The 1,153,433-nt window shown below is 38.0% G+C and overlaps 2 protein-coding genes, 3 long non-coding RNA genes and 3 pseudogenes across 11 annotated transcripts; 3 read left to right on the plus strand and 5 right to left on the minus strand.

Moving 5' to 3' along the window:
- Positions 1-94,570: 94,570 nt before the first annotated feature.
- LOC144305221 (uncharacterized) lies at positions 94,571-103,932 on the minus strand. Of its 2 annotated transcripts, XR_013372281.1 has the most exons (3): positions 103,480-103,932; positions 97,015-98,305; positions 94,571-95,478 (listed from the first exon to the last, which is right to left on the minus strand). It is a non-coding gene; the product is annotated as an uncharacterized LOC144305221 (long non-coding RNA). The 2 variants fall into 2 exon arrangements; XR_013372280.1 differs by having other exon boundaries at positions 94,571-98,305.
- Positions 103,933-238,521: 134,589 nt separating this feature from the next.
- On the minus strand, positions 238,522-287,156 carry LOC144305319 (uncharacterized). The gene is made up of 3 exons (XR_013372370.1): positions 287,089-287,156; positions 242,970-243,034; positions 238,522-240,327 (listed from the first exon to the last, which is right to left on the minus strand). It is a non-coding gene; the product is annotated as an uncharacterized LOC144305319 (long non-coding RNA).
- Positions 261,489-266,838, plus strand: LOC144305078 (hsc70-interacting protein-like; annotated as a pseudogene).
- LOC144305079 (small ubiquitin-related modifier 2 pseudogene) lies at positions 284,695-285,297 on the minus strand (annotated as a pseudogene).
- Positions 287,157-317,118: 29,962 nt separating the features above from the next.
- Positions 317,119-955,669, plus strand: LSAMP (limbic system associated membrane protein). 5 transcript variants are annotated; one of them, XM_077884207.1, is made up of 9 exons: positions 317,120-317,315; positions 651,166-651,398; positions 725,983-726,108; positions 904,688-904,822; positions 914,385-914,505; positions 914,971-915,119; positions 922,308-922,343; positions 941,822-941,854; positions 947,715-955,669. In XM_077884207.1, exons 1-9 carry the CDS (start codon positions 317,161-317,163, stop codon positions 947,810-947,812), a joined length of 1,086 nt encoding a protein of 361 aa, XP_077740333.1. In that variant the 5' UTR covers positions 317,120-317,160; the 3' UTR covers positions 947,813-955,669. The 5 variants fall into 5 exon arrangements, with proteins under 5 accessions (XP_077740335.1, XP_077740333.1, XP_077740334.1 ...); XM_077884209.1 differs by lacking the exon at positions 922,308-922,343 and having other exon boundaries at positions 317,119-317,315; XM_077884208.1 differs by lacking the exon at positions 941,822-941,854.
- Positions 845,967-846,796, minus strand: LOC144305064 (malate dehydrogenase, mitochondrial pseudogene; annotated as a pseudogene).
- Positions 955,670-1,018,401: 62,732 nt separating the features above from the next.
- On the minus strand, positions 1,018,402-1,120,195 carry GAP43 (growth associated protein 43). Of its 2 annotated transcripts, none has more exons than XM_077883688.1 (3): positions 1,120,040-1,120,195; positions 1,064,302-1,064,914; positions 1,018,402-1,019,103 (listed from the first exon to the last, which is right to left on the minus strand). In XM_077883688.1, exons 1-3 carry the CDS (start codon positions 1,120,067-1,120,069, stop codon positions 1,019,015-1,019,017), a joined length of 732 nt encoding a protein of 243 aa, XP_077739814.1. In that variant the 5' UTR covers positions 1,120,070-1,120,195; the 3' UTR covers positions 1,018,402-1,019,014. The 2 variants fall into 2 exon arrangements, with proteins under 2 accessions (XP_077739814.1, XP_077739815.1); XM_077883689.1 differs by lacking the exon at positions 1,120,040-1,120,195 and adding an exon at positions 1,084,749-1,084,878.
- Positions 1,085,553-1,146,417, plus strand: LOC144305020 (uncharacterized). The gene is made up of 3 exons (XR_013372046.1): positions 1,085,553-1,085,614; positions 1,086,354-1,086,515; positions 1,146,259-1,146,417. It is a non-coding gene; the product is annotated as an uncharacterized LOC144305020 (long non-coding RNA).
- The last annotated feature ends 7,016 nt before the right edge of the window (positions 1,146,418-1,153,433 follow it).

Genomic DNA, 1,153,433 nt, shown 5'->3' on the forward strand with positions numbered 1-1,153,433 from the left:
TAATGGCTTAACTGCGAACGCTCAGCCCATGGATGAGGATCAAGCTGACTCATAAAATGCATTCTGTTCAGTTTGCAGTCCTGTTGTTTCTCAAATGGCCTTCCCTGGCAAGAACTGAGCCTGGGAAGGGAAGCCACATGTGAACACTGGGCGGGGCCCACAGAAAAAGGCTTCATGTGAGCAGCTGCAAACAATCCATTTTAATTCCAAGTCAGTGTTTAAGGACCCTGGGTGTTATGGTTAGAGAGGTGGAAGGGGGGGCGGTTTGAAGTAAAAGTGGAATTGGATTTGGCAGGCCTGTATTTTCCTACGGACTGTGCTCAATTCTTCTAATCATAGTTATTATGAATGTTTTTCTCCAATTTATTCCTCATGTCACTTTGCGCTTTCATGTTCTCCCCACCATCTGCTAGTTGTGGGTATGGAGAGTACTTTTTGATCCTACAAATAATAAGTTGGAAAGGTGGTTACTCTTAAGCCATATAAACATTTGCACTTGAATATCCCTGGCTTCTGCCCACAGGGCTAAACAACTGGGGACATCTGAGAGAGGCTAGAATTATCTGAAGTGTACGTTGACCTTGATCATAATCATGTAATTTTCCAAACACAAATGTCTGAGGGTATCATGGAATTATCTACAGTTACGTGACCCTGGGGACTTGCCTCCATTCTCTGGTCTCACTGTCTCCTTCAACAAACCAGGCATGATTCCTAAAGTGTTTTCCAGGTATGCCATTATCATTTGCATGGTTAACTTTTTTTTTTAAGATTTTATTTATTTATTCATGAGAGACACAGAGAGAGAGGCAGAGACACAGGCAGAGGGAGAAGCAGGATCCCTCCAGGGAGCCCGGTGCAGGATTGGATCCCAGGACCCCAGGATCACACCCTGAGCCAAAGGCAGATGCTCAACCGCCGAGCCACCCAGGCGTCCCTGCAGAGTTACCTTGTTAGCACGCCATTTTTACAATGGGGATAAAGTACAGAAATACAGAAGGATATTTGATTAACTTAATTTGGACCATTTTCCTTCTACCTCTATTCTGTGTTAATCCACTAATCCTAGCCACCTTTCCTTGCTTCATTCTTTACTTCACTTCCCATAGTCCAGTCTCTCTGTTCTCTCCCATTCTTAACCTCTGGAAGCATGTGTGTGTTTTCAACTGGGGTATAGATTGCACCATGATTACAATTGATGTGGTGACAGGAACCTTTCTATTTGTCTTTTATTCTCTGAAAACTCTGTTTTAGCTGAGATAATAAAATGCAATTCTGATATGAATGAGTTTTTAAAGCTTTAGAAAAAGTTTCCCAACGTGAGGGATATTAGTTCTGGTATCCTGGCCAAAATCCAAATGAATAATTGCATTGCTCCCTGCTAAATCTTTCCTGTAGTTTTAATTGGAGATGACATTCTTTATTTCTTTACCTCAACTGGTGTCTATTGTTCTTGAGCATCTGTTAAAACTTTGCTGCATTTCATTCCAGTGGAGAATTCTTTGCAGTAGTTATCCTAGTATTAAATAGCCTCTTTAAATACACCCTATTTGCAGTTTCTGTGTGGGCGTGAGCAGGTGTGAGTAGAGACTTAAATACAATGATTTATAAAGTGCCTTTGGATCCTGGATAGAAAGGGCAATTTAGACCTGGGTTATCAGCATTATGTGAAAAACATGCTTCTGTAAACCAGTTACTAATTACACAATTACCTTTGGTGGCACAAGTAAAAAATGATGTGATGCTTTTCAGCAAATTCTAGTTTTAAGTAAGTAATTCTTGGTGACAAATGATTAATTGTATTAAGTAGTCTTTACTAGATGCAATTTAGAGTAACTCATTTTCTAAAACACACACACACACACATACACAAACTAAAACATGATAAAGTAATTGTAATCTATAATAAATTTGTCTCCCTAGAAGGAATTTTATACGGGGGGGGGGGGGGGGGGAAACAAAACAAAACAAAAAACACCTTGATTTTCTTTTTTTAGAAAAGCATTAGAGTATTTTAGCTGTATAGGGAAAGATGTTACATTCTAATGGGGTCGAGTGAAGTGATATTTTCCTGAATCTTATAAACAAAGATACTCCTGATAGGGGATAATTTGGGAATTGATACTAGTTCTGATTTGAGAACAGTTGCATCTAAGGGACAAATGCATTTTCCTCTATTATCATAAAACAGTTCTTCCTGGCATGATAAAAACCAATCTATAACTTCAGTTTTGGGGTTCTAAATTTGTACATTGATACCCCAACTCATAAATCTACTAATTAACCCTCATACGTGTCCAAACTGTCCTTCAAAATAGGGACCCAGTAGAGACCATGGAGAATGCAGTTGACTCTGCTAAGTTTAAGGGATTCGGGGGTTGTGATTTTTCCCCCCTAGCTCTCAATTAAGGGATATAGGAGAAAGGAATCACTTGCTCCCTCCCTCCAATGGGAGAAATGAATATCTGTGCTTATTTTCTGGTACCAAAGAGGCAGTAATATGTTTCTGTGGGGAATATTTTATTCGGGTTTTAAAAGAGATTTGAAAATGCCCTATAAGATCATTCTTCTCTGGCAGAATGAGGTATCTATTCGCCTTAGTGAGCCCAAATGACAATTAGATGATCTGGTGAAATAAATCCCCCAATCCTTTCCTCTGTGGAGATTGTCATAGTCATAGTTTACATAGACCAAACAGGGAGCCTGTGGCTCTGACTACTTTTAAAAAATGGATGATGCCTACCTCATCTTACCAATCAATACATATCATAAGATGATGAATTGGACTGTAGTGACCAGAACTGATTGTGGAAAGCACTGAAATTAATGGATTAGCTGTATCCTAGCTCAATGTATTCTTCAGTGTAAGGTCTAATATAATGTCCAGAACACTGTGAACATTCCTAGTAGCATCATTTTAACACTAAAATTGAAAATCTGAGCAGCAAGTGGGGAGGGAGAGTAGACAATATCTTTGGTAGACTTATATGCACCCTCACTAGGCATCTAGTAAAAATAAATCCAATTCAAGTATTTATCCATTGACTTTCTACAAGATGTCAAGGTGTTGAAAGCCCCAGCTAAATGGCCTATCCCATGAAAAACATTTTTGTATTTGCATAATATTTTCAGAGATGCTCAACTCATCCTGAGCCTGAAGGGATATGGATGTTCTCTGAATATTTTATGTTGCTTTCATTTTCTACAAAGACTTGATCTAAATTGCAAGATGGAAATGGATGTGCAGTGGATGTTTGTCATGGGCAGTTAGCAGATCTTTCTCTGATGAATAAAGTAGGAAAATCCCAAATGTAACTTGTCTTGTTTGAATTATAATGATCTTGAAAATGATCAATGTTTGAATTGCAGAGGAATTTTCTTTTCCTTATTTGTGTTCCTTCTAGACCATTTGACTTATTCTTTATAATTATAGATAATTGAATATAAAGAGATTCTTCATATTTCATACATAGTTTTATTCTAAAATTTTTGTACTTGAGTTGATGGTTAATAGGTCAGTCAATATTAAGTTTTAAGTTACTTCTATGGTCTCTTCAAATCCCGCTTGTCCTCTTACTACTGATTTATTCATTTATTCATTCGGCAAATATCCTATGCTTGAAAAGTACCAGGGACTAATGGTACTAAGAAAAATAAAGCATAATCTGTATTCTCAATTGTGTTTCTGTTCACAACCTGTTTGGTATCAGTACTTTAGAAGGCCATCACTTTAGAAAACAAACTTTTCCGGTAAATGTTAAAGTAATTCAATTAGCAATTCTTTTCATGAATTATTTCTGAAATAGGGCTCAAATACAGCATTAGGAGGTAGCTTAAGGTCTTTTTCCTTCAAATGAAACATAAAATCAAGGTAATAACTTATGGCCATTTACGATTCCATGATATTTGGCTTTGGACTGATAGTTTCCTACCAGTTTTCTGTGGGAAATTACATTTCACTTTTCTATATTTCCTTGCAGATTCTATTTATGAGACAACCTTGAATTTCTACTCTTCCCTATTGTTCAGATGCTGCTGTTGACTGTTGTTATTATAATGTATCCATAGTATCTACATTTTGGTTACCGGCAAAGGATCCTGGTGGTATATTAATTATGATGAACTGAGGGCTTAACTCTCTGTTTGTGAATAAATTCAGAATAGTTCATTCTCCTGATTTCAGAAACAAAATATGAGATTTATGTATTAAATCTTCTAACACTGACATCAATACACCAGTTTATCGTGGGGTATCTATTCCAGATCAATGTAAATTCCTCAACCCAACAGTGAAGTTATTTACTCATAGTTACTCTTGATCCTGTACATCCCCTGTGGAAGTTAATATGCCCTCTTTGCCCTTCACAACACTGTATCCATTTATATATTTAGCCTAAAATGCTTTCTTTAATTTTCTCTACCTATTTAATTTCTTCTTCTTCTTCTTTTTTTTTAAAATCCAGCTTGAATCTCATCTATTATAAGTCTTTCCTTAATTATCTTATGCCACATTGATCGTTCCCTTATGGTCAATTCTGTCAGTAGTCTGACCCCATAAGCCGAGAAAAACAAAACAAAACAAAAACCTCCTTTATACTTGGACCTTTGGAATATTCTCTAGCTACTTTATATTTACTTTCATCCATCCAGTCATCCATCCATCCATCCGTCCATCCATCCATCCATCTGACATCCAATGAATGCTTAGCATGTGCCAGACTTTCTGCTAGGTTGTGGGAAAGCAGGGCAAGGGGGGAAACTAGCCTATATATAAAGAACTACATAGTCTAATAGGAAACATAGAAAGCAAATATTCACACCCTGCCCCTGTCCCAGTCCCCCAACTCACCCAAAAGAAAACAATTCTATCAGTAACACAAACTCTCCATGGTAAAGAACCTCAGGGATGATTAAATGTACTGGGGCTTAGAAATGAACAAATTATATTCTCTCTTGTCCCATAGTCCTGAAATTATATGATAATGGGGAAGTTACCAAGAGCCATTACTCTGGGGTATATGTGGCTTAAACTAGTTCCTCATATTATTCTGAATGGTTGTGGAAGTTGGATGGGACTTGTTACTAAAGAGGGGGACATGCACAAAGGAAGGTATATATTATTAGAGTTACATATGATTTTCTTTTTATCTGTATTGGAACAAAAGAAAAATGATACTGGGATATTCATAGAGTTCTTTGGAAACATATAGAAGCAGCACTTCTTTCAACCTGAGGCAGTGATGTGGCTTGATATTGGGGAAGAGTGAGCATTTGAGCTGACTCCTGAAGAATGAATAAGAGCTCAGCAAGTAGCAAAGAGGAAGGAAGAGGGCTTAAGTGGAAACCGTTACAGGTAGAGGTGTTGTCATTAGTAGAAGCTTTATTGCTGGCACATTAAAGAGATTGTAAATCATTGCTTATGATCTGAGAACAGAATGGAAGTTAAAAAGTGACAGAAGAGCCAAATTTGGCAATAATTATGAAAGGCTTAAATGTTAGGCAAAGGATTTGGGGTACTATTTAGAAAGTCACTGAGAATTTCTGAACATGGATCAACCATGAGTTTTGGAGAGATCCTCTGGTAGCAGAATAGAGCATGGGTTAAGAGTGAGCACAGGAAAACCAAGTGGGATGCTTTTACAGTTACCCCATTATTTCCTGCTGAGCTAAACTAAGTAGGAAATCTTGGAATAGGGAGAAAGGAGTGGGTTTGGAAGATAACTGATGCTTGGTAACTCATTGGGCATGAGCATGAGGTGAGAAAGGAGTGTGGGATAATTCGCAGGGGATTCCTTTTGGTCCTCACAGGTCTGTGAGTGGTGCCATTAAGAAGGCAGTTCACCAAAAGGAGCATGTTTGGGTGATTTTGGGAGCAAGTAGTCTTTCCCCAACTCGAATATACTATTCTCAAGGTCAAGGACCTTTTCTTTCATTTCTTTTATTCTAGCCTTTGTGTAGTACCGACAAGTTATATTAACAATTATTTGCTGAATAGAATAAAGAAGCACAGATGAACCATTAGCATTTTACTAAGGGGCACAGTGAAGCATAGGAAATAGTTAAGAAAACCACATGTACATTTGCATTAAATATGCATTACATTTGCATACAATTTGAGTAAATCTGTCAAAATAGTTTCATTTTTCATGTGCATTTTAAATATTCAAAATATATTATTGATGTCTTTTAAAGGAGCGGATGTTCATACTAGACAAAACTTCAGTAGCAGGTTTTGGACAAGAAGGGGCAAACCTACTACCTATTTATTCATAACTCAGATGCCCCAAAAGGGCTATTTTCACTCGTCTTCCTAATGGTTGTTTGTTACACTTGTGATTAACACAAGGTTAGTTGAAATTTAGCAATGATCTGGCAAAGTCAGTGATCAGACAACCGCAGTTACATGGAAAAGTAGCAGTTAGTACAGTGCAGTTACTGGCAACTTACTCATGGAAGGACCTGAAGAGAGCTTATTTTGCAAGGAGAATATAAGATGCCACCCTCCTCTCAAACTGTGGATATCTTATTCTTTCGTTGTTGTTTGAATCTCTTTAGAAGGAACTGGACAGCTATTAGGAGAATTCTTTGCACCAAGTGGAAGATAAAATAGATGGGTGGTCCCCAACAGCAAGTTCTCCAACTGCTCACCAGTCTGGCTGCACTAGCGTCTCCTAAAGAGCTTGCCAAAAGACAGATTCACACTCCCCATCCCCGGAGATCATTTCTCGGTTGAGCTGCTGTAGGATTTTGACATATGTACTTTAAATGTTCTTCAGATAATTCTGAGGCAGAGCTAGAATTGTGAATCATTAAAAATAGATGAATTTAGAGGGCTCTTCAGATTCAGTGGTTTCAGGATTCTTCTCAACACCTGCCTCCAACAGAGCAGTAAAGAGACCTGGCTGTGTCTCCCACTCCTCCTGAAACCTGAGAAAGGCTCCGAGGCAGAAATATGTTGAGGTATATAATCTAGGCCACTCATTGAGCCATGTGATTCAGAGAGGGTCAGCCCAGGTTCCATAAACTCAAGGACCCTCTCATCTGACCATAATGACTAGTTAGATATCTGGGGCCTTATCTCTGACCAGCCTACTATATACAATATATTTAATACTCATCTAACCATGTTTGAGCTCTTTTCATATAACTGCCAAATTTTTCCTCAATTCCTTTCCTCCTTCCATCCTCCCTACCTCTTTTTTCTCTTCTTCCTACTTCCTACTTCCTTTTCTCTTCTTCCTTCTTTCCTTCTGTCAGAAGAAAATTAAGAGAGCTTCACCTGATATGAATAGTCTATGGAGCAAAAAACAAACTACTGGAGAACAGGGAGGCTTTCAACCAAATGTGGTTGAGAAGCTTGGCTCTCAGTAGTTACAGCTCGGTTTATGAAGTATGGATGAGTAAGTACATTGTTTTTGTTTCTGTTTTCTTTTAATCATGATTGATTACTAGGACCTTATATTTCTTGTCATTGAATAAGCTTACTTGCTGGTAGTTGATTGGCTACAAAGCTGTAGGATCACAGTGACATGAAGAAAGCATGTTTTGTTTGAGGTCAGAGTCAGTATTTCAAGGCAATCAAGGCAGTTTAAGTTTTGGTTACTTGACTATGAGTGTTTGGTCTCAGGATATATCCAAACTGTGGCCACCATTTTGTTTCTTCTTGAATACTTAACAATGGGGAACAAAATATTGAGTTAATCATATATTTCATGTGTGGCCCACTTTCAACTTTGATGTGTGCATGTTCTCTCTTTTACTTATATTTTCCCTCTCTCTGTTCCCTCCTATCCAAGCATAATCACCCATGCTAATATGTTAGATATTTATTCTAAAATATATGTCTTTGTATAATAAATAATGTTGTTTCTGTGGATCATGTTACTAAATTATACTGTGCTGTGAAGTCTCTGTTTCTTATTTTTCCCCTTAGTACAGTTTTTAGGATCTATTCATCCCAGTATATTTACATTTATTTTTTTTTCTCATAACTACATGCTATTCTACTGGATAACTCCAACACATTTTCCTTATCTGTTGTCATATTGATGAACATATAGATCAGCTTCAATTTTTTACTAACAAAAGCAGTCCTGAGACAAACATTTTTGTTCAGATCTCATCCTAGATTTTTGAAAATGTTTCTTCAGATATATATATATAGATAGATATATATATATATATATATATATATATCTATATATATATATCTATCTCCAGGAGTTGCTGTATTGGAGGTGGCAGGATTAATGAATCTCTAAGTACTGCCAAGTAGCTTTCTACTACATTGTCAAGTTTTTACTCCTACCATAAATGCTGGGGATTCCCTATTTCCCACCTCCTTCCTGACACTTGGAACCATCCAAACTTATGTTTTTCCAATCTTATCAGTGCTAATTGGTAGTTCAAAACTTCAGTTTTCATTTTTCTCATTATGATGGAGTTTGAATATTTTTTTAACCATTTGGTATTCACCCCTCATTCATTGTCTTATGGGCTCCCTGTCCTCTCATCGATTTTAATGATTTCCTTGGGTAACCAAACTATTAATAGGTGCCATTTTGTATAGAACAACTGTCTTCTAGTTTTTCACTCTTTGCTAAATAAAATTTAAAAAAATTGTTGTACTCAAGACCATTCATTTTCTATTTTATAGTTTTGCTTTTTGGATCTTATTTGGGAAGTCTTTCTCCATCCTAAAGACACAGACATTCCACTCCATTTTCTTCCTTTAGCTTTATATTTTTAACCTTTTCTATTTAGAGCTATAACTCATTTTAAGTTCACTTTACAACATGATTGGAGGAAGGGCTTAAGGTTTATTTTTCTCTATTATTGTGGACTAGTTTCTAGTTTTCTCAATACTATCTACTCAAATGAGTTCTCTTCTCGTTGATATACAGTGCCACCTTTATAATACTTCACATTATCATACTTAGAAACTTACTTTTCCATTGCAGAGATATATTTGTTTCTTCATTAGTGTAGTATTGTCTTTTCATTGTTCTTTATTATCTGATGGAATAATGTCCCTCCTGCTCTTTGTTGTCAAAATTGACCTTATTTGTCATGTTTATATGTATTTATAAAAACATATAAAAGCACTTAAAGCAACAAATTCCTTTCTAAGCTACAAATTATCTTTGCCTGCCCATCTTTGAACATACTGTTTCAAACCCCACTTAAATATTTCCTGTTTTGTCTTAAGATTTTCTCTTTAGCCAAAGAGCTGTTTAGAAATAGGTTTTTTGTTTGCTTGTTTTGGTAATTTCCAGACAAATTACAGCATCTTAGTTCTCCTGTTATGAATAATTTTTTACTTTATTTATGTCAGAGAATATTGTCTGAATAATGATGAATCTTTGCAATTTATGCTTTCTTTAGTTAATATATAATCAATTTTTATGAATGTCTTATGTGTACTTAAAAAAGTATGTATATACTGGTTATAGGAGGTAAAGTTAAAGTTCTATATCTGTTAAATCAAACTATTTATATTATGTTTTAATATATTCCATATCTTTCTTTCTTTTTCTTTTTGGTCTTTTTTTAATTTTTTTTTAATTTTTTTTAATTTATTTATGATAGTCACACAGAGAGAGAGAGAGAGGCAGAGACACAGGCAGAGGGAGAAGCAGGCTCCATGCACCGGGAGCCCGATGTGGGATTCGATCCTGGGTCTCCAGGATTGCGCCCTGGGCCAAAGGCAGGCGCCAAACCACTGCGCCACCCAGGGATCCCCTCTTTTTGGTTTTTTAATTCTATTGATTTCTGGAAGTGTGTTTAAATCTCCAAATACATAGCTGATTTATATCATTCTTCTTTTAGTTCTGTTAGCTATTATTTTATATATTTGGAGGCTGTGTGGTTAGATGCATGTATGTTTATGCTTGTTTTATATTTCTAGAGTGTTTCATATGATATTTATTTTTGTTTGTAATTATATCTTTGATCAGTTTATATGTTCTTTGGCATAGAATCCCTGCATCTCCAAAGTCAGGAGCCTTTACTACCCTTTTGTCTCTTCTCAGCCCTACTGCAATCATAGTTTCATAACCAGATATTAACAAAGCCAAACTTAAAAGCACCTCCATGAATAACTCTTCCTTACTTTTCTCCCCCTATTGCCCAGTGTTCATGTGCTTCTTAAGTCAGGGAATAAATTATGCATATGTATATGGAGAAATGAATAGCGAATTGCTCCTGCTAATAAGCACCTCACTCCTACATTCTGAGTGTAAAAGAACTTTTTTCCCCAATGGTAAATGGCAAAAGATGCTAACACCTAAAATGTCTCATTGTTTGCAGGGGAATGTAGAACATGGGCTGATGGATATGAAGGATAAACTCAGGCATATGGCATGTTACCTCATTTTTGTATACCTTTTCCAAAGTAGATGTTATTTTTCTCCATTTTACAAATAAAGGAAAAGGTTCTGTAAGGAAACATTATTTATCCAATGCCACAGAGCCAGTAAGTGATGGAAGTGAAAGAGGAGCATAGGTCATTTTGAATCTGAATTTCACATTCTTTGAACTAGGCCAAACTGCCATTTTCTCTCCTGTATCAAGGGAATTTGAGGTAGAGGAGTCCCTTTCATCTCAGGATTTTTGAGGGGTTGGAAGTCAGGGTGAAAAGATTCTGTTTTTACCCTTTGGTTAGTAAGTGGCTAGGGTAACCCTATACAAAGAAATACAGAGGAGATAGGATTGCCTAAAAGCCAGAATTGATGACTAGCCTCACACTGCATTACTGAACGCCTTTCAAAGGTTTTTCTTTAAAAAATGCAACAGAGAAATTCAAATTGTTAAAGTTAATTGCAGGATTAAATTGCCATTTGTCAATAGCAATGTAATTTGTATTATAAATTACAGGACTGTAGCTTTCAGGCATATTTTATCAATATGTTTCCAATGATTTAATAACAATATTTCTCAAAAATAAGCCAAGCCACTTTTTTCCTCTTTTTAAATGAACATGTTCAGAGGGTTTTCATCAGTGTGCTAGCCAGCTCTGCAAAATTTCTAGTAAATAAATTATCACCAGGAGGCTCAAAATCCATTACCATAAAAAAAGCCATTTTTCCCTCCCTAATCGATTGCCCACTGTGCGACTGCTAATGGGACCATACACACATGTTGTGCAGAGGGAATTCATTTTCAGGTTCTCTCTCTTTTTTAGAATTTATTTTACAAAGAATTTCTCACTAAACTCATAAATTAGTCAATGCATAATATGAACACTTCAGCTTCCAGCAAGAGAAATGTTAAGGTTGTGCACCTAGAGAAATTTCTAAGCCAGTTCCCAAGGAAATTGAGGTTTCACTGGGTGCTTTGCAGACACCGGGGCACCTGCCCGGGAGAGCAGGCCCTTTTCCTTCTCCCAACACTTATAGCTTACCTGCTTACATGTCCCTGCAGGCACACACTTTTCTGATATGTGCTGCTCTTCTACCTGACAAGTGCATTGAGCAATGCTGACCTTTGAACTTGGAAGTTTTAAAGTGACCTTGGGACAGAGAGATCCATTTTACCAGGTTATTCCATTGACTTCCACAGTCTCCTCTTTTGCCTCCACACCCACTCTTGTATCTTTCATACAAGATATTTTTTTAAGACTTTTTTTTTTTTAATTTATTTATTCATTCATGAAAGACACACAGAGAGAGAGAGGCAGAGACACAGGCAGAGGGAGAAGCAGGCTCCATGTAGGGAGCCCGACGTGGGACTCGATCCTGGGACTCCAGGATCACGCCCTGGGTGGAAGGCGGCACTAAACCGCTGAGCCATACAGGCTGCCCGTGATATTATAGATGACTAAATCCCAGTTTATTGCCCTCTATAAACCGAGAGCCTTGGCTACCAAATCAGCCTTGCCCCTGCACAGAATAGCCAATCTTAGGGACTAAAATTAGGTGAGTAGCATGGAAAGAGCCTATCTCCCAAATGTATTCCAACTGAGAAAGCTGTTAAATCTGATATTTTATTTATAAGTTATTTCTTTTGGCCACTCCACTTGCCTTCTCTTAACAACTTAGATTTCTGAAGCTAGAAGCAGGCGTAAATTCAATTATTTAATCACCTTTAGTTCACAGATGGTTTGTCTTGATAAAGGTGGCACTCTAATAAGAGATAGAGTCTGGAATTTAGTCTGCATTTATTAATTCTTTATTTTTGGATGAAATTAAGCATTTAAGCATTAGTAGAGTGAAGCCAGCCTAAGAAGGAGATGCCTACAAAAATGGGTGTGACGTGAAGATAAATAAGAGAAAGCAGGCCAGGGACAGGAGGACAAGAAACATTTAAATAGATTTAGGGAATGGAAAACTATAGTGAGGCAAATAGTAGACTTAAGCAATTTCTTCCGTGTGTGTGTGTGTTTTTTTTTTTAAGATTTATTTATTTATTCACGAGAGACACAGAGAGAGGCAGAGACACAGGCAGAGGGAAAAGCAGGCTCCATGCGGGGAGCCTGATGCAGGACTTGATTCCAGGACCCTGGGTCACACCCTGAGTCAAAGGCAGATGCTCAACCATTGAGCCACCCAGGCACCCTGGCAGTTTCTCTATGTGTACAGACTTGGCTCTGCTTGTCAACATATGCCTTGCTTCTCTTAAAATGCTTGAACAATTCACATATAATAACCTATTTTTTTCTCCTTTTCTCCTTAGGTAAGTTGCTGTTCCTGCTTTTAAAAACAATATTGTCCCAGAAAAAGTCATGTATATGGGCCAGGTAACTACTATATTATGGCTTCTCTACTCTCTGTCTTTGGGTAACTGCTTCTGTCTATTTTTTTCTTAGTTGCTTATACTTAATTGCACAGAGTTTGTGCACTCTACTTAGGAGTGTAGAGGTCCGATGGCATAATCCTTATATGAGCTACATGGTCATTTATAGACTGCTATCCAAGGACTACAATGTTTGCTTGCATATTTATGTTTACTATCTAGTCTCTTGTGAGTTTCTCGGTGGGTATTGTCTGACATCTTGATGAGTGACATCTTGAAAACCAGATGACACTCCTTCTAACACTTAGCCATACAAAATGGTGGTATTCAGATTTTACAGTGGACTAAAACAGTTTACTTCTCTTTACCACCAAAGTTACACAGCTATTGTGATTTTCATTTATGAGAGTAATGTCTTAGATGTATGTTGATTAATCAAGAATTCTTTGTGTGGCTATGGTTTGGCTTAAATACTCATGACCTATTTGAGAAATTCTTTTGCCTTTTGTTTGCAGTTCTTTAGTTACGTTATCCTTTCTGATAGCCTCTTGTTTATTTCACTGTTCTCCTAGACATAAGATTCAATGATAAATAGATGATGATGATAGATAGATAGATAGATAGATAGATAGATAGATAGATAGATGATAGATAGATAGATAGATACAGAAAGAACACATGTTACTTGAATGACTACCAAGGAATAAAACTGTGACTATTATTGAAATATCACAAGAAATCATAATGACTGAAGGATAGAGATTTATAATTGGTAGAGGTTTTTTTTCTTGTTTTGTTTGTTTTTGTTTTTTTTAAAGCAATGGAGATGTTTTATGTCTTGTGATTCTGTTCTGATGTGTCATACCCTAAACAAACTAAAACATTCACCACAGCTTTTCTAAGTACAGAAATCCCCCCACTAAACATATCTTTTACCAGTGTGTGTGTGTGCCTGTGTGTGTATTTATTGAGACTGGATCCAATCAAATCAGAATTTTAAATGGAGTTAACTGAACAATTTCTAGATTGCCAAAATGGTTGGCCTAAAACAGGAAATACAAATGTAAATCACTGAGTCCTGAAAATAGCCACAGATCTTTAACAGTTTGAAAATAAATAGCTGTAGTGGGATTTATGGTATTAAAGCTTTGGTCTAATTACAAACATTAATTTTCTTTAGTAGCATTGCTATAGCAACTCTATAGCTAGAGGGTCTCAGGCAAGACCCAAATTATATATCTTAGAAATTCTTTCCTCAGTTATTAACACCTTGCATTATTGAAACTTTAAGGTATTTTACATTTAAATGGACTTTCATCAACTATATAATTTGTTTTCTCTTTTAAAAAGTTTTTAACCATTTAAATAGAAAATATTTCCATGTTTAGATTTTTACTTTATTCCCTATTTTTCAAATACCACCTCAAGTTTCCTTTGTATTTAGGCTTTTAACACCACAGGAGAACAAATTTTAAAATATATATTTCATTGATATTTTCAGAAAAAAGAATTATGGTTTCTTTGGGAACTTTAACAGAGAGTTTTCTGACTCCTGTGTAATTATAATCTCAGTCTTAATGATACATTAGCATATTTTTGCATCTAATTGTATAAACAAATGCAAAACTGTATAATAACACAGTCTTGAGTGGCAAATCCAAAACCATGTAAGTTAGGTAACCCCTAAACATAAGAAAAAAGAGTGACATATATATATTTACGTATATAACGCACACATATGAAGAAGAATAGCTAAAATTGTCAATGACTAACATTATTTCAAGTTGCTAAATAAACAAATATAATTATTATTCCTCTTTACATAGTACTAGTGAAGTTGGACATTAAAAACAAACTTCACTGTAGACTATCTTTTTATCAGTAATATCCAATTCAACAATTATTTAATAAGCAGCTCTTTATTACTGGGAGCTATGCTAAACATTCTGGAGAATAGATAGATATAAAATAAAGATAAAGATGTTGTTCCCAAGTAGCTCTTAACAGAGTGGTATAAATGAAGTCTTTACATAAAAATAATGTAATATATGTAGATATTGCACTTGACGGGATGAGCACTGGGTGTTATTCTGTATGTTGGCAAATTGAACACCAATAAAAAATAAATTTATTATTAAAAAACATACTAATTATATACTATATGCATGTATAACATAATGTAATATATTACAAAATATATACATATATGTTTATAACATACATATAATGTATATATAAACAATAAGCAAAGTGGTGTAAGTACAAAGAGAAAAATAGTATTTTGTACTGGAAAATAGGAGAAAATTTATTAAATGATTACTTGTGAGCCAAAGTTGGAAGATGGATAGAAATTTAAGGTAGTTTAGATTCATACTAGATAGAAAACCCCATAAGCAAGACCCAGAAGAAGAAAGAACATTTGAACCCCATAAGCAAGACCCAGAAGAAGAAAGAACCCCATAAGCAACCTGATGAGTTCTGAAAAGAGATTGTTAGGAGATGTAATTGTCCATATGAGACGGAAAGGAAGAGAGAGAGAGAGAGAGAGAGAGAGAGAGAGAAACTAGATACATAATTCTTAAATTCCAATAAATAATTTGGTATTTCTGATGCATATGGCTTTAAGATTGTAAGAAACTTGATTTCATGGCATTCTCCTCTTTTTGATTTAATACTTTACCCTTCATAGGAATCAATACACATTTGCAAGTGAGTTTATCCCTTCTAGAATATAGGTTCCTCCACTGGTTTATAAATTTATTGAGAGATTGTACAGTTGAGGAAAACTCCATTCATCTTTGTATATCTGTTCTTAACTAAATTCTTCATAGGTAGCTCACCTTAAATAACATTGCTTCATTATCTTACTAAGACTTGTTTTCATTGTCTTGACTTCTTATTCCACCAAGCCACACCTTACACTTTCCTCTCTGGGTTCCCAAACTATTGGACCATGTGCCCTGGATCAGAACACCAGAACCTCTCAAGTTCCTGCCCCAAAGATCAAACTCTGGAATTAGCCTCTCATTGAAACACTTCACCACTACCCCACAGCATAACTCTGAACACGTACTGTAATACCTCTGTGCTTCAGTTTCCTTGTATATAAAATGGGGACGAAAAATTTAGAGTTGTTTTGAAAACAGAAATTAATATATCTAAATAGATTGAAATAAGCCTGGCTCATAATAGTTATATAAGTGCTTGCTATTTTCTTCTTTGAATGCTAATTTGTTCAAAACTCAGTTTTTGTTCAAATATAGTAGAGGGTCTTTTTAAACATTAAATATAATTAAGTATATATTGTAATTATTCCTTGGGATTGGTTAATAAATGAAACTAATAGCATTATTAGTTAATAAATGTATTAGTTTATAATACATACCATATTCCTGTCTTAATCATTTAGCCTATGTATATATGAAACCATTTCATTTTATGTAAGACTGTGTCTGAAGTAGTTTTTAAAGAATAAAGCTGAAGCTGGGGAAATTTTAGATGTTATACCTTATGCAGCAGGTCTTTGCCTACAGCTCAGTGTTTTATTCTTAGCTAATGTACTGTACATTTGTTCTTCTGACCAGAAATTTTACTAAGAAGGTCAGACTTACCTTTAATTCTCTTCCGGTGCCTCTCATTTATACTTATATTGCCGTTCCTAACAAACAATCCTGTGTCACTCAGCTTTTTTAGGATTTCATTCTGCAATGATAACTGAAAAGTGTATTTGGTAATAACAGGTATTGCTGTTTTCATTTGTCTCAAGTGCTGTTTTCATTGTCATCTATTGCAGTTTAATGACCCAAACCTTCATAGTACTCTAGGATGAGCTGTGCGGTAGGCAACACTTGAGTGAAAAGAAGAGACTGATCAGCAGGCAGTGGCTCAATGAGAGAACATGGAGGTGGGAGTTCCTTTAGAGCAAGCTTTTCCAGAAGAAACAAGTACTCTAATGGGAATGTTTTCAATATTGTTTCCCTGTTCTACTACAAATAGCAGGAAAATATTGAATAATACAGTTCACTATAAGTTCATATATTTTATAAGCAATTTTATCAGAAGTGATGTTACTTTTCTAAATAGCATTCTTATTAGTCTTTGGATTGTGCCAGAAAATCATGAATATGTCAAAAATGACACACTTTCATTTATAGTGCAGGGTGCATCAAATCAAATACTGAACCAGAGGTAAAGCACACAGAGTGATTGCATTTAATGAAGTTCAGCTGCCTTTCCCTTTACTTTGGAAAGTGAGAGAAGAATGGTATTGAGGCAGCATTTGCTTGAAGAAGAAAAATAGCAGAATATAATTTAGAACCAAGAGTAAGGGTCACCATAGAAAAATGCTAGGAGTCAATATGGATGAGATGACTGCAGGAGAAGCCTTGTAGCAAACAGTAAACATAGACTTCGACACCCCCCACCCCCAAGTTCCTAATTGAATAATGTATGGAGGTAGAGTTTCATTATGATACTTCAAACCTGGGATTTATTCCCTCAAGGAAAATAGCTGTAAAAACCTTTCTGGGTTATAAAGAATTTTGCATACACACATAAGAATATTTTCTGGAATTTGTTACTTGAATTTAATAGTGACATACACCAAAATTTTGCAATTCGTGATATGTTACAGTCCTTTTGAGACTATACCCTGACTGCATTTCAAAGTGCATAGTGTATATATGTATGCATTTATTTACAGTAGATAGATAGATAGATGATAGTATATAAATCAATTGGTTCTTTTGTCTCAAATTCATTCCCTACACTTCCCCCTGCTCCACTCTGTATCTCTGGTACCTGACCCTACAAGATACATTTTTTCTGCTTGGCTTCCACTGGGTTTGGCCAATGGAAGGTGCTGGAGAAAGATTGGCAGTGAGAACAAACAAGCCAGGCTACTTCTATCCATCCTGGTGGCTCAGCATCTCTTCCTTAGTCCCAGCTCTCATAGGACAGCCTCTGCTATGGTTTCAGTTTTCACTGGATGGTCTGACTCTCAGGCCATGGTGACAAGTCCTCCTCCCTTGATTTCTGGAGATGGCAATATCTTTCTGCTATTGCCCATCTCTCATCTATTTTATCATCTTCTATTTAGTTTTTAGCTCTTCCATCAACATTTTAACTTTCTTGGATTAAATTTCCCTTAGTGAACTATGTGCAGAAAGATATTGCCATCCATTTTCTGGCTTATGCTTGTACAGATTCTATATGTTGATCTTGGAGGCTCTTATAAGGTTAATCCATAGGCATTTCACAGTTTAAATGAATATTCAGGCATCATACGGTACAGCACATCCATCTCACTTCCCTAGATCTTTCTTTTATAAGGTACAACTTCACCTGTGATACCTCCACATTAGCCTTACACCTTTTCAAGCATACCCAGTAGTGTTCTTGCTCTATTATTTCTCATTGCAGAAGCCAACATGATAGGAGAAAGCAGTTTGCTAATGTGCTTTAACCAATTAAAGGAAAAAAAAAATGTTCCAAAGAATGTGATACTAAGAAAGCAATAGTAGTTTAAAGAGGAAAAATAATTTGGGGGACAAAAAGAGGATTTGGCATTATTATTTTTTTTATGGAGAAGAATAAGCTTCAGTTATACCTGAAAGGTTGATAGGGCATGGATGAATGGATGGGAAATGGCCTTGATAGAAAAAGAACATGAGAAAATGAGTACGTAAGAAACACAGGGAGCCGTAAAGGTCTGAAACTGAGTAAAACAGACTGTGAGTGTTGGAGCTTAAGGGAATAATGGCTAACCAGAAGGAAGCACAGTGAAATGCATCTAAAAAGCTCAAAATGGCAGGTCTCCAACTTCCATTGAAAAAGTAGAGCAGTTCCAAAAAAAAAAAAAGAAAAAGAAAAAGTAGAGCAGTTCCAATGGTTTGAAAATGGCTGGAATGCAGAATGACTGGAAATTCATGGAGTGAAGAGTAAGTTTTTAGTTATTGTTGAGGTATTGAGTGATCATTAGGTAATGAACCACAGAATTGACATCTGGAAAGATAAGGTGAGGATGGTCAGAATTAACCTCTGTTGGGGCAGGTAGAGAACATTTTCCTCTAAAAATCCATTCTTCGAAGTATTATACAATTTCTTACGGTCTTGTGAACACCATAACATCAAATATAGGTTTTGGAAAATGGACTCAATGGCATGTTTTAGTTTATTGAAATATGAACTAAGACATTTTTTCAGATTTTTAACATAACATATCCAATACATTTTATTTATTTTAAATGAAAGACATAATATTCTGATACCAAAACATCTATTTAAATACTGCACAGCCAATAGTAGAGATTATTGTTCTTTTTAAATAACAACTATTTGCAGTCTGATTTACCTTAAATTTTCGTATAAACTCTCCATCTCTTTGAGGTTTCTGATTATAAAATAACATTTGGTAGAAGTATCCTGAAAGCATTAAGTCAAGATCGGAAAGATTTGCATGAACCTGACACTTCTGATCACTTGTGAATAATAATATGAGGTAAATTCCAATTTAAAATGAGCAATAGACTCAATGCATTTTTTTCAAGTTGCATCATTAGTACATACCAAAATTTAGAAAAGCTTATGAGCTGATGTTAGGACTAATATATTTATTACTTTGTTATAATTCTATTTTATTTTTGTTTTCATCATAAGTGTACTCTTTAATCCCCACTCCTTATTTCCCTCATCCCTTCACTCACTTCCCCCCTGGTATTTGTTTGCTCTCAATTGTTAAGAGTGTTTCTTGGTTTCTCTCTCTCTCTCTCTCTTTTTTCTTTGTTCATTTGTTAAGTTTCTTAAATTCCACACGAGTGAAATCATGTGGTATTTGTCTTTTTCTGACTGACTTATTCCACTTAGCATTATACCCTCTAGTTCCATCCATGTTATTGCAAATGGCAAGATTTCATTCTGTTTTATGGATGAATAAAATTCCATAATATTATATATTTATATCCATATCAATATAGATATAGATCTCACATCCTTTTTATCCATTTTTTACCCATTGTTTATCAATAGATACTTGGGCTGCTTCCATAATTTGGCTATTGTAAATAATACTGGAATAAATATAGGGGGTGCATATATCCCTTTGAATTAGTGTTTTTGTGTTTTGGGGGTAAATACCCAATAATGCAATTTCTGGATCTTGGGTAGTTCTATTTTTAACTTTCTGAGAAACCCCCAGATTATTTTCCAGAGTGCACCAATTTGCATTCTCACCAATAGTATCAGAGAGTTCCTTTTAATCCACATTCTCACCAGCACTTATGATTTCTTGTGTTGTTGATTTTAGCCTTTCTGACAGGTGTGAGGTGATATCTCATTGTGGTTTTGATTTGCATTTCCCTGATGCTGAGTGGTATTGAGCATCTTTTCATGGACCTATTGGCCATCTCTTTGAAGAAATGTCTATTAATGTCTTCTGCCCATTTTTTAATCAGATTTAAAAATGGGGTGTTGAACTGTATCAATTATTTAAATATTTTGGACAATAATGCTTTATCAGATTATTCCTCTTAGAAATTCACAATGAATGTTAGAGGCCAAGCAAAGGGCTAATTTCTTTTAAAGATCACTTAAATTATTTAATTTTAGATGCCAGGGGTTTTTGGTGGTCTGTTAAGTCATTACGTTTATGAATTTGATGGTCTCCATTACTTCCTGTGGCTTCTTTAGATTGGTCTTCAAGCTATTAGTTTCAAGACTAGAATCTCTTCAAGTGATAGATGTTAGAGATTTTTCATCCTTCTGTCTTCCTTCCTTCATACTACAAAAAATTGCCTTTGAATAGTAATAGGAAAACTTTAGCCGTAACAAAGTGTCTTGTTTTATCCACCCATCCAACAAAAATAAAAATTCAAATCTCAGCAGTTCCACTTATCAGCTGTGCGACTCTAAGCAGATCATGACTTGGGAACCAAAGTCTCCTCAAATGTAAAATATGTAAAGTGTTGTCTAGTTTTTAGGATTGCAGGAGGATTAAATGAATATTGCAGATGACAATGCTTTTTTGGATTTTAGGGGAATATATAAATATTAAGGTTTGTCTTTTTTTTTAATTAGTATCTACTATATGAAAAGTATGAGTTAAGCTCTGTTGGGGAATGTAGAAAATAGGACACGCCCTCTCACCTCAAAAAGTTGGTAATACAGTTAGGTTGAGCTAGTCAGTTTGCTTTATTTGGTTTATAAAGCCAAATGAATCCCTGATAATTAGTTTTTTTCTGACGCTAGCACTTGTCTAAAAAAATTGGGTTGCTCTTTGATTGTGCAACAGGTACAGTTTGAATACTATAGGAATTAAATAATATCAGAGTTGAAACAAATTCTAGTAATCTTTAATCCAACATCTTCATTATAACAGATGATAAAATTACAAATAAGTACATGTGTCCACAGCCACTCAGTAAAGTAGTGGGTGAGTCAGGAGTAGAATTCAGGTCTCTTAATTTTAAGCACAGAAAAATAGGATTAATCATTTTACTTTTTCTCATCCCAAATTCTGTTGATCTGTACTTTTTATACTCTCTTATGTGGAAACTTTGAAGATAATGTATTAAAGAAAAAATGTATAGAAGAAAAAAAGACTGATAAGCCTAAAGGTCCTTTGTTGTGGAACTTTCTGAGAAACATATTCCCTTCTCAAAATTGACCATTAAAAAAAAGGTCAAATATACTGAATTGAAAATATTCAATTTTTAGGAAAGCTCAAAATAAACCATTAGTATTATATGATTATTGCATGCAGACCTTGAGTAAATTTAAGGATAGGTAAAATATGTCTAAGGATATGTAAAATATGTGACTTTTAATAATTTAAATTTAAGGATAGGTAAAATATGTGACTTTTTATATTTTATAATAATAATAATAATGACTATTTATAATATAGTCATTCCATTGACCTGAGAATCCTAGGAATTGTATACTTGTGGGTACCATACCTGTAGAGAAATTAGGATAATAGAATATAGAAGGGCATATCCAAAGTAAGTATGTCATCCTAATTTCCAAATGATCCCTACTTCTGTATTTCCAGTTATCTATAAGATATTGCCAAGTTTATATCAAAATTTTCCACCACCACACAGAATTTTAAATGTTAAACAGGTCGTATTTACTTTTAGTTGTTTTCTAAATAAAACATTACAAATTGTGTAATGCTCTTTTTTCAATTTCCTTTTTTTTAAACAATTTATTTGTAGCCCCATGTGTGTTTCTATAAGCCTAAATATTTATAGTTTCTACTATTTGCTGGACACAGAATAGATGCTGAACAAGCTTCTTGATTCCAATTTGAGAAAACATGCTACTTTTCTGGTACCTTTTAAAAATTTTTATTTCTGATTTGTGTTCTATTTTACATTTTATCTGATTTTTAATATCCAAGATTCTACATAATATTGAGAAAAAAAACAGAAAACAACAACAACAAAACCATAAAATTAGAGACACTGGAAAACTAGGTATTTTTCACATTTTACATATTCTTACTTTAATAGACCCATTTTTCCCTTTGTCTCATACTTTATTATGACTATTCTTTATACAACCCTTACTTGAAGATTGATGATGATGATGATGATGATGATGATGATTGTGGTTGTCATGCTTGGAATATTTCTGGGAATTTGAGGGGAAACCAGAAGAGGAAAATCAGACTTGAATGGCTTTGGTGGCGTCTTATCCACACAGGTAATTCTTAAATTTTAAGTTTTTCTGAAGCAAGGAAGATGTGTCCTTAATAATGAATTTCCTAAACTTTTAGGGATAATTAAACAGAAAAATATCAGGAATCAGAGTGAACTATGTATAAGAGAATCCTTAACATATTTTTGGTCATTGTTGAAACAGACAAGAGTTCTGATTATTTTAAGGTCACAGCAGGCAGAAAAAAATATGATACAATGACTTCTTTCTCCTAGATGTTGAAAGGTGGAAAAGAGTCTAGGCTTTTTGACATGAAATGTAGATCCAGTTCTTGAATATAGGTTGTGCCCTAGCTAGCTAGCTATCTATCTATCTATATATATATATATATATATATATTTTTTTTTTTTTAGTCTAATGGCTATATTGGGTGACTGCATGACATCTTCAAAGACCAGTAGGAAGCTGAGGAGCCAGAGCAAGATAGAAGCATTTGGACTAGTCTGTAATAAAGGTCAAGTAGCACGTGTGTTTACATGTGCTTCTCTACCAACTCCCAAGTTAGTATATAACTCAAGGTATTGACAGGTCAGAAAATGCACCCATGGTATGCATCAGCAGAACCTGAGAAGAACACAAGTCACAGACAGCATCCTGTGGCTCTATTATTTCAGTTTTCCTTAGATCTATGTTAACTAGTTGCTTTGATTTTGTTCCTGCAGGTACTCTGTTCTATTAACCCAATGCAATGCAATTATAAGAACCGAACCTAAAACTAGCCTATAGTGTTACCATTGCACTATCTGCTCACTCACTCAGGTAATGGAATACTTGGTTCTGTTAGGACATCCTCTTATTAAGGAGTTGCACTGCTCTTTATAAATATTAACTCTTTAATTTGTTTAGGCATCCCTCTGTGGCTCCTAGAAAGTATAATTTTTCTCAGTTTTTAAGGGGAAAAGGAGAAACACAAGCACATTTTCCTAAGTTTGCACTGAGGAGATAGAGACAGTGAGAAGAAAAGAACAATTATATATTCCTCTGAGGCTCCCCAGAGATTCATCATCATTTCTTCCTTTGAGCATGTCACAAGCTAAAAAGATTACCCAGATCTTCTCTTAAAATTCACTAATGTATGATATCAGATGAATGATTTTAATCTCCAAGCCTCAGTTTCCTTATATGTAAAATAATGGAAATGATAATTCAATTAGGTTTTTTGAGAGGACTGCATTAGATCCTATTTGTAAATGGCTTCATAGCATCCTTTCTTAATATATAGCAAGGGTAAGGGAATGAAAGTATTTCTTAATAAATTGAATTACTTTGAGCCTCTTTCCAATATTTATAAAGCATCTAATGGAAGTGCTATTTGCAAAGTGGTGGATCACTTGTCACTGAACAGTGTCTGTAGAGAGGCAGAGATCCATTGCTCATCCATTTTGGGGGAGGGACCACTCATTGGTGTGCATTGCTAGATGATTTCTGAGATCCCCTCCAATTCTACAGTCCACATAGTAGTAGGTGGTGAGTCAATGTATTGAGATATGAGGAAAATTCTGGACACTTGCACAGCTCTTCATAGTCTGAATGTACTATGATTATGTATAATCCCATTTACTTCTCATAATAACCCTATGAGGAAGACAGGAAAAGTCATGTCATTTTCTTCATTTTACGTATGAGAAAATATTGAGCATCAGAGAAGTTAAATTACTTTTTCAAGGATATATATTTAGAAAAACAGAAAACTGGAACTCACCCCATTTTTCTGACTCTGTGTCCTTACACCTTGCATCATGTGTAGTCACTCATGTTTCTGTTCTTGGATGAGAACCATTGAAACACACTTGTAAAGGCCCCTCTCCTTCTTTTTCAGCATCTCTCCTCTGTGCTCTCCACATCCACTCAATTCCTCCTGCATCCACTAAGCACAGTGTTGCAATGCCTACATGCACTGGTTGATGGCCAAGAGTGAGATTGAAAATTGGAAAGAACATTGCCACTCCACCCCCAACCTCTCCTTCCTCCAAATTTTGCCCTGATATCCAGAGTAAGATGAATGCCCAGGGCAGGTACCATCCTGTTATTGTCTGTGTACCAATGGCATTCTGAAAGGTCACAGAGTAAGAGGAGGAATATTTCTTGCTGTGAATTACTCTTGAGATGAAAACTGCTTTTTAACCTAAGTCTGCCATTGTATAGCCTTTCAGTTGGTGACTACTTGGGGTGGCTTTGACTGGGGTGGTAGTGGGAAGCCAATTCTGTGAGTCTGAGAATGGGCTCCCATCTTGCTGTAATTTACTGCCATAATGAGAGGAGGGAGAAAAATACCACAAGTGTTTAATAGCTAAGCAAAGTGCTTTCAGATCTGCTTTTTTTTTTCCCCCATCAAACATGAGATATACACGTGCTAGGAAATATATTAGTTGCCATTCAGTTCAGATCACTTCAGCCAATTTTTTTTTCATTTTTCAAGCTTAATTCATGCTGTATTTTTCCCATGTACTACAACAAATACTTTATCTGCTTTCTTTAAAATATGGTAACCATCATCAGCTGATGGAGGCATTGGATTTGTTCTTCATTACATCTCCCCAAGGCAGAAAAAAATATTTTTAGGTAGATGGGAGTGCTAGTTATAAGGTTAACAGATGCTGAAACTGTCTTTCCATTTGTCCTCCTGGGAAATAGAAGGTTGAACTTAATCCATCTGAGGGGATCCTCCTCAGTCCTGTGTTTGGATATTCACCACGTACTATTGTCTTTCTCTGCCATTATGCAATAAGGCAGGCAGAGCACTTGTAGGAACACATTAGCTCCAGTTAATATATGTTTGGGTAGGCTGTAAACATATAGTCACATCGGAATGACTCATGGAAAAGACCACATCAAGTGAGTGTAATCAGCGAATTTCAAAAGGAGAGTTTTATTCCTTGTTCCATTCCATCTTTCATTTTTGTACTCAATAAACACTGAACACCATAGTGAATATAAAGAAAAATTATAAAACTTTGAGCCCTTCTAGTAACTGTCAGCCTTTCACGGGAGACATATGAGAAATAAAACAGTAAACTATGTGTAGCAATCGATGAGAATTCATGTTTTAAAGGCAAAGAAGAGGGGACCCTGACTATGTCTGAGGAGAGCTGAATGATTTCCTCAGAGGTAGAAACACGTGTATAAAGTCTCAAAGGATGAACTCATGAGGTAGACTAAGAAAAAGGAATCCTTCTAGGCAGCAGGATATACAAATTCATGGATGCGTAAAGGAGCATGCTGTGTCTCAGGCAAATAGCTTGGTGTGAGCGTGATTAAAACAATATGTACACCTGAGACAGTGGCAAAAAAGTGTAGCTTGAGAGCCATAGAGAGGTAAAATTTTAAAGTCCTCCGATGTCTTGTGATGGAGTTTGGCTTTCAGTTGTGATGAGAGGTGATCTGGAGAAGTGTTTAGGTTGAGACAATTTCAAAAGCCATGATGCTCTAGCATCTGACAGATGTGAGTAGCAGCTGGTAAATGTTCATTTCTTCAACATGCTTTTCTTTATGCTGAGGTTGAGACACCCCATTTCCAGAACCTAGTTAGGATGGTTATAATTCATCCGCATCACTGTGTTGAAGGTGTAGACTCAACCAAATGGCAGATTGTTAAAAAGCATTTCATAATCCGTAAACCTTATAAGCTGGGCAGGGGCTATCACAGTGGGGCTGGAGAAGAGAGACAAAGAGGGGAATGGTGGGGAAAGAAGTGGTAGTAAGCCATGCAGATTTGACCACCACTCAGTAAACCATGCAGATTCAACGGAGAATAAGTAGATGATTATTCTGAGAAATGTAAGTTGGGATACAGAAAATAACATTACCCACTCTGGAAAAGAGCAGACATACAGAAAAACTGCAGTAGGAGAGAAACAGCTTAGAATCCCACATTCAACCGAAGTTGATGGCTCATACAGAGTCCAAAGTACCTAATTGTCCTTGATGTTTCTTTAAAAAAAATATATATATATATATATATATTTTTATAAATATATATATATATATATATTTGTTTAAGAGAGAGCAGGGGAGAGCACAAGTGGGGGCAGCAGAGAGAGAGGCAGAGGGAGAAGGAGAAGCAGCTCCTCGCTGAGCAGGGAGCCAGACATGGGGCTTGGTCCTGTGCCCGTGGGATCATGACCTGAGCCAAAGGCAGATGCTTAACCTAATGAGCCACCCAGGCACCCCTTCCTTGATGCTTCTATAGCAGCATTCATGATGGGTTTTAAGTGACTGTTACTTCAGTAATAATGTTAAATGGGGCTCAAGTAATTGTTCAGTTCTGTAGAATTATGTGTAAGACAGCATTATAGGAACAAGAGCAAAGGGGCCTCTAAGCTTATGCTAATAATAAATATAATTTATAGGGCACCTGGGTAGCTCAGTGGTTGATAGTCTGCCTTTGGCTTAGGATGTGGTCCCAGGGTCCTGGGATCGAGTCCTGCATGAGGCTCCCTGAGTGGAGCCTGCTTCTCCTTCTGCCTATGTCTGCCTCTCTCTCTCTCTGTGTCTCTCATGAATAAATAAATAAAATATTAAAAAAAAAACAAATAAATACAATTTATAAATAAATATTAATATAAATAATGTAATGAAATATAATAAGCTTGTGTTAAGCATATTGCACATATTATTGCCTTTAATCCCTCAATGATAGGAGGGCGGTAGTCTCATAATGATCATTTTATAGAAAAAATATCTAAGAATCATTAAGGTGGCCTGATTGCCTGGGGTTTCAGACTATCAAGTAGAATAAACAGTATTTAGACCCAGGCTTGGTAAAAAATTAATAAATAAAAGAATTAATAATTTTTAAAAAGCTAAATGGAGTGGAGATGTGTGAAACTGACTTGGGTATCTGTAATAACCCACAGAGCATCAGGCACTCTATCATCATGAGGCTCCCAAATTAAAAGGTTTTTTTTTTATTATTATTATCTAATTTTTTTCTTTAAGAAGTCTAAACTCATTAGACCAGAGACAAAGGGAGTGAGACAGAGAGATCAAGAGGGAGGAGACACAAGGAATTTGCTTAGTCTATAAAGACTTCAAAAACTACCACCTGATTAGAGTGTGTCCCATCGTTCTATCGCCGGTTATAAGGGGAGTATTAATTAGTAGTTTGGAAGATAGAGCCACCCTTGAAGCAACCTTTAAGAAAATAGCTCAGGCGATTCTCCTGGAACTTCTACGAATAAACTGTCTTTGCTCACTGAAGATGTGCCCAAAAGTGGCCTCCAGGCTACTCCCATAGGTGTTGTCATGGACATCCTGGGGCCAAACAGCAAAGCTGGCTGTAAACTGCTGCATGAACTTTCCTCACTAAGGAAAGCTGGGGGATAGTACCTGCTATCTCTCTGTCTGTCCATCTATCTGTCTGTACACATAAGTTTTGGTATCTTGGTTTCACTAAGAGTAGACAGTGAATTTTTTAAGGTAATTTGACATTGAGTTTTCAGGTATGATGTCAAAGTCCACCCTGTCTTCTTCTTCCCAGCAGTTCTTTTCCTAATACTTATGGTGAAAAAAAGAAATGTGTTCTAATATCTTGGCTTATATCCAAGCTGGGAAATTCTGTTAGGCTTTGAAACTTAATTTTTCCCACAGTTTCAATTAGGTAAGAAATTCTTCTTCCTTCTCTTCTTTAGGAAAGTGTAAGTGCCTGTCCTACTATTTTCCTTTGGATTCAGAGGCAAAAATGCACTTGTTGAGAAATACATTTGGCAGTGAGGGGATGGAAAGATTCTGCAGAGATGCAAGGTTACTGCCGTATTTCTGTGAATATCTATAGCCCAACCTCTGGCCTTTTAGGGGGAAAATAACATGCTCTTTCTACAATCAAAATATCCAGTGGTGCCATTACTCCCAATACAAGGAAGTAAACACATAAATAAAATATTAGTGGTGATTATAACAGCATGTTCTATTTATTTTAAGTCTTCTATCACTTTCAGTAGCTTGAACAAGGCATCCTGAAATTCATGGAAGGCATTTGTGCATACTTTTTTTCTGCAGGAGATTTGTACTCATTAGTCTTAAGTGAGACTTTAAAAAAAAAAAAAAAAGGCCTTGAATCCTACTTAGCTATCATTATGGAATATCTGCCTCATGTTACATATAATAAATTTACTTTACTGACTTTCCTACCCCCGCTTTCCTTTTTCTCACCCTGAAATGGGGATATTTGTGAAAAGAAATGTGTTTTGAGAGAAATTAGAAGTGATAATAGGAAGAAAGGATACCTAGTACCAGAGCAGGAAAGACATACAGGAAGGAAGCTGAAATGGAGGAGGAGTGTGAGAAAATTAAACAGATAAATTTATAGAAACACCAAATAATTCTATGAATTTATCTCTTCCCATTATTCTCTGTGAAGAGCATGAGCTTTGTAGTTCTTTGTCTTTCTTGTCCGCCACCGAATCTCCAGGACTTCTAAGACAAATTAAATCAAGAATTAGCCATTTGAGCATGAGCTATATGTCTTTGCTATGCCATACATGTCCTCTATAAGTCATCCTGTGGAAGCAGGCTGAGAGTTCAGCCCAGCTTCAATCCTCACGGGCCAACTCCACTCACGAAGTGCTAACAGTGGCCCCCTCATTTACCATGATGGCCTTTCTCTGGCTGAAATACTGTTTTCCTACAGCCTCAGGTAGGAACGAGTGCTTCAAATAACTTCCTCATGCATTGTACAGCAACACCACAATTATAAAGCGAGCACAGTGGCAAGGTTGTAGGCCCAGAGGAAAGAATGGTAAAACATAATTATTGGTCAGTAACAAAGTGGCCTAAAGCTGTTGAATTATGCAAAAACTAAATCATAGGGAAAATATCAAGGAGGCAAGGCAATCCTGAGTTCTTAGAACCTTTCCCATCTAGCTTTGCCCAAGGCTCCCCTACAGAACTCGGAGCTGCTGGTTTCTTGCCATCTCACCACCCCTGGCCACAACACTCATGAAAACAATGACGACCATTTTCTGCATGCCTAATCTACGCCAGCCTGGGGACACAATTCCCACTAATCCTTCCCTTAGCCCTGCAGAGTTGGTACAGTGATAGTTGGTATCATTGTACAGAGACTTTTAAGAGCATGTCCAAGGTCACAAAGGGAGGGGTTGGAAGACTCAGGAATCAAACAGGACAGCCTGACTCAAACTCTGCTCTTGCCTTGACTCAAAAGCAGAGTGTAGCCAACCCATAGGTCTTTGATATCTTTCCATTCTCTGTAAGTAGCTCTGCTCTAAAATGCATGTGCTTCTAGAAAAGGAGGATCCTAAAGCAGGGGAGAGAGGATTTTCCTCTTCATTGATATACTGTGTGTGTGTGTGTGTGTGTGTGTGTGTAATGTACTAGGACCCATTAGAAGACTGCAAATCATTATGAGAGCTAAGATTATTTTTACCCCTTTGGGGTTGACAATGCCCCTGCTGAGAATATAAGTGCTAAAGTGACAGAGCACGTGGTCAAAGCTCTCCTTTTATTCAGAGCACCCAACAGTGACCACAAAGGTCCTCTTCCTTCTCCTCACCTGGTAGATGAAATGAATTATGAGAGAATCTCATTGGTGAACCCCCACAGGGGACGGACTTAACAAAGAAAGGGAATGCTTCAGAGAACCCTGAGCACTTGCAGAGCCCTCGGTTCGGAACATTTAATATCAGAGAAAGCAGAGCAAGCAATGATACAATTGTATAATCAAACCCATTCCCATACATTAATTGTTTTTTTTTTTTTTTGTAATTGTCAATTGATCTATAATTTGATAGTAGAATCCAGGATTTTATAATAGACCTTGGACTGAACTATCTAATTAAGAATATAGAGGCTCAAAGGAATGCAAACACATGACTGGATTTACGGAGAGACCAAGATGATTTTTAGCAGAGGGACCAATTAAAATCTCCTGGAAAGTGGAAGGAGATTTAGATGTAGATTGAATTAGCCTTTATTAAGCACTCACAATACACCAGGTATTGGTCTGGATGTTTTTACATTATCATATACCTAAGCTTCACAACTCTCTGAGGCAAATGGAATCTCTCACCTTTTACAGCCCAGGAGCTTGAAACTCAACACAGATATGCAAAGCCTACTTGTACAAGATCATGCAACTGTCAAGCAGCAGGATAAAGAGCCAGGGCCGAAAAGGCTTCAGTAAAATCCCAAGTCTTACTTTGTTTTTGGTTATGGTTATTCTCCATCTTATACAAATCTGATATGTGAAAAAGTACTTTTATACAAACAAGACATTGTATAAAACATCAAATCACAAAATATTGGCATAGTTATATATTTAAGAATTATATCACACTTTATTTAGAAGATTTGACATTGGCTTTGTATTGTTGATACTTTTTAAATGAAGAACTTTAGAAAACCATACATTTTAAAGGTATCTGTGAACTGATGACTGGCAAGGAAAGATGAGTTTTTATTCTCTTGCCAAGCCTCTTCTATTCTCTTAATTTCTTTTTCCTTTATCTGAAACTGTCACAGATCAAAACTCAGAACAAAGGAGCAGAATATAAATTACTGTGCTTGGGTGTGGGATCTAAGCTAATAAGAATCTGTCTTAAATTGACTATAACATGCAAAATTTGGGAAGAATAATCCTAAGCATCTCTGCTCATTGCTCATTCCGGGGAGAGCAGTACACTATGCTTGGTTTTTCTTAACTCTTTGTATCCTGACTAAACACCCTGAACAATAGCTGATTATAAAAGCAGAGTTGATTTATTTGGCAAATAATTAAGAAGTAACTAAGTTGCACCAGGCTTGTGCTAGACTCTGGCTAGGCAGAAATATGTTAGACAAGAATCACTTGCCCTCAAGGAACTATAGCATAGGTCAAATTAAACAAGCAGTACAATCAAACAAAAAGTCCATGAATATCTACATTTATCATGAGTTCCAGGGAGGTGAGCCCTGATTGTGGATAGAGACTTGGCCATGAAGAAAACAGGAAGATGGGTTGAAGCCTAATGTAGGCTCTGGGGAAGAATGGGCTTGACATATTTGAGGAAAGAAATGAGGCAAAAGTTTCTGGAGAGCAAAGGAGAGCAGCGTGAGAGATGCTTGAGAATCCAGGAGGGCTGAGTCAGGCCGACCAATCTATGGTGGTCTCATATGGTTCCCTATGGGGAAGCTTTAAAGGAGACTAAGCCAGAGAATAGCAGGGTCTGCTTTATATATTTGGAAGATGACTTTGGCTGATTAAATCTGGAAATAAGACAATATGGATATCCATAAATGGTCTGTCATATTGCAGCATCCAGACACAATAGGTTGGTTGGCTATAGTAGCAGCCAAGGCAAATGGAAATGACTCAAAACCCAATTTTCAATAGTGTGAGGGGGCAACTCCTGAAAGCTGTAGATGGTGAGGGAGAAAATATGGAGGGCTACTGTAATCACTCTAAGGCCAACCTATAATTGAGCAGAGCCCGCCTTTACCAGGACAAAATTAGTGTGTAACTGCCCATCTCCTGGTTCTTTCTGACTGCATGTACTCTTTGTGATTTTCTTTCCCTTAAAAGTAGACTTAAGTGTTTTTGTTGTTGTTGTTGTTTTTCAGGAAAAAAAAAAAAAACTCCTGTATTTAAGTTTCTAGGATAGAATTGGAAGAGAATAATATAGATGTTGATTCACCCTGTGGCTATTTCTTTATACACACTATTCCTAAGTTATATGATATAGGATGATTTTTCAAAACAAAACAAAACAATGTACTTAGTTTCTCCCACCACAGAATCTTAACTGGGAAAATAAAAAACCCTGCCCTACTAAACTAGGAAACATAATGGGGGAGATGAATGTTACAGCTTCTCCAACTGAAAAATAAACACTGGTGTGCTCTATGTGCTTTTGCTTACACGTGCACATAGTGTGTTTGCTAACAGGTGCATTTGACAGAACTATACTGTGAAAGCAAAAGGATGAGATAGATGATTACCCTTGGGACAGAATATTTCCTGCTTCTTTTGGGATCTCAAACCTAATGTACTCTCTGGTCTAGTCTTCACCTTGACCCATCTCCAATGTGACAACTTCTGCATCCCACTCTAGCTAAGTGGTGTTCATTGGAAAACAACCTGATATGTCCTCATTTTAAAGCACTAAGGGGTATTTTCAGCCTACAGTGCGATTCCTGGAGGAATCTCCAGGAATTCCTATAAATTTTGCATTAAGACAGAAGATGCCTAGAGCCTCGGTCCTTAACCTAAGAAATAGAAACTTCTATTTGTTGAAGGGATAGGCTGGTGAGAATGTTATTTGGGGGCAGCTGTCTTGTGAGCTGCTCTCCTCTGATCAGATTGCAGAGCCAAATGGCTGTTCTATATGCCTGGGAGGCCAGTCCTGCTGCTCAGGGTTCTAGATGGTTTGTTTTCTGCTCTTGCTTGTATGCTCAGAGATGACAAGCAGCCCCTCAGCCCTGGAAACAGGCCAGTAGTCAGTCAACTGGCAAGTATTTATTAAACACCCTAGTGTGCATTGCCCTCTTGAGGCCTGGTCTGGTTGCAGCTTCTGTACTTTTCTGTGAGCCATACTTTTCCTGACATGACTTAGCTCAGGGAGGTTTTCCATTTTTGAATGCAAATGTTTATGGGTTAAAAGCTTATTTGAGTGTCCCCTGGGTAGGATGGGTGGGAGACCAGCATTGCCTTCTTGTCACACATACTCTATCTGGAGCCAGTTAAAGACCGGAAAAATTGCTTGAGGAAGCATATGGAAATTTAAGAGGTAGAAAGCAATCAAGGCAACATTTTCGGAGAATAGTGTTAAAATCATGATTGGGGATAGAAATAAATATGAATCAGTCTCTTTTTCCCTTATAAAATCATCAATATGATTTCCTGTCTATCTGGGATGGTTTGGGGGATGGGTGGGATAAATTACCATAAGAGTCACATGTTTTATATTTTTTTCAAATATAAAATGACATTTTTTCAAGTGTCATGGAATTGTTCTTCTCACAGTGAGTGGATCTAGCTGACGCCTGACATCTGAAGTATAGTAGGAACAGAGAAGACTTGAAATAAAAATATATATATATTGCTTAAGAGTCCATGGTGATATTGGCCTTCCTGAACCACGCACTAAACTTGTGGATTTAGGACTGACGGCTGAACATCATAGTGTGTTGCCCCTTGGAGGCAGAGAGCTCCCTGGCACTGCTGATATGAGAGGAGAGGAGATGACACTTCTTGGCAAAGATACTGACCTGAGGTGCTGTAACACCTCAGGTCTTCCTGGCTCAAAGGAGAGAAGGCATTCCATGATTCCATGATTGATTGGGTAAACACCTGTGTGTGTGTATGTGTGCATGTGTGTACTTTGGGTATGTGTTTCATGGTAGCTAGAAAGAGTCTGAGTAGACATCTAACCAAAGATGTGCCGGGGCAAAGAAGTGCTGCCAAAGATGTTCCTCCACTGCCTTGATTAAGTTTTATTCAACATTGCCCATGTTTTTCCTTATGTTAAAGTTGCCTGCAAAATAATTGTAGGATGTGTAAATGTCTCTCATATTTACTTTCTCTTCCATTCATTCAGGTCCACGTACTGAAGAATTTTTACCTTAATATCTTCCAATCTGTTATTGTCTCTCAGTCCCTGATGCTTTAGCTTAGCCCTTGTAGTTTCTTATCTAGACAATTTTAATAGCCTTCCAACTAATTTCCTTACCACCTGTGTCGCCTCTCTCTACTTATCCTTCTACTCCTGCCCAAGTGATTATTCTAAATTCCCGATCTTGTTGAATCACTTTCTGCTTAAAATCACTAAATGGTTCCTAATAGCTTTCACTATTATCTAATAGCTAACAATAATATCCTTTTCTGGAGCCTGACCCATGTAGTAAGACATTATGCTAAACATTTTCACAGGAATTCTTGTATTGAAACCCACCATTTCCTTGTTTTAGATGCTAGGACTGATTTGCAAACTTTAACACAAGGAGCGAGTGATAAGATTCAGAATACTAGGAGAGAAAAATCAATCAAATGGCATTCCAGTACCTTTACTTTCAATCCAAAACAATATTAAACAATATTAAGGGTATTACCCATGATAGGCTGAGACCTATGTCTTTTACCACATATCTGAGTCTATGTATGGCATGAGTTCCTTTATTTTATTTTTATTTATTTATTTTTTATTTTTGGCATGAGTTCCTAAGGGGAATTACTCAATAAAAGGGTCTGTGTGATTTTACAAATCAGAACCATATATCCAGATTACCTCCCCTAGAGGTGTCCAATTTATATTCATACCAGCCATGTGTAAGTACCCTTTTACTCCTCTCCTAATGCACATAAACTACTTGATTTTTGCCTCTCTGATAAATGAAAAATAGCATCACCTTGTAGTTTTAATTTATGTTTCTCATTACCTGAGGGAGGTTATAAAAAAGGGGAACGTGGCCAATGACCTCTCCACACAGTTGTTAGAGAGGTTCTGCTATTATTTAGCTTTTTATAGGGAGGAAACTGAATCAAGACACCCTGTAGCTTAATTCTTTAATCTGCTGTCATTAATTTATTTAGTGAAATTTCAGTGCTGACCTATTATATTCAGAATTGTATTCAATACTGAGACATGTGGGCTTCAATATTACCTACCTCCACATCTTGACACTTGCTATCCTGACTATCTGAAATGGGCCCTCCATTCCCCAATCATCTAATTCCTCCTTATACTCTGAATCCTTGTGTAAGCACCACTTGCTCCAGGAAAGACGTCTCTGACTTGCATCCTTCACCTCAGTGCCCCCACAACACCCTTTTCTGGCCTGAAGTCTACCCCTGCATTATAGTCTTGTTTTATTATAAGATCCTTGGTGGCAAGACCATTATTTGGCTTTCCTTCCCTAATCCCTGGCTCACCGTCTGGCACATAGTAAGTTCTAAATATGTGTTTGTAGAATCAGCTGAAAGAATGGATGAGGAAAAAAAAAAAAGAATGGATGAGAAACTAATCGAAAGCTCAAAGAATGAAAAACAAAACGGAAATTTTAAATATTACCTTTTCCCCCCTCAAGATGATACAGCACTGCTTAATTGTTAACACAATTTTATTTCATCAAGGCTTTATACTTTTTAGAAGCTATCCCTTAAGGTATCCTGGCTTATTCTTCATTTGAACAGAAGACAGAAAAAAAGTCTTGTGTTTCAAGGGCTTTCAATTGTCTTAGGGATTTGGGGAGCCCCCTGAAGGACCCTGAAAGAGGCAGTGGAGTTAAGGGGTTACTACTTCCCCTCCACAGCCCACAGCCCTTCATACTCACCTCATCTGTTTAAAAATAGCATTATCTGTTTTCCATCTTGGATTCCTATGGAAGCTTTTTAATACAAAGAGTTCTGTGTTTCTAAAATGTTTAATACTCTTCAGAGAAGAAAGCCCAGGTCTTTAAAACAGGAAATTTAGGTGATAGTCTTGCCTCTGTCTTTGGCTAGCTTTTTGGCCACACTAGCCATTTACTCATCTGAGGCCTGGTATCTTAATCTGTGAGTCGAATCCTTTGGGCTAGTGGAGGCCAAAGTCCCTTGTAGCTCTAGAGCAATGTGCCTCTTTATATCCATGTAGTAAACCTAAAGATCTGAACCTTCTCTTGTTTTGAATGCTGTAGTTAAAATTGTCTTTTATATTTACCACTTTGATTGTAAAACCCTGCAGCTGTCTCTATCCTTTAAAACACTGTTAGTTTCCAGCGCTTCACATATTAAGTACAGATTTTGGGGTGTGTTTTTGTTTTATATTTTGTCCTCACCTTCAAAGCCCCTAACAGGACACTCTGTACCGAGCAACACCACTTATTCCCTTAGTCCTCTTATGTCCCTGCTCATCACGCTGGTATTCAGTCACTCATACTTCCTCCTTTCTTTTCTTACTTGCTTCACTAGACCTGGAAATTCTTTGCTTTCACTTCATGTATTTTTTTTTTTTTATTTTAAAATGCTCTACCAATTAGGCATGGGCCACGAAATAACTTCACCTGACTAGTTAAAGGACAACGTGTATCACTTCATTTTTGTTTTACTCACAAGTCAAAACACCCTATCATGATAGATCTCCTTAAGATAAAAAATATATATATGTTGTTAGCATTTGCCTTTCATGGAAAAGCCTCTTTATTGTGTAGATCATATTGATCATAGAGTACAAGCTCCATGAGGACTAAATTTATGTCTAACTACTGCATAAAGCACACAGAAGACACTCGTGTGACTGTGTGCATTTATAGATTTCTGTGTCCATAATGAATCAGATATAATCTACAAGGGGTAGAGGATTCCTGGTTTGGAATTAGGGATACATAAAAAGTAAATACAGTTTAAAAATTCTTCTCAAATACAGGTTTGGTAGTTCTTTTCTATTATATCTCTTCCCTTGTAAAGGAAGAACATCTGTAATTTTGTGAATATCGGTAATGCATTTTGAAAAGAAATTCCCTCTACATAGTGATTATATCCTGGAAAGGGGAAGTAGTTTGTGGAGTAGAAGGAAAACCCGCTTCTGGCATTTCCTTTCTGTCATTTGTCATTGTTTTTTTTTTTTTTTTTTTTTTTTTTAATCTGTCCCAAGGACACTTTTCACTACTCCTTCCCCAAATTCTAACCTTTTTGCTATACTTGAAAAACACTGACCTAAGTTCTGAAACAGTCCTGGATGGTCAAGTTTCTGAGGTGACATGTCCCTATTAATAAGTCAAGGTGGCCCCAAGAGGCAGCCCGGCTTCCTCTCTGGGGACCCAAGTACTTCTACAGTGGTTCAAGTAGCTCTTCATCTGTCCCTCACCTCCATCTAATGAGCTGGCTCTTCTCTTTATCTGGGACACCTCAAAGGCTTCACTTCCCCTGGGCCACCGTGGGGAATGGCTTTTTTTGCTATCATTTTTTCCAATGAGGGTGACACCTTTCCCTCCTGTGGGGCAAATTACTCTCTGAACTGCAGTGTCTATCAGTTTCTATGGCTCCCTTTCTATGTCTCAGAGAGCAGCAGCTGTTCCTTAGACACTGGGATCCATACTGTGTGTGTCACCACCTCTCACAAAGCCAAGAATCCCTCCTCTTGTCTTACTACTCACCAGCAGGTTAACTCTCTGTCCTGGAAAATTTCAGTAGCACATCAGCTGTGAGTAGGCTAGACAGCATAGTCTAGCAATACAGCAAAAAGCAACTTTTTCAGTAAAAAAAAAAAAAAAAAAAAAAAAAAAATCACCCTCTTTAATCATGTAGTCCTAAGAGTTTTTATCCCAATGCAAAATGACCCAGTAGACAAAATAAACACCCAGAGCACTGTTTACTTGCCCATGGAAATCTCTACTCCACCTGACATTGAATCACCAATAGATAGAATGAGCCCTAAGGTCCTGAGGTCCTGGGCCCAACGTCCTGAATGCTGAATGGAGCAACAGGAGACCAAATGTCGGTAACTTGCCTCCCACTCACCACCATCCCTTCACTGTCCTCATGTGAAGGAGCCCTCGGATTCATTGGCTTCTTTTATTCTACAACTTTCTTTTCACTGATAACTCAGAAAAAGCAATACTATTCCACACACATTTCCTAACTAACAGTATTAATTGAGCCAGATTCTTGATGCCGTTATGTGGGTCTGCAGAGTTCTGATGGCACAGATGATGTGAAATGTGGAGGAGAGGTGGACAGAAAAGGAGGAGAGTGGAGATACAGACACACAGAGATGCATGCCTATACCAGACACACGTAGAGACCTGTCACTGCCGACCTTAGAAAGCCTAGGGAGTGTAGAGGCAGAGATATCACTGGGAAGTGATTTGGATTTTAATACTGTCACTTGTGGGTGCTTGGGGGGGCTCAGTGGCTTAAGCGTCTGCCTTCAACTCAGGTCATGATCCCAGAGTCCTGGAATCGAGTCCCTCATTGGGCTCCTTGCCCAGTGGGGATCCTGCTTCTCCCTCTGCCCCTCCCCTCTGCTCATGTGTGCTTTCTCTATCTCACTCTTTCAAATAAATGAAATGTTTTTTAAAAATAATCCTGTCACTTGTTTGAAATGTGTTTGCATAGAGACAAAATATCAGACAGGAAGAAAAATAAAATTACCTTTTATAATTTCTTACCTGTTATGGATGGGAGATTGACCTATATCACAGGCACAGGGTATAGTTTTCATTTGTTTATTTTTCTTCTCTTTATAGCATTCAGTCTACTTACTTTGGTCTGCTTCAATAAGCCATCATATTATATATAGTCATCAGCTATAGGGTTTAGCCCTGCTCCCTTCTTCCTGCGTGCCATATTTTATTTTGTCCGAATTGCAATCAAGACAAAACTCAGGAAGACTTTGTGTGTTTGATGCAGAATCAGGCTGAATTTGTTTCTGGCTATTGCACTTACTCACACATATCTCTCCATATTTCTTATGTACTAGAAACATCCTGTGAAATATTGTTTGATACATGCAAGGAAACATTTAAAGATGCTTCTTCAATATTCACTGTGACACTGAGGGTCCCAACTGGCCTATGTGTGATAAATTCTTAAGATACTGAGGTTTATATCACCTATAGCCAGTGAAGTATCAAAGCCTTGGGTTGTTTTTTTTTTTTTTTTTCCCAAATCAGAAAATGTCCAGAAGCTCCTCATTACTAATATTTGGTTGAGGTTTTAAGATATTAATTATAAACAAAGGCACATATAAGTCATAATTTGGGTCCCTAGGCCGCTCGAATCATAATAGTGCAATTTTAATTCTTAATATTCAGAACACTTAAATGGAAGTCAGCAAGTCACTCTACAAAATATTTTCTACCCTAATTGCCCCCCATGTCCCACTGGCCCTCTGCAAAGAATCATGAACCATAACGGCAAACATATACAGAATTAAGAGCAAATAGAGTTAGGGAACTTATCACTTGAGTTAATACTCAAAATTACATGCAAAATACAGTCAGTTCTCATTATTTGCATTTGTTACATCCTGTAAAATTGCCGTGAACAATGAATTAGCAAATACTGAACTGTCGCTCATGGAGTAAATATAGGATTAGGTTCCTACAAGCCTTAGATCTCAACAGTTTCATCAAATGACGAATAGATAACTTTGTTTTATGTGTGTTTCTGTTTAAAGACCCCTTACTAAATATATGCTGTTGACTCACTAACACTGAACTTACACCAAGAGCACTGTAACTCATGCATGAATGAAGTTTATCTAACTCACATTCTGAAGGCAGATCACACCTTCTTGCACTTAGGAACAATAGCTGGCCCTTCATCACTACACTTGGGGACCATTGTAAACAGCAAAATCACCAAGAAAAACACAAACATGTGAAAAATGCAGCACTAAGCAGACTATAAAAAAGACTTGTTTATAGCATGAGTGCTGAATCAAAAAGGCAACTCAGCTGGGAACACTGTGTGTTGGTCATCTCATATTGTTCATTATTCAGGGCATTTGGGTGGCTCAGTGGTTAAGTGTCTACCTTTGGCTCAGGGCGTGATCCCAGGGTTCTGGGGTCGAGTCCCACATTGGGCTCATCATAAGGAGCCTGCTTCTCCTTCTGCCTATGTCTCTGCCTCTCTCTCTCTCTCTCTCTCTCTCCCTCTGTCTCTCATGAATAAATAAATAAAATCTTTAGAAAAATTGTTTACTATTCTCCACATGTCTACAAATGATCATACAAGTACAGTGAGTGTGGAGTTGGGGATAAGAAATAAACACTAATGAGTAGGCCAATTCACGAACAATGGAATCCCCAAATAATGAGGATCAACTATAGCTTACAATGGACACTCAGGCAGTGCAGACTCCTAGAGAATAGATGATTTCCACCCCTAGAGACCTACGTGATCTGGTCAATCTTCATCTTCCAGAAAACCCTTCCTTGGAACAGAGGCTTCTCCAGATAACTCTGGGCTAATAAATAAAATTCATCAAGTACTACAGATAGCAATATACCTGTAACAACCCATCATTCTGTAGATGCTTTCAATTCAACCCAATGCTTGTAACATTTAACTTTCAGCTTTTTAAAATTCTCTCTTTTTTTCTACTTGTCTAAAATTTTGCTTATCATTGCATTTCAGACATTGCCTATTTTTGTCTTACACCTGCTTTTCCTTCCTACCTGAAATCATCAATAACCACCTTATCCTTTATGGTTCTCTAGAAGGGTGCCTTTTCCAGCCACCTGAGCCAAATGCAGAGCTTCACTTTTTCTCAAAGTATTTTAAAGTGAAGAATGCTTTACAAACACACACACACACACACACACACACAACTTATAAGCATATATGTGCATATATACATATACACGTAATGAAGAGGGGAGTTGTAGTTATAGTAAATAGCTATGAGATTTGAATTTACCTTAATATTTAATTTTAAAATAAGAAAACATATAAAATCTAGGTTGTGTAATGTAAGTTCTTTTTCCTTATGTTAGCTGAAATCGATATTTAAAAATCAAGAACACTAAAAAAGATGATAGACTCCAATAGTTCTTAGGGAAAATGCAGAGTTCTTGGCTGCTGAATGAGACTCTAGAGAAGGCAAAGAGAACAGAGAGGAGAAATTAGGTAGCTCGCTGAAGCTTCATTAAGAAAAGCGACTCATTTTTTTTTCTCAAAAGATAGAATTGTTTCATTAAACTTGTCTCTGTTTCTTAGTAGCTGTGTGGCTTAAGGGGACTTTTATAAAGATTTCAGACATCCCAATAATTCTTTTCATACTTTTAACCTCTGCTGATATTTCTTCTGTGATTCAGTGATCTGAACAAAATAAACATCACTTTCTTGATGCCCCTGGTCTTATTAAACTCTATTTGTGACTTCCTGTTTCTAATACATCTACTACTTGGAATTCTAGGTCCTATTCCACTTGATCAGGGTTATTTCCTCTAACAGAGCAATTTGCAAACTCGAGTGAGCATCAGGATCACTTGGGAGGTTTGTTAAATGCAGATTCCTAGGCCCCGACACCAGATTTTCTCAGTAAGTGGTTCTGAAGTGAGACCTGAGAATTTGCATTTGTAATGATTTCCAGATCCTTCCGCTGCTGCTGGCCTAGGGGCACCAGACTCTAAGGACCACTAACCCTGGGGTACCTGGGTGGCTCAATGGTTGGGCACCACCCTTCAGCCCAGGGCCTGATCCTAGGAGTCAGGATCGAGTCCTGCTTCGGGCTCCCTGCGTGGAGCCTGCTTCTTCCTTTGCCTGTGTCTCTGCCTCTCTCTCTCTCTCTCACACACATGAATAAATAAATGAAATCTTAAAGGAGGATCCCATTAAGCTTAGCGATTTAGCACCTGCCTTTGGCCCAAGGCATGATCCTGGGGTCCTGGAATCCAGTCCCACATCAGGCTCCCTGCGTGGAGTCTGCTTCTCCCTCTGCCTGTGTCTCTGCCTCTCTCTCTCTCTCTCTCTCTCTCTCTCTCTCTCTCTCTCTTTCTCATGAATAAATAAATAAAATCCTAAGGAAAAAAAAAAAGAACTGCTAACCCTAATACACCCTGTTCACTCATGTTATAGTACAATGCTTACCACACTTTCAATACTCAATAAATGCTTGTCAATATATTAGTTCAAGTTTCCTACTATCCAATAAATATGCAATTTTTAGTCCTGTTTTTGTTTAGTTGCCCACACTTTATAAATACCCTATTTTCACCAAATCTTTGCCTGCCGGTCGGGATCCATCAGGATCTATCCCAATCAGTTTTGTTTTTTTCCTTTTTTTTTTTTTAAGATTTATTTATTTATTCATGAGAGACACAGAGAGAGAGGCAGAGACACAGGTAGAGGGAGAAACAGGCTCCTCTCAGGGAGAACTTGGAGGAGAACTCAATCCTGGAACCTGAGATGATGACCTGAGCCAAAGGCTGATGCTTAACCTCTGAGCCACCCAGGCGTCCCCCAAACAATTTTCTTAAAAACTTTGAAGTCATCACTCTCCTTTTATTTCCTAAATATACATTTATTCATGCCATTTGTTCAGTTTTTTTATTATACATTGGCATAAATGTGTCCTAACTTGTGTACTTGGTAAAATATTTTTTTCATCTAAATGAGGAGGCTGAGGCCATATCTGGCGCATGTTCGACTCCATCAGAGTATCCAAAAGAACTATTGAATGGGTGGCATGGATTTTTTGCTTTTCAGTGCTGGAATATGCATCTACTTTAAAGATTGTCAAGAAACTGGTAAAACTATATATTTGTCTAATGAGAAAATAGAGGGTGATAGTAAAAACAACAAAAACAACAAAAAAACAAAACAAAACATGCAATGTCTCTTAAAGTACCAAAGAAAGACTTAAAAAAAAAAAAAAAAAAAAAAAAAACTTGGGATCCCTGGGTGGCGCAGTGGTTTAGCACCTGCCTTTGGCCCAGGCCGCGATCCTGGAGACCTGGGATCGAATCCCACGTCGGGCTCCCGGTGCATGGAGCCTGCTTCTCCCTCTGCCTGTGTCTCTGCCTCTCTCTCTCTCTCTCTCTCTCTCTGTGTGACTATCATAAATAAATAAAAATTTTTAAAAAAAACCTTCAAAACACAGTTATCTATACAACTAAGATCTGCTTTTTACTTGTTTCTTATTGTAAAGTTTTAGTGTTTTGAATCTCAAATCCTATGGCATAGCTGAACCTCTTGTCTTTATTGTAAATGTCTAGCACACATATATACTTCATGTAATGCAAGGGTAGTGATACACGTGCATATGTGACTTACATGTTATGGAGGCTCAGTTTGCTTCCCTTGATTTCTGTATTCATGTCTCACTAACAAAATCAAGAAAAGGATGTGGAGAAAGACAATTTCAAGGAAGCAACTATTGCTGCTTCCATGACCAAGGATTAAAGTTTTAGATTTTGTACTGTTAGGATTTGTGGGCACCAAGCAGTATTTTACACAGTTCTCCATAGTTTTTTTCAAGAAGACTGAGAGTTTCTAGACAAGTTTCTCAAACTTTTTCTCATGTTTTGAATCCTCTCCTTTTAAAAGAGCCACACAAACAATTATACTTTGAGGTAAGCAATCGGTCTTCAGCAAAGAGCTAACTCCTATGCATTTAGATGGTTGACCAGTACTTAATTTTGTATAGAAGGGAATTACTTAAACAACATTAAGCTTATCAGATACTTCTCTAAAAAGTAACTTTAGTTTCTCGGAAACTGTAAATTAATTCATTTATGAATCCATTCAGTAAGCATTTACTGAGGGCCCATTGGTGCTGGGTGTTGTGTGAAATGTTTTGGAGGATAAAAAGATGAATCAGATATGAATTCTACTTTCAGCCAGATTAGAGCTGGTTGAAAATATATGTTCATGAAGACCTACATTTTAAGGTAGAAAGACATTAAGTGTCACAAGAGGACTAGATGTGATGCATGTCAAAAAAGAGGACAGAGTCTGTAGAGGACATTACGGAAACTTGACAACAGAAACTGTCTTTAGCTTGGGTCAGCAAGGATGCACATATACGTGTGTGGAGTTAGGGAGATGAACTGCTTTACTAAACCTGGACACTCTTCATCCTAGTTGAATTCTAGAGAGAGGAATCTGCCCATGAGTCAAGTGGAAGAACGTGAATATGGAAAACCCCTGGTTCAGTTTTCCTGGAGTTCAAGGAGGAGCAGGAAAAGGGTTGGAAGAGCTGGCTGGTGCCAGTTCAAAGAGGGCTGTCAACATTAGGCCAGGAGAATGGGGTTATGCTCTGCATAATGGGAGGAAGTAAGTGAAATGTATCCATCTGTGCTTTAATGAGATTAGTCTAGCAATGAGTATAAATGGAATTGTCTATGATCTCACTTGTGGTCTCACATCTGTAATTTGACTAATTAATCTCTTTATGGACCTTTACTCTTTCTGGATCTTGAGACTTGCAGGGATTTCTTGGGCAGTGTTGCTTTCCTCAGTAAGAGAGGGTCCAAGGATCCATGACCACCTTAGCAAACAGATTTTTCTAGAAAGTTACAAAGAAAATTGAATCGACAAACCTCCTATAAGAAATAGATGAACCCCCTGTGACTCAGTTGTATGTATACTTTATGACTCAAGGGGTACACCACAGACTTTCAAAAAACATTGAAAGAGAAAACTCAAGAGAAAAGTCAAGCATATCATTTCCAGTAGCAGAGGTGATACTTTTATCGGGCCCGAGTTGTTCCAGATTGTAGCCTGGAACAGAATTTGAGAATGGAGGAATTCATACATGCACTAGGTAAATGCTGACATCCTGCAAATGTAGGGAAGGAGTCCAGCAAATACATATTTTAGGTGTTTTACATTATAAAGTTATTAGTGAGATCTGACAAATTGTTGTTTTTGTTTTATATTAATGAATTATGAACGGTCAGGGTAAACATTCAAAGTGAGGGAAAATATGTCCTCCTAGAAGACATCATGATTTTCCTTTCAGCATCATTTCCACCTAAAATAAGATGAGAAATTAATCACGAAACTAATAGAGTTGCGTCAATGCATCGCTAGGCTGAGAAACTCAAAATCAGCGTTCTAGTTTTGTTTTGTTTCGCTTCTTAATTGATGCAGATTTTTGGAAGTTAGGTAGGTATTACAAATTATAGAAAATAAATGTTTATTAAACCTACCCACACACATTAACAAAATGGAAAAGTTGTCCTGTTTGTTCTATAAACCTAATACACTTCACCAAACAAAAACTCTCGAGTCTTATTTATAAAATATCTTTTTTTTTTTTCTGTGCTTCTCAAAACTCTTTGGTGCTGTGTCGCAGCATTAAGATTTTCTTGCCTGCTCGCCCCTGCCCCCAGATCTTTTTATCTGAATGCCCCCCTTTGCAGTTGGCTTAGTGGACTCCTTTTTTCCAAAGACATTAGGAGGGCTGTAGCTGCAAAAGCAGAGCAATTGCACCCTCAGCTGGCTAGAGAAGTGGTTACATTTTGAGATTCCCTGAGCTTGAGCTTAGCAGACAGGCGAGGCTACAAGGGAGAAAGAATCTATTTTGAGATATGCTTTCTTTGAGATGTGCTTTCTTGTGAATTCTAAAGTTTAGCAATTTCCCAAGGCACACTCATTACTGTAGATATTATTACCCCTTCCCTGGTATTTCTGGAATTATCAAGGAAGAGACGACGGATACATGCTGAGCTCCCCAAGGAATACAACTTATCACTGGCATTTTCCACGTTGCCCGCTAAATGGAGTCAACAAAGGTTTAAGTTCCTAATAGGCATGTTCCAGGCCCATGATAAAAATCTCTGGAAAGGATAAGTGAGTAATTCAACTATTTCTCATCTGTCTCTCTAATTCACCTGTCTGCTTTTTGGGGCTGGAAATCAGCATTAAACTGATTTAGTACTTTCTAAATCTAAAGACAGAAATAAGCGTGATGCTTACTGACATCCCCTGACTGAATGGAAAGAAAGGAAATAATTTCCCACTGCCCAAGAGGCATGCTAAGCACACTGACCATGGGTAAGAAGGGTGGGGGTTCTCCCTGCAGCCTAAGGCACTCCAAGAAACCAAGCCAGCCCCTCCACTAAGGAGAAGAGCAACATTATTCCTGAAAGGACTCAGAATGTGCACATACCACTGTCAGTGAACTGTCAGTAAGAGCAGCCAAATAACAGAGAATCATAGGGGAAGAGAGGAAAAACTAAAACAGGATGAAATCAGAGAGGGAGACAAACCATAAAGACTCTTAATCATAGGAAACCAGCTGAGGGTTGCTGGAGTGGAGGTGGTGGGGGGATAGGGTAACTGGGTGATGGACAGTAAGGAGGGCATGTGATGCAATGAGCTCTGGGTATAAGACTGATGAATGACTGACCTCTACCTCTGAAACCAATAATATATTATCTCTGAATTAATTGAATTAAAACACAAAGAGCAGTCCGATATTCAGAGTCTCAATTACTCGCATCAAGTAGCCTACCATTTTCTAATTTTGTTTTCCAAAAGCCATTCACAATTTTAGCTTTCAAATGCTGCACTTTTTACCTTAATTCGAACTGCTGCATTTTGATGCTGATTTCAACAATTAAGGCAAAAATCTAGTGACCAAAGGAGAAATTTGGTGGTAAAGAGAGATAGGCCCCCAATTAGAGACGTTTCCCTAGCAAGACAAAATACTTGTGTTGGCACTGTATAATCAATCAGTCCTGAGGCTTTGATAACAAGCATGTTGTCAGGAATCTCTTAAGAGTTGGGACAACCAGCCCTGACCTTGGTTCAAATTCACAACCTCCACACAGCCACTGTTTTTTTTTGTTTGTTTGTTTGTTTTTTTTAAATTTTTTAATTGACCTTCTGACCTGCAATTCAACACTTTAAAAATAAAAATATTTTTTAAATGAACAACATAGCCTTATCCCTTTTCCCTCATCATCTTCCTAGCAAATTAACTTTCCCTGCTGACTTGGCTTTTCTCTCTGTGACAGCATCATTTTCTCCCATTCATTTTTCACTACTCTCTTCTAGCATCCTTTTCCACATACTATTTCAGTATGCTACATTGATTCTTCTCAAATTTTAGTCCTTTCATCTTTCTTCCATTCATACCCCACCACCCAAATTCCATCCAGGCTCATCTAGGTATGTAACAGCATTGCAGCTCATTTTCCAGCTCTGGTCTCTGCATTTGAGCTGGATGTTCACTCTGTACTGAAAGAGAGTCAGGACTCTTAATAGGGCTTTCAGCGTGTCCCCGATTTGTAACCTTGCTCTTTGCTGCTGAAGCCCCTACTCTGTAATCCCATCTTTCTGTGAACCTGTCCCTCATGCAGGTTCTGTGTTACCTGGACTCTAAGCTTTTTGCCATGCAGTTCTCTTTACCAGAAATGTCTTCCCCTTCCTTTCATTTCCTGAAACTATATCCCTCTGAAGAATGAGCTTACATCCTACCTCTTTTCTTTTTCTTTTTTTTTTAAATATTTATTTATTTATGAGACACACACACAGAGAGGCGGAGACATAGGCAAAGGGAGAAGCAGGCCTGCAGGGAGCCTGATGTGGAGCTTGATTCCAGGATCCCAGAATCATGACCAGAGCCAAAGGCAGGTGCTCCACCACTGAGCCATCCAGGTGGCCCCCTACATCTTTTCTGATAACTTCTATGCCAAGAAAGAGATCCCATACTCACTTCTTCTAGCCTTCTATATATATAAAAAAATAAAAGGAAAGAAAAAATGTCTCTGCCAACCACACACCACACATATGGTACATGTTATCCCTTGAGCCTACCTCTCATTTATTTTCCTAGGTTTTATGCTATTCGAGGTCAGAGGCGATGACTCATTCATCTTCATATTCTATCAGACATCTAAACATTTAGTGTTCTGTGAATCTGACAGAACTATTTCCATTAGTAATTTGAATATATGTTCTTGGGAGAAAAATGCACTTATAAAGAAGATGTTGTACTTTAATGTTTCCTTTCTGTAAATCAAGAGTTTCGAGAAAATACCTTGCTGAAAGAAAAACATATACTGGCATCTTACACAGAAACAGGTTTTAGAGAGTGCTCCCCTGCAGTTCTTTTCAGGTGATGGCTTCAGTGAACATGTTAAAATCAAACATAGTTTGATTGATATATATTGATCACTTATATGTACATATGCAAATAGGTATTTTTTAAAATAACAGTCAGAATTTTCTTTCCTTGATTGCTCTTCAACTTGCATTCTAAAACTCATAAAGAGTAGCCAGGTAGGCTTAGCAAATCCTTTCTTTATACACACTCCTCTCGGCCTATTTCCAAACACATATTTTGAAATATTGCAAAACAAATTAATGAAATTCTTCTATATTACTTATCCCAACTGAGCTGAGGTCTCCTTGATACATTCGAAGAGAATTGTGGTAAGATACTTTTCATCCAATAAATATTTACTGAGCAACCAATACGTGTCTGGCACTAAGGAAGTGGTGGTTAGTGAAGCAGACAAGGTCCTTGTCCTTATTTTAATCTTTATGATAGGAATATGCCTATTTTATTTTCTGTCAGAAATATCATTTTAGAAATCTAAATAATTGTATAAGAAAAAACTGGGGGAATGTAAGCTGTTTTGCAAAATTTCCCTCCTCTATCTCCTTCCTTCTAACTTAAAAAATGACCAAGACCATGTAATGAAGATTTAGTTTTATTTTTGCTTCACAGCAGGAAAAAATAACTGGAAAGAAAAAGCTTATTATCAATATTACCAAAGAACATTGCTGGGTATCTTCTGGTTGAGTACATTAATTCAATTTTCTTCTTCTTCCTTCTCTCTTCGAATCATATAACACACCAATAATGCATATCCTAGATAGTTGGAGAAACTAAGCAGAAAGCTTTATAAAAATTGAAATTTAGAGTTGAGAGGGGCCTTTGAGAGCATCTAGTCCAATCATGTCATTTTTCCATAAAGGAAAAGAAAACTCTGAAAAAAATGACTTCTCAAGAGTTTACAGTGATTTAGTAGCAGATCCCAGAACAGAAAAAGTCTTCAGATAACCAGTTCAGTTCATCGTCCTATAAACTACATTGTTTCTGACAGCTGTCTATTTTTTTTTCATTTATTCATTCCACACAAGCATTATTTTTTCTACTGTGTCTAGCATACCTTTTAAGTCAGTGCAGATTAAGTAACAAAAATCCAGTCCATTCTATTAAGAACCTCACAGCACGCAGAGGGAGGCTGGGGTAATAGGGCATTTTGATGAATATTATAATAGAAGATTCAATAGGTTTATTTGGAGACCAAATAGAAGAGCATTCGAAGCATTGTGAGGGGCAGCCAGAGAAGGCTCCATGAAAGAGGTGAAACCCAAGCTGTCTTAGAAAAGGTAGATAAATTATAAGTATTTACATGGGAATAAAGCCATAGGTAAGTATTCGAGGCAGAGGTAACAAATATACAAAGGCTTAGAGTATGAGATTGCCTGGCAAAGTAGAGGACATAGGGTCTGATAGGCATAGTGAAAGAGAAAACACAAAAGATAAGTAGGGGCTCTATCACCAAGGGTCTTACATGCTTTTATAATTTTTATAATTTTGTTTATGTTTTTAAATAGTGAGAAAAAGTTCTTAATTTTCAATAGGGAGTGGTGGGTATTAAATGATTAAATCTGTTTTTAAGAGATCATTACTGAGGCAGTGTAGAAGATAGGGATTGGTGGAACTGCAGACAGAGAGAACACATGGGAACTTTTTTATAATTCAAACAAATGATGATAAACATTCAATCTAAATCTCATCTTTATTACTTGTGTTGACTTAAAGAAGATGTGGGCATCGGGTATGCAATCCACCACAGTGTAAAGCCACAGATCCTTAGTTTATGAATGAGCTTCAGAAATACAGAAGTCCCTGAAAGTTAAGACCCATTCGGTGCATATGGATAGGTACATTTTTCTGAGAAGATAACTATAGCATATTCTCAGATACAGCCTGAGACCCCCCCCTTCCTCCGCCCCAATTTTTACAGCTACTACACTAAGGAGACTGAAAGACTTGAGGTAGTTTCTTTCATGCCTGACACTCCGCTTAGGGAAACCTGGTCTTCCTGGGTAATTAAACCAGGGTGTTACATAGAAGAGAAATAATTTTTGGAGATATGGATTTTCTTTTGGCTAAAATCGATGTAGTAGATTTGTATCTGCAGAAGCAATGGTAATTATCATGAGTCTCCCAGAAGAATTTGAGCAACTATTTATAAAATTTTAGAGATAGAATTGGTGGAGGTGAGGAAGCATTGAAAAAATGCACATTTGGTTAGCATCTCTTGGTATAATGGGAATAGCTGGAATTTTGGAGACACAAATAGCAGCAGAGTCCGTTTATCTTAACTCTTAATTTAGGTTATTGGGACGTATTCTATACACACACACACACACACACACACACACAGATATCGATCTATCTATCTACTTTTTTACTTGTGAGGAACCAGAATGTTTTGTATTTTAGAAAACAGTAAAGAAAAAAAAAAAGAAAAAGAAAACAGTAAAGAAAGTCTACAGTCTCTAAACAGTATGATAGCTTAACCTGGAGTATGTAATAATGTTGCATAAATGATTTTTAATATAAACTGATAGGAATATGTTATGTCAACATCTAGATTGCCTGATCCTTAATCAGGAAAAAACAGAGAAGTGAATATATCTTTGATACTGTACTAAGGGTTTCATATTGCATACTATAGACATTTAGGAAAAGATATCAACCGATTGATATGAAACACAGATTGTGGCAAAAATGCTACCTTCCAGATGCATGTGCTTATTGGTTGATTGATTACTTCCTATAACGTAAGTTCTCAGCTACTGGAAATTATGACCATAGTATTTTAAACATACTTCATTTTAATATGTTGGAGACATAACTTATTTTAAGGCTGAAGCTTTTGTTCTAATTTTTATTTTAATAACATTTTATGGATATATGCACACACACACATACACATATATATATATAATGTGTGCATGTATATCTACATATAATGACAAGGTAAAAATTTACAATGAATAACCAACCTAAGGACTGGGATATTGCCCAAATTTACATCTACCAATATTCCTTTCCAATTTCATCCCCTTTTCTCTCCCCAGAGGGAAGTAACCATTATTCTAAATTTTGAATTTACCTTTTGATAAAATGGTTATGTATATTCCATATATACATATAAAATAGCAATACACACATATGTCATATGTGTATGTATACATATATATACTGAAATAATAAATTATTCTGTTTTACTTTTTCCTAAGATTTATAAAATAATGTGAAATATGTGTTGTTTTATAGGACTTTCTCTTTTCACTCAACATTATATTTGTTTATTCCTTATCAGTATATAATATTCCATTGAGCAAATAATTAACAATCTGTTTATCCTTTTTTCTGTCACTGGACATTAAAATTCCAATGTTTCCAGTATAAATGCTATAAAAATGTCTTAATCCCATGTTTGCAGGCAATTCATTATTATCATTTCTTCCTCTAAAATGGCAAAGTCTAGACTCTGAGCCTAATATCTATAGGTGTAGATATCGACATTGTTTATCTCAGGATTGATTCTAAGTTTTGACATGTTATTTTCCTCCCTGTAAATATTTCTGTTGTCAACTGACTTTTCTGTCATTCACTTATTTCCCATATTTGCACAATAAAGAAAGACCAGCTGTAGTACACCCTTGGTGGTACATAGGGCAGCCTTTCTAGAGAATGATGTATTAAATCAAAGGCCAAAGCATCTTTCTTTCAAGAGATGTTTTTGTGATGTAGAAAAAAATATCCTTTACTGGTTGGGCAGTGATAGTCCTTTATCAGCAGTAGAGATATATTTTACTCTCTATAAATCTACAGAGCAGAAGGAGGGGAGTCCCCTCCTTCTTCTGCTTCATTGGCTTGGAGAGTGTAGATTGGATGTGCCCTTCAGTACACTGGTCATTTTTATGAGTATTTGGAAAAAGTGTTTATTCTGAGCTTATATCATATTTATAATCATCACTAACAATAAATCTTCAGCATCATCACTATTACCCCCTCATCAAAAGAATTATCTGTAAACTTAAAACCTAGATAAGTTTTCTATTCCTAAGCTGACCCTTATTGTTCAACTTTAAATAGAATTCTAGACAATAAGCAACACTCAGAGTTGAATCTTCAATGTCAGCTTCAAGGACATCACAACTCCTGCATTGTGAAATTTTATTTATAAAAATATCAGATATTTTGAACAATACCTTGGTCCTCTAGTTTAAGGTGATGATACTGTCAAACATAAAAATGTAAAAGCTTTGACAGTGACCAACTCCATTACCACACTGTAAGTGTTACAAGCAATAGCATGACTTTGTTCTTTTTGAGTAAATTGATGGTAATCACAAGTTAAGAAAAATTGAACAAACCTGTTAAAAGTATTTATTCATGCATGAATACACTCTATAAGTAGAAATTACATTATGATTACATAATGTAATTTCTAGGTACTGAAATTTTGTTTTCTGAAATATCAGCACATGATTTTATATATATATATATAATTACATTTTTATATATACATATATATACATGATTTTATATATAAACACACACACACACAGTATGCTATCATTTGGGCAGTATAGTTAACTGGAACCTATTTGAAATAGAATTGAATAATACTACTGAAAAAGACCCTGACATAGTGCTGGGAAATTGCTCAGGGGATGGACTGAACTCAAAGATAAATATCCTAAAAAGCTCAGAAAACTTTTCTGCATTGTAGCTGCTAAATATTTCATCATATTTATCATATATATATATTTTTCTTTTTAATGCTATATCTTTTGATAACGTGCTAAAACCAGAGTTCTGAAATGACACACATCCCAGACACTTAACATTTCCAGTACGTTTATTTTGCTTATCTGCATGACATTGAATCTATATAAATTGGACATACTGGTATGTGCTTTGATGGGAAAATACAGTGCTATCCCACGCAGCATTCTCCGGAAGTGTAACAGACTACAAGGGAGCTTGCTCCTTGCTGAGTTACAGGTAGAGACCACACCAGGTAGAGTTGTCAAACAAAGGGAGCTTTATTTGCAGCCAAGAAGGAGACCACAGAGACTAATTTCCAAAGCTATGACTCCCCAAGTGGGGGTGAGTGAGTTTCTTTTATTTAGGGTTAGGATGAATATTCAGAAAGGGGAGTCCTGTAGTGGCATGTAGAGGTGAGCACAGGGTCACACAGATTACACAAGCATACCTAGGAGATGTACCTGTATGTGCCTGGCATGATATGTTGATGAAGGATGATATGTTGATGAGCTCTTCCTACTGTTTGCCTCTAAAGGATAGTATTAACATCCTGGTGAAGAAGAGGGGTTCGTGAGAGTCTTTCTGGTGAAAGTTTTAACCTCATTAACTCTATGGGGCACATTTTAGATCCTGCAAAAACCACTCAAGGATGTGTCAATCTTTACTTTTGAAACAGCCCTGGGAATTTTACCATTGATTTATTGTCTCTGATATGATTAGGCTATCTCCCCAGCCTTGTAGAGACACAAGGCTGTTAGTTTTTGCATTCCCTTTGTTCCCTTAAAATCCTTAACTACTGACATTTTTGCATTTCTTTGTTCTAACTCCTGCTAGGAAGTTCTGTAAAAAGTGTACTTAGGCAATCAAGCACAGATTAGAGAAAATGTCTGGGGGCCTACAATGTCTTATCTTGTGTTAAGAAAGGTGTCTTACAGGGGCTCCTGGGTGGCTCAGTGGTTGAGCCTCTGCCTTCCACTCAGGTTGTGATCCCAGAGTCCTGGGATCAAGTCCTGTATTGGGTGTCCCACAGGGATCCTGTTCTCCCTCTGCCTTTGTCTCTGCCTCTCTGTGTGTATGTGTGTTGCTCATAAATAAAATCTTTTTTAAAAAGAGAGAAAGAGAGAGAGAGAAAGAAAGGTGTCTTTCCTTCCCCCTTGCCACCCCAAACCCCTCACTCTTTTTGCTTACATAAGGAAAATATAAACTAGTGAATGGACCAGCTCTCCTTGCCTGCCTTCCCATTACCTGCCTTCCCATTACCTCATCAACTTGCCTTCACCTACAGTTAGATTATTTCTCTCCTCTCTGGTTATTACTGAGGAAGCCTCCTTCCCTCCTACCAAAAGTGCATCTCCAAATTTTCCAAATTTTTACCCACTTGTCTTTCTGAGAGACACAATTCTATCAGTTATTATACACACACATGCTCACAATCTCCTAAGTCTCCTTTTTACTATACTTTTATTTTCTTCTCAGTATTTTATTTCATTAGTACTTAAAGGAACTCTAACAAAGTAAACAAACACAAAGCCTTGATACCGCAAAGCTATGCCCTCACTCCCACTTATTTATTGTCCTTCACAGATGTCCATGCTGTCCCCCTCTCTCATCCTATTCCCTATCGTCAATGGGTCTTTTATATCACTTTCAGTTTAAATTATGAGTGATTTTCTCCCATCTCTTATGTGTCCCTCTCCAACCTGACTTATACTCACCGCCATTCCATTGACGTGTTTCTGCTAAATTCACCAGTGACTGACATATTGCCAAATTCAACACTTTGCAAACCTCATTTTGTTTTACTTCCAGTTTTCAGCACTGTTACTTCTTCCTTTCTTCTTGTGATATTGTCTTTCATGGATTGTATTCCATTGGATTCCATGACACTAGCTAGGTTCTCGTGTTTTTATTCCTGCATTTCTGTTTGCATCTCAGTTTCCTTTGCTGGCTCCTTTGTCCCCTCCTAAATTCTACATGTTGGAGTGCTTCAGACCTCAATATAAGATCCTCTTTCCTTTTCATACTATCTTGTGTTATCAAGCCATCTCACCCACTTGTCTGGTTTTATGGACCTCGTGTAAGACTAGACATTGCATTTTCTCTTTCAGCTCCCTTTTCTGACTCAAAATTTGTACTTCCAGTTCTTATGTGACTTATCTGCTTGGATAAAGCGGCTCAGTCGTATTATCATGTAAAATCCTTTTAATATCTACCCCATCACAAAGAACATGAGTTTTAGTGCTCAGAACTGGTGGATGATGAGAGAGTTGCACCATAGTTAGATGGCTAGAGGTTCTGTGTAACTCTAAGAGTAAGTAACAATGATTTTGAGAGGAAATAAAGGGAGAATGTTTCTTCCTTGGTATAACTCTACCATTTTCCTTCTTCCTTTTCATAATACTTAGCAATGATGCTTATGGAATCTCATATTAATAAAGAACCAATAATAATGGTGTCTCTCTTATATGTTCATACTCTTTCTTTTCTGATTAGCAGAGGTTGTTGTCTAAGAGTTCTTATTTTTTTATTCAAGAATGTTCACACAGATGCATGAGAGACAGACAGACAGACAGACAGACATAAAATAAAGAAAATAATGAATGAAGTTGGGAGGGCAAAACCCTGAGAAGGAAAGTAGCTAAACAGTTAAAAGACCTATATAAAATCAATAGGAGTCAAAACTGGATGTGAGATGCCAACCTTTTTATTCTATTCTCTGTACCTCAGCTTACAACCGATCTCTTTTTTTCTTTTTTCTTTCTTTTTTTAAGATTTTGTTATTTTAAACTTACAACCCCAATCAAGAGTTACATGTGCCACCAACTAAGCCAGCCACACCCCTGAACCAGTTTTTTCAAATCATTGCTATGTGGTGGGCATTACATCCTGCCTTGTCAGTACCAACCTTGGGCCGTGGCATCTCTCTTAGACTGGATTTGGGTTCTCAGCTTTGCTACGTTAGCCGTGCTCTTCATCCTGCCCAGATCTTTGAAATATTCATAATTTCTCATGGCAGATATTCTTGTGAGGTGCCTGGCCCCTTCCTAGATTTCCTGGGACCCAAATCTTTTCCTCATCAAGGTGAGAAGGAAGTGAGGAAGATACTTTGTGACTTCTGTGCAGTGATAAAATGCCAGAAAATATAATAGTTTCTGGCCAAGCAAGGTTACTAGGAAGATACATCAGAAGAGACATATAGTCAATCTACAGAAGTACAGCTAGGTGAAGACTTAGATGGATATTAATAGTGACTGTGGGCTTGAATCCTTTTCCTCTTTATCTAGACCCATATAGAAGGCATGTCTGTGCTGAAATTCTAAAGTGGCAGATGTCTGTCTCAATTGTTCTCTTTTAGTTATTACATGTGACTCAGAAAAACAAATATAAAAACACAATGAGCTGTGAGAAGAAAGATATTAGGGAATGAATGGAAGAAAATCATTACAATAGTCAATCCATTCCCCTACCCCCACCTCCAGTGCCACCATTTTTAAACCCAACCTTAGTAACTTATATTCATTCAAATTATCTTGATACCCTGGGGGCCTCTACTGGTTTGTTTCAGGATCTTGCTCTTAACACAATCTTGTACTTGTACCTCGCTTAAAAAATATTTTGAGGAAAAATGCTCTGTTGAGTTCAATTAAATTCAACAAATATGGATTGCGTGCCTGCTGTACATCAGGCATTGTAGTAAGTACTTGGGAAGTCTTAGAGATGAGAACTAATACCATCCCCACCTTTATGAAGCTTGTGGTCCAATCTGCAAGATAGCATTTAACATGTAATTTCTAGAGAGATTTATGTTAGCAAGAGAGAAAATCCAACTCAAGTGAGATGAACTGTAAAATAAAAATGGCTCTGGGATTTATTAAATTAATAACTATTATATACTTTGACCTCTCCTGGAGAGTCATAATTCATAGGATCATGATTGAAGCTCCAAGGAAAGAAACTGTCTTAGTCTATCCAGGCTGCTATAGCAAAACTACCGCAGGCTGGGTGGCTTAAACAACGAACATTTATTTCTCACATTTCTGGAAACTGGGAATTCCACTATCAAGGTGCTGGCTGAGTTAGTGTCTGGTGAGAACTTGTTTCTGGCTCATAAGGCTACCTTCTTGCTATGTTCTTGTGGGTTAAAAGTGGTAAGGGAGCTCTCTGAGGTCTTTTTTCTAAGAGTACCGATCCCATTCCTGAGAGCTCCACTCTCACGACCTAATCATCTCTCAAAGACCTCACCTCCTAATTTCATTTCATTGGGGGTTAGGGTGTCAATATATAAATTTGGGGGGACATAAACATTGAACGCATAGCAAAAAACCTATTTGACTTGTTAAAGGCTTCTGTAGATAAAGAGTTATTCAGAGTCTGCATCTTAAGTTTTATTTAGTTTGTTTTATTTTTACAGTGTATTGATAAAGGGTACATTTCTAAGGTGTGACTCATGTTATATCATACAGAAAATTATACTAGGAATGAAATGTGTATCATACTTACATGCCATGCTTTTGATTACTCCAAACATTACAAATCTCCAAGTCCCAGTGGCAACATACTAATCCAGAGATTTCTTGTTTCTCTCTCATGGATTTAGTTGCATTTGGTGCTATTTGTTCAAGGCAGGTTAAAAGAATGAACTGTGTTCTCTAGGTTCAAGTGAGTCTTAGTCTCACATATTTACTTCTCTGTGTTGGTACGTAATGGTGTTTGTTGTGGAATAAGATACTCCAACAGAGAGAAACATTAACAATAAAGTATATGGATTCACAATAGTATACGTTGAACTCTCAGCATGAAAGGTAAAAAAATGAGAAAGTGGCACCATTATGGTATATTCAAAAGGTTGAGGGAAGGGAGTGGGGGAAAAAAAAGAAGTGGCGTAAAAAAATAAGCATGTGTTCAACGGCAGGCTGTCCTGGATGGGAAGTACATGTATTTTATACTTCACAAAGAGGAAGGTGGAGACCGAGATAGATGGCTAAAGATTATTTCAATAAACATCTATTGAGCGAATACAGTGAGCATTGCTAAGGATGCCTCAGAGCAGGAACAGAGACAGTGGCAGGAAAGAGACCTTTTCTCCTCCGTGTGTCCCTGCAGGAAAGAAGCCTGCGTGTATTGTCTCATTCATTTTTACAGCCTGTGTTCCCAGCATATTGCCTTGTCAGAGAAGCTACCAAATAGATAGTTATTCATTTGGGTAGACATTATCACTATTAAGACAAATTCAACTCTGTTTTAATTACTGTGAGTCACATGTTTCTAGTTAAATCCATGTGACTCAGCCACTAGAGGAACTCAGAGAATGAACACGAAATTAGCATTTATTAACTACTTAGAGAATCTTGTTTTGCCATGCCAAAAAATTCTGTATATATTGACGTGAATTTCTTTTTAATTCTCACAAACCCAGGAAAGCCTATTATTTTCTAACACCGAGAAACCAAGGCTCTAAGAAGTTAATTAGTTTACCTAAAATAATACAAATGGTAAGCGTACAAACCATGCTTTCAATCTAGTAGGTGGAAATTGTAATTTGAACCTGGGTCAAAATAACCCAATCCTTAAATTTTACAATCTGGTTAGAGAAATAGGAAACAAAACAAAACTAACCTAGACATCTACAGGGAGCAAGCCCAAAGGTGGAGAATAAATACTATTCGTAATAGAGTGTTGCATTCTAGGCTTTCAGAGAAGAAGGATGTGTGTGCATGTTAATTAGCCATTATCCTTGGTGCTCACTTCATTAGCCATAATCATACCCTCGTCTCAAGGAATCAGCTCTACCCAAAGCAGGTTAGAATTCACATCCGCAATTAACCGTAGGTCCAGTAGAGGGAGCCTCCATCTCACAATTAAGACTCCAACCACAGAAGATGCAAAATCCTCTTAGGGGAACCCAGTGAGGTCCAGGAAAAACAAATTATCTTTTTGGGTATTGGGGAGAAGAATCGCTCCTGCTTTAAAGCAGTTTGCTGACTAGATGCAAAGAGGGATGCATAACATTATTTGCTCGTTACCTAAATTAAAGTTACTGAAATCCGATGGAGTGTTAGATGTTGCCTCTGATTCATTGCATTTTTTCAAAGGCTAGAAATGGCTAGTGTGGTCCTGGCCATTACTGAGGCCTTTTATTCCCTGAGGCTGTGCTGTAGCATCTCCTGGCCTCATTAATATAGTGACTAATGGTACCAACTAACCTTCAATGGGTCTTCTCCTCCTGTATTTTCATCTCATTGGATTCCTGAAGGAGACAGTTAGATCGGGAGAAAGGATACAAAAAGTAATAAATATGCATGTTTATGTGGTTACATTCCTATTGTACGGAAATTTGGAAATAAAGAAATATCCTAAGGTCAGGTAGAAAAAGCAAACCTTAGTTTGTTATTTTTTTTTCGTTGCTTATTATCTAACAAATTCTCTGCCTAGTGAAAGAAGGGAATAGAACAGGGTAAGGGGGCAACATATGTTCTTTTTAGCCTGTATATTAAGAGAATGCTATTATGTTATTATCATTATTATTTAGCTGTTTTCAAAGGATTTATTTCCATTTTGATATGATCCCATTTTACCTCTGATTTTGTTTTTGTTTTCTCGCTGTTCCTTTATCCCATGCATCTTTTCCATTTTCTTTTCTCCTCCAAGACCTCTATTATTTCTTATTTTCTTTTTTCTTTCCAGCTGCCTCGTGTTCCTTAAGACATCCAGACACTTCACATGCAAATTAACTTATATTTTTTATACCAGCGGTCAGTCTTCTGAAAGCACGCCCTTGTGCTACATTCAGTTCCTTGTGGTTTGAAATACTGCGAGGAAAAGCACACCCAAATCCCGCTTCTTCTTCCAAAGGAGAAGGTGATCTCTAAGGGGGCATAGTAGCTTCTGAGTTCAGGTAGGACACCAAATGCTGGCTGTGGCATTTGTCTTGCCTCTGATTGAGTAAAGTGAAAAGTAGGCACAGTGGTGCTGCGATTTTATATACATGAGATGTCTCTTCCAGAACAGGAAGAAAGACTAAAACAGTTAAGGTACAAAGACAAAAAGAATGTAGGTATATGGTATTTAGTGAAAAAAAATTTCTAGCAGTAGAGCTAAAGCTGGTATAGGAATGCTAACTCTCTCCGTCTAGCTGTGCTGTTGGGCTATGTGTCTCTTAGAAATTCGCTAAACCTCAGTTTCCTTTTCTATATAATGGGAATAATTCTTCACCCGCCCCTCACCACCACCACCATCACAGATTTGCTATGGAGACAAAGTGAGCAATGCATATAAACATGCTCGCCAAGGACTTGGATATAACCAAGCGTGTGGTTTTGAAAGACGATGCGATTATGTAGCGAGTGCACAGGCCTTGGAATCTGAGGCTCTGGTCCCCACTGCAGCACTTTCCAGACATGTAACTTCCAGCAGAAGTTTAGGGACAGATACAAAGCTTTCAGACTGAAGTTCTGCTGTGACCCGCTACGTGATCTTAGAGGAGCCACACCAACTTTTGAGTTTCTATTTCTGTATCTGGAAGATGAGCACAAATAGTGCCTATTCTAAAGTTGACAAGATTGAATATGATGATCCATGTGGAAAAGAGCTGCAGTCAGAAAGGCAGGCTGCTTGTCACCTCTTCTGTTCTCCAGCACGGCAAAGCCCTTTCAGTCCTCCTGCAGGGATCTTAGTTACTTGACCCCGGCACATGGCCTGCTCTTTATTGTCCTGAGAGCTCTTCAGAATCTCCTGTCTCTCCTAGCCACTGTTCTGCTTGAACGCTCCTTCCTTGATCTTCTGCTGTCCACAGTACCCGTGCCCAAGCTCAGAACACAATCACCGGCCACCAATCGCTCTCCTGGTTCTAAATCACAGTATATCCTGGAAGAAGATGCAAACACTATTATACTCCTGGCTCACCACAAAATTACTCTGGCCCTACTGCCAGGGAGGAACCCTTACTGTATCTCTCTCTTTTTTTTTAAAGATTTTATTTATTTATTCATGAGAGAGAAAAAGAGAGAGAAAGAGAGAGAGAGGCAAAGACACAGGCAGAGGGAGAAGCAGGCTCCATGCAGGGAGCCCGACGCGGGACTCGATCCCGGGACTCCAGCATCATGCCCTCAGCCAAAGGCAGGTGCCAAACCATTGAGCCACCCAGGGATCCCCCCCTTACTGTATCTCTTATAGATGTTCTAGAACACTGACTGCAAAGACGGTTGCAGAACTTTCTTGTCAGTGTTCCAATAAGCGCCACTTTTAACTGATTTAGCTTCCTGCTTCACTGAAACGATGGGGGCGGTCTGGTGGCACTACCTTCTCTTTCTAAAAATCATCTACCTTTGTTTCACGTGTGTATACTTTTCTGTTTGCAGCCTAAGATTTCACCATTTCTTCCCTGTCTCCTTAATTCTCTCTCTTTTATTTTCCCATTGCTGAAATGTGAACACTCCTAAAGACTTATTCGTAAGTGCTTCCATTCTCCTAGCTTTACTCAAATGTTTTAGTAAGTGCATCTATTTTTATACAGTTGACAATTGCTTTTGTCTAGATGACTTAAAGTCAGTATCTCCAGCTTTGTTCTCTCTTATAAGCTCCAGTTTTTTCTCACATCCAGTGCCCTGTGGACGTTTCAAGATTACTCTATATTGGTTACAATATGGTTTAGGAAAACACGAAATGCATTATTCTGTTCTTAGAGAGTGCATTATTTTTCTGTTGCTGCTGTAACAAACTTAGCAGCTTAAAATTACACAAATTTATTACCTCACAGTTCCGTAGGTAAGAACTTCTGCACAGCATGGCTGAGAGTGTACTGCTTCAGAGTAATATCGTACTGTAATCAAGGTATCTGCTGGGCTGTGGCTCTCCTCTGGGGCTTAGGGACTTCTTTCAAGTTCACTGGCTGTGGAAAATTCTTTTTGTTCTATGCTTTGCGAGTGGCCTTCTTCATCTTTAAGGTAGCAATGGCAGGTAGAGTCCTTACCATGCTTCTAATCTCTTTCTCTTCTGCTATTAAAGGTTCGAGGGATTACATTGGGCCTCACTGGACAATTCAGGATATTTACCCTGTTTTAAGGTCAAATTGTTAGTGTACATTGGGCCTAACTGGACAATCCAGGATATTTACCCTGTTTTTTTTTTTTCTTTTAAGATTTTACTTATTTATTCATGAGAGACACAGAGAGAAAGAGAGGCAGAGAGGAGAAGGCAGAGGGAGAAGCAGGCTCCATGCAGGGAGCCTGACGCGGGACTCGATCCCAGGTCTCCAGGATCACACCCTGGGCCAAAGGCAGACGCTAAACCGCTGAGCTACCCAGGGATCCCATTTACCCTGTTTTAAGGTCAAATTGTTAGTGACGTTAATTACATTTTCAATGTTCTTTTTGCCATGTAAGGTATCATAGTTGTACAACCCCCGGCATTAGAGTATAGATTGTTATCAGGACCAAAACTTCTTTGGAAAACATAACTGAAGACACATCCCTCACTTTTTACATAGGAGATTGGAGTCAAAAAGAATATTAGGCATCACCTGGCCCAACCTCTACTTTCTAGGTAAGGAAAGTGGATAAATAGACCTGCCGAGGTTATACAGCGCTCACCGACAACACCGGTGCTGTTTCCAAGTGGAGCCTTTCCATCCATTAACTTAATCTCTTAGAAGCCTCATCATTTTTTATACTTTTGAAATGATATTCAATCATGAGTTTTCATCTATTATAATAACTATTAATTTTGGTTTTGAGTTTTGGTTGAGTGAAACTTCTAATAAAAATACTACCAAAATAGTTTTTTGAAAGATTCACAAAGACCTGAATGAAGCAACTAGAGGGAAATAGTAATGCACCGTGTAATTAGGAGTATGCTCACACCCACAGGGGATGCAGGGGGCCGGAGTGTTTAGCTGACACCAAAGGAGTCAGGAAAGTCTTCCTGCAGATGGGTTTTGAAGGCAGATAAAAACATATTGTCAGAAAGTGAAGAAGGTGTTGTTATGAAGGAAGATGGCACAGATGTGGGAATTAACAAGTTAAGAGCATCAAGCAGATTGGATTTTGTTTCCTGGAATGGAAAGACTCTTTTGAGGAATAAGGCAGGGGTGATTCTGGGTAGATAAGAAGGAGGCACTTGCTAGAAGGCTTCAGATCTGGGTCCATGGAAGGCATGCAGATTGGTTTTTGGAAAAGCAAATTGAACAATGTGTTCCAGCTGGCCATCTGTCATCTATGGGTAGGATGGAGAGATCCCAGGGAGAACAAGCCAGGAAATGGTTGCAGAAATCCAGACGTGAATTAAGAAATGTGGGAATGCTGTGGAAATGAAAAGAATGGACAAATTGGGGGAACATAGGGGAAAGCCTGGAAGGATTTGTGTGCCGATTTAGTGTGGTGCCCAAAGGAAAGAAAAGATTTCAAGTACAGAATTCTGAACTCTCAAGGGTTCTAGAGGATGGGGATCCCATCATCAGGGATGGGGGAATTTGAAAGATGACTTGTCTTCCTTTAGTATATGTAAGACCTCATTCCAAAGCTATCATATGTACACTTGAAAGACATTATAAAGGTATCATTTTTATTCTCTCCTTTCCATTTTGTTTCCCACAATAAAACAACCATTTACATACATACATACATAAATGAATAAATAAATATTAAAGAATAAAAGGATTATTTGGACTCTGTATAGGTAAGGAGGTTTCTAATATATATGGAATAAGTATTTGAAAAAATTTTACAGGAAAATGGAAAATGCTTTCTATTTTTTTAAAGTTTATTTATTTATTAGAGAGAGCGCACATGAATGTGTGAGTGGGGGGAGGGGAGAAGGGAGAGGGAGAGAGAATCCCAAGCAGACTCCCCACTTTGTACAGAGCCCACACTCAGGGCTCTATCTCAGGACCCTGGGAACATGACATGAGCTCAAATCAAGAGTCAGTTAACCAACTGAGCCACCCAGGTTTCCCATAAAATACTTTTTAAAAGGCAGAAACTAAGATTTGACCTTGTAGATGCATTAGTGCATTCTAATTTGTAGAAATTTCTCCTAAATTCTTCTTTTTTAAAGATTTTATTTATTCATGAGAGAGAGAGGCAGAGACACAGGCAGAGGGAGAAGCAGGCTCCATGCAGGGAGCCCGACATGAGACTCGATCCCAGGTCTCCAGGATCACACCCTGGGCTGAAGGCAGCACTAAACCGCTGAGCCACCGAGGCTGCCCCTCCTAAATTCTTCTTAAATTGCTGCTTTACAACTTTCACATTTCCACTCCCAAAATGCTTATGCCTCTCTTCCTCATCAGTATCACAATTGCATTTCCATAGGTTTGGCTAGTGTATCTCATCAAAGTTCCAGAGAAATAGGACCAATATTTATGCATTCATGTATTTATGTTTATTTATCTATTTATTTATATTTATTATGAGGAATTGGCTCATACGGCTATGGAGGCTCATGGTCTGCTGTCTGTATGTTGGAGAGCTGGGAAAGCCAGTCCCAAGGCCTAAGAACTAGGGAACCCAATCAATGACTTAAATCCTCATCTGAGGGCAGAAGAAGATAAGGTGAGATGTGTCTGCTCAAACAGTAAGGCAAAAAAAAAAAAAAAAAAAATAGGACAAACTCTGCCTTCCACTGCCTCTCATTCCATTTATGCCCTCAATGGATTGGATAGTGCCACCCCAAGCTGCGTAGAATCATCTACCCTACAGGGTGCACTGATTCAAACACTGACCTCACCTGGAATTATCTACATAGACACACTCAGATATAATGTCTAATCTGGGCACTTCATGGCCAGTCAACTTGACATAAAATTAACCATCACAGTCAACGAATTGGGATAAACTGGCTTTCTCTGTAATTTTTAATAATCTGAGAAAAGCTGCAAAAATTGTGGATGACTGGAGACAAAAATGTTCATAAGGTAGGAAGAAAGTTGGAAAATCCCCACTTATGTTTATGTTCCCTTGTTTGTTATAAAATACTGATCTCCTCACCCCTGGTTTTCAATTCTTCCTTTCTTTTAAATAAATTTTCCTAAAATCCCACTTCCATAATATCACTTTGTTAAAAATCAAACAACCAACTTCTTAATTGCTCATTATCTGAAGTACCTAACTCCAATTCTTGATGGGCCCAACTTTCTGAGATATTATTTTTGTTTTTATTTTCCCAGAATGTTCTTACCATTCCATTTCTTCTTCAAAGCAAGTAGTCAGGCTCTATACTTTCTTGTCTCCAAGGAGGTCTATGGCAGTGAGATAAGAAGTTGCCCTCAAGGTATGTCTTCCTCTGGCTTTTGTTTTCTGAAAGTCAGAGAAGTTTAGTATGAATATCTGGAGGAAGGAAAGAAAAAGTTAACAAATATCAGGCATGGATAGCATTTAGGGATTATAATTGATGTTGAAATTAGTGTGAAGTTGGGTTTACCATGTAATGCATTTATTCTCGTGTATTTAAAAATCACTTCTGCCCAGATGACTCTGGGTCAGTATCTTTCATTTTGTTTTCTTTTCTAGGCTCCAGTTCTTCGTATCTAACTGCCCACTGGACATTTTGGGAGTGTAGGGAAGGGGAGTAGATACCGTTGAAGGAATTTAAGAAGTTTCCCTCTATTACTAACTGGCTAAAAATTTTTGTTATGGAATATTTAATTTTATTATAATGCTTTTTCTGTGTTTATTGAGATAATTACATATTTGTTGTCCCTTGGTCTGTGAATGGAGCAAATTAAATTTATAGATTTTCTTATAATGTATTACCCTTTTACACCTATGATAATATCAACTAGGCTAAAATTATTATCTTTATCAGATACTTCTGAATTTTTTTAGTAGTATTTGGCTTAGAAGTTTTAAGTCTAAGTTTTTTGAGATTGGTTTATAGGTTTCCTTTCTAATAGGATCCTTGCTTGCTTTTGGTATGAATGTTATCCTATGCTCATGAAATCAGGCAAATTTCCTCTTTTTCTATTCTCCAGGAAAACAAAAAATATATGAGGTTAGAATGACCTTTTTCTTGAAAGCATGATAGAATCTTCTGTGAAATTATCTAAGCTAAATTTTCTCTTTGTAAGATGATTTTTCTAACTACTCAGTCTGTGAGTAGTATTTTAATTATCAGATATAGGACTTTCCAAATTGTCTAGTTTTTCTTGAATCACTTTTGATATGTTGTATTGGTGCCAATTGTCTCTGATTTTCTTAAATTTTCAAATTTACTGGCATAAAAGTGCTCACATACTTTGCTATTATAATTTTAAACCCTGAATGCCTATTTTCTCTATTTTTCTTGATTAGTTCTGGCAAAGTTTTATTTATTTCCATAGTCTTTTCACAGGAATATATTTTACCTGTTGAATGTCTTTATTTCAGCATTATTTTCTATTTTTATTAATTCTACTCCATTTTAAATCTTTTTTCTATTTTGGGGGTGTTTATTCTGATGCTATTTTTCTATACTTTGAGCATTTAGCTCACATTTTAAAAAGTACCCTTGTAATTTATCTAATACAGTTCTATTATAATAGATGCAGCTCTCAAAGTATCTTTTTTGCCATACCACCCTAAATGGAAGTCCTGGAAGTAAAATTTCTTTTCTTTTTTTTTTTTTTAAGATTTTATTTATTCATGAGACACACAGAGAGTGGCAGAGACATAGGCAGAGGGAGAGGCAGGCTCCCTGTGGGGAGCCTGATGCAGGACTCGATCCCAAGACCCAGGGATCATGACCTGAGCCAAAGACAGATGCTCAACCACTGAGCCACCCAGGTGCCCCAAAATTTCTTGAGCAATTGAAGCAAGAGAATAGCTGTACTGAAGCTACTCTGACCACACCTGAAGTATTATATTTAGTTCTCTTTACATAATTAAAAGAGATAATAGGATACACAAATGTAATGTAGGATGCACAATGATAAAAGTAAGCAGAATGATGGGATGTCTGAAATTCATGACATATGAGGAAATATTAAAATAACTATTGATTGCTTAACCTACATTAGAATGGAGGAGGAAATGAGGAAATCTTCAAAATCTTGAAGTGCTATAGCATGAAACAGAGACTGAACACATTTTTTTAAAATTCTGAATGACAAAAATTAGTTTACCAGATAAAATTCAGAAGCTTAATTTTGAATCAAGAAATAAATAGCTATCAATAACTACCTGATGGTAAAGAATCCATTATCACAGGAATTGTTCAGAGGCTAGTCTACCACATACCTGAATATTTTAGTAGAATAACATGCATGATTTAGAGAATTAGATTTGATACCTCTAAAGTTCCTTTCCAAACTTGGGATTTTATGATTTTAAGCTCCATGATCATCAAAAAGAAATTCTGTATCACCCTTTGTTCTACTATAGTCTCTAAAACTCCCTAAGTGAGTTTCTGGATACTGAAAATGAATGTATAAATAAATGAATGATTGAATGAGTTAAGCAGTCATAACAGCAGCAAATAGATTAGTGGTCTCTTGCCTTTCCCACATTGTCTATAGTTACTGGCCATACACTTAAAAGGATATGCACGTACGTGTGTGCGTGTGTATTTGTGTGTTAGACAAGTGGGAGAAGATCATCTGTTAAAATTGAAGTACTAGGAGTTATTTCTTATTCAGGGTGAGTAAAACCTTCCAATGCTTCAATTCATTGACACCCTGGGAATGTTTTATGAATCAGATCTCATCACCTGTTAGGAATGGGACTGAAAGGCTGAGCTACTTTTGATGGATCACCCTTCAGAGTCTGTCTTTGAGATGGTATCCTTGGCTCACCCCTTCTTAACTACTCCCTTTGTGCAGTATTCTCATAATCTCCCATATCCTTAGCATAGACCTAGAGCAGCCACAAAATCTGTATCCTACCTACCACGCCCAGGCCTTTGTTCACCAAACCCTATCTGCACAGACTATAAAGCCTATGCTTCTTTGATACCAACGATTTTCTCTGTCTGTTATCTAGGTCATTACATAAGTCATTGCCTTTACTGGAACCTTCAGTGATACTGCCAAATGAGTTTGATTTGGTAAAAAGAATTTGAAATAGTAGAGAAATGTATGGCAAGGGTAAATTGTAGTCAACAAAGCTTACAAAAGATGACTCCTTTTTTCTCACTTCATTAAAAGAATTTAATCTCCACTCCAGACCATAATCTTCATCAGAATCCTTTTCAGTACCCCAGCCATCCTGCTAGCTGGCTTCTCTGATTCCATTATTCTATATAATACATTCTCTATATTTCTCCAAGAACACATTTTTCTGGGTTTCAAATTTGGTTAAAACACTTCCATGTTTAGATCCCTTGGTAACTATCTATAGTCAATAGGATAAAATATGATGTAGACTGCCTGCTGTGCTCTTAAGATCCATCTTTCCTTTGTTTCTAGAACACTACTTAGCTACGCTCCTTTTCCCAGCATCCCTTGAAGCTACATCTAGCCCTTTGACTAAATTCGAAGTAGTGGGATAATGAATGGAAGAGACGTCTACAAGTCAAAGTCCTCTCCAAGGGCAGAGATTTTCCTCTGTCGTCTGGTCTGTTTACCTGTCTGTTCTCATATTTTATACTTTCTGAAACTTTACTGTGATTCCCAGTTGTGCTGTGTTATTGCATGCTTATAAACTTTTACTCCTTCTGCTAACCTAATATAAAATACATTTTGTGCCTGTCATCATCTTCAACATTTAGAATTTCATCTTCTTCAAGAAGTCTTCTTTTGTCTTCCTCTACAATTTCTTTTCTGGTGTAGGTTAGATGCCACGTTTATGAGCTTCCACCATACCATGTATGTGGTAGGCTTCTTATTTCTTATTTCTATATGTAGGCTTTTAAATAGGCTAGAAGTTCCTCGAGAGAGCTGCTGTGTTGTATCCATGTCTACAGCCTTAATGCCTAGCAAGAGGAGTGATACTCCAATGCTTACCTGAACTGCTTCTTTTATTAACCTTGATATTACAAGTATTCTGGTGACAAAAGGCACAGAAACATCATGATTGGTTGAATGTATGCAGTAAGGAGCTGGGAAAAAGTAACACTCTTCAAGAGTCATTGATGTCTGTTTAACTTGGAGATCTACAAGAAATCCTTTTCCATTGCAAAAGAAAAGAATCTTTGATTATGTATCTCCATGTATTTCTGCACTGGACTTCTCCAGTTGCATTTTGTCATTCACATTCCTTGCCTCTGTTTTGCTTTTGACCCACCTTATCTTCATTCAGGCTTTTTCATAGCATGCTGCCCTCACACTTCAAATTTTGGTGATCCCATTTCATAAAATGCCATAATCCCATTGGACCAGAGAAAGCAATGTGATTCTTTTTTTTTTTTTAAGGTTTTATTCATTTATTTATGAGAGACACACAGAGAGAGGCAGAGACATCAGCAGAGGGAGAAGCAGGCTGCTCTCAGGGAGCCTGATGCGGAACTCGATCCCTCGACCAGAGGATCACGCCCTGAGCCAAAGGCAGACACTCAACCACTAGGTCACCCAGGCATCTCAAGCAATGTGATTCTAATATTTTATTTGCCTCAAGTACAGAGGAGTGACCAGATTGATGAGAAGAGGCCTGAGTGGGAACAGGGGGTACAAGTTTTTTGGAGGAAAGATTCCTTTTATGGCACAGTGCCACAATGTTATATGTCCGAATCGTCGCATAACCATTGTCATTTGCTTTTATATCATCCATTGATGAATCAGAATTTCTGACTAAATAAGTGACTCAGATTGTTAGTAATTCATCAATCCTCCTGGGCCACTGAGTTAAGATTAGTCTAAAATTTGTCCTCCATGTTGCCTCCCAGAAACCAGGGGAGTTTTAACCCTTAGTTTTTCATCTCCTCAAATATGGAGAATGATTTTAGTGATTGGTACCACGCCTCTAGTAGTTTTGGAATCTAAGGACCTTCTGTTTCTTCACACTATAGAGACTTCACAAACCTAACTCCTATATGTATATTTTAGCAAGAAAGCTACTCAATCATGCAAACTCAGTTGACCCTCAAACAACAAAGGTTTAAACCACAGGAGTTTACTTATATGCAGATTTTTTTGGATAAATACAGTACAGGACTATAAATGTATTTTCTCTTCTTTGTGACTTTCTTAGTAACATTTTCTTATCTCTAGCTGGCTTTATTGTAAGAATACAATAGACGATATCTAAAACAGATGAAATATGTATTAATCAACTGTGTATGTTATCAGTAAGGCTTTGGGTCAACAGTAGGCTCTTAGTAAACTTTTTGAGGACTCAAAAGTTATAAGGAGATTTTCATCTGTGTAGGGACCAGCATCCCCATCCCTGCATTGTCAAAGGATCAACTATATCTCTGTTGAGTACCTTCTAAATTTGTGCCTTAATCAATGTCTTAAATTCTTATTTTTCTCTCCCCAGGTCCCCTATTGTTTTGACATTCTTGCCTGGAAGTTTCCAGCCATCCCCGGAGTTCTTCTTAAACTCTGTAGAGCTCTCTTTCCTTTTACTCATAAGGAGGTTCTTGGTTTTTTCACTTTTACATGCAGGTCTAACTTACTATGAAGATACTCCCTAGCCTGGTTTCAGGGCATAACCCTTGTCTTAGTGGAGACTACAGAGGATTATTCCTTCCATTCAAGATTTGATTTAACTCTCCAGGTCTGAGGTTTGCCTTTCAAAGACACGAGGCCTAACAGGGCCTCCAATGCCGACCGGGCTCCGAGCCTATGGAGAACATTTCCCTGTTTCCTGCATGCCTTGAGATAAAACTCCCTCTGTCCTTTTATTCCATTGCCTTCTCTCTTGTGTGGATCTGTAATAATTGCTGGAGTGCTGGGAATTCATGCTAATAATGAGTTCTCAAGAGCGACTTTCCTTTTTTTTTCCTTCTCTTTTTTTTTTTCTCAAGTGGTTAGCTCTGAAAAGAATAATTTATCAAATCATTTTTATTCAACTTTGGAGGAAGAAGAAAGAGGGAAAGAGGTGGGGGGAGAAGCACTTTTGCAGTTTTAATTGCTTTGCAGTGTCTGCAGGAGGCTCTGCTCTGCTTATCAAAGCCCACACAGCCGAAGCCCTGCGCTCTGGCTCAGCACTGCCTCGGTGGAGCGGCTGGGCTCCACTGATGGACCAGATAGCGCCTTAGCTATCTGATGGCTTCAGTGCTTAGGAGGTTAATTCAAGTGATGAATTGAAAATTTGGGGAGGATGCAAGGAAGGCGATAGGCTGCTTTTCAGAATTTTAAAAATTAAGATAAAAAAGTGAAGTCTTATTTCTTCCTTCCTGCTTTCCAGGACTTGATGAATTTGTGTATTTAAGGGAGAAAATAACTTCTTTAGTGCTAAGATCATACTATGAATTGGAATATACTGTTTGATTTACCGTCACCTTTTTCTAATGCCCTGGAACATCTCTGCAATATATGTCTCACCGAGGAAGCAGGAAATCCATGGGGGCATTTAAACTTGCAGAAGAGAAGGTGGAGAGGTACAAGGAAGTATTCCAATTAAGACATGTAGTGGGTTGTTTTAACGGTGTGTTGGCAGGATGGTCACAGTCCTTAAGAAAGTGGAGTCGAAAAATATACAGTCAGGTTCACTGTGAGAGAAATAGATGAGCTGTTAGACGGACTTATAAAAACAAATGTTTTATGAAAGTAGCTTGGGAACAGCCTAGGGAATCACTATCAGTAGAAAGACTCAAAATTTGATATTTTAAACACTGATCTTTACAGGTGGGAACGAAAGTCAAAATTAGCTCACAATTTTTTTTTTCCTTTCAAGATCTTATGTTATCTTGAGGCAGTACCAAAGTGCTTTGTGGGGAGATATGTAACTTATCAAGCACCAACAAAGAAGACCTACACTTGTCCTCTCACCATGCTTCACAACCACTCTCGTCTTCCTCCGTAGTGGTTGAGAGCACCCACTTTGAAGCCAAGCAGCCTGCTTCACAATTTATCCTACCACTTAATAGCTGTGGGAGCTTCAGTATGTTACATAACCTCTCTGTGCTTCAGGTTTCTAATTTGTGAAGTTGGGATAATTATAATCACCGTATCATACTGTTGTCATGGGAATTAGATGGGTTAATGTTGTAAAGTCCTTGGAATGGCACCTGGCACATAGGAAGCCCACTGTGATTCAAACTATGTCCATGCCATGACAATCCACTGTCATAGTACAAAGTAGACCGGTTCTTCCTCATTTAACTCTGCTACAATGTAGGTATTAGGCCCTCAAACTTCCTACCTTCCTGCATCCGGCTGCCACACCAGTAATACTGTTGTCGGGATTACTAAGGCTTTTGCATATCATGACGATCATCATCATTATTACTATCATCTGCCCTTAGTGGATATAGATTCTTGAGTCGAGTCAATACAGGAAGGCAGGCCAGGAGCTATAGGGTGTTATAGAAAATGCATGGATTTTAGGATCATTGGACCTGGCTAGGTTCAATCTCAGTTTTCTTCTCTACTGTGAGTGATTTATTTAACCTTTGTAAGCCCCAGTTTCCTCAATGTAGGAAAACTATTTTGAGGATAAAGAGGACGATGGAGATGATTGGAAATGCAATCACAGCCATATCAGACTCCCTTTCAGAGGAAAATCAGACGTTGCTACTTATTACTGCAGAGTCTTGTATTAGAGGTAGCCATTAAGGGCCAGGGTTTGTGTGAAAAAAATTGTTAATATGTTTAAATATCTTTTGAATAACATCATTTATAGGCCTGATGTCTGTCAACCAACTTTATGTATGTTTTGCAATTTAAAAATTAATAACCTTTTAACTACTATTTCGATTAAATTGTTTAATTGGAGGCAGAATGCAGGCTTATTGCTTGTCACTTTTATTTGATAAAGAACCTGTGTTTTTTGGTTAATTCAATTTAAAATAAATCCCATCACTTTAAATATATTAGAAGAAGAGGAAAAAAGCCTTTTTCTCTTGAAAGCAACAATGGAACAATCTATTATTAAATGTAGAAAACGATGCTAATGCAACCTGATGGCTGAGATTTTACAACACAAAAATCAGGAAATTCAGAGTTCTGTTTCCCACAGCAACCATAACTTTTCTCCCTCTGAGCATATGTAACATTTCATATTACCAAATATGCACTTAACTCTAAATTATTATATATGCACAATGGGGCCAAATTATAGTCACCATAGGCACCAGAAATGTTGAATTCCTTATATTTGTGTACTTATGAATTTAAGTTTTAGTTGTGCTTTTTTCCTTCTTCTTTTTTATTTTATATTGTTTTTTTGTTTTGTTTTTTAAGAATCCTCTTTTGAAATACTGAAAATGTTGTCACTGCCTTCATTTAGCCTTGATCTTCTTATGTGATTCAATAGATACATCAGAGAAACTATACTAATTATTTCTTTTTGTGCGTGAATTGGGGACATAGAGGCAAAACACAATCCTGTGCTCTTCAGTTGAAAATTTATGCTCGTCGCTCAAGTCCTACAGTTTGCAACTTCCTTCTTAGTCCTTAAAAACCATCCATCAACATTTTTTCTGTTTGAAAGTGGTATTTGGAGGAACTCACTTTAAAGTTTGTCATTAATATTCCTTCACTTTCCATGTCCTATCCTAATGTATTTGATTAAGAAAGGCACAACTAGCCCTTTTACATTAAATTAGTTTAAGACATATGTTTCAGCCTTTCTAATCTCTCTTCATTCCATGTAATTAAAATCCAAAACAAAACAAGAACAAAAACAGATCCATAATAAACCGTATTAGTCACTATAAAAACCTACATAATTCCAGTTTTTTAATGGCGCTATTTTGGATTAGTTATTTGGTAAAATAATCCACAGGGACATCTGGCCATAGTCTTTTGCCATCAGTGACCCAGAGGGAGAGGAAGTTACTAAAGTAGTCAGACACTTAGATTATAAAAATCTTATGGATCATTGAGTTAGAAATTGTGTTTCATGGAATTTGTGCAAAGCATCTAATCAGACAAGGGCACCAAGATATACTGTGCACAGGCAAGCATCACAGCATAGACTATAATGTAAAAAAAAAAAAAAAAAGAAAGAAAGAAAGAAAGAAAGAAAGAAAGAAAGAAAGAAAGAAAGAAAAAAAAAAAAAGGGGGGGAATGAACAAAATACCTATAATAAAATAATAAAGATTGGTTAACCAAATACTGACATAACACTGTAATAACTAGCATTTAACAAGAATAATGCATACACATGCATACATACACACAAATATATGTGTGTGTACAAAATTTGTCATGAGAAGAGTTCCATAATATATTGTTAATTAAGAAGTACAAATTTTGAAGCCTAAATACATCATATAATCTAATTCATGAATATGGGTGCATATATAATCATATGTATATTCTCACATTTGTATAGAACTTGAAAAATATCTGGAAAAATGTTTATAAAATGCTGACAGTGATTATCTCTGGATGGTGAAATTTCAGATATTTATTTTTCCCATTATACTTTATCTGTGTAGTGTGAATTTTTTCTAATAACCATTCTTGCTTTCATTATCAGAAAAAGTTAAATCTACGTGTATATATAATACATAAATATGTATACATAGATATCTATGCTTAATTTGATGTCTTTCAGTATACTAGAACAGATACACAGCAACCACAAACTATGAGATGGTCAGAGTTCACACAATTCAACACTTGAGCCTTTGTTTTCTGACCAGACTGTGACAGTTAATTGATCTCAAATAAAAATAGAGTCCTAAGTCACTCCAGGGATTATGTACTTAAAACCCACATTTTCAAGCTGTTACACTTTCTTTTCTTTTAAAGATTTTATTTATTTGTTCATGAGAGACAGAGACAGGCAGAGGGAGAAGCAGGCTCCATGCAGGGAGCCCCATCTGCAGGATCAGGCCCTGGGCTGAAGGCGGTGCTAAACCTCTGAGCCCCCCGGGCTGCCCAAGATGTAACACTTTCAAAGAGGCTGGGTAGAGAGGATCGTGGAAGAGCCTGAGCATTTATTCACAACCTGAATCAAAAGGCATTGGGAGCATGTAGGGTGGGAGGATGTGGTAATGGGTGCTCATAATGAAAGTGGCATAAGTGGATGAGATAGATATGAGCTGAGGGGAGCATTTTAGAGGGACTTGCGTATGGTGGAAGATAAGCATAGATTTTGAAGATACAATGCAGATTGATTAGCAGGAAGAGTGATTGTCAAAAGCCTAAACTTATAGTTCAGTCAGACTTTATTGAATGCTTGTTTACCGAAAAGGCAGCCAAGCACTGAAGCAGAAATTTAGCAATCAAAAGTGAGAAAAGGAAGACATTTTGATAAAATGAAGAGATAGAGTATAATGAATGGCATTGAGCCCAGGCCTAAAACACCAAGAGGCAAGACTAAGCCACCTCAACAGAAAATCTTCCATTGAAATTTTGCATTCTGGGCAGCCCAGGTGGCTCAGTGGTTTAGCACCTGCCTTCAGCCCAGGGCCTGATCCTGGAGACCTGGGATCGAATCCCATGTCGGGCTCCCTGCATGGAGCCTGCTTCTCCCTCTGCCTGTGTCTCTGCCTCTCTCTGTGTGTCTCTCATGAATAAATAAATAAAATCTTAAAAAAAAAAAAGAAGTTTTGCATTCTGTCTTTCTTTCTTTACTACTGCCATTACCCTAATCTGAGCTGTTATTTTTCTTCTTAACTCCGACATGCAAAAGTTTTGCGTATCTACCATTCATTAGATGTTGTGGCAAGTAATTGCATTATGGCGACAATACACAGCTCTGACCTAGGAGGCTCACAATCTGATGGGAGAGTTAGAGAAGTGAACAGGTGCTTTTTAAGCATTTTAGCTGTTATGATGTGGAAAGATGCAAAGGTAGCAATTAATTCAAACTGGCAGATTGAGATACGTTTTGTTTTGGTTTTCTCTTATTTCTAAATTCCTTCAGTGGCTTCCTAGTTGTTGGACTTTGCCTTCATTCCATCTGAAGTATCTTAAGGCTAATAATAGATTCAAATGTTCTAAAAGAGAAATTTAAGTCCGTCACTTCCTTGTTCATGAACTTATAATAACTACATTCCCCTATATATTTTTAAATGTTAAGTTCCTTCCATATCCTCACCATTTCATGTCTGCCAAAACTCATTGTTGTTCATTCATTCATTCATTCATTCATTCATTTAGCTAAGGTATTTGTGCCTTACCCCTGCATTACAAGGAACACTGAGGTTGCAAAGATAAGTAAGATATAGCCCCTGTTATCTAAGAACTTATGGTCTTGGATAGATAAAAATACATAAAAATAAGTACCATAAATGTATGATTCTATGATAGAGTGTATATGGGACACAGGATAAGGGAAGGAATTTCAAATTCTCTCTGAGAATTAAACTAACAGAAAAGTCAGAGTTTAGGCTAAATTTTAAAATCAAACTGGAGCTTACAAATTAAAGAATAGCTTTCTTTGCTAAAGGATGAACACAAGTAAGAGTTTGGATAAATGGGGACACCTGGGTGGCTCTGTGGTTGAGCATCTGCCTTTGTCTCAGGGCATGATCCCAGGATCCTGGGATCAAGTCCTGCATCAGGCTCCTCACAGGGAGCCTGCTTCTCCCTCTTCCTATGTCTCTGCCTCTCTCTCTCTGTCTCTCATAAATAAATAAATAAAATATTTTCTTAAAAAAGTGTTTGGATAAATGAAGCAACCTGTAAATTGAAGGAAAGACTGACATTGAAATTGAACCCAAGATAACATGGAAAAATTAGGCAGTGGAGATGATTAGAGGCTAAATCATGGCAGAGTTGCTTTATGATACTAAGTAGTTTGTAGTCAATGATCTCCATTAAATGTTTCTAAAAGAGAGTGACATGGTCAGATTTGAATTTTTTTGGCAGTGTGGAACAGAGATCACTGAGAAGTGGGACCAGAAACAAGAAGACCAGTTAAGAGCCTATTGTATTAATTTGGACAAGGGTACAGGGTGCAAAGGTGCTAAAACAAGCAGTAAAGGCAGGACACAGATGCAAGAGCAATTAAGGATTAGCAAGAAGAATCTGTGGGATAATTTCAAGATTTTTCATTTGGTATCTAGATGGATGGTAGATAATCACCATAGAAGAGATTACATAAGATAATAGGAGGCAGAGGGGATGATGCAGAGATGTGAGGGGGTAAGATAATGAATTCAGTCTTAGGTATGCCGAGTTTGAAATGTTTTGGGATGATTCAAACAGACAGTTGAATATATAAATTTTAAACATAGAAAAAAGTCCTAGGTTAGAGAAACAAATTGGAAACCATATAAAAATTGCAATTGAAATCATGGGAGTTAATCCATTTACTCAAGAAATATTTAGTGGAAGTCAATTATAGGCCATAGAGTCTTCTAGATGCTGGGGATTTAGAACTGAGCAAAATACAAAACAATTCTAACCTCTTGTAGAACTGGCTCTTTTGCAGGAGCCAAATAGTAATAAATAGGTAAAATGTAGAATTTATCATTGGGTGACCAATGGAGCAAGGGAGAGGGGAGTAGAGAGTGCAGAGGTGGTAAACATTAAAGGTGTACAATTTCTGAAAGGTCAGTCAAGAAGGACCTCACTGAGAGGGTGACGTTTATGCAGAGACAAAAAGAGAGGCAGTAGTTGCCATAGTCATGGGTAGAAAGAATAAGGAAAACCTAATGATGTAAGTTTTCAGATGTCTTTTGAACTTAAAAAAATATTTGAAGATCTTTTTATGCAGTTGCAATATATGTTTGGTGATGGTTTAATATGGACATACCATCTGAAAAAATTATGCCTTAAATGGAAATTGTAGATTAATTGCTGAAATAAAGGAAATTACCAGAAATTGGGGAGGTTTACTTAAACAGTGAGAAAAGATATTTGAAAGTGAGGCATTTTGGAAAACCATTCTTATTTGTGGTTTCTGTCTATATATCTAAATACAGATCTTTCTATCTGTATATATCTTCAAGTAACTGGATCATGTCTTGAAGTTCATATGTTTGGTCTCTAAACAAATCTGCAATGGCCCTTTACCATGGTTAGGCTGTAATATTAGGAAACTTTATATTTTACAAGAGCTGAGATGGAAAGATCACAGAAGAGATGCCTAGAACTTCTAAAACATACATCTCCAATGCCTTAATGGTTTGTGTGTGTGTATGTGTGTGTGTGTGTGTGTGTGTATTGTCACAAACTTTGATTTTGATTTTAGATATTTAAATTTAATAAAAACTGTGCAGATGTAGTTTAATATTTTCTTCCCTGTAACAAAAAAAAAATCTGTGGTCATTTGTGATTAATTTCCAAAGAACTGGAGAAAAGTGTTAACTTTTTCTATTTATTTACGTGATTATTTTGCATTTTTCTAATGAAAACAGTAAGATTATGAGTGCCAGGTTGATATTATTTTAATATGCCCACATGCTATATCCCCTGTCCTAACTGGACAATTTAATTTCTAGGTGTAAGAGTTGTTCCAGGTATCTTTTTCATTCTTGCCTTCGAAGCATTAATTATATGTTATTTATTCTTGTTGACTAAATTGTTCTCTTCCTAATTTCTAGGTATTTATTATCATTTAATTTGGAAGCCATAATTTCCTCAAAATATTTGCAATGCATAACCTTTGAGTGTGAGCACAATTATAAACCTTATATTCCCATATAAAGAAAAGATTAGAGGGTTATCATCATTATGACTCTTGGAGATAATACCAAATATCCCCAAGTTGCTCCAGGCCAAATGTGCTCCCTAAAGCCCAACTTACTCTACCCACTTACACTTTTTCTCATTAGGACTACCATTATAATAGAAAATCAGAACTCTCAAAATGTCTATTACCATCAGATATAAATTTCTAACTTAACTATCTTTCTTTCTGTTAATTGGATTACTTGCATGTGGATTTCAGTTATTACTGTTCCTTATTAAGAAAATAATTCTCAACTACTCATCTGAAGCTATCCTTATGTTTAAGCTAAATTTCCTTTTACTGTTTCTCTTTTTCACATAGCATTTTTGGTGTTTTTTTTTTCTCTCTCTTTCTACTTAGTGGAAGTGGACAATTGGACACATTACATAACAACCAATTTCATAGGCATAAATAAATCTATTCATTATATTATAGAGTATAGAGAAATTTTTAATTTTTAAAAAAACTTTTTCATTTTTCCCTGTCAGCTTTTCCCTTCAGCTCAACTCTGCATTATTATCCATGTGGGGGGTACATATGTATTTTCCATAAGTATATTTCCAGTGTATAGAGGGCATAGGTGTTTTTTTTTTCCTTTTTACTACAAAGTCATATTAGATAGACACTCCTGGAGTCCACAAAATGAGTTCATTGTGGGCCATGACCTGAGTTAAGCTGCACAGAATTTTTGAGCTACACTGTTAGCTATACCAATGCTATCTTTCAATGGTGTGGAAAAATCAAGTGTTAACTGTATTTGCTTTTTGAATATTGTTATCATAAATCTCTCGATGTTCCTGGCCTTCTCACATAGGATAGGGTGCTTCAAATGACAAAGTAACTGTGGCTTCACTCTTTATTAAAGACTTCTTGATTTCAGGCATGAGGGAATCAAAGATACTTGGTGGCCTGCAAGCTCAGGATAAACTACACCATAAATGCTCAGCAAATATCTCACAAAGATACAGTAATTACCCAACAAATACCTCTTTGCTAAGCAATGAATTATAGAGCCCAATATCCTGTAATTACAAACCATTTATATATCTGTTTAAATTACTGTGGATGCCACTTAGCGTAATCACTTTGGTGATTAATCAAACATTATGTGCGGTATGGAATACTTCAGAGTTCACAGGTGTGCATGTTTTTCAAACGCTTGCCCTAAAGTATCAAACCATAAAGTTGCTAGCATTTTCTTCACTCCATATTTTGCAAACATTTCTATAATCTCACATTTTTCTTAAGTTATATTGGCTTTGGAGACGTTTAGGAATATACCACCTGGGTTTCAGTGGTTTAAAAGCTCTGTTTTAATAACGACAGTTTTCAGAGCCCTGACATGCACACACTTTGGGAGGTTAAACCAGATATAAACTCCCCTTGCCAAATATTTGTTTTGAAGTGAAGCTTTAGTGGCATATTCAGCTTCTGTTCTCTTGAGTGAGACCTTTAACAGCACTGTCACGGTGCATTCAAGAAATTGGGCCAAGTGCCTACAAAGGTGTTCCTTGGGCAGGGTACAGATCTGCCCTAAGGCCGTGAATGACAGGGATTAGTCCAGGACTATTGGTCTGAGCTCTTGCATTTTTGGCTGCCAAAGACTTTAGTTTAATCTTCCTGGCAACAGTAAAGTAAGGGTCAAATCGGATTATTCTAAGCCAATATGAGAATAATTTGAGAACAATAGCTGGCTAGGGAGAGAACGTCATGCAACTGAATTATAGTAAATTATACAGAGTCTTTCCTTGGAAGGAATAATTTGATCACGAGACCTGCAAGTGACAATTATTACTGATTGCTGCAGGCACCTCAGAGGTTCATATGGAAGTCTCCATAGACGATAAGCTTCCTGATTCCCTTGGTTTGCATATGATTCAAATACGTGGATCTGCTGATGTTTACATTACGTAAGAACAATAACTAGCATTTGCTATGTGGCCAGCTTTATTGTAAGTGTTTTCCTTTGATTAACTCAATCGATCTTCACAATAACTTCATAAGACACATATTTCCATTGTCCCATGTCACAGATGAGGAAACTGAGCATGGATCTTTTCAGTAACTGGCGCATGTCTACTAGGTGGCAGACTGGCTTTTCAACCCAGGCAGCCTGACTTCTAACTATGCTTCTAAGCACCATGCTATAGAAGTCTCTCTTTAAAGTCTAAAGTGAGCCCTGCTTGAAGTTATGCTGTCGATTATAATGGTATGCTGCATCTCAACTGTATTCCATCTCAGAAGTCACATTCTTCCTGCCAAAGCTTTTGCATAGCTCTCATTTGTGCAAGTGTGCAGGAGTGTCTTAGGGGCCCTACATTTTATTACCTGGTGGTTTGGACCCAACTAACACCACTGTGTGCTATGACAAAATAGATTAGGGGATAAATAATGGCAGCGCAAGTCATTGGTAATTTACTGCCTGGGCTATCAGGTAATTTCCTGGCTGTATGACTCTGTGTAGCTGAATCTATCAAATTTCTCACTTCCTCTTTTATCTTCTCTTTTTCCTTCTTCTCTATTTTTTTAATCAAGAAAAAAAGCATCACCCTTAGACTGTCAAAACTACAAAGCTGAACTTCAGACATTAGGACTTTTCTTCCCCAACCTTAGAAAGACAGGAATCCAAAACTGAAAAGCAACGAATTATTTGGGGGAGAAATTTGATATGGAAATGTCACAGAAATCCTGGCACATAAAAAATAACTCATGGGGCAAAGGAGGGTAAACTGTGAGGACAGAGGCACTAGAAATAAAATTTAAAAACAAAAATAACTTTATCGGCACCAGGAAAAGAAAACCTTTGTTTTCTTTGTTCAAATGAATTTGCTCTTGCATGTCTGCTTTTGGCAAGTATAATAGTAAAACACATTTGAGTTTAGGAATATAAACATATGTACTGGGTCGTGGTGGACTGGCTTTTTATCCAAGGCTGAGGTGATCAGTACAGAAGTGTGCTGAGGGGATGAAAGTAAATGGAAGGAATTTTAAAAGTACTAATTACTAGAAAAGCAGAACATTAGGAAGTGTGGAAAATCTACAGAGAGATAATGGAATTATTTTATTATTTTTTAGAAAGCAAGAAAGGAGGAAATTAACTGGTAAATTGATACATCTTGAAAGCGGAGAGAAGCCTCTTATAGGGACTTTTTATCAGGTCAGACAGGTCCTAGAAAATAGACTGAATAAATTGATTAAAAGGTTTGCCAGGAAACTCTTGACACCAATTTGAAGCTTGAGGTGTACAGATGAAGTAATCCAACTCATTCCTACATTCACTCAAACATGTTTATTGAGAATTAATACCACATAAGATACTATGCTAAGCATAACTCCTACACTCCATAGATCGGGATTTAGTGAAGGCAAGAGATAGACCCTCAAGTAGTAGGTTTTAAAATCACTGTTAGTACACACACACACACACACACACACACACACACACACACTCCCAAGAAGATACTGTAGTGGAAGAGATAAAAGATGGCTGCGAAAGACTTAATGACAGAGGTAACATTGCACTGGTGCAATGTTGGTGCAACTTGGCCTGGTTAAGTGTAATTTTACAGGGGAAAGGGAAGAGTCTGGTTCAACCTACTGAGGACCAGATGTGACCCTCTGGATATGTACAGGATCAACAGGGCTTAGTACCTCTTCCTTTCTGTCAATAAACATGGAGTCCATGGAGTCATTCGAGATGTTTTTCATAATTAGTAATAAAAGAGGCCTTGTGCAGGCCCCTCAGGACACCAGGAAGTTGCCACCTCTGTTATAAAGGGTTCTGAGCCTAGGTGGGGTATGATAATAGACCCGTAAACAGATAAATTATGATACATCCAGATAAAACTGATAAACATGGTCAGAGCATGAGGGAGTAAAACTTTGCCTAGGGATGACATTTAAACGAGCCTTAAACTGATGATGGGAGGGTTTGGCAAGTGAAGGAAAACAATCTAGGGTGAGAGAACAGTATGTGGAGAAAGCCTGGCATTTTACTTTGTAAACCACAGTAACATGTGGATCTCACATCCAACTGCCACTGTTGGCTTTCCTTGCATGGGCTGGATTCCAACACTGAAGGTCTCTGAGGAGAAATTATGCCCATTTGTCCTAACTTCTGTTGATTTCTTTTCCTCTAAATTAGTAAGTGGTACTCCATGTAGGAGATCTATTATCAGAATCTTCATTTTTTGTAGAATTATGTTGCACTGTACCTCAAAATTAAACTATAATTTTACATTATTTAAGACAATAATTTTGAAGTCAACACAAGGCATCCTATGTCATACACTTCATCCCTTTAGCACTACTTGAAAATTTTTGCTTCCTTTCTTTGAGCTGTAAGCCAGCATCTTATTGCATGTGTGTCTGTGTGTGTGTGTGTGAGAGAGAGAGAGAGAGAGAGGGAGGGAGAGAGAGAAAGAAAGAGAGAAAGGGAGAGAGAGATTCAGCTTTATGTATTTTTATACCTCAAACATTTTGCTATAGAAAATTTCAAACATATTAAAAAGTAGGTAGGATGTTATAAAGAACACTGTATTGTTATCAGCAATTTCAATAATTATCAATTCATGAGTAATTTTGTTTCATCTATATTCCCACTCCATCTGTCTTCTAATAATTTTGAAGTAAATCTTCATCATACATTTCATCTAAAAATAGTTTAGTACATATCTCTAAAAGATAGGAACATTTTTATTTTTTTATTTGTTTAATTTTTTTAGAGAGGGGAGGGGCAGATGGGGAGGGTGAGAGAATCTTCAGCAGGCTCCATGACCAATGTGGAACCCAACATGGGGCTCAAACTCACAGTCCTGAGATCATGAACTGGGCCAAAATCAAGAGTCAAAAAATTAACCAACTGAGCCACCCAGGAATCCCTAAATGATACAAATGTTTTAAAACATAATCACAATACTACTGTCAGTCTGTAAATTAACAATAATTCCTTAATATTAAATATTCCATTATTCACATTCCTCTAATTTGTACATAGGTAGGTAGGTAGATAGATGATAGAGAGATGATAGATAACTGCAGTTGATTTGTCTGAATCAAGTTCCAGGTCATTTTAGTTTCCATTGTGTTTGGTTAATGACACTTCTTCATTTCTTTTAATCATCATTGGGGTCAATAAACGATAGGCTGTGAACCAAGGGCACTTTACAACTTGCTTTTATAAATAAAGTTTTATTGACACACGACCATGCTCATTACTTACATGTATCCTGTGCCTGATTTCATGATAAGACTTCAGTGTTGCGTAGTTGTGACCAAGATTTTGTTGCCCACAATGCTCAAAATATTCACTTATCTATCATTGGATGGAAAGTTTGCTGACTCTTCATCTGTGGTTCCCCTCAACTCATCTTCATCTCACTTGAAATGAAAAATTATTCAAAATAAGTGTCATATATGCTTTGAGTACCAAGCCTGGCTTGGAATGTGCCCCGCCCTTTAAAAACAAAATGGCATCCTACAAACTACATATTCTTTTGAAGGGATATAGAAGAGAAACGGATATAAGAAGGAGTCAGTTTGGCTGAGGTCTTCACAAAGTGAAAGTAATTTGCAAGGGTTACTCTCTCAGGTCCTCAACATTCCTCATACTTGGCTTTGCCAGTCTACTCAAAGGTGATCACGTCCTGGAGTAAACTCCTACATCTCTAACTCAGCTTCTTATCCCATAATTATTTATAATAACAATGATAAGATTTTGCATTCAATTTGGAATTTAAGTGTATTTATAGCACTGCTCTAAATACTTTACATGTATTAATTAATTAATTAAATTAACTCACACACTATTATTAACTCCATTTTATTGAAGTGAAGATTAAGGAGTAGAGAAGTTAATGGAAGTACCAGGATGACCAAAAATTCCTACCAGCTTGCCACTGTATTTCCTTTCTTGTTAGAAAATCTACTTGGGGAACCAGCTATTTTAGTCAGAAGGTTGCTTGTTGAGCATGGATCAAGAACAATGCAATTTAGGTAGATTTTCTTAGTGGTGAAATATATCAAGATATACTGATATAATCTGCACTCCATTCCATCAATATACATAAACGTGCCAATAACAGATCCATATTTGCTCATCAAGGAACTCTCTGGCCTGGATACTGCTGAAGATACACTCATTTCCTTGCCCTTTGACTTCCTTTATGAACCTATGCAAACCGTTCTCTTCTGTTCTTCAGGTTGGTTAAATAATATGATTGAGTTTCACCTTTCATTTTCCAGTCCTGCTTCTGTAAGTTTCTGCCCAAGTCATCTTACTTAAACCTGGGCATTTCCAAATCTGCTTAGCTTCACATTTTACAAACTCTGGCACTTCTACAGATGACTAATCTCTTCCAGTCTCTGTTGCTTCTTGCTAATTTCACTCTCAGTGGGTAAACCAATTTCCATATTCTTGGAAGCACTTTACATTACCTCTATCTACTTACTAAACTCTTGAGAGGATCAACTCTGTCAGAAGGGTTTTTAAAGAAAGTTTATTTAATTTCTGAGTCCATAATAGTGTACATGAGCATAGTCAGAATTGGCCTTTTATTATCTACTCCAGAAAAAAAGGGCAAGAGTTATTTTAAAAGTTCACAGATACTCTTAAGTCTGAGTGCCAAATTTCCAAGACAGTACAGATCAAGAATGCAGAAAGACAACTTGTACTTCCAGTTTTGGTATGAGGCCTGACATGGACAATTTCTACCCCCATGCCTTCCAGACCTCCTTGTCTTCAGCAGGTGCAGCTAAAGTGTAAACTATAGGACCGTGCTGGCACCACATGGTCACCCAGACAGGTATTAGCAACTTTGTAGTCGTTGCCACTTTCCTATTTTACTTCTCTTTGGACATGGAACAGAAATAATATATGAGGGAAATTTGAAAGGTAGGTTTAAGAACTCAGTCACATGGTAAGGTCAAATGAGTTTTAAATCAACCAGTGAGAAATTCAATGTAGTGGTTATTACCTAAGAAGCATTTTAGAAAGAATTAAGTTATATGAATTAAGCTATGTGCTGTAATGTATAGCAAAAGTGACATCTTGTCCCATCTCAACTGCCACCATTGGGTCTAATATCTTACTATCTTGTGAAAGTTAAGTCTTGAGTGTCATGGAAAAGGGTCTATGTTCCACAGTTAAGCTTATGTGAGACAAAGATGACTCAAAGGAAACAAGGCAGTCAAAAGAGAGAGCAAGACATAGGGGTAGAGGGTTCTGACCATGATAATAGAAGATCTGTGGATTCATGGGAATGTTGGAGAATATCAATGGAACTTTCCACATAGGATAGGTTCTGAACCAATGTTTTTTGGATTGTAAATTCAATGCTGGATTATATGAAGCCTAAAATATGAAAATTGGGCAGTAGGTTTACCAAAGTTGGAAGGAGGACTATTCATTAGCATATCCAAAAGGATGATCTAATCCAGTCCAACATGATGTCTTCTAATACCCTCGTATATGTCCCGTTTTGCCCTTTATTTACGTACTGGGATGGAATAATTCGACTTAAGGAGCTTCTTTTAATGATTTGAAGAAAATTCTTAACCATTGTGTCTTCAAATGCTAAAAGTTCAAGTGGAATTGTTTTCTATTGATTCTTATGGATGTTTGCACTGTCCAATATTCTGCAAAATATTCTGCAAAGTGCTGATTGTCTGCACTACTTAACATCTTAGGAAAAACATGTTTTTGCTTCCTTCTCCCTAAAGACCCCAGCAACCTTTGTCATTCCTTCTTATCCATATATCTAACTTGCTACAAAACCCCCTTAATTTCTTAACTAGAATGCAAAATAAATACAAATCCCTCCCTTGTCCCCTCTAGCCCATCCCCACAGAGTAGAAATATGGATGCCGTGATACTTCCCATGCTAAATTTTTAAATGTCATTCTTCCATCAAGGTTGAGAGATTTATAATTTCATGCTCAATTCTGAGTTTTTATTTTCATTTTGACTGCTGGGTATTTGGTTCTTTTGAGAACTGCTTTGTATAGGGAAAAAGATGATCACAGCTTTTACTTATTTCTAAAATGTTCTTACCCATTTATTATATAGCTGTCAGATACTACAATAAGACTTCTATTTTTGCAGTTGAAACAAAAATGACCACTTCCTTTTAGTGAGACTATTTTAACCACATAAAGTGGGTGGGAAATGTGTCTTATTATGGATAGGTTTGATAACACAATTACTCTGAAGGCACAGCTACATGAGCAAAATGCTTGGATTTTTTTTTTTTTTTTTGTGTATTAGGATGAGAAGCCAGGCTATAAAGGCAGGACAGGGCAGGAAGCTCCATGGAGGTTTCTATATTGTGCTTTCTTCCAGTGGAGAGCTGGAGAAAAATAGACCGTTGCCTGTTGCCTTAACGACCAGCATTGCTTGTGACCTTCATTGAATGTCTCTGCGTTTTTTAGCAACATTGCTGAGTAGGAGGAAGGCATGGATTGGAGAAGCATATTCTTGGAGACTATTGTGCACAGCCTAAATAGCCATCATAATACATAAGTGTAAAAAAACACAAAGCCGCCTAATTGTAAGACTTGAGTTGAAAGAGAAATCTGGTGGTATCAACTGGGGCCTTTGGCTTTGGGGTTGTTGAGAAGGTTTTGTGTAGGAAGCACTGATTGGCATGATTATGGGTCCAGAAACCAAGCTGCCAGCTGTGGCTATGGATGTGAAGTGTTCCCGCCATCTTACCTGGGTTCTCAGAGTGGGGGTCAAATGAATGCTGGGGACTGAGAAATGCATTCAGTTTCATAGACTTTGAAACAGAATAGGAAAATGTCGAGATCAAACAAAAAACAAAACAAAACAAAACAAAACGGTGGCTGAAACATTGCCTAAATATAGCTTCCTAGGGTCCTGCTGCTTCACCAAGTCACACAGCACTGAAATGGTTGAGGAACAGGTGTGGTGTCTCTGTATACTTGGTCTGACACTGGCCAGGGACATGTAGCAAGACAGTTATCCTTTCATTCTTTTACTCTCCCTCTCTTCCATTTGGCAGTGCTTTAGCCTGTATCTGAATGACATGAAAGAATGATTTCTAAGCGAAACCAGAGAATCCTGTGACTTAGAAGTAACGGAAGTGAACGCTAGGCAGTATCATCATAGGGTTTTCCTCACCCATGCAGTGAACACTTGATATATTTCTTGGAAAATTGTGACAAAATTATTACAAAAGATGACCCTACTTATATTACTACTCTAAGCTTAGGTGCTCGACTGTTTTAAGGCACCCTTTTACAGAAACAATTCCAATGTGCCCAAAACTACTGCCTCTCTGCTTTAAAGGAGAACTCATACTCATAAAACACTGTGGCTAGGGACGCCTGGGTGGCTCAGCGGTTGAGCACCTGCCTTCAGCCCAGGGTGTGATCCTGGAGTCCTGGGATCAAGTCCCACATCAGACTCCCTGCATGGAGCCTGCTTCTCCCTCTGCCTATGTCTCTGCCTCTCTCTCTCTCTCTCTCTGTTTCTCATGAATAAATAAATAAAATCCTTTAAAAAATAATAATAAATAAATAATAAAACACTGTGGCTTGCAGACAGAAATATTTCCATTTTTTAGGAGTAGATACATTAGCACATGGGCACATTCAGTTGAAAATGGAGCCTGAAATTGGTAGAAATAAATATGCAGCAGAAACAGGACACTGGAACCAAGCTTCACACATGAGGGAGCCGAATAAGTCACAAGCTTCCTTATGATCCGACTGAACCTGCATTTCCTCTGAGCCCCCCATGGGCCTAGAACTCTTGGTCAGCTATAGATCTTGGAGGGCAGAAACTTTGTTAGGACGCTAATTTTGCTATTTTGATGCCTTTCAATAATCACCAACTTTCATAGATTCTGGTGAAGAAGATAACGGTCAGCACTGTTCAATGTGGAGTCTTTTTCATACTCATTTATTTAATAAATAACTGTGATAGAAAGAAGGTTGCAAACTGGTTAGAAAGAAGACATGATTCCTACCCTCTTGGGGTTTAGAGTCTAGTCAAATAGGTAGATATTAAACAAATGAGCACATGATGTGAGTACAGAATTGCCAATAATACTAACTGTACAAAATATACCTTTGTATCAATTGCACAATAATACGGTTTTTGCAAGATACTACAGGAGAAATCCAAACATTCTTTAAAGCAAAAAATGGATATGTGTAGCTTTAACTGCTAATTGTTTTTTGATATCTATTCTCCCTGTCTTTTGCGGTAATAGAGTTTTTCACTGGGCACGTGGCCACCCAGATAATGAATACATTTCCAAGCCTTTCTTTCAGAGAAGTATGGCCCATTGGATAAGTTCTGGCTCATAGAATGTGAGTGAGAGTGTTGAGTTCAAGTGTTGGGCTGTTTCCTTAAGAGAAAGAGACCATGCTCTTCCCCTCTCCTTCTTCCTGACTGTAATGTGTTCGTAATGATGGGACATAAAGAACATCTTGGACTGTGAGATGGAAGCCACATCTTGAGAATTGCAGACTGACAAGACCCAACACCATCATACCACCATACCAGACTCGAATCTTCTCCCTGACGTCATATGTGAGAAAGAAACAAATGCTGCTGTATCTATCAATGTATAACCTGTATCCGAACTAATAAATATTCCTCTTCTCCTAGTGCACTGGTATCAGTTTTCATTTGAAAACAATCTTCATTGCAAGAAAACAAAATGTCCATTTGAGGGACATTTTTCCTAGTGAAATTGTCTAGGATATTCTTGCATTCCTAAATTTATATTTCTCACCAAAAATGTAATTCTCAATAATGTGAATAAAACTCGAATGATTTCATGTGAACAGATTTCAAAAACAGGCAAAACAAATCAATGGTGTTAGGGCCATAATAAAGGAAGTTAACCATCCAAAGACAGCTCAATCTTCTAAAGATCTTGGAGAGCAGGGAATCATATGGTGGGAAAGAGCTGAGATATCAAAAGATAGAGGGTTAGATGCTAGAGGGCTGAGCTTAGACATCACGTAACCAAATTACTTCGGCTTGTGAGATGGTGAATATACTTTAAGTAGTGGCGCCCAAGAAGAAATCTCAGAAGCCTCTACATGATATCAAAATGTTTCATCTCTTATTCCTATCTAGAGAGAATTAACTCACTCAATATACTTAGAAGCATTAACTCAATTTAATCTTCATAAAATTAGATTCTCAAATAAATTCTAAGAATTTTCAGCTTTTCATTTGAAAGGTATTTTGTGTCTTCCAATCAATTGCATAAATGCTTAATTGTGTTTTTACATTGATTATTTAAAAGGAAATGATATGGGGATAGGAATGAGAATTTCTTGAAATAATAATATGCATTTACCAAAGCAGTTTGAATGATACTCCAGATGACAAATTATGGATCAAGTGTCACAAATGCTATACTCATGTCTTTTTCCATCTATAGTTCCCATGAGTTTATTTGATTACTAATATCACGGGATATATCATGTCCACAAAGGAAAATAAACTGAGAAGAGAATCTACTACATCTACCCCATGTACTTACTATTTAAAATCTTTTATAAAGTACAGTAAGAAAATAGATTGATGACACAAATTTCATTGCTGAGGTCTGAACACCGTAGTCACACGGCCATTAGAAAGTCCTATACCTACATCAGAGGAGACAGTAAATTTAAAGCTCCATTTGTAAACTTTAAATGAATTTAATGTACTTTGTTTCATACCCTTGCCATCTTTAATCAAGGATGGCCAAGTCCTTATGTCATCTGCTTTCTCCCACCCATACTTCTTATTCTGAACATCTAATTCCTCTCATTGAATTTTTCTATTGCTGTCAACTTTTTCTTCTTCCAATTCTGGGATGTTTAACCAATGTTAATTTAATTCCCAAACATCCTCAACTCCCTCCTGCCACCACTTTCTCTAATTAAAGCCTGATTCACTCCTAAAGATATTGCTTATTGAGGAAACCCTATAAAAAGTAGAGAATGGTCATTTTGCCAGTGAATTCAGATTATCCTTCATCACTGTTATTTATTCTCAACCAATATTCTCTGGTCTCAAAATAAAACAAAATAAAAGAGATATCCCTTCAGTTCTCATGCCATCTATTTATTTTCTACCATTCTTGCTCTCTATTCTACTATTAATTCTAATATTCTTGAATATTAGAATATTTTCTACCATTCTTGCTCTCTATTCTAATATTAATTCTAATATTCTTGCTAATTTCTTTCCCATTGTTCCACCTAAATCCTGCCATCACCCGATATTTTTTTAGGTTCCATGTGGTCAGTGCAACATTCTAATTTCCTAATTATTTGATATTTTTGACTCTTAAAAGTTTCAACTGAACCTCCCTGCCATTCTCAGTACTCACATTCATAATAGATTCAACTGTCATCTCTTAAAATGTTCATTTCTTACATATTAAATTCCAAAATTCCACTTCCTAACCACAACCACAACCCTCAACTTTCTCATTCCTTTACTCCAGCTGTATCATCTTTGATCTCATTTTACCCTCTGGTTCCTTAACTTATCCATTTCTCTCTATAGATCTCCTATTTTAAAGATGGAATGAGGAATTAACTCCAATGTAAGCATATTAAGACTAAGGACTCCTGGTAAAAATCCAAGTATAGATATATAGAAACAGTTCAGAGCTCACAGGATAAATCTGGGTTGGAGTTATAATTCAGGAATATTCAGCATAGAGATGACATTTAAAGACATAAGTCTGGATGAGATCAGCAGGGAAAAGTGTTGATAGAAAATGGGCTTGTAAGGAATACTGAAATACTTCATATTTTTAAGTCTGATGGAGGAGAAGCCAGCCAAGATGTCTGAGAATAAAAGAACAATGAGCTGGAGAGACACCAGGAGGGTGTATAGCATCATGGAAGTCGAGAAAAAGAGTATTTGAGGAGGGAGAGTGTAATCTATTGTGTGGAATGCTGAATATGATAGAATAAGAACTTCTACTTAGAATATAGAACGTGGAAATTATTAGAAGGAAAAAAAAGTCTTTTGGAATCTGAAGTTGGAAACCAGATTAAAGTGAGCAATAAGATGAGTAAAAGATGAGGAAGTTAGGGTATGAAGGAAAACAGAAAAATTGTGAGAGAGCCCAGTGAGATGGTAGGTTAGGGAAGCTTGCTGGCTTGCTTCCTTCCTTCCTCCCTTCTCTCTCTCTCTCCTCTCTCCTTTCCCTCTTTCCTTTTCTTTCTTTCTTTCTTTCTTTTTCTTTCTTTCTTTCTTTCTTCTTTCTTTCTTTTTCTTTCTTTTTCTTCCTCTTTCTTTCTTTCTTTCTTTCTTTCTTTCTTTCTTTCTTTCTTTCTTTCTTTCTTTCTTTCTTTCTCTTTTCCTCCTCTTCCTCTTCTTCCTTCCTTCCTTCCTTCCTTCCTTCCTTCCTTCCTTCCTTCCTTCCTTCACTCCTTTCTCCCTCTCCTTACATATGAGAGATACTGACAATGTTTGAATATGAGTATGTTTGAATTCCCTATTGGAATATTCTAGTGGTAAAGGAAGAGTTTATCAAGCTGTTGAGAAAGAATCCATGAAGGAGCAAAGTCCTTGAAAAATTATTTGAAGATGGAACTCAGTCTGAAGGTGGAGAGATTTTCCCTTTTCTAGGAGAAATTATGTTTTTTTAAATTTTTTAAATTTATTTATTCATGATAGACATAGAGAGAGAGAGAGAGAGAGAGAGAGAGAGAGGCAGAGACACAGGAGGAGGGAGAAGCAGGCTCCATGCCGGGAGCCCAACACAGGACTTGATCCTGGGTCTCCAGGACTGTGCCCTGGACCAAAGGCAGGCGCTAAACCGCTGAGCCACCCAGGGATCTCCGAGAAATTATGTTTTTACAATGAATTGGAAAAGCTAAAGACGCAAGTTGTTTTTTCTAGTTTGTTAACGAGAGTGTAAAAAAAAAAAGTTCCTCCAATAGTTAACTTTATTAATGAAGCATAAGACAGGTCATCAACTTAGAGTTAGGAGGGGAATGGGAGGTTTGAGAAATGTTATGAAATAATATACTTGGGGGGGAAGCATATTTCTTGAAGAAATTAATAGGATTTTGGCAGCGATCAAGGTCCAAAAGAGTTTATGGTCATGAATTAAAGTGAAACCAGTTAGACTGGTTTACATTCTTGTTTCTCCCCTCCTTATTGTTGTTTGTGGTGGTGGTGATGTTTTTGTTTGTTTGTTTGTTTTTACTGTTTTTAGAACTTTTTCATGACTTTCAGACTTATTTCTTTAATACAACAGTACTCCTTGAGGAAAGATACCATATCCTATTTTACTTTTGTTTCATCATAAGAATAGGCATACTGTAGGTGCTCAATAAAGTATATTAAATCAGTGAATAGAGCATAGGGGCCCAACTCATCAAAAGTTTTACATTAAAATTATTATCCCACTGCCAGAGACTTACCACAAGAAATATTTGTTTAGCGTGAGTATTTACAGATACAGTACAGTAATTTTAGTGGGATTTTAATTTAGGTTTCATGTAGTATTCCCAATCCATCTGTTAATTGCACTGATTACATCCTCTGGCTGATTACACTGAAAATTGCTATCCATGCCTCAGGTCAGGCAATGAGAAAGTTGTGGGTTGAGTTGTGAGGGAGGATAAATCGGTGTGAATTGAAGTAACAAGCAACTGAAAATAAAGGCAGGGGATGTTTGGAGAGAGTGTGCTGATTAGTTACCATGCTGAGCGTTTTGCCTTCAACAAAATCTAACTCTGTGAGCTGATTGAAAGGCTAAATTGCTGACTTACTGCAGTAACACATTGTTTCTTATAGTAAACTTACCAACTCTCTAAATTTTATTTTATTTTATTCGAGTGTAAGGAACACACCCCTAAGTCCATCCATGGGGACTGTTTCTTACTGCAGTAGCTGGTTGCCAGTTGTTTAAATTCCCCAATTGAGTCATTTAACTCTCTATTCTGACCTCCTTGGATGTCCTGTGAACTTGTCTGAATTTTGTGAATCAGTGTAGTGTAGTCCAAGACAGGTGAGGGTAAGATCGAGTCCTAGTTAGGCTTGAGGATTATCTTATTTGAGTATTTTCTCTTGAGTCATGAGTATTAATCGTATCTTTAGGAAGGAGGAAATTGGAAGAAGGGTGAGAAACTAATAGTAAAAGTGAAGATTCTTTTAGGTCTGGTGTGTTCTCCCAAATACAAGAGCCTTGCTTAAGGCCAGTAAATGGAACAATAGGGAGAGAGAGAGAGAAAGAGAGGAAGAAGATGGGGATGTTCAAGCTAATCTGCATTTGGCTGATAAAATATGCTGAAAGTCTCTATCAACCTGCATTTATATCTGCTTTGGGCCTTTTTGTATTTGATATTTTTAGCAGCGACTTGGATAACAAAATAGAGGGCCTGCTTATTAAATTTTCAAAAGTCTAATTTGTGAGGGATATCTCACATTCTGAATAAAAAATAAAACTTCAAGTTTGTCAGCTTAAACAGTGAGCTAAAACTAACAAGCTGAAAATCAGCGGGAATAAATGGGAAGTCCAACACTTAGATTAAAACTTCCATTGCACAAAACAGTTTGGGGGAAATGTGACTTAATATCAGTTTATATAAAAACAGACGCGGACTTTTGACACAATTTATGATACGGAGTAGAGATTGAGCATGCATACATGAAGGCAGGGCCCGGCAGAGGGTGAGTGAGAGAGAGAAAGAGAGAAAGAATGAATCTTAAGCAGGCTCCATGCCCAGCATGGTACCCAATGCCCGGCTCTTACGCTGAGTTCATAGAAGTATGACATCCAGATTGTGGGAGGTAAAAATCGAAACTTACTCTGTACTAATTTGGTTAATTCTGTAGCCAATATATTTTAAAGGACCCATTGAAAACTGGACAGAACATGAGAGACTCCTAACTCTGGGAAACGAACTAGGGGTGGTGGAAGGGGAGGCGGGCGGGAGGTGGGGGTGACTGGGTGGCGGGCACTGAGGGGGGCACTTGATGGGATGAGCACTGGGTGTTATTCTATATGTTGGCAAATTGAACACCAATAAAAAATAAATTTATAAAAAAAAAGAAAGAAAACGGGATAGTAATTGGATAGTTAAAAAAATAAATCTGTATACCACCGTATGAGTTGTCTAAAGAGAAGGATATTTCATGGGGGCATGAGAGCCATCCTTTTATTTGAAGAGTTTCTGAGTAGAAGTGAAATTCTCCAGAGGCCAAAACCTTTTTTTTTCATAAATGAGACTTAACCTTTGGCTTCAATTTAAGGAAGTTTTATTTGTTTGTTTTTTGTGTTTCCCCAGTAATTCAGACTTGGTTGAGAATTAAAACTGTTTTGTGAAAGATGGAGCCTGGAAGGCAGGCTGGTGGGATGGACAAGGAAAGGCACACTGGCATGGTGGGGTGTGGTTTGGCCTGAATGTGGGTGATCCTTAACCTCCCTATGATTCCAGGAGAGGATGTTGGATTTAGAAAGTTGAATCTTGATAGTGAAAGTGTGTTCCTTGGTATTAGCCATCCAGGCTGCTGAGTGGTGCACATAGACGCTGTTTGCTGTTCCATTAGCTCAGCCTTGCCTGATGGACAGGTGCTGTTCCCAGTGAAGCTGGCTCAGCTCTCTTTATTTTGGTTACTTTGAAGCAGAGGGACTAATCCCCTCTGGAGATATTTGCTTGTTTTTGCTGTCAAAGCAATCACACTTTTCCCTTTGTATCTCTTGGCTTGTTTTTTGAAGTTTAGCTCCACAGAAAAATAGGCCTCATGTTTCCTTGGTGATTCACTGGGTCTGGATGGCCCCTCCTCCACCCCTCCAGAACAGCAGCCGATAGGTTCTTCATCTGGGTTTGTGTCTTAGCCTCCAGGAGGAAGAAGGAAAGACCACTTTTGGGGTCAAAACTTAAAAATTCCTTGTAAAACATATCTCTTAGATGTCAAGATAGTCTGGAGCCACTGTTGTTGTTTTTGTTGTTGTTGTTATTCTTTTTCTTTTCTTCCTCTCTTTCTTAATGTATATTTTCCTTCCTTCCTTCCTTCCTTCCTTCCTTCCTTCCTTCCTTCCTTCCTTCCCTCCTTCCTTCCTTCTTTACTTCCTTATTTCCTTCCTCCCTTCCTTCTTTACTTCCTTCCTTCCTTCTGTTTTCCTTCCACCTTTTTTTGAGGTGTCTTCTATATAAAAAAAGAAGGAAATGTTAGATGTTGTCACTTTATATTATAGAAATTAATACCTTTATCAGAAAAAATATAGCAACTCCATATTAGCCCTATTTGGCAAAAGCATCAATGGTCTACATGTGAGGCTTTTGTCGTTAGGGTTATGGAAAATTAACACTTCTGGCTATTCTTCTACAGGACTCTTTTCCAAAATAGGATTTTTTTAATCAGGACATAGACCTAGAAATGTATTTGTAAAAATTGAGCTAAAATTAAAAGAAGGAAAATGTTATAAAATATTAATGTAAATACAAATACACGTGTCTGCTTTTTTTCTTTCCTTTTTTTGTTTTGTTTCTTTTAGATTGAGAGAGAGAGAGAGAGAGAGAGATATTGAGCAGGCATGCATGAAGGCAGGGCCGGGCAGAGGGAGAATGAGAGAGAGAGAATCTTAAGCAGGCCCCATGCCCAGCATGGTGCCCAATGCCAGGCTCAATCTCACTACCTTGAGATCGTGACCTGAGCCAAAATCAAGAGTCCTACCCATAACTGACTGAGCTACCCAGGGACCCCCTATGTCTGTTTTATGACCTGAATGCATTGTTTATACCACATGAAATGAAAAAATTAAATAAAATGTAAATTTTCTCTGAAATATACATGGCTAGTCTGCAGTATTTTTTTTTTTTTTTTTACTTTATGTCATACGGCTAGAATGGAAAATGCCCTATAGAATCTTGCTATTCTAAATGTAGTACGTGGACCAATAGCAATAGCATCATCTGGGAACTTACTAGAAATTCAACATCTTAGGCCCTAGTTCAGATTAATTATATCAAAACCTGAACTTTAACAAGATTCCCAGTGATTCATATATACATTAAAGTTTGAGGCATACTGCTCTAGAACATATATACTCAAAAACTTGAAGTCATCCAACATCTAACAGGCAGAGCTGGCTTTACAGTAGATGTCACTATTTTAATGAGAGCATCTCAGAAAGGTTGTCATGGCAAGACCATCTCTTGCTAAACTCTTCTTTGTATTTGGGATAAATCCTGTAGTTTTTAGAGTGAAGGCCAGTGTTTCCCCCACCCCCAATTTCCTTATACTCCCCTAGGGGGTTTTGTATGTTCTAGATCAAGGGCACACATTTGTGCAAAGGTCCACACATTTCAGGATGACGAGAAGCATTTCTAAGAGCTCTTAGTTCTACAAGGGAGATTCTCCTGATTTGGGGGAGATCTTTTGTTTTCACTGGATTATTTACTTTGGGATTGACTCTTTCACTTCTTCCCCAGTAGATATTATGGTATAGGTACTTTGGGTTTCCTAATGGGTAAGAAATGTGTCCTTCTTTCCTTTCCAGCAATAACCTAGAGAAGGCTAATAGGAAACCATTATGTAGACCAGGGAAAGAAAGCATAACACGAGAATATCATTCAGACTCTTACCTATGCAGAAGTGTCTTCATAACTCATACATATTCCAGACCAGTTCATCAATGAGGTTTGGACCCAAAGCTCTAGTTAGAAACAATAATGTTCATACCTGGATTATTCTCTAAGTAGATCTCCATCAGACACCTCACATGTGGTAGGTGGTTGAAAGGATTCACAACCTGGAACCCATCAACAAAACACAAATGACATCTGTTAGCACATTTGAACTACATCTCCTTAAAAAATTTGGTTCACGAAGTACAACTAATATTCTTGCAAGGTGTAGGGGTATCATGTTAAGTGAATCTCAACATTTTTGCATTAATGAAAGATCTGAGGGCTGCAGCTGACAGAATGAGGGGCTAAAGGCACGATGGAGCCCATTACCCAAGGGAAGAAAGTAACCAAACAGGAATCATTTCACCCTGGGTCATCTAGAGCATTAAGAGAATACTTACACAATTTTGCTCAGGTAACTACTTTATAACCAATCTATTTGAGCAAAGAACAGCAAGAGAACAGGTAGGTTGAGGACTGTTGGTTTAAACATAACCCTAAATACTTTTTCTAGATTGTAAGCATGGTCTAACATTGTATGGGAATCCTGGAAGATAGAGTGTTGTAAGAGCAAACAGATGGTCAGCTCAGAGTTATCTAGGTTTTGCATGCAAATCTCCTGTTTGCCTCAACACCTATGAAGAAGAAAACTTCCTTTTTTTCTTAGTTAAGGTTAACAGGTAATGGCATAAGGCCGTTTTGTTAATTTAATGAGAAGGTGAATGTGGAAGCACTTGGTAAGCTGGAAAGGCACAGATAGTACATGTGTACATGCAAACAGATTGCCATTTGCTCAAGGTAGGTCAATCTTGATTGCAACCTACAAGCGTGAGAGACATGTTGTTCTCTTTAGACTTCGTTTTGCTGTTTATCAGAATCTGCAACTGATGAGCAAGCTCCCCCTCTTAGGAAATCTCTCCCATTTCTTCAGTTCTATTTTTTTTGCCCTGCTTATCCTGTAGACCATCCTAAAAAGTGCCCTCTCCTCTCTTGGTGTTTATATTTCTTCAAACACTTGTAGACAGTTATCACACGGCGCCTCAGTCATTGCTTCGCCAAGCTAGACAGATTTTGTCCTTTCATCTTTCCTCATAATTCAGTGCCTCCATCTCTTTAATCATTTTTCTGGCTGTTCTTGGAATTCCATCCAATTTGTTGATATCTTTCGGGCATGGAGGTGCCAAGAACGGAGAGTACGGTGTGCTTAAGGAGCCGTGTCCATCACTTCTCAGCCAGATGGGACAGTTGTTACTTCAGAGGACAAGTTGACTGTACATCAGGGCTTGAGATAAAGGGAAAGGAAGCAGTAAATCTTGAGAAAGCAATTCTACAATCCATTGTCCCTAGGGAAAATAAAATAAGCATTTAATTAAAAGATGTGTTTCCAGTTTTGTGACTAGCAGATGCTGTTTGGGTGAGAAAGGCAGAAAATGGCATCATTTAATAAGATAAGGAAATACTGTAGCATAATGCCATAAATTAGACCCTTTCTCACATTTGGGGGAAACAGTGGTAAACTATGAACAATATTATCTTGAGAAATGCTTTTTGTTATTTGACTCAATATGAAAGCAGAAGGGAAATTTGAATCAAGTCATTTAAAATATTTAACATACTTCTTGTACCATGCTAATGCAGATTAATATCCGAGTCATAAAATGCACCCCACAAAAGAGATGAATTCTGTAAATTTATATAGAGTTTTTATTAAAGGTTTTAGGTATATTTTAAGATTTAGGTTTAGGTTTACTTGCAGGAGAGATAAAATTGTGAATATTTGTTCTGTAGAAGGCCTATAGTTAATACTCAACAGCCAGTATTTTCTAGTGTATTAGACTGAAGCGGAATATAGATATTTCAGCCAGATGCTTTATTGAAGCTGAGTTTCACTGCAGCCCTAATTTATCTTTAGCGTTTTGCTTTATGCTTATGTTTTAAGATTTTACTGTACTCATTGAACTGTGCTTGATCATTAATAATGGCAGCTATCTTTAATGAGATGCATGTCACCCTATAGCAGGTGATATGGTCTAATAGTCTGAGCATTGAGTTATGAGTCAGAAAGGAAATACTTCTTACATAGGACAATGTTGTAGAATGAGAAAAATACATGTGTCTTAAGGATGGAATAACATTTGAAATGTCAGCATGAAAAAAAAAAACAAGTTTTCGTGAATAATAATTATGCCCCCTTAGTTCCTGAAATGAGAAATTGTAATTCACATATTGCTATTATGAAATCCAGTAGAAGCTTGGTCAATAAAGTGCTGACATTTTTAGTTGAGATATCCCATCTGTTACTTCGTGCTGTAAGGAAGAGGGGGAGAGAGATGGTTACTCCATAGCACATACATTGTCTAGCATTAGAGCTGCCAGAGAAAAGTAAGTTTGCATGTTCTTACTCCTTAGAACTCAGGATGTTTCTGAGGTTGTGTTGTCCTACATACTACCCAATTTTAACCAGTGGCGATCTTTGATATGGGTCTTGTTAGAATGATTATTCTTTTTTTTTTAGAGTGATTATTCTTAATTATTAATTCATACCTTATCTTTGATACCTTTATCCTAAAATAAGGGTTTGAGAGATGGGAATGTAAAATCAAGATTTATAGGCAAATTAACAAAGCTCCATAATTGGATTCATAGGAATCAAGGTCTGGGTTCAGTTCACCCAGCAACGGGACCTTAGGAAATGCCTTTGAGGCTTTAGATGAAATAATTATGTTCTCTTTAATCTCAAGGTAGATGAGAATACAGGAATACCAAGGGGATTATAGCCTGGGGTGATAGTAAGGAAAGTGCTATACAGAAAAGCATAATACCTTCCTATTGTTTCTCATTGTGTGGTAAAGATAATCATATCTCCTTTCATTTCTTTCATCCTCAAAGTTCATTCCTAAAATATGTTGCTTTAGAAATAAAGTTCAATTCTGCAAGCATGTCAGTATTACTAGTAGGATTCAGAGGAGATAATGGGAAAATTGCTCATATTGCGTGAAAAGTAATACTTATATTTAGAATCTCCTGTGAAAAATATAATATTTGGAATTTTTAAAATTTAGTGGATAAATAAGGGCCAGAAAATTAATCTAACCCCAGCTGGGTCTCTGTTACTCAGCTGTACCCCAACTGTATGGTTACAACCATCACTCTTCTGATCACTTTTTTTTTTTTTTTTTTCTGATCACTTCTAAATATATCTGGGACAGGAGGGATTTGTGCTACCTCCTCTCCTGTTTCTTCATCTCAACTGTCTCTTCTATCTAGTGTCTTCTCTCTTCTGTCATATTTTGTTGCACCATGGCCCGCTGGACCCTTGTTACCAGTGCATCAAAGAGGCCTGGGTGGCAGACACTTTTGTGTAAATCTGAGACCTGTTCTCCTACAGAGAGGGAAGAGAAAGCAGGGTAGGTCTTTTTGTTGTTGTTGTTATGCCCTTGTCAATTACTTCTTCTGACAATAGTATTTGAAAAAATATATATATGAGCATATATAACATACCACTAAAATCCTGGGAAACTATTTTAAAATTAAAAACGTGTAGAAAATTTTAACTTGTATACTAGAATGTTCACTGTTTGAGAGAAATGTGCTCAAGAAGTTAGTGTTGCTTGGGGATATATCTGTGTGTGCAGGCTGTTTTATAACATCACTGTCTTAGTCCTTGATCTTTCTACTTTTAAGAAGGGCTTTTCTTGTTTAAACCATTGGCACACATCTCAACCACATTTCAGGGCACTTCATCCTCTGTTCACAGGAGCTAATCTTAGCCATCTTCTTACTCCTAGCAGGATATTTCCCTAAGTCTTCAATGTGGAATCTATTTCTAGTGAAACAGCTCAGAATAGACTTGAGTAGCTTTTGTCTAACGGAACAATCTAGGGTGTCATGAGAACTCCATTTTGCTTCCCATGCGGTCACAGATTATTTCATCAGTATGTTCCTCCCACTCCTTTTTTAGCGTCTAAAAGTTACTTGCCAAATCAGGTGTAAACTAACATGTATACACACAGATACATACTCTGCTTGCTCAAGAATGAAACACTAGTTCTCAGAAACAGATCTTTCTAAATCAGAGCATTCAAACTAGTATTCCCTTATTTAAATTCATCCCACAACTATATATTTTATTTGGCCTATACAGTTTTTGTTCACTTTTAGAAATAGAGCTAATATTAAAAACCAGAACATTTTGTAGAAAGTTCAAGATTTATGGCTTTGCTTAAAAAGCATAATATGATTTAGATACCCTAGATCAGTAAGTATACACGACAAAATTTGGCTAAACTCAGGATGGCCTGCCCCCGCCCCCCCCAGACAGGAGCTGTGGTCTTCATTCAGCCACAGTCTCTATTAGTTCCTGTTACCATTCCCAACATGAAGGCCATGATACTTGTATTTCATCACTTCATTGTTGTTGTTTTTTCCTGATCCACCTTACTTGACACTTATTAATAATAATTTTATAAATAAGGAAGGGGTAAAGATGTAGAAAAATTTATCTAATGAACAGGGAATCACCCCTGAAAACAATCCTAAACTGTTTGCGTGAGTAGGCAAGGAAAAACATATTCCATGTTTTCCCGCAATTCACAATGCCCTTGAGTAAGCTCTACAGCCAAATATGGAACAATGCTAAAAATGCATGAGATTCCTTGAGGAGAGAGAAAGAAAAGTAAAATTCACATTTTCTCAATTCTTAAAATGTGAGCTGCCTGGTTGTGGTTGAGGGAGAAGAAATCATAGAATATCAGCTCTGGAATGATCCTTAGTAACATTTATCTTCTTCCACACCTCAGCAACTATAGATGAAGAAAGCAAGAGTCAGAAATGTTGAATGACTGACCCATGGTCACACTACCCATCTTTTGCAAGATCTGGAACACAAGATCTTTGGCCAAGCCATTGTGCTGCCCAGGATTATTAGAAATTATCTCAGCACATACAATTGACTGAGATCTTTTATGATCTTTTATGTCTGCAGGCTGCAAGATGTACCTTCCCCCCCCCCCCAATAAGACTTAAGTTATTCAAAAAGCAGGGAAGATGGTCACATCATGGACTGGGGAGAATCAAATTAACATATTTTTGATTCGTACAGAATGCCTCACCTCTGAACCTGTTAAGCCACGAGACTGATGAACTGAGTATAATTCACTGCTCCTTGTACCAGTGCAACACAGTAGAGAGAATGGAAACCTGGTAGCAGTTCAGATTTAAGTCCAGGCTCTACCTAGTGTTTAAAACCATGTCCAGGAAATTTAATCTTTCTAAGGTTTGGCCACTTTAATAGTACAATGAAGGGAATGCTACCCAGGTTGGTGGACTGCTCATTTATTCATTGAACAGGTATGTATTAAACCCCCACTATGGGTCAGGCATTCCTCTTAGGTGCTAGTTGTGAGCCAGAAAACAAATTCTCTACCTTGCCTTACCTTCCAGAGGGCAAGATAGGTGTATGAATTATTTATATCAAGTGGTTCCTGACACAAAGGGCATGCTCAATAATACGCATTTTTTATTCTCTACCCTATTTTCTCCAGAACTAATGCCTAAAACCAGGAGATTCTTCACTCCTGAGCTTCAGTATAGATTGGGAAAGAAAAGTGTATACAAATTGCCAGAGATGGGACTTTGTGAAAGCCACCCAGAATTTAAAATATTTTTTTCCTACGTGTTATAACACAATCAGGGTTAAGTGCACAAGGACCTCTGACTACATACTTCCTCATGACAGCATGTGAAGTCTCTTCCTTATAAAATATAGAAGCAACCCCAATACGACTTCTATTTCAGAAATTTTCTGTTGTTTTTAAAGGAATATTACAGATACTTTGCTTTGTCATCATTTCTTTGCATAACCATTATAAGGCAGAGTAAGTGTCTCACACCTCTAAGATTGGGAGTGGGTGATTAAGAAAAAAACCTTAAACTTTCTTTGGATCATCATCTGTGAAAAAGAGAATAGAGTTTAAGCAGAATTAGGATGTTGGGAGGAGATCTTGAAGGTGTCCAGGAAGACTAATGAGACAATCATTTATATATTTTTCCCCCAAAGAAAATGATCTGTTGATAATTGGGGAAAGAAATGAGAATCAGTTCTTTGCTAGGCCTCTTACATATGTTGTTTCATTTAATTCTTACAACCTGCAATCCATAAAATACAAATATATTACAGTTGGTGTGAAAAAAACAATTTTAGTATAATTTTGAGCTATATATGTTTTGCCTGTGTTTGATTAGGAAGCCCATAAGTGTGATTCACTGTAGCCCATTAGCCATTGTTATATAGGTCTGAAAGTGAGCTCTGTTTAACTTCACTCCAAAGTATACTTTTTTTGATGTTATGTAGAGCTGTTTGATATGGTGAGTAATGTTGAGGATATTGGGTGAATGTCACCAGACATCTATTTCAGGTGTGCTGCTAACTGCCGCGTGGTATGGCTTGAGCAAGCCAATTGATCTCTGGGTCTTGATTTCCCCACCTATGAGATGAGATGAGATGAGAGTAGATTACCTGTAACAGCTGTGCAACTCAACAAAGCCAGATCCTCAAGGAGTGTGCATACATGTGTTTAAATTAGTTTTACTTGGGGGAATCCCTGGGTGGCTCAGCGGTTTAGCGCTTGCCTTTGGCCCAGGGCGTGATCCTGGAGTCCCTGGATCGATTCCCACATCGGGCTCCCAGCATGGAGCCTGCTTCTCCCTCCTCCTGTGTCTCTGTGTCTATCTCTATCATAAATAAATAAATTAGTTTTACTTGGGACGCCTGGGTGGCTCAGTGATTAAGCATCTCCTTTTGGCTCAGGACGTGATCCCAGGATCCGGGGGGGAGTCCTGCATTGGGCTTCCCGCGGGAGGCCTGCTTCCCCCTCTGCCTTTGTCTCTGCCTCTGTGTGCGTGTGTGTCTCATGAATGAATCAATAAAATAAAAATTCCTTAACTAATTAATTATACTTGAAGATATCTGGCTGCCCCACTCTTTTAGAATACTGGAAATATTCTGAATTATGACAAAAGCAGAGTTCCAATCTCTCTTCAGAGATATATATTTATTACTAATTCTAAAATTCCCTCCATTCATATCATTGGCACCAGCTCCAGGTAAAATAATGGACTAGGAAACAGGTGCCTATAGTTATGCGTCTCTTGTTTCAGAACCCCACATCCTCAATTACAAGAAAGCTGTCAATCCCCCAGTATCTTCTTTGTTCCTATCTCCTCTTCCCCACTAACCTTACCTTCTCTCAGCTATCTGATGGCTACCCCGGGCTAAATTATTTCTGAAAAATGTGCCATTATACTTTACATTCCTATACTGTAATAGTAGAAATCAAGGACTCACTTTCAATCGCAATTTCAAGCTATAACAAAAGTGAGGGCTGTGGTGGGGATGGAGAAGAAATTTCAGTGGATTTGAGCTTTCAGAGTGGCCTTTATCAGATGACGGCAACAAACATTCACAGATTTAACTAATGTAAAGCCCCAAGAGAATGCCTGACACATAGGAGTTTAACAAATAGTAGATCTTATTCCTACTCCCAAACCAGCTTTACATATTATATAATCTACCCAGATTCCTGGTAGGTTTGTCCCCTTTTAAAATCCCCTTGATGTCTTTGAAACCTGGGACAATATTTTAGAGTTTAATTTAATAGATCAGTTCTACAAATGAACCACTTTTGCGCTTTCTTTTCTCTTTCTCTGGCTCTTGCTAATCTTTTATTTTATTCTTCATTCCCATGTTTTCTTTCATTTCTTCTTTTGAAAATGTGCCTTTTACATCTCCAGAATTGCCCTCCTCTAATATTCTTATTATCCAGCCCACCTTGCTTGTGGCAAGGGGGTAAAGTATATTCTCTTGCTCCGGAGAAAGGCTGGTAATGTGCAAAAGCACCATACCTGAGGCTAGGGGAGAGCTTAATACATTTTCTAATCTCTTCTTCCACTGTGCCCCTCCTCTGTCTTCCCTTGTATTCAGGTACTGAGAGTCAGGCTTTTTTTTTTTTTTTTTTTTTTTTTCTGTTTTCTTTTCTCCTGCCTTGTTTTTATTGTGTTTTGCTTTCTGTCAGCTTGTAGAAGACAGAGAACCAGGGATGTATGATGAGCAAGCCTGATAATATGAGAGCAGGAAAACAGCCAAGGGGGATGGGGGGCAAGGGCTGAGGAATCCTGGTGCTGCATCCACGCAGACTACCTGCATTCACCCACTTAAATGAAATGCATTCGCTTCTTTAAAAATGCAGGCAGCTGCCTGTGATTTCATTGCCCTCCTCCCCAGGTTTTTGGCTTTCTCCTGCACAGTGCTTCCCCCCTCCCTCTGTTTTTCTTCCATTCCCCTTTCCCTAGATGATTGTCTTCCCTCTGGATAGGTGGCACTTGTAACCATGGCGGTGACAATACTTCACTCGTTCACAAACTCCATCATCTTAATTCCCACATGGGAGCTATGCAGGCTTTTCCAGGGAGGAGTCCCATCCGACCAGGAAGCAGGTGGTGGCAAACCACCTCTCTGTGTACTGCCCTTGTCAAAGTGATGAAGACTGAGGCCCTCGGGATTGCATGTCACGCTCTCTTTTGCAAATGTGGCCTCCTCGTGCAATCCACAGCAGCATTTACCCAGGAGTTAACGTCAAATGTTTAGAACATCACTCTGCACATCTAGGTGAGCTGACTGCTATGGTGTTATACGACTCTTGCCTTTTGTACAATATGATATTTAATTCCTTTACTTGAAAAAAAAACAACTTCTTCCTTTTTTCTGGCAGAAATAATATAAGGAGAAAGTAAAGAGCTGGTTTGGATGTTTTCCTTCTAGTAGGAGTATCTCTTAAGAGAGGAAACAGGTGTTGAAGTGCCTCTTCTCTTCCTTACCCTTACCCTTACCCTACTCCTTATTTTTCCTCTGTCTTCCTAGTTGGCAAGAGAGTCTGGCTTTTATGTATAAGATTTACAGGAAATGTTTCTTCCTCAGCTGAAGAAATATTTAGACAGCAGCAGAGGCAGACTTGAATGCCCCACCAGTGGCGGACCTTCTGGCCCCATCCAGTCTTTCTCGTGGGAAAACTGAAGCATGAAGGATGTAACTCAGAAATTTTAAAATTACTTTTAATAATCACAGTACTCTCCTTCTTGGAGGCTTGCAGTCTTGGGGCTTTTTGGTTGGTTTGTTTTGGGTTTTTCCTCTCTCTTCACTGGCTTAATATCTCCAGAATCCTGCAAATATTACTCTTCTTTTTCTCTTTTTCCAGGGTAGGTAGGAAGTCCTACTCTAAGTTATCAGGCAAGTGGCAAAAGATGCAATGCCTGCTTCATAGTCTAATCGGGAAACAGTGGTAAAAGAAGAGATGGTTTGGGGACATGGTTTGTTTATTCTTTGTCCAAAAACCAGGCCAGTGGATAAGGTAGCCCATATAATAAGGGACTTAAAAAAAAAAAAAAGAAGAAGTGAAATGATATTACAGAGAAACAGAACTATTTTCCATAAAAGAGACCATGAAGGAAACATTGGAGGCATGTGTGCAGTCCAGGTATTTATCAGGGTGGTTTGAGTGTCTCAGACACCAGGAAGGTGCTACTCTTGGTACTTTGAGTGCATTCCTGGGATAAGCAGCATATCCCAAGAGCTTGTTAGAAAGCCTCTCCTCAGATCTTCTGAATCAGATTCAGAATTTGACAAAAAAAAAAAAAAAAAAAAAAAAGGCAGGGTAACTTTAGGGCACTGCTAAAAGCAATTGGTACTTCTTATTCCTGTTTCTGCCTTTTTTGTGCCTGGCCTTTTTGCCTCTACCTGCCCCCCTTTATTTCAGCACGTCCTTACTGAGGATTTTCATCTGGCTTCTTAGCTGCTGGATCAAACAGTCTCTTTGAAATAAATTGCATAATACCAAGAGGGAATCACATTTCTGATGTCAGGCTAAGCATCTCTGGGGGTGCTGGTTGTGTATGCTGCTGGGTGCTCTGCAGTTAATATATACTTTCATTCTTGAAAGGCAGAAATTAGATCAATGTTTCTTCATTTCCTTGGGTTTAAGAGTAACACACACCAGGATTAATAGGTCTCAATTTTTTTTCAAAACATTAAAATTTGTTCTGTGTTGTCAGAACAATAAATCATTTACCCTCTGAGTTCTTCACGCTCAAGGAATAGTGAAACAATTACTAACTCTGGTCATAAGATTAAATCTTCGAAACAATATTTGCTGCTGCGTTCTTCGCCAGGAAGTATCACCATTTTCTTTGCTGGTTACCATGGGTTAATGATGAACTCCTACAACTCGACCTATTGTTTGTTATTGCTTTATGCCAGGAAAACACAACAAAAGCATCCAGAAAATTCTCACTGTTTTCCCAAGTGCCATGATACCATGTTTGTTCTGCATATTACCATATAATTAAGACTCTAACCTGCTTTGGCCTCTGACTGTGTTGCTGTGCTTTGACCTCTAACTGTGTTGCTTTCTAGCACATTATACTCAGTATTTGGTCCTCGGGGCCATTTGGTGAAGGTCTTATTCCCATTTGATATTAGAATAAGAAAAATGTAAGATGCTTTTCCCTCCATAGTTGAATACAGAGCCAAAATACACTGGTATGTTAACTGGTGAATTGGGATAATATACAATTGAAATCAAAATAAAAATTGAATCAAAATAAAAATTGAATCAAAATAAAAATCCATTTGGCTAAGGAGGGTCAACTCTAGGAGAATTAAAAGTTCTTTAGTTTGGGTTGTCTACCACTGTGACTGGATTAGCTGTGGTGTTTGTAGTTCAGTATTTTAAACTTTTAGCCATTAATTGTACACCTGAGGATTTGATTGACCTAGCAGAAATTTGATTTGATTTTTAACAGAATTAAAATAATACCTCTTTCCCTTATGTCAGGAGAACTCCATGAACACAGTAGGTACCCAAAAATACTTGTTCTATTTCTTGGATTAGTGATAAAGATCTTGAAAATCCACCCTGCTCAATAGTGATGCCCAAAATCAAACTAACAGAATACAAGGGGAATTGTTTCTTTTCCTTAATATTAAAGATAATGCATCATGCTAGAAGAAAAATTCTAGCATCAATAGTTCATTAATCCATTTCTAAGAGATATGCCTTTGCCTGGAGCTACGTTGATTGACCTTCGGGGTAATTTTAAACCCCAAGCACCACATCTGAATTGGATTCAAAACACACATCTTTCTTGCTGAGCACAATATTCTTTTCAAATCAACAATAATTTATCATGTGCCTAGCATTATGGAAGGCAAGGGAAATGCTAAAGATAGAAAATATGGTCCCTTCTCTCAAGACGATATATATATATTATTTCATAAAGTAATTAGAGAGAATCTGAAAGAATATATAAAAGAGACTTATAAATAGAGATTAAGTCATTTTTCCAGTTAGCTGGCTCTCCTGCTACATGTTCTTTTTACAAAGCAGTACTCAAGCTACACAAGCCTCAAATTCAGAATTCACCTGAACTGCACCCTTTCTCTTCTCACTATATCCCACCAGTCATCAAGTCCAGCTGAATCTATCTTCTTAATATTTCTTGATTCAATATAATTCTCATCATCTCTTAAAGCTGCTACTTTGAACTGGTCTGCATTACCTTTGCTTTGGACAAAAGCCTTTTAATTTTTTAATTTGTCTCTCTGACTCTGGCTTACCACCCAAGCCTGTTTTCCTAAAACATAGATCTAAAGTTGATGCTGTTGTTATTATTACCTATCATCCACAAGGTAAAAACCAGACCTTGTGTTCTGGACTTAAGACCTTCAGTTTTGTCTCTATAAATATGGATTCTAATACCCTACGTTCCCACCAAAACTTATCTAGCTGTTTCAGCATCTGAATTTTTCTCATCCTCCTTCCCTGCTGGTAGTTGATCTTTCTTCTCATGTTTTGTTTTGTTTTGTTTTGTTTTTCCTGCTGGACAATAACAAAACATCTTTCATATTTCCATTTGAGAAAGTACCTGTCAATCATTTCGTTGAGCAGAATTGACCTTCCTCTCTTTTGGACCCCACTCATAGGCTGGCCATAGTTCTATCCTAATCCCTGTTATGTCTTTTCATTCAGTTTTAAGACAGGATTCAGATGTTTGTCTTACCAGCTTCAAGAAGGAGAGTATAAGAGGTGTCACCACAGGCAAATGAGAGAATGAATGACAAAAGGGTGCCAAGAAAATGAATGTTCCAAATATGTTAGTCTTGTGGAAGAATTATCTGAGAAGAGGCTCACCTAGTGGATTATTATATTTTTAAAGGTTTTATTTATATATTTGAGAGAGAGAGGAGAGAAAGAGAGCACAGAGGGAGAGGGAGAAGCAGACTCCCCACTGAGCAGGGAGCCCGATATGGGGCTCTATCCCAGGACCCTGAGATCATGACCTGAGCCCAAGGCTGACACTTAACTGACTGAGCCACCCAGACACCCCTTACCTAGTGTATTAGTTTCCTATTGCTGCTATAACAAATTGCCATAAACTCTGAGGCTTAAAACACTGTGAACATATTATGTTTCTGGAGGTGAGAAGTCTTAAATGGTTCAAGGAGGCCGCATCTCTCTTAGAGGCTCCAGGGAAGAATCTTTCCTTGCCTTTTACAGCTTCCAGGGACTACATGCTTTCATTGGCCTTTGGCACAACATCTTGCTGACCTCAACTTCTTTTGCTACATCTCCTTCTCTAACTGGTATACCATCCTCTTCTACCTTTTGTGGAATTTGTGATTATATTGGGCCCACCAATGTAGTTCATGATAATCTCCCCATCTCAAGGTTTTTAATTAATCACGCCTACTAAATTGCCATGCGAAGTAACATATTCAGATTCCAGGGATTCGGGTGTGGACATTTGGGAGTGGGTTTGCATTCTGTCTACCAGACCCAGATTAAGCCATTTCTTGGATGTTGCAAATACTTTCTAGGCCCATTGCACTGAAAGATGGAAAGTAACCTTGCAGTTAGAAGACGGCTGGTATAAAAGAAATTATAAATAAAACAAACAAAAAAACAAAGACCACCTGGGGTTCCCAGGTGAAGTTATGGGCTGATACCCATGCCCACATATGCCCCGAGTCCCAGTGGGCATGGATATATGCCTGCTGACACCCACACATACAGTCATTCCTGATCCATTTCCAAGGCAAGGCCTTTCACTATCCTCCCCGGATTCTGCTTTGTCTTTGCACTTTTTCTAAATCTTTTTCTGAAGATGAACTTTAGCTTGATCTGTGTTATGGTGTCCGGTGGAGGTCATTTTCCCCAGCGGCCTCCACCTAAAAAGGGTTTGGGCTGGTAAAATTTTCTATTTCTGCAAGCTCACTTCAGTCTTCTCGACACAGCAAGGGACACTCAGCTCTCTCCTATTCAAAAGTACCTTCAGAAATCGGTTGGAACACTTGAGGGAAGAATGTGACTCTCTTTAGTTTGAGGTGGTTATGATTTCCAAAGAGTTACTTGCTTTGTTATTCCTTTGAAAAGCCTCAGGAAAACTGTCAGATTGAATTCAAGCATCCTCATGGCCTGAAATTCAATTTGCTCATTGATATCTGTCTACCTTTAAGAATCTTCATCTCTCCTCTAAGGTCACAAGTTGTTTGGCCTAACTTTATTTATTTATTTTTTTTGCCTAACTTTAAATATAATTTTGTTTGTGCATGGCTGAAAGTTCCTTCGATGCTACTGTACACCTTCATCTCCTTGGCTGACAGATAATTGTGAGTCAGTCAGACAATTGTATAATTTCTCTACTTTTCCCTTGAGGCCTGATGGCCCTCCCTGTTCCTATCATCAGCCCTCTCTATACTCCCTGCATGGAGACTGCTTCTCCCTCTGCCTGTGTCTCTGCGCCTCTCTCTCTCTCTCTCTCCCTTTCTCTTTCTCTGTTTCTCATGAATAAATAAAATCTTTAAAAAAAAGTATATGGCATAGGTTTAAATTTATTTTTCTATATAAATTCATCTAGAAACACCCTTGACTTTTCATTGAATAGAATCAATGCCATTTAAAAAGGAATATTAAAAACTGGGCAGCCTGGGTGGCTCAGTGGGTTAGAGCTGTCTTCAGCCCAGGGAGTGATCCTGGCGACCCAGGATTGAGTCCCATGTCGGGCTCCCTGCATGGAGCCTGCTTCTTCCTCTGCCTGTGTCTCTGCCTCTCTTTCTGTGTGTCTCTCATTAATAAATAAATAAAATCTTTTTTTAAAAAAAGGAATATTAAAAACTTCTCTTACAAATTTTTATTGTTCTCAAGAAATGTTTATTATTTGCTAAGTGCTATATGCTAAAAAAAATTCTGAATTCTCTAAGTGTGTGTCTGTGCACTCATGTGTGTGTGTGTGTGAGTGTGTGTGTGTGTGTAGGTATGTGTTGGTATACTGACAGCCAAATGTTGTTTTTTTTTTCTTTTTCCACCTAATAACTAGATTCAGAATATAATAAGACCATGATCTAAAATATCAGCCCCAATCCTCTTATCCTGAGGGAAATAGTGTTTGGAATCTTGAAAGTCCTTTATCAGACTAAACTCTATTTCTCTATTATCAGGAATCTCCTTATATCATAAATACTTGCCGCGCGCATGTCTTCAACTGACAAGACAATGCTAATCATCACAAAATTTCCAAGTTATGCAGATGTCTCCTTCTACTCTGTTTGTACTGTCATGCGGATGGTGCACAAAAGGTTGGAAGCATAGAAATGAGAAACCTGACTGGGTCGCTCCCCCTATATGCTCACTGTTTTTAAGTAACAGATTGTTACTCATGCAAAATCACTTAATAGTCATTAGACACTGCATTATGGGACATTGGGTGAGTGGAAAATGTGGCATGAGGTAACTTTCCAGCAAAGTCAAGTTCTGAAGTGTTGACTGAATTTGATTTCTGTAGAATGGCTAACAACCCGAGGGCATTATCCAGAGCTGCCAGTTATATATCAAGAAGCTCTCTGAATTTGGCTAAGCTTATTAAGGATAGCATTATCATTTATAAGAAAATTCTGTGAGGTTTTTTAAGTACATGAAGTCCTCAAGCAATATGAAAAACACACACAGTGAACTAAGAGATAGGGAGTGCTCGATCTCTGGAGAATGACAGGTTGTCTTGACCCAGGCTGGGTTTGAAGCTGAGGTTCGAGATACTGCAGAGCTGCGTTTTAGATCACTAAGTAATCCCCTCTGGCTCATCTTTCTGCTTAGCCTGTGTCAATTTTTTTTTTAAGTATCTGAATTACATTTTTATGTTGCTCTATAAATAAAGTGATTGTGGCACTTTTAATACATTTACAGTTCCTGTAAGTCACTGCTCCTTTCACTTAATTGAAAGGTGGGTTGGATCATTTGAATTTGGTAATATGGTATCAAATGGTGTTCAAATCCAACTCAGAAATAAACAAGCTCCTTCAAATTTAAGTACAAATGAAGCATCAGGGCTGTTCAAGTCTTAATTCAAAAGCATCTTTATTCCAAGAACTTACATCATTATATAAACTATCAGAGAAATCCACAACCAAATATAATAAACTATATTTTTGAAAGTAGTCACCCCATTTTTTTCTTTGTTATTCAGGAGCCAAATAGATTGTCTAGCATGTATTTAATTATGTATTCAGCAAACATTAATTTATGGCTGTTATATGCCAGGACTATTCCAGGGCTTGGAGATTAATAAATATCATAGTTCCCTTCTTATAATGAGCTATGTAGAAAAAGCTGTGGGACAATGTAAGATAGTCCCTTTGCCTAGTCTGGGGAATAACAAAAGATTGCCTAGAAGAGTCGATGCCTGAGCTGAGCCTTGAAAGGGAAGAGAAGGTAGCCAAACCAATGGGTCACTCTGAGAATGGGAAAGCTTAACAAGATGGAGTTCTCGGTGTGTGGAATAGGAATGGCGAGAGATGATTTTTAAGAGGTGGCAACAGGACTGCCATGAAGAGCCTGGTGTAGCACACTGGTAGTTTGGGTTCTGAGCTGACATTCACAGGTAGGTTTTAGAGAATTTAAAGAAGTAACAAAACATGATGTGACTTGGGTTTTAGGAAGAGGACTCTGACAACATTATGGAAAACAGATTGGTGTTGGAAGATAGTGCAGAACTGGATGTTTCAGAATCCAGAAAGTGGCTATCTAATGTAGAGAAGGAAAGGTAGGAATGTGGGATGCAAGGAAAGGGACAAGTCAAATATCTGAAAGGGAGACAGAACATAAAGACTCCTAACTCTGGGAAACGAACTAGGGGTGGTGGAAGGGGAGGAGGGCGGGGGGTGGAGGTGAATGGGTGACGGGCACTGAGGGGGCACTTGACGGGATGAGCACTGGGTGTTATTCTGTGTGTTGGTAAAGTGAACATCAATAAAAATACATTTATTATAAAAAAATAAATTGTAAAAAAAAAAAGGAAAGGGACAAGTCAAGGATAACTTTATTTTATTTTAATTAATTTGTTTATTTATTTATTTTGCTTGAGCAGTTGAGTGGGTAGCAACAGTATTAGCCAAGAGAGGGAGCAGTGGAAAAGCAGTGGTGCTTAGAGAAAGCAAAGAGGTTAAGAGAAGAGGAATGCCTTAGAGGTTAGGATGATGTCACACAATAACATGATAAATAGAATGTTCTTGAATGGTAGTGCGTTGCCTTTTTCTTTTAGTAGCCCATACCACTCAACTCCTTCTAAATGAAATATGCTTTAACTATACCATATTAACATGATGAACTCCTGTGCCTTTGTCAGTTATGTCCCTCTAATCACGTTTCCTCTTTTTTGTAATGTCCACACTTTTACCTTCCTTTCTGATATAACTCTGTCATGCCACTTCTTCTCATGTCTTACTGTCTCCACCTATGTTATGAGGCTAAATATTAACATTAGATAGAGATTGACCTGCAGTCTTTTACCACCTCTGTCTCTTATTTTATGGGTCTTTGGTGCAGCTTATCCATACAGACCTTCTTTTTGGAAAATAATCTGATATGCCTCCGTCAGTATCATGCTGACTGTAGGAAGTGTCCAACAGGGGTGGGAGCATCTAAGCCTGAACAGGTTGCCCAGAGCTAATAACTACCCTTCAATTCTGTTTATGTATTTCCTTTAAGAAGTTTAAGAGAAGGAACCAAATGAGCCTCGGGGCAGAAAGAACAGTGAATATTCAAACTTTCCAACTTGTTTCTGCATCATGAACAATGCAAGCATCTTGGATTGTGCTAAAAATCATGGTGTTCTAATAATTATGCAACACATGTCTTGATCATTACACAGTGGAATCAATCCCATGACAGATCTACCCAAATATTTTAATATCCTCATTATGAAAAAATAAAAGAGAATAGAGATACGGTGAGGAAAAATGAATTGTTCAGAAAGAAAAGAGGGGAACTACAGGTTTGGAAAGAGAAGGTAGACTGAAAATGAAACTTGTGTTCCTCACCAAAAACTCTCTGCTGTAAGTAACATAGCATGCACAAAGATGGGCTCTTTACGTGCACAGATGAAATCAAAGATGAGATACGGTATCTGAGTCTCTTCTCCACCTATCCACTTGGCTGACCCCCTTACCTCCATGCACCCTTTACTTAGATAATATCTTAGTGAGGTTTTCCTGGCCCTTTATTTAAAATAAACAAACTAACCCATTCAACCTCCCCTTTTCCTTTTCTTGCTTCATTTGGCTGCATAGCACATCTGTTTAACAAACTACATATTTAACTTTTTAAAATTGTTATATGCCCACATCCCCCTGCCCAACTAGAAGGTAAGCGCCTTGAGGCATGAATATGTGTCTCTTTTGTTCACTGCTATATCACAGCCCCTAGGACACCTGACATTTGGTAGACACTCAATAAATATTTGCTGAATGAATGGTCAATTGTCCTAGAGTTATTTGTATCTCTTAACCTTTTTCTCTAAGAAATTTGTGATCATTTTTTTCTTATATTTAAAAAAAATGAACTAAAATTCATATATAACCAGGGCGCCTGTGTGGCTCAGTTGGTTAAGCTTCTGACTCTTGATTTCTGCTCTGGTCCTGACCTCAGGGAAGTGAGAGATCAAGCCCCCTGTTGGGCTCTTCACTCAGTGAGGAGGCTTCTGAAGATTCTTTCCTCCCCCCTGCTCATGCTTGGTGCTCTCTCTCAGGAAAATAAATAAATAAAATCTTAAAAAAAATATTTATTGATGAGAGAGAGAGCGTGAGTGAGCATGAAGGAGGGTAGGGGCAGAGGGAGAGAGAGAGGCAGACTCCCTGCTAAGCAGGGAGCCTGATGCGGGGCTTGATCCCAGGACCCAGAGATCATGGCCTGAGCCCAAGGCAGGTGCTGAGCCACCCAGGACTCCTCCCCATAAATAAATCTTTAAAAAATAAAGTAAAATAGAATTTCTATATAACCATAAAACTTGGAATAGAAGGGCTATTGTAGTGAGAAGGATGAGAAATACCTTAAGTAATGGATCTTAGAGCATCTCCATCAATTTTTTTAAAAGAGAGAAATCTTTTTCAAAGAGGTTACATTGAATGTACCTCTCATGATTCTTGGCATCAGAAAAATGGATTGTTAAAGAATTCTCAACAAAATTCTTTAGGTTTCTTGTGAAGTGTGTTCTGCAAATATGCATATAATGGCTTAGTTCAGTGGAGAGGGAGCGTGGATCTTGTGAATATTTTGCTTCTGTTTTTGGAAGCTTTTAATTCTCATTTAAATCGTTTGGATAATAGTCTCACAGTTGTTCCCCACTGTCTGTTAGATTTAGAGCTTTTGGAGGAAGCCCAGAAAGAAGTGAATGAGTAGGCAGGCTGCTAATTGATTACACATATAAGCAGGATATTGTCAATTTATTAATTCCTGGTCCATGCCAGTTTTCCAAGGAGTGGGGAATAAGGGCATTCGGTGACCCGGATGGGCTGGTTATATAGGCAGCAGAGGACCTCTGCCTTCTTCTACTGTGTCTTGCTCAACCTGAACATTCACACAGACTTTATCATTAATAGCAAAATCAGAAGGCTGAATGAGGGAGAGGAGGAGATTCAGTCTTAAGATACCTCTCAGACAGATCTTCAGTTTTGATATGTCCATATGTTCATTCATTTATTCAAGGAACATTTTTTGGATTGCTTGCTCTGTATCAGGCGCTGTGCTCTACCTAGGTAGTAGAGGAATTCATTCATTATTGGAAAAATTTGTTTTGAGCCCCTATTAGTGCGAGGCCCTGTTCCAAGCACTAATGATAGAGAAGTGAATACATCAAAGTCTCTGCTTCTGCTGAGCCTACGTAATATGACCAGAGAATGACAATAAGCAAGCAAATTAAAATAAAAAATACACAAATATCATCAGATGTTGGCAAGTGCTACAGCAGAAAACAAAGCCAGGAAAGTGGAATGGAGTGAGGGTATGGAGATGAACCTGAGAGGAAACAAATGATGATATTATTTTGGGGGTGGCTTTGTGTTTGACAAAGACAGCTCTACTGACAAATGTGAGGGCCAGTTTGGATAGTGGTGAGATGGGGCTGGTGGTGGTTAGGTATAATTACAGCAGGCTGAGGTGGCAGTGGCTGTGACGGGTGGCTGTGAGATACAGAATAGTCTATATAAATATATAGACCTGTATATGGGTATATGTATCCGTGTATATTTACCTACATGTCATATACATGTACATATATAGATCAATATAGAAGATAGATAAATGATAGGTAGATAAAAATAGATATAAAGAGAATGAGTATATAGAGAGAGGGCATAAGTTTTGAAAGTAAACTAGTTAGGCCTCAGGCATTCTTTAAATCTCCTAATTCTGGGAAACGAACTAGGGGTGGTGGAAGGGGAGGAGGGCGGGGGGTGGGGGTGAATGGGTGACGGGCACTGAGGGGGGCACTTGACAGTATGAACACTGGGTGTTATTCTGTATGTTGGCAAATTGAACACCAATAAAAAATAAATTTATTATAAAAAAATAAATGAATCTTTATCGAGCAGCTGCTTGATTTGACACATACACTAGGCACTCAGATATGTGGTACATGTGTGTAGATACACGAGATTTTATGTAGGAAGGTCTGTTACGTATGAAACAACATGGGCTGTGTTTGCCGCAGAGAATACTTAGCAAATTCATGAATTGTGCCTGTCAGGTTTTCTGTGTCTTCTCAAAAAAAGATAATTACTTTTTACAGTGTGTTAGTAAAGGAAAATGTATTTTCATTTTAGAGTCCTGTTTGTATAACATAAGCAAGTTTTCTTTTCCTGGCAGGACACAAAACCTGGTCAGCCCTACCTTTACTCATAAAGCCCTCAGACTTCCAGTAAAGAAATCGCCTTACGGATGAGAAGTGTTAGCTTATATATAATTCAAAAATTTACTGATTGTTTCCCACCCACACTATCCTGTCAACAATTTAGGCACCAAATCCATCCACACACACACACACACGAAATAATTTTTTAAAAGGGTTCCTTAGTACTGATGAGTTTCACTTCAAAATACTTTCTCTTCCCATTAGATTGAATTACTGAGCCGAAGAGTAGAGAGTTTGTCCCTTTCTGACCAGGACATTGATGAGCCTCATAAATTAAAATTTATGTCTTCCCTTGTTACTGATGTGCCACCTGGCTCTTTTGAATTATCACAGCCACCAAATGAATTTTATAGTCCATTGGGGGCTGTCCATGCTTGTTAAGGTGATATTTCCATCTCTGGCGTAGCATGGAATCTCATCTCCTCCTTGGTGAATAATCACAGCGCCCCATCAGCTATCTTTTGCTTCTTGTAGTGGTCCCTAAGTTTTGATCCTCTACTTCTTAGAAGGCCCGTCAAAAGATGGCATTACAATCAAACCCTATAGCCCTGTCTAATGTGGATTATCTTCAGACAACACCAGCCTCTGATTTAGTGACATATGATCCCTAGATGAGTTCTCTTTCCACTTGTTTTTTTCCTACTTCTGTTCTTTTTTTTTTTTTTTTACTAGTTTCTATTATTTTCTGTTTCTCTTTTTGCCTTTATTCTATTAAAATTACTTAGGGTCAGGGATCCCTGGGTGGCGCAGCAGTTTGGCGCCTGCCTTTGGCCCAGGGCGCGATCCTGGAGACCCGGGATCGAATCCCACGTCGGGCTCCTGGTGCATGGAGCCTGCTTCTCCCTCTGCCTATGTCTCTGCCTCTCTCTCTCTCTCTCTCTGTGTGACTATCATAAATAAATAAAAATTAAAAATAAAATAAAATAAAATAGTAAAATAAAATTACTTAGGGTCATTCTGCTGGGGTATTTACTTATATCATCACATTTAATTCTTTCAAGATAGGTATTTCTATTCCTAGATTATAGATGCAAGAAGGTTGTTCAAGGTCATGCAGGTAATAGGAGAAAAGGCCAGAATCCAACTTGAATTATAGGATTCCAAAGGCCATTCTTTTCTGTATCTGATACTGCTTCCTAGGAAACCCCTCATTCCCCCTCATTCTTCTAAACCTCCCCGTAGCATCTCAGCATCTCATAGCAAACTCTCCTGGGAGAAGAGAACACACCATAATACTCACTTCAGTGTCTTTCCAGCAAGTTTTCTTCTAAGTCAGGAAAGCAATATGAGAAGATAAAGAACATAAAATTTTGTCTTAGGAAATTTGGTTTTGAGTATTAAGTTTTGAGTATGTTTTGGGTGTAGTTCTGACACTAACTAGGTGAGGCAAATTCTTCTCAATAAAATGACATAATACCCACAGTGTCTTGGAGATGTGAAAGAATTGACATGAGAATACTTAGAGATGTCCATGACAGTCTGACTGACTGACCCAAAGACATAAAATGACTGAAGATCTATGGTTTGAAATCTCCTGGAAGTTTCTGCAAACCAAATCCTGGGAAATACCAGGGCCCCTGCCTTTCCCAATCCACGTTTATACAAACCACTCATTATAACATTCTAAAGTAGGTTTTCCCCCCTAAAATTTAACAAGGCCAAGTTTTGTTGTTTACAACCCAGGGGATCTGATGAATACAATACCAAACTTACAGTTTCCCATGAGTCTGATTCCCAAGGTATCTCAGCGAGACAAGATACAAGCTAGACTCTGAAGCCAAAATGGCTAAACAGAGAAGATCACAGTTAAGGTGTTTGCTTGTGAAACTGTATGGTTGTCTCATCTAGTTGGGTTCCAGAAATATCATATCCTGTCCTTCTCTTGTGGCCTGACCTTCCTAGATTGGTCATAAAGCCCAGGAGAGGGAACCCTGGGGCCAGCAGGAAATCAGACCAGGAGCAGATTCTTAAGAACAGCTCTACATGATAAGCATTCCCTGAGCTTTCCTAGCTCCATGGGATGCCCACACTCAAGGAACTGAGGATGCTCTAAGACAGGTTGCTAACTGAAAGCCACGTTGATCCTCAGCAGTGCTGCCTTTGTCGAAAAGAAGAAATAGAGGTACATGTCCTAACTACTGGGTATTAGGCAAGGCTGCTTGGCAGAAGTAAAGTGTGCCTCATTTTAATGCAACAGTTACTCCAGATTTGTGACTAAAAGCTGTAAGTCTCTACCCTTAAAGAGCATCAAGCTCTAGCAACTGAGTAAAATGGAAGAAAGAGGTAGGTAAAGATTCTCCAAGAAATTTACCTTTTATCTTTAGCACAATTTGCCTCATGCGGAATACTTTAAAATATTTGCTATAAATATTTTCTTAAGACATGCCTCAAATTTTGGAGTTTTTTTGTTTTATTTGGAAAAAAAGGAGAGGGGTGTGTGTGTGTGATGACTTTGGTTCTGGTTTGTGATTACAGTAAAATTGAAATGCTTCTGAATTTGATTGGGAGATCGACTAGAAGTTATCTATCTGATTTCCTAGCAATCGATGTCACGATTAAACTATTTTCTGAATGGATCTCTTTTTTATTATTTTATGCAGCATAAGCAGTAAACTTGAGGCTGTACCATATGTGAAGAAATGAATATACCCTTCATTTACCGAGATATTTGGTCTACTAAGGGTGTAATGATTTTTGGATAATACATAAAGTCAAGATCCAGATGGCTTACTAATATTAAAGATCTATTTTAGGCATATAATTTTCAGGTCTTAATTCATGGCCCCTTAGCCAAATCCAAATGCAAGTTAATTATTATCTGTTTCTCTAAATTCTCTCAAATAATTTCACTTTGATACAGCACTTTTCCCTGTTGCTGAGTGGGAGTTCTGTTATTGCTATTAAACATTTGCTAGGGCCTGTCTGAAGGGTGAGTTAATGGATCCAAACCATTACTCACATACCTCATCAGTTATGTGAGACTTGAGAAATTCATACTTTGAAAAAAAAAAAAAGTAAGTGAAAGATGTTTATGTCGTTCAGTTAAAAAATGGCATGAGTCTTGCATTTTAGGGGCACTTGGGTGGCTCAGTGGTTAAGCATCTGCCTTTGGCTCAGGTCATGATCCCGGGGTCCTGGGATCGAGTCCCACATCAGACTTCCCATAGGGAGCCTGCTTCACCCTCTGCCTATATCTCTGCCTCTCTTCTGTGTCTCTCATGAGTAAACGAATAAAATCCTTTAAAAAAAAAAGAGTCTAGCATTTCATAGTTTGCTTGAAGAAAAAAATATAAATATAAATATAAATATAAATATAAATATAAATATAAATATAAATAAATATAAATATAAATATAAATATAAATAAATATAAATATAAATATAAATATAAATATAAATATAAATATAAATATAAATATAAATATAAATATAAATAAGAAGGAAGTTAAATGGAGAAAGGGCAAAGTGAATCCATTCAGGTCCATTGACAACATAGCTCTCATTTATGGCTGCAGAGTAGAATCCCCTTCAGTGCTTTTAAAAAGATCAATACCCTGGTCACCATCTAGACTGTTTAAATGAGAATCTCTGCTGGTGGGATCTGAGCATTGATATTTAAAATAGCTTCTTAGGTGATTCTAGTCCATAATCAGAATTGAATACCCTCATAGAATTCCTATCTCAAGTGACTCAATGATTGGTATCACATCTGCCCCCCATTTTTACATCATTAGCTGTGGAGGAGATAATGCCTAGATTACACATGCAAAATGTCCGAGTCAGCCTAACCTAAAAATTCATAACCCTGCAATAATGTTACATTTCCTCCAAAACATTTTTACCTTCTTTTCATACATAAAATAATCAGTACTCTTAGGTTGTTTCTATGCTGCATTTCCTTTCTTTTGTAAGAACTAATATAATTCCCAGCTATTTTAAATCTTGTCATAACAGTTAATCCTACTTTTAGTTCTTTTGGATGACTGCACAGCCACCTGGAAAGAAAACAACATATTAATTGATGAGACAAATCAGAGCTCAAAATGTCTCTTGAGTCAGGAGCTTCTGAGGACTTTGAAAGAGAGAAAATGCATGTGAGTTTGTCCAGTGACATTAGGATTAAGGGACACATCCAATGCATGTCTCCCGTGTCCCCGTGGCGGCAATGTCTGTGTAATTCTGCTTCTTACCGAGCAAGCCCTTCCTCATCTGATCCTAATTATAACTCTCTGAAGTAGGACAGAATGGGGATCATTGTACCCATTTTATTGATAAGGAAACTGAACCCTGAAGGTGGTAGTGGCTTTTAAAGTATAATCCTAAAAAAAATAAAAATAAAAATAAAGTATAATCCTACTGCATGCTATCTGCCACACAATGCTGCTAGAAATGGGATGCTTCCTTTCTTTATATTTACCCTGGCATTTGCTTATATGTAGAAAAGCTATTGGTTATATATGTAACTTTACACTCAAACTCCTGTCAAACTTCTCTTTTTGGTTTAATGCTTTTGCGTTTTTCTCTGGTTTTATAGATAAATATAGTATAGCTAAATAACGACAGCATTGCTTCTGCTTTACTATTAGTACATACCTTATTTCTTTATCTTATCTATTTATAGTGATCTCTAGTTACAGAACAGTGTTAAATATTTGTGATACTAAATATTCTTTTCTTGGTACTAGCTTTAATAGGAATGCAATAGAAAGAAATTGTATGTGTGTGTTTATTATATATATATGAGCTTGTAAGATATATGAATGTATAAGGTGCAATATTAGCAAGAATCCAAATCTTATAACTCAACAACTAAGACACAAACTACCCAATTAAAAAAATGGGCAAAGGACTTGAGTAGACACTTCTCAAAAGATATACAAATGGCTAATAAGCAAATAAAAAGATTCTTAACATTATTAGGAAAATGCATGAGGGAAATAGAAATCAAAACTACGATGAGATACTGCTTCCTACCTACTAGAATGACTATAATTTTTTAAATGGAAAATAAAAAGTGTTGGTGAGGATATGGAGAAATTGGAACCCTCATATATTGCTGGTGGAAATGTCAGATGGTGCAGCCACTATGGAAAATACTTTGGTGGTTCCTCAAAAAGTTAAATATATAATTAACATAGTCCCCAGCAATTCTGTTCTTAGGTATATACCTCAACCTGAAGATGTTGTTAAGGACTGTACTGCCCCACCTCCCTCCACTCCAGCAAATTCGTATATGGAAGCCCTAACTCCTGACGTAACTACATTGCAAGATAGGGAATTTAAAGAGGTAATCCAAGTTAACTGAGGTCGTAAGGGTAGGGCCCTAATCCAAAATTACTGATATCCTTATAAGAAGAAAGAGATTCCAAGATTATATGCTCCCAGAGAAAAGGCTACGTGAGGACACAGTGAGAAGGCAGCCATCTGCAAATCAAGGAGAAAAACTAAGGAAAAACCATCCCTGCTGCAACTTGATCCTGGTCTTCCAGCTTCCAGAACCATAAGGAAGAAGAAACTATCTTGTTCATGCCACCCAACCTATGATATTTTTGTATGGCAGTCTTAGTAGCCTAATTCGATAGTTAAATAACAAAGACTGGTACATGACATATACAGGAGTGGTAGTCACCATAGCCAAAGTGTAGAAACAACGCAAATATCCAACAGCTAATAAATGGGTAAACAACATGTGGTATCTCCATACAATAGAATATTATTTAGCCATAAAAAGGAACAAAGTACTACATACCACAACATGGACAAACCTTGAAAACATTACGCTAAGTGAAAAAAATCAGAACAAAAGGGTCACATACTGCATGATTCCATTTACATACAAAACCCACAATAGACAAATCCATAGAAACAGCAGAAAAACAAAAACAAAAATATTATCTATGTATTTATTCGGATTTATTTGCCTAATGAGAAAGGTGTGTGTTTTTGGAATGTATGTTTAACAATTTTCAACATATTTTTATAAGTGATCTCTTTTTCTTTTAAATATTTTTTATAGAAAAATCTTTTATAAAGATTTACAAATAATTTATTTGTGAGACATCATGCCTGGGGGGCAGGGCAGAGGAGGAGGGAGTAGCCGATTCCTTGCTAAGCATGGAGCCCAATGCAGGGCTTGATACCAGGACCCTGAGATCATGATCCAGGCTGAAAGCAGATGTTTAACCAACTGGGCCACCAAGGTGCCTCTGTACTTGATCTCTTAACACAGCAAAAAATATTAATAGATTTACTCATTGGGACCTCCCTTGCAATCCTGCCGTGGATCCCAGTTCATGGTGTGCTGCATGCTGTTGGTAACATTTTATTTAGTATTTCGCACCTGTATCCATAAAAATATATCTATGATTTCCGTCTTTTATGGTACTAGTTTGACATGTCTTATTTTTTTTTAAGATTTATGTATGTATGCATGTATGTATTCCTGAAAGACACACAGAAAGAGTCAGAGACATAGTCAGAGGGAGAAGTAGGCTTCCACAGAGAGCCTAATGTGGGACTCGATCCAGGGATCTGGGATCACACCCTGAGCCCGAAGGCCAACACAACCCCTGAGCCACCCAGGTGTCCCTGACATGTCTTAATATCAATTATTTGCTAGCTTTGTAAACAGAACTTGAAAGTGCCTCCCCCCCCCATCATTTATGCTCAAAAGTAATTAAATATTACTAGAAAGATTTTTCCCTAAGTAGCAATGACTGGAAGTTTTTTGGTTTTGTTTTGCTTTTTATTTTTGTTTTTGTTTTGGTAGTGGTGAGGGTGGTTCATGAGAAAAGAGGGCAGTTTTTTTTAAACAGATTTTTCTATTTTTTTATAAAGATTTGTTTATTTTAGAGAGAAAGAGCATGAGAGCAGGGGAAGAGGCAGAGAGAGAGGAGAGAGAGAATCTCAGACTCCCTGCTGAGTGCAGAGATTGATGAAACCTCTGGAACTCATGACCCCGAGATCATGACCGAGCCAAAATGAAGAATCTGTCACTCAACTGACTGAGCCACCTAGATGCCTCCAAATTTTTTTTTTTTAATAGTGCACATCTAGCTAGGTTGTCCAGCTCTTCTGGGGCCTTTTTTTTTTTTCTTTTAATTTAGGGAACCACTCAATTATTTTTCACTGAACATAACTGTGTAACCAGCATACAGATATTGAACAGAATTTTACCAATGTCCAGAAGCCCTTTGGTACCCATTCCAGTTGCTACCCTACTCCCATGGGGAACCTTTTTTCTTATTTCTCTCCTCATACATTAGTTCTGCCTATTTTTGTTCTTCAAATACCTTTTGCCTGAGCTCTTTCTCTTGACGTTATTGTTGCGAGAGTCATTCATATTACTAAACTTTATTTATTCTTATTACTGTATAGTATTCCATTATGTGAATTGTGAACATCCCACAATATACTTTTCATCCTGTTGATGAACATTTTGGGTAGTTTTCAGTTAGATGTTTTATGAATATTTCTGTTCTTCGTGTTCTAGTATATGTCTTTCTTTAAATTATGGCTGTATATCTATAGAATATATATCTAGAAATAGAATTACTGAGTGGTGGAATGTGTGTGCTCAGGTATAGTAGATATTGCAGAACAGTCTTCCAAGTGGCTATACAAATTTACATTTCTAACAGCAGCGTATGGGGCTTTTAATTGCTCTAATTCACTACTAACCCTTGGTAATTTCTATCTACTCATTCTGTTATGTGGATATTGCTATATATTGTGTTTTCAATTTGCATTTTTGTAAAGACTGATAAAATTGAACACCTTTAATGTATTTATTGGCCATTCGGATAGCCTTTTCTGTTAAGTTTTGTTAAATCATTTGGTTAAATCTTCTATTGGGTTGCCTTTTTCTTATTGATTTTTTTGAGTTATTTATGTATTATGACTATGGTCTCTGAGCTTTTTGTTATAAATATATTAAAAATATCCTCTCCCCGTCCCTGGGTTGCTATTTTATCCTCTTTTTTGGTGGCACTACATATATATTTTTTTCCTTTATGTTACCACCTTACTATGGCTCAATTTTGCTTTGCACTCAAGTTTTGTTAAGTATCAGTATACATTTGAGAAAAAAGTCTCTTATGAGGCTTCTTGTGCATTTTTCAGTATTTTATATATATGTAACTAGTTCCCCAGTCTTATTTCTAATTTTGAGTTTCTGTGGGGCTTTTTTCCTCTTTTTTTATTGACTAGGTTCACTAGTGTTTTATTAGCCCATTTTTTCTTCTCAAAAAATTGCATTCAGATTTATTTACTGGTTTTGTAGTTTTTAATTTGTTAATTTTTATTTGGCTTTTATCTTCATTAATACATTCCTTCTGTTTCTGTTAATTGTATTTTGTTCTAATTTCTTGAGTTGGATAATTAATCCATGTATTTCTGTTCTTTCTTTTTAAGAGATACAACAATTTAATTATATAAATGTTCTTTCAAGCACAGCTTTCTTTATATCCCTTGCATAGGGTACGCAATGTTTTCATCATTATTATTTTATAAAGTAACTATATGTTTAAAATAGTGACCAGAATAATTTAGGAAAGCAAAATCTTCAGCTCCAGTAAGAGTCCCAGAATATTTTTCTCTTCAATTTCATCAAAATCTCTACCATTGTGAGATGCCTTCACTCTTTTAGTTTCTGCCTTCCTGATCAGCTAGTGTTACACATGCTCCCAATCAGCTGGGCAAATGTATGGCCTTCTGTGGTGGTTTAGCATTTATCTCCCTATTTGTACCTGCTTCTTATCCATCTTTTCTCTCTCCACCTTCCACCCTGAACCCCATTCTACCTACCTCCTAAAGAGATGGCGTTACCAACCCCCTCGGTGCTGGCTGCCTTCTTTTTGCTCTCTCCTGTGGCTCATGTGTGAGGGATTCTAGGGAGACATTGCTTTGGATCTATGAGTTAATGAAGCATTCTCCCTAAGTTTTGAGCTAAAATTTTTGGTATCTGCTACTTACACAGAAGATAGGGTTTCCTTCTCCACTTTTCAGTTGCCTGCCAGCTCTCTGTGGCAGATAATGGTCCCTATCCTTCCATCTTCACCCAGACTTCTGCAAGTGCTAATTTTACAGATACATTTTATAAATACTGTTTTTCTCATAAAACACAGCATAATTATTTTAAGTGAGCAGTTTTAAAAGATGTTTTCTGTCTCTATTATTTAATGAGGTGCACGAGCTCTCTCTCTCTCTCTCTGATTGTACCTCTTTTTTGTAAAGCAAGGTGAAAACAATAAATACATGTGTTCTTGTGAGTACTTTTAATAAGGTAACAAAATAAATTTTGATTAGACAAATGCTTCCTGACAGATCTGATTTTAAGCAAAGTGCATTTATTTAAATATTCCCCAAATCACCTAATACAAGTCTGGTTCTTATAACAAGTCCTTCCTGACACCTTCTTACTAAGACACTCCACAGTTCCTCATGGCTTTATTCTTTTGTTGCAATGAATTAGAAAACCTAATTTTTCCTTTTGGTATTGGTGTTTCTGGTGGGTTTTGGCAGTGGGATGTTGACAAGTAATGTATTTCTTTTTAATTCATAAATCTCTTCAAGACTATTGAGCACATATTATTTAATATAAAATAAATTAATTGTAGCTAGTATTGTTACATATTATACATTTTAACGATAAGAGCTAATTATAATAATATGTGAAATTTATAGAACACTTTTACATATGTGTTTTAATCCTCAACCATTTAAAGTAACATTGTCTTTCATTTACAGGTACAAAGATTGAAGCTCAGCAATATTAATTAAAAGTTATATTAAATTGTTAATCTACAGATTTTATGCCATAATATAGATACTACTGAAATAGTTACTAATCATCCTAAGAAACCAGTGAGTAAACTGAGGTTTAGAAAGCCCAGGGGTATTTCTAGTGGTTGTATACTTAGTGAGGGGCAAAGCCAAGGCTCATCTCTAAACCGCATTGTTCCCCACTCTCCAGCTTTACTGAGGTATAGTTGACTGTAACATTGTGTAAGTTTAAGGTGTACAGTACAACCTGTTGATTTAATATATCTGTATTTTGCAAAATGACTAGCATCACAGCTTTAGTTAACACCTGCAAAATGACTAACATCATACCTTTGTTAACATATAATTATAATTTCTTATGGTGAGAACATTTAGGTTTTACTCTTAGTAACTTTCAAGTATTTAATACAGTATTATCAACTGTAATCACTATGTTGTGCATTAGATCCCCAGAACTTACTCATCTTCTAACTGGAAGTTTGTACTCTTTGACCAGCATCTCCCTTCCCCCACCCCCAGCACCTGGTCTAGTGTCTATGAGTTCAGCGTTTTTAGATTCCACATATAATTGATATCATACAGTATTTATCTTTCTATGTCTGACATTGTATTTAGCATAATGCCTTCAGGTTCTACCCATGTTGTTGCAAATGGCAGGATGTTTTTCTTTCTCATGGCTGAATATATTTATTTATATATATATATATATCACACCTTCTTTATCCATTTACCGAGTGATGACACTTAGGTTATTCCCATGACTTGACTATCGTGAGAAGGGCTACAATGAATTGGGGAGTTCAGATATTTCTACAGGATCCTGTTTTCATTTCCTTTGGATATATATCCAAAAGTGGGATTGGTAGATCATATGGTAGTTCCATTTTTTAATTTTTTGAGGAACAAGTTTCGTTTTATATAGTGACTCTTTTCCATCAACAGTGCACAAGGATTTTTCTCTTCCTCACATCCTCACAAACATTAGTTATATCTTGTCTTTTGGTGATGGCCATTCTAGCAGATATGAGGTGATATCACATTGTGTTCTTGATTTGAATTTCCCTAATAATTAGTGATGTTGGGCACATTTCATGTGCCCGTTGACCATTTTTGTATGTCTTCTTTGGATAAACATCATCATTTTCAGTGGCACACTAATAGTCAGATGCTGAGAGAGGAAGAGTGTTTCAAGCAAAAAGAGAGAGACTACATGGTGTTTTTGAGGATATGGGATACATTTATCACTGTGTGAGTATGTGGTTTGTGAAAGAGAAGCTAGGGAGGGGGCTGGAAAAGTAAGCAGAACAGAACTGTGTGTGTATATTGTGGAGGGTGAGGGGATATTGGATTACATTTGAAATAAAGTGAGAAGTTATTGAAGACTCAAAAAGAATGTCATGTGGAATTGTGTATTTTTGGAACACTGCTCTGACTGCAAAGTAGAAAATATCCTTGAGGAGAGAAACACCAGTGATAAGGAGAACAATTAGTGTTTTAGTGCTCTGAGAGAATTATGATGTTGCCTTGAATGACAGTGGTGGCAGTGATGATGGAGAGAAATAGGAAAATTTGAGAGACTCATGAGCTAGATTTCATGAGATTCAGTTATTGATTGAATTGAGGAGGTGGCATAGTGAACGGAGTCAAGAATAACAACTAAATATCAGACTTAAACAACTACTGGGATATGATAAGTAGAAGTAAATTTGTTGGGGGAGAGAATTTTAGCTTTGACATGCTGATTTTCAGAACTGTCTGTGTATAAGCACTTAATTACATAGTTGGATATTCATGTGTAGAGCTCAGGAAACATCTGGTGTGTGTGTGTGTGTGTGTGTGTGTGTGTGTGTGTGTGTGTGTGTTTAGTCATCTGTATATATTTGGCAATCGATGCTAGATTAGAAAGAACTATCCTGTGAAGTTTCTAAGGGTGAGGAAGACAGAGGAACCAGGAGCACACTTTGAGAAACACCAACATTTATACAGTAAGTACAGGAAGCAGAGCATGCAAAGATTGACAAAGAGCACCCATAAAGGGTGATGCCTTGGAAAGCAGGAATTAGGAGTAGTTCGGGCTAAGACATGGTGCCAGATAAGAATGCAAAGTGGCACTGGATCTGGTAGAGAAACTCAAGGATGTTGAAAAATCTTCCTTTTCTATTTCTTTTAATTGTTCCATTGAGACAAAGGACATCTGCAGCATCTTCTTGGATCTCCCCCTTTTTTAAAATACTTTTTCATGTTTTTCCTGGTCATTTGATTTTGTTTCTGATTCTGCCATGGATTCTGGCTCCATCCAACAAAACATACCCCATGGTTTTTGTGGTCATTAGATTGTCCTGGAAGGGGATATCAAGTGTTTATTATGCAACTTCAGTAAATATTTCTGAAAGATTTAATCATCAGAGCAGTGCATTTATGACCAAAGACACCTTTCTCTTCATGATATTGGTCATCTCACATAGCATTGCTTTCATGAATTATTAGGAAGAAAAATGTCTGGTTTCTACTCTTACCAAAGACCCCTGTTCCTCAAGGAGTGAAGAGGAATGACATAAGAAAATAAAGAGAAAAGAAAATTCTATATTGTCATGCTGAACATATATACAGAGACTAGAGGAAATGGACCTTGTGCCTAGATGTACCTATTCTACTTGTTATTCAAATAGTGACAGAGCTCATGGATATTATCACACTCACATCTAATTCCATTATATTTTCAGATACTTGCTTGAAATTGTGCTTTTAAATAAATATCATCTGTTATATATTAAAAGGAAATATTTTTTGTTATTGTTATTGGTATTAGCAGTAGAAGTAGTAGTAGTAGTAGTAATAGTGGTAATAGTGGTAATAGTAAAATGAGTAATAGTAGTGGTAGTAGTAGTTGTTGTCATTACATTGGACGTTCTTGCTCCCAAGAGGTACATTGAAGACAGTTCTATGTAATTTTCTAACTTCTAGTTTAATTCTATAGACATTCAAATTTAACATTTTATCCCAAAATGATGATTTTTAATAAAGTAGCTGGACTATTGTTTATTTTGTTCTCTCTCCTAATCTTTGTCCCACCTCACTTAATCTTTCTTTTTTCCTTCCTCTCATCTTCTATTCCTAAGTCATTCTGATAGTTTGCATATATGAAGAAGAAAAGTGGGGGTGGGTGGAATTGCTACTTTTTCCTTTTCTGGGTCCTGATTATTTCTCATTTTATTTTTTCACTTCATTATCATGTTTTTCCTCCTCCTACTCCATCTCAAAAAAGAGAGAGGGAGAGAGGGAGAGAAAGAGCTTTTTAATGTGTTAAAAAAAGAAAAACCTTTGAAATGATACCGTCTCTGTCACTTCACTCTCACTTTTTAAATTATAAACTAAAATAAAATTTGGCATATTGATAAAAGCTTCCAACGCTGCTGCCGGCTGCTTCCTGGTGATTAGGTGTGAGAAGGTTGCCTTTCTCAGTTCAGATAAAAAATATGCAAATGATGATATTTAAACCAAAATGACAGTGTAATAGAAGGGGGGGCACATTTTCCCCCCTTTCTTCCTCACTCTTTCTCTTTTGTATGGCTATCTAGGGAATGGTTTATAACTTTTTGTATGAGGAGTTGACAATTAAGGAAAAGTTCACACGCTACTGCACAGCAGCTCTCCAAGTTGGAAAGAAAACATTCCTGACCTTGACTCATCTATTCTAAAGTGTTCCTTTTTTTATTCAGATGATGCCTTAGGCCTGTGACTTTTCTGCATGGACAAGAATCTAACATGTTTTTAGCACTTGTAGCTCAACACCCTGGATGTTGAGCATTTATATATAACTTTTCATTCAATCCATACAATAGTCCTCTGAAGTAGGCATCCTTATCCTCATTTTCACACATGCAGACACTAAAACATAGTGATATGACATATCTCACATTAACATATCAAGATTACTCACTAGTCAGTGAGAGATGAAGGATTGGGTCTGTTTGACTTTCAGTTATGTACTATTGTCGTCCTTAAAAAATTATTTATTTATTTATTTATTTATTTATTTATTTATTTATTTATGTGAGAGAGAGAGAGAGAGAGAGAAAGAGAGAGCACAAGCAGGGGGAGAGAGAGAGGGAAAGAATCTCTAGCCGACTCCCTGCTAAGCACAGAGTCTGATGCGGGGCTCCATCCCATGACCCTGGGATCACAACCTAAGCTGAAACCCAGAGTTAGAAACTCAACCAACTGAGCCACCCAGGCACCCCTGTACTATTTTCATTATACAAGAGAGGAGATAGATATGCTCATGGTGGAAACTAAGGAATGGCCAATGTCTTTGTGCATTGGCTTAGCTTCAGCAAAGCTGAAGACTAAAAACAGATGTCATATCTATTTGAATGACTCCCAGCATCAACAAGTAGGCTATCCAGAGAAGATGGCACACATCTCAGAGAGAGATTGGAGGGGATGTAAAGATAATTTCTAACTACCATGTGTAGACACTCTGTGGCCATTGTCTATAATCCGAATCTGAGCTCTGAATTTCTATCATATACTCTTATGCATTTATAATCACAGTCAATTCAATTTTTCACCAAATAAACTGATGCAGTCATAAGTTTTAATATATTTATGCAGGCCAGGGATTGGGGGTTTCTAGTATAAACAAGAATCTAGGAACTGTGACTTCACAAATATTGTGAATGTTTTGAAACTTAATGGGTAAAGAAGTAGAGTGTGAATGTAGTTTATTACACCTTGGCTGGATATGATGTGTGAACTTGTCTGCATGTATCTAGCAGTGTATTTCTCTGCACGAAAAGCCTGAAAGAACTGGAAAACTGGAATGGGTACATTTTCCAAACAATAGCTGTACTTGTTGAGTGAAAGGCCCTCAGACTGCTCAAATTCTAAATTTCTATTTTTAGGATGCGTTTAATCATAAGGTAACACTAACTGAAATTCCATGGGAAACTCAGCCCTTAGGATATAAGCAATTTCCCTGTGAAATAGTGAGTTTACATGCAATCCCTGATGGATCCAAAAGCAGGCAGAGAAACTTATTCTCACACTGAAAAAGCTAAAGCTAACTGACCAAAGATTAAATTTTCTCATATTCCTGATATCACTTAGATATCATATATTTAATTAAAACTTTAGAGGAAGAGGGAGAAAGAAAGAACCCAGTATAGCTAAAGGATCTGGTGTCTGCTCCTTTGGGCAAATGGCTGAATGATTACAGCACTGATACTTCTGATGATGTTTAAAGGGCCACGTGTCCTGTTCATATCTCATGGCCTCATTATTCAGCAGCTTCTAACAAAACTTTTTTTTTGTAATTTCTTTTCTCGCAAAGGTTCAGTCCTTCAAATGGAGGGAGGTAGCAGTCTTTCTCTGTAGGTTAAAAGAAAATATTTGAGTAGAATTGGACATCTGTGTCTTTCATGTTAGTATGTGGAAGAGACAAAACAAGGAAGAGACAGGAGGTATGGATAGCTGGCACTTTGCCTGTTGTGAAGACCATGGGAACCCCAGCAGCTTCCTCTAGAGACAATGCATCTCTTTATTCTTTTATCAAAGAGAATTCATCATGTTGAAAGTCTAAACTCCTTTATGAAAGAGAGAGACCTGATGGCGCTTTTTTTGTCTCATCACTCACCACTGTTTGATGTATGAGCCTTTTGAGAAGTAGGTAGCATGAGACCAGGAACCTAATACCATGACCACCCCTGTCCCCACCCCTTTTTCTTCCTCCACCCACATGCTATGGGCAGAATGAGAATGAAGTCTTGTGAACTTGGAATATGATTCTGCAGGTTTTATATGAGAGAGAATATGTAAGTGGTCATCAGGTATCAAGTATGGTTTCATGTTACAAGCTTCAGATTCTCTGCGAGATACAAATGAGATGCTTTATTAGAGAAACTTGACTCAGAATCTACTTGACATGTTTCTGATGCTTGTACTTAAGTAATCATTTTTGAGGATTCAAAGAGCAACAAGGTTACAAGGGTGCCATCATACATTCTTTTTCCTTACAATTCACTTAAGGTCAGAAAAACCACTGGATTCATCAGTAGCCATGTTTTTAACCCAAATTTGTGAGGATTTACCAGTTCTATTATCAATCACGCCTCTTTCTTCAACATAGGTGCTAAAAGTTACATGAAAGAATGGTTCTCCATTCCATTCAGCACTAGTGATTTATGATCTCACACAAGCAAATAATGTCTGTTCTGACCTCGGCTGCAATTCAATTCTGGCACTAAAGAGTCAAAGTTAGTGTGAAACCCCACATGTTTAAGGATGTGGTTCCCACCAGGACGTGCCCTTACTTCAGATGCCAGCTACAGTATCCAGACCACGGACGCTTCCAACTGAGTGGCTTTAAATTCAGGGGCTCTTATGACCTCCTTGGGTTCAATAATTTGCTGTAATACCACACAGAACTTGGGAAAGTGCTGTACTTAGAATTTCATTGTAAAGGATAAAAATCAGGGCCAACCAAATGAAGAGATACATAGGGTGAGTTTTGGGAGGGTTCAAACCTCAGAGCTTCCATGCCTCCTCCTCATGAAATTGGGGTGGGTCACCCTCCTGGCACATCACTAACCAGGATGCTCCATCAAGCCTGTGTCCAGCGGCTATTTTAATGTTTCATTACACAGGCATAACTGATTAATCACTAGCCACATGTTGAACTCCGTCTCTAGCTTCATCCCCCTCTCCAGAGTTCAGGCTGGCTCAAAGTCCCAATTCTGATCAAGGGACTGGTCTGTCTGGTGACCAGGCCCCAAGCTATCACTATCTGGGATCCTACTATCAGTCTCGTTAGTGTAGTGTCATTTGTGAGCTAAGGGGTTCATGAATAACAAACACTTGACTACTCAGGAATTCTGAGGGTTTCAGAAGCTCTGTGCTGGGAACCTGGGACAGAGACCAAACAATTTTTTTTTTTTATTACACAACAATGTTAGATCTAGATAGATCTTAAATATCATGCAATTATAAGCGTGCTGACTTTTGATTATAAAATCTATGTGGCAGAAACAGAATGAGCCCTAGAACTGGGCTTTGTGGCTTCCTGACACATCCTCTGTACCTCATGTCTTTCATTTCATTAGCTTATAATAAAAGGCCTTCCTAGAACTGTCTTTATCCCGTGCATATTGAAATGGCTCATTTGAAATTAAGGACAAAGTAACTCAACATGTAGTAGGGTTTTCTCTCTTCCCTGCTCCCTTCCTATGCTACAGCCAGAAACCCCTTTATCTCATCAAAATGGAAAGATGGTTTCTTAAAGGTAAATGTTTTGAGGGGAACAAAGATATTGAAACATAGGTATTACATATATTTTGGAAAAGGTAGCCCAATTTTCTAGACAGGGTAGCCAACTTTTCTGAGAAGTTAAGTTTTTGAAAGACTCTGGACAGTTTCTGCCATTTTCCATTTTGTGATGTTCTCATTCAAACCAGTAATCCCTACATAAAATCCTAAATATGATTTCATTTTCAAGAGCCTATAGAGAGGGATCCCTGGGTGGCGCAGCAGTTTGGCGCCTGCCTTTGGCCCGGGGCGTGATTCTGGAGACCCAGGATCGAGTCCCACATCAGGCTCCCTGCATGGAGCCTGCTTCTCCCTCTGCCTATGTCTCTGCCTCTCTCTCTTTCTCTGTGACTATCATAAATAAATAAAAATTAAAAAAAAAAGAGCCTATAGAGAAAATGGATTATCCTTGATGACACACTATTCAGATCCATTTTATCTTACCCATCATTCTTCGACAGAGCTGAACCAATACTTTCCATTTTCTGAGAACCCATCAATTTCATCCAAACTCCTAGGTGGAGATGGTACTTAACTTGTTCCTTCTGAACTTCTCTCTCTTGTCCCAAATGAGAAGAAAATTCTTGTTCTCTCTCTGCTGATCCAACCACAAAAGACACTCATGAACCAGCCTTGGTGTTTGCTTTCACAACCATATGTGGCCATATTACACATTAGCAGGATTATGAAGTTCCTACTGATCATTTGTGCTTGTAGAAAATTATGGTTTTATTCAAGATATATTTCTCTTTTGGCTTGGTTTCAATCGCTTCTACTTGCCTGCTCTCATTGAGATGCCAAGCTTTCTTCCTACTTCTCTTTACCACCCATTCATCTTTCCTTCTCCTTCTACTTTCCAATCATCCCAAATATTTAAAGTATAGTGAGAGACTGTAGTTTTCAATATTATTAAAACATCAAAATCTTCACTCATTCTACATAAAACTGCTACTTACTTTTTAAATCAAAATATAATTGACATACAATATTGCATTAATATTAGGCATACAACATAATGATTCAACCTTTGTACATGCTGCAAAATGGTCACTTCAATAACGCTAGTTACAATCCATTACCGTACAAAATTAAGACAATATTATTGACTATATTCCCCATACTGTATAGTACATCTAATGACTTATTTATTTTGTAATTGGAAGTTTGTACTTCTTGATTCCCTTTGCCGATTTTGCACCCCCCCCCCCCCCCGCCATGCAAATACCAATCTTTTTTCCTGTATCTATGAGTCTGGGTTTTGTTTTGTGTTTTAGATTCCACCTTAAGTGAAATGATGTGGTATTTATCAATTTAGTCCCACCAACAGTGCACAAGGTATCCTTTTTCTCTACATCTTCACCAGCACTTGTTATTACTTGTGTTTCTGGTAACAGCCATTCTGACAAGTATAAGGTGGTATCCAACTGTGGTTTTTGTTTTGCATTTTCCTGATGATTAGTGATGTTCAGCATCTTTTCATGTCCCTTTTATTTTTTAATCAAATTGGTTTTTTCTGTGGTTGTTATTGAGTTGATTGGGTTTTTAAATATATTTTGGATAGCATCCCTTACCAGATAATATTTGCAAATACCTTTTCCCACTGAGAAGGTTGCTTTTCCATTTGGTTGATGGTTTCTTTCACTGTGCAAAAGCTTTTCAGTTTGATGTAGTCTCATTTGTTTATTTTTGCTTTTGTTGCCCTTGCCTTTGGAGTCAGATCCAAACAAAACAAAACAAAACCCTCAAACAAACAAACAAACAAACAAAAAGCCACTGCTAAGACTGATGTTAAGGAGCGTACTGTCTGTGTTCTTCCAGGAGTTTTATGATTTCAGGTCTTACATTCAAGTCTTTAATCCATTTTCAGTTATTTTTTTGTGTAAGATAGTGGTCGAGCTTTATTCTTTTGCATGTAGCCGTACAGTTTTACTGACACCCTTACTGAAGAGACTATCCTTTCCCCTTTGTGTATTCTTGCCTCCTTTTATCATTGATTAATTGACCATATATGCATGGTTTTATTTCTGAGCTCTTCTACTTTACCTGTCTGTTTTCACACTAATGCCATACTGTTTGATTACTATAGTTTTGTAGTACAATTTAAAATCCAGGAAGGTGATACCTTCAACATTTTTATTCATTCTTAAGATTGCTTTGGGTCTTTGGGGTCTTTTTTGATTTCATATAAATTTTAGAATTATTCATTCTTGTTGTTTGAAAAATGACATTGGTATTTTGATAAAAATTACATTCCTTCCTTCCTTCCTTCCTTCCTTCCTTCCTTCATTCATTCATTCATTCATTATTGGAGTTCAATTTGCCAACATAAAGCATATCACCCAGTGCTCAACCTGTCAAGTGCTCCCTTCAGTGCCTGTCACCCAAAAAATTACATTGAATCTGTAGATTGCTTTGGATAGTATGGACATTTGAATAATATTAATTCTTCCAATCCATGAACACAAAATATCTTTCCATTTATTTGTGGCCTCTTCAATTCCTTTCATTGATGTTTTATAGTTTTCAGTATTGAGGTCTTTCATTTCTTTGGTTAAATTTATTTCTACATATTTTATTTTTTTTGATGCAATTATAAATGGAATTGCTGTGTTAATTTCACTTTCTGATAGTGTATAGAAACACAACACTTTTTGTATATTAATTTTGTATCGTGCAACTTCACTGAATTCATTTGTTCTAACAGTTTTTGATGGGGTTTCAGGGTTTTATTTACATATGGTTTTTTTTTTTACATATAGTATTATACCACGTGCAAATAGGGACAATTTGACCTCATTATTTCCAATTTGTATACCTTTTATTTTCCTTGCCTAATTGCTGTGGCTAGGACTAAAATACTGTGCTGAATAGAAATAAAGAGAGTGGACATCCTTATTTTGTTCCTAATCTTAGAGGAAAAGCTTTCCGTTTTTCACCATTGAATATGACTGTGGATTTCTCATATATAATCTTTATTATATACTGAGGCATGTTCCCTCCATATCCACTTTGTTGGGAGTTTTTATTCTAAATTGATGTTGAATTTTATCAAAAGCACTTTCTGCATGTATTGAGATGATCATTTCATTTCTATCTTTAATTTTGTTTAATGTAGTATATCATGTTGGTTGATTTGCAGATGTCGAACCATCCTTGGTTCGTGGATAAAGGCCACTCGATCTTGGTTGGTGTATGATCCCTTTAATGTATTGTTGAATTTGGTTTGCTGAGAATTTTTGCACTTATGTTCATAAAGGAAACTGGCCCATAATTTTCTGATGTCATCAAATTTGGAACTCTCTAGGATTCCTGGACCTGAATATCTGTTTCCTTCTTTGAGCTAGAGGATTTTTCAGTCATTATTTCTTCAAAAATTTTTCTGCCCCTTTATATCTCTCTCCTCTAGGACAATGTGAATGTTATCCTAAGTTATTTCCACTTTTTCAAAATTCTTTGTTTCATTATTGCTGCTCTGTCTGGGTGAGTCCCACTGCTTTATCTTCCAGCTCCTTGATCTGTTCTGTGTCATCAGTCTGCTGTTGAACCCCTGTAGCGCATTTTTCAGTTCAGTTATTGTAGTCCTCAGTTTTTTTGACTTCTGTTTGGTACATTATTAAAGTTTCTAGGTTTTGTTTGTTTGTTTGTTTTTGTTTTGTTTTGTTATCCAGTGGCTGATTTTTTTATTTATTTTTTTATAGAAATATAAATTTATTTTTTATTGGTGTTCAATTAAAGAAGATGTGGTCTATGTATACAATGGAATATTACTCAGCCATTAGAAATGACAAATATCTACTGTTTGCTTCGACGTGGATGGAACGATTTGTTTGTTTTTTGGAGTCCTCACTGTGTTCATCTTTTTTTTTTTTTCCTAAGTTCAGTGAGCATCTTTATAATCACTACTTTGAATTCTTTATCAGGTAGGTTACTTACCTCCATATCATTAAGGTTTTTTTCCCCGAGGGCTTTTTTCCCTTCATTTGGATACTATTTCTGTTTGCTCATTTTTGCTTGACTCTGTATTTGTTTGCATTTATTAGGTGCAATAGTTACTTCTTGCAGTCTTGAAGGAGTGGCCTTCTGTAGGTGTAGGCCTTCATTCATTCTTGTCTTAGTTCTTGTTTGTCTATTGAACATTTAAGATTGTCTGAAAAGCTGATTTATGTTTGATATGTCTCCATCATTGAGGGTGTGCCAAGACCTATCAGCATTCTGAGGGTAAGAGTCTCATTTAACACATGGTTTCAAGCTGATTGGAAGCCAGACCCTCAGGTATCAACTTCTAAAATATGGAAATACATAAAGTCCTGTGGTGCTACAGTCAAACCCTCCTGGCTTCTAACTTGGGGATTCTGATAGAATCTCTTGGGAAACAATTGCAAAAATTGGGGCTATAGAATAGTGTATAAGCTCATTTCTGGGAGGCCTTCTTGGGATGTAGTAAAGCCATGCGGGTGTGCAAGGGTGGTGTGTCCCTGATTACATTCTCTAGGAATGCCTCCATAACATCTAGAAGTATGGGAAACCTGAAGCCTGTCCCTCAGGCTGAAGCTCTATGACAGATAAATAGGCCTTTTTCACAGGAAGACTAGGGCTGAGTCTGTGCTATCTGTGCAGTGCCCCAGGATAGTTGGCCCGCCAAGAACTAACTTTCTGTTTGTTATAGTCCCTTGGGGCTCAGTAACACCAGCCCCTTTGGCCATCATAGCCAGGCAAATAAGAGGTATCCCTTAAGTGGCTTTCACACACTCATTGACTTTGGCAGGGCCTCTGTAGAATGTATGGGACAGAGCACATTCATTGGCTTGTGAAAGGCAGCAGAAAATGTCTTGTCTGAGTGCACTTGTAATCTTCAGTGATGCTGCAGGAGAGTGCCCTCTCTTTGCATGCCCAACAGACCCAGGTTGGGGCAGGAAGATGCTATGACTACCTGTACTTGCTAGTCCCAGGCAGGGTGCTAGGGAGTTTGAAACTGCTCTTGCTGATTTGAGCAAGGGAGTAAAAAATGCCCATGGCCATTCATAACTCCCCTGTCCCACCTAGGGAGCAGGAGATCACTGCAACTGCATGCATTCTCCAGCCTCAGCAAGGCAGTGGGAGGATCCCATGCTGAAGCATGCCTGTCTGTGCATCACATCTACAGAGAGCCCCACTTGTCCCCTGCCCCTCCAGCAGATGCCCCTAAATTAGCAAATGAATCTCTTTCACATACATTCCAGATGCTTTTCTAATTGGTTCTTTTGTGCTCTATCCAAGAGCAAGTAAGATATCATGCAAACCCTTTAAAAAAGAGAATCTCAATTTTTTATAGCACTTTGGCTATCAATTGTATTAGTTTTCTAAGTCAGGAGCTTTTCTTTCTGGTACAGAGAGACACTTTGGTGCACCCCCAAAGGTTGAGGTGCTTGATGTGGTATTCTTACTCCTTGCTCCTCCAGGAGAACTTCCACAATGGTAGAATCCCTTCCTATTGTGTGTCACTGTACCAGGGATGTGGATTTTGGTAAGATTGTCTCTCCATCTCTCCCACTGCTTTTGATGTAGTCCTTTTATCCTGTGTTATGGAGAACCTGTTCATCTAGTTTTCAGATCTATTTCAGAAGGAAATGATCCATATGTAGCTGTAGATTCATTGTGTCCATGGGAGTCCTGCAATGCTGTCTTGGGCCCCTCTTCCTGATACTTACTTTTTCCCAAAAACATCACCGATCATGTCACTCCTCAAAAATCTTTTATGTTATCCTCCATTAACTTTAAAATGAAGTACAGATTTAGCCTGGCATTCAAGGTCTTTCATAACAAGATTTCTCTCTAATCCTATACTTTCATATATATAATCTGCCTCTAAACTGGCCTATAAAGTGTTTCCTGGATCCCTGTCAATGCTTTGCCGATTGCTTTTATTTCCACTGTCTAAAATAACATCTTCTCAACTGATAAAATTTCATCATCTCTCAAGATCCAGCACAAATGCCATCTCTGCCAGAAAATCATTTATTATGTCCATCTGAACTTCTTTTCTTCTTTTCATGGATAATAGACTTCTATCAATGGCCCACTATATGTTAGGAAGAACGTTAGTTACTAGAAATACAATTGTGATTAATTTAGCGATAGGATTTTTTTTTTTCTGCCTTCAGTATTTTTGAGGCTAAGGAGAGGCAAAAGAGAAGCATAGCAGTGTGCAAAGATGGAAGATCCACAGGGTTCTGTGGGGATACATAAAAAGGGAACTTGGCCCAGTCTTGGGCCATGAAAGAAGGATTCTATGAAAAAGTGACATCTATGCCAAGGCTGGAATCAGAATTCACCACATGTAGGGATGATGAATAAGGATGAGGAAAGAAGGTTCCATGCAGATGGAAAACATGTATTAAGGCCCAAACATTAAAAAAAAAAAAAAGAAGGCACAGAATATTTGAGGAATGGAGAGAATTTCCAAATAATCTGAGCATGAAACAAATCAAAAAAGTGATGAAAGCTGACACTGGGAGGAAGTAGAGGTTTATAACAGTTGTTTCAAACTACAATAGGAAAATTTAGCCAGTGAGAAAGTGGCTGTACAGAATAAGAGGAGAGAGCTTTATTTTGAAAAAATTTAGGTCTGAGAATGTTCAGTATACTGATGGTCCTCAAGAGCAGAGTATGATATGACTCAAGATTAGTATTGAGGAGTGTGAACCTAAAGCATGAAGTTGAAGGCTACCAATATTTAAGGAAGGGTCAGGGGTTCTAGCAGAAATGGCCAGAAAAGCAAGAGGAGAAACAGAGGGTGTGATGACACATCAGGAAGAACTAAGGCTAATCAGTGGAGTTAAATGTGCCTAAGGAGTTGATAAAGAATGAGAAGTGCTTGGTAAACTTACCCAAAAAGGAATCAATTGGAGCTCTGGAAAAAGCATCTTCAGTGGAACTATGGCGGCAGAGCCAGACTGCCCTGGGTTGAGGCGTGAGTGGGGATGAGATGGTGACACTGCAGTTGAGAGCTGTTATAGGAAGACTGGCAATGAAGAAGTGAAAGGAAGACACTGGCAACTACAGGTAAATATGGGTTGAAAAAAGGATGTTTTAAATTATGAAAGAGATAATATGTTTACATACTACAGAGAAAGGTCCAGTAGAAAGTTGAAATTCAAAATACAAAAGAGAAGGAAAATTATTATGCATAAATCTCAGAAAAGAAGGTAAAGCAAGGAAAGCATTAGCCTTAAACAGGAAGCTAGTTATTTGCAGCAACAGCAAGTTGAGTATTAATTCCCAGTGATATGCAGGTTTGGGGGGGGGGGGCAAGGAATGGGGGAAAGTCTCTTTCTTGTGGCTTATACTCTCTCCAAATTCCCATTATATTTCACTTGAGATCCTTTCTAGCACTTGATACCTGTCCCATAAGGTTTGGGTTTACTTGTTCTATATCAAGCAGTTTACAGACCAGTGCTGTCCATAACATACATTACGCAAATCACTAATGTGAGCATATATATGTAATTTTAAATTTTCTAGTAACCAGGTTAAGAAATGTTAAGAAAAGGAAATTATTATTATGTTTTAAAATGCAGTTTGTTAAAGCAGTTTTGTATTTACAGAAAAATTGAGGAGACTGACATGGATTTCCCATATAACCCCTGCCCCCCAAACATGCATAGCCTCCCCGTTATCAACACCCTCTATCAGAATGGTACATATGCTAGAATTAATGAACCTACATTGATATCATTATTACCCAGAGTCCATAGCATTTACACTAGGGTTTAAGGAGGTAATTAATTTTAATATGTTATATTTAACTCAATGTATACAAAATATTCAACATATAATCTACATAAAAATTAATGACATATTACACATTCTATTTTTTGTACCAAATATTTGAAACCTGATGTGTATTTAACATTATATTAAATCTCAATATAGACCAGCCACCTTTCAAATGCTTAGTAGCCACACGTGGCTAGTGACTACTGTATTGGGTGGTATAGACAAAGATGATAAGTACCAGGAGATCAGATACTATTATTTCCTCTACTTTTAATCTCTTTTGTTCACTCAATGGTTGTTAAATTGAAACTTCATAAAATGAGAACATCTATCAAAGTAGTCATGGGACATTCAAGAATTTCTTAAAGAAAACTTAATTGATCCAGTAAATAAAAATCAGCAGTGCCTATGTAATCAGCTTTGCTGCCAGAAGTCTTCTTTTTTTTTTTCTCTTCAAAGACATTTGGAAAACTAAGTTTATCTTCATGATGGGAAATGATGCTATGTGCATTTGTGCAATATAGATGGGATTAGGAAGCTTTGTGACTAAATCAGGCTCAGTTGCTCTACTCGAGGCTTTCCAACTCCTGCCTTTCCAGAAGAGATTATGATTCAGTGAGTGTACATTAATACAGAATTCATCTGATTTGATATTAGAGCAGTTTTTCTTCTTTCCGATAAACTATCATCTCCCTCACAGGTGGATGGTGTGGATTAGTGGAGGTTGTGGGGATTGCAGGCTCCTTGCTACTCGCTAACCACTCTCAGGAAGCAAATGAGCATTGAAGTTTTCTCTTCTCCAAATAGTCCTTGTGCAGATGGAAGACGACTTTCCTTAGAGATACAGCCTCTGGTACTGCCAATGTGCTACATGAATGAATGAGTGATAGAAACGTTGGAGTTAGAAGTGACCTTAAAGACCATTTTATTGACACTTCTACACCCTCTTTTCTCAAGTTCTTATTTTATTCTTCTGATACTGAAAGCAGATTGAGGACTTGCATTGAGACGTTCCCTAGAAACACATTTTGTTTAAAAGTGTGTTCAGAGCAGACTGAATGCATGCTATACCCTACAGAATAATTCTTGGACATGTGGCATATATATTTGCAACTGACAAAAAAAAATCACTCTGACAGATTCTCTCCCTCTAAATAGTTAAGCTTTGTGTATTCTGGAAGCATCAAATGTGTCCCTTTAAATGGATTCTCCCATTTATTTTAAATTTCCTAAAATAAAAAAAGATCCCCGCTATGTATGGACTTCTTTGTCAGTTCCTGCCACTGTACTCCCAGCTGTGGCTACTGAAGAGCTCCCAACAGATTGCTCAGCTTTGCCTAATTCCTGAATCATTAAGATTCAGGCCTGGTGGTATATTAGAAACTAATTCTCTACCAGCAGGAATAAGAAAATTAGTCTGTAGCCCTATGCCAGGTGTCCCTTTTCTCCCAAAGACTGCATCAGCACCAAGCTGAGCTTTCTTCTTCTAATCACTGTCCCTCCCCTTCCCTGTGCATTTCCACCCCCATTCTCCTGAGCTGCCTGCCCTTCTGGGCCTCTTGCAACAAACCCCAAGTCCAAGTCCAGTCAAGCAAGCCTCTAGCCCCCTTCTCATTCCTGCAGATATCTTCCTTTGGGGTCTACATCCTATTCCCAGCATCATCAGTCACTGTTGCTGTTCTGCTTAAACCCTGGTAGCGCTCTCTGACAGCAGGGCTCAGTATCCTCACCTACTGCTAGGTATCAAGCCATTGCCTCCTTGTTCCCCCTTATTTCTCTTTCATTTAATCAGACCTTTTGGAAAACCCACCCTAAACCTAGAGGACTAGAGGATTCACTGTTTTGCATTTTTGTGTTTTTTTTGTTTGTTTGTTTGGTTGGTTGGTCGTTTTTTTTGTTTGTTTGTTTGTTTGTTTTTTGTTTTTTTTGGTTTTTTTTGGACTTAACAATTTGGCCTTCAGACTCTCTTCCCTCGGAGTTATCACATTGATCTTAGGATAACTCCTCAGAACCTCGATTTCCTTCTTTCCAGATACTTCCTCCTTCCTGATCCTTTGCTGCAAGATCCTAGCATGGCTCAGGCTGAAAGTATGCAGAGTATCAAATCCTGGCCAGTTCTTAGAAACAAAATCATAAATACTTGTTTGTGTTCTAATATCTCATTTTCACTGGGTACTAGGGGTCTAGGGGTCTTCTACAGGATTATTATATTCAGAGTTTTTGATGGCTGCCTTACCAAGAAAAATCAATCATCTATCTAATCTTAAACATCTAGTTTAAAAGGTACTATGAAAACTTTGACTTTGCTCTAGGGTCCCATAAAGATGAGAAAAGAGGTTTTAATACTGTGAGCTCTGTTTATGCAGAAAATTACAGATACTCGGGTTAGTTGAGTAAGAATGGAAACACATGTGTGGTACTACTCTTGATTGTTTTCTTGATTTTCTTCTGCTTTCACTTTTTCCTTTTTCTTTTGGGATGTTAAGAAGAAATCCACTGTACAAAGTCAGGATAGATTTTTTTAAGTATAGGAATCTCAGTTGTCAGGACTATGCACACTAGAACACACCCTGACTCCATATATTAGCCTGCAGAGACTTCATCATATATTAGGCTGCAGCAAAGATTGTGTTTATATAGCCATCTTGAAAATTGTCAGACAATATATCACTTGAAGGCTGTCATATAAAGTAAAACATTAAGAAGAATATTTATGGGTTTTTTTGTGCTGTCCTAGCATTACAACTCCAATAAATCATTTTGCAGCATGTACCCCTCTTTCCTTTCTGTCTTTGTAAAACTTGTGCAGTTGAACAGTTGGTTGGAACTTGGAAAGTCACAAGCCTCACAGAGGCTCTTTAAGTCTTCCAACAGTTTATTAGAAAGAATGTAGACATTTTTTTTTAAAATCCCCACTGTCATGAACATAAATTGAGGTTTTCAGCCTGGGACAAGCTGAATCAAAAAAATAAAAAATTCAATAGTATATTAACATTTTTTCCACTCATTTGCCATTCTGACAGTGCAAATAAAATTTGGTCTAAATGTACAGACTCTCAAGCAACAATGTACAGCCTTTCTTCGTCCTCCATGCTAAGAGATGTAAAAGTTTAAGGGTCAAAAATACCAAATGTACAGGCTTCAAAACCATCTAAGTTAGGGCATTTACTAGTTTTAGCTAAGATACATCTGGAACACTGACAAGTGATCACTCACAATAATGTGAAGTAAATTTTTTGAAAAATAAAACTTTAGTGGGATAATTCTGGAGGATATACCAGAGGAACACCCTGAATTGGAGGGTGGTGATTAAAATGCCATCCTGTGGGATGTTGCTCCCCAGCCTGTGAGCACCAAACTGCACATTTCCCCTGTGTACACTTTGCACGCTCATTGCATGAAATTAAAACTAGTTTGCTATGGAGAGATGGTGGCATGGTATAAAAATCACTCCAATTCCCAAATAGCACTAGAAAACTGCAAATTAAAAAGATATCAAGTGGTACCAGTCATTTTGACAACATACTGACACTGAACAGAGACATCACTCTAGTAGTTTGGGTTTAACGAGTGCTGTTAAGTAAGTAAAGAGTTTATCTTAGAGCAACTATGAAGTGCTCTTGCCCTTTTGGGTGTTTTCTAGGACTGGTTGATTCCTGTGTCAGGCTCCATGCTGCCCTTGCTGAGTGGTAGAAAGTCTCAGTAAAAGTCAGCAGCTTTCATTCTGACAGACACCACTTTTTCAGGAGAAATAAAATCGGGAATAGTATTTCTAGGTGCGATTGCTGACATTCCATCCATGTAAGCAACGTTGTTAACTTGGCATTCAAAAGTAGCTTGTTTTATGTTTTATGTTTTACCTTAGATATATTGTGAGGTTGCTGGGGGGTACTCATCCAGCCAGAGATGTTAATGTATTCACAACTTAGAAGGAAGAGAGAAGGAAATAGAGTGGGGTTTTGACCACCATTAATATTCAATCCAGAACTTTCACAATAGGGACCCCTGGCTACATGACAGGCAGGTATGAGGGGCAGCCACAAATTCTGGAGGAGAGGGTGCTACTCAGATCCCCGTCTTCATCTGCATTTTGTCTCTGTACAGTAAGCTTTACAAAAAGGATACCAGTAAGTACCTCTAGGCTTTCATTTTCTTTCTCATGTGTAGTTGTTTATGTGTAGTTGTTTATTTTTACAGGAATGGGAACTAATGTCCTTCTCTCATTTGAAAATCTCATATCTTTTCATCAAGGTTGCAAGTATAGCTAGTGCAAAATGCAAAATGCTACTACAGGACTAAAAGAAAGAAATTAGTACCATGTGTAAAAGCTGGCTAAATATGACACAAATTTCCATATCTTATATTTTACTCTATTGTTTAAGAAACCATACATAAACAGATTTTTTTTTCTGGAATGTCATGAAAGAACATTGTGAAATTCAACCTGCAGGCTTTCAATAAAGACCTAGTATGACTAATCCATAATTCAGTAGTGAGCGTGATCCATGTTCCTATGATCCTACATGAAAATTGTGCACATACTTTTAATTGCTGACTAATCTGCTTCTTTTAATTCTTTTAATGCTTACTTCCTTTAATTTGCCCAAGGAATTAAAACACATTCCTTAGATTTCCAAATCTTCCCTAACTAAAGGTTGTTCCTAAAAAAATAAAAGAATAAAAAAATTACCATGTGTTTCAAGTCAACTTCCTTAGATCAACTTGTAAATTTAGGTAAGTTAATAATATTGATAACAATTGTCAACTTTCACCATGAAAACCAAATCAGTACAACACAACTTGCATGTGAAATATAAAACTGTTCATAAAATCAGGGTTTACATGCTTTTAGTAATTTGTTTATTACTCACAAATGGCATAGAAATGAAGAGAAGTGGATATGTTACCTAGGAATAGAACTGAAGATTCAAGGTAATTTACTGAGGTTCTCCCAACCCACAGGCCAAATATGTGATCTCAGAGAAGTTTTGTTTTCATTTTTGTTTACTGAGTTTGTGTTTGTAAAATAAATATCCGGTAACAACACAAATATTATTATAAATAATAATTATAAAATTATAAATAATTATATTGTAAATATAAATAATAATTATAAAATTGTGTAATGTAGTGATTGACATATATATATTCACTAAGGTTTATACAAGTAAGAATGCAAGCTCCATGGCTTTGGATTCATACAGACCTAAAATCAGAAATGGGTTATGACGTATGACTCAAATGACCTTGAGCAATTTATTCATTGTGCATTGAAAAAAAAAAAAAAGAGAGAAGAAAAAGGGCTACTTCTTAAGGTAATTTTAAACTTAAGTAAAAATAATTTACATTAAAAGAGCTGGGACATTTTCAGGGCTCAAAACATGTAACTTATTTCTCCCCTTCCAGCCCTCTTCATTAATATGGTTGGAATTGGGATTCAAGTCTAAAACAAGTCTAAAACAAGAGAAACTTGTTGATACAATTTACCCTTGAACAACACAGGTTTGGACTGTGTGGGTCTACTTGTATGTGGATATTTTTTGATGACTATTTTGGGAAATGTTTGGAGATTTGTGACAGCTTGAACAAACTTGTAGTCAAACTATGTAGCCTGAAATATCAAAAAACAAGAAGAAGAAGGAGAAAAAGGAGAAGAAGGAGGAGAAGGAGGAGAAGGAGGAAAAGGAGGAGGAGGAGAAGAGGAAGAAGAAGAGGAAGAAGAAAAGTGTTAGGTATTACTGTAAGAATATAATATATATACAAAATATATAATATTGATCAACTATTTATATTATCAGTAAGGTATTTAGTCAACAGTAGACCATTAGTAGTTAAGATTTTGAGGAGTCAAAAGTTATACGCAGATATTTCACTCTTGGGCAGTGGGGGGGGTGGTTGTCATCCCTAATCCCTACATTGTTCAAGCGTCAACTGTACAGGGCTCTCCAATCTTTCCAGCAAATAAATGTATATATATATATATATATATATATATATATATATATATATATATATATATAAGAGAATCTGCCTGGAATCAAGAAAAGCAGGTAGGGAGAGAAAGGAAAGAAATAAGGAAAAATGGTTTATTTGGACTTTGGAAATGTGTTGGTTGTTGGGCATGTGTATTTTAATGCCAATGATAAGCACCGTGGATATCAGGCACAGCCGTGGAGCAGGTTGGTTATGTGTCCCTGCACTACTCACAACTTTGCCTCTTCATAATTGAATCTTGACAGTGGTGGGTGGATGCTATTCTAGCTATTTGGGACTTTGAGGAGCTAAAAACTCCAAAAAAAGTATTCTTTCTCATTTAAAATGAAAATAGCCAGGTACCTGGCTGGCTCAGTTGGAAGAGCATGTGACTCCTCAATTTAGGGTTGTGAATTTAAGATGCATGTTGGGTGTAGAGATTACTAAAAAATAAAGTTGAAAAAATAAAAAGTAAATACATAATCCAAGGGTAAAAAAGGTAAAAGTAGTTTTTAAAAAATAAATAAATAAAATGAAAACAGATTTATTTACTTTTTCTGGTCATTAAGGCAATCCATACATATACAAGTATGGATTAGGTATAGGGGCTGAGGGGGGAGATAAAACAATCTCTTATAAGACTCCTCTTCTGGGACAACTGGTGGCTCAGTGGCTGGGCATCTGCCTTTGGCTCAGGTCGTGATCCTAGGGTTCTGGGATCAAGTCCCACGTCGGGCTCCCTGCATAGACCCTGCTTCTCCCTCTGCCTCTGTCTCTGCCTCTCTCTGTGTCTTTCATGAATATGTAAATAAAATTTTTAAAAAAGACTCTTGAGACAACCACTTTTAACCTTTTGATTTAGGGGATCCCTGGGTGGCTCAGTGGTTGAGCATCTGCCTTTGGCCAAGGGATCCCCAGAGTCCTGGGATCGAGTCCCACATCGAGCTCCCTGCATGGAGCCTGCTTCTCCCTCTGCCTGTGTCTCTGCCTCTCTCTCTCTCTCTCTCATGAATAAATTAAAAAAATTAAAAAACTTAAAAAAACACTTTGGTTTATATAATGTTTCAATATTTTTCTTTGCTAATATAGAAGAATTCTATCCCACATTTTACTCTCCCTTTTCAATAAATATGGAGAGAATAGACCTACATAAATCTTTTTAATGGTTACATAGAATTCTATTGCATGTTAAAATCATTGTTTGATCATTTCCTTATTAATAAGCATTTTGGTTATTTCAAGTTTTACATTCATGTAAACAATGCTTGTAAATCTTAAAAATACAATTTTGATATTAATCTGATTTTATTTTCTCATAAAATTTTGGATTACATTCTCAGTTGAATTGTTGGGTATAAGAGAGTATACATTTTGGGGGGCACCTGGGTGGCTCAGTCAGTTAAGCACCTAACTCTTGATTTTGACTTAGGTTATGATCTCAGGGTCATAAGAATAAGCCCCATGTCCAGCTCCACACTGGGCTTGGAGCCTGCTTAAATTCTCCCTCTCCCTTTGCTCCTTCCCCACACCCTGGTTGTTCTCACTCTCTCTCTTAAAAAAAAAAGGGGGAGAGGTACAAATTTTAAATTATGATTGATTTTGCTAGACTACCTGCTGTTTGAGACATTTCTCCTTTCCACTAGGGGAATGCTTAATAGATCCACTGCTAACATATATACATGGTTATAATGAAATACTCTTTGGTGTTTGTAAAATGTTTTCATATTCAGTGAATCGTTTGGCCCTTATAATTATCCTGTGAAGAAGGCAGGGCAGCTATAACATACACTTCAGTAAATCGAGACAAGCTAGTACATGTAATTCCTTGATGGTCCAACACATGCTGCTTGAAGTTCGTCTTTCATTATCTTTTATATTTCATGGAAGTAGAATGATAGTTTCGCATATTTACAGTTCAAATCTATTATTTAAAAATCTGTGATTTCTGCTAAAATAGCAGATGCCACTCGGCCTTTTATTTGCATGTCATTTGCATCTAGTGCATTGGATATCATTTTATAGATACCCTCTTAGTCCTTAATTTACAGAATTCCTCTTAGTCCTTATTAAAAAAACAAACACACACTTTTTGGGGGTAAAAGTAACACTCAAACTTTAAGGCTCATGCTGTTGAGGTACTTAATTACTGAGAAAGAGGCTGCATCTTCTTGGTGAAATTTATTCCTAGTTCCGTTATTCTAACTGATGCAATTGTAAATAGGATTGCTTTCTTAATTTTTTTTTTGCCACTTTGTTATTAGTGTATAGAAATGCAACAGATTTTTGTATATCAAGTTTTTCTCCTGCAATTTTAATGAATTCATTTATTCTAAAAAAGTCACAGAGATGAAAAGTACAGCATAGGGAATATAGTCAATAAAATTGTAATAATGTTGTCTGGTGACAGATGGTAACTATACTTATCCTGGTGAACACTGTGTAATGTATACAATTGTCAAATCACTACTTTGTGCAACTGAAACTAATATAACATTGTATAGCAACTATACTTAAATAATAGAAAAGGAAAGGAAAGGAAGAAATGAAAAGCTGAACCATGCAATGCCACTTTGCCTCTGTAGGCCTTCTTTCCCATGGATCTTCTCATTAATAAGGTCACCATTTCAAAATTGCTTAGAAGACTTGATTTCCCTGTAAATACCCTGGCTTTAACCTGGATAAATAACCCTTCACTTAATATCATAGCTGAGACGAGTCTGGAATATTCAAACAACATATTAGGGAAAGTCAAAAGAAGATACGTTTTGTTGTTGTGCTGTTACAGACATTTGAGAATCCAATGTAAATCATGGGTTCTCTTACTGATTAAGCTACACATAAATACTCATGCAGGAATTCTGTATTTTAATAAAATTCATGGATTTTTTTAGTGTCCATGTATGGGCTACAAATAATAATCTCAGAAACTTAGTTGGAGATAATCTGATTTGAAAAACTATATCTTACTTTCTTGGGTTACTGCTTTCATCATAAAAGTTTGTTCTTTCTTGAGTGTTTCTTCGCAGCCCGCACCCAACATTATGTTCTTATACACCTAGACTCTCTAAAGTACAGATCAAGAGAGGCCAACATGTATCAATAATTAAATTCAGGTCCCCTTTCCAACATTTGACAGTTTCTTCCCTGACCTCATCTATCAATCAATGTCCTGGTTCTACAAAGACATCAGAAGAATAGCCATGTTTCTATGTAATGCAGGCAACATAACACACATTACAACAAAAAGAGATAAATCCATACAGAGCTTAGGTGGGGAAGACCTTCCAAGCCTACTTTGGTTTTCAGTTTCCCTCAACCTCTTTCTAATGTTTGATGTTGTTTCCTTTTTATTTGCTGAAAGAATTTAAAGTTCTATGTTATTGTGTTCTAAGGGATTCTAGGACTTAAAAACTCTTCCTCTCTGTATCTTAAACAGTTGCTAGAAGACACCAGCTAAACAACCTATAAATCAATAAACCTGCCGCCCTATGTTCATGGAAGTAAAGGGATAGTGTGTCCCTGTGCAGGAGAGAATATACTAGAGATTGCTAGGCAAACTACTCAGAGACAAGATCTCCTAGTTCTTAGTAGAGGATGAAAAAACAGAATAACAAAGATGATTTTCTAAAGAAGGAACTTCTGAGATGAGATAGAAAATTGGGATTTGAGGCAGAACTTAAGATGAGAGTTAGTATTAAAAGAAAGAAATTGCTTTCTGTAAAGTCATGTAAAATTTCACAAGGGGATGAGTGAGGTTTGCAATTTAGAGCATCTTACCAAGATGCTTTGCAGTCCAGATTGTGGCACTGTGAAGAAAGGAGTGTCTCTGTCTCATTTGGAAGTTTAGCAGAACAGCTTTCCCCATTTTATTATGCTTAAGTCCCATGAAAGTTTGTTTGTGGTCTACCCCTCAAAAAATAAGTCATGTTCACTGGGGCTTATAGCATGGGTTCCCTTTCTATTGCTTCATAGTTCTAGGGCAAAACTACAGTAGGGTTTTGCTTTATTGTGTGATTTGAGTAGCAATAAAAAAAGATTATACTGCGCCTGTTTTGTGTGTGTGTGTGTTCACTCATCCTGTCTATGCCTGAGTTTTCTTAATGACAGATTTATTTCCTTGCCTATTAAAAGACTGTGACATATTAAGACACTATAGGGAGGGAGGGAGGAAGGAAGGAAGGAAGGAAGGAAGGAAGGAAGGAAGGAAGGAAGGAAGGAAGGAAGGAAGGAAGGACCCACTAAATGATAATAGTTCAATTTTATCAGCAAACCCCATATAGAAATTAGTTGCTATAGTTGAGCAGGAGCCTCAGCAAGATGAATGTTTGGATGAGGGTTGAGACCCTGAGAGGGGAAATAGGTTACTTACTTCAGCAGTTTTGCCAGAGGTCAATGGGGCCAGACCTCTAAGGATCATACAAATTCAGAGAGGCCAGAAAGGAAATTAAAATATCCAACTTGGGAGGCCAATTTGTGCTGTTCACTTATTCCAGTACAGAATTAGTGCTCTGTAGCTCTGGTCTCCACAGGCACATTCCACCTCAGTGACTCCCTAGTTACTAACGTTTTTAAAACTATGCTTTTTCACTAGTTTAGGCTCTTGAATAGCATCTTTTCCAAAACTACACTGTAGAAATCCCCAATACCATACAAACAGTAATGACCATAGCATTTTTTTTCACCATCACCTTGATACAAAAGGTGACTGCTTTGTATTTTATAAAGTTTTAGCATAAGTTCATAGAAGCCTGCCTGGGCTTACTGATTCCCATTGACCTCAGCTCCAGGACTTACTTAACCCTCAGCCCCAGGAAATCTCCATATTGCTCTCCAGAGTTAGGTATCAGAATATAGTGTTAAATGTTGCAGCCTTGGAGAGAGCTGAATTCCAACTGCGATGATATTTTAACTTTGGCAGGTAACTTCCCTGGTCTGGGACTAAGTTGCTCCATTTGTACATGGAGGATTCAGTCATTCTTATTACCAAGAACCTGCTGCATGTATGTTGGGCACTATGATTCTAGATAACCTTTAACTTCCTTTTTGATCTATAGTCCTCAGACTTTGTCTTTCAGCCCATAGCAGGTCTCATCACTGAGTCCAATTTGCTGCTGATGATCATGATATGATCTTTCTATCAGGTTAAAATATCCCCTGTTCCCCAATGAATATTTGAAGTTCTGTGTTCAACTTTCTCAAAGACCGGATATTCTCTATTTAATTTCTAGTCCTCCCATGATCATTACTGCCATGCTCCTACCTTCTAGCCCTTGCTTTTTAGCTACTATTGGAAACTCTAATCCTATTGCCCTTTTTCCATTTAAAAAAGATACTTTGGCCTCTGGCCCAAGGTTCTTGAGATTTGCACCCCCCCCCCACCCCGGTAGATTGGTCAGAGTCTTGATCTCTGAATGACCATCCTTCTAGTAATCCACCCAGGCTTACTTTCATGTCACAGACTGGCTCCAAAGGGGGCATACTTGGTGCTGGCTTTCCCTCAATGGAATGATTATGCCACATTCTAATCCCAGTTCTGACAGCATTCTGATTAAATATACCAACCAAAAAATGGAAAATGCTTATGGCAAATCTTCAGGCAAATACAGCATACTTGGGTTGGTTTGTTCTTGCTGCTTATCTAAGTAAAAATGCCAAACAAGCTCTTCCCATTCTAGCGGGTAACAGACCAAAAGGGAAGTGCCACATTTCTATTGTCTCGTTGTGCCCTGTATCTTTTTTTTCTTTATTTGTGTTTTTGATTCTGTGTCAAATATCTGTCTGTGCATAGCCTTTTTGCCTCCTAAGTACTGACTCTCTTTGGAGTTGTGGTTTTAGAAACATGCACACACTGCCTTTGGCCCAGGGCGCGATCCTGGAGACCCGGGATCGAATCCCACGTCGGGCTCCCGGTGCATGGAGCCTGCTTCTCTCTCTGCCTGTGTCTCAGCCTCTCTCCTCTCTCTGTGTGACTATCATAAATAAATAAAAATTAAAAAAAAAAAAGAAACATGCACACATATATATGCAATTAAATGCAGGCTTTGACTTTTCGCCTGGGAAACTGGAAGGATAAGGTGAGCTAAGCTTTTAATTACAAGTACCCATTCTGGGAGGCAGGGAGTTTGAGCTTCCGACAGCTACTGCTGCTTAGCCTAATCCCATCTTTCAGGGAAGAAAAAGAAAAAGCCCACACGTATCTATCTACAGAAATGTTGACTTAATATATTCAACATTTTTTATGTTTGCTAAAGTAAACTCTGCTTGAAAACCAGAGGAAAAAAAAATACTACTGTTGTTGTTAAGGTGAAGGCTTAATGTACCTATGATTCTTTGATTCCTCTTAGATTATTGCATTATTCTATTCCGTTTTGTTTAAGATTGTCTCATGATATACAGACATGCTAGTCTTCTGCACTTTTATAACTGCTTTCATCCAGAATCCCAAATCTCTTTACAAATACTAATTACTGTGATCTAATGTCACTGGAAATTGTTAAATATGCTCCAAAGAGGTTAAACACTTTAAATCCCGATTTACAAATTAAAAACTAGAATGTGGAAAAGCTAAGCTGCATTTGGGGATTTAAATAGGGTTTTGGTTGAAACAACTGGAAATGACAGCTGTCAACCCAATCCCCTAGTCCTTGAACTCATTTGATATCCTACACTTCTTGAATTATTATACATGGAGGAAGACAGGTTGCCATTGTGAATTCAGACACTGAAGATCTTTTTTTCTTTTTTTTTTTTTACCTTCCAAATAATATATATCACCTAAAAATATCATCATGGAGTTGTGGCATCTTTCCAGGCCAGATTTTAAGATATTCCTTTCTTATGGAAGTTATATTTTTTAAAAAACATAAACTGTAATCAGTGAAATTATTCCTTACTTCTTTAGTGATTTCTAGAGATCTACTAAGTGGATTCAGTTTTGTAAGTTTAAAAAAAATAGAGATAAACAGACCATATATGTGTATATGTATGGTTATGTACATGAACATGCATATGTCATATGCATTCATATATATCATATAAATATATACACACAGAGAATAAGACAAGCAAAAATATTCCCACTTAATATCTTACTGTAAGGGACAAGTAGATGAGAATTTCTTGTGTGTTATACAACCATGTGTCAATATATTTCTAGCATTGCCTTATTTCTAAAGACTTAAGAGTTTTAGTGAAACAGGAAGATACAACGTCTGTATACATGAGCCCATAGTCTAACTTCATCTTAGTGTTACCTTATTATATTTTCCTTTTAGCAATGGGTGCTTCGGAGGCCAAACTGTAAGTAAACATATAGAAACTAGAAAGTGTGTCTAAAGAATGAGACTGATCTGAGAATAGGTAAGAGGTGACAAGAATTTTTTTTAAGACTTTCATAGGCTTGAAGTAAATAGACATGCCATTAGGAGATGTCTGAGTAGATATTTGGAGAATGAGAGTAAGAACGTGAGATATATTTGGCTGTGTATAGATAGGGAAATTAAAAGACTGCCATTGGCACAAATATTGTGTGAGATTGCAAAGAAATCTTGCCAATGCAGCATGCAAGTGGTGTCTTGTTTCCTCTTGAGCCATAGCCTAGAGCATTAGATCTTTTGTGCCTGAATCCAAGGGACATGTTTTCCTACCTGGATATGAATCAAATTTCATTTTTAGTTGGAAGTGCGTGGCATTAGGTAGAAGAGATATTGGTTGGTCAATGCTTAAGAGGCTGATAAAAAAAAAAAAGAGGCTGATAAAATAATTTATTTAGCTGCTAGAACACTTTTCGTGCTAGTCAAATAATTGGAACAATTTATTTCCTATTCATAAACACCTATTTATTAGAATTTCTTTTACTAATTTTTAAGTCTAATGTTAGGAAAATCCTAAAATTTTGTTCCAATTTTATGCTAGGTTTTGTCACATGATTTTAGGCATAAACATCCCCAAACTTGGGATGTGTGGACTCCAGTGTTCAGGTTTTCTGGATTGTATCTGATAATTGGATGTTTTGGACATAGGTTATCTGTAAGAATTAACAAGACTTCGAGTTATGTATGGCTTATGTCTATACTTATATATACATAGCTCTCTATATTTATCTTTATTATAGGAGTTAACAAAAGTAAAGAGTCCCTGACCCATGGTAACTTGTCAGTAACTGTCACTGTCACTGCTGTTGTTGTTACTGTTGTTTGATTGGTCATTTTTCTGTAGTCATTATGTGACATAGAAACCTTCACGGGAAGTATGTACTATAATTTGAAGAATACCTGCATGATTAGCAACCTCAGATTGGCATATCACACACCGACAGCCATCCTAACTAACTCTTCCCCGGACGACAGTGCTTCATCTCACTTCAAACTCTGGCATCTTCCACTCTAGAAGATCCCTTTATGATTGACAGCTCTATTTCTCTTTGTGTCTTCTGGTAAGGAGCTGTAGGCCATTCAGAATGTGAGCCAGTACGTATGGCCCTCTAGTGATCTTTGAATAACCACTCTCCGTGGAAGGTGCATTTTCAGTTTGGCCAGTTTTTAGCAGGACTCAGAGAGTCCAGGCTACCAATGACTCTCACTAGAGGCTTTCTTTACCTTTGGCTTGATGAAGCCCAAAGGACTCTCAAAAGCTCGCCCTGGAGATTCTTGTTACTGTCTCCTAGCTGCAGATCCATGGGAAACTAGGCCCATATCTTGAGTTACCCACTTTCTGAATGATGCCTAGAGAAAGTGAAATTATATCTAGTGTGGATCTAAGCTTTGTACCAGAATGAAGTCTGAGTCATATTCCATAAGCCCAGGGTTGTTATCTGTTATCATACATGGGAATAACTTTTCCGTCTTGTCACTGCCTATGTAGCATCTTTTCTAGTTTTACTCATAATTACAATTCATCTCTCCAGTCTCCAAGCTAGCCGAAGATCTGCTACCATCATCATCTGTCCTAAGAGCAAATACTGTTAACAGATTACATCTGCCATATTCCTTAGCTCTCTACCAATTAATAGTGTTTCACTGCTATTTAGATCCCAACTCTGGAATCAGTGCAACTTGGCTTCATATCCCTTCTCTAATTTACTGGTTGGTTGACACTGGACAGATTATTTAACCTCTTTGAGTCTTCCTTTCATTGCTTGTAAAATGGTGATATTAATAACTACAATTTAAGGAGTTTCTGTAAGGACTGAAAACAATGGTATATGTAAAGTGCTTGGCACTAGCTGGCAATTGTTTGATTATATGAAATGAATATGCAAGACACTTAATGCAATATTTTGGCATCTATGGGCACTCAATAGCTCTGAGCTATCACTGAATATGTGCTTTTTAAGCTTTTTTTCCTTTAGTCCCTTCTTCAACCTCTCTCTCCCTCTTCTAGGCTCTTTGGGAGAGAATAATAGAATAAAGGATCATCTCTTTCTTTCAGCTGTTGAGGGCAGGAAAGTATCAGAGGTAGAAAGGAGAGAAATATAAACAAATTATAATAGGAATTCTGAGGAGGGAGAAACTGATTCTGACAAGGGAAGGGAGGTGTCAGAGAGGCCTCACACAGCAGGTAACACTTGAGCTGACTCTTGAATGACTAAATGCGATTGCTTAATTATATAGAATAAAGAAAAGAAAGGAAGACAGGAAATGTGATCACAGTCAAATACATCTGACATGTTATAACTTGTCAGGTAACAAGAGTGAGGTCAGCAGAGCAGCTACTGTGTGCTGAGACTGTGGATATAAGGGAAGCATTTGTTCAGAAGGATTTGGTTAAATATTCATTTATTGTTACTGTCTTGACTCTGGAAGAGACCTCAAAATCAACAAGCAGAAGGCTAGCAGTTAAATTCATATTTTTGTTGTTGTTTTAGGGCATTTATAAAATCTGTAATGAAATGGATTTTTTTCTCAAGAGGCACATTTTTCCAAGCCAGAGATAAGGTAGTTTGCAGTCTTATTTTCAAGGCACCCCACCCCAGTCCCTAACCACACAAACAAATCTATCCACATTCAGTATATTTGTTGAATCATAAATAAAAATAACAATGAAAGCATAAACATTCATCTTTCCAAATATTAATCATGACTAAGCAAATGTTGTCTTGGTTTTTTTAAAGACGTAAATAAGAAAAAAAAAATCCTTCTCGACAATACAGTTGCTTGTGCTTGCACAAATAGCATTTCAAAAAGCATTATAAAAGCCACAGCAGTTGGTGTGAGAGAGGAGAGATTAGCAAGACTCCATTCCAGGAAAATCGTTATGGTGATCACTTATCACTTGTCATTACATATAAATCCTATTGGTCTTTTTGCCTCAGTTTCAGCTTGGACTTAACTTACACTTGAGAAATCACTCTTTATCTTCTCCTCTTCTAGAATTTACTTCATTCATCTGACTGGCTGCCAATTTACCCTGACTATCCTATCACCCACCTTTGGTCTCTCTCTCATTCCCTTCCCTACAGCAAAAAGAAATAATATTTTTGCACTTATATGTTTGACGGCACATATACTGTTATGTTGAACAGGATAGCTTATATGATGCAAGGCATAGATAAGGAGAGCCTGCAGTAAACAAAATGTCATTGGATCACTCCTAAAAATGTTGTGTTGATAGAATATTTAGAAATTCTGTAATCAATCATGGCAAAATCCATCCAACCCAAAATTGGCACTTTGATTTTGGAATAAAACTCTAACTTGGATATTAGGAAACAGATGTTGTCCCTTTCCTTTTTCATTATGCCCTTGCTCCCATGTATATCTTTTAAAGTGTGTATATATATTCTTGCCATACTCTAAAATGATTCATTTTTTACGTATCATGTACAAGTTCTTCTCCCTATATACTATACTATTCCCCCTATATAGTATACTATTCTCTCCTATATAGAGTATACTCTACTCCCTATATACTATTCCACCCCTTAAATACATCAATTTCTTAATGGAACTTCGGCCTGTAGAATAGCTCTAGGAGAAAAATTTCCATATTCAACATCAAGCTCGGCATTGGACATATAATGAGATCTCGTTGTTGACTGATAGAATGAATGAATGAATAAATGAATGAAAATTAATGGCTAGGGATGCTGGGACCTATGAAAAGTGGAATTATAATAGAGCAGTAAAATCTCTACTCTTGTTATATCCTTTCTATATACTACATAGCAATAACATTTTTTTAACAGTGTCTTGAAGATACTGCTAAATTATTTTCATTAACGCGTTAGTAAGCTTACCAATACGGCCATAGGAATAAACCCACAATTTCAGGACAAAATGAACAAACTGCTAAAGCCCATTGAATTTACTTTCAAAATGGCTATGGAATACAGCTTTATATTTGAAACACAACTACCACTGCCTTCGTTACTATATATATTGTATATATTTTATTTAAATTATAAATATAAATATATATCCCTTTGAGATGCATCCCCAGATTTCTAGGTACTCTCTTGACAAAGACTTTATCTTTCATAAAGTTCTGCAGGAGAAAGTTCCCTGTACTAATGTGCCACAGAGAACTGTAATTCCACCTTTCAGTTAAGGAATTATCCCCTGATCAAAATATTAAGAGGAGCGGCACTAGTTCCTATGATCAAGTCTTAACAGCTTAGCCTGGATCTGTTCAGAATAACCTGGGATTTCCTTCCAGAAAGGGGATTTGTCACCCCTTTCTTCCAGGAGAGACAGGAGACAGACTTTAGTGGGTAGATGTATGAAAAGACAGGTTAGGAGTTTTGTATTTAAGTACAAATAGACCAGAGTATCAAATAGACTTGAAGGCAGGCCTGGATGTGGAAGTGCATACTCAGAATTGGTTAGAACCGTGGATGGTGGGTTTGGTGACCCAAAGGGTGAAGAAGGCATGGAATGGGAGTCCAAACAGAAGGAGGGAGCTGTGAGGATACCCATTTTGTCTAGGGCTGAACATAAGCACTTCAGTCGGGTGAATTACACTTGTACTGTACATATTAATAAGATAAATACGTTCTCACCTGCAAATGATAGCTTGTTGAAAATGAATAATATCTTCTTCTAGGCAGTAATTTCTACTGATTTACTATTAAGACAGCATTCCTGAGTAAGCATGATTTGTATCCTACATGACAGATAATCTTCCCTTTCTGTCTCTAAGAATATGCATAGCACTCTTTATGAAATAGAGTCAAATAGAGCAGAACTTCTGAAATCTTTGAGATCTCTGCTAATATTTAATTCTTCCTTAAATGAAATAAACTTAGTACTCTTTTTCAATTCTGGTGATTTTTCTTAATATTTTCTATCCACCTAAAATAAAGAAGCCTTTTAAGCCATGTTAGTAAGAATAATTTCGCTATATTATAAGACTTTTGCCATAACCTAGATGTCAAATGACAGGTATTTATTGAGCATCTAATGTATACCTGAGCTTTGGCTAAAAACACAATACTTAAAAAAAAAAAACACAATACTTTGTGATTTACCAGCTTTAGGTAGGCAAAAAGCAAAGACCAGAGAATAGTCTATTTATTTTATAATAAATATATAATTACTACAGAGGAGAAGAAATCTATTAAACAATTCATCTTTACAGCACCAAAAATGGCCATTGTAATGGTGTAATATTTATATGCGTAGGTTACTTCTGTTTTTTGGTGGGTTCTGCAATCACATTCCACTTTTGCCGTAAGAGTTACCATATCTTTTTTAAAGTATCCGAATGTACATACTGTTTTCAACACAATCAGAGCATTATTGCTCAGACTTCCCTTGACCCATCCTCTCTCCTTAACCCACCCTCCAACTCTCCACCCTCTGCTCAGTAATATTTTATGTCCCACGTGCCCAAACACATGTTTTCTCCTTACACTTGTTTAGGTCTTTCTGGGCTTATGTCCCCAGGAGCCCTAAGGCTGTATCATTTCTTTCTTTCTTTCTTTCTCTCTTTCTTTCTTTCTTTCTTTCTTTCTTTCTTTCTTTCTTTCTTTCTTCTTTCTTTCTTTCTTCTTTCTTTCTTTTTTCTTTTCTTTTCTTTCTTTCTTTCTTTTCTTTCTTCTTCTTCCTCTCTTTCTCTCTTTCTTTTTTAAGATTTTATTTATTTGAGAGAGAGGGAGAGAGCATGAGCAGGGTCGAAGGGTGGTAGAGGCAGAGGAAAAGCAAACCCCTCACCCCTGCTCAGCTCAGCAGGGAGCCTGATGTGGGGATCAATCCCAGGACCCTGAGATCATGACCTAAGCCAAAGCCAGATATTTAACCTAACCAACTGAGTCACTCAGGTGCCCCTATTATTTCATTAATGACATCCAATCTCTAGACTAAGTCCATAAGGTTAGAAGTTCCTATTTTAATTTTTTTTTTCCATCCCTTTGTCTTCAGACTGGGCTGTGCTCTTTTTTCTTCATTTATTCTAAATTAAACTCTTCAGGCATGGATTTTACAAGAATTCCTCTGCTTCCTAAATCCCTAAATCTACTTTCTTTCCCAAATCCATAAGCCAGGTGTTACTTGTCAGTTCATTGATTCTGGCTTGAGAGTAGAGAAAGGAAAAGCCACCCACCAGAGAACTTTCTGTTCTACTTTCTCACTTTGTGAAAAAAAGACATAGCTGTGTCAATTTTTTTTTTAAAGAGTAGAACTGTTCCTAAGGATAAAGACTTGGAAAGAATGTGAACTTCTTAGAAGAATTATGCCACATAAGGAGATGCCTTCGAGTGCATTTTTGAGGTGCTTATAATGTATGTGCTGGAATTTTTCATCACAGTTCACAATGAAAATAATTTGGCATCAAAAATCAAATCTGTGATTCTAGCTAAAGTAGATTCATTCTTATAAAAATCCATTTAAGGAAGTAAGACCATACCTATAAGGAATTTTCGTGGCCAGGATCCCAGGCATAGAGTTAGGCTTATCATTACATTCATCAAATTAAATAATGGGAGTACAACTCAAATCAGTGCTGGACACATAGAAAACACTCATTAAATATTAGTTTTACTTCTTGTTTTTGTATGTGTGGTTTTTCTACACCCTCAGTGTCCTCTGTGTGTGTGTATTTAAAATATACATATTTGTTTGTGAGGTATCATAATTTTTCTTGAAATCTGAGGATATTTAATGACCAGCATATGGCATATGATATGACTTTATGAACCTCTTCAAACTTAGAGGTGCAGATCAGAACATTATGACCTAGATTGCATGATGAAATACGTAATAAGTAGCAATAAGATTCATATGTTCAGTTCCTATACTGCACAATAATTTCCAGTAACAATTCTGATTTAGAAGCTCATAGATATAGACCTTTCTTCTACATAATTTTTGACTTTAGAATTAAGGACAGCCACGGATAGAACCTACATTAGCGTAGCACTTGGCAAGTCACTCAACCCAGCCCTCTTTTTGGTATGCTTCCTTCTAATTTTAAACTGTTCAAAATTGTGTGTTTCAGCGACTACTTCTTGCCTCCTACTATTTTTACAGAGTTTCTAATTCAATCCTTACAACTTCTAGGCTAGCATTTATTTTTGGTTGTTGAATAAACTAGAAGACTATGAAATAATTGCTTTTGTTTAGATGCTTTCACAGCATCTCTATAAAATATTTTCATAATACCCTTTACCTTTTTTCTCAATCCCAGTTTCATGTCCTTATCTTTCATATCTATCATCTTCCTAAGAGCCCTTTCCTTTATTTTAATCTCTATATTTGTTTTGCCATTTATTTTTCTCATTGTGAAATAAAACTAAGGTTACAGTAGCACACTTCTTGCTCAGTTCTCAAAGAAAAAAGATGGATTAGCTACACTCTAACAGTCAGAATTTAATTTAGAGAATTGAATAATACATAATTATTTGTAAAAGAAAGCTGTAAATAGACTTCAATATACTTTCTATTAAGATTCAAAATGTTTTATTTCACTAAAATTGCCATTATATTTACTCTTTTATGGACATAAATACAACTTGGGTGAATTAAAAAATAAAACACCTTTTCTCAGCAGCCCCACATGTTTCATAACTTCCTAATTCATTAGAACACAATGAACAGGTCCCTTACAACACTGAATACCACCATCACATGCAAAAGTTTGATGAAGCAGGGTGTTTCTCTAACTAGAATAATTGAAGATGTGCATGAGTTTAGCTTCTCTAACTTGTGGACTGTGATGGCTACTTGACTCAAACTTTTACAAAACTCTAGATGTCCCATTACTACTTCCACATTTATAGAGTTACTTATATTTTCATTTATCCCTTCTGCTCCTTGGCCATGCATTCTATATTTTTCAGATTTCATATCTTATTTAATGTTTAAAAGAAAGTATTTATGTGAATTAACATTTACTCAACAAATATATTTCAATAGTTTATTATATACAACACTGTTCTAGATACTGGGAATGAAGAAGTATAAATAAAAAGTCCCTGTTGTCACTGACATGCACTTATTCTACCAAGGGGAGATAATTGGTAAAAAAAAAAAAAAAAAAACAACCACCTACATAGGTAAATTTTATAAGTAGGAAGGTGTTAACTGCTGCAGAGAAAAATAAAGCAGTTAAGAGGAATGCGGATTCTAATGGTAGTGGTGGCGTGTGTATAGGAGTGTTTGTGTGTGTGTGTGTCAAGTCATTTTTACTAGGGTTGGCAGGAAAGCCTTTATGATAAGATGACATTGGGACAGAGACTAAAAGAAGCAGTGGAAGAAACTGTGATGCTCTGGAGAAGGGTTTCCTACAAGAAGAGAACAGCAGGTGTAGAGCCGTTGGGGGGGACTCTGGATGGTATGTTCAAAGAACAGTAAGAAGGCCAGAGTGTCTTAAACAGAGTGAAGGAAGGGAGTGTCATAAGAAATGAGGTCTGAAAGTAACAGGGTGCATCTGAGGGAAGGAAGATTATGTTCAGACCTCTAAGGCCTTTGTAAAAATGCTGATTTTCTTATAGGACTACATGATGTCCTTCGTTGTTTTTTAATTTTTATTATTTTCCTTTTAACTTAATGAAACAAAATAACATATACATACTAGTCTTAAATTTTCAGCACTAAGAATCTTGACAATTATATATCTGTATATATCCATATAAAAATTGCCCCTAATAAAATAGAGAACATTCATATCACACCAGAAAGTTCCCTCATACCCTTTCCATTAAATTCTTCCTTTTTCTGCTCTTGAACTTACATAAATGGAACCATATAGTATGTACTCTTTTATGTCTGGCATCTCGTGCTCAACATAATGTCTATGAGAGTCAACCTTGTTGTTACATAAATTAATAGTACATTTCTTTTTATTGCTGTATAGAATCCTAATGTTTATTTTTTTAAATATTTTTTATGTATCCCCTTTCCCATTGATAGATATTTGGGCTGTTTCCAGTTTGTGCTTATTATGAATAAGGTTGCTAATGATGTCTTTCTGAGGACATATGTTTTCATTTATTTGAAATATATACCCAGTTGTGGTGCTGGGCCATAGCTGAACAACATAGATGTATGTTCAACTTTATAGTAAACTTCCAAACAGTTTTCCAAAGTGTATATCATTTTATGCTCCCACCAGTGTTGTGTAAGGGCTGTGGTTGTTCTCCTTTGATATTGCTAGTATTTTTAAAAATCTTATTCATACAAGTGGGTGTGAAATGGTCCTTGTTGTTTTAATATGCATTTCTGTTTGGTCTAATGATGATGAACCCCATTCCTGCATTTATTGGTCATTCCTATATCTTCCTTGTGACATGCTGGTTCATGGGCTTTGTCTATCTTATAAATGAGTCTCTTGTCTTTGTATTGATGATTTGTGGAAATTCTTTATATTCTCACAAAACTGCATTTCTTCAGATATACACATTCTAAATATTTTTCTTGATATGTAGTTTGCCTACTTCATTTTCTTAATGGGATCTTTTGATGAATATACAATTTTACTTTTGATAAAATCTAATTAATGTTTTTTGTTCTTTGCAGATTAGTATTTCATGTGTTGTATTTAATATGTTTTCAAAAGTTCACAAAGCTATTTTCTATTTTCTTCTAGAAGTTTTATAATATTTTACATTTAGTTTATGATGTATCTCATATAAATTTTTGTAAATAAAATAAGGATTGAGGGTTTTTGCTTTTGTTTTCCATAGAGATTGTATCTTTCTAGATTTTCCTTCCCCCATTTTGTTAGCTCAGTGGTTTGGTTGAACATCAATTGATCATATATGCCTTAGCATTTTAAAAGGATCACTGGTTCCTACATTGACAATATACTATGGGAGATACAGAAAGGGAAGAAGCAAAGTTAACTCTTGAGTAAGAGGCTTGGGCCACAATAGCAGCAGGTCTAATTTTGGACATGTTTTGAAGCCAAAACAACAAGATTTCTTAGTAGATTGGATGTGGTTTGTGAGAGAAGGGAAGACATTAGCGACAGTTGCAAGTTTTTTGACCTGAAAAACAAGTAAAAATATGGAGAGATAAAGTTGCTTTTTATTAAAATGAGGAAGACTCTAGAGTGGCAAAATCTAGAGATATACATATGCCTGGGCACATTCATAGATATGAATACTAATCACTACAATTTTTTGAGACCATTTGTGATTTGACCATTAGATCATTTTTATTCTTTTTTACATTTCTTCAGAGATCTTTATGGTAATCTAGATTTTTTTTTTTTTTTTGGTAATCTAGATTCTTGTATCCAACTGCCTAGTAGATATTTTTAACTGGAATGCATTTAAGTACCTCGAGTTTGCTATGTTTAAAACTAGACTTAACAACCCGACCCTTGCTCTCTAGAATTTTTTTAATGACTGGGTGATGTTTAAGTTAAACAAAAACTGGAGTGATTCTGGGTGCTTCCCTCTCCCTTACTATTATATCTGCCTTATCATTTACCAAGCTCTAGAAAAAAAAAAGAAAAATTAAAGATATATGAGAAAAAATAATCTTCATTTATATTTCCTTTATAGGTCTTGCCTAAGAATTTTTGAGACGCGTTCGTAAAAATCCCCACTAACTTCTACCCCCATGGTTCTGCTCTCTAAGGAAGTCTGGCTCTGCTGAAGAGTAGAAAATGCAGCACATTATTTGGATGGCCTGAGTTAGAATCAGACGTTAGTTAGAATTATTGTTCTACTTCTTCCTAGTTGTAGGACCCTAAGACAAATTAGGATCTGTCTTTGTAAAATGAAGACAACATTAACAATGACCTCAGATTAAGTTAGGAGCTATGCTTCCCAACGTAGGGCAATATTCCTCCCAGGGGTATTAGGCAATATTGAACCACATTTAATTGCACCGCTGCAGGAATGAGCAGAGGGGAGAATACTGGCATCTAGTGGAGGTAGAGACCAGGGCTGCTACTGAATATTTTATAATACACAAAAAATTACTAAGCTCAGAATGCCAATAGTGTCAAAGTTGTGAAACCCTGGTTTAGATCTATAATTATATTTATATTTTTATTTATTTTATGTACATATCTTGCACTAGACTTGCACTAGACTATACCCTTCATAAGGAAAGAATGAGTCAATTTTGTTCACCAATATATACTCACTGACTAGACTAGTGCTTGTACATAGTAGATGCTCAATAGAAAAATTGATTGATTTCCATATATTTGGTTATTTATGTATCTGTTTCTCCATTGAATTGCACTCTCACTGAGGGCAGACCATCTTTCCATAAGTGGGCAACAGCATGAAGCACAGTGCCTGACTTACGGCAGATGGGCCATACTATTTTTTCAGATAATGAAAAACTATGCAGATTCTCTGTAATTTTAAAGGGGATGAAATGTGAAGTTAACACATACTCCCTTTTCTCTTCCAAAATCTTCTCCTGATCCAACTTTTTTTTTTCTACATTCTTAGACTAAACAAACAGCCCACAGGAGTAATTTGTGTGTTGTATAATCAGTTCCAGACTAAAATATTTTGTGTTAGGCAGAAAAGAAAAATAATTTTATTTCTCTAAAAAATAATAGTTCTCAGTCTAATTATTCACCTCTAAATAATAGAAGGAGGTGGTATTTTAAGTTTCAGAGAAGAAGCTATCTTTCTCGGTGATCTTTTGCATGCTAAGAATTCATAATTTAGCAGAAAGGATAAACATATGGATAATCATAATACAATGAGAAAGAAAAGAGACTATGCCATTGAGTTCTCATTGCCTGGTTTATAGTAGGTACTGATTGGATGAAATTAAAAGAACCTAAAATAAGCCTGACAATAATGTTCAGTGAATGGACACTTTCACTTTTGTCCTAATGGGTAAGAATTCAATGTGTGTCAGCTTTTTGTATATATATTCTTAGCATTTCTACCCGGTCTTTCATGAAGGACCTGGCTATGTTTACTGGGGGATTAAGGGATCACAATGTTTTAAAGCTTTGCTGAGGCTCAATATGAATTCTGGGGAGGAAACACAATGAAAGGAAATATACTTTCATCGGTTTTATCCCCATAGTCACATAGATAAATACTATTCTTGTCCAAACTAGACCAACTTGAATTGCCAGACCCAATCTCTTGGGACTTCAGCTCCATCTGTTCTCTCCTCATGAGACTTTCCTCTCTCCTCACCTTTCAAAATCCCTCTTGCCTTTTAATATCCAACTCAAAAGTGACTTCTGCCATGCAGCCCAGTAGATGTCTCCCTCCTTGAACATCAATATCACTCAAATATAATTCAAACTTTTTGAAGGAAGTCACAATGTATAGCCCACACTTAAAAAGTGATGAGTTATACTGCAACTCCTTAAGGAGTCCTTAAGGGTAGAGGATCTAAATATTATTTGAAATTGTTCTACATGGGAGATTTCAGAGCTCCATCAGAGAAACAGTAGGAGATAGATAGATGATAGATAGATAGATGATAGATAGATAGATAGATAGATAGATAGATAGATAGATAGATAGATATGATTACATGCTCTGGAGGCCGGCAAATCTGAAATCTGTGTGAGGTAGGTTCACACAATAGAAATTCTAGAGCTGATGCTCCAGTCCAAAGAATCCAGGTGGAACTTCTTCTTCTTCCAAGAAATGCTGGTTTTGCTCTCAAGGCACTTCAACTCATGAGATTATTATCATCCAACCCATTATTATCATTGGTTCATAGTATCAATAATAATTTCTTTTACTTAAAGCAAATTGATTGTAGATGTTAATCATATCCATAAAATATATGCATAGCTAGATTAGATTAAACACTAGATTAGTGTTTAATTAAACACCTAGGCACTATGGCTTGGCTAAGTTGACATATAAAATTTACCATCAAAATCTCATCTCTCTTATTGATTGATTCATTCATTGATTGAATTACTTATTTATATCAGCATGGACATTTATTTTATACATCTAGTTATAATCCAACAATATTTTGTTTATGATTTTGCTCAAATTGTTCCAGCTTTGGCCATCGGTAGTTTTTTCAGTTTGATACTGTGTGTCTTTGACATAATCCCACCATTTTCTGTGTGCATGTGTATGTATGTGTGTGTTCATATGTATGTGTATTTAGCACCTTCTACTTTCAGGCACTGTAAGATGCTTATCTTACATATTCCCCTGTCCCAGTTCTAAGATTAGTGGTTTATCCAAGGAGCCCTGGTTCCTTTTATTGGAGAATGGCATTAAAATCCAGATTTAGAAAACAAAACAAAACAAAACAAAACCAGATTTAAATATTACATATGCCTATTGTTATCAGAATGTATTGTTTCTAATGCTCTCAACTCACAGAGCAAGGAACTATATGTATATCTACTAACTTATATATATACACACATACCTGTAGGTATTTTTTTAAGATTTTATTTATTTATTCATGAGAGACTCAGAGAGAGAGAGGCAGAGACACAGGCAGAGGGAGAAGCAGGCCCCATGCAGGGAGCCTGATGTGGGACTCGATCCCAGGACCCCAGGATCATGCCCTGGGCCGAAGGCAGGCACTAAACTGCTGAGCCACCCAGGGATCCCTCTATAGTTATTTTTATATGCTTCCAACTTAATCCATTATTACATGGATCATCCTAACTTCTGACCCTAGCTTATCTGGAGACCCCCACCCCCCAACTCCAACAGTAAGAAAGCTGGCTTCTATGATCTACCATCAACTTACTAATTTCAATTCCATTATACTTATATAGTTGTTTGAGAATTGTTAACCTGTAACCCCACGGGAAGCAACTTTATCAACTTCCAAAGTGAGGTCATCACCTTTTCCCCAATCCTCTTCAATGGAGTTATTTTTTTTTTTTTTCGCATTCTGTATTCCATCTGGGATCCTTAACCTTATAAATGATTTTTTTTTAATTACATACATTAAGGCTCACTATTTGTGCTATAAAGTTCTGTGAGTTTTAATAAATTAGTAGTGTAATGTATCCATTATTACACCATCATAGAGAATAGTTTCATCACCCTAAAACAAAAACAAAAACAAAAACAAAAAAACACGCTTTACCTATTTACCTCTCTGTCCTACCCTGGAATCCCTGGAAACCACTGATCTTATTATTCTTTCTGTAATTTTACCTTTTCCAGAATGTTACCTAACTGGAATGATACATTATGTAACCTTTCAGTTATACTTCTTAGCAATATGCATTTAACATTCATCCATTTATTTTTGTGCCTTGATCATGCATTCTTTTTTATTGCTGAATAATATTCCCTTACATGATTATAGCACAGTTTTGTTTGTTTTATCCTATTCACTTGTTGAAGCAGTATCTTGTTGGTTCTAATTTTGGGCAAAGTAATATTTGATCAATAACAGAATGAAGAATGAAGTATGGGATCAAATGATCAAAACAATGTCTTTAGATTTAAAGTTTTAGAAAAGGGGAAGAACCTAATTCCTTCTTATTTATTTCAGCCTCAACTTCCTTCATGCCAATTCCTTCTTTTCCATTACTATGCCTACTTAACTAAGAATTCATTTCCAACTGCTGATCAGTGACGAGTGTAGCTTTTGAAGCTAAAAGAAAATTTTGTAGAATTATTATACATAGCCCAAAATTAATCTGAAATTCAAGAATAAGGAAGGATGCGTTATCATACCCTTTGCACTGAAGAATGTATGGACACAGCACATTGACATAAAAGGGAAAAACAAACCAAACATATAGCCATCATGAGTAATTGCAAGAAGATTATAATTACTATATTTTCAGATGCTGCAATTAAAGTTCCCCATTTCCTGCCTGTCATGGACCAGGACTTGAAAATATCAAAGTTGATGTAGATGGACAGGAGATAAAATACCTAACGATGACAATTATATCTAAACAATTATCTTTAACAGGAAATTAATGAAAAATGCATATACTACACTTCTTTGTTTATTTGTTGCTTTTAATTCTGTGCTCAGAGAGCCTTAAAATCTCTCCAGGTTGGAAGGCAATACCCCTTGTATATTGGAAACAGAATTTGTATCAGGGCCCATCTCTAAAGCAGGAAAGAAAACACACCATCCTCACTGAAGCATGCCAATTCCGAGGCTGATTCACATTCCAAATTGAGTTGTTTTGCCTTTCTTAGCCTTCCTTTGAATATGTTTCCAAGCTATAATCTGTAGACAACTGTTCGCCCACATACCTGTGGTTAGGCATTGTGAGACAGCTTTACCTTTATTCCATATTAAATGTAAAAATTACTTTAATGTAGCACTGAAGTAAAAATGCTGTAGGCACTCCAGAAAGTAAAAGCCAGAAATTTCTAACTTAATGGTCCTGCAGAACAAAAACCTCAGCTTCATTGTGTACCCTATGCATGACAAAATGTACATTTGACATAAAGCTGAAAGATAAATAAGATAAACCACTTTCATCTTACTACTTATTATGAAGGATTTGAAAAAAATATATCAAGGGCAAGCCAGGGTCTTACTCTTTCTGTGATTTTGCTCTTGTGTATCTCTCTGGGCCGGGAGTTCTTAAGTCAGATTTCAGAAATGAGCACAGGAGGAGGACAGAGAAGAGAACTTTGCTCAAATATACAGTCCAGTTGAATATGTCTTTTTCAGCTATATATACTATCAATATATTTTTATAATAAAGTGGTTTAATACTATTTTTTTAATTATGGAAGGTACTTTCCTTGATCAACAGTTATTTATTGAAAAACTGCTTTGGTGGTATCTGACTGGCTCAGTCACCAGAGCATGCAACTCTTTATCTTGGGGTTGTGAGTTCAAACCCCAGAGTGGGAGTAGAGATTTCTTAAGAAAATAAAATCCTAAAAAGTGAAATTAAAAAAAAAAAAGCCTACTTTTTAAAAATGTTGTCCATCGAAAGATGAATGGATAAAGAAGATGTGGTTTATGTATACAATGGAATATTCCTCAGGCATTAGAAACGACAAATACCCACCATTTGCTTCGACATGGATGGAACTGGAGGGTATTATGCTGAGTGAAATAAGTCAATCGGAGAAGGACAAACATTATAGGTCGCATTCATTTGGGGAATATAAATAATAGTGAAAGGGAATAGAAGGGAAGGGGGAAGAAATGGGTAGGAAATATCAGAAAGGGAGACAGAACAGGAAGACTCCTAACTCTGGGAAACGAACTAAGGGTGGTGGAAGGGGAGGAGGGCGGGGGGTGGGGGTGACTGTGTGACGGGCACTGAGGGAGGCACTTGACGGGATGAGCACTGGGTGTTATTCTGTATGTTAGCAAATTGAACACCAATAAAAAATAAATTTATTATTAAAAAAATAAAAGTGTTTTATATCTTTTCAAATATTTTTTTAATTTTTTTTTCAATTTTTATTTATTTATGATAGTCACAGAGAGAGAGAGGAGAGAGAGAGGCAGAGACATAGGCCGAGGGAGAAGCAGGCTCCATACACCAGGAGCCCGATGTGGGATTCGATCTCGGGTCTCCAGGATCGCGCCCTGGGCCAAAGGCAGGCGCCAAACCGCTGCGCCACCCAGGGATCCCTCAAATATTTTTATTTATTTATTCATGAGAGGTACAAAGAGAGGCAGGAGACAGGAGAAGCAGGCTCCATGCAAGGGAGCCTGATATGAGATTCGATCCTGGGATTCCAGGATCACGCCCTGAGCTGAAGGCAGATGCTCAACCACTGAGCCACCCAGGCATCCCAAGAAAGCCTACTGTGGCCATGCAATGCTGACAAATTCTAGACACACACCAACATTCTAGGTAGATAGGCCAAATGTAGTACCTACTTAGAGAAAATAGACTTATAAGAAATTAAAAATAAGATATGATTAAGTATCTGATAAGTGGTAGAAACTGGTTGTTCCCATGAAAAGGACTGTGGTAAAATAACTGATTTCCTAGAACTCTTGGTACAGTCATAATGTCATTAAGAACTCAGAAAAAAACAAAAACCTCAGGAAAGTGAGAGAGCACATCATGGAGAGTATTTAAGACATCAAAAGAAGGCAACTAAACCAAAGAATTGATTAGATTGTGGTATATAACAAAGCCCACCAAAACTTAGTAGTTTAAAACAACTAATGTATTTAGTTTATGATTTTGTGGATGGCAGGTGATTGTTCCAGTCCAGGCTGGTTTTGCTGATTTCTATAGGGTTTCTGTGAGCAGCTAGTGGGTTGGCTGATGGCTGATAATTCAGGATGGCCTCATTCCCATGTCCATTGATTTTATACTGTCAGCCAACATTTTCCTCCATCGCACTAGCATAGGCTCATTAATATGGTAAACTCAAGATTCCCAATGCAACAAGAGTGAGCAAGCCCTAAGGCAAAACCACTTTTCAAGTTGGTTCAAGTCATGTGTGCTCTTGTCCCTTTGGCCAAAGCAAGTCAAGACAAACTGGACAAATAGGTGACTTATTTTGACTGAAAGAACTGCAATTTCACTTTACAAAGTCGTATTCATGAGAGGAGGGTAGAGTCTATGGCCATTTTTTTTTCAATATACCACAGTATATAAAGCAAGGATCAAAGATAGAGTTCCAGTGGAGTAGAGTTAATGTTGAGAAGTGAAGAAACATAGTTGTTTGCCCTTGAATGAGCCACTGCAGAGTGTTGCTAGAGGAAAGAAGAGATGACTAAATTAACATTTTATGAATATTAATCGAAAAGTTGGGTTGATGATAGTCTGGAGGAGAGAGAATTTAGAGAAACAGTCAATGTTTGAGACAGCAGCTAGCAGTATCTGGCACCTATCAGTTGCTTACTAAATGATCCCTATATCTTAATCTGAATCCAGATGTGAAGTAATTAGGACATGCACTCTGGTAATGGTATGAATGTAATGCAAGTGCCAGATGTGAGAAGCAATTTTGAGTGAATTATTAGCATGTCTTGATTACTGATGGATTTGGGGGTTAGGGGAGAGAAGTAGAAGGAAATTAAGAAGAAAAAGATAGCTTCAAAGTTTCGATCCTTGACAACATAGAAAGATTGGTAATATACTAACAGATACAGAGAAGGAAGGAAGCATCTATTGGAACAAATTTTTGTTTAGACACATTAAATGTTAGTGGACGGCAGCATATTCGATTGATCATGTTCAGTGGGGCATTGGAAATATGAGTGCAAAGCCTGAAAAAGAGGAATATGTGACTACATGGGTATTATAGATATTATTGTCCATCTTCCACATGAGGATGATTAGAAAATGTAATAGTTGGATGATGTTTCTGACAGAATACAGAGAGGAAAACAGAGCATGGAGATACTCATTGGAGGAAAAAAAGAGAAATCAGAAAAGGATTATTTAAAAAAAAGCAGAGGGAGGAATGGTCAAAGGATTCGGGATATTGGGGTTGGGGATGGGGGACAATATGATATAATGTCAGAGAGGCCAAAATAGGGACGAGTTCAAAACAATTTCCTTAGTTTTTATCAGAAGTATTAGTAAGGGGATTAGATTTTGTTGTTTCAATAGGAACAACAATAACAGACAAAAGAAGTTGGCAAGAGGTTGTCAGCAATGCCAAAGAACGGTCTAGAAAGATAACTGAGGCCAAACTCCCACTTGCAAGATACTTCTCCTGGATCGAGGAGAAGATCTAATCACTAAACTGTGTTTCAGCTCATCAACTTAGCTTACAATTGCACCATTTAAAACAGAGCAATTTGACATGGTAATAAGAAAATTTTCTGACCCAGACAGATACATGGGTAGAGTCAATAATTTCTCCGTTCATTTTGTTATTTCCTAATGCTGCATATGCCCAATGTCTGGTCAGCTGCTTGTTAATTATGAGTTACAAAGTCAGTGAAAGCAGACAGATCGTTAGGGCTCACTGTTTACGTTGTGGTCATCGTGGACAGGGTCCCTTAGAGTTGCACAACACAAAATGTGTGTGACCATTTATGACAGCTTAGGATGGGAGGAAATCACCTTTGAATGATTTATACTCTATTGTGGAGGAAGGGCAGGCAGGAAGAAATGCACACAAACACGCGCACACATACACTACACAGAGCCATTAGAAAATCCCAAAATATTGATTTCACAGAAAGACCAGGCAAAGGAATCAATGACAGAGAATTGTGCAAGAGATTCTGGGATGTTTTTGTTTGGAGGAGAGTAAGTAGACAAGATATCTTTAAAGAAAACTCATGTTAGAGAGAAGTAGGTACAAGGTCAGAAAACCAAATATGTGGGTCTCCCAATGCCAGATTCCTAGGCTATATGGAAACTTGAGGGATAGGAACATTTTCACAAGGATTCACAGTGAAGGGAAGCAGTTAGGGGATGATTTCAGACAGAATAATTACTTTTTAAAAAATCTTAGTTATATACATATACATATACATGCATACACATAGATACATACACATGCATATGTATAGACATATACATATATTCAGAGTTTTTACATATATACACATATAGAGAGTTGTATCATCTGCTAGCCTGGGTAAGTATCCTGCGATACTACCCTTCACATTTATTTTACAATTTATTTCTGGATTTCTAGGGACATCTTGTAAATTGAATATTTTTCACAGACATCCTGGTTTTTCATCTTCATAATGTAAGAAAACTTATATATATACATTGAATAAAACTCAACAGTTATTAAAAATGAATTGACAGTGATCAGTGCCCGACATATTGTCCTAGCATATTCTTATTCTCTACTTCAGATTAAATGATGTGAGTTGAGACTGTCATAATCTTGTTGACTTGTTTAATTTGAAAAGCACAGTTGTCATTGAATTGATATGAGTGAATCGATGGCTAATCAGTTTAAGTAGCAATCATTACTGAACATATTTATGGGAACTTAATTACTGTACAGTAGCACCATGTCAAGTGTGAAAAAGCATTAAAATATACTAGAATGTGTCAACAGGCAATGTCAGAAAGTGCAATGGACTATGAACCCATTAAACTTTTATATTTTTATGCACTTTACTTGGACAAATCATCAAATCTTAGTGATAACTTGCAAAATATGTAAATAAGTAATATTGCACTTCCAAGCAACCCACGACACATTCTTGGCCTATTTGTACATTCACTGTATTTAACACAACTTGCCATCAGCATTGCTATTGTTGAGTACAGATTCCGGAGTATTTCATCTAAAATTCTGGTGATGATCTAGGCAGGTGGTGAAAACTGTACCTATTTAAGCAATTCCATCTACATCAATCTTACTTCTTTCAATATTTTATACTCTATAATCTAGTTTATTTTATTGGACAAGCTTGCCTTAGAAAATAGGAACAACACACATGAGACAATGGAAAGACACATGTTCATACAAAGGTTCAGACCTCTTTAGAGGGTTCAGCATGGCTGGGAAAGATTGGATCTGAGTTAGAAGCTGAGCATTGGTCTGTGAGCAATGAGGAGGAGAAGAAAGTGCCTGTAGTAAAGATTATGAGAATAATACAAGGAGAAATATCCCTACTTCAGATTTCTGAAATGATTTTAGAATCAGAAAGCATAGTCATGGTACGAAGATGACACTTATTTAGAGATGTTTTTACAGCTTTCAGTTCTCTCTCTCTCTCTCTCATCTTACATGCAGACAGACACATACCCCAAACACTGTGAACATACACACACTCCCAGGCTTACCCACGTACAGAAAAGTACACATCCTCTTCCTTTGTAATTAGAGACCAGAAAAGAAAAAAAAAAAAAAACCCTCATTGCTACTCTTATCTTTTCACTGCCCCTTTCCCTAGAGTCTTTGGTAGACCTTTTATTAAAAACTCCATTCCAAAAGCCAGATCCATCAGTTAGGAGAGAAAATATTCTTCTATCAAATGGAGTCTTTGTCTCCTATTTTGAATCAAAGGTGAAACAGGAAATAAAAGCAATGTGTTTCTTGAAATCATATTTTTATCTTATAGTCTTGAAAGCTTATTGACAAGAACACTTGTGTCTTGAGGGCTTTTATTTTGCATCCATTCTCTCATAGTTTCTATAAGCGGTATATTTCTATCTATTTCCACCCTAATTAAAACAGTGCTTAGAAAATAGGAGGAGGAGTATGGAAAAGGTAAGGAAAGTTCATTTTAATCAGAAAATAAATTTTTAAAAGAGAAACAAATTGGCTTGGCAAGAGAGGCAAAAATTAAAACACACGGTTATTGGGAAAACCAAAAGGAAAGAAAATAAGGTATATAGGTTTTGGCCAAAAGCTTAGGAAAACTCTGACTGATGCAGGACAAATCTGACTGTACATGTCTCAGCTGCTCCTATGTTCTCTTAAAGGTTTCATATCTTTTTTTATTTCTCTAAAGTAAAAGAACAACCTCTTGATGAATTGATTGCTGGGACAATTGCACATGTAATACAAAAATGCTTCTTTCCCAAGTTTAAGTACTATAGGGCTATGAAGATGTAAATGTTGGGGATTACAGGCTCACAGTCAAAATTAAATCCCCCCCAGACTCCTGAAAAATGGAAATTTACCACATCTGATCTGTACACATAGTTTTTGAGAAAAGATATACAATCCTGTGTCTTTATGCTCACAGGATTGAGCATATCTATAACCTAAGAGTTTAGCTTATCGTGTATTTCCCCTTAGCTCAAACAGGTCCAAGATTCAGGCTTATAGTAACACTGTAGGGACAAGGATGTATTAGTCAGTTCTACTAATGTACTTACACACACACACACACACACACAGGAAGGAATGGTGAGAGAGTGCAATCACAAGCTAGCAGTGTTCAGAGTCTTAACTTTTAGAGGTACTGGACAAACACAAAGCTTTCTTCAAAATTTTCTTCTATCAAAAATATATGTAACAATATCCATATGAATATTAGTGTTGAAATACGTGATCAGATAGGTGAAGAAAAAAGAAAAGCATTCTGCTAAGTTCAAAGAAAATGTGTTCCTGAGATTGAAGGTATAATAAGTAACACGTCTTCTAATATTTTTGCACTGACAAAGTGAAGAGAGGATCTGAAGTAGCTGGATATTGAAAGTTGTCGATGAAAAAGCTCTGAATTGTCCATGCTAACTCTCTAATGAATCAGATTCCCTTGCAAATCGTTCTTTTCTTTCTTCCACTTTACCCTAAAGATCTGATTCTTGTGTTTTGTCCATTTAATAAGATAAGCATCTCATTCAAAGGGAAACAAGCTGACCTTAAAAATTTCAGGCTTATTGGAATCAATCTCCACTGAAAGGAGCTACTGCTGTCTCTGGGATCAAAAGTAGAACATGAAATCCATACTGGCTCATTAAAATCCTAGACTTCTTCAGGCCCATCTGTAATGATGACAAGTAGTAATCAATGTGATTGCAATGTGTACTTAATGTTTTCCTATATCAACACATGCATACATGTAGCATGGTTTAGAGAGGTTGGAAGTATTTCAAGATTGCTTTGCTCTCAAAATTTTAGACTGTGTCATAGTTTCTATTACACACATAATTGAAACAGGTGATGATCTAGGTAGGAGAGGAGAAGCTGCTATTGTGACTTTTTCCCCATTGTGAGCTTTTTGGGTTTCAGCAGCCCAACACTCTCAGGCCCCAATGTGATACCCAAAGATACTAAACATAAGCCAAACCACTATCTCGTGCTAACACCCAGAGATGATACACCAGCAAATGTTTCCTCTGGGAAGCCTCTGAGGATCCCAATTACTCTGAATCAAGAGAGAAGTCAGTCAGGCTTGAAGTAAGGGGCTTGCATTTAAAATCAGCAGAGAGGGAAAAATGTGATGAACAGATGAAGTTTCTTGGCTTGTCAGAGCTGCTGAAAACTATTACTGTCAAACTTACCACCTCCTTTCTACCTATCTTTCTTTACGGTATTGATAGGAAATGCGATCAGATCCATTCTTCTTCATCTTCCTGCAGGAGCGTGGGGTTGTTTATTGACAGTCTCTAAATTTCAACCTGAGATGTTATTTTTCAGGCCAGACTTCTGGAGAAGCCCCTATGTCCCTCCTTATTCAGAATTAAAACCCAGAAGGTAGTTTCCGGGGAAAATTTAAAAAAAGAAAAAAGGAATGTCTACAGCCCTGTTTGCTGCCAAGGTACTTAATGAAAGATTGCAGGCACCACATCCTCTTTAATTGAATTTCAGCTTGTTTCACACATGGGAGTCCAGTTGTCACAAGGGAATTCTAAACGAACACATTGTCCTTCATGGCTATGGAGGCCAGTGTAGTGGAGGATGAGAAGAGCATTATTCACAGAGATTGTCCAGGCCTCCTTAGAAGGGGTCAGACGGCTGCAGTCCTTGAGCAGTGAGACACTGGAGCTGTGCTTCCAGGATGAGATCCTAGCCCGCCAAATGTTATTCATTCTTTAAACACAAGGCCCTCACTCCTAGTGGCTATAGTAAGAAAGCGTATGGACATTCTGAATAAGTAATTTTTTCCCCTGGCTTCTAAAACCAGCTGTCCGTCAGTATCTTTAACATATTTAGATATCTTTGATCAAGTAACTATTATAGACTGTTTTTATTTTTAATAATTAAAAATTGTTATATAAAGCACATAACATGGAATTTGCCATTGTACCCATTTTTGAAAGGTACAGCTCAGTAATGTTAAATATGTTCACACTGCTGTATAACAGATCTCTAGAACTTTCTTTGTCTACCAAAATTGAGGCTCTGTACCTATTGAACAACTTCCCACATCCCTCTGCCTCCAGTCCCTGGCAACAACTATTATATTTTGTACGAGTTTGATTATTTTTAGTACCTCAGGTAAGTTGAATCATGTATTTGTCCATGTGTTGTGTTTTTATTCAAGTAGTTCATATATAGTTAACACTGGCTTGGCATTAATTCCATGAAAATTGAGTTATACGGTCCTTGCAACTATAATAAGTCCTAATAGTCCTAATAGTCCTATAATAAGTTCCAGCCTTCATGAAACTCACAGTCTAGTGGGGCAAACTAATATTTGAATAGTCACTACAGTGCAGTGTAAAGTATAACGTAACAGTGACGCGCACATATAATCATAGCACTTCAGTTAATAATCTTAATTGTTTTTGCCAAGATGCTTTCCACGATGACTCCAGATCAGAAAATTTTTCTTGCATTTTAATATTCTCACCACGGGTCTTATTCCCTGAAAACTAAGATCATATTAATATCTTTCTATTGAAAGTCCAAGACTGCTTTTAATTTTCTACCCCTTATGTATTGATCGATAGTCATAAGTATTTTTCATTTTTTAGTGTTGGAGAATCACAGTGAAAAGCACTCCTCCCCCCACCCCCATTCTACTTTCTCTATCAACTCTGCAGTTCTCTACTCTGGCTGATGTTGTATGAGCACTTTTCTTCATTCTCTTAAGATTTTGTGTCTTCGGCCAAGCATTCTTCTCCACTCTTTTTGAGAAGTACTGTATAGTTTCTAGAAATCCCTCTTTTTAGTATTAAAAGTTGCTTCTTGACATTTTTTTTTTCCTTTGAAACACCCATAGGCTCATCTTCACTTTGAAGAGCTCCATTCAAAAAATCTCTTCCAAAATACTAACCTTTAAATGTAGATGGAGATCCATGTGTACTCATAATTGGTACTCAGATTTTTAAATCATAGAACTGAGAATCTTGAAGGGACATTCAATATTATTGGCAGCAATGCTCTTATTTTGAAAATGAGGACAATGGAGCTTAGACATAGGAAATGACTTGCCCAAGGTCAAAGTCTCTAAAGATATATTCCAGGTTTCTTCTGGATCAACCATTTGTTCCCACTTGTATCAACAGAGTGGGTAGCAAATGGTGGATTTGATGAGTCTTGGGAGGCATAGCATCACCCCTTGTGTAAGTGCTCTGGGAAAATAATAAACCTCTCAATCAGCCTTGGCAACGTACATAAAGACAGTTCTATAAGTGATTGTGCTCATATCTTCCTCCTAAGGTCTGTGATAAGATGCCTGAATTTATTAGTGCCAATAAATCCTCTTTAATAAAATGTGGCTCGTGGGAAGTAGCTGCTTTTTCAATGGCTATGAGAAGAGACATATAATAGCTTTATTTTAGGTAATACAGATTTTTTTTTCCTATTGTCTGTATCATGTCCTTCCTCTAAAACACTCTGAATCTCCTTTACCCATTCATTCATCATTCCACAAGAGATCATTGAGCTCCTAATGCATTTCTGCCATTTCATTTGGCATTGGGCATAAAACAGTGAATAAGATAGACTTGGTCTCTGCCTTTATGTCTCTGCTTTCAGAACTGTCTAGCAAAATTATTTGTGTTTTCAACCTGTATTGTTTCATCTAGGAAGCCTTAGGGATTCCTTGTTTTTGTTTTTGTTTTTTAAATAAATGTGACGGTAGAGGAGTATTCCTCAAGCTTTTTTACTGTGTCCATGTATAATTAGGCCAACACATGTAAGAAAAGCAATGTGACAGAGACCTGCTAAGGCTCTGAAATGATAAATTCCTTGTCCATTGCCTGAGACTGCATATTAAGCCAAAGTTCTCAGCTCTAGAAATTATCAGTGTAATTATAAGGGTCAATTGTTTGTTTGTTTTCTTCCAGACCTGTTCATTTGTGGGGTGCTTGTACATTTAGTAATCCATAACCTAGTTACTTGGGCTGTAGGTAGTAACATGTCTATCTAGTTAAACACTATGTATCCTTAGTGCCTAAAACAGTGCCTGGAACATAGTAAATATTTGACAAATATTGTTGAATAAGTGAAATGAGCTTCAGAAAAGTGCTGGTTGTATGCGGGCTGGTCATTTTTCTTTCTCGCTCCTAGAACTGCCATTAACCTGAAAAGCTGTAGATAATTTGTACTAATTTGCATGAACCTTGCTGTAGTTATAGTCTTGTTAAGGGAAAATTATTTTCTAGGGTTTTTTTTTTCCTACAATATTCAATAATGTTTCTTCCACATCTTGCTGCTTCCTTTCCTCAACCTCTTTTCCTAGAGGTGGTTGCCATCCTAGAAGCCTGGATGGGTGCCCCAATTGAGCGAGACCACCTCAAGGCATCTCAGGAAGACATGCCTTCAGGCAGGGGTTGAAATTAGCAAGAGGGGGTAGGGCTTTCCTAGTATAGCAATGACCCACAATCTAGTACATATTCCCACTTTGTGTTTTATTTTTTTGCCTGGGTGATGGACTAGTTTAGAAAAGATATGAGGCAGTGAATTTTAAAAAAATGCATTGAATTAATTTTTTTTTTCATTTAGTAATTACTGCACTGCAGCAAACAGAGCTGGGTCTGAGTGAACGCTGACATCTAATTTTCAGGTTTTGAATTACTTAGTGAAAAGCAGGTCTCTCTGTTTTCATCTACTAACTTTTCACTGTGAGGTAATTATGCAGAACAGAGTACGGTTCTGGGCAATGTTTAACATAGGTAGGTCATAACTAGACAGAAAATGGACACTTGCTTTTAGAATAGGAATAATTAAAGGCTCATAATTTTGGAAGATCAGTGATGATGTCATTTAATAGACACACACTTGCAAGGAATTGCATGCTTGTAAGGCATATGTTTTTCAACTTTAAATCATTCATAAACTGTCAACGTAATTTGGAAACAAAGCTTATTTTTCCCCTTCATCCTATTGTTGGTGGTGCATTTCTATGTCCAAGAGAAAGATTGCGGTTTATGCCATTCTATCGATTTTGTTTATTTGTAAATGTATATAGAGATATATTTCAATTGATTATTCCTCAGGAACCAAATGAACCAAGAAATTGGGAAAATGAGAATCTAAATGGAAAATGGCATGGAATCGTGGATTTGGAATTTTAGGGGTATAAAGAAGTTTAAAGCTCATATCTTAACTCCTCTTTTATACAAACTACACATTGCAAGAGTTAAGCAAACTTCACAGTATGAGGAAACAGTTTTCATGATACTACTACCAGCCATAGTTCAAGGGTCTTCAAGGTGACTCTCATTTCAAATCAGCTGTCTACAAGTTCAGGGGTTCCCATGACCAACCTCAAATTTGTTAACTTGCTAGAATGACTCACAGAACTCAAGGAGGTGTTATATTTATGATTACAGTGTTATTGTTATTATAATGCAAGAATATAAGCTACAACCACCCAAAGGAAGAGAGGCATGGGGAGTAATCTGGGAGGTTTCAAAACATGAAGTTTTCATCATCTACATTACCCTCCCAGCACAGCATCAATGTATAGCAATACATGGAGTACTTCCCACCAGGGATGTTCACTTGAGTTCACTTGAGTCCAGAGTTTTTATTAAGGTTTTATTGCATAGCATGGTTAATTAAATTATTGCACTCTGTCTGTAGTCTCCCAACCCCACCTTCTGAGCACCAACCATTTAATCACATGGTTGGCCTTGCTGGAGTGGCAGCCTTCATCCTGAGTCATCTTCTTAGCTATAAACTATCTAGGAACCCACATGAGTCACCTCGCTAGCATGAACTCTCAGGTGTGGTTGAGAGGCCCACCATTAATAACAAAACAAACATATCATTCAAAAAATTCCATGGGTTTAGAGGTTGCCCTCCCCACACCCCAGGGGCTATGACAATGGCTGAATCTTGCTTTAGGTGAAGACAAATACCTTACCACAAATGTACACATCCCAGATCACTGTTTGGATTTAAGGAAGTTCAAATTCATTAGAGAAAAGAACTGAGTATCATGGAGAGATCTCCTGGCTCCTTGTCCAGAATTTTCTTCCCTACTACTCAAAATGTTTAGTAGAATATGAAATCTACTCTATAGCAGCTTTTGCAGGAAAATATCTTGAAAAAATGCTAATTATATAAGGCAATGGAGGGGGGATTATTGATTTTAGACTGGAAGGTTTAATTTGCATACTGTGACCTCCAAGTGAGAAAGGGAGCCTAATAAATCAAGACAAATCTGTTAGTAAAGAGAAAGGAGTGAAGAATGGAAAGAAGGTTCTATAGAAGGTAGCTGGCTTTCTGCTCTGGGACTCAAGAGGAACGAATGAGGATAGCATTATTTGGGTAAAGGTTAGAAAAGGGTGGTTGCGGAAATTGGGGAAGACCATTGCTTTAATGAAACTAGGGGGATTTTGAGCAAGTGCAGTTAAAGATGAAACTAAAGAGTAATATACAGTCTGTTTATTTAATTATTAAGAAAAGAATCTACAAATACACTAGAGTTGAGTAACTGGATAGAAGACCTCAGAATTAAAGAATAGATCCATAAGAGCCCTCTTCATCTTCTGTTTTCATCCATTTAATGCAGACAGTGGATACAGTGTAAAAATACTTGCATGATCTTAGGACCTCTTCTTTCTTATTCATGAGTTGGTTACTGTAAAAGCATGTATATCACATGCTAAATTTTGTGTAAGAAAAGGAAAATAATAAAATATGCATGTACCTGTTTACTTTTACAAGGGAAGTATAGTAGATATAAACCAAATAACTAAAGGTCTTGTTTATACCTAAAAGGCATTGGCAGGGGAAACAAAGCAGAAGGGGTAGAGAAGAATGTGAAGCCTTTCTGAATATATTTCTTTTGGTACAATTTGGACTTTGAAAGTTTTTTGGTGTTCTTTATATTCAAAATGTTAGAATAGGGAGAAAAAAACAATAACTGGCAACAGTCAGAAATAAACAATCCCAGTTGCCTTTTGAATAAAGAGCATAGTCATACTTAAAGGAAAAAAAAAACTAAGAACTAATCCAAATATTTTAATATAATTATTAAGATATAACTTACATTCAATAAAGTTCCCAAGTTTTAAGTGTCCGCAACTGTCTTTCTGTCTTTGGATCACAGTACCCTGACTGCATGCCCTCAATCTAGTGGGGAAAACTGCAAACAAATCTTAAACTCTTATTTATCCTTTTATTTGTTTGGTTTTGGTTGTGGTGTGGGCATAGAAATTTTGAAAGTACTTTGTGTGCATTATAGGACTGAACAAAGGAGGAAATGTGGTGATGTTGGGGAAGCCAGAGAATTCAGAATACGGAATGAGGAAAGGCAAAGAAGAACTTTGCAGAGTTAGATTGGAATCGGAGATAAAGATTTCCTGTGTTCATTGAAAGTGCAAGAAGCAATGACTCCTCAAGAATCGCAAGCATACTTAAAGCCCAGATATTTGTTTTTGAATGTAATTGTCCACTTAAAAGGAGCCAGGGCTAATGAAAGATAGAGTTGAGTCCAGGACCAGGGCGGGGAAGGTACAAGAAGAACGCATATCATTTTATTGTTTAGGAGGTGCTAAAAAAAGAAAAAGAAAAAAAAAAAACATGTTAAAAGGACAGAGAAGCCAGCTTAAAGGGACTTCTGTTGTATGCATCTGGGGCAATTTCAATATTAGGAAGCATAATGAATTATAACATACTGATTAAAATAAGAATCTATAGGGAGGAAAGGAAAGCTCTTCCTAACTGATGCCAATTGATCAATGTGGAGAGAATAGTGAATCAGGGAAAACACTATTTGCAACAATCACAGAAAAAAATTGTCTTAGGCAAGAATTATCAATGGATACTAAATTTAGGGGGGAAAAGTTGGTGAGAAACAGAAGATTTACATAATCCCAAACTGTTTCCCCATAGATTGCTTTTTAGTTGCAAGGGGAAAAATAGTTCTTATACAGTGCAGAAATTGGACAACACTTTGACCTCGTAATCAAAATTAACATCACCAATGAGAGGCAGATGGATAAGGTAGCTTCAGATAGGATACCTAAAAAGGACACATCCCTTATATAATACTCCAACTGGGCATATATTACCCAAAATGAAATTAAGGGGAAATATTAGATGTGACAACTAAATGTAATAAATAACCATGAACTGCTGGATCTTCACTGAAGGAGAAAAATGCTATAAAGGGCATAACTGAGTCATTTAATAAAATTGGGATATAGGCTATAGATTAGATAAGTATTGTATTATTGTTAAATTTTGTCAATTTAAAATACACATATATATATTTATGTACATATATATTACAACATGCATATATATGTCAACATTAAATTACTTAATTTAATGAGAAAGAGAACAAAAGTTGCAAAGTAGTACAAACTGGTAAAACTGGGAAAAGACATACAGACACTCTGCTAATTTTGCAAACTTCTATAAGTTTGAAATTATTTTTAAAATAAGATTTGATTTGCTTTTAAAATATTTTATTTATTTATTTGAGAAAGGGAGAACAAGTGAGAGAGAGAGAGTGTAAGTGAGGGGAGGAGCAGAGGGAGAGGGAGAATAGACTCCCTACTGACCAGGTAGCCCAATGAGGGGCTGGATCCCAGGACCCTGAGATAATGACCCAAGCCAAAGGCAAATGCTTAATAGACTGAGCCACCCAGGTGCCCCTAAAATAAAATTTTAGAAAGGAATAGAAAGGCTAAATTTCCAAGGAATGAGCCCCTAAATTCTTGGCTCTGGCAAAGTAGGAAGGAAGTTTCTTATTTCATTACTGTAAGATCCCTTTTTGAATAAATCCCTTTAATTTTTTTTTCCTTTTCAGATCAGACCAGCTGCCTTTCATGAATCTTATCTCTTAATTTGTTCTTTCCTTCTAGTATAGTGTTCCCATGGGTAATGCATGCGCTTCTTCTTTTGCTTCCCTTGCATTGTTATAATCCAAGGGAGGCTCCCACAAGAGCACAAGTGGGCATATGCACAAATGCCTCAAGAAGACTTGCGCAGGTTCCCAGGTCATTCCTTCCACCAGGGACCCTTTTCTCTTTCAGTTCCAAATCCAACTTTTCACTCAAGGTAAGCAACCAGATGGCTCTTTCAGCCTCCAACAGGTCCATGTAATATGAACTTACTTTATATCTTGTATAGCTGTTGAGAATTAACAATCCTGCCTGGCCAAATTACGTATCACCTCACATTTGTGATGCTGCCAGCAGCTACGAGAACTTTACGGACATCATTTCATTTACTCTCCTGTGGTCTTTGAGCAGTAGGTAAGGAACAAGTATCACATGCCCCGTCCTTCAGAAGAAAGAAAGGATGCCCAGATCGATTATGTACACTATTCATAGGCCCAGCAAAGCCTTCTTTTTAGAAAAGAAACATGTTTCCTGTTTGACAACAGTGTTTTGCTTTGGAAAATCCTTTTGAAGTTATATGATAAAATAAAAATTAAAAGGAAACAAACATTATAATGCTTTCAATTCAGGTCACTATGGATGGAATATCCTTATAGTATGTATCAGAGTCTTCATTTGTATACATGTGTTCATATGACCTCCAGGATGTGATGCTGTGTGTGTGTCATTCTAGCAGTATCCTTTTTACACGAATATTATGTTCCTCCCTATTATACTAGAGATCAAAGGGACAGTGGGAATGCAATGTAGAGAGGGGGTCCATCAGCATGTTTAGCAATAACAAATTATGTTTTTCTATGTACATCATTGGAGATCCTGAGCATTGTTAACTCAATTTTTTGATTCTTCTTTTTATTCATGACTTATTAATAGTGTTGATTTTCTGTCTGCCCTCTTGACTTCACTTCCTTCCTTCACCCCTTCTCCAGCTTGATCCAGCTGCCACACAGTTTTCTTCTAAAACCCTTTGAGCGTTGTTTGAGCCTCTTATCTTCCTGAGTTTTCCTCTGTATCTGCCTTTCTTCCTTCAGACTTAAGACTGAATATTTGAATCTGACCCGCAGGTCTAGTCTTTCTTCCTCAACTAACAGCTACTACATAAAACAAGGATGATGTGATCTCAGAGTGACTTCAGGGTTTTTTCCAAGTTGTTTAGAGTGGTTATTTTAACAGGGCTTTAACAGGTGGTCCTTAAACAGTTTTCCCCTGTAGTATATATTGTGAATTCATTTCTTATTTTGTGGTTCACAATTTTTTTTTGTGGTTCACAATTTTTACATTGAAATGTACTAAAGAAGTGATTATGAGATAGTTGTTAATCGTGCTTAAAAGCTAATTTCCCTTTCATGCTGAGCATAGCCACCAGGTGAATGCTGAAGTTTTGGTAGGCAGAAATAACTGAAACAGGTTTTGGTACAATGTCCCCCTTAACTTTACTTCACAGAGGGGCTCCTGGGTAGTTCAGTCAGTTAGGCATCTGCCTTTGGTTAAGGTCATGATCCCAGGGTCCTGGGATTGAACCCATATTAGGCTCCCTGCTCAGGGGGAGTCTGCTTCTCTCTCTGCCCCTCCACAGACTCTCTCTCAAATAAATAAATAAATAAATAAATAAATAAATAACATCTTTAAACAAAACAAAACTTTACTCCACATACAGCCAACCTCATACAACAGTAATTCAAGGAAATCATTGATCTTTCAGTGCTAGACAAACTAATTGTGTCAAACAGTTTGTTACTTTATTTGACAAATATTTATTGAGCACTAAAATTAAGAGGTGTTGTTTTAGCTAGAAACTAGATGTGAAGGATACAGTGGTTAATGAAACACTGCTCTTAAGAAGCTTGGATCTCATAAGAAAAGACAAATAATATACTGAACAGACAATGAATAGGGCAGCTTCGGGTAGTAATAAATCCTATGAAGAAAAACAATGTGAACAGGGTAATTTTGCATGAGAAAGTAAGGGACTATGGGGCTAAAAGGGGAGTATTAGATTCGGTATTCAAGGAAGATCTCTCAGAGAAAGTACTCTCTGAATCAAGACTTGGATAATACGGGGACTGCCATGGAGTATAGAGTTACAAAAGTCCTGAAACTGAAAAGAAGTTGGTTCATTTCAGGAACAGAAAGTAAGTCAGGGTACCAAAGGCAGCGATGAGAGACAGGTGCAAGATAATGTCAGAAAGGTTGATAGGGCCAGTGGGTGTAAGACATGGTAGACTGACATGAGCACTCCTGCCATTTGTGATTTCATGCTTATTTTGCAACTATGACAAGCAGATACATTGGAAGAAAGTAAGTAATTGTATAAGAGGGGATGAGGCAAAGTAAGATATTGACCTAAGAACATAGCTGTGCTATTTAGTCTTGGGGCAACATGAATTTTTACTCAGGCCCTTTAGCTGAAACCTCTAAAAGCTGAAAGTAGCTGAAAGCCACTAAAAGAGGAATTGTGGGATTATTTGGGGGAAAGTTCAGACTGTGTTTGAAGATGTTGTATCACCACTTCCAGCTCTTGATGGCCTTTCAAAAGGCTAAGGTCCAACAGACTACCATACCCTTCCTCCCAAGGAGCATACACTGGTAGTGGGTAGCCTCCAATTTTACACAAAGACCAGAAAATGGATCTGTTCTCCTTTTTTAAATTGGCATAGAATGAATTTTCCTGAGTGTAAAAACAGTTTACTTAAATAAAATTCCATTCACCAAGCTTTTGGAGGGGAGCAGTGGTAGAGTGTTGGAAAGGAAAAATTCTTCTTCTATCCTTCAAGTTCTCCCAGCAGGACTAAGAGTTCAATTTATATGAGGCAGATTAACAGGAAAAAAACAAACAAACAAACAAACAAAAAAAAAAACGTGTTATTACATGCTCTCTCAGTATACCAAAATAAATTAAATTAAATTATTTTAAATTAAAATAATCAGTATGCCAAATTGGCACCTTTGAAATGGTGGACCTTGGCCCCTACAGTAGTGATAATCCCAAATAGCAACTAATGAGCAATTTCATCTATATTTGATTCCTAACTGTATTATACTGATTTGACATCAAGCTTTACCCCATCATCATCTAGTAGCTGTATCACTACTAGCTGTGTCACTTTACCTCCCCAAGTCTCATTTTCCTCTTCTGTATAACTAGAGGAATAACAGTACTTACCTGATAGGATTGTTGTGAGAATTATAGTAAATGAGGTAATTTTTTGAAGAGTCTTCAACACAGTGTCTTTTACCTAATGACCACACCACACAGTTAAAGAAGTTAGCAATGAAAATAACCGTTGACATTTGCATAATGCTTACATTTTACAAGACATCTTCCCATGCATGATGCCATTGGATGCTCACAATAAGTCTGTGAGGTTATAGTTCCTGTTCAAGTTCATGCAGCTTTAAGTGGTGCAAAGCTGATTTTAAAATAAATCCCATTCCTGAAAGGCACGTATTAGGAGGAAGGAGACAAGGGAAGGCAGAAATATGTAATGACCGAAGCCCAACTCAGCATAGGATTCACAATTTTTTATAGATAAGATACAAAATCATGTTTCATGCATTGGTAATAAAATGATCAATCTATTTTGTGCATTAACTAAATGTCATTAATGCAATACCTTCTATTCCATTGGGAAAAAAAACATGTTAAAGTTTCATAGCCAAATTGTGTTCCAAATTAGATTCACACACCATTCATTAAGTGATGCAGATGATCTGGTATATTTCTATTTTAGACTTATTTTTCTGACACCCAGCCAGTTCTAGGAAACAACATGGCCCCTCTTCAACAGATATACAGCTCTTTAAATGCTTCACACAGGATTGGAAGAAGGATCTAATGCCCACTTCAAATGGCACAGAGATTTGGAATGACATCACCAACAGAAATGTATAATTAATGTGCTACTGTGTAGTGCTTGGAGTACTCTTAATAAACCCTGTGAGTTGTTAAGCATTCAGACTGGGATTTGGCTAATGCTCTGGAACACTCCTCCTCCAGCACAACTGCTTTCTCTCTTAGGATAGGAATAGAGCCAAGTGGACCAGAAGTGGTGCTAAATAGATTGATAGAGAAATGTCTGGCAGGGATATTTTCCTATGTTACAGTTATGTTGTCTTCATTCTCATCACCCTACCTTCAGGCATTTTCTCTCTTTTATTCAAGGAACAGGAGAGACACCATCCTAACAGCCTTGTTATGCTTCAGGTCAATGCCAGACATTCAAGGGTCACTGACTTAACAAATGGGAAGAACCATATCTTGCTCTGCCTCGGGCAAAATACAGGCCTGGAATGGCTCCGTGAGCTACCTTTGTATTTTTTTCTTAGACCTTAGGCAAAACTGCAAAATAGTTGAAGTCTGAAGTTGATCTTTGGTTTCTACCTTTCTATACCCCATTCCTCTTGTTTAGGGTTTCTCCTGTTACTTAGAGCCTCCTCTGCAAGACACTGGTTATGGGAGATACAGAAAGTTATAAAGCACAGTCCTTTTCCAAGGAAACTTTTGTGATGGAAATAGCTAATGGTACTACTGATGCAGGCTAATGGGGTCCAAGAACCTAGAGAGGGTCCTGCAAAACGAGCCAAGAGGATCCTTGGCTTTGTACAGATGGAAATCAAACACACGCCTGGAGGAAGTGGGAGCAAGAGCTCATTAAAGATCTAGAGAGATTATAGATATGGACAGAATGTCCAAGAACCTCAGAAAGGAAAGGAAAATAAATGAGTTTCGTCTTTGCTTGGGGCCTGGGGTTTTTATTGAGGATGGTGGTCTAGTAATCCAGGGACAAGGACAAGTGTTTAGGTGTTCTCCCTGGAGCCATGGGTATTGATGAGTCAGTGGTCTTGGGGATCATGACCACCCCACCCAGTCACTCCTTAGATGTTTATTTATTGTGGCAGAAGACTCTGAAGAAATTGTTAACTCCTTAAACTTTACAAGGAGGACATACATTATCGGTTCTATAAGGTGTGTGTAAGGGAGGTATAGGTCCTAGCAAGAACAGAACAGGAAAAGGAGAGGAAAAAAAAACAGTTTTTCATGGGGTCCCGTTAGTTTCCCTGTCTTATTATCATTTCTGGCATGGAGAAGGAGGGTCCGTTTACAATAGGAGAGTATTTTCCAAATTACATGCAACCGAGGACCACCAAGACTGCCAATGAGATAAGGAAATGACCATAAATGGCAGGGCCTATGGTGATTTGTCTTTAGAAGAGCCACTGGGTTGGGATGCCTGGGTGGCTCAGCGGTTGAGTGTATGCCTTTGGCTCAGGGTGTGATCCCCGTTCAGGGATCAAGTCCCTGATGGGGAGGAGCCTGCTTCTCTCTCTGCCTATGTCTCTGCCTCTCTGTGTCTTTCATGAATAAATAAATAAAATCTTTAAAAAAAAAAAAAAAAAAGAAGAAGAGCCACTGGGTTGACACATCATACCAGATGTCCTTGGACCATTACTTACTTGTCTCTGGGGTAACGCACAGGTATTATAAATCAAGAATCATGACTTAAAAACCCTCTGAGCATTACAGAATTACCTAGCTTACAGCACCTGAGTGTTGCTCAAAATAAATACTCCCTAATACCTGTTTATGATTTTGGTCACAAATATTAGAAAATTCTAGCATCATTTGCTGTACCTCAGTTTGATTTATTTATACATTTATGTAAACTGGCTCTCTGAGCTGCTTCCCAGAATTCAATAATGTAGTTAACTTCCCCAATAGCAAATAATGGCCAGAAAGAAAGGAAACTGAGAAATATGGAGCATATTTTTCAGCTCAAGTAATAAATGAGATATAGAGTCAATAGAGTTTTTGGTACTGCTCCAATGAATAGCAGGTTCACATGTAGAAGAGGTCACACTGCTGAAAAGTAAGAGCATAAAACCACTAGGACTCATAGACAGTGACATCCCAGAGCTCAAACTTAAGAACCACACACACACACACACACACACACACACACACACAAACACACCCTGTACCCACCCACCCCCCCCCAAAAAAAAAAAAGATTCCACCTGTCTTATTTCGGTCTATCTTACATGCAATTTGCATTACCTACAGGTTTGGAGTAGGCAAAATTTTCCTCAACTGGTATTGAAGTCTGGACTACATTTTTGTTTCCATTCCTCTTTGACCCAGGTGCGGTGCGCTCTAGAGAAAAAACAAACCTGGAGTCAGAAAACTTGAGCTTTAGTCTTGACTTAGCCATTTATTAGCTCTGTGTCCTTTAAAACATTCCTTGTCACCTCTGACCCTTAGTCACTTTTACTCAGAAAAAGAGGTTAATTGTGGCTTGCAAATATTATTAAATAAATAATCTGCAAGTGTATAATGCGTATCAGAATACTCCCGGTGAACTACAACTCAAATGGTTATGTCATGTAATGAGTTTAGGTTGAATGGAATTCAGAGGCTATTTTTGTGACTCTCTTGGCTGGTGTTAAATCTTTTCACCTGGTGATTATAATGATTGAATGGTAGGAGAGAAAATGAAGTCCATGTGTCAGTTTAGTGTTCAGTTGCAAGTAACAAAAAATATTTTGTAGTGATTTTTAAAAAGGATTTTTCTCATAAATCAAGAAGGCTGGATGAAGGGGGCTGTAGCTTTTAGTGCGGTATCTTATTGTTGCTACAACTTATGTATCAGCAATATTCTTGGGCTTTCCTTTATGATTATAGCACGATAGCCTCAAGTACAGATAGCGGGTTCTATTCAAGGCAGAAAGAAGAGTGGAGGTATGTCAGCCACAAATATTTCCTTTTATCAGTAAAACAAAGGTTTTCCCAGGACCCTCCAGGAGATATCCCCTTCAACCTCATTGACTAGAAGGTACTGTGGCTACCTCTTTGTACAAAGGGGACTGAAGGGGGTAAGTTTTCACCTATGCACAATTCTGCTCTGACCCTAATGTGGGTTTTCTAACAAGGAAAGGATAGAAAGAAGAAATCGGACAGTTAACTCATAGTAACTGTCACAAACTAAACTTCGATGAAATCATTTAAAATTGAACTATTTTCCCCAACCAGGCACCAGTATTGTCTTAACATTAAGACTTCAATCACCAACATCCAATGATCCAAATATGCCAGTTCTCAAAGAGGATGACTGCATTTGGTGTTAAACTTGCTTTTTTTTCTAATTATTTACTCTAATTGAGGAACATTGAGCTTCTTGGAACAGAAACCATCTAAGCCATGTTGTTTTCTGATATGTTTGTAACTACAGAAATCAGCAAATAGGAGAAACCAGATCAGCAAGGCATTGACTTGTGCACACATCTAAGTTTACCAACAGTAGCTAATTATTAGTTGTATCTGGATAAATGATAAATGGTAAAAACATGGCAAATTAGCAACTGTGACTCCCCATGCAGGCAGCCGATTTTAGTTCCATCTGTAAATATGGCAAGAACCAGTAATGTGCTTCATACGAGTTTGGAGATAAAGATGCATGCTATTGTGTGCATAATAACTTTCTGAACATTTGATGAAGGTCTTAGAGTTATGACCTTCATATCTCACCGTATTTACCCGTGAGTTTGATAGTGCCTCTCTGTATACATAGAGATAAATGCAACAGCGTCTATGTGGTCAGTTTATAGTACTCATGTGCTAAGGATTCTGTTCTGGTCACATGCTTTATTTTTTTAATTTTTTTTTATTGGAGTTCAATTTGCCAACATATATCACCCAGTGCCCATCCTGTCAAGTGCCCCCCTCAGTGCCCGTCACTCAGACCCCCCAACCACCCACCCACCTCCCTTTCCACCACCCCTTGCTCGTTTCCCAGAGTTAGGAGTCTCTTGTGTTCTGTCTCCCTCTCTGATATATCCCACTCATTTTCTCTCCTTTCCCCTTTATTCCCTTTCATTATTTTATATATTTCCCCAAATGAATGAGACCATATAATGTTTGTTCTTTTCCGACTGACTTACTTCACTCAGCATAATACCCTCCAGTTCCATCCACATTGAAGTAAATGGTGGGGGTATTCATCGTTTCTAATGGCTGAGGAATATTCCATCGAATACATAGATCACAGCTTCTTTCGATGGACACCGAGGCTCCTTCCACAGTTTGGCTATTGTGGACATTGCTGCTATAAACATTGGGGTGTTCCAGTAGAGGAAGGGGAACCCTCTTCCACTGTTGGTGGGAACATGAACTGGTGCAGCCACTCTGGAAAACTGTGTGGAGGTTCCTCAAAGAGTTAAAAATAGATCTGCCCTACGACCCGCAATTGCACTGCTGGGGATTTACCCCAAAGATATAGTCACATGCTTTAAAAGGTGATGAGCAGCCTGGGTGGCTCAGTAGTTTAGCACCACCTTCAGCCCAGGCGTGATCCTGGGGTCCTGGGATTGAGTCCCACATCAGGCTCCCTGCATGGAGCCTACTTCTCCCTCTGCCTGTGTCTCTGCCTCTCTCTCTCTGTGTCTCTCATGAATAAAGAAATTAAATCTTTAATAGATAGATAGATAGATAGATAGATAGATAGATAGATAAAAGGTGATTTCAAGGAAGAGCTAGTATTCAAAGGAGAGGGTGTGCCTGGGAGGAAAAAGAAAGTGTAACAAGGAGTTTGGAACAGGAGAAATCATCTCTCTATATCACCCAAAGGTCTAGAATGTATTTCTTTAGTTCCCTTCATCAGTCTTCTACTCAGGTACAGAAATATGAATAACACTGAATGCAGCTTGAGCTTTGAAATTACAAAGAAATTAGACTATGATATGCACATTTGTAGAGTTCTTAGTAAGGAGTGTAGATAAGCATGGTCCTACTTATCTCAAAATATTTAGATATTTATCCTCCTGAAAACTAAACTATCTCTTAGCAATTTGATTTATAAGTGAGAAACATGTCAAAATTTTCTCAAAGCTGAAGACACGAAATATTGAACAACTTTCATTTTAATCACTAGCATCAAAGAAACATCTGGCTGGCTTAGTCTAGTGCATTGATTTGATTGAAATCATGCCCTGTATTGGATATTGTAGAAAATCCTGGTTAGCATCCTTATAGACGCTATAGGATATCATCAATCAGAAACCCATGGAATAATAGAATGGTTTTGGCTGCAGTTTACTCTGTGATTTCATGCCTAAATTCCAACTGCAGGAAAATAGGACTAATCCACTTTGCTAATTCACTTTAAAAAAAAAATTCAGAGATTTTTAGAAGATCTGAAAAGCTACAGCTCCTCTATAAGCTCAGTTGCCTCAAGAAACTCACCAAGGCTACTTGATAGGTTTTTGGGTAGCCCAACCAGTCTCTTCCCCCTAATTAGTAAAGTGGAACACTGACACAATGGACCCATTAGTATGCTACTACTCATACCACTCTTCTGCAAGCCACAAGAAGCTTTGAGGACAACACCAGAACACATACCCTGTGCAGTTGGAAACCTTTTTAGCTCAGTAAGATAATTAAAAGCATTATAAACCTTGGAGACATTTCCCCCCGCAGGGACTCTGTAGATTAAAACAAAACAAACAAAAAAAACCACCACTTTAGTAGTGTCCATGCACCATAACATGAAAACAAGCCAACTGCTTCAATGCTTATGAAAATAGAGGTTATATACTCACCTGCATAGGAGAAAACCAATACAAAGCATAGTTTCTATTTGAGATACAAAACCAGCCTGAGTGCTAGACAGTGATAAATTGATTGACCATGACCAGTAAAGTGAAATATAATTTATTTTTTTTTTTTTACCTTTCAACCATCCTTTTATTTGAGTAATCATCATATCCTGTTCCCTTGTAACCAGAAGTATCCCACTCAGAACTGGCCAATTAGAACTCCTCATCCCCCACTGTGACCATGGAGATTGCTTCAGGAGTAGTCATGTGACCCAGCCTGATGCCTCAAGCCAGGCCATTCCTTTCTGGAAAGCTCACCAGGCCATTTATGAAAGCTACAGGGTTGAAATGCATCTTAGAGCTGCATGTGACAAACTTCCTCTCTATCTGGAAAGACAATGTACCTGAGAGTTGAAACCCCTAGAGAGAAGAACAAAGCTGAGAGATGAAGGAAGGGAGAGAGAGAGAAACAGAGACAAGGAGAGGGATTGATACTAATGATTTGTGGAACTGGACCCAGCTGTAGTAGGTACAAAGTCTGTTTTTGGACTTCTATTGCCAAGATTTTTTTTTCCTCAAGCTAGTTTGAATTGAGATTCTCTCACTTGAAATTTTGAGTATATACGGTCAAATACACAAAATTGAAATTACAATGAGTTCCAGGAAGCAGCTTATAGATTTAAGAGGTTTTTAGAATACTAAAATGTCATTAGGTAGCAAGTTTGGCTTAGCTGTGGCCTGGCTAAGTGGGATATGGAATCTGGACTTGTTGATCCTATCCCACCTGGCTCTTTCAATGATCCCATCACTATTATTCCAAGTCAGACCTGCAGCAGTCTCTGACCTCATTGGCATCATGATCTAAAATCACTTGTTTTGGTGATTTGAACTCAGAGCCCAGAACAGCGGTAACATCTACCAGGTGAATAGGAATATTCAATAGGAATGAGCAGTACTACCCTGTAGCTAAAGGATGGAATCATTTTGGCTAGAAATGGTGGGAACTGAAGTTAACAGTTATTTAAAAAAAAATCTATGAACATGAGTTTAGTGCTGTCGATTTAGTGCCGCACTAAAATTTTGTGTCATCTCCTGCTTTAAGGCAGGAAATGGTCTGATGTTTATCCTGAGGACTACAGATCGCAGGGAGGAGGTCTTTTGCAGAATTTTGCTTAAGGGCCAAAAGTTTAAGGGCATGTTGCTTCTCTACTCCCAACCATTTAACCATAAGCAGTCCTGGGTGTAAGGGTTTCTATATAAGTAGCATAAGATAAATGGGAATCCTGAATTGTGAATATAAAACAAAACCTAAGGAGGAACAAAACTATCTACTTAGTTGAAAAAAAAAAAAAAAAAAAGATGACTTTTAGTGCTTATCTGCAAAGCTTTTAACTCAAAAAGCCACAGGACAAAAGGAAGGAACACTGCAGACCAGAGGATAAAATCCTTTCCAGATCAGTTTCCCTTTGTACCTGGCCACTTGATATACATTAGTCCGGTGGCTTTTCTACTTAATAGGCGTGTTGTGGGCCTCATCTGGAAACCAGAGTCTTGTACACATTGGCTTTTTAACAGCTCCATGAGGGAATTGATCACAGATACTCTCTGGTTTTAACCTCAGAGCATGGGGTGGACTTAGTTAAGTGCACTCACTGTCAATATTTCTCCTCCATACATAATGCAGAGCACATGCTCCAAGTGCTAACTGGGTAATTTAGAGTTCAATACTTAGGAGAGTGAGAGAAGGGAAATCTCACGTTATGCTTTATAACTGTTGCTGTTTAACACTTAGATCAAAAGCTTTATGGCAATCACACCTTTGGTGCATTTTACTTTCGCAGGAGTTGCTAGGAGTGTTTTGTTTTTATTATAACTTATTCCCTATGGAAACTGTAGTGGGTGTCATTGGTGAATGCATGAGGAAGTGTCATACTCTATATGATTGTTGTGGAGCTAGTGGGAGTGGGGGACAGAGGGTGCCTGTTGGTCTGTGGCATTCCTAGTCACAAACTGCTAGAGTGTTTATACATTCAGATTTGGCATCCACAGATTATTTTGCCATTTTTTCTTCTTTTAATCATTATATGTATACACACATATTCTCTGCATACATAGCAGAAGGGACTTAGACTATTTAGCAAGCTATGTTGATAGCTGAGCCATGTTCAACACTGCACAAGTACTTAGGGGATCAATTAGGAGACTACAAATCTAGCAGTCCTTTACCTAAAGTGAGTCTCACGCTTTAGGGCATCATCTAATTGTCTCCCAAGTCAAAGCTTTGTCTACCTTATTTTGGGGGAGGGAAGGTTCTCTCCAAAGGTAAGCAGATGGTGCTACAGGTGAAGCAACGGGTGGCCCCATCTGTGGCTCCTGGGGCCCTCTTAGGGCAACTCCCAGGAAACAGAAAACCAGGGATTCGGGCATCAGCAAAGGGTATCTCAGCACAGATCCAAGCCCTAGAGGTGTAAGGGGAACTCATTCTCTGCTTTGAATATATTCAGTTTGACCTTTTCAGGATCTCTGAGCACTTCATTGAGTGTAGTAATTCTCAAGGATTAATCTGAAATCTTGCATTTAGAACAACAATTGCAAAGTTCCACAGAGCTGGGTGTTTTGCCAACTCTGTGAATCAGAATTATTTGAACATATTTCAGACAGTCTGCTAGTCCACTTTCTCAGAGGCCTTTGTCACAATAAGTCAGGTATAAATTATAAATACTTTGTAAAGCAACTGTGAAGTAAGTGAGGTCTTCGTGTCTTGATTTCCACCTTGTCCTTTTGCAGAAAGAGAGTGTAGAAGAGTCGGGATGTGGCATTAGAAGCCAGAAGCACCGCATTCAGTCTCTGTGCGCTTAATCACTGGGTATAATGACCCAGTTATTAATATTCTAAGTCTTAGTTTCCTTTCAGATGAAAAATAAGGAAAGCTTACATTTGATCTCGAGCTAGATGTCAGACACTGTGATGACTAAATCTCCTGTTTACCTTATTTTGTTACAGCCCCATAAGATAGGCACTGTTGTTGTTCCTACTACACAGATGAGGGCACCGGGACACAGAGGTTAAATTTTCTTTTTTTTTTTTTTTTATTTTTTATTTTATTTTTTTTAATTTTTATTTATTTATGATAGTCACACAGAGAGAGAGAGAGGCGCAGAGACACAGGCAGAGGGAGAAGCAGGCTCCATGCACCGGGAGCCCGACGTGGGACTCGATCCCGGGTCTCCAGGATCGCGCCCTGGGCCAAAGGCAGGCGCCAAACCGCTGCGCCACCCAGGGATCCTGAGAGGTTAAATTTTCTGTCCGAATTCACAATGTACAAAATGGTGAAACAGAGATTTCAACCCAGGAAAATCTGACTGTAGAGACATTTCTCCTAATTATTATACTCTACTTCTAATACTACTAATTTCTTGACGAGGATGAGCATAAACTTAAAAGTGTTCATGAGAATATTTTGTAAACTGGAAAGTCATTCATAGAAATAGCCAATATTATTCTTAATCAAATCTAGAAGTCTCTCCTCCTGCTCTTCACTCATCTCCTGCTGTTCCCTAGCATGCTAAAGCTCCTATTGTAATGACTCATTCCAGATGTTTCTGCTGCCCATTAGTTCTTCCTTATTCCAGTCTCTCAGAATTCTGTTCCTGTTTGCAGTCTGTTTTCTATCCTCAGTATACTGACAGTCCCTGATATACTAAGTATATTTATTTTTCAGATTAATATATTCATATATTAATAGATCCCTTCAATACCTCAGTGAATATGGTTATCAGATATTTAAATTATCAGATATTTAAATTAGTGGGGTTCTTCAATAAACTTCCTATAGAGAAGTCAACTGAGTAAGTCAGGACTTCCCAGGATCTAGCCTACAGATCACTTACATCTGAATCATCTGGCAATTGTAATAAAAAATCAGACTCCAGGACCACTTAGGGAATCTGATTTAGTTGCTCTAACAATATTCTCCATTGACTCTTAAACGTATTATGGTTTGATGCTCATTGCTCTACAGTTAATTATAGATCCCGTTCTATTATAATGTACAGATAGTTTTGTATACTAGTAGGCATTTCCCATGAGGGGTGTCAGGGACAATTTGTGCAGAAGAATGTTGACTATCAAGGGTCAGCATAACATCAACTTGAAAAAGTCTGTATGCAACTTGCATGAAGGAGTAGATAACTTGTAAGACATATAAAGTGACTTATTCATTAAGAGAGATCTTTTCCTAGTCAAGGGTCAAACAACATTTTCTTGTCTTGGTTTACAGAACACCTTTCCTGGCATCAACCAGTAATGCATACAAACCCAGCTGATCAATTTAGCTTTGTTCATGTGTTTGTTTGTTTGTTTGTTTGATGGGTAGTGGATTCTACTTGTGACTTATTTTTCAAATTATTTTCATTTTCCCTGAAAAAAATGTAATAACTATGCAGAGATATTTATTTTATTTTTTTAAAGATTTATTTATTTATTTGAGGTGGGGAGGGGCAGAGGAAGAAGGAGAGAGAGTCTTAAGCAGAATCTGTTCTGAGACTAACACCGGGTTCAATCTCATGATCCTGAAATCACAACCTGAGCTGAAACCAAGAATCGGTCACTTAACCAACTGTGCCACCCAGGCAGCCCCAGAGATACTTATTTTGAAAAGTAGACTTTTCCAATGTTCCTCCTGCGTACCATATGAGAGAAAAGAAAGATGAAAGAAACCTTGTTCTAGGTCTGAGTAGATTCCAAACAGCCAGTCAGCAAGAGGGAAGGGGTCACTGAAGCAGTATCTCTCTGACATGGCACTGAATTATAACACACAGGAACTTTTCCTGTGACTGAAAGGACAGGAGAAAAAAAAAAAAAATCAGCCGTCCTAGGAACATTGAGGTCTACCAAACCGTGTACTCTAAGCAGCTAGAAAAATCTGAAGCCTCTCACTTCAAAGGTCTTGAAAAAATTTCAAATACAAGTGCCAGAAAGCCAGGACCTAGAGCTGAAAGAGAGGAGCATGGTTTTTGTTTGTATTTTCAAAGGAGAATTAGTGTCTTCTGGAATCACTGTGAATACATTATTTTAAATGGAGCTAGTTTCTATTTAAGGGTCTGTGAAGCCAAGACAAAATATATAAGGTTGATTGTGACACTCGAAAGCGCTCTCATTCCCGAGGGCCTGCCAGTCATCATATTCCATGCCCATTCTCTCCCAGCTGTAAAAATTGGCCCCAGGGTACAGTATTTGACACAGAAAGCTTCAGTCTCAGAATATTTCTCTCAACCCAATTTTCCTTAAAATTGGTCTGGCCATTAAGTTAGAAGACAGAAAATATAACCTTAGTGAGGGAGATACATTCACAGGGACATCTGCCACTCAAAGCCACTATATTTCCACAGGCAAGTCTGTCGTCCATAAAGCCCTGAAATGCTCATGTCCATAGAAGAACATACGAAACATCAGATTTCGGCAACTGTGGGAAGATAAGTTCATGGAATTTGCTATATAGATTTCTTTGTTTGAACAAATTGGGAGCTGCTCCCCTGAGACCCCACTCATAGCATTTTAAGGTGGTCACTGAGTTATAAAAACAAAGGGAATGATCTGGTGGTTCACAAGCTACACTACTAAATCATTTATTTATGGAAGCTTGCGACAAAAAAAAAAAAAAAAAAAAAAAACCTTAAAAACCCATAAAATATAAATAGCATAAAATATTTCACACCTTTTGGAAATCTGTGCATACAATTGATTCTCTGCTAATGGATGCAGTTGGGCAGCTTTGAGGTTTTAGCAGCTCTTCCTCCCTCTTGGTAGATGTTGACACCAGAGAAGCCGTCTGGTACTGGAGCTGGTGTTCTCAGTAGAGACCGGAAGTCTTCAGGAACGTGCGGATAATGGAAATCAGTTATTCAAATGAAATTGTTTTTCACATTTCTGACTGAATGACCTTAGGAACAGTTCTAGAAAAACACTTTCTAGGATCTGACAGGGCTCCTTGTCTAGCCCAAGCTCATCAACTAATTGTGTTATTAGGATGTTTAATGTTTACTCTTTTGCCCATTTGAGCCATAGAGGTATTTTAAGATTTTACTATTTTTAAGATACGTCTATAGATATTCACTGGATAGTTAGTGTTTTGTTTCTAGATTCCATGCAGATGGCTTTAGCAGAGACTACAGCCCTCTGTTACTATCTACAACAATCTGGCATCTTTCTATTAGCTACCCCTTAATGCTAGGGAAATGGTGGTAATGAGGAGGGTGCCTGGGCTCATATCTGAATAAAATATCAGAGAGAACCTTTCATTTAACAAGGATTTTCTGAGTGTCTAATAGGTGCCAAGGACAGTTCTGGATGTGGGGGTACAATTGTGACCCAAAGCAGCAAAACTCTTCCTCCAAGGGAGCTTATATTCTTTGTTGAAGTAGAAAAATAATGAGCAGTTAAACTAATAAACATAGGGTACACCACAGGGCTATATGGAGGACAACCAAATTGGACATAAAAAGTGAGGATACGAAGGAGAGCAGGTCAAGTTTTATTACTATGATTGTCAAAGACGATGAGCAATCGCAAATCCGCACCTATGTTTACTTACCAATAAAAAGAAAAGAGCGCTTCCAATCATAACTGTAAGATGCCATCAGGTGTAAGATGAATCCAATTCTCAGAGATGAAACTTAAAAACAGAAAAGGTTATCTTAAAGAAATAATGTGCATAGTGGGCTGGCAGGAAAGGCTCTACTGATAAAGTGGTATTTAAGCCGAGAACCCAAGGCAATGGAGGCTGAGTGATGTATGACTATTAGAGGGAGAGCATTTAAACAGAGACCAGCAGGTGCAAAGTCCCTGAGGTGAGGCCATGCTGTGAATACTCATGTTTGAGGTATAACAGCAGGCTGCGGTGGCTGGCTGCAGGGAAATAGGCAAAGAGTGGAGCCTGTAGGGCTTTCTAGGCCATTGTGAGAAATTTAGATTTTACACTGAGTGAGAAGGAAAGCCAGGGGAGGTTTTGAGCAGATGAGGATGCAATCTGGTTTAGGACACCAAAGCATTACTCTAGCCGCTCTCCACTCTCTGTGGAGAATAGGCAATAGGGAAGAAATAGTGAAAGCAGAGCAACACGGTGGGAAGCTTTTGAAATCATCCATACACAAGGCGGCTTTGACTAATGGCTACGGTGTTGCCATGAGGCTATAAGCGATCAGATTCTTGGTGTATTTCAGAATTACAAATTGTGAGAGCAGGAAGCTATGTATGGCCCAAGTTTTATTTTTTTTTCCAAGTTTTAAAAGGCTATATTCTTCTCCAGGGATGCCAGTCATGCTTGTTATACAGTTGAAACAATATCTAAGGGCATTTCTTGGAAAGATAACATTGATGGAGGTCCTTGAAGTAGTAGAATTTAGAAACTAGAAGATGATGTCCATGACATCTGGTGGAGTTCTGAGAGAGTCCCCATCTGGGCATAGATGCTAGCTTAAAACTAGGGATTAAGAAGCAGAATCTCTCTGGAGAGTGAGAACAGCCTGTGTGCCTAAGTAGTGAATGCATTGCAGAAAAAAAAATAGAATCAGTTGAGATTGGATGAGGAAAAGTCCTGAGATTCTACAAACTAGTATTTTTATCCAGCCTCCCTGGTGATCCCAGTCCATATTGTTTTACGAACTCTATGGCAGGCAAATCAATCTTTTTAATCTATTTTTATGTTTGCTTTGAAGAGTACACTGCTTAGTAAAATCCCACTTTTTAATCACTGAAAAGTAAGGGGCAACGGGGGTTGAGTGAAACAAATTTAACATTGTCGTCCACATACCTGGACCTGAATGTCAGGCCGCAACCTCTCGTGCACGTGGGCTTGGGAAATTTACTTACCCTCTCTGAACTCTCAGGGCCAACCTCTGGAAAATGATGCTAATAATAACACCTTCCTCATGAGATCACTGTTAGGATTAAAGGAGATCACATAGCTTTGGCACCTAGCTCAATTAGTGGAACATAGTAAGTTTTTAGTAAATAGCCATCATCATTTGTACCAACCATAAAAGCATAAGAATAGGGACGCCTGGATGGCTCAGCGGTTGAGTGTCTGCCTTTGGCCCAGGGTATGATCCCGGGACCCGGGATCGAGTCGAGTCCCACATCGGGCTCCCTGCGTGGAGCCTGTTTCTCCCTCTGCTTGTGTCTCTGCCTCTCTCTCTCTCAATCTGTGTCTCTCATGAATAAATGAATAAAATCTTTTTTAAAAAGCGTAAGAATATAAAGAATAACATAATGCCAAGGAGACCAACATGGTGGCAGCAGTCATCCTCCCAGTTGGAGAAACAAGAGGAAATCTGCTGGTCTCTTACAGAGACACACACCTAAGTCAAAAGGGAAGAGACAAGGATGAATTTGAATTGTGGTTCTTCTCCTGCCTGGGTTTTCTTAACCCCTCACAACACTGTGATTTACATGGCACCCTTGGTTCTCCTTAATTTAGTGTTTCTCTGAGTTCCTTGTCTCATTGGAATCTCAGCTGGTGAGAGTCCCTGAGTTAGTTATGGAAGCAAGTGGGAAACCTAGAGAAATAATAGCAGACTTGCTACTGTGGGGCCCTTGGAGAGTCTCATAGGGGTCACCTGGGGATCCTCCTTTGGAAGGCAGCTCTGCTCACCACTATACCACCAACGCCTGGGATTGTCCTTTGTTGTCATCGTGCACAGTTGGTGGCATCTCAGAGAATCCTTGCTGAATTTGGCTGTGTTGACTTTGTTGAATTAAACTCTTTGAATTCAGTTTGGTGTCTCTCCTGTTCTGCCTTGACTCTTGCTTTCTTCCTTCTGTTGCCTGCCTGAAGCGTCATCTGGTTCCTCTTACATCTCTCCCTTTCATTTTCCATCTGTTTGTCTCTCACTTTTCCCCATATTGGTTTGTCTCTACACATTCCTAGGGCACCTTTCACCAAAGATCTGCAGAGTTCAGCATAATTGTTACTTGGTAGGTTTTGTAGAGCATTCATCATCATTTTCATCATAGGACCAATTAACTCCCTGCTGCCCTTCACCAACCTGTGGCAGGGGGCATGCTGTTCCTGGTTAGTTTAAGGCAGCAGGGAGCTAATTGTTCCCTTAGTTGGTGTGGTGGTAAACTCTTTTTATAATGTTCACAGGTTCACACCCTGCTCTTAAAAGAACCTATTTTTACTAACTTCTTGGCTGATTACCACCCTGCCTGTAATCCACTCTTATGGCAGGAAAGGTACTGTCAAGGCAGCTCCAGGCAAAGTGGGATAATACAGTGTTTTTTGACACCTTTCAGTGTGAGCTCTGGCTCCTTTAAGTAACAGAGACAGCCTGCATCATTATTTTTAAGGAGAAAGATGTCACTGTGTGTGAGTTTGTGTTCACTAATGTGCAGATTTGGGAGGCCATCATTTTCTATTTTCCTTGGATGCATTGTCAAGAGATGGATGGAGCAGAGTGAGGCCCCTCACATTTAATGCTACAGGGCCTTGAAAAATGTAGGCATTCCACAAAGGCTACAATTTACAAACAGTGTGTGCATACCCCCCTGTGCATTTGTTAGTCTGTGGTTAACACCTGTATGCCTTGTGAATGAGTATTAGAAATATTCACGAGAAATGCTAAGTGTAGGCAAGGCAACACGTATTTCCAGAAACTCTCCGCAATACGCGTGGGGGAAAAAAATCCCCATGTTCTTGATGGAAGCAAAGAGGCACAGTAAAACTGTTATCTTGTCCATGAAGCCCAATTATTGATTAGCACCTGCTTGCTGTGCCTGCACAACCTACATCCTAAGATACTGCCTGCAATGAGAAAGACAGATTGGCCTAGCAGTACCCAGTGTCCTGTGAAGGTACAACACGTGTTAAGCCACTACTACTGCAGTAATTGTGATATGAAAGAAAATGTAAAAGAATTGATTTGCTGACACTATTGATGAGCACGTTGATTCTTTTAGACGAATCAACACACACAGACGCACACACACACACAGTCCTTCCCTTTTCTATCTAATTCTCCTCTTCTGCCTCCTCATCCTCTCCCTTCTCCTTCTAACCTACCTTCACTTCCATTTCGGTCTTCTCCCTTGGCCCTTTAATGTTTCTCTTACATTAAGTTATTTGAAATAGCAAATTTGGGATTGTCTATAATAACTTCCAGTCTGCCCCTTGCTTCAGTTCTCTTTCCGTCTCTCAAATTCATCACCATCTCTAACCCCACAGCCTGTACTTTAGGGATCCGTTCACTTGGGGTTGCTGACCTCAGGCTCCCCTACAAACCGTTCATTCTTCATAAGCTTCTAGACAGCCTTTCCTTTGCCTCTCTACCCCAACCCACCAGTAGGGTTCCTGAGTGCCTGAGTCACATTTTTGCTCCAAGCCTAGGACTCAGGACCCTCTGTCATCTGCCCACGCCATTCTTTCTGAGTGCCATCACTTGTTACCCTTGCTTTTGGTCTGCCTCTTTTCAAGCCAATACCCCTCCGCATACCCCTCCATACTGACACGTGTTTCATGGTGTTTTGGAGCACTTGCACAGGTTGTCCTGCCAGCACCCTGCAATACATGGGTTTCATTTCCTTACGGGTGGCTCAAAGCTCTCACTTCCTGTAAGTGTTTCTGGAGATTGTCCTATATCTTTATGTATGTTCTTCTAGTTTGCATCATTGTGCTTTAGGTATTAACATTGCTGGCAGCCAGCTTTCATTTGTTGTACTGTTACCTAGCAGCCTTTCTCAAGGAATTCTAAATGTGCATTTTCTTTTTTCCTGTGAAATTACAAATAATGCTTATCACTGACCTTGTTTACAAAACGTTTTGCATCCTGTCGTGCCTGGTATAGAATCACACGCATAATAGGAACTAGATGAGTGTTTCTTAACAAATTCTTCTCTTACTTCCTTAATGATATATGCTTTGTGCTGCTGATTCTTTTCATGTTGGTATAAAAAAAAAAAACCTCCCTAGCTAGGTTATGAATCCCCTAAAATTGTACATTTTGACTCTTATAGAGCATTCCACTTGATGAGTAATCAAAATTGTCTTGATCTACTAAATAATTAAATTAATGATTTCTTCCATTATTTATGAAGAGGTATATCCTTTTTTTTTTTTCTTCTTGCTACTACTTTCCAAGGATTTGGGCTACTAATGTTATTTTTAAAAGACAGTTGTTAGCTCCTCAAGGGGTGGGGATTGATTTCTGTGCCTGTGTCTTCATCGTGTACAACACTGAAAAAGTTGAGCTGAAAAAGTAGGAGGTACTAAGTAATAACTTGTGGATTAGACCTTAAAAGAGGTAAGACTCTGTTCTATTCTGAAAACAGCCTAACATCGTCAGCAGTTAGGAACATGGACTTTGGAGCCAAACTGTTTGGGTGTGAATCTGAATTCTACCCATACAAGCTGTACGACATGGCCAAGGTATTAAACTTCTCTGTGCCTCGGTATATGCATTTGTAAATGGAAATTATAGCACATCCCATTTCACGGGGATATTGTGAAGATTGTATTGAGCTAATGCATATAAAATACTTACAAAAAAGCTTGGTGTGTAATAATTGCAAAAAGTCATTTGCTATTATATCTTGCCCTCAAGCACAACAGTCCAATGGACAGTTCTCAGCTTCAGTCTTTGATGACTAGGATAATCAGACTCTGCTGTGGAGCTTTTCTTATAAATAAATATTGTAAAGAAAGAATAGTACTAATAGTCTCAAGATCCTTTTTCTGTATAATGGTATTAATGATTGATCCTATTTATATAAGCAGCTCCAGGAATGCTAGTCTAGAAAATAACAAAAAAATGAACAATAAGGCCATATAAGATCTTCAGAGAATATACATCTTCAAAATGCAAGTGAAACTAGTGCTTAAATTGCTATGCGGTATTCAGAGCTCTTGATGAGAAAGATGTATTTAAGCAGGCATTGGTATTTTCGGGATACTGGCTTTGGAGAGAGTGCTTTTCTAGAGCTCTCCTTGGGAAATTGCAATTTGAATTTATGCCCAGGGTAGCTGGGTCATTCACGATATAGCTGTCCTCTACTCCGAATTCTTTCCTCCTCCTATAACCATATCAGGCCTCCACCCATCAGCCAAATCCTTTTGCATATTTCAAAACTTAACTCATGTGTCATTTGCTGATTCTTAGTCCCTCCACCTGCATAAAATCAGTTCTCAAAGCTTCTTCCACAACTTACTCATGTGCCTATCATTATATTTATTACCTGTTTTCTAATGTATTTGTTTACATGAGTGTCTCCTTTTAGCTTATTTACTTTATAGACGGGGCTTTAGAAAGTCCTCTATCCTGAGTTGCCAGCCTCGTTTCTACTACACTTCAACTATCCAAACAAAGTTTTTGCTTGTTTATTGGTTTTTTGAAATTTTAAAACCCCATATAAAAATGTTGTGGAGTTGTTGAATGGGAAATCAAGACGGAGAAACAGGAGCAGAAACGGTCCATTAATAAGAAAAAAAAAAAAAAAAAAACCTCTCACAGTAAATTAGAAAAGGAAAAAAAAAACACATAAAGCAAAGATCCTTCAATGAAGAAAGTCTCCTGGAAGAGACATATAAAACTCTCTAGTAAAGGTCTATTCTCTGTAAAAGAGTTGGAATGGCACAAAGCAGAAAAATCTTCAAGTGCTCACAGAAAACTGGAGACTTAAAGGCATAAGTCACAGAGCATTAAATTGGAAGAGTATCTAGGGAAGGGAGCAGTACAGGAATGAGCTTTATGGTCAGATGGACTTGGTTTTGAACTCCAGGTCAGCAAATCATCATGTGACTTCAGGAAACTAATCCTAAATCCTAAATTAATCCTAAATTTCTTAGTCTTTTTACATAAAAAAAATGAAACCTACCTCTGAGGTCTGCTGTGAGGCTTAAGAATTCCAAGCTCAGGGGACGCCTGGGTGGCTCAATGGTTGAGCATCTGCCTTCGGCCCAGAGCGTGATCTTGGAGACCTGGAATCGAGTCCCACGTCGGGCTCCCTGCATGGAGTCTGCTTCTCCCTCTGCCTGTCTCTCTCTCTCTCTCTCTCTCTCTCTATGTCTCTCATGAATAAATAAATAAAATCTTAAAAAAAAAAAATCCCAAGCTCAAATGCTTGGCTTCTGTAACTGCCAAATAAATGTTAGCTCTTATCATCATTAGTGTAGATAAGATTCAAGTTTATCAGTGGAAGAAATCTAACATGACTATTATCTTACTTCTGTTTAGCATAATTCTTGAGTAATACATCCACAGAACTTTATTCAAAAAAAAAGAGACTCACATAGAGGTACTCCTAGAAATGTTAGTACCTGCTGTTCGTATACTTAGACACTTAGTGTTCATATATGTATACTTTTATTTTCAGGCCAATTTATTATTATGTACAATTTTGTGGGGTTTTTTTAAAGTAGAATTTTTAGTACAGAAAAAAATAAGGCACAGTGACTTAATGGTACAATAAATGATGAACCGTCTTTTCAATGAAATTAAATATAAGAAGTAGATGCTAAAAAAAAAGAAGTAGATGCTTTCTGTTTTAAGTTTTATTGATTTTTAAAAGGTCTGATTGATTGATTGATTGATTGATTGATTGATTGATTTGAGAGAGAATGAGCACAGGCATGGGGAGGGGCAGAGGAAAAGGGAGAAGCAGACTCCTCACTGAGCAGGGAGCCCAATATGGGGCTTGATCCCAGGACCCTGGGATCATTACCTGAGCAGAGGGCAGATACTTAACCAACTAAGCCACCCAGGCTCCCCATAACATGGTTATTTCTAAGGGAAGAAAATTTAGTTTTAACATGGTTTCATTAGCAATCTTATCAGTAAGTTCAAGGGACTACAGCCTAGCAAAAACGAATAAAGTGCTTACCTCTTTCATCATTACAAATGTACACTAGAGGGACGCTCAGTGGTTGGGCACCTACCTTCTGCCCAGGGCATGATTCTGAGGTCCTGGGATGGAGTCCCACGTCCGTCTCCCTGCATGGAGCCTGCTTCTCCCTCTGCCTGTGCCTCTGCCTCTCTCTGTGTCTCTCATGAATAAATAAATAAAATCTTAAAAATAAATAAATAAATAAATAAACAAATGTACACTAGACCAAGAAGGTTGAGCCAACTCAGCCTCATGTATTGTGAGGAACTAATTGAAACAGTCTGTATCTGTTTTGGAGCTCTTCCTCCACATAATATGAGAATAAAATTTCACATAGCCCCCACTTTAGCATGACTGCATATTATTTTTACATCAGATTATTGTTGTGTGTTTCTTCAGAGTACCCCTTGTGAGATAGGTTTCACTTCCATTTTCAGAAAAATCAGAATATAGCAAACTCAGTAACTTTCCCAAAGTCACAAGGGATCCAAGGCAGAGAAAAATTCAATGGACAAGGGTCAAAATGTAACCTGACACATTGTAAATTTTCCAGTAATTAGTTGAGAGGTAATCCTTAAAAGATTCAAGAAATGTGTGCCTACATGTATAAGGATTAGAGGATATTTGGAATCTTGAAACCTCCTTATAATAGATGTCTTTCTGGACACATTTATTTTTATATTATATCTCCTTCATCTCCCCCCCCCCTTTATTACAAAGGGACTCAAAACAAAATATCCCCATAAAAACATAGCCTGTGCTTCTCTTGCTCTTCTCCTGCTTATATACACACTGCCTTAGTTTGACTGCTAAATCAATTAATCATTACCAGGCTCCTCCTGGCACTGACATAGAGGCTCTTTCAGTTGGCAGAAGACAAAAAAAAAAAAAAAATAGACAAAAAAAGAGTGAAAAAATTATAAATAACTGTTTTAGTAGATTAATACTTCATTTGCATTTACTCTTCCCTCCCCTACTTGTGAATAGATAAGCTCAGATTTCTAGCTAACTAAAATTTCCCACTGCCATAAAAAATAATAAAACGTTCTTAAAATGTTATAATATAGTAATGCCTTTTATTTCTATCTAATACAGTGTCTATGTTGAAATAATTCAAAGCAGTTTAATAGATTTAAAGAATAAATACTATTTCTCACTTGTCCTTTTCTATATAACCTTCATTATATAAGATAATCACTACTAGGATTCTGAAATAGAGATAGCTCTTATGTTTCCTATTATGGTTTTCTTAAGATTGGTCCTCCCTCCCTTTATATCTCATCAGAGACTATTTCCCCTTCCTGGGAGCAAAAAATAGATTTTCCCAGGAGAACTTATGAAAGACATCTGCTAAGTTTCCATCTTTCTCCAATATCTATGGAGATCTTGAAAGCCCCACATAGTCACAGGTCCTGGACATCTTGGAGCTGGATGTAACCTGCCAGAGATGTCCCAAACTAAAGACCATAAAAAAAGACGGCCTTTATGATAGGTGGAGTTCTGGACAGAGAGGTTCTTACAGCATAGGATTTGGGTGGGCCATTGGATTTAGCATGAACTGCACTTTCAGATCCAGCAAGAAGTAAATAGTAATATTAATAACTCCTCTAAGTTCATAATGTGTGCCTCTATATCCTTGGTGGACCAAAATAGATATCAGAGTTCTTAGAATAGCCTGGTTCATTTTGAGGTTGTTTTCATATAGTCTTTACTTCTGAGTAGCAGAGATTTCAAGGATGAGGAAAAAACTGGGGCACTGCTCACTTCATTTTGTCACAATGCCAAACCTTCACCAGCACGGAAGCCCTTCTGAGGATTCTCACTGTCCTGAATACCTGGGTATGAGAGCTTTGTATCTCTCCCCTCGGTCCTGAAGCAAAAATAGTCCTATACAACACGCAAAAAAGTTGGTGATTGCATATTTTATAACAGAGTGTGATTTTTTTTTCTATTTAGTTTAGAGATGCCTAACAGAATGTGAAAGAAAAGTAGACAAAAATGCAATAGAAGTTGATTTAGAAGATTGACTTGACCTACACTTAAAGCAGGTGCTCAGATACACTAGTGTTAGTTTCTGCAGTTAGAAAAGTTTTCTTAAAGTGAAAAAGCTAACAAGTAGTGCAAATATTACCTAAGTCCCTAAATATTCAAGATATAATCATTAGAAAATCAGATAAGTTTACTCACTGACGTGTACAGATTTTACTTTATCAGTTTGAATTCAGAGCTAACGAAAAGAGAAGAATTGATATTTTATAATTGCATCCACGAGGTTAAATAACAGTGGGATTATGAAACTTAATCCCAAGGTATCCCAAACTTAATATCAAGGTATTCAAGTGATCACACCTACCGTACCAGTGGTAGGGATTCATTGCCTTGGCTGTAGAAATGTTTAATGTATCAGTTTAAATCGGTTCTGTCCTTTATGGGAAGGGAAAATAGAACAGTCTCCCAGGCACCGCTAAAGAGAAACATGCACTCGTCCACCCCCATCAGGTATAGTGATGAAGCTGAGATTGTACCTGCTTGGTCTTTAATTGACCCAGGGCGTCCCCACTGTAAGACTTTCCAAGACCTCTCTCTAAATTCATCTCCTTCTCTTCCCTTGAAACCCATTTTCTGCTCTGTCTCTTGGTTTATCAAAGAATAAATGTAGTCAAATACACAGGAAGCACCTATGTCAGAACAGGGAAAGTGGTGAATGCCCCTCTAGGAATTTTCTCAATTAAAAAAAAAATAATAATAATACTTATTCCTCCTTCTGAACCACAGCCCTTTTATTAGCTTCAAAGCTAAAGGGTATTTGAGCACCAGGTTTCTCAACATCACTAAAGCTCATTGCCAGGGTCATAAAGGAAGAATGATCCCAGACACTCTCTGGCCATATCGAAAATCTTCTGCCCTCCCAGGAATATCATAGCATTTTCTGAAGAATCCCCAAAAGAAAAAAATGAATACATCACCTAAGAACAGCTGGGGGACACTGACATTATTTTAAATAGATCTATAGAGAAATATTAATATTATGTGACCTGTTTGAGAATTTCAGGACATTGAAGTCATTATTTGCCTTGTGTCTCAGAGAATTGTACACATGCTTTATATATTCAGGGTTTAAAAAGAAACTCACTTTTTTTTTTTTTTTTTTTTTTTTTTTGCGCAACGAAATTAGTCTGGGCGGTTTGCATTCTATCCTTTCTCCTTTGGGTTTTTGTGCTTAAACATTTCAAACATAAATAGAGAAGTGCTTCTTAAAATTGCGTTTTTATGCGGTTAGTTCACGAAACACTTTTTCAGTGGTGTTATCTCTTTGATGACTTGTGATCATTTTTATTCTACTGTATAATAATTTCAAAATAACCGCAGTACTGCTCTTATTAATCGTTATTGAAATTTGAGTTATTTTGACATCTTTTTCAACCCACGATGTCTAATCTGCTGATCAACTGCTGCCGTTTCTATGCCTCCTCCATCCTTTCTGTTTCTCTTTCTATAAAGGACACCCTCTCCAGAGATCTGAGTTATCACAAAGGCCCCAAACCCATCTCTTTCTCTTTTCTGTGTGATTTTCAATCTGTCCTGCTCTCCACAGTTAAATGGCATTTTAAAAAGACATTTTGATGATAATTCACCCTATTTTAAAGCTTTTCAGGAGATCCTTTCTTTTGGTGGAATGCTTTAACTTGACAGTTAAGGCCAAAATTTATTGACCATAGCCAGTTTTTCCAACCTTTCATCCTATTAATTTTCCACATGAGTCCTTCTTTCTGGATAGAGTGTGGAGTGAACTGTCTATTCAAAATCCCATCTTCACCCCCTGACTTTTGGATTCTGCTCATTATGTGCTCAAAGGCTAAATTCCCTGCCTCTTCCCCTTTGCTATAAACATTGGACATAAGCCCCTCTTCCTCTTCCATGAAGCCTTCTCTACCAGAACTTCTCAGAGTAATCCCATAACTCATGCCTTTATCATTCACTCTGTCCGTTAATTTTCTCTCAGATTATTATGTAAATATTTCCCCTGTATATATGTAAACTAAAAGCTAAAAACTCTCAGCATTTCCCTTTCCTTTGAATTCCCAAATCACCTAGCAAAATTCTAAGGGGTAATGGAGCGAATGCATAAATGAAACATATTATTAAAAAATATTTGATGAGATAACCAGATTTCCATTAAAACTGTAGTTTAGTCCCAATAAACTATATTCATCATTAAGATGTCAAGCATTCAAAACAATGCATCAGTATCAGGGGTAGGCATTTGGTCATTTGTAGTTTGTTTGGTGTTTTTTAAGATTTTATTTGAGAGAGAGAGAGGGAAAATGAGTGGGGCAGAGGGGGCTGAGAGGAATGAAGATTTCCCTGCTGAGCATGTGATCATGATCTGAGCCAAAGGCAGACACTTAAACTGACTTAGCCACTCAGGTGGCCCTGGTCATTTGTAGTTTTAAGGTAACAAAAAAGTGATATTGGTTCAGATCTGTTACATTTTTCTTGTTAAATGTATCATTTAATAAACTGTGACACTATGTTTCAATGCACCATTTTCATACCTCTGTGATTCCTGTTTTCTATCATTTCTTTCCTTTTTACGATTTCTGGGTCATTTCAAGGTATATTGGTAGTAAATTACTTTGGGCTGATCACTTTGTTTTCCCCATCCATAACTATTCTAGCCCTATTTTCCATTTCATTGCATAGCCTGCAAATCTTAGACTCTTCCTTGGTCCTCAAACATATAACTTGACCTTTTTATGTAAAGCTAAATATTTTCCTTGTCAGAGAAGACAATAGAATCCATGTAAACCACTTGCTTACTAATGCCTATACTGTAAAAGTAAAAAGCCAATTATTTTAAACCTACCTGTATTAATAAGAATAAAGACTAATATTCCAGTTTTAAAATGGAGCTTAAGGTTGGAACTTAAAATGGAATTTATGGTTGGAACATAGGATGGTACAGCCACAGTGAAAACAGTGTAGTGGTTCCTCAAAAAGTAAACCAGAATTATAGATGATCTAATAATTCCACTCCTAGGTATGTACCCTAAAGAATTGAAAATGAATATTCAAATAAAAACTTGTACATGAATTTTTATAGCACAACTTTAATATACAAAAGGTGAAAACAACCCAAAACATTATCAATGGACAAATAGCTAAAGAAATGTAATTTATCCGTACAATAAATATGATTGGTCCATATAAAGGAATGAAGTACTGATTGATATATGTTATAATGTAGATGAACTTTGTGAACATGCTAACTGAAAAAAAAAGCCAGTCACAAAATGACACATACTGTGTGATTCCGTTTATATGGAATATCCACAATAGGCAATACTATAAATACAGAAAGTTGATTAGTGATTGCTTAATGCTTGGGGTAGGAATTCGGAGAGAGAAGTGTGATAGCTAAAGGTTACCGGGTTTCTCTTTGTGGTGATGAAAGTTCTAAAATTGTGGTGATGGTTACATACATCTATGCATATACTAAAATCTATAAATTTTATATTTTAAGTGAGTGGATTATATGGTATATATATTGTATGCTATGTAAAAAAAATTCTTTTATAATGGAACTTAGAACGAATTGTTTTCTGTTTAGATAAATAGCTATAAACATTGAGTCATTTACCCACAAATAATGGAGGAGTGAAAAAACACAAGCAAGTTTCAGTGCTGCCTCCTGACATCCTAAGCCCATTGGAAAGGAAGTAGAAGAATTTTTCCCTTAATTCACATTAAATGTTATAGTTTCTTTACAGTCTAGGGAAACACATGTAAGGAAGCCAAGAGTCCTCAGGGAGTTATATCCCTTGACCACAAATCAGAAGAAAGACAGGAAGTCTGTAAGTTCCCATGCAGATGGAGTAGCTATAGCATGGTACAAGCATGCATCTATTTATCTCAGGTTGTATTGGAGAGAATCCATCAAATGTCCCTTTAAAAAAAAAAAAAAAAGAATGTTAACAGGGCATAGTCTGATGTTTATTGCCATAGGACAGCACTTCAGTGTCATACAGCCTAGTCACTTGGAGGGTGACCGGCGGTTTAGAGGTGCTGGATGCTCAGAACTCTGAAGATCATAATAGCATCCTAAGTAAAACAAAACAAAACAAAACAAAACACCTCACTAATCTTTTTAAAATACACGTTAGTAACTAAATCCAAGTTATTGCGTTCAAAAAACAATTTTACTCCTCCATATGATATTCCATCAGGCATATCTAGGATTCATAGCCTTTATTTCACAGAATGACCTATCATCAACAAAGAAAGTCACATTACACATGGTATTTACTTAGTGAGGAAGAAGCCTTAGATTGGCCCAGTTCCAGGGACTGATGACCAAAGAATTGAACTATTGCATTCACCCTTCTAGTTTCTACCCCTGAATGATCTCATTTCACCAATGAGCAAGATGATTTTTCTCCAATTATATTTCGCGTGTTCAAGGACGATGCCGTAAATGATATCGGGGGCTGCAACTGTTCCTGATCCTTTTCCCTTTGATTCCATTCCCAAACATGAAAAATAAGGAAATTATAAATGTAAACACTGTCTGTCATTAGTTGCAAACTGTTCCCTCCCACAAGAGATTTTTCTCTGAAAACACGAATTCTCCATTTTGCACTTTTTTTAATTAAAATAAATAGAGTAATATTAAAAAGCTCTAGATTCTTATTTCCTTTGTTGATTTCACACTATTAACACGGTAAGATTGTTAATATAAAGACTAATGAAGCTTTCTGATGACTTTCATAGTATATAGCCCACAAGTGACATGACTTTCCTTTCCCTTTCACTCACCCAAATTAGAGTAAAATATGGTACAAAACACTGCCCTACTCAGAAATGTAGTTTGTAGCAAAAATTTAAAGCCATATGCACATATATACAGTGGCACAGTATAAATTTTCAAATCTCTCTCTCAATCTCATCTCTAAGTTTCCACCACCCCTTCCACTCATGGTATATTTAATGTAATGTTGATGTTCTAGTTTAAATGTAAGTGTTGTGTTGGTGAATGCTTGTGATTAGCCACAGTTGTTCAATCACACCCCTCCTGATACTCCTACACAGTCTAGTATGGAATATTTCTGTGTGTGTGTGTGTGTGTGTGTGTGTGTTTCTTGGCAGTCATAGCTTATGACAATGCAAAATCGCTGGTCTAACAAATGACTTTATATTTCCCTTGAGCAAAATTAAAAAAGCAAAACAAAACAAATGTGCTCACATTCATGCTTCTTCCATCTTCTGTCTCCTTCTCTACACATCGTGCACTATTGAATGGTGTCTTTGATTAGAGTACATGAACCAGAAAAGAAGAATGGGCTCTTGCTGGAGAGAAGAAAATCTCATTGATAACTCATGGGTTGTTTGCTCACTTACCTGGAAATGGCTCAAAGTACATCAATATTAAAGGGAATGTGGAATCTTTCTCCTGTGCTTCCCAAGTTAGGAGTTAGGGAATACAAGCTTTCTGTAATCCTAATACGTAAAACTGTTGAAGTTTGCCCAAACTGAGAGTAGGTCAAGAGTAAAAATTTCAAGACCTAGTGTAATTATCTGTAGTCAGCTCACTGAGAAATATGCCAACAGGCTGAGAGTTACTTGGTTTCCTCTTTATATTGAATCTTTTCTCATTTTATCCTTTTTCTTTATTAGCTTTTAAACGTTTATATATTTGCTAGTCCTCTGCTAATTTTTTCAAGGGATGAACTATTACTATTCCCTTATAATGAAAGAAATTCATATTTTCGTTTTATTTTACCAAATCTCCCAACCCCACAAAAGTCCCAAAGAATGAATGAATCCTTCATCCCTCTTCATTGTAAAAGAAAAGAAAAGGCAATAAGGCATTCCACTGTGTCTTTTTAAAATAGAACAAAATCTTTCTCTATGGTGGTAACCATTAGAGCACTGTCCATCATTTTGTCCTACAAAGAGGGTGTCCTAGGATCAGGAAAGGGTCAGAAAGGCATGAATGATGCTACCATATTGGGCATACAAATTAGGTCTTTATTATAGATTCAGAGGGCACCTTCCTAGAGAGGTTATATAAGTACTTGAATGTATTTTATTCAATTTTTTGGACTTAGAGGATTGAGTTAAATGTAGGAAATGTTGGTATAGATCAGACTTGATATTCATAAAAGAAATATCCCAAGACTTCATATTATGGACATATTGCTCAACACTTCTCTCATTGGCCTCTGCCCCTTTCCCTTATCAAGAGTAACAGCTACAGAATACTTAGATATGAGGGTGAATTCTTGGGTTGCAGACATTCATATGGTGTTATTAATTCTGGTTGGAGCTAAATCCCTTCCAAGTAGACCACATCAGGGGTATGGATTCCCCCTACGCATAACTCCTGGAGAGCAGAGAACTATCTTTTCCTTCTCATCATGCAGAACAGAAACCAATTTTTTAAACTTAAAGTGATTTGCTGGAATTTAAGGGAATTTAAAAGGTTTTTTCATTTCCCTTCCTTACCCTGACTTTTCCTCCCACCTCAGGGTAAAATTGTATTGCCATTTTGGGATGGAAATGTGATTGGATGTTATGTAAACTTTAATGTGTCCCTTATCTGGGAAGACTGAGTTAGTGTCGGCCATAAACACATTAGTTCGCAAAAGTGGATTAGATTTCTGATAAAAGGAAAATCCCCAAAGAGTGGAGAAAAAAGGATAATGATCTTGGGCTACTGCAGTGGTAGCTGAGGCAGCTGGCAGACAAAGGGGTTGGGGAAAGAAAAAGAAAATATGAAGGCCTTGGATACCCATTGGTACAAAGCCTGGCTGCAAAGGGAGCAGGGAAAACAGATGTGACCTACTTTTTAATTATACCTCAGGCAGACATCCTTGGGACTTAGTTCTGAGAAATTTAGAAACTTGAAACTTTTTTTTAAGATTTTATTTATTCATTTGAGAGAGACAGAGAAAGAGAGTACATGGGGGGAAACAGAGGAAGAGGGACAAGCACACTTTGCCCTGAGTGCGGAGCCCACGCAGGGTTCCATCCCCTGATCGTGAAATCATGACCTGAATTGAAATCAAGAGTCAGATACTTAATCATCTGAGCCACCCAATGCCCCCAAATATGAAACTTTTATTATAAAACTTTTAATAGTAAATACTGAGAAAACATGAGTCAAAGAAATACTTTTATAAGTAAATATATATGCATATATACGTCACATATATGTATATATACACACTATATGCATACATGCATAGGTATTGGGTGGGTCAAAAATACTTCTCTTTGTATAGGTCTGGTTTTGACTAAAAATAAATGATACTATGAAGAGAAACAATTCTTGATTAAATAAAGTTTTTCTATAGAGAAGCAAAGTGACTCACAGTCAAAATCAGCCATTTCAGGCCAGGTACTACATAAACATAGATAAACAAGTGAATCAATTAACCAAACAACTATATTTCATCCTTAAAGTTTGGAGTTTTCAAAAGACCTCTTGACTTTCATTGGGGGAAAAAAAAGTCATGTTTGAGTTCTGATGCCAGTTACTTGGGATTCTATTCTCAGAATAAGAGCCCAAACCTATTTTTACATTGTTCATTAGAAACCATGTATGGTGATATATCTGTTCCAAAAGCATTTGTTGTGAGCCTACTGTGGGGAAGGCAATGAATGCTACTAATGTACACATGAATTGCACAAATTTCCTGCCTTCCAAACCTCATCGTACTAGAAGGCAGATGTGTAAACACATATAAAAAAGAAATAATAGCTATAAACATCTATGTCTTGCTTGCTCTGTGTCAGATCCTGTTTTATGCATTATATATCTCCTTCCCCCCTTCTATATATGTATGTCCTTAACATCCTAGAGCAGCTTTATGAGGAAAGCAATAAGAGTATCCCATTTTACAGGTAAGAAATTTAGGCATAGAGAGATGAAGTTCATTTTTCCAAGGTCACATAGCTATTAAATGGTAGAGTCAAAATTTGCACGTAGGCAGTTTAGCTCCCGAGTTCATATTTGTAACTACCGTGCTATGATGGAAAAAAAAACATAAGGGACATAAATGTGAAAAGTTGTTGATGGGGATAAAAGGTGTCCTAGAGAGAGATAAACTTAAACTGATTCTTTAAAAAATATCTAAGAATGAGGGTGAGGAAGTGAGGGAAAAGTCAGGGATTTACTCTCCTTGTAGAGTCGTTTTTGTTAACGATTTCTCATTTCGCTAAAAAAGGCTACATTCAGTCAACTGCATTTCAATTAAGAATAAGGAGAAAAGTTGGTTTTGCTGATATACCATGATTAAATAGATCCAGTAGTGTGATGGAGTGAAAAAAGTAGATACCCTGATTGATCAATTACATGAGGTGGAGTGAGGTAGGGCATCATTTGATTCGATGTAACATACGAGTGTTAAGAAAACATCTACCTGAGCTAAAATATTTCCACAACTTATGCTTTGGTGATACAGCATTTAAGGCAGCAGATGCTATCTGGAAGGGATAAGCCCTTTGGTGGTCATTAACACATCAGCTAACATTATGTTTACCAGCTCCCTGGCAGAGAGCAGAAAGCCTGAATAGTAGGCAACTGAGGCAGAGGACAATAGGATATGGATGCTGGGATTCAAGAATTCAAAGAGAGGAAGAAAAATGGGGGAAAAAATGGTCTAGGCCTTATGAGCTCTAACAAACCCAGGTAGACAATGATGACCAGGGCAGGGGAGTGTGGGCAAGAGTGACACAGAAGCCTCAGTTGTGTGGCCAAATGTTGCACTCACATGCCCATAGTTCCAGGAGGAAACGGGTAGTTTTTTTTTTTCTTTTTTCCCCCCTTTCCCATACATGGGGAACTGGAACATTCATTTGAAGGGATGGAATATGAGTAAACAAAGCAGTCTTTGGATACAAATTTCTTCCTTGACTGGTTATACGTAGAGTAGAGAAGGTAAGAAAACAACACTTAGAGAACATCCAATTCTCTGGAGTGAATGGCAGGTTTGAACTGAATTCCAGCGTTATTCTTGTCAGTTCGGTCATTCCCCAGTTCGTGGTGTAACTGCCACACTTTGGCTATTCTTGATGCCAGACATTATTTTGAAAACTGATAATTTTCCCAAGAGTACAATGCACCTTGCAGGACCATGCTGACACTGAGTGGGACGGTACCTCAATACCCCCTCTTCTCTTTCATGAAGAATGGCTTTCCCTCTCATGGCTTCATTCCCTCTCAGGGATGGACGGGTGGATCCAGAGAATATATATGAAAGGGGTTGCCAGGCTTACCAAACAAAAAAACAGAATATCCAGGTAAATTTGAATGTTGGACAATGATATGTTTTTGATATAAGTATATCCCATGCCATATGTGGGATATACTTATACTAAAAATATGTAGCATCTGAAATTCAAGTTTGATGGGATGACCTGTATGTTATCTGGCAACCCTATATATTGCAGATTACATATATCACAGGCCTTGGTGTTTAACAGAAGAGTAAATCAAACCCCAATGCTGCTACCTAGCAGATGTGTCCCTTTGGGGAATTTACTTAGTCTCTGTGAACCTGTTGCTTCCTTTGAGCAACAGAGATAATACTAAATCTATCAAAGGGTTGGTGAGAAAATTAAATAAGCTAATATATAGACTTTGGTAGAAGCCTGTAAATTGAAGTCTCAACAAATGATGGATCAATCTAGGGCATAACAGCATTTAGAGGGTACTATAAAAACTAGTTATAGTTATTACGATGGAGTTCAATTTTTTCACCCTTCTGAAAGTGTTTTCGCTATCTAGATGCATAATCGATATATAATTTCCACATAAATTTAGTATTTTTAAAAAATTTCTGAAGGATTTTAGGGAGGTTTTTTTAGGTAAAATATTTCAAACTCTAACTGAAAGCAATTAGTACCAACTTTCCCTTGCAAATCCATCCTCTAAAAATGTGCTTGTTGCATAACTGTTTGATCCCCAACGTTGCACACTCGCTCTAACAATTACCACTCTCCATTAATATCCTATCAGTGCATGTGAATTCTGCAGTACTGCAGCTTCTGCTTCATTATCTGCCTCTATGTCACTCTGTGTCAGTCTCTGTTTATCTCTATCTCTTTGTCTCATAAACACACACACACACACACACACACACACACCCGCCCTTGCCTGGGGAAAAAAAAGAGCCCATTTGTCTGTCTCCGAGAGAATGGGGTAGGTGTTCTAGAGATTTTTCTAAAATGCATTTTCTATTTAAAGAGGAGAGAGAGAGAAAGAAGGAAGAAGAGAGATAACCCCCAAGAAAGTCAAACTATCTATTTATTTAGTTATGTGTTTTGGGTTGCATTTTGCATTAATCGTCACCACACACAGGAGCCCTGCAATTTATTATTGGTGATAAGTGTGGACAGTAGCTATTATTTTCTCCCCCTGTTCTAAAATGTGGCATAGTGGGACACTTAGATTTATGGAACATGCATTATTCAAAACTCTAGTTCTGGGATGGCTCAGCAGGAAGACTTCCAGTTATTTCCATATCCTTTCTTCAAAATTCTTCTTTACTTGCTTTCTTTGTTTCCATATCAGGGTGTTAGAAATCACTCAAAACTCAGAAGTGGGAGAATTCATCATGGAAATCTCTCAGTACAGTATCTTTCACAAACAGGAATGACTACAAACTCCCTATTCTAAAAAATCCACAGAAAAGCCCTGGAGGAAGAAAGTAGATTTTCATTGGGAGTAATGAGATGAGCACCTAATTCTCTAGAAAGTTCCTTAAGTGTTAAAGACCCAAATGATATAGTATCATTTTTTGTTTTGAGCCCCCCACCAGCCCCTAACTTGAGTGTGTTAGTGGGAGGAATTATTCACCATCAATCATTTAAAGGTACATTTTTCACTCAGTATCCTAGTCTTTCACACTTACGCAAGATGCTTGAGGAAAAATAAATCAGGAATCTAAGAAGAATCTATAATATAAAAATAACTTAAAAATGGAAAATATCTAGGAAATGAAGTGTCCATATATAATACGCTGTATATAGTAACACTGATATATGTAATTAATGAATTTACAAGTGAATTTATAAATATAAACCATTTGAAATTTTCAGAGTTCAAAGCTTATAGTTGCTATTAGTAGTGATTATCACTAGATTGTATAATTTCACGAGGGGCTCCACATAAATGAAAATAAAGCATGATTAAAAGATATTCAGCTTTTTTGGACATAAGAAATCCATTTAAAATGACTTGGACTAATGCAAGAGGTGGAAGCTCTCACAAGGATGAGTTGAAACACCCACCAATGGGAGAAGTCTGAAAATGTCATTTGGATGTCATGGTAACCTATGAAGAATCAATAGGATAATGTAATCCTTGGCTATAAACAATACAGAAGAGAGATAATAGAGAGGCATGGTTAGTAGCCTGAGCACCAGATAGCTGCTGTATAGTTCTGATTCTATTTGATTCCATTTGACAATTATTTCTGTAGCTTTCAAAAGGCTAGTTGTCTGTGAGACTGAGCTTCTTAAGGGCAGAAGCCGTACTTCTCATTCTGTGGCTCCTAAATGCTCAACTTTGTGCCATCACTCATACTCACCTGTGTATGCATATACCAAATAACCATTTAAAGATACTTTATTATATATGAGCCACCATGCTCTATCTATCTATCATCTATCTATCTATCTATCATCTATCTACCTGTTGATCTATCTGCAAGATCTCAGTGAATTCTCACAACGCCTTGAAAAAAATGTTTTGATTACTATTAATATCCCCATTTTTATATATGTTGAAAAGGTGGAGAAAGGTTTGGTTGCTGAATACTTATGGTATTTCTCAATATTGAAATAAGAGAGAATGAGGCTTTGGTTCATTGGAACTAGCAATTACTTGAGAGTATTACATGCTTTACTACAGTTCTCCTGATGAGAGGCTTCTGGGAACAACCCAGCAATGAAAGTACTATCCAATCAGGCTGGATCCAAGTTGTGCCATGTGAGCTGGCCCCCTTCCCACGCCCACTTCAGTATAGCATAGTGGTTAAAGACTTGGTCCAGACTGTTTCAGGTTAAATTCCAGTTATGCCATTAAAATATAGCCTTGAGAAAGCTACTCGGGTAGGAAGAGAGACAGTAGCCATGTCATGGGTTTGTTGTGAGGATTAAATGAGTGAATAACTATGTGGCACTTACAGCATAGTGAACGCTTTGTAAGTGTTATTTTCACTATCTGCATTCTTGTTGTATCTGGGTGAATTGAGACTTCAAGATTTTTCTCCTTTGGGAATAAGCAAGCACCTTTAAACAGTGCAAGGGAGGATCCTGAGCTCTGTTAAATAGGATAGAGAGATAAGATGCAACCTTCCCTCTCCATTCCTGTCTTCTCAGGTAAGTTCACAGTTTTCTAGGGAAAACAAGGATGACAATTCAGACTATTTGAATATCTATGATTCTAATTGGAGAGAATGAGAACATGCTACCAGTCAGGTATAAAACGGAATCCAAGGTGACCTCTTAAGTGGTAATCTTCTGAAAAGAGCCTCTTCCAAGAGTTGCAATTTTGTCTTTCTATGGCTTATCACATTATGAAATATTTTGCTCATCAAGGTAAGAAGCGGCTATAAAACAGAACCCCTTCTTTTATGTCCTTCTTGAGTGGAGTGTATGGATGGGTGGTTTGGGAAAAGTAAGGATTGGTAGCGAAAGAGAGAAAGCAGGACAATTAAAAGCATTATAAAAAAAGTCACCTCGACTGTTCCATGTTTGTGTTAGAATTCCTCTGAGGTCAGTATTGGGTTAAGGAAGGTGGCAAATTAGTGGGTCGAAGCACCTGTTTACAAAAAAAAAAAAAAAAAAAAACTCAAGAAAAGTTATTGTCTGACCTGTGAGCTGCTTAAGAATAAGCTTAAATTAACATGAAAGCATAAATGAGATTTTAGTTATTGGAAAAAAAAAGAATTGATAGGCTAGACTGAAGCAGCATTTTAAAAATATAACTTGTATTTTTTTCTGCTTACGCTAGTCATTCATGTTCATTGATGCATACGTAAAATATGCATCTAATCTCAACAACCAGATATAACCAATCTTAACATTATGATGCAGAGTTTCTAACCTCTTTTTTGGAATATATGCATCAGTGATATTAATATGATTTAACAATCACTGTGGCAATATAAATTAATATATAAATCAATAAATCCCAAAATTTTAAATCCCACCTTATTTACTATACATATTTAGTTGCATATGTCACAGATTTGTTTACAAAGTGATACAAGCTGTGGTGTATTTTTTTCATTAACTCATTCTAATAATTTCCAAATCAGTTTCTTTTTAGAGATAACTGGTGCCCTCTGTTCTCCCAGGTGTGGTCTTTTACTTGATAGTATTGCCAACAAGGAAGTAATGCTCCAATGTGCATCATGACTTGACATAGCAAACCCTATCAAACTCTCCTAGTAATGCTATCATTGAAGTGATAATCATTGAATGATTGGGGTTCCAATAATTGGAGAGTCTCTTAACATCAATTATATTGTCAATGGTACTTAATCTACCTGCAGTTTCTGCCAACTAATAGAAATAACAATAAAAATATTCTAGCCCTCAATATATTGCTTGCTATATTAAAATATAGTAAATAGCTCTATTATTGGACTCAATCATAAGCATCAGTTGTTGGAAAGTTATATTTGAATAGATGGAACCTGTTCTTTAGGTCCAGATAGGTAGTGCAGGGGAATGAGAACTGAGATCTGTTGCTAGGTTTCTTGCACTAGAATTCTTGCTGTGCTCTTTAAGTTTTAAAAAATTTTCTCCAGGGCAGCCCGGGTGGCTCAGCGGTTTAGCACTGCCTTCAGCCCAGGGTGTGATCCTGGAGACCAGGGATCCCACATGGGGCTCCCTGCATGGAGCCTGCTTCTCCCTCTGCCTGTGTCTCTGCCCCTCTCTCTCTCTCTCTCTCTCTCTCCCTCTCTCTCTCTCTCTCTGTCTCTCTCTCATTAATAAATAAATAAAAATTTAAAAAATTTCTCCATCTCAGTTTCCTTATCTGTAAAATGGATATCATATTCAACAGAGATGATGAAACGGATACCCCCATATGAGGCTTCCACTGGTCCCCAGTGGAATAGATTCTCACTGGTACCATCTATCCCTTAAGTTTCCTTTCTGTCTTCGGAGTGTTGCCCATCACTGTCCAAGACACCAGGTCAGTGCCTATCACAGCTCCAGGTGGTTTTTAAATTTACTTGTGTTTTTTGTTTGTTTTGTTTTGTTTCACCTCTTCTTATTTCTTGGCTTTCTCAAAGCCCATATCCTTCAGAGATGAACCAGAGGAGCATCGTCTTGCCCACCAGGACACTTAGCCACTCAAAAGAGTGCTGTTGCTCCCATCAGTACCTGGCTGGCAGGAAGGATTAATAAGCAACAGTGTGGATCACAGAAAGTGTACACATAAGATTCCTGGGCTGGGATATGGCATTTACCCTCGATAGGGAAATGTCGTGGTATTTTAGCAACTGCTAGGACTACGTTGACGTTCTTATTGAATAACAGCCCTGTATAGGTGTGTATGTAAGTGCCCATACCTCTGTTATTATTTAACACTATGTAGTTAACCTTTTGCATAAAGCTATATTATCTTGAATTATAAAATACCCTGAATAAAATTTGGACATTCTTTAATTTTCTCAGTCTTTTCAGTCCTCTTCAGAGATATGGATTTGGTCTTTTGAATTCTGGTGTCAAAGGAATGAGTCATCAAAAAATATTTTGGGGAAAAAAAAACAAAAACAAAAACAAACCATTCTCCAGTTTATCAGGACTTTTTTTTTTTTTTAAGACATGAAGACTAGTTAGAAGTCAGTATGTACTTGGAGGGAAGTATGAACAACTGACATTGCAGAAAACACCATTATAACCAAAAAAAGAACAGCAAACACAGAAGAAAAGATGCTCTGAGTGTTGCGCTTTTCATAGTTCCCTTGGTTTATATTTGTGTTTTAAATAGAAAGATATTGTCATGGCCTGGACTTATGGTATGCAAATGTTGTACTATATCATTCATTTGCTTTCTACTTATTGGTCATGAATATGGATGCCACTTACCCTGTAATTAAAATATAGTCTAGTAATTTACACCTGAATTCAATTACAGCCTTAAAATAGTTTCTCCACTGAGATCTTACGAAGTAAATCTGAGTTATATTGCTCTTTTTCTCATGCTGAGTAATAATATTGGCAAAGTCTTGTCCTACCAGCCATCCAATTCTCTTGCTATTGCACACAGGCACTCCTAGAAGATCCTTTCCACGTTTCAGCCTCATTAGCCCTAGTTTGATTACACATTGTGCTTGGAGAATATCTATTCTACTTCCAAACTCATTAAAAAAAAAGACAAAGTAAATATATATTTATATTTATATACTATATTTTGCCACTTCTCCTGATACTTATCAACCTATTTTATGGCTTCTCTTCCCCTATAATATATAGGACTCTAGCAAACAGTTATTTGTCCAATTCATATTGGCATCACTGTGGCAAGTATGGTGGCTTATGCATAGTAGGAATTTTAAAAATGGGTTAATGTGTGAATGGAGTGAATGAGCAAGGAATGCAATATAACAAATGCCACAGTGGATAGAATTATCATCTCAGTGTGTATTGTGAATGGTTGTTTTAGCAAAGATAGGAGGTATGTATTTAGGTAGAAGTATATAATTATTGTCTTTACTTAGGTTTGCTTCAAAGTGTGAAAAATGTAGTCTAAATGTCTAACTCCCTCTTAAATACACTTTATGAATCTGTCATTCATTATTTATCTAAACTTTTTCTCCATCCTATGTCTTGTGGGAAAATATGTTAGGATGTTTACTAATACCTTTGTAAAATAGCACTTCCTTTGACTAGTTCAAAGACAAACTACTTCAAGCCTCAAAGGAGATGTTCTGTTTTATTATTCTAGAATTTTGTGGATAAGGTCACTTTCATCTTATCTACAACTTTCATTGGTTTAGGGCTCACATTCCTCAGCAACCTCCTCTTGGCAGTGTGAAGCATGTTTAGAGTATATGTCTACAATCACAACACATGCTCATCACCACTTGCTTCCATTTCCGTGGTAATTTTAAGCACCCAGGTGTGTGTTTTATGTTTTGAAAAAAAGAAAACAAAGATTACATATGCCATTTTAAGTGGGAAGAAGTATTATTCTTTTATAAGTACAATTTTAATTTATTATTATTATTTTTAAAGATTTTATTTATTTAGTCATGAGAGACACAAAGAGAGAGGCAGAGACACAGGCAGAGGGAGAAGCCGGCCCCCTGTGAGGACTCCATCCCAGGACCCCGGGACCACGCCCTGAGCCAAAGCAGATGCTCAACCACTGAGCCACCCAGGTGCCCGAGTACAATTACACTTTAGATTTTATTTCTAATCCCCTTCTTAACAAAGAATAGTCTCCTAATACTTACCTTTTTATCCTACAGGAGCACTGACCCAGATTTTTCGAGGATTAATCAAGACAGGTTCTAATATCCCTTTTTAGGTTATATCTATTAGGCCTGCTTTTAATGAAAGGGCCATAGTGTCTGTCCGAAAAAATTTTTTTGAACATTTTTTTAAAGGCATTTGAACATGGTCAAGTAGAAGTTATTTATCAGCTACTGTATGTGTGAAATCAACAGAGGCCTTAAGGTCTTTTTGCATTCTATTTTTTTTTAATTTTTAATTTAATTTTATATAAATTCAATTAACATAATCTATTATTGGTTTCAGAGGTAGAGGTCATTTATTCATCATATATGTGTGTGTGTGTGTGTGTGTGTGTGTGTGTGTATTGTACATTGAAGAAGTTAGAGTAACCTAAAAATTTCCCCATATTCCAGAATTTATAATAACAGTAATTTAAAACAAGAAACAACAAAGATACCTGGTATGCCCACTACACTTTTTTTACCCAAATGTATGCTGATTAGCTTGTTTCCTGTTATTTTTACCTATACCTGCCTCCTTTCATCATTATTCCATTTGTTGTTGTTGTTGGTTAACAGCCCTCCATTAACTAACAGTTGTTACAAGAGGCTTTAAGAAAATCTGTAGAAATAATTGTTACCGATTTTTCTTTAATCACATAATATTTACCTTCTTTTGGGAACCCTAGCTAATTAATGAGCACATGCATACACTTCAGTAGTTACTATATTTGGGACATGTCTTTAGTTTCCTTTGTCTCTTTTTAATTTGAACTAGAAGGAATATTTTAGAATGAAGAATAGTAATATGACCCCTAACAAAGAAAATAATTTTAAAAGAACAACAACAGCTGGCATCTATTGTGTGTTTCCTGTTTCCTATGTATTATTTTAAGTGTTTCCTAAGGGCTTTAAATATTTTAAATCATATAATCCTCTTAACAAACTTCACTGAAACCCAGAAAGTTTGAATAACTTTCCTAGGTTCTCACAGCTAGTTAATGGTAGAGCCAGAGTTCAAACCTCCCCCATCCCCCTTTTTTTTTGAGAGAGAGAGATGGCAAGGAGGAGAAGAGAGAGGTAGAAAGAGAGAGAATCAAGCTCCACACCCAGCACAGACCCAGTGAAGGATCACATGGGCCCACATGGGGCCCAACAGGACTCTATGTCATGACTCTAAGATCAAGAGTTGGAGGTTCACTAACTGAGCCATCCAGGTGCCCCTGAAGCCTGGGCTTTTAACCATTTGATGACCCAGCTTCAACTCATTTTCTTGTGGTGAAATTGAGACTATACTCTTCATGTATATATCTTTGAGTGATATAAAAAGAATCCATTTTTTTTCCACTAAGGAAGAAGTGAATCCCTTATTAATGTTTCTAACTTTATTGCTAGGTTATTGAGTCCCAGAGAAATGTTTCTGTGTAATAAATTTCCAAGGGTCCCCTTTATAAAGTACTTATCATCAGGCAATAGTTATAATATTTGCCATGACAGATTATTTTTTCAGGGAACAACACATAGCAAAACCAAAATACTTTAATATGAAGAATATTTTGATTAGGCCTTCTCTTGGGTGTTCATTGTTACTCTTGGATTTGTTTTCTGACTCTAATTCAGAGGTGCCTTTCAAGGTCTTTGTATACAGTAGGTATTCAAGAGTATTGTCAGGAATCAATGAATTGCATAAGTGACAGATAAATTCTTGTATTTTTTCGGTGAAATTCAGTTTTAGAAACCTATCTCCTTTGCCCCTTCAGATAATACAACCGTTGTTGCAATATTCATTTTATCCAGTGTGTACAGTTAGCTCAGCACAATTTTTAAAAACATCCTTTGTAATCAAACAGATGTAGATTTAAACCTCCAGCTGGCCTAGTAGTTACTTCAAATGGTCATAGTAGTTGCTTCAAAGAGTCAAGCATTAAAGACGACTGGGTGGCTCGGCGGTTGGGGCATCTGCCTTCAGCTCAGGGCCTGATCCCCGGATCTGGGATCGAGTTCTGCATCTGGCTTCCTGCGAGAAGACTGCTTCTCCCTCTGCCTGTGTCTCTGCCTCTCTCTCTATCTCTCAGGCTGTATCTCTCATGAATAAATAAATAAAACTTTAAAAACAAAGAGTTGAGAATTAAATGAGGTAATCTACCTGAGGTACTCAATAGACTACCCACACATAGTAGGCGTGACATTAATGGTATATAACTACTCTTTAGCAATAGTGACAATAACTGCTTTCAGATATTGTTGCTTAATTTTTTCCCCTCACAGTTAGTATGCTCTTAAAATATATTTCTATTAACTAAATTTGCCTAATTGTTAACTGTAAATATTTTCTCTGGTACAGCCTTTTGTTATACATCAGTTCATTGACCAGAGTGTCCTGCAGGGAATATAGTTCTGGGTACCATTCAGTTTATGATGTATGTGTTTATTTTCTATGATTAAGAGTAGAAAATAGTAGGATACATAGTGTGAGAATAAATAGTGTGGGAAAATGAATGTTTTCCTTGGTCCTGTGTTTTCCCACGAAGGATCTGTTGCCATGGGGGATCTATCTGTCCCCATTCAGTCCCACACTGTCTTTACAGACCCCACCAATTCTTCCTTGCTCCTCTGAGATTGAAAGGCTGTCATCATCATTCTAAACTTGCATAATTACATACAATGCATGTCCAATCTGCCAGTCCAAATGTGGAGAGCTGACATTCTGGCATGTTCATGTGTGTATTCCAGCCAGTCCTCTAAACCCTGCAGGCACTCTCAGCACAGGTATTGAGGAATCCATAAAGAGTCAAAATTACATGGGCAAAGGAAGTAGGGGTATGGGACAAAGGAACAGCGGGGTCTAAACTCTAATACTTAGGCTTCAGTTTCAGGAAATTACAAGAAATGCCTGAATAAAGATTATGCTTTTTCTATTCCCAAACATATTACTAATTTGGGGGTCAAAATAATTATAAGAAGGTTGAGGTAGTATTGGGCACAAAACAAATGGAAATAGAAGCAAGGATTGAACATTTGTTAAAGTCCTATAACAATCCAGATAATGAGCAAAGTATTTCTATATACATTATAGCATTTAAATCCCACACTAGTTCTACAAGGCAAAGAGCATTTAATCCATTTTGGAGATAAGAATTCTGGCCCACAGATGTTAAGTAGTTGTTCATGTAGCTGAAACCAAAAAAAAATATTTCTGATTCTAAAGCCCACAAGTGCTTTTAATGCATAGTACTGCTTCTACAGGAACTTTGTGGATAAGGATGTATGTCAACAGTTAAGGACATAATTAAAGTCTTCAGGGAAGACACAGTGAGAGATTCTAAATTTCTATTATTTAGATGGCTCTAGGATCTCAGCTAAATGAGCTTACATTTCCCACTGCAATCTTTCGGAAAGAGGGGTGTATCTTTGAGTCATGATGAAAGGGAAAGGAAATGGTTGAGCAGTGGATAGGAAAGAAATTTGGTCCACTTGACCTTGTATTGAAAGTTCTTACCTTGAAGTTGTCCCAAGTCTGCCTGAATAACGAGGGCTGTCATGAAGGAGACTGATAAAGACTGAATGTCTGACACTGACAACAATAACATTTCATCATTGGTAAAAATGTTCCACAAGGGGCTGATAATATACCTAGGGATCATGCATGACTTATTCACATAATGGCAGTGGCTCCCATTTAGAATAGCCTCTGAGAACAATGGGATGTGGGCTTGCGAAACGTTTCTGCTCCATCAGCAAAGACTTTGTCCAGCAGAGAAGCTGATGAAATAACACTACTTGAATCCTCTTCTGTGTGTGTGTCAGAAGGTGGAAGAATGAAAGTTTAAGGCAAGATTTAATGGTCCTGTGTACTATATATTGGTACATGAAATAGACTTTAAGAAGCAAGAAGATAAAGGTCATTTGGTATTCTAGAACTGATTGTACTGAGGAGATCTATTTACACCTCAGGCCATGTGTGGAATCCTTTGAAAATTAGCATAACCACCTGTGGACTTTGTAGAGTTCAAGGATGCAATGCAATAGACATTTTTATTCGAAGATTTGTCTTTACTTTAATCTTTGTCTAAAAGACATAAAGGAAGACAGTGACTTAGATTTATTTGATTGTCCAGTGTATTCCTAAACGTGATATGGAGAAATGGGCATTTCTTTTATATGGGTGGAAATGTAAATTGGTATAATCATTTTTGAAAGCAAATTAAATATACTTATTAAAATTTAAATTTTTTTCATTGATTCAGCAATTCCTATTATACAACATCTACACAGAAATAGTCATACAAGTACACAAAGATACAGACACATATTCATTCCAGTGTTCATCATGATGGCGAAAATATTGTAAATGATCTCAATTAATAAGGGATTAATTAAATTTTGAAAGATGCATACACTACACTACTAAAGAGTTAATATAAAGAATAAGATAGGTCTATGTCTAGATATAAATGTCCATGACATATTGTCAAGTGAAAAAAAGCAAACTAAGAACAAGAGGTATACTCTTATCTCATCTTTAAAAATTAAAAAAATATATCGTGCCTGTGTGTTTATGTTATCTTACAAAAGCAGGAAATGGAGGTTAAATAAAAAACAAAGAAGTATATACCAAATAATTATTAGTGGATAATAATTATTATAGGGGTTTTATAGTTGTCCCATTATACATTTCTGTATCATCCTATTTTTCATAATAAACAAGTACATATATATAAAACATACATTATATATATATAACTTTTATAATCAGAAAAATATATATGTATTTGTGGACAACTACAGAGCAAACAAAGAAAAAAGAGTGGAACCCCAGGCCTGGGAAAGCTTCTAAAGCTATTGGCTGTAGCAGAAGTACATGAGTAATACCATTAGGTTCTCCAGTGTGTACTAAAGAAAACACCATAAAACCTCAAAAGCACAAGTCAAAAATACCTAAGATTTACAGTTCTTTGACATTTCCTTGTTCTTCCTAAATAATTTTCTAAGCATCTTCATATTTCTCTATCCTCTGTTTCTTGCTGACTGATGTTCTTACCTGGCTCTTAATGGATCAGAGGATAAGTAGAAAAATCCCTATAAGAAGAAATAAAACTCAAGAGACAATAGAGAAGCATTTGAGGTTTTGATGTCTGTAATCTTGACGTTGAGAGAGGTAGGGCTTGATGTCACTGAACATTTCTAGATAAATCATTAAGTATAGTATAGCTGAAAATACTAAATGATTTTTGAGCTGAGGTATGGCCAACATTAAAAGAAATTTTTAAGAGTTAGTAAGAAAAGGGACACTTGGGTGGCTCAATCAGTTAAGTGCCCAACTCTCTGTTTTGGCTCAGGTCATGATCACAGGGTGGTGAGATCGCGCCCCACATCTGGCTCCGTGCTGGGTGGGGAGCCTGCTGAAGATTCTCTCTCTGCCCCTCCTCCCTTGCTTGTGTGCATTCTCTGTCTCTCTAAAAAAAATAAAAATAAAAATGTGTAAAAATAAATACATATTTGTATCATTATTCTTTTTAAGAGGTTAGTTATAAAGAATTATCGGTTTGGAATCTTATGTTGGGCTTCCATTTTTATTTTTTAATAAACTTTGTATTTAGTATATAAAAATGGAAGTGATGCCACAACATTTGGGTGAGCTGCTATAGAAATTATTTCTTGAGAACCTAGAAATACACTGTGACCATTTCCAGAGAATCTGGAACTTCATACAATACTTGTTTTTCTCTAAATTATCTTGCTTAGTATAATGTTTTCTTTTTTTTTTTTTTTTTTGGAATGTTTTCAAGATCCATCCATATTGTCACAAATGAGAGGATAGTTTCCTTTCTCATGGCTGAATAATATTCATTGTAGATATGTACAACATCCTTTTTATCCATTCATCCATTAGGGGATATTTGGGTTATTCTGTATCTTCACTATTGTGAATAATATTGCAATAAACATAGGAGTGCACACATCTCATAGAAATCTTTTTTTTTTTTCATTTCCTTTGGGTGCATGCACAGAAGGGGAATTGCTGGATTGTGGGATTTAATTTTTTGAGGAACCTCCATATTTTTTGGACCAGTTTATATTTCTATCAACAAAATATATAATTTCCCTTTTTACCCATCCTCACCAACACCTATTTTCTCTTGACTTCTTGATGATAGCCATTCTGAGAGTTGTGAAGTGATATCTCACTATGATTTTGATCTGCATTTCCCTGATGATTAGCGATGTTGAGCATCTTTTCATGGTTGACCATTTTAATGTCTTCTTTGAAGAAATCTTTATACAGTTCTTCCACTAATTTTTTTCATTGGATTGTTTTTTTTTTGTTTGTTTGTTTGTTTGTTTGTTTTTTTGCTATTGGTTTGACTGGTTTATTTATATATTTTGGATATTACCCCCTTATCTGATTTATGGTTTTGAATATTTTTTTTTCCCATTCCGTAGTTTGTCTTTTCATTTGGTTACTGTTTCTTTTGCTGTGGAGAAGCCTTTGAATTTGATGTGGTCCCATTTATTTTCCTTTGGTTGTTTGTGCTTTTGACATCATCTCCCCAAAATTATCACCAAGAACAGTATTGATGAGCTTCTTCCCTACATCTTCTTCTAGAAGTCTTATGGTATCAGGTCTTATGTTTACGTCTTTGATTCATTATGAGTTAATTTGTATACAACATGTGTTTCTGTAGTTTCCCCAGAACCATTTGTTGAAGAGATTATCCTTTTCCCAGTGTGTATTCTTGACTCCCTTGTCAAGTTTCAGTTGACAGTGAATGCTGGGGTGCAATTCTGGGATCTCTATTCTGTACCATTGGTTGATGTGTCCATTTTTTGTGCCAGTACTGTACTGATTTTATTACTATGGCTTTGCAGTATAGTTTGAAATCTGGAGATGTGTTACCTCCAGTTGTTTATTCTCAGGATTGCTCTGACTACTTGGGATCTTTTGCATTCTACAGAAGTTTCAGGATTGTTTCTTCTATTTCTGTAAATAACTTAGACATTTTGAAGAGGACTATATTGAATCTGTAGATGGCTTTGGGTAGTATGGCCATTTTAACAATATTAATTTCTCATGGGTTTCCTTTCCATTCGTTCGCATCATCTTCAGTTTCTTCCAGGAAAGTTTTGTAGTTTTCATTGTATAAATCTTTCACTCTTTGACTAAATACTTTCTTAGGTATTTTATTATTTTTGATGTTATTGTGAATGTGATGGTTCCATTTCTTTTTTAGATGTTTCATTAGTGTAAAAAATGCAATTGATTGCTGTATGTTGATATCCTATATTCTGTATGTTTTGTATCCTGCTACTTTACCGAAGTTGTTATTAATTCCAACAGGATTTTTTTTACTAATTCTTTGAGATTTTTCTATGTATAGGGTCATATCATATACAAATAATAATTTTACTTCTTCCTTTGTGATTTGAATGCCCTTTACTTCTTTGCCTTGCTTAATTGTTGTAGCTAGAACTTCCTGTACTATACCAAATAGGAATGATGAGAGTGGGTATCCTTGCCTTGTTCCTGCTCTTAGGGGAAACACTTTTCTCCCCACTGAGTGTAATGTTAGGTATATATCTCATATACAGCCTTTATTATATTGAGGTATGTTCCTTCTATTCCACTCTATTAAGGGTTTTCACCATGAAAGAATGTTGTCAAGTGCCTTTTCTGCATCTTTTAAGATGTGATTTTTATCTTTAATTTTATTGATGGGATGTATTACATTTATTAATTTGTATTTTTTAAGCTTTTATTTATTTATTCATGAGAGACACAGAGAGAGAGAGGCAGAGACATAGGCAGAGAGAGAAGCAGGCCCCCTGTGGGGAGCCCGATGTGGAACTCGATCCCAGGACCTAAGCAAAAGGCAGACGCTCAACCACTGAGCCACCCAGGTGCCCCAATTTGTATATCTGCAGGCTAGAGATAAATCCCACTTGATCATGATGTATAATCTTATTTGTACTTGAATTGGGTTTAATAATGTTTTCTTGAGAATTTTTGTACCTATATTCATCAGGGATATTGGTCTATAGTTTTCTTCTGGTATCTTTATCTTGTTTTGATATCAAAGTAATGCTGTTCTTATAGAGAGTTTGGAAGTGCTCCCTCCTCCTTGACATTTTGGAAGAGTTTGAAGAGAATTGGTGCTACTTCTTTAAAATGTTTGGTAAAATTCTCCATTGAAGCAGACTGGTTCTAGAGTTTCCTGTGTTGATAGTTTTTTGGTTTTGGTTTTGTTTTAATTATGGGTGGTTCAGTGGGTGAGTGGTTCAGTGGTTGAGCGTCTGTCTTTGGCTCAGGTCGTGATCCCAGGGTCATGGGATCAAGTCCCGTATCAGGCTCCCCGTGGGGAGCCTGCTTCTCCCTCTGCCTGTGTCTCTGCCTCTTTCTGTGTGTCTCTCATGAATAAATAAATCTTTTTTAAAAATTATGAATTCATTATCTTTACTTGTTAATGGTCTATTTGGGTCTTATGTTTCTTCTTGATTCAGTCTTGGTAGGTTGTGTATTTCTAGACATGTATCCATTTCTTCCAGGTTGTATAATTTATTGACCTAAAATTATTCATAGTAGTCTCAGGATTTTATGTATTTCTACAGTATCAGTTATAATGTCTCCTTTTCATTTCTAATTTTGTCTTTTTTTAGTCTAGTAAACATTTGTTAATCTTATTTTTTTCAAAATTAGCCCTTAGTTTCATTGATCCTTTCTATTGTTTTTCTGGTCTCTATTTCATTTATTTCTGCAAAAAATCCTCATTTTCTTCCTTCTGCTAAATTTGGGTTTATTTTTTAGTTCCTTGGGGGTATAAAGTGAGGTTATTTGAGATTTCTAATTTCTTAATTAGTTTATTGCTATAAACTTTCCTCTCAATACTGTTTTTTTGCTGCTTTGTACAGTATTTGGTAAGTTGTGTTTTCATTTGTTTTGAGATCATTTTTTAAAATTTCCCTTTTGATTTTTTTTCTTTGACTCAATGGTTGTTTAGAAGTGTGCAGTTTAGTTTCAACATACTTGTAGAACTTCTTTTTTTTTTCTTTTTTTTAATTCATGAAAGATGCAGAAAGAGAGAATGGCAGCGACGTAGGCAGAGGGAGAAGCAGGCTCCCCACAGGGAGCGTGATATGGAACTCGATCCTAGGACTCCAGGATCATACCCTGAGCCAAAGGCAGACACTCAATCGCTGAGCCATCCAGGCATCCCTAGAACTTCTCACTTATAATTGATTTCTACTTTCATATCATTGTAGTCAAATATGATAGTTGATATGATTTCAAAAAATTTTTAAGAGAGGTAGAGAGAGTGCAAGTGGGGGTGGAGGAGTGGCAAAAGGAGAGGGAGAGAGAGAATCTCAAGCAGGCTCCACACCCAGTAAGGAGCTTGATCTCACAATCCTGAGATCATGACCTGAGCCAAAATCAAAAGTCTGCTGCTCAACGGACTGAGCCACCCAGGCACTCTGATATGATTTCAATTTTAAATTTGCTACAATTAATTTTGTGGCCCAGCATATGATCTATCCTGAAGAATGTTCTTTATGCACATGAGAAGAATGTGAATTTTGCTGATATTGAATGGAATGTTCTGCATATGTCAATTAAATTTATTTGTTCTAAAGTGTGGTTTGTTCTTACATTCCCTTGTTGATTTTGTCTAAATGATCTATTCATTCATTGCTTATAGTGTAGTACTGAAATCCCTTACGATTATTGTATTGTTATTTTTCCCTTAAGATCCATTATTAATTGCTTAATATATTTCAGCACTCAGTTGGGAGTGTATATATTTATAAGTGTTCTATATTTCTGATGCATTTACCTAAGGCTGGGACCCTGTGCTTGAAGTCTGTTTTGCAGAATATAAGTATGGCTACAAACACCTCTTTTTTATTTCTTTTTGCTTTAAATAACATCTTGCATCCAATCACTTTAAGCCTATGTGTGTCTTGTAAGCAGCATATAGTTGATTTTTTTAATCCATCCATTCACTCTATGTCTCTTGATTGGTGATTTCAAATCATTCATATTTTGAGTGATTACTGGTATGTAAGGATGTACTACTGCCATTTTATCTTTCGCCTTCTGGTTGTTTTGTCTCCCCATTGTTTCTTTGCCCTTCCATTTCTTTTTTTTTTTTTTTTTTTTTGCCCTTCCATTTCTGTCTACCTTTCTAACATGATGACTTTCCATGGTGATTTGCTCAGTCTTTTGGGATTTTTTATTTTTCTGTTTTTATGTTTTGTGTCTCTATTCTAGATTTTTGCTTTGTGGTTACCAGAAGGTTTACACCAAACATCTCATAGATATAATAGTCCTTTTTCTGCTGATATCAGCTTATCTTCATTTTCCTGGAAAGGTTCCATTCTTTAACTCTTCCCCTTTAATATTTTTGGTGTCACAAATGACTTCTTTTTATGCTGTGATTTTTACTAAGGTTAGAAGATATAACCTTTATACCATAGTTAAGAGTTTAATATAGTATTCTTTAAAAATTACAATATTCTTTTTTTCAAATATTATTTATTCACGAGAGACATACACAGAGAGGCAGAGACTTAGACAGAGGGAGAAGCAGGTTCCATGCAGGGGTGCTGATGTGGGACTCCATCCCGGGACTCTGGGATCACGCCCTGGGCTGAAGGCCGATACTCAACCACTGAGCCACCCAGGCATCCCAAGTTACAATATTCTATCACCTAATCAGAGTTGTATGTACTCTCATCTTTTCATTTCATCTTGAAGAGCTCCTTTCAACATTTCTTTGAGGCAGGTCCAGTGATGATGAACTCCTTCAAATTTTGTTTGGGAAAGCTTTTATTTCTCCCTCATATCTGAAAGATAACTGCTGGATTGAGTATTCTTGGCTAGCAATTTTTATCTTTCAATATTTGAATATGTCATTCCACTCTCTCTTGGCCTGTAGATTTTCTGCTAAGAAATCTGCTGATTAGCCTAATGGGTGGTGTAGTTTTGTAGGTTATTGTATCCCCCACCCCCCGCTGTTTTTAAGATTCTTTATTGCTGACTTTTGATAGCTTTATGATAATGTGTCTTGGAGAAGGTGATTTGGCATTGAGATAATGAGGTGTTCTATGACCTTCGTGGACGTGTATATCCAGTTCCTTCCCCAGGTTTGGGAAGTTCTCCACTTTCATTTCTTCAAATCTGCCCTCCCCCCCTTCTCCTTCTGGGACATCCATTATTATGTTGGCTTTTCTAACAGAGTCAGACAGTTTTCATAGGGTTTTATCACTTTTTAAAAATCTCAGTTCTTTTTCTTCTTTCTCCTTAAGAATTTCGATGTTTCTATCCCTGAGGTGGTTAATTCTCTCTTCCATATGATCTGCTCTATTCCCAATGCATTCTAATGCATTTTTATCTCATTTATTGAGTTCTTCAGTTTCAGAATTTGTTTGGTTCCTTTTTAGAATTTCAATTTCTCTGGTAAAATACTCCTTCCGTTCATTAATTTTTTTCCTAGGCTTATTGTATTGCCTGTGTTTTCTTGTAGCTCATTGGTTTTCTTCATAATGGCTATTTTAAACTCTTTATCAGTCAGATTGCATTCTCCCACACCTTTGGGTTCAGTTGCTGGAAAATTGTCGTTTTCATGTTGTGATACCATATTACCATGATTTTTCATGGGGTTTGATAAAGCAGTACCTCTGCATTTGAAGTAGCAAAGACCTTTCTTGTTGAGTCAATGCTTTGTTTACTTTGATTCTAACAGTTCAACAGGTTGGTAGTAGAACAGTAGGAACAGGTGGTTCCTTTTGTCTTCCAGAAGGTGATGCTATGGCACAAGTTTTTGGTTTCCCTTAACTGAGCTGACCTACCCCCTCAGGATGGGACTCTGTTAAAAAAAAAAATGTGGCAGAGTGGGGGCCAGTGTGTACTCAGCATTGGGGCTCTAGCTATGCCTATAGCCTGGTGGGGAAATCCTCAAGTAAGTGGAGGAGAACCCCAGAGGTCCATGGACAGTTCCCAGTACTTCCCAGGGAGGCACTTTCTCTTTGCCTACTTCTCTTTACCTTTCCCCTCAAGCTCTGCAGTTTCTCCTCAGAGGAAAAAACTGGTCCCTCCAGTTGCAGCACACTCAGCTGGGCATGTCTCCACTCACCACCTTCATCCTCCACCTCTTTAGAAAGGTCATGCTGGCTTGCTGATGAGCCCGCCACACTGTCTTCTCTGTAGTCATCAACTCTACTGCCACGGCTCCACTGCCCCGTCCCTTGCTCTTCCATCTCTGCAGTCTAGTCCATCCTCTTTCAGATGCACAGAAGGGTAGATACCTAAGGCATCCTTGTATGCTGTGCAAAGCTTTTTAATTTGTTATTGTTGGTTTGGGATGTCCAACTAGCTGCAAATCAAAAAGGAGAGAAAAAGGAAAGAACTCATGCCGCCATGATGCTGACATCACTCTGAGCAATTTCTCCTTATTACTCTAACTCCTTTGTTTGAAAACTAGTATTTATTTACTTATTTTGACACCTTAAAGGGAGGTAACCATGTCCACTTCAGACCATATAAATATTAGGAACTCTTAATTTTATCCAGGAACCCCAGAAGTAAACAAATGTGACAAACCCAGGGTAAGTGTTCTGCCCAATGTGTATATCCAATAATTAGCCAAATAGTTCCTGAAAATAGTTCTAAAAACTGACCTCATGTCTATTTTGAAATAAAATAGTTTTAGAATATATATTTAACTTTCTGAAACACAGAAAACCCTATTTTTGTGGGGAGGGTATGATCCTTTCATCGATATCTAGAATTGACATTGATGGAGCACAGTTTCTTCTAATCAAAATGTGTGCTATGGTTTGAGTTCCTGACACTATCAGTCTTGGACCCCAGGTAAGACTCTCTAAATGAAGATTATAATGTGGTTTTGGCTGAATGTGTAATAGACAGCTTTACCCAATCTTTCTACATCTAAGTGCCATGTCAGAAACTTGTTAGGGAGAATGATGTGTTGTAAGGCTGCAGGGCTTGTGGTAGTTTTGAATTCATTTTTGTACAAACAGGGCGGGACAAGTTGTTATATCTGTACTAGCCAGATAGATTTTGAAAGGGAGTTATCAATTATTATACTGACAGGACCATATCATTTTGAGCACAGTCATAGCTAGCCCAGCTCAACCACAGTTAAGGTAGTAAATATTTCTGTTTAAAATATTGCATCCCCAAACTTTGGGCTGACAGAAATAACACTTGATGCCATATAAATAACAACGTAGGTCATATACCATTTTACTACACATCCCACCTCTGGCCCTACTCTTGTTATTCTTGTCTCTTTGCTTGTCATTCTCCCAGATGGTTTCTAAGCGTCTTGAGGATAGAGATCATGTACTGTCCATCTTTGTATCCTCAGAGTGTAACTTAATGCCAGGCACAAAGTAGGTTCTTACATTTTTGGAATGATTTAAAAAACTGAATTAAAAGGCGATAACTAAAGACACAATTAGCCAGTACTTCCCACAGTAAGTAGGGATGGACTGTGGATATATGATTTCTTCTTCCTGTTTAAAATCTCTACATAATTTTATGTACTAACTGGTTATAACTACCAAGGAGGAAATGAAAGTAGTCTTTCTTAGAAGATTATGTAGATCTTTCCAAGATTTCATTTTATTGAATTATGTCACCTCCTCTAGTCTCTTTGAGGGGCACTCCAAATAAATGGTAACCTCAGTAAAGGTAGATACCATACATATTTTGCCAACCAATCTATTTGAAGTGCCAACAATGGTGCCTGACATTTTATAGATATTTAACATATAATTGTTGAATTATCAGTGAGCATTTTTGTCAATTTATACCTAGTTTCATTCTAAAAAATGATTGGGGAAACCTTACATAGATAGATACAAGTAGAAAATAAATCTATAAAAATTGGAGTAAGGGGATTGGGTACAAAGAATAAATTGGAGGAGTAAGACAGATATATGGAAATACATGAGATTATTATGATTATTATGAGATTTTTACAAGACTATTGTCTTGTACAGTTGTTAAATATAAGCCTTTTATTTTTTTACCTTATGAATGACAAAAAAAAAAAAATACCCAAACCGGTAACACTATAGCAGATGCTGTCCGTGTTCTGCTGTGTATGTTGCCTAAACCTTTCAGTGTGTTCCAGGTAATATTCAGGTGACCATTCCCACATCTGTGCCTAGGACTCTTTACCCCAAAACTTTAGGAAGCAGATGAAAGTGCTAACCACTTAATACCCTGGGGCAGCCTCAACTGAACACTATCAAGAAGTGGTGAACAAATATCTTTATCTCCATATCACTTAGGAGTGACCCTTCTAAGGCACAAGTTTTCTGGTTGTTGTTGTTTTAAATCATTTCCCACAGTCTCTCTGTGGGATTAAGCTTCAGTAGCCCACTCTGGTAGCTTTTTCATTTCCTTCCATATTTGGTAATACCTCACCACTTTTTTCCAGTGTTCCTGCTTTTCTAAATAAACTACTTTTAATCTGATCTTTGTCACAGAGTGTGTTTCCACAGCAAAATAGGATATAAATAAAAATTATATTCCAAGGGTAACAAGAACAAAATAAGCTGTATTAACAGGCAGAATACTTTTCTGAAGAAAAGCTGGTTCATGGACACTCCTAGAGGGGGCAATGGCTGATGGGTAAAACAACATCTCTGATAATATCGATCAGGCAATGTCTCTGTCTCCTATGATCATGAGACTTCTCACTATGAGAAGAATTTAAAGAAGAGAAAAGAACATTTAGTCCAGCTGCAGAAAACAGAAATCTTTATTCTGGATTCTCTATAAACTAGTTTAGGATTACTCTATCTTTGCTCACTTGACTACCATTCCATTTTCAGCCCATTCCTCATCTACTTTTGCCACTTTGGCTTTACTCATTTGAAGGCTGGTATTCATTAGCTACTTGTTATAGTTTTGGCTGACATACTGCTCACTTTGCAAGTCTCGACACACATCTGGTGTCACATGTTTTCCTTATAAATTTACCTTCCATTATAAAAGTTGTCATGCATGATCTCTATGGAGATGAGCAGCCTTTCCTTTGTTTTCTCCTGGGGAAAGAAAAAGGAAAAGATGATGTGCTGACACACCAAATATTTAAACCAAATACTTCATTAACGTACCTATAAATTTTTTATTTGCAGTCCGATGGGCAGTGTAGTTCATTGCATGCATGCTGGTCTTGGACACAAGTGGTTGTCATGTCTCCTAAAGCATCTGCCATATAATTCTAGCAAGTAACTGTGGCTGACTTTTCTAATACTCCTGTTTCTTTTGCCATCCCTTAATTCAACAAAAGCCAGAAAACAAAATTCCAGGAAAACAAGTGTTAACAAAGAATTGGATGAAGTGAGAGATTCAAGCCATGGGTAGATAATTGAAAATAAGCAGATTGTGCCATAGTTGGTCTAGTTATTTTAGCTTCTTTGACAGCTTGTTCAGAGCACCATAGTCTAGCTGTGATTAATTGTTTGGCTATCACTTGTTAATATGGCAGGGTAAAAAAAAAAAAGAAAAAAAAAGAAAAAACAATTATGCTACTGAAGGTTAGGCATGTTCTATAGACATAGCAAAAAACTTCAAAATGAAATATATTGGTGAATAATTAAGTGGTGACTAATCAGTGCAAACTACCAGTATGGAAAATTCAGCATTTCTCAACACCTGCCACCCTCCCTGCTCTCCCTTTCCCAGCAATCCTCCTTTTCACACATCTGAATATGTGCTATCTTCAGTAGGTACCAGAACTGTCAGTTTGTTTATATATGGTAAACACTATAGCTAAATGTTAATGGAGAAACAACACTTGCCTCAGTCTAATTTAGGTAAGGCAATATCACTCTGGATCTTAGAAAACAGATTAAAATAATATAGGTCCCTGGGGGGCGGAGGTCAGCACATAGTTGGAGAGTAGGAGAACTATTATAGGGGATTTTATTAATAATAAACATTTGCTGAAAACTCTTTTAGTGCTAAACTCATTACTAAACTGCCTTTATGCTATTCCATGTTTAATCCTGACAATAATATTGAGTTAAGAACTACAATGATTCCTCCTTAACAAATAAGGTAATTGAGGCAGGGAGATTAGTTGTCTGAGAGTAAATAGTAGAGTTAGAATTTTTATTCAGACTGATTCCAGAACCAACAGTCTCAAAGGAACCCAATACTCAGGGAACCAGGTGAATATACCTGATGGATAGCTCATTACAAAATGAAAGGAAAAAGAAATGAGAGAAGAGCAAGACGAATCTAGAAATGTTCAGTAGCTAAGCATGAGAAGAGAAAGCTATTAGGTTCCAGCACTTCCCAGAAATTCCAACAATACCAATGAAGAGATTTCCCAGGAACACAAGAACAATGAACACTGGATCAGAAATGGCTTGAGTCTGAGCATTGACGACAGATATTTAAGAAAATAGTATTATCAACTAAGTAAAAAAAAAAAAAAAATGTCTGTACAAACTTGTTTCGTGTCACACAGATTTCCTAGATGTCATTAGCAATTTAAGAATAGCTGCTTCATTGAGACCAAGTGTGTTGTCTTCCTCAACACTTGTTTCTGAGTTGCAGACTCACTTCTATGTGGATAAGAAAACAGAGGAGCAGGGCTAGCCATCCAGACCACGCTTACACAACACGGGCAGCTAGCCAATTGCTTTTTACCAAGTTTTACATTAAATTTACTTCAAAGCGTGTTTCAAGTCTCAACTTATTTGCCTATGTTGTTAAGGACAGAACAATAACTATAACAAAATTTTATTTTGCTACATAATCCAGGTACTGTAGAAGAGGTGAGGAAGAATAGGAATAGTATTTTTGAAAGGAGTAATACTGAATAATGAGCAGAGACCATTACTATAAGTTAATGGAGAGGGATAAAATTGGTTAATTTATATATTGTAACTTTTACAGATGTTTTATATGGAAAAGAAAGGTTTGAGAAATGCTACATGTGTTTTTCTTCTCTTATTTTCATTGTATATTTAAATATAAAAGTCCTGCAAACTCCTTCAGTAAAAAGAAATTTTACTAAATTTGCTTAACTTTCTGTTTTCTAAACATAATTCACCCATAGAATCTTTTTTTTTTTTTTTCTTTTCAGAGAATGCCTTTTAATATCTACCTGGTGAATCTTAGATCCAATTTGGGGAAATTTTTCTATAGTCAAGTCACTTCATCTTAGTAAGAAATTATAAGGTAATTCATATCGATATAGATATAAATATAAACATTTATATAGTCCTCACCGTATGGCAAGCAAGTATTGTAGGTTGTTGGTAATGACAAAAATTCCTATCCTTATAGAGTCTGATGTTGCCTCTGACAAGTTGGCTTCTCTAGAATAGAACAGTCTTATTGATAACAGACTTCAGTTGGTGATTTTCAGAGCATTCCCAAGAATCAAACTGATATTTTAAAACCATTAAAAACTAAAGCAGGGATGCCTGGGTGGCTCAGCGGTTAAGCGTCTGCCTTCAGCTAAGCACATAATCCTGGACACCCAGGATCGAGTCCTATGTCAGGCTCCCTGCATGGAGCCTGCTTCTCCCTCTGCCTAGGTCTCTGCCTGTGTGTGTGTGTGTGTGTGTGTGTCATGAATAAATAAATAAAATCTTTTTAAAAAGTAAAAAAAAAATTAAAAACTGAAGGAAACATATGATATCCCCTCAAACCTGAGATTTCAGACTTAATGAAGGCTGTATCAAAAGGAGATATAATTCAGATATTGACTTACATCTATGTAATCCAATATAGCCTTATAAATCAGTCACATTTAATAAATATTTATCTTGCTTTAATTGCTACTTTGGGTGTTTCAGTGGTCTCACTCTGAAGTGCACTTCAATATTTATTAGATATGATTTTTATTTCTAAGGTAATCTGTACATTTTTATTTTATTTTTATGATTCAAATTTACTTTGCCTACTTCTACAAGATTTAAAGATTACATTTGATACCTGATCTTGAAATATTAATTTCTGCATTTTCACAAATCATTGCTAAATGGCATTATTCTCTCCACCTTCCCATGACCCACAGTCCATATACCCAGATATGTTCACTCTCCATCTAACTTGCTAACATTGTGTACCCTGCCCCCACATTCTCCTGCAGATCTGCCCTATACAACTTGCCCACTCAGCAGGAGTTCCTTCACAGTGGTTCCTGACACATCTCATTCTATAAGCAGCCCAGATAAGGACTTGTGTCAATCTTGTCTTGTAGAGAGGGGGAGATAACCATATACACGAGTTCAAATGCAGCCCCAGCAGTAGGCTGGCAGCACACATTTGCTCTAATTGCTAGTCCATCCACCAAAAAATACTCACAGAAGGCAGCATAAGTAGAGAGCTCTATATGTCATAGTCACTGCAATCCCAGTAGATGGACTGGGTGCAGATATCTGGGCTGTGGTGTTGTCCACCAACAAAAGCCTCTCAAGGGACAATGCAGGGAGAGTGCCATGCAGGGACAATGCAGGGAGAGTGCCCTGACTGCAATCCAAGCAAATGGGCAGAAGGTACGGTCTGATGTAACCACACAAGGCAGCCCCAGAATGGCCCTTTCATGGCACAGGGACCAAACCCTATCCTCATTAAGCAAAGTGGGCCATTGCAGTTTATTGGACTAACAGCAAATGCAGCTCAGCCACAATAACAGAACACACATGACACAAATAGGAGATACCCCCAAAGTGCTTGGTTCTGGTGAATGGAGTATATTGCACTGCAGGGCACCACAGGACCTCTTCTTCTTAAGGCTATCATTTTCAGGATCAGGAACCATAGATAACATTCCTACTACATAGAAATAAACACAGAACTTACCCAAAGTGAGGAAACAGAGGATTATGTCCCAAATGAAAGAACAGAGCATAATCACAGCAAAAGAGCTAAATAAAATGGAGATAAGCAACATGCCTAATAGAGAATTCAAAGTAATAGTCATGAACATATTAGTGGACTTCAGAAAAGAGTGGAGGATTTCAATGAGACCTTCAACAGAGGCATTTTTGTTAAAAAAAAATCAAAGATGAAGAACTTAGTAACTAAAATTAAAAATACACTAGAGGGAATCAGTAGTAGATTAGAGGAAGCAGAAGAACAGATCACCAAGCTGCAAGACAGAGTAATAGAAAGCAATCAAGGTGAACAGCAAAAGAATGATTAAAAAAAAAAAGAATAGATTAAGGGAACTCAACAACACCATCAAGTGTAATAGCTTTTGCTTTATATGGGTCTCAGTGGGAGGAGAGAGAGAAAAGAGGGCAGAAATTTTATTTGAATAATAACTGATAACTTCCCTTATCTAGTGAAAGAAACAGACATCTAGATCCAAGATGTACAGAGAGCCCCTGGCAGAATCAACCCAAGGAGGTCCACACCAAAGTACACAATAATTAATATGGCAAAAAGTAATGATAAAGTGAGAATTTTAAAAACAGCAAAACAGTTACATACAAGGGAAACCTCACAAGGCTATCAGCTGGTTTTTCAGCAAAAAACTGTGGGTGAGGAGGGAGTGGCATGATGTATTCAAGGTGCTTAAAGGGGAAAAAAAGCAAAAAACAAATAAGCAAAAAGACCTTCACCAAGAATACTCTAACCAGCAAGGGTAACATTCAGAAAGGAGAGATAAAGAGTTCATTTTGTAAAACAAAATAACAAAAACAACAAAAACTTATCTATTTTTCTAAAGATTTTATTTATTTATTCATGACAGACACACAGGGAAAGAGAGAGGCAGAGACACAGGCAGAGGGAGAAGCAGGCTCCATGCAGGGAGCCCGATGTGGGACTCGATCCTGGGTATCCAGGATCGGGCCCTGGGCTGAAGGCGGCACTAAACTGCTGAGCCACCCGGGCTGCGCAACAAAAAATAATTTAAAGTTCATCACCACTAAGAAGCCTTACAAAAAACATTATAGAGAATTCTTTGGTAGAATGTAAAGGCCATAATCAGAAGTAAGAAAATTAGGAAAAGAAAAAAAAAAAATCACAGGTAAATACAAACATAATAAGAGTAGATTAATCACTTATAAAACCAGTACAGAGGTTAAAGCACAAAAGCAGTAAAATCAATTGTATCTATAAAAATCAGCCCAGGGATTTACAAATAAAGAATGTGAAGCATGATATGCACATAAAACATGGGGGAGGGGTAAAAATCCAGCACTTTTAGAATGGGTACAAACATATGCAGCCATCAACTTAATATAGACTGCTATATGTATAGGTGTTACATATCAACCTAATAGTAACCACAAGTAAGAAACCTGTAATAGATATACAAAAAATAAAAAGAAAAGAATCTAAGCATTTTACTAAGAAAGCCTTCAAACCAAAAGGGAAGACAGAGAAGAAAGGAACAAAGAACTACAAATACAACCGTAAAACAAGTAACAAAATGGCAATATATGCATAGCTATCAATAATAACTTTGAATGTAAATGGACTAAATGCTGCAATCAAAAGACATAGGGTGATGGAATGGATAAAAAGCAACGCCTATGTAGAAGAAACTCACTTGAGCCCTAAAAACACTTGCAGAATGAAAATGAAGTGATGGAAAAACATTTGTCATGTGAACAGAAGAAAGGTGGGGTGGCACTGCTTGTGTTGGACAAAATAAAATTTAAAATAAAGACTATTACAGGAGACAAAGAAGGATCCTACATAGTCATAAAGGGAACAATCCAATGAGATGATTTAATCATTGTAAATATTTATGCATCCAAACATGAGAGCACCGAAATACATAAAGCAGCTATTGAGAAATCAATAGTAATAAAATAGTAGTAGGGACCTTTAACATCCACTTATATCAATGGGTACATCATCCAGACAGAGAATCAACAAGGAAACAGCAGTCTTGTTTTTTGTTTTTGTTTTGGTTTGTTTTGAAACAGCGGCTTTGAAAAACACACTGGACCAGATAGATCTAAAAGATATGTTTAGAACATTCCATTCTAAAACAGTAGAACACATTATTTTTAAGTTTACATGCAACATTCTCTAGAGTAGAGCACAAAACAAGCTTCAATGGCTTCAAAAAGACTGAAGTCACACCATGCATCTTTTCTGACCACAATGTTATGAAACTAGAAATTACAAGAAAAAAATCTGCAACACAAATACACAGAGGCTAAATAACATACTTCTAAACAATGAATGGGTCAACCAAGAAATCAGAGGAAATTTAAAAACATACATAGAGTCAAATGAAGGTGAAAATATGATGGTCCAAAATTTTTTGAATGCAGCAAAAGCTATTCTAAGAGGAAAGATTATGGCAATACAGGCCAACCTAAAGAAGCAAGAAAAAAAATCACAAACTACGTAATCTTAAAGCAGAAATAAGTGAATAGAGACTAAGCAAATAAGAGAACAGATCAATTAAACCTAGGAGCAGTTTCTTTGAAAATATAAAGTTGGTAAACCTTTAGCCAGATTCATCATAAAACAAAATAATAACAGAAGACTCAAAATCAGAAATGGAGAATAACAAATGACAACACAGAAATACAAAGGATCATAAGACAATATTATGAAAAATTATATACCAGGAAATTGAACAACCTAGAAGTGGGTAAAATTCCCACTTTGGAAACATAACTTTCCAAAACTGAATCAGGAAAAAAATAGAAAATTTGAACAGACTGACTGCCAGAAATGAAATTAAATCAGTAATCAAAAAATGCCCAACCAACAAAAGTCCAGGACCAGATGGCTTCACAGATCAATTTCCACCAAATATTTGAAGATATATTAATACTAAGTCTTCTCAAATGATTCCAAAAGATAGAAGAGGAAGGAAAGCTTCCTATAATTGATTCTATGAGGCCAATATTACCCTGGTACCAAAACTAGATAAACTGCAAAAAAAAATTTTTTTTGAAAGAAAGAAAGAAGAAAGAAAGAAGAAAGAAAGAAAGAAAGAAAGAAAGAAAGAAAGAAAGAAAGAAAGAAAGAAAGAAACCATAGGCCAATATCTCTGATAAACATCAATGTAAAAATCTTCAACAAAATATTAGCAAATCAAATCCAATGATACATTTAAAAAATCATTCACCATGATCAAGTGGAATCTATTCCAGGGATGCAAGGGTAATTCAAATCAATCAGCATGATACATCACATTAACAAGAGAAAGGATAAAAACCATATGATCATCTCAATAGATCCAGAAAAAGCATTCAACAAAGTACAACATTCATTCATAATAAAAACTCTCAACAAAGTAGATTTAGAGGGAACATAACTCTATATAATAAAGGCTATGTATGAAAAACCCACAGTAACATCATAATGACTGGTCAAAAACAGATCAGGAATAAAACAAAGATGCTCATTCTTATCAATTTTATTCAACATAGTACTAGAAGTCCTAGTCACAGCAATCAGGTAAGAAATAAAAGGCATCCAAATTGGAAAAGAAGAAGTGAACCTTTCACTATTTGCAGATGACATGATACTATTTTATAAAACCCTGAAGACTACACTAAAAAGCTACTAGAACTGATAAATGAATTCAGGAAAGTCACAGGACACAAAATTAATACACAGAGATATGTAACAATTCTATACACTAATAGTGAATTAGCAAAAAGAGAAATTAAGAAAACAATCCCGTTTACTATTGCGAATAGTAATTTAGAATTACTAGGACTTGTAGGAATAAAATTAACCAAGGAGGTAAAAGACCTATACTCTGAAAACTGTAAAACATTGAGGAAAGCAATTAAAGATAACACAAACAAATGGAAAGAAATTCCATGTTCATGGATTCAGAGAAACAATATTGTTAAAGTGACCATACTACCCATAGCAATCTACAGTTTTAAAGTAATCCCTATCAAAATACCAACCATATTTTTTACAGACCTAAAAAAATACAAAAATTTTTATGGAACCATTGAAGACCCTGAATAGCCAAAATAATCTTGAAAAAGAAGAGCAAAATTGGGGGTTATCAAAATCTGAGATTACAAAGCGTTATTAATCAGAACATTATGGTACTGGATCAAAAATTGACACAAATATCAATGGAATATAATAGAGTCCAGAAATAAATGCATACATTTATGATCAATTAATCTCTGACAAAGGAGGCAAGAATATACAATAGAAAAAAGTCTCTTTGACAAATGATGTTGGGAAAACTGGACAGCTACATGCAAAAGAATGAAACTTGACCACTTTATTACAACATACACAAAATAATCTCAAAATGGATTAAAGACCTAAATGTGAGATCTGAAACTGTGAAATTCCTAGAAGAAAACATAGGCAGTATTTTCTTTGACATTGGCTATAGAAACATTTTTTTCGAGCTATGTCTCCTCTGGCAAGGGAAACAAAAGCAAAATTAAACTGTTGGGATTACACCAAAATAAAATGCTTTTGCACAGGAAGCAAACAACAACAAAAACAAAAACATAAAAAGCAACCTACTAAGTGGGAGAAGATATTTGCAAAAGACATAGCCAATAAGAGTTTAAAATCTAAAATATATGAGGAACTTATACAACTTGACACCCCCCAAAATAAAAATAATCTGATTAAAAATGGACAGAAATCATGAACAGACATTTTTCCAAGGAAGACATACAGATAGCCAACAGACACATGAAAAGATGCTCAATATCATTAATCAGGGAAGTGCAAATCAAAATAAATATCACCTCACATCTGTCAGAATGGCTAAAATAGAAAAATAAAAAACACAGGAAATAGTTAAGTGTTGACAAGGGTATGGAGAAAAAGAAACTCTCAGGTACCATTGGTGGGAATGTGAACTGGTGCAACCACTGTGGAAAACAGTATAGAGATTCCTCAAAAAATTAAAAATGGAACTATCCTACAATCTAGTAATCACATAATTAGGTATTTACCCAAAGAATATGAAAACACTAATTGGAAAAGATGCATGCACCCCTAGGTTTATTGCAGCATTATGTATAATAGCCATGATATAGCAAAAATTCAAGTATCCATCCATAGATGAATGAATAAAGAAGATGTGGCATATACATACAAGCTATAATAAAGAATGAAATCTTGCCATCTGCAACATGGATGTATCTAGAGGGTATAATGTTAAATGAAATAAGTCAGAGAAAGACAAATACCATACATCTCACTCATTTGTGGAATTTAAAAAGCAAAAAAAAAAAATATGAACAACAACAAAAATAGACTCTTAAATGTAGAGAACACACTGGTGGTTGCCTGGATGAGGTGTATACAGGGGATGGGTGAAATAGGTGAGGGGGATTGAGAGTACATTTAACATGAGGAGCACTGATTAATATATAGAATTGTTAAATTTGCTATATAGTATACCTGAATAATATAACACTGTCCATTAATTATACTTGAATTAAAAAAACTTTTCAAAGATGAAATGATTTTGTGGGAGTTAAGCCTCCCAAAATAAAAAAAGTATGTAACATGATCATTTAGAAAGAGATGTAATCAACAGAGCATTTTTCTATTATGTTTTTGATACAATTCTCAGGTTTTAATTAGTAATTGAAAATACTGAATTTCAAAGAGTGTAGTCATTCTAGGAGTCTAAGTAAAAAGAACATTTCAGGTTCGGATGGTGGGGCACTTTTGAATTCCATTTTGGTTGAGAATTTTGTTATTTTGTAATGAAATGTGTTGGGTTCTCATTTTTCTGGAGCAGTGATATGTTAGGAACATTAGAAAATGAGTAGTCATTGTGAAGTGAAACCAGATTATTCTGAACCATACTGTTTGCATGATATGAATAAGCTCTCTGAGGACAAATTCTGAATCAACTTTACATTCTTCCAAAGCCAGGCAATTTGTAAGAAGGGATTTAATAAATATTTGTCAAATGAGTGAATGAATAAATGAATTATTTAACCGATAAATGCAATAGCAAATCCTGGCCACCTTTAATAGCACTTTTCCAAAGTGCCAGAATTACAAGTTTACAAAGTTTGGAAGTAAGTTTAAAATATAGAATTGATTTCAGTACCTGAATTGCATGTTATAAAGAAAAGTAGCTAATGATGTGAAGGAACATTTTGTTATAACTGTAGCCCAGAATATAGCCATTTCCATTCCGGAGACAATGTCACAGGTCATATAAATACCATTTCATTTGTCCAGACATTGTTCTAGGTATTGTGGATGCAATAAACAAAATTCCTTCCTTAAAGAGTTTGTGGAGTTTAAGTAAAATCTCATGTGGCAAAAATTTTATGAATAAAAAAGTGGAATAAGAGAAATAGTGAGGCATATTTCAAATATGCTCTTAAGTCATTCTATTTATTTGATATTTGATTATATTTAAAATAAGGTATTTCAGAAAACTCATTTTTATAGATTATATGAATTGAGATCTGATGTAAAGAAGTAAGCCATTCAAGATGCCTAGGAAAAGTTTTCCAGGGAGAGAAAATAGTACATAGTAGGTAGAATTGCCTTGAGATAGAAGCTAAAGACTAGCAAAGAGGCAGTGTGTCTGGAAGGCAGTAAGTGAAAATAATAATAATAATAATAATATAGGAAATGAGGGCAGAGAAAAGTAGCAGGTAGTGGAAAGTGTGGGAGACTGAAATGGGAAACCATTTTAAAAAGTGAGTAGTTTTAAACAGTGGTGAGACCTGACATTTTGAAAGAATTACTCTTGTTATTGAGTGGAGAATAGTGTCTATGCCAGAGAATATCATGTGGAAGGAGAAATGCCAGTTGGAATTATTGCAGTAATCCAGAAAATAATCCAAATAAAATAATGTCTGGGACCATATTTGTTGGTTATAAGGTCATTTTTAGGATACATTTTGAGAGAAAAGAAAGATCTGTGCATGGGTTCGATGTAGGTATAAAAGAAAGATGTGACTCTAGAATCACTTCACGATTTTTGACATAAACCACTAGAAGAATGGGAATGTTGAAACCATGATGGGAAAAACTAGGGAAATATCAGATTGAATGGTAGCAGGGGTTGAAATGGAGAGTTCTGTTTGGAACATGGTACTTTTGAAATGCCTGTTAGACAAAAAGACATAGAGATGTCAGTAAGGCAGCTATAGGCTTCTGGATAAAGGAAGTGGTATTGTGGGGACATATACGTACATTTGGGATCCATTAGGTAGCATTTAAAGCCTGAAGACTACATGAGATTACTTGAGGATTAAGATATATATATATATATATATATATATATATATATATATATATATACACACACACACAATGGAATATTACCCAGCCATTAGAAAGGACGAATCCCCACCATTTGCTTCGATGTGGATGAAACTAGAGGGTATTATAAGCTGAGTGAAGTAAGTCAATTGGAGAAAGACAATCATCATATGGTTTCACTCATATGGGGAATATAAGAAATAGTCAACGGGATTATAAGGAGAAGGAGGGGAACTGAGTGGGAAAAATTAGAGAGGGAGACAAACCATGAGAGACTCCTAACTCTGGGAAACACTCAAGGGGTAGTGGAAGGGGAGGTGGGTGCCGGATGGGGTAACTAACTGGGTGATGGGCCCTGAAGGGGGCCGTTGATGGGATGAGCACTGATATTATTATATCAGTTATATTATATGTTGGAAAGTCAAACTCCAGTAAAAACAAATGAAAAAATAAAAGAATAGATAAAAGAGAGAAGTAGCGCAACACTATTAGGTCCTAGGTCGTGTTGAATGATGAAACAATTAGAATGAACAATTAGATACGTGAAACAATTAGAACTATAATAAAAGCAGTTAATACCAGGGAAGCAAAATACAAATTTTTATATTTTAAGAACCAAGACACAATCCATTCAGTGATATAATTTTCCCCCCAAAGGAAGGCATTGGGATTACCTTTCGAGGTCTGACCCACCCAATTAGGCTATAACTCTATTTCCTTGAAATGTCTACCTATACAGTGTCCTTCTAATATTTCCCTTGCATTTGAGTCCTAAGAATTGTTAAGAACTAAAATATCAGCTCTTTTTTGAGATATTGAAGCTATGTAGAACAGTGGATCCAAAATCAGACAGGAGGTCGTCCTTAATGCAGCTTATTGATCATTGTGAAGTTTGGGGATCACAACTCTTGACTGTTAAGCCTCCTAAGGAACTAACGGTCTTGCTTGCTGGCAGAGTCAAGGATCCCCGGGCTCAACTACATCTTCCTAAGGCAGTATGTGCCTTCCTTCGTATACCCAAAGGGAGAAACAAACCTCTCTGACTTTTCTCCTCTCCTCCTACAGGATAAGAGACACTATGAAAATCACACCTAGCCCAAAGTATTAATTCTAACTCTACACTGGCTTTACTAAGAAAGAACATGAAAAAAACAGCTGTCAAGATTGAGTTGAACATAAGGAAGAGTGCTCGACAACAAGGGTTGTTACCCTGCTGAAATACATTATCATTTTCCAAAAATGTTAAACATTTGAAGAGGTTGTAGCCCTCCATTTTTCTTTCTAGGAGACTTTTAAAAAATCACAAAGTATTTCCAGTCTAGAAATGTTTTAGGTGTAATTTGAGTTGAAGGGCAGTGGCCGTTCTAAATTAATATCTTCCAAGGTCTCATCTAGTACATGATTTCATTATTTTGTTTCCTTGGGCAGTTTAACCTCATTTACCTTTGATGTGGCACAAGCTTTTCCCCTCTTTCATCGTATTTTCCAGATGACCGTGCAACCATTAGAGAGATGCATGGTATAAAGAATAAGAAGGAAAAAAAAAAACATAGCAAAGAAAGTCCACAAGGGAATACACCAAGTTAAACAAACAGATTTTGTTTCGTGTTATGAAAATCAAAACACTGCCTCTTTATCATGGTAGGTGGGGCAGCTAGGGATTTCTGTGGAAAATTACCTGTCCCCTGATCTTCTAAATCTAGATACAATTAGTCTTTTTTTTTTTTCTGGTTTGTTACAATATAAAAGGAAAATAAAATTACAATTGCTAAAGTACTTAGGACCCAAAGTATGCAAATATTACAGATTAAAACCTTGGAAATATACTTAGAATGTAGAACAACTCACTGTGCATCACTGATGAGATAACAGTGCTGCTTTTATGATTACAAATCATGAAATCATGACTAGTCAAGGAAAGCTCTATATTTTGGAGAAAGTATTTCATTACTTGAGACAAATGGAAATGGCTAAACAAGGATGGTCTTCCAGGATTTCAGATACTCTGAACTCAACTCAAATTTGTGAAATTTAGTTTTAAAAGAAACATTTACTAGGTTCGCAGATTGCCACTGTTGCTCACCCTCATTGTATATGGCTTTGTTAAAAATAAGAGCTATTTGAACCTTGTGGTTTTTGCCTTTTCTTTTAAAGAAGACTCTTTCTGCCAGAGTTTCTAAGGTTTATTTTTCTGCCTCATTACTTACTGCACCCAAGCTTTCCTAAGAACTTACAAATAACAAATGTTTACTATGTTTGGTGTACCCCATTCCAATTTTAGTTTTCATTTAATTTTCTTGGAGTATCATCCTACTCTTCAATTGTCAAGAACAGCATCTCAGAATTTGCAAAATTTGCCAAGGGATTCTGTGTTTGTCTTAAAATTAATCATTAGCATTAACTGACACAAGGAAATAGGCATTATCTTCTCTGTGTATATGCAGCATAGTCAGAGAGTATTCTGGACATATAGTGGAACTGTTTAAAGTATAAGCTATAGATTAGCTTTCTCGATCCATCTATCCACTCTTCCATAAGCCCTGAACTACTAAATTTGAAGCAGCAGAGTATCTTGGAAACATAGAAGAGTCATCACAGAGAGGCTGCTATTTGTGCAAGATCATGGGTAGTAGAGGTTTAGTACCCAAAAAGTTTTTTGCCAGTTTCTTTTACCTTTCCTGTTTTCCATCTATTTTATTCTATTTCCTTTCTTTCTAGGATCTGTTTATATATCTGGGTATAATCTATTTATCCTGTGTAGTGTGCATTGTGTAAGCTAGCCTGGGAACCCAACAAATTCAGCATTATCTTTGGTACAGGATCTATAGAGGTAAAGCAATTGAATCCCTGGAGATTCTTCTACAGAACCTTGTGTGTTTGAGTGTGTGTTTGTGTGTGTGGGAGAGAAAGAGAGAGAGAGAGAGAAGAGAGGAAAGCAAGTGGAGAGAGGACAGCAAGAGCTGAGAGATTACTTTGGCTCTTTTTCAGCCTTTTTTCTTCATGTAAAGCCTCAAGGATATGAATTTCAAAGATATTTCACATAACTCTGAGGTGTAGGCCTCCCTAGAAGTCATTAGGAGGTTTCATTTTACAGATAAAGAATTCAGGGCCTGGCCAGTTCAGGTGACACTACCCATTAATAGCCGAGCTTGCATCTTATACGCACACTCCCTGATCTTTCAATCAATCACAATCCTTTCCGTCCACCCTAGCTTAAATCTAAAAAGTTCTTCCTCTATTAAGAGAAACATAAATCAAATATGAATGACTATAAAGTGCAGAAATATTAAAAGGGAGGAAAGATGAAGGGCAAGTACAAGTACAATTTAAAAGTTACCAAGTTTTCCTTATTTTTTCCATGTTTAACATTTTTAACTCTTTTATGAAGAAAAGCATGATAAAAAAAGCACATTGGTATGGTTAATGAATTGAACCCATTAACAACAATTATAAGATATACTGCCTATCACAATAGAATATTTTCAAAACAAATTGATAGTCCTTTAAAAACCAGTTGAGAAAGTCACCTAATAAGCTAAGATTAATGTGGTAAAACCTATAATTTCGTGACTACTATCAGTGTGTAGGCCTTAGAATAACCACAGGAGGATGTGATGGATTTTCCTCAACACTGAATAAATGCTGTTTACATTAACTTGTACCAAATAAAGTTTCCTGATCCTAAACAACTGTCACCATTTTTTCATCCACATATATCACTTTATAGCCAAGGTTAAAATGCCTTCCGAGGTGCCCAATAGAGTATCTGACATTCAGCCAATCTTAGGGTCATGACTGTGGCATGGTTATTTTTTTATAAAACAACAAGAAGATTCATTCCTAGTTCCCAAAATATATTAGCATGGGAACCTCTAAGGAGCCATATCCAAGTGTGCCCATGATTCCTTATGGGCCTGTGGAGCAAGTACTTTTGCATGAATCAAGCAAACATACATCCTCAATAGTCCCAGGTTACTGGGAGGTACTTGAGGCACACATGCGCCCACCCCTCTGTACATAAAAGAAAATAAACTTTGATGAAGGTAGTTGTAGAAAAGGGACCTCTAGAAGGTGCCTTAGTTTCCTTTATAAGGACACTTCCGACCTTGTAGTTCCAGGATATGTGCATTGTGTAAACCCACTAAAGATAACAGCTTCTCCTTCCACCAATTTTGAAGTTTTAAACCTAAAATTTTACTATTTTGGGGGTTCCTGGGTGGCTCAGTCAGTTCAGCATCTGCCTTTGGCTCAGGTCATGAACCCAGGAGTCCTGGGATCAAACCCTTGTCAGGCTCCTTGCTCAGTGGGGAGTCTGCTTCTTCCACTCCTTCTGCCTCTCTACCTCTCTCCCCTGCTTGTACTCACTCTCTCTCGATCTCTCTCGATCTCTCAAAAAAAAAAAAAAAAAAACCTCTTAAAAAAAAGACTTTCCTATTTTTCAAACTAGTCAACACCATCATCTATCATTATTTATAATCTCACAGTCTTGGCCTTGTACAATGTTTGATGGATAGCAAAGCTTGTTATGTCATAAACGAATACATTTTAGTTTACTATTTTCTTGAGTCTTATAAACTAATTTTTTTAAATTTTAATTCCAGTACAGTTATCATATAGTGTTAAATTACTTTCAGGTAAACAATATAGTGATACAATAATTCTATATGTTACTCAGTGCTCATCATGATAAGTGTAATCTTCATCGCCTTCACCCACCTCACCCATCCTCCACCCGCCTCCCCTCTGGTGACCATCTGTTCTCTACAGTTAAGAGTTTATTATTTGGACTTCTTTTTCCCCTTTATTTGTTTATTTTGTTTCTTAAATTCTACATCTGGCTAAAATCATATGGTATTTATCTTTTTCTATTTGACTTATTTTACTTAGCATTATACTCTAGATCCATCCATATTGATGCAAATGGCAAGTTTTCACTTTTTAATGGCTGAATAATATTCCTGTGTGTGTGTGTCTGTGTGTGTGTACGACATCTTCTTTATCCATTCATCTACCAGTGGACACTTGGGCTGCTTCGGTAGTTTGCCAATGGTAAATAATGCTGCAATAAACATAAGGGTACATTATGTCTTTTTAAAGTAGTGTTTTCATATTCTTTGGGTAAATACCCAGTAGTGCAATTACTGAATCATATGGTAAGTCTATTTTTAATTTTCTCAGGAACCTCCACACAGTTTTCTATAGTGGTTGCACCAGTTTGCATTCCCACCAACAGTACATGAAGGTTCCTTTATCTCCACATCCTTGTCAACACTTGTTTACTATAAATTAATTTTATCATTAATTCCCAAAAAGTGAAATGTTCAAATATCTTTAGGAAATAGCATTCATGATTGCTTTCCTTGCCAAGGTTTTTAAAGTTAGCCAACAATTTCATGACCATGGGTCACTGAAACTGATTTCTTTCAGATGATCTATAAAACCAATTACCATAACATATTTCTTTATGTAAAATAAGTTTGTCTGAACTAAATTATTTATCCATTATGCTAAAAAGCAGAGGGTTCATTTTCTTGGTTCCTTTTTTAAACAAAAAAATCAGGTAATATATGACATTATTATTAAAATCTCATCCGCTATTATTTGCTTTAGACAGGAGAAGGAAAGCAACAGCCCTTGGGCCAAATCCAGCCTGCCACCTGTTTTTGTAAATAAAGTTTTATTGGAATACAGCTATGCTCATCCATTTATGTATTCTACATGGCTAATTGTGCACTCCTATAGCAGAGCGGAGTAATTGGGATGGAGATCTCATGTCCTGCAAAGTCAAAAATGTTTACTTTCTGAACTGTTACAAAAAAGTTTTCCCAGCTTAGCCTCAAGCTGTAGTTTGATGGGGAGATAGCTTCTATAAATCCTCTAGGAGTTTCCGGTTACATATGCTGGTCAAAAAAATGTCATTCTTGGTATTTCAAAAACAGAGGGATCTGAAATCCTAACCAAACTCTCTAAGGCCATGGTGTATGTGGAGAAGTAGTCTCTCTTAAATCCAACATTATTATGCAGAGTCAGCTTGCCCATCTTTAGAAAAAAGATTTAATGTGATTTTATCTTCAATTCCATGAGGATATATCATTTACTTATAGTTGGTTTTTCCACCACCCTTTCGGTTCCTGCCATAGTATTTATACAGTTACCTATGGTCTATGTGAGAGACACTGTGTCTGTTAAATGAAAAACACTTTTTTCCTGATTAATTTTTAATATATCAGTTTCTTTGATTACCCTGAAAACTATCCCTACTTTCAATCCATAACTTTAGTAGGACATTACTCAAGGTTTCACTGTTATTTCTATGTGTTATCTTCTATTTTACTCTTCAATTCACAGTCACTTTCTTTTTTCCTGTCAAACATGGTCTTCCTCAATACAGTGATGTTTATCCTTTGCATAGTTAATTCCACCTGAGTAGAAGAGATAAAACATAGCAGTCCTGGTCTGTAAGCAAGTTGTCTTGGAGGTCTCATGGACTCAGAAAACAAAAAAATCTCTTAATTGGTCTCTGGAGCTTTGATTTTTATTAACTATTTTAAACAAACCCCTTCTATTGAAAAGAGACCCAGAAACAAAGTACAATATTGGTTATTTCGATAATATTAATCATTGTAAATATCAGGCCAGTTCCACCTGGACCTGTCACTAATGATAAGGTAAGGGATGATGTAGGTAAATAGGGAACAATCACCTACATCAAAGAAATCTTGCTGAATCTGATACATACAGGTAAAAGAGGTATCAAAGTCTATGATAGTAATTAGGGAGACACACTTACAAATGTCCCAAATACAGGATTATAAGCTTCTTAAGGGAATGAAGCTAATATATCAATCCCTTCTAGTTCTCTTAGTAGTGAACTAAGTTCACTTACTAAGAATGCAGTAAATGCTAAGAGTTGACTGACAGAAATCCTGTAGGACAGTAAGTCTTTCTCAGGAGCTGAACAACAAAAATTAAAAGTGCTATTTTAAGTCCTTTATAAGTATCACTGAACACTCATTCTTTTTTCTAGCACTGAGAATACCTTGTGTGTTTAATTTTAAGAAAAAGTAAATGATCATTCATTTTTCTAATCTCTAATGATGCAAACGTAGAGAAATTGAACAATCCTAAATTCACTTTTTATAGAAGAGTATACCATTTTAGGTAAAAGTAAGGTAGTGTCAGATTACAGGGGACCTTGAACGACAGGCTTAGGTGTTTGGTCTTCCAGAGGCAATGGAAGCATTTTAAGCAAGGCATTTAATTTCATAAATTAATTTGGAAACACTTGTTAGGAGAGAAAACAAGGGGGGAAGAGATGCCATGAAGAGGCCTGGCTGCTATGTTAACAGAGTAGTGAAGAACCGAGCTTATAATATCAGGCCAACACAGTGGATAGAGTAAGTGAAAGATACTCAAAAAAGAAGTTGGTTCAAGTAAGTAAATCTAAAAGCCCTCATTTTATCCATCTTATATTCATTTAAATGTGCTGACAAGTGTGAGGAGAGGTAGAAAAAATGTGTTAAGAGAGCTCATGAGATAAGAAAGAATTTATCCAAGGATGACAGTGAATTTTTGGTTGGCTACAAAATGTTTTGCCAAGAAGAAATCATCATTTTTCTAAATTTCAAAATGGGTTTTGATATATTTATTGAATTCAATATTATATATGCAGATATATATTACATACATATAGTATATGTATATTATATATATATTATACAACACACATATAATCTGGGACTATAATAAAGTTGCCTATATACTAAAATTTTTATATTAAGTTAGTATCTTATTTTAGGGTGCTATAAAAATATGAAAAGATGATTGGCTTATAAACAACCGAAATTTATTTCTTATAGTTCTGGATGGTAGAAATTCTAGATTAGGGTGCTAGCATGGTTGGAGTCTGGTGAGAACCTTTTGAGCTGCAGACTCTCCATGTATCCTTACATGAAAGAAAGGAGGCCAGAGAGCTAATCACCTAATTATTTCCCAAAGGCCCCATCTCTTAATGCCATCGTATTGGATATTAGGATTTTCAACATATGAATTTGAGGGGGACACAAACATTTATTCCATAACTGTTAAAAAAAATGAAGTACTTGTTTTCTATAACCAACTGTGTTTGGTTAATACTTATTATCTATTGCCTATGATAGTGACCTGATTATCAATTTAAATGAGATGATTGAATGTGTATAGACCTCTTTTATTATAGGTGTTTAAAATTTGCTAAGTAGCTTCTAAATCAGCCTTGTTTGCAACACACTAGTTCTTCAATAAAATGGCACAGTTCTAGGTGAAGTTCGTGAATCACCAACTTTACAGTCTTAATGAATCTCTCCTCCTTAGAGCATTATCTCTCTTTGTTTCATCTTCTTAAATATCATCAGTTTATTTGCAGCAGATTCTAATGCATAATATAAACAAAAAGTGTCAGTCTACAGTGCCCAGGGTTTAACTGCAGAAAAGGGGGATTGCTTCTTTTTCTTGGGGCCTTGCTCTCAGCAATGTCTTGCTTCTGCCCTCATGCTCTGTATCCCAGTGACCCTTCATCCTTCTTCTGGGTGACTTTTGTCTTCAGTAAGTTTTTGGAAATATTCAGGAACACCTCCCTTCCTTGATTCTTCGGGTACTCTCTGCCCAGATCACATTTCCCTTCCTTCCTGTGGATCACACCATATCTGATTTTAGGGGACCCAATGAACCCCTTACATATCATAAATAGTGTATAGAAAAATAAAGCTTTCTCAGCATTTAAATAAATTTTATTAGGCTTTATTTGAACATAAAGGAACAAGAGAGAGAGGCAGAGACACAGGCAGAGGGAGAAGCAGGGTCCATGCAGGGAGCCCGACGTGGGACTCAATCCCAGGACCCCAGGATCATGCCCTGGGCCAAAGGCAGACACCGCTGAGTCACCCAGGCATCCCTGAAAAATATGTTTCAATAAAAACAAAATATAAGGGCAATAAATGGATTTTAAGATTTCAGATCTGAATAATTACCTAAAAAGGGACTTAGCTTGGCTAAAGAAGTTGTTGGTTTTGCTCATCTCAAAGATTTTAATGTAGAGGAATACACAGTTGGCCAAAACACTCAAATAGCAGTTCCAAAGTTTGTTTTGGTTTAACAATGAGGATTTGGGTCTTCAGGCCATCTCTCATAACCTATGTTAGATTTTCATCTCTAGGCAGAGATCCTACAGTTGTTCCTTTCTATCGTTAGGTTAGTTTGTACTTTGCATGGCCTTGACCTTAGTGATCTCTATTTCTCTAAAACCAAACTATCTCCTCTTCTGTGTTTCTCTATACTTGGAATCCTGACTCATTGTTCTTTTTCCTATTTAATTTACCTAACCACTGATGGGACTGGTCCTACTCTATAGAATAGCCAGGGGCAAATACTTCTACTTTGAAAGAGCCTTGTCACCTGCAAGATGGAGCAACTTCCTTTCTTGAGGGTAAATCCACCTCACATTATCTTCTTATATTTCCACCCTTTCTTCTGTTACTGAGTCCCTGTCCAATGCAAAAACTTGAGTCCTACGAACTAGATACTATGACCATGTGCATAAACTAATGTGTGGCACCTGTCCTCAAGGTATTTATAATACAATGAGAAGAATCACTGAGTACTTAAAATTGCTGATTGGTTTAATGTCTTTCTGACCACCATGTTTTAGTGTCCTATCTGAATAGCCCCTATTATCCATCTTTGCCTACAAAGCAGAAATGATTGACATTTTTGTCCAGTTAATCGTTAGGTCTTTCTTGGCCCAGGTTACCTGCTCCTAATATTTCTGAGCAAGGATTTCCTTCGCTGAATCTGCTCTCAATCATCTCTAGTGGTGTGACTGTCCAGTATCCCATCACCATATATGTACAGTATCAAAGTTATTTTGATAATTTTAATAAGGTTAACCTAACTTCACTTAAATTCTAGATTCTAGAGGAATGAGAGTCAAAATTTTTCATATGAAGAAAAGTAAGGTCATAAAACCAAGGATCCTAGAATTACTGACCAAACTTTAATATGCTTATATTTGAAAGTAAATATTAGCCACCTTTGCACAGGAAGAAGAAAAATGCTATAATATGAAATTAAACCAAAAGCAAAAAGGCATTATTATTCCTGATAGTTTTTAAATAGTGTTCACTTTCTGCAACAGTCAAAACTTTAACTTATTGCCCATCAAAGAAGTCTTAAAGCTATGAGATTTTATGTCATTTATGCCCAGAGGTTGATTGTCCTCTGTGCTATCCTTTCAAGGACTGCTTTTATTTTCTGTTTTAATCTCAATATTATATTTCCATTCCATACATATTCTGAGAGGTCATAAGTCACCAACACCTTTTATGCAAATCAAATAAAAATGTACAGGATGTTTGGTTTTTATTTCTAAAAGTTGATTCACATCTGTTCCTTGCTGCAGTCTGCACATGCAGATGCTTAAAAAGTCCAATTCTTTGGCCTTGGCATCCTAACTCCAGTAAGCATTTTTTTTTCTTTAGAAGGCAGAGGTCACGCTATCCTCCTTTATTGTGTTTAACAGTAAGTAACCAGAGCATAGTGTTCTCTCAGAACCTAGTATTGCTCCTACATTTTGGCATGTATTATGAAGATTTGGTATGTCTTTAGTTATATTAAGGAAGCAACACAAAAGTTTTTTGTTATTGTCCATTTGGACATCTTACTGAATTTCACAGTTCTCATATGCAGATGCTGTAGTACCAACATTTTATTGGTTAATAAATGCTGGTTAATTTTTTTGGTTAATTTGGTTTTATTGGTTAATTAATGCTGTAGCACCAACATTTTATTACTATTTAGGATCCATTCATCAGATTTAAGATACTGTAGCCAAGTTCCCTACCCCTTTTTCTACCCATAATTAATGTTTCTCTATGCTCAAAGTATTTAAAAGGCTTATTTTTAATCCTAACACCTAGAAAATAACTCCTATATAGTGTACCCACAGAATATACAATAAAGTATGGTGGTCAAGAGCATGGTTTTGGGAGACAGACTGACTGCATTGAAAACTTACCACTGTTCTCTACAAAATATGTGACCTTGGGCAAGCCAATCGACCTCTCCATTTTCTTCCTTGATAGCACCATCTCACATGTTTATTATTTACATTAACCAAGGTGATGACTATAAAATCACGTAGGGCTTGGTACTTGCTAGGTGCTCCATACATAATAACTATACTTATTACTAATCATAGCCAGGATCATGATCTCAAAACATGATCCCCACGGCTCTCCTTACCACCTAAAGTATCTCCTTTATAATAACTCTTAGTATTAAGACACTGTCTTGAGAAAGGCACTGAACAGTAATACAACATCACCCAACTAGTTTGGTTATAATAACTGATTTTGCCTCACTTTAAAATGTAGCCACAGTAGCCACCCCCTTCTACACGGTCACGCTGAGCTAGTACCTGTGCCTGGAATTGGGCTGCAACCTCAACCACACCTGCCACCTGCCAGCGCCCCTGGACCACGGACCCCTGCAAAGTGAGTGAGCTTCGGACCTTCGTGAAAATGTGTAAGCAGGGTCTGAGCGTTGTGCACACTGAGGAAATACGCTTCCTGCGGGAGTGGTGGAGAGCATGAGGAGAGGGGGAGTAAAATACCACCTTCTACTCATAAAACTCAATCAGAAGACAGTATCAAGGAAGAAAACACAGTAAGAAGGTGGAGGAAAACATAAAGACAGACGAACCATCATGTGAGGAAAGTGATCTAGAAATTGACAATGAAGGTATAATTGAACCAGACACTGATGCCCCTCAAGAAATGAGAAAGGAAAATGTAGAGATAACCAGAGAAATGATGGATCAGGCAAATGATAAAAAAGTGGCTGCCATTGATGCCCTAAATGATGGTGAACTACAGAAAGCCATTGACTTATTCACAAATGCCATCAAACTGATCCTCGCTTAGCCATTTTGTACGCCAAGAGGGCCAGCATCTTCATCAAATTACAGAAGCCAAATGCTGTCATTCAAGACTGTGACAGAGCTATTGAAATAAATCCTGATTCACCAATTCAGCTCAGCCTTACAAGTGGCGGGGGAAAGCACACAGACTTCTGGGTCATTGGGAAGAAGCAGCACATGATCTTGCCCTTGCTTGTAAACTGGATTGTGTTGAAGATGCTAGTGCAATGCTGAAAGAAGTTCAACCCAGTGCCCAGAAAATTGCTGAACATGGAAGGAAGTATAAATGAAAACGTGAAGAGTGAGAGGTCAAAGAAAGAATAGAAAGGGTTAAGAAGGCCCAGGAAGAACATGAAAGAGCCCAGAGGGAGGAAGAAGCCAGAGGGCAATCAGGAGCTCAGTATGGCTCTTTGCCAGGTTTTCCCAGGTGGCTTGGTGGGGGATGCCTAGTAATTTTCCTAGAGGAATGCCTGGAATGGCAGGAGTGCCTGGGCTCAATGAAATTCTTAGTGACCCAGAGGTTCTTGCAGCCAGGCAGGATCCAGAAGTTATGGTGGCCTTCCAGGATGTAGCCCAGAACCCAGCAAATATGTCAAAATATCAGGGCAACCCAAAGGTTATGAATCTCATCAGTAAATTGTCAGCTAAATTTGGAGGTCAAGCATAATGCCCTTCTGACAAATAAAGCCCTTGCTGAAGGAAAAGCAACTTCGATGTCACAATAATACAATGGATGTCACAATAATACAAACCAGTGTACCTCTGACCTTCTCAAGAAGAAAGCTGGGGTGCTGTGAAGAGAATCCCTACCCCTCTGCCCCGCATGCAACTGAAACATTCTACAGTGGTTTGCCATTAGGGTATTCATTCAGATAATGTTTTCCTACTAGGAATTACAAACTTTAAACACTTTTTAAACCTTAAAAATATTTAAAAACATTAAAAGGGTGTGTTAGTCCCTACATTTTTCTTTACTAATCATTTCAGTTTTTTTCCCTTTGGATTATTTGGGCAAGGAAGCTACTTCAGTGTGGAAGGTTTATTATTGCCCAGTTTGAGTGAAATAAAGGTTTATTAACGAGAGGCAAATATAACATTTAAATAGATGAAGTTTGAGTTGGAGATATGGTTACTGAGGTATTTTGACTTGTCTTTCTCAATGTTTTATTTTTTAAACATGGATTTATTTGGATAAAACCATTAATAAAAAATGGATTAATAATTAATAAATAAATGGATTTATTTGGATAAAACCATTGGGACCACCAATATTGCAGTAGGACCTGGGTAGGGACCAGAAGTGCTTGGCAGGGCAGCAACCTTACTCCTTTTAAGGGTCCTGCGCACCCTTGTGCAGATGCATTTAAATCTTACACTGTGTTGAAGGGATGGTTTTTATAATGCTTCAGTAGCGTTGGATTCCTTTGCTGTGTTCCTGTCTGATACAGAAAATAAATGTTTTGCATTATTTCCACATAAAATAAATAAAATAAAATAAATAAAATAAAAATGTGTGGCCACAGAATCGTGAAAAAAAAAAGCACAGAAACATTTCTGATTAAGAGATGAAGTTGAAGGATATTGAAAATTGAGAACATGGAGTCATGTTAACATTAATAGATGTTATTATTTTCATGATGTAGATAAGTTCAAAGGATTATCTACCAAATTGCCATAAGCAGTAAAATTTGGATGATATATGCCCCCAAATGAGAAATACTTAACTGTAATCCTGGCTCAGTGTAATACTTGCAGTATAACCCGAGGATGGGGAAACAGCCTGAGTAGCACTGTAAAAAGTCAATAGCATAGCTTTTCCTGTGCAGGGTTTTAGGAAACCACACATATGAAAGTACAAGACTGTGGAAATGTGTAAGATAGTGCATGACATATTGTGCTTGTTCAACAAGTGCCAGTTTCCATCTAACACTAAACTCCATACTCTTCTTGCTATCCCATAGGAAGACACACCATTACTGAATCATTTGTACTTCTAAGTTGAATAAAGAGCTGGTCTTCTTGCTTTCTCCCCTAAATCTGGGACTTTTTTCCTTTCTCTGTTTATCCATTCATTCATCTGTCCTACTCATTCTTCATCCACTTATGAATGTCCTGTTTACAAAACTGCATTACATTCCTCTTTCTTCAGCTTTTTCTTTTCAGAAAAAAATACCTAGCAGTTAAACAAAATAAAATAACAGTAAAACAGTACTGTTATTTTTTGAAAAAAATAACAAAAAAATTAAAAAGTGGCTGTGGGCATAAAGATTGATTTTCAAAGTCTGGGGCTTCTAATTACTACCAGAATGTTTGGCTGCTACTACACACTCCCTAGAGAAAGCTGGCTCTTCTTGAAAATGTTAGAACAGTCAACCCACCAATCGATTCTAAAATGCGTTCTGCACTTATGAAATATAATCCAACTAAAGTGGCATATGTAATAGATAGGACTGGTTAGACTGTAAGAGCAGATACCTAAGTTTCAACAGCTTAAAACAGTAGACATACTTGGGCAGGTATTCTGGGGAGCAGAAAAATTCTACTCCTAGTGGTTATTAAGGATGGAGAGCAGTTCGTGCCCACCCAGAAATGCCAAAAACAAACAACAAAACAAAACAAAACAAAAAAAAAGGATGGACAGGTGCCATCTTGTTGTTCCACCATCCCACAGAGCCATGTCATAATGAATATCCAGCCAGAGAAATAGCAAGTCGCAATCATGGAGGAGTCACACAATATTTCACCATAGCCTTGGTCTAACAGTAAGCGCATCCCATTCGCTCATAATGATTGGCAAGACATAGTCATAGACACACGTAGCTACAAGGGAGGTGCCTAGTGCCAATTTACTGGAGGATAAAGCAGGATGGACTTCAGTGAACAGTGAGCGATCACTGCCACGCGTATCAAAGAGAAGCTATAGTTCAACTGTATTTTTATTTACTCTAAAACAACAACTTGTTAGTCTGCTGATACTTATCCCATTTTGCTGAAGAATCCCTCAAGGAATAGTAATTTATTTTGCCTCTTCCCCAATGGATAACATGTTATTTGGCAGTGTGGGTGGCATTAGTTGTAGAAGGGGGATGATCTTTCTTAATGTAATTTTAAATAACAGACCCAATTTAGTGCAGCACCAGCAAAGTATTCAATTAAAAACACATTATTAAAATAAAAATTAATGTTCTGTTGCCGAACTGCTTGGCTGAATGCACCAATTAAAAGTTTTCTTATCTTCCTGACCTCTTCTCCAATCTCTTTGGGAAAGAGAAAAGACATACACATAAACACACACAACTTTCCGACCAAATAAATTGAGGTTAATGATGAACTCTGTCCCTGAAATACTATAATCTTAATATTACCTACAGCATTTGACACATGTTGTATGGCAAATAATTGTTTAAAAAAAAACACATAATACAAATCCCCAGAAGAAATCCTCACACAGGTAGCACTTATTTTGGCTTAAGAGCTCTGTGGATTGAGGCGTATGCTCGCCTAGGCCTGCAGGTCACCTGAGCCTTCCACAGTGCCTGCTTCCCAAAGGCTTTGTCCTTCCATTTCTGGATCTTTCTCATCTGCAAGGAGTACCCACATGCTCAAGAGGGATGGCTAGAACCTGATCCTGAGGTGGTCGTCTACTGGTCCCAGTGTTAGGCATCCTTCCTAGGGCTGCAGACCTTAATGCACAGATGATCCAGGAGCCAGTCGATTGGCTTGTCCGTATAGAACATGAGAATGAGCTCCATAATTGGACTCAGGTCCAGCTATTTGACTCTCTTCTCAGTGAAGCCTAGCTGGGAGGACTCCAGAATCATCCGGTCCTCTGAGGGCTATTTGAGTACAGAGTCCTCCATGGAACTCAAGTGGGCCTGCGATGTCGTCCTTCAGCTATGCATGATGCATCCTCGAGACTGTGCAGGCATCATGGGGAAGCAGTAATTAAGGGTCTGTTGCATTTTCTCCTATATAGACATTCTCTTCTTCACTTTTTGCTTGCAGGATATTTCATATCTAGGGTCCGCTGATACCACCTGCATATAAATTTGCTCTACCAAATTCCCTTTCACCTCTTGGGAACACTACTAGAGTGTGTGTTTTAGCATTCATCCACCTTCAGGCAGTTTCTTTCTCCTCAAGATCTATTTGTGGATGAAGGAAATCTAGGATTTTGTGAAGCAACAAGTTTTTCAGGTAGATCCAGCTCCCATTTCCCTTCTTCCTTTAATCTTTTATCTTGCAGTGAGTTAACCTTTCTATTCTAGTGGAACACTCTGTCAAGCTCATCTGTAAAGGTTTATATTCAGACGAACAGTGATTGTACCCTCAGTGTTGTACAGCACTGAGAATACACAGACGATCACGGCAATTGCTGTGGAGTTGCAAACCAGTTTTCTCATTTGTGTGTATTTGCACATGCTGATTGATACATGTTTTGTGAATGCACTGAAGTCAAGTCTCCCTTGCTTTCCAAGAACTCTAGGCCCTCCAAAAAACCAAATGGCCAGAGTGATACCTCTTTGAACTAGATTTAAAATGCGGCAAGTGGAGTCATAACCTCAATTTCTAAATTAATCCTATATGATATGCTTTGTGATGGGGAATCAGGAGGTGAGAAGACGTTAAAATTTTTTAAAACGGCAGATGCAGACAGCTATCAGGAATGGTCTCTTGTCACATCACAGTTTAGAAATTAAAATCCATAGGTTCATAGGAAATTTTGTCTGGAAAGAGCCAATGATATTACACATAAACACAGGTGCGTACACAAACATACACACCATGTGTACAAACCCAACATATACACACCTGGATACAAAGACACCTAAGTACTAAAACACAGTGTGCATCTATATAGTCCAATTAGAAAGAAACTGGGACAAAAACTAGATGAAGAGGTCGTCATGGGTAATCTAGAGGCTGTATTCTGAAGCTCCTTCATTTTTCCAGACTTAAAACTGGGCAGATGTCTCCTGGACAGTAATTTTCATTGAAGCCACAGCCTAGAGAACATAGTCTTTCATTCTAGGAAACTTCCACATGTGGTGCAGAAGTAGCATTCTGTTACAGGTAGCTGCTGTGCCACCAGAGGCCAGGAATGCTTCCTGGTAAGTCTCCCTGGCACCACAGGACACCTTTCAGTCCCTAAACAAACCTACCCAGCCTGGACCAATGGTTTCAACAGCATTCCGTTTCTCTATTTGCCCATTTGTAAAGAGTTAAAGTATACCTCTCTCAGGGGGAGGCTCGATGATGTAACTCAACATTGAATTGCCTTAAGTGAATGCACCTTCCTCCTAATACTTATTGAAATATAAAAAGAAAAACTCCGTATAAAGGTTTTATTTATGAAGAGTTTATTTTTGAATATGGTTTCTATCAGACTGTGGATAAACAATGACTCTTAAAAAAAAAAAAAAAAAAGAGCTGTATGAACAGATTGCTCTCCCAGTGGGAATGAACTCCAAATATCAGGGAGAGGGATGACCTAGAATCTTGAAAAGCTGAAACATTCCCAGGAGGAGGCAACCTCTCAGGTATTTTTCTTCTAGTCTTTGCATAGCTTCTCATCCCTGAGAAGTGCACAGTAATGAAATAGGTCAGCATGTGGAGAGATATTAAAGAGGTGTTATCTGCCCTGTGAATCATGTCATTCACTGCTTTATGTTCCCCTAGAAATGGAGGAGAAGCAAGAACTCATTAGAGCAAATCAGGCCCAAATTTACAAGCATGTTTTGACTCTCTTGTGATGGATTCAGCCTGGAGCTCTGCTTTAGGTTGGCAGGATGATAGAGGTCAGGGCTGTGGAATGGCAAAGGGGAATCAGCATGCACCTGCTCTTTTTTAAATATTGTTTATAATTCACCCATGCTTCAGATGTCTGTCTTTTCATTACACATAATATTGGGTAAGTGTTGTCTGGGATAAAATCAAGCCCGAGTTGCAGGTACTGCTTTCAGGGAGCTGGCAGGCAGGAAGGGACAAGGAGAAATGTTAATGTTCACATTTAATTTGAAGGCGTATGTGAGTTATAGTTGTGTATATATCTGACTCAGCCTCTGACATTTATCCAAGGGCTTGCTATATGAGGCACAGTACATGGATTATCTCATTTCATTCTCACAAAAATCCAATGAAATGATTATATACTTGGTTCCATTTTGCAGATAAGGAAGCTAAAGTAATGAGCTCAAGGTCACATACATTCTGCATGTAATCGCTTCAAACTTTTATGTGTTTTGGGCACAGTTGTCAGAGAAACCTTCTTAATGCTGCTTTGATCTGTATTTCACTCCTTATTGACTTTTCCCAGTGATTCCCACTGTCTACATAATAAAGCTGTGACGGATTGGAGACCCTAGGATCAGAGCCCTATCTGTTGCTTTTACCTCTACTCTAACAGGAACCAGCTGTTTTTGCCTTTCTCTTGCTGTTTCTTCACATAAATTAAACTTTCCAGTGTCTGAGCTTGCTCTCACCTTGTGAGTTCCTTACCTTCTGGGTACTTGGGATCTAATTTTCCCCTGACACAGGGAAGAAAGGTCAGTCAGCATGGCTGTGTCTCTGCCATGGCACTTACCGTTTGTTCAGCTTTTATACTGGGCTGTCCTCCTCTGACATCTGTACCTGCACCAGTTGTCTACAAGCCATCTTTCCAAGTTGGCTGCCCCTATTCGTTTTCTAGGGGCACCATAACAAGGTACCACAAACTGAGTGGCTTAAACAACAGCAATATATTATCTTACAGATTTGGAGGCTAGAATTATGAGATCAATCAGCAGGGTTGGTTCCTTCTAATGGCTGTAAGGGAGAAGCTGCCCCATGCTTCTCCCATAGCTTCTGGTGATTTGCTGGAAGTCTCTGGCATTCCTTGACTTGTGGAAGCATTACCTCAATCACATGAGGATACCCTTGTGTGTACATGTGAATCAAATCCCCACTTTTTATAAGGATACCTGTGTAGAAGAGCTGAAAACAATGACTCTGTCTCTGACTCTCCATCTTGTTCATGCCTAAAGAATGACTTTCCTTGTAGCTGCATGTTCCAGGCTCCTAGGAGGTTAATGTATGCCTGAATCTGAATGTAGGATGGCTTGTTCTGATCTTCCCTAAAGTGGCACACAGAAGGCTGTACTTTAGATAAGCTGCACAGAAGGCCCCATTTAGATACCAGTAGAGAGCCTCTGGCTCACAGATGGTGCCACTTTAGATAACTACCCTTTGACCTTGCTATCATGCAGCTCGTTCTATAAAAGCTGGGGATTAATGTCTGGACTGGGAGAGAATGGGGTAGAAAGGAACTATGCAGTTGCCATGAATAGTCCTCTGCTCAGTTCTCCCTGTGAGTAAGTTACCCTGAATAAAACTCTGTAAATGGTATAGAGTGGCTTGTGTCATTTTTCAGTCTCAAAGTGCCTTCTTGGTCTGGAGTATACTTTCCTGTCCCTCCTCTACCCTCTAACATCTGTCATGTTGGATTAGGGTGATGACCTCATCCAACTAATTATATCTGCAAGGACCCTATTCACAAATAAGGTTATATCTAAAGTACTAGGGGTTAGACCTTGAACATACAAATTTGGGCGGGGGGACACATTTCTACTCATAATACTGGCTGTTATGGCTCCCTTTGATTTACTCTGCAACTACTGAGTCCTACATTTTTATACATTGCTTGCAACATCTGGTAAACTCTGAATCACGATAGGCATTTGGAAGATGAAAGCACTTAGAAAAAGTGTGAGTCAAGTCTGATAGTCCCCATCCAAGCAACTGCTTCACAACTCAAAGCTCAGTAGAAAACAGAGAGCATTTTAAGCCACAATTATTGGGGAAGGGGTGCTTTGCAAAATTATTTTTTGTTGTGGTGGTGGGGTTTTTTGGCATCTTAATTATGAACTTGATGCATTGGGCCCTATAACTGTCTGCAGAGTTATAGCTTAATCATATATGATGAAGTATGGCTCAATAGTAGAGCTGGAACCAAGGAAAATGTCATTAAATCTTTCCAAATGTCATCAAGACAGTTTTTTTTGGATCAAATTAGATGGATTAAATGTTTCCTTCCTGCATCTGGAACAAAAGTGCAAATATAGCTTATCAGCGTCTCTTTGAATTACCATGTAATTCTACAAACACATCACTTTACCCATGTAACCCATCATAGGGCATTCACAATAACATTAGGACTTCGTAGTGACTACAAATTTGGCCTGTTAAACCAATGAGATATTTTTAGCTTTTGGCGGATGTCATTGTGACTGTGTGTAAGAATTGCTTTGTCCTTCTACATTTCAAACCATTTTTAAAGGTTAAATAGAGACAGACCTATTTTTGAGCCAAGGTTCAGAAAACATTTTAAAAGATTGTTTTGAAAAAAAAAAAAAAAAGATTGTTTTGAGGTTTTGTATCTAAGTTGTACAAATGTGCTCTGATCCTTATTCCAAAAGGAAATCCATTCAGTACTTACTAGCAATTAAAAAGAAAGAGAATATTTTAAAATGCCAAAGGAATAAAAAACAGAGGAAAGAATGAGAGTTTTGTCTTTAGAGTAAGTATGTTCAGATTAGAAAGTAAAAGTTAAAAGTTTGTAGGTAATTGGTAGAGAATAAGGACTAAGTAGCCTTTTAACTACTTCTTAAATTCTAACCTTTTCTATTTATTTCCCTGCTCTGTTACTTGCTATCAAACTATGGAAAATACTTGAACTTTTAGGAGAGCCAACTCAAGCCAATCCCTCATTCACCTGTAGAAACTCACTAAAATTGTTGGTTAAAATCCTAAAAAGAACTAGCTAACTTGTTTTGAACATAATATAATATTCAAAATATATTTTGAAAATTGCCAGTATCTTGGATTTAGACCCCATTTTCCCCCCATGAGTACCACTTGTTTTATTCAGAGCTGCCCAATACTTTATTAAATTTAGCTGAAGTTGGTCTACAGTGCAGTTTGGGAGATTTTGACATTTGCTGTCAGAGATTTAAGGTGTCACTATGACAGGGACATGAAAAGTTGGCAACACAGACAGAAATAGGCAGTGGCTTTTAAGCTTTTGTGTCAAAAGAAACCAGGCTAATAATATTGGAATATAATGGGTATGAGAAGAGGATTAGGAGAAAGGAGCTCATAGCATAAGTATATAAGGACACCATGGAAAAATGACAAAGAGCACAGGAATCTCCACAGAACAAGACAGGATGCAAGTCTTAGGGGAATACATAAAGGAGATAGCATGGGACTTTATGGAAAAATGGCTGAGACTGTTATAATTTTAAAACTTTTCATACATTCAATTAATAATGAAAAGATTAGGGTGTCTGGGTGGCTCAGTAGGTTAAGCATCTGCCTTCAGCTCAGGTCAAGATCCCTGGACCCTGGGATTGATCAAATCCCCCATTGGGCTCCCTGCTCAGCAAGGAATCTGCTCCTCCCTCTCCCTCCTCCTCTAAATTTCCTCCTGCTTGTGCTCTCTCTTGCTCATGCTCTCAAATAAATAAAATATTTGGGGAAAAAATGAAAAGATTAGAGGACTGTTTACAATTATAGGAAAGTAATTAAGTAGTATATGTCTCCCAAGGGGCAAAGAGTCTTTTTAGAATATAGAGAGATGGGCTGCTTAGAGGTCATTTAAAGCTTTTCAATCACAGAAGAGAAGGGAGAAAACAAGGAAAAATTCGGGATTGGTAAATGCCAAGAGAAAGATGAAAAAAAGGAGATAAAAATTTCCCAAAGGCATGTTTTAGTCAGGGAAAAAGGTCATTTTCTTAAGCAACTTTTCATAACTTTGTACTACAATTCAGGATTTTTAAAATAATTGTTAATTATTGAAGATTCTTTGGGGCAGGTTTTGTGTCCTTTCTACCAAATTTTATTATCTTGTATTATATTTTGTACTAAATATTTAATAAGTCAAGTTCTTTAATATTGATTTTTTCTTAGATTTCTCACCTATAAATGTAGACAATACTAATAACTAGCTCTTAGTGTTGATGGAATGGGTTGTTAAAGAAGCTTCAACACAATAAATACTCATTGAGGAATAGGAATAGCTGTTACTCTCTGTTACAATGAAATAACTTTTATATGAATTAAATAAACAAAACATATTGCCTCCATGTTCCAAACTGAATGTATGTGTGTGTGTGTGTGTGTTGGCATCATTTGTATTTTGGGTTTTCTGAGGATGCAATGAAAACATTTTAAATCTGTACTTTAAAATTTTTATGCAGTATCTTGTCTAAAAATGATTTTCTAACTGTCATCTTTTGTGTATGTTAAAGGCTATTTTAGAATGCAGTTTATATAAAAGTAGTTTGAAAAGGCCTCTGTAGGAATATGATTCTAAGAAATGTAAGGCAATAGACACACATGTCCACATGCAGGTGCTCATGCACACACACAGAGCAGAAACTATTTAGTAAAATATCTCACCACTAGAAAAATCTTTTTACCTTTAAATATTTTTTAATCTATTTTTAAAACATCTATTTGAACAGTGGGAAAAATCCACTTTTTCGATTGGCAAAGGCAGTCATGTTTGTTGTGCCAAAACAGTTTGAAATAGAATTTTTGATTCTGAGCTTCTCTAAGATAAGGATTAGGTGTTACTCATCTAGCATACTCCCTGGCTCATAGTAGGCACTAAATACATATTTATAAATCAATGAATGAACCAATCAATACATGAACAGAAGAATTAAAAGCAAAAAGCTAAAAGTAGAGAACTACAAAAAGAACAGAGCAGTGACCAGACATATCCTAATTTTCCCCCAGCTGTTTTTCTGTTTAGTACTTTGACAGGGAGATCCTGGGGAGATATATTTTTAGAATGCTGAGAAACTGTTTCTTAAGCAAGAAGCATGTCACTCCAAAGACTGTAGTGATAGTTGTCAGTTTAGAAGCTTCATCTGCTTTCATAACCTGAATCAAGAGGCACTGAAAAGCAAATCTAAGCCCACACTCACAGACCAAATCAAAAGATTGTAAGAGGACTTAAAAAAACAAAAATAATAATAATAATAATAATTATCTAAAAATATTAGACTATATATTTAAAAATATAGACTATATATGTGAATCTTAGAATATAAACCCCAGAATGGCAAGGACATACTTCATCTTTCTGTTCTTGGCACCTACATAGAATCTTGCATGTTTCTTTTCTTTTTTCCTTTACATATTTGTTTATTTTTGCTTCAGTAAGTTTTTGTGGAATGAGTTAATGAATAAGTTAATGACATTGCAAAAAAGTTAAGGAGTTATGAGTGTGGGCTGACAGAAAAAAGGATTGATATAAGTACATTGAAGACTGTGTGCACGAGAAGAAAGGGAAGGCATTAGACGAATATGAAGAAAGAGTGAAAAGAAGAGGTTATGGATTCCAAGAGAAAGTGAGCAGTGGGGTGTGGAAAAGGGGTAAAGGTTTGGCCATATTGAGGCTTATTTTTTCTAACCAAAAAGTATTTAAGCAATTTGGGAGAAAGGCAAAATTTAAAAATCCGAATGAAAGCAAGTTATATATTATGTTCCTCTGCAGACCTCATAAAAGAGCAATTTACTCTTGTATGTTCTCTAAATGTTTGTTAGAGAGAATGTTTTATGGGCGTACAGATTTTAGATTCTGTTCCATCTCTGAATCTTAACTAATCCACTTAAAAAACAAGATCGCTTTGTGCACCTGGCAAACTAAAAAGGCTTTTCTACAATGGGAGTCTTTTGAGTTGGAGACCTGAGTTCTGGGTTGGTCATTCTCAAAATTAACATGACTCGAAAGGCCATTTGAAGAAAGCAATTAGAATTCCAATAAAGTCCAGACCAGTCAGATCTCAGTTTCTCTAAACTCTCAGCTTAACTCACTAGAAATGGCTCAGTGGCAATGCCACACACTGGAAGTGATGGTTACCACACTATGGTCAAGAACTTGGGATCTCTTTCCAGGATGCAGTTTTCTCCTCAAGTTTACAGCTTCATGGTAAATAGATGATATCATCATGTAATAAGAATAAAAACCAATAAAGATGTAGGGCTTAAGACGATATTGGGCCAACACTTTCATTTTGCAGTTGAGTATAGTAAGGATAAATGTCTTACTCAAGGTCACAAAGCTAGTTGAGGACAAAACGTGCATAAAACTCAGGACTCTTGATTTCTTTCTGTAGCACACTTTCACTGTATTATGTACATAAAAATAGTTGATTATATGGACAATAAAGAGAAGGATGTATTTGAGGTAAGTCCTTGAATAGCCTAAAGTAGGCCATTTATTGGATATTCTAATTTTATGAGAACAGACTTGATGGGGGAACACAGGGCTAGCTGAGGACAAGGCACGAGCCTGGGGCAGCACATTGACAAGTCCTTGAAACAGGAAGAGGGACATTCCTCTACGGACTCAACTGCCTCGATGTTCATACTTTGCTAAGGGCAAAAGGCAATTTTAGCCCAACCCCAGGAACCTATAAACCTACTTTAACATATAACAATTCCTTTAGAAATTTCCCTTTATCTCTAAACCCCCAAGATACATGTTGGCAATCATCCCCAAGCACATGGCCCACCAATACACATCTAAAGGGTCTCATGACTCAGGTTTTATTAGACGGTAATAAGTGACCTTTTTCCAACAATAGCCAGACCCCTCAAGGTCCTGGAAACCTTGCTTCCAAAATTCCTTAGAGAGTGTGCTATCCCCAAACCCCTCCCAACTGCCAGGTATATCATCAACCACCCCTTGCAGGTCAGGGGCAGCAGCTCTTCCTGCCCACGGGTCCTGTCCCTGGGCTTTAATAAGACCACCATTTTGCACCAAAGACATTTCAAGAATTCTTTCTTGGTCATCAGCTCCAAACCTCATCTATATTCCAAAACTTCATCAGACTTGATCATCACTATCTCCAATGAGTTGTACAGAATCTGGCACTGGTCAATATATATACATTGAGATGTAATTTATATATAATAATTTTGTATAGATCTTAAGCATTTGGCTTAATAAATTTTAACTTTTATTTAATGATGTACAGAATTTAACTATGTACAGAATACAAATATTCTGTATATGAGCCCTGTGTCAGATATATAGATTATGAAAACTTTTTCCCAGTCTGTGTCTTGCCTATTCTTTTTCTTAATAATGTCATCTACACTACCCCAGAAAATTCCCTCTTGTCATTTTATGGCCAATCGCCCCTTCATTTTCTCTACCCACAGAAGTGACCACTTTCTGATTTCTATCACCATAGATTAGTTTTATCTATTCTTGGAAATAATATAAATAAAGTAATGAGTCATGTTTTTGTGGCTGGTTTTTCACTCCTCATAATGTTTTTGAAGTTTATTTATGTTTTTGCCTATATCAGTAATTTCTCTTTTTATATAGTAGCATTTTATTGCCTGTATAACGCATTTTGCTTATTCATTCTGTTGTCATATATTTGTGTAATTATGAATATGAAAGTTGCTATGAAGATTATTTTACAGGTTTTCTTGGACATTTTTTGGACATTCTGAATACATTTGCATGCACTTGTTAGCCATTTGTATTTCTTTGTGATGTATTCAAGTCATTAACCATTTTGTAATTGGTCCTTTAACTTTCTTTAAAAGATTGTTTTGGCTATTATATTTTATTTATTTATTTATTATTTATTTATTTAAAAGATTTCATTTACTTATTCAATGAGAGACACAGAGAGAGAGGCAGAGACATAGGCAGAGGGAGAAGCAGGCTCGCTGCCAGGAACCTGATGTGGGACTCAATCCCAGGACTCTCGGATCAGGCTCTGAGCCGAAGCCAGATGCTTAATCACTGAACCACCAGGCATCCCTATTTTGGCTATTCTTTTTTTTTAAGATTTTATTTATTTATTCATGAGAGACACAGAGAGAGAGAGAGAGAGAGAGAGGCAGAGACACAGGCAGAGGGAGAACTATTTTGGCTATTTTAAATCCTCCTTATTTCTACTCAAATTTTAGGATCATTGTGTCAATATCTACCAATAGCCTGTTGGAAATTTGATAGATAATTACATCTATAGATTAAGAGAGAAAACATATCCTTAAAATATTAAATTTTGTCATTGAGCGTAAGCCTAGCTGTTCATTTATTTGAGTCTTTTAAATTTCTCATGTTTTATAGTTTCAGTGTGGACAGCTTGCATATTTTTTAGTAGATTGTTCATATATTCAATATTTTTAATGATATTATAAACAATTTTACTTTTTTTTCAAGTGTTTGTTTGCTTGTATAAAGAAACATTCCATTTTTTTGCGTGTGAATTTGAATTCTGCAGTTTCACTGAATTTTAGTCCTAGTCTTTTTTGTAGAGTCTATGAAGGTTTTCTGTATATACAATTACTTTACCTGCAAATAGCACAGTTTTAATTCTTCTTTTAGATTGTTAGGCTTTTACATTTATTTTCCCTGCACCATTGTACAGAAGGGAAACTCCAGGAAAATATAAAATAGAAATGATGAGAGAGATCATTGTTCTTTGGGAAAGTATTAGGAAACCCATATTTCTATATCTATTGAGATGATGATATGGGACTTTTTGTTGTTGTTTTCTCTTTATTCTGTTATTATGAATAATATATAGATATATATTATATATGTTTTACTATATTAATGTTTAATATTTTTATATAAGTATATAATACATAAATATGTATTTTTTAATGTTGAACCACTTTTGCATACCTAGGATAAAATCCATCTGTTCATGATGCATCACTGTGTGTGAGTCTGCTTGCTGTACTCAGTTTGTTTCTATGTTTTTAAGATTTTGCGTCTATGAACATAATAGGTATTGGTTATAATTTTCTTCTCATATTTGCCAAGTTTCAGTATCAGACCATATTAGTTGAATAGTGTCTCTTCCTCTTTCCATTTTTGGAAGAACTTATGTAGAATTGGCACTATACCTTACTTAAATACTTGATAAAATTTCAGTGAAGCCATTTGAGCCTGGAATAACTTTGGGGAAAGTTCTTTATTATGAACTCCATTTATTTCATAGTCATGAGACTAGTTAGAATCATGATTTCTTATCACATCAGTTTAAATAAGTGTATTGTTCAAGGAATGTGCCCATTTCATCAAACGTGTAAAATTTACTAGCATAAAGTTTTTTTTAAGCCTTTTTTGCACAGTGTCTAGTAATGTCCTCTTTTCATTCTTGATATAATTTTATTTTCTCTTTTTTCTTGATAAATCTTACTAAAACTCATTAGGTTTATTAATTTTTTTTAATGATTTCACTTCCAACGTTTGGATTATCTGCTGTTTGTTTTATATTTTGCTGATTTATATTTTCATCGCCATTATTTCTCTTTTACTTTGGGATTAATTTGCTCTGTTTTGTCTAGCTTCTAAAGTAGAAGTTTTCGTTTTTTATATTTAAGTTATTCCTCTTTACTGCTGTAAACATTTAAACTCTAAATGTCCTTCTAGTGCAGCTTTAGCTGAATCACACAGATTTTTTATATACTATGTTTTTTTTTTTAGCTTTGTTTTTTTTTTTTAGATTATTTTTTAAAACTTTTATTTATTTATGATAGTCTCACAGAGAGAGAGAGAGAGAAAGAGGCAGAGACACAGGCAGAGGGAGAAGCAGGCCCCATGCACCGGGAGCCCGACGTGGGATTCGATCCCGGGTCTCCAGGATCGCGCCCTGGGCCAAAGGCAGGCGCCAAACCGCTACGCCACCCAGGGATCCCTATATACTATGTTTTTATTATCACTCATTTTGTAGTCTAATTTTCCTTTTGATTTCTTCTTGACCTATGGGCTATTTAGAAATCACAAGTACTTTAGAAGTTTTTATATAGCTTTAAAAATCGAATTTCTAATTTGATACCATTGTATCCAGAGACTATATTCATATTATTTTAATTCTTTAGTATTTTTGTTACTTTTTATAGCCTAGTTGGTAGTCTGTTTTGGTGCATAATCCATGTGCACAGGTAAAGGCTTTGTATAGTAGTTGGGGTGGAATTATACATAAATAGTTGTTGGGGGGTGACTATATAAAATCTCTAACCACAAACGTGGACTTGTCTACTTCTCCATTTAATCTGTCAAGTTTTGCTTCCTGTATTTTGAAATCTTGTTATTGAGTACATTTTTAGAATCATAACTTCTTGATGAATCAACCCCTCTATAATTATGAAATGTTTCTTTATTTCTCCAGTAATATTCTTTCCCTTGAAATCACCTTAGTCTGATATTAAGGTGGCCAACCAATCTTTTAATCTTAGTGTTTAAAAAGTGTCTTTAACACCACAAATCTTAATCAGTGAATTAAAATTTCTTAATCTTAATGTTTCAGTGGTTCTTTTAAATACATTTACTTTCAACTGCTCTGCCTATACACATAAAATATAGATTATGTCTTTTTTATATAACCTTATCTCTGACTTTTACATGGAATTTTTTGTTTATTAACATTTAATGTGTTTAATGTAATTATCAACATAGTTCTAATTTTAGTATCCTATCTTCATATTTGGTTTTTATTTATCTTATTTATTAAACATTTCTCCTTTTTTCCCTTCTACTTTGAAGTAAATTGCATGTTTTTTTGTATTCCATTTTTACTTCCCCTTTTAGTATATAGATTTATATATTTGTGTTGTATGTTTATGCTTTATCTAGAGGAGTGATGAATGAAATAACTTAAATGATGGAAATCTTCTATATCTGTTCAATTCAATATGGTGGCCACTATAGATATGTAGTTACTTACCACTTGAAATGTGGCTAATATAACGTAGGAACTGAATTTTTAATTTTATTTAATTTTGATTAATTTTTACCTGAATTTAAATATCAACATGTAGCTACTGATTACCCTATTGGACAGTAGAGGTTTAGAGTTTACAATATTAATCTTACACTCCTTATAGCCTAAGTTCAAATAATATTATGCTAAATTAAAAACAGTTTAGTGGGGGTTTTTTACCATCTTCTTGTCCTTTATGTACTTTATTTCTTATATTTTAGTTCTAGATACGCTAAAAATCTCTACATTTGCTATATTATTATTTTCTTTTAAATATTCTGCAGTCTTTTAAAAATACACATAGATACGAGATAGATATATATTGAAAGGTCTTTTATATATTCTCAGATATTGACTTTATTTTATGCCTTTCATTTATTCCTACAGATCTGGGGTTTCACTTGGTATCATTTCCCTTCCACTGAAGAACTACTTTTAGCATTAGTACAGGGCGGCTGGAGACAAATTCCCTGAAGTTTAGTTCTCTAAAATGGCGTTACTTGCCCTCTTTAAAAAAAAAAGAGAGAGAGAGATAGCTAGACCTATATATAATACTCTTAGGTTGACTTTTGGTTTTTTTTTTTATCACTTTATATTATGCTTTGTCCATTAATATATCATCCAATAATTTTTAGTGGTAAATCAACCATCATGCATACTGTACCATTAAAGATAACGTGTCTATTTTTTGCTGGCTGCTTTTAAATTATTAAATTTTGTTTTAGGCAGTTAAACTATGAAGAGTTTATGCATGTTTTGTTTTGTAGCAATCTTCATGGAGTCCACTGAGTATCAAGATGTGTATTAATGTCTTTCAATCATTTGGAATCATTCTCTGCTATATTTCTTTAAATATTTTTTCTACCCTATTCTCTATCTTCTTTTTCTACACTCAAGGTGGATTTGATAATGCCCTACCGATCTCAAACACTTCTATTTCATTTTTTTTTTACTATTGTATTTTGCTTTAGTTTGGATACCTTCTATTGATCTGTTTATTTTTTTTTATTTTAAACAAGGAGTTTATTTAAACAACAAGACATGACATTTGACTTGAAGGGAAAAATATCTAGGATTCATTTTTTATATTAATTTATTTCTACTTAAGACAGATTGCCCTGTATGTTATTATTGCTATGTTCAAAAAAGTTATAAAATTGTCCTTGGTTTGATAGTGACAGATGTAAAGCTTTAAAGTTCTCCAATCAAATAAAGTACAAAAGGATTTTTATGTGGCTCTTTTTGTTTTGTTTTGAGAGCAAAATAATTTACTGAGATAAAGGGATCCCTGGGTGGCACAGCGGTTTGGCGCCTGCCTTTGGCCCAGGGCGTGATCCTGAAGACCCGGGATCGAGTCCCACGTCGGGCTCCCGGTGCATGGAGCCTGCTTCTCCCTCTGCCTGTGTCTCTGCCTCTCTCTCTCTCTCTGTGACTATTATAAATAAATAAAAATTAAAAAAAAATTTACTGAGATAAAAAGATAGGAATTGAATAACACAAATGGATAAAGGGGTATTTTCATAAAATCAATATTTCCCCCATATTATCTCCGCTTGGTATTGATCAGAACATATCATTGGCCATTTAGTTTAAAAAAATATAATATGCTTGTGTATATACATCAGTTACCTTATGTGCAATGAAAGAATGGGGAAGAGAAAATTAAAGAATAGGAAAAAAACTATAGTTGGGATGTCGTGGAAGCAAATTGCAGTTTTCTAATTGAGGTTGTCCTCTTGGTCTGGAAGAAAAAGATTTCTGGAGTAAAAAGTAGCTGGTTCTCTTTTTAGTAAACACCTCCTGTTTGCTGCTGGAACACATCAATTGTATCATCATCCTCCATCTCCACCTATACAGGAATGTCTGTTTCATTGATTGGCTGTTCATCCCTTTGGCATCTGATCTGTCTCATTGACAAATCTCATTGACAAGCCTATTGTTCACAATAGGCTTTCATTAGTTTACTAAGTGCTCTGTGCCTCTTAATCATAAATGGCACCACGGAACTATTCAGAGCCAACACCTTCAAATTAACATGATTGTTGTTTCCAATCTTAACTCCTTCCTTGGACTTTTCATCTGCCTTGGTGTGTGCCAAATTCTCCTCAGCCGCTGCTTCACAAAGAGGTACCAGGCTCTCATTTGATCCAGCACCAGGAGCTCTATTGACCTGTCTTCTGGTCTGCTGTTAAATCAATCTAATGAACATTTCATTTATGATACTGCTTTTTTTTTCTGGAATTTTCAATAGATTTTTATTTAACATCATGCTTCTGCTAAAATCCTCCATCTCTTTACTCACGTTGCTTACTTTTTCTATTTGCTCCTTTAGATTTTTTATTGTACATATTTTACTTAAAATCTCTGATAATTCCAACATCTGGGCCATCTGGGTCTGCTTCTCTTTTGGCTGTGATTTACAGATCTTATTTGTTGTGGAAATTTTATGGCACTAAGGATGCTTTGTGTAAGGAAACAATAGAAATGGATGTAATCATTTTTATTTCTAGAAAAGATCTAGAGTGGAGAGCTAAATAAATCTGGTCTCTAGTTGAGATATGTTTGGGCTTTGTTGCAGCTTTAGTTTGACCAAAGGCTTTACAGGTTTTGGAAGTGGAATTAGAATGAAACCCTGCAGACTACTAGGGGTCTGAGCACTAGTGAGATCCGTAGATTCCTATGCTCCTCTGCCCAAGTGCTAGCTTTTTAAAATGTGAAGATCTTTTATAGTACTTCCAGCTCTTCCTGTTTCTAGGGAGTTTTCTTTGCTCTCCTCCAGTCGTACTAAGACTTTGTATGCCCAGGAAGATCTTTCTCTTCCCAAAATGCCTCAGAGCAGTCCCTCTCAGAACAGTGTCGGTCTCCAGCTCTTAGAAGCTGAAATCTTGAGTTGAAATTAATCCCTCTCAATTCTCCCCTGCCTTCAAGCCTGTGGAGAAATGCCCCTGAAGCAGTCAGTAAAGACCCAGGCAGTAGAATTGGTGAGTGAGTGCAGATTTACTCTATGACTACACTAGAGTCTCAGGATCCCAATCTTTCTTGGCAGCCCACATACAGGCCTTGAAATTTTGTTAAAGATTCTGCTAATTTTCTATCTGTGGAGAAAGTTTTCTTTTCCTGCTAGTCAGCCAAGGAGAGTAGCTTTGTCTTTTCTCCTATGAAGTATTCGTCACTGGAATTTAGCTTATTTAAAGTTTCTTTCACTGTCACTTTTATCAGAGGTTCCAGAAAACTAATTTGTACGTCATGTGATATGTTTTGCTTGTTATGGTGAGAGTTACGTTCTCTTACAACTTCCTACTTCATAATTGGAGGTGGAACCATCAATACATTTGTTGATGGAATGAAGGAATGCAGAAGAGCAGATTCTCTTGCACTAAGTTCTCAAATTCTAGGTCAGTTCCTAATTTGCTGCTTTGTGTTATCTTTTTTTAAGATTTTATTTATTTATTCATGAGAGACACACGGAGAGAAGCAGAGACACAAGCGAAGGGAGAAGCAGGCTCCCTGTGGGGAGCCCCATGTGGAATCAATCCCCGGGATCACGACCTGAGCTGAAGGCAGATGCTCAACCACTGAGCCCCCCAGGCATCCCTCCTTTCTATATTCTTAAGCAAGTTTTGTGTTTTTTAAACCTCTGTTTCCTCACATGTAGGAAGGGGATAGTAATGATACCCAGTTTGTAAATTTTTTGAGGATTATAGGAGTTGTATAAAGTACTTAGGGTGATGCCTGAAACATAGTAAAAATCATATGAATGTCTGTTACTTTTATTTTTTTATTTGTAATAGAGTTTTATTCAGAAAGTGTAGAAGGTGTTCAAAAATCTTAGCAAGATAGAGGATCAAGATAATTACACACACACACACACACACACACACTTAGTAGAGGGTGGAATTAAAAACCACTACCAATTATTAAAACAAAAGGTATTTCCATAAATAAAGCAGTGTTTAATTAACCTGAATAACACTTTCAAAGTTACTGATGAGTTAGGTGCTTCATCAGTGGGATCAGGTATTTAGTTGAGTTGGGGAGAAAATATGCTGTTACATAAATTTAAACAATTAAAGGGTAATCAGCGCCTCTGGCACTGAGATGCATGCTATCGTTGCTGGCCTGTATACCTCCCAGAATTGACAGAATCTGCTACAGGGCAATGCACAGCTGATTCTCTTACCTTTCTTTATGCCATCCCTCAAACGGCATTGGCCAACTGTGCTTTGTTCTCAGGTCCTGAGATTGTCTATAAATGAAAGAAAGAAGCTGCAGAAACCAGATGGAACATCTTTTTTAGCCTCCAGTTTTTTTTCTCTTCTTAATCTCTCTCTCTAAAGTCTTTCCCTCTTCAAAATCTGTCCTCTTACATTTTATTACCATATGATATCTTCCAGTTATCTTCCCATTTTCCCCTCTCCCTTCGTCTCATGTACCTCAAGTCAAAATAGCAATAAATAACAATAATTATACTAGTAAGCTATATAGATTAGGGAGAGGAATGCATGATATGCTTCAATAAGTGTATCTTTTTATTAAAAATTATTCAAAACTCCAAAGTGTCGGAAAAAATTAGATGTGGGAAAGGGTCTTCAAAAATTAAAAACAAAACCAGGAGGCCTGGTTGGCTCAGCGGTTGAGCGTCTGCCTTTGGCTCAGGGCATGATCCTGGGGTCAAGGATCGAGTTCCCCATCAGACTTCTTACGGGGAGCCTGCTTCTCCCTCTGCCTGTGTCTATGCCTCTCTCTCTTCCTCTTTCTCTCTCTTCCTCTTTCTCTCTCTCTCTCTCTCTCTCTCTGTCTCTCATGAATAAATAAATAAAATATTTTTAAAAAATTAAAAACAAAACCAAGCTTAAACCCCAGAATCATCTAAGTCAGGTATAGCCTGTCAAAATTGCAGTCTGGAAAAACTGTGACTCTAATCCACAAACTCTGAGAGAAATTCTCAGCTATGTTTTCTTAGGTTTTCTAAGGCTATCTTGGGTCTCTCCAATTACTAAAAATGTGGTCAGCGGCAAGGTTAACTGGTTTCCAACCACTGGAAGTATTGAAATACTCCATTTCTCTGAGCTTCATTCTCCTCTAACACCTCCAAACAATATATAACTCTCAATCTCTTTCACATACACATAAACACACACACACACACACACACCCCACTGAAATAATACATCTATTCTGATGCACTTTCAGATCCTGTGACTGCTGGTTCAGGGAGGTATTCTTAAACAAGGGGCTCTTCTAGTATAAACAACAACTTACATGTAAACAACAACTTATATGTAATCTGGCTCCATTCCTAATGAATTTGCTGAGAAACAAGGGTTTGTAGGATACAGTATGTACATTTTCTGAAGGAAAAATTGAAAGTGGACAACCTGTACTCCCTCCCATCTGCTCCTGTGCACTCTGCTAGGCAAGCAACCAATATCGGTCACAAGGTCTGCTCCACCTACTCCGCTGATTGATTGTTTTCTCTTTGCCTTGTTTTCAAGGTTGATACTCTCTGAGCCAAACAGGCAGGCAGCTGCAGAGGACAGGAGCACAAATCTCAAATCCTGTAGATAATTGCTGAAGGCAGCTGAGTTCAGGAGCCCCACCTGTTAATGAGCAGCCAATTATTTATATGCTTATAAATCATCTTTTAAATACTAACAAGCACTAATAAACTTTGGCTACCGGTTACCATGGTAACCGACTATGTCGCAAAGGAGACTACTGACATATGGACAATGGGTCAATGGTCCAGTATCTCCTGGGACTGCCATTTGTACTCCTTCACATGAAACAGTTATGTCTAAGATCTACTTAAAATCACATGACTAAGGAGGCATAGGACATGATGAAATGCCTGTTTTTTCCTTACAGCCCAGAGAGTTTAAAGGGAATAGAATGTGTTCAACTCCCCACGAGCTATGGGAACAAGCTGCCCTAACTTGTTAAGTGGCAGTTCCTATGTATAGCCATACAGCTGGTCTACTTAGGCCACCTGCTGTCAGATATTTTATTCCCCAAAGCTTCCTGGACTGCTGGGTTCCACCAGTCTGAAGAGGTTTTCCCAACACATTCTGTTTACTGTTGCAAATAGGTAAGACAATAGGCTACTTGTGGGATGCTCAGTAATATTTAGTGAGATGCAAGGAACGGTTTCAGATGAAAAAGAACATATTTTTGCTCCTAGCAAACCGACAGTACTTTCTCTTTTCTTTTAAAAGCACAGTGAGAAGGCAACCACCCATGACCCAAAACTCTTTTTATAGTAGAGAAAGAAAACCACCTTCTGCCTTGAACTGGCTTTCCAAACTAGATATAGGGAAGCTCACCACAAGTGGTATGGGGTACAAAATGACAGCTCAAAGAATCTGATGGTTTCAGGGCATTAGTGAATAGTGACCTAATCAAGCAATAGAGGAATGTGATTGTAATCATTTTGCCATGACTGACCCAGAAATGGCTTTTACCATGATTTCTAAAAAGATACTAGTTTTCAATAGGAAATTGAATTGCTCATACTATAGAGGAGTTCCTTATCCTTCAGCATGTGTTCAAACTGATACCTTTAACCTCTCAGCTGCCTACTCTAGGGCAAAGAGCATGAGCTTTAGATTAGGATTTATTAGTATCACTACCATTTATGTGCCTCCCTCAGCTGGAGGATCAAGGAAATGAATGTAGTTCTTCACAAAGATATTGTTCCTTCTACCTTGGGGTGTCCTCTGTTCTCTGCATGCTTTATATTATGCAGGGCATAGGGGTTCAGAGGCTGCATGAGATTTATTTTCTATACCTATGTATCTTTTATATGTCTAACTGAATGCGTGTACGTGTTGTATTGGAGTTATACATATGCCACTGCTAGGAAATTTGCCTTCTCCTGCCATTGTTATTTTCTGTGAAGAACAACTACCTCATGTTTGGCTACACCAGTCCTTTCAATCTCCTATGCTTGCTAGACTGAAAATTCAGATAAGGATTTAGAGTTTTTACAAAAGGGCAAAGATAAATCAAGTCTTGGATAACATACTACAGAGGGTTGTTCACCAAATGAAATATTCTGGTATGAGTAGGGTGACTATGTGAATAAAAATCCAGGGGAAGAGAAATTACAGGACTGATAAGGGGTCAAGAGAGGATTAGTGTAGAAAATGTTGTCAAAGTATAAACAATGCCTAGATGAAAGGGCAATTAACCAGGTGGATTGTAGGGAAAGGTTTATGAAGGAACTTCCAGTCCTTCGGTCTTATTCCAGCAGGTTGGTGGTGAGGTTGGCAAGGTGAAGGAGTAATTTGTAAGTGTTTGCATGACTGATTTAATAAGAACTGAGTCATTTGAAATGGCCAAGGGAAAGCAGGCTAATCGCCCAAGCAGATAGGAATTTAACACCACCACCACCCTCGCCCCAATCCTTTTCTTCATTTGGAATACTCAAGTGGAAAGATTGGAAACTGGAAAATAGGACTTCAGCCATACTTCCACTTCTGAATAGCTATGAGCCAATGGGCAAGTTGTTTCTGGGTCTTAGTTTCTGTAACCCTTTCTGTATACTTTATGAGGGCATATGAGTTCATACCAATATAATTAATGTGTAAAGCTATGAAAGGTGAATGTCTCTAAATAAAATATTGTTCATGTGGAAGACAAGAATATTGCTAATGATAATAATGACCCATCCTGTTCTTTGGCAATGTGCTAATATTCTCAGAATTGATGAGAAAAGGATATTCAATAAAATACATAGAGAAACTAAAACAAGATGCTCTAGATAAAGCTATAAAGTGCCAAAGGAAGAAAGTGGGGAAATTTTTTAAAGAGAATAAATAGATGCTAACAGGATAGAAAGAAGAATTAGAAGAGTCAGATTTTGAGTGGCAGAAATACTTACTAGAGGAAGATTCTGGAGACCTGGTTATAAGCCTGGTTCTGTCATTAGCTGAGTGATCAGAAACAAGTTGCCGAATCTCTCTCAGACTAGAATTTCTCATCCACTAACAAAAAGATCTTTTATCACATGAAATTGAAAGTGGAACCTCAGTGTCTAAAAGCAGCTTAAAGTCTTGTTTCTTTTGTTGAAATCTTTCTTGACATTTTCTTGGCCCCATTCCTCACTGTGGCCGTGGATCACCTGTTTAAAAATCAAAGATTTTTGAGGATCATACTCTGAAAACCAAGGAAGTGGATAGCAGCTGATAGGTTACTTTTGAGATTAAAACAGTCCTAGAAAAGTTTGAAATCCCTTGAGAATGGAATTGAAATGGATGTTAAAGATCAACTGGAAAAGGTGGCTAATTTTTGACTAAGATTATTGTTGACTGACAGGCATGTGAACAAACATCTAGAAATAGTATTCACCATAAAAGAAAGATGAATTCATGGGGAAGTAATGTCCCCCAAATCAATATTTTTCTAAGAAACATATAAGCATACAGTTGACTCTTGATCAACATGGGCTTGAACTGTGCATGTACACTTACACATGACTTATTTTGATAAATATAGTACAGTGCTATAAATGTATTTTTTTCTTGTGATTTTCTTAGTAACACTTTTTCTTTAGCTTAATTTATTGTAAGAATACAGTATATAATACATATAATATAAAAATATGTGTTAATTGACTGTTTATATTATTGGTAAGGCTTCTGTTCAACAGTAGTAGGCTGTTAGTAAAGTTTTCAGGGAGACAAAGTTATATACAGATTTTCAACTATGTAGGGGGTTGCCCCTAATGCTAGTATTGTTAAGGGATCAACCGTAGTAGGAAGAGGAGCCATGAAAATAACTTGGATCAGAAGACTGAACTCTGCACATTAATTAATATCCAGTGCAGTCCGATACAATTTGTAACTCAAGGGGTGAAATGACCCAGTACATCCCAACAAAATGTTGTTAGGGATGTAATCTCTGCCAGTTCTTGTTCACTAAGGCTCCTTTGTTCCATTCTTTCCCCCTTTGCCTAATAATTCAGTGAAGTTCTCATAAGGAAATATTGAATGCAGTGGCCCACTCCTAGCAAGAGGAAGCTGGACAGACCTCTAACCAGGTCCATTCAGTCTTTTGCAACCATGAGTAAAAGAGGATTTGGAGGACGGGTGGGGAAGGAGCTGCCTGCCTTTCCAATGAAGTCATCATTGTTTCCCAAAGATTTTGCAAAATGCCAATCAACAGTACATTAGAGAAAAGGTTCACACAGCTCTTTCCTGAATTTCAGAATAGGATTGAACTGTTTGGGGAATTCTGAACATTAATCACCTTTTATTCAAAGCTGAATTTCAATTTCCAAGTTTGAAATCAGCCAGTGGTGTATACACTTCAGATGGGCTACAGAGTTGAGAGGGAAAATGAAGAAATAGAGCTGTGGATGGGAAAACACATTTATATGATACTCTTCTGACAGCTCTCACCTGTATATTGTTGATGCAGTAACAAGCCCATGAAACTAGATGTTAAAATACATGCATTTTTAATCTTGAGAAGTATTTTAAATATTCTGAATTTTTTAAAGTCTACTCAAATATTTCAAGTTTCTGTTAACACCCAGTCTTGTTGGTTTTCAGATCAGATGCTTTCACTAAGGATTATAAATCAGACATTTGGCTGCAATCTCACTTGGTATGCCTCATGATGTTAGGAAGTCAGGTTATTTTATGGCTAATATCTGAAGGGGCAAATGATGAGTAAAAGGAACTGGCATTCTTTCTTTTTATTGTGGTATAATTGACATACAATATTATACTAGTTTCAGGGTCACAACATAGTGATTCAACATTTGTATACATTGTGAAATGATCACCAGAGTAAGTCTAGGTACCATCTGGCACTATACAAAGTTAATACAATATTATTGACTGTATTCTTCATGCTGTTCATAACATTCCCATGATTTACTAATTTTATAATTGGCAGTTTGCACTTCTTGATCCGCTTCACCCATTTCACCTCCCACCCCCCTTCCTTCTGGCAACCACTGATCTGTTCTCTGTGTCTTATGAATGTGGGTTTTATTTTGTTTGTTTTGGTTTTTACATTCCACATACAAGTGAAATCATGCAGTCTTGTCTTTCTCTGACTTATTTCACTTGGTGTAATACCCTCTAGGTCCATCCCTGTTGTCATAAATGTCAAGATTTCATTCTTTTTGTATGGCTAAGTAGGATGGATAGATGATAGGTAGATAGATCAATTTACTTTTTATTTTTTAAAGATTTTATTTATTTATTTATGAGAGACACACAGAGAGAGGCAGAGATATGGCAGAGGGACAAGCAAGTTCCCCGCAGGGAGCCTGATGTGGGACTCAATCCCAGGACCCTGGGATCACCACCTGAGCCAAAGGCAGCGCACTACTCAACCACTGAACCACCCAGGTGCCCTAGATAGATGAGTTTATAGGTGATCTGTCTATTTATCTATCTCACCACATTTTCTTTATCCATTCATCCATCATTAGACACTTAGGTTATTTCCTTATCTTAGCTATTATAAATAATGTACAGTTAACACAGGGACACATATACCTTCTCAAATTAGTGTTTTCATTTTCTTCAGATACATACCCAGTGGTGGAATTGTTTAATCATATGATAATTCTATCTATTTTCAGCTCTTTTTGAGGAAACTCCATACTGTTTTCCGTAGTGGCTACACCAATTGACAATACTACCAACAGTTCACAAGGGTTCCCTTTTTTTCCACATTCTTACCAACACTTACTATTTCTTCTTTTTTTGATAATAGCCATTTTGGCAAGTTTATGATAATATCTTATTGTAGTTTTGATTTGCTTTTGACTAGTGATTTGTAATGGCTAATGATGTTGAGAATCTTTTCATTTGCCTGCCGTGCTATGTCTTCTTTGGACAAAATTCTGTTCCTGTATTCTGGCCATTTTAAATTGGAATATTTTTGTTACTGTTGTTGAGTTCTGGGAGTTTTCTTACATATTTTAGATATTAACTCCTCATTGGATATATGATTTGCAGATATCTTCTATCCAGAGATTGCCTTTTCATTTTGTTGTTGGCTTCCTTCACTGTACAAAAGCTTTTTAGTTTGATGTAGTCACATATTTTTTCAATATTTGCTTTTGTGGTCCTTGCCTTTGGAATCAGATGCAAAAAAAAAATTGTTAACACTGATGTTAAGGAGCCTACCACCTATGTTTTTTTTTCTATGATTTTTATGGTTTCAGGTTTTACATTCAAGTGTTTAATCTATTTTGAGTTTTTTGGTATGTGGTGTAAGATAGTGGTGCAAGTTCATTCTTTTGCATGTGGCTATCCAGGATTTCCAACACTGTTTATTGAACAGACTGTCCTTTCTCCATTGTATGTTCTTACTTCCTTTGTCATAAATTAATTGACCATATATGCATAAGTTTATTTCTGGGCTATATTTTTCTTGATTTATGTGTCTGTTTTTATGCCAATACTATACTGTTTGGATTACTATGGCTTTGTAGCAAAGTTTGAAATCAGGGAGTATAATACCTCTGGGCTTTGTTCTTCTTTCTCAAGATTGTTGTGGCTAATTGAAGTCTTTGTGGTTCCTTATAAATATTATAATTATTTGCTCTAGTAAGTAATTTGAAAACTACCATTGGAATTTTAATTAAAATTTCATTGAATCTATAGATTTCTTTGGGCACTTTAACAATATTAATTCTTTCGACCCATGAACACAAAATATGTTTGCATTTATTTGTGTGTCTTCTTCAATTTCTTTCATCAATGTCTTGTAGTTTTCAGTGCATAGGTCTTTATAACTGGTGGAAGGTTCACTTCTTTCTTTTTAATTTTTTAACCCCTTTATTTCTTTTTCTTGCCTAATTGCTGTGGCTAGAACTTCCAATACTATATTGAGTAAAAGTGACGAGTGGGCATCCTTGTCTTCTTCCTTTTCTTGCAGAAAACATTTTAGCTTCTTATCATTGATTGATTATTTCAATGACCCAGTTGTTTATTTTTTTATTTTTTTTAAATTTTATTTATTTATGATAGGCACACAGTGAGAGAGAGAGAGAGAGGCAGAGACACAGGCAGAGGGAGAAGCAGGCTCCATGCACCGGGAGCCCAACGTGGGATTCGATCCTGGGTCTCCAGGATCACGCCCTGGGCCAAAGGCAGACGCTAAACCACTGTGCCACCCAGGGATCCGACCCAGTTGTTTAGTAACATGTTCTTTAATCTCCATATATTTGTAGTTTACCCAGTTTTCTTCTTATAATACCTGATTTCACATCAGTGTGGTTGGAAAAGATGCTGTTTCAAACTCCTTGAATTTATTGAGATTTGTTTTATGGCCTAACTGGTGATCTATCTTGGAGAATGCTGAATGTGCATCTGAGAATACTGTGTTCTGCCTTTGGATGGAATGTCCAGTCTATATCTATTTAATTCATCTGGTCTAATGTGTTGGCTAAAGCCAATGTTTTCTTCTTGATTTTCCGTTTGGATGATCTTTCCACTGATATAAATGGAAAGTGTTAAGGTCTTGTACTGTTATATTGCTATCAATTACTCTTTTATGCCATTAATATTTGTTTTTTTTAATATTTTGGTGCTTTTATACTGTGTGCATATATATTTATAAATGTTATATCTTCTTGCTGACTTGGTCCCTTTATCACTATACATAGTGATATGTATAGTGATGCTGCTCTTTGTCTTTTATTTTGATCTTTGTTTTAAAATCTATTTTGTCTCATGTGAGTATAGCTCTACCACCTTTAATATTTGTTTCCATATTCATGGCCTATCTTTTTTCATCTTTTCACTTTCAGTTTGTGTGTGTCCTTACTTCTGAAATGAATCTCCTATAGTGAACAGTATATAGATGTGTTTTGCTTTTGTTTTTGTTTTTTTGATTCATTCAACCACTCTATGTCTTTTGACTGAGGAATTTAGTCCACTTATATGTAAAGTAATTATTGATAGGAATGTGTTTATTGCCATTTTGTTAATTGTTTGCTGGTTGTTTTTATAGTTTTTATAGTTTCTCTTTATTCCTTTGTTATTAGATAAACTTCCCATTTCCCCTTTGCATATTTGCTCTGAGTTTTTGCTTTTGGTTACCATGAAGTTTACATATATCATCCTATATATAAAATAGTCTATTTTAAGTTGATTGCAACTTACATTTTGAAGACATTATAAAACTAAATTTTTACTCCCCCTGTTTTATATTTTGATATCATATTTTATGTCTTTTTATTTTATGTTTCCAACTATTTTATTTTTAATTATAACACTTTTCTTTTTCAATCTTCATAGTAGCCCTATAACTGAGTAATCCACTACTTTTACTACATATTTACCTTTTCTAGTGAGATTTTTACTTTTGCATGTTTTTCTTTTCATTAATTAGTGCCTTTCCTTTTCAATTAAAAAAAAAAACTTTAACTTTTCTTGTAAGGCCATTTTAGTAGTAGTTGCTTGTCTGGAAAACTATCTCTCCTTCAGTTTAGAATGATAACCTTGCTGGGTAGAGTATTCTTCATTGGAAGTTTGTTTATTTGCTTATTTTGTGTTTTTCTTTCAGCATTTTGAATATGTCATGCCATTTTCTTCTTTCTGCTAAGAAATCTACTCATAGCCCTATGGGGTTTCACTCATATGTACCAACCACTTTTCTTTTGTGTTTTTAAGATTCTCTTTTTTATCATTAACTTTTGACATTTTAAATATTGTCTTGATGTGGATCTCTTTGGGTTCATCTTATTCAGAACTCTCCAGGCTTCCTGGACCTGGATGTCTGATTTTCCCTTTATAGGTTTGGGAAGTTTTTAGCCATTATTCTGTCAAATAATTTTCTGTCCCTTTTTCTATCTCTTCTCCTTCTGAGATCCTTATGTTGAGTTTTTTTTTTTTCCCACTTGATGATGTCCCATAGGTCCCTTACATTATCTTCATGTTTTAATATACTTGTTTCTTCTTGCTGCTCTGTTTGGGTGCATTTTATGCTTTGTCTTCTAGCTTGCTGATCTATTCTTCTGCTTCACCTAGTCTGCTGTTGAACATCTCAAGTGTATTTTTTAGTTCAGTCACTGTAATCTTTGGCTCTGTGACTTATGATTGGTACTTTATAGTTTCTATCTCTTTGTTGAAGTTCTCACTATTCATTCATTCTTCTCCTGAGTTTGGTGACCATCCTTATGACCATTACTCTGAATTTTTCTCAGATAAGATTACTTTTCTCTATGTCATTAAGGTCTTTTTCTAAGATTTTGCCTTTTTTTTTTTGAAACATATTCTTCATTTCCTAATTTTGCTTGACTCTCTGTGGTTGTTTCTGCATATTAGTCAGAACTGCTACATCTCTCAGTCTTGGAGAAGTGGCTTTGTGAAGGTGATGAAACTTCCTATTCAATCTTGCCCTAGCTATTTGTTTTCTCTCAAAGCTTTGTAATTGTCTGAACAGCCTGCTTTATTTTTGATATATCACCATTGTTGAGGGGTGTGTCAAGACATGTCAGTGTCCCAAAGCAAGAAGGGGGAGATCTCATTTAGCACCTGGTTTTGGCTGATTGGAAACTAGACCCTCAGGCAGCAGTTTTTAAAATGTGCAAATATATCCTATGGGATCACAATCATAATCCCTGCTTATCCCCAGACCAGAAGTTCTGCAAGTGTTCTTTGGACAACAGTTGCAAATACCAGGACTCCAGAACAGTATATAAGCTACTTTCTGGGAGGTTTTGTGGAGCTATAGCAAGACCAAGGTGGTGTGCAAGCATGGTGTCTCCCTGCTTACATTCCCTATTAGCTCGTCCTTAGCCTCTGGATGTATGGGAAATCTGAAGTCTATCCCTGGGGCTGGAGCTCCAGGATAAGTAAATAGGTTTTTTTCCACCACCACCACCCCCACAGGAAGACTGGCTTGTGTTTCCATCTGTTTTCTCTGCAGTCCCCTGGGAGTGGTGGCCCCAAAACTATCTTCTCATTTGTTACATTTCTGTGGAGCTCAGGAATCCCAGCCCCTTAGCCACCAGGGCCAAGTAATCAAGGAGTGTCCCCTGTGTGAATTGCATATCTTCATTGGCTTCATCAGGGCAGAAGCAAAATGGGGTGGATGAGCCATGCTTGCTGGCTTCAGAAAGGCAAATGGCAGGAAATGTCTGACTGGGTGTGCCCATAGGTGTGAGGAGTACAGCAAGAAACTGTCTTATCTGTGCATGTATGCCATCTTTAGGCTAGAAGCAGGAAAATGCCATGAGTGCTCATGTTCTCCAGCCCCAACCAGGGAGTCAGGGAATATTGAAACCACTGTACTCCTGCTTAAGTAAGGCAGCAATAGACTGCCACAACCACTTGCTCCCATCTATCTTTGCTAGGTGGCAGGAGGGTGCTGGCTCAGAGCCTGCCCACCTGTCCTAGTTGGGTGGGTGGAGAGTTTAAAAATGGCCTCCACCAGCGCCTTCATCTCTGGAGAGTTTCAACTGTCCCCAACTTCTCTAGAATTTGCTTTTAAATTGGCAAATGCACTTCCTTCACATATAGTCCAGGTGTTTTTCAAACTGCTTTTCCCAGCCCCCACCTCTACCCCCACTGGCCTACTGGGCCCTGAGGCAAGTGGGAGCATGCACAAGCTATTTAAAAGGGAATGTCAGTTTCCTATAGCACTTTGGGTCCCTTGGATATCAGCCCCATTGGTTTTTTAGGCCAGACATAAGAAGCTCGTCACTCTAGTGCAGATCATATGCGTTGGGGTACTTGATGTGGCACATCCATCCCTTGCTCCTCCAAGAAAAGTGCCAGGGTAGTACAATCTTTTTCTATTATGTGTCACTATACCAGGTATAGGTTTTTTAGCAAGACTGTGTCTCTGTCTCTCCTATCTCTCTTGTTGTGGTCTTTTATTTGTTGTTGTGGAGAAGGAGTTCATTTGTTTTCAGATATTTTTTCAGAGATATATGATAGATATGTAACTGTATATTTGGCATATCCATGGGAGGAGGTGAGTTTGGGATTTTACCACACTGCCATCTTAGGGATCTCTAAGACCAACATTCTAATATGTTCCAGCTCTTTCTTGTCTAAGTAGTTGAAGACCTAACTTCTAAGTAGTTGAAGACCTAACTTCTAGTCTCTTCCTATTTTTTCTGGTCCTCCTTTTTTTTTTTTTGGTCTCAATCTAACTTTCCTAATTCTCCCTATAAATGTGTATATGTGAGTATGCACATATCTATGCACATGTGAATGGTATGAAAAGGAATAGGAAAAAAATAGGTATGAGGCTTAGCAACTTGGGGAGAGAATAGAAGGAAACATTAAATTTTTTTTTCATTATTTCAAGTACTTCTTGTAGACAGAACTGAGCCAGATTCTAAAATGAATATTTAATTTGGACAGATAAGTTATATTATACCTCACTAATATAGAAAGAAAATGAGGTGTGTAATATGTGTAGAGTGTGTGCAATAAATCAGTGTGAAGTTACAGAGAAAGTGTGGCCATATGACTGTATATGTTGTCCTCTAACATCTTCACTCTCTTCCTATTAGGTTGCTGGTAAGAGTCAGTGTAAGTCCTCTGTGACTTTGCTCCTGTGTGCCTCTCTAGAACTCCTATGATAGTCTTCTTCTAGACATACTAAACAGCTTGCAGTACCAATTGAGTGCTATAATGTGTGATTTTCTTCCCACTCATCCTTCTTCTCAATTGAAAGAAATGTATTTAGCTTTGGCATCCCTTTAATCATAGAACTTTCCTTGAAATTATTTGCTCTGTTCCAGAATCTTGAAAACAATTAATCAGTCTCACCTTTGTGCCTGTACTCTTCCTCTTGCAAATGTCTCTTCTAACATCTCAAATTTCTGGTATGCTAACGTGCTAGTTTGGATGATATTTCCTGTTCTACTAAACTATGGAGGTACAGTATATATAATTCTTCCTTGTATTCCCAGTATCTGACAAAGCATCTGGCACTTAGAAGTTATATATAATTATATATATTAATATTATATATAATATTATAGTAATATTGCTTAATATACTATCTATATTACATGGCATCATAATACTTCATGATTAATATCTATTATATCATAACCAGTATATAATTATATAATAACTAAAACATAATATATATTTTGTAGAATATTATATATAGTATATTTTAGCAATATACCTATGTATACTATACACACATATAAAATATCATGAGAAATCTTATTCTTGCAGAGGCTCAGAGCATCTAGTTACTTGCCAATTATTTGGGTTCTGCCTTGATATGTTGGATTTTAGGACTGGCTTGCTATGAAGGCTACTTCTGGAAGAACTAAGCTAGGAATGTAGAGATGTTATAGGAGACCAGAACCTGTGACTGGGGTACTGAGTTTAGAGGGTGAAGGAATGGCAGTAAAGACCACTGATCAAAAAAACAAAAAACAAAAAACAAAACAAACAAACAACAACAAAAAAAACACTGATCACATCCTGCCTTTGTTGAGATAGTGTCAGGAATGAAGCAAGCCTAGAATTCTACAAGGGGGCTGACAGGATTGAAATACCTGGGCTGATTAAAGCAGTGTCAAGGAAATGAAGTTGTGGTGACATTCATGGTTTGAAAACATTAACTTTACAGAACTATGTTCATAAGACCTTTGGGTAGATTCTAATTTGATCCAGCAACAATATCTGCTTGGCTCCAAACTGTTGGACATCTGCTAATTTTTCTAACCATTTTAATCATTTTGGGGGCTCTGCTTTAGAACCTCTCCAAATCTCCTCCTTCTCACTAAAGTCTCAAGTCTTCAAAGTCTACGCCAATTTTAATAAAGTTCTAAAAGGACTACCATATGTTTCCAATTTGGTATTTCTGTTTACTATTCCATTATTTGTCTCACTTAATATATCAAAATGCAGTGAGAATCCTTGAATTTCTGTGAGCCAATGACTTACAGAACAAAAAGTTGAAATTCAATCTCAGGTCACACATAAGCAGGAAGTAATTTGTGTGTCTGCCTTACTCTCTACAGGATGATGTTCTTGAGGACAAGGACTTTGTCTTTTTAAAAAATTTTCCCCAGTACTTTGTATAGTACCTATCTCCTTTTTGGTTTCTTTGTCAAATATAAATATTCAGGGTGAGTTTAGTATTTTCATTTTCAAACACTCCTAATCAAGAGTGCTTGGTAACTGAAAACCAAGTAGGAAATTAAGAACAGAAATACAAAATGTTGTCAGTATATATATTAGATCATCTTTAAACTTGTGACTCCCTTTTATATGGCCCAGTGTGGAACACGGGGTAAACGAAGTTAAAGTGAAAAAAAAAAAGAGATAGTTTTAGAAAAGATAAAGAGGTAGGGAAGGTGATAAAAAGTAAAAACAGAAACAGAGGGCAAAGACAAAGATGTTACATGCTAAAACAAATAAAACAGGGCAAACACTGTGTGAATGACCCCTCCCTAATTTCCCCACTGATCAAAAGCTGTCATATTTCAGCCTGGCAAGGGCTCGACATATAGTCGAGGTTAAACAGTCTTCCACAATCTGTCATTGCAGTCATAGCTGAACTAGGTGACTGGCCCTTCTTTGTCTTGTCCTCAAAGGTCTCATTCACACAATCTGAAATTGTAGCCTTCTCTAAATAATCTATTTTTAGTCTTATAGGAATAGATGTGATAGTTCAGATATTCCCCCAATAGCAAATCTCCAGGCTAGTGAACAGATCATTAACTGAAGCATCACCCACAAAAGATGAGGCCTGAAATTTTAGGTTGTCTCTGATGACTTTAACCAAATAGCTATAAATGGCTGAGAAATATCACACAGGGAGATAGCAGAAGATTTCTAGATTTTGAGAAGTAATCTAGGTAATATTTCCTTAGAATAAGACTTAACAAGAAATGTAGGTACCAGTGTTGTTTCTGTCTTATCAAGATTGTGGGCATAGACTAGCATTGCTTCTGAAAAAGAAATACCTGGTCCCCACGCCCTGCATCCCAAAAAGTACCCGATAAAGTTAGGTCCTTATTATACGTCCTAAACATTTCAGAGGAATTAAAATGAAGTGGAATGCGATGCCTACACAATACAGGTACAATTCTTACACTAATTATTCTGAAGAGTAAGATTTTTGCTCATTTGTTCTAAATGAAATCGAGCCATTTCAACAAATCCCTTTTAGCACTCACCATCACCAAACACCACGCATACCATGCATTCAAAGGCAGGAAGACCATGGTTCCTATCCCTTAAGGAGTTTATGATGCAGCAATACTATTTTATAATCTACTCCAGTGAAATAGAAACATTAGCAAAGAACTCTGATATGTTTGACAGTTATGCTACCAGAACGATCCAAGTGCTTTCTAGAAGGTTAAAACAGTAGGTGTTGCCTGAGATAAGCAGAAAGACAGGAAGAGATGGTATTTGTACTGGGTTTTGATTAAGGAGTAAGAATTTGCTGCTTAAAGAAAAGTTGGAGTGACAAAGTTGGGGGGGGGGGAAGGTAGGGATATCCTACCCAAGAAAACAGACCAAGCAAGGGGACACACATTTATACACAAATACACATTTGTGCACATACTCATGTATCCTAGAAGTCAGCATATTTCAATAAGAGTTCTGAACTGCATATAAGAAGAAATGCTTTCTGAGCCTGGCTTTGCTGGGATCCATTGTATGACCTTGAGCTCGACTTTTAAAGTCTTTGGATCTCAGTTATTCCATATGTAAAACGAAAAGACTAGATTCTACGATGGCTAGAGCTCCATCCGATGAAAAAAGCTGGGAGATAGAATTAAAACCTATTTGATCTGAAATTCATGATTTAAGATATACAAGAATAGCTTATGAGAAGGGATCCAAGCTAGCTAATTTCATATAAGGGAAAACAACTCTCATTAGTAGGAAAGTTAATTTCCTAAAGTAGAGTCAAAAACTCTCATTAGTAGGAAAGTTAATTGCAAACTTAATATTTCTTCAATCTAAATTTCTTTACTATGTGGTAACACAGATATCGTAGGGTATAAATTTAATATTTTTCCTTAAAAATTAAGGACTTCTCCCCCACACTCTAAACTTCAGATAAGAAAAGGCACTGCTGAGACTTAGGACATTGACATATAGTACATTATAACACTCTGTCTGGCTCTGCCTAGGCAAGTGGAGATGATAAAGAATCAGTGCCGTGCACAGCTTCAAGTTCCAGGTGACAGTGAGAATTGAACGGCTGGAAATACAGGGGGGATGTACCAAATCTTCTGCTCCTATCTCAATATCTGTAGGATTTGCATTTGTCAAATATGAAAACTTGAGCTCAGAAACTACATATAATACCAAAGATAGCACCAGACATATTATCCTTCCTCTGCAAACATCTCTCCAAGATTTGGAGCTCAAGGTTTCAACTTCAGCTCTCTGGTACTTCATTTACCCCATCTGGAAGCAGCATGAGCACAATTAAGAAGAAAACTTGAAATTTAAACTCTGCCAATTACATAGATTTTAGATGAATTAATAATGAGTTAGTGAATAAAAACCAATTGGTTAGTAAATCACCAACTGTCCAGTTTTCCAAATATGTCCATATTTTTGCACATGTGCCTCTGTGTGTGTGTGAGGGGGTGTATAATGTTCTATGGCATTTCAAATTAGATTTAAAATGTTTCTTGGAAAAACAATGCAAATTTAGTGCTGGTTACCAAAGGTAATTCTTTTCACTTATAAAATGCTCTGGTAACATCAGAATCTCAAACTGTATTTACAAATTGGAATAACTTGTAAAATGGCATTTTAGAGAAAGGATTCCATTTCCTTTGTTTACAAGACAAACACATTAAACACGTGTTTAAGCCATTCTCTTCTTAAAGCTCCGTCGTGTGCTAATGATGAAGTTATGGCCTGTTGTGTTATAATTTCTCTTGGAAACATGGAAGTCCCATTGCACATGTAGCAGTCATCTCTCTATTCATCTATTGATGAATCTCTCTAATCATCTGTTGAATTAGTGACAGTCCTAATGGAACTTTGGATAAGGCAGAAAAGGCACATTTGGAGAGGAGACCATGCCTCTTCTTCAGCGAGTTCATCACTCTGTTGCGTACATAGGGATGTCCTGAGTTTTCTCTACCCTGGGTTCTCATTGTCCTGTGATATTGATCCAAACCACTTAGTGATGAATACAGTCAGCACTCTCTTTCTATTTAAAGATCTTGAGTATCTATTATTGTTTTTATGTTTATTATCTTAATACCTGACACTTATAACATCTTTTTCCAAAGAGCTCTCTGGAGTGCAATAGGATGCCAAGTGAAGACAAGTGAATGCTGAAGCACTTTGTGTTCTACGGATGAAAGGAGATTCACACACACACACACACACACAAAAAAAAAAAAAACAAAAAAAAAAAAGGAGATTCACTCTGGATCTGCTGCTTTCCAGGAACAACTTCTCTTGCTTCTTGTTTTCTTGCTCCAACATGGCAAGCTCTTCACATGGTGCAGTTTTTAGACTCAGTTCTTCTTTTTCTTCTTTTACTCTTTCAAACATACACATGCAGACACAGACACACACGCGCACACACACACTTCAACTCTCATCTTTATCCTGATGACTCCCCAATCTGTATTTCACTACTGGATCCTTTCTTAAAACCCTGCTTCATATTTATAACTATCTTTTGTAAATTTCTTCTTTAATATTTAAACAAATCTAAGATTCCCAGCATAAAGCTCATTATTTATTTATCATTAGAAAAACTATCTTATAACTTTATTTGATATTCCAAATGCATTTTGAAATGTACAGAATTAAAAAAAATGACCTGGCCCCAGTTAGAAATAAATTATAATAAAGAAAGGCATAAGAAACTCAAGGGTAGAAGATTATGATAAACAAACAAGCTCAGTGAGCATAGCCTGGAATATTTTGGACTCTTAAGAGTTTCAGGTTGAGATCTAGTGAGAACCAGTTAAAAACATCTAGGGTTATATTAAATAGAAATTTAGAATAATCAACCTTTAGTGAGTAAGGCTCACTGTAGCCCAGGTGTTACATATATTTTAGATTATTCTTTTATGTACATCACATTTTTAGAGAGTGGATATTAGAGAATAACTAATATTATTTTATTTATGAGCAATTATAAATATAAGCACAAATACTGAAAGGATCATATGGTTTCTTTTTGGAATTTTTTTCTTTCTTAATTATGCACATCTGGGAAATTCATACCAATTGAGCTAATGCAGCCAAATCCATTAACAAGCACACTCCCTCCAGTAAGTGTAGCTAACCAAATGGCAGTGCTGCTGCTTAGCAGCAATTAGTTCCTCATCTTCCCCTATCCCCAGTATATTACACTCTGCTTTTTCAGCTCCCGGATCTCTAGCAGATCTCTAGCAGTGATGATCCCATTCTCCAGAAATCCAGGGGGGGAATTCACAGGACTCATTTTGGATACCTTTCTCTTACCCATTTCATGTATTCAGTTAGTCGACAATTCCTTTTGACCCTTCCTTTATATCTCTGATATTTATTCTTCTTCTCCACCCTCACTGCAAAATCATTACCTTTCAAGCCTGAGTTACTGAGGTAGTATCCTAATTGGGCCCTCTGTTTTATGCAACTGTTATACCGATGGCCACTTTCAAGTCTTCGCCCAAGAAGATAAAACACTTTAAAAAGGGTCTTTCCCTGTGCTTCTTTGTGATCTCAGTGTCTACTATCTTGCCTAGCATGTAAAAGGTTGAAGTGAACTCCACATATTTGAATTTCTGTGCATTTAGAGCACTTTTCTCAAAATTTCAAACTTATTTTCTACTGGTTTTGAGTCATTCACCAATCCATTTGTTGATCTTCTTTTCCTGACAAGGTTGATTTTTTTCCCCCTCATCATAGAGCCCATAGTGAATGGTTCCCACAGTCTTGCAGAATATCTACTTACACAAAGTGATCGTTAAATTCTTATTACTTAATGAAATAATTGAACTATTGTTACTAATATCATAACCCAAAAATAACATAAACCAAATTGGTAGGAGTGAAAAGAAGTTGCAAACCATCATTTAGTATTGTTTCTTAATAACAAGGTGGTCATTTTTGTCCCAAGAAAAATGATTTTACTCATTTGCTACATGCATTAAAATAGGTACCAGCATTACACTGTCTCACATTAGCTGATGACTAAATTGTTTTTATTTTAAGAGATAACTGATCACAATACAAGTTTCCCTTCATTTATTATCTTCCTCTCTCTTTGCTCCTGTTGTCTTGTACTCCTTCTTGTTCACTTACTGCTATCAGGTCCATATCTGCACACCTGCTTATCGTTTTCTCTATCTTGCTACTTCCCAAAACTGGTCCTTATATCCAAGCTAGATATTTTCTACATCAAAGCTCTAACTATAATCTATTTCTCCTGAAACAGCGAGTATTCCTTGTATCAGCTCATTCTCATTGCTTCCAAACATCACAGAAGGCTTCTAAAGCCACTTACCAACCTGATTCTAGCCTAAGATCAATACTCTGTCATGCTTTCTTGCAAGAGAAAAAGAGAACACCACTGAAGAAAAGGACTCTAATTTTGATTTCACTACTGGAGAAAAAGTTTATGTGAAAAGTTTAACTGATAAATTGTTGTTGGATATGGGTATTGGAAATATTTGCCAAGTGCATTGGATGTAGTCTATGTTTTGGAACTATCTATATTGTCTGTATTTGTTCATAGCTCTGTGTGTGTATTATATACAGTTTCACTGGTATCTCTATTCCTGACCTACATCTATCATCTGTATAAAATTTTTTAAATAGGTGCAATATATTGAATTAATCATCTAAGCTAAGTTTTCTTCTGTGTGAGGGGATTTTATGATTTAATGGGTTAAGATGATGTAATTTTTTTAATTTTAATTTTAGATCTCTTAAATTACTTTCACAGTTGTTGACTCAAATGATCTTATCTCTTGTCAGTAAAAAACAAGTTACTAAAGGACTCTCCCATTTGAAAATAAACAAACAAACAAACAAACCTTCTCTATTTATTTTACCAGGTAGAGATTTACTGGGTTTAGGAAATTTCCTTTGTATAATATTCACATCCCTGCAAAAATTGGAATTTACCACTCACACACAAGTATTAATTATTTTAACTGGCATTTTTTTCTTCTGCCGAAAGAAAATGGGAATATCCATTAAGAATGGAGATGACTTTGGAGAATAGGCTATCTGAGAGGTGTAGTACACTGTCTACGGAGAACATATAGGGAAGAAGAGAGTGCTCCAAGCCATTAGAGGGTGAGGAATTGTACTCCAATTCTTCTGCTGACACAATCTATAATGCCCTAGCATCTCTGAAAGTCATCTCAAGCCTTGCCTATGGTTCTAGAACCCCAAGGCTGGGCAGACCACAACCTATTCAAACAAGTAATTTGGGATTGGTCTTTGCCTTATTGTCTGTTTTTTTCAGCTGATGTACCTTCCTTTGTTTGTTTGTTTGTTTCTTACTTGCTTTTAAGTTTAACATAGCTATAGACTGTTCCGTTGCTGTATAGATCTAGCCTCGGAGAAACGGGCATTTCTAATCTGTAGTCCAGACTTTTTGTGTAAATATTTCATTTGTGGTGTGAAGGATTAATATCCTGACAGCATTAGGCAGACAGCATGGTACAACAGAAATAGTACTGTTTTGAGAGTTTTACTCTTTGAATATTATCAGTGATCCTAAATAACTGTAAACTCTAGGCCCCCATGTTTCAGTTATTAAAATGGAGAGATTGAGCAATGAGATCTTCTTGGTCTTTACCAGCTTTAACAGTATGCAATTTTTAAAATTACATATGCTTCCTGATTTTCCTCTGATTTCTTTAATTTCTTAATGAGAGCTTAATGGGTTGGAGTCAAAGTGTTTTTCTGACAAGTGGAGTGATAATACTTGCACTGTTTATCTCAAAGTGTTACAGAGAAGATAAAATATAAAATTATGTGTGTCATTATCCATTATGAACTGCAAAGTCCCAACCTTGTGCATAACAAATTATTATTGTACGTTTCTATTTCTTTTATTCTGGTTTAAAAGACCCATGATACTTCAGTGTGCAACCAGCAGAGGGAGACAAGTTCAGATTATATTTCTTCTTCAAACATAGAAGTAGTTAATTGCTATGTGCACATGCGTTTTAAAAAATTAAAATGAAGCTTGTATGATTGGTAAATATGTCACCAGCTTGATGTGCTATTTGTATAGTAAAGTTACAAAAACACATGAGAGAAAGAAAGATAAAGCACAAGAAAAATTGGGGGGGATGTTTGATTTCTGGGCTTACTTTATTACAGAACTCAGAGATAGCTCTCCTATGAAGCATGTCATATTCCTGTGACAACTTCCTAAGCATGTCCATCTGGAGGTACAGACTATTTGAGTACCAATTTAGGAACCAATTCAGAATTCTAAAAGTAGAATTTCCAAATTTCCTCTGAAACTAGTTTCTTAACTCAACTTTCTCATTTTACCAGCCTGGATTTGAAGGAGGAAAAAAAAAAAAAAATACACACTTACACAGACACACACAGGGGGGTGGGTGAGGGAGAGAATGAAATCTTCTGTATCTAATTAGTTAACAAATCCTATCAGTCCCTCCATGAAATTCCTCCAAGTCTTCACCCCTTTTCTCTTTACACTGTCTTTGTCCTGTGATCTACTTTTGTCATCTCTTGCCTGTGTTATTTCAGAAAGGTTATAACTGGTCTTTCCTGCCTTTGACTTGCCCCAGTCCATCTTCCACTCCATTGCCAGTTAGTTATCATCTTAAAACACAAGTCTGATTATGTCACTTGCTTAAGGCCTTAAAAAAAATTATTTATTTGAGAGAGAGAGAGCAGAAGCAGAGGTGGGGGAAGGGAGCAGTGGACAGAGGCAGAGGGAGAGGGAAAAACAGGCTGAACAGGAAGCCTGACACGGGGCTCCATCCCAAGACTCTGGGATCATGACCTGGGTGAAAGGTGGATGTTTGACTGATTGAGCCACCCAGGGGCCCTCCTAGCCTTCCTTTAATGGCTCCCTTTTGCATAAAATAAAGACATACTTGCTAACTTGCCTGCAAAAACCCTTACAGACCCCAACTTACAAAAAAACAGTTATTTTCCTTTCTAACTTTTTCCATTTCTACCTGCATATCCTTTCCTACAACTTATCTTCCCCACCACCTAAAGTCTCTGAAGGAAGGTCTTCATTCCTCATCATTATTAGAAGCAATAATGTATATAATGAACAATGCTGATTTCCTTTCTCATTTGTCACCAGCAGCTTGACTAGTCTTCTGACTAGTTTCTCTACTTCATCTTCCTTCTGACCTCTAATTTCCCATAGCCAGAATAATCTCCTTAAGATGTCCATATCTCATCTCACTCCTCCATAATTTATTTAGTTATTTTTTAAAAGATTTTATTTATTTATTCATGAGAGATACACACACACACACAGAGAGAGAGAGAGAGAGGCAGAGACACAGGCAGAGGGAGAAGCAGGCTCCATGCGGGGAGCCTGACGTGGGACTCGATCCTGGGTCTCCAGGATCACACCCTGGGCTGAAGGCGGCGCTAAACCGCTGAGCCACCTGGGCTGCCCATCATTCCTCCATAATTTAAAGTAGCCTTCCAAATAGGAGATGAGGAGGGAAGTGTGATTCTTCATTCAGACCTCCAGGATTCTCCATGATGCAGCTTCTCTCTTCAGCCTTCTCTCTCCCTTCCCTGCTGCTAGCCATGTAAGCCTTCCTCCAGGTCCAATCTTCCTTCAGGATGGTTCTCATGGCCATCTTTTGCATACTTTGCATAACATATTAGCTTCCTCCAGTCCCCTCTTACACATCTTCCAAGGGTTACATAAAATACCATTTTCTCCAAGAAGTTTCTTTCTCAATTACTTTTTCTGAACTACCATTGTGCTTTGATCTCACTTCCTTTGAATTTAGTACTTAACTGTTCACTGGTTATCTTATTCTCTGCTTCATATGTGTATACCTAACTTCTTCATCTGAGGTGCAAATCCCAGAATTTTATTATTTCTCAGTACTTCTCAGTACCAGAGAGGAATGGGCATATATGTTGATTAATTTTGGTCCTGCTCTGTAATGGAGAACAGCTGTGAGAGGCTTGCCTTATAATTGTACAAAGATGATGTTTGGTCCCTCTCCAGGAGGGGCTTTGAAGGGCATCCCCCTCATTAGATTCCATGAGGGCATGGTGTCAGTCGCATACATTATTGTTTCTCCAGAATTTAGCATAGTGCCTGTTATATTGTAGTTCTCAAAAAAAAATTGCTTATTTTTGTCAATTGCTTTTTTATGTACTGACACCACTGAAGAGACACATCTCGCGAATCCTCTTCCTCTCACCAAGGCAGTGCTCCCACATTCATTGCCAGCAGCAGAGAGGGATGAGATTGTGATTTACAGATAGGAAAGGAAGATAACTTTTAAGCAGACTAAGTTCTGGAACCTTTTGAATAAGATAATGACCTAACACTGGACCTGCCCTGCAGCTCAATATTGTCAGTAAACTCTTGAGAAAACATATTAGTGTTATTTACATGATTTACAGCCTCAAGATATTTAACTAGGCATTCCGTTTAGATTTAGTGGGATTACTCTTGTCTGCTAAATACATATAGATACATAAGAAAATATTTAGTAAAGTTTAGCAATTAGATGGCATCTGTTCATCTTGTTAGGTACTTCTTCCTCTGTAGCAAAGCACTTTTCTCATACTGGCATTTAGTTAACATATAATAACCATATTAAGGGTAAGCAAAGTTTGCACCTGAAAAAGAGCACCAACTGGGACACAGTTTTGTTTTTGTTTTTGTTTTCTTGACTAGCTGGTATAAATTACAGTCTACTTGGCGGTCTGTCAGTTCTTATTTGATGAGTGATGATTTCCTACAAGGCAACACCAGAATCGAACTAGTACAGTAACGGAGAATGCTGGTATGTGGGAAATATTGATCATTTGTGAGAGAACATGGCCTTTGGGCAGGGGGAGGTCTTCTCATAATGAGCAGGTGTAGTTAACTCAATCTTTCCTCCATTTCTGTTGTTACTCCCCAGTCCAACCCAGCTGCCACTGGATGACAAAGATATCCTTTTATTTGTCTCCTTGCTTTCACTATTGCTCTTCTACAAGTCATTCTCCATATGATATTTGGAGCAATCTTCCTAAAATATAAATCAAATTATCTAAATCCCTAAAATCTTGCATTGATCATTCAAGTCAGTAGAATAAAATCTAAATGCTTACCTTGGAATCTCTTCATTATGACCCCTCCTCAATCTCTAATCTCATCTGCTTTTTCTAGCTACCTCCCACAGCATACACATAAACCACACTCCTGGTTTACTCTTCTTGTTTTGCTTTCTATGTTTGGTGTATCCGTCCCTGCCTCAGAACCTCTGCATATGCCATTTCTTTTATCTGGGAAATGTCTTGCAGATATTTGCATGTCTGCTTCCTTAGATTTTAGGATGTATCATACCTAATACCAGGTCATACCTCTAGGCCATTTTCTTTGCATCACACATATGTTTCTCCATTGCATTTAGTCTCCAACATAATCTTAATGTGTATTTACTTGTTTAGTGTCTATTTCTCCACCGAGGATGTAAGTTCTATGAGATAGAGTCTTGGTCTGTCTTATATAGCTATCATATCCATAAACACTGAATAAATGAATGACTCATAAACCTACTGGGAATGTCAGAGTACAGAACGACACACCTGCCTCTACTCTTTCTCATTTCTCCTCGGCCTATTTTCTGAGTATAGGTATCCAAGTCACTACGGTAACCACAAATAGGGGATATAATTGTCTGATTACCTGTTTGTACTAATATCTTGCTATACTGAAGATGCTGCTACCACCATCTTTCCAGATGTTGCAACATTCTTCCCATATGGGAAGGAGAGATAAAAGAACAGTAGCAATGCAGATGCAGCATTACTTGACAGTTGCCACCTCCTTGTACATGGTGACAGACTGGACAATCTAGAGAAAAGGAAAGTCTAAGGGACAGTATGTACATGTCTGTGAAATAATAAAACATATATATGAGGGTAAGTCTGCTGGTGTAGGAGGACCCAAGCAGCAGCTCAAGAACCTCAGAGACCTTATGAGAACTTAGATCCAAGTACTGATACTTCCCAAAACAGAATGAATGAGCGAAGAAGCAGAAGACCAATATGATAACAATATACCACAAAAGCATGAGCGAAAAGCAAACCACGAAAGAGCAGTTTTAACTGTGCAGAGTACAGATTGAGTGCTTTACATCACTGAGGGTTCTGTAGTAAGGATTTGAACAACATTTAACTGACTTGAAGCTGATTGATTCTGTTAGGCAGTGAGACACATGTGGATGAAGCTACCGTATTCAAGGGAGCCAGATTCGAAGGGAAATTCACATGAGACAGTGCCATGCTTATGAACATAAACTGAGATACTCGAATATTGCTAAATTATGATGAAATCATTGAAGATGTCATAGCGGGAATCCTAAGGAGAAGTATTAACAGTTCTGCATTCCTAGTTCATATGGAAATGCTAATTCCACTTATGAAAGTAAAGTACAGGCATGGCGTTATTATGATTAAGATCCTACAACTGTAGAAATGTAGAGTGGTATATTAATAATATTATAGACATGTTTAGCATAAAATGTAAGCAATGTAACTAAATTAGTTGTACATTCCAGGCTGCATCTGGATTTCCTGTGAGCCTGTTACATTACAAAGCTAAACAGAAGAATAAACCTTTCATGCTTCTTAGGGTGCTTAGACGTTAGCCAGTTTTTGTTTTTCCTGCAGCATTTGTCCCTGGAGAGTGCCAGAATCTTCTAAAGCCTCTTTTAGAAGGCAGTATGTTATTTTAAAGTAGTAGTTAAGATCATCTTACTTGGGTGATGATGGCTGTTTCACATGGCTAACAGCCATACTTGCCTCACAAATAACCTGAAAGTATGTTCGTTTTTGCCAGCCCTCTTGGAAGAATGCATATAGTGGTGTCAAAAAAAAAAAAAATAGCTTGTATAAATTTCAGGAACTTATTTGTTTCCTTCTTTGCATTTCTTAGGAAAGCCAGCAGAGGAGTTCAATTTGGAATAGTTTTGGAGGAGTGACCATTAGGATGAGATAAATTACTCAGGAGATATACATATATACATATATTGACCATTGGATTTATTAGACCTCAGTGAGAGCTCCTGGAGGCGAGAAAACCAGAAGGAGTACACAAGGGAGTGAAAAGGGGAAAAACACCCTAGAGAACATAAAGTTGAAACGGAAGTCAACGGTACACTCCCAAATAGATTTATTATTTTATAAATGATAGACATTTAGCCATTCCTCTGTCCTCACATTCATCAATTGTAGAGTGCTGCCCCTGTGCCAAGAGTTGGGTTAGGAAGTTGCATTTGAAGTGCCTGCTGGACATAAATGATAAATACTAAAGAATTAACTTATATAATAAACTTCATTTTTTGGAAATTCTTCAGAAATCCAGTATAAATTATCAATCTGAATTAGAGAATTCTTAAAAGGTAGTCTTTTTATAAAAAATAAAATAAATACAGTCTTCTTTTTGTGTTTTGCTTCCAAGGAACATAGTAAGTCAATTTAGTTCAACAAAAGTGGCCAATAAGTGGATTTTAATGAAAATATTTCTTAAAAAAACTTTTAATCACATTATATCATTTCTTCCTATATACATATGTATTCAAGATTTTATCCTCTTGGTTAGGTTAGGCATGTCTATTCCATTTCTGATTACAATCTTGATTAATTTAATACATTCTTTTCTCAGAGTGATTGGCACTACAGATTTGATAGATTTTCTACAAATCCCACATTCCTGTTACTTTGGTGTGAATTATTTTGAACCCCAGTATTTTAATTTTTATGTTTCATCTTAGGACCAGACAAGTCCTACTGGTAATTTGAGGTGAATTGTATAGACATTAGTGAGCAACCCTTATACAGCATCTCCTGCAAATCATATGGTGCCACCCCACCAAACTTCCTTCTTGCCCTGGAAAAACCTCTTTGTTTGTTCATTCAAAGTGTCGCCCACTGATACAAGAGGATACTGATACTCTTGATATATCTGATCCTCCTCAGAGTTTCTAGTTCCCGTAGTGGGGGGTGGTATCTTATCATACATCTGGCCCCAGCAATGCAAATAGATGTTCTAGTGGCCCCAGTCCTTTGGGTCTTTCTTTTCTTCCTCCTGACACTGGAGAAACACTACTCACCCAAAGAAGATGTTCTAAGACTATCCTTCATCTCTGAAAGCTCAGAAGAAGCCTCCTGGGAGATTGTCAAGCCTATTGGCAGGGGTGGGTGGGGTGGGTGTCCTTTCCTGCAGTCTTTGCATACAGTTATGTAATCCATGCATCTCCATTTGGAACTTGATGTTCATCTTCCCAGTGATACTGGGAACCACAGGATTATGGGTTTTGTAGTTCACCTAACCACTTGACTTATCTTTTGTGTATGTGTGGCAAAATGGGTTCCAAGTTTTAAACAGCCGAGTTACAAATTAGAGGTGGAACATCACTGGTTTATTATCTGGGTGCAACTTATCAGCACCAACGTAGGACAAAACACTTTTAAAAAACCCACAGTTTTTTTCCTTACTTTCCTCACATAATCTGTAAGAGTGTACCTACCTTTTAACTTGATAAAATTCAGCAGGTAAATTCTTTGAACTTGGGGGACAAGGCGGGTGTCAGCACAGTGAGTGCTTCCTTAGGGCTTGTACTCTGGTGGGTGTACTTGAGAAGAATTCCTGCCCCCCCCCCATGCCTTTGGCCAACCATTTGTGTAACTAAGAGGGGTGGACATGCTATGTGTGTGTATTTGCTTGTATATACTTGGATATTTAGGGTGAGTTGTGTAAGAAACAGGAAATACTTGTTGCTCCCAAACAGGAGAAATGGTCGCCCAAAGACAGGAGTAGGAAAGATAAGTACAAGTTGCTCTGCAGCACTCCTTACCACTTGATCTTTGCACTGTGAATGCCTTAACTATTCAAAAAAGTACAATTTAAAAAGAAAAAAAAAATCCAACAATGATGTCCTTGGCTAGTCCACCCCTATCTCTTACCCTCAGCATCAGCACTGAGGGAGATATCTAATAGTGGGGGCTGTCACATGGGTGACTAACAGTGTTAGGCCCTATGGGTCTTATCACTTGGCTTGACTCATGGAGTAGAAGGAATGACGCATGATGGCACGCTGTGTGCGGTCCCAGGACTCCATCCGGAGCCTCAGGGCGGTCCTGTGAATGCCCACCTTTCCGATATGCAAATCTCTTCCTTGCATGGGAACATTTCGAGGAGCAAGTGCCAGCAGCAGCCTAGGCAGCAGCCACAGGCCCAAGGACACCCCCCCCAGCCTCACTTAGGACCCCTCCTCGGGTGTGGGGCTGAGTACGGGGGGGGGGGGGGGGGAGACGGGGGGGGGTTCCTGGAGAGCGAGGTTGACTTAGGGATGGGGGGATCAGCTGCTGAGGCTGGCACTTGCAAAAAAGACAAACCAGGCATTCACACTCCAGACCACTCAATGCCAGCATTGTCTCCAATCCATCCTTCATTAAGGTGGGGGCGCGCGCGGGGGAGGGGGAGGGGGGCTCCAGGAGGGGGGAGGCGATAAAGGAAGGAGGGAAAAGCAACCTTTTTTTTTTCCTTTTTTTTCCATCCTGCACAAGAAAACGCAGGAGAGAGGAAAGAGTGAGCAGGATGGGAGGCCAGGGAGAGTTGGTGTTGAAGTGAACTTTGGCTTTTGATGGGGGCCCCCTCCCGCCCAGTGGCTTCTGTTTCGCATCCTTGGGCGCCGGTCCCCTCCAGTGGCGGGCTTCTGGGCCCTCTCCTGGCCCCCTGCTGTCCTGGGGCTCCTTCTCCCCCCCACACCCCCACCCCCGGCCTCTCCCACACTCTTCCTCCCGGGGTCCCCGCGCTTTTGCACCGCACAGCGAGCTGCGCCCCCTCCCAGGGCAGGCGGCCGGGCCGGGGGAGGGCGCCCGGGGCTCCCCGAGGCTGGGCCTGCAGGGGGCAGCTCGCCGAGGGGCCGGGCCGGGGCTCCCCGAGGTCGGGCCCTGCAGGGGGCAGCTCTCCGAGGGGGCCGGGCCGGGGGAGGGGGCGCCCGGGGCTCCCCGAGGTCGGGCCCTGCAGGGGGCAGCTCTCCGAGGGGGCCGGGCCGGGTGGGGCGCGCCCGGGGCTCCCCGAGGCCGGACCCTGCAGGGGGCAGCTCTCCGAGGGGGCCGGGCCGGGGGTGGGGTGCGCCCGGGGCTCCCCGAGGCCGGGCCCTGCAGGGGGCAGCTCGTCGAGGGGGCCGGGCCGGGGGGAGGGGGCGCCCGGGGCTCCCCGAGGCCGGGCCCTGCAGGGGGCAGCTCGTCGAGGGGGCCGGGCCGGGGGGAGGGGGCGCCCGGGGCTCCCCGAGGCCGGGCCCTGCAGGGGGCAGCTCGTCGAGGGGGCCGGGCCGGGGGGAGGGGGCGCCCGGGGCTCCCCGAGGCCGGGCCCTGCAGGGGGCAGCTCGTCGAGGGGGCCGGGCCGGGGGGAGGGGGCGCCCGGGGCTCCCCGAGGCCGGGCCCTGCAGGGGGCAGCTCGTCGAGGGGGCCGGGCCGGGGGGAGGGGGCGCCCGGGGCTCCCCGAGGCCGGGCCCTGCAGGGGGCAGCTCGTCGAGGGGGCCGGGCCGGGGGGAGGGGGCGCCCGGGGCTCCCCGAGGCCGGGCCCTGCAGGGGGCAGCTCTCCGAGGGGGCCGGGCCGGGGGGAGGGGGCGCCCGGGGCTCCCCGAGGCCGGGCCCTGCAGGGGGCAGCTCTCCGAGGGGGCCGGGCCGGGGGTGGGGCGCGCCCGGGGCTCCCCGAGGCCGGGCCCTGCAGGGGGCAGCTCGCCGAGGGGGCCGGGCCGGGGGAGGGCGGGGGGATGACGTGCAGGGGCGGCGGGCCCCGCGGGGGGCGGGGGAGGCGCGAGCGCGGGGGCGGGGCGGGGGCGGGCGGCCGCCGAGTGGCTGTGCGCTCGGGCGCTGGCAGCTGGGCGCCGGCTCCGGGCCGCCCGCGCGGGAACTGGGTCGGCGAGGGCGGGAGCGCCGGCCGCACACGCACCGGGAGCCGCCCAGCCGCGCGTCCTAGGGGCCCGGCGCACCCCGCAGCCCGGCTGCGAGCCGTTGTCGGTCCCCGAGGGAGGCCCGGAGCAGCGCGCCCGCCCGCCCGCCCGCCCGAGCCCGGGAAGCCCGCGCGCCGCCCGCACCGCGGCGAGGCCACCATGCTCGGCGCCCGCCGGCCGGCCCGCAGCCAGTTGCCGCTCGTCCTGCTCAGGCTGCTCTGCCTTCTCCCCACAGGACTGCCCGTTCGCAGCGTGGACTTTAACCGAGGCACGGACAACATCACCGTGAGGCAGGGCGACACGGCCATCCTCAGGTAGGGCTCGCGGGCAACTTTTCTGCCGAGCGCGACGGCGGGGCTGCGTGTGCGCGCGCGTGTGGGTCTCTGAGCGTGTGTGTGTCGACTCCAGCCTGAGCTGCAGGCTCGTGTGCGTGTGTGCATGTGTGCGCTCAACTCCGGCTTCTGAGGTTGCAGGCTCGAGTGTGTGCGTGTGTGTGTGTGTGCGCGCGCGCGCAACTCCAGCTTCTGAGGTTGCAGGCTCCTGTGTGTGTGTGCATGTGTGTGCTCAACTCCGGCTTCTGAGGTTGCAGGCTCGAGTGTGTGTGCATGTGTGTGTGTGTGCTCAACTTCAGCTTCTGAGGCTGCAGGCTCGTGTGTGCATGTGTGTGTGTGTGTGTGTGCGCGCGCTCAACTCCAGCTTCTGAGGCTGCAGACTCCCCTGTGTGCATGTGCCTGTACATGTGCTCAACTTCAGCTTCTGAGGCTGTAGGCTCCTGTGTGTGCATGTGTGTGTGTGTGCTCGTGTGTTCAACTCCAGCTTCTGAGGCTGCAGGCTCCTGTGTGCATGTGTGTGTGTGTGTGTGCATGTGTGTGCTCAACTCCAGCTTCTGAGGCTGCAGGCTTGCGTGTGCATGTGTGTGTGTGTGTGTTTGCTCAACTCCAGCTTCTGAGGCTGCAGGCTCGTGTGTGTGCGTGTGTCCTGAGCGTGTACACGCACCTCTTACAGAGTGGCCCACTGATCTGGCCACAGATTTCAAGGGAATTCTGTTTCCCGTGGAGGACCAGCGGTGTTGACGAAATGTGGTTTGGTTTCTTAGGACCAAGAAAGCCCAACTTTGCCGATGGTGTGATGGTGTTCGTGGCACTTGGGCCAGTGTTCCTGCTTTTGTGATTTCAGATGCTTTGCACTTAAGAGTTTTGTTGGGCTTCTTTAATGGGAGAAAGACGAGTTGTTGAATTACGGCTCTCAGAGAGTGGTACACAGTACTGCATTCTCTATGCTGTGTGTGTGTGTATGTGTGTGTGTGTGTGAGAGAGAGAGAGAGGGAGAGAGCAAGGAATACATGCACATCAAGGCTCTCGCTCTGCCCCAGCAGTAGTTGGGACTGGAGACTTTCTGTAAGGACCCTTTAATTGACATCGAGGGCAATAAATCAATCTTAGAACTTTGGTTGGTTACTGAGCCTTTTCTGGAATGCGGATAGACATCGACACATGAAACTAGAGAAGGAAAAAAAAAATAGGAACGTGCCAAATTGCTGATATTTAAGAATAGGAGCGTTAAGCACAAAGGTTAGGCAAGAATTAACCTGGCGTAAAATGGATATTTCAAATTGATTATTGACCTTAAAGTCCTATCTCTGTGTGGCTCTGCCAAACTCTGAAGTATAATTTGGGATTGAAATTTGGAAAGGAAGAGTCCCAGTCCTTGGGAGTTTGACCCCTGTAAGGGACAGTGAGCAGGAGAAACTCAGATGGAACCTAGCCATAATTTTATTTCTAAAAAAGCATCAAGCTTCTTTTCCTATGTTTCTCTTCTCTCTCCCCCTCCTCCACTTCCTGCACATACCCTTGTCCTTTTTTCTAGCTTTCTTAAATTTCTGTCAGATACGAAAGAGAGGAAGAAAGGAAAGAAAGGAAAGAAAGAAAGAAAGAAAGGAAAAAAAAGAAAGAAAGAAAGAAAGAAAGAAAGAAAGAAAGAAAGAAAGAAAGAAAATGTTTTCCTTGGAGAGCTTTTAAAATCTCATTGTGTCCAAATGAAATGACCCAGTGTCAGTCTGTCCATGCAGTTAATACGGCTTGTTGTGGCAATAAAAAACAGTATGCCAGTATGCGAGAGAAAGTAAACCTCTAATCTGTGTGCAAGGAGCTGATAGTGCATAAACCCTGGGGCATCAGGGAGCAGTTCTCTAGCAGAGCTGCCTACAGCAGCAAAGTTTTCTTTCCTTTTCTCAGAAATAAATTTGGTTGGCTGTCACAGTGTCCTGCTTGGGGATCTCTAGCCTTGTTAGAGAGGAATGTGTACGTGTGGTTTGGTGTGTGTGTGTGTGTGTGTGTGTGTGTGTTGCTGCAGGTTGTAAAAAGGAAGAAAATCGTTATGTGTAAGTGCTCCTTTCTTCGTTTCCTGAGCATTGAGAGATTATGAATCCCAAAGATCCTACTATCCAAAGCAGATTTTCCCTACCAGCTTTCCAGCCCTGTAAACCTGCATGTGTGATTTATCCACATGGAGTAATAAGATTTATAGAGTAATTTATCTGTTTGCAAAGGGATTTGGATATGATGCAGAAAATGTTTTTTGCAAACACATAAGCATGCCATCTCAACTGCTAACATTCATACTCCCTAACGTCATTAACCCTTTACTACTGAAGCACTCTATATAGATTTATGGTATCCTCAGAAAGACTTTTTTCGCTGAGTGTGAGACTGAATATGGGGAAAGTGACTATCCTGGATGTGTATGTTTTTATTTAAAGGTCCATGAACTTTGTAAGTCAGCATCACCTGTATCTTAAGCTATAGTTATTAAGGAGTTAGGGAAACATCTAAAGGGTAACTCAAAAGAAAGAGGATATTCTTCTGTTTTTGTAGAGCATGTGCATAGAGTCTGTGTCTATGAGAGGTGTGTAACTGCATAAATGTCTACGTAGGATATCGATGTGCTTCTGTGTGTCTCTGGCTTAAAGGAAATGGAGTTTTTAAGCATTACACTTTGGGAGGCATTATGGGGTGGAAATGGGGGTAGTGAGAAATGAGAATAAATATAGAAGCAGTTATTCACTAGGAAAGAGAAGATAGACAAACAGAACCATGCAGAGAAGTCACCTGTGAGAGTCCATTGCTTTTTCAGACCTCACCTAATGTGCCCTCTTTTTTTTTTTTTTTTTTTTATTTCCTTTGCCTTGGACAAGGCTTTTATTTCTGGGTGGTGGAGCTCTATCAGAAGTAACTATGGAGAGAGTTCCCTTTGTTTTCGTAGCTGACCTTCTTCTCAATCTCTTTAACTGAGCCCAGTAAGCTTTGTGGGTCAGTTTCCCGGTGAAGAATGGTTTTCTTGCTTTCTGTTTACAAGTCTAGCCCGGGAAAGGCTTGCTTCTACTTTATTTGTGACAATTTACTGGGAGCATGAGCTTCCAGGGGAGGAGAGGAAAAAGAGAACTCGATTCATTGGAAGCCACAGTAGATGTTTGGCACTGAGAAAGTGAAATGGCAAGGAGAAAAAAAAAACCCTCTCAGTGATTCTGTGGCCCTGAATACTCTGAAATAGCAACAGGAGACAAGGAAGGTTTGTAATTGTGGTGGTCCAGTGGCAGGAGTTTGGTTGACTGTCCTCCAGACATTTCCCTTTACTGCCTTGAAAAAAAAGGTGTATCTTTTGGGAACTGATGCTTCTTTTTGTATAATTATGATATACTAGTCTTGGGGTCTTGTTTGGTACTTTCTATCTTTTTTGGGGGGAAAACAATAAAAGACTATAGAATGAAAGTGACAGAACTAGATAGAGAAATACTCTCCTTTATATGAACCTAACCCTGTTGTTTCCCAGACAAAAATCTAGATCTTCAGAGGTTCTCTATGAGATCCTTTATTTTTTTTATTTATTTTTTTTATGAGATCCTTTAAAGGCTAAAGGAAACCACACACCATCTTCTATCTTATAGTTTTTTTAAGATTTTATTTTCCATCTTCTATCTTAAAGACATAGAATCAAGGTATGATCCACAGACAAGTGGCAGCAGCAGCAGTTACATGGGTTCCTTCCTAGATATTAAACCAGAAACTGCATTTATATTTGTGTGTGCAGTAAAGTGTAAGACGTACTCATAGGACTTGACTTATGGAATGTTTCAGGTATTTTTCTGATCAGAGCCCACCTGCCTGTCACCCCCAAGAAGTGTAGGAGTTCATCAGTTACTAGACACATTTCTAACACTGGTTTTTCTAACTTTCTACTCTTGCACACATGCTCCCAACAAGATTCACCTCCTGGTTATGCTTGGCAGGTTGAAATCGTATGGCTTTTTTGATAAGTCAAAGGAAAAATGGAAAAGATAGTGTTCTAATCTAGCCTGCAAAATTTCATTTTTACCAGTCCCGTTGACGATATCTTTAATATCAACATATGTATAGAAAGATAACGATAAAGTAATTGATCCTAATGTATCTGTTCAAAAGGTAACTTTGTAAAAATTACATTTTATGCATATTTGTACATATTGTATAACTGCATATATGATAAAATGCTAGGGTTTCATTCTATTGTGATTTTAAACATTTTAAATGTAAGGTATTGCAATTTTATTTATTTATTTATTTTTGCAATTTTATTATTTTACAATGCTGACCCTACTTGATGTTTGCAAGATATTATACTTTTTATGGTGATAACATTTTCCCATTTAAATGTAAATATACTTGATAAGTGGTAGGTGTAAGAAATTGTCTAAATTTATTTATTTATTTATTTTTTAAAGAAAGGTTTCTTTTTTTTTTTAAGATTTTATTTATTTATTCATGAGAGACACAGAGAGAGAGAGAGAGAGAGAGAGGCAGAGACACAGGCAGAGGGAGAAGCAGGCTCTATGCAGGGAGCCCGATGCGGGACTTGATCCCGGGACTCAAGGATCACGCCCTGGGCCCAAGGCAGGCGCTAAACCGCTGAGCCACCCAGGGTTCCCCTAAGTGTCTAAATTTAACATGGCCCTAAGCTTTTAATTTTTTAGAATTCTAGGTCCTCATTCCCTTGTTTTTACTCTAGGGGAAAAAGTGGAAACAACACAAGAGATTTGAGTATTTGACAATGCAATGTGAAAATGTTGTGCAAATTTCAAGGGAAAAATGGCTTCTCTTCTATAAGGCATCTGGAACGCCTACATTTACAAAGAAAGTGTCAACACTCAAACATACTCCTGACATAATATGTGATTTTTCTACCACTTGTAAATCACTATTTGAAAACAAACTTTGTGGGCATGGGTCTTTGGGGAACGTCTGTGGCAATTATGAAGTTTTCTTTCTCTGGCTAAGTCACTAATCAACATTTATTGGTTATTACTGATACTTAAAGGACCCTGCATTTCACATTGAATCCTTTATCAAACATATTAGTAAATGGTCGAGTATAGCACACTGTATATTGTCCAGGAATATGGCATATTAGATACACTTTTTAATGTTGATGTACCTGTGCATTGTATCATTTGTTGTTACTTATGGACAGAAGAGTGCAGCCCAGTCTCATGTGACAAATACAAATTGTGATAATTTGTGTTTTTATAAGTATGAAACACCTAAGTATATATACACACACCCCACATATTATGGTCATTTTTCTGTTCTATGTCATCTGACTTTAATGAATTATCTGCAGAATTGTGGAGTGAACAACCAAAGGTGACTGACTTATCTACTAAATCAGTTGGGGAAGGTTAAACATTTGTGTTTCTTGAAGCTGGTTCTACATAATAGCAAACTCAGGCAAAAAGAGGATTAGTGCATATTTTGCTGTGGTCTTTGAGAGCCCCAGGTACAAATGTATATAACTCCCGTGATAGGAAGTTACCTAACCGTGTGCTGGTCCCCCTTGCTGTCATCGCTTGAACCTTAGAGAGCCCTTCTCTTCAGGCTGTTACTTAGGCTTACAGCCATTTGCCCTGTTTTTGGAATGTCCTGCTTGTTAGTTTATAAGACTTAGAAGACCTAGACTCTAATTTTGGATCTATCCTTGCATGCTACATGACTTTGAACAAATCCCTTAAATATTTGAGCTTCAGTTTAATTTATAAAATGCTGAAACTGCCTATTTTAGTTACTCTAGTTACTTTACAGGGTTGTTTGAAGAAGCTCAGAAGAGGTAAAGTAGGGAAGTTTGTCCAATTGTAAACTTCTACATAAGCATAAATATATTAGTCATTTTCCAACCACATTCAGCCAGTTGTTCGGACTTTGGGCAGCTCTTTTGCTTAGACCAGTGTTTCTCAAACTTGAAGGTGTATCGGAAGGTATATCAGGAGTGCTTATCAGAACATAAATTGGTTGGCTTCTACCTTCAGAGTTTCTGATTCAGTAGGTCTCCGGTGGGGTCTGAGATATGCATTTCTAGCAAGTTCTTGATGTTGCTAATGCTGCAGGACGAGGCCACACTTTTGAGAATTGACTCTTGCTATAACAAGTGTGTTCTGCAGATGAGTATTTTAGATATCACACAGTCTCTTTTTAAAATCCCAAATCTCAGGGATTTTACAAGATCCTCAAATGATTCATAAACATCTGAAAGGTAGAGAAGCAGTGCTTTAGATGGATCACAACCGTGGCTGCCTATTACAGTCAAGGGGAGACCTTTCAAAAAATACTGAAGCCACATAATCTCTGCTTTCAGAAATTCTTATTTAATTAGTTTAGAGTAGGGCTGGGCATAGGTTTTTCTTTTTTTTTTTTTAATTGATTCTGATGTGTACATAGAGTTAGAACCATTACTTTACTAGTTGAGGAATCTCTTATAAAACACCTTTGGGTCAGTACTTAATAGATATAGTAAAAAATTGAAGTCATATTGTATGGCTTGGGAACTATGTCAACAGCAAAGATGTACAAGTTCAATTGGGACAAAAGAATGAGACCATCATAGATCTATTTCTTTACCACACAATCCCATAGCACAATGTCATGGAAAATGTAGTGACTTTATCTTAATATGGATCCAATTTATATACTATCTATTGAAAGATCATTAAAGCTTGGGTTTTTTAAAGATTATTGTCTTGTGTTCTCATTTTCATTGGTATTAGGCAAGACACAGAACAGTTTTAGTATGGTTTTTTTCAGTTCTATCTCTAAGAGATAAAAGAGATAATATTTAGGCAAGAAAATGTCTTCAGTGATAACTTATTCAAACAGGCTTAATTGTGTGCATTTATGTTGCCATATACACAGATATATGATTTACAAGATGAAAGTTACATGTTTGTGGACTTCATCTCTATTTTACATGGTGATCAATCTTTAGCTGAAACGTAGGATCAAGTCTTTGTGCATAGGTAAAGACTGTCAAGGGTATAATAAGTTTAGAATGCTTAACAAGTAGTCAGAAGACTTAGATCTAAATATCATGAAATAATCCAATCTATTAAATGAGAATAATCATCAATCACTTGGCCTACTACACAAACTATTTTTGTGATGATCAAGTGACCCAGTATATATTGGAGTGCTGTATAAATTATAAGATGGCATAAAATATAAGCTCTTAGTAAGATTATTGTCATAATATTCACAGTAAGAAAAAGCTTTTAGAACATTAGGAAATTTGATAAAATGAGCTTTTTGTTTTTATTTCTTGGTCAAGGATAGTCATTGGCTCTGTGTATCATTTTTCCCCCTAAGGGCATTTGAAGTTACATGTATCTTAGAATATAGTTGAGTTTCTTATCAGGAGTGCTGGGTGAGTGAACACTTTTGTAGCCACTTGTAATCAAAACATAATCTGAAGTTAATGAGTGATTAACCTTAACAAAAGAAAACACTTTGCTTCAGATTTTGTTAATTACTGTAGGATAAACTTGTAGAAGTCTCGGGTAGGAAAGGCTCTGGAGATTGGGTGGTCTCTATTAATTAATTAATAGACTCCCTCCCTGTACAGGAGTCTGTACAGGTCGGAGTATGGGGCAGAAGGAGGGGGCTAGGTGATGCAGACTCTTCACTGAGATCATGACCTAAGATCATGACTGAAGTCCTGTGCTGAACAGATTGATGGTAGGTGCCTCCTACCATCTCATTTTAAAGTGATACAACTGAGGGGGTGTCTAGGTGGCTCAGTTGGTTGAGGGGTTAAACATCTGCCTTTGGCTCAGGTCATGATCCCCAGGTCCTGGGATCAAGTTCCACATTGGGCTCCCTGCAGGGAGCCTGCTTCTCCCTCTGCCTATATTTCTGCCTCTCTCTCCGTGTCTCTCATGAATAAATAAAATCTTTTAAAAAACAATAATAAAGTCATGTAACTGAGGAAAGAAAAATTTAGTTGGTTGTTTAAATATTTGAGTGATTTTTAGAACTTGAATTCATGTCTTCTGTTTCTCATTCAGCAATCCTTCAAGTTATCTTCCTGGTTTTCATGCAGTCTCATTCTGTGCTGTTTAAAATTATGCCAGAAGTGTCCTTGTCCTTCCCTTTTTTCCCTATCGTCTCTTCTTCTTCTCCTCCAGTCCCTATCCTTCCCCCTCCCTCCACTCGCCTCCTCCTTTGTCCTCTTCCTTTTTCTACCCTTCTCTTCCATTCTTTCTCTCTCTCTTATCCCTTCTCCTCTCCTCTCTTCTTCCTCTTCTCTTTTCTCTCTCATCCCTGAAAATCAAAGTTGAGCTTTCCTATGAATGATCCTTCAGCTAGTGCTGGCCAAAGAAGTTTTCAGTAAATACATTATTGTTTACATGTCTACTATCACCTGTCTTAACCAGATAGGCTTTTTTTCTTCACTTAAAGCTTCAATCTTACCATGTTGGCAAAGCCAGTCTTGTTCTTGGCAGAACCTACATAACTTTTTTTTTTTAAGTTTTGTTTTGTTTTCCTTTTTGCTTCTGTTGCTCTGCCTGTTACTTATATTTCTTATCTGAATTCTTGACTCTTTACTCCAGTACTTCACTTGGGTTCCTCAACCCTACTACCACCTTATTGTTCCTTTTAACTTTCTACCTGGTTAAGTTTCCTATTACTTGTCCCTCGTAGAGACCCCGATCAGGATGACTGTACAATGAGATCATGGTGCAAAGGCTCTGCTTTCAGTTTGTAGACTATCCTTTATATAACCCCAAGCAGTACTCTAAACATTGTAGTCATTTTAAATTATACTTAAAATTCTTTGAGGAAGATAGAATTTATTTTCTAATTTGTACAGAATTTATTTTGGGCTAACAGGAGGGCTGATGGTCACTGGGAGGAACTGGACATAGATATAGACCAGTCTCCTGGGATGGTGGAAGCACTGGATGATAGGTTCTGCTACCAGTGCTTAGGGGGGTGCTTGTGTGTCATGAAGAACAAGGTTTCATGAAGCTTTCTTAGCAGATGAGCCAAGGGAGGTCCAACATGTTACACCACAGAGCACAGTAAGCACAGTAAGGGGAAGATAACAGGTTAGCAACTCCCAGTGAGCCCTATAGGTAGGCAAGCAGTTGACACAGGGAGGTCTGTAGCTCGTATAGAGACTATGTCACAAGGCAGAGCCAAGTCAGAGAAGAACAGAGTCCATGGGATAAGGACTGGCTTATACAGATACTGAGGGCTCTGCCCTCAGTAATAAGGGACTTACAGCCCAGACATACTACTAAGAATAGCTAACTTGGTCAAGGATACAAGTAAATCTCTGTATCAAAGCTTTTATAACCAAGGGGTAACACAAAGATATCTCTCAGAGCGCTGAACTCCATCTTTTAAAACTTGTTCAGGATCATGAAACCTGGTCTAGATAGGCAGGGAAAAGATAGAGACAGAAGTCTGAAATGAGGTAAGAATTGACACTACTTGCTTCTCCCTGACTTAGGCAACTTTGCTAGATTACATCTTTGTTCTACTTAGTTCTTTGAGACCCCATGTAGTTGGTAGAATTATGGACCTGACCTCATCTGACTATCCCAGGGCTATTGTTTTCTTTCTTTTTTTCCCCAGGTCTGTTGTTTTCCAGTATCAATCTAGAAGTATTCCCAGATCCTTCAAAGCCTTCTCATCTACAATATAAAAGTCAAAGGTCCTTACCTTGGATAGCTCCCCATGCCCTGCTACTTCATTGCATCTACTAATTCAGAATCACTTAAATTCTCTGTTCATGAGCATGTGAATGTGTGTACACACATGGTGCTGTTTCTTACCTTTGACCATGAAACTCTCTCTGCCTGGAACCTTCTCTTTCTCCCCTCCACCCTTTCCCATTGCATTTCTTTGCTAAGTTACATCTGTGTTGCTTCTTCTAGGCTCAAGTCTAGTTTTGGTGATGTCTCATTCAGGAATCTTCTCTTATTCTCTCAGATTGTGCTAAGTACTCTATTATTGGTGATAGACTTTCTGCATATCTTTGTTCCCTTTTAGCTTTACTGAGGTATAATTGATAAATAAAATTTTTATATATTTAATCTGTACAGTGTGATGATTTGATATACATATACATTATAAAATGATGACTACAATGAAGTTAACACATTTATCACTTGACTTAGCTACCTTCCTTTCTGTGTGATAAGAACACCCAGGATCTACTCTCCATGCAAATTTCACATGCACAGTGCAGCATTATGAACCATTATCACCATGAAGTTTATTAGCTCTCTGGAATATATTCATCTTATAACTGAAAGTCTACCCTTTGACCAACATTTCTCTATTTCCACCACCCTCCAGCCCCTACCACTCTATTCTGTTTTTATGACTTAGACCTTTTTTAGGTTCCATGTATAATTGAGATTATACAATGTTTGTCTTTGTCTAGCTTTTTTTCATTTAGCATGATGCCCCCCAGGTTGCAAATGGCAGGCTGTTGCAAATGGCAAGATTTAAACAATTTTTATGACTAAGTAATATTCCATTGTGTGTGGGAGGAAGGGATAGAGTGAGAGAGAAAGAGAAAGAGATATGATATATAGATATATAGATATAGCTAGATATAGATACATCACATGTTTTTTTTTAATTTTTTTAAATTTTTTATTTATTTATGATAGTCACACACAGAGAGAGAGAGAGAGGCAGAGACATAGGCAGAGGGAGAAGCAGGCTCCATGCACCGGGAGCCCGACGTGGGATTCGATCCCGGGTCTTCAGGATCGCGCCCTGGGCCAAAGGCAGGCGCTAAACCGCTGCACCACCCAGGGATCCCCATCACATGTTTTCTTTATCGATTCATTCATCAGTGAATGCTTGGGTTGTTTCCGTATCTTGGCTATTGTGAATAATGATGCAGTGAACATGGGAGTACAGATACCTCTTTAAGATACTGATTTCCTTCTAATATATGTCCGGAAGTGGGATTGCTGGGTTTATACATACCTCAGTTGAGCATTTAGTACACTTTAGAGTCGCTCTTGTCTTGCCTCAAATGTATTATCAGTCCTTCAAAGACAGGCATCTCATCTACTTTAACTTTCCATCTAAAAAATTAGCTTAACACCTATAGGTGCTCAGATAAATATTCACTTACCAAATTAAACAGAAAGAGGTAGTCTTACTGTAAAGCAAGCATATGAGAAATTGGTTTATGGAAGAGGAAATAAGTTTGAAGGAGACAGGGATGAAGCAAGATATGTTAATGGTAAAACCAGCCACTACTAGAGAAATTATAAATGTGTGGTTGAAGAAGGTAAAGTAGCAAAATCAGAGTTAGATTATTTTCTGATCGGTGGTTGAGGGGATAAGGGGTTTGGCTAAAACATTTCAACATTTCCCATTGTAGATACTCTTTTTAAGCACAGCTTTCTAGGGCATGTGGAAGGCATAGGAGAGCATTTTAGGAGAACTCAAAACTTTAGTCACACGTGCCCAAAGTGTGCTCCATTCACTGATGGATGAGCTTTTGACAAAATTAGGAGTCACTCAGTGCTTCTGGTGTGTCATGTCCAATGTCTGTGAAGAACTCAGAATCGCAGGTAGCTCAAGAGAAGGAATAAACCTTCTGAGAGCTGCTGAGGCTTTCTCCCTGAAAGATGGCTGTGAACTTTCCGGAACTAAGTTGAGGATTTGGGAGTTATTTATGGTTGGCAGGCAGGATTGTTGTGCATCAGGTAGTTTCACCTCATCTGTTCTACTTCTTTGTGAAATGAGACAAAGTACAGATCATTTGCACTCATTTGACTTGAAGTAATTATTCACACTGAACAATGATGCCTACTTGGGTTTTGCAGTGTTGAGCTCTTTACTTGCTGCTGGAGAAATTCAAACTTGAACGTACAGTGGACTTTTTAATAATCTCAGATTCTCTGTATATTTTGTCATAATGCACAAAGGCATTATTTAGATGAGGTCAGAGGAAAAGCCTGTAACTCTGAGGAAAATGAAACACAGCTTCTCATACAGTAATGCATTATTATATTTATTCCATTATAATTTTTAGTGATGCATTTCTCTATTGAATTTCTATATTTTGAAGTTATCAGAAGTTACTAATATCTTTTCTAACATAATGCTTTAGTCATGCTACTACTTGCCACACTTCTCTGCTAGGAATAGTATAGCTAAAATGAAAGTCATGTAGTTCAGCACTAAAAACCATGCATAGACAAATGTATACATGTGAAGATACTGATTGGGAAAATTACTTGGTTTACTAATTTCTAATTTTTGTGCTGCTTCAGTTATATTTCACTCTAGGACATATATCAGACTTGTTTGTTTCATGGGACTTGAATCACATATGATTGTCAATTTGTGGCTGATCTTTGTCTTGAGATAACCAAGATTGCTGTCATCTTAACACATGTTCATGCTGTAATTGTATGAGCATATCTTAAGATCAGCATTTTATATCGCAGAATCATTAACTTAGCAGATGTATCTTTCTTTGACTTTCTTTCTGACCATTATGCCTCTACCATTTTTTAAAGCATTTTAGGGATCCCTGGGTGGCGCAGCGGTTTGGCGCCTGCCTTTGGCCCAGGGCGTGATCCTGGAGACCCGGGATCGAATCCCACATCAGGCTCCCGGTGCATGGAGCCTGCTTCTCCCTCTGCCTATGTCTCTGTGCCCCTCTCTCTCTCTCTCTGTGACTATCATAAATAAATAAAAATTAAAAAAAAAAATAAAGCATTTTAAAAATATTTATTTATTTATTTGAGAGAGAGAAAGAGAGCATGTGAGTGGGGAGGGGAAGCACAGAGAGGAAGTGAGAGAGAGAAGCTCAAGCAGATTCCCCACTGAGCACAGAGCCCAGCAGAGCATGATTCTGAGATAGTGACTTGAGCCCAAACCGAGAGGCGGATGTTCAAACCACGGAGCCACCCTGGTGCCCCTCTTCTGTCTTTCTTTTGTGACTTGGGTACAGTGAGCTAATATCTAATATCATTAGCACCTCAAGGAACTGCCTAAAGTCTATAGAATATCACTAGATCAGATAAACTTCTAGATTGAATGCCAAGGCACTTAGGCTTTAGTTCCACAAAACCTTAACTCTAGAAAGTTGGGAATTAATTTTTATTGTTTTAACTCCGAGAGAGTAATTCCTACTTACCTCTTAAGCAAAGATGTTGATCTGTCGTTGAATATGGTTGAGTTCATTAAAAGAAATGTGTGATGTCATAAGTGGAATGGTGATATGCTCAAATTAAAAAAAAAGAACAACTCCTACATTATGTTATAAATGTCGTGGTATAGGGAACTTAAAAACATTTTTGCATTAATACCTTGATACTTGTATAGATATAAAGTGACTCCAAACTTATTCTGAAAATAAAAGTATATACTTAATAGAATCTGTTATGATAAACAAATTACATCATAAATATGCTTAATTACATTGTGCAGATCTATTTGAACACAAGACTTAATTTTTTTAGTTTCTTTTGCATATATCAACAATAATATATAAAAATCCAAAGCATATATATGCTTTTTGTATGTACAATAAATATACATATACTCAATATGAATCAGAATATAATTGTGAACTTGGGTTATAGTATATACTTTAATAGGAATCTAATTTAATTTGATGCAGCAATACAGAGAAGCTTATTGCAGAAACTAAATTTTCCAAGTTATGAAGGATACGAGTAGGTACAATATATAGGAAGCATCATATGATGTCTTTCTTAATTTTTGATTAGTTTTATTTTTAATCAATCATTATGCAAGTGCCAAAATTACTCTATAAGAGAGGTCAGATCTGTTGAGTGAATTAAAAAAAAAAAAGAAAGGTCAGACTTAATGTTTCTGTCCCCCCCCCAAGATTTAAATTTTTTTTTTTTTTGCAGATTTATATACTATTTTTTGAATCATGAGATTAGACTTAATGTTTCTTGTTTCTATTCTGTCTTGGTTAACATACATAATAATCCCTAAGGAGTAAAATAAGATTGTATAACATTGCTTCTATTTGGATTATAGGATGGACACTAATGGCGTATTAGTTAAGCGAGAAATAACTTTTAAAAATGTAAAATTAATTCTTCATATTTCTGAACTCAGTTCTAAGCTAGACTTCCATTTTCTTTCATCCTAAATCAAGAGATATTGTCATCTGGTAAAAAGCATGCTTGCTGCAAATGAGACTGGCCACTGAAGGAGAAGAATAAGAATTTTAATTAAATTTCAATTTGTTTATCAAGTAAAAATACCATAATTATGCTTTTATGCCCTTTTCAATATTAAAGATTCAAGGCAAGTAAAGAAATGATTAGAATAATAGAAATAAGTTCAGGTGTAAGACTCAGATGCACTAAAACAACTTGGTAGTATGATTATAGACCTACTATTGCTAACATTTGAAGCCCTGTAGAAAACCATTTCACATTATTGGTGATATACAATATTGTCCTGGTTAAAAGGAGAAAATGATACTGAATCAATAACAGCAACAAAAGCCTAAGTACTAGAACATTTTAAAAAGGAAGCAGTGACCACTAAGAGCTAACATAGGTTCCCTGGGAACATACTGTTACATGGTAAATAGCCTTCTTTCTTTCTTTCTTTCTTTCTTTCTTTCTTTCTTTCTTTCTTTCTTTCTTTCTTTCTTTCTTTCTTTCTTCTTTCTTTTTTTCTTCTTTCTTCTTCTTTTCTTAAAGATTTTATTTTTAAGTAGAAATAGATTTCTTTAAAACAAACAAAAATCTGGGCTGGTAGATTAGGGAAATGCCATTTACTCTGAGTATCTGTATTTTGACAAGTTTCTCCTGATAGACATATGAACAGATTATCAGTCTATTAATGAGCTAGATTTTTTTTTGTTAATTGGATGATCATGCCAGAGAAATACTGATTGACAGCATTGAAGGATTCTCTCAGTCTGTCTTTGGCCATGTTCAATATTTGGATAAAAATACGGGAAGCAAACCCGCTACCATGTGTATGACACAAAAATAAGAGAATGGTTTTGTGTCATACCATGTGTATGGCACAAAGATAAGAGGATTTTGTCTTTTCACAGAATTATTAAGGTAGAAATGGATGAGAGCTTATACAGAGGTAAGTTATCACTCTCTGTATAAAAGAATGATATTCATATGTATATGTCTTTATACCACACTTCATTCCTCCCCATCCACTCCCAAAATAAAGGAGAGAAAAGGAAAGAATTTAAGGTAGTTTGTAATTTAAGTAGAACATAATTTAAATAAGTAAATCAGGTTGAAGTCTTTTATAAATGATCTTTCAAATAGTTTTATGATGTGATGGGAATAACACAGCCTCTGAGCTAGGAGACCTAGCTCCAAGTATTGCTTCTACCAATCCCTAACTTTGCAAGCAAGGGCAAAGGAGGGCAAATTACTTATCCTTGCTGGGCCTCAAGTCCTCTATTTGAAAAGTTAAAGTGATAATAATAGTTACCCTTTTACCCCAGAAGGCTAGTATAAGAATGAAATAAGAAGGATCTGTAGTTATAGGTAAGATAGATAGATCGACCTATACTTCTGGGTGTATGTATATTTATTTTATAAATGTCACTTGCTTTTCTGCCAAGTGGAATAGGTTTCCTTGTAAAGAAGTAAATTTTTAATCATCTTCATATTTAAGCAGAGACCAGGTAACCACAATTAAGAAATGTTATTTAAAAAGGACCAACATCCGGGATCCCTGGGTGGCGCAGCAGTTTGGCGCCTGCCTTTGGCCCAGGGCGCGATCCTGGAGACCCGGGATCGAGTCCCACATCGGGCTCCCGGTGCATGGAGCCTGCTTCTCCCTCTGCCTGTGTCTCTGCCTCTCTCTCTCTCTCTCTGTAACTATCATAAAAAAAAAAATTAAAAAGGACCAACATCCCAAAATTTTTATGTAGTAGAAGGTTGAAATAGATCATTCCTCATATGCTAGCATTAATCTGTATTTCTACACCAATGCATTTTGTGTTTATTTATTTATTATTTTGCTGGCATCCATTATAACTTTGATTATTTGTGAAGAGCTTCATTGAGAAATATGTTCTCTAATCATTTTTCAGTGGGTTGTAATTTTCATACCTCTACTACTTTCTTCCCACTAGAGAGTTTGTGAACATGTTAAGAGAGAGAGGGACTGTGTTTCATTAAAATGGAAGATCTATTTAGGTCTTTCATCTTTCTGTGTAGATCAATATTAAGACAAATCTGGTCTTAGAAAGATGCTTTTATATTCATGCAGCTTCACAGAGATAGGTAAGATTGATCAGGTCGAATGGGGATCTCATTTCTTACATTGTTCAACATGGCTCAAGATGTTATTTCATTTACTTCCCCAAAGAGTAAAAACATGGTACTACCTCCAAATCCATGCTTCTTCTTGGTTCTCTTTCTACTCTGAGGACTTAAGTATCCTAGGCCTTGAACCTCTCCAGTCCTGACTCCCTCTGAGCCCTGACAGGACTAAGCATCCCTAGCTATTTGATATAAGAATCTTCTCTCTGTTGACTACCTCAGTATCATCATCAGAAGTCATCTCCAGTAAAATGGGAGTGGAAGAGCAGTATCCATGGTTTTTATTCACTTGTGGGTAAATCTGCTATTTCTAAATTGAGGAGTGCTTTGTATGTAGCACTCCTTTACTTTTTATATCACCTACCTTTCCCAGAAAAAATGAAGCAAAAAAAAGAAAAAAAAAAAGAAAAAATGAAGCAAAAGAACTTGAACGTCTGATTTGCTGTGCTTACAATTCAGATAACCTCTGCTACCACTAAATATTAGGTTAAATAACGAATGCCATGCATCAATATATCTAGGTAAATCATATTTCCAACTCTTGATGAACCTGGTCTCTTTCACTAACTTCAACAATTTTGCTTTATTTTTGTATGTATATTTCCTTATTTTATTTCTTCTTGTAAAATGACTCTAATTTGTCTGAAAGTTCAACTGTTAAAATTTGTAAACGGTAGTTATCAGAGTATTAAACCAGTCTCTTTCCTGTTGAGTTGACAAGTTTTTAGCCAATTACCTCTTAATTACCTTAGCCATGTTCATAGTGAAAGAAGCATTGATGCACATCTTTGCCTGTGGAACCAGTTAACTTTCAAATTTATAATGTAGCATTTTGGGTCATAGTTTTGAAAGCCCTCAGAAAGTTTGAGCTAACCAAAATGAGGATTTGAAGGGAGAAATGAGGAGACAGAGACAAGTTAGGGTCAAGCAGATTAGGAAAGGACCAAATGTCAGGATGTCAGTAAAAGACACATAGCTTCCTTCCAAAGTGGGTTATTGCGTGTACAGCTGAAAATATTCCCACAGATGTCAATTTCCCAATGGAAAATTTGTGGATGCTCAAGTAAAAATAGAACTTGTTAAAAGATAATGACAAGGAATCCTAAGAATTATCTAACAAAGTCCTAAATATGTCAGAGTTAATTTCTTGTAGATAATGTCTCAGTTTCATTCAATATTAGTCCCAAAAGAAAAGGGGTAGGCAATCAGTTCCCTAGCCTCTTGGGCAACTACAGAATTATTGCAAAGTTTCCAAACTTCCATAAGAACCTTAAGCATTATCTATGGACATTATGTATCTCACATATAAATAAATAATTGTTTTTCAAACTTAGAGCATAAGTTCATTTAAAATATTGATTAGAAATGGAAATGAGAAGGCTGGCAGAATGATAGAGAAAGAGGGAGAGTCCTAAGTAAATAAAATAAAGTATTACTGGAAATACAGATGTGGGAGCCTAGGACCAAATATGAAAGGACATGTGGAATTAAATAGATTTTCAAACTAAGATTAATTTGGTTGGTAAAATGGAGTTTGAAGGGCTGTTGGATATTCAGGTAGAGTAGCCCATTGACAAGTGAATCTGAGAACTCTGGCATTGAGAAAAAAAAAACTGCATGACTGAGGATCATTGAATGTTTCCCTATTAAGGGATAGTTTTATCTATAGTTTAGATGAAATTGCTAAGGGAAAGAATGTAACATGGGTAGTTAGTATGCATAGCCCTGTGCTGGACATTCTAGGGGGATTAAATAAATGTCCAACAGAAGTGGATTTACGGTGCAGCCTAAGCTTTGGGGCTCTTCACTTGCGTGGACCAACTATTCTGAAACTTTCTCCCTGATTTTTAATTTACGATTTTGTATCTTTTAAAAGAAAGAGTCCACACTGTATAAATGTCAGGCTCCACAAAAATCTGGATCCATACTTGTTCTAGTTCCTCAGGAACTTGTACAAATGGAAAATTAAATGACAGTGAAAGCAATATATTCCTAATAGTGACTTTTCAAAAACTGCTGTGGGTTGATGTGTTACCGTGGGCATTTTTAATGAACGAACTGAGTCTTAAGGGTTGTGGTGAAACTTGAATGGGGATAGAGAGAAAAAGTAGAAATCCAGACATTTCAGTAAACAAGTGAGTGCATAGTACATAGAATAAAGCAATCTCAGATTGTGTGCTATCAGAAGAATATCAGGAGATGTCTGTCTCAAACTTCTCGACATACCTCTTCACTTTGAGGCAGATTAGTAATTATAATTACACCCCACCAATCTGTAGACTACTTTGGCTCATCATTCTTTACCATTGAAATACAGCCTCACTCTGCTGTTGACAGCTCTGTGTTGCTTCAAAGTTAGGAAATATGGTGATGGCGGCTCCAGGGTTCAGGACAAAGAGAAAAAGACACAGGACAGTCACAGAAGATATATAGTCCCATTTCAGATTTGATTTCCCAATTGTGCTACAGTGCTGTTACAGTTTTTATTATTGATATTATTATTATTTTGCTTTTATTTTTCTTTACACTTAGTAATTATAATGAGCTGTCACTGAGTAATGGAACTCCTTTATTCCCACTGCTATTGCTGTACTCCAAACCCTTATCAGTGCATGGCTGGCTGCCTTTAGTCTTTCCATGTACTGAATACTTAACTTTACGCTAGGCACTGGGCTGAGTACTGGCACTGAACAGTGAGCAATATGGAGATCATAGTCTAAACTTCTAGATTTTCACCACAGTTTAGATTCTTCTGCAAACACATTTCATCAGTTCCTTTCCTCGCTTAATAAACTATAATTGGCCTCCAGTCTGTGCCCCATCAGCCTCAATTTCTAAGCACCATCAGGCTTTTCATATGTTTCTCTGTAATATCCATCCCCTCTTTTTGTCAGGAATGTTTCCTGATACCCCGGGCCTACATTTCCTTTTTAAAATATTAATGTTTTATCTTCCTTCAGAATTAATCATTCAACCCTCAGTTTATTATTTTTCCTTACTTGTTTGTTTATTTATTTATTTTTTATTTTTGGACTTCTAGGCAATACCAAACAATTCAGTGCTTAAGTGTTTGCTAATGGTTTCATGCATTTTAGCCTTATATCCTCAACTAGAATGCAAACTCCCTAAATTATTGTATCAAGGAATGTTGGAGAACACAAAATACCGTGGTCTGGGTTATCTCTCCATCAATAGTTGTATTAATATACTTACTCAAGTATATCATATTAACTGCATTTTAAAGAGGAAGAAAAAAACTCTAGGGAAAATAAATGACTTCTCTATGGTCCACTAGTTATTAGTGGATCCTAGTCTAGATCACTACTGTTTCCATGAAACCATGTTTTCTCTGCCCTACATATTGCCCAGAACAGAGCTAGATGAATGGCAAGTGCTCAATAATTTCTTTTAATGGTGGTCACAGAGTGAATTGTGTTTGTTGCTATGTTCCATTCATCCATATATGGATCATATATGGCCAGAGGTATGGAGTGACAATAGGACATTGATTTTCCTTTGTCAGAATTAAATATGGGGTGATGAAATCTTTAGGGGTAGTGAAAATACCAAAGGCGAACAATTCTTTTGAAATTATTTTCATGCTGATTTTGTATGATAATCACATTCCCAGAGTGGATGACTTTGGGGAAAGCTTTATGACTTAGACATCTAGTGTTGCCATCAGATCTAAATGCCCCGCCCCCTCACGATAGGCAATGTATTTGGCTTGGCATACTCCTCTCTCTCTCTCTCTCTCTCTCTCTCTCTCTCTCTCTCTGTCTCTCTGTTTTTTATTAGTGAAGTTGGCCTCTTCGGAATGGCATTTTTAAGAGTAATGCAAATACCTCCTTTCCTATCAATAAAGCTGTGATTTACAGTATTTAATCTAGTTGAAGGGCAAGAAAAATGGAATTCTGCACACAGAAGAAATGAAATTATAATAAAATGGCACACTCCCCAAAGTTTTCTTAATATGTAGAGTATTAACCTGGCACCCAGCCTTATTTGCTGCATACAGAGCTCCATCAATCAGAAGAATGGAAAGCCTGGCTCTCCAAGACTCTTATTAAAGCATTTGACTTACTAGGTTCTGTAGATTTTATTGAGTAAATAACATGATATTTAATCCACAATATCTCCTCTATCATCTTGTGTAAGACTGAGTCTCTAAAACCTAGAGATATTCCTTATAATTTCTGCCCTATCGTTATCTGAGTTCTACCTTTTATCCATATGCTGCTATACTCTGTATCATCCTGTGACCCTCACTTGATTATAAAACACTCAGCTTTCATTAGTAAGAGCTTTCTCTGATTTTTCCCCCCACTAATTGCCCCTTGGAGAAGGTAGGGCTATGGAAAATTAGTAGTGTTTTGTCACTAACTTAGAAATGCTGGAATGAAATTTAAATCTTTCCCCAATGAACTATAAGCTGCTCTCTCTTGCTCAGCCTCAAAACTTGAGTGTGATTTAATGTTTATTCAGCACCAACAATATACAGGCACTTCAAAAAAAGCATTCTGTTTATATAGCACTCTAAAGTTCTAAAGACATGTCACATACTTTGCCTAATTAGTACTCACCAGACCCTAGTGATGAAGGAAAGGAGGATGTGCACATTATCCCCACCACATACACTGGAAATAAAGCTCAGACTTTTAAGCAAGATAATTGAAGTCAGTGGCCACAGGACATGAGTGGAACACAGCTCCCTCATTCATTTTGAACTAACCAATAAAGATATTACTTATTTTTCTCCTTTTTCCATTTTTAAATCACCTATTTCTACTACCTGTTTTAGAATTTAGTTCATTCTTGTCTTAATTTTGTAAGCAAACAGATATTTTTCATCTCGCTATATTCTCCCCTTTTGTGCATTGTTATCAGTCCATTCCCTTTTCCCTTCTTCTTTCACTTATGATTGCATTTAAACTCATTATTGTGAGAGACATCACCAGAGGGATAGATGGGGAGGACATTAAGATGTTCTCTCCCTCCCTCCCTCCCTCCCTCTTCTCTTGTTCTTGGTGCTGTGTTCAGTGCAGGCTCTCTGTTCTCATTGAGGCTGCAGTTTCTTTGCTGAATCACTGCTTTGTATTCAGCCAGGGACCATGGAGTATTCCCAGTGTATTTATTTTCTGTTCCTGAGCTGAATGCTGGGTGCTTCTTTGTCCTGATGCTTTCTGCAAAGGAGTTTAGGAGGTGGGGGGGGGGGGGGTGGGGGGGGAAGAGGAGGAGGGGTAAGAATGCCAATAAAGCTTTCTCTATCCCCTAGAGGAATGTGTGCAAGCGTCTTTAACATTGCTTCACTCAATGTTCTCCTCTCTGCTGCCCTTGCTCTTAATTGGATCTAGACCCTGGAGAAAATCACTTTGTTAATGGGATGGTTAAAGAAAAAGAGAGGTGGAAGTTGGCTGTGCTCAGTTCTGGCAACTGGTCCTCTCCGGGAATAAAAGTCTCAGATGCCTAATCTGGGGAAGGGGTTCTGCTTTCTTGATCATGAGGAAATACCATTTCCCTTCTGTTGCATTTTTCCCCCTCTCAAAATGGATTATTTTCTTTGTCTTCTAAAAATGCATAAAACTTGTTGCTTAGAAAATATGAGTCATCCATTTCCACAGCCGTTTATGTATTTATCCATTTATTTATTTATTCATATATTTGACAAATGGCTGCTAAACGTACTCTTGTGCCTGCTATTGTTCTAAATTGTGAGAGTAAAATGGTAAGTGAGAGAAATAAAGTACCTGCCCTCATGGGGCTTACATTTGAGAAAGAAAATAAGCAAGTATTCGAACACATGCATAACAGTTATTGCTTGGGGTAGCGCTATACTTGGAAATCAACAGGATGTAATAATAGAAACTATGAAGGGAGTATTTTGGTTGAAATTTCCAGATATTGCCCCTCTGAAGGGATGACATTGAAGCTGAGACATAATGGCATTTATGTAAGCTTATCAGCACTTTTTATTTATTTCTAGCAGCTTTAATGACGTATAACTTAGATATCAGAAAATCTACCCATATAAAGTGTTCAGTTCAATGATTATTAGTAAATGTACAGCGTTGTGCAACTATTATCACAATCCAGTAGAAGATTTTCAGAATCCCTAAAAGATTCCTTAAGCACATTTTAGTTAATCCCCATTCTCACCCCATACACTGGTCACTTACCAATCTGTCTCTTTATATTTGCTTCTCCTAGACATTTTATATAAATGGAATTTATATAAATGGAATATGTGGTCTTTTACATCTCTCTTACTTAGCATAATGTTTTTGAAGGTTCATCCATAGTGTAGCATACAGCAGGTTTTTTTTTTCTTTTTTTAGAGAGAGAGATACAGACAGAGATAGAGAGAAAGACATTTTGGGGGTGGGGGAAAGGCAGAGGGAGAGAAACAATCTTAAGTAGGCTCCATGCCCAGTATAGAGCATGATGTGGGGCTCAATCTCACAATTTTGAGATTATGACCTGAGTCAAAATCAAAAGTCAGATGGTTGACCTACTTATCCAAGTACCCCAGTTTTTTCTTTTTTATGACAGAATAATATTCTTTTATATAAATATGCCATATTATGTTTATTCATTTACCAGTTGATGGACACTTTGATGCTATTATGGACAATGTTGCTATGAACATTTGTGACAGCATGCTTTTTCATTTCTTTTTTTTTTTCATTTATTTTCTGTAGCTACCTAGGATTGCAATTGCTAGATTGTATGGAAAATTTATTTTTAACTTTTAAGAAGTTACCACATTGTTTTTCAGTGTACCTACACCATTTTACATTCTCATCAGCAGTGTGTGCAGGGTTGCTTCTCCATATTCTTGCCAACCTTTACTGATGTTTTCCTTTTGGCAGAGTCATTTGAGTAGGTGTGTAGTGGTATTTTACTGTGGTTTTAATTTGTACTTACCGAATGCCTAATGTTGAATATCTTTTCCAGTGTCTATAAGTCACTTGAATATCTTTTTTGATAATACGTTATTCATATATTTTGCCCATTTTTAGTGTGTTCATCTTATTGAATTGTAAAAATTAAAAAAAATTTTTTTTATATAACTTCTTTATCAGGTATATAAATTTACAAATATTTTCTTAGAGTCAATGGCTCATCTTTTTATTTTATTTTGAAGTATAAAAGTTGTTAATTTTGATAAAGCAAATTTATCAAGTTTTTCTCTCATGAGAACTTATGATTTTGGTATAAGAACTAAGAACTTTTCGTTTAGCCCAAAGTTACAAAGATTAATATAAGTATTTTTCCTAAACATTTTATAGTTTTAGCTCTTATGTTTGGGTTTCTGATTCACTTTTCATTCATTTCTGTGTATGGTGTGAAGTAGATTCTGAATTCTTTGTTTTTTCCTATTTGCATATCCAATTGGTTCAGAACTATTTGTTGAAAAGACTGTCTTATCTCTGATTTGATTTGACACCTGCCAATATATTTATTTTTAAATTGCTTTATTTCAGGAGGATCATGGCCCATAAACCTGAAATCTGTTATCTTGTCCTTAGATCAGTCATTGCCATAAGATGCCCGAAATTTATAGTACTCCTTTTCTGTTACTGCCTGGTTTTCTAAAAGATATGTAAGATATGGTCCTTACATCACCTACCTACTGTGTTAGGCATAGTGAGATATGAAGCCTTTTTTTTTTTCTCAAAAAGGCTTTAATGAATATGCCTTAACATACATATCAACAAGAGTAGGTACAGTGTCACTTTTAAATGTTAGAACAAAATGAAGCAGTTAGAATTTTCAAGTCAAAAGAAGCTAACATCTGAAAGTCATTTTAATGAAAGGCACTATAATAAATATATGACTGGTTGTTTACTTGTATATCCAGAATGGTTGGCTATATGTTTCTAAATGGTGCAAGTAGATGAATATCAAGAATTATATCCTTCCCCATGTTAAATCAAGTTACCCTACCTTTTCTGGTCCACAGTGTCTATTTTGCCTTTGTGTTGATTGTCTACACCCTTTTAATTTGCACACCTATGTTTCCACCTATCTGCTTTGCTTCTGTTGATGTTTGTTTTGCATTGTTTAAAGATTACTGTTTTATTCCTGAAAAATTGTCTTTGAAATCTCACTTGTCTTCATATTTGGAATCTTGCCCCACTTTACTCCTATTATTTTTTTTTCTGGGACCATTGTCTTGACTTAAACTCCAGTACACCAATTTTCTAGAAAGGAAATTTGAATAATCCCAAAAACAGTATTATTTTAAACCTTATTAACTTATGCCTCAAACTTTCCAGAAACAAAAGAAATGATCTAATTACTATAAATTCCAAATAGAAGCAGTAAATGATTTGTTGAATAAGAATTTAGAGAATTTAGAGAGAAATCACGCATAATGGTCAAGGAAAGCTTTGAAGATACATGGCAAATGAAGATCCTTGAAAGATGTTAAGATTAAGTTTGTACAGATGTGGGAAGAATAAAGAAGTAGACAACTCCAGACAGTATAGTTTCATTTGTTTATTCATTCATCCATTCATTCATCATCAAGTTACCCTAGATATATAATGCTGGAGAATAAGCATTCTATAATGCTAGAGAAAAAGAAAGCATAGGATGCTTTTGGAGAATATGTAGAAGTCATCTACAGAGAGTGGGAGAGAAGGGGAAACACATCTAGAAGATGACATCAATATTGACTACTTAATATTCAAGTAAGAGTTAATCTATAATGGTTAGAAGGAAGAAGAACTGGTGTTTCAGGGTGAGGAAATAACACGTGCAAAGGTAGAGACACTTAAAAGTGTATGGAGAACTCAGGGAATTGAGAGTGGGTTGGTATGGTTGAAGCACAGTATGCATGTAAGCATGAGCAATTGAGGTACAACTGGGGAAGCTCAAGGTGATTTTTAGAAAATGGTGTATCTTTACTGGGCAAGTATGAAGACTGGAAAGAGAACTAAAGTAGATATATCTGGAAATGTACAATGTATCAGTTATAAGTGACCTTAAATACCAGGTTTAGGAGTCTGAATTTAGTTCTTTATTTTTATTTATGTTTTTTCTCAGGCAAGGAGAGACATGATTTAGTAACTCACATTGCTATAGTTGTGGCCTATGAGATAGTTTGAAGGTGAGGAAAGGCTGACAACAGGGGCATCATCTAGAAGATTATTGGCGATAGAATGTGTTTGATGTTAAAGAGATAAGCTACAGTGGTGAGATGGAACTGAAATAAATAAAAAGATACGAAACAAATATCTTGAAAAAATAATCAACAGGCACTTGTTGACTTAGATGGCAAGGATGAGTGAGGAGTCAAGATGGCATAAATAATAGAAAATTAGAGAAAGACAGCATTTTTGGTGAAGCATAAATGATGAATTCATATTTAAGTCTGCTGATTTTGAGATGGCATTTAAAATATCTGAAACTTTTCGGCTATCCAGCTAAGATAAATGACTAAATCTCATGAGTGACATCAGCACTGAAGATTGGGTTGGGAAGTATTACAGGATAGTAGAAAAAAAGAGTAGTACTTTAAAATAAACATAAATGGCATAAAAATGCATCCACTATGGTTGTGCAGGATAATGACCATGTGAAAGTCCAGGTACCAGTAAGACAGTGAGAAAGAATAAATGCATATTAGTGAAACAAATGCCCTAAAGATGGTACAGCTTTTAAAAACTGTATCAGTGATATATCAAGGGATATATAACCTAAACTTAGGTTATTAAAGTAACTGTGATTAGATTCCACCCTGTCACTTCTGTCTCTCTAGGAGGTAATTTTTTCCTCTCCAACATACAGAAGTGCCATGGAGCCTTGCTGTGTCCTCTCCAGCAGGAAATTCATAAGATCCACAGGACTTGGGTCCTGGTACTTAGAGAAAAAAAGCAAAACTTGTTGTTGTTGTTGTTGTTGTTTTAACTAATAGAATCTCAAAGAAATACAAGAGAGTTGTGTTGACCTGTTATTACTGATCATAATCAGGACTGACAAGTGAAACAAAGAGTCTCATTCCCTTAAAGCGACAGTGAATTAAACCAGTTGATTAAACAAAACACACACAAAACCCATAAAAAAAAAAAAAAGACCAGAACATAAGCCAAACTCTCTTTCCCTTCCTTTCTCATCCCCTTGTCCTATTTCTGATTTGTTTTCCTGTCAGCATTTTCTCCACAGATCGATTCCTCTTCAGTTAGTCCCAGTGATTTTTAAGCAGAGAGAAGCTTACTCTTTGCAGGTGAGAGATAATCAAATTGAATATTACACAGCCCCTGAAGTGCAGGCAGCTGATAACAAGAGCCAAACTCAATATCCTGACAGATGTTGTCTTGGATTGATTAATCTCTGCTCTCACCAGTGTAGCCATCCTCCAGCATGGACAGCACAGCCCCTTGGCCCCATCCCAAATGGGTTTTCACGTGGCTGGGGCTGGCTGAGAGAAATAACCCTGTTAAGAGTGCAATAGAATCCCTTCCTTTTGAGGAGGAAGAAATTAAACTCCAGCATACACCTCTGTTTTAAAATCCATTGTAGTGGAAGGCGGCCGGTTTCTGGGCTTACTTAATGGAACTCACAATAAAGGAATATTGTGAATTTTTAGTTGAGTTTTTAGGTTAGCCAAAAAAAAAAAAAAAAAAAAAAGAAAAGGTTGCTGCCTCTTGATCTTTAAGAGTTGAGGCATGTGCATTTTTGTGATGGAAAGAAACAGGAGATTAGAACAAATAAAAGTAAAACATGAAAGTAGAAAAGCAAATAATTACAAGACTGCTTCTAAATGTGAGAGAAGAAAAAAGAGATTTATTCATTCTTTCATTTCTGTTCTTGCCTTATTTTTTCCCTTCCTTTTCCCTCCGTACCATTGCCTTTCTTTCCTGCCTGCCTCTTTCCCCTTTTTTCTAATCTCCTTCTTTGATTTTGTTTATTATGAAGATACTCTCTAAATGCTGAGAACACAAAGAGGACCAAAAAAAAAAAAAAAAAAAAGTCTCCATCATCATGGACATGCCTTCAACTTAGGAGGAGCCAGGAAGTAGATAAGTCACAAAACAGCAATGTAAGAAGCCTGTAACAAAGTACCACGTGCTATGGGAGCAAGAGGAAATTGAGGGAGGCTTCATGTAAGAGAACAGATTTGCCCTGGGTCTTGAAAGATGGCTAGGGATTCATCAAAAGGATAAGGAAAGGAGTGTTTCAAAGAGAAGTAAGCATGTGCAGAAAGCACATGATGGATTTCAGGTGGCGTGTAAGCAATATAGCAGCCCCACTAAATAGCAGTCTCAAAGTAAGCATGTATTCCACTCTGAAAACTGCAGCAGATTTACCACCACCTGCCTTGATACAGCCATTTAACTTCATTGTTTTCTTATCCCCATTTTGCTTCTATACCTCATTCTTATTCCAAATGTAGTATCTCAAACTTGTGAGCTAGTGTTTAGTTCCTCCAGCTCTAATCCTGGTGTTCTCTTAAAGCCCTCTATTTAGCAGTTGCAGGTCAATACATCTGTAAGTAATAATGCCTCTTTTCCAGGCCTGGTACAAAACACATGTCAGTACCTAGTAGGGAGGGGCCTCTGTGTGGTTTGTTTGGAGAGTGAGCAGTTGGGTGGCTTGAGACTGGAAAAAGTAGTGACAGTAGCCCAGGATGGATCTTGGGAAGGAGATGAACTCGGAAATATGTTAGGGCTTGGAGTAGAAAATGCTAGAAGTAGGGCAGCCCGGGTGGCTCAGCGGTTTAAGCACCGCCTTCAGCCCAGGGAGGGATCCTAGAGACCCAGGATCGAGTCCCACATCAGGTTCCCTGCATGGAGCCTGCTTCTCCCTCTGCCTGTGTCTCTGCCTCTCTCTCTCTGTCTCTCATGAATAAATAAATAAAAATCTTAAAGAAAATGCTAGAAGTAGATAAGATAAATAGAACAACTAAGAATATGAGTTCCTTGAGACTTGTCCAGTCTTGTGGTCCTAGCATTGGCACAGTTCCTGTCATATAGAAGTGCTCGATTAGTGAATCATTTATTTCCGTAATGCTGACTAAAGGCAAATGGCCCAGAATCATTTCCCCCTCTACCTTGATTTTATAGAATAAAGTAATGTTTTAATCTGTGGAAATAAGCCCCATGTGAATGATAACTCTGCTTCTTTGAATTTATGTATGATTTCTATGCTTAGAATCGTAAGGAATGTACAGTGAAGCCTTTGTGAATATCATCGCTTTAAGGAAAGTGTTTGAATTGAAATAAACATTTTACTTTAAAATTTATAAAATTTCCAGAATACATTTGCCCCAGCCCGGTTCCTTGCATTCCCATCCCCCATTAGACCACCTGTCTTTCCCCTTCTGACTGCTTCTCACTCCATTCTTTGCCCAAAGCCCTGCTGACATATTACAGAGCTTTCATTTGCATTATCTGCAAGGGCCTATGTTAATTTGACATCAGCAGCATTACAATGCACATAAAGGGTAAAGCATTATTATTATTTATTATGATGCTTTGAGTTTACACTTTACCTGTGGGAAGTTTCAAATGCCTGCATCATTCCAGTCTGCAGTAATCATCTATACATACAATTTGAGGATATGCCAGCTCTCTCTCCAAGAGAAAAGAAGAAAATGAAGACAATCTGGGTAACTCTTCCTGCCACAGTTCCAGGAAACAGTCTTCTACCTTAATCATTTTGTTGTGCATATTGAAAAGTACCAAGGAACCTGTTTCTTGGTCTCAGGCTCATTGACCTACCTATATGACCTACCTATATTTATTATAGCAGATTTAACTTGTTCCTCTGACCTTTGTCTGGTTGGACTGTTGTATGTACAGCCCACCTTCAGCAATATTGTGAAGAAGGAAATGTTTGTCTTTATTTTGTCAGGTAAGTATTTTTTTAGACACATCTCTCTTATACACCATCACTCCTATAATTTATTACCTCAGTTGACCTCAGGTGGCCTGATGCCACCTCTATGAGCCTCACTTTCTTCATCTGTAAAAGGGTCATAATAATAACTGTCAAATAAATATAAATCTGGCTTTAGGTAGGAGAGATTTTAATTAGAAAGCAAGACTATCATAGTAGGGAGAGAACTGTGATTTTACGGATCTTCAAGTTTCTTAAAATCAAACAAAAATGTTTTATTTGATAGGGTAAAGGAGAGGTAAGTAAGCAGAATCTTTGGAGGGGAAGTTAGACAAGCAAGGGGAAATGACCATTGGGGTCTGTCCGGTACGGAAGTATTTCTCTGTGGTCAGATGGTTCCCAGGAGAAACTGAGAAGGGGGCGCAGTTCACTTTTTAAGTGCTTGTTCAAACTTGGGGTAAGTGGAGTTCAGGGCCCTATAGAAAGGACAGAAGCTTGGTGAAAGTCTGGTCAGAAAAAGACAAAGCAAAGGTTAAAAAATGGGTCTTTATGAACTATGAAAACTTGATCACTGCTGCTCAGGATGTTTGTGGAAATTAAGTGAGAGTGCATATGCAAAGGGTTGAACATGGTGATTCCAGCAGATCACAGAGTAGAACTCAAGGAACTCATTGAAGCTCTGTGATCCAGTAAAGATAAGATCCAACAATAGCAGGGTGATTCCTCCCAGACTTCAATTCCTTCTAGTACCTCAAGGCACATTAAAGAGTCTACTTAGGCTTTCTTATGAATTAGGTGATTTTTAGCTGAAATATAATTCCCACCAAGATGAGAAGGACAAAGATTACATAGTTGCTCTGTCTACTCCAGACTGTTGAGATGTAAGATTGTGTAGGTCAGGCATATGTTAGTACACGCCCAATGAATGAATGAGTAAATGTGAATGAACTAACTATCTTGATGCCACAGGACAGGCAGCATCATGATACGCTGGAGGAATTGTGCAGTAAACGATAGAGGATAGGTGTATTATTGAAATCCAAATGGAATTTAAATAAAATATTTTAAAAAATAAATCCACTGTACAGGATGGTAGAGCATTTTGAGAAACATGCTACTGAAGGAATGGGGGAATATTTTAGGGAAAAATAAAGATTCTAATGCCTTTTTTCTGTAGCGAATACTTCTGTCATTTATGCTTCCTTAGTGCCCATTGAACAGTGATAATAGTTTCTAGATCAGCTCTAAAATTCACTCCCCAAAATATAAATTCTCTAAAATGAAAACTGGTATGATCTGACAGTGTACAATGGCTACTTTAAAATGAAGGAGGGAAGTAATGACACCAAGACAGACACATAGGTTGTTACTGACTTTACTTCTAGTCACAAGAAAAATTAACAGCTATTTAAGGAACAAGATACCTCTGAGAGAATACTAATCCTAGTGAGGCTGAAAGCACCCCTCACCATCATAGAGCCCAAGACAGATTGCATTAGAAGAATAAAAGAAGAGGCTACATGTTGACTGAATTGCCCTTTCCCCATGCTAGCATAGCACCATGCAGAACGATCTCTGAGCCTCTGGTTCTTCCACTGGGAACAGGGAATCCAGGAGAGACAGCCAGCTGTCCCCCAGCATTTTGGGTCACTTTGTGGGAGCCGCTAATATGGTCTCATACCAAAGGGATTGCAGTGGTATCTGTGGATCTCAACCACTGGGAATCTGACTGAGACAGAAGGCAGATGACTTGCAACAACCAGCACGCAGTTCTTGGCAAACGAAGTTCATATCTGCAGTGCCCAAGGGTTAATCCCAATCAGCAGCTTTGCTCATCTATGAAACCAAGTAGAAGACTTATTTTGACCAGAAAACTCAGTAGGTTGCAGATCTACCTGATTTTATGGGCCCTACAGCCTGTTTTCCCTTGCCCAAGCAAGGAGCTAAGTCATAGCTCCACCTACTGTTTAGTGTCTTCTGGCTCCATTGGACTAGAAGAGCTATGGAAGACTCCTGGAAGAAGTGTGGCCCAGTGGCACTTGAGCCAAGAGGTGAACAGACAGAGATAATCACAACCATAAGATTTCAGGATTTATTTTCCTTTAGTGCCTGGAAAATAGGGCAGTGGAGAGGTAGACCAGACAGAGTGGTGGACAACAAAGCAAAGTTTACTGAATGATAGTACAAAGCTCCCGAAGAGGGAGGAGGCCTGAGAGGATTGCCATTAGAGTTTCTAAGTCTAGGGGTTTTCTGAGAATGTTTGTGGACTGTTTTAACCTGATTAATCCTTCATACACCTGTCACACAATCAGGCTTTTGTCCACACACTTATCTACCTGTCAGGTAGCTGTTCATGTGGGTGGAGGGCTCCTTCCAGGGTAGTGTAGAATAACAAGATGGGGTACAGGTACAAGGTATGGAGAGTTGCTATGTTGCACACAGGCAGGGAGGATTCTATCATAGACAGGGCTTAGAATCCTGGCCTAGTAGCCAGAGAGCCTATTTGGGGAATTGGGATTAGCCCGAAATGGACCCTCTCCCTTCTTCCCAGGTAAGGGAGCTGAGACCACCCTGTCCATTGTGGAGAGTGTCTTTCAGCCCCATCTGACCAGAAGGGCCAGGGAGAACTTTTGGAAGCTGTATAGTTCACCAGCATTTGAGCTAGAGGCAGATAGGCAGAGCTGATAGTTTGCAGAACAAAGCCAATGGTCCTCTTTAGTCAGGGCACTTGGGTTGTGGGTCAGCTCGACTTAATACAACAAATAGCTTTACTGACTTTAGAGCCACTTCTCTCATTGCATCTGGGTAGGGAATCCAAATCATAGTCCCACTAATTGTTGAATGAAGCCTTCAGCCTGTTGGACCAGTGAACCTAACCAGAGCACATGGGAAGCTGCATAATCCATTTAACAATCCTATGTACAGTGGCACTTGAACAGAGAATATAGCCTGTGGGTTCCCTAATCTGCATAGCAAAACCAATGGTCTCACCTGATGAGGGAATTCAGTGTACACTCTGGCCTGATTTGGGTCCCCAAATAATGGGCTGCATAGGCTCTGGGTCCCATCCTGATGCCCTGCCAGGTCAGGGAAGCTAATTCATAGCTTCATGTACTACTGAATATGGTACCCAGTCTCTACCATTTAGTAAGTCTGACTGGAGAATCCAGGCAACAATGGAGCCAATCCTCCAGCCTCACTTGGGTAAGGAAGCAAACCAGCAATCCTATCCAACTGCTCTCAGCCAGTGGCACACCCACCCATTCCTCTCCTCAGAGCTTGAACAATCACCTCATCCCAAAATAGACTATAATAGCAGGCCCCACCTGCCCAAGAACATTGCCAGCAGAAATACCCAGAAACCAAACTGAGCTTTTTGGTTAAGAATTGTCTCTGCTAAGACAAATCTGTCTAGAAGAGGATCCCAATAACTCAAATGCTCGGAGTCAATTGTAAGGAATCAAAAATCACAAAAAATCATGTAAATATGATACCACCAAAGGAAACTAATAAAGCTCCAGTAACTGACCCTAAAGAAATGGAGGTATATATATTAAAGAATTCATTAAAAAAAAAAGAAGAAGGAGAAGAAGCTTAGCAAACTATAGGAAAACCCCAGACAGACAACTAAACAAAATTAGAAAAACAATACTTCAATGAGAAAACAAGAAGTTTATCAAGGAAATAGTAAACATAAAACAACAAGAACAGCAATAACAAAAGCACCACCGCCAACAAAAAACCCAAGCAACCAACCCAATCAAAAAACCCCCAGAGACCCTATGGTTGAAAAGATACAACAACTGAACTGAAGAATTCAATAGAGCATTTTCAAAAGTAGATTCAATCATGCATAAGAAAGAATCAGTGACCTGGATGATAGGAGTTAGAAATTACCCAGTGAGAGGAATAAAAAATGAAAAGGAATGAAGAAAGCCTAAGGGAATTATGGGACACAATGAAAAGAAACAATATTTACATTATGGGAATTTCAGAAGGAAAAAAGAAGGAGAAAGTGTTTAAAGAGAGTATTTAAAGCAATAATGGCAGAAAACATTCTGAACCCGGGAAGAAAAATGGACATCTAAATCCATAAGTCCAAAGAAACCCAGATAAGTTAAACCAGAATAGGGCTACAGAGAGACACATTTTAATAAATTGTCAAAATTCAATATCGAAGAAAACTCAAAAGTCAAAAACAAAGAATTTCAAGAGCAGCAAAAGAAAACAGAGAAGTTACACACAAGGGAACCTCCATAACCTGTGGGCAGATTTTTCAACAAAGACTTTTTAGGCCAGGAGAGAATGAAATGACATATTCCAAATATTAAAAGAAAATACTTGTCAACCAGTGACTAACCCAATGAAGCTGCCTTTCAGAAGCAATGAAAGTATAAAGACTTTTCTGAACAAATAAAAACTAAAGGAGCTCATTACCACCAGACCTACCTTATAAGAAATGGTAAAGGGAGTTTTTTTTTTTTTTTTGAGTTGGAGCTAAAGAATGCTAATTAACACCATAAAAACATAAAAAGTATAAATGTTACTAACAATGGCAAATATATAGTCACAGACTCTGCAATATGGTAATAATGGTGCATGATTCACTTAAACTCTGTTTTGAAATTTAAAAAGAATGTAGCAAAAATAATCATAAATATAATAACCTGTCATTGATTAAAGAATATAAAAACATGTACATTTTAATAGAAATAACTTAAAATGTGAGAAGTAGAATTATAAAGTTTACAAATTCTACTGAAATTAAGTTGTTATCAGCTTACAAATCTAAAATATTTTAGGTTCATAGTAACCACAAAGGAAAATCTTGTAGCAACTACAGAAAAGAATATAATAAAGAAGTCAAAGATACCAATACCAAAGGACATTAAATCATAACAAAAGGCAATAAATAGCATAAGAAACACAGGACAAGGGAGCTACAGTACAATCAGAAAACAATTAACAAAATGGCAATAGTAAGCCCTTACCTATCAATAAGTACTTTAAATGTATATAGGTTAAATTCTCTAATTGAAAGACATAAGAATGGCTGAATGGATTAAAACTAACAGACCAACCAACCTAAATCCAACAATGTGCTGCCCAGAAGAGACTCACTTTAGCTTTAAAGACACACCACACAGACTGGGAGTAAGGAGATGGAAAAAGACATTTCAAGCAAGCAGAAACTAAATAAATGCAGGGGTAGTTATGTCAGGCAAAACAGACGTTAAACTAAAATTGGTAAAAAAGGAACAGAAAAGGTCATCATTTAATGATGAAGGAGTCAATAAATCAAGAAAATATAATTATTTTAAATATGCACTCAACATTGGAGTACCAAAATATATAAAAGAAAAATTAACAGAGATAAAAAGAAAAACAAACAGTAATACAATAATAGTTAGGTTGGGGCACCTGGGTGGCTCAGTGGTTGAGCATCTGCCTTTGGCTCAGGTTCTGATCCTGGGGTCCTGGGATTGAGTCTGTATCAGGCTCCCCCAGGGAGCCTGCTTCTCCCTCTGCCTAGGTCTCTGCTTGCCTCTCTCTCTCTCTCTCTCTCTGCCTCTCATGAATAAATAAGATCTTAAAAAAAATAATAGGTTTTAAAGTGCAAAACTGAAAAAAAAAATAAAGTGCAAAACTATAGACTAATGGACCAAACAGACATAAACAAAATACTCTCCAACACAGCAGAATATAGATTCCTCTCAAGTGCACATGGAGAATTTTTTTAGGATAGATCATATATTAGGCCACAGAAAAAAAGCCATTGTAAATTCAAGGAGGTTGAAATTATATCCATTATCTTCTCTGACCACATTAGCATGAAAGTAGAAATTAATAATAGTAAGAAAATTGGAAAATTGATGAACACATGGAAATTAAAAACATTTTCTTGAACAACCATTGAGTCAAAGAAGAAATGAAAGGAGAAATAAAAAAAATTTCTTGATACAGATGAAAATAGAGACATAATGTACCAGAACTTATGAGATGCAACAACAGCAGTTTTAAGAGGGAAGTTCATAGCAATAAGCATTTACATTAAGAAGCAAGAAAGATCCCAAATAAGCAACCTAACCCTATGCCTTAAGAAACTGGAAAAAGAAGAATAAACTGAGCCCAAAGTTAGCAGAAGAGGGGAAATAATAAAGATTAGAGCAGAAATAAATGAGATAAAGAACAGAAAAGCAATAGAAAAGATTAACCAAACTAATAAATAGTTCTATGAAAAGATAAACAAAATTGACAAACCCTTCACCAAGGAAAAAGGGAAAGTACCCAAATCGACAAAATTATAAATGGGAAAGTAAACACTGCAGTAGATATCACAGAAATTCAAAGGATCATAGGAGGCTACTATGAACAACTAACTCTATGCCAACAAACTGGACAATCTAAAAGAAACAGAAAAAAATTCTTTTTTAAAAAAATATTTTGTTTATTTGAGAGAGAGAGAGAGAGAGCACAAGCTGGAGGTAGAGGCAAAGGGAGAGGGAGAAGCAAACTCCCCACTGAGCAGGGAGGCTGATGCAGGGCTTGATTACAGGCCCCTGGGATTATGACCTTAGTCAAAGGAGATGCTCAACTGACTGAGCCACCCAGGTGGCTTGAAATAGAAAAAAAAAATCTTATAAAAGTATGGGTTACCCAGACTAAATAAGGAAGAAATAGAAAATCTGAATAGATCAATTACTAGTAAGGAGACTGAATCAGTAATCAAAAATCTGCCATGGCTCTCTTCCCCTGAGCTGCCTGAGGTGACCTCTGGAAATGGTTCGCTACTTGCAGGATTCAGAAAACCCTATAAAATCATGTAAGTCAAGAGGTTCAAATCTTCGTGTTCACTTTAAGAACATGCATGAAACTGCCCAGGCCATCAAGGGCATGCAAAGCCACCAAATATCTGAAAGATATCACTTTGCAGAAGCAGTGTGTGCCATTCTGTCGCTACAATGGTGGAGTTGGTGGATGTGCACAGGCCAAACAGTGGGGCTGGACACAGGGTTGGTGGCCCAAGAAGAGTGCTGAATTTTTACTGCACATGCTTAAAAATGCAGAGTAATGCTGAACTTAAGGGTTTAGATGTCGATTCTCTGGTCATTGAGCACATCCAGGTAAACAAAGCCCCCAAGATGTGACGTAGAACCTACAGGGCTCATGTCCGGAATAACCCATACATGAGCTTTCCCTGCCACATCGAGATGATTCTTACTGAAAAAGAGCAGATTGTTCCTAAACCCGAAGAGGAGGTTGCACAGAAGAAAAAGATATCCCAGAAGAAACTGAGAAACAAAAACTTACGGCCCAGGAGTAAATTCTGCATAGAATAAATGCAAATAAAAAAAATCTGCCATGGAAGAAAAGCCCAGGAGCAGATGGCTTACTGGTGAATTTTACCAAACATAAAAAATTAACACCAATCCTCAAACTATTCCAAAGATCTAACAGAAGAGAACACTCCCAAATTCAGTTTACAGTGCCAGCAGTATTCTGATACCAAAACCAGAAAAAGAAACTACTATAAGAGAAAACTATAGGCCAGTATCTCTGATGACTGTAGATGCAAAATTTCTCAAAAAGATACTAGCAGACCAAATTCAGCAGCTCAATAAAAGGATCTTACACCATGATCAAGTCAGATTTATCCCCAGGATGTAAGATGCTTCAACAAATATGCAAATCAATTAATGTGATACATCACATTAAAAGAATGAAAGAAAAGACTCCTATGATCATCTCCATAGGCACACAGAAAGCATTTGACAAAATTCAACATCCATTCATGATAAAAATTTTTAACAAATTATTCATAGAAGGTACATATCTCAACATAATAAAGGCCATATATTTTAAGCCCACAGCTAACATCATACTCAATGTTGAAAGATAGACAGCCTTCCTTAAGATCAGGAACAAAACAAGGGTGCCTATTCCACTCCTATTCAACATAGTACTAGAAATCCTAGCTAGAACAATCAAAGAAAAGGTACAAGAGGTATCAGGGATCTAAAGAAAGAAGTAAAATTGTTTCTGTTTACAGATGACATGATTTCATATATAGAAAATCCTAGAGACTCAAGTAAAAAACGGTTAGATCTAATTATTGAATTTAGTAAATTTGCAGGATGCAAAATTAACGTGCAAAATCAGCAGTGTTTCTGTACACTCAGTAAGTGAAGAGGTATTTCTTTGTTTTTAAATGATCTTTTATTAAGCATGAAAGCAGTTGCCAGGACTTCTGAGTAAGCTGTCAATTTTTTTAGGAGGACTTAATTGTTTGTAATGAAATGTAGAAATATGATTTTTCTCTCATATTGTATGATGTTATATATATATGTTATATAACACGTGTGTGGGCAGCCCTAGTGGCGCACCGGTTTAGCGCCGCCTGCAGCCCAGGGCGTAATCCTGGAGACCTGGGGTCGAGTCCCATGTCGGGTTCCCTGCATGGGGCCTGCTTTTCCCTCTGCCTGTGTCTCTGCCTCTCTCTCTCTCTGTGTGTGTGCCTCTATGAATAAATAAATAAAATCTTAAAATATATATATATATATAACACGTGTGTGTGTATGCATGACACTGAAAGAATGTTTTTTTTCCTTAAAAAGCACAATTAATTTGAGACCTTTTGTAGTTTTTGTAGTAATTAGTTGTTATAATGGGATAGTGCTAGGGTCACTGAAACTACAGCAGACCAAGATTCTTCAACTTTAGACTGCATCGGAATCACTTGGAGGGGGACACCTGGGTGGCTCAGTGGTTTTAGTGCCTGCCTTTGGCCCAGGGTGTGATCCTGGAGACCCAGGATCGAGTCCCATATCAGTCTCCCTCATGGAGCCTGCTTCTCCCTCTGCCTGTGTCTCTGCCTCTCTCTCTTTCTGTGTCTCATGAATAAATAAATAAATCTAAAAAAAAAAAAAAAAAAAAAGAATCACTTGGAAGGTGTGTTAAAACACAGAGTGCTGGGCTACACCACCAGTATTTCTGATTCAGTAACCTTGGGTAAAGTCCAATAATTTGGTTTTCTCATAACTTCCTTGGTGAAGCTGAAAAGGTGAAGCTGAGAATGCAACCACGTTTTGAGAATCACTGCTTTAGTCAAATACTGGGACAACTCCTAAGTAATCAGCTATTTTTATTTTTCAAACCTGGTTCATTGCAAAAATTTTAGTATTAACGTCAAGGAGAGAATTTCTACTTCTTCACCAACATGTTATTAGTTGCTTGCACTTCAGATTTATTCCCAGGTTTGTTTCTTTATGGCAAGAATAATAGACTCATTTCCCCCTGATTCTTAGATTTATTTCCTTTTTTGTAATGTTTAGAAAGTTACCAACTCATGATAATGTTAAAATACTAATGCTATATGTTAGTTTTATATCAATAAAACTGGGGGCATCTGGGTGGCTCAGTGGATGAGCTTCTGCCTTTGGCTTGGGTCATGATCCAGGGTCCTGGTAGGGACTCCCGCATCTGGCTCCCGGCAAGGAGCCTGCTTCTCCTTCTGCCTATGTCTCTTCCTCTCTTTCTGTTTCTCTTATGAATAAATAAATAAATCTTTAAAAAAATAAAAAATAATAAAACTGGACAGTAATAATATTAATGATAAAATTCTCTATTTTAAAAAATATGGACATTAGTTATCCCTTAGATTCCTAATGATATGACTCCTTCTTTTGATCCAAGCCAAAATTGTGATGTAATTAATGATTTCTAAAGATGCTGGTAAACTAAGAACTAATAGGTGCTTGTTTAAGTCTTGCTTGGTGGTAGGTTATGCTGTCATTAAAAACCTGTTTCTTGAGGCTTTTGCATAGCTCAATCAGTCAAGCATCTAACTCTTGGTTTCGGCTTGGGTCTTGATCTCATGGCTGGTGAGATCGAGCCAATGTCCAGCTCTGTGCTGAGAGGGGAGTCACTTGAAAATCCTCTCCCTCTGCCCCTCCTGTTACTCGAATGCTCTCTCTCTCTCTCAAATAAATAAATAAACCTTTAAAAAATTTGTTAGAAACCTGTTTCTTATTGAGACAGGTCCTTGATTTCTCAAAACATTTCCTATAAAGGAGGATGAGAGTTCAAGTGACTTGCCAGAGATGTAGAAACAGACACCAGTAAAGCAGGAATTTGCTATGCCCTTAATGTGTGAGACTACAGTATTAGGACTATATATCCTAAGGGAGTTCTAGGCAGGCAGAGCCAAGAGAATTTTCTTTGACTTTTCTTAGAGAGTGGATCTTTTCAAGTTAATATAATCTATCATTTGTTGCTTCCCTGTTCATTTCATGATTTCATCTCCATTCTGACTGTTGGGTAGTACAATCATGCATGAACAATTAGGACTTCTAGCTGTGTCCCTCTGAAGGAATAGTTCCAGGGGAGCAGATTTAGTGGGAATAACAGTTTCAGTAAAAATTTACAGCCAGACACCAATGGCCTGGAAGGATAAAGCTACTATAGGGGAGGGTGAACCACTGCAAGAAGGAAGGTAATGAATTGAGAAAGTCATTATAAAACATTTGCTGCTCACATTTCAGAAGTATAGGTTAGACCAGAGAGCGAAGGCTTGAGAAAACTCCATCTCTCCCGGCAGGGTGACAAACGTTGGAGGATAGAGAGTTCAAAGACGAGAGCTGATGTGGATAGGGAATTGGCACAGAATCCCTCCGATGGACCAGACGACAACTTGTGTTGTTCACTTGTCTGATCACATTTTATTTTGCTGTGACGTGAATTTTACTCTAAGTTTTGATATGAAAAGCGGTTAAGGAGAGTGTTTTAAAAACAGAAGCTAGAAATAGAAGAAAGCAAAGAAAGTTTGTGCCAAGATTAGAAAGACTAATTCAGTAATCCTACAAAGATTTTACACACCAGCAGTTTCAGAGGTGAATTCCAGCAGGTGATGGAAGAAGGTTCAAGGAACTTCCTCTAACACGAATTCTTCTGCTCTGCAGTGTCCTTCAGCTTTACCAGAGTCCACTGGAATAAAGTGACACTGGAAGTCTTTGTGTGAAACTCCCTTTTATAATCTCCTCTTGGTAATTCAGTATTTAAGTTAGCCTCTGTTGTTGGGGGCTAAGAATTAGGGTCTTATTTAGAACTTATTTAGAAAAAAAAAAGATCTATTGTTGCTTTTCAATATAATGGTCTATGAAGAGGGCTAAGAATCCCTATTATTTATAGGTATGATTTTGGTGTTACATGGAGATTTAGTGACAGAAGCTGAAGAAATTGTCTCAACGTGATGAAAATTATATAATAGTGAACACTCAGGAAGGAATGGAAAGTGAGATTCATCTAAGGTCCACTCAGTATCCTTGAAAGAGATCATTTCCATGAGGGATGCCTGGGTGGCTCACTGGTTGAGTGTCTGCCTTTGGCTCAGGTCAAGATTCTGGGGTCCTGGGATTGAGTCCTGTGTCAGGCTCCACAGGGAGCCTGCTTCTCCCTCTGCCTATGTCTCTGCCTCTCTCTGTGTGTCTCTCATGAATAAATAAATAAAATCTTAAAATAAAAAAAAAGAATCCATGAGCCCTCTTTGCCTTGGCACCAGCCTCTCAGTGAGAAATTCCCTGGCAGAGAAGGCAGAGAGACCTGGGGATCCGAGCAGATTCGTACATGAGAGCTGGCTTTAAACACACCAATAACTCTCTCTTTTATTCAGAATAGGTCTGTAAATAAGTGTCATTCTCCTTCCATTCAGCTCCTCCAAAGCATTTACAGCTCCTTAATTAGACATATGTCTGCCATTTATTACCATTTAAAAGGCCAAGATGTTAATGTCCCATTGTTGAAAATTCTAAGTAATTAATAATTAACTAAATAAGCACAGCTTTTTCTCTACCTACCTCATCTTTGGTTGTCTCCCTGTATTTATATATTAATACGGAGTAATTAAATGATGGCAGGAAAAGTGTTTCAGAGCTGGCATCAGCATAACAATGGATCTATTCTCACCCTTCCAGTCTTAATTAGTGCTATTTCTAAAGGATAGAATGGAGAGGGCTGATTCTACTTGTTGCCTTTACTTTTCCAGGTTACCAGGGTAGTTTCCCACAAGGTATAATTTGGAGCAGATGACTTTAACTTTCATCTTTAAAAGGCGGGCATGGTGAATGAAAACTACAGACCCCGGCATGCAGAGCAGCTTCCTGGTGCTGATTTTTAAAAAAGAAGAAGAGGAGGAAGAAGGCTACATAATGAATTGTTGTTTCATTTCCCTGAGATATTGCTCATCAGCAAAGAGGAAGATGACCAAGGTCACTGTAAAGTGCCCTTACACCAAATTTGGCCTGAAAACTATGCTTTGTCCACCACACCTGTCTTACGTTGTGCCTGAAGGATCCGGAGGAAAAATGTTTAAACAAACAGCTGGTGGTTAAGCTTTTACTGTGTGTCGTAACAATGTCAATGATAACCTAAAGCTCTGTACTTAAAAGCATCTCTCATCCAAGAAACCTGAAGTGCTTTACACATGATAACTCATTAGAGCTCCCAACATATCTCCAAGGGAACTGGGAGGCACATATGATCTCCGGTGGGCAGATGGAGAAACCAATGTAGAAGAATGGCAAAATACTTTTATTTTTCCCATTTCTGCAATGGGAAATGACTCAGCAGCAGTCTGGGAATAGAATATATGTTTCCTGACTGTGGTCTGTCTGGGTAGTCCCTGGACCACGTACTGAAGGAGGAATGCTCTATGGAAAAGACTACAACTAAAGCAAGGAAGGATTTATGCTTTTATAGGCATTATGTATCTGAGAATCAGTAAGCTAACTTACTTTCAAACTGCCCATTGTTATGCTTTTACATAGTTAAGCTCCTGGTGTGATGGACAGACCGTTGACTTTGGATTCAGATTGATGCAGCCATTGAGCTAGCTGTGAGATGTTGTGCAATTTCTCTACCTCTCTAAACCCATAAGCTGGGGAAAATAATATCTATCATGCGTCATGGCCATGAGGGTTACACGCCTATTTTTGCCGCACCTATTTTTGCAATGCCCATAATCAAGCTAGGGTGCTTCTCATTATGTTGAACATTAATGTAAAGCCCGGATTCAGGTGTGATTAAATTCATAGAAAAAAAAAAACCCTCAATACTCACTGTTTTTTTCTCAATATAAAAGGCAACAACAACACAAAAAGATACTAAATATACTTCCCCATTCAGATTTCATTTTTGGAAGTTACACATTGTAGGTTTGTCTGTGTTAAATTAATTTCTAGTTTAGTGAGTTTCTCCAAAGGAAAAAAAATCAAACATTTTTCTGCATTTGTAGAACAGACACATAATATTGATGTTTTATCCATCCATTTATTGACTTACATTATCATTTACCATTTTACAAGTGTAACTTTTTATATAAATCACATTTTCCAACTATAAACATATATACTCATTATGTAAAATTTAAATGACACAGATATGTATAAAGAAGGAAAACATGAATATTATTTGGTGTTTTTTCTTTAAGATTTCTTCCAAGAACATATTTCTAGAGTGCATGTTTTGTCTCTAATAAGAAATATGTTTTATATAAGAAGTATTATGAAAAGAAATTTGTATAATGGTTACCTCAAAGGCTATTCCTCAATAAATTCAGAGTTATTAGGCTCTGATATTTACTTTCCTATCTATCATGGGCCATATAATAGTATGTTTTAATACTACATATAAAATTTTCTTTAAAAAAAAAAGAGAGACTTGCTTATAGTCTAATTGTGTTTATAGAAGTTTATAGTTTAAGAGAGTGTCACAGGGTTTCCCTGTTAAGGGAGAGTTGAATCTGGAGTTAGGAACAAATACCATCCGTGGCCACCTGGGAAGCTGGTTTTAGTAGGCACTGGCCTCTGGATTGCTCCTGTCATGCTCAATTTATAGATCCTAGCATGCAAATTCATCAAATTATATGACAGGGCAAATCAAGCATGCAAATCATGTACCACAGTAATAAGAGTACTACATGAACAATAAATAACAGTATCCTAAGATTGAATGGCCCAAACTTGCCTTCACAAGTCACCATTTGTTTTCCTGCAAATACTTAGGCTGTACTTACACCTTTGTCACAGTGTAAGCATCTGTTGCAAAAGCCTGAATATAGGGAATATAATCTTGTTGTATCCTTCCTGGGAAAACAAAACAAAACAACCAAATAGCATGGGGGTTCCTCAAAGCCTTGCTACCCTTGAAAATCAATATAATTTAAGATTTGCAATATTCAATATTGAAATTCAACTGGGGGTAATCAGTTGTTGGTCTTTTAAATTTGACATTAATTTTAATTACCTTCATGTTCCTACATCAAATAGCAAAGCTATTTCTGCTTCATTCGAAATAGTCTCCCCTCTGTATCTGCTTCTCATAGGTGTTTGATGGATGCATGGTTGGAAAGACACATACATAAATAATGCACTGGTATAGACAAGTTAGATGGAAGATGAATAGGGAGAGGGATACATGAATGGATGATGAACTGATGGGAATGTACTGTGTGTTCCCTTTACAGACAAATATGCTAGGCTGTTTTTTTTATGTCTTTTTAAAGAACTTGAAATTTAAATAAAAAAATCAATTAGTGAAGGCAGAAAGTTAATTTTTTTTCATACTCTTACAGCAGATGCTTTGAGAATCAAAGACAGGTGGCTTAAGAATTGCTAAAAAGAGCCATCACTTGTCTTTTTCTTTCTGTATAGCACCCCCAAAACAATTTCTCATAACTGTTTTTCCCCTTTTTACCTTTCTAATCTTCATCTTGCTTTTCTTTACACTTACACGTTTTACTGTTCTAATTGCTAATCTTTTTTCTCCATCTCCCTGATTTTCTCCTTTTTTCTACCTAGTGTCTATAAAACATGATCATTTATTTTAGTTTTTGCTTTTTATTATAGGGGTGCAGAGTAGAAGGAAGCAAGAAGAGTTGGGCCTTTAGAGAAGAAAAATGAATGTTTTTTTAAATTTCCCATTTTTCCTCTCTCTTGTGGTGGACATTTTCTACCCAACTCCTAATCAAAGACCAGGAAGAAGATGCAGAGAAATGGGAAGATGAAGTGGAATGATTTGATTTAAATATCAATAAAAAACAGGAAAGGCAGGAAGTGAATGTATGCCAGTAGAGTAATAGAAGGGGTTTAAGTGAGGCATAATCAAGAAGGAAATAGCAAAAAAGGATTCATAATGATATCATTTGTCCTGAAAGGAAGCCATGCCTCCATGAATTTAAAGCTAATAACTCTTTGATACCACTTACTCATTCTAGACTATACTTTATATTATTTACTTTAACCTGGGCGTATAGTGAGTTTCCAAGGCATAGAAGGAATTGAGTGTTTACATACATCTCTTTGTATGGTAATTTATTCATCATTGGTATTTGTGGCCTCTATACCTTCATTCATGCAATACATCTCCAAAATCCCCTAAACCTTAAGTAAATGATAATTCCAAGAAGGAAAGAATTTTGGATAACATGTCCTTTGTTGACCTTTCAATTTTTTGGTAGATGTGTATTTCCGGATTTTAGCCAGAACTAAACGAAAGTATAAAAAGAGATCGAAATTTAACTGCCGTGGGAAAATCATATTTGAATTTGCAGCAAAGTGAACGTAGGGAAAATCCAGAAGTTTCATAAAGTTTTTGCCTGAGAGTTCAGATAATTTTCTAGGCTAGAATACCAATAATAAATCTAAATTTTAGTTGATTCTGGTTTATCCAACTTTATGTAGTTCTTTCTGTTCTTCACACTATGGTTCACATACATCCCTGTTGACAGATCAGAAGGGTGAGTTCTACTCCTTTTCAGTTATTAAATCACTACATGATCTTGTATAGGTTTCAACATCTATGGATCTAGCATCTTCACCTGAGGGGAATGGAAATGATTAATCTATGCCTCTTCTTATGAGCCTTATAGATCTAAATGTTTGAGACTCATTAAAAATGTTCGTCTTTCTTATACTTAGCACCATTGTTTTTTTAAATTTTTTTTATTGGAGTTCAATTTGCCAATATATAGCGTAACACCCAGTGTTCATCCTGCCAAGTGCCCCCCTCAGTGCCCATCACCCAGTCACCCCAACCACCCGCCCACCTCTCCTTCCACTACCCCTTGTTCATTTCCCAGAGTTATTAGCACCATTGTTGATCACAAAAAGTGCTCATTTTAATGGAGTTTTACATGTTCCTTACTTGGTCATTTATTTTTTTATTATTTTTTTTTTTACTTGGTCATTTAAAGTCAGGATGTGATACTTCCTCTCCAATTATTTATCATATTGGAAACACTGCATATTGCTGATGTGTTTCTTACTATCAGTGTGGCAGTCTGATAAAACATAAAGAGTGGCACTTTTGCAATCTAGACAGAGAAGTCCCCACCACTGTCTCTCTCCCAGACAGTCCCCACCTATCATCTGCCCATATCAGGAAAATAAGTAAATGGCTCATCTTTTCCATACAAATAATTTAGTAGCTTGTCTGTCTAGAAGGTAATGGCATAGCATCTGCAATTCTTGCAATTTTGATAGTGTAACATAATAAGATATAAGACACCCCAAACTGCAACCCAGACAGCCCTGTTACTAAGAATGGGAAATTACTCTGGCCTCCCATTCACAGAAATACTGTGGTTAGCACCACTTGCCTATGCTTGTTCTTTGAGTGTCTCTGAGCTGCCTACCTCCTGGAAGTTAATTCAATTTTTTTCTACTACCTATCTCATTGATAGTACAATTTGAATAAAAACTCCTGGCTCTGGACAAAATGATCTGAATCTGTTTTTATTGCTATTTCCCATTGATTCATCTCTTTGTAATAAATCTTTGTGTGTGTACAATGTTATTTTGGAGTTGCATTATTACACCAACCTTGGATTTCTAGAGGACGAGACATTTAAAGGGAGAGAAATAGATTTTGCCATATGTTTGAATACTATATAAGACAACAAGAAGAAAATTGCAAGGAGAAAGAATGACCTATATTTCTCCTTTTATTTTAAGCATGGCTTTTGATATTTAATCCAACAAAGAAAATTTTGTTTCATCCTTGGAATGATATGATCTGTCTGAGGTCAGCTGATGAGAAGGAAAAAAAGTATATTTTATCCAATTAGAGCATTTCTTTTGTGATCTACAGAGAAACAGTGTGGTTGTCATCATAGTCATTATCATCATTATTGTTATCTTTGTAATAATAATGAAAGCATGTCTTCTTTCACCTGCATAACTTATTTGTATTTACCCATCCATTATTCATCCATCCATGCATTCATCCATCAATTAATATCATGTTTTTTATGCATATATTTTGTGAGGCACAATGCAAGGAACCAGAAACTGTCCTCAAGGAGTTTAAAATAACCATCTATTCAAGCCAGTTAAGCCTAGTAATAATTGGACATATTTTTGCTTTATTAGAAACTCCAGTATGGCAGGCAGAAATTAATATTGTCTGAGATGTTAAAAATTGGATTTCAGCTTTCACTATTATATCATAAGAATGAGATACTTAAATTTGATTTTGTAGGAACTGAATATGAAACTTATAAGCAGGGGTGCCTGGGTGGCTCAGTGGTTGAGAGTCTGCCTTTGGCTCAGATCATGATCCTGGGGTCCTGGGATTGAGTCCCACATCAGACTTCCCACAGGGAGCCTGCTTCTCTCCCTGCCTATGTCTCTGCCTCTCTCTCTCTGTGTCTCTCATGAATAAATAAATTAAATCTTTAGAAATAAATAAATAAATACATACATAAATAAATAAACACAATCACATAGAGACCTCTTTCTGGATCTGGAGGCTTGATACGCTTGTGATTTAGCCTGTTCTATCACCCAGTTTCTTTGTGCAGCTATCCCCCAAGAAATGGAAAAAGACAGCAAAAAAAAAAAAAAAACAAACAAACAAAACCCTTAGAGGTAATATAATCATGGAACTCATAGAATATTCATATCCATTCTTGCTATTAAAAATCTACAGTAATATTTCAAATAGTGAACTCTTTACCATTTGTTTGTTGAACTGTGAATTAAAACATTAGAGGGAAAACATTTTTTTCATAAATATCTTATTTTTAATATGTAAAGGTTTCTAAGCCAAACTTAAATTTTGACATTTTTCATGTTGTTAACTAATCATGTGTGAGAGACATTCACCATGTCAATCTTTAGCAAATATGTAAAATAATAACCTTCTATGTATTCAACACATAAATTTTTTAGAGGATTATTTCAATTAAACTTTTAGCTAAATTGTATCAATGTGGACTTGGTTAATGCATGTTCTCCAGGTTGTAAATTGATTAGATTTGTACCAAGGAATTTTTTTAAAAAGGTTGGTTGGCTGATTTATTTATTTATTTATTTATTTATTTATTTATTTATTTATTTATTTATTCATTCATTCATTCATTCATTCATTCTTTTTTTTTTTTTAATTTAAGAGAGAGAGTGCACATGAGTAGGAGGGACGAGGAGGGAGAGGGAGAGGGAGAGTCTCAAGCAGGCTCCACACTGAACACGGAGCCCCCCATGTGGAGTTCGATCTAATGACCCTGAGGTCATTACCTGAGCCAAAACCAGGAGCCATTTGCTTAACCAACTGAGCCCTACAGGCTCCCCCCAAGGAATTTTTTAAATAGCTTTTGAAAATGAACAGTATTTCCCAGATTAATCTAGCATTACTGGTAGATATTTATTCAAAAAATATGTATTATAAAAGCAAATTCTAGGGTGCCTAACTAGGTGTCTCAGTGTATTTTTAATGGATGTAAAATCCATTATTCGTTGTTTCCAACTTCTAATCATCTTTTTTTACCAATTCTCCATCTCAACCCCACTGCTCTGTGTCTCTTAAGTGGCTGCCCTGTTTTAGGTATAGACTCCCTTTTTAAAAAGACTTTGCCCCCCATGTTTGACCCACGTGGCTTCCTTCCCCCGTTATTCCATTCATGCAAGGATAATTGTTCAGTCCTTATTTCTACCTTTTCTGACAGCAGTTATTAAGATGGGAATGGTGCCATCATCATGAAGATTTCCTTCTATTAGATGCTGTATGTCTCTAAAACCTTCCTAAAATGCTATTCTTTAGATGAAATGTGTTTCATCTTTCAAATGAGCATTATTACCCCTAGGAGACTGGTTATTCCTGTTATAATTTTATAATAATTCATATATGCACATAGTTAATGCCTGCAGAAGTATGGGTATTCGGGGGCATTAAATTTTTACAATGAAATTTACCCATTGGAATACATGTATAGAAATTATTGGGTTCTTGTTCATTTTTGCCATTACAATGGAAACTCATTAAAGGCAAACCATAAAGTGCTGAATTGCATTTATTTATCCATTATTAATTTTAGAAAAATTTATTGAATTTTCATTGGATGAGGGATATAGTAAGTATATCAAATTTTCTTTAAAGGAGGTATACAGGGACGCCTGGGTGGCTCAGTGGTTGGGCTCATGTCTACAGCTCAGGTCGTGATCCCGGGATCCAGGATCAAGTCCCACATTGGGCTCCCTGCATGGAGCCTGCTTCTCTCTCTGCCTGTGTCTCTGCCTCTCTCTCAGTCTGTGTCTCTTGTGAATAAATAAATAAATCCGTAAAAAAAATAAAGGAGGTATACATTTCTCTTAGAATGAGTATATGAAAAATATGAATGAATAAAATCATAATTTAGAGTAATATAGATGCTATATATATAAAGAGAAATGGAAGGAAAAACAATAACCTGAGTTATTGGCCTACTTGTCAATATTTTGGACCCTTGGATATGTAATTTAACCTGTGTGAGTCTCAATCTCCACACCTATAAAATAAGGAACTTGAGCTAGATGTCCTATAATCCATCATTTATTCAGAAATATGCAGGTAAGAAAATCCATCTCTTACTAGCTTGAGAAAAAAATAATTGTCTCTGCAGATATGAATGAAAATGGCTTCAGGATACAGTTGAATCTACCTTTCTAACTTGTGTACACACAGTTTTCCCCTATCCATCCCCTATTTCCACCTTTTCTCATTTCTGCTTTCTTTCTTCTCTGCTGTTTATTGGTTTTTCCCACATATTAGAGGACTACAGGGTTGCTGGCAGTGCTGGGCTTACACCCATAATTATAGAGTTATAACCATAAAGGAAAGGAAAATTTTCATGCCAACACCATCTAGAAAATCTGGGAAGGTTATCATTAGTCTTTATTGTCCAGGGAATTGTAAACCTCTTATCTCAGTGTAACTATTAATAACACTCTTTCACACTCAGAAGTCTAGTTTGGGCAATAAATTATTTAATCACTCTATCTTGGAGAAGGCTGATTAACTTAGTTTAGGTTTCCTGCCATTTTTGGAGTAATCCCTGTGAAGAAAGGAATGAGATACAGTGGTTGTCCATATCTGGATCATAGGCTAACAGTTAAGGCAAGAGATTTGGGGTAATGGAATTGGCAGCTTCCACTCAAAACATGATGAGAAGTGGTGCCTGGGTGGCATAGTCAGTTGAGTGTCCAAGTCTTGGTCAGCTCAGGTTGTGACCTCAGGGTCATGAGATCAAGCCCTATGTCAGGCTCCATGCTCAGTGTGGAGTTTGCTTAAGACTCTCTTCCTCTGCCTGCTCCCCCACCCAGCACTCTTTCTCTCTCTCTCTCTCAAGTAAAATAAATCTTAAAACAAAAACAAAACAGAACAAAACATAACAAAAAAACAAGTAGATAAGGGACTAGTCCTAGCAGGTAAGAGTGGTTTGGGCCAGTTGCAAAGCATGAAGATGTACTTACTGCATAGGTGAAGCACACATATGTCTTCTTTGCCATGACACAGCAACATATATACAAGGAATGCTGAATAGAGGCACAATCAGCATTAGATGGGGCTTTGTGGCATCTGATATTACACATAGTAGATTTATTTTTTTTAATTGAGGGTAATTGTAGTGCATACTGTAAATAATCATCTCAGTTTATGTATCTTTGTCTAATGACATATATATACGCATACACACATAAATATATACACGTGGATACATATATATATATTCACATGTATATATATTCACTTAAGTTGGTTTAATGCCTATGAATAATAATTTAATTATTAGAAAACTAGTATTATGATTATGTTGATATTTCTATAAACAACTAAAATGACTTTTATATTTAAACAAATATCTTGAAGTATTTGTGTTTGTGTGTTATTTCTTCTAATCATTGAGATATTGAGATACGGTGATTTTAAATTAAAGTTGTATAAGCGACGTGCATATGTTTTGCCTTTCCTAGTCAGGCCTAACCTCAGTCAGCAGTTTCATAGGATGACAGTTTTCAGGGACAGTTGAGATCTTTCTTAAATGAGAAGTGACTATGCTTCATAATAGTGTTGCAACCAGTCCTTAATGAGTGGATGTACTAATGTCTATTCGTTCTTTGGACATATTAGCCTAAATTTATTTTTTAGCCCTAACATATGAAATCACAAATAAAATACATAATTATCTCCTCAAAATAGCATCATATCAGCTGTTTTTACAGTATATTTAGGCTTTGAGTCACCAAATGTTTTCCACAATGAAGGGAGTGAAGTGTATTATTGAAAAATGACAGTGGTTGAATTTTCCATTTTGGGTTTCTATATTGGGCAATGGAAGCATGAAATAAGATTCTTCATGCAGTAGCAAGTGGTTTAGTTCTTCTCATAAAAAATATTAACTACCTAACTGTACCTCAGGCATAGTATTAGGCAGTAAGAATGCAAAAAATAATAAGACCAAGCCTCTGATCTCAAGATTACAATCTGTAAAGTGAACAGACTTGCACAACTTAAACATGTATAATAAATGTATATATGCACACATACACACACGTATATAAACACATATATATGGTATTATATGATAGTACATATGTAGCCTTTATTTGGTCTATTTTTCATAAATAGTGAATTAATTATTAGTATGAACTGCTGTGCTCTGAGCTGTTCAGAGGAAGAAAAACCTAATTCTGCATAAAGGAAGAGTGAGGGCCTGGTTAGGTAGACTTTGCAAAAAAAGATTATACATAAATCTTGACTGATTAGAAGAGATGGTCAAGTCAGCAAGGGAGGGTATAGTGTGATATAAAAAAATCACTCTAGATATAGAGTACAGCCTACAAGCTTTTTACCTAACCGGTCTTTCCTGGATGTTATAAGGAAGCTCTGAGATACTCAAAGTACAAAATACAGAGGGATAGTAAGTAACCAGTAATTTCTTAGAAGTCCTTACCTTTTTCATGGCTTCATGTCCTGGCAGCCAGAGTTGGCCCAGGAAAATACAAGGCTAGAGCAGAACTATATAGCATTACCATCAGTGAGCCTTCTCTTGAGAGATCTGTACTTAATTCCTTTTTAAAGGTGAAGAGGAGGGACACTGTTTGTAGGTCCACCCCATGGCACTTACTGCATATACACTGTTACTAAACAGTAGGATTAAACCATTATTATAGAGACCTAAAGAAAAGTTAATAAAATTACTAAAGAAGGAGCCAAAGTGGAATATGAAAAAAAAAATGCACTCAGAAAAAAAAAGTGATATCTATAAGGAACAAGGTCAGAAGTGGCTGGAAGTGTTACTGATGTTGGCAAGCCAGGGATGGAAGAGCACCTGACTTTTGGGAAGCTTAGTGAGAATGCCATCACATTTCTTATGAGTCACTGCTCTTTTTCCACAATGACAGAGCCTCTGTTTTATCACCAGTCCTCAACTGGAGTTTGCTAGATTGCCAATTTCTAGTGCTCTTGCTCTCTGATTCTAACCAATTTGCCTCATTACATTTTTTTCTTTTTTCCAGAGTTTTCTGCAGTGAGTTTCTGCCAATTGCACTTCTTCAAAATCTCTCAGTCTTATCCCTTTATTTTCCTCCCCTGTCATCACTACCCATACTCAGGCCTGTATTATTTCTTGCTTGTGTCATTGTAAGAACCTCTCCCTGGCTTCGGTGCTCTGTGTTGCACCTCAATCTAGTCTACAGACCGTAGGCAGAGCTATCTAAATATGATTCTACTTTAATTATGTCATTGCTTTTCTTACGCTACTTCAGTTGCTCTCCATTATTGTTAGAATAAAATAAAATTTCTTCCAAAAGTAAACAAACTCTTTATAATCTTGCCCCTACTTATTGACTTCCCAATCTCATTTAAAATTATTTTCTGCCTACCTTTTCCCACCTCTACCTTCCTTTGGCTTTTCAGTCCACTTGAAATCAAAGTGGACTTTGATTCTGTGTCTTCCAATGAACCATTTTCTCTTTCACAGTTGTTTTTAAAGCACTTCTTCTAACTACAACTTTTCCTTCCGTCTTTATTTCAATTTTCACTCCTTCTGGGAAGCCTCCCCTGACCTGCCAGTGGTCTTGGTTAGGTAACCCTTATACACCCAACACTGTCTGTTGGATTTATTTCATTGTGTTTCCCCCTTCCAGAGATTGTCAACTTCTTGAGAACAGTGATGTTTTATTTATTTCCAGAATCTAGTGCGTAGGCTGGTACATACAGGTATTTAGAACATGAGTAGTATCTTTTATACTGAGATAATATTCAACATGCTTACCTTCTAAATTACCAAATATTCTTCATTCTCTTAAAATACACATTTTTATAGTTTCTCCAAACACATTCAGTTTTGGGGTAATTTTTCCATATAGTCTAAAGATCACATGGTTCAAGGACCATCTCTTTAAAAAAAGAGATTCAAAAAAAAAAAGAGATTCATTAAAATAAACAAAAGTGAATTATTAAAATAAACAAGAATTCTTAAAAGTCTGTATATCTCATGGAGTTTTATGAGATAATGAATCAAACTAATAAGAAAAACTATGTTCTTAATCACACAAGGTCATCTCATAACGTCTTCTTTCTCATTTCTTCTCAGTGAGCATGCACTCTCAACAGTAAGTTATATATATTTTTTAGACTATCTTTTTGCTCTGTGATCAGTTATTGAGCAAATACTATTAACTAGGCAGTATTACTATATTGAGAATGTAATTGTCACACTCAAGATTATAATGCAGTATTATAAAGGCTAATTATGTCTTTATTTTATGTTTTAAATTTATGTTTCATAGTTCATTACTTATTTTTCACATCAGAATGTAACCTTTGGGATGATAAATATTATTTTATTTACTGATTCTTTATCATAAGTCTGGTTCTGGATGTAGAATGCTATGTAAAAGAGATATTTAACTCTATTTTAGAAGTTAAATATTCACAGAGAAGATGGCATGAGAAAAATTTATAAAATAGTATATAAAGCACTCAGGTCAAAGGCAGGCATCATAACAAATTTACTCTCTAAGGCAAGGAGAATATCAATCCTTTCCTGGGGCTATGTAGGTAACCAGTGGCTGAGTTTGGCCTGGAGTCTACTACTCCTAGCCATGGTGGAAACATGTAACTATCCATGCGAGAGGAGAAACGTGCTTTGACTACTGCCTGTCTCTGAGATTTTGTTCAGAGCAATTCCCATTTATGTTAAACTGTACTCGATTGGTAACAACTCAGGACTGTATTGCCTGCCTGTTTACTCATTCATTCATATATCATCAGAATCATTACTGAGCATCTACTTCTTGTCTAGTGATATTCTAGCACTGGGCAATAGAGCAGTGAACAAAACATACAAAAATCCCTGCCCACAAGAAGTTAATATATTCTAGTGGAGGGAGATAGATAAATATAGAAATAAATAAGTAAACATTTTAGTATGTTAGATTGTGATAGGTACATGGAGAACAAAACTTAGTTGGAAGGGGTATCCAAAGCTATTTTGCCAAAGATATGTATGGATGCAGTTTATTTATTATTATTTTTTTAATTTTTATTTATTTACCATAGTCACAGAGAGAGAGAGAGAGAGAGAGAGAGAGAGAGGCAGAGACACAGGCAGAGGGAGAAGCAGGCTCCATGCACCAGGAGCCCGACGTGGGATTCGATCCCGGGTCTCCAGGATCGCGCCCTGGGCCAAAGGCAGGCGCCAAACCCCTGCGCCACCCAGGGATCCCCTGGATGCAGTTTAAATAGAGCAAAACACTCCAGGCTGAAGGAATGACAAGTGCAAAGGCCCTTAGCCAGACCTTACATGGAAGAGACCAGGAATAGGCAGGAAGCTTGTGTGCAGAAATGGAGTGAATGGTGGAAAGAGAAGGAGACAAGGTCAAAGAAATGGCAGAATGTCTCTAGGGTTTTGTAGGTCACTTTTAAGATGTTAACATTACCCTATTAAGACTTTTTTAATGAGATTTTTACAATTTATTTGACAGAGAGCAAGCACAAGCAGGGGAAGCGACAGAGTGAGATGGAGAAGCAGATTCCCTACTAAGCAGGGAGCCTGACGACATGGTGCTCAATTTCAGGACCCTGAGATCATGACCTGAGCCAAAGGCAGATGCTTACCTGACTGAGCCATCCAGGCATCCACCCCTACCCTGTTAAGACTTAACACGAAATCTGAGGGCCATTGTAGGGATTTGGGAAGATAAGTGATATGATCTGACTTATGTTTTCAAAGGACCTCTTGGCTTGTATGTCAAAAATGGATTGCAGGGTGCAGGATGGAAGCAAGGAGACTGATTAGCATATTTAATACTTAATAGTGTTATAATAGAGAGATGATGATGGCTTGGTGTAAGTGATAGCAATGGAAGTAGAAGTAGTGATCCTGTTTTGGATTTGTTCTGGTGATAGAAATGAGATAATTTCAAGATAAATGAGACATGGAACATGACAGAAAGACGAATCCAAGGTATTTTGGCATGAACAACTAGGAGGATGAAACTTCCAAGATTGAAATAGCAAAAACAATGTGCAGGGCAGATTGTAGAGGGAAAAGATTTGGCGGTAGCAAGTTTAATTGCCTATTAGACTTCTAAAGGCTGATGTTAAGTAGACAGATGGATAAGGAAGTCGAGAGTCCAAGAGAAATGTCCATGATGGAGATATGTTGGATGTAATGATAAATCCTACAGGAGATAGACGGTAACTCTAAAGTACCATCTGTGCTTTTTAGAAGTCTGTAATCTACTGGCTGGACATGAGAGATATATAAAAATAATAAGCAGTGCAAAGCAATAGATGTAGTGTATTTACAAAGTATTTGAGTACCAAAATGAATGCTGGAGACCACAGGTGCTGTGACACTTCAGAGAAGGGAGATGTACATCCAGGAAAGGGTCCAAAGAGAAGACAGGATATGAAATAGCCTAGCAGCAAGTGTTGAATTACAGTAGTCACAAAAGGGAGAGGTATCCCAGGCTTAGGAGGCAGGGAATGAGAACACAAAACTCTTGAAACACAGATGAGATCTTCCCATTTGTCTAGGAATATATGCATGGAAGTCCCAAATTAGATTATAAAAGACAGAATTGCTTAAGAAATGGTGTGAATTGATCTGGTCAAAAGTATCTTTAGAGTTTTTGAGTTAGTGAATAACATATATAATGCATTGTTTTCCCTAAATTAATCTGATGGCCACATTGAATTTTTACTCAGTTGTGCAAATCCAGCTTTAGTACTCCTTCCAAAACATGGTCCATCAGAGCACTGAAGTCTAATTGATAAAGGAACAAAAAATGTCTAATTCCATAGCTTTGAAATACTTGTACTATTTTAAAATATAATTAGATGTAACAGAGTCATATAAAAACTGTTTATATAAAATTATAATCATGTTCTCAAGGTCATACTTGTGACTGTTAGGTCACAGCCATACTAACGTTGTAAATTGGATAGGCCCGGGCAATATATATCCTTTTGCTCTAGCCAGACTGTCTTTGGCAATTTTCCAGTGACCAGTAAAAACCATCCTACAAAAGAAGAAAGTTACAATAGGAACTAAAGGAAATACTTTAAACCTCAGAATATGTTTGCCTTCCATGAAGTGGCTGTACTTGCCCTGTTTCCAGTCACACCTTAAGTTTTCCAAGCAGACTGTATAATCGGAGTCTTTCTCTGGAGATAATACAGGGTGAAAGCCCCTTCAAAGAAGGGATTTGTGCTTGCTGGCAGCTCCCAGAGCACTGTTCTCTCTAGTAGTTAAGATCTCCAGAGTGGCTTATGGGCTTTGTGTAATTTCTATCTGCACCCAGACAGCCGGACTTCATTTCATTTTATTTGCATTTAATAATAAGCTGCCTTTCCTTAGCTGTTAAATTGTGAATTATCAAACACTATCAAATCCTCCTTCCCATATTCTGAATACACTTACTTTGAAACAGACCCATTGGTAACACGCTGGTTCCAGGGAAAAGCTGGGCTTCGTGCCATGTATTTCAGGGTGGGAACTACTCTGATATATTTCTTTTGGGGCTAAAAAATGCCATTTCTGATCTAATGTGAACACTGGGAACGGCAGAGCGAGCTTCGTGGTGGATTCATCTTTAATTATTAAAACAGGAGAGATCATTCATGCCTCTTTGAAGTTCTTATTTTATTTCCAGGAAAGGAAATGAATGTACTAGTCACTACGTGTGAAGCAGGGTAGATAGTGGTGGTAAAAAGGAAAAAAAAGGAACAGAATAACAGAAGGAATAGAAAATAGAGGGGAATAGTGATTACAAAGGGGAAAGGCACTGTAGAAATGAGAACAAAGGACAGAGTTGGCCTGGCTGGTAAGAAGCTAGTGCAGAGCTCTCAAAAATATTTGGATGGTAGATTTGAGATCTCTTTGCTGAGTCTTTGTCAGTCATTATGAATACAACTGTATGTTGGCAGCAACCGGGTTTATAAGGGCTAGAGATGAAGAAAAGGATGAGGGATGAGGGGGAAAGATTTTATATATTAAAACCTCCTGAGGAATTCTCTCCTCTTGCTATGGATTTGAGAGGAATACCATATATTAGTTCAAAAAAAAAAAAAACACAACTGGGCAAACTTGAACAGGGTGAGGAAGAAAGAGACAACCACGATAAAAAGTCACTGGACACTGAGCATCAGAGATCCCAGTGTGTGGTTTTTCTTCCTGTCTAAAATTGTCCAGTCCTAGTAATTAGAAATTGAGCATAATGAGAGGGCTGGTCTGAGTCACGCTTTAATGAATCAAAATTACAGCAAGCTGGCACTCATTACATGGAAGCACTTATATGTGTGGTGGGGGTTGGGGGAGCAAGGTGTCATTTTTCAGGAGAGAAGATTACTAAAGCTCAAGGTATGTTGGAAGATTTTGTTATGGGGTAGGAGTAGCAGAGGGAGCATGGGATTTAGGTACATCCATGGACCCTAGGATTCTTATTCTCAATGTTGTGATAATCATGGATAATGTTGTATACATATATCAAAAACTATTATCATTTAGTTGCTTCTCATGCTTGAGGAATTTGAGCCTTTTCTGGCTTACAATGAAATAACCATAAGATAAAGAAAGGGTTGGGACTAGAACGATGTTGCTGATGTACATAGAACCTGGATATTTGTCACCGTAATAAAGTTCCTCCTTATTTGATTGTCCTCTAACCTGACATATGTGGAATTGAAATGAGTTTTCTCTAATCAAGAGAGAAATAGGGAAAAGAAAAAAATTTGCATAATAGATGCCTTAGATGCAGAGAGCCCTATATGCACCTGGAGTCAGGCACCAGATTTACTGATCTTCCAGCCGTAATATCATCAGTTCCAACCCAGGGCATGCCCATGAAATGGTCAAATGAAACAACTAAAGCCTTGCTTCTTTACTATTCCACATAAATGGATAAATGTATAATTTCATCTATTCTTAATGCCACCAACCTTGCAATACACCATAGCCTAATTAGAAACATTTCTCATTTCGTCATGGCTTTCTATTTAGTTTATGAATGAAACATTTTCTCCACAGATTCACTTTATTAGCTCACAGCTTTATGTTTGAAGGATATCTTAGATTGGACTCCCCCATAAAAGTAGACCCTGAAATGAGGAGTTATGTCTAACTGATTTATCAGGAACCATTCTAAGGAAAAACCATAGATGAGTAGGAAAGTGGGTATTGAAGGGAAAAAATCACAAGTAACAAAATCACAAGTGAGAGTAAAATATCAGATACCACAGAGGTTAAGGCATACGTCACAGTTGTCCTAACTTAAGAAAGAGGGCCTGAGTATTCCAGTACCCTGAATCATTGGTTAAGGGCTTTATTAGAGGAAAATTTGGGGGCACTTCTACGTTTGGGCCAAACCCTAACTGCCTGAGGACAGCCCACTGACAAAGAGCCTCATTTGCTAGCTTTCTGTTGAACCTCATTGGGAGACAATGTACATACATGAAAATGGCAGAGGAGTTGAGGGGATGTGGGAGGAGCACTGACCAAATCTACTGCAGAGGGTATGGCACTTCCTAGTCCATACTGCGTACAAAATATGGATATTGTCATTGCTTCTTAGTATAACTCTTGCTTTTTCTTCCACGCACCACCCTCTCCACCCCCCGCAACAGCCACTCATTCCTTCCAGCTTTTCAAACACACCATGTTGTTATGTGTTTCCTGGCTTTTGTACATGGCTTTTCTTCTCTGGAATGCCCTTAGCTAACCTCTTCCCTTTGATTGGCTGATGCACTCTTGCTCCATCCTTGATGTCCTACTCAAGCTTTACCTTCTACATGGAATTTTCTTTAACTGAACCTGGAATAATTGACACTCATTCCATCATCAAACAATAGCACCTTTAGTTGCTAGCATAGGACATATCACACTAGATCGTAATTTTTCATTTCTATGACTGCTTACTTTGGCTATAGTGGCTATGTTTTTATTTACCTTTGAGAACTTAGAACCCTTGATCCATGTCTAGCTCATAGCCAGTGTCAGTGAATCTTGCTGAATATAAATGAATGTGTAAAAAAGAATTTGAGTGTAGGAGACATTGAGATTTTTACTTGGAGGATCATTTGACTAAATTCCTATCCAGAGTAGAAATCTCTGTCCATTTCATCCACAATCAGTGGGATATTTGGTCTGTTTATTTTATTTTATATTGTATTTATTTTTTAAAATATTTTATTTATTCATGAGAGACATAGGCAGAGGGAGAAGCAGGTTCTCCGCGGGGAGCCTGATGTGGGACTTGATCCCAGGACCTTGGGATCACGACCTGAGGCAAAGGCAGATGCTTAATCACAGAGCCACGCAGGTGCCCCTGCATTTATTTTAAATAATTTTATTTATTTTAAATAATGTTCCAACCCAAACTGTCACCTTTTATTTAACTATGTGTCCTGCAAGCAGTAACAGTGGTGGGAGTGTTTGCTCCTTGGATCCCACACCTTCACACTTTTCCCACAGTAATTAGAATCTATATTGTACCTAAAATTACTTTTTAGTATTTTAAATAAAATTTTCACAGAAATAGTAATGGCGTATTCACAGTCAACACTTCTTACGTTGAGAAGTCAGTAGAGAATATCAACATGGATTATATATTAATATCATCTTCAAAACTTACATTGTACCATCCCTGGGTATTTCATGGACGTTCAGTTTTTTTTGTGTGTGTTTTTCCCTGATTATGTCAAGGGAAGAGTCTTCCCATGCTGAGCCTTTTCCTATGGCCCTTTGTATATCAAGTGACCAAACTTTAGCAACGCAGTTTATGGCTTTCAAGATGTTCAATGTGAAGAGGAAATAAAATCTAATAATAATTGAGCAATGTTTTGTTATCATCAGAGGGATAAAGAATGCAGAATTTAGACAAGGTACAGACCTGTTACAGAGGTAGAAGTCATGGGTGATCCAGGAGAGTTACGAGATATAACTGATACAAAAGTGATCTCAATGTGAATTTATCCAGCATCACTGTAACCAAAGAAATCCCTCTCTGCCTGTTATTTTTCACTGTTAGAAAGTATATTTTATTCTCTTTCCACAACTTTCCCATACCCACTAGGACCTTTATCATCCCTTGCCTATCCTACCACAGCTGGAAGTTGGCTAGCTTTTGGAATAGACACTAGAGAGCCTGTGTTTGCATTTTTTCCTCCACACCATCTGTTCACAGAATGGATTACAGTTGCCTCCAGTTAAAAAGCAGATTGTCTTGGCCCAAGGTCAGGAGAGAAGTCTCAGCATCCTGTTTGATTGTTGAAAACCTCTTCCCCATCCCTGCAAGACAGGAATGGAACATCTGCAATTAGAACTTGGGTCCCTTGACTGTCTCCTCTGGCTATTGCTTAGCAACTCTTAACTGAAAATTCACAAAAGTACCTCCTCCTTCGCTGGCCTGGACTTCTATTTCTTCATTTCAATGTGTTTTCTGTTAGGCTCTTTTTAAAAATTTTCAGATACCTGCTGTCAGCCTTGATTTACCTTCAAATGTGCTTATGCTTGGAACTTTCAGAGCTGTGGTCCCAATCTACATTAGGGCTGGTAAAAAGACCTACAGTTGTCTTTTGCCAAATCACTTTGGCATCATGTTCAAAAGAAAATTTATTAAGTTTCTGTCTCTTTGTTTATTGGAGATCAAGATCAGAGAAAGAGAAGGTAGTAAAGCTGAATATTAAAACTTTCTCCCGGGATCCCTGGGTGGCTCAGCGGTTTGACGCCTGCCTTTGGCCCAGGGCGTGATCCTGGAGACCCGGGATCGAATCCCACATCAGGCTCCCTTCATGGAGCCTGCTTCTCCCTCTGCCTGTGTCTCTGCCTCTCTCTCTCTCTGTGTGACTATCATGAATAAATAAATAAAATCTTTAAAAAAATAAATAAATAAAACTTTCTCCAGAATGCTCGGCCACCACTTTGGAAGAGAGGTAAAAAGATGCTTCATATATGTGTGTGTATATATGTGTGTATATATATATATACACTCTGCCTCTTTCAGAGCTTTCTATTGGCATCTAGTAAAAATTTTCCATATCTCAGAGCCCTTATTTTTTTCATTTTATTTCATTATATTTTATTTAATTTAAATATTTTATTTCTTTGAGAAAGAGAGAGAGTGCATGTGAGTGTGTTTGGTGGGGAGGAACATAGAGGGAGGGAGAGAGAGAAGCAGACTTCCTTTGAGTTGAGTGTGGAGCTGAAGGTGAGGCTTGATCTCAGGATCTGGAGATCAGTAAATCAAGAGTCAGAAGCCCAACCAACTGAGCCACCCAGGAGCCCCATCCCCCCTCTTAGTTTCATTTTTAAAAATATTTCTGAACGTAGAAAAGTCCTTTTGTTAGCTAATTGCAGATTATATGCCTTTTGGTCCATAGAGAAGGCTGTTGGTGTAAATTTTCCAGAGTATAAAATGGCAAGGGTAAAGGAGAATGAAGAGTTAAATGAAAAAAATGCCCAGTATCTGTCCCTTCACCTTTACCTTCAGGTGCATAGACCGGACAGTTACTTGAAATCCTAAAAAGTAGGATCAGTGTATGCACCTTCCTAAGGATTTCCTGATTTCTTAGTCAAGTGGCCTGATTTATCTACTTAGTACTTCTGCAACATTCTCTCTGTCCTTTTTCAGACCCATTCTTCTTAGATGTTCACCTCCCTTCTTCCAAAGGTCCAACTTCTACCTGCCAATGTTCAAGTTACCCTTCAAAATCCAGTAAAAAATGTTATTTTTTTCCATTAAGTCTTCTGCAATTGCATTAGCTAGACGCTCCAGGGTGGAAGAGGGCATTTTAGATAAATGGAAAAGAATATGAGTCATGTGATTTACTAACTAATTGGTATCAATTTGTAGTAGTATTAGTATTAACATCAACAATAATAACTATTCCTTGCTTGATTTCTTCAATTTACATTTCAACAAGATTATTGTACATATACCTACTAAAATCACCCATGGCTAAGGCTCTCTTCACATTTATAAAATGCTCCTTGTTCTGGGGTAAGTTGTGCCCTAATGCTCCCACTCCTCCAAAGAAAACCAAAACCAAAACTCTGTGAAGTCCTAACCCCCAGTACTTTAGGATGGAATCTTATTTAGATACAGAGTTTTTACAGAGATAATCAAGTTATAATGTGGTCATTAGGGTGGGCCCTAACCCAACATGAAAGGTATCCTTTTAAGAGGAGGAAATTTGGATACAGATATGTACAGAGGGAAGATGATGTGAAAACATAAGGAGAAGATGACCATTTACAAGCCAAGGAGAAGGACACAGAATAGATCCTCCCCCCCCCCCCCCCCCCAGCCCTCAGAGGGACCAACAGTACTGGCACCTTAATCTCAGACTTTTAGTCTTAAAAACTGTGAGAAAGAAAATTTTTGTTGTTTAAGTCAAATGGTTTGTGGTACTTTGTTACAGCAGCCCTAGTAAACTAATTTTTACCCTTAAACAGTCCCCAGGGCATTCATTATCTTTTAAATCACTTGCTCCATTCAGTGTCCCAAATGATAACTAGACAGGGTAGATATTTTAAAATAGGCAACCATATTAAGTAAAGGCATTTCTATAAAATGTAGAGAGACTTATAAAGAGTCTCTTAGCAATCAGGGAGACAGACTCTGAGACCTTGTGAATCCTTAGTTTGTAAAGATGACTAAAGAAGGGAAATGCCCCAGTGATGCTCAGGTGGATAGATTCATGGTTTGCCTCGAGTGCAGCCTCTTTGGACTTAACATTCAACTTGGCTCTGGCCAAATTGCATTTTATTGTATTCCTTGCACCTTTGGGAGTAATCTCAAGTAATGGGAACTATAAAAATAAACATTTGAATGCCAAAGATCTACCTGACATTGCTGAAGTCTGCTTATGTGTACCCTACTATTTGGGACTCTAAGAAGGTATTTTCATAGAATCATAACATCTTACTACTTGCTGATAATTGAAAGAATTTTAATCAGCTTACTGTCTCTCTTTTTTTTAAAGATTTTATTTTTTATCTACTTATTCATGAGAGACACAGAGAGAGCGAGAGAGAGGCAGAGATACAGGCAGAGGGAGAAGCAGGCTCCATGCAGGGAGCCTGACGTGGGACTCGATCCCGGGTCTCCAGGCTCACGCCCTGGGCTGAAGGTGGTGCTAAACCCCTGAGCCACCCGGGCTGCCCTCAGCTTTCTCTTATGATAGATGTGGAAACTGAATCCAGAGAATGGGAAGTATCTAGGTCAGAGTGGTGGAGCTAATTTCGGTTCTCCCTAATTTCAGTCTTCGATTTTAAACTCTTGGAGAGCGAGGCATATAACACAGTATTTTCCCCTCACCTTCCTTCTCTTTGGTTTTGTTTTTTATTTCATCTTCCTTGAGGTTCCTGTAGAAATAAAAGAAGCTAGATTCTGACCCTGTGGCTGAGCAGAGCTCAATGACTTACATGCACCTCTGCTTGTCCTATAATCCAACCAGCCTCAGAGACTGCTTAGCTCCTAGCATCTCAATAATTCATTTCACACATTCTAGTCGGTGTTGTTTTGACATATAGCTTTTGAAAGTGAAGGGAAGGAGAGGGAGGGTGAAGGGAACTTTGCTCTGGGTATCCATGCTGGACTTCTTTGAATTAGGAAAACATAATCACTCATAAAATAGTGTGAGAGAATTGTACCTTCTAAAATATATTACTCAAAATTAAATGTTTTCTGTGTAGGAGGACAGGTGGTAATATGCAAGAAAAGGGAAAAAAATCACAAAACACCCCCTCAAAATTACCTTTTCTCTGCCTAGGATTTTTAGATTGTTCACATGTACTGAGAACAATGCACCATCTGTCATCAATATTGGGAATGATCCAACTAATTTGTTAATTTTATCACTCTATATACCCCACATTACCTAATATTCTAAATTAATGGGTCTAGATACATATTTGAAGATGAGTGACTCCCAACCCCCACTGTGCATCAGACTCCTCTTGTCAGCTTAACCCAAATAAATTAACATAGATGCCCATGTCCCACTTTCAGAAATTCTGAGTCATTTGGGCTGGGATGTGGATCATATGGCAGTTATGTCTTTGAAATCTTTCCAGGTGATTCTAATGTACAGACTGTTGAGGACAACTGATTTAGTGGTTCCATAAGCCAAGGCAATTGATGTGTGAAATGGATGAAATACAAGAATATTACTCAGAATAAGGACAATAAAGTGAGAGACATCCTCTTCCTGAGTTGAAATCTGAGATAGCAGAAGCCTAGGAAGTGACCAGAGGAAGTCTGGAGGATGCTGCTATAATCTTTTGTTCTTCCCCAAAACACATGACATGTCATTTTAATCAGAGAAAGATGATAGATTACTGTGCATTGCCTAGCAGAGATAGACTAAATAATTCTCTGGCTTGATGAATGAACTTCTTCCTAAATAAGTGAAACATATTTGTATTTTATTTAATTTAACAAAGCCTTTTTATATGGTTTGGTCTAAGGTTAGTAGGTTTATATCTCAGATGAAGGAGGAAAGTGCTAGTTAGAATGCAGCTATTAGACACCAGTATACTAATGAGCGAACTATGGCATGTCATCAATGTGTGAAAAATGGGTAATCATCACTAATGCCCTGCTAATGTTTTCATAATGATCTGTCAAAGTACTAGAGCTAATTATTGTCATGGCAATTTGGCCCAGCTTCACTGGGATAATCCTGGCATTGGTGAAAAAGAACATACATTGCCAATTTGTTACCCACTTTGAGTCTTTTTTCCTGTTTCTCTTCATATAAAGATCATATATGTCATTTTCTATATACTTTTAAACATGTCTTTACAGATATCATTTTCTTTTTATTTTCTTGTTTTCCAAGCTCTGTGTTTCATCTTTTCCCCCCTACTTCCTTTTACTTTTCATCACAGACTCAGCCCTGCAATTGCATTTTGCTTCTTTTATAAGGGCAAGTCATTTTATCTCCCTGAGCTTTATTCCTTTAGTATAAGAATAAGGTAACTAGATAAGCAGTAATGTCCTTCTTTCTTTAAAATAATAGACTTCTAGCTTTCTCTTACATGTCTGCTCTATGTCTGCATCCATAGAATCATTTTTATCAAGTTTATTTGTCATCATGATTCATTTTGGACCATAGTTTGTACAGCAAGCAAGTTGCCTACTATGGGTAGTCAATGGCACAGGAAATAAAGTTCATTGTCTACAGAGAGATGTAGAGGGAGGAGAAGAAAATAACCTTTAAATATGAAAACATACTTCCAAGTATATTGAAGGGTGACATTACCACCTCCAAATTTTCTCCTAGGATAGTTATTTTTATGGACTAATTTTTCATTAATAATCTTTCAAATAATTAATTATTGTGATAATGCCTAGGATCTGTACAGCATCTAGTGAAGGGATCAGATTTCAGTTTATAACATCCTTGAGAGATAGTTGGGGCAGGTAATAATTATCCCTTCCTTTTTGGTAAGAAGCAATATTTGGCCCTTGAGCCATATTTGCCAACCTCTGCCTTAGAGTCATGCCCAAGTTGTGTGGTCCTCAGACACTTAGGCCAATAGATACACTGATGTTCACATTCAGGTGCTCATAACAAAGGATATTAATGTTTCATGATCTATTAAATTGACATTTAAGAGGTGATCCCTGTGCTATTCAACTTGACGACCACTGAAAGCAAGACTCATTTCTTGGAAGGGCTAAATTTTCCAATAAGTAACACAAAATCTTGAATAGCAGATTTCCCAATTCTGTCCAAGACTCACTGGGCTCCAGATAAAGGTTATTGTCCAGGCTATCTCTAGCTTATACAACTGATGTGTTTCTGAAAAATAATGCTAAAGTTGAAAATCTGTGAAATGATTTTTTTTTCCTTTTCTTTCCCAGATAACTTCATCTATGACTTTCCCTGGGAGGGAAATATTGTGAGACATAATGAAGAGTTTATCTTTTATAATAATACTCCCTTCATTTTTGATAATGAACAATTTATATTCACTTCATTCTCCTATACGGTCCTCACTGAGAAAAGTTAATCAAGAAATAACCAATATGCATGATCTTTTATACACTTACAATGTACACATGCTTATGCCTACATGCCACACAGTGCTGTAACATATCTAGATATGTTAATTAGCTAATACATGTTTCATTGGCCATTCCAAATTATCCTTAGAACTTATTTTTTTAAATGTCTATTTATTCATGAGAGATACAGAGAAAGAGAGAGAGGCGGAGACACAGGCAGAGGGAGAAGCAGGTTCTACGCAGGGACCCCAATGTGGGACTCAAATCTCGGGCCCCTGGGATCACACTTTGAGCTGAAGGCAGATGCTCAACCGCTGAGCCACCCAGGCATCCCACCCTTAGAACTTAAGTATCTTCAATAGAGAGTCCTTAGTTGAAAAAGACAAAATAAATTCTTTCTAGGAAAGAATGCACCAATTTATTACTATCCTTCACTTGTTTGGATCTGATGCAATAAAAAGGAATAACAAACAAAAGGAGTAAATAACTCTTAAAGCATTTCTTCCTTTATGAGTGCCAATAAAAACTGAAAACCTAAGTACATTTTTAAGTTAAAAAATTATTTATTTTTGAGGGAGCACAAACAAGGGGAGGGGCAGAGGGAGAAGCAAATTCCCTGAAGATCTGGGAGCCTGACAGGCTTGATCCCAGGACCCTGCCATCATGCCCTGAGCTGAAGGCAGACGCTTAACTGACTGAGCCACCAAGGCGCCTTAACCGAACTACATTTTGTCAGAATTCAGTTCAATGTGCATAATTTTGCCCTGTACAATAAAGAATATAAGGTAACAAGCAGCCTTTGATTTAGCATTCTGACTTTACTGAATTAATCCTATTAGTAATAAGATTATAAGTCCACAATGTTTTTTACTATAACAGTAGTTATAATAGAAACAAAAAGCAAAAATTATAATCAATCCAAATATTCATCAATTAGAAAATGCTTAAAGATATCAGGGTATATTCATATTATGAAATAGTTTGCAATCATTGAATGAGTTAGATCTCATTATGATGTAGAAGAATTTATTAATGAATCTATTAATGTAGAAGAATGTCCATGACTCATTAAATCATGGAATCATTTATAGAGTGTGGCCCCCACTCTATAAAAACAATCCCCACAATACATGTATAGGTTTGGATGAGCATGGAGAAATATGAAAACACATATACATACATCCAGGCTATTAAAACTGGTGCTTCAGGAAGGTGCCAAAGGGGGAGACAGACAAAGATCTGTAGAGACTGTGAAACTTTTCTTATTCATCAAGTTAACAAAGAAAATAAAGACAGAGGAAAGCACATAGCCAAAGGAAATCTTTAGGTATAGTTACATAAATGTATCCTTAATCTTAAACAGATAATACCAGTTAATGGGGTATATATCAATTATATGCCAACCAAAATATAAGAACACATTAATTAATTTTAATAATCATAGATTATATGACTTTAACCTGACATCTAATAATACTAGCTAGGGATGTCTGGGTGGTTCACTTTGTTAGGCTTCTGACTCTTGATTTTGGTTCAGATCATGATCTTAGGGTTGTGAGATTGAGCCCATGTCAGGCTCTGCACTCAGCGTGGAGCCTGCTTGAGATCCCCTCTCTCCCTCTGCCCCTGCCCATGCCCCCAACTCAGGTGTGCTCTCTCTCTCTCTCTCTCATTCTCTCTCTCAAACATAAATAAAACTAAAATCTTAAAAAAAATAATAGCAAAAACCATAATTTTAAATATACTATCCAAGTACTGTGCTCAGCACTTTATATGGACTCTTTTTTTGCCACCCATGGCTGCTATTGAAAACCCCATTTTACAAATAAGACCATGATTGAATCACTTATTCATACTCATATGGTCTAAAAGATGTTGCATTGAATTTATTTTATTTTTTTTAAAGATTTTATTTATTTATTTACGATAGACAGAGAGAGAGAGAGAGGCAGAGACACAGGCAGAGGGAGAAGCAGGCTCCATGCCAGGAGCCCAACGCGGGACTCCATCCTGGGACTCCAGGATCGCGCCCTGGGCCAAAGGCAGGCGCCAAATCACTGAGCCACCCAGGGATCCCCTGCATTGGATTTTAAATCCCAGTTTGCTAAATCTAAAGCCATTTTTCTCAGCAATGTGTTAACAATCACACAAAATGTGTGGTAGTGTCCTAGAAAGGCTCCAGGTATATAGAGTTTTACACATGAGAAAGCCAGTGATTATAGAAGGTTAAATCAGAAATTCTGAACCCAGAAAGGAACTTGGGCAAGATCTACAGTTTATGAAAATGATTAAATTTCCATCCTTCGATTCTACATTTGCCAGTGGGTGTTTTCCATTATGACATTATCCATGGTTATCCATGATAGCCTAATTTCCTTTCTGGTCAAAATATTTATTCTTATCCTGCTTCCTCTGCTTACCACAAATCTTTTTTGATTATGCTGATTTATATGGCTTCTACCTCAGGTCAGACAATTATTTTTTCCCTTCTAAACCCACTAATTTCCTATAAACAACTCTTCAATATCATTTCCAGTTAGACCAACTTTTACTTTGATACAACATGCTCACATGAACCCAAAAGATTTTAATTTGAACAGTTTTCTAAAAATATAAGTTACATCACCTCACCAATCTGCTTAGAATTCTTAAGGATCTTTTCAGAGCTTTACAAACAAAATCTAAATCCCTGCCCCATCCTCCAAAGGCCCCCACATGGTCTGGCCTTTTTCTAACTTCCAGTAGCATGTACTAGACTTTCCATGACTCAGACTAGCTCTGCTCTCTTGTTGAAATGCCCAGCCCTGGATCGCTGAGTCTGGTCCTTGTTGTCTTTTCACCTCAAAGAAGTTGCTTCGGTTACCCAATTACTTGCTATACCAGCAGACTGTTTTAATTCTCAGCATAACTCTGAAAAACTATAAGGATATATTCTCGGGTATATCAGTGAAAAATGATCATCTTTGTTTATTTGTAATTCCTGTTGCAATAAAATTAATAGTCAATAATACAATTAAGTTCTTCACTGATGCTTTTATATCTTTAAAATCCACCTGAAAGCAACATTCAGGATGCCTACAAACACACAAATGCTTTAATAAGAATGAACTTGTTTATATCATTATAGGACTCATGATTTTTGGTCTAAGCAGTTATGCATAATGAAAGAACAGACCAAGTATAAGTCCTCTTACATGTGTTACTTCTGCCACCTAGGACTATCTGACCTTGGCCAAGGTTAAGGTAACTTTGCCAAGTTCAATTCAATCAGCTAGAAACTTAAAATGATAGTATTTATTGTATAGCCACATCTAAAATACAAACCAGGTGAGGTGGTTCTCTAATTGAGGGGTAGGGGGTGGGGTGGGGTTCTTATGTCAACCTTATTACAATGTTTACAGTTGTAACTGACATTTATTTGTATAATTAGTTTATTTCTTGTCTGCACCACTGGACTGTAAATCTCATAATGTCAGGGATAGTATCTCTCTTGTAAGTCTGTGAGTCTTCAGCATCTAATTCAGTGCCAAAACAGAGAAGACCCTCAATAAATATTTATTGCACTAATTAATTAAGTTCTTATGAGGATCAAATAAGATGATATGTGCAGAGGCTTTTTATGAATTCTAAAATACACTACAAATGTATAATAGTAAATCATTCTCTTTACTACTATAACGTCTTCTTATTCTTCATACCACAGAAGGAAGGGCACTCCTAGGGTAAGTGGGTTTCTGGAAAATATTTTTTGTAGAGGCCTCTATCTATGTGAATTCAAAAAGTTCCCCAAATTAGTATTCTGATAGCCCATCTCATATGTTCCCTTGAAAGAAATGCCACATCAGCCATCAGGAGCAATCCACTAACTAGGCCAACCATTGGAACTGGGCCTGGCTATGGGACTTCAGATTGACTCTACAGTCATAAACCTTGGCAAACTCTTAAGGATATCTAAAGCTCTTCCACACAGAGAAGAGATTTAGAGTGCACTGTAAAGAGGAGAAATAGCTGTGCCTGGTTTTGGGCCCTAGAGGGAAACAGAAATTTTGAGAAGGCATTCCAAAGTTTGGGCCCCCTCGAGGCACAGGAACAAGGTCATGGCTTTTCTTTCTTGTGTCTGGGGTAGAAGAGGGGTGCTGACACATGGGGCATCGCATGCTCAGAAACATATGCTGATTTGCTGGCTCTAATCCTGGCTCCCAATTAACTGGTTATTTTCAAGCCAGCTGCATTTTCTGTTTCCTTATTGGTTAAAGAGGACTAATAGTGTTTTTCTATTCACTCTCAATAGTTTATGTGTGTATCTTTGTGTGTCATAGCACACATATTCTTTGTGAAAAAAAGAAAGAGTTTTGTGGAATTTAAATGTTATTAACAGTCATGGAAATAAAAGGTGAATAGTCTATGACTTTGAAAAAAAGTGTAGGATATTGGTCAATAAATTCAATAGTGAGGTTTTGTGTGATAGGGGAAATAGTATTTGGACTGGTAGAGTGAAAAAAGGAGGGAATACAAAGTAAAAGATTTGAAATTGTTTGTCCTGGAAATAGCAAAAGAGATAAGACAAATTCTATTGATGACTATCTTAAAATAGGGAGCTAAAGGGTTGAATTTTATTTAATATCTGTGGGGAGGTTATTGAACATAGAACTGATTGACAAAAAAGTTTTAGAAATATTGATTTGGCATTAAGTAATGGATTATATAAATATTTATAGATGCTAATTGACCCCACAGGGGCACCTTTGAAATGTGTTCTACTTCTTCAACTTCCTTTAAATTTTGTTTTGGCATCAGTAAAAATACCCAGTTTGTGAATATCCAATATGTGATTCAAAATAGTGCTCCTACTAATTAGACATAAAAACTGTTCAAAGGAAAAATGCTTTAAAGACAGATTGGCAAATATTACAGAAATGTTCTTTCTTTTGCTGAATCCAAATATCCCAAACGACAAAAATTAAACTATGGCTTTCATGAAGTGTTTGTGTAGTTTCAAGGATAGAACTACAATCCCACTATAATTGCCTGATATAAAAGATGTTGTTGTTATTGTTTTGTCTTTTGTTTTGAAAACATCAGGTCAAGCTGTAGTTTGGCTTGTGAAAATAAAACATTTTGTTTCTGTAATAAGGAGAAATTATTTTTCATCATGCATTTTATCCAAAATGAGAGACACAAGATTTTTCTATTTGAGGATTAGGTAATTAGATGCAAGAATGCCTCATCATCAGTATTTAAAATTAATTCACCCACTGGGTGTCTTACCTTATTATGATTGTATTTATCAGAATTCAAAGAGTCTTCCTTGTAAGGAATTGATAAGACATACAACATTTAATTGCAGTACCTTTCCAACTTACAGATTATGTTCCAAAATTTCTTGGCAAGTATTATTCTAACTAATTATTTTAAAGTTCTGAAAAGTAAATCCTGCTTTATTAATAGCAAAATCCCCTTAATTTTAATGAATTTAGTGTATTGTTTGAGTCAAGTAAAAATTATAAAAAATTATGTACATAGTAAAAATATGCACAGTAGTTATTATCCTACAAAAAAGTCATCATAAATGATAAATTCACATAACTGTTTACAGTTTGATGTATTTTTATATAAAATGAGACTTTAGTATATCTAAAAGTATGTTAGGATTTTAGTGCTGAAAATACTAGCAGATTCAATGACTAGAGTGATAATCTAGAATGCTTTTAAAGTGAATGGGTTGATTACCACCAAGTTCTTTATAATGCTTAATTTCAGGATGATCATTTGAAGCTCAACTATAAAAGTCAAGACAATCCCTTACAGATATTACAAATGAAATCTGCCATTAAGCACAATTGTTACTATAAATTACAAAAAAAAATTGTGTTGAAAAATGAAGATAAAGAAAGAAAGCTACAGCAGTTTTTGTCTACAATGATATTCACAATATAAAACAAAATCAAATTAGTCCATTAAAAAAATCTTACAGGGATCCCTGGGTGGCGCAGCGGTTTGGCGCCTGCCTTTGGCCCAGGGCGCGATCCTGGAGACCCGGGATCGAATCCCACGTCAGGCTCCCGGTGCATGGAGCCTGCTTCTCCCTCTGCCTGTGTCTCTGCCTCTCTCTCTCTCTGTGACTATCATGAGTAAATAAATAAAAATTAAAAAAAAAATTAAAAAAAAAAATCTTACAGGAAAAATACTGAATGTTAGTGTTTATCATTAGATGGGAGGAGTAAGGGAGTTTATTTTTTTATTCTTGTATGTATTGTGAATTTCCTTAAAAAAGTCTTTAAACTATTTTTAATGATGAAAGTATTTATTCATTCATTCATTCATTCATTCATTCATTCATTCATACATTCATGCAGTCATTCAAATACTGTCCCAGAAACAAACAGGAGCTCAAAACCATTTAGCATGGACCACAGTTTAAAGTCCTTTTCCCCAGCAGTGGTTAAAATAGCCTCTTTTTCTTCTCTCACTAATAATATCATGATGATCATAATAGTGATGATAGACAAAGAAGACAAAGCATGTTTTTGAAAAGCATAACATGCATTTCCAAGCAATTTTGACATAGATTTACTCACTTGTTTCTCATGATACCAACTCTGTGAAGTCATTGACTTATTTACCAAAGGGAATCAGTCCTTTTTTTGGCTGGGTCCAAGGCAGAAGGATTAAAGGAGCTATATAATTGGCAGGGGAAGCATCCTGCATCTTGGCTGAGCTGTTATTCAATCACCCTGGGAGTGTATTCATCACTACTTTCTTGTTCTCAGAACCTACATTGGTAGGAATTCATACTCTGGAGTCCTGGAAGAATTTGTGACATCCAATTCCCAAATCTGGATTCAGTTTCATAGCTTGTAGAAAATTTTGTAGGCCGATTGTAGTTTGGCTGATAGCAAAAATGCACCAAGAAACAAGTATTAACAGTTACAGTGACTTCAAAAAGCAAGAAGTGATTGTCAACAGCAGGGATTTTTCTGATCATCCTGTTTTACGTTTTGTTGTTCTTGTTGAAATTCAATGCATTTCAGAAATAATAGAGCAAGATATAACCAAAAATAATAACTAAGATGTAGACGACCAGATGCTTGGTTTTTATCACTATAGTTGACTTGTTTAGTGACATGGGGTCAGACATTTCATCCCTCATTTCATTTCTAGTAAAATATATTTAATGTTGTGATAACACTTGTCAAGCATATTGAAACTTTTAGAAGGTACGTAGTGTCAAGTGTCATGATACCCATAAAATGACCAACAGTTTCCAGTTTTCCAAAGCTTTTTATGAAAATCAAATGCCTCCATGCAAAAAAATAAGTAACTTCTTTAATACATTACAAATCAGATTCTTATTTTATTACAACTTTATGTAGTTTTATTGAAAATGACTAGGGAACCCATTACTCTCCTTAGCAGAATAGAGAAATTTTCATTGGCCTGCAAGGAAGTAATCATTTTTTTCCCCTTATGTGATCATAAATGAATACAGTCAAATCTCTTTACTGTTGATTTCTCTCACCATATAATTTGAGTACTATGTAGATGACACTTCCTTTCCTGTATGATATTAATGATGGGATATTGAACTAGACATTGAATGGAGGAAATTGAAGAGGTTACTATAATACAGTATGAGAATTCTTGTTTGTGTTGTGGCATCAAACTAGGATTTTTAAGTTTTGTACATTATTGTCTTTGATCATGTTGGTCTACTCAACCTAGAATATTCTTTTTTTTAAGATTTTATTTTATTCATTCATTCATTCATTCATTCATGAGAGATACAGAGAGAGTCAGGCAGAGACACAGGCAGAGGGGAAGCAGACTTCCTGCAGGGAGCCCCATGTAGGACTTGATCCTGGAACTCTGGGATCACACCCTGAGCCAAAGGCAGACACTTAACCACTGAGCCACCCAGGAGTCCTGACCTAGAATATTCTTCATCCCTTTTGATATGTGAGAAACCAGTTGTTGGTTTGTAAACTTCCCTGGTATAAACTGAAACCGGTCCCTGTATGTGGAGGGCATGAATAGACTGAGGAAAGAGGCAGACCACTTCGGATTGGTAGGTGGCAGTTTTAATGAGCAAGGGAATTAACATGGGGGAATTGCCTTGGGCAGCTGCTAAGATAGGTAGGCCTCTGCACCTGCCCACCAAATCTTAAGTTTATAGGAAGGCTTTAACTGAATTCAGTCATGTATAGTGCCAGGTGATCTTAACACCACATCGTTATCTCAAGATTGTGTCCTTGGAGCAGCCTCTGGAGGTCAGGGAGGCAAGTAGAATGCACCTTCCAAGGATGGGAAGGGGGTAAGGAGCCTCTGATTGTTGAGGTTGAGCTGATGGGTCAGCTGGCAATAATGACCTCCCCTAACATCAGTCCAAAGTCATCTGCCCCATGAGATATCAATATTGATGATAGAATCTCATTTTACAGGATGCGATAATTTAGATGCTTCCTATTTATCTAGATTATTGGAGCACCTTTTTCTTCGATACACAAAATTGTCCCACACAAATTCCATTTCATGAAAAAAATTCCAAAGTCTTCCTCACATTTCTGAAAATATCTAGGGTGTTATTTGGGGAAGGTTTGGTGAGAGGGAAATTGGGGAGATTATGTGAACTTCTGGTAACTTTTGTTGCAATTTTTATTGTAATAAAATACACATAACATAAAATGTAATGTCTTCACCTTTTTTAAGTGTACAGTTGAGTGATACTAAGTACACTCATATTGTTGTACAACCATCACCATCATCCATCTCCAGAACTCTTTTATTTTGCAAAACTGAAATTGTATACATTAAGCAAGAACTCCACATTCCTTCTCTCCCAGCTCCAACAACCCACCATTCTATGTTCTGTCTCTATGATTTTGACTACTCTCAGTACCTCATGTGAGTGGAATCACACAATATCTGTCTTTTTGTGACTGGCTTATTTCACTTAGCATAATGTCTTCAGGGCTCATCTGTATTTTAAGATACGCCAGAACTTACTTCCATGGAATAATATTTCATTGTATGTGTATATCCCATTTTGCTTATCCACTCATCTGTCAATAGACACTTGGGTTTCTCCACATTTTAGCTATTGTGAATAATGCTGCCAGGACCATGAGTATGCAAATACCTATTCAAGACCCTGCTTTCAATTCTTTTGGAGGTATATTCAGAAGTGAAATTACTGGACCATATAGCAATTCTATTTTTGATATTTTGATGAACTGCCATACTGTTTTCCAAAGTGGCTGCACCATTTTAGATTCCCACCAACAGTGTGCAAGGGCTTCAATTTCTCCGTATCTCACCAACACTTGGTATTTTCTCTACTTTTAATAATAATCATTCTAATGGGCATGAAATGATGACTCATTGTAGTTTTGATTGTATTCCTGTAATGATTAATGATCTTAAGTGTCTTTTCATATGCTTATTGGTCATTTGTATATCTGGAAAAATATCTATTTTTTAAAATAATTTATTTATTAATGAGAGACACACAGAGAGGCAGAGACATAGATAGAGAAGCAGGCTCCATGCAGGAAACCCGATGCAAGACTCGATCCTGGGTCTCCAGGATCATGCCCTGGGCTAAAGGCAGGCACCCAACCGCTGAGCTACCCAGGCATCCTGAAAACTATCTATTTAACTCCTTTGCCCATTTTTGAATTTAGTTTTAGGAATGTGCTACATATTCTGCATATTTATTCTTTACCAGATATATGATTGAGAAATATTTTATCCCAGTCTGGGGATTGTTTTTTTACTCTGTTCATGGTACCTTTTGATGCATGAATCTTTAAAATTTTCATAAAGTTCAATTTGTCTATTTTTTCTTTTACCTATGCCTTTGTTGTCAAATCTAAGAAATCATTACCAAATCCAATATGGTGAAGTTTTTGCCCTGTTTTCTTTGAAGAGTTTTATAATTTTTTGTCTTACATTTAGGTCATAGATCTACTTTAAGTTAATTATTGTAGATGATGTTAGTAAAGACCCAACTTAATACTTTTGCTTGTGAATATCCAGTTTTTCCAGCACCTCTTTTTTTTTTTTTTTTTTTTTGGAGAGAGCGAATGAGTGAGAGAATGAGAGAGCATGCGTGTGCATGTGAGGTGGGGGCAGAGGGAGAGGGAAAGATAGACTCTTAAGCAGGCACCACACCCAGCACAAGCCCAACATGGGGCTTGATCCCACGACCCTGAGATCATGACCTTAGCCAAAACTAAGATCAGAGGCTTAATTAACTGAGCCACTCAGATGCTCCCCCAACTCCTGGGATCCTTTTAAAAAAAAACAAACCTGTCATTTCTCCATTGAATGGTCTTGGTACTTTGTCAAAAATAATTTGATCATGCATGTAAGGACTTATTTCTAGACTCTCTATTCTGTTGAGCTCTATGTCTGTCTTTATGCTAGTACCATACTCTTTTGATTACTCTTTGTAGCAGGTTTTGAAATCAGGAAGTTTGAATTCTTCAGCTTTATTCTTCCTTTTCAGAATTGTTTTTTCTCTGACTACTCATGGTCTCTTGAGATTCCATCTGCATTTTAGGATGAGATTTACTATATCTGCAAAAACTGTATTTGGGATTTCGATAGGGATTGCATAAAGGTGTTAGTTGTTTTTGGTAGTATTGATATCTTAATATTAAGGTATCTAATCCCTGAACCAAAATGTCCTCCCGTTGACTTTTGTCTTTTTAAATATCTTTCAGAAATGTTTTGTAGTTTTCATCGCACAAGTCTTTTATCTCCTTGGTTTATTCCTAAGCATTTAACTTTTTTTTTTTTTTTGATGCAGCTGTGAATGGATTTATTTTTAAATTTCCTTTTTGGACTATTCATTGTTAGGGTATAGAAATGCAATAATTTTCTGTTGACTTTGTGTCCTCCTATTTTGCTGAATTCATGTATTAGAATTTTTAGAATTTTTCATATATAAGATCATATCAGATTATACAAATAGAGATAATTATATGTTTTTTGTTTTAGATGTCTTTTATCTATTTTTTCTTGATAATTTCTTTGTCTACAACTTCCAATCCTATGTTGAAGGGAAGTGGTGAAAGCAGGTATCTTGGCTGTCTTCTTGATTTTAGAGGAAACACTTTCAGTCTTTTACCTTAGAGTATGTTTGCAGTGGACTTTTCATATATGGCTTTATTATGTTTAGGTAGTTTCCTCCTATTCCTAGTTTGTTGAGTGTCTTTACCATGAAAGTGTTGTATTTTCTCTCTCTCTCTTTTTTTTTTTCTGTATCAATTAAGATTTCATGGGGTTTTTCCCTCTCTTTTTCCTTCATTCTGTTAATGTAGTGATTAACTTTTTTTATGTTGAACCACTCTTGGATTTCAGGGATAAATCATACATGTGCCATCGTGTATAATCTTTTTAGTGTAATACTGAATTTGATATTTTGTTGAGGATTTTTGCATCATTGTTTTCCTGTAGCATCTTTGACTTTGGTATCAGGGTAATGCTACCCTCATAGAGTTAGAGAGTGCATCTTTCTCTAGATATTTTGGGAAAAGTTGGAGAAGGGTTAGTGTCAGTTCTTCCTGAAATGTTTAGTAGAATTTACTGGTGAAACTATCAGATCCAGGGCTTTTCTTTGGTGAGAGATTCTGCTTACTGATTAAATCTTTTGCATTTCCTGTTTTTCATTGTTTGGTCTTGGTAGGTTTTTTTTAAAGAAATTATTTATTCATGAGACACACAACACACACACACACACAGAGGCAGAGACATAGGCGGAGGGAGAAGCAGGTTCCATGCAGAAAGCCCAATGTGGAACTTGATCCCAGGACTCTGGGATCATGCCCTGAGCCAAATGCAGACGCTCAATCGCTGAGCCACCCAGGCATCCCAAGTCTTGGTAGGTTTTGTGTTTTTAGGAATGTGTTCATTTCATCTAGGTTATCAAATTTGTTCATGTATAGTTGCTCACAATACTTTCTTATAATCCTTTTTTCCCCATAGAATTGGTAGTTATATTCCCATTTCCATTTCTAGTTTTAATAATTTGAGTCTTCTTTCTTTTTTTCACAATTCATCTAGCTAAAGGTTTGTCAATTCTGTTGATCTTTCCGATAACCAACTTCTGGGTTTTTAAAATTTTTCTTTTATTTTTCTAGTTTTTACTTATCGCTGTACAAATCTTTATTATTTCCTTCCTTTGATAGCTTTGGCTTCTTCTTTTTCTAGTTCTGTAAGTGATAAAATTAGATTGATGATTTGAGATTTGTTTGTTTTTTTTTGTTTGTTTTTTTATGTAACATATTTTAGCTCTAATTTTCCCCATTAGTGCTACTTTCACTGTATTTTATAAGTATTGATTTGTTGTGTTTTCATTTTCATTCATCTCTCCATATTCTCTAATGTCTCTTGTGATTTCTTCTTTGATCTATTCATTAAGGATATGTTCTTTAATTTCCACACATTTGTGAATTTTTTAGTTTTACTTCTGTTAATTGATTTCTGACTTCATCCTGTTGTCATCCTTTGTATGACATCTAACTATTGAGACTTAATTTGTGACCTAATTTATCATCTTTCCTGGGAAATGTTCCATGTGCACTTGAAAGGTATGTATTCTCTTGTTGGTGGGCAAAGTGCTCTATATATGCCTGTTATATCTAGTTGCTTTATTGTGTTGTTCATGATCTCTACTTCATCATTTATCTCCTGTATGGTTTCTCTACCTCATTAAGAGTGAGAGATTGAAGTCTCTGACTGTTATTGTAGAACTGGCTTTCTCCTCTCCAAATCTGTCAATTTTTGCTTCATATTTTGATGGTCTATTATTAGGTGTGTAAATGTTTATAAATGTTATATCTTCTTGCTATACTAACCTTTTTATTAATATATAATTTCTTTTAAATTTTTTTGTCTTACAGACTTTCTGAGTTCAATTCTATTTTGTTGATGTTAGCATAGCTCCCCTTCTCTATTTGCATGGAATATGGCTTTCCATCCTTTTACCAAACCTATGTGTGTCTTTTAATCTAACATGAGTCTTTTGTAGACAGCTTATAGTTGGACTGTGTGTGTGTGTGTTTACCCATTCTTCTAATCTTTGTCTTTTGATTAGAGAGTTTTTATGATTAATAGAAACTGCCTCTGTGCCTAAGTATGAGCTGGAGGGGAAAAATTTACATTGTCCTTAGATCTTTTCTGAGCCTGTGTCTTCCGTTGAGTTTGTGCCTTCATTCTCTAATTTCCCCGTATATGTGGTTGCTTTTACATATCTTAGTCTTCAATATCTGGCTCCCAAAAGAGGAATAAAAATGAGGGGAAGAAGTTGTTGCCAACCCTTTAATCCTCTGGAATTTACCTCACTCAAGGGACAGGTGTTTGCAGTGGTGAGAGGAGGTGCAAAAACAATGGCCTCCTCCTCTTTCTCTTCACATCTGTGAGTGTTAGCAACAATCAAAGCACAGATCTCTGATATGTGGAGGACAATATCTTTTTGCCCACACTGGCTTCCACAAACTGTGTGCAGGGTGCTCCATGAACATGCATACAGCTGCCTGCCATGAGGCTAAGAGGAGGGGAATGGGTAGCTGGTGCTGTGCGAAGAGGTGAAATTGACCAAAATTTATCATCCAAGCCTTCCTTGGGAAACTGCAAGTTTTTCAACAGACTCCAGAGCTTCAGAAGAGTTACATCAGCTATATTCTGTCAGGACAAATGTTGTTTAGGTCAGAAAGACGAATTTCTGATGTTTCCTACTCCACTACCTTCCTAGAATCCTCCTGGTTTCTGATAACTTTTATGTTAAATTCCTGTTCTTGTTAAATTCTTAATTGTGTATTTATAGACTCTGTTATTTTAGCTGATGTCTTGTCTATGCCTCGAATTCCCTCCTACACAACTTCTCTCCTATTCCCCAAAACACTACAACCATAAAATTGTTATGTGAATAGAGTTTCTTGATATAATAAAGGGACATGGGATATAGCACATAATGAAACCATTCAAATTATAGTTTTTCTTTTTTAATACTATTTCTTCCTGACTTCACCAGACCTATGTATTAGTTTGCTAGAGCTACCATAACAAAATACCGTAGACTTAGGCATCTTAAGCAATTGAAAGTCATGATCTAACAATTCTAGAATCCGTGATCAAGGTGCTGGCCTTTCCCTTATATAAGGGTGCTAGTCACATGAGTTTAGGGACCTGCTCTAAATGTCCTATTTTGAAATGTTCATCTGTTTAAAGGCCGTATCTTCAAAAAAATTATTACATTCTGATGTCTTGGATTAACCTGTGGATTTTGGATGGACAAAATTTAACCCTTAACAAGAACCCAAGACTGCAGATTACCTTTATGTTCCTCAGGTAACTCTTCTCTTTCTCTTCTCCAGATTCCTATGCCAGTCCATAAAACAATTTGTCATTCTTGAGCTGTAAGAGGGCAAACCCACCTTCCTGTTCTTTATTATTTCTTGGTCTCTGTTTTCTTTAATAGACCAACTAGGGTGGGGAGAGGGAACACAACCAAAGAGCTCCAAAAACATGTTTTCTAGAAGATAAGAGTAATTCTCTTCTTGGAATGAACGCTTCCATCATTGTGACTCAGATTATAGCTAGTGTTGTAAATAACATTTTTCTTCTGACTACTCTATGTGTATCCCATTCAGTCTTTTATTAAAACTATTTGCTGCATCTATCTGCCTCAACCTGTAGGTTGTGAGGTCTTTGTAGGCAGAGACATGTCTTATTTATTACTGTATTGCTCATAACCTCTGTCTGAAGACCTTTATATCATAGGATCTTTCTTCTTTTTTCTAGCTTTCCTCTTTATGCTGTTGGAAAAACTGTGAATTCCGTTCAATGTTATTCATGTATTAAAACTATTTCTTTAAAATCCCAGGCTAAATTTTCATACATTCAGTCTAAAGGTTTGTTTCTTAATTTGTCCTTATACTCTTCTTATGTACTTCCATTAGCTCAAATTACCTTATACCAGCTTCAGAAAGTTTTTTAATCTCATAGCTACCTCCATTTATTAAAAATAAGCATTCTTTTCTGATGATGTAAAATTCTAGTTTATTGGCCATGAATTTATGTTTCCCCTCTTAAAAGGCTGCCTGTTTTTGAAATTTTATATAGGGAAGATTTACAGCCAATTTTGGATTTTCGTTCAGTTAAATTGTGTATATTCACACACACATATACATATATACACACATTCATGTGTACACATGTATGTATGTATGTATACACTCACATATAATTATACATTTGTATTATGTTGGCCTTGAAAATACAAATATTTTTCCTAGGAATAATTGGAATTTTTATATTCTGAATCTGTGATGATAGAGGCATTTCTCACTACTCTGAAAAATAATTCCACAATTAATAAAATTGCTGACTTCTTTTTTTAATCTTTTTTAAAAGATTTTATTTATTTAATCATGAGAGACCCACACAGAGAGAGGCAGAGGCATAGGCAGAGGGAGAAGCAGGCTCCATGCAGGGAGCCTGATGAGGGACTCAATCCCAGGATTCCGAGATCACATCTCCGCCAAAGTCAGACCCTCAACCACTGAGCCACCCTAGTGTCCCTAGAAGTACTGACTTCTATTATAACCTGTCTTGGTGGAACTTCAGTCACTATTTCCTCCTTTTCCATGTCATATCCAACAAACGTGTTCAGTATGATTGTAGACATTACTTTTCCTTTGGATGTGGGAGCTAAGAATCCTATTTGGCTAGGGTCAACTTTTTCAAGCTAGCCATCTTTTAGGAGGCTTATAAAGTAGATTCAGAGCCAGGCTTCTCCAAATACTATTCACTTAACTTTGAACAAGTTTTTTTGAACAAATCTACATTCTTTTTCCTTCAGTTGATCCTTTACTTTGTTTAGAATCTGAATAATCACTGTTAGTAATGGAGATTTGTTATAACTTTTCACTTGATCTTTTCTACATTGAAAAATATGTATGTCTTCTGACATACAAGTGGACTACATAGGTATTAACAAAAGTGTTTTGGAGGGCATTCAGAAGCCTCATCATGACTCCTGCTCTACTCTTGGCAATCATCTGTTTTGACTTATGAGTGCAAGATGATTTTCAATCTTATTTCACTGTATATTATATGCATGATTTTAACCTGTCAGGGGATGTTCTCCACCTCCTCTGTGCACAGCTGCTAAGAACACTATGGGCATCCTTCTGAGCCTTTACTAGTGCTCTTCTCACACTATTAATTAAATGAGAAATATTATTACAGCATTTTAAAAAACCTATCAGACAGCTAACATTTTCCACCCACCTGCATTTACCAGAAGCAATTTTGCTCCCACTCACTCACCTGCCACTCATGTCCGTAGGTTAAGAGAATATTTGTTTGTGCTTGCTGACCAGCATATTCAGAGACCACATATAGTCACAGTCATTACGCCTGCAAGGAATGTGTGGGGAAACAAAGATAAGAGAACCAGTGAATAATTACTCTTGCTTGTAAGCAGTGGGTTTCATATGAAATAAAAAGAAAGGCAAGAAAATGAATAAATGGAAAAAGAGAAAGAAATACCCTGTTCAGGGATCCCTGGTGGCGCAGCGGTTCGGCGCCTGCCTTTGGCCCAGGGCGCGATCCTGGAGACCCGGGATCGAATCCCACGTCGGGCTCCCTGCATGGAGCCTGCTTCTCCCTCTGCCTGTGTCTCTGCCTCTCTCTCTCTCTCTCTCTCTCTCTCTCTCTCTGTGTGACTATCATAAATAAGTAAAAATTAAAAAAAAAAAAAAGAAAAAAGAAATACCCTGTTCAGAGATGAAGAAACTTAGGTCAGAAAGAAGTCATTTAATAAGAAGTGAGGAAATAACAGGGGTACATATCATGAGATGTATTTGCATCCTAATGTCTTTAGAGTGGATGGCTGCCTGGTCCTTCTCTTTATGCTTTATGAAGTATTTAGCACACTTAAGAAATGAATCAGTGACACTGTTTTGAAGATGGCAGTCGCTTGTGGTTTCTCTAGCTTAAGGCCTCAGATACGCATATTCAAAAAATATAGGCTGTATCCATACATTTGACTCTTCCTAATGAAAGGATCCAATTATCTTATTATTAATCCAATCAACTGCTGTTGTACAGGTTGTTAGCGTCTAATGTGCCAACTGTGATTATTTAGCAAGTTGTAGTAATCGCTTCAGGTACAAGACATGCCAGCTACCTTAGTCCCAAAGTCGGGCAAATCGAATCAATCCACCCCTCTCCCATCATTCATAGTTTGTGAAGGGCTAGGCAATACACACAGCAGGAAGGCAACTCAGAAAGACAGGTAGCGTGTGTGTGTGTGTATGTATCTGTGTACACGTGTGTGTGCATGAGCAAGCATGTGTGTGTGTGTGTGTGTGTGTTTGATATGGAAATTAAAAAAAGATTACCATGTGCAAAATAAACAGGTCTTTGATTTTGGTACCTAGAATCATTCCCTAGTCCCTTTTAAGGCAAAGTAGAAAGGAGAACTCTGGATAGCACAGAATGGATCTACCATTTCTGAATTCCCATCCCTTAACGCCAAATAGTTATTCAGTAAAATGATTTTCTGAATCAATAAATGAACAAATACACATTATTTCTCAGGCACTTCCTCCATATCTCCTTGGGGACTACATACCTGAACTTCTTTGATCCTTTGAAACTTTTCTCCATGCTCCTTGACTTTATATTCACTTATAAAAATATGTGTGGGGGGAATCTTGAGTGACAGGTTTTTTTTTCTTTGCATGGTCATGTGAAGACCAGACAGTGAGTACTTAGTACCAAAAACTATTGCTGCGGGTATAAAAACACACTGATTCTCATTGCTTATCAATCCTGGTCTTCACTTTTATGGATGAGTCTTGGAAGGAGATGCTTTTGATAGAAGTAGGATATTGGCTTCAAGGAAATGTAGTCTCTCCTGGCCCATTTCACTAGAAAATGAAAAAAAAAAAGTTTAGTTCGAGTATGCTGCTGTTTATTGTCCAGGATATTGTTTTAGAACTCATCATCCTAAGGATTAAACCTAAGGACATTCTTGTTGAGCTCCTACCTTCCAGCTCTTTTCCCTGGTGTTTTATTTTACTAAGGGCTGAGGAGTAAAGTCCCCTCACTGCACCCCCTTCTCAGGAAAAAGCTGCTGAAGGGCATTAGGCTATGCAACATCTATACAATATAGGTGCTTGGAGCTAGGCTGACCTTTGTCACCTATTCTGTGTTACCAGGACAGGAATGGTCTGATATGGTGTGATGCCACACTGCTGTGTTAAAGACCGGTCAAGTCTATGTCTTTATTTAATTTTTGCCATTTTAAAACCTTCAGTATCTTGAGCCTATTTGTTTGAATCACACCAAAACATTTTATTCTTTCGTTGACTACTGATTCAAGGGGAAACGATCTTTTCTTTTTTTTTTAAGATTTGTTTATATATTTGAGAGAGTGTGTGAGAAAGAGAGAAAGAGTGCATGAGGGGCCAATGGGAAAGGTAGAAGCAGGCCCCCTACTGAGCAGGGAGCTTAACTAGGGGATGGGGAGTTTGATCCCAGGACCCCAGGATTCCAGGACCCCAGGATCATGACCTTAGCCAAAGGCAGCCTCTTAACCAACTGAGCTACCGAGATGCCCTAAGTGGAAATGATCTTAATACATTGATAGATGGATTAATTAATGAATTTAAAATATACACATAGTACCTCAGCTTAGAAGAGAACTGAACTCTAATATATATCACAGACTATGTTATCAATAAGTTTAAAAGATAATCTGAATTATGAAATTTAATAGTGATCAAAATTCAGAGGTTCAAAGAAATCAAAATTTCTTTCATGGAAGCTAGGTTTTCCTTCCTTTAGCATGGCAAAAGCAATTTTATACATGGTAAAAATCTCAAAGATAGGCAGATATTTAAATGCAGTCCAGAGTTTATAATTGGACTATTTACTGATTTACATCCTACATAACTTCAAAAATGCTCTCTGGTGGAGAAGAATAATGACCAAATACATTATTCAAATCCATATTTGTTCTCTTAATAATTCTTAGCTTTTTATTTGTGCATATTACTATTTTTAAATCATTAAAACCCAGTTAGCTCCTTTCATTAAAGAATAATGTTTGAACATCTCACATTTTTATTTCATAGGAGGGACTTTGATTTAGTCAACATTTTTATATAAAAAACAGGTGTGTGTATAGACAGAATGTCTTTCATCTAATACATCACTCATATCAAAGTTTAAAAAAACGCATTCCAACTGGTGAATTTATTATTGTATTCCAGTAATGAGCAAGCATATCTAATGAGCTTTTTTTTTTAATTCTCTCATTAGATGTAACTTGGCATAACAAAGCTTTCCTTCCTCCCTAAATGTGAGCAGGCTCTTAGGTTTTTGTGCTAGTCCCTCTTGTGTGTCCTTGGAGTCGAGGTTAGTGCCTTCTTCCCAAGGTATCTAGACTGTTGCCATCCAACAACTTCCTTATATTCATATATCCTTACACATCAACTCACTGCTGAAGTCCATGGAATGAAGGTCTACATTGAATGAAGGGGTCTGGCCCACCAAAACCCTTTTCCGTTGTTCTTGAAAGAGCAACTAGCTCTTCCTTTGGAGAACTGGCACTCTTGCATTCCACCTGGTGCTATTTGAGTTTGTCAACCATGAAGCCTTCTCTACCTTGATGAGGGCAACTAGACTGAACAGCTCAGTAGTTTGTTTTTTTTTTTTTAAGATTTTATTTATTTATTCATGAGAGGCAGAGAGAGAGGTAGAGACATTGGCAGAGGGAGAAGCAGGCTCTATGCAGGGAGCCCAATGTGAGACTCGACCCCAGGACCCCAGGATCACGCCCTGGGCCCAAGGCAGGGGCTAAACTGCTGAGCCACCCAGGGATCCCCTTTTCTCATTAGTTTTAATATGGATTATGCTTATGGGAGGATGGAAAGCAATTAGAACTCTTCCTGAAGATGAAACCTCAGGAGATTCATAGTTGGTTCTTGCCTCCAAGCTCTCTGAAGTTTCCATGGTGTTTTACTTTCTTTGGTTCTGTGCATTTCATTCTTTTTTTTAAATTGTCTTACCATGTGAAGCCAGTCAATTCATTTTTTTTTGTCCTTATGTTAGTCTCAGTGGAAACTTTCTGTTACTTTCAATGAAGAACATGAACTGATGTAACTTTTTCATAAACTGTTTTCAGGGTTTATTTATTATTTAGTATTTTTAGCTTTGGAACAAGATAATTAGGCCCAATGGTTGTAAACCTTCTCTAAAATCCATGAAGAATATATATAAAATTGGCCTTAAAAGAAACCATTCAGCTTGTATGCTTGACCATCACTTTGAGGATTATACTCTATATGTAAATATTTCTTTTTATTGAGGATTATACTCTATATGTAAATATTTCTTTTTATTGTCTTATAATGTACTGGGTAAATTAAGGTTTCAAATCTCTCAGACCCAGTCTTCTAGGAATGATTTAGTTACCACTCTGCAGGATTTTGGATTATCTACTTAAATCTTTAAACCTATAGATATCATCCATTGTCAATATTTGGGATAATCCCAGCAGGATACTCATTGTCTTTTTTGAACTTGAAGAGACTTTGGTTCCATAAAGTCTCCAGTGATTCAAAAGATTCATATTTGTCAAAGAAAATTCTGGTAATTTACTTCTCAGGGCAAATGTTGAAAATGACTACTTTTAAATGAATATAACATTTTTTGCATTTAGTTACATAGAGATTAATTAAATGAGTAAAATCTGCTTTCATCTTATTATAAAATTATAGTTTTCAGCATTGACTTTAAAAAGTAATATTGGGGAAGTCAGACCTAGTGATCTTGTTTGGCAATTTGCTGATCTTGCTATAAGGTTAAATAAAGGCCTAACTCATGATTAGGTCTATCATCATAAGAGACTGACTTCTTATGGAAAAAAAAAAGTTAAAAAGATATTTCCATATAGTAATTCCTAATCAGCAGGAATGCTCATTTAAAAAAAAAAGAATTATCTTAAAAGAAAATTCGGGACACCTGGGTGGCTCAGTGGTTGAGCATCAGCCTTTGGCTCAGGGTGTGATCCCAGGGTCCAAGGATCAAGTCCCACAGCCAGCTCCCCACAGGGAGCCTGCTTCTCTCTCTGCCTATGTCTTTGCCTCTCACTCTGTATCTCTCATGAAAAAATCAATAAAATCTTTTTTTTAAAAAAGAAAATTTATAGCAGACTAGGTGAATTTGCTTATTTTCTCCTTATTGCAGTTATTACTCAAATCTTCAAAATATGTACATACATATAAATGTGGAAAAGAAATATATGTTCTGAACCAAACTTATCTTTATATAGTGAATTCCATTTTATAGAATCAATGGTTTAATAGAGTCAGCTACTTATTTGGGTTAATATAAAAGCCAATTGTATATATTATATAAGAAATCTATAGTGGGATGCCAGAGAATTAGTCATGCCATCTAATGTAAGAGTTGTGTGCATTTACCCAGTGTTCTAAATCCCCCTCTTCCTCAAGGAAATAGAACACACACACACACACTTTTTTTTTTCTGCAGCCTTAGAAGTCTTTGATAGCTTTCTCCATCTTCCTGGGTGGAACTACAAAACATTGGTGATGCCCCCAGTATCTATCCTGATTTATACTTCCTTTGAGAATACACAGGTAGTAGATATATGTTGGTCTTTCCTCTGACAGACTTAAGGCAACTTAACATAAAATGTTGCATTTACATGTACCCAATTCAACCTTAAAATTGAAGGATCTCTTCAGTTCCCTCTGAGCTCTAAAATTTTTATGATTCTGTGATTCTGGGTACAAGAAAATATTTGAGCTCCCTCATTGCCAAGGAAAAGCCACAGGAGCTGTGATACTACAAATTCAGCAAAGACAAAGCAAGGTTTTTGGTAATTGCAAAAGCCATGGCTCAAATAGAATTGGAAACAGTCAAGTCTGGAATGGCTGGCATGATGGCCACGATATCCCCAAGAAGGTGGTTTAAATAGGATACAGGCAGAGAAGTAGAGAGCATCAGTAAGGTCTGCAGTTTGCATCAAAGTATCTGATCTTGGAAATGCCTGCTTTGGATTTTGATTCAGGGGTGGTCTTAGAAAGGATCAGGGATATATGACTGGAAGGGATAGGATGAATTCAGGATTTGTGTCTGAAGATAAAGCAAAAGTAAAAATTTTATTTATTTAAATGTTCCCTCTGATGAGGGTTAAATGTATATGTTGGTGGTAAGTGGCTCTAGCTTCAAAGGTTAAAAGAAAAGGGCGAGAAGAGTTGTAGCAGATCCTGATAATATATTCTTTCCAGCCAAACTCTGTTAGTGATACTCTAGCTGTCAAGTACCAAAAACAAACAAAAACAACAACAACAACACATTGAATGGCATTGAATGGATATGCAGTTATCCTAGAAACTCTTCTACAATGATTTTCACGAAATTTCTCTTAATTAAATCATTTAGTTAATATATTCAAGTGATTCTTTCCTGAAGTGGGTCTAATAATGTATAATCAAGTGTTTGTGTGAATATGCTTATACCTGTACACTTTAAGTGTACATAACTAAGGCATTCCATTATATTAAAATATGGGATAGAGAATAAATGGTGTGACTTTTATTAGATGATTTCCCAATACTCACACCTATACACTTTTCATCTTTTCCCATTTTTGTTTTGTCACTGTGTTAGATAGTAGCAGAAAGAAATTTATACTATCCTAATTTCAGCTTGATTTGTAAAGATTCATATATAACCATTCAATTCAGTACAGAATTATGGAATGTTCTCTACATGCACTGGATTATCTGGGGATCTGTGGAGAAATCAAATTAGATGGAAAGACTTGATCCCTGCCTTCAAGGCGTGTACAGTCCTGTTAAGGAAATAAAACTTGTGAACATGAAGCAATTAAATAACAATACCAAGACAGTTTATAATAAAGTGTTAAATTAAATATCATCAAGCACCATAATTATATGGTTTGAACTGTAATTCTTATAGGCAGAACTTGCCAGAGTTAATTGATCATTTTGAATAATTCAGCAAGAGTAGAGGGCTATAATTTATCTTCGTCTTAATTTTCCCAGTAGGTCACCCAACCCTTTTTATAACTTAGTCACATTCCTAGGCATGTGGTATTATTAACCCTTGTTGCCTCTTGATTTGCCTGCAGCTGTATCTCTGTCCCATGATCTTTATCTTTTGCTTAAGTATAATTCCCAGATTAACCAGAGATGAGACTATAGCTAATCACTACCATCCAGAATGTATTCTGAACACAAGAACAAGCAGAGATGACTCTGAGTTTACAAATTCCAACTGAATGAGTTTTAGAAGAAGGTGAACTGTACTTGTGATCTTACCCAGATTGGATATGAAATTCAAATCCTACATAAAGAAGTAAGCACTTCTGTGTACAGGCAACTAATGACAAAGGGGAAAAACTAAACAGCTATAAACTTAGGACAGGATCTGAGCTATTCCACATTGGGGCAAATAACCTAAGTACATACACCATGAGATCCCCCCAAAAAGTATTTTACTGCATTATACAATGTAGTAAAATAATTGATGCTTGTTGGAATGGAATACATGTAAATTAAATAAATGGTTGATATATTTTATAATTAGTTACAAGAAAAACGGTTAAAATGGAAGCATGTATTAGAGATGAAGGGAGATACCTTTCAGTTATTTTAATGTTTTACTTTGAGGCATACCACATTTTCTGGAGAGAATGATATAAAGGAACTATTACCGCATCTTTAATAGAATATTTCCATATTAGAGCTCAAAACTTGATAGGAGATTTATCTAATGGCCCATCATTAGTCTTAGAGCCGTCTCTAGCTGACAGTGTAAACAAGACTACTTTGCCTTTTCTCACCTGTATCTCCACCTGTAATTTCTTTCCTCTTCTTCTGATGGTCTTTTTATTGTTCTCCATTTGGGGTCCCTAGCTCTCTACTAAAATGCTCTCATTCCCATTGGCCTCCACTGGCAAGTTCCGTGTTTTGGATCTGTCTCATTTTTTCCTTTCCCATCCCAGCTCTCTAATCACATACATCTCGAGCCCTATTCTCTTCTAGATACCTTGATAACCAGCTCCACATTAATGTTAAGTGGGTATTAATGAGTGATGTGTGTTTTTTTTAAAGGATCCCTCCTGTTGACAACTTACCTTAATAATGGCAATGTCAGAGAACTCAGGCAGTATTTTTAAGACAGGTGGAACTTCCTGTTTAAATACCTAGAGTAGATGCCTGCTTCTTCTGTTTCTACATATGGTGAAACCTGATTAACCTTTTAACCAAATGACAGGGCTGACAAAGAATCATGTCACAACAGCTGAAGGATTAGCCAAAATTAACTCTGACATCATGGCCAACATTTTCACACTGTTACCTGAAAAATTGCCTGAAAGAAGGTAATATTCACATGTTGCTGATATCGATTTATTTAAATAAGGAACTAGTTGGTGTTAGTCCCTGAAAAGAAATGAGGTAACGTTTTTGTTTCACTTCTAGTTACTACTGTTCTTGAACATTTCAAGAGCTTCAAATATATTTGCCCAAAGCATGTGTGAGCCAGAACAGCCAGTTTGAAGGGAATGATAGTGGAGAGCAATAAGATCTTTCCCATTTTCTACAGCAATTCAGATAAACAGACAGTGGCTTTTCGGACGGTGCTTTTACTTAGGTCATCACTGCCATTTATTGTGTAGTTAGTCTTCTAATCATTAGAAAGAGGGTTTAGTCCAGGCTAACAAGTTCTGACTTTATTCAGTTAAGAAAGAACATAATCACATGTAATGTGAGAGCTAAGGATAGGTGGCTATCCATGTGAATATGCTGCTGACTCTGGAAAATTCTTCAGAATCCTTTCCTAACATAGGAAGGGCCAACCCTCTCTGCAATTTCCCTGTCAGGTGCTGAAGCCACCTTTCCATTATTCAGGGATTAATGCTGCTGAGGTGTTCTCATTCTGTTTCTTCTCCCTTCAGATGTTTAGCTTTTGATCATTTTGTTTGTTTGTTTGTTTAACAGCACCTCCAATGGAAAGTAGGGTGTAGGGAAGAGACAAAGGCAAAATTCAAACAAATCAGTTGTATTGTGTGCAAGACACAGCAGGTGTGCTGCCGTTACTGTCAACGATGCAGTCCTTATAGTTTTCTCCCCAGACCCAAACTCCCAAATCCCTCCTTTCTTTATACAAACTGTTTGAACAGACTTTCAGGCAGTCTTCAGGGTTATAAGAGGAAACTTGTATATAAAAAGTACTGAGGTAAACCTATATGTATATCCCCTGAGATAAGTCAGCATATTTTTAAATTTATTTTATTTATTTATTTATTTATTTATTCATGAGAGATACACAGAGAGAGGCAGAGACACAGGCAGAGGGAGAAGCAGGCTCCATGCAGGGAGCCTGATGTGGGACTCGATCCTGGGTCTCCAGGATCACGCCCTGGGCTGAAGGCAGGTGCTCAACCCCTGAGCCACCCAGCTGTCCCGATATATATGCTTTAAAATCTACCTGGAAAAGCACGGAAAAAATGATGGACAGTGATTTGTTCCATCTCATTTACTTCATGTCTGCCATTTTCTGTCCCTCTTTCTTTTTCTCATTTGTTATTTTCCCATCTTTCCATATTGTGATATTCCTCCATCGTACAGAAGAAGAAATACAATATTTCTTCTTCTAATTGTTAAAGCTATAAACAGGAGACAAAGACCTGAAGCCTGCTGTGAGTTTCTTGGGTTCTAGTATGGATGGATCATGAAGCAGTAGTCTTGTTCTCTTGGTTTGGACTCTGCTTGCCCTTTTTTGTACTGTCTCACTACCTGCAATTTCCCTTTAAAAAAATCCATGTTGTAGGTTATTTCTAGAATAGGAAGTCTTGCAATCCAGGAAAACAAACATATCCAAATATTTTAAAGGTGGAGAGGAAGAGAGAGGTAGAGAGGGAGAGATTGAAATGGGCATGGGAGGGAGCAGTTGGGGAGAAAAAGACTGAAATAATAGTGAAAAGAAGAAGGGGTGAAAAGGTATCCTAATACAAGGGATCAAATCTTTCAACTATAGTTAGTGTCAGCACTTTAAAAAAAAGATTTTATTTATCTATTCATGAGAGACACAAAGAGAGAGAGGCAGAGACACAGGCAGAGAGAGAAGCAGGCTCCCTCTGGGGAGCCCAATGTGTGATTCGATCCCAGGACCCCAGGGTCATGACCTGAACCAAAGGCAGATGCTCAACCACTGAGCCACCCAGGTGCCCTCAGTGTCAGTTATTTACACACATGTCATTACTGCCTGACCATATTAAACTAGACCTAAATGAATTTGCTTATAAGTCTAAATAGAAGTATTTGTTTTCTGAAACAATTATTTGGCTGACCTACCAACTGTGAAAATGTTTTAAGGGCAAGCTAGGGAAGGAAAGGCAAGTTCTGTATACAATATCCGAAGATTGACCTTCATCATCAAAGCTTATTTCGTGAAGAGTGAATAGAAAGAATAACTGTTCATATTATGACTCTGTTCTATCTTGTATGCATAAAATTATCAGTACTTTAGTGCTCAGTGCAATGCTCTAAGCAAAATTAGAAAATGTACTTGTCCTGTAATTCTTCTAGAAGTACTCTGGAATACCCAAACCTTTGTGGGAAGTTGATTTTCTGTGTTATTGTTTCAACATAAATTAAGAGCACCACTTGGCTATTTTTCAAAATTGTACATAAGTAAATCATTTTTATTTGTTCCTTCATCAAGTTTGGGAACTGATCTTAGGTATAGAGGGATCTGTTGTATAATTTCATCTACTTCAGTGAGTAAAATGAACATATAGATTTAAAAGTATTGGGAAAGGGAAGGAGACACTTGAGAATATGTCAGGAGACTACTATTGTAGGATATGTGTACAACCAAAACCAACACATAGTAGGTACTCAATGAATGTTTGTTGAATGAATAAATTCCCAGACATGCCTGAAATACTTGAATGACATGTGCTAACACTCCTCTCTGGTCGTACTCACCATCCTCCTCTGCAAAATGAAGGTGTTGAGCAATAATCTGTAAGGATAATTTCATCTCTAAAATTGTGTGATTCATAATTTTTGTTATAACAATCAAAATAATAGTGGGAACTATCTTCAAAGACCTACAGATACTCATGCAAACTATAGACAGTCATTAGAACTCTAATAAGATGTAACTAACCCTTAAGAAATAAATAATCTGTTCTGGTTTGGGGGGAACTCACTGGACATACATGTGCACATAAGGTTTAAAAATCTCATTAATAGGAATATCTAACAATGCAGAGTATTACCCATCTGTATGAAATCCTTATCTGTGGACATATGGTTATTTGCAATTAAAAAGCAATTTTCTTTTTCAGAATTTTTGACTAAGGTTCCAGAGTCTAACCCTTCTAGGAAGTGTGTTAATTTTAGTAATGTACACTCAGACCTTTTAATTCATAGAATACTTCTGGTTTCTCCCTTCATTTCCTGTCAAAATTCATTCTTCTTTAGATTATGTGCATGGCATATCATATTTATTTATTTACCAAGATAGCATTCATAATAAGGGAACACCCAGTAGGAAGCAATCAATAGTTATTAGTATCCCCAATTTTGTTTTCTTTCTCTGTTGTATTTTGCTTTTTGTTTTTTCATTATATAGTTATACCAGCTCCTGTAGGCGTGGTAATAGACCAGCAACTGACAACAGCCATACCAAAGTTTCGGGAACACTTGCTGGTCTTCCTGGGTTAGGTACCCATTTATTACAAAACATTTTTTTCTCCCTTAGATCAATCAAAAGAGAGAGGGAGAAAACAAAACAAAACAAAACAGAAATTATAAAAAAAATAACATTTGAAAATGCAGGGTGGATTAAAGGTCTAAAAACTAAAATGATGGAAATTAATGAAATTGTGAGCACAGTTTTTATTTAGTGTAACTAAATATCCATCCCAGTTTGCCTGTTCCTGGAAGTCACAGGAGACATCCCATTTCAATGATTGTCATTCACATAAGGTAGTTATTTCTCTGTTCATTTACAGAAGAGAGAAGATTGACGTACCCTGAGTCTTGAACCTTGGGGCAGGTGTCTAGTTATTCTCATTTCTCCAGGTGACCCCTGCTCTGAGGGTTGATAGTCCTGCAGAATTCTAATTCCTTCAATTTTACAATAATAAAAAATACTTCATAACTATAGCAATAATGATGATGACAATGATAGTATTGAAAGGTTGATCTCTCACATATGGTTGATCCTTTACATTAGCTATGTATTTCTCTTTATAAATCCCAGCCTTCTCAATACTTTAGTGCATTGTATTTTGTTCGTTTGTTTGTTTGGCTTTGGCTGCTATTTGGCTTTAAATAACCTTGCCTATCAAACAAAGCAGGCAGATAGATGGTAATCTCTGTGAGAGGAGAGGCAATGCAATGACTATGGTTTTCTCCATAGTACTTAGCACAGTGCCTAGCACAGAATTATGCATATGGTAGACATCTGTTGAACAGACAAAATGCATATATGCATGTGTGGGCACACACACTTGGATACAGGTATCACAATCTATTTGCTTATAGCCTCAAAGAAAGTATTAAGGAATGACTATAGTGAATGATACAGAAATCAGAGATTGAGGCCTAAATAATTTTAAGGAAATCTATTTATGTCTTGTCATTATTTCTTTTGGAAACTTTAGAGTTAGCTAGACTTGGCTTTGAACCTTGAGTGCTAAATTGATCATATAAATATTTATTCTTCCAGTTTCTTCTTCTTTAACACCAGAATAATAACACATCTCTTAGAGTTGTGTATAGATTAAATATACTTATGAAGCCCTTGACACATTTTGTATGTAGGTAAATAGTTATTATTCAATTGCAAGAAATTTAGATTTGGGGTCATCTGGGGTGGGTTTCCTAGTGTAAGCATTACATGTGTTTCAGATATGACAATTGTAGGGGGTGGACTGGAAGAGGCTGGAAGCAGAGATTTCTTTAGTAAATATGATAAGGCTAATTTAGATTTATAGGTGAAATAAAATCTTCTCTGATGAAGGGTTTCTCAAATCTCGCTGCAAGTCTACATTGAGTCATACTGTTTCCCCCCTTTACTCCACACTGGCTATCAACCAGTTACTGTACTTTGCATTTGGACTTATCTTGTCCTACAAGCCACATGTGACTAGGGGAATTCTGGGTTATTTGCTTTTCCTTTTACACTCTTTCACTCAAATCTTTATGTATGTCTCTTGTCTGTATCTATGAAATCACAACTGATTTGGACTAAAAGCAAAAGTCCACTGTACTTTTGGCCTAAAACTTGTAGCCAATCCATATGGCAAAGCTACCTGGTATTGAATAAAGGATGGTGGTACCATGACTCAGATGTGGTCACAGGATCCTCTTAATTTTTTGTTGGCTTGTTTTTGGTATCTACATCACGAGATTGTCATTCACGGTTCAAATCCTTATATTTCTTGAAATGTTACATTTTTGCACAAATATTACCTTGAAATTGTGGCAAAGAGATTTTCACATAGTATAGATTTTTTTCTTACTCATGAATAATAAATTTACATTCTCACAGTGTCTGTATAGTGATGCTGTAATTAAGAGCTACTCAGGTTTATGTGGAGCTATCAGATGGCTGAAGAATCTCTGCCCATACATGATTGACACAAAACAGATTGCAGGCTGGCTAATTTTGCCTATCTATATTTCAGAGTGACCTGCATCCTGTCTTTGACTTCTGTGGTTTTGACCCAGGCTGTGCCTCTTGGAAACTAAGCTAACTTATGAGACATGACTAAAGTAGTTTTTGTGTTTGGCTACTAATAATCAACACAGAAAGCCACGCTATCAGTAAACCCTGAGTGACCTGAATCCATCATAAAAACTGCCTTTGGCCAACAGTACAGGCCATTTTATACACAGCACAATACATTTTACTGACTGTGTTTGGGCTAAACTGGCTGCCTTAGGTGACTATCTTTGTTTCCATTAAAGTACTTGTATTAGGAAATTACCTGAAACCTAAGAAGCTATTTTCTTTACTATTAGAATATAAATAACAAGTGGACCCTGGTGATTATTACATTGCTTTCACATTCCCCATCAATCCCTTCAGGCCAGTCAGTGACAGATCTAGAGTGGGTGTTTGCTCTGCCTGCATTGCCTACTTTCAGGGTCACAAACCCGTCCTTCCCGTAACTTAGGGGCTCTTTAGTGACCCATGTTTCACTGTGTTTGCTCTACAGCAGATGTCTGACTCTTTAAAGTTTCCCCTGAGCAAGATATCCTGTCTTTCCAAATACATCACAAGTAGGTGCAAGAATTTCACATTTTCCTCCCTTCCACTCCAGGGATCAGTGATGAATGGTCACTGCAGTCTTTTTTTTTTTTTTTTTTTTTTTTTACCCCCCTTTTGTTTGCTAACCCTATATACTTTATCACTCACTTTGTTCTCAAGTTCTATCTCCCGGGTATTCTAAATACTTAACATATAATGGAACAACTTTTCATCTTTCTTTTACCTTCTTTCTTACATTTTCATTTTGGAAAGAATTCATTAATATTGACTCTTGAATCATGAAAATGATCCTCAGTCGTTGAATTATAGAGTCATAGAATGTTGGAGTTAGAAGGGAGCTAAGTTATATTTCTCTTATATCCATGCTTCCAATAGAGCATGTCCTGGCTTGTAGCTGCATGAAAATTTCCCCCACATAGCTTCATATGTCATAAAGCATGTCACACGCACTTGATGTTTGGGGTTTTAATGCAAAACCCCAAACATCTATTAAATCGAGCCCATTCAATCTCTAAGACTGCTGCAGCTTTTTTAGCAGCTTGAAATGGTGCAGGGGGCAATTCCAAATACAAGCATTTCCCACTTGAAAGCTTAGAGAATGTGATTTGAAGGGCTCAGGGATGGTCCATATGAAAACACATTCCTCATCTATTGGACAGATAGATACCTTTTTTGTGGAAAAAATATCATGGGGATCCCTGGGTGGCGCAGCGGTTTGGCACCTGCCTTTGGCCCAGGCCACGATCCTGGAGACCCGGGATCGAATCCCACATCGGGCTCCCGGTGCATGGAGCCTGCTTCTCCCTCTGCCTGTGTCTCTGCCTCTCTGTCTCTCTCTCTCTGTGTGTGACTATCATAGATAAATAAAAATTAAAAAAAAAATGTCATGCATAAATTTTAGAAATATATTAAGCTGTTCTCTCACAGACTAGCGTCTTAGTATAAATTGGTTCAGATCCTCCATTCTCTTTATTGTTTGACTGAGGAGAGAGTTCCTAGAGATGGACAAGCAAAAGCAACATTTGATGTGGATTCTGTAAACAAGGCTAATAAGCAGATTAAATTTGAATGAAGAATAGGGTAATGTAGGCTAGTGTTAAGAAAAGCACTAAAACCATGTACACAAAATTTGATTGTTCCCAGTAACAACTCCCAGTGGTTCAAGTTTCTCTACCCTGAGACTGAGAAGAGGGAACATGTCCAGTGCTTTCCATCGGTAGCGTAACAACTGAAAGAACTATGCAGTCTAGTGATGTCAGGAAGTGATCTCAAATATTAACCATGTACTAAGGCTATGCCATCCCCTCTTATGTACTTTCCCATGGCATTTTAATATTGTTCCTATTATTTTACATTTATATAACCCTTTCTCTTGAGGAAAATTATAACTTTCAAATGCTGACTTAGTGCTACATTAGCCCTGTTTGTCATTGCTTATCCAGGCAATACATATTTAGCTTCTTTAATCTTTTTCTATAATATACATCATTCCATTTCTTTAATCATTTCGGTGCTATCCTCTGTATTCAGTTCCATTTCTCAACACATTTCAAGTATCGGGAAGCCTGACAGTAGTTTAGCCTAAACAGAGTCAAGGAAGGTGGGACTCATTTCTCTATATTTCTGCTCTGTCCCAACATAATGGATCGTTGTATTCAGTTCAAAATAGCATCAGCCCCTTTGGCAGCCATATTACATTGCAAACTGATATCTAATTTGTCCTCCATTATCAGCTCTGGGTTTGTCAGTGTTACTAGTCCCCAGGTTTCTCCTGCCCACTGAATTATTTTGCTGAAGATGTATTGGTTTTCATTTTTCTAAGCTGAATCTCATTTTGTTATTTATTTTTGACTCATATCACTACCCTCTCTGGGTCCATTTATATAGCATCTTAGGAGCTTTGCTGGTGCCTGCCATACATCTTAACTTATCACCTGGAAGTTCCATTAATGAGCTACTTTCACTCTTTTCTTACCTAAGGGATCATTAACATAATGAAAATCACCCTTCTTCTAGGTCATTTTTAGACAGATTTATTAGGATCTGAGCTAAGAATACTCCCAAAAGAAAAATATTGTTTAGCACTATTTTCATACGTAACAAGAATATCATTTTTACACCTTTACATTTGAATTAGGTGAATTAACTGGAATTATTTTCTAATAGATATTTTTGAACATTTTCTAATACTTAACATATTGTCAGAGAGACTACATCTTACCTATGCCTGATTTGGAGTTGTTAAAACAAAAATCACGGTTGAAAGTGTTTAAATGTCATTATCTCAGTTACTTGGAGGCCATCTGGATCCCTAAAAGGATCATTTAACTTCTTTTTTCTCCATATGCCACACAGATAATCATACCAGCTTCTCTTATAGGAGTACTGATGATGGGGTGTACAGAGCTTATCAGAATTATTTCCCTTTTATTAAGAGCCAAAGAAAACTATAAAACATGTTTCTAATTGGGTGTGGTTATATAGTATGACTTTTGGAAAGTCTAGATGTGGCAAGTGGGAAGAGACACTGACTTGTCATAAGAATTCCAAGGTTGTGAGGTTTATTGAGCAATGAAGACATTTGTTCTAATGGAGCTTTGGATCTGTATTTGCAGAGTATTGTCTACAGGCTGTATGACAGGTACACATTGCAATTTTTAATATGTTTGTAGAAGTTACGGGTTAGTAACAGAATATGTATTTTTTCCTAAAGTAAATACTATCATATGGATGTCCAGTGGTTTTGTTTGCTTTCTTAACATTAAAAAAAAAGTCCTCACTGTACTAGAAAAAAATATTTAACTTAGTATCTCATCTGTATATGGAGTATGTTGGGAAGGGCAGATTCTGAAATCCTTTTTGTCATAAGATGTATTTGCCATGACTTGAACGTGTTCTGTTTCCTTCCCTCAGTCATAAGGAGTAATGGCTTTGATCACTACTGAGATATCTAGGGACCTTTGATAATTAGTTATACTAATGTCAACTATAATAATAACAAAGATAACACTGATAATTATTAAATTCCCACTGTGTTACAGGCACTGTGTCAGGCACATTCTTAATATATTGCCTCTTTTAATCTCTACTACAACCCTGAGATACACTTTTCTCTGTAGCTTACATATTAGGAATCTGATCTTCTGAGAGCATGAGTTAATTACCCAAAGTCACACAGGTTTTAATTGAGTGACAAGGATAATTGAATGACAAAGCTAGGACTATTAGATTCTATAATCCTTACTCTGCCCATAGTACCTTGAATGATTTCTGGCCCTGACGTATGTTCTGCTCTACAACTTGTCACTGTAAAACAACCATTATGCCCAAGACACTGTGGGTCAGGAATTTGGGAAGTGCCTAATAACGATAGCTTGTTTTTGCTTTACAATATCTGGGACTTCAATTGGGAAGACCCAAATCTGGGGGTGATTTGATGGCTTCGAGTGACTCAACAGTACAGAGCTAGTGATGTCCAGGGACATATTTGCTTGGATATCTGGCCATTAATGCTGGCTGTTGACTGGTTCCTCAGCTGGGGCAGTTAGCCAAAACACCTATAGTTAGCTCCTTTATGTGGAGCCTGGCAGCCTAAGACTTCTCATGTGTTGGATCAAGGCTCTGAAGACAAATGTCTTAAGAAAATCAGGTAGAAGCTGTATCATCCTTTATGACCTATACTTGGAAATCACTTAGTGTTACTTCCTCTGTACTCTATTTGGTCAGCTGTCCCCTAAGTTTAGCCAGGTTCAAGGGGAAGAGGATGTAGATCCCACTTCTTCATGGAAAAATGTCAATTTTCAGACATGCTTAAAACCTCTGTAATTCAAGTATTGATGTGGGTTCTTGAACTCTGATATGGCTTTGATTTATTTACTATAGTTCTCAATCATGACTACAGTTCATCACCACTGGGGAACTTGATAAGCTTATCAAGTTCCAGACTCCACTCCAAATATTCTTTTTTTTTTTTTTTCACTCCAAATCTCTTGAAGCAAAATTACTAGGAAGGGATCTTGGGAATTTGTAGTTTCATCAAGCTCCTGGTGATTCTTAGATAGCTAGACTAACCTAAACACCAAGTTTTACTTATACTGATTCTATAGGTAGAGATATTCCAAAAAACCTATAGCCAGGTCCACTCTTTTTCTTCTAAATTTTTTTCTTGGTCTAGCCAGATCTACTCTTGGTAGGATTGCCTCAATATGGTAAACTCTTTGGCATCTGTTATTACGGCTGATTGTCTGTCATCTCTACTTCTTCTCCCTGCCTTGGAGAGGCACTAGAAGCTTTACAAAATACCACCTCTACATCTGCAACTGGAATACTGGGATCTCCTTCCCCATCTCATCGTGGATGGATGACAGGACTTTAAGCAAAATATCTGCTGAAGCTATCACAGCAGGAGGTGTACCAGCTTAAAGCTGTCAGTTGATAATCACTATCCTGTGAATGGTTGGGCTAGTGGCACCCAGTGATTCAATTTGCATATTTATAACTTGATGTGTGCACAGAAGTGCCACTTTGGGGTGCCACTGCAGCAGCTCCACTCCAATGAAAATATCTTCAAAGAGCCTTGTCAGCTTCCTTCAGCATTTTTTCCTGAGGTTTAGAACCAGAGGAGGGTGGTGATCCACACCTCAGGAGGAATGGCTAATAAAATCTATTAACTCTTTTCTCCTTTTGGACATCATCTCTCACATCTGCCTCAGCAACCAGTCCCATTAGTGGGAATTAGAGCACTACTTAAATTAAACATAAAGGAGAAAAGATGCTTCTATTTTATCTGCCTCGTTTCCAGTCTTTGGATTATCAGGAGTTTTACAAGTCCTAGTATCCATGCACGGAGCAGGAGAGAAGAGACTATAAAGGATCATCTGGGGAGGATGAAAGGGGTTGGAGGAAAATGCTTATAGGAAGAGCTTTGTAGCTGGTGACCAAGGGACAAGTTACTAAGGAGATTCTCCTGCAATTTAGAAAAAGAGGCTCTAAAGAGAACCTTATTGCATTCATCCACTGGGCAGGAAAGTCAGACTCTACTTACTAAACTAACTCCACTACAGTCTTCCCAAATCTCAGCCACTGTTCCATCAGTCTATATGTTGGAGACTAGAGAGATGACAATCAGTAAGATTATGTTTTCCATATCCTCTACAAAGGTAAGAGTCTTTGGGGGAAAGTACATAGAAACAAGCAAAACTCAATGAAAACCATGCCATTTTCTTTGTAGGACTGGAGTTAGGTTGTATAGGGCAAGAAAGCAAGAAGGTAACATTCTCTCTTCCTTTCTCTCCTCTTTGGTGATTTCAGACTGGGTCCAGCTATGTGTATTTTTAAGAGTAAGAGGAAAAGATAAAACAAGATGAAATCAGAGAGAGAGAGAGAGAGACAAATCGTAAGAGACTCTTTTTTTTTTTTTTAAATTTTTATTTATTTATGATAGTCACAGAGAGAGAGAGAGGCGCAGAGACACAGGCAGAGGGAGAAGCAGGCTCAATGCACCGGGAGCCCGATGTGGGATTCGATCCCGGGTCTCCAGGATCACGCCCTGGGCCAAAGGCAGGCGCCAAACCTCTGCGCCACCCAGGGATCCCGAGACTCTTAATCATAAATAACAAACTGAGGGTTCCTGGAGGGGAGAAGTTGGAGGGAAGGGGTAACCGGATGATGGATATTAAGGAGGGCATTTGATGTAATGAGCACTGGGTGTTATATAAGAATAATGAATCACTGACCTCCACCTCTGAAACTAATAATACATTATATGTTAATTAATTGAATTTAAATTTTAAAAATTAAGTGTATTTCTTGAGCAGTCTGCATCAGAATCTTGTAGGAGTTTTATGAAAAATGAAGATGTCTAGAAACCACTTTAGATCTACTTAATCAGCAACTCTGGAGATGGATCCATAGAATCAAAATTAGTGAGGAGTTGCCCAGTGACTGGGAAACACACTCTAATTGAAGAAGCATTAACTCAGATGCTGCCATTACTAGTGTTAAGGGTGCCAGGAAGAGTACCTTTAAAGGTTTCTATTAGCATGCACACACTCTTCTTGGGTCCTTGTCCCTCAGGGGGACTCATGGGCACTAGGAGGGTCTTTTGAAGTTTGATGGTGTTAAGTAGTTGACCTTTATGAAGTAGTTAAAGTCTTCTTTGATATTAATTAGCCATTAGGTCAGCAAACATTATAAAGGGCTACCTACAGTGGAGAATACAGTAAAAATGACTCTTTGGTTTTTGAATAAAAGTTTATTTTCTGTATTTGAATCCAGTAAAATTGCTTCTCCAAATGACTACTAATTTGCCCCAGCCCTGGAAGAGCCACTAGAGGCTGTATAACATTCAAATAAAAGTCCCAACAGACATCAAATTAACAATAAAATATGCTTTAATAAATGGACACTATACAAAGTCATAGGAGTTAATTGCCCTATCTGACTAAATTTCTTGGAAGAGTGATGTAGAAAAGAGAAATGGGAAGTAGTAATTATTCAGCAACTTATATACGCCAATGTTTCGTCTTTGATATCCAAAATTTCAGGGACCCCTGAAATTCAGGTGGCTCACCTGGTCTGCCTTTGGCTCAGGGCATGATCCTGGAGTCCCAGGATGGGGTCCCACGTGGAGCTCCCTGTATGGAGCCTATTTCTCCCTCTGCCTATTTCTCTGCCTTTCTCTGTGTCTCTCATGAATAAAAAAAAAAAAAAAAAAAAAAAATTTCATTGACTTCAGTGCAAGTGAGCTTGTATATAGATATCAAAAAGTATCATTTTAAATAAGTTAAGATTATTTCTTTTTTAATAAGTTAAGATTCTTATTGTTTATTTATTATGCATGGCGCTAATCCCCCCACTGATGATAAATCTCTAAAAATAAAATGGATTGGAATTACAATAAACTTGAAAAAACAAGATTCAGATGTAATGCCATCTAATATTTGAGGTGAAGTTAAATGGTACATTTGTTCTAGTCCAGTCTTTACTATTATATAATGAAGTCCTCTTCCATAATATTTGGAAAATGAATGAACACCTGATGTTGGCAGAATTACTTTGAATTTTGAAAATTTAGACATCCTTCCATTTATGGCTTTTTTGATAGCTAATGATTTGCATATGTAGCATCAAAGAATTTTAGATTTGACTAAAACATTTACTCTTTAGCTGAAGAAGCCAAAGTACAAAAATCATGATTTTTAAATTGTTTTTTTTTTTTTTCTGCTAACGATTTTCAGTCTTCTTCTTAATAGGGAAATCTACTTTAATTTGAAAGATTTTCATAAAATCAGAAACAAATAACTAGAAAGAATTATTTTGGTTGAACAATTTTAATAGAAAATAATTTAACTGAATGTTAAAAGACCTTATGTGTGGATTTCTTCACATATAGCTGATATGCCTTGGATGAATGGGCTTTAGTTTCTTTAACCCTAAAATGGGAACAAAAGATGGATCAAGTTCATTGGGCTGTTGTAAGAACTAAATTAGAAAATGTACATTTAGTGCTTAGCATAGAGCTTATTAAAGTTTGATGCATGTTTCCAATTATTATTTTAAAAGGTAAGTTTATAACAATATTAAATTCTATCTACATGCAATAGTCTATTCTTATTAGAAACTACCCTATAATTCATACATTGTAGTAAGCCAAAAGTGTCTTACCCTGCATTACTCTAAATTGGGTGACATTTTACCTTGTTCATAATTATGAAACATTCTTGATGACAATGAAATTCTGCATTATAAAGATCTGAAATTCAAACTCATTTGTTTTTATTTCTATATACATCAAGCTGTATTCTTATATTGTAGAGTCATGGCTTATTTCAATATTAAATAGTAAAAATTATATACTCTTAATTTTCTACAATAAGCATACAGAAAAATATACATGTTTTTAAATAACATAGATAAAATTGGTCCATCTTTGAAGAAAGATAATTACTTTATTTTCATTGACCATGTATAACAGCATCATCCCTTTCCCATTTTGTGTTGGTAAATGTCAGTGTACAGAAGGGCCTTCTTTGTTGACAAGGTAGTAATGATGATGCCCCTATCACTCTTCAGCTGTTCTCATTAGCGCCTAACCACCTTCATTTATTACTACCGATTCCCTCATGTTCAGTATATTAAATGTTAACAAATGGTTCTCATTTTACATGACAATTCTAATAATTAATGATTATAGAAGCATGTTAGACACATAATGCTAAAATATATTACCTGTAATGTTAATCTCTAATTTGAGTTCCTTTTATATGTTGGGAATAGAATATGCTTTTTAGAGGTCAGAGCAGGAACACAGATGTACCTCTACACCTCTTCTTCACAATCTTGTGCCTGTTAATTGAAATCAGTGAAGAATTCTAAATCTAATTTTCCATTAGCAGTGTCAGGCTTGCCCGAGAGATCTCTGAGGCCCAGAGAAGAATAGCTGAAATTCATGATGGAAAGAGATTGAATATGATGAAGGAAAATATTCTTGGCCTGACATCTCTTTACTGCCCAAGAGACTATGGGAGACCATTTCCTTTGCATGATGGATTACCACTCTTCCTCTGCTCCAGTGTTGGGAAGGGAGAGTGAAAGCAAAGGAGCAAGCCTAGACCCCAGGGTACTCAGCTAATGAGCACCAAGAGGACTGTAGACAAAACATTGGAAAGGAAAATACAAGAGGAAGGGAGGTGAGGGAATCAGTGCCTCAGAAGTAGGGAACAGAACTGAGTTAACTGATGGACGATGGTTGCACAACCATACCTCAAGTGTCCTGACCTTTGCAGTGTCTCAGCACAAATTAGGATGGGTGTGAGAGAGACTCACTGATGTCCTCAAGGCACATGTCACACAGACTCCAACCTAATTCATTCTGCCTGTTATAATTTTTTTTTAAGATTTATCTCCTGGTTATTTTTATTTTTATTTATTTATTTTTATTTTTATTTATTTTTATTTTTTTTAAAATTTTTATTTATTTATGATAGTCACACAGAGAGAGAGAGGCAGAGACACAGGCAGAGGGAGAAGCAGGCTCCATGCACCGGGAGCCCGACATGGGATTCGATCCCGGGTCTCCAGGATCGCGCCCTGGGCCAAAGGCAGGCGCCAAACCGCTGCGCCACCCAGGGATCCCTATATTTATTTTTAAACATCTATCACGGTCACACTCTTTGCCAACCGAGTGTTGTTTCAGAGTCAGAACCATAATAAGCTGTTATTAGGGACTGACATTGTTCCTGATCCTGAACTACCAGATCAGCCAGGTATGAGTCTAAAATTCAGTGTGTTCTTTATATATTACTTAGTTGAACAAATATTTACAAAGTTCTCTTCCATGCCAAGAAGAGTGTTAGAAGCAGGGAAGATAGAAAATCAGATGGTGGTTTTGTCCTTGATAACTTCAGGGTCTAATGAGAGGAAATAGCCACATCAACTTAAACCTTGATATGAAGGAATCATAGAAAGGACAACAGTGCAAGTAAGATTAGAAGTTTCCAGGATAAAATCCTGGAGAAAATAATCTTTTGTTGGAGCCCAAAAAAGATGTAAAAAAGAATATTCTAAACATAGAAAATAAGATGAGCTAAAGTATAGAGTAAGAAAACCACTAGAGTGTCCCTGGACACAGCAGTTTGGTCTTACTAGAAGGGAAGTTGCAGGAACACTGGAAGGGCATATGGTAGGAGAGGAAGGCAGCGAATCATAGAGGGTCATGTAGGACCTTGTTACTCAAAGTGCTATTCCCAGCCCTCAGCATTGTCCTTGGCTGGAACTTTTTGGAAATGCAATTCCTTTGGCCAGATATTCTACATCAGAATTTGGATTTTAACAAGATCCCCAGGTGATTTGTTTGCACAATAAAGCACGAGTAGCACTGGTATAGTGGTGTTGGACAGATCTGAGGAAGACTTAATTGGAAGCTGAGGGACCAGAAGTTTTTCTCAGCCAATCTCTATATTTCTCTTCCTTCCTCACCAAGAATGGACTCCTCAGGGTAGCTTCAAGTTTAATTTGGGCCTTGAACTCCTGCTTTCTGCTGCTTGATTTCAGTGACACTTACCCCACACCCCCAATCCATGCAAACCTCACATGAAAAGCCTTGGGGTATATGAGGATAAAAGGAAGGTATCAGGGACACTTTGAAAAATCTTGAAGGCTAATGTTAACAACTTAATATACTTCAACTGTGTAATGGTTGTCAGTTTTTCACATCTATTTTCCTCACTTCAGCCGTGTGAGATCATGATCAATCTCCTCATTGTGTAGATGAAATAATTGAGACAAGTAATATCAAATGTTGAAAGTCACATGGCTGAGGGAGAAGTAAAAAAAAAAGAAAGAAAGAAAGAAAAAGAAAAAAAAGAAGAAAGAAAGAAAGAAAGAAAGAAAGAAAGAAAGAAAGAAAGAAACTAAATTGGCTTTTCTAATACAGAGTTCAATGATGCTTCCTCTTCTCTAAGTTGCCTTCCTAGCTCATGAGCTTATGGAACTCTGATCTGTTGCTGTATTGTATTATAACATCATTTTTCTCAATATTTTATTAAGTAATCTTTACACCCAACTTGAACCCGTAACCCCAAGATCAAGAGTCACCTGCTCCACTGAATGAGCCAGCTAGGCACCCCAAGCATCATTCTGGAACAGAGGATTTGAGGACACTGGGAGTTGGGGGACCCTCAGAGGTCCACTAGAGGATGACCGTGTTTACCTGTTCAAGGAGCTGGGATTCAGTGAGTTGTTAAAGCAATGCAATTCTTTTTACTCTTTAAGCAGTTACAAAGGGAGGCAGAGCAGAGCCAGGACAAAAGTTTAAGTCAATTTTAGACTAACTCTAAATAAGAATAGGGATCAAATTCTGATATAAGCAGCCTTGCTTTCCTTTTTCACTGCTCAAGAGTATTGAAGACCTCAGACCACTACATCATGGCCAGTCTAAGGTTTAGAGCTCATCTTAATGATTGAATTAAAATGTCTACATAGGGGATGCCTGGGTGGCTCAGCTGTTGAATGTCTGCCTTTGGCTCAGGGCATGATCCCGTGGTCCTGGGATCAAGTCCCACATCAGGCTCCCTGTGGGGAGCCTGCTTCTCCCTCTGCTTGTCCCTCTCTCTCTCTCTCTCTCTCTCTCTCTCTCATGAATAAATAAATAAAATCTTAAAAAAAAGTCTGCATAGATAATTTTATTTATCAAATTGAAACTGGTCATTGCTTATATAGTTAAGTTGGAAATAAAGATTCCAATGTCCAAGTTGGATATGGATAGAGTAAAATGTCCCACTCCTCAGTTATTCAGCTTTTGATAATGGTTGGAAATGGTGATAAGGGACATTTAGAAAAATCATGAATGTCTTTAGATATGTTTGTGCTCTCTTCACTATTTTCTGTGAGGGTTTGGGATCTTAATCCTTTCTTCTGGCTTGTGGAGAGAAAGTGGAACTTTTCTCATCATCAGAATAGGAGTGCTTCTCTGCTCTGGTGGTTCCCAAATAATACTTTGGTCATCCAAGGCTCAAAATAGCTCTATATTCAGTTCTTTGGCAACTTTAGCTCAGAGGCAAATAGTGTTGCTTTAAAACCTACACCCTGAAACTCTGCATACTGTTAAAAGTTCAGAGAACAGAAATCGCAGAGAGAAAAGGTAATATTTAAGAGATGAGGTTAAGAAAGTAGAAGTATGATTCTTGATCTTCTGTTTGTTCTTGTTGTATAAGAGGTATTTTTTTTATAGCTTTGGCAATTCCACCTCTTATTGGAAATAAAAATCCGGATTTATCTGAAGATTTGAGAGACCTCTATGCCTTCACTAAAATCAAAGATGTTAGCTTTTAACATGGGACTTTCCCTTGTCATTTACTTCATAAGAATGGGAACACCGAGGTATGTGAGTAGGGGTATGTGAGTAGAGGGAGATTCGATTAGAGTAGAGGGCAGCTAGAAGAGAGAATTACTGACTTTTTGTTAAATAAATATGTGTGTATATGTATTTAAATATGTATAGTTTAATTTTTTAAAATATAGAAAAATAATTTTAAAATATATATTATTATATTATTAATATTATATAAACATAATATATATTAATCATCTGGTGTATATACACATGTGTATGATGATTAATATGGTAATAGATCTGTGGTCAAATCTTCCACAGATGACCAAGAAACATTAAAAAAAAAAAGTTACCATCTTGTATTCTAGTGTGTGAGAGGGATTCTAGAGGCTAAGGAGCCCAATCTAACCCTGAAAGGGCAAAAAATGAAATCATAGTCCATATAGCCTGTGAAAAAAAGAGGCAGTTAAGATGGAATGGAAATGACTATAAAGACTTAAATACTACAGATACTACCAGGGCACACTGGTTGTTGTGGGCCAGCTTAGAGAAGATAAACTGCAGAAAAGAAAAAAATAACTTCTCTCAACTCAAGAGGAAATGCTTTTCACACAGGTGCTATGGGCACCAAACATGACTTGCAAAAAGGTGAGTTTAAGGAAATCAAGAGAAGAGCATCCAAGGAGAAAATAAAGCCTTGTTTGTTGTGGCTCAGGTGTCTGAGAGCTTAGAATGAATAGACTGTGACACTAGTATTATTAGTGAAAAGAAAAATTTTATTGACTACATACTGTGTAGATGTCTGTGTAGATCTGGCTATGTAATCTAAAATAGTCGAACTTCTGGGGTCTGAGTCTGAAGTAAAAACAAAGATGGGTAATTTGTGGAATACTTCTCTCTGCCTAATTCCAGAGGCAAAACTCAAGGTTTAGAAAGAGCTTTTATAGCCTAAAGATCACAGAGACAGAATTAAAGAGGGAATGCTGTTTCAGCTCAGAGTTATGAATGTCTGGTGAGATGTCTGCCCATCCCAACTTTAGCAGATAAATAGAATAAATCAGTTGAATACTATACTTTTATTTGACTCATGTATAACCATTACACAAAAAAGAGAAAGCTCTGCAATGTGAACTTCGGCATGAGTTTGTTGACCACTGCCTTTATTCATTTGTTTATTCATTAATTTATTCGTTCATATGTTCACTCATTCTATAAATAATACTTGAATGCCTAGGAAAGGATCAGGGAATATTCTGAGCCCTAAAGCTACAGTTGTTACCACGTAGACTTCATCCTCTGGCTCACAGAGTTTATAGACGGGTAGAGAAATAGGTAAAAACAAAAAAACAAGATGATTTCAAATGACAAAATTACTATGAAGAAAGAGAATAAGATGGCATTATAGAGATCCGTTGCTTTATTTTTAATAAAATAAAGAGGATAGACTGCTTATGTACAGTAGTCTGGGAAGTCCTCTTTTAGGTGTCCTTTATTTTTTTTTTTAATTTTATTTATTTATTCATAGAGACAGAGAGAGAGAGAGAGACAGAGACACAGGCAGAGGGAGAAGCAGGCATCATACAGAGAGCCCGACGCGGGACTAGATCCCAGGTCTCCAGGATCACGCCCTGGGCTGCAGGCGGCGCTAAACCGCTGCGCCACCGGGGCTGCCCTTAGGTGTCCTTTAAATTGAGACCCATGGTAAGAAGAAGCCAGGCTACATTAGTGATATACATATATTTAACAGAATACAAAGGAAATCTAATTTATTTCAGAAATGTAGATTGGAGATTAAAGAATAATTTGCTGGGATGTAAAGTCCTTAAATTTTTTAAGGAAAATAATCTCTCTCCCTCTTTCTCTCTAATTATTTCTCTTTATGTCTCTCAAATGTGGAAACTAGCAATTCTTTGTGTCCATGAAGTTCATACATCTCTGTCTTCTTTTCTTTTTTAAAGATTTTATTTATTTATTCATGAGAGAGAGAGAGAGAGGCAGAGACACAGGCAGAGGGAAAAGCAGGTTCCCCACAAGGAGCCCGATGTGGGACTAGACCTCAGATCCTGGGATCACGCCCTGAGTCGAAAGCAGATGCTCAACCACTGAGCCACCCAGGCATCCCTCATCTCCGTCTTCTTAAGCACAACAGAAAGCACATCTAGACTTTTATAGTTCTTAAAAAGAAAAAAGAAAAAAAAAACTAGTTTCAGTCCATCAGAGTTCAAAGAGTTGTCTTTGATACAGTATTGTGTGCATGGTAGTTGCTCAATAAAGACTAATTTAGAGAATGGAATTTTGTTTAAAGATGGTAGTTGCTGGGGACTCCTGGGTGGCTCAGCGGTTTGGCACCTGCCTTTGCCTGGCATCATCCTGGAGTCCTGGAATCGAGTCCCACATCAGGCTTCCTGCATGGAGTCTGCTTACCCTCTGCCTGTGTCTCTGTTTCTCTCTCTCTCTCTCTCTCTCTCTCTCTCCCTTTCTCTCTCTCTGTGTGTCTCACATGAATAAATAAATAAAATCTTTAAAAAAAAAAAGATGGTAGTTGCCAAATATATACTTTTTGGTTAAAAGAGGAGGTTAAATTTAATGAGATCATATCATGTTTTTATGATTCTTTTCTAAATACTCTAAAATGCTTTATTACTTATTCCACAGGTAATTGCCATTCACTTGACTAAATAACATATGAGAGTATTAATCCCGAGAACAGTAACCCTGAGTCGTGATTCATAGTGTTGGTTCAAAGATGAAATTCGACTGAGAGGAAGGCTTCTGTCTCTATCACTCAAATGTTACTTAGATAAATAACAGGATAAGGGAAAACACACAATGAAAGATCACCTTATACTTGTCAGAAAGGATAAAATTTAAAAAAAGATAAATAAAAAATTGTTCGTGAGAATGTGGAGAAAAAGGAACCTGCATGTAACTGTTGGTGGGAATGTAAATTGGTATAGCCCTTAAAGAAAACTGAATGGAGTTTCCTCCAAAAATTAAGATGAGAAATACTTTATGATCCAATAATATCATATAGTACTGAGTCTTTTAGTACTAAGTCTCATTTGCATGCTGAGTCTTTACCCAAGGAAAACAAAAACACTAATTTGAAAAGATGAACACACCCCTATGTTTATTGCAGCTCTATGTACAGTAGCCAAGATATTGAAGCAACCTAAGTGCCCTTCCAGAGAGGAATGGGTAAGGAAGATGTGGTACATATACATAGTGGATTATTATAGAATCCATGAAAAAGAATGAGGTCTTGCCATTTGTGACAACATGGATGAATCTGTAAGGTATAATGCTAAGTGAAATAAGTCAGAATGAGAGAGGCAAATACCGTTTAATTTCATTCATATATGGATCTAAAAACAAAACAAATGAATAAAATAATAAAGAAGCAGAATTTGATCTATAAATATAGATAACAAACTGATGGTTTGGGAAAGGTGGTAGAGAGATAAACAAAATGGATGAGTGAGAGATACAGGCCTCCAGTTATGGAATGAATAGGTCATGAGGGTAAAAGGCACAGCCAAGGGAATATAGTCAATGGTATTGTCATAGGGTTGTATGGTGAGTAGACCTGTGGATGGTAGCTGCACTTGTGAGGGGGCATAGCATAGCATATAGAGAAGTTGAATTACTATGCTGTACACCTGAAACTAATGTGACATCGTGTGTCAACTATACTTAGATAAAACATAAATAAAATAAATGATGGACTTTGAAGATTTTGAGCTAAGAAAAAAGAGAGAACATATTTTTATATATGCTATTTGTTTTCTGACTAGATTGTAAAGTACATGAAGATAGAAGACAATGATTTATGCCTTAGAACTCTAATTTCTAGCATAGACAAATCACGGATATTACCTAATCTTTAAGACTGTGTGGTGAACTGCAAAAACTGTTTTTAAAGCCAGACAAACTGTTTTGAATCCTGGTCTGCAGCTTGCCAGCTCTTTGAGGTTGAGCTAATTGATATGTCAACTGAGCCTCACTTTTTTCACCTATAGAACAGAAATCCTGCTACCTTTAAGGTGGATTTTGAGATTAGTGATACTTTAGGCAAAATAACTATGGGATAGCTATTAATATTAAAAACAAGAAGAAAAACGGGCAGACTGTGCTATTGAGTTCTGTAAGGGCAGGAAGAGGAACTGGATCTTTCTGTATCCACAAGTCTTGGTTCTTAGGAGTAGATACTCAACAGGTATTTGCTGAATGAGGAAATAAATGAATATTATGCTTCATGATTTGAGATGGATAGGAAGTTAAGAAATACAGAGAACTGAAGAATTTAAAGACTGCATTAGATATCACTGTACCCATAAATTTCCTATTGCCTCTAGGAGGAATACTGTTACATTATCTCCAGAAAGAAAGCTATCCCTTTTATTCATAAAGCACTTCAAAAGAAGCACTTTCAATTATTCTTATTTTCCTAAAGCAATTTCCCACAAGTCAAACCTACAAAAAAATTAATCAAATAAACAATACCAAAACACTTCCTCAAATGTTACTTGTAGGAGTTACCATGCAATGATTCTTTGAACAGTTGCAGTTGGGCCCAGGGAGGAAGCGCTGAAGATTACTTGGGTCTTTAGTTCTTAAATCTTGCTGTGCAATAAGTGAAGAAGTCTGATGAAGCTTAGAGAATGTTCTAAATAAGGCAATTGAATGGTCTCTGTGCTTAGAGAAAAGGACAGTAAGTTCTAAGAATTTCTGAGGGCTATGATCAAAATCTGCAAGTTAGTCTACACACCTGTTGGAAGGATTAATATTGACATAACGGGAAGGTAGACTTAGACCTTAAGTAGGAAAAGACTCAGTTTTTCCGAAGACCTGAGAATCTGAGATAAAAAGCCTATTGTATACTGATGGTAGAAATAAGGGGAGTTACTAAGGAGCAAGGGAATTTATCTAGATACAGAAATATCTAGACCAGATAATCTGAAGAATAGGGTCGTGGAAAGAATACTACTTATAGGGGCGCCTGGGTGGCTCAGTTGGTTAAATATCTACCTTTGGCTCCAGTCATTACCTCAGGGTCCTGGGATGTAGCCCTGTGTCTGGTACTCTGCTTAGTGGGAAATCTGCTTCTGTCTCTCCCTCTGCCCCTGCCACCTACCCCTCATTGTTCCTGGCTCATGTTCTTCCTCAAATAAAATTTTTTAAAAAGGCTACTGCTTATAATGTCTCAATTAGACACTTCTATTTTGGTGCTTGCAATGAACACAGCCCTCTTCTTGGAAATAAATTGTCCCATCCTTCACCTATAGCCTCCTCTGGAAAACTATCTGTGTGACCACGCTTTTGCCACCCTGCCCTAATCGTGTTCCCTAATTGTGTTCACTTCAGCCCTACCACTATATACTGCAGGGGGTATCTGCTAACTGGGCATTGAATCTATATACTGGCCAATGCAAAATGATAAAATGGACTAAGGAAATTTGTTCTGGAGTTTGAGGTGGAGGTATTACTACAATATGGCTTAGTTAGCAAAGGAAATTGAAGCTGAGTCATGCAGCAAACCCATGAGTTAAGGGGTCTTAAGAAACCTGAGTTGTGAGAAAGCAGGCTGTGACTAACCAGAAGTTATGAAGCTGAAAAAGGGATGCAAAGCTAAGAGGAAGGGATTCATAGTGCAGGCAGCACCAGGAAGAGAAGTGCATATCCAGAGATGGAGATTGCTAGAGAGTAGCTGAGTCATATTTATGATTGACAGATATTAACCATCTCCTGTTCTTCCTGCAGCTTTGCTCTTTTATAATTTCTGCTCTTACTGAGTTTGGAGTTTTCAGGTTTTTTTTTCCTGGCTCACTGAACAATATATGTTCACAGTAAGACCCTATTCTTTGTGGTAAACCTACTTCATAACCAAATTATCCCAATTAAAATGTGTATGATGACTAAGCAGCCAGTTTTCCTTCACACATTCTCAGTTTTATGTATTCCATCCCAGTGTTCACAGATGACCAGCAAGGTTGGATCTGTTAATGGTTTGAAAAAATATGATTGTTGTATTCTTTGCTGGCCTAATATAGTTTGCAGAGAAGTAAAGAGGGGAGAGAGAAGGAAGGAGTAAAGAAAGTTGGGGAGCAGAGGAGGAGGGTAGGAGGGATAGACGAAGAAAAGGAAGAAAAAAAAGACTGAAAGAAATAAGGAATAAAAAGGTTGAAAGATTTGCATGGGAAGAATATGATCCAATAAGTGGTGAGCAAATCCACTTAAGTGCATTTGGAGTTTAGGGAGATTTGTTCACCGAGGTACCTGGGTAGCTCAGTCAGTTGAGCATCTGACTCTTGGTTTCAGCTCAGGTCATGCTCTCAGAGTCCTAGAGTTGAAGTCTTGTTGGGCTCTGGGCTCAATGGGGTTCTGCTTGAGGACTCTCCCTCTCCCTTCCCTGCCCCGGGCTTGCACTCCCTTTCTCTAAAATAAATAAATAAATAAATTTTAAGAAAAGATCTGTTCACCTATAATAAGTCTTTTAAAGTTACCATCTGTCAAAAGGAATAAGTCAATTTTGAAAAATTTTGCATGCCCAAATACACAGGTCCTAAATCTGGGTAAATAATATGCCTCCAAGTATAATGTAAAATAAGCAGTCTCAAACACGATTAAGAGAGAGGTGGTGTTTGCATGTGACTTGTGTACCAAGAATCCATCTACTATTAATATTGTCTAAAAAAATGCATTAAGCCTCCATATAGAGCCCAGAAAAATATTAAGGAAAAAATGTCTGGATGTCCCTGGTTGAGTTCACATAAAGGAGGCAGGCATATTTCCATATAACAACTCAATGGAATAGTTATAGCCACTTCAATAATACAATACAATAAAATTTATTTTTATATTGAGTCATAAAATTACTATGCCAGAAGTGGTCAATAGTTTATCAGTTCTCAAAATGGCTAGTGTAGGTTGTGGCTGGGAAAGGTGTAAAATCCCTCAAATGTGTCTAATTATCCCAAACTGTAGGCCCAAGGGAAATATTCTCCTAACCCTTTCTGTTGATCAGTTTATGTTATAAAACATATGGGTTGATGACCCTTACAACATAGTTTTGCTTCAGTGGATAATGTAACTACAGATCTCTTTTATTGTACTATAAATACTCTGTCTTCCCTTGAAAGAGTATTGCATTCATCCTGTGTCTTTCTCAAATTATTTTCTTGTGTCATTATTTCACATATTAACTGAACATCACTAAGCCCTATTTAGAAGGAATGGATTCTGGAAAAGAACTTTTGAAAATGCCTTCGGCTTCAGAGCATGGAAATTTGTTGAAAATAACTGGGACCAAATTTAAATTCCAAACCCTGTCTCACCAACAGTCCCAGATTAGAGGAAAAGGAAAGGTTTAGAAGCCATTTATGCCTTTTTTCTTCAGGCTTTAAGAATAAGTGTGTGTGTGAGAGAGAGAGAAAGAGAGCAGCTCTGAAACATTAACACTGAGATGAAAGAATGAAAATCAGGGTACTTAAATTTGAACCCAAGTTCCATCACTTACCAATTGTGTGGTCTTAGCTAATCCTTCAATTCCATTTTCTCAGCAGTAAAGTATCAATAATAGCACCTTCCTAATAGAGTTGTCATGAAGATCAGTGAGCAAGAGCCTGAAATGCCCCTCACGTGGTACTTGGCACCTAGTAAGCAACTAGTAGACGTCAACTGCTAAAAATGACCATAGCTGTTCTTTTTCTTTTTTTTTTTTTTTGTAAGATTTTATTTATTTATTCATGAGAGACACAGAGAGAGGCAGAGACACAGGCAGAGGGATAAGTAGGCTCCCTGCAAGGAGCCCAATGTGGGACTCAGTCCCAGGACCCCGGGATCATGACCTAAGCTAAAGGCAGATGCTCAACCACTGAGCCATCCAGGAGTCCCCAGACCATAGCTATTCTTGATGTAACTTGTTTTTGTATGTAGAGAGAGTGATTTCCTTTTTTAATGTCCCCTATGGAAAGATATCCTCACAAAGAAATCATTGAAAGAGGTAAGGGGCAGCCTTGGGTCAGAAAACTCTTACATTAAATAAGGTTGAGGGATGCCTGGGTGGCTCAGTTGGTTAAGTGTCTGCCTTTGGCTCAAGTCATGATCTCAGGGTCCTGAGGAGCCCCACGTCAGGCTCCCTGCTGAATGGGGAACCTGCCTCTCCCTCTCCCTGCCACTCCCCCTGCGTGTGCTCCCTTGTACTCTCTTTCTTTCTGTCAAATAAATTAATAGAAACTTTTTTTAAAAAGAACAAAAAGAAGAAAAAGAAGGTTGGAAAAAAAAAACTGCATAGCCCAGATGCCCTCATAATGATCCTAAAGGCAGGAGGAGAAAACTCTGAAGGCAGATGAAGGAACAAACGTTGAGTAAATTTATCCAAGTGTAGTATTCCATGCACTGCTGGCTTATGATACTCCTGTCACATGCTCCTGCTCCCACTACATTGAAGGCTGGGTTTGGGGTGGCAAACGGTGAAAGGAAGAGAAAAACCATCCTTTTTTTTTTTTTCATTGAAATATAATTGACTATAATATTCTCTTAGGTATAGGGCATAATGATTTGATATATGTATATATTGCAAAACATATTAAGCCTAGTTAATATTATTAATAGATTACCACATTAAGCTTAGTTAATATTCAGTATCAAGAAGACAGTAGACAAAAGATGCAGAAAACAGGGTGGAGAGAAGCAGGTGAGAGTGAGGATAAATGACATTCAAGCTTTGTCTCAATATTGGATTCCTGACCCATCGTGACCATGATTTCTGAGCAATACAATCAGCTAGATGCCACGGCCCCCTCAGAGAATCTAGTACTTCTGGCTTGTGCCAACTGTCCTGTGTGCTGACACAGCTGTACAAAGGGAGAAATGGAGGAACGTCTAACTGGTGGTATGGATTGATGCCTCTCCAGTGCTATTAATTACTGCCATTGTTTCCAAGGGCTGCCACACTGGAAACACAATAGCAGTTTTCTTACACATTTACCTGAAAGACTGGTGTCTGACATCATTTCAGAGGAGTAGAGGTTGGGGTTATAAGCATAATGTATTGTTTTGCTGACATATGCCAATGTTTGGAAAGTCTTCCAATTTTAAAGGAGGAAAAAAAAAAAACAACATAAATTGTAGTCAAAGGAAAAAAAAAAAAAAAACACAAACCGTTGTTTGGTTTTCCATCTTCCCTGGGGAGCAGCTGCTGATTTCACTCTAATTTTAGCTGCTATTGCTTTGAGCTAAACTTTCCATTTTTATTAAAAAAAAAAAAAACTTTGAGTCCAGAGGATTACAAGCTCCTGTGCTTTTGATTTTTAATAAAAAGCGAGCATTTACCTCTGAACAGTAGCAGCAAGAAAGGGAATTAAACCGGAGGCTAGTGAGCTGACCTTTAGAGGGGTGCCGATCCAGAGGGAGATGAGAAATTTAACACACATCCCTTTTCTTTCTCATGTACACACTCTCCAGCTAATATTCTTCTTTTTATATTTATTTAAATGGGGGAAATCATTTGATTTTTTTTTTTAATCTGTGTGCACTAATGTTTGCGTTGCATGAATTGCCTGAGTGGATGAAAGTCCTTCCAAGTGCTATGCCTACTGGTATGGTTGGATTTTCATATGTAATATGAAATGAATGTTGATGGTGCTGATAAGATATAGAATAGAAAGAGAAATCACATATCCATCTCTATACAGGACTACTGAATGGGGAATCTGGGGTGATGCATGACACAGTGAAACTAATCGCTCCAGCATGGCTGACAAAATACTACTTGCAACTGGGAATATGTATACCCAAATTGCAGGGAAATCTCATTCTTGAATCTGTTCACTTTTTTATAGGAGAAAGGAAGCATAGTAAATTTAGTCTAATTTGCATATCACTTTTCTGTAAAACAAGTATATTCCTGTGACATTAAATGAATACCACTGTGTAAAGAAAAATGGGCTATGATCCATGAATTCAGTTTACAAATTACTGTTTGCTACTCCCCAGTCCTCCCCCACCACCAATTCTAGGCAACAATATTTTGTTTCTGTCAAGGAGCTCACCTGTAACTAGCTTAGGATACAAAATGTTGAGCCTCAAACTCGGCCTTCTCCTTCTTTTGCTTTCCTTGTTCTCCGTTTCTCCTACCTCTTGTGAAAAGAGTCCCAGCCCGGGAGAGTAAAGGTTGGGAGTTTGCATTTCTATTTGAATTCATCGATAGCTTTACTTCTCTCTGTCAAATGGATCACTACTCTTACAGAATTTAGTTCTTTTTATCATCGAAAAACGCTTCACTTGCAGAGAAAATATTTAAAGAAATACTTGTTAGAGTATCCAAACATAATGTATTGCATGAGTTTTGTTTTCATGACTTTTACCTTCACATGGTTATTGGCATTAGTTAGATGTGTACATTGAATCCTGTCTGAGTTGTGTTTAATTACTTTTGTTATTTAATTTATAATTTCAAGTTAGCTAAAATTATACTATGGGATAATGGAAACCTCTCATGGAGCTAATTAGACGACTAAGGATCATTTATAAAGGTCAGGCTGGCAGTTGGCTTGGGAGAAGGAAGTTCACTGGCTAGAGAATAGCAGTGAAAGGACAGTCTGTACAGAGTTAGAGAATCTCAGACTGGAAGAGCTTCAGAGATGGTCACGCCCAAACCTTTCCTTCTCTGGGGATAGAGATTAAATGGAAACAAAGTTCTACATCTTCCTGTGACTTGCTATGAATTCTTTAGATGAGTCATTTAATTTCCCAATATCTGGTTCATATAATCTATCATTAAAACCCTAGCTTTTGATTAGTGCCATGTAGGTTGTCCAAAGAGTTGATGCAACTTTGCTGCCGTAAGTGGTAAGTGTGTTTTCTTTCTTTTTATTTTTATTTTTATTTTTTTTATTTTTTTTTGGTAAGTGTGTTTTCTTAAAACGATGTATGTATGTATGTATGTATGTATGTTTGTATGTATTTGAGAAAGAGAGCGAGCGTTCACCTGAGTGAGTGCACGGGAGGAGGATGGGCAGAGAGAGGAGAAGAGAAAATCCAAAGCAGACTCCCCACTAAGTGCAGAGCCTGACTTGTGGCTCGATCTCATGACCTTGAGACCATGACCCCCGCTGAAATCAAGAGTCAGACACTGAACCAACTGAGCCATCCAGACACCCTATGAGTATTTTATTACTGAATTTATGGAAGACACTTATCTTCACAGTTTAAATGAAGACATTTGTGACTTTTTACATGGATTCTTGATCCAGTTGCTCACTTACAAAACCTCTTTTCCTGCTACTAATTAAAGATGAAAATCATGGAATCTGTTTCCTTCATTTTCTCTTTCAACATCATGCAGACTAGATTGCATTCTTCTCATCACAAGAACAGTACTCATGTAAATCACTCAAGCATCCCTCCAGTCAGTGTTCCTCTTCTCTACTTTCATTCTCCTTCACTTCATTTTGATATTAACTCTTATTAACTCATAGTTACCACCTCATATTTGAAGCACACCTATTTTATTTGCTTTCCTATACTGCCCCACCCTATTTTCTCCCAAATATCTTTCCCTACATTCATTTATTCCACAGCCATGTATGATCACCTACAGTTTGCCAGGGATTTTGCTGGGCATGGAGGGTATATAATGAATAATAAATGATTCCTGAAACAACCTAAAAAAATATAAGAGGGAGAGAATTCTGTAGGGAATATAGGATTGTGTGATACAGTATGAAATCCTGCTCAAAAGTAAATCCCAGTGATCAGTAGTTTCAATCCAGCATCTTACTGCTTCACTAGGACCAATGATGGCTCCATCTTACTCAAATGATCACATCTCAACTCTTTAAACTATGGTCAAGGTCCTATATCAAGTGTCCTTTTTTCATCCATTAGTCTGTATTCGTCCCTAGGTCTCCCCACAGAGACATAGTTGCTGTCGTCTCTATGACTTGGTTGTCTATCCCAGATTCACTTGATTTTCTCCAACTGCTCAAACAGTACTTTCTTTCCTAACCCTTTTCCCTTTGAACACTTGGGATTTTTATTTGACTACATTGACTTTCCTCCCCTTTCTGAACACTGTTAGCTTCTGAACATGCCTTTGTAGTCCAAAATTTAGCTATTTATCATATACCAAAGACACATCAAGGACATGAGCTCTGGGGTCATCATTTACTAATCGAGTGATGGCTCCATGTTTCTATTTTCTCCTCAAAAAAATAAAGATAATAATAGTTTCTACATCCTGGAGTTCTGGACAGGATCAAAGGAGGAAATAGGTAGGTAGGTAAATGACAGAAAAGTAGAGATATTCCTTCATCACTTAGAACAGTTCTTGAAACAGTAAACACTCAGCAAAATGTCAGATGCTATTATTATTGTATATTTACATTTGTAAATTACTATCCTCTGGGTATATGTCTTATACCTTTAAGCATAAATTTTTAAAGATAGTCTCTATATTTTATTTCTTCTGTAGCCAATAGAGAGCTGTCTATGGTGCTTGTCATATAACAGACAATAAAATTGACTGATTGTGGTCTTTAACAGCTATTTTTTTTTCCCTTTGGCTCTGTCTCTGCCCCAATATAGATTCATAGATTTCCCTCCTCTACTTTTTAAAAACATATACTATGTGCTATGTGTCTCAGTTTGAGAGGCTGTCTAAAACTAGTATAGAACTAGAAAAAGAAAGCAGAGATGAGACTGCGCCCCTGATATCACAGGGGAAATATTTGATCCTTAAAGTGACTTAAGGAAGAAGTGAGCATCTGAATGAATTTTGGAGGCTTGCTAAATAGAACTTGAGACGTAGACATTAGGATATGGGTCGAGTCATTCCAGATGGATGGGCTGAAATGAGCAAAGTCTGAAAGGCCAGAAAGCATCGAGATAGGTTTGGGAAAATTACAAATCATTCAGTTTAGTGGGTAAAACATAGTACTGGAGAAAAAAAAATAGAAAATTTGGGTGAAATACTGAATTTTAGGATCAGTCTTTTTAAGCCTGAGTGATATTTTTATCTGATTTATATTTTTTAAATATCATCGTTTCGTAGATTAAACAAAAACCTAGAACTCAATTTTTCTTTCTGAGAATTATGAGACTCTTTTTTTTGTTGTTTTGTTTTTAAGGGGAAATGATTCATTCTTAGGCCTTATATATGGCATGTTTGAATAAGAGGAGTTCAGCTTTATATAAATGTTGACAGCTCTAAAAACAGCAGTACTAATGGTCAAGCTAAGCTCTCCATACAGCAACCCCAGAGGGCTTCCAGAAGCAGGCAGGGGAGTTCTGAGTAAGAAATGGCCCCTGGAACTACCTTATCTGTCTTTACCAGTTAAACCCACAACTATTTTCTGGCACAGCTAGTTTCCATAGATACCATTGTGAGTTTTATTTTCCTTTTATTAAGGTGGACTCATTTCACATTTTACAGGATGGAAAGTGCTAGGTAGGGATTCTTCTCTGAGCTCCCACTGCATTTCCTTTTTAACTTTATTTTAGTATTTGGCATCTTGTGGTGTAATTTATCTGTTTATGTGTCTTTCTTCCTCACCAGCCTGTGAGCTCTATCAGGAGTTTCTTGAAATCTTTGCCGTGTTTCAGGCATTGTACTAACGGTTTCACGTAGATAATTTATTCACGTTCATAACAGTTTTATGAAGTGGATACTATTGTTAATCTCATCCTATATAGAGAGAACTGATGTATAGGGAAGATAAGAAAATTATCCAGCTTGTATAATTAGTAGATGTTAGACCTAGGATTTGAACTCAATGTAATTCCAGAGCTTTGGCTCTCAAGTATCATATCATATCATGCAGAAATGACTGTCAATTGAATGTGTGAATAAATGGAACAAATGTCATTATGTGCATTTTTGGTAGAAAGAGCATTGAATAGGGAACTAGGAAACCTGACCTCTAGTCCCAGTTCTGCTTCAAACTTAGCTGGGTGACCTTGGGCAATTATCTTAACTTCTTTGAACCTCATTCCTTTACTTGGTTATTGTGAAAATTCAGTAATATGACGTGTGAAAGCACAAGGCCTGGTACATTCTAAGTTTTTATAAATGCTAGTTTTTCTTTCTTTCTCACCCTTCTTTGCCCTGAGAAGCCTGTGAACCAACCTTGACTTTTCTAAAGCATATGACATCCTGTCTCAGTCTATGCCCACCCCCCAGGGGCCAGAAGGTCCTTGCCCGCACTTGAAGGAGGGAGAACATGGGCAGCAGCAGATGATTATTGAGAGAGCAGAACTCACTGAGGTTATTGCAGCTGCCACTTCAATGACCGATGATGGCAAGGGGCCACCACATCAGGGCAGGGCTCCACGTGTCCATGCTGGGTGCACCCGCCTCAAGTCACTCTGTATCTCTAATGTGAGTTACACATGTAATTATCCAGGCAGCAGGCTAAAATATCTCCACAGATAGCAAAGTTTCATCAGCAGAAGGGCATATTTTGTTTCATGTGACTCCAGCAGAGCACTGCCAAGTGTGATAAAGCTGTGGTGATTAATTGAAGGACAAGTTAGAAAGTCATGGAATAATATGTTGTCCCTATGGCCAGGCCTCCATGGGTTAAGCAAAGCAGAAGGTTAAGGAACACACCTGAGTCTTTCAGAAAAAAAAGATATTCCACAAATCATTTTTAGCTAGGAGTCCTCACTAGAAGGCTTTTCCAAAGAGCTCAGAGTCCATATTTTTGCGACTAAGTCCTTAATATTGACTAAAACTATCACTGCAAAATAAATCACTTTTTATTATTTCTTTCTTTTATTTTTTTTAAGTTATTTATTTGAGAGAGTGAGAGAGGGAATGTCTGGGGGGCAGAGGGAGAGATTAGCACAGAGGCTGATGTTGGCAGACCTCATGACTCTGAGACCACTACTCAAGCTGAAACCAAGAGCTGGATGCCCAACTGACTGTGCCATCCAGGTGCCCCAGAAATCATATTGCAGATAAAATTTTGTTGGGGAGCAATGGAATGGAATGAGTGAAATGCACATATTCTGTGAGTTAGGTGCATGCCTATAGAGCAAAAGAAACACATATACATGTTTGCAAAGACACTGAAAAAATCATTTCAATAAAAACTTTATTATTCTCTTATTTTGTTATTGTTCTTACTTCCGTTAGGTTGACCTCAGGTTCCTGACAGGAATCCTCTTTTGTATGTATGAGGCTAGAGACCATACTTCTTGTAAGGAGTATAGACAGCTGCTATGCCCTGTGTAATCTTGTGCACTCAAGAACTCGTGAGAATTGTGGATAGTTTAAAAGGCATAGAACATGGAAGAAAAAAAAAAACAAGGAAAAGGAAAAATGAAATAGATTATGAAAAAAATGTGAGGAAGAAGGAAGACTGGAAATAAAGAATTCCAAATGGAAAAGAGGGGAAGGAAGGAGGTGAGCATGGTCAGGAGGGGTATGTGCCGCCAGCAGTCATCTATGGTGCCACATAGTGACTGACTCTGTCAAGGATTCTTAGACTGACTCTTGGGATATTAATGATCATATTCGACTTAGGATATTTACATCATATTCTCTAAATAGGTCAAAGGAAGGTCCAGAGACCATCAGGGTTGCTGAGCCAACATTTTTTTTTTAAGATTTAGTTATTGGGTAGAGAGAGAGGAAGAGAGAGGGAGAGAGAGGGAGAGAGAGGGAGAGAGGGAGAGAGAGAGAGAGAGAGAGAGCCCTCAAGTGAATGGAGGGAACAGAGGGAGAGAGAGAGAGAGAGAGAATCTCAAGCAGACTCCTTGCTGAGTGAGGAGCCTGATATGGGATTTGAGCCAAGGCTCATGACCAAAGCTAAAACCATGAGTTGGATGCTCAAACAAGTGAGCTACCCAGGTGCCCACTGAGCCAACATTTTTAAGGAGGACTTTATGCCTGACCTGCTACTTCTTTTACTGCCATCTCTACCCAATGCCCATATAAATACCTTGTTCATGATCTGGCACAGTGTTATCATTTTTGTTTTAATTTTTGCCTTTTTTGGGGGGAACTGGTAAGAAGAGAGAAATGGGAATGTACTGGGGCGTTTTGAGTGGTGAAACCAAAGGGTTGAGATACACAGATCTAGACCATCTTTTACCTGCTTATTGATGAGAATGCAACTGAATCAAAGTTATTATTTGTTGATAGATTGCATCTTTTGCTTCACTTTCCTACATGGCCACTCTATCTTCAGATGAAGATTAGATCACTTGGTACCATTTACTCCTCATACAAGCATTAGTTGTTGCTCAGGGCTTTATTTTTTTTTAGATTAAGTAGATTGTTTTAGTTTGTTCCTTCATTCAGTCAAAAGGTATTTATTGAATACTACTAATACAACCACTACCACAACTACAGCCCTGAATTACCATTTATTAAAAATGGATATTATGGTTTACCTGCTTGACACATCATCTTATTCACAGTTTATAACAAACCTTTGATGTATATATAATTATGTAAGCAACCAGGGCTCACATAAGTTTTATAATTTTCTAAAGTCATGGTGTTTATAGTGGTAGGGCTAGAATTCAAACTGAGATATATCTGGCTCTAGAGCACTTTCTACATCACCATGCAAGAAATAGGGTTGGGCCCATACAAAAAAAAAAAAAATACAAATACAAATAAATAAAATAAAGCACTATCCTCTAATTTAAAATTTACTGTATGAAAAAACAGATCTATAAATAACTCTAATTCATTGTAAGTGGTGTTGAATGTTCTGAGCAGTGATTTTTCAAATGATGCATCAGGATCACTTGGGGGCATTTATTAAAAATGTAGATTCCAGATTGCAACCAAAAACCCTGGGTTGGGGCCCAGGAATCTATTATTTAAAAAGAAAAATGTGTGAAAATCTCCACTGATTCCAAAGCCCAGCCAACTTTGAGAACTAAAGTTAATCCTTAATAGTTAAGGCAAGGGACGCCCGGGTGGCTCAGCGGTTGGGCACCTGCCTTCAGCTCAGATCCTGATCCCATGATCAGGGATCCAGTCTCGCATCAGATTCCCTGTGGGGAGCCTACTTCTCCCTCTGCCTGTGTCTCTACCTCTCTCACTCAGTCTGTTTCTCTCATGAATAAATAAATAAGTCTTTTTTTAAAAAAATAGTCCAGGCTATATATTATACCTTCTAATAAGAAGGGGTAAAGGGTAAAATAGATTCAACAAGAAGAAGTGGAGGTTGTGGAAGGCTATATGAGGTTGTTTAGTTAATAATTTCCAGGGTTATCTAAGCCTTTGAAATCACATCATGATTTTTGGAAAATAGTTGTCAGTAACTTTAGACTAGCATCTACCAATTCTATAAATGACTATCCTTAACCTTTGCTGGCTTGAATAGATCTCATGTGTTAAGGTACACTTAAATTGTTGTACTTTGTAAAAGGAGGGCACGTGATGTGATGAGCATTGGGTATTATACCATATACTGGCAAATTGAATTTAAGTAAAAAAAAAATTGCACTTTGCTATCATAATTAGATGTTCTAACCTTTCAATTTACTTGGGATAGTAATCTAGTTACTAGATTGTATGAAATCTACATTTTGTATGAAAACAAAACAATATATAATCATTATCATCATTATTATCAAGTTATAACTGTCAACATTTTTGCTTAGACACTATTTGTATATGATCAAGGCACTTCACCTCTCTGGGCCTAGACTTTTCATCTGTGTAATGAGGAAGTTGGACTAAATAACTTAAAGTTGTGAAAATACATGTAGTCAAGATCTTGGGCTGTCATCCCTAGTAAGCTATTCCCCTAAGACATTTTTCTTTCCAGTTGGGAAACTTCTTCATAATTCAGTAAATATAGAAAGACTATTTCAAAGGCCAGCTCTGGAATAACTAGGAATCATTCTGGGCAGACTTGAGGCTTGTGTCTGAAAAGCTATATATACAGAAAGCCTAGAGGATCGAAATAGTCCAGAACATTTCAGGACTGGACAGCTGATGAGTGGGTAAAGGTTGCCTGTGCCTCACTCTGTCAGCTTGTCATTTTAATGAATATCAGAATTACCCACACACCAAATCGAGAAGCCAAGGACCTCATCTTAGCTGAGAGTGAGCCCCTCTCAGAACCTGGCTCTTGAAACAGTTTCAGTAGCTAAAAGTTCCACTCCCGCCAGCCGCTGCGAGGTCTCCTATTGCAGGAATTCTGCGACCTCTCTTGTCCTTGATTATAATATAGGCGAAAAACTGCCTCAAAAAGATAAAGATACGTTACATGATTTACAGTCTGACCTTAAGATGCTCTTGACGGTATGTCTGAAGGAAAAGAAGGAACGACTGTTCCCAGACAGGTTGAGTTCTTTCCTTATCAGAAGGGTTAAAATAAATATTCTTTCTCTTCTGTGCCTTCCTAGTATTTCTCTGGCTGATAAAAGGGGAGATCTGTGTTTTGGACTGAGAGTTATGGGGAAGCAAATCTGAAGAGATGGAACAGACTTTTTTTTTCTTTGCCAGTGCACATGAAGTGTGAGTTTGCAGCAAAAGAGAAAGAAGGACTTGTCGATTAGAAAGGGGGTTGGCCTGGAAAGGGAGAGTCACTAAAGCAAGGGCAGTAATGCCCACCAAAGCAATAGTGAAGGAAAGTCTTGGCTGGCAGGCTAAGCATTCTAGCAATAAGACAAGTTTGTATTGTTGGCCAGATTATCATAACCAGATGCCATGAAACGTTTGACTCATCCAGTCATTCTCCTTGTTCTGATTTTGTGCCCTCTAAACCAAACTCAGATTTAATGTTTTTCCAATGAGGAAAGGACGCTCACCATGCTGGAAGCCTATGTGAGAATTTTCTTTTCCATTATAAAATAATAAACCGTCATTCTTTTTTGAGTGCTTAAGTGTTCATTTGGCTAATGAGCAAATGTTCATGCTAAAAACAGTGACTAGTTAAAACTGTACTGTTTAGTACAGGAAGTAGTCACTAACCAAATATAGCTATTTAAGTTTAAATTAATTAAACATAAGTCAAAACTTAAACTCCTTTAGTCAATACAAACCATGTTTCGAGTGCTGAAAGCCACATGTAGCTAGTGACTACCATACTGAATAGTGCAGATTATCAAACATTTCCATTATCCAGAAAGTTCTGTTGGGCACTTTTAGAAAACTTAGATTAGATTAGAATTAGATTAGAATTCTCAATTCCTTTGTCAGATCATTCTTGGTAATATGCTGTGCCTCAGTTTGCCTTTGAAATAGAAGAAGGATGCTGTCAACCAAACAGGAATTATGTGGGCATTTTTAATGTAATTGCTAATTGATGCTTTATAAATAGAACAAAGAAGAGTGTTTGTATATTTAAATATTAATGTGAATAACACTCCTCATTTTCATCGTGTTCCATAGGAACCCTATTTAATAGTTTTAAACCTCTCCATCATTCCAACAACTTCTTTGTAAAATGAGGTGGAGGGAAACACTGAAAGGTTGTCCTTGATCTTGTCAAAGAATTATAGGCTACTATAAATTTGTAAAATGTCTAATATTAAACATGAACTTCTGTGGGGTGCCTGGATGGTTCAATTGGTTAAGCGTCTGCCTCTGGCTCAGGTCATGATCTCAAGGTCCTGGGATCAAGCCCCATGTCTGGCTGCTTCTCCCTCTGCTTCTCTCCCTCCCCTCTCAGCCCCACCCCATGCTCTCTCTCTCTCTCTCTCTCAAACAGATAAATAAAATCCCTAAAAAAAATGTGAACTTCTGAATGAGCCAAGCTTTACTCACAAAAGTACTAATGATGATACTTTATATTTGTGTACTACCTTTCCAAAATGCCCTCATGTGCATTCTTTAATTGATACTTAAAATAACCCTCTGGAGTAGACTCCAGGGCGCAGGAGGGGGGAGCAGGGTGTGTATTTTCATCCCTATTTTACAGGTTCAAAGAAGTTAAGTTACTTTCTCAAGGTCATATGGTTTGAGTGTCAGCAACAGAACTTCTGACTTCTAAGTTCATTTTTGATTCTGTTTTACCACGCTGTTCAGTTATCAGGATAAGTACTATATTTTAGAAAAGTCAACAATAGAAAGAGAATGGGAATGTTGAGGATTTGGAGTCATGAGATATGGGCTGAAAATATTCCCCCTTCTTCCTCTGGGCCAAAGAAGCACTCTTGAACCTTTGGAAGTCACAGGAGAAAAACTACTTTTCATCGTTCTTTCCTACCTACTTGACTCATAGAACATAGCTTGCGTTCATTTCATTCATTAATCCAATGGAAATATATGCCATTTTCCTATGCCAAGCACTTGCCAAGCTGTGGGAGATATAAAGCAGAACAAAACAAACCACTAATATTGAGGGAGCTACATTTTGATGGGAAAAGGGATAAACCTTGATTACCATCCTGTAGCATCGATGCTAGCATAGTGCTTATTACAAAATGCTCTGACAGTGCAAGGGAAAGGGTGATTCTTTTTCTTTTTTTTTTTTTTTAAGATTTATTTAGTTGAGAGAGAAAGAACAGAACTAATGAAAGAGAATATGAGTGGGGCCAAGAGTGGCAGAGAGAGAGGGAGCAGGCTAAGCACAGAGCTCAATGTGGGGCTCCATCCCAGGACTCTGAGATCATGACCTGAGCCGAACATAGATGCTTAACTGACTGAACCACCCAGGTACCGCAGGGTGATTAGTTCTGTCTAGAGGTGGGTGGTCATGAAAAACCTCCATATTCTTTTTAGGTGACATGTGAGCTGGACCTTAGAGGGTAAGTGGGAGCTAACAGGTAAAATTTAAAAGGAGAAGCATTGGGGTACCTGGGTGGCTCAGTCGGTTGGGCATCTGCCTTTGGCTGACATCATGATCCCAGGGTTCTGGAATCGAAGCCTCCGTGGGGCTCCTTGCTCAGCAGGAAGCCTGCTTCTCCCTTTCCCTCTGCCTATAGCTTCCCTTGCCTTCTGTGTCAAATAAATAAATAAAATTTTAAAAATAAATAAAAGGAGAAGCATTTCTAAGTAGAATAAATACCATGAGCAAAATTATGTTGATTCAGAACAAATTAAAACAGTAGTCTGTATTGTACTAACTCTAATCCTGGCATTTTGTAAATATATTAAAAATCTCTTCATCCTTAAAACAACACTAGGAGATAGTTACTGCTCTTATCTGCATTTTAGAAATAAAAGGAACTGTGGCTCAGAAAGGTGAACTAATTTACTCTAGGTTCAAATATCTCATAACTGTTATAATCAGGAATCAAATGTGCTCAGCCAAATTCTAGCAATAGTGCTCTTAACAACGTAGTGGGGATAATAATGTATAGTCAGTTTTATAACCTGATTTTTCTTCCTTTTTATGGTATATCATAAGCTCTTTCCCAAGTCATTAGAATTCTTTATAAATGCTGTTTTAATAGTATAAGGACCCATCTTGCTGATGTATTATAATTTGTTTAACTAGTCCTTTATTGTTGGACATTAAGTTGTCTCCAATTTTTTACTATGTTGTATAAGAGTGCATGACTATTTTTGTGATTCAGAATTTTCTTCCACAGTCTCAACCTTCACAGACTCACAGAAAGCCCCAGAGATTTCCTTGGTTCTAGCACCAGACTGAATGTGCTCTCTTTTGGATTATTCTTTTTGGAATTATCTTTAGTGTATTGAACAACACTAAGTTGCTACTTCTAAAGTCCCAGATATTTCCAGGCCTCTGCTACCTAGTTAGAATATTCTGAATGATTACAAATTAGTTTTAATATTAACCTAAGAAAAATATAATTAAGAAAGCAAATCAACTGAAAATGTTATTACAAACCCAAATAGAGGTGATTTTTGGATTATCTGCTCTTCTGAATTACTTATTACATCGCTCTGTCCATTTGAGTGCTGGCAGTTTTTGATTGCTCTGCCCTATGTCAAATTTGGCAGAGAGAAATGTGAAGGTTTAGGTTAAGATGTGAGGTTTTTTTTTTCCCCCTAAATTAATGCAATTAAAATTACTAAGCTTCGCTTGACCCATACTGATTGTATATCTCTTTTCTTGCTTGGCGATGGCATCCATTTTAAGGGAAAAACCTAGAAATGCTGAGCAAAGAACACACACCCTTCATTTCCAAAAGGTTCATTTCCCACTTCTGCTTTAGATTGACAATGAGTTGTAGTTCAAAGGCTGCCCTGCAGGAAAGCTCATATACCCTATAATTTAGAGGGCCTGAGACGCCTCATGGGAAACTTGGTAAAACATTCTATTTAGAGACATGCCTGCTGATATGACACATATTTTTATAGTTATACCTCTTTATTGCTGGGACATAAAACCTGTTTTCACTCAAAATGTGCCTGCTTTCAGAAAATAGAATAAGAGACATGCAGAAAACAACAATTCTATTATCGTGTATTATAACTTTTGTTTTATAGTTCTCTTCTGCAACTCATCTCTTTGCCTTGTAGCTATGGAGTCTGGACAGGAAAATCTACACATTTCTTCCACCAAGCCCAGAGATGAGCCCCAAGTTAAAGACTAGTAATACCTGCTTTGAAGGACAGTTCTATAGCCCTCATGAGCTTTCAACCAGTTAGGCCTTCCGAGTACAAGTTCAACAGAATCATTCATTCAGTTCTTCATTCCTTCATTCCCATGAGAAAGCCATCCATACAATCAACATTTCAGAAATACTGGGTCTGTGCTAAGAATTGGTCCACTTGTTGCCAAGAATACGCACATGAATAGAAGATTCTGACACTACCCTCTCCATGTCTCTCAGCAAATGATCACCCCTTGTAGATCTTTATATATGGAAACATTCCTCACTTTCTGACTAAACATTCTAATCTGACTATACTTTCACCCATCACTTCAGTGACCCACCTGTTACAATGGTGGGAGGGGAAGGAGGTGTGGCTGCTGCCTTCTATCTAAGGATAATCCCTTTACTTCTCCCTTCCCACCCGCTAGCATTTCAACTTCTTTAGAGGGTACGGGTTGCACCTGCATTTATGTACCATTGTTTTTTTCAGGGTCAGGCACAATTCTAGGTACATAATAGTTTTTCAATAAGTATTTGTTGAGTAAATAAGTGAATTTTACCCGAAAAGACTGAGAGCCTAATGTGGAAAATTAGATGTGTACTGGGCACAGAATAAAACCTCAAAATATTAGCTGAAGAAAAATAAATATATGATTAAAAACACTGAAGAAATCTGTTCAATATCAGAGACAGGGGAAAATACTCTTCAGAAGCTCAGATTCCCTCAAGCTGAGATACGGGAGCAGTTTTTTATTTATGATCATACTTCAAGATATACTAACTTTGGTTTCTCCTGGAAAGCCATTTTCTTGTATTATATTCACTAGATTAGATAATTTTACTTTTCAGTATCCTATTAGAAAATGAGTCTTAGGAGGACACTCAGAATACACACAAAACTGTGATGAATATAAATGATATAATTATTTTTGGAAATTAAGCACTTTTTCACTGTTTTTAAAAAATACTTTTTTGAATTTTATTTATTTGAAGGAGAGTGAGAAAGAGAGCTTGAGTGTGGGGGAGGGACAGAAGCAGGCTGCCTACTGAGCAAGGAGCCTGATGCTGTGCTGGATCCCAGGACCCTGAGACCATAACCTTAGCTGAAGGCAGTTGCTTAACCTACTGAGCCACCCAGGTGCCCCCACTGGGTTTTGATGTTTGTACTTTCCTATCAATGTTATGTATTTCTTCACCCTTCCCCTGTTTTTTTTTTTTTTTTTTTTTTGAGCTAGCCCATACATTATTTTACCTAAAGAAGATGAAGGATAAGAAGGAAATGGAAATGAGACTAGAGGTAGTAGATTCTGCTTGAGTCAGATTCTTTTTTAAAAGTTTTCAATTTTAATTTCAGTATAGTTAACATACAGTATTATAATAGTTTCAAGTGTGCAATACAGTGATTTGACAATTCATACATTTCTCATTGACTATCATGGTAAGTGTACTCTTAAATCCCCTTCACGTATTTTACTCATTCTCCCACCTACTACTCCTCTGTCAACCATTAGTTTGTTCAATATAATAAAGAGTCTCCTTTTTTTCCTTTGCTCATTTGTTTCTTAAATTCTATGTATAAGTGAAATCATATGTTATTTGTTTTTCTCTGACAGACTTATTTCATTTAGCATTATACTCTTTAAATCCATCCATGTTGTTGCAAATGGCAAGATTTTTTTATGACTGAATAATATTACACACTACACACGCACACACACACACACACACATACATATACATACATACACAACATGTCTTTATCCATTCATCTGTCAGTGGACACTTGGGCTGCTTCCATAGTTTGGCTATTGTAAATAATGCTGCAAAAAAAATAATGGTGCGCGTATCCCTTTGAATCAGTGTTTTTGTATTGTGGGAGTAATTACCCAGTTGTATGATTACCGGATTGTAGGGTAGTTCTATTTTTAATTTCTGTGGAACCTCCATACTGTTTTCCAGAGTGGCTGCATCAGTTTGCATTCCCACCAACAGTGTACAAGGGTTCCCTTTCCTCTGCATCCTCATCAATACCTGTTGTTTCTTGACTTTTTGGTTTTAGCTATTCTGACAGGTATGAGTTTGTTTCTCATTATAGTTTTAATTTGTATTTCCCTGTTGGTGAGGATGTTGAGCATCTTTTCATGTGTCTGTTGGTCATCTGCGTGTCTTCTTTGGAAAGTTGTCTGTTTGTGTCTTCTGCCTATTTTTAATTGGATTATTTGGCTTTTGGGTGTGAGTTGTATCAGTCCTTTATATATTTTGGATACTAATCCTTAATCAGACATGTCATTTGCAAATATCTTCTACCATTTCAGTAAGTTGCTTTTTTTGTTTTGTTGATTGTTTTTTTTGCTGTGCACAAGCTTTTCATTTTGATGTAGCACCCCATAGTTTATTTTTGCTTTTATTTCTCTTGCCTCAGAAGATATATCTAGAAAAGTCATTTGTTATGGTCAATGTCAGAGAAATTAATGCCACGCTCTCTTCTAGGTTTTTTTTTTTTTTTCTTTTTTTTTTCTTTTCTTTTTTTTTTTTTTTACAGTTTCAGGTCTCACATTTAGGCCTTTAATCCATTGTGCATTTATTTTTGTGTATAATGTAAGATGTGGTCCAATTCCATTCTTTCGCATGTAGCTATCCAATTTTCCCAACACCATTTGTTGAAGAGACTTTTTTCATCATATATTTTTCCTTTTTAAAAGATCAATTGACCATATAACTGTGGACTATTTCTAGGCTTTCTATTTTGTTCTATTTATCTATGCCTCTATACTGTTTTGATTACTACAGCTTCATAATATAACTTGAAGTCTGCAATTGTGATACCTCCAGTTTTCTTTTTTTTTTTTAAGATTTTATTTATTTATTCATGAGAGACACACAGAGAGAGGCAGAGACACAGGCAGAGGCTCCCTGTAGGGAACCCAATGTGGGACTTGATCCCTGAACTCACAGATCATGCCCTGAGCCGAAGGCAGATGCTCAACCACTGAGCCACCCAGGAATCCTGGCTTTTTGTTTGTTTGTTTTTTGTTTTATTTATTCATTTTTTTTTAAAGATTGCTTTAGCTATTCGGAGTCTTTCGTGGTTCCGTACAAATTTTGAGATTGTTTGTTCCAGTTCTGTGAAAAAATGCTATTGGTATTTTGATAGGGGTTGCACTAAATCTATAGATTACTTTGAGTAATATAAAGATTTTAACAATAGTTGTTCTTCTAATCCATGAGCATGGAATACATTTCCTTTTTAAAAGATTTTAATTATTTATTCATGAGAGACAAGGAGTGAGAGAGAGGCAGAGACAAAGGCAGAGGGAGAAGCAGGTTCCATGCAAGGAGCCTGATGCAGGTCTCGATCCCGGGACTCCAGGATCACATCCTGGGCTGAAGGCAGGCTCTAGACCACTGAGCCACCCAGGGATCACCTACATTTCCTTTTTTTGTGTCATCCCCAATTTCTTTATCAGTGTTTTATAGTTCTCAGAGTACAGGTCTTCCACCTACTTGATTAAATAAGATTCTTTTTATTAATAATAATATTTAATAATATTAATCTTGGCTCAGGCTTTGGGGTTTTCTAGGACTTACTTACTCAAGATGAATGAGCTGGTATAGGGTGGACCATGTAGTGCCTTGGTCCATTATGGTTTTCTCTTCCTCTTACTCTTTTCTTAACCCAATAATTCTATTTTCTTTTATTCACCTATTTGTGTAAAAGAACTCATCCTAAAATAAAATCTTTTTGCTGTTACAAAAATACTGTGAACTATAATTGGGATATATTATGATTTTGAGCAAACGATAATATAATTTTGTACAGGCTGTATCACCATCTGTAATTCGTTGGCCTTTTCATTGAAGTAGGGAAGGACATTGGAACTATGTACTTAAGCAAAAGGATGCTGCTGTGTCCTTGATCTTTATTTAAAAGACAAACTTGTTATACAAAATTAGCTCTAGATGTCTGGTACCATCTTGAAATGTTAACACCTGAAGTCGAGTACTTTTACTTCTTCCCTCATCTTCATCTTGGATTCTTTAGCTCAGCTTGTGACTTTCTTTCCCTTCTCCATAAGGAAATTTTTCAGAAGCATAAACAGTAACATTCTTGCATAAATTTCTGTTCATTCTACTTCTGCACCACATGCACATCCCCTTTAGGTACCATGCACACCATTGCCTTAGTATAAGTCCTTATCAGCAATCACCAGGACTATAGGGTCCCTAATACTGTCCATCCCCTAGACTCCCACCATAATTTATTTCCCCTAACTGCTGCTAGAGAACACCTCGTAAAATCTACATCTGACCTTCTCATTCACCTTCTAAAATTCCTTTGTTTTTTTCTATATTTTAGATGATTACAAACATGTCATACAGACCCATGCCGGCTCAGTTTCCTCTCCCATAGCTCCCTTCCTCACACTCATCCCTCATGCTTTGAAGTTCAACAAATGTGTCTTGTTTGTTTCCTAATGGGCTCCATGTGGTTTCACAGCATTGACCCTGTAGTTTCTTTTGTCTGTAACAACTTCTTCATGTCTGAATGCCCAACTGTCGTCCACCTACTAAAAGAAACTTCCCTGATTATAAATGTTCCTTTCAATTTTCAATCCCAGGTCCCATGTTATCACTTACTCCTTTCTTTATGTATTCCTGTATCTTACCTAGTTTTCTATGATTATATATAGGAATGAACTCTTTGGATGTCTCCTTTCTTCCAATTAACTCTCACTCTTTGAGGCAGAGATTGTCCCTTACTGGTTCTCAGGTCCTCAGGATGTGGTACATAGCAGTGTAGTTTAGAATATCTGTAGAAATGCGTAGAACATTCTACCAAATACTCAGAGATTAGTTAGCACAGCCAATGAGAGAACATACATATTATTAACCATGCTCCATTTAGTAAGGTAAAAGTTGTTTATGATCGGTTCATGATTATCCTTGAGAGGTTTTATAATGCTTTGCCCCTAATCTCACTTGTCCATGAGTATTAACCCAGCCCTGTCATTTAATACCCTTTTATCTACCTTTAAGTGATGGTGTCCCTTAAATTTGTTTGACTGTTCTAACACTTTCATCAGTTCGCACTTGCTTTTCACAATGATATAAGAGATAGCAACCCAAATATCACACACCATATAAAAGATTGCTCTGTGCATCCAGTTGTTAAATCTGCTGTGCTCTAGGTATGCTCGTGCCAGTCTGTACATACAGATTATTCGCTCGCAGGGTTAGTGACTGTAACATTTTTGATTAACCTCTCTGTACACTTCACAAGCACTTACTCTGTGCCATGTTTAGATCATGAAGATACCCTGAGTCACTGAGATGTTACCTGATATCTGTTGACATAGTTTTTATGAGTGTGGAATAATTCAGTGTTCCTCAAATTTAAGAAGAGTTAAAAACAGCATATTTTTCTAGTTTTATTCGTTTCCATCTCAGACATAATGGACATTGAATTACAAATTAAAAAGAAGAAGAAGAGAAAGAAGAAGGAGAAAAGAAAGAGACAAAAATATATTACAGGTTACCTACATTATGCCTCCATACCAAAATTTATCCATTCATAGACATTCAAATCTTCAATGTTTTTACCTTGAAATAAGCAGAACTTATCTTTCAAATATTTTCTAAGCTTTAATGACATATGGCAATTTTCTCAAAATCTTTATTTCGCCCAAATATCTTCTACAGGACATAAGACTGCTGTAGTTTGCTTAATTCAACTCAGAGACAACTTGACATTTCAGTTACTATTTACTCTCCTCAAGATGAAGCTAGGCATTTGCAAGAGATTGAGAAGTTCTCTCTATTTGTTTCATTTTCCAATGTTCATGGGCACACATTAATTTCAGAGTTCATGAAAAAATAAAAACAAAAACAAATGAAGGTATATGTAATTTAGAACTATAAGCCACTTAAAACCAAATGATAGAATAGTTTAGAATCCTAGATTCTTTAATTTAGAAAAATTATGTATTTACTTGATAGAATGACAAATACATATGACTAAACTAATGTAAGACGAGTTTTTGCATCTAGTGTATCGTAATAGAAAAAGTTATTTAAAAAAAAGTTATTTGGGGGCTGAGGACTAGGTAATAGAAGGAGGAGCTAGTAAGTTGAGCATACTTACAAAGGGATAGTGAATTATAGGGGGAAAAATTACTCACATACAATTTTGCCTAGGACTGTCCTAGGTATAGGTATCTAGAAAGGAATATTTTTTTTTTCTGGAAAAGCGCTATCGTAAACAAAATGAGCATATTATATAGAATGCCACTGGGAATTACATAACATGTAGATGCTTTCTGTTGCATTGTGGGTCCCAATTATTACTGCTTTCATTTGGAACACATTCTTCCTTCTTGACAGATTGCCATGATCACTATAGTAAATGAATAGAGTTTAATATCTGGAGCCATTAAACAGTAGTATTTGTGACAAAGAAGAGACCTCAGCTGGAGAATTTATCTTTCTTTACCAAGAATTGCTCTAATGGTGGAAATCCGAGTGAATTTTGTCCATGTTCACACAGTTGCAATTGACCATTTTTCTTTAGGAGGTCTTTTCATTGGGATGGGAAAGAACCAACAATTAGGATCAAATTGCCAGTTCTATCTTGATGGCTTTGTGTCAAGGAAATATTTTGCTTGCTGTCTTTATAATACCTAAAATCATAATTTTATACTTTCATTATTTTTTTTCATTTACCTTATAAAACCTTAATTTCATGGTTTGGTAGGAATACTTTTTATTATGAATATGTATGAAGTATGAGGTTCATTCATATCTCCAGTGACTAATCCAATGAAATACATAAATCTCAAGCCATTATTGGAAATACGTCTCAATCCCTTCAGGGTGGACAGGTTTCTCATGAAACCATTTTAAGGAAGAGATATAGTCTTGGAAATCAGCAATTTACCTGTTTCTAGGACAAGAGAATATTAAAAAATGTTATTGACAAAATCTTCTATCATCTTCTTTCATCTGCATCACTGAATTGTGTTTGTTATTGGTCTCCCTCGTTGGTTGTATTTTATTTCTTTTTGTTTGCTTGTTTTGACCTCAGGTACAGGAGGTTGAGTTAATCTTCTCTTGAGTTCCATGTCAATTGTCATCAGAATCAGTTTGGTTGTCAGAGGGTCATATTTTCAGCTGTAGCCTGCAAGTAATTTGATAGTTTGTCTTTTTGTCTTTCGGCCTTGGTGAAATACTTTAAGGCTTAGGCACATAAGTGTGGCTTTTTAATTATTTCCATTCCTGGATTTTCATTTTAATAGAAATATTTAAACTGATAAGATCCTGGTTATGGATGATACCAATTTTTTTTTAATTTCCACTTCCAAATATTAAAGATATTGTTTTAATTCCCCAAATATGTAAAAAAAGTGTACTCAGTATATTAACTTTTATTAGAGTGAAATAATATTCTAAGGCATTATTAGGTCAGTAACCACATATTAAAAGATTATTTATTGTTTTGTTTGTTTTTGCTAAGACAGGTACAGATGATCTAAAAGAGTTAAATCATTTCCCCAAAATGAGCACCGTGTTTCCAGAAGTTATATTAGTCTTATCAATATCACCTGCAGTCTTACATAATGATATAGATGAGCCCGATCATTGCTATAAGTTTAAGTGCCTCTCTGTTATGAATCAAGTCAATGGGAGAGCAGAGAATAAACTCTAGTAAGACTCCAAGTGGTTGCCCAGAGTTCCCGCCATGTGATTGTGTGGTTTCTCATGTCCTATGTGCCCTGGGTTTGAATCTTTGGGAACTGAGGTCCAGCTCTTTTCTCTGCTTTCTCATATGGCTTTGCCTGAGCAAGGGGGTGGATGACTGAGTGCTGTTGCACAGCCAGCCTGCTTTCTTCACCTCTCTGCTAAATGGATGTGATCAAAATGTGCCTTAGACACGGGAGCCTAAATAATGGGGCTGCGTTTCCTTGTGGAGCTCAGTAATATTTACTGAGCCCAACAGCTTCATTTTCCTTGGTTTCTGCTGCATTAATGGCTGGCTTTGGGGCGGGAGGTGAGAAGGGAGGGAGTGAAGAATTGCTGAGAGGGACTCAGGCGACGTGGTTAACGGATGGCCTTATTAGAGACACTTTCCCTAGGCCTAAGTGAAGCCTTTTTGTCTGAGTCGGCAAGAAGTGGGTCATTTTCCTGAGCTGTCAGGCTCAGTGCTTACTTGACTTGTGGCTGTAGCTGCAGCAAGCTGTGGGTTTCCCCACTGGTTTTCAGTTTCCTGAGATGTGCTATGAAGGCTCTGTCTCTCTAGATCTTCCCAGAGCAGGACAGGACCTCTACACAGACCATTTGTTTTCTGGACCATAGGCTGCCTCATAACTCTGCATGCCTCATGCACAACCAGCCACAGGTGGGGATCTCTGAATCTCTATCCCTAAGGCTGGGTCCTGTTCTGAGCTGATGCAATGGTCCAGTGGTTCCAGACACCTGGAGAGGAAGGAAACTACTGTAGAGTCTCAAAATCATATAAGCATCAAGAAGCATCTGTATGTAGGATAAAGAGCAATCTTAACTCATTACTATTATTTCCCAATGTAAATACATGTTATGATGAGTAACATTCAAATTCATTTAAAATATTTCTGAATCTATAGCAACATCCCGTCACCATGCAATTTTCAATCCAAAGGATATTCAAAGAATGAGCATGGTTCTAAACCATTCTTTTACAGTGTTTTCATAATATTTGCTAAGAATTTGCTCTCCATCAATACTGTTTCCAGTATGTGACATGCTGTTTCCTGTAGGCTCTATCTGTCACAGATTATACATCAATGACCTTTTAGCAAGTCAATAGTAATCCTTCCCCACCCACAGCTGCTGTTTTAGAAGAATTCAGTCACTGTGTTTCTACCTCTCCCACTCCACAGTTTAGGGCCTTATGGGTGGTCATTCCCTAGGGATATTAAAAGGACAGAATACTTAGATGGTCAAAACAAAAGGCAATCTATAGTCTATTACTTAGCAAGACTCTGTACTCTGCATCATTTGCATTGGTCTGCATTACCCTGTCACTCCTGCTGTGTTTTGGGTTTTGGTTTTTGAGGGTTTTTTTTTTTTTTAAGTTTTGGTTTCATTGTCTCCCTACTCCCTACACACCTTTCTTCCAAAGTCCTTAAGTGATTGACATGTATGTGTATGCCATATATCAGGATAGGCACTGCTCAATTTAAAAAAAAAAAAAAAAACCTCTTCAAAGGGAGGTTGTACCTGTTTCTGAATCTTGCAGCAAGAATGTGGGACAGGAAGGGAAACTATGATGTACCAGGAAATAAACCAGTATCACTAGACGGTCTCTTGCATACTTAAAAGTGTTAAGTGCTTAGTTTAGCCTGACTTGAGAATCATTTCCATCTCCAGCATGAAGAAGAATAGAAAATAAAGTGAAACTATGCCTTGAAATTAGTTCTTAAAATGTATATAACATGCTTAAATTGATAGATAAGGAAATAACTTTATGGAGTTATTTTTTTCCCAAAAGTCACAGATTAATGACTGCATCTTTACACATTAAGAAGAGGACACTTAAATACATTTTCTGTTGAACAATACTGCCCAGATTTATTTGTGCCTCTGTGCTCTCCCCTTACTCCCTGTCTTCTCTAACAAACTCCAGAAGTCAGAGAAAAGCTTCCTAACTTCCAGGTTTCTTTCTTTCTTTTTTTTTTTTTTCATTTCTGAACACATATATCTTTCAAACACATTTAAACATGTTGGAGCCAGAAGATATAAAGCTGCTGGTTTTAAGTCCATGATTTATTTGCTAAAACTGGGCATGATTTTGGGCAGAAAATTAGAAAAGGGAACAGAAGGAGGGTTTCTCCCTTCTGTCCATGGCTCTGCAGGGATTTCTGTTGGAACCAGAAGAGAAGAATCAGACAGAAGGTTTCTTTAGCTTCCAAGAGATAGTAAGTCAATTGTTGCATTATATTTTAGGTATCTGTGTCTGCAACAAAAGCACAATGGATAGCTAGATGGATTTATAGATAGATACCTAGATGGATGATAAAGAGAAATAGAACACGCGTTGAAGAATTGTGTCACAGAATGCCGTTTGGAAGATTATTTGGCTGCCAGAGATGCCACACATAAAGAAGATAAAGGAGAGCCAATAAGCAGGAAATCTATTATGACTACAGAGTTGGTGAATTCTGGAAGAAGAGAAGGGGTGGTCGTAGGAGTATCACTGAAGAAGAATAATGAAGATAAAATTAGAAAACATGAGCAAAACCAAAATACTATGTTTTTTTTTCTCCTCCTGTGTGCTCCAAGGATAAACAATTACTTTTTCTAAAAAAGATAATTTTTAGCTAGTTTATTCTCATCCTATATGAAGAAGCCAGTGTACAGAGAAGTTAGTTGACTTTATCAGTTTGCTTAGTGTCTTACAATAATCTTGAGATTTGTACTCTTAGTCTATCCAGAAAGACAATTCTGAAGACAAGAATGAAGGTAAAGGTATTGAAGTTAGGATACTCAATGATTGTTGTCAAACTAAGCATTTAGATTTTAGGTAAATCAATAGATAGTATGATATTGTGTATCACTACCCATACAAGAAACATCCTTGTTTTTGTCCCCCCCAGGGAAAAACATAAAGGTTTCATTTGTCAAATAGAATGTATAGAATTTTTTTTAGTATCAGGCAGTATGTTCTTTAGCACACAGAATATTATATCATGATTCTGCTCTCAGCCAGAGATCTCATTGCCCTTTGTTATCTAGAGCAAATTGCTTGGACCACACCAATGATGTTGGATCCTTGGGAAGTTCAGTGGTCTCCCCAAGATTTTAGTGATTCTGGTTAGAAGAGTATTAATAACCCCTGTGGATGTCCTTTGCCTCTGTATCTTCTGTCTATCTTGTCTCTCAGCTATTTTCAATTTAGATACAGAATTCAGTCTCTTCATTAGGATAAAAAAATATCCAGTGACATTTTGTTTTGTTTATAGACCTTGCAGAATATTGGAAAGAACATACTACATGGTGCTTAGAATCCTTGCTGTACTTTTGCCTCCACAAACAGAGGCAACAGATACTAAGAAAAGAATTATTTGAGGGCATTCAGTCACGTGTGGCGTTCAGTTCAGTACTGACTACATGACAGGGGGCTGACAATTTAAGTTTTTGGACTCTTGTCATTTGAGTTTCTTATCTGTAAAATAAGGAGCTTGAACTATTTTTCTGGTATTTTCACGGTTAGAGATTCCATGGGCCTCCATGGCATAACGGCTATGTCTTCAACTTCTTTGAATCCCCCACAATAATTGGTTTGATGTATTACCCATGGGAATGGATTCTCAGTAGATACTTAGAATTTCTTCAAAAAAAGAAAAGAAAAGAAAGAAAAAAAGAAAAAAATCCTTATTTTGGGATAGGCTTAACACCTGAAGAACTCACATGGACATGTAACTGGACATGAAACTACCTCGGTTAGATAAAGCAAACACTGTTCCAGTCAAACCGTAGTTCTTGGCTATTCTCACAAAATCTGTAACTGCAAATTGTTTGTAGGGTATTTCTTAAAGTAACTAAAGCTCTTATGGTTTAAATAATCCACAAAATGTATCAGCTTTGCCTTGTCCAATACTTAAGAAAAAAGTCTTTTTTTATATTCAAAGTTTAGTAGGGAATTAACAAAGAGAGTAGATTAGCAGCTGCAATATATTTTCATCTCATGCTCTTTAGCAATTGATTCGGTTTGTCTGTATGTGATTTGGCTGCAGTGACCATACTGATGCTGATACTTATACTGATATTCATACTCATACTTCTTGCATTATGTGGCCAGATGATTCAGTTCATCCAGCACACACACAGAGGGATCTTTTATATTCAGTGGAAATGGGTGCTTTATTCTAAATTATATCTTAATGTCCCTTCCAACTTTATGTAAGCAAGTATGTAAGTTTTCTAACATCCTATTCTAAAGGCATGAAAAATGCCTTACCCCCTTGTTTTTTTGGGGACAGAGGGGTTTAAAGATTTTATTTATTTACTCACAAGAGACACACACAGAGAGAGAGGCAGAGACATAGGCAGAGGGAGAAGTAGGCTCCATGCAGGGAGCCGGATATGGGACGCAGTCCTGGGACTCCAGGATCATGCTCTGAGCCGAAGGCAGATGCTTAACCGCTGAGCCACCCAGTTGTCCCTACTCCCCTTGTTAATCTGAGATCTGTAACTTTAGGAGTGTATTTCCTCATATAGTGTCTCATGAATGCAACTGTATCATAGCAAAATAATCCCAGAATCTTCCCTTTTGGGCTTAAGGCAGGGAGGGCATCAATATAGAATACCTATTTATTGCCTTTCTAAGTTCTATTCAGTTAAGGAATAAGACACAGAAGACAGTATCTCTTCTGATATGATGAGATGGTGATTTCTCTATTATTGATAATCATAACTGGAGCTAAAGCTATAGAACTGTGACTAAAATGATGTGCTAACACTTTCTATCCCCTGTCTCCCTCCAACTTCCTTTGTGCCTGGTTGTAGACCTTGGGACTGACCACAAAATAGAAAGTTTAACTCTACAAAATAGGCACACTTAGAATTATAGTTTTATGTTTCTCAAGGTGGAGAAAGAATAAATTCCTGTAGCATGCAACTGGTAAATGGAGGTCAGCTCCAGCTCGTCAAAAAATGTGGATCCATGGATGTCACGTGATATCTAAATAACTCAGTCTTGGAGAGTCAGAAGGTCAAGTTATTACTGTACTGAAAATCCTTCAAGGTGGAAAATAGAAACCAAGAAAACAATGCTCCCCGTCAGCATTAATTTTGCTCAGATTCAAAAGTTCTGGGACACCTTGGTTGCTCAGTGGTTTCGTGTCTGCCTTTAGTTCAGGTCGTGATCCCAGGGTCCTAGTATCGAGTCTCACATCAGGCTCCTTGCAGGAAGCCTGCTTCTCTCTTTGCCTATGTCTCTGCTTCTGTGTCTCTCATGAATAAATAAAATTTCTTTAGTGTTGGTCAGATGTGTTTGATTTTCCAGGCGTAGGACAACTGTGTGATGTCAGTTCTGGACACTTTTTATTTCTCCCTCAACTCTTAAGGTACGATTTTCATGTCCTCTTTTATCACTCTCTTCCCTGTAGTATTTCATCAATCCTGGGTGTTCCACACAGGGCCATTCTCACATCCCTAAGGCCAGGAGATAAAATTTGTCCTATTATTTTCCTATTTCCTGCTCCCTTGCCAATGAGTTTTAATTGAGCTTTAGGAAGAGATTACAGGAAGAACTGGGCAACTTATAGCTCCTCCAGTCTGGCCTGTTGTCAGCATAAATGCTGTAAATTCTATTGGCAACAAATTGAATTACTATGCCCTCTGTCACCCTCCCTCACTACCCCCTATGCCCAGTCACTGCAGGCTTGAAAGTTAAGTGCAGGTTACTTTTGTTATTTGATGTTAGTGGTGAAATGGCTGACCCTATAATATCCCACATCAGGTATAATCCACACAACATATAAATTAACCTTGATTCATAACATTTCTTAATATTTAAATTTAAATAGCAATTTAAGCTTGTAACATTGTATGTTGCTTTTAATACCTTGAAGCACAATAGGATATGCTGATTACTATAATGCTGAATCTGTATGAATAGTATTTAAAAATCACTGCCGCTATGGTAACCAAAGGAAAAAAATTCTTACTCTTTATTATAGTCTGTTAAATGTTCTTTTTACTTCAGATTGATTTCCACGTGTTTTTATTCATTTCATGTAAAATAACTTTTCTGAAATAGAAGTGATTATTTGTTTTGCTTCTTATTTCTGAATCTTAGAATATTCAAACACTTTAGTAGACTATAGTAAGATTTAGCAATCAGCGTTTGAAATAATTGTAGTAAAATCAGGACTCAAAATCACATAGAAACATTGTTCCCAAAACATTGTCCTCCCAGCCTATTTTATGAAATTCAACCATTAATAGCTATAAATCTTCACTGAAGAATCTACCATATGGACTCATTATAACCAGTGTTCAATGTTAAATGGGTTTCCTTCAGCTACCTGCCGTGGGTCTGGATTCTTACACTCTAGTGTTAGTAAGTACATGTGCAGGATGTATAGACTCAAGATGATGGCAATGATAATGATTATTCTTTCTTTCATGTATTCGGTTACTCATTCATTCAACCCCTCAGCTAGACAACTAAACAACCAAAGAAGCAATCAACTAGTATCTACTAAGAACATTGTACATAGCACGGTTTGTATCTTGTAGACCACCTGGAAAGATGAAAAATATGTTTTCTAGTATATGTTTAAAATAATACATGCACATGGCTGAAAACATTAAAATATAGAGTAGTCTCCTACCTTACCTACCCCCAAATCCTACTTCACAATTTATTGTTTGCTTTGTTATATTGATTAGCTCTATATATTTCACTGTAACACTTAAAATGATGCTACCAGATTTATCAGTTTTAGATATTGTCTGTTGACTTTGTGTTACGATAACAGTTTTACCCATTCAAACCATCTGGTCATTTTCCCAACCTGATATAACTGTAAACATATTCTCAATTTTCTTATTAGCTATTTCCATTTTTTTTCCATGAACCACAGACAATATTCTTAATCCCTGTTTTGTAAGTTAAGAACATTTACATTTCTTCTTGTTCCTCTAACTTGTTTTTCACCTTTAAAAAAATATTTTAATAGAAATTTGAAATAAAATGTAATTATTCTAAATTTCTTTTTTTTAAAGATTTTATTTATTTATTCATGAGAGACACAGAGAGAGAGAGAGAGGCAGAGACACAGGCAGAGGGAGAAGCAGGCTCCATGCAGGGAGCCCAATGCGGGACTCGATCCCGGGTCTCCAGGATCACGCCCTGGGCTGAAGGCAGCGCTAAACAGCTGAGCTACCCAGGCTGCCCTTATTCTAAATTTCTATACCTGTCCTAGTTTATAAAATTTTCAAGTTTGGAAGATAATCTTCAGGGCAACTGATAGCCTCTATTAGAATTTAAAATGAAGACATATCCAGATATGGATATTAGCCATATCCTTCATAAGATTCCCTGATGTGATTGTAATCTAGATATGGTACTGTGTATTAACTCCTGTGAAAGAGAAATCATCTTGGTGGCAGCACCAGAAGCAAGGGACATCCAGAAGAAGTATTGCGGCCTTGCAGGAAAAAACAAAAAGATATAAGATGAACAATCTTTGAAGAAAATGGTGGTAGGTATAAGAAAATGAAGGTGGTTTAAGTGAAGGCCTTTGGGTTGGTATTCATTCATAACAAAAAAAAAAAAAAGAAAATACATGGAGAAAAAAATAGTTTTTGCTTCCTTCTGTTAAGGTTGACACAAGAATGTTCAAGAGGTAATTCTCCATAGGATTTGGACTTAAAAAGGTTAATGTGATAGCCTTTAGGTTATTGTACATTGATATTATTCTGAGCTTTACCCTTACTTGCTCTTAGGTTCACTGTCTTGTAAATGAACACTTTCAGGACAACAGAAACAGTATGTGAGCAAACCATTTAACCTTGTGAGCTTCAGTTATCTTCCCTGGAAAATGAAGGTGGGGAACAGGATCATTTATGAAGTCATTTTTTGGTGTTAAATTTTATATTGTGGATCAGAAGTCAGAAGGCTAGACCAAGATACACTGAGGTTGAGTAAAAGATCTATGAATAATATCTTACATTTGTAAAGCACACTGCAAATTATAAACTTAAATGTTCACCTTGCCCTATTGATTTATCAGGACAACTCTGGGATATGCATTGGGTGCACTTGCCTAAGACCTTACAATTAAATAATGGCTGAGTTGAGATTACAAACCTGATTTCCTTTTTCTTTAGTAGAATTTTTCTTACTTGTCTTGTGAGGTAGACGATACAAAAGCACACAATGTCTTTTATCCATACATGGTATAAGTCCATCACATAATAATAATTGTCAGTGTGATTTTATTTACTACTTGCATTTAATTATAAAATGTACATTCAATCCAAACTGCAGAAATGAAATAATATAAGGAGTATAGGAGATTGTAAAAGGTAAATTTTAAATTAACTCATTTTGGTCAGGAAAGAAAATGTCTTCTGTACATCTTTTGTGAGGGGTGTCATTTTACATGGTTGGTGTTCTCAGAAAGAGTAGGTCTCAAAAGGTGACAAACTATAAGTCTTTCTAGGATTTGATTTTGGGGGGAGGGGTGAGAATTGTTGTTACACAATTTACTTCGAAAATGATTGCTGAATGGTGACCTTAGAGCTGGAGAAATTTGTAGGGCTATAGGGCTATGGAAGACAGTAAGAAGAGAGATAAAGAGAAAAAACCCAAAGAGTTGTTGCCTGGCAGATTGTTCCATAACAATGGGAGATCTGCCAGGCACTTTTATGTGTGAGTCGAGGACTGTTTTTCCCAAGAAAACTGTAGATTAAATGCAACTTCTGAAGTCTGGTCTGTAAGCGGATGTGTCTATTTCATAACTGGGGAACTCTGCCAAAGTTTCATGTACCAAGAGTTTGTCTGAAGCTCTAGTGAGCACAGGAAGTTGCAGTGGAGCATGAGAAATACCTGGACTTTGAGGAAGGAAGGAAAGGAATCACCAAAGCTTGATTGTATATTTGAACTGAGCCTTGCATAAATCCTATCCTCCAATTCTAACTCAAGTCATTTCCCAACCTAATATTAGTTGTGGCAAACCACTGAAGCCAACTCCTATTAGAATGAAAACATTCATCATGGCATCATGGAATGTAAGGAATTGAAAACACTCCAGATATCATCTAGGTCAAAGCACTCATTTTGCAGATGAAGAAACTGAAATCCAAGGAGGTTAAGTGTTTTGCCCAAGTTAAATAGCTTGTTAGTACTGTATGTGAGATTAGGGCCCAGATCTCATGACTCCTTGGCCAGTGCTTTTGGTTAGATCCAATAGAGTCTGTCCATAAGGCCAAGTCTTTCAAGCCCATATGACAGAGTCCTCAAAGATCTAGTTCTGCCACAGAAAATCTAAGCTGGTCATTGTTGTCTTCATAATTCTATTTCCAATTCACCAACCCATATGTGTCAATGCTAATTAGTAAGGCACAGGCTTAAGATTTAGAGCATTTATGTGCAGACAAATAGGTTAGATTAGGGTAAGGAAGCAAAGATGAGTATGTCCAGCAGAGAGAACAACTTGAGAAAATACCTAGATATGAGAATTTGGTTGGTATCCTTAGCAACCAGAGCAAAGACTAACAGTTTCCTGTTGGACAGAAGGGGTACATAAATTTAAAGATAGAGTTCAGGGTCAATATATGTAGAGTCTTCAGTGAAATTGAATGGGATCTTTGGTGCAAGAAAGAATACTGGAGATTTTCTTTAAAACAGTGGCTTGCCCTAACTGTTCTCAATTAGACTAATGCAATAACAAAAATCTAGAATTGGTTATATCAATATTATATTATAATATTGAATTTAGAGGCATAACAACCAAGTAAGAAAGTATTTTTATATTTAGATTATTTTTACATGTTTCTCGGGGAAGGTGGGAGGAAATTCTTCAATATACAGATTCTAATTTTAATGTCCACTTATTCTTGAATATAGTACAGCACAGATAGTGAAATTTAATATTTCTCCCACATCAGTGTGGCAAGGGCCAGTGTACAGGGTCATGCCATGTAAGGATACTGCCACTTATAATGTCTCTTATGAACTAAAATGCCACTAATCCATTACCTTCTTATGGAAGTCATTATAGGCTGCTCAAACAAAGACCTTTTGGTTTTTGTTTTTTGTTTGCTTGTTTGTTTTTAAAGATTTTATTTATTTATTCATGAAAGACACAGAGAGAGAGAGAGGCAGAGACACAGGCAGAGGGAGAAGCAGGCTCCCTGCAGGGAGCCCAATGCTGAACTCCATCCTAGATCACGTCCTGAGCCAAAGGCAGATGCTCAACTGCTGAGCCACCCAGGTGTCCCCAAAGACCTTTTTGAATACAAGAGGGAGTTGTACTTCCAACCTTAAATTGCCATTCTAGAGTCCACAAGATCAATTGATACAAAGAGCTCTGCACAATAGAGTAATTAATGATTTGCTAATCCATCAGAGTAGCTGCCTCTGGTATTTGTCCTAGGAAATATGAGAGGATGGACCGGCAGGTAATGAAAAGAAAAGACAAAAGAAATGCAAAGAGAGAGAGAAATGGGGAAAGTAACTAGTTGATATGGTTGCCTTGTGCTGTGATAGATTTTTAGTCCAGGTTTAGCTGTAGGCCATACGTCTTCACAATAAATCCTGTTTTCTTAAGGTGGCCTAAGTAAGTCTCCATTCTTTGCAGCAAACTGATAAATACCTTGAGCTAATTTTTGGTGTTGCCAGTTGATAGTTAGAAAACTTAATAAGCGAGTTTTGTGTTAGAGACAGTAGACTAAGATTTCCATTAGACTGTGCCACCGAGTGACTACCAGATGGTAGGACTTCAAAGGATATTGTCATTGAGCTACTTTGAATTAAAAAAAAGTCAACCAGAGGATTTTTTTCTGAATCTGCATTTGGGAAATGACATGTATAAAAGGAACAGAGTAAAAGAGAGGAGAAATTGACTATAAAGTCAATTGATCTTCAGTAGCCTTTGCTGCATCATTTGGCTATTGACCGAACCGATCATTTCCCTAAATCAGTTGTGACAAACTAAGGAATCCTGTAATTGTTGGTATTCCATTTTTCTGGAAAAAAGTCTGTTCTGAGTTAAATACAGGCAGGGATTGCTGTTCAAACATGTTAACCAAATTAAACAGGTTTTGGGAAACAGACTTTTCAGAGCCTTCTATGTTATGGTGGATTGTGAATAGCTAAAAAGTGCTACAATATGCAGTTGTTTTCAAATGTTTGACAGGAAAAGTCCCTACCATCAATTTTTGAGAACTGTTTATTCATATAGCAGGAGAATACTTGTCTTGATTAGCCCCTCTCTCTTATAAATTGGTATGTTCTCTCTTGTGTTAGGCCTTCTCTGATTGCTGTCGATGCTACTGATTGTTTCTTTGATGGAATTTTATAAAACAGATAAATAGAAACTCTAGGTTCTTTCTGTGAGTTTAGTTTCCACCTCCAAGCATGCACTGTATGGAGTAAATCATTTCAAGTCAACCTAATAAACCCATGGGTACATTTAAGACTAAAAAAGCACAGATCTGTTTTTACTGTGTGTGAAATGGCTTAAACATTTATATGTTTTGAACTGAACTTCATTTATTCTCAAATGAATTCACCAACTGTTTGCTTGTTTGTATCTTCTTGGTCTTGACATGTCTTAAATACGAAGGTAGTTAATGCAGGAACCCAGCTCTTATTTGAGGCCTCCTTATAAAAAATATTCTACAGGGTGATTTGAGAGCAAGAGAAATTTCTCATCGCCTTATGCCAGGAAAATGAATAGTGCTGCGTTGAAGACCCAAGAGATCAGAGTGGGTTGAAAAAAATTCAGCTAGTGCATGTTATGAGGAAGTCAGCAAATTGAAACCCTCGGTACTTTTAGGGGCTTATCACAGAAAACCTTCAGACTTTGTGAGAGAGAGCACAACAAAATGAAGTGAAGTTTTCAATTGGCTTTTTAAAGTTTAAAGAGTTAGAAATTTCACAAACCTTCACTCTACAGGTCCCCAGTGAAGAATCAACAATGTGAGAATAATCCCACCTGCACCAATGGACATATATTTTAACTCCATGCTTGTGTTGGTCTTTGGTGAGGAGGAGGGCACAGGCTAAATGGCAGTTCTGCTTTGGTTTGCATTTTTTTCTAACTCCTTCCCTTATTGCCTCCACCTTTTTTAGACAACAGCACAGGGCAGCCGGGGTGGCTCAGCAGTTAAGCACCACCTTCAGCCCAGGGCCTGATCCTGGAGACCAGGATCGAGTCCCATGTCAGGCTCCCTGCATAGAGCCTGCTTCTCCCTCTGCCTGTGTCTCTGTCTCTCTCTCTCTCTGTCTCTCATAAAAAAAAAAAAAAAAAGACACCAGGATGGTAAGCTCTGCTTTCTTCCCCCTAAAATAAAAAAAAAAAAAGAGAAACATACCCTGTCCTCTTTTACATGGTCATAGTATCCTACAAAATTTTTTTCTGCCTCACTTCTCTCTGTTCTCTTTCAAGGTCAAAGTTATTACAAATGAAGAGGAAGTATCATGCTTCCTGAGTCCAAGCCAGCTGGTTTGGAATTACAGAAAGTTGGAGGCTTGTGCAGTGTTCTTAGCCAGAGATGCAGCCCCTTAATGCTTGTGGTTGAGGGTAAACTAAGAGCTTTCTTGAATAATAGCAGGCAGACAAATCTGCATTGTGGGGTTAGCGATTGGAGCATGAAGCGATCAGACTGGAGGTGGGGCTTTGGGACATGCTGGTGATGAGAATGGTAAAGTTAGATAAATGGTCATTGCTTTTGGTTTCATCTTTTTTATCTGATAAGAAAGAAACATCTTAAAATATATTCCCTTTCCAACATTCATTATTTTTTTTCAGGTTTATTGTTCTAGTGCATTTTGCTTTCAGAGTCCTTAATATTTTACGTCTTTAGCTTAGTCTTTGGAAAATGCTAAATCCATCAAGCTACAGTAAGTGATGGAGCCAGATACAATACACACAAAAGGAGATAAACATTTCCCAGGCAGCCTCTCTCCACCAGTGTGCATAAGCACACAGGTACTGTACCAGAGCCTGATGATTATGCCCTCAGCCCACTTTGACAGAGGGATTTGTGTGGATTACAAATTAAGGCTTCGTGCTTGGGAGTGCATCTTCTCATAATACAGGGTCACGTTGTGAGAGCTCTAGGTGAGAAAATCACAGAGGAGTGCTCAACAGTTCTGACCTCACCTCCACAAGGCAAACACCACACCAATATCTTATCTGCAACAGAGAATTTATGGCTCTCTGCATGTGACACCATCCCCATTTTCCCTCTGTGTGCTTGCACACACAGACACGCACAAACACACTCACATCAATCCATAAACAGTTAACTTTTTACAAACAAATTACACATCGACATCTAAGAAAATGCTACAAACCTCAGCCAATTCTGGTTATATCTGTAAGTGTCCATTATGAGGCAAGCAATGGAGACTGGAGCGGAATATTCTGTTCTTTATCTAGATGGCCATCAATAGAAAGAAATAAGGTAGTGATGACGGTGTCGTTTTGTACACCTATTAGGCTCTAGTTTTCCTTAATTTTTTAACTGACAGACATGGTATCAAAGTAAGAAATGCAGACCAGGGAACTGGGAACTGCCAGTCTCTGGCATTAATATTTACCATTAGGTCCTTGTGCTGATAAAGACCAGCTAGATGCACACTTTCTTTCACCCCAGATCCTGTTTTTGCATGATACAGATGATTTATGTAACTTTTGGCCTAAATAGTTTAAAAATCACTAGCCCTCACTGAAAAATGTGGTAGCAATTCCTGTGCTAATCAAGGTAAATGAGCCATAGTCAGATAGATGGGAAGATAGACCGAAAAATGAAAGAGGGAGAAAAAAAGGAGCTGAAGGGGGTGGGTTAGAGGAAGAGAAGTGATGAAAACCACGGAAGCTTTGTCTGAGGACATGAGCCTTAAAGAGAACAGCATTGCTATGAGCCTGAGTTACTGTGAGAGCTGTGCCTTTCTGTCATTTTTAATGGAATGTTATTAAAGACAAATCTCGAGTAGTGAACCCTTCAATGCTTTCTTTTAATTTATTTATTTCTGCAGAAGGAAACCCTGTTAACCCCAGCAGATAATGTATTCAACAGCTTGTATCCATGGCAAGGTTGTTCCCTAAAAATTTTATGGGATAAATTTAGTTCAACATTTGCACATATTTACACATGAGGTCTCCGTTTCAAGGTCTTTGGCTTAAGTAAGAAAGTCATCCCGAGGCAGGATGGCTGCCAGGGCTTCAGAGGATACTCCACATGCATTGCAAAGCTCCCCTGTTTCCTAGGACATGAAGAGGACATTGCCTCCAGTGACCCCTTCTCCTCTTGGAATTTCAAAGTGTAAGCTAGGGCTGCTGCGGATCCCACAGGACACTTCCTACCGGGGAGCCCTTTAGGTCATGTCTCAGGCCTAGGCTGGCTCCCCCACAGTCTTTGCCCTCCTTTTGTAAGCCCTAGAGATGAAGCCTGCTTTCTTTTTCTCTGTAGAAGGGCTCTACCCCCACTGTATGTTAACTAACTGGAATTAAAACAAAAACTTAAAAGAACTCTGCCCCTTCCAGCTCTTTTCCCTAAAGGAACTACTCTGGAGTGGCACAAAACCATCCTGTTTCTCAGATTGCCACTGAATCTGCACAAGCCTTTTCTCTTGTAAGGCTTTTATAGCTAATATTAGTGTAGAGAGGGGAGTGGTAGCAAGAGAGGGCATTCATTGTCACCTTCTATAGACATCTAAGGAGCACCACACCTGAGCCTATTTTAGGTACAGGGGATGCCATGTCTAGAAGCAAAGTCACTATGTTTATGGCTCTTACATTCTAGTGAGAGAAAACAATAAATGCCATGACCTGATTTTTCTATAAATTCTAGGGAAAAAAAAACTGAAGCAGGTTAGGGCTTTTGGAATGGGGGATATTTTGGAAAGTATATTCTATTTTTTAAAAAACACACATTGCTCAAGAGTAGTTACATTATAACGGGGTCCTAAAAGAAGGCAAAATGTGGGATGCTGGGGTGGCCGAGTGGTTGAGTGTCTGCCTTCAGCTCGGGCGTGATCCTGGAGTCCCAGGATCGAGTCCCACACCAGGCTCCTTGCGTGGAGACTGCTTCTCCTCCCTCTGCTTCTGTCTCTGCCTCTCTCTGTCTCTCATGAATAAATAAATATTATCTTAAAAAAAAAAAAAGAAGAAGAAGACGAAATGAGTCACACAGTGTGGAGGCAAAGCATTCCAGGGAGAAGAAATGGGAATGGCACCAATAAGTTTGGACTACTTGAGAATTGACAGGGCTGCCAATGTATCTACAGGGGCAAAAGTAAAGCAGAGATTGGTAGTAGATGAGGATCACCTCCTGCAGAGTCATCAGTGAAAAATTGGGATTTTTATTTCCTATCTGATAGGAAGACACTTCAGGATATTGACATGAGATAATTTACATTTTAAAAAGTCACATGGTACAACTAAGGATCAGGAAATTGAAGGGAGCACTCCAAACACTTAGTTGATTTGGGGCTGAGCCAACCCTAAAGCTCAATTTTCAAACAAGCCCTGCTCACAGATCAAGCTGAGACTAAAGTCTGAGCTTGGTGATCAAGACCTTTACTTTCTTTGTTCCTTTGAGTATTTATCCTTGAAAGTGCAAGGTCATTCGACTATTTATTAAACAAAGATGCTTTACTACAGTGTGAGGGATTCTTGGGATATATACATGTCCTGGTTTATTTTGTTTCCGTAATTATATCATATTTTATGTTTCTTCAAATAGGATTGATGAGCAGATGATTTAGAATGATGGGTGAAGTTGGTCATTTCAGAAATTAAGTATTTTAATTTCATATGCAATTGATCATTTTAGGGGGATTCTGAAGTCTGGAAACTATCCTATGGGTTCTTTGGATTGGAAGGCCATGAGGAAGTGACATTGCTAACGGGCTGTTCTATATACAGCGGGGTGGCAGCCATGGAGGAGTTAACCTCAGTAGCTGTCCTTTCTTCAGTACCAAAGTAGCAGTGCCCTGTGCTGCAGTCAATAGTGAAATAAAAAGATCTTACTTGGTGGTAGGACGGAAAATATCTCAGAAATGGTCCACAGCTTCTGTAATGTATTAGCCTTAGATAAAAATTTAATTTTAAATTGAACAGAAACATGCAAATGCATTATTAGCAAATTGCATGCTTTCTAGTCCTTTTGAGTGTTAAGTAACATATATGTCTTCTCCTAGGAAAAATATTTTAAAAAAATTCTTACAACTTATATAGTTCTGATAGCTCTGTACGATCAATACATTACAAATGATCATTTGGGGGGCACAGAACTCTGAGTTACAGAACTTAGGTAGTGATTTACTCTACAAGAAGAAATAACAGTAGAGAAGTAATTTCAGGCATGAGATAAAATGATCAAAAAAATAAAATTATCTTTACAGTGATTTTTCCATGTTTATTTTTAGAAGACATGAGAAATGCAAGTGTTTCCCCCACACTTGTCCCATTATTCAAACTGCCTTTGACTACATGTAAAATCACAAACCTATATATAAATAAATATCTTGAGTAAGTTGGGACCATCCTTATAGGAAGAGAGGTAAGAACTATAGAAGATTGAGAAGAGGGAAATGTGATTTTTTTTGTTGGGTAGATGCCTCAGACCATCACACCCTCTATCTGGACTTTGACAAAGCAAGTCTTATGGGTTTCATTATAAATCATCTTTATTATTTTTATACTCCATAACTTTTTAAAATTTATTCAATGCGATATTTTTCCCCTATCTTTGACCGGGACTTTGCTGATCACTCAGATAATACAAAGTCCTAAGCTTTAAGTGTAAAGCATAGATTTGTTTTAAAAGTAAACTGTTAAGCCCTGTTAGTCAACAATTTCGTCTTATTCCAAGGTTCTTCTGCCATCTCAAGATACGGTTTACTTCAGTAGGGAAAAGAAGATACCAGTTTCTTTTCTCTTTCCTTACTCTTATTAAGGATTTTTTTTTTTTAATTTGTGTAGAGCTGGGGCTCTGAGAAGGAAGAAAAGATAAGGAGAACTGGAACATCTTACCTTATTGGTAATATCATAAGACAATTTTACATCCTCTAATCCTGGAAAAAGGTTTAAGCTGACTTTTTCTCTAGTGGACACCTTCAAGGATTCTTAGGAGACCCATTCATCTCATGGAAAGCACTCACCTGTAGCTCTTTTGATCACAATGAATGCCTCCCTCTTTCAGTGATGACTGGCTCTTCTAAAGCCCTATAGGAATCGAGTTATAGAACTTCAGTTGATCTTTGCTGAACCCTGCTTTTCTCTATAGTTTGCCCTGTTGAAAAGGACCTCAGAGGACTTCATCCTGGCTCTCTGCCATGCAGGGCATATATCTACTGCACAGGAAATACCCAAAGATTGTTGGAGATACTGGGGAGTGAAGACTATAATCATTTCATCCTAGCTCCACTTTCAACCCATCTCTTGCCCTTCTGAATGCTCAGGTGGAAGTCAGATACAAGTCCACTGTAACCCCTCACTACCTATAAAGCTCTGGGAGAGTCTTGTTGAAACCTCTCTTGAGGTGATTGGCAAGCTGTCAATCAATTGGGAAAAGGGCCCTAGCACAGCTTATTCCAAAGACTTTCTTTTTTTATATATATCTTTTAGCTTTGAAACCTTTTATGTTTTTTTTCCTATGTTGGTGAGAAGTTTAAAAGTCTTCTAACCTACTACTCTTTTTTTCTCTAACATGAATCTCACAACTCTCTTTGATATTTGATATTTCTCTCCACCGAAGCTTACACTGTAACATTCTCAGTACCTCGTATAATATGGGGAAGGCCTTATGTTCATTAAAATCACCTAGGTAATTGTTTTTCTTATTGCTTCATTTATTGAAGAACCTTTCAGATGGTCTAATTAAGACTTAAGTTTTACCAAAGTATATAATTAAAATTTATTTCGCCCAGTCTACTGGATGAGTAACCTGAGTGTGCATGGCTTTATCGATAGGCAGGTTGTCTCTACAGTATAATTTAATGGCTCAGAAGCCCTTTATGCCTTTTAGCAACTATCTTCTTCCATCTCCATCTCTATCATAAGGTTTTTGAGATTCCAATGGAAGAGAGCATTTGCTTTGAGTAAGAGTCAGAAAACCTGAGTTTAAAAACCATTTCCATTTCCCTACTCAACACCTGTAGGATTTTATTGTTGGTAGTACTAGATAGAACTCTCTGCATTTTAATTTACTCATTTGTGAAATGTGGTCAGAAATATCCTCTTACCCAGTCCTGTCATATTGATTAAATAAGATGGTGACCATTTAAGGACAATGCAGGGTTAAAGTAGTCACCAAATATGATTTGTCATGACTGCTGCTGCTTCTGCTGTTGCTACTACTACAACTGCTACTACTGCACTTCAGTCATGAGAGGGGGAGCAGAGAGATGCATCCAAAGGGGGCCGACTATCATGGAGGGGCACATTGTTAGAGAATATTGATGGGGCCAAGATGGTCAAAAGCAGGATGAGGGCAATAAGCAGCTTGTTAGAAGATAAGAAGTAGAAGAGAGAGTAAGAGGCATTGAAAAGGAAACTAGCAAGGGATCCGAACCAAATATTTCCATGTGTTTGCCTCAGGTTTATCTTGCCTAGAAGAAAGGTCGGCTTCATCTTAGGTCTCAATGTCAGCTGTGAAATGGACCATGCATATATACTTCTCATATTTCCTTCATAAGAATATCTTTTTTTTTTTTCATAAGAATATCTTTGTAATTCCTGAGTTAGTGGAAGAACTTCTGTTTGGAAAAAAAAAAAAAAAAGATATATTGCAACATCCTTGGCTTAGTTACATTCCAGAACATTTTTGTTGTTGTTGTTCTGTGCAGTCTGCTTAGGGTATAGGTGAGATTCATATACCAGAAAATGTAAGTTTCAGAGACTGGAGGTATACATATATAAACAGATTAAGGAATATGGGGACAGGGTTTCAGAGCATAGCTTTGAACTTCCAACATATCCATATGATATATGTATGATATATGTAAGATATAACTCGCATCCCTGCTATACTGAAGCTATTTAAGGAAGTTATATTGTAACTTCCTATTTCACAAGGAAATACCCATAAAAAAGCACATATTAAGAGAAAAACAATATTACAATGACATACAGATGCCAATTAAATTACTTTTAAGAAAAGTTTATCTACCACTGGCTAAAACAATAGAGATTGTGTGTGTGCACACACGCACAAATACCCAAACTCTAGGTTGTTTCCAGGGGCTGACTCTCCAAGAAATATTTTGTATATTACGCGTTGTTCTTGCTCTTCTAAGTTGGGGATGAGAAAAACCAGAGGCAACTGTCTCTGACCTTCACCTCAGAGCCCTCCCCTCTTTATCTTATCCTCTGTCCCTACTTACATCAAACCACATTGTCACTGTTTCAATTAAGTCCTGCCCAGCATGAGCCTAGTCCATGTTCTGAGTGGAGATTTATCAGAATTATCCTCAGTTTTAGTAAAGACTGAAGATGTTTTTAAAGAGCATCTTGATTTTCTTATAGAAAATAAACAAAGCAGCAGCACATGCATAATCACTTACATAGCATCCCTTTCCATAATAACAACTTACACAGCATCCCTTTCCATATTGGCAGTGTCAGAAGGTTAATTAAGGAGGCTGTTAATCTGAAGAAGGATGTTTTCATTTCAGATCAACACCTCTCAAGACACAAGTATAACTAACGTCTATTGATTAGAATGAAAAGATGACATAGACAATGTGAGGAAACACCCAATAGCCATAGAAAATTCAAAGTCGAATCCTAGGGGGAAATATGCTCTAGATTGTTGTGGTACTCTAAATGAAATCATCTTCCTCTCAAAAGATGTAACTAGTATCTTTAGATTTAACAATGCACCTATCCAACATAAAAAGACAGGTGCTTGGATTTGCATTCATGTTAAAAGTAATGTAGTAATAGCATCTTATTATTTGTGTAGTGTTTTATATATTACAAAATAGTCTCATGTTCATATTTAGTCCTCACAAGAGTCCTATATGGTAGTGTAATGTGCCTGTTTTTTCAGATGGCAGTTTAATGCAGGCTCTAACTGCCATGTGTGAATCTGGCCATTGTAGAGATAAAATATGACTCTTTTGCTTGTATTTATCAATTATGATAGCTGTCATGCTTTATCATCTGATTACAAAATGAGTAATTGTCATGAACACTAAAGGAAATGGACTATCTCACCAGCTTTGCTAATAAGTACTTTTCTTTGAAACCAGCAAGATGTCAGTTCATGTGAAGCTTGAAAACTAGATTGTAAGAGTTCCAGAAGAAGTACCCCTGCCTCACCTCTATTCCACTACCATGCATCTTTAATGCCTTTCTTTCTCCCTCTTTCAAATCTCCTCAAAATTCTCCACAAAGCTCTTCAGTCTAATTTCCTGTACTTCTGGTCTTCCCTGGGTTCAAGAATAATCCTACACATCTCGGGCCTGTATGGTTTCAAAACTTGTAGCTGCTGGGTTTTCTTTCATATTTATTCCACCACCTGCATTTCCCTTACCCTGCCCTTTCATTTTCACTTGTGTGTTCAATGTCTTCCAGGTTCTTGAGGATGAAATAATGTAATTAACTTATTAGATGGGTATTTGTCAGGAAAAAAAAAAATACATTTCTTGGGTTTTCACAAGAGGCAGCCTGTCATTCTCATTCTACTCTTTACATTTGTACTGAGTGATCACTTCCCCTGGCTAGAGGGAAATAAACAGAATTGTGAAGGAGGGAAGCAAGACTATTGGAAAGAAAGAGAAGCTACAGGATAAAAGCCTAAGGAATGCTGTCAGTCATCCCCTCCTGTAAGTGAACCACTCTCAGAAGATGCTTATTTTCCCATCTATACAAGCCTTTGTAGAAGCCCCAGATGCTAAGCATCATCTGATAACCCAGCATTTTTAAAACTACCTGGCCAGCACCATGGAAATGGATGCCAGTGCTAGGTCTTGTTCCTTAGTCAATTGAAACCCGACCTGCAGCCAACCTATTTTAGGAAAGGAGAACAATATAGCATATACAAATTGGAAGTTCCAGTCACCAAGTCCCAGAAATTTCTCCTCTTCCCTGTTTAGAACAGAGAATAGAGCAGAAGACTGGGGCCCAGGAACCTAGGTGCAGTTCCCTTTAGGTCCACTCATTGGTCATGTGACCCTGAGATGCTTCACTTCTCAGAGCATCTCTGTAATGAGTGTCTTTTTTCCTAAAGTGAAAATATCTGCCACACTTTCCTCACTCAGTTGTCATGCCAGGGAGCCAATACGATTTAGGTGAAATACATCAAGGTTAAAAAGTTATTATATATTGATTTAATACCATTATCTTTTTTTTTTATTGTTTTGTCTTCTGTGGTGTAAATATTTCTGGTCAGATTTTTGTTTTGTCTTAAGTCACACCGGAACAAAAAGTTCACAAAAACTGTCCAAAATTGGAACTACTAGTAATTGGAACCACCATTTTGTTCTTTAAATATAAAGGTTCTCCTCTAAGTGCATATATTACAGAGTCCATATTTTGCCCAAACTCAGATTTCTGAGTTATTGTTTTCCTAACCAAGACTGACCATAAATAATGGTAAATGTTTAGACTGTATGCCTAAAATTTCTGACATGTACCAGAACCAATAATATTGGAAAAACGGGTAAATTCAGCTAATCTATTGTATCATATGCAAGACTCATTTACAGCAGGGTGCAATAATCATTAACTTATATAATTTGGGGAAAATGTGTCTCCAGAAATGCTTCATTTTAGATGAAATTTTCATGTAGTGTACAATGGATTTCCAAAATTCAATACATATAATATATGCTCAGTAGTCAGCAATATACAAGTAACAGTGTTATTGAACATAATTTTATTTCTTCAATAATTACAAGCAATAAAATACAATAACCAAGAATATCTTTTCTTTCGGCAAGCACATAATTCTTTTTAAAAATGTAAAACATTTATATTCCTTTCCAAGATTTGAGACTAACATGAGCAAAAATCAACACAGAGAATCCTTCCCATAATACAGCCAAAGTTACTAATAAACTAGTTTTAGGCAGAGACTATAGTTAAATGAAAGAAGAGATATTTATCTGGTAGCCGAAGTAGACTTTCTGGGCAGCCAAGGAAACTAGTATCAGGGATGCCATTGTTGTGGAAAGACTCTCCTAGAAATCAGGCCTTTTGTGAGAAAGAGCATTAGGCAGTCCTCGGTGTGGTTCTTTCTCCTCTGGGAGATAAACTTCTTGTGACTATTAATTACTAAAGGATGATATGTGTAGGCTTAGAGAACAATGCAGAAAGCTCTCCTGCTCTCTCTAGGTTGCCTCTATACCTCTTTTCCCACAGAAACACATAAAATTTAATATAATTTAAAAATATAGGACAGGGGAACCTGAGTGGCTTAGTCAGTTAAATGTCTGATTCTTAATTTCTACTCAGCTCAGGATCTCAGGGTCATGACACTAAGCTCAATGTCAGGCTCCCCGCTGGGTGTGGAGCCTGCTTGGGATTCTTTCTGTACCCCTTCCCCTCTGCTTTTTCTCTCTATATATAAAAAATAATAAAATAAATGAAAATAAAATATAGGACACAAAATGGTGAATGCATTCCTGTGACTCATGTGCGAAGTTTATTCAAGTGGCAAATAGTAGCAAAAATACTCTTTATGAAAACTCCCCTATGATAAAGGCAAACTCCAGATACAAAGACTTTCTGGGGCAGCCTAGGTGGCTCAGCGGTTTAGAGCCGCCTTCAGCCCAGGGCCTGATCCTGGAGGCCCGGGATCGAGTTCCACGTCGGGCCCCTGCATGGAGCCTGCTTCTCCCTCTGCCTGTGTCTCTGACTCTCTCTCTGTCTCTCAGTGTCTCTCATGAATAAATAAATAAAATCTTAAAAAAAAAAAAAAGACTTTCTGACAGTTTTGTAGATGGAAGCATCCCATACACTCTCTCTTGGCCCTAACAGGGTAAGAGTTTTCTCTGTTGTCCCTGAAGGCAGACCATAGGCCAGAAGAGCCCCGCATCTTACATGAGGCAGATGATTTAATACAGAAGGATTAACAAAGCATCCAGTTTGGGAGATATACATTCTAATTCAATAAAAATATATTTTTCAAATATCTATTCAACAAAAATACATTGAGCCACAACCATGAGCTAGGCTAGGTGTTGGGTGTTGAGTTATAAACTGATTTGCATCAAGCATGGACAACTTTGTCATCCCAGGAGGTAATTTTGGTAGATATGTGTCAGTTTTTTACTTTATCCATGGCCACAATTATGTCATAGTAGAAGCAATTCTCAGTTACTTCAAACATAGGTAAAGTTAAATCATCAACCTAGAGATGAAAAGAGCCATACATGTGCCCATGTCTCCCCAGAGACTCCTCTCTTCCTGGCTTTTCATGCTTTACAAATCCTTGCATTCCTCTTGTTTATTTCCCCCCTCTGAATTCATGTTCCTGTTTAGTTGCTTTGCAGATGAGTATGATATGAATTAAGTATAATAACTTCAGGTGGAGAATAAGCAGTAAAAAAAAAAAAAATCAGCTAATAGTTTCATTTAAATGTCCTCAGTAGTAAAGAGCAGGAAGAGGAAACCTAGACAATATATAATCTAGGAGCTGAATTATTTTCAAATGGAATAATTTTCAGAGTTCCACAGAGTGACAATAGCTCTTAAATCACATGAAGGGAAAAGCTTATTTCAGCTTCTGAGTATGTGTGTGACTTTCTTTTTGCTCCCCAAAGCTAGAATTGCTCTGATAATCAGCACACAGAAGGGTGGTCCTGCTGGGACCAAATTATAAATAAGAGAAACATTCAGTGCCCTCAAAGGATTTTACCTGTGGTAATAGTGCTTTCCATCTTTAATACACTTCACTTTTATTATAGGATTATTACTTTCAGCCCCAATCCTAAATGTGTCGTTTTGTCAGTACAATATCTCATACAGATAAATACCATTAAATAGGGTAAAAGTAATTATGAAACATTAAAGTGACATCTTGTATATCACAGTACTAATATCACGTAAGTGTCCAAAAGATAGGATGATTTCTTACAATAAGCAACAAACATGACTTACTTCTTTTATATGATGAAGATAAGAATAGGCTAAGTCCATGATGTCTTTCTAAACATTTGGTGTATTCATTCTGGAGCATTTACAACCCACATACCAGGTGACTGTTAAAATTTTGACATATGTAGACATGAGTGGACAGAGTGTGATCTGCCCTCTTCTGCAGATGTGCAAAAACCGGCACAAGAGGAAGAAATGAATTGTCATACTAAAAGCAAATGTTGAACAAGTATCAGGAAAAAAATAGCCCTGGAAATTCTTGTATCTAGAGTGATGCTATATACTTGGAAAGTTCAGTGTAGTATCTGGATTAATAAGAATTAACTGTTAATATCAGCCACATGAATATTAGCCACATGCTGAAGACGTATCACTTCCTACCAGAGTATTATGATTCACTTCTGTTTATAGACCTAATGTTGCTTGATCTCTCTTGTCAGGGACCGTGTTCTATTGCATGTTGTTTGATGATCATTCAAGTGTTCACTGATGTGTAGACTAAGTGTTCAAAACTGCAAGCCCTACTGCTACTACTGCCTTTCCTTTCAATTCATTTGTCAACTGCTCTATGTGTACTAACCTGTGAGTGTCAGCATCTCCAACAACCGTGACTGTGAACCAATGTGAAGAACATGAGTGCACTGGAGTCCTTTTCATCCAAGACTTGATCCTTGGTGACCATTGGTGGTCAGCTCATTCAATAATGGACACTGCTTGGCTGCCTCTCTCAGCAGATTATGTAGAATGTTCTCAGTAAGAATTGCTCCACTGGGCTGGCTCTATTTGTTTGTTCTTATATTCTGTTTCTCAAGGGATTTTTTTTATAGACTTCAGTCTTTAAGCTGAGTATCTACCACAAAGACCCTCTTTGCTTAATAATACCTTGTCTATCTGTTACCCATGAAACTTCTTTATTCTTTTTTTGAACTGCACTTATTTTCAGCCTAAACTAACTCTTAAAATAATCCTTACATCCCATGTTGATTAATCATGCATAAAGTAATATTTTTATTTCAAATATATCTCAAAAGAGCTTTAAGAGGTGCATCCAACCCTAACATGAAGGAAGCAGGTGGATGCATTTACTTTCTTTCTAATCCAAATATTTCCTCATTATAGATAAAACTTTTTTTGCACTACAGTCTCTCAGGATTTAAAAAAAAAGTGTTAAACTATAGAGCACTCAGTATATTTAAAGAAATATTTTCCTGGGGGCATCCATCATTTATATTTGCAAGGAAAATCTTTTTGAATCCATCAAATCAATTAGATTTAATATTAAAGCACAGCCCATTCTAAGTCTGATTGCTCTTAAAATCTATAGTCTTGAGGGTTTTTGTTTTGTTTTGTTTTTTCTTTTATTTTCTTGTGTGAATGCTTATCTATAGTTCAAGAACTTAATGATCACATACTTTTCACCTTTGTGCTTTTCCCTGGTTTGGTCTTCTTCAGTTAAGTGTAGAATGATGCTACCATTTGTTATAGCTTTCTTCTGTTTGTCCTTATGGGAATAAAATTAATTGTTACATAGGTCTTACTTTGGGAGAATGCAGGGAGTAAAAGATGTAAATATAGGGGGATTGAGGGGAAAAGGGTGGCAACCTCTTACAAACTCATATTACTAGTGATGTTTAATCTTCTTAAGAAGCAAATTTTGAACTTTTACCGCCAATCCGGGTTTCAAAAATCAGGGAAGACTATTAATTTTCCTTGATGATATTTCTACATTAGTCTGAAAGCCTAAAAATGAGGCTAAAAAAGGAAAATTCAGTTATACCCTGTATGATTTTTTTTCTTTTGTTGTCAGGCTTGAGTTAGATAAAGAACATTTATTTAAGTTGTAGGTCCCCTAACCCCATCACCACCACCTACAGACACACATTGGATTTTTCCACAAAAATGACTGAGATGATTAAATATAATTTTTTTTTTCAGATCTTACTTTATGAAGAAGAGAGGGAACAAAAATTGCTCTGTGACCATGTTTATTAGATAGCCAACAAATGTTTTAAGCAGTTCAAAAATAAAAGCCTGTGCTATGGGTATCAGGTTTTTTTTTTTAATATTACTACTTGGTACTATTCTTATCAATCATGGAAATACTATATGGACATTGTTCCCTTTATATTCCCAGTTTTCAATAGCCCCTGACATCTATTTGTTCTTCTATTACCTAAATCCTAGTAATAGGAACAGCAAGATAACGTGAAAAAACAAAAGTAAAGAATACAGTAACAATGTATTTCTCTTAATATTCCAATACAAACTATGTGTTTTCCAAATTGTAATACATGGACTCTAATATATGGAAACTCTGACAGGAAAGTTCAAAAGCTAACAGAAGAGGAAATGCAGGTTTTTAAAATAATATACTAAGTGTGAGGTAGACCAGGAAGGCAAACCTCTACTTAGGTGATACACAAGGAAGAAGAACAGTTTAGTGGGAAAATAGAAAAGATGTAGATAGAAAATAACAGATTGGAGCCAGAGAAGAAACTTAAACTTAAGGAGGAATCTTAGTGGTCACCTGGGGCTAGTGTTCTGGCCTATGATAAAACACCTTTTACAGAGATGATAGGTGATCATCCAGGCTCTTCGGACACACGCGCATACACACAGAGTCAGAGAGAGACAGACACAAAAAGAGACAGAAAAAGCACATATTACACACGTATGTAATTCAGAATGATTGCAGTCCTGAAATAGATTCCTCTAAGAGAGCAGTAATTAATTTCTTTTTTTTTTAATTTTTATTTATTTATGATAGTCACACAGAGAGAGAAAGGCAGAGACACAGGCAGAGGGAGAAGCAGGCTCCATGCACCGGGAGCCCGACATGGGATTCGATCCCGGGTCTCCAGGATCGCGCCCTGGGCCAAAGGCAGGCGCTAAACCCCTGCGCCACCCAGGGATCCCCAGTAATTAATTTCTATGTGAGACTGAAACTACAAACCCAAAAGAATTTTTAGAGTTAATGTTTCCTCTATTATAGTGCCTGTTATCACTCCTGGAATATATTTTATAAGAATATTCCACTTCTGTCAGTTGCCTTTGTATATTAAGATGGGCTAGGTTTCTTTCTGTTACTGGAGGTCAGAGGTTACAGAGCAAATCAATTTAGAAGCCAGGATGAGAATGGAAAATCAAGGAGTCCTTATCCAGTGCCGTGTTAGTCAAGGATAGGGTGAGGTAGAGATAGGATTGATAGGGACAGAAGTTTGGCTGGTGTAGCAGGTCACACATGAACTCACATTTGATATACAGATAAGGTCTTCTGTCCTGCTTATCTCTTTCTGAAATTATTAAGTGCTTTGATGACCTTTTGGGGAACAGTGAGCAATTCTAAGTAGTATTCAAACAATGAATGACAGCACTTAATAACACAAGAAGGACTCAGGAAATCCAAGGGAACACATTAGCATGTCATAAAGTCCTAGAAATAATTTACCTGATTCTGAGAGGTTATTTATACTCAAAGTGCTGCTTCAATGAAAGAATAGAAAATTAAACAACAAAAAAGTTAGTTTGTTACAGTTAAGACATTTAAATCAAATAGCAAACCCAAATTTCTGGATTATTTTTTCATGTTAATAGGCTTTTCTACCACGTATTTAGAGTAGGTTCCTACACATAATGGATGACATTATTTGTATGTGCCCTGATTCCGCGGAAGCCAAAATCATGCAAAAAATAATGGATTTGGGGCACCTAGGTGGCTCAGTTGGTTAAGCATCAGCCTTTGGCTCACATCCTGATCCTAGAATCCTGGGATCAAGCCCCACATCGAGTTCTCTGGTCAGTGGAGGGCCTGCTTCTCCCTCTCCCACTGCCTGCTGCTCTGCCAACTTGTGCTCTCTCTCTGTCAACTAACTAAATAAATAAATCTTAAAAAAAAGAATGAATTCACCAGGAGATGGTTATTCCTATTGTCTTTGAATCAAAACAAGGCAAAAACAAGAAAATACCATGACCAACAGATACAGAACATCAAAGTAGTCCAAAGTCTTTGCTTCAAAATATAGAATCAAGATAAATTTGGTTAATTCTTTATCAAGAAAATGTATTTCCTCATTAGACAGCGTGCTACCATATCACAGATTTGAAGATATGTACTGAACTGCTACCTCTGGCCATTATCAAATAGTTAACTTGAAGATAATCATTTAATGAGGGCAAAAAGACATTCTAATTGGTCTTTGTATCAAACAATCAGACATACCTTGTTAAGTGAAAGAATCCTAATGCAAAGTCTTGGTGTTGTAGGTTTTTGTTTTTTGTTTTCTAATGTAATTTTTGCCTTTCTTCAGATACTTAATTGGTGGCTTCAGTTCCATGATATAACAGGACTCATAAGTTCTGTCCATGCACCACTAGACAGAAGTTTTATTAACATATGTGGTCCTTGTCTTTATTATATTATATCCACGTTTAGTTGTTTATGGTTCTGTGACTCATAAGACATATACATAAATAAGTGGTCAGTGCTATCATACATGAAGACAGAAAAAGTGCTTCACTAACTCTTCTCATTTTTACATCCATCTCCTCTTTCACTCTGCTTGCTTTTCTAAAATACCATTTCCATTTCATCACTTTTTAATTTTTTTTTCTGTTTCACAATCGCATTTTGCTCATGTTCTCTTCCCCATACTCAATTCAGATAGATTATATAGGAATATACTCATTGTACTTTCTTACTTCTCTCCTTAGTGTTTCTGGCTGTCCTTCCCTATAGCAGAAAAAAGCCCAAGAATGAGTTGGAGTATCATTATTGGATTACTACAAAACAGTAATAAAAGTCCAACTTCTCTTTTAGATTAACTAACTTGGCTCATTATCCCCCAGCAAATTATATTTTATGCTCTATCCACAAAGTAGATTATACTTCTATGATATAAAATCGGAAATTTAAAAGAAAAATGTTTCAATTTTTTCATACTGTTAGTAAAGTAGGATATTCTTTTTCAGTAATCCTAGAACACCTAGCGCCAGCTGAGTTTACTAGCACAATCCAGTTTCGGTATCATGTCCACCTGGAGGAACTTTAAATATGAAATTAGTTAACTGAGAGTATGTAAAACTGGATTATTTCAAGTTTTGCAAACTCAGGGAAGATACTTAACTTTTCTAGGTCTGTTTCCTCTTCTGTAAGATGAGTACAATTAAGTTATGTATTAGAAATTAATTTTCATGCTGAAAAACTTATGATGGGTAATAATCACATGATACCGTGTGTATGGATACTGAAAATAATCTGTATCATATTAGAAAGACTGAATTCTGTTTTTATTGGCTGAACTCTTGGTTAATTCTCTTCTTGGCCATCAACTCTTTACAGTAGAACCATGGAACATCATTATATCACCCTATAACATCCTAGGTTTCCGTCTATTTAAAACTTCCAAGAATCACTTCTAAAATGTTAGTTGTGAAAGGAATCTATAATATATATGGTCCAATTCTCTACTTTTACATATGAAGTAATTTAAGTCTGGAGAAGTAAACAGGCTTTGTCAAGATCTCAGAGATAATGCCTAACACAACCGGGGCTGCGCTTTAAGTTTTCCTGACTTTATATGGTATTGTTGCTGCTTATTATATATAGTTATTCAAGTGGGATGTTTGGGTGGGCATGGAAGGGCTAAGAAACATGTTAAGATGTTACTTAACATCTGTAAAGTGACATTCTGTGATCACAGCTCAACCAGGGCAAACAAGGAGCCCTCACAAAAGTCACAGCTGAAAGTTTTTCTGAAACCTTCCAACATATATTAAACATGAAGACTCCCTGGCAAGCCAAAGTTATTCGGGGTTTAGCAATTACAGTGCCCAAGTGCTTTCAGAAATGCATTTTCTTGGACCTAATTGAGAGCAGCTTAACCATTGTTTCATTTCAGGATCAGTCCTTGTTGGCCACTGAAGGACCAAGGCCACTCGCTGCTGATGGCATTCTGACAGAGTCAGCTACTCAGATAATCACAATGTAGATCTCAAACACAGCAAAGAACCTTTGTGGTTCATCTAACCCCACAACCTCAATTGCAGACAACTCTGCTTGAGTTTTATGGGGCAAAAGGATGTTAATTCTTTGGCTATCCATGGAAATGGAGTGCCAACTTAAGGAGAAATTGTCCTTTCACACTGTTTAATGATAGTCCTCTACCATTTTTGTCTATCATCCCAATAAGGTGACAACTTTCATCATAGTAGGGTTCTTGTATGTCTGAAAGGATCCTAGATGAGAAATTGATCACTCACATATTATTAGGACATGTTTCATATAAGACTCTGGTGTAAAGTTGTATCATGCTTTGGAAAACTTAATATAAAACTATACGAAGCCAGCTTTAATTTATAAGCAAGTAAATTGGATATCAGTGTTCATGGTGGGACAGTTGATTATTCAAATTTTAGAATTTATCCCTTTAATGATAGTTCAGTGCCAAAATTCTTTTATAGAGTGCCTTCATGGAAATGTGTATGTACTTTTATTTATTAAAATCCAGTAAACATAGTTGTTAGGGCAGCAATCTATTGTACAGAGGAAGGCATATTTCCACAATGTTTGGGCAGTTCTCTTGGCTTAAACATTGAAAGCAATGAACCTCTTCCTGCTTTTATAATTACAAATTCATCTGTAATCCTGACCCAAGGGATCAAGCAAAGAGTCATGTGCTACTTAAGAAGGTGATTTATATATATGTCCCTTTTTGCCCAGGACAGTTCCAGTTTATACCAGTTGTCCTATGGTAATTATTAATAGTGTCCCCCCCCCCCCTTAGTTCTCAAAAGTGCCCTGGTTTGAATTATGTGGTTGCCTTATTGATAGGGTTGCTGCCTAATGGAATAAGCTCAGTGTTAGCTTGGAAATAAAATAGTATTACACAAATAAAATTTGGCAAGGACCCAGAGCACTGCTATTAGGACATTCATTCATTAGGTTATTATATATTATTCAAACTTTACTGAGTATTTATTGAGCATTGTATGTCAATAAATATTTTAGAGCAATTTATTGAGCATTGTGTGTGGGATGCTAGAGATTCAAACATGAGCTGTAAATGGACAAAGTATGTATGTGTTGTATATCTCATTTAACATTTAACAAGAGGTTGCAATTCATATAGTATAAGTGAGAAAACAGGGTTGCAGAGGTTTCATATCTTATTATCCCACAGTTCATACATAGAAAAGTTGAAATTTATAGCTACTCATTATTAAAATTTTGTACTTTTCCTTCCATCATTTCACCTTAATTGAGAGATGCATTAAAGAAATTTGCGCTTAGTTTATGGGAGGAAATGGACAGAGATAATGATGAAGAAGGAATGGGTAGAGCCCTACTCAACACAGCAGCTTTCTGAGCTATAGGGACCATTCAACAGGAAGGCTTATCTAGTCCCTACCAAGGTAACTCATGACCCATGTGGCTACACTGACAAGGACAGTGTGGCTATCCAGCCCACTGAATGATCTGATGTTACATAGATTCTCTCATCTGGTTGGGCTGTCATTTCATTTGCTATTAAAATCCCAAGAAAGGGCAGCCCCAGTGGCTCAGCGGTTTAGCGCCGCCTGCAGCCCGGGGTGTGATCCTGGAGACCCTGGATCGAGTCCCGCATCGGGCTCCCTGCGTGGAGCCTGCTTCTCCCTCTGCCTGTGTCTCTGCCTCTCTCTCTCTCCTCTCTGTGTATACTCATGAATAAATAAATAAAATCTTAAAAAAAAATAAATAAATAAAATAAAATCCCAAGAAAAGTTACTTCTTTTTTTTTTTTTTTTTTACTCTGCAGAATTTTCTGCCCTCTTGCCTGCCCTGTCTTTGCTGCCTTCATCCTTCAAAAGAATAATATTTCTTTAAATGCACAACAGTTTCTAAAAATTAAGAGTAAAGTCCAAAAGAAACAAAAGTAAAAGAAATGAAACAGGATAGAGAGAGAGAGTGAGAGTGTTTGAGAGAGAAGAAATGAGAACTTTAGAAATCCTGAAACACACAAAAAAATATTAAGGTCAAATAAAAAATGGAAGGATTCTACACTTAAGTTTTTTCAAAAAGTGATGATTTTTTTCTGATGCCCTCACAGACTGCAGTGCCTTGAGGATATTAAAGAAGTGCCATGACCCTCTAGGCTCCCATCCTGCAGCAACATCTAAAGAAGCTCATCCTCCACTTCCAAACATCCTCAACTTACATGAACTCTTCAGACATAGCTCAGAAAGAAGAGGAAGGGGGAAAAAAGTCACACCTTATATAAAGGATAGAGCAGAGTTACAACTAATCTTTGAACTATAGCAAGGAAAGGGGGTTTTGGTCAGCCAGGCAAGGGAGGCACTCATAGCTGACATGAGGACTATGCTTACCAAAAGGAGTACCCCTTAATATAAAGAGAAAGAGGTGTTTGTGTTTTATTTACCACAAGGAAAAAAAAAATAAAGTAGCCATTCTTACTAGTCTAGGAATAGTAAGAAGAAGTTGGGAAAAGAATGTATTAGTTGAAGTTAGATTTAGTTGCTTATTACAAAAAGCCCAAATAAAGTGGCTTGAATGAATGAGGGCTTTTCGTTTTCTTTTTTCTTTCTTTCTTTTTTTTTTTTTTTTTTTTTAGTTTTCTTTAATGTAAGATAGTACAGAAGAGATATCCAAAAATGAAATGATGTCACAACTGCCCTGAGCCTATATTTTGACTCTGCCATCTTTAATGTGTGACTTCCATCCTCAAGGTTCAAGGAAGTTTTTGGAGGTCCAGCCTTTACATCTTTATTTCTCCTTCAGAGAACATTCCTGAAGCCTCTGTCCATTGACATTCATACATTTCATGGCCAACTCCATCTACAAGAGAAGCTGAAAAGTAGAGGTTTTTAGCTGGGCTCATTGCCAATGATATAGATATTCTCTTATGAATGGAGAAAGAAAGAATAAATCTTGGGGCAAACAGATGGAGATTGCATTTTATATTGAAATGCACATGATATGCACATGATGGAAGGAAAACAGGTTCCTAACCTAATAAGCAGCTGCTGTTCCTTTTTTTTAAAGATTTTATTTATTTATTCATGAGATGCAGAGAGAGAGAGGCAGAGACACAGGCAGAGGCAGAGGGAGAAGCAGGCTCCTACAGGGAGCCCGACGTGGGACTCGATCCTGGGTCTCCAGGATCACACCCTGAGCTGAAGGCGGCGCTAAACCGCTGCACCACCAGGGCTGCCCAGCAGCTTCTATTCTTCTGACTGCTGCTCTTCTTCTTTCAGTTGATAATAAGACTTAAGGATAAAGGGAGTAGTTCTTCCTGACTTAAGGGAAACACCAGCAGAAGGACATCAAGAAGTGTTGTGCAAACACATTGGGGGACAGCAAAATAAAGTTATTTGCTATGCTAATTTTATTGCTTCAAACTGTGTTTCTTAACATAGTCTAAGTAATAGATGTGAAATACATGGTGTTGGCACCATCAACTCAGGAAAGGGATGGATCTCTTCAAAGTTCATTTACATTGCTCACATTCCATTGTTAATTTCCACTTAAATGAGTACCTGTTATATTCTGGATGAAGGGGACACCGGACACTCAAAAATGAAGCATTTGCCTTGCATTCCAGTTCATTGGGCACTGTGGGAATTCATTCTTCCTGGTGTATTGCAAAAGTTCTTAGTTTTGAATCTCTATTTTGAGATAATGGTCAGAGACTCTATCTCAGAACCCTACACTGACCTTATCATTCTCTTCTCTGGGATGGGGTATCTGTAAAAGAATGCATGTAAAGTGCTTAGCAGCTGCCTGCCTCCCAGAAAAGGAACACCCAGTAAGTGTTGGTTATCATTATTGTTAACATTAGTGTTACAATCTTCTTGCTCCTTGCTAACTTCCCTGCTTATTCCATTTGCAGTGTTTTTCTCACAGTCAGACAAAAGTGGTTATTTATATTCTTTCCATTTTTCCTTTCTCATCATATCCTCTTTTGTTCCTCTATCCACTTCCCTGCATGCCCAAGACCTCACTCTGCATGAAATACCAAACTTTTTAGGCTGTTTTGGGGGACTTTTAAACGACTGCTCTCAAATCTGTGGACAGATGGCGCACATACAAGTAGCTAATCAATAGTTCACTTTCAATATGCTCATCTTCCATCACTGGGTCCACCAGAAAAAATAATGAGACTTCCCTATTTATTGAACACTCTTTGCCATGTGCTCTACACATCCCACAGTTTCCTATAAACCTTATCCTCAGATTTGTCTCTTGATTTCAGCTCAGGTGTTGCTTCCTCTGAGTGATTTTGTTTCTTAACCTTTCTGCCCTCTCCCAAAGTTCTTGGCTTGTAAGCAGCATAATAAATTCCCATCTCATCATCATTAACTGTCAACTGGATATCCACAGCCAGGTGAAGGGTAGAATAGGAACCCATGTCTTGTCACTAAAGCATGCTGGATCTCTAATAGCTCATTAGCATACCATATACAAGCATCCTGCTTTTAATTAGTTACGTGGTGTGATAATTAAGTAGTCTTTCTCTGCAATTTCCCCTCATGTGGGGAAAAAAGGGGGAGGGAAGAGGTTGGCTAGTGATGGAAAGGGGTGTTAAAGCTAAGTATAAAGTTTTAAATAATTGTGACCCTGGAGACAAAACAGCTAGCAAACTCTCAAGGGGAGAAAATAAAATACTTAGCTTATGTTAAAAAAAAAATGAAGTAATAAAAACCTCCCTTGCTGGTAGTAATTTGAAGAAAAAATCTTTTTTAAAATTTTAAACCAAAGATGAAGACATATATTGATCTTGATATGAGAGCACAACATGTGTCATGTGCTAGCCCAGGTCAGGAGAGAAGGACAAGGGGAAGACAACTGCCTAGAAAGGAACTCTCATGAGGCCTTGATTGTTCAGCCTCAGAAACATTTCAGGAAGCCTGTACCTGAGCTCTAAAGAATGACCAAGGTAATTACACTGTACATAATTTCCTCTCACCTGTAGGAAAGAGGATGCATCATTTCCCTGTATGGTTGTCATAGCATTGGTCTGAGGCAAGGCATTGGGAGGAGAAATTTCTCCTCTTAAAAATTCCATCACTTTGGGGATCCCTGGGTGGCTCACCAGTTTAGCGCCTGCCTTCGGCACAGGGCGTGATCCTGGAGTTCCAGGATCAAGTTCCACGTCGGGCTCCTGGTACAGAGCCTGCTTCTCCCTCTGCTTCTCCCTCTGCCTGTGTTTCTGCCTCTCTCTCTCTCTCTCTCTCTCTATCATGAATAAATAAATAAGATCTCTTTAAAAAAAAATTCCATCACTTTGTGTGTGTCTAGGTGGTTGAGTCAGTTAAGCATCTGACTTTGGCTCAGGTCATGATCTTGGAGTTCTAGGATGGAGACCTGTGTTGGACTCTGCCCTCAGCAGGGGAGTCTGCTTCTCCCTCTGCCCCTCTCTCTACTCATGCTTGCTTACTTGATCTCTCTCACTCAAATAAATAATAAATCTTTTTAAAAATGCAAAACAACTCCATCATTTTGGAACAATTGTTTAGGTTACTAAATGGCCAGCGCATCAGGATATATAAACTGAAGCCATATTCTGGCAGAGTATAAACTATTGGGTTTCCTCTGGTGAGGAAACAGATGGCAGGTCCATGAGTCTTCTGTATGTGGATTCGAAAAGTTACCATATCATCTAAAGGACAGATGTAGGGCATCCTTGGGTGGCGCAGTGGTTTGGCGCCTGCCTTTGGCCCAGGGCACGATCCTGGAGACTCGGGATCGAATCCCACGTCGGGCTCCCGGTGCATGGAGCCTGCTTCTCCCTCTGCCTGTGTCTCTGCCTCTCTCTCTCTCTCTCTCTCTCTCTCTCTCTGTGACTATCATAAATAAATAAAGAAAAAAATATTAAAAAAAAGGACAGATGTAAGCCTGTTATGATATAAAGTACCAAATGCAGTTCTACATTGAACCTTAATAGTGATATTGTCCTATAATCTCTTGGAAATTATGTCCACCTCGAACAAGTGCCAAATTTCCAATTAAAAAAAATTCCAGCATGAACTTTATTTAGCTTTTCTCCAGGTGATTCTTCCTCAGGAAGAGAAGAATTGACAACTCTTGGTGCTCCTAAGGGTATACTTTTTCATGCCAAAGATGATTGTCAGTAAAATATGTGCAGCATTATAAGTCTGTTTCAAATTAGAGACTAATCTCTAACCAACCTCTTTCAACTAAAAGTCAATATAAAGACAATAATACAGAGTAATGCATGGACATAAGAAAACAGTTGCCAAATCACTAAGAATATTTTATTTATTTATTTATTTATTTATTTATTTATTTATTTATTTATTTATTTATTTATGATAGTCACAGAGAGAGAGAGGCAGAGACACAGGCAGAGGGAGAAGCAGGCTCCATGCACCGGGAGCCCGATGTGGGACTTGATTCCGGGTCTCCAGGATCACGCCCTGGGCCAAAGGCAGGCGCCAAACCGCTGCGCCACCCAGGGATCCCACTAAGATTATTGTCAAAGAAAAAAGATGACTCTGATATAGAGATTTGGAAAATGAGTAGATTACAAATGGAATAGGGCTGATAAGTGTAGTGTTTACCCATCCCTGCCACCATGTTCTCTCTCTTCTTTATTCCTTCCTTCTCTTGTTCCCTTGGTATTCACCGCAAAGCAGAAACACTGAACAATCTCCCTTAGCTCCTGGGAGTCTCCCAGAGGACCTGACCTCAGAAGCTGAGCTGTGCCAGTATTCACCTGGCCTGCACTAGGGCCACAGTTTGATGTCTTGGAAACCACTCTTTTCCAGTATGTGGGAAATATCACAAGACCATTTCATTGCCCAAGCTTGGCAGGCAGTCAACCCCAGATAACTCTACCTTGCTTCACCATGAAGTCCAGACTAAGAATGTAATCTGAAAGAAGAACAGAGGGAGAACTTTCTTATCTCTCATCCTGGAAGAGTGATTTTTTTTAGGGTTCTACTAGCTACCAAGGAAGAGACCAAGGAGGTAGCAGAAAGTGTTCTGCAGAACTAGCGGGTGACTTAATATTAAAAGGTGATATTTTCCTTTAATGAGAAAGGCGGGTGGTAACAGCAAAGCGTAAGCTAACATGTAGACATGTCCCACTACTATCTTGCCTGGTAGAAATACACCATCATTTTTAGAAGGAGCTTCTCAGAACTTATCCGTACTTTCCTCTGTACTTACCTCTATTCTCCCAAGGGGCTGAGTACGTCCCATTGCCATCTGAGTGAAGAAGCCACAAATGACTTTCTTCCACTCTGAGTTAAAATCTTGGCCTCAAAACCATGCTGCCATAGTTCCCTTAGAAGTCACAGGATGCAATAAAAAGAATACTTCTTTATGCAGATTAATATTAGTGATATTAGTGGATCTAGTCATTAATTGTTAGAATGGAGTCTTATAAATACAAAGTCATATCTCTAGAACTCTAGAACTTGAAGACATAAAACTGTTGATCTTATAAGAGACAATATAAAAACTGTAATCTTAGTATGTGCTTATGGAAGCATGCCTCACTTTAGAGAAGCGAAGCTGAAAATGTTACTTAAAAATGGCACTTAATATAGTTTCTTACCAAATATATAACTATAAAAATATTCGTCCTTTTATATAATAGTTTAATTACTGCAATCGAAAGTATACATAGTTCATTATGACCACCCTCCATCTCTGCCCTGATCATATTCTTTGTTATCTTTGCCATTCATAAATTAAACAGATGGCCTTTTACTAATTTTTTATCTTCCTCTCCTGCAGAGTGTTATCGTCTCTATGTCTGCTGAAGAGCAGACAAGTTTCCCTGGTGACAATGGGTGGAATGACGGAGCCCAAACCATAGAATATCTCTCTAACCAAACCATTAAGAGCCTACAAAACAAGATCACTGCCCTTTCTATTCACTGGGCACCCAGAAAACTAGTTTCTGTGAGTCTATCCGAACCTCTTAGTCCCTGCACCTACTTCATGAAGGATGTAGAAGAGGGTTGGAAGCGCATGAACTGTATGCAATAGGGCTTACTTTGACTCTGATGATTCATGCTTCCCCAGTAAATGTCCTTTTGCTTCTTCTTGCTGTCCTTTAAGAACATGGTATCTTTTTGAACATTTTCCCTGTTCCCTTAGGCAAGATGTGCTAAGTGATTTATGCCTAGAAATGTACTGCATTATTTTCTGTGCAGTGGTAGCTTTACCAATACAGCAGTCTGTAGTCTAAAGAAGCTTTAGTAGTTCTGTTTTACATGCACCAAAAAGTTCCTGCCATCTATCTGGCACTCCTAGAGAACATCAGAGTATATAGAGCTCTAGTCACATACCTGCAGCCCAAAAGCTCAGAATCTCAGAGAAGACCTTGCACATTTTGACAAGTCAAAAGTGTTCAAAATATCAGTATACCAAAAAAAATGCACTTATGGGTGTATTCAAGATGTTAATACAGAGCCAGGGAAGAAAATTTATTATCATTTGTATCACTTATCCCCTAAAATGTAAGCCCAAGAAGACTAAAATCTCACAGCATGATCTAGGATCTATGGTTTATGATTTTTACTTCCCAGATAGTTAAAATTAAATTTCAGGCTTAATATTAAGTCAAAGACTCAACAGTAGGTCATAACTATTAATTCTGTTTGTATAGCCCATGGGAAAAATGCTTTTCTCTCTCTCTTTTAAAATATTTATTTATTTATTTATTCATTTATTTTAGAGGGAGGGAGGGCGGGGTTAGGGGAAAAGAGAGAGGGAGAGAAAGTCCCAAGCAGACTACATGCTGAGAGCAAAGCCTGACTTGGGTCTAGATCTCACTACATTCAGATCACAACTTGAGCCTAAGTTGGACACTAACCAGCTGTGCCATCCAGGTGCTCGAGATGTTTCTCTACACTTAGGTGAAAAATATATAGAACCAACTGTGCCACCCAGGTGCTCAAGTGTTTCTTTCACTGAGGTGAAAAATATTCATGCAAACTATGAATAGTGTATTTCTACCTTCATTTGGGTCAGAAAGATAATAAGAAAATGATAAGGAATAGGATCCATTAGGCTTACTAGGGAAGTAATTTAGTATTTATTACATTCTCAATTATTCTTCTATTGTATACATCAGTCACATAGAGTATTAAAATATTTGCTCAATACTGTCTTACTTTAATTTAGAAAAAAGATGGAATGTAGATATGCATACCCAAATGGAGAAATACAACATATTCTAGTGGCAAAGAGACTTATGAAAACTAGAGCATTTAGAAAAGGAGATTCCCAAGATCGGTACATTCGGCAAACCTGCCCACAGTTGGCTAAGAGTTTTCTGAGGAACCTAGTCTTCAGAAAGCTTGGATGCTAATTGACTGTGCTAATTTCCTAGAGAGGCAATTGTTACCTAAACAGGAAATGGTGCAAGCCACAGATCACTTCAAGCAAAGCAAAACTGGAGGAAAAAAAAATTCAAAGCTATGAGAAAGACTGAGCTAAAGTGGAAGGATGCCATGAAGAAGAAAGAATCAGATGACAGCTTTCCAAATAGCAAGGTGACATGCTGATAATTCAATGTGATGCTAAGATAATAAAAATGCATGAGAACATTGGCTTCATAAACAGACACACGCTATCACAGGACAGGAAAGCTGTAGCCTATAGCTTCTATTTATTCGGTAAGGTGAGAGTATATCTGGCATTCCCCTCCTAAGCCTGAGCGCCCCGGGATCAGAAAGATACTGATAACTGGAAATGAAAGAGGAAACCAACAACAAAAATGATTAAAGAACTTTAGGACGAATGGAGAAAGATTACAAGAATAAAATAGCTCTAGTTTCACTGTGATAACTAGGAAGGAATATGCATGATCACTATCTACAAGTGCTATATCAGAAAGTTGTAAACACTAAGGAGGCAAAGAAATAATTTATAATACTGTGATGCCAAGGTGTATGTGGCTAAGGGTAATAGGATAGAATTACACTATGCAAAACATAATTTGAAAGCTCTGGAATATACTTCAGAAAAGTTAATTGTGCACAAACTGTTTTACATGCTCAGAATGTTAATCAACTGCATAGTTCCCCAGGTGATGCTCTATCTTTGCCTCCACCTCTACCCCCATCAACCAACACTCAAGGAGAAGCACTTCACTGAAGGCCAGATCTCCCACGGGAAATGCTGCCTTGGACTTTGGGCCTTGGGCCCAGGTTCTCCCTCCCCAAGGCACAGATGCATACTAATTGGCTTCTGTTTCCCTAAGTCTCACAAATATTGATCTGGCTCAGGCCAGAGAAAATGGGACTGGAGATTGGAACCTAGAAGTTATGCTCTTCTAGCAATACAAATGTTCTACCCCAACCCCAACTGGGAGCCTCCGCAGGTGATCACTACTCCCTCCAGGTGTCCAAGTGCAATTGCCAATAACGTTGTAGATCATACAGTGGTCTCAAAGAGGATCCTAAGAGTATGTGAGGTCTTGAAGAAGATTAGAAACTCTGTATTTGTATCTCATTTTTACCTTTATATAAATTACATTTGTAATATATTAATATGGCTTCTAGTATATTAATAAAGCAGTCCATGCATATTATTTAAAAATAAACACATATACATAGATTGAGATCCTGTGTTTTAATACATTTTTTTAAAAAATCTATGCATTACTCGATAGGACGGAGACTCCTAGATGTGAGAGTCCTACCTACCACCAGAGGCCTCGGTAATATCAAATGAAATAAAATGTGTTTGTTTAAGCCCTTTGGAAACTTAAATTGATTATACAAATGTAAAAAGGGATCTTTATTAAAAAATTAAAAGGAAGAAAAGTGTAGGATCCCTTTCCTTAGAGAAAGATTCAGGAACATCTTCCTGAATGCAAACCACAGATTTGACCCTACTTGTGAGACAAATATTTAAACTTGGAAATGTACCCTTTCAAGCAACAACCCATACCTGGGAAATTGCACATAGAAGATTGTAGAGAAAAGCTATAGGAAAAAGGGACGTATTTTGAGATTAAGTAAAATGAGAAAAAAGAAGAGTGAGTGCATAGTAATGCTATTGTAGGGGATAAGGCTGGTTGTTTTGATGGCAGGGAGTGAAGAAGTGGGAGAATCACTCTTATACTTGAGAGTATTTGTTATCAAAAGAATTCTCCAGTCATCTTCACACTCAACCAATAGGAGATTGTAAGCAACCCTACCACACCATTGCATATCCCAGCACCACAACTACACTTATTTATGTACTGCTTCCTAAATAGAAACTAGTTCCATTCTCTTTACATCATCTTGGCTTCTCATTTTGTGATATAGGAATAATCTATCAAAGTGTTTATAAGCCTTAAAATAGGAAAACACAGGGGTGCCTGGGTGGCTCAGTAAGTTGAGCATCTGACTCTTCATTTTGGCTAGGGTCATGATGTTGGGGTGCTGGGAGCCACCCCCGCATCTTGGCTCCCTGCTCAGCAGGGAGTCTGGTTCTCTCCCTCTGCTTCTCCCTCATCTCATGCTCTCTTTTGCATGCGTGCATGTGCCCTCTCCCTCTAAAATAAATAAATAAATCTTTAAAAAAAATAGGAAAACACATAGATAAGAAACAGTGAAATAAGAAAAAGCTTTTGGCAAAATTTTCCAGTTTTCATTTATGTGTCGTAGAGTGTCAGGACTGAAAATGAACTAGTCTAAATTCTTCACCATTTGTGAGCAAAATATAACAACTGAATACTGTCTTATATCCATAGAGCAATATTAGACCATGCAAACCATATTTTGTTTTGGTGTTTCTAACACTCCCTGTGGCCCAATGTATCATAAGTAAGCTAAGACAAATATTTTTGAGTACATGCCGTTAATTGATTGAGGCCCTTACATTGCAAGAGATCATTGACATTTTAAGATTGACATGTTATTGGATAGCTAAATGTATATTGTGAAAACTTATCAACTAAATGCATACCAACTGAACAATTCTGTAGAACTTTGCATTTCTGTTGTCCTAATTACCAAATATGTTGACAGTGTTAGAGCACCAATGAACTAATATTTGTTTTGGTAAAAAAAAATAATAAAAATTAAAATAAAATTAAAAAAAGACAATCCTTGTGTAGGATTAAGCCAAATTCAAAAGTCTGTAGATTCAGTGAAGTAAGGACATGTGTGGGATTTTTTCTAAATGAAATTTTTATTGATCTCTCTACTAGGAGCAGCTCTCCTGCCATACCCCTCTTCTTCTGAAAATGTATACCTGCTCAAAGTTCATCTCCATCCCCTTCTTGGTCAGTAGTGCCTCTTAGCTGTTGAGCAATTACTGTCCACAGTGGTGTTAACCATAGACAGTGACAGATGAGAGTGTCAGCAACTTGGTAGCCCCATCCCTTGATCTCACTTATTCCTAGCTGCAGCTTCCATCTCAAGGGACCTTTCAATGGACATCAATATAGCAGCCAAGTTCCCTGGTGCTGGGGCTGCCACAAGTAGAGGTGGATGGCACTGGGACTGGAATTGGGATTGTGTTTGGAGCCTCATCATTGGTTATGGCAGGAACCCTTCACTGAAGCAACAGCTCTTCTCCTCTGCCATTCTGGGGCTTTGCCCTCTTGGAGGCCAGGGAGCTCTTTGTGGTGTTGGTGTCCTTTTTCATCCTCTGCCATGTGAAAGAACCATCTCCATCTCCCATACATAGGTCTTTCTCCCATGTCTCATCTGCCCTATTATGTTGCTTTTCCTATACTTCCTCAGGCAGCCTCAGTAGTTGACTCAGGGTTTGACAGAAGACACATACTATATTAATAAGATTTTTTAATGAAATTTTTATTGATGGAAAATATCATTCCAATAATTTTCAAGAGTGTTACATATAAACCATTTGCTAAGAAATTGCAGATTTATGCATAAATGTGTTTATCCCTTTCTCTTTCATGTTCCTATTGAGTAGTCACTTTATAGTATTATGCATGCAAAAAGCGATCACTCTAGAAGCATATGCTCACCTGAAAGTAACAACTCTGTTTTACTCTTAAGCAGTTGTGTTCATCTTCAGGAAGCAGAATTAATAGATGATGTCATTTTCCTATTGGCAATCGTGGCTTCCTTAATTCAAACTTGGGTGAATTAAGTTCACCCAATGGGTGATGTCGGGGTTACTTAGAATATAATACATTTCTATAAAAGAGATTTCCATCACCTAATTATACTATGAGACTTTTTTTAAGTATTGCTTTTTTCTAGAATTCTGTTAAATTTTAGTAAAAAGGAAAACCTTGGAAAAAAATGTCCCTGGGATGCCTGGTGGCTCAACAGTTGAGCATCTGCCTTTGGCTCAGGCTGTGATCCCAGAGTCCCAAGACCAAGTACCACATTGGGCTCCCTGCATGGAGCCTGCTTTTCTCTCTGCCTGTGTCTCTGCCTCTCTCTGTGTCTCTTATTAAATAAATAAATAAATAAATAAATAAATAAATAAATAAATAAATAATAAAATCTTTTTAAAAAATTGTCCCTGACATTCTGTTTAGTACTTTTTAAAGATTAAAATTTTCAAATATGCTACTCTTTAAAATGGAGAGGACTCTTAATTTAAAAAAAAATGAAGTAAAGCTTCCTTATTTAACTAAGTTATTGGTAATGCTCAGCTAATAAAAGGTATTTTAAAAGCTACTGAAAATTCAGAAGAGACCTATACAAATGGTAAGAAAAATTATAATGAGGGTTGAAAAACAATTTGGGAGAAGATAGATTCATCCTTAGATTACTCATTAATTTTGTAGAAAGGCAACCATATTAAATTTAGTTCAGGAGGCCACAGAATTACACATTCTTTACTCTTTTATGAGAATGAGATTAAGAACAAGAAAACAAGCTGGAATCAAAAAATCAGTCAAAAGCAAAGTGGGGTGACAATTAGGGGCAATGAGAATCAGCTTTATTCTTCCCATTTTACCTGGTAATTGTCAGGTTATTAATTTGATAGTGCTAATTAATATTACTTACTTAATGAGGCACTGCGAAATTCTGAGCCATTAAGGAAAATCCAAATATGTTTCTGTGTTTACTGAGGAAGCAAAGAAATAATTTTTAAAAATCAATAAAAGAGTTGGAACAAGAAAAAAAACACAACAAATAATATTTACTTAACTATTCATTGATTTTACTAATATTTTTTTAAAGATTTTATTTATTTATTCATGAGAGACACACAGAGAGGCAGAAACACAGACGGGGGAGAAGCAGGCTTCATGTAGGGAGCCGGATATGGGACTTGATCCAGGGACTCCAGGATCATGCCCTGGGGTAAAGGGAGGTGCTAAACCACTAAGCCACCCAAGCATTCCAATTTTACTATTCATGAAGTACCTATTCTGTATCAGAAATTATAGGTAATAAGGTTACAGTGATAATAAGCAAGACTTAAAAATGCCCTTAGAGGGACGCCTGGGTGGCTCAGTGGTTGAACATCTGCCTTCAGCCCAGGGCCTGATCCTGGAGTCCTGGGATCAAGTCCAACATCGGACTCCCTGTGGTGAGCCTGCTTCTCCCTCTGCCTGCGTCTCTGCCTCTCTCTGTGTATCTCTCATGAATGAATGAATAAAATCTTAAAAAAAAAATGCCCTTAGAGGTCATGGAACTTAAATTCAAACAATCAGAAAAATTACATTGCTCAGTACAATTCTCAACCACATATGTAAGCTGATCCCATGTTCTGTTATTGCCTTTTGTGTATTTTATAATTAGCAGCAAATACTTAGAACAAATCTATAATTTTATATAGGATGTGCAATGACACATTTTATATAATACAAATTTGTTACATAAAATAGTCATATTGTACTACCCTTTAAATACTTACAAATTGAGTCTTGAATGATTACTCAACAAATTATCCAAAGAATTTTGGAAAACAGAAAAGATAGATGAGAAAAAGAAAAATGAACAGTAAGAAAATAGAAGAAAAGAGTGAGCATCTGTTCTGGACTGGATGTTTGTATCCTCAAATTGATGTAGTGATCCCAATTCTCAATCTGATGATATTATGAGGTGGGACCTTTATGAGGTGATTAGGTCATGAGGGTGGAACCCTCCTGATTGGGATTGGTGTCCTTATAAAAGAGACCTTGGAGAGCTCTCCTGATTCTTCTGTCCTATGAGGACACAGTGAGAAGATGGCCATCTATGAACTAGGAAGCAGGGTCTCATCAGATACCATATCTGCTGGTGCCTTGATCTTGAACTTCCAAGCCACTAAGACTGAGAAATAAATGTTCATTGTTTAAGGCACCCAGTCTGTTATCTTTTTTATAGCTGCTCAGCACCAGTGATAGAAGAAAAATACATATTGTGTGTTTAGAACCTACCACTCCTCCCCCACCTCCAGGTTTCTGAAGGATAGAGTATATATGCATAGATTGGATCTGCTCCAGTTGTAAACATGTACCAGTGTTATTAGCCTACACAAGTCACTGTAACTCCGATGCTTGGTTCTCTGCTGTAGAGGACATTAGAGAACATGACTCTGGAGCTGAAGGGCAACCTCTGGCTTCTCATCCTAAATATAGAACTTAGGTCCTACACCCTACGGGTGTCTTCTTTGAAGAGCACAACTTTGCTATGGAAACCATGCCTCAGGCAAAGCCGAAGGGGCCTCAGCATGGGATTGGAAACAGATGGCCCAAGGTATGGCAGCCCAAATGTGGAAGAGCAGGCAAGAAGTGCTTTCTGCACCTGAGTACAAGCAGTTGAAGAAAGGTTAAAGGAGGTTTGTGTCCTGCTACTGAAGAAGAGCCATTTGTACCACTCATAAAAAGTGACCTAATGAATGTCAGGATCTGATCCATCAGATTCATATTTTCTCTCCTTCCTCTTCACTTGGAGAAAGTGAGGATATGAAATAGGTCAAATTACTCTACTTCATAAGAAAATGAGGTGATGAGGGCATAAAAGAGAGAAGAAAGAAAGTACCAGGCACAGAAGATGTGGATAAATTATATTAGAGATTTAGGTAAGATGAGGTATTTTGAACAGCTTTTACATACTAACCTGTGTAGGTGAGTTATATATAATTATAGGTGAAGGCGTATTATATATCAATCATGTCATCAGTGTACTGTTATTCCCTCCAACCAATTCTTCACCCTCACTCAAGCTGAAATCATGCTATCAAAAATTAAAGATGGAAAACACCTGTGAGGTCATAGCCTGTCCCTTCTCTTGAGCAGTGTAAGGAAAACCAGTGTTTTCTTCAGTATTTTGTAAAAGTGATTTTCTATCTTCCCATGCTGGCGTGCACAGAGAGGTCTGCCCGAATGCACATGCCTTGCTGGTTGGTTTTGCACAGACAGGTTTTAAACACACTGGGGGAAAGCAGCTCTTGCTAAATGTTTTATAACGTGTCAGGAAACCTTTATCGAACATTTAATCCAAAACCTGGCTTTGAACCAGGGAGGCATACAATTCCGTAATTAATTTTTTTTTACCTTCTTTTGCTAATCGCTGATAAAAAGCTTAATTCTATTAACAACTCGACTTGACAAATTGCACCGCTCAACGGAAGCGTTTAGAAATTAATTATGCATTTTATTGCATTAGATTGGATAAACAGGGAAGCACCAGCAAGAAAAAGGAAAACCGGGACAGAACAAAAATGGTCACAATATAAACAATCCATTGGTGTCTGACCCTTTCCATTGTGACTCAGTGTGTTACTTAAAAAATAAATAAAATAAACACACAATCTTCTCGGATGACACCTTCTATTTAAGTATGGCTTCTCCTCTAGGCCATGTTAGTAATACAAATTTCTTCTACTTTTTCCTGAAAGCATACATTTTCCTCCCTACAGCCCAAGCTGATTTGGATTCCTAAAGGAACTTCTCATCTAATTGTCATGGAAGCTCAAGTTTTCCCCTTTCTTAGATCCTTCAGCTTCTAGTCTTAGGAATCTCAGAGCATGGCCTTCAGGGATTTAACTAAGTAAGAGTAGCAGATTGTAACAGTAGGTGTAATATTGTAGCATCAAAGTATTAAAAAACTAGGAGAAAGATTAAGTGAGTGGGCTTCCAAACACTTCTCTAGTTAAAGTTAAGTGCTCAAGCAGTCAAAAGACCAAATGCAATTTTTATGGCTCTCTTTGTCTATAAATATACATGTTTCAAGGTGGCTTTTGAAAGAGACTTCTGGCAGGTAATCAAATTGTGCTAGCATGTGGACTTCTACACTGTGCCTGCTCTAACCAAAGACTTTTACCCAGTAGCAAACTTGTCAGTAAATTCATGTTTAAAGCATCATACTCTTTCGCATCTCTCTGGCCAATCTTACTTTTCTTAATTTACATGCTAAGATATAATGAGGCTTTGAGATTTTTCTTCTAAAATCTGATGCACTCAACTATTCATTTCTTTCATTTCAGTTTCATAATTGTTATGTCAGTATATAAGCATGTTATTGAAATGAATATCACCATTAGTAATGGTGGGAAGATCAGGAGAAGAGGGTCTTGTCTATAAAAATCTGGAATTGTTCCTTAAAATGAGATGGAAATGGAGATAAAATGTCATATCACACAGAGCGCCGGAGAAAGGTGCTTCTTTTCTAATGTCCAGCTTCAGTAATTGGTAAAGAGCCCCCTCCAATCTGAAGAAAGATGAGAGTAAATTTCTTATCAAAAATCCTCTCCAAGAAAACAGAAGAGAGATTGAGAGAGATTGGCCAATATCCAATGCCAAAACGAAATATTCTTGGCAAATCTGTAAGTTTTTAACCGGGGAGATTTGTGGGAAAATACAATGTGGGGCGATTTAGGGGTTTTGGGAAATTTCTTGGGAAACAGTTTCAATCATTAGATCTTTTTTCCAAAGAGTTTTAAAATAAATTCAACTACTACACAGATCATAGTAAGAGTTTCATATAAAGCCACGTGCTAGCTTTTCTCCTAGTCCTGGTGAAGTCAGTGGCGCTTGCTTCAAGTTTGAGTCTCAGCAGTATTTGTCTCAACATTGTGGAGAGGAGAAAGTGTTAACAGAGGAACTGGTTTTGTTTATTCATGAGAGGCAGAAATGGAGTAAACCAGGCTAACAGTCATATTTATCATGGCATGTTGGGCCCCCCTTTTAATCTCTCTCTAGTGTATATAGTCTATACCCTTCTCATTCTTGGTCTGCCCACATCATGCCATTGTCTTTTTCTGAAACACAAGTAGGCAGTGGTGAGTGAAATCTGTATGAATCTATTTGTTGCATGAATGAATATAACAACTGTCAAATCCAAATCTAATTTTTGGACAGACTGCTGGTTATAAAGTGGATAAAGTGGATAAAGTGGAAACTTTGATCACCAACAGATAATTTTTTACCTTGTTCTCTGTGTGGGAGGGCAAAGGAGTTTCGGATACTATGAGATACAGCATGGTCTCCATCCTTAGAGAATATTCCATGTATAGACAGGGCATGTTAACAGAGAAACCACCCTATAGGCTATCATATTAAATGTCCCCTGTGAAAGATGTGTACAGTCAGTGCTGCCAGACTTTAGAGGATTTTGGCCCATCGTGGAACTCTAGGGGAAGGCGGTAATGGGAAGAAGCACATGGTGTTTAAATTGGTAAGAACTTGATTTTAAAGTGTGTATGCACTTATAAAATGTTATGATGATTGGAGGATGAGAATGATCTTGCTGGGCCCTTTTGAGAAAGAAAAGTTATTACTGTGACCCTTACAGCAACTTGAACCCTCCCCACTCCATTCTAGTTTCTTGACATCGCCCTCTGCTCTTAAATTTCAAACTGTTTGTTTTATCTATTTATTTTCTTTTTCCACTTTAAAATTTAATGTTCACTGAAGCACAACAGCTGCTAATGTCCAATGTACAGCAACAAATGAAAAATTTCCATACTTCTAAAAGGAATCCACATAGGTCTTCCTGCAGACTAGCTTCAGCTATATGAACAACAAAGAAAAATCGTAAAGTTTATTACATTTAATGTTATCTAGTGCTCTCTCTTTCCCTTGCCTCTGCAGTCTTATTTTGCGCTGCTGTGAACTGTTATCTGCAAAGATAGGTGAAAGATAAAAGACAAATAATAATAATAAAAACATATATGTATTACGTATATGCAATGTTCTAGAAAAATGTGTTTCTCCAGAGAGTTTAGCTGATGTTTACAACCACTACAGAAACTCTTTGTTCAGAGATTGGATCTTGCTAATGGAAAATACAACGTCCCGTTTTCTGTCTTTCCATGGATGGCATCTGATTACTGAAAATCATGTTATATGGCTGGTCAGTATGTACAGATGGTGAAGGGCGTTTTATTTCTCTATTTATTCAATTTGCAAAATGTATCCATTTTTTTAAGATTCCTTTGCAGTAGTAATATATCAAGAAGATCCCTAACTCTCTCTTCAGGAAGAAAGAAGAGGGGAAGGGGAAGGCCATTTGCTGAGCTCCATAGCTCTGATAATTCTCCAAATATGGAATAGTTCTGAGACAACAGGCTTAGCTGAAGATCGTATTGACCACAAAGCTCTAGAAAGGGATAGACTTATTCAAAATTTAGCGGATTATTTCCCCCATTGGCTAGGGCACTGTAGACCAAAGAGCCCTCATCTTTGATCAAGACTTAACGTCTCCAACTCCCTGGAGTCATCTCCTAATTCTTAATGATGGATGTTATGGAATCGGCCTTCTTAGAAGCTGTTACAAATCAGAAAGAAGTCCCTTAAGGTTACCTTTATGGTGACATTTGTGAAGGCAAGTAGACATTTATTGCTGCAAAGTTTTCCTTGAATTATTCACATTCATGATGCTAGAATATTTTCTTTTCAGTGAAAAATCCAAGGTGTGTATCACAAATATTTAGCTACTTAGAGTCTCAGGGAATCATGATTACAAGTATCTCTAGAGATTTTTCAAATGAACCAAACACCTACTACCCCTAGAGTGTGCCCTCTGGTTTCCCCCACAAATTATTGAGGGAAGCAGTATGGGAAAACAACAATGGTGTTGAAATCCTCCAATTACTCCAAAGGCTGAATAAGAGTCTTCATCTTGCAGGTCGCAAGTTACCTAGCCACATCCCTTATGGCTAACTTTTAAATGGATGACTTGCAAAGTCTCATTTTGTCTCTGTTGATTTCATCAGGATTTCTTCTTGGTGTGAGACTACCGGGTTCTTTCTCTGGCACATGCAAATTGTCCCCACTGGAGGCAGAGCATGCTGTGCATTGTCCTAACCTCTAAGTGTGTACTCTTGGTGTGGCCCTTACATCTGCCTCTTTGTGCTTATATACTGGGTGTACATTTGTAGACACTTGGCACAGGATTAGCTCTGTATAGAGAGGCTCCCTAAACTCCCCCCCACCAGTTTAAGAACAACGAATGTTAATGTTGTTCCTAGCCAGCAGGGAGAGGAGCAGGACACTCCTAACAAGAGCTGACACGAGGAGAAATACTGGCTTTTTGTCTCTCTTGTATGTTAAACAATTCATGAGATTTGGGGTTGAGTGAGACATTTAATAAACATTGGCCGCTTGGGCTGCCTACAGCTGGTGATTTGTCACTATTGGTCAAATGTATGAGAAGCAGAATGAGTTTTTCAGCTCTGAGGACTTAAGGTTTAACAAATAGTGCTCTTTATCATTCATTTAAATTTGAAGGCACAACATGATTCAAGTGATAAGCACTGAGTTTTGGTCTATCTAAAAAAGTAAGGCTTCCATAAGATGAAATTACGGTATTTGCAAATCAAAATCTTTCATGGAATCTTAGCACTGGAATTGTTTTTGGATGTCATTCAACACAAGCTCCTATCCCATTATAGAAATCCCTCCTGAGGAATGTCAGTTGTCTATTCTTGGTGAAATACTTTGCTTGGCCTTGTTCAGTTTCTTTAAAGGAGCTGCCCTCTACAGTCTTGATATGAAAGAAGTGACCTGCCAGACTTGAACTATCTTACCTCACCTGCCTATATATGTATTGGTGACCTCTCTTTTGCTAATGAATTCACCTGCTTTCAGTGTGATTAACCTTATGGGTAAAGCACCCGCTGGGTGGTCTTGGCCCCCATGACCGACTTCTGTTAGAAAAGTTTTCTTGATATTACGGTGCTCGCTGCTTCTTTCCCATCTCTACCTTTTATACTAACCATGCCGTTTGCAAAATATTAAAGCTAAGTTTTGTAGCTGAATTAGTAATGTTAGATTCCCGAGTTTATGAAATTCTAATGAGGATTTCATCAGAAAAAACCATAAGTCAAATAGAGGCTCAAATCAGGTGTTTCTACCTTAAATTAACAATAATTTGCTCCAGCAGAATATTATTGCAACCGATCTGTGTAAATGGCAGGGATATGTCTTAGAAAAACAAACTGTTGCTTGGCGCCTCATGTTTTTGCAAAGAGGCAGCATGTCTTAGCATATAGGGGTCTGAACACGGAGCAACAAGATGACGTTGGGCATCTGAATAGCTAATCTGTTCATTGAAGGAATCTCACATAAACAGTGATCCAATTACCCCTTCTCTGCTTGCATATTTTGTTCTACCTCTAAGAAGGAGGTGGGCACATGGACAGCAGTAGGTTCCTTTTCCTTTTCTTTCCTTTTATAGCTTTCTTTTTTTTCTTTTTTCCCATCACAATTTTGAACATCTGAAGGGGGAGGTAGGAAATAGGTGCTCCATTGTGGGTAATAATTTATGTTTAATTTCTATATAGATATGATTCTTTCTTGGATTTTTTTTTTATAAGGATGAATTGAAAAATGAATGGATGGAGTGCCTGAGTGGCTCAGTTGGTTAAGAGTGTGCCTTCAGCCCAGGTTTTGATCTCGAGGTCATGGGATCGAGCCTCTTATTGGGCTCCCTGCTCAACAGGGAGTCTGCTTTCCCAATGCAGCAGACCCCCCTCCAGTTCTGCTTGCGCTGTCTCCCAAATAAATAAATAAAATCTTAAAAAATGAAAAATTAGTGGAAATTAGGGTGAAGGAAACAGTTCTCTAAAAATGGAACTGTAGGGCGATGCGTGGGTGGCTCAGCGGTTGGGCATCTGCCTTTGGCCCAGGGCATGATCCTGGAGTCCCAGGATACAGTCCCACATTGGGCTCCTTGCATGGAGACCTGCTTCTTTCTCTGCCTATGTCTCTGCCTCTCTGTGTGTCTCTCATGAATAAATAAATAAAATCTTTAAATAAAAAAAAATAAAAATAAAAATTGAAATTAAAATGGAAGTGTAAGGCCACCTGGGTGGTTTGGTGGGTTAAGCATCCAACTCTTGATTTCGGCTCAGGTCATGATCTCAGGGTTGTGAGATTGAGCCCCCTCTCAGGCTCTGTACTGGGTGTAGAGCCTACCTAGAATTCTCTCTCCTTCTCCCTCTACCTCTCCCCTTTGCCCCCCTCACACACTCTTTCTCTAAAATTAAATTAATTAAAAAATAAAATAATACAAAGAGAAGTGTTATTAAATTCAGAGTCAATGGTAGTGAGCATTTCTTTAGATGAGATAGTCAGTTCCTGAAATTCCTGGTATTGTGGATTTGACATTGTGTCTCAGGCAGCAAAGAAGGTATCCTGTCACTTGAACCAAGTATTCATAGGGAAAATAACAATACCATCTTTAAACTAAAATTGTGAAGGAAATGCAGTCTGAGTATTACTGTCAAGCACTCTGTTACTCATTTTACTGAATCTGAGTCTGTTTAGCCTAGATCATTATTCTGGGACAATAAAAGGCAGAGGATTCAGAAGATCTGGGTTTTTCTGTGGCACTGCTATCAAATAACTGAATGATCCAGAGCAAGGCAGTTATTTCTCTGGATCTTGAAGGCTCCTTATTTATAAAATGGGGTACATGATGTTTATTTTAGGGCTCATGGGAGGTTTAAATGAGATAGTACACTCAGAAAAACTTTGTAAATTATAAATGACCATTTTAGTAGCCTGGTTATTGACAATATGATATTATCATTGGTGAAACTATAAAAATAATAATAACAATAAATTTGTGTTACAGAGTACTACTGGCTTGTGACTTTGGCTAAGTATTATCTAAAGGGGCTTACTTGAGCAGTATTTTTTGGGACTTTCCTGGGTATACAGTTCCCAAAAGACTAGATATTAAAAGATCTTCCCTAGTTTCCAGAAGCATCTGAGAACTACTGGCTCTCAGGATAAGGCAGGCAAATTTGTCAGGGCACCAAAGCAAAAAGAGTATCAGATAAAGTGACTAGATGACTTACTAATCCTGAAATCAGGGGATATTATTTTGGACACACCTTAGATCAACACATACCCTGAGTCTTACAACCTCAAAAGTGTTACTAAACTTTAGTGCATTTTAAAGATTCTTCTGATGGGATTTTTATCAGCCTGAAGAACAAATTCTAGTTTTTCACACATAAGGCCATATAGACATGCGGATGTACTCATGTCTACATATACTCACAAGCATCTTTGGCCTGGTGTCCTGCTCAAGAAAACTCAATGAAGCATGAGCAGGGTAGGGTAGAGAGTTCAAGGCCAAGAGGATTCAAAGGAGCTGATATGAAAATGTGGCAGCTTGGCCATTTCATAGAAGAGAGACTTGTTTCCTTTGCCTGACTTTTTGCCAAGTCAAGGTAACGTTTGCAGAATGGAGGATATGGACTAAATGGTTTATTTTGCCCTATAGGTCTTGTCCAAACATCACAGTTGCTTGGAATAGCCCTTTCTCTCTTTCTAGGTATCAAGATCCCAATCATCTTTCCAGGCTCCAGAGCTAAAATCCCATTTCCTTTCTGGAGTCATTTCTAACTCACCCCAGCAGGCAGGCCTACCTACTTGCTCCTATGTAATTAGTTTCCTTCTAATATTTGAACTTCTAGAGATAGGATCCCCATCTGCTTCATCATTGTATCTCCAAAACCAAGCACATTACCTGGCACAGAATTTGGTAACTGTCAATAAAAAAAGAATATTTCCTTGAGAATATGTCTTCAAGGTCACCCACCTTTTTGTTACTCTTGTGATTTTTCTACTATAGTATGTGGACACAAAGCCACCATGCTCCATAGTTCTCTAGGTGCAAATAGACTCATTATCATTTGAGGGAAGTGATAAGTAATTGCAAAAACTCTCTCAGATGGGTCAATTTGGCCTGGCAAAGATTCCTATTGGTTGGTTTAGGTTTAATTACATATTTTACCTGTATTTTAAGAAGTCACAGACCAGATATAGACCTCAGTTGCTAAAAGTCTCTGATCTTTAGATTATATGCTTGACTCAAGGCCACAATTTAGCTTGATATTCCCTCCTTTCTGCCCACAGAAACTCTTCTGCCTTGAGTGTGCCCATAAACTTACCCTAGTCCTAAAACTTCTTCCTTTCCAAAACGTTATTATATACATTGCTCCCATAATTTCCCCAAAAATGTCTCCAGGTATCTCCATAATTTTACTTATCTATGTCATATTTATGGGATTTTTATTCTTCTCAAATCAGCAAAATATATCTTGACATGTTAACTTTCTTAAATACTTATCCAACTTGTGTATTAGGGCCTTAGAGGATAACATTGATACCGTATAATGATTTGTTTTATTTATAAACTAAGAAACTGTGTGACAGATACATACCAAAAACATCTACAACAAACAGCCTTTGTGTGATAGAACAAGGTAATGAGTTTCCTATCACTGATTATGAACAAACAGAAGCCAGCATAATGCAGAGGCAGGAAAATTAAAGGAACAACTTAAATATTAGATAATCGTCACTCCCAAACTTGTAATTCTTTCAACTTTCACATCGCTTTATTGAGATTGGAGTTCCATGACCTCACTTCCATGTCTTACTAAAAATGGTATATAAACCCTGCATGAATTGTTTATACCACACATTCTGTATAATTTTACCAGCTTGCTTCCTAAATACATATCCATTTTCTGACCATGTATTCATTAGTGAGAAGATGACCACAGTCACTAAAAAGAAAAATGAGGATAAGAAGGCTAATGTTAGGCTTACTGATTTCAGATGTTCTAAAATGAACATCACCCCCGCCCATCCCCATTCCACCTCTCCTCTGCCCTATCATCACTATTACCAGGACATTTGCAAAGTAGGAACGAATCTGTCCTGTTACTGTTTTGGAGTTTCTAGGACTGCCCTCCCATTCTTTATTTCAAATGTTCTCTTCCTGACTCTCCCTTCCCCCACCCTGATATATGCATTGCTTTGGATGTGACATAGGGGGAGGGGGACCACATCCCCTCCCCTCTCCTGCCCTGAGGTGCTAGAGGAGCTCAGAGAATAATGTGCAGTAGGGTTGTTTATCACCATGCTGAAAAATGGAAGGATGGCATCGCTACAGGAGCAGATGGCACTGCATGCTTGGCATAATTTTCTCAGACAAACTAGGACTAGGGCTGCAAATACTGGCATTTGCCTGCTATAGTCATTCATATCAAAACATAACAATGAAAATAAGGTACTTTTGCAGAAAAGGTATAGAGATTTATTTTTTTCAGAGATTTAAAATCACATGTGTTTAAGTGTCACAGACTCCTTTGTGTGCATATATATTTGTACACCTAACATCTTTTTATCATGTGAAATTTTATATATGATGTTTTTAGGGTTTATTTTGTATTTATCTTTCTATGTATTCCCCTAAATGTACTTAGGCAGTGATATATCAGAAAATTGAATTTAAGCTTGTAGAATGTGTTTGGAACGTAGAAATAAAAATGGTAGTAGAAAGAATAAGAATGTGCTTTAATTCTGGAAACTAGCAAATGTCTAAAAGAAAAATTTGATGTGTGAAGGAATCGTTAGTTTTTGTTTTAGAAAACTCAAATTAAAGTTCTACTACTTATTAAATGAGTGATTTTAAGCAAATCAAACCTATTGGCATACAATTTCTCTCATTGGCAAAGTGAAGAGTTCGGACTGGATGATTGCTAAGATTTCTTCTAATTTTCTTTGATTTTGTATTTCTGTGAGGACTAATGAAATGGTAATGCAGACCACCTACCTTTTGGTCCCTGTGTGTGTGTGTGTGTGTGTGTGTGTGTTTTCTCTTTTTCCTCCCTTCCTCCTCCAACTTTTTCTCCTTAACAACCCTGGAGTGAAATAATGCATTACATTTCTGAAGTATATTCCACCTTTTTTCCCCCTTTCCTTCTTCTCTCTTCTTTTAGAATCAATACTTCCCTGTCTCAATTTTCATTTCATTTGAGAAACCAAGAAACTCCCAAGAAAATGGCTATAGTCTCCCATGTATTTGAATTAACAAATATATGTATTCATCCATTCAGCAAATTCAATTGTAGGCAGATGTTAGTCTACAGAGATACAGTGACGGTTAAGATTTGTTCCCTGCCTTATAGGAATTGACCATCCAGCAGAAGGCATATTGCCTACATATATATGTAGCATGATGTAGTAAGTGCTAAAGTAAGACACAAGGGACAGAACTGATTTTGTTAAGATATGAGGAAAATGTCACAAAAGAGGTTAAAACATTGGGTTTTAGAGGAATTCGTATGATGAAGAAAGAAAAAAAACACTCTATGAAGAGGGAACTGTATATACTAGAAATAATGGTCTGATATATTTGGACAAAAGTGAGAAGTTTTATACATCTTGAATATAGGGTATAGATGAAAAAGGTAGGAATTAAAGGCTAAGAAGAAAATATGGGCCATTTTGAAGGGCTTTGTTTTCTTAAGACATTAGGATTTTACCTTTTAAGGAGAAAAGAGAACAGCAGAGATTTGGGTTTTTGTTTTGTTTTGTTTTGTTTTATTGAAGGAATATTGACATACAATATTGCATTAGTTTCAGGTGTAAAACAAGTGATTCAATATGTATATTGCAAAATGGTCATCACAATAAGTCTAGTTATCTATCATCTGTCACCATACAAAGTTGTTAGAGTAATTGTTGACTGTAGTCCCTATGCTATACATTGCATCCCATGTCTTATTTGTTTTATAGCTAGAAGATTGTGCCTCTTAATCCCCTTCATTTATTTTGTCTATTCCCTCAACCCCCCTCTCTGGTAACCATCCCTTTGTTCTCTGTATCTGTGAATCTGTTTCTGTTTTGTTTTGTTTGTTTCTTTTAGATTTCACAGATAAGTATTTTCTTTGTCTGACTTATTTCACATAGTGTGATATCCTCTAGGTCCATCCATGTTGTCACAAATGACAAGATCCTACTCTTTTTATATATATATATATATAGATATGAATATATCTATATATATATATATGAATATATGCACACACACACATATATATATACCACATTTTCTTTACCTGTTCTTCTATCAATATCATACCTTGGCTGTTGTAAATAATGCCAGAATGAACATAGGGACTTTTCAAATTAGTATTTTCATTTTCTTTGGATAAATACCTAGAAGAGGAACTGCTGGATCATATTATAGTTCTATTTTTCATTTTTTGAGGTACCTTCATACTGTTTTCCATAATGGCTTCACCAATTTACATTCCCATCAGTAGTACACAAGGATCTCTACATCCTTCCAAACATTTGTTATTTCTTGTTTGTTTCTTTGTTTCTATTTTTTATTATAGCCATTCTGACAGGTGTTAGGTGATAGTTCATTGTGGTTTTGATTTGCATTTCACCAATAATTAGTGATGTTGAGCATCTTTTAATGAGTCTCTTGCCCATTTGTATGACTTCTGCCCCATTTTTTAAAAGATTTTATTTATTTATTTGAGAGAGCACATGCACAAGTGAGGGGGAGGGACAGAGGGAGAAGCAGACTCCCTCCCAAATGGGGTGCCCAACGGTTGGGGGTCACTCAATCCCAGGACCCCAGGATTATAACCTGTGCCAGATGTAGTTGCTTAACTGACTGAGGCACCCAGGCACCCTGTCTTCTGCTCATTTTTAATTAGGTTATTTGTAGCTCTTTTGGTGTTGAGTTGTATAAAAATTCTTTATATGTTTTAGATATTAAACCCTTATCAGATATATCATTTGCAAATCTTTTCCCATTTGGTGGGTTATCTTTTTGTTTTGTTGATGGTTTCCTTCACTGTGGAAATGCTTTTTTATTTTAGTGTAGTCTCAATGGTTTGATTTTGCTTTTGTTTCTCTTGCCCCAGGGCAGCTGTTTTTAGTTGGTGCGGCTAAGTAAATCTTACTGAGGCAAACAGGAAAAGGATAGCAAAAAACCAGACACTCAAAGATTAGTAGGAAGAAGACTATTCTAGGCACACAGATGGATTCTTGTTTTCGAATTTTAATAGATTAAAATGAAGGGAACAGAGAATGTTTAGAAGAGAAGATAACGACACGTTAGGTATGAGAACATGGATTTGCCTGGCAGGGAGTTAGAAATATATCTGGCTACATGATAAGAGATTAGATCAATGGAAATGAATTGGGGAATAAACAAAGAGGAAATTTGAAGTTAAATGATTGTGGTTGAGAAAGAGGTAAAATAGCAAATTCCAAAGAAGAACCTAACTGATACAATTGCCAGAGAAGTTGAGAGATAGATAATACTCAGGGTAGCATAGGACTCCAGTGAGAACAGAGTATTTCCTCTGTGATAGGGATTAAGTCAAGGTCACTAAACCCAGAAGTGTTTAGTAGGAGAGGAAATTGAGGAAGATCTTAACTAGAGGACTTTATTTTTAATGTATTTGGGATGTGGACTTTAAAGCAGAGTAGTAAGAGTTAAGGCCATCTACCATAGTGAGTTCACAAGAGAAAGTATTGAGGACAAATAAAAGATTTGCCAAGCAACATAGAACGTTCTGCTGAAATCAGACTACCCTATTCTGTTCCTTCTGCTACTCATCAGATTTATAGTACAGAAATACAAATTTCATAATCGTAAGTCTTCAGACATTTATAATAGGTTAAGTATAGTCTTCAAATAAAAAAGTACTTGTCATAAATTTCATTTCCATTTACTCCTCCATATCTTCTTATTACATCACTATACATATTTGGTTTGGTAGCAGCAAATGGTCTATGAAATAAATAAGTCATGACTGCACAGACACAGTATCCTTTCCTAATCCTGATTCTTCCCAAATTGTATGGATACAGAGAGAAAACTTTGTCTGGAAGCATAAGAGTTCTTGAACCTTCACTGTTCCAGGGTAGTTAGTTCAAAGTTAAAAAATGCATTGAGTAGTTAAGACTTTGAAAACTTAGAAATTTCAAAACAGTTCAGATTTTAGGTCTCTTATAGATATTCAAATTCTGTTTTGACCTAGGCATTGACAATTTGCTAACATATGGGAGATGAAAAATGAAAAAATAGAATAATCTATTTCCTTGCTATGCTAAAGAGCTAGAGTGTGCTGGTCTTATGGCCATTGCTTCTTGGATCTAGTCCTCATACTCTCACACTGTTCTGTTTCTTTGTAGCAGGAATCTGACCTCAAGGCTACCCTGTTAAGCTCACCTTCTTCCTGGGCTCAGGCAGTGGGAGGCATGGTGAGAAACTGGACAGCAGGAAAAAGTGAGCAACTAGAGTATGTCTTTTCCAATTGGTGTCTTGTACAGACTACTGAGGTTTTTTTGTGACTCCAAATCCCCAGGACAGATCTGCATACTTCCAGTTTTTGCTTCCGTGTTCAAGCAATACCATTGCCTCTGTTTAGGGAAGGAGTAGCTTTCTGCTGCTGCTAATCACTTTTTGCTCTCAGTGTCCCCTGGATGGTTTCCCATCCTCTTCTATCATCTATTTATCAAGTTCCTATAGTAATTTCCTTTTAAAGACTCATGGAAGATTGTATTTTTTGCTTATACCTTGACTAACACAGCAAAATTAGGAACTTACTTCAGGGTAAGAGATTCTGATATTTTAATTCACAATGGAATAGAATTCAATAACTATTTGAAGGTTTTTTCCTAACTATAATACAGAACAGAGCAAAGTGCTGGAAATATTCCTTAGTAGCCAAATCTTAATAGATTTTTTTCACGTTAAAATTCAAGTTAGATAGGTTGAACATGTTTGGGCTGCAAAGATTAGTACACAAGGAAAGCATATTAAAAAGTAGAACCAAAGCAGAAAAAGAAAAAGTAGTTGGAAAAACATTATTGAAATAATAATGGGGCAGCATAGAGAAAAAAAAAGTCCAAAAGGCAGAAGGAAAAGTGGGGAACCAGAGGATCTGGAGAAGAAAAAAGACAGTCTTTTACGGAAGAAAAGAGATGAAGCTGACACAGAACATGCCCACAATGATGCTGTCCCACTTCTTCTGGATCACTGGGCCTGCCTGGAGTATCTAAGAAGCTTTTTTAATTTCAGTACATGACCATCCCTTTCCTTCCCCTACCATCAACCTGCTAATGCTTTTCTAATAATTACCATTTTTGAAACTATTTTGGCTGTTAAAAATGTTTCTTTTTAATAAGCTGATTAAAAGAGGCTGCTTATTAGCATAAGCTCTTTGCTGTTCAGCCCTCTTCCTAATTAAAAGCACTCATCTGTGGAGACCTCGATTTTTCCTTTTCTCTGTGATGAGTTTTTGGATATTTTTCCTTGGAAATTTGTTTTATTTTACTTTTCTTTCTTTTTGTAGTCTTCCACTCCTATGTTCCACAGAGATAGAAGCTACTGAGTAAAAATAGCACAGGGGAGGTGGTGTGCAGTCTAAATATCTAAGAGAGGGCTGGAAGAAGCAGCTAATATAGTTAAGTTGGATCTAAGGAAAAAGTCCGACTTTTATGGTGGTTGTGTAGTTGTGTCAAATTTCTAAGACCATGAGTTGCCAAAAGTCATATGTAAAGCTGAAGGGTGATGAATCCAAATCTATTGTTCCTTGCAAAGGATTATATCCACAATATCAGTAAATATGCCCTTGAAAATATTCCTTTTCTCACAGTGATAGTGTTGAGAGCACGTATTTGAAAGCTTCCTCAGGGTGACCCTAGAACATAGGGATATGCAATGGATGACAGTCATTGGTTATAGATGCACCCACCCCTCAGAAATGGTCCTTAAATATGTGATTAAGGAACTTGGGAAATGATTGGACCCCAAATGATGAGATTAGCATCATAATTTTACATATTTTTATGAGCAGAAGCTTTTAATATAAAGAAAAGTATACATTTAGAAATTGTCGGCATAAAGAATAAATTAACAGAGTGCTCTGTAAGAAACCTGGAACAAAGGGAGTGAAAGAGAAAAATGTGTATGTCTCAAGTTGTTGAAGGAAGAGGAATTTCTATACAGATACATGAGATTTTTTGTTCACTTTGCATAGCATATTATTTAATGTTTAGCATTGTTTGCTTTTGGGCCCTCTTGAGAATCTGATGAAACTGTTGCTTTCTCACCCCTGAAAAACAAACATTTGCATATAAATACAGTTTTATTTTTTTTGCAATATCTTGAGTTTCACAGATGCCTTAAGCCCAAGAATCCATAGATATGAGTTAAAAATACTTGATGCAAAAAAAAAAAAAAAAAAAAACTTGATGCAACTTCTGTAATTGGTGCTGCTAGCTATATAGATCATTTTTCATTTTGGCTTTACTATAATCTCATCCTCATCAAGTGAACTTCTAATTTCAACTTTTTTCCTAGTGTTTTCTGTAGCAGAGAGATTGTGCCAACTAGATCTAGTATAAATGTTTTGCATAAATTGGCAGACATATTCATCAATGAAAATTAATAATATAGCATTTTATATTCACATATATACTTTTTGAATCTTGCTACTGTGGATTGCCTTTCTGAGTCTTTTAACTCTAAGCTGTGTGGCAAGGTTTTCCTTTGATACTCAAAAAACAACAGATCCAGGTTCAGTGATGTGATTTTCTTAATAAAATCTTACGGAAGACCTTATGGACTTTTATGGGTTTTATGGAAGCTCCAAGGGACCTGACCTCCACATATCTTATAAATAGCATTTATGAGAAGTATTATGTCCAATCAAGCATTCATATTATGAGTATTTTCTTTGTAAAAGGAAGATTAAAGGATATTTGTTTTTGTAAAGCTTCTTGACTTATTCTCAGAACCACACTTCCTTATAACATCCATTAATTATGCAATTTGGGGAAATTTTCTATATTATGAAGATTTTGTAAATCTATGAAGAAATAATCCCATCAAGTTATTTTATGGATATGAGCAAACTGATTATACTTTATATATATACAGACATTTTATATATATATATACACACACACACACACATATACACATATACACGCACACACACACACACACACATTACTGTATGTAGAAAGCTACATGAAGAAGGAAAAGATCCTAGAATAGCCAGTACACTATTGAAGGAGAAGAGCAGATTTGGAGAACTGACACAACTCAACTTGAAGACTTACTATAAAGCTACAGTAATCAAGACAAAGTGATATTGGCAAAAGAACAGACAAATATACCAATGGAAAAAACTGGTAACAGGCCCACATAAATAAAGTCATCTAATCTTTGACTGAGGAACAAAGACAATACAATAGAGCAAAAGTAGTCCTTTCAGCCAAAGATCCTGGAGCAACTGTATATCCACATGCAAGAAAATGAATCTATATATATAGGCTTTACATGCCTCACAAAAATTAACTCAAGATAAATTGTGGATCTAAGTGTAAAATGCAAACTATAAAACTCCTAGAAGAAAACATAGAAGAAAACCTAGAAGAAAACCTAGATGGACTTGGGTATGGTGATGCCTTTTTACACTAAAGACATAGTTCATGAAAAAAAAAATTGAAAATTAAAAACTTAGGGGCACCCAGGTGGCTCAACCAGTTAAGCTCTCTCTCTCTCTCTCTCTCTCTCTCTCTTTCTCAAATAAATAAATAAAATCTTTTTTAAAAAATGAAAAACTTTGGGGCACCTGGGTAGCACAGTTGGGTGAGCCTCCAATTCTTGGTTTTGGCTCGGGTCGTGATCTTGGTGTTGTGAGATCAACCTCACTTTGGGCTCCATGGTCACCACTGAGTCTGCTTTAAAAAAAGACTTTTTCTCTCTTTCTGCCCCTCTATCCTCTCTCTAATGAATAAATAAATATTTAAAAAATAGTTAAGATTAAAAAAAAGTTAAATACTTCTGCTCTGCTAAACACAATGCCAAGATACTTAGAGCATAAGCCACAGACTGAGGAAAATATTTGCAAAAGACACTTCAGATAAGGGACTTCTATCCTTATATACCAAAAACTCTAAGAACTCAACAATAATAAAACAGCCCAATTAAAAGATGGCCCAAAGATCTTAACATGAACGTCACCAAAGATATACAGATAGCACATAAGCATGTAGAAGCTGCTCCACATAAAATGTCATCAGAGAAATGCAAATTAAAACAATGAGATACCGCTATACCTCAACTAGAATGACCAAAGTCCAGAAGATGGACAACACCAAATGCTGCTGAGGATGTGAAGGAACATTTTTATATGTTGCTGGTGGGAATGCAAAATGCTACACCCATTTTGGAAAACAGTTTGGCACTTTCTTATAAAAATAAACATCAAATCCAGCTATTGCACTCCTTGATATTTACTAAAGGGAGCTGAAAACTCATGCCCGCACAAAAACCTTACAGAGATTTTTATAACGCCTTTCTTCATAACTGTCAAAACCTGGAAACAACTACGATATCCTTCAGCAGGTTTATGGTTAAATAAACTTTGGTACAGCCAGACAATGGAATATTATTCATTGCTAAAAAGAAATGAGCTATTATTGTCCTCCATGAAAAGATATAGAGGAACCTTAAATGCGAATGGCTAAGGGAAAGAAGCCAATCTGAGAAGGCTACATACTGTGTGATTCCAACTCTATGACATTCTAGAAAAGACAAAACTATGGGAACAATTAAAAAAATTAATTGTTGTCAGAAGGGGTGGGGAGAGGAATAGGCAGAGGAGGAAGGATGGTTAGGGATGTAAAAGTACTCTGCATGGTAATATAATGATGGCTATATGTCATTATACATTAGTCCCAGCCCATAGAAAGTGTAACACCAAGAGTGAACCTTCAGGCAAACCATGAGCTTTGAGTGATTATGATGTGTCAATGTAGGTTTCTCCTGGTTTAAAAAGTTAAATTAAAAAGTACCATTCTGGTGAGTGATGTTGACAATGGAAGATGCCATGCATGTGTGGGAGCTGGGCAGCGCATATGGGACATCTCTTTACTTCCTCTCAATTTTGTTCTTAACCAAAATTGCTCTGAAAAAGACTTTAAAAAATGAAGAAATATTTATATAATACTAAATTGCTTATAAAGGACTATATATATATATATATATATATATATATATATATATATTAGTACACACACACAATGTCACAAAAATGAAAAAAAAAAGGAAAAGAGCAATAGCAGCTAGGTTATGTTCACTTGAGGGCACTTCAAATGGTAGAATTTATAGATCATAAACTTTTAATATGAGGAAGCATGGAAAGTAACCTAACGGATTAAATCTAACCTAGAGAAGAGAATGCAGACATGACTGTCTCCAAATTCATGAGCAAACTGACATAGGAAGGAGTATAGTTATTCTGAACTGATCCCAGCATAAGAACTAGGCTAGTGAGTATGAGATATGGAGAGTGGATAAGGTAGAAAGAAACCAGATTAATATCAGGATGACTTAAAGCAAATAGATCCATCCAACAGAAGAATATTGGATTTTGTTAAATAGTGGATTCTCTATCCCTGGAAGAGTTCAAGCAGAGACTAGATAACTACTAATCAGGAAGCCTGTTATAAGTATTCTAAGAATTATGTTTTTAAAATTATTCTAAATCTAAAAAAATAAAACAAAATTATTCTAAATCTAAAATCTATGACTCTAACTGTTATATACTTCTATTCCATGGCTACTTGAAAGGTCTATTTTTTTTAATACTTAGGTGTTTCTTATTGTTTTGCAAGTTAGCTTATCTTCTCTGCTTCAATCATTTAACAACTTAAATCATTTTTATTTAGGTACTGTTAATTTATTCAATAAACTGAATAACATATTTCTTAATATAGTATCTTGTCTTAAATTTAATTAGGATTTTAAGAATAGGATTCCTGGCTTTCAATAGATCTTGATTTCACCGATCTTTTTTTTTTTTTTCCTTTTTCTTTAAACATATGTTCTGGATCCTGTATTCTAGGATTTGTGGAACTCAAGTTATAATCCAAAGCTTAGTACGCCAGGAAGTCACTTCAGTTTTCTATAGTTTAGCAAGTGAACTTCATCAAGACAGAGACATATGGCTGTGTGTGCATGTGTTTCCACTTGAACATTCATTCGGTAGTATGCCATGATTGGGACCCCAAGTCATCCACTTTATTCTCCCAATGGAGAACTATATATCTATTTCATAGTCCTGTGGTGAGGTCAGCAACCCTCACAGAAGAAGAGCTGGAATAGATTCCCTTTATTCTAGACTTAGACTGTTGCAGGTGACATTACACAAACGCAAGTCTACTACTCACAGTCTCTCAAAGCATAGCTATCCTCCACCACATGGGGAGAACTAAGCTGAATTCACTCTCACCTTGTGAATCATCAAAACCTTGTCAGTTGGGTTATGGTTATAGGATGTGGTGTTGATGATGCATGGGATGAGGGGGAAAATAAAAGCATAAAACCCCATCTGTTTTTAAGACTGCAGGCAGACTGGCTTAGCATTGCCACCCTCCAAAATAAAAACAAAAGATAACCATGTCATAATTTAATTTTTATATCGAGTGTATTTTCTGCTGAAGTCAGCAAATGCCAATACATATGACTGCCTTGATATCAGGTTTATATTTTCTTAGCTAATTTTAGAGGAGAGGAAGATGGACTGGAACCTCATAGGCTGATTTTACTGGGCACAATCAGAAGACATGACTGGCATGACATGAAACTGACGATGAAATTGACATGATGACATAGGGAAGGGTTTCTAGTACCATCCATTATATAGGTTTTGTAGAAAGACATTAGACACAGTTATCTTCTACCTCTTTTTTATTCCTCCCATTTCTGGATATCTTGCACCTGAGCTTTGAGCCACTCTAAAAGATAGGCTTAGAAGTGTTGTCTACTTAGTTATGGTCCCATATATGAGTAACCCCCTGCAGCAGTCAGAATGGGTACAAATTTTCCTCAACTTACTATGGGATTATATCCTATAAAGTCATCATAAATTGAAAATATTGTAGGTCAAAAATGCATATAATGCACTGAAGCTACTGAATGTCATAGCATAGCCTCATTTACCTTAAATGTGCTCAGAACAACACTTCCATTATCTATTTGGCACAACCATCTAAACAAAGCCCATTTTATGATCAAGTATTGATTATCTCCTGTAGTTTATTGAACACTGTACTGAAAATGAAAAATAGAATGGTGATATGGGTACAGAATGGTTGTAAGTGTATCAGTTGTTCACCCTCACGATCACCTCGCTGACTGGGAGCTGCAGCTCACTGCTGATGCCCAGCATCATGAAAGTATCCTATCATATATCACTAGCCCATGGAAAGATCAAAATTCAAACTTCAAAGTATGGTTTTTACTAAATGTGTACTGCTTTTGCAGCATCATAAAGTCAAAAAATCATAAGTCGAACCATCTTAAGTCAGGGCCCATCTGTGTTTAAGCAGATCCCAGTTATGCAGGAATAGTAAAAAGTTCAGAAAAATGTTTCCAAAATGACAGCTATTTTATGCTTCTGTTCTAGAATTTTAACTATTTTTTCAAAAATGTCAGGCAGGATCAAAATAATGCTGCCGTGATCAAAAGAGCTTGATTAGCTTAGTGGAGGCCAAAAGGATTATGTTGTTTAATGAAACTTTACGAGAGCCAATCCCATAGTAAGAGAGAACTGAAAGATCCAGGCCTCAGACCCTTGCAGGGATCACTTAATCAGGTGGTCATGATAAAGACATCAATCCTCTAGAACCTGGGGTATTTTTCCCCCCAGGAAACCGTTGGTGGTGTCTAGAGCTAATTTTAGTTGTTACATCTTGGTAAGGGAAAGGCTGGATGCTAAGACATCTAGTGAGTAGAAGCTAGAGATGCTGCTAATTATTCTACAATGTACAGGTCTGTCCTTCACAAGAAAGTATTGTTCATTCTAAAATGCCAATAGTCTCAACACTGAGAAACCCTCCTTGAGGAATTTGTTTGGACTGGCCTTTTAATATCAGCCCCCTGATACCCTGCCCCTCCATTAATTCTAAGACATACATGAGAACTTGGTCTAGTATGTTGTCGAATTATACAGTGCTAAAAGCATGGGTTTCACAGTTAAACAGTCTAAGTTTGAGTCCTAGTCAGTGAGTTGTATGACTTCTGGCCACTTACTATCCTCTCTGAACCTCAGTTTCTTCAGTCGTAAAATAGGCTAATAATGTCCTTAGGTTTTTCGTGAGGACTAAATCCCAGGGTATTTAATAAATAATGGTGAAGTAAATGAAGGGAATGGGAGTAGGTATCTTGTAATTACAATACCTGTGTATTAATTGGGTCAGGAGACAGGTACAAAGCTCATGTACTTGGCACTATGCTAAGTGTTCCATTCCAGTACTTCATTACCTTGTGTAAATGACAAGCTTCTTGCTCTCCTTTTATCTTTCCCACTTTGCTCTACAGTTATCAGCAATTATTAGCATTGCCACCACAGAGGCTAAGCAAAAGAGAAGAGAAAATAAAGAGTAAAATTTATGAAACCACTAGTGATTTGAATGTATGTACTTTCCAGTACATTGAACAAAGAGTTAAACATGTTAAGATAAAAGGAACATGCTACTGATAGGGTCTATATGTTATTACTGATACTACTGTTAACTTCACCTTTACTTGAGTCTTTGTGAGAAAGAGTGGAGAGTGGATTTAATAATGTTAAGATAGGACTAGGCCTTGTATTCCTCCTCAATTTTATGTTATATATATGTATAGGCATGTTATATATATGTATAGGCATGTTTTTGATGTTACCATCAGAAAGTAGTTTTAGTGTCTTCAGTTTTCATGTTCCAGATTTTGAAATGGCAAATGTGATGTCTGAAAAATATATATTATTTAAATTGTAGAGGCATAGCATTTTCAAAGTAGGAAATGACCTTGTAAATCATCTGGTACAGCTCTTTTGTTTTACAAATAAATAATCTAAGACTCATGTAGGTGAGATAACAGTCTCAAAGTATAGCTCAAAGGAAAATTTTTCTGAATATTTCTTGAATTCATATATCGTTTCTCATTCAAATATATAAAGATAAATAAACTTTAAATAATGGACCTTTTCCAAATAGTATAACATTAAAGGCAATGTATGAGCCCAAAAGGTGTTAACTAAGCATTTAAAGAGCATTCAGTAGGTTGTTCAATTATCATCATGCATTTGTTATCATCTTATAATCTTGGGGGATGCTTTTTATCTTACCCATTTAATAACTGGCGGCTATAAAAAAGCCATTATTTAATGTTGTATGGTTTAGCATTTCATAAATGAAATCAAGGTGGGCTCCAACACTGAAGTGAGGGTCAAGATGAAGGTCAGCATTGGGAATAAGTGACATGGAGAATCTTTTTTTTTTTTTCCATTTTTTTCTTTTACCATATAGTATCCTTTTCTTTTAGATTTAATATGAATCTCAAAATATAGATACAGGAAACAATAAAGTTTAATATTTATACTATACGTTAATAATTTGGGAATGAATCTTTTCCCCAGCCTTCTGACTAGTACAACTTGGGTTATTTTTATTTTTTTATTTTAAAGAAAATGCACAACAGATTTAAAATCATAAATTAATAACGTTGAAAAACCTAATTCTAAGTCAAATATAGAAAAATAAAAGTATTTTTAAAGGGAAATAAAATGGAAAAAAGTAATATTTCACTACAAAGGAAGCCTTTCCTTTTTCTAGTTACCAGTGAATTGAGCTCCACTTGTCCTTAGTTTTTTGATGATGATCAGTATAGAGTGGAGAAACACAAGTGGTGTACAGATATACTAATAATTTTAATAGTAAAAAGGACCACAGACATTTACTGAACACCTACTATGTCCCTCTTAGTGTTTTCACATATGTTGACTTATGTAAAAGAGGTGAGATCTAAAAGCTGGAAAGGAAGACACATTTCAGTCTAAATCTAATCATAGTATCTGAATTAAGTAATCATACAGGATTTATTCTTCAGTCCTTTATTTAATTTAAATGTAAAAACAGAATATCAAAGTCACAGGGAATATGGAGGTATACTACTGTATTGGATTTAGTCTGATCTCTTCAGAGAAAAAGATGATTTTGTAATAAATATTCTAGTAACTTCATGAAATAACATATATAGTACCTTTTAAAAGTGAGTAATGCATAGTAGATCTTTATTTATTTTTTATTTATTTATTTATTATTTATTTACGATAGAGAGAGAGAAAGAGAGAGAGAGAGAGAGAGGCAGAGACACAGGCAGAGGGAGAAGCAGGCTCCATGCACCGGGAGCCCGACATGGGACTCGATCCCGGGTCTCCAGGATCACGCCCTGGGCCAAAGGCAGGCGCCAAACCGCTGAGCCACCCAGGGATCCCCCATAGTAGATCTTTAAATATGATATCCTTTTTCATTACCAATACACAACATTACCATTGTATAAAACAACAAAGGTTTGGAGACTAAGTTATTTGAGGCTTAGGACAAAATCAATCTTTATCTACCTCTCTCCTTCTATCTCTGTCTCTGTCCCTGAGTCTCTTTCTTTTCCTCACTCCCATTCTCCCTCTCCCTTTCTCTTTCTATCTTTTCCTCTCTGTGCATTTATGCCTGCACATGTATGATTTTTAAAGTTTAATAAGGACACACTTTGGCAGGAAAACAAAAACTTGAATGTTGGCCTACTTGAGTGGTTAGTCTGTTTACTTTGCACTATACTGGCATGTCCCAAGTCATGTCCTTAGAATATTTGTTCTGCAGAAATATAATTGTATTACATTTATACTTATATAAATAACCATATATATAACTATATATATATATAGTTATTTATATTTATATATATGGTCAAAAAGTTTGGTGGATACCAATTAAAAGCCTTTTTTTCTGGAAGACAAATCAGAGCCTTTAGTATGTTTGCTAAACATGCTGTGAATTTCTCTAAAAAATAGCTGTTTTCAATTTCAGTTTCAGGAAATCCAAGTACTTGTGTCTTCAATTCAAGAGCAGAGAATTAAAAATTGGTATGTGGAAGAAAAGATAAATTTCACTTTTCAGAAGAGGCCTTGTTTTGTTATCTTTCAGTTAACACGAAATAAAATTTCTCTCTTTTCTAATAACTTACTCCATCAGGACTAATGCAGTCAGCTCTGATGTTAATTCTGTAGTTGAGTTTTGAACAAGAAACCATTTTCTTTTGATGGAATGGGATTTCTTATTTAAATGAATGGATGAATGAAGTCTTGAAGCTGGCCAGAGTGTCCTTCGCCATGTTTGCTTTTTCTACAAGTTCCACCTTTTTATCTTATCAGACAACATTTGGTCATTTCATGTATTATTCTCTGTGTATGCCTTTTTGTTCTTTCTTCTTTCTCCTAACATTCATTTCCCAAGAGAAGTTCAAGTGAAAAATGAATGAGCCAATATTCTCCAATCCATGGGATCTGTGATCAGACCAGTAAACACCTAAGAAAAACTCCTCTTCAATATACACAACAGAACAACTATCACAGGAAGGGTGTTCATAGAGATGGTTTATGTCCAATGCATCCAGCTCCTGAATCTCTGATCTCACTGTATTTGTTTCTAAGAGCCAGGCCTTAAAAAAGTATCCCAGCCAGGAGTTGTGCAGGTGCCAGCTGCCAGTCAGAAATTCTTTGCTCAAACCAGATTGTAAGTCCAGCACTTCAAGTGGAGAATCTACAAAGAGTCAGCAGGAGAATTTTCTGCTGCTCACAGAGCATGTTGCTATGCCTTCTGGAACTAGGAGGGGAGAATTAAGTAAACCATGTGACCATTACAAATTGAACTGCAACATAGAATTCATAGAGGTCACAGAATATCAATAATTCACCTTAAACTAAGTAATATATTATAATTTCTATTCTGGTTCATTTTTTTCACCACACCACATCATTACTTCAAGGCTCATCTTTTCTTGTCACAAATATAATCTAGTCCATAATTTCTTAATTAAAATGTGGCTGCACATTTTTTTGCAAGCTCTCAGATGTTCTAAATGACACTTTTCTTTTCTACAAGGTTCTAAGGAATGTTTAAAGAAAGCTAGAAAAAGAACCAACTATGTACTTTACCTTTGTCAACGCCACACAAGTTGACAGTGGTCCATATATCATAAAGGCAGGTGGGCTAAATAAATGTCCCTTGTTTTTTAATTTTTTGCTAATGTATGAAAAGGATGCTTCAAGTTGGTACAAGCTCCCCCTACTAGTTCAACAGGTGCTCTGAGGCCATCTGACATCCATCAAAGGCCTAGATAGTTTCATTTAACTTAATAATGCTACATTCTTGGTGTTTAAGACCTGTGCTCATCTGAGACTCAGGACCTTCCTTGCCTCAGGTAGCACATCTATACTGCTGCTGAAGAAGAAGAAGAAGAAGAAGAAGAAGAAGAAGAAGAAGAAGAAGAAGAAGAAAGGAAGGAAGGAAGAAGGAAGAAGAAGAAAGGAGAAAAAGAGGAAAAAAAAAAAGCTCTTCAGACCATCTCTTTCTGTAGCTAAACTAGCTGGCGCTATGATTGATTTTCTTAACTTGGAAATTAGATGCTCTACCAAGCCAAGGCCTTTATAAAGCATCTGGACAGCTTCGATAGGACTCAATAGATTGTCAGCAGCCTTTCCATCTAGATCGTGAATGGACCAAGCGAATATTTTTTCTCTAAACATCTTTGGTTGAAGGGACTTTTACAAACTCCCTTTGCACAAATACAGATGGCTTCACTAAGAGAATGTCAACTTTGTTCTTAAGTCTGAGGAATCTAATTTTACAATCTGTAACATCTGAGAACAGACGTTGAAGAAGTAAGTCATATGGTCACGCTTACTACCAATTTCTTGGAAAGCTGCTACCTGGCAATGCTAGTGAAGTGGGCCCAAACATGGGATGACTGTGGAATTGGAGGACTATATGTAGTAGTACTTACAAGAGAAAGGCTCTCCAGCAGCATTTCTTGTACTAATTTCAAAATTCATATAGAGAGCTGTTGATTCAATGTATATTTCTCTAAATGTGCTTAGTTCATACACCAAGACTAGGACCCTAACCTTGAAAGGTAAGCCATATAATGATTTCCATCTACAAACTGTCTTTCTGGCTGAAAGTGTAAGGAAGGCAAATCAGAGACCGAAGACTAAAGGCTTAAAAGGTTAGAATATTCAAAGTGTGACAATCTATAGAACAAGGAACAGAACCGGAGGAGTCTTTTACATGTTGTTAAAATACAAAAGCCTCTCAGCGTGCTTAAGAAATTCCATGATTATTTACCTGCTGACATGTTTTTTCGCCTCATGACTGATAACTGAGATACATAGAAATTATATGTTCTGAGCTGTGATTAAAGTTCTTTCCTCCTTAACTATGTCCTTTTTTTTTTTTCCTTTTGGTTCATTCTCTCCAGAAGTCACTACTGATTTCTCTAGACCAATGTGCCTGTTCTCTTTAGATAGACTTGGATTTCACTCAGAGTGTCAGAGCCTTTAGCCTTTAATTGTGCACTCATAAGTAGTTTATGCAACTTAGTTTTTGGTTTTCTAGTGGGTGTATCAGTTCTTGGAAGACAAGGCTTATGTTTTTCACTCTTTCTGCATGCCCTGTATCAGGAGCATGGAAGATGCAGAGCCTTTCTCTCACCAGCCCTATGTTTCAGAATGGGAATGAGTGTTACCTCACTCATGCTCTGCAATTATCAATGATTGAGTTTGTCAGGACTTTGTCCTGTAAAAAGAACCAGACCTTTTCACTGCATCAAATGTCAAAAAAAAATCAGGCACCAGATCTAATTAATAATAATATAAAAGCCAATTTCACAGCCCATTACCTCCAACAGACCAATATGAGAACATTAAAGGGGGACTTGAACAAACATGGGCGTTCATATTTGTGGTCTTCATAGTGACCCACAGTCAAGTCAAGGTAAAGCGGAACTTCCTTATATTCCCTCCCCAGCTGATAGTTTTTGGCTCTATTAACCCAGACTGTAATGCAAAAGAAAAAGAATCAGGAGAAAATTTCAAGCCCAACCTCCTCAGTTTGCTTCATTAATAAGGCTACAAACTCTTTGTCAGGTTCCTCCTCCCTTTACCCCTCCCTTTCACTTTCCGTTTCGTTTAACTGAAGGCAATTCATCTCATTTTAATTAATTTTTACTTGAAGCATTATCACCCTGAGTATAAAGGCAAAAAGTTTTTTTTTTTAATTACAAAGCTAACGGCATTAATTACTAGTACAGTGAATGCACCAGCGCACGCAAGCCGAGTGAGTTCCAAGGAGCTGAGGCAGCAATTGGTGAACATCTCAACAGCTGGAAAAGGCTTAGTCACAAAGGAGAAACCTTTCTATGGTAACAATATGAAGGCTGTCTTCACACTGATTGAGCTACTGTTTAATTGAAGGTGACATCGCTACAGACTAGGGACAGCACTATTGCATTACAGAGAAAAGGTTATTCATAGAGTCTCTCTGGACTTTCCACTAGGTCTACTGTCTACGAACCTGTAGGGAACTCAGAAATCAAACAAATTTTGAAATATATGAAAGGAGGTGCAATAGCATAGCACTACAGTATGTGCGAATATGATATCAAGTATCATTTTCCCCACCTATTTTGTTTTGGTCCTATTAATCAAGAAGCAATCTCATCATGTGTTAAGCTAAAACCCAATACCTAATTCATGGCTAGAGAGAACTGACTAATGCTGAGTGTTTGTAACATCAGAAGGTTTGCATATTAACCTGGTCAAGATAAGCGAGTGTTTACCCACAAGCTTGAAAGGCTCAAAAAGTATACTAGAGCAGAGCCTTCGAAGTATTTTTCTTCATATAGTGTGTGTGCATTCTGTTTGTCAAGCAAAATGTCATGAGGAAACATCCCAGCCACTTTGTAGACAGCTCGTAGAATGAGTAGGCCCATATTTCTGCCCCAACACTTCCTTAATCTTCTGCCAAAGGATTATACACAATTCTGCATCTCTGTCATTCTCTGCATGCAGCTCAAAAATCTCCTAGGCAGTCTCCTTTGATTCCAGACATTTTTCCCTGCTTATTTAAAATCTCACCACACCACACCCCTATTTCCTTGTAAATCACCCTCTCTTTTTCTCTCTCCATTACATTTTTTAGTCAGTAGCTGATAATATTTAAATTTGGTTCTGAAAACTTACCTGTACCACCTTACCACCTGTAAGATACGAAATTATTTAGGGAAAGAGAGAATCTTGCCTAATAACCTCTAAAGTCCTCAAAGATGCCCTTATGCGTTCTTCAGAAACTACCAACAATATCACACCTCTCTTCCAAGTTTTACCATCATTTCTCTAATACATAAAATTTTAAATAGATATAAAATAATACTTCTATTCCAGTTTTCTTTAAAGATTTATTTATTCATGAGAGATAGAGAGAGAGGCAGAGACGTATGCAGAGAGAGAAGCAGGGCTCCCCACGGGGAGCCTGATGCGGAATTCGATCCCAGGACCTCAGGATTACTCCCTGAGCCAAAGGCAGAAATCAATGGAGCCATCCAGGTGCCCTATAAAAGTGTTTCTATGGGATAAATGAACTTCTGGAATGTGTGCTTTGTATATTGCCAATTGCTGGTAGTTATAAGGTACAGGAGTGGAGTGTAACTTAGTGATATCCCTATAACAATTTAGCCCTAGCCCAACAAAATTTAAAATAAGCAGGAATTTCCAGCTAATTTTACCTCTGTGGTGTTAATATTGATCCGAATTTAGATTTTTATTCGTAACTACTCAGAATATGTTATAACTTTTAGATTTCCTTTTATTTTCCTTAAATAAGTAAATGAATCTTGTGTTCTTGAGGATGATTCTGCTGGTTTTTCTCTGAATATCTTAATCTTGCAGAAGAAGGCTATAATTCCCCCCAAGAAAATACTTTCAAAAGAAGGTTTAATATCCTTTGTTTGTGGAATTTCCATGAGAAAGCTTACAAAGCATAATAAAAAATTTAGAGAAAATCAATTGCTAAATTTATTCAAATTGTTATGAAACATGACATTTCTTTGGATTTGAATTTGTCAAACATTTTTATTACTTTCTTAATCTAGATGGTTTCTCTAATCCCTGAAGCAACATGATGGAGCTGATAACTTCCCAAGTGGTTCCTCAAGTTATCATTTGAAAGAGCCTGTAGCAAACACTAAATGGGCTATTGAATTGCTGCTTGCCCAATGCCCCCAGCTTCCTTCAGGAATAAAGAGGGAATTAATGTTAATCTCCTTTTGAGAGTTCAGACTAGTTTTCTTATGGTACCACAATTGCTTTACTTGATATATTTTCCATTTGACAGCACTTAGAATTGACCTCTCTTATTTTGCCACACTCAGCAAGAACAAAACAATCGCCACTGCTACCACAACAACATAGCAATACATATGAGAATCATAGTGATAGTAGTAGATATCATTCCATTGAATACTCACTCTTTATATTATGTTGGACTAATCAGTTTTTAGGCCCATTCAATCCCCTGTCAGGTAGATAGAATCATTACCCTCATTTTACATGAAAGGAAAGTGAGACTTGGAGTCTTTGCCCAAAGTGACACAATTAGTAGGGAAAAAACTTCACTCAACCCAGATCCATCTGGTTCCGATGCCTGAGTCGTAACTATTCTAATAATACCAGTGAATAATGTGTTATTAGCCTTGGCAACACTGTTTTGTCACCAGATATTGTGATAAGTGCTTTTCTGAAGGGATGTCTTCTCTAGTACTTTGTAACCTCTTAAAGAAGAGTTTTTGTTGACTAGGATAAACTATGGCCCACGTGAAATAAAGAGGATTTAAAAAACAACAACCAAATTTAGAGAAACTAATAAGATTGATGTTCTCTCTTGTTTGAAGGCAGGCTGTACTGAACTTGTGCATCCCATATTTTATATTTTAGGACTGGCTTGCACTACTTTTAAAATTAGCTTGTACTTACTATGTACAAACATAATTACACCGTTGTATATAATTAATACATATTAATAGAATACAGAATGCTTTTTCTACAGTCTCCTTTGAAATAGTACCAGCATGACTGAATTTTGGTAAGACTTTCAAAATCGCAGTTATTGGGATGCTATGCAAAAACTTTGTGGTTGAAAGTTATGACCCTTTAAAATGTGAATTGACTCTCAGTTTCATCGTTCAATATTTAATAGATTGATAGCTTTGGGGCTGTCTCTTCCAAATGTGAGCTGTCTCCCATAAAATTCATAAATAAGGTGGCAGGAAAGGGATAAGAAAAGAAGGGAGGGGCAGGATGATAAAACAAGAGAAATAAGAGGAGAGATAGGAGAAGAGAAACAGAGAAGAAAGGAAAGGAAATGAAAGGAAAGTAGCTTGGGCCTAAAATATATAGACCAGACATTAGTTAAGCAGGGTAAAGCTGGGCTTTGAATGTATGCTATACTCATTTATTTAGCACATACTTATTAACCATATGTTAATAATATGGTTTATGATAATGAAGAAAATAGTCATGGAGCTTTGAGCAAAGCAAAGAAAGTAAATTTTAACCCAAAATACTGTATAAGTGCAGAATCTGGTTAGTGCTATGATGAAAATATGCCTGGGAGATGTGCCTTAGATTGTGTGGTCAGGTAAGACCACTGTAAGAAGTGGTTAAATTGAGACGAGAAGGATGAGAAGACTCTACCTGTGTGAAGAGCAGTGCAAGAGATGCTATATAAGTATAATTTACAAACAAGTGTATAGGTTATACTGGAAGACATTCATAATATAAAGTAGCTTCATGAATCCTAAACAAGTGATTCTGAATGATTTATATACCGCACTATGAAGGGGGATTGGTTTTATTTATTTTTATTTATTTTTATTTATTTATTCATGAGAGACACAGAGAAAGAGAGAGAGAGAGAGAGGGAGAGAGAGGCAGAGACACAGGTAGAGGGAGAAGCAGGCTCCATGCAGGGAGCCCAACGTGGGACTCCATCCCGGGTCTCCAGGATCACACCCTGGGCCGAAGGTGGTGTTAAACCGCTGAGCCACCCTGGCTACTCAGGAGATTGGTTTTAGATGAACTTGAAGCAGAATGACAAACCCAAGTTTCACTCTCAAGGAGGACCTTTTAATTCCTTTATAATAGTGATAAAATGTATAAGGATATAACATTGTTTGCGTATTTCTTGAAGAAAATAATGCATGACTTAAATTTGTTACAGAACAGAAGGAGAAGGAAGGAATGGCTGCAAAAGACAAATCAGTGGTGATGTGATATGAAGGGATAGGGTGGGAGGGGAATTTGCAGAGCCAGATTCCTCAGCATCTACTGCACAACAGGTTAGAAGTAGTCTTCTTATTATAATAATACCAGCCATACATTTTAAGAAGCCCATCTGTGATATGTCTACATTACATACACAAAACAGAGAGAATAACCGTTAAAGGGTTTAAGCCATCTAATACATAATTCTGCAAGGATATGGGCCATAAAAATCTGAAGAACAGCTGATACTAGATGTCGCTCTCTCTAGATAAGGGAGTGCCCATGATGGTACTAGGGCCTTGAGTGATCAAAAGATATGTTCTGTTGGGCAGAGGGTGGTGTCACTGAAAGACAATTATGAGAACAGTTTCTGCTGATAAAATAGAGCAAATGGACTGCTCTGTTGTTCCTCGAGCAAAGATCAGCAACAGCATGAGAGAGAACCAGGGAATACCAGAAAGAAAATTCCATTTGCTGGGATCACTTTCTAGTAGAAGTGAAGTAAATGTCAACTTATCAAACTTTGATCTCATCCCCGTGGGTTAGACAATCAGCTCTATTCAGAAGCTGAGGAGACAGGTTATCATCAGAGAAGAGGACTTGACCCTGAAGCTTGAGAACGAATATCAGCTTAGCACCTAATATTTAGGGAAAGGGGGAGGGGTGTGGAGATTTGTAGTGGCTGTTCTGTACAGCAGTTCGTGAAGTTTCTGGGGGGAGAATTAGAGATAGAATTTAGGAGACGCCTGTTGATTGTTCACTGGTTAAATCAATGATTTTTAACTCGAGAAAAAGAAAAATTTGAAGAGGTACCATGAAGAGCATTCAATTTGATTTTGAAAGCTGGACAGCTAGATGCTAGAGCGGAATTGTGAAAGGATTTGTTAAGTCAGTCACACAGCACAGAAGGAAAAAATTATGGAGATTAGAGCTTTTCTTTTAGACATTGGTAGATGATTTGTAAAATTGAGTGTCTATTTTGGAGAACTGATTGTTATTTTAAAGAACTAAACATCCTGAAATAAGACAGCTTGAGGAAGTGTTTATTTTCAGCATTTTATTTATTTTTTTAAAATACACAGGAAATCATAGAATAATACAGCAAATACTCAAATATTCAATTCCTAGATTCGACGTTTATTATCATTTTGTCACATCACCTATATTTAGATGATGTATTTTAAAGCCAATTAAAGGTAACATATATTTCATCCCTAAAAAATGAAGTTTTTTAACTTCAACATCTGTCCCTACATACCCTCAGTACCATTATTACACCTAACACAAATAACAATAATTCCTTTCTTTCTTAATACCATCTATTATAAGGCCTTTATTAGTTTTTTAGAGCTGCCACAAAACTTTTTAGAGCTTTATTAAGCTAACATAAACTAGGTAGCTTAAGACACTTCTGGAGGCCAGAAGTCCAAAATCAAGGTGTGGCAGGGATGCACTTCCTCATCTTCCAGCTTCTGGTACCTCGAGGAGTCCCTTGGCTTGTGGCAGCGCAGCTCCAATCTCTGTTTCTGTCTGTGGGGGCCTTCTCAACTGTCTGGTTTATTTGTCTCTCTCTGTCTTCTCTTGTAAGAACACTAGTCACTAAATTTAGGGGCCACCTAAAGGATGTTCTCATCTTGAGATTCTTATTTGCAAAGAACCCATTTTCATATAATTCATAGGAACTAGAAATTAGGACTTGGACATATCTTTTGGGGGGCAAAAGTATATTCACTACATATACATATTCAGGTTTACCCCAAATATTTTCTAAAATACTCTTTATAGCTGATTTGTTCAAATTACTATCAAAGTCCATTCATTGAGCAAAGTATTTAAATGACAAGCTGAGAAAAGTCTGTTTTTGATCCATAAATCAAAAGTTCTGTAGATTCATTCATTTAACTAATATGGGTTATCACTAAGCACTTACTATCGGCAAGACATTCTATCATAGGGGCTGGGTGTATGGTGGTAAACAAAATAGGTGGTGAGTTACTAGGAATCAATCATTCTAGGGCTGGCAGCGCTATCACGGAGCCACATGACCTCACAAGTGTCGCTTCAAGCCAGATAGACTGAAGGAGTGCGGCTCTCACACAGGGATATAAGGTTGCCTTTTCTTTTGTGCCTTTTGACTTTTGTAAGGTTGGCAAGGCTTTTTCTTAGGTCTTAGAATTTCCATCATATGTTGCTTCATTGGTTACATGTTTGTAGGTACTTTATAGATCAGGATAGGATGATCAATGAGAAACAGGAAAGTGTATAAGCTGTGAAGATTTTTAGAAGAAAAGAAACAGCTTTAGATGCAGAAAAATATATCCTCTTCATCTTTGTGCCTTTTTTTCCCCCTTAAATCAAATATTCATTGTGTTATCTAGCTCTGGATTCTGCATCCCTTTGTCAGGTTCCTTTAGAATCTGCAAATAAGTTGAAAAGTTATAAGAACAAAAGGAAAGATCCAAAGATGAGTCTACGCTATTTTATTTTTTTTAAGATTTTATTTATTTATTTATTCGTGAGAGACACAGAGAGAGAGAGAGAGAGAGGCAGAGACACAGACAGAGGGAGAAGCAGGCTCCATGGAGGGAGCCCAATGTGGGACTCCATCCCAGGTATCTGGGACCATGCCTGGACTGAAGGCTGCGCTAAACCACTGAGCCACCTGGGCTTTACTAGACTATTGTTTTTTTTAAAGAAGCCCTTAGAAGTATGATCTTTACTATTGCTCACTTGTTTCCTGGATGTGTTATGCAAATGACTGATAAAGAAATCTTGTAAAATGCTTAGATATCCTCAGGTGAAGGGTCTAATTAAGTGAGCATTACTATTTTTATTATTTTCTGGGTATGGTTTAAAATAATTATGATGGGATAACATGAATAGTTGTTCCTTGAAATAGCTAACTCGGCAGCCTAGTAGAGAGGTTATGATCTTGGACTTGTAAGTCTAGGTGAGTCATTAAGTAACAGAGAGAACAATCTAATTAAATTTGACATCCTCACATGGGGAATCGTACCCACGGGTAGTACTACAGCATGAAACTTCAGGAAGGATTTTTTCTTTTTCTTTTTCTTTTTTTTTTTTTTTAAGAAAGTTCATTAGAAAGAGACTGAGGGGAAAAGTTTGAAAATGAAAATTTATGAAATCAGCAAAGGAGCCACTTTCAAATATTCCCCTGGAGAAAGAATTAGAGCTGAAAGTATCAGCAGTTTCCAAAGGGTTATGCAGCTGGTACGCACAAGGGGTCAGACCTCAGGCAGCCACATTGTGGGACTGGAATCACCGTGAACCTTAAGAAGCTTCTCATGTAGTTAAATGCCATCACGTTCACACAAAGTGTAATTAGAGAATGAGGCCCCTTTTATTGTTGAACAAAGGTACTACACTATCAGTGTTAAACACCATCTTCAAGAGGATCATGTACAATATCACCACTTTAATAAAAATTGTTTCACTCTCTAAGATATTTCCTTCAAATCAATGTCCATGTGAGCATATATTACACAGTTGAGATGCTAGTGGGCAAGTTTTCTTTTTTTTTTCTAAGTAATCTCTACACCTAGTATGGGGCTCAAACTCACAGCCCTAAGATCAAGGGTCAGATTCTCTACTGACTGAGCCAACCAGGCATCTCTATGATTTGGTTTTTAATTAACATGTTTGCCTAAACACTTTCAATAGTTTTTGTCTTTGTATATGTTTTAATGTAAAGTGCCTTCGTACTATTTGAATAAATTGATGTATCACACTAGATCAATCTTTTATTTTTTGACATTTAGATTGATTCTAAATTTTGATGGTTATAGATGGTTTGACTGATTTAAACAGTTCTTGATACAATGAAAGTACTTAACAAATATTTGGTGAAGGTATGAATATAATTATTTTGTCCTTTCTTGGCTAGTATTACTAGGGGTGTCATTCTGATTTTGGAATTTCTATTACTTGTCCAAAGAGTGGTATATTTTACAGTATCACCAAATTATATAAATACCCTTTATTCTCAATCTATTTGTTCTCTGCTATGTATTTAAAGACAAATCTAGGAGCACCTCAATGGCTAATCGGTTAAGCATCTAACTCTTGATTTCAGCTCAGGTCCTGATCTCAATGTTGTGAGATTGATAGGTCTCCGTGCTAGGTATGGAACCTACTTCAGATGCTTTCTCTCCTGCTCCCTCTGCCTCTTCCCCCCATGTGCATGCATTCTCCCTCTCTCTCAATAAATAAAGAAGTAAAAATAAAAATAAATCTAGGCTAATAGTTCCTTTAGTTTGTGTGCATTGCATTGAGTCTATTACACTAAAGAAAACTGTGCTACCCATTATGCAGTTTATGTATTTTGAAAAGAGGGTTTTTATCTATAGAAGTCTATTAAAAAATGGGTGAGAGGATGAAAGGTGAGAAAAAAGAAAGAGGAACGGAAATAAGGAAGATGTTAAATTCCCCCACAGAGTCCACCCCTGGCTTCTATTAAATGATGCACAGTGGCTTTTCTTTTCCTCCTTGACACATACCCCAATGCATGCTAGTCCCAGCACAGAAGTCTCAAATACAGCTCTCATTGCAGAGGCTTCACACTCAGACCTGAAGTCCAACCAATAAAATTAGAATGGAAAACTATGAGCTTAAGCCTTTTCCTCCCTCACATTTATTCAAATAGCTAGATATAGAAATGTGTTTATTCTTCAAAGGAGCTACTTTAAAATTTTAAAACCAACGCCAATCAAGTAATTATTAAAAAATAACTTCATCCATGGCAGGCAACTGTCTGTCCATAGGATGCAGCGCTATGGAAATAGAAAAGTATCTATTTTTTTTAACTCATCAAATAGGCATAACATCATAGAATGTCAGAGCTGGAAGGGGTCTCAAGGATCACCTTTATTTTATAAATGACAAGAGTGACAAGGATTCCAAAATTCCACTTAGTGTTGGAGCTGGGACTAGAACCCAGATCAGTGAGTTTGTGCAACCCCATCTTTATGGATCTTTCTTCCAGAAAGAGGAGCAGTCTCTAATTCCAAGTGATGGAGGTGAGCCCAGTGAGGTGATACTGGCTCCTCAGACACCCCTCATAATAGATGCTTAATAATTGTTTAAATGAGTTCCCACCCTGTGAAATGGTGAAGCAAATTGTCGTTTGAGGAAGAGCAATAAAAAAAGGCATCGTTCACTGTGTTTACCACCCACCCCCATACAGACACATAAACACAAACACATACTTGTCTACCCAGTGTTACATAGAGGTCTTCAGACTGTTTTCTGCAAAGTAACAAGTGGCCCTTAGCATTTCTTCAGGGTCACAGTGAGGATAAGGGGTGAGACGCCAGGACCTTTATTGGCAGCTTAATCAGCATAATTCTATCAGCATCTGTTACATAAAGCAAAGATCTGTCCTGTTTTGTGATGATGATGCTTCTGCCTCCACACACAGGTACACACACACATTTGGAAAGCACCGGTCTAGATGAATGATCTCATTTTATAGGTAAACCCGTGGAGGCTTAAATAGGTGGAATGGCTGAGTGACCTCCCGAGGAGGTAAGGTGGGAGAGCAGAGAGGGCTAGGATTTCCCTGTGGGAGAGTCTGCTTTGTGTGAATGGAGCTCTCGGTTTTCTGTTCTTGGATTCCCCATGAAAGGTTTACATGAGGGTCTGCTCTCAAATAGAGACAGTCGGAAGGAAGGTAGCAGGCACAGAGCAGTCTCAAGGTCCGGGGAGAGGGCAGGCCCAGGGGTGGCAACTGCACTGGGGTTAGGGGTGTCTTTGCTTTTTATGTTTGCAGAGGTTATGAGTCATTGCTGTGGTGGTCTCCCACTGAGGTTGTTTGCAATCATCTGAGAGACTCCTCCCAACCGTATGGGAGGGGGAGTTTTTGGCATCAGAAGGTACTGGCAGGAACTGTCACACCATCTCGGTGGGGGTTGTCAAAATCACAATGTAAATATTTTATTTATTTATTTATTTATTTATTTATTTATTTATTTACTTTTAGTTTATTTATTTATTTATTTATTCATGAGAGACACAGAAAGAGAGGGAGGCAGAGACACAGGCACAGGGAGAAGCAGGCTCCAAGCAGGGAGCCTGACATGGGACTCGATCCCGGGTCTCCGGGATCACACCCTGGGCTGAAGGCAGCGCTAAACCGCTGAGCCACCTGGGCTGCCCATGCAAATATATTTTAATAAAGCTATAGGTTGCAAACGGGCTAGAGATTGTATTGGAGTGTGCTTGTTTTGCACCTGTGACTCTTGGTCTGTCAGCCAAGGGGTGTTGATGCCTTAAGGCTGGGGTGTTAAGAGCCACAAAGTCAGTATGTTGTGCCCTGAGGCTTCTGATGTGTCACCTATTTATCACTGCCTTCACCTCTAGCTCTTGTCTAAGGAACTGCATACTCCATCAGAATCCTGAGGTTCCTGGTCCAAAACCTGCCTCTGTTATTTTATTGGATTTGTTAACTTGGCCAAGTTATCTTGCTGAGCTTCCATTTTCTTACTTATCAAATAGAATTATTACATTTTTATATAGGCCAATTTTAAGGTAAAATGAAGCAGTTTGCATAAAGAGACAGTATTCAGTATTTTAAAAAAATGTTTAGTGTTTGTTTTTTAGTTTTTTTTGTGTGTGTGTTTTGTTTTGTTTTGTTTTTTTGCTTGTTTCACTTTTTCTTCATCTCAGGGTCAGGACTGGGACCATGCCTCCTGAATCCCATTGAACACACTTTTGAGTACAGAATGGCTGCTTATTTTGCTCGTGTCAGAATTGTTTTCCTATCCATTGTACTTGATTACAGCTGTAGATAAGTGGCCCCCAAATCCCTTATCTCATTCTTCAGTTCCAGTTTGATAAATACAAATCCTGAAACTCCTAAAGATATGATGCCTGAGATTCTGTAATGGTTGCTCCATGACACAACAAATCCTGATACCTGATATGAATAAGAAATTGGTGTTTTGAACTGTCCACCCTCTCTAATGCTTGGCAGCACAAATGTCCCAAAGCCCCAATACTGTCTTTTCCAGTCACTGATAAATTATGCTTTATTATACATTTCCCCACATTTAGCTTCTGTTCCAGTATCTGTTGCATCTCATATCATTGTCCCTCTTTCTCTGGTTCTTTGTTACTTTTATTATTTTTTTAAATATTTTTTTTTATTTATTTACTCATTAGAGACACAGAGAGAGAGAGGCAGAGACACAGGCAGAGGGAGAAGCAGGGTCCCTGCAGGGAGCCCGACGTGGGACTCGATCCCGGGTCTCCAGGATCACACCCTGGGCTGAAGTCGGTACTAAACCGCTGAGCCACCCGGGCTGCCCATCTTTGTTACTTTTAGAACTATCTTTTGTGTGTATGTGTGTACACGTGTGTGTGTGTATATGTACATATACACACATATATGTATATGTCATATGCATAATATATATTGCATATACATATATGCATACACCTATACACATATACACACGTGTATATATGCAAATGACAGAGCAAAATGGCAAGACACTTTATTAAAATGTATGTAGTTTTTTTGCTACTACTGCTCCAGGGCAACAGCATAAACTGTTACCAATAAAAAATTTGAGCCCACTCAGGATAAAGTTAAAAAGCAGAGGACTGATTACACGGTATTGAAAATGAAAGCAGAAGTGGGGGTTGGGGGGTGGACCGAAGCCATCTGGGAGAGAAGCTCCTGGTAGCCAGAAGCTATCAACCAACTCCAGGCAAGTACTGTTGGGCACGGAGAAGACCTCAGTGCTGTGACATTGCTTGGCAGACTGTTGGCGGGTAGGGCGTGGTGATGGGATAAGGGAAGTGCAGTGCAGCAAGTTAAACAGTAAAATTGTGCCTAATAACTAGGAGAAACTTACTGTTTCTGTACCATCTAAAGCAGAGCTCATCAGGTACAGCCTACTATGACCTACTGTACTCCATAGGTACTCTGTTGACATCTGATCCCTGTTGTTTTATTCGGGATCCATTAGATCAGTAATCTGCACTTCTTTCTCCTAAATCCAGTCTATGCCTCTGCCTTTTCTAGTATCTATAGGTCCTACTACTCTTGGAAGGTGACACATGAAAGGAAGGATTGCCACTCCTGTTGCTCTTTTCCTTCCCAAGCCTCCCGCTCCTGAGTACCAAGACCACATGATCCCCATTCCCTATTCTTTCTCACATTGTTAGGTTGCTCAGTAGCATCTTCCCATGCTCAAAGAGTTCAAGACTAGACATTCTATGCAACCAGTTTTAGAATGTGCTCTCCTTTCACCTGAACCGCTATGGAAATAAAAGCATCTCCTCAACCCTACGAACTAAATATTATTCTCTGGGTTATGGCCTAGTGTGGGAGCCCCTCAAGTTCCTCCAGTTCCTTCTTATTCCCCACCTGGCACCAAGGCAGGTATAAGTAGTGTATAGAGGCTGGGAACAGGAGCACCGGAATTAGAAATACCTGATTTCAAGTATCAACCTGAGCATATTACTTAAACCTTCTAATCCTCACTTTTCTCATTTGTTTTTTTTTTTAAAGATTTTATTTATTTATTCATGAGAATACACAGAGAAGAGAGAAAAAGAGAGGCAGAGACACAGGCAGAGGGAGAAGCAGGCTCCCTGCAGGGAGCTCCAGGATCACGCCCTGGGCTGAAGGCGGCGCTAAACTGCTGAGCCACCCGGGCTGCCCACTTTTCTCATTTGTAATCAGAGATGCTACTGTCTTCATAGAGCTTTAGTGCCACATAAATAAGCAAATACTGTGTAAAATGTTTAGCACAGTACCTGGCACATGGAAGCACTTTGAAACAAGTAAGGAGAAAACTGTGATCCTTTGGGCTTCTTCCTACTAGACTGTAAACTCTCTGGAGCAGAGATGTGTCTTATTAGCTGTGCCGAACGTAGTAAGCACTTAATTAATTTGAAAATAACGAGTTCAAGAATGCATGCTTTTATGAACAAATTATAAAATGAGAGCTCAGGAGATTAAATAACTTGCCCAAAGTCATCCATTGTTAGAAGAGCTGGAATTTGGGATGCCTGGGTGGCTCAGCGGTTGAGCCTTGCCTTTGCCTCTGGAATTCCGGGATCGAGTCGCGCATCGGGCTCCTGCATGGAGCCTGCTTCTCCTCCCTCTGCCTGTGTCTCTGCCTGTCTCTGTGTCTCTCATGAAAGAATAAATAAAATCTTTTTAAAAAATCAAATAAAATAAAAAAGAAGAGCTGGAATTTGAAGTCAGATATATTTTATTATATGCTGCCAGTCAGTCTTCTGTAACATAAACACTTTCTTTAGTTTCTTCACTTTGTGGAGGGTTAGCTCTTGCTTTTTCAAGCACAATTCCTTGAACTGTATAGTCGTGGTGACGAAAACAGCCATAAATCCTTGAGACTCCATATTAAAATGTTTTGGCTCAATTACCTGCATGAATTTATCTGTTTGGTGAAGGTGTGGGCTCATACCCTAACAGCCACCAGCAGTGAGAATTAATCTCCTGAGTCTTAATTAAAACAGTCTTTGGAGAATACAACTGCCTCAGGAAGTGCCAGAAATCTCATTTGAAAGCTTCCTGATTGTGATATTTCCAATGTCATAGCACAGATTCAAGAAATTTGGGTGTTTGGAATAAGCTTCGGATAAGAACAGCCTCACTTTAAGTGCTTATCTGAACCACCATACCATCTGTTCTTCTCCCATCATGGTTCTGAACAGTACAGAGAAACAAACGTTCCTCTCTCTGTCCCACTTTGCATCTGAACATGATCTCCTTCCAAAGTAGTTTATTTCTCTCCTTTCCCCATCAAGTAAAGCAGAAACTAGCTGTGGACATCTCAACAGCACTGAAAAAATCTCTTATCTTTTCCTAATACCTCCTCCCCAACACTCCTTCCCAAATCTTCTGTTTTAAACTCAGAGTTATTTCAGTGAAGTTTTTTATTTTTTTCAAATTTATTTATTTTTTTTTTACTATTCACATCCAATTCATTACTATGCCTATTTTTTTTTCCTAAACAGTTTCTTGTATCTCTCCCTTCCTCTTCACTTCATGCATTAGATCATTACCAGAACTTTTTTTTTCCCCGTTTCTCTGTTTCTAGACTCTCTCATGCTCACACCGTCTCAGACAAGATGTAAGGGTAATTGGTTTTAGATAATAGAGGAGGGCCACCAGATAAAAGAAACAAAAAGTCTTAAAAAAATTATTTTGATCTCATTCTCTATTATACAGTGCCCAGAACAAGGACAGTGGATGACACTTTTCTTTTCTGTCCTCATCAGAGCATACCTGTGATAGCACATTCAATTCTGGGCACATTCAAAGCATATTAACAAACTGAAGAAAAGCACTACAGAGTGATCTAGACAACAGTGGGCCTAGAAGTCCTGGGAGGTAAGGGGCAAGTTAAAAACCCCTAAGGAAATTTATTTGGAAATAAAGGGAGACCTGATAAACTAAGATTTAAAGGGATTTTATATAAGAGGATTACATTTATTTATTTTTGTCACTTTTAAGGATAAAACTTGAGCCACTGATTAGAGACTAAGGAGAGGTAGCTTTTAGATCGATCTAAAGAAGAATTTTCTAATGTTTGATATTCATAAAAGAGATAAGCACCTTTGTGAGGTAGTGACTTCCCTGTACAAGAAGCTGTTGCATGGCTACTTATTGGAAATTTTGTAGGAAATACACATGTATAGAGAAGGGAAATCGACCACATGACCTCTTTAGCTGTCAACAATGTTTCTTCAATCATTTGAGCCTTGCTCTTCACCATTTTCTTTTCTTTTTCATTTGTTTTTGTTGTTTTAAACAGCTTTCTTGAAGCATAACTTATATATAGAAGTCACTCAATCTAAATGAACATTTTGAGCTTTTTGACACCTTATTTTTTTAGAGCAGTTTTAGTCACATCAAGACTGAGAGGAAGGTGCAGAGATTTCCCATATAACCACTGCCCCTACTCATGCATGGCCTCCCTCATTATCAGCATCCCTCATCAGAGTGATATATTTGTTACAGTTGACGAATCTACACCGACACATCATTATCACCCAAAGTCCTTAGTTTACTTTAGGGTTCACTCTCGGGCGGTGTACTTTCTATGCTTTTAGACAAATGTGTAATGACTTGTATCCATCATTATAGTATCATAGAGAGCATTTTCAGTGCTTTAAAAATCCTCTGTGCTCTGTCTGTCCATTCTTACCTGCCAGTCCTGGCAACAACTAATCTTTTTGCCATCTCCATAGTTTTGCCTTTTCCGGAATGTCATATAGTTGGACTCACAGTAGTAGCCTTTTCTTACTTGCTTCTTTCACTTAATAATATTCCTTAAAGGTTCCTTTTTGTCTTTTCATGGCTTGATAGCTCATTTCTTCCAGATGCTGATTAATATTCCATTGTCTAGATGTGCCTTAGTTTATCCATTCATCTACTGAAGAAAATCTTGGTTGCTATTTAATCACTTTCTTGTTGAACTACTCATTCTTTAATCAAGCTAATTACCCATCTATTATGGATTATCCTGATCACTGTATATATCTATATCTGTATTTGTAGATACAGAGATATATCTCCAACTTCTAGACAATTCATGCCCATCGTCTTCCTCTAAACCCATTTAAGGACACTTCTCTAATTAAACACCACTTTCTGAGTGCTTGGCAGGTGAATTAGTTAGGGGTCAGGCTAAAAGTCTTTCACAAATTAACCAGGAAAAAAACAAAGCAAAAAAGACAGAGCAGAAATGCAATAGATCATTTCTCTGTCAAGTTATAGCTCAAAAGGAAGCAGTCTTGATGAGGGTGGTTTTGCATCTTCAGTAAGTGGCCTCCATCTCTCTGACTCAGGCATTTTTCCCCCTTCTCACCTTCTTGCAGCAGCAGGCTCCTGGGAAGGTGCCAAGGCAGTGCATGTTCAATAATTTAAAGTGCAAACTTGGAAGTGGCACATATCACCTTCACTCACATTGCATTAACCAGAATTTAGTCTAATGGTTGCATCCAACTATAGGAAGACTGAGGAATAAAGTTTTCCTTGAATGACGAGACTCCAGCTAAAACTTGATTATAGATGAAAGGGAGAATGGATGTAACATCTCACAGTTGACCAGCGCATCCCCTCAGCAATTTTTTACATTGGGGTTTGTTGTTTTATATGCTTTTTTCCCTTTTTATGACAGTTAGTTTTGCTTTTCAGAAAGCAAACAACTTTATTTTGAATCATAATTTGCTGTTAAATTCCACTGAAATTTCAAAGATGAGTTCGTAGATTTAAAATTTGTAGTCCTGGGCAGCCCTGGTGGCCCAGCAGTTTAGCGCTGCCTTCAGCCTGGGGTGTGGTTCTGGAGACCCGGGATCGAGTCCCGAGTCCCACATCGGGTTCCCTGCATGGAGCCTGCTTCTCCCTCTGCCTGTGTCTCTGCCTCTCCCTCTCTCTCTCTCTGTCTGTCATGAATAGATAAATAAAATCATAAATAAGTAAATAAATAAATAAATAAATAAATAAATAAATAAATAAATAAAATTTCTAGCCCTTGATCTATCAATAATTTTAACATTGTCTCTTTTGCGTATAAAGTTTTTGGGCTTTAAAATAAATGTCCCACAGTTCTACCCAAAAGGAGAATTAATGATAGTGAAGTTTATGAATCTTTGAATGTGATTTTAAAATACACAAATTACAACATGATACTGTGAAAATGCTCATATTACTGGATCTTTTCACTTACTAATGAGACCTAAAGTCTTTATATTTTCACACAGTGTACACTAGTGCAATACAGCTTGGTGCTTAATGAGACAAATGAGTCAGGTTCCCTGCAACCTGCTGCTCACTAGTATATGTACACAGGCTTGCACTCACCCACCTGATGAAGAGGAAAGAATGCTACAAGGAACTAGCACTTGCATAAACTTAAAACTCAAAAACCTGTTTCCATGATTCTTGTAAGCTTTAAACATTAGTTAGAGGGTCATTAAATGCTTAAATAAACATTTGTTATATCTAGTCAACTCAGAAGGGTGTCTTTGAAGTTCATTTTACTTCCGTAGTTTCTTTGAAGTTTTATTTTGTCTCTAAACAAAATTCTCTAAATTAAATCTCTGCCTTAATAGGATAAATGCTAAAAGTGAGATTGCATAGTAAATAATCTCAGAAGAATGTCTATATGGATTAGTTCCTCAATTACTTCCATCTCGATGCTGTTTAAAATTGGCTTTTGCTTTGATTCTGTTGCTTATCGGGAAATATTATGGTATTGCCATAAATGGAAAAACCATCACCTTTAGCATCTTTAAAATTTGCTCAGAAGGTAACTTTTTCATCACTACTGGGTCATTTTGCACCTAGAACTACATTTTGTGAACTTTTTTTCAACTGGTTGATCATAAGCAGTCTCTCAATTCCAACTTCCATTTATTTAATGTCACAGTACACATGGTTCATTATTTTTCAGAAGTACCAGACTGTGAATTGCCTCATGACTGCTCAACAAACTGTGTCAAGAAATAAAATCCTGTGTCACTGGATTTGGTAAAAGCTTTCTTCCTTTAGCATTCTTTTCATAGCCTTTATCACAATCAGAATCCAATTGTAACCTGACTTCTCTCTTCTATTACATATGAGGAAGCACAATCAGAGTACTGACACAAGCTGTAACCCATAACACCAAAATCTCCTGCTGTGATCTCTTTCCTGGGCATCCTTCATTTTTTGTGTATATCTGAAAATAAAGGCTGAGTAGATGGCAGAGTCCTCATTAAACAAGAAGTATTTTGGCCTCTTCCTGGGACGTGTAATAAGAACTCAGTCATCTCTACAGAAAGTCAGCATATCCCTGCCCACCACTGTGTTTAAGGTGTGAAGGATGGGTCAGTCTTCTTTATCCTCTCTTTAGATTCTCAGCATTTATGTTAGATACCCTAAAAACCTTTGGCTTCCCCATATTTCTAGGTCGGCAATGCATAAAGTCAGCCTACTTTAGTACAATCTTGGTTATTGCTTTTTGATCAAATGTCTCTTTTTATTTAGTCATTCAGTATTGGAAGTTTTCTCTACTACTGGCCTATATAATGTGTTTATGTTTCCAAATCATCTTTATCATCATCACACAAGAATACCTGGGACACTAAAGCCAGGTAGATCCATATTTTTAATTTCTAAACAGTTTCCCCTTAAGTGAGCAGCCAAAAAAAATCCAAAATCTGTTTCTTCAATTTGAAACTCTAAACTAAGGACTAAATACTAGCTGACTGATCACTGTTTGCAATTCTTTCCTTTTTTTAAAAGATTTTTTTGTTTGTTTATCTGAGGGAGAGAGAGAGAGAGAAAGAGAGAGAATGTGCATGAGCGAGGGGAAGGGCAGAGGGAGAGGGAAAAGCAGCCCGATGCAGGCTCCATCCTATGACCCCAAGAGCATGATCCTAGGACCAGAGATGGTGACCTGAGCTGAAGGCAGATGCTTAACAGATTGAGCCAGCCAAGTGCTCCTAGTGTTTGCATTTCTTTGGACTCTACCCTAATTCTTCTTAGTTCTCCAAAATCAGAGGTCCCCCTCCCCCCTCAAACACATATGAACATATTTACATTGAAACCAAAGTATATGCAAGAGATATTTCAGTTTGAGCCTTTTTGGCTTTAAATTATCATGCATCTATAAAAAAATAGAAAAACTATATACATGGGGGAAAGGCAAAAATATACATATTTCTAAAAGCAAATTGGAATTTGAGGAGGATATTCATATAAATAATAACTGACGGGATCCCTGGGTGGCGCAGCGGTTTGGCGCCTGCCTTTGGCCCAGGGCGCGATCCTGGAGATCCGGGATCAAATCCCACGTCAGGCTCCTGGTGCATGGAGCCTGCTTCTCCCTCTGCCTGTGTCTCTGCCTCTCTCTCTCTCACTGTGTGCCTATCATGAATAAATAAAAATTTTTAAAAAAATAAAAATAAAAAAATAAATAAATAATAACTGAGAAAAACCATTTGATAAAATCTTATATGCATTCATAATAAACACATTTAGTAAATTAGGATGGAAGGGAACTTTTTTACCTCACAAAGGAAATCTAAAAAATATAACAAAATACTTACTGGTTAAATTAAATATCGCTTTGAAAATTAGTGATGAGACAAAGATGCTCAATATCACAAAATCACACCTGAAAGCCTCATAGCCAGGGCAGCAAAGATAAGAAAGGGAATAAAAGGCACAAAGATCAGAACGCAAGAAATAAAGCTCTTACTATTTGTAGAAAATATGATTGTCTACATAAAACAAGAGGATCTATACACTATTAGAACTATAAAATAGTTTAGGAAAGTGGTTGGATACAAAATCAATATACACAAATCAATTGCGTTTTGTATACTTTAGCAACAAAGAATACATTTCTATATTTCTCCTTAAAGGTAACTTTAGTGCTACCTGCATACAGTGATTTGGGCCTGGATTCTTAACCTGCAAAGAGATGGATACTTCCAGGGGAAAAGGAAAAACAGAAGTAACAGCATCCTAGGAGAGTTTATTTAGGAGTAGGAAAGGCTTTCTGGAGCAAGAGTTACTGGAACTAGTATTTGACCTCAATAGGAATGAGGAAAGGATGTGGATGAGTGGGACCAGGTAGTCATGGCTGAAAAGAAACACAATATAGAGATGGAAGCTACAGCAAACACAGAATTGCGGGTTCCGAGAATAAATCAAAGGCCTCAGGGGAGGAGGTGAGTTTATTATCTTTCCAGGCAATACCAGTAAAGAAATTCATTGAGTAGTTCACTGAAGGGGAACTGCTAGGGGTTTCCAAGTGGTGGAAGGTGGGAATTTTTCAGGTTGATGCCAATTGAGGATGAAAAGCTAGCATCCTGGATAGGTTAGAATGAGTCAATTGGTCTCAAGACAGTTGGTTCAAGTAAGTCCCACCTCTCATTGGGCAGGAAAGAGTCTTCAGTAAAGGTCTGGGGACCGGGGAAAGGCGTCCCTCAAAATTCATGGTACTTTAACAGCTTCCACTGGTTAGAGGAGCTGCAATGAAACAGCATTTAGTTTCTGTATCTCCCGGGCAAATGCCTTAGTAAATGGAACATTTTCCTTTTACAAGAGTAATGTGGGATGACTGGACATAGATTAGAGGCCATTTTAAGGGATCTGTGAACCTGTAGGCAACAGGAAGCCACCGGAGGAATCCAAGAACAGAATGGCACAGACAGATTTCTGCCCTGGGGGCTGGGGACAGCCTGGCAGCCACACAGAGGAGGGTCGTGATGGGAAACACAGAGAGGAGTTGACTGCCCGTGACTCTTCCAAAGAAAGATCAGTTTGGTTTTATGAAAAGACACTAAAGCACAAAGATGAGGAAGGCACTGTCCCTGCCTTCCCCCAAAGTGTTAACGTTTTGGATGTTTGGATGAGCTTGGTGTAAAGAGGCAAGGCGGTTTTAAAGTCTGTACTGGCTGGTGCCGCCTGCGCTTTACCAGGGCCTGAAGGAGGCTCTGCTAGGAATGGCCATTAACAGTCTAGGCACAGGCCAGGAGCCAATGCATGCAAATGAGAAACAAACAAACCTGAAGGTGGGATGGAGAGAAGGAGGTGCAGGGGGGAGGGACAGAGAGTAGATGAAACAGCGAACCCACCCATCCGATGAATTCTTCTCTGCTCTCGTTTCCAAACTGCACAGGCTTGGCTGAGCGTGCACCTCACTTGTTAATCTCCTTTTTGCATCCCTGTTTTTGTGGCTGTCAGAACTCCATATTATGCAAATTGGGTTTAAGCAATTAAGGCAATAATGTTTCCCTTGAAGAGTTTGACAAGGTGGTGGGAGCTAGGAGTGAATTTTGCAGAAGGGAGCTTGGATGCTTATTTACCTACAAATAGAAGAGGAACAAGAAAAGGGAAAACACTGCAGCATCAGGCTTACCTGAGCTGAGCTGCTGATTTTCTTGCTTTGCCTTGGTGTTTCATAGGAGAACAAAGGGTCACTCCACGGAATTAGTGGGTGGTAAATTTAAAACAAATGAACACCTTTCAGAAGATGCAGCTTTAACCTGTTGAATTGAATTCACTGTTGCAGAAGGACACCGAATCGAATAAAGTGTTCTGGCAGGATTTTAAAGAAGACTGGGCAATTTCAAGACCAATAACATTTGAAGCCACTAGGGTTGTGTCACCTCGGTTTGGGGCCATGAGCCAGTTGTCTTGCATCTGGAGAAAAGCAAGTCCAGAAAGCCGGACTTTGTCTTCAAATTGCACAATAGTTGAGAATGTCACATTTACCTTCCTTTGAAAAATCCACTGTCATTAGGAAGCTTGATATGATCTATCAGACTCTTAATTGGAGATGGCACATTCCACATTTCTATACTTAGGGGAACAATACCCAAATGACGCTGTTCTCAACTTGTGCATGTGGCCAAACAAACAAACAAAACCTCTTAGAGTTTGCCGGAAATAGTTTTTAGAATATTTACTAAAGTTCCAAAATACGATTGTGAATATTCCTCTTCCTCCAATATCATGGTTGAAGCTTCCAGAAATGTCAGAGTATCAGTAGAAAACGGTGCCCTCTCTCCTGCCCGGCATTTATTAGCTCTTCAACAGATAGTTAGAAAATGCCTGCTATGCATTTAGCCCTGTGTGTGTGTTTGTGTGTGTGAGACACAGACAGACAGGCAGACAGACAGAGATATGAAAAGTGAGACTATAAACAACAGTAAAATTATAAAGTGTCTTTCTCCTCGTTCCTAAGTATTCTATTACTATATTCCTCACTCCTGCTCTCTTATACACACCTTTTCAGTTTACATCCTATGCAAATCTTTATCATTTGCCAAGCTTCTCCTTTCCAAAACTATAATCCCTGTCACCCAAAATCAACATCTATACTCTCTCTTTTTCTTAACTCTTTTTCTGATGTAGTTGATGGTTGGTGGAACGATTTCTTCTCTCTCATAAATTCATCAAAATACTGAATTCTGACCTCTGTTCCTTGGGATAATTTTCTTTTTAGGAAATCCAATTAAATAATCATTTCCTTAATCTAATCAAGTCTTTCTGACCTTACTTTACTTGATTGCTCTACAGCATTTCACAGCTAGCCTCCTTGAAATTTTGACTTGTCTTCAACCTATTTTTTTTTCGATAAGTCTCTGTGTCACTGTTCTTCCTTCTATTTATTAATTCATCCACTCATTCCTCCTTCATTTATTCTAGTAGTCATGTGATAAAGTTCTCTGTGCTAGGAACGTGATATGTTGAGGTTCTCATTTTTCTCCTTTAACCTATAGGACACATTGGTTCCCAATGTCTGCAGATTCCACCTCCCATAAGAGCATCAGATATACTTCATCCCTTCTAGTTCTGTAGGCAGGATCTCCATTATATCTCATTATGAATAGTGACAACTTCCTGATCTCCCTGAATTTAGACTCACAGAAATGCTTACAAAAGAAAGTCCGTGCATTTTTTTAATATTTTATTTCATACTCTTACCTTTTCAATACTATCTTTCCTTATGCTTCTATTCTTGCCTTGTACTTCACCCGTACCAGACTGTTCCTGCTTACCTGAGTAAGTGATTTTTGTCTCTATCTGTGTGCTCTTTCTCACTGTGTTCCTTATTGTTTGGCAACCTCCCCCCCATCTCTGACTAGTGATATTTAATTTATTCTTCACGTCTTTGTTTAAATGCCACTTTCCTGTAATTCTCTGGGAAGAATTAGTTACTTTCTAGGCAGATAGGTAGGTAGGTAGGTAGGTATATCTATTATATATCTATTATATATGTGCAGGTATACCTACCTATATCTATTATGTATCTATTCTACATATAGGTATATCTATTTATATGTATATAGAAATACTCACATGCATCATGTTGTAATAAAGCCGGCATCATGTTGTAATAAAGCCGACATGTGTCTGCCACTAGACTATATCTCCTTGGGAACGAGGACTGGGTCTTGTACTAGCATTCAGTAGATGCCCAGAAAACATCTACAGAGTTAAAGTATGGTTCCCTGGACTCAGTTTCCCAGTATTCTTCTGAAGAAACAGAGGTTCTTATCATTAAGAATAATGGAAAACAGATGACTTAATAGTGGAAGAGAGAAATTAAGACTGTATTGAGAGCAAAAGAGAACAATCCAAATGATTGGGTTAAAAAATCTGCTGTCCTGCCTAGAAAGTTAAATAGGGAAGGCTTTGAAGAGTTGGCACAGAGCTTTAAGCAATCTTTAACTTAATACGCTGAGTCTGTAGAGTTGTAACTTATCCAATCTAGCTGAGTAAGGTGAGTTTCTATACTTCATACTAGTTTGTAAACCATGATTGCCTGGCACTGTAGTTTAAAAAAAATGATGTTGTCTGCATCTTGAAGCAGCTGGCTCTATGTGAATATTTGAAGGTGAGACGTTTGGAAGGAGGAGTGACAAGGACATAGTTATAAATTCCATACCTAGAGTCTGCATTCGTGCAGTCCTTTTGCATCTTTCCCAAACCCATTCCGGTCTTTCCAGGATAAAAAGGGCAAACAGGGACAAAGGTAGAAGCATTGGGAGGTGGGAGATGGAACCCAGAAAAAGTGTGTGTGTCAGAGGGGTAGTTACTTTTGTTTCAGAGCTGGTCAGAGGAGCTATTTTATCAGCGACTACCATTTAAAAACTCTTTTATTTGGAAGAGCGAGATTTTGAATGGCCTCTAATCTCCCCTTAAATTGGTAGACCTTTTAGGAAATGCTGAACACTTGGCCCCCAGATGAAGACAGTAACAGATTAAGACAAAATGGCTATAAAAATCCTGGCCATGGGAGGCAATGGGAGGCTTGCAGGAGTTAATCAGCATTAGCAGCAGGAATATGGCCACAAAGAATGTGGGAATACCAGAAAGAGGTGATTTTTGAATGAAGGAGCACATGGAAAGAAGGTGATCAGAGAAGACTGCTGGAAAGAAGGAAAGGAGAGGATGGTGAGACTGTAAAAGAAAGATCCACTTCACCCCTTTCCAGTTTTCCCCAAGGCAAGCGCTGGCTTGATATTTTGTCTACACAGAAGAAAGCAGATTTCTAGGAGGGAAAAATCCCTGCTATTTTTTCCCCCTGAATTTTTCCTTTCTTGCAAGATGATTTTCACAGAAATTGAAATTTTATCTCGGCAACAATAGCTGAAATAAAAATCCCTGTAAATGAATATGATGGCTTAGGGTAGTATATTGGGGAGAAGTAAAATCAATACTATTATTAATTACGATCTACTTGAGATAGGACTCCAATGTTTTCATCTGCCCACTGGTAAAGTGGCATGAAATGAATGGGTTTAGTGAAATTGCTGTTAATTCAATTCATTTCAACAAATACTGATAGTCAGACACTGTATTAGGTTCTGTGAATAAGTAGACGATAAGATAGTACCATAACCAAATATTTAGAGAACTAACTAGAGCCAAACTCTGTGCTAGTTGCTGTAATAAGATGGAGCCACCACCATAACTATAGACCAGACTTTGTCTTTTTGAGTCCTTAATTGTAGTCTTAGTTAAAATCAGAACACAATTCAGTTAAAGATCCCTGTATTTCAAAATTCAGCTGAACATCACCAGCAGTCCTGAGATCAGTAACCCAACGATTATCTCTACGTTTGTTATGAAAAAAACAACAACAAGTTTTTGCATTTTTGAAATAGGGGCATTGTTCCAACTATCAAATTACTTCCTCAGTCATTTCTGATCATCAATAGTATTCTATTTTCCTTTTAGGGCAGTGGCCTTCAAATTTTAATGCGCACGGGCTCCCTGCATGGAGCCTGCTTCTCCCTCTGCCTGTGTCTCTGCCTCTCTCTCTCTCTCATGAATAAATAAATAAAATCTTTAAAAAAAAAAAAAAAAGAAGTCTGCTAGAAAGAAAATTTAAAAAACATTTTAATGCATATTAAAAAAATCACCAAATGTGTTTTTTGGGTGTTTGTTTGTTTCACTAAATATGTTTTTTAAACAGATTTCTGGATTCCAGCCACCTTTGAAAGATTCCAGTCAGTAGATCCAGGAAGTGACCAGGAACAGTTTATTGTTAACAAGCAACCTGAATGATTCTGATATTGTTGGTCTATGAACAATACTTTAAGAAACATTGCTTTATAGATAGACCTTTCTCTGAAAAATTGTCCCCATTTTTTTTCCTAAAAAATCTTTCTCCTGGAACAGTTTTTAAAGAAATCCATTCATTTATTTTTGGACTTCCATCTATACCAAAAGGTCCTACTAGATGGTATACTATTACAGCCTTCTTTCTGCTCATTTATTTTGCTCCTTTTTCATGGTCCAGATGATAGTGATTGTAGTAGATTACATACTGATGTTGATTCATTGTCATACCAATTTAGGAGAAAATTTAGCCAAACTGTTTAGAGACATAGTTAGATTGTATATATTGGCCACCTTAATTATATTTGTGTTATATTAATGAATATGAATATGACATGATGATTTAATCAGAAATATTAAAATAGATTTTAATACTAGAAAGTCTGAAAAAATGATCATTGAGTGATGAAGGTATAACCAGGAAAATATAAATTACACACTGTTTAAATAAAATAAGTTTAATTAAAAAAATTTTACACAGGAAATACAATTGTGAGAAGCCAATCAGAAGGCATCCAGGCAACCCCAAGATTAGCACCAACTACGGAGACAGTGGGAAGTATTAGGGTTACCAGAGCCAAGGAATTGATCTCCAGACGCAATAAATCCATAGCCAAAGATGGTGACAAGGGACAAGGGGAGAGAAATGTGGCTTTTCTCATGCTCCTGTCCTCAAATTTTCTGCCATTTCTTTTTACGAGATGAACTCAGTTGACAGGGGAGCTTGTGAAATGCAATGTGTACCAGTCAGTTCCACAGTGATTCAAAAGAAAGAGGCAGTGAGGAATGGTTCCTAGGATTGTTAAAAGATAAACTGAGGCATATTAAAAACTTAAGAATTTATTTGAGCAAAAATCAGTTGGAATTGGGCAATGGCAAACCAGAAGTAGGTAGAAGCATTCTGTCTAATGCAGCTGTGAAAAACTTAGAAAGGGGAAGCAAAGCGAAATTATTGATTGACTATAGTTTATTTTGTTCGGCTGTTTGTGATTGGTTGTCCTTAGTTTTCAGTTTTGTAACCTTGAGATATTTACAGGCTTTCGATTTTGGTTTGCTGGCATGCTCTAATATCAGGGCATTAGAGCCACCTCAGTCTAATGGCCTCCTTGTTTAATTAATAAGACAAAGTAGTAGAGCCCAGGACCAGCAGAGAGGTGAATATATCCCCAAATTTAATGATTCTCCTCGATCTACTTTAATGCCAAGAACTTAGTCTCTGATATTCTTTGTGAGTCCCTTTTTGCATTGTACCCAACCTGAACCTTAAACCCTGATTTACGTGGGCATGGGGCAAGGTGGAAGGGGTCACCACTACAGTTTGCTGCCTCGGGAGTGTAGTGCTTGAGATCCATGCAAGCTGAAAAAGAAAACAGCTTTTCTCTCCATGTCTCTTCCACCACTGACATTGTTTCTAGATTGCTCTCTGCACTCCTCTCTAGGGTCTCGCGTGGTAGCCATGTGCATTTGGCCATCTTCAGCTTGATCTATTTTGATTTGTGCAGAGAGATCTTGTATCCATTTCCTGACAGCTATCATCACTCCTCACTTGCTTCCTCCACTTCTTCCCAGTGTGATGTATTTTTTATGTTGAGTTCTCTTTCCTGGGAGAGGGGGCTTGCTTCAGCTGGTAAGCTTTAGGAATGGCCAGGGCCAATTGCAGCTTGAATGCAGCTACAAAAGGTTTTCAGCTCTGTCTGAAACTCAGCGTGACTTAGCTATAAAAGGAAACACTGCACAAGGACTAAAAGAGCGGATGTAGGACTGAACTGGGGTCAGCAAAGAGAAGACTGGAGCTGGGGATAGTGTGGCATTTGATTTAGTTCCTGAAGCGTATTACAGTTAATATTTTATTGTTTAGCCAGGGTTCTGCTTGCATGGTTTTGTCTTCTTCATTTTACCTCAATGTTTAGTTGGTGGGTGTGGGCCAAAGGGTGGGAACGTTCACGTGTATTTTCCAACAATCTGGTGGCCAGGCTTTCAAGTCTTCTCCAGCTTCTATTAACGTGAATTTGAGGTGGTTCCAACCCCAAAATGAGATGTTGTTGCGAAATGGGATTAGACTTTGTGTAGCACAGTGTCCGGCTTGCAGTAGCATTATTTTCTTTTGTTTTTGCAAATATTTTTTTTTCTTTTTACAAGGTGCAATTCTTTTTTTTTTTTTCAAGGTGTAATTCTTTTAGATGAGGAGCGTTTCATCTATATCTGAGCAATCATCACATTACAAGACAAATGATACCTTGTTTTTCCAAAAACAAATGAGCTCCTTCTCTGCCATGAATTAATGATTCCTAGGTCTATAGGCCATGCTTATTGTGACAAATAACACTATGGATGGGAACTTTGAGAAGACTGAGTTCAAATCTTCCAGTTATTTGAACAACAGAGGAAAAACTGAGACAATCAAAAGTCAATTTGCCTTCTTTTAGGGAAATAGGAGACAGCCTTATATAGTTCCTGGCCAACCTTGAACAAATCAAATGATTTTCAGATCAGCACCCTTTATTTGTAAAATATTATAACAGTGCCTGTAGAGAGGACTTAATGAGTTCATGTGTTTGAAAGTGTTCTATAAACACTAAAGCATTATAAAAGTAAAAGATATTGATTAATATTGCCCTCATCCTCATTTCTAATTGCACGAGGAACTAATCATCTACCATGGGGTTGTTCTGTCACAGTGCAGTGGTTAGCATATCATTACAAAGTTATCTAATTAAATGGTAGTGAAAGCACCTCCGGTACCAGTGTAATCCAATTACATTTACCAGGTAAAAGAAATTAGAATGAAATTTTAATCTCTGGCTTGGACAGCTCCCTGTTTGTCAGTCCGCCTTTCAGAGCTGGAAAGCTTTAGTGATCATCTATTCCAGTATCTTAATTGATTCATAAGAGAAACCACTGAAAACCAAGGGAGAAAAACACTAACCATTCACCAAAGTTGTAGCGGTAATGGAGGGACTGGCAGTCAGAAACTCTATCCATTTGCCTATATTTGCTGACTCGTCCACCTAATTCTTTAATTTTCCATTTGCCTGATGTCAGTTACTGATAATATTTTGATATGCCTTCCTATTCTACCACTCATGCTCTCTAATGCCATTCCCCTAGTACTTTGGAAAATAAAGGGGAAAAGAGTTGGATTGGGAGAGAAAAAGATAAATGCAGAGAGAAGGAAAATCAAAAAAGGAAAGGTTTACTGGAGAAATTTAGGGAGCAATGGAACGCAAAAGGGGATGGTTGGACAGACAGGCAAGCAATTAAAAATAAGTAACTGATGTCTAATATTTCCTGCTCGTGTTCCATTCCCTTTCAGATCACATTTACTTCTGTGTCGCCACCACAGCATATGGTGGTTCTTAAGTCACTTCTCACTGATAGGAACAATCAGAAAGTCTCTGTTAAAGCCTTTGGTTAGCCCATGAATTATTATATTAATACCTAGTACAATGGTCATCTGTTCTCATGTGTTTAACAATCATCAGGCCATACAAACCATACTAACTTGTATGCAAAAATAATACCTTGCTGTAATAGGATATTTTAAAGAATTTTTAAAAGTTAGTTTCTGTCTGTTATCTCATTTTTCCTCACAGTAATTCAGAAATTTAGACAGATACTTTTAACTGTGTTTCACAGATGAAAAAACTGGTATCTGTGGATATTAAATTACCTACTGGCTATTACACATTGAATCAATAAATATATATCTAAGTGATGCAAGATCTGATTCCTGAACCAAATAATCAGGATATGGTTGAACAGGAGCTAAATATGTTATTCGGACATTTTTTAACATTTACCATTCTTTCTAAAAACTTCTCATAGTTTAGAAAACATGGCTTTAGAGGTCCCTCAGTAGCCCAGAAATATGTCAATGGCTAATTAAGAGTATTTGGGGTCAATAAGACAGCACAGAAAACCAGATTCAGACCAGAGTAGCTAAAGCAAGAAATCAGACCAGCAGAGGAAATGAGTGAGTTCCATTTCTCCAGACAAGCTTCCAGGTTGACTGAGGAACTCCGTGAGGCTGGTTGAGATCCAGAAGTTGAGTGGAATCTCCAGCTGTTCAAAATCATCTTGTCTCCCCAAGGTTCTTATCCTTCTCTGACTTGCAGACCCATATGGGAATCCTGAGAAAAGCACACAGTTAGTTGTAAGAACTCAAAAATGACAATTCCATTCAGTATCAGACATTCACAGATTTCCCAAACCTGTCTATAGACTGTGTTTCTCAGTGTCTGCCCTTTGGACCAGTGCAACAGAATCTCCTAGAATGTTTGCTTCTTAAAATGCAAATTCCTGATTCTCATCCCAAAACATCAAAGCAGTCTCCGTGTATAGTGGAGGCTAGGAATTTGTGTTTTTAACAAGCCCTATAGCTGATTCTTATCCAGTCTAACAACTGAGAACCTATATTACAAGTGCCCATTGACCCCCAAAACCCATCTGTCTTAGAAAAATGAATTTGAGGGGGATCCCTGGGTGGCGCAGCGGTTTGGCGCCTGCCTTTGGCCCAGGGCACGATCCTGGAGACCCGGGATTGAATCCCACGCTGGGCTCCCGGTGCATGGAGCCTGCTTCTCCCTCTGCCTGTGTCTCTGCCTCTCTCTCTCTCTCTCTCTCTCTGTGAGTGACTATCATAAATAAATAAAAAATAAAAATAAAAAAAAAAGAAAAATGAATTTGAGACTGCTCCACAAACTCAGCCATTCCTGTTCCAAAATTAAAAAAAAAAAATTGCCATGTACCCTATGTTAATGCTAAGATCAACACTGCCTCTAGGAAGTCCAGTGGCCCTTGTTTCTTATGCTATTCTCTACTGAAGGTACCCAACATCTAACTTAGCATAGGAGCCTCAGAAGGCATCTAAGGGAGTGCTTCCCTGTTGCTTCACACCATCCAAAACAATATTCTAAGCTGCTAAATTCTGTTTACAAAACGTTATGATCTCATTTATGCCAAAACTCCACCCATAATAACAGCAAATATTACTTCCTTGTGGTTTTCCACTGCCCGTGACACATGTACCTTTTACTGTATCCCTCTGGTTTGGAAATATGAAGCCAGTGTAGTAAAAAAGTGAATGAGCCGGTCTGTTTATTTCCATTAAAATGCAGGTACACACTGTTTGTTTATCTCCCTCTGGGAACAAGCTGAGAAACTGTTAGTGTTGGGGAAAATAATAATAAAAAAAAAAGTCTTAAGTGTTGACTCCACATTTTCAGGGCTTGATAAGTCCTTCTGAGTGTGGCACTCCATCACTTTTCTCAGCAGGGTATAATTACTCATAACTTGAAGGTTTTATCTCTGGGCTGCTTCTAATAAAAAGGGGGGAAGAAGGCATATCTGTCACTCACTGGAAGTATAGATGTTTAATTAAGTATCACATATAATTGTTTCAGTCTCTTGTGTGACAATTGCACAGTCCAGGAGTTTGGGATGGGGGTAGGGAGATCATCTAGCAGATTTATGAGGATTTATAAAGTAGGGATTTTTTAATGTATCTTGTGTGCGTGCGCATGCGTGTGTGCACGAGTATGCTCCTATTCCTGCATCTGAATCTCAACCTGGTGTTTGGTCTGTGAGTCTCATGTTCCTTGAATCTCATTTGCGTTCTCTCTGGGTATCCTTGTCAGTATTTTTAAACTGTGAAGTAATTAATTCCTACCTCTGTTCCACTTCTTTATGTCCCTTCTCCTGTATTGGCCAGGGTCTCTTGTATTTAATGTTTACATGTGGTATATCTGATGTAACCCCACAGGACAAAAAGTACAGCAGGCAAAGTGGGGTTCTGCATTGATAAAAGGGTGTAAGGTAGGATTCATGGCTCCTTAGAAGACAGTACAGACCATTTGAAGCCTAAGTAGACCTTCTCTGTTGGTTCCTTACACCCTGGACCTAAACAGCTTTAGAAGTTTCCAGACACTGTGGTTACAGGTTTGAAGCCCTACAGTTGTCCATCTCTGTTGGAAATCTTTGGAACAAAGGTGATTTTGAAGGTTTGAGAAAGGCTTTTTCTCTGGATACATGGAAATGCCCAAACAGCCTATTTCCTGAATCCAGACCAGGGAAACCCTGATTTGTTAGTGTGTGCTAATTTCCATGATGTAAAGGGGCCCGTTATGGCCAGCTAAGGGGCTCTGCTATATCTGTTCAGGGTTTCTTCATGCTTCTCAAACTGTCAGCATCATTCTCACGTCAACTTTTGCTATCGTTACTCCTTATACCAAGAAAATTCTTTTCTTAGACCATCCATTAGCTTTCTCTGTCTTACTTTATTTAGGCCTCTATTGTTATGTCCCCTCCTCAGAGAGGCCTTCATTGATCACACATTAATTTTTATCTATCGTTAATTCATAACACTTACCATGACCTGAAATTCTATGTTTACATGTTTATTATCCATTTTCTCAGTTGGCTTTCTTCATTACTGTATTTCTAATACCTGGACTAAATAAAGCTGGCATGTAGTAGATACTCAGAAATAATTATTGAATCAAAAAATAAAATATGTGATTAATCAGTAGCCGTGAGATGAAGACTGCAGAGATTTTGTACAATTTGGGAATATTTTCAACTTTCAGTATAATGGAAACTATCCTTTCTACTGTGCTTTCCACAGTCCCCATTCATCTTCCTATCATAGTATTTATTGAGTAGATAGTGATTTTTTTTTTCTGTTAGACTAAGAGCCTCTTGGAGGAAAGCATCATTTCTCATTTACTCTTAAATTCCTCATATCTGGAATATAGTAGAAGCTCAATAAATACAGGGAGACTGAGGATGAATTTGCCGCATTTTCTGTTTTTCTTATTTTTATGTTTTAGGGTTGGTTAGCAATAAATCCATAGGTTAGAATAAAAGGGGCCTGTGTGCATCTATCATGGCCAGCAAGAAATTAAGAGCCAACAAAGAGACTGTATTTTACATCACAAACAGGCTAGACGGAAGCAAGGATGTCACAGGATGGAGTAAGTTTTGGCAGCTACCTGTGGGAAGCATCTAAAATCCCCAGGGTTTCAGAGCAAGAAGAAGTTCTGAGGCTAATCAGATAAATGGCTTCCATGGAGCCCCAGGAAATGTACAGATACAAGACATTTCTAAATGTGTTATAAGATGTTGTATTAGACTTCTAACCAACTGAACAACTCTATGATAGTCTCAAAGTTGTCTGTTCCTGAGAAGTCTACCAGAAAAAAGCATGACGGGAGACTCTACTGAGGCAATGGATTTTCCATGTTGGCTTTTCCTTGTACCTACCTAGCTGGATCACTATATGAGGCAAAGAACTCTCCCAGCAAGTGCTCAGGATAGGGAGAGCATTTAAGGACATGTAGGTGTGGTGTTTGACATCAGCAAGGAGATGCAACAAATTTATAACAAGCCTATTATTTTTATGGGTTAGGATGGTTTGCATAGAATGATGTGCACAAAGGTAAAATACACCTTCTGTAACTATGTAAAAACAATTCAGATGTGATGTCCCTGTGGTGAGGGTGAGTGAGTATGGAGGGGAAGCTATGTCCTGGGAAAGGAAGGATGCTAAATGAGTCAGAGTGAAATTTTATAACTCAGTAACTCCACTGTACAATAACTATGAAGGAAGAGATCTCGTCTCAAGAGGGAAAGAAATAGGTAAAATACAAAGCTTTTGTGTTGTGCTGAGTACTTGATACTTCGAAGACTATGCAGCTGACTTTCTGAGACAATAGAAAGATCACAGCAGTTGAGAAAGGGGACGGGGGACTCGGGAGCAGGAGGAGAAGGAAGGGAAGGCTGCTCCCCCCTTTACCCAGGTTCTTAGAGAAAGTAGTACTGAATATCCCTTTAAAAGTTCTGAAATTTAACCTTTTCATTTTACGTCATTTGTCTGGTCCAGATTTCCCATCTGTAATTTGCTTAAAGCTGCGCAGATGCACATTGGCAGAGATTGAATCCAGGAAGTTTTCAGTTTCCCCTTAAGACAGTCCACTTTTGGACCATACTTCAGCAGAATGCCCAGTTACACCAACACGGTGCTACTTACATACCAAGTGCAATATGGGAAAAAAATGCAAAATGAGTTGATGTAGATCTAGAAAAAAAGAGAGCTTGAAATTATGGAGAACTATGGAAACTAGAGGTCAGGTTAAGGGCCTGATGCACTGTCTTTTGTGGCTTTTTTTGGTCCCAGGGAACATGGTCATTATTACCTATAATCCTGACCACCAGGTTGCCCCTCACCCCCAGAAATAGTCTCGTGGATAGCAGGTTCCTTCTCTGATGCTAACCCAGCTCTGTTTAAAGCCAGAGGCTTGAATATATTCAGAGGCACATCCAGCTGAAGCAAACCCTACTGGTTGAATAGTTTTTTGGGAGTGTTGGAGTCAAATACCAAGAAGGAGAAGGCCGGGGTAGAGATGGTAATTAGGGTCTTCTGAGAGTCAAGAGAGAGATTATATGGTATACAAAGCAAGAGTGTGGAGAAATGGATTGTGGTCCTGTAATTTCATTGGACTAATTGTGAGTCCTTGAAGCTCCATTTCCTCTTTCTAAGATGAGGGGATTTGTCATGATATCCTAATGGTGCCAATGTGATCTAATTAAGCCTATTCAAGAAATAATTCTTATCTTGATTAGGTAAATAGGACTTGATTAATTCCACTCTGATTAACCACTGCTTCTCAAAATGTCCTACAGGCTTCTACCCATTCTACGCAGCAACTCACCGTGTTCTCCTAGCAGAAATGAAAAATGCCCCAGTATCCCTCATGACAGAGATCAAGCCAAGAACCAAATGCTTTAAAACATGAAACACTTCTACAGATGGTTGTGGTTTGCCTTGCAAGCAGGATGGCATTGGTGGAGATAAGATGATGAGGGAAAAAAAGGAGGGGGGTATAAAGGAGAGGTCCTTTAAAACATCAAAAAGACTTGATACATCCTTTCTGCCCTTTCATAAAGACTTCATCTGGCAGCCAGATTGCCTTAATGGTCTCCCTAAAAAGGCCCACCCTGGCCTGATGGAGCCAGGCACATACTCTCTAGCTTTGCTTTGCTTCTTTGATGCTGTCACATCTCCTTCATTTTCTACATTTCATTCATTCTTTGCCTTTAAGCTATGAGGATAAAAGTGCCTGGCATTAAAAAAATCAGCTTACATTTTTTAAAGGGGTAGACATTTCATGCAGCCTTTGATTTTTTTCTAGGAGAAAAATGTTACTTTAAGGAGAAACTAGAAAAAAAATTTTAAAAAAAAGAGAAACTAGAGAGATTTTTCTGCTTTCTTTTCCCCCTTTGCACCCTTCACCCCGAATCTCCCGTTTTGTGCAGTAAGACACAGCAGTAGGTATAGTACAGGAAAGGGTATGGGAATGATTGTCTCTGAAAAAGCATTTAAACCACTACAGTGAATAAAAAAGCCTGAACATTCATTTACTGCTAAACAATGACAAAAGATAATTAGAATGTTTGAAAGCACTGCACTATATTCAACATCTGTTAAACATTGGTTGAGATAGCTGTTTTTAAAATTAGGCAGTGTTGAGGAGGAAAGGTAACCAGTAGAGTATAATGCTTATAGCCTTCAGAATCTTTATGAAGGGTACATAGAGATATCTGAAGCATTGTATATGAAGGAGGGCATAAAAAGTAAAAACCTTATAGCTAAAGGAAACTCTGTGATAGAATTCCTGTGTGTGGAAATACTCTCTTAAATAATAAAATGTGGCCATGGGGATACAGTCTAGATTATCTCTCCAAAATAATGAGTATAATCTTAAAATATAGAGAGACACAGAGAATCTGTGAGAAAAGGACAAGTAGCAATCCTAGGGGATGAGAGTTGGTTAGAAATGAAGTGAATTCACACATGGAAGAAAGAATAGGAAATAGTAAGATTTCCAAATAGGATAAATGACTCCTTCTACAACAGGTGTTTAGAGCCCAAATGAAAAGGAAATGTGGATGTGATACTTAGATTTGAATAAGAACTTATGCTAAAGATATGTATAAATGTGTTCAAACCAAACCACACAATTCTTTTTTTGTATATATTTTTTATTTTTTTTTATTTATTTATGATAGTCATAGAGAGAGAGAAAGAGAGAGAGAGAGAGAGGCAGAGACACAGGCAGAGGGAGAAGCAGGCTCCATGCACCGGGAGCCCGATGTGGGATTTGATCCCGGGTCTCCAGGATCGCGCCCTGGGCCAAAGGCAGGCGCCAAACCGCTGCGCCACCCAGGGATCCCTTTTTTGTATATTTTTAAATTGGAGTTCGACTTGCCAACATATAGTATAACAATTCTAAAGGGAGATGAAATAATGAAGAAATCTATCACCTAGCTATTAAACTCCAGGAGAGAAAACTATGCCAAAATGTGTGTGTGGTGGTGGGGTTGAGGGGGGGATTAAGAAGACCTGTAAAGTTAAGTAAACCACAAGGAACCTGGCAAGATTTAAGATATTTCATTGGAAATTCAGAGTAAATACACTGAGGATCAAACACACCGAGGGCTGGTGAAAGAAAACAAAACTGTCTGAATAACCAGCAAAGTCAAAGAATCTTTCACTGGAAAAAACAAACAAACAAAAAAGGCATCTTTGGGAGAGAGGAAAACAATTCAGAACTAAAAAATCAACCAACCGGAGCAAGCACCAAGCACATAAGAAAGCCCCATTGGAGGATCCCATGAGAGGTACTTAAAATATAATACGAAAAGTGGCTTTCACTCAGGTAGCCAAGTCTTCCTTAGGAGCCTGCATGAAGCTCAACTAGGCCCACACTTCGAGGGACAGAACTTTGGGGGGAATTTGCAGCACCATTTGATGGTCAGTGTATGGAAGAGTGGACTTAGAGATAAAAGGAAAATCAGAGAAGCTTATTTAAATGTTGACTTCCTTTATTAATAAAACAGGCCATTAAGTTTCTGTTAGCCAATATTCCATTCAGAATAATTTGGTAAAATAATGACAAAAATCACTGACTATCTTACACACTGGTTTTTCTGGTGGCATGCATGATAAAAAGACTCAATCAATGCTTATAAATCCTCCTTTGTTGAGAGAAAGCACAGTTTCTATAAGTAAAAGTAACATAATAAAACTATTAAGATTCTAAATTTACATTTAAAAATTATTTCTTTAAAAAGCCATATTGGGAAGGGGCCCCTGGGTAGCTCCCTCAGTTACTTTGGCTTAGGTCATGATCTCAGGGTCATGAGATGAAACCTCGAGTTGGGCTCCACGCTGGGTGTAGAGCCTGCTTAAGATTCCCATCTCTTCTTCTCTCTCTCTCTGTCCCTCCCCCCCAAAGAAAACCCCCAAAAATCCATATTGGGAAATATTTTGCTTTTTTAATATAAGCCAGGATGTTAACTTAAAAATAGGAAATCAAACATAAAGATAACACACAAAATATTGGCCCAATACAAATATATCCACATTATACTTTTGTGAAAAAGCCAAAAAGGGGATAATTAGTAATGTCTCCCAAATGGTGCTAGCATTTTTGGGGTTCTAAAATGTCAGCTCAATGGGAATAAACTGAAATAAGCTCCTAAAAGAGACTGTAACTGATCAGAGGAGGGGTAGGTTAGGCCTAATACAGGCAAGCCGAAGAGGTCAACAACAATATAACGAAGGATCTGGAAGCTGTTATATGTCATTTTATCCTGATACCATCTGGATTTGATATCAGTTAGGTTTTCTAAATTTGGGCATCATCAGATGGGAATTCATAACTAAATACAGCAGGGGAGCCCGGGTGGCTCAGTTGCTTAAAGTGACTGACTCTTGGTTTCAGCTCAGGTCATGATCTCAGGGTTGTGGATACAAGCCCTGCATCAGACTCTGCACTCAGCATTGAGTCTGCTTGTCCCGCTCCCTCTGCTCCTCCCCTACCTGCTCTCTCTCTCTCTCTCCCTCCCTCAAATAAATAAATAAAATCTTTAAAAAAAAGACAAAACCACAAAAACTAAACACAACCATAACCTTGCTCTTGTTCAGCTGGACTGTATGTGTGACAAAATAGGCTATACAGAAAATGGAGAGTAAATTAAAGGGCAAAGGGATGGGTGCCTAGCTGTGTGGAGACCAACCACGTGGAACGAATGGGACTTATTAGTTAGAATAGGAGAAAGCTGAGCTGAGACCAGACCATGATGGAAGTGTTCGGTGAGAATACCACTTTCAACAGAGCATGGTTTACTGGCATTACGGGGCACCACCTAAAATATGAAAAAAATAATATTAGGACAAGTAAAAAGAAGCTACATTGTGTATGATATATTTTAAATTTGTGTAACTTTTAATTCTACAAGTAGTAAATGCTAAATAGATGAACAGTGTAGTGAAAGATGTGTATGATTTCGAGGATGCTAGTTCCAAAATGAGTTTTTAGTGGTAGAAAGTGGGAAAATGTGATTGTTCAAACTTTAAGGTTGAAAACTATTCCCTTTCACATCTGATTCTTTGGCACCTCTGTCAACTAAAGAATATTCTCTACTAGGTTAGGATTTTACTTTTGGTTTGTTGTTTCAGGGCTTGAATTCCCAGAGGAGTAGGGGGAAAATATCAAGAGGTCAGATGACACTATGTCGCTTCAAATACACTATTTGGTGAAGGTGTTGAGGGATTCTGTTAACAAATAAGAATGTTTTATGTACTTCCTCCTCTCCTATGGAAGCCTTCTCTAGTCTCCAGCTTTTAAATTATGCTGCATCTCATTACACAATAATTTTGTACATCGCCCTAGCTGCTTAGTGATTGGAAAGACAACTAAAACATGAAAAATGTTACAATTTTTGCATAACTTAATAAATGTGATATTGTAATATATATTTGATAAAACATAGAAGAAAGAGGAAAAACAAGAAAAGAAAGAAAGAGGAAGAAGAGGAAGAAAGGGAGATGATCGATGGATCTATCATAAGGTTATATGGTTAAAAGCTGGCGTTCCAGGTAGTATACAGGGCTAACAGGAAAAGGAATTTGGGAACCAAAAGGCTATTGATTCAGCTCTGTAAGATTGTTTTTGGATTGGTATGTTCATAGCCCATATTTCTAATCAATTTCTCTCTCTCCCACCATGTTTCTGCCTCTGTCCTTAACTTCCTCCCTGTTTTCTTCCACATAGATCCATATTTCATGATACTTCCAAATGCTGCACATTTACATGTACATGGATGCCTCTGCACATACCTACAACACATTTTTCAAACCTTCCTGCTTATTGGCAATAAACTCTATTGCTCCAAATCCAGTTTCACCAGTTCAGAACGTCTGGGATAATTTTGATTTTCTCTTTTTCCTAGTTTCCATATCTCATTCAGTTACCTACTCATCTTGATTCTATCATCTTGAAACTACCCTTTGTGTCTCTTCTCCACTTTCCCCTCAGATTCCATGTAATGTCGCGATTACAAGTGCAAGCTCTAGAGTTGACTGTCTACACATCCTTGTGTTTGATAGCCTGGTCTACCCACTTACTGCATCTGTCGTCTTGGGCAAGTTGTAAACTTTATGCCTCAGTTTTACAAATATAAACTAGAAATATAGTGGTAAACCATATCATAGGATTGTATTCAAGTTTAAATTAGTTAATATAAGCAATGCTTTTTAAATTTAGTTATAATCATGGTAGTAGTGGTTGTGGTCATGATGATGATGATAATGATAAAGATAGTGATGATTTCAGAGCCATCTCATCTTTCATAAGCCCCAGTTTTCTAATACATATCCCAAATTCCACTTTTTGTTCTCTCAAGTTCAGCCTTCATGCTTCTACCAGAGTTGGAACTCTATAGCACATATGTTAATGTTTTTCCTCCTGCTCAAGCCTTATTTTTTATAGGATGGTTCCCATGCCTATTAACATGGTATTTACGGTCCTATTTTACTGGGACTCAGTAACCTACTACACTTTCCTTTTGTTCATATGGCTATTTTCTTCCCCATCTCATATGCCCTACTTGTTCTTTTCCAAATGTGGCCTAAGTAATGATACCTATTTATTTTTCTTCTTATTAGGGATATCTTTCTATCCAATTTTTGCATGTTATTATAATCTTTTCCAAGCCTTCAGATCAAAGATGTTGTCTATTCCTAACATCTAAATAGTAATACTAAATATTACTAAGTTTTAACACTAAAATCAACAACTGCCATGTGTTAATTGAATGTTAACAGTATACCAAGAATTCTGTACTATTAGGTAAACACTATCATGTCCATTTTAGAGATAAGGAAACTTATATTCTACAGTGTAAAGTAACTTAGTCAAAACTCACCAACCAGAAAGTTGATAGACCTGATTCTGAGTACAGAGCCAATATACTCTTTCTTACTAACCCATTACACTACCCTGACACCTGTTCATGTGTTTATTTCCCATTCAATATTCTTCTCTGTTTCCCCAAATTAAAAATCTCTCTAAGCTCAGTGTTTTACCTGGACATAGCTCCAGCACTTCATGCTGTGCCCTCAGCACAATAAACAAGCAGTGATGGTGAGTTGAACTGACTTTCCCTGGTGCAGCCAAAAGTGTGTATGGTCATGATAGAGATGTGAGATGCTATATTAGCTTTACCTCCATGCCTCATTCATTCTGTCCCTAAAGGTCACATATAGATGGCCCCTAGCTTCAGAATATATCAAAACAAACAGCCCTCATTTACCTTAGTCTTAAGTTCAGTCATATCAAGGAAGATACTGAAAAGTAGCATAATATTTTATGCAGGTATAAACATTCAGAGACCAATTATCAGACAATAGCTACTATTAACTCACCCCAGTTACCTGTTACAAATCTCTTTCATTAAACAGTCAAAAATCATTGTGATGATAAGGTCTAAGTCTCTTTGTCTTTGTCTTACCAATGTATAATACAATGCCTGGTGTATAGTTAAACACTTTTAAAATTAGAATATATAGGGATGCCTGGGTGGCTCAGTCAGTTAATTTTTCAACTCTTGGTTTCAACTAAGATCATGATCTCATGGTTGATCTTTTGCATTGGACTCTGCACTCAGCGGGGAGTCTGCTTGAAAGATTCTCTCCCTCTGCCCCTCCCCCCACTTTTCTCTTCTCTCCCCAAAATAGATAAATTTTCTTAAAAATTTAAAATATATAAAAATCTACATCACTATGGTCAACTCCCCCTTCCCAAACTTAGATTCAGTAGGTCTAGCATAGGGTTCAAGCATCTCTATTAAAAGGAACAAACAACAACAAAAACCCAGTTGACTCTTTAGTACCTTTTATCTTCATTCTATTTAAAAATGATATTAGGCAAGATTACTCTAGACGGTCTTCTTTTCTTCTCTAACCTTTCCTTTACTCCCTCTTCACACACATGCAAACACCTACACTGAAGCAATTAGGTTTCATCCATAGGCATTTCCATAGCATCCTATCATAGCAATTAGTACTTTCTTCTAATTGCTTATTTTAATTGGCATAGTTTTCCATTAGACTACAGGGTTCATGAGGGCAAAAACTATTTCTAATTTTTTCAAAGTCTTCTCTTTGGTGCCCTGCACAGTGCCTAACTATACATGAAGTCCAGTATATATTCAATATAAAATAGAATAGTTTAACGAACAAAAAAAAAAAAAAAAAAAGGCTAGAATGTGGTATCTATTTTCCTATAGAAAATATATTTAATGAAAAGAACCATAAGGATGGCTGAAGTAGTAACTCATGGCACTGGTTATTTGGCTGCATCATTGGCTACAGAAGTTTCATGAATGTTGTTGGAATTGACCAGTATCTACCACGTTATTTCCATGGGAAAATGATTTCTAGCTCTTTTAATTTAAAAGAACTTTCAAACATGACACATTTAGGGCCTACTTGTACAGAGCAGGCTGGCAATTCTCACTGAAGCTGAAATATAACATGTTCTACTCATTTTTAATAAAGTTTGTATCTCATCATCTTTGAATTTCTTTCCATGAGTATTCTGTAACAAAGGCTCCTAAAGACAGTCATTGTATCCTGAAATGCAGTTGCCTGGAGAAACCTTACACAAATACAGATTCCTGAGTTGCACAGAAGGCAATTTTCACTTGGAAAGTCTGGCAGGATTTGTAAAGACTAAATTTTTAGACCTCCTTTTAAGGAAATCAGATGCACAGATAGGCAATCACAGTCTTGGGTCACAGTGGTTGCAAGGTTGGGGGTCTGGTGTTTGAACAACATGGCTCTCTACCTCAGGATATTGTGATGAATGGTAAAAACAATTGAAAGTGCTTTGGGAAAGGAAGGGGGCATACAAATACCAAATATTTAGGAGTATGGCATGTTTTTAGTTTGTATCAGTTATACTGATGTCATTATACAATATTTGCAAGGGCTTTTGATACTGTGAGTGATGGGCAGCTTAGGGAACTGAGGTGCATTTGGGATGTCCTAAGTCGTTACAGACATAAACTTTCTCTGTAGATATGAAAACAGATATTTTTGCAACTATTACACCAGTTCAAAACTCATGATCAATGTCCTTTTTATCAACTTTTATGTTTGAGCTGAACAACTGGTGAACTATGTATTGAATAGCACATTTCCTGTGGTTGGAAATCTATCTTTTGTTACTATGTTAGTACAGCCCTAGTAAAGAGAAGGATCAGAAAATTAAATAATGACCCAGACAAGACTACCTGAATTATTGTGCAGTGTTTTAATTTTAAAGATAAATTATAACTGAATGCAGTAGGCTAATTAGGAACTTCTGTGTAAATGACAGTCTAAGGACCTAAGGAACTATTTAAAGTATGAGACACTATGAAAATCACCTTGATGGGGCACCGGGGTGGCTCAGAAGTTGAGCATCTGCCTTTGACTCAGGTCATGATCCCGGGGTTCTGGGAGACTCCTAGGGAGCCTACTTCTCCCTCTGCCTATGTCTCTGCCTCTCTCTCTGTGTCTCTCATGAATAAATAAATAAAATCTTAAAAAAAATTCATCGTGGACTATTCTTGGTTCATCTTCAGCAGCACCCATTTGCTGTCTTTATTGTTTTATTTTATTTTATTTTATTTTAGATTTTTTTGCTTACTTGAGAGAGAGAGAGTGTGCCAGTGTACAAGGGGAGGGGGGCAGGAGCAGAGAATCCCAAGCACCTTCCCCCTGAGTGCGGCTCAATGGGGCTCGAAGTTATGACCCAGTATCAAGACCTTAGCTGAAACCAAGTGTCTGTCGCTCAACCGACTAAGCAACCCAGGCACCCCAGCAATCTTTTTCTGGAGCAGATCTCTCAGTAGTCTACAAACCATATTCATGATCACTTCACTCACCTTCAGATGCAGCCACATTCAGGGTAAAGATTTTTATGCTGTTGTTTTGTCCTACTTACAGACCAGAGGCGTGATTCAGTAACAAAAACATAACTTTTTTTAAGTATGAAAAGAATTAGCTCATAAAAACTATAGATCATCAAATCCAGCCATATCTCATATTTATTCCTTCTGAGTAATTTATTACATCCTAAAGGGATATTGTGATCATTGTCCTTCTATAACAGCCAAAAGCAGTCTCAAGTGACACTGTCCATGGTTCTTTATCTTCCCAGAAGTCTTCTTGATGGAACAGCACTTCTCAGCCATGACAGATACTTACCTAATTTAGCACAAGTCTAATGCTTTGGGTCTTAAGAAAAAAATCTGATAATACAAAACATCTGGAACAAGAAATTTAAATCTTCAAACCATATCTTCAGGTTCTGGTAATGCACTCTCATAGCGTCGTGTATTTTGCCTGTCTTTTCCTTATCACAATTGTAATCATATGTTCATTTGAGCAGTTAACTTGTTCGATATCTGTCAGCCGCTTCAAGTGAGCTTTAAGTTCCTTGACGGCAGGGACTAGGTCTATCTAATCCAAGGATATGTCCCCAGCGCAAAGCATGGTACCTGCCATCTGTTCATTGTATATAACCCCTCTGATGTCCTGGGGACTACATATGTGGTTATAATCTTTAAAATATTTGTCATGTTAAAAAAAATAAAAAATAAAATAAAATAAAATATTTGTCATGTGAAAAAATTATTGGCTGAAAATGAATAAACATCTCCAGATCTATTTGCATCCCAAGCTATTTGCTATATGGCTATTATAAATATGCTATATATACTTAGAACAAGTACTAATTATTTGGCCAAGTACAAGCATACTATTAAAAAAAATTCCAATAAAGAGACTGAGAGGTCAAAAGTATTTCTTTCTAGCAACAACTGGTTAGGTATAATTTTATTACATTTTTCTGACATTAATATCCTTGGGGAGTGTTAATAAGCATGCTCATTAATCATTTGTCCCCTTTCTAACCACCTTCATCTATTGAAATTCATCTTTCAATGCTCAGGTATCAAGCATAGATAGGTTTCTCATGGAAGGTGCTTGATACAAAAGTCATGCATCCCAGGAATGTTACTAGTATATCTTTTTGTGCAGCTGAGGAAGTGGATGTAAGTGACTAGATGAAACTCCTTCCAGGAAATGTCTATAGAGGTTTATGAGGTCATAGCCAAGGGCAGCAGGAACAGGTAGGAAGTGGCCTTGGTCTGTAGGTCCTGATTTTCAACCTGTTTGACTATATTCTTGAAGAAATGTCAACTATGATGCAAACAAGGGGTCATTGCTCAGGAAATGGGAGGAGGCCACTGCTGTCGAGGCTTTTTTTTTTTTTTTTTTTTTTTTTTTTTTTTTGTGGTATCAAAAGTTGGGTAGCTGAGACCCTTGCACATAAATGCCAGAGTACAACATCTTTTCATGAACTAGAAAGTGATTAAAACTTGATTTGATAGACCCCCAAGAATTCAGACTGCTTCAGGAGAGGGGCACGGAGTGGGAAGAAAAGACCAGGAGACCAGATAGCACTTACAGGATAGGATCTTCAGGTAGGAAGTTTTTACCAAGAAAGAACTGATCGTTTTGTTCAAAAATGCCCCCTTAGCATCTTCTTTATCTGTTTAATTTTAAAGTTTAACTGTTTTGTCATTATTTTGGAGACTAAAATAGTCAGGTGAGAAATAGATTTGGTTTATGTTGGGCTCCCAAGTGCCAAGAATGTGTTCCTGTTTCACTGGTAGCCTTTTTTAGGGGAGGAAAATATCTGTTACCCACATGTTTTAATTCATCCTACTTCTTAGCATTTATAGCAAGCACCCCCTCATCCATCCTGCCCTTCCCACTCTCTACCATCTCCCTGGTTTATGTAATAAGGCTAAAATTATAATCGCCCCCAATGGATCTGTCTGCTTTAAGTCTCTTCCTTTTTGCATGCATGTGTGTGCACGTGCAAGCATGTCCCAATATGCATGCCCACATACACACACACATATATGCAGGACGGTCAGTATGACTGCCCTTAAAGACAGATGTTATTATGTACAAATCCTGCTTTCAGTGTTTTCTCATTTTCTCATTTAAAACCTAAACTTCTCTCCTACTTTTAAGACTCTGTATTGATTTTGCTTCCAGTATAGAGTAAACTCTGATAGAATTTAACATGATCCGCCACATATCCTAGCAGCTTGTTATGGAAGCATTATCCTCTCCATCTAGACTGTGAAATTCCCACAAGCCAGAGACAATGTTTTATTGATTTCTGCATCTCTATAATAACTAGGATGTGATATTCACATAGTAGGTGCTCAATAGATAGGTGACTGTTTTCAGCGATATTGAGGGTGATCTCATCCAGGCCATTAGAAGAACCTGATAAAATTATCCTCCTTTTCTTCCCTGTGAGATGAATTTTCACAAAAACCTTCAACAAGATTTATTACAGTTCTCATCGCTGGACCATTCTTAAGGAACTGTTTTTATTTATTACAATTTTTTTTCTATTTACACTCTCCCCTGATCTTGCTCACATTGTGACATTTCACATTGTAAAATGCACACAAAACCCCTTTTCTCTACATTATAAAAACTTCCAGACCCACTTTATAATTACTGAATCTCAAGAGGGCTCTATCATGCCTGCCTTGTGGGAGATTTCTTATGTATTCATACCCTCTATAGTACATGGATTCTTATTTACTTTGATCAGAGTGAAGTGTTTCTCCCTTTGATTCTGGACTAGTTTCTCTTGTCACTTATAAAATGCGGGATCCAAACATTCCTTATTCTAAATCTCTGAGACATACTACAATTCAGAAATGTCAGCCTTGGGAATTACTGTTCCTTTCTCCAGTCAGTGTTGCATACAAAGCTGCCATCCAAGTACACAAACACTGCACCTTAGAATTGCATGCACTTCTTGACTCTCCCAGAGTAGTGGTTTTAAACTATATCCCCATCACTGTTAGCATTCTTAAAAGACTTCTCAAGAGGTTACCTCTGAGAAGAGCTGCAACTTTTGCCAGCTTTGCTTTTATCTATCTTGTATAACTCGGGTTTCAAATAAGATTTTACTTTGGAAAACAGCATCCACAGCCACATTTCAAAGGTTAAATTTTTTAAAAAGTGAAATCAACTGTATTAGAGGATAAATACAAAAGTATAGAAATCTAATACTAATTGTAAACAGTCCTTCGAATATTTGAAGCTTTTTAACACCCATTTCTAATTTTCCGTAACACCCATCCCACCTGTAAATCTCTCATGGAGGCAGAATGTTATTGCTTTCTTTCATACCACTTTCCCCCATAAAATGGTTCGAGATTCCATGAGTATTTACTGAATACCTCTATGTGCCAGACATTAGATATATTACTAGTTATAACTAGTTCTCACAAACAAACAGAAATTAGATATGGTCCCTGCTATAGCCGGAATATTTTGCCTTCGCCAAAAATTTGTATGTGAAATTCGAATTCACAGAGGTATTAGTAGACGGGGTTTGGGAGGTGATTAGGTCACTGGAAGAGAACCCTCATGAATGAGATTAGTGCCCTTATAAAAGAGGCCTCAGATAGATTTCCTTTCTCTTCCACACTATGGGGATAGAAGAAGTCTGCAAGCTGGTAGCAGGCCCTCACCTGACCATTCTGGCAACCTGATCTTGGAATTTAAGCCCCCAGAACAATGAAAAATAAATTTCTGTTGTTTATATGCCACCCAGTTTCTGACATTTTGTTCTAGCAGCCTGAACCTGATCAGACTAAGACAGTTCCCTAACCACATGTACCTAATTATTTAGTACTACTTTTTGATATCTGTTATTTCTGATACTAAGGAAGAGCCTTCAATTGCTTGGTTGCTTGGTTAGTTGTTTGCTTGTTCGGTTGGTTGGTACATCTGTTTATTAATTTGGCAAGTAAAATTATATCAGTTACGTTGAGGGTGGGCAAGATGATGAAATGCTGTTAATTGTTCCTAGAGATTCAACACTCTGTCAATGATGTACCGTGCCCCAATTTTAACATGGGATGGTAACTTCCACATTAGTCCCACACTTAGCATTTCCTTTTCATTTTTCTTTTGTGTCTTGTTTTTCTACCTTCCTGCCTCTTTTGAGGGCCAAAGTTATTTCTCATCCTCCTGTGAATTGCTCTATTCCCTACTGTTTCTAGTGCAATTATTTGCACATATAGGGTACTCAATGATATGTCTGAAAATACTAGTTATTATATGTCTACATTTCTGACTCTACCAGTGAGGAAAATGATTGAAATATTGCAGGTTTTTTTGTGCCTCATGCCGAGCTCTGTCAAGGTGGAGAATTATTTTTAGCAAGAATGTTATATCATGAATTTCTGCATCAAACAAAGGGTTAAACTGAATGACCTCCAAAGCTTCTTCCACCTCTTAATTTTTATGATTCTGCGTTATTGCACAAGGGTGCAATTTTATAAACAGAAAAATAAGCTTGCCTTTGGGTGTTAGACTTTCACATCCTTCAATTTGAGTTTTCATTGGATTTACTATATCCATTAGCACAATGTTCTTTACATTGTCTTGAAAGTCAGGAAACTTGGCTCTGCTTCTTAGCCCTGTAATGCCCTCATTATGAGCCACCCTGTAAGGATGTCTGGTTGCACCCCTATGACATCCACTTTGACCTAGTCTTTTTTTGCGTTTGCTTTCTCCAGAAAAAGGCAATCATTCTAAGGTGTGTATATGTGATTGTTTATGTACATGTGCTGCTACAGGTATTTTTCCTCTTCATATTCCTTGGGTGTATACCTTTTATATAGTCATTTAATCAATATTTTAGTACTTCCTGAACTCCTATATTGTTTTAGATGCTTTGGTAAAGTCAAAGAAATAAGAGGACATGCCCTAAGCTTTGTAGAGCATAGTCTAATTAGGGAGACCTTAAAATACTAGAGAATGATAATCTTAGATGTTTTGAGACAAATTTGATATACCATGAGAAAGGATCACCACATAGGCTAAAAGATGGCTCAGGGGTGAATTATTATTTATTAAGGGAGAGCTCTTGGGAGTCTAGAATTGTCATATTGATGGAGAGGCCATTTATGAATGTGGGTAGTAGAGGAATGGCAATAACTAACACAAAAAAATGGGATACCAAAATAATAAGGCCAGGTGATGCCAAATGGGTTGAACCAAGGGATAACCCACATTGTCAAGTTCAAAGACAAGAATGGAATAGAGAATGGAGAAGGGCAAGGTGAAGGTGATTATTATTAAAGAATTTATTTATTTATTTTCATGAGAGACACAGAGACATAGGCAGAGGGAGAAGCAGGCTCCCTGCAGGGGGCCTGATGTGGGACTTGATCCTAGGACCCCGGAATCATGACCTGAGCCAAAGGCAGATAGATGCTCAACCACTGAGCCACCCAGGTATTCCAGTGAAAGTGATTCTGAAAGGAAATTAGTAGAGCTTGTATATAATGTGATAGACAACAGGAAACGTTTCTACATGATCTGGGTTAAGTAAATATTGTATTTGAGATAGACTTAGCTATATAGAGAGGAGGAGCATAAAGATAAGAAAGCCATCTGAAAGTGGGGTACAAAAATCTCCCTGTGATATAATAAGTTGCTCATTATCATGGTTGTGGAAGTGAAGGAGAAGGGATACATATGAGATATGACTAGATTTGATGACCAATAATTTTATAAGGTAATTTTTTTGGTGCTTTTTAGTGGTTATGTTTTCATACTGAACACTGCCTCTGGTCTATGAGTAGGGCAAAAGAATGAGCATAATAAAAGACATAGCTATTATGATTGCTATTATTATAAAATCCCCTTGAAGATTTGAAGAGAGAATAATAGTCTTAATGTGGTGTTCTGTGGGCCAGTGCTATGTTAAACAGCTATTACTTTTTACCCTAAGGTGGCTGCATACTAAAGATGGGTGAAGTGATACCCAAGAATATGGCTTGTAGAATATGTAGGGATCAGCTCAAATTAAAGACACCATATAAATGCTGGGTGTCATTACCAATAGTCCTAACAGTGTTGGTTGTTATTGTTGTCTTGGGAAGTTTATAAGAACTCATTGCAATGGTTGCTCATACTGTAGCCATAAGCTGTGAGAAATAATCTTTTGAGTCATAATATTAAATATGTCCAAAGGCAGCTAAACAGCCTTTGGAAATAAATGAGACTGCTTTGATTTTTACCTGTGACAATGCACAAATCTGGCATTTTCTGATTTGGAAAAGTTCTGAGTCTGGAAATTAAACTGTCAGAGTTGAAAAGTATGGGAATGTGAGGACCAAAAACTGTTTAATCAAAGTGCCAGATACTTTTTCAAAAGAGGTAGGAAATAGATTGTCCAATAACAATGTAACCATGTGAAATGCATCTTCTGAACACGGAAAGATGGAAGAAGAGGGAGAAGGGTAGAGAAACAGGAGATTGCTTTTCCAATGGTTAAGAAAGAGAAAATGTTTCTTTCTTTTTGTCATCTATTATGCCAGACATAATATCAACTGTTAAATACTCTAGCTTTACCTTCAATTAAAACACTTGCCTTTAAAATTCTTTTATAACCCAATAATACAAGTTTCTGGGTTTTAAAAATATTTGATGACAGATCAAGAACATATTATATACATCATAAAAAAGCTAGAGACAGATTTCATCTATGAGTTTAAATGGTTCTATTCCTGCCATAAAGAAAGTAATGACAGAAAGTGATGGTGAATATGTATCTTTTAGGTCTTGAATTCCTAGTGGACGTATGGCACTGGATTATAAGTTCTAGAGTTACTATCCATGTTTTTCTAATAGATCTTTGTTATCCACAGGTTGATCAGTGTGTAGCCACTTAATCGACAGACTGAAAAAGTCACAGTGTATATCATGCTCTATTATTTCAAGGTTTGGGAAGAACAAGTAAGAGAAATGCAGTAGGATTTACTGCAAATTCAGGGGCTTCCTCTACTTAACCAGTGTTTAGGACAAGTAATCCCACTCTTTTAACTAACAAAATTCATTCATGTCGAAATAAGTAGATATTAAGTTTTGGGGAATTTAGTAGATGGCATTATTGACAATTTACTTGACTCTAGGTCTTACGTGAGAAGATAGAACTCTTTTTTCTCCTTTCAATCATCCCTCTTTCTATTTTCCAGTAGTCACTTGAGTGTGGAGACTTTATTCTGTCTCCTGTATGGGAGATGGGAGGAGACTCGTCACTCAGCAGGTCAATATAAGGAAACTGATCCTCACTTTTAGGTTATGGAGCAAATCTTCAATCATGACCCACTACACTGATAACACTGATGATTCTGGAAGCAAGTCTTCTTGAGAGAATATTTGAGAGCAACTACATGCTTGCATTTCTATCCTATATCCTCCTTACAATACTGCTAGCATCTTCCTCGGGAGTTTTCAAATGCTCTCAAACATTTGAAGTTTGTAGTTGTCTTTATCGTCACTAGGTTTTCTCTTCTCTCATACAAGTTTAACAAAAAATACCAGTTGTTTGATAAGCCCCAGTACCAAATTCCAGGTATTTGTATCTGGTTCCTGTGGATATTTTTATCTCTATGGAAGTCAGAGATGCTGATAATTGAGGTAGAAGAATTTAAAAGCTTTTGACAAAATTTGATAGAAAAACCTTAAAACAATGGCATTGCTAAGTACACACTTTGACTTCTCATCTTTTCTCACCCGATGAAATTTTAACCCTTTTTCCCACGAAGTTATGTAAGACTGTGAATATACGAATAGGCAGCTACAATCACTGTATCCTCAGAGGTTCTGTGTTTAAATATGTTTCTGTATTTACCAACTTGTAACTAGATACTTGTCCAGTTCCTGACAGGATATAGATCAATTAATACTTATAGAATAAATTTGAAGGGAAGGTGTGATGTGACTATTCTGCATCTTTAATGTGTTGACGGTCACATAACTGAATGCATTCGTCAAAATTAGTAGAACTGTATGTCGTATTAATTTCTGTTATTATATGCAATTGTTTTTGAATGAGTAGCTGTTCATCTCTTAAAGGATCCATGCTTGTTCATTCACTCTCTTTATTTATCAGACATTTTTTTTTGAGAACCCACGATGCACTGGGCACTGTGTTCAATTCTAAGGAGATACAGATAAATCTCTTCCCTTCTGCCTTAGGAGTTTGACCTCTTCTCCACTTAGTTTTTGTATTCCTACCTCTCGTAGTTCCATTTTGTTGTTTACCTTACCTAACCAAGTCCATGGATCTTGGTTCCTTAAAGGACAAGAGGGCTTAAATTTCTGGATCCTTGGGCTCAGGTAGCTACATCAGACTTAAAATGACTCAAAACTAGAATTCAGTCCTATTTCAGTGATATCAAGGGTGACAAGAAGTTCTGCACATATATTTAAAAAATACTTGTTGACAAAAGTATGTTTCATATTCAAAATAATAGATAAAATATAAAATCATCAGGTAGGGCTTACCTATGGTTCAGTCAGTAAATCTTCATTTGGGGAGAAAGGTAATGTGGTGATGTTATTAAATAAAATTAAAATAGTGTGAGTGTTAGTGCTTTGAGTGTGATGATCAGATGAGGTTGCCTACCTAATGTAATTCAGTTTTGTTAAAATTTCCATCCACCCACATGATTCAGCGAAAAGTGACCTTTCCTCCAGCTCATAAACTGTGTTTAATTTAACCAATTCCTCTTTTCAGTGATTGGTTTAGAATTTAAAATAGCAAATACTTATTAAACATTCGTTATGTGCTAGGTACTGTTCTTATTGTTCGCTTTGTATTAACCCATGTGATCATCACAACAATCCAATGAGGAAGGCAATATTGACATCCTCGTTTTATAAACAAGGAATCTGAGGCACAGAGAAATGAAGAGATTGCCTAGAGATATACAGCTATGAATTGCAACACTGAATTCAAACTTACGCCACCTTATCCCATTTTTCATGTTCTGAACCACTATTTTATTCTGTACATGACCCAATTTTGGCCAATGAGATGTGAGAAAAATTTGCTGGAAAGTTTTTAGAGAGTATTCTTACGCTTGAGTATTGAACTAACACAGAAAGGAGGAAATTACCGGGAACCACAGAGAAGCAAAGCCAACAATCTAACATGCCCCTCTGGAGCCTGCCCCACCTCTGTACGTCTTGTTATGTGACATAATAAACATCCTTTTTATCTAAATCCTATGTCAGGATTTTCTCGTGTTTTACAGTCAAAAGCATCCAAGCACTTATTGATGTATCAAATGCTAATCCCACCCCTCATCACATAGCAGGTATGGTACATATATTATTTTATGTAACCCTCACAACTTAAAATAGGTTTTATAATACCCCTATCCAGACTGAAGGTTAGAGAGATTAGCTAATTTGCCACAGTCATATAGCACATAAGAGGCAGAGGCTGGTATACTGGACTCTGGAGGCCATCTTCTTAAAACACCCTGCATGACTGTCTTTCCCAATCACAAAATCATTCCATAATAATAACCTGTCTATCCAATATCTGTAACATAAAGTAAGTTCTACCATTATAATATGGAAAACCATATATATAGAGAGGTAAATAGTTCTATCTCTATCTCTATCAAGCTTTAAGGAAAGAGCGACCATACAGCAAGTGCATTACACTATCTTATGGCACTAAGCAATTAGATTGAATCAAAAATGCTGGTCTCCTCTGATTGATTTATACAACAAGTTAAGGCAATTAGCAAAAATTTTAACATTTTTCTTACTTTTTCTTGCTTTTAATGCAGGTCGAAAATTATTTCAAAATTGAATTTTACTTAGTTATGTTTACTCATATGGCTTGTCATATATATAGAGAGAAATATATATATATATATATATATATATATACGTTTTTATGAATTTGCCTTATTTAAAAGGGACATGAAACATTTTAGTGTCTGAAAAATGTAAATATTATGATTAAAGCCCACATGCAAACACAAGAAACAAAAGAAATGGATTAAAGTCTAACAGGAGAGCTGGCTGTATGATCATGATTTCTCATAGATGAGCTGTAAGCCCATCAATTATCAATAGCTGTGGGCTTCGGCTACATAAATTGTCGGTGCCCACCATTGGTGTTTATAGCCTATAAGAAGAGATACAAGCTTTACTCAAACTCATACCCATTTATTTTAAAAATGTACTGTGTGGCAAGCATTAAAAATAGATGAGTCTAGTTTCACAAGACCCATTGACAGTAATCAACAGCACACGTAGGGAGAAAAACAAATTAGATTTTTAAAACCTTTCAGCTGAAATCATCAGTGATTCTTCTGATCCTGCAAATAGTGGAATGAGTTTAAAGAAAAAGAGTTATCATTTGGGGGTTTGCTTTTAAAGTGAAGAACAAAGCTATAAAAATAACTTTCATTTCTGGAGGGCTTTCCTCCTCAGCAGTGATGGTGTTCTCTGCAGGGAGTGGAGAGCATTCTCTTGGCATTGCTGGGCTCCAGACTTCCTGGAAACACGCAAAAGGATTGTGTTGTTCACTGCTCCACCTCTCAATGGGAGGCAGAGGAAGAGGAGGGTGTGCATTGGGGGGGAAGAGGACTCGGGAAGGTTAATATATGGCAAATGCCTCAGGCCCTGTGTTCAGCTCTTGCCTGAGCCTGTCTTTCTCATTCTGTTTTTTGGTTGGGATGTAAACTGGAAAATAGAAAAGAGTCTTTAAGAACAATCGTTCCACTACTAGATTCACTACAAGTAGTTTAGGGGATAAAAGCAATTCAAGTTTGGGTGTTTCTTGCCTTTTCTATTTTTCTTCTATGCCTTTTCCTGACTGGTAAGTGTAGGGAGTAAAACTATTTGATCAACAAATCAGTTTTAAAGTCTTCTATATCTGTTCCTTTTAAGAGATTGCCATTTTAGAAAAAGATACCAGTAAGACAGCAGAATTAGATTTAGTGTTTAGAAGTCTGCAATGAATCGTACTGTGCTTTTTGGTTATTAGATCAAGAAATGAACGAACGAACGAACAAATATCTTAGCTAATCCATAATGGCTACTCGATTTCCCCTAAGCATGAATCACTAATGCTGGAATTTTAGGCATCAGTGGGGGAGATGTTCAGGTCATCCAGGCTGTCCTCTGCCCTGTCAACTCACACCGCAGGGGTGAGAACATATTGCATCGCCAGGGGTATTCCAATCAGTCTTGTCAGAATTCAGTAAGTTAATGCTCAGGGCTCAGGTATATGCAGAAGGAAAGAGTAGAAAAAAATGCCTCCATCCACATGACTTGGGGAACCTTCTTAGAGGTGGTAAACATCAAAATAATCTCATTAAGATTTTACATCCTATTTCTGGGATGAATTTCTATCAAAGGTCTACTTGGCAGCAATGGTGAGGGGTGGATTGATTGGAACAAAACTGACAATAAAATGATGGATTTTTTTCTTTCATATCAAATGTTAATTAATATCCTTTGATTCTTGGGAAATGAAGCCATAGTTCTGTCACTCCCATGGCACAGAGACAGCTGCCCTCTGGGGATATCATCTCCTGTACCCTCACAGACCCATTAGTCAATAAAGAAGAAAAGCTTTTGGGGGGGTCTTCCCCAGAACAGGCACAGAGGTAATGGGTTAGTGGAGTCTTTGTATTCCTTAGAAAAAGAAATACTTTGAACACCTTGTTTATTTCTACGAATATATCTTAAAAACTTTAAAAAATACTCTAAGATGAACAGTCCCACTTGTCCTGGGCACATGGGATCAACCTGCTGAGTCTGTTGGGACAAAGGCATCATTCTGTCCTTGATGGTACCTGTTCCCCAGGTTCCCGTGCTTTCCCTCCTGGCTTCATACCTCCACTTTCCCCTCACTGCTCCTTTGGCCATTACCCTGTGCTTCTCTGCCTGATAGCTGTGTCTCCATTCCTGCTCCCTGTCTTTGGTCTTCACACTCACACATGGATTTTTCTCTGTCCTGTTTACAAATTGGCACTGCGTAAAAACTCTACATAAGGGATGAAGGCCAGGGATTGTTGAGAACAATACATGCCAGAATGTATCTCCATGGGAGCAGGGACAGTAGCTGCCTCGGTCACTGCTTACATCACTTACACAGTGATGGGCTTATAGCAGACATTTGATGAATGGATGGGCGGAAGGATAGAGAGCCATTTGGACCAGGTACCAAGGTTATCCGTGCTTCATAAGATCCTAAAACCATTCTCATTCCAATTTACTTGCATAGTTTTACACACGCAGACACACACACATACACAGACACAAACACACACCTTTCCACCTTTTTGAAGAGCGGATTTGTGTAACAATCTCTCAGGAAAAATGATGCTGTGAAGAAATACGTCTTCACTTATACACAGTACAAGTGCATAGATTGCTTAAGATCTAAGCTGAATATAATTGATGATGAAACCTTCAAGTACAGGACTCTACAGATGGACTCTGAGTATCTACATTAGATTTTCTTTTTCTAAAAATGGCAGCAATCATGTGTTCTAGTAGCCTGTGGTCCAGTGCAATTATAAAATACACACACATACACACGCTGGGCCTTTTGATACGTTATCGTTGTCTCATTTGTGCTGAGTGCCTGCAGTTTCTTATGATAATGATCTAAGTGGAGAGTTGATATAGTACCGTCCCTAGGAGCATAGACTCTGGAGTCATTCTGTCAGGAGTCTAGATACTACTTCTGCCTCTTGGCAACTCTGTGAACATGGGAAAGTCACTGAAGTGCTCTGTGTTCCCTCTGTTTCAGTTTTCTCATCTAAAAAATAGGGATAATAATAGTGCTTTCCTCCTAAGGTTTTTGTAAGGATTAAATATGTTAGTACGTAAAGAACTTAGAACAGGACCTGGCAGGTGGCAAGTGCTATATAAAGGGCAGCTGTGATAAGATCCATTGGGGTATTTTGTTAGCAAAAACTGCTGGAAATAAATTTTTTTTTCTAAGTAACTATTACCTCAATATATCATTCATTAATTGATTCAGCATGTCGTTGAGCAATGACATGTGATGGGTATTATGGTAGTCACTGGGACTGCATAAGGAATAAAATAGACAAATTCCCTGCTCCTGCTGAACTTACCTCATAGTGGGAGAAATACTTTTTTAAAAAAGGAAATGCATACATACATATATATAGATATAGCTATAGATAGGTAAAGATGTCTCTATCTATCTATCTGTCCATCTATCTATCTATCTACAAGATGACTTCAGATGATAAAGGCTCTAGAGATCATGCAACAGGGCTAAAAGATTCAGGAGAGCCTGGGCGGGGTGGGAAGGCAACAGTGGTGGGAAGCTAATCATGCACGCAGTGGGGAAAGACATTCAGGGGATCAGCAGTGCAGAGCCTCTAGTGATAAGGAGCTTGGCATCCTTGCTGCATTGAAGCTAGACAGGGGGAGGGGGTCACAGCAGATGAGGCCTGTGGGGTCAAGTAGAGCTAGCCTGTTCTGCTCACATTTCCCTCATAATTAAAAATAACCTATCTGGACCACTCTGAAATTTCCAAGGCACAGTTAGAGCCCCAATTTTTCCTTAATTATCATTTCCTGTCTGGTGGATTTTTCCCTGGGTGGCGGTGTGAGGGAGTGGAGAAGGTGGGGGGGTGGGGGTGGGGAGTGAATACACACACACACACACACACACACACACACGCATGCACCCAGACAAAAGGCATCTGCCTATCTTTATTCAGGCTTCTGATTAATCCAGTTTTAATCCATCTACCTAATTGTGCTTTGCTATTTTCTCTTTCTTTATCCTCCAATTGGTCCACTGGGTGGGGGGTCTGGAGGGCAAACACATTCATTATGTTGCCAGCAAACAAGATAGGAATCGCACTGCAGGGGACAAAATTAAATTTACAGCTTTCCCTTGTACATGTCATAAACTATTGATTTAACACAAGAGGAGAGAGCTGCAGTGATGGGGCACAGTGGCAGTGTGGGGCCAGGTTCTGGCCAAGAAGATGTTAGTGGTGACTGCAGATAAGGCTCTAGCTTCTGAGATCACCCTGTCCCTAGCCAAAGGGCTAAAAGTAGGCAGGTTTATATGCCTTGGTTTATATGCTGAATGTACAAAATTTCAACCCAGGACCATTCCCTGCTCAGAAACCCCAGCTTTATGCCCAGGCGAAGCATTAGTGTTCAGTATGGGAAAGCGAGATTCAGTGAATATTTCCATCTACCATCCCTGGTATAGTAGAGCTGCATGGAATATTTTTTTAAAGTTATAAGTGAAGAGTCAGGTTCAGAGAGGCAAAGTAGATAAAGACCACCCACTTTTAAGTAATAGAATTAGTTCTTTTCCTGCAGGAAGTCTTCATGAGACCTCAGTACTAGTCAGGGACAGTTTCATGTTCCTCTAATACCATGTCCATGGCGATTATATTGTTCCTGTTCCTGTCTTCACTAAGCTGGAGGCTCCAGGGCAGAGAATGCCTAATGTGTATGCTTATACCTGAGGTGATGAGATCTGAAACATAAAGGTATTCTGTATCTATTAGTTGAATTAGCAACCCCATGTTGATTTCTAATGAGACAAAATTAATTACAATAAAACATATTCTCTATATGGAGATCTTCCAAAACCTCTTCCTGGTCCTCATTTTCTTTACAATTTGGCATAATTCTTAGAAGATGGAATAATGAATGAAAGGGAAGGAGAAGGGGCTAGAATTTCAAAGTATTTAACTACACTGTCTGTTGCTCTATCCATCCTAATAGGGCATTGTTGGGTGTTAAATCTGACAATGGAAACCAGATGCTTGTTGTTAACTGCCTTTTGCGTAAGTAAATAGAACAGGAATTCAAGAAGCAAGATGAGTGATTGAGTTAAAAAAGCACAATTATCCAACATTTGTACAAATATTCAGCATATTCAAAGGACCCAACTCAAGCTGAGAATTTAGCGGGGAACAATGTTTAAATGCAAAACAAAAGTCAGTAATACTTAAAAACCTCTTCTGGCAAGCTTTAGCCTCAACTATGAATCTGTCTAGACAACTCCCCGGGATGCATGTGTGAGTCTTATTTCCAAATGGAAAGCATTTGAAAACTGTAAACTATATATGTGTGGCCTTCTTCCTTTTTCTTTCCATTTTGTTCTCCCTCTCGTCCAAGCTCCTTCCTTTTTTTCCACAGACCCAGAAACTTCCAAATACCTGTTGATCCCAGTGAGGTCAGTGAGCCAGAAGTCCAGGCATAGGGAACAAGTAGGCTGACAGCCAAGCCATGGCTTCCATAACAAAACTTGTGCAGGGAGTATCATGAGAGAGAGAGAGCAAAGCCTATGTCAGAACAGTAGGTCACAGAGATTTATCAAGGCTAAGACATCTTGCAAAATTAAAGCTTTAGAATGCAAAGTATATGTACACACATACACACCTACACATTTGTGTAGACAAAAAGGCAAAATTGTCAGTGCAAAAGTAACACGCACAGTCAGGTAATGCCAATCTTTATTATTATTATTATTATTATATTATTATTATTATTAATTTCTTTTAAACCACATCTGTAAACTTCTTTTGCCAAATTCTTTAGAAACATAGTTTTAAGAAAGGGGGTAGTGCAAGTATTATAGAATGTGCCTGAAATTAAGCATCAGAAACCCAGAATTTAAATCCCAAATGAACCACTGACTTTTATCGTATGACCTTACTGTGTGAGCATCCCCTTTTGCATCTATAAAATTGTGACAGAATGGTTGAGCCCACAAAGCGTTACTCACAAAAGGAAGCTGAGATGTGCCCTATAGAGGAGAGCTTTTTTAAAACATTATACTAGGGAATCATTTCTCGACTCTGATTACACAGAAAGTCTTAAAGAATTTATGAACTAACTGAGCCCTCACCGTATCCTGACTTCACTGGGGAAAGATTTAGAGACATTGGCTACAGAATCCATGCCTCTCCCTGTTTTCTGGCCATGCCTCTCCCTGTTTTCTGGCCGGGACCAATTTTCTAGGAGAGATTCCCCCAGAAGCAAGGCCACTTCACCATATTGCACAGGTCCTGAAATATTGCCAAGACCTGTACCACAAAATATGTGTACTGTCAATCACCAAATTTCTGGAAACAATTCTCTAAGATCACTTATTGCCAGCTACATGAAGATGTCTAAGATTTTAGTTAGGAGAGCAGTAATTTGTTATAGACTAGCATCAGAATTCATTTTCATATGCCAAAATGCTAATGTGAATGGTGCAGAAAGAACCTTTGTCTCTGGGGGCAAAGGAGGTGGATCCGTTAATGTTCTTTTTTTCTGCCCTACTTCCCTTTTATTTTATTCTCTGCTTGGGGGTGAGTTATTTTGACATGATTATGCACTCTCATTCCAGCATCCAAATCCACTATTCCCCACCCTCGCCTGCCAAACTCCATCTATTTAGCTAATGTGTGTGTGTACATTTTTTTAGCCTTTTTTTTTTTTTTAACCTAATGCTGTTCTTAGAACAGGCCCAATAAAGATAAAGCTTCACATCCGTGCTAAGTCTGGCACAGGAATTCAAGCAATATTTGAAGGAGAATCTGCTCTATTGTCTCTTTTTGTTGCATGAATACTAGACCCTGATGCTCTTTGATTTAGAATATTTTTTGGCACTAAACCCATCAATAAGATAGCTTGGAATCTCCCTTTGTTCCATTGTGACTTTCTTGGCAGTCGGCATTGCTAGTGTTTGCTTAGGAAGGAGAGATCTATGGATTTGGATAGTTTCTCAAGCCCATGGGGTAGCCCTTTCTAACATCTAATCAAGGCCTAGCTGCCTGACCTGATTAGCCACAGGCATTATAGTCATGAAACTAACTGGTGGGATTGCCGCAAGGTGCGACAACATACCCACTGTTCAGTGCGCATTCATTTTAAGTACAAATAAATGGAGATACCCATAGATCGTTCATTTAGCTCACCCTATGAATATGACATAACTTGCTATTTACAGACTAGGAAAGGAATAAAATTGTTTATTCTGATAATATACAATCACACTGCTATATGCACTAGTGGATTGAATGGAAGCATCCTGCAGAAAATGTTATTTCATGCTATTCCTACTGAGATCTAGAATCTCTTGCTTCCTTACTGTGGTGGGTACAATACAAAAGAAAAGGGATGCTCCTTGTCCCTAAACAAAGTGTATTCTAAAGCTCAGCTCTCTAGTGTGGCAGCCACTAGCCATATGTGGCTATTTAAATTAAAAATAATTAGGTAAAATTGAAAATTCTGTTCCTTATCTACACTAGCTACTTTTTAAGTACTCAACAACCACATGCAGCTAGGGGCTATCTCATTGAAAAGCACATATACAGAGCATTTCCCTCACTGTGGAAAGTTCTATCAGAGAGCACTGTAATTTCTCCAAATGCAGTCTGTATAATTGTTCCTTCTGCTTATTAAAAACACAAATTTCTGGCACCATTCAAGGCCTACTAAATCAGAATCTCGGGGTACAGTCCTCAAATGTGCATATTAACAAACTTCTCAAATATTCTGTATCTGCAGTGAACTTTGAGAACACTTCATAGTATATGTCCTCACAACCATTACACATTCAGTTACCAGTCACCAAAATGTTGCCAGATATATTTTATCTAAAATAGTTCTCCCTTGCTCATTTCCTCATTTCTATTTTTCTTCTCTCTCCCTCCTCATTCTCTCTCTCTCTCTCTCTCTCTCTTTTTCATTGAGGTATGTCTTCCCCATATATTTGGGGTGATAATGTAATTCCTTTTGGGGAAGTAATTACTAAATGGCTTTACTGAATTGACGACCAAGAATCTTTACATCTTCTCTTTGCCAGTAACTACATTGGCAAACATAAGCAGAGAATAAAGTAGAACATCGGGTCACCTAAGGAAACAAAAAATTCTTACTTAAAACCTCATAAATCATAAAGTTTTCCACATCTTCAATGACTCCTTTCTCTTTTTGCCAGTTCTTTGATTATTACTTCTGTAGCATTTATGCAGAAACGTAGAATCAGGATCTCAGGGATGAATCTCACCACTGATTTTATATACTTACATATCAGATGAGATAAAATAAGGATAAGGAGAACCAGCATTCCTTTTTCCCACCCCAACCCAAATTAGAAGGGTGCTATGTGACCTCATGAGTTCTTTTACTCAACGTTTAGGTTTTCAAGCAGTCATATCTGTCTCCTTCTGTGACAGGTAGTACAAACTGATCTGATCAGTTCTAATACAAGTCAGTCCTAGAGGTCTCTTTTCCCTTCTTTCATTTTCTTTCCTGCAGTGTGGGATTATAGGTTTGCCACCCCCTGCCTGAGAATTCTGAATGAGACCTAAAGAGAACTGGAATTTTCACCAGTGTCCTAAATCACCATTATTAAGTCCAAAGAGCACATCCTGTACAGGAAAATTGCAGCAGCATATGGGCAGCCCTCTGCACTTCATATGTCATCCATCACGTTACAGAGCCCTGCCACATGTTCCTGAAGCGGCCAGGGAAGAACTTGGCTCAGTGCTTGCTGAGTGGGGCCTCTTAATCTGTTTTACAGCAAACAGTTTTGCAATTACTGTGGGCATCATGGACCCAGCTGATATTTGAGCTTTGTCCTGACAAGTCTATAGCAAATAAACATATGACACAAAAATAATCCACTGAAATCAATGGAAAAAGGAGCTAGAGAAATGGAGGAAGGGTATATTAGTTACAGATAGAGAAGGGAAAAAAATCCAGCTTTCCCTTTGAAGAACTTTAATTTTGACTTTATATGTATACACACATACATACATGTTTCAAATACATATATGTAGATGTAGATGTTTCAAATATATACCGTGTACTTCAAATATGCATACATTTATATGCTCCATACACACACACTCACACACACCCCTCTTTGTTCATTAAATATTTATGAAGCACTTACTGTAAGGCAGACAACAGGTTAGGCGTTATGAAAGAAAAAAGGTGATCAAAAATGGACCTCAGTGCTTGCCCTCATTAGAGTGTCTAGTGAATGAAAACAGGCATTAATTAAATAGTCTCAGAGATAAATTAAAATTGTAACTACTAGTATGCTTCACGGAAGTGTATTGTGATATGAGTCTACAGGGAGTCTGATTGTCTTAGTCTGATTGGTAAAGGAAGGCCTTCATAATGAGGTAAACAGTTGAGCAGTTGGAATATTCATGGTGAGGTCACATGAAGAGGTAACAGTGAGGCAGTGGCCTGCAAACAGTTACTTTGTATGATATGTTCCAAATATGGAATTTATTATATATAAGTTACCTATATGTGTTCCTGCCTGTGGATATATCTCAATATTTGAAAGCATAATTTACCTTTAAGCTTAGGTCAAAGTAAATAGAAATAAAATTCCCCCCTTCCCTTCCCAGGCTCCATAGGACTGTCTTGGATTCCCCACAGGGTACATACATTCTACTTTGGAGATCTCTTTGAGGATGCCATTAGTGGACTAAACAAAACGAGTAGGGATAGGGAAGATATGTGTCAGGGCCTTCAAGAAGGAATGAGTAACGTATGCCTCAAGAGCTGAAAGAGGCCCAGTATGGATGGGAGGAAGAAGGGACAGTTAGGTAAACCTCAAAAAGACCTTGGCTTCCAGACCAAACATGGCTTTGCCAAACCCAATGATGTCTTAGGTCATCAACCTAAAACCAACAGGAAGCTGTGAACTGTTTCATCATTGAGTGAGAAGATTCCATTCGAATTTAGAAACAATTATTTTAAGCAATTGTGGAGAATGAGATTTACCAGAGCATATTAAACCTTGAGCAAGTGATTTTATCAGTGAATGGGTCGCTTAAGACAAATTAAAGTTTATGAGAACACTCTTTGTGTTCCAAGCTTTGTTATTAAAAATGCCTTTCTAAATTAGTCAAGGTACATAATATACCAAGTGGCATAACAAATATAATTGAATCTTTGGTCTTGTAGTTCCTCAAGGTAGGCCAATATATATTTGTGATTGATAATTATCACAACAGTACTCATCATCATCATTCTGAATCACATTTTCCTTTGGCATATTGCTTTATTGTGTGAAAATATTTAACAGAACAGCAAGTAAGTGCTTTTACTTGCATCAACTTTGTTAATCCTCACAAACACACTATGTGGTGGATAGCCCAGGAAAACTACTAGGCTGCTTATGTTACAGGTTATCATTCCAGTCTATTCCATGATATTAGCTATTTTGGGAGATTTGTCAAATTTTTGAATCAGTAAAGACAGATTTAGAATGTTTACTTTCTTAGAGTTCTGGTTGGTTGGTTGGTTTTGATGCTCTAAAAACAAGGATTGGACAATAATTTTGTATAAAATTTATCTTGGGTTTCCTCTCTCTTACCTACAGAGTCAATCTACCAGATTTTAGTAGCCAGTATAATGAATGAATAGTTGTTAACCACTGTAAATGTCACTATTTAGACTAGATTTTAGTTAAAGGCAAATTGTTAAAACTATTCCTAAAGAAATCTCATGACAAAAAAAAAAAAAAAAGAAATCTCATGACATTGAATGAAGAGGTTTGTAGGTCAAGTGCCCCTTTGCCCCTTGAACTTGTCCTCAGCCTTAAGCAAAGGCTGAGCAATACATCTAATTGACCCAATGCTAATTCTCCTCTAAATAATGACAGTTCATCCATACTTTTCTAAGAATTTGTAGCAACCTTATGATTATCATCTTATAAAAGCTCTTATTGTTCTGAATTAAATCCACTATTGGTTTATATGCTACCATAACTGTATACAAAAACAAAAAATAATTTTATACAAACTGTTGCACTAAAGTTGGAATAATGGTCTATAGTCCATTTAGTAAAATGGGACAATTTGAGAATTCTAGGTTGATCTTATTTTTTCCCTTAATTCTGGAATCATTATTGGAAATATGTGTGGTCTTTCCAGCACCAAAGCTGTTTTCATTTTTGTAGAGTTCTTTTGCGTAGTCAATTTAGTAAAGAGATAGCACAGTTTGATAAGTCATCTCTTCTTAGAAGAAAGCAAGCCCTCCATAGCATGTGGCATAATTTACAGCCATTATTCAGGGGAAACCCTGCAGGGCTTAGCTCCTAAATATGGAATTGCTTTCATTTTCCTGTAGTTGAGTTGAGTCATTAGCCAAGTCATGTAGGTACAGTCTGAGAAATCCCTTTGTGTTCTCAGATGGTCTGGAGTGGCCAAAAGATAACAGAGGGTCTTCAGCTTCACAGGAACTTGAATAGAGTATGAAATCAAACTCCAAGGAATTTTGGAACAGTGCGTGCAGTGGTTCGAAACATTCAAAAACTTTTTTTTTTTTTGAGAAGAGGATTCTTTTTTCAATTTAAACACTTTGACTATTTGTGTATCTTTAACAATAGGTCTTTTTTTAAGTAAGAGAGTTTACAAAATTATTCACAATATCATGGAAAACACTGATAATATTTTGGCAAATTTACTTCCAATTGTTTTTGAAGCATTTATTTATTTGTAGAACTGAGACCATGCTCAGAGGCTCTTCTTTAATAGAGGACTGTCGGGATGCCTGGGTGGCTCAGCAGTTGAGTATCTCCCTTTGGCTCAGGGCATGATCCCGGGGTCCTGGGATCAAACCCCACATCTGGCTTCCTGTGTGGAGCCTGCTACTCTCTCTGCCTCTCTCTTTGTGTCTCTCATGAATAAATAAAATCTTAAAAATTAAAGGAATGTTTATGTGTGTTTAATGTATAATTTACAAAACCAGTAGAATGGACTATGGGTACTAGATTCTAGTCCACACTTTTCTAACGATATGTTTATAACTTTTAAGTAAGTTGTGAGTGTGTGTGTATGTGTGTGTGTGCTTACAATGAATTTTATTTTGGGTCTTATTTTTTTTTGTTTGTTTTGCTAAATAAATAAATTAGACTTGATCTCTGGATCTCCTACAGGTTCTGTTTCACATGATTTTTTGTAATTTCCATTATACCATTAGAATTCAATCTATATAAGAATATCGATGACATGATTTCTCTGCCTGTGTATCTAGATGCCCAAAACAGTGAGCCTGGTGCATAGATATTGCTCATTCAATATTTGTTGATCAATTAATTATTACAATAAAGGACCTAAGTGGAGATGCAATCAATAGCTTTTCTAAGTGATACAAATTCAATTTAGTACAACTGAGGCACAATACAACAAAGTGGTTGAGCAGTGCAGTGTCATGGCTAAAAAGGCAAACTTTGAAGGTAGATTGCCTGGATGTATACACCAGCTCCTCCATTTACCAGCTATGACCTTCTACACATTCCTTAGCTTTAACGTTATTGATTGAATCATAGAATGTGGGTAACTGCAGATAAATTATAGTGTGATTATTAGGAATAAATTAGCTTATGCATGGAAAGCAGTTAGAAGGATATTTGTCATATAGTAAAGCCCTCAATAGATGTTTGCTACTATTGATAGGGTGTATTGCCAGTCTAGGGAATGAGAATAAGCCAATAACTTTTGTACCTAGAGGTTATATCAGACCTGATCTGGGGTAGAAACTAAAGAAGCTTGGTGAGGAATAACAGTTCAAGAATTTTGTTTAGACTAGAGGTAAGAGATAGGTAGGCCTGAGGTCAGATCCAGAATAGTCAGGTAATCTAACAAGAAGAAAACACTGAGCAGAAATATAAGAGATTCCTAATCCTGTGTTCCCTAATAATTGCTGGTCTTAATGGCTAGAGTTTTGGGTCAGTTCTGGGTGCCTCATTTTTTTTTAAAGATTTTATTTATTTATTCATGAGAGACACATACAGAGAGAGAGAGAGGCAGAGACACAGGCAGAGGGAGAAGCAGGCTCCATGCAGGGAGCCCGACGTGGGACTCGATCCCGGGACTCCAGGATCACGCCCTGGGCTGAAGGTGGCACTAATCCTCTGAGCCACTCAGGCTGTCCTGGCTGACTCATTTAAAAAGAAACATGCATCTTTTCAGGCCTCTCCATGTATCTAGAATCAAGTGGTAGCAGAGTTTGCAGTGTGGTAAGGCGAAGGGAGTTCTTTGTTCTGTGTTTTAAAGAACAGGTGAAGTTGAGTGACCTGCTCCTTCTCGGCAGAGTTAATCAAGTTCCTGGAGTTTGGTCTCCAAGGGCAGGCCCTGGCATATGGCAGGTACTGTGTCCAATCTGTGGTTCAACAGCAAAGCCAGATTTTTCTGTCTCTCCCCTCCACCTTAACTAAACAACTTGAGGGAAGAAATTGAACTGATATACAGAAGAGGCATAATAGATATTTTTGTATTTTTTTTAAAAAAGAGATAAAGATGGAGTAGAACACTGACTTCTTTATTTAGGGTTACAGTGAATTTTATATGGTCCCCAATCAAACCAGTCTCCCTGGGAAGATACCATTACCTTCCCTTGAAATGCTCCTTCCTGCTACTTCTAATTGTTTAACACCCACACATCCTTAAAAATTCAACTGGCATGTGACTATCCTTAGGAAACCCATTCTTATTATGTCCCCTCCACCTCAGTTCAGGCTGAGATAAATAAATGCCCTCCTTTATAACCCAATAGCACTCTATACATATGCATGTTTCTCTCCTGATCTAATGCAACACTCATAAATTCTATTACTTTTCTGTCTCCTTCATTAAATTACAAGGTTCTTGATGTCGATGACTTTGAATTTCAGCTCAGTGTTCTCAGGGCCTAACTTTGCTCGGTGTAAGGAAGGAGTTTTGAAATAGTAGGGTTTAAAATGGGCTGTCTCAAGCAGAAACTCTTTACTAGTTAAGGATGGAATAAAGGCTATGGCTATATGCCCTCAGTCATCCAAGATTCTAGGGAATGACTCTCCCAATCCTTACAATGGGTCCAGTAGGACAGTACCTGGAAATACTTTATGAGCCAAAGATAGTTTACATATGCTGAAGTAGTGAAATTGCATTTCTTTAGTACATTTAGCAATTTAGATTTTTACCTGTTCAGCAGGTTTCTCTTCTCCAAATTAGTAGTGTGTATTATGCCAATAAATCCTCATATTTTTCTTTATATTTTAAAACTTGCTTTTTTAGGTCAAATTAAAAACTGATTTTTTCCCTCTCTAGACAGTTTCTAGCCCTTGAGATAGATAGCTATGTGCCTTTTTGTTTTTTATAAAGGTTTTATTCATTCATGAGAGACAGAGAGAGAGAGAGGCAGAGACAGAGGCAGAGGCAGAGGGAGAAGCAGGCTCCATGTAGGAAGCCGGACGTGGGACTCCATCCTGGGTGTCCAGGATCACGCCCTGGTCTAAAGGCAGACAGACGCTCAACTGCTGAGTCACCCAGGCATCCCTATGTGCCTCTTTTCATCACATTGTTAACCATTATGACTCCTGTAAGCTTGCATCACTCGGCATCAAACTCCTTTCCTTGGCCCTCAGCCCCATGAGTTCTTCCACCTTTTCTCTCCATCTCCATCTCTAGCTTTTCTAGAGATGTTTGTTTTTAAGAGAAAAAGAAAGAGTACAAGGGGAGAGGCAGAGAAAGAGGGAGAGAGAGAATCTTAAAAAACAGGCTCCACGCCCAGTACCGAGCCTGACGTGGGGCTCAGTCTCAGGACTCTGAGATCATGATCTGAGTGGAAACCAAAAGTTGGACATTTAAGGGATTGAGCCACCCACACATCCTTGGCCAGTCTTTTTCTTTGGTAATAGAAATGCCATTTTTCATGTTTCTTTCTGCTGCCATGTAGTTGGTATTTGAATTCTTTCAACTAAAGCATCCATTTGCAATTTTTAAAAAGTCATAATAGTCCTGCTAAAAAAATACCTCCTTATTCTTGAGGCTTTCAAAAGGTTCTTTAAACTAAAAGTCTAGGGATATTTAAGTTGACAGGTGCAGACATTAGACTCCATTATCAAACAATAGCTAGAGTCCACAATAAGGGAGAATAATTAGCTATTTTATGAATTAGAGATCTATTTATACATTGGGAATTTAAAAATATAATTTGTTGACTTAAATAACCTCCAGGCCTTGATTTCTTGTGTTAGTTTAATTGAAAGTGATGACTGAGCTCAGGTCTCTGCTGTGAAAAGCAAGTGTGTGAAATTCTAACACACTCATGAGGTCAGGAGAGTATAATTTACTAATTAAACATGCTAAATGGTTTTAATAAAGTCCATATACTTTTAAATCAGCTTTATAATTCAGTTCAACATTGTTTAAGTCATCTAATAATTGAACATGTTAATTGCAATCAGATTAATGAAGGTCATTATTGCTTTTTTCATATAGACTGTGAGTAATATTCAGTGCCATAGATAGAATGATATTTGCTGTTTCAACAATATATATAGTTTTTGGTAGAGTTGTATATATACAAGGCATTTTCATGTATCTCCCAGCTGCTGAAGTCAGTATGTGTATAGGAAATGCTTCCAGTCACTCAGAGCCCCCCTTTTTAAAAAATGATATTTATTCAGGAGCTCCATCAAAAAAGAAGTGCATCACCATCACAACAAAGTCTCCTTCCCTGAGATCTTGCAGAGTAACAGTACATATTCAGATAAATGAACCATTGAATGCTGTCTGTAATAGCAACAGCTGGCACCTCTCAGATAACGCTGAGCTGCCCAGCCCCCATAGATGAGAAAATAGGCAACGACTAAGTCGAATTTTTATAGATCTGAAGTCTGCTGAATGCCCATTGAAAGAGAGCAAAATGTGCATTAGACCTCACTGACAAGTGCCCAAGGTTCAATCTCTCAAACAGTTTTGCAAACCAACAAAAAACAGGAGTGAAAGGGATTATCTCCATCCTCAAATTTTCAACATGGTCAGAGGGACTGTAAAATCCTTCTGGTGAGCAAGCCAGGTTTAATGGTCGGGAACAAATGCTTCTTTAGTCACAGTCCAAGCCTTTTGGATTTGTTGTAATTTCCTGTTAGGGGCAGCAAGGCCGCCACTCCTACCCCACCCTGCTCTCCAAGCCCCTTCACCATACTGTTTTCTCTTCTTCCTTCCTTTCTCTTTCTTCAGCACAATTCTAGCTGTACCGCAGGTTCTCCTGGAGTCTGCACTTGGAGGGCGTCAGGCCCATATTATGATCCATTCACCACAATTCTGCACATAAACCCACTCTCCAGAGAAGTAAATATGTACCCGAACTGCTAGCAGTAAACATAATTGGTGCCTAGTGGAAGGTTGAACAGAGCGCTAACAACACATCATTAGGGGCTGAATAGATGATCTTATGCAATCGGTTGCTCTGTGACTGTGCCTTAGCATAGCAGTGGGCCCCTATTATAACTAGTCTTTTCATAGCCTCTGCCATTTTCTCTATTGACGTCTGTGATTGCAGATAGTGGAAAGTAGGTACTGTTGTCCAAAATCAGTAGTTTGCTATATGCATATACTACTGCAAACTACTGCCATTCTTTTGAAACATACTGAGGACTATTGTTCAATATCAGTTACTCATTTTTTCTGAGTCTGGAATAGACCTCTTTCTGTTTACCAGTCGCATGTTAAATTACTCTGACAGATGCATTTTTAAAGGCAAGTAAATTCAGTCTCTGAGATTAAATGGAACAAAGATGTTGGATGGCTTGTCATTATCTTCTGGTGTCATTAACTCTCTAGGACTTACATATCCATGAATTTCCCACACGGCAAGAAACTGCCTTGACTTATTAGGGGCTCCATATCTATTTCCATAACACTGGTTTGTGCTCCAAACAACTTCTTTTATTTGGAATTAGGTATAACTACAAAGGTAAAATGACCAAAGTCCATTATATTGTAGCAACACATAGGTTTTTGCTTAAAAATAGAGAAGAACAGGGTAAATTTCTTTCCTTTCTCCTCATTGGACTAACTTGAGGTCTTCCTAATAATCATAATCCAGATAAGGTGAGCAGGAACTACCTATGTGACATTTTCTAAGCATTAATCCAGGTCTGCAAAGTGATTCTGTTCCATATGAAAGAATATTGGCTAAAGGGTCACTTTGTGTGAGTAAATAATCAATGAATCAAATGCAATTCCTTATTTGTTGTTACTGATGTTCTTGGTTAGCTCTGAGGGTACACATACAAACTGCACACCATTATTCATGAATAGAAGAAACATACACTTCTGTAGAAGAAAATCAAGGATTAGGACTGATAAAGGAAAAAAAATGCTTTAAAAAATGCCATAAAACTCCAAGAACAGTCTTTGGAAATCTTAAAATTAGAATTAGATGAACTGTGCTGTGGGAAAAATGTATAAGGACAAAAATGTATAGATTAGTTTCATTCAAATTAAGAAAAAGAATAAAGAAGAGCTAGAGTCAGATAAAAAGGAAAGAATAGAACCACTCTTTTTCAATTTTGAAATTGTCATTTAAGTAATGAAGAAATATTTTTAAACTGGAAAAGATGGCACTTAAAAATATGCAGAAATATGGAGAGCATCTAACTTAAATGAGTTCCATTGTCTTTGATCAAATGAAATATGTCCCAGTGCCTGCTGATAAAATCAATAAAACTGATTTGGGATTTTTGAAAAAATCAAAGATAACGGATCAGAAGACCAGAGATGGGAAAAACTGGGTCCCACTTTAAAAAAAAAAAAGTGAGTAGTAGATGTCTTCAACCATATAATGTAGGACCTGTTACCAATTCTTGAAAAATATTATAGACACATTATTAATTTAATTGTGGGAAAAGAAAATGGTGATTACTCTGAGTTGGGATGGGGTCACTGAAAATCAGGTGATATCAGACTTGAACTCATGTGCTTTCCTGACCATCTTACAAAACTGTTTATTAGAAGATTGGAGAATATGTAGCATGGATGAATGTTGGCAAAACATGAGTGAATATATGCCCTGAATACCACTGGTGACAGAATGGAGAAAAATGAGTAGAATTTTTAAAAAGCTGAGTTCACCTAGCAGGAATTTCTCAAGGTAAGGATCAACATTTCTTTTAAAGGATTCTATAAGGAGATGAAGCTCAGAGGCTGGACATGTAATAGGAATGTAGACAAACATATAACATGCTGATGAGCAGATCTGGAAATTTAAAAGTTTCCAGGAATTTGGAATAATGATACAAATCTCAGAAAATCCGACTGTAAATCAATAGTGAAATCGAACATTTAGATACGTGAAAAAAACAAACACCTAAACTGTCAAATTGACTGCAGTTCCAATTCAAATCAATAGTCTGCTGAAGTTATACCAAAAATAAATAGCTTAGATTACATTAGAATTAAGAACAATTAATTAGAGTTATTTTACTTCTAACCATGAGATACTAATCCATAGTTTGGTAGGACTTTGAAAAATCATCTTGCTCAGTTTTCTTTTTTATGATTCTTACTAATTCCTTCAACAGTACTTCTCATAAGTTGTGTTTCAGCCTCCTCATACCCCAAAACAGGGCATTCTATCTTTATATAGTTAAAATTGTCATAAATGTCTTTTTTAGGCCCAAATTGATTTGCCTGTACCTTTTATCAAGTAGATATAATTCTGTTCACTTGAATCACACAGAACAGTCTTAATCCATCTTTTATCTGACAACTCTTTAGGTATCTAAGAATTTCTTTCATTACCCTTGTCAGACTGTATTTCCTTTTTGAAATATACACTATCATGTCAGCATCTCCTCTTTTGTTAGTGTTGCCATTCATTCATACAACACATAGTTACTGTTCCAATTGATGTGCTAGTATTGGTGATGGAAAGAAAAATAAGACTTTTTCTTTGCATTCAAGGAGGCATTTTGTCTAAAAGGGAACAACATACTATTGACTTATATTAGGCTCTTTGTCAGCTAAAATCTCTAAGGCTTCTTTTGTTTCTACAAATCATTGCAGCTATTAAGTCATGTCTTACCTATTTTACCATGCACATAACACAGCGCCAAGCCCACTGAAAAAGAGATACTTTGTGATCTGACAATATTAGATTTTCTTAAATTTGTAAAATCAAAGCAACCAGCTTATATTAGGGATCAGTTATCTTCCAAGTACAACTCCTACTCTTAAGATCACCAGTCTAGTGGTAAATGGAGGAATATAAACCAAGGATCACATTATAATGTTATATGTTTTAGAACAGAAATATGTAATGAATGGTACTGGAATACAGAATAAAAAGCATAAACTATTTTACTGTTTGCTATTTCGGTGAAAAAGATTCATTCACAATTGCCCATATGGCACTTTTTTTAAAAGACAATTGGCATATGGGATTTTATTTTTTAAGAACTGGAGCAATTTACCTGGGGAAGACTTGAGGAAAATCTGAATGTGATCATTCAGATAATTGAAAGGCTAATATATAAAGATAGATACCGATTTTGGCTCTGGTTCTCTGAAGAACCCTAACTCATACATAATGAGAATTTCAAAATAGGCCTAATAGGAGTTTCAGAAAAAGAGAGTACAGAGATGATACCTCAAAGATATTGCAGATTTGGTTTCAGACTACCACAATAAAGCAAATGTCACAAAAAAGCAAGTCAAAGGATTTTTATTTGTTTCTCATTAAAAGTTGTGTTTTTAGTATACTGTAATTTATTAAGTATGCAATAGCATCATGTCTAAAATGTATATATATACACCTTAACTACAAATATTAATTACATTTTACCACTAAAAATGCTAGCCATCCTCTGAGCTTTCAGTGAGTTATCTTTTTGTTGATGGAGGTTCTTGCCTCTATGTTGAGAGCTGCTGACTGATCAGGATGGTGGCTGCTGAAGATCGGGGTGGCTATGGCAATTTCTTAAAATAAGACAACAATGAAGTTTGTCATTGAACCATGAAGGAAGGAGAGATTCCTCCTTTCATGAAAGATTTCTTTGTAACATGAGATTCTCTTTGGTAGCGTTTTGTATACCAACCTCTTTCAGAATTGGAGTCAGTCCTCTCAAGCCCTGCCACTGCTTTATCAAGTATGTTTCTGTCACATTCTAAATCCTTTGTTGTCATTTTAACAGTCTTCACAGCATCTTCACCAGGAGTAGATTCCATTTCAAGAAACCACTTTGCTGATCCATTGAGACACAACTGCTTATCCATTAACATTTTATCATGAGGGCTGGCAGTTAACATTTTATCATGGATGGCTCAGCAGTTGAGCTCTGCTTTTGGTTCAGGGTGTGATCCTGGAGTTCAGGGCTCTAGTCCCACATCGGGCTCCCTGAGGGGAGCCTGCTTCTCCCTCTGCCTATTATCTCTGCCTCTCTCTGTGTGTGTCTCTCATGTATAAATAAATAAAATCTTAAAAAAAAAACCAACATTTATCACGAGATTACAGCCATCCAGTCACACCTTTGGGCTCCACTTCTAATTCTAGTTCTCTTGCTATTTCCACCACATCTGCAGTTACTTATTGCACTCAAGTCTTGAAGCCTCATAGTCATCAATGGCGCTTGGAATCAACTTCTTTCAAACTGCTGTTAATGTTGATTATTTGACCTCTTCCCATGAATCATGAAAGTTTTTAATGGTATCTAGAATGGTGAATCCTTTCCACAAGGTTTTCAATTTCCTTTACCTAGATCTATCAGAACTATTATATCCATGGCAGTAATAACCTTAAACACACAAAAATGTGTTTCTTCAATAATGAGACTTAAAAGTTGAAAGTACTCCTCACTGTATAGGCCACAGAATGGATGTTGTGTTAGCAAGGATGAAAACAACATTAATCTCATTATATATCTCCATCAGAGCTCCTGGATGACCAGTTGCATTATCAATGAGCAGTAATTTTTTTAAATAAAGCTTTTCTTTTTTCTAAGCAGTATGTCTCAACAGTGGGCTTAAAATATTCAGTAAACTATGTTGTAAACAGATGTGCTGTCATCCAGACTTTGTTGTTCCATTTATAGAGCACAGGCAAAGTAGATTGGGCATAATTTTTAAGGGCCCCCTGATTTTTGGAATGGTATATGAGCACTGGCTTCAACTTTAAGTCACCGGCTGCCTTAGTCCCTAATAAGAGAGCCAGCCTGTCCTTGGAAACTTTGAGGTCAGGCGTTGACTTTTCCTCTACGAAAGTCCTAGCTGCATCTTCTTCCAATAGAAGACTGCTTCATCTACATTGAAAATCTCTTGTTGGGGCAGCCCAGGTGGCTCAGTGGTTTAGCACCGCCTTCAGCCCAGGGCCTGATCCTGGAGACCCTGGATCAAGTCCCATGTTGGGCTCCCTGCATGGAGCCTGCTTCTCCCTCTGCCTGTGTCTCTGCCTCTCTCTGTCTCTCTGTCTCTCTGTCTCTCTCTCTCTCTCTCTGTCTTATGAATGAATAAATAAAATCTTTAAAAAAAAGAAAAAAGAGGGCAGTTTAGCACTGCCTTCAGCCCAGGGCCTGATCCTGGAGACCCGGGATCGAGTCCCATGTTGGGCTCCCTGCGTGGAATCTGCTTGTGTATCTGTCTCTCTGTCTCATGAATAAATAAATAAAATTAAAAAAGAAAAAAGAAAAAAAATCTTCTGTTGAGTGTAGCCACCTTTAATAATTATCTGAGCTAGATCTTCTGGATAACTTGCTACAGCTTCTACACCAGCACCTGCAGCTTCCCCTTGCACCTGTGTGTTATGAAGATAGTATTTTACCTTAAACTTCATGAACCAACCTCTGCTAGCTTCCAACTTTCCTTCTGCAGTTTCCTCACCTCTCAGCCTTCATGGAATTGAAGGGAATTAGGACCTTCTTATAGATTAGGTTTTGGCTTAAGAGAATGTTGTGGTTGATTTGATGTATCCAGACCACTGAAACTTTCTTCACATCAGCAATAAGGCTGTTTCACTTTTTTATCATCTGTGTGCTTATTGAGGTAGTACTTTTAATTTCCTTCAAGCACTTTTTCTTTGGCATTCACAACTTGGCTAAACATTTGGTGTAAGAGGCCTAGCTTTCGGCCTATCCCAGCGTTTGAAGTGCCTTTCTCACTAACTTAATCATTTCTAGCTTTTGATTTGAAGCAGAGATGTGTGACTCTTCCTTTCACTTGGACACTTAGAGGCAATTGTAGACTTCTTAAATGGCCACATTTTAATACTGTTTTGCCTCAGGGAATAGGAGACCACAGGAGGGGGAGAGGGATGGGGAACAGCCAGTTGTAGGAGCACTCAAAATACACACATTATTCATTAAGCTCACCACCTTATATGGTGTGGCTGTGGCACACCAAAACAACTAGCATAGAAACATCAAAAATCAAAGATCACTGACCATAGGTCACAATAACAAATGTAATGATAATGAAAAGTCTCAAATACTGTGAGAATTACCAAGATGTTATACAGAGACATAAAGTGAGCAAATGCTGTTAGGAAAAATGAGGAAATACACCAATAGATTTGCTCGTTGCAGGGTTACCACAAACCTTAATTTGTACAAAATGCAATCTGTGAGGTGCAATAAAGCAAAGCGGGATAAAATAAGGTATGCCTACATATAAAATGAAGAAGAAGAAATATTTGAAGGGGATAATATAGGTGAATAAATAAAAAAGCTAATTATTTTGTAAAGGCTAATAAAGTCTGTGCAATGATTGATCAAGTAAAAAAAGAGAAGGGAGAAAAATCAGTGATTTGTATAAAAGAGGGCATAATTATAATATAGTAGAAGTGTTTATATCATGAGTAATAAACATCTTTAAGCCACCATATTAGAAAACTTAGATAAAATGCATATTTTGAAAAAGAATAAATGATAAACTTATTTAAGAGGGAAGTGAAAAATTAATTTTTAACCTTTTTTTTCATTATTCACTTTGGTGATGAGAACTAATATATGTTCTGATGAGAATGACTAAGTTGATAAGCAATGTTAGGGAGTCATTCCTTTGCCTGCCTAGGTCTGTAATTTAACTTGGGATTTGGGGAAGTTATTAGTGAAAATAGGAAGGTATAGAAGTAGTAATGAAAATAGTAGTTATAATAGAAACAGAGGAAGGGAAGAGAAGGTGAGATAGAAGGCTGAGAGTGTGCTACTTCTTTTTCCAGCTAGAATTTTTTTCACCTTTCTTTACTAACACACAATGTTCTGAAGCACCCTCCCTCCAGTTCTTCTCACTCTTCTCCTAACCCCTTCTATTCATCTATCTTCTACTTTCCCATAAGTAGAAACAGTAGTTAAATGTATGTATCAAGGAGAATTCTGTTTATAATGAGAGGGTCTAGACATATGTCATAGTTCTGCCACTTACTGTAAGTAAATTTCAATATAAAATATATATAGTTTCAGGACGCCTGAGTAGCTCAGCAGTTGAGTGTCTGCCTTTGGCTCAGAGTGTGACCCCAGGGTCCTGGAATCAAATCCTACATCAGGCTCCCTGCATGGAGCCTGTTTCACCCTCTGCCTGTGTCTCTGCCTCTCTCTCTCTCTCTCTCTCTCTTTGTGTCTCTCATGAATAAATAAATAAAATCATATATATATATATATATAAAATAAACTATAAATAAAATTACAATCACCTTGGCAGTGAAACATTGAAACATTTTAGTAGAAATGAATGGAACATAAGCCACCAACTTTAACCAGGTGGGCAATGGCATGCTCCTAATTATAACAATAGCTTCCTGATTGATCTAACCTCACTAGATTTTATTTTTGTGACTATTCCATTCAGGCCAAGGTCAATCCCTTTTAGTTATCAAACTCCAGGCCTACAGAAAAAAACCATTGATCATTTTTCCCTCTTCCCTCTTCTTTTCTTCCTACCGTTCTTTTCCAGTAACCTGAATTTCCCATTCTATTTGAATTAGTTTAAACATTCCCCCTCTATAGTTTTACTTTCTTAAACTTAAGACCATTTCAGCAAATGAATCCCAAATATTCATTTTATCTACATTAGTTAATATAAGCTCTTTAGATAAATCTTTTGGAAAAGATTACCTGAATGTTATTTTGCTATAAATCTATTGCTGTCTGTTGCCTTAAAGTCTCAATGTTTTTGTGTTTTGTTGCCATCCTGTAGCAAATATGAATTACATTTCTACTTTCTTTAGTTTAATTTAGCTGATCTGTTCTTTTTTTTATTTTTTTATTTTTTTATTTTTTTATGATAGTCACACAGAGAGAGAGAGAGAGAGAGAGAGAGAGAGAGGCAGAGACATAGAGGGAGAAGCAGGCTCCATGCACCGGGAACCCGACGTGGGATTCGATCCCGGGTCTCCAGGATCGTGCCCTGGGCCAAAGGCAGGCGCTAAACCTCTGCGCCACCCAGAGATCCCTAGCTGATCTGTTCTTTAGAGGAATTGCTGAAAATTAGCTTTTCAAGCTGCTTACAACTTTTCTAAGATGATCCAGTCATTCTGAACTATTCAGCACTAGAGTAACCTTCCAAAATACAAAATCATATGATTGTTTTTAAATAGTGAGTCAAACCACTAACTGAATTCCTTTTCCTAATTACAATTATTTAGATGTGATGAGATCACACACCCACAATCATGTGATTTTGCATTCACCTGTTTGTTAAAATGTGGTCCTGTCTACAAAGACGGAACCGGATGCTCTAGAATCAGATTAATTTTAGAAACACTGTCACCTGGTGGCATATTCAAGTGATTACACTTGGCTTTTCCTCAAGTTTTTTCAGTGTCCATCTACAGGAGAAATGAATCAATCTCTAAAAAACTAAACAAAACATCTTAAGTTACCAAGTGTAGTTCAAAGGGAGAACTACACAGATCCTTTCCATCATGCTGTAAGACTTAAATTCAAAGACCGAAGACCTTCCTCATTCTGAAAAGTCCAACCTAGTGTTCAGGGATCATTTGTGTCTCCCCTTCCTATGTCTTTAATCACATGTATTTGCAGCTTGGAGAAACTAGGAGAAATCTTGGTAACATTTTTAACTGATAAAACCATCTCTATTTTATTGTTCTTCTTTGCTTATTTGTGAAAAATAGGATATTCCATAAGAACCACAGGAAAGATGCTATAACCCAAAGAAAACTCTGTCTGCAGTCACAATGCTCCTCTCTATATACTGAAATGAATCATACAATTCATGGATGGTGAGAGAACAGAAAACAGTGTTGTCTCTTGCTACATCTTTCCCATTCTTCTAAATATAGGAACCATGCAAAGCATTATAGGTCTAAAAGTATGTCTTATATGTGCTGTAATACATTGGTCTGGATTGACCTTTAAGCAGGAATATAAAGGTACATAGGTTGATAGTGAATGACTTAAGCAAATAAAACTGTACATAAGATCCTGTAGCATACATTTGGCAATTAGCTAATTTGTTTGATCAATGAAAACAGCAAAGCCAAATATTTCATCTATTATGTCTACTTTGTGGGTGAAGAAATAGTTGAACTTTTGGAAGACAGAACATATCTTTACCTTATGCTGTGAGATCTGGTTATTGCAGTTGAAGTAGCCATTTGCCATCTTTTTTGATATCATGATGAAGGACTCCAAGTTGGCCTGAGAACTCTCAGTCCACAAATTGGAGAAGAATCGTGTTTAATATCAGAACTAATTATTTTTGTGGTCTTGAATGCTTCTGATCAAAAGAAGTTTAAATGTGAACAGTTATCCTTTGAAAATTGGCTCCGGATATCAGGCCATGTTTGTGTTGGTGGCAGCATAATAGTTGGACTTTTTGTGAGAATTTATGGAGTGAAATTCAAGATACTGCAACTTCCTTTGAGTTTTCAGCCCTGAAGAAGATCGGGAAGTCATTACTACCTTCAACAGCAGGTGTATGCAGAGGAAGACATAGACATGGCCAACACGCACATGAGAAAATGCTCTGCATCACTTGCCATCAGGGAAATACAAATCAAAACCACAATGAGATACCACCTCACACCAGTGAGAATGGGGAAAATTAACAAGGCAGGAAACAACAAATGTTGGAGAGGATGCAGAGAAAAGGGAACCCTCATACACTGTTGGTGGGAATGTGAACTGGTGCAGCCACTCTGGAAAACTGTGTGGAGGTTCCTCAAAGAGTTAAAAATAGACCTGCCCTATGACCCAGCAATTGCACTGCTGGGGATTTACCTCAAAGATACAGATGCAATGAAACGCCGGGACACCTGCACCCCGATGTTTCTAGCAGCAATGGCCACGATAGCCAAGCTGTGGAAGGAGCCTCGGTGTCCATCGAAAGATGATGGATAAAGAAGATGTGGTCTATGTATACAATGGAATATTCCTCAGCTATTAGAAACGACAAATACCCACCATTTGCTTCAACGTGGATGGAACTGGAGGGTATCATGCTGAGTGAAATAAGTCATTCGGAGAAGGACAAACATTGTATGTTCTCATTCATTTGGGGAATATAAATAATAGTGAAAGGGAATATAAGGGAAGGGAGAAGAAATGGGTAGGAAATATCACAAAGGGAGACAGAACATGAAAACTCCTAACTCTGGGAAACGAACTAGGGGTGGGGGAAGGGGAGGATTGGGGGTGGGGGTGAATGGGTGACGGGCACTGAGGGGGGCACTTGATGGGATGAGCACTGGGTGTTATTCTGTATGTTGGCAAATTGAACACCAATAAAAAATAAATTTATTATTAAAAAAAAAACAGCAGGTGTATGAAGAGATTCTTCATAGGTCGAGTTTCCCAGGACCTTAAAGACCCTCCTGAAAATGTATAATACACACACACACACACACACACATGCATATGATCAATATATACTTTCAGTTGACAGGGCAAACACCTAAACTACTTTTAGGATCAGAATAGTCTTTGGTGGATTCTCAAACTGACTGAGAAATTCCCCTGGCTGCTACCTGCCCGTGAAATCCCCAATTTTAACCCAATCAACATGAAAAAAGAGGCAATTGCATAATTTTAGTCTTCAGCAGCCAGAGCCATTACACTCTAGCACATCTCTTTAGCAAGGCATAGAAGTAAATTAAACAAAACACAAGAACTTATTGATTTTTCTATAAATTAAATACTTTCTTCTGTGAATGTTTTATTATCTCTTTGTGAGTCATTCCTGCTCATTGCTGCATCTGCTCACAGCCTGGGACCCACAGCACAGTGCTGACTGCTGCTCCCAAAATATGAGCAAGTTATTATGCTACCTCCTGAATATAGTCCTTAGGGAAGATGCCGCCCTCACTGCTAATGGGCTGTATGTTTTAGAACAGAGACCAATTGCATCAATTTTTATAAAATTAGTAAAAGTAGGTTAATTTTTTTGCCTATTTAAAAAATATTTTATTTCCATTATTTCCCTGGTATTTTTTGAAAATGAAAGTAGGTAACAAATATTATAGCTGAAAAAAATCACAACTGGCTGCAAAAGAAACTCTTAATGATTTGGATTATAGTTCATTTATCTTTGTATTTACCAAAAATGACTGCTACAGAATAGGGGTCCAGTGAATGTCTGTCGAATGACTTAGAGCCTCGTAATCTTTAACCTATGTGGCATCATAATTTGCCAGCCCTGTTAGAATAACTTGATCCTCTGTAACCTTGGTACTCAAAGTGTGGTCCTTGATCATTATCAGAACTTGTTAGAAATACAGACCCTCAAGACCTACCCTTGACCTACTACTGTACTGGAATCTGCATTCTAACACGAGCCCCAGGTTTTTCATATGTGAAAATACTGCTTCTCTATATATCTGTTCCTTTATTAGGATGGTCAGGCTTTGTTTTCCTAAGGTGTTTCTCTATGAATGTATCTCTCAATTCTATGTTGATTCCTGTGGGATTTTTCATTGAAAAAGGCAGAAAGGGAGCACTTGGGTGGCTCAGTTGAGTGTGTCTGCCTTTGGTTGTCTGCCTTTGGCTCCAGTCATGATCCCAGGGTTCTGGGATCGAGTCCTGCATTGGGCTCCTTGCAGGGAGCCTGCTTCTCCCTCTGCCTATGTCTCTGCCTCTCTCTGTGTGTCTCTCATTAATAAATAAATAAAATCGTTTTTAAGAAAGGGGGACAGAAAGGATCTGTTTATATCTACTGCCTGTAGACACAAACATACCTATTCTTTATCCTTTATGTAATGACCTTTTTTTTTTCAAGATTTATTTACTTATTTGAGAGAGAGAGAGACAGACAGACAGAGAGATTGAGAGAGCAGGGTGGGAGAGAGGGAAAGAGGGAGAGAGTCTTAAGCTGAGTGCAGAGTCCAAGGTGGGACTTAATCTCAAAGATTGGGACCTGAGTCAAAACCAAGAGGTATGTACACCTTTAACTGACTGCACCAGCAAGGCATTTCTAGGACAGACTTTTCTTAAAGGATGTGTATTTACCACATTGAAAGGATAAGAAAAGTAATTAGTGCCCATAGTTTCTTGATTCTCATGTCATTAGCTGAATTTTTATACTTGTGGTTAGTTTTAGAATATGTATTATTGCCAAATAAAATGTGTATTACTTGTTTAAAAAAAAAGAGATACCTTTAGTATATTTTAACTTATTAAATTGAATATCTATTTATGATTGTAGTGAGTTCAGTGGTGACCTATCCAGAGATATGTCTAAAATACTCAAAATGTAACTTGTTCGGAAATACGTAGATATATTTAGGATAAGAATCTCCAGATGAGATTATTTTAGATTAGACAGGGTGCTGAGTCTAATGAGGAATGCGTTTGTAAAACACGGAAGAGAAAACAGCGAGAGACAAAGAGAAGGTCATGTAAAGAAGGAAGCAGAGATTACAATGATGTCTCTGTAAAACCAAAGAATACCAGTAATTACCAGCAAGCACCAGAGTTGGAAGAAGCTGGATTCTCCAAGGGCCTTTGGAGCTTTGCTGGCCACCTGGATTTTCAACTTCTGACCTTCAGAACTATGAAAAAATAAATTTCTGTTGTTTTAGCTACTGAGTTTGTGATGAACAATTACAGGAACTATGGGAAGTTGATATAATAGGCTAAATAAGTTGTTTCGTGATATACTGAGTGGCTTTGACATTACAACCCCCCACCCAGTGTATAACACCTCTACTTCCATATCATCTTCTGATTCTATTTCTGCACTTGTGGAGGCACACATGTATGCACAGGAGGCAGGATACATGCACGGGTGGATAAATCTGGATGAAACAATAATAGTGGACAAGAAATGATACTCTCAAGAATGGGAAAATTGGCAGGGAAAGAGAAAGTCAAAGTAAGATTTTTAAGCATCTTCTGAAACTGTAAGGCAGAAATTTAAAAGAAACAAAGATCTAGAACAACTGAGTTTATTAAGGGCCATAACCTTTGGCTGGTGATATTCCTATTATATAAAAAAAATTATTAAATAGCCTTTACCCTCTAATTCAACAATCACAGTTTAACAGGGTATGCAGGGGTGAGGTTTGGAGTTCTTACAGTTGTAACATTGTGTTCTGTTATCTCTGGATTGACAGTGGTGTGTGTGAGTGCATTGCATGGGTGTGTGTGGCTAATAGGCAGGGTTTAGAAACACACTCTTACCTTCTAGGAAGTGTGCCCTGCTCTCTTTCACAACTAGTGTGGCTAGGACAATAGTCATTGCCCTGGTTGAATGAATACCTGTGCAGTTCATTCTACACATGCTCCAATCCCTTGCCAAAGCTGCACGATCCAAAAGGGTGTTAAAACTATTGATATATTAGGTGTGTGAAAGAAATGGGTGGTTTTTAAATAGTTTGCTCCATCTGTGTCACTAATGTGGGTCTTGCCACCTTGTAGACTCACAAATCAATATCCAAATTCAATGACAAACTCTTTCAAAAACATAAGTCATTAAGCTTTAGTGCTACTTAAGACAAGGACCTTGCCTGTGTGAGGCCATCAAACATCGATATTGACTCTCTAGGACATTTTTAAGGCTATTTATATCACAATAAAGGCGCTTTATTAGCCTCATCAATCAGAAGAGTGCAAATTCCACCCTGGAATCATCTCTGCCTGAGCCTGTGGAATGGGGAAGGGTAAGAAATTATGGGATGCATTATCTTCAATCTCATTTGAAACATCTTAATTGAAACAACGAACGAGCACAGTTTATTGCTTATAAAATAAATGAAGGAGGTACCACTATTGTAATAATGAAAGTTTAGGCTTGTGGTTGTTTTTCCTCTTCTTGACAGAGAGTTGGTGATTAGCCAGCAGAGTGATTCCTGGTTTCTGTAGTTAGAGACACAGGGCATCTGTCATTTGACCAAGATGAATGCCCTGGCCATGCAGTAGGGCTGCACGTGGCTTGCAGCACAGGCCTAGACTGGTGGTTCCTGTCATCCATGAGTTGGCAAGTAATACCACCTTTCACTGCGCCGGGGAAATTCTATCCCAGAATAGTTAACAGTCCAGTGCCAGGAGTCAGACAAGATTGGGTTCAAATTCTGTTTGACCTAGTTTAGTTGAATTTTGCTCATGAAAAACAAGAGACCTGCATCTTAGGGTTGCTGTAAGAATTAACGTAGATAATACCCTGTGCATAGGAAGCACAGGAAATGCTCTCCAGTAATGGTATTTGATGTGACAGGTCCTCACCTCTGTTTGGGTAGCTAGGACAGGTAGGACAAGATATGATTGGTGGTGATGTTTGTGAGATGAAGAGCACCAGTTTTAATGTCAGACAGGGTTGGATTTGAATCCTAGCTCTGCCATACATGCACTGTGAATTCTTGGCTTGTAAACTTACTTTCTCTGGGTTTTAGTTCCCTAAGTTGTAAATGGGTTATGGACATAATAATGCCGCCCTGTCAAAGTTGTTGTGAAGACCAAATGAAAAATGCATGTTGGTAATAATGTATGTTGAGTGCTTTCTATATGCCTTTAGTGCCATAAATGTTCCATAAATAACCTTTGGTTATGATTTATGGTTCCATGCACCATAAATGTTCCATAAATAACTTTTTTATATGATTATTGAGAGCCCGGAAAAATTTTAGAAAGAAATATCTACGTGCATGCCCGGAGAATTATTTAATTTCATAGATTTTATACATTTACTTAACAAATATTTACTGAGTGATTCTTACGGCTGGAAGATGGATACAGAGGAGAACAAGACAGTAAACTCTCTGCTTATGGATCTTATAATCTGCATGAGGAAGATGGACTTGTACCCTTATGAAATAACTAACAGAGGGTGATGTGAAGGAGAGTGATGGGGGATGGGAAAAGGTGATTGGTCATCACTGTCCCCTCTCCAATTACGCATTTGGACTTACTAAAGTAAGCAATGAAAATATAGGAGGGGAAGCTGAATACATTGTAAGCCAAAGTTGAAGTTAACATTACAGGATAACTCAAGAAAGTATATTTGGAGAGGCATGTACCCTAAGGCCTAAATGAGCCATGAAGTAATTCACTGAATCACACCAAGGCATTAATTATTACTTAATTGAAATTTTTGTTGTTGTTATCTGGTTGAAGAGAAATAAAAGTGCTAAACTACTGTAGGAGATGTAGGGGGAGACAACTAAGGGAGTAAAGGAAAGGAAAGAGGAAGAAAAGGGGGCAATTGTAGAAATACCAAATGATAGAAAATATGGCCTGTGGGCTTTTTTCTCTTAAAAATTTAGGGACCTTTTTTCAGTCATTAGATGTTCATGAGAAACACATTATGCACTGGAAGATTGTATTCTTCTTTTTTGTTCAAGTCTTTATAGTCCCTATTTCACAAAAGAAATATGAACAACTGTGTCTTATTACAAATAATCCATCAGGTGTGCAGCAGTGAGGTGAAGACAGTGTGACCTTTTGCATTCGTTTCATCCTGATCCTTAATGCCAAGTGGTGCTGGTTAGGGCTTATCACAGCTACTGGGTGTCCTGTGAGGAATGATATGTGTTAGCAGGTTAAAGATGCTTGCCTGTCAAAGCCCCTAGGGACATTAATACTGAGGCATTTGGACTATTTTTTTTATTATTATTATATAGTTCTATTGGTAACTTGCTATTGAGCTGCAAAGGATTAGAGCAGCAGTTCTTGATGTATGAGCAACAGTTGTTCAAAGGGATTCTTGAGCTTGAAAATGTAGGAGCTACTTGTATAGGACTCAATCTCTGTCTGCCTGTTTGACGTTGTTTATAGGGTGGGTTTATACTTACAGATAGAATACTTGACTTAAACTGACTTCAGCAATGAGGGAGTTTTTTGGTTCACAAAAGTGAAAAACACAGGGGAAGGCCTAGCCGCAATTATCAGTTGACTACTTTTTCTATGCCTTTCTTCACTTATTTCCCTATTAGCTGTATTCCTGAATGGGGTTTCTTCTCATGGTCATAAGATGTAGAGCACCAGACCTTGTATCCTCTCTACATGTTGAATCTCTTGGGGAAAGAGCAAACCTGTCCTTCCCAGAAATCGATTAAAATCTTAAACCACCTCATTCTATTTTACTGGTTCTAACTGGCTCACATTTCTACCTCTGAACCAATAACAGATCCAGTGCTTGATTTAGCCCTTAGTACCATCCCTACTGTTAGCAAGAGGGTCTCAGCTAACCTACGAAGGTGGAAAGATGAACCTGTGTATCCTTAAATGGATCCTTAAGTAAAGTGAGTGAAGCCTGAGTGGCTAAAGAACAATATGTGCTCGTTAAAACAAGATCGACTAAAAGAAGTAGAGGGATTTGAAGAGAAAAAGAGAAGGATGATGGAGAAGAGGAAAGGAGAGAGAGTATTTATACAGATATGATCTGCACTTAGAAATATGTTTAGAATTTCTAGGCAGGTAAGTAATTTTTTAATTCATGTGGAGGAATCTGTGACTATACTGTATTTTGTTTAAAAATTTATATTAACGGGGATCCCTGGGTGGCTCAGCGGTTTAGCACCTGCCTTTGGCCCAGGGCGCGATCCTGAAGCCCCAGGATCGAGTCCCACGTCAGGCTCCCAGCATGGAGCCTGCTTCTCCCTCCTCCTGTGTCTCTGCCTCTCTCTCTCTCTCTCTCTCTCTATGTCTATCATAAATATATAAATAAATCTTTAAAAACTTATATTAACAAAATGTTTTAAAAAGAGGGACAGTGAAAATAAAAAAAAAGTAAGGGTAAGAATAATTGAGTTTCATCATTATCATGAAAAAGATGCCCCTGTTTAAATTGTATTTTCAACATACTCAACAATGTATAGAAAAAATACAAGTGTCTCTTTTCACAGCTCTGAAGCCTTATCTTTAAAATGACACCATTTGTAGTCCATGTTTTAGGCTTACTTTTGTTTTCAATCCGGCATTAGATGAATCAACTGTTGGAAAGGACAAACCAGCTCATGTTAGAACTTTTGCTACCTACATTTGTACCTGCTTAGTTGAGCTTTATTCAGCCCAAGTAGTCTATGCATATGCTGATAATGTTGGCTTTCACGTAAGTCACCCTACCAGCTTGTAGACTCTTGATCAGCCAAATAGCCTTCCAAGGGATTCCGTGGAAATAGACAACAGTTTTATAAATAAGAGAAACAGGAAGCAAGGTGGGGAGGCGGCCGTGGCAGATGTATGAAATCAAGGAAAAAAGAAAGTGGGTAGATAGAGCAGCCATGAGATGGGCTGGAAAGCATGTTTTTTGGCAGAGTTACTCAGAGCATTTGTCTCCTTAAAGTATCGTCCTTGAAACCACTGAGAGTGTCCCCTGATGTGCTTGGGAAAGCTTGTTCATCTTTATGTTTGGACTCGGCAATAAAAGAATATTGGGCTGCTGTTTTGGGGTTGGTGTCCAGAAAACAGTGAATATTGAAAGTGAGATTGATATCCCAATTCCTCTAATCACACCCCACATGAACACATCAAATCTAGAGTCCAGTGCATCCCTCAAGGCTTTACTTTCTACTAGGCTGACCTCATGAAAGAGCTATCATATCCCTGCAGGGCTATATGCATCCCTAGGGCCATTCAGGCAGAAAAAGTAGCATCTCCATGGAAACCTTGCATATGCTCACGTGTGCACATCCCCACCTGGCTTTTATCCTTCTAGTGACCAAGCCAAATGAGGCAATTTGTGTTGTGGCCACTGGACGGATGCAGGGCTTGCTTCGTTAACACCATATCGTGTTAGCAGAATAATAGGGAGAGGGGTTTTGGCTTCCTTTAGGGAAAGTGATTTTCTACTGGGCCCTTGCCAAAGGTCTTACTGACTATGTTTGGAGACAAGCTGGGCCATACCCTTCACATAGCTGCTGTGTGCTTTGTGGCCAGAGTTCCTTTTTGTAAATAAAATCCAATATATCAGAGACCTACTTACCTTGGGAAAGGGGGATGCTATTTACCCAAGGTAGGAAATTGGCACTATATTATCAGAGGGTATTTTCTGAGCAAATATTTAATCAGAACCTCTCTTGTTTGTCTTTTTTGGCCTGAGGATGTTCTGTGAAGTGCAATGCAGTTCCACTCTTATGTTCATGATTTACTCAGAGCTTTGCCATAAGCTGTTGTGTATGCAAAAGGAAAGTTCAGTATTTTTAATTATATTGTGTGACTAGTCTGTTATCTGACACTCCTCTGTGTTGCCAAATAAATTTTTATCAGTATTTCTCATTGCCAACTATCAAGGTCTTGTGAATCCATATTTTGTTAAGTTTTTTTTTCAAGGGATATCATGGATGTAATAGAATCACATAGTCTTACACACTCTTGCTGTACCTTGGACACCTATGAACCTATTGAATCCATTCTCTTTATGATTTTTTAAAATTATTTTTCAGTAGCCTGAACATTTGTTTTTGACAAATACCCAGGAATGTTGTCACATTGCTGAAAGGTTTTTAGTTAACCCAGGTGACACATGATTGGCATTGAGCAAAAATATTGGTGACTTGTTTTAATGTTCTTTTTCTTTGTGGAGGTCACATGAAAGTGTGAATTAAAAATTTCCCTCTTTTCTGCATTGTGTTCTTATTCTACTTCTTAATCTTAGTTAATGAAGTACAAAGCCTGTATCGTTTCTCTAACTCTTCTAACCAAACAGTGTGAGTAGTATCTTATTCAATTATAGTGATGGGACAGACTTCACATATAGTGATAATGATCACTTAAATGAGGTTGTTTTTTGTAATATTGAAATGATGTCCCACTGTGCAATCCACATAGGTGGCAACACAGCTGTTTCCTAAATTTTGTCTATTATATCATGTGATACAGACCCAGTACAATTATGGGAGGTATGGCTGTGAGAATGTGCTCTGAGGGTAAATAACATGAATAAATCCAGTTAATGTCTCATCCATGGACATGGTGGAAATTTATGCATTCACTAAAGGACAGTGGGGAGAAACCGCTCTACCGATTTCCAGAAACATCGTGTAGTGGGAAAGAAGTAAGGCTTTGGAGCCAGAAACTCAGGTATATGAATTTCACTATATCTTCTATCCAGCTACATGAAATTGGCCAAGTTCTCTGAGCATCTGCATAGTTTTCATGGGAGAAATAAATGAAGGAATGTCTATAAAGGGTCTGATTGGCCATAATTAATCAATAGGATGCTTCTTCCACTATGCTATGATTTTGTCAGGGCATCTATTATATCTTTACTCCTGATATCCACCAAACTTAGGGCATTCCCTGAAACATAAAGAACACTCCATAAATATTTATTAAATGACTGTTAACCTTTGATAGATGCAGACGATCACACCAGAGATTCTAATTAAAAACTAAAATGAGCCAATTAAATACCCCAAGGACCTGGATCGCCTTGTACCCCAAGGACCTGGTAAGAGCAACTGCCCTAATTGTGATCATGAAAATAAAATTAAGATTTGAGGAACCTGTTGAACAATCAACAGTAAACCTTTGAAACTTCTATTAGAGATGGTAAACAGTATGATGTATGAATTCGATCCTTAACAATATAGTTTTAGAGGAAATACATGTTGTTTAAAATCAATCATCCTAATAAATAAAAAACAATAAAGAAATATTTCATTTTTTAGTTTGTTTCCATCATAAAGTCAAAGGGTTTCACTATTTGCCTCATGAGCTGCTGTCTCTACAAAAAAATATTCACAAACACTGAAAAGAAAATATTTGCCTATTCAGCATTTAGACTGTCTAGAGACACTAATTCCCACTTAGTGAGAAGGTGTATTAAAGGAACTTTTTCCCCTCAAGTTTTATTTTTAAATACGAGTATTTTTGTACTTGTGAATTTGCACATCTCCTGAAAATGATTTTAACACTTGCAAATGTATCCTGATAGTATTAATTTGAACATGTGTTTCTCTTCTTTTTCCACCTTTTTTTCCACCTGTTGAAAAAAAGAACATTAGTTGAATCCTACTTGACTAAGGTGGAGTTCATAGATGCAAAGGAATGAGAAGGGATATATCTATCTCTTCTGACCAGTGCACACATGTCACTTGGATGTGATTATCCACAGCCACAGGAAATAGTTCAAACAATCATAACAGCCACTATATGATTCAACATAAAAATCAAACATGTTTGATATCCAAATTAATTGAATTTTCATGTGGTAAATTAAATAATAAAAGCATATGAATTTTTCATTTTATTAGCAGGCAGTTCCTAGCAAATATTGGAGATGCCTGCTGTATCATTTTAGTTATTCCTGATCAATGAATCAAAATACATGAATCCAGACATCTGAGAAGTTTACAGAAGTGACTAGTTAAGGCCTAAACCAGCAATTCTCATTCTACCTAGATTTCTATTTCACCGAATGCCTTGAATTTCCCCAAAGCAAGAATAAGGATCCAGAAAAATCTCATGTATAAGTAGTAGGATTTATTGACAGATTTTTATCATCTCTCCAGCTAAATTCTTAACTCCTTAAGGGATAGATCAAAATCCTATTCATATCCGCAAGCACCCAACATAGTGCTCTGACTCTTGACTTGAATGCTTAACAAGTATAAATGAAGACATAATCCATGATACTATTTTCTATTAGTCAATAGAACTGGAATCAACCCTGCCTTACTTCCAAAAGAAATTTTGCAGAGGGATTGATGTCCTTTGGGCATGTCCCAATGATAATGCTCTTGAGAGGGACTTGTCTTGAATGTTCTGCCTTCACAGGTCCTCAGATTTCACCAGTTACATTGAGGCAACTAGAAAGGTCATGATTCATATTGATTGGCTAAGATTCAAGTTGGCTTTTCACATTGCCAAACAGAAAATCTGGATGTGTTAGCTGTATGTTTGAGTTTCCTTGTTTTTGTTAGATTTTTCATTTCAAATAGAAGCTTCAGATCAATATATTCAAAGTTCAGAGCCATGTTTACTTCAGTTTCTCAATCCTCCAACCCCTCAATCCAAAAGACAAAACAAAACAACAAAACAAAAACAAAACCCACAAAAATGTCCTTTCTCTTCATCCATGGTATCTACAGAAGAAACCTGCCTGCAAATGGATAGAAAATGCTGTAACATGGAGTTAGAGAGTCAGGGTACAGATTCTATTATCCATATTCTCCCCGCAGTTGTAAATCTCTTAGTGTATGAAAGAATATCATTTAGTGTGTGAAATAGTGTGTGAAAGAAGAACAATGGGTTCACACACAATAGCGTGTGAAAGAAGAACGATGAGTTCAGGTACAACCATAGATCCTAATTCCTTCTTACTGTCTTTTCTCTTTTGGTTACTAATTATAAATCATTTCCAGTTTTCATTGTTGCCAGAAAAAATACCATCAAGTACACTCTTCCAAGTTTTGTTATTGTTGCTATTGTTATTGTTGTTTTTCTTAGACTGCCCTAGTTTATAAAGCTTATTATGAGTAGTGGATTGAAGGTGAGTTCAAAGCATAACTCCTAGGAACTAATGTACACAATACTTCTCCATTTCATTGTTTTCCCAACTAAAATAGAGCAACAAATAAATGTGGTCAGTCTGTGGGAAGCCAATTCTATTGAGTATAGGATAGTCTAGTTGAGACGAGTGAAAGAAAAGGTTTGTGGAGGGTATTTGAAAAGCAGAGAAGAGAATCAAGGCAGTGAAGGAGGATAAATGAAGGGGAGAATGCCCCTGGTTGAAAATTCAACCAAGAAATTAGGATAACAAGAAAGGAACATAGACACCAAGAAAAAAAGAAAAGAAAAAAGAAAAAAGAAACTGCTGAGAGAGAGAGAGAGAAGAGAGAGAGGGAGGGAGAGGGAGGGAGGGAAGGAGGGAGGGAGAAAAAATAGGAGGAAAAAAGGAAACTGCAGTAAGTAATTAACAACTATGAAAGGGAGGGAAGTAAAGAAAGGAAACGCAAATAGAATATCCCAAAAGATAGGTATCTCTCGATTATTGTTGGGGAAAAATACATAGGAAACAAATGAAGTCTCATTTTGTTCTCATAAAAGCTTCATTATATGATGATATTTCAGAGCTGGCTTTAGATATGGAAATGAGTTTGTCACTGTCTTGCTCCCTATAACAGAAGCCATTCTCTGCTTTCAAGTGGGAAAGAGACAACAGGAGCTAGGACATCATACACAATGGGAGCACATCAGGCTAAGCCAGAGGTCCCTGGGAAATAAATGACCCTGAAGTGCTACAGGGAGGAATTTCTTTTTCTAACTCTCTCCTTTTGAAACTCAAAATATCAGCATCCTTCCAGACACTGCTATCTGATTTGCACTCCCCAAATTAGCAAAAGCCAGTCCGTTTTTTAGCTGTGCAAAATTCAGAATGGAGTTTTCAAATGAAAACAATAATGGTTCATGTGTGTAAAATGAATGTTTTTGTAAAACTTCCAAATATTTATGAACCCAATTGTATTTTCTTCTTTGAGTATGCGCATGACTATCTGCATATCTTCAAGCAGTCTCTAACTGCTATAAATAACTTCATTTCTTTACTTATTAGCTCCTAACTCCACGCATTCTGTAGTTTGAATGGAGAATGTAGTTTGAAAGTTGAATGGAGAATATTTACTGTTTTATTTTCCTCACGTTTTTACATTCCATTTTTGTGTTTTCAGATCTCTCTTGTCCAGAAACTTGTACACAACTGTAATATGCTTTTATAAATATGGTTAGTGGTAAATAGACTCTAAAATGTTTTCAAAGTTATTTACATCTTAATTAACTTAAAATGCTTAAATGTTAAGGATATATATTTAGATTTGTTTTTTTCCAAATGATTTAATCTGAATAAGCTTTTCAAGGCTTGAGACAAAGACTGCACCTGAATGGCTTCCTATAAACTGGATTGGTTTGAGAATATAATACTCTGGAATAACTCTAGAGCAACTCAGAGGCTTTAGAACTCATAAATAATGATCATGAGTGAGAAGCAATGATGTCTTTGATTATCTTAGGGTATGAAAGTGGTAGGTCAGGCAGCCCGGGTGGCTCAGCGGTTTAGCACCACCTTCAGCCCAGGTCCTGATCCTGGAGACCTGGGATTGAGTCCCACGTCGGGCTCCCTGCATGGAGCCTGCTTCTCCCTCTGCCTGTGTCTCTGACTCTCTCTCTCTCTCCCTCTCCCTCTCCCTTCCTCTCTCTCTCTCTCTCATGAATAAATAAATAGAATCTTAAAAAAAAAAAAAGTGGTAGGTCTTCTATTCAAACCGTAAAAGTTTCAGTGATAAGGAAGCTTTTAGGGTCTTTCTTCATTCAAGTTGCTCATATACTTCTCATTTTTGAACACCAGTGGACAATACTGAGCAATAGGATTAATTTTTCTGGATGAAAAGTTAGTCTTCCACCAAACGTTTGAAAAAATTTCATATTTGTCTATTTTATACATGGTGGTCCAACTGTGTTAGGTAGTAAGGAATCTTTGCCCTATAGTTATATCCTTTTTAAAAATCATTTTTTATTTTAATTCCATTATTGCTAAAATACAGTATCATGTTAGTTTCAGGTATACAATATAGTGGTTCAACACTTCTATACATTATTCAGTGATCATCATGGTAAGTGTATTTAATCTCCATCACTTATATCACCCATCTCCACTCTCACTTCTCTGGTAACAAAACCCATAGTTTTATTCTTACAGTTTCTAAGTGCATAGGTCTTGTTCTCATATCCTTCTAAGAAAGAAGGCATGTGACCCCTTAATGAATAGAAGTTTTCTCCAAATCACACTTTATATTATCTGACTTAAGTCGTCTCAAAATTTATGGGACTGTTGTCCAGCATTGGAGTTAAGGTGTTTAGGACATACTCCAAAGATGGGTGGGGTAAACTAGACTAATATCTGCTATGCTAACAAAGTTTCAGGGCAAATTGAGATTTTTCTTCTGTTTTCCATTAATCAGACCTACTATCCTGGGTACACGTATTCACTTAAAATAAAAACATAATCCAGTAAAACACTTTTGATTCACAATGATTTTAATGAGAGGTGAAGAAGAGAGTGTAGCAATTAAAGCAGAATGGCTTTTGTTCTTCAAGGTCTATGGTAAATTAATAATTGTTATTACTCTTTCAATTTTCTTCCACATCATAATATTTCCCATGTGTTATAGCTTTGCCTATTATTGGAATGTCATTGAAGTTCAAAAAAATGTAGACTTCCCTTGCTATTTCTATATGCTTTGTCAGAGTTGCAAGCTAAATTTAGAATATATGCAGAGCGTAAATAAACTATATCTCTGAGAAAAATGCTTCAGCTATGGCCTATGTCAGAAGGAGGTGTCATGAGCTACTTTCTCAAAGCATCTGTTAAGACACAACCACTCATACCCAAATGAAGGCAGCTCACTTTATCTTTTGTTATAACTGTGTATAAATGGCCTGATGAGACCTGATCAAACACTAATAATTTACTGCTATTTTCCCATTATTGATTTTAGCATGGGAATTGGCTTTTGTAATTTTTTAATATATTTTCAAACAAGTGAGCTATTTTGGCTTTTCTGCTTTGGAAAGTAACCCAGGAAAAGTCATTCTTTCTTCAGAGTGCCTACAGTTAATATTAGTTGTTAAGTATCCTTTATTATGATAGAGCTGTTTGTTTAAGTCTTTCAGACCCACCAGATGCAACATTCTAAGGTCAGGGAACGTCTCCTCCATGTCTCCCATGGCTACAGTAGGTCAGCAGGAACCAATTACATGTGGGGATGAGTAGGAGAGAAAAAAAAATCAGTGAACTTCTTTTGGTTAAATTTGAGGTTGAGATTTGCTGTGGTAAAATGACATATTTTAAGAGTATGTTAAATGGTAGATATATCATCTATTCATTTGTTATCTGTTCATTCATTATTCAGTAAATAAAGAGCGCTCACAAAACTTTTTTAAATCACAGGAATATGTGGAATTCATACTTGAAGATTACTTATAGCAGAAATGACAGAAAATAAAAACATATATAAATTATTAATAAAATGTAATAAATATTGAAGTGTGTAATATAGTATAGTTCTTATCATATAGAAATATAAAGAGAATACCTAAGTGTCTCTTTCAGATTAGGGCATCAGGGAAGACCTCTCTGTTAGGGTGACATTTGAACTAAGCTCTAAAAAACAAAAGGGGCCAGCTGTATAAAGATCAGAAGAGCATTCTTGAAAAAATAAATGAAAACTATCCATTTACCCACTACTTGGTAATCATCAAAATTAATATTTTAATATATCCTTTGTATGTGTGAGTGTCTGTGTAGGTATGTATGTGTATGCATAAATGGGTTTTTCTATAGAGCATATTTGCTTTATTCATTCAAGAATATATTGTGAATATTTTTCCAGCCCACTAAATTTATTTCTACAATCTACATCTGAATGACAGCATAGGATTCAAGTAGTAACATTTAATCTGCTATTTCCACATTTATCTTATTTCCAATGTTTTGATATTTTAATTTTTATATTTGCACAGTTTAGAAAGGGGTATATCGAAATCATGAAGAGTTCAGGAAACTGCTTTGAAAGCAGCCTGTCTGAATTTTGACCTGGCTGTGCCATTTAAGGTCATATAGCTTAGGCAAATTGCTTCCCCTATCAGTTTTGTCATCTCTAATGTCGTCCTAATAATGGCACCTACTCCATAGCATTGCTGGCAAAAGTTTTATTGAGATAGTACTCATATTGTATTGAAGACCATTTATAGGATCTAGACAACGAGGCAGAGAATGAAGTATACTGTGCAAACCAAACATTGTCGATTATTATCCTAATTGTGGATTCATTTTTTAAAAATCTGTAAGAAAGTTTAGGTAAAGTCAAAATTGTGTGGATTAAAAAATAGTGCATGATACCCCCCAGGAACTGACTCAAGAATAAATAAATTTTCATGACTGGTGAAGTTTATAGTTGTTTTTCCTTGGAAGGTCAGAAAAGTGGCAGACTTGTTTTTGGGTCCAATATTTGTACATTGACAAAGTACTTATCTTTTACTCACTGAGGTCTCAATGCTAAACAAGAATGCAATATTTCAGTTTTTAGCTCTAGGTCTTACAGTAAGCAACTATTATTGGGTGAAAAGGTCTGCAGAAAGGCCAGTGAGTTCAAGTAATGAGGAAAGTGCACACAAATGAAACGTGATTGGGATGAAAAATTTGAAGATGTTGTGACCTTCATGACTCCAGGTCATCACATTGCCCCTAGCTCGAGGGTTCTTAACCTAAATTCCCATAATGGGCTTCATGGAATCTTTCATCCACCTGAAATTGTTGATATTCTGTAATCAGAAGGTCACTTGATGAGCATACAATTAAAGAAAAGGGAGTTAGCAAGAATATCTAAATGGCTCCCAACCTCAAGTTACGATGATAGCCTGATACATCCATCAAATTTAGCTTTTGTTTTGTTTGTTTTTGTTTTCTGTTTTCTAATCTCAGGGTCCAGGGAAAGCTTAAAAAAAGTCTGTGATAGTCTTAAAACCCCTGAGCCCAAAAGAAAACTTTGCATGTATGTATATTTGGATCTTTTCTAAGTAGAAGTTAAATAGCCTTGGTCAAATTTTCAAAAGTGTCTGGGAACCAAAACTGGTTACCAAGGGCCATTCATCTAGCCTGCTGGATTTCTCCAGAAGCTGGCCTCAGCCTCGTGAACCTCACTTTGGTGACTGTCCTTACACTTTTAGGAAGCTTGTGTCCCTGACTTCTGCTCCAAGTAAAGAGTTACTAAGCTTCTGTGTTGTCTCAGAGTCTCACTCATGAACATCTGTCTCCTAGAGACTGGTTTCCACACATTTGCTGCTAGAATTTCCTACCTGCAAAAATATTCTTCTCCTTCATTCTTTTCTTTTTTCTCTCTTATTTTCTGTTCTGCTTGTTTTCACTTCTATTGACCACAGTGCAGAACCTACTTAGATTGAGATTGTATATTCTTAGAGATTTTGCCAAAAGGTAATATACATTGGTTCAGGCATGTTTTTATTTCTTACTCCATAAAGCAGACCACACCATCCACTATTCCTCTGGCTGAGTTAATTTCTTTCTCAGGTAGGCTACTAGCATACCCTGTTCTTCTATTATAACATGAATTTATTTGAAAGTTTTTAATCTATGCAGAGGACTTGTAAGCTCCTTTAAAGAGTGTGTCATTTTGTTTCTCCATCCCTAGCACCCCAAAGTCATACCTAAAATACTGTATTATCTGGGTTGCCTTCTTTTTTTTAAGATTTTATTTATTTATTCATGGGAGACACAGAAAGAAAAGCAGAGATATAGGCAGAGGGAAAAGCAGGATCCCTTTGGAAAGCCCAATGCGGACTCAATCCCAGGACCCCGGGACCATGACCTGAGCTGAAGGCAGATGCTCAACCACTGAGCCACCCAAATTCTCCTATCTAGGTTGCCTTCTGAGACAGCTTTATAAGGGTGTCTTTGACAGTGTTGTATGAAACATTACGTGGCCTCCTTTTTGTAAAGGTAAAGAAACTGTTTTTAGCCAACATGACTTATGTAAATGATTGTGTATCCATCCATTTTTTGCACTAACTACCAAGAGCCACATTTATGATACCCCTATCATTAATGTGCAGAAGTCACAGTACGTATTGTGTTCTAACTCAACATTTGTTTTATTTTATCTCTCTTGTCATTTTCCCTTTGCTTTGATTCCCTTGCCTCTTTTAGTAAATATAACTTTCATGCATAGTTAAACCATTTTAAATCAGTTTGGTGTAGTTTATAAGATATGATGCACATACACACAAGAATGGAGTTATATAACAATTTCTAGTCCCGGGCATTTATCTTATGGATGGAATCTAGTTCCCACTGAAATGAATGCATGCAGGTACACATACACACACTTTGTTTTGTTTTGTTTTCTTAAAAGCTGGCCATCCTCTCACATTATATCCTATGTTTTTATTCAACTGGTAGGTTGACCTGAGCTCCTAGCTCTTTCTTTACCCAGGATAACTCAGCTTATTGCTACCAAGCCGTGACTTTGACAAAATTGTTATGCAAATAGTACCTCTACAATAGAAGTAAAATGTGAAATAGCATTTTACAATGCCAGAATATATAGTGCTATAATCCATTACTAAACATCCTTGCTATACAAGTTTGTGGTCCTTATACCAGCCAAGACTCAGCCCTACCCAGACTTACTGAATCAGAATCTACATTTTAAGAGATCCCTAGGGCATCTGTATGCACATAAAATTTTGAAACGCATGGATCTGCATGATCTTATGGATGAAAAAAATTCCATTTTTTTTATATTCCATTTTAAATGTTGAAAGTACCAACTTTATAATTGATGTAGGATGGAAGTTTAGTGTAATGTAAAAAATAAAAATTAACTTGGATTTAGATTTGAGTCCTGACTCTGTTTCCTATTTTCATTTATAGAAACTCAAATTAACTCCTACTCTTTATCAAGCATGTGTGTGGGTGATGGGGATACAAAGATAAGTAAGACAGAGCCTCTGGTCTCACAGAGCTAACTCTGTAATCCTAAACAAATCTGTGAAAAAAAATAATGGATTGAACACACACATACTTTTTGCTCTCCCCAATTATGTGATACCTACTGGTAAAGGAACTTTTTTCCCCAAAGATATACATACAAGGGGAGGTGGGGAGAACAAGACAAGAGAGCGCAGCAAAAGCAATTTTGGAAGCTGTAAAACACATGGATGAGTAAAACTGATTTAGCAAACATGGAAATGCTGAAGCCCAAGCCAGTAACAAGGAGAACTGAAAACCAAACTAGTTCTTCATACCAACTGTTCAGGAATTGGCAGTACCACATAACTTTGGAAGTTGGGGAAAGATCAAGATTGGGGTGGGGAGCAACTAAAATAAGAGAATCTGTTTGAATGATGCTTACAAGTGAATTAAATCTCTAAATCTATTCTCTCCATGCCCCTGGTTGATTTTTCTTAGCTAAACCGAGCAACTTAATTTAGATTCATTCTCCTGGAGAAAGTGAGAGTGTTTCTGTACAGGGGATACCAGTCACAGTTAAGAGTGGGGTACATGACATTTGTATAGTAAATGTGAAGTCCCCCACCCCAGCAATAATTTTCCACTGAGATTCCCAACTATTGGCAGCCAGAGTTTACCTTTTATACAGAATATTGTACGATTTTCCTGAGGACCGTAATTAATTCAAAAGAAAGAATCTAGGGAAAGGGGGGAAGGCATCATAAAATAAATATCTCGGGGTCCATACTGATATAAACAAGGGATTAAGCAAAAAAATAAATGTGGTAAGAGACAAATGTTCCATGCAGAAGAATTCCAAATAATCTATGTAGATATTGTTCCTTCCAGAACAAGGAGCATAACTCCCCACTCTTTAAATGTAGGCTATTCATAGTGATTTCCTTTCAAAGAGGACAGTATGGAAAAGGAGGAGAACATGAGTAACCATACAGGAGAGAAACCTGACAAATGTTTCAGGCAGATGATCAAGGTCTGTGTCAACAATAACAAGTCATATTCATAGTAAAACCCTTCATAATAAGAGGTGATGAATATGGCACTTACCTCTGTGGTTTCCTCCCTAAGACTCCTAACTCCAGTCTAATTATAAGAAAAACATCAGAAAAATTGTATTAGAGGATCCTGTAAAATACCAGACCACTATTCCTCAAAACTATCAAAGTCATCAAAAACAAGGAAAGTCTGAAAAAAAAGTCACAACCAAGAGGAACCTAAGGATATGTGACAACTAATGTGGAATCCTGGGTGTGATCCTGGGAGAGAAAAGGGACATTAGGCAAAAACTAAGGAAATATGAATAATGTATGAACTTCAGTTAATAATAATAATGTATTAATGTCAGCTCATAAATTGTGACAAACATACCACACTAACATAAGATGTTAATAATAGGGGGAAATTGTGTAGGGTTTATGGGAACTTCGCACTACTGTCTTTGCAATTTTTCTATAAATCTAAAACTATTCTAAAAATAAAGGGGTTTTGTTATTGTTGTTTGTTTTTTTAATAGTTGAGTAACGGGGGGTGGGAGGAAGCTGTGCTATTTCTCTAAGCACAGCACAGCCAGATTGTTCTGAGAGTCAAGCTCCCAAAGAGTGGTCATCCATACATTAGTTTTGAGTCACCATTTTTTTGACTATTATAACAAGTTGCATTTATTTTAATTTACCAGTATTTTTGGATATCACTTTTCCATGTTAGTACATAAAAATCTAATGTTTTGATTATCCCTTGATGCACTAAAAAATTACCCAGATCTTAGTGACTTAAACAACCACCATTTTTTTTTTTCTCAAGATCCAGGAATTTAGACTTTAGGCTTGACTAGCTGATGTGGTGTTGACAAGAGTTGTTCCATGGTAATCTGCCCACAGTTGGGCTTGATTTGATTGTTTGTCATCTTGACAGGATGGTTGGACAAGTGGGCTTAGCTAGAATTTTTGGCCAGAGTACTTAATATACGTGGGCTTTCCAGCATAGTAACCTCATGGTGGTCAAACTTCTGACATGGCTCCTTGAGACAGTCTTCCATTAGCTCACCTCTTAGTCCCCACTTTAAATATGAATAGTATGTGAAGATTACCAGATACGTAAAGAATGGCTGCAAGCAAAAAACCAAAATAAACATATAATAGCAACTTGAAGAAAAGAGAGAAAACTTTTGGATGTCATTAATATTCTTGACAAGAGAAGATATTTGAAATTGAAAAGAGGTCTTGGAAATTTAAAACATGAGATAGAAAGGAAAACTCAGTAGATATTTTGAGAAAATCTCTTAGGAAGTATAGCTAAAAAACCAAAAAAGGTGACAAACAGAAAAAGAAAAAAAAAATATTTTATGACAGGACAAATATCTAGGAGACCTACCATCCAAATACTAGTAATTACAAAAACAGAAAGTTGAGGCAAAGGGAGGAAATCACTAAGGAAATCATTCAATAAAAACTTCCTAAACTGAAAAATACAAATTTCAAGATTGAAATGATTGAAAGCACATGGGAAGTAGACCTACCTCAAGGCACTTCACCTTGAAATTTCATAACACTGGGACAAACACAAGAACCAATGAACATCCAAATGGGGGGGGGGGGGGGGAGAAAGAAAGAAAAAAAAGAAAAAGTAAGTCACATTAAAAGGATTAGATGTTAAGTGATTTTGGACTTTTCAATAACAAAACTGAAGTTTAGAATTCAATGGAAAATATCAAAATTTGGGAAGAAAGTGATTTCCAATCTAGTATTCTCTACTCAACAAAGTTGATTTTTTTTTTATCCTCACACTTGGCTGACAGATATCCAATTCATCAAATAATTTACATGTTACATATCTTAATCAAGAAGTTATCAAAGGATGTGTTCCACCAAAATGACTAAATAAATAGAAAAAAAAAGATATAAACTAGAGAAAATAAGAAAGTGAATTCAGGACAGAGGCAAAGAGAAATAACAACCTTATAGCTCTGCAAGAAATGTAGGAAGCAAACAGTTGAGTGGACCAGATTCTATTCCCAGCTCCACCAATTATTAATTAAGATTCCTGGAGCAATATAATAGACCTATCTGTGTGACTCACTTTCCTTTTCTGTAAAATGGGGATGGAGTACCTACTCTATGTAGCTTGTTGTGAGAATTAAGTCTTATATATAAATATATTTGAGCAATACCTGGCACATAATAGGTGCTCAACAAATATTGGCCTTTTCCATTTATTACTAAGGCCCTCCTTGCTTTGTCCCCCATTCAGTCCCTATTAAAAGTAACATAAATGTATACGCTTGTTTTAAGAAAAAAATAAGTCCCCCCCCCCCAATGAATGCCACATTATTTCCATTTTCTCAGGCCATAAAATCTGAGCTAGACTAAAGATTCCATTTAAAGTGTTTCCAAAAACCTTTAAAACCTGCAAACAATTATGAAGAGATGAATAATAAGCAAAACAATTCCTTCCACTTCATAAAATACTACTGAAAAGCATCTACATTTGCAAGTTGTCCTGGATACTAAAAGTGGTGATATTCAACTATTAACCCAGTGGCATAAAATAAAAGGAAAACATAATAAAATGTAGGGACTCTGCACCCTGCTGCCATAATAACTAAACCGAATAGACAAAGAATGCCAAATTCCTAACTTTATGACCTACATGGAGGGATGTTCCAAAGCATATGCAGATCATCTGAGTCTAAAATCTACCTGAGAGGTTCACTTTCAGTATTTTCATTATGTGGCTTATTTGGTGGGTATCCCAAGATTATAAATGCTGAGAGTATTACTATTAATGTTTTGTAAAAGCAGAGTTATTGTTTCTTTTAAATATGTGAATGTAAAAAGTGGTACTACTGCTTGTTTAAGTGTCTGATTTTATTACAATTCAGGATTTCATTATACCCAGGGATCTCTGGTTTTCTAATAGCAGACCCTTAGGCACCAGGAAAAAAATGCATTTCTGGAATGCATATATTTTGTGAAACAAGGGAGAATATAATGAACAAGTTCACACTCAAATAGGAATAACAACTTCCCTTTCTACCATCATCCTGCCATCCCATGCGCTGTCCAGGATTGCTCTGGGCACTCCTCCCACCCCATGTTTTCAAAGGGCAACCCAGCACAGAGAACCCTGTGACACGTGCGAAAAACAAAGGCACCAGACCATTTACCGATATGTTATTCAGGCTTGTGCAGTAAGAAGGAAGAAAGCCTGGGATTTGATAGGGGTGGGGAGTTATCAGACTCTTGTGGAAGTAATGAGGAAAGATGAGGACGAGTCTTACCTCATACTATGTGAGGGCACTGGGGTCCCTTGCAGTTCACCATTTCCTAGAACACAGACCGCGGAGATTTCCTAACCATTCCTCCTTCTGGGAATGCAGGATCTAAATAAGGTTTATTGTTTTCCACATGGTCTTCTATTATTTCCTTGACTTTCATCTCAACTTTCTTCATTCCATTTTTTGTAACTTATAAATAATAGCATAGTGATGATAAAACAACAGTGACAGTATCAGCAGTTCTATGTAACAATATTGATCATTTTCCCATATACTGTTACAGGTGCTACTGTAAGGTCTTTACATGTAGTGATTAAGTCCAAACACAATCCAGTGAAAAAATAGAGACTTAAGAGGGGTGAAATAATTCACCTAAATTATTGTAGCTGATGTGTTGCGGAGCTGAGATCTGAACTTCCTCAATCTGTTCACTCCAATTACACTACTCTGATATCAGAATCCCACACCACACAGCAACAAATGCACTTGGAGACACAGCCTGGTGTTAGATACACTGTAGGAATCACTTACAAATCCTGAGAGTGTCGGTAAGGGAGAGCCTTCGTAGCTTAGGGAAACAACTTCTCCAGCTAAGGTTTATTGTAATGAGCACAATGAGGTACCATTAAAGTCTACTCTCCTACCTGCCATACAACACAGGCGTTAATGTTGGTTTTCCTAGAATTTCTATTCTATGGGAACACCTTCTAGAGGTAGTAAGGTAAGTAAGAGGAAAGTACATTATTCAATGAGTAACACACTCTGCTTATCTAGTAGAATCATTTTTAAAAGCAGAATTCAAAGTTATGTAGATTTATATAAGGGTGTAATTTATAAATTATAAGCTCAGTATAATTCCAATCAAGCGTAAGTGTGACTGTATGACTTTAAATATAAATCACCAGAGATAAGCATTGTTAATATTCTGATGGGTTTTGTTTTATCTATATTTTTCCAACGTTTCTGAATTTTTGATGCAGAACAAGTACTTTTTATAACCATAAAACATACAGTGAAAACATTTCTAAACTTCTAGACTTCTCTACATCATTTACTGATCTTTCAGGTTTGTAGTTTTATAGGGACATAGGAGAAAGGGTGTGGGACTTGAGATGAAGAGAGAGAGAGCGTGACCTAACATTTCTGAATGCAAATATTGTTATTTCTCTTTTCTGTACCTTCTACTTAAAGAAAAGTCATTCTGAACATCTATTCTAGAATTTCCCTTGGCTTTTCCTATCAGCTTTTTATTTGATTTTCCAATAGTTGTTCTGCAACATCTCTCCTCCTCTCTTTCTCTCTCCCTCTTCACTTTCTCACTTTGTTTCTCACACTGTCTCACACTGAGTTTGTGTTTGAATCTCTCTCTGCCTCACACTCATGCTTCCCTTATTTATTATTTTTTGTAGATACTTTTCTCTTCTTTTCCATCTACCTGAATATACTAAAACAAAACAAAAAGTATGTGAACACTGGAATTCCAGAAGTTTGAACTCACTAGTGCTTAAGAAAATATTTCAGAATTTCCTCTCACAGCCACATAATTGTCAAGAATACATATGTAACATGGAAACTCATATTTAAAATGTCAATGGCTAAAGTCATGGCAGCTTTTAGGTAATGATTGATTAAAATGTAGAAATATTATTTTACTTAAATCAGTTATTGGTAAATCCAATAGATTCCAAATCCCTATTACTGAAATAGCCTCATGTGGGTAGAAGAGAAATAAAGACATAGATATTGAAGTAGATATTGTGGGGTGAGTTAGCTCAGGAAGTTGAAAGAAGATTCCCTGGAGAGACAACATAATTAACTCCCCCATCAGATCTCCTTTCAAAGCAAACTCTTTTCCTGCCTTTCTTCTCAAAGTACTAACAATTACCAGGAGTTTCCAATTTTGCAGATTCCACCAAATCCAGTCCTTCCAGCTGCAGACTACCTGGGGCTGGTTCCTAAATTTCAAAAAAAATCTCAAGATATTAGAATCTAAGGATCAAAAGATCCATCCATTAAAATGCTAAAGAGTAGAGATTGTAATATTTAATTGTTAAAGAAATAAGTATTTTATAGATTGTGAGCCATTCTAATTCCTAGAATTTTTCTTGGTTTTCTTGTCATAGTCATTTGGAAGCTCATGTCCATCCTTACAGCTCTCCTTTGAGTCCTAAGGAAAGAATGTACTGGCTGTTTTAGAATGGGTATTCCGGCTGAATTCTATTCTCTCCCATCCTGCTCTCTAGCATGCACTGAGCCCTTCCATTAAGTGCACAGATCTGCATTCTCTCTATCACCAAAGGAGTGATTGCTTTTGATCAGTTGTGATCCCAGGATCCACGTTTCTAAGAGGTATCCCTGTCCTGATCTTGAACCCTCTTGTTAAAAACATGTACAGAGATCCAGTTTCTCTGTCAGACCTATTCAGCATTCCAGGTTAGAATGCAACTTTCTGTTTTGTAATCCAGCTAGGAAGTCTTATCCTTGCAAGAAAGCAGGCCTCATCAAGAGCACATGGCTTCTGTCCAGGTAAATCCTACTGAGTAATTATCTTTCACATACTGGAGGGGAGGCTGTCTTATGCCGTCCAAACCCTTCTTTTCATCTCCCTATCTTTGCCTTTGAAAATTCAGGGCTAGGTAGCAGAAGCAGAATGGCTTTCACATGCTGCCAACTTGTTGCTAAGGTCCTCTTTATATTGCACCAATGTCCATCCATTACAGAGACCACCTCAACCTCACTGAAAGTCCATTTTAAAATAGGCAGCCAACGTATCTCCTTCATTGGAAGACTCATATCAGGAGAGTAGTTAAAAGGGAGTGAATTAATTGATAAATTAGCAGAATTAATAAAACAGAATTAAAAAACCAATACTGGGCAGCCCGGGTGGCTCAGCAGTTGAGCCCCTGCCTTCTGCCCAGGGTGTGATCCTGGAGTCCAGGGATCGAGTCCTGCATTGGGCTCCCTGCATGGAGCCTGCTTCTCCCTCTGCCTCTCTCTCTCTCTCTCTCTCTCTGTCGCTCATGAATAAATAAATAAAATCTTTAAATAAATAAATAAATAAATAAATAAATAAATATAAATAAAAATTTAAAAATAATAGGTCCAAGCTTCAAAGTGGGGACATTTTGAAATCAACGTTTACTAAGTGATTCTGAATAAGCTCTTTGGACACTCTAATGCCATTGATGAACATGAAGAATTAACTTCTGTCTCAATATAAATTCATGAACCCACACATGTCAGAAATTGCTTTCTCTTAGGCACCAATGAAAGGGAATAAACTTCTTATTGGTCCAAGGAAGACATTTAATTGCCTATGCAACCTTTTCTCAATGGCGGTGCCTGGTTGACTGCACATAGTCCACACTCAACTGTCCTACAGTTGGCTCCTAGACTCTTTCCATTGAGAGATATGCCTGACAGTCCATAGTTTGCATGAGAAGCTGGGAGGTCTTTGGGTCAGTTAGCCCACTCACATTATAGTTCTACTGTGGCTGGAAGAGAGTCTCAAAGGATTAGCTGGCAGTGCTTATTTCCTTATTCTGTACTGTGTATCACCAGCTGTGGGAAAAAAAAATTAGGCATACTGAAAAATATCTACTAACCGAGAGCCCTGTAAATGCCTTCAATATGCTGATTATCCCATACTCCAAACTTTCAAAAGGCTTTTAGAGAGTAGATGGCTTGTGTATGTAATGGTTTGTGTGTATTGATGCTGAAGCCCATGTCTTGCACTGTTTATAATATTGGAATCTGCAATGAAAGCACCTGAGATATCCAAGGAACAGCTCTAATTCTAAGTTCCCACTATAGCTGTAGTACGTTTCAGGAGGTTGGCAAGTAAAAGTGTGCTAAGTCAAGTATGATTCTGGCCTATAGCATATTCTTACTAGCTTTTCATCTGATATTGAGAAGGAATGGTGTAACTGTGAGGTCTTTGGGAAAGATTTTACTGTGATCTCATACCCCAGCATCACCAACTTGAACAGGTTTAGGCTTTTAAAATAGGATAAAAGAGTTAATTGTGTGTTCTGATTTTAGAGAAATTTGCCTTAGTTCCTTTGTGGGTGGTCTGCAAAGGATCATATTGTAACAAACATATTATTTTCTATATCTTCATTTTGTGCAACTCCAGTGTCTGATCTCCTATGCTATTTACAAAATAAAGAATTTAGGCAAAAATAATATAAAAGAAAAGGTTAATAGCTGATATAAGATTGTTAATCTCTTCTAATGTTACTTGTAAAATAATAACTTGATATCCTACATGATGGACAAAGACTGGGATGAACTATATGGAAGAACAAAAAAATGCAGGTTTGATTTGCTTTTGTTGTTGGCTTGTTTATTTTTTTTAACATTGCCTCTGGTATATTTGCATCTAGCATTAGCCTCCCAGAAACATACTTTACTACACTGTGGAGAATGTTCTCTACTTATTTGTTGCTTGGGGCTAACAGGCTGAGCAGTTTTGCATTGAATATGTATCTTTTGATCTTGCTTTATTTTCCTCTTGCTATTTTGTTGCTGCTAAGAGCAGATGATTAGGAGAAATCTGTAAGTGAAAACTGCCAAAGGGTTTTGAATTGATGAGATTGGACTCACTGGCCAGTGCTCACACTGAGTTCTATGGGGACCACAGAGGGCCTGTGTAGAACTCAGTGATTGGGAAAGAAAATCAGCCTTAGACTCACTTAAAGGAAGCATCTACTTAATGAACAGTACAATCTTTGCTCTTTTGTGCTCTGATTCTGGCCTCTAAGTGCAGATTTTCTGAAGTTCCTATTTTGTTACCCTCAATCACAGTATTCTGTGATTAGATGTTATACAGAGGCAGAGTAATCCATAAGAAATTGTATATTTGAAATTCTCTTCATTGTTAGAGAGTTTTTTATTGAATACCCACAGATTTTCATGTACTCTGATCATTTCTGCACTGATATACTTTGAGAAATTAGGGACTTTCTTAATTTTTAGTTTAACAGAGGTATAATTTTAATGTGAAGCATCATTGACATAGTAGTAAGTCTTATCTAGACAAAAGAATGTTCATAAAGATTAAGGGACTCATAGTACATAAGAGCAAAAGGTAAAGACATCTAAGTAAGCCATTTTCTTTGATTCATGGCATCAGTTGTAAAGAGTATGGCAGAAAGGAGATGGAATGAGAGGAAGAGTCACATAAGACATGAACAAAAATATATGATTTATACCATAGCTATTAGATCTCCATATTCTAATCTCAAGACAGAATATAGTGATTAACACTTAATAATTAATAAAGAAACTAAATATTCCACTTCTGAATAAGGCTATCCACGCTACCATTCCTGAAGGTTGAATATAAGGACATATCTTGAATATCATAGTTCCTTTAATAGAAGTCTTTGGGAGAATACTGTGATTCAGGGTAACAGAATAAGAACTCTAGGAAATCTTCCCTTGGAGAACAAAAAAGAGCAATATAAATCATTAAAAATATTTTGTAATGATTATTCTGCTCTCATTCTGTATTTTGGAGAAGTTTTGCATGATTCTAATGACTTATTTGGAGGCTGACATCCAAAATGAAAAGATTATATCTTGTAATAATAAGAGTAAAGAAATATACTGAATTTACTAATTACTAATTACTAATGCTAATTGTACAATAAAATATAGTGGGGAAAGAAAAATTTTTGAAGTTTTGTGAGATCAAATTAACCTATTTCACAGAAATAAACAGTGAAATTATTGGGTACGAGTTAGTCAGAGACACACTATAAGACATTACATTATGTAGCTAGAGGTGGTTTGTCCTCGGTGTGACATCTGAATACTGATTAAAAAAAAAAGTTAATTTCAATGCTTAAATATGAACCTCTAGGGCAGGAAATACCAGTAGGATAATATCAAGGACAGTATTCAAGTCCACCAGACAAGAATAGGGGCCCAGGTGATTTTGAACACATCTTATGTTTTTACTATACAGCATATTTTTAGAAATTTTTTGAGTTAAGTTTGCACCACACATTTTATTTATTTATTTATTATTTATTTATTTATTTATTTATTTATTTATTTTAAGATTTATGTATTCATGAGAGACACAGAGAGAAAGAGAGAGAGAGGCAGAGAGAGGGGCAGGCTCCGTGTAGGGAGCCTGGTATGGGACTCATTCCAGGGACTCCAGGATCACACCCTGGGCCAAAGGCAGGCGCTCAACTGCTGAGCCACCCACCCAGGTGTCCCTATTTCTCTTTAAAAAAATTTTTTTTGACATATATATTATAGTGCATCATAGATATATCATTAAAAAGATAATATCAGGGCACCTGGGTGGCTCAGTCGGTTGAGCATCCAACTCTTGATTTCAGATCAAGTCACGATATCAGGGTCATGATATCAAGCCTTGCATCAGGCTTCCCACTCAAGGCAGAGCCTGTTTGAGATTCTCTCTCTCCCTCTGCCCCTCCACTTGCTTGTGTGTGTTATCTCTCTCTCTCTCTCTCTCAAATAAATCAATCAATAAATATTTGTGTAAATTAGTTAATTAAGTAATTTAAAAACAAAAGTATTATCTCTTCCAGGCAAAGAGAGAGAGAAGAAATGGTAGCATCAAGTGAAGGGAAATAAAATGCCTAGATTAGAATAGACAAAAGGGCTCTGTCCTGTCACAGCTGTCTTTCTAAACCATTGGGAATAGTAGGATTCTTTCCCCTTCAAGATTGTATTAGGAAACAGAAATCTCTAAGAATGTGAAATGAAAGGAAAAAGATTTTAGGTAATTCATTCATTCATTGAATAAATTATTAAGGAATTTTGTGTCAGGCATTTTTGAGACAATAGAGATGCAAAGATTGAGAAGACATGGTTGTTCTTCACTCTTAAAATAGTGATGTGAGGCAGAAAAAGAATGCTAGCCGGAGCAGGAAAGCAACTACAGAATTAGAGAATGCATCACAAGAGAAGGCACACCTGAGATGACTTGTGTAGCAAATAGGAACTTGCCGAATGAAAGAATAAGGTTCATAGCAGAGAGGGAGTGTGATGTCAAGAGATCAGCTGGAACGGTAGGTTGAGCTGACATATGTTTTGCTAATCTATTTGAACTGTTAAAATTAAAAAAGAACAAGTACATTTAAGCAAGAGGATTACATGATCAGCTTCTTGTGTGTTCTGCATGAAGGATGAATGGTAGAACTATGGGTGAGGGATGCAACATTGGAGCCCAGAACACCAGTTAGAAGGCTAGGACACCAGTTGGAAGTGATGCCGACAATAGAAGAGAAGGTTCTGAACAATAGTAGTAATAGTATGGATGGAGATTAGAGGTCAATCTTAGGGGAAAAAAAATGTAAAAATATATTTGATTACATAAATGACATGAGGGAGAAGGAAACAAGGACAGCTCTGTAGCTACTAGTTTTCATTAATAGATGGATTATGGTTATATTAACCAAAACTGGAAATTTAGGAAGAAGACAAGAATAAGATGGAAGATAATAAGTTTAGGTTCAAAAAATGCTAAATTTGAGGTGCCTTCAGATATTTATGTGGAACAGCTGAGTATGCTGTTTTAGATTTCAGTATGTTGGAGTATAATTAAAGCCAAAAAATCTGATGAAATGTATGAGGACTATTCCATGAAGCCAAGACGTGAGTGGAGAAAGAGGGGCCGATTATGGAAATTGAGAAATAGTGGGAGTTAGGAAGAGAGACAAGAAAATGAAGAATGAGTGGTGAATTGTGTTGAAAGCTATAAAAAGATGAAGTAGGACAAATACTTAAAATAAATCCACTGGATTGGGCTATTAGTGGATTACGAACATCCTTCTAGAAGTGGTCTTGATAGAGCCAGGTGAAGGTGCCTTGTCCTGGGGCGAGAGTAGACATTAATTAGTCAATATAATATTGACTACTACTATCAACATTATGATTAATACCACAATATCAACATTATGTTGACTATTAGTCAATGTAATTCTTGCTGCTGCTCAGATCAGGTTCCTGAGCACATTTAGAGAATTCAACAGAGTCCCTGGTGATATAAGTAACCCAGAAGAAAGAAAGCAATGATTTCAAAACAATGCCTCATTAATCTCCACTTCGATTTAGCTCTTTCTTTCTCTCTCTTCTTATCTTTTCATTCAACATTTAACTAAGGCTGGTATGAAATTTTAGAAATTATTTATAAATTGCGTTTTCATCTCAAACTCATGAGGTCTTGCCTTCATGCCCATTCTCTCAGTAATTTCTTCTTTTTTAAAAAGAGATTTCATTTATTTATTCATAAGAGACACACACAGAGAGAGGCAGAGACATAGGCAGAGGGAAAAGCAGGCTCCCCACAGGGAGCCCCATGAGGGACTCAATCCCAGGACCCTGGATCATGTCCTGAGCCAAAGGCAGATGCTCAACCACTGAGCCACTCAAATGTCCCCCTCTCATTAATTTCTAAAGCTCTCTTTGATTACTTAATCTCGAGTCCCATTCACATCCTGATTGTTGATGTGGTGAAGACAGGCAGGCCTCCAAGGAAGGATTTAGGTAAGGGGGAGAAAAAAAGATGGGGAGAGAAAGAAGAACCACAGGAACCGACTATCACATGAGGATGAAGACCTCTTCGCATCATTGTCCTTTAGAAGAAAGTGCTGAAGGAAAAAAATACTTTTGGGGCTAGGAAACAAAGTGAAATGGGGTAGAATGTGGGTGATGGAAAAGCAAACGTGGAAGTCAGAAAAATGCCTATGATTATAATTCTCCATGTGAGAACTGTCCTTGTGATTTATAAGCATTCATCAGTGATCTATTGGCTTCATGTCAGCAGGGGGAGGGGACCACTACATTTCCTTCAGCTAAGATGGATCTCTTTGATAATATGTGCTCCTTCAATTTGCAGCTACCAGAGTGCCCTATTTCACATCTGTATCCACGAAGTACATTTAAAAAATAGACTTCTTTTTACTCTTTATATTTATCTGCCTTTATTTCCATTCCCTTTACCAGGGAAGACAAACTAGAGAGCAGGGCCCTTTTCTAATGGTAGCTCTTATGGTCTCATTACTCATTTATTTACTTACATGCTTACTGTATGTTAACTCTGTTATATCATATACTCTGTATTTATTAATTGCCATGTCTTAGAGGGCATAATTTGATCTAAATTTTATCTAAATGCATGTAATGAGGAGTCGTATTATAACGTAGCTCTGCTCCAATGGTAACATTTACATAATGCTGTGTATGATAAGATTATAAAGTAAGGGGCTGGGTTTTCAAGCGAGACTTATGGAAAATAGTCTCCTGACTTTCCAGCCATGTCTCATACCATAGAATGCTCATCCTAAGTGCATTATAATTTATTGTGAGCACTTTTTATTTCTCCCTACTGCTGGAATGAGATAAAGAGTAAACTCTACATAGTATAGAGCACATTTTTTTTTCTTTCTAGAACTTAGCATACTTTGGATATTTACTTTGTAATGACTCAGAAGATAACAAAATTTTCTTTAAATAGTTGTGGAATTGTTTTTAATTGCATAGTGAATAAAAATTTCAACTAGAAATCTGAGCCAGGATTCTAAGACTAATTTTATTCTTTCAAAGATACAACCAAAGGCAGCTTGTTTTCCCCCCCTCTAAATGAGAGAGATTTTTCACAGAGAACAGAGACTTATAGCAAGAATCAAAACAAAAGCAAGATTTAAAATTGCTTCTCATTCTCACTCAAGCTAGTGGTGAGGGAAGAGGAGAATCTGTAGTTTATAGGAGAGGAAAGGAGCTATAGATACTTGCTGTTTTGGTGAGAGGATAATTGCCACTCACATATTGAGAAGAAGAAAAGATAAACCTTGTTCTTGTAGCCTGAGGGCCCATAAAGCATAGACTGTGACTCACCCAGTCCAGGAGGAACCCCAGTTTTGCCAAGAAGATTTTTAGTAGATCACAAAGTACAGCATGGACCAGTTGTCCTCTGTTCGGGCTGCCCTGAAGAGAGAACCATGCATGTGTGGGCTCTGACTAGAGGGGCCAGAGGGGCATCAGATACAAGAGAATCCAGGCCTGCAGAAGGAGTTGTCCCTGGAAAAGCCTTTTTTTTTTTTTTTTGGAAATGCCTTTTAATAAGTAAAGAATTGGATTAAACAGTTTCTGGTGGTTACTGGGTTTAGCCCAACAATGGGACTTATGCAGAACGAAATGCCCAAGATTCAAATTACGAAAAGCAACAGGGACAAGATTTTATTAGGCTTTTCCACAGCTTACTGGGTATTCTAAATACTTTAGCCCATTTAACAATTGCAATCATATGAGAAGATAGTCGTTATCCATGTTTTGCTAAAGGAAAACACTGAAGCTCTTTGGTAATTATGAACCTTTTAGGGCCAGACACTGCTCTGAATGTTTAAAATTCACCCATTTAAATATTACAACTGGCCATTAAGTAGACACTATTACAGTCTTCATTTTATAGATGAAGAAACTTAGGCATAGAGAAGTTAAGCAAATATCCTGAGAGCACAGAGCAAGCATGTGATGGTGCTAAAATGCAGAGCAGGAAACTGGCTCCTGCTTCTAACTTGAACCCATAAACATGCCCCTTGCTGCCTTTCTCTGCTAAGTAACTTGCCAAAAGCTACTAAACTATGGAACCCATGACTTTTCCACTTCACTTCTGACAAGAAAATGGAGAATCTTAAGTTATGTTGTGACTAAGAAAATAATGATTTGTTTTCTAAACTGATCGAAGACTCTTGGAAAGAACCTAGGAGAGCTGTTTCCAGCCACTTATAAACGTTCCTGGGATTGATCTTAGCTGTGACTGGGGTAGAACTCCATTCTCTCCTGGCCTCAGCCTCAATTTTGATCTCTTTATAGAATTTCTTTTTTTCCTGTTTTCCATTCATTTCTTCTATGTGAATGCAGAGATGACACAATTGATGTGAAAAGCAGAGGAACACACAGACCCTCCGAGAATTGAGAGGTTTTGCGACATACTCAGTACCTAATTTGGTGAATAATTTCTGCTCCTTCTCTATTTCCTTTCCTCACTTGTACCACCTGCATGAATATATGTTAATGCTTCTTCTGTAAGAAAATGAGCCTGGGGATCCCTGGGTGGCGCAGCGGTTTGGCACCTGCCTTTGGCCCAAGACGCGATCCTGGAGATCCGGGATCGAGTCCCACGTCGGGCTCCCAGTGCATGGAGCCTGCTTCTCCCTCAGCCTATGTCTCTGCCTCTCTCTCTCTCTCTCTCTGTGTGACTATCATAAATAAATAAAAATTAAAAAAATAAAAAATAAAATGAGCCTGAAAATATAGCAATACATGTGTCATATACATGCTTATATAAGGATGCATGGACAAGTCCTCCCTACTGATAGTAAGAGATAAAAAGCATTTCTAGGGAAGACTTTTCATTGCTTCAGAAATGACACAAACTGTCCTGGCTTTACCAGTTGCCACTGTAGTTTCTTTTTTGCTCTTATAGGTGATGAATCATCTGAGTAGATAATAAGCCAATCACAGGAAGAGTGCTTTGTCAGCATAGCACATGCAAATACCTAGTGCAAATTGAATATTTAAAGAAATACGTGATTGATCAGAGAATCTAGGTAATAATAGATATTTAGTGGGTGTCATCACATTCTGTGAAGGGATAAACTTTTTGAATGGCCTGGGAAAGTCATTGTTTTTCCTTCATAGCCACCCCTATATATAACGATGTTCTTATCTATCATACTCAACCAAAAGAGAGTATGAAGATGAGCATGTTGTTTTACATCTTATACAGTGTTTCCGTGTACATCATCTCATTTTATTTATGGAACTACCCTATAAGTAATTCTAAGAGGTTGGATAAAGTATCATCAACTTCATTTTAGTTATGAAAAACTAAGATATGGAGAGGCTAAGTGACCTACCTGTGTTCTGAAGGCCAGAACTAAAATTGGTTTTCTTGTATGAACTAAATAGTATTTATTTTACCCTAACATTCCATCAGAAGTGTACAAATTCTTAAATTGTTGTGACAATTTAAATAGATCCACATGAATCTGGTTCCTGTGGTTCCTGTGGTTTGCTACCTCTCCATTTTCACCCTCTCCGGAACATCTGTCACTCCTTCTGTATGTATACTTATATGCATTTGTGCATGCAGTCACTTGTACATGAATGTGTACAAAGCAGCTGGGCTGCGGGACGATAATCATAGCATGTAGATACTGTATTGGTGTTAATTGAACTAAAAATTCAGTAGGAATCTAGAAAAATAAATTATCATCAAACTAAGATCAGTTTAAGAGGTTCAAGAGGATCAAGATTAAGAGAGCATACATGCATAAGAACAACAGAATGAGGTCACGAGAGTAGGCAGGGTTCAAAGCCATAAATCAAGTCTAGAAGGTGGTAAAAATGGGAGCAAGACAGCTAGAGAGCTGAAGCTTCTTGCTGCAGACAAGGCTAGCAGGAACACCTAAGGGTCACTAGTGAGGCCTCACAGTTCTCTTTTTTTCTGAGTTTAATCTTATAACATGATAATAAAACAAGAGATGTCACAAAATGATTAATAATTTAAAAATATTTAAATTTGGTTTTTCACTAATTGGGCATTTATTGCTTTTAATGTGTTTTCATAGTTCTGTTGGAATTCATCATACTTAAAATAATATGATAAAATCAGACTAAGGACCTCTGACTTAAGAGAGCCTGCTTAGTCCCATCGTCTGCTTTTCCTGATTTTACACACTAATGCTGGGAATGTTCAGCCTTCCCTCTCAGACAGAGACTCTTTCCTTTTTTTTTTTTTTTTTTTTAAAGATTTTATTTATTCATGAGAGACACAGGCAGAGGGAGAAGCAGGCTCCATGCAGGGAGCCCGATGTGGGACTTGATCCCCGGTCTCCAGGATCATGCTCTGGGCTGAAGGCAGGTGCTCAACCGCTGAGCCATCCAGGCATCCCGAGTCTTTTTCCCCTCTACATTCTATGATTGTTTTGATGATTCATAAGGATTTTGTTTGTAGGGTTAAAGTTATAATGCAAACAACATCAAGATAAAGGGGAAACACATTCTTGAAAACTTCCCTTCAATCCACATCTTGAATCATTCATTACACACCTTACAAAAGAGGGAAAGTCACAAATGTGAAAAATAATAAAAGTTTAAAAGCTTTCCAAAGAATAAAGATTAACAATTTCCCTAAAACTCAAATTGCCCCAAAAGAGTTGATTCTTTCTTATCTGTTCTAGATGTTATGGACCCATCTTATACAGAGAAAGAAAGTAAAAGACCAAAGTTTTTTTTTAAAGATTTTATTTACTGATTCATGAGAGATACAAAGAGGGGGGGGGGGGCACAGAGACACAGACAGAGGGAGAATCAGGCTACATGCTGCAAGCCTGATGTGGGACTTGATCCTGGGACTCCAGGATGACTCCCTGAGCCAAAGGCAGACACTCAACTGCTGAGCCACCCAGGCGTCCCGAAAAAACTTAAATAATTTAAATAATTAAATAATTTCTCCAGCATTAAATTAGGAAGCAGTGAATTTATAGATTTCCTATTCACCATCAGTAGTGTACAGATCTTCCTTGACTCACGATTATTGGGTTACATCCCAATAAACCCATCCTAAGTTGGAAACATAAATCAAAAATGCCTAACATACTGAACATCATAACTTAGCCTAGCCTACCTTCAATGTGCTCAGAACACTTACAGTAGCCTACAGTTGGGCAAAATCATCTAACACAAAACCTATTTTATAATAAAGTAGTGAATGTCTCATGTAATTTATTGACCACTGAAAGTGAAAAAAAGGAATGGTTGTAGGTATATCAGTCATTCACCCTCGTGATGGCAAGGCTGACTAGGAGCTGTGGTTCGTTGCTGCTGCCCCGCATCACAAAAGAGTATCTTACCATGTATTAGTAGCTTGAGGAAAGATCGATACTCAAAATTCACGATGCGATTTCTACTAAAATTGCTTTCACCGTCTTGTAAGGTTGAGAAATTATCAGTCGAATCATTGTAAGCTGGGGACTGTCTGTACAAGACTATATTGATGTATAATTATGATGCTAAAATAAAACAGCAAAGGAGTAATGTTTCATTTACTACTAACCATAACTAAAGTATGACTAGACTTCATTGTAGTGATTCTATCATGAACATGACTTATAATTCAGGGACTTCGCTGGAGGCGATTAAGTGTCTGCAAATTAAGAAGCATATGCTTATTAAAAAACACCATTGTTGATGTTTGCCCTATGCTTCCAGATATTTAAAGCAAGAGACCAAAGTCTGACTCAGAGTTTTTCAGCTCAGCCCTGTCAACATTTGTGAGGTCTTTATTATGGAGGTTGTCTTTTATGTTGTAGGATGTTTAGCAGCATCCTTGGCCTCTACCCACTAGATGCCAGTAGCAACCTCCCCACTTCAGGTTGTGACAACCAAAAAAATATCTCCAGATATTCCCAAATATCATCTGCAAGTACGAATTGCCCCCACTTGAGAACCAGTGGTCTCACATTCTTAATTTTAAAAACAAATCTCTTACTTATGCATTCCACTGCCCTGGTCCTTACATGTGAGAAGTATGAGGATAGATAATTGATGAGAGATTGAGTAAAATGCACTTACTTGTGATAAATGAATAAATACCAGATTATATTCCTGAGAAAGAAAGGAAAGTTTGGATAAAATTTTTTAAAAGATTTTATTTATTTATTCATGAGAATACAGAGAGAGAGAGAGAGAGAGAGAGAAGCAGAGACACAGCCAGAGGGAGAAGCAGGCTCTATGCAGGGACCCGATGTGGGCCTCGATCCCGGGTCTCCAGAATCACGCCCTGGGCTGAAGGCAGGCGCTAAACTGCCGAGCCAACCAGGGATCCCCAAGTTTGGATAAATTCTAATGCCAAATTGAAACATTTTTTAGCAGCAAGTAATGTTTGTTAAATATGAAGAGATATGTCTAGTAGCAATTGAATAGGTTTAATATCTGATAGATCTGTATCACTTATATCTTGGATGTACTGTCAGCAAATATGCTATTAAGCAATTTATTGCTACAGACCAAATTTAGCATGTCTGTTCTGCCTCCAATTATACTCATCATTTTAGAAGCAGACTTAGGCAGTATGAGTAGAATTGTCGATGTACCTGTTTGTATAAATGTGCATAATATGCTTGGTGTAAAGTGTTTGCAGAGATCCAATGCTTGAGATTTTTATGGGTGCATTGATTTTTTGTGACAGTTTTATGGCTGCAGATATACTGAACAGGGAAGATAAAAATTTGTTTGCTTGCCTTTCCTGTAATTTTTTTAAAGCTGATTTAAAAAAAAAAATCATAGGCCCACAGTTAAGGTAAGTAACCCACCTGATATTTGTGGGTTCATGGCTAAAGTGGGCAACCCACTAAACATTTATCTATTGCTTTATGTTTCTCTCACTTTTTCACATGTGACATAGATTATGTAATTCTCAGGGATGAAGTTTCTTTATAATGAAAGCACTGAGCACATATTTTTCTCTCCTTTACTTTCATGCTACTACCACACTCAATAATTCTCTTTTAAAATTCCACCTTGTATCTAATACTTTTAATTATTTCTTAAGAAATGTTAAGATAGTTACCCATCTATTCTGCACCTCTTAGATAATTAACTAATATTTGATTTTTGACCTAATGTCAATGTGTTAAATTCAGTTTACTTATTCCACGTTTCAGTGAGTGCCTACTGTGTGCATGGTGGGTATACTGCTAGGACCTGTGAGGGCTCCACAGGCAAGTTTCAGGAGGGTCACTGTCATTAATAAGCTCAAAGGAAAGATAAATGCAGATAACTTTAATGCAGTGTGGTGTATAACGAGGTCATAAGAAAGATCCATGAAAAAGGACGGAATACTAATAACTGAGGATTTCCTAGAGAAGTTGGTACTCTGTATTATAACCTCATGTTCTCAGCTACCTGCCAAAAAATCCCAGCTGAAGAGGAGGGATTCTCTCTCCCTCTCTTCTTGACACCAACACCCACTCTCTTTAAGGAGCAGTCCTTTCTAAATCCAGGAATGGTTTGCAACATCATGAACTCCTAGAGGAAACATTCTGTTACATCTAAACAATACGTAACACTTACAGATTTTTAAAATACATCTCACTAACCACCTCTTACTGGTCAGAATGACTAAAATTAACAACTCAGGAAACAGCAGATGTTGGCAAGGATGGGAAGAAAGGACTAACCCTCTTACACTGTTGGTGCAAATGCAAACTGGTGCAGTCACTCTGGAAAACAGTATGGGACCTACTCAGAAAGTTAAAAATAAAACTACCCTATGACCCACCAATTGTACTACTAGGTATTTATTCAACAGATACAGACATAGGATTCAAAGGAGCACCTGCACCCCAACGTTTATAGCAGCAGTATCCACAATAGCAAAACTATGGGAAGAGCCCAGATATCCATCGACAAATGACAGATGAATGGATGAAGAAGATGTGTGTATGTGAGTGTGTATATAATGTGTGTGTGTGTATATAATTTGTGTGTGTGTGTGTATATATATATACATTATATATATATATATATATATATATATATATATATATATATATATATATATATATATAATGGAATATTACTCAGCCATCAAAAAATGAAATCTTGCCATTTGCAACAATGTGGATAGAACTAGAGGGTATTATGCTAAGTGAAATAAGTCAGTCAGAGAAAGACAAATACCGTATTATTTCACTCATATGTGGAATTTAAGAAACAAAACAGATGAACGTAGGGGAAGGGAAAGAAAATAAGATAAAAACAGAGAAAGAGGCAAACCATGAGACTCTTAACTATAGGAAACAAACTGAGGTTTGCTGGAGGGCAGGTTGGTGGGGGGTTGGGGTAATTGGGTGATGGGCATAAAGGAGGGTACTTGATATAGTGAGCACTGAGTATTATAGGCAACTGATGAATCACTAAATTCTACCCGTGAAACTAATTATACTACACTAACTAAATTGAATTCAAATAAAAAATTAAAATAAAATATTTTATTAATAAAATACATCTCTTCATACTTCTCCAGCTTTAGCCACATCTGATATTGAAGATAAAGTCATTAGATATCCAGTTCTGAACTAGATTGTCTGGTATTGAAGTAGCATTCTGGGTAGGGGATAATTCATTATTATATTATGATGGCATGGCATGAGAAGTCTCATTTACTCTACAGGAATACCTAATGCACAATTAAGCTAACTTAACTCATAGATGGAAGCTCATGATGCTTGCTGGTCAGTCAGTGCATGTTGGGAAACAGGATCAGCATTAAATTGACATTTCCTCATTTTTTAATAACTAGGTGTTCTGTAACTGGTTATTTTCATTGAACCACCAAAAGTTCTACAAATTGAGATTATTTTGACTCTTACCATCTTTTTTTTATGTGTATTTCTTATGGTTTGAAATAGTTGCCACCTTAAATCAAGATATCAAAATTTTAAAAACGAAATTAGTTCTAAAATTGTAATATTTTTGCCATTTTTCAGTATAAAAGTTTTAGTCATGTAGAAAGATGATTTTCTAGTTTATAGAGTCAATATATTTACTTTGGAACGACTGGCTACATATAAAGAACCCTTAAATATCTAGAGGAATTGTTTTCCTTTTAAAAATACTACATCATTGGGGCACCTGGCTCGCTCAGTCAGAGGGGCATGTGACTCTTGATCTCAGGGTTGTGAGTTCAAGCTCCGTGTCGGGTGTAGAGGTTACTGAAAGTAAAAATTAAAAAACATACAGAAATACTGCACTGTGCTCTGTTTGGCTTCCTGGCTAACTATACTAAGTTAATAAAAAGTGTGAGTGTATATGTGTATGTATTCTATGCCTTTCATCTATTTGTAAGTAAAAGATAAACTTTAAAAATAAATATAAGTGAAACACAATGTAAGAATAAGATGTTATATAGATTGTCATAGCAAAATTTCCACATAATGTATTGTTTCAGTTAATACATTTTTATGGGTCTGGCAGTTTTGCTGAAATAGTCCATTACTTCTTTAGGTAAGATAAATCTGAACACTCTCAGAGAATAATTTGGAATAATGATCTGTGTGATAATTTTAACTTGTGTATGGACAAAAATTGCTAAAATGTCGAAAGGACCCTAAACACCTGATTTAGAAACTGTACCTTGTGCTGATAAGGAAATTTGTCTGATTCATTTGTTGATGTTATAGGGTTTAGGATGGGAGAGTGGAAAATAGGTAACTATATGTCTTCTACTCTGTGTGTGTGACACTATCAATTTAACAACAGGTATTTACCAAGTACCTAATATATAAGATTAATTTTTGGAGGTACCTAAATGAACAGGGCAAAATATATCTGTCTTTAATTGATTTGTAGGCCATATTTATGTGAAATGTTACATGGTATTTTTTTCCCAAAATGAACATATTAGGAACATATTTTGGGCTAGACATTATTCAGATTAATCTCTATGATGTAGCAATATCTGTTTGCTGCTGTGTTGAGCTGCATGGATGAGAAAAGTGCAAGGAGGTACATGATACAAGATTTAAAATGCATTTACAGAGGCAAATTGCCATTCTTCTCTATAGAAGAGAAAAACACGGTAAATCTACGTCAGTCGTTTCATTTATGTTCTAGAAAGCAGAAAACAGCCTATTAATTCACAAATGATTCTCAGTTGACAAGTGTCACAAATACCATGAAGGACAGAGAAACAATGCCAAATAATAATAAAACAGGAAGAGTCAAATCATGTCTGGAAAGAAACAGCAAGAATCCATGAAGTTAGCTTTGTACTCTCTCATGGAGAAGTTCTAAATTATCAAACACATACAACTAATCCCAACAATATCTCTATGGAAGAGAGATACATATTGGGTAATAGAGACATTAAATGTTGACTTCATCTACTTATGTTCTTGAAAATAAATAGGTAGAGAAGAAAAGAGAGACCTGCGTATTATAGAACTCAAGTAATTAAATAAAATTCTCATGTTAAATAAGATATTCAATTCACTTAAAAATAATAGAAGGTCTTTTGAACCATAGGTGAGGTATTCTAAAAGAATTCAGCTTTTCTCTTTTTCCAGAATGAGGTGGCCTCTGTATGCCTACTATAGACAGCCTGTAGATGATGCATCAATTTCCTGTCTATGTGTAGATCCAGAATCTTTATGACTGACTCTTTTGACCTAAAAGGAAACCTGGATTTGACTTAGTTTGGAAAACACAGAACATGGTATTTTAATTGTTCTGCTGTCATGCTCCTGGCTTCTTCTCTCCATCCCTCATGCCCCAGAGTGCTGAGCAGATGGCTCTACAGTTGTGAACAGGGTCTGGGACAATCTCCCTGTGGGGCAGACATAAATCTTGCCAAAGGGATGCAGAGAGAAGTTTGTTTGTTTGTTTTTGCTCAATTTTTCCATTTCCAGATTCTTACAGGAATTGAAGGAGAAAACAACATTAGCTACAAAGTATTTGCTCCTTCTACATTAATCTGCATTCTTTGCCTCTTTCTTACAAGTTTCAGAAAGAGATCCTTTTAGGTCTTTTAAAAAAATATTTATTTATTTATTTATTCTTGAGAGACAGAGAGAGAAAGAGGGAGAGGCAGACACATAGGCAGAGGGAGAAGCAGGCTCCATGCAGGAAGCTGGATGTGGGACTCGATCCTGGGTCTCCAGGATCATGCCCTGGGCTGAAGGCAGCGCTAAACCGCTGAGCCACCTGGGCTGCCCCCTTTTAGGTTTTTTAAAATAAGTCACCATTCAAATAAAGATTTCCCCTTCATCTTTCTTGGAAAATGAACTACAAAATTGGTTATTTCATCTCCCATTAAATATTGAATCTGTTCTGATGCACCAGAAATGCTGGTTGTAAGCCATTTTGCCAGCACACAACCTGCTGCCCTTAGCAGCTGGAAGCAGACTTAGGCAAGATGATATTAGGTTTGATTTCCTTGACACCATACTTATCTACTTACCTTTGGATTGACTTAGACACTTCTTGCTCCTGGGAGAGGGCATTCCAAACTTATAAGAATCTGAAGCAAATTCTGAAATCTTGTCCAATTCCTACAGCAGTGGGGCATAAATTGTATCTATCATCACACAGGACTTTAGGAAGTACTTATGAAAGAATTAAGACAATTCAAAACTCAGTAAATGTGCCACATTATCACTTGTCAAATTCTCAGTTACTGAAACAGATGGAGTTCTGTGTGAATGACCTTTTCCTAGACAAGAAGAAGATAATCCAGTGGGAAGTCAATATCTATTTAATTTTATTTGCCCGCATTTTTCATATTCATTGTTTATTGCCGAATTGGGTCCAATATAATGACATCCATCCATTGGATGGTAATTAGATCTTAGGAGAAATAGTGGCAATAGCTAAGACTCTAAGAAATGGCATGGCAATTATTCATCCTGCATATAATTATTGTTCTTGATTGGTCTTGTTGAGGACAATCATGTGGAGAATGAATGCAGATGCAGGCATGGCTAAGGTGCTAATGTTGTTATTCTGCTCTACCAGGTGTGTTGTAGAAGACAAGAACTCGAAGGTGGCCTGGTTGAACCGTTCTGGCATCATTTTTGCTGGACATGACAAGTGGTCTCTGGACCCTCGGGTTGAGCTGGAGAAACGCCATTCTCTGGAATACAGCCTCCGAATCCAGAAGGTGGATGTCTATGATGAGGGTTCCTATACTTGCTCGGTTCAGACACAGCATGAGCCCAAGACCTCCCAAGTTTACTTGATCGTGCAAGGTAAGAAAAGATGGGATAAGTGGATGTTAAGGGAGAGGTGAGAAGCAGAAAATAAACATGATGTACAAAATATTTGCAAAATCCTTTGTGGAAAAAAAAAAAACAACTTTCAAATGCCTTATTGCATTTAAGTGTTATTTTTTTCTCTGAAAGGATAGATTTAGAATAAGAGGAACAAGGAGAATATAGAAGGTGGAATCTTGCCATTGTGAGCCAGTACCCTTGATAAGAATATTCTCTCCTAGTCCCAAATTTAAAAGTACACAGCAAAGGCCACAGCGATTGAAATAAGTTGGAACAGGGTAACAAGAACAAACAGAATGCTTAGAACCATGTGAGGTGCACTTTATCAGCTGTTGGGTACTGGATGCTTTGCTGAAGGCTTGATTTTTATCTTTAGCATAAAGAGTGTTACTAATTATCTGTTTTTATGATAGTAAATGTTATTTAGAAAAATAAAAATTTCCAGAGGCCTTGACATCATCTCAGCTGGCCAGCTTTCTTTTTAAATTATATCTCCATTTAATGGTAAATTATTTGTGAACAAATCCAGTGTCAAGGATCTGCAAAGTCATTGGGGATAATCTGCTCCTAGATTGGGGTTTCCAAGGGCACACCTGAGTCATGGTTTTATAGGATAAAAACCCTAAGTGGCATACGCATGCCCCCAAACAGTAGCTCTCATGGGTCCCTTTCCCCATAATTGCAGAAAGAGAACAAAGCTGATCAGCTGCAAATTTTATTGCAAGCAAAGTCAAACCACCAGCAGTTTCAATCCATCTATCAGGAAAGATCTAAGCACTAACAAATATTAGGGCTGTGTTCATGTATTCTTGATTTACAATTTTATGTAAATTTAATGCAAATTAAGCATGGCCCTAGGGCTCCTGTCAGGATTCCAATGTAGTCAGTGGTGTGGGAAAGTTTGACTGTAGCTTCTATTAATGTGTTATGGAATTGATTATTGCAGCGTTTAAATTATTGCTCTCTCAACTCCTCTGATTAATAGATTGAAACTGGAGTAAAATACATCAGAGACTGCCTGGTCCAGAGGTGGTTTAGTCATGTGACCTCTATCTTGGTCCATTTGCAATGGCTGACAGCTTCATTTTATTGCTTGTAAAAGGCATGTCTTCTGACTTGCAAAGTTCCTCTCACAGTCAAGGCATAGAATGTTTTCCTTGTAGTTTATAAACCTAGAGCTTCATAACACGATGCTGCAGGGCTTGGATCCGAGGCAGTCCATTTAAATGTGTAAACATAACCAGAGATGTGTAAATATATAAATAGGTTAATTTACCAGCTCCCTCAAAAACACAAGTAAGACATATATTTTCTTTCCTCTCTCTCTCCCTCTGTCTCTATCTCACACATACACCCTCCTCAAAACAGAAGTTCTATCCCATGCCATGGCAGAAGGAGTGGAGTTAACTGGTTTTCTTAAAGCCCCTTAGAAAGATTTTATCGAATGACCAGGTCCATATTATATTATGAGATTCCTACACAATTTTAACACCTTTACAGCCTTTAATGTCATCGGAAAGCCACTAGAGACCACAACTAGGAAATTTGTATTGTACCATACTAAATAAAATTACGCAATTTGAGTATATTATAGTCCTTGGTTTCTAGATGAGGAAACAGAAGTTCATTAAATTTAAGTTACTTGCTCAAGATTACATTAAGAGTTCAACGAGTGAGTAGTTTGGAGCCAAGACCAGGAATCAAATTTTCTACTGGAAGGGACATTTATTGTTATGACTTTAAAAACTGCCATATTTATATTTAAGTCAGATCTTAGCACCAGATGCCTCTTCCTCTTTTTTTTTTTTAATTTTTTGGTTATTTATCTATGTACATTTTAGGTATGAACTAAATGTACTAATCCTAAAGGGATTAGAGGTAGAAATAAGTTCGACCATACTTGCATGTACCTTCATACCATGTTTGCATAAGTTAAATTTGATAAATTAATATTAAGTAATGGAGAAGAGCCTACCGAGTGCCAGGTACTATTTAGTCCATTGGGAAACCTTTAAGGTTCCTCTAACTGGCCTATGAATTAAATTGACATGAAATAGATTAATAGGAGAATATCAAATTGAATTTCATATGTGTGGGGATCCATATAGACTTGAGATTCCAAGGACAGGCAAAATGAGGTATATATATATATACCATCCTGAATTAACATAAGGGGCTATTCATCTGGGCCTTCAAAGGAAAAGAAAGCAATTCACAGAAGAAAAAAAATGAGTAAATGCTGGCCCATCCAGAAACAATGGGACATAGGGAGGACTTTGACCAATTAGTGCTTGGTTCCTCCTTATCTATCACACATAGTTCATATTAGAATATAGTTATTTATGGTGCTAGCTCTCTTGCTGGAGCAGGTACTCTATCTAAATTCCTTTTTTTTTTTTTTCCTACCTAAATTCTTTAAAGCAGTTAGGGGGAAGGTCAACATTTCTTCCTGAGTCTTTGGGCCTTGATTATTTTTAGCTCTAAATAATCTGCATGCCAAAGGTACAAATCCTGGGGCAACTCTTTCTGAACCCCTACAGTTTTTCCCATTTGTTTCTAATAATATTATTATTAAGTAGGTATTAATTACTTTATTATAAATATGCAAAAGCTTAAAGTTCAGACACAATAAGGAGCCAGCCCAAGGCTGCCTGTTGGTTTAGCACAGGATTTCAAACCCATATCTGTGTGATTCAAGATACTACTGTGGTGTTTTGTTTTGTTTTGTTTTAATCACATTGCTGTGGAAGAAAAAAAAGAGCAACAAAGTTTATACTTGTAAAAGAGATGAGAAAGAATCCTCTCCTCCTTGAGCCTGAGTCAGGGATTTTTTTTTTGACAATTATATGGATGTTGGCATTTTATATCTAGCACCAGATGGCTGATCCACTCCCCATTAGGATATTAAACCTTGCGATTATATCAGTGATTCCATCCCATCATCCTGTTTTGTTCATACTATTCCCACTCCATGCCTCAACCCTACGTTTTCACATCAAAGATCCTGTTTCTGGGAATGGCTGCCATTCTTCTTCCCTCCAACCCCATAGCACCTTCCTTCGAAATGAGAGTCCTTTGAATTTTTCAAATTCTGCCTTGTGCACCCTCCATGGTTTCTGTTAATCCAGTTCAGTCATTAAATAAATATTTTTTTCCTAACCTAATGGTGAGGCCATCTTTAGTTACCAGATGCTATGAGATACCATGAAAATATAGCAATTAACAATGTGGGCCTTGAAGTCACACTGCCTGCTTCAAATCTCAGTTTTCTTTCTTATTATTCAGATAAGTTTGGTGATAAACTGCTTAATTTCTCTAAGGCTCAGGTTTGCCATATATAAAATAGAGATAAAATTTAAATTTTAAATCTTCCCAAATTTATTGTAAGGATTAAATTAGATGATCTATGTAAGACCTTAATCCAGTGTCTGGATATCATGTGTTTTCACCCAATAAGATGCTAATAATGGTGATGATAAGGATGGTGATGATGATGATGTTGGTGATGATGATGGTGGTGATGATGATGGTGATATGATGACGATGACAGCAACCATGCTGTTTCTACTGTTTCTGATTCTGTCATAAGACTTACTTTGGCTGTAGGGCTGTTGCCCAGAGTCTAACACTTGCTTCCACTTATTGCCTATTAACCCTTGTGTTGGACTCTTTCAGCTTTTGTTTTAGATCCTTCCTGTCCATTTTCTCAGTTGTCACCCTCCTTAGCATCCAGTCTTCAGCTTTACTTCTTTAGGATTCTAATGGGCTTCTTAGACTAGCATCTTCTTAAAGTTCTTAGAGAGCTTTATTAAGAATATTTAAGGGGGATATGCAACATGCTTCACCAACACTTAGAGAGTTTGTTAAATTTTAGATTGGAGGGACCTTTCCAGAATTTCTGATTAAGCAGTTCTGGGGTCAGGGGCTGAGAATATGCATTTCCAACACATTACAGGTGATAATAATGCCACTGATACAAAGACCATACGTTGAGAACCACTGCTCCAGAAGAATTGTATACCTTAAGATTATAGGCAGAAGTGTTCTTGCATAATGTCATTCAATTTCAGATAGTGTTACACTTTCAAATACTCCTAAAACTAATCTCATTGGACATGAGACCAAGAACAGATAGATTGAGAAATACCTTAAATTTCATGGTAACATCTTAGGCCCTCTGAGACTGCTTACCTAGCCTAGTTCTGTGGAAAGAAAAATCTCTCTTCCAAAACTGTCCATTTTCAGGTATCAAAGCTGAGGATGGGGATCCCTGGGTGGCGCAGCGGTTTGGCACCTGCCTTTGGCCCAGGGCACGATCCTGGAGACCCAGGATCGAATCCCACGTCGGGCTCCCGGTGCATGGAGCCTGCTTCTCCCTCTGCCTGTGTCTCTGCCCCTCTCTCTCTCTCTCTCTCTGTGTGTGTGTGTGTGTGTGTGTGACTACCATAAATAAATTAAAAAAAAAAAAAGCTGAGGAGGGGGAATGGTTGAAACATAAAAACTGGGGATCTCTGGGTGGCTCAGTGGTTTAGCGCCTGCCTTCAGCCTAGGGCCTGATCCTGGAGACCCAGGATTGAGCCCCACGTCGGGCTCCCTGCATGGAGCCTGCTTTCCCTCTGGCTGTGTCTCTGTCTCTGTCTCTCTCTCTCTCTCTCTCTCTCTGTCTCTTATGAATAAATAAATAAAATCTTAAAAAAAAAATGAAACATAAAAACTGCTCTAGGTTTCAAAAATCTCACCTGTATAAATTTTTAAGTATTTGTACCCCCTTATGTTTTTCATGTTTCATTTTCCCTGGAAACCTCCTTTCCTTTTGTATGTATTCCCATCACATTAGTGACTATTTAACATCTCCAACATTTTCAAGTTTTTGTCAGTTCATGAGGGTCATTACACATAAAATATCCTGTGTGAAATAAATATGCTACATGGTTCACTAAACTCAGTCTTTAGCTAAATGGCATCTCTACACACCTTCTTCATCAGGTACACAAGTGACAGTTTTGCATCAGCAAATGTACAAATCAGTAATGATCTCCGGTTGACTTGTGACTAATGGTATTAAACGTTGCATCTGTGGAACCCAAAGCTATTCAAACATAAACATGCATCTGAGATACTTAATGAATGGTAGGACTCATTTCTAAAGCAGATATTTTGGTTCCCACACCACCTTCTTTAAAGATTCTGTGACAAAAGATTAAGAAAACATTATCTTTAACTTTAATAAACAGAGTACTTTGACATCTTTCCTATTAATAATGTCCATTTTTTTCTCTAAATGTTATCTTCCTATGACCTGTTTTTCCTGATCATGACACAAATGGAGGTATTTGAATTATGACTATGCTTCTCTTTATGTGATCCTTGTCTAACCTGCAACAAAATCAACATTTTGGTTTATTATACTTGTCAAAATGTAGATTCCTGAAAACCACTCCCAGAACAATTGAACCAGAATCCCTGGGAATACAGCCAAAATTTGCAAATACACTGTGTTCTGCATGTGATTCAGATCCATGTGGAAAACCGAGAACTACTGTTCTAGGGACCTAAACAACTAGTGAGAAGAATTTGCTGCTGTTGGCTGCTCATTTTGCTGTATGACGCAGCATCAAATTGTATATAAAGCTCTGTGGAGCAGGTACTAGAGCCTTATAATAGAAAAAATATAAATAAATAAATAAATAAATAAATAAATAAATAAATAAACCTGTGTCCTTGTTAAAAACAGATATTCTTGAGTGCTAGGAATAGTGGCCCCCCAAATGACTTCTTTTTTTCTTTTGACTATAGCATTAGGAATCTCCACATGTATGTGAATGCAAATGACACCCTAACATGATAGGATTTTTAAAATGTGAATCTTGTTTTTAAATATCTCATTCAGGGGCACCTGGGTGGTTCAGTCATTAAGCATCAGACTCTGGGTTTCAGCTCAGCTCATGATCTCCGGGTCGTGAGATCAAGCCCCAAGTCAGGTTCCACACTGAGTGCAAAGTCTGCTTGAGATTCTTTCCCTCTCCTTTTCCCTCCTCTGCTTCTCCCCTTGCTCACTCTCTCTCTCTTTCTCTCAAATAAATAAATAAAATCTTTATAAATAAACATCTTATTCACCATCCCTTGCTTACATTTATCATGTTTTCACATTTTTATTCATTATACTTCCCCCAGTACCTGTACTAGAATGGTCATTTCCGTGTTGAGTCTTTTTTCTCTTTTTAAGCTATTCTAATTTGGTTGCCATTGTTGTAAAAATAGCCTATTCTGCATAAAGCATTGGAGTTTTTTTTTTTTTAACATTTTTGGTTTTTGAAATGTATTTCTAAATTAATATTTAAATTTCACTATAATATTAAATAGAATCCCAGACATTTTTCTCAACTTCTGTGATGCAAATCATATACATGATTTACTGAGAATTTATTACATGTAAGGAAATTTATTAAATAATTACCTTAACTAAACCAATGTAATTATGGAAAAAAATATAAAAGTGGGACTCCTTCCTTGTAAGATTGTATTTGGCCTTTATTCTCCCTCAAATCCACATGCTTAAAAAGCCAGATTTCCTGTACCTCATTCACTTTAGAATATTCATTTTGACTTACAATTGTAATGTCTGTAGATTCGTCTTTATTTTTTATTACTTAAAAAAAATTAAATATTCTATTTAAATTCAATTTGCCAACATGTAGATTCCTTTTTTTTTTAATTTTTATTTATTTATGATAGTCACAGAGAGAGAGAGAGAGAGAGAGAGAGAGGGGCACAGACATAGGCAGAGGGAGAAGCAGGCTCCATGCACCGGGAGCCCCATGTGGGATTCGATCCCGGGTCTCCAGGATCGCGCCCTGGGCCAAAGGCAGGCGCTAAACATCTGTGCCACCCAGGGATCCCTGTAGATTCTTTTTTAATTTAAGAATTGAAATGTCAAAAAAAAAAAAGAGAATTGAAAAGTCAAGTCTTAGGAACACAAATATATTTTTTTTTTCATGAATACTAGTCTAGCACTAATTGTTTCTAGGATTTAAATTCTTAGAAGCATTTAAATCCTATTAAACATTCCTAATTTTCACCTGGAATGTGTTACCTAAAGTTGAATGTATTACCCAGAACTCCAAGTAAATGTCCCCTTTATATCTCATAATCTCTCTTTTCTTACCTTCTTTCATTACTGTATTCCCCTTTTATACCATTTTGTTTTCCACAGTTTTAGTTAGCCACATTCATCTGTGGTTTGAAAACACATGATCTTCCTTCTGACATTTCTTTTTTTTTTTTTTTTTTTTTTAGATTTTATCTATTTATTAATGAGAGACAGAGGGAGAGAGAGAGGCAGAGATGTAGGCAGAGGGAGAAGCAGGCTCCATGCAGGGAGCCCGATGTGGGACTCAATCCCGGGACTCCAGGATCACGCCCTGGGCCAGAGACAGGCGCTAAACCGCTGAGCCACCCAGGGATGCCCCCTTCTGACATTTCTGGCAGAGTCAGAGGTCAATAGTAGCCTAAAATGAGCAGCCATCACAATGTCTATGTCATTCACCTCACTATGTCATCTCATCACATAGGCATTTCATCATCTCATATTATCACAAGAAAAAGGGTGACTACAATACAATAGAATACTTTGAGAGAGAGGGAAACCACATTCACATAACTTTTATTACAATATACTGTTATAACTGTTCTTTTTTATTATTATTATTTCTAATGTCTTACTATGCCAAATTTACATATTAACCTTAATCATAAGTATGTATGTATATATAAAAGAAAACACAATGCATATTAGGTTTGGCACTATGCATGGTTTCAGGCATCCACTGGGGGGTCTTGATATTTATCTCTTTCAGGTAAAGAAAGTGACTGTTGTACTTCCATTATTCCCCTTTCCTTTCCACCTTTCTCCTTTCCCTTCTCTAATCAACATCATGTTGCAGTGATTATTTTTTCAGTAACTTAACATTGTCTACAAAATTTCATATAAAATGTTTGCCACTGCATTCTAATTGAACTTAGCCTGGAGCTCTTTACATTTTTAACACAACCTAGTAAAATAAAGAATTTTAAATCTTCTTTAGTTGGATTTCATCTGGGGTTAATTCTGTTGATTATTGAGAATTTTAGTGATTAACTGGAATTCTCATTTGGAGTTTATATGCTGAAATCTAATTTTCCTACTCTTCAGCTTAATTTTTCAGACAATAGCCTCTTGATTGGCTATTAAAAGACCAGGTTCTGACTTTAAGGACATCGCTATCCACATCAGCAATCAGACAGCTCTTGTAATGGGAAGAAGTGACTCTTTGGGGCTAAAACATTTGAGAAGATTACTTTGTTGGGGAGGAAAAAGTTTTATGTATCCTTCAAAGTTCTTCCAGTTATTCTAAGAATCATATTGATAGGAGACAAAACAGCAGGAGAAAAACAAACAAAAGTTTAATAACATGTATACCTTCTGTATACATGCAAGAGACCCAAGAATACCAAGGAACTCCCCAAAATGTCCAAAGCTATCACCTTACATGCCAACTTCAGCTAAAGACAAAAGGCATTGGAAGTGGTGAGTCAGTTGTGGTAGCTTACCAGGAAAAACACAGTAAACAAGAGTTAAGGTTATTGTACAGAGCTAACTCATTGCCTTCTTCACTGATAGTGTTTCTAGAGATGGAGAATCAACCCCCTCTTCCTGGTACAGCAAGGGAGATACCCTTACAAGTGGAGATTTCCCTTAAAATTATAATTGTCTCTTAAAAATGATAAATTCTTAGTTTTCAGAGCTTCTGTTATGTTTGGAGTTTTAAGCTGATATTCTACCTGTGGTAAGGACTCCAAATTTTATATAAACCAAGCTCATCCACCTAAAATTAATTATGATCTCCAAGCTTTCCATATGTATCTGCAGCCCACTTTTAGCCATCAAAATAAATCAACTATTTACATCCACATACTTTCTATTCTAACTTGCATTTGTCCTTCTTGAGGATGACAAAAAATAGGAGAGTTATTTTAGAATCCAGAGTTGGCTCAGTGTAAAAATCCAGACTCCATGAAAAGAAGAAAGCTACCGGAAGACAGGTAGCTTGAATCAGTATACAAATCTTGAATCATTATGCCAGTCTTAATGCATTATGGTCAGAATTTTTGTGGTACTCAGGAAGACTTTGGGAGTGGGCATTTATTCTGCTTTGGAACTGCATACACTAGATGCTTTAGCTATATCCAGTGTGCACTACAGATTATTTTTCTTACATTTATATAATATTATATGTAACAGCTGACAGATGGACCAGTTTTTACACAGATATTTTACCTATTAAGATGATAGCTACCCTTTCTAATATTTTTAATTTTTTAAAGATTTTATTTATTTATTATGAGAGACAGACAGAGAGAGAGACAGAGACACAGGCAGAGGAAGAAGCAGGCTCCCTGCAGGGAGCCCAATGCAGGACTCATTTGATCCTAGGACCTTGGTGCCCTGAGCTAAAGGCAGATGCTCAACCACTGAGCTACCCAGGTGTCCCTCCTTTCTAATATCTTTAAATAACCCTGTAAGCTACCCTGAATTGCCGTCATCTGTAGCATTTATGTTTTCTATACATTACCAAAAACAAATAAATAACCTTCTCCCAAAAGGACCTGTATATTCTTAAAAATATTAAACTTATATATATTTTTAATATACTTTAATTGTTTTCAGTTTGCTCTAAATAGGTAACATTTATTTTTGGACAATGAGATGATTTGTCTTTAAATTTGTCAAATCTTAGGTCTGTTTCAGTGACAAAGCATACGGAACACAATTATTCCTTATTCTCAATCAAAAAGCTAATAGGCAAGTTCAAGTGTAGTGGGAAAGCAGCTCAACCTGTGCCAGGGCCTACTGAAGTGGAGTGCCAACACTACAGGGTTCAGGGCTCAAAAGAAAAAAAAAGGACATTGGAGTGAGGAGGCAGTCATGGAAGATTAGGACCTTAGCTACATTCAAGAAAATTGAGAAAATAAATATATTGAGGATAATAATAACCAATTTTTCATTGTTGAAGAAGAGAGTATAAATATGGAAAAGGGAAAGCTAAAATAAACTGAATGGTATTGGATCAAAATTAGAATTACTAGTGTTTATTCATGAGTTTTAACAAAAGATAGATAAATAGATGTATACATATGTGTATATTTTCTAGCCTCCCACTGAGAGGGCCTCAGAACAATTAAAGCTCAGTAGCAGTCAACATACCTAGCATCCAGATGTTGGTTTTAGAATATCGGTCTTAACGAAGGCAGTAATTTCTTTGACATCAGCCATAGCTACATTTTTCTAGATATATCTCCAAGACAAGGGAACAAAAACAAAAATTAAAAAATAAAATAAAATAAAAATAAAATAAAAAGCTTTTACACAGCATAGGAAACCATCAACAAATCAAAAAAGTAGCCTACTGAATGAGAGAAGATATTTGCAAATGATATGCAAAATATATGAAGAATATATACAGTACAACACCCAAAAAACAAACAATCTGATTAAAAATAGGCAGGGAAACAGAATAGACATTTTTCTTTTTTTTTTTTTTTAATTTTTTTTTTAAATTTTTATTTATTTATGATAGTCACAGAGAGAGAGAGGCAGAGACACAGGCAGAGGGAGAAGCAGGCTCCATGCACCGGGAGCCCGATGTGGGACTCGATCCCGGGTCTCCAGGATCGCGCCCTGGGTCAAAGGCAGGCGCCAAACCACTGCGCCACCCAGGGATCCCAGAATAGACATTTTTCTAAAGAAGATAGCCAACAGACACATGAAAAGATGTTTAACATCACTCACCATCAGGGAAATGCAAATCAGAATCACAGTGATATATGATTTTACATGTGTCAGAAGGGCTATTATCAAAAAGACAAGAAATAACAAGTGTTGGTGACAATACAGAGACATAGGACCCTTCACATACTGTTAGTACAGTACATTATAAATTGAAATGTAAATTGGTACAGCCACTGTGGAAAACAATATGGAAGTTCTTCTAAAAATTTAAAATAGAAATACCATATGGCCCAATAATTCTACTACTGGGTATTTACCCAAAAAAAATGAAAACACTAATTTGAAAAGATGTATGCAGCCTTATGTTTATCACAGCATTGTTTACAATAGCTAAGATAGTTGCAGGGAAATGGGCAAAACAGGTAAATTAGAGTGAAAGATAAGGCTTCCAGTCATGGAATGAGTAAGTCACAAGTATAAAAAGCACAACATGGGGAATATAGTCAATAATATTGTAATATTGTTGTATGGCAGCAAGGGATAGTTACACTTGTGATAAGCATAGAATAAAGTATAGAGATCTTGATTCACTATGTTGTACACCTGAAACTAGTGAAAATTGCATATCAACCATACTCAAAAAAATTGAAAATAAAATATCACTCCCCAGTAAACAAAGGTTACTTAGAGAAATAGATGATTCCAGGACTGGGACAAGAAAGGAACAAAATGAACTTGGAACACTTTTGTGTCGTTAAGCAAGGAAGATCTCAAAGAAAAATTCGACATACCAAAGGTATACAGAAGCCAGCTTAAAAGAGACTTCCACTAGCCAATTCTGGGACAATTTGGTAATCAAAATAAGCGATAGCCACATATTATAATGTTGATATAAACTAGATAATGGTTGTTCAATAAAGAGACTATAAAGCTCTTTCTTACAATAATAGAATGTCAACTAATAAATGCAGAAGGAATGATGGTATTTGAAAATATCATTTGCCACCATTGCAGAAATAATCAGTTCAGGCAAGAAAGATCAATGCATTCTGAAACTAGTAGATAAAAGTGAAATAAGGACAGAGATTTTTACATAATCTCAAAGTAGCTCCCCACAAACTATTAAGTACTATTTATTAAGGGAAGAAAAATTTTAAAAGGTACAAAAATCTAGTTGATACCATTCAGAGTTAATACTACCAGTAATAGGACAAATTGGCATCATGTGCCGAATGATAAAATGCCATGAGCAGAATATAGCATCATTTCTGCGATATTTCTATCAAAACCTGCCTCTAGTCATAAGAAGACATTAGGCACATCCAAATGAAGGACATTCTATAGAAAAATTGGCCTGTAATTTACATAAGTGTTAAGGTTCTATAAGTAAGGACAGACAGTGGAACTTCCCCAGACTGGAAGAAGCTAGAGATGTGATATATCTGGGTGTAATATGTGAGCTTACATTAGACCATTTTGCTTTAAAGACATTGTTTTAATAAGTGATAAAACTTGAATAGAGTCTCTATGTGAAGAATATGTGGGAGTCCTTTGTATTATTTGTGCAATTTTTCTGTGAAGTTGAAATTATTTCAAAATAAAGGTAAAAGAGGTTTAATAACACTTAAGGTAGCTGTCAGGGTTAAATATTAGTGAGTAAAATCCAAAATTGTATTAAATGCTAAATGTAGCATAATCAAGCAGGATTTTTTAAGCATAATCTATTATAAAGAAATATAAATATTCATATTTTAAGTGAACCTAGGCTGTAGTTGATATCTTTTTTTAAAAAGATAGTTTCAACAGTAATTAATTCAGTAATAAGGCAAGAAAACCAACAATCCTTTTTTTTTAACATTCATTTATTTGTTTCAGAGAGTGAGAGAGAGAGCACACCAGAGGTGAGGGGCAGAGGGAGGGTGTAGCAGCAGACTCCCCACTGAGCATGGAGCCCAACACAGGGCTCAATCTCATGAAACTGAGATCACAGTATGAGCTGAAATCAAGAGCCTGATGCTCAACCAACTGAGGCGCCCAGGCATCCCACCAACAATCATTATTTAACATTATTCAGGAGGTTGTAGCCAGTGCAGTGGGATAAGAAAATAAATTTAAAATATTTAATTGTAGGAAAGGAAGGGAGTAACTTAACAGTATTTTTAGGTAAAATAATTGCTAACTGAAAACACAAAAATAACCCTCATAAATTAATGACCAAAAACATTAGCACCAATAACCATTTGATAAATTGTCCAATTATCTGAAGAAGTATATAAAATTAATAGTTTCTACATTGGGTTATTAGAAACTCATAAAATATACCGTAAGATGGCCATTCACGAAGCTTCAATAATATAAAAACACTTAAGAATGAATTAAATAAGCAATGCAGAGAACTTAAATGCAGAAATCAATATCAGTACCTGGGAGAATGAAAGAAAAAGAGTTTTTTGTGTGTCTGGTTTTTGTCTGTTTTTTCATGGAAGGGAAATACTTAATTCTTGAATGGACACACACAAATGATGTAAGGTGGCAGTTTTCCCCAAGGTAAATATAGAATATTTTTATGTATCTAAAAATTACTTGGAGGGATTTTTTTATTGAAATTATACTAAATTTATCAAGATGATTATGAATAAGTTGGCACAGCTAGCAGTGATTTTTAAAATTGCTTTATCGGGGCAGGAAAACTCTTGCACTGCAAGATGCTAACATATTTTGTAAAGATAAAATTATCAAAACACCATATTTTTGGTTTAAGAATGACCAAGTCTATGGATATAAATGAAATGTGTAAAACACTACCATGTGTAATTAGAACGCACATGATCTACATTTATTTAAAATCATGGAAAAGTTATGATCATTCAACAGATGGTTTTGAATAGCTAGTTAAAGAAAAAAATAGAATTGTACTTTTACTGATCACTTATGAGAATTAATACTCTTAAAGACTTAAAAGTAGAAAACAAAGGAGGAAACATCAATAAATATGTACCTTAAGAGAGTGAGGAAGGCTTTCTTAAAGCAAGTGAAAAGAGCACAAAGAAAAAAAGAGTACATTTGACTATGTATATATAAAGGTATATAATTAAGGAAGTGATAAAGTGATTTAAAAACAAAATATGTAAAAAAATAAAGCTTTAATGTCACTGGTATATGAATACATTTTAACAGGTCAATAAAGAGGGAAAGAATATCAACACAGTAAATATGATTAAAATTTGCTTAAGGGCATAAAATCACCAGTTTACAAAAGGACCCGAGAAAATAGCAAACATAAAAAACTGTGAAAACCTTACCAGTAATCATGGAAATGCAAAGTAAAACAGCAATAAATTGTTATTTTTTTAGACCAATAATGCTGCGAAAGGGTTAACAAAATGTGGCTAGCCTGAATTGGCAAGTCAGTATGAAAACTGACACTTTTATATCTTCCTGTTGAGAGTGTAAATTAGTGGAAACTTTGCTAGGGTATTGTATGGATGTCTGTCAAAGTTTTAAAGCATATTTGTATCATTTGACCCAGTAATTCTACTTCCATGAAAATCCTTTGAAACGCAAACAGATTTCTGTATAAAGTGATCATCACCGAATTATTTTTAATGAAAATTATGAAAACACCCCAAATATTCAGAATAAGGATTGAGGAAGTTAAATGAAGGTCATTTCCTAAGCAGAAATAGCACTAGAATGGACATGAGAGTAGCTGCCAGCACTCAAACCTCTCCCCTATGTTTATTTATTTATTTTTTTTCCATTTGAAAGTAGTCATTTATTTACTGACCAGAATACAAAAATAATCATGGTAGATACCTTAGTTCATCTTTCGAATAATCCTATTGATCTGGTCTTCCTTGTTGCCAGCATCTCCACCTCCTACAAAATGGGTGGTCTTTTTCTTCATTCCCCCTCGTAGAGAACATAATTTGAAAGGCCATAAAAAGTTGGTTTACTTCTTTGAAATGTTTCCTAAAAGTATAGATCTTGTGAATCAGGTCCTCCATGCAGGTGATGCCATATTTACGTAGAGATTGGGCAATCAATGCCCAATGCCCTGTCAGGGCAGTTCGCTTCTTGTTGATCTTGCCATAACCACACTTGTAGATCAGTTCATTCACGGCTTCAGGTTTGGGTACCCCCATGCTATATATGGTTCCACAATCCTTAGCATATTAACTGAAGCCTTGTTGAGCTTAACAAAAGCACTCTCCCCTATGTTTGGAACTTTCATCCTTTCAGTACTGGGATGTAGACAAACTCACCCAGTGTTAAAGCAGAAATAAAATCCAAACAACCTTCAAAACTGTGGCTTGGACATGAGATCCAGGGCTTGAAACTTGTACCTGCCAAAGACTTAGAATTATTAACAGATATTATTGGATACAAGAAACTTAAGACCAAAAGAATCTATTTGGGTAATTGGTGGCATCTGTAAAAGTCAGTTCATATATGGCAATACCTGTATCACTGAGGTTTCACTGCCTGGATGGAGAGTCATATTGTTAATGGTGAAAACTACGGCATCTCATGTTCAGATTCACTGGCATTCATGCTCCCATCATGATTTTTTGGCTCTATCCTGGCTTTGCAGGTTTCCCTGTGATATTGTGAGTTACAGTGAATTCCTCCTCTGCACAAGACAGCCAGAGATGTTTTCTCTTTCTTCCAACTAAAAACTCTGAGTCACACAACTAAGCAGCCATTGACTATCATGCTTTGTAAAACATTTTATTACATATTAAGCGTTTGCTAACTATGCTTAAGTGAAATGGCAGGTGACAAAAAAAGTATGATCCACAACCTGAATTTTGTGAACTATAATCAATACATACATCATATGCACTCATACATCCATTGGGGAAAAAAAAGATAGAATGAAGTATATCAAAATTGTTTTTACAGTAGGTTTTTGAGTATTGTCTTTATAGGTAAATTTTTATGTTATTTGGTTCCCAAATGTGTGTGTGTATGCATGTGTATTATCTTTGGAGAGTAGCTTAAAAACTGTTAAATAATTTTTGAATAATAATTATTGAAACGACAGATTTTAGAAAAATTCTCAGAGAAAAAAATTTCTCTTTGGTGACTTCAACCTCCATTTTTTTTCTCCACCATTCCCTTGCTTGGGTGTTTTCCTGTTTTTTTTTTCTTTTTTTCCATAGTGGGAGCAAGCTTGTAAAATCATCTATTTTAAAAAATGATAAGGCCTTAATTGCTTATGTCTTGCAAAGATACATTCTTTCTAAAAGAGATATTATAAAGATAATGCTACACACACACACACACACACACACACACACACACACACATTACAATGTCTTGGAGAGGAGGAACAAAAACAGATTTCATGTGAAAAGACCTTGTCAGTCCCCTCAAATCCAGTACAACTGTAGAATAAACAATTTTTTGCATACATTTCTAAGTCCCATCCTGATTTCAAAACAAAAGAAACAAAACACAATAAAAACCTTCTGTTGGATTTTTTCAGATAATGCTTTAATATTGGATTCATTTGCCTGTCTACCCAAGCTGGAGCCCACAGGCTGACATTTCAGTGGTCTCTTTCTGACGCCCTAAATTCAAGTCCATTTGATTTTATCTTGATTTGACTTCTTCAGTGTCTAGCCATGGGGAACTTCATATTCTCTTTCTCCATCTTATCTAAAAGTTGTTAGGAAATGGGATATCATAATATTTTACTGAGTACCCTACAGAGTTGTGCTAATCTCAGCTGAGTCCTCATACTTTCTAGAAATCTCCTTTCATCACTGGCTGATTTTCAATTCAATTGCCTAAGACATTTTTTTCCTAGTCTTCCTTATTCTATGTTTATGACTTTCCATTGTTCCTTTCTTTTTGAAATGCCCATCTTTTTAGAATTTTTTCTATTTACGCTTTAAAAAAATATATTAGATACGCTGCTAATAATTCTCTTTTTTCTTGCAGTCCCTTTTCTTTTTATGTCCTGAAATAATGCCCTTAGTGTTCTGTATCTCAGACTATGTCAACTCGAAATTTTTTAGTTGTATGGTCTTTTTTTCTGTATGTTACATCAGAGCTATCTGTATTCCTTTGCCTTTTCAAATTCTGTCCATTGATGACCTCATCTTTACTGTAACATCTGTATAGTTTTATTACGAGTCTTTGTTGCCAGCCTTTCCTTTGGTGGAGGAGGATGTAGGAATAGAGAATCCTAGTCCAGAAATATTTCACGAGCATTCTTTTCTATCTACTAGCCACTACATGATTATTGTGCTCACGTCAAATTAAAAAAAAAAAAAAAACCCTCCAAAGCATCTCCTTCTCTTCTTTCTGATTTCCTTTTTTTCAATAATGACACAATTGATCCCCCTAAAAGGAGAGCTACTTCTAACTTTTCATGCCCATCTGTCTCAATGTATCTCTTCCATTCAATCAGTCACACATTTTTGTGAATCACGTTTTCTGCATTCTCTCATTTAGTCCCTCATTACCTCTTTCTCATATTTTTTCAAGAAAAAGTGTCTCTTTCTCTTATCTTTCTATTTTCTAAGTTGGCCTGAATATCACTTCTAGATATTTATGAAATATAGATGTGATATTAACATTCTTTGTCTCAAAACTTTCAACTTCTCACAACTATGCACAGAATAATTTAGTTCTGAGTGATTTTTCCTCAACATTTCAAGTTTTCAAAGCTAACTTCTTCTTATGTGCATAATCTATATCCTAGATAATTAAACTCTTTCCCAAAATTGTGAAAGTAGAGTTAGTCAGGCATGGAGTGTGAGAAAGAGGGTCCTAGGTAGAATTGGGACATGTAGCCAGGAAGCCGGGATGTGGTGAGCAGGAGGGATGGAAGACAATAAGAGGCTACAAAGATCCATAAGTCCTAGAAAGGTACGTTAGGGTTTTATTCTGCTTTGGTTTTGAAGAGTATTTCAATACTTTGGGTATTCCAAGTGTGATGGAAATCAATTGAAAATTTTAAGTGGGGGAATGACATGTTCCCATTGAAGTTTTAAAAAATCACCCTACACACTCTATGTAGTTTCTCTATCATGACTTATTTAATTGTACCATCCATCCACTAGCAAGCTCTCTCTTCTCTAGCACTAGAAGCACTTTATCTCTCTCTAACCACATATCACTTTCTACTTTATAACATAGCTATTGGAACACATATCTTGGTTTTAAAAAGATTTATTTATTTATTTATGTATGTATGTATGTATGTATGTATGTATTTACGAGAAACATGGAGAGAAAGGCAGAGACATAGGCAGAGGGAGAATCAGGCTCCCTGCAGGGAGCCCGATGCAGGACTCAATCTCAGGACCCTGGGATCATGCCCTGAGCCAAAGGCAGACGCTCAACCACTGAGCCACCCAGGTACCCCCTTAGAATACATATCTTAATCTCTTCTACTAGTATAATTCCCAGCATGCACAGACTGTCTTGTTTCTCTTTGAAACCACACAGAACTTTAGAAAATAGTCAGTTCATCAAATACTTGATAAAGGATCAATTAAGACAATTGATTACTTATTACTTACTAATAACAAGTAGTAAAGTAATAATAAAGTATTACTTTCTAATAGTAATACCCAGGTTCTTAATGGAGGGTGCAATTGTATAAGGAATATTCACAGTTGGTGAAAATCTTAGTCTTTATTCATTGTGATTCAGCATCACCCTACCTTTGTATGGAAGGAGCAAATCTTTCTAATTATCTGTATCCTATTCCCTCTATCTTTCAAACAGCAATAAATATCGTCAACTTCTTTACAATGGTATAGCAAACATCACTCAATTAATAATTATCAAATAAGTTTTCCCCAGAAAAAAATGTTTTCTATTTTAATATTTGCTACAATGAGAAAATATTAAATCTGAAAGATAAATTACAATTTTCTACTCAATATCCAGTCACAAGAGCTGTACCAGGCCTATGAGTTAACAAAAATGAGAGCATTTCAGAAGGCTCCAAAGCAGAAAAGAGGAGTAGATATCCCTTTCTTGAATGCTGATTGGTTGCTAAACAGATAATGATTTGTGGCAATTTGTTTAAGTTTTCTTTAAAGATTTTATTTGTTTATTCGAGAGAAAGAGAGAGAGAGAAAGAGAGAGAGCACACAAGCAGGGGAAGGGGCACAGGGAGAAGCAAACTCCCCACCAAGCAGGGAGCCCAATGCGGGACTCGGGACTGGGTCCTGGGAAACCCAGGATCAGGACCTGAGCCAAAGGCAGATGCTTAACGAACTGAGCCACCCACGTGCTCAGTAATTTTGCATTACTCTTCTGGATGGAATGGTTCATGGAAGAGGGGAATGGGATTGTTCTTTAACATCCTGAAACAAACAAACAAAAAAAAAAGCAACATATCCTGAAGCATCTAAAAACCTATGCAACTTTCATTTATCTACTCTCTGCTGCTATTCAAAATTGATGACATATTAACTTCTCTGAGAACGCCTCTATGGTTGTAAACCATTCTTTGTTTTTTGTCAAGAAGTAAATTTTTTATTCACACCCCTATTAAATGAGTTTCCATAGACTTGGGGATACCAGTTTGTCAGTATCACTCTTATATTTCATCCTCCCAGTTTCACTTCCATTTCATAATCACATATGATAACATGAGAGTATACAGTTTTCTGGGACAATAGTCTTAAAGAGTCTCTGAGAAAAAGATGAATAAACTACCAATCTCTGCACATGGTTCATTATCCATATCCCAGAAGAATCTTTCCTAAAAGTTCTTTAATAAAGAGAAACAAAACATTAGCTTGATGTTTCTGATTGTTTTGTTTGACAGAGGATGAAGGGAAGAGTCTAGATTTTTTAAATAGCAAGATACAGGAAAGGGTATGTCCAGAGAACAATAAACTCCCTGTATCTCTGGTTCAGATCAAATTTCATAGCAGCTTATTTTATCACCTTAAAAGAAAAGTTATTTGAGTTACACTGCATTAAGAGAAGGAGGAAAACCTGTTCAAGAATGCAGCCTGGCCAAATGGCCCTTGATTGATGGGGCAGCAACAACCAGGGGGGTATTTGCCAACTCACCATTGCCAAGTCCTCAGAGTGATTTTGCTGCCTGTGACAGCTGGTGTTCTCTATTGGAAGGCTGTGTCTGTATACATCTATGATTTGCATATTTATATACCTCGGCTGCTGTATGAGGTCTGCATTTCACAGCAGTGTGCATAAGCTGTGCAGCCTTGCTGCTTGAGTGCCTCTGGGCATGGGATGCTAGAATTGGTTTGGGTAAAATTAGAATTTTAAGGTTTTGTGTTTTGCAGGTTTGCCAGTAAAACCACATTTTTGTTCATCTCCCTCTTCATCAACTTTCAGTAATGTTTTCAAAGCATCTCTGCATGGGCTACCATTTGAGGCAGACACATTATATGCTCTCTAGGAGGGTGCAAGCTCAGATATTAAGACATCATACGCAGATAGAAAGGATGACATCAAAGGAATATATTTAGTCAAGTTGAATCCTAAAGAGGGAATTGTGGGATCTATACACTGAAGAAAGTTACTGATATTTTTCTCTAAGTTGATTTAAGAAGGTAAGACTTGCTCTATAAGGCAGATATGAACCCAGTTAAGGCTTCTCTTTCTAAATAGTGATACCACAGAGCTCCTGGAATAGGTGGGATTTCCCTGGTTATTTGGAAGGTCAGTTATGGTATGCAGAAAAAAATGGGAGAGGCTCTGGAGGAAAAGAAAACAAAAGCTTGAAGAAAGCAGGAGTTGTATAAAACAAGCAATGACTATGTGGAAATGAAGTATTTTTTTTAAAGAATGTATTTATTTATTCATGAGAGACACACAGAGAGAGGCAGAGACATAGGCAGAGGGAGAAACAGGCCTCCTACAGGGACTCCATTCCAGGACCCCAGGATTAGGACTGGAGCCAAAGGCAGATGCTAAACCACTAAGCCACCCAGGTACTCTGGAAATGAAGTAATTTTAAGAACAGAGAGACTGTTCGGTCATCAGAAAGAAATATAGTAGAATAGAGGAAGTGTCATACAAAGAATTTTGAAGGTAGCTGATGTGAATATTGACCTTTGCTCCCCTTGAGATTGAAAGTCTCATAAGGTCAAAAGGTATTCTTTGGGCAAAAATGATGAGTGGAATCTTCAATCATGGAAAGATAATCTGAAGTAGGATAATCTGAAGTAAGGTATAGTCAATTTCTGGAAAATAGTAAAATCAGAAAGAAGGTATCCAGATTATAATTCTTCTGGGTGAAGAGAATGGGGCAATGTTTTTAAACAGGTGAAGACTATAATATCTGACAAAAATATTCAAATTTTGCCAGAAAAACAATACCGAGTTTAAAAGTTAACTTAAACTTTCTTCTAAACATGTTTCCACTTGAGAAGCATGGAGTATCACCGTAAGGCAATAGTTCCCATTTTGAAGAACCAACCATAGATGGCAGACACTCATACACCTACAAACCTCATACAAACCCTCTAGAGTATTATGAGCCCCAGTAAAGATGAGATAATGGAGGCAGAAAAGATTAAATAACTCCCCTGGTTTCACACAGTTAATAAGTGGTAGTACTATGATTCAGATTTGCGTGTTTGACTCCAGAAGGCATTTTGCTTATTTGTTTGTTTGCTTGTTTTCCTAACACGCTGCTTCCTTGGACGCAGAGGAGGGATATAAAGAAAAGAGAGTGAATAGTTCTCTTGGGAATATTTAATTTGAGTTAGCAGGGAAATGGCCATCTGGAGATGTTGCTTATACGAAGTACTTGCAGGATTTGCTCTGTGCATACCTGTGAAATATGACATGTTGGGTACTATGGCCCCTATTTGAGGAATAGATTGGATTAATGACTTGATTATGCTGAGAAAACTAGTTCTTGTCAAATATGTTGCTGACAGTGAATGTGATCCACAGGCCCTATCTGCATTTATTCCAAGTTACCATCTACTACTACAATACAGGTCATCAGAACAGCATTTTGATTGCTTACAGAGCTACAACAAACAACTATCATAATTATCAACAAAATACAGAATACATGGGATCCCTGGGTGGCGCAGCAGTTTGGCGCCTGCCTTTGGCCCGGGGTGCGATCTTGGAGACCCGGGATCGAATCCCACATCGGGCTCCCGGTGCATGGAGCCTGCTTCTCCCTCTGCCTGTGTCTCTGCCTCTCTCTCTCTCTCTCTGTGTGACTATCATAAATAAATTTTAAAAAATTAAAAAAAATACAGAATACAAAACTGAATATATAATTCTAAAAAACCTAGAGATATAACCTTTTTGAGATATCACTATGTCATGAAATAATAAATATCATTTTTTTAAGTTTTTATTTAAATTCCATTTGGTTAACATGCAGTGTAATAGTTTCAGGTATATTTATCTAATTGTTTTTTAATCATCATTATTTCTCTTCTTATTTGGCTTGGCATGAGCACAGTTTGGACCCACTTTCAGCACACCGGTCATATAGTCCAAGTGAACAGCTGTTCACAGAATCCTTTGCTGGCTCAGTCACAAGTTGCAAACTGAATGCTATCCACTCATCTACAGGAGATTTTTTTTTTTTCTGGATGTGTTGTCTTTTAAAAAATATCTATCAAAGTACTCTGCTGAATCTTGTTCTTATATGGTAAAATTTTCCAAAATATTTTATTTTTAAAATTATTTTATATTATCTTAAAGCTGGCATTTAGAATATTAGACTAAGGACCTGTCAAAATACCAAAGGTAGCCATAAAGATTGAATATGTAGTGGCTTAAAAGCATAGGTTCTAAAGTCAGAATGTATGAATGATATTCCAGACTGATTCATTTGCTAGCTATGTGATTTGGTGCAAATTATGTTCTCTTCTGTGATTGTGTTCTCTTTTCTGTAAAAAGTGAATGTAACAGTAGCACTCTTATATTTGTGTGTATGTGTGTGTGCATATGAAGATATTGAGAGCAAGTGAAACAAAAATCTTTTTCACATTACCTGACATATAGTAGATGCTTAATTAATATTATTTTTTTATTTTATTTACTTTACAAACAAGTTAGCTATATCTAGGCTATTCTGTACTAGTTTTTAATATTAAGAAAAATATTTTAAATAACTCATTAGCCTGGATTTCCATAGGGGAAAAAGATACAAATTCATATTCTGTGTTTCTGAAATTTTTTGTGTTTATCTAGTATAAGAAATGCCGAATGCCAAATGCATTGAAGCAGAAAAAATTATCCCTTTAGGAATTATGAATGAAGTTTGATTTACCAAATTATTGATTTTTATTAGAACCCTTTTATTCTGAGGCCAAACCTTAAAAAAGAATAAAATATGACTATAATCCACTGGCCTCTTCTTCTACATCAGCATTCATTTATTGCATTTGTCTAGAACTTGGCCAAGGAAACAGCAAAAAAGCAAAACAAATAACATCAGATTAAAGGATGTTTCAGATTATAAGGGAAAAATTATATGCTTGGAAGGAAGGGGAAATTAGAAGAAACATAAGCATTTTGATAGGATGCCATGCCTTTTGAAGAAAAGAAGTTTATTTTTTTTTGCAACAGACACTGATAGAAGGTCTGTATTAAAATTAATCTTTGTTTGATATTTTTCATATGCTAACGTTATTTAAAATTTCCTAATTGATCTTTGATTTCATATTTGTATCTTCAGTGTAATGCTGGGCTTTTATAGAGTAGGATACACAACTATACTGTTTATTTTTCCTGTGGGGTCAATGAGTCAATCCTTTGGAAACATGATATAAATTAAGTTGTTTTTGACAATGGATGAGAATAATCTTTTTTTCCAATTTAAAAAACGAGTGACTTAGGCTGGGTTTTGTTTGTTTTGCCACTTTATTGTGTTCTAGTAGTTTAATTGATTAAAAAAAAAAAAAATACTATGCCGTTTAGAAGGAGTACTAGAAACTGTGTGGCAATTTCAGTTGTGAAATGCTTAATGAGGTTTGTCAAATCCAAAGATCAGGACGCTATAAACAGATACCCAGATTTAGTGTTTAGATTAGACCAATTTACTCTAATTTCTAGGTGGTTATTTGTACACACAAACAAACATGTACAGACACCAAGAGTGTTTGTTATGAAAATATAAAAAGATTAATTTATAAACAATATAGGGGATCCGTGGGTGGCTCCTGCCTTCGGCCCAGGGCATGATCCTGGAGACCTGGGATCAAGTCCCACGTCGGGCTCCCTGCATGGAACCTGCTTATCCCTCTGCCTGTGTCTCTGCCTCTCTCTTTGTCTCTCTCTGTGTCTCTCATAAATAAATAAAATCTTAAAAAAAGAAAAATAGTCCACTCTACTTGAAGGGTATACTCTTCTTTGAAAGTTGTAATCCATTCACCTTTTTGGAAAATTTCTTGTCTACTGATAAATTTATGAACAATAAGAAGAATTTTTGTTGGGGGTGCCTGGCTGACTCAGTTGGTAGAACATGGGCTTCTTGATCTCAGGGTCATGAGTTCGAGCCCCATGTTGGGTGTAGAGATTTACTTTTTTAAAGATTTAAATAAAAAAAGAATTTTTGCTATTTATGAATTCTTTTTTTAAAAAAAAAATTCTTTACTGAGCACAGTATTACCCAGCTCAATCACGCGCTTTAATTATTAATGTTAGAATTTAGTCTTGGTGAATAAGTATTTGTTGCCTTAGTAGCAGAGTATCAAAATCTTAGGAATCACTTTCAAAAATAATTTCTAGAAATAATGTTAATAATAATTACATTATTGAAGTAAGGATATGTTTTTCAAAAATAAAATTCCTAAAAAGCTCATGGATAACTCTGCTATACTTATATTTTATTAAAAAATAAAAGTAGGGGGCAGCCCGGGTGGCTTAGCGGTTTAGCGCCGCCTTCAGCCCAGGGCGTGACCCTGGAGACCTGGGATCGAGTCCCACCTCGGGCTCCCTGCATGGAGTCTGCTTCTCCTTCTGCCTGTGTCTCTGCCTCTCTCTCTCTCTCCCTCTCTCTCTCTCTGTCTCTAATAAATAAATAAAATATTTTTAAAAAATAAAATAAAAGTAGCTAAAAGAAGAAAGTAGTTTTGTTGGCCTAATGTAAATACAGTAGATATGTCTGTGTCAAATCCCAGTCACACAAACACTCAAATTATATCCATGTACTGTAATGGAATAAATCCCATTTTATGATCTCTGTATTTTAAAAAAAGATAACATTATTGATATATACTACCAAGGTACTTTTTCAAGGTAATCCAACCATTCATCAGGTAAAGATATGTTTGAGCCATTCCAGGGTAATCTCCAGATGCCAGAAATTCAGGGAAAACACACTTAGGCGAACAGAGGTTAAAAGTAGACATTCACAGTAGTAGCAGAACTGCTCAGGGGCCAAGACACCACTGAAGAGTGAAGTTGACAGGACTGGTCTCCATGCCTAAAGCTGGAAGCCGGGAAAGATGTGTCACTAAGAGAACTAGCTATGGAGTAACTACCTTCCCTGTTCAAGGACCTAGAGTAGAAATAGTTCTGAGTCACACCTGGAGCTGAAAGTAGAAATCTACCCATACTGCATAGATCTTTCTTACTTTCAAACACAGGAATAATTTAAAAGTAAATAGATACTGGGTTCAGGATTACCACATTTTGTTATTATTTATTCAAGTGCACATAACAAATATACATTCAAGGCTAGTGATTAATATATATCTCCAGCAAAAACAATCATGAGACTACCCCATAGATACCCCAATCATATCCCCATAAGGGATATTGTTGACCTAGTACTTCTTCTTTCAGGTAATAATTTCCACTCAAAATGAGTTTACAGATTTATTATTATTTTTTATAAATTTATCTTTTATTGGTGTTCAATTTGTCAACATATAGAATAACACCCGGTGCTCATCCCGTCAAGTGCCCACCTCAGTGCCTGTCACCCAGTCACCCCCACCCCCCGCCCACCTCCCCTTCCACCACCCCTAGTTCGTTTCCCAGAGTTAGGAGTCTTTCATGTTCTGTCTCCCTTTCTGATATTTCCCACTTATTTTTTCTCCTTTCCCCTTTATTCCCTTTCACTATTTTTTATATTCCCCAAATGAATGAGACCATATAATGTTTGTCCTTCTCCGATTGACTTATTTCACTCAGCATAATACAGCAAAGAAACAAACAATCCAATCATGAAATGGGCAAAAGACATGAACAGAAATCTCACAGAGGAAGACATAGACATGGCCAACAAGCACATGAGAAAATTCTCCGCATCACTTGCCATCAGGGAAATACAAATCAAAACCACAATGAGATACCACCTCACACCAGTGAGAATGGGGCAAATTAACAAGGCAGGAAACCACAAATGTTGGAGAGGATGTGGAGAAAGGGGAACTCTCTTGCACTGTTGGTGGGAAAGTGAAATGGTGCAGCCACTCTGGAAAACTGTGTGGAGGTTCCTCAAAGAGTTAAAAATAGATCTGCCCAGCAGCAATTGCACTGCTAGGGATTTACCCCAAAGATACAGATGCAATGAAATGCCGGGACACCTGCACCCCGATGTTTCTAGCAGCAATGTCCACAATAGCCAAACTGTGGAAGGAGCCTCGGTGTCCATCGAAAGACAAATGGATAAAGAAGATGTGGTTTATGTATACAATGGAATATTACTCAGCCATTAGAAACGACAAATACCCACCATTTGCTTCGACGTGGATGGAACTGGAGGGTATTATGCTGAGTTTACAGATTTAAATGCATAAAGCTCATGAGAAAATTTAATGCCATTAAATATATTACCAAAGTCCAGTATATTGGCATATTATACTGGCTAATTGTAGGTTGATCCAAAAAGGACTTTAAAATTACTATGGTTGGGATGCCCAGGTGGCTTAGCAATTGAGCATCTGCCTTCCACCCAGGGTGTGATTCTGGAGTCCCGAGATCGAGTCCCACACTGGGCTCCCTGCATGGAGCCTGCTTCTCCCTCTGCCTGTGTCTCTGCCTCTCTCTCTCTCTCTCTCTGTGTCTCTCATGAATAAGTAAATAAAATCTTAAAAAAAATAAAATAAAATTACTATGGTTAAATTTTTAAACAAGTTATCTATTAGGCATGAACAGGGTATCATGAGAAAAGAACAGGTACATCAAAAAAAAAAAAAAAAAAAAAACCTTCCATGGAAGACTTAAGTTCTAGGTTATACACAGCAGGAGTGTTAAGAAATTGGAAGCTAGATCAAAATGAATCACCCAGGATGATCCCATGTTGATAAACATATGGAATTTCTGGAAAAAAAAAATGTATGAGACATGAAAAATTGAACAAATTTAAAAATACATGTAATAGGAATTTGGGGGAGAATAGAAAGAATTGAGAAGAGATATTAATTGAATTGGGTTTAAAAAAAATTTCCAGAACTTAAAATATAAATCATTAAAGAATCATATTGAGGCAATACAAAGAATAAAAATATTTACAAACTGAAGCATGTTATAATGCAACTGAAACACATGGAAGACTAAGAAGAAAAATCTCAAAACATTCATAACAAAAGCAGATTGCCTATAAAGGAAAAACAGACTGACTGAAAACCATCCTTTGTAACAGTACATTCCAGGAAATAATAGAATAATTGTTTTAAAGAGTTGAGGGAAAATAACTGTAAGCTACCTAAAAATCAACCCAGGCAAAACCATTATTCAAGACTGAGGGCAAAATAAAAATACTTTTAAACCAATAGGAAAAAACAAACAAACAATAGACTACAAGAATATAACATTCAAAGACCTTACTAATACATCTCCTTAGGGGTGAAAATGTTTTTCAATCAGAGAAGAGGTAAATGTAGAAAGGAGGAGTAAAATAGAAGAAGAAATAGTGAACAAAGAGATTAGCAAACATTTTGGTAATTATGTATAGGTATTGAATTAAAAATAATGGATAATTTGCAATCAGATCACCAGAGACATTTAAACTGCAAACTAGGATAATCTGTGAGATTGCCACTGCCTGCCCTTACTCTATTTGAAAAAGCTTTGTGCCTGCCATCGAGAAATCTTCTTAACTGGCTGCCCTTAGAATTCAAAAATCGAGATTATAGTCCACTCCAATCATTAGTTGTATTTCTATTGTTTCCATAGATATGCTTTATTAAATACTTGCTTCCTTGTACAATATCTGCCTAACTGTGGGGGCCCATCTGCATCACTACCTCCTGAAATGAGGTGCAGCTGTTTAACTGCACTGACCTATTCTAAGACTGAGACTGGCCCAATGAGATATTGAGCAATCTATCAATTTAGGTGCTGGATTGTGAAACTTCTTATTCTAAGTTTCAAAAGTGGAACTTAAGGGGAGCAGATTATGCCACCACAAAATATGTTTCTTAGCAAAAGTATTATTTTGAGCTAAAAGCAATCAAAACCCAGCAGATTTAAGAAAAGCTCTTACCTCCCCCTCAGCGGCCTAAATTTACATTGGAGAGGGGACCTGTACCAGGAAGAGAGCTATTAGCAGAGATAACTTTTTACCTAAGAAACTTATCTGTATAATAGGGTAACCTTATTTTCCAAACCTCTCCTCTGTCTTCCTGTGAATGGCTTTCCTCCCCTTTTTCTCCCTAGACCTCAACCCCTTTCCTTAGCTCAAGGTGTTATATAAACTTCAGTTACCTGGCTGCCTTTTGAGTCTTCATATCTTTATTGGGCTCCACTACATATATAATTTTGTTTGCTTTTCTCCTGCTAATCTGTCTTATGTCCATTTGATTATTAGACTGGCCGAAAACTCAGAAGGGTAAAAGGAAACTTTTTCTGCCCTTATAGCAGAATTTCTCTTTTTCCAGACTTACTGCACATTTGAAGAGGGGTGAAAAGGAGCATCAATGTCACCTTGCTGGTGTTAACTTAGCTTTGCCTTGTGAATGGATATAAAGCTGTAATTCTTGGCAGAAAATGACCCCAAAGAGAAAATGAACTGCTGTGAGGATTATGGCAAGGAGGAAGATGTGAAACAGTCTAAGAAAGAAAATAAAAACATCATGAGAAAACCTGTATTTGTATTCAACCTCGAGTCAATACCCAAAGAATTAAGAGCAGAGATTCAAATATTAGCAAACCCATGTTCATAGCAGCGTTGTTCACAATAGCCAAAGATGCTAACAGCCCAAGTATCCATCAGCAGATGAATGAATAAACAAAATGCAGTATATTTTTACAATGGAATATTATCCAGCCTTAAAAGGGATGGATGTAGCAGATGCTACAACTAGGGATGAACATTGAAGATGCTATGGTTATGCTAAACGAACTAAGCCAGTCACAAAAAAGACTGCATAGTATAATTCCACTTACATGTAGTACCTGGATAGTCAAAGTCCTACAGACAATGTAGAATAGTGGTTACCAGAAGTTGGGGGCAGGGAGGAATGGGGAGTCATTTTGTAATGGCTACAGAGTTTCAGTGTGGGATGAGGGAAAAGCTCTGGAAATGGATAGTGGTAGGGGTTGCTTCCATAGCACTGTGAATGTACTTAATGTCACTAAATTGTACCTAAAAATGGTAAATGTTATGTATATTTTACCACTTTTTTAAGAGTTGAAAAAAACATCTTGAGATTCACAAGAATAAGTAAATAAATAAAAATGAAAATGATGGCTAATTTGAGAATTAAAAGTAAGAGAGAACCACAATACAACACAATATCAAAGGAGATAAAAAGATGAGGATATGTTTGTTAAACCAATCTAAGGTCCTCGAGTTGTTTGGGAGGAAGCATTTCAGGCTTCATACCATACACCAGACAGCTATAATCTACCCCTGAGGAAGGAGAAGCAGCAAAAGATTCAGGCCCTTGCACAGGACCAGTCTGTGTCTGAGGATGAAGCCAAACAAACAAACAAAACTTTCTACACTTTACAGTTTGTAAATTATTGGCCATCCACAATTAAGGAAAGGAGGACACCAAAATCCATACCCCTACTCCAAGAAGAAAGTATAGGAGTCCTGCCTACATATGGCCAGGGCAGAAGAAGTGAGAAAATCTCTCTTGCAGTTCAGATCTTAAATTAAGACAAGGCATGCCAGTCTATCATTGGGAGAATTTATACATAGTGATGTACTACATAGGTAACTAAAACAACATAGCCAAAATTCATCAACTATACGTTGACCCAATCCTCAACATCAACAGTCCAGGAATAGGAAAAATGGGCCCTTGTCTAAGTGGAAATACATTATTTATCTCTATACTATTATGCAGAACTTTTGGCATGTGATAAAATATTATGGTGCTATATAAGGAAGAAAATAGAATCCATCATTAAATAATATAATCAATAGAAACAGATTCAGACATGACCCTAATATTAGAAATATCAAAAAAAGGCATCAATACTATGATAAATATGTTAAAGGATTTAATGAGAAAGATCAGCAACATGCATATAGAGATGGAAAACTTCAACAGAGAGATGGAACCTATAAAAAACACCTGAAGAGAAATACTAGAAATGGAAAACACAGGGCACCTGAGTGGCTCAGTGGTTGAACGTCTTCGTTTGCCTCAGGTCAGGATCCTGGGATCCTAGAATAGAGTCCTACATCAGGCTCCCTGCAGAGAGGCTGCTTCTCCCTCTGCATATATCTCTGCCCCTTTCTCTGTGTTTCTAATGAATAAATAAATAAAATCTTAAAAAAGAAAGAGAGAAAAAAGAAAAAAATGGAAAACACATCAGGATAAAGAATTAATTTGATGATTTTATCAACAGACCAGACACAAGAGACAAAAGAATCGGTGAATATTAAGACAGATCATAGGAATTCTCCAAAATGAACATATGCAAAATAAAAAGTTGAGAAACATGGAACAAAGCACCCTAATTCTGTATGAGACCATGAAATGGTAAAATCCCAGAAGGAAAAGAGAAGAAAATAAGACAAGAAATATATGAAGTGAAAATAATCAAAAATTTTCCAAAATTAGTGAAGTACACAAGTCTCAGATCCAAGAAATCTAGAATCATTTGAGATCAAATTAAAACAATAAATGATAGCTATAGAGACACACACACATGTATATATACATATATATATATATGCTTCATATGGTATATGTGTTTAAAAAGAGTTAGCTATCAGTACGGTTGACCCTCGGACAACACAGGTTTGAACTGTGCAGGTCCACTTATATGCAGATTTTTTTTCAATAAATATAGTATGAAAAATGTATTTTCTCTTCCTTATGATTTTCTTAATAACATCTTTTCTCTAACTTATTTTATTGTAAGAATACAGAGAATAATATATATAATATACAAAATATGTGTTAATTGACTATTTGTTATGGGTAAGGCTTCTTCTGGTCAACAGTAAGCTATTAGTAGTTAAGTTTCTGGGAGTTGGGATACCTGGGTGGCTCAATGGTTGAGCGTCTGCCTTGGGCTCAGGGTGTGATCCTGGATTCCTGGGATCGAGTCCCACATAGGGCTCCCTGCATGGAGCCTGCTTCTCCCTCTGCCTGTGTCTGCCTCTCTTTCTGTGTCTCTCATGAATAAATAAATAAAATCTTAAAAAAAAAGTTTCTGGGAGTCGAAGTGATAGGTGGATTATTAACTGTGTGTGTATTGGAGGAGGTCGGTGCCCTTTCCCCTCCATATTGATCAATGGTTAACTGTGCTTAGCACCATCTGACTCTGCCTCTTATGACACAGATTGGGCTGCGTCACATAAGCACCTTAGCTATGCATAGAGGAAAATTAAGACCTGGCCATGGCAGGCTTCTTCCTCAACCCCCTGAGGAAAAGGGACCTAAGCAGTTTATCATAGTTAATTAGATAATTTTCATTTTATAACATATTGCATTAAGTGATTTATGCATGGTTCTCTTTTCTGTGTGACATGCTAGAAAGAGCATGGGCTTTGGAACCAAGAAACAAGATTCAAATCCTGACTGCTACTTAGTAGCTACATACTTAACACAGGACAGCTTCTGTTTACTCATCTGCAAAGTAGAAATATTAATATTAAAAATTATTGTGAGAGTATAATAAGCATCATTACTACAATGAAGTGTGTTAAGGGCCCTGCCATCCCCTAGTCCCTAGCTCTACTCTATTCTCTTAACATTTCCTTACAACTGAGTAGTCTCATGTCCTCTATATATCTCTGTCTACTAGAAAAAGTAAACTTCTGAATGGTAGAAATTTATTATTTTTAAAAATTTTCATTGTGCTATTTTATTTTTTTTATTTTGCTATCTCTCATAGTCCTGTGCATTGGATATCAAAGGCATTAAAATTTTATGAAATGAATGTTTTTTGTTTTGTTTTGGTTTTGTTTTTATTTTTGTTTTTTAGGAAGAGTGCAGGTTGAGGGTAGGGGAGTGGCAGAGGGAGGAAAGAGAGAATCCTAGGCAGGCTCCATACCCAGCCCAGTGTGGCCTATGCTAGCCAGCCAGTCTTAGGACCCTGAGATCATTCCTGATGTGAGCCAAAAGCCAGAGGCGGAGTCTTAATTGACTGAGCCACCCAGGTGCCCCTGAATGTTGTTATTTTTTTTTAAGATTTATTTATTTATTCATAACAGACACAGACTGAGAGAGAGAGGCAGAGGGAAAAGCAGGCTCCTCACAGGGAGCCTGATGCGGGACTTGATCCCAGATCCCAGAATCATGACCTGAGCCAAAGGCAGGCACCCAACCGCTGAGCCATCCAGGCATCCTTTGTTATTTTTTTTTTTAACTACTTTTTAGACTTCCCATCTCTCAGAGTTTGAAATAACTCATTAACACTTGAGTTTTTTTAGCTATGAAAATGTAGGAGTATTTGCATTACCTTTTTAAAGCAGAGTTGATGTATTTGTGTGTTTTTCCACCTTTGTACTTTGATTTGAAAGGAAGAAAAAGAGAAGAATTCACAATCGGCTTTTATTTTGCTACCTTCATGGCTCTGCTAGTACAGAAAGGAGTGTATTGCTGGAAAGTTAGGCAAGAGAGACACAGACAAGGGAAAGACGGAAGGTGGTGAAAGCAGAGGGAAGAAGCAAACAGAAAAGAGGCAGAGAAAAACCCAAAGAAAGCCTTTGCATTTTCCCAGTCCCCCTTCTCAGTATATATTGGCAGCATTTTCTGCCTGGAGGCATTGCTTTGTCACGTAAATCACAGAATGGCTGTGCTCAGCCAGGAATAGAGGACTCCGGGAGAACTCCAAGTAGCGTGGTGAGCCAGCCATTCCTCCAGCAGGGGGGCTGCATGCTCAGTTGAATCAGTGAGGGCTCCTTATTACCCTTCCTTATGATTCACACAACCCCCCATATGCCAGGACAAGGGATTTCATCAGACAGGTTTCAGGTGATTTTTCATCCTCTAAAACTGAAATACAGCCAAGTCAACCAATGGAAATCCAGACACCTAATTAAAAGACCTCATTTACGTCTGTTTGGCTACTTGTATGTACAAGACCTTTAGGTTATCATAGCTGAGATTTGAATGAAAATTTCTATGTTAGAAGACAACTGGCTCAGCCCATTGACTCCTCTGGAACTATGCTGTGCCTTTCCCCAGGTGAACTATAATGTTTGATAAGAAATGCTGGAAGAAGGAGGAAAATAGCTCAGAAAAGTAGAACAAAGGTGCTGTCAGAATTCTTAGGAGCTAGATGTCTTCTCCCACAACTCTTTAACTTTGATAAGAAAAATACCAAGAGGGATCCAGTAAGTACAACTGAAGAAATGTCTATTTTCCAAATTGCATTTTTCTTACTTTTAGTCCCTTTAAAAACGTGAGTAGCTGAAGGGAGTGGGGTAAGGCAAAAGGCTACTACTTCTTTAGATGCCTTATATCTGCAGGATGCTAACCATCCTCTAATGAAAATAATTTACCTCTTGAATCCAGAAAAAAAAAAGTAAAGTAAGATTTTAGGGTGAAACCTAAATCATTTAAAATTTCAGCTAACCAGATGCTAAATGAGCTGCATTGTTGTTCAGACATAGCAAATTTAATCACTGGAACTTTGCATTTGCAGCTGTATTTGTGTTTAAGTTCATGTCTGTTCTTAACTAGATGGGGAACATATACAGTGGTTTGCCATGGTGCGAAGGACAGAGGAGACCTAGAGCCATTGTTTGTTGGTAATGACAGAAATAAAATAAACAAAAACATTTTTGCTAGTTTATGAACACCATTCATCTGTATTTGGTTTCTTTCCTAGTGGCTAAGAAGCTGAAGATTTCTGTGTGTCTTAGGAACAACATAAATCATTGATCTTTAGACATCTTTACCAAGCTTCTTAGTTTAGCTTTTATGTTATAGTGCTATAAATTGGGTTTGTGCATTCTCTATTCCTTAAGGGTTCCGAATCTGAGTATCTAAAACACTAACTTGAACTCTTAAACTAAGTTTTCTTTTTTAACTGTTACATACCATACTTCACAAAGGTGAAGATTCTGAGTATTCAAATGTGACCAATGGCTTGGATTAAATAAAAGCAATTACAGAAGATGGTTATATTCTGTGAGTAGCAATATTGCATTTCTGGTAGAAAATTTAATTTGGAGATTAGCTCCAAAGATTGTTTTTTAAAAAAAGGGACTTAGGGATCATTAAGCCCAATGGTTTTATAATTTTTCCCCAAAATTTTAAATGACAGAAATGCTTTTAACTTTTTTCCCAAAAATTTTAAATAACAGAAATGCTTTAGTTAAAAACTGACATTCAAGCTTAGTAGATGAGAGATATGCTTAAAGCTCTTCTGGTTTAGATAGCAGGGTGGAAGAGTATACGAGTCCACTTTTTGGCCCCATCTCATGTTCTATCCCTCAATATACTCCATAAAAGCCCTAGGGATTTATAAAGTCTAGTGTGAAAGCACTGCTCCAGCTCTCTCCTTTTACAAAGGAGGAAACTGTAATCCAAGTGCTAGCTTATGGCAGAATTGAAACTAGAACCCAGGTCTTCCTTGGTTCACTTCAGAAATGGAGCTGTCTCTTTAGTTTTCTGATTTTAAAAGTAAAACATATTCACATTAGGTAATTCAACAGACTTGTCCCTTCTAAATCCCAGTAGAACATTCTCCCCACTGTACCATGCCACCTTGTTACAGTTTCATTAGAATAAATGCCATTCGTTTTCAAATACCTGTGTTAACCCATGACATGAAAGGCATAGGCACATTACATACACACAACGGTCCTTTTTCACCAAAACAGACTCATTTTGCTAAATCAGTTCTATTTTATTTAATTCAGCTCATATGTGCATGTGTGCATGTATATGCGCATGTATGCCTGTGCACGTTCAAACCACACCCATAATTTTAATTTTTTAGCGTGAATAAATCAACAGCAAAACTCACAATAGGTTACGTAGAAAGGAGAAAGTGTGGCTTATGTAACTGGAAAATACAAAGGTGGCTTAATTTCAGGCATGATTGGATCCAGTAGTTCAAATGATGTCCTAAGCATTCCGTTTTTCCCTGTGTGTCTTGGTTATGATTTCTTCTATGTTAACCTTATTCTCAGTCAGGATTTCTACAACAATGGGAAAGGTGACCCTGAAGGAGAACAAACCAGTCTCTTATCTGAATCAACCTCTTCTCATTCTCTCTCTTCCACTCACCCCCTTCTCTTTCTCCAGCCATTAGAGCCCATGAAAAGAAACACTCTGATTGGCCCTGCCTCAGTCACATGCTCATTCATTAATCAACCACACCTTCTAAGGGGAGCAGTATTCTGACTGGCTAGCATGAGTCAGGGGACCAGCACTTATCAGTAGAGCTTGAGTCAGCTCATCAGCTGTGTACCAGTTGTATGATGACCCCACCAGGTGGGTGTAATTCTTTAAAGAAAAGATGCCTGGCAGATAAAACGTAAACAACTCTACATGAAGACAAATCACCTGTGCATGTACAGTGAAAAATGCCAAAAGAGACTTTTACGTACTGAGGTTCTCTTACCTATAATCTAGTTACCTGGTTGATTTGTTTCTTATCTGTTTCATCTATGCTTTATTGGTAAAGGCACTGATAACAAAGCAGAGTTCAAAGTGAGGGTTTCTAGGAACCAGTGAGTCTGTAGCATCCACAAATAAAATAGTATGTCAATGGACCTTGACTTTCAGTGAGAAATCTCTTCAGAAGAGATCTCAGCAGGGTAAGCTTTAGTGTGAATGATGCGTGCTAACTTTATAGAGGCTGCACCCAGAATTCTTCATAGCTCATTTTTATTATGCATTCCTTTATATCATACCTCAGCCTATGTCTCTCTCATTCACTTTATGAATGCATACTTGGCAAACTACTCAGTACATAGTAAGTTCTCACTGAAGATTTATTTAGCAAATACACAAATCAGTGAATAAAAACTTCTCAAGGGGTAGTGTATCTAGATCCCTAATGCCTTGGTGTGAATATTTGTTTCTTGGTTATCTTTCTTCTAATAATAGCAAAGAAGTTTCTGTTGTAAGTACTTGGGATCTCCGGCAGATAAGGGAGATGTTGATAACAAAGAAAATACAGAAAATGGAGGCAACGGCATGGAAATCATATTTTTTGAGTTGCCTCTATGAATTTGAAGATGAATTTGCTTATTAAAAAATAATAGTTAATGCTCGGAGAGTTAATTAGAACTATTCCTCCAAGAATTCTTATTTCTAATACAATTATATGATATGTGTGCTCTTAGCTTTCTGTTAATAAGTACACTTAGGATGCATCTGTGTTAGTTAGGTCAGCTTATCTGTTAGAATCATATTTTTAGTTATAGGTTATAGTTCTACATGAACTAGTTTGCTGTATACCAGATTTCACTATTGTCCAAACTAGTTCAACATGTGTATTTGGTCATGGAAGAGAATGGGCAGAAATGTGAGTGATCAATTTTAATCCATACCCTCTCAGAAAAAGACACTCTAATGACTATCATTCATTCAAGTAGATGATCTGTCTATGTTAATATGCAAAATATTATACTCTTATCACATGATAATTCTATCGCCTACTTTGAACTCATTTTTGTAGCGGGTATACATCCTGGACATGAAAATAAATAAAATCAACATCAGAGTAGGAATTGAGAACTAGTCTAATCATGGAATAAGAAATATTATTGTATAAAAGGCAGGTCTCCAAGCTTGATGTAGCTGCTGCCTCATAGTCCTGTGAAATCAAAAGAGCTGTGAAAACACACACAGAGACACACACACATAAAACAGAAGCCCTTTTCCATCTTTTAGTTCAACTGCAAACTCTTTGAAAATAGTGATGATGTAAGAAAAGGCAGAGTTTCAGAACCTATATGGAATTTGCAGCCTTAGCTTGAAAAATCCTCTCTTGACATGTAGACTAAGGGGATTTGCTACATAAGTGATTCTAAAAAGAAGCATATGGAATTCACCGTCACTTTTCTTCAGTCACTCATTACATCTCCCACATACTTTTGAAAAAAAAAAAAGACATATATGACTGATCCTGGAATAGGTCCCAGGATGAGCCAGGACTAAGAAACATGGTCTCCCGTGAACTCCAAAGAGCCCTGTCCTTCTCCATTAGGTTACCTATGAGCTGAAGGCATTGCCAATTGCAGTCGTGTTCATTTACATGTGAGGCAGATCGGTATCTTTCAAGGATTGAGGAAGAGAACCTCACCCCTGATGAACCTTGACTTCCAGAGAATGCTTGTCTACATCCTTCTAAATAGACTTCTCTAATCGTCATTCAACTGCCAAATAAGATAAGTGAGTGCACAATGTCTGTACCTCTTACGGCAATGATCCGAGTAATTCTCACCCACTCTTGGCTTCAGGCCACGTGTTATTTTCACTGTATCCCCAGTAGAGCACCACACATGACAAATAGCACATGGATGGATAGTAACCTCCATTATTTTTGAACTCTATTCAAAGGACTTTCTCATACACTATCTCTTTTCATCCCACATCTCCATGGCATACCTAACACCAATATTTTTTTAACACTTCAGTAATGCACAGGAAAATTAAGGCAGCATAGTATTATTAACTTGGTCCTAATCATATAACAAATTAAGGATGATCATGGTGTTTCTCTGAATTCAAGACTAAGAATCTTTGTACTATATTCTTATACTTCAGAATATATTTTCATGTACCTAGAGCATGAAAAATATAATAGAGAGTAAGAAAAAAATAACTAAACCTTTCAAAGCCTTAAACCCTAGAAAGGAATACCCTAAACACAAGGCACTATTCTGCGATCTTGTGTTGGGACATTACCACATGGTGGTAAATGGGACTATAAATGTCAGGCTCTTTGTTGCTGACTTTTCAGGCAAAAGCAAAAAAATGATCTCAGTTTTCCTAACGTGTAATCCTTTTTATTTCTTGCAAAAATCATTTTTCTTCTTTTCCCTTGACATTAAGTGGATATAATCTTTTGTATTCTTGACAAATCTTTATTCAGTGTTGATCAGCAGTGTTTATGCAAACAGTTTGAATGTGTATGTGAGGCAGTAAAGTCCTAATTGAAGCCCTTCCCTCCTACACTATTTTGATTTGCCTCCGAGAAACTCCAAATAGGGCCAGTTTCACTGGTTGAAATCCAGAACAGGTCTTTAGGAGTTTGTGCTTGGAGCATCACACTCTGCCCTCTCCTTTTAAACTGTATCCTCTGACCTAAGTATGTCTGTAGTAGACAGAATAAGGCCTCAACTCCGATGATGTTCACATTTTGATCCTGGGATCCTGGGATATGTTATCTTTATATGGCAAAAAGGACTTTTCAGATATGATTAAGTTAGGGACTTTGAGATAAGACTATCCTGGATTATCCAAGCCAGTCCAGTGTAATCACAAGCGTCCTTAAATAAGCCCAAGAAGATGTGATAGTGAAAGCAGAAGGTCAGAGAAGAGACCAGAGCTATGCTGCTGGCATTGAAGATGGAGGGGAACCTGGAGCCAGGAATGTGGGCAGCCTCTAGAAACTGTAAAAGGCAAGCAGTGGATTCTCCCCTAGAGCCTCCTAAAGGACCACAACCTTACCATCACCTTCATTTTAGCCCAGTGAGAACCATTTTGGACTTCTGAACTGTAAGATAATACTTGCGTGTTATTTTAAGCCACTAAATCTGTGGTAATTTGTTATAGCAGCAATAGGAAACCAACACAATATAAAATGGAACATTAAGTGTATAGGATGGGGAAAAAAAGGCAGATTTAGCAGTTGTTGCCAATCTAAAACCCTCCATTATTTGAGTTGCCTTTCAAAAACACACCAGTGTCTATTACTCTACCGTGAAAAATCACTTGAATGGCCGCACATTGTGTACTAATACCTATTAATAAAGTACCACACTTTAGCATGACACTCATCTTTCCCATAAATATTTTATATCCTTACATTCAAACCATGTATCTTTTTACATTGCCTTACATTTCCCGTGTTTCAGTCATATCAGATTACTTGTCAATTCCTGGAAAACTTAAGGATTTCATGATCTTTAAACCTTTAAACATAATGTTCCTCAGACTAGAATTTCCTCTTTATCCCTTCAATCTTCTGAATTATTCCTATTCTTCTTAAAAGCTATCACCTCAAAGAGACTTTTCCAGCATTCATAAATGGTCTCTCCTTCCTCAAAACTCTTTTGCTGTTTTTATTCTGCAGTGTCACCCAAATCATTGTGCTGTCGTTGTCCATATGCCTATCTCCTGCTCTGGATTATAAGAACACTATGGGTAGGAAAAAATTATTAGTAAATTTCCTGTTGTTCTCTGCAAAAATGCCTTGAGAGAGGAGCTCAATAACCTGATCTAATTGAATTGAGCATCTGATATTTGCAGTTGGGACTATAGGACTGGAATATATAGATCTTACAGAAAAATGGAGATCAGCACTTGAAGTTATAAATTAAGAATTGTCATTAAAAAAAAAAGAATTGTTATTTTTGGTAACAGTGAACAATAGACGATGGACTGTGCCACTGGGCTTCAGGGTCCTCCTTTCCTTTCTACTAACTCAGAGACAGGCTGACTTGTAAATAGAGATGCTTTACCCTGATCTCATTTCCAGTCTTTTCACTCTGCATTCCACTCTGCTTCCTTTAATGAAAAGGAAGTTTTGCTTTAGAACTGGTTGATTCTTCCTACCAGGTTAGAGAGGCCAAAGAGCATGTACAATCACATCCCATCCAGCTAAGCAATGAGATGTGAAATAGGTTTGGGAGCACATGAGCACCCTGAACAACACCACACTGACTTGTTCGCTACCAGAATGCATGAGGGCGGGAAGTGTCCTGGGTAATGGAGCCCAAATGCCTGGAAAGTAGTAGCAGGTGAATAATTTCTTCTTAATGGGAGTTTAAATACTAGAACTCTTTTGCAAAACGTCTTGCCTTGTTGCCTCTCATCCTTTAACATTGAAGTTCTTGGCCTCACTGGCACGGTGTCCACCTATCAAGAACCTAGAAGCATAATGCCACCCAGGAGTTTTCTGTGCACATCTTGGGAAGCAATTCTTATACTAAATTTATACAGAAAATATATATTCTGTATGATTGTTTTCTTAACTTAAAATAAGTATTTGTGGGAAATACAACCTGAGATGTTTAATGGATTAAGAGGGGGAATAAAAGCCACTTATAACACTTCTTTTCTTTTCCTTCAAGTTCTTTCTATCCCTACTCTTCTTCCCTGTCTTTCTCCCTCTCTTGCTCTTCTCTTTGTCTTCTCCTTCTTCTTTCATCATCCTTCTTCTTCCTCTCCTTTCTCTTCTTTGCAAACTCTATACACAGATGATTTTGTCCACAATCATAACCTATCAGTGAGGGTACCCTTGTGAAGCATCCGTTGTCCACCTGCTATCCACAGTCCTAAAGAATTTGGATCACTGACCATCCTGGCATGGCAATCCTTCACCCCATGGCTCCTTTCCCTACCACTTTTTTCTTCTTCTAAATCCAGCCATTCTCTCTTTATCTTACTTTCACTTCTTAGCACTTCTTGTTTTTCTGTGCTTTGCTCAACATTTAAAGATTAAATGGGTGCAAGGAAGTTCTGAAGCAGTTGGTGGTAGGATGACAGCTGTTCCACTTGTATTCCCCCAGGGAGCAATTTTACTCCATCAGGAGAGGAAAATTGAATTACCCCCTTCTCCAGCCCCCTGCACCATTCTAGCTATCAGCACCTGCCAATGCCTCTCAACTGGCAGCCCTGATATGAACGGGGCCTTCATCCAGTTCAAAGTAGGCACCCAAACTAGAAATGACATCCCTGTGACTCTGCTGGCAGCCAGGGCTGGTCAAGAAGCCATTGTTCACAACTTTCTATGAAGAAGAGACTGAATTCTTTGCGAAAGTCCAGTGGGAAAGAAGACCGGGTTAGTGGCTTTAGTGAGAAATAGTCCTTTGAATTTTCTTTTCTTCCTCAAGTAAAGACTGTTGAAGCTAGAAGGTGATCTTCATTAAAAAAAAAAAAAAAAAAAAAAAAAAAAAAAGGATTCCCAAGCAAATTTCAGTCATTTGAAGGGGAGAATGCTGCTGCCTTTCCCAGCAAGTTACGCATTTTCAAAGGGAGATTTGTGCTGCAAGAAGCAGCTTTTGGAAGTCATCTCAGGAGAAGATCCTCTTTTTTTTTGCCTCACTAATCAGCCCTTTTGTGCTGCCTGGGTCCAGTGACGAGTCACATGGAACCTGCAGGAAAGCTATTTTAAACCCTCATTCCCCTTGCCAAATGTATAGGAGGCTAAAACCCGACAAGGGAGGTCACCGTCATTCACCTTGCTGCTCCTGGGCTGGCCTTGATGATTCACAGCCCTTAGCTGTGCCAGGTGCCAGAGCTCTTTCATTTTCTTTTCACTTGCAGATTCCATACCTCCGGAGGGGAAAATGAGGTTCCCAAATATGTCCCTTGCTGCTACTGCCACCAGGTTTCGGCTGGAGGCAGTCCTGGAAGATTTCATTATATTACCATTTCAAATATTTTGTGCTTCTTTTATTATTGTTGTTGTTGTTGTTATTTGACCATTTCCTGGAATTTCTGGAATTATTGCAAGCGGTCATGTTAGAATTTCGGACTCTAATGTGCCCTGTACTGTGTCCTTCTAAGGCATAATTTATCTTTCACAAGATGTCATTGATCACACTGCTGATACAAGTGAATTTTATGGCTGTTAGAAAAAAAAACATTTCATAGCAACTCATTTTTTTTTTTTTTGGATCTTTTAAAAAAGAAGTCGTTTAGAAGTAACTGGGAAATATGCCTTTGGCCTGGGGAGAGCGTAGCTGACTCCAAACCTTTTATTTTGCTATTAAAACCTTGGCTGGGAAGCATGTTTCAGTGGGTGAATGTGAGCCACATTATAACGGCCAGTATCTGGCATGGGAGATTCATCCGGTTTCCTGGTGCTTTTCTAGGCTAAACCACCCATTTTTGACTCTGTGATTTAGTGGATGCATTTTTTTTTTCTTAATTTCCCTGAGAACCGTATTCAGGATTCAGACTAAAGGTAAATCTGAGTTACAGGGCTTCATCAGTCAGGGTCCCTGCAGGAAACAGATGGCACACTCAAATTGGATAATTTCAAAGGAGTTTAATAGAGAATATTTTTTTAAACATTTGGACAAAAGTCAAGGGGTTAGGAAATCACAGGGGATAGTGTACTTCCTTGGGGCTAGTAACTCTAAGAAGCTGTTATCACTCTGGGTCTGAAGAGGGTAATGGGAGGGAACAGGGACTAGAAGCCAGAAAAGGAGAGAGCTGTCTGCAGAGAGCGTCTGACAGGAGCTGGGTCGTGTAGCAGGAGACACTGGTGCAGGAGCCAGGGCAATAAATGCCTAGACCACACTCTGGCCTGTCCTTGCAATCTCTCCACAATGTTCTCACTGGCGGAAGCCAGTAGTACCTCAACTGGAAGCCAGAGGCAAAGATGCTGTTGACGTAATTCATATGGTCAGCCTTCCAGGACGCAGAGCTGGGGGTGGGGCGGGGGGGGGGGGTTGTCTGAGAAGGGAGGCAGTGTACAAATGGAAGCTATCCAGCAAAAGAGTAATCCCTGGGCTGCGTGCAGCACTTTACCTTTTCTTTAAAAGAGACAGATTCTCTGTTCACTAAGGTAAATTAGCAAGATCTTTGTTTTCCAAAACAAAACAGACAAACCAAACATGGGTAGAACCTACCTCTACCTTGCTGTCTGTTTTGGTTCAGCAACTGATGTTGGTTAAAATATACATGAAATAGAAATATAAAATGAAAACCCTGGTATTTTTATATCTAATTTCTGAAGGCTGATCAGTGATGTTAAAAATGTAGTTTTATGCATTCAGAATTACCCTTCTCCAGAAAAAAATAGTTAAATGATTCATGAAAATGCAAGTCAGGAAATGCATGAAGCACCCATAGCCCCTCAAATCCAATAAAAAAACTGGGGATGGGATCCCTGGGTGGCGCAGCGGTTTGGTGCCTGCCTTTGGCCCAGGGCACGATCCTGAAGACCCGGGATCGAATCCCACGTCGGGCTTCCGGTGCATGGAGCCTGCTTCTCCCTCTGCCTGTGTCTCTGCCTCTCTCTCTCTCTCTCTCTCTCTCTGTGTGTGTGTGTGTGACTATCATAAATAAATAAAAATTAAAAAAAAAAAACTGGGGGAAAAGGCAGCTTTTGAGTAGTCAGCAAAGGTGGTTATATCAGAAACCATCCTATCATACTTCTGATGTAGGTGCTGTACGGTCATAGAACTTGAGACAGAGTTTAAAAGGCAAATACCTTTTTCTAGAAGCAGGTGGAGGAGAGATAGGTGGCAGATGCCACCAACACCTTGCTATAAATTACTGGAATGTTTCAGATACTTTCTTTCCCCGCTAATGGTCACTGGGAAGAATGGAACACTTAGGAACATAGAGAAGATGAACTGCGTACTTCCTGGTCTTGCTGCAGGCTGGCCCTGAATCGAGCTTTGCTGTCCATAAATTCTACTAACAGCCACTTAGGTAGCCAAAAACTGCTCCCAAATTACTAACACTGATGCCTTCTGATTCCGTTTGGCAGAAAGCAGAGATAGCAAAGCCTGATCAATCCCATTAAAGCTAGGACAGATGGACACCCCTGGCTTCAAGCTCTAGTAGGGCACTGCAAGCCTCTATCACACAAACACTGTGTTTATTGTCTATTAATCATCATCTGAGAATGAACCAAGGAGAGGTTCTATGATCAGCTGAACTTCTACAGCATCAGCTCTCATAAGTGTTAAAGCAGTGAACCCCAGCATAGTCATTTCTGCACTGCCTTTGCCCTCTTCTATTTCAGTAGTGCCCTAGTCCTCTTTATTTTCAATTCCTGTGTCCTCTCTGCATTATATTTTATTTTGTCTCATGCCGAATGGAGAAAGAAAGCAGACATTTATTACATAGGAAAGGAGAAAGGAGAGAAAGGAGTCATGGCCTTGAAACAAGAGCTCTTGTTTGATTTTGGTACTACAGCTTCAGCTCTGTGACATGGATGAGTTATATAATTTCATTAAACTTGCAGTTCCTATCCTCTTAAATGAAGATAAAAATATTTTGTCTAAAATAATATAAAAGGACGTGATATGGTGTATAATATATAGTAAGTGCTAAATAAATACTTCAGTTTGATTCTCCCCTCTCCGGTCATTAAGGTAGTATAGAAGAAAAAGAAGCTCATAGGAAAAATTGTTGTTACATTTCTATTTGTTTATCTACTTATAGTGAAGTTATGCGACTCTGTTTATATTTCTTCTGGTGCACCTAATTCATAGTCCATAGACAAATCACACTATTCCGAGGTATGCTTTTATGGGTAGCTTTTGCATTATCTTTTGTCACCCCACTTTACTTCATAATTTTTCAAGGTCTTGGATATAATTCACCATAACTTAGCCCTCAGAACAGTGTTGCACAAAATATTCCTTCTGTGATAGACTGGTGACATTACAGAACATTGTGTTTGGTGATTCTTTTTCTTTGCCATTTTACGTAAAGAATGTGCCGGCATGACCAAGTTTTTCAGGATGGATACATTTGTCAACTCTACCAAGGGAGAGATACCTGGTTATTCAGAAGTCCTATCATTGATACTGTTCTCTAACAAAAACACCACTCCATCACCTGCTACCAAGATAGTATATTCAGTGGCAAAGTTTATTCATAAAATTCATCCCTTTGACAAACATTTATTAAGGACCTACCATATGCCAAGCACTGTGTCTGATAGTGGAAATTCAAAGATGACTAAAAATAATAACATAGCCCTGCCATCAAGGTCTAAATGTGTTTGGATGCCAAGGAGGTAAGTTAGGAAGGAAGAATAGAAATGCAAAAAAATATATATATATATGTTTTACAAAATCTGTGGAAATATGAATAAAGTCTAATTGGCACACACAGAAGGAATGATTCTCTGGAATATGAGAAATTTTTTACTGATGAGGAAAGGCAGGCAAGTCTTTGAAGGATAAGTCAGAGTTGTTCAGGTAGTCAAAGGGAGATAGGTAGTCAAAAAAAAAAAAACATGGAGAGATGGGGGATTGGCTAGGTTGTTCAGGAAGTAGTAAGTAGCCTGTTTTAAATGGAGTAAAAGGAATTTGAGGAGATGAAGCTGAAATAATCACTTGACACCAGGATATGATGGACTTTAAACACCTCGCAAAGGATATTTGACTTTACCTTGTGGGGTTGGGTAAGTAAGCATTTTTGGAAGGGAGTGAAACGATTAGAGGCATATTTTATAAAGGATGCCAGGCACAGTGAGGAAAGATTGAGTCTATATCACCGATAGAAATATTTGCCTGTGTGTAAGATTTTTCTCTTTTGGCCTGAGATGCAGCCTTTTCTTTCTCCAGTATATTTGTGATGCATAACATTGCACTGCTTCTGAAAGAGGATCATAATCTTTTAAATGTATTCGTTGGGAGAGTAGTCATCAGTATAGACCAGCTTGTAGAGGATTTCCTGGAGGGCATCAGATGCTTTTTTTGACTTGCTCAACTACAAAACATGTCCCAAAGGATAGGAACTGCATTCTGGTATCAGTTGAGCATCTGAGAATGGCTGCATAAGAAAGAATGAATAAATCGGGACTTACTTCTCAGCCCTTTGCAATGGGAGGTTATTTGGACAACTCTGACCTGACCCACACTCTGACACCTGCCTGATAATGTCTGAAATACAAGAAGGAATGAGACCTGGGGAGAGAGAGAAGGAGCATCAACAGTGCTTGTCTTTATTTCATGCATGTTTTGGCTGTATTCATGTCTGGAGCACCCTTGTTTTGCCCTTGGAAGTTCAGACAACACTTATGTGGGCAAACGCCTGAAAGGACCAGAATATTATGCACAACTTTCATGGCTTCCCAGCCATTACCGTTTCTTTTCAGGGTTGCTGCAGCAGAAGTATCTGACGTTGCTGGGGTGCTGCAGACTCTATCTGTTGTCATTCCTCCGTCTGCTCCTGTCTCCCAAACCAGGGCCTTTGAGCTCTGCTCCCCATCTAATCTGCGCCTCCCTACCTAACGACATCCACTAATGTGTGCTAACAGATGTCTGAGGGAAAATTAGCCGTGGTGTCCAAATCAATTAAACCAGAGTTGCTGTGCAGGAACAATTGCTCTGTAGGCTGTGTGGGCTGTACTTTTTTTCCCTGTTTCTTTTTTCCAAAGGTGAAGTCATGTAGCCCAAGCTGAGCTTCCCCGCTCCATATTTTCCACTTCCAGGCAGTCTACCTCAGTGCTTAATGGGTTCTGATTGGACCACCAGATGGAGATGCCTCTACCAGGTGCAGGCTCCCAGCAACCAAGTTAAGAACAGGAGGGCTGTGTTCGCCCCAAAGGCAATGCAGCCCAGAATAAGAGCCATGTGAGCTTCAAAAATATAGCTTTGGTATGTGTTTTAAATTCTAAGATATGTTATGGTTATGGAGTGGCCTTATATGACTCTTTAGAGAAAGACTGACAATTACATGGATGGAGAATGGCTTGAGGAGCAAACACATCTATTTTAGCGCATCCAAAGGGATTTCTATTTCCCGTCTCCTAATGCAGGGCCAAATCCATCAAGAGTATGAATAAATGGAGAAAAAGAGCTTCTACTCTGAAGTTAGGCAGGCCTGGACTCTGACTCTGTAGGCTGTGAAACTTTAGGAAGCCCTCAACTTGAGCCTTGGTTTTTGTCTTCTGACATCGATGCTGTTTGGTTTGCAGCATGGTTAATCTCTGAACCTCAGTTAAATTATGTGTAAAGTGGGTATAATAATAATCTACATTGCAAGCACAACATGGTAATTAAATAAGACATTCTTAGAACAAGGCCTGCTATTATATACTTGCTCGATAAATGATAGCTATGTAAGCATCAATCTTTCCATTCCACTTCTCAAAAACACACAAAGAATATTCAATCTGTGAAGAGTTCCTACCTTTTGTACTTTTTTTAGAAAAACCTCCTCCCCAAGAACAAGCATTCTGAACTGTCTGTGGTTTTACACTTTTTTCTTTTGTTTTATTCTATCATATTCTCTGACGTGTGCCATCTCTTACCGAACTATGGTCACCAAACCACTACCACCACAACACCCCATCCCCACTTGTTTCCCCGCCAGTATCCTCCTCAGAGGCACTCATTGTGATTGTCTGTGTACTTTTGTGTTGTGAAAATAGACACTGGTTCCCAAAATAGAATCAAATCTCATGATAAAAATTAATAAAGAAGAACTAAAGAGAATGAAGGGCAATACTTGGAGGCAGTTGTAGAGAAAAGGTCAATTTTCTCTTTCATTCTATGTGCTCATATTTGGAGTTTCATCTTGCTTAGGCTAGAAAATTCTTTAGCATAATTAATAACTGTCTTTATGCTGCTCATAATCTTTCTATATTACATCACTTATTTATGTATTCCATTTTAAAACTAGCAAGCTTTGTGAAGCCCTCTTCAGGCAACCTATGTATACGGAATGATCCTATATCCAAGAATCTCTGACATTTACTCTAAAGCTTTTTCAGAATTGGCAGCCTGCCTTCCCCCTCTCCCCCTTTCCATCTGGGAATGTAATCACCACAAGGCATTTAGCCTTTCAGGGGCGATTTCCAGTGTTGGGGGGAAGCAGAGAGAAATGCGGTCTGAGCCCAGCAGGCTCACCTCCTCTCCTATACACACAGGTTTTCTTCTCATTACCCTTCCCTGCATCTTTCTGGATCTGACCAACCAGGGTTACGAGGGCTGAGGATTCTGATAAGAGAGTAACCTCTTGATCAGAAAGTAGTGGGGTTTGTTTTATCTTTATAAAAACTGCTTGTTTTGTTTTTATTTTGAATGAAGATTTGTTGTTGTTGTTGTTTTAAGTACAATTACATTTCTACTTTAGGTTACTAGCTGTGGCTCAGAAATAGAGACCTGCCAAACTCCTCATCTCAGCCTGTCCCCATTTTGTGCATGAAGCAGTTCCCCATGAACACACAAATATCACACTCAGCTTTGTCAGATCAGCTTCATGGCCACATTTATCAAAATTATCCCAGAGTCCCTTGCAGAGGCGAATATTAATAGGGTTCATTTAAAACCAAGAGTGTTACTAATGCTTTTTTCTATGTGCTAAATGGGAGGAAACAAGAATTACACAAACAACAAAAAAAAAGGCAGGGTTGTTAGAATAGTTAATAAGGCGAGGTGAAATCTTTGGGCAAGGGGAAATAACGCTGAGCTTTCAGAAATCTTGATACATCAATTTACATATTATTATTCCCATTGCTTTCCATCCAGAAAGCAGGGCAGCATTTCTCTCCGTACACATCACACTGCCAGGTAGTCGGCCCTGAGCATTTCCCCTGAGAACATTGTCCGTCCACGTCTCTAAAGAATTCTTACTTTGCAATCTTGAGTTATAAGGAGAATAATGTTACGTTTGCCTTAAGTTAGTAAAGAAGGATCAGGGAAGAAAAGTAGGGGAACCCATAAAAGGGTAAGTGAAAAGACATGAAGAATGGATTATTTCCATTTTCTCTCCAATCATACAGTGCCATTTGCACACAGGCCAGGTGTTATTGGCAAGCCTGCTTCACATAGCAGCAAGCTAACGTGGTGGTGTTCCTGGTAAGTTTTGTTGGAGAGTATTTCACACTGTGATGCTGCTTCGGTGCCCAGGAAATGCCATTTTGTTTTCTTGTGCTGAGGTGACATCTGCTCTGAGTTAGGTAGATAGTGGCATTACTCCTCCCTCAAGCAGAGTAGAAGCAACCTTTTCATGTCTATTGGCATTAAGCTGACTCTAATAATTATGTGTATTAGCCTGCCAGAACCATCATAGTTCACATCCTACATGGAAAAAAGTAAATAGGGTGCTGTCATAGAACCTTCTGCAAACACCTAAATTAGAAGGTTTTTAATTAATTAATTAACTAACTAATTAGTTTTTAAAAAGGGATGCAGTATCTAGATATGAATGTTTAAAAAGTAATGGTAATGGGTTAAACCATCCTTTATCACTTTTTAATTAGCTAGAGCAACATTCCAAGGAATGAAATTAATATGTTTTTTGGAACTGCTTAAGAACCGGATTCCGTAGTTAATTTTACTCTCAGACAGAGACGGAAGAGTAATTTGTTTCAGGGTCAAACTCTCTATTGTGGAAACTGCCATTGTTTTTGAGAAGAATGGGTCATGCCATCCACATGTACCAGTAACCTGGTAAGTCATTGTCCTTCATTAGTCTATCCAACACAACGCTCTAGAGCAGTCATTCTCAACCAGGGCTGGTTCTGCCCCCTAGGGATATTTGGTAATCTCTGAAGATTTTTTTTTTGGTTGTTGCAACTGGCCAAAGGATTGGGGAAGAAAGAGCTACTGATGTCTGCTGCTGGAGAGTGACCAGGGCTGTTGCTTAGCATTATATATATATATATGTAATTCCCACAAAAAGATTTATCTAGCCCATAATGTCATTAGTGCCAAGGTTGAGATGCCCTGCACTAGAAAGATACGTAGAAAGGTATACAGTTTCCAAACAAATCAGGGATAGATAGAGAAAAAAGACATTGGATCATTACTCTCCTGTTGCTTCTAGCAGGAGATCGTAGCTATTTCTACAACTCTAACTGAAGGATTATCTTCCTTGTTCTGTAAGATCATCCTTTGGTACCAAGCATGCATCGTTGAGAGATACACACAGAGTGAGTGAGAAAGAAAGAGAACATATTGTCGGGTTAATTGATTCAGAGTTTATTAATAGATTGACAGATACCTATAGATAATATGGAGTAAAGGTTAAGAGCAAAGTCTTAAAATAAATAGAAATCAACAGACCTAGAGTCTATCCCAGGCTAACTATGTAGCACACTTTCCTCATCTATAAAATGGAAATATTAATGGTACTTTTCTCCTAGAATGGTAAAGATTATTCAGTGAATTAATGTACACAAAATACTTAGCAAGTGATTGCTAAATGTTACATATTGTTATCATATCCCTTAACATTTTCTCATAGTGAAAACATAAGAATAAGTAATCCTATTGAGACCTGAAACCATTAAAGCCCTAGAAGGAAACACAAGCAGTAATTTCTCTGAGATCACCCATAGCAATATTTTTCCAGATATGTCTCCTAAGGCAAAAGAAACAAAAGCAGAAACAAACTATTGAGATCACATCACAATAAAAGCCTTTGCACAGCAAAGGAAATCATCAAGAAAACAAAAAGACAATCTACTGAATGGGAAGAAGTTATACAAAAATTAATATACAATTAACTTCAATGAGTCTAAGTAAATTGTGTATACATATGTGCATATGTTGCTCTACTGTAGCAGCATGTTAGAGACCTATGGCAAGGAAAAGCAGTGAACTGTAGTTTACTTCCAGTATAAATTAATACTCCAAGTATATTCAAGTGCAATAACCATAGAGAAAATGCACCTATATTCAAGAAGTTTCCAAAACAGGTTGTATATAGAATGATGTATTCTATTTGAAAGTCAAGATTTACTTTTGTGGTGTTTAAAGCATTTGCATGAATTTGTTTCCTCCTTACTGAATTAAAATGAAATGATACCTAAGGAGCTGTGTCTGTTGAGAATAGGAAAGGTTTTATGTTGGTATCAAACATTAACTTCTACTGTCATTTCTACTGCTTCATTCTTTATGGTACACACCTCTATAGCATGATGAATGCCATTTGAAAAATGAAAATATCTAAGTTTTACCCCCTCTTCTTCCACTGTACGAACAGGCAGAAGAGGCCCTATTCCAGGGAAACCCAAAATTTAGTCACTCATTTGCAAACCAACTGAATTTTGAATAGGAATTAGACTCACTTGCCTAAACTCGGAGCCTTTGATTTCACAAAAGGGAGAGATGATTTTGAGAAGAGGTGTTCCACCGATTTTTAGCTAAACCTAGGGCAAACATGTTTGATACCAGACAACAGTACAATTTTAAAAATCACTTATTGTTATACGTTCTACTTTTGAAGTTTCTTTTTTTTTTTTAAGATTTTATTTATTTATTCATGAGAGACACAGAGAGAGAGAGAGGCAGAGACACAGGCAGAGGGAGAAGCAGGCTCCACACGGGGATCCCATCATGGGACTCAATCCCGGGTCTCCAGGATCACGCCCTGGGCTGAAGGCAGCGCTAAACCCCTGAGCCACCCGGGCTGCCCTACATTCTACTTTTGATTGTTTTTGTAAGAGTAGTTTACTGCTTTGTTGACAAGAGAAGGCCTTAAAAACCATGTAACCCTCAGGGTGCCTGGGTGGCTTAGTCGGTTCAGACATCTGACTGGATTTCTTCTCAGGTGGTGATCTCTGGACCATGAGATAGAGCCCCATGTTGAGCTCTGTGCCCAGTGCAGTCTGCTTGAAATTCTCTCCTCTCTCTCTTCCCCTCCCTCCACTCATGCATGTGCTCTCTCTCTTAAGTAAGAAAATAAATAAGGATGTAAATAAATAATTAAATAATTAAATCTTTAAGGAAAGCATGTTATCAGCAAAAAGACAAGAAATAAGTGCTGGCCATGTGGGGAATGGAAACAGGGCTAGAAACTGAATAAATTCATTAAAATGCTAAAAACAAAAAACAAAACACCACGTGACCTACTTCACTTCAGACACTATAGAGTCCCTAAAATGAAGTCTCATAGAAGATCCTGATATATGATCTTTTCCATCTGCACCAAAGGTATTCAAAAGAGTATTATGATTATGATTATGATTATTAGCTGATTTGAACACCCTCATGGCCTTTTGAGGAATTCCTAAGATAGATAATAATGAAAGAAACACAGGGCAAGTAAAGAACCAATCAATATAATAAGAATGGTGGATACTAAAACCAGTGTTGGCATGTAAGGTTATGTGTGCTTTTCTGTGAGGGGGAAATGAATGGATGGTTTTTCGGCCAGATGAGCTGTACCCGGAAAGCAGTCATTTCTCCTTGCTTATCTGAAACAGGGAGTTGGAAGACAGATTGCTCTCATCAGCCTCTCTCTTCTGAATTCTCTTCCTCTAATCTGCATCTCTAAGTCCCATCCTGGCAGTGGGGGAAAGGCTTAGAATTCTCCACTATCTGTAGAAATGCTAGAGTGAGGTCAGAATCACTGGGCTCTGCTAGCGCTCCCCTCCCCTCGGTTTGAGTTTCCAAAGGTAAGGCTAAACCATCCGTACCCAACACACATTTGCTTTCTCTTCGGGCATGTTGTTCCACTGTGCTAGCTTCAGTGTTTTCCATTGCTTTCTTTTTAACTCCACTACCCACAACCAGAGAAGGGGATCAGGACGTTTTTTCCAAAAAGAAATAGGGTAAAGAGTTGCTGTTACGTGGAGCAAAGGGACTCGAGATGAGGGAGAGCTTTGGCGGTGTACATTGAGGGCAAAAGGGAAGACTTTGAAAGGTGAACCTTACAGAGACAAGCTGGTCATTGAAAACTGAATTGCCAACTTGCCTCCAGTGAACAAATGCACCTGCCATTCGTACTGTAGCCAATTTGCTGTTTCTACTTTTATCTCTCTCATGCAGCAGGCTCCAAACTCTCAAAGGTTTTCTTGTGCCTCTTTTTGCGATGCCCAAACCAGCAGGACTGTTAGATAGAGGCTTCTGTGTATGCATTTTATTCCCACCTTCTCTCCCACTCGAGTTAAAATAAATTGAGACAGTAATATTCATAAAAGAAGTAAAGTTCTAAGGAGCAACTGCTCTTCCTCCAAACCCTAATGCTACTGGAAACTGTCCAGCTTTTCAGGATGGTACATGGCGTCTACATAAAATGCAGGCACTGGAACCTAGCCACCAAGGGAGAGATGCACTGTGCTGTGAACACTTTACTTAGGCATGAAGTAATGCTTTTACTCCCATTCTCCAATAGTGAATAATAGCTTCTGGAGAAAGACCTCCTTTGAAGGATGAAATTTCACAAGCAAGGTCTCAGCCTCAAAACATTTTTTTCCATGTGCAGAAATGTTTGATAATGAATGATCATCAGGTGACTATTTTTAATTACCTAAACAGGAGGGAGAAACACCGTCTTTCCATAAAAAGAATTCAGAATGACAAATGTAGATTTGCTTATTTGAAAACATCCAGTTCAATCACTTCCAAAAGGATTTAATTATTTCAACATGTATTGTCAAGCTTCCACAATAGCTTACATTGCTCAACCCCAAAAGATGCTTCCAGTTACAGACTTCTAATTTTCTATGACAGCTTCTCTGAAGGCACCTCTATACATTTAAATGTAGGCCATTTCAAGCCCTGGCAGAAAAGAAAGAAAGACCTTGGGACTGCATCAATTAAGTATTTTTTTTTCCCCCCTCTTTCATGAAAACCTGAAGTAATAGTGAAATATTCTAATGTTGCCTTAAGGTTGGTATTTTAATTGCATAAAAGAGAAATTATTCAATTATGGTTTTCCTATCAACTGTAATTCTAACCCAGTGTAAGAGAAGATCTCAGTCATTAGTCTTATGATCTAGAGAAAAATGATAGGCATTGGGTAAAAGTTCTGTTCTGGTGCCCTGCTCTCCCCTGACTTTCTAACTTGCACTTCTGTATCTTACTCTATTTTTATTTTTTTTTAACCAACATCATTTTTTTTAAAGATTGTATTCATTTATTCACACAGAGAGAGAGAGGCAGAGACACAGGCAGAGGGAGAAGCAGGCTCCACACAGGGAGCCTGATGTGGGACTCGATCCTGGGTCTCCAGGATCAGGCCATGGGCTGAAGGCAGGCGCTTAAACCGCTGAGCCACCTGGGCTGCCCCTGTATCTTACTTTAGACCAACCAAATGAATTGCCTTCAATTAAAAGTGGCAGTGCCTAACAGTTGTAGTATGCATCTCAGAAGGGGAGCTGGCCTTCAACTCATATGAGGGCAAAGACATTAGAAATAGAAAGAAAGCATCTAGTGTTATCACACTGTTGGAAAAATAAATATTATGTCGATGCTTTAGTCTATTCTTCAGAAAAATCACAGAGTAAAGTAGACAGAGGTTACTGGTCGTAATTACCTCCCAAAAGTATATTTCCAAAGGGTAGTTATTTCCAAAGGGTAGTCTTTTGTCCTTCACTGATTCATTCATTCATTCATTCATTCATTCATTATTTAATTTATTCATTCATTTGCTTGTTCCCTCTCGTGTTCCAAAAATATTTTAAACCTCTGTCCCCAACCTCCCAGTTAGATGGTGCTAACATGTTCCAGGATCAGCAACATTTATTATAAGCACATACCTCATAGTCCAGGCGTCCAGTTAAATATTTTGCACAACTATCGTGTTTAATACTTCACAATCTTATGAGACAGGTTAAGTCTCTCATTCTGCAGATGAGAAAACGGAGTCAAAGTTTTCTCCAAGATTTAACAGCTAGTACATTGAGGAACTGAAATTAGAGCCTTGCCTGGGTCAGAACCCACTGTCTAGCCACTAAGTCATACTCTATAAATATATACTGAAAGAGGTAGTTTCTACCCTTGTATGTCTTCGGACATTTCTGAGTTACTCCTTTCATCAGAGCATTTATCACACTACACCTTTGATTTTAGGCCATTGACCTTTATATTCATGGATACAGGGAAGCATTAGCTGCTATAGGGCTGTGTTGCTCAACTCAAGGAGACTTCCAAAGCTGTTTTCTCAATAGAATAAGCTTAAACCACCGAGGTTGGGAATCTTTTTATATAGGATATTGTTGACCTACACACAAACTATAAAGATTAATCCGTAAGTCTCTAGTGTTATAACATGCGCTAGAGCAAAAATAATCATGAAGGCATGGGAGGTATTCTAGAGCCCCATGTGAGAATCAGTGATGTTACCATACAATCCTGAATCAATTTTATCTTCCTTTTTTTGCTTTCTGCAAAAAATTACGTAAAAGAAAATATCCTAAGCATTTATACCCAATGTACTTTCCCTAAATGATTTAGTTAGTCCTTAGATTTATCCTGGAATCTAGAGAATTGGCATCTGTTATTTTTAGAGATGAATACACTGAGGTATAGGAGATTTTTGTGGCCTGAAGGAGCCCTACTGGGAGTGAGAGAAAGTATGGGGCTCAAAATCTAGGTCCCCTTGAAGCCCTGTATTTAGTGAATGGGGCTGCTTTTAGATAACTCTGTTTACTTAAATGGGTCAGATCTTATTTTCTATTCAGAGTCACACATTTTCAGTATGTTCCTCTCACTATTATCCTGAAATTCTCCCTGGTTGGCCTTAAAAATAACTCGTGTACTAGAAATAAATTCAGTGAAATTTCTTTATGTTTTTCTTATGAAGGAATGATTGTGTAATAATGAGGCCTGCAGAATGCCAAATATAGAAAACCCTTTCACTATAGGAAAGCTAAGGACAGACTCCACCCTTGTTAGAAACCTTATTTGTTCTGATAAAGTATGATTTTGTATTTAAGTAAGGGAATAATACAGAGGTCTCTGAGTCCTTGGATTGATTATGTAACACAGTTTCCTTAAATATATCCTAAGGCATTGTCCTCCTCCCTCTTCCTCTAGCTGGGGAGGTAGAATGGGGGGTGGGGGAAGGGGAACAACCCTGCAGGTATAAAAGACACAGAGGGAAAGCCAAAAATATAACCTAAGACTCATGTATTTCCAGGCAGCTGTGCTGTTTACTAGCAAGCATATGCAAATGGAGAGAAATTTGGTTATAGTACCTGGAGTACAAAATAAGCATTTTTAGTACAATATTTCCTCAGGCAATTTCTAGAAATATCTTGTACTGTTTTATTATCTCTGTAGTTGTGAATAGAGGTTGTGACTCCCTTGATGGGAAATGCCATTTTGCTAATTCAAATAATATTCCTTTACACTGTATTTGCTTAGATTTTACAGGGCATTTGCTTTTCACACTATGAATCTTATATAAGATTATAAAATTCAAACTTGAGAATGCCAGATTTCTAGGATATATGACTTACAGGTCAAGGATCTGGAAGCAGCTATGTCCCGGTTCTTAACACCAAGGGCTGATAATCAGAAGTAGGTGTGCAGGTAGGAGAGTTCTGATAGGTGACAAAGACAAAAGCAAGGCAGAGAATTAGGCAGATATCCCTTTCTGACTGCACCGTGGGTTTTCCTACATGGTCTTACAGATGAGCGCCGGGATGAGGCAGGAGGCTATAGTTGGTCAGAAACTAAAAAGTAGGGGCAGCCCGGGTGGCTCAGTGGTTTAGCACCACCTTCGGTCCAGGGTGTGATCCTGGAGACCCAGGATCAAGTCCCACGTCGGGCTCCCTGCATGGAGCCTGCTTCTCCCTCTGCCTGTGTCTCTGCCTCTCTCTCTCTCTCTCTCAATCTGTCTCTCATGAATAAATAAATAAATAAATAAAATCTTCAAAAAAAAAAAAAAGAAAAGAAAAAGGAAATGGATGGGTAGGCTGTAAGATTAATAGTGTAGTCATTAGCCACAGCTAATCTAAGCCTTTGCTGAATGGAGGAGAAAAGAATTTTCATTCAACAGCTATGATTCACAAACTATGAATGACCTTGAGAGAACGTCACATCATTTCCAGCTTTAGGCCAGTTCACTTCTAAATAAAGGTTGTATAGTTTGTTCTTCTTAATGATGTTTTGATTAGAGTAATCCATGCTAGTCACCACTGTAAGTAGATACTGCTGAACTCTTGTGGCTTCTTTTTTTTTTTTTTAAACATTTTATTTATTTATTCATAGAGACACACAGAGAGAAAGGCAGAGACACAGGCAGAGGGAGAAGCAGGCTCCATGCAGGGAGCCCGATGTGGGACTCAATCCCGGGTCTCTGGGATCACGCCCTGGGTGGGAGGCGGCGCTAAGCCCGCTGAGCCACCAGGGCTGCCCTTGTGGCTTATTTCTTACTAATGAAGCCCAGCTCAGGTCATGCAGCCCCCTGCTACATAGCAGCTATGCCTTCTGGACTCAAGGCCCCACGGTTGCCATCACAAGGTAGGAAAGGGCTGGAGCGACATGCTGTCATTTTTTAAGGGTCATGCCTAGATGTGGCTTACCTCACTTTCCTTAACATTTTATTGGTGCAAGCCCAGTTTTATGGTCCCAAACTAACGACAGCAGGTTGGAAAAGGTAGAAAAGCACAGGTACTCGGTGAGCAGTAATAGCCACCTCTGCAACCTGTAAAGAATTACTAGACAATGATTGGGGAATGCCATTCTGAAGAGCTCGGAACACTACCAGCACACTCATCCATCCCTCCAGGAGGTGGATGGTCTTAAGGATGAGCTCCATGAGGCCCTGACAGCATGCAAATGCACTAATATAAGACATGTCTGGGAAGACAGCGAGTTTGGAAGCCAAGGATTAAATGTTAATGTGTTTGTCTTTTAGTTTTGCCTTGTGATATGGAGAATGTGTGGCATTTCAAATATTTTTAAAGAGGATGTTAAATAGAAGAAATTGGGAAATACACTGCACTGGGAAATACACACATCCATATAAAGTATCTCTTCATTTTCCCATCGCCTTTTTCTTCCTTTGACTAATTGTTACCATTCCAAAGAAGCAGTTTGAAGTTCCCTTCACTCTAGTACAAGTGAAATGTTCCTATTACTCTCATTAGGATCCATAAACTAAGGTGTACTTTGAGTCGAACAGTTTAGCATCTGATTGAATGAGAAAGAAAGGTTATAAAGTTTTTAATGTGAGAATGCTAGATTAAGGTGTCGGAAATAGAGTATATGACGGTTGTACACATGAATGTCCTAGTCCCTAACGATGCTATCAACTACCAGCAGAGCAGATTTCTGTTTGGTTGATAATTTTTCTTTTTTACAGTGTTTTAAGACACTGCTAAAAACATTTGTAATAATTTACTCTACTTTGTAATTAGATTTAGTGATTAGAATCTTGCTCACTTACATAGCTGTTTTCCTTTAAATGAATGGCACCAGCTGGCTTATAGCTGAAACCTGATCTGATTCTCAAAACTATCAGAGGGGCCGGCATAAGGCAAAGCCCGGTGTGTTCTGGAGCTTCATGAAAAGTTAACAGAGGGAGATGGTTTACATTCTCTTATATATGCTTTATGTTCTTTTATATTTCTAACAACATGTATATAAATATGTATATGTTAAATATATCGGAGATTTTGTTTTAAACATAAATCTTAGCTACTCTGCGAAGACATTCAACTTACGGGACATGGGAAGCAGCCGACATTACCTTCTCTCATACAGCCTCTAATCATTAGAGGAAGGAAGCTAAAAATTTGCAGTTTGGACTTGAGCTGCTGGGGCTATTTTACCATCGAGAGAGATGTGATAGCTGTATAATTAACGGAAGAAAGCATTATCGAAAGGCTAAGAGAACAGAGTAATCACAAGTGGCTCTGAGTATTAATTGTTTCCATGTAATTTTACACATGATATTGAAGATTCATTTAAGTTATTCATTCAGTCCCTTTATTGTTAGTGAGAAGCCACGTCGTGCTGGGTACTGTGTTTTCATGCCAGTGTGACAGGGATGAGTGAGTCTGACTCATGGAAGTCAGAGCCGCAATGGCCAGTCTCTCAGGTGCAAGTCATTTGCCAAATGAGGCTAAGGGACTTGCCCAAGGCCAGAGGGAGGACAGGTAGCATAACAGAGAGCGTACTCGCCTTTTCCCCAGGGATTGAAAATGGAGCACTGTGGACTGAAAATCAAGAATACTTCTAGAAGCCAACAGGCCTGGTTCTCGGTCCATCTGGAGCTGTTTGGAAAGAGTAAAAATCCAAGAATCCCACTCACTCCTACAGCATGGTACCACCATGGTACCACCTACAGCAGGAGTCTCTGCCTGCGTGTCCTGAGGTTAGTTGAGAACAAAACAGCCATCGTGTCAGCAGCCTTCAGACAGTTGAATGACGGTGGACAAGAGGACTGACCCGGCCAGCGTGCATCCAATTGCAGGACCACTGTGACCAGCCCCATCCTAATTCCTGCTCTGCAACCTGCCTCTTGTGCTTCTGATGGACAGAGGTGAAGAACAAGCTATGAGTGCTTCTCACTTTCCCCTCCAGTGCCCACTCACACTTTCCATAGAGTCTATAGAAACTTGAATGAATTTCCATAGTGTTCTCTGGCCTAGGCCCTACACATAAGCCACTAGGCCTGCTGGCCAACCCGGGCAGTATGAAATTCAGAGCTGATGAGGAGCCAAACAGAAGAGCTTCCTCCCACTCCCCTTGCTGACATGCAGCTGACTTGCACCTGTTCTCAGTCATGTGTGCATGATTCTCACCCCAGCCTTGCCCTCTTTTCCCAGCAGTTTTTCTTGATAGAAACCCAGAGTTTAACTCATAGTTTAAACCACCCCTTTTTGGAAGACAGGGTCAGGGGACAGAGTGTGTTATATAAGCACAAGCATTGTGAGAGGAAGACAGACAACAGTCCCAGGGGGCCGCGCTGCCTCAGAAATCCCCGGCCTGAGCACTCCAGCCTCGCAGCATGTTACCTGGAGACTGCTCTCGGCCAGAATTGATCCGCTCTCCTAAACACAGGTGTTGTGCATGTTTATGTGTGAGACTGGAAGCCAGGTGGAGGATTTTGATAGCCAGTGTTTATTTCCTTAGGATGTGGAAGTTTGAATAAAACATCATGGCAGGGTACAGAAGCAAGAGAAGAGAAATCTTTGACATTTTTCTCCGTCACATGCCTAGGGCTCTGAACAAACAGTGGGGACCCGAGGTGCCTCCATGTCTAACTTCACATTTAGCTCCAGATTAATGAGACTCGCCCCATTCGGGATTCATTTGTGGAAGCCGGGACAGAACGTTACTTCTCTTTTTTTTTTTTTTTTTTAAGATTTTATTTATTCATTCATGGGAGACACAGAGAGAAAGAGAGGCAGAGGCACAGACAGAGGGAGAAGCAGGCTCCATGCAGGGAGCCCAACGTGGGACTCGATCCCGGGTCTCCAGGTTCACGCCCTGGGCTGAAGGCGGCACTAACAGCTGAGCCCCCTGGGCTGCCCAGACCATTTCTTCTCACCACCACCACCTGCCCCCTCTTGAGTTTCAAGAAGAGGAGGGAGAGTGAAGACAAACCCCAATTTGCATTGGCCAAATCGAGGGAGAGGAAATGTGATATAGGTGATAAATAAGGGCTGTGAGGATGTCTCTAGTTTCTTCTGTGAAATTGTTCAAGCTTTTCAAATTGCAGATAAGAATATTACCAGCATTATTTTTAAAAATACCTTGAAACCAGAAAGACAAATTCTCAACCATGTCATATTAATTGAACTAAAAAATTGAACTGAATAATGCAGAGAAAACAGACTTTAGTAAACCAAATTCCCAGGACCTCTACATAATCAGTGGCATTTCCTTCACTGTACTGAGCACAAGTACCCAACTGCCCAGACTTTTCTATCTCTAGTTGTGTCCTGGTTATCTTTGCAGCTCTTTAATTCAACCAACACGGTAGCATCTCATATCTTAATAGTAGATATCCAGTCTTGGAATACCAGTGTCTTCCTAGATCTTCTCAACACAATCGGACAAGCTAGTTATGAGCTTTGTACTTTCATTTTCTACCTTGTAAGAAAATGAACCTCACTGAGCTTCAGTTATTCAATATATGGGTGGGAGACAGCAGGAATAAAACTCGTCCAAGCCATCATATCAGGATAGGGTATAGATCAAATAAGGCAAAGCACCTATCAGCATTTCATAAATTATATAATGTGGAACGCCTGGGTGGCTCAGTGGTTGAGCATCTGCCTTCGGCTCGGGGCGTGATCCTGGGTCCAGGGATCGAGTCCCACATCGGGCTCCCTGTGAGGAGCCTGCTTCTCTCTCTGTCTATGTCTCTGCCACTCTCTGTCTCTCTCATGAATAAATAAATAAAATCTTAAAAAAAAAATAAATTGCATAATGTTATACTATCTCAGACATTATTATTATCTTTATCATTTTTATTATTTCTCCTGTCTGCTTGCTTATGTCTTTTTTCATTGTTTAATGTTCCTTCGTCCCTCTTACAGAGGGCAAGGAAAGATAAATGGAGATCTAATTCATATACATCAACTCCAGGCTTTGCTTTTTATATTTCCTTCCTCCCACAAATGCTGCATACTTACTTACCTCTCTGGAATTTTTAAGCCAACTTGGAATGGCAGAAAGTATTCCCTTTCTCCTAGTTATAGTTAACATTTGTAATAATTACTGTATTTTCTACCAGTACATGTAATTTTTGAAAAATAATTGGCATGAATGTATTAATTAATTCACAGTGGTGACTGTTTGTTTAGAAGGAAATAATGTGAATACTCCACATTCAGTTCATAATGGTTCATAGTAAGCTTTGAACAAGGGCATGCAAAGAAAGAAATTCTAAAAACCTCCTGTCAATCCTATTCTTTGTCTAGATACTCTCTCTTCTGGGCCCTTGAGCAGTGGCAGGAAACAGCTTTTATTATTTTCATTGTATTCCAGGCATGCTTTAGTTCACCCTAGTTGATTTCTATTAGAATCTACCTCCTTCCCTACACGCAAAGAACACTATATGCCTTAAGCAACTAAAAAAAATAGAATTTAGGCTACTAATGTGGGCATGAAATCTTTAAATTTAAGGGATTCTTACAAGCACCATAGGTATTTCTACACATACCTGATTCCCAAAATGGAATGAAGAAATGAGATGAATGAAAAACCTCTTTAAAAATGTTAGGATAAGTATTCTTATTTTTGTGATGACCTTTTTATTGGCACTTTTGTTGAAACAATTAAAACTGGCCGATCTAGGTCATAATTTTCTTTTTTAAAAGATTTTCTTTATTTATTCATGAGAGACACAGAGAGGCAGAGGGAGAAACAGGCTCCACGCAGGGAGCCCGATGTGGGACTCAAACCCGGGTCTCCAGGATCATGCCCTGGGCCAAAGGCAGGCGCTAAACCACTGAGCCACCTGGGCTGCCCTAGGTCATAGTTTTCATTGTTTGATCTCCTCTTCACCTCTGGCCATGCCTAGCACAGTGTCTGTATGTGTTACAGGCTCTCAATAAATTTGTATTATTTCTAAACATAATAGATGGAAGATTAGTCTCTGAACCCTTTATACTTATGTTCTATTAACTTATGGTTTATTTCTCTCTGATTTAAAGTCCTATCCTCTTTTGGGGCACCTGGCTAGTTCAGTCGTATGAGCATGCCACTCTAGATCTCAGGGTTGTGAGTTCAAGCCCCATGTTGGCTGTAGAGATTACTAAAAATATAAACTTTAAAATTCCATCTCTTAATATAACGACTAGTGTATAATATTCTCTTAATAACTAAAGAATTCATCCATGGGGTACAGGTCATTTTCCTCACTTTTTTTTTAAGACAACTAATGGAACACAGAAAAAAAAAATTGGCTATCTATGATATATTTTGTAACTCTTAGGATAAGTCATGGTTTAGGGTTAAATCTTCACAGGCCTTTCATGGAATAAGGAGTAAGGAGTGGTTTATAGTAGATGCCAGGAATATGGGCTGCGTTTTCCTATATTCTAAGAATTAACAACTCCCTTAAACGTAGAAAAATTCAGTTTTGAGTGCAAAGAGAAAAAAGATGCACTTCTCTTTTTTTTTAATTTTTATTTATTTATGATAGTCACACAGAGAGAGAGAGAGAGAGAGAGAGAGAGGCAGAGACACAGGCAGAGGGAGAAGCAGGCTCCATGCACCGGGAGCCCGACGTGGGATTCGATCCCGGGTCTCCAGGATCACGCCCTGGGCCAAAGGCAGGCGCCAAACCGCTGCACCACCCAGGGATCCCTGCACTTCTCTTTTTTCCGCTAAAGTCTGTGGGTACCATTTCTGAGCCTTTGGAATTTACCCAGTTGCTATTTGCTACCTATCCTAGGTAGCCTGATATTTTTGGGCTTCCCTCTGCTCAATACCCCATTTCCGCCAGATAACAAAACCATCTGCTGCTTTAGGCAGTATCTAAAGACTATTATATTCTGTAAGTACCAGAAATGATAAAGCTATTTTGTCTAGGTAAAGGGAAGATAGCAGACTTATTCCTCTCATCTGTATCAGCTTCTGGATGTTTTCCCAGATTAGCAAAAACAAATATCCCAACAGCTGGAATAAGGTCTGGGAATATCAGATTTCGGAGAAGCTGCTGACTTGTTGAGTAACTGCAGCCTCAGTGAATAGAGTCAGGATAGTTCCATTTGCTCTTATTTAGGAAGGCAATGACCCATACATGAGAACAGCCATTTGACATCCCACAGAGTATACACATTGCTGAAACAGCAATAACGGATGCCCTTCACTGGTCATGAGTGTAAATGCTGGTACCCGAATTATTTGTCCCCTTTCTAAACCAGCCCACACACTTAGATTCCAGGGTAATTCTGAATATTTAATAAACATAGAAAAATTCCAATTTAAGGTACTTTCTTTTTTAGGTAGACTGGGGGCCTCAATCAGATGCAGATATCCATACCACACATGGATCACCCTAAGTACACATCGACCATGGCATGGTGTAGACGTGAGCTCATGACATTTCTTTGTACCATGGCTACTGTGTTTGAGTTATTTAGAGCAGTCTGACCCAAATTAACCCTCCTTTGTGATGTTGGCTACTGTCTGGATGAGTCTGTTGGGACGCATTCTGGTGTAAGTCTGACTGAGACAGTGCCAGGAACTCATAGGGCCACTTGAGAATGTGATAATGTAGGGTTCAAAGGCCAAAGAGGATGTCTTACCCAGCTTACACCTTTGGCCAACACAATAAAATGCCCAATGCAGCTCAGAGGACTGTGGTAAGTGAGGCTTCAGGCACTTTTCATTACATGTATAATTCGGAAATTGTTCCTGACTGATTAGAAAAGGATGGCTTTTTCTTGACTGCACGTTGTTTCAATATGTCATTTTCACAGGCTTTCACGCTCCTGTTTCTGACTTTGCCACATTACCACTCATATGGCACTTGGCTTTGTTTTCTATATACATTTTCTCTTTTCCTCTGAATTGTTAGCATATTATCGCTCTTTCCTTAAGTTGCTTTGTTCATCATCTAATGCATGCATAAGCAGAGCATTTGTAATCACTCCTAGCAAAGAAATTTGAGTAACTGATATGTATAATGAGTTTCTTCTACTTTCAGATTCATCTGACACTCGAGGAATCTATAGTTTCCATATTTTCCCTACTCACCCATGAAATCTATGTTTAAAAGGAATCATGTTCCTGTCGAGTGCTCCTTTTCACATACCTACTTCACAGGTTGATGTTTCTTCTTTATAAATGGATTCTAGTGAGAGTGAGAACTAATACTAGCCGAAAAGAAATTATCATTGCTGGTTGTTTTATTCTGCTAGTTAAGGCAGCAGAGACTGAAATTACAGACACAAAACACCTGACCACCTCTGTTGTCTATGAGAATAATAAAGGAAGACCTCTCTTTTTCTGAGACTTACATTAAAAATTATGTAATGATAAAAATTTATTTGGAAAGCTTTTCCTTAGAAGCCTAAGAGTTAAACTTCTAAAATTTATTTATGATTGTACATTCTCACATCTTTGTGTCACTTTTTATTTATTTTTTAAAGAATTTATATATTTATTCATGAGAGACAGAGAGAGGGGCAGAGGGAGAAGCAGGCTCCATGCAGATAGTCTGATGTGGGACTAGATCCCAGGACTCTGGGATCAAGCCCTGAGCCAAAGGCTCAACCACTGAGCAACCCAGGCATCCCGTGCCACTTTCTAATATTGGTATAAAATGTCTAGACATTGACTAAAGGGCTGAACATTTTGGCATCTGCCCATGAGTAGATAAGAACTGGATACGTATCTCTGGGGCAATTTTTTGTTAATGCCAATATTAATGATTAATTATGAATTATAATAATTACTCATACCTTCTGGCAATAATGGTGTCTATAAAAATATAACTAGAATGCCATTAGCCATAGAAATGCATGAACTGTTTTATCATGTTATCTTAGGAGTTAAGCCAGCACTGCTTTATTAGCTAGTTTCAGCATGTAATAAATAATAGCTACGCTTATAGAACCCCTTCTAGTTTACAAAACAAGTTTACATGAATTATTTTATTTGGCTCTAATTGCAATCCTGTAATACTGATTACTATCAACTTGACACATTACTTCCAATTACCAGATGAGGAAACTAAGTCTCAGGGAGATTTAAACAATTTGTCATTAATTTGTTTATCTATTCATTCAAAATTTGTTAAACTCCTACAATGTGCCTGAGAGGAAGATTCAAAAGCAAATTTCGGAGAATATATGGTTGCCTTATGAGCCAGTGTCAGGGCAGGATCAAAATCCCTGGCTTTCAAACTAGTATACGGTGCTATATTCTCCAGTCCTATCGCCCATCCCATAAACTACCACACCATGTAGCAAAATATGCTTTATTAGCATTTTGAAGCAAAATGCCAGATTAGATGGGTGTTTGATGTTTCATAAGATGGCAGTAATATGTCATATTGTATGTTTTTATTGTTAAATTCTTTGATCATGCTTATTAAAGCCAGGTGTTGCCCAAAAAACATCCTGTAGATTTCTGAACCCAACTCTTACATAGACATGCCAGACTTTTTCCAGTATGTTACATATGCAAAAATAAGAGTTTAAACTTCTCTAGCCACACCAAGGAACAGTTAGAAATCAGCAAGTGATAGTGTTGTGGTTTTAACACCCCCTCACCACCACGCACACAGTAATACCTGCACCTTACCCAAACTTCAAATAAACAATAACTGATGAGACCAATTTGTTAATGATTTGCACAATTAGGAATACCATTTTGAACTGAATACCAGTTATAACTGCTAAGTATTTGAAGTTACAGAAATGAACCACCTGACTACTTTTCTGCCTTGCTCTGGAACTGATTTATTGTCCTTCTGATGGCTGGTCAGTTCAGGACTATGAATAAAGGTATTTAAACATTCACAGCTAGAATTAGATGGTCCTGCAGATGTAGAATTATTTTTTTTTAGATTTTTTTTTTTAATTTATTCAGGATAGACAGAGAGACAGAGAGGCAGAGACACAGGAGGAGGGAGAAGCAGGCTCCATGCCGGGAGCCCGACGCAGGACTTGATCCCGGGACTCCAGGATCACGCCCTGGGCCAAAGGCAGGCACTAAACCGCTGAGCCATCCAGGGATCCCTGATGTAGAATTATTTTTAAAGCAATGTGTACTGACAAATAAGAACCAATGCTAGACCTGAAACTAAGTTGGTTTTGTGGAAACCCAAAGAGTAAGTACCTAAGCATAGGTAACAATTTACCTGTGTGAAAAAGTTCCTCTTCAGATTTTTCCCTTATGATGACTACTTCCCAGTTTGTAACCATTAGGATTCTTTGGTAATTTAAGCAACAGAAATCGACTGGCTAATTTGATTAAAAAAAAAAAAAAAAAAGAGGGCAATTCTTTGGAAGAATATGGAATAGCTCACAGAACCAAAGGAAAAACAGAAAATATTGCCTTGGAAAGCACAGAAGCCATGCATCCCTAGGCATCCAAGTTGCAGACAGTCCTTTCAGGTGGCTGCCCACTCACGATATGTATTAGCTAACTATTGCTGCTGAACAAACCACTCCAAAATTCAGGGTCATGAAATAATGGTTATTTTTAATTTCTCACAAGTGTGCAAGTCAGCAGATCCAGGCTGGGCTTCACTACAGGTGACTCTCTGTTCTTTAGATTGTCAGATTTACCAAATAAAAATATGGGATGCCCAGTTAAATTTGTAGTTTACATAACAAATAATTTTTAATATACATATGTCTCCTGGAGTATTTGGAACATGCTATACTAAAAAAATATTTGTTGTTTATCTGAAATTCATATTTGACGGGATGCCTTTTTGTTTGGCAATCCTATTTGCCATCTCTCATCCTCCTCCTGGGACCAGCAGGCTCAGCTGGGCTTATTCTTCTCATGCAAATGGCAGAGGCACAAGACCAAGTGAGTCCAACTGTGCCAACACTATCAAGACTCTGCTTGTATTCCTTATGCTTATATTCTTGGCCAAAATAAGTAACATGGTCCATGGATGGAAAAGTGCACACCACCCACTGAAGGAGGGAATAGGCATGGCAAATGTGTCGATCAGGAGAGAGTGGAGAATTGAAGCCATTAACACAGTCTACTGCTGGCTGAATCAATTGCAACCTCTCTTGAGTCATTCCTCTTAAAAACCAGGTTCCTGGGAGGGGAAGTCCAAGTAGCCCCAGCTTAGGTCACATACCCACTCCTTGGCCAAGGAAGAATAGGTCACTTGACTGTTGGTCCCAAAAACCAGTGGCAGTTGGTGAGAGGTGTTTTCTCCAAAGGAAAACCAAGGTTGTCTTTCCAGATAGAAGATGGCATGGATTTGGACAGGGAAAATAATATATGTCCACTCCATTTATGTTCCTGACTTTGGCTGCATTTCCACTTTTCGTCAAACATAAGAGATGTTACCCTTATACAAAAGAGAAGGAAGGCGTAGTAACCTAGAGAACTGCACAAACGTGTGCAGTCAGGTCTAGGTTCCCATAAGCCAGGGCAGCTTCTGCAGATCTGATGGAGAGAGTAGGTAAAGGAATTACAAGAATGGTGAGGAGGAGCAATAAAAGCATGAGTGGCAGAGGTAGACTGACTGTGTCATAATCCTACTTTTTCATTGCACAGCTGAAGAAATCCGTGATTACAAGTGTACCTAGATGTTAGCATTATTTTAGAAACTGTCATTGAATGTGCACTGCATGGACAAAATGTACATTCTTTAACACAGAATTTGTGTAGATTTCAGTGAAAGAATAGCACCTACTTAGTAATTCAGATTTAAAGATTACGACTGTTAGGTGTGGCTTATTAATTTTGTAATGTATTTTTGCAGTGGAAACCTTGAGAATTCTGTGGCATAGTGAATTTCACTAGTATCCTGAAAGAGGGATGTACATTATATTTTCACTCAACATTTTAGGAAGTGTTCATCTAATAATTGATTTTGGGACTAGCAACACATAATAATAGTATGGTGTCCAAAAGATTAATGACATATTTTAAAGTATTTTGATACAATTACTTGGCATAGTAAGTATGGTTTATTTTTATGTATTTCCCAGAAATATTGCTCTGACCAGATTGGTACCACGATAGGGTAATTCTAAAAACCAAAACAGTGTATACATTTTATATAATTTAACCAGTCATACTGGGGAAATTGACTAAAACATCATGAAGGGAAAAAAATCTGACTTATAGATGACACCATAAATAAATTCTAGATGATTTGAAGAGTGCAATAAAAAAAAAAAACATTGAAAGAAAAAGAAGAAATAGACATAAGTATTTAACTGATTTTATGTTAAGAAAGTAACATCTATCCACAAATCATTAAAAAGTTCAACAAATAAATTTAAAACTTCTACAAAACAAATGTCACACAATTAAGAAGCTAAGATTGAATTGGGGATATTGCAAATAATATGACAACAAAAGGCCAATTCCCTAAGGTATAAGAAACTCTCATTAATCAGAAAGAACATCAAAATAATCCAGACAACTTGGAGAGATCGCTGAAACTGAGTATGTTGAAAACATGAAATAAATGGTTCATGGCATTACATTTAGGAAAATATAATAACGCACACTAATCTGTGAATAAAAATTGTTAGGCAATATTTCAGAAGAAAACAAAATATGCAGAATATGTGATGACCAATGAGCACGAATCAGTATTACAGTGGTTTTGATAAATAAACAACTTATGTTTACTGATGCAAATAAGATTATCTTGTTGAAAGTATTTCCTATAGTCATCTTTACTGAGAATTAAAATAGAGCAAGAAATCCTATTTGGAACCATTATTGCAAAAGTGAGTATGTTCTAGAAGAAGAGTTAATTCTGGAAAATCTATAAATCTTAGGTTTTATTTATTTGTTTATTTATTTTTAAATTTTAGGTTTTAATACTGGCTTCATAATTACTTAAGTGTGTGATTTTATCCATTTTGTCCCTATGCCCACATTGAAAATGGCGATAATGAGAATACTTTTTAGTTTCCAGAATATTTATAAAGATTTTATGAGGTTATAAAATAAAAACCTCACATTGCCACTTTCATGTTATATTATCTGTGATGGTGTAAATGTAGACTGCATGAATTGCTGTGGGAAGCTAGGAAAGAAATATTAAGTTATATATATTTATATAAGTTATTTATATTTATATACATACATACAAACATGTATGAATGACTGTAGAAAAGAAAAAAACAAAGTTAAACTCTGAAAGTGTCTATAATTTAGGAATTTGGACATCAAGTTTATCTTGCTTCCTATTTTCCTAACCTACTCAAACATTTCTCAGCCCCATGGCTAATTTAGTAGTAGTAGTAATACTAGTAGTAGTAGTAATAGCAGTTGAAAAAGTCAGTCATGAACAAGATGGCTAAAGGGATAGCTAAAGAAATATTGATAAAAGCTGTATTTTATAGGTTCGAAATAAAAGGTTGTTCCTTTCTGACAAAAAATTATGGGATGACTTCGTTAAGCTATGAAAAGAGTTGGCGCAGGGCGGGGATTTTCATGAACTTCTTTTTTTTATAACATTCTGTGAATACCTGCCATGTTTCAAGAACTATGGTTTGTAAGATTCATTAGTCAAGGGACACCTGGGTGACTCAGTGGCTGAGCATCTGCCTTCAGTTTAGGTCGTGATCCCGGCATCCAGGGATTGAGTCCTGCACCAGGCTCTCTCCACAGGGAGCCTGCTTCTCCCTCTGCCTGTGTCTCTGCCTCTCTCTCTCTCTCTCTCTCTCATGAATAAGAAAAAAATCTTAAAAGAAAGAAAAAGAAAAAGATTCATTGGTCAAGAAAACAAAGGCTTTCTCCTCTACCTTTTTCCATTTAAGGATAGGCACAGCTAAGTAATCGAGCAATGATGATTCAGGGCAGTGGTGGAGAAATAAGAGGGCTCAGTTAAGAACATAGGAGGGATGCTTCACCCAATATGAAATCTGGAGTAGGGTGGGGTTAGGGATGAGGGTGGTAAAAAGTGGGTGACAGGATAGTCTTCCTAGAAAAAGTGAGAAAACAGGCTGACAAGTTGAAACCTAAAGGGAGAAAGGGGCTGCTGACCACATGAAGGGTTGGAAGAAGAATATTCCATGTAGAAAAAATTGAATGTTAAATGCCTGGGAGTAAACAAGCACAGTATCTTCCAGGAACCAAAACTTATTTGATCTGACTAGATGATACAATGAAAAAGGAGTAGGACATATGGCTAGAGAGATATAACCAGGGGCCATGAAAGGCATATTAGTTCATATTAGGAAGTGTGAATTTTATCTTGAGGGCAGTGAGATTAATCAGGGGATATTATACTCACGTTTGCAATTTAGGGAAAAAAGGAAACTTCTTATTGCAGTGTGATGAATGAATGACGGTGAGCCTGAGGAAAAGGCTAGAGGCAAAGAAATTCATTATAATGCTCTTGCAGAATTCAGGCAAAAAAAGAAATGCTTCTGGCTGGTGGGAGTGAGGCTTGGGAATAATGAATGAATCTGAGAGAGATTTAAAAGGCATAAGTCACAGAATTGGGGATCCTTTTTACATGGGGGGCAGTAAAGGAGAGGGAGCAGTCAAGAGAGATAACTTTCTTTTTTTGCTTGGGCAACTGTTTGCATGATGACACCATTCCCTGAGATGGTGAGTAAGACCACAAGTGTTCTGTAGGAAGGAAGATGATGAATCAGTTCTGAGTATGTTGAATCTTGAGTATCTGTGAAGTATCTGATGAAAATGTAGAATAGTCAATTGGAAAGTAGGTGTAAAAGCCATGAGAAAAATCTGGGCTGCAGATACTGGATTTAGGAGTTATCATTAATATGGCCTTAGCTTCTGAAGCTAGAAAGTAAATGAGATCATTCACAGTGGATGATATGAAAGAAGAGGACAGTGATCAACCTTTCAGAAATATAGATATTTAAGGAATAGGTCAAAGTAAGTCCAAAAGTTAAACTGGAAAGGCTAGCCGGAGGGGTAAGACAAGAAACAGTTGAGTTTGGCATCTTAGAAACCAAGAAAAAAAAGGACTGGAAGAAGGAAGGTACAGTCAACAAAGTCAAATACTTCAGAGAAAAATGGGATAATAACAAAACTGTTCATAGGACCTATAAATAATATGGTTCAAATTGGTGATTTTCCTGAGAGCAGTTTCTTTGGAGGTTGAGGGGAGAATCCAAATTGCATCAAAGGTTAAAGTGTGAATGGGAGAAGAAGATGTGACATGGAACAATTCCTTCAGGAAAGTTGGAGACAGAGAGTTTGGAAGTAAGAGGGTAACCTGGAATTTTATTTCTGGAGGGATTTATTTCTAGAGCAAATGACTGCATCAGATATAAATGCTATGGGAAGAAACTGGTACAAAGTACAAAGATGTAGAAGATAGGCAGTGGAATGGAACCCAATGGTATTGACCCAAAGGAGGGTGAGATACAATGACTACATGAGTACATTTCTGACTATTGAACACAAACAACTTCTGAATCTCCAGTATCTGAGACCCAAGGACTTGAGTATATTGTCCTTAATTAAAAGAAATGATATGGTTTAGTGGCCAAAACATAGCTCTGCAGTTAGTTATTCTAGGTTTTATTCTTAACTTTACCATCCCCTGTCTATGTAACAAGGAACAAGTAGTTCAACTTGCATGCCATATAAAAGCAAAGTCCTTAGATATTTATTTCTCTGATAAAGAGAGGTAATTATGAGTAAATTTTACTATAAGTAATAATTCTCTGGGAGCTTGACCACTGGAGATCATTTCTGTTTTGTAAATTTGCATATTTTTATATTAGGGATATGAAGTCTCCCGTCCTACACTTTTAAAAAAAAAATCCAAAACACATCTATATTTCTTCTTTCTATTCTGTGGCCTGTCTTGCAATTCAGAATTAACTACGAATGGAATAATATAAGCTCTTATAATTATTATAGCTTCCTGTTGCAGATTTTAGATTGTTGAGGAAGATGCCTAGGATATCTAAATCTTATTCTTGGACGCCGTCATTGATTTATAGTTTATTGTAGTTTTTTTGGAGATTTTCAGAACACTGGCTTGTTTAGCTAGGAATTAAAAATGGCGAATGTTAGACAACAGAACAACTGGTCATTCAAGAGCCCTGAATTCTAAGCTCAGCCATATTTCTTGATGGGATTGCCTTTGACAAGCCATTATTTATTTCTGTGCCTCATCTTCTTCCTTAAAATATGGGTATAACCTTTTAGGTCCTCAAGAAGCATAAGAGGGTATATTGCAAGTCAATGTGTGAATATGAGAAAAAGACCCATTACCCCAGTAGACAAAAGGGAAATAAAAACCCTATAGATAGATACTGCTAAATAATGGGAATCGACTCTATTCCATTTCTGCCATTAGCTTTGATGTAGTTACTGGTTTCTACCCACATCCCCTGTAAGATGTCATTGTAGGAGAAATGCTAAGGTCAGGAGTCCTCCTCCTACCTCTTCCTTGCAGCACTCTGACCTGGTCAGTTGCCCAACTACCATCAGTGTCTCCTAACAGATCTGCAGAGATCATGGGGTTGGCAGACAGCTGTCTCTACAAGCAGAAAATGTTCCTGTTTTATTCGTCACTAAAGGGCAGAAAGAGTGAGAAAAAATAAGAGTCTTTTATTATTGAATTCGTTTATGCTGGCTTGTTCTCCTCCCTGCCTCTGACACATACTTTCTCAGGAACAGCATAAGCAACTAAGATTTAAAAAAAAAAAAAAAAAAAATGGAAAATCACAGTCAAACCATAAACTCTGCTATTTGTAATCAGTGCATAACCTCTGTGATGAAATTTGTGAGTAATTCACTTTCCACTTAAGCCTACCAATATGAGATCTAATGTTGCCGCCCTGAACACTAATGAAGGAAGTCAGACAGCAGTACAGCTAGCCCTCGGGGACTCATTTCTCACACCACCAAAAAGTAATTTCCGTCATTTTCAGCCATCTGGTAGCCTGGATTGTGAAGATGAAGTTTCATTCAAGTATCGCTGAGAGTGTGGGCCCTGGGGTCTTCTTGGATTCAAATCTGTTTTCTGCTTCTCACCTAGCTCCATCTATACCTCAGTTTCCCACCTGTAAATACAATTCTCATTGGACATTTCTTTATTTTTTTAAGATTTATTTATTTATTTATGATAGAGAGAGAGAGAGAGAGAGGCAGAGACACAGGCAGAGGGAGAAGCTCCATGCAGGGAGCCCGACGTGGGACTCGATCCCAGGATGCCAGGATCACACCCTAGGCCAAAGGCAGGCACTAAACCGCTGAGCCACCCAGGGATCCCCTGGACATTTCTTTATTATAAGGAGTTACTGATATAAGCTTATAAAGTAGTCTATCTAGGATCTTACTTATAGTAGGTACCTACAGTTAACCATTATTAAATTGTTAATAATAATGGTGGTGAGGGGCACCTGGGTGGCTCTGTAGGCTAAGCGACCAATTCTTGGTTTCAGCTTCAGGTCATGATCTCAGGGTCATGATACTGAGCCTCACATGGGACTTCCTACTCAATAGAAAGTCTACTTGAGATTCTTTTTCCCCCTTCTTCCTCACCCCTCCCCCTGCTTGCCCATTCACACTGTCTCTCTCATAAATAAATAAATAAATAAATAAATAAATAAATAAATAAATAAACAAACAAACAAACAAACAAACACACACAAACTTAAAAAATAATAGTGGTGGCTAATGTATTAGGAGTAATAGTATTATGCTTGTGATGTCTGTGACATAGGCCTTAGCAATTCAGTTTTTAATCTTTAAGGAGCACCGTCCAGTCTGTCACATAGCAAGGTGATATTTAGAGGCTTTCTATTATGAATAACTGATGTTTGCCTTATGTGGCCAGACTTAAGTAAACAGGTATTACCACACCTTAAGCACAAAACTGTAAAATTCATACAAACTAACACTGGCTTTTCCTAACATTTGGAGGAAAGATTGAACTATATTCATTTTATATACTTAAGAAAATAAATGTAGGAACTATGTAGTGATAAGAAAAATTTGTTAATATATATAAATGTGTGTGTTCTCAAATATCTAGATAAGGTCTACTCTAATGAGGAAAGAGCTGAGACATTTTTTATCATACTCCTCCGTGAACTTCCTGTACTCTTTGGTCATAATGGAGAGATTCTCCTTATAGTAAGACCCATGCTTTTCATCTGCTAAGTCTATAGGGGCATCCTAAAGCACCCTGGATTCTTAACACAAAAAATCAAACGATTTAAGTCATAAAAGCATTTAGTTCAAATTTGTCATTTCCAGTGGCACGGACCCAAACCGCAAAGCTGGGCATGGTGACATATTCCATTTGCTTTTCTTTACAGTTCCACCAAAGATCTCCAACATCTCTTCAGATGTCACTGTGAATGAGGGCAGCAATGTAACCCTGGTCTGCATGGCCAATGGCCGTCCTGAACCCGTGATCACCTGGAGACACCTTACACCAACTGGTAAGCAACAATCTAGCCTACAAGATAGCACACATCATTTAAGGTATCCTTATGCTTCTGAGATTCCATCGGATCAGAAATGCAAGCGGGTATCTGGTTATTAAAAATTAATACAGTTGCAACATAGGACTTACTTAGGGTCCTCCCCGGTCTTTGTTAATGTGTTCATCTCTATAAAGTCTACAACTATTTCTTATTTCATTTTCAATAGAACATCACCTCAAGGCACATATACAGAAGAATTAACTGCATTAAATGACCTAGAAATATGTCTAAAATGTATGACAGTTTTGCACTTGAGTGTCTTGGGGCAATGTTTTGTATGATTTAAATTTGCCTAGTTCTTTGTATTTTTTGTTGTTGTTTTGCTTCGCTTTTTAACTATAGTTTCCTAATATGTAGCATCTTGTGAAAAACTTTTCAGGAACAATACAAAATTGTTAGTGACTTTGATGTCTCGGGCTTGATATCTGGCTCTGTGGAGGGGTATCAGGCATGGACTAAGCTGCATGAGCTCATTATGGGTCCCTAGCTATTGATGCAAATTCAGTAAAAGTCAGAAAATCATTATCCAGGAATGCCTTCTGCATCCTCCCCTCCCCCTTCCCAGCACCATCACCATCACTAAATTCTCAGGCCCTGTTCCCTTTTGAACTTCACTTAAATATTATATCAAATTACTTGGATCAACTGCCTGCACTTTCTACTGCTTTACAGATTTTGTTTTCTTATGTGTAATGCCATGCATTTACAAATGACATAGTCTTTGTAGAATAGGGCTTGCTATTTAATTTCTCCAAAAGAGGGGCTATGGGTGAATTATTCTTATAAAATATAATTTATTTTGATAGGTATCCCTCAATTTTTAATAGACTTATTTCAGATATTATCTTAAAATTTCCTTATGTAAGTATTTAGAGATTTAATTGACAACATAGTTATTTTGGAACGAATGCCATAAAAAATTGTGCAAAGTGAAGCACACATGAAAACTATCCTGTATTTCTAAAAAGCCAGGGTAGTGTTTGCTTAAAGCATCTTTAAAATCTGTATTTTGTGGTTGAGAATATGGGCTTTCATATCGTGTTAGCTCTCAAAATAATTTTTCAGGTGAATCTGGACCAATCTATGGAACGGTCTCTTATTTTACCAGCTACTCTTATTAAAAGCTTCTATTTTCTTAAGACAATGTCGCTCAGAACCCCATCCTAATTGTTAATGCATGCAACTTGTCATTTATTGATAATATATAAGAGCAACAAATGAGGCACTTATTTGGAAGATCAATCTCAAACTCATTTTCTCTCAGACCCGTTTTATACTTCACATGGTAAAAAAAAAAAAAAAATGCATATGGAAGATTGTCTGAAGTGTGAACCTCTGGATATCACACAGCTTTCCCATGGGTTAAATTAAACATCCAGAGCACATTTTGCCTGGATGGAATTATATTATCCCTCAATCTCACACCACCTAGTCCTTTCCAACGTAGAATTGTTTTTACTGAATGACTCTTTGGTATGAAAGCTATTGGCCCATATTTAAAGATGTTATAAAAGATGTCCCTTAAAACCATTGCATTTACTATAATGTTGTTTTGAGACATTGTTAATTTTATTAGTTTCCTTTAGAAAATACCCTTCAAGGAAAGTCCTCTTTGTTTTCAGTATTTCTCTTGCCCTTTTTCTAAGCAATGGTTTGCTTTTTTTTATGAATGAACTCAGCGAAGTTCTATAAATGATTATGAGTCCATGGAATTGACTATTACTAACCTTAGAGCCAAATTTATTGCCCATTTGTAGAAGAATATAGGAAATCATATATAAAATACACATTAATAAAATGGATTTTAAACAAACTATGTGGGATTTTATGGCATCAAATTCATATACAAACTACGCTCTTGCTTTTCTCTTGTTTCTTACCATTATATTTTATATTGCCTCACCTTTTCTAATTAATTTAAATATCTATGTAAAAATATTATTTATAATCTCTTCTTTTGTGGAACAAGTGGTAGAGAAAAGAAGGGAAGAAGAAAGGAAGATTATATTTAATTTATAAACAAAGAATGAAATTAATAAAAAGACTTTCTTTTGGTGTACTACTATTAAGTAGTTGGGTTTTTTAAATTTTTATTATTATTTTTTTTTATTTTCAGGGAGAAATGCTATTTATGACCTGAACCCAAAGATATATTCTTTTTTTATCCTTTGAGTTCAGAAAAATAATGAGAGAGTATCAGAGTTTCAAGATTTTTTCAGGCTGGGCCTAGGAGTTTAGGTCTTCATAGCTAACTCTAGTAAACTTGTTTATGATACTGAATATCTGATTTGAATCCTGAATAACCTGGTATCCATGGTGTTTTAAAGTCAACAAAAGACCATATATTCCAGACCAAAGGTAGCATTTACAAACACTCAGAGAACCCTAGAGACTTCAAAATCAACTAGAAAAATCAGTATAATCACAGGGATTTCCACTAGTAAGGCCAGGAGGTCAGCAAACTACAGTCTGTGGGCCAAATCTAGCCTGCCCCGCTTTAGTACTGCCCATAAGCTCAAAGTAGTTTTTAGTGATTAAGTGGTTGGAAAATATCAAAAAGAATTTTATTTTTTGGCATGCAAAAAGTTTGACATTCATATTTGAGTATCCACAAATAAAGTTTTACTGAAACACACTCAATCATTTTCATGTTATCTATGGCTGCTTTAGTTCTAAAACAGGAGAGTTTAGTAGTTGCAACAAAGATAGCTTGGCTCACAGGGCCTAAAATATTTCCTATCCGGCCCCTTAGAAAAGTTTGCAGACTTGTTCAAGACTATGACTTGGGGCACAGGACGAGGATTTTCCACACCCGTCTATGACCCCATGAAGCTCTGGGGATCCTCCATTAAGTTCCTAAATACATCTCAAGGGAAAGAACTTTATTCTTCTATAATCCTCTATCTAGGCCCTCTCGGTGGGTCAAATTTTATTGTGTCACATGCAAAACTGGCTCTATGCTGCATTTACAGACTCAAGGGCAAACTCCAATTTCCCTTCTAAAGGGTATTAATTCCCAGGCCCACTCTTTCATCTCTTCCGTGTCTGACCTAAATAACCACCTGATCATAATCATATTCTTGGTAACAGGAGAGAAAATTTGCCTTTACTGTTTTATAAGGGAAACTAGGTTTCTTGTGGGGGTTTGGGGTGGGTTTTTTTTGGTTTTATGTGGGGTTTTTTTCCTTCTTTTCCAAATTTGGAAACAGGCAGTGATCCTTTTCAGTCTATAACATGAAACCTTTCTTGGAGACACTCAAGGAAGAGGCTCTGCTCCCTGTGTGACAGCAAAACTGCCTGTAACCCGTGGCCGTGTGAGCAAAAAAATCCAGCTAGCTTTGTTCAATTATTAATTGTGCCTTCAACAGTATAGAGTGTGACTGCCTTGCAGAGGAAATGTACCTGTAATTAGCTCGACCCCACAGGGGCATCGAGCCATGAAAGGGGGAAGATTCTATGCAGGTTCACACATACCTGATTACCTGTCATTTGATGGCACGGTGGGGGGGGGGGGGGTAAGGAAAGAGGGTGCAAGGTGTATTTTTATGAGGAGAAGAATATTCTCTCTTAATTTAGAATTTTTTAAAAAATTGGATGTGCCATTTTGTTTCTCTTTATTTTGACATTTGAAATTTATTTTTCAAATATACTGCAAGAGTTTTTAAAGAGGGAAGTTTTAAGAATGGTAAGTCTTTTCATATATACATAATCAAAACATATACCTGACTTAGAAGGAGAAAAAGAGGTTGATGAATTCAATGGTTGCTTTTCTTATATTTCTGATTTCTTAACTTTTCTCTTCTCTCCAGTTATTCGGTATAGTCAAAATGATATGTCACGTATGTGGTTGTTAAATGTGACCTATTTTCTCCCTTAATTAAGTTAGACTTTCATAATCCTGTAACTCCCAGAGGGCAATTGCACCGTAACATGTATTTTCTATGGAGTGTTTGATCTCTCTTCTGTGAGCAATGCTGCTCCCATCTTCGTTTAACTTTGTTTCTCCATCTTCCTTTTCACATTCCAGAGGAAGTCCCTTTCTCAAGTGTGCCTCACATGGTATCAGGACTGCCCAGGGTTACAGGAGTTCCTATGCATTTCATTTCTACAAAGGTTTTCTGCATCCTCAGTAGCTTTCTATACCTGAAAAACTCAGGCATACTAAGGAATTAGCCCTTTGGGCTGAGAAAAACTTAGCAGGTGCTGTAAAATTCTTTTGTCCAAGGAAAAAGCTAGATTTGATATCAATATAGATTTTTAAAATATCTCTTGAGAGATAGAGATGTTTTGATAGGGTAGGTGGGAGAACATTATGCTGGAAGGAGCTAAGAGGACTGCAAGGAGTCTGGAATCCCATTTTTCATTGGGTGTTGGGTTTTAATCATTTGGTCAGAGATTACCTTTCAATTATTTTCCAGATTTGTATTCTTGCCTAATGATTCTCTTAAGTTTCATTAATGCTGTAGCCCTATCTGTCTTCTAATATTATAGGTCAACAAATTTTTAATATATGTAGCCTACATCCTGCCCTCGTGGGTTTGGGAAAAATATGTAATGTTAAACTAAACTCATTTCCTCAAGTTGATTTCCAGAGGTTACGTGTTGCAAGTAACTAACATCAGCTTTTTTTAGTTAGCACGTAAAAATTAGTATGACTTCATATTTCACACAGAGAACATATGATCTACAGTTCAAGTTTGAGGAAATTCTTTCTCTAGGATTTTCTTGTATGGACCTTCCAGAAGGTTCTTTGAGTTTAATCTTAGATGTATATGGGTTTGGAAGAATCAAACCAGTAACTTTACAGGTGAAGGCTTTTGACGACATAGTAATAATTTCAAGGAGAATAATGAATCAAACTGTTATGTTGATTGTTTCTATTTGTTTCTTCCATTTAAAAAAAAATCCTTTTTCCCTTTATAAAGAGCAGAAAAGTAAATAAAAAAATCTTGCTCTGTTTTCTTTTCAGTAACTTACTATTGATTTTAAAATATGTCATCCATGAATACAGAATAATATTCAGATTAATCTTGATCTCCATCTCACAATTTGTTCTTTTGGCAAAAAAAAGAAATATTCATAAATACTCACTTTGTAAAAGGACAAAATGAAAAGAACGATAGACGTAGTCCCTGCACAAATGGAGTTTATAGTTCAACAAGAAAGCAGAGCATTGAACTAATAATCACATGAATAACCACTTGATTAGATTTATGCAGCGTAAAGAAAAATTACAGCATTCAATAAGATCATAAAACAGGGCCATATAGCAAACTCTGCAAGGCCAGCAAAGCTCCCCTGAGAGGAGCTTATGTTGAAACCTTAAGGATGAATACAACCTGGCCAAGAAAAGAGGAGAGTGAAAAGTATCCTAGGCAGAGAAGAGAGCATATGTAATAACGCATTTAGGAATACAAGCATGTATCTTTTTTGTGAAACCGTGATGTTAGTGTTTTTTTATACTAACCTTTTATTCTTTAAGCACATATTTTTTTTACTGTTTAAAATATTCCTATCTTTCCTTTCAAAGAGTGGAAAAAATAAAGAGAAATCTTGCTATATTTTCTTCTCAGTACTTTACATGTGCATTGGTTTTAAATATACTTAGTATATATACTGGTGTATACACCACAATACATACTGGGGTATGTGCATGCTCACAGTGTAGCAGGCATATAGGCAGCTATTTATGTGTGTGAATATCTTAAATTTAGGTCAGAAACATATTCTTTTCCCACACAGGTGATTCCATAATAGCCTAATCAAGTAAATACAAATTCTTTTTCAGTAGCCTTATTATTAAAACAATTGAGAAAATTAGAAAATGAACACTATAAAGTTTAACCACAGGACCACTGGCCTCCAAACCTTAAAATCCTGGAGAGACTCACAGTAACTGACATAGGCAACCTTTAAGCCATGGGAAGAGCTCCACATCCAGATGTGCTAGCCATTGTGATAGTGTTGAACAAATGCTCTCCTGCACCTGAGCACCCCACTCTTAACCTACCCAGATTTGTCATCAGATGCCCAGAATACTCTTCCTGAAGAGAAATGGACCATCCTGGATAGTCCTTGGGGGACTAGCTTGGACTTGAGTGCTCCAGGACATTTTAGAAGCTTGGGTCAAAAAGGGACAATATAGCTTAATTACAAACTTTGCACATGAGCTAGGAGAACAGAAATACAGAGTCCACATCTCTTGGAATCTTACCGTTTCAAATATTTGTTGCCATTATTCCAAATAGTCTGCGTTTTACAATTTAACAGATAAAAAATACATAATTTGTTAAAAGTTATCATGAGAATCAAGAGAATATGTAGGTAAAGTTCTTAATATAGTATTAGTATTAATACTATTTTTTATTTATTTTATTTATTTTTTTTTTATTTTTTATTTTTTATTGGTGTTCAATTTACTAACATACAGAATAACCCCCAGTGCCCGTCACCCATTCACTTCCACCCCCCGCCCTCCTCCCCTTCCAACACCCCTAGTTCGTTTCCCAGAGTTAGCAGTCTTTACGTTCTGTCTCCCTTTCTGATATTTCCCACACATTTCTTCCCCCTTCCCTTATATTCCCTTTCACTATTATTTATATTTCACTATTATTTTTATTTATTTTAAATATTAGTTATCCATATATCAGCTTTATATAGTGATAATTTTGGGGGAGACTGATAAGTTGATTGAAAACAACCCAATGTCGTCTTTATCCATTCCAACATAACAACCAGGGAGATTTTTTAAATGCTCTCTCTCATCAAACTAGCCTTAGTATTTTATGTCTCATATTGTGTTACATTATATTGCATCAACATACCCACTTAAGGTGTTCCTTTTTTCAAAAGGGCATGACAACAACATCTTATTAGGGAAAGATTTTCTAGCATGGCTTATCAATGTGTTCATTCTCCTAGAGGACAGTTTCCCAGAGTCTGGCTGTATAATAGCAAATACCTTATTTACTGTAGCTATATAGAACCTATAGGCTGTAAATTACCATGCTTATTATTTTTTAACAAAATTGGTGTTCTAGGTTACGATTATACTATAATATCAAAAAAATGATCTGCAGTGTTCAGGAGCAGGTCATTGGACAGTAACAGAGGGGCTGTACAATAAAAACAAAACAAAAAATGGTAAATTATAGAGCTTTTTTAGAGAAGCATATTAAAAAGACCAAAGTAATCATAGAATTGTTGAAATGGGCAGATATTAGCACAATGAAATTCATCAAGATAAGTACAGTTGATTTACCTGGGAGCCAAAGAAATCGCTCTAGAAAAGGAGACAGTAGGACTTGCATTGTATTTGATAAGGCTTCTTTATACAAGAAAAAGTCAGGGTAGGTGTATAACTCCGTGGACCACCCACAATTAACTTCAAAATCTTGACTGTGGATCTCAGCTATAGTCAATCCTAAGATCCCTCAGGAGACGTCAGAGTAGAACTGATTTAGGTCCTTGCCAAGAGGGGCAATCCTAGGTCCAGTGAATCAAGGCATTTACCCAAGGTGGTCAGAAGCAAAAGGGTTGGTCGAGGATATGTTCCAAGAGATTCTAAAAGTAGGAGATACAAATTGTATAAGCCAGAAACTTGAGAGGGACACTAGCTTTGTTCTCTTTCTCTTCCCCAGCAATATTCATTTGACGCATTGTCTAGATTCTACATCCTTACTGGTTTTCAATCTATTACTCTTTCCCCATTGTCATTGTCACAATGACAGCATTTTTCTCACCTATATTTCAATAGCTTTCCAGTTGGACCCCTTGCTGCTACATATTTCCTCCTCCTACAAAAACACTATTTCTTAATTTAAAATTGGTCAAGTGAATTTTCCTGACTAATTTCCCAATTTACCAGTGCTTTGGGGGTAAAGTTCAAACTACTTTGCATGGCCTTAAAGCCCTTTATTCAGCTTCTTCTATGTGGAAACCCCTAACCCCTGAGCTTCATGCATTAAGTAAAATATACTACTTATATTTCAAGAATATGCCATGTCCTCTTCCTTTTGAGACTTACCACATCTTGTTTTTTGTCTTTAAACATGATTTGCGTCTCACCTATGTCATTTTGCCAGCATAACTTCTTTCAAAATCTTCAAAATGATACTCCTCCAAGATGCTATAAAATAGAACAAAATTATATTTTAATTATGTGTAATCTCTAGATTGTGAGATCTGTAAAAATGCAGAAACTATGTCCTACTCATATGGATATTCTCAGCACACTGTACTCAACCAATCAGTCAATCAGTTAATTGAGTTATTTAGGTAAGGGCTTTTTAAAAATAGTATTATTGGGAAATAACTCACAGCATGAAGTGTAAACTGAACAGACATTAATAAGTGATTAAAGCATGAATGAATGGAAAGCAGCAAAGACTACAATAGAATTATAGAACTAGAGCTATCTAATAGTTTTATTAATTTCTTACTGAGAAGATTTGGGAAATTTCAGGTCCTATTCAGATCCTTTTCTCCTTGTGTTGCCTTGATGTTCTGCTCTGCTTCTGACTTTTGTTATTTACTAGGCTCCATAGAATGCTCTGAAATCTTCACATTTTGGTATCAGATCCTTGAATAGTCTCTATGACACCCAATTATCATCAGTGATTGTTCCCGTCCTTCTGAGCAGTTATCACACAGAGTAATTACCTTAAATATTTGTTTACTTTTTTACTATCTATTTTCCCCATGAAATCAGACACCTACCTATCCTTAGTTCTCATTATGATGCCTGGCACAATAAGTACTCAATAAATATTTATTGAATGAATTAATGAATTACTTATTTCAGGTATATTCAGGCTGTGTGTCAGAAACTGCTTACCGTTTAGACTTTGAGAACAGAATCTTCATAAACTAAAGTTTTGCTTTACTATATCATATGCATCTCATATACATGAGCAGTTTCTTTCCAGAGGATACTCTGTGAAATGTCTACTGAATATTTCTGTATCTGGAAATATATATAGTTATAGTCATAGTTATAGTTTTATAGTTATAGTTATATCTTTATATATCTTTATATATACATATATATAGTGTATATATATATATAGTATATTTATATATTTTATATATATAAAACTCGTGCTGTGGTGAGGGTTCGGAGTCTGGTGATAAGAGTTCAGGCCCATCCTGGTTTTTGATAGTAGAAAACAGTAGAGGACAGGTTGAGTCAACCTGAACACTTATCCTCCATCGCACAGCTGTAATTTTTATAATACCTTCTATAATTCACTATTATAAACTATCCCTTGCAGGTGTAGCAACCTGTGGCATAATTTTCATCTCCACTATTAGAAAGTCAACTGGATTTCCAAATCTGGTTGATAGTCAGAATTACCTAGAGGCAAAAGTTTTTTTTAAAATACAGATTGCCTGGCTCAACCCACACATGAAGCATCTCTTTTGGTGAAATTCTGGGATTCTGTGGGAGTAAAGCCGCCCAGTGATTCCGGTGACCAGCCAGGTGAACAGAATGATGACTGTGTAAGCACAGGAGGGCAAGATCTAAAGGAGTGATTCTCCAACTTTATTGTGCTGGAAAGTCATCTGGAGGATCTTGTTAAAATGTAAATTCTGATTCATCGGGCCTGGGATGGGGCCTGAAAATCTGCCTTTCTAACGAAACCCAGGTGTAATATAGGTGCTGCAAGTCCATGGACCACATTTTAAGCATCATCTTGAATCTTGAAATCAGAGTAGGTTGGAAGATAGCAGGTTGTATAAATAACCTAGTACAGAGACACACCTAGGTAAGTCCCACAATGTATATAGTAGTTTCTCTATAATAGTTTTGAGAAAAAATGATTAATCTTTGCCTGTCAAGGTTGGACCATGAACAACAGAATTGGCATCAGCTTGGAACTTTATAGAAATGCAGGATAATGGGTCCTATTTCAGATCCACTGAATCAGAATCTGCGTTTTATGAAGAACCTCTGGAGGTTTGTATGCATATTCAACTTTGAGAAGCCCTGGATTAGCGGTGAAGAGTCTCTTTGCATGCAGAGAAGACCACTTTCCTAAGAACTTAAAGTATAGAAATGAAAGAATTTTTTTTCACTTTCCTACTAACTAGTATTCCTAAGCTTCACCCCTTTTTCCCTTCCTCCCAAATGTTTTTCTTCCAAGAAACCAAGAAAAAAATGGCATGGGGGGAGGTCAGGGTTACAATACTGAACCATTGCATATTTATTACTTGGAAAGGAGAGCATCTGATGCTTTACCTACTCTATCAGATGCTGTAAATATTGCAGGAAAATTTAGCCTAGTATATGAAGAAATACTGCCTGAATGACAGGAACCACTTTTCTCATCATCTTTTATAATGGCTTTATCTGCAAAATGTAGACAATATTATGTGCCCTACCTGCATCATGCTGTTGCTCTGAGGGATCAAATGAGATAATGAACAGGCAAATAGTTTAAAAAGTGTAAGGCTCTCCACAAATGTAAGCAATTAAGAGAAAGAGTATGTTGGTAGAAAGAGTACAGAATTTAGAGGCAGAAAACCCAGGGGGTAAAGTCTCTTCTCTCTACCATTTGCCTTTTTGGGGGGTTTGGAGTAAGTCCTTTAAGCTCTCTGCTTTTCATCCATAAAATATGAATATAATGCCTTCTCACTTGCCAGGATTCCTGTGTTGTCTCCAGTGATAGAATGTATATGAGAATGATTTATTAATAATACAGCATTATTCAAGTGCTGTTATTACTATTATCTTAGATCCTGCAAGGCAAAAAGACTGACTTAAATTACAGTAGTCATTTTTGTTACTATTTGGATAGTAGAGAGGACTAACTGCAAAACTATAAAGCACTCCATTTGACCAAAATAAGTATAAAGCCAGAGTCTCTAGATTGTGTAAAGCAGTGGTTCTTGGAGTGTGGTCCCTAAACCAGCAGCATCAGCATCACCTAGGAACTTGTTAGAATTGCACATTATCAGACCCCAACACCAGACCTACATGAATCAGAAACTCTAGGCCCAGTGACTTTCAGTTTAACAAGCCCTCCAGGTGATTCTGCTGCACAATAAATTTAGAGAACCCCTACGCTAAAAATACATCTTCTTGAGATAGGATTGTGTGTTATTTTTACCAAGCATGAGTATAGGAACACCTGAGATTCTTTCTGTGTAATAATAAGTCAATAGGAAATGTTTTGATGACCTGGGGTGTGTGGGTGTGGTGTGTGTGGTGTGTATATTTAAAACTATTTGATATATAAATGCATTATCACATCTCTGTGGTTAGAATTTTTATCACTTTAGATGAAGAGGTTTAGAAGTAACAACTGCACAGAAATTCTCACTTTATCTTTTTCCGTCTACAGTCTAATGATGTTTGAGCCTAACATATCACTTAAAGTGTGCACACATTTCTGAAATCCTCATCCTTCTCTAGGAATATTCATTTTCAAGTCTCCCAGTACACTGAGGCTGCAGTTAATTCTAAAAAAAACCAGAGACCTCAATAGGTAACTGAAATAGGGTGGCACTGCCTACAGAAGACATACCAATAAAACTACCCCATGTCATATAAGAAACATTAATGAGAAGCAGACTCCTTTACATAAACTATGTGGCTATTTCCTTTATATGTCACCACCTACCTTCATTCTATGAATCAAATGAAATCTCAAGTTGGTCAACAATTCAAAAGCCCAGATCACTCTGTGAAATCACATGCGTGTTAAATTGTGACTTAGTCTGCAGTTGACTAAAGTGTTAAAATCTGATGAAGGGAAGAGAAAAGGAAAAAAAAAAACAACTTTAATAATTCAGTTGGCAAATATCAATGCAAATCAGGTCTAATTCTTCAAGGTATTCTAGTAATAAAAACGGAAATGTCAGTCTTTGAATGACATCAGTTCTTTTTTTAAAAAAAAATTTTTGGGCCTGGTCACTGAGGCTTTATGCTGTTTTGACTGTGGAAAGACAGATCCAGATCGGGGAATGAGGGATTTGAAAGGCAGACAGGAAAATAGTTACTGAAAGTTAGTCTTCATAAAACAATCCAGGAGATACTTTGCATTTTAAAAAATTCCTACCACTGGATAGATAGATAGGGGAGAAAGCGAGCGAGTGAGCAAGAGAGAGAGAGAGAGAGCACCTTGGAAAATTGCTTCAAATTGCAACAAATTATAAATTCAGAAATTTCCTCTTAGAGCAAAAGTCATTCCAAGTATAACATATGGTAGTGAGAACCTGGTTGCCCATAGCTTAGGGTCACTTGGTATGGATACAGAGATGGGCACTTCTTTGGGTAACTCTGGAATTTAGGCAGCATATTTTAGTAATTGTCCAGGAGAAGATAGGTGAATTCACCTTGTTTCCTGAAAAGAAAGGAGGTGGACATCTTTTATTTTCTAGCAAAATCATTAATTTTGTTGACTAACTGTGACTATAGTGTATTAGCTTAGGCTGCCATAACTAAATGCCATAGGCTAAGAATGCTTAAACATCAGAGATTTAGTTTCTCACAATGCTGGATGCTAGAAGTCCATGATTAGGGGACAGCATGGTCAGGTTGTGGTGAGAGCTCTCTTCCCAGCCAGTAGGTGGCCAGTGTCTCCCTGTGTGCTCACCAGATCTCTTCCCACAGAGAGAGAGTGCAAACAGACTCTGGTGTCTCTTATTATAAAGCCCCACCATGGGGGCCACACCCTCATGACCTCATCTAAACCTAATTACTTCCCAAAGGCCCCATTTCCAAATATCATCACTTTGGGCATTAGGGCTTCAAATAAGAATTTGGGGGGAACACTAGTCAGTTCATAGCATGTAGTATCTGATCTCACGAGGCTGACCACCTGGACTCCTGGCTTATCTGTCTTATTTTGAGCTCTTGAGCACCTGAGACTTGCAATGGTTCTGTTCTCACATTTCTTTAAGACTTGGTAGACCCAAAGTTAAATAGTCTCTTAAACTCAGGATATGCAGCCATAATCCAGAGACCAAATGGGAATGGCATTACCACTCTATTGCTTGCTCACCTCCCTGAATCCAAATGTCCTGTCAATAGAGGAAACCCCAGGTGTCTTCTCCGTAATGCCAAAGAACCAGTAGAAGACCCCAAGCATGCTCCATTCGGTTATTCGTATAACACCCCCAGGCCAGGCTGAAAGGAACATTTGTTTTAATAGTGTGAGTAGCTGTAACTGTTTCAGGGTGTCTCAGCTCTCCCCTTCCATTCTCTTGTAAGGGTATCAGTCACTGGATTTAAGTGTCCTCCTAAATGCATGATGATCTCATTTCAAGATCCTTAAATACCTCTGCAAAGATTTCTTTTTCCAAATGAGTTCACGCTCACTAGTCCTGGGGGTTAGGATTTGGACAAATTTTGTTTGGGGCCACCATTCAACCTACTACAATCTGCTCTGCAAAGATTAAAAAAAAAAAAAAAAACCTAGAGAATAATGAGATTCTAGTGGAACAAACCCAAATGATTTTTGAAAGGCAAAGTGTGGGAAGTTCCAGGTATTGCAATATTCAAATCAAATGTAATTAGATCTTGCCTTATTATCAAGTGAGCTGAGAAGAGATTTTATATACTGCACAGTTCTCGGAGTTTGCCTATAAAACCAAGATCTTTATAGAAAAACATAAAGGAAGTACACGTTGTTGCTAAGAGGATAAAATTAGGAAGTAGGCCAACCTGGTTTGGAGTTTTAGATATGATTTGCTAGCTGTGTAACCACAGCAAAATGTCTTCCTTCAGCCACATGATGATCTACAAATGGGGTGGGGGGAGATAGAACTTTCTTATTATTATTGTGGGAATTAAAGAGACAGTGTTCATGAACCACTTCCAGAGTACCTGACCTGTTAAGCTCTTAATAAAAATAGTTTCAGTTATTGTTGCTCCATTAAAATTTCTGATGGGAAAAGGTGTGGTCTATGTGCAAAGGCACCCATCTGCAAGTCACCCTGCTGTACAAAGGACCAAACCAAACCAAACCAAACAAAGAGCACAAAACAGCCAACTAACAATGGCACATTTTCATCTTTCCCTCACCTTAGTGCTTTAGCTGTAGAGGAATTTTTTCCATGTCTTAACTGGGCTTGAACACAGTGAAATGATGGATCTTGTTCCTTCAAACATTGCTTATAATAGATCTGTCAGGTGTCCTATTTAAACCCTAATGGTTTTGCAAATAGCAAGGCTTATGAAACACCCAAATTTGAGGTAAAAATGAAATATCCAACATAATTCCGAGGCAAGCAGTCAATGTAGGTTTAGGGTAAGAGGTTAGCAGAGAAGACATCTGTCTACAGCTGAGAAACAGAAGCCCCATCTGGCTCAACCTGTGTGAACTTTCTTCCTGGCTGAACATCTTGTCCACACAGGGGGAACCTCCAGGAGCTCTTAGCTAGTGTCTCTTTCCTAACCTTTGTCATACTTTCCCTTATTCTCTAGGTGCACAGGGATGCTTTTTCCAAGGGATGCTTTCCTGTTTCTGTAGCAAAGCACAGAGGGTTGTAGGGTGCATGGTGTAGCTGGGCAGGCAGCCAAACTTGCACGTTCAAAAGGCCTGTCAGATGGCATCCAGAGTTTCTTTTGGCCTGGCTTTCTGCCTCCTTGTTTCTCCTTCCTAATCTCCTTTTGTGTTCTCCACTGTCTGGCACCAGGAAAATATTCTCCATCATTTTCTTTCTTCCTTTTATGTTCTAACTTCAAGTTCTAATATTTTAAGTCAAGGTTTTAAGAAACAGAAGTTTACGTAACTCCCATCACATGGTATAAGTACACATGGTATGGTGGGCAATTGCCAGCTTAGCCCTTTTCTTGCTGGCTTGGACTCCTTGGTTCAATAGAGAGGCTCTGCATGAGATTACTTCCTGCAAGCTCATGAACTTCAGTAGTTTTCATTTCAGGATCACCCTACACATTATATATGAACAGAGACTATTGCTTCCAAAAATTGTAAGGGAACAAGAAGAGTCGGAGAAGGAGAACATTATGATGAATGAGTTATTGTTAAGGGAGTGTGGTAGACAGAGTAATGTTCCCATGAGATGTTTACATTCTGATCTCCAGAATGTGTGAATATGTTCCCTTATATGGCAAAAGGGACTTTGCAGTTGTGATTAAATTAAGATTTTGAAGATGGGGAGAATCTTCTGGATTGCTTGGGTGAGCCCAATATAATCACAAGGGTCCTTATCAGTGAAAGGTGAGAGGATCAGAGTGAGGAAAAGAGATATGATCACAAAAGCAGGGGTTACAATCCAAAAGAGACTTGGAAATGCCACACTGCCAGCATGAAGATAGAGGAGGGGCCCCAAGCCAGTGACTGCAGGCAGCTTCTAGAAGCTGGAAAAAGGCAAGGAAACAGATTCTCACCTAACGCCTCCAGAAGGAATGCAGCTCTGCTGCCAGTTCAATTTTAAGCCCCCTGAGACCCATTTTGGTTTTTCTACCTTCTGAACTGTACATGGATTATAGTTTTAAGCCACTAAATTTGTAGCAGTTAGTTATAGTAGTAATAGCAAATTGTATACTGAGTGACTCCTAGCCAGACACACAGTTATGTAAAATGTTTGAGCTGTCTTGAGGGGAAAAAAAGATACTGAACACATCTGTATAGAATTACTTGTTTTGGCATAATAGTTAATCGAAATGCTCTGATCAATGGTATCATCACATAGTTTATTCCTGGTGGCTTATATTTAAAGAATTGTATTTTGATAAGATATAATACAAAAATATACTAAAGGAAACTTCTTTTTCCTTTTTTTTTTTTTTAATGAGCACTGCCTCAAGATAATCTTTGTGATCATCAATTATCTTTGTACCATTGAAGCACAGAACCACCTGCTAGTGGTAACATTTCCAGGTGATGAACACTAGATAAACTACCGTTTATTATGATCCAGTGCCTTGACTATTTCTGTTAAACTACAACTTGGGGGATATTGCCTGTGTCAGAATTAAAATTTACTCATTTCCAGTATATCCCTTGAAATTTCCTAGAGAGTGATAGGATGAGAGATAAAAGGAGGTCCTGTGGTTACGATTAAGTGCAAGTTTTAAAATACTGATACTAGAAATTACCGTCTGCTAGAACAGGGGTTAGGTGAGCAGTTGTTTTGTGTTAGTCTTGGTTACTGACCATGTGAGATGCCCTCAATTCCTGGTGTTATGAACCTGCTGTATAAATACAATATTTTTTTTTCCCTAACACTTGATAAAATGTGAGTTACTTGAGGGAAGAGTCAATATCTTCTTTTTTCCCCTCCCATTTCTCCATATGTTTACCTAATGACATTTTATACAATAAAACCAAGTTCTCAAGAAGTACGCAATGAATAAATAAGTTAATGCCAAATTCCTTAAATAACAGAAGCTACCATTGGAGCAGCACTCAGTACAATGTGCTTTCCCATCCTTACTCTAATTGGCTATCCAGACACAGCATTTGAGGAGGCACAGCGCTACTGAATGAGCTCCCCCCGCCCTTGCGGAGTTAGACACCCTGGGTGGAATCTGAACTCCATCACCCCTCATTTGGGGGTCTGTGGAGGAAATCTATGTCAGCTTGTCAAACCTCAGTTTCCTTGTTTGAAGAAAAAAAAAAAAAAGGTAAGGATAGTTCCTGTCTTACTGGGTTATTGGGTTATTGTGAAGATTAAGTTAGTAGTACAGCATGCTCTAGCCAGCATACACTAAGGATTCTAGAAATCATAGATTGTTGCTACTCTCAGTTGGTGGAGAAGGAAAATGAAGACCAAAGGCATAGAATGACTTACCCAAAGTTCCTAATAACAAAATGGAAGTTCTGACTCAAATCCTACTTTCTTCCATCTATAATGTATCAATATCTGAGAGTTCATATATTTAACTCTCTTATTTTTTCTTTGTTGTCTCTTCCCAGCACACACACATTCTCTTCTCCCCCCCACCTCCCCCCCCCACACACACACACCTGCATCACTGCCCAGCTTCGATTTCTGTGAAGAAGCACTGAGGAACTCCACATGTCCCTGTCAGGAACCTGCTAATGGCAGATGACAGGTGTGCAATGACAGAAGCTGTGTGCTTCAGGGGCCAGCCCCCTGCAGAGAGGAACGTTTTCACATCCAGCCCTAAAAAAGGCATTCGGCTTTGTCCTCCTTCCCGTGTGAGCCTCATGAGCCTCTGGCCATCTCCCTGCCCACCAACCACTGTGCTCATACAGTGGTTGGTTTACCTGCCCTTTATAAACCCTGCTAACTCCAGGAAATCAGAAAGCCCTCTTGGCCTGGCTCGCCAAATTACTCCTGGGAACGAAGGAGGTGAGGCTGCCCCACGCTTCCAAGCCTTAGAGACAGAGATCAGTATCTTGTCAAATGAAAGGCAGCCTTGAGGATTTGAATCACTTTTCTTATCCTTCTCTCCCCTCAAGCTCATCCTCCAAAGCAGGCTCTCTAATTTATGATATGATGGGGACCACATATTGGGATAAGCACAGCATATTAGCTCTGCAGGAGCTGCCAAATAGGACAGTAGCTATTTCGCGACTTAGGTTTTGAGGAGAAGAGAATTTGACAAATGGTCCATCTCCCTGGAGGATGAGAAAGCGGCAAGTCAGCTAGCCAGAGAAGAGGATGATAAAGACAAGGGGAGCACAGACTGATGCTCGGTTTTCCAAAATCTCCCTTTACATGGTGGGAAAAGAAACATGGTTCAAGTTGCAAATCCTGCTGCCTGTGACCTGGAAGATTCCTGTCACTGAATGTGCAGCCAAATAGCTCTCTACGCAGGGGCTGATCTCAAAGCCTCCTCATCATTGCCCACACCCCAATCCTGGCATCACTTTGCAAGGGATTTGTTTTGTATTTGCAGTGTTAACACTCTGAGCAGGGGAAAGATGCCAGCCCTGTGAGCAACAACAACACAGCTTGGTAATTGGTTTTTAAACGCTTTTTTGCTTTAAATTGATACCATGGATCGTTCATTCTTCCTCCCTGGAGAAATTTCAATCTTTTATTTTTTGAAGGGTGACTTTTCCTTGTCCTGTGAGAATTAAGGGACAAACTTGCCATTTCTGTTTCAGAAAGGACTCTAACAGGAGATACACATTATCCTACCAAGCCTGCTGCTGGGAAGGATCTGGAACCAGGGCACAGAATACTGAGTTCCAACTCTGATTGCCCCTGACTCTCTGTGACCTCAAATGACCAGTCTTCCTCTCAGAGCCTCTCAGACTTTTACATACATAGCAATCACCTGGGGAATTTTATTAAAATGCAGATTCTGATTCAACATGTCTGGGGTGGAGCCTGGGGTGTTGCATCTATGCTGCTCTCTGGTGATAACCATGCTGCTGGTCCATGGATCCCATTTTGAGTAGCAATGGTGGAGAATGTTGTTCCTCCAACTGTTGTCTACTGACCACTGGAAATCCTGCCAAAGTGCCTTCCAAAATATATTTTGACTCCAGCATCTTCTCACTGAATACTTTCAATCTCATTATGTCTCTACTGGACCACTGCAGTTGTCCCTACTTCTACTTTCCACCCACTCTGTTCCCTACCCAGCTATCAGAGTGTTCTTCTAAAAACAAAAATCAGATCATATCACTCCCTCAGCCCCACTTAAAACCCTCCAATGATTTTCAGAATCTCTTAGAATAAAATACAAGGATCATTATGGCCCTACATGATTTAGCCCTCTCTATTACCGCCATCTCCTACCATTCTCCTCCTTCCACTAGCTCTATCCTAGTAGTTCTCAACGAGGGGCAGTTATGCTCCCCAGGGGACATTTGGCATGGTTGGAGACCTTTTTGATCATCACAACTGTGTGGGTGTAACTAGCATCTAGTGGGTAGAGGCCAGGGAAGCTTCTGAAATCCTGCAATGTACAGGAAAGCTCCATACAACAAATAATTATTTAGCCAGAATTATCAATAGTTCTACTGCAGAGAAATCCTGCTCTGACCACACTGCCCTGCTATTACTCAAGATCACCAAGCTTCTTCTTACTTCAGGGCCTTTGCACTTGCTATACATTTTATGCCGCAGACTATATGTATATATACACATACATATGTATACATCTATATACACACACACATGCACATATACCTATATATATCTATACACACACATGTACACACACACACACACACACATATACACAATCATTTTTATCATTAAAGCCTTAGTGTGAATACAGCATCCTAAGGAAATACATTCCAGACATCCTTAACTAAATAGTACACACTCACACTACTTTTTTTGTCACTGTGCTATTTTATTTCCTTGTAGTGCTGTCACTATTTGAATGTTTATTATTTACTTATTTATGAGAATTTTTTTATCTGTTGTCCCAGAGTAGAATATAAGTCCCATGACAGTATACACTTTGTTCACCTTATTCACTACCAAATCCTTGGTGACACGGCTGTACCCTACAAGGGTGTCCAGTGCATATTTTCTGCTCAAAAACATATGTAGAATTAACATTAACAAAAAATATACAACTAAATCTACGTGGGTGTCTATTTTTAAAAACATAGAATTCTAGGCCCTACTGCAGACATACCGAAAAATAATCTCATAGGTATAGAGTCCAGGAATCTACATTTTAACAAACTTTCCTTATGATTTCTATACACACTGGAGGATAAGTTCCACTGGGCTAGACAGTAACAAAAAGCTAACTTTTATGACTTGCAGAGAGGTGCTCACTTGGCAGCCTGCACATGGATCTTGCCAGGAGACTCACTTCTCTTCTATATTGCTTGAAAAAAGCCAGGAATCCTGTCTTTGGTTTTATTTCTGTGGATGGAAAATCAAAAGGAAACTCCAGAGCATAACTGACCTGGAACCCCATCCATCCTGACCTCGAGATTGACTCAACCTCTTTTATTTTTCTTGAAAGTTAAAGGGACAGTAAGGGAAGGGAAGGAAATAATCCTTCCCGAGAAAATAGTGATAAAGTGAGAAATGAATAAAAGATAAGCAAAAAAATATGAAATTATACCTGAGGTAATGAGTATCATGAGGACTTTCAAAAACTGGTGGGAATGTTTTTGCCCACAGTCCTACCAGTGGTTGTGAGATCACAGTCAATCAAAAAGCTTGTGAGTGATCTTACACACTAGGCTAATGAGCCATCTATTTCCCATCTCGAATCTACATCATCTTTTTTTAATGGAAGGAAAAAACTGCATTTTCCCCCATTACATGCAATTTTAGTAGATTTGCTCTATTGTTGAAGGTTTATAACAAGCAGTGATCTTGAAATTCTATAACAATGGTCTAAACAAAACATCAACTCCCTGAAGACTGTGCTTCAAAAAAAGGTGATGGGAGGGGATCCCTGGGTGGCGCAGCGGTTTGGCGCCTGCCTTTGGCCCAGGGCGCGATCCTGGAGACCCGGGATCGAATCCCACGTCGGGCTCCCGGTGCATGGAGCCTGCTTCTCCCTCTGCCTGTGTCTCTGCCTCTCTCTCTCTCTGTCTGTGTGTGTGACTATCATAAATAAAGAAAAAAAAATTAAAAAAAAAAAAAAAGGTGATGGGAGATTAGCTGCATATGTCAGTTCAGAAGTGGAGCTTACCCTTCAGATACTATTACACCATTTAACTACCTCAAACATGTAGTCAAATTCAATGTATGATTATTAGTAGTATTGTTATTCTGTAGTTTAGCTATTTTAATCTGTTTAACCAGTTATAATTAGTAAAGTTGACCATCCATTCTTTCCTAGATCCTTCAAAGTGACATCAACCCTTTATTTTTTTTAATTTTTTTTAATTTATTTATGATAGTCACACACACACACACAGAGAGAGGCAGAGACACAGGCAGAGGGAGAAGCAGGCTCCATGCACCAGGAGCCCGACATGGGATTTGATCCCGGGTCTCCAGGATCGCGCCCTGGGCCAAAGGCAGGCGCCAAACTGCTGCGCCACCCAGGGATCCCGACATCAACCCTTTAATTCTTTGGGAAAATTTTTCAATCAGTTATGAATCCACTTTACCATAATCTGGTCTACACATTCCATGTTGCTTACAAAAATAAGTCCTAACAAATGTTTTATTTACATTCTAATATTTCTCACAGTATTTCTTTAACCAATTGTTTGGTAATCATAACCTAGGTATTTATTCAATCTAGAGTTTTGATTGTTAATATATTGTATCTCAAGCTAAGCTTTCTGTGATGACCACTCATATGTCCCCAGAGACAAATCATCAATGTTGCCCAGAAAATTTAAAAATATACAGGTTTCTCCACCCAGATCCTAATTAATGCTCATTAATTTTATGGGAAAATTTGATCTTGGGGTAAGTCAATGGTGATCGACTGTAACATTTATTGCTTTTTTCAGTTTTGCATTGAATGACTCTTCTGCCCTAAAAATAACATGTAAAGTCAAGTGAACTAATATGCCTTCCTATTTTATTACTTTCTCCTCACTTCCATCAACCTAGTATAACATTGGTCACTAAATAGGTGATTGGAAAAAAATGTCTGAATCTGTTCCTAAAACTATCTATCTTCAGAACACCATCTATAATATATATAATTCCTTTAATTCACTAACAACGAAAACATAAAACCAATGATTAAGAATTTTGGTGTCTTTTAATTAGAGAAAGCACTCATGGTCTGTGATATGGAGTAATTATCACCATCGCCATTAACAAATATTCCAAGCAGCCTGTATCATGGGCCAAGCAGTCAACTAGGTCCTGATTACTGTGTGGAAGACAGGCAGTAAATTAAATAAAAGGAACAAGTCCCCTTTATCTGGGATCAGCACTGAACTCCACCATGAACAGGCACTTTTGAGTGAAAAAGCTCTGGAAGAGGCAAGAGGAAAGTAATGTATACCATTAATTACCTGGCTATTGAAAGGAATAATGGTGGAATCACACAGAAAATGGATAGTTCTGAGAGGGCAGAGCTTCTTCCCTTATTTTTTAAAAACAGGTTATGGAAAAGTCCTTTAATGAATTCTATTTGGGGAAAGTTAACAACCTTAAACCAGCAAGACTAACAATAGTAGGTATACAAAGGAAGTTTCTAGGATTGCTTTACATAAACTTTTGTTTGCACCTGTCTCTGGAAATACGGGCATCATTCCATGCCCAGGCATCCACATTCTCACTTACACCTGTATCACACTTGGTACCTCTGTTATGAGAAGGAGTGAAGGGAAAGATTTTCTCTATTAGATGATCACCTCAGCCTCTCCATGAAAATGCCTAGTATTAACCAAATTCCAATCAGTGTAGAATGCAAAGATTTAATAGCTAAAGTTGACTGCAGTTCCCTTCAGAGCTATGGTTTAAAGCTAAAGGAAGTCTGGTGTCACCTGTGGCCAAATTTCATTTAAAATTCTAGTATAAAGTAAGACTTTCAAAAGGAGAATTCAGTCTTAATGACTAAGTTGATGTCATTTCTCTTCTCCGTAGAAATTCCCAAGGTATTTCCTACCAGAATGCACGAATCACTTATTCTGTCCTGAAATGAAGCTGCCTTTTAGCAATTAAATCTGGCCACTGTGATTATTATTCAACAGCACAACATACTAGTTACAGACAAGGACTAAAAAATATTAAGAAATGGTAAGCCTTATGAAAGGGTCACAAGATCTGGACAGTTTTTTTAATTAAAGAATTTTATAACTCACTGATATGATATGACTCATTCCTAAATTGGGTTACCAAATAAAGATGCATTTTAGGTGGTGGCAGTTAGTTGTTTTATCATAATGACTAGCACTCCCTTCTTTCCTGCATTAAACATATCTTTTATCCTCTTTAGAGTCACTTCTTACAAATCCCTAGATGGGAAACTTGTGAAATTTCACCTGGTTCCTCCGCATTGCCCTGAAACTGTTTGTTTTTCTGAATATGCCACCATTAAGAGCAGGATTTCTCATATTCCAGATTGCCTATCTCCACTTTGCTATTGCTACCATTGTAATGCTGAGTTGTCACTTGTCATTTCCAAAGGCCAGATTCAAATCACAGGGGTCAGGGAGAAAATAAAGGTTTTTCATCCCAACTTCCACCATTTGGAAGCTCCAGGACCTGTACTCCTAATTCTTAGACTCTCAAAACAGAACTCAAACCAGGAAAGCAATCTTTGTACCAGGAAAACAATCTTTGCTTTTTTTTTTCCCCCAAGAGTATCCACTTATAAGGATCCGTTAGCACTGATCTTTTCCTGTGTAACATGCCTATGCTGAGATAAATCAGCATTTGCATGTTGAGTCTTTCATCTGTCAGGAGTAAAAATATTGCATGCCAATAATAAAAGTAAAGGATGGGAGAAACATGATCATTTTACAGAAGTACCTCATTTTTTTACATTAAAAATGTAAAAATACTACCATTGCAGAAATGTCACATTTTTCAGGGCAAAATGTGAAAAATGTATGTTCATATCTACAGTGAAAAATAAAACCTGTCCCTTTAAGAACATAGAGGAAACAATCATGAAAATAAAAAATCAAATTAGCATCAAGTGTCATGACTTAGAAAACTTTCAAGAGACAAGTTATTAACAAATTTCAAAAAGAGAAATAGGCGCATTTAGTTTACATAATCATTAAATGTTAATAAGATTATCTGAACCTGTGTAATATAGTCAGAAATTTAGAGGAATTGATACCTTTATGGAATACTAAATTCCCTACATCTCCTAGGTGCACTACAGATCAGAGGAAGCCATGGCTATAGGTAACACAGCGGTTGGAATTACAACCAAAAGATGAGTTTTTCCTAACATCTTCAAGGCTGTCAAAAGAAAGTGTTGGATTTTTACAGTGGAGCTGAGCTCAGGTTTATGTCATATTCAGACTGCTGCTGGAAAACTTTGAGGGGTTGTTCTTTGTTTCTTTTAAGCATTTATTTATCACCCTGTCTCAAGAACCTTTGTGCTTTACAAATAATGACTTATAAATAATAAAAATAACCCTATATGGTACATAAAGGAAATTTAAAAATTATTCCCTGCCTACAGGGTAAAACACTGAGGCTTAGATAGCTTTGAGGCCAGATATTTGCATGTTCTTTCAAGCTTTAGAAACTTGAAAACAAGGGCTGGAGAAATTGCCATCATCCATCTGCCAGTATCAGCCAGGTAAAGAGGAAGGAGAAGCAGAAAAGATGGTTCTAGCAACTTCTCAAAGTCCTGTGACTGAGAAGACAGAGAGCCCTGAGGGAGGTCAGTGTTATCCCAACACCTAGCATTAATCTGCATCAGATAAATTGATGAATAGTCATGTCAAGGCAACTTCCTAATGATCCATCTCAAGATAGCTTTGACTTGTTGTAAATTTACTTTGACTTCAATGTATTCCATTGTTACTCTTTAGTCATTTTTATGAACTATGTCAACATCACGTCATAGACCTCTGCAAAGGAAGGCCATCAATTCAAAGAGTAAATGTGGTTTTGAAAAGTTTTTATAAAGAAAATAATTTACAAAATAAATCTTACTTTTATATTTATTTGCATTATATGAGAAGGCTCATCTCTGAGGTTTCAAGTGATCAAAATCAGCAGTATCATCTGATTTGCATGGTGACTGTAATCCTGATAAATAGAGGAGGTAGGTGACCAGTTCACTTACCTATAGGAGCCTCAATGTGTAATTTTTTAACCATAAAGTGAAAAGACCAGCAGCTGCAGCAGCAAAAAGAGTTCTGCCCCAGGGGAGAGTTGCAATTCTGTGAATCATCACTACATCGCCCCCACCCCCCCTCTGGTCCTCATTAACTACGGCTGTCATTGCAAATGAGGGCTTAGGCAGCCATTCTGATTGGGTCCCCATCTGTGTGTGTCACACGGGCTGATCCTGGTGCAAAGTTAGAGATAGAGACTGAGGATATCTAATCTGGGAAAAACAACTTGAAATGTTATTCTTCAGCTAACATATATACTTTGTAAAGTATGCCATAGCAAAATTGTGTGTGTTGCTCATTTTCTTCTCAGTCTATACCAAGCAAAGAAAATAACTTAGTTCCTGCAGCCATGCTATCCACCTGTCCCCTTTCAGAACAAGACAATGGGCAACATGTGGGTGGGTGGATGGGGGTGTGAGAGAATCGTAGCATATGTACAAGCAAACACGAGTGGGGAAAAGGAGTCAGTTCCAGATGATCTGCTTTACCCCAGAGCATAGCATTGCCTTATTCCTGCCATCTGAGCTTGCAAAGGTATTGCTAGGCATGGGCCAACATCAGCACATTTAGCCACCTGCAGTGTAGTCCCATGACTTTCTTTCCAGTGCTTCAGCCTGTCTATCTGTATATGGCATTCTCTCTTTGTCTGATTCAATTCTACTTTAGATAGAGTTATCTATAAGGAAGACTAGGTTAGAGACAGTAGATAGAAGCATTTTCCTTTTCCAAGATAGACAAAGATAATTGGAGCTATTAAGATCTCTCTGTAGTCCTTTGATGATTACAACAAAAATATAAGATCACTCTGTGTCAAGTTCCCCCCTCCTCTATATATGTATATATACCTGTAAATAATTGTGTTTAATTTTAATGGTGTCCTATAAGATATATTACTATCCCTATTTTACAGAGGCTACTGAACATTAGAGGGTTAAAAAACTAAGATCTCATAAGTGCTATAGACAGTAATTGACCCCACATCACATGATCAAACCACAAAATTGTGAGTTATGACCTTGGCAAAGCTTTCCAAAGTCTAATCTCTCTCCATTTTTAAAATCATACTATGCAAACACAAAACTAATTTTTTTTTACTTTTTTTTTTTTCTCAAGGAAATAAATGCACTCAGACATTCATTTACAAAATACTTTAGAAAAGCAATTGTTTACTTTAGGGGAAACGGAAGCGTAGGCAAAAGAAAACCATTTTATCAATGCTTTTAGGTAAAATGGGGAGATGTCTTTACCTATAGTAGCCAATCTACCAGTAATTGGCCTTAAATAATATTTCTCAACATGTGATCCAGGGCTACTTATATCAAAATCAGTAGGGTTCTTGTTAAATGGAGTTTCCTGGAACCACCTAAGACATAATAAGGAAGAGCCTCTGTGGATAAGCCCCAACAATCTACAGTAAAAGCATACCTTCTTGGTGGTCCTGATGTTCACCAAAGACTGAGAACAAACACCCTAAGACCTTTTTGTTGTTTTTCATCATGTTATCGTGACAAGCTAGTGAGTTAATGAGAATGTTGTCGATGATAGGCGACCAGTAAGTTTTAGTTGGACTAGCTCGTGACTCTCCCAGCATCACTTAATGTAGGGGTGGGGCTTGTCTTGGAAGTTCTAGTGCGTTATCACCAGCCGGATAGATCGAACCTACATTTGGAATTACCGAGGAACTGGAAGCCTGTTGGTGTGCTCAGGCTGTTATAATGGATGACTATGAAGAGAATAAGCATTTTGGAAGAAACTTCTCTCACATGGTGACCTTGTTTTCAAGCCAATGTGCCTACTACTAGGTCACAGAGTTTATTTAAAAGAAATGAACATTTCACCAAAGGTTTTGCAACGTGTGCTAATCAGAAGCTGCCTGTCAAGTTGAAGTAGCATCAAGAGGCTCAGAATAAGGGCTCTTGGGCGTTAAATGGTTCCTACCAAATACCAAACCTATTATCATGATTGGCTGTTATAGCCCTCTAAACGGCAAAGTGATTAAATTGGTCATTATGAAACCCTAAAGATGCATAATTATGACAAATAAGACTCAAGTGCAAAGGAGATTTTTATCTCACTGACTGGATTACATTTCAAGGAGGAATCAATGAAGAATTTTTTTTTTAAATCTCTGTCTGTGGCATGGAAGCTGGTTAGTTAGGAACTGGATTCTCTTGATCTTCAGGGAAACCTCTTTGTGAGTCATCTTCACACACTCAGTTCAGAAGCCTTTCCAGATCTTAACACTGACCCTAGATGCCCATTCTGTACAACAACTGGTCTCCATTTACCTTATAACCCTGAATTATAGATGGAATGCTCTTTTTGATAATTTTGCTGAGTATCAGATGCCTCTGACAGGATCTTGGATTTATTCGGAGTCGCTCTAACTTGCTCTAAGTCAAGTCCTCAGCCTAGGTTTGACCCACTTATCATTACCAAACGTAATGGCTAAAAACTAGGACTACAAAATAAGGTGGTTCTGTGCAGTCTATTCTACATCTAAAAATCAAAGGAAAAAAAAAACTGGTGACAAAATACCTCACAAAAAAAAAATGATCCCGTTCTGGAAATGGACATACTACAAACTCTTAAAACACATGTCTGGGCCATATATCAGGTTGTACCCAGAAATTCTAGCACACACAAGTTTTTTTTTCTTTTTCCTTAGCACTATAGAGAAGACCGAGCACATGATCCCAGTGTCTTGACAGAATAGTTTTTAATTATTGACAGATGGACAGAGAGAACATGGAAAAAGAACTCAAACAAGAAGATTTACACGAACCTTTGGATTTGGCAGCCAGAAATAATACTATCTAGTAACAGGCTACACTTACAGTAAGATTTGTCATCAGTACAAATGAAAAATACTCTTTATCAAATAGTGATATTTGTCACTTCTTGGGAAGAAGTCCCTTCTAAATACCAAACTATCTGAGGTACGATGCAAACTATAATTGTGACGGTTGATGTTTTCTTGAAATAGAAAAGCACCAGGAGTGTAACCAGGATTTATTCTCTGTTCATTATATTGTATACAGAAAATAAACTATTCACTCCCCCTTTTCTCTTGTCTTCTCTACCTATGAATTTCTTTCACTTTCTTCAGTTCTATTTACCACATACCTTGAACTGTAGTCTCATCCTCAGAACAACTCATTTAGTGTGAAAATTGAATGCCCTTTAAGAAATGAATTGTCAGTATTTGATATCACTGTGCTCCTCTCATTTAAAGAAATGCTAGTTTTTTGGAAAGAAGGGAACATGGCAAGAGAAAGGGAATCAAAACATCCTGAAGGGTGAAAGAGTTTTAATTGTTTTCAGATACATTTTGTAGATAGTTGTAACAACACAGGACACAGAACAAAATAGATGGTGATGATGAAAATAAGCAAGGGCATCTGGATGACTTTTTTGTAACTCAACTGCAAGAACCTTTATCAAATCAGAACTTATAAAATATCAACCATGCTGATAATTGAAAGCATTTTTTTCTTAATAAAAAATTAAGGAAATCAGAAAAGTATATAAAGAAGTCAATACATGTTTAAATTTGTATTTCTGTAATTTTCAAGATTATACTCTTTCTAAAGGGTTCATGCTAAATCCACCCGCAATTAAACATTATCAAGGATACCTTACCTTATAACCATTCTATTCTCTGCTTTGACGCCAACTTTAACTTGTCCAAGAAGCACATTTGGAAAGGCACTTGCTACTACTCTTTTAGGTGCAAGTGGAACCAAATTAAATTCTATCAAAAGAGAATCAAGTATGTCATTTAAAGTGAAGTTAATAGTTTATAATGAAAATAAGTTATCTATACAATATTTGGGGGCATTTGAAGTGAAGATTTTTATGTGATTTTTGTTATCACTAAATTCTTTTTTAAAGATTTTATTTATTCATGAGAGACACAGAGAGAGAGGCAGAGACACAGGAAGAGGGAGAAGCAGGCTCCATGCAGGGAGCCTGACGTGGGACTCGATCCCGGATCTCCAGAATCACGTCCTGGGCTGAAGGCGGCGCAACCGCTAAGCCACTGGGGTTGCCCTGTTATCACTAAATTAAGGAATAAAGAAGTCACCCATTTATGTTGGTTTATGTTTATCTGGTTTCCACGTTGTTAGAAAGCTTTTGGATGAGATGGATCTTCTCATATTTGTAAAGGAACATTATCAGAGTAGAAAACCATCTATATAGAGAGTGATTACAGAGGAAATACATATTTCACTTAAGAAAAATTACAGACATATAATTTCTTATTGCCCTTATGTGCAGAAAAGCTTAGAAGGAAAGAAGAAGTTCTGGCATGCTGGAAGAATTTAAGGAGTTTGAATATTTTCATGTATACAGAGATAGGGAAGCCATTCCATGCAATGGTTTAAATAAAAGAAGCTGTGTATTTAAGCATTTTCTCTTGGCTGCAAAATATACCTGTACTAAAGGTCCCAAATCAGAAGTATCATTTGTAAGTATGGTGCATAACTCAGTATATACCTAAAGTAAGCCCTAATACATAATCATTATCATAGCATAAACATGAATTCACAAATCATTTAGGAAACCTCTTTATAAATGAAACATTGTAAAATTATTCTGATGTTTCCCAAACTTGGAGGATATTAATCCTAATAGTGTTTATTTCTTTAGTAGATTTTTTTCTTTACTCTTTTTATGTAAGGCAGAGAAGATAAGGGAAGGGAATCTAAGGGAGTCAGGAGAAATAACCCTACCCATCACCCAATTCCTGGAATCTCCGGGGCTTAACAAAGTAAAAATGTCTTCTTCCTTCTCGTTTTAGCCTTATGTGTATCATTCTCCACTTTGTAGCTCTGCCATCCTAAAAAATGACCTTCAAGCTCTCCATGAAGTGGGAAGAGGGAGAGTACCGAGAAGGCCACCAGCTTATAATTACCTCAACCCAGAAGAAGCACACTTCACTTAAACTCACACCTCATTGGCCAGAACTCACTCTGCAGGAAAAGCTAATGAAGAAATGAAATGAGATATAATAAACACAAGGCATTTCCTGTGCTTTAGTCAGCTTGTCTAGCCTCCAGATGGTCGTATATTTGTTTTATCACACATAGTACCATCACCCCCTTCCTAGCGGAGGCAACCCAGTCACCACTACATGCACCTCAAATTCCAGTCTTACTCCATGAGATCCAGATATTGTTCCTCCCTGTCCAAAAATGAGGAAATAAAAAAGATAACTTGTCTGTCCCATCACATATACACCTAGTACACAATGATGGAACAGGGAAGATAAAATCTCAGTAAACTCAATGGAGAGAGGAATGAATGGGAGATACATATTGGTCACAGGTCCAGAGTGATTCCCAAACTGCACTTCTGTGTTTTGCTCTAAAAGCTCCTCTGCCCCAACCTGGTGGTCGTGGAGTCTCTGATTTTGTGTTCTTGCCCACTTTTTTTCTCAGTGGCTCCTAGATCTGCCCTTTGTAAGGGAAAAGGAGGCCATCGTTCACTCACTACTTTCTTAATGTCATCTAAAGTGGGCATTTGGAAATATGCTCACACCTTGGAGACTGTGCAACTTTTGCAGCTCAGCATCCTCTCATGGCAGCCCAAAGTTTTTAAAAACATCTAACTTAAATTCTTCATCCAATTTCTCAATCACGTACAGATTTAATAATTACTTTTTCTAAAAATTCTTGCATTTTTGGTCTGGGCTTTTGATTTATTTGGTGATATAGTTTCTTTGACATCTTTGTGGGCTTCTGATCTATTGGCTTCTAGTCAGCAACATGTGCTAATAACTATGTTTAGTGTTCTTTTGGGCACAGTACTCAAACATGTTTTGCTTCTTTTCCTTTCTGAGCTCTACATCCTTCCCCCAACAACATGATGGTAGCTACCTTGAGGCCACACCCTTAGTTAGACTTTTCCCCTAAGTCTTTTCAATCAAATGAAAGGTTTTATTGGCACTTGGTTTATTGGTTACTCTTTTAAAATCCCATCTCCTACTATTGGGGATCAAGAAGCATTTGGATTTTCTAACCTTTCAAAGCTCCAAATTTCTGGACTCTTCTTTTGTTTCTGCTTACAAACTTGCCTATTCTCTCCTTTACTCATCTCTTCCAAAGACTACTGTATTAGTTACATATTGCTGAATAAAATATTGACCTAAAATCAATTTTTATTTTATTAGCTGGCAATAGCAAACATTTATCATCTCATAGTTTCTGTGGATTTGGAATCCAGGACCAGCTTAATGGGGTGCTTTTCCCCACGGTCTCCCATGAGATTGCAGCAAAACCGTCCACTTGAGGCTGTAGTCTCCAAAGGATTGACTGGGACTGGAGAGTTGACTTTTAAATTCATCTACAAGGCTGTTTGGCAGGAAACTTGTTTTTCACTACTTGGGCCTTTCCATTGGGCTACTCATGACATAGCATCCTCATGCGTGGGGACAAAAGCGAAAAAGAGTGAGTAAAAAAAGAGAGCACCCAAGACTGAATCCAGTCTTTTATAATCTAATCTTAGAAATGACATGCAGTCACTTTTTCTATATGCTATTGGCCACACATACCAGCATGAGTATGTCATGGGTATAAGACAAGAATACCAGGAGATAGGGATCATTAAGGACCTTGTTAGAGGTTGGGTATCACAAGCAACCAATTGTAACAAGCACAAAGATTTTGAACATCTTTTCGATCTGCTCATTCCATAAGCATGTAAACTCACCAGTTAATAGTTTTACTAACTATTTTGTTCACATCTCATTTCAGAGATCACATATCTAGTCCTTAACTGGCCACCAAACTTTCAGTTTGTTCACTAATTAACCACTAAGTCAAAATTACATTTTGTATTCTTTGTTACAGCAGCACTTTACTCTTGGTACTGATTTATTTAAAGCCAGGATATTTAAATAATAGCTAGCAAAACAAACACCACCAAACAATAAAGAAAAAACCCCCTGAATCATCTTAAATGTTTCTTGTTTCCAGGTTCCGTTACAATCATTCTCCCTAAAGTGACCAGAATTTCTTCTGTGAAGACACGTGTTTGAACATATTAGTGTATTAGTGAAAACTCTTTGGCTCCAGAGCCTTCAAGACAAGTTTCGTTCCCCTACTATTGTTTACATATTCATATTCCAATCTTAGTCTATATTTCCACCTTATTCTCCAACTAATCTCCATATATATTTGATACTTAAGTCACAAGATTGTTCACTATCTATAGGATATCATAAGCAGTTTTATTCCTCTGTGTTTTGTACTTGCCAAGTACTTTACCTGAGATTACCTGTGTTCCTGCAGAACCTGTATAGATCCCTCAAGTCACTCTTCCTTTATGCTACTATTGCAATACCACTACCAGAGCACTCTTAACATGTTTTATTTCATTGTCTCTTGAACTACAATACTTATTCCTCAAAGGAGCTACATTAGAAATTACTTTTCATTACCATAGAGGCTTGCTAACTTTTTGGAATCTGATTAATGATCGTGTTGTAAATGTTTATTAAATACATAAGCAAATATATGAATGAATTGGCAAAGATCATTCCTTCTCCTTTCTATCCTTGTCATAAAGCTAAGCTCCCTAAACTCATACATGTAGTAGACAATCAATAAATATTTAACAATTGTAAAATGGATAAAAATGGCTGATTTTTCTGCTTGTACCAATTCTCCCTGAAAGATAAATTTATTTACATCTCTATTTATATTCTATGTCTTCTAAAAATTTAACTCCAGTCCAGATACCTACCCTGAGTGTTAGGCCCATATAGCTAACTCTTTGATAAAAATTTCCATTTGAAATTCCCAAAATTAATTTGAATTCGGTAGGTACAAAATTAAAATCATGTTTTCCATTGATACCAATTTTTACTCTTGAATTTTCTTTCTTTGTGAATGGCACCACCATTCACCCAAGACAGAAGCTTGAGTGTCATCCCAGACTCTTCCTAAATAGGAAATATTCCCCACACTCAATTTGTCACTAAGTTTGCGACTCAAATATCTCTTATTCTTATTTCTCAGATTTTTCAACTTCTCATCCTGTTTTGTGCAGGATGCCACAAGAGCCTCCTAACTGATTTCCCTATTTCCTGTCTTACATTCCTTCAGTTTATTTTCCACACTGATGTAAAAATGATTATTTTACAACATAAATTAGGCTTGTACCATTTTTTCTTTAAACACCATCAAATTTCTCCTTACTTTTATGTTAATATTATTACTTTTTTGGTGTTCAAAATATATATACTTTAAAAAATTATTTACAATAAATTTAATTAACACATAGTATATTATCAATGGTAGAATTTAGTGATTCCTTAGTTGCGTATAACACCCAGGGTTCATTACATCAAATGCCTCCTTAAAGTCTATCACCCTGCTACCGCATGCCTCCTCTTACCTCCCCTCCAGCAACTCTCACTTTGTTTCCTGTAGTTAAGAGTCTTTCACGGTTTGTGTCCCTCTGATTTTGTCTCACTTTATTTTTCCCTCCCTTCCCCTGTCATCCTCTGTTTTGTTTTTCAGTTCTACACATGAATAAAATCATATAACTGTCTTTCCCTGACTTATTTCACTCAGATAATATCCTCTAGTTCCAGCCACATTGTTGCAAATGGCAAGATTTCATTCTTTTTGATGACTAATATTCCTGTGTGTGTGTGTGTGTGTATCACATCTTCTTTATCCATTCACCTGTTGATGGACATCTGGGCTTCTTCTCTAGTTTGGCTATTGTGGACATTGCTGCTGTAAACATTGGGGTACCTCTGCCTCTTTGACTCACTATATTTGTATCCTTTGGATAAATCCCTAGTAGTGCAATTACTGGATTGTAAGGTAGTTCTATGTTTTTTTAAGATTTTATGTATTTATTCATGAGAGACAGAGAGAGGCAGAGACATAGGCAGAGAAAAAAGCAGGCTCCATGCAGGGAGCCCAACCTGGGACTCAATCCCAGAACTCCATGATCATGCCCTGGGCCGAAGGCAGATGCTCAACCACTGAGCCACCGATGTGTCCCCTATTTTTAACTTCTTGAGGAAATTCCATATTGTTTTCCAGAGCGGCTACACCAGTTTGCATTCCCACCAACAGTGCACAAGGGTTAGCTCTTTCTCCACATGTTTGCCAACATCTGTTGTTTCCTGAGTTGTTAATTTTAGCCATTCTGGCTTTTAATATTACTACTTTTGTGCTGACACAGAGAATACTCTGTGGCTCTATCCTTGACTATCTGGAGACACACATCTTGCCTGTCCTTTTTCTCTGTGCCAGCCACAAATGTGGGAGCCATACCTAACTAACTTAATAAATTATTATCCCTAGAAGATACTATCTTCTCTTGGGGAATGCTGTTCACTTTCCAGGACTCTTTCTCTGACTAAATGCTAAGTACTTATTCTGGACAGTCCTACCTATAGGCAGCCCTGTCTATAAATATGTGCTGTCTGAACGCACGGTTATCGAAAATCTTAACACTAAAAAGCACAAAACCAAAAATTAGAATGTATTTTGTAATTTACCTATTAATTAACTCACTTATACTGCTAAATATCACCCTACATGTTGGGATCGCCCTGAGCAATCTCTGTTTTCCTTTTTGTGTCTTAGAACAAGGTTTTTGATTTGGTTTTAGCAAGAGCAGCAAGAAAATGATATTAAAAAGTTTGTTTTTCAATAGCTTTATTTTAAAATAGAATCTCAAATGACCTTCCTGGATAGTACTATTCATATTCTGTCTTAGACTAGATTAAAAAAATGCCTCCACGAGCAATGATTGGTTAAGACAGAGAAAAGAGATAACGATTCGCCCACAGGAGGCTGAGGCAAGCAAAGACAGTGACAAGCAGATAAACAGAAAAAAAAAGGAAGCCATTAAAAAAAATCTTGAGTACTTGAAAAGCCTTGGCTAAGACAGTGGGGGAGATAAAAAGAGAAAAGGAGAAATACAATCAGCCTTGCTAGTAATTGTAGAGGCTCGAGGAATGGGGGTGGAGGCTCAGAGGGGGAGGGAAGAGCAATGAGAGAAAATGAACAATAATGGGGCAGGGGATTGGGGAGGAACATAGGAAGAGGTTGGAAAAATGAGAAACCAGTCAAAGAGGATAGAAAAGGGAACCTCTGGAGTCTCACTTCTCAGTTGTTTCATTAACTTCTTCCTATAAGAATCATGTGTAATTGGGGGATTTCCCCTCTTTCATTTTAAACAAATAAATAAATAAATAAATACTTAAATAAGGAACTTCTGCCTTATGATTCAGAGTTCAAAAGCAGGGTGAACTAACAGTATGCATTCGTGGTTTTGAAGCTCAGTTCCTAAAATAGGAAGTTAGAGAACTTGGTGAGTGCACCTCTGAACACGAGTCATACTGTCTGCCTTTCCTACTTTTGCTTCCCATCCCTGACATCCGGTCTATAAATGTTTTCCTCTTTATGCAATTCATCCTTGCACATCCACCAGTTGCATTAGATGTTGCTGCCTTTCATTCACCAATAACAAGGGGCGAAAGCCTGAGAATGTTCCAACTCTCTCCCTCCTCTATCTGGATAATGGATAGAGTGATGATTCAGTTTTATTCTAGAGCTCCTCTTTCCTTCAAAGATGCATACAATGTGAAGGCATTGATGTTTCCAAATTGCCTTTCTTTGCTAGAGAAAAAAATTTTACCAAGAGCCTACAAGTGGTTGAGATGGGTACACATTAGACCTCCAGTTCACACTTTTCCACTGTTAGTGACATCCTCACCGATAGACACCTCATCACACATAGGTTTCCTTAGCTATCTGTGTGAAGGTTTTCTTGTGTGACTATTTAAAGGAAGGTGCCATAGAAAGTAGAATGTACTCTACATAGTTGGAGTTCTGCTTTGGAGATTGGGAGGAAACAAAGGCTCTTGGTTAGAATTCCAATATGCAGATTTGAGGGTTTTTTGTTGTTAAATAATGCTCTTAAAAATCAGGTCTGCAAGAGAACAAGGGACAATATTGACTAAAGTACAAAACAATCAGCAAGTGACCTTCATGCTTCTAAGCAACTAGCCAATCAGAATTCATGGCAAGCAGATATCATCCAATCAGTATTCATTTCACATAATTAGTAACAAGCCAATGTGAGAAAGTGGATGAAAGGCAGCATTCAAGTATCTAATGATTATAAAATAATGGATCAGAATGTAATTCTACAAAGCTACAGGGTTAACAGGCTTGGAAAATGTGTTTTGCAGCTTTGAAAAGGATGCCATTTTTTAAAATAAGATCTTACTATCAATAGTAGAAAGGAATAGAACCCCCCCCCAAAAAAAAAAACAAAAAGACGTAACATAATACCTGTTGTTTTCTATTTATTGCCAAAAACCTCAACTTTAGGTAAATAGCTAATGACTTGTCTAAGAAAAAATATTTCTGTGTCAATTTCCCAATAATCCTTCTAAGAATTCAGCTTTGGAGGCCAGAATCTTTTAGTCCTATTCTAATTTCCATTCCCTTTGATCTGTGAGCTCACTTCTTTTCTTCTTTCTAAATATTTTTCTGTGATGAAAAAATTTCATATGGAACAACTTTCACTTCTCCCCAGGAATACCATGCCATTGTTGGGTTATAGTTTATGGAGTTAAAATGGGAAGAGAACTCAGTCTAGGACAATGGCATTTTGACCCAGGGTTGAAAACAACTCTCAGAGGTACTCCCCAAAGCTCTGGTTATCACCAGTGAAATAACAATTCACCTCTCTGTTTTCTTTTACTGAAACTGACACTGTAAGTAACAAAATGTAGTGAGGTTTCAAAGAAAGGAAAATGACCTTTAAATTTTCTGAAGCATAAAGGCCACTTCATGCAACAGAGAACAGCAAGAGATACGTGGCCTTAGGAGGTGAGTGAGATGACTCAGATTAGGGAATAAAAGGGGAACGCAGCTGGGACCTTTGGGCTTGTCCTTTCTGAAGGCACAAGGACCAAGGTCTCCTTTAGATGGAAATAGAGGTGGATGAACCTCAAAAGACTTGGTACAGATAATAACCAAAGGTCTCAATAATTATTCAAGGTATCTAAGAGTTCCAAAATGGGTTAACTTGCTGTATTCCAGTATTTTCCATTATGTTTTTATAAAACCAGGATTGAAGGGAATATATGTGAAAATTAATGTGGAAATGTTTCCTACTGTCTATAGTCTCAAAGTAAAAATTAACACATTTTTTTTACACTGACTGAAAGACAAACTCAAACTGCAGGATATCTATAGGACTTACTTTTCTTTGATACAGAAAGAAAAATGGAAGGATTGCAAACATTACCTATTCAGAAGGTCAGAGAACTGTGGCAATTTTCCAAATTATAAAGACATGATTTTAGCAGCTAAATTCAATAGAAAAATAGTTACACTACTTTTTTTAGTATCATTATGAAACTCCAAATAATAACAAATGTACAGTTTAAATGAAATGATTATTTCTCAAGAGGGAAGTGAATTGGCAAAAGATGAATAATGTGAAAACCTAAAAGAATGTTTTCCTACATAGCAAAATCTCTCCCAATTCTAGGATAAAGTCTAAGTCTTTGGCTGTAACATGGACTCATATATTTTGTATGATAAGCTTAACTTAAAATAAGGTGCAGTGAGTTGCAGGTACTAAATCTTACTGAAGTTGAAATACAAGTTTTACAGCCAAAGAATACGTGAATTTAACTTAATAGACTATGTAAGAAAAATAGTGAAACAAATATGCTAATGATGAAAGGGCAGCCTTAAGCAGAAAGATCATAAACCTCACTAAAGGTCCTTCAATCTCTCCAAAGTGTATTTGCACCTAGAATTATTTAGCAAACATTTATGAAACACCTATTTTATGCAGAGATTAATATTTGAACTAATGGAAAATATACTGTGATTGAAAGGAGTAATCTCTGTCCTTTCTTTGTCTGTTTAGAGGAGAGTAATCTGATAAATGGTGATCAAAATTTTTCATGGAATCACAGTACTCAAAGAAACTTCATTGTTCATTCTATCCTTGGAGATTTTAGGATATGGAGATTTGTTAATCTCCCTTGGAAGCTCATTCCAAGATTATGTCAAAAAACTATGTACTAAACCTCTAATGAGGATAATAGCCACTGTCTAATTCCTGTTTATATTCCCACGCCACAAAGTACTTGTAAAGAAAAGCATAGAAAAATCAAAGCCTTGCTTTCTAATATCAACTCAATCCTTACTGCTGCTGTGAAATACCTGTATCTAACTATTTCTGAATAACTCATATACGTTCCATAATAAATATAACAAGAGTTTTCCATTCCTTTGAAATTTTTAAATCTCACAGTATTTTTAGCTTCTTTTCACTTTCTTCTGCCAGATAAGCTAGAACCTTGGGCACCAGCATTTTCATCTTCCCTTTACTCTTCTTCAAACTATCCTTCCTAAAACAAATACTAGTACAAGCTAAATATTCTTCTAAAACCAATGGAGAAGCTCCAGTAGACCAAATACTCTAGTCTTTGCTTTCCTCCCTCTCCATCTGTGTGCTCTTTTCCCTAGCTTCCAAATATTCTACTTCATCAACCCTCAACCCTCATATATTGATCTTATTTTGCCTTTTCACTATCTCTCTGTTCCTCTTAGTTCTCTGCCTTAAGTAAGACTTCATTTTATTGATTTTTTCCTATTTTACAATGCTGTCCCTCTTTAACAATAAATAAATTTATTCTTCATTTCAGCTAAATTCCTGAAAACAGTAAAACTCATCTTTGCAGTCACCTCTCCTTTCAATTAAATTTGACCATCATCAATTTCTTCCCAATTGCAAAATCAAATGGTCTTGCCATCATCTTAATGCTCCTTGTTTCACAGTAGCAATCTCTCAACATTTACTTTCTTTTAAAACCTAAGCCTCCATCACTAAGGCCACTGCTAGGCCTTATTTCTTTCTTTTTGTCTTTCTTTTCCTTTCCTTTTCTTTTTATCTTTTTTTTTTCTTTATCCTTTCTGACCTCTCCTCTTTTTTCATTGCAAACTTATTTTCATTTTCCCATGTGTGAGATGGGATGATATTTGTTTGTTCCCTTGGATGAGATCATCAATGAACAGTTTGTTTACTTAGTAGTAATACTATTAATAATACTGTATTTCTATGTTTATTTCTACGTTGTAATTTGTCACTATCATAAAAGGAAAAAAATGTGGTTGGTGACTTGCTCTTCAAAAATTCATAGTAAATTACTGATGAATCATTTTTGATATGGTAAGAAGACTATTGGATTAGAATGTTAAAGACTGAACTAACTTAGCCTCATTGACTTTGAGTTTTCTTATCTGTAAATGAGGATTACATGTCTACATCACTGTTGTGATAATCAGATGACACATTGTACATAAAAGCATCTTGTAAATATTAAATCACTATTTTGATCCATCATATATTCTTATTGGGAACCAATGTTAAATATTTATTTATTTATTTATTTATTTATTTATTTATTTATTTATTTATTATGTAATCTCTACACCCAATGCGGGGCTCCAATTATGACCCCAAGATGAAGAATCACATGTTCTGACTGAGCCAGCCAAGTGTCTCCCTGATATTTGATGTTAAATAGATCCATATATTGCCACAGTTGTCCTCTAGCTTTCTCTTTTATAGGGGACATCACTTTTGCTTCTGCCATATTATGGAAATGACTACATTCCTTACCCTCAGAAATGTTTATACCCCTTCAAATTCCTTCTGACTCCTAGAGCTATGTCCTTGGGGATTTTACCTTCCATGACCATTCAAAAATAGCTATTGAATCTGTCTTGGCATAAAAGAAATATCAATTTCTTAAATAACTACAGTGAATTTAATTCACTCACCTTTTCAAGGTATCTTCTTTCTATTTTAGTTTGAGCCTCTTTTCTTCCTTCATAACCAGAACCACTGGAACTTGCTCCAGTCAACTATTCATATTTAAACTTGAAAGGAAGTGGGGGGGCAGGGTAGGGAGGAGGGAAAAAGGGAAACCGAGAGGGAAGGGGGAAGGACGGTGGGAGGAAAGGAGGAAAGAGGAAAGGAAAAAAGAGAAGGAAAAGAAAGAAAAGATGAGAGGAAGAGAGAAAGAAAAGTTATAAGACAAAGGTTTTTAGTGTACTGTTATGTTCACTGGTACTCTGTTATTTTAAAGACATACCTAGGAGCACCTCCATGGCTCAGGTGGTTGACATGGGACTCCCGGTTTTGTCTCAAGTCTTGATCTCAAGGTCGCGAGATTGAGCCCTGTGTGGTAGGCTCTGGGCTCAGTGGGGAGTCTGCTGGAGATTCTCTCTCCCTCTGCCCCTACCCCCTGCTCAAGAGTGCCTATGTGTGAGCGTGCGTGCTCTCTCTCTCTCTCTCTCTCTCTCTCTCTCTCTCTCTGAAAACATCATACCTTGTTTAGATATAAGAAGATATTTAAGTTAAGAGACATTCAGTAAGGAGGAGTAATTAAGGTTGGTTCTTTAATAGTAGGTACAATTCCAGCTGGTGGAGTATGTCAGACAAAAAGCAATTTGGGAAAAGGACAAAATCGCAGATAGAATTTGAGTTGGTAAAGTGTAAAAATACGAGATTCTGAGTAATCATGTCTGGCAGGAACCCAACAGTAACATTAGAGGGATTGGGCTGAATCTGCATTAGAATGATAGAATCCTGGATACCATAGTTTGGAAGAAACTCTAGATATCATGTGGCTTAGCACTTTTCTTGATGTTTGAATTAATCCTATAATATTCCTTCTGAGTGGCTACTTAGAATAAATCTAAAAATTACAATGACAGAAATCCTACTCTTCTCAGAAGCGACCTAATCGACCTTTTGACAGCACTGACTATAAGAAGCTTCTTTCATCACTGAGCATAAATCTATCTTCTTTTCATCCATAGTTCCTAATGTGCTTGTCTGGGCCATACTATACAAGTTAAATTACCTGTCTTCTTCATCATCCCTTATACATTTAAAGATATCTCAGGTCCTGCTAAATCTTTTCATTTCCAAGGAAAACTTTAACAGCTCCTTCACTAAAACCTCGAATAATGTGAAATAATATTTCATATAGGGATGCCTGGGTGGCTCAGTGATTTAGCACCTGCCTTCAGCTCAGGGCGTGATCCTCAAGCCCCGGGATCAAGTCCCACGTCGGGCTCCCTGTGAGGAGCCTGTTTCTCCCTCTGCCTATGTCTCTGCCATTCTCTGTGTGTGTCTCTCATGAATAAATAAATAAAGTCTTTAAAAAATAATAATAATAATATTTCATAAAACAGTGAAATATAGCATGGACTTTAATAGCATGAAATCAATATCCTTTACTGAATATTATGCTCACTCTCCTAAGTATGTTCTCTAATTTTTCTATCTTCATCCTATAGGGTCATACCTCGTACTGAAATTTTCACTATGAATCCTAATCAAATAGGATAAAATAATACTATACTATCCATCTCCTAGAGATCATCTTTTTCTAGTATCTTCTGAAATCTTTTTCTTCAAAGAGAAGTCTCCTTGATGCCAATCACTTTTCTCGTTTGCTGATTTTGCTCGGTCACTTTTGATCAGATTTTCTTTTTCTTGTATAGATTTTGTCTTCAGTAAAATTAATCGACTTAGTTTTACAGCTGCTAAACCAGTTTCTTTCTTCAACTCCCTTCCCCTTACCATTTCCCCTTATCTTGTCCTTGTGTACTTAATTGTTTTGAACCAAAATAAAGGAGTTTTATTCCCTCTGATAAACTGGAGCTATTTTATGAAGGATATTTATTGAAAACCTAATAAATTTGTATTTAATTAAATAGAAACCATTGAAGTTTTTTGATACACACACACAAAAAAAAAACAATTTAGTAGGCTAATATGGCACACACAAGTAGAGCTGATGGAAATAAGGAGAAACAGGAGTATATTTTGGAGAAGACTACATTATTGCTCCCTAGAGTGGTGTCAAAGGAAATAGAAAAAGGTATTAGGCATGGTGACAGGAGCTGCAGAACTTACTACTGATTAATATGAAAGAGGGGAGAATCAAAGTTCCCTGTAAGATTTCAAACAGTGGCGAGTGGGTATATCAGTTAGGGTTCTCCAGCAAAACAGAACCAAAGAATTGCATTTATATAAAGAATTGACTTATATAGTTATGGAGGCTAAGTCCCAAAATCTGCAGTCAGCAAGATTGGACATCCAGAAAAACCAGCGATATAGTTCCAGTCTGAGTCTGAAGGCCTGATACACCAAGCAAACTGATGTTGTAAATCTCATTCAGACAAAAGGAGAAAACTGATGTTCCAGTGCCGGCAGAACAAGTTCCCTCTTCTCCATCTTTTTGTTCTATTGAGGTCTTCAATTTGAGGTCTATCCATCTTCATTAGGCAGGATGAACTGCTTTACACAGTCAGCCAATTTAAATGTTAATCTCATCCAGACACACCCTTACAGAGACACCAAGAATAATGTTTGATCAAAAGTCTGGCACCATGTTGCCCAAATTGACACATAAAATTAACATTGAGAGAAAAGTGAAACGATGAAGCCAAAAGAGGAGTTCCTTTGGCAAGAAGGTGCTATTGGTACATGCTGAGTTTGAGTTTTTGAAGACATGTGAATATAGATGCTTATAAATGCTATGGAACAAGATAAGGATTTGAAATATAGATTTGTGCTTTATTTACATAAAAGGTATTAGTGAAGACTTTTAAAAAGTTAAGAGCATAGGATACTTCTAAGAGATTACTTAGGACGATGACCAAGAAAAAGTCAACCATTGACATATGGTCAGAAAGGTGGGAGGGTAACTGGGTGGGCACAGAAGTACAGAAGCCAAGCAAATAGCTATTCTTGAATAAGTCATCTCTCTTCACTCTCTAAACTATCACCTCCCTTCTCTTTTACTCTCTTGAACTTTCATCAATCAAGCTCCTGACTTTCCAGATTTACTGAAGTTGATTTCTCAGGTACATTAAATTCTGTGTCTTATTAGGTTTCTCATTTTGTCCTGTAAATGCAAGAATCCTCCAAAGCTCTAGTCTCTACTTTAGTCATCTCTGTAACTCAGAAAAATGCAAAACTATATCCCAATTGCTTTCATTAGTTTCAGACCCGTATTTACAATTAACTGGCCAAAAATCCCATCAGGATATCCTTCATGTTTGTATCTCAAACACATCGTAAAATAGACAAAGCATCCTAAATAGAACCTATAATGGCTCAGGAATACTCCAAGATGCTCAAGTTCTAAACCTCAAAAATAACTTTGATTTGTTTCTCTATCTTGCCCCTTGCTATCCTCCATTCCAAGGCCAAATCCTATCAGTTTTACTTAGAAAACATCCTCCATATTCATATATTTTGCATTATAACTGTTACTACCACGACAATTCTAATTCAAGACCTCCTTGTCACTTGCATGTGGTATTAGTCTCCTACACGAGCTTTCCATATCTAGCCATTCTCACCTCTACTCTGTCCTTATCGATTGCTGCCAAATTAATCTTCCTAAAGTACCACTTAAATCATGTCATTCTACTAATCCAAAATGTTTAAGTGTTTTTTATTACTCGTTGAATAAAATCCAAACTCCTTAAAATAACATTTAACACCACCCACCGTCTGGTAATATCCCACATTTCTAGATGTATCTTCCTTCTTCTCCCTTTCAGATTCAGTACTGCACTCAAACCACATGTCCTTTTCCTGTCTGTCCCAGTCACTTTGCTCATTCTATTTTTCTTGCCAGTAATGCTCTTTTTACTCATTCTTGTCTGTGAAGCCTTTTTAATTGCCACTGAAGGTAATGTATGATTCAAATGTTTGGGGCTACATGTTAAGTCTATTATAGACATTATCCTCATAAATTCTCATAATAACCCTATGATATATTTACTCTTTTCTAAATTTTACCATTGAATAAGCTGGTATTTATATGGGTTTTTAAAGTTAGCCCGAAGTAACATAAAATACTCAGTTTTCCATATTTGTCTGATACCAAAATCAGCTTAATTCAAATATTTTTAATTTTAGCATCACTTCTTCTGGTACAGTTATTAGTCCCATGGCTTCACGGAAGCCACAGTAATGGGAGAAAAATTTTAATAATGACATATTATATGCTTATAAAAACACCTTTTTCCTAGTGTGGTTTATAGAAGCATGATTTATATACTGTGCAACTTACCCTTTTTAGTGTATAGTTCTATTAATTTGGCATTTCTACCTTTATTTTTCCAAAGTTCTCCCTTTTGAATCAAGTGATTTAGTTTTGCAGTTAGCATAGTAGTTTGATTTAGTTTCAACAACTTTTGGCTTCCCTTTTGTCCTGCATTTCTTCGGAAATGCTAGACATTGTCAACATCGTTTCTAGTAACTCTTCAAGCACTTCTTTATGAACTTGAAGAACTTGTTCATAAAATGAGAAGCTAAGTAGTATCTAATCACAGCCAGAATTCATGGACATTCTCCCATTAGATCTTTCCTATTACTGTCTTACACCTAATAAATTTGTACTCTTGAAAGTTACTTTCTTCATCTTTATCTAATGGATATATAGAATTTATATTGTTACATAGCCACAAAGTATCTAGAAAATTTACTTTTCAAATGATAGTTGAATGCACTTTAGAAAGAAATCATGGAGGAAAATGTGGACATAGAATCCATTTTTTTTCAAAAGCTACATTTCTGCTAAACTATGCTGAAATAAATTCTTTTATCCAGTAAACATTATTGAGCACCTCTATGTGAAAATCATGAAATTTTCCCTTACACAGTCTACCATCTAATAGGTATTCTAATAGACTGATTTCATATACAGTATGTAAGGGAAATTCCCCAGAGTGATAATGACTGACAGGAATTAATGCCTACATTATTTAAGTGTTGTAGTCACCAAAGGAGTAGAGAAACTATATTTTTTATTAACTTGTAAGAAGAGTTAAGAAGATAATATCTAGCATATTATTAATGCTCAGCAGCAATGAAATAATAATAATTAGGAAAAGAAGACTTGATGCAAGAATGGTTTTAAAGCTTCATAGTATTAGGTCAATCAGTGCATCAGAAATAAGAGAACTAGTCCTTGTTATAAAAACAAGAGTCTCTTTAGTAATGTAAAAGCAAATGAGAAAGTATTCCCCTGTAGGGCTTCTGAAGATAAGATAAAGCCCTTTTAAAGAGCTTTTTCACCAAGTTCTAACAATAGTTTTCTGGACATTATAATCTAAAAAGATCATTGCCCTAGTTTGGAAAATCATCTTGGGTTTTGACCTCTCTGTTTATTATTAAATTTTTGAAAAAAACAAACAAAAACATGTGCGGGCATAATTCATCATGATATAATTCTCATTGACATTGTACAGGCATAATTTTGAACTTCTCTTTCTCTCTCAGGAGCACAGGTGCACCAGTGGGAGTGCCAGGTGGGTGGAGGGCAGGGACAGGAGAGGGAGAGAGAAAATCCTAAGCATGCTACATACCCATCAGGGAGCCTGAGCCAGGCCTGATCTCATGAGATCATGACCAGTGCTGAAATCCAGAGTTAGCCATTTAATTGACTGAGCCACATGGTGCTCCAAATTTTGAACTTTTAAAATGAAGAGTTAAGAAACCTATTTTGCAGCCGTTTTCTGACTCCAGACCCGCTGCTCCACAGCTCCCCTTCCGGTAATATTCCCTGCCTATCCATCATGGAATTAATTCTCATGCCTCAGAATTATCTGAATACAACCTTTGATTTCCTAGTCCTGGCATGCCTTGGAGAGGGTGAATGAACTACTTCCATTAATCTGCCTCCTTTCTGTCTCCTATTCACAACTTCCATAACATCATTAAAATTAAAATATTGATTAAATGAAGTATAATGTACAGTGTTTGCTATAAAAACCACATAATAAATATATATATAGTAGAGCTCATGACAACACATATATCACAGAATTTAGAGGAGGAAGGGTTCTCTTGCATACCCCACCTGCTAACCACCAGTACCAAAATTATCTCTTTTAATAAGTAGGTAAATACCCTATTTTTAAAGAATTTTTGCAAGTACAAAGTGTTGTATTCCCACCCTAACAATCTGAGTTTTCACACCCCATAGAAATTTCTACATAGATTTGTGATATATACATTCAAATGCACAGCTAAAATATTCAAATACACAAAATAAGTAAAGCAAGAACTTTTTTGTTCTGACCTAAAAGTACCTCATTAGCACGGATGTCCAAGAGAGACAGCCCCAAATACACTGAGGTCCAAGGGCATGAAAGAGCCCTTACTTCCATAGACTAACAAATGGATTCATGCAAATTAGTGTGTGAACTTGAAGATATTATTGTGACAAACTGATGGGTATACACACGCTGCCAAGGGGAAAACACCAACTAGGCAGCGTTATTATTGCCCCTGCCATAATTATTGCCAAAACCAGGAGACCTTAAAGCTTTCTGGATGAAAGGTTTTTGAGGGAAAAACAATCTATCCTACGGTTTGCTCTGTGGACATGAAATTACTTTTCAACCTTTTCTTCTTATTTATCCAACTCATTTCAGAAGATGAAACACCTATTCCAAGGTGAGGAAAGAGGCTTCTGGGGAAAAGAAAAAACAAATTCTTTAGGATGGTCTTATTATTTTCTGTTCATTCTCCTGATCCTTTTTTTTTTCCTTGCCTATTTTCCTGATTTTAATTTGTCTTAGTCCTTTTCTATCCTTTTGTCCTCAGTGTTTCAGAATGTCCTGCGTCTTTTCTCTCAGTGTCTCATCTTCCAAACTCTTAGATGTATTGTCAGTAATCAGTCATATATTCACAACATCCTTTCTTTTTTGTTACGTCTTTAAAGCACCTCTATGAATATTGCTTCAGAGAAACTGTGGTAGCCATTATTGTGCCTGAAGCGGTGACAGTAGAAGTAGACATATTTGAAATGAGTGTTGTGAAGAAACAGTGGGATGGTTAAGATTACACATTTTGGAAACAGGTGGGTTTGCATTTGAACCCACGCACAGCCACTTACTATGACAAAGCCAGTTTATTCATTCACTACTCTGAACTGAACTTCAAGAAGACTTTGTAAAGAGTTAGTAATATCTAGTTCATGGGATTGCTAAAGATTGTTGAGATAATAATATAAAGCGTTTGGTAAACTGTCAGGAACCTAAGAGACAACACAAAATAATGACACTGGGATGATGGTGAAGATGATAGCTACGGTTGAGACCATTGTGATGTGGTGATTATAAAAGGGGCAGTCACCTTTGTCCATTTGAATTGAGTTATGGTCAAGCTTAAATCTCTTCATGTTTCTAGAAGTAGATTTACTTCACACACACCTGAAAATCCAAGCACTACTTTGTCATCCCCACTGTTTTTCCCACTGTTACTGTAAAAATTTTTACACTGGTTCAAAAGAACATTTACCTACACGTAAGTTTTAAAATAAAAATAATAAAATTAATATCCTTGTACTTAGCATCAAACATAAAAAAGTATGAAAGCTTATGCACATTCCGAAGTTCCTCATATAGCTCTCTCTTATTGAGCCTCTGTCCTTCCCACACCAGAGGTAATGACTATCCTAAATATGAAATTATCATTCTATTCATTAACTTACAAATTGTATAGATATATCCTTAAATAATATATTGTTTCCTTATTGTTGAATTTTTATAAATTATATCATGCTGGTAGATTCTTTAAAGATTAAGGTTATCATTAGCCATTCTCCTATCTATGGGCTTTTGGGTTATCTCTAGTATTTAGTCTTAGAACCATGTTATTATGAATATTTTCGTACATGCTTCCCGGGACACATAAAAATGTTGTACTTAAAAGCATATACTTAGAAAAATGTAGGGGGACGCCTGGGTGGCTCAGCGGTTTAGCGCCTGCCTTTGGTGTGAACTTGGAGTCCTAGGATCGAGTCCCTGCATGGAGCCTGCTTCTCCCTCTGCCTGTGTCTCTCCCTCTGTCTCTGTCTCTCTCATGAATAAATAAATAAAATCTTTTTAAAAAATGTAGGTTATGCACATCTTCAACCTTATGGGATAGTGCAAATTTTTTTCCTAATGAGGTTGTATTGGTTAGGATTAGGTTAGGATGCCCTGAATAAAAAAAAAAAAAAAAAATCAAGAATCATAATAATTTAAAGTCATGCATTTCTGTCTCAGATTCCAGAAGTTTAGAAGTGGCCAGTCCAGAGATGGTAAGACACTTCACAGTTTCAAAGATGTAGGGTTCTTCTATTGTATAGAACACCTCATATGTATACTTTTCATCCACAAGTTCATCCAAGGTCCAAAATGGTTTCTGAAGCTTCAGCCAATATATATGCTGGCAAGAAAAAGAAAAGAAAAAAAAAAAGAAGAAGAAGAAGTGTATAACCCCTTCTCAAAAAATGCACATAGTACTTTTTTCTTCTATCCATTTGGCCAGAACTTACATGGTCCTGGATCCAGTTAAAAATAAAATTACTGATGAGAAAGAAAAGAAATATAAATATTGGGAGATAACTAGCAGTCTCTACCCATATTAAGTTGTACATTCACCTGAAGACTAAGACACTTTTTGTTTCCCTGCATATTTGCCACACTTAAAATTATTAGAGTTTAAAATTTTTAAAGATAATATTAAATATTATACCATTTTAAAAATGTACCTGATTAACACTAAAGTTTCATTTTTTCATATATTAGTCATTTGGATTTCCTTGTCTGTTCCTTCCTGTTCATATCTTTCCCATATTTGTGTGGTTTGTTTGTTTGTTTCTTTGTTTATTTCAGAGAGAGAGAGAAAGAGCGTGAGAAAGGGGGTAGGTAGAGGGAGAGAGAGAAGCAAACTCCCCACTGAGCAGGGAGCCCAGTGCAGGACTCTATCCCAGGACCCTGAGATCACGACCTGAACTGAAGGCAGACACTTAATCAACTGAGCCACACAGGCAGTTTATCTTATTCATAGTGATTTTATGAGTTTTGAATTTACTCTGAATAGCAACCCTTTATCAGTTACATAAATTGCAATTGCAAGAAAAATTTCTCATTAATGTCTTAGCTTTTTACTTCTTCAAAATGTTTTATGGAAAGTTACTTCTTAAAGCTTAATACAGTTGAATTTATCAGTCTTTTCTACTATCATTTAACCTTTCTATATCATCTTTGAGAAATCTTTCTTCACTTCATGGTAATCAGACATTCCTACATTTTGTTCTAAAAGTTTTGAAGTTTTTACCTTTGCATATATGCATTTCAATGGATTAGAACTAAACTGAGTAGAATTATAATTTCATTTATTTCCCTGGGGATAAATAATATAGTCTTGGAATGATTATAAGATGTTAACTTTTTCTCACTAATCGGAAATGCCAGCTTGATCAATTGCCAGGTCTCTTATAAGCAAAAATCTGTTTCTAGTAACTAGTTCTCTGTTCCTATGTCTAGTATTACTTTCTTTGTATATTTAAATATCTGTATCTATATTTGCCTAATATTTATGAATAGACTTGCTATTGAATAAATAAGGACCCTGTCTACATCTTATTTTTTTATGTTTAGGAATTTATTTTTTAATTTTTTTATTTTTTATTAAGTAAACTCTATGCCCATTGTGGGACTCAAACTCATGATTCTGAGATCAAGAGTTTTGTCCTCTGCTGACTGAGCCAGCCAGGTACCTTCGTTTAGGTATTTCTTAATTGCCCTAGGCTCTTGGCACATAAATTTTAAAACCAGTTTGTCAAATTCAACCACAGAAAATACAGTTCACAATTGATAGTCTTACATTAAATCTTGTTTGTCAGTTTGAGAAATGATATCTTTATAATACTGGGCATTCTTATGCATGAATATGGCGTGATTTTCATTTTTCTATTTATCTTTTTAGAAACATCCTTTTTCAGGGTGCCTTGGTGGCTCCAACTCTTGGTTTCAGTTCAAGTCATGATCTCAGTCCGGGTCATGAGATAGAGCCACACACGAACTCCTGCGATCAGTGCAGAGTCCGCTTAGGATTCTCTGTCCTTCTCCCTTTTCCCCTCCCTCAGCTCATGCTCTTGCTTGCTTGCTATCTATCTCAAATAAAATAAGTAAATAAAATATTTTTTAAAAAAAGGAATACCCTTTTTTTTGAATGGTATCTAGAAATGCAGTTGACTTTTTTTGTCATTCTATAGCCATAGAATTTTCTCAATTCTCTTAATTCCAAAATTGTATAAATTTTATTTTCTATATCAATTTTTCCAGTTTTGTGAAATAATTGATATATATTATTGTATAAGTTTCAGATGTACAGAAGATAATTTGATTTACATATATTGTGTAATGATTATCAGATTAAGTTCAGTTACTATCTGTCTTCTCATATAGGTACAATAAAAAGAAAAGAAAGAAAAAAGGAAAAATTCTTGTGATAAAAACTCTCAGAATTTACTGTCTTAAAACTTTGTTATATGACCTACAGCAGTGTTAGCTATAGTCATTACGCTTGACATTATATCACTAATACTTTTTTTTTTTTAACAGAAAGTTTGTACCTTTTGACCACCTTCCTCCAATCCCCCCTCCCTCTCTCCTTTTCATCAAGTAACCACAAGTTATCTCTTTTTCTATGAGGTTTTTTTTTATGCTTTTTTGGAGGGGATTTCTGCTTTTGTTATTCTTAGAAATTCCACATATAGGTGAAATAATATAGAATTCATCTTTTTCTGTCTGACGTATTTCACTTAACAGAATGCATTCCAGGTCCATCCATGGTGTCACAAATGGTAGGATTTCTTCATTTCTTATGGCTGAATAATATTCCTTTGTGTGTATATTTATGTGTGTATATCACAAATTCTTTTTCCATTCATCTATTGATGGACACTTTGATTGTTTTCATGACTTAGCTATTGTAAATAATGCTTCTATGAACATGAAGGTACAGATATCTTTTCAAGTTAGTATTTTTATTTCCTTTGGATATCTTCCCAGAAGTAGAATTTCTTGATCATATGGCAGTTATGTTTTAACTTTTTGATGACCTTCCATACCGTTTTCCATGGTTACTGTGTGAATTTACAGTCCCATCAATAGTGCACAAGGGTTCCCTTTTCTTCACATCCATACCAGCATTTATTACCCCTTGACTTTTTGATGGTGGCCATTGTAACAACCATGAGGTGGAATCTCATTGAAATTTTAATTTTCATTTTCCTAATGACTAGTGATGTTGAGCATCTGTTCACATACCTGTTGGCCTTTCTGATATCTGCTTTGGAGAAATGTCTATTTAGGTACTTCACCTATTTTTAAATTGAGTCATTTGTTTTTGTGTGTGAGTGTTTTTCATTGTTGTTTGATGGAGATTTTTTGTTTTGTTTCTTTGGAGGAGTTGGGGGGATTTTTTTTTTGCTATTCATGTTTCTTTATATTTTGGATGTTAACTCCTCATCGGATACATGATTAGCAAATATTATTTTCCCACTTTGCAGATTGTAGGTTGTGTTTTCACCTTGTTGGCTTCTTTTGCTGTGAAAAAGCTCTTTTGTTTTGTTTTGTTTTTTAGTTTGATGTAGGCTCAATTGTTTATTTTTTATTTTGTTACTTGTGCTATAGATGTCATATCCAAAAAATCCTTACAAAGACCCATGTCAAGAAGTTTTACTCCTGTGTTTTCTTCTAGGAGTTTCATGGTTTCAAGTCTTACATTTAAGTCTTTAATCTATTTTTGTTAATTTTTGGAGTGATGTAAGAAATGGGTCCAGTTTTATCCCTTGACATGTGAATTGTCATTTATCCCAGCAACATTTATTAAAAAGACTCATTCCCCATTGAGTATTTTTAGCTCCCTTGTCAAATATCAATAATCTGTATATGTTTGTATTTACTTCTGGGGCTCTCAATTCTGTTCCGTTGGTCTTTTTTTCTGTTTTTATGCCGGTACCATAGTGTTTTGATGACTGTATAGTATAGCTTGAAATCAGGAGTGTGATACCTTCTGCTTTGTTCCTCTTTCTCAAAATTTCTTTGACTATTTGGGGTCTTTTATGGTTCCATACAAATTTTAGCAAGCATTTTCTCTACATCTTTAAAAAATGCATTAGAGGGACACTTGGGTGGCTCAATGGTTGAGCATCTGCCTTTGGCTCAGGTCATGATCCCAGGGTCCTGGCACCAAGTCCAGCATTAGGCTCCCCACAGGGAGCCTGCTTTTCCCTCTGCCTATGTCTCTGCCTCTCTCTGTGTCTGTCATGAATAAATAAATTTATATATATTTTTAAATCCATTGAAATCTTGAAAGGTATTGCATTGAATCTAAGGAAGGTTTTTGAGAATATTGACATTTTAGCAATATTAATTCTTCTAATCTATGAACACAGTACACCTTTCCATTTATTTGTTTCTTTTTGATTTCCTTCATCAGTGTCTTATCATTTTAAGAGTAAATATGTTTTACATTCTTAGTTAAATTTATTCCTAAATATTTTATTGTTTTGATGTTATTATAAATGGGATAGTTGTCTTTATTTCTTTTTTTAGAAAATTTGTTGTTACTGTATAGTAATGCTTCTGGGTTTTGCATGCCAATTTTGTATCCTGCAACTTTACTGAATTCCTTGACTAAATCTGAAAGGTTTTTGGTTGAGTCTAGGATTTTCTACATATAAAATCATGTCATCTGCAAATAGAGACAATTTTACATCTTCCTTTTCAATTCTGATACTTTTTTATTTCTTTTTTTTACCTGATTGCTCTAACAAGTACTTCCATTTCTGTGTTGAATAGGAGTGGGGAGAGTGGGCACCCTTGTCTTGCTCCTGATCTAGAGAAAAAAACCTTCAATCTTCCACCATTGGTATAATGTTAGTTGTGGGCTTAAAGTATATGGCCTTTATTATGTTGAGATATGTTCTTTCTAGCCTAATTTGTTTTTATTGTGAATGGATGTCAAATTGTGTTAAATGCTTTTTCTGCATCTAGTGAAATGATCATATGATTATTTTCTTTCATTTTATTAATGTGATCTATCATATTGACTTTCATATTTTGGACCATCCCTGTATCCCAGGAATAAATTCCACTTAATCATGTGTAGGTGATCCTTCCAATGTACTGCTGAATTCAGTTTGCTAGTAGTTATTAAAATTTTTTGCATCTATATTCATCAGGAATATTGCCTTATAGTTTTCTTTTTTCTAGTAGTGTCCTTTTTTGGGTTTTATTTCTGGATTATGCTGGGTTCATAAAATGAGTTTGAGAGTATGCCATCCTCATTGATTTTTTTGGAGGACTTTGAGAAGGATTGGTGTTAATTCTTCTTTAACTGTTTTGTAAAATTCTTCAGTGAAACTATCTGGTCCTGGGTTTTTCTTCATTGGGAGGTTTTTGATTACTGATTCAATCTCCTCATCTGTAACTGCTCTTCAGATTTTCTATTTCTTCTTATTCTGTCTTAGTAAGTTATATGTTTTTAAGAGGTTTTTTTTTTTCCATTTCTTCTAGGGTATCTAGTTTGTTGGCATTTAGTTGTTCATGGTAGCCTCTTATGACCCTTTGAATTTCTGTTTATCCATCGTAATGTTTCCTTTTCCATTTAAAATTTTGTTGAGTTTTACTGTTTCTTCTTTCCTTGATTAGTCTAGCTTTATAAGAAATTGTCAAGTTTGCTTCTTTAAAAAGAACCAGTTCTTAGTTTGGTTAATCTTTTCTACTGTTTTTCTGTTCTATATTTCATTTTTTTCTGCAATAATATTATTTCCTTTCTTCTGCTAACTTTGGGCTCGGTTTGTGGTCTGATTCCTTAAGGAATAGAGTTAGATCGTTTATTTGGAATATTTTTTTATTCTAAATATAGGCATTCATTGCTATGAACTTCCCTCTTATAACTGCTTTTGCTATACCCCATAAGTTCTGATATGTTGTGTTTCCATTTTCATTGATCTCAAGAAACTTTTATATTTCCTCTTTAATTAATTGTTGTTTCAATAGTTGTTGGGAGAGTATTGTTTAATTTCCATGTGTTCATGAATTTCCAACTTTCCTCTTGCTGATTCTACTTTCATATCATTGTAGTCAAAGAAGATATTTGGAATTATTTCAGTCTTTTTGAATTTTCTAAGACTTGTTTTGTTGCCTAACATATGGCCCATCTTAGCAAATGTTCTGTGTGTGTTTTAGAAAAATGTGTATTCTGCTATTAGATAGAATGTTCTTCATGTATTTGTTAGTTTCGTTTGATCCATAGTATTCAAATCTGCTGTTTCCTTATTGATTCTCTGTGTGGATGATCTGTTTATTGTTAAGAGTGGGATATAAAAGTCCCTAACTGTTCTTGTATTACCACTTATTTCTCCTTTAGCTCTCTTAGTTTTTGTTTTATACATTTATGCGCTTCAATATTGGGTGCATAAGTGCTTACAACTGTTAAAATTTCTTGATTTTATATATCCCTATAATTATATATCCCTTTATCATTATATAATAATCTTCTTTGTCTCTTTTTATCAGTTTTTTTTTTTAGATTTTTTTTTTTTATTTATTTATTCATGATAGTCACAGAGAGAGAGAGAGAGAGGCAGAGACACAAGCAGAGGGAGAAGCAGGCTCCATGCACCGGGGGCCCGATGTGGGATTCGATCCCGGGTCTCCAGGATCGCCCCCTGGGCCAAAGGCAGGCGCCAAACCGCTGCGCCACCCAGGGATCCCCTCTTTTTATCAGTTTTAAGGTTTGTTGTGTCTGATAGAAATATAGTTATTCCTGATTTGTTTTTTTGTTACCATTTGCTTGAAATGTCTTCCCTTCACTCTCAGTCTATGTGTGTCTTTAAGGCTAAAGTGAGTCTCTTGTAGGTAGTATATTGTTGGATCTTGTGTAATTTTTTGTGTTCTTTTTAATCCATTCAATATTCTTTTAATTAGATAATTTAATCCATTTATATTTAAAGTAATCATTGATAGGTAAGGATTTACTGTTGTCATTTTAATTGTTTTCTCATTTTGTAGATCTATTTTTCCTTGTTTCTTATCTGCAGTCTTTTATGTTTTGACGTCTTCTGGTATCAGTATACTTTAACTCTTCATCATGTTCTCTGTAATTACTACAAGATTCTCCCTTGTGCACTGAGGGGGGCACTTGGTGGGATGAGTACTGGGTGTTATGCTAAATGTTGGCAAACTGAACTCCAATAAAAAAAAAAAAGTTAAAAAAAAAAAAAAAGATTCTCCCTTATGGTTACCATGAGACTTACAGAGGTATCTTAAACTTGTGACATCCTATTTTAAACTGATAACAACTTAATCTCAATAGAATTTGTAAACTTTACAATTTTATTTCTCTGCACAGTCCCCAACCTCACATTTTAGGTTATTGCTGCTGCAATTTACATTTTGTATATTGTGTAATAACAGATTGTTATAGTTATGGTTGGTTTTGCTACATTTGTTCTTTTTAACTTTTAAATTAGAGTTGTAAATGAATTAAGTACCCCTGTTACTATATTGTAGAATCTAACTATGACTATATATTTACCATTACTTGTGAGATTTATGCTAAGTTTTTATGTTTTTATAATGTTAATTAGCATTCTTTTACTTTCAGTCAAAGAACTCCCTTTAACATTTCTCATAAGGCACTTCCAATGGTAATGAACTCCCTTAGCCTTTGTTTGTATGGGAAAGTCTTTATTCCTCCTTTGTTTCTAAAGGACAGCTTCACCAGGTATAAATTTCTCACTTGACAGGTATTTTCTTTCAGTATTTTGAATATGACATCCTATTCTTTCCTGGCCTGAAATGTCTGTTGAGAAATCCACTGATGGCCCCTTGTATATGACTTCTTTTTCTCTTGCTGCTCTGAAAATTCTTTCTTCATTTTTTAACTCTTGACAATTTAATTATAATATGTCTTGGTGTAGCCTAGTTGTGGGTTCAATCTACTTTGGATTCTCTGGGCCTCATGGATATGCATGTCCATTTCTATTCCCAGGTTTGGGAAATTCTCAGCCATTATTGCATTAAAGGTACTTTCTATCCCATTCTCTACCTCTTCTTCTGGAATTCTCATAGTATAATACATTTTTTTAATATTCTCATAATTCCTATAAACGTTCTTCAGTTTTCTTCATTCTATTTTCTTTTTGCTCCTATGTAACTTCTAATATCCTATCCTCTAGGTTACTTATTCTTTCTTCTATACAGTTGAATCTACTTTTAAAACTCCATGTTGCATTCTTTAGTCCAGTTACTGTATTTCAAACTCTAAGATATTTTTTTTGGATGGTTGCCATTTTCTTGTCAAACCTCTCATTTTTGTTCATGGATTATTTTAGTAATTTTGTTTAGTTGTCTGGGTTTTCTTACCCACTAAACTTATTTGAAAGGATTAGTCTGAATTATTTGTCTGACATTTTGTAGATCTTCAGTTCCTTAAGGTCAATTATTGAAGATTTATTAGTTTCTTTTGGTAGTGTCATATGTACTGAATTATTTTGTGATCCTTGATTCCTTACATTACTATCTGCACATCAATTGATTGGGCTCCTCTTCCAGACTTTAGAGGTTTGCTTAGTCAGAAACAGTTCTTCACCAGTCAACTCAGTTTGGGTTTCTGGTTGTGTTTGCTAGTAATCTCTTTGAACAGATGTGGCCTGCTATTATGCTCTGTTTTGAGGTGAGGTAACTGTTTGGCCTTTGAGGATGGGGATGAAGGGTTGTGCCTTTGGCTGAGAAGAGTTGGATAGGATTGCTGGCTTAGTTCCTTAGCCATGTGAGGTTGTAAGATGGTCCCCATGGTTGTCTGGATTCTTGGGTGAGGCTGACTAGATAGTTGGGACTAGATACTAGATTCAGTAATAGTTTAGGCTATTAATTAGCTTCCCTGCCCTAACAAGGCAGCAGGATGGGGCCCAGGGCCTATCCACCTAGTTTGAGGTCCCGAATCAGGATAAATTGTGCAGTGAATTCCCTGGTCAGGTGAGGCCACCAGGTTTGCCCTGCAGACAGAGGAAGCCATGGCTGTGCTCTGTACTCAAGTGCCGTTGCACGTAGAGTTGTTGAATGGGCTATAAAGCTTTCTGGGTGCTCTCGTTAGGTTCTCTAGTTGGACAAGCTGAACACTGTATTCAGCTATGAGTGAGGCTACAGATTAGATTCCCTGCCTGGGCACAGTGGAAAAGGCAGCTGTAAAGCCATCAAAGCCTTTTGTTTCTTGTCTTAATTCAAACCAAACCACTCCCTAAGTTCCCTAGCCAAACAGGGACAGTAGCTTTGCTTTACAAACTATCACATCTGCCTACTTTTCTCTCAGCTCAAGCACCACTGAGATGTACAGCGTCCAGAAGTTGTTGCCAGCCCTTCTGATAAGATGGAACCAGAAGACACTTCACAATAGGTGGGGGCTATGTCACAGCTCCTTGGCTTGAGAAGGTGGTCTAGAGGGGCCATTCCACACTACCTTATTTCTCAAACAGGCTCTTCAGTTGGGAGATCCCCAGCACTACCTTCACTGTTAGCTTTGAATTTAACCCCCTACCTGTGGGTAAAACTGGAAGTCTCCATGCCTGGTACTGGCTTTGCTTTGGGAGAAATCAGCACTGTCCACCCCTTTCTACTCTCCAGTGCCACTGGGCTACTCAGCTTCCTATAGTTGTTATCAGCCCTTCTGGTCAGATAGGGTCAGAAGACATTCTGCACAATGGATGGGGCTGTTACTCTTCCTTTCCTGGGCATGGGCAGACTGGGCTTTTAGGGCTGGCAAAACTTTTCATTTGAAGATCTGAATCAGGCAAATCTGCACCCCACCAAATTCCCTTTTCAGAGTGTGCCCTTCAACCTAGTTCTTTGGATAAGAAAGGCTACTAGTTGAAATTACCATTTGTACACTACAAACATAAGGAGCAAAGTCAGAACCTTTAACATTATCTGGGTGCATCAATATACAGACAATTTTGTCATCTGTGCATAACAGATACTTATGTTCCTTTCCTTCTAGTGTTTATGCTTCTTGTCCTATGGGACTGGCTGGGATCTCCATCATAGTGGTGAACAGAAGTTGTGATAGAAGCCATTTTTGTATTGTTCTAATTTTAAAGGAAATACTTTTTAATCTTTTTTTCTTTTTTCTTTTAATTTCAGTATCGTTAACATATGGTGTTATATTAGTTTCAGGTATACAGTGTATTCAGTCATTCCCTGTGCCCATCATGATAAGTGCACTCCTTAATCACTCTTTCCTACTTTGACCATCCCCCCACTCACCAGTTTCTTCACTATAATTAAGTCTATTTCTTGAATTCTCTCTTTTTTACTTTTGCTCATTTGTTTTTGTTTATGATTTATTTCAGTTAGCATTATATTCTCTAGCTCCACCCATCTCATTGTAAATGGTGAGATTTCACTCATTTTTATAGCTGAGTAATATTTCATTGTCTATGTATGTGTAGGTATATATATATATATATGCTATACATATATATGTGATATATTGTATCTTCTTTATTAAATAAGGAAATACTTTTTAGTATATGTGCTGCTGTAGCAAGCACAGGAAATACTTTTTAACATTTCACCATTAAGAGTGATATTTTATGTACATAAATTAGTACTTACTTGGATATCTTTCTGTATGTACAGTTAGTTATTGCATATGTGTGTATATACATATATGTGTGTGCATACTTATACTATATATAGTACTTCATAATTCATATTTGTCAAATATGAAATGTGCAAAGCTTAATTTAGTTATGTGAGATTCAAAGAAGACTCAGACACAAATCCTACCCTCCAAAAGTTTACTACCTATGAGAAGTAATAAGAAGTATATAAAACCAAAAACAAAACACAGAAATCAATAGGTTCCGTAAGAAAGGTTCAAGTCAGGTATAATGAAAGCTCAAAGAGCATAGTAAAAACCACCAGTTGGAGACTTATCAAGAAAACCTTTTTAATTGAGATGGTGTATAAGGTGAACATTAAAGAATGGGTAGGCTTTGAATTGGAAAAAAAAAAAAGCATTCTAGGTAAATGAACAGCAGGAGCAAAGGCCTCCATCTCTTGCACCTATGCCTTGAGTGAAATTAAAAGCCAAATGCCTCTTAAGGAGATTTAAACTAGATGCTTCCAGTATATCCTCAAGCCAATCTGATCTTATACTGAAACTCAAATCTAATGCCTCGAGTTTTGTTCTAGCACTATCAGGCCTCTCCTACAAGCGTATAGGTGATGAGACGGGTCCTTCAAGTGCTGACAAATATGATTATTCTGTTTGATCACCTACCTTCATAACCAGAGAAGATCCAAACATCTTTTAGTTGCCTCCAAATTCAAATCTACCCTCAGATGATAATTTGCTACCCCTGGGAAGGTTCAAATGAATACATGAGTAGGTAAGAGCAATTCTCGGAGGATTCCCTAATTTTTAGCAATTTTGGTATTATTAAACAAGTGCAAAAATCCACAAAGTGTTTTAAAGCAAGCAGCTGTTTGGATGAATTATGCATTTGTTAAAATTCCGATCACATTACTTAACAGTTGCATTTATGTATTATTTCTGGATCCCTTGTTACACTGAACCAGGGGAATCTATAGCCCTTCACAACCAAGGTGTTCAGAATCCTTTTAAGATGGAAAACAATAAGAAAATTAAGATGGGAAACCTTTAAATACAGAGATAACCTGAGTCCTCCTCTTATCATATCACTTGGTAGCAATTTAGTCCCTGGCTAATGTATTACTCATAATTTATTGCAAATTTATTAAACCTTGGTAGCTCAGAAAACTAGTAGCTTATGGATGATTCTCTAATTAGTGGAATTAGAGGATGATACTGTTTCTTTTGATTAATTGGCACATGTGGAGACTGTGTGCCCTCTGAGGCCTTTCATTTGCATATTAAGTTACCACATATCCATGTGCTGAAATCCAAAGGGCTGGGGTCTCCATCTACCCATGTGAAGGCAATGTCCTGCGGATCTAATTAAATCACTATGTGCTTGCCCTTTTCCCTTTTCTACCCACTTTAGCATAATTTTCCAAGGAGTAACCAGAAGTCTAAAAAAAATAGAAGAAGAAAAAACAATTTATGTGTATATAACAATTTACCATTTACAAATTCCTTTCATATATTATCCCACTGAACCCTCTTAGCAACCCCCTTGAGAACATACAGCTTGACTTCCATTTTAAAAACAGTGAGAGTAATAGGCCTCCTAATTTATAGGGTAGTAATTGAGCAAGCTGGGACTCACACCTGTATCTTCTTAATCCAAGGTCAGAGCTATTTTCATTAAGCCAAGTTGCATCATTAGAGAATTATCCCAAATTGTATAATAAATGACGTGAAGAAAATGCCACTCCTCAAAAACTGGTCATGTTCAGTACAAACTACCATTATACTCATGGTCTTTGGGGAAAGGGATAAGCTAAATGGAATTAATAAAAGAGAGTTTCAACATACTAAAGGGGAAAATGGTGTTCACTTTTAACCATTGTGCAGAAGGTAGTAACTTCTACATTCTTCATCCCAGGATTTCAAGCCAAGACTGGATGGCCACTTGGTTGCAATTCTAATTCAAATGTCAGCTGTGTGGTTGAGCAAGTAGATCATTAAGGTCACTTTGCTGAGTTTCTTTGGTTTTAAAAAAATATAATACACCAAATTACTAGGTCAAAGAAGTTTGCAGGCCATTACCTTTGCTAGGCATTTGTCAGAGCCTGGACACAAAATAAGGGAGTTATTTTAGACAGTGGGTAGTTCCAGTAGCCAAAAGCTATGCAGCCATCTTCTGGGCACATGTCACAAAGCATATTTTCTTTGCTGGAGAGAAGCAAGAGAGTATATTTGGAAAGATTTAATAAAGGTTCTGAAGGACCCTATTGGTATAAATGCCTATTATTGTTGTCAGTGTTATTTAAGAACAGCAGGAAGGAGGCATTTCAAATAGAAGTTCAGCTTCTATTCCAAGAAGGCCCTCCAGATTCGGCGCTGTTGCAGTCTCTAAGCAATCTGTGAAACTGGCCCCAGGAAGGGAGTGAAGAAGGCTGAGCTGCCCCACGTGATATTCCCCTTGCTAGCACAGAGAATCGGTTAAGGGGCTGTTTCTGTGTGTAATTACTGAGTCACTCCTCATTTTGGTCCCACTGCCAGAGGTGAGGCCCCCTTTAATGGCAGTTTGGGGGAGAAAGCTAGATCAGCTCCCCTAGTGGTGATATACACTGTGAACGTGCTTCAAACCAGACTGGTCTCTGAGAGCAAAAAGAAAATGTGCACTTTTCTCAGTGTTTCTTGCTGTGAATTCTAAAGGAGGCCCCAAACCTGAATCTATAGTCCATCCTGGGAGGAGCCAGATCTCCAGTCTCAAAGAGATGCATGGAGAGAAACTGGCATAGCGTCCCCCAGTTCCTCCAGAGGATGTAGTTATGTGAGGGTGGCCAGCTTGCTGTGATCTGGTGCTTCCTAACTCATCTTCCACTGCCTATTCTGACAGTAGGAGATTTGAAAACCACATATCTGCATAGAAATGACAATATGGGAAGATCTGGGGAAAAAAAACTCTGTTGCTTAATGGCCTATATCCAGCTTTTCTCCACGGCAGCTCCTCCCTCAGTTCCTCTCTGTCCTCCTAAAACAGCGTTTGCCTCTTGGTGATGCCAGCTTCCTCACCTCGTTAAGCTGCTGCTGCAAAGGAGACCGGGGATTGATGGCAGACAAGTCTAATGTGGCTCACACAGAGCAGTCAAGTTTGGCATGTGGGAGGCTGCTGTGGAGATATTCCCGCAGGCTCGGGCACACCAGCTGATTGGAGTTGCTGTGAACTGACAGCTAATGGGGGAACTTCATTTTACTTTTTTTGATGGCTGTTTCATTTTGGGTGCAGCTGGATTTAAAAATCTTTTTTTTTTCTTTTTTGATGGGGAAAAATTCAATGATTTTTTTGTTTGTTTGCCTTTTGTTAACAGTTGATTTCAGGATATTCTAGAGGCATTATCTTGGCAGGCATTATATTGCCTGATTCAAACCTCCATTGGTAAACTCCTTTAAGCCCTAACTCTAGGTAGTGAATATGCCAGGCCCCAGGGTGCAGCTGAGGTGCCAGCCACGTGCTAGAGATGCCATTATAATGACTCTGAAAAGATAAAAGTGGCAGAGGATATGAGATAAAAAGCTGGCTGAAAAATGTTGGCTGGAAAAAAATGCTGATTGGGGGTAGGGTGTGTCTTAAAGATCCTGATATGTACAAGTAGCATTTTAGGAAAAAGGAAGAGTAGAACTGGAATTCCAGGGGCGTCCTAGTCCCCAGCTTGTTTTCCCTACATTTGGATTGGTAAAGGAATGCTACCTTTCCAAATTAAACTAAGATATAAAATCTCCAATATTTATTAGGGCTACCAAAGCAAAGTACCACAGACGAGGTGGCTTAAACAGCAGAGGTTAATTCTCGCAGTTCTAAAGGTTAGACATCTGAGATCAAGGTGTCAGGAGTGCTGGTTCCTCCTGAGGGCTGTGAGGGATGGATCTGCTCCCGGCTTCTCTCCTTGGCTTTAGCGTCATCTTCTCCCTGTGTCTTCACCTTGTCTTCCCTCTGTATACTTTGTGTCCAAATTTTCTCTTCCTATAAAGACACCAGTCATATTGGATTAGGTCCCACCTTAATGACCTCATTTTAACTGAATTAGGTCTGTAAATACCCTATTTCCAAACATAGTCACATTTTGAGACATTAGGCATTAGAGCTTCAACATACGAATTTGGTGATGGCAGCGACACAACACAATTCAGCCCCTAACAAGGGACATAAGTAAGAGACACAAATCTTCAGTTTGTCATGGGGCATGTCCAGCCAGTCCGCATGGCTAAGACCTGAAATACTGTCTACTCCTAGAGTTTCTTTCTGTTGCCACCAGAACATTCATGCTCTCTTTTCAGGAGTAGGGGACCTATCATTCACAGTTGGATCATTAAAGTCCCACCACATTCTCCCTAACTTCCGGCTCAAATAAGTCAATGAATCCAATTTGTTTGGATAGATCTAATAATAACTGCAAAAGTAATGATAATATCAATGATAAAGTTGTAACAGCTGCTACCTCTTAGTGAGTGTTTAATGTGTGCTAGTCTCAATGCTAAGTACTTCCACGTATTATCTCATTTGGCCTCATTACAAACCTGTGAGGTAGACAGAATTATTACCTCATTATTACAGATAAGGAATCTAATGCATGGGAAGGCTAAGCAGCTGGTCCAAGTTCAAAGGCTTAGTTAGAGGCAGAGCCATATTTGACTCCTAAGCCAATGTCCATACTCCTAAGTACTATAAATTATTATATAGAACCAACCATTTCCTAAGTCAGCTTTTAAAAGTATTTTTCATTACAAAATCCTCTATTTTTCTAACTAAACTCTTTTTTTTAAAAGATCTTTTTATTTATTTATGATAGACATAGAGAGAGAGGCAGAGACACAGGAGGAGTGAGAAGCAGGCTCCATGCCGGGAGCCTGACGTGGGACTCGAACCCGGGACTCCAGGATCGTGTCCTGGGCCAAACGCAGGCGCCAAACCGCCAAGCCACCCAGGGATTCCCTTCCAACTAAACTCTTCCATGAAATTTCTATTATACAGCACAGACATATAGCATATAAACTGGGAAGAAACATACAGGATCCTGTCCATGCCATCTCCCCAATTCCTCTCATAGATTATCCATCAATTTAAAAACCACAGCCCTAAATTATGCCTAAAGTCCTTGCACTTTTGGACACTCTGATTTGGAAGCCGTGGACCGTGAACCCACTGCTCTGATTTCCTTCTCCTCCCTGCAATCCCTATATTGCTGTCTCCTGCTCAAGAAATAATCTGGGGTTAAAATCTACAATTACTTGTCCAGTGTTTTGTTTGAAACCTTTGAATTAGATTGTTAGTGGCATCTACTCATTTATATTGAGAAAGAAATAGATAGGTCATATTAAGAGTATAAACTATACATTATTGCTAAGGAGAATAGAAGCATCTAGACCAGGAGACATTTCTAGAACCTGTGTCCTAAATACAGGATGTGGTTTGCTGAGGAAGGAGAGGGAACGGCAATTATAGGCACCCCTCCAGGTATAATGCCAAGTGCTCTGCATGGGACTTATCATTATTCCTCGTCACAGCCTGTGGGGAGATCTGCACACCTCCTGACCTCACTTCTACTAGCTTCCCCTGACAATAGGAACACCCAGAAATTGATCTCATTCAAGGGGAAAAGTTGTATCATTTGGAGACAAAAATAAGAAAAGTGCTTAACGCTTCACTTACTGAATCCTCTGGAAAAAAAAAAAAGAAAAAAGAAAAAACAGCCTTTGCAGCCACTCGTCTGCAGGAATGAATCCTGCCATGGAATATTATCTTCTCATCCTCTCTGCCATATGTTCAGGCAATCTGTGTTTCACAGTCTATATTAATGCACTGAGTCAGAGACAGTGGGGTTCAGTGGGCTAAGCAACAGCCTGGAAAATGGAGGGGTGTGAGTTCTAATTCTGTCCTTCCCCCAGCTTGCTGGCTGACCTTCAGGGAAGTTATATCGACCTCACATTGTCCTCCATTTTCTCCTCACACATCACACGTGGTTTACAATTCCTGAGCAAGTTGAAGAGGGATGCTAACAACGTCGGCATTGAATTTCACAAACATCTTCAAGGCTTTTAAATGCCTACCATTTAAAAATACTGTTCTGGGACCCCTGAGTGGCTCAGTCGGTTAAGTGGCTGACTCTTGATTTCAGCTCAGGTTGTGATCTCAGGGTCCTGGGATTGAGCCCCTCATCAGGCTCCCCACTCAGTGGGGAGTCTACTTCTCTCCCTCCCCTCATTACTCCTCCCCCTGCTCTCTCATTCTCTCTCAAAAATAAATCTTAAAAAAAAAAAAAAAATACTGTTCTGAGCTTATCAGAGATCCTTAAAGAAATGATTTCCTATCCTTCAGTCATTTCTAATCTAGTTGGAAAATAAAGCATGTATTTATAAGATATGTTAATGTCAACATCTCAATACTTATACTCGTTTTCCCTCTCAAAAATTAAAGTTCTGTTGAGACATTGCATAACATCGTGTTTATGCAACACCTCAAATCCTTCATAAAATGAGTCAAAATATGTGTGTACACATATATATGAATAAATAAAAAAGTAATTCTTTTCATCTCAAAAAATATAATAGGCTCAGAAATGGTTAATACTATAATCTTGGCAATCAGAATTTTTCTTACTCCCTTCAGGGACCAGAAGAGCTTCCTTCCCCTCTCAGTTCCTGGGAACTTGTGAGCAGTACACACCTGGAAATGTTGGACAAAAGATGGAGGAGACAGAGGTTGTAGGCAAGGACCTCCCATAATGAGGAGATGATTCAGTTACAATTGGAAATCATATGGTTTAGGAGAGTATGCTTTTGAAAGCTATTCTGCATAAGAGGGTTACCATGCCTTCCAGAAAAAGGTTCAGAATGGCCTAGCTGTATACACCAAAAGTACAAGGATGATATCAGGGCTTTGAAATAGAAGCAAATGAATCATTGTCCATTGAAATTACACCAAACAGGCATTTGAGACTGACATGGAAAATGCAAATTTCCCAGCTCTTTGTCCTGGCACAGAACTCACAGTGATGACATATTTGTTATGTAATATTAAGAAAGCTGGTGAATTAGTCATTGTCCAATGGCTCTTTGAGGGTTAGGTGGTTCTATCCAGTTACCACAGATATATTAGGTTTTGGGTCTTCCCAAAGAAGAGATTGAAAATAAAAAGTAAGTATATTGGTGATTAGGTATCTTTACCCCACATAAATTATTCAACTAATTTAAGCTAAACCTCTCTAAGATATTCATAGTTAGGAACAGAAATAGCACCAGGGGGATCCCTGGGTGGCTCAGCGGTTTAGCACTTGCCTTTGGCCCAGGGCGTGATCCTGGAGTTCCTGGATCGATTCCCACGTCGGGCTCCCAGCATGGAGCCTGCTTCTCCCTCCTCCTGTGTCTCTGTCTCTGTCTCTCTCTCTCTCTCTGTGTCTATCTCTATCATAAATAAATAAATTAGTTTAAAAAAAAAAAAAAGAAATAGCACCAGGGTATTCTCAAAACAAAATCAGGCAAATGTAAATATTTGAGGCATTAATTTTGACCATAGGCGTGCCTGGGTGGCCCAGTGGCTGAGCATCTGCCTTTGGCTCAGGTCATGATCCAGGGGTACTGGGATCAAGTCCTGCATCAGGCTACCTGCAGGGAGCCTGCTTCTCCCTCTGCCTATGTCTCTGCCTCTTTCTGTGTGTCTCTCAGGAATAAATAAAATTTTAAAAAATTATTTTTGACCATAAATGGTTGTGAGGGTACATTTGGACTGTGCTTCTCAAAATGCTGAATAAAAAGTAGGCTTTCAAACTCTAGAAGGCTTATGACATTTGAAGAATAGTAGACCGACCTTTAAGAACTCTGTAAGAGGAGATTAGGGTTAAAGGAATGAATATCTTAAATCCAAGAACCTCTGAGTATTCTGAATATGCTAGTGTTGAATCTAGGCTTATATCTTTTATAGGGAAGTAGTTAAAAAAAATTGTAAAGGTTTTAACTATAAGTCCCCAACTTTTTCTTTCCCTTCTTGACTTTTGGATTTGTTCCATCTTGGAAGCAAGCTGACATGGACCTAAATCCAAATCTTTAGTGAATTATTTTCTGCATGATAAGTATACTTGTCTCCACTTTCATGGAGGCTATCTTTAGAACATGGCTATCTTCCACTAAAAAAAAATAAGCCCTATCTAGGAATAGAGGTGGGCAACCAGCTGAATGTCAAGAGTCAATTGAAGTTCATGGTTCAGAAGTAGTGGATTTAATGGGGGTACATATACAGTTGTGTCCATCTGGCAAGCTAGAGTATTTCTCCTCTGTGTATTAAGATAATTTGGAAGTGACTAGTAAAACTACAATAGTTGAATTCCTATTTAGGCTGTTTTTCCAAAATGATGCAGATTGACCCATACTTGGATGGGAGGCCTACTAGATTAGGTCTGTTCTACAGAACTCTGTGTGCAGGTTCAGACCTCAATCCCCTGATTGAATACTCACCTCAGTGCTTTGCCAAGTCTTCCCCTCTAGTCAGATTGGAAGTTTTCCGATATAACTGTAATGGAGGAAATACTCATGGAAGAAGTCACAAGCTCTTCCTAAAACTTATCGTAGAGGGTACTGTGTCTCCAGGTGATGTTCGGGGCAAGAAGGTGTACCATGATAGCCTACATTTGAACTGGGTAATACCCCTTGTTTGTAACCCTGTTATATGGCTCAGTTTGTTTTTATCTTTGATAGTACCTTAAATTTTTTAATAAAATGCTTGGAGAAAAGATCTGATACTGGCCTAATGAGAGCTTTAAGATTATTTATGTACAGAACCTCACTCCTTTCACCTGCCCAAATAGTTGAAGCAGGAAGGAAACTACTGACCTTCCCAGAATCAGTTGCATTCTTGTTAACTGCAACTCCAGAGACACATGAGCTCCCCAGCCAGCCAAATAGGCAGGATGTGGATGCCATGAGAGCAGCAAGCAGGGAGAGGTGGGATTTTTTGTTGTTAGTGGTGGTGGTGTTCATTCAAAGTGCCTGGCTAATTCTGTTTCTCAGATTCCAACTTGGATTGCATTTCAGCCAAAAGGTTTTTATCCAGTAACACACACATACATACAAAGCTACCTGCTGGGTTAGCACCCCTTCTTTTCCCATTGGTAGTTATTACAATGACTTGTTTTAATACCTGTCTCCCATACCCAACTGTAAGAACTTTGAGAGCAAGTACCATGCTGATTTTATTTACTGTTGTATCCTTAGCACTGAGTATAGTGTCTAGTACACAGTAGTGTCAATTACAAATATTGGTAAGTATTTGTAAATGAATGAATTAAAGAAAAGAAGTCCAATTCCACCTCCATTTTCATGGGATGTGAGTATGATCTTCTGAGATATTTTAGTAAAGATGATATCAGGACTAAACCAGGAGCATGGGTAGAATAATTGTAAATTTTAGAGAAACAATAAGAAAACAGAGAAATCCTATTCAGTATATAGAGATTGTGCATGAGGTTAAGATGTACAAGTTATAAGATAAAATATCAGAAACATTAGGAAGCAAGCAGGTAGAAGGGTGATGCCAAAGTACATAAGGCCTAGCATAGATTATCATGCATGAGATAGACCCACGGGATCAGGAACCAGCAGAAACCAATATGGTAACAGGATATGGTGAATTTAAGAGTAAATAATTATGGTGCTACCTTAAGAGACTGGCCCAGTATCTTACTCTTTGATCAGAGCCTATCCTAAAGGTAGAGCTACTAAATGCTGGGTTCTGGAAAGAGAATGACTTTTTCTTTGCCAGCCATCTAAAAGCATATGTTTGGTTAAAAACCCTTTTATTCTAGTCTATATTTGGCCCTGACATAGAGCTCAGCCATACACAACTCAGTGGTCTATGTCAGTGTCGCAGTTGATGCATCCAAGAGAAATGTGTTAGACTTTTGCATTTTCCCAGTCCTTTTTCTCTCTGTGTTTGTCATGTTCATGTCACTACTCTGGCCTCTCACTAAAATAGTAACTTGGTTACTTTTGCACATTCAGAACTTGGTTTTTCTTGCTCATCATGGTGGTATCCCCATACCTATATACCTGGTGGAGCAGGCAGGTCAATTTCATCCCATCAGCATGAGCTCAAAGAGCCAAGTACATGAATGCCTGAAGGTGGGGGAGTGGAGGCAGGGCACTGATTTTCGGCAAAGCCGAATGTGGACTGTCTGCAAAAAAGGGTGCTCCTTTCTGGCAGCCCAGATGCCAGAGATGGATGTGGGAAAGTTGCAGATCCTACAAATAGGCAGGCTCGGAAAATAAATTAAGTAAACAAGCAAAAAAACAAACCTTCAACAAATATTCATCAAGCACCTTATGAATATAGCATGCCAGTTGGTAATAAGAAAGAAGTAGTAGAGGATAAGACAGAAAATAAACAATTAAAAATTGAAAGATACATTCTTTGATTATTATATGTGATACAAAAGAAGGAAAATAAGTAGGTGATATAAAAGAAGACTAAGGCCTCAGGGGCAATTGCTTTAACGAAGGAGCTCAGGAATGGCCTGTCACATAAGGAGCCATTTCACCTGAGACCTAAAAAGTTATGAAGGAACTAACCATGGGAAGAAGTGGGCAAAGGGAATTCCAGACAGAGGAACCAGGGGGACCAAAGGCCCTAACACAGTCAAGGACTCAAGGAATAGAAATCTGGACAGTGTGGGCAAAGGACAGTAGGAGAAAGACACCTTGTCATATGATATTGGAGAGGTGGGCAGAGGCTAGATTCTGCAGTGATTTGATGGCCAAGGTAAGGAAATTTGCATATTTCTATTTTATTAGGATTTCTTAAAACCTTACTCTTTAATTTTCTAATTTTTCTTCAGATCATGTTTATGGCATCTAGTCTTTTGAAATGAGAGTATTGCTAGCTAGATTGCTGAGCTGAGTTATCCTGATAAGGGAAAAATTGGGGAAAGGGAAAGCATGACTGGAGATTATATTTCAGAAAATTCAAAAACTGCTGATCCAAAAGAAATTTATATTTGGCCTATTACAGACTCATGTATAATATATAAAAATGACTATATTATTGTTTCACTCCATTAAGTTTGTATCACTGATCAGTTTTGCTAATTAACATTGGTCTGATCCCACTACATATATACATAAGTGGCTGGGATGTTCAGAAAATGGCTCAAGATGAAAATTTGTCATGGAAAATCAATCCAATAATCAAAATTTGATTGCAATACTTTATCCAAAAATAAAATAAAACAAAACACATGTTTATAAAGAAGAAAAAAAGGTCAAGAATTGGATGACAGGTTTTGAGATGCAATCACGAAGCACATGCACCGAGGACCATGTCTACTGGAGGATGGGTGAAATGTAATGGGTGAGAAGTGGCTCTGATCAGACTGAAAGAAGACCAAATCCCAGCTCTACCAATTGCTGGCTATTTCTATGACTTTGTATAACCTCTAAATTCACTTTCCTCACCTGTAACATGGACCTAACAATGACTTTTGAATGGTGTTTTTGTCAAGAATAAATTTAAAAAGCACACAGAGACAGTATATGATAAGCATTCAGTAGTGGCTTTTACTATTAAAATAATTTTCTTTACAACTCAAATTTATTTTACCTATTGTTCTTTGGTTTTATATATCTTGGTGTCACCTTAACTTCTTCCTAAATCTGGTCCACAAGAGATCAGGCCCTAAACGAGTTTACTGAGCCTGAGAGAACACCAGTTCTTTTTGCATAAGCAAGTATGAAGGGAGGCAGAAGTGAACTGGAAACCAAATGAATGAAATCTGCTTTCAATAACGTCTTGTCTTAATACCATATGATTTCACTCCTATGTGGAATTTAAGAAACAAAACAGATGAACGTAGGGGAAGGAGGAAAGAGGGGAAAAAGGAGAGAGAAAGGGAGGGACGCAAACCATAAAAGACTTAACTATAGGGATTTATATGAAAGTGATGAATCATTAAATTCTACTCCTGAAACCAATACAACACTGCTAACTAGCTAGAATTTAAATAAAAAAACTTGAAATGAAACAAAACCAAAATCTTGTCTTTGTAAGATGATTTACTTATGACAATAAGTGTATTTAGAAATTCACATTTCAACTACAGCATTTTTACTGTTAAGTCCTGATACAGAAGAGATTGAAATTCTCTTGGACTTCACTATCTGTCCCCAAGATTTTCTCTATTTCATACTCAACTGCTACAGTAAAATGGATATCACTTTTCTGCATAGCTCAGTCAAGACTCCACTTATACATAGATGTGCCTTCTATCTGAGCTTTCTATCCTTAGCATTCTCCTAAATGTGCAGTCTCAGAACAGATTGCTGAAGTGGCCCTCCTGTCAGCCAGTCAGATGCCTAAGTAAGCCGTTACATGACAAGAGTGCACAGAAACATAGCTGGTAATATGTCACCTGTAAGGCTGGCTCATTCCAAACTTATTACTTTCTCAATTTATTCTGTTCTCCCACCAGTTAATTCACAAACTGGTATCACACTTAATCACCAACTTATTGATTTGCATCTAAGCCAATTATAAGCATGGGCTACTGGGCAATTATTTTTTAATTATTTTTGTAAACTTTTAAATTAAATTGTAATGTGGATACAGAAGAGATTAAAAATTTCATACATTTTGATGACTTTCCACAAAGTGAACATACTAGTATTACTATATACCATGTTAAGAAATGAAGCATTACCAGAAACCTAGATGACTCCCTGTGCCTTTCCTCATATTACCTTTCTCAAAAGTAACCACTATCATGACTACTTCTTTTATTGCAGATAAGTTTTCCTTATTTGTTTGTTTTTTTGTTTTATTTTTTTTAATATAAATGGGATCCTATAATATATACTCTTTCATGTTTGGCATCTCTTACTATTATGTGTATATGCCATCTGTACCATCGTGTCATTTGCAAATAATAATTTTATTCCTTCTTGACAGTTCTCATAACTTTGATTCTTTTTCTTGCCTTATCACATTACTTTAAATGTTTATACAAATTCATCAATAAAGCACCTGCAGTTTACTCTGTGGAAAGATTTTAATTGAGAATTAAATCTATTCAATAGTTATCAAACCACCTAGATTTTCAATACATCTTGTACCAATTGTGGTAAACTGGTTTTTAAGGGGTATAATATTGTCATCAACCTGTCAAATTTATTGCTACAAATTTGTTTACATCTAGTTTATAATGCCTATAAATTCTGGTATTGTACACCTTTCATTCCTGATATATTCAGAAGTTGGAATGGATTCCTTTTTGCTAATAATCTCACATAGGGTTTATCAGTTTTATTATTCTCTTCAAAAACCTATTATCTTTAATTTTTAATAGTATATCTGCCTTCTGTTTTATTAATTTCTATTTTTATTATTTATTTATTTCATTGAGGTTTAATTTGTCACTGATTTTAAATAAATTCTTATACCATAATTTTCAGCCTTTTTTATTTTCTACTATATTTAAATATATAACTTTACTTCAAATATTAATTTAACTAGATCCCTCAAGTTTGGTATGTCTTGTTTTCATTGTTACACTGTTATACATGTTTCTGATTTCCATTGTAACTTATTTTTTTGGCCTGTGACTTATTTATAAACATGTTAATTTGACATATCTGGGCTTTTCTGGTTGTTTTTCTATTATTGGTTCTTAGTTTAATTTCACTGTGGTCAGAAAACATACTCTCTGAAAGATTTCAATCCTTTGAAAGTTAATGAGGATATGGTAAATTTTTGTAAATATCTAGTGCACTTGAGGAAAAAAACAAACATGTTTTATGCTATGGTTGTGTGGAGTGTTTTATGTAAATCAATTATGTCACTTTTAAGCTTTTCGAATTTTCCATATACTTATTGTTTTTTTGTCCATTTTTCAGCTACCAAGAAAACATCTGTTGAAATATTGTACTTGTGGTTTTATCCATGTTTCCTTTCGGATCTGATGATTTTTGCTTTATATGTTTTGAGACTTTGCAGTTAGATATATCCAAATACAGGCTTATATATATTCTATTACTTTATTATTATAAATTGTCCTTCCTTATCTCTAGTAGTAATTTCTGCCTTATAATTTCTTCTTCAATTCCGATATGGCTAGCTGAAGTTTTTACCTCTATTTAGAGTTTACATGGAAAGACTTTCATTCAGACATTTTTATTTCTATATTTAAGGTATATCTATTTGAAACAGTATATAATTTTTTATTCAGTCTGACAATGTATATTTTTAATTGCAATCTTCCATGTATTTATACTTAATATAATTATATAATTTTATTATTATTTTCCTCTTGGTCCCATCTATTCTGTACCTTTTTTTTTCATCCCTACCTTCATTTGGATTAATCATGTATTTTAAAAAGTATTCCACATTTGTTAGCTTGTTCATTATTCACTTTTAAATATTATTCTTTGCATAGTTACCATGAAGACTACAACTTGCATCTTTAACTTATTAGAGTCTAAATCAGTACTTTCACCGCTTTCCAGATGAAGCAACTCTTCAAATCCATTTACCTGCCTCTCATTTTTAATCTATAGTATATTTTAATGCAACATATGTCTGAAACACTACAAATTGTTATTGTTTTACACTGTAGTCAGATTGACCACACATTTGTCCTCTAGGCTACTAATTTCTTCTGTTTCTGTGCTTTTATATGGAATCATTTGCTTTCTGACTGAAGAACTCCTCTTGGTGTTTCTTTTTTAGTCCAGTGTAGTTCTCTTACTAATAAATTTTCTGTTTCATTTGAGGGGAAAATGGTATTTTGCCTTCATTTTTTAATAGATTGCTTTACTGCTATAGAATTCCAAATTGATGGATATTTTTATTGGTGTTTTAAAGGTGCCAGTCCATTTTATTTTGCTTCCACATTTTCTATTTAAAATTCATCTGTCAGTCTTACTCCTTTGAAGGTAGTATGTCTTTCCCTACAAGGTGTTTTCAAACTTTAAATTTCCCTTTGATTTTCAGTATGTATAATATGATAAACTTAGGTGTGGTTTTCTTAAATACACCCTTCTTAGTGTTAAATCCAAGAAGCTTGGATTTGTAGTTTAGTATCTTTTGTTAATTTGGGAATTTCTGGTTATATTTCTCTTTAAATATTGCTTCCACCCAATTTTGCCTCTCTTCTCTGCTTCTAAAACTCCAATTACACTTGAGGCAAACTTTCTGTATGTTCCATATATCTGATTCACCCATTGCTGCATTTCCTTTTATTGAGAAAAAAAACTCTGTGCTTAAATCTGGGTGGATCAAACTGTCTTCTGATGACCATACTTACTGTTAAATCTTTCTTTTGAGTATTATTTCAAATTCTGTGACTTCTAGTATATTGTTTTTAGTGATTTCACTTATTTTTAAAGTCCAAATTGTCCTCTATTTTCTTATACATATTAATTATGAGATGTTAAAGTCTGCATTTAATAACATCAATACCTGGATCACTTATGAGTGTGTGTGTGTGTGTGTGTGTGTATTTTTTTTTTTCTTTTAGTCTCTAGGTATTGAATCCTGTTTCTGGGCAGGTCAGGTAATGTGTTATTGAATACTAGAAATTGTATTAAACAATATTAGTTAGAGACCAGGGTGATGCTATCTTTTTCCAAGATTTGTTTCCCCATTCTCGGGCAGTTAGAGCATGTGCAGATCAACTTGACCCAGTCAAAGCTGGTCTATTTTAGTTGTATTAAACTTGGGCCTTCAAAGGTCTCAGTTGAAAGCCTATGCTATTTACCCAGGACCCTGAGCAAATTTAACTTTATTTTTTATCGCTCATTACTATGAGAATGACAACATTTCTGCTTAGGTTTTCTAGCCTCCTAGCAGCTGTTTTCTTCCTGGTTTCTTGGCATCTTGCCTGCCCCCCCAACCTCCATGCATATGCATCTTGGAATTTGACATACAGCTTTACGGGAAATTTCTTATAGATCCCCGGGTTGTGGCCCTTTTGGTCCTAGCTGCATCGGTAGCTCATTGTATGCATGTATGCCTGTCTGTCTGTATGTCTGTCTCTTGAGTTCAAGGACTGCTGCCTTCTTTTGGCCTCTTCACTTCACACTTTGAATCAGTAAGTGTTCCAAAGGAAAGCAAAACAAAACAGCTGCAAATATGAGCCTTACTCAGTGGTTACCCTCTCTTTTGGGATCTTGGCCTCCCAATTCCGGCTGTCTTAGTTGCTTTCTGATGAATCTGAAGAGTTTTGTGGGGTTTTTAAAATCCAACTTTTATAATTTTTCTCAACAGAAGAGTTAATATAATACCAATTACTTTGTCATATTTAGAAATGGGAAGTTTCATGACATTAATTTTTATATTGACTGTGATGATTTGTTCAATCAAACTATTAAATATAGTAGAGTAGAGTTTTCAGAGAATGTTCTATTTAAAAGTTCAACTTTAAAACAGTCTTTCTTAAAACTCTTTTTGTATTTAAAAACTTTAGAAGAATACACTAAAAGTGTCTTAACAAAGGATTTAACTGACTTGAGTAGGTGATAATGTCAATAATAACTCAAAAGCAAAATTTGTTCTTGATGATCCATCTGTGAATAATTGAGAGGTGTCTACTTGAGCAAAGAGTTTCTATGACAGTATAGACTATTAAATTGAAACTGTTTTTAAAAAGCTATTAAACAATTTTATTTCTTAAAGCTAAGATCTGCTTTCTTCTAACATTTCCAGTTACAGTGTAAGGGAAAAGTCATTGGACTTTAAGACCAGAAACAATTGATGGCAAGGTATTTGAAATGTCACTGATAGTTCTGTTTGTGTCAGCATGATGTAGTAAAAAGAATGTTGCACTAGTATGAAGGTAATATGAGTCACAGTTCAGTAGCTCTCAAGTTTCAAAGTTGTGTGACCTTTGGTAAGTATTTCCTTCTGCTTCTCATCCCTTACACTTTTATAATTTCTGAATCCCAGCATAGCCTACAAACTTATATCACAACCTTTAGTCTTCTACTTGGGAGACAGAGATCCATGATCCCTGAACCCCATTTCGTAAATGTTTTATAGAGGACTTCCCATATGGAAAATATGTGATTACAACTTTTAGAGATGTGCGTGAGCCATAATCTGAGAGTTTATAGTTAAATATCCAAGCAGACAAGACAAAATAAGAATCATAGCAGTTGTAAGAAAGCTGCTGAGAATACTAAAAAATGGAGCTCATATCTGGTTAAAGGAGTGTAGTAAGGAGGAAAAGATAATTAGGATAGGCTTCATAGAGAAGATAATATTTGGATCAGCATTGAAGAAATATATAGACTTTTGATAGTTACACATAGAGAAGGAAGGGAATGCAGATAGGGAAACAATTCAAGTAGCACAAATCATCTGAGCAAATGCATGGTGGGAGGGAACATGGATGGCTCCAGTAGACAGGAGAGAGACCCTATAGTATGGAGGTTAAAAAGCCCTGGCTATGAAGTCAGATAGTCTTGAGTTAAAAATCTGGCACTTGGAAGATACATGACCTTGAACAATATCTTAAGCCTAGGTCTCAAGTTCCTTAATTGCAAGATGTGGATATTGATAGTAACATATATAGAGCTGTTGCAATTACTAACTGAGATAATGTGTGAAGTATCTACCACAGTGTCAAACACTATACGTGATAGCTAAGATTACTTCGGTATTGGCAGAACAAGGTACACTGGGGTCTCAGAGCCTTTGGAACCTATCATTGTTTTTGTTTGTGCATTTCCATCAGGAACAATTGAACTATATGGAGGTGGAATTTCAGGTTGCTGTAACTTAGCTGATGAAGTCCTCTTTAAAGTTTTGAATTGACAGTCACCCAAGGGTTCAGTGTGAAACATAGGGCTGAATTTCAAATAGGCTAAACTGTCATGTTATTGATAACAATGCACGTATCCTAAGAGATTGTCTTTAATAGCCTAGGGTCGATATGTTCTTGCTTTCAATGAGAGCTAATACCTCACCTTCAGTTCTTCACCTCCTCAGCAGCACTAGCAAGGACATTCCTACTGGAAAGGGTTTAGCACAAATTCTAAATGCCTCATCCAGCAGCAGCTTCCTTCCTGAGAAAGCCCGTGGCAAAAGTACACAGGCAGAAATTTATCATTACCACCAGCCATCATCCTCATTAAGTACTGTGGGAAAACTACATTAATGATTGTTTTTAACACTGGACTGGAAATCTGTGGATTTGGTTATGTATCATTTTCTTCTTTAGGAATCCCTAGGTTTTGAGCCACCAGAAGGATAGCTTCAGGGAACTTGTTCCTAAATAAGCCTGTTACAAAGAGATACATCCTCCCTTAGGGAGAGAGAGAAGCAGTGACAAGCAGTGGGGAATTTCCCCAAAGGCTTGTTTGAGGACTGGTTCAGACATTCTTGGCCAAGTAGGATCCTCTAAAGATCCTATTAAAGGCCTTCTGAGGGCAGCAATGAGGTCAGATGAAGAAACTCTTACCTCCATGTGTGTAGTTTGGTTCCTGCTTCAGATTAGACTTGAGAAGGTAAAGTAGCATCTCTCTGGCAAATGCCTGTTGAAGTGCGAACAGCTTTATCAAGATATGCAGCTGTCTCCTACTTAAGGAAAATCTCCTCAGTGCAAGCTTAAGGAGATACAATCCCAGGGAGTTAAGAGCAGACAGCTTGTCTCCTGATTTTAGGGGATAATAATCAGTCTAACCCTAGGAGCAGGAAGGAAAGAAACCAGCATTCAACACAGTCTTTCATTGAGGGTGGACGCCCCTGTTGCCGGAAGCGCACTTCATGTTGACTTCCAGTGAAAACAGGAGGAACTGCCAACTCCCAAACTTTATAGACAGGTGGGTACTTCTGGCCTACGAAGACCACTTAGAGCCAATCTGAATGACACATTCTGAAGAGAAGTCAGAGCCAAATCAAGGAAGAATGAGCTTGAGCCCATAATCTAAGTCTTAGCCCAGTGGACATTCCCGAACTCTCTTCCCAGGATACTCTGACATGTATCTGGTGTTCCTGCCTCACTGGCTCACTTGCTGAGCCACAGATGGAACCTTCTTCCAAGTGTTTTTTCATGAGTTGCTCCATTACTGAAATGCTTTTCTCCCTTATATAAATGCTCACCTTTCAAGTCTCATTTCAAATATCTGTTGAGCCTTGCAACTGAAAATATTTTCTTCCTCTGAGCTCTTCTTATGTTGTTCATCCACGTAATTCACTGTGTACTTTTTTATTGCATTTTATTATGCTTATTTGAGTTTATGTTCATCTCCTTTCACTAGGCTATGAAATCAATCTGTGAAAGTACTAATGCTGACAACTTTATACAGGAAGACTGTTAAAGCCATGGGTGCTAGTTTGGTTCTCTTTTCACTTTTAACATAAACCCAAAAGTTCAAGATAGGTCTTTATCCGGTGTTTGCAAAATGTGGTTACAGATCACTTTCATGAAGATTTACTGGAGTGCCTTAAAAACACTCATTCCTAGGGTTCCCCACAGATCTACTGAATCAGAATCTTTGGGGAGGGGATCTGGAAATACACATTTTAACAAGCACATCAAGAGTTTTTAGTATATACTAAAACTTGAGATGAGGGAATCATCGTGTTTATGGTTATTAGTTGAAGCAAAAACAAATGATATGAGTGAAACTAGTAACATTGTAGTTCAAATTGTATACAAGAAATTGGAACACTTTTCTGCGTTTTACTTTTTTAAAGTACATGTTCTCCAGTGCCCAATTGTTTTGTAATAGTGTGAGATCATTATCAGCTTACAGAGGAGAAACGGCCTCAGTCATCATGGTTTAGCTTTGTCTGAGTTTTTACAAGCAGACCATTTTACTTCTTCATATGCTGATCGAATTATTACCCTTGATGATGGGAAATACTTGCACTATTATAAGGAAGTCAGGTTTTCATATAAAAAAGAAAGTAATAACACACACTTGATGCTGGACAACCGTTGATGGAATATGATGGAATTCAAAAGAGACACTAAATTTGTTCGCAAACTTATTTCCTTATTTGTTTTCTTTCCTTAACCTAGCCTTCCTTTTCTGTCTTTGTATAGCATGACTCGACTATTTCTTCCTTTATCAACTAGCCAGGGTACTGGTTCTCTTTTGCAATATATCCATTTTAGTAGACTTTATTAAATAGCATCAAGTTATTATAAAACTAATAGGGACAATGTAATGGAAAAATAACAATAATTTTTAAAAAGAAATAAAACATTATTCTAAAGTAAGCAATTTGATGTAGTGAAAGAAGCATGATGCTAAATCCTGAGATGGGGTCAATGCCTACTTGTTTTGTTCTATATAAGGTTATATATTTGCCCCTCATTTTTTTTATTAAGAAGACACATCTTCTTAAGATGGAGAATCTTAAGACCTCAATGCTAAATTTATTTTATTACTTGTGAGAACCCAGATTTTCATTAATGGAACACTTATATTCATATATAAAACTAAATTTGAGACCAGCAGTAAGTCATTTTGTGACCTCCAATACTTGCTTTTAAGGTCAAAGAGCACTCTCTTTGTTATTTTGTTCCTATACTTACCAGAAATCATAGATTCAAAATCCAAAAGTCAATGAAACAGGTAGAACAAAAGCTATCAAGTTCTGTGTTCTGAAATTAATATTTACTGAGTACCTGCTATCCTGGTACTATGAGTTCAAAAATAATTAGACAAAGTAGTGAAATGGATGAATTCAATGTTTCATAAGGAAGATATTCACAGAAACATAAAAATATATATTTAAGTTTGCAAGTTGGCACGGATGTTTGTTTTGGTAGCCTTATATGGCTGTAGTTGTTCATATACTGAAAATCACTATTAATCATTCATATTGACATGTCACCATTTAATAAGATGTACCTAGGCAATTAAGTTTTTGTGTTTTATGAGTCTTCTTTTGTATATACATTTTATGTAAGTACTTCTTAAAACCTTCTATAATTCAAAACTGACATTATTCAGGACTAAACTATACCAAGGAAGGTGTGGATTGATATTTTGTTTAGCTAAGGTGGTGCTAACGTTTTGTAAGAGCATAAATCTAGTTTACAGTTTCTTCAACATGCCATCTCTGGTAAAATATTGTTCTTGACTTTCTGTTAAATATTTTGAGAGATACTCACTTCAGAAGGAAACTGATATAATAGGAAACCTAAATAGTTAGGTACTGAAAAAGTCAGTTCAAACTTGGAAATCAAAAGCATTTCGATATTTCAGTGTACATAAGTGTGAGTATACATTCATATCATCATCTCTCGACTTAGGATTATAGTAATTTTTGTGAGTCTGCTCTTTAGGTCTGCACATTAGAGTTCAGTGTCATTTTTCTCTCATAAACTATGCCCATAGTAATTATCTTTAATTGCCTGTTTTAGATTCTTTTAAGTTCAATGAAAATCTAAAGACTTTTGTAAAATAACCTGAGTGAAGTATTTTTGCAATTGCTTTCTTCTTTTACAGTTGTCTTATACGCATCTAGGACAATAGTACTGCTTAAGCAACTTTAATGAAGATTTCCAATATATTGAATATAGTTCAAATAAAAACCTTTTCTTTCACACATATATTGCAGCAAGGTACACAATAGTAAGTTAAATTACTTAATTACAAACAATAGTACAACTGTGAGAAACAGACTTGATAATAAACAACCATATCATAGTAAGCAACTGTGGAAGAAGTGCATAGCCACACAGAATGAGCCAATACCATTCAGCACGCTGTGGACACCCATTTTAACAGAGGAACAGAGTGTTAAGACAGATGTGGTGTAAAGTGAAAGCTGATTAAGAGATTCTTCTCTGTGTTTAAAAATTTGTATATAACACAAGACATTACATTTTTATGCCACCATATATAGTTTTTTAAAATTACAGTTTACATAAAGTGCTATTGCACTGAGCTATATTCCCTGTACACTGTTGCCTAAAATTCTAGAAACTGACATCAGGTGCTGCTACCGATGATTTAGCCAATAAAGTGGTAGGTTATCCTCAAAGAAAAATTTTAAATTAAACCCTAAAAGTAAGTAGACCAATAGATAGGATACATGTTTTCAAGTTAAAGTATGCTTTGTGATCTAAAAATTCTCAAAGATGAATATTATCTTAATGGCATACTTAGTGTAATTCATGAATATATGAAAGAGAGACAATGTGGAGAAAAGTTAAAATTAATTAAAATATCTGAGCATAGTTTATGTACTTAACTAACTAACAACTATTGATTGCAGCTTAGGTAAGATAAGTCTCTCAGATTTAATTTGCACATTTCCCCAAACTTTTTCCTGGAGTCAGAATTCCCCATATTTAGTTAACTTCAACATGGGAACTCTATATGCTCTGTTAAATGTACATCCTGCATCTAGAACTGTACCAGAATATTAAAGGACCTTAATCTAATAACTTTAAACAAATGAATTGAATAAATTAACTTTGAATATGACTTTTTCTCCTGGCTTAAAGATTCCCAAAAGCTAGTTTTTTAGATTTCTCCTTTCCATGATCACCTGGAAGTCTCACTTTTCCTCTTTAACTCCAGATGATAGTAATAGGTCTTTGTCAACTCCCTGAAATGCCAGAGTAAAAATGACCTTCTATCATCACTTCCAATTCTCTGTCAAGACTAAAATCAAAAAGAGTCTGTCAAACCTATCACTTGTCATTTTTCTAACTACATGGCCTCAATCAGGAAAATATTATTATTTTGGCGATAATATTATTGTGGTCATAATATTGTCACTGTCTCAAGCAAACCAAATGTTTAAAACACAGGTGAGGGCAGCCCTGGTGGCCCAGCGGTTTAGCGCCGCCTTCAGCCCGGGGCATGATCCTAGAGACCCGGGATCGAGTCCCACGTCAGGTTCCTCGCTTGGAGCCTGCTTCTCCCTCTGCCTGTGTCTCTGCCTCTATCTCTCTCTGTGTCTGTTATGAGTAAATAAATTTTAAAAATTAAAAAAAAAATAAAACACATGTGAATAGAGAGAACAAAACAGTTGTACATTTAATGATTTTCTTTTAGTACGACAGCATTTAATGATCAATGTATACTAATTATAAGAAGGAGAATGGATCATGTAATGTGCCAGGTATTGTGTGCAGGTGATAGAGATGTTGCTGAAATAAAGAATTCAGGTAGGATCAAGTAATTTGTCCAGAGTCTCATGACCATTATATGGCCGATCCAAAATTCTCTTTCTATAACAACTCACTCTTTCTGTGTTTTCAAAATGGATTAACAAATAGTAAAGGGGGAAAAAACATCCAATTAATAAAAGCATGAAGCGCTCAGACTGAAGGACTCGTTTTGTTCTGATTTCCAAAGTGCTAGTAGCAATAACTCAAATCTATACCATGCTGATCTTTACTTGCAATTTAAATCAGGGCGACACAGTCTTTGGCCGGACCCCCTTTCTTGACTGGAGTAAAGATCCCATGAAATCTAGTCTCTTAACTATCCCAGCTACCAAGTAATATTGTTCTCTAAAGCAAACTTGAGATGTTTTAAGTAGCAAAGCAATGAAAGATACTGGAAGTGTTATAAGAAAGTATTGCTCTTTCAGACTTCCAGTTCAATTTGCTTGTTTAGAGAGGTTTGGATGTGACTTATAGAGAAGGTTAAAGACCTTGCCTGGTGGGTGTTCAATAAATGTTAATTGAACTGAATTGAATTGAGACCCAAGTTCAAATCCAATTTAATGCCAAAATAGTGAAAGTTTGGTCAGATCACAAAGTCACAACTGATGGGATTGCCTGGGACAGGTATTACAGCATTTGTGGTGGGAAGAAAGGAGAGGAGACTGGCAGGACACCTCGAATTACGTTTTGAGTTCTGAAAGAGTGCTATTTACAGCCAAGATGTGTCATGACACCTTGCTAGCTTTTACAGATACTAAAACATTTTGCTATTTCTTGAAATTGTCATGATGTGAAAAATCCTTGTCTTTTCTTTTCCTACACCCCCAAAGACATCCCCCCCATCCTTCCACTCTGAGATGGGAGTCCTCATAAAAATACAGCAGGTACAGAGCTATATCTCAGAGAGAAATAGTGACAACTACCCAACCAGCTCCCAATAAGGTAGATCTTTTGAAATCATGTCCCAAAGCGGTAAAGGGAATGATAAGATTACTTGGTAGAAAAGAGTGAAGCCAGCTGTCTTAGCCCATTCAGGCTTCTATAACAAAATACCATAGTCCAGGTCACTTATGAACAACAAAAATTTATTATTATTTATTAAGAAGGGCACTTGTGATGAGCACTAGGTAACGTATGGAACTGTTGAATCATTATATTGTACACCTGAAGCTAATATAACATTATGTGTTAACTAACTGGAATTAAAATAAAAACTTAGGGCAGCCTTGGTGGCTCAGTGGTTTAGCACCGCCTTCAGCCCAGGGTGTGATCCTGGAGACCCAGGATTGAGTCCCACGTCGGGCTCCCTGCATGGAGCCTGCTTCTTCCTCTGCCATTCTCTCTCTCTCTCTCTCTCTCTCTCTCTCTCTCTGTGTGTCTCTCATGAATAAATAAATAAAATCTTTAAAAAAAAATAAAATAAAAACTTAAAAAGCCAACAAAACAAAACAAGCATTTATTTCTCCCAGTTGTAGAGGCTGGGAAATCTAAGATTAAGGTTCTGGAACATTTAGTGTCTGATGAGGATTCATTCCGTACATGGCTGACTGTCTTTACCACAACCTCACATGGCAGAGGGGCAGGGGAATTCTGTTAGGACCTTTTATAAGGGTACTAATCATATTAACTACAGATTGATGGCCTAATCACCTCCCAAAGATCCAAACCCCAAATACCATCAACTTTGAGGGGCTAGGATTTTAACATATGAATTGGGTTGGGCGGGTTATACAAACATTCAAACCATAGCATCACCTATGCCTAATGGACTTCCATTCTGCTGGGACCAGCATCATGTGAAGTACAGCTCACACTCTCAGTAGGTCTGTCTGCCTCCCTGAGGACCATGAAAGCAAGACTGCGGTTTGCTGTAGTGTGCAATTCTTCCCACTTGACTTTCTCAAGAGGCTCTTTATCCCACATCACTTTCTCAGAAAGCAGAAAAGTCACATCTCTCGGCCTCTCATGTCCCCAGTTCATTCACCATCTTGGAATCAGGATTCCATCTGAAACTGAGCAAGGGTACAGAATCACCAGCATTGAATGAGCTTTACTTCCTTTGTTTCCTTCCTCCTTCTCTCCTCTCCTTTCTCATTTCCCAAACAGGATGCAGCCAAAGAGACTGTTAAGTGTCTGGCACAATGAGTGCCCTAGCACAGGATTTCTTTTTCATTAAACCAAAAGAAAACTTGTGTCTAGGAGTACAATATGATCACATAAAAAACTGTGCTTCCATATTTTATTTATCAAATTAACCTTTCCTTTTATGTTCTTTTTCAAGATTATATTTAACATTCCAGAAGCTATCATCCTCTTTCTTTATTCCTCGTTGGTGGATTTTGTGTATTTGATCTCATTCATGTCTTGCCTTTTTTCTAAATAAAATAATTCTGTGCTCACTTCCTGAAACTTTTTTCTTACAGCTTGACCAATTTTCTAATTCTACTCATCATATGTATGCAGTGTTTTCAAAACCCTCCCAAAAATGTAGCTCAAGTAAGGAAAGGCATACATATAACATTTTCTAGTTGGAATCTGTCTAAGAGATCATCAAGCCTGGAATCTTTATTTTTAGAAAATGGTATGGAGGCCTAGACAAGCCAATTAATTTGTCTCAGGCTGCAGAGCTGGTCAGTGACACACTCAGGACCATTACAAACACAAGTCCTCTACATATGGAAGCAGAGCCAGATAGAAGTAATCTGTGCAGAAAAGAAAATACATTGTCTGACTTAATGTGAAAACACATACTTTATCTGCTTAAACCATTAGTTCATCAAGTATTGCTATCTTACATAATTACATAATACAATTTCTCAGGGTCCAGATGTTCAAATAAAATATGGTATACTTGTATTTTATGTAGAAATTTTATTCAATTCAATAATACTTTTAAAATACAGTACAGGGACACCTGGGTGGCTCAGTGGTTGAGCGTCTGCCTTCGGCTCAAGGTATGATCCCAAGGTCCTGGGATTGAGTCCCGTATCAGGCTCCTCTGCAGGGAACCTGCTTCTCCCTCTGCCTGTGTCTCTGCCTCTGTGTGTGTGTGTCTCTCATGAATAAATAACTAAAATATTAAAAAAAAAAATACACAGTATAAACTATACATTTAAGGAAACCATTTGAGGGAACTATTTTAGGGTAAATAAACAAGCTCTTGAGTTCAAAGGCCATATCTAAAAGATATTCATAGAATTATGCTTTCCATTGTAAAATATTCCCTAGTTTCTCAAGCCACTGCTCTTTCTACTTTCCTTTCATTGCCAACAAGCCAACAATGTGGGAAAAATACATTAAGATTATTGCGTCTTCTACCTTGGCATATATTATTCTACTTGCTGACTTCTGTCCTAAACACTCTACTGTTTTCTCCCCAGAAAGTTAACAAGACCAAATGGCACATCGTCATTTATAGTACTGCAGCTTTTGACACCATTGACTCTCCTCTCCTTGTCCCCTAACACTTTACTAAAGTTCTGCTCTTTCGATGGCTGCTCATCTCCTTGTCACCTGAATATAGAAATACTCCTCATTTTTCTGCCACTGGTGTTCTCTCTATATATATACACACTTTCAGGGCTGCTCTTCTGCCTACATAGACCAGAGCTTAAAAACAGGCTGTAATGAACTCCCAGCCTGAATTCCCATGCCTGATGATCATTTTATTTGGATGTCTTAGATACTTCAATTTCAACATGGCCAATAGATCTTTTTAGCAACAACTAATTTCTCTTAATGTTAGTAATTCTTTCCTTATTTACCTAGCACTATCTTTTTCTTTCTCTTTTGTTCTCTAAATTTAGTCATTCACAAAGCCTGTAACATCTTCCAGCCCATCCCATCCCATCCTTTTCATTAGCACTTATGTGAGCAAGAAATAAAGAGTTCCAACAGATATTTTCCACCTGAAGTGGAAACTCCAAACCATTCAAAATTACCATTGTAGAGTCATATTCTCTAATGCTCTGCTGCTCTGCTGCTGTGACTGCACTGTGAACACCCTTCAGTGCTTTCCCATTGCTATCCTAGTAGAGTCCAGACTCAGTTTGGCATGCATGACCATGCCCGAGGCTGCCCATACCCATGCAGATTAGGAACACTACCTTTTGTGAGTTCTGTGCTCCAGCCCTTCTTGGCTACTAGCTATCAATGTATTCACTCCAATTACCTCTCCCCCCCCCTTATTTTCTCTTTCTTCCCCTGAATCATTATCAGTTGAAAGAATGTTCAAAGACTAGTTCTGTTCCACCTCCTTCCTCTAACAGCATCTAACATGCCACTTCCTATCTCTATCACATGCCGGCTATTCAACATGGAGAGTTATTTGTGCTAGTGCTTTATGTCTCTATTTGAAATGGATTGTATCTCTTCAATTTAGTATGCATTGCTTGACCATTACTGTCTTATTTATATAGTGACTTGCACAAGATCAGTAATCAGAAGACATTTTTAACTGGATTAATATTTCCCTGATAAATGGAGTCATGAGAGAGATATGATTTTTTTTAATGATTACCATGTTAGAAAAGAATAAAAATGGATACAATAGCATACCCAGAGATGATCTCTAGAACCATTCCATGTGTTGTAATTTTTCCTCCAAATTGACCACTGTATGACTTTTCTAACGTATAAGTTGCACTGTATATGCAAAACAAAATTTGGGTAATCATTTTTTGAGCTTTAGCTTTAGCAGTGAACTATCTCCCCTCTGTCTATTATTGACTATTCAGCAATTCTGGAATCTACCCTGCTATCTTATTGCACATCTGCACTTTTGTGCACATTTTCCCCACTACTTAGGGAGACCTGAACCTGCCTTATCCCCGCAAAAAATAAATAAATAAATAAATATATATATATATATATATATATATATATATATATATATATATTTAAGTATCCATTTAGGCCTACCTAAAATTACAATTTCTCTGTAAAATGTTTCCCAATTAGAATTACATAGAAGTTGAGAGTTTGGTAACTGGTCAGAAGGCCCAGGCCCAAATTTTCTTTATTTCCTCAGTGATTTAAGATAAAACAAAGTTTCATTATATAGGATATGGGAATAATCATATCTCTCTCACCAGTTGCTGTCACATTTTAAATAAACAATGGCTATATTATTATCACCTTACTCTAACCTTAATGTTACCAATGCATTTCCTTTGTATCCTTGTCACAGCACAACAATTCTCACAGTCTCCCTTACATTGTCTTTCTATAATTTAAGTTCGTGTCTTTTTTATCTTTGTATCCCATACATTGCCCAGTTTGGTGCTATGTATATATTACTTGCTTAGGGCTTGAACTCATAAATTTTGGAGACAGATAAAACTAGGTTAAAGCTTCCACTCTGCCACTTACTAGCACTCTCTTTTGGGGCAAATTACTCAATATTTCTGAGCCTCAGTTTTTCCTTTAATAAACTTGGAGAGATAGCAGTTTCTACCTCATGGAATTATTACTAAATAAGGTAATAATGACTGATACAATAATTTGTGTATGATAAACTCCGTGCTCAGAAGAATAGCTATATGGTAGATATTTCACAAGTCTTTCTTGAAATCAGTGCAGATATTTTCATGGGAGATCTTTTCCGCAATTTTAAAGGTAGGTCATGACAAGGAGAAAGGAGAGACATGGTGTGGGGAGGGTGCTCTCAACAGGACCCTCTCTGGTCCAAGAGCTCATTTGTACCTACAGTCTGACCCTATGCCTCAGAGCATAAGATTCACTTTGATCCAAGCCCCTGACACTTGATTTCATTCTTCTCTTTGTGAAACAATCTCATTAGAGAAATCGTGCTGCTGAGAAAGCAGGTCACTCAGCTGGGGGCAGGCAAAGAAAGTTTGCTCGGCTTAGTCATGACCTCCATGAAAAGTGAAGTGTTAGTGAGGAGCCCTGGGATTTGCAGTGTGCCATGGCCAAGGTTTTCACCAGAGGCCACTGGGAGTTTGGGCAGAAGGAAAAGTAATGAAGGGGTTGACTGAACTGCTGCTGTGTGTGTTTGCATCAGTTCTCCCCTCCTGGTTAGTAATGAGCTCTTTCCCCATCTGGTGGGAAATCCCGGGTGGAAGGAGGAAGCAGGGTGCTGCCAAGGGTGATATTGGCAGTGATATATTTAGAATAAGTACCCAACTGGGTTGCTTATCATCTGTAGTCAACATTGACCTTATCATATTTTTTGTAAGAACAGAAATGTTTATTAAAGAACCTAGGGCTAGCTTCAGCTTAAGACTCTTTCTTTTTAACTAATGTATATGAATTTGTATCTTGTTATCCTTATAAAACATAATAGCAAATAATAATAATAAAATGCAACAACAAAATACGCCATTGAGAGTTTTAGGCTCACATCTTCATCTCATGTATCGGACATGGAGGACCAGATGACCTCCTCAAAACAAGCCTGGAAAAGCCTCTATGGCATCAGGGTGTTTAGAGACAGAAACTTCCAAAGACAGATATCACTGTTAATCTCCTCTCATCTTCCAAAGTGGAAAAAGCAAAGGTTAGCACCTAAGCTGCCAATGAAATACTTTGCTACACTTTAAAGCCTTGCAAACCAAAAAAGTCACAGAAGTTCATTGCATAATAGACTGCTCATTGACACAGAGTTAAAAAGTAAAGATAAAAAACTCAATCCCGTTCAGTTGGTTTTCTTCTTCCACACCTCATTCCTTTTACTCACTATAGACTGGGTTTCCCAAGTGGATCTCCCTCGGGATGTACTGACCAGGAGACGGTCCTACCCTAAGAAAACTCTACTTTTCACTGGTAGCAAATTAGCCACATAAAAACCATCTTGTTACCCTTGAATCTCTCAGTATCCCTCCTAGAGGAGGTGCTCAAATAATAAAAGTGAAAACAAAACGCCCAACACTGCCAGACCCATAACAGGTGCTAATTCTTTTCGTTTAGCTGTAATACAACAGGGTACAAAGGCTGCATTCTGATTCCCAAAAAATAAATGTTACTTTAACTGAATGAGGCTTCTTCTAATTAAACATGCTTCAGACCCAACTGTAAAAAAATGAACAGTGCTGGTGTTGGAGTCCTACTCCAAGCCACTGATTATATAATTCACTACCTAACTGACCCTTTTCTCCATTATGAATTCTGTACCCCTAAGTCCCAAAACTTCACAAGACCTATTTTACATGTCACTCAAAAAAGGATCCAGTAAACTTAGAGCTCTGGTGTATAAACGTTCATGTGTGTACCTATTATGTGTGAGGCACTATTTCTTTCAAGAAAGCTGGTGTTTTTAAGATGACCACTACAATAAGATATACTTAATCACTAAAGACTGAAACCAAGGATGTAATTTCAAGAATCTAGAGGATGCAGGAGTGGGAGGGAACCATTCAGCCATTTCAAGTTATCTTGAGGCTTGGTACTTTTACTACCAAGTCATAGACACAATCCTGTATATTTTTTAGGAGGGGCTCTGCTTTCATAATATTGTTTTTCTTTATACAACAAATTCTGAATTGCATAGCATTTTTGAATAGTAAAGGAATTTATAACCCATCTATTAGGTGATATTTTACTATCAAGTAAAATTTACTAATTTATGATTGATTATACAACAGGTTAATGGTTGAGTTTCTGCAGAACACCAAATTCTTGACTCCCTGCCAAGATATGTTATAAACTCCACCATGCTTGCAGTTTGTGCATTTTCACCTACCTGCTTAGTAGATCTGGAATATTTTCTCTCCAGATCCACACCACCAGGAAACTAAAAGAGAGGATATCTTCATGTTCTCACCCACTCCACTACTAAATAGAATATATAATTTTTGAAATATCACCAATGTGATGACTGAGGGTTGACGTTTGAGATAATGTCACAAGTAGAGTCCCACATGACCTCTTTAGCTTTGCCCAGGTTTATAGCTCTCACCAAATCTTATAGACTCTTCTGCCTCTCAAAAGGTCTATGCCCTCTCTTCCTGACTTTTCAGGTTAAAGTGTTTGTTTTTGTTTTTTACTCTGCCATACATCCTACTCTTTATTCCTGAGTTAGTCGATCACCTTTATTTCTCCCTTTAAGGTATTGCTTTCCACGTAGGGGCTTGGACAACCTTTATCTAGTTACATTCGTGGTCTACAACAATCAGCTAAGAATCCCATGAATGTTATTGTATGTTATGTAAGGGGTACATAAGAGCCATGTTCAACTTCTTATAGTGTATACCCGATAAATCGTAAGTCAAATAGGAGACAGAAGGCGTATTGATATCCCAGTATTTGTGATACTAGCCTTATTCCATGTAAATCTTTGCCTCTGTATTTCTCTTTCTGCCCTTAATATCTCAAATGAAAACAATTTATCATTCTCCCAGGATTATCATTTTCTCGCCATTTCTTTTTATTGGACTGTGACCTGAGATGCATGATTACAGAGAATAATTTCCACGTTGGGATCAAGTATACTGAATATTCTGGACTCATGATCTTCTTTCTGTCATTCTTCTCCTGTGTGCCTCCTCCTCACCAACACCTCCTCTAAATTCTTCCTGCCCCCAGCAATCACTCTGTTACACTCTGCCTTTCCTGCCAAGGGTCATCTCACTTGGATAAATTCAACAAAGCTCATAAAACAAATCCAATAATTCACAATAAACACTTAATATTTTATTTATTTTATTCATGTTCTTTTTTCTTAAGATTTTTATTTATTTGACAGAGGGAGAAAGAATGAACACGAGCAGGGAGAGGAGCAGAGGAAGAATCAGACTCCCCGCTGAGCCGGGAGCCCTACAAGGGGCTTGATCCCAGGACTCCAGGATCATGACCTGAGCTAAAGGCAGATGCTTAACCTGCTGAGCCACCCAGGTGCCCAGCACTTAGTATTTTAAAGTCAGCTCCCTATCTTCCCCACAAATCCCTGATTTCTATTAAATAATTAAAGCAATTACATTTTTTACATTTACGTACTAGCAAAGGAAATGTGGTCTAGACGTTTTTTATAATTCATAATCTTTGGGCAGAGGACATTTTTATTGATGCGTTCTGTTCATATCCACATTGTGAGCTACTTAGGACTGTCTTCTCTTGCTTTTGCCTCCTTCAAGAGCCTGGTGAGGTATTCTATACACAGTGATGTTAAATAAATGCTTTTTGAATAAAGTAAGCATCAAAGAAGAGAAACACATGTGAATGCAAGGTGGAATCTGAAGTCAGAAGGCAGGAGTTCCCAAGTTCTTTCATTTGGAATGAGAATTGTTTAGTGAACTATTTCCTGGGTTTTAAAAAATTTTAATATATCATTCATTTATTTTGTCATTTTCTAAATATTTACTGAACAGATACTGTATGCAAAGTATTTTTCAGCTCACGGGGAATACAATTTTAAACAAAACAAATGTTCTTCACTGCCTTCATGAACACTCTGACATGTGGATATGTCGTGGGAAGACAGATACTACTTAAAAATGTAATAGATAAAGTTTAAAAGCACATTATCATGTAATAGATACACAGAACAGTGGAAATCATGGAGCAAGATATTGATTTCAAGAGTATATGGAGAGGACAAGGTTCCTGTTTTAAATAGTGTTGTCAAAATGAGACTCACTAAATGGGTGAGATTTGAGCAAAGACTTGAAGCAAAGGATGGAAGGAATCAAGTGGCCTTCTGGAGGAAGACCTTTCCAGGCAGAGTATGTGTTTAAAGAAGAGCAGGAAGGTCAGCATTACTTAAGTAGAGTGAATAAGGGCAGATTAACAGGGGAAAGAGGGGAGGACAGAGAGTTAAGGGAAGGAAGTATGCAGATCCTTTTCTTCAGGAATGAAGTAAATGACCGTGATTAGATGGGGTGGACTTTCTGGGAGTGGATGGCCAGGCAGCAAGCTGCTGTGTGGGGGCAGCAGGTAGGAGGAGAAAGACATAGAAAGCAGCAGATCACAAATGCTCACACAGATCCCTCAATGCACATCTGTTATTTCAGAATGTGGCAAATATTTCAACAAGTCGGCTACCATAGCCAACTTCTCAGCAAGCTGTTTCGCTCCAGTGCTCTCTAGTTCCTTCTTAATTCTGCTGTCTTTTATGCCACCTCTCCCCTTGTCTTCTTCCCCATCACCTATGTATTCTCTGTAGCTGGGAAGAAACTTTTGAGATCAATCTTCCATACAATGCATGATTTCCCCTAAGGCATCCTCAAATGTGGTCAGCTAGCCTCTGCTTGAACACTTTCCCTATATGGGGCTGAGGGCACTCAATCTGCCAATTAAACCATCAATAAATCAATAAGCACTCACTCATATATTTATCTACACATTATTTAACAAATATTTGTTGAGAATTTATGATTTCCCAGGCTTTATTTTAAGCAATGGATATGCTGCACAGGATAAGACAAAGTCACTGTCCTTATGGAACCTATATTTTAATAGCAAAGATATCAATAAACATATAAAGAGGATTTCAGATACGTGGTAAGTACAAAGAAAAGGAAGAAGGCAAAGCAAAAAGAAGTGATGTGAGATGGACCTAATTTAAATCAGAGTGAAGCGAGTGAACAAAACTTTCAGAAGCCTGGAGAATAATGGTCTAGGCAGAGGACAGTAAACGTGAAGTCCAGAGTCAAGAAATTAATAAGCTTTCAGCATATGTTAGGCCTTGAATTTCACAGTAGGGCAATGGTACTCGAGTCCTGATGCACATCAGCATCCCTATAAAATAGTTCAGGACTCCAGAAGAGTATGCCCCTCCCTGTAAAACCCCTAAAGTCAAATCTCTAATGATGGTAGCTAAGTTTGCCTATTTTTTTCTCAAAAGGCTCCACCAGATGCTCAGCCAAGTTTGAGAACCACTACACTAGTGAGACAGCCATGAACACAGCAAATATTTTCTCTGTCCTCATGGAACTGTGTAGGTGAGCTCACAATACTAGAAGCTTGTTTATGGATATGTTGGTTCAAAACCCATTTCCCTGTGACTTCCTCTTCTTTGCTCTATGTCCTCTGGGACTATAAAGAATTTCAGTTGAACTTGCATGTAGGAGTCCTTCAGATATTTGAAGACAGCACTTTTTCTAATGATGTTCCCTTGATCCCTCTGTATGAGTGATGTCAGACCCTTTACCATCCCAATCACTCTCATATACATGCTCCAAGTGCCCACATTTCTTTTTTAGTGCAATGCCCAGAATTAACATAGAATTGTCCATGATCATGGAGGCAGCATCAGCTCATCTCCAGGCACCTTTTTTCCACATTTCCTCATACATCTCACATAATAGTTCAACACACTCTCTTAGATGTACTATGATGCTTCTCTGTTATTTTCTTTTGTATCTTATGTCTTTAATATTTATGTTGTTCTTTTCTCTTTCACAATTAGCTCTGTGGACCCAAAGTTTTCCTCAAATAACATGGCTAAATGCATCTCATTTCCTTTATAAAATCCCTTCCTTAAAAAAAAAGAGAAACCTCTCTTTGATTAAACCTCTTTTCTCTGTTTTCCTGCACTATGCAAAGCAACATCTTCTATCCATTCATAAATAATATTATTCAGAAAATGTTGATTGATTCAATTAACTAGAATACTCAATCAGTGGCATTCCATTTTTAGAAGAAAAAGAGAAATTTTATTTTATTTTATTTTATTTTATTTTATTTTATTTTATTTTATTTTAGAAAAAGAGAAATTTTAAATAAATGAGCCAATGACTGAGACTTTAATTAAGAAGAAATGTCAACTATGTTTTAGGGTCAGTTCATATTAGCTGCATTCCAAAACTGTTTGTAATGTCTCTGATCCAAATTGTTGTACAGGTTACAATAATCAAAAACAAATCTAGGTTTCTTCATAATATGTAGTACTTACTAAGTAATCAGACCTTCCCCTAATGTATGTGGGTCCTAGAACAAAAGTGCAAGTGGAAGCCCATAACTAATAGATATATATTTTAAAGCTATAAATCAAGATTTTAAAAATATATCCTATAATTTACTAAATTATTTTTAAAATGCTATAGAAGCCAAGTTTGAATGAAAATCCTTGAGTACCTCAGAGTTCTGTGCCAGAATGCACTGGTGTTAAGAGCTAAATCCTGGATCCTGGCTTGTAGCCCATCCTTCTCCTCTTTCCACACTTGTTTTTTTCTCATAGCACAAGCAACTTTATGAAAATGTGTGTGGCACTCTGGCCCATGTATTTAAGATCCATCCACACTCTGTAAACAATTGTCCCTTGTCTATTCCCTGGGCCTAGGAATTCACACACATGGGATATGGCTTGCCCTTCAAAGAATGGACTGGGAAGGAGAGCCTCAGAGCAGACCAATTGTCATTTAGGCAAGGGATTTTGGGGGTTCTGTGTACCTGGAGCATGGTCTAAAAGGTCATAGAGTAGATGCTGGCCATAGGAGGGCATGACCCATAGATTCCAGGTCTCATGAAAAGGATAATGACAGGAGAAAGGGAACAATAAGACCTACTATGTAGCACCCATATCAGAGGATCCTTAGCTTGAGTCTAAACACAGTACAGTACTAACAAAAGAAGTAAGCTTCATGTTTTAGCAGGATTGTAGTTGCAAGCGCTAAAATAAAATGAGTTTCTAATTAACATCAATTTCACCCAAGACCTATTTATGCATAATTTCTAATGTGTTTTTTAAGAAGTATTATAAAAAAGAATTTTAAAAAATAAAAGAAGTATTATATACCCTATAGTACTTTCCTAAGACACTCAATAAAAAATTCTGCAGGACAGCAACAACAAAAATGTATTCTTTTTAATCAGCCTAGATAATGTTCAATGAACAATATATTCAATAAAATCATCATTCACAGCCATGGTTTAAATTTGCCTTTTATGCAAACCCATGTTGGGGCAATGTCTTCACTGTTTCTAAGAGGCTAAGTGGCTTTAGATAAGCTGTCTTACCACTCTAGGAAGTGAGAGGGCAATGTTTGGGCAATCTGTAAGGTTCCTTTCAATTTCAACATCGTCTCTGCTGTGCTTATGCATTCACTGCCCCAGAGCCAAACAGAGCAAACCGATTGACATTTCATTTTTCTCTGAGAATTTTAGTCAAGGCCAAAAATATTATCTTATGCTAATTTAAAACTGAATTAGGTTCTTAGGGATTCAGAGAGGGCAACATGGTTACCCTATGCAATTTAGTTGGTAAGCTTTTAATAACCACCTCATTCAAGTCACCTTGTTTAGATACTAGACAGAAAACAGAAGACAGGTTTTGAAAATAGAAACACAGGTCAATTTAAGTAGTACCACTCACCAGAAGAAGTTTAGAGACAGATAATGCTGAAACCTAGTATAATACAATATGATATGGGTTCTAATGGAAACATGAAAAAAATGCTATAAGCATTGTAGAAGGGGGAATTTTTCTGTGATTCATAATGAACATAACACTCAGGCTTCTTCTAGAAATCTAAATAGGAGTTCACTGAGTAGAAAAAGAAGGAAAGGCCATTCTAGACAGAAGAGACAATATAAGACATGGAAGCAGGCTATGTTGGGGAAATAATAATATAATATAAATATAAATATAAAATAATATAAATTTCCAGTAAAGGAGAAGATTCTTGATAATAGCAATAGCTAATGGGATATATTGAGCATATGCTACATACTAGGAAATGTGCCCAGCACTTCACACAAATTACCTCAGTTAAGACTTCCAGAGTTCCAGAGGAATAATATCAGCAAGATGGTGGAATAAGTTCCAGACCTTGTTGCCCCATAGAAGCACCCAATTTAACAATGATCTATGGACCAAAATACCTTCATGAGAATTCCAGAATCCAGTTAAGAAATTTCAGTGACTGAGGTGAGCATAAAACCAAGAACAATTGTGTTGAAACAGAAACAGGTAGAAGAACAATTTCACATTTTCTGCATCAGCTCTTTTCCCAAGCTGACATAGTTCAAAACTGGGAGAAATTTACCACCTCACAACTTCTCCATCAGGGAAATAAGAAGAATGGAGTGTGGGGCCATTGTTCCAGCTTTTTGGAGGGCTGCCTGAGGGACTGGTTTTTGTCTTACTTCACCGGGAATGCTGATGGAACGGACTTAGTTTGGATGCCCGCAGGCAGGCTGCTAAGAGCAAAGAATATTCAGGTGGATAGTTTGCTGGGGCTGGCACAATACATCATTATGAGGAGAAAGCACACAACTTGAGGCTTCTGAAGAGAAGGAGAGGAGTAGGTGTGGGTGTCCTGCATTTTAGCTTTTAGCTTTCAGAGGGCTCCTCATAGAACTGATATCTATCTCTCCTGCCTCTGGGTGCTAATGGAGAACCAATTGACTTCGGCCACTAAAAACAAGGAAGAACAGGACAACTTGCTGCTGTACAACCAGAGAATTTACAGTGCCACAGGGAGACACTAGAGGGAGCAAGAGATTAAGAGGTCCTGAAAAACTAGAATGCCTTCCTAATTGAGAAATTGAAGCCACAAACTCAGAAAAATATCATCATCCAAAAAAAACTTTTCAGAAGCCTAAGAATCTCCAGCAAGGCTGATTAGTGAGGGCCTTCCCTTATAAGAAGCCAGTTCATAAAGACTGGGAGAGGTGTTTTTGTTTTTGTTTTTGTTTTCATATATGCAGCCCCCAACAGAGAGTTATGAGACACACAAAGAAGCAGGAATACATGCCCCAAAGAAATTAACAAAATAAATATTTAGAAAATGGTCCTAAAGAAATGGGATATATTAATTATGTTGTAAAGAATTCAAAATAACCATCAGAGAGATGCCCTATAGCCTCAAGAAAGTAATGCATGAGCAATATGAGAATATCATTGAAGAGATAGAAATGTAAAAAAGAAACAAACATAAATATCAGAGCTGAGGAATGATTGAAGAGAATGATTCAGTAGAGGAGTTCAATAACAAATTTGATCAAGCAGAAGAAAGAATCAGTGAACTCATAGATCATTTGAAATTATCCAGTTTGGGGAGTGGTAACGAAAGAAAAAGAATGAAGAAAGCCTAAAGGACTTACAGCATACTTACAGGACACTATCAAGCAGACTAATATATGCATTAGGAGAATCCCAGAAGGAGAGGAGAAAAAGGATTAGAAAGCTTATTTAAAGAAATACTGGCTAAAAACTTCCCAAATCCAAGGAAGAAAATGGACATTCAGATTTAAGATATCTAATAGACCCTACCTAGGAGGACTCAAAAATTCTATACTAAGACACATTATAATCAAATCATCAAAAATCAGAAACAAAATTTTGAAAGCAGCAATGCAAAAGCAATTGATCATGTACAAGGACATCCCCTCTCCCCCATAAGAATATAAGTAGATTTCTTAATATAAAATTTGCACAGCAGAAGCAAATAGGATAATATATTAAAAGTACTGAAAGCAGAAAACTGCCAACCAAGAATACTATGTCTGACAAACTAGCCATTAAAGATGAAGGAGAAATAAAGACTTTCCTAGAAAAACAAAACTGAAGGTGTTCATCACCACTATACTTTTAAGAAATGCTAAAGGGTCATTCCAGCTGAAATGAAAGGACACCGAAAAACAACACAAATGCATATGCAAGTACCATGTTTGCTGGTAAAGGTAAATATATACATATATACAGAATATTATAATACTGCAACAGTAGTGCTGAATCACTTCTACTTCTAGTATAGAAGTTAAAAGGCAAACGTATAAAAAATAACTATAACTATAAAAAAGTAATGGATATACAATATTAAAAGATGCTATTTGTGACATCAGTTACATAACATGTATATGGAGGAGGAGAAGCAAAAGGGACTTATGTGCAATAGAAGTTAAATTGTTATCAATTAAAATGTATTGTTATAGGGCAGCCCGGGTGGTTCAGTGGTTTAGCACTGCCTTCAGCCCAGGGTGTGATCCTGGAGACCTGGGATCAAGTCCCACGTTGGGCTCCCTGCATGGAGCCTGCTTCTCCCCCTGCCTGTGTCTCCTCCTCTCTCTCTCTGTGTCTCTCATGAATAAATAAATTAAAAATCTTTAAAAAAAAGTTTAAATCTTTAAAAAAATAAAATGTATTGTTATAATTATAAGATATTTTATGTAAATTTCATGGTAACCACAAAGAAAATACCCATGGAAGATACACAAAAGAAAGTGAGATAGTAATCAAAATATACTGCTATGAAAACAAATAATAAATGAAACCCAAAGGTAAACAACAAGAGAGTAACAGAGGGACAAAAAAGCTACAAGTCAGCAAACAACAAAATAGCAATAATAAGTTCTCCCCTATCAATAATTACTTTAAATACAATTAAATTAAGTTCTACAATGAAAAGATGTAGAGTAGCTCAATGAATAAAAAAAGCAAGATTAAACTATATGCTTTCTACGGGAGACTCACTTTAAATACAAGCACACACATAGGCTGAAAGTGAAAGTATGGGGAAGATATTTCATGCAAATGGTAACCAGAGAGCAAAAGTAGCCATATGTACATCAGAAAAAAATAGACTTTAAGTAAAAAAAAAAAACTAACAAAGAAGAACATTCATAATGATCAAAGGTTCAGTTCTCCAGAAAGAATAATTATTATAAGTACATAAGTATCCAACATCAGAATACCCAACTATATGAAGCAAACATTGACAGAACTGAACAGAGAGATAGACAGCAACACAATAATAGTAGAGAATTTCAATACCCTTTTTTCAATAATAGATAAAATACCCAGACAAAAAATCAGTAGGGAAATGGAAGAGTTGAACAACATTATAGACCAAGTGCTCTAGCAGACATACAGAAGACATTTCACCTAACAGCAGGAGAGTATACATTCTTTTCATTTGTACAAAGAACATTCTCTGGATAGTTTGTGTGTTAGAGAACAAAACAAGTCTTAACAATTTTAAGGAGACTGCACTAAATAGCAATCAATCAATTATATTAAATAAATAAATGACCCAATTAAAAATGGGCATATCTCCAAAGAAGACCTACAAATGGCCTACAGGTATATGAAAAGATGTCCAACATCATTAATCATCAAGGAAATGCAAATCAAAACCACAATGAGGTTATCACATCACATTCATTAGGATGGCTAGTAGGCAAAAAATAAAACAAAACAGAAAATAACAAGTATTAGGGTGTGGATAAATTGGAAGGTAACTTTTGTACACTATTGGTGCAAATGTAAAATGAGGTAGCCACTATGGAAAACAGTTTGGAAGTTCCTCAAAAAAGTAAAAATTGAACTGCCATTTGAACCAGTAACCCTACTTCTGGGTATTTAACCAAAAGAATTGAAATCAAGATCTCTAAGAGATATTTGTACACCTATATTCATTGCAGCAATATCCATAATAGACAAGAGAAGGAAACAACCTAAATGCAATGGAATATTATTCAGCGATAATAAAAGGAGAAAATCTTGTCATAAGCTGCAGAATGATAGCACCTTGAGGACATTATATATACTAAGTGAAATAAGCCAGTCATAGAAGGACAAATACTGTATGAATCCACTTAAATGAGGTATCAAAATAGTCAAATGCAGAGAAATAGAAAGCCGAATGATAGTTGCCAGTGGCTAGGGAAAGGAAGAAATGAGGAGTTGCTATTCAGTGAACAGAGTTTCAGTCATGCAAAATGAAAATGTTCTAGAAATCTGCTGTACAATAGTGTACTTACCCTTAATACTTTACACTTAAAAATGTAAGAGGGTAGATTTTGTTTTATGTATTTTTTACCACAAAATTAAAAAACAAGACTTACAATGATCCTACAAATAACTATTACTATTGAATTTTGCAGATGGGAATTCTGAGGCTTAGGCCAACTTTTTAAAAGATTTCATAGCTAGCAAATAATAAAGTTGAGATCTAACCCCAGTTAGTTTTCAGGATGCTCTAGACCACTATGCTATTTTCTTCTTTTTCCCTTAAGTGACTTTCAATAAGTATGCTATAAAGCATGTCATATTCCTTGCTAAGGGGTTTGCATTTATCAAGAATCATTGAATCTTCAGGTTTAATCAAACTTAACCAAAACACATACTTTCTCCTCTCATATATATGTGTATGTGTGTGTATATATATATATATATATATATATATATATGCCATACATTATGCATAATATATGTAAGAGATATTTTTCTTTTTTGGGGATAAATGATTATGGTACATTCAGTTTTTAATCTCCGATTCGACCACTTCAGAGAATCCACCAAATTTAACGTATATCAGAGCCTACCTCTTGCAACCTGGGGTTTCTGTGGAAACTGAGCAATTAGGAAAAAAATAGCGAAACATGCTTTGTAGCATCTTCAGATGTGGGAAACAAAGAAGTAAACAGTGGAGATGGTAACTATTCACATCTCAAAGAGCCCATTCACATTCATTCATGGATACACACACACACCTTTAAAATTCACATTCACATTCTCACACACACCTCACATCCAGACCCAACCTAAAATGGCCCTGTAGATTTGTAGTGGAAAACAAAGTATTAGCCAGCAGAACTCTGGCCTGTTTGAGGCAGTTATAGCCTATCTTAGCTGGTCTGGTGGAGCTACTTTTACTATATGTATTTTTAAGTCTAGGAAACGCAAGAAAGAAAGGTCACCTGCAACTTTTTCCCTCAGGGCTAAACAAACCTAGATGTGTAGAAGCAGGACTCTGAATGGATCATGTTGGCATTTAATTTCTAGATTCACAAAGCTAAATTTAGAATGTCCTATTGACAACCCAGCATCCAGCAGAACAGTCAGGGAGAGGAAAAGCAGAATTTTTCAAGTATTGTGTGGATTGTCCTACAGGAAGTAGATAGTCATCAATCCTCTAACAGCAGATAATGCATCTGTCTTCACCTATCCCCGATCATGTTCAGATTATGGATTGAATGAGATAGTGCATGTGAGGAATTTAGCACAATGGTTGACATATAGGAAACACTAGATAATTGGTAGGTATTACATAATCTGGTCAAGTTTAACTCATTCCAAACCACTTTTAAGGCAGTTAAGAGTATCTCCTATCCTTTTGAGCTATATGCACCCTGTAAGTAGAAACAAAATACTGTCTTTTTGGATCTTGTCCCTAATCTAAAAATAAAGCCATCTGGTGAGCAAAGAAGCCACTGAGAGCAGCAGTTTGTCATCACCAAGCCAAAGCCACAGTCAGGTTCAGAATACTTGAGCTGACTGTGGGCTATTCTTTACCTTTCATCACAGCTGTGCCAGTAGGACACTAACATAGGTATGAGTCTTAACCACAGACAAAATAAAAAGCCCTCCCCAGCCTCACCTCAAAATTTAGCAAGCTATCCTAAGAGGTTATCATAATCTCAGAAAATGTTGCTTGAATGAGCGGATCCAGATTTGTTTTACTGAACGAATACAGTGTCATGCCAAATAACATCATTCATTTCTCAGCTTTGGGAGAAATCATTGAGCATTTGATTTCACTTGGTAATTTTTACTATGGTCGGAAGAATAATCCTTAACATTTGTATTGCTTGGAATAATAGGATCGTATCCTAGACTTATGCTAGTAATCTTCCCACATAAGCATCCACCAATAGACCTGGGGTCTTAATGGCACTCAGAGAATAAAACCACATTTTTTTTCCTTTGCTAAGAGTCAATAACCACTGACCTGGCCGATCAGAGAGCCAGAGAGATCAGTAGATAGAAATATACAGTTGAGCTAAGCAAAATAGGTCAATCAGAGAAAGACTATTATCATATGATTTCACTCATCTGTGGAATTTAAGAAAAAAAAACAGAGGATAATAGGGGAAGGGAGGGAAAAATCAGAGGAAGAAATCAGAAATCAGAGAGGGAGACAAACCATAAGAGACTGTTAATTATAGGAAACAAACTGAGGGTTGCTGGAGGGGAGGTGGGTGGAGGGATACGTTAACAGAGTGATGGGCATTAAGGAGGGCATGTGATGTAATGAGCACTGGGTATTATATGCAATTGATGAATCACTAAATTCTACCCCTGAAACTAATAATACAGCATATGTTAATTAATTGAATTTAAATAAAATAAAACTTAAAAAAAGAAATACACAGTTGAACCTGACACTACGCATAGCCACAGCATTGGCCCTGAGTTCTATATTGCTTCTCTTGAAGCTTTTACTGAAAACTGCTTGCATTTTGAAAATTGCATCAACTTAGAACAGGAGGCAAATTTAAGAAATAATAATACATAATTAAAATCTCTCTGACAAACAGAGATTATTTTTTATGTTCAGGGAAGTTGCTGAGGTAGCAGGTTTTTAGTCATTAGAGTATTTGCAAGGTTAATGTACTATACTTAATAAAGTAAATAATTTTATAACCATATAACTTTATAATGTATTATAAAGTAATAATTTTATAACTATTTAGGCAAATAGTGTTCATTAAGGTATGATAAGGTGTTAAGGTGTTCATTAGAGGGTATTTGATAGAGTGAGGAAGAATGGAATAAATGGTTAAGAGAATACCAAAAATAAACAGTGATGTTTAAGGATGGTACAAAACAGAGAAAGGGGTTATACAATTCTTAAGGAAGGGAAAACAATAAAAGGAAATGCTTTTCAGAAGTATCAGCGTAGAGGAGAGGGTGGTAATAACAATACTTGGAGAGCTACCTATGGAAAAGTGTTAAGAAGAAATCACCAAGAGACTAGTCCTGTTTCTATAGAAGTTCTATGATCCTTGGATTGGAACATTTTATTTCAGAAGGCAGCAACAATATGTGAGCAAAGGCAAGTTATAAACAATGAGTTAAAGTGGTGGGACCAAAGAGTTGGTTGCAAGCTAGAAGTATGGAAGCAAGTGTCCAGGGATTGCCCAAGGCTATTGAGCACTTTTTAATATCCTATTTCAACACTCACCTTAATATTTTATTTTCCCCTTAAGTTTCCCAACCTAGGAAATATCTGAAACCATCCACATAAGTTACTGTGTGCCTTGGGATGCAATCATTTTCTTCTTCCTAGCTGCAAGCCTGGGGCAAGTTTCAAGAAATCATTAGCAGAGGCCCTTGTTCCTCTACTCAGTATTTTGCAGAACCGTGGGTCTCTTACTTAGACTTTTTAATAATATACACATTGGGGAATCTCATTCATAGGAAAGTGTAGCTACCCTTTATAAGGAGAAAATTACTACTTCTTTTTTATCCCACTATTTTCCATTTTCCATCCTCCCCACATCTCCAGAAATATAAAGGCATTTATGTAATGTGTACAATGTTTTGATGACAGACAGACTTGGATATAATTTCTGACCTTGGGCAAATGACTTACAATCTCAGAGCTTTAATTTTCACATTTACAATATGAGAATAGTGTCTGTTTCATCAGATTGTCGTCAAGAAAAATAAAATGAATTACATTTATCTGTTTCCTCATCCTAGAAATACTTTCAAGCTCCTACTACCAACTGAAATGCCTGGAAAACTAGATTTTAAAGGAACGAATGAATGAGAGAAATTAGTGTAAAGGAGTGAAAGTTGCTAAGACACTAGATCTTAAATGTTCTCACCATAATAGCAACAACAAAATGGGAATTACCTGAGGTGAAGTATGTGTTAACTCACCTTATCGTGGTAATCATTTCACAATATATATGTATCATATTATCAAAATGTGTACTTTAAACTTATGAAATATTATACATTGATTATATCTCAGTATATAATGGGGAGGAGGGAAGGAAGGTTTAAAAAAAATAAAAGACGTGTTACAAAAAAAAAAAGAAATTAGTTTAAGAGAAGATAAAGGAGACTACCTCGGGCAGCCGGGTGGCTCACTGGTTTAGCGCCGCCTTCGGCCCAGGATGTGACCCTGGAGACCCGGGATCGAGTCCCACATCCCGCTCCCTACATGGAGCCTGCTTCTCCCTCTGCCTGTGTCTCTGCCTCTCTCTTTCTCTGTGTCTCTCATGAATAAATAAATAAAATCTTAAAAAAAAAAAAAGACTACCTCTAAACACAATAGAAATTTTCCTTGCTTTAATACATCTTATACTCTAATAGTATACATGTGAATGGCTTTTATGCTCTTGATCTGAGCTATACAGAACAATTAAGATCTGTTACGCAATGAGATTTTACATTTGAGAGGAAGAGTTAATATTTGACAGATATGTTATAGAAAGTTAAATTTCCTCTTGCTTATTGTATATTTCAGATATTTGGACTTTAATATCCCATAGTGTAAACATCTGTTTACTTTGTATCTTGACTGCTGAGCTCCTTGAAGCTACCCATTTTTTCCCATTCTGAATCCCTCATAGTTCACACCCCAGCTGGTAAGCAGTGGGCTTTGAAGAGAAGAGGCAAGCGGGAGGCATTCCCTTAAGGAAGGCCAAGTATCCTCTGTGACCTCCTGTGTCTGCTTGCGTCTACGTTCCTCTTGGATAATCAGTATTGGACCTTAAACTTCAATATTCTACATTTCAGATGTGTTTCATCCCTCCATAAAGTAAACAAACGAACAAACGAAACAACCTCATTCGTGCTCTGCCACATGGGAAGGACTGGAAACAGGGTGGTGTACCCAAGGCATTTCGGGGACCTGTAGATGACTTGTGGAGGTGGAGGGAGAACTATAAAGTGTCCTCCAAACTGAGATGGCACTTTGAGACTAAAAAAATGCAGCAGACAGCTCCACACAGTTTACAGAGAGTTTGAGTCAGAGTAACTTACTGACAGGGAGGATTGGGCAGGCAAGGATCTAGAAGCTGTGCAGCTATTCTCTGCTAAGTCTGGACCTTAGTGTACAGATTATATAGAATGCGGAGACGTGCAAAGGGCATTGTGGTTAGGTCAAAGGGTCTGCATACACTTCACTGATAGCTAACACTTAACAGACCTCATGGCAACACCGGTGTGTCAGGAGATGGAGGGGAAACTATGTTATCTGTACTAGTTATCTAAACAAATTTAGGGAAGACCAGAACAAGCCTCCCCACATTCTGTTCAGGTCATACATTAACCTCCACAGGGCCTGGAACACGTAGCCCTGAGGGAAGTCATTACACTGGCATGAATAAGGTGGAAGGCCAAAGATGGAATCAGAATTGTCACCACACCTACATTCCATCTCCAGTATTTTCATGGCCTGTACATTCTTTACATGTCATTCTTCCACAATGACTCTGGAGCCAGATACTGACAGGTGACTTTCATTCCTATGCCACAGCAGCGGTATAAGCAGCAACATGAGATTAATATACCCAGAAGACAAAAGAAAATGCTTAGAACTATAGTTTCTAAGCAACCCAATAAAGAAGTGAGCCATCTAGTGAAGGCATCAGCAAGAGATGCGCCTTCTACATATGGGACATTAAATCAGTGACATTACTGTCATAGGAAGGTATATATATATATGAACAGCATCCAGGTCCCTGTTGGAGCAACAATTAAAATATCTAGAGCCATGCCATTTTATAAAACCACCTTCCTCATTTGAGCAGTTTCTTGATCGAGTAGAGAAATGCTTTGGTAAGAATTATTTAACACAGAGGCTCTAAATTTAGCCAAGGCCTGAATTTCTAATTTTGCATGAAGACTGACATATTGAGATAAGAAAATAGACACTGGCCATTCCTACCAGGCTAGACTTGGGCTCCATTAGGACCTTAGGGCTGTTAAGTTATGAAGCATCCCAGAAAGGGATGCCTAGGTAAGAGTGAGAAACCTAGGGTGCATTTCCCTGTCCACCCATAAGGTAGCTATGCCCATAAGTTAATTCCACATATCAAAATTCTGTTTTGGGGGTAGAGAAACCCCAGCCCTTATAGATTTATTTTCTCATCCTGTCCAGTCCGTGTCTAATATTTTATGCATCTATTGATAGGAAGAGTAGAGCAACCATCCCATATGTCAAGGGATAGCAGAAGTAAAATTAATCCTCTCAATACATAAAAGGATATGTATTAATATGCCATGCTCTGCACATAGCCATCCCAGGCCATCCCAAATGTGGTAGTTAATAAGCTTGGAGTCATTAGTTCCTTGCCAAATTATTTTATAAATGTATATTATTTGTAGGGGATGTCTGACTTTTTCTCTGCAGGGCACCCAGCACATCATGGGGAAGGGAGGGAGCAGGTTTACTAGACTTAGCCACCATTCTCAATCCATGATATTGAAGGGTATCACTGCCCATGGTATCCCTTCTGAGCTGGATAGTGAACTGCATGGAACATAGATGTGGTTACAAATCCCATCATCGGAACAAATGTGAACTCCAGCATAAGTGGAGGCCCATGATAGGTATTTCCCACAACAACAGGGAGAGACAGTAGTAGTATGAGTCTAGAGGCAGTATGACAAATGTTTTATAGGCAATAAATATGGCAAATCTCCATTTAGCAACAACACGGTAGATGTTTGGTCCTCATAAGCCAATAACCCCCTGGCTCTGGTGTTTTCCCTGGAGGAATGATATCATATATTATGTCCCTTGATGTCATCGGTGTGTCTATATTGTGTATAGATATTTAGGTTACCACTCATAATAATGCCACTTCAGTACCAAACGTCAGAGGTCCAGAAGCAGTTCTGTGTGTGTGTGTGCATGTGTGTGTGCGTGTGTGTGTGTGTGTGTGTGTGTGTGTTGGGCCCTGACTAATATAGAACAATGGGTTAATGGCAATACCAGATATGAGCTCTTGGCCCCAAGGGATTAGGATGCTATGCCACTTTGGGGCAGAGGGTACTCCAAACCAGTTTCCAATGAACTAAAGTCTTACTGAGTGGGAAGACTTGTAGCAAAACAAAATGAGTCCCTTATAGGCCTCAAACCTCTTGACAGTCTCTGTACCCGCAGCGCTTGAGCTGGGCATGCTGTTTGTTATGTGTTCACGTGCTGATGTCTATTTCACTGTGAACTCACATTAAAGAGCTTAACTTACTGTGTTAGTTGTGCCAGCCATCCTTCGAGGGAGCTGGCTGGTGACAATGTCTTTAACCTGTTTCTTATTAGTCCATTCATCCTTTCTTTTTTTTTAAAATTTATTTTATTTTATTTTATTTATTTATGATAGGCACACAGTGAGAGAGAGAGAGAGGCAGAGACATAGAGGGAGAAGCAGGCTCCATGCACCGGGAGCCCGACGTGGGATTCGATCCTGGGTCTCCAGGATCGCGCCCTGGGCCAAAGGCAGGCGCTAAACCGCTGCGCCACCCAGGGATCCCCCATTCATCCTTTCAATTAGGCCTGCAGCAGTGGGATTATACGGCAGGTGCCAAGTCCATAACATATCCCAGGCCTCTGCCCATTCTTGGCCTTTATGGCAGGTAAAATGTGTCCCTTGATCACTATCTGAGATGGTATTTGTACATGCCCTGTAGCTTTGTTAATCCTTTTATAGTTGTGGCCTGATTGGCTCTCTTATAGGAAAAGGCTTGTACTAAGTCTCATTGGAATGTCTGCACAAGTCAGTGCATATTTGTGCCCTCTTGACAGTAGCAAAGGGCCTATATATTTGGCAGTGAGAAACAGGGTGTGTAGCTCACCTAGTATGTATGCCCCAGTGTATGGCGCAACAGCCATTACCTGAGGTGGTGTTAGAGGCGTCTTTGTAAGCAACTCAGAGACCAGAATGTCTTGCTGTTTCCCAAGTAGTTTGGGGACCTTTTACAGTGGACCCATTCTGCTACATCAGACAGGTGAGGATTTCCTTCAGTGGAAGGGCTCCCACCAGGACTAGAACATCTGCCTCCATGATTACTTGGCAATGTGAATGGGGAGTAAGCAGACACATGCCATACGTGGATGGCTACATTAGGTTTAGTGCATACTCCCCAAGTATCTTTTCCATAGTTCCACTCCCCCACAGGGGTCTATTTAATGTAGCATCCATGTTGTTAACCCTTTCCACCTGCTCAACTGTCAGTGGCAAAATTGATAGGCGTGGTTCATACCTCAACACAATCCAATTCTGCCCAGTGACTACTTTGTTTAGTTTCATTTTCAAACCAAAATACATTAGAATCCAGTTGAATGGCAGAAAAGGCCAAATAGGGGGTCTTCCTGGCAACTACCATAAGTAGTATACCATGTGTCTGCTGGAGGCAGAAATATCCTTTTCTTTACTTGGCGGGGGGAGTTGAGGGGGGTGCATAATGTCAGTGACTTCTGGAAGTTGGGCTGCGTAGACATAGATGACCAGCCCCAGTAACAAGTGCAGTCCATAAGACAGCAGGCTAGTATTGCAAGTATTTGCTGTGGGTAAGCATGCCATTTCAGTAAGGTGCTCCCCTGGGCACAGGCACTCTGAGGTTTGCTGAACATATCTTTAATCCATCCTCATACCGACATACAGGTTCATATCATCACAGGCAAGTCATCAGTTAATCCTTCCATCTGTTAATACAAGAATACAGCTAATAATTGTTTCTCAATGGGACTGTACCTGGTTTCTGTTCCCTTCCATCACTGGGAACAGAATCCTAACAGGATTTGTTTCCAATTATGTCATTGCCATAAGTCGCAGCCAAATCCTTCTAGATATAAATTTATATGTAATTCACAATTCACATCTGGCATTAATTCCCCCAGGCATTTTTACATACAACAATGTACTTGTTTTACTGCCATTATTGCCTTTAAGAACACCTCTTGTTGGTAGCATTCCGATCCCATGGACTCCCCTTCTTAAAGAAGGTATATAAAAGTCTTCATATCTATGCTAGATCGAGAATAAAAGATCTCCAGTTCTTCAAAAAAACAAAAACAAAAACAAAAGCCTGCAATTCCGGGACACCTGGGTTGCTCAGCAGTTGAGCATCTGTCTTTGACTCAGGGCGTGATCTCGGGGTTCCGGGATTGAGTCTTACATCAGGTTCCGTGTGAGGAGCCTACTTCTCCCTCTGTCTGTGTCTATGTCTGTCTCTCTCTCTCATGAATAAATAAATAAAATCTTTAAAAAAATTAAATAAGAAAAGCCTGTAATTTCTTTACCATTTTAGTGATTGGGAAGGCTTATATTTTATCAATGACCACCTCTGCCATCACTTTTGTCTTACTGACCGTATGACGCCCAAGAGCTTTATTGATTGACCCAATTCTTGGGTCTTGTCAGTATTAACCACCATCCTCATGACTTTTAAGTACTCTTGTAATGATGCAGCTGCTTGAGACAGAGAGGATAAATCATCCCAAGTTAATATAATGTCATCTATATAATGATAAAGCACTATTTTATCTGGCAGTAGCAATTTTTCCAAATCTCTGGCTACTATCCCATGAGAGACTGTGGGATTATGGACATACCCTAGTGGCAATGCCTGGAAGGTCCGTTGTCTCCCATTCCACGTAAAGGCGAATTGGTCTTGGAATTCAAGCCCACATGGAATGCTGAAAAAGCCATTAGACGGGTCTAGTACACAGTGATAGGTTTTAATGGATGCCATGATTTTTCTCAAACAATAAGGCTACATTAGGCACTGTGGATGAATGGGCAGAGTAACTTTATTGAGTTCCCTATAATTGATCATTTATCATTCACCAGGACCCATTAGATTTCCTTACAGGCCAAACCAGGCTATTGAATGGGCTTTGAGCAGGCCTGATTACCCCTGCATTTTCTAATTCTTTGATGGTGGTGTTAATCTCATTATGCCCCCCCCAGGTAGTTTATATTGTTTTACATTCACTATTCTCCGGGGTAACCTGCTGCTATATAGGTTCCCATTTTGCATGACCCCAACAACAGGTTTTACTACTTGGTCGCACAATCTGAATTCACCTGTCCTTGTAGTTAGGTGCATATCCTATAAAACATCTATGCCCAAAATATACTAGGAATGGGGGAAATACATACTAGAAAATGGCAGGGAGGGAACCTGCCAATCTGTAGATAGAGACTAGTTTTTCTGACCTTGATGATGAGCCACCCATAACCATCAATAGCTTTTATCACTCCCCCAAATTTTGGGGGGTTACTGTATATAAGTGCATTCGGTTCTAGTGCTTATTAGAGCTGATACAGTCTGTTAGTGCAAAACCAATAAATAGTTATTGTTGCCAGGATCCTTTGTCTTCCAACCTGTTTATTTCCTTTATGACCAGACTCAGTCTCACTTAAGTCAGCCACCATAGCAGCTATTGTAGCAATGGGTCAATTAACCATAGATGCAAAGACAGATACTAAAGTCCCATACCACACCCTGGGTGCTGACTGTAAGATGGTCTTTTATACCAGTGGTAAATAATTCTTCATTTGGGCCTCTAAAATGCTGGGTGTAAATGGCATGGTTTATTCCTAGTTCACATATAATTTTTGTAATTTTTCCATAAAGGTTCAGCGTAATGGAGGGGAGGCAACATTTCTGTTGTTAGGTCGGGTCATCTTAATGCCAGCATTTATCCAATCAATCAGTTTAGCTAAGTACCCACCATTTTCACCCATGCCTGCAGCGTATGATCTTTGTCAAAAGGCAGGTTAAGCAGTGTGCCGAAGGCCATTTTTGACATCTCAGATCCATTTAACATAATACCATCTCCCCCAATATCCCACAATCATAACACCCAAGCTGCCTCACCTTCTCAGCCTTTTTGCTTAAAGTAGCTTATTAGCTCTACCAATTCAGAAGCAGAATATTCCCTCACAGTTGTTTTCTTATGGTGCGAATTTCTTCTCGGTCATTCTCAGGCTCATGAGTGACCTGGGTCTTTTGTTTGAATCAAAGGTCATGCCTGTAAATCATTTTCCTCCTCTATGATAATATGCTCCTCATCAGAGGAGTATATTATCTCAGGGATCCCATCTTTTAGGGTCCCAGTCGTTTTGAGACATAATTGTTCCTACTTTACTGCATGACAGTCTGTGCCTGCACAGCTTTGGCATCTTACATGCCATAATTTCTAAGCATTGCTCCTGCTGTTGGATTCTTTTGGACATAATGTCCTCATGAGAGGAACATGCACCTTACATCTTTTTCTGAGGTCAATACTTCTCTAGTCTATTCTAATTCTTTCCCTACTTGTAATTCCCTTTCCATGGTGTCTCGTAATGCACAGAGCAATGGCCAAGCTACAGCAGCAATAGCTTGTTCCTGACCCTTTTCCATTTCCTCCTACCTGTCATTTTGGATAGGATATCTAACAATCCCCAGGATGTTTTCAGGGCATTCCCATACTCACTCACTGGTCTGAAATGCTCAAACAACCTGGCTAAGTCTTCCCACATGGAGGTGGCTAACCAGCCTGGGATTCAGCTCCCCACCCCCAACCCCCACCCCAGCAAACAATGGCTTTTTTTTTTTTTTTTTAGATTTTATCTATTATCCATAAGAGACAGAGACATAGGCAGAGGGAGAAGCAGGCTTCCCGCAGGGAGCCCAACACAAGACTTGATCCCCCAACCCCCCCCCCCATTTACAACCCAAGCCAAAGACAGATGCTCAACCGCTGGGTCACCCAGGTGCCCCCATGGACAACAGGCTTTCTTCTGGCATGGTCCCTTTACTCATGCTTGTTTCATTTTCAGTCTCATCCTGGCTGGCTCGCCAATTGTTAGAAGGTGGAGGGGAAACTATACAGTAACTAAGAAAGCACTTTGAGACTAAAAAAATGAAGCAGGCAACTCCAGACAGTTTATACAGAGTTTGATTCAGGGTAATTTACTGACAGGGAGGATTGGACAAAGATCTGGATGCTGTGCAGCTATTCTCTGCTAAGTCTGGACCTTAGTGTACAGATTGTATAGAGTGAGGAGACGTGCAAAGGGCATTGTGGTGAGGTCAAAGGGTCTGCATACACTTCACTGATAGCTAACACTTAACAGACCTCATGGCGCCACCGGTGTGTCAAGAGATGGAGGGGAAACTATGTTATCTGTACTAGTTATCTAAACAAATTTAGGGAAGACCAGAACAAGCCTCCCCACATTCTGTTCAGGTCATACATTAACCTCCACAGGGCCTGGAACACGCAGCCCTGGGAAATCATTACACTGGCATGAGTAAGATGGAAAGCCAAAGATGGAGTCAGTATATTCAGCGCTCCTATAGCCCTTCTTTCTGGGCTAAAGTTAGCGTAATATTATGCGGTTATATGTAGTCCAAGGTATGATCATCTCCCAAGCTCACATGTATAGCTATAGCAAGGTGAGCTCAGGGATTTTACATACAGTGATGGTAACAAAAAGCTAAAAATGAGAAAATGTGGATTCAAGAACCACCCCACTGATTAATTAGCTGGGTGATCTAAGTCATATTGCTTCTCTTTTTTGAAATCCTTTTTCCTCATCCATAAAATAGGAGAAGTTGACCTAGTTGATCTCAAAGGTCTTTTCCAACAACAAAATTCTATAGTCAGCAAAACCTCTTACAACAGCACAAGCAGACACTAGAGAAACCCCATCTTACTTCTCCACTTCTAAATTTATCACTTCATCCATCAACAAAACATTGTCCAATATAAGGGAACTGAGTTAGGTATATTTAATAGCATGAGAGTTGTCTCAGCCAAGTTAGTAATGTCAGACTTTCATTCAGGTGTTTGGTCATAGTTGTAGAAAACCAAAAAGAGTAGAAGGGGTGCAGCAAATCCTGAGTGTCCCAATTTCAGTTTAACTTGCATAACAGCAGGGAAAGGGTAAAAGGGCTTTTTTTTTTTTTTTTTTTTTCCAGACAGTTTCTATATCACAGCAAGGCTCCAGCCTCTCAGTGCCTTCTGGCTTTCTGGTAAATAAAAGAAGTAAACAGCCCCCATCTTCTCCACCCCTCCCCCACCCCACCCCCTTTTAAGGTGATTGTTCTCTCATCCCCTTTGGAGTCAGATCCAGGATACCATACAATGCTTTCAAGTGTAAAAATATACTTCCAAGTCCCAACTTCCCAGCAGTGCAGAAAAATCCTAAGAGTTTAAGAAGAATGAAGAAGCTTCTAAATCTGTGTGCCTGAGAGTACTTAGTGTCCCATTCTTCCTGACACAATAGATCTGGTTTTATGTGGTATACAGTCAGAAAGGACACATCTAGAAGTAGCCGTGAGCAGTTTTGTCTGCTTATAAGAGAGATGCTTATCCGTCTAGTTTTTCTAACTCTTAGAGGTAATAGAAGGAAATATAATAAGAGGAGAAGAAAAGAAGCTGCCCATCAAGTCCTCCTCTAGATTTGGATTCTGTTAAAGAAAAACTTATTCTGACATTTGTTAAAATGGTAAGGAAAACTTTATTCAGAACTGTTGCGATACATGTTGAGACCATCCCAAAAAGGGACAGAGATTTAGCTCAACTCAGAATACAAGAAAAGTGGGGATTAATATCCAAGAAGCAGGTTGGGTTCGGAGGTTGCTCCGTGGGGAGGGTGTCGGCAGATCAGAATTACTAAGAAGAGACATCAAAGGTTGAGAGGGATTTCTCACTGAACTGACCTAACAGGATTCTTGCTAAAGGCAGGCCGAGATGATTAGATATCAAGGATGAAATAGGGGATAGAGAATTTGATTAGATATTGAGGGTGATCAGGGTAGGAGGATTCTCTCTACACTGACTTAGCAAGATTTTGCTGAGAATCAGGCTCTGCAGTTCCAGCAAGAACAGAGGCTAAGATTGAGATCTATTCAGGCAGATGGCTCAGAGGACCTTAAGGTTTGGTAAAGGAGAGAGTGACAAGAATTCTCTCCTGGACCAAACTTTGGTCAAACTCTCCTGAGCTCTCTTTCTGACAAGGTCTTGACTTTAGGACTTCCATGTTTGTCTCTGTATTGTTCAGTATGGGCAAGAATCCTGCTAAGTCAGTTCAGTCAGAATCCCTCACCCTTGCTATCCGGGCACCCTCAACAGATGGATATCCTCCCCCATTCCTCAGGTGCTATCTGGTCTCCCTGGCCTGCCTTCAGCAAGAGTCCTGTTAGGTTGGTAGCCAGAACCCCCCTGCCCTTTACCCCTAATGCTTCCTTTTATACTTTTCCATCTACTGACAGCACCCTACATTTTCCTTGGCTATAAATTCCCATTCTTCAGGATCCCTGGGTGACTTAGCGGTTTAGCACCTGCCTTTGGCCCAGGGCACGATCCTGGAGTCCCGGGATCGAGTCCCACATCGGGCTCCTGGCATGGAGCCTGCTTCTCCCTCCTCCTGTGTCTCTGCCTCTCTCTTTCTCTCTGTCTCTGTCTCTCTCTCTCTATCATAAATAAATAAATAAATATTTTAAAAAAAAATTCCTGCTTTTCTTTGTTGTATTCAGAGTTGAGCCCAATCTCTTCCCCCTACTGTAAAATCCTATTGCAATGATCTCTATACTGATCCTGATGGTCTTGAAAAAAATTGGACTTGCTGTCTAACAAATGTCATGAACAAAGTCTGCCAATTCTCTGAATATTCTATATTTTTGGGGGCTGCCTCCTCCTTCTCCTCTATCATCATCTTCCTCTTCTTCTCATCATCCTCCTCCTCCTCTTCCTCCTCCTCCTCCTCCTATTCTCCTCCTCCCTCTCCTCCTTCTTCTTCTCCTTCTCCTCCTTCTCCTCTCCTTCTCCTTCTTCTTTGCCCTGACTCTTATATTCGCAGAGCAGCCATAGTCACACAGTAATCTTATGAAATTTACTGATTTAATGGTCTTCTGTTTCTGTATCTTTTTCTTTCTTCCTTCCTTAGTTTGTTCTTTCTTTTTGATATTTTTATGCTTTGGATTCGTGGAGTTCAGTTCTCTGAACATTCTCTTCTCAAGGTCCAGTTAGGGTTTTCACATGATTGTGGCTCAGTGTGACCTAGGATTTTAGCTTTTACTCTACATCAGGAACCATGCTAGAAGACATGTGAAAAAGACAAATTCTGTCTTTATGAAAAAAAATCTCTTTTCCTTATGAGAAAACTGATGTTTTATAGCAGAACCCACATAAATGAATTATTCTGCTTTCTCTTCCGTTTCCATGTCAGAGGGCTTCTTCATCACTGGAAAGGGAATTTACTTTTTCCCCTTTTCTCAAGATAGTCCTCAAAAAGCTCTGTTGAAGAAAGGCATTTTCAGGACAGTTCTTTTTTTTTTTTTTTTTAACCTAAAACACCTGTGCACCCTTCAGCTGTCTGACAGTCCTTGCCCTGGGGAAGCTGAAGGCCAAAGGACACTGGCTGCTGCTAGCCTGCTAAGCACCCAGCACAAGCTTCTGCCCCTAGGGGCATTCAGTAAATATTTGTAGACTGACAGAAGCCTGCAGGTCAGTAAGGATGTGGCTTTGTCATGTCCAGGTGAGCTGAGGATCAGCACAACAACTGAATGGAATGGAGAGGAATCACTGGAAAATAAGTTGGTACAAGTCTAGAGGAATAATTAGTTAAGAAAAAAAAATGGTATCAATTATATTTTCTCCCTTCCCTTGGAGGTCACCTAGTGGGCAGATTACACAATTGATGAAAAAGAGATTTTTTTCCTCTTTTTTAAAATCATCAACATGAAAATCCTGTAATTTATTGAAGCATCTGTCCTCCTTATAGCCTTGTGCTATGGACTTTGAAGAGCATATTAAAATAATACAGCTTGCCTGCCAGAATAAACATGACATATTTTCTAGACCATCAAGTTTTACTTAAAAATCAAATTGGGGAACATTTGCTTCTGGAAAGATAGAATAAGACTTATCCCTATTTTTCCAGAAAAATGCAATTATAAAACCAGCATATTACATATAAAACAAACATAGAAGACCCTGAAAGTTGGGGAGAAGAGATATTCTAGGTGAGAATCTCAGGATGTGAGGAAAAACATGGTCATAAGTTCCCTAGGTTTTGGTTTGGGGGGGTTTTGCTTTTTTTGCTTGTGTCATATATCCCAGATTTGGAGTTGCAGAAGCTGGTAACTTGGAAATCCCAATGGACATAGACAAAAGTAGTCCCAACAAAAAAGCCTGTTCTCTTTAACCAAAAGGCCAAAAAAGAGGGAAAATATCAAGACACAACACTTTTAGACAATAACTATACTCCAGCTAAATACCACAGGAAAAACTGGCTCCAACTTACTCGTGCCAACAAATGCCAAGTAGAGAGCATAGATTTCAATAATCCTGTGATTGTAAATGAGATGTCACAATACCGTTGCCAAGGTGTTGCTAGAGAAGGCCAGGTGGGGAGATGAGCTTTTCATTCCCACTGGCCACTAATGTGCCCCCACCCACTCCCTGGGTATAAATGGAGTCCGTGTGGAGAGCCTGGACTTCCACACCCACCCAGTAAGAATGAGACCTCCCACACCTTCACAGCTGGGTTAGTGTCAGAAAATGAGACAGGTGGTACTGTAACTGTTGGACATACCATCCACAGGTATAAAAGAAGAACTGAGCATCAACCTAAGTCTAACATATTGTATAAAAATTAATTAAAAATGGGTCACAGACTTAAATGTAAAATTTTAACCATAAAATTTTTAGGAAAAAAGTCTTCATGATCTAGGGTCTAGGCAAAGTGTTCTTAGACTTGACAGCAAAAGCATGATCCATAAAAAGAAAAAATCGATAAATTTAGCTTTATCAAAATTAACAACTTCTACTTTTTTGTGAAAACGGTTAAAAGACATTAGAGAGTAAGAAAAACCACTTATTTAACAAGGACTGATATCTAGAATACATATTCTAGGACTTCCAATATTCAACAGTAAAAAAATAAGTAAAAAAAAAAAACTCAATTAAAAAATGGACAAAAGAAATGAAGAGACATTTCAGTGAATAGGATTTATAGATGGCAAATAAGCATGAAAAGATATTCTAGGTCATTAGCCTTTAGAGCAATCCAAGTTAAAGCCACAAGATCTAAGTTAAAGCCACAAGAAGGTATCACTACACATCTGTCAAAACAGCTAAAATAAAAAACATTGCAACACCAAATGATGGCAAGGATTTGAAGAAACTATCCATACTGGTGGGAATGTAAAATGGTATTGCCAAAAAAGTTTGGCATTTTCTTTAAAAAAAAATTAAACATGTGGCTACCATATGCCCCAAGTGATTGTACTCTTGGACATTTAACCCAGAGAAGTAAAGTTATGTTCATACAAAAACCTGTTCACTAATGTTTATAGCAACTACATTCATAGTAGCCAAAAACCAGAAACAACTATTCAATGGGTAAATAGTTAAACTGTGGTATATCTATTCCATGGAATACTTGCAGCAAAGAAAGGAATAAACTACTGATACATGCAGTAAACTTAGTGCTTCTCAGGTGACTTATGCTGAGTGAAAAAGAAACAAAATCAAAAGTCATGTCTCTGTAATTCCATTTATATAACACTCCTTAAAGAACAAAATTACAGAAATGAAGAACATGCTAGTGGAAACTAGAGCTAAAGAAAGGTGGAGATGGGAGGGCAGTATTGTGGCTACATGAGAGATCATTGTAGTAATGGAAATGTTACATATTTTAACTATATCAATGTCGATATCCTGATTATGCTACTATGCCATAGTTTTACCATTGGGGGAAAATGGGTGGAAAGTTCACAAGGATTTCTGTATTATTTCTTACAGCTACTTATGAATTTATAATGAACTCAAAATAAAAATAATAATTTAAAAGTCAAGTGGGAGGGTAGAAAAGTTAGAGGAGACACTGCTTACATTAAAATACACTTAAATATGAGGGTGGAATGAAAATTTTCCTTGAATTTTTAATAAAACTTGAAACATCAAGGACATTTTACATTTGAAATAGAATTTTGAGACTGAATGGGCAAACAGTAGGATAAATGTATCTGTGTTAGCTTTTTAGAAGAGTGAAACACAGGTACTGTAAATTTATGTAGAATGAGCTAGGCTAAAGCAAAATTATGTCTTCTCTGATAAAACAAACATCTCATTAAAGTACATTTATTTTGACTAGTCTCACTACTTTTCACCTAAAACTGATGGAATGCAGATGATCTATGATCTCTTATTGATTTAGAACATTTAAAGTTTTATCTTTGTGGCACCATCTCCCAAAAATCAAATAGAGGATGTCTTCAACCTATTGAACTGATACTGCTGATTTGTATAAATGATGCGCTTCTTGATAAAAAAGAAAAAGTTCGGAAATAGAAACCTACAGATTGAGCCAACACGTAGGAATAGGAATGTCCTAGGTATATTTATGGGGAATGTGGGGATGGTGGGAATCCTCTATTGCTCCTAAAGAAAGGACAAGTAGTGATGTAAGCTAGGTATGTAACTATACCAAGGGAGAAGAATAAATACCTGGGCATTTGACACCTGAGTCACTCACTTAATGAGATCTGTCATCTGTTTCTTTATACTCATAAGTCATGAGAATCAAGCAAGAAAGAATCATTTGCATGATTGTGCAGACTAAGAGAAGCCAAGAATCATTTGCATGATTGTGCAGACTAAGAGAAGCCAAGAGAACAGTAATCAGAACTAGCAGAAAGATGGGATCTGGCAGGTGGGCAGAGAATCAGAAATCTAGAACCAAACCTTGGAATTCCAGAAGGCATTTGGCATCAGAAATCTGTGCCATGAGCTGATCAAAAGGAGATGAAGACTAAGGAAGGATAAGAAGAGGAGAATGTCTACAAAAAGACCTAGACAGATATTGAACCTAGACAGGCCACTAGGACAGGAAAAGTATGTGTAGGAACAACACAGGAATCCAGTTTTTTACCAGAATTATTGTCTAAGCTGAGACTTTGAGAAAAAGGCAAAAGTTATACTGTTTAAATTTAAGTACAAAATCACGGGACATAAAGCAAACAGCAGGGATGACTTGATTTGCAATCCTAAAGAATCAATGAGCACCTTGTGTTGTTTGACTTAGGGTAGGAGGAAGTCAGTGTCTGGGGCAAGGTTGATCACCTAGGTAGGTTGGACATGAAGGCAGGCAAGTCTTAAGGGGAGGGGACTTCAGAAAGGAAGCCATAAAGGTTCTGATACAGATTTATTTCCTGCAAACTCCAAGATGATTTAAAAAAAAAAAAAACTTTTTGCACTAGCGAAGATACGATATTAACAGTAATCAGAGTAAAATTACTATTTCTATTTTATTTTTACATTTCTTTTTTTATCTTATTTTTACATTTCTTTTTTTTATGCTATGGTCATTGTAGAAACAAGTTCTTTATAAATACTAGAGGTTGCATATCCGAAAAATCATAGGAAAAAGGTCAAGCTATGAGCAGCTTCAAAACCAGGCTGATGGAGGATCTGAACAGGAGCCTGCCCCAACCTTCACTTTCTTAAATACCAAGATAGGTTCATGCATTTGGGTTTTTGCCAATCTGGCCATCTGCAGTATTTTATTTTGAGCCTTACAGACAGATAAATTATATTAGCAAAGTAATAGTAATATAAGTGATGATAATTCTGCACTTGAATAAGTGTTTCATTGGTGAAACATGACTTTGTAAGGTAGGTGAACTAAAATCCTTCAACTGGATGTTTGGAGGGGGGTAGGTTTATAGTGCTAGCTAGCTAGGTGATCTTTTCCCTAAGACAATATAAGGTATGTTTTCTTATCTCCCCTTCTGGTTACTATGCTGGCCTCAAATCTCCCCATCAATTAAGTGCAGGTTCCTAACCCTCTTTTAACATTGAAGATCCATGGATAGGCCGTTGAAGTCAGCAGTGACATGAGACGAGGCTATGTTTTCTGATTTGAAACTACCCAGTAAGCGTCATGGTGATCTTCAGGATAAGAAGGCTTTGAGCAGTCTCTAAATGGTGTCCTGTCTTATTTAGCAGTGGCAGTAGCACACATCTTTCCTTTTCTTTGGCAAAATGCTTCAGATACAAATATGATTTTTCTTTTCTTTTTTAAGACTTTATTTATTTATTCTTGAGAGACACAGAGAGAAGGCAGAGACATAGGTAGAAGGAAAATCAGGCTCCATGTAAGGAGCCTGATGTGGGACTCCATCCCAGAACCCCAGGATCACGCCCTGAACCAAAGGCAGATGCTCAACCATTGAGCCACCCAGGCGTCCCAAATCTGTGATTTTTCTTTGATTACAAGCTAAATCATTTCATCAAAAAACTTTTCACTATTGAGTTTATAGTGTACTCACAAATCAGTTCCCAAGTACTGGGGAACTACCTTTAGCTATTTTACTGTTCCATAGTCAATTTTCTTTCATGTGGTCAAGCAGATCTAACTGGGGAAGTAGACTGCAGTGAGCTTGAGGGAGATTGGAAAGTCAGAAGATAGATAAGCAAGATTAGGAATGGAAACTGGAGGCCATGTCAGAAACTAAAAAGGGACCATATGCAACAGGGAGCAACAAGACTTGAGGGTGACTGTAGCAAATAACAGTAGATGTTGGAGTTGTTTGACTGAAATAGGAAACCAACCCCTGGTGCAGTTTTTGTAGGAAAAGGAGTTTGTTTTTAATGTTCAAATTATGCTGATACTGTGCTAACATTAAATTATTAGGATTATTGTTTACTTGGGTTTTTCTTTCTTTTTTTTTTTTTTTTTTTAATGGAAGCCTGCTTTTATTGATGCACACATTGACGGGCTTGCGATTGGAAGGGGCGGTGACGTTAACATGACTGGTGGTTAACGCAACGGAAACATGAGGGCAGGAGATGGCTTTGCAGGGACATGATGCCTTCATAAGTTAGGGAAACGGACTGCTAGCTGGCTGCCCTTTCATTTCATGTTCTTCACAAACTCCTCTCCCTTTTTGATGGAGGCCTTCAGCTCGGGGATGGCTTCTGCTATCATCTTCTCTTCAAAAGGGGAGATCTTGCCAATGCCTAGATTCTTCTCGATGCCCTTTTTCCCCAGCAGTAATGGTGTGGAGAAATAGGCACAGTCTGCTTCCTGGGATTTAACAAAGGAACATTCGACAACTCCTTCCTTCCCATTCATTGCATCCACAAGGGAGAAGACAAACCGAGCTCCAGCGTATGCCATGGACAGGGTGGCAGAGCCTGCTCCAGCTTTGGCCTTCACCACCTCCGTGCCGGCCTCCTGAATCCGCCCAGTGACGGCTGTCAGCTGGTCCTGGGGAAGGTCCACCTTGGGAGTGCACTGAGAGATCAGGGGGATGATGGTCTTCCCGGCATGACCGCCAATGACAGGAACATTGACTTGCACGGGATCCAAACCCTTTAGTTCTGCAATGAAAGTGTTGGCCTTGACAATGTCCAGGGTCGTCACCCCGAAGATTTTATTGGGGTCGTAAGCTCCGTGTTTCTTGAAAACCTCGGTTGCAATTGGGATGGTGGAGTTGACCGGATTTGAAATGACGCAGATCATGGCCTCGGGGCAATGCTGGGCGCAGGCAGCAGTCAGGGTGGCCACAATTGAGGCCTTGGTGCTGAACAGGTCATCCCGTGTCATGCCTGGTTTTCTTGGGACTCCAGCTGGAATAACCACCACATCGCAGCCTTTGAGGCAATCTGGCAGCTTCTCAGGTCCGAGGTAGCCTTTCACGGTTGCTCTGGTCTCGATGTGGCTCAGATCTGCGGCCGCTCCGGGTGTATGAGCAATATCGTAGAGGGTCAGGCGGCTCACTAAGGGGCTGTTCTTGAGAAGCAGCGCAAGGGGCTGCCCAATTCCTCCGGAAGCCCCAAGCACAGCTACTTTAGCATTGTTCTGGGCCGAGGTGCTGAAGCTGCGGCGGAGAGCGGCGCCGGCAGGGCGGGCGAGGGCGGAGGGCACGGTTGGTTGGAGCGGGCAGGGAGCCGAAGAGCAGGCGCAGGAGCCGGCGGCTGGCAGGTGACACCCTACTTGGGTTTTTCAACATAGAACCTAGCTAAGAATTTAAATAGGCCTCAAAAGTTACTTCACTCATTCTTTGAAATCAAACTAATAAAGACATAATTAGCCTCCTCTAATGCAGTTTAATATGTAATACCTGATTATTGAACCACATCTTATGTCTGAGCTCTCTTGGAAAAGCATGTCTAAAAGAAGGAACAGAACTTAACATGCAATGAGCACCTGCTGTGTGCCAAAAACTGTGCCAAACTCTTTATATATAGTAATTTATGTAAAGCCTTCAGCAAACAAAGCTATTAGCTTTACTTTACAGATGAATACATTAAGGTTTTGATGGTTGCGGTGACTTGCTCCTGGATACACAGCTAGTAGAGGAGAAAAATGGGATTCCAAAGTTAACGTTCCTTCTGCTTTTCCGTGCTGCTCGGTCTTTGGATTACAGAGCTGTGGACTGCCCACCCTCTGAAGTTTACTCTTCAGATAGCTACCTGTTGCAATAACTATGATAACAAGTAATAATAGCAAAGTTGGTCTCCTAGCAATACCTACACCCAGACAACATCTGATTCATTTAAGTCATTTGCTCTCCAGAGCAACACTATTTTCCTCAAGACTTCTATGCAAAAACAACAAAAGAAAACCGAGAGGAAATCAAGCATCATCTCGGTACCATGCTTAATAAATGCTGGTGTCAGATTGATGAGATGGAATAAATAAAAGTAACTTCACTTAGCTACCCCTGCCCTCCCAAAGACAAAGTGACACATGTTATAAATGGCAGAGTTCCATCACTGAACGCATTTCTGGTGTAATACTGAAGAAGAGGGCGGCAGAGCAAAATTCCCTGGGCTGGTAACCTCATCCGCTCTTTCTTCCTTTTGGCATTGGCAAGAGCCTGTGATCTGGATGGGAGCTCTAATTGCTTGCCATAAGGTTCCAGCACCTGTTTCCAGGGTCCAGTGGTCAGAGGAACAGCCTGAATGCCAAAAGTTGAGTTTGCTGTTTCTAGTTCTGCTGTCGCCTCGTGACCTGGGCATGATGGCTCTTCCTGGCCTTATCCCACCTCCCCAGAATTCTGTAAATCAAGAATGCCTGGTATTTTCCCACTCCCAGAGCTCCCTCCCAAAATACCCTTCAGGCTTTTGACCTCCTGATGCCCTGGAATGGGAGATGCTCCTGAGCAGAGGCACCCCCAGAAGGAGACCTCTTTCCTTGGGAGCTGCAAGCGCCAATTCAAGTGAAGGCGACGAACATCTTGGCATCTTTTGCTGGGTTCTCAATGCTGAGCCTCCAATGTATTGTAAATATGTGGCTTCTCTACGTAAGGCTGTATTTTTTATAGCACATGTTCCCAAGTATGCTCTGTACAGCTGCACAGCCTGTGACTTTAATAACTCTCAAAGCTTTTTCCTAGTTTTGTGTTACTGACTCAATAGCAAAGGATCAATTTATATTAAAGACCAAATATTAAAAATTCTAGGGAGGACTCTGGGGTATCTATTTTGGAATTTAATTGAAATCAGTGTAATGTTGTTCACAGACGAAAAACCGAACAGGTATATTTTGAGGCTTGTAATGATAGCTCTGTATTGTGAAATGAAACCCAGCAGGGAGGAAAGTAAAACATTGATTTTTTTTCAGGATGCCATGTGCCCGTGCACTAAAGAATGCTTCCCAATATCATCACTATCTCATATTAGAGCAACTGTGAGTTTCCTGTCTTTTGAAGTACCTAGGAGAGAAATATGATGCTTTTATTGTCTCCCCATATCCCAAACTTTTGAGATGCTTTTTAAAGCTCATAGAGATAGATCCCAACCTATAAATGGGTTGTATTCCAAAAAGGCATTCTTGCTTTTTCTTTGTACCCTAGAATGTATTTTCTCACAAAAGTAAGATTCTACTCGATGATTAAGTTACCAGAAAAGCTATACAACAAGCACTTCTTCCATGATGTGCCTACAGTATGGTATGTACCCACCATGTGCCAGGCATGTCCTGGGCCCTGAAAACCCACAAATAAATTTCCTCAAGGAATTCACATTAATGTGAGAAAGACACACTGTGATAGTAAGCAGAGTTCAGTATGGTGGGATGGGTGCTGTGAAGATTTGCAAACGTGCTCTTGGAGTCCAAAGGAGGGACCAACTAAATTTAGTTTTGGAAGACAAGAATATGAAATCCGAGCCTGTGTGAGTGAAGAAGCAGAGAAGTGCAGTAGCATGCCGTCTTTGGAAAACTGCCATAGTAACACTTGGGGAGTGGTGAATGATGAGGATGGCAAGGTAGGCAGGGCAGAGATGAGATGGGCAAGGAAAGGTTTATCCTAGTGGAAATGAGGAACCACAGAAAAAGTGTCCCCAGTGGACTGGAGTGATTAGATTTGCATTTTAGAAAGATCACACTGATCATGAAGAGTAGATCTGGGAAAAATGAGAGAAGAGACCGGGACACAGATTGTAAAGTGTCTCAGAGTTTTGCTGGCTTCATAAAATGAATTATAAAGTATTTCCTGTGCAGGAAATAATATAAATATACATAATAAAAATATAAATGCGGGAGTAACATGTAAATTTACATGTTTTTATTATTTTATTTCTTAAATGTTAAGTGGAACTCTCCTACAATTTTGTCTGAGCCTGGTGTTTTCTTTGTGGAAAGATTGAAATCTACCAGGTAAAATTCTAAAATGGTTACCAACTATAAATATTTTCCATTTCTTCCTGAATCGGTTTTGCAAATTTATGTTGTTTTAAGAATTTGTAATTTCCATGTAAAATGTTTAAGTATTTGACATAATGTTTTCTAATTTTCCAGTAAATAATTCCTAAAATAAATATAATGGTGCCTAATTTTTTAATCTATAAAGAAATCCAACTTTTGACTAGCGTCTGTAGTCGTAGCCATTTTCTTATTCCTATTATTTATTGGTTTCTCTTTTTTGACTGCTCTTGACAGATAATTTTTAATCATTTTAGTTTTGTTGATCTTTTCTATTATTTGTTTTCCTCTTTTTCCTTGTCCAATAATTTGGGCTCTTATTTGTATTATCACTTCCTTCCTACTTTCCAAGTTTATGATGTATTTTTTCCTCATAACTTCTAAATATATATGCTGAGTCCATTTTAATAGTTTATTTCTTTATAACATAAGGAATGTTATAGGTTACCCTTTAAGAATTGTTTTAAATGAAAAAAAAAAGAATTGTTTTAAATGAAACTCACTGGAGTTGCGTTGTGGTATTATTTATTATTGTTCATTCTTATTTTATTATGATTTATACTGCTGTACTGAATTTATTTAGAGTTTCTAAATGAAGAGGACTTTTTTCTTAGTTAAATTTTGTTACCAATTTCTAATTTATTTGCATTTTGATCAGAGATTGTGATCGGTATTTAGGTGTAAGTCCTGTTTATTGAGATTAGCTTTTTCATTCTTAAATGTGTTCAATTCTTGTAACAATTTTATACTTTTAGGAGAATTTGTATTCTCTATAGGTTAGGTAGGATATTCTGTATATGCCCAGAAATTAATTTTAGTTGTCCCTTTGAGATAAGACAATGTTGAACTAAGGCTATGATGCTGGAGAAAGGGAGAGGATATATTGAGGATGTATTTAACAGATTTTATTTGGTAACTAATGGGAAGTTGATATTATAGGAATTTAAAATCTAAGATGATTTAACAATATTTTGACTTATGTTTTCTAGTGAATTTAGATGCTATACACTGAGGTAGGAAATACAGGGGGATAAGCTGGTTTTGTGGCCATGGCTGGAAAGTTGGGTTTTGATATGTTGCTTTTGAAATGCTCGCATGACAAACAGTAAATATGTGTAGGAGATAATTGGAAATAGGTACCTGTGGGAGGAGTTAAGATGGTGGAGAAGTATGGGTACCCTGGACTTTCCTTGTTCCTTGAACACAGCTGTATTGAGGTCAGATGACTTGAGACACCCGGGACATTGATCTGAGTATTGGAAGAAAGATCTCCACCGTTGGAGGGAGGCAGTGTGATGAGTGCGAGGTGCATGGAAGTGAATTGGGGGAGAGAAAAACAGCATGTGCCCCAAAGCGGAGGGAGTCCTTTCCACAGGGAGAGAAAAGTGAAAGAGAAATGGGTTGAGAGAGTATGGCATTGGGTCCTCAAGTAGAAAATCTCTCTGAACCATGGATTGATGAGGGAGAGGATATGAGTGTCACAGGGTTTTTTTTTTGTTTGTTTTTTTTTTTGTTTTGTTTTGTTTTTTTTTTTTGTTTTTTTTTTTTTACAAACAGTATGTGGAGCTCAAACTCTGAAGTTTTGGAAATAGGTCCCCATAGCTCATCAGAGGGACCTGGCTTTGAAACACTATTTTGGGAGCCATCCATATCAAAGAGGGTAATTGTAGCCCAAGTAAAGTAAGTAGAATGAGAAGAAATGGCAGCCAAGGACACACTTTGAAACCCATAAAAATGCATTATTATACATATGCTTTCCTATCTAGTATTTTGCAGCTAAATTGGCTAAAGGCAGCAATTATGTAAGTTGCTGTTGGCTGCCATTATTGACAGTTCAAACCCAGACCTGGAATGTTTCTAGTGGCAGAGCCGCCAAAGGTTTGTCCAGAGCATCTAAAAGCAGTGAATGCATCAGATAAACGCTCTCCTGCTGCTTTAGCTTCCCTTACTAAGCTTGTATAGATGAGCCTGCTACTCACTCACAATTAAAGTGAAGTTGAACACAGAGGGGTGGAGAAAATATGTATGGGTTGAGAAATAGAATTTTTTTTTTGCCTTGTCAAAACTGGGAGGGGAGAAAGTAAAAATCTCAGCAAGGAAGAATTCCAAATAAATAAGAAAATAGTTTATACTACAGAAGACATTTTTGACTCCGGGATCTATAGCCATAAGCCAAAATCGACTGTTTGCATCTTGATGCAAAATCCACTGTATTAGTGTCATGGGCCCAGGAAGGCACCCAACAAGAGAATGACATTTTTCTCCAATTTACCATTGCTATTTCACTTGCAGCTGTTTTCCTTGATGCCAAACACAAAGAAGAGGAATCGAATCAATGGGGGCAGCAAGCTTCTCTTCTTTTGGCTTTGTACTTGTTCATTTACCCTTCCATCTCATATAGAAAAGTAGCAAATGTAGATGATCATCAAATCCCTGGTCTTTGAGCCTTGAGGTCGAGCTTATGGGAAAACCTGGCTCTGATATCAAATAGGAATTTGAGTTTAGGTGAAGCTCTTATTCTTGTCCTGCCTCAGTTTTCTCTTCTGTAGAAAGTAACATGTCTAAAGTTACTTTCCACACTGAAATTCTCTAATCCGTTGAATTCAGGGAGGACTAGTAACGAAACAGATATCCTAGGAATAAGTAGTTAAGTATAATTCTACATCCAAACTATTTATCATGCTTAGAGCACCACTGTGAGGACATAAAGAACTGTAATCTATAAAGGTCCTTTACCTTCTTTCTGCCTTTCGCATCTTACGAAAATAGGACATACCTAATGGTCATCAGGAAGACTATATTTCAGCGTGGAAGCTGGGTCTCTCCCTCTGGAGTAAATTAGATGTGAATAAATATAGACTCTGATGCCATTTTTAGAGAATTCTGTTGTCGATAGTAAGCATAACTTAAAGTGGAGCCAGATGCCATGTCCCCTTTTCAGAATGTTCTAAGAATCTAGATTCTTGCTGACTGCACAAAGTTGGCGTTTGGACTATGTATAGAGATAGACACCAAATCATTCTCATCAACAGAGTAAAACATATAACATTTAGATTTCACAGTAATTTGACAAATAAGATTTAGTGGATGTGCAGGAATGAGTTATTGAAATAGCTCAGTCTACACCTTTTATTGAATACTCATTGTGTTCCAAGGATGTGGTTTAAAAATAGACATCAGACAGTTATGCATGCAAGGGTAATCACGGCTCTCCTAATAATAATCTTTAAAAAATTACCTCTCTCTTATGCACTAAGGAAAGTAGACTCAGTGATTTATGGGAGCTGTGAATGCTCTGTCTCTTCTTTCCAACGTGAGGCATCCTTCCTTTATGTAATTCATTTTTCTGGAGTGTTTCCTAGGAAGGCAGTGCCCTCTGAAACAAACAGGTGTTGAAGTAAATCTGATGCAAATAAGAACTCTTGCTGTCACAGAGACACATGCTTTGTACCTATATAAATGCATTTCTCAGAAAGTTCTCACTGTTGAGAAAAACCATTTGAAAGGAAGCCGAGCTAGCTAAAAATGTTATTCTTTGTACCCTGAATACATCTGCTTCTCCTTCAGATTGACTGCCTTGGTTGTGTGTGTGTGTGTGTGTGTGTGTGTGTGTGTGTGTTTAACATATTGAAATGAGCCTTCTTTTATCCTTTTCTATGATTTCAGCACACTTCTTTCCTTTGGGTTCTAGATACTGAGCTAATTTGTCTATATTTATACTGCGGTGCCATCTGAGATGCCCATGGCTATCTGCACTGATGCAGGACTTCAGATGACCATTACCTGGCAGCCCCTTGCCATCTACAGCCCACACTCAGAGTGACCAAAGAGAACTTCACACATACTCTCTTGCCTTGCTTAAGCTTCTTTTTTTTTTTAAGATTGTATTTATTTATTCATGAGAGACACACAGAGAGAGAGAGAGAGAGAAGCAGAGACACAGGCAGAGGGAGAAGCAGGCTCCATGCAGGGAACCCGATGTGGGACTTGATCCCTGGACTCCAGGATCATGCCCTGGGCCGAAGGCAGGTGCCAAACCTCTAAGCCACCCAGGGATCCTATTGCTTAAGCTTCTTTTGTGCTATTTAGTGAAATGATCACCACTACCGATTTTCCACAATCTTCAAGCAAGGAAAAGCCCTGCCACGTCTTCAACTTTTCTAACAGATATTGGCCTGATTTGGGCAGAGCAGGGAAAGATGGATCATTGTCTGGTCAGTAGGTGGGTCTCAATCTAAATGTATCTTTTTTGAGTTCCTGAATGTATTCATCAACCTGCAGACTCTGGGACACCTTCGGAGATTCATATTGGTGCTAAAATAGTCTGAGATGCAATCTAAATAGCTTCAACAGAATTTTCAACTCCATTTTCTTGGATTACCTGGGATTTCAACTCCCTCTAGGAAATCCTTAAGAAGCCCAAGAAAAAAAACACAAAAGTCTGTAGGTGGCCCAAAAGCAATATTTCCCAAAGTGTGCCTCAAGGCTTGTCCTGCTAAATACCCTGGAAGACAGTTAGTTACATGGTCAAATAAATCAGGAGAACACAGCACCTTTTATCTTTTGGAAATTTACAGCACATGTGACATTAAATGTTTTTAGGAACTCCTACAATTAAAAATAATCTTTTAATTTTTTTAATCCGGTATTTCCCAAACTTATTTTGCCATAGAAACTTTTTTTTTTTTTTTTTTTTTGTAAAACATTTATCATCATCCAAAATTTGGGGCAGTGCTTCCTCGGGACCATCCTAAACACTCACAGAAAGAGCCAAGAGCTCGCCCTTGTTACAGGTTCTTGAATGTAAGTCCTTAAGCTGGTGGCCTTCCTTAGGTTTATCTAAACCCCTGGAACATCCTCAGGAGGAATATGATGGGCTAGAGATTTATATCTGGAGTGAGATTCGATCTAGGGTGGAAGGTCAAGCTGCTCAGAGTTGGACACTCACAAACTGCTCCCACGTGAAGTGGCATTTTGCCTACCAGCATCGCTTCCTGACATTATTCTTCTCGTAAACCAAATCTGTCCTCCCAATTTAATTAACATAAGAGATTGGAGGTGAAAAAGCCACTGATTTTTGCCAGAGGCATTTCAGAATCTATTCTAGCAGGCAGGGAATCAGTGCTCATCTTTTCATTTTAAAGAAAGTCCAGACACTCTTAAAATGTGTTCTATTTTTAACAAAACACTATTAAACTGTCACATACTCTTCTTTCTGTTTTCTTCTCCACTGCTGCTGATGATGACCAAGATATTTGTATGGGAATAAAAGCTGTCTCCTTTATATTCAACTGACATCTTTACTTCCCTGATATTATTATTTTGCATTTCTATAGACTTTATCTTTCCAAAAGGCTTTACAATCATTCATTAGTTATTCCTCACAGCCTCCCTATTAGGTAGAACACTATGATTTGCCACTTTTACATTTCATTTTCCTCTACTCAGTTCCTCCCCTCTTCTCTTCATGGAGAAAAGGGAGATGTAAATAACTCAGGGCCTACTATGTGTCATCCCATATTACCTTTTATTAGGTAATCACCTTAATCCTCTAAAAGTAATAAGATTTCTAGATGGGATTTAGTGAGACTCATGCTGCTCCATCTCCTCCCTCCATGTTTTCTGTAAAGAAATTTATATCCAATAACATGGCCAAATGAGGGGACAAATTATTGGATTGAATAACAGCTGGGCAAGGGGGATCCCTGGGTGGCCCAGTGGTTTAGCACCACCTTTGGCCCAGGGCCTGATTCATTCTCTCTCTCTCTCTCTCTCTCTCTCTCTCTCTCATGAATAAATAAATAAAATCTTATTTATTTATTCATGAAAGACACACACACACACACACAGAGGCAGAGACACAGGCAGAGGGAGAAGCAGGGAATCCGACGTGGTATTCGATTCCAGGTCTCCAGAATCAGGCCGTGGGCCAAAGGCAGCGCTGAACCGCTGGGCCACCAGGGCTGCCCCATAAATGAAATCTTAAAAAAAAAAAAAAAAAACAGCTGGACAAGCATCTAAGGAATACCCCTCTAACCCTGTCCCTGCCACACTCACCATAGCCCAACTCTATTCAGATTAGGGTTTCTCTGGTAAGAGGCACCAGTAGGAAACTTAGGCTCAGAATCATAAATGAGTCTTTTTATTTATTCCCTCCTTACTCTATCCTCCACATCTGAAAGTCTAGGTCTGCCTTTACCCAACCAGTGGCAGAAGCAAGGAATGGGAATAGAAGCAGACATGGAGCTCCAACCTCAAGGACAGGACTTGCTCAGAATGTCTTTCCAGGGATGTAGCACATCCCTCACCCACCACCCAGGCATTAGCACAGAAGAGCCAGGTGGAGTTTAGAAACCCACCTTCAGGACGTGGAAACTTTGCATTTATAAATCGTGACCATAAAGAATTGAGGTTCTGTTCTATCAAATTAGAAAGCTCTTCCATTGAGGCTAAGAAATGTGGATTACATGGGGAAATAGTGGATGCTGCATCCCATATGACCAGTTTAGAAAAATGAAGAGGACAGCAGAAATATTCCTCACTTCCCAAAAGTGGTGCTCATTATCAACATCATCTTATAAATGAGAAAATCGAGGCATAAGGTCATTAAATGAATAGTACGAAGCTGCATAACCCAGTGAGGGGCAAACCAGATAACCTCTTTATACCATTTCTGGCAGGGCAGGATGGCCAGCATGCAGTGTCCCATGAATGCGGAACCACCAGCCCCGCAGCTACTGCTCCCATTTTTTTCTGCCTTCATGTAATTTTTTATCTTAGGCACCACTGTATGTATCCAGAGGGACTATATTACCTCTCACTTACCTACCTGGAAGAGATTAAATGTCCACCTTAAAACCAAGCCCACTGGAACTAGCTAGCGGTCAATTTGAGTATAATATCTATGTGGCAACTGTTTTGATGGCTTACGACCATTTTTTAAAGCTATAATGCACTTTCTTTGTAGGAGACCTCATTAGGACTTTAATATGGGGCTTTTTAAAAAATTTCACAGTCCTAAAAACTGAACTTAATGCTTTTTCTCTTATTTTTAAACCTTAGGAGATAAGGAGAAACACTTTCAGGGGGAGAAAGAATTTTGGAAAAATTAGAAAAGAGAAAGAATAACAGTTAATAGCCTGACCAGGAGAACACAGAGAAACAATAAAAGCAGATGTGAAAATTTAAAACTGAGGGCAGAATAGATTTTTTTTTTCAGAATAGATATGTAGTGAAAGGGCAAATAGCTCAACAGATCCATCCATGAATTTTGAAGACATCAAAAGCTTTTACAATAATAAGTAGATGGCCATACTTATAACATTGGTTCTTTATGGAGAGAAGTTGAATTAATAGCAATGTTTTCTTTTTAAAATGGCAAGAATATATGTGTGACACATTTAAGAAAGATTTCCATTCAAAGAAGTTAAAATGTAAAATGTTTTACTGCTTAAAGATGGAACCCCTCAGCTATTAAGAAACAAACAAACAAAAAACTTGGCTCTCCAGGATGAATCATTTCCAAAGAGTCTTGGATAAATGTGGTCTTACAGATATATTTTTATTCTGCTAGGAATAAATATACTGAAAGGGAGTTACAAATTTGTCATATGTCCTTTTATGTATTAAACACATGCATCCCTCCTCAAACTATTCCCATTCACCTGCTCTTCTCACATTTCAGGGATCCATTCAAAGAAATGCATTCCGTCTTGATGCACTCCCAGAAAAGGGTTTTATATTAAAAATAATCTGTTGTTTATCTGGAATTCACATTTAGCTGGGCATCCTGTATTTTTATTTGCTAAATCTGGAAGCTGCACTCAAGGAGTTCTAATGATCAGCCAGTTTGTGTAACCAGTGAAGGTCTTACTATCTCTGCACAGACACCTTACACCCAGTACCAGAACTTTCTGGGAGTCATCTGACACCATCTGCCCGGTCTTTTGATGAGCATTTGGTCTCTCAACTCTCTGTAGAAGAGCTTTGACTGACAACATCAAAATGATGCATGCTAGATGTTCTTAGCATGCATCATTTAGCATGTTCTTAGCATGTTCTTGCTTTGAGAGAGAGAGAAAACGCATGAGCTGAAGGGGAGAGGCAGAGGGAAAGGGAGATGCAGACTCTCCACTGAGCTCGGAGCTGCCCCACAGGACTCGATCCCAGGATCCTGAGGATCATGACCTAAGCCCAAGGCAGACGCTTAACCCACTGAGCCACCCAGGCGCCCCTCAAATCATTTTTTTAAAAAAATGTCAATCAGATCATGTCGTTCCTTTGCTAAAACCAGTAGTTTCCTGTCCTGCTCAAAACAACATCTAAATGTCTCGCCCTGGTTTCTGAGCCCTTCTATGATCTGCCCCTTCCCGTACCACTGACCTCAGCTCCTCCTTTTCTCTCCATTGTTCACTACATCCCAGCCACCAAGGCCTCCTTGCCCTCACTCCAACATGCCAGGCATACATCAGCCACGTGCTGTTTCACCTGTCTACAATGCTTGTCCCCACATGGTTGGTCTACCCGGCCCCTAGGACCTTGTAATTCACAGTCAAGAGATTAAACTGTTCTGATGTCAAGAGCTGTGGTTTGTGAAGTAGGAAAAAAAAAGGGCATAGAAGTACAATCCGATAGTTAACAAAATCCTGTATTTATACCTGATGATTCTGGTAATTGTCATTGAGAAGGAAGCATAGCACAGATTTTTTTTTAAGGCCATGAATAAACACAGTACTCCATTTTTCTTTTTACATTTGTCTGAATTTAGCAAGGTGTATTAACCCTTAATTTGCCCTCTTTTTCATTCTTTTTTTAAAAATTCATCTGCATTTAGTTCTCTTGATAATAATGAAAGGAAATCAAAGTGCCTTTGTGAATTTTGACAGCCAAGTGCAAATAGATTGATTAGAAACATGGTGTTTCTTTTTAAAATTTAAATAGAGGAAAGATTTGTGGGTAATATGCATAATGTGTGTTCATTGGCAACAAGCTAGCAGAGAGAGAGAGAGAGAGAGAATATGGAGGCACCATTAATGTTCTGCTTTTAAGCAGGAGATTGATTTTAAATTTTTCCTGCATGTCAGTTTCATTAAAGGCAAATTAATCCTTCTTTCAGTGGCCTGAGACTTTTATCTGAACTCCTTGTAGGAAAAAAAGTAGGTGTCACTGGATTTCATTTTTCATGAACCATTGACTTAAATTTGAATGCTGAGTTAGTGGTCCTAACTCAGAATATGGTAGTTTTAAATAAGATGATCTGTCAAAGAAGCCTTTTATTTTTACCTTATTGTGTTCTCCATCTCCCAAATTTCTAGCATAAAGATAGAAAGCTCAGAATGAGCTCATTCTCTCTCTTTAATCATACAGAATTTCAATATGAAGATACTCCTTCTTTCAGGGAACAGTGAGGGTCTTGGACAAGCTCATGTATGGTTGACACATACTTCATTTCTCCACTTCTCACCTCTTCCCTTAGGAGCTGCATGAAAATAGGGACAAAGTAGGAGTATGGAAGGAGGTAGTAAGGTACAGATAATATCCAGAGGCAAGAAGTTGTAGATAGTGAGGGAAATGTTTAGGGCTCTGCTGGCTGAATCAAAGATCTGGGCAAGATTGCCCCAGATGAAGTAGGTGTATCTTAGACCTTTGTCCAATTGCACTAGAAGAGAGATGTCTAAATTCTTGGGCAAGGGCTGTTGCAATGAAGAGGTGTCCACTCATACTTCTTTAATTCAGATTATAGTGTAGAATGGGACTGTCAAAATTAAGAGTAAGAAAGAATAAAAAGGAGAAAGTGGAGGTAGAAAAGGAAAAAAGAAAGCCTGCTATATAGCATAAGAAGAATCTGAAAGAGGGAATCCCAGTGGCTCAGCAGTTTAGTGCCTACCTTCGGCTCAGGGTGTGATCCTGGATTCCCTGGATCGAGTCCCTGGAGCGAGTCCCTGCATGGAGCCTGCTTCTCCCTCTTCCTATGTCTCTGCCTCTCTCTCTCTCTCTCTCTCTCTCTCTCTCACTCACTCTCAAATAAATAAATAAAATCTTAAAAAAAAAAAAAAAAAAGAATCAGAAGGTGGAAGGATGTTTGAATGGCAGGAAATAGCCCTGCAATTAGGGCACATTCTAGCTGTAGAATATATGCATAGTGATTCTCAGCATCGACAACTGGGTTGTTTGGGGCCCGAAACTTCTATAATTTGGGAGTCCTCTTGAAAAAGAGAATTTGAGTATAATTTGGGTATAAAAGTCAATTTTTATTTAAAGTAAAAATAGAAGGCACAATAAATTAAACTGTAAAAGCTGGCACATACCATACACAACAAAATTGAAAGAGTATCATTTATGAATTAATTGCTGATATACATCTAATACTTTTATCTATGCTTTTTTGGTTTTATATATTTTTCTGGCTTCTTTATGAGCATACTTTTGTAACATTTTCCATAGAACAAAAAAAAAAAAAAAAAAGAGTTCAATATTTCCCCTACTGCAGATATTTAGTTTTTATTAAACTGATGGTTTTAAAAGGTGTTTTTTGAGGTTCACAACTGTTATTGGCAATATCATGCAAATATTTAGGAATATTGTCAGTTCAAGGAAAAGATAATCTGTGTTAGGATTCTTTGATCTTTGAACTATAAGATATAAGGACCTTTCAAGTTTTCTCATACAGTGACACTCTGAGTTGACTACAATCTTTAACTAGAGTGTTGCCAATGTTTTCATTCTAGTGAAAAACTAAAAACTTTATATATTATCCTTGTTGCTTTTAGCATTTTGTGTAAAGTTGGCAACAAATTTAAGTATTTCTTGTTTCAGTGATATGAAACAAAGGATTTTAAAACAAATTCCTATACTGCCATAACCAATATTTGTGGTAATGTGACAGATTACTTCCCCAAAAAAAGAATGTCATTTCACACAGTTTATAAAATATATAGGGATCCCTGGGTGGCGCAGCGGTTTAGCGCCTGCCTTTGGCCCAGGGCGCGATCCTGGAGACCCGGGATCGAATCCCACATCGGGCTCCCGGTGCATGGAGCCTGCTTCTCCCTCTGCCTTTGTCTCTGGCGCTCTCTCTCTCTCTCTGTCTCTCAGTCTTTCATGAATAAATAAATAAATAAAATCTTAAAAAATATATATATATAAATGGTATAGAGTTTATATATAATTTTATAATTATATACACTGTGTCATCAAATATATTCATGATATAAAAGGTTTTATCATTTTAATAATAGCTGAATCCTGTTTATAACTTTTCAAATATTTTATTGAAGGATATATATGCTGAAAAGTGCACATTTCATATTTCTATGGCTCAATGAACTCTCGTGAATATACATCCATGAAATAGGTATTCAGACCAAGAAATAGAGCACTATTAGCCACATGTGGCCCCCCTCTGGCCTTCTTCCAGCCACTACCTCCCACAAGAGTAGCCACTATTTGCCTACTTTTATGCTTTACATAAATGGAATTTAATAAATCTACCTGTGGTTCCCAGACTTCCACACATACAACTAGGAGTATCTTCTGGAGTAAGCTAAATTTGATTGAGTAAAGTCTACAGAGGGCACACCTGTGGTATAGCTTGTGTCACAATAGAAACACCTCTTCCTCATCCAAAAAAGTCTACCTTCTTCCTAACTGAGCTTTCCACAAACTCTTTTCACATCAAAGGATGCATGGAAAGATGATGACATCTTTATAGCATGATGGACTTGGATGCTCATGATGAGTGGGAAATTATTAGATCCTCTAAGGGCTGAGGAGCTAAGTATCTCTGCACATGTGAAACCAATTCCTGTCACTTCTGTGTGATCCACTACACTAGTGGGGAAAGTTTTCATTGGAGGACTGAAGCTGCTCAGGCTTTCACCTTAGATACCCATCCTTTTGTTGTGTGAAACTGTTTCCATATGGAAGCACCTACGGGAGGATATAATACAATAAGCCTCATCAGTCATTTACACATGAGTACATAAAAGCTTAATCACTATGTCTTTTACTGGGATTTCATTTTTGTTTTCTGGAAAAGAGAAAAACCTAGACATGTGAGGCTTTACATAAGAAAGAACAGGAGGTAGGCTTTGGAAATGTAGAAAAGAAGGCATAGATAGTAAATGAGAAAGCTTAGCAATGCAAGTTTCCCTCATAATCCAGATTCAACCTCCACCACCTGCGAAGATATCTTATCCTTGACTGGAAAAGTGAAGAGTATCCTGATGTCTCATGTGCCCTGGAAGAGATGAACTATTAGTGCCAAATTGTTTCATAGAGAGTTTAGGTATACTAGGGAAGTAAATTGTTCTTGTTGAATTACCATGTAGAATTATATGACTATTAGTCTGTAAAGTCATTAAAAATTTTAGCTGGCTATTGCTCCAGTACCCACCCTGTAAGTTCAGGGATTTATTTGTGAAATTTCCCAGAGATAGCACATTAACATTTTCTGTATTGAATAGAGCTCTGAATACTTTTGAGGTTTAGGAATTCAGGTACCCCTGGGTAGCTCAGTGGTTGAGCATCTACCTTCAGCTCAGGACGGGATGCCGGTCTGGGAATCAAGTCCCACATTGAGCTCCCTGCAGAGAGCCTGCTTCTCCCTCTGCCTATGTCTCCACCTCTCTCTGTGTGTGTTTCTCATGAATAAATAAATAAAATATTTTTTTTTTAAAAAAAGGAATTCAGGTACAATCTTATTTTAACCAACTTGAAGAAAAATCAAAATTGCGTGTGTTAGATCTAGATCTCATTAAAATGGAAGCTTATTACTACAGAATAGGAAGGGATATACTGTTTATTGAATTTTTATTTGTTTACATAAAACAAGTGTTAGGTATGCACTGTGTCTACAAACAATAACAAATGGGAGAGATGAAAAAGAGGATGTTCTTGCCAGTTCTGAGGGAGGGAGTACCTAAAATTATCTCTTCCACTATAACTATATTTAATGGCAATATAACATGCTTTTAATATGATTTGTTTTTCACATTGTTTTAGAAGTGATAGAAGCACAGACAGGGTTTCTTTTATACTATTCAAATTTTAGGGCTCCATGTTATAGGCAGTAGCCTCGTAGAGATGCCTAAATAGAATTACTAATGTGATACTATTTGGAAGCAGTTCAAATATAATCAGGAAGTAAATTTTTTGTAGGATTATCATATAGAATTATAGAATATTAATCTGTAAAGCCATTGCCAGTTTTTTTAAGGCTCTATGCTGGGCTTGAACTCGCAACCCTGAGATCAAGCCTGAGCTGAGATCAAGAGTTGGATGCTTATCTGACTGAGGAACCCAGGTGCACCTAACACCATTGAAACTTGAATGCCACCTTCTCTATGAGTTACACCTAATTGGAGTGCAAATCAAAGCTGAAAACTAGGCCATCAGGGACTTAATTCAATTATGTGTTCACATTCGAAATACCATTTATTTTTGGAGTTATATCTACCCCCAGATATAGCTTGCATTCCTCCAAAGTTCCTAGACATCATCTAAATATAACCCCGGTTTGAGTATCAGATTTCAAGCTTCATTCCTCACTGATCCTTCCCACCACCTCCTTGCGACACACACCCCTAGTAGTGCACATGATTCTGAAAGTTCACCAAGACAACATCTGGCATTAAGAATAGTTATATTAGGGGTTCCCTGGGTGGTTCAGCAGTTTAGCACCTGCTTTCAGCACAGGGCGTGATCCCAGAGTCCCAGGGTCGAGTCCCACATCAGGCTTCCTGCATGGAGCCTGCTTCTCCCTCTGCCTATGTCTCTGCCTCTCTCTCTCTGTGTATGTGTGTGTGTGTGTCTCATGAGTAAATAAATAAAATCTTTAAAAAAAAAAAGAATAGTTATATTATACAGATATCCAAGCTCATATTTTACACTCAGTTGTAAGAAAGCAGTATTACCATTAATTAGAATGATAGCTAACTACATTCAGTTTACAACACAAGGAACCTTGCTCATCCTCAGGCTCAACCTTTCAATTCCAGCTTGCTGTAGCCAGAATGGAAAGTAAGACCCTAACAAAACTCAACTGGAACATGTGTGCTGTGAGAGTGCTTTAGGAAGAGTGAAAACGTTCAGAGACTCACAGGATGTAAACAGGCCTGGTCTTATTTTGTTGCCTTCTTTTCTCTCCCTGTTTATTCCCTCTGTGTGCTACGTGGTAGAGGCTAGCCCTGAGAGAAACCCAGCTCGTTAGTGCTCAGAAGGCTGGTATATGGTAGCTGTCTCATTCTTCTGAATTTACTTCTTCCAGCCACAGACTTAGCATATGTGGGCCTTCCATTCTAAATGTCAACAATCCCATTTTGCCACATAGTTTATGTCCATTTTTTCCAAACGTATCATACTTCCAAACAGTCTACAATAAGGGTGGTAGAGAAGGAAGGGACTGTAGAGAGATAGAAATCTGTTCAACCTATTCATTCTTTGTCTGAATTTTTCAAAATGCTAACAAGAAAGATTGTGAGCTTTAAGAGACCAGGCAGTAAGCATGGATGTCTGGTTCTAAAGGAGAGTAGAGTTTCAATGACACAGTGGACTATGGATTGGATTGGATTGGATTGGATTGGATTGGATTGGATTGGATTAGGGTCAGTTTGGGTATATTCTCCTCTCCTCTTTAAGTGTATTAGGAAGAAACTGATTTGAGAGAGAAAATGGGGGGACTTGGAACTCTGAACAACAGAAGGAGTGATTTATACCAGAAGACATTGTGATGTGGGGTCCGATGAAGTGTAGAGTAGCAGAAAGGTGTTAAAGAGGTAATTAACAACTATATTCTAAAGAAAAGCTAGGTATGGAAACAGATGGGACCAGAAGCTGCAGCAAAGGCCCGGGGTGATAATATGAAGATAAACACAAATGTATTCGAAGTAGCTTTTAGTACAGCTAAGTCAATGACAGGATAATTAACTGGCACTTAAGAGCTTTTACTTCTTTTAAATCTTGCTGTGTTTTTTTATGGTTTATGAGGAAAAAAATGGAATAGCAACTTTTATGCTGCTTTCTAAATCAACCAAATTGTATGTATAAGTAGCCATACAGAGATCCTACATACACATGTATTCTAAATGAGAATATGAAAGGATAAACTTTTCCTTTCTTCTTCATCTTTGCCTGATCTAAATCCAATCAAATGACAGAGTGAATGTCACTGTACTTTCCTAAAAGAATGTCTGTTTAGCCAATGATTGATTGCTTCAGGCTCTTCAGACTTAATACTTGTATTAGTCAGTTCTTGTCAAAATCATGCTGTGTAAGAAATCACCTTCAAACTATACTTTCAAAAATAAGCATTCACCCTCCTATTTATAGGTTTTCAAGTTAACTGTGTCTCAACTGATCTAGGCCAGGCTCGTCTGTGTGACTATCCCTTGGGCTACAAGTCAGTTGGGCTTGGCTTCAGGCTGCTATTTGGGTTCAGCTTGACTTCATATATGTTCATGCTGGAACCCAGGCTTCAAGAGCAATACATGTTATTCTCATGGCAAGATGAAGGAATGCAGGAGAGTCAGTTGAAATATGTAAGACTACGTGAATAAAGGTGCTTAGAGTTCTGCACAGCATAGCTTAGTCAGAACAAAGACTCTTTATTTGTGTTTGGTACTTAGTTTGAGTTCTCAATAGGATTGACTATATGCTTTTCATATTTACACTTTTTAATCTGAATATAGGAGTATAGAATTTCTTTAATCCAGCAAACTACTACTCACCATACTGATTTCTAATCTGCTATCATGATTTTTCTCTGAGTTTGGTATAGTCAGCTAACAAACCATGAGGATTCATGGCCCTTCGTTTCATCTCAGATAAAATTTTCAGCAAGTGGTCAATATCTTTTATGTCATCACAGCCCCTTTAGCATCAGATGGCTGCAGCTGTAAGCAAAAGGGATTCCAGAAAAAGTCTGATCCATGGGACCTTGAGGCCTCAGGTATTTCCTCCTCATAAAGTAAAGACCCTTGAGACTCGGGAGATAAGTCTTCCCTTACTGGCCATGATATGGGACAAGATTTTAGAACCAGTGGCAAAAGCAAATCTTAAGATACTTATTATCAATTGAAATATCTATTAATACTTCATTCTGTGGTTTCTGAGCATGATTATGTTTACTGTAGCCAGGTGAAGCAGATCCTACTTTACCTATAATTCACAAAGACAGTATGTAATTCACTGAGCTCCCTGAGGTCACCCACTCTAAATTCCTATCTCTTTCCTACCCACTCTCTCCTTCATCACTTAAAATATCATGGATATGTGTAGATATCAGCTGAACTGATAATTCATTAAAGGACAAGGTGATCCCAGCTTCTTCTTGTTGCTCAAAAAAACCCAACCCATTTTATCGTTGCCCCCCCAAATTAACTGCAATTTGGAGAAATGGGTTAAAATATTTAAAATATTCATCTTCCTACATGAATTCATTTGATATAATTGGTTTGATGGAAAACCAAAACAGCAACATCTGAGTTAAATGAAATTATTAAATTGCATATACATGTTAAGACGTTTCATTCATTTTATCAAGAGCAGTGATCTTAATATTTGCTGAACTTTGTTTTTTGCTATTTATTAAAATAAAATCCATCTCTACCTTTATTTGTATTATTTTTATTACTTTGATTTCTATTCTAAGATAAAAATCAGCAAGCTTTTCTTATAGTTTCTGATACTTGCATAAATATATGGGCATAATAAAATTATACCAATAATATACACAAAGGTAAGGAGAAAGGCAACTCTCGTATAGGCATTCCTCTAAGCATAGTTAGATCCACCTTAAATAAATAATATTAGAAAGTATTAACAACCACTTAAAAATTAATTGAATTAGCTGAAGTTTTATTAAAAAGTTATTTGGTTTCCTACAAAAGCCATGCCTATTTATGTAGGCTATTACTTTGCCCCATGTTTTAAGGTCAGGATGGTTCAAAGAAAATCTGTTGTTCTAATATCAAGAACATATAAAATTCCTTGTATGTTAATTATTGCTGATGCTGGCTTGGCATTTGTATTAGGCCTCTGTCACAGGAGAATGGTTTTTAAAAAATGATTAAAGTTGAGCATATTTATCCGAGGGAACATTATTGCTGAACTCTGTTTACATAGGCAGCAATGAAACATTCAGCAGTTTGAGCAGAAAAGTTGACTTACTATCTAAAGGTGGTTTCCAATTTCCAAAATACATAAGAAAGGACAACACATTGTTAACCTGCAAATGACATCCCATCCTCAGAGACAACTGTTCCATTTCATCTTGGGTCACAAGTGAGGTAAGTTTGTGGAGATGAAGCTTTAGCCAATTCAGCCAGCCCCATTTGCCCACTTTGTTTCTGACAACCACTCAAGAAGGGATTAGGAATAGATTAACTAGAAACACTAAAAGTCAGAACTGAAAGCAGCATTTACAAATTTGTCTAGGGAATATCCAGAAACAAAATGCCACTAATCTTTCAAGTCAGAGGGAGAAAATGCAGAATTTAGAGTTGAATTTTTGGCCTTTATTCCTTGGGCATAGCATTTTTCCATTCTATAACTATCTCTGACTGTTCAAATTTCGAATGGTGCATGTTGTCCTTTATATCACTGCTACTCAAAGTATTGTCTATAGACTGGTGCTAGTTGGTAAAATGCTAACTGTTTATGAATATGTATCATACATAAATGTGTATATATTTATGACATAAATACAGAAATTGATCTAGAAATTGATAGTTCATATTTGAATAAGCATACTTACCTGATGAACCAGTAAAAAAGTTCACCATATTTGGAATAGTAGTGATAATTAGCATGTAATATAAGAAAAGACTGCAAAGCAATAGGTGTCAGAAGATTTAAATTTTAATTGGAGCCACTGTCAACTACTAACTTCACCTTTCTGGTCTCAGTTACCTCAAATGTAAAATGAGGAATTAAATTAAATCTCTAAGGTTCTTTTCGTAATTAACATTCTATGATTCTATTAAATATGCTTTTGACTTTTGAATATACTTTTGTAATATTTCACTTTAACTTTTCCTCATTCATTTATCCTTACTAACCTTTAAAATTAATGCCTGCAAGAAATTGCAAAATATCATATCATAGACAGCAAACATCTGAATCATCAACATTTTGCCTAGAATTTGTTAAAATAAGTCCCCCTCCTTAGCTTTTATTTTGTTTTATAGGTTAGACATTGACAAATTACTTTATAGTTTTCATTTTAATATTTTTATATATGGGCACAATAAAATTATAAAATTTGCAATAAAAATAGGGAAGGAATGGACAGATCTTATATATTTGCCGTGCTGTTCATGTTCAACAGTAACTTCGTAGTGTTCTTAAATAGTTCCTCTACCAAGAGGGACTGACTCAAAGAAGATTTAGAGAGAATCTGTGCTCTCAAAGAATAAATCTTTACCAAAGACTCACAGACTTAAAGAATAAATCTCTGACAAAGATTTAAAGAAACCAATCCTCCATTAAAAGCCATGTTTTGGGTAGAAAAAGCCCTGTAACTGATGAAAACTCCAAAGTTACTCTTCATTGGGAGCTTTAAGAATTCAAGTGCTTACTTTATACTTGATAGGGAAGTATAGGGGGATGACAGGGCGATGTTGTCTTCCCATCTTCGGGCATACGGGGAGCTCTCCATGGTACTGCTTCAGATCCTGACAGTAGCATCAGCCTGCATGATTCTTGGTTCTAACTTCAGTCTTGCTTTTCTAAGTTGCCTCCAATATCCTGTTTGATAAAAAGTATCCAAATGAGGTGCATTAAGTGGCAGATAGTTGCCCCTTCCCCCAACATGTTTTACCTTCCAAATTTGAACTGCACTGGTCACAGCACGACTTCTTTATGAGTCCAGCCTTGATTTTGACCAACTGCTCATGTCTATAGCTGATATTAAATCTATCTCCTTTAATTCACCTTCATTCTTTTCTTGCTTGATACAGCCTCACTTTCCCTCTAGTCTTCTAGTCTTTTCCTCAGAAATGAAAATCATAGAATTATACAGAAGAAAATTGAAAACATCCTACCTACCCACTTAATCTCATAATCATAATGGATCTTGAATCATTGCTCACTCCACTGTCCTTTTCATAGTACCACACTTACAACTCTCAAAATTCCTTTTTTTAAGATTAATTAATTAATTTATTTGACAGAGAGGACAGAAACAAGGGGGGGGTGGTAGGCGGAGGGAGAAGCAGACTCCCCAGTGATCAGGGAGGGATCCCAATATGGGGTTTGATCTAGGACCCTGGGATCATGACCTGAGCTGAAGACAGATGCCTAACTGACTGAGCCATGCAGGTACCCCACACCTCTCAAAATTCTTAAATACAGGTCAGGTTCTGTTGTATATAAATCTTTTTCCCAAAGAAGGATAAAACACTGCGGGACAGGAAAAGACAAATGCAAATCCTGCCTTTTTTCCCCCAAAACACCAAGCACATTGTATCATACATAGATATTAAATTTGAGTACTTGTTGAATTCTTACAGCTTCTCTATCTTATTAGTTTTTGCCTTTCTTTTATGTAAGCTTCCTCAATTTTTTATATTTGGGTCATGAAGATATTCAATTCAATTTTGCATGTTTAATATACTTTCTTCTATGAGAATCTTGCTTAGTATTTTGCACATACTAGGTATTAAATAACACTTCATTTTTATCCAATTTGTCTATGTTGTATCTACAGGCATCTCTCTGACCTTTGAAGAGTGCTTCTTTACACTCAGCATCTAAAGGAACAGTTCTTTTGTTTATATTTGCTATACTCAGAATATGCTTGTGTTTCGTATAATCATTCATGCTTGTTCTTTTCTCAATGTTGCTGATTTCCAGGTTCATCGTCTTATTGAATATGTGTACCTGTTAGATTGTTTTCTCTTCTGCTAGAGCATTCATGTTTTCAAGCTCAATCTTATTTTAGATGCTTTGCGTTCATATCTGTAAATGTGTTGGCATTCCTTCATTATTTTCTGTTCTCTGACATTTGCAATGTCTTTAAATCAAGTTCCACCTGCAACTTCTTCATAGTCATTCTAGTAAACAATGATGAACCTTATAATACTCCCAACTAAAGAGATCACCAGAACTGCTCTCTAGTCATCCATGATAAATTTTTATTAATTAACAACCTAATAGGATTAATTTCAGATTGAATTTGAATCTAAATAGAATATTTATTATCTATTTCATATTTACTGAAACTCAATGATATGAGTTATCCTACGTTGACTTTCATTACTTGTTTATAATTATGTCTACCATAAAGCTATCAGAAATGATGTCCACCATTTGTTCTTCTCAAGATATTATTGCTTACCTGTCACCTTGATATTTAAGATTGTTCTGTATGAACATCTGTTCCTTTTTAAAACTGCTTTAGTCAGCCTCCAAAATCATTCTCTTTACCTAATATGAAGATTATTTCCATTTACCCATTATTACTACATCTTTTGGATATACATAGAGCTCTCTTCTTTGTTCATAACTTTTCAAAAATCAAATTCAATCACTATGACATCCAACTATCAAGTCAATTGTAAGCATCACATACTCAGAGTCACTGATTTGTTAATGTCCAAATTTTCCAATTACTCCATTCTCTGCTTTTAGGAGCCATTTTTGCAGAAACTTAATTATATCCTAATCATACACAGTAATTGTTTTCTTATTAAAACAAGATTTAAGAAATTAGTTGAGTCTCTCAGCCATTTGGACTTATCATTAATGTCATGTCCCTCATTTATTTTTTACTCCATTCATTCAGTTATGTTCTCTCCTCCTCATATCCCCTCATGAGGTTTTAAAAAAATATTTCCTTTACAGTTTTAACCATTTATGCCAACCCTAACTCATTCTTCTTTTGTAGATTTCTTTTTTTTCCACTTATTTTTTTTAAGATTTATTTATTTATTTATTTATTTATTTATTTATTTATTTATGATAGACACAGAGAGAGAGAAAGAGAGAGGGGCAGAGAGAGGCAGGGACACAGGCAGAGGGAGAAGCCAGAGGCCCGACACAGGACTTGATCCCGGGACTCCAGGATCGCGCCCTGGGCCAAAGGCAGGCGCCAAACCGCTGAGCCATCCAGGGATCCCCTTTTTTTCCACTTCTAAGTTAACATACCTTACCATTTCTTTATGAAAACAGTGGCTTAATAGTGAATAAATAGAAAATAGTCAGGATTGCTACACCATATTTGATTCAGATCCAAGATTTCTACAGGGCCACAAATGAGGACTCCGTGCTTGCTCGGGAACCCCATCAGCTATACTTGGGGTCAATTTCCATGTGCTCACTGTGTATGCTGCCTATGTGCTACACATTGTAGACTCAATTATACACCCACCCCCTCCAACCCATGGAGTACCACATAGCCTCTTTCTTCTTAAAGATTTATTTATTTATTTATTTATTTATTTATTTATTTGAGAGAGAGAGAGCATGGGGGGAGAATGCAGAGGGAGATGGAGAGAGAAACTCAAGCAAAGTTCATGTTGAGTGCAGAGCCTGTTTTGGAACTTGATCTCATGACCCTAAGATCACAACCTGAGCCAAAACCAAGAATGAGATGTTTAACTGACTGGTCCAAGGTGTATTTCCAAGCTCTTGTCCCACCAAAGCACAGACATACCAGGAATCTCTTATCCCAACCACTTTTTCTTCTATTTGCCTTTCTACTGACTTTGTCTCTTGACCTTCAAATTTCTGATCCTTTTAAATCACTTCTCTTTTCTCTTACCCAATTGTGTTCTAATAGACCACAGTATAACAAAATCTTCTATTTATCCAAGATATTCCCAAGTCATACTCAGTGGTCTACTTTTTCCAGAAGCAACTGATGAAAGGACTTTCAGAACTGAATAACAGTAAATAATCCTTTGGAATTTAGTGTACAATAGGAGTTGACTTCTGTTTCTCATTCAGTCTTATCTGCCTTATTCTCCTTATATCACAAATTCATTCATACAGCCATCCACCCACATGCCCAGCATGAGGAAAGAAGGAAACAGAACTGGATTTGATCAGCATAAGGTAAACTCAGCAGGATAAGAGCACTGGGGCCAGAATATCACAACCATAGAAACAAAAATGGGAGTCCAAAAGTAAGAATAGTGAGGGAAGGAGGGCAGGGGTTAGGAGAGAAGCCACCAGCAAATTCTTTTGGTATTAAAACTACCCAGTAAAGTAGTACCTACTTTAAGTTAATATGATATGTGAAAATTAAAATTTCAAAGTAGATAATTTCATGATTATTCAATTTATAAAAGGATTAACAATAATATCTTTACCAGTATGCTCCTCTGTGCTATTTCAAATATGACTCAATTTACAGAAACTTTATTATATAACTTTCTAGGAAAATGGCTCTGGAATAAAGTAAGATGTATCAAAAATGTGTAGATTTAGGAGAAAAAAAACACAGGAAATTGTGAATCAAGAAAATCATTTATTGGGTCGGCAGTTATTGGACTAGAATGTGTCTGGAGAAATCCAGAGAAAAATAAAAATAAACCTCAAGAACTTGAGGGGAAGAGATAATATCTTATGCAAGTTTTTACTCCTAGTACCTGGCACAAAGTAGTTGATTGTTTTAGGGCAGGTTCCTTAGACACAAAGCCTGAGACAGGGATATAGGGGTTTGTGATTTGTTGAGAAGTGTTCCTCAAGAAACACTTGTAAGCAGGAGAGAAGTAAAGCTAACTGTAGTTTTCATGTAAGTTAGGAAATGAGTGTACCTTCTGGAAAGGGATCCAGACTAGCTGCCTAAAGCATCAACTGCAGTTACCCATAAATATTTATGAGATGAGTGAAGAGATAAGTATGGCCTAATCTGACTCTTAACCAACTTCACATTTTATGGGACTTGGGTATTTTCTGATTTTTTAAAAGATTTATTTATTTACTTTAGAAAGAAAAATAGCACAAGTGGGGAGTTGGGTGGTGGGGAAGGGCAGAGGGATAAGGAGATTCCTTGAGCTGACTCCCTGCAGAATGGAGCCTAACACAAGGGCCCAATCCCAGGATCCTGAGATCATGACTTGAGTTGTAATCAAGAGTCTGCTGCTTACCCCACTGAGCCACCCAGGTGTTCCTATTTTCTGATTTTTTGTTATGACCATGAATTTTATGCAGCCTACTACATATATCCTATCTGACTTAATCAGTGTCATTTTGGAAAGCACACTTAAATAGCAAGTGAATATAAACAATAACCAAATCCAAGAACACAACCAGTCAAGAAGCAATAAAAAAATGTTTGCTCTGACTATAGCTCTCATTGGCCGGGTAAAAGCAGAAAGGCTCATAAGCAGCTGCATACATAAGACCATAAGTAAAGTGAGCAGAACATATACTAGCAGAGCACATTAAAGCAAGGACCCAAATAATGCAGAATGGCTCTATGATCCTGGGCAAGAGGAATAATTAGAAATACAGAGTAGGCAAGTGACACTCAAACATGAATTTCTTTCTAAATAGGGTTAACATAGGTCCTCAAATGGTAGAAGGCACAGGGATAACTTAATTTACTAATCCTGGGGCAGTTTTCAAGGATGCACAGGCTACCAAAGAGCAATGGTTAATGCATTGACTCTTTACCTGAACACAGGTATACAGCCACTTTTAGCAGCAACATCTGTGAATGCAAATGATGAGACTATTAAAATATTACTTGTTAATTTAGGACATTAATGACTTTAACTGTAAGGATGATATAATCTCCCTGTAAATGACTTTTAAAGCACTGTGCACATTATTTTGACACAGCAGATTTCAAATGTTTAGGCTTCAATCTAACTAGCATCTTTTAATCTGATTTTCTAACTCATTAAAAATATTCTCCACTTGCTACAAAGTGATTACATAAATATTGCTCATAATACTGACCTTAGAGTTTCTGAAAGATTTAGAAGTCTTGGTAAGTAAACAGAATTTTCAGTGTGGACCTTTATTTTGTAGAGACTTTGTCTCAAGAGGAAAAGTTTGGTTGTCAAGTATATATCTCTATTAATGTCCTTTGGTGGCAAGCAACAGAATCTAACTGACCTAGCATAGGGAAAAGCAAAGAATTTATTAGAAATTTGCAGGAAAAAATTATAGACTTGAAGGAAAAGCTGAAGAATATGTCTTTGTTAAGACAAAAATAAGGCAACTGGTAAGCTGGAGACATTTGGGGTCTGTAGCATGATTCTATTAACGAAACTCCTAAATCTGAGACTTTCCCTTCAAGTTTCACATTTCCAAGAGACAGTTTTATTAGTATAGCTTAAGTTGTTTTTCCCCTGGAATCAGCTAGCCTGTCCAGAGGTTAGTAACACAGAAATGGTCACCAGAGAAATCACCGATTTCCAAGCATCCATTCATTTTATGTTGACTTAGACATTAGAATTTGTCCCTTGATGTCTATGATCACCAGTGTGTTCAAATATGTGAGAGTTTTTTAATTTTACTTATGTGTTTCTATAATGGGTCTTAATGTTTACACATAATTAGAACATTTTTACTGTGGAATTAAATGAATTTAGATTCACAGGTACCAAGATTATATTTAATGCTAGCATTTTTAAATCGAATTAAGCATTTGATCTGTGATATAAGAGTTGCCATAAAAACTTTTTTTAGGGAACCTGGGTGGCTAAGCAGCAAAGTGTCTGCCTTCGGTTCGGGTCGTGATCCCAGGGTTCTGGGATCAATTCCTGCATTGGGCTTCCTGCTATGCAGGGAGCCTGCTTTCTCTCTCTCTCTCTCTCTCTCTCTCTCTCTCTCTCTCTCTCAAATAAATAAATAAATAAATAAATAAATAAATAAATAAATAAATAAAATCTTTAAAAAATACTTTTTTAAATGAAGGGTTGAAAAAGATAGGTTGTTTTTGTGATACCCAGTATGTCATATGTATGGCTCTTAGTTTTATCTGGGTTTCCTTTTTGAAAATCTTTATCAGATGACATTATTTCGCATCTATACATTGGCTTACACAATCAGGCAATTCTCAATTTTCAAGGATTACTGTCTGGTTTTAAAATTGTCACTCAGATGTGAGCCCCTGAAGAGCCTTCCATCATGTAGCCCTATGCTTAGTCGAGTATATTACAGGCACTAATGACATGTATGTTGAATAGGTGAGAGAATGAATGACTGTATCTTCCCTTCCTACATTCTAATGTCAGCTTCTTAATTCTTATCAACAATATAAACTAGTGTATACAAACCCTAAAGAGATACATAAAACCCAGATTGGCCAGAGTTTACACCCGATAGTTACTAATAAATGCTTCATGAAGGTAGAATTTAAAGTTCTTTAGCAGTATAAAGTTTGAGCTTTATCTTTGGGTTCCATTTACTCATTTATGATTAAGTATCCAATGGCTTAGGTAATTTAAAAATGACAATTTCCATTAATTTTATTAAATCCACACACTTATGGACCTGTGTCGTGGGTAGAGTGTGCATCTTCACAATAAATCTGAACCCATTTACCTGCTTGGCTGGACTTGTACTTCTTGGATCATAAAATTTGCCCTCTGTAAGCCAAAGCAATGGTAATAATGATGCAAACTTGACTGAACTTGCAGCCCCAAAGGCATGAAAGTGGTTATTTAGGACCTATCATAAATTCACTGTCATGTAGCTGTCAGCAAAATGTTGAGATATGGATACTACAAGATTTGGAGTAATGTATTCAACTTGCAGATAGTACAAATAACAGGGCTTCAGAAGCATCAGTATCCAGTACTTGACCCCGTAATTCACCAAAACTAATTAGATTCATCAAAATCCTTTTCAGCTGCCACATATGGAGATCCATTCCCAAGTAATTCTCACTTATTTCTGGAGTTGTTGACATGTGCTATCATTGTTATTATTATTACACTTCTATTATAGAATAGCACATCCTCAAAATACCAAGTAAATCTCTTATTGGTTAATGTCTAAGGCAGATGCATTCTTTTACCTTGTTTGTCACTCTTTATAACTGAAATAAAAATGTTTCATCCTTTTTTGTTTTTAATACAAAGTTGTATCCTATGACCAGTGGTAATAGGTTTGGTACAAAGTACTCTCCATCACCTTTCCCTTACTCCTCTTCCATCTAGATTTTCTCATGCTGAAACACACTACTTGTTTGGAGAGGACATTGAGGAAGAATCTCACTTCCCTGTGAAAATCTCCCTTCTAAGTCATGATTTTAGCTCTCCATGACTCTGTGGATGCTGAGAACTGTCATTTTAGTCACTGGCAGCCAGCCACACATGTCATATGTGTGGTTGAGCAGTTGTGCCTCTGGGTATGGCTCAGGGAGATGGAGTTCATTGGCATGATGGCACACATCCTACCTCACTGTATTTAAATTACCTGAATTGTTGTAAAAGATCAAAACATCAGTTTCAGCACTTAATACTGCATGTCATCATCATTTGTTTGCTTAACTACCTCTCCAGGCACCGTGATCTGCCTAAGAGTGGAAGCCACATTTTATTTATGTTTGTAGCCCTCTCTTACAGTGCCTGGTAATAGTTAGTGATGACCAAAGGATTCCCTTGCTGAAGTACGCACAGAGCAGGACCATGTGATTGGAAGCCTTAACCACAAAGTCATGCTTTTGTGGCGGCAAAGTAAACATAAAACAAAACTTCAAAATGAGAGAAAGGAGAAGGATGTGTTAAAAATCTAAGATCTTCCTCTCCTGCCAGTCAGGAATTGATGCCTTTTATGGAATGAAATACTACACTCTAGGCTTGTGTTCTTGATGAGATCGGCACATAATACTGATAAGATCTGAGCTACATTGTCATTCATTTCTTATTTTTATAGACATTGCATTCATGTATAAATGTTTGAAAAAAAACTACTCATTTTGAAATGTTATGTCTGTGAATAAAATATGTACATGTATTTGAGACTCAGTTTGACACTACAACAGTATATTTAAGATAAACTATTTATCTTCCACAAACACATTTCAGTGTTTTAACACATCCATTTGTTTCTGGAATGAAGGCAGAGGCATGAGGATGGGAGGAAGGGAGGAAGGGAGGGTGAGAGGGAGGCAGGAAGGAGAAGGAAACAGTCAGGGAGCTTTGTGTTTTGATATTTCAGCTTTCCTCTTGATGGCAAAATCCTAAATGGAATATGGTTTTGTTATCCTGGATGTCAGTTCACAAATCATGAATTAAGCAGCTCAAGCCAAGTGGCACCTAGCAGTAAAACTGGCATTTCTCAAAATATTGGCAGATCGAGCAAGCAACTGTTGATTTTAAATGTTTAATGAGCAATATGTTACTTATTCCGGTAATATTGTTGTGTTTGCCTAACCTTTCTCAGACTGCCTCCTTCTGCTTTATTGCTGGCAGGCTTCCAAAAAGGAAAGGTTGAGTTAGAGAGAGGAGAGAGTACGGACAAAATGAGGAAAACGGTAAGAAGAGAAAGCTAATTAAAACCACTCCCCTGATAATAGGGAATTAGCCATGTCTTGTCAGAATCATAACTCAAGGACTTATATGGTGTTATGGAATCCTAACATGTTGTTCTTCACATGTTTATGATCACAGTGGGGAAAAAAAGAATAGGAGAAGGGAAAAATGGACTGGAAAGAGGATAAAACTACTAGCTGGTGGTTGAACTGAGCAGTACAAGGTAACTGGGAAATCCTGGGTGAGATCTTAAAAGTAAGATTGTGATGACAGCAATCTGGGTGGAGTTGCTCTGCTCACGATTATGATGATGAAGTCTGGGTCCAAAGACTGAACCTGTGGCAGGATTACAACAGAAATAAATCAACATAGTAAGGGGGTAAGGAGAAATCAATAGTAACTTCATGCTTTGTGGCAGAAAGCCCTTGGCTTCTTGGTTCCTCTTACGGATAACACTACAGACACATGCTGTCATTCCTTAACGGTGCTGATTGGTGAATCTGAATACATTATTGGTCAGTATGTATAAAATACCTGCTAGAAATTAAAACTTCATCAAGGTTAAGTTAATGACTGCTATATGCAAACTATGAGAGTGATTTGTTGCTCCAAGAAACAATTCATCAGAACCATTTTTTTTCTTGTTTGTTTTTTTTTTTTAGCAAATATGAATGTAGAACTCAAGGCATTATTGAATAAGTTTGAAATCCTCTACAGGTCTAATGCAGATAATTCATGCAGAAGATCTGGATCAGTAGGGGCATGAAAGTGGAGATAACCATATGACTGATTAGCATAAAAAATTAGCTACAGAGACAAATCTCCTGAACAGAGCCCTCATTATAGTTTGGAACAGAAAAGAATTCCTCAGTGCTCTAAGAATTAAAACGAAAGGGGAAAAAAATTCAATTCCCTGTTTGTGGAAGTTAGGAGAGGATTTTACCGTAATATAAATACACCATCAACCTGCTGTTATGCTACTTACAGAATTAGGAATATTCTTCCTAAACTTGAGAAGAAAAATATGGTACAGAAGCTCATCCATGATCGGATTTTGTAAAGTTATTTCAAAATATAGGCCTGTTTGCACTCTTCTGTGATTATGCTCCTGTAGAAAGGAACTGTGATTTTCCTTAGTGCAGTCATAAGGCCTGTTTTTGGTATTGGGTTCAAGAACCCTGGGAGTGATGCTAATGAGGTAAGAAAAACAAGGACAGTCTCCATAATCTAGTGAGCTTTGCTTTGTCCTTTGACCACAGTCTTTAACCCTGGCAGTGACCCCTCAAATGAATATTCAGTCACAATAGTAGTGGCTTGTCAAAAAAAATCATTTCAGAATCATCATTAAGAAGTCATCATTTATTGAGTATCTACTATGTGACAGGCACAGTGCATAGTGGTATTTGGGATAATATAATTATTCTGTATCCGGTAGTAATAGGTTTCTATTTATAGAGATATGACTACAGTGCAGCAATTTTGATAACCCATCACATTTGTTAAAATGAAATACAGTAGCCACTTATAAAACCCTACTCTAATCTCTCACTCAATTAAATATTTCAGTACAGAAATGAGTGAGGGTATTAAAAAATATAATTTAGGAAGTGAAGATAAGGAATACAATTGAAATAAATAAATTCAAACGATAGATTAAGGTTGCTTGGTTTGCTTCCTTTGATAGAAATAAAAGATGCTATCACTTATGGAAAAAAAATATTTGGGTGAGGATCTCTAGCATAATTTGTGATTTGGACTGAAAGTAAACAGTGTGTGTTACATTTCACTCACTAATTTTTCATGTTTTTTTGAAACTGTTACAAAAAATAAGGGAAACAATATTCTCTCATGGTTGGTTGTAAGAATTACAAAATTATATAGATGTTTATAGAAAGCCCCATATAAATAATAGCTATTTCTGTTAACATTTTTCTCCTTTATTTGAGGAAACTCATTTATTTTGTTTTGTTTTGTTTAAGCACCTACTGTGTTCTGTGAACTCCTTCCTTGTTAATAAAATACTTATCCTTGAAATCTCAATTTACATGGGTTTTTCTTAGGTGATCTTGCCTTCTTAGCATTGAACAAGGTTGTAACTTAGACTTAACCAAACTATCTCACACACACACGCACACACACACACACACATACCTCCAACCTCTACACACACATACATATTTGAGATGGCGAGTTTCATAAATGTAAATGATTTTGATTACTGCTGTGTCTTTAGCACCTGGCACAGTGTCTAGCATGTAGTAGACAATCAATCATATATTTTGTTGAATGTATTTTTAAATAAATATGCCATTCAATAAATGAACAGGGGAATACAAAGGTAAATAGGCCTAGAGATTTAACTTCATGTATTTCATAGTCTAGTTGGGGAGACAAAAACGTGTATGAATGATGTCAGTGCGACTTGACTTAGGCCACTGTAATTACATGAACAAAAGTAATGGAGCACAGGGAAGATAAAATTTAAAAAAAAATACTGGAGGCTAACAATAGGGGTAGTTTCGAGCAGGGATTAGGGGAAGGAGCAGAAGGGAACATGCTGAGAAAGACTTCATAAAAGAGATGTTACTTGGACTGGTTATTGAAGGTTGAGTAGAAAAAAACCCAGAGGGCAGCCTAGGTGGCTCAGTGGTTGAGCATCTGCCTTCGGCCCAGGGCATGATCCCAGGATCCTGGGACTGAATCCCACATCGGGCTCCCTGCATGGACCCTGCTTCTCTCACCGCCTGTGTCTCTGCCTATCTCCGTGTGTGTCTCTCATGAATGAATAAATAAAATCTAAAAAAAAAAAAAAAAAAAAAAACAGAAAGAAGAATGTCTTTCTGTAGGAAGATGGACAGCAAGTATTGTTTGCATGAATCTGTACACTAAAATCTAAAAGCTCCAAATCCATTATGTCAAACAAAACAAATTGATGTTTTGCAATAGTCATAGGCAATATTCAAGGCTTGATTAGATTTAAATATGCAATAAAATTCTGCAAAGGCTCCAAGAGGGAAGAATAAAGCTAAGAGATAGCAGAAGCTCAGCATGTAAAATACTCCTAAGTGCTTGGGTACCCTGGCATCCTGCAAATGGGTAGTGGCCAGTTCCTTTGTGCACTTCCATCGACTGACTCCTAGGGAAGACCCTGGGGGTGCTCTGCGGAGGATACAAAGGAGGAGCAAGCAGAGGTTCTCTAGCAGTCTCAGACAAGAGTGCTATGAGGTTTAACTGTGTGCATTTACTTACAAATATGTAGTGCTTGATAATTGGCACAAATTATCTATCTAGAACTTTTTACCCATCTTATAAGGCCATCAAGAGGGGTATCATAACCTCTATTTTATAGATAAGGAAAGTGGATTTTGGAGATGCTTAATGACTTGCCTAAAGTTAATGGTAAAACTATAAGCTCAGGTTCCCTAAACCCAGTTTCAAGGCTGTCATACTATTCTAGCTTACTTATTTGGTAAAATAAATGAAAAAAAAAAAAACAGTAAAAATAAGGTAGCATGACCAGAAAAATCTAATGTAAATGCTAGAGTTAATTTTCTGAATCTTTTGCCGCATCAAAAAGTTTTCAAATCTAATCTAGTTAACCTTTAATCACCAAATATCTCCTACTTTAGGTTATATACCTCTCTTTCTTTCCATATTTCTTCCATCTCAAGCTATATATCTCCCTTCATTCTAGTCCCTTTTCCATATTTCTGAAATAGTCCTTCTACACTAATTTTAAAAGCGTGGACTTTGAGGCCAGACTAAGGAGAATGCAAATCCTGATTCTGCCACTAACTAGCTTCATTTTTTTTATTTTTAATTTTTTTAAGATTTTATTTGAGAGAGAGAGAGAGAAATTTTATTTATTTATTTGAGAGAGCGTGCATGTGAGAAAGAGAGAGAGACAGAGCATGCACGCTGGAGCCCATGTGTGGTGGAGAGACAGAGGAGGGGGTCGGGCAGGGGGGAGAAGCAGACTTCCAGCTGAGCAGGGAGCCCAACCTGGGCCTTCATCCCAGGACCTGGAGATCCACGACCTCAGCCAAAGGCAGACCTTAAACGACTGAGCCACTCAGGTGCCCCTGCTACTTACTAACTTTACAGTCTTGAAAAAAACTAATTCAAGTCTCTGGTCCTCACTCACACTATAACTACATTGTAATGGAATATTTCCTGAATTAACGAGTTTGTGTGGAATTGCTTAGCACATGTCTGATTTACAGTAAGCTCTCAGTAAATATTTATTTGGTGAAGCAGAGTTCAGATCTCTTCTCCTTCCCCACTATCTTGTGCTAATCTAGGCTAGATATTTAATAACTGAGTTTCAGTTTCCTCATCTTTAGGAATAATAATACTTGTATTCCAGAGTTTGTAGAAGCTTTCAAGAAGAATGTTTGAATTACGGGGCTTTCAGGAAGTAATATAATTCATGCAACATTCTTAGTGCATAGTTTTCACTCAGTAAATGCCTATGGTTCTTTCTCTACCTTTTCTTATTTTCATTCTATACACCATTTAAACTCTTCTCTCCATTTTCCATCTTCAAGAATCTCAGGTCTGGGGCAGCCCGGGTGGCTCAGCAGTTTAGCACCGCCTTCAGCCCAGGGCCTGATCCTGGAGACCTGGAATTGAGTCCCACATCAGGCTCCCTGCATGGAGCCTGCTTCTCCCTCTGCCTGTGTCTCTGCCTCTCTCTCTCTCTCTATGTCTCTCATGAATAAATAAATAAAATATTTTTTTAAAAAAGGAATCTCAGGTCTGTTTTCTTCTCCACCTTCTCTTTTTCTTCTTCTGGCATTCATACCCCTTCTCTTTTCCAGATTCTACTTTTGATTTTCTCCTGTACACCCCTCATTGGTACCCTCTTCTTCATCCATGTTGCCCTTCCTCTTGTCTTTGCCAACTCGTCAAGAACTAAAGTATAAACCAGATGATGGCTAAAGGTAACAGATGAAAAAATCCCACCTGCCTAGAGGACTTTTCAAGCTGATCCAAACATTGAAGGATAAATGATTTAGAAATCTTTGATTTGGGAGCATAGAGACAACAAAATGTATTGAACAATAGAGATCTTCTGGACTCCTGCCTTCCCCATTTGCATGTACCCCTCTCTCTCTCACACACACACACACACACACACACAAAGCCTGCCCCAAAATTTTGCATGTGATCACTTCCTCACTCATTCTTGTGAGTCTTTTTATCTTTGTCTTTATATTTACTTTTTCTTCACTCATTTTCAGAACTTCAGAAATAAGGGAGTATGTAAATCAATACAAATCTGCGAAGAAAGAAAAAGGACATAAAAAGGGAGATAGGGAGATGCTGAGATATGAATGACAACTTGGCATGAATGTTTTAATTCTTTTAGAACCAGCAGCATCCTCTTAACACTACTAGACAAGCTGTACATTTGTTCTGAGCAGCTTGTAACTTTCTTCTTTGTCACAAGGCACTCTGCTACATGGTATAGGGATGTTTCTGAGTCCAGCTGGTGATCACTTTATGTCCTGAGGCAAAAGATTGATGGTATGTGCCATACTTTTTCTAGCTTGTATAAAACAGATGCTATTCCTGCCCTGCTCATTCACGTAAATGTTTAAATTTTCGTAGACTCTTAAAAAACTTCAACAGTTCGCCTGTAAAGTCAGGCAACAGGGCAACTTCAGTGAGATATAGAAAGAAAAATATAAGGAAGTAGGAACTTGGAGATACTTTCTCTCTCTCTTTCAGTCTTTCCCTCCCTCTCTCGATCTCTTTCTCACACACTACTTTCATGCTGGTTTTTTTTTTTTTTTTTTTTTTTTGAGTTGCTTTTTGTACACTGGAATCATTCAAGTAGGGGTATCCTGTGTTTGGCATCTTTTGTATTCCAGCACTACATGGCTAATATTGTTTTCCTTTAAGTCTCTGCCTTTCCTGAGACCTTCCAGGGCCTTTGGAATCTTCAATGGTGAGGTTGATTTCCAAGGGCTACACCTTTCTAAGGATGATTGTCTTCTGATTCCCTGTAGCCATTTTTTCTGACTCTGCTGAATAGACTTGCTCTTAGTCTTGAGCACTGACCCAGGACAAAGAAGAAAATTTAAAATAAGTTAAATGGAGGGGACATCTCTGTGTGTCAGAGTTTAAACCGTGTGGCCATTCCAAGCTGCCAGTCCCTATGAGAATGTCATGCCATTTTTTCCTATGGTCAATCAATTTTAAGAACTCCCAGGCAGCATAAAATAAGAAAGAGTTTTAATGTGAATTTGGGATACTACTTCTCTCAGAGGGGAAAACTTTTCAGCTCTTGGAAATATGATTTTTAGTTTCATAATTTGAAAGCTCCACGAATGATTCTTTTTGCATTTCTCTCCCATCTTGTTGGTTAGTGTTTGCGTGTGATTTCATATAATGGTTTTTCTCTGCTGTGGGAACCTAATGCTGTGCACCTTACAAGGTTTGTGATTACTGTCTTTCCAGTAGGCAAAAGAAATGCCTGGGGCCTTTTCAGGTTTTTTAGAAAGAAACAAGTATAAAGCTATTAGTCTGATTCTAACTTTTACTGCATTTCTCCTGGGAGCAACTCCACAGCAAGTGCAACAATCTCTTCCCTAGAAAAATAGTCCAGTTCATACCCAACAGCCAGAGCTTTGAAAGCTGTTTTTATATGGCGGCTAGTTTGTTGAGGCTGCAGCAGAGGAACTGGTGAATTAGGGTGCCTTTGTGAAGCTTCTGTACTCAAAATGTACATCAGCATCACCCCTATAGTGGTAAAATGCAGATCCCTAAGGCTCACCATAAACCTACTAGACTAGAACTTCTGGAGCTCAGCCTAAGACTCTTCCTTTTTAGGACATTCTCTAAATAATTTTTCCTAGTTTGGGAGCCATTGCTTTAGAATGATATTTAGGATGACCCAAAATGAAAGTTGACTCTTAAGTATTGACACCATAAGTATTTGAAAATAATTACTTAGATCTTATTATAGAATGATATCTCTGAAATAGAATTTCATTGTTATTTACTGTATTACCTGATTTGAACACAACAGCCCAATGAAAAATGCAAGTCTTTGGGCTTGCACATTAAGAGTCTACTCCTTTATACCACAGATTGCTAGATTTTTTTCATAAAGGACCAAGTAGAAAATGTTTTAACTTTGCAGGCTATACATTTTATGTTGCAACTAAACTCTGAAAATACTCTTAGACAATAAGTAAATACATGCGTATGGCTGTATCCCAATGAGACTTTATTTATGAATACTGGACTTTGAATTTCATATAATTTTCATGTGCCACAAAATATTGTTCCTGTTTTAGTTTTTTTAATCATTTATAAGTGCAAAAACACATTCTTAGCTATGGGCTATACAAAAAAACAGACAGCAGGCCAAATTTGGCCCATGGGCCATAGTTTACTGGCCCCTTCTCTGCTCCTCTGTTGGTTTCAACTTTTTTGTTGTTGTTGGTTTCAACTTAAGACAAATTTGGAGGAGAATAAATCAGTTTTAGGAAAATTTTTTTTTCAAAACATTTTTGGTTATCAGTAAAATGATAGGATATCTATAATCTGTATCTGTATGTTCAGCAATAAAAAGGTTTTATTTAGAAAAGACATCTATGTTAATAAATTTCCAGATCTTACATCTTAAAAGTAGTTCACCAGACACAGAGCAGGTTATTAAGACTCTAAGAGATAAAAAACACATAAATTTAAAAAAAAGAATCTAAGAGATAAGAACTCTTTGAGACAGTTGCAGCAGAAAGAAAAAGGTTAAAAATAAACTAACATTGAATGAGTGTTTGTTGTCTGGGAGCTGTTCATCATATTCAAAAGTAATGACTATTGACAGGAAAAGCAAATTCAAGTTATTGATGACATGTTATCAATAAAATGATTTCCTAAACAGTTATGCCCCCTTTCCGTTTTAGTGTTGTCTTATTATGCTTTATTGTATCTTCGCAGCACAGTGCCAGGTGTGTAATAATTGTCAAACTGGATTCTCTAATATCCTTTCTACTCTGAGGAGCTGGTACTCCTCAAAGATTTCAAAGGGAGAGCTATACTCCCTGTATTTCTCTCTCAGTACCTCTCATTCTCTGTCTCTCTCTCTCTCTCTCCCTGTCTAGCATGAGAGGGAGGGTTCATCTTTATGAGGAACCCATGAATGTCAAACAATCTCTTGATCATTTTTGGTGTTTCACTTACAGCTATCAAAGTTTGGACAATCAGCAAATGATCTATCATCCATTTTCAATTGCTTGATTTTAGTTTATTCCTTGAGTGTAATTGCATTTGTGTGTCCCTTGGAAACTATTTCAATGATTTTCAAACTATTTGCTAAGGAACGCTGGTGTTCCAGGAACCAAACTTAGTAGTTCTGCTGATAAATTGGAATATTGGCATTCATCCTAAAATTCTGCTAAAGAGAATTTTAGTTCTTTTTTTTTTTTAAAGAGAATTTTATTGACTGAAAGTTGTCCCAAGAAATGTTCCTAAGTATTTTTATGTCTACAACATCTTTTCTGTATTAAAATCTAACAGTCTAATTTAGATAAACACAAAATCACATAATCAAATATTTAGTTTTTTGTATTTGGATTTGTTGTTAGACAAAATGATTTTTGGGGTGCTCTGCTACCAGAAAAATGTTGAGAACCTATATTCTGAATTGTAGTTTGGAAAAAATACAAAAAAGTATCTTTTCCAGCAAATGGAGATTAAATCTGTGTGATTAAATTTTGTGAAATTACTTTTAAACTTTCCTCCTACCAAACTTCATTTTAAGTATGTCTCCAGTTTCATATTTTCGACTCCTTAGTCAAGACTAGATTCTTGCTAATTTAGAAAATAATTCCACATTCCTGCTAACCCAGATTCAATCACTTACCTTTCTCCAGCTTTCCCTGAACATATTTTACACACACACACACACACACTCTCTCTCTCTCTCTCTCTCTTATTTTTCTTCCAAATATCTCTCATCCTGAGGTTGCTTTATGATATTCCAACTTTCACTTCTTGATAAAGAGGTGAAGAGATTTCTCAATGGCCAGTGCTTGGATGGGGAAAGGAAGAGGTCAAGCATCTGACTGTTCGGGAATTGCATTTTCTTTTGGTTCATATGGACCAACCTAGATATGTTCTAACTAAAGTTTAACTAGCACTACCAGAACCCATGCAGTTCATAGGTAACCAACACCCCCATTTCCCATAGCAATGACCAATAGCTCTCATCCATGACAGCATTCGATAGCTCTTTAGGTAGACATTCCATTAGATTTGAATTGAACATAGGAACGGAACTTTTTCATCATCTCTGATGTGCAGAAAAAGCCTTCCCAAACCTAAACAAACCCTTGCACCACCTAGAATATGTCAGGGCAAGGGATATTGGTTTTAAAAAATTATCTGGACCACTAGTCCTGTCAAGAGGACTAGAGGAATGTTGTCAGGAATGACCACTCTAAACTTTTTTTTGACTCTTAAACTTTCCTAACCCAGCTACCTTTGCAATCATGTGCTCATGAATTCTTATTCTCACATGTGTAGAACGACAGGTAGTCACTTCTCAACATGGTTATATTATGTCATATCCAGATGAAGTCTTTTGTGAATAGACCTAGGCTCAACCAACCTGTCAACAAACCTCTCTACCTTGACTGCCAACAGGCTGATTTTGTCGGTTTCTGTAAATCTGCTCTAGGCTGTTACAGTCTGGTAGAATTTTCTCCCTGCTTTTATGGTTCCCCATGGTCTGCTTTGCTTGATTTCTCTCTATGACCTCTCTGTACTTCCTTGTTTGCTGTGGAACCTTCCCCTCCCACTTGTCTGCCTTCACATCTTCCCTGTGGTCTCCAACGCAGCTGACCACAGCAAGTCATCAGTGGCCCGAAAGCCACTGCTCAGTTGCTTTCAAGTTAAACCATCTGTCCAGAGAGGGTGATTTGAAGTGCCTGACTTTTTTCACCTTGAAATTGTTCCTGGCTTTTGGGGCCAGGAACCTAAAATTTCAGCAGTAAACGTTGCGTTGAGATACTGATATAATCAGGTTTAGCCTTTAGGAAACCAACAGTATTTTGGAATAGTATACAAGGAAGGGAACACTGAGGAAATTTGAAAGCCTAGGATTTATTGTAGGTATTCCAAGACCTTCTACTGAGAATTTACCCAGTTATCTTCTGAAGAACTGGCTATTATTGTTCTCATCAAGATATGAATTGGCAAGTTTAAAAAACCACCTAGCATGGCCTTGAATAGACCTAAAGATTTTTAATGTGTTTTATATCTAATCTAGGACTGACTTATATGTGTGTGTGTATGATATATATAGACACGTCCTCTTTAATCATATCTGCAACTAATTTCCTATCAAGACTTAGATATTAATAAGAATGATTTTCTGTATCAGTATTTCCTATTTCTTTCTTGGTTATCTCAAACATTTAGATCGGCTAAACCCGATTTGTATAAAATGTGATATCTGAACTGTGACCCCCTCATCCCTAGCACTGTCCTCTTCTTCCATCCTCTTCCTTGTAGTTCCCCAGAACCTAGTCCCTATCCTGATAGCAAGTACCTATCCTGATTGCCTGCAGGCTGATGAGTCCCTTAGGTGTTAATTGAGAATTAAGATGTTAACTGATAAAAGGTATAACCACTTGCATTAATATTTGCATTGCAAAAAGAGTCTTAATGGGAAAATAATTAAGCTTTAAAGTTTGATTTCTTTGAGGCAATTTATCCTGCCTGGCAACCTGTCAAATCTCTCCAGGCAGGCAGCTCCGGCTTTGCATCACCTTATCTGCCTGCACCTCATGCTGGCCACGTGTAATTTCAGTGTAACTCTGCAACCAGACTATTAGAGTGTGGAGTGGGATAGCTCAGAATCCTATGTAACATGATCCAAAGAAATTAAATCTCTCCTCTGTTTATAAGTTAATTTGCTTTTAGAGGATCTTCCAATACTTGAGAAGATCAGTAGCCATCCATCTGCAAATTCAGTTTATCCACTGATCAAAGAAGATTTTGTAACAAAATTCACACATAATGGAGGTAGGAAAGGAATTTGCTGCGATTTCTTGCCCAACTTTGCATATAAATGCCCTATTCTTGGTTACTTTTACAATTTGAAAATCTAGTGGCAGGGGACACCTCGGTGGCTCAGCACTTGAGTACCTGCCTTTGGCCCAGGCCATGATCCTGGAGTCCTGGGATTGAACCCTACATGGGGCTCCCAGCAGGGAGCCTGCTTCTCTCTGTGCCTGTGTCTCTACCTCTCTTTGTGTGTCTCTCATGAATAATAAATACAATGTTTAAAAAAAAATAAAGAAAGAAAATCTAGTGGCTTTGCTGAGCAAAACACAGTGAATTGCAGGACAGAAAGGAAAGGACAGCAGACAATTGGGAATTGGGTCCTAGGTTTTGTTTAGAGTTCTAGGCAGGTCAGCAGGTAGTCAGCATTGGCTTTTGTTAGGAAGCCAGTGTCTACACCTGGTAGGCAAGATGGAGATTAGTACCAAGATGAGAGCTGAAATTTTAAAAATATGGAATAATGGTTACAACACTGGACTCACACAGACATTGTGGCTTTGTCATTTACTGTGTGATTTTGGGAAAATTCTTTAACTTTGCTAAACTTAAGTGACATCAGTTGTAAAGAAAGAGAAAATAATATGCCTATAGAGATAAATGAATTAGCATGTGTAAGCAGCTCTGTGTGGCACAAAGTGGTACCAACAAATGGAGGTTTGAATTGTTAGCTCAGGACAGAGAATTGAGTGTCACGTTCAATGCAGAATGTTGATTCTTCTTATGAGAATTTAACTTTTCTCCTTCAGTCTCCCCTGACCTAAAAATTGGATTGATCCCTGATCACGAGCCAAGGTTAAACTTGTCAGCTAAAGTTAATTGAAGTCCCTTGAGAAAAGAAAAGGGATGTGTCCCTAAATGACAGACTATTAAAATCAGGTGGATAATTCCCAAATGTAGGTGTGCCCAGGGATCAGCTTGGGAGCTTTATAAACACATGGATTCCTGAGCTTTACTCCTGCTGGTTTAATTCAGTAAGTCTGTGAAAGGTCCCAATGATCCACAATGTATAATAAGCTCCCAATGGGATTCTTATAAAGGTGGTCCATGGATCACATTTTGAGGAACAATGGAGTAGATGCTGACAGGAACCTGGGATAAACTGATTACTACATCTGGGCACGATATTTGCATAATCTTTCTAAAGTGAAAGCAAAAGAAAAAAATACATTGATTCACAGAGCTATTTGTTATTTTAAAAACAGTGACAAGAGTTTAAAAATCCATCTGAGGAAATATTTTCTGCAAATATCTGATGCAGGGAGGGCATTTATAAAGAGTACTGAGTAATGTATTAGACAATATATTTGACTGAAGTTTATGAAATACATAGAAAATGTGTTCAAAAGGGTAATTTTTTATAGTCTTTATAGTAAAGCCTGTGGTCTCACTTCAGTGAAGCCATTTCTAGGAAGTGCATAAATAATCATGGTCCAAGTGGCTTGCTTTCTAAATACGTGATCCTTGGATAGACTCCAGAGACTCTTAAATAAATGGATGGTAGCGTGCTGAGTAGATATGCTGTCTCAGTCACTTTAGGCTGTCATAACAAAGTACCATAGACTGGGTGGCTTACCCAACAAACATTTATTTCTCACAGTTCTGGAGGCTGAAAAGTCCAAGATGAAAGCACTAGCAGGTTCAGTATCTGGTGAGAACTCCCTTGTTGGTTCATAGATGAGTATCTTCTTCCTGTGTCCTCTCACATAGTAGAAGGAGCAAAAGAGCTTTCTGGAGTCCTTTCATAAAGGGCACTACTCAAAAAGAAAATAATAATAATAATAAAGGGCGCTACTCCCATTCATGAAAACTTCACCCTCATGACTTAATTACTTCCCCAAGGCCCCACATCTTAATACTATCACTTTGCGGGTGGGATTTCAATACACTTTGTAATTATCAAGAGTCTTAAACAAGCATTTGACAGATCTTAGGTTGAAATCCGTTAAAGCAATTGAATCTATAAATAGTTATTCTGTGTGGTTGCAATGATCAGCTTCCTAGAGCAAGGCAAAATGACTTCAACGCAGGTCTGGGAAGCCATCAGTTATGAACAAATGCTTGAGTACATTTCAGTGCTTGGATGAGATACCAAGTCTGTGGTATATAATGTGGAAAAAAGGACTGAGCCTGTTATTTCTGTACGATGGGCATTTGTTATCACCTGCTCTCTCCACCCATAAAAGTTCTCCATATAAATGTTATATTTTTAAGGAAATAATTGTAATTTTTGCCTGGTAGGTGCTGCAGGACCTAACCACCAGCAAACTCAAAAGTTCCCAGTGAGAAAGGAAGATGGTTGAGTTTTGCTTGGGCTAAAGGAGTATAAAAAAGAAGAAACAAACTAGGACAAAGAATGGGTTCTTTCTACCCACATCTCGGAACTCTTTTCCTTTTCTGGGAGACCTATAGTTCATATCATTAAGGAAACTCAGGTTAGGATCATTCTCAGAATATTCAAGTCCAAGGTCTATGACTCTAGCAGGGCACAGAGATTTATGGGTAATGGTGCTGCAACTAGGCCAGGGGGCTATTAGTCAGTGACAGAAATAAAATAAGAAGCATACAGACTTCGAGGAAAGGAGACATCGACAACTAGATTATGATGGGCCGAGTTTATGGTTTGGCCCCACAGTAGTCCCAGCTGGGGACTGGAGTGCAATCTGAGCACCAGTGACAAGGGCAGAAAAGCAATTAAACAAACTGGTGCGCGGAGTTGAAAATTGGTAAAGAAAAGGTATCTGAATGTGCGTATAGGTACCTGCTGCTTTCAGGATCAACACTGAGGTCCAAATCCCTTTTAATAGTGAGGAAAGAACTTCTAAGGAAGGCCAGGCTTGCATCTCAATGTTTCAGGGGTAAGTGGGCAGGGCCTACAGGTCACAATTCCTTAATAGCACCAAACAGTACAGATAGAGTAGAACCCACAGTGCTCACATATAGTCACTAAAACTCTTTATTGTCCACGTAATTAGAGAATTGTTCTGTTCTTATATAAATCAATTTCCTTGCTGATTTTCCTCCTGTCATTTGGTATCAGTGTCTTATTTCCATATTAATTCTTCTCTCCTTAAGCCAGAAATAGAAAAATCTCAGAGATTTTCTTTTTCATTATGAGAAACCTACCCTGAGGAGACAGCCAAAAGGGTGAATATGTCTTTCTCCTATACCGGAATTATTAAATCCAATTCCATTTTTAAACAACTTTTAATATAAAAGTAACATATGATTTATGTCAAAAACTCAAGCAATATAGGAGGGCATAAAATGAAGGGAAACTCCCTGACTACACACTTCTGGCCCATAGTCCAGAAGACTATCACTAATATTATGTAGACATTGTATGTATACAAGCAAATGTGTTAAAAAGCCTATATAGGAATGTATGTATTTATGTGTAAATACAAGTTTTCTAACACAAAGGAGATAAACTGTAACTGCTATTCTATAATCAATATATCTTTTTAGTGACTAGATAGCATCACATGAATTAAATTTTCTTAATTAAGGGAATACATTTATATAAAAAGCATGACACATAGTAAACACTTGATAAATACTAGATATAATAATGTAAATACTTTGTGATAATCCTTTCCTCACTTAGTTTCATAATTTTACAACTATACAGCATTTTAGAAAAACATAGATCAGTTTTGCTTGTCTGCAGTTTTCATACGAGGAGATTTATGCTGTATTTATTCAGTTTTATTTATTTCACATAACATTATGTTTGGGAGATTATCCATATTGCCACTTACAGCTGTCATCTATTCATTTTCTTTGTTGTATGGTATTTTATTTTATGAATATAAAACAACGTATTTACTTTTTACACAAAGTGGGTGTTTCCAATGCTGCAGGGAACATTGGGGAACATGGTAATGGAACTGCTGGATCATATGCATGTCCTCAGCTGTAGTAGATATTGTCAAACTGTCTCCCCAAATAGTCAAACCAGCCTACTGACTTTGAACATTCAACTTTTGAAGAAATGTAGCCTTTTTATGTCATTTTTATTATAAATACATTTTTCATTTTTTCATTTACCTATTTATTTTGTTGATGAAGGTTTTGTACAATGAAATAATGTTACTTTTGATGTGGTCAAATTAAACTCTTTTTTATGGTTCCTATATTTCATGGCTTGCTTAGAAGATATTCCCTCCTTCAATATTATCAAATTATTGTCTATCCCTTTGGTATTCATGTAGTTTGATTTTGAAGTATTTGACACATCTGAATTTGTTTTGGTGAATAATATGAGGAAGCTTTTTCTCTCAACAAAGCATTGCCTGTTGTTTCGACATTATTTAGCAACAACAAAAGAGAAAGATCATTCAAGGGATCCCTGGGTGGCGCAGTGGTTTAGCGCCTGCCTTTGGCCCAGGGCGTGATCCTAGAGATGCGGGATCGAATCCCACGTCGGGCTACCGGTGCATGGAGCCTGCTTCTCCCTCTGCCTGTGTCTCTGCCTCTCTCTCTCTCACTGTGTGCCTATCATAAATAAATAAAAATTAAAAAAAGAGAAAGATCATTCATTAGGTAGTTACAGTATTGATATGTGAAACTATGCTTTTTAAAAATATACCAGTTAGACAATAGCAAAAAGGACTCTAATCATTATACATAAGAAAATATAAAATAGAATAAGCTTAATACAAAATTCTTACGACCTAGGAAGAAAAACAATTGATGGATGAATAAAGACTTAAATATGATATCAGATTCTTAGATAGACCAAATCAAGATTATAAACCTGTATCTCTGTTAATGAACCTATAAATCTGATACAAACCCAATCAGAAAGCTGAATATTTGTTTTTTATTTAACTTAGAAGATAATTCTAAAGTTCATAAAAAAAAAGATATAAGATATATAGAACCAATCATGAAAATTCTGACAAGTGACTATTCATATCTTTAATTAAAATGTGTTAAAAGCGGGGATCCCTGGGTGGCTCAGTGGTTTAGCGCCTGCCTTAGGCCCACGGCCTGATCCTGGAATCTCCAGATCGAGTCCCGCGTCAGGCTCCCTGCAAGGAGCCTGCTTCTCCCTCTGCCTGTCTCTGCTTCTCTCTCTCTGTATCTCTCATGAATAAATAAATACAATCTTTAAAAAAAATAAAATAAATAAAATAAAATAAATTTAAAAAAATTTTTTAAATGTGTTAAAAGCTATGGTGGGGGGGTGTCCCTGGGGTTCATTCAGAACAATTCTTGATCTCAGGGTTGTGAGTTCGATCCTCATGTTGTGCATAGAGTTTACTTTTAAAAAAAAGTATTGGTAATTCAACAGGTATAAATTCAACAAGTATGAAAGCTCATTTTATTACCCACTCCACCGAACATAGATTAAAAATTAAAAAATAAAAACAGTAGGAGACTAGTCCAAGAAAAGACAGAGTCAAGAAACAACAGAATCATGAAATAAGCCAAATTGTAAATAGGAGTAGCATTTAACATCATTGATGAAAACATGATTTGAATAGTTTTTAACAGAACGTAGTTCACATATAATTTCCAAAGCCTTTAACCCATTTCTTAGACATGTGAAATAAAGTCAAGACCTTCCAGAACTGTTTAATCATATTTATCCTTGATGATAATATAAACTCCATAAGAGTTAGAATAATATCTTCTTTTTACTTCCTATTTCTTATAATTACTGTTTATAATTGTACTTCAGAATCCATGCTCTGCTATTCAGATCATACCCCACTTGCATATATATTTTTAAGTATTGGGTCCAATATACTAAAAAATGTATATTTTAAATTATCAGTCTTATTCAGCATTTGGAGGTACCCATCTCTATCCTCTTTGCCCCCTAGATGCTTAGTTCCTTATTTTTGCCTATAGCTGTCCTTGGTTTATAAAGACCTCAGAAAATAAATGAATAAAGAAAGGAAGTATAAACAAAATAAGTAGTTTTATTCTTCATTAATATCCAGTTGTTTAAAAGGGACCTCCACTTGAATATCCTTTAAGGATTCAAATTCAACAGGTATAAAAACTAAATTTTATTCCCCATTCCCCCCCCCCAACTTAAAAAATATCTGGTTCCCAAATCAGTCAAACCAAGAAATTTGGGGTCATCCCTTTCCTTCACTTGCCACTTTAATTAAGGGGATTTTGTGAAAGTAGCACCTTCCCATCAGGCTAGGACAGTCTTGTGGGCTTCCTTCATTTCATCCCTTTAAACCTCTGGGGTGGCCTTTGTTTTTATTTAAAAAGAAGTGGAGGAAATCTCTTCATGCAGTGCTTTTTAAATGAAGTGACTTGTCGAGTCTGAGACTGTGGCAGTAATCTGAAAGGCAGTAAATTTAGCGACCCTCACTGGCATAGACAGCCTGTCACGGCTTGAAACATAAATAGCAGTGGAGACAAATCGCTGCTGTTTTCCTATTAAGCTTTGGCCCACTAGCCCCCGTAGCCTTCCAGGAGCGCATGGGCCCAGCCTGTGAGAGCCACCGCTTTCCAGAGACACTGGGCTCCCCCCGTCTCTCCCACTCCACCTCTAGGCCTGTGCTCCCAACACTGCAGCTGGGCCCCTCGTTCCCCCTGTGATCCATCTGCTTCACAGAAAGGCCAAAAAACCCGGGCCAGGATTGAGGGGGTGCTGGTACACACAGGGCTGCAACCCAAGCAGAGTGTTGATGGAGGGGGGCGGTATTTCCTCGTTCCTACATTTGGGGCTAACAGCAAGAAGCAGATCGTCAGACTCCTTAAGGATTAATTGTGTGGAACCCGGAGCTGCCTGCCTTACGTTCAATGGGAACATTCTAAGAACATCAATTTAGTTCATGCTTACCATTTCCTTTTCTGACCTACCTCCACTCCTTACTCCACTTTTCTCTTCATTACTTATTTATTGACTTTAAGCAAGAACAGTTCTCTAAATTGGATCGAACAGCTCATTCAGCAGTGAGGCAGCCGGAGAAGTGAGGTCAGGATTTGGGGGTGAGCCCAAATGAGGTCACTGCAACATAGGAGCTAGAATGGAAGGGCAGAGGGCCAGATGGGGTTATTCCTGCTTTGTTTTAATTACCTTACAAAGGCTTCTGTGGCCATCACAAAACTATGCCTAGCGATCCTTCTTCCATAGTGCAATTGCCCTGCTGAGTTTAACACATTCACTTACAAAATGCCAATTGATTTATGTGACTCTTGAAAACAGCAACTGCTGTTCCCATCTCTCTAGATATTTAATCCTCAGCCAAGGCAGAAGCACTAATGACAGGTCGCGTGACACCCCGAAGGTTTTGATGGAGCGGTGAGAGATGTTGGTTGTTGCTACCTCTGACCACCAGTTCTAATCTCGACCTTACCCCCTTCTTATGAAATCATCTGGAAAATAGACACCTGCTGGAATTTTTATTTTTATTTTATTACAAAGGACTCTCCTAGTTTTTGGGGTTTTTTTTTCCGTTTTATCTCCTTGCCTCTTCTTCCCCGCACCCTTAGGAAAATAAAAATGAAGACAGTGAATCCCCCCCTTTATGACATCATGCTATACCGTACAAATGTTCTTCAGTCTCTACTACAGTGGTGTGAATTACCACCAATGTATACATCACACATTGAATCCACACGTAGCTCCAGTCTCTTAGCAACTCTGTATTTCTGGGTGCCTGGGGAACATACTCTCCAGGATGTTCCAAGAAAACCTGATACCAGCCATGTGTAAAAAGTGGAACTCATTATCTTCACTCAGATTAAGCTCTCCTTCCTAACTTCCTGAGTGGTGCCAGTTGCATTCAAACCAAGGAAGTCCTTAGCTTTGAACAGACACACTGCATTAAAATACAGTTCATACTTCAGAAAACTCAAATGGACTACGGGAGACCCCAAGGCAAGCGAATGTCCAAGTACGTGGCACACATTCCTTTCTTCTGCCCTCGCACACACAGCTTATTACAATACAATGAGTACAAGAAGCTGGTACTGAGTGTAAGTGGTATTGATATAAGAAGGAATTTTTTAAGATTATTTATTTATTTAGAGAGCTGCAGCAGGGAGAGGGGCAGAGGTAGCAGGAGAAAGAATCTCAAGCAGACTCCATACCCAGCGTGGAGCCCGATGTGGGACTGGATCTCACTGCCCTGAGATTATGACCTGAGCTGAAATCAAGAGTTAGACTCTTAACTGAGTGTGCCACCCAGGCACTCAAAAAGGACTTTAAACCAATTGAATCTCCATGGCATTCCAAAATGAAAGAAAGAAGGAGTGGGGGGTAAAGAAGGAAGGAAAGAAGGGAGAGAGGGAAAGGGGGAGAGGAAGGAAGGAAAGAAGAAAGGGAGGGAAGGAGGGAGGGAGGAAGGAAGGAAGGAGCAAATTATTTTAAAATGCCATTTTACTCAGTACCTTGTAGGTTCTGGAAGGTTCCATTGTACCTTCATTGAGATGCAGAGTTACCAAACACAGTAAATCCAGAGTCTTCACACCATTCCTCACATCATGCTGCTCATTTCTCCTTCATAGAAAACTCTGTTTCAAGCAGGCTGACAAGATTGCCACACCCTTTCACAATTTGCCAGCTCTGATTTTCTGCACTTGTGTTTTTCTACTTCCTGAAAACTCACTCCTCCCAGTAAGTCTTTCCTAATATAAGAAGTCTATTCTAGGGGATCCCTGGGTGGCTCAGTGGTTTAGCACCTGCCTTCAGCTCAGTGTGTGATCCTGGAGACTCGGGATCGAGTCCCACATCAGGCTCCCTGCATGGAGCCTGCTTCTCTCTCTGCCTGTGTCTCTGCCTGTCTCTCTCTCTCTCTCTCTCTCTCTCTCTGTGTGTGTGTGTGTCTCTCATGAATAAATAAATAAAATCTTAAAAAAAAGTCTATTCTATACTGTTCCTATATCTCCTTTCCTTCCTGTTAGCATATGTGTGCACTAGTGGCCTTGGTGGGGCCTCTATAAATAAGTAGATACTGCTGTACATCCAAGTTATCAGCTTTTTCTCTTTTTTTCAAATAAATTGCTTCATTTGATTTTTTCAATAAGGAAGGTAAGTGGACAATCCTTATAAAAACTGAAGGCAGGACTCCTGGGTGGCTCGGTGATTGAGCGTCTGCCTTTGGCTCAGGCTGTGATCCCGGGGTCCTGGGATCGAGTCCTGCATCGGGCTCCCCACAGGGAGCCTGCTTCTCCCTCTGCCTATGTCTCTGCCTCTCTCTGTGTCTCTCATGAATGAATAAAATATTTTTTTAAATTAAATTAAATTAAAAAATAAAAACTGAGGGCTGTCTTTTATGGTCTTTATCTGTAACTGAGCTGCCTTGCTTTGGAAATTCCCTGTTTCCCATTCTCAAACTCCCATTTTATACTCCGTAGACAGAAATAGAGCAGATTCTGAGAGCTAAGAGACCAGCTAACTATCGCATCTCATGGCACTATAATGATCAAAGCAGACATGCCTAGTTGGGAACATGAGCTCCAGAAGCCCACAGACTGGTTCAAACCTCAGCTGTCCTTAATAGCATTACATACCTGGGCAATTTCCTTTAGGGTCTTCTCTAAACCTGGATTCCCATGTTTCCTCATCTGTGGGCACTTGGACACAGTATTGTGAATTAAATGGGGTAATATCTGAGTTGCCTAGCACAGTGCCTAGTCTGTAGCTCTGCCAACGATCACCCTGCAATATTTCTGGAGCACTCCAGTCATCCAGCATGGTATCGTGCTGCACATCCTGATGGAGAGGACTACAATGATGAGCAAAACCAGATGTGGTCCCTACAATGGAAGACTCGCTATTATCAATACAATCCCCCTTGTGAAAAACAGAGCATAGGGAATCCTGATTTCAAGCCTAGCATTTAGAAGGACAGAACAGTTTCTAAAAACTGACACCAAATAAGAGGTAATGGTTAAATATGAGTTCAACAACAGAATGTCATGCCCCAGGAATAAAAAGGATGTGTAGACAGGCAGCTTCCGGTTGGATGCTGAGCTCAAACTGTCAACTAGCTGACTTTTTGTATGTGAAAGCAAAAAATGCAAACCATAATGAATTGGATCTCTCTGCATGCCAAGAAAAATAATGCCAGGGCGTTCTTCTTCATTTGGCTCATGCTCATTCATAGAGCCAAAGCCAGTTGTGAATCTCTCCTGGCATTGTGCTTGCCTCTGGTTTCTGGGTACTAACTACACCCTTTGGGGCTGCAGAAGGCATGGGGCCAATTTGCATAATCCACACCCTGTTGTGTCTTCCTATTCAAATGGGGAACATTTCTACAGCAGAGTAACCAACCCCTTCCCTTCCATGTAACTCAAATATCTCAATAGTCAAATGCCTCATTCTCTAGAGAACTCTCTCTTCTTTCATTTCCATCCCTTGAACTCTTCCTTAAAATCATCCCTATTGTATCACCATTGTATGTCTTCAATGCAGTGTCCCTCCCTGTGTCTCCTTATTGTCCTATGATTGTTGCTTCTGACAACTGTGTCCGCCCCCACACCTGTCTTCTTTCCATCATGGATCACTTACTACTCCCTTCAACCTTCTCATGATGGGTGGTGAGAGGTGGGGATGAGAAGTGGTTTCACCCTTTGGACAGAAACACTGTCAAATGCTAAAGGATCTCTCAGGTGGGATGTGAAGCTGAAAAACAAAACTTCAAAGGATCTAGAGAGAGAGACATGGCTGGAAATATAAACAGAACCCCATCGCAGGCATATTTCTTTTTGGATTTCTTGTGTTTCTTTCTCTCCTCCGTTTTTTTTAGCATATTTGCATAGAACGCGATGTGCAAAAAAAAAAAAAAAAAAAAAAAAGTCAGGAAGGAAGCAAACACAGGAACAGGTGAATATGTCCTTAGGAAAAAAAAAGAAAACATGAAAACGTACTGTAAGAACAGAAACTTGTTACAGTATTTGAAGTTAGCACAGAAAACTTCAAATGGCATCAATGATTTGCAATCCTTTTTTCTTTTATTTTTAGAGGTAGAAGTTCATAGCTTGCTTTTGTGTACCCTGTTCACTCTCCTTTCTAACCACAGGCCCACACAAACACATGCATACGAGCACACGTACATACCTTGCAAGAAAAGTTCTACTTCTTTGCTTTTCATTAATCTGTATGTGTGTTTGTGTTGAAGCTAATGTGTTTACAGCCATTTGTAAATATTCAAATTTAGTAGAGCAAAGAGAACATCAATCCCATTTCAAACCCATTTTCCTTTCTGTGAAAAAATGATCTACCGAGATATTATACTGAGACTCTTCTTAAAAGAATGGAGAAAAAAATGATTTTTCCATTTCCTAACATGTATCAATCCTTGGAATCCTACATATTTAAAGTCAGAAAACACTCAAATTTTAACAAGACTTCTAAATTTTATTTCTTATATCTCATATAAAGAAAAAGAAAGATATCATAGTGATAATTAGGATAGTAGTCTTTTTTTTTTTTTATTTCAAATAGGGCACTTGTCATCTCTGGGGAATTTGCAAGAATAAGACTATTCTATTTAGTAAGCAAATATTTGGGTGTTAGTGAGTTTGTATGTTGTTTTCCTGAAAGTTCAAGTAAATAGTTATATGTAGGTAAATAGCTATTTGTCTATATGCATGTGTGTGGGGGAAGGTGAAGGATGGAAATGGGGGAGAGAGAGAGGAAGGAGGGAAAGGGAGAAAAAGAGAGCAGTGCCACAGAAATGTATTTAATTTCAAATGGCTGCTTGCTTCCAAATGCCTGGTTGACCTTGGAAATCTAAATAAATCAACATTTTGGATGTGAATTCCTCCAGTTTCACCAAAGCACAGTATTCTGAAGCTGCTAAGACTGTGGCACCTGGCATATTTAATTGGCGTTATTCCTGCCTGATTTGCCTCTACATTAGGGAACACGAAGAGATCGCTTTCCTCTTGCCGTTAGCTCTAGGCCGTTCCTTCTGACTTATGAAGAAATATTAAAAGAACTAATATGTACAATTTGAGTAAACAGTGACTACGAGGGGATATGCTAATTATGTGCAAGAGTCTGAAAGGTGCATCCACTGAGGAGGACGAGAAGTTATTTAGCCTCGTAGCTGAATATTGCCAGGAGACACAAAAGCACATTAAGCAAAGGGAGATTTAAACTAAACACCAGATCCCAGAATAAATATAACACTCGGCGACATGAGCAGGCTTGTGGAAATAGGTTGAGATGTTTAAAATACCAAAATATTGAAATTTGCATTTCAAGTAAACATTTATACTAGGACAGAAAATAATAGGAACAAGAGAAAGGCCCACATTGTAGCCAGAGGGCTTTATTCCTCCAGAGAACTTGACAAAGGCTAAGTATTACACTCTGGCCTGAGAGCCTTCTTAAGGTTGTGAGGGTATAGGGCACCGGTGACAGGACCCTTGGGTTGAGAGCAGCCAGTCAGAGTGAACTGAAAGGGTGGAGGGGAAAGATGCCCTGAGGGGGACAGATATACTGGAGCAAAGGAAGAAAAGCAAGAGAATCTGAGCGCATTTTAGAATTCTGATTCAAGGTTAACAACATGTACTGCATGCTTTGAACAAAAAACTGCGCTTGATCTGATAAAAGCTGTGTCATGGTGACTGTTTCTACCTGGGGGCTGTGTTGGTGTGGCCACAGCCAGAGAGGCTCTGTCCAGCTTTTCAGCAGCGTAGGACTCAGTCTACCCTTTCTACCCCAATGAAAATGCACTCTGTGAGGATCATCAAAAGGAGGGGATTGATACACCAGCTTCTCATAGAGAATTACTGAGCCATCTTTCAATACTTCGTTCTCTTAAGCTTTATGATGTATTGAATCTGGCTCTAGTTTCTACTTGTGTTTCTTTCTCTTTTTTTCAAGATTTTTCTTTTTAAATTTATTTATTCATGAGAGGGAGAAGCAGGCTCCCCACGGGGAACATGATGTGGAACTCGATCCCAGGACCCCGGGATCACGACCCAACCAAAGGCAGGCGCTCAACCACTGAGCCCCCCAGGCGTCCCATCTACTTGTGTTTCTTAATTCAGTTCAGCTAACTCAACAAACTAATCTGTGCCAAATCCTGTGCAACAGAAAAGCTCCCATTTCCTCTCAGATCACTGTGGATTAATAAGAAATGCTCAAGTGAAGTAGGACAGATAATGTGCTGTGGGTAAAGTCTCCTACGGGTGTAAGAAATAGCAAGAGGTGCCATGGGGGCACCTGGGTGGCTCAGTCAATTAAGCATGGGACTCTTGGTTTTGGCTCCGGTCATGATTTCAGGGTCACGGGATACAGCCCCCAGTCAGGTTCTATGCTGGTTTGGCATTTGCTTATGATTATCTCTCTCCCTCTCCCTCTGCCCTCCCCCTGCTTCTTTCTGCTCTCTTAATAATAATAATAATAAGCGCCAGGAAGTATACGAATTTCAACTGAAGGATCCAAGGGGCAAAGGAAGAATGACAAGAAGGGCCCAGAGGTGTTGTTTAATATTTTAAATTCTTATCAAGCTTGTTGGATAGAGGAAGACCATCTAGCTTCTGTCATCTGTATTTGGTTTGTACACTGAGACTGCCCACTCCAGTGAAACAGCTCCATACACATGTGCTGGGGATCAAGGCAGCCATCAGAGAGGAGGAGAGCCGCCATGGGAGAAGCAAAATGATTTTCCTGCCTTACAGAATGGGGCATGTAAGAGAAACTCCCCTTCATCTTCAGTGGTATTGGGGTAAATTCTTCCTGGACATGTGGGATTGAAAACTCATTATTATCTGCTTACCAGAAAAAGTGGGATTATTAATACCTACATTATTGTGTAAGAATCCCAGGTCCAAAAACCCATTAAATACCACTTTATTTTCTCTAGTTCATCTTACCCTCATAGGTGCTATCTTTCCCGAACTGGTAGGGCCTTAGTTGGTACGCTAAAAGTCGCCTTTCCCTCTCCTAGAACAGGTTTATATCTTTTAAAAATTCAAAATGCAAGGTAGAAATTCACTACCCACCATTTCTAGGTATTTCATGGGAATCGAAAAGAATTCAGTGTTGTTGGCTGTCTCTAAGAAGACTGCACTTGTTCTCTCTTTCACTGACAGCTCATACCTACCCAGGAATGAGGTTGAGGGGTGTGGGAGCCCAGCATAGCAGAAATCCTAAACTGTTCAGAAATCATTTGAACCCTTCTTTCTTTTTTTTAAAGACTGATTGATTGATTGATTGATTGATTGATTGATTGATTTTAGAGAGAGAGTGCACAAACAAGGGAAGGGGCAGAGGGGTGCTCAGTGTGGAGCCCACTGTGGAGCTCCATCTCACGACCCTGAGATGGTGACCTAAGCTGAAACCAAGAGTCGACACTTAACTGACTGAACCAGCCTGGCATCCCAAACTCTTCTTTTACTACAATCCGTCATTCTCAAAATCAGTAATGCTGTCTGTCAATTCCACCTCTGTATTCTAGATTTTTTAATGAGTTTATACCTATTTTGGCCTGCAGTTGTCAACATTGCCATTTGTCTTCAGGGTATTTATATTTAGCTACAAGATTTTAGCATCAATTAGTTGTCATGACTCTCAGTCCACAGTTGCAAGTATGTAGGAAAGAATTTTTTTTCCTCCAAGCCTAAATTCTTCCCAGTTCATCCAATACAGTGGACTCTTACCCCTCCAAAAGTTTCTGTTTTCTTTCCTACCACATTCTACTTCTGTGGCATGTGAAGTCAGGTCTGTCTGCTTCCCTGAATGTGAAGAAGAAAAAAGGCGAAAACACAAATGGGGGGGGGGAATTAATCTTTTATAGATGATATGCAGCTATTTACTTAATAGACTAACTCTAAAGCATTTTCAGTAGAAACATCTGCTAGTTAAAGTGCAGGGCTCCAGAACCAGATAATTCTGTAAAACTACTGCCTTTTCTTGTTGGGATTGCATAGTTTCCTCAACACTGGTGATAGTGACAATTGACAAAGACTTGAAGCTTGGAATAGTCCTGACAGTTGTGTTACAGGATGTTATCAAACAGGCCCCGTGTTCTATTGGGAGCCAAGTTAACAGGCTTGGCTGACATATTTAGACAGTGAATTTGTCTCTATGGTAGCTGTCTGTTACGTTGATTTGGCCATTAGGGAATTTCCAGAAAAGGAAAACAGCTTGTGGCATTTGAGCAAAGCTATTAATTGGTATCATTTAGTGTGGGATGACCAAGAGCAAGATTTCTTCACGGGGCAGGACTGTGTCCTTTTGCACCCTCCTCAGCTGCTTTATCCTAACCCAACAGAAATTGGGTTTAGTAATTTGGGATAAAGAGGGTTCAATTTAGCTGGAGTTCAAGTTTATACGCCTTTCTGGCCAAGCAACTCCCCTGCTCAATCCCCTTTCCATTTCAGCTTCTTTTCCTTCCGTTCCTTTTCCTCCCCTTCCACTTCTTATTCCTTCTCTCCCTGACCCCACTCCTTTCCAGGAAGAAAGTCATTTAATCAGTTATACTTCACAGGAGGAGAATTAAACAAGTCTGCTTTGCTTGAAATTTCATTACCAAATGGACACATCCAAATTTGTGGAACTTTCCAAAAAGGACCTCCGGACCCCTAATCCTAACTGACTAAGCCGATGGTATTGAGCTCCCTACCACCCACCCCCAGGTGACACCATCTGTCACAAAGCACAGCATCAGCAGCACATTCTCATGGATCTGGTCTGTAGTCTGAAAGCCTCAATGATGAAGTGGTTTGACACCGAGCAAGGAAACCATAACTACAAGACGGGGTTTTGAACATGACCTTTGTAAACAGAATTCCACATAATTTGAGGGAGAAGAGTGACAGTTTCTCATAGGAAACCGCTTGTCATAATAACAACTCTGGTTGGAAGTGTGTTTGGCCACAAGGTGTAATTGATAGCAACAGTGCTTAGACAGTAGCCCCTCTGAGCCCTTACAACCGTATGCCCAATTCCCACTCTGTCCTGAGCCCTTAACCAATGACTGGTGGGTGCAGATGCCTAAATACTGCAGTTTCTTGACTTTTAGTCAGGACAACTTTAAGTGGGACCTGTGCTTTCCCCACAGCTCCCTGACGGATTAAACCACATTACCCTCTGTGGGATGTGACCAGCACCCTCTCTTGGCTTCTTTGTCTTCCAGGTCCCATTTTCCCACTGCCATACTGGTTTTTCCTGAGAACTCTCCTTCCATGATCACTTTCATGTGACTTTTTGTCATGGGGTCTGCTTCTGTGGAAACTGACCTCAGACAAACACGTGGTCAAATTATTAAAAAGCCATTTGCATTTACTGAAAACATAAGTGCTCTGCTGCATATTTTAAACCTAAAAAACAATCATGCAAATTTCTGTTTTTCAGGGAGAGAATTTGAAGGAGAAGAAGAATATCTAGAGATCCTTGGCATCACCAGGGAGCAGTCAGGCAAATATGAGTGCAAAGCTGCCAATGAAGTCTCCTCGGCGGATGTCAGACAAGTGAAGGTCACTGTGAACTGTGAGTATGGCAAAAGCCTGCGGGTGCTGTGTGCCCAGGGCCCACCTCCACCACGAGCAAGCTCTAAAGATCCCATTAGCAAAAGAACATTGCATTTCAAGCAGATGCTCCTCTGGTCAGGGATGCACATTTATACATTGGACACATCCAAGGGCAGGCCTTGGCCTTTGGATTAGATAAATCAACTCCACCAACTCTAAATATAACCCATAATGCATTTAACAATACAGTCTGTCTTTTACTAAGACTACAGATTTAAGAAAATATGACCGAACAGCACTAGCATTTCTAGCAATCACTATTCTGGTCTTTGTGAAGAACAAGGTCATACCACTTTGGAAAAGGAGACAATTCGTTTCTGCTTAAACTGGAATTGCTAGCTTTTGCACTGTTTATCAGAAGGGAATAACCTGGCTTCTGCTATTTAACTAATTGGCCTTCGGAACAAATTCAAGTCACTGTGGTCAGGTATCATGTGTCCCCAGTGGCTACCAGGAATACCTGATAAATTAGTTTGGTTATCTATTTGTCCCAAAGTATGGGCATTAGAAACGAAGATTTCACTAAGATGCATAGGTAACGGGCATACTTTGAACTTCTCAGATGAAAGGATCCTTAGATGTAGTTCAAAAGACAGGGGGAGGGGGCGGATCCATATGATGTGTGTCACCCAGCAAAAGAATAAAGAGAATTCGTTTATCCTGTTCAGTTAGGAGTGACTTTTCACATCATTCGAATTCAAGTGCCCACATCACACAATTGTGGCGAGTGACAGGGACAAAGGGACGTCCTGACAGTTCCTTCTTCCTATGCATTTAGAGTGCTCGCACACACTCGCACACAAATATATGCCCTATACACCCATATCTACATATGCACATATAACACACATACATGCATGTGCAGAGACACATGCACAAACACGTTAACCCATATTTGAAAATATACTGTAGACCATGATGAGTTACTTTCCATTATCTTAAGCCCTCCACGCAGTTACCTATGTACCAGTGATTCTATATAAAGTCTCTGTCATGGTACATATAATTGACTCATTTTAGGGTTTGATATACCGAAGCTCAAGTAGGGAAAATTGCCTTTCCAATGTGGAAGCAAGTGTAAGAAAAGGGATTCAGACTCTGGCCCATTTGATTCTAAAGCCCGTGCTTTCAGTAAAAGAGAAAAAAGAAGGCGTTTTCAATCCTTAGTACCTACTATGTGCAGCACTGGACTAATGGATTTTCTTTTAATTCTCACAGTAAACTTACGAGATAAACATCACTAGTTTGACTTTAAAAACTTGGAAACTGAGGTATAGGGAGTTGAGGAAACTTGCTTGAGGTGACCTGGTATATGCTGGGCTGTACCATTTCCCGTTGCCCTGCTTTAGCCTTGCAGTTTCTGAGACGGACAGTGAAATCTCCTTCACACCATACCTAGAAGAATCCAGTACATAGGACTCTGCCGTAGACACTGATGGCAATCATTTCCAAGAAGCAAGAGGTACATTTGATGAGCTCTGAAGTGCTTTTATCCTGTAGCTGTCTGCGATTTTTTTTATTTATTTATTTATTTTTTTTTTTTTAGTAATAGAGTTTTGAAATGCCAGTATTACTATTCTTTTTCAGTGCTGGGTGTGTTTCAAAGACACATTAATGATCTCAATGTTATAAAATGCTTTAGGACCTTTTTTTTACATGAAAGGCAATTTCTCTGGGTGTTTATATAAGTTTATAATTAGGTTAGTTAGGTTCTTTTATGTACACACAGCCATGCCATCATCTTCCACCTCTTCTCTGACTTTTAGAGTTAAGATTTCATTTTCTCTTAATTGACCTTCATCTTAATTAGATTTCTGAAGGTCCAATCATGGAGTACATAGAAAATATTTATGCTTCCATTGTGTGAAACATCAAAGTGGTCTGCATTGCAGATGGTTCCCAAGATCAAAGCCAGCCGCCTGGGCCCTATTATTATTAGCGCAATTAGTCTGACATTGCTCTTTCTTGACTGTCCCCATAGTGTAACTTAGAGCAGAAGAAAATACTGATAATTTTTAAGAAAAGGCTTTTATGAAGATGTGAGCTTCTCCTACTGATGAGTGAAATACAAAAGAATATAGATAGAACCTTGAGATTCTGAAATGATACCTAATAACAAATTACATGAAGATTTATAATGAGCTTAGTTAAACATACAGAAGGTATGTCCTAACCAGCAGTACCTAGCCCAGGCCTGACCTTATAAAAATTGCTCAGTGAATGTTTGCTGAATGAGTAGGTAAAGCACTCACAGGTAAAGTCCACCCTCTTGACATTTCTTCAAACTTTGCAAATGATATCGGTCACAAATCAGGAAATATGTTCTAATATCAATGTCTTCTGTAATCACCCTTTTTACCAAAACCTCATCTGCTATGTTTATATTACATTAAAACAACTAGCCATTGTGCCTGTTGTACTGTTGTATAATTTGTCCTATTTAAATGTAGTTGTATTAAGTAGACAAAGTCTCCAAGATTGAATTACAGAACCAGGGAAAGTAGGGAAAATTGCCTTTCCAATGTGGAAGCAAGTGTAAGAAAAGGGATTCAGACTCTGGCCCATTTGATTCTAAAGCCCGTGCTTTCAGTAAAAGAGAAAAAAGAAGGCATTTTCAATCCTTAGTACCTACTATGTGCAGCACTGGACTAATGGATTTTCTTTTAATTCTCACAGTAAACTTATGAGATAAGCATCACTAGTTTGACTTTAAAAACTTGGAAACTGAAGCATAGGGAGTTGAGGAAACTTGCTTGAGGTGACCTGGTATATGCTGGGCTGTACCATTTCCCATTGCCCTGCTTTAGCCTTGCAGTTTCTGAGACGGACAGTGAAATCTCTGGCTAGCAAAACTTGTTCCTACTGAGAAATATCCAGTATTACTTCATCACTTCATCTAAGCCTACACACTGTGAAAGTGTCCCATTATTTAAACGGATTCCTCTTTTCAAATCACAGGGTTTGGAATTAGTTCAGGCGATCAGGATGGCTAAGATAAATAATGGCTAAATAACTTACTGTAATGAAACAGACCCTGAGTACCACTGGGGGGAAAAAAACCCCAATGCTGGTAATTTTCTCCTACGAGCATTTCATTGATTCATTTACTCAGTTGCCAACAGATATTTGTTGCAGGACACTGAGAAGCTAGAGCAGTAAATAAAAGATGGAGACACAACAGTTTCTCCTGTTTACTTCATAAGCTGGATTCTACGGTCTCTCCTTTTTACTTCTCTTGGATAATCCTTCTCCACAGTTGGTTTATAGCATTGCATACAGCCATTTGACGAGCAAAATCTATTTTCTATGTAGTAAGAGGTCCTGGAGTTTACAGAAGCTAAATTATTGACCTGAAATCTCTTCAACTAAATAAGCTTATTACTTGTACAATAAATAGGACTTCTGGTTTCTTGTATCTTACAATACAGCTAATTTCTTCCAGATACCATCCCTAAGGACAACTGTCTCTTTTTTTTTTTTTTTTTTTTTTTTTTACAGAGTCCCTCTATTTCAGTTCTCACAGTACTTTAAAACTAGCCACTTATGGGTTTACCTCATCCTAGTGCCCAGTATCCTGAGGATAATATCTAGTGCATAGCCAGTGTTCAATAAATGCAGACTGTTAAGTTTATTTGCATTCTTCTTATGCTGAACTCTTTTCCTATTTCTGCAGAATTTTTTCTCCAAAACTGCCCCCACCTATCAAGTCTTCCCTCCATCTCATTAACCAGCTAATATTCCTGCTTTCCACAACTATGTCTCTAGCTAGTTCACGCCACCATGCTGTAACGTCTTTTCCTTCTACTTGTCTCCCTTTGAGGTCAGCTCTGCCTCCACATCGATGTTCAGAGCTAACCGACTCAACACAGATGCAGGGGGACTTGGATACTGGCATTTCTAAAACTTGCCCTTACATTTGATAGTCATTTATGAGGCATAGATTACCTACGATGGAATCTACAATTGGGACTGGAAACATCTGTTGTTTCCAGATAATATATATGCATTTTAACTGAAATCTTCAATGCTTTGATTCAAAAATCACCTAATGATGAGGCTTTAGGAAAATAAATGCTCATTATGGAACCAGACTGGCTACTTTCTCATGATATTTATAGCTACAGCAATGCATTCTCCATGCCAACCTTTAGTTTATTCTTATATTTGGGACGGTTTCAGTAAAGACATGTCCTAATGCTCATGGATCCTTCAGAGGAAACATTCAATACAAATCCAGAGTACTGCCAGCCTTCTACCATAACTTTGCAATGTGAACAAGAACTATAATTTTCTGAATTCCTTCAGAATACCAAGACTGTGCTAGAGATTTTGTATGAATCGCTGTAATCATCACATGGGCAGTGGCTAACCAAGGAGGGAGGTGTATTGGGCCTGAACTGCCCCAGCAAGGAGGTATTTATTTTACCACTGACATTATTTAGTATGTTTAGTTTAGTATTGCTAAGACATGGTGATTTGTTTTTAAAGTTAACTTTGAATTAGTTCTGTTATTGTTTCTCAATTCTCTAAAGGTAGTACCATTCTTATTGCCTCCATTCTCTGCCCCTTTTATGTTGATTGGTCCACCACTGTACACTCACCCTGGAAGATAGTCAAATCATCCCCCTGCAGAGAGGACATAAACAGAGCTCAGAGAATATAAGCATTCTTGGCCAAAAAATCAAAGAACTTGTGTGTGGTAGATAGAATTGGGATTTTAACCCAGTTCTAACTTCAGTGCCTCTTTCCTTCCAAAACACTATGTGAATAATAGCAACAAAATAATAAATGTAAAAATAAAAATAATAATAATAAATGCAATCACCTCAGGTGTTAAACATGCTCCCTTATACATGATTCCATTTGATCTATACGTCAAACCTGTGAGATAGGTCACAGGGATCATCATCTCCATTTAGGTGGAGGGCCTCAGAGGTCAACACATGACCCCTAGGAGGTAACAACCCAAATGGCACAGGCAGAAAGTGAGCCCACAACTCCTGATTTCTAATGGGGGTTTATACCCCCTAGATGACTGTATGCTGTGCCATTCTTGTTACCCTTTAATAGCAGAAATAGAACATTTACCTTTTACGCTACTAACATGTTCCCCTAAATGGTATTTTTCCTTATTAGGAATTCATTTCTCTTTAAAAGAACTCATACAAATGGAAGCCCATAGAAGTTCAGAGCATGGGCTTTAAAACATGAGTTCAATCTAGACTCCATCAAATGCTGGCCATGTGAATGTGGATGAGTTTTTAACCCTCCATAGATCTGTCTTCTCATTCATAAACTAGGGTTAATAAGCCCTACCTTTAACAGCTATTATTTGGATGAAAAGAATACCTAAAGCCTAGTAGAGTGCTGACACATGGTAAATGCCCACAAATTGAGACCTTTATTAAGATTTTTGTTCTTTTCTATTATTATTCCAAAAAATTAGAATGACTAAATGAATGAGGGATCCCTGGGTGGCGCAGCGGTTTGGTGCCTGCCTTTGGCCCAGGGCACGATCCTGGAGACCCGGGATCGAATCCCACGTCGGGCTCCCGGTGCATGGAGCCTGCTTCTCCCTCTGCCTGTGTCTCTGCCTCTCTTTCTCTCTGTGTGACTATCATAAATAAATTTAAAAAAAAAATGAATGATACTCTGTTTATTAGGTCACTTTCATGGTTATCCTATTCATTCTAATTGAAAGACTTTTGTTACTGGTGATATAAGAAGAAAGCCCTTATTAATATTTTCAGAACCCAGAATTTTGAAGTAATAAAGACCGAAAGAGTCCTTTGAAAATGGTAGGCTATTCCAAAGTCACTTAAAGAATAACAATGAACTCTGTGCAGCATTTTTATTAAGCCACATTTTTATTATAATGATATTTTGAGCATGGACATCTATTATTTTAAGTACACTAGGCATGCTGCAATGTGATTTGTAATAATTTTTCTCAGCCTCACCTATACAGAATTCATTATAAATGAATTTTGAAATGTTCATTCCAATAAGCCATGAGTGAACAGACTTACACCATTGTGTCATCTAAAAACTATTAGGAACAATGACTTCTTTGTGTATTTATCACTATCTGTGAATTTACCGTGGTAGGAAAAACTTCCTAGATTTTCAAGGAGAGAAGCAAGTGTTTGGCCTTTATAATTTACCAGTGTCATCCTATCCCAAAAATAATGCACCTAAAATTGTTCAACCCTAATTCACTGCCACTTTTCCCATATTTGCATCTCTGAGGAGCTAATAAATAACTTACTGCTTAGTTATTCAGGTTCTGAACAAATTCAGAAATAAGTAAAGGAGGTATATGGGAAACCCAATTGCCCCCATTATTAGAAATCAAGATGGTTAGAGGTAGTACTTAGTGTGGAGGATTTAATCTCCCCAATCATGGCAGCCCTGGAATGGGGCAGGCCTACTCATCTGAAAGTGGGAAGAAAAGAGCCCAAATAAGACTATCGTGTGGAGAAGCAGAGGAGAACCCCTGTTCCCTGCCAGAAGGTTGGTTCCAAAAGGAAGCAAGGACAGAGATGAGCCAAAGAAACCTCATTTATTCTTCCCAGATTTTTCAGCCAGAACCATTCATTCCTTCTGGGTTTCAGAGCAAGGAGATATACTGACTAAGCTCCCACCATATAGAAGGAAACATCCAGGGTAAGGAAGAACTCTTCCACAAAACTGTCCCATGGGGCCTGCATTCCTGGTCCCACAGTGAAGGGGCAGGAAGCCATTTACCGTAGCATTATTATATTGAGGTGCCACAGCTATGAGCACCGGAGGTGGAGGTGATGGAAAGTGTGCAATCAGACCCAGGTTAGAGTTGGTTTAGCAAAAAGGTAGTCATCATTAACGGTTTGTCACACCACGTGGCTCCAGAGATTCATAAACACTGGCTAAAACTCATTTTATAAACTGAGAAATTAAACAAGTCAATAAAATCACAAGGAAGATTATCTCTCTGGCCAGCATGCTACAAATTGTGGAGTCACTGGCGGCTTCAGAACCTACGATAGTGATGAAGTGAGGATGAGAAAGTAATAATTGTTTGTGGTCATCTATTTCTCTTCTTACATTCTCAGTGTGCATCTCAGGGCATCACTTAGATGCCCAAGCCAAAAACTTGGGTGTTACCCGCCTCCTTCCCCCATCCTTCACATCTATTCATGTCAATCCTGAAGCTTCCTATCTCTCAATCTCAAATCTGTCCATTCCCTTCCAGCCTCTTTTTCACAAACCTCGTGCAAGCTCTCTTGGGTTCATTCAGTACTCTCAAAGAAGACCTCCCTGCTTCTGGTTCCAGCATTTTATACTTGAGGAAGTTGAGGCAATGTGACTCTAGACAAAGCACTATTTTCTGTAATGAGGAAGGACAGTGAGGGATAGAGCCTGGTTTTGAGCTCCTGTCTATCAAACTTTAAATCCAAACTCTTAACCTCGATTCAGTGCCCCATCTCTATACAAATATCTCCCTCACCAACACCACTACCACCAATTATTCCTAATTATTCCTAATTTTTACCAATTATTACTAATGTGCTATGATGGTACATATAGTGAATCACAAAATGAAAGAATTTTAAGTGGAACTTTGGTGATCATTTTAAGCTAACTCCTTTTTTTAAGAGAAAAAGCTCAAACTGGTGGAGACACTTGTGCAAGCCACAGTTCTGGTTAAGATAAGAGTCGCAATCAGACCTCAGGTTTCCTGTTTCTGACTGCTAACCCTAATTCATAACTCATGGAACAGATAAATGAGTTATGAAAGTTAGTAACTTAAGTGTTAAGTGAGTTATGGGTATGAACATACACGTGAGTCACGATGATACCAACTGCCCATTTGTGAAGGGTGGACAGTTTTGACTAGAATTGGTTTGTTTTCTTTAAAGCTGGAAGGGTTACTATAGGTCATTTGTGGTTCCCTCACATAGGTTTTAAAACCAAGGCTCCATAAAAGAAACTGTGTGATGAGAGGTCCATAAAACAAATTAAATTCCAGGATTCCTAGTTTCCAATCCAGGGGTTTTTCTATTCATCTGGCTTTTTTGTATCTATACAAAGATGAGTAGATAAGTCGAACACAAAACAGCCACAACCACCACCCTCTTTGGCACACCTGTCTACACATGGGCCGGTGATGCTTATCCAAACAAGCCTTAACTCCTCCTCTCTTTGGCAATGATTTAAAGTGTCCAAGCTGATGTGAAAATGAAATGGGAGAGAAAACTGCAGACTAACCTCATGGCTTGTGCATCCTTTTCAACTAAGAAGATCAGAGTCTTCTATAAGCAGGAAACTTGGAAAATAGTTCTGAATATGAAGACAAAAATCAAAAACGAGTACCTGAACCAAGGGCTGAAGAGCAGAGATTTAAATGAATTTTGTGGACTAGTTTACTTTGCTAATTTCCCTAAGTAAGCTTCTCTTCTACAAAATCGAAACAGATTGTTTGGGTCTATTTTTGAGTTGTGCACAGAGCCAACCTGCCATTTTCAGGCAAATGGCCTTTGGACAGAAAAGCCCTTTTCTCCTTGAAGGTCTATAACCTGTACAAATACAGAATCATCAAGCCAGGAGCTTGAGTCTACAATTCCACCTCAGTGACATGGACCTGTAAACACTTGTTCCACCCTCTGTAGGATTATTTGAAAGAATCATGGCAAATTAGAATATCAGATGTGTTTCTGAGCTCATTTCATGCCTGCTATAGTTTTGCAGGCCCAATTCTCAGCAGAGCATATCAAGTATACAACTGCCAGAGAACGCAGAAAACTGACACACCAGCAAGGCTTCTGTGTGGCAGGGTAGATTCAACTGCACTCTCACACACAAAAGCACAATTTACTTGGGTCACAGCAATAAGGGAACACTTAGAAGGAAAAAAAAAAAAAGAAAGAAAAGCTAAGCATCTAACACCAGTTTGTTTTTCTGAATTCCTGCAACAATATCAGGCTGAGCTTAGGGGAGGAGAACTTTAGTCCTTCATTACTTTCACCAGACTTCTTCCTGCCATCTCAAACTGTGACAATAATGATGATGATGATGATGATGATGATGATGAAGAAGAAAAAGAAAAATGTTCATATTATATGTTTAAAATCCCAAGTCCTTTGGTATCACCACTTAATTTCTGAAAAGAAAAAATTGTGTGACTGTTATAATCTATGGTTGAAATGATTGACAGCCTATTGGAGTAAGGAAAAAGAAATCCTAGATTCCATTGCCATAAAACCCTGTGAAGTGTCCCATTTAAGTAAAGCAAGTCTACGGTTTCATTAATCTTCTCTTATTTTTATTTAGTTTTCTAGTGATCAGCTGAATGGTTCTGCTGATCACCATTGGTACTAATGGTACTAATGAATCAGTATCATTCAGCTGATCACAAAATTCATGTAAATGAAGCTTGAAGACTATTCCTTTCATGCAGTTCTTCGATCAGATCATACTTTCTGAGTCATTCTTGCATGGAAACTCTGACTGTCATGTAAACTGTGTGCCTGTCTTTTCTACAGATCCCCCCACTATCACAGAATCCAAGAGCAATGAAGCCACCACAGGGCGGAAGGCTTCACTCAAATGTGAGGCCTCAGCAGTGCCTGCACCTGACTTTGAGTGGTACCGGGATGACACCAGGTATGTGCCAAATGCACTGTGCCCCCATTGTTCCACTAGGTGGTCCTCAGGACAGAACCAAGCTCTGCTACAATTATGTGGGTTTATACAATTAAACTCTTTGTTTTCTAAATTCTTTATCAAGTACTTTGGGGCCTTAGTTCTTAACCCAAAGCCCCAAAGCATTCAGGTTACATGCAAAGAGGGAGGGAAGGGGCTCCATGGGTAGTTTTCACTTGCATATCTTTCTTGCCTGTAGCAGAAACCAAAGCTCAATGAAACTCATCCATTCCTGAGTCTCCTTTGTCAATGGACCTTGATTCTGATAATATGGGGTTACACAATTAAAACGAGAAGTTGAACATGGAACCACAAGCTCTAAATACTACATTCCTTTCCATGCCCTCCAATACCATGATGAAAAGGGGTCGCTACACCAAGTCTTCATCCATGTTCCTTTGTACTCTTCTGTTTTTGAACTCTTAGGATAAACAGTGCTAATGGCCTTGAGATTAAGAGCACGGAGGGCCAATCCTCCCTGACGGTGACCAACGTCACTGAGGAGCACTATGGCAACTATACCTGCGTGGCTGCCAACAATCTGGGAGTCACCAACGCCAGCCTAGTCCTTTTCAGTAAGTATGCCAAAACAGGGACTCAGGAGAATTACTAAGTTCTCCAGTAGAAAACTTAAAAATCATTTCCGTACCTCATCATTTACCTTACCTCTGAAAGATGAACTCACACAAAAATAAGAATACAGTCACTGAAACAAAAACACAGGCCCTCAGTCCATATGTGTAAGCCAAGATTTACAAATGAAATAATTTCTCTCTCTATTTTCTGACTTACTTTTTTGATAACTGCCTTGTTGTGGATTTTGTTGTTGCTGGGTTGTTTTTTGTCTTTCTTTCTTTCTTTCTTTTTTGTTTTGTTTTGTTTTGTTTTGTTTTTCCTGATAGATTTAACTGTAAGAATATTCAGAAAACAGAAATCTCTTTAAGGAACAGAGGTGATGTAAGATCCTGGAAATGGACAGCAGTTTAAAAATGGCCCCGGTGAGAGTGATTGAGGAAGAAATATTCCATGAGATAAGGTACTGGGAGAAGAGAGAGGCTGGGAAAAGAAAGTGTATTTTTAACAACAGAAGAGAAAGGGTAGAATGAATGATTAAAATATGATATAAAATCTAAAGGAGGAAAAATGGTCACAGAAAGGTTTCCATATGACAGCAGGAAACATTAGTTATCTGACATATTTTTGGAAGAGATAAAATGGTAGGAGAGAGAAACATTTCCAGGGACCAGAGACGATCCTAAGGCAGACAGAGGAGGACTCAGTTGTTTCAGCTTCCGGTGTTAGCAGGAGAGTCCACCTCAGAGCTTGCTCTACAGCAGCTATTACTGTTGGCTCTCTGACCCCCCGCCTAGCTGGCCCTGACCTGAACATAGACACAAATACCCCTCAGAAGTACGATGGATGAAATTCCTATACATTCCAAATAGGAAAGCAAGTCTATGGTTTCATTAACCATCCCTATTTTTATGTAGTTTTCTAGTGATCAGTGTCATTCAGCTGATCACAAAATTCAGAATAGGAAAATGGAATTTAGAATAGGCAAATATTAGGAATAGGAATATGTTTACCAGAATAAGTAAAACAAACAAAAGAGTTAGCACATGCTGGGCCAGGAAGTTCATTTGGGTTAAAAGAGAAAGTCCAAAAACTTTACTATTATTATTTTGGAATAACAAGCCCCACTAGGAGTTTTTTCTGCATGGGTTCAGTGGGAAAAGCTAGAAATACCATGACCAGGAGAGATGTCTCCATCTTGCTTTATCTGACTTAGATGAGCCTACAAGAAATATATTTTTTAGGATAAAAGTCGATTTAAGTGAGAGGTTTCTTGAGTTGCAGTATTAAAGCCATTTTATGACTGTTCAAGATCCAACTCTGCTTGTAAAACACAACAGCAACAAACTATTCTAAATTTGGCCTTCAGCTTTTCACCCATAATCCCCCTTGACTTCAATCTATAATAGTTTGATGGGATATAGTCATACAAATGCTTGAAGTTTAAAATTCATATGAATTGTAATATGAAGTTTAAAATTCATATCTCGGTTTACTTGTCTCCAAAGACTAAACATCAGTGTTCTTTACTTCGTCTAGAGATACCAATATCTCAACACACTTGAGAAGTACTTATTAAGAAATGTAGTTACCTGACATCAGGGATTCCATAACTGGAGGGAGGGGGAATAGCCTCAACTCTAAATTTGAGACTCTGACATATCTAAGGTAACCTGGTTAAGTAAAACACATACAGTTAATAAGAGGTTCTATAGGGACAATAAGAGGTTTTGTAGAGAAAGTAGGACAGTTGGATTAGAGAAAGTGAGCAACTATAATTTGCATTAAAGTATCTTTTCTTTGTACCCCACCCAGAAGAAGAAATGTGCTAATATATTTCAAATAATAAAACAAAATGACACCTATAGACTGAGAGGAAGGTGAAGGAGGATGAAAGTATAGGAAACTTGAGGAGAAGAAAGCAGGGTGGGCTAGGTCAGAGATAATGGAGATACTGCCAGTCTGCTGGTGGTGATGACAGGTAATCTCAACCCTGTAATACCATTCCCCTATTCATAAAAACCCATTGAAAGGACTCGATCCAGTACAATTAAGAAATGCCAAGAATCTTATAGAATTTCTGCTTGCAAACTGAGAATCACAGACTTGGGCAAGTGGATCATAATCATATGGTCCTGATGACTTCACAGAAGTAAGTCATCTGTATACACTTGAGAAGTGCACCGCGGGGTGATTAATGGTGCATGACGCCCCTGTGCCCCCACACTGCCCTCTGCAGGACAGCCCTCCCAGGCACCAGTTCTGCATTTGGCCACACGTACATCAGCATTGGGTTTAGAACCGATTTCCCACCTTATGGGAAAGTTAGGAAGCATAGTGATGAAAATTAGTAGAACTATTGCCCTCTTCCTTAGATCCATGGCTCAAATGTGGACATTCTAAGGGGGAAGCTGTGCTTATTACCTAACAGGAAGGGCACTTCCACCACACCCACCCCTCTGTGACTTTTTAGGGTTAGGAGATCCTTGTTACAGCCATTATAGCTGGATCCATGGGATTACAGCTATATGGAGCCCTACTTCACAAAGGGAAGAGATAAAGAGAGAGGGAGAGGGAGGAAGGAGATGGAGAAAGAGAAAAGGGGGGGGAAAGGAAGTACTTGTGTGAACAGATTGCCCATTACTTGGACTCAAAGTAGATGGGTTTAATGGGAAGAAGGAAGACGCTGGTAGTGGTATTTTTCCACAGAACAGGGTCAGGAGGGGAGAGATGCTTGGGAGGGGTGGCTACAGCCGCTCTGATAGAGAGCACTGTGTGGGCAGCGGGGTGCTGTGCTGACCCAGCCAGTCCAGAGCAGACAAGGCAGCTGGTGAGCTGCTGCCAGCCAGCAAGAGGAAGCAAGTAGAACCAGAGAGCCAGAGCCCCTGAAGAGCTCACGATTATCCATCTTCACTGGTGTGTCAGCACATTTTCAGTGTCTACCACAGTGACAAGTGCTGACTCTTTGCAGTGTCAGTTTGCGGTCACTGATACATCTTGTCCTCCACCACATACATACTTATACTTCTCCACTCTCTACTCAAATATTGATCTCCAAAGGGGTCAAAATAATTGAATGAAAGTACAAGAATGCATTGTATTTGTAGTAATTTTTTCCTAAGCCAATGGAAGCATTCCTTTCTCATTTGTCTCCTTCTCCACACATTCTAGCATTGTTTATCAAGGATCTGCACTACCTCAGGCTATATTATATCCAACTTTATATGTTTTTCTCCATCCTGGGCAAAGCATTGCATTGTATAATTTTTCTAAACACATTAATCCAGTGGTACAGTGAGTACAGGCAAAGATTCAGCTTTGTCCTCATCAGCTGTGGATCTGGATAGTCACCACATGGAAGAAGACTTCTGTTGACACGAAGAGAAGGTCCATCCTTAACATATGTAACGTAGCAGCCTCTGTGTTTCCACACTGATGACTGTAATGCACTCACAAACGAAACCTATCTTGTTTCCATGCTTATGTTGAGTTACTTTTAAAGCAATGGATAGGGAGGAAGGAGAAGTTAGGGATAATTTTAAAGTGGTCACTTCTGATCAAGTGAGTGTTTACAAGATACTCTGTACATGTGCTAAATACTTAACATACATGATCTCATTTAATTGCCTAAATCCTAAATGCCTAAAGTAGGAGGGACTCCTACTTCTCCATTATACAAAGAGGTGAAGTAACTAGAGCCACTAAGTAAAGCTGCTGGGGTTTAAATTTGGGTAATTTCCAGAATCCAGGCTCTAGATCAATATGTCACCTCTATTTGTGTATGTGGAGAAAATGTTAGGAGATATGTCTTTTGTAGTTTGGAAGTGAGAAGACATTTAATTTCTCCTACAATCACCATATGGCTTCACTCATATGTGGAATATAAGAAATAGTAAAAGGGACTGTAAGGGAAAGGAGGGGAACTGAGTGGGGAAAAAGTAGAGAGGAAGACAAACCATGAGAGACTCCTAACTCTAGGAAAGAAGCAAAGGGTTGCAGAAGGAGAGGTGTGTGGGGGGATGGGGTAACTGGGTGATGGGCACTGAGGAGGGCACTTGATGGGATGAGCACTGGGTGTTATATTTTGGCAAATTGAATTTAAATAAAATACTTAAAAATAATAGTAGTAATAATTTCTTTCTCCTTTTTTCACTCAGTAAAGTCTTTCCATGACTAAATATCGTTACATCCCTTCTCACCTGAGAGCACTGTAGCTGCCACCTCCCATTTCCATTAACCACCCTCCACCCCCAGTATGGGTCCACTAGGTTAGTTAGATCCTTGGCTTATCTTTGGCACATTGAGATTCCTAATATTCCAGCCTAATGATCAGCATTTGACCCTAGGAGTCAAATGAATATTACCACATGTTAAAGGACACTCCTATCTTCCACTTTAGAGAAATGTGTGGATTGGTAAGATATTTTGAAGCAATTGAGTACAAAAAAAATAAAATAAAATGCAAAGGAATCTACACTGAGCCATACCACATCAGTGTGTAGGAGCTTTTCAAATTATCTTTTTAATTTTAAAAGATCATTAACTTGTAATCCTATACTTGATTATATTTCAAGTATTACCTAAGCAACCGAGCACCAGAGAGAGCCCTTAAAAGGAAAGCCTCCCCGATTTGTTTAGCAACCAATTTAAGTTATTATCTTGGGGGGCCCAGGGTTTAGATATATACATCACTTGATGATGCTAGTTAAGCCTTGGCCAAGCCTCTTAACCAGCTACTTCTTGATGTCACATAATAAAACAGTGTGAGCAGCTAAGGAACACTACCCACGTGTAGTTTGAAAGACTGGCTGCAAACTCTTGTATCTACAAGGGCTTTCTGTGGCTACAACAAGAAATGGATGAGCGTTGGGACCTGATTTAGTTTCAAGAATAGGTGTGGAATATGCTGAGTTCCAGGAGGTTTGCAAAACATCCACAATACCCATTGAAAAATAAAAGAAAATCACATCTGAGTTAATAAATTACCTTTATATATACACCTTGTAGTCAACTCTAGCCTTTGTCACTTAAGTTGCTTTTAATTCAGAAGTTTTTCTTGTTAAGTGTTAATGCCTCATTTATCTCATGGCATCCCAGCAGAATTAACCAATCACACACACACACACACACACACACACACACTTAGCAGATAAGAACCTGATGACCTTACTAAGAGCCACAGCATTTATTTCCGGGGTCAACTTTAAGGCTCTGTTCCTAAAACCTTCCAATCAGCTACTAGGCGCTGCTGACTTCCCCAAATGTAAGCAGCCAAAAGACAAAGAGTATAGCAGCAAAGCTCCTGTTCTTCCCTACTTTTGAATGTCAAACATTGAAAAATTTTTCATTTTAAGTGATATCACTTCACTTTACACTCTTAAAAGAGCTGACAAATCCTGGCATAAATTATAAAATGAAGCAAACTGATGGTAGAGGAATAAGGACAAAAAGCTGGGATGGGAAAGCATCTAAGGAATAAGTCAATAGGATGGAATTAGAGAATGAGAGTAAGTAGCAGGGCACAGTAGGGCTAAGATGATGATAACAGGGTGGAGCTAAGATGATAACAAGCTGGGAAACGGTTGCAAAGGCAATGAGAGGAGGCAACTGAAATGATTTTAGCAATATAAATGGTCTTGTGGAAATGAGGGCAGAGTGCATTTACCCAGCTGTGAACAGTGTGATGAGAAAATATTAAGCTGAGTCATTTAAACCGTCTGAATAATAATAGTAATAATAAAAATAAAATACGGTAGATAGAGTATTGTATGGGACAGTAGTCTCCAACTGCTACATAAATGCTGAAAGCAGTTTAGCTATTTATTTTCAAAGCTGGAAACTTAATACCAAATAACCAATGGAGGTTTAAACCATTTTTCTACTTGACACTTGTGTAACTAAGACACAATTGTTCACTGTGCTATTATTGACCTGTTCCATCTTAATGCACTTAGGAAACTTTGGCATTTAAGCTACAACTTTCAGCCAAGCTAGAGAAAAGCTCACTCTGCAAGGGTTTTCTTGGCATCCAGATGTATTGAGTGCCCAAATTCCAGGCAAAATCTACTCTTTCTAAATTTATGGTACAAGATGGCAGGCACATCAAATTTGAATATGATTTTGATTTTGATTTATTTCAATTTATTAGTACTTATTTAACCAAAAAGCTAGGAGGGATATAAAGTATGTGCTAATTATATTGCCCTATAGGGTTTCAGGGCAGTAGGTAATACCACCTATCCATAATACACCATTCTGCCTCTCTGAAAGAGCCTCAGAGGAGGATTTAGAGTTAAACCTGGGGTTTTGATAAGATAAATAGAGGATACCTTAAAGCCTGAGCTCTGCGTGCACATTCAATTTATGATCGGTAGCTAGGGGATGGGAATGTGAGGGACACATAAGCTAAAACCCAAGGGTTCAAAAGAACACTTCTTACTCAACAGGATGTATTATCAAGTAAATTTGATTGGTTGATCAAATTTCAGGTGAGATTGTATTATCACAAGAGGGTGGTATTAAAGAAAAGACAAAATAAAATTATATCATGCCAATTTACTTATTTCCTTGGCATTACTCTTACACTGGTATTCGTAATATGGAAGTAAAGACCTGAGGGAAAAGTTGAATTAGTATTTCCCAAAATAAATTTTCCACATACTTGGCTAAAGCCGATATGAGCTGTAGGGCTCAGGGAAGGGAAAGGCATCCTTAGCTATCATGGGTCCATCTGTCTTGAGTTAAAGAGACCAGAACCAGGACTAAGTCGCATGACTGAACGTGATCACTACTAATTTAAATATCTTCAACCTAGCCCTGCAAAAAATCTGTAATTTTGGTACTCAGTTTTGTCCATGTAAGGTAGGATCCTGTTTGAGGGTTACCACAATAAAATGTTGTTTCCTACTCTAGCTAAATTTTTTTTAAAGGCTTTAGATTTAAAATTTTACTAATAGCTTTCTGATACTTTAGTGTTCGCTGAAAGAACAGACAAATGCCTTACGGGAGATATAATCTTATAAGCATGGAAATTCGTCTGTTTTATAATTATCTGAATAACTAAACATGAGCAAGATATCTTGCTCATGTTTAGTTATTATATATACATATAGGTAGATATAAATATAGAAAGAGATATAGACATAGATCGATATAAACTCTCCATGATGCTTACTATTTTTCCCCTTTAGAGCGTGTTTCACCCACAATCCCCCATCCCATTCAAGGTCAGTATGATTTTTATGACTGTAGTTCTGTTGCGGGGTCATTCTCCATCATCTATAATGTGCAAAACACACAACAAGGGATACATATTCCCAAAATTCACATACAAGAGATATCTTTTTTTTTCTTTAAACCTTCAAAAGAAAGTCAATCAATTATCCTATACAGGTTGATAGGCATGTAACAGATCTGTCATCTGACTTAAGTTGGTCAGTTGCTGGAGAGATGATACCAAGCTCAGAAAGCAATTTTCTCTTCAATTAATATGTATGACAGGTAACTGAACTCACATGTTTGGAACACAGCCAGTTATTTTCTGTAGCTCATAAAAATATGAATCCTCTAACTGACCACCCTCACGTTTGGAGGCTTACACAATTTGAATCTGAAGTCATTGATATTATAAAAAATGAATTTATCTATTGCTGTCAAAGTTTAAACTCAACCAGATTACGACATTAATATTTCTTAAAATCTTGGCCAAGGCAAGGGCTTTTCCTTTTAAATATAAGTATTTTAGAAAACAGAAATGAAAAAATAGTCTGTGTTCCTTTATACAAAACTTTCTACACACTCAAATTAAATTTTGCCTCCTACATCACATTTAGATGCAAGTTGCAGCCCCAGCCTTCCAGCTTAAGGCTATTTAAAGGCAAATTGGCAAATAAAATTAAAACAATACAAAAAATCTGAAATGAAACCAACCTACCATTGAAATTAAATTCCAGAAAAGTGATTTGCAAATAACACTCAAAGACCTGAGAAAAAATGGAAAGTAGGCCATGCGGGGCCTAGTGTGGAAAAAATAAATCCAATTAAACGAGATTATTGTATACACCATAAAAGAAGTGTGCTCAGAATTAAAGGTAGAAAGCTGCTGTTTTATAAGTTTGAAGATAGATCATGTATCATTAATACTCGTCCAAACTAAAAATTAGGCCAGAATTGGGTGAGGATATTCAGTGTCAATAATGTGATATTTTGCATATGTATGTATTCACATATATGCAAACTTATTTTAATTATATTTGCAATGAGGATTGCAGGGTTTCAAGGATCAACTAGACAGCTTAATAAAAAAGTTATTCTTAAATTTTAAGAAGGGTCCAAACTATTTTTAAAGAACTCTGTTAAATAAAATTGTTCCTTAAAACATTAATAAAATCTGTTTCTCATCTCAGCTACTAAAAATAAGACTTAAAATGTGCCTGTTTTTTAGACTTGACATGAGACTTAGTGTTCATGGAAAATATCCCATTTTGAATTCCTGACATGCCACAATTATTTTAAGACATTTATCTTCTAGTGTTGCTGCAGAGATTGACACCATTTTATCATGCTGCCATCTTGCAAATATCTTGATGTGACAAACACATACATACACATTTGTCCCAATGGACAACATATTCAAAGAGGTCATGCTCCACCCAAGATGAGCTTTGTACCTTGTCATATACTTCTGTGTAGAGCAGTTCTGCAGCTCCAAACTCAAATATTTATCTGATCATGCTTTATGATGTATATAACATGGAACAAAATGAAGTCAGTCACGATTCACAAAGGACAGCTGTTGAATATAGAAAAACAGTCTGGACAAGAAATGGAGCATGTTGGATTTTGTTGAACTTGGTATTTTCCCACAAACTGAATTGTTGATTGGAGAATGACCCTAGTTTGATGTTATGTTGTAGATAGACTGTAGATAGCTTCTTTAGATCCAATAGTTCTAGAGAATATAATTTATCTGACTACTAATACTTTGGGCTTCTGCTGGTAGAAATTGGAAAGCTGTTCATGGAGACTTGGGAGAGCCGATGTGTGAAGTTGGTAGAGAAAGATAATGCCCTGTTAAGTTCCCTGCTTCTTATAAAGACTTTAACTTTGTAGAAATCAAATCCTTTTTTTTCTCTTCTGCCTAATAAAGAGGGTAACCCATGTGAAATGCAGTTTTCTGTGAGAACAAATATTAACTTACACGATCCTTAACTCTTTTTTAGTGCTACTGGAGTACCAGAATATCTATGAAAAGCATGCTTACCTTACTTTGGGCATATTTCTAGCACAAAACACCTTCATTTAATTAAATACTGTATATTGTCATCATCTAGGTAGAACCCTACATTTCAATCCTGAAATGCCAACGTGTCTATGAGCAGCTAGTTGATGCAAATGGCCTGAAGGATTTTGAACCTATTAATTTCCTTAAGGTGTTTTGAAAATACAAGAAAGTTCCAAAGATCCTTTCCCGTCCACCCATCATAAAAAAGAGAACTTTTCTTCCTGTGTTCCAGTAATAGAAATACATGTTTAATTTCAGCTGCTTTATTGTTAATATCTTTCATTGGAGGGTCTCCCCGCCCCCACCCCCACGCTACATGGCTCATCAAGCTGACTGGGGATAAACATCAGAGTCGCAGCAGGAATGCAGTCCTAAACCCCTTCAAGCTGTGATTAAACAAAAACAAGGCTCAATAAATCAAATGTATTTCTCCTGGGTTTCCTTCATCATATTGCTTGATTTTCTGCAATGATAATAATAATACTGGAATTACACCAAAGGATAATTTGTATTGTCTGTGGCCAATCAGAAATTTTCAAATGTCCTTTCCTATTCGGCCAAAAACAAGACAAAAAAAAAAAAAAATCAATGTGCTTCCCTGCTTCTTAATCTAAAAGCTATACATAAATAAATAAAATAGTGTTACATCCTTGATCTGTTTCTGATAGGTGTTTTTCTCCATTAATTTTAATTTAGGTTTATTTATTCTGAAATGAGTCCTGAATTGCATATATTTGCATAAGTACCCCTGACTATATCACTGCAGAAAATCCACTGAATTGTAAAATGAGGAAAGAGTCAGCTCTAAGTGATTGAGGGAACTCTTCTCACTTTGTTAGGCTTAAATCATTTCCTGAGGCCTCTGAGTCCTGGGAAGTGATAATACTGCTCTTGTCTCCTCCCCATAAGCTTACTTGTGCATAGCTTTTCGTGATGGAAGTACACCTAGAGATGCCTTCACATTTAGAAGGACTGCAGGTTCAAAATGAGGTGACAAAACCAGCATCCAAAAGTTAAAATGAAGTAAAAGAAGAGAAAGGACAAGGACAAACTACCATTGTGTTGTTTTTATCACCCTCAAGTGAGGAATCCCCTTGAGTGTGGGACTCTCTGGGCTCAATCAGCCCATCCTTCTTCCACCACTGCAACTTTAAAAAAAAATTAATAACCCTGGAATGTGTCTCACTTGCTTGCCTCCCATCTGATTATTTATCCCAAGTGAACAGCCTTTCCATTCACTAACCCCGTGTGGCGAGTGGGTTTGGGAAATGTTGAGATTATCTTCCAGGTTCAGGCTTTGCACTGGGTTTGTTCACAGCTGCTTGCCATTCAATTCCTGTTTTTCCATTGATAAAACACATTGCACATGGCTGGGTTTGCATGATTAATACAGCTGTCTAAAGCTTTCTCAGAAAACAAAACAAAACCTCCCAAAATTAAAGTTTAAAAAAAAATTAAAATCCAACCCACAAACAAACCAAGCTTGCAGAAATCTGAAGTCCACCTGGCATGTTTCCTCCTGAAGGAAGACCAGTGTCAGGAACAGCTAGCTAGCTTCCATCTCCAGTAGGAGGAGGCCATATACCTGCCCTCACCAGGCACTCTCAGATCAGACTCCATTGGGATGGAAGGAAACTGGGAGAAAAATCCTAAAATCAATGCTTTCTGTAGAAAGATAACTAGGTAATCTCTACAGCTTAATTTATTTTCTGTAGGATGTTATCCCAGGTATCAATGAGAAAATGCCTCTTTTCAGCTCCTTATTATAACAGCAGTTCCATCTCATATAATAATAACAATAGTAAATAACAATAGCTGACATAGAGAGTGGGTTTCTCATGTACAGAGTTCTGAGGGGTTTTGTATGTATTAACTCAATTAATCCCCACAATCCTAAGAAACTAACATGCACCTTCTTCCACACTTTTTAATCATCAAAGTACACCCAGTCTACACCTCTTGGCATCCAGACACAAGTATAAATCTATAGTGCATTATAAATAACCATTATGTATGCATTTGTGTTCATTAGATAGCTCTAGTGAATTTTAAACACTCATCTAATTTATTTTATGTATTATAATGTTTATAGTACATAATACTTTTACCTTAATGTCCATACACTCTTACAAAGTCTGTCTCCAGGCATATCAACACAGAGATGCATGCCCAGCTCACACAGAGATTTATATGAAAGCATTCATCTTTAAAAACATGAGCAGAGCTATCTGGCATCTGCACATCTAATTTCACACACTTATTCAGGCTGATTTACATACACACCTCTATTAATCATGGATAATTACTAGCATTGTTCTCTTTAATTCAGTTTTTCCAACTGTGAAATGGGAAAGAAATTATATTTTCCATGCCTACAAGCTCAGAGTGGTTTTTCAAATAATATACAAAAGAGAGCTTCAAGTTCCTAGAAAGAAAGCACATTGAATTTAAAATAATCATACTCTGATACACATACTTCTTATAATTTTTAAAACGATTAATACTTAGAGACATACTTGTATCAGATTGCCTGGATATTAGGTAGCTACAAGTTCAGTGTTGGCTTCATTATAGTTTGACGTATTACAGATCCTCGGAATATCTGAAATGCCCACTGCTAGCAAATTTAAATACAGAAGTATCCCAAGCCCAAATAAAACACACCGTTTATTGTTTTTCGTCGGTATCATCATAGTAAGCTTACAGAATTTAATGTAAATTGTGCATTCTAAGTAAATATATAAATAAATAGTAGAAAAATCTACTATTCAATCTACTATTTCGTTTCTGTATCACTAAACCATTAAATTGTAGTCCAGCAAAAATTACATTAAATGCCCGGAAGTTCGTCCACACTAAGGAATTGGGGGAGCATCCATACCTCAGCCTAAAAATGACCCCATCTCCATTGGAGGAGACTCCCTGCCTCATCCTGCATGAATGCAGTTGTTTCAAGTGGGGTGTGGACAAGAGTTGGCTCTCCTTGCCTCCTGTGGTCACCCCAGCAGACCCATTGCCCCCAGGCCTGATGACAGCTATTCCACCCCAGCTTTGGTACATGAATCCTCCATTAGAGATATTCACCCCCACACCATAATGCAACAAACCCTATTGCTACCCAGGCCTCTCTTCCAAACTCCCTTGGCTCCAGCAGCACCTGGAGACAATACCCCCTGCTCCCTCCACAGTGCTGCTCTCCATATCCACCCAGCTTTGTTCTGGAAACTCCGGAGAGGGCTGGAGCTTGACTCATCTCAGGGAATGTTGCCCCTGGGCCCTGGCTTAAGGCTATACTCCTGATCTCTTTGCTCACCCCAAGGGCCCTCTCAAAGCCCACTGTCCCCTCTACAACTCCTAGGAGGTACCATTCTTCTCACTGTGGGTCCTGCCCCTGCCTAGCAGTGTCCTAGCTCTCAACAGCTTAGGGAAGCTCTACACAGAGTAACCTGGAACCAGGCACAGGGAAATTTGGTATAACTCAATCAGTGTCTCCAACTATGTAAGCAATAAGGTCTTAATAAAGTATTCCGGGGTGCAGGTTGTTCTGCAAAAAAAAAAAAAAAAATCACAATGTTCTCTATTGTGTGACATACACACACACACACACACACACACACACTCATACTTACAGTGAATGTTCATCATGCACACCTCCACCTGTCAGATTGATCCAAAATCATCACTCTAAAGAACTTGCCCTTTTTTCTGGTCAAAGGTGTAAAGCACATCCCGGAAAAGGTTTTCATTTTCAAACACATCTCTCCTTTCCCACTAGTAGGTGGGGGGAAAAAGAGGGGCTTTGCTTTTACTGATAGTACTTGGAAAGTAGTGTTAATACAAGTTTACAGCAAAATCATAAGCCCTGACTAACACACATGAAGATCATTAAGAGCTGACATTAATACCTGATGACCATCTCTGATTCCCTTATGGGGAGCAACAGGCTGACTTCCTCCTGATTTTCTTCAGTGGCTGGGAACCAAGTAGGATGGCTGTGTCAGTACTTCACCTAGAATCAATACGTCACCTGCCAGCACAGTGATTCAGACCCAACTGTAACAGGCATATCTCACTGTTGAATCCATTTCTGTGCCTTACTCTTCTCAGCTCTGCACTCTTCCTTCTGCTGTGTCTCCTGAACAATTCTGGTTCTCTCCCTGTTAAAATTTGCCAGCAAGAATAAACTTGAAATTTATTCACACTATTATTTAAATGTCCAGCAGCAGCTTGGAAGTGTTACCTCTCTCAGAATTTACATTTAGCTTCAAGCTAAATGGCTAAAAATCTCACAGCATCAATTTAAAGGTAGGAGAATTTTTTGTACAGGGACCCTTTTCTAATGCTTTTTCCTATTTTCCTAGTCTGTTTCTGCCTATACTAGTCAGATTTTCCTGGTGATCTCCCTGTACTTAGGCTTTGCTGTGCTATGTAGATTTCTAGAGCCAGCAGGGATTTGAAGATGAATATTTTTTTTTAAATCCCAGCTCCCACTAAATTTTAATTTGATGGAAATATTTCTCTTCTATGAGCTTTATGGGAAAAAAAAATCTTTCAAAGTAACAATTACATTTGGGGATTAAGTTTAAGTAATTGACAGTCTTGTCTTTTTAATTAAAAGGAATAAAGCTGCCTAAGAAGAGCTCAGTGAGATTTGCAGCAGAAAATGTTGGCATGATGCCCCCAAAGGGTAAGAAGACCAGGATCAGGAATGGACAGAGAATGCTGATGCGTGTCCCTCTGGTCTTTAGAGTGCACCCCCAGCAGAGCTTGCCCTGGTGCTGCATCAGTGTGCCATTTAGCCGGAGGGTAGCATTGTGTTGTGAGGAGCATTGCTGGGTGTAGACAGGAAGGAGGTCCTTTCTTTGGGAGCTGTGCTCTAGGTTCAGAGACGTCGTATGGAGCAAGAGCCCTTGAAGGAAGTGGCACTACTTAGAGTAAAAAAGAATATAGACTCTTCCAGGAATCGACGGTCTCAGCTCCTGACAAATGTCCTATTATAGCCCCTCAAAGTATAAACTTGAATTTTAGCCTGGCCTGTGGCTCTCTTTCTTTTTTACCTGAAATTCGTATTCCTGCTCTCTGTACTTCTTGATTTTCTTTTTCTGTGTATTTTACACCATATATACTTTTCTCGTTGACATCCTTCAAATAAAACCAAAGAAAAGGTTTTGATAGTATTAGCATTCACTTCTAAACACTGGTTAGCAGCCACGTAAGCAAAGCCATTATCCCATCTATCTGGAGGACGCATCTACTTCTGAAGAGGCAAGATACAAATTAACCTTAGTAACAACTTCCCTTACACAGTCACTCCAGCCTCACAGTGGTCTTTCATCATCACAAGTCATTTGTAGGTATTAAATTAAAGGAGCACCTCCATCAGGGGGAAAAAAATCAGCTTAAGTGGTCCCACCTTACATCTCCCCTTGTACACTGCTGTGAGGAAACACACCTGCCAAGGAAGAACACAGCATGACATAATGAGTTTGGAATTCCAATTTAAGGTGTTCATACGTACCCAGATGTATGATGGGAGTACGCAGGCCACTCGCTAGGACTCCACCGAGAATTGTCAGCTTATATCCACCGCAAATCAGTGGGGGGAGAGACTTTACAAGTCATTTATCACGCTTCCTAATTGGACCCTGGGGAGCCAAGCATCGCTGTAGTTTACTACAATGTTTTGCTTATTACTATGCTGATTGTAGAGGAAAACACTTCCCACACCTCTGTAACACATATGTACGTTTTAACCCCTAGACATCACCACTGAGTATCTACTATAAATCATAGCTGTCCATCCCTTCTACTTTATCTGTCCTACGCTTGTAACAATGGTTCTAAATTAACCACTCACCTTGCAAACCTGGCAGTTCCAGGATGACTTTTTAAACTGCCTAAGAGACATTATTTGGGGGCAACAGTAGCATCCTGTGGATTTAAAAAAATAAAATAAAATAAAAAAGGAAATAGCTGTGTCTTGGCCAACTGTTCATTCTGTGTACCATCCCATGCTCTATAGGCCACAAAACACCAAGCATGCCCAGCCATGTTCTATGTTGGAAAATTGCTTGGCCATTCTAAAATGTTTTCTTGATTATATGTGCAGAGTTCTATAACTTGGAAGCAGGGAATGTTTGGAGAACAGAAACAGCTATAGAAAGAAAGGAAAGAAAGAAGAAAGGGGGGAGGGGGCGAGAAAGGAAGGAAGGAAGCAGAGAAAAAAGTAACTAAATAATAAGGAAGGAAGGAGAGAAGTGGGAAAGGAAGGAAGAAATCAAGAGGTATCTTGCATGTTGAATCACAAGTTAGAAAGCAACTTGGGAGATTTGTTCTATTTTCCTCGGTGGAGTTCCAGAACACAGGTAAGTTCATCATTGAAAGCTGCTCATTGTTGCCGTGCTGAAAAAGAGCAATCTCATTCACTGGAGGTTGGTCTTCCCTTAGAGAATCAACCCTCCCCTGCTAAGTCGTTCCATTAATACTGTGACTCCTTGCTCTGTGTTAAATGTACTCTCCACTTGCTTTTGCTTTGTAGAGTTTCTTTTAGAGTTCACGTTTTCTTTTTCTTGAGATTTCTAACCATTAGGAACACCAGAAAGAGACTTCATTCTCGATGGACAGTGCAAGGAATTTCTGGCCCAGCAATGCACAATATTTTGATTACACCATTCATTCACTCAAAAAAAAAAATAACTATCCTAGTGCTTGCTATGTGCCAATCTCTGAAGCATCATCTTGGGAGTGACTGTGGAGAACAAACAAGACACAGCCTCTGCACTAATAGAGCTTACAGACCAGATGGAGCAAATGGACTGCTGTGTTAAGCAGTCACAAAAAAAAACTCTGCTAAGCTTAACATACCTGTATAGTATTCGGGGAGCACGGGACAGGGACACCTTAGCTAGCCTGGACTCATCAGGGATGGCTTCCAGGTGAAAGGGAACTTTATGGTAGGTAGCACTATGCTGGATGAGTTTTCTGGAAAAATGCTGAAAGCCTCTTATCTGGGAGAACATCTAGAGAAAACTTTTCAGCCTCTCAACAGGGAGGTTTGATGGTAAATTTTAATTTTAGTTGTAGGAATGGTCAGGTTGTAGGGAGCCATCAGTATTTGCAAGGAGCTGCTCCAGAACCTGGTGGTGATGTTATATTTGGAGTCAATGACACAGCAGGAGTATGAATCACTGAGGCATCCTGGCACTTTAAGTAATGAAGTCACTTGGGAAGGGTCCAAAACATAACTCCCTTTACCAAGTTCTGGACTGTGGTGTTTAGGGCCATAGAGGTAGGTCCAAGGGTAACTCAGAGCATACCACCCTTTTAAATCCCTTATCTTCTAATTTCCAAAAGCCTTAAAACCCCCTAGGAAATATCACAAATTCATTTGTTATCTCTGCATTCAAATTCTGCAGGCCAGTTACCTTGTTTTATGGTACTTGAATTTTTTTTTTTTATTTTGAAACATACAAAATAAAAACATGCATTACATGGATTAAAGACACTCTTGAATCCCTTAGAATTTAAATCGGAAATGTATTCTAAAAAGGATCTGCAATTCACAGTTTAGGGCCGGGAAATGAAAAGAGAGGCAGAAAACCAGAAAGGATGAAAATCTCCAGAGACCTACCCAAACCTGTGCTTTTAATCCTTTTTAGCAAGTCAAATAAATGAAGGCACAAAAGGCTTTGAAATATACATAAAATATATGTTTTTAAACATGGAAAATATAATCTATTTTGTACCGACAGCTAAGTAGATTCGGGGCTGGGAGGTAATTCTTTATTAAGTGAGATGGTCTTTAATTCCACAAGGGCAAAAGGCCAGAGTTGTACCCACAGGGGTGAAGGGTGCATTCTAGATACAAGGACAGAGCACTTGTTTCTTCTGTAAGACCGAATACTTTACTGACAGCTGATTCAAATAAATTCTGGAGTTTTTCTAATATGTAGTTTTAGGTGGAGTGGCCCAGGGAAACTCCTTTATTAAACTTAGATCCTTGGGCATTCTCTAACATTTTAATTCATTGATTATTAAAAATTAAATTTCTCAGGCTAAATAAGAAAACTGTAGGATTTGAGAAAGCTGACTTACTGTAAGAGACTTAATGAAGCCCTCTCTTTATGGTGGGAGTGCTCAGAGAATCTGCACTTTCTGTAACAACCCCTATCACCATTGAGCAGAGCCCGTAGCGGTTAAAGTCAAATCACACACCTACACTTACTCTACAGTGCAATTACATCAAGCCTACAGTCAGGAGGACCTCATAAACCCATTTAATACATTTTTTATTGCATTGCCATTTCGTGTTGTTTAAGACCATGTTCCTTTCAGAAACTCAGCCTTACCCATCTTAGCTTTTGTTTGGTTTTGCTCTATGATACCAGCCAACTAAAAAAGGGAGGAAAAAAATTCAATATCCTTGAAACGATGTCAACCCAAAGCCAAATATTATTTTCTTTTCCCTAGATTTAGAGGGTTTTAAAAAAATTCATTGATATACTTTTATAAATACTTTTCTATTCTGATCACGAATGTTATACATCCTCATTATGGAAGAATTTGAAAATATCTGAAACTATAGGGAAGAAAAACAAAGGTCATCCATAATGTCTCTCCTCAGAGGTAACATCATTAATATGACATAAACAAAGGTGTCATCTGAAGGTTTGAGATGTCAGTGTGCTATAAAATATTTAAGTTCAAACACCTAAGCCATTCTGCTTTCTGCCCTTTCCGAGGCTGGGCGTCTTTCTGGGACTTGCCCAAGCTCATAGCTGTCTCCACAGCTACAGACAAACCCACAGCACTTCCAGCTCTGAATCAAACCTGACCCATCCTACCAGAGGTTTCCCCCCCGTGTCACCTCCAGGATTTCCAGTGACAGTTCCCCCTTGCAGATGTGGGAGTGCCTACATTCCCTTTCTAAATTGGTGTATTATTTCCCCATTTATAAATTTGTCTTTTTTTAATGAAACGAGAATTAAGTGGTTTTTGTTTTTGTTTCTGGGTTTGTTTTTTTCTGATTCTCTTTACTGTAGAATATTTGGTTTATAGGAGATTGGTCCACAAATTCATGAGGATAAATATTTTATTTCATATTATGCAATAAGAAATTATGTCAGCATTAATTTTGGTTTGGGTTTATTCTTTCATTCAATAAGAAGTTATCACCCAGGGTGACAAATATTCGGCTAAATAATTCATGGCTCCAACTCACTCCTAAATAGCATCAAACATGTGAAGTCCACTTTGGGCTGACTGTTAAGGGGAAAAACCTTTAGAAGTATTTGAAAGTAAAGCTAGGATTCCTTTTATGACCCAAAGTGAGCTAAGGGAGACCAACTTCCTTTCTCAAATATTGATGACATACTAACACTTCTTAGTTTTCCCAGCCAGTTTGAAATATTCTCTTAGTAGTTAGGATAATGGTCCACCTATGAACTAACTAAGAAAATAGGAATCAGGGTATCGGACTAGCTTAGTCACTAAAGCATGTGACGCTTGATCTCGGGGTTGTGAGTTCAAACCCCATGCTGGGTGTAGAGCTTACTTTTAAAAAACCAGCCACAGGTTTTTTTTTTTTGTTTGAAAAAACAAACAACAACAACAACAAAAACAGGAATAGCTTAAGGTTGAGGTTTAGACCTATTTCTCTATTTTGGCTCCCACCACCGCTGAACTACACCCAGAATGGTTACTGTGATTCTCAGAGAACGTTACTCCAGGTATTAGGCATTGGGGTTTGTACAACATGAATATAGTACATGGGAGAAAATTAAAACAAAAACACTAAACAAAACAAACCCCCAAACTTCAACAATCTAAACAGAAATCACAGGCATATCTTTTTCTATGTCAAAAAACCAATAATAATAATACTTGTAAGTATAAGTTGCTGTTGCCTAAAGCCTCTGAGTGGGGAAATCTGAAAGAAAGAAATTAATAACTTTCTAAGCTTGAAAGCAGCTTTGAAAATTGAATTAATAAATATCCTGCTTTAAGCCACTGTAATAATAAGGGTTTTGTTTTTCAAAACTGTGACCAAAAAAAAAAAAAAAGTTGGAGCACATAAAACATAAATTCCCATCAAGAAACCTCACAAATGTTATGCTTCAGGTCTTCATCATCAGCAAAGGAGGAAGAGGCAGCGCGTAGAATCTTCATTTCTTTTATTAAGGATAAAAGGATTTTAACCCCATGCCTCTCTTACTTGTTCCAGGCAACTAGAAGGTAACATCCCCATTGAAGCCAGACTTGCCCTCTCTTCTGAACACACAGTCTTAGTATTACTATTGCCCAGAAGGGGGCGGGGGGGCGGGGAACGAAACAAAACAGTTAGTCATTTTAACTCCTCAAACTTACATGTCATTTTAAAAACCTAAGGCACATCAGATGACCAGTCTTATACGAAGAGTTGTGTCATACATGACGGGAGTGAGGCTGTTTCCTTGTGGCAGATTAAAAAGTGAGCCATTCATGCTCAAGTAAACATGGAACTAGAACAACCACACAAACAATAGAGACCCCAAAGCTCTGTGCATCCTACACGCGGCGGGAACGAGGGCTTAGATGCAGAGACTTTGAGGTAAGTAGCTAAGAGCCAAGAGTCAAAGCACTGACAATCAATTCTTCTCTTTATGGACTTATTGTGCCCTCATCTCCTCTACAGATAGAACTCAAAGAAGGCAAAATGCCAAAGTTCTTCATAAACCTAGACTTGAACGTTCCCTAGGACAATAAGGCATTTTCCAAACTGTAAACTCTAGAGTTTCCAGGGATGCATCTCTCTCACTTTCATATCACTAACTTCAATTTCCGGTCAGAGAGAGAGAGACAGAGAGAATGAATCACACCACATCATGGAAGTGAGAGGTAAGAAGTCTTCTGGCCTTAGAACAATAAAAGAAGCTTGAATTTCTACCTTCTAAGGTTTCAATTTTCATTAGTCCAGAGGATATTCTCTTTTTTATTTCTTTTTTCTTTTAGAGAGGGAGAGATGGGGGGAGGGTAGGAGGGGCCTAAGGCAAAGCAGAGAATCTTTTTTTTAACTTATTTTTTATTTCTTTTAAATATTTTATTTATTCATGAGAGACACAGAGAGAGAGGCAAAGACACAGGCAGAGGGAATAAGCTCCTTGCAAGGAGCCTGTTATGGGACTTGATCCCAGGACCCCAGGATCATGACCTAAGCCAAAGGCTCAACCACTGAGCCACTCGGGCATCCTGGCAGAGAGAGAATCTTTTTTTTTTTTTTTAAAGATTTTATTTATTTATGCGACACACAGAGAGAGAGAGAGGTGCAGAGACACAGGCAGAGGGAGAAGCAGGCTTCATGCAGGGAGCCTGATGTGGGACTCGATCCTGGATCTCCAGGATCACGCCCTGGGATGAAGGTGGCTCCAAACCGCTGAGCCACCCAGGCTGCCCCAGAGAGAGAATCTTAAGCAGGCTCTATGCCCAGTGCCTAGCCCAATTTAGGGCTCAATCTCCTGACCCTGAGATCATGACCTGAGCTGCAGTCAAGAGTCAGACATTTAACCAACTAAGCTACCCAGGAGACCTAGTCTAGGGGTTATTATTTTCTTTTTTAAAAAGATTTTATTCATTTATTCATCAGAGAGAGAGAGAGAGAGAGGCAGAGACACAGGCAGAGGGAGAAGCAGGCTCCATGCAGGGAGCCTGATGTGGGACTCTATCACGGGTCTCCAGGATCACACCCTGGGCTGAAGGCGGCGCTAAACCGCTGAGCCACCTGGGCTGCCCTCTAGGGGTTATTCTTAAGCAAAGCTCAACCATCCAGAAAATTTTCTACCTGACCAAATTTGGGGACTGATGAAAGGAAGTCCTAGTCCCATTTGGCTCTTTCAATACCTTATTTCCCAAAAATAATTTTGTCTTTCCAGTAGAGCATGATGGTTCCAAAAGAAGAATCTCCCTCTACCTGGAATCCTAGCTAGGATAGATCTTGAGGTACTAAATGATTCAATCACTCATTTGTGATTCATCCACTCATTTGCTTCATCCACTCATCTATGCATGGGCATCTATTCAGCAAATCTATTGGTCACTTACTCCGTGCTAGAGAAATAGTGAGCTGAGACTACACGACTACACTAGTAAACAAGGAAAACATGGTCTATGCCAAATAGAGAGGCTGGATCAGCTCTTTCTGATGCTACAGGTTTGTCTAACACAGCTGAGTATAAAGAATCTGAAAGTTAAAAGTCGAAAACAGATTAACAAATAAATATTTCATGACACTTGCCTTTTCTAGTATTAAATTCTTTCCCCCATTGCCTCCTTGGACCCCATCAGCAGGAACTAAAGTCTAAGATATGGCAATAATGCTTCCAGAGAATTCTAGGGCTTTCTCGGTACTAAAGCCCCCCAAAGTTTTATATTGTACGATTGAATTGCTGCAATAGATTTATCTTTTTATTCTTCACTTACTTTGTTAAGTGTACTTGCTAAAGCAAGATTGATATGTGGTGAGATGTTTTCCTGAAAGGTATAAAAAATCATAGGCTTCAAGTGTGTTCTATTGAGTGTGCCCAGGGAATCCCTGCATAAATAATATCCTTGGCAAGTCAGCTTTACTCAAGAATTTGGAATCACCTTAGCCCTACGAAAAGAAGAATAGTTTTCATTTGTTAAGGACCACAATTTTTTCCCCCTTTTCTGTAAGAAGAGGAAAGACTCTTTTTGGAAATGTAAGGTTTCAAGCTAACTGAAAAGTTTTTATTTTTCCCACTATTGCCACCTGCTGGACAAAGGCAAGTCCTTTAGACAGCACATAGGAACACGTCTTCGTTTTACCACAAGATGGTAGCACACAACCAAGTTTTCAAAGTGCCAGGCTCAAAACATTCGGGATTTTGCTTCTCAAAACAGAATGTTCTATTCCAACAGAAGAGGATGAATAGGAAATGATAGTACGAAATAAGCACTCTGTTTTCCTAGAGATTAATGTAATTCCCACTCAAGATCATTAACTAGTGTTTCAATCAAAAAGAAGGAAATCTTGCTATTTTCAATGACCTGGATGGAACAAGAGGCTATTATTCTAAGCATAATACGTCAGTCAGAAAAAGACAGATATCATAGGATTTCACTCATATGTGGAATTTATGAAACAAAACAGATGAACATAGGGGAAGGGGAGGAAAAAATAAAATAAGATAAGATAAAAACAGAGAGGGAGGCAAACCATAAGAGACTTTTAACTCCAGAGAACAAACTGACCGTTACTAAAAGAGAGGGGATGGGGCGATAGGCTAGCTGGGTGATGGGCATGAAGGAGGACACTTGTTGGGATGAGCACTGGGTGTTGTATGTGAGTCATGAATCATTGGATTCTGCTCCTGAGACCAGTGCTGTGCTGTGTGTTAACTAACCTGAATTTAAAAAGAAAAAGAAAAACAATGATTGGTAGTGTTTCATAAGCCAGTTTATTTATTGCAATAGGAAGTGCTACCTAAAATTTAACTGGTAAGCTAGTTTGCTTTTTTTTTTTTTTTTAAGATTTTTTTTAATTTTTTACTTATTCATGAGAGACACAGATTGAGAGAGAGAGGCAGAGACACAGGCAGAGGGAGCAGCAGGCTCCATGCAGGGAGCCTGATGTGGGACTCGATCCCGGGTCTCCTGGATCAGGCCTTGGGTGGAAGGCAGTGCTGTACCGCTGATCCACCCGGGTTGCCCCTAGTTTGCTTTTTAAAGGTATTTCAAGCAGATGCATAATTTTTATCTAATATCTGGTGATATTCTCTTCAAAGAGCATAATATTTGGGCAATGTGTTTAAATCCTTCTTTTCATGAACTCATTAGTTAGTAGGGGAGTTTCTGTTCCCTAAGAGAAGTATTTAGAGCATGTAGACTTTTATCCAAACCTGTCTCACTGACTGGTTAACCCAGGTGTGTGGCTGGTTTTCTCCTGACCAAAAAGCTGTTTGGTCAGTCTATTTCCCTATCACTTCAGCATGCTAACATCGCTAAATGTTTTATTCATCCTTACTGCTGCAGTAGAATTATTTATTTATTTTTCATTCTTTGGCTCTGCTCTGCTATAGTTTAGCTGTTAAGATATATTTTCCTCTTTTTTTTTTTTTTTTTAAGATTTTATTTATTGCGATCCCTAGGTGGCGCAGTGGTTTGGCACCTGCCTTTGGCCCAGGGCGCAATCCTGAAGACCTGGGATCGAATTCCACATCGGGCTCCCGGTGCATGGAGCCTGCTTCTCCCTCTGCCTGTGTCTCTGCCCCTCTCTCTCTCTCTCTCTCTCTGTGACTATCATAAATAAAAATTTTAAAAAAATGTTTTTTAATAAAAAAAAGATTTTATTTATTTATTCATGAGAGACGCAGAGAGAGACAGAGAGAGAGAGGCAGAGACACAGGCAGAGGGAGAAGCAGGCTCCATGCAGGGAGCCCAATGTGAGACTCGATCCCAGGTCTCCAGGATTAAGCCGTGGGCTAAAGGCAGACGCTCAACCACTGCGCCATCCAGGCATCCCCCAAGTGTTCTTTACATAAAGATGGTCCTGTTAGGGATCTATGGCTCTTTGAGTGAAAAGCAATCACTCTATGACCTTGCAGCATCCTTATATATTCCAAAGAATGATAAACTAAAAAGCTTGACCAAAGAGAGAAGGGCAGTTGCCCTTTGCACAAGAGCAAAGCCAAACTGTCTCCAGTTGATACTGAATCAGTTAAATATCCCAGCAAGAACCCTAGAGTTATATAGGCTATTCCATGGCCTTACTTTCATAAAAATACCTGAGGGGTATTGTAGGATAGTGGACAGGGTTCTAACTGGGAGAAGTGAAAGCCCTAAATTTCAGTCTCAGCTTTACTCTGCGTGACCCTGGGTAACTGATTAGCCTCTCTGGGCCTCAGTTTTCTCATATTATGCTAAATACATTCTCTACAGTGCCTTTTCAACAATTTTTCAGGCAACATGTTTATTTCAAAGAAAAGTAGTCAGAGCAGGTATTATGAAAGAAAAGAAGTGGCAATGTGTTTAATATACAATTGAAAAATCAGTGGTCAGATGATCAGCGTGGTCAATAGGTAGAGTTGTTTTATAAATGAAACAGTATTTTATATCTTGATGGCATCTGGCTTCACTTCCAGAGTAAGAGTGACATTGGTCCCTGGCTTTTGCTAGGAGAGGAGCAGAATTCTCACTACATCCTTCTGTATGGGCTCCCACACAGAAGACTTGAATTCCTTGTGCAAGTAAGACTAACTCTTCAAAGACAGAAGGATGAAGGACAGGTGTCAGTGGCTTGGAGCATCTTCAGAAGTGCATCTAGAGGTCCACCAGCAATCATAATACAAAACAACATTCACGGGAGGATCCCCCCACCCCACATCTGACCAGTTTAGGAAAGCTGTCCTTATGTGTAGATACAGCTCGCTCCTAGGAACAGCCTGGCTTACGCTAGTTTTGCTAATGCTGAATTGTAGCCAAACGTTTTCAAAACTTCAGACACTAGGGGAATTGTGCCCTTCTTATAGCCATCATAAGAATATAGGAAAACAGCATGCTGTTTGAGGGCTTCTCCTTATGGCTTCCTTTGGATAGACAAATGGAAAATCTGCGAAGGAAATAGACTGCACTGAACCTCGGAAATTTTGCAGACCTAATCCTGAAGGTCTGAACCCTTTGTACTAAATTAGATAATAATTTAGCTACTCAGGCGCTCTGTTTTTTTTTTTTTAAACAGTCTTAGCCCCTCTGTTAGGAGATTGCTTGACATATATTTATTTTCCCCATATTTCAGTGATTCTAAATCTATTTTGGCCCATTGTGAATTCAGAGTGCCCTCATGCACGGACTGTTCTATGATAAAGAACAGAGCAGAGACAGCCCCTGCTTCCATGGAACTCACAGGCCAGTAGTGAAGACAAGCGTTAATCAAAACCTCAGCCAAAAGTATTTAAATTTTAAGCTGAGATAAATGTCACGAAAGAGAGCAGAACTTATATAATAAAGGGACTTAATTTTATTAAGGAGGCTAAGGAAGACGTCCCTGAATTCTGAAGGATGAGTAGGGTTCCTAGTAGTGAAAACATTGTGCCATCGGCCCTACAACAACAATAAAAAACATGATACCATGGAGAATGAGGGAGGACTTGTGATGAGGCTGGAGAGATGAGAGAGTAGAGTCATGGATGCCATGCTAAGGATTTGGGTCCTTATCCTGGAAGACACGAGAAAGCATGAGCAAGTTTCAAGCAGGACAATGAGGTAACCAGATGTCCAATTCAAAAAACCTCTCTTCAGCCTCAGAGTTCAGTCACTTTACTTCCTTAGTGAAAGCATGTTATTGAGGGGTGCAAGGCTAGGCCCTGATCCTCACGGAGAAGACAATCCATATCCCACAGCCATGGTTTGGGCTCCTATCCCACTCAGTTGGTCCTGAAAGTCAAAGTGGTATCCTATGGAAAATGTCCACATTTACTTCTAAAGATCTAACAGTATCGATAAAGACACAAAAGGGAATTCAGGTATTTACTGGTATGAGCTCTTCCAACCCTGAGACTTAAACATTCAACAAGTTTTTACTTGTTTACTGAACACATATTTACTGAACACATATTGCATGTCAGACTCTAATCTAGGCACAGGGATACATCATTTGACCCGATAGACACTGTTGCTGCCCTCACAGAACATATATTCTAATGGAGGAGATAAGCTTTAACCAAGCAAATAAGTAAATGTATAAAAGGATACCAAGTACTGATAAATGCTAATAATACTAATAAATTAAAAAAAATACTAATAAATCAGGGTAAAGGAATAGAAAGTGACAGAGGGTACCATTTTGACAAAGTGATGGGAGAACTCCTTCCTGAGTTGGTGTCATGTCAGCACAGATCTGAATGAAGTCATTGAGCGGGCCATGCAGAGATGTGGGTGAGAAACATCACAAGCACATAGTACAGCAGGTGCACAACTTGTAAAGCTGGAGTGGATTTAGTGTGTTAGGAGAAAAACAAGGGCAAATGGCTTGAGTGGAGTAAACCAAGGGCAAGATGGCAGGATGGTGTTGGAGGCCAGACACATTCTATCATTCCATTAAATTTCAGTCAAGAGTCCTTCTACGTGCCATTCTCAGGGTCCTTGTTCTTGTCTATACACAGAACAGGTAACATCAAGGATTTGTAGCTGGAAATTATTTTTACCACTCCCAAGTGCACAACATTTGTTCCAACAAAATAATATCTTTCCACCTGCCTTTCTTTCGATCTCTACTGGTGTGTATTTCTATTAGAATGTTCTTTCCACCTTTTGTCCCATTCTCCTTTCAATGGAGAGTATCAGATTACCTTTGTGCTTATTCTCAATTAATACAAAAAAAAAAATTTGATCTGTTTTTTTTTTTTGTTTTGCTAAATGTTTCTTTTTTAGAAATTGGCACCACCGTGCACTTCAAGCAAAAAGGTATGGTTCTTATTTCTGATTACCTACTGTGTGTTAGAATTAAGATTTCTTAGCCATGTATTGAGGTCTTACACACTTGAGTTTATTTCATCTCAATAATTTGTGATAAGAATTCCCATAATGGTTTTGCCACTATGTTTCCCAGATTGTGAACTTTCTCAGTCACACACACACACACACACACACACACACAAAGCCCAGATCTAACCCATGACCCCTATATGCCTTTTGACAGCCATTTATTTTTAAATCTCTGGAACTGAATAAGTTATTTCCCCTCCCACTCTCCATATCCTAAATGGCCATAGTTAATTCTTGCAGAGCTGCACTTTTGGCAGTGTTCACTGCCCAGTGACCAGTCTCTCAGAAGAGACAGAGAGCCTACTCACTGTCCCTTGCTGGCTAGTAAAGAAGATACACTGCTAAAAGAAATAAAGTAGCATCTCCTAAAATGAAGCACTTGAACAGTTAATATTCTCCCTGCCTCAGTGCTTTCCCAGGTCTTTGTAGGCCCTCTCCCTTCTGCAGTACACCCAGGCTGCTGGTGTCTCCCAGGAACTGTGCCACCTACCTCCATCAGCCATGTGACACAATAATCCCCCTACATAATAAATCCTACAAAGACAATGCAGTCAGGTTAACACTTCATAAACCAGAACCTATGATGCAAACAATTACCAATTCCCTAGATGCCCTCTTTATAAGTCCAACAGAAATACCTGATTGTGTCTGTCCCCAGACCAAAGCCACAGAGGAACCTGCATGGCCAGATAGCACCCTCCTTAAGTTCTCATGGCTACCCACTTGGATTGGTAATTGTCTTATATGAAGATGTTTTCTTCTCTGAGCCTCAAAGGAGATGAGACAACCAAGGTCATTCTCAATTGTGAAAACCTATTCTTGTGGGACTTGGACCCTACCGGTGACTAACAGCCACAGAGATTATGGACACTTTCTTGTTTACTCCCGGGAAAGGGTCAGCACCTTGTTTATAACCAGCTCTAACAGGTCTTCACAGAAGGCAGTAGGGACAAAGCCATCAGGAATACATACATTGAACCAAGATCATCTGGGACAAGAAGGTGTAAACTCCTGTCCCCTTCAGCCCTTCTTCTCTCCCCAATGCCATGATTATCAATTACATTTGAATTTTAAATGGCTAGTGTTAGTGGAACATATGATACCTAGTGTTTTGAAATGGATGGAGAAATAGGGGATAGGGTTTTATTTCAATGACCTAGTGTCACCCAAAGGAATTCTAAGTATTGACCTAAATTTTCAAAATTTTGTACGCTAAACTATTTGATGCTGTTTTGATGGAAAAGATGTGATGCACTTTACCATGAGAATACTTCAGGTTTATCCAAGACTCACTTTATAGAGAGGGGAGATAATGCAAAGAGGAGGCCAAATTTAATTCTAAGACATATTGCTCACATTAAACATCAACGTATCCCCTCTTCTGTGCTCCAGCCTGGAGAATATATAAACTTTAATCTCCAATTCATTTCCCCTGAGGAAGCTGTACTGGCTGAACATAGAAAGCAGGTGGCGCCAAAGTCAATCTTATCGGGCTTCCCTTTCACTATGGCTTCCTAGGAGAGGGCAGCGCCTTAGCCTGCACATCCGGCTAATAACTAAGAGAGATTTTAGAAGATTGTTGTTCTCTTTTGCTGAACAATTGTTTTGTATTTTGAGTTTTTCTTTTATTTTCAGACACTCGGTCAGCACTTAATAATTCTAAGAATTCAAACTTAAACTCACCTGGTCTTTCTTTTTTTCTTGTATGACTCAACTGCGTACAGGAATAAAATTATTATTGACCTTGATTCCTTAGTGGCTGGAAGGAATGCCCGAGGATCATTGAGGCTGTGATTAATGATATTCTTTAAGAATGATTATTTTGAATAAATCTAGTCCAGGAAAAGAGCCCTAAGTACTCAGGAGAAGCAACAGAAATGCATTGGCTAGATTTGAATGAAGCACAAAGTGTTTCCAAGTGCATGCTCTCCAAAGTAGGTGTTGGGAAATCACCTTGTACTTTCTTCAAGATTTTCTTGAAAGACAGTCAATTGGCTGAGCATCCTGCATCGAATTTACTGTGTAGAGACTTGCCGAAAATTCTCATATCTCACAATTTCAGGATGTTTTATCAACCTTGTCCTTAATCACAAATTCCCTTGTAAAAGCATTGTCGTGGCAAAGTGCAGTCCAGCAATCACCGTGATACAGAGTCTCACTTATCATCCTGTCCTGAGGTTGAGAATCTTGACCTGGTGTGTTGACTCAAGATTCTCAATCTTGCTCCAGCTGAATTTTGCCTCTTCAGGTCAAACTTTAAAAGCCTTGACCCGATTCACAAGCCAATACCTTTGATTCAGGGGTATTTCATGGATTTCAGTAATCTAAGCTTCTATAGTTAATAGTAGTATGATGGTGCTACCGTTTATTGAATGTTTACTAGATACCACACATATAAGTGTGCGCACATACACGTAAACACATATAGAATGTGGCTAAATGCCAAGATATGATTTTTGTCTGTTGTATGAAAACCGTGTAGCAATTTTTGAATTGTGGTTCTATTTGCCCATCTATTCTTAAGGCTAATTTATGTTTACAGACTCTTGCTTTCATTATATCTGTCAGTATATAAAAGCACTTGCTGAGCCTGGCCATCTGGTGTGGGAAATAAGATTTATCATTTGCATTTCCACAAATAAGCAGAAATTTCATAACTATGAACTAAAACATAATTAATGATTTTGCTGATTATTCTTCCCTGAAATAGCCATTAACTGAAGTAGTCTCCTATGCAGTCATATATATCTATAATTGCATACACACTTGTGATGATTCTCCAACTATCATTCATTTACCCTTGCATTTTTTCAAGCTATTTATTTACTCTCAAAACCAATTATGAAAAGAGCAAGTCATATAAGCACATCAAATAGCTATATGAGAGCACTTAATAAATAATAATTGATACAAATGAAGATATCTTTAATAGATCCACAAAATGCATTTCAAATATATAATAATAATTCTACAAGAATGAAATTATTAGCACAGTCATACTGGGATTTCCTATATATATCATAAACTAGCATGTGAAAGTAACAGTTAATTCTCAATTATGTCTATTAAAAGACCAATAAAATATATGTACAGTATATCATATGTGTATATATGAGTATGCATATAACATATATACTTCTCTTTGCATCTATGAATATATGTGTATACATACATTAGCAAGAATGTTATACATGCACATTTAGGCTCATCTATGTATGTATTATATTTTTCAATGATGCAATTTTGGCTTTCTCAAATATTTACTGCCCTTCAAATAAAATGCTCAGACGAGACTTTTTAGACGTCCCCAGGTACAGTCAACTCTAAGACGTCTGAAAGATACTGTAGCCTGTCCCAGCACTAAAAGTGAGATTAAGGAAACAGGCAAAATTAGACTCTTACTAAAACCCTTCTGTTTCACACCATCCCTAGGGAAAAACAAAAATCATTTTTGCTTAGTCCGGTCAGGCCTCAGTTTGTGTGTAGTCTTTCTGTTTTGGAAGCTGTCCTGACCCGCTAATCCAAACAAATGTGCCACAGAGTTATGCCATTTAAAGCATAGAGAGGAACTAAAATGATAGGGAAATGCATTACCATCTGGCCAGAAGCTCTAGAGAGTTGCCATTGAGAGAGCTTAAAGGTCACAAAGGCCAAAAAAAAAAAAAAAAAAAATGGTGGTGAAGGGTGTGGGGGGTGGGCTACAAAAAGCATTGAACTGAGACTCTGAACACTGCATTCTAGTGCCCAGTCAACAATTACCATCAGGTGCTTTATGCAGGAAACATGATCTTCTTGAACCTGAATTTCCCCATGAAAAGCATGAACCCAAAGGTAGTGAGAAAGTGTCTTTTATTAACACAACCCTATAACCATTCAGAAATGTAAAGAATTGACTGATTAAATATTTAAATTGTTTACTCTGTATTTCCATAGCTTTCCAGGTAATAAAGCTCATTTTTATAGTATAACTACACTGTTCAAAGTTTTACATATCTGCATTTTTATAGTAATATTTTTTATGTTCTCAAAAAGACGCGTTAGTAAAAATGTTCTATTGAAAATCTTTTTTTTTTTTTTTTTCCAAAGATAATGATTGCCTCCATGTTGTGTTTTGTTTGTTCTGGCTATTGTTTTCCACAAACACAAAATTCATTTGCTGAACGTTTGACAGGAGACTTACTGGCAGTCCTTCACTATGTAACTTCACTGTGTGGTGGTGACAGGCAGAGACTGCAGCCAGCCGCCTGGGTAAAAACCCCAGCTCCTCTGCTTACTAGCTGTGTAAATTTTTGCAACAGATTTAACCTCTTTCTGCCTCTTACTATCTCACTGTAAAAAAAGGGTTCATTCTAATGCCTGCCTCAAAGCATGGTTATATGCTTACATGTGTAAAGCATTTGTAACAGTACCTTATCCTAAGTGCTGTGTAATTGTTGGTTTTATTGGGTGGTTGTTGCCATTGTTTATGTAAAACACAGATTAGGAAAACGTTCTTGAATTCAACATCTTCTCTGTTGTTTGGCCTCTGACCAGATATGTGTGTAGACAATCCTGGAAACATTTGCATACCAGAGGATGCTTCCGTTGCACATGCAAACCATCATAGGTCTCAACACACACGCGTATGCACACACGTGCACATTCATTCACACACATTGATCTGTATATGTGCCCTCAAAACTGCAAAGCGACCCATAATTAGTCACATTGATTTCTCTTTTAAATATCATTGTCTAAGCATGCAGTCTTAAATCTAAAAATCCTTGTTGTGAAAAGTACTAACATTTTCTTCCTGTGATGGATCTATATGAACAGAACTATGCAAAAGGAGAAAATGGAACAAGCAAAGCGTCAGAGACGAGCTCTTGGGGCCTACGTTTTCTGCCCCAGTTCTCTCCTTTCTGTCAACACACAAATCCTTTCTCCGCTTTCCTTTCCATTCCAGTCTCCCTCTTAGATCCACACTCCCATATACCCCACATCGTGTCCATGTTGGGAAAACTAAGGTGGCAGTGGGAATACACGGGGGCCACCCCTCCAGGGTGAATTCTGGACAAGTCCATGTCTCGGTTCTGCTTCTGGTTTGGACCTACCTCTTAACGTCTCTAGGTTTGGTGGTCCCTGTTGTGGTTTTCCTGTTGCCTTTGCTTTTGATCTTTAAAGTGTCACATGAAGAGTTTGGACCAGATGATCCCCGGCTGCCTCTTAAGACCCTACAAGAGTTCACTTATTCTCTACCTTGCAGCAAGGTGACATTCAGCCACAAATGTTCCTTGGAAACAATTCCCCTTCCCATTAACAAATAAATAATTACTGCTTCCCCCTGAGAAATGAGAGTTTCAGATTGGTCCCATGTTTTATTGATGGAGACACTGTGATGAATCAGCTGGAGGAGCCGGTGTCTGGCTGCTGAAAGACCCCATCAATGCTTGGAATCTTAACGAGTGCTGGCATCACAGCGCTATGCCGAGCAGAGCGTGCGAGAGGAGGCTGGGTGAAGAGGAAGGAGCCCGTTGCACCAGCAGACACGTCAGTGAGCCTTCTCCAGCAGGAGAGCTCTGTGTACAGAAGTGTTCAATCACGGAAACCCCTTGAGATACTTAAAACTCAAGGAGAAGGATTTAGGGAAGATGGTGAGCCCTTCTTGGGCTGTACCCAAGCGCACTGGCTTTGAGGTGCTGCTCCCTGGCCCTTGTACCTCCGACACTGCCCGCTGTCAGCTGTCACCTGGAGTGGGCTGGCTCTAACTCTTCTCCTGTCTTTCTCTTTTGCATCGCAGGGCCCGGGTCGGTGAGAGGAATCAATGGATCCATCAGTCTGGCCGTACCACTGTGGCTGCTGGCAGCATCTCTGCTCTGCCTTCTCAGCAAATGTTAATAGAATAAAAATTTAAAAATAATTTTAAAAAACACACAAAAATGCGTCACACAGGATACAGAGAGAGAGAGAGAGCGCGCGAGATGGGGGGAGCCTGTTTATTTTACAACGTTGTGTGTTTATAGATGAAGGGGGAAATAAGAAAACGAAGAAGAAAATGCACTTAAGACCATTTTAAAGTCCATCAATAAAAGTCTAACTATGAATCAGGGTGGGAAACGCTCTACAAGGCTATGTGTATATCGAAGCAAATGTATTCTCTATAAAGATGACATCATGCTAAGGACACCCGGATGTTGTAAAAATAAGTCAAGAGAAGAAGTGTCAGATGGGTATTAACCCCCCCCACACACACACTTTATCCTTCCTTCATTCTTTTTCATCCGTGGGGAAAGAAAAAATAAGGTCTTGCCTTTGGTGTTTCTATTTCCATCATCTTTTTATTTTGTTTTTCATTTGAGCTGACTCCTAGCCATTTCAGACTATCAGTGGAATCCACGCTGGAATCCTGTGTCGAGCCTTTATCTGCCTCCACTGTCTCCCCAACTTTTAAGACCATCTCCTCCCCCTCCAGTGTGTTCTATCTCCCCTACATCCATCCCAATTACTCCCCCTTCAGCCCCCCTGCACAAGGCCCCCAGCTGCTGCTTCTCTTCACCCCCTCCCACCCCCCCAGCACCAGTCATGCCGCAGACACTAGGAAGTACCATTTTAATTTTCTCCACTGTATGCGCGTGCTCAAGTCTCGCTCTCACGTGGGTGTACGTGTGTGAGCGTGTGTGTCTCTCTCTAAAGCATGCCAAGGGAATGGTCCATGTGTACATAGACTCATTGTGCTGTAGATACTGTCCCGCATTGTAATTGTGAGACGCGGCTGTGACAAGTTGCTGGGGGACATGGTGGGGAAGGAGGCGTGGAGCAGAGTCCCCCGCCCTCCCCCCCATGGCTGTCACATGACATCAGCGTGTATCCACACCAAGCCGTGCCCCTTGTAAGGGCAGAGCCTCATATTCCTCTTAGTCCAATCATCAGAACCCAGTCGAGAGTCACTCAGAATATCACTGTAAATGAAAGTGCCTACTATTGATGGGGTGAGCGAACAGTAGAAAGAATCAGTGACGTCAATGAGGTGACCTAGGAGAGAAGGTTTCTGATTTCACTCTTGTTTCATGAGTCTGAGGAATTGATATATTTCCTGGCTTTCTGCAGGCTTAGATCTGCTCTGCTGCAGGAGTGAGTAGCATGTGTTGAGTAAATCCCAAGAAGCAGGAAGGTCTCCAAGTGTCAATTTCCAACAAAAGGATGATGAGCCACGTGGAGATCTAAGCAGCCCTGTTTTGCCCCTTCCCTGATCTTCGAATAACACTGCATTTGGCCCATGGATTCCCTTGAGCAGAGATTATTTCCTATTTCAGATACAATATAGTGAGAGTGAGCAAGGCAGGAAAAGCAGACAGATGCACCGGTCCCTACTCATCTTGTAGAGATAATGGCAGAACTGTGTACAAAGCGTTGACCATAACAAGAAGGAATCCACCCCTTGTGCTCCTTTGCAGATTTCTGACCTGGTGGTGTAAGCTAAGGCTTTATTTGGTGGCCTCCTTTATGCTCCACTGGTAATGTTTGCAGTGTTCATGGTAGTCCATCATTATCCTAGGCCAGGCCACTAAGATCTATGTCACCTTCCCTGCTCACTTTTGGCTTCCGGTTCCTGAAAAAGATACTGTGGGGAATATGCTGCCTAAGTTCACATCGACAAGAGTCCTCTGAAATGTGAATTCGTTCCTTAATCAAAAGAACCGGGAAAATAATTTAGGCAGAAGTTGTATGCATACCACAAAGCTTGGTTATCACCGCAGCACCAGAATTTTCTTAGGAAAGGTCTTGCGGAGAGAGCTGGCTCTCTGCCTGTAGATATCTTTGTCAGGAAACCAACCATTGCTTTCACTTAGACTATAGGAGGCATCAGAAGTGGCTCGGTTTATGAAAAGACAGAGGATTATTATTGAGGACCTAATTGAATGTAAAGCCAAATATGGTACCTCATCTAGTTGTGGAACTTGAAAAATAGCTGTCACAGGATATAAAACAGGAAACTTCCAAACTGCAAATAGAAAAAGGAAGGAAGAGAGGAAGCCAGGGAAAAAAGAAGAAAAGGGGAAAGGAAGGAAGAAAGGAAAAAAGGAAGGAAAGAAGGAAGGAAGAACGGAAGGAAGGATCTGAAATTTCTACTGATAGTTTTTTTTAATTGAAGGTAATGAGCCTTGTCTTTGAAGGTAATGATCTCTTTGATAAGCAACATTTTAAATCTGTTCTAGGGGATTCTATTGTTTGTTTTAGAAAGCTTATTACCAGCCTTCTTTTATGATTTTGCAGTTTAGACAGGAGACAGAAGGACAAATTGGGCTTGGGGATGGATAAGAGTATTTGTGGCAGATCCTCACATAGAAGAGAAATCCTTATCCAAGAAAGTAGCTACTAAAATATAGGGAAGGTGAGCCATATTCCTATCCAGCATCAATTTATTGACAATCGGGGTTTCTCTAACATTGTGGTCGTAGTACAGGAATAAAAGTTTATCATCATTGGTGATAAATGTTCCTCATATATTGAAGAGCCAGTCACATCCTTAAGTGGAAGCTTTAGAGGAATGCATGCTAATTTAAAGATATATAAGAAAAGAAAAGTAGCAGGTGTTAATTCGGTTTAGTGTCAGTTTCGGGAACAGATCCTTGTGGCATGTGACACATTTTAATCATACGCCTACATTTCATATTATCTCCACCCTATCATAAGGACAAGGTCTTGGTTTTATGGAAGAAGATTCTCCACTGAAAGGAATGTCTGCCTTGTCAGCACCATTTGTTCCCTGAGTTTTAATATAATTGACCATATATTAAACATAATTAAACATATATTGAATATTGTGGTGTTTGCATATATCTCCGGCAGGATCTGGGAATTTAAAAAATTGGTCCTGGCTCCTGTTTCAGAGCAAACATTGACCCCAGAAATCTCATAGGTTTGAGAATGTCTCTAAGCAGTGTGAAGAATGGAGGAGAACATAATTTGGAGAAAGGTCAGGAAAAAGGTAGCAGCCAGAGGACTACACCAAGAAATTGAGTCCGAACATGGAACTTCTTGGAATTTAGTTCATCATATTGCTCTAAATCCCTTCAAGAATCTTGTCCGTTGGTACTCAAAACTTGAAACTCTGCACTGAAAAGAACCAACTGGTTGGAAATAATACCCTGAGAGAAGTGAAATTCATCAATTAATCTGAATGGCTAATATATTTAATGTCCTCTGTATGCAAAACGAAACTCCACTATTCATAAAATGAAATCCTTAGAACTGACCTTCCGTTAACGAAAGCAGAAATGACCTTGACCAAGGGCACTTCCTGAAGAATGAGAACTATCCTAGGTTTTACAACTGCAGAATTATATCCTCTGTGCAATTGTTCATCAGAAGGTGTTGCCTTGTTGGAGGAACAGTCTTACTTGTTTTGAGACATAAAATCCCTCTGCCCTAAAAGAACTAAGGCTTAGGGAAAAATTGTGTTTTCTGTTGGGGAAGAATTGTCCTATTGACCTTTGCCTTCTCTTCCAAGTCAGACAGACTTCTCCCTTGCCATGGGCATTTTTTTTTACCACATATTCAGTCAACTGGGGCTATTCATAGAGACCTTGTAAAAGTACTCGTGATTTTCATGTTCTTGGAGACAGAAACAAAAATCTGTTTCTCCTCCAAAAATGGACTTACCTCCTTTGCACACAAAAACTAAACTCCTCAGCATGAGATTATTTCTGAGTTATTACCTACGGGGTGGTTAGCTTCTTAACTACTCCAGAGTCACAGTTTCCATCCCCAGGTTGGTTGTGGTTTGATTGTTTCTATTGGCTTGTCTCCCAGAATCTCTCCTTTTGTTTTTTGCAGGCCTTGAATTATTTGTGGAAAAATAATATATATGTGTATGTATTTTTTTTAATCTTATCTTTACAGATGCTATATTTACAATATTGTATGTATTATAAGACAAATCTAGAATAACGGTTTAAACTTAAAAGGAAGAAAAGTACTGAATTTGGTTTAAAAAAAAGAGAGCTATGCTTCATTTAGAAAGATACGGAGCCCCATCTTTTTCCATTTTGTAATTATTTGTTTGAGAGGAATTTGTTTGTAGACCAAGTTCCGTGGATTAACCATGGCCTTATTTTTCTCATTTTCATAACTTTTTAGCCTGGATTTAGTCTCAGTTACCAGTAACTATCTTTTTTTTTTTTTTTTTTAATATAGAAATAGAAGTGCAGTGCTATATCTGACCTATAAAAACTATTAATATTTTGAAGACAAATGTTAAACATACCACAAAAATGATGAGATAGGACCCTAAATTAAGAAACACAAATTCAGTTCAGGAAGTCTTCTTCTTTCTTACATTCTTAAAATATTTCTCTTCCAAAGACTACATTTGCCCCAGTGATGTAAATTTTCCATCATGGTTGGCATAGTATCTGTAAACATCTCACTAAATGCAAAATGGAGTTTACATTTATGTGCATACTAGTGGAAGAGAAGTAAACTATTCTCATTTGCATGTAGCTGTGTTGTCAAATGCGGCCAACTGAAATTCAAGAGAGAATTTGTTTTCACCCAGCAATGTACATCACTTTCTTCTTGGCAAAGAAGCTGGTGTTAACATTAGGTTTAGGTTTAACATTTACACCAGCGCAAATGTTTATGGATATTATGGAAAACTTATTTTAAAATCTTGATTTCTGTTCAGTGCATTTACATACTGTGTGCTGATTAATAAATTAGGCACCAATCATGTGTAAATCAATGTAAATCGCTAGTTTATGTACATGATATAAACTATGTAAACTTCATTTTTCAGGCGGTGCCCAGGTTCAGCTAAATCTATTAATCTTAAAGAAAAAAAAAAACCCCACAAAATAAATAAAAACTGAAGCATTTCACAGGTCAGAATGGGAAGGAGTATGACTAATGTCTCGAACAAGAAAGTTGCCTCAGCAAAAGGAAGCAGACCCACAGGAATTCCTAAAGGTCGACATCCTGCTCATGTCACAGGAGGCCACCTCTTAGTTCCTGTGGGACCTAAGTGGAGTTTTTCCCAATTGTTGCCACAGTTGGCTCACCTGACCCCAAAACAAGGGAAATGAGAAGACAGGGAGGAAGGAGTTTTAAGGGCTCGTGTGTCTGTTGCATCAACTCCCAGCGTCTTCTTGATACTTCTTACCAACCATCTAAGATGGCTTATTTAAATAGGTCCAAGGAAGTCACCTACAGCTCGAGGAGTACAATATTACTCCATTTTTATTTTCCATCCAAAAAATGACATTGGGAAAGCTTCTTTGTCATCTTGATTCTAAGAAATTGTAGATTTCTTAGAAACATGTTATATTCTTGAGAACTATCTTGCCAAGTTACCCTAGGAAATTATTACTTTTACTTAATCTGACAAACCTATATTTCTACATACCTATCCTGAATATTGCAACTGAGGACAGAATTACTTTAACTGGGAGTATCTCTCTCAGGCACCTTCTCTTGGAGTCTTTCTGAAGGGTCTGATGTGTTTATATAGAGTGACATATATACATTTTCTACAATCTGAACAGCCACAAAGAGGCATCAAAGAGATGACTTTGGGACTCACGAGAACTTTCTGCATGGACTGTTATAGAAAGAGATTTAGGTCAAATTAACATTACACTTAAAGTACATTCCTCCACCCAAGATAAATGGCAAGTTTAAGGTGAAGCATTGGAATCTGGCTAGGGTCTGGCCACACAGACAAGTGAGGTGACCTTAAGCAAGTCACTTAAACTTCCTGAGACCTGGTTTTCTCATCCCAAAAATAAGGTATTTGGATCACATCTCTCAGACTTCTGGCAACTCTAAACTCTGATTTCAAATAAGAATTTAATGCTCATGTAGGATGTGGTCAGCTGATCATTCCAAACAGCTGCATGTCACCTCCAGTTTGGCCCCTCTCCCACCTTTGTTCCTCCGAACCATCATTCCATCATCTCCATTTCCAAAGCAAAAACTTCTAGACTACAGGGTCCCTGGACAGGTTCTAAAATTCTCTTTTGAACAAAACTTCTTAGCAAGGTAGAGAAGGGACACATTCAGATGAGACTGAAGGCACTGAAATAACTGGAGTTGTTTCCTTATAATATAAAATCAAACTGCAGAACTATATTCTAATAACTTTTCATAGGAAGGAAAGTAGCCAGGCTATTATGCATGCTGTGTGTATGAAAGGAAACATCAGTTTTGTTTTGTTTTTTGTTTTTTTTCTCATTCTGGGCCAAGTGCCTCATTACAGTAAATGTGTGTCCTTGAAAACTCTTTGCTTTTGCTGATGGCAGTAAGCAAGTGGTCCCAGGCAGGTTCAAAAGGCTGTTCTGTGAGAAACAGACAAGACAATACATTTTGTTTTGTAAGGATTTTCTCATGGCATAGTTGCCCTAAACTTGACTAAGAGGCTGTGAAGTCAAGCAAGTGGACTGAGAGAAAACAAGCCTCATTTTGAAAAAGTACAGGTCGAGATCATTTAAAGAAGACAAGCTAAAAATAGGACAAAAATAAACAGAAGGTGACAGAGTCGAACACAGGGAGAGTTGTTGTGAAAGGCCCAAATCAAATGTGGAAGCTCAGTTCTCTGAGAGAAGGGTACGCAGAAATGCTATTTCTCAGGCAGTTCGTGAGGAATTACTTTCTTGTGCCATATGCTGAATGGATTGAGCACAGGCCCACTTGTTTCAACCCATCAAAGTGTAGCCCCCCACTATCCTGGAGGCTCAACTTAGCTTTTCATTCATTGCCTAAGAGAACAGAAACATTCTGAGTCTCCCGTGTCCAGAAGAGCAGGGATTATTCATAACTTCCCAGCACGTGTATTGGGTGATGTAGATAAGGATGTGCGATGTGTTTAGAGCACTTTCAAAGCTCTCTTTAAATGGGAGAATGACCCACCCCTCCCTGAGGACAACTCTCCATTTGCATGGTTATTTCAGAGGTGTCTCCTTGAGTGGTGCTCCTGGATCTACTCCTACAGCTATGTTTTCCTCTGCACAAGCCTTCTGTATGTAAAAGCCAGGCACAGAGTAAAAATCTGCTTCTTGCAAATGAAGAAAATACGTGGAACTACTAGCTTCATGGTACGCAGCAGTAATTCTAAGCTATCTGCAGCCTTTTTGGGACCCACTTCCCCAAGTCTTTGCTCTTCACCAGAGAATGTAAATGGTTCATTCTGGTGATCGTGGCCAAGTGCTGCTCCCTAAGTATTCACTGGGATGGGGGGAAGGTTAAAGGGAAAAAAAAACTGCAGGGGGAGAGAAGCATGGAACAAAACCTCCACCTTCTTTCCCCCCACACTGCTTCACCCCTTCCTTCTCACTGCTCTATTGAAGGGTGTATAAATCCTGCTCTTGGTTAGAATTCTCCTTATTAACAGTGTTATATACATATAAATATATATATATATAAATATATTCCTTTTTTTTCACCCCTATAGACTTTTCCTTGATGATACAACACATGGCCATTTTTTTGTTTTTTGTTTTTTTGTTGTTCAAAGTTTATTTTTGTTTATTGGATGGATCTTTTTTTTTCCCTGGATACTAGCTCTGTGGAGGAAAATAAAAAGCGCAGTGTGTGTTAAAAAAAAAATTAAAATTAAAAAAAAAAAGCTTTTTTTCTTTTCTTTTAAAATGTATTTAAATTCTGTTTCTCTCTTCTGTTACTTTACACGTATGAATGCTCTGCTCTTCTGTGATCTTAAAACAAAAAATGAAATAAACGTGAAAAGGAGATGTGTCTTCATTGACCTGAGTCGGTGATCTTGTGGTTGACTGCCCTGCCTCTTGGAGGTTTTCATGAATAAGATAGGAAATGAAGCCAATGATGAAAATAACGTGAGGAGTGGGTGGACAAAATACTGAAGAATCCCTTGAAGGCTCTATCAATATCTCTCCTATCACAGAAGGGAATGTGGTATTTACAATAATTGTCTTCATCTAAGCAAAGAGGTTCTCTGCAAGTTTTTTTTTTTGCCCTTAAGGGGCAATAAGAAAGAGCATTAATTACCATTGGGAAGCTATAGATGGAGCATTAAGAAGTTCCAGATTGTTAGATTTGAGTGAGACCTTAGGACATGATCCCAAAAAACATTAGGGAATATACCCTTTCTTTAAACTCTCCACAGTAGAAGTATCTTTAAGGATTAGTTTTAATAAGATCCTACCTGATAGCAGTAGAAGGAACAAAATGGCTTTCTAAAGCCACCTATTTTTTTTTCTACTTATGAAATGGAGAGTTTGTTTTGTTTTCTTTTCTTTTTTTTTTTTTAATTTTTATTTATTTATGATAGGCACACAGTGAGAGAGAGAGGCAGAGACACAGGCAGAGGGAGAAGCAGGCTCCACGCACCGGGAGCCCGACGTGGGATTCGATCCAGGGTCTCCAGGATCGCACCCTGGGCCAAAGGCAGGCGCCAAACCGCTGCGCCACCCAGGGATCCCTTGTTTTCTTTTCTTACTGAGAGCCATTACCTTCACAAAATGTGTCCAGAATCTCTCTACAATTCCTATAGCGTTGCACGGGACAGACAGGAGATAGCAAAAGAAAAGGAGAAATAAGCAATTCACAGTCCAAAGGGGTTGAAGTGGGTTCGTTGTACATGGGAAATGATTGGGAGGGTCTGAAGTTTGAGTCATAGTAGCCAAATTAGGTCAAGAAAAAAACAAGAGAACTGATGTTGAATCAGACTGGGTGGCTGGGGGAGAGGGTGAGGAAGTAAGTACTGGTTTGCTATCAGCTTCAATAATTGGCAAAATTCTCAAACAGAAGCAAAACCCTTGGTCTCCTTCTGGTTTAAAGAGACAGTTTAACCCCAAATTTGAATTTTATATAAAATTCTGAAAATGCCTTTCTTCAATGACTTTACCAAACTCAAAGTTAAAGACAACAGTCATCAAACAAAATTGCCCTCACGCCAGACACGAGCCACACATGCAGGGACCCCCAAGCCACCATCATTTCTGATCAGCTTGCTACAATTCAGAGGTTCCCACTACCCTCTCAGATGTAATAATTTCTAGAATGACCCAGAACTCAGTAAAGTGTTTTTCTTATGATTACAGTTTTATTACAGCAAAAGGATGCAAATCAGACAAAGGTAGAGACATGTAGGGCAAAGTCTGTGAGAATCCCAAATGTGAAATTCCCTTTGTCTTCTCTCCAAGAAGTCAGGACACGCTAACCTTCCAGTACATTGATGTGTGACAATATCCAGAATTTGTCCAACCAGGAGGCTCATGCAATCTTTGGGGCACAACGTTGCCTTTTTTTTTTTTTTTTTTTTAAAGATTTTATTTATTTATTCATGAGAGGCACACAGAGAGAGAGGAAGAGACACAGGCAGAGGGAGAAGCATGCTCCATGCAGGGAGCCTGACGTGGGACTCCATCCCAGGTCTCCAGGATCGCGCCCTGGGCTGAAGGCAGCATTAAACCACTGAGCCACCCGGGGCTGCCTGCCAACATTTTTATTAAGAGTTTGATCACTTAGGCATGATTGATTGAATCACAGGCCGAACAGCTAAATTCCCATCTCCACATCAGACTGAGGGTATCACCACAAGACTCAACGCCGCAACTACCCTAACTTCATGGCTGGTATTTCTGGCATGACCAGTCCCCATCCTGAGTCATCTTGTTGTCATAAACTCTCTAGGGGTCCAAGGGGCCCAACATGAGTAACAACGAAACTCCTACCACTTGGAAAATTCCAGGGACCTAAAGGTTACCCAAGAACCTAGGGTAAAATGCAGCCAGTCTTTATTATATACCTCCCATTTCCAACCTTATATTTAAAAAAAAAAAAACAAAAAAAAAACACTTGGAATCTCTAATAGCATTGTTCCCAAGTGGCTTGAGACTTTATTTCCTTTTAGCCACAAAAGCTACAGGGTTAGAAAGTTAATACCACCTCGAGGCTTTGCCTTCTGAGTGCCTCAGAAGAAATTCCTTGTTGTATACCCTACTTTCTACTGTCTTTATATCCATGTATTTAAAAGTATGTTCAAAGCAGCAGCTGACAGCTGGGAAGAAGGTGAGTCTGTAATCTAACCTCTTAGTGAAAGGTCTTTTTCACCTTGGTGATCCTTTCAGACCCAGCATGGTGAACGGCTAGTAATTTGGCAAACGTTTATCAAAATAGAATTGAGTTGTGTTCAATGCAACCAACAAATAGACTTCATGCAGAATTTGTCTCTACCAATCACTGTAACCTCACCACAGTGGTGGAAGTCTATGGAACAAAAGGCAGATCCCCCCTCACACGCACATACTATATTTGTTACACAAACATGGTACATTTGGCTGCCTGTAAGCCCAAGACTGGAGACTTAATGGTCTTTGGTGTGAAGGGGAAAAGGCCCTTTCTCCACTCTCCCTGTCAACTTCATTCTCTTCGACTCCATAGACTGGCCCATTAGGATACTCTTTCCTCAGTCAAGTTACTTCCTGGCCCCAAAATTTCAAATTGTTGAGGATCTTTTGCAAACCCTGAGAATTATGTTTGAGAACACTGGGGAGGGGAGGTCTTCTAATTCAATCACCTCTCATAGACCCAACCATTCTCAATGAAAAGGTGTTGACTGACTTGTCATGTGCCTTTAAAACAAGACCGTTTTTACTACACAAGGTTGTGTGAAATCGGGACTGGCCATGTTATCTTTGCTTTGCGTTATTATCTGCTTGCCCTGCCCCTGTCTGGCCTCCCAGATCAAAATCAAGATCTATCAGTCCAAAGTACTTCCACCTTGGGTCTGTGCATGGAAAAGATGCTCCTACTAGCAGGAGCAGACACCAGAGGTGGACCTGAAAGCAGAAGGAGTAGGGCTCCCCAGAAAAAGAAACACAAGACATAACTTTACAACACAAGAGAAATCACTTCTTCCCCCAGCTATTTTTGTGTTCTATGCCCTCCCAGCTCTTCTAGCCCAAGCACACTACTTGCAGAATTTCCTACGAAGTGTTAGAATTACAAACAAATGCAAAAACCTCAGTAGTTAAAGATTTAAGGGAACAAGTGGAATGTAAAAACTAACAGCCTCCATCAAGCCAGGAAATAGCCTAACTATATCAGAGACAATAAATCAATGGTAAAACTCCCAGGGCTATTTCAAAAGTAAAGTTTGACCCAACGTACATTCTTGAATTGTTTTTGTGGAATTGAAACTGTGCCCCATAGGGTTAATGAAGTTAAAACTAGCAGAAAACTTAAACCCTGTTTTTTCAGAGAACTGCAGCCAAATGTATCATGTTTGTGTAACAAATTTGTGAACTAATCAGCTATTGTGTCTTTTCAGACCCTTACTAACAAATTCACGAGCTGTTTTTACAGAAGCCTGGACTCAAGGTCAACCGAAATGATTCCAGCCTCTGAACAAGCAAAACCCTGCCTTCCTTACCCAAGATAATAAGCCAAAGACCCAATCCAGTTTGTATGGGCTCTCAGAGCCTGCCCATAGCTGTGTCTTTTCCAGGGGTTACCTCTGCTTCATTATAATGTCAAAGGCTCCGCCCTAGGAGCACAAGCTCATGAACATAACATAGGATCCCTGTATAGGCATGCTTTCTAAATATTACCTGTGCAACCTTTTGTCTGCCTTCATGTGGGATGACAAAGCTCCCTTCTTCGACTATCCATCCTTAAACCCTAAATAAAATGAACACACTCACCCCTGCTCAGGGAGCCACCATTTGGAAGTTATTCTCCATGATCTCCTTATTTACTGCAAATAAAGATTACTTTGTGCAACAACGCCCCCCCCCCCCCCCCCCAGTGTAGTCTCTACCTGTAACTCTAGGATGAGGGAACTTTTGGTTACAGACCCTGATCAAAAGCTCAGGAATGGAGAAGGACTCTGATAAGGCCAAGAGAAATGATGTGGTTGTGGTCCCAAGCAACTTCAGCTGAAGAGTCTTGAGAAGCTCTTAGGCAGTTGTCAATGGAAAAGGACCCGCCCCACGTTCTCTGCTATGGCAGCCGTAGGTTCCACCCACAACCCACAGACCTCTACTAAATTAACATTTTGACTCCAAATCCGTGGACTTTGAATCCCTGTCCTTTTATTCTTTCCAGGCTCTTAGATAATTAGTGTAACCTGCACTGCTGGGTTTTTGCCTTATCCTTAATATGTAAATTCCCAGGCCCTCTACTAGCAGTCATGAGATGGAAGAGCCTTCAAGTAGCATCGATTCACCCAGATGCATTAACATTTCAGCAAATTCTGAAAGAAAAAAGAAAACAAAACCAACCAGAACCGAGAGGATTGACCAAGGAAAGGACTGAGAATCCCTTCTGAGTAGAGACACTTCCTACTTGCAATGCTGTTGGGTTGTGGACTTGAAAAAGCTCCTCATAAACGTGGCCCCTAGGTCTGGCCAATCTTTTCCCACTTCACCAGCCTGGACCAGCTGTGGTACACTGCCCTGAAAACCTGAGCAGACCTGGAGAGTTATGTTTGCCTGGCCAAGAAAGAAATGAGCCCAAAAGAGGCCTGGTTCATGCCCATTAAATACACATGGGCTTCCCCAAGACGCACACTCCCCCCTCCCCCACATGCACTCATCATGCAGTCACATTCCAGGACCTGGAGAATCTGTCTCAGGGCATACACGACCTCTGGCAAAATGTGAAAAGATACACAGCTCTCCCTCTGCATCTATTAATCCTTGTTTTTATAGACTCCATCTTTCAATGAAAAAAGCTTGCTTCACGCTTTCTCTTGTTGTTCTAGAGAAATCGTAGCCTTCTTTCTAAATAACAACATTGATATTTTTCCCTTTTTACTCCTAACTTGTGATAAAATAATGGTACTTTCAGGATGATGAGATATTTGGATATTAAGGAGTTGGACTAGCAAGGACCCCAATTACTCTCACATTCTAATTTTTTTCTTTTCTTATGAATTCTTTTTAAATAATATTTATGAAATGTATTAATATATGCCTATCCTTCTTTGTCAAAATAGCACCCATATAAGTAGTCCTGATATTATGTCTCTCTACTTTAACAATATAATGATGCGATATTTATGTATGAAATGTTTGCAGTCACTGTTCAGATTATTATCCGATATTGATTATCTTATATTGATTCACATTCTAAATTAATACTGAGAAGAAACAAGAGATGAAAACACAGGAGAGTTTTCTTCCCCAGTGTGATTAGTGTTAACGACACAGGCCTGCACACCAGGGCCACCGTGAATTGTCACGCTAGATCTTAATGGGAATGAACTGAACTTTTCTTTCGTTTTTTTTCTGCCTCTCTCTCTCTAATTTTTTTTCTTCTGTTTAAAGTACCCTGAATAGGCACTAAGGTTTTCATCTCCCCAAAGTCCCTTTGAAAATAAAGAAGTAATAAAGCAGAGGTTAAAACAAAAGTTCCTGTGGATACAGTCACTGTTTTCATTAACATTTTAAATGGTTATTTTTAATGGTACATTTAACTAAAGCTAACTTATCCATGGAAAGAGAATATGGCCATTAAGATCGGCATCTGTTGAACAAACTGAGGCCCACGTTCAGTGATGCATGATTATAACACCAAGAATATTACATGCTAACAGCAGCCTCATTAGCATTAATTGCTGCATTTTGTCTCACTTAAAGCCTCCTGTATATATAACATTTGCTAAATACGTTACTGTTTTTGAAATAAATTCACCCTAAAATATTATCACATAAATAACAATGGAACCAGGATTGGCACGGGGTGGTGCAATGAGAAGAAAAGAGAGCCAGTGATACCTCTGTGGCCTGACAGTGACGACACGGCCTGACGATGGTAACCTGAAAAGAGTTCACACAGAGGGGAGCAGCACTACAAATACAAGGTTACTTCTCTCTATTTAACAAGTTGTTCAACGGGAGTGGTGGGAAAAACCTCTGGAGAGGTGTGAATACACAGATGCCAATTACCGTGCACTCATTCATTCATTCATTCATTCACTTGTTTGTCCACTTACAAATCTCCTGAAGAGACCAGTGTGGGCCATGCATCATGCTTAATTATTCACCTGCTCCCTGAGGACAAGCTTTTGTCCTCTGGACGTTATGTCTGGCTGGGAAGACAGACTTTTTTTTTTTTTTTTTTTTTTTAAGATTTATTTATTTTAGAGAAAGAGAAAAAGAGTACACAAGCAGGGGTGGGGAGGAGCAGAAGACAGAGGAAGAGAATCCTCAAGCCGACTCCCCACTGAGCACGCAGCTTGACCAGGGACTCAAAGCAGAGCTCGATTGCAGGACCCTGAGAGCGTGACTGATCCAAAATCAAGAGTCAGCTGCTTAACTGACTGAGCCACCAGGCACCTTGTTCTCTTTAGGATCTCATTTTTAAATAATCTTGATATCCAATGTGGGGCTCAAACCCACAGCCACAAGATCATTAGTCGCACACTCTACCAACTGAGCCAGCCAGGTGACGCAGGAAGACAGATGTTTAACAAAAAAGTATAAGTCAATCCTTTCATGATGCAAATAAAGTATTTTAACAACCCTTGCATCGTCCTGCCATTTGGCCAAAAGGACCACATATATGTATGCCTAAAGCTGTGTGTAGGTGAAATTGGGATCACTAAAAATGGGGCTGTGAACACTCTTTACAAATGGAGGGGGCAACTTTTCAGAACTCTCTACCACATGCATTGTCCTAATTCCTCCATTTCCTTTTAAACTATTTGGCTCCGAATGGTACTTCTGCCCTTCTCTCAGAAGGTCACACACACAGACACACACGCAGACACACATACCTGTGTCCGTAGCAATACTTTCTCCACTTTAAGCTTCACAGCTGTCCTGCTTCATTATCCCTTCTGGACTTTCCCCCTTTATGATCTGTCACTGAAAAATACACATTTATTGTTTTGGCTATACTCTTGTCAACACACTATTCATTTGTTCATTCATTATCCAGTTATTTGTGGGTCTTGTGGGTCTTTACTCTCCCCCCCCCCTTTTTTTAAGATTTTATTTATTTATTTGAGAGAGAGACAGACAGAGAGAGAATGAACAGAGGAGGGGCAGAGGCAGAAACAAGCTTGCCACTGAGCAGGGAGCCCGAGGTAGGGTTCAATCCCAGGATCCCAGGATCATGACCTGAGCTGAAGGCAGACACTTAACCCACTGAGCCACCCAGACACCCCTGTGGGTCCTTACTTCTGCCGGGCTCTGTGCTAGGGCCTGGGATGCCCTTGCAAGTGGAGGTGAATGCTATTTTTTGATCCTTATCTTTCCCTGTTTACTCAAGCTTCTGGTTGAGAAGAATGTTTTGAAAGAGTGATAAGTGATAGTCAACAGACTGGAATCCAAATTCAGATCTACACGCTTCCAGCCATTGCTCTCAACCACGGCACTATCTTCTAGCACAAAGAAGAATTAGCAGTCTGAAGAGGCACCATAAAAATACTATGTATTACACGCAGTAATAACGCTGGAGAACTAACAGGCCACGTTTCATAGATAAGAAAACTGAGCCTGATGGGTTTATTGGTGGGCTGTTTTAATCTGATTAACCCTCCCCGTGCCTGTCATCTAATCAGGTCTTTGTCCTCTATCTATCACTTGGGAAAGGGTGGAGGACTCCTTCCAGGGTGGTGTAAAATCCTTTTAAGGGTAGTTTCCTCTTAGGGTGGGGCGCTTTGTCCCTGCCTGCCTCTCTTCCAGTTATCCTTCATCAGATATGCTGAGAGAGGGTTACGAGCTGAACTGTGTTCCCTCAAAAAATTCACAATTGAAATTTTAAGCCTAGACTCTAGACTCTAGATGGAGTCTAGAAAGAGATAACTAAGGTTAAACGAAGTCACCAGTGGGGTCCTTATCCAATATGACTGGCATCCTTATGTGAAGGGGAAGAGACACCAGGTAGGCTCTTGCACAGGGAAGAGATGATGTGAGGACACAGCAAGAAGGTCCCTGTGATATTGTGATTGATTACAAATATGTATTTGCTCACTCAGATGACTAAAATATATTTCCTATACATTTATATTTGGCCTTTGTTCATGGTTCTGGTCTCACAGCTCTCAAAATCCTTGGAATTTACTGAGTGATAGGAGAAACAGGGCACATCTTTTGCCATAACATTCAGTTTCTTGCCCTCAGTTCCTAACATGGCTTTAGGACCATAAAGGAGAAATGGGTGTCTTATTATTCACAAGTCCCTTTATTTTATTAAAAAAAATTTTTTTTATTGGAGTTCAATCTGCCAACATATAGCATAACACCCAGTGCTCATCCCACCAAGTGCCCCCCTCAGTGCCCATCCCCCAATCACCCCAACCCCCTGCCCACCTCTCCTTCCACTACCCCTTGTTCATTTCCCAGAGTTAGGTGTCTCTCATGTTTTGTCACCCTCACTGGTATTTTCACTCATTTTCTCTCCTTTCCCTTTATTCCCTTTCACTAATTTTTATATTCCCAACAAGTCCCTTTATATCACAACTGGATTTTTTTTTTAACAAGGTAACTTTTGGAAAGCACCTAAGGTTGGAGGCTGGCTGCCAGGAGGGGATCCACCATGGATAGAGGGTGGAACTTTTACTCACATCTCCCGATCTCTGGGCACGGGAAAGGGGCTGGAGGTTGAATTGATCACCAATGACCAATGATTTAATCAATTATGCTGATGTAATGAGGCTTCCACTAAACCCCTACAGGACTGGTTTCAGAGAGCTTTTGGGTTGGTGAGCATATGGAGGTTTGTGTCCTCTGAGAGAGCGTGGAAGCTCTGTGCCCTTTCCCCACACCTTGCCCTTGCACCTCTTCCATCTGGCTCTTCCTGAGTTATATCCTTTTATAATAAACTGGTGATCTAGCAAGTGATGTGTTTCTCTGAGTTCTGTGAGCTGCTGTAGCAAAATAATTGAACCCAAGGACACGGATTGCTCATTAATAGCTTCCAATTTGTAGCTTGTTGCTCAGAAACAGGAGCAATAACCTGGGCTTGTGACTGGCATCTGAAGGAAAGGGGTGGTTGTGTGGACCTGTGCCTTTAACCTGTGGGATCTGACGCTATCTCCAGGTAGATCCTGTTGGAACTGAATTGAATTATAGAACATCCAGCTGGTGTGTGAGAACTGCTTGTTGGTGTGGGAACCCTCTCCAAACACACACACACATACACACACACAGAGACTTTGCAAATTGGATCCCAGAATCCCATCTAGTGGTCATCTGCAAGACAAAGAGAGAGACCTCAGGAGAAACCAACCCTGCCTGCATCTTGACCTTGCACCTCCAGCCTCCAGAACTGTGAGAAAATAAATTTCTTTTAATTGAGTCACCAGTGTGTGCTGTTTTATGGCAGTCCCAACAATCTAATACCGAGAGCAAATTCATTCGTTCAGGTGAAGTTTTGCTAAATGTTTTAACTTTTCAACCTTAGGGTGAAGTTACTATATGAGGATGTGTATTTCTACTCTCACTCTAAATCTAAAGGCAAATCACTGAGTCCCATAAAGTAATAAATTGTGTGGATAGGGGTAAAAAAAGAAAAGTTAGCTGTGTGTATGTGTGTTGGGGGGGAGGGTAATGTGCAAAAATATTAGATTATATATATATAGATAGAGAGAGAGATGCATTTCAATTTATTTCTAGCACTAGAAAATAGATTGAGAGAGCTTCCCACTCCACTCTGTAGTACAGATTCACAGATTCATCTGAATTCTTTGCCATGAACTCTCCCTGTGGCACAGAAGCTGAGCATGGAAGTGACCAAGCTCAGTGACCACTATGGGAGACTAACCTTGCCGCATGGGAGCAAGCTTTGGTAAAGCCCAATTAATAGTACGGGTTCTTTGGCTGAATCCTGATGGAGGATCATAAGAAAATGTAAACCTTAAACAGGTTTAAGCAGGAAGAGGTACCAAGAAAGAGTGAAAAGGAAACAGGAAATAGTAAATGTTTGAACGTTAGAGGATTAATGAAAAACAATTATTTAACGATTTGGTGTCATAGCGTTAATTGGTTTGGAAAAACCGTGGCATCCATGCCTTCCCCCCACGCCTGGCTCTGGGGAGCATCTTTTGACTTTGCAAAGCATGCCACACACACAATCTTGTCAACCCCGCAACAACTTATGGAGACAAGAGTAACGTAACTCTCCCTATTTGATGATAACCATGTTACAGAAAGGCTGTGCATTCGGAGGAACCAATGCTTTTTTCTCTCCCTATTACTTATCCGCATCACAGTCCATTAACCACAATGAGAAATGGCTTCTCTCCAAACCGCATTCCTTGAATGTCCCTGGCAAGTCCCAGAATAAGGCTGGAACACCAAGGATGTGCACCGAGTGACCCATCACAAGCCCATCCCCTCCACTCATCATACAGATAGGCCGTCACTTCTCGTGTGGCAAAATACACCGTGTGGGCCAAAAACATTTTCATAAAACCATTTGTTGTGGTCAAGTGAGTTGGGGCATTGCTGCCCACGCCCGTACGCACTGATCCATCTCCCGCCAAAACAGTTTTTATCATCTTGTCCAGGCTTCTTAAACGTGACCCCCTCCTCAAATCTGGAACAAGATTGGGCCCTGTTGGCCAAAGAGCGACCGAGATGAGATGTGGACCATCCCTTTCAACCTTTGCGCTCCGGCTAGCGGGGACCTTGCAAGATCTCCCGGTCTTCTGTGCTTCCAGAGATGGAAGAGCGTAGGTCCGGAGCTACAAAAGTGGGTCAAAAGAGCCCATTTTCCAGGCTCTGTGTGGCCTGGGCTTTGCATTGTGTGCTGATGGGCAGGTCGTGCGTGGAAGGCTTTGTGTCACACACAGCGGGATGCTGGGCCCTGCGGTCGGTTTCCCAAAGCCCAGGCCGGCGCCCCGGGTCTGCCCTGTGCCCGGGCCTGCGGGGCACGAGCCTACCAAGACCAGGCAGCGGAATGGAAACCCCTTCCCGGAGGCCGCCGAACCCGGGGGGACGCAAAACAGCGGACAGAGGTGGATGCGGAGGTTCACAAGGTCACCTCGCGGGGCTGTGACGCGCCCTGTCCCGGCCCGGCCCCCCGCGGCCCAGCCGCCGCCGCCACCGAGTCCCTCCTCGCGGTCACCGCCTCTCTTGCTTCTTCATTTCCTGCATTTTTCCTACTCCTTTCCCTCCTCTCCATTATCCTGTCACAGGCTCTTAGAGCTTCCCCCCGCTCCACCCCCACGCACCCGCACCCCTCATTCGTTAGTCATTAACCCGACATCCGCGTCTACCCCCGGCAGTTGAGCGGAGCTGCAGAAACGCTGCTCGAAAAACACCCGGAGGGGACGCTGCGGGGGCGCAGGGGGCGGGGGCGGGGCCTGCGGGGGCGGGGGCGGTGCCTGCGGGGGCGGGGCCTGCGGGGCTGCGGAGGCTGCGGGGGCTGCGGGGCTGCGGGGCCTGCGAAGCTGCGGGGGCGGGGCTTGCGGGGGCGGAGGCGGTGCCTGCGGGGCTGCGGGGCCTGCGGAGCTGCGGGGGCGGGGCCTGCGGGGCTGCGGGGGCGGGGCTTGCAGGGGCGGGGGCGGTGCCTGCGGGGCTGCGGAGGCTGCGGGGGCGGGGGCTGCGGGGCCTGCGGAGCTGCGGGGGCGGGGCCTGCGGGGGCGGGGGCGGGGCGGCGGGGCCTGCGAAGCTGCGGGGGCGGGGCTTGCGGGGGCGGGGGCGGTGCCTGCGGGGCTGCGGAGGCTGCGGGGGCGGGGGCTGCGGGGCCTGCGAAGCTGCGGGGGCGGTGCCTTCGGGGCTGCGGAGGCTGCGGGGGCGGGGGCTGCGGGGGCGGGGGCTGCGGGGCCTGCGGAGCTGTGGGGGCGGGGCCTGCGGGGCTGCGGGCCGCGGCTGGGGCGCCGCCGAGATGCGGGCACCGGCCGCGCGGGGGCAGAGTGAGCGCAAGCGGGCAGGCGCCCCCGCAAAGCGCGCCCCCAAAGCGCCCACCCGGAAAGCGCGGCCCCCATAGCGCGCCCCCGAAAAGCGCGGCCCCTGCAAAGCGCAGCCCCGAAAAGCGCAGCCCTCCAGATCGCACCCCCAAAGCGCGTCCCCCCAAAGCACGCCCCCCGCAAAGCGCAGCCCCGCAAAACGCGCTCCCTGCAAAGTGCACCCCGCAAAGCGCACCCCCAAAGCGCGCCCCCTTCCGCAAAGCGAGGCCTCCGCAAAACGCGCCACCTGCAAAGCGCCTCCCCGTATACCACGCCCCCTGCAAGCGCAACTCCCCAAGGCGCGACCCCGCAAAGCGCAGCCCCGCAAAGCGCGCCCGGGAGCGCTTGCAGGGCGGGCCGCGGGTCGGGGTGGGTGTGGCCGCGGGAGCGGAGGGCGGAGGGCGGCGGGGAGGCCGCGGGGAGCCGGGAGCGCGAATCCCGCCTGGGCGAGGACGGACCCAGCTTTTCCCGAGACAAAGGAGGGTGCGCGGCTGCCTGCGACGGGACCGCGAGGCCAGGCTGGGCGAGCCGGGGTCCCCCCGCCACCCCGGTCACCGGTCCGCGGCCGGGGAACCTAACGGGCTGCGTGGTTTGGCCACTTGGGGGACCGGCAGGGATGGCGCCGCCCCCCGCAGTCTGGGGTGCTGGGGGGAGGGTTGATTTGCAGCGCAGGGGGGCGTCCTACGAGCAGCCCCCCCAGGGGGCGGGGGTTAGCGCCACCCTCGGCCTGCGGCGCCCTCGGAGCTGCAATCGGAGCTGCAGTCGGAGCTGCTTGCCCCGGGTCAGCCCCTTGGGGCCCCCCCACACCTGCACCCCGCGCGCAGCGGGGTCTGGCGGGCCTCTAGGGCTCGGCTCTCTGACATATCCCCTAATCGTGTGGCCGGGCTAAGAACACTCATAAAATAACCAGGCCTGCGCTGCTCTTACGTGGCCGGGGTCCGGGGATAGTAATGAACAGCAACAGGCCGCAGCAAGGGCGCTTGAGAAAGTCACGGTATCAGGTTTCCTTGGTTTCAGGTTGAGAGCATGAGAGGGATTTTTTTTTTTCCCCCTTCCAAGAAGGGCGCTGGGTCTGGGGGTCCCTCAACCTTCAGATGGGCAAGAAGCCCTGTTTATTTATTTATTTATTTATTTATTTATTTATTTATTTATTTATTTATTCATTCATTTATTTATTTATTTATTTATTTTATTTTAGGAAAGGTAGGGTTACTTGGCTACCTCGAGGGAGGATTCAGCTTCCAGATTTCCCCCACAATGTATTTTTAAAGGAGTTTTCTTGTAATCCTCCAGAGTTATAGCTTCCCTAGAAAAAGTAGAGACGCTGGGCCTAAAAGGCAACGATTGGTAGATTGGTAGGAAGGAGCCGAGGAGCTCTTAGCACTGTGAGAAGGGAGGAGCTCGCCACAGGACCCACACTTCCCCTGTTGTCTTCCTCTTAGCTTGGGAGGACGTGAGCATGGACTTCCTGGGTAGCAGGGGCTTGTGGAGATAGAGGAATAAACTGTCAGAGAAGAAGGATTCTCCATAGGGACTAGCTGATCTGAGCCAAGAGTTGAATTCTGGAGCCTGGCAAGAATGGCCTGATAAAGGGGTCACTAGTAGACTTGGGCTCTGCTGACACACAGTGCCCCCCGGGGGGCCAAACCTTGGGACAGAAGAGTGTTGTGATTATCTGGGGCCCCAGGCATGGGAGCTGTGGTGATGGTCCCATGGTCTCCTGTGAGAGTGTTGGAAGGGGGAACACCAGCAGAGCCCCTGCCTTGGGGCAAACCATGTGGGCTTGACTAAGGGGACAAACAGGGATCACCCACAAGAAACTTCTTTAGAGATGCTCCTGAGCCCCTGGGATTCTTGTGTGATCCCAAGAGAGGTGGAAAAGACCACCCTTCCCCCCTTACGGTGCCTGGAGGTAGGTTTACCTGTCAATCTTGATATGTAGGAGCTAGACCATCATTCACTTTGCCATAGACAAGAAAAATGCAATTTCTTGTTTTAGCATCCAAATATTTGTGACACTAACATTTATAGATGGATTCTCAAGCTAAAAGTGGACACCATTGTTATCTCTATATTTGAGGAAAGTAAGACTTAGAGGAGATGATCACAGTCCTACAACTAGCAAATGGTGGAGCCAAGGCTCAAATGCAAGTATGTGTGACTCCTGTTCAGGGATCACTGAACTTTTTTCTGGAAAGGGCCAAGTGGTAGTCTCTGTGGCACCCCTTCAACTCTTACTGTACAAAACACATAAATAAATGAGCATATCTGTGTCCAAATGAAATTTTATTTATGAACCCCAAAAGGTGACATTTTTGTAATTTCTACTTGTCGCAAAGTATTATTCTTTACATTTTTTTTTTCAACAAGAAATGTAAACAGCATTCTTAACCTGACTGGCAGACTGTACAAAAACAGGCAGGAAAAAAAAAAAAAGAAAGAAAACAAGTACATATGGGGGACCCGATTTGACTTGTGGGCTGTAGTTTGTCAACTCTTGCTCTAGTGTCGAACTAATCTGTATTTGCAGGCACTTCCTGCCTCTGGACCTAAACTAGCCAGCCCTAGTTTAGGGCTGATTTTGAGAAAAATCAAAGACATTTGCCTACTCACATTTCAAGAGCTTTAAAAAGTGTCCACTTCCTGAAGAAGCAGCTCTTCAACCTCAAGCCATGATTACATCAAGGTTGCATTCTGTGAGGGAGTATGACATATTAGAAAGGGCAGTTTGCTTGACATTAGAAAAACGCTTCAAATTCCAAACTGTGTAACTTTGAGCAAATGAGCCAGTTTGTCAGAGGTTCAGTGTCTTCGTCTGTCAATGGCAATGCTTGCCTCAGAGGTTAACTATGGCTTCATATTAGATCAGACAAAGCACATAAACTCTACAGACAGGCACATTCAGAATTTGAGATGCCTAAACTTTATTCAACTTGGGGATCTTATCTAAAAAAAAGATTATGAAATTTTTATTAAAGAACCACTAAAAGTAAAGATTTATTTAGAATGAGAAAAAAAAACCCAACAAATATCGAAGTCTTAGAGATTCAAGTAGTTTTCTTTTTTTCTTTCTTTTTTTTCAGATTTTATTTATGTATTTGAGGGAGAGTGAAAGCAAGAGAGATCACAGAGGGAGAGGGAGAAGCAGACTCCCCACTGAGCAGAGAGCCAGATGCAGGGCTCAATCCCAGGACCTTGGGACCAGGACCTGAGCCAAACAAAGGCGTCGACACCTAACTGACTGACCTACCCTGGTGCTCCTCAAGCAGCTTTCTTATATTTCTCCCAGCAATATACCAAAAATACTTACGTGCAGAATTGTCTTGTTTGTGACCTGGCTTTTCCTCCTCATCAAGGACATGCTGGGACTCCTAGCAATGCACAGCATTCGTATAGGTCCTGAAGCTTAGTGCAACACTGTGTGGCAGCAGTGGGAAGGTGGTAACACAGAGGGGAATTGATCAAATAAATACACATATTAAAGAAAATGGGGGGCAGCCCCGGTGGCTCAGCGGTTTAGCGCCGCCTACAGCCTAGGGCGTGATCCTGGAGACTCAGGATCGAGTCCCACGTCCGGCTCCCTGCATGGAGCCTGCTTCTCCCTCTGCCTGTGTCTCCGCCTCTATATCTCTCTGTGTCTCTCATGAATAAATAAATAAAATCTTAAAAAAATAATAAAAAATAAAAAAAATAAAGAAAATGGGAGCTTAATTTCTCATTATCAGAGAAGGGAGGTAGAAATATTGAAAACAGAATGAACTCTTTGGTGCTGGAATAAAAATCAGAAGTATTGGTGTGAACTTGTAATTTTCAATACAGACAGATACGGAGATGATCGATGATAGTGGGTATATGTAGATGTCAATGTACGCACACGTATGCGTGTGCACACGTACATAACCTAGCGCTATCCACTAAGAACAGCGACAACCCAAAAGTAATGAGGTCACTTAGTTCGCAGGCCTTGTTTGCTAAAAACCTAACTTGTTTTATTTCCTCTAAAAAGAGGGACCAAGGTTGTTGGACAAATGGCAGGGTTGGGAAAAGAAAGTCCACATAAACCTGGAATATTTTATTGTATCAAAAAGTAAACAAAGAATAAAAGAAAAAGTTCAGAGAATGAGAGACCTACATTAAAAGGACACAGAAGGGGATCCCTGGGTGGCGCAGCGGTTTGGCGCCTGCCTTTGGCCCAGGGCGCGATCCTGGAGACCCGGGATCGAATCCCACGTCGGGCTCCTGGTGCATGGGGCCTGCTTCTCCCTCTGCCTGTGTCTCTGCCTCTCTCTCTCTGTGTGTGACTATCATAAATAAATAAAAATTTAAAAAAAAAAAAAAAAAAAAAAAAGGACACAGAAGCCAGCTTTAAAAGGGCTTTCACTGGCCAAATCTGGGATAATTTGAGCATTAAGCTAGATCATAATAGCAAGAGAATACAAATTGTTGAATACAATAGGTGAGCTGATAGTGATATAAATGGATGAATGAATGGAAAGTTTAATGAAGCAAGTGATATTTACATAGTTTCAGGACAACCCTCACCTCACCCCTACCACAGACAGACAGACACACACACAGATACACACACAGTGAATACTCAGTAGATACAGGGGGGAAGAGAGGAATATGCAGTGGAGAAGTCTAGAAGACACAATTTTAATCCAGGGATCAAAGTGAACATTGTAAGAAACAGCACAAATCAAGATCATGGGCAGAGAGGGAAGCACAGCATTACTTCTGTAATAAACTATTCCAGATTGAAGGAAACTTGAAGGGACATGGCCACTAAATGCAATTCATGTTCTGAAACGAAATCTTTTTGCTGTAAAAACGATTATTGGGATAATTAGTGAAATGATGGAAATTGGGAAACAGAATAGAAGTACATTATCAATGTGAATTCCTGATTTTGATGCTTGTTGTGACTTTTTTTTTTTTAAATACAGCACACAATAAAGCACTCAGGGATGATGAAGCATTGTGTTGGTAACTTATTCTCAAATGGCTCAGGGGAAAAAATATCTCTATGATATACTCTGAAATTTTCTGGAAACTTAAAATTATTTAAAAATTGAACATGCATAACATGAAAAGTAATAGATTATAAATTTCATAAGAACAAGAATCATGCCTTATATTTCTTTTGAATCCCTCATAAGAAATTCATAGATCTAGACATATGTGTAGGTATTCAGTAAATATTGTTGAATAGAAACTTACTGAGTGAAATGGGCAATGGGATAACACTTCAAGTGTCAGACTACCACAAAAATTGTCTCTTATTTTTTAAGGTTTAAGAAAACATTTATACATGGCGTACCATCTCTGTTATCCATGCATGCATGCATTAACAGAATCTGATGCTGAAAGCAAATAAAACATACAAGATTAATGTATGGGCACTTAATTATAAAACTATTTGGTTCATTGGTAATAAGACATAGTAATAATCTGCAAAATACTAAAAAGCAACTGAGATACCCTTTTTATAATTATTTCAATCCATAGGAAATTTTAGGCCTAACCATAGAGCTAAAAGAAATGTGATCTGATAATAATTATAATTAGTAATAGTAATAGTAATATATATATATTTTTCTCTCTGGCTCCCCTACCTCTACATGGTGGTGGCACCAAAGAGCAGCACAGGGACCAGACTTTCCTTCCACTTCCTGCCCTCCCTGCTCTGACACGCACAGCTGCCTCACCAGCCTCACACCTGATATCACACAACTTGAGCCTCCAGAAGTCCCCTCAGGAAGGATATGTCCCTCTCCAGGCTCCTAAGGCCTTTGGCTCACCTGTGCTGCTCACGTGCCGAATCTGGCAAAGTCCGGCCTCTGGACCCCAGCCTCACATCTTGATTTTTTTGTCACTTTGTCTAGAAACGGTTTAGACCGTTCATGGACCACAGCTTCAGACTTCTGCAGGTGCAGGTAGCACAACGCATGGAAAGGGCTTAGGTTTGGAATTTGGGTGGAGCTCTTTGGGATCCTGCATGACGAGCCTTAGTTATTAACCTGTCAGCCTCATTCTTCCCATCCGTGCAGTGGTGATAGCAAGACGTAGCAGGAGTCTTTTATTGAGATGTAACTGATACACTTGACGTATCACATTATATTGGTGTTGGGTTTACAGCGTAATGATTCAATATTTGTTGATATTGTGGGATGATCACCACAAGAGGTCCATCCATCACCAGCACAGTTACAGTAATAATAATGGTAGTGAAAAAAATTAATATTTTTTGTACATGTAGAAGCCCTAGCTATGCGGTACTGCACTGCATATTTGTAAGTCACAGTTGTATCAAAGAAGCAGAACTACTGTGAATGACACAGAATCAGGAAGTTATTTTAGGAGTGATTGCTTTTTCTCCCATATATGCAATTATGGGAATGGGTTAAGCGATCTACATAAGGTCACTGCCTTTGCGCGTGCTCTTGGTCCTGAGTCAACAGGGCCAGTAAGTCAAGAAGGGTTGAAATGGGTAGGCCAAGAACAAACTGGGACCCTTGCCTGTTTCTTATGGCTTCCATAGGAGTGACTTACAGGGGAAGCTGATTGTTCACCCCAGAGCTGCCCCCACACTAAGCTCAGGTTTAGAGAAGCTAGCAGGAGCTGACGGAGCCCTAGGCCAGCAAGGGAGCCAGCAGGTCAGCAGCAACCTGGGTAAGCCGCAGCTACATTTGTTTCCAGACCCAACTTCAAAGCATAAGGAGAGCTGGTGCTTCTCTTCTGCTTTCCAAATCTCATACACGTTTCTCTGGTGCCCAGCCCTAGCCTAGAAACAACGGGAATTCCTGGAATGTGGTTCCAGCTCGGCCAAGTAGACGTAGCAGAAAGCCACTACATGTATACGGAACTCTGTGAATGTAACATAAAGGTCAAGACATTATATAAGAGAAAGCAGTGTATTTTGAATATCAAAAAAATAAATTCAGTTCTTTAGGCCCCAGTAATATACTTTTGTAAATTTTTTAAAAAGATTTTATTCATTTATTCATGAGAGACACACAGAGAGGAGCAGAGGGAGGTTCCCCACAGGAAGCCCGATGCGGGACTTGATCCCTAGACCGGGATCACATCCTGAGCCAAAGGCAGATGCTCAATCGCTGAGCCACCCAGGAGTCCCAAAAATATATTTTTATTTTTTTATTTTTATTTTTTTTTAATTTTTATTTATTTATTCATGAGAGACACAGAGAGAGAGGCAGAGGCACAGGCAGAGGGAGAAGCAGGCTCCATGTAAGGAGCCCGATGTGGGACTTGATCCGGGGTCCCCAGGATCACGCCCTGAGCTGAAGGCAGCACCAAACCGCTGAGCCACCCAGGCTGCCCCCAATAATATATTTTTAGATGTTTATCAGATTACTTTACTCTCCCAATTTGGGGGCCATGGAAATTCAGTGGGACTGTGATTAGGAAGGAGGAAAGTGCTGTAGGTGATTCTAGAGCATAGACTCCAGGGAACATAATAGGCCACTGGATAGAGCCACATAGTTCTGGCCTTTTGACAGAAATTAAGACAAGGGGGATTCAGCAAGGTCCTACAAGATGAATAGAAAAGCAGCTTCAGGAGTTACAAAGAAAAATAAGACGTGAAGAAAAACTGCCTCTTCTCATCTGTCTGGCAAAGTGGCAAATTAGAAAAGTAGCAAATACAGAAGTAGCAAATTCAGAAAAGGCCAGCCACCAACAGTGATGATGGATGATGCTTAACATACGGGAAATTGTACTTTCAGTTCTGCCCCTCACAGCCTGCCACTCGTCTGGGCTTCTCTACTTCTAAGACTGGCCCACCATCTACCCAATTTGTTAAGGCAAAAATCTAGGAATCAACCCTGACTCCTTTCTTTCCCTCAATCCATCAACTGGCTTTGTCAACTCTGTCACCAAAATCCATTGTGAATATTTTCAACTCGACTGCCGCCACCGTAACACAAGCCTGATCTACTGCTATAACTTACTCTGGTTTCCTGCTTACTTTTTTCCTTTTCTAATCCATTCTCCATACAACATACAAAATGCTAATAAAAAAAAGATGAATCAGGGACACGTGGGTGGCTCAGTCGGTTAAGTGACCAACTCCTGATTTTGCCTTGGGTCATAATCTCAGGGTCATGGGATCAAACCCTGTATTGGCTCCACGCTGGACACAGAGCCTGCATGAGATTCTCTCTCTCTCTTTCCCTCTCTCCCTCCACTCATGCTCTCTCTTAAAAAAAAAAAAAAGATGAATTGTACTACATATTAAATTTACAATATCTATATTTATTATATTTATTATCCTGGATGTCAACATGAGGTTTCTGGGGTAGAGCTAAATTATCAGAGAGGAAAGGTGCCATAGTGGGAAGTGCATGAGTTTTGCAGTTAGAGAGTCATGGGTTCAAATCTTGGCTCTCCCACTTACCTACAAAGTGACCTTGTAGGGACAAGAAATCTACGGCTCTTAGAGAGTGATAACTTGTCTAATGTGGGCAATAACATCTTATAGGATCTTTGTAAGAATAAAATGCAATGTGCTCACCTAAATATCCGTGCCCTGCCCTTCCCATTCCCATCCCCTCACTAACCAGAGGATGAGTCATCCTTGAGTCCTCTTTGCTCTCCAGCTCCACCCAGTTCAACAATCACTGACCATCTACATATTAGGAACTGCAATACACATGGAGGATACATACACTACAGAGCATGTGACGATGCATGATGATACATGTTATCCGAGGGAGCAGTCCCAGGGAACAGATGTCTGCCTGCATTTCTGGTTCCCTGGTCAGAATTTCACTGTTTTGACAAGGTCCCAGAGAACTCTAAGCTGATGCCCACCCTGTGGTGATTGGTGATCACGGACTTGTTGTTTCAAACTTGCTGGTTCAAAATTAAACACATAAATAAAATACCATAATCCAATCTGTCTCCTAAGTTTCATACTAAATAAATAATTAAATAACGAGTGAGTGGTTTGAAAGCACAGCATGCTGAATAATGTAATGTGTTAGGGGACCAGATCCTCATGAGGAAGTTAGAGTCAGAATTGGCCACAGGCCCAAAATGGGAACTGTTAATCTTTACATAGATATGAAAACTACAAAGCCCATTCATTCAGACTTCAATACCAATGGGCTCCAAACTTCAGATTATGTACCCAATCTTGAAAAAATCATTTGAGCATGTATCCTCAAACATGTACATTTATTAAGTATGTAGTTGCATTTCTGTATGAATGTATTACATATAATTAAAAACATGCACAAATAATAAATATTTTTAGAGGGTGAAATAAAAACACACAAATAGAAATCCAGTATTTTTTTTTTTTTAAAAGATCAGGATGCTTTTTTATTTTTATTTATTTATTTTATTTATTTATTTATTTATGATAGTCACAGAGAGAGAGAGAGAGGCAGAGACACAGGCAGAGGGAGAAGCAGGCTCCATGCACCGGGAGCCTGATGTGGGATTCGATCCTGGGTCTCCAGGATCGCGCCCTGGGCCAAAGGCAGGCGCCAAACCGCTGCGCCACCCAGGGATCTCGAATCCAGTATTTTTTTTGTGTGCTCTGTTGAATCAACTTACATGTGGCCTACTTTATTTTATTTTATTTTTTTTTAAGATTTATTTACTTATTTTATGATAGACATAGAGAGAGAGAGAGAGAGAGGCAGAGACACAGGAGGAGGGAGAAGCAGGCTCCATGCCGGGAGCCCGACGTGGGACTCTATCCCGGGACTCCAGGATCGCACCCAGGGCCAAAGGCAGGCGCCAAACCGCTGAGCCACCCAGGGATCCCCCATGTGGCCTACTTTAGAGGCCACTGATTAAATGAATAGATCTATTTATTTCTTAAACATTTTAACAGATAAAAAGGTTAATCCTAAATGTTACAAAATATGCAATTAAACAAGTAAATGATCTTGGATTTTGGTGTCACCAAGGAGAAAGGAAGAGAAAGGAACAGTGAATGTGTGACCTTTCACCTCATTCCCGCCCCTCTTGTCCATTGCAGTTAATGGAGGGGGGAGGGGGGTAGGAATCCTGCAAAAAGGTAAGATAAGCAAAAACTGAACAAAAATTCCCTTTGGATATAGGCTCTTCTTTATATAACTAGACAATGAAAAGGGACTCCCAGTTTGGAAAAATGGGCTCAGGACTGAGTTATGATAAAAGTCTGGATCAGTTAGACTGTGGCCCACTGCTTTTGGATTTTGTGAAACTAAGGAGTGTGGGGTGTGCCTCCAGCAGCTGCTAAGCACCAGAGTAGCATGCACGGGAAATGGGAGGTAATTCTTACTCTATGGAGCTAATTTTGACGAAGGACAGACAGAAGATGGAAGGTGCCAACAGATAAATTGCTCTTCTTCCCTCCAAGAGACTACTCTGAATTAGTTTGGGCCATGTCTAGAAGCCATCCTACATGACCAAGCCACGGGCTCTTTCCTTAACAAGTGTGGCTAGCTCAGTCACATGCCAGTTTGGAGTCATGATCTGGTCACATTTGGAACTTCCCCTCACTTATAGCTCTTATGCTGAAGTGTCCCACCTAAGATCTGCGTCAAGGGTCCCCACAACTCTAGCCATATTCTTTGGACCAAAGGACACTTAAAAAAAATCATTTATTTATTTATTATAGAAACAGAGAGACAGCACGAATGGGGGAGGGACGGAGGGGGAGGAAGAACTTATCAAGCATCCTTCCCTCTGAGCATGGAGCCTGACACAGGCAGGCCCAATTTTGTGACCCTGAGATTGTGACCCTTGCCCAAACCAAGAGTTGGACACTCAGTCAACTGGGCCACCCAGGTACAGGCCCAATTTCGTGACCCTGAGACTGTGACCCTTACCCAAACCAAGGGTTGGACACTCAGTCAACCCGAGCCACCCAGGTGCTCCCCAAAAGGACACTTTGACTCAAGGGCCATGTCTCCAACACTGGCCAGCTGCTTATGGTAGGTCAAAAAGAAAAGCTGGGTCGGGTTTCTTTCCTGGGAATTTGGTTTTGGGCAATTCAAGTGAGTGAGGTATCTGTGGGTGCTGAGTTGTTAATCCTGAGGGCTAAAGTGGATGTCATGGTGCCAAAGCCTCCCTAGAGGGAAGAAAATAGCAGACAAAATGACAGAGGTGTGGAGATGCCAGAGTGAGTCCAGAGAAAGACAGATAAATCAGCTGCCTTTGCCTTTTTGCAGTTACCAGACACATTTTTCCAAAAGCCCGGCTATTCTTTATTTCTCATATTTAAATTATGGGAGTCCTCTCTGTACATCTTTTTCTTGTACCAGTATATGCGGTTCTCTGTTCCCTTCAATTAACAATGTCCCTGACTGAAGCATGATCGCTACCCAGTATCTGTCATAAGCTTAGCTCAGAGAGCAAGTGAAGCCTGAGAGGTCTTCGGTACATCCATTCTCCAGATACTGTAAAAATCTGCCTCTGGATTAGGTCAAGCCAACAGAGAGATGCTAACTGGATGAATTTTTTATTGCCAAACCCTTTCCAAGCCCCACAGGATAGCATTTTCTGATTTGTGTTTAGGGTGATACCAGCAGCCTTTTTTGAGGGGCTCTTCAATGCTTTTTTTAGGAAATGCTTTACTTCAAACATAAAAGTGTTGTTGAGGAATATGTTCATGATTGTGTATCTTCTTTACAAAAACCTTCAGGAAAAATGTCTTTATAGTCTAAGAAATAAACCTATTTCTTGCTGAGAAAAACTTGTTTGCTAAGACCTTATAGCCTTAGAATTTATATAAATTGCTGCTAGAAAGCTTGGAATAGGAATCTATTTTTGCATTAATTTCATTTCTGATTCTAAGCTATGTCTTGACCCATTGCTTAACTTTTTTCTTTCCCATTTGCTTCTAATTTATGTTATCTTGATGTATGGCATGTATCCATGAAGCCATTTTAAATCTTTTTTGGACTAATGCATATATAAAATAAAATAGCCACAATATTGATAACACAGAAAGCAAAACCTGTGATATGATTTATGATACTGCACTTGACAAAATTAGAATGGTTAACATCACACAAACTTAAATAATTCTTAATATGAGCTGAGCATTCTAAGGTAATAAGTCCCATGAGTTGGCGAGGATTCAAAATTTTATATTTCTACATTAGGGAGCTATCAAGGCACCATCCAGTACACAGAGAGTCATTACAGAATAAGCTCATGAAGAACAGCAAGAAACCAGTGACAATCCATCATAGTTTGTGTCTCATTGATCTGCAATCTTAACATTGGTCTGAGGCTCTCTTAAAAAGCATGGTGGCATTCAGTAATAAAAAGAAGACAATGTAAAATTATCTTTATCAATATGGTCTGCTGCAAAGCTATGCTCGCTAATACAATTGAGTGAATTTAGGAAGCCCTGTTAACTGCTAATCTGAGTACCCTTTTATTTCTCTTTCCAGTGCCGAAGGGAAGGATCAAGGTGACCTTTCTGAAGGCTCTGTACTTTCATGGCAGAGCCAATGCTTTTTATATTTCCTATCAATTTATTAAAATCCTTCCCTGCTTTTCCAATTTTCCTCTCTGCATTTTTCTCTTCTTTCTGCCTACAACTATCTTTGAGTTATTTCCATTCATGGCACAAAGAAGAGGAAGCTGTTCCTGGCCTCTTGTTTTATTGCCACCTACCCATGGCAGACTGTACAGTAAAGTGATGGGTCCTGATCAGTCCTGTATTTTGCATCTGATTAAAGAACAAACCTTGTTATTCCCTCAGTGCAGCTATGTCCAAATTTGAGCCCATCATTTTCCCTGATACACCAACTCCCTTAGTTCTCTTTCCTTATTTTTGATCTGAGACAATGAGGGAGGAGGGAGGGCTTGGCTCATAAATTCCTGCATTCTTCTTCAGCAGAGGAAACTCAGATTATGAGTATGATTTCAAGAGAGGAAAAGAGAAAGTGGTCTCGTGGGATAGATTTTTTTTTTAAAAACCACTACGCTATGAATGTTGGAATCTTCTATGTACGAGGGCATGGTGAAAATCCATACAGTACGAACTCACAGAATCATAAAGCTTCCTGAGGGAAAGAGACATTAGAAACTACCTAATGTCCTTTTAGGGATGGAGATACAGACTCTAAGAAGTATGACGATCTCTCCCACCCCTGCAATTTGTTGGAAACTGAGGGATGTGACGTGAGCCATGTGAGGAAAGGTCCAAGCACTTGAGCAGAGAATTCAAGGCGTGAATGATCTACGCCCCTGTATCTTTTAAGACTCATTACTCACTTTCTCCACACACAGTCGTAAGAATGCAACATGCATATTCAGACTTCTGAGGCTTTGCTGACTCTATTCCTTCAGCTGGGAACATTCTTATCCCTTATTTCTGCTTATTAAAATCTAGTCTTTGATTCAAGTAAAATGCTTTTTTTTCTATGAACTTATGCTTGATTATCCAATAAGATTATTTGGAGTGGGGAAAATATAGAATGATCGTTAAGAGCAGATCCTCTGTTGAGAGGATATTTGTACAGTCCCGAAGTATATGTCCCAGGATACTAATGAATTAATTATAAAGGAAAAAATAGTAATTTTATGATAGAGAAAACTAGTAGTTACCACTTTAACCGGATGTTTAATTTTTTTATTAATTTTTATTTATTTATGATAGTCACAGAGAGAGAGAGAGAGAGAGAGGCAGAGACACAGGCAGAGGGAGAAGCAGGCTCCATGCACCGGGAGCCCGACGTGGGAATCGATCCAGGGTCTCCTGGATCGGGCCCTGGGCCAAAGGCAGGCGCCAAACCGCTGCGCCACCCAGGGATCCCTAACCGGATGTTTAAAATGCAAGTGTTTACCAATAATAAAATATATAGACATCGTGAGCTACCTGAAATGAGGCACCATCACTTACATGATATTCATGTCCAAAATGCATAACTTCCATCTAATTGTGAGAAAACACTAGACAGACCAAAATCGAGAGGCGTTTTACAAAATAACTGACCAGTGCTCTTCAAAAGTGTCAAGTTCATGAAAGAAAAGTAAAGAATGAGGATCTGTCACAAACTGGGGGAAACTAAGGAAACACAAAAACTAATGCAATGTGTGATCCTGGACCAGAAAAAGGACATTAGGTTAAAACTGGAGAAATTCTAATAAAGTCTGTAGGTCAGTTAATAATACTGCACCAACATTCACGTCCTGGTTTCTCATGAGAGCACTGTCGTTATGCAAGATGTTAACATCACAGTAAGCCAAGTGAGGGGAATGTGGGGACTCTTTGTACTATTTTTGCACCTCTTCTGTAAGTCTAAAATTATTTATAAATGAAAAAGGTTTTTTTTTTTTAATTTTTAATAAAAAAGCACATCCCCTGGGGCCTGTCAGCCTGGATCTAAATCCTGGTTTACCACTTATTAGTTGTATGACTTTGGGCAAATTACACTTCTATGTCTTGATTTTTCTCACTCTTAAAACAGGGATAATAAAAGTATTTACTCTATCGAATAGCTATGAGGATTAAGTGAGTTAAAATGTATCAGTGCCTTAAGATAGTGCCTGGCACTTAATAGACTCAATAAGCATTGGTTTTATTTATCATTTTTTGTATTATATCTGCTTTCCCCCATGCTTCTATAATACTGTCATTATCAGATCATTTAACACATAGTTGGCCTTACAGAGCAGAATATTTCTAGTTTTTAGAAAAAAGCTTACCTCAGTTCAGATTTATGCTTGAATATGAGTTTAGGCAAGTTACACAAAAAATGGATATTAATATGATGTCCCTATGGTTTTGTGAGACTGTGATATAACGTACGTGAAGTGTCTAGCAAACCCCAGTGACTCACAGAAGACATTTCTGTGATGATACGTGTAGGCTATGTTTCCACTTTCCTTCCTTCTAGTAAACTATAAATATATCTTCTTCATCTTGACAGGCTTCACTCACCCTAGAACCTTTACTTTCAATACACACACAAACACACAAACATACCATACACACATCATATAAATAATACACGCACAGACACCCACACATGCTGACTAGCACAATGATATGCACATGGTAAATGTTAAATTCATGCTTTTTAAAATGAGTAAGTATACCAGTAGTTGTTTTATCTCCCTAATTCGTACACTCTTTTTTTTTTTTTTTTTTCTGGGAATGTGGCCCACATTTAGTCCCAGAGATTTCAGCCTTACTGACAATATGATTTATACCCCCCTCCAACTTATGGTTCTATATTAATAGAGAGGAAGGCAATGCCAGGGCTAAGATGGGGCCATCAGATAAGCTCCTGCAGTAATTTACAATATGGAAACAGAGATTGGATCAATCAACTCTAGAAGCTGGATCTGAAGTATATTGTTAACCAGACTGAAAGCCCCTTTTTAGGACAGGGATTATAAATTATAAGTGGGGCAGAGCAGAGCCAGTCTGCAGGGAACAGAAGAATGCAATAGAAGTGAGAGACAGAGTACCTAGAAATAAAGAGAATGAGAATGAGAAAGAGAAAGAAGGGAGAGATAGAGACAGAGATAGAGATATAGAGATAGAGATAGAGATAGAGATAGAGATAGAGATAGTGAGAATGCACAGTAAAGCTTGGCTGCACATCCTGCCCTTGTTAGGATATAGGGACATATAAGGAAATCCGATGCATACTCTTCTTTTGCTTAAACCAGTTTGAGTGAGCTTCAGTTCTTTCTAACATGATATCCCAGACTAATATAAAAGCAAAAGTAATAGCTTTCCCTAAATATCCAACTTTCAGTTTGGTATAAAAATGCATTTATTTATTTCCAGACCCGTTTCACCTTTACTCCATTGCAGGAAGATCATAAACTATTTCTATAAAAATCATATAAAGATGGACAAATTCCAATTTTAAAATGTCACAATAAATGCTTTTATAATCCACATATGAATCAGGGCCCCAAGTAGTCCAGCCTTCTGTGGAGTGGTATTCAAAAGAACTATAAATCTAACTCTACAAATCTTGAAAAATGATGGAGATTTTTATTGTGGGTGTTCTTATAGGGCCCAGTGAAGAGATTTTATGTAAACTACAGCCCAGACTGGGATGCTTTTGAAAGAGAGAAATTTCTTTTCAAAATCATGCTGGGTCAGAGGCATAAACCAAGACTAACGTGAGCAAACCTAGATAGATGGTCATCCTAGCATTATGCCATACAACACAGAGGCCCCTTCTCAAATATTCCATTTGGTTATGTTTTTTCTTTCCCCAATCTCCAAACTCACAGCAGCCTCTACATCACTCCCAATTACTCTGATCCAGTTGCCTCTCCCCACGCTGCTCCTTTTACCCTCTTTCTTTGTCCCCTGCACTCTGCTGTCCCAGCTCCCTGTGGGAAGTCGCCCAACGTGCCCCAAGCCAGCCTAGAGTCTGGAAGACACATCACTGCACAGACCCATTCCTCCCTTGCTTCCTGACAAGAAAAGCAACCAGTATCCTTGATACATTTAGTTTTTCTGGGTGATATTTTACAAGAAATACCTAGTGAATAAAATTCTCAACTTCATTACATTTTTCTTCTACTTAACATTTACACTTCTCTGCAAAGAGAGGTATAATATATATTTGAATCTCCTAAGAGTCTTAGATCAAATATTAGATCTTCAAAGAGTCTTTTCTTGACTACCCTTTGACTAGCAAATCAACCTGTTTTATTTACTTCATCATGTTTAATATTATCTGAAAATGTTAAAATTTGGTATGCTTATTTATTTCCTATTTCCCCTTCACTAACATATAAGCTCTATGAGGGCAAATATCTCACTTACCATATTTTCCTCTGGAACCTTGGAACAGTAGCTGTGCATCAGGTCTGAAACCAAGGCTTCTCTGGCCTTTTCCCCATATCATTAAAAGGGGAAGGGGTCCCGTGCTTTTGATATTGCACTCAGCTTCCACAGAATCCTTCAGTCTATCGTCAGGATTCATGATTGGCCATGTACACTCAGAGAAAAATAATCTCTCCCCAAAAGGGATCAAAGTGAATACAAACAGTAGGTCTACAACCAAAACTTTCCTAAACCTTCTATCCCAGTGTCTCTAGTCAAGAGAAATGTGAGTTGAGACCAAACTGATGATGTCTATAGGTCTTCTAAGCCCATCATCACGGGGGAAGAGTGGACCTTGGAGGCACGTTCTTCCCTACTCCACACACACAGAGCCTTGTCACTCCTGGGGTTAATCTTAGCAGGCCTTTTATATCTCTTTATGTCTGTGTGAGGACAAGAAATTTCCCGACATCTAGGTCACTCCTCATGTCCTGAACACTAATCCATATTAGACTCTACATATGCTATTCAATCCTCTTTCCCCCTGACTCCCCACCTGTATTAGTCAGGTTTCTTCAGAGAAACAGAACTAATAGGATATATATCGAAGTTTATATATATATATATATATATATATATCTCGAAGTTTATTTTAAGGAAGTGGCTTACGTAATTATGGAGTCTGGCAAGTCCGTAATCTGCAGTGAAGGCTCCCAGATGAGAGACCCAAAAGTGCCAGTAGGGTAAATGAAGATTGAAAGCAGTCTGCTGGATAATTTCCTTTTGCTGGAGAAAGTTAGTCTTTTTTCTATTCAGGCCTTCAGCTGATTGGATGAGGCCCACCTCTATCATGGAGGGCAATCGACTTCACTCAAAATTCATTGACCTGCTAATCTCATCCAAAACACCCTCCAAATTGACACAGAATTAATCATTACATCACTCCTCCAACCTCTGAAATGCTTTCACAGGTCTGCTGGAATTGGTGGCTATTGTTAACAGAAGTCCCCTTACCATAGACCTGCTGCTCTGTGAATGTCTCCTTCCCTTCTTCCTCTGATGTAAACCTTACTCTCGAGGATCCTGCTTCATCAGCTGCACTCTCAAGTGGTGAATGTTCGTTTTGTTCTCCCCCAAAACTGGTACCACTGAACCCAGTCTGAGTAGCTGTTCCCCACTGCCACTTGTAGACCATTTTTCCTTTCTTCTCCTTGAAACCTGCCTGACTTTAAATCAAATGAGACTAGATTATGTCCCACTTACCAACACCTAAGCCATTTTTCCTCATTTCTCAATAATTTACACTTTTGGCTCATTGTAATTCTCTCTAATAATATGATTGCCTTTTTTCTTTATGATTTCTTTGTACACTCGATGATCCTTCTAATACTCTCACCCTCTCAGGTTTTTTTTTTTTTAAACTCCTTTCTTCCAAACGTCTTGTTCTTCTCCAACCTCAGCAACTCACTCCTACATTATCTTTCATTACCAATTACTGCAGACCCCCTACTATCCTATCTCCTTACTTTTTATGCTCTTCATTTTCTTAATTTCTGGCTCATTCCAGTATCTCAACATGCACAATGCTTCTTCTCTAGGGGACTCTCTGAACTTTGATTTTACCACCCTGCTATTGTATCTTGATATCCTTACTCTTCTCCTTACCCAGCTAAGTTCTGTAGTTAATCACTAAAATCACTCTCTTAAGCTCTACTTTTTTGCTTCCTTGTACATGCTTAGCTAAATTCTATTCTGAACTCTAGTTCTTTGCCTACTCCCAACTGCACCTGTGCTATTGAACATAAGTGGAGAAAAATACACAACCTTACTAACTTGCAATTTATGATCTTGAATCCCAAGTGGATCGGTATTACTGGTAGGCAATCAAATTGTATGATTCACTTCCGTCTCCCAATTCATGTACAACTATTCAGATTTTTTCTTCACTAACTTTCAACATCTCCTTACCCATTCTTATCCTCAGATGATGACTTAATTTCCCATTTTCCTGAAAAAGTTGAATCAACAGAGAAATATCCAAACATTCCCATTACACCATCACATACACCCATCTACCAGCATCTGCACTTACCTACACCACTTTCCTTCCTGTTCCAATGGATGGCATGTCCATACTCTTATACAAAGTTAATTTCTCCTTTTTGTGTACTGGATCCTATTCATTCTTGTCTACTCAAGGACATTGGTCTAGTAAGTCCTCTTTTCTCTCCTAACTCATCAAATATTTGCTCTCTGCTGAATTGTTCCTATAACCATATACAGGTGATTCTCCTACTCTTGTATCTCTCAGTTCAAATTTCCAAAAGAACAAAGATAAATGGCTGAGCTTGGATTCATTGTCCAGCACTGGTGAAGGGAACAAGGTCACAGAATAGAAATCTGGCTTCCAGAAGACTAGAAAAAAAAAATCTGTTTGGATGCCACTAATATATGTGCTATGTGACTATTTTTCAGAAAGAATTCAGCATAACAAAGTATGGGAAGTTCAGGAACAGGGTGATTAGAAGGAAGCAGAAAGGGGATAAAAAGAAGGGCTACAAAGGTAGATTCCCAAGTCTAGGGAGCCAAAGAGCAGTATTTAAGAAAGACATATCAACTCTAGACCAATTGGCAAAGGTCAGGCACAGCTCCCAAGCATAACAAGTGATAGAATACTTAATAAGATTTTTATAAAATTAAAGACTTATCTGGAAGAGAAAGATAAAAATAAAACTTGAGTTAACAAATATATAGGTGATTTTTAAAAGTTCTAAAAAAAGTAAGTCCTAGATATAGTTTATTTTAGAATAATGCTTACTATCAAATGAAATTTCTTCAATGGAGTCACCTAATAAAAGAGAATTATTACAACCGTTTCGCAATTGGTCCAGATTATAACTTCAAAGCTCTCATGGCAAAGCTAGGGCCAAAGCACACAATTCAGTAGGCTTCTCTAACATGCAAAATAAAAGATACAAAGAAACTGTCCTGCAGTATAAAACAGGATCTGTGAAAATAGGAAGAAAATGAATTTCAGTTTGAATCAATGCTAACTAGATCATCTGGTGAAAATATCCAAAGCATCATAGAGTGGATGATCAGGAGCACGTGTAACAATGATAATGAAAGAAAAGTTGAGGTGTCAGTGTGAGGTGGCAGTCAGAAGTGGCCAGTTTGGGCCATGTAACTCCAGAGGAGAGGGAATGGAGTGGGTTAGATTAGAAGTCATTTCCTAACATTCTGTTGGTGTTTTCAGATTGCAGAATTGCTGAAGCTTATTTTATCTTTGAGAGGAGGGTAGTTATGGAAGTGTGGATAAAAGAAATGGCATTGAAGCAAATGCTGAAGAATGTGAGGAAATGAAAAGGAGGGCCCTTCTGACAGATGGTGCAAGAGTCAGCTGAGATATATTTCAGGCCTGGCAAGAAGGCTGATCTGGCTGTCCCTAAAGCATATTTATTAGTCAGGGGCTGCTTAGTTGCAAGAAACAGAAGTTCACTCAAACTAGGTTAAGTTAATAGGGATTTCCTCAAAGATCTAGAGTACTTCATGGAACCCAAGGGCAGGAAGACCAGCTAAGCTTCCTGTTTGTATAGAACTAAGACAAGAGCTATGGATAAAGAACCAAGGCGTGTACCTTTTCTTTTTAAAATTTATTTATTTATTTATTTATTTATTTATTTATTTATTTATGAGAGAGACACAGAGAGAGAGGAAGAGAGAGTGTGCATGGGCAGGAGTGAGGGAGGTCAAAGGGAAAGGGAGAGAGAGAATCTTAAGCAGACTCCACACCCAACAGAAGCTGGGATCACCACCCTGAGATCAGACCTGAGCACATCAAAAATCAAAGCTCAAACCAGCTGAGTCACCCAGGAGCCCCAAGGCATCTACTTTTCATCTCTCTCTCTTTCAGGGTGGGTCTCTCATTTTGTACTTTTCTGCATTCTAGTTCTATTTGCCTGCTTCTCTCTGTGGAGCACTCTTTTCATCCAGCGCTCAGCATCCATATGCCCTGAATAGCTGAGGTGAAATGACAGACACACACCCTTACGCCAACTTTACCATCTAGGCCTGGAAATACTAGATAACCAACTGACTTATTGCTACCAAATCCAAATTCCTTGAATAGAAGATGTGATTGGTCCAGTCTGCCCCTTGTCCAATTATCTGTGGTTAGATGAATGGAGCCACTGTGCTAACCTGGAACACCCAGCACAGATCTTTTATAGAAGGAAATATAGGGGGATCCCTGGGTGGCTCAGCAGTTTGGCACCTACCTTCGGCCCAGGGTGTGATCCTGGAGTCCCGGGATCAAATCCCACATCAGGCTCCCCACATGGAGCCTGCTTCTCCCTGCCTGTGTCTCTGCCTCTCTCTCTCTCTCTCTCTCTCTCTGTGTGTGTGTGTGTGTGTCTCATGAATAAATAAATAAAATATATTTTTTTAAAAGGAAATATAGAGGCATGTAGGAAATGGTGAACATAAATAAATAAATAAATAAATAAATAAATAAATAAATAAATAAAATAAAGGTAACTTGGGCCTTTTTCAATGAAGGGCTTAAATGCTAGGCAGAAGGGCTTTTATTTTTATATGGCAAATAATTTAATCCACTTATTTAAGCCCATAATTTAAGCCGTTTAAGCAAAGAGAATTGCTTAAACAAGGGATTGCTATGTATAATAGCAATTATACATTTTCTCCAGCAGCAGGAGAAAATGAAGAAGGGAATGACTGAAGCCACAAAGAACAGAGTAAAGATGGCAATAACCTTAGCTCGGCATAATAAGATTTTAAACTGGCTGATGGCAGTGAGAATAGAAACAGAAAGAAGGGTTTGAGAGAATCCTGATAGAATTTGTTATACCTTAGCTGTGGGAACCAAGATAATGTGTATGGATGCATGTTAAGAACAGAAAGTAACTGTATAAATGCAGCAATAAACGTGTCTGAAAATAAAGAATGAGAAGCATGATGATGATATTTTGATACCAGACATGCATTTGAAGGAAATCCATGTGATAAAATCTGACAGACTATTGGAAAAGCAAAAAGCTAAGGGGAGAGTATAGGTCGATGACAGGGACAAAGCGTAATCTTCCCAGACTTGACATAAAAAAAAGGAGTGAATTTCCTTTAAAAAGGCTTGTGGGGAACACAGGACTATCTAAGGCAGATGAAATCATGCATGCTCACCTATTTATTTAAAATTTATAATTATAAGATTCCTTCCTCTTACTTTCTCTTCCAAAACAGCGTAGGGTACCTTTCCTGGGCTGATCATGAGAATTCGGCTAGGTCTGGGAAAAAGAACCCTGTCTTGCTGCCTTTAAAGTGACTCCTCTCCTCCGCACAAAAGGGAAGGAATGGGCATGACCTCACAGAGCTGCCTTTCATGGTCCCTTGCTAAATTTTTGATTGTGTAATTTCCCTATTGCCAGATGATTATGCATGGCAGGCTGATTCAGAGGCCATTGTCTGTTTTGAAATGAACCCCTAGAGTGCACTAATGGGATTTTATGCCATTAATGCTGAATAGAGTGGGATGAGAAATCACTTTTCTGATCTGTCTGCTGCTCGCTCTTGGGGCTCAATGAGAACACAAGTGGCTACCGTGAGAAAGAGGATTCATGGAGGCCTTGGCCCCTTCTATCCTCTCCCTAAGCCCCTGCAGTGATTTAACGTGGCCTCACCTTTCCTTTTTATCTTTTCTGGTTTACTTCAGGATATCAAATCATCAGCTCCGATTTATCAGGGCAAGTGAGTCATCCATCACCTTCTCTAGAGCCCACTATATCCAGAATAAAAAGCCTGATGCCAAGAGGATATTTTAAACCAGAGACAATCAGCTTTGTATATCCGGCCTGATACCAAATCCTTTTTGAAGACTTTCCTTTGCAGATTTTCCTTCTCTGGAGTTCTAACTCTTTGAAGAATCTGGTTTTGTGCCCTGTGGGCAAGGAGGAGAGATGAGCTAAGCCATAAGCTGAGCTCTTTATACTTCCTTTATCTTACTGGCTTGTAAATCACCCTCCAACTCTTCCTGACAAGAGCAAAACCTGAGAGAAGTGACTATCTTTCCCTCTTTTCTTGCTATAGTCTAAGAGCGTGTTAGCTTTCAAAGTGTCCACATTCCACATTCATAAAATTCCTTTGCAACAAAACAATACCACTAAAAAAAAATAATAATAATACCACTGCTTTGAAGAGTTTCTTACAAATTGGTTTTATGTGTATCCTCACACTCTCTTGCTGTGGCAGATGGAGGAAAAGCAAAGAGGTGATTTTGCACTGCTATCCAGAGCCATTTGTGAAAGTTAGTCATCTACTGGGATGAAGGAGGAGTTGGGAACTGCAAGGCCAGAGGGTCTAATCCTGTGAGAGCTTCAGATGTTAGAGAGGGAGAGATTCTGAGCTTAGCTAGGACCTGAAGAATCAAGCATGAAGCACAAGGCCATCACTGTTACCAGCAGAGCTCCTGCTGCAAAGGCACAAATGCCACTCCTATCCTCTAACATCCATTCCTGCCACATACAACAGGATGGAGATTCCCTTTCCCCTTTTCCCGCATCCTGGGGACAGTGAGGGGCTCCCAACTAATGCCTAGAAGGTGTGTGTAATTGTAGAAACAACCAGAAATGTAGGCATTGTTATTACCAATTTACAGACAGGAAAATAAAACTAAAAGGTGGAAAGTAACTTGGCCAAGGTCATGCAGTTCCTGAATGGGAAAGAAGTTTAAAATCCAAGCATTGCATGGCTCAAACCCTTTCTACTGTGCTACACTGATTCCAAGCTTTTAAAATTAATGTAAAATTTTCTAGGTAAAAATTGAAAACCTGATGAAGGGATAAGTTTTAATTATATACATATAACAAATGCTAATTCATAGAGATCTTTAATTATAGAATTTATACATGCAGTTTTTAGGATTTTATAAAATAATAGTGCTAATTAGACACTCAATTGTATAGGCAATGATCCATGTTCAGGGGGAATTTGAAATAATACTAATATTAAGACAGTTCTATTTTAGGGTGGGATGGTTGGTTGATAAATTGAGGTGGGAAGTAGAAATAAAACTGGTCTCCCTTCTTTGTATGTTTTTCCATACCCAGAGCAAAATAGAAGTAATATATTTTGTGCCTATAGGAAATTGAATTTAGGAATGTACACCACCATAGAGTGAAAATGAAAACCTAATGCAGAAATAATAACCCTCATACGATATGTACCAACTGCCACCTGGAAGTGGCCATTTCCATCTCTGGGGACTGAGGTACTGCAGCACTGGTGGGAGTTTATGCTGATCTTCATCAGGAAATGCCTCCTTTTGCCTGATTTTCACTTTCCCTGGATAACTGCTGATATGATTTGGCTTCCGATTGGTTCTGTGAATGTGCAAGGCAAGAGGACAGGAACAAGGCGCCTCATGCCCCTGCAGAAAGAGCTGTGGTAAGCAGATGAATACCTGGTAATTGGGATGATTCTGGGCACATTAGGATGATTTCATGGCAGCATGGCACAATCTGTGAACACTTTGATAAACATTTCATTCCTGGAGAGTGTGTAGGCAGGTGGATGAATATTTTCATGCTAGAAATAAATGTGTGAGTGCTATGGCCTCTGCACCCACCTCACCCCACCCTACCCCACCCCACTACCTTTTAACCATGCTATGAGAAAGGGAGGGGGAAATATACATGTCTGTATGTATATATATATGTGTGTATATATAAATGTATATGTGTATATATGGTTACACAATTAATACCCACACACACTCTTCCATATATATATATGTGTGTATATATATATATATATATATATATATATATATATATATATCCTAAAATAGACAGAGGTGTTGAGATAGATCTTTGAAATGGTGAGTTCTGGATTCTACTGCAAGCAAGGCAGGCTAACCCACTGGACATCTCTGCAGATTCAAATTAGTCTGCTTTTGCTGATAAATGTCACAGAAGGCAGGTGGTCTGTTTCAGACAACTGGGTGGGAACTTTAGTTGTCCCATACAAGTACCTGCCACCACCACCATTGCCTCAGATGTTCGGTGTTGAGTTATATTGTCCTTAAATGTCAGAGACAACGACATCTAGGTATATAGTAGGCAGTTTAAGCTACAGGATTGTAGCTCAGTTGAGAAATCTAACCTCAAGACACACAGGAAGTAGATGAAGCAATAGAAAAAGAGGAGACTGCCCAGGGAGGGTGTACAGACAGGGAAGGAATGAGAATTGCAGACAAAATCTGGAAACATTAGCACTGAAGATTGAAGAGGTCAAGGAAAAGAATACTTGATGATGGGTGATGGGCACTGAGGGGGGCACTCCTCAGTGTTATTCTATATGTTGGCAAATTGAACACCAATAAAAAATAAATTTATTATTTAAAAAAAATAGAAATGACAAATACCCACCATTTGCTTCGATGTTGGAGGGTATTATGCTGAGTGAAATAAGTCCATCAGAGAAGGACAAACATTATATGGTCTCATTCATTTGGGGAATATAAACAATAGTGAAAGGGAAAGGAGAAAGGAGAAAGGGGAAAGGAGAAAAAATGAGTGGGAAAAATCAGAAAGGGAGACAGAACATGAAAGACTCCTAACTCTGGGAAACGAACTAAGGGTGGTGGAAGGGGAGGTGGGCAGGGTGTGGGGGTGACTGGGTGATGGACACTGAGGTGGGCACTTGATAGGATGAGCACTGGTGTTATTCTATATGTTGGCAAATTGAACACCAATAAAAAATAAATGTATTAAAAAAAAGAATACTTGATGAATACTGAAATGATCTTTTCAGAGGTAAAACATAATCAGGAGAAGCCAAAAAGAGAGATTTTAAGAGGGTGTACAGTAGAGATCAAATATGTTTTTTATTCTTCTAAATAATTAATAAAAAAAGCATCTCAGTAAAAATGCCAAGGGAGATACTAATACTTTTTGAGTATCCCCTTTGTACCAGGCACTGAGATAAGCATTTTGCATATGTGTTGGAATGTGAAAACGTTTCCTGAACTTGAGTTTTATGGGTAATAATTAAAAATGTAGGGCAGCCCCAATGGCCCAGCGGTTTGGCACTGCCTTCAGCCCGTGGTATGATCCTGGAGACCTATAATCGAGTTCCACTTTGGGCTCCCTGTGTGGAACCTGCTTCTCCCTCTGCCTGTGTCTCTGCCTCTCTCTCTCCCTCCTGTGTATTCTCATGAATAAATAAGTAAAATCTTTTTAAAAATGTGGAGCTATATGTATATTTCCTGAGGCATTGTGGATCCTAATTTTTTTTTTTTTTTTTTTTTTTTTTTTTTTTTGCTGCCAGATACTTGCACAATGACCCGGAACAAATCATTTCACCTTTCTGAGATTTTGTTTTGTCATCCATAAAATAAAACTGAGGGTTTGGAAATATCTCTAAGTCTCTACCCAACTCTACATACATTCATTCTGGTAAGTGCCATTGTAGAACATTGCATGTTACATACAGAAATATAGTCTAGAGTTTTTAATGAGTTCATCAGCTAAAGATCCAATTTAGACACCAGTGCATTTATTTACTTATTTTTTGAAGGATCTTATGGAGATTATTAAACCTTTGTATGCTTTAGTTTCTTCATGCATTAAATGTGGATAATAATAATAGCTCTTGCATTGCAAGGCAATTGGAAGAATTAAATTAATGCTTATAAAGGCCTTAGTATAGTTCCTAGAACACAGTAAGTGCTCAATAATTGTTTTGCATTTGTTGGCGGTGATATTATCATAATCATCACAGATAAGGCAATTATGAGCATTGATATTTTTAAATTCCTATTTCACAATCAGGACTCAGCAGGAAAGAACCAGTCCAGTCGAAGAAGAGCTGCTTCAGACTATGCTTGATTGAGTAATTAAAATCATAGCTTTAAAAGTGCTTCGTTAACTGCCAATGAGTAGTCAAAAATTTTAAGCATCAACTTTTGTGCCATGTTCTTTCTTTTCCTATCCTTGCTTATGTTGAGAAATTAATCTGGATTTCAAGTAACAAGGAAAGGTGGGTAATAAAGGCCGTGCATTACGTCAACACACTGCATTAGTGATACTATTGACACTTTAATCAAGGCTTCTGCTCCTGATGATGTTTGTAAAGTTGGGCCACAACCCAGGCTAAAACCACTCAAGGCTTATGGCAAGGTTGCTCCTTGTTCAATCAAAGGTTTGTCATCAAATATGTGCTCCAGTCAGTTCCTGACAGTAAGCTTCATGTTAGCACCTGTACTGTGAAGAATACTTCCAGGATAAGTGCATTTTTTTTTTTAAATATGGAGAATATCCACCTGCCAAATCATTCAACCTTGTGGAAGAATGTAATGTGTTTGCAATTTAAGGAGGGTCTGCCCAGATTTCTATGTCCCGTGATTCCTTCCATTCTAAATCTATATTAGGATAAAGACAGGCTGCTGATAAATGATGTCAACTGAGCTACAAGGCCTCCTGAAGGGTAGGCAATTTGAACCATCACAGGGAATCTTAATGACCACACCGCATACATCTGTTTTGTTTGATTTATTTTTATTTTTTTCTCATTTAACTGGAAATGGTACTGCACAGCATCATTTAGAATTGTTTCTTAAAGTTGGTTGCACATTAGGATTATCTGGGGATGTTTGTAAAATATGACATGCCTAGGCCATGCTATATATCAATTAAATAAGAGTTTCTGGAGCTTGGACAAGTTCAAATTTTTTTTTTAAAGATTTTATTTATTTATTCATGAGAGACAAAAAGAGAGAGTCAGAGACACAGGCAGAGGGAGAAGCAGGCTCCATGCAGGGAGCCCAATGTGGGACTCGATCCCAGGACTCCAGGATCACACCCTGGGTCAAAGGCAGGTGCTAAACTGCTGAGCCATCCAGGGACCCCCAGTTCAATAGTTTTTAAGCTACCCAAGTGATATAATGTGCAGCCAAGCTTTAGAGCCAGGTTCTTTGAACATTGCCATTCAATCTTGTAAAAATTTATTCATTAATTTGTATACGTAAGGGCATACGTTTGTATGGGTGCCTGGGTGGCTCAGTTGGTTAATTGTGGGATACTTGATTTTGGCTCAGGTCACGATCTCAAGGTTGTGAGATCGAGCTCTGAGTCAGACTCTGCTGGGTATGGAGCCTGCTTAGGATTTTCCCTGTCCCTCTGCTGTTAAACAGGCCAATTCCAAGTTTCTCTACCCCTAATTTTTGATTCTTGCCTGGGATAGATCCTAGAAATGTGCATTAAAAAAATTATTTATTTATTTTAGGTTGGGGCAGAGAGAAAGAAAGAATCTTGAAGCAGACTTCCTGCTGAGCATGGAGCCCAACGTGGGGATCAATCCCAGGACCTTGAGATCATGACCTGAGCTGAAACCAAGTTGGCTGCTTAACTAACTGCACCACCCAGGCGCCCCTAGAAATGTGCATTTTTTAACCAACATCACAGGCTTGGAGGTGGGATATTAAAAAGTTTCAGAACCCTGGGCTTTTGCATTTTCTGATCCAGAGAATTAAGGTAAAGCTTAATGCATCAATAAGCTCTTGCTTCAGAATGAATCACCTCAACATGTAATAACTTGAAATAGCAGCCATTTATTATTGCCCTGAAGTATATGGGCACTTCTTCTGTTCACAACTGGCTTCACCCATGCATCTGAAGTAATTTGGGTATTGGCTTTGCCGAAGTTGGCTGGAATCTCTCATATGCTGGGGGCTGGCTGTCTATTGGGTATCTGCTGTTCAGTATGAGATAGCCTGGGTTCTCCTCCATGTTTCCCCTATTTCCCTCTGAGAGGCAGGCCTGGCTTTTTCACGACAAAGAAGGCAGAGCAACAGAAAAAGCAGAAGGCTGCAAGACATAGCATCTCTTCTGCCATATTGTACGCTGGCTGTCAAAGCAAGTACAAGGCCAGTCCACATGCCCAGATTGAAAAATGGAGTCTACTTCTTAAGAGCAGCAGCTCTAAAGTCATACTACAAAGAACATGGACACAAGGAGAGGCCAAGAACTGCAGCCATTTTTGCAATAGACAGACTAAATACAGGCATCTATTTCTTTATCCTTATTCCATGTTACTTCATGAAGTTGCCACAATAATCTCATGAAGTAGGTAGTATTAGCCTTGTTTTACTGAAAACAAGGGACTGCAGGTCTCCCAGAGAATGGTAAAACCATTGCTAATGATGTGTAGGGACAGGTTTCAGGTCCAATTTGCAGATAAATAATTTAACTTCAGTAGGCAGCAGAAGATGAGGTCATTACCATTTTGGCAGGGACACTGGATTAAAGTATAAATGTGCTGATTTTGTGAGATGGAGGTAATTTATGAAAAAGGTGGTAGCATCCCAGATTCTGTTTCATTTAGATCTCACAGCCCTCTTTTGAGCCCTGATCCTGATTTATTTTATCAGATTCTGCCCCAGGGGGGCATATGCTGTTGATGCAGCCATGGCTGGCACATGTATTCAGCTCTGTCTCAGGCCTCAGCAATGGGAAACTGAAGGATTATATTCATTTGACCTTTGGGGAGAAATTGCCTGGTGATCTAGTTAATTGAGGTTGCAAGGAAGACTATCAAGCCTGTATCCCAGCTGGGATGATTATATAATATCATTTTGTGTTTTAAAGCCTCTGTAAGAAAAGTTAACTTTTATAAAGGGAAAAAAATACATAGCAATGAGGGACAAGAACTATGCCTCTGGCCTGGCACCGGCCCCATTTAACCTGCTGTGCAATTTCCCATCTCTGCCTCTCTTATCTCAGTAGTTAAAGCAGGAGCCTAACCCCTCCTTACAGAACTAAGGGGGGAAAGCTCTATTTTTATATGGCCAAACAGAATTGCCTTTTCAGCATATCAGGGCAAGTGAGCCAAATGGTTTTTCAGATAAAATCACAGCTCATTTTTAGACCTAATGTCAATTTTTACTTTTCTACCTTAGGAGGTGTGTTATAGGAGAATGGTGTAAAATAATTTAATGCTCATTTGTACTTATTGGACTTTTCTTACACAATTAATTTGGTGGCAACTCCATGTTAGCCTTTTACTGGGAAATGAAGTTATTTGTTTTCTGGCCTCTGGGTCTGTTATCACTGAGATATCAACAGAGCACTGGATATTTAGGGGGGTTGGATCAGAGGTCATAGGTGAGAGACCTGGTCCCAGGCTTTATTTCTTATTAGACTGTGAGATCTTTAAAAGAGTGCCGCTTGTCCCTTCATCATCTCGTGGCCTAGTTCAGTGCCTGACTCTTAGGCGAGGAGTGTACGACACCGGATCAGAGCTTGCTATCCGGCAATGGACTTCTGAGTTTGATTTCTGTGTCTGCCACATGCTGAGGACTTCAGGCAAGTTACATAATCTCTCTGTGCCTTTGTGTGTTCATCTCTAAATGGCAATAAAGGTAACATCTACTTTATATTATTAAGAGGATTAAGTTTACACGCAACAATCTTTTTGAACTTGGCCACAGCATATTCTTGCAAGACACATCTGTGAAGGCAAGGGAAACAAAAAATGAACTATTAGGATTTCATCAAGATAAAAAGCTTCTGCACAGAAAAGGAAACAATCAACAAAACTAAAGACAACCTAAAGAATGAGAGAAGATATTTGCAAATGACGTATCAGATAAAGGGTTAATATCCAAGGGCTCTAAAGTACTTATCAAACTCAACATCCAAGGAACAAACAATCCAGTCAGGAAATGGGTAGAAGACATGAACAGACATTTCTCCAAAGAAGACATACACATGGCCAACAAACACTTGAAAAAATGCTCCGCATCACTGGCCATCAGGGAATCACAAATCAAAACCACAATGAGATACCACATCACATCAGTGGGAATGGAAAAAATTAACAAGACAGAAAACAACAAATGTTGGAGAGGATGCGGTGAAAGGGAAACCCTCTGGCAGTGTTGGAGGGGAGGCAAACTGGTGCAGCCACTCTGGAAAACAGTGTGGAGTTTCTTCAAGAAGTTAAAAAAAATAGAGCTATCCTACAATCCAACAATTGTACTACTGGGTATTTACTCCAAAGATACAGATGTCGTGAAATGACGGGACACCTGCATCCCAATGTTTATAGCAGCAATGACCACAATAGCCAAACAGTGGAAAGAGTCATGATGTCATTTGATGGATGAATGGATAAAGATGTGATATAGATGATAGATAGATAGATAGATAGATAGATAGATAGATAGATAGATGATAGATATAATGGAATATTACTCAGCCATCAGAAAGGATGAATGCCTACCATTTACATCCACATGGGTGGAACTGGAGGATATTATGCTGAGTGAAATAAATCAATCAGAGAAAGACAATCATGATATGGTTTCACTCATATGAGGAATATAAGAAATAGTAAAAGGAATTATAAGGGAAAGGAGGAGAACTGAGTGGGGAAAAATTAAACAGGAAGACAAACCATGAGAGACTCCTAACTCTAGGAAACAAACAAAAGGTTGCAGAAGGGGAGGAGAGTGTGGGGATGGGGTGACTGGGGGAAGGACACTGAGGCGGGCACTTGATGAGATGAGCGTTGGGTGTTATATGTTGGCAAATCGAATTTAAATTTTTAAAAAAGAGGATTAAATTTGGCAATATATATAAGATACTTAAATATCTAGGCACTCTAAGTGCCTAGAACATAAGTACTCAATAAATGCTAGTTATCATTGCTCAATAAGTATATATTCAGTAAATAGAAAGAAGTGTTATAATATTATCATATAATCTGAGTATAGGTTGTATCAAAGGAAGAATTCCTAGGAGAAGGGAGGACAATTTTTGGAACCTCTCAAACTACTTTTAGCAAGAGAGGCAGAAAAAGAAAAGAGCTTGGGCTTTGGAATCAGAGCGGGGTTCAAATCTGAGCTTTTCCAAGAGAGGCTCTGAGCCTCCATTCCCTTCTCTCTCAAAGAAGATTGTATTTACTTGACCATCTCAAGATGGTTATGGTACCTGGCACATAATAGGCACTCTGTAAAGGATGGCTGTTAAAACGGTTAGCCTCTACTCTAGAAAAGGATTCACGTTTGGTAGATGGGCAGTGGTTGTTAGGTGAGAGCTCTATATATAAACCAATCAATCTATTGATTGTCTGATTGATTGATTGATTGATCTTCTGTTTCCACCTCAGTAAACCAGGATTAAAACCACTGGGGGAGGGGGGCTGCTATGCTTCTATGTGATTACTATGTCACTCCCCCTATGACTGAAAGGGGCACATGGATGGTAGTGAGGAAGGGGGCTGGCTGAGTGGGTGTGAAGGTAGAGCAGGAGCCCAGAGGCTACACGGTGAAGGTGCTATTTTGAGAAGCGTGAGATCAATTCATCAATTCATGCGTTATTCTTGTTTGCTGACCCTTCACCAAGCCTTTGCATGGAGGGGATTTCTCAATATTCTTCTAACCTTGGAAAACTGTTATCTAGTGCAGTGGGCAGACACTGGCAGGGAACTGACAGTCAACTCCCTTGTCCCAGGATGGAGCGTTTCTACAGTTCCTTTCTTTCAGATCTGGGGAGAGTAGGCCTGGTTCCTGGGGAGACGTGCACTACCCTCCCCTCCTGGAGCTAGGAGTAAGTGCTGCAGCACCCGCCACACTTGCACATGCCTTCTGCACCTGCTTCCTCTCCTTGCCTCCTCAAGGCCTCTTCCCTGAGGGGGGAAAAGGTGACCATGGAAAAAACTGCTAAAGGCCCATGAATATTTCAAAGGGAAAAGCCGAGGGACTCCATTAAACCTCGCACACTCCTCTGTAAATGGGGAAAGAGACTGAATAATGAAATGCTCAGAGCTGCTAAGGCGATTTCAGAGCAAAACAGGAAGATATAAAATAAAATGCTTCTCACTGTGACAAAACCTCCATTTCCTCTCCAGCCTTCTCTCTGAGCCAGTTCTTTTCGGACTTCCAACATTCTTGTGCCTATCACCACAAAATGGCATAGGGGGTCAAGTAACACAATGGTTAAGGGCAAACCTTTCCAGTCCAAGAGTCCTGGTTGGAATCTGGTTTCTCATATTGACGGGCTTGCATTACCTTGGAAGGTACCCTACTTGCATGCCAAGATGAAAAACTTCAGGATTCGGGGGATAGTGATCTCGACACCCACGTTAGAAGAGTGTAATGAGAATCAAGTATGGCAAGGCACATAAATCTCAGAGCTCAGATTAATTGCCTAGGAAATGTTTTTCCTTTGTATTGTGCATTCCTCCCCCACATTTTTTTCCTATGTGCGTAGGCATTGTCTTCTTCTCCCAACTTCTTATCGAACTACAGCTGTGCGAGGCCTCTGCCCATCGGTTGGGTCAGCGGCCAGCCCTGGCATTTCCAGGAGCAAGCAGCCTGTCTGCCTGACAGATGCATCTGTTGCAGCAGACCCAGTCCTCTGTCTAATGGCCCTCGGGGAACAGGGCTTTTAAGCCCACACATGCATGCAACAGGCTAGAAAGCCTTCATTAATGGCCCCTGCGCTGTCAGGACCAGTTAGGTAGCAGGTGTGGAACAGGCCATACCTTCTGCTTTCTGGTCTGGCAGTGGTCTTTTCTTTCCCTTTCTTTAGCTACCTCCACATAATATAAAAATCACTTCTGAGGTGTCCAGCTATTCGTATTTGTCATTATCAACTCAGAGTCCAAGGGAGTATCTCTTTTGAATCCTGGCATTGCTTGAGTAGGAGAAAGAGGAATGATTTTTCCCGGTGATGAGCTCCGTGTAAACTCCCTGAGGGCAGAGATGGCACAGGCACCCACCAAGGTGCTTTGGAAGCAGTTAATCAGTAAAGCATCCTCCAGGTTACAGAATTTTCTCTGAGCCATTGAAAAATACTGTAGTTCCTCTTCACAATCTGTCTTCATTCAGTTCACTACACTAGAATATCACAGACTGGGTGGCTTATGAGCAACAGAAATTTATTTCTCACAGGTCAGGAGGCCGGAACTCCAAGTTCAAGGGGCCTGCATGGTCAGGTTCTAAGAAGATGCTCTTATGGGTCGCAGACAGTTGACTTCTCACGGTGTCCCCACGCGTCGGAAGGGAGCTCCCCAGAGCCTCTTGTATAAGAGCACTGATCCCATTGGTAAGTGTTCCACCCTCATGATCTAAGCAACTCCCAAAGGCCCCTCCTCCTCATTCAGTAAGCTAACATTTTCAACACAAGTATTTTTTTAGGGAGGGAGAGGAGCACAAACGTTCAATCCACAACACAAACATTATTACGTGACTACTTAATAGTCAACTAGAAGTTGGCAATGCAAAGAACATTTTAGTTGTCCCTGTCCTTATTGTCTTGGAGTCTTATAGACAACTGAATTTAGCATCGAATGGGCAACTAACTGGGCAGACAACTAAACAGGTGACTGTAACGCAGTGGAGAGCTAGCACAGAAGTAAGTGCCATGGCAAGACACCTGTGGGAGGCCCCCTAAAAGCAGATGAGGGAGTTAGGGAAGACTTCTCAGAAGTAGCAGCGGCTGAATTGAGTCCTGAAATGTGAGTTATTATCCAATTGTTGATACAAGACGCGAGTTTCTAGCTTCATCAGAGAAAATTCTTTCAAATAAAATGCTACATACTTGATCTCATGTCTCATCTTTTTATGAAGACTTCCCCTAGCTCTTCTGTCGAAAATTAATCTCACCTGTTTTTGATCTTGTAGAGCTGATTCACATATATCTATAATTTAGAACTTAAATTGTTTCACAACTATTTCAGGTCATCTCACTCCCAGCGAAATTGTAGTCTTCTTAAGAGTCGAGGTTTTAGCAACGTGAATTTTACATTTCTAATATTTTCTGTGAGGTTTTGTCCAAGGTCACCTATCTAGAAGACAAAAACCGTGGATTCTACTCTGACTCTGAAATTGTTTGCATGATTTGCTGAAATTCTTATGAATAACAATTTCAGTTGCCCCATCTATAAAATGGGGGTAATTCCCTCTTTCAAAGAGCCACCACATAAGATTGTGTAATGTTAATGACAGACTACTTCTAAAATGCTTCTTGAATAGTAAAATACTATAAAATTGGTTTATTGAACATGCCTCCTGATAATTGCATTTTATTTAATATAATGCTAGACTTCCTGTGCATTGCTGTCCGCATCAGTCAGGATAGGTGAAATTAGGCTGTAGTAATGAACATCCTCAAAATCTTAGTGACTGAAACCAACCAAGGTATATCCTCAGTTATTTGACTTATCTCTCTAGTCATGTGTAGAAGATCGGAGCTCTGCTCTTAGTTTCTCAGGGACACAAAAGATTGGCCAAATACCTTCTTGATCACTACCAGTTGCAGAGACAGAAAAAAAAAATTTGAGATTCTCACAAGAGCACACATTTGCTTCTGTCAGGAAGTCACTATTATTTACTACTCAGAGGCTAGAGCTAGTCATATGGTCCACACACAGCCACAAGAAGTACAATCCTAACATGTAGCCAGAAGGCAGAGAGCCATGAGGATGGTGAACAGCAGGAATGTTCTAGTGGTACTGGGTATTAGTGGTCCATTGCCTTTGAGTAGCTCACAGTGTAGTGAAGAAGATGGACAAATAAAGACTGCACAGTGACTATAAAAGAAGAGATGACTTCCCAGAGCTAAGGGGGCACAGATAGTGGACCAATTCATTCACTGGAATCAGGGATCCCAAGAACCCAACTCCTACCTTCAGGAATCACACGGTCTTGACAAGACAAAGAAAGAGACAAGAAGAGCATGAATTAAGTGCCACTTTTGTGCCAAGCTTGGAGGGTATATTTCTCACTTAATCCTCACCATAATCCTACAAAATGGTGAGCTTCCCCACATGATGTGAAATCCAGTCATCTTCAAGGTCCCTATGTTATGGTGACAGAGCTGGAATCGGAACCAGATCCATCTATTCCAAAAGCAGTGCTCTTTTACCATGGCATGTAGACTCAATTGGTCAGAAAGAAAAAATGTGTAAGCGGTAAGGTACAGCATGGGAAATATAACAGCATGAACAGTGTATGCAGTGTGTACTCTGTGGGCCCTGGAGAGGCAACTAAATGCCTGGGGAGCATCTGAAAGGTCTCTCCGTGGAGGTGACATTTTAGCTGGGGTATTTGAAAGATGAGTCAATATTTGCCATGCAGAAATCAATTCAGTCTAAGTAGTAATAAATGGGGCTTAAAGAGGCAAACAGCCAAGTTGTTTATCTAATGTCAAATGTCCCTGCAATCACACATTTCCATCTGTCTTCCTTGCCACCAGCATCCTTCTAAATGATCAGATTCATAACCCTACAGCCATCCTCCATTTCTCTCTCTTTTTCACCCTTTCCATCCCATTGGCAATCTATCACCAACTTCTGATAAATTCTTCCTTGTATTGTTTCTCAAGAGTGCACTAAATAACCAAATCTCAAAGAGGGTGGTTCTCTGGAGGACAGGAGCATTGCCCGGTGTGATCGTGGGCCTGCTCTCTGCTTACATTGCTGAAATAGACATGTTTCCCCATCATCAGCAGAGCTGAAGCCAATGTCGTGGGAGCAGGGCAAAGCCATTTTTCTCACCGAGCTTCAGTAACAGCCAGTTTAGCTCTGCCTGGTGCTGGCAAAGGGAGAAGGAAGAATGAACTGTGATTGTTTCTGAAGGTGTAAGCTAAAGCTGGAATAATAATAAAGGGAACCCTACTCATAATAATGATGCTCCAGCATTTCCCTGCACATGGTTCCCTCTTTTAGCTCCTTACAAAAATGCAAGGGAAGATTTTTCTCTTTTAAAAAAAATTCCATTTTCTTTTGCTAAATGAGCCAACTTAATATAGAAGAGATGGAGAAAGAATAAGTACAGAATATTAATATATATTTTAAAGACTTTGGATTTATATTCTATTCAGTCTCCTAACTACACACCTACTTATACCAATCAGAACATGCTCTTTTCCTTTTTTTCAGTGGTCAGCATTATAAATTTTATCATCAGCAGAAAACACAGCTATTCTTTCTTTTACTTATGATGAACTATGAAATAAAGACCAAGCAGTTAGAAATGATCTGAAAATTTTGTCATTGATGCATGATTTAGCTTGCTAGTACTTTGTATGACTTGAGAATCTCTTCGGTAAGGGTTTACCCGCATTAAGGAAGATTAAGCCAGCAGGAGGCCAAAGACGGGAAGGGAAGTGCCATTCTGCAGGTAGCATTACATTTCCTCAAATTTTCAAAGCAATTTCATTTTAACAGAATATAAAGTAGTTATAATAAACCTGAAAGATGTCCTCTAAACTGGTTTGGAGATGTTTGAAAAGATTCTCCAATGTGAGATTTGGAGGAGTCTTAAATAAGGGAGGAATAGTATTAGTTCTGAATCTACATAGCTAATGAGGGGGAAAAAAGTCCCTCTCTAATATATTTTTAAAAGGTTTGTGGAGAAACTGAGAATCAGGGCTCCTTGAGTAATAGGACAGTGATAGTCTGGAGGTAGACAATTGGGCAGGGATGTAGTATATGTTTCCTGATTCCCAAAACATGGATTTTTCATATGTTAATATTTCTAAAATAAGATTCATCTTCAAGGATGAATATACCTGAGGTGATAAAGTTTCTGTTTTTATTGTGTGTGTTTTTTTTCTTAAAGAAGCAGTTATTTAGAACTATTTTGTTGGCCATTTGTGTGAAATGTCTGTTCAAATCTTTTGACCAGTGTTTAATTGGATTATATATATACATTAAGTATATATTATATATTGTCTATATAATATATAATATTGTATATGTAAATATATATACTCTTACTGTTGAGTTATAAGAATTTTTTATCAAAAATTAATTGAATATATAAATGTGGGTCCATTTCTGAACTCTGTATTATTTTCCTTTGAGATACGGCAACACCGTACTATCTTAATTACTGTAGCTTTACAGTGAATTTTAAAATCAAGTAGTACAAATTAGTCCTTTTTCAAAATTACATTTCCTATTTTAGGTCCTAAAACAAATTTTAAGATCAGCTTGCCAATTTTTCCTAAAAAAAAAAAAAAAAAAAAAAAAAAGAAAGAAAGAAAGAAAGAAAAAAAGAGCTGGGATTTTGATTATTAATCATCCATAAGGCAAATTAAAAGTACAGTGAAATACTTCTACATATCCAATACAGTGGCTAAATTATAAAGACTGACAACATCCAGTGTTGGTGAGGGAGGATTTGGAACAAATGGAATTCTGTTGCATTACTGATTAGAATGAAAAATGGTATACCCACCTTGGAAAACGGTTATCAGCTTCTTAAGAAATGAAATGTTCACTTACTGTGTGATCAGCAATTTCACTCTTAGTTATTTACTCAAGAGAAATGAAAACACATGTTAACACAAATATAAATGTAAATAGCAACTTAATTCATAATAGCCTCAAACCAGAAACAACCCAAATACCCAACAATAGGTGAGTGGATAAACAAATTATACTGTATCCATACAGTAGGATAATATTCAGCAACAGAAAAGCCTGAACGATGGTACATGTGGTACATTAAACAACATGGATGAATTTCAAAAAGTTGCTGCTTGACAGAAGCTAGACACCATGTGATTCAGTTAATATGAAAATCTGGAAAAGATAATTCAAATATATGGTGATAGAAGAAGGACCCACTGGTGCTTGGGAGTTAGGGTAAGATTTGGAAATGGATTGGAAAAATGCAAAAAAGGAACCTTTGGGGGAATAATGGAAATGTTCTCTACCTTGTGGTAAGGATTATATGGGTATATTCATTTTTCAAAGCCTATTGAACAATACAGGTAAAATATGTGCATTTAATTATATGTGTATTATTACATCAATAAAATAGATTTTATAGTTTATACTGTTGACTCCTATTTCCTTCTTGGAACACTTTCTCTTTCTCAGGAATTTTACACTTTCATGGTCTTTCGCCTGCCTTTTTGATTTTTGCCTCTTGGCTTCCTTTATTGGTTCCTACCTATGAATGCCCTCAGGTGTGGTCCTGAGTCTTTTTCTCTGTTCCCTCCAGGTCAATTGAAATACTCTCTATAACATTTAACTTTTGTAGTTCTGGCTTAGTTCTTTCTTCTATGTTCGATACTCAGATCCATCTTCCTATTTGACGTCTCCAATTGAATGTATCATAGGCATCTCAAAATTAACATATGCAAACTAAACTCATTTAACCTTTTGAACTTGTTTCTCCCTCACTCTGCTTTCCCAGAAAATGGCACCATTGTATGCCCATTTGCTCATGACAAGAGTTTGAGAAATACCATTTATTCCTCCCTTTTCCTTGCTCTTCAGATAGTCTGTCAGAAAGTTTTGTTGATCAACCCTTACCAAAGCGTATGTATTAAGCACTGTTCTCTGGACAAATAGAGACAATGGGGCATGTATATAGAGAAAGAGATTGATTATAAAGAATTGGCTCTCATGATTGTGGAGGCTGACTAGTCCAACATCTGCAAGGTGGACTGGCAAGCTGGAGACTCTGAAGAGCCAATATTCTAGTTTGAGTCTGAAAACCATCAAGCTGGAAAACCAGGAATAGCTAATTTTCCAGTTTGATTCCAGTCCATCTGCTGGAGAATTCTCTCTTACTTGGGGAAGGGTCAAGTTTTTTTATCTGTTCAGGCTTTCAACTGATTGAATGAGGCCCTACCACAATACTCAGAGCGATCTGCTTTACTCAAAGTCTTCCAATGTATTAATCTAATCCAAAAACACCTTTAAATAAACCCTAAAATAATGTTCGATCAATTCTTTGGACACCATGGCCCAGCCAAGCTGACACATTAAATTAATCCACCATACCATGTTTAACTTCTTCCCACCTTCACCACTATTTTCCCCCACCACCATCATCTCTCACTGGCCTCCATTACCATCCTATTTTTTTTTTGTCCTCAAGCCTCACTTTTCAGAAAATCAGTCCCTTTTTTATGGGATACATGAAATGACATTGTCTCCCTTGCTTGAAGTTCTTAAGGGCCTAAAAAGGTGACAGAGACCTAATGATGCGGTCCTTCTACCTTACAGTCTCAAGCTGTCCCACTTGCCCTTACCACCTCCCAGCCACACTGCTCTGCATTTGTTTGCTGGAACACAGACAGTTCTTGTCTACTTCAGGACTTGAGCTTGCTGTTGCTGCTGCCTCATCTTTTCCTCCTCCCTTCTTCCCATACCTTCCTTCTTTTCAACCTGTATTTCAGTGTTTCTGTTTATGCCCGTCATCTTTTTATCTAAGCAATAACTTTAACCTCCTGACTAGTCTTTATCTTCACAAGTTCTTTGTACTCTGCAGTATTGCCAGTTTTCTTTTTAAACCATAGATCCAGTCTCTAAAATCTCTATAATATAAAGTTCATAACCTTTTTTGTTCCTTAGATACTTTGGCAACTGACTAAGCATATGCACCCACTCTCCTCCTTCTCAGTATATTGTCTGAAAATAATGATATAATATGCCTACAATTATAGCACAAATTTATTGTGAAATAACTACCTTTTTTAAAAAAATGTAAGATATGGTTATTAATGTGCTTCTTTGGTAATAACGGATGTAGCAGTAGATCTCATTACCAAAATTTTGAAGAGATATTTAACATAAACATCATTTCAAGATATCTGCAACAACTGTAATATGAAAAGAAAATAACTGATTTCTCTTGGTGACGAAGTCATAGGTACTGTTAGTATCACTGTGTTCTGTTAGCTACATTCATAATTAAAGGTGTTATGACCGAATGTTTTTCTCCCAAAATTCTTATGCTGAGGCCCTAACCCTCAACATTATGGTATTAGGAGCAGGGAGCCTTTGAGAAGCAAATAGATTTAGATGAGGTCATGAAGTTGGGGTCCCCATAATGGGATCAGTGCCCTTATAAGAAGAGGAAGAGATAGCAGAGCTCCCTTTCTCACTGCCATATGAGGGTAGAGCAAGATGGTGGCCATCTATAAGCAAGGAAGAGAGTCCTCACTAATAATCAAATAATTTGCTGTCACTTTGATCTTGGACTTCCCAACCTCCAGATCTAAGAGAAATAATTGTTGGTTATTTAAGCTACACAGTTTATGGTATTTTTGTTATAGCAGGCCAACCAGACTGAGACAGAAGGACATATTATGTGTCTCATAATAAAGATTTTTTTGCATCTGAGTTTACAAAGCCACTGAATTCTATCCCTGTTGGAATCTAGTAGTTGAGTCCCTATTGTTTATACAATAGAGTCCAAACTCCTTAGAAAAGTTAGTTTTTTAAACTCTACAAATATCTCCAATACTTTTTTATAGTCTCTTATGTGTACAAAACTGTGCATCCCTTTGTACTCTAATTTATGGTCCTACAGACCTCTTGCCATTTCCAGTCATTACATTGAGGTCTGTAGAGGTGGTCTCTCTAGGTAGGATTTCTTTCTCCTACTCCTTCACCAACAAACTTCCACATCACTAATACTAAGTGTGTCTAATTTCTCCCCCTCCTCCAGAAAGCCTTCCTATTCTCCGCACAGTTTGGGTACACCTCTATCTGGTTTTCACAGCAATATTCCTCTACAGTAGTCATCACAACCTTGCACTGCCCTTGTTTTATGTCGGCATCCTTTAATTTTATGGACCGCATTTTATTTCTTATGTTATCTCTTTGGTTTAAGGCAGTACAAACATTTAACACATTTCTGTGGAATCAACTGACGATGAGTAGCTTCTGGACTGAGCATGGCCGAGTAGAAGGAGTGATTCCATATCAGTTGCCCTGGCAATAGCTTTAAAGTAGCAGATGAAGACTTGCTTAATAATACACAACATGATACAGTAGCTCCAACTTAGGCCTCACAAAGAGTATTTGGAGAAAGGCAAGCAAAAAAGGGGAAAGAAAGCTGACTTTGTCTTTTTAAAAATACAATGAAGCCCCCTCCCAGGCTTTGGGTGCTTGCTAATGATTCCTATTTTAAGAGCAAAATGAGCTCTTCTTATGTTCTAATCCCTTTGTAAGAGACCTAGGATAGATGCCAGTAACAACTGATTCTGTATTATAGCTGTTAAAGTGAGCCTGCTGTGTTTTTGTTTTATTTTTGTTTTCAATTTTTTATTTCTTATCTCACTTTCTGTGTCTTATCAAATTATCATATACATGTATATATATACACACATACATTTCCTATGTGTATGTATGCATACATACATACTCACATATATGCAGTATTTTCTACTATTGGCAAGAAAACTATACTAATTTTTATTTCATTCAACGCCCACTCTATTTTAGCAAAACAGTAAATATTTTAAAATATTTGTTCAACATAGCTTGCTAATAGCAAAGGATTCATGTTCATTAAGATGTATAATTACTCTCATACCATATGCTGTTCTGATATAAATTAAGATTTGATATTTGAGAGAGACACCTATGATTTCAAAAATAGATCACACTTGATATCCTGTTCTTCTAAGCATATAACATGTTTTATGGCTTTCATTCCGAGTTTGGGGATGGGAAAAATATAATTGGCATTACTGAACCTCACTTCCAACCCTAGCTCTATATTATCACGTTTTCTTTCTCTGTAGACATAATGGTGTTCTTTCAGCATTTTCAATGTATGCATTAAATTGTGAAAATATATGATCAACATGTCGGGGGGAAGAGGGGTATGTTATATATTTGGATAACAAATCACCATGCTTATGCCACAGATGATGTGAAAATGTCCAGCGGCCAAGAGAAACCAGGACCAGCCAGGTGGGAGCATCACTGAGGGGGTTACTTATATTCAGGAGGTTACTGGGACTGGGGCAAGTATGGAGGGGCTGATAGATCAGAATCTTTTAAGTTGTATATGGCAGAAATACAATTCAAACTCACTTAAGCAAAAAAGGGTATTAACACAGATAACTGTAAAGTCCACAAATAGTACTTGCTTCAGGCATTGTTAGAACTAGGTGACCAGATAATGTTACCAGGACTCTGTCTCTTGCTATTTCTTGGGCAAGGTCTCTCCACTTGGTGAGCCATTATAGAGCCAATATAGTATATTCCAGGGGCAGACTTGGTTAAGTAACATGCTGGTGCCTAAGCTAATCACTGAAGATAGGAGGTGTGATGGCCTGAATGGCCAGGCCTGGTTCTAATATCTATTCTGTGTTGAGGAGAAGAAGGAAAAGATTCAAAGTTGGCTGCATTCAAATTAAATGGCATAGATTCAACATAAGAAAGAGGTAGTCTATTACCAGAAGAGTGTGAAAAGATGTGGTGAACAGATGTCTACTGCTATGTAATGTTGTGAGAAAGTGATCCAGGGATGAATGTTATATTTAGGAGAAACCGGTTTTAAAAGTGAGAAGGTTAAAAAGTATGTGCTAAATTCAAGAAACAAATACAAGACAAGTAAAGTTTGTGGTTGCAATTTTGAGGGAAATTCATTTGCTGTTTATTGAGATCCTACTCAATGCCAGCAGTGTCTTAAGAGCTGAAGACAGAAACAAAACAGGGAAAGCTTATATTCTAATGATGGAACACAGGTGAATAAAACAATTGAGTAAAGGATACAGTGTTTATTATTATTATTATTATTATTTATTAATTTATTTATTTTAGAGTGAGAAAGCATGAGCATGAGGGGAGATGGGGGCAGGGAAGAGCAGAGGTAGAAGTCAGAGAGATAATCTTAAGTAGGCTCCATGCCCAGCATGGAGCCCCCATCGCGGTGGGGGGAGGGGGGGGCGATCTCACAACCCAGAGATCATGACCTGAGCCAAAATCAAGAGTCCCATGCTTAACCGACTGAGTCATTCAGGCACCCCAAGGACATAGTATCTTAAATGGAGACTAGATATTTCTCCACCTGTTACATCTTCACAGGAAAGGGTGATAGAAAATACTGAGTGATCTGGTCATGCAAGGTTTTGGTGAAAAGATGCTGTTTGAGAAAAGACTTGAGAGAGCCGTGTAGGTATCTAGAGGAGCATTCCAAGCAGAAGGGACAGCAAGTGCAGAGGCAATGAGGAAGTAACGGAGGCAAGATGCAAAGTCAGGTGTGGTGCAAGCACGGAAATGGGGAGGCTGTTGCTGGATCCTCTCAGCCATCCACCATTTAGCGACTGAATTGCAACTTGTAAGATTGAAAGGGCCATGGCTGCTCCAAGTTCATCACTGGGTATGATATGTGAGAAGGCTGAGTTCTCAGGGAGGTGTTCTCCCTCTTCTTAGACAGGAACCTGAGTTGCAACGTGGAGGTCCTATGGGAAGTTTGCAAAACCAGAGGAAGGGAAAAGGAAGTAGACACTGAAATGGCAAGAATCAAATCCCATCCATTCATTTGTTCATTCTTCCATTCGTGCATTCTTGGAGCATTTACTTGATATGCACTTGCCATTTTCAGACACTCAGGTAACCAGGGTATAAAACTGAGCAGGACAAAAATCCCACACCTAAGTGGTTTACGGTCTGGCAGGAGTCTACACAGACAGGGTGGGCTATGTTGGCAGGCGGAGGGGGAAGGAAGGCATAGGCCCAGGCTGGTAGGAGGTCAGCAGGGCAGCAAGGGCAGCACGGCATACATAGCACTGTTGGTGACCCGGGGGTGGGAGAGCGAGGCTGCCTACACCTCGGGCTGGAGGTGACTTGTCGCTGTCCACGGTGCCCACAGGCCCTGCCCCCTCCTGGCTGCCATTCTGCATTGCCCCTTGCTTCCAGAACACCCCCCCCCAGCGTCTCCAGGCTCTTCCTGCCTCTGCTGACTAAAGGCAGAGGGGGACGGAGGGCGATGGAAGGTGGTAAAACACCAACATGATGGAAAAGAAAGTTTTAAAAAGCTTAATTCTACTTGCTGTGCTTAAAAAAATCCAAACGAAAGGGACACCTTCTTTTTTATCCCTAAGTATAAAGTGAAATATTCATCTTCTTATGTATAGTTTAAACATAAATTTGCACTCATGGTGAGTTAATAAATGGGCACTTAGTTCTCACAATGCTTGGGAACCACTAGCTCCAGGTTCTAGGAGGCCCAGCTGACCAGCTTCCTCGCCAACACCAGTTTTGAAGTGACCAAGTCCAGGTTCACGGCCGCAGGCTTCCCAGGCCCACGCAGCCGTGGGGGCGCTGAAAGCCCACCAGGCATCGCGAACTGCTGGTTTGGTCTGGCCAGTGTTATTCTTCTTTACTTTTCAGTTTATTTTCAGAGTGTTCAGGAAGGGCATGAAGTCTTCATTTATGCCACAGCCCCCCACCAGCTTCGGATCACCCCCCATTGCCTACCTCCACGTGTTTCACCGTCTCTGTCTTCTCTTGAAAGCAAGGAAACATCTTAAAGTAAATCTATTAACTTCCTAGGAATATTAGACATTTAATTCCGAAGTCCTCGTGGGCCCAGTCATTCTCAAGCCTTACGGTCCCTGGGTATCACTAAGAGCCCACATAGTCACAGCCACCAGCCCACAGAAAACATCTGTTTAGAAAACAACAATTCCAGGGGCACCTGGGTGGCTCAGTGGTTGAGAATCTGCCTTTGGCTCAGGTCATGATCCTGGAGTCCCAGGATTGAGTCCCACATCGGGCTCCCCATAGGGAGCCTGCTTCTCCCTCTGCCTGTGTCTCTGCCTCTCCCTCTGTGGCTCTGATGAATAAATAAATAAAATCTTAAAAAAAAAAAAACCAACAACAATTCTAGCATTCCCTTTGGGAGCCTAAAGGCCAGGATGAGGGTGGGGCGGGTGAGGAGCTTGCATCAAGTGTGAACTTTAAGGATATATATATATATATATATATATATAAAATCAGTAACTGAGATAAAAAATGTTAATGCAATATTTGGAAAATCAAAATTAATACAAAAATCTCTGTGATTGAACAAAATATCAAATAAAGACAGGTTTCTCATTGTATGTTCTCATTCATTTGGGGAATATAAATAATAGTGAAAGGGAATATAAGGGAAGGGAGAAGAAATGTGTGGGAAATATCAGAAAGGGAGACAGAACATGAAGACTCCTAACTCTGGGAAACGAACTAGGGGTGGTGGAAGGGGAGGAGGGCGGGGGGTGGGGGTGACTGGGTGACGGGCACTGAGGGGGGCGCTTGATGGGATGAGCACTGGGTGTTATTCTGTATGTTGACAAATTGAACTCCAATAAAAAATAAATTTATTAAAAAAAAAAAGACAGGTTTCTGCTTGTATGTCTGCAGCCCTGCGTTATTGTACGATGACACTAATCCTTTTCAACCAGCCCTCATTCCCGTGGCCATCAGCAGGTGGCTTTACAAGGGGTGACAACGGTGTGCTGACAGGTTGGGCAACCGACATGAGGTTTTGTATAGAGTCATCTCTTTGATTCTGGAGATTTATTAACCTTCTCACTTGGTTCAAAATATAGGATAATGTTCTAATAAGTGTATACGTATAGAATCGCACATTTCCCCCTATACCTCAGGTGTCAATAAGGCATTGGGAACCTTGAATTTTAAAGTCCTCTGTCTATAAATTAGCAATCTGTATGAAAATATCTGTCTTGTGTGGAGCAGTTTACAAAATATGAGCCCATTTTAAATACATATCTCTATGTACAGAGAGACATAGATAAATAGAGACGTGGATGGTCTACAGAAAGGAAAGAAGGCAGGTAAGCAGGCAGACAGACATATAAAGCTATCTCTTGAATGTTAAAATGCTCAATTGTGGGTGGCAAACTGTGGAGTATTTTTGTCTTCCTCTTCTTACTTTATTTTTTACATCCCTACAAAGAAACAGCATTATTTGGGTAATTAAACAATAAAATTATCTTAAGATTCTTTTGACAACGCCATGTGCTTTCATAGTCTGATCACATGTGATACAATGGTAGCCAGAAATGTTTTTCTTCCTATGGAAGCATCTCACTTCAACAAAAAGATACTTACTAAGGTACCGTCTGCAACACTAAATATGCTATAATTACCAACAATGAAAAAAAAAAAACAACAAAAAAAAATTACCAACAATGACACATACCTGTAAAAAAAAAACCAAATCAAGTAATCAATCGGCTGGAAAATAAACACTCAAAATGTGTTTGCTACTTTAACAGAATTCTTCAAGCGCGTTTGGTAACTCATCAGTCTCCTAGCTTTAATCTTGCCTTCATTCCTGATGACTATGAATTTCTTTCCAGGAAAACAGGACAAAATTGCAATTTTATAGAAGTAAATATGTGACTGAAAGAGATGGTGGGTGCGGATGCAGGCCTTAACCACATGATGGGCGGCCCTGAGTTTTAACCGGCTAGGAAAAAAGTTAGATGAGGGATTTTTTTTTTTTTTTTGGAGGTTTTATTTTGCTTTGCTTTTTTGAAATAAAGAAAGCCCACATTTCTAATGCGTATTAGCTAACATTTAGCTAGAAGGGTCACCAATCATTAAATTATTTTTATAGGCAGCTTAGCAGAAGCTGTGTTTCCATGACAACAGACAATGTATGGAAAGGTTAAAAAAAAGTTAATGGGATTTGTGGTGATCTCAATAATGCTCTATGGAAATCATTAATCTGATTTTCCTATTTCTCAGGCTTCCATGCCAACTGCAGAACTGGATTTTTCTGGAGCTGGCTGATGTTGGAAATAATGCATTTTTGAGAGCTCCAAAGTGCTCTTTTCTTTAGGAGTTGAGACAGAGAGTTTGATAATCCCTCCCTGATCTCTCTAGAGCAGAATATGGGTAGGGATCACTATAAAAGACCCCTAGAGCATCTAAAAGACTGTAGCAGGCACAAGTTTATATCATAATTTGCTTATAATTAACTATTATATGAGGAAAAGAGATATCAACCTGCTTCCAAGTTTCTGAACTAAATCACTGGATGGATGATAGTGGAAAAGATTAAAGAATGGGCAAAGTGTGACTAGAATGATAGAGATTGTATTATATCATGACTGAATGTTTTAGACCCAAATAATACAGCTCAATGACTAGACTACTTCATATAGACATGGCCATAGTTTTGCTATCAGTGGAATATAGGGAATAGTGTCCAGAATATGATTTTATTACTATTTTGAAAGATATACCATTGATGTTGAACCCTTTTTTGTCATCAACCGAGTTTTAAATTTTTAAAAATATTCATTTATTTGAGAGAGAGAGAGAGAGAGAGAACACAAGCTGGGGGAAGGTGAGAGGGAGAGGAAGAGAATCTCCAGTAGACCTCCAGGGAGTCTGGAGCCCAACATGGGACTTGATCTCAAAACCCTGAGATTATGGCCTGAGCTGAAATCAAGAGCCAGGTGCTTAACTGACTGAGCCACCCAAGTGCTCTAATTTTTTTTTTTTACAAAAATATAAGAAAATAAATCTATACCCCAATTTATTTACTTTTCAGTAAGTTTAAATCCTTGAGGGGTATAGCATCACAAGGATTCTGTGGCCAAGCAGGAAAAGTGCTTCAGAATTTGGCATGAACCAGGCTACTATTTCCATGAGCAAAGTTACCTTCCCCCAGATTACTCTGGTTTTGTTCATTTTGCCACCAGGAGTCACCGTACTCTTCTTTGTACACATAAGCACATCTCTTGCTTAGATAGAATTCAGTTTCATCTCAAGCATAAACACCTTCAATTTTAACAAGAGCTGCATGCTCCCTCTGGTTCCAGAGACCCCACTTACAGCCAGCAAAAATGGTCTTGTGCCACAGACTTCCGGACATATTTGTCATTTTAGGAGTCCTATACCCAGCAGGTCTCCACAGGTTCCAAGATGGGGGAAAGAGAAAAGTGAATCTAGTTTTAATTTTTATTAACGTGCTCCAGATGTACATGTTTTAGAATTGACAGATTGTGTTGCTTTCTGACCAGAATTTGGAATCTATTTATTTCTTTATCTTGAATAGTCTATACCAGCCAGCGTCAATCCTCACTTCGTGTGTGTTATGTGTAAGTTCGAGCCACATTGTTTTGTATCAGTGTGAGGGCTGCAATTATCCTTGGTATATCTTTTAGGGTTATTATCAGCTTCTCTGATGTGTTTTCCCCCACCTTAAACATTCCATTAAGGAATCAAGAACTTATAAAAACAAGATCCCAACTTTGACACAACCAGTAAGACCATTAAACAGTGTATATTAATATAAATTAAAATGCTATTGCTTTCAGTGTGACCATGGAGCTAGTGGAAGAAGTTTAGAGTTATACTTTGAAAAAGCAGTTGAACTGCTAAGTCACAAGGATGTTACTTTTAAGTATAGATTTGGGAGAGAAATGAAAGTATTTATCCTACCAAAAAATCCTTAAGGTAAAATATACTACCGATATGGCTCCAACCCATGGATGACCTTTTCCAGTACTTTATGGCACACCTGTTGAGACCCTGATCATGTTATAATTGAGTCCCAGGTACTTGCTCCAAAGTCTTCTGTGGAAATCTCACCAACTCAGAATGAAGTAAAAAAACCTTTAAATTGTTTGGATATGTACCTAATGTTTTCTGACCTTTTTCTGTGTGGTTTCTTCTCCCAATGAAAATTTCACTCAGTATCAGCGATGAGGAAAGACCCCTTGATCCAGTGAGGACTCAACCTTTAAGTAACATCAGCTTTCTTCAAATTATTAAATAGGTACTAGCTCCATGCAGAGCTGAGAAGAGTTACCAAGTGTAGGTTGTTTCTCCCAAGATCACTTATTTCCATGATATTCATTACTGTAAAAGCTTCAACACAATTTTCTTTTCCTTGCTAGGAAATTCTGTGTGTAGATGAGGACAGGAAGCTGACAGGAGTCCATTGGTCATACCTGTTTATGAGAAGATTTGGGGTCAGGGCAGAGTATTACTTGTTAGGAATTGCTCCAGGATTGATTTAGGAAATTTAGAGGGAAAAAGAACAGCATCAGACACTTCAAGATTTAGGAACATTGCTGTTTCTCATGGGAACTGCTTACCTTCTGATATAGAGTACTTAGAAAATGGGAACTAGAAGGAAATTTGAAAAGGATGGATGTGCTAATTGTACAATTTTCCCTTATATAGTATCATCATTGCAGGAGCAATGATTATATAAATCAAGAATCTGACACTTGCCTCACAGGAGGATAAATCCAATAAAAGTATTAACTTATTAAAGCTGAAAAAGATACAATGTACCCTGTCAATACTTGGATTAAAATAAATCATTTAAACAAAAGCCAGGAGGTTTCTAAGAGTTATGTGTGTCTCTGTAATATTCAGCTTAGCAAAACCTAGAATAATCTTCCATTAGATACTTCTCCAGGATCATGAAAATACTCTAAGGTCATTTGAGCAAGTCTTAGTGCCTGTTATGGGTTGAATTATGCCCCACCTCCCCAGATGCATATGTGACCTTATGTGGAGATAGGGTCTTGACAGAGGTAATACAGTCAAGATGAGGTCATTAGGATGAGGCCTATTTCAGTAAGAGTGAGGTCCTTACAAAAAGGGGAAATTTGGACATAGAGATGCCCACAGTGATGTGAAGAGACACAGGGAGAAGATGGCCATTCATACATTGAGGAGAGAGGCTGAAAAAGATCCTTTCCTCCTCACCCTCAAGAGGAACCCATCCTGCCAACACCTTGATTTTGGACTTCTGGTCTCCAAAACTGTGAGAAATTTATGTTTGGTAAGCTACCCAGACTGTGCTTCTTTGTTACAGTGCCCCAGTAAATAAGTATAGTCCCCAGCAATCCAATCAAAGACCAAAGAGATTGGTCCTGACCAGAATCTTAGACTTCATCCTTCTTTTCTTTATCAGGGTCATTGATGTCAGACTGGGAGGCCAGAAAGAAGATGAAATGTCAGACGTCAATATGTCAAATCAACTAATGAGAAGGTGGAACAGAAACACAAGAGTCCTGGAGGTTGCTTACTCTCATGATTTATTAATATTCAGATTGAAAAAGGAGCCTTAGAGCCGCAAGTTACGCTAATTGGCACATTTGCTTTATTTATTTATTTGTTTATTTATTTATTTTCAAAACAAACTGGGTTTTTGATTTTTTTTCCTTTTTGTTCATTCCATCACATTAAAAGGAGGAAAAGAAAAATGGTTTTGAATTCACTCGATATTTTGGACTCCTCAGATGAACGGAACATTGCACACACACTTGGAACAGAGAGAGATAGAGAGGAAAGTGGACTCCCACAGGGCCACACGCACCAGATCAAAAAACTTGGATACAGTGCAAGAATTTCCCAAAATGATTGGATCATCATTACCAAAAACTCGCCATAACAACACCAAGAAACAAAAAATGTTTAAGCCACACTGTTTGACTTGGGATCTTTCCTGCTTTTTTTTTTTTTTAAATGTTTGCCACACAGAGAGAAAGAGGGCTAGTGGGTAGGAGAGGACAGACTCACGGATGTGAGCAGGACAGGAAGGGAACCTTCAGAGTGGAGTTGAGAAGAGGGTGGGGAGAGACAGGGTTCAGGAGAGGGGAGGGTGGGGACGTGGAAAGCCATTTCTTAAAGTTCAGGCATGTTCTTGGTCCGCCTCACGTTCTTCTCCTTTACCCTCATCCTGCCGGGCACTTTCCTTAGGTTTGGTTTCATCTACAGCTTCTGAGGAAGAAAACAAGGTGGGGAGAGGGGAGAGGGGTTAGTATTTTGTCTCATCTGTTCATATGATAATGCAATGCATTTCTCCTTTTCATACCGTTTCATAAGAGATTTAATATATAGAGATTTTTGCTATCCCAGTGATACAATTTCCCAGTTCAGAAGATGTTACCTCCAGAAGGCTGTTCAGTGACACATATGGATGAGCTCAGGAACAAAGCTATGATATCAGGGGAAAGAATCACTAAACAGAAATTACCATGGTCTTCAATCACTCAGCCTTGTAATTAGGGTATCCATACACGGGCTCTTCAAATAAGGAATCGACAACAGTCTTGGATCTCTTTTCCAACAATGTCAAGCTAATTGTGACAGATAGTTTTGGTGGATCATTGAACACCCATTCCAACTGTCTCATTTCTTATTTGTGGTGTTATAAAGGCTGGAAAGTAAAATACTTGAATTTCCAGATCCCCTTGAAGCTAGGGTTGTCCATGTAGCACAGTGATGGCCAATTAGATAGAGAATTCCTTGGAGAGGATCCCAGAGGAGGTGTTTGACCTTTATGCTATTCCTGATGCCTGAGACATCGAACAGTATCCGGTAGTGGAGCAGCTATCTTGTGACCATAAAGACAAAAACTATACACTAAGGATGGTGGGGCAGAAAGATGCGGAAAAAACTGTCATTGAGTGACCTGTCACTCCTGCACATCTTTTCCTCAGACTTTTTTTGAAATTACGAGACAAATAGCTAACCTCTAAACTAAACCATAGTAGTAGTTTTTAGTTTCTTTCAGTCAAGAACATTCCAACTGAATATGTTAATAATCCATTATGCAATGTACTTCACTTAACAAGGAACACTGCATCTTTTTAAAGGATAATTTTTCCTCAGGAAGTCAGCAAATTTTCTAACTCTTGCTCCTAGTTTGCTGATAGACTCATGCAATCGATTTCATGTTACAGACAGTTTACTAATATGCCAGCTTGTAGAAAGAGAATTCCTTTGCCCTGCAATCACCTGTGTTGATGACCTTAACTCCCTGTGTGGAGTGTCCCTCAGACTACCCTCATGCTCAATAATTTGCTAGAAGGACTCACAAGACTCAGTATACAGTCCTATTCATGGCTATAAGGCACTACAGTGAAAGGATACAAAACAAAACTAGCAAAGGGAAATGTTGCATGGGCTGAAGTTCGGAGGAAACCACACACAAGCTTCCAAGAGTCCTTTCCCCATGGAGTCATTCATGAAGGATGTGCTTAATTCCAGCACATCCACAGTTCGCAGCAGTGAATTGTGATATATATGAGATGTCATCCTCTAGGGAAGTTCACCTAGGCTTACAAATACATAGTTCTTACCAGAGGATGGTCATGTGGACACCCTCTACCTCGCATATACTGAATCCAGACTCCCAGAAGGAAAGCATAGGTCTACCATAAACCACATTATTTGCAAAAAGAGTTTAGGCACAGTAAAGACTCTTAGTTAGGGAATGGTGAGAACCCTCTCAAAATCCAAGTTGCTAGATGCCATCCAAGGATCAACTTCACAAGCAGCCTTTCTAAGAATTGAGAGGTGTTGAGACTAGAGAAATCAGAGCCTTTTAGGAAACCATAAGAAGAGATCATATAAATGTATGTCTCTTTCAAATCATTCAGCTATATGTTTATATTCAGATTAAGCTCAACATCCACATCCAAAAAGACCACCATTGGAAATATATTTTTGGAATTCTTTCTTTGGAACAACCATCTAATAATATTCTTCCAAATCTTTCAGTAGAAGAAAATGCTTATCTCCTTGAAGATAGATTTGATGAGGCTGGTCTGGTAAATAAAGTAGCAGCTATGATGGATAATTTTAATGTTACAATGACTCTTTTTTTTAAAAAAATTTTATTTATTTGAGAGAGAGAGAAACAGAGTGCAAGTGCGGGGAGGGGCAGAGGGTGACAAGCAGACTCCCACTGAATGGGGAGCCTGTCATGGGGCTCAGTCCCAGGACCTCGAGATCATGACCTGAGCCGAAATCAAGAGTCGGATGCTTAACCGACTGAGTCACCCAGACGCCCCTACAATGACTCATTTTTGACCAAAGTTTTAAAGTCTGATTTATTTTGGGGATTTGTCATTGACCATAAATTACTTCCAAAATATAATTGTTGCACTAAGGCTGCCTACCATTACTCATAAAGGTATTTTAAGGCTATAACCTTCTAAGTTGACCATTATTAACTCTTGAAGAATTCGGCATACCAATCATATTTTCCAGGAAAATTTTTTGTATCAGAACATTAACTCATTTCTGATCATTGTAATACTCTATGTACCAGCACTATTCCTCATGGATGATAGAACTTCAGTGCACTAATGAATCAGCTGATTTTCTGCTGAAAGAAAGCTTTCAGGTTTATTTCGGTGAGGTTCATTTATAACAATTTGGAATTATTTTAGATGAAGAGAACTGTCTGGTTATGGAATAAGGGAACAACATTCCAAAAGGGAAATTAGATTCAAGGAATTCTAAAAAGCAGACACACTTTCTATCTCCTGTTGGAGTGAAATCAGGTTAAATCCTCCCAAATTTCTGTACTTTCTCTTGTCACCCTTTGCCTGGGCCTGGGACAAGGGGTGAAACTTGCACACATTTGTTTATTGTGACAGAAAGTGCTGCTGTTTACTCCCTGTTTTTAACAGCTTCGATATCTACATATCTATTCTTTCCTTTAAAAGCTTTAAAGTATTTGAAATATAATTATTTGTTCATCCTCCCAAATTTCTGTACTTTCTCTTGTCACCCTTTGCCTGGGCCTGGGACAAGGGGTGAAACTTGCACACATTTGTTTATTGTGACAGAAAGTGCTGCTGTTTACTCCCTGTTTTTAACAGCTTCGATATCTACACATCTATTCTTTCCTTTAAAAGCTTTAAAGTATTTGAAATATAATTATTTGTTCATTTACTTGCCCAGTAGGTTGTTTTGGAACATCTGCAATGTGTCAGACATTCTTCTAGATATTGAGAAAAGGTGAAAAAAAAAAAAAAAACCCAGCAAATACTCTTGCTTTCACTTAAGCCTTTCAACAATATACGTTTAACAGACAATGAGACCCATAATCATAAATGTTAGCAGGAAGAGGGGTTTCAAAGAACATCTAGTCACTAGATATAACTCTTCAAGGGTAAAAACAATACCATTTTGCCCAACTTTGAACTTCCCTGTGTCTAGCATGGAACCTCATGCAGAAAGGGCCTTCAAACAATAAACATTTGTTGAATAAAAGAATGAATGGACATCCTCACTTTATACATGAGGAAACAGAAGTCCAGGTATTTCTCTAAATCGTATGGTTTTCTGATGACCTAGCCAGGACTAAAACCTAGAAGTTCTATTAATCTTGGCCAAATTTGACCAGAGAAAGTCAAGATCAAATTACTTTTTTTTCAGTTAAGCATTAGAAATAAGTAGCTAGGGTCCAGAGGCTTTTAATGACCTATAAAACCTCTGAGATTAAAAACAAATCATTGGCTCCAAAATTTAAAATAAAAACCATAAAATTAAAACTGATGAAACTCAATTAGTTGACTACAAAAGGAAATATGTCAGTCAGTTAGTTAAAACTCTTAACTGAATATATCAATTATATATACATTATATTTTATATGAGATGAAAGGAGTTTTTAAAAATTCTATTTACCTGATGATACTGAATAATGAAAAAAGGAGCATCTTTGTGTTAGAAGAAGGATAACTAGTCAGTAGAAATAAAATGTGTCAAGTCAGTGGATTCAGTGAAATTTTTATAGGCCACCAGGAAATTATAGGGAGAAAAAATACGGAGGAAGGAAATAATCTAAAGTAAGAGTCTTCTAAAACCAGAAAAAGCCTAAATGCAAATGAAGGAAACAGTAATCGGATGTGGAGCACATACCTGCTCTGGCTAGATTCACTTTGATGGAGACTGTATATGAGTTTGTGAAAGGTTTTAACCTCAAAGGAGAAGTTATTGGAAACAGAATCCGAGTTATGTATAAATCCATTGAGCCTGAATGCCAGAGAGAACTGCATATTGTGAACTTACTCCCTCACCCTTTAATGCCAACTCTAGAAAAGTCTTTGTAGTTAATAAATATATTGACCATATACTTGTATATGTACAGTTTCTTACCTGTTCTATTCAGCAACCTCATTGCCTCGAAAGAACCACAAATTATGATTTTCCTGACCCGTTGTATAAAGAGTTTAGCTGTAGCTAACATAGTTGAGCCCTTACTTTATGTTCACTCATAGCAGTTCTACATGTACTTGTGTCATATTTTTGAATCATTGCAGCTCTTTAATCATCCCATTTTACAGCTAGGAAAGCTGAGGAACAGTGAGATGAAGTAACTTACCTAAGACTATACCGTTTGTCAATGGCAGCAGTAAATTTCAACCTAAGATGGAGACATCAAGGCAGCTTCTATTTTAGATTGCTCCCCCTGCCCTTATCTTTGCCCAAGAAGAATGAGTGGGCTCATAGTGGGAACTAGAGTGGGGGTGGGGGTGGGGGCGTCCACAGGTACCTACACCTGCAGCCTACAAAGTCCAAAAACTGGCCTTAATAAAAGCGGCTCGGAATGGAGGGAAGAATCTTGATCAGTCTTGAACAATATGAAATCTGGTCTTGGCACTCTCTGCCACTAATTACATAATTGTAAATGCTAGAGATGAGTTAATATGTAATCTTTAGTATTTTGTGCAAAAACTTTGATCACCATGGTGAGTGTCAGAGATAGATGAATGGCTGAGGCCAGCTGGTCACTCCAATTATCATGATCCAATTAGGGTAAATAATCACATTCCCCATCTAGAGGATCAACCTCCCTCTGAGACAGTTATTGCTTAAGAAGAGGCTGTGGAAGCTAAAGATTGAATGGAATTTTTAGTACTCAGTGACACAGAACAAGTGGAAGTAAATGGGCCTGGAGCTAGCGAACAAGGAGAGCTTGGAGTTGCTCATGTGATTGCTGAAATCCAGCAAGTGAAAGGGTAGAAAATGCTATTTCTCTTGCAGGTTATATCTGAAGAGCATTTCTGCTCATGTTAAACATGGAAACCTAACATTATGGTTAAGAGATCATAGGAAAAGAAAGATTGAAGGAATCCCAGGTTATATATATTTCAGGTGACCAGTGAAGCTATTCTCATTGACAGACATTACTATTCGCTATCTAGCAATGGCTTCTCCCCCAAAACCAGTCTTCACCAAGGGAAATCAACCCCTAAATCCAGGTTTATTATGAAGCAGAATGTGTCCTCTAAAACAAACAAAAATGTACCCCTAAACCAAAAACTAATGATGCATTTTAACAGTCTGGTCTAAAGGGAGAAAAAAGTTCTTAAAAAAAAAAAAATGATATTGGGTAGTTTTTTATAATTATTGATATTAAATATATGAAATATTTAAATTATCAAAAACGATAGGTAGTCAATTTAAACAGATGATGTAAAAAAAAAATAATAAACAGATGATGTTACCATCTGGTAACCTTCTCTGGCATTGGTATTTTAGCCTTGACAAAAACATTACTTCTTTCAGATTCAAAGACCTCTTAGAAATGACCATGTTGGGGATCCCTGGGTGGCTCAACGGTTTAGCGCCTGCCTTTGGCCCAGGGCGTGATCCTGGAGTCCTGGGATCGAGTCCCACGTTGGGCTCCCAGCATGGAGCCTGCTTCTCCCTCCTCCTGTGTCTCTGCCTCTCTCTGTCTCTCTCTCTCTGTCTATCATGAATCAATCAATCAATCAATCAATCAATCATAAAAAAAAAGAAAAGAAACGACCATGTTCTTGGGGGTCTCCATGAATTTTACCATTTCTGTGTTAACTTAAGAAGAAAGTTAACATCACAGACAGTAAGTCATGTGTTCTTGAAGGCACTAGAGTTGAAAACACTAAAAAAGGGAAGAAACAATGTGTTCCCTCATTCATTTATTTATTCAGTAAAAGGTCCTGAGCCTCAATATGTACCACACTCCATTCAACATATTGCAAATACAGCAGCAGTGCTAGAGCAATGAAAAGACCAAGCAAGAATCTTTACCTTCCTGGAACTGGTGTGCTAGTAATCACTAGCATATTTATACGACAGCATTGCTGTCATGTGTATTGTTTGTTGGAGAAGGACCACTCCAAGTGGTCGTAGCTAGACAAGAACTCAGCCCCAAAGGGCATAATTTCTCCTGGATTTGAAAAGTTGAGTATCTTTAATAAAGCCACATAAGTTTCAAAATATGGAAAACCCTAGTAGTTTTCACATTCTCGATACATAATCACCATTCCTAAGAAAGATCGAGGCCACTTTAGAACAGCAAGAAAGGGGTGCCCGGGTGGCTCAGTCAGTTAAGCATCTGCCTTCAGCTCAGGTCATGATCTCAGGGTCCTCCTGGGATTGAACCTTGGGTCCAGGGTCCCTGCTCAGTGGGGAGCCTGCTTCTCCCTCTCCTTTTGTGCTCTTTCTCTGTCAAGTAAATAAATAAATAAATAATCTTTTTAGAAAACAGCAGGAAAGCTAGAAGTCCTTTCTGTATGCACTTGGAACAGTGTGGTGGTAGCCTTAAAAGAGTAAGGGGACCCAGGTGGGTGATCAGTGGTCCTTAAAAGATGTATGTCAAACTGGCTTTCTGATCTTTATTGAAACGGAGTCTGGAAGCAGCTCTTGGTTTTATGCATCTCATTCACTTCCTTGAAAGGGTGAAAATAGCACGTCTGCGTGTTCGGTCGGTGAGCAAATACCAGCAGCATATGCAGCAGCGGCTGCTCGAGTGCTCAGTAGGGCAGCCGGGCTGCAGTGCTGCTGGAGGGATGGCGGTGTTCCCAGCTGCCATCGCCTACCCTGGGCTCTAATGGCCCTGTTTACTGGCTCTGCTCCAGGGCCCTCCACAGCCCTACATTACTGAAATTAGGTTGAGTGGATTTCCGAGTAAAACATTATCTCTTGGGACCTGCCCAGCTCTCCCCAGCCTTGTCAACATTGATTAAATAGAAGCTGCTATCATCCTGGGGCCATGCCCACAATTACTCTACCAATCACACTGGGCTGGGGTGTTTGCTTTCTTTTTATTTTTCACTTTTCTTGAATATTAAACATGATCATCTCAAAGGCTCAAACGAAAATAATAAAAAACCCCATTCTGTAGCTAACTCCTATACATTCCTTTGTCATATACGTGGTCTTCCTCTTGAGCTGTAGACCAGGTTTCAATCTGGTTCACGGCTTTTTTTTTTTTTTTTAAAGATTATTTATTTATTTATTCATGAGAGACACAGAGAGAGAGGGAGGCAGAGACACAGGCAGAGGGAGAAGCAGGCTCCACGCAGGGAGCCCGATGTGGGACTCGATCCTGGATCCAGGCCCTGGGCTGAAGGAGGCGCTAAACCGCTGAGCCACCCGTGCTGCCCTGGATCATGGCTTTTTATGTCCCTGGGATCCACATTTTGAACCCCCTTTTTAAAACTATGTTTTACATTTTAAATTCCTTTCAGAGCACCGAGTCAGTATATACCATGCTGATGTCAGCAGAATGGTGCAGATATCGCCTATGCCTCCACCTCTTGCTTTCTGAGCCTTTGAAAGAGAGGATAATCCTATTGCTTATAACACTATTTACTTGAGAATTTAGAAGAGTAACAAACAAAAATTTAACTGAGGAGAAAACTCAAAGGCAGTATGGTGGGGGTGTCCCAGTGATATCTGAAACACACACATATGTTTACTTCTCTTAAAAGTTTAGGCCTAGGACCAAGCTGATTTGTATTCCAACTTTGACTTTGCCACCAATTAGTCATATGATCTCAGAGAAGTTACTTTCCTTTGTTTGCCTCAATTTCCTAATTTACAAAAAAATATGAATAATGATCGCCCCAACCTATTGCACGTTGTTTGGAAGCTGAAAGAAGGCATTTGAAAGGACTTTATCAAATTTAAAATGTAGAATTGTTGAGACTTTAATCCGACCTGTAAATGAGATTTGTGTAAAAAACACCAATCAAGTTTAACATTGTCATCCCAGGAGAAACAACACAAAACAAAACAATTTCCCAAAGGGATAAAAAACTTCTTTCTCATATAAATGATCAAGAGGACTTCTCCCCTAGAATGCTCCTGTAGTCTCTGATCAGAAATTAAGGGTACAAGTGATTTATTAATTAAATAACTATTCAGATCTGGGCTGGGAAAGAATCTAAGATCTCTAACAGTGGGAACAAAAGTTGGTGATTTTTCTGTCTCCTACCCCCTCCTTCCTTCCTCCTTTCTTCCCTTCCTTCCTTCTTTCTTCCCTGAAGATTTTTGTTCTGGAAAAATTAAGACAAAGTCAAAGAATGTACAAGTTGACTGGCCTTGAAAACTTCTTAAACATTCTCTATACAGAATGTCTGCCAAACCATCCAAAACTAGTGTTCTATCTTCCTCCACTAGAAACATGCAGGAAAATGTTTTAGAAATGACAATTTATGTGGCTCTCGTTGTTGGCCTAAATCATTTTTGGGACAAGATGGAATAAATACATAAAATTAAACAGTATTCTCATTATTTCTTACTGTTCTCACAATGCCTAAGTTCAACTTTTAAAGGTTAAAAATGAAAACAAAAATTGGGAGGATTTTCACTCTAGCATATTGATCAAGGGGCTCCACCCCTTCATCTTACCCTCCGCCCAGCTGGCAGTTGAACTGAAGATCCAGTGAGACACTGTTTCCTGTTAGTTAGCGGGGGACGGGGAGTGACACAAGCCCTGGTGGCTCCCATGACACTGAGAAGGGCCGTGTTAGGGATACAAAAGTGATGCTGTGATACTGAGTTTTGCTAATAGTGGTGGTAAGAAACAGTTTAGACTAGAACTTGAGTTGGTTTTCCTCTTTTCTGTGGAATTACCTATTGTTTAAATAGTCCAAAATTCCATCTGATAGGAGTTCAGCTCTCCATCGCCCCTTTTCACTTCCCAGTATCCCAAGTGAGGAGAATCCTAGCTGGGAGAAAGGCTTCTTTGCAAGTCTCCAGCCTTTACAAACTCCATTGTCTTAGAGGCCAGGCAGGCAGATAACATTAATCTGAAAAATCTGGCCACAGGTAAAATCAGTGGTAGGGTCAAAAGGCATTCAAAAATTTTAAAACAGGGCAGCCCGGGTGGCTCAGTGGTTTAGTGCCTGCCTTCAGCCCAGGGCGTGATCCTGGATCCAGGATCGAGTCCCACGTTGGGCTCCCTGCATGGAGCCTGCTTCTCCCTCTGCCTGTGTCTCTGCCTCTCTGTGTCTCTCATGAATAAATAAATAAAATCCTTAAAAAAAAAAAAGGAATACACTCAATATGAAAAATACAGAAACTAGGTTAAATTTTTTTTAAAAAAACACTCTCACTGGAAAAATAAAAGAAGGCAGGCTGGTGTCTGGAGTAAGACTTTTTAATTGTACCAAGAAGATACATTTGCGGACCCTGATTTCAAAACGAAAGAGGTTCCCTTTCATCAAAATAACAATCATATTTGTCTTCAAGAACCAACTTCAAATCAGGAGTCCTGAATAATAATGCCTCTTCTATTCTGCTAATTTTAAATCAGAGATCTTCGACTTACAATGGGGCTATGTCCCCAAAACCACATTGTAATTTTATTTTTTTATTTTATTTTTTTTAAATTTTTTTTTAAATTTTTATTTATTTATGATAGTCACACACACAGAGAGAGAGAGAGAGGCAGAGACATAGGCAGAGGGAGAAGCATGCACCGGGAGCCTGATGTGGGATTCGATCCCGGGTCTCCAGGATCGTGCCCTGGGCCAAAGGCAGGCGCCAAACCGCTGCGCCACCCAGGGATCCCTGTAATTTTATTTTTTTAAGATTGCATTTATTTATTCATGAGAGACACAGAGACATAGGCAGAGGGAGAAGCAGACTCCCTGCAAGGAGCTGGATGCGGGACTCGATCCTGAACCCCGGTATCACACCCTGAGCCAAAGGCAGATGCTCAACCACTGAGCCACCCAGGCATCCCCACATTGTAATTTTGAAAGTATCCTAAGTCAGGGGCTCTTGGGTGGCTCAGTTGGTTAAGTGGTCAGCTCTTGATTTTGGCACAGGTCATGATCTCAGGGTCCTGGGATCAAGCCCTGTGCGGGGCTCTGTGCTCAGCAGGGGATTTGCTTGAGAATTCTCTCCCTTTCCTTCTGCGCCTTCCCTGGCTCGCACAGGCTTGTGCTCTCTCTCTCTCTCTCTTATGAATAAATCTTAAAAAAAGAAAGTATCAAAAATTAAAAATGCATTTGATACACCTAACTCACCAAATACCATAATTTAGCCTTGCCTGTCTAAAACATGCTCAGAACACTTACATCAGCCTACAGCTGGGCAAAATCATCTAACACAAAGCCTACTTTTTAATAAGGTGTTGGATATCTCATGTAATTTATTGAACGCTGTAGTGAAAGCGAAAACCAGAATGGCTGTATGGGTGCAGAGTGGTGGTAAGTCTATCAGTTGTTAACCCTTGTGATCCCTTGGCTGACTGGGAGCTTCAGCCACCGCCCAGCTTCACGAGAGAGGATCCGTACCACATACGGCTAGCCTGAGGAAAGATCAAACTTCAAAGTACAGCTTCTACTGAATGTGTATCACTTTCACACCATTATAAAGTCAAAAAATCGTAAGCCAAATCATCGTAAGTCGGGGACCATCTGTATTCATACTTCAAGACTTTTTTAGTGAATGAAGTAAAAAAAAAAAATAAGGAATGCCTATTTCAGATTTTATAAATGGCCTACCAAAGCAGAAAGAGGTGGCAAAAAATTAAGTCACAATATTATCTCTCCCTTTGCTTGCCATTCAAGTTTTTACTACATTTCTACATCCCTACTTAGGCCCAGATGTCCTGTGCTCCTTGTCACAGATACTGTTGGTGCCCTCTCAGATCCTCTCTGCCATCTTCCAGCTGCTAGAGGTGTTGGCTGCCAATGGCCCACTCTTGCACCTTGAGTGGAGGTATGAACTGTGAATCACCCCAACCAAAGGTGATGACCCGGTTGCCCCTAATGACTTTTAGTGTCCTTGTTTTTTGGGGCAAAACAGTCTGTTTGTGGTACAGTTGGTACTTCAGAGTTCTCTGTGGCATCAGGCTGGGACTTCACTTTTTCCTGCACCCACATCTTTGTCTTCTTCTCCTAGTCCATCTTCTTTCTCACTCCCTTACAGATTTCCACCAATAAAGTACCCACACAAGAGTCCCATCTCAAGCTCAAATTTTAGAGAATGGGACCAGATTTATTCCTTTAGTCAAAAATTAAGTGCTGGAGTTGGGAGACGGGCCAATTACCTCAGTCAATGTGCATAGCAAGTCTTCAAGGTTTGAATCATTCTGGTTTGCTGCTTAATTTTCCTTCATGACACAGCTCAAATGTTGTTTCCACACCTCCAAGGCTATCCTAGGCATAATTAGTCAGTTCCTACTCTTTATTTATATGGAAATTATATCCTTTGCATTATACATCAGTTTGTGGTATACTTTTGAGTCTTGACTGTGAACAACTTTTCAAAGGAAAAGGATACATTTGCTAGAATTTAAACTTCACAAAGGCAGAGATTTTTTTTACCCCGTTGGTCTACCTTTTAATTAAAACCATGCTCTGACCGTTATAAACAAAGTAAGTAATAAAGCACTTCCCTCCTTTAGGAAAGACCACTCCCACCGGTCTTGCTATGCCACTGTTTTTAGGTTTCACATCCAGGCTAATTTCTCAAGAAAGACATCCATGATCCTTTAGACCAAGTCTTCTGTTATGATCCTCAGGCAGAGATTTTTTTTTTTTTTTTTTTTTATTTACTTTGTTCACTAATAAATCCCAAATGCCTAGAAAAGGATCTGGGAAAACACACACACACACACACACACACACGTTTTCTAGTGAATCGATTCATGTATATTAACCCCAACTCTAAGTATCATCCTTATCACAAAATAAACATTTAATATTTATAGAGGAAAGAATATATGGAAAAAAGAGAAAAATCCCAAGAATGCTTTGTGACATGTAGATAAAACCTGAATTGCCTCAAGCAGAAAAATTGTGGACCTGTAAAGTTTAAATAGCAGGGGTTTGTCTGAATTTCAAAAGGTTGCATTACAGAAAGGAACCTCCACATTATCCTGGCTCATGGCCATGGAAAGCATTATCCCATCCTCCTTTTCTTTTCTTTTTTAAAATTAACTTTAATTTTATGTCTATCTTCTAATTTTATAACAAACTACTGAGATAAAAAAAACCCCAAATGTAAAAAATAGATATGTACTAAAAGCATAACTATTTTTAGATGACAGAGTAGTGAATAAGAAAGTTGGTTCTAGAAGCAGACTATCTGCATTTAAAGTCTATCTCTGACACTTACCATGACTTTGAGTGAGCAACTTAACCTCTTATTGTCTCATTTTCCTTACCTGTAACTGATGGTAGTATTGTTACCCACCTTATGGTGTTGTTCTAAGATTGTTCTAAGTTGTTCTAAGTGTGTTAATTATTCAAGGTATTTAAGACATATTTCAGTAAGTGCTCAATAAGTGTCAGCTATTATTACCAGTGACTGAACAGGAACTAACATTGGCTTAATGTTTACTAGGTGTCAAGCAGTGTATTGAGGGGTTTCACATATGGGTATTTAATATGGATCTTCCTTGGCTTTTCTATTTCCTCATCAGTGGAAATAATATTAATATCTATCTCATAGATTTGTGATAAGCAAATGAGACTGTCACTATCTTGGTTTACCTATGTGCCTAAGAAATGTATGTTAACATCTTCCTCTCTCCTCTAATTCAAGCTAATATCAATCTTAGTGCACAGTTCCAATTTTTTTTCAAATAGTTCAAGAAAGGGAGATAAAAATCTGTGACTTAACGAAGCTTTTTCTTGTAGAGTGGAAAAAAATCATTCTTTGAAAAAAGGCTTTGAAGTCAAGGGCCAGAGTCCAGAAATGATTAAAACAGTGAAGATGACAACTGACCAAACTGGAAGGGAATGATTCTATGATGTATGATGCAAGAATCAAGGCTGCTAAACAGTGATGTTTCAAAGGCAGAACTTCTCTGCTTATTATCTCTGCTTAAGAACAGAACAGTCTCCTTTATTTCATGCCCAAAGAATAGCAGCTAATTGATTTCAAAACGAAATAACCGTATCTTTGGCTTTAGCTCCATTTGATTCCACAAATTTTGTAGCAAAAATTGACCACATTGAATGAACAAGAACTAGGTCACCCCCATCCCCAGATATATTGTAAATCCTGCATCCAGTAGGCAACTTACAGAGGGCATGGCGATTCTCCAGGCACAAGACATCACATCCAAGTTTAAGAAAAGATTTCCTTATTTCATAATAATCACTGAGTCTGAGACTTGAAAGAGACCTAAGACTTCTTGTCTTTAACCTTCAGGAAAATTATTGGATACAGTGAGATTTTTTAACTTCATTATGAGAAAGTTTTTTTTTTTTTTTTTTAATTTCCAGGAAGCTTTGTTGTCCTCTGGGGACAGGGCATATGTTGGGGGAGAAGTCCTTGGGGCTGTGTAGAGACTGCTCTGATGGGTTTTTCTTCCTACCTATGCATAACGCTCTAATGTCTGGACCTTCTAAAGCAAGGAATTACAGCAGACTTTGAAGGACAGAGTAAAGAAGGAGTAGGAAGGACGGTTTTCTTTTAAAAATTCCAGGTAAGAAAACATGATACTTTTTGGAATCTTGTTAAAATATGGTTAAGTTAGCATTCCCCACCACCAAGGCTTATCTATAATTTCTCCTGCAGCACTTTGGAGGAAGTTAGTAGTTTTTAAAAATCAGACCCTCAAGTTTTGATATTAATTATTTAGGTCCCTACTTAGGAGATGGGAAAAATTGAATAGGATTATCATTTATCATAAATCCGACTCATTTTTCATTGAGTCTATGTCTCAGCATTTCTTTCCCACAGTTTTTCACTTTCCTCGTAACAGGCTACTTAGGCACTGTACCAGCCTTTTCAAGTTTGTTTTTCCTTAGGTATTTCTATTATAGTCACCATAAATCTCATCTAGTGATCAGTTATGCAAGTATAGTAATTTGTATCTGTCAGACCTTAAGAAATTTAATGAACAATCTTCTGAGTTATACTGGTTTTCATTTAAAAATTCAACTAATCAGAGGTGCTTGGCTGTCTCAGTCAGAAGAGCATGCAACTCTTGATCTCAGGGCTGTGAATTTGTGCCCCACATTGGGTGTAGAGATTACATAAACAAATAAAATTGAAAAATAAAAACAAAAATTCAACTAATCATTTGTAATGTTTTAACATAGAGCGAGTTAATATGCCTATTATAAAGATTGTATTTTCAACATTTGTCTTTAAAAGCAAAAACGGATCCTAGGTTGTCAAGTCTCATGATCTGATTTTTGATTAAATGATTTGATTATCTGACTCCAGGGTTAAAATATAGAAGCCAAAACTAGACATGATTGTAACTCTGTCAGAGTCACTCCAATAAAGACTATAGCTGCATAAAAATTTTTCTTACTTGTGAACATCTATTGCTTAGGTAACATTTAGATTTTTAAACGAAAGCATTACATTTATGAGTCATATTCAGCTTGTGCCTTGCTGTGATTCTATGATGTGTTTGGGTGGTACTTGAGATTAGCCAGACCGTTATTTAACTTTGTTGCCTACTTTTCCCCTTATGGCTGTATCTATATAGTACAAAAGAAAACTAAAGATGTGGTAGTTGCTAATTTTATCAATGCAAGTGGAGAAACCACATAATTCAGGACAAAAATACAAAATCTATATATATATTTTCATTGAGTTGGCTTCTAACTGTATGTAAAATTACAGAATAGTGGAAGCTGAAGGAGGTCTTAGAGATGATCTGATCTCAGTCCCTCATTCCCTCTGACAGAAACTGAGGATGGAGGGTCTCTGTGACTTGCCCAAAGTCACATAGTTAGAATTCAGATCTCCCCATAATACCATAATACCTCTCACAGCCTTGGGGATGAGTGGATTCCATTGCTCGATTTGGACTTGCATCTCTCTCCCGTGGTTCTAAACACACTGCATAAATCTATTTTCCTGCCCCTCCCCTCAACCTCATCCCTTACCCATTTCCCTCTTTCTCTCACCCCCCTTCTCTACTGTCTCCTTCCATTCCTTCTCTTTGTGAAATGAGAGGTAAACTCAGTATAAGTCTGCTTTAAGTGGTTCCAGAAGCACACTTAGATACTCTAGATGTTTTCAGAACCAGGACTAAGGATTATTGTTGTATCAAATTTCAATATGTTGTGTACAGACTGTGACGGGGTGCACATAGGGGTCCTTCTATGCAGAGAAGAAAAATATGGGGACCTCTAAAATTAGTAACTTGGGCTGAAACGTTACCATCAACTATCGTAGGTTTCATAAACTAAATGACTAAAGAGCTACCAGATAATGAAAGTCCAGAACTGCTAAAATTATTACAAAAGCTGTCATATCTAGGAATCTGTGAAAGACCATTACTGTGTCCTGAAGAAGAGGAAATGAAGATGCATCTCATCCCCTCACCTACCACCCCCTTCACTTCCCAATGGAAGCAGAGTGTTAAAAAACCAACTGAGAAGGTTTAACTCAATTGTGAAATTAATTTAAAAAATATTATTGTAATAAGAAAGGCCTATAAAAGTTGTTTGTGTTATATGCCTGCACGTGGGTAAATAAATGCAATCCCCATCTCTTAGTGGGACAATTCATTTTGCACTCATTGTGTGTTTTGGCTTCCTGGGGCCTGTCAAATTATGGCACTGCCTTTGAGTGAAAAATTGCTTTAAAAATCGATAGCACTCACTGGAACACAACCAGAACTATACTGAAAAAATAATATTTGTGTTTGTACCGATTTTTCTCTCTTTAGTCAAAGAGGAGAAAGTTCTTTACTTTGTGGCAAAGAATGTAATAGCTTTGGCTATTTGAGGATATTGGGACAATAAGCAGTTAAAGAATAAAGATTCACAGTGAGTCTTGGCTTGCCTGGGATAGATACACAATCATATATCTTCCGCCTGCCATATAATACTCCCATTTGAAAGATCATCTCCCTGAAGGCTTTCTCTCTTTTCTCCACTCGGTGTTTTTCTCGAAGAAAGCCATTTTCCAAGGCACACCCTCATGTCTAAAATCTGCCTTCTACTCTCTTCCTTCTTTCAAAATGCTGTTTATGTGAAAGTACCCAAACTACATGCATATAGAAATCGTAGAGTAGAAGGGGGCTTTGGAAACCCTCCAGTAGTGCCTCACCTTAGGTACAAGAATGCCCTAGAACACTCCTAGCAGATGGACAGACTCTGATTCAACGGGCCATTCCAACTTTAACAGTGACTTATTCCTGATATTCAGCTAAAATCTACCTCCCTTCAGCTTTCATAGAGCTCTTTCTTCTAGAATAACACAGAACAAAATATATCCTAAATATATAGATTTTTTTTGTACCAGACAGTCCAAAAATGCAACGATAACAGCTTCTTTGTTCAAGTTTATAAAACTGTTCTTTCCCTCTTTGGTCAAACTGCATGAAAAGCTAAGTTGTAGTTAGGCTATAATTTCTTCACATCATCTTTTATGTCTCTATAAGCGGACTTTACCATTTTTCTGCTAGACTTTAACTTTACCATTTTTCTGATAGTACTCTCCTCAAATTCACCAAGAAAATTATTTTGTAAGTCATAAGGCCTTTTGTCATTAACCATTGTTCTTTTTTTTAGAAAAATATTTTATTTACTTATTCATGAAAGACACAGAAAGAGAGAGGCAAAGACATAAGCAGAGGGAGAAGCAGGTTCCATGCAGGGCGCCCAACGTGGGATTTGACCCCGGGACTCCAGGATCACGCCCTGAGCCAAAGGCAAACGCTCAACGCTGAGCCACCCAGGTGTCCCCTAACTGTTGTTCTTGATCTTTTTTTGACAACTACTTTCTTTTTTTTTTTTTTTTTACAGTGTTAACCTTTAATTGAGCTCTATACTCCAGAATACAGTGACGGTTAAGGATGGTAAGATTTCCTAATCTTTTGTTTTCTGAAGTCTCTCCACCCTTTTTCGCTCCAGAAAATGGCTTACTGTAAAACACCCTTCTCCACATATTGCTGTACATTCTTCCTCATGATTCCCAGAAGACTTTTGGATGACTCCTTTGTTTACTTGTAACAAAGCCAAACATGGCTCTTCCCCCCCTTTGCCTGCATCTGCTGACAAAGCCAGACACAGACCCTCCAACTGCCCCTTCTTTGTCTCATGAATGGGTAGCCGAGATTAGAACTGTTTGTCCCTTTGAAACAAGCTAGACACAGAGATAAACAAATCCTGTTCAGCTAACTGACTGTACTTCTGCTGACTACACAACAACCCCAATTATAAATCACCCCACCTGTAACTTGACTAGACTACTTCTCCCTATAAGCCTAAGGGAAAACCACCCCCTACCAAGTCACTATGATCTTGGGAGCTGGAGTCTCTATTGCAGTAACTTAAATAAAATAATATTTAATTGTTGGTGCATTTTTTTGTTTCTTAAAACATTACTTTAACTTTTTTTTTTTTTAAGATTTCATTTATTTATTCATGAGAGACACAGAGAGAGAGGCAGAGACACAGGCAGAGGGAGAAGCAGGGTCCATGCAGGGAGCCCAATGGGGACCTTGATCCCAGGACCCCAGGATCACACCCCGGGGCCAAAGGCAGGTGCCAAACCACTCAGCCACCCAGAGTCCCCTACTTTTTTTTTTTTTAAACTTTAATGAAGACTGTGTTCTGCATTTATTTCAGCTGTTTCCTACATTTTCTTTTGCCATTATGGGTCTAGTTTTTATTCCCTGTCCCTTAACATGACTATAATTCAAGAATGAATTCTCCATCTTTTTGTAGACTCTGCAACAGAAAACCCATTCTTTCTAATGACTTCAAGCCTGACCTCATAACCAGGTAGCTACCCAATTTATAGCACCACCATCATATTATTAATCTTTATACCTCATTGAAAGCATAATACTTTCTTTATGACAAAACTTTAATGTCTCTTGGGGTCCTAGACATTAAGTTCCAATTTCTACTGCCAAATATTTCTCTATGTCCTTGGCTCTACTCCTGGTTCCAATCCTACATCTCAATCTATACTGGACAGCACACAATCACTATTACTACAAATATAACCAGGGTGGCCTTATCATTCCTTAAAATCCTCTCTCTATATATGCACCTATTTCTGTCGATATAAATGGGAGGGAGTATAGGTAGGTAAGAATAACTTAGTATCTGAAGTATATAGTTAAAGGCGATGGTCAAAAAGGAGGTCTTCAAGAGGAGTGGTCAACAAGTGTTGGTGGCCAGAATAGAGAGACCATGGACATGTGGAGAAGTCAATTAGCCAGTAATGGGGCCCTCTGATCATGGATTCTAGAGCAAGATTTCCATCTCTAAGAGGATAGATGAGAATAAGGCAGAGCTGTAGTCCCAGAGAAACCAGAACACAAATGAGATGAATGAGACAGGGACTTAGGTAAAGCAAACCCAGCATATGTCTAGTTAATGGAACTGTTCCTAAATAGGAGACCAATTACTGGTGTTTGGGCAAATTTGACTTGATGCTGAGCTAATTGGGTGCTTTTTAAATTTACCTAGTCTAGGAATGAGATGTCCCTTACATTATCTGTCTTTCAGATTTCAGATTGAGTTCTATGCCTGCTCCTGGAATTGATGTCATTCTCATTCCTAGACTAGGTAAATTAAAAAAATTTTTTTGGTCATAGTCTCACTACCATTTTGCTTAGGCATGTTTAATTTTTGCACTCTATCTGACCCACATGTTTTTGCCATCACTGCTGATTCAGGTTACAAAATTTCCAAAGAGTAATAGAAAGGCCTTTTCTTAAAATGTTATTTAAATTCAATTTAGTTAACATATAGTGTATTATTAGTTTCAGGGGTAGAATTTAGGGATTCATCAGTTCCATATAACACCCAATGGTCATTCTTTATTTAACATCAGTGCCTTCCTTTATGTCCATCACCCAATTACCCCATCTCCCACCTTCCTTCCCTCCAGCAACCTCAGTTTGTTTCCTATAGTTAAAGAGTCTCTTACAGTTTGCCTCCCTCTCTGTTTTTATCTTACCTTTTTTAAATCTTACTTTATTTTTCCTTTCCTTCCCCTATGTTCATCTGTTCTTTCTTAAATTCCACATATGAGTGAAATCATATAGTATTTGTCTTTCTCTGACATTTCACTTAGCATAATACCCTTTAGTTCCATCCATGACATTGCAAATGGCAAGATTTCATTCTTTTTGATGGCTGAGTAATATCCCATTTTGTATACATAATAAATTTATATATATACATTGACACACACACACCCTGTATCTTTTTATCCATTCATCTATTGATGGACGTCTGAGCTTTTTCCATATTTTGGCTATTGTGGACATTGCTGGTATAAACACTGGGGTGCAGGTACCCCCTAAAATCATTATTTTTGTATCTCTGGGATAAATACCTAGTAGTACAATTGCTGGGTCATAGGGTAGTTCTATTTTTAACTTTTTTGAGGAACCTCCAAACTGTTTTCCAGAGTGGCCACACCAGTTTACATTCTTACCAGCACTGTAAGAAGATTCCACTTTCTCCACATCCTCACCAGCATCTGTTGTTTCCTGAGTTTTTAAACCTGATAGGTGTGAGGTAGTATCTCATTATGGTTTTGATTTGTGTTTCCCTAATGCCAAGTGATGTTGAACATGTTTTCATGTGAGTAGAGGCTTTTAAACTCACCTGGGGGCCTGGGTCATCTTGTCTCATGTTGAGACCAAAAGCAAGAAAATACTAGGGATAGGAAAGATCAATTAGGAGTTAATTTTGTTTTCTAGGTTAGATTTTGATGAGCTCTTAGAAGGAGAACTGGAACTCAGGAAGATTTAGTAATAAATTTGGGGATAAAGATAGCATTGAAAATATTTAGAAGATATAGGAGAAAATGAAAAAAATATTTTTGATTGAAATAATTTGACTATAAATTATAATATAGAAAGAAATTCTATGGATTTTCAGCACCTTCCAGCCAAGAACTACCTAGAACACCTGTAGTTGAACAAAGTTGGATTTACTGACATGTTGCTCCTAGAAAACAGACAGTGGGAAACCATGAAGCATCAAGTAAGACAGGGTTAGAAAGGAGTTATCTGGACTTGTGCTAGGGGATTTGGAGTTGGATTTAAGGAAGCAGAGCTTTGGTCTGAATTGGATGCTATCATGAAACAGGAGTCATTTTATGATTGGGTATCTGAACAGACATTATCCAGAAGGAAGAAGGAATTAGGTGAGTATCAGCACTCACATAGAGAAATATTTGGTCATTTTATGGTTTAGACAATCCCCATAATTAGTCTGTGTTCAGACTTGTCTTGGGCCATCACACAAAGTCTGATACTGGCATCTATGGAATTGGTTATGTCAATAGGAGACTACCAAGGTCTATCTGTGAGGGCCAGTCCAGCTCCTGGTTGTCAGGAGCTGCTTTTCACTTTCTCAGAAGAAAGGAGATCAAACTTGACTTTCCTAGATCTGATGTGTTGCTGTTAAAGCCCTTCCTCGTGTGTCCCTGTATCCCACTCCGAAGTTTTCCATCTGGTAATACTGAGGGATGTTTGATTCCCCTGAGCATTGGAGAAAGAGAAATTACACTGATTGCCCAGAGACGATGGAAGATTCTAACTCAATCCAGTGCCATCAGCTAAAGCCTATCCTGAAATGCTTTCACTGGTCTTAAAGATGCTTATGGTTCCCAATGGACTAGTGGCACTGTTTTCTAATTTAAAATATTTTAATTAAATAAAATCCTTGGTGAGGAAGAAAGAGAATCCAGATCGAGGTCTGTCACTCAGGTGTTTTTGCACTTCACTGATGTGACAAGACATCAAGTTTGGCTTTTCTACCCTCTCTCTCTTCCCCTCCTCCCTTTAATGGCCTGTCAAAAGGAACTTCCATTCTGTGTTGGCATTAATGCCTGCTGTAAATAAAGAGGAAATGAGAGGAAAGAGGAGGAGGGAAGAGAGGGGTGTGTATGATAGAAGCTAGATTTGCAGCTCAATTGCAAGGCATCTCTCGGTGTCTAGACACCAGCTGCCTGGTAACCATGGAAACCCACTAACTTTGGCTGATGGGCTGAGGAGTAACGACTCTCAGGAGATCCGGTGGGAACATGGTGGTGGGGGTGGAAGAAGGAAGGTGGGAGTAATGGCAGAGAGTGTTAGAGTAGTACCAGAGAAAGCAAGAGCAAACAAAACTCTCTTTGTGAAAGGGTGGCATTAACCTTGTTACCGGTTTTCTCATGCACATTACACACATGGTGACAAGGTATAAATCTTCCATACCCAGCAGGTGTCAGGACACAGGTTGCTAAAGATGAATAGCCGAGCTGGAACGATTATATTCCCATCAACCTCCTGCCAGTGCCAAAGTACTTCCTCAGTAAATGAAAGCTTTCCACAGTAAACAGACACAATCAACAATTGTCTGTGGAGTCTCGGGAGTAGGAGATTCCAATCCTCAAGACTAGCTGCCACTTTTACAAGCCCTCAGCAATGAAGATTAATCACAGTATACCTGAAGTGTCCTCCCTGCCTACTGCTCCCACATTCCCTTGTTAGATGCAAGGGCTGGGCTGCTGTTCAAATAAAGGATGGTGGTGGGAACGAGTAAGAAATGAAGAGTTACCAATCCAGAGCAAAATCAATCATACAAATATATTTTGTTCTTCACTCATTAACCGGTTCCTATCATCCAAGGTTTCCAATCTAAAGATTTTAAAGCTTTTCAGTTGCATGCTCAAATCCTAGTCCCACCACCCATTCCCTCTGGATAGGAATTTTTAGGCAGCACTACCCCCACCCTCTCATCACCTAATTTTATCCCCAGCCTTACACCCTACCCACTTGTCTCCATTCCACTCCCTTGACTGAGTGCTACCACAGACAAACATGCCCCCAGGGACCGTCAGGCTCTTTGCTCCTACAGAACAGTCCTTTCTCACCAAAGTTCATCACAGCTATACAGACTTGATTTTATTGCCTCTCAGTGTTTTGTCTTTATTCAGGCAACTTTGTCTCACAGTTAGACTCTAATAGAAGACGTACAGGTTTTATTAGAGGTAGTATCTGGGTCATAAAACTGCTTTCCAATTGTGCAAAGCTTATAGATGGTGTGAGAGTTAATCCTTGCCACTCTGACTAATCAAAACCAACAGAGATGCCTGAATATATACTTATACACATATAGTCTGAAGATCTGTATGCAGTGGTTCCTCTGAAGAAATGCTCCTAAGTGAGGAAAAAATGCCCCAATCATTATCATATCGAGCTATAATCAACATTAGGCAAATTCAACATACTTGAAAAAGGGCTACTAAGAGATAAATGCTGACTTAACTATAATTTATGATAAATAGAACATTTCAATCCACTAAGGACTCTTTATTAGACATAAAAGCTTCCATGACTTTGATTGGATGATTTCACATGAGAGAAAGACAGCTCATTCCTAAGCAAAGGTGTGTTTTTGTCAGCAATTTCCAATCAGGGCAGAGTTCCTAGTGATTCTGAATTGCTAAAATGATTCTCAGCTTTTAGAGACTTGTCTTTGCATGGGGAGATGAAACAGATTTTTGCCCTCTGTCCTGTGCTCCATGTAGGAAATGACTGTGAAGCAGTGACACTAGGATATGGAGCTGGTCCCCTGGTGCCACTGACACAGCTTAGTTATAGTCACTGTCCAGTTGCCAACATCTCTGGTCAATAGGAGAGATGGCATCGCATGTGAGAACTCTATGAGGCACCAAGGAACTTGCAGGGCCAAAGGAAGATGGAGGAGCATCTGCCCATGTGGCAGAGGAGAAGTTTCTTTAGTGGCAATAAGGAGTGAACCAATTGAATGTGACAGTGATTTGGGGTCACCTTTGCCACCTTTGCATTGACCATCAGGATTACTCAGCTACCCTGTTCACCCAAGTATGTATCATCTTCCTCACCTGTTGAATCACGCACGTCTATTGAGCACTCACTGTCTGTTCTAGTTGCTGGGGATACGGCAGTGAACACAACAATAATGAAACAAACAATCCCCTCTCCTCATGGAGCTTAGCATATAGCATGTCCGGTGACACAACAGAGAGATAATAATGGGGGGAAGGAGAATAGAGAATGCTGGGATGAAGGTGGGGTGATGTCAAACAGGAGAGTTGGGGACTAGATGATATGAGCCTCAAGAGGAGGGAGATTTCCAGGCAGAGGAACAGGAAGTGCATACAGCTTAGCTGTGAGCACACGTGGTTGCTGGAGATGTAGCAAGGACGTTAGTATTGCTAGAATAGAGCAAGAAAGTGAGAGCAAAAGAAGATGAAATCCAAGCAGGGACCTAGAGGGATGTTAATTGCGGAGGGCTTCAAGGCCATTTTAAGACTGTGGCTTTTGTTGAAACCAGATGGGTGTTAGACAAATTGAGATCGGCTCATGTTCTAGGATGTATTTTGAAGGTGGAGCCAGCAAGATTTGCTGACAGACTTAATATCATTAAAAAAAAATGAATAAATTCAGGGATAATTCCAGGATACATGGTCTGAGCCTCAAGAAAAGATCGGCCTGCTATTTCTTAAGAAGGGAAAGACTCAAGAAAGAGCAGGTTCTGGGGGAAAAGGTAGGAGTTTGTTTTTTTTTTTAATATTTAGTTTTGGGTGTTTATTAGATATACTAGTTGAGATGTAGAGTAAGCAGTTGTCTGGAGTAGGGACAGAGGTCTGGGCTGCAGATGGAACATTGGGATTTACCAGATTGTAGACAATAATTACAGACATGATCCAGGGGAGATCACCAAAGGGTTAAACATGAATGGAGAAGAGGAGGTCCAAGACTGGCTGTGGGATATGCCAACATTTAGAAGCTAGGGGACAAAGAAGGAGGGGCAAAGGAAACTGGAAGGGAATAGCCAACATGTGAGAAGAAAAATCAGGAAGAGATAATGTGCTGGAGGAGGAGTAATGAAAGCATTTCAAAGAGGAGAAGGCGATCACCTACCAAATGCTGTTGGTAGGCCAAAGAAGATGAGGTCTTAGAATTGACCCCCGGATTTTAGCAAAGTAGAGGTCATTTGGGACTTGGCAAAAGTTGTTTCAGTGCAGGGTGGGAGGGTAGGGGTGATTGTTGTGCATTCAAGAGAGATCAAGAAGAAAATTGTAGAGAGTGAGTGTAGACAATTCTGGTTAGGAAATACAGACTCAAAGCCTAGACAGCCTGAGTTTAAATCTTGAAACTACCACTTCCCAACAAGTTTTTTGTTTATTTTGTTTTGTTTTGTTCTGAGAGCAGGGAGGGGCAGAGGCAGAGGGAGAGAGAATCCCAAGCAGTGTCCACGCTCAGCAGCTCGGAGCCCAACACAGGGTTCTGATCTCATGACCCTGAGATCATGACCTCAGCCACAATCAAGAGCTGGACACTTAACCGACTGAGTCACCCAGGTGCACCCCCAACAACTTATATAACTTTTCTGTACCTTGATTTCTCTATTTAAACAATGGTGATAAAGTACCAACTTCATAGGGTTGTTGTATGGGACATATAAAATGCATAGATGACATGCTAAGTATTAACAAAAAGCAGGCTTTATCATCGCTTTTCTCAATCCCCAATAAGATAGGGTCCTTGTGAACGAGTTCTATTACCAGTTCTGGAGACGAAAATCATAAAAATTGTTATTTGAGCAACTATGACGAAAGTTCTGCTAACCTTGATCTACTCTCAGTGCTTTGTGACAGATTTGGATCGAACTGCCCAAAGGGAATCTCATATTTCATTTTCCACATAGTGTAACGTTCTGGTTTAGCAAAGACAGTTTAATAAAATACACAGCGATCCAGAATATTTAATGAGCTTGAGTTTTTCCAAGCACTAATATTCTCTAACTCTGAAAGATCCCCGAAGATTTTTTTTCTGATCCCATTAAGTTTCAGGGGTGGTTCATCTAAAGTACTTCAAAATATATAAAGCTCAAAAGTGTCACAGCATTGATACGTCTAGGCCACAAAAACAGTTCATCTGGCATTCAGGTGTCAAACAGACATCTTTATCAACTAACACTTCTGCATTACAATAAAAATTGACATTTGTATAATGATCCTGAAGCATTTTATGACTATGGTGACTATATTTCTAATGTTGTGTTTATTTTTTTATGTCCCAAACCTCTCCCAAATGGAAATCCAATTACAATTGGATTCAGATGGCAATTATTAATCAAAACATTTGATTAATCAGAATGTTCCATTCCCCAATCACACTGGAGAACATAGAATTTACTGTAAATGTGCTGTTCCTTTTCTATCTTGAGGACACTCGAGTTAAATAATAAGGGAAGAATAGAAGTGGGCGCGGAAATGAGGCCCTGATGTACTGACGCTCTAGCCGCGTGGCCTAAGATAAGCTGTTAACTTCTCTTACTTCCACATAAGGGACAATGATGCTGCTCATCAAGGGTCATAGCAGAGACCCGTGTACCTTGGCTGGTATGAGACAAGTAAACGTTCTCTGTATCGTTACCAAGAGCACTTTTATTGTTGCTGCTGCACTTGTTCAACGGTGAGGACCTAATAAGCAAGCACCAGACCAAAGACTGAGCAATTCAGAGCTATCAAATATGCATTAGATGCAAATATGCATTGGCTTCACATGTTAATTAAGGCTTGAGTTAATATTAGAAATATAGAGTCACCATTGTCTTTGTGAGGAAGCTTCAATTAATTATAGGAGCTCAATAAACATACGGGGCGTGTGATACATTCATATGGATTTACTCCAGATGGAGGCTTATAGGGTGGGGCTGGAAAAAAAACGGTCTCCACTTTGATTTCTGGGCTGCCTGCACCAGCAGCCACAGCCACAGCCACTCAAGGCGTCAGGGATGCTCACACAGCCTCCTGAATGACTGCACCCCCCCCAAGTGACAGGGGGACAAATGGCTACTGTCTCACCACACGTCCCCCCTTCCCATCTCCTCCATCCTCCCGCCAGCCCACCAGGCACGTGCCAGCAATGAGCTGCCTGCCTCCCTGGGATCCTCAGCTCCATTAATAAGCCCTGCAAGGCTGATAATTGGCGATCTGTGGAGCCTGCAGGCTTTCAATAAGCCAGGTTGTTATGGAAACCAGAAGCAGACCTCCATGTCCCTGCTATTGATCCTAAAAAAAATAAAATAAAATAAAAGTGGAGTGCTGGAAATGACCATTTCATCCACTCCCCCCATCGTTTTATTTCAGAAGTTTGCCTCCAGTCTGCACGCAGGAGAATTCACAACTCTTCTTTGGCTTCCTTCTCACCACTCCCCACCACCCCCCTTACTTAATTACAACTGAATGTGTTTTCACCTCTAGCAAAAAAATCAGCTGAGCAGGGTACTACAGCAACCCCAGTGCAGATATTCTGAATTCACTCTAACACCATGGCCTTCATTCTGATTGTTTGAGCCAAGGAATCAGTGATGGGTGTCAATGCGCTTTACCCACTGTTAAAAATTAATAAATAAATAATTAATTAAAAATAAATAAACAAATAAAATGAACAGGATTTTTTTTTTTTTTTTTTTAAAAAAAGGTCTGTCACTGGCCTCCCAGGAGGTATTGTTCTGCAGCAAGATGGCCAGCACCCACAATGAGTCATGGTATTGTGTCCCATGGAAAGGACAGTCCAGCTCCCAAACTGTCCAGCAAAAGGAGACAGTTTTCTTGGAGGACTTTTACAAAAATCAGCTGACAACCTCCTTGCAATAAAAATCCGATTACTGCTTTTGGTTAATGAATTCAGGCATGATGCCAGAGCCCACCTGCCTGGATGGCTGTAAAGAGCACTAGAGGGATCCAGCCTGGAGGCTGCTGTGGGCTCAGAATGAGGGACCCAGCACCCCCCCTCCCCAAGCTGCAAGGCCCGGGGCACCATTGTTTCCTGCTGAGCTTCCCTCCTCTGCCCAGCAGAGGGCACCAGCGTAATTCGGTTCCCAGGCGCGGCGCCTGGGCGGACCCTAAACCCGGGATCCCTCTCCAGGAAGAAAGGACTCGGGGCAGGTGACAGGGCGGATGCCATCAGCAGGGTTGGCACGACCTAATTGTGCCACGGTCCTACTTTTAGACTGTCCTGAAATCAGTTTTTATATTTTAGTCCTTCGGAAACGATTAAACAGCCTAAATACTGTTCATTTAAACTCCTTTAAGGAATAAACTAAAAGTTCTAGTCTTTGAAGTGACTTAGTAAGGGTAGATTGTGCTCTGTATCCATCTTGCAGAAACCTCAGAGCCCTTCTTGGAGAAAAATGATATAATAAGGCGAAACCGCCAACCATCCTCTAGCCACCCTCTATTCACTTTAATCACCTTAAGGTTTTTTTTTATTTTTTTATTATTATTTAAAAAATTTTTTACCTTAAGGTTTTTTAATAAGGTCCTGCGTATCCACCGTCCCCACATGCAAACAAACTACTAGGGCCCATATCCTTACCAATGCTTCCTCCATAGTGACGTTCATTTCTTTCCTGAGGACACTACCCACCATCCTGACCTCTAAATTCCTTCTTTGCAATTACAAACTGCAGCTTGCAAGCAGACATATGGTTCTTTACTGATCCTGAGGGTTTTTTTTTTTTTTTATTTAAAGGCCCTTACTTTTTTTTTTCCTCCTCAACCAGATTGTAACTTTCTTGACAGCAGATATTCATTTGTATCCATCTATATCACCCATGTGCCTAGTGCAGCATGGAAATTATACATATTAAAAATAAAAATTAATTGAATAATAGGGAAATTCAGTTTTGGGGACATCTGGGTTTACTGCCTCTCTTCTGATACTCATTGTGTGACCATGGGCAGACCATGCAACCTGAACCCCTCCCTGAGCATGTTTCATCTTTCATTAAAACCTGCATCTACACAAACTCTCCTGAAGACTGTTTGAGTACAATGGATCTTAATCTTTCTGTGTCATGGTCCCAGCTGAGCATCTGATGAAAGGCGAGGATACAAAAATGTCATCCATATTTATGTATAATATAACATATTGCAAATGATTTCAGAAGATTCAGAAGGACCCTTTTGGAGCCCACCCATTTTGCAGGTCTAGGTGATTTTTAAGTTTCTTTTTAGGTCTAAGGATGTAAGACTAAAGTCCAGGATGTTACAGTTTATAGCTGGTATCTACCTAGAAAGAGTGTATTAATGATTTCCCTTAAGGGACCCCAACAGTGTCTGATGAATCCCTAGATGGCAGTTTCTGAGGGACCAATTACATGGAGCCTAAATTAATCCTAACATCACTACCTGTGGCGTTGGCTGATTTCCAGGCTCAATCATTACTGATAATGTAAGGACTCAGTAATCTTGCTGAGCTACAGGTAGGCCAAATAGAATAGTCTCTGACTCCCAAAAGAGATTACAAATCATTATGTGTCTCTCTTGCTGGCCATAAAACATGTCCTATTTGCCCATTAATTTCCTTTATAAAAATCAGAGGTATAATGCCAGGAGAAGAAAAAAAAAAAAGTTTCCTGACAGCTTTAGCTGAAAGGAACCAGAAGCAATGGTGACTTTCCATTGGGCACCTACTATGTGTTCAGTAAAATACCATAGTGGGCACTTTACATGTGATCTATATAATGCTAACAACCACTAAGTTCAGCAATGAGGATATTATATTATTTCAGAGATGATAAAACTGATGTTGAGCTAGTGGCATAAAGCTGGTTAGAGACCAGGCCTTTCATTCAGACACTGATAGGCCCAATTCTAACACCTGTGATCTTCCCTTGCACCGCAAGTCTCTAAGGGAGAGTTGGCTAAATCCACAGCTGTTGCAATTCTCTGTCTACTGTTACAGTATCCATTAAGCAATATATTTTTCTTTCGTGGTATTTATATACTCTTTGAGATGCTTTACTTTGGATTGCAAAAAAAAAAAGATTGTTTTTATTTGCTGGATGAAAGAATCTCTTCCACTATTTTACTTATGGACAGATGACAGATAATCCTCGCTTCTCCCACCTCCAATTTGAAGATCTGCACAGGGGATTGCCATATGGGGAGAGGGGAGCATTGAGAACTATTTATTTCAGATTACCAGAAGAGAGGGAAGACAAAATGATGTTCAACGAGGACCTACACTGGACCAGGTTCTCTAAATATGTCACATAACTAAATCCTCACAACAACTGAGGGTCGCGTTACTACCTCCATCTTAGGAATGAAGAGATTGGGGGTTAAAGGAAATCATAAAAGCCACACAGTGAGAGAAACCCTGGGGATGAACCCAGGACTCAGTGCTCTCTGCCTACGGGGCATTTTGTATAAAAAATATTTTTGGAATCCATAATGAGGTTGTATGTAAAAAGCCATCCATTTAAACTTGTAGGGTAATGAAGCTCAATTCCTTTTTCCTTCTGCTGCCTGGAAGCAAGCAGAGGCAGCGTTTTTGGTGGCAGAGGCTGCGCTGGCTGGGGACTGAGGCTGTAGAAGGACTCTAACAACAGTGAGCTGGGCTGGGGGCTGGGGGCTGGGGAGGGGCGTCTCCTTGGGGAGCGGCCCCATCTGCCACTTAGATCTGCTCACAGACAGAAAATCCATTTGCCAGGGAGCTCTTCAGGCCTGCTATTTGTGAAGTCAAGAACAGAGAGCCCTAGAGATGGGAGACGGTTTCAAAACCATATCCTCAAAAAAAAAAAAAAAAAAAAAAAACCATATCCTCTTATCAGAGAGGAAGGGAAATGTGTCCTGCCCACTCCAGAGAGCATGTTCAATCTAGAGCTACTGAGTCCCTCATCTCCTGGCGCCTAGATCTGTGCCTTTCCTCTGCTCTTCCCTGCCCCTCCCAGTCCTGCTTCTCCCATGCTTCATGCTTCCCTCTCTTCCTCTTTTCTACCTTCTCTTCTTTGTCTACTTCCTTTCTCGTTCTTTCTGGTCCCCTGATACTTTCATTTCTGGTCCTCATCTACTTTTCCACTCCTTTTTCCCTCTCCTATCTTCCAGACTCTCTTATTCTTCTTCCCTTCCACTTCCTCTTTGCTCTTTGTTCACTGAAGGGTCCCTACCCACAACCTACCAGGTTTTCCTAGGGGCCCAAGCTTTTCTTTTCATACTTCAACCAATTTCCCTTCTGAGCTAAACATCCAGATGCAAAGTGTCTGGGTGCCTGGATGATATTCAGAAGGTCATCGAAAGGAGGTTCCTGATTTATAAAGTCTAAACAAGTTGGGCTATAAGTAATAAAACTGGATTTTTGCCTTAAAAATTCTTAATTTTTATTGTTGGTCTTCAACTTTGAAAACTGAAATAATTCTGCCCCCTTTCTCAAGCTGCTTACGAAAAGAAACCTATCCGTAGGTGCAATTCATGTTATTGGTCCATCAGTGATGTCCATCGAAGGTTATTTAGGTGCCAGGCTCCATCCTGAGGACTGGAGCTACAGGCTTTTCAAGTGCTGAGTCCCTGCCTTCAAGGAATGGGAAGTCGGGAGAGGAAGAGAAATAAGTCATTTTTAGATAAATATAGTTATTTTAGGCACTGAAAATGACATGGAGAAAACAAAATGAGTAAGGTAGTAGAATGGATGGGGCTGGCCAGGGTGGTACTGTTCTGGTCAAATGGTCAAGGGAGTCTTCTCTGAGCAAGTGACTCCAAATGGAGACCCAAGCGCTAAGAGCCAGCTAGGGAAGACTAAAGGAGAAAGCAAGTGCAAAGTCCCTGACATAGGAACAAGTGGAGTGTGTTCTAGAGAAACTAAAAATGTCATGTGGCCAAAGTAGAGTGAAAAAGGACAGAGTAGAAAGACATCAGATCAGAGAGGAAAGCAGAAATCAGATCATATGGGGCCTTGTAGGCCATCGTAATCCATTAGATTTCATTCTAAAGGTAAGTACTGGAAGGCTTTATTTAGGGCATTTGTATGGATAGGTGTACATTTGTAGCTTTGTATGAGTGGTCTTCAGAATAATCTATTAGACCAGGACACCTGGGTGGCTCAGTGGGTTGAGTAACTGGCTCTTGGTTTCAGCACAGGTGATGATCTTACAGGTATGGGATTAAGCCCCATGTCTGTTCTGAACTCAGTGTGGAGTAAGATTCTCTCCCTCTGCCCCTCCTGCTCCCTCTCTCTAAAATAAATAAGTAAATTAAAAAAAAAAAAAAAGGATAATCTATTAGAAATTACAAGAAGAAATCAAAGCCCCTCAAACTCTAAGCCTAAGATTATCATGACATGATTGGATCTACTCCTTTTACCCACCCAGGTTGCTTCACATTGTGATTTTAATCATTCAAGTCACATTTAGGAAGTTAATCTCTAGAATAAAATAAGAACTGGCCCCATTGCCCATGGGTGTTTCCCTTTTAGGCATCCTTTTAGACAGAGGCACAAAGTTATTATCCACTACAGCTAAAGAGTGGAAGAAAGAAAGGCGGCCAATTTTTTTTTGGATTTTTTGAGACAGATGATGGTCTTAGCTTTCTAAAGATATTTTTAAATAGATATTTCGGAACTAAATAGATGGAATTCCTTAACTGGTAACACATCACAGAGGATGTTTTGTTTATATAATTATAAAATTGGAGTAGAACTAAAAAATATTATTGCATTATTATCCTTAAAAACACAGAAGCTTCAGATGCAGTAATTTTACTTAGCTTTGATTAGTAACCCTGGGTAAGTTGCCTAACTTCCATTTGTTTACAATTTGCAATATGAGCAAATTCTTATAGATTTCAACAATTTGGACAACTCCTATTTGAATGTGAACAACTAGAATTTGAACAATTCCTATGATATATTTGGGAAGATCATCTGTTGGTAAAATAAACAATTCAGGCTATGTATAGCGTGGATGCCTGAATGAAAAGATGAGCTCTGAATTATGCGCAGTCAAGTCTGAATCATCCCATAATTCAAGGACTTTTGAAATTGGCCTTAAGTTTAGAACAGTAATTTTCAGTAATTATTAGTTAGAATGTCAAAAATTTTACCAAGATCTAGAAAGGGTTAGTGGAGGAAAGGGGATTATGGGATAGTGGAGGAGCTGGATCTTTGCCAACCTGGCTCTGCCAGACAACCCAATTTCCAGAAACCACTTCTGAGGTGCTACTGCATGGAATTTTAGGGCTCCAAAGAACGCAGTTCAAAATCCACTGGTTTAAGGTTTTAAAACAAGGTTTTAGAAACCTTTTTCTCGGGTTTGTTCTTTATAAATTTTGCATGACTTCAATACTGTTTAGAATCAAAACAAAATAGAACATTGTTTAATATACCTAACACCATGCTGAGAAGTTACTCTGACCAATTCCGTGTCTAAACAGTTGGACTGTAATGAGGGGAGTGTATGTTGACCCTCTAAATAATACACATAATCTACTACTAAATCAACGTGGCTCCAGTTATCCATACTCGTGGGTAAAGACCATCTGAGTGAGTGAGATCAACAGGTTTGGACCTGACATTGACCACATCCTGGCCATGTGTAGAAAACCAGTAAGAGAGAGATTTCTTAATATATTTTTCAAACTTACACTTCAGAGCCCAGCGAAGGTCCATTTAGAGGGGAAGGATAGAAGCAGAGCGGAAGGAGCCCTGGGCCTCATTTCCCTCTGCCATTCCCAACCAGATCAACTCTGGGGGTTCGTATAGATATATTTGAAACTCGTTTGGACAAATGGTACCCTGGCTAAAAAGTTTCAAAACTTCTGTCCTCAATAATTATTCACTAATCTGATCCTACCTTCTGTGACTTCATTGCTTCACAATGCTCCTCCTAGAATTAAAAGCATCATGCTCACCAAAAATTAGTATGAGGAAAGGAGAGAGGCAACCATTTCTCTACATTAAAGGTTAGAAAAGGCAACATGGTCATGGTTCAGTATGAACCCAGAATTCACTTCTGAAAAGATAAAAAGTCTTTCAATTAACTAAAAAGATGCAGCTGAGATCACACTTTTGAGGGCAATATTAGATATATATCAATTCCTTCCGTAGCAACTATTTTCCTGGTTGTATAGCAGGTACGTTTGTTTCTAAACCTCCCCCTTTTCCTTAACCACTGATAAGTGTACAATGTGTAACAGAAATCACTGCAAATGTTTAAAGCTAGTTCTCAAGGCCTATGATATGTGTATGCATGTAAGTTTGTGAGTGTTGTAGATCGATATTTATGTGCTTCTATACCAACACGCTGTTTGGGAGCTGACTACTGCTCCAGTATTTTAGACTCCACCAAAAGTAAAGTCTATTAAATTATTAGGATATATTCATTTGGGATATGATGGAGCTGGCTCACATTGGCTACTGAAAGTAAGTTGTTAGCAACATTTCCCATCTGTGTGTTCAGTGACAACACATTGATTGGTAGCCTGAAATCAGCTATGATGGGAGTATTTATACCACAGAAATTGGCAAATACTATAAATCAGGGCCTTTTCAAATTGGTTTTTTTGTTTTGTTTTGTTTGGTTTTGTTTTGTTTTGGAGAGCCAGTTTACTAGTACATCAATCACTGCAGATATCTGATAAGGCCATCAGTCGTGAACGACTTATGTTTTGGGTTTGTTTTTTTGTTACACTGTAACATATATCCACATGCAGTCATCAGGAAACTCGGGACAAATGGCCAGACAATGACTAAAATGAAGATAGGGGGAGAGTGGGAAAGAGAGACATTATTCTATAAGGCCTGAAAATGTGATAAATGCTCATTCTAATTCATCTTTCAAACTAATCCTATGGTGTAGACTTCTGATGTGATGCAGCCGGAGTTCCCAGATTAATTTGAACATGAAAAACTATTTATTCACTTATTGTGTGATACTCTTGCAAGAGCCTGCTTTATCAGGATGTCAGGAAAGTGGAGAAGGGTTTCTGCTTATAGAAGTTCAAGAGAACTGGACATTATATGTAACTGATGAATTACTGAAAACTACACCTGAAACTAATGATGTACTATATGTTAGCTAATTAAATTTAAATGAAAAAAAAAAAAAAAGTTCAAGAGCAATATGTAATTTGACAACTGCGCCAACCTTGTATCCAGACCACACTCAATGTAGTACAAAAACGGTGTTACATCTTAAAAGTCTACCTTTTTGCTGGGGGTGATAAATAGCTCATCAGGAAGTGACAAGGTTTTGCTTCACATCTACCCTCTGTTTTTCCTTTTTTAAAAACTGGCAAGAAAGAGGAAGCTGACCTGTATTTTCCAAGAGAAGCCAGGTCCTCTCCACCTGGTATATTAAAACCCCCATGTTAAAGGAGAAGGAAGGAGGGAAACCAACATCTTCCATGTCTGCTTTTCTTTCCAAAATGATTTGATTACACCAGTTGGAAAATCCTGCAAATGCATGGCTCAACTCTGGGCTTTCTCAGCCCTTTTGACTGGACAAGGGACAGTTTCACAGAGTGGGGGCCCTATCTTTCTTTTCACCAACTACATGAGAGTTGCTTCAAGTTACAGTTTATATGTGGGGAAAAAAATCTATTCAGCCTCCTTCAGTTCCTTATGGCCTGTAGTTTGAACAGCTCACAAGCTGTACACAAATTGTGTTTATACCACTGTGGGAAAGGACAATAAGCAACAGGAGTGGGAAAGCCTGTTTTCTGGTCTCTGTCCCAACACTGTTGGTTTGGGAACGTATCAACAATTCATCCTATAGTGGGGCACAGCAGGGTCAGGAGACTCTTAACACCCTGTGAAGATTACTTAAACATGTCAGAGAAGGAAAAGGAGCCAAGGATCCTGGCAGACCACTGCTTCTCCGGGTGTACCTGTCACACACTGGCACGAGCCTCACACGGGTCACTCACGGGGCCGGAATGAAATTAATCACCTGCTTTCAGAAGAGAGCAGCTTTGGTTTCCTCCAGTTTTCAATATGTTTCTGAACGTGATGCAAAATGCTCACTTTGGTCTCCGGATGGCTTGAAATCTAGCTACTTCAGGGATGACGTATGCCTTTGAGTAGCAGCAAAATTTCCAGCAAGCTCTATGCAGCCTCCAAAATAGCAGAAAGGTTGACAGCAGCACAGCTTTCTGTTTAAGCAAGTATCTGCCTCCTTTTGTCACTTAGGATCCGCATAGAGGTTGGCATGTGTCGTAACATGGGCATTGCCGAGCTATTTTGGAAACAGTGATCCTGAGATCCTCCGTCCAACATTTTTGTTCTATCAAAAGATAAACTCACTCCCAGAAAATGCAAGGAATTTGCCCGCCCAAGGTGTTCAGGTTAGAATCCAGTCTCCTACTGTCAGTTTAGGACTTTCTCTACTGTAGTAACATTGTTCACTCATCCTTAGTTCATTCATCAAATACTTACTGGCCGCCTTCTATTCCCCAATCATTGTGACAGGTGCCAGGGACTCAACAATGAGCAAAACATATGGTGGAGCTACTTTTTCTACTATGGATTAATCTTCAATAGCTGCTGCTGAATTATGACTTGAATTAAAGTATCTGTATTTTTGCGTTAGTTCATATGAAAGATAGTTTCTAGGTTTTTTGTTTTTTTTTAACAAAAGATATCTCTCTTTTTTAGTAGATACGTCTTTTCCTTCAAAACTCAGCAGAGCTAACCACTATACCAAGAAGTCTTCTATTCCAAGAAGAGAAGACTCTTTGCCCCTAGTTAGCCTCCACAGAAGTCTAACTTTCACACACTGTAAATCTCATCACAGACAGCCTCCGTCCTCCTAGCTCCCCCCATCTCACTGCATTCAAGGACACATCCCAATGATGCACCCAGCAGAGGAAGAAGTGGTGCTCTCCACACAGATCCTCTGAGAGACATGCAGGTGTTCCTGGAGGCTTCTGCTCCCTCCCCCCACTCCTGGCTTCTTGATGGCCTCAAGAGTGGAAAAATATATAGTTCAGTGTTCTTTCAGATGTTCTCGGACAGCCTGAACTCATGAGCAGGCCTTTCCATACAGTTCAGATATGCGTGCGTGTGTGTGTGTGTGTGTGTGTGTGTGTGTACACATATGTGCTAGTAAGTTGGCAGGAGAGTATGCTACGGGCATAGATACAGTGCTTCAGCATTTCTAAATTATACTTTTCACCTTTTCATACCCCAAAGAGAAGATTCTTGCAAGGCTATAAAATGTTCGTCTCTACTCTAGAAATACACACATTTTCCATGTACCAGCAAGAAGGGACTATTTTAGGGGAATGGTTTCTGGCTTCTTTTACAAAATCCAAAAGGTTTTACTAATATTGGAAAAAAAAAAAAACCCAAAAAACTAGCTTCAGAACTTACTTGAGTATATATATGCTTCCAGGAAAGAACATTAATATTGAACATGATTTATAAATAAAAGCAACTAGCCTTCCTAGGGTACTTTTTTCCCCTTGAAGATACCTTAAAAGTGGTATTCTATTCCAAACAGAATAGTATGAGATGACCCAACTGAAATATTTTGTCTTCTACATTCCCCTAATTTGCGATGTGAAGATTGAAAATATGGCTGAGAATTGCTAACTAATTACAACTAACCTGTGCATCACCTACACAAATCTCTTCTTGGAATATTTGGTAGCCCAATTCGAACCACTTAGGCCTGTTAGCTAATTTCACTAATGGCCTAAGATCCAATTACTATAACTGTAGAATGAATAAAAGAATTGGAGGAATGTCCCCCCCCCCCCAAAAAAAAAAGAATTGGAGGAATGTTGTATTAGGCTTATCCATATAATTCTTACATTTTAGTGTCACTCTACTGACAACATTTTTTAAATGCTTATCAACCACAATTGTCTGTCAGATGCAGCCATTGTTCTACACAGTGATTCAAGACTCCATGTGCTCTTGAAGCTACTTTAATTATTTTAATAAATAAGGTGGGTATAAAAAAATAAATTAAATCTAAGATGGAAGTGAAACTATGGACAGCAAATTATGGCCACTATAGCTGTCGATTTCCATCTCAGAGACAGGGTTAGGAGAGATGTAAGGAAGAGTCTAATCATATCAGAAAACATCCCTGTCAATTCTTCATTTTCAATCTCAAGTATAAAGTGAGTTAGAAAATTTCTTTTCTTTTTATTTTTTCTCCGTCTCCTGGGCCTCCAGCGTAACCATAACTTTCTTGGAGCTGAGTCTTCCTGGATTCTTTGCCACTCTATTTAGACTTGTTTATTATCTACCCTGTCTGCTAAACCTACTTCCTAATAGCTGAGAAAATAAGGGGCTGCAGGAAAGCAAGGATGGTTGAATAAGAGGCCACACACCCACCCTTGAAGGATCCCTCTTCAGTCTATCATTGCATACATGCCTTTTCAAGCTAGAAGGCAGAGAAGATCCCATTGAACACACTTACTTTGCAGGTGTTGGAACTAAGCCCAGAGGATAGAGGACTGGTCTGGAATCACAGCAAGCCCTGAACAAGAACCCAAATCTCTTGACTGTAAGTGGTGTTTAGTCTATCATGCTGAAAATACAGAGCATTTGCACCAAATATTTCCTATATGATATTGGATCTATTGAAAACATGGATTCTATTCATCATCCTTGTGAAAACAATTTACAGGCAATTCTTTTAAATAAGCCCAGAAATAAATTATTGGCTTAGAGAGCCAAGCTTTATTGCTGTGAGATCAATAGCTGGTGAAAGACGGATGCAGAGATTCAAATTTTCTTGATTATAGGAATTGGTCTGAGGTTCAGCACCCGTTTCAGTCATTTTCTCATGACACAAAATTCACACATGACTAAGAGGGCTGGCAAAACTTACACATCCTTTCAAACCTCTCTCTCCTCTTTATGCACGCTGTGAACCATATCATCTTGGGAGATCTTCAAGGGCTCAGGTTCTATAGCTTGAAGCAGCACCATTGGTTTCCTTTTTACCCTCCTTTTATGTCTGGTTAGGGAAAGCTTTCCATTCTTTACTTAATGAAGCTATGATTGTGAGAAGAAAATAAGAGTAATGACCACTCAGTGCTTTCTAGTCCATTAAATTGAGTGCTCTGTTCTCTCTCCATGTTTAGCCAAATGGACTATGTAACCCTTGCTGCTCTTAGTTCTGTCTCCACCATTTAATCCTTCTGGGATGCTGTGTGCATGTGTATGTGAGTAGAGAAAACAAGAAAATATATCTGATGAATATACATTAGCATCTGAAAGTATTCTGTATTTTAAGAAATACTCTTTCGTTTTCATTTCCAAATATAGTTTTACCACTTTAAAATTCGCAGAGTTACTTACATGCCTTTCTGATTATTAGCTTCTTTCATGAGGCAATAGTAGTTATTTAATATGAGCTATGAAAGAATAGATAAAAAGCTTTACAATACGAGTTTCTTGACTCTAAAACATCTCTTATCTTTTGTCAGCTTACATTTTTTAAATTAAAGAGTCATTGTATTCCAATCTGCCCTCTCTGTTAAGTTCTATATATTATTTTAGTTACAAATAAAAAGGTATCAGAGTCCTTTAGAAACGTACTTGCCAAAAGGGACAAAAAAGATATAAACACAAATTTTAAAAGATAGTAACTTTGATAAGCCAAATTCAGGGTGGGGATCACCTAGAACACACGAAGTTACTTTCGTCTGATTGAGATCTAAAAATTTCACTTTCTAATGTTCAGCTCTCCCAGCATATTCAATGGAATCAGTAGCACCTCTGTTAAGACCAACCAATTTCAACTGATCTTTATAGCTCTCTTAGGCTTGATAAAACAGTACTTGAAGGATTTTTAAACTAGGAACCTAAGACTCAGAACTAGTTTAATATTCCCAATAATTTTGGGGTGAGGGAATTATGACCTGGAAGAATGGGTAATTACTGGTTACTCATCTGTAAAAATGATTGCTCATGATTCCTGGACAAGGGCCTATAGGATCCAATTATACAAATGAAAGGGATGTTCTTAGATTAGGACACAATATTGGGGTTCTTAGATCTTCCCCTTGTCTTTGTTTCTTTTGGAATATACTTGTAGGGGTGTCAGGGTTCAATGTAAGGCGCAGCACCTGGTTCAGCTACTTGCTAGCTGTTCACAATGATCAAGTGCTACAACCTCCCTGAACCTCAGACACCTCATCTGTCAAAGTACTTACACCATGAAAAGAGTGCTTTTCATGACTAAAAGGGGTAATCCCCATATAGCAGTCATCACAGGGTCTGACACTTGATAAATGCTCGTTACATGCTATCCATTATAAAAACCATGTATGTTAAACCTCGAAAAGACCTTAAAAGCCAACTCTCCTAGCTCCTCCTCTTAAAACTGAAATCTAGAGAGAAGTAACAACTTGCCTAAAATCTCACAGCTGGTTAGTAGAAATATTGAGGTAGAACCCTGGTCTCCTTAAGGTAGTCCAGTATTCTTTCTTCTGCATTATCTTATTGGACACACAGGACACAGAACAGCCCAGGAAAGTCCTGGTTGGTATTGTCTGACAATAATCGGAAAGTGTCACAGCTGCTAAGATAAAGAGAAAAATGCAAGGATTGAGATAAAAAACAGTACCTTAAAAGAGACGTAAAGAACTGCAGGGCTAAAGTTAAGGTGAGGGTTTAGAGTCCTTTCAGTTTGACTCCTGGTTCATCACAGACTGTCTGTGGACAGATTATGCATTTACTTTGTCCCTATTCTCAGAATGTAAAAGCAGAAAAGAAAACATTTTCAAATGCCACTGGATTGTTGTCAAGAAAAGCCAATAAAAATGATTACTCTAGCGATATAAAAATGCTCCATAAAAAGTTAATAATCAACAGTTTTTAAACAGCATGCCACTGAGTATCAGACAGGGTGCCCATGTTTTATAGACAACATTTATGGAGTTGCACAACCCAAATTTTCACTCTTTATGAGTTGTGTATAAATTTGGGAAGTGGTTGAAACCACATTTCAAATCAAAACTGCTTATGAGGCACCCTGCCAAATAAGTGTAAATATCCTTGGGAAATCTCACATCTAATGTAGAGCTTGGTAGAAGAGGAACTCTCCTTTGGAGGGCTAAAAATGTTATGGATAGCTACCTTGGGCCCTGGGAAAATTTTGTTTAGAGGAACATAAAGAATTGCCCCAAATCCGGAAACGTGGGCTGGCTATTTCATTTTCTTACATGTAATTATGATTCCAGAAACTATGAATTTTGCATCCATTCTTTTTGATAACAATTTGGCAATAGAGACACACATTATATAAAAACATTTTTTTTTTCAGAATGCTTCATGTTGCATGAAGCACTATCTCATTCATATTTTGTCCCAAAGTGTGTTGGCATACAGAAGTACTCCATACTTTCTTGCAGAATTTAATTGAGTTGAGATTATTACTATGATTATTTTCAACACCACTTCCTGAATTACACCCTGCACCCACGACTGAATCAGAACTCCGTAAGATCAGTGGCCATATCTTACTCATCTTTGTGATCCTCATACCTAGCATAGTAGAAAGATAATATAAATGGAAGAAAAAAAAGAAGGAAGGAAGGGAGAGAGGGAAAGAGGAAGGGAGCAGAAAAGGGAAAGGGAAAAGAGGCAGGACAATGACACATCTCCCCTGTTTTGGCACAGGAAAAGATGCTCAAAATCACTCCTCATCAGGGAAATACAAATCAAAACTATGATGAGATACCACCTCACACCTGTCAGAGTGGCCAAAATTGACACAGAAAACAACAGATGTTAGTGAGGATGCAGAGTAAGGGGAACCCTCTTATTGTGTTAGTGGGAATACAAACTGATACCACCACTTTGGAAAACAGTATGGCTGTTCCTCAAAAAGTTAAAGATAGAACTATCCTATGATCCAGCAATTGTACAACTAGGTATTTACCCAAAGGATACGAAAATACAGATTTGAAGGGGTGCATGTACCCTGAGGTTTAAAGCAGCATTATCAACAATAGCCAAACTACGGAAGAACCCAAATGTCCATCAACTGAAGAATGGACAAAGAAGAGGTGGTATGTATATACAGTGGAATATGACTCACCCATCCAAAAAAGAATGAAATATTGCCATTTGCAATGACATGGATGGACCTAGAGTGTATTATGCTAAGTGAAATAAGTCAGAGAAAGACACATGATTTCACTCATATGTGGAGTTTAAGAAACAAAACAGATGACCATATGGGAAGGAAAAAAAAAGAGAGGTGTGTGTGAACAAACCATAAGAGACTCTTAACCATAGAGAACAAACTAAGGGTTGATGGAGGGAGGTGGGTGGGACATGGGCTAAATGGGTGATGGGTATTAAGGAGGCACTTGTTATGATGAGCACTGGGTGTTATATGTAAGTAATGAATCAATAAATTCTACTCCTGAAACCAATTCTACATTGTATGTTAATTAACTAGACTTTAAATTAAAATGTGAAGGAAAAAAAAAACACCTCCCTTATTTCAAAGATCATTATTGATGACTCCAGTTAGAAAGACGTAATGAGATCATGAAAATAAAATGCAGCCAAGTTTAACATACAGAAAACCTAGGGTAATGCAGAGTAACACCTGCCACTAGTATCAGTCAAGTACACTGTGGCAACCACCTAGTCAACCTCCCTGATTTCTAGCCACCTGGATGTATTACTTTGGTAGTACTACATCACTGAATATGGCCACAGCAGAGATGTTGGATTCCTCTACTGGGGAAAGTCAATATAATATCATGGAGAAGAGGGATCCTTGGGTGGCGCAGCGGTTTGGCGCCTGCCTTTGGCCCAGGGCACAATCCTGGAGACCCGGAATCGAATCCCACGTCGGGCTCCCGGTGCATGGAGCCTGCTTCTCCCTTTGCCTGTGTCTCTGCCTCTCTCTCTCTCTCTCTGTGTGACTATCATAAATAAATAAAAATTAAAAACAAATATCATGGAGAGGAGAACGGCAGAATTCCTTCACTGAGAGCCCAATGAGCAGAACAACACTGTTCACCAAGAGACACCAAGGACACTATCACTAAAGTTGGCTTGGAAGTTCTCTCTTGATGGCTAAAGGGGACCAGTATCCTAGATATGCCTAAACACTCCTCCTCTTATAAAGGAATCATCATCAGAAATGCACTGAAATCTTTCAGTCATACGCATATCAAGAGATAGGTAGAGTGGCAAAGCAGAGTAAGAGAGAACTATAGTTGGAGGCTTCCAAAAAGCAAGGAAAGAAAAAAACTAGCCAACTCCAAAGGTTAATATAAATGGCATCTATCTGTCATAAATCCATAAACAGTAAAGGAAGTAAAATAACATATTTAGAATTTACAAAGCATTGCCATTTGTATTAAAGCAGGGATCGGATTTGGTCTGAATTTCTTTACCCTCTTGCAGACAGAAATTATTGTCCTGAAGTCTCTCTAATCACATGTTCTGCCCCAAACCCCACTCCATATTCTCTTCTTGTCTCTCTATGCTCATCCAGGCAGCCATAGAATCCTATAGGAACTCAGGGTGGCCATCCATTTCCAGATGGAGGGGCTCAATTGGAAATACTGTTACTTTAACTTGGATTAGAAAAAATCCAATGGGAAATGGAAGAAAATGTGGTACAGGGTTCCTGGGAATTTGGGCCTCCTATGCTGTGATAGATCGCCCTGTCACCTCTAGTTTCTGTGATTCCTGAAACTCACCACATCTGGGTAATTTGTGCTTGTCACATATAGCAGGCAAGGCTAATAGACACATCAGTCCAGAAAGAAGCTACAGGCAGCATTTCAGAATCTAACCAAGAAGACAATACCTACCCCAAACTCAGAAACAATGTAAAATAAATTATCCTTTGTAATTACCTTCAAGTTGAACTTCACCTACACTTCCAATCAGATTAATTGAGATATTTTTCAGTTGGAATTTGTAAAACTTAGGACAGAGCACAATCTCTACTTGCTTTCAAAAACCAAACACATTTTTAATCAAATAAGTGAATGGAGTAAGCAAGGTTGCAGGTGGAATAAGAATGAGTGAACAAATTATTATCTATAAATTAAATCTAGTCAATTTCATTCATTCATCACTTGACATTTATTGAGCATGTTCTATATAAAAAACTTTGTTAATTCATTTGGAATTACCATAATTTGCAAAATAATAAAACTGAATTTCCTTAAAAATATACTTTAGACTCCTCATTGATTCAAGTTGTCTTTCTGTTAATCCAAATCATGAAAACATACCTAAAATCACATCATGTGTTTGTTTATTCTCATAACTTTAGAAATTCCAATAAAAAAATGTGACTTCATTCATTCAAGTATTTTGTTTTTAAAACCATGATTAATTTCTAAATTTATAAAAATGATATAATAGGTAGTCTTTCATATGCAAAGTGATTTCCAGCCATCATATCTGAGACTATAACCTTAGATCTAAAGAAAAGTAGTTAACTCTCTTAACTATAGAGAGCAAACTGATCGTTACCAGAGGGGAGATGGGTGGCAGGATGGGTGAAATAGGTGATGGGATAAAGGACCACACTTGTGATGAACACCAGGTTATGTATGGAATTGTTGAATCACTATATTGTATACCTGAAACTAATAAAAATAAAAAAATTAAAAAAAAAAAACTTAAAAACCCCAAAACAATAGCAAAAAAAGTAGTCAACGAGGTTGGTTTTGCTGAGTAAATTAAAACCAACACCCCATTCTTTATCACATGCCTTACCTTTTCTAGGGAAATATTCCCATCTTCTTAACCACAAGGTCTGGTATGTAGTTAGAATAAAGATCTAAAATGAGTCACTTGTAGAAAGAGACATATGGTTTGTCTGGAGGCAGATAATGCTAATAAGAATAATAATCAATATAGTCTGGCTTCTTACAGAATTTTGGGGGTAAGATGAAAGAAGTAGACATGAAGATATCTAAAATAATCATCTGTCAACTACAATATCTAATTTAGTATCTAAAATGAATATCAAGGAAACTATCCAATGATTACTTTCTCAATATAATGGTCAGATGCCAAGCATTTCCCAGACAACCCCCATGTAGTAGGTCCTTTCTCAGGGCCACAATATGGGTTCTTGGACACATCATGGGTTAAATTCACCAAGTTCAAAAGGAGTAAACCCAAACTTTTAAATTGGCACAGAAGCAATTTTATATTCAAATTCGTTGAGGCTGAAAGTTATTCATGGGACATATTGAGCTAGAGAAAAATCTTGGAGACTATGGGCCTCCTTCACCAATATGGATGGTTAAAGTGAGGGACGGGTCTAGTCTCCAGAGGTGACGTTCCGTTAAATCGATCTTGCTCTAGGAATGCTCTATTCCAATTCTGCACAGGCTCTTTGGGCCATAATAGTGAAAACACTCCAGCTTTCAAGTTAAAGCTCCAAATCGAAGAGAATCCAGTTCCTTTTTGTAATCATCGTTCAACTCTCAATTATTTATGTATATGGTAGAAAGTAGTATCTTCAATAGCAAAATGATAATTTATGTTTGACTTCACAGCATGTTCTATATTTGGGGTTTTTCTTTTGTTTCTGGCAACATCAACAGACTTATTTTCCTAATTAGTTTGACCCTGATTCAATGTTACAATTAACATTCTCTGAGCGTACACACACACACGCACACTACTCACCAATTGATGGTGGGGAGAATGCCCAGAAACATACTGTGGGATAGGCAAAGGTGGTCTGAGATTATGTTTTTGCTGCCAGCAATTCACAAATAGATCATCTGGATCAATAGGGAGTTGGCTGTACTTATAACCAGGCACTTCCCAGAGCCAAATAATCACATTAGCTAATTCCCATCTATATAATATATATAGCCTCCATAATTACTTATTAAACTAAGTGTATCCAGCCTGCAGAATACTTTTTTTTTTTAAAACCAGGATTACCTAGTTTTACTATTCACGCCAATTCAATTAATAAGATACTTGCCAGATCTCTCCATTTCTGGCTGCTACACAGACCCGTCGGATTTCCTTCTGGGCCTCGGAGATACTGGGGAGTGTAAGTGGCCAGAGTTAGCTCTTAGCCCTGCAGCTTTGGGGAATGAAGCACAGCTGCCCTTAATTTCCTGGAAAAAAAAAACCCTTCTAGATGTTCTCCCTGTCCCTTGATGGCCCCGGGGGCCCACCCACCCAAGGCAGGGCCCTGGAGGTGGCTCACCTATCTTTTCTTCGGCTTGGCTGCTCTCTGCAGCATCCGTTGGAGGCTGGGCTGTTGCCTTGGCAGCCGCATCCTCTGCAGCAGGGGTGGTGGCAGCAGCAGCAGCAGCAGTGACAGCAGCAGGCACATCGGCTTGTTTAGGCTCCTCCTTGGCTGGGGCGTCTTCGGCCTTGGAGGACGGCGAGTTGTCAGTGGAAGCTTTAGTGGCACTTTCTGTCTCAGCAGAGCCGGCCTTCTCCTCTGAGGGGGCAGGAGCCTGGGGGGCCCCCTGCTCTGTGGCAGCATCAGGGGCACCCTCCCCCTTCTTCTCCTCGGAGGGAGTTTCGCCTGCCTTGCCAGGTTCCTCAGGCTTGGGGCCTGAGGCAGGGGCTGCCTCAGAGGGAGTGGCACCTTCTCCCTCCTTCTTCTCCAGGCCATCAGCAACAGGAGCTTCATCCTTCTCCTTCGCTTCTGCCTCAGCAGCTTGGGCATCACCCTTCTTCTCTCCTTTGAGCTTTTTCCTTGTTATGTGTCCACGGAAGCTAGCCTGAATTTTGGTCGCGGCCTTATGAGCTTTATCTTCTGGTTTGATGCCATCTTGTTCAATCTTTTGGTCCTCATCATTTTTTTCAACCTTTGTGGAGAAAAGGGGGGTTTGAAAAAACAAAAACACAAGAAGTGGAATGAATGTTCTTTTCCTACAGATCACAGCATTCAACAATATTCATTAAACCATGTATTTTGTAGGAGGCTCCATGTTTGAAGTTAAGAAGTCAACAAGACTCTGGATTCAAATCAAGCCTTTCCTCTCTTTGATGGAGAATTGGGTAGACCACACATTGTCTTACGGGAAAACTAATGTCCTTTTGGCCTTCCAGAATCACTGGCATTATTTTATATGTATTTCTTTCCCCAGCTCAATGTCTCTCTCCATTACCAAACTTAAACCAGCCTTTTTAAAGATATACCTTGATAATTCAAATTACGTTCATCCTAGGTTTTAATCAAAGAGCTCTGAAAGGTACTGTTTTTCACAATTCCTGAAAGAGGATGCTATGGAAAACATGACGGCTTAGAAATTATTATGGAAAAGTCTATTTGTTTTCCCAAGATTTCAAATCTGGTCAGAAAACCAATAGACTGAGGCAAACAGTTATGATAAATAAAAGTTTAGAGCACAAATCCATCATGGTTTAGTGCAAAATGCAAACGAGTTTCAGGGCTTTGAGGGAATTGTTCAGAATGTGACAACTCAGAATGCTGGTCACAAAATGATGCCTACTTTCACCTTTATGTGGTCTAACCTCACTAATCAACACAGAGACCTTCAAAATTTGAATATAGGAAATGGTCATGATTTCTGAGTTAAAAAAAACAAAAGTATGGAAAACAACCATTTCCACTTTTGAAACAGTAGCATATATTCACTAAAATCACAATTTCTATTCCCAAAGCAATTTAAACCTAAAATTAATTTTATATTATCATTAATGGAGTCATCCTGTTACTGAACGCAAGAGACTTGAACACAATTTCTTTCTTTCTTTTTTTTTTTTTTTTATCATTTCGTTGTAACATTTATAGAGTAACATATGCTGAAAATCACTTTTTTCCCATTAGGAAATTAAATCAGAAGATAGGCAGAAAAGGTATAGTCATGGAAGGAAATGTATAAGGACGTCCGTACACAAAAATTTTATGTAGCTCTATGGTTGACCATGGTGCCCTAATGCGGTTATAGTCTCCATTCACTTCTTCCTTTAACTGTGGAACATTTAACTTTTGTTTACTTCTTCACTGTTCTAGACAATGGGGAAAGACAGTGGTGAACATTGCAGCACATTTCCTTCAAAGGACTAATAACAGAAGAGTGCTTTTCATGTACCAAGTCCTGTGTCTGGCCTCAATCTTGACTTTGGCCTGATCTTGGCCTTCACTCCAGTTTAAGAGGTAAGCCACAGCAGATCAATACAGGGAGTATTTTTTATCTGTCCTACCAGCCCTACCCCAGTGACCCAGATCCTGCTAATCATGATGTAGGTCTGTCTGAGTCTCTGGACAGGCATATGGGCCTGTTGCTGTGTAGGTTCATCAACATGCTAGTGGATACACAAAGTTATTTTTGAAAATTAGCTACATACAACAGTAAAAGCAAGACTGACAATTTTCCAGTAAATTTTATTTATTTATTTTTAAGATTTTATTTATTTATTCATAAGAGACAGAGAGAGAGAGAGGCAGAAACACAGACAGAGGAGAAGCAGGCTCCATGCAGGAAGCCTGATGTGGGACTCGATCCCGGGACTCCAGGATCATGCCCTGGGCTGAAGACAGGTGCCAAGCCACTGAGCCACCCAGGGATCCTCTTTCCAATAAATTTTAAAAGCAGTTTATCTTCTCCCTCAGTTAACTGTGCGTGTATCCGTACAAAGAACGAAGGAGCGGATGAAAAGCGTTACAGAGAGGCCCATTTCTCTCTCTCCTCCCAGTGTCGTGCTGTGACTCTGTTCAGCTCTCTGATGCACTACCACTTTCCCTCCATCCTGCTGTTCTTGATAACTCCTACTGGGATGCACACAGCACAATCTGGGGCATGGGAGCAGCTGTCCCTGCCAGGAACTCTCTGCTCAGAGATGGAAGCATAACCCTGTTAAATTAACAGTTGTGAATGGAGCACAGAGCCAAGATGTTGTTAATTTATTTTACTCTATCTTGAGTTTTCTGAATGAGGCACAGTCTTATATGATAGGATAGGACATCTGCACTTGGGCATTGATGCCAAGTGGCTCTTTAATACAAATACTGTTCCTTGTGAAAGTAGACAAACTAATCATTTCAGAGTGGGCAGGTGTGCAAAAAAAATTTTTTTTTACAGTCCCTTTTCCCCTTTGAGAACACAAAGCAAAGGGGATGAAACCTTTTAAAAGCTGGAACATAAAAAGAAGGAAGCTAAGACTGATTCTAGAACGAAAGAAGCTTTACATGGATAAAGCAAGAGCTCTTCTTGATTCTTCCCCCAAACTACCGAAACTTTCTCTTTCTCTTTCAATTTTTCAGATTATCTACCACTTTACCTTTCCAAATGATCAGGGCTTAAGCTTTTGTACATAGCATCGACATTAAAATATCTGTTTAACAGGGCTCAGACTAGGCTTGGGTGCCAGGATTGTGGGACCAGCCTCATCTGAGCAATCCAGGAGTATAAGGAACACAAAAGAAGAAGGCGTAGGTAGGAAGGGAGAGAATCATGGAAGACCAAAATCACAGGAGAGAGGTGAAGGCAATCTTGTAAGAGTGAGGCACCCAAAAAGGCAGGGAAAACCAAAGAGGTGCTGAAAGTTTCTACGGGCTTGCCGCTCATTCTGGAGAAACTGCTGGACCACTTAACATCATTAGAAACTTAGAGAAACTGGATTTTAGAGAACTCACATAAATATTTCAGATAGAAAGAGAGGCAGAGATGGAAGGGAGGGGAAGGAAGGAATGGGGAAGGAAAAGGAGAGGAGAGAACAGGAGAGGAGAGGGAAGAGAGGAAGAGAGGGGAGGGAAGAAACCAGCCTAAGATAAGGTTGGGCTTAAGTGACTGAATAGAAAGATCCAAAGAGGAAAATATTTTAAGTAAAAACTGGGTCTTAAGCTAGACAGTACTAAATGGTGAGTGTGTGTCTTTCTTTTGTACCTCTAATTGATTCTATTAATATGACTTAAATTCCAGGTTATTTTCTGGTAAAATTCCCTTCATAGTACTAGAGGTAATTGGACTAAGAGTATACTTTCTTGAGAGAGGAGACAAGAAGGAAGAGGATGTTTCCTAAGAGTGGCTGCAGGGTAACCCTAATGTGTCAGGCCACATAGAACTTCTCCCAGTTGGAAGTAGACAAAGGTCATTTGAGCCCAGAGAAACCAGAGGTCACTCAGCAAATTCAGCACAACTCTTTCAGTTTCTAAAAAGGGCCCCGAGAAGTTAAGTGACCTGCCTAAATTATGGCTTGCTTGTATTTGAACTCAGGTCCTCTTCCCTCCCATCCAAACCCAAGTCTGATGCTCTTGCATTAGCAACCTGTAATAGCTTAGGCTTTCTTCTGACAGATAATCTGTAAAGCATCATGTCAACACCACCATTCATTTATTCATTTCACAATAGTGAGTGCCCATGCTAGGCACTCTGGGACCCTAGTGAACAGGTGGTACTGTCTCTACCCACATAACATTCTTTTTTCAGTATGCTTTTTTTGAGAGGAATAACCTCATGGTGCCTTAACAATCAGTAATTTCCCAGGAATTCACATTAGACACCTAATCTTATGCCCATTTTGTAAAGCAAGGCCAATAGTCTACACAGTGAGTTATAGATGGAAGAGGTCTGGAAAAAAGAGGATCCTGGTATTCAGCAGCTAGAGTCAGTTCATAAGTCTCATCAAGATAGATTTACTTTTGAGGTGCCTGGCTGGTTCAGTTGGAAGAGCATGCGACTCTCAGTCTTGGGGTTGTGAGCTTGAACCCCACATTGGGTGTAGAGATTACTTAAAACAAACATAAAACATTTTTTTTTTTAAAGATTTACTTTTCAACTGGGTCCTGTGGCAAATAAGCTTTGTGCTGAGCTCTGATGTTTTCTGAGGGAACTTCAAAATTCTTTTATTTTTACATGGGATTATTGCTATCTGTGAAGTAACTGAGGAGGACATTTCAATGCAATGAATTATACGTAGGAAGAATCTCGTAAGTTGCAACAACTTTTTAAGGAATCTTCACTTCTATAGCTTATTGTTTATATTGACCAGTTTGGGAGCTCTGTAATTTATAAAGTCTTGAAGGAATTCAAGTATGTAAAATCTTTACCTTTCATCCAAGATTTTAGCTTTGGCATAAATCTTATATCTTGATAAAAATATTATATACCAAATAATTGTTATAATACAGCATACCATTATAATAACTTGTTGGGACCTTGTCAAGTTTCTAAATCTATTAGGTGAAAGGACAATAATTTTCAATAGTATTTAAGAATCACAGGGTAGCCCGGGTGGCTCAGCGATTTAGCACTGCCTTTGGCCCAGGGTGTGATCCTGGAGACCTGGGATCGAGTCCCACGTCAGGCTCCCTGCATGGAGCCTGCTTCTCCCTCTGCCTGTGTCTCTGCCTGTGTGTGTGTGTGTGATGAATAAATAAATAAAATCTTAAAAAAAAAAAAAAGAATCACAGATAAGAAAGCCAAATGTAAGATGTAATTTAATATCTAACATTGTTGCTCTAGTTAATGGCTTCCTTTCCCTCTGGGGAAGGGGGAGTGTACAACTTGGGATTCATTATAAGATGTTCAAAAATTTGCATTTATTAAGATACAAAAGAACTGGGATCCCTGGGTGGCGCAGCGGTTTGGCGTCTGCCTTTGCCCCAGGGCGTGATCCTGGAAACCCGGGATCGAGTCCCACATCGGACTCCCAGTGCATGGAGCCTGCTTCTCCCTCTGCCTGTGTCTCTGCCTCTCTCTCTCTCTGTATCTGTCATAAATAAATAAAATATTAAAAAAAAAAAAAGATACAAAAGAACTTTAGGCAAATGAATCCCCGACTTCCAGAACTAAAATATCATCATCTGTTCAACTGGAGTACCTCAATTCATTCATATTTTCCAATTATCACAGTACTGCCTCAACCTTCTAAGCACAGAAAAACTTGGCTCTGTATCTACTTCTGCCAGCCACAAATACTACTATTAAAATACTTCAAATTTTCCCTTAAATAAGATTGAACTGTAAATGCCTTTAAAGAAATCCTTGGTGTACACCGATTCTTCTAAGAACATCTTTAGTAAATCAAAATATTTTCTATCTGGCTGAGCAAAAAATATTTCTGAGAAGCGAAATTGGAGAGCCAGAGATATGTTAAGCAACATTTTCATTATCATACTATAGTTTTCATGCCTATCAGGTTCTTATGCAATCCGTAAGGAAACCAAAATAAAGTACTGATTATATATTTATATTTGGCAGACATCTACTATGGCTCACTCTAGTTTTATTAATAATTTATCGAGATAAAATTCACATAGAAAATTTCAGTCTATTTTTAAGCATAGTTTATTTCAAATATAATTGATGGCATATACTTCAGAAAAAATGCCCAAGTATTAAAGTTCATGCTGAAGTTTCTGTGTTTCTTTGAATATCGTCAAGGATCAGAAATCCAGTGAAATACCACTTATGGAGGAGAAAAAGGAGGATGGACCAATGTCCTCCAGTTGTGAGGATAAAATGTCTTCCGGTTTCTGGACAATTGTTAGGAAGAAAGTCTTGTTCAAAAAGATGAATCGACACAGCTGAGATATGCAGGGTTCCTTCAACACTCAGTCTGGTTTGAAGGTCTAACTAAGAATGTGAGGCAACTGGGGTTGCGGGGAGTAGGATGCAGGTGAGAGTAATGAAATTGTGTTTTTTGCCAACAACTGTCATCACATTTTGAAACTCCAATTTTCCGGGGCGCCCAAGTGGCTCAGTGGGTTAAGTGACTGGCTCAGTGGGTTAAGTGTTTGACTTTTGGTTTCAGCTCAGGTCATGATCTCCCAGTAGGGTGATCAAGCCCCCCACATCAGGCTCCTTGCCCAGTGAGGAGTCTGCTTCCCCTCTTCCTCTGCCTCTCCACCCTCTGTAGTAAATAAATAAATCTTGAAAAAAAAAAAAAAAAAAAACCAAAAGACAAGAACCCTCTGATTTTAAGTCCAGTGCACTTTTTTTTTTTTTTTTTTTAGTTCCTGGTCAGGTGGAAGCAAGGCAAATATATAATGACTAAAAATATCTCTGGGGGAATGTAAGACATCAAGAGTGATTTTACAAATCCTGGCAGAGTGGCAGCAAAGGAACTCTCTTTTTCCCTTCAAATAAAAGGTGCAGCATATTGCTGCAGCTTCAGAGTTAAAATAAATGAGTGAGAAATGCTCGTTGTTTGACTGACTATATGAGAAAACTAAATATCTCATTTTGGAAACTGGAATAGTAATATTAACTTTTCAGATAATAGCCAGTGATCAAGACATGGGTCTTTAGCTTACCTTTATTATTTATTTTAATATTTATAAATATTAAAAATATTTATATTATTTTTATATTATTTATTTGACATGTACAGCCCACCTGCTTCCAAAGGAATATGAGGTGGCATATGCAACACAGGGTAAGGCACTACTGGAAGAGAACTCAGTTTCCTTTCAAAAGAGTTATCTTTTATTTTGTATTGTATATTTGTAACCCTTTATGTCCCACAAAGACAGAGAGAAGAGTAAAAGCATATGATAATTGGTGGCTTCTAACAGACAAAAGTCAGCGTATGAAAGACCTTGTCCATTTTGCTCATAGCTGGATTTCCAGTTGCTAGAATGGTCCCTGGCACATGGTAGATGTTTGATTAATATTTATTGAATGAATCCAAAATTTGAACATGTCAGTGTCATTTCAGAAAGATGATGACAGACAAGGAAGTCTGGAGTTCCATTTTGTCAACTTTCATTAAAATCCTTCATTTCCCTGGGATGGAATTCATGAGCATCTGACTAAAACAGGTATGTGACCCCCCAATACCTAGGTGACTGATCTCATGTGGTGAGGTTGAACACAAAAACCAATTATGAAATGAGTAGAAATCAGACAAGAGAGATCTCAAAGCTATAGAATGGCACTGATAATAATAATTTCAAAAGTTACTTGAAAATGGCAAAAAATCTAAGATAAAGACAACTGACTTATATTTATCTTATCTATAAATTGGCTAGAGTCTTATCATTCAAATTATTTTTCAGGCAGCCTGGGTGGCTCGGCGGTTTAGCGTCGCCTTCAGCCCAGGGCCTGATCCTGGAGACCCAGGATCGAGTCCCGCATCAGGCTCCCTGTGATGGGAGTCCCACGTTGGGCTCCCTGCACGGAGCCTGCTTCTCCCTCTGCCTGTGTGTCTGCCTCTCTCTCTCTGTGCCTCTCATGAATAAATAAATAAAATCTTTAAAAAAATTATTTTTCAAATATATGTGTCTGATTTTCCATTTGTAAAACAGATGAAAATATGTACTGGAGGTTGTTGGAGACCCCTCTCCCTTCCCTCTATTTACTATACTTGATCTCTATACTTGATCTGTATAATGAGCCTTAGGGCGTATGATTGCGAGCTGGGGATAGCTACAGTCCCTTAGTTATTAAAGATGAAAGGTCTCAGTCCACAAACTGGAGCTGGGAAGAGCCCCAAATTGAGATGAGGGACATACTTATGCTGGTCCATCTATAAGGGCATGTGGTGGATACAATTTGACAAAACTCTTTCTGAAAACCTTGGGAGTATGGCAAACATGGTGCTCAAGCAAATACTTGCTAAGAGTCAGGTCTAGGAGGAAGGCACTCCATTCTTGAGCAGTGAGACCAGACCTCTGACAAGTGTTCATGGTAGCTCACTACCTCTGCAAGTGTTCACTGCCCTACAAGTGGCATGCTGAGAGGAGGAAAAGGCAGGCAAGGTGACAGAGGCACTAAATCCTGCTCTTGGAGAAGTCTCTATGCCTATAGAGGCCACTGCACAGGAAACAAAGGGAGGCACTCCCCATCAAGTGCTGAAAAGGCTGGGATCACATAGAAGACTGTAAGAGGGGACTGGGAGGCTTCTTCTGCTAACATCTGGACAAAGAGGGAGAACAGCGGGCAGCCAATACATCTGGGAAGAGACAGAAAAGCAGTCTACCAACAGACCGCCTCTCATACCACCCTCACAGGTGAATTGCTCCCCGGTGTGAGTTCCCAAGAGCAAACCACGCCCCAAGCTGCCAGAGAAGGTGCTCAGAACCAAGCATCAGGAAGAGAATCCCCAAAATGAACAAGGGGTAGTGGAAGGGGAGGTGGGCGGGGGGGTTGGGGTGACTGGGTGATGGGCACTGAGGGGGGCACTTGGCGGGATGAGCACTGGGTGTTATGCTATATGTTGGCAAATTGAACTCCAATAAAAAATAAATAAAAAAAAAAAAAAAAAAAAAAAAAAAGGAAGAGAAGCCCCAGACCCCAGGATAGAAAACTATCCTACTTCCAGGTAAGATACTCCAAATGTCTACCGTTGGACATGCAGGAATACAAGACACAATAAGTACTTAATTATTCTTCTCTTATACTGAATAGTGATTATTGATTTGTTATTTCTTTTTTGTTTTTAATGATTTTATTTATTTATTCATGAGAGACACAAAGAGAGAGGCAGAGACATAGGTAGAGGGAGAAGCAGGCTCCATGCACAGAGCCCGATGTGGGACTCGATCCCGGGACCCCAGGCTCATGACCTGAGCCAAAGACAGATGCTCAGCCACTGAGCCACCCAGATACCCTGATTTGTTATTTCTAATTAAGCCTCTTTCATAAATTATATTCTAAGTTAGTAGTACCTGATGTATTTTATTCAATGAATACATGAATGACAGAGACCTCCCTCAACCACTCTAACACACACCCTTCCTCTTGGCCTACTTGCTTTTCCTTCTTTGTGGTTATGATTATGTGGCATATTTTCATTATTATTTCCTTAGACTATAAATTTTTGGAGAGCAGGACCTTGTCGGTTTTATACAAACTAAAAAACCTCTGTAGCTAAAATAGCGTTGGCTCATGGTTGAAGCTCCAAACATATTTATTTGTAGTTGTCAAGTGACTATGTGCCACACTGTGGGGATTCCAGAGGGAATGTCAATGAGCAGCACTCAAGCTAACTGGCCAGATGTCCTTTCTTCACTCTGGGACACTAATGCTTGGGGTCTCTCTATCCACTTATATGTATAATGAGTGGGCAGCATATTCAGGTAGTATTTCAATTCAATTCTCATCATAAACACATGAGAAACATATCACTGTGCCTGTTTTATAATCGAGGTACCTAAGGAAACAGAAAAGAGCCCGTGTTATCCAGCTTCGAAATGATGAAACCCTACCTCAGTTCTACTCCTCAACCAGTGCATTTTAAAAAATGTAGCAAGCCGGGATTCCCTGATATCTAAGAGCATAGGCTGTAGAGTTAAATGTGTTTCGGGTTGGATCTCAACTCTGCCACTTGATCACCAGCTCTTGAGCTTGGCAGGTCAGCTTCAGTTGTCTTTACCTGCAGGATGGTGGGAAGAACAAGTCTCTCATGCTGGATTGCTGTGAGGATTACATGAGTGAGTGTGACAGCTAGAGTTCTTAGCATAGCCCCTGTCATGTTGCACATGTTCAAAAAGGGCTAGCTGCTACTTTTTCTCACTTTGATCATTGGCCTCATCACTACAATCTCAGAGTAATTTCTACATTATCATTAGACTAGATAAGACAATAAGGGAAGTACTGTAGAGACCCAGGGCAGCCCACCCCAAAATACACCACCCTGGCATATTAATTATTTTGAATGGAAACTATTTGGGAAACAACCAGTTCAAGGACACTCTAAGCCCTCCTCTCTTCCCCTAACAGCAGGAAACAAATCTCCCATATGAGAAATATCCCCCCTGTACTAAGAAGTAAAACAATATCCTTATCACCAGATATAGGGACTTAAAAATTGAGAAAGCTGTAGAAACAAACTTTGTTATTTTTTTCCTAACCTATTACCTCAGCCTAATTCTGCTTAGAATTTATTAACTTCCCAAACATGTATTTTTGTTTTTAGATTTTATCTATTTATTCATGAGAGACACACACAGAGAGAGAAAGAGAGGTAGAGACATAGGCAGAGGGAGAAGCAGGCTCCATACAGGGAGCCTGACGTGGGACTCGATCCCGGGACTCCAGGATCAGGCCCTGGGCTGAAGGCGGTGCTAAACCGCTGAGCCACCCGGGCTGCCTCAACACATGTTTTCTTTACCTTGTCAATTAATCACACTTATATTGTCTCTTTGTCTAAAATATATGAAAACTGCCCACCCTTGTCATTTCTTTGGATCTCAGTTTCATTATTGGACTGCCATGCACACGTAATAAAATTGGGGTTTTTTTCTCCTGTCTCACGTTAATTTAATTCTTGGGCAGGTTAGAAGACCTTGAAAAGTACAGGAAGAATTTTTCCCCTCCCTATCCCTACAATACTGATGAGGTTTGGCTGTAAGGCCTTGTATTCATCTCCATGATTACTGGTATCCCTACCTAGGGAGGAGAGTCCATTTCCTTAACACTACAGTGTTCCAGAGCTATCTATCCTCAAAGAGATAAGGAGAAATCTGTCTAAAATGTGCCACAATACTCAATCTACTTCTTTCTATCCTGGGGAAAGGGGAGGATCTGTTCAGAGTGTCAAGCATAAACCATAATCCCTCTCCTCTGCCACTGAACACACACCAATCCTCCCTAACTATATCCATCCCTAAACCTCCACATGGTCAAGCATCTGGTGACAGAAATTCATTTAAAATGCAAGTCTATTTATTTTCAAAATCTATGCCCTTCACTTGACAACCACACTCTCACAGGAAAAAAAAAATCTCATCCAGCTTCCATTTCACATATCTAACCCATGGATCAAGCTATAGACCTTACACATCAGTGAAACAGTGTGTAAGTGTGTAGGTTCTGAGAGCTACTCTTTTTACACATGTATGGTCATACGCATACCTGGTAAAAGCTGTGGATGCAGCTGCCCAACATTTTGCAAGGGTTTAGCTTAGGAACAGATGCTCCTGAAGAGAGAGGGGCTTCATGATTTGGGATTTCCAACTCTATCCAACTGGCTAGTTAGTAGAACTCCTTCCAATGTCATTGTGCTTAACATCTAGTGAGGGTACATAATGTGTCATCAGAGTGCAAGTTATTATAAAACCTGGCTGATGAGAGATGGAGAAGAACTCGGATACCTTTGACTAAGGAAAAAAAAAAAGACAATAGCTTGAATTTTCATATTTCTTCAACTTTCAACTTCATAAAACTGTCCCTCTAGGCTGAGCAAGCTATCCCTTTTGCAAAATGAAGAAACTGAAACAGAATGAAAAGCCCCCCAATGGTAGAATGGGTCTTAACTCTAGGCCTCCGATCCCCTACATTTTATGGAATTTAACAGAGAACTCAATCTAAGAATTCAACACTAAACGCTCAGAAGGGATCAACGGATAAGTAGCAACCCTCATATCAGCACATAGACTACTTGAAACACTTTTCACTTAACAGAATTGGTCTGTATTTCAGATCTTTGGACAGAAACAGCTCCAGAATCTCTATGTAGAAGGGGTTAAGGGCAGAGACAGTAGAGACACGTTTGGAAGGGGGAGTGGGTGATCTTACCTGAAACTGCACTCATTAGGGAAAGCTTTTTACTGTAGGCTTATTTATATGAGACTGGTAGGATGATTTAATGGGGCCACTGCTATCTATTAGCAATAGTTTGCACATGCCTTAATGTACTCTATCAGTCACCAGGTAAGTGATTGCCCGTTTACAGCAGTATTTGAGAAATCTTTTAAAAAGTGCAAGTATGTTTTCTCTCTGATTCTGGAAGGTATGTTGTGGTATTCTTCTATGTGTGAAAAAAACAAACAAACAATGGAGTGTTTTTGTTGGGGGTGGGTCAGGGATATCAGGTGAAGGAAATAGTTTGAGGACAAATAGACTTCCACTTAACTGGGTTTCTATTCCCAAGCTACTAGACAGGAAATCATAACTGAGTCTAAATTTGCTCATGTTTTTGTCATTCTTCTTCTCTTATTCTTCCCTTTTTTTTGTTTTGTTTAAGTTTTCTAATTTATTTATGAAAGACACAGAGAGAAAGAGGCAGAGACACAGGCAGAGGGAGAAGCAGGAATATAGGATTCAATCCCGGGACTCCAGGATCATGAGCCGAAGGCAGTTGCTCAACCACTGAGCCATCCAGGCGTCCCCCTTCCCTTTGTTTTTGGCATTACTTCTCTTGATCATCAGTCACTGACATTCATTGAGTACATGTTCCCTGGCTTGGTTTTGGGGTCAAATGATTTGAGTTCAAATCCTGTTTTAGTCACTACTTAAATGTATGACCTAAAGTAAACTACCTAAATTCTTTACAATGCAGTTTCTTCACCTTTAGATTGGAATACTAATACCTACTGTGCAAAATTTTCTTTTAAATTTTCTAAAGTGCCTGATACTTGAGAGCTCAATAAAGAATTGTTTGGAAGAAGATATAATGACTGAAGTGAAAATGACTATTTTCTGGAGACTAGGGACTGGGTGCCCTACTTGATGAGTATTTTATGATTTCCTTTCTTTGATAGCTCATGAAGGAATTCTTTTTCAGGGCTATGCACATTTCAAAAAAATAAATGCCTCCCCCTCCCAAAAAACAACAACAACAACAACAAATCCCTTTAAAGGTAAAGACTATAAAATACCATCAGATCCTTAGAGGAAATAATACTAATAATGAATTGAAAAAATTATATAGTACTATGCCCAGTACTCTTCCAAGTACTTTATTACATATTCTATATATACACACAAATATATTCATTAAATATATATACTGACTAGTTTAATTCTAACAAGACTATACATTGGGTACTATTATTTTACAGATAAAGGGACATTAAATCACTGCTCAAAATCATACAACTGGTAATGGCAGAGCCAGGATTTGAACTCAAAATACTTGTATAGATTGCATGTGAGATAAAATCATCCCAAGAAGGCTGGGCTGATCTACTCTCTGCAGGTTTTGCCTCCAGGCTCTCAGGCAAAGTGAAATGTGAGAGGAGGATGGGGGAATTCAGACCAGGACTTTCTCATGGCCAGTGCCTGCTAGGCCTGGGCTAGTTCTGAGTGTCTAAAGGACCCAGCTTCAGAGCTATCACCACAATTTCTTCTTCCCCTTTCAAAATCTCTTTACAATAGAAAATAGAAATTGAAAACAGAATACATTTTCAAAGCAGAGGCTGTGGCATCATGACCTCATCACTCAGGTGATGCCATGACTCATTTTCCTTGTGAAAATATAGACGGAGGATTCACACACTTGGGATGTTGAGGAGATCCCAGAGACCAGGTTCCCTATTAATTCTGAAAGTAGAAGAGAGAAAATATCAGAGATCAGAGAAAAAAAAAAATACTGGGGAAAGTGGCAGGGAGAGGACCCCAGGTCAGGAATTAGGGCTATTTAATTACAGGAGAAAAGCAGATGAATGAACTCGAGTCACTTATAGGAGTTCTTATCAGAAGGAAGGAGTTGAACAGGTGGAAAACAGCAGGTTCTGTGACTTATTCCCAGATCTGAGGATTTAATCCAGCCAGAGTTCTTGAATTAGACATTGCCTTTTTCTCGAATCAACTTTTCCTGTTCTTTTTCTCACAATTGTGGTGAAGCAAACAGGGAAACTCATCTAGAACATTCCATAGTTGTCATACTAGTTGCTCTGATTATATTCTCAAAAAAAAAAAAAAAGTCATATAGTTCAGTAGAGGAATTTAGTGACAGTGTTCATCATGGCACAAAGAACCAGCATACCTCCCATTTTGTGGTTCTGTAGGGAGAAACACTATACTGTTTGGTGCCACCAAAGAAAGAAAGTTCCCTCTTCTCTGTTTTTGAAACGAGGCAGGCAAATTCTACAACTTCTGAATTAGTCTGTATGAGTCACATAGGGATTTATGATAATCAGAACTTGGAGCCAGAATAATTAGGCTGAATTGGGTAAAAATAAGAAAATATTAAGGCTGATTCTGAGGTCTTTAGGTGAATGAAAATTACTCTCCTTTATTTTTGAGGCATAGACAACTATGAGATGGGCCATAACCTTCTCATAAGTGATATCGCACCACACGAAGAGCCACATAGAGCACCAAGTTGGCCCGGTTCTGTAAAACTGTAAAAAAAGAGCTTTACAGGTGTGTCACAACATAGAGAAGACTTGGAAACTGTCCTGAGCTTGAGAGTTCAGGTGATGCCAGCACCCTTCCCTCAGTTCCAATTTACTCATCAGAAGTCTGATCCCCCACATGCTGTGTCTGCTCAGCACTAGACCCAAAACTAGAAATTAAAGATCCCAGGGCAATCCGATAAGCATCTTTCCCCTGTAGGTTGGGCAATTCAAGTTGGGGCAACTGGAAGCTCCAGGCTAAGATAGTTCCCTGCTTTCTACTCAGGCTGAACTTACAGCTACAAGTCACATATAAGGCACCTGGGTGGCTCAGTGGTTGAGCATCTGCCTTTGGCTCAGGGCGTGATCCCGGGGACCTGGGATCGAGTCCCGCATCAGGATCCCCGAAGGGAGCCTGCTTCTCCCTCTGCCTGTGTGTCTGCAACTCTCCGTGTCTCGTGAATAAGTAAATAGAATCTTAAAAAAAAAAAAAAAAAAGTCACATATAAAACCCCGGGGAGCCTGGGGCCTGGATGCTCAGTCAGTGGAACGTGAAACTCTTGATCTCAAGGTTGTAAATTCCAGCCCCAGGTCAGATGTAGAGATTATTTAAAAATACAATCTTAAGGGGGTGGGTGGGGGGTGGGAAGCCCAGTGAGCTTAAAAAAGTAAAATCACCTGGTACCTTTGCAGCCTCTGGGTGGGTACATCAGTCGGCTGTGCCATGGTATACAAGCAACCCAAGAATAAAGAACAGATAGTTAAATCACTGTGGAGAATTAAGGTAATAATGGGGGTGGCTAGCAGTGGTAGTGGAGGGGGTGTGCAGGGAAAACTTAAAGATTCCCCTTTTGCCAAAAGTCTGAAATTCCACCTTGGAGCATTATACCCTTATTTCCCTTATTATTATTATTATTCCCTGAAAGCTAAAACTATAGACACTCTCATAACTGGCCTGCCTTCCATTCTCTGCTACACATTTTAACAGATTAAATGAAAACAGAACTATGGTTTTATAATTTGTCTACTTCCACCACCACAAATTTCCCTCTGCCCCTCCCAAAACATTAACATATTCCCATTGCTTTTCACACTCAAAAGTTATGCATTGTTGTAGCATTTGAGAAATTCATGGAATGGGCCCAGCCTGCCCTTCCAGCGTCTTTGTGTCTGTGTCGCACACCCTTTACTTTAGCCAAGTAATTGACATGCTGCTCACTGAACACGCACCTTACTGCCCAAGTTCTCGGACTTCATCTAGGATGTGGACCCCTCAAGCATTTCTCTGTCCTGTGTCTGCTGAAACCCCGCCTGCCCTTCCTGACTCATCCCAATCCTTACCTCCTTGGCAGGAGGAGTTTTCTTGCATCACCCTAAATGAACAGTTCAGGGCTCAGCAAATTTTTTCTGTAAAGGGCCAGAAAGTAAAATTAAAAAAAAAAAATTTTTATTTACTGAGTTCTGTAGTGTCTGTCACAACTCCTCAACTCATTGTAGTGTAAAAAAAAAACTATAGCTGGTACGTAAATGAATGAGCATGGCTGTGTTCCAATGAAACTTTATGAACACTGAAAGTTGTATTGCATGCACTTTTTAAGTGTCACAAAATAGCATTACTCTTGACTTTCTGTCAACCACTTAGGAAAAAAAAACCCATTCATAGCCCATAGATTGTAATTTGCCAATCTCTGAGGCAGAGGTTATCTTTACATTAAGCTCTCACAGCATCCTTGTATTTTTATTAATTTTTTTGCATTCCAGTTATTGGTGTACTTATTTCCCAACTCCATTATTTTATAAGATCTTTGAGGGCAGGAATCTTGTCTTATTAGTAGAGACTGTGATACTGTGACTTTTATTAAGAAATGCGTATTTGGTCTTTGTCCCCATTTCTGGCACAGAGTTCTTAAAACCCTTAGAATTTCCTGTAATGATTGCAATAAAGGCGTCTTGTTATGTTAATGAGGTGACTTTGGGAGAGCACCTAGGGGTGGGGCTGGTTGCCTGGAGAACCACCAAGTGATTGGAGGGTTGAAACTTTCAGTTCCAACCCCCTGACCTCTGGGGAGAAGTGGGAACTGGAGGTTGAATCCATTACCAATGGCCAACGATTTGATCAACTTGGCTTAAGTAATGAAGTCTCCATGAAGACACAAAAGATCAGTTTCAAGAGCATCCCAGCTCCTGAATATATGGGGGTTTGGGGAGAGAGGCTTAGTGGGAAGGGGCATGGAGCCCTGCACCCTTTCCCCACCTTGTCCAGTGCTCTCTTCTGCCTGGCTGCTCCTGACTTATACCTTTTTATAATAAAACAGGGATCTGGTGAATCAACCATTTTCCAGAGTTCTGGAAGTCGCTCTAGCAAATGCATTGAACCCAAGGAGGGGATGATGGGAACCTCTGACTTACAGGCAGCCAGTCAGAAGTACAGGTATCAACCCTGGGCTTACCACTGGTGTCTGAAGTGAAAGGCAATTTTTGGGGGGACTGAGGCCTTTACTGTGGAACTGATACTATCTCCAAATAAAGTGTCAGAATTGAGTTGAATTGTACGGCACTCAGCTGGTGTCTGGAGAATTGTTATTGGTACAGGGAAGCGCCACCCCCCACACTGGAATTGGGTTCAGGACCCTTTCAGAGGCTAACATTTATTGATCACTTTGTGCCAGGCACTGAGCGCAGTGTTTTACGTGGAAATAGACCATAACAGTTGTATGAGGTAGATGCTATTATTTTTAGTGAGGAGACTTACTATTTTTACAGGTGAGGAAATAACAAGGAGGATTGAAAGTGAGCTCACAGAGCAACTTAAGAGAGCAAAGGCAGAGGCTCTTCTGGGGCAGGCAGGCTTCAGAGAACTGAGGACCGAGTGGCAGGCACTAAGCTTGCCTACCTTGGAAGGGTTTCTGGGTTGTCCCTTAGCTGCCTGCACAAAGACACTCAGGGCTGAATCCGGGTATCTCACACAGCTTGAGAAGAAATGCAAGGCAGGAGTGGTGGGAAAATGCACAGAAAATTGCTGAGCCCCAGGGGAAGGGCCCTGCCTGTTAGCTAGCAGCATAACAGCTGCACTCCCAGAAGGAGAGAAATGAGCTGCAGCTGGGAGGACACTTGTGGGAGAGGAAAAAAAGACTTTTTTTTATAACCAACCATCAGAGTTGAGTAAGTTGCTTATGTGTGAAAGCTTTTGTGGAATCAAGTTAGATGGTGCTAAGTCACTAGACAAAAGATCACACCCTCCAGCTCAAGACACATGTCTCCAGGGACTGTTTCTAACAGTCTCAGGTTGGAGTGAGGACCAGGAAGTGAAAGGCATCTAGATGAGTTGAGGGAACACAGTGACCTGGTAACAGGGGAAAAAAGGGCTCCTTAAATCCCCAGGGCTGTTCCATCAGTGAGAAAGAAAAGACAGGGAGGAAATGCTGTTGACAATTCTGCTGCTCAGCACTCGGACCAGCAGTATCTGTACGCCAGGAGCTGGGTGGCGATGCACTCTCGCCCTGCCCCAGATCTACTAATCAGGATCTGCGTTTTCACAAATCTTCTGCACATGACCATGTGACAAGTACTAGCTTACAACACCCAGACCAAACACACCCATCCCAGGAAATCCACAGTTCTTTTGAATATTTCTTTACACCAAAGTATAATTTCAGGGGATCCCTGGATGGCTCGGCGGTTTAGGATCCCTGGAGACCCGGGATTGAGTCCCACATCAGGCTCCCTGCATGGAGCCTGCTTCTCCCTCTGCCTGTGTCTCTGCCTCTTTCTCTCTGTGTCTCTCATGAATAATAAATAGGTAAAAAAATAAATAAAAAAAAAAAGATTTAAAAAAAAATAATTTCAGAGGTGCTTCTCTTCTTACAAAGCACAGAGAAATAAGGAGCAGCAGGGGAAGTAGCAGAAACCATGGCCTAGCAGTCAGGAGACCAGGGCTATAAACATGATACATCCCAACCTTGCAACTCCATGGAAGTCCCTTCACTTCCCTGCGCCTCCATTTCTGTGTCTGTACATTAAGGGCGTTGACTAGGAGATTCAGGACTCAAATATTCTAAGTACCAGTGTCCTAGTTGTGTGCAAATATATACATACATATATATAAATATGTGTGTATATATATGTATGTTCCATTTTCCTATTTCCGTAGAAAAGAAAGCCTCAGAGAAGTTGACTGTCATCCAGACCTACTACTTGGGATGGGCAGGGTCTCCCCCACACAGTCACTTACCTTCTAAAGTTAGTTCTATACATTGAACATTCATGAGATTAAGATCATTCTCAAATGTGCCAATTTCCAAAGGAGGGTCACCAAACCGAGGGAGCATGGAATTTGTCCACTGACTAGCCTCCCATGTACGGACTCTTGAGTCAGCACAGTTCAGGATGACTTTGCTTATAGGCTTCGATGATCTAGTAAGGACCCACCTCATCAGGAAAGCGGACATCACCTTCCTTGAGGCACCTCATTCCAACCCTTTCAGAATGCAGGACCATATCTATCACTGGGCAGCCAGCAAAAAGCTATCTCTTCTCCACTTTCCCAAAAGCCTTTACATGAAAGCATGAAGCTCTTCTAAAGGGAACACCTTATTTTATAATTTTTGAAGCCTCATTGTTCACCTGTATGGAAAATCTGAATGAAATTTACTGTCCTAGTTGGGGGGTAAAAACCAAGACTGCCAAAAATAAACAAATGGGAGATGCAATCATTCATTTTCTGCCACAGTTGGTTTTAACCTATTTAAGCAAGAAAAAGAGGTCAGAGAAAGAGAGAGAAAGCTCCAAGTCCCATCAGCTTCCTACCCTCATCATTTCCGAGTGCCGCTGGTCTTCTGCAGCTCTTCTCCTCTCCAGGTCCCTTCACAGTCTGGTACACTAGGCCCATCCAGACCCTAGCCTAGCTATAGGGCCACACCTTAGCTCTCCCCTCCTCTTGCTTGCAGCTATCCTCTCACGTGGACCTGAGGTCACCTACAGCCAGAGGCAAAGCCCATCACAGAGTAAGTGCTCAATGTTCAACACATATTTTTGAAGTAAATTCCTAGGCCCAAGATGGAGGTGCTCTTGCCCCTGATGCCATGTCAGCAAACTGAAAAGTTAAGTTTTCATGCCCCTATGAATGCTCCACTTGATCAGAAACACAGTATATCCAATTAACCCATCCCCCAAATGTCAAGTCAACCCTGAGCTCTTCATTTATTATTTTCTTGTTCCTCCTTCTTTATCCTAAAAAGCCTTTCACTCCATTTTGAACTTCCATGGGACCCCTGAGACCAGAGACCGCTGGTTTCATGAAGTGCTAAAGTCTGTAACATCTAAGTTGACTTCCTTAACCATTTTTAACAATATTATTGAATGAATGAACGAATGCATGCTGGTTCCATGCCTTTCCGGGTTAAGAGAAAAATCTCACACGGAGTCGAAACGCGACCACACCTGCAGAAGTCATCTCACCTCCTCCCTCCCGTCTCAGTTCCCTTCCTTCCCCCAATTGCCTAAGGAGCCTGCACTTCATCGTGGGAAATGGAAAGCTCAGATGAAGCAGCCTAGGAAATTGCTTTTTCTTTCTTTTCTTTTCCCTTCCTTTCTCCCCCACCCCCCTTCTCTTTCTTTTTTAAATAATGAGGGATCATTGTCCCTGACCCTGGCCTGGCTGGTTTTCCCACCTCTGTTATACTCCAATGACAAGGCATTACTGGTTAGTTCCCAGAGGTCTTTTCCTGCTGACAGACACCTTCCTCCGCTTCTGGGGCTGGAGAAGCAGGCGCACGCAGCCCAAGGAATGCTAATGTGCATTTTGCAGCCTCCAGGCGAGGAAAGCTGGGCGGGGCTACAACGACCCAGCTTTCACTGCCGTCCTTCCCCCCGGCTGAGTGGGTAACCTTGAGTAACCTTGACGAGGCCGAGGGCCGCGTCCCCGCGAGCAGGGGGTGCAGGCCAACCGAACACCCGGGGGCGAGGGGGCGAGCCCGCGCGGCGCCCCGGGCTGCTCCTCCGCCGCGGCCAGGCCCGGGGCTTTTGTTCTCCGGGCCACCGAGAGCGGCGAGGAGCGCCCGAGCAGGAGGTCGCGGAGGTCGCGGAGGTCGCAGCAGCCTCCGCGGTGCAGCCCCAGCTGGGAGCCTCCCCCGAGAGGGCGCGTCGGAGGGGGCGGGGCGCTCCGCGGCCGGCCCCGCCCACCGCGCCCGCGGCCCCGCCCACCGCGAACTAGGCCCCGCCCACCGCGCCCGCGGCCCCGTCCACCGCGAACTAGGCCACGCCCACCGCGCCCGCGCCACGTCCACCATGAACTAGGCCCCGTCCACCGCGAACTAGGCCACGCCCACCGCGCCCGCGGCCCCGCCCACCGCGAACTAGGCCACGCCCACCGCGCCCGCGGCCCCGTCCACCATGAACTAGGCCCCGCCCAGCGCGGACGAGGCCCCGCCCACCGCGCCCGCAGACCCGCCCGGAATTAGGCAGGGGGCGGGGCCGGGGCGGGGCCGGCAGCCGCGGAGAAACAAAGGGATGAGGTCACCCCGAAGAGAGGCCGGAGGTAACGCCTGGGGCTCTGGGGCCCGGAGGAGGCGACCCGGGTCCAAGGGCAGGGGGAGGGCGCGGGGGACAAAGGAGCTGGGGAAGGGGCACCAGGCGCTCGTCCGCGCCCGCAGAAACGGAGCGCGGAGACCCCAGGCGCAGCCAGCTTTTCTGAGGCAAAACAAGAAAGTTTGCTTACACCCTCCCCGCCGTGCTGTTCCACGAACTCCCACGATTCCTGCCAGTTCTTTGAATTGCATGATTTTTATATATTTTTTAAAGATTTTATTTATTCATGAGACAGAGAGAAAGAGCGAGCGAGCGAGAGAGAGAGAGAGAGACAGGCAGAGGGAGGAGGGAGGAGCAGGCTCCATGCAGGGAGCCCCACGCGGGACTCGATCCCGGGTCTCCAGGGTCACGCCCTGGGCTGAAGGCGGCGCTAACCGCTGAGCCACCCAGGGATCCCCGAAATTGCATGATTTTTTTTTAATTATTTTTTTTGCATGATTTTTTTAAAAAGTCTGGGGGTGCCCTAAGGATGGGGGGGCTCCTGAATCTGAAGTCGTATGCAATGTAGTTTGCTTATAGAATTATTTTTCTGTCCAATGTCCACAGCGTTACCCGAATGTGAGAGGTGTGTTCATCCCCCTGGTCTGCGTCCTTGTAGGAAAGGAAAGGAAAAGGAGAACACACACCTAACAGGCCAAGGATCCCAGGGCCGAGGACTTTTGTAACCCCTCTTCTTTTCGGTTAAGCAGATCAATGCCCGTCACCCTCACCAGGATAAATATTTCGAAGGAAAAAGGCCAAAAAGGCTAGTAAGTTCTGCTGGAAGGAAGACTGAAGTCTTAGCTCTGAAAGACGCAGAAGTGGGGTTGGAGAAGTTCAGGAGGCCCTGCCCCCCACCTGTGGGCGCGGAGGTGAGTGCAGGAAAAGAATTACTGGCCCATGTCTGTGGTTCTGTCCGGGCGGACATTGAGGCAAGTCACCAAAGGAGCAAGTCTGTGCCTCACTACGGAAGAGTTTTAATATTCTGGGGCCACTCTTGTGCTTGGTTAACTCCCCACCCCAACTGTAAGTTCACTGGGGGCAAGGACTCTGGCCATGTCAACCTCAGTTCTAGCAGAGTTGATAGGACATAGTGGGCACTCAATATTTGTGGAGCAAATAATTGAATTGCCACAATAATGCCACATAATCCACCCCCCACCCCCCCTCCAAACTGACCAGGACCCTAGAGGCCTCGGATCAATTTTGCCATCTGGTGGTAAATATAGGTAATTGACAAAATCTCTTACCCAGTGTTCCTTTCTTGAGTCTGGGGTGGGGAAACAGAGGCCCAGTAAGTTTTTCTCCTTAGACCTAAGCAACTCAAGTCTCCTACATTGCACGTCATCACATGCTCACATAAGCTACTCATCTCCTCTTTAATCCTCTTTTTCTCTGTTTTCTCTCTGCCCTGACTTTAACCCCCTTTCCCCCCGGTGTATTTCCTCTTTTGCCCAGACAGCATTGAAAATTTCCTTTTGAGCACCCTTCTTTTTCATTCCTCAAGAAAATCTCATTATCGGGGTGCCTAGGTGGCTCAGTTGGTTAAGCTTCTGACAGCTCAGGTCAGTATCTCTGGGTTGTGAGGTCAAGCCCAGTGTGTAGGCTCGGTTCTGGGCTTGAAGCCTGCCTAAGATTCTCTCCCTGCCCCCCACCCCACACCTCTACCCCTCACTCCCTCTCTTAAAAAAAAAAAAAAAAGAGAGAGAGAATGCCATTATGACCCAAAGTTGCCTAATAAACAAGAATCTTGCTATAGTTTTCATTCCCACTACTGTTAAAGGGGGTAGCAAAACACCTTACCAAAAAAGGGAAGTTGGTGTATGGTTCTTTTTCTTTTCTTTTTTTTTCAAGTGAAATTAGATAACAATGTGGAGGCCAAGAAAAATTAAGGCCATCCCACCTAAAGTTTAGCATTAGCACAAGTACAGCCATCTTAGGACCCTGTGAATAAGAGCTGAACTTTACCCGGAAAAAACTGCAGAATGTCCTCAATGTCCTTGGCAGGGAATCCCATATCAGAAAGACAACAGAGCTCAGAATTGCCCTGGGCAGAGAATCCCATATCAGAAAGACAACAGAGCCCACACCCATGGTAGAAATTCCCATATTAGAATGAGAACAGATCTCAATGCCCTTGAAAGCCCCATATCAGAGTGTAAACAGAACCTGAGAAATTCCTCCAACCCTTCTGAAAATCCCCTAGACCAGCCTATAAAAAACCCAGCTGTAACCCACTTTGGGGTCCAAGTCCCTGCTCCACTGTGTGGGGTATACTTGGACCCAAGCTCGAGCTTGCTAATAAACCCTCGTGTGCTTGCATCGGTGTCGGCTCCTTGGTGGTTTCTCGGATTCACAATCTTGGGCACAACAATCAAGAACTGGTTCTATTACCTTCCCAAACCCAGTAACATTGTTTTCTCCTGTGCTTCCATTACAAATGTACAGAATTGGAGCTACATTTGGCTTAACCTGAATTTTATAGACAGGTCCAGAAATCTTAAGACTATTTTATGTTTTATGTTATTTCCATGGAGAAAGCTTTTTAAAAGTTTCAGGTTTAACATTGTGTTTTTGAAATATAATCCATTTGTAACTAGGAAGTTGCTTGCTTTTCTAAGAAGCTGTTTTCTAAAAGGCTGTTACACTAAGACACTAGCACTGCTACTTTCTGGGAGATTGGGAGAGACAGATAATGTTTCCTTTTTTTTTTTTTCAAGATTATATTTGAGAGAGAGCATGCAGGTGAGCCAGGAGGGGAAGGGAGGGAGAGAAGAATCTGACTCAGACTCCCTGCTGAGTGCAGATTACCTGCGGTTGGGCAGGGTGGGGTGTGCATACCAGGCTCTGTCCTGCACCAGCAGATCATAACTTGAGTGGAAACCAAGAATCGGACACTCAACTGACAGCCACCCGGGCACCCTGATAATATTTCCGTTATTACAAAGTTGAGGTTTAGGGTAAATTAAATGATTTTGCTCCCCCAAAATCTCAGATTAGCAGAAAAAGTGCTCTTTCATCAAGATTAGGAGTTCCCAAAACTCAGCATACATATTTACCATCAGGACTGCTTGTAAATCAGATGCATGGCCCCACCTCCTATGGTGCTCACTGAGGGAGTTTGGTGTAAAGCTAGCTGGAGAGCACCTGAAATGCATTTTAATAAGTACCTGTGTGGGCCCAGTTTGAAAATAGCCTCCTTGGTTTTACTGAATATGTCTGTATTAAACAACAGTAAGAATTTTCTATTCCTGCCCCCATTCCCTACTGATTTTAGAGACAAATGGCACTAACCAGCACATAGGACCAAGAATTCCTATTCTAAATTCCAGTATGTGCAGACACACTGAACACAGACATGAAGCCTAGAAGAGGTCATCAAACCATGTCATTTCACCTCCGGGGGAACTGAGGCCTGCAGGTCAGTCAGTGGAGGTCAGTAACAGTGCTGGGGCTAGCCCTTATCACCTCCTGTGGTTTTGTTTGAGTCCCCAAGGCCACAGAGAATGAGAAGGCTGAATTTGGAACCAAGTAGATAACTGAATTAGATCATTAGTGTCAAAAGGCATGCTTTGGCCTAAGGCAATGGTGAGTCTCTTTACAATCCTATTCTGGGCCTGAACCAGACTAGCATACTAGATTGTTCCTCTGTTACGTTTCAATCATAGAACCATGGTTTGGTGCTGCTGGATAGTTTGTATGGAATCATGAATGCAGAAAAGCATAGCTTGAAAAAAGAAGATTATGCTTCTGCCCCAGAAGCAAAATTCCCAAGTCAGGCATAATGTCATTGCGTATTACAGTTTGTAATGTAAATGCAAATTAACTAAAAATGTTTTAGCACATTTACTAAGTTATAGGATACATATTGATTTTCTGCAAAGTACATGTGAAGGTACAGATAGCCTGGGTCCAGGAGAAATCGCATCCTTTAGGCACACACTGAATCACTGTATAACATTCAACATACTGAATTTGACACAGTTTAAGAGGAGGAGGATTTATATAGAAAGAAGATAGTAAAGCTTATAGTGATATCCATATCTGCGATAACAGACCTGTTCAAGAAACTATTCCAAAACAATAAGCTTAACTTGTTTGGTTAGTATTTTGTTTTAATCTTCAGGGGTCTCACTGATTTCCATGTATTTATATAAATAGACCATCCTCAGGGAAAGCCAGTTTTCTTTTTTTTTGGAAAGCCAGTTTTCAATACAGTAAATTCACTAGTAGAAAACATTTCATAAAATTCTTCTTGTTGTATCCAAGGTAACATAGGCTTTTAAAATAAGGAATTATTGAATTCTAGTTTTCAGGGGAGGATCTCAGCACCCCCAGTCCTTGCCAATCCCTGCAGTCATGAGTTTAGGAATATTCTGGTGTTCACGTGTCAAAAGTATGATTACCTTGATGCAATCTGGTCTCACTGAAACCTGGTTTTTATATCTTAAATGCACAGAGGTTTCCTAATACCACTTTCTAGTCAATATACATTTCTTGCCTGAAAACCTTAGAATCAAAGGTTTGTTATTACTTACTCTGGATATGGAAATTTGTTCAATAGCACTAGGAATTTTTAAACACACCAATCTGAATTATTTTTTGGGTGCCCCTGGACTTCCCTGCTAGATGCCCCACTGAACTTTCATACTTTTAAATGCAGGCACATTCCATTTTAGACACTAAAGAGACCTCCATACAGAATGTTACAGCTGCACTGCACTGTGTACATTTCTGGAAAGTGGACTTGGTATTATTTTCCCCCAAGAAACTACCAATTTACACATCTGTTCTTTGCAGCAATGGATATAATTACTACCATGCTGTTTGTAGACACATGACCCTTTGAAGGGGCACTGGTTAAACATCTGTAAACAGGGATAAACATCATATTGTGTCTTTTTCTCAAGCAATTTGAGTAATTTTTGCTGGAGGAAAAAAAAAGAAGAAAAACACACAACATCTTTGTCCAGTCAGTGTTCAGCAGTATCTGCCTTTCTGAGAGTGTGACGGTGTGAGATTGCTTTGCCCCCAGGAAGGCAGATTTTGCTGAAGTACTCTTTTGACTCAGGAACACAGTGTTCAAATAAAATAGGGCTTTTAAAAAAAGACTGTGAGAGAGGTGTGCTGAAGTAGTATTGGGTTTTCTCACCATTTCCTCAGATCATCCTGGGCAGAGCTGAGCTCTTCAATAAAGAGGGAGTTTGTATTTCCTAAGTCTCTTTCTCCAGAGAAGAACTTTTAAGATAAACTTGTATAATTTGCTATTTTATTCTATGTAGGTGGCTGAGTGGACAAGTATGTGATTTGCTTACAGTCATACTAAAAATTAATATAACAGTCAGTATTTTAATCACTTGGTACTTTTCTCTGAGCTCCAATTCTATTTTATACAGATAGTGGCCAACTGAAAAATTAAAGTGAAAACAATGGAAAACTTGAAATACAGGCTATTTTACAACAGAGCAGAAAACTTAAAACCAGTAAGAGACACCTGAGCTGAGTGTTCCAGCCTTAACAATAGCAGAATTATCATAGAAGCAATGCATAAGTCCTTATATACAGTAGATTTGGGATAGAAGGAGAAGTGGACAGGAGAGAGAGAAATATTTCCTTCCTACTATTGTTACATATATTTTTTGGAAACACTCTTTAGGTGTAATTTTTTCAATTCACATGTTAAGTACCTGAAAAGTGAGGAGTGAATCTACTTTTTCATAAAAAAAATCCATTAAACACAAATAACATTTAAAATTTAAAATGTTGTTTTTAATATAACAGCAATATTTTCATTTGCATCGAATTACCCAAACTCTAGGACTGGTACTAAGTTGAGGCTTCAGAGATAAGACCCGAGGTTGCATATCTATAAACAAGGAATTTTAATTAGATGGTCAAATCTTTTCCAGCTCATTAATACTAAGAATCTATAAACCTACTCCTGAGAGAAATAGGAGTCTAAGGTAGAGGTTACTCTTGGTAAACTGATGGCACAAAACACAAAGTAAGAGCAGAAACTATTTCTCAAACCTTCCTTAGCTGCCTTTGACATTGAAAAAACTATCCTATAATTTGGTCGAGAAAAAAAATAAGAAATTGCAGATCCCCTGATGTCTGCATTTTTTCAAATGAGGTGTAGGAGTCCAGTCTCCAATTTTTAGTTCAGCCTGACCTCTCATTTGGCTGTGTGCTTCACCTAACTCTAGCCTCTTCAGCTTGCCTCATAAATGTTTTGACCTGTAGCTTCCCTCTATCAGAGTTATGAATAGCAGGACACCTTTAGTGTGAACATGTACAAAATTATACAGAATCCACTGTTTGGGGTGCCTGGGTGAGCAGGCGGTTAGTTGGTTAAGCAACTGACTTGATTTCAGCTCATATCGTGATCTCTGAGTCATGAGATCAAGTCCCACATGAGGCTCCACAATCAGCAGCAGAGTCCACTTGAGATTTTCTCTCCCTCTCTCTCTGGCCTTCCCTACTTCCCCCGTGCACACATGCTCTCTCTCTCTCTCTCTCAAAATAAATTCATAAAAGTCTTAAAAAAAAAAGAATCCATTTTTAATAATGTTACAGAAATTCTCTTACAAGTAAACTTACTAGCTGCCATTTTTGTCTCAAGATGGTGGTCTAAACCACAATTAAATCTTCCTATCTACTATTTTTTATCAAAATCTGTTAATCTTTCAAAAGTGACAACAATGAAAGAGGTATATAGGAATATTGGCAACTTAGTTGAAACATCTTAACAATAAATTTATTGAACTCTAGATTAGAATCAGGAACGTAGAGATATAGAAAATGCAATTGTTGCCCTCAAACTATTTAGCATTTAGGTAAACAGGCGATAAAATGGTAACAAGAAATAAAATGAAAGAATTAAATAAGTAACAAAGTAGCATACACTCAGAATTAAATGGGTGGTACAGTTAGTATGTGGTTTAAAATTCAGATGAGAAAATCATCACTGAGGCTGGAAGAAATAACAGAAAGGGAGGCATTCAAAGGGGAAGACAGGTTTTGGAGAAAGATGGTAAATTCAGTTTCAATCATAAAGGTTTGGAAGAGGAATTCAACTAAAGATAGCCAGTAAGAAGCATTTTAATACAGGAAGCAAAGTTGAGAGTCCTTTATAAAAAAGTGATCGCTGAAGCTAGGAAGATGAATGAGATTTCTAACGAATGAGTTTGGTTAGAAAAACTAAGATCTTGTTATGGGGGATATCTTAAATAGAACACAGGAAGAGAAAGTTGATCCAGTAAAAGCCAGCCTCGATAAGCATTGAGAAGAACCAATGATCCAAGAGAAGAGAGAGTCCCAAGAAGGTGTCTGGAAAAGTCTAATGCTGTGAAAATGTTAAGTGAAAACTGAGAAAAGGTCTTTGGAAATGGAAATGCTGAGGTCACTAAAGACCTCAGACAACAATTTTAGAACAGGGGAGGAGGTTGGGAAGGATCAATTACATGTGTTTAAGAGAAGCATGGGACAGATAAAAATGGAGGAAATTACTATACTGTTTTAAGTATATTGGTATATCATTTGAAGGAAAGAGAAAGTAAAACCTCCCATTTCTGCGTTGGTAAATAAAATGGAATGCAGTGTAAGGAAAGAAAAATATAGAATTTACTCGTAAAATGAGTTTAGGATATGTTTACTCTTGATAATAGGGTCCAGTTCAGAGGTCTGAAATTCAGTGTTGATGCTCTCACCCTAGGTGATAGTAAATTTTTTTCTACCAAACAAAAACCACAATCAGCCAACCAACCAAATGAAAAGATTAATAAGATAATCTTCAAACACTAAGCCTAACTTTTCAAACAAAATAAAATAATAGCTCGTGTGTGTGTGTGTGTGTGTGTGTGTGTGTATGTGTGTGTGTGAGAGAGAGAGAAAAGAGAGAAAGAGAGAGACAGAGAGACAGAGAGACAGAGAGAGAGAGACTAAGACTTCACTCAGCAGGAAACTAATAATGCTACAACTCCCAGAACTCCAGCAATGAATCCCAGGCTCCTCCTGTTGTGGGCCTCCTGGCGTATGGTTTCCAAATAATTAAAGGTATCCTCATGTGACAGAATTGAATTTGACTTTCTTCCACACACTTTTTCTTTCCCCCTTACTCCTTATGAGGAGTAAGACAAGATTAAGAAGCACTGACTTAAATATATAATAATTTATCAAAGTTACGCTACAGAGAGGGGGCAAGGTTACCAAGCAAATGTCAGTTGATCTACTGTGCAGCTTTGAAAACTGTAGGGACCAAATGTCTGAAGCTTCTAATGCTGACCCTCTAGAACAGAACAGGCACAGAACTAGAAAGATCTAATATCCCACCTCAAGTCTGGGGGGGAACTAGGCTGGGGGAAGAGGAGGGACAAAGGGCTAAAAATGGGGATGAGTGAAAAGAGAAAAATAAGAGAGCCCAGAGAGAGACAGGGACTCCCAGATGTCTACCTGAAGGAAACTCCTAATGAACTGAAAGGAAATTCAGTGGAAAAAACAAGTGGTTTACATCATCCTCTAAACTTCAGGTGTGTATGTAATTAGTATTGGGGTTTTCTTGTAGGTTATAGATACACCTTAGAGCTTTCCCAGATGTCATGGACCTAGCCAAGCGCTCTTGCCAGTGTCTGCTGGGATGAGTTTCACTCTTTCCCATGCAAATACACCTACTGAAGGAAGCACTCTGAGGGATGTGAAGATTAAAATGGCCACAGGGTGAGAGATATTGTAGCTTCTTGTTAGCTTCCTAAATTCACAATGTTTTCAAGATGGCTTCACTTCTCAGTAAGGCACTGGCTCCTGAATTCATATGCCTAAGAGTCATCTGAGGAGCTTGTAAATGAGATCTCTCCTCCAGAAAACTGCATTTTAAAAATCTTCTAGGAGATGCAAATTCAGACGATTCATAAACCACTGGGAAACATGCTGCTTAACTCACTCTTGTTGCTTAGTAAGCTCCCCTGACAGTGTTTGTTTCTAATTTTTTTGCTCTGAGCAACTGACCACAGTTCTTCATTTGGGGGAAGGAAAAAAAAAGGAAGGGGTGTGGAATTTTGACAGGATCCTCTGAGTGTACACCATCCCAATCCAACAAATCTCTCATCCTCTTTTTCCTTTTTATTCTAAAGGATATTTCTCTACAAGGAACTCTCTTGAAATTTAGAAATTTGAACCCATCTGGTCATTGATGTCATATTTGTTTCCTGCTTTTAGCCCTTTGGTCTTCCCTTCTCTTTTCCTCTCTTTGCTTTAACATAGGTCTCTCCCTAGCTCAAAAAATAGCACCCTTTTACTACAGTCTCATCTCTCTTCATTCAGTGCCAAATTTCTGTGTGCGGTCTCTGCCAATTGCCTGTATTTCTTCCACCTCAGTCCCCTCCTACGCCCCTACAATCTGGCTTTCATCTTCACCATTCTACTAAATTGCCCACTTGGAGGCTATCAATGGTCCTCCCACATGCAGTGGTCTAGTCTTCATTCTCATCCTTCTTGATCACTCTGATTTAGTCATGTTGACCATTCTATTTTGGAGCTTACTCCTTACTGGCTTCTTTGATTTTGTATGATAGTTTTTTACTAACTCATCTGTTTCTTTCTTTCTTTCTTTCTTTCTTTCTTTCTTTCTTTCTTTCTTTCTTTCTTTTTTCTTTCTTTCTCTTTTTTACTTTATTTTATTTATTTGCAAGAGAAAGAGAGAGAGAAAGTGAGTGCATGAGCAGGAGGAGAGGCAGAGAGAGAGGAAAAGGCAGGCTCCCTGCTGAACAGGGAGCCTGATGCAGGGCTCTATACCACAACCCCAGGATCATGCCTTGAGTTGAAGGTTGATGCTTAACCAACTGAGCCACCCAAGTGCACCTGTTTCTTTTCTTTTAATGAAGTATCTTCTGCCACTGAAGGGAGAGTAAGCCTTTCCCTCAGCTCTTCTTTTTCTAACTCTCCCTTAACTGAAGCCCATGGAGATGAATAAGCTTTCAATTATCCTTTGAATCACTTGCCCCTGTCTCCTCCTCTCCTCTCACTTGCCCCTGCTTAACAAGAAATTAAACATTTCTTTCTGGATACCTTATTCATACAACCCATGCTGGAAATCAAAACCATGGTCTTCCTTCACAAACCAGCTCTTAACTCTCAAGTTTATTGATTTTGCCAATAGCATTTCCACTCTACTTATCTAAGCTGGAAATCTTAACAATCATATTTTATTTCTCTACCCATCACAAGGCAAGTAAGGAGCATTGGCATGGCTTGTAGGGTTGTAGATTTGAAATGGGTAAAGAAGTTCAATGTTAGAAATTGTCTCCAAGGCCAGAGAAGACAGCAAGACTGAGAGGTCAGTAGAGGAGAATCCTCAATATCAGGCCAGGAAGAAATGCCTGATAGAATCCACATGAAGGGGTCAGAAGCAGAAAATAAGAGTGAGAAATAGAGCTAGCAATCCAAGGACTAGGAAACTGAAAATGAGGAGCAAGTAGATTTGTAGAAGCACCCAGAATAATTACCTAAAACAAGGGCTGCTTTAAAAAAAAAAAGATTTTATTTATTTATTCATGATAGACAGACAGAGAGAGAGAGAGAGAAAGAGGCAAAGAGAGAAGCAGGCTTCATGCCAGGAGCCCAACGCAGGACTCGATCCCGGGACTCCAGGATCACGCCCTGGGCCAAAGGCAGGCACTGAACCGCTGAGCCACCCAGGGATCCCCAGCTGTTTTTATGACTTCCTTTGTCATACTACCTATACCACCTGTCACCTGTGTGATGAATAGGAAGAGTCACAGACCACATGTATTGATAAAGACTTTTCTTCATGTCCCCTAACCTCTGAAATTGGTCAATTTTCCTCAAAAGGGCCACAATCAGCTTTATATTTCAATTCCACCTGCGAACATCCCAGTCCAAGGTTTCATTTCTCTACTCATATTTGAAAAAATACTAAGCTCTGAACTCACCTTCCTGCCTCAAAAAAAAATCTACCAGGCAATACTACATGCAAATATACCCTAAATACCTTTTCTGACAGGTCACTTTTTTTTTTATTTATGATAGTCACACAGAGGGAGAGAGAGAGGCAGAGACATAGGCAGAGGGAGAAGCAGGCTCCATGCACCAGGAGCCCGACGTGGGACTCGATCCCTGGTCTCCAGGATCCCCGTCCTGTCACTTCTTTAGCCAAAAGATGTAAATGGCACAAATTTCTTACCAGAACAGCTCAATTTTTTGTTGTTGTTGTTTTTTTTTTTGGTAGGTCACATCTGCACACCTATTTCCTTCCCTAATTCTTACCATCAAACACTCTTCACTTTTCTCAGGATGATCCCCTCAAAGCTCCACAATTTGCTCTGTGTCATCCTATGTAGCTGGAATACCATTTCTCTTCTCTCATCTTGACCCATCCTTAAAGTCTTTCATGTTCCTTTCCTTCTTCCAATGAGAATCTGTCATTATATTATATTCATGAGTGCCATTCCTCATTCCTCAATTTGAACTAATTTCTTAAACATCAGTCTTTTTTCCTCTCCCAAATTGTGGGGTTTACATTCTCTTTGCCATCACAATATGTCCTCATAGAATTAGGCCCACAGTAGGGGCTCAGAAAATACAAATTGGTTATTTTCCAGGAAAAAGATACTTAATATATAAAAAAATATGAGAAGGGGATTTTTAACATATAATATGGCATCATATTGCAAATGAGTCCCAGTGGGGAGGTCTCTTGTGATTAGAGTTTTTCCTGATTATATTTTCTCTACAAGAAATGGCAATCTACTTAGGGCACTACAAATATTTCTGAGGGTTTATGTTTAATCTAAAATACCTGTTGAACTTTCCCTCCTTTGTCTTGGGTTATTTCTATAGTTTTACATTTCTTCAGGATGATTTAAAGCATGTACTCAGTCTCTCTCTCTTTCCCTCTCTCTTATTATTCTCTCTCATTATACCCTTTCTGAATCTCCACCTACAGCAACCATCTCTAAGTCCTTTGACATGACCAAGGCACACTATGCAAATCTTGAACACTATAATTTTGAGGTTTTCTTCTTTGACTTTTGTCTTTGACCAAAAGGCATGGATTAACTGAGTCCTTCTTGGCTCCAATACATAGCCCAAAAAGAAAAAAAAAAAAAAAAAAAAAAAGATAAAAAAAGAAAGAATGACCTAGCACAATAGTAATTAGTTGCATAAGCAAAGCAAACCTGGGAATGACAGTTTTGGAAGTTTCCACTGTGCACATAAACAGTTGGCATGAACAGAGCTGCTTGCAGGAAAAATCTTTATAGGTCACAAATGTTGGACAGATTGGTGGACTAGGCCAGACAATCTGTTTATCTAAGGCTGACTTACCCTTGGCCCTGAGTTTCTGGACCCTGACAGTGAGGAATATTAGGAGAATCTGAAATCATGGTTTAATCTTATCAAGAGGCATAATCTAATATGCTTTGGTTTTAGTATTGTATTTTAAATTTTAAAAGTTAGTCCAATGTTTAATTTTTCTAAATTATTATTGAACCAATGTTCTGATAAATGACAATTGACTATTCCCTTAGATCCAAAGTAGAAATCTTGATAATCGTTAAAATTCCATACTTTGTGTGTATATGTATGTGTTTGTATGCCATTTTACTTTTCATTTTGTGAAACTCTTAATGCCTTAATTTTTGCCAAAATATGTTTTTCTTGAGATGTTTCTAAGCATTTTACAAATGTAAGAATTTCATTTTAATACTGTAGATTTATTCTAAAACTTAATTTTTCTATGCAAATAAACCTGAGTTAATGAGGCTTCATTCAATAAGAAGGGAAAGTGTTCTGAATACATTAAGAGGCTTGGGGATATTCCTTGTGGTAACAAAAATATTCCTTGGGTTACAGATATCCAAATTTAGTATTTTGCTCCCATCTCTGGGTGAGTATAATGGTCAGTAAGTTTGACAGGACCAAGACAAGAATACAAAGGTAAAAGAGGTCACTAAATTAACTGATCAGAGCTTTGAGGACTCTCCTTTGATCTCTGAATCTGTCTTTTTGAATGATAAGGGGTAAGCACATTTTTGGTTCGGCCTCTCTATCCTTGTAAGTGAGGTTAACCTAATTTCTCTCATTTGAAGAGTGGTATAAGTGAATAGCAACACACAAAATATTGGAGGTACTCCAGCAAAGGCTGAACGCCAACCTAATATGGATATCATGAAGAGGAATTAATGAATCCCATAGAGGGGACAACCATATCTGATTCATATTTTCAGTCTACATCTTTTAGTTTGTAGTAGGCACTCAATAAATATTTCTTCTTGGGCAGCCCAGGTGGCTCAGCAGTTTAGCGCCGCCTTCAGCCCAGGGTGTGATCCTGGAGACCCGGGATCGAGTCCCACGTTGGGCTCCCTGCATGGAGCCTGCTTCTCCCTCTGCCCATGTCTCTGCCTCTCTCTCTCTCTTTGTGTGTCTCTCATGAATAAATAAATAAAATATTATAAATAAATAAATACATACATGCATACATACATACTTCTTCATGAATAAGTGAAGGATTCATGGACAAGTTGACTTCCTAAAACCCTTCCAGCATTGAGATATTATGAAAGAGGTAAGTGACTTATTGATAAACCAAAATAATAAAAACCAGCCATGCATGTGCCTTAAAGATATCTTTTTCTGGAGAAAGATAAAAGATTAAATAATAGCTTCTTGAGGCTTCCTGCTTCAACAAGACTGTTGGATGAATCCCGGCATGCTGAAGACACCCTACACTAGCAGAGTTATCACCATATTTCTGTCTGGAGTAAAGCCTCTGATGAAAATTGGACTTTGAGAATGCCAGTGGGGGACTAGTTTTTGATTCAAGATCAGCTTATAACCACAGAACTCAGTGCCTAACATGGTGCCATTTGCCATTATATATTTTAATCTTCAATTTCTACAAAACAAATTTTTCCTTAGAATGTCTTGGGATGTCTTTAAATGGTTCATTTAAAAAAAATCTCCACTTATAAATCGCTGATGCTGTTAAAAGATATACACGGAATTCCAGCTACAACCATAATCATGTGGAGTCATGGCACACTCAGTAACCATAAAGGATTTTTCTTTTTTCTTTGTAACTTGAATCTTTTCTAGAAGATCTTGCTATTTTTATCTTGCAATGTTTTTGCCATGTTGGCTCTTTGAAGATTAACCTGGAATGCAAATAGGACATGCGATGGATGTTCTATCTTATTCAGTGTTTAGAATGCCTCATAGTGTCTGACTTATTGCTACAGGTTTGTTATCCTTTCTCAACCAGTGTTTGAGCCCCTCCCACTCTCACCCATTCATCACCCTGATAGTCCTGTCCAAAGACTATCAGGTAAAATACAATAATCAGTCAAAGCCAGATGGTGCCAGTGGCAAAAGCAAGCATTTCCCCTTACAGCACCCACAATACATAAATAACTAATACCATCACATTTGACAATTTAATGAGTATAAATTTACCACAGCAGGAAAATCCTCCCCAAATATTTAAACAATTAAAATGTAAAAGAAGAAATAAATAAGCATTTTGTAGTGGTAGGCAGGACCAAATTTCTCTTTCATTATTCTTAGGAAATCTACTATATCACATGTCTGAGACTGACAGATAGGCAGAAAGACATATACAGGATGCTACTGGTCAAAATTAAGGGGCAGAAATCAAGAAAGACATGGAGGAAGGTGGAATGTATATATTAGCTATAGCACATTTCTAGCTTATTGTAATTAGTGCATCTGAGCAGAATTTAAATTCATTCATTCATTCAAGAAGTATTTATTAAGCATCTAATAAGTGCCAAGCACTCTAAAGGGTGTCAGAAAATACCAGTGACTAAGAGTCAGGGAGTTTACATGCCACTGGGATGAGCAGATAATAAATTAATACCTTGGGTGGATACAAGGCCTAGAGAGAAAAAATGAAAAGTATAAAAGGGGCAAGAAAGGGAGTGTCAGGGTAGGTTCTGCTTTACATGGAGTGGGGACAGAAAGCATTCTTGATGAGATCCACACTTGTGAGATTCTAGCAGAGACCTAAGGAAGTCAGGAAGCAAGTCAAGAGAATAGGGGTGAACAAAGCATTTCAGGCAGAAGGAACAGCATGTGCAAAGTCCTGAGGTGAAACATAGTAGCTAGGGCCTGATTTCTTGAGGAGTGGGGTTACATCAGTCAATTCTGGGGTGCAAGCAATAGAAACTAGCAATATTGGAGCTCATGTTATTAATGGGAAAGCTAGAGAATGCGACTTGAAAAACAAGCAGGAAGCAAGCTGAACCCAGGAAATACAGACAAGTCAGGACCACTGACTGGTTAGGACATCAGTCTATGGGCACCACAGCCACCAGCCTCTGAATGCCCACACCACTGAGGACAATTCAGAATTGTCACTGCATGTTGGCATTGTTCCTTGAAGATTCAAAATGTCTGAGTCTAGATCTTGAGATGCTCACATTCTAGTTGCCTGGAAATGATGGGCTGCTTTACCTTTTAAGTATGAGGCAGGCTCAAAGTTCTATTCCTATTTTATTAGTCATATCTGTAAGATAGACTTATTTCTGAGTTCTAGACTCTAAGAATCAATATATATTAGCCCTAAAGAGCATTGAGAGTTCAGACTGTACAAAACCTAAATCAGCACATTAATAACTCATTTTTCAGTTAATCAATTACGTGTCCATTAAACCTCAGACATGTATACACATACACACGCATGTTACACACACACACACCTCCCAAAGTCCAGAAACTCGTCCTTGAAGAATTCCTACCAGATAATACTTAGGATTCATTAAATATAATACAACATCATCAAGAACATCAACTGTAACAAACAATAGCTAACATTAAGTGCTTCTATATGCCAGTATAGTTCTAAGTATTTTACATGAATTAACACATTTGTCCTCAAAAATCCTTGAGAGTTCTGGTATTTAAACCTTGATGCTTGTGAATGTTCTCTTATTCACAAAACTCACCTCCAGGCCTCCAAGGCAAGTTGGGTACTCATATCTATTGAGAAAAAAATACTAGTTTATTCTTATAATGGGGAGCTTCCCTGAGCAATAAGAAAATACAACTAAAATTAATAAAATTATCTAGGAGCACTTTTTAGAATACAGACTTTGAAATAGACACACATATAGGTCTACCACATTATACTTGAGGGTGAAGAGTGTTTCTTTTTAAAAAATTACTTCTGTGTTTCCAATATTTCACAGTTTCTGACTTAGGACATGATTCATAAATGTCTGTTGAATGAATGAATGACATCCATATAATATTTGAGGAAAATATTATCTCTCAAAATTTGTCTTGATAAAAAAGACTAATTGAAAAATAAGATGAATGAGTCAAAAGGTGGAAAAGAGAAAAATAACTTTTAGTCTTCATTTGTAGAAGAATCCTATCTATTGATGAACCACACAAATGCTGACATCACAAACTAGAATATTTAGGAATTTGTACATGTAGAAATTGAGAGCATGATCCTTTTTCATCCTTTAAAAGAAGTAGTACTGATACAGGAAGGAATTTCTGCTCAGCCTTTCCCGTGCTGAATGACCTTGATCGTACAACTCCCAACATCTGTACCCTGAAGAACTGGATGTAGATCAGTGTTTCTAAAACTCTGTTCCCTAGGCTTCCTCAGAGGAGCTTCAGAAGAAGGAGGGGGATGTTAACCAGACAGATCTCTGAGCCACTAAACTCTGTTTAGCCACAACAGCGCCTTCATCTGTTTTATATATTTGGGATTCTAATATCTGGGACAAAAAGTTTCTGGAGCTAAAGAGAAATTAAATAAACAAGCTACATGAACTGTAAAATCCCTCAATGATAATTATCATCATCAGGCATATGATGAAAAAGGATGAAAACTTTTCCCTGGGAAATTGAATAAAAAGGTAGTAGGGTAAACTGCAGACCCAAGATGTGCAAATATTGTACAGTGCCTTGTGAAATCTAAAACGAAAACTCTGGAATGACACTGAAGCAGTGTCTAGAGGAATAGGAAAGGACGACACACAAGTACACATATAAAATATTTATATATGCTCTCGTTCTCTGACTACATATATGTGTATATGTATGTTTATGCAACATATATCCATATACACAATATGGGGGAGGAGGAATCACTAGGGAGGTTACTATAACGATTGCAGTACGGAACCAGATGGGGAATGAGGAAATGTCTCAAATGATTTTATAACGGAGGTGATATTTCAACAGAATTTTTGGAGGCAGAACATGGTTTGGCAGAATGAAGGAGAAGAAAGTATTTCAGGTGGAGAAAATAGCATCACTTAGTGTTAGGAGGTAATATAAGCTTGTAGGTACAGAATGCCTCAAAGGTTTTGTTATTCTATCTTCTGGTCATCTTGTACCAACATAGGCCTAACCTGCAGACCTTCCACTGGAATCCAGGGAAACTCCCTTATTTCTACTGTGGCTGAAACTTGGTTTTATCAGAACAACCCAGATTTATTGGACATTTCTGGAGTATGACAAAATTATTGGCAACTTAAAATATATAGTGACCTGACACTGCAGCCATCTCTAGATATACATAAATTGAGCCCAGAGCCTTGAAGTGAAAATGGTTTTCTACCCTATTAGGGGTTCTGTTCAGAGAACAGTCTATGGAAAAGTCTGTGGAAAATGGAGGTAGAAATATATATGGCCAGATCAGTGGGATGGAATATGAATCCTCTTCTAGAAATGGCTCCAAGTGGTTCCACCTATGTGTGGTGGGTCTCTCAAAGTTCCATCATATCCTACCAAACCAACCTCTTCAATGTTGAATACTTGCTTCTCTCATCTACTCTCTCAGCAACCAAAACTACTCAAGCATCTTCTCCACTTCCCACATACTCACCAAAATAAAAAATGTACAACTGAGAAAAGTGACTCATTTTTTTTTCAGCTGAAGTCTGCTTCATCTTGCCTTCCTTATGTTCATCCGCTCCCTAAGCAGGCAAATTATATTCTTTTGGTCCTTCCCAAATATGATTTTAGAGTGAGCATTACCCCAACCTATAAATGAGATGCATTTCCAAAGTTTGTTTTGCAAGTTAGCAGCTTGAAACCTAGAATGTAATTTCCTGAAGAAATAAATTTGAAAGAGTGTTTAAGTTTTCCAAACCAAAAATGTATATTTAATCTCTATGTTATTTAGCTTTGGCTTGAAGGGACCTGGCTTCCTAGTGACCATGGATCCATGAATCGTTCTCCCTTCTTGATTCTCATAAGTGTTCTTAAAAAAGAGATAAATGAAATTGAAGAAAATTTCTCTGTCTCCAGAATTCTGAGGGAAAGCCTATTCCTTTTCAGCCCAATTCCCCAGAAGGAATCATATTTTTGTATTTAAGAGACATCAGTTAGATGTTGATAACTCAATGATTACCTGGCCATTTGTTTCTTCATTCCCCTGTAGGTAAATCTATTAGTACCTTTTCATTTGTTTACCAGTTTGAGGAGAAATATAACAACATCAGACAGATGGATGCTTCCATAGCACACATACAGGGACCAGGAAAAACAATTAAACAATTTTTTTTCTAACTTGAAGTTTAAAAAAGCAAAAGGAGAGGGAGACTATGTACATGTACATACTTGTATATATACAGATATATAGGTTATATCATTAACAAAGAGGAATGATATGAAACCTCACCAAGATTCTTGTGGGAGCAGTACCAGATGACACCAGTTTTAGGTACTAGGAAAGGGCTGATGTTTAGTACTAGGCTTAGGAGGCAGATTAATGGGTTAAAAAGACTATAGTAATATATTTTAAATGGCTATCTCATCCTTAGCCCAGATTGTAAGAAGTTCAGAGTGTCAAGTATGGCTATCTTTCTGTCACTGTTGAAGTATCTACAAAATGGTGCCTGTTGTTTGTTGAAGCAACCAGCTGGCACTATTTGGGTGAAATCCAAGTCTGTGGGGATATCCAAGTCTTAGCTCTGTGAGATATCTATTAGGTGCCCAATTATAAACTGTGCCAAAGTGAGCAGGTTCCATGATTGATTAGTGGGAACTGGGCAACTTTTGCCTTAGATCTAACCAAATTTTGCCATCACATACTACTCACTAGACACTGATATTTATCCATTTGTGTAGGTTCCATTTACTCAACTTTTATTTAATGGGAGCCTAGTAGAGCTATACATAGGCAATAAACAAAACATGATTACTACCTTAAAGAAGCTCTTGGTATAGTTAAAAAAAGACAGTCAAATAAATGAATATTTATAATAAAGTCTTCTGAAAGTTGTAGCAGAAGTATATATTAACACAATAATGGCAGAAAGGAGGGGATCATCATATCTGCTTGGAGGACAAAGAAGAAAACCACTTCAGCCACATTATGGAAATAAATTAGAAGTGTGTTATATAAAAACAAGAGAATGGAAGACATTCCAGGCAAAAGGAACAGTGTTTAGAAAGAGAGAAAAGATGAAACAATATGGGTTATTCCATGAAATTATACAATTGTAATGGAATGTAGGATGTGAAGAGGGGCAGATTTTGAAGTTCAAAGAGATAGGCAGGGAGGGACCAGAAATTTAACAAATAAATATATATATATATATAAAATCAGACTGAAGGCAATCCTAAAAGAAAATAAAAGAAGTGGGGTTATGTGTTAGAAAGTGACTTTCTGGACATCACTTGGATGTATTTGCCACAGAAGCCCTCTCAAAAGCCAGAGAAAGAGCATTCCTGGTAGAGAAAGTAACACATGCAAAGGCCTTGAAGAAGGAATATGTGTGATGAGTTTTAAAAACTAAAAGGCCAATAGACTTGGCAACCAAGAGTAAATTTTTATAAGCATTAGTGATAATGAATTTGATTTTGATTCTAAGTGAAATGGGAAGTTATCAAGAGTGGGTGTTTTGTTTTTTTGTGTTTTTTTAGAGAGAGAGAATATGACAGGGTGAGGTGGGGGTCAGAGGGAGAGGACAAGAGAATCTTAAGTAGGCTCCATACCTAGCATGGAGCCTGATGCAGGACTTGATCTTAAGACCCTGAGATCATGACCTGAGCCAAAACTGAGTCAGAAACTTAACTGACTGAGCCACCCAGACACTCCAAAGGCTATAAAAAGTTTTTAAATGGAAGAGTCACAGATCTGATAGACACTTTTAAAAGGACCAATCTGGCTACTCAGGAGACAACAATTGTAAGGGATTGAGGTTAAAAGAAGAGATTAGAAAGGAAAGCTATTGCATCTGTCTCCATGAGAGACTAGTGGGTTAGTAATGACAGAGGAGATGGAGAAAAGTGGACAGAGCCTAGACTTATTTTTGAGGTAGAGAGTGAGGGAAAGGAAGAATGAAAGGAGCTTTTTATTTTTAGAAACTGGAAAAAATAGTGGCATCTAATCAAAAAGAGAGATGGGAGGAATGAATCAAGATTCTGTTTCCATTTAAATGACTGCACGAGAAAGAAGAGATTTGTGAACAAGAGATGAATGACCTTTAAGGTATGTAAGGTATGTTGAGATTGGGGATCTTGTTGGCTGTCAGAAAAAGATTTCCAGGGGACAGTTAAATATAAAGTGCTAGAGCCCATGAGGTAGGTTTGGCTAGAGAGCCTGGAAGATTTGAAACTCACCAGTCCATGTAGGAATTGTGGACATGAATTAGATTACTCATGGAGCTTTTGCTTAGGAAGAACATGCAAGAATAAGGACAAAAGCCTCGGTAACATCAACTTTCAGTTAGTAGAGAAAGAGAAGCCAAGGGGAAAAAAAAAGAACATGCAACCAAAGATGCAAGAGAGAAAAAACAGCTAAAGTAGGCATTATGGAAGCCCAGAAAGTAAAGAGATCCAAGAGAGAAGACATGCTTCGTGGTTTCAGATGTCATAGCGAGGTCATGCAAGATAGCTCCAACTTGTCTTTCCCAGAGTTTACCGAGACTTCTATTTGTATTTTATACTGCCTCAGGGTCTAATGCAGAGCTATTGCAGATATCAAGATGTCAATCAACAGTATATCTTGAACCAGACACTGAACTTGATAACTTATCTTCAAAGAGTTGGTAACTAGCTGGGAGAAATCAAGTACATATAAATCCACATGGCCAATTAAGTAAGGCTCTGTCTAATGTATGCTGAAGAAATGGGACAGGGAGTATATGCTACCTAAGATCTAAGAGGGGAGAAGTCAGGGATCCCTGGGTGGCTCAGCGGTTTAGCGCCTGCTTTTGGCCCAGAGTGTGATCCTGGAGATCCGGGATCGAGTCCCAAGTCAGGCTCCCCGCATGGAGCCTGCTTCTCCCTCTGCCTGTGTCTCTGCCTCTCTCTCTCTCTCTGTCTTTCATGAATGAATGAATGAATAAATAAATAAATAAAATCTTAAAAAAAAAAAGGGGAGAAGTCACAGAGAACTGTGGTAGTTAGAAAAGTCTTCACAAGTGAGATAACTCTTGGTTCAGGACTCAGGTTGAGCAGAGCAGAAAAGGAACTTCGCAAGTAGTGGCAATAACAATGAACAAAAGTACAGGGGAACTAATACTTAAATTCATGTTAAGTCTGGCTGGGACAGGATGCCAAAGTGGAGGAGAAACTTAGCTAAAGGACATATTATTTTGTAAGTTGGAAGGCCTTAGACACAACTTAGTCTAATACTCTCGTTTTATATTCAAGGAGATGACAACCCAGACAGATTATATTTGTTTAAATTCTCAAGCCTAGTTGATGGCAGAACCAGTAAAGGCAAGAATAGGCAAGAATAGGAGAATTGGTACCAGATTCTGAGGAGCCCTTAAAACCAATAATAAATGAATAAATTGGAATTAACCCTGTAAACAAAGAAATACTACTGACATTTTGAGAAAAGGGGGAGTGAAGTGTAAGATTTACAAACAAGCAGCGTGAAAAGCCAATGCCAAAAGCAAGGAATTTTGGTGACTATCTAGCCTTTCTTACCTGGAGCTTCTCATTTGAACTCCAGAACACAAATAATGATTTCAGTGATGATTTTTCTCCATCCTAACAAGGATGGTGTGTAACTAGTACCTGTCTAGATGTACAGGAAAGAGGTGAATTCATTATGTACAATCATGGACCTTCAGGCTTGGCTGCCTTTTAGATTGCTGGTTGAAAAAAGGCTGGCAGAAGAAGTAAAGGACAGATGTGAAAGATACTGCAAGTAGAATCTGGTAACTAGTATTATGGCTCTTGTGAGGGAAGAAATAATAATAAATTATTCCCATGTTATGAGCTTGTAAACTGAAATGTGCCAGTATCTCTAAGATATCATCAAGAGTAGAGGAGTCAGGAGTTCTAATCTAGGGAGAAGATAATTAGTTAACATGAGACTTTCTGGGGTACCAACAAAGAATAAAAGGGAAAAAAAAATTTAGTATCTGGAAATCTTGGATTATGGGAAGATTAAATTTTCTATTGGTTTTCCTATGGTTCTTATAGTTTGGTTCTTCATGGGTGGGTTTTTATAATATACTCAGGTTCAGTCAGGGCACAATATTGGTAAAAACATATCTAACAAATAAATTTCAGTTTGTACAAGAGCCAATCAGTTTCCAGCATCACTAGAATGATAATGTAGAATCGAGAGGCCTGCAGAAAAACTTTAAGAATTGAAAGACAGAATCTTGTGTAAAATAAGAAAATACCTGTGATGACAAAATCGGCATTATTTTAAGCCAAGAGTTAATAGTTTCTTCCCATTTAAGTGAGGATAAACCTAAATTTGGTCCTGCATGTGCTTGAGTATGCTTAAGTATACTAATGCCCAAACTTCTTGGGTTCTTTCCTGATATGCATGTTCTTGGGCTTACTGTGGGCTTATTGCATCTTCCAGCTGACGTTCAGAAGTGAAGTCGGAGCCATCTGTGGTCATTAAAGTTCCCATGACAGTTTTTACTAGAGGGTTATGGCCCAATTCCAAACTGAGTAATTCTGTTTTATAGCTCCTCCTCCCTTTTCAATTATAATAATCTTCATTTCCTCCTCTATACTGGTTTCACCCCAGAGGTGTAAGGCATGAAGTTCAAGATGGAAGAAAGAATATGCAAGAAACTAGCTAGGTCTTCATATTTCCTATACAGCTCTCAGTATGGAGCACAAATCTGGCTGAGTTATCAAAAGCTATCACCCCAGTGTCTTTCAATCAAAGGCAATCAAAGCCATGAAGAACATTGAATTTATATTAGCATGAAAGACTTATTCAAATGAACACTAAATACCAACGTGATTTCTCCAGAGTAGCTTTCCCAGGTGAAGGGAGTAAACAAGTCCTTGAGACTCAAGGTTAAGGGAAAATTGCAAAAGGTACTCTTCAGAACAAAATATGAATAAATCAAACCCCCATGTCAGATCTGACTAAAGAAAAAGCCAGTATTTTTTAAATGAGATGATACCATGCTCTCCTTCCTTTGGAAATTTTTAGAAATACTAATACAATAAGACTTTGGAAGAAAAATCCTCCAAATGCCTAGGTAAAGATGAAATGGGGTAAATTGATGATGGATCACTTATAAAATCACGATTACTTTTCATCTCTCAAATAAAATAACATCATTTTAAAAGTGATTTAAAGAGAAAGAACTTTCAAATGCAATGTCCACCAAATCATACCCAATGCCTATTGCCCTTCCCCCTCTAGAACCCTACACATAAGATTCTAGGTAGCCAAATCGAGTTGCCCTCAAAACGTGCAACATGTACCTAGAAATTTAGCTGCAAATTAATTATTAGAAATTGAGAATTTTCTTTTTAAAGAAATGCTGCTTTGATTGGTGGGGTGGGGAGGCAAATAATGGAGACAATTGCCTCTACTGGAGTTTAGATGGAACTGTGGAAGGCATCCTTGGAATAGCTGTTAAGGATCTAGTTTGGTGATTAGGAGATTTTACTTCTCAGTTTATGCTTCAAGTGGGTAAATTGGTTTCTGAACCAAAACAGAGTGAAAAATGGACTTGCTTTTTAATAGCTCCTGCTCTAGGCCAATTCTTAGGCTAGTTGTGCTAAGGAATTCTGAAGCCCTTTAGATTTAGATTCTGAAGCAGCCAATTTTTGCTTAACCTTTGGAGATCATTTATTTATTTATTATTTTCCTCATCTAGTTCTTTTATATAGTCATTAATGGGAAGATATTAGGGTCGCTCAAATTCTCATTTAAAAATAACATTTTCTGAATAGTTATTGGAACTGGGATTATAAATAATGGATGTAAGGCTAATTACCAAAATTCTACATTTAGCACAAACTGGTGCATATGGAGACAACAGCTCAATATTTTAGAAAGTGCCAATTTGCTAAAAATAGATAAATATGATGATTATTGCTGGAATTAATTCAAGGACATTCAAAATGAGATGACTAATATCAAGGGGTAGCATTTCTCTGATACTAATCCAAGGGAGATATTTTACACCCATTATTGCCCAATCCTTTTGCAGAAATGAATCCCCAAAACTAGAAAAGAAAGACTAACCCCACATGAAATTATCGAGAATATAGGGCAGCTAGTATTCCTCTTAAACAGGTAGTACCTACCAGAGCAGATCCTGGAAGACCCTGAAAACCCAGTGCTTATCAATTCCAAGTGTGTGGAGACTTGCCCTAACCTTTCTTTTTTATGGGATTAGTTGCCTGTTGTGGTTACTGCTTCCTTTTTGAAGGAATGGATGTCAGGGATGATAACCCTACCAATTATAGGAATATACAACTAGGACAAACTGAAAGCAACCAAAAGGAAAAATTAGTGATCCACCACATTTGAGGTAAATCCCTCTTAATCTGGGTAGCTACCCTATTATACACATACACATCTATGTATGTGTGGGCTTCCAAAAACTGTGTCTAAAGAGTGCAACTTGGCTCTTCTTCCAATCAGAGATAATTGGTCTATTGGTAACTAGCTGATCTAAGAAGGACTGATTGATTCATTCATTCTCATTCTGTCTCTGTATCCTCTCTCTCTGAATGTGAACAGATGATATACACAAACACACACGCGCACACACACACACACACACACACACATATATGTCTTTCATTTAGAATTTTGAAATGTGAGATAGAGAAGCTAGGGTTATTAATAATTGAGTCTTTTAAATTCAGGGCTTCAGAAATAAAGTCTATCTATCTATCTATCTATCTATCTATCTATCTATCTATCTATGATTTCCTGCTTTTGAGGTTCCCAGATCTACTCTGGTTTCTATAAGCTTGGTTATTCCACCTCTTAATTTTGTGTGATATCTAGTTTCCCTTTGATAGACTTAAAGTTGGTTTCTGCTACTTGTACCCTATCAAAGTGCACATAAATAAAAGAGTGTGGGGGTGTGCGTGTGGAGAGAGAAAAAGACAGAGAGACTGAGAGACAGATAGAGACAGAAAGAGGTGGCTACAGGGAGGGATTAAGGGGTGATACTGACCCTTCATAAACTATAAACATAATAAATGATTGTTTCCCTTTTGATACCAGTTTATTTTGAAATTTCTAGTTAATACACCTTCCTATTAAACTCTATATAAGCCCAACATATAAAAAATTTTCCAAAATATGAATGATATTCATTTTTCTGTCTTAGACTTTTACTTCTAGGAAAAACAGAATCTTCTGGACAAACCTGACCAATTATTACACTTTAAAATATTTTCAAATGTTATCCACATATTAAGAAATCAAATTCTTTGGGTTACAAAATTCCATTGCTTATGTGAGAATTTCATAAATTTGTTTTATTAAATTGGAGACTATGTCAATCAATCAGGGACATATGAGATCTGAAATGTCCTTTGTAGAGATCCTGAGAGCATAGAAGATTATATATGGCATTAGAGTTGGGTTGGAAAAGGTTCAGGATTGCATGTCACTTCTTCTGATCAAGGTTAATTCCTGATGCATTGAGGAATCTTGAAATTGTATGAACATGGTGCTCAGGTGATAATCTTTGCACTGTGTTTTTCCCCAATCAGGCTTCATCCCCATTGTCAGTTGCTCCTAACCAGCCCCACATGCCTATTCTTCTGCCTGACTGGGCCCTCCTGTGATAGATGTGAGCACAGCATGCCTGGTAATCTTAGTGCTGAGAACCCAGTTTAGATGTGAGGTGGGGGTGGGGATGGGGGTGGGGGAGAAGCAGCCAGTTTAGCAAATGGAGAAGAGAAGAAATCTAAGTGTGAAGGAAAGACTAAAATGGAAAAAGATATAAAAAGAATAGTGGATATTTCTAAATGTGTTTGACCTGACCTTGCATGAGAATTTGAACATTGGCTTTTTAAAATTCTGTTCCTAAAATTTTTAAAGGAAATAATAAAGATATATTATGCTCTTATCTATTAGCATGGTTACTATTTACTCTGTAGAGAATAAGGGAGGAGAGGAGGGAATTATATATGTAAACACATATGTAGTATATATATATATACTATACACATACATATATACATATACACACACACACATTTTATACAGAAAGCACAGGTACTTCTTTGCTTCGAACCATGAACACTTTGGGTTTCAGTATGTGGAATTCCTCAGTTAATAATACCTTACACTTGAAAAACACATTGTTTGCAAAATATTTTTATTTTTATCACTTTATTTAAGCCTCATGCTAATTTATTAGAAAAGGCAAGTCAGGATTTGGTGTGTCCTTTTTATGTGCCTACTATATCAATGGATAAACTGAGGCTCAGGAAGATTAAGTTACTTACCCAAGGTCACAGGACAAGCAATTGGCAGACCCAGGTCTAGAACTCAGGGGAAGGGTTTATTTCACTACAAAGACATGAAACAGGACATTAAACAAAGAACATCTAAAAGAATAAGATCTGTAAATAATTAAGGATAGGAAATCTGGAGAGTCACACTCCCATACTATAACCCGAACTCACTGCCAAGTATGCCACTCTGATCTAAGCAGACAGGAAAGGGAATTGTAACTTTGACCACAACCACCCTGTGAGGAGGACCAATGGAATTGACTATGCATTTACACAAAACCTGCTCTAAATAAGTTCACAGGAATGGTGTGTTCCAAAATATCACCCCTAATGGCCCATTATTCATTATGATGATCTCTCCCTTCCTACTCCTTTTTTTTTAAAGATTTTATTTATTTGTTTATTTTAGAGAGAGAGAAAGCACATGCAAGCAGAGAGTGGGGGCAGAGGAAGCAGACTCCCTAATGAATGAGGAGCCCTACCTGGGGCTCAATCTCAGGACCCTGAGCTCATGACCTGAGCTGAAACCAAGAGTCAGAAGCTCAACTGACTGAGCCACCCAGGTGCCCCCTCTCCCTTCCTACTTTCATTCCTTCAATGAGTATTTTTTTAATTGAGAAGGTAGTATGTGCTAGACATAGCTTAAAATATTTTGTCTAAAACACCTCTTTGGAAAGTTGGAAGGAATACTCTTTTTGAAGTTCTCTTTTCATAGCCTCACACGTCAAACACTAGCATGAGCTGGTATTACTTAATCAGAAAATTCCCCCTGGACCTGAAGAAGGAGAGCAAAAGAAAAACTCAAAGAAAGAGATTGAAAGAGATTGAGAGCAATGACCAAGATATGGAATAAGGGTGTGGAGATTAGAAAATATCACCCAGCTTTCTCAGTTGAAGACAAAGTTCACCTACAAATCATTTTATCTTACTACTCTTCTCAAGGCCATGCCAATTCATTCACAGAAAATATACGGCATAGAGTCTGGCAAAGAGCATTTTCCTGGAGAGCTGTGGTTGCAATTTGCCCAATATTAACCACAATAGGCCTACTTCAGAATCCAAATCCCTTCAGTCTATTCAAATGTAAGAAGGATAAAGTTGATCTGATTCTCATTCATGTAACAGATATTTGAGGGGCTACTTATCATTTAACCTCCTTTTACCTCCATGAAAGTTTTCCCTTTGTGGAATAGTATTATATAGATACTTCAATGGAAAGGAAAGAAACCCAAGTGAAGGTAAAATTGATTCTTGAGCACAGACACCGGGGCACAGGCCAACACTACATATATTTTTGGAGATTTGTGTATCAGTGAAGTAAATCAGCTAGGAATGAGAGATTGAGTCAAGTTCTATTTGGAACAGTTGTGGAGCAAAGCAACATGTGTGAGTACTGTGGGGTTTTAAAGGAAGGGCAGTGGAAGATCCAAGACTGGTAACCATGTGTCTGACCTGGCACTTTGCTAACTTAAGGGGGTGGACTAATTTGCTGGATTGGTGGGGGAGGAGGACACTGAAGGGAGGTTTCCAGATAGTACCAGTTATGGTAGTTTGGAGAATTGCAATGTAAATTGACTCATTTTTAACCTACTTTCATTAAAAACTGATGGTTGTCATATTTATAGTTTGATAATAAGAATCAACAATGATTGGCTGCATCTCAAAATTTGATGCCAATAGATTAAACAAAAATCTACTAGTGGAAAAAAAAATCTACTAGTGGTTTCATCCATTTAAATATGCCACAATTTAGAGTAAGCCTGGTTTTATACTTATTTAGGAAACATGTTATCCACAGGTAAAACCAGTTACTCTGTGTGTCAAACATTGTAATAGGCCTGGAAGTAGAGAAAGAATGAAGATTCCACCCAAGCAGCTCACAGTAGAGACACCATTTAATGAAAAAAAAAGAAAAAAGAAAAAAAGAACAAATGCTATATAGTGCAACAAGTGATTTAATAGCGATGCTACAAACTATAGCATGGTCACAAAGAAAGTGGAACTTTGGGAGGTCAAGAATGTTTGCTGCAAAGAGCAAACTCTGACAGAGGAAATGGGAATTTTCCAGGCAGAAGGAAGTGTCATGTGGGTGAATATACAGTATGAGCAAAGGCACCAAGGCCTGAAATGCAGATGTGGTATCATATGGTTGGACGAACAGGTACTTGAGGATGGCACTGGAAAGATAGGAAAGCCGAGGTCATGTTATCCATGTATTATAGTTTATAGTTAACAGGGGACCACTGGTGGATTTTAACAAGAAAGATAATATGGCCAGATTTGCATTAGGTAAAGGTAAGTGTGGTGTTCTATGCGAGGAGAATTGGAAGAAAGCAAGATGGAGATAGGAAGTCCATGCAAGAAGCTATTGCTTCCGTCCTGATGAAAGGTAATGGAAGTCGGAACCAGGATATTTGTGATAGAGTTGAAAAGCAGAGGATAGATTCAAAAGCTTTTTACCTAGAATCAAGAAATCTATTATCTGGAATTGAGGACTGAAAGCAAGGACTGCCTTCACATTACTCCCAGGTTCCTAGAGCTCAGAAGCTGGTTAGATGGTGTTATAGCAGAAGGGTTGGAATTTGGAGGAAGATTAAGTGGAACAACACAGAAGACACTGAGTCTGGTTTTCTACATAATGAATGTGGGTGTCTCTGAAATGCCTAGACCTACTAATATCCATGGGTCAGGTGTTGAGGAAAGATATCCAGTCTACAGATTGGGAAATCACCCAAGTGGTTAAACCTCCCAACATGGATGAGATCACCTAGAATTCATGTATCAAATGAGAAGTGGATCAAGATCATCAGCCAGAAGATAACTGATATTTGAGGGGAAAAGAGTGAAAAAGTCAGCAAGGAGGACTAAGAAAAGCATATCTGAGAGGGAGGAGAGCCAGGGCAGCTGGGAGCCCAGTGAGGAATTTCAGGAAGAGGAATGGATGATGCAAAATGCCAAAGAGATATCAAGTAAGATGGAAACCAAAGAGTCACTGGAAGTGGTATCTTTTTTAGGATATGAGAACAGAATAAAAATAAATGAAATAGTGAATAAGGAGTGATAAATAGAAGGAATCACCCCTGATCCGAAGGAACTGCTCGTTAACAGTAGGCTCACAACAACCCTGACAAACTAGCAAGTCCAAGCCAAGACTGACATCGCACAACTTGCAGAGAAAATTTCCTTACCTTTGTATTGATTTTGTCTTCACATGAATTTTGTTTAATCCCTACAAAAACACTTTAGAGTCAGCAAGGTGGGGCTGTTGTTTGGTTGATTTTAGTTTTTTGCTTTTTAGTCTCCAACTTATGGGAGGAAACTGAAGCCCAATATTCATTCAAGATCACAGAATCAGGAAGTGGCATAAACTGAGGACTCTCAGCACAGTGCTCTTCCCAACACTTCAGAGAATCTTAAACTGACTTCAATGGTGCAGAGGCAACTTAATCACACTTCAGAAATTCAGAAGGGAGAAGGGCCCACAATCACTTTCTTGATTGATAGAAGACCCGCTTGGTTGCCTGAATGCCTCTATGATAGCCAATAGGGAAGTGAATAATCAAATGCTGTATCTTTTCTGGAGATGACATACGTATGTGCATCCTTTGAAATGTTCCTTTAATATCAGAGGAAGATTTTAGATTTGTCTTACTTTATCAGTGAGAACAAGGAGAACATTTGGTTAATATATATGCACTACTGTTGACTGAACTCCCCCCCCCTTCTTTATGGGGTCAGGTAAAACTGAAGTATGTGGATTCATCAGCCCCAGGCACTGCATTGACAATTCCACCATGACGGAGGCAAAGGAGACCCAGGCTACTCTCCCTCTCACTGAACAGAAGCTCTGCCATTTCGCATAAAACATGAAAGAAGGTTTCTGTAGTTTTGCCAACTCAGCAAGAGAGAAAATTAACCCTACATTTTCTTATCCCAATTGCCTCGGCATGGGTGTGTGTGTGTGTGTGTGTGTGGGGGGGGGTTCCTAAGTTGCAGACCCACAGCATGAGGGAGAGGGCTCATTGTGTATGCACCCAGGAAGGGATTCTAAGGAATTACAGTCACCAGATAGGAACTCATTTCTAGATTTACCATGAATTTTCTAAGGTTCTCTGCAAGTCTACATAATTTGGCAGGAAAAAAAAAAAAAAAAAAAGCCCTTACATGATTTCTTCTGTTTAAATTTGGAAATGTGTGATAAAAATCACCATTGAAAAAAAAAAAAACAGTTTCAATTATATTAAGTAGAATGCCTCCATTTAATTAATTCACTTAGTCCCTGGGTGACACTGGGTGTGGCTCAGTGAGATTTAGGAGGAATCCAATTTATCACTAGGAGGAATCGGCTGCACCAAGCAGCCAGGCGGCATCCTTCCACACCTTTCCAACACTGCAAGGAAAGGCGCAGTGAGGCTGGCATTCCAAACGACATATCACACTCTCTCCAGATAAAAATTATTTGTTTTACGAGGAAAAAAAAGCAGATGTTGGTGGGATTGAGAGGTGGGGGACGGAGGGGCTACTTGCTTGCCCTGGTTTTCTTTACACTTGGATTACAATTTAAAATCCTTATCTTGAAACAAAGGAAAACAGCTCAGTTTTCTGGCTTTGTGGACACAGATCCCATCTTGCAAGTTTTTCATCATCTGCAGTACGCATGGTAATTACGCTATTTAAAGTTAGCCCCAAGATATTTGAAAATCAGAAACTAATAAGGTCTCAGGGATCCTTTTATTCTATTCCTCCTTTGCCCACTCCTTTACCATGTTCTCATGGCCACCCCGCTCCCATTCTCTTCTTCCTGCTGTAATAATCCATCGTGGTAATTAATGGCTAATAAAGATCCTTTACGCTTTCTCCTCACCCACTGGCCGTGTATTACAACTCAGAAATCCAAGGTTGCTTCTTTATGCGGCTCAAGTGGAAGAGGAAGGAAGTGCAGTCCCTCCAGCCCCCTCCCACGTTTCTGCTGGATTCCATGGGTGTGGCAGCGTGTAGACCTTTGCAGGGTTTTGCCCTTGTTTTATTCCCTGTTAAGGACTAGGAATGATTAATAGACGGCAGGAGGATAAACACAACGGGGTTCAGCCCAATTGAATGATAGAGGATCATTTTACCCCCAAGCAGGAAACCTGTGTGAGACTTAGTACTCACGCTATGTAAATGCCAGTCAGGGTAGTGTGCAGCCCACGCCCTGAATACACCATTTCCTTCTGTCTGATTTAATGGTATCCGAAATACTGACTTACGTGAATGGTGCACAGCAGTACTCCAGAGGGCACATGGCCATGCCACACAGAAGTACACATGCACGAAATGCATGGGCAGATATGACGATTTCTTTACCTTTCCTTTTCTCTCTTGACTACGATTTATGCTAAAACCCATGCAGGCGTGTGGAAGCTGTACAGGGTACACGCATGACCGTCGTACATGAAGTATGCGGATGCTCTACACATTTACATGCGAATTTCTACAACTCCCCAAACACACAATTTCAGCTTTCTCACTTTGCACATCACAGTGAATGCTTGGGGCTGGGAGTGAGATAGAACCCAAGTGAAGGCAGCTGTCCCCTTTTTGGGGGGTAAAGGAAGGGAATACTTAGAGCTTCAAATCCTTTTCTGAAATTATGCTTGATTTCTTTTGTTGAAGGGGGTGTGTGTGTCTCCTTGTATGTGTGTACATGGGGTGGCAAAAAGTTGTAAACCGGCATATTTTTCTATCTAAAAGGAAACCTTTTTTAATGAATAGCATTGGCTTCCTTAGGGCTCCGCCTTCCTAAATTTTATTTCCTCTGCTCACCAGTGGGGTAACCTCAGAACGTTTCCTTGACAGTGTGCTTAACCCAGCCACCTGTATCTATTGCATTTTATGTATTAGAATGAAGGAAGACAAGGAAAGGAAATGTCCTGGTTTGAAAAATGAGCCAATGGAAGCATCAATCTCTGGAACCATTGAGCAGTTTGGGGAAGTGGTGCATGTAAGACTCTCATGCTCTTTTTCAAACACAGCTACACAAACCACACACACAAAACCCTGGAGCGTCTGCTACTTTTTAATATTTATTTATTTATTTATTTATTTATTTATTTATTTATTTATTTAACTTATTTATTTTTCTCTTGCCTCTCCACCCCCCCCCCCCGCCCTGCACCCACTGATCTGATATTCTGCTCCTGTTTCCCTTCCCCTTCCTCTCCTTCTTCATCCTCCACACCACCCACCCCTCACCCCTCCTTCCAGGGCGCTGGCTAAATGTGCAAAGCTGGCAGACTGTTTCTTCACCACTCCCCTCCACCCCCTTCGGATTCAGCGAGTGTATTACAAATTGCTCAATATCCAATACCTGTACAGGAATAATGCCCAAATCCCATCTCTTGCACCCCACCCCAAGGCAATCAATCTGCAAAGGGCTCTTTTGACCTGCCTCCCCTCCCACGAGTATGCACACGCACGCACACACACACTCACCCACATCTCACACCCATTTTTTTCTCTTTAACCTTCGCCAAAATCACTCAAACATGTTCCAATGAATGTTTGAAAGCTTCATTTGGAGAATGCCAGAGCACTGCCGGTTGCTGCAGAACACTGAACTCGTCATTGCTCCCCACCCTCAGCCCAATCAAGTTTCTAAAATGTCTTTCAAGAAATAAGTGAGCAATTTGAAATAGAAGAGAAACCTGGGTAGTGGGGGAGGGATGGAGGGACACGGATTCTCGCAAAGCTCTTATGTGTCCCTCTTCTGATGAAAATGAGTCACCATGCTTATTATCCAAAATGTTAGCCCGGCTCCGGTCACTGACAATCCCAGGAAAGATGCAGGGGAAGGGAGAAGAGAAAAGACCTGATTTCCAACAGGTAATACTCGGCTCGTCTTTCCCATCCCATCGGAGCCCAAGGCTCCTAGGGGCGTGGTCCACCCTCTCCTCCGACCAGCTGGTGCACAATCGGCTACCGATCTTGGGAAGGGGATTTTCTCCCCCTGCACCTCCAATTTCTCCCCCAACCCCAGTTGTCTTTGGAACCTCTTTAAAAGCAAATAAATAAATTTCATTAAAAAAAAAACACCTTCCAAATCACAGTTTCATTCATTCATTGAAAAATAAATAAATAAACCCTTCACATGTTTTTTCCATTAATACCTGCGCCCCTTTGAAGCTCATGCATGTACGAAATAAGGCTTCTTCCGCAGCACATGTGAGAAAATTGCACGACAGAGCAAGCAACACTCATTACAGAATAGGATTCCTTCAACCCTGCCTTTTGCAAATGATTTAAAGGATCGCCTCCCCATCTTGTAGGTAGAGTCTACATCCTTTCCCCACACCCCTTTCTATATCCACACCCGCAAAACCAGAGACCTAAAACGCTGAGCATTCACCAAGAGCCCCTCGCCCCCCCCCCCCAAAAAAATCTCATTTCTAGCGAACCGGCATATATTTTTCCCCCCAACCTCATCCTAATTAGCCGCAGCATTCCCAAACCAAGAGCATGAAAGACAGACAGAATGGAATAAAAGCTGGGATGCAACCATCAGTTACCATATGCTAAGGAAACGCAAGCACCATGGCCAGAGCAGAAGCAGTTAAAAAAAAAAAAATTTTTTTTTTCCTGCCTTTACAGGGAAATATTGTAGTCTGGTAATTTCACAACAGCAAGAAGTAAAAATCTTTAGCTCTACCTGTTTGGTTCTTCTCATACAGCACAGCATGGTTGTATCGTCCCTTGCCTTCTTCCTGCCTTCTCTCCTTCCTCCTCTCTCTTTCTTATTCCCCCCCTCTCCACCTCTTTTCTGCTCGCTTGCTCACTCGCTCTCTCGCGCTAGCGCGCTCTCCCTCTCCCTCCCTCCCTCCCTCCCTCCCTCTCCCTCTCTCTCTCTCTCTCTCTCCTGCTCACACACACCAGGGCAGTTAGCAGCAACTGTAAGGTCCGCGGCTACTGCTCAGCGCACATGCTCCCTCTCCCTCTCCCTCTCCCTCTCTCTCCCTCTCCCTGCCTCTCTCCTCTCTCCTTTTCCCTCTCTTCCCCTCTTTTCTCCCCCTTTCCCTACCCCCCCTTGTCTTTTTCTTCCTTTTCTCTTTCTCAGAATTGTTCACTAGCTTTCAATGACTAATCACTTCCCCAGCCCCCACCCCCATTCTAGACAGTCACCCCCTCCCAGTCCCCTGCCAGCCTCATGAATATTTAAACATCTCCAATCTGGACCCAATTACCCACCGACTTTCCCACTGCATTGAGAGGATGGTGGGGTGGGGGTAGAGAAGGATATTCCAGCCGGTTCAGGAGATTGGATGGAATGTGTTTTAGGGAAGAGGGGCTTGAGGAACGCTTGCATTTCTTTACTAACTCTTCTCTTTTCCCATATCATAAAAGCAAAGAACAGCTTAGTCAGACCTGTACCAATATCAGTTGTAGTTGCTATTTAGATTTAATGTACAGTTAAATAATTGTGAGGATTAAGTTCTCTCAAAAAAATGAAATAATATATAATTATTAATAATTGTGAGGATTAAGTTCTCTCCAAAAAATGAAATAATATATAATTATTAATAATTGTGAGGATTAAGTTCTCTCCAAAAAATGAAACAATATATAAATATCATACACTATGTATACTGTTTTCACTATTCATATAATCTAAAATACATACATTTAAGCTTAAATATGCACAAAGAACGCATCTCGTGTATGCTCTGATATCCTTGAGAAATCCACATGAGTATGTAGCATTTTTAAACATTCTAAGCACTTAAGTTAAGAAATGGTAACTAATGTTCAGGAATTAGAATTCATATCTCAGATCACAGGGTGGTTCTTTTTTTTTTAATTTTTTTTTTTTCCACAGGGTGGTTCTTAATGGACTCACACCTATTTGAGAATTGGGGTGTCTTCTAATTTTGCTTAAAAACCGGAGCATATTTGAAAAATAAGTCTGTAATACTAATGGTGCCCCAAATGATTTTTTACACTTTGGTCAAGAAGAATAAAAGTTAATTGTTATGGGATCCCTGGGTGGCGCAGCGGTTTGGCGCCTGCCTTTGGCCCAGGGCGCGATCCTGGAGACCCAGGATCGAATCCCACGTCGGGCTCCCGGTGCATGGAGCCTGCTTCTCCCTCTGCCTGTGTCTCTGCCTCTCAATCTCTCTGTGTGACTATCATAAATAAATAAAAATTAAAAAAAATACCTTGTAAGAGACGGTTAACTGTATTAATCATTAAGAACTAAATTAAAAAAAAGTTAATTGTTATGAGAAGAAAACATATATTACGATGTCTATGTCTTCAATTCCTTCTATGGTCTTTTATAATTTGAGTAGAGGAAAATACTACTTTAAGAAAAAGTGTAGAATACACAATTTTTAGACATATAGTTCTGTGTGATCTTGAGAATGTTACTGACCCTCTCTGACCTAATTTTTGAATCTATCAAATAGGGATTATAATGCTAACAAGTTGTGAGGACCAAATAATATAATGTATGTAAAGCATACATTAGAATGGAGCCATTCATAATATGTAGTAGCTTACCTCAGAGACTGTACTTTTCTAACATTTGGTGGCATTTTTAAGTGAATACCTCAAAGAACTTATCAAACTATTTCTTATTAGTAATGACAAGCATCCCCAATTAAATACCTCATATTCTTTCTAGTGTCTCCTCGACACAAGCCTAGTTAATAGGTATCAACCAGACAGCTTATTATCATACATATTATCAGGATCACTGAGCTTAATAGGTGCTTAATACATTTTAACAAAATTCAAGGTACATCCATCTCAGAATGGACTATCTCAGAGAGACACCCAAGAGGTGATGGTTATAAATTATCCCCAGAGGTCTTTCTGAGCATGACCTTCTTTAAATCTTTCCTTCCTTGCTCTTTTACTCCCGTTTGCTTCTTAATTTTCACATTTTATGATAAGAAACAGAATTAAGCTCTGAGTTTAATATATTTTTTTTTAATGTTATAATGAGTCTAGTAAGAGCCAGCTTTCAAAAACAACCTTCTATAGATGTAAGTGGTAGAAGAGGGCAAAGAATGAGTAAGAAATGGCTCCATCAGAGACATTCTGGTTATGGGTAAGGATGGGCCTACCTGCCTGCCCAGAGCTGAAGAGCAGAGAAGAAAGGAACAGAGGAGGTGAGGACTGGGGACAAAGGAGAAGAAATTACTTCTTTTGGAGTTTTAACAGAAACCTAACTTGGGGCACCTGGGTGGCTCAGTGGTTGAGCATCTGTCTTTGGCTCAGGTCATGATCCTGGAGTCCTGGGATAGTCCTGCATCAGGCTCTCGGAGGGGAGCCTGCCTCTCCCTCTGCTTACGCCTCTGCCTCTCTCTCTGTGTCTCTCATGAATAAAGAAATAAATAATCTTAAAAAAAAAAAAGAAAGAAACATAATTTGACTGATAAGATCCTTTTGTCAACTATGGCAACGCAGTTGGCCATAGAAAGGGGCCAACTCCTTTCCTTTTCAATACACTTGCCTCAGCCCTCCTAATTATGTCTTGTTTTCCCTTTTATTTTTTGGAAGGAACCTTGGAAACAACATGACATAATGGAGTCAGACAGAGCCTAGAGCTCAAAAGCAGGCATAGGCATGGATGAACGCTGTGGCTAAATACATTAAACCACCCTCTTGGCACCAGTTTCCCCAGTGGTTGACATGCACTGTTTCATCAAATACCCAAAATGAGGGAGGTGTGATCATTATTCCCATTTTGATAGGGATACTAAAGCTAAGTGAATTAAGTACCTAGACTAGGTCACATGGCTAATAAGAGGTAAAGCTAGAACTCCAAACCCTCTTAGCCACTAAGCTACGTGGCATTCAATGGGCCTCCATACCCTATTACCCCTAGTCCTTAGGCAATTGGATGATGCAATGTAAGTTTTTGTGTTGAAATGACATCAGCATTCTGCTAGGACACCTACTGACCCGGACCTTACCTCAGGAGCCATGGAGAACACACTGATGTCCTCAGTAAGCCCTCAGTATACTTCCGACCAAACATCACATACTTCAGCCACCCTCAGGTGCCTCAGTATTTAGAGTCTTTGCTTCTGAGTGCCTCCCTCTGGATATACTACATTCAGTCAATGAACCTCTAAAATTATTTTCCAGGAGGGAGCTCAGAATTCCAAATTTAGTTTAAATATTATGGAATCAATTCCAATACCTTTTTTCCCCGAGCAATGGAGGTTATAGGATAGTAAAAGAATAAGAAGGAGAAAGGCACACACAAGACAAGAAAGGAAAATGAAATGAAATGAAATAAAATAAATACGAGTATTGTCCTGATCCCCACCAGCCAACTAGTCAGTGGATCCACTAATCCTTATCGATATTCTTGCAACCAATCCCAGAAAATGCCTAAACCTAAGCCCTGTGGTTGAACCTCATATAATTTTAATTGGCAGGTTAGCTTCAACAGACTGTCAGGTAACTTCCTAACTGTAGGTTAGGCAGTAACATCATTCTAGAAGAGGGTGAAGAGTGGTGGAGGGCAGGTGCCAGTTCCATTCTCAAATCTCTTTGACTTCATACTAAAGTGATACTGTTTTCATAATACACCTGGAAATCTCTGGGCCTTACTAAGGGCTCTGTCAGAGAGTGGATCATTTTAGGAATAGGTATGGCACTCGAGAGAAGAGTGTCAGATGTGCAAGTAGAAGATATGTTCATCTTTTTACTCCCCCTTTCAGGAGCTTATTTTTTTAACTTTCAGTCTTAGTTTTTTACTTGCTGTATTCTTGGACTAGAGCTGCCATAACAAAATACCACAAACTGTGCAGCTTAAACAATAGAAATTTATTTCCTCACAGTTCTGAAGGTTGGAAGCCCAATGGTAAGATTGGTTTCCTCTGAGGGCTCTATAGAAAGTATCTATTCCAGGCTTCTCTCTGTGGCTTTGCAGATGGCCACCCTCTTACCATCTCTTCACATGGTTATCCTTCTTTGCACTCAAATCCCCGGTGTCTCTGTGTGTCCAAATATCTTCTTCTTAAAGGACATCAGTCATATTGAGTTAGAGCCCACTCCTCTGACCTCATTTAAGCTCAGTTGCCTATTAAAAAACCCTCTCTCCAAATACAGGCCCATTCTGAGATACTGGTTAGGGCTTCAACGTATGTCTTTTGAAGGACCCAATTCAGCCCATAACACCTGCGTTCTCTATCAGTACTTTTGGGCACCACTTACTTATTCAACATTTTCTGTGTTACAAAAACATCCTGCCTTCAAGGAGATGCACACATATGTGAAAAGTGAAACAAAAATGCTGTTTGGACAAAACATGATTCAATGTCAAATGTGTGTTACAAGAATCTAGAACATGAGAGAAATCACAATGGACTAGGGTAGACCTTCCATTTCATGATTTGGATTTGAAAAAGTGCAGAAGACACGATGAGTTTTAGGGAAGGGAAAGGGGTCATGTTGGAAAAGGTAAAATATAGAACGGATCACTGCATGACCAAGGGACTGTCAATATGTCAATATGTAAAAGAGGGGCAGTTGTAAAGCAGGGTCATGAGAGAGAACCTTAGAAGGGCCATAACCAGATGGGGAGAACCCTAAAAGTCAGGCAGAGGGGGTATATTAGTGTCCTAGGGCTGCGATACAAATTTCCACAAACTTGAGGACTTAACATAACATAAATTGATTCTTTCAGAGGTGCCTGGGTGGCTCTTCATTTAAGTGTCTGCCTTCAGCTCAGGTCATGATCCCAGAGTCCTGGGATTGAGCCCCACATCGAGCTCCCTGCTCAGCCAGGAGTCTGCTTTGCCTTCCCCCTCCACCCCTCCTCCCCACTTGTCTTCTCTCTCTCTCTCTTCTTTCTCTCTCTCTCTTTCTGTCCCTCTCTCAAATAAATAAATAAATTCTTTTAAAAATTTATCCTTTCACATTTGCGGGAGTCATAATTTAATGTTGACAGTATTAATTCCTTCTGGAGCCTCTGAGGAAGAATCCATTCCATACCTTTCTCTAAGCCTCTGGTGGCTGTGGACAGTCCTTGGCATTCCTTGATCTGTAGATACATTACTCCAATCTCTGCCTCCATCTTTACATGGGCTTTCCCTCCTTCTGTCTCTATGTCTTTCCCTCTTTTAATTAGGACATCTGTCATTGAATCCAAGATCCATTCTAAATCCAAGATGATTTCATTTCAGGATTCTAAATTAATTATATCTGCAAAGATCCTTATCCAAGTAAGGTCATATTCATAGAAGTGAGGGTTGGGATTTAGATAGTTTTTTGAGGAACACAAGTCAATCAACTATAGGGGATTATACATTAGGCTTGTTATAGGAACAGTTTAGAAAAGACCTGTGGTAATGTTGTATAGCATGGAATAGAGAGAAGGGTACACTAAGACCTGGTGAGAGAATCATGGAATTGTTCTAATGCCTGGTTCTGGGAGGAATGGTGGAGAAAAAGTGAACTGTCACTCACTGAGTGTCTAGCATGTCCCGGATGTTACATATGCCGTCCTTTCCATATTTTGTCTCATTCACCTCACCGAAGAACCTCTTGGAGGGAGAGAAAAATGGAAGGATTGAAAGTGGCTTGGAGATTGGGCCGGGGCAGTGTGGAGATGAAAATACAAAACCCAGATGTGAGGAGGTCCAGAAAAAGGGCTGGTACTGTGAGGGAGGTGATGAGTCAGTTCTAAAAGCATTCATTTTCAGGAAGCATTGAAAGTTTCAAGTGTGTCACAGGATCAGATTGTAAGAAAAGACTCAGAAGTTGTCTGAGCCTGCCAAAGGTTTCCAGGCAGGCATGGCTACATCGGGATCCAGGGGGAGGCGAGCCTCTATGAAATGATGTCACCACATTAATTAGGCTGATAGCATTTCAGTATGGCCTCATTGCCAGAATTCATCCTGCTTCCTGCAGACAGACAGGGACCTGGATGATTTTTAGGACCCTCTAAATCTTTCTTCATCATTCCAAGCTTGCCTCAAATCCCCTCAGAGTTTCTCCTTCCAGCGCACTGGAGGCCATCCAAATCTGTGAGTGGCCAATATCCCAGAACGCAGAAATCTCAGTGAGAGAACCATGTGCTGGTGTCACAGGACGAGATGAAAGACATGTGGCCCATAAGCTAAGACTCAGTAGCCTTGTAACTCCTGAGGAAGTTTGTAATTGCCTGAGTGAACAACTCTAACTCCTTGGCTTATGGAGTGTATTAATAGCAGCCGACGTGAAAATTCCACCAGGTTACACAAACCTCCACTACCAACACAGGGTCAGGGACGGAAATTAGAGCTGCATTTGATTTGGTCATTAAAAGAACCACAGAATTTTCCACATACTTCTCTATTCCCCCTGAAGTTGGGTGATGGCTTATTTGTCAGCCTGTCTCCTCCCTGTAATGCATGTTTCTGGATGGCAAGCACCGTGTCTTTTTTTGTAGTTGTTAGTCTCAGAGGTAGAATTTAGTGATTCATTGTTTGCATAAAACACCCAGTGCTGATTATTTCAAGTACCCTCCTTAATGCCCATCGCCCAGTTGGGTGGGCTCCATCCCTCCACCCCTCTCCCCTCCAGCAACCCTTAGTATATTCCCTAGAGTTAAGTCTCTTCTGGTTTGCCTCTCTCTCTGCTTTTTTATCTTATTTTATTTTTCCTTCCCTTCCCCTATGTTCATCTGTTTTGTTTCTTAAATTCCATGTGAGTGAGATCATATGGTATTTGCTTTTCTCTGACTGCATGTCTTAGTATTTTTTTTTATTTGTTTCTGGTGTCTTCAAGCAGAGGCATAGAGAGATTTTGTGGGACCTAAAGCTTTCAAGACTGAGAGACTTCCTTAAGAAAAGGAATACAAGTTAATTATGAAAGTGGACATTTATTTGAAATAAGATATTACAAGTTATATATAAAAATTGATTTTTACCATAAATATCACAAAATTCAGAAAAATAAATGTGATATTTAAAAATAAGTGCCTGACACATCTCTATAATTCCTACCTATGTTTTTGGCTACATGTTCTTTGATCATCTCTTTGTATAACGATGACTTTGTAAATGTAATATTCTGAAGGAGAATGGAAAGATAATTGAGTCTTTTCCTCTAACACGGTTGATTGGATTTGTTTTTATTCTTGATAGTTGGGGGGCTTAACACATGAGACTTCACATACAGATGTGTTTTTGGTAAAGGGCACAAGCAGTAATACAAAAACACAGGAATTCTGAGAAATTTCAAATAGTTGCTATGGAAAGAGAAAAAATATGCATGATACATTTGTAAATTATGCATGTGGCCTTATCAAATTTATTCCTAATAGAAAAGAACTTCAGTTTTGGTTAGACTTTGGTGTAAACTGAATCTCTCACATTAAATTTTATATAGCTGATGATTGGAAAAATTTTCTACAGACTTTTGGCGCATACGTTTCACATCTTGTTTCTCATCTTTACCACATGACTCAGGTGCTACATGGCCAAAGCCAAGTGATGGTTATATTTCAATTCAACCTCTGGTTCTGCACTTCAGGTTACCATGCCCAGTGAGTTGGCTCACTGTATTCCTTGGAGTCATAAATGGCTAGCAATAACTGAACTGCACATAAAAGCCCAGGGAAGAAACATAAACAAATCCCATTAAACCCAATCTAAATGTAACACCAATACAACCACATCTTACCCAGTTGCCAGAACTGCCCACAGCCATTCAGTACAACCTGACCTGTGGGGAATGTTACAGAGGGGAAGTTTTAGTGGAAACAGACAGAAGTCACGGGCTGTTATTAGAATATCTTACTATTTCAAATTTTATGCAAATGTACAAACCTGTAACTCCTGGCCCATGTGAGTGAGGAGCCCTAAACCTTAAGCTGAATTAGCTTCTTAGTAAATTTGCTTCTGGTTTCTGGTATTGACACAGAGACATTAAGTCTTCAATAAACAGTTGTTAAAGAATAGGAGGGTGGGAGGGAGAAAGGGAGAGAAGAATGGAAAAAAAAAAAAGGAGGTGAGAAGGGGAAAAAGAGAAGAAGGCTGTTTGAACTCAATTTCAAACATTAACTTTCAGAATCCCCAGTTGTTTCAATCTAATTGTGATTTTGTTCTACACCGACATGGCTCTGCTTCTCACCAGCTCCATGCATATCCTGAATCTGCCCCATTCTAAACATCCTTCTGGAGTGTATGTGGCTTGGAGAAATGACAAAATGCCACCTTCCTGGTAGGGTCCAAATATGAGGCTCCCCATTTGTGTTCCATCAAATGTTAACTGCCACTATGTGAGGGATCAGAGAGGTGTTCTTCTCCAAAGACTATATCCCTAAACTCATTACTTTTTATCCTCTCCCCTGTCTTGTGATACTCTTTTATTATTTTTGGTAGACTACAGGCTATTGGGAGGTGTTATATAGTATACAATGTATATAGTTGGATAGTAAGAGAAATTTCAGATATATAGCTTTATATTATTTAATTTGCTCATCTTGGCTTGAAGCATTGATAGATATCACTTAAACATGATTCGTTTCAACCTTAATTCAAACAGGGCAGCTCATCCTATAACATAATGCCTTGGTTTATTTTTCTCCTTGTTCCCTTTCCCCAGTCCCACCATGATTCTGTCAAGACTAGAACTGAGATTTTTTTTTTTGCTTAAACAACTTTGGTCCTTTTCTGTCTGAAATCCAAGTCTACTCTCCTTTACATTAAAATCCTTCATAGTGAAGCCATCCAAAACATACTTAGGTGGCTAATGTACTCTGTCCACAGAATTTTCTTGAACAGACTTCCCCGTTCTCTGTCTTTAAGTCTCTGGGATATTTATTTCCAACAATCTTCATCTGGTATTCCTTTAAATCCCTTCTAGTACCTTTAGATCCCCCAAATTCCTCTGCTGATTATTTGGCTTTCTGTTCCCAAGTTTGTATTCCTTCCTTCATCTCAAAGCCCCAAACTTCTGTCAAATTCAATAACAACAAAAAATTCCACCATTCGAGATTTAAGACTTTTTGTTGTTTGAAATACACTTCTCTGAATTTCCAAGGCAGAATTAACATGTAATAACTCTCCCAGGCCATCTATAATTGTGCTGTACTTTAGTCCACACCCTAGTCTCTTTGACTCACAGAAAGACATTCACTATTAGAAAGTGATATTATATTTGTATTAGCTTATATACATTTAATCCATTTATTTACAGTGTTCAGCATTGAACGTTTTGAGTTACTGAAATGGAAGCTCAAAAATGTCATCTCGTCTATCTCCATGCCACTAACTAATGACTGCAGTTTTATTTACTTTTTTCAAGATGAGAGAGTCTCTCATTAAGATTTTGTCATGTTCATTCCTAATATCTGATATATTAGAGGAGTCTTTTCCCCTCATTTAGCATATTGTCGTCTTCTAGGGGCTTTCATCAGAGTGGATGTGTTTAATGGTCTGAAGGATAATGAGAATATGGGGCCCCTCTTAGCAAGTCTTCAAATAATAAGTTTCACAGAAACTGGGCTCTGCATGCCTTCAGTCATTTGCATTGTATGCTTCTGAACTTCAAAGGTTCCAGAAGGTTGGCTGATACCCATAAGGTCATCTGGCCCAGGACCTCATCTGATGTTACCAAATGATAAAACATCCTGTGCTTGAAGGAAAGCACGTTACTTTCAAAGCTTTTCATTTTTGAACTTTTGACAATACTTAGGATATACGTTGTCCCTATTCTTTCCTATAGAAATTGAGATTTGTCTCCCACCTGTTAGTTCAGTTTGTAAACCTTGGGCCACCTAGGACAATATCTCTTTCACATACTATTTCAGCAAGTGTTTAAATATAGCTCATTTATATTCCCTGCCTTTTGAATACTAAGCATCTCTTGAGCTATTTTTCTTTCTTTTTTTTTAAGATTATTTATATTTATTCATGAGAGACACAGAAAGAGAGAGAGGCAGAGACACAGGCAGAGGGAGAAGCAGGCTCCATGCAGGAAGCCTGATGTGGGACTCGATCTTGGGACTCCAGGATCACGCCCTGGGCCGAAGGCAGACATTCAACTGCTGAACCACCTAGGCATCCCGAGCTATTTTTCATTAAACAAGATTTTGAGTCCTTTCATTCTGATTACTCTCCTATCTTCTTTTAACATACATAATTTATTGATATTCCTTAAAATGTATCATCCTTACCTAATAATTATACTTATTAGGAAGGGAGAAAGGAATAAATCAGTACCATAATTTTAGGTGTTCAATATCAAAGAATACATCACAGAACTGTAAGAGCTCTGTGTGTGTGTCCTACCACCATAGCATTAAACTGTGAACCTATTCAGTGGTGTGCTGGTAAATGTTTAACAACTGGCTCTCAAGGGGCTAGGAGTGAAGGATATGATTTGTAGCATTTGCCCATTTCCATGGTGTAAAAACTCCACCACGTCTTATTTGAAGCTACAAATGTGGCATCACTGAATGTAGAGCTGGGAAGAGATGTACAGCAAAACAGCATTATACAGTATTTCCACCAAATAGATACAAGGAAATAAATAATCTGTAGTGTATAAAGAATAGTAAAACACAACAAAAAACGAAAACAAAAGAGGGAAGTGATATGTTTTGAGTATTTATGTTCTTTGTGTTTAATTCAGTGTATTTAGTTTTAAATTTGTGTAGTTTCATTTTTAATAACGGCCAGTGTTTAACTACTGGCTTGCAAAGTTCCTGAAAATTCAAAATTAGTTTGCAAAAGCTCGTACGGCCTCATGCCACTTATTACTCTAATTGACATTTTGAAACGTTTGTTTATGTGTGACCCTGATAAACTAAGTACCTCCTACACCTTCCTGAAATTGTCTACTTCCATTGTTGATTTTTATTTTATCATTTTCATCTGGGTATAATATTGCATATGGATCCTTGTTTATTTTTGTCTTGTTAGATTCAGCCAATTATTTCACCCTGTCAATTACTCTTTAGATCCTAATCCCATCATCGCATATTTCTGTCATCTTTGTCCCTTCTGGCTTCATGGCATCCACATATTTGATGAGCAAGCCTTATGCATCTCATCCAAGGCGCTGAATTTAAAAACAATAATGCTTGACAGGACAGGGCCAAGGACAGAATCCTTGGCCATGCAAGTAGAATTCGCCCTCCACATAGGCATCAAACCATTAATCAGCATTGATTCAGGGAGATATTTGTCTACTTAATAGCCTTTGCATCCAGTCCAAATTTTTCCACCTTGTTTGTAAGACTCTCAAAAGATTATTTACAAAGTGCATAAACTAAAGTCCAGAAACCCTCACTTTCTTCCTTCTCACGTCAGAGAAAAAGACTACTCACCCCCTGTGCAAAGCCGAGCACTTTCTCCAGGATTCCTTTCTTCTGTCTTTTCAATCTGCCTCTTCTTCCACTTCCACCCCCTTGCATGTGAACATAGCATATAAACACAGCCGGAAAAATCTTTGTTTCTCTCCTCTGCTTTTGTTTCCCATTTGGGATATTGCATATTTCCATTTTTTCCACTTTTCTTGGGCTTACTTATTCCATCTCTCCCCTCTATTCTCAGCATGACCGATACCATGACCTGTTCCACTTGGAAAGTGGATGCATTCAGGTGAGACTCCACTCATTTGCTGCTTTGCTACCCTTCAGACGTAATCTGAACCTGGCAAAGTGGAGGTGGAAGTTTCTCCTGCGTATCTGGAATAGTATCTTCTCAAAATTCCTCAAGATCTTGGCTCTCCTATTCCCTCTCTTATAGCATCACCCTCTTTCTCTCAACTGACTCTTTAAGCATCATCTTATAAAAGACTCTAGCTTCTTCCATTTCTTTATAAATAAAATAATTCTCTTCCAACTCTAACCCCTGCATCATATTCTCCCCACCATCTTTACTTCTTCACCTCCTCTTCCATTCTCATTCATTGGTGATTTGCCTTTGTATTCACCAATCCATTGGTTCTAATTAGGCCCCCATAGTTACCATCATTCTCTCTCTTTTCCTTCTCTCTCTCTCTCTCCCCACACACAAACACACACATGCACACACACACACACACACACACACACACACACCTTTGCATTCCTTACCTTACAAGGCTTCTTTGCAGCTTCAAGACTAACCACTCCTTGTGTGTGTGTGTTTTTCCTTTAGTTTCTTTTTATCTTTGTTTCACTGACACTCATTCTCCTCATTTTCCTCCTCCAGCTCTGGATGCCTCCTCTTTCTTCTTGTCAGATCTCTCTTCCTCAATCACCACTTGCCTGGGCCTTCTCAGCACTGCCCACAGCTTCCTCCACCACCACCTCTTTCTGTGTGACTCCCAATTCTGTATTTTCAGCCCAGACCTTGTTGGAATTCTGTTTCAAATACAGATCTCCATATGCATGATTCACTCTCCCAAAATGAACATCTTATCTTCCTCCCGCGTCCTCTCACCAAAATATGCACCTCCTCCTGAAATCTCTATTCTGGTTTATAGGACTGCCACTCACTCACTTGCCCAGGCCAATAGTGTGCCCTGTTCCTCCTCACCCACAGTCAGTCAGTAGGTCAGGAAACCCTCTAGGTATCAATTCTTCAGGTTCTCATTTCTTGCCTGATTTGTTTGTGACAGGTTTCTAATTACTTCCCTGCATGTAATCTCTCACTTCTTTAATCTATCCTCTACCTACAACCAGTGTCATCATTCTAGGACAACCATACCAAATCATACCAAACCATGGACCTCCTTTATGTAATATTTCACTTGAACTCCCAGTTAACTGCAGGATAAAGTCCAAATGCCTCACCACCAGCCTCTACCTCTCCAGTGACGTCCCCTGAACACCGAATTCACTGCATTTTCCAAAGACATCTATGTCTTAATTATCACTGTGCCTTTACACGTACTGACATTGATTCGCAGAATAATTTTCCCCATGTTTAGTGATGAAATTCTCATTCTTCCAGATAACAGCTAAAATAATCACTCTTCCATGAATCATGATGACATTTTTCATGCCACCATTTCTTACGTTACTATTCTTTCTTGTACTGGCTGCTGTCAAGCACTTACCATACACTATTGATACTGACACTATCTACTTACCTGGATATCTCCATTGTTACATGGAATTTAAGAAACTAATAAATTTCTTAAAGGAAGATATTGAATTCTATTTATCTTTGCATCTCCAGTTCTTAGCACATGCCCAGCACATCTTAGGTAACTCAGTATATTTTCACTGAATGAATAACTTTTCCTTACTTAAAATTTTAGACTCAGGCAAAGGAAGATATGTGGAAACTAGCATGATTTATGCCTGGTGAATGGATGCTGGTTCTTTGGGATCAGTACTTTTTCATTTATTTTCTCAAACCAAAATTTCAATATTCAACTCTAGATAAAATGTACCAATATTAAATTCTTTAGCTTGTGGGATAACTTTTCTTTTCTCTTCATTTTAAGTTTTGAAAACTGACCTAAAATTTTTCCAAGTTCAACTCTCCTGCTCCAGAAATGGTACTATAGATAAAACTCTGCAATTTACATAAATGTGTTCACTGTTGGGTAAAAGCTTTTGGAGTGTATATATATATATATATATATATATATACACACACATATCTGGGTGTTGAGACAAAACCAAGGACAAAGAATTATTTTAGAATTGTAAGTAATTAACTAAACCCAATTAAAGATGACTTAAAGTGTCATTTCTAAATTTACAATACGAAATATGGTGGTGGGTGATTGCATTCATTAATCTCATGGATGGAATCATTAGGTTCTTTGATCTTCTTCTTAGATCTTGAACTATTTTATTTGTTTGTTTTCAATCCCATGAGACTTGTCTCTGATAGTAAAATGGCTGCTGCAACTTCTGGTATTATGGATACTTTCCAGAGAGTAATAGGGAAGAAACAGCACTGATATCTGCCCCTTTTTTTTTAACAAGGTATCAGCTTTTGTAGAATCCTTCAGGCAGATTTTGTCCTAGGTTGTATTGGACAGATCTGAGTTGAATGACCATACCTGCACTTCAGGAAGATTAGAAAAGTAACTATTTTACTTTTTTTTTTTTTTTTTAGCCTCCACAGTGAAAGAAAAGTAAGGGAGAATGGGGTTGAAAACCAATTCTTATCTGCCTTGGGGGATAAGATCAGGTGTGACTGATTGCTGTTCTGCTTCCCAATGTGTATTGGCTTTTATCTTACATTACTCCATTGTTTTCTTAATTCAAAAATTGTGCTGAACTTGTCTTTGGATAGCTTGACAATGTTTTTACTGGCTTTCCCACCTGCATAGCATCTGTTTTGAACAATTTTTCTCCCCTCACCTCTCCCCTGATCATTGGCATTTTTTAAAAGATTTTATTTATTTGTTGGAGAGACAGAGAAAGAGTGTGAATTGGATGAGGGGCAGAGGGAGACAGAGAGAATCCCAAGTAGATTCCCCAAGTGCAGAGCCCACGTGGGGCTCCATCTCAGGACCTGGAAGTCAGAATGTGAGCTGTAACCAAGAGCCCGAGGCTTAACCCACAGAGCCACCCAGGTGCCCCTGGTCGTTGGCATTTTTGTAGGCAAAAGTCTCATTTTTTTCTACTCATCTTTCTAACCTCTTTAGGTCCATTTATATTATTTTGTCTCTACTAGTGCTGATAAATATATTTTATATATTTAACATAATTTCTAATTTTACTAGAGTTCTGCTTACTTCCTTTTCTAGATCATGAATATAATACTAAATAAAACCAAATCAGGGGCACCTGGGTGGCTTAGTTGGTTAAGTGTCTGCCTTATGCTTTAGTCATGATCTTGGGGTACTGGGATCAGGCCTCACATCAGGCTCTCTGCTCAGTGGCAAGACTGCTTCTCCCTTTTCTCTGTGATCTCTCTCACTCTCTCTCAAATAAAAAATAACAAAATGTTAAAAATCAGATTATATATTAACCTTTGAATCATCCTAATGAAAATATTTCTCACCAAATGTATATATACTCAATTTATCATTTCCTCACACCTCTAAACCAAGCATTTTCATGGAGTTAAAAAAGATGAGAACTAAAAGGAGCTTCCAACATTTTTCATTTTATACGTCAGATAATTGAGACTGAGAAAGTCAAAATGAGTAGTTAGTGTTTGAGACAACGCTAGAAACCCTGGTTTCCTGGTCTTCAGTTTGATGTTTTTCCACCTAGATTGAGATATGATTGGGTTTTTCATGAGAAACATTTGAGATAACAGAAATATTGGGCCAGTGGAACAGGAGCCAAGGAAGTGGGCGATAGCATTAGTCCCAGAAAGGGCTAGGACAAAGCTCAACTGAAAATCATGGAGCAAGCTGAGGAATGGTTTAAGTGATCTTGGGCATAAAGTCCAATTTGGTAAGACAGGGCACAGCAGTGGGTGAGCTCTTGGGAGCTAGGCAGGTGGCAGTCATGATTCTGGGAGTTGTACCCATATGTTGCAGAATCCCTGCCAGAAAGCTGTGTTTGGGCGAGGCTCCAGTTCCTGGAGTGGAGGGCTGACAGGTGCCAGGTGGGGTCCAGGCCCTAGCCAGATGTACTGCAGTTCCGAGTGTGGCTCTGGTCACAGGGAGGGGATGACAGTCTCTGGATGACTGGTTGCAAACTAAGAAAAAAGGAGTTAGGCAGAAGTAAGACACCATGGCCAGAGCCAATATCAGGGGTAGTACTAGGTATGTTGGGGCGACTCAGGCACCCAGGACATCGGCACTTGGATCTGAAGGGCAGTAAAAGAGGCTTGTAAGGCATGAAGAAAACCCAACAATCACAGCTGAATTTTCAAGCCTCAGGTCTAGGGTCAGAATTTAATTCAAAATCTCACCAGCCTCAGTCAGCACTGGCTCAGGATGGGAGACAGGACCAAGCCTGTGTTTTTGCAGCAGTCGTGAATGCAGTCAGGAGATCAGAGGACCCACACCCTGAAGTTGCTAGAATCCAATTTACACTTAATGTTTGACCTAAAATTATTTTGGGGTGGGGGACGGAAGAAAGGGTGTCAGGCTCTACAAACCTCAATTTAATAATTCCTTAGGAAAAGTTTATCTCCAGCTTTTTAAAAAAGCATCTCAGTAGTAGGTGGTGTTCATGAATTCATTATCTACAGGGTGTTTACAGATTTGTATGTCTTAATATAGTTACGTCGTTGGTTTGTGTTAATTTTAGAACTTCTTTAGCAGCACCTTAGTTCTCTGAGACTTTTAAAAAATAGAGACAGCAAGGAAATAGCTATAAAGGCAGTGTATGCATTATAAAAATATATCCATTGGAGACGGAGAGAATGTATGGTGGTCAGGATTCTGCAGTCAATACAACTGGGTCATTAAGGTGACCAAGATCACCAGACCATGAAACACTTGGTCCAATCATTTCATCCATCTTAATGACCAAAGCCAACCAACTGCACAATGATACAATCAATTGCTCAGTAACTATCCATTATGATGGCAGAAAACAAAACAAAACAAATTGGCAGTGTTTTGGTCAGTTTAGTAGAGCTACACAGACAAGATTGCCAAGCAAATGCTGGCTCCTAGTTTTTATGCCTTTTGTGGTCCCGATGCATTTCCTTAATTCTGATTATTTAGGAATACTCAACTCTCCCAAGTGTTTATCTCCAGCTTGCTCTTTGCCATTAGTTTCTGTCTACTTTACTTTCTTCAATTCATCTTGTTTATGAGAGATTTTAAAGCAATCAGTACTTCATTTTTTAAAGTCATCAATCATTTTCTATCCCTACTTATTTATTATGCTTTATTAGAAAATTTATTCTTGTGTGTATTCCATTTTTTTGTTGCTACATTTATATATGAGCTTTCCAATTTGCCCTATTTCTCTTTGAAAATATTAAGTCAAACAGAACAGTGGTATAAATTATATTTTACATATAAGCCAAATATAATATATATATTTTTAAGCATTTGCCTGGATATGTATTTGTTTACACATATATCTGCCTATGTGTTTTTTGGATTTGCTATAATCCATGCCCAAATACTCAGACCATCTATTTCAGATATACTGTATTCCTATCTTGCAAACAGATTGATCTACTTTTTCCCTCTGGAATTATGCTTAACTATAATGTTAAACTTTAATTTTCCTATTTTTCTATAATGGTCAGATTCTACTGTTTTACCACTGCCTTGTACTCTTCCTCTTTTCTAGGCTGGTCTATGCAATACTTCATCGAACAGAAGCTAAATATTTGGTAATCCAATAGTTGGGTGTTTTTTGTGTGTGCATTTGGGAGGAAAAAGCAGACTAACTTCTTTACTGATTTCTTTATTTTAATGAAATTATTAGAATTTCCTAAATGATTTGGTACATGTAGGCACAGAAAACAGTTTTGGGGAAAACTTTATTTCCTGAAAAAAATTGTTGACTACAGTTTTATAGCAAAAAATACAGCTTTGAAAAAAAAGTGAAAAGGATCAGAATCATCTCTATTTTCTGGGAATTACCTTTGTAACCATCTCATCATTAGTTTGAGTGTTGAGCTCTTTGTGTTTTAAGGGTTGTATGCTATATGCACATGAGTGCCTATGTGTGGATGCATTTTTTTTGGTGGGGGGGGAGGCAGTAACCATAGTTAACCAGTAGTGATGGGGGACTGCCTGCAATAACTGGATTACAGATACAGCATGTATGTGCCTCAGGCTCTGCTGTAGGAACAGATGGTAGTTGAGGTCAAGTGAGGTCAGATCTAACCAATTGGAGCAGGGAACTGATTATAAGGATGAATGGTGGGTAGGTGAGGGTGTGATAGGGGTCAGGGGAGGCAGCTGCTATTGGGGGTACTTGAAGTCAGAGAAACAAATTTCCTGGCAAGGTACTCAGGCGTATGGGTGGACTCTGGAAGTGGAAGCTAAGAAAGCACTTCAGACAGAAACTAACTATGGCCTGGGCAACTTCCCTGAAGTAGCTATAACACATTCCATGGTCCCTGTGATACATAGATGACATCTTTGGTGCAAAAACGTGGTTACATTTAAGCACCCATAAGTAGAAAGTGCTGCATTGGGGTCATGAGTGACTCATTATGTATTTTCAAGTTGGGAGGGGGTTAAGGATATCACAAGCCTCCAAGGTATTTTGGAAACAAGGTTTCCAGGATCTTGAGGGGGCCAGCTATTGTTAGGAAAAGGTCATTTATTACTTTTTAGTAAAACCTCAGTCATGAGACCCTTCGGATGTATATTGGTGGGTCATATTCTTGGGGGATGATTGCCAACATGTATCTTTAGATATAAAGAAAGTTTCAAAGCATTTTTTTTAATATGTTCAAGCAACAGATTCACAGGATTCTGGGTGTCTGGCTAAGATTGGGGTTTGCCCTTTGCAAGTATTGAGGGAGTTGAGTTCCTAGAGGAATGTCACTCTGCCTGTTTCAAGGACTTGTTAATGGGCTGTAAGTAGTAAGGAAATTTAATGTTTCTTTTGTCTTTGTTTCCCACATCACCTGAAGGCCTTTTATTCTCAAAGTCCCAGACTTCCAAGGTTGTCCTTTCTATATAGCAGAACTTCAATTAGCATTCCCAACTCAAACTTTTGTTCCATGTATGGATTTCCTCTTATCCTTAGTCTATATGAACACAATCATCTCTATGATCTAAAGAGCTGTCAATCTCCATCTCAGACCAGAGGTACCATTTTTTTTTTTTTTTTTTCCTGTGCTGAACTGGGCTATTCAGAGATGTCAAAGACTCTGAAAGGTTTGACAAGTTGAAGGGGGAGAAAATTTTATTCTTATAAATACATGATCCATCTTTCAGGGAATCCATCTGTCTGAGTAGACTGACCCAGGTTAAGGGCCTTGACACATTCTTCCATACAAAATGATTTCCATTTGTCTTGGAAAAACCTAGACTTCATGGAGAGTGTGTGGTTGAAATGTCAGGGCAGATGCACTTAGTACTCAAGGATTATCTGAGGAGTTTAAAAATTGGCTACCATTGCTTGCTCTAAGAGGTGTAAGAGGTAAAGATTTTATAAAGTTCATACTCATTTCATTAACTGCTTGGGAAAATACAGAATTTGTGTATGTCATTGTTACGGTAAGTAGAGTAAGAAAAAGGAATGAGAGGTGTAGTATAATATGAAAAATAGTTGGTCTTTGTCCCCAGTTTCTGTCACAGAACTCCTAAAGCCCTAGGCATTTTCTGAGTGATAGAGGGTTGTTATTCCTAAGAAGTTCATTTTGATCACCTCTGAGTTTATGCTAATGAGGTGGCTTTATGTGGGGCCCTTAGACAGCCTCAGGATGGGGGCTGGTCACCAGAAAGACTAAACTGTGATTAGAGGAAGGGAACTTCCAGCCCTCCCACCCTATCCCCCCAAATTGTGGGAGAGGAGGTGAGGCTGGAGATTGGATTGTAAAAACTCTTGCACAATAAGGTTTAGAGAGCTTCTGGGCTACTGAACATATATACTTGCAAGGAGGGTGGTGTACCTAGAAAGGCAGGAAAGCTCTGTGCCCCTCCTCCCCATACCTTGCTTTATGCATCTCTTCTACTTGGCTGTTCTGAGTTTTGTCCTTTGTAATAAACTGGTAAACATGTGTAAAGTGTTTTCCTGAGTTCTGTGAGCCATTTTAAAAAATTATTGAATGTAAAGAAGGAGTCATGGGGACTCCTAATTTGTAAGTGGTCAGAGGTGCTAGTGGTCCAGGACTGCTGTGTGATGTGGTGGTAGTCTTGTGGGACTGAGCCCTTAACCTGTGGAGCCTGGGCTAGCTGGTAGTTAATGTCATATTTGAGTTGACTTTTTGGACACCAAGTTGGTGTCAGAAAATTAGAAAATTGGTTGGTGTCAGGAAAAATACTCCAGAGGGGAAAATAAATTTGGAAGTGAGTGCAGAACTCGATCAATTTAGAAGTTAAAAACAAAAACCAAAAACCAAAAAAGCAGGCACAGGGTTTTTGTTTCAATGGTTCTGTAGATCTTTCCATACTAAAACTTTAAAAAAAATCTATCTACCTTATTAGTGGGTTAAAAGGAATGTGCAACTTAAGGGAAATTTATGCTACATTAGTTTACATAGTCTAATATAATTTTGCAGTAATTAAGTTTAATTTCTATATATCACTCCGAACAAGACAAAATAGCAGAAGAATGCATTTATTCTTCATCATTTACAAAATGATAAAAGCAGGGACTGCTAGATCAACACTAAATTATAGCACAAGAGAAGAGAGCTGCTCTCATATTGTTACTAGATTCTTCACCTATCAATCTGCGCCAACTTTTTGAAGATGGGGCTGAAATTCCTACGAAACGGCAAGAATGTGATCTGTATTTAGTGATGATTTATTGGTGCTGTACATAAAAGAAAACTGGAAAATAATGACGTAAACAGAGAAGCAATTTATTATTCTCACGTAACAAAAGATGTAAGAAATAGGTAGTCCAGGGCCGATTTGGACATTCAGAGGTGCTCTTTGGGACCAAAGCTCATTCTATCTTCCGTTTTGCCAATCATGGTTCTGGCTTTCCACCTTTGTGGTTGCAAGATGTTTTTTTTTTTTTTTTTTTTTTTTTGCAAGATGTTAATTATAATTACACAAATCACATCTATGTTCCAAGTAGAATGAGTAAAATAACAAAAGCAAAGGGCAAAAGGAAGCAAAAAAGCCAGTAGGCTGTCCTTCTAAAAGGTTCTTCATAAAGTCTGTACCAGTGATTCTTATATCTCATTGGCCAGAACTGAGTCATGTGATGGTATTGATTGACTATGCTACCTCAGAATTCACACGGTAGTCCCTTGTTACTCAGTTTCCCTCTGTGTGGTTTCAGTTACCTGTGATCAACCATGATTGGGAAGCAGATGATCCTACTTCTAATGAGCTATCCAGAAGGTCCATAGTGGTCTAAAGTTATGTCACAGGGCCTACATCATTCACCTCACTTCATCTGAGCATGTGGGCATCTTATCATCTCACATCATTACAAGAATATAGTGAGAGAGAGAGAGAGAGAGGAAAAAGAGAGTGCAATAAGATTGAGAGAGAGGGGGAAAGAGAGACCACATTCACATAGCTTTTATTATTACAAGTATATTGTCTTAATTGTTCCATTTTATTACTAGTTGTTAATCTCTTATTGTGCCTAATTTATAAATTAAGCTTTATCATAGGTATATATGCATAGGAAAAACATAGTATAGATCTTCCTTGACTTATGATGGGATAATTTCCTAATAAACCCATTATAGGTGGGAAATATCATAAGTTGATAATACATGTAATACACCTAAGCTACTCAACATCAGAGTTTAGCCTAGCCTACCTTAAATGTGCTCAGAACACTTCTATTAGTTTACACTTGGGCAAATCATCTCACACAAGGCATATTTTATAATAAAGAGTTGAATTTCTCCTGTGATTTATTGAATACTGTATTGGAAATGAGAAACAGAATGGTTGTTTGGGCACGGAACGATAAGCATATACTGGTTGTTTACCTTCATGATTGCCTGCCTGACTGGGAGCTGTGGCTGGCCGCCACTGCCCAGCATCACAAGAGAGCATCCAACCACATATTGCTAGCCTGGGAAAACGATCAAAATTCAAAATTTGAAGTACAGTTTCTACTGAATGTGTATTGCTTTTGTATCGCAAGGTTGAAAAATCATAAGGTCAACCATTTTAAGTCGGTGAACTGCGGGGTAAATGGGGTCTGGTACTATCATAGTTTCAGGCATCCACTGGGGGGGCTTGGAACATACTCCCTTGGGGTAGGGGGAGTACTGTATTCACACTGGCATTAGGTTTTCAATACCTAATGCCAGTGGTTCCAGGAAATGGATAAGAATGAGCTTTGTATTAGGTATTGAAAACCTAATGCCAGTGTGATGGTATCAGGAGGGGGAGCCCTTGTGAGGTAATTAGGTCACAACATCATTAGCCCTCATAAACAGAATTAGTATCCTTATAAAAGCTGAGAAATTTCTTATCCTTTTGCCATATGGAGTTACAGCTATAAGGTGTCTTCTATAAGACAGAAAAAGGGCTCTTATCAGACATTGAATCTGCTAGTGCCTTGATCTTGGGACTTCTCAGCCTCCAGAACTGTGAGAAGTCAAGTCTTATTGTTTATAAACCACCCAGTTTATGGCATTTTATTATAGCACTCTGAAGGGACTAAGACACATGACCATTCCTTGCTGAAGGTGGTCAGGAGTCATTCCTTAGCAGTTTAGCAGTTTATACTGTACACTTAATAAAAGTAATAATTCTGAGGTACAGATTAAGGGATAATGAATCTTGTACTAACAACAAGCATTAATACTTTCACTAGTTATGACATAAATAATGACCACCTACAAAACAAAAACATGACTTCATAGCTTTATAACCAAAAAATCCTAAAGTTCAAATATTACTCTTGACTTTAATATCCACTCCACAGGAAACTTATTCCTCTTCTTCTCTTTTTTCTCCTTTTCCTCTTTTCTCCTCATTTTTTTTTTTTTTAAATCAAATCTCTTTCCATTATCATGTCTCCCTCTCTAGGCATTTTGTCTTCTCTTCTCTCCTTCTCTTCCTCTGTTCTCCTCCCTTGTAACATATACTTACTTTTAGTACAAACTTAGACTTTTCTCTAGTTCCATTCAATGAAACCCCTATTTCATTAATACCCTATTACATAACAAACCACTGCAGAAGTTAGTGGCTTAAAGCAGGGATCAGCAAACTTTTTCTGTAAAGGCTGTATAGTAAACATTTCAGCTTTCTGGGCCATGTGGTCTCTGCCATTGCAGTGCAAAGGCAGCCACCAATGATATGTAAACAAATGAGTATGACTGCTTCTCAATAAAACTTTATTTACAAACAGGTGGTGAGCTAAATTTAGCCTTCAGGATGTAGTTTGCCATCCCTTGACTTGAAACAACAATGACTTATCATGTCTCATGATTCTGTGAATTGATTGACCAAGCAGGACAGTTTTATTCCATATGGGATAACGGAGGTCACTTCCTGGCTGTATTTAATAAATAGTTCAACTGGAGATAGAACATCCCAAATGGCTCCTCATTCTCAAGGACCTCTCTCCATACAGCTTCTCATTATTCAGTATTTAGTCTGAGCTCTCTTATAGCAGTGGACCTAGAGGTCAAGCTCCAGATTGCAAGTGCTTATCAAGCCTCTGCTTGTATCATTTTGTGAAATTCTCATTGACCAACACAAGTCAGTGGCCAAGCCCAGAGCCAAAGTAGGACAGGGCTATACTGGGGTATGAAATCCCAGAAGCATGGAGCACTGGGGGCCAGCAATGTGAGAAAATACTGAAGTCTGCCTTCTAGCCCTCAGTGATGCATATCTGTCTTACATTCAAAGTACGTTCAGTTCCTTCCCTGACCCACATAACATCATCCCACTTCAGCATCAGGTTCATGCTTGGTGCTTAGCACTTTGTCATATAAATCATTTTCAAGCATAAATGTGGTTCCTAGGATGTCCTCATACATTCAACACTCAATGATGAAAATAGGAAAGGATAACCTCCATAGGTTAGGTATTCCCTTTCTAAAAATGGTAGCAGAGAGATGAGACCGAAAGTGTAGAGTTCTTGCTCCATCGAAACTTTGTAACCCATTGGGACACATGTCACTTGGGGGAACAGAATGTTTGCTGCAATCCCTAGAATTAGTTCCTTAAGACATTGCTCTCCTCTACATCTTGATCTTCTGGATTCTTGGTTCTACTTTCTAAGATGGCCTTGCTTCCATAAATAATGGCAATGCCTACCACTAAGTAATACTCTCAAATGGCTTCCTGTCAATAATATAAGTTGGTGGCTCAGAGACATCTTTTCATTTTGACCTATTCTTCTGAGTCCAAGCTGATACAACTCTTTAAAAAAGGCTGTGGACTTGTAGATATCCAGTTTTATTTATTTATTTATTTTTTAAAGATTTTATTTATTTATTCACGATAGTCACAGAGGAGAGAGAGAGAGAGGCAGAGACACAGGCAGAGGGAGAAGCAGGCTCCATGCACCGGGAGCCTGACGTGGGATTCGATCCTGGGTCTCCAGGATCGCGCCCTGGGCCAAAGGCAGGCGCCAAACCACTGCACCACCCAGGGATCCCTAGATATCCAGTTTTAAAATCCATTCCATTAGGCAAAAACCCACACCCACAAATAACACGCCAGAGGTCTCTCCCTGATTTGAGCTCAGAATAAGTGTTTTGTGGTAAAATGCCCTTAAGATTCTCAGAAGTGATTTTGTTCAGGGGAGAGGATCTGTGAAGCATTGCCTTAAATCTTTCAGGGGTCTAAACAAGGGATCAAACAGCTGAAACCTTGATTCTCTATTTGCCCTCAGGCCTCTAGAATGATAGCATCTTGGAGTTGATCTTTCTCCCTGAGGAAAATTCTTACTTTAAGATGTTTTACCCACTTGAAAGACTGAAAATGAGAAACAGCTATCTTGTCTAATTCAAAAAGTCCCAAGTTGGAAATATTTTCTCTGTGTTCCGCTTGAAAACTGAATAGTACGTTCTTTACCTTTTATTTTTCTTGCAATATCTTCCCATAAATGGCTTAGAGCACCAATTGACACATTCACTATTCCGCCTAAATTTAGCCAAATTCTTAGCTAAATTCTCAACTTTATTAGGTATCTAATTTTTCTATCTTCTAAGTTACCACTAATGAAGGATAGTTGGAAGAGAGGCAGGGACAAGGGCCTTGCCCTGAGAGGAAACCACCCTTATGAGGATTTTACACCGCCCTGGAAGGATCCCTCCACTCTTTCCCACATGATAGGTAGATGACAAAAACCTGATTGGGTGACAGGCTCATGGAGGACTAATTGGATTAAAATAGCCAGCCAACAAGTCCATAAAAACCCCTAGATCTAAATGTCAAACCAGCAGCCCTCTCGGGTCCCCTCCTTCTTGGGGAGCTTTGTACTATAGTTTAATATTGCCCAATAAACTTTGCTTTGCTGCCCACCACTCTTTGGTATACCTCTTGATTCTTTGAAGCAGTGTGACCAAGAACTGCTGGCACCAAAGGGAAAAAAAATCCTGTAACAAGCATAGGTAAAAATTTCCTTCATTCTTCTACTAATATATAACACAGGTCCCTTTTTCTCCAGCCTCTAATAGAAAGTTTAGTTGTTCCAGGGTCCACTCACAGTATTCTCATTTTTCCATCTTCCATGGAGTCCCAAATTCTGTATTAATCATGTTTTAAAATATTTTATATTTCATGATGCTTTGAAGGTTCTTGGGGCCTTGCTGACCCAGGAGAGACTGTTCCTCCCCTGCTTAGCTAATTCCTAGAGACAGTAACCAACTATCTTTTGCATATGCAAAGTACCTAATCCAGAGCCCATACAACCAACTCTCCCCTTTGCCAAGCTCTCACACATTGTCCCCTGCCCTAATCAACCCAGGGCAAGGTATCACACAACTCAATCTCTACTCTTCAGAGTCTGCTGAAATTATTCAAACTAAACAATCCTAAACCTGCTTATCCTGGTTACCTGCCTTGCCCACTCTTTCTCATGAAAATTGCCAGAAAGGCTATTACCCATGCTACTCTTTTACTCCTGTTTCTTGACAGACCCTGGTGCTTCCCCATGTGGTCCTGTATAGGGTAGCATGCCTCTTCCTCTTGACAGCTATACAAGAACAAACTGCCTTTTCAATGGCAATCATCTGATCTGTTGGCCTTCCCAAACTTCAGTAAAAACAAACTCCAAGGTATATTTTAAAGAGATCCAAAAATAAATAAATAAATAAAATAAAATAAAATAAAATAAAAATAAAGAGATCCAATGTCAAATACTTGAGGTTTTTGTTATAATAGCACCCTACTTTTAGGTACCAATTTCTATGTTAATTGTTTGTTGCTACATAACAGTCACCCCTAAACCCAATGGCTTAAAACGTCAATTCTTTGTTTTTTTTAAAGATTTTACTTATTTATTCATGAGAGACACAGAGGGAGGCAGAGACACAGGCAGAGGAAGAAGCAGGATCCCTGCAGGGAGTCCGATGAGGGAGTTGATCCCAGGACCCCAGGATTACGCCCTGACCTGAAGGCAGATGCTCAATCATTGAGCCACCCAGGTACTCCTTTCAATTATTTCTCACAATTCTGTGGGTTGACTGGCTTAGCTGAGCATCCTTCTGCTCCATGTGGTGGAGATGAGGTCAATCAAGTGGTTGCATTCTGCTAGGAGCTCACCTGAGGGTAGAATGTCCAAGATATCCTCCTGGGTCTCATCTTTGAGTAGTCAATCATTGAGTAGTCAAGACTGAATTTCTTTATAATATGGCAGCTGGCTTCTCAAAGTAAACATTCCAAAAGACAGTGTACAAATATTTATCAATATTTGAGTCATGCTTGCTACTATCTCAACGGCCAAACCATTAGCTAGTTGACACTCTAAGTAGGAGAGGACTCCCCAGGGGCTGAATACTGAGAGATACGGGTCCTCTGGGAACATCAAGGCCTACCTACCAGTATGATAATGCCAGTCCAAGTTTCTTTTTGCTTTGTGGAAAAGCCCATAGAGGATAGCAGAAAATGCTATGATGTGGTGAAGACAAAAGGGTTGGAAGACATGGATGTAGACAAGACAATGCTGAAGGATTTGATTTTTCACTACTCCGTTAGCCACTTTGGCATTCTAAAGACACAAATTTTCATTTTCCTAGAACATATCTTAATCTGGGATTAAATGGCATTACACTGCCAGTAAGCTTTTATTGTCTTGATATTCCCATCACTATTAAAGAGGCCTACTGTGGCTAACTCTGTTTGGGACTATGAAATTTTCTTTCTCCTTAAAATTTTGTTTTCATTGCTGTCATTGTTCCTGTTCCTTTCTCCTACATAGATTCCTTCGGCTACATTGACATTCTGAGAAGAGATAGTCTTCAGCAATTATCCACATGGAAACATGTGCTACTTATGGCAGTCTGCTCTTTCTTTTCTGTCTTGCTAATTTTGTGAAATTGGTTATTTGTGAATAGTTACTTGATTACAGAAATAACTTACTGACGCCTAGAATTGTTGTAAGGACTTAGACAATTAAGGTCATCTACATGAGTCTGAGTCAGTAAGATAAAAAGGGGATATCCAGGCTACCATCTGACTACCAAATATTTATATATGTTTGGGAACATCTTTGGACTTTTGAGTCACATAAAGGGAGCCAAGCTGATAGCTGTCTTATTGAGGGGTTAAAAAATAACAGAGCCTTTGTCCATCATATTACTCATTCCAAATGTCATCCTGAGTCAGGCCGAGAGGAGAGACCAAATAAAATTACTGTTACGTTCTGTACATTAATCTCAGTTTACACCTTCTATTTTTGACATATTGCTGCTTCTGTGTCATGGATTCATTTAGATATCCCCTGTTTGCAGTTCTTTGCAGGTTTCAAAGTAGTATCCACCTATAACACTCATGAAAACTACTAGAAGTGCCATTTTATAATATAGATCCCTAGGCCTTGCCTCAGACCCATGACATCAGATTTTCTCAGGTTTGAACTTAGGAATCTAGAGTCTTTTTGACAAGTGTCCATGTTGCTTCATGAACTCTAGAGTTCAAGAATCGCTGCTATAAAAGGAAAGACAGAAATAGGGCATGAGGTTCAACCTGAGTTAAATAATATTCATGTTTAGCTTTTGAAGGGAGGGACAAGATATCTGATTCTGGCAAGATTCAGAACTGATGTTTGTGCTTGGAGACCTTTTTATCTCCCTTCCATCTTTGCTCCCTCTTATTCTTCAGTAATTCAACATTGTCATATGTTCAGTTAACACCATGAGCTAGTCATTGGGCCTTGAGCCTCATGAAATCCTCTGGAATAAGGAATAGTACCATCTCCCCATTTTGCAAGTGAAGATATTGAAGTTCATTGAAGTTAAGGAACTTGTCCAGACCAGGAGCTAAGTAAGGTAGAGCTATAGGATTTGAACCCACATCCATTCTCTGCTCACTTGCCTGAGAAATTCATTCATATCCCATTGTTAGGGGTGTTAGGTTTCAGATGTGTGAATGTCCTTGGATCTGCCTGGTGGCCATCCCTATTTTTTTTTTTTAATTTAAGTATAGTTAACATACGATATTATGTTAGTTTCATGTGTACAACATGTTGATTCAACAATCTCATACATTACTCAGCACTCACCATGGTGTTACCATCTATCACTAAACAACATTATTATAAACATTATTAGCTATATTCCCTAGGCTGTACTTTTCATCTCCGTGCTTACAGAACCTTCAATGCTAGCACCCCTCACAAACACTTTTCTCTTTCCTTTTAGTCAACTCTATTTTCCTTTTTGTGGATATTTCTTCTAATTTTTTGAGTCAAAGAATGAATGGCTGATGGCTGGTGTCTTCTCCATCTCAGCCATCCAGCCATCTCTGGAATGTTTGTCATTAAGCAAATGCAGCCTCTTTGATTAGTACACACCTCACTAAATATCTTCTGGGGAAAAAAATGAGTAGAAGATATGTTATTGCAAAGCCTTTTCTTCTTCATAAATGACTCCATTGGAATATATGCTCCATGTCCATGCTCTGGTCCCTGTTTGAGCTTCAGCACCTAGAAGAGTGGTTGATGCACTCGTACTCACTAAATGTTGGCTGAATAAATGAATGAACAAATTGAATTTTTTCCCCAGTTTTATTGGGAAACAGTTGACATACATCATTGTATAAGCTTACAGCACACAGCATGATGGTTTGATTTACATGTATTATAAAATTATTACAATAGGCTGAACCAACATCCATCTTCTCATATGGCTGCAATAAAAATAAAAAAAAGGATAACAACGTTCTGCTCATGATGAGAACTCTTAGTGTTTTCTGTATTAACAACTTTCCTATATGTCATATAGCAGTGTTAGCTACAGTTATATTGTACCTTACATCCCTAGTACTTATTTATCTTATAACTAGAATTCTGTACTTTTCAACCAACTTTCTCCAGTTCTCTCCCTTGGCTTCTGGTTACTGAAAATAAAAACTCTCTTTCTGAGTTTTAAATTTTTTTTAAAGATTCCATATATAAGATCATACAGTATTTGTCTTTCTCTGACTATTTCATTTAGCACAATGCCTTCATGATCCATCGTGTTGTCACAAATGATAGGATTTCCTTGTTTAAATGTTTTTTAATTAAAAAAATAATTTAAATCCAATTTAGTTAAAATATGCTGTATTATTAGTTTCAGAGATAGAATTCAGTGACTCTTCAGTTGTATACAATACCTAGTGCTGGTTACTTTAAGTGCCCTCCTTAATGCCCATCACCCAGTTACTCCATCCCCACACCCACCTCTCCTCCAGCAGCCCTCAGTTTGTTCTCTATAGTTAAGTCTTTTATGGTTTGTCTCCTCTGTTTTCCTCTTTTTTTTCCTTCCCTTCCCCTATGTTCATCTGTTTTGTTTCTTAAATTCCACACGTGAGTGAAATCATATGGTATTTGTCTTTCTCTGACTTACTTTGCTTAATACCCTCTAGTTCTATCCACATTATTGCAAATGGCAAGATTTCATTCATTTTGATGGCTCAGTAATATTCCACTGTATATGTATACCACATCTTTATCCATTCATCTGTTGATGGACATCTCAGCTCTTTCTATATTTTGACAATTGTGGACATTGCTGCTATAAACATTGGGGAGAATTTCCTTGTTTTTTTTTAATGGCTGAATGATATTCCATTGTATATATGTATATATACCACAACTTCTTTATTCATCTCCTGATGGACACTCAGGTTATTCTCATGGCTTGGCTATTGGAAATATGCTGCTATGAGCATGGGATACAGATATTTCTTCAAGTTACTGTTTCCATTTCCTTTGGATATAGTCTGAGAAGTGGAATTGCTGGATCATATAGTATTTCTATCTTTAATTTTTTGAAGATCCTCCATACTGTTTTCCATAATGGCTCCAATTTACAATTTCAGTAACAGTGCATGAAGGTTCCAGTTTCTCCGCATTCATGCCAGCATTTTTTTAATCTCTTGTATTGGTGATAGCCATTCTAACAGGTATGAGGGGTTGTCTTACTATGGTTTTAATTGGCATTTCCCTAATGGCTAGTAATTCTTTCGTGTACCTGTTGGTCTCTTGCATGTTGCTGTGTTTTTTTTTTTTTGTTTTTTTTTTGTTTGTTTTTTGTTTTTTGTTTTTTGTTTTTTTGAGAAATATCTATTTAGGTCCTTTGCCCATTTTATAATCAGGTTATTTGATTTGTTTTTTGTATGTATTTTATTTTAACTACTGAGTTGCAGGAGCATTTCCTGTATTTGGATATTAACTAATCCCTTATCAGATATCTGCTTTGGAAATATTTTTTTCCCATTCTGTTGATTGTCTTTTAAAACTGAATTGTAATATTATGGCTCTCTCAGAAACTCAGAAGGTAGGATAGCTAAAATCTGGTTTAAAATTCCCAGGAAGGGAAAATTGATCTGCTAGATACATCAACCCCTTTCCTGTGCACTCATCTGAGTAAGCAACACAGCTGCAGCTCTGTCCCAACAAGTGGCCCAGGAATGGGAACTTCAAGTTCTTCACTAGAAATATTTGGCCAAATGTCAATGGGGTCTATAGATATTAAAGCCAAGCTCTATCTTTCCTTATAAGCCTACATATTCATTCTTTCCCTCATTAAATAAATATTTATTGAGCAACTACTATGTATAGGCACAGGTCTAGGCACTGGAAATACAACAGTTGATAAAATTATCAAAAGTTCTAGTCCTTATAGAATTTGTTATATTTTGCCTGTGGTGGGGGTGGGGGGTTGGAGGAAGGGTTGGGAAAAGGAAACAAAGACCAGACTAGGTCTGCTAAAGAGAAGAGAACAGGCAAACACACCAACATCAAAGGCATATGCATTGGAAGAGTTAGGAGAGACCAACTGAACATTATACATGAGAAAGTTGTGCTGTGTGTGGCCCACTCTGCCCAGGGCTATCAGTCTCAAAAGGACTGCATTCAGGACAGACTTAGAGTGGGAAAAGCAATGATGTTAGGAAGGATCTGTCCCCACATCCTCCTCTGCCTTTGGAGCCCGCTTTTCTACCCTGAATATGAAGGTAGAAAAGATGTTTCTTGCTCACTGTGAAGCTTGTAGTACAGGGCCTGCTGCTTTGGATGCCACAGACACCCTCAGCTTGTGCCTCATGGCTGACAAGGAATAAGAAACAAGTGCAGAGAGAAAGGATGAGGCTGTCTACTCTGGGGGTGGGGTGGGGTGGGGGAGTGAGTAGGGGGTGGGCAGCATGAGGTAGCTTGCCAGGGAAGACCACATACTTCACCTTGCTCATTCTCCTGACACAGCCCTTCCTGGCCTGGGCTGCAGTGATGCAGGGAGATCCTTGTTCATTGTGGTTTAGGAGGATTCTCCTTTTGGGCAATCTTGAACAGAATCTAGCTGGTCACTCCCTACTCCTCCAATACCTGTGCCTCTGATGCCAGTCTGAATGTGGGTTTTTGTGTTTGTTCATTCTGTGCCAAGGATGGGATGCATAATCCCTAAAATATCATCATCCCTTCTCTTGGAAACATATGGTTCCACTCCTTTAAAAAAAAAAAAAATAGGTAATCTCTACACCCAACATGGAGCTCGAATTCACAATCCCGAGATCAAGATTTGCATGATCTACTGACTGAGCAGTGAGGTGCCCCTGGATCTACTTTTTCTCAAAGGACTAATATATTTTTATTAATGTCTTACTCTTTATTTCCTCTTAAAATACCAACAAGTCAAGGGAGAGTTAAATTAGTAAATTCCTAGCACATACATGTGAATTAATTCCTCAGGCACTTGACAGGAGAGCTGAGAATAAGAAAACTGCCAAGCAGAGGAAAAGTATATATGGGGTGTAGAGAGGTGGGGGACACATGCACGTTGCCTGAAATTACCAAAGCCAAACTCCTCCTTCACTCTTCTTGCTTGGGGCATCCCCAAGGTGTGGTGATTCAGCAGTAAGTTGTAGGGGTAAATGCTCGAGCTCTTGGACAAAATGGGTTCTAATTGACTTCATTTCTGTGCATCTGAGTAACTGAATCCCTCTGAGCCTTAATTTCCTTAGCTGTAAAAATGAAGGGGTATGGGGGCACCTGGGTGGCTCAGTCAGTTACATATCTGACTCTTGATTTTGGCTCACGTCATGATCTCAGGGTCCTAGGACTGGAACCTTGCACTGGGCTCTGTGCTCAATGGGGGAGTATGCTTGAGGATTTCTCTCCCTCTGCCCCACCCGCCAATTCACACACACTCTCAAATTAATAAATAAATCTTTTAAAGTGAGGGGGGGTGTCGGATAATGACACCTATTTCTTAGGAGTGCTGTGAGGCTCACATAAGATGATATGCATTGGGTGGCCAGCCGTGTCTGACACATCACAAATCCAAGGGCTGTGAGCTTCACAGGGCTTCATTAGGAGAGTGGGCAAGACTTGCTCCTGCCCAGTTGTAGGCAATGGTCTTGCATCTTTTTTGGCTTCTCCTGTAATAACTGAGAGCTGGTAAGAGTGTTTGGGAGGATTCCCAGCTGGTAGGAGGCAAGTCAGAAGACCCCAGGCCACTTCCATCACGGCTGTTAACCTTATTCATCTGGAAGGGATTAGGAAGGAGGAGTGTGGGCAAGGCAGGGTAGCACACGGGATGTTTTTTTTGCTGTTCGTGTTAGCCTGGCCACAATCTGCACGGAGATTTCTCTTCCAAACTGGATGGCACTGAGGCATTTAAAACCTCATTGCACAATGACTTTCATCTCTCACTGCTGCTTCTCCTGCCACTACACAATTCCCCATGATTGCTATTCATGTTGGGGCCTGGAACAGGTGACGTTACAGGTGAGGATGGGGGAAAGCAGCTTCCTTGGTGCCAAACTCCCTCAGAGCTGGGAACGCCACCACTCTAACAGCAAATATGAAGCTCCTCCCTCACAGCTGACCTTTGGCCTATTCTTCCTGTTTCTGCCCGATACATAGGCACCCTGCACATTTGCTCTGGTGGCCTATTTTAAATTTCACCTCACCTTTTGCTCTCAGCTTCAGGCTTTTGCCAAGTAGAGAGCTAATGCAGCATTCG

The sequence above is a fragment of the Canis aureus genome, chromosome 35, assembly GCF_053574225.1.
Source record: "Canis aureus isolate CA01 chromosome 35, VMU_Caureus_v.1.0, whole genome shotgun sequence".
Taxonomy (NCBI): domain Eukaryota; kingdom Metazoa; phylum Chordata; class Mammalia; order Carnivora; family Canidae; genus Canis; species Canis aureus.

Coding starts and splice junctions, on each gene's coding strand:
- LSAMP (XM_077884207.1), top strand. CDS start 317,161: ATGCTCGGCGCCCGCCGGCCGGCCCGCAGCCAGTTGCCGCTCGTCCTG. Junction 317,316..651,165: donor GGCGACACGGCCATCCTCAG/GTAGGGCTCGCG, acceptor CTGCTCTACCAG/GTGTGTTGTAGAAGACAAGA. Junction 941,855..947,714: donor CGTGCACTTCAAGCAAAAAG/GTATGGTTCTTA, acceptor TTTGCATCGCAG/GGCCCGGGTCGGTGAGAGGA.
- GAP43 (XM_077883688.1), bottom strand. CDS start 1,120,069: ATGCTGTGCTGTATGAGAAGAACCAAACAG. Junction 1,064,915..1,120,039: donor GTATGAGAAGAACCAAACAG/GTAGAGCTAAAG, acceptor TTCTCCACAAAG/GTTGAAAAAAATGATGAGGA. Junction 1,019,104..1,064,301: donor CCAAGCCGAAGAAAAGATAG/GTGAGCCACCTC, acceptor TTTCTTCCTCAG/AAGCTGTAGATGAAACCAAA.